The sequence below is a fragment of the Lissotriton vulgaris genome, chromosome 1_1, assembly GCF_964263255.1.
Source record: "Lissotriton vulgaris chromosome 1_1, aLisVul1.2, whole genome shotgun sequence".
Lineage (NCBI taxonomy): Eukaryota > Metazoa > Chordata > Amphibia > Caudata > Salamandridae > Lissotriton > Lissotriton vulgaris.
Window position 1 is genome coordinate 1,342,647,259 of NC_141685.1, and position 1,153,433 is coordinate 1,343,800,691.

The window sequence follows — 1,153,433 nt, forward strand, 5'->3', positions numbered from 1 at the left end:
GACGAATTTCATGTGTCCACGTTGCGTTTCGGGCCATTTCCTGTCGAGGACACTAAACCTACCCACACAAGTGAGGTAGCACTTTTATCAGGAGACTTAGAAAAACTCAGAATAGAGGAACAAGTGTTATTACCAATTGACTTTCTTTGTATTTCTGCCTTTCAAATGTAAGACAATTTGTAAAAAAAATAAGTAATTTAGAAAAATGACCTCTAATTCACATGCTTGTAAGGGTACCCACAATTTTGGAGATGTGCAAAACTCCACTGCTATTAAACTTCATATTTTATTCTCATTTCAGAAATATATTGGTTTCCTTGATACCTATTTTTCACTCTTTATATTTTACCAAATGAATTGCTATATACCAGGTACACAATGAAAAACCATTGCAAGACACAGCTCAGTTATTAGCTCTGGGTGGATATATGACGTTACCAGGCGTACTTTTAGCACGCATACCATTACCACGGATTTTTTACAACGCAGGTCATGTTACAACGGATACCCTTACAACGCAATACACTACAACGCACATACTATTACAACGCATACCATTACAACGTAAGTATAGGTAAGTATATATATTTTTAAAAAAAATATTTTGGTAATATTTAATTTAATTATTCATTATTACATTTTAAATAATTATTTTTAAAATATTTAATTTAATTATTCATTATTTAATCATTAAATAATTTTTTTAATGAAATTATTTTTAATTGTAATTTTTTTTTAAATATATTAAAAATACCCCTGTACCCCAAAACCCATACCCAGCCCTAAAACCTAAAAATACCCCTGTACCCCAAAACCCAAACCCAGCCCTAAAACCTAAAAATACCCCTGTACCCCAAAACCCATACCCAGCCCTAAAACCTAAAAATACCCCTGTACCCCAAAACCCATACCCAGCCCTAAAACCTAAAAATACCCCTGTACCCCAAAACCCAAACCCAGCCCTAAAACCTAAAAATACCCCTGTACCCCAAAACCCAAACCCAACCCTAAAACCTAAAAATACCCCTGTACCCCAAAACCCAAACCCAGCCCTAAAACCTAAAAATACCCCTGTACCCCAAAACCCAAACCCAACCCTAAAACCTAAAAATACCCCTGTACCCCAAAACCCAAACCCAACCCTAAAACCTAAAAATACCCCTGTACCCCAAAACCCAAACCCAGCCCAAAAACCTAAAAATACCCCTGTACCCCAAAACCCAAACCCAACCCTAAAACCTAAAAATACCCCTGTACCCCAAAACCCAAACCCAACCCTAAAACCTAAAAATACCCCTGTACCCCAAAACCAAACCCAGCCCTAAAACCTAAAAATACCCCTGTACCCCAAAACCCAAACCCAGCCCTAAAACCTAAAAATACCCCTGTACCCCAAAACCCAAACCCAACCCTAAAACCTAAAAATACCCCTGTACCCCAAAACCCAAGCCCAGCCCTAAAACCTAAAAATACCCCTGTACCCCAAAACCCAAACCCAACCCTAAACCCTAAAAATACCCCTGTACCCCAAAACCCAAACCCAATACCCCAATACTTACCTTTAAACTTACCTAAACTTACGATGTAATGGTATACGTTGTAATAGTACCTGCGTTGTAAAAAAATGCGTGGTAAAGGTATCTGTGGTAATGGATCCTGCGTGGTAATGGATCCGTGGTAACGGTACTGCGTGCTAAAAAATCTGTGGTAACAGTTACATACCGCTCTGGGTTCATCGTGTTCTTGGTGAACCTAAAAGTCCTATATATCCCCAGAACTGAAGTGTCCAGCGGATGCAACAGTATATTGCTTTAAAAAATCAAAAAATGTGCTCTTGCCTAAAAGCCTAGCGACACTGGCCTTATTAAAAAACTAAGAATAGAATATAAGAATGCCATGAAAAGGAGAAAGTGTGAGCTACAGCAACAGGCTTGGGATTCCCTCAACCAAGCCGCTGAGCTATCCAACAGTACCCTATTCTGGGCTACGGTTAACTTCCCTTTCCTTAAGGATGAAAACACTCTGGGGCTAACATCTAATGTTCCTAGTGATGGATGGGTAACACACTTTTCCAACATTTTTGATTCTAATAGTAGCGCAGATACCAACCTTAATAGTTGGACTGTTTTGCCGCTGGACATCTGAGTGGGTGAGGTAGAGCTTGGCATACGTACAAGTAAGGGGGGGAAAGCCCAGGGTCCTGACGGGGTGCCCATTGATGTTTATAAAGTGGCCCCTGAGATGTGGAGCCCCCTTTTGGCTATCGTTTTTAACGCAGCAGTCTGTTCCGAGGCCCCTGAAACTTGGGGGGAATCGATCATTATCCCGATATATAAAAAGGGCAGTAGGTCGGATGTGAAAAATTATGGCCCCATTTACCTACTAGACTCCTCAGTCAAGATTAAGAGCAGAGTCATGCTGGTCAGGCTAGAGCAGTGGTTCCCAAACTTTTTTGACCCGTGGCTCCCTTGACCTAATTGGCAGTTGGCCGTGGCTCCCCACCATTTTTTTACCGGCGCACCCAGGTGCCGCGGCGCACACTTTGGGAACCACCGGTTTAGGCAATAAGAATACAACAAAGTGTATGGGCCTATGGGAGGCCCCAGCTGATTATAGGAGATGAAAAGAGGCGCACTCCACTTATACTGTTTTTTTTTAGAAAATCTTGTCAAAACTAGTGTGACAAGGGTGCTACAAACTATGGTCGTGTGTTGGCTACACACTCAGTGAAAACAATAATGTTACAGGATACACCCTGCATATAGTGTGCACTGTTCCTGCTGAACAATATGTTCTCAGTCTTAACTTTATTATTATCTAAACAGGTTTTAACCACCATGAATCATGAATTCAAACATTTTTTTTATATAGTGATATTAGCAAGTAATCAATCACAAATAAATCTTTGTGTGCTCCATCATATTTACAACGCTAACATTGTCCATCTGTGGACTTGAATCATACTATCCAACAATTTTTTTTTTAATACAACTAAATACTTCTCATGTCAAATACATGATTTCAACCTAATATCAGTGCTCTTTCTGGCATGGGACTCTCATTTTAGAGCACCCTTTGGCAGTGTAGTTTCCTCCTGTCTCATATGCTTTTGCATTCCGACCATAGCTTTCGTAGGGGGGAACAAATGTGCTATTTATTCTAGCAATAAGAATGTTATTGAACATTATTGTTAGTAGTTATTCATGAGCTCATTGCTGCCAAAAGGTTTTGGCCATAAAGAACTCATCACAGAAACACTTTGACTAAACAGCTATAATGGAAGGTTTTCAGTTGTTTCCTGAAGGTGAACAGAAATGGCTGGGCGCTTAGTTGAAAAGTAAGGGAATGCCAGAGCCTGAGAACTGCTATAGAAAAAGCCCTGGCCTTCCTTCACACATTTGAGTCGAAAAGGTACAAAATATTGATTGGATGATCGTGTTTCCTACATTAGAATACCATGTGAATTATGCTCTGGAAAAGGAGGGGAACCTACTTATGGAACGCATATCTGAGCACCTTAACCAGTGATGGAAATGGAGAAAGAAATTACTCGGGGAACCCAAGTGGCTCACACAGGTGAGCCACGCTCCTCCTTGAGCGCGGCTGGGTGCTTCACGGGGTCGTTGGCCTCAGCGCAGCTCTTAATTGAGCCTTTGAAATGTAGAGGGAGAGGGCTGGGATCACGTTACCTGGACAAAGGAGGGGGAGGCCCACATCCTGAGTGGCGGCGAGGCGCCCCTGGCTTCTCATCACGGCGCACCAGGGCGCCGCGGCGCACACTTTGGGAACCACCGGGCTAGAGGAATGTGCCGAGCAAGAGGGTATTCTGGTCGACAGTCAATATGGATTTAGAAAGGGCAGGGGTACCCTAGATCAGTGCATAAACCTTGACCTACTGATCGCGAAATATACTGAAGCTAAACAAGGCTCTTTTTATCTCTGCTTTGCAGACCTAAATAGTGCCTTTGATATGGTCGATCACGCTCTCCTATGAACAACCTTGCTACAGCTAGGTGCGCCAGAGGGCATCATTTTCTTTTTAGCCAGGCTATATGGGAAATTACAAACGTGTGCACGTTATGGCTCCAAAGGGGAATGCACCCCGAAATTTAGAGTTAAGGGAGGGATAAGACAGGGCTGTGTTTTGACCCCACTTCTTTTTATCTTATTGATTAATGGAATTGATGCTATTTTAAAAAACGTAAACGCAGAGGCCCCTACGATCAAACACCTGTGCCGGTGTTACTTTACGCCGATGATGCTGTATTGCTCTCAAGAACCCCTTTGGGATTGCAACGCCTGATCGATAGATTTTCCACCTTTATTAAGGAAAAAAAACTGATCATTAATAAAGGGAAAACACACACCATGACCTGTGGGGCAAATAGCAAATTTTTAAATGTCTTTTTTATTGATAGTGACAAGGTGCAACATGTAGATACATTTTGTTACCTTGGTATAACCTTCTCCAAAGACAGAAAATGGTTTAATGAATTTAACAATATCCGTAATAAGATGGACAAAAACGCCCATGGTGTTTTTAGATTTGCAGCGAAGGTCGGGGATCGCCGCACCAGGGACATGCTTAATATTTATCAAGCAAGATGTGTCACTATTGCACTTTATGGGGCGGGTGTGTGGGGTCACAAATGTGACCATAATCTGCAGCAGGAGGAAAATCGTTTTTTTTTAAAACTGCTGCTCTACCTGCGTCCGCCTCAACTGAGCTAATTCATTGGGAATTGGATAATAACTACCTGATTGATCTATTATCCTTGAGGCCACTTATGATCTGGCGCTCCATTTTGCTACTAGAAGAAAAGTCCTTTAATAGATCTAGAATTGAGGACTGTCTCTCTCTGGATTAACACTTTAAAATTCCCTGGTTAAAATACATGGCTGTTTGTTTCTCTGAGATATTTAATTTAAACGTATTGATTGACCCTAGTGCAGCATCCCTGATTCCTAAAGCAGAACTGAAAAACAATTTTCGGATTTTTAGAGCGAGGAAGCGGGCACTAGCAAATGGATCTCTATCCACTGTCTTGTTTTATAGCACTTATAAGGTTGGGGAAGGTTTTCCAAATTACCTAGCCATGGTCACAAGGCCATCCCATAAGTTTGTATTGACCAGACTAAGGTTTGGTGTAGCACACCATTTGTTGGCGCTTCCGATTCTTAAGAAGCATCCAACAGGGCCTTGTTTATGTGACGGTATATCTAAGCAGAGCACCTTGCACTTTTTACTGTTTTGCAAACTGTACATGAATTTTCGTACTGCCTATTTGAAACCTATGTTTGTTAAATATGGTGTACGTACAGTTAATCAGGCTATGAGTTTAATTTTTAATCTGCAATTCGCCGATATCTGTTTTTATACTGCTACATTTTTAAATCAGTCTATTAATGCCAGGAAAAGCATGTGTTTTTAAGACTCATGTCTGTTATCTCTTTGGATGTCTTTTTATTTTGAAATTTATTGTATGTAATATTTACTGTGCTTTTTATCCTTGTGCTTTATGGTCATTTACATGTGCCGAATAAAGCTTCATGAATTGAATTGAATTGCATTGCTTTAAAAAATCTGTCATACTTACAAGACGTAGCAGTTGAAAACGTTGGCACAAAGGACCTTGAAGGATCTACAAAAATGACCCCTTGCTGAATTCAGAATTGTTTCTAGTTTACAGAAATGTAAAGCTTTCTGGGATCCATTATTGGTTTCACATCCATTTCTACCACTAACTGGAAGGAGGTAGAAAGCACAAAAAATTGGAAAAATAGGCTGTGTCCCAGTAAAATGCCAAAATTGTTTAGAAAATGTTGGTTTTCTGGCAAAAAATCTGCCTGTTCCTGAAAGTTGAGAAGATGGTGATTTCAGCACCACAAGCTCTTTATTGATGCCATTTGCAGGGAAAAAACTGATTCTTTGTTCTGCAGCAATTCCTTCCCATTTAACATATTTATATATATATATATTTATATTTATTTTAGCTGCATTTTGGCTAATTTCTACATAAAGAGGTGTTTCCTTAGACTTTGCAAATCCTGTGATAAAGTAGAGTGCTTTCATAGAATATTTAAAAAAAGGTTTCCAAATCTGTGCTGGGACTGGTTTTAAAAGGCATGATGCCTTAGCCATGGTCCTAATGTTGAAAAGAGTCATCCTTAACCAAAGAAGTATGTTCAATGTTCATGAAATAATGGTCAGAAGATATATGATATTTACTTCCACACCTTCAGCAAACTATGCAGGCAACTAATTTCATGTTTCAACAGTTTCTGTTCTATGGTTAAAAAAGTCCAGGTGACAAGCCCAACTGAAGCGTGCAACCACTGAGTACACATTAAAGTACATTGGCGCAGGTATAAAGATCCCTTTCTTCACAATGGCCACCAGATCTACATGGCTGCAGACAACTCTCATGACAGCTGTCAAAAGAAAGAAGTTCTAGCCACTGCACCCCAGGCTATGGCACCAAATTGAAAAGTTTTGACTTTCAGACCCTGCTGTTATAATCATACCCTTTGAGAAGAAAATCTCAGAGTTCTCAGTGTCGGATAACCTGGCTGACTCTTGGATTTTAGAAGTCTGTCGTCAATGGAAGTAGCATGGAGAAGGCAAACACTGGGCCACCAACTCCAGGCCACGGCACGCATCGTAGGTGCTTGAACCAAGAGAGATGGTGGACCTTACCCATATAAAATTGTGAATTGGTATCCTTGATAAAGTTGTAGGCTCTTTGGTGGTTGCTGGCACTGTGCACTTTACATATATCATTCTACAATTTATAGTTTCTTCTGGTAAGATTTAGCCACACTGTTGTTGACATGTAGGGCTTCAAGCTCATCGGTCCATCGCTCTGTGGCCCTGCTGCTCCAACCTTCCCTCTTTCCGGGTAGGTTGTCCCCCACTTCATGGAAGGTTGCCCTTCTGACATGGGTGCAAATTCAGGATGGTGAGTGTAAAACTTCAGGACAAAGGGTCAAAGTTCAGGACAAAAATACAGGACAAAAGGTACGTTTTACAGACTCATCATTGGAGGTCGCACAATAGTACATAAATAAATAGACAACCAATACTGGTACAAGTCAAAATAAGGTTATATTAGGTTGAATCAATTGTGCAGCTTTGAGCAAGTGTGCAGGTCTTTTTGTGGTATTTCATATTATCATAATCTATTTATATGGCTACTGCACTGGGTTATTCAGTCTGATATTTTGTTTACAGTTCATGGTCCTGAGCAGACATGTTTGGTGAGAGAAGTGGCCGGGAAGATCAGCTCGGATGGACTTTGTTACTGGCATCTCATGTCTGAGTGCCATTGTGAGATATAAGCAAAAAGAACAATTGATGGACAGAATGCAGAATAATGTTATACATTCACCCCAGCACAGGGATCTGGCCTAAATCCATTGTTTTTTTGCTCACCATGCCATTCCAGTTTGGACCCAGCCATATGCAAATCAGTCCTGACCCTGCGCTCAATGGGAATAGTCCAGCCCGAACGGCCAGGTCTTCCCTGGACTGGAAACAAGCATTCTAGGACCGGTTTCTGGCTTTCAGACCTCATCAGCCAGGATAGCTTGACTCCTGGGGCATGGAGAGCACGGGACTCACTTCTGAGCATTCCCGCCCCAACAGGGGTGACAAATGCTGTTGCATTTGCAATGCAATAGGTCTCGCATTAGGAAAGTTTGAGCTATTGGTATTGTAAATGACACATTTTTTATTTATGTTTTGTTTTTGAAAATAGCTAAATTAATAGCTTTGTCATTTACAATGCCAATAGTTATAACTTTCGCAAATGTGACACCTATAGCATTTGTAATGCAATATGTGTTGTATTTACGTGACTTACTTGTATTGATATTACAAATAACAATGGCTTTTAATTTTTTTAATAATTAATACTTAAATAAAAGTTATTGTAATTTATAATGGCAATAGCATAAACTTTTGTAAATAACTTTTGTGAAGATTATGTTCAGTGTATTTTATTGTGCCGAAAATCCAAGAACAGAAGTGAAATATTAACATGTTTTTGTTACATTTGTAATAAAGCTTGAAACATTGAGAGAACATATTTGAACCAGTTTTTGTTGAATGGTTGCACAGATTGATGCTGTGGTGCTGCTGAGTGATGTTGTGATGGCGAACGAGTGATGCTGTGGTGTTCAGTGATGCTGTGGTAGCGCATAGTGATGTTGTGGTGCCCCTGAGTGATGCTGTGGTGGTCCTGAGTGATGCTGTATTCTATGCTATGTTTTGTTTTGCTATCCTATGTTTTGTTTTGTTATGCTATGCTATGTTTTGCTATCCTATGTTTTGATTTGTTATGCTATGCTCTATTTTATTATGCTATGCTATGTTTTGTTATGCTATGCTTTGCTATGCTTTGTTATGCTATGCTATGTTTTGTTATGATATGCTATGTTTTGTTGTGTTTTATTATTGTATGCTTTGTTTTGCTATGCTATGTTTTGTTATGCTATGCTATGCTATGTTTTGTTGTGTTTGGTATGCTATGCTTTGTTTTGCTATGCTATGTTTTGTTTTGCTATGCTATGTTTTGTTGAGTTTTGTTAAGCTATGGTATGTTTTGTTGTGTTTTGCTATGTTTTGTTATGCTATGTGTTGTTGTGTTTTGTTATGCTATGTTGTGTTGTGTTTTGCTATGTTTTGTTATGCTATGTGCTGTTGTGTTTTGTTATGCTATGTTTTGTTGTTATGCTATGTTTTGTTATGCTATGCTATGTCTTGTTTTGCAATCCTATGCTTTGTTTTGTTATGATATGCTATGTTTATGGCCCTGCACCACCTGCAATCTTTTTAACAAGTACTCCGGGAGACCCCAGTAAAGAGCATTCGCATAATCCAGCAGGGACGTTATCAAAGAATGAATCACCAACCTTTGACAGGAAGCGGGGAGGAGATCAGAAACTTCCTGAGGAGGACAAAACATGTTCCAAACACACTCTCAATGTAAGATTTGAAGGTGAGATTATTAGCAAATTGTACTCCTACATTTCGCACTACCGTGGAATGAGTGGAGGAGAGAGGGACAAGTTGGGGCAAATCTCACCTCCCCACCATGGATGATGGGAACCAAAAAACAACACCTTCGTCTTGCTAGTGCTACATTGGAGATTGTTCTGAGACATACAATTAAACACTGCAGAAAGGCACAATTTGAATTTAATCTGGGCAGTTAAAACGTCACCATCCTAAATTAACATTCACTGCGTGTCATTGGCATAGGAAAAAATCTGCACCCCAAAAGACTCCACCAGAGCCTTCAGTGGAGCAAGATAGATATTAAACAATATGGGGCTTAATGCCAAGTCCTGGGGACTTCCATACTTCAGAAGCAAACAGTGACATCAACACCGACTGAGATCTAGCTGAAATTAAAGAATGTACCCACAGCAAAGCAATCCCACCTATCCCAATATCCTGCAAACGTTGCAGCAGGATAGGGTGGAAAACTGTATCAAATGCCACTGAAAGGTCCAGCAGCAACAAGGCCACCTTTCTTTTTTCCACTATCCACTGCAAGTTTAATAACATCAGAGACTGCAACTAAGGCAGATTCTGTGATGAAATCTGGGCGGAAACCCAATTGTGAATGATGCAGCAGCTTATTAGCCACCAGGCAGTTGGAGAGCCGGAAATTAACCAGTTTCTCAAGAATTGTTGAAAAAGTCGTCAGCAAGGAGATTGGCCTATAATTGACCAAGATGCATTTATCCACTGACAGCTTCTTCAACAATGGTATCAATTTAGCTCTCTTCCAGCACATTGAAACAATAGCCTGTCGTAGAGATTCATGTAATAATAAATTCAGATTACTAAAGACCCACAGACATTCACAAGTTGAGAAATGACTTCCTGTAACTACCTAAGCAGAGTGTACTTTCTGAAGGCCAGAGCAACTGTTCCAGCCTGAACAGCATACTGTGTAACATTTCATGTACTGAGAGCAGATGCTGTGAACTTTCATGTATTGAAAGCAGATGCCTGATTCCCAAAGGTAAACTAACCCTTATGATTAAGTATATGCTTGTTTGCTATTCACAAAGGTATTTAACGAGTAGTATCTTTATGAGTGCGGAGTCTCTGTACATTAAAAGATAGGACAGTCCTATCTTTTTATATGCAGAGACACAGTGGAGAGGCAACAGTCGTAAATGTTCTACTTCTAAAATACCTTAGTGAATGGCCAACAATCGTAAACGTACACAAAAGTGTAAGTTTACTTTTGTGAATCAGGCCCTAGAACTCCCATTTATTTGAATAGTGAGACAAACATCCAGTGTATTTCATTATCAATTGTTTCTATTTGCTTTATTCCTATTATTTTGGAGCATGTGAGCCATGTAATAATGTAATAAATGTGTGAAGCTTTTTATCTAAAGCCCTATAAAGGGCTGCAATGTTTCTTGTTAGGAGGAGACCTTTCACCACGCTACTAAGGCGAATCTATGCTAAATATTGACTAGAACCCTACTGAGTTTTGCTGTACTTTCTATAGAATCTAATGGCTATTGACTTAACTTTGATGGCCCAGTGTGTGCATTTCTGTTTTTTTAATTCTTTTAAGTAAATCTTAAAATGAAGATCCTTGTGTTTTGTTCTTTACCCGAAATGCTTTGGTAATGCCTTCAGTAATTTTGCCACCTTACTAATTAAGAGAGACGGGTCCAGTATAGAGCACCAAAGTCTGGTAGGGACTACAACACTCCCGGTCCACGAGAATTGCGCAAGAAGGACAATTATGTATGGGTTTGGGCACCAACATTAGCCTTCTAGATGTTCATCAGAACACTGAGGAAAAGCTGCAGTTGATCACCAGGGAGTTAACTGCCAAGGTGCTGCTGGTGCTAAAAGTATATATTTCAGTCTGCATGTCAAAATATTTTTACTGAAATGGATGAGGAAGATATCTGAGAACGCATACAAAATGTATCCTAATTTTCCTTTCTATAGCACTAATCCAGCTTTGATTCAATCAAAAAAGAATGCTAGCGCTCTAGTTATTCATTAGAACACTGGGGACGCTGCAGTAGTGCACTGGGGAATCAACTGACAGGCTGCTGCTGCTGTTGGAAGTGCATGTATTATTCAATGTGTCAGACTTTATTATCACTTGGCTGAGGTGGGTACTGTGAACTTACAGAAAATATGCTCTCACTTGAGCTTCTGATGTCCTTCCATAGCCTCTATGAGAAAATCACGAAAGTAAACAATTTTCTTCCAAGCATGGTTCATTAAATCCCAGCTGAGGATCTGCATTTTACACAGGGCAAAATCACCTTGGATTACAACACAATTCCTAAACGCAGTGTAGTACCACTAACAAATGATGTATATTGAGGCTAAAATCTGTTATCACCCTTTATATGTGCTCCTTTTTGTGACACTCAAAAACAGGCTTTCACTACAATGCACCTCAGTAGGGACCATGTTCCAGTGTCCCGTAACAGCTGCCATAGCATGTTATCAATGTTAAGGCCAGCCAATCAGGGGGATCTCAAAGGGATCCCCGTATGCCCCTTGGGGTAAGGGTGAGCTCACCTTGACCCCTTGTATATTTTTTTAACCATTTTCAGAACACAACAACCATTTCTCTGAGTCCTATACCAGCTATGCTTGACTAGTTTCCTTTAAAGAGCATATCTGGCCACCAGCTATCAATATTTCTATACGTTTTGATCCTTAATTTATCAAAAATTCCCGAACAGATTAACACCAAGGGGGTAATTATGATGACGGGCGGATTTAGTCCGCCCGCCATCATACCGGGACCTGGGACCGCCAGCCATAAGGACGGGGGTTCCGGTCAGGGCATTAGGATGCGCCTGCCACACAGGTGGGCGCATCCTGTATATGTACCATTGCGGCGGGCGGAGCAGAAATCTCTGCCCGCCGCAATGGTAAAAGTGCAAGTTGTGCTTTTCTAAGCACGACATGACAGGCACCGTGGGTGCCTACCATGTTGCACTTAGAAATGCGGGGGGTACCATAGGTACCCCCCATGTGCACCCCCCAAGCCACGGACTCCCAGGGGGCCCGCAAGGGGCACCAGCAGTGAGTCTCCGCATGCCTTTCCGTGGTGGCATTGCTGCCACAGAAAAGCATCAGCAAAAGCCCATTGTAATATGGCGGGCGATGTCTAACAGACACCGCCTCCATATTAATCATTTTCCGCCCCGGCCGCAAGGCGACCGTGGCGGAAAACAGGCGGACGGTGTTTCACACCGCCACGGTCCCCTCTGCCATCCTAATATGGCGCGGGGGGGAATTGGGCAATAGATGTCGGGCGGATTTCCTCCGCCAGGCTGGCGGTGATAATCCGCCCGACATCGTAATGGACCCCCAAATTACCAAAAGCATGCTTTCTAGGCAATGACCTAGATATATGACATATTTACAGTAATTAAGTTCAGACATTTTGGCTGTATACTGGCTTAAATTTCCTTTGGAAAATACATGAGGGGGGGGAGCATTTTGAGATGCCCCTTTTTCTTACCCACCACTTGGCGGATTACCCTGAAACTTTCTAGGAAGCAGGAAGAGCAACTTTTTTTTATTTAAAGTTTTTGAAGATTAGTCAAATGGCCCAAAGTTAATATCAAAACAAAACATGCTCTTTCTATGGAAAGTCTGACCTAAGTATCATATTCACTGGGAAAAACAAAGGTTAAAGTGACATTATAGTTAGGTGAAAATTACATTTAAAACGCAACATTTTATACAAAAAAACCACTCAAATTCAGTTATAGTTAATTAAGCTAAATATAACTTGTGTCCGCCATGCACTGCTTATGATTTCACTTATTACATCACTCATAACATGTTCAAGGACATCATTGATGGCATCACTGATGACATCTCAAATGACACCATTGATGAGATTGCTGATGACATCACGGATGACATCATCCAGTGAGTTTACAATACATTTCTGGCAGTGAAAGGTATTTACTGAGATGCATCTAAAGCCTATTATCTATAGCTTTTGTACTGCTAATGAGTGTAAGTGGTTGCAGCTTAGTTGTCCTCCTATGGAGCCTTGCACATGGGGATGGTGTGCATTGTCCATGAAGACTTGTGCACAGGACAAAGGCTGAGCGTAGTGGGAGCCTCACCATCTAACTCATTTTGAGAGTATATATGTAGCGGGCTCTCTATTATAAGTTGTGCCTAGGGCGACAGTTGTGTGTAGCAGAGTCTTGGCAATGTCCCCAATTAAAAAAATCCTTTGGCCCTGTGGGATGTTGTCAGCTTATGTGGCTCAGGCAAGGGGCACTAAACCCCCAACCCAGTTAAAAAAAGCCAGACCTGGCATTATTAGGGAGGCCCCCAATGATAGGGTCCCCAGGGGGCCTTCAAATGGCTCGAGGAGCGGGGCTGCACAATCCTCTCCCCAGAAAAATTGCCTCTGGGTGATGGGGTCCCTGGAGCCTTAAAATGGCTCAGAGAGAGAGCCATATGCCCCCTCCCCATAAAAATATCATCTGCCCTGAGGGCTGGGATCATTGGGGCTTAAATTGACTTGGGGAGGGCAGGCACAAGACTCCTTCCCCAAAATATACGATGAACGAATTGCCCGGACCCTGGTCCACTTCCGGATACTTTTATTTAAAAGGGTGTGAGTTTTCCTTTTCTTTAAAAAATCCTGCGGACCATGGATCAGCTGTCACATTTTAAAAATGTATGATTTTGTCCCCAGGGGGAGTCCTGGGACCCCTCCACCAAGCCTAGAGAGTTAGGGTATCCTTACCCTACCCCCTATATGTTTTTGACCGAGTCCAAATTGGTGGCCAGAACATCTTTGTAGAAGTTTGTGGCAGCCAACCAGATCTTATTTCGAGATCTGTTGGTCTATATATACATCAATTTTTACCCTTAGTTTGCAAACTTATCTTCCGAGAATACCAATTAAGGTTTCCCATACCATTTTAATGTATAACATTTTCTAACTTGAGGTATTTGTCCCTCTTATATAATGTTCATCTAAATCTCTGAAACGTTTTAGTGACTGACTTCTACTACTTCAGCTGCTAGCTGCAAATCTTGTGAATTTGCTTGCGTTGTTAGGATTGGCACATGGTTTGCAAAGATGAAAATATCTCAGGCGTTGGTATACCTCTAACTGTCTTCCCCTTTCTTCGACAGGAGATATGATATTTTGCCCACCCTTCATTGAGGTAAAACATTGCTGTTGTGTTGCCTTTTGATACTTGTACTGCCTTTTGGGGTATGTGAACTTGGAAAGCCGTTTGAGCTAGAAAAATTGTCTAGAGTTCTAAATAATCTATATGCCTGAATGCTCGCTGTGAGGGTTATTGAACCTTATCTTCAGTTTGCCCACATGTGCATCCCAAAAACTTGGAATGCTTCTATGGTTATGATGGCCTGTGGCACTGGTGGGCCGCCATTTCAGTTCTGTCAGTGCTATGCTTGCAACAAAAAACTGATTATCTTTCTTCTCCTGCGTTATTTTCTTGGTATAGTACTCCCTCTAGTACAATAGGGGGTCAATTTCTTTATTTTACTTTAATTAGTTAATTGCCTTCTCTAGAACATGTGATGATTAAAGAAAAAGTTACTTATCCTCGGTAACACTTTATCTGGTAGAGACTCTTGCTAGCCGCAGATTCTTTTCCTTAGATTCCTTCAACTTTCAGATAAATAGTGTCATGAAATAGTAAAGGTCACTGGGGAGACCGTTGCTGTATACAAACTATCAGCTCATCTGATAGAAACATCTAGCCGCAGATTCATTACTGTAGAATATGCCCAGGCGTCAGACTAGATTCAGAAATGTTTTGAGCAATCCTTCTTGCACACCACTAGGTGGCGTCGCTCGGCACCATGGGGCATCACTGGCGCCATCCGCACCAGAAGTGATGTGCGCAGTGCCATATATATGGCACCACTGCTGCATGCTGACCTCAGTTCTTAACTATTTTTTTTCCTCACTAGAAACACAGAGCCAAGCTGAGGAGGAATAACTAGTGTGCCTGTGAGGTTCAAAAGGATCTGTGAATGTGATAAAACAGTTCAAAGAAAAGGGAGGATGGGAGGGTCAGTAAGGAATCTTCAGCCAGATAGAATCTCTACCAGATAAAGCACTTTCGAAGGTAAGTAACTTGTTCATCTCATAAAATCTTCTAGCTGTAGATTCCTTACCTTAGCAAACATGTGTAATGATGTCCACGTAACTGCCTGACTGATGTCCAGGACTAAGGCTCCTGTAGATAACGCAGTGATCGCAGCTGTAGTTCTAGTAGAGTGAGCTCGTACGTCCTCAGGAGGCTGTTTCTTGGCAAGTGCATCGCAGATCTTGATAGAGGGTGATCCATTGAGAGATGGTTCTCTTCTGCATTGCCTTCCCTTTCTTTGGCCTTGCAAATCCAACAAAGAGTTGAACATCAGCCGAGAAAACTTTGGTACATCAATATAGAATGATAATGCTCTTTTGGGATCCAGGAGGTGGCATCTCTCCTCTTCTTTAGAAGAATGAGGAGGGGGGGGGAAAGGTATGCAAGGTGATGTTTTGCCTGACACAAAAAGGTGTGACCTCCTTTGGAAAAAAGGATGCTCTAGTTCAAAGAACCAGCCCGTATGAGAAGAATAAAGTTTAGGGAGGGCTAACTGAGAATGTCTGAAATTTGCTAACCCTCCAGCAGATGTTATTGTCACAAGGAGTTCCGTTTTCAGAGTTAGGAGACATAGAGGGCAGCTGTTCATCGTATCAAAAGGAGAACATATTAAGAAAGTGAGAACTAAATTCAAGTCCAATTGGGGCAAAATGAAGGAGGTGGGAGGAAATATATGCTGCAAACCTTTGAGGGATTTAGTAAAAACGGGTGATTAAAACAATGAAGGTTGGTTCAGCAACTGTAGAAAGGCAGAAATAGTAGACTGATATCCTTTAACTGTGCCCAAAGCAAAGCCTTTCTGGGTCAGAGAGGGAACAAATAGAAGGACTTCAGACAGGTGTGCAGACAGAGGATCAATTGATTTAGATTTAGATGTACACTAAATCACAAACTTGTCCCATTAGCAGGTATACGTGGTTTTGGAAGAAGAATGTCTGGCTGCCAGAATGAAATTGCATTCTTTGGGAAGGAGATCGAATACCCTCACCTGTCATTCCTCAATCTCCATTCATGAAGGTGGGGTGGAAAGGTTCGGGTGCAATATTCTGTCCTATTTCTGCAAGAGAAGATCCTGCCAAAGGGGCAGCCTGACATGAGGACAGATACTCATGCTTAGGAGTTCAGGGTACAATACTCTACATGCCCAGTCCTGAGCCACTAAGATGACTTGGGTCCAGTTGTCACTGATCTTCTTGAGAACTCTGGACAGGAATGGTATAGGCAGACAATCCTGAGCTCCACTTGAGATGAAATATGTTTCCAAGCAGGATCCACATTGAAAACTCCGGTGTGCATAAGTGCTGACATTGCACATTCTCTGATGTGGTGAACAGATCTAACCAAGGGTCTTCCCAATCGTGGAAGAGGCCTTGTACCACCTACAGATGAAGACGCCATTCGGAATCCGCTAATCATCAAAAGCTGAGTTTGCCTGCTCTAGTGTTTAGAGAGCCTGCCAGATGTTGAACCACCAGGAATATGTCCCGATGGTTCAGCCATGTCCAGAGACATAGAGATGTAGAGCCTTTTGACACACAGTCCACAACCTCACTCCACCCTGATTGTTGTAGTATCACATGGTGGTGGGGTTGTCTGTGAACACATTAAATAGTCTTCACTTGATGGAATGAAGAAAGGCTTTGTGGAGCTGAGTTTCCACCTGAGACAAGAGGCCTCTGATCTCCACCTCTCCCAGGTGGCTGCCCCAGCCCAGAAGTTATGCATCTGTCAGGACTATGAGCTCTGGGTGGGGAAGAGAGAGGGGTCTGCCACTGACCCAATTGTGGTCCTTGAGTCACCCACTGCAGTTCTTATTTACTTAGCTCCGATATCAGGTTGTGTCGGAGAAATTCTCCTGATGCTTTGCCCACTGGGTATTCAAGTCCCACTGTAGAGCCCTCATATACCAATGGGCATGTTGCAACAACAGGGTGCAGTAGGCAATGAGGCCCAGCAGCCTCAAAGTCAGTCTCACTTAAATGCAGGATAGAGGCTGAGACATCGGAATTGTAGCTTGAATATCCAGGACTCGCTGTTCCAGAGGGTAAGCCCAAACCTGCACTGTCCGGGACAGCTGCGTTGAAAGGAAGCATTTGAGAGGGGGTCAGGTGTGATTTCTGCATGTTGATAATGAATCCTCGCGAGAGCAGGTGGTCCACCTTAGTCTGCAGGTGGGGAGCAACTGCCTGTGTCAAGCCTGCCTTCAACAGCCAATCATAAAGGTAGGGGAAGAGTGTAAACACTGACCTCCACAGATGTACTGCAAATGCCATCATGACTTTGATGAACACCCGAGGGGCACTGGTAAGGCCAAAAGGAGTCACAGCAAACTGATAATGCTCATGGTCCATCATGAACCGCAGGCAGGGTCTGTGGGCAAGCAGGACAGGAATGTGGAAATAGGCATCCTGCAAGTCCAACGCTACAATCCACTCTCCAGGACTGAGGGCACAAATAACCTGAGCCAGGGTGAGCATCTTAAATGTTTCCTTTTTCAAAAGGTAATTAAGAGGGCATAGCTCTAAGGTGGGACTGGGGTCTCCATCCATTTTTGCCACCAGAAAGTAGTGGGAATAACAACCAGAACCTACTTCTAATGTTGGCACCCTCTCAATTGCTCCTTTGGCCAGAAGAGCCAGGAATTCCTGTCACAAGTGCGCAAGGTGGCCCTCTGTCAGCTGATCTGGTGACAGAGGGAGTGGTGGTGAGGTTTGTTGGAATGGGAGGGCCTAAGCCCGCTTGTCTACCGAGAGCACTTATTTGTCTGTAGTAATCTCTCTCCGTTGGTGCAGATAGAATTGAATTCTGCCATCAACCAGATGCCCATGCTAGACTGAGGGCAAACTAAAGATGCTTTGACTGTGCGGTTGCCAAGGGGGGCGGATTGGGTGGATCTCTCGCTTTGGGCCCCAAGAGGTCTGTGGGAACCACAGCTATGGCTATGAAAGAACTGGGCCTGCTGGCTGTGGTGGCTAGGGGGAAAAAGACATGGCTGGTAGCCCCTACCATAGCCATGGAAGAGCATATGGTGGAATGCGCCTGTTGTGGGGCTTCAATGACCTAACAGTGGCCCTGCCGTCCTTGAATCTCTCCAAAGCAGAATCCGCCTGGGCTCCAAAGAGAGGTGTTCCATTGAAGGGCATGTCCATAAGAAAGGCTTAGCCATCCCCCAAAAAGCCAGTATTCTCAACCACGATTTACAAAAAGGGGGTGGTGATGAACAGAGTGTCTGAGTTAAACAGACCACTCTTACCCAGTCCAAAGATCAGGGCTTGATCCATCACCGTTATTTATCTCACTGCCCCATCCCAGCTCAGAACCTGGCTATATGCAAATCAGTCTGTCCCTGGCCCAGTGCATCATGGGAACAGGGCAGACTAAACTACCAAGCCAATTCTTCACCAGAAAGGAAACAAGCTACCGGGGACCGGTTTCTGGCATTTCAGCCTTCTTCGGCCCGGCTTGCTTGAATCCTGATGGAGCAGTGAGAAAGGGACTCATGTCTGAGTATACCCTGCCACACCTATAGTGGCCAAAAACGATTTACAAAAAGGGGGTGGTGATGAACAGAGTGTCTGAGTTAAACAGACCACTCTTACCCAGTCCAAAGATCAGGGCTTGATCCATCACCGTTATTTATCTCACTGCCCCATCCCAGCTCAGAACCTGGCTATATGCAAATCAGTCTGTCCCTGGCCCAGTGCATCATGGGAACAGGGCAGACTAAACTACCAAGCCAATTCTTCACCAGAAAGGAAACAAGCTACCGGGGACCGGTTTCTGGCATTTCAGCCTTCTTCGGCCCGGCTTGCTTGAATCCTGATGGAGCAGTGAGAAAGGGACTCATGTCTGAGTATACCCTGCCACACCTATAGTGGCCAAAAACGATTTACAAAAAGGGGGTGGTGATGAACAGAGTGTCTGAGTTAAACAGACCACTCTTACCCAGTCCAAAGATCAGGGCTTGATCCATCACCGTTATTTATCTCACTGCCCCATCCCAGCTCAGAACCTGGCTATATGCAAATCAGTCTGTTCTTCACCAGAAAGGAAACAAGCTACCGGGGACCGGTTTCTGGCATTTCAGCCTTCTTCGGCCCGGCTTGCTTGAATCCTGATGGAGCAGTGAGAAAGGGACTCATGTCTGAGTATACCCTGCCACACCTATAGTGGCCAAAAACGATTTACAAAAAGGGGGTGGTGATGAACAGAGTGTCTGAGTTAAACAGACCACTCTTACCCAGTCCAAAGATCAGGGCTTGATCCATCACCGTTATTTATCTCACTGCCCCATCCCAGCTCAGAACCTGGCTATATGCAAATCAGTCTGTCCCTGGCCCAGTGCATCATGGGAACAGGGCAGACTAAACTACCAAGCCAATTCTTCACCAGAAAGGAAACAAGCTACCGGGGACCGGTTTCTGGCATTTCAGCCTTCTTCGGCCCGGCTTGCTTGAATCCTGATGGAGCAGTGAGAAAGGGACTCATGTCTGAGTATACCCTGCCACACCTATAGTGGCCAAAAACGATTTACAAAAAGGGGGTGGTGATGAACAGAGTGTCTGAGTTAAACAGACCACTCTTACCCAGTCCAAAGATCAGGGCTTGATCCATCACCGTTATTTATCTCACTGCCCCATCCCAGCTCAGAACCTGGCTATATGCAAATCAGTCTGTCCCTGGCCCAGTGCATCATGGGAACAGGGCAGACTAAACTACCAAGCCAATTCTTCACCAGAAAGGAAACAAGCTACCGGGGACCGGTTTCTGGCATTTCAGCCTTCTTCGGCCCGGCTTGCTTGAATCCTGATGGAGCAGTGAGAAAGGGACTCATGTCTGAGTATACCCTGCCACACCTATAGTGGCCAAAAACGATTTACAAAAAGGGGGTGGTGATGAACAGAGTGTCTGAGTTAAACAGACCACTCTTACCCAGTCCAAAGATCAGGGCTTGATCCATCACCGTTATTTATCTCACTGCCCCATCCCAGCTCAGAACCTGGCTATATGCAAATCAGTCTGTCCCTGGCCCAGTGCATCATGGGAACAGGGCAGACTAAACTACCAAGCCAATTCTTCACCAGAAAGGAAACAAGCTACCGGGGACCGGTTTCTGGCATTTCAGCCTTCTTCGGCCCGGCTTGCTTGAATCCTGATGGAGCAGTGAGAAAGGGACTCATGTCTGAGTATACCCTGCCACACCTATAGTGGCCAAAAACGATTTACAAAAAGGGGGTGGTGATGAACAGAGTGTCTGAGTTAAACAGACCACTCTTACCCAGTCCAAAGATCAGGGCTTGATCCATCACCGTTATTTATCTCACTGCCCCATCCCAGCTCAGAACCTGGCTATATGCAAATCAGTCTGTCCCTGGCCCAGTGCATCATGGGAACAGGGCAGACTAAACTACCAAGCCAATTCTTCACCAGAAAGGAAACAAGCTACCGGGGACCGGTTTCTGGCATTTCAGCCTTCTTCGGCCCGGCTTGCTTGAATCCTGATGGAGCAGTGAGAAAGGGACTCATGTCTGAGTATACCCTGCCACACCTATAGTGGCCAAAAACGATTTACAAAAAGGGGGTGGTGATGAACAGAGTGTCTGAGTTAAACAGACCACTCTTACCCAGTCCAAAGATCAGGGCTTGATCCATCACCGTTATTTATCTCACTGCCCCATCCCAGCTCAGAACCTGGCTATATGCAAATCAGTCTGTCCCTGGCCCAGTGCATCATGGGAACAGGGCAGACTAAACTACCAAGCCAATTCTTCACCAGAAAGGAAACAAGCTACCGGGGACCGGTTTCTGGCATTTCAGCCTTCTTCGGCCCGGCTTGCTTGAATCCTGATGGAGCAGTGAGAAAGGGACTCATGTCTGAGTATACCCTGCCACACCTATAGTGGCCAAAAACGATTTACAAAAAGGGGGTGGTGATGAACAGAGTGTCTGAGTTAAACAGACCACTCTTACCCAGTCCAAAGATCAGGGCTTGATCCATCACCGTTATTTATCTCACTGCCCCATCCCAGCTCAGAACCTGGCTATATGCAAATCAGTCTGTCCCTGGCCCAGTGCATCATGGGAACAGGGCAGACTAAACTACCAAGCCAATTCTTCACCAGAAAGGAAACAAGCTACCGGGGACCGGTTTCTGGCATTTCAGCCTTCTTCGGCCCGGCTTGCTTGAATCCTGATGGAGCAGTGAGAAAGGGACTCATGTCTGAGTATACCCTGCCACACCTATAGTGGCCAAAAACGATTTACAAAAAGGGGGTGGTGATGAACAGAGTGTCTGAGTTAAACAGACCACTCTTACCCAGTCCAAAGATCAGGGCTTGATCCATCACCGTTATTTATCTCACTGCCCCATCCCAGCTCAGAACCTGGCTATATGCAAATCAGTCTGTCCCTGGCCCAGTGCATCATGGGAACAGGGCAGACTAAACTACCAAGCCAATTCTTCACCAGAAAGGAAACAAGCTACCGGGGACCGGTTTCTGGCATTTCAGCCTTCTTCGGCCCGGCTTGCTTGAATCCTGATGGAGCAGTGAGAAAGGGACTCATGTCTGAGTATACCCTGCCACACCTATAGTGGCCAAAAACGATTTACAAAAAGGGGGTGGTGATGAACAGAGTGTCTGAGTTAAACAGACCACTCTTACCCAGTCCAAAGATCAGGGCTTGATCCATCACCGTTATTTATCTCACTGCCCCATCCCAGCTCAGAACCTGGCTATATGCAAATCAGTCTGTCCCTGGCCCAGTGCATCATGGGAACAGGGCAGACTAAACTACCAAGCCAATTCTTCACCAGAAAGGAAACAAGCTACCGGGGACCGGTTTCTGGCATTTCAGCCTTCTTCGGCCCGGCTTGCTTGAATCCTGATGGAGCAGTGAGAAAGGGACTCATGTCTGAGTATACCCTGCCACACCTATAGTGGCCAAAAACGATTTACAAAAAGGGGGTGGTGATGAACAGAGTGTCTGAGTTAAACAGACCACTCTTACCCAGTCCAAAGATCAGGGCTTGATCCATCACCGTTATTTATCTCACTGCCCCATCCCAGCTCAGAACCTGGCTATATGCAAATCAGTCTGTCCCTGGCCCAGTGCATCATGGGAACAGGGCAGACTAAACTACCAAGCCAATTCTTCACCAGAAAGGAAACAAGCTACCGGGGACCGGTTTCTGGCATTTCAGCCTTCTTCGGCCCGGCTTGCTTGAATCCTGATGGAGCAGTGAGAAAGGGACTCATGTCTGAGTATACCCTGCCACACCTATAGTGGCCAAAAACGATTTACAAAAAGGGGGTGGTGATGAACAGAGTGTCTGAGTTAAACAGACCACTCTTACCCAGTCCAAAGATCAGGGCTTGATCCATCACCGTTATTTATCTCACTGCCCCATCCCAGCTCAGAACCTGGCTATATGCAAATCAGTCTGTCCCTGGCCCAGTGCATCATGGGAACAGGGCAGACGGCTGTAATGCCAGAAACCGGTCCCCGGGAGCTTGTTTCCTTCCCAGTGTAAGAATTGGCTTTTGTAGTTTGGTTTGCCCTGTTCCCATCATGCACTGGGACAGGAACAGACTAATTTGCATACAGCCAGGTTCTGAAACTGGGATGGTGCAGTGAGCTAAAAAACGGTGTTGGATCTAGCCCTGATCTCTTGACTGGGTGAGAGCTTTCTGCTTAATTCAGAGACTCTGTCCCTCACCACCCCTTGTTGTAAATAGTATTCTCAACCAGGCATGACGTCTAAGCACCACCCAAAAAGCAATGGCTCTGCCCAGTGAGTTCATCATATCCATCCCACATCTGAGAGTGACATTTGCTGTGTCTTGCCCATTGGTAATAGCTTGGGAAAGTATGGCCCGGGCCTCATCCATGACCATAGGCAGCACTTGCACACCTGAATCACACACAGTATAGGAATAATTGGCCAATAAGCAGTGCAAGGCTGGCTGAAAAAAAAACCTCCTACAAAGGTATCAAACCATGTAGATTCCCTATCCGGTGGTGTGGTAGGAAATGTTTCAGGACTGATTCGGGACGCTATGGGCCTGGGTGACTAGGCTCTTGTGGTAGGATACTGAATGAGTATGGCCGGATCCCTGGAGCGGGACGATGGCGGTGTGAGCTAGTCCTGTCCAGGGCTTGGGCCAGGCCCCGAGCAGGACATCAGTGAGGGCTTTGTTGTAGAGAAATAAGTGTTCCCCCCAGTTGAGGCACCTCCGTGAAAACATTGGTTTTGACTTGGACCATGGCCAGCTGCAGGTCCAGGATCTCAGCTGCCCTATGGACTACCATCGCAAAATAAGCACCTTCCTCCATAGCCACTGTGGAAGGAGAGAGGAGCACAGTGTCTGGTGTCAGACCACTGGCATCAGCCAGGTCCTCATACCAGTAGTTATTGGCCATAGACTCTGTTAGGGGTCAGAGTAGGATTAGGGATCCTAAGATCCTCTCCATTCATGCTCCCCAGTGAGCCATGTGGTGAAAAAGGGCTTTGTCTTCAATTTGGGGCATGTGGGCCTGGTTGGCACTGGAAAAAACATAGTGTTATAACAGTCTGGCTCCATATCAGAGTCTGATTTTACGATAGATTTGGTGTAGTCTATGGGCGGCAGCAGCTCTGGGAACAGCACCACTAGAAAGGTCCCCGGAGGAGGTCATGAAGTCACGACCGGGGCTGATCTGGATCCACCAACAGATTCTATGGGCTTGACTGGCACTGAGGGCAAATCCTCCGACAGAGATCATGTCGAAGACCCTCTTGAACCCATGGCACCCAAGGCGCTCTGTTGTAAATGAAGCTAGTAGACAGATGTACAGCTTAATAAGTGTTTATTAAGCACCACAGAGAATAACTGGTGTTCCCATCATAAAGCAGGGAGCTAACTGAACAAGGCAGAACACATAAGAAGATGACATCAGGGAAAATGGAATGCGGGACTTAAAGAGGTACAGAGAAACACAAGTGCAGAGAATACAACATATCCTCTTCCCTTCATAAGGAGAAACAAAGAAAAAAAAAACAAAGGAGGGTAAGTCTAAATAAAACATACTAAGTACATGCTCTTCGTTACAGAGAGAGACCTTACTTACAAACAAAATCGCGTAAATAACCTGGGGGTCTTCTCACTCTCTGAGTTCTACTAGCACAAGACCCGTTGGTACTGCTGGCACTAGACTCATTGGTTCTCACCGGTTCTCGCTCGGCTTTTTTATACAGAGCCACGCGCCTCAGGTTCCAACTCTCACCGTTAAATAGAGTGACAAATCTTTTATGGACAGACTTGACCTTAAATGGTCCCCTGAACTTCGTCAATCCAGCACCCACTCGACCCGGTTTGACTTTCACCCAATCATTCACAGCAAATTTGCATGCTCCATCTGATTCAGAGACAGTGTCAGGCTCACCAGGACCAGCAGGAAGGTCGGCATTCAGATACTCTTTCATCCATGCAGCAACCAGCTTAGTGCCCGCTGAACGTCCCCTCATGACAGAAAACGGAACCAAACCGGTCACACTATTTTCAGTAGTCCTGTAGGCCCAAACCAGGTCATTGACCAAACTCCTCACATCCATCCTAGAGGAAATCGCCATTTGAATGGCACCCTTAACCATGCGGTTGGCCCTCTCAACTATGCCATTCCCCTGGGGGTTGTAAAGTGAGGTCCTCGAGTGTGCAATACCGCACCTTCCCAAGAAATTAGCCATCTCCAGGGAGGTGAGCTGCTTCCCATTATCAGTAATGATCCTTGTAGGAAAACCTTCCTCTCTGAAGATCTCACTCAGCACAGCAATAGTGCTGTTCGTAGTGATCTCCTTCATGAATTTGACTACTAACCACTTGGAAGAGACATCAACTACTACTAACCCAAACCTCATATCTTGACTCAACTGGTGGAAAGGGCCAATAAAATCAAGACATATGGTGTGCCATGGACACCCGGGATCTTCTATTGAGCCACAACCAGTATGGCTACCCACTTTAAGTCTCTTCTCGCTTTCCAAGCAATCGGAACATCTCTCCACCCACTGAGAAATTTCGGAGTCCATTCCGGGCCACCAAAATTTTTCTCTGACTCTCCTCTTGGTAAGGGACTGCCCTAGGTGACCCTCATGGGCTAACTTAAATAAAGTAAAACGCACATCATGTGGAGGAATGAATTTGTCATCCATTAAAATCATGAACCCCTCTTTATCCAAGATAGACAATTGTTCCAGAACTTTTAAATAAGGACGAAGTGCAGGAGATACGCAACTCTCTCTCCTTGGACCCTTCGCAATCATGTCTTTGACCTCACACAACACCACATCTTTAGCCATGGATGTATTCCACAAACTCCTACTAATTGCCCCAGCACACATATCTACAACTTCATCCACAGCAGCCACAGAACCCTCTGAGTTGAGAGACTCCACTCCTAACTTGTCCACCCTCTCCCAAGGTAGCGGAAGTCTAGAGAGTCCATCCGCCTGGCAATTCCTCCAACCGGGAATATACTCCACAGTGTACAAGTACTCTTGGATCCTAGCAGCGAGTCTAGCTAACCTTGCGGAACCCTTGCCAGCACCGCCAGGCGAAAGTATTTTAACTAAGGGTTTGTGATCTGTCAATAACGTGAACTTGAACCCCCACAGGTACATCCTATAATACTCGCAACCCCATGCTGCGGCTAGAGCTTCACGCTCGATTATAGAGTAATTCCTTTCGGCTGTAGTGAGTGTCCTCGAGGCAAACGCTACCGTCTTAAGACCAGATTCGTGTACTTGAGCCAGAACCGCCCCCACACCCACAGCACTTGCGTCCACTGTCAAAACTGACTTGCGGTTGGTGTCGAACGGTGCCAAAATGCCTGCCTCGCAAATTTCCACCTTGATTCTTTTAAAACACTCGTCTTGTTCCACGCCCCACACAAACGTGCATCCATTCCTCAACAGCACCTTGATCTTTTCGGTTTTCTCTGCAAAATCCCTTACAAACTTAGCGTAGTACTCAATGAGGCCGAGGAAAGACCTCAACTGATCCTTATCGCATGGGGGTGGTGCATTTCTAATGGAGTCCAATAAGTCTCTCTTGGGTTTTACCCCGTCGACAGACAAGGTATACCCAAGATATTCAACCTCCTCCACTGCAAATTTACACTTCTCTTTCTTAAGAGTCAATCCTGCCTGTTCCATCCTCTCCAAAACGGTCTTCAAAATCACATTGTGTTCTTCAACAGTTGCACCAAATATCAGAACGTCGTCCTGAAAATACACTACGTTGTTCACACCCTTCAGTACAGCACCCATCATCCTTTGAAATACCCCGGCTGCGGAGGCGAGTCCAAAAGGCATTCGCGTAAATTGGTATATCCCCTCAGTTGTTTTGAACGCTGTCAGTGCTTTTGAGTCTTGGTGTAGTTTTATTTGATGATAGGCGCTGCGAAGGTCCAACTTAGAAAAATACTTTCCACCTTTTAGTGATAGGACCAACTCATTGATGTTCGGTAAGGGGAAGTTGTCTACTACAATGTTTTGGTTCAGGGTGCGAAGGTCCACACAAAAACGACATTTTCCATCAGATTTGGTCGTAATAACTACGGGGGAAATCCAGGGTGACGTTTCGATCTGCTCTATCACACCCTGGTCTAGCATCTCTTTCAGCATCTTCTTCACCTCCTCTCGTGCAATGAATGGGACCTTTCTCACCCTGTGTTGCATAGGTATGGCATCATCCCGCAGAACAATTTTATGCACATAACCCCTCAACTCTCCTATATGCTCGTCAAACAGACCATTCATCCCTTCAACTATCGAATCTGTGGTTATGCTATCTACCACCATCACTTGTTGTGCTGCCCTGGGATTTATTATTATTCCTAGGTCATACTGTTGCCCCCATCCTAAAATTGCAGGACCAGATTTGGCTACATACACTTTACCTTCAGCCGAGCGATCCTTGAATGATATTACGCATACCATAAACCCAATCACATCTATACTTTCACCCTGATAACCACAGGCACTAATGTCACTAGCAGATAGCTGCACATCCTTCAAATTTGCTAAATACATATCCATGGGAATAATAGTCCATAAGGATCCAGGATCAACCATCAGCTGAACCTCAATTTTATCAATAAGGAACAGGGCTTTTGGTCTGAATCTTCTTCCAGGCTCACCTTCATTCACACCATCCCCACCTAGACACAATATTTTGTTGGCACCTTCTATACTAACGATGTCTCTTACTTCTTCCCTGTTTCCGACAACAGCTACTTTATCAACGTTTGCACCCCTACACATCTTTGCAAAATGTCCTTTCCTTCCACACTTCCTACACATTTTATCGATTGCAAAGCATCTCCTGAAGTCTGAACTGTGAAAAGTACTCCCACACCTACTGCACATTCTTCCTTGAAATTTATTCCTGTCATTGCCTGAGAACGCATTGTTAAATCTCCTCTGACTACTTCCTCCCTGGTCCACACTTTTCTTATTCACAACAGCAACCTCATCCTGATCTACACAAGAAACTCCATTCCCTTGAACATTTTCCTTTGTGTTATCTTTCCTTTCCATCTCTTTCATGCATGCGTTCGATTCCTCAACCACTTTTGCTATATCAATGGCCATTTGTAGGGTAGGATTTTTTGCCGCCCACAGTTTTTCCTGCATCTTTTTGTTCCGGCATTGTACTATCAGCTGGTCTCTTATCATTTCGTCTCTTATCTCTCCAAAATTACATTTAATTGACAGCTCACGTAACCTAGCCACAAATTGGTCTACTGATTCCTCATTCCTTTGGGGTTGGGTGTAAAATTTGTGCCTCGCCATGACAATATTTACTTCTTTCGCGTATTGTTTTTTCATCCGAGCTTTGGCTTCTGTATATACATTGGTTATTGCTCTACCATCTTGATTTACTGCTACAGGAAGATATTTAAAAGAGTGTTGTCCTTCTTTGCCTAATGCACTTAACAAAAGGGCTTTTTTTCTAATTGCACTGAAATCTTTCCCATCAAGTGCCTCAATATAGTTCTCAAAAATGTCTATCCATTCATCCCATTCGATGGGTGGATCTCCAGTAGTTTGTAGAAACAATGGAGGTGCAATGACATTCAGGTTTTCCATTTCAAAATTCTTTAAGGAGCGCTACTCCCTTTGACGCAGAGATGGTCAAACTCAATTTAAATGTCAACTCTTCCTCAATAAACGTGCAATATGTGCTTCCCACTCTTTCTCTACTTCCACAATATAGGGAATAGTGTTAGTAGTAACCTTTCAATGTATGCTGCTTTGAGTCTAATAGACAAACAAATTCGATTTGTAAATAACTCTCTCACCCTTTAATTCTACTGCAGACACTTGTTTCCGTTTTTTTTTTTTGATACTCTTTCCAGTCACTCGAAATTCGATTTGTAAATAACTCTCTCACCCTTTAATTCTGCTGCGGACACTTGTTTCCGTTTTTAGATGCTCTTTCTAGTCACTCGATATGCCACTGGAAGCGTCTGTTCCCACACGGTGCAATGTTTATTGCTTGCGATGTTTTACTTTACGGAAGCGGTGTCGGTTGCCTAGATACCAGAGAAGCTTTAAGATGGCCGCCACGTATGTTACGTTGCGCAGTCACGTCACTGCCAGTACGTCACCTCCGTCAATGACGTTTGTTTCCTTCTTGTCCGAGTGCTTCCTTCCTTACGCTGGCGTAGATGGCTCCGTTGAAAGAAAACAATGGCACTGGAATAGAACGGTGAGTCTGCTCGTGTGTCTCTTCGCTCGTGGAGTCTACTCGTGTGTCTTTCTGCTCGAGGAGGCTTTTTTAAAAAATGCAGTCTGTGAGTTGTCTCCGTTTGTACCGGTGATGCCGGTTCACACGAGAGGCCAAATGTTCACTGAATGTCACAAATACAACACAAATCGCTCCGTTTTCTCTGCAGAAGCTGCGCACTCGCTCACCTCAATTCCAAAATGTGCACAAAAAATTTCCCTTTGCTCCAAAGTTTGTGCAATACAATATGGAATACAATTTCTTTAGCAGGGTGCGTCTTTTTACAATCCCAACGCGAATAGATGTACTTCTTTACTATCTCGACATGAACAGAGTCACGATTAAATAAAAGGTGTAAATAGGCAAATATTCTCCCAAACTCACCAGTTGTTTAGGGAATCTTGTAGGCTTCTGTTCAAAGCGTAATATTCCTTTTCTTCAAGGTAGCAAGGATATTTCTATTACTGTACTTTGAAATAAGAGGTTCTTCTTCTTTTCTTCAGAATTTGCGTGGTTCTTTGAAATGGGTGAGATTATTCTTCCTTTTCCTCAAAATCTGCGTGGTTCTTTTCACCAGTGGAGTTCTCCTCCCTCTGTGGTTGTTCAGCTCCTCCTGCTCATCGTCGCCATGTGTTGTAAATGAAGCTAGTAGACAGATGTACAGCTTAATAAGTGTTTATTAAGCACCACAGAGAATAACTGGTTTTCCCATCATAAAGCAGGGAGCTAACTGAACAAGGCAGAACACATAAGAAGATGACATCAGGGAAAATGGAATGTGGGACTTAAAGAGGTACAGAGAAACACAAGTGCAGAGAATACAACACGCTCCAAAGTGGTTTGTCCACCCAAAAATTGCCTCATAAAGCTCACAGAGTTGGGTAGGGTCACTCCAGCTCCTGGAAATTTGGGGAAGAGAGGAGCTGACCCAGCTGTCGATGTCTACTGCACAGAAACCACCTGCTAGCAAGGTTGGGATTCGTGGCGTTGTTCCCTCGCATCGTCCGAAGAATGGTGCGACGCGAATAAGTTGAAGGATTCTTTGACTTCTTTAACTTCTTCTTGTGGGACTTACCAGAAGAAGTCCTGGCGCTGGACAAGGACAAATGCGTGCAACTCAGGGATTTGTCCCGAGATCTCCAACATGAACGGGACCTGGAACAGCACGGCCTCGCATGACGAGCGGCCAAAAGCACCATGGCTCACTCGCGGATGGCCTTAGGTTTCATTATCCTGCACTCTGCTCACGACACAGAGTTGTGGTCCTTCTCAGGACTCCACAGACATACCAAATGGGGGTTTGTCACCGACATCTGTCAATGACAGGTGCCACAGGTTTGAAGCTGGTGGTTTTTTTCTGAGACATCTTGAGAAAAGAGAAAAAAAGGCACACTAGTCATGAACAAAAAGGCAAAGTCAGTCAAAAAATAACTGAGGGGCACTTGATCCAGAGCTGTGCTGATGTTGCATAGAAGAAGAAACTGAGATCAGCGTGCTGGGGTGGAACCTATATAGGTACCGGGCGCATCACATCTGGAGCAGGCGACGCCAATAATGACACATGGAGCCAAACAACACGCAAGGTGGTCAAAACATTTTGGGATCCAGTCTGATGCCTGGGATTATTCTCAGGTAAGGAATCTGTGGCTAGATTTAGACCACGTAGATTGGATTCTGTAGCATCCTCATCAACTGACACTTCCTTCAAAATCAAGGGTTTTTCTTTATGTGACCCATCATGTTTGAGCAAAGTTTTCAAGTTTGATTGTATATGGTCAGACCTGGATACATTTAATTTCAATGGCTCTGGAAGTATATTAATGAGAGGCACGGTAGACTTAAGGTCTGATATCTTTCTGCAAGCAAATTCTTGTGCCTCCACATTATAAAAGGAAACCTCTTCGAGGTAAGAATACGATTGGGATTTTGCTCAGGTGCAATCATTTGTGGAATCTAACAAAGTTAAGGGCAATCCTGTGTAAAATCTAACATCCTTTCCACTTCTTTCATGTAGCCTTTAAACCAGCCAATACCAGATGGTTGTGATCTCAGTACGGCATAATCTGCTTTGGTTGGCTGTCAATGGAGGACCTGGAGCCTTGTCCCTTTTGAAACTATTGGCAGCTTTTGATACCATCTATCAAACTCCCTACTTCTAAGAAAATAAAAGTCATAGGTGTAGATGATTAAGCAATTAAGTGGATTAGTTATTTCCTTACTAATCATCAGACTATCTTTTTTCCTCTGTATAGATCGGAAGCTAGATCTATCAACTGGGTGTCTATCAAGGCTCAGTCCTTTCACTACTCTTATTTAATATCTGTATGGCAATCTCCTGCAAAGTATAGGAGCCTAGGGGCAGATGTATCAAACGTTGTTTTTGTCGCAAACGCGGCAAATCGCAAAATAGCAACATTTGCGACAAAAAAAACGGAAAATGCGATGTATCATTGAAATCGCATCGCAAACTTAAGGAATCACAAAATTTACGATTCCTTAAGTTTGCGTCAGTATTTAAGGAATCGCAAATTGCGATTCCTTAAATGCTATGTATGAAGCATTCAGGTTTTGCGAATTTACACTAAGAAATCGTAAATTACCACCAACTTGTTGTTGGTGTTAATTTGCGAATTCTTTTACAAATGCACTTTTTGACATTTGTAAAAGGTGCCATGTGGCGCTCATACATGCCCTTAGGGCATGTATGTGCGCCATATGTGCACACATGTAAATTTAAGGGGTGCAGCAGGGTGTCCTTAAGACAACCTTGCACCCTTGAAATTATTCTCAGTTTGCGAATTGCAAATTGCGAATCGCAAATTGAGAATAATTTTGCATTTCTAGATACATACCATTTTGCAATTCTCAAATAGCGATTCTCAAAAAATCGCTATTTCAGAATCGCAAATGGGTATCTTGATACATTTGCCCCCTAGTTACGTATGTACATTGATGGCATGCAGCAGATATTCAATTTATCCATCTCACTAACCCATTCTCCGCAGGCACTGCCCATGATCCTCTTTACCAATGTCTTAATGGGTATTCTATGCAGAATGGCCATAAATGTTTTAAATATCAACCTAGCCAGAACTGAGCTTTTCATTACCAGTAACTCCACAGGCAAAAGGAAGGGTGTTGGCAATGTGTGGTGCAGGACACACTCCTCATTTTGTTTTTTGCTATGGTACCTTACACTTGTAAGAGAAATGTAGGTTCTCACTTTAGAGTAAAGTTACTGAAATGTTTAAGAATAAAATTACATGTGTCGATTTACTCACATGTAAGTTTACGTTTGTGAATAGGCCCCAAAGTTTTGTCTCTTTTACTTGTAGCCTTGATCAGGATCTATTATTTAATTTGACTTTTACTAAAAAACTGGCCAAAAGACCACCTGAAATTTTACCGAAAATCTATCAGACTAAATGCGTGAACATTGCAATCTTTGGGGCGGATTTGGGGTTCTACGATTGTGCCCCAATCCAATATGTCGAAAACAAGTTTAGAAGATTTATTTTGGCAGTTCCTGCTAGCACCCCTGTGTTTAACTGCCACAGTGAGCTAGGAGTACCATACATTTCAGACCTAATTAAGTTACAACCAGCGCTGCTCTGGCATAGAATCTGGACCCCTACCGGCACAGGTCTAAACAAGGAAATGTTAACAGATGCAACAAAACTAGATCATGTCAGCAAGATTTTGTGGTTAAAATACGTAAAAAAATTCTTGCATGACATTGGGCATCCAGAATATTTTTCCCAGCCTGAAATATTAAATTCTGTACATCGGAAGGAATTTTAAAAAGTTTGTATGATCGTTCTGGAAGAAAATAGGCTGGGTTTAGAAATAAATAAACCCATGGTGGTCAAGCATCAATTGATCACCATAACAAATAACATCCAACCGTACCTATTATGCTGTCAGGGGGAGGTACGATAGGTACATGTTAACACACTTTAGATTTGGGACTTTCCACTGTCTGATTATTCATCCAGTTACGAATAATTGGTCAAGGGAATTATGCCCATGTCCTTGCGATAACATCTCTTTACAAACAACTATCCACATAATTTTATTCTGTAAACACTATGCAAATGAACAACGAAGATGGATTGTACCAAGGGCTTTAAGTGGGATGAAAAAACTGAGGGATCTCTCAAGGGGGCATAGACAATATAATTAAGGGCATGGCTTAAAAACACATAAGCTAAAAATCTGTGCTTAGCATAGTATGCCGTCCGACTTGTATTTTGTTGTTTCTGTCATTGCATCCAGATATATAATACAACAAGTACCATCATACTTACAACAAGTAAGGACTATTGACTTTGTCAATGGTTGTTAGTTGCATACGATAAATAAGCAGCAACAGTGTATATCATATTGAAAAAGCTTCTACATAAAGCCCTGGTGACACCACGAGAATGTTACTGCTCCTCAGTTCCGAAAAGAGAAGAGAAACCCAGAGAGAAAAGGACTCTCTTTAAAGGAGTTCCCTTCCCCTAGAACGCTCGAAAAAAACGGACCTCCTGTGCCACGGCACAAGACAGAGCCCAATAGAGACCAGTTTTGAGGCCTCCTTAAAAGAACTTACAGTGCTCAGACCCGGTGAGACCTGGCCCACTTAAAGCCCTGATTGTACCCCTACTAAAACAGGGAGGATGGAGACCATGCCGCCCTGCTTTTATGTACTTACAGATGTTGGAAAATTATTACTGCATTGGTACCATGGTGGTTTTCCTAAAAAGTATTTTGAGAGCAAGGAAACTCCTAAATGTTTAGACCTCTGAGAAAATATTATTAGTGTAGTTGCCAAACATTCTGTATTTTTATGTACCAGAGATAGTTATAGCTAAATGAACTGTTTTTTCATGCCTTTTGTATCTATTTATGTGTATCTATGCACATTTTGGAAGTAAGATGAAATGTTTTAAACTGTCTGATTTAATGATTTTATACGCCTGAAAACAAATTAAGCTCGTTTTGAATTTGAATTTGACTGTCAATGTTACTCCACAGTAATTTCCATAGATTGGTCTTTGATGACCCTGAAATTAGGGTCCAGCATATTTCACTGAATGTTCATACATCAAAAACTGGCTTATTCATACTTCGAAACAAATAAAGCTCTTTAAGATGTGTTCCAGTTATCTTCAAGATTTCCATATTTCTCATACATCCTTTATCACAATATGGTTGATGGTGATGATATGTGGAATAATTGTTGTTTGAAAACGAGATTTGTGACACAAATTGGAGGCCACTCAAGGGTAAAATAAGACACCGACATGAGTCTTTAATATTTCCCTTCCCTAGGTGTAATAATTAGAGTGTGACTGTGTATGCTTGGTATTTATATTTTGATTACATGTTATAGAGGTGTTGTCTGATGAAGTTGTATAATGAAAGAAGTATTTAGATACTGTCGAAGTTTGTTAAATCAACCATGGTATATTGTATGACTTGGTAAAAATAAAGACACCAATTAAATAAACAAATAAATAAGTAGTCTAATCTTGTTTATTTTAGTTGTAATGCATAATATGAGGTTGGTATCAATTGTATATGAAAGTAGAAGCCCCTATATAATATAGGCCAACCTTATTTAGGAATTGTCCACAAAACGATTCATGTTTGTCTTCCATTTTGCAGCACCCTTTGCGCTCTCTTGCCAACAACTGTTAGACATTCATACATTTAGCAGCGTCTCCTTTAGCGACAGAGCCTTTTCGGTGGCCAGAACAAGAGAATGACCTCTTCTCAAACTCTTCTCTCCATGTCTTTGGAAAGAAATGGAAATCTTTATTTCACACTTCATTAGCTAATATTTTTTTTTTATCTGTTTGCTGTTGTTATTGTTTTATCGTTCTACAGCGCCAAGATTCCTTGTTGTTCGTGCGTTGTATAAATTAACCATAACTTAACAGTGATATTTCTCCTATGTCTCCTCAGCCTCTTCCTCCAAAAAAGGAATTGCTTCCATAGAAGGGGTCTTCTGTCTTTCGAGGTCTTTCTAACCTGATGTCTGCTTTTGGCGGTGTGCTAGAGTCTTAGGCTTAAAAAAACAAGCAAATATAACAGTCCTCAGACTTATGGTCTCTCAGGAACATACGCAAGTGTTCTTCGTTATCTGTGATATTTGTGTTGGACTTTGAACAGAACATGAACAATGTGCTCATAATACAAAATGTCACTGAAGAGTCTCAGCAGCACCAACTTCCATGATAAACATCCACTGACTTTGTCAAAGACTATGTAAAAAACCTGAATCCTTGATGCTGCGCTGATGGTAGTCAACGGGCCGTAACCCCTTCCACATCTTCAAGCAGGGCACAAGTCGTAAAAAAAGAAGTGGGGGGAAGCTGTCACCGGAAGTGACGTCACAACAGGAAGTGACGTCACGGAAGGTGTTGAGCTTCTCGTCCCAGAGAGGCCAAAAAGTGAAGTCCAGCTGTTTGGCAGGGGGGACGGCGTCCCCCCGGTAAAATAAGTGGGGGGACGCCGTCCACCCACGTGGTACCCCGACTCGAGCCCTGTCTAAAGTCATCTTATACGATTTTCAGACACTTTCTCTTTCTTCCTTGGGAGCTCACTTGAGACACCTCGAAACCCATGGCAGAAAAATAACCTAAAATGGAGGTCACATGGAGATGCGTTTTTAGGTTATGATCCACATCATGATGAGTCACATTGGCTCTGCCTAGGCCAACGTCCAGGAGAAAAACTCTGTAAAAGTAAAACCACTAGATAATAATGCGCAGCATGTGATTCTAGAAGACATTTATGCTACAAAACATACGTTTTATGAATATTACTCTGCTTCTTTTCATTTACTTATGTATGAACTTTAAAGGCCTGATTAAAAAGAATACAAGAGTACTGAATTAAAGTGAAAGGGTAATAAAGTAACGGGGCTTCTGGATACTGAACAATGTTAAGGGTAATACGAGTTGTGTAAAGCTCAAAGGGGAAGAGTATGGAAGCTAACCATGCTAAGAATAATAATGTAACGCACAATACCCATATTTTATCAGGGCTTGTTAATGCATTAACTATAAACCCCCACATCTCAGTAAAGATTGGGATTTTGCTTGGCCCCCGGGAAATTACATTTCGATATTACTGATGTAATGAGCAGTGGAGGTCCAGGCTTGGTTATATTTGATGACACTCGCTCTCGGTTTCCCTGGTCTCATAATCACCTTCAGACACATGATAAACCAGTTGGTCACGGGATCCTGTTCTAGAAGCTTCAAATCTTTTCTGTAAAAGTAAGCCTCGCGATACCTCAGGGAGCTCCTTTTCTTCGCCATCCCTGGGGAGATCCGTGTCTGATTTTAATGTGACTGCAACCTTCTTAATAAATAAATTTTGCAGGCTCATCCAAAAAGCACAGTTCAGAGTTCCTCGTCGACACTATTATCCAGTAATCAACCCATTCATGATGATTATTGTGTCTGAGATCATGCCCACTTCATTCTTGTGAAGTAACCATGTTTCAACATATAGCGCTTTCACCTGTGGCCTTGTCTTCGTGACATAGGAGCAATTCCCCCAACAAATTGTATCTGTAATTAGCCTAATCTTTACGCAAAGTGCAGAAATGTTGATGAAGCCATTTGTTGATACCTCTTTAAAGAAAAGAAAAGGACAGCAGCACAAATTGTGTCCTTCCTCAAATGATATATATTTATAGGCGGAATAAATGATGAAGGGTAATAATAAACAGTAGATAGATAAGTGGAAAATGAAAAACCCAAATAAAAATGAACACTTGCAAGAGCCCAAATGGTGAAGTCAGTCCCTTTCGTAAATTGTGTTGCAGCCTCTGTTTTCCTAGGACAATTGAGGATCATAGGAATGCTCACGAGCGGCTGATTCTAGGGACTTCTGGCTTCAACCTTCTTGGAATGAGTGAGCTCAAACCCCTGGGGTAATGAGAAATTAGCATAGTATGCATAAAACGGGAGGGAGGGGGTATTCTTTTCAGTGATGGGATAGACCGCTTTAGTAAAGGACTGGGCCTTTTATTGACAGTAGCAAGTCTCTGAGTGGGACTCCAGACTTTTGACAGCTCAGATGTCTAGTTCTACAGAAGGCTTCGAGGGACCGTGAATCAAGGCAACAGCAAAGAGGCACATGTTGCCTTACCAACATACATCTTAAAATTACTCAGATATAGATAGCTAAAAACATAACTCAACCTTGTATGTACAACATAATATTGTAGCTAGCTGCCTGGCAAACAATGTTGTCTGTAAAAAATCTGCATAGAACAGGCTATGGACATCTGATCACCCAGCTCAGTGGCAAACTCTTCCATGTACATAAAACACCTCAACGATCTTTAATTGGAAAAAACTCATTTTAGTTTCACATTAACATAAACCATTTGTAAACTGGACATTTTAAGAAATCTCTGCTAGCCAGCTAAACGTAACCAAACAACCATTCAACTGAAATTCCACAACCGTTCCATAAGCGCATATGTCGATACAATGGCTTACTAAAGCTTTAGAAAGCAATATTAATGTACTGATAACATAACGGTTGAGGCTGAGTCAATCATGTCAGGCAGTTAAATCATTGCATTAATAGGCAGTTATGCTGAGTGGTTTTCCATTATACGTACAGCTTCGCTTATGTCCTGCCGGGTTTTCGGATTTAAGACATATTGGGAAACATCATACTTTCCATCAACTCACTCCTCGTAAGATGACGATTGTACCCCTGGATTTGCAAAGTCAGATCATCTATTGTCCTGTGCTAAGTGACAGATAGTAAAGATATACTGCGACGGCCAGAGGTAGTTTATTGAGTACCGTAGTCTTAACAGTATTTTACCTTCCGCTCGTTCCACCTGCAGTTTACGTTAGTTCCTGGAGGATATCAAGCCCCATGCCTGAAGATAGTATCCGCTTTCCAACTTGACCTTCTCTGGTTCAGACTTATCATTTATCCTCCAGACCACAGCCTGGATTCTGTTTACAAAGTATGCTGTCCTTATTTTTTACAACTAACATTACATTCTTTGTCAATCTACCCAACATCGAGTTTAAGTGATTTTTCTTGAAGGCCGAGCAAGTTATTCGACAGCACTCATGAATTAGATTGCCTAAACTGCAGTTAAAATGTTAATTGTTCAGAGCTTTATCCACTACCACGAAGAATAAACCTCCATGACCATCCTAGAATACATGATTACATGAGGGTCTTTAAAGGCTATATACACTGGGGCGCACAGAAGATCAATGTTTTTGGCCATGGAGCAAATATTCAAGGATGACAATGTTCTTGGACTGGAGATTTAGCATTGACTAGAATACCTTCGCATTCCACATACTATCAGAGATCGAAACATGTTGACCACACTGTAAAAAACCTCTCGGACATGTTCTGCATACTATTACAGTTCCAACACCAGCTCAATCAGGGTGTCTGTTGTGAAACTGGTATAGCATGCATCACTAAAGTGACACCCATGCTTGCTTTTTCTACAGAGATGTGTGGAGGAGGATGGATGAGAGATAGATAGGTAGATAGATAGATAGATAGATAGATAGATAGATAGATAGATAGATAGATAGATAGATAGATAGATAGATAGGTAGGTAGGTGGGTAGATAGGTAGATAGATAGATAGATAGATAGATAGATAGATAGATAGATAGATAGATAGATAGATAGATAGATAGATAGATAGATAGATAGATAGATAGATAGATAGATAGATAGATAGATAGATAGATAGATAGATAGATAGATAGATAGATAGATAGATAGATAGATAGATAGATACACAGACAGATGGACAGACGGACAGACGGACAGACAGATAAACAGACAGAGAGACAGACATGTAGACACAAAGCGGGTAAATAGATGAGTTGAACACAGGTATTAGTGCCCCTGTCTGAGATGAGAGTCGCCTTCTTTCTCTTCACTTAGAAATCTATCATTCGATTTGCACATATTCCTTTTGGCCAAGAAAGTTCCACCTAAGTGAGAAAAAAAGACAAGACTGCTGTAGCAGTACCAAATTACACAATGTTAAATGCTTTGTATATGCAATATTTCAGTGCCACAAATCTCTTTGGCTTTTCTTCCTAACAGCTTTATAGCTTTCAATCATTAGAGGAATCAGACAATTCCATTTGGTTATCACTTCGATTTAATATGATCGAAAAGGTTTGTGAGTTATCTGGCGCAACTCTCTACCTCTTAAGCCCTTCCTCACACCCCCTTCCACACACACCGCAGGACCCACACAAGGCAGCATGCTATTCATAACCCCCCTCCCCACCATGAGTCTGTGCACCCCAATGGAAGTCTTCCCGTTGCTTCCTGTTGTCACCTTATGTAGACGGCCATCGGGAAGGCAAGTGATGGCTTTGGCAGTTACTGTCCAAAACTGATGTAAAGTTATTTGTGAAACATCCAATGTTTTGTTCTTTGCTTGCACATTTTAAATTGCTATTTTGAGGAATTGAGCTGAAAGTATCATTCGCCTAAGAATTTTCCCCTCAACCTGAACTGTTTTCTCACCAACTGAGGATTCAAGTCAAGCTGATGCTACCCAGGGCGAAAAGTGGCAGTGATGAAGTGAGACGAAACTGATCCTCCCTGTTTATTTACAAAGTTCCAGGATGCTAAGAAAGGTTACTGTCTCCAGGCAATGAAGGTAAGATTTTAGCTAGCCCCACACCTACCCACTTGGACCCCTCCGTTCCCTCAGTTTCTCTTGTTCAAGGAAGGTTTTCTGCTTGTGCGTCAGGTAGATGGAAGTGCTTCATCAGTGGGGAAGAAAAGAGCTGGAGGGAGGGGAGCCAGCCTGTTCCGATCTAAAGGGTTAGTCCTGAGGATGGTTCCGCTGGAATCTTCCTAAGCTTAAAAAATTAAAAATACAAATATCCAGCAGGGGAAGTGATGGGCAAAGCAAGCGTCTTTTGATCAATATTAAAATACGATGAGATAGGGCTCGTCACCCTGGATTCTTGGCAACCCCCTAAAAAGGCACGGGCATTGCTCAAAGCCCCTGAATTGTAAACAAAATCTCTCCGCCGTGGCACCTCGGCTCCCTTTTTTTCAAAAAGAAATCTGTACAAAAAACACAAAGAAAGAATCCACTGGCCTCTCCAGAGCGAGTAGTTTATCTTGAGTCTGACATCGAGCCAGGAAAAGCATGTTTCAATGCATCTTCTTGGTGTCTATCCCTCCCCAAAACCGAAAAGTGGTTATATGCAATCATTTCAGCAAACATGCTTTTATGTCCACAAGAGGAGGGATCGCAAGGTGTAGTGGGGGGTCTACAGTTCATCTTCATCCAGCTTGGCGAGTCTGGCAGTGGGGGGGCACGCATCTTCTTGAAAAGATGCCCCCAGTCCCCGCAAAGAGTCCCCGGAGTCCCGGCTTCCAACACTGAGTTTCTGTTGGGAGAGACAAGATCACAGCAGCATTAGGAGGTGGAGAAAAATATCAGAACAAGATCCCAGGGAACAAGGGATACTCTGGAATCTAAATGCACACTACTTGCTCAAGATGTTTACAGCTAACTTCCATCTCACTTATTGCATGTTTGCATATGTATGTCTGCTTTGCTCTTGAAGAACATCTATGCTTTCTCTGAGATCGTACATTTTGTAACATAATATCTGTGGATCCAAGTCCAAAATTAAAAAATCTCACCCTGACAGCCACTGGATGGGGCTATCTCTGGAACTTACCTCAACAAATATCCAAGAATTATGTACGCACACCAAGTTCAAAACTAGGCTGTGTTTACATGCTTACCAGGGAAGAAAAAGAAATGCGATCTACTTCTCATTCTGGATTAAACGGGAACAATTCTTCCCATCAATAGTCTTAGTAAACTCAGTAAAAAAAATTCAACAGTTAAAAACAACCAACGTCTTCTGTTCCTTTGATGAACACCCCTTAGATCCGCATCCCTGCTTGTGTGTGTTTGCCTTTATAGGTGCTTAGGAGCACCAACACACGCTAAGAGATGCGGGTCTAAGGAGGGTTTGTCACCTGTGTCTTTCCAGCACTATGAGTTGAAAGTATCCGTTTTCTGAGTCAATTACACCCTCACTTTGAATGATTATTCTATGGAACTCACTTTTTCACTGTGAAGACTTATATGTTCTGTCAAATGACTTATATGTTCTGTCAAATGACTTATATGTTCTGTCAAATGACTTATATGTTCTGTCAAATGAATTTCAGTTGTTTAACCAAAAAGAACACATTATGTTGGCTATTTCTGACTGATGAAATAATGAATAAAGAATTTTGCGGAATCTACTGATCCCTACCAAGCTCATATTTGGAACTAATTACTGAGAGCCCTCCGCTTTAGAATTTATTATAACAGATGTTCCACCTCTTCAATAAGGTTGTATGACACAATCATATGTGCCTAAGCCTCGCTTTCCTTAACAACGCGGTTGTAACAACGAAAGAGTCTTTATCACGCATTCATTTACCACGCAAGTCTGTACAATGGCTTGCCTCTGGGAAAGCACTGGACTTTGGAACATTATATTTTAGGTCATTATTTTTGGGCCATTTCCATCTGTATTTATCCATATTTATTTTTTGCTAGTTTTATCTGTATTTATCCATATTTATTTTGGATTTTGTGGAAAAATAAAGCTGAAATTAGTATATTTCCACATTTATTTAACCGATAAATTTGCACTCATGCTTGAATGTCTGCGAGGTTTCAATGCTTTGAACACTCGCAGAACATAAATCAGTAAATTTATATGAAAATATGCAAATTTCAGTATCAATCATGTGCGTATCTACTGCTGTTAAAGCCTCTTTTCTAAAAATCCTTTCTTTTTTAACTCTCTTATCTATCAATCACACATCTATTGGCCTAGCAGTCATGGCAGAGAGTATTGAAAATTACTCAAAAGCAACCCATTTTCCATTTTTATCTGTATTTAAAAATAAATAAATACAAGAAAATGAATGTTTTCTGTCTGTATTTATCTGTAAAAATCAGTAAAAATGGAAAACAGGGAGCCTTAATTATAATTTACTATTGCAACTCCAGTCCACGCAACAGTAGGAAAAGCATTGGACTTTAAAGTCCGATGCTGCTTTACGTAAGGCATGTCATTGTAACGACATGCGTGGTAAAGGAATGAGTGGTTAAGACACATTTGTGGTTCAGACTACGTTGCAAAGGCAACGTGTGGTTCGGCCATCATTGTAATTGCTGTTTCCGCTTCAATAAGGATGGCCAGTCTCAATGTAGAGTGGAGAGACCCAAAGCTCCACCTCTGAAGTCTGTCAGGCTTTTTAACATCCTCAGTTTTGAATGATAGCCTCCTTGCAGAGGAGAGGGGCTGGCATGCAAATATGTGAAAGCTACTATGTTACTATACACACCAATTACAGGCAAGTAACTTTTTCTTCTCCATCATCAGGTCTTTCACAGATTCAGAAGATTTTGAAACTGAAAGGCCTGGGAATGAGGGACGATGAAGCAACATATTTAAGGGAACAAACTCCTCAGAACCTGTAGTCCCAATCATGTTTACGCTACCACCAGTGTCCATAAAATAATGATTCAGGCAGGAGTTCAGCGTTCTCTGCTTTTCAAATAAATTGCAGAGAAGGATTGGCATTCAGTGACACAGCATTTGCCATGTTTCTGAGTCAGAGAACTGTTATTGCTCCTAAAAAAAGTGTGCTAGCCTTCAGATAGCAATCTTCGTAGCAACATGTTATCTGGTGATACTAGGCATATTGCATGGTTGATCTTTAATCGGTAAACTTTTAGCAGAATTATTACATTTTGGTGCTATCTACATAATAATGAAACGTCTTGCTCACATATAACATATGCATAATTTTCTCTTTTGATCCCTGCTGTAGATGGCGTTTAAATTAACACGAGTACTAACACCATCTGACTGTAGTGGGTGCCAGAGGTTACATTTGAAACACATTTCAGATTCATTTCTCAGCACCTCCTAGACTTAAAAAAAAACTTGGACAGAGTATTATCAATCTTTCCAGGGATGCACTGGAGGTGGGGCACTGAATAAAGAGGGTTAAGAAGGTTGCCTCCTGTGACGAGAGATAGCTGAAAGGTAAGCACGTACAAAGGAAATAAGGAGACAACAGATGTGGAAATGCGTGCAGCTGTTTAGCCCCGTGCCAGAGATTAAGACAATCAGGCAGTGCAGGGTTGGGCTGACAGGTCATTGTGTGGACCATTTTTTTTGTGGTGTTTGTGGGCTTGTTTTATTGTCAGGGATTTATCGTTTATTTCCCTGATACTACCTCAAACATTCCCTTCATCAACCACAAATGTATACAGTCTCCCATACCCTGCAAAACACCTATACTCCAGGTCTCTTTACAAGTTGAAAACTATCCTGATTTGTTAATGTGGGCCACTTTTTTAGCTATGTGGTTTCGCTAATGGGGACAACTTCTGTTTTGGCGACCAGGCATAATTTCAGTCCCAGACCTTATGCGCCACATCCAAAATGTCTTTTTTCAAATGTCATATTATGGAAAATACAATTGGAGAGTCGACTATTGGTTTTGCAAATTACTGCATAGTATTCTGAGTCTGCCCTAAGGAACTATAATCTTCTGGACAACAGCATGATGCTTTCAAATAATTTATCACGGGGGGCGAGGCTACGAGCGTCAAGATGGCGGTCGCACCTTGAGAGTGCTCCGGACCCTACATCTTCCGCACGAACCTCCGCTGGACCCTGGGCCTTGGAGATGATGCATTGCTCCTGTCTCGAATAGTGACTAATGTGAGGTAATCCGGTGGCTGAGCTCCAAGCTGTGAGATGCTCGATCTATATTTGTGGAGCTGGGTGCAGTGCCATCCTCACACAAAATGGCGGCCACCGGTAAATGCTGTGGAAGGGATGGCGATCTGAGGCCTGCTGGGGGAGCATTAGATCCCTCACCAAAAGGTCCCTGAGAGACTAGTGGATCTGAAAAAGGTCGACCGCTCTGGCGCTGGGCAGACTGAGATCTGCAGAATCGCCTGGGGGGCAGCTTCCTGGCGAGGTGAGCTGTCCTGGTGTGAGCTGCCCCTGAGCACTGGGGATGCTCCCAGGATGTTGGGCTTGCTGGGGTACTGTGGCTGTGGCGGTGGTGGGGCTCTGGAGAGCCCGCACCGAGGACGAGTGAGCGGCTAGAAGGGCGGATGGAGCACAGCCACATTACGAGGCCATGCGTCCTGGAAAGAAGGAGCGGAGGTGAGAGACTCTGTCCCCCCTCCCACCATTGAAGATCATACTGCAGGAGACTGCCTGAGCTCTCGGGCCTGTAGGTGGCTCTATCAGCAGCAATGGTCCGGGTCAGAGAGTGGAGGTGTCCTGGTCCTGCTCGTCCCATTCCCTAGCCCACAAGAAGAGTGCCAGGTGAGGGGCTGGAGGGAAAGGCCGAAAACTGGAGAAGAACCACCAGGAATGGGATGGGGTCCCTTCCAATAGTCTTTATCTGAGAAGAGAACGGTGGGGTTGTGGCCCCCCACCTTGAGGTATACTGGATCCAGCAGAAGGGGTGAAGCTGAAAGAGGCCTGGACTCGCTTGCCATAGATCCTAGTCCTCTGAAAAATGACTGCAGTGCCTTGCAAAGGGAGAAGCAGGACCTGGTTCAGGGTGGCCCATTGATGCATGGAAGATGATAGAGAAAGAGAGTGACACCTCACCAGATCCCTCTATGGGGAGAAGAGAACAAGGTCAATAGTGGGTTGGGTCGGCATCTCAGCCCTGAGAGACATCATACTGCACGGAGAGCCGGAGTCGACACAGACTAGCACTTGAGGAGAAGAACTAGAGGGATGTGGGGGTGCGAGCCTGACTCGAACCTCTTGAAAGGCATCCCTAGCGGCTCAGGTCTTACAAGAGATCCCAGTGATGAAATACATCCACTGGGCGGGCACCCCATCGCAGGACTCCGAAGAAGGGGCCAGGTATACAAGTATGGGTAAAAACAAAGTAATAAAACCGCCCCCCTCCCAAACACAAATGGAACAATACACTACAGGGAATGCAGGTGTCAATGGGACAGCTCACGCCAAAGCGCCACTCATGGAAGGAGATTTCGCTACTTTTCTACAGGCAATACGCATCACCTAGGACTCAGTTGAAAACAGGATTTGGGAGGTCAGAGTGGATGTGGTGCTCATTGGACAAGACCTCCGTAATGCTACAGCCAGGATCTCGGCGGCTGAGTCCTGCTTGTCTACCCCGGAAGATGAAATGGTTACAGTGAAGTCCCAAGTATCACGACTTTTGTCCCACACAGCCGAACTCCACAGAAGGGTAGAAAACTCTGAAAATCGTTCCTGTAGGAACCACCTCAGCTTTGTGGGCATCCCAGAGGAAACAGAGCCTACTCACGCTGCTCTTTATATTGAGAACTGGATTAAGACCTAGATCCATTGCAGCGCCTATAACCATGGTTCGTGGTGGAGTGGGTGCAACAAACCCTGGTGCCCAAGCCTCCGCCCAGAGTCCCCAGAGAACAATAATCGCATGTTTCCTCAAATTTAAAGACAGAGACCCTATCCTACAGGATGCGTGCACTCTTCAACAACTCTCCTGCCAAGGAAAAAAGTTATTGGTATTCCCAGACAACACCAAATAAGTGCAGGCATAAAGGAGATCCTACATGGCTGTCAAGCAGAAACTACGGTCTCTCAACCTATCCTACCGGCTTTTGTTCCCTGCCCGTCTCAGGGTAATCTTCAACAATAAAAGCCATTTTTTCGACACCCCGATGGCGCCTGAACATGGACCACAGAGGAACAATCCTTAGCCCTTAACAAAGCACCAGCTGGGCCCCCAGTACGGGTCAAGGCCAGCAGAAGGAGAAATAAGGCACCAAAATCACAGTGGAGGCGTACAAGGTCTCGAAGAGGGTGCACTACCCGACAAAGTCTCTCGAGATCACCAGAACTGCTGATGTGGAGCAAGAGTTGTCACAAGATTCTGAACTGAGCGAGGTGGTGACTCAAGGAAACTTCCCGAATCCACAGCTGAGTATGCCTGAGGAACCTGACCTTTCCCGCAGTCCAATGACATGAAGGGAAGCCAGAGAATACTCGGCCGTGGCGTTATGGCGGCCTCAGAAAGCTTGACACCCTGAACTCCTGAGACTCAGTGAATCCTACAACTTGGAGGGGATTACCACTGTGTCCTACAACGATAATGGTTACACCAGTTTGACCAGTTTGTGTTAGGTTGACAGATGCTTCAGGGAAAGAAGTATGGGAAGGGGTGGGTTACTGGGGGCTTTGTTTGGGGAATTCTCTGTTTATTCTTGATTCTTATCCAGTTCTTTAATACAACAGACACCATGCTTAAGCTACTCATATATTGATTTACCAGTCCTTGCCCAGTTAGTATTAACTCCAATGTCATCCAATAGCTCTGGTCTGGAATCCTTGCGCATTCTTTCATGGAATGTTAATGAGCTCCTAGATAGAGTGAAGCGGACGGCGGTTCTGAAGTTTGTGCAGCTCTCTGCACACAGTGTTCTCATACTGCAAGAAACTCATCTACTAGGCAATCAGTGCCCTTTTTTAGCCAGACAGGGATACAACATGGTCCATCATGCAGGGTTTGTTCAGGGCTCCAGAGGGGTTGTCATTCTCCTTTGCCGTTCCATCCCCCAGACAGTCACTCGAGAAATCTCAGACCCCCGGGATGGTTTGTAGCCCTCACAGTAAAAATGGGGGGACAGACACTAAATCTTATTACGGTCTATGTGCCTCCGACACTCCTCAAGGTATCCTTCCATGACCTGACAGCCTTGCTATCCTCACTTCCTCAGAGACTGACAGTGGTTGGACCTAACCACTGATGCTACAGGTGTCCCTTCTTGGAGCCGTTGTTCGTGTGCCAGACGGCTATCGGACTGCTCCTCCCAACTTGGGCTCTGTGATATCCGGAGAAAGTGGAACCGCTGTCTTCACCAATACACTCATATCTCGGTAGCCCACCATACTCAATCATGTATTGACCTGATGTTCATGCCCATGACTGCCGCATGGTGGCAGGTGCCCACACTCTAGTTCGGGGAATCTACGATCACTCACCCCTACGCCTGTGCTTGGGGAACCCGAGCGGTGCACTTCGCCTGGTTTGGCGGATGAATGCCTGGTTTCTCCAGCACAAAGAGTGCAAAAAAACCCTAAGGGAGTAACTTAAGTTATACTTCCAACTTAATGAATGTACTGTCGGGTCACCAAGCACTCTTTGGGAAGCTAGCAAGGCTACTATCAGAGGCTTCGCCAAGGGTCACATCAAAGCGATGTACAGATCCCGGGAAGAACGCCTCTCTTACCTCGAAGTGCATGCGCTCTGACTCATACACGAGGAAGTTCGCCATATCTCCCTAGAATCCGCCGAGCAAATGTGGCAATCCTCCTTGGCCCGTGTGTATGGGTTGGGTGATAAAAATGGTAAACTCCTACACTCGTTAGTGTCCCGCCCCTTAGTGAATCAGATAATCCCCGAACTCATGGATGCGGAGGGGAACATTCTATAGCTCAGACATTTGCAGCATATTAGAAAAACCTTTACTCCACAACATTGACCCCCGAAAGCAAGGGGTAGTTCTGATTTTTTGTGAGCTGTCCCGCAACCGGAATTGTCGGGGGCGAGAGTCAGATGCTAGATCAGCGCATATCATAGCAGGAAGTAGGCCAGGCCATATAAATGATGGCAGTTAGCAAAACCCTGGGTCCAGATGGACGCCCGGCTGAATACTACTCTACTTTCAGGGAGATGCTGATACCACAACTGCAGGCCCTTTATAAAGAAGCGGGGGTTCGAGAAGGATTTTCGCGAGACAACGATCTGGCCACGGTCATGGTCATACCCAAGGCAAACCCACCTTCCACATCCTGCTTGAACTATCAGCCGATATCACTTATTAACACAGAAGTTAAAATTTATGCCATGAAGATCCTTGCTACTCACATCAAACACGTCCTGTCCACTATGATACATCCCGACCAATCTGGATTCATGTCCTGTTGTGGAACACTGCATTGCCTAAGGTGCCTACATGTGGTGCTGGAGCATCAGCACCTCCTTCCTCCATATCTGGCATTACTACTGATAGATTTTGAGAAGGCTTTTGATACTGTAGATTTGCAATATATGGATGAGGTACTTGTCCGGACAGTCTTTGGAACATATTTCCGGAGTAATGTCCTCAAACCTGTCGGCTCGTGTTTTTGTCAACTGAATTCTCTCTCAGGAGTTTTCGATCCATTGGGGGACGAGGCAAGGATGCTCTTTATCCCCTTTGCTCTTTGCTTTGGCAATAGAGCTGCTAGCGAGAATTATTAGATGTGATGCCCAAATCCAGGGATGGCACTGAAGCACGTCTCATGAAGAGCGTGTTGCCCTTTACGCGAACAATATTCTCCTGTACATGGCGGATCTAGATCGCACAGTATATGGATTCTGGAACTCTTTGGGGAGGCGTCAGGGCTGAGGCTTAATCCAATGAAGTCAGTTCTGATTCCCTTCCACGACTCCAGGGAGTGCATAGACTGCCAATCGAACATTCCTATTAGGCAGCTTAGCTTTCGGTACGTGGGGATCTGGGTGGCATTACACTTGGAATTACCTGGTCTATCAATCTGCCTCCACTAATTAAAAAGGCCAAAACAGATCTGCAGCAGTGGCAATCCCTTCCATTGAACCTGATGGGGAAAATGTCTACAAAATGATTATACTCCTGTGCTTCCTCTCTGTACTGCAAAACCTCCCGCACCAATGGTTTGGCCCCTTGACAAACTAGCAACGTCATTCCTTGAGGGCGATTCCAGAACGAGGGTGGCACTGACTCACTATCAGAAAGCTACATATGATGGGGTATAGGAATGTCCAAACTTCTACTCTATTGTATAGCAACTCTTCTCTTGGTAATCAATGACTGGTTCAATAGGGGGTGGTCGAACCCGGCATACCAACAAGAGCTGGAAGGTCTGGGTATCTCGAGGCTTCAAGATATGCTCTGCGGATCACCAATCCCACCAAATATCTCAGCCGTGACAAGATCAATCCTCCTGGCTTGGCGGTCTGTGCTGCGTTATACTCAATGAGATACCAAACACCCATTCCAGATGCCGCTGTGGCAGGGTAGGTGGACTAGGGATGTGGGGACATTGGAAGGGTACCAAAAATGGGACCTCATTGGCATGTCACAAATAGGAGATATCTGGTCGGGAGGGCATATCCGGACCTTTCAGGATCTATATTCTCTCAACGCCTATCAGTTTTATAAATACCTGCAGCTTCGATTTGCTATCGCTCTGCTCATCCCCACGGGCACCACACTACCAGAATTCAGCCCCTTGGAAGCTAAAATCCACATGGGACGCCTAAGGAAAGGAGGAGTATCCCCGATTTATCGGTCCTTAGTTAATGACTACCCTAATACTAAGACCAGCTAAGATACCGATGGGAGAGTTGGGTGGGCCCCCTGGAGGATAACGATGGGGGGAAGCCCTCATGGCTCCCCGAATGATTACCATATAAGCGAGGCTTAGGCTAATTCATTTTTATTATCTTCACTGTGCATCCCTCACACCAACCTGGCTATACTGGGCGGTACACCTTCCGACTCCAAGTTGTCTATGATGCACAGACTAGCCAGCACACTTTTATCATATGGGATGGTCCTGTGAGGTCATACAGAAATACTGGATAGAGGTGGCTAGAGAACTGGATGAGGTCCGGTGTTGGGAGGTTCCACTCTCTGCTCAAGTATTGCTCCTAGGAATAATGGAAGGAACGGGCAGATCGGTCTTTCCTAGGTACTGCTAGCATGGTCGCCAAAAGAGATATAGAGGCAAGATGGGAAAACCCTGTCCCCCCTTCAGTCTCTCACTGGCGCAAAGGCTGTGAATGGTGTGCGGCACAGGAACAACCGGTGTATGAATCCTGGGGATATCCAGTTAAATACAAGACATTTTGGTGCAAATGGCTGTGCCTGTTGGGCTCATGAACGGGAAAGAGGTAGGGGAATTTGGCCTCTCACGGGAGGTCTCTGATATGTTAACAATTAAGCTCACCGAAAAGTGGGTCACCTTGAATGTGATAGCATTCGTGCGTCACGCTTGGTGCTACAGCTTGGGAACTGTGGTGTCTTTGGTTTACAATGTTTGTAAAAACCCAATAAAATTGAGTATCAAATTTTTTTGTATGACAGATACAATTTAGAGAGGAGCCTTGGCACAGCTGTAGATATTCACTTCCCCTCAGGGTCAGACTGGAACACAAAATAGGCACAGGCACCAAAATAAAAGTAGCCCACATTAGCAAAGCATATAGTTAAAAAAAAGTGGTAAAATATGGGAAATAAACAGGAAAAACCGGACCAACTGGTCATAAAACCGGTCCAAAACTGTAAAAACATAAGAGGCCCACAAACACAGCTGTGAGATCAGCCCATCCTACACTGCCTGATTGCTTTATAGGCCAGTCCGACCCGGCTCCCCCTAATAAAATAACACACTCATAAGTAGTTATTATTCAAATAGTGTTGTGGAGAGTGTTCATTTTTCTGCCACAAACTAGATGGCTAGAGATGTCGTTTTTTAAATTTATTTTGAAGGAAAGGCTTATGTCCCTGAGGGAGCACCAAACCACGGCATTAGGCACTGCTTCCTTTGCAACATGAATCCCTGCCAGTTGCATTACTAGAATGACCTTAATGACTCTATTGTTCTGTGTGCAACAGCTGCTAAATAATTATCATCTTTTGTCATAACACCCTCTTCGTATCTATTTAGGATGGCTAACCAGTTTGCTGCATTAATCGTGATGTAGACCGATGCCATAATCCTAAATTCAAATGCATTCCTTTTCATGCGCTATTTGGCCAGACAAACAGAGGGGGATATGGTATAGATCAGAGCTAGTAAACTTTGTCATGGCGACCACCAATATCACTGGGCCCAATTCACAGAATGAACTTAAGACTCAATCCTGAACTTACTTCTATTTTGGTATTCACAGAATGCACTTACTACTTTTGGTATTCACAGAAGTTAGGATTTTGTCTTAAGTTTGTCTTAAGTCTGTCTTAAGTTTGTCTTAAGACAAACTTAAGACAAAATCCTAACTTCTGTGAATACCAAAAGTAGTACGTTCATTCTGTGAATGCCAAAAGTAGTAAGTGCATTCTGTGAATACCAAAATAGTAGTAAATTTAGGATTGAGTCTTCAGTTCATTCTGTGAATCGGGCCCATTGAGTCTGGTTTGACCTGTCAGTCAGAGAGCAGTGTGTTCAGGAGCCACTGCTGACACGGTGGCCTTAAGAATGCAAGTATCTAGTTCGCAAATCTGTTGCAGGTTTGGCACCAAAAAGGTTTTCTTTTCATATTCCTGCATTAGAAAATGAAGGGCGCTTTCTTGCCTTGCTTTTCCAAAGGCATCCAATACTCTTTAGCCACTTTTTGACGAGTTCCTGTTTTTTGAGAACTTCTCTTGAAGTAGAGGCAGTGTACTGTATTTTTCACCCATGATCTGGGAGGAGACACTTATTCGGCAACGCTATAATCTAAAGCCTTTGTCTTGGACATCCTCATGGTTTTCATCACCCAAGCCCGTAATCTCATCCTTACCGTGGTCTAGAAATGGTGCTGTCTGTTATTTTTATGTTGCTTATTTTAGGCTTTATTTCAAGAAATTCTGGAGACACTAGCAGCCTGGGTTGAGCAGAGTGGATAATCCAAGTCAAGGAACTGTAAGCAGTAAATGGCCTGCCATGAATCTTAAACCTATTCCTCACACTGCAGAGTCCTTCAAGACTCAATTCTTTCACCTACCATCTGCACCTCTGTATGGAACCTCTAAGCTCAAAGCTACAAGGCATGGACATATGCATGTATTCATATGCTAGTAATACTCAGCTGCACCTCACAAGTAAGCAACCGTCAAACAATACCAACCTTAAAGAATGGCCTCAAATAACGAATACACTGGACATAGTCATTCTACTAAAAACTGAACACAAAGAGAAAATAATGTGCATTTCTCTTCTCCAAAGATTCACACTGGTATAAAAAGTGTTTCAAACATGTTCCGCAGTAGACATTTAACTACAGAAAGAGCGCAGGATGGGGTTTGCACGGTGCATATCTTTGGTGCAAATTTACGTACAAGCAGCAGTCGTGTGGATGGACCTTTGTCTCAAATTGACGATTAACATCAACAGTTCAGTAACATATCAATGACAGTGAAGCCCAATTTGCCCCATCAGGATGACAGAGAGTAGTAGAGCTGCAAGCCATGAAGGTTTATTAGCAGTTTAGCAAAGTTACAAACTTAAATTAGTTAGTCATACGTCGATAATCACCTTATTACAGCATGGTTTAGTACAATCCAAAGCAAGTCAAAATAGTAAATACAACGGCAAGATATAAAAAAAATAGATGCAAATTGGGTAAGATTTAGTTCACCTGAAGGGACATAAACTGGGGTTTTAAGAGAAATCAGTGAAATTTAAGCAGCAGGTGTCAGTAAGTAAAGCCTTTAAAGGTAGAAACAAATGAAGGTTGAATCAGGAATAGGAAAAATTATTTGCTCAACAGTCTATCTCTGTGAGCTGGGCAAATAAGCATAAGGTCTCAAGAGAGAGAAAAGGGGCATCTGCTCTCAAAAGAGAAGATAGGGGCTTCTGAAACTAACTAATTTCACAATGCACAATTAAACATACAATTTCTACATTGAAAAACTTCTCTCTACAGTTCCCAAGAGGTAGGAACCAATCAAATTCTAGCATTTTGTGCAAATGCGTCCTCACTCTCTTTTCCAGACATCCCAAAAAGGAAGCTCATAGCGGCATGGCCTTCAGAAGATATCTCGCACTGGATAGTACATCACGATCGGTAAACAACATTTACAAGGCATCGTTTACAACACATGCCATTACAACGCAAGTCATTACACTGACGCATTATTACATCGCATGCCATTACAACGACTTGCTGTAGGGGGCAGAAGGTGTTGGACTTGTTGGATTTTCAATCCAACACCTTCCCTACTGTTGCACACACTGGAGTTAGAATAGTAAATTGTACAATTCCAAACTCCAGCACCCCCCCCCCCCCCCACAGCAAGTCATGGTGACGACTTGCGTTGTAATGGCCTGCGATGTAACAACACGTCGTTGTAACGACTTGCATTGTAATGGCATGCGTTGTAAACGCATGGATTGCAACGAGTGTCATTTTCATCATGATCAGAACGTCCTGAGCACCAGAGCATGAAACCAATTATTCAGTTACTGTGAAACTAAAAATACCATTTTCAAGCAAACTAAACAACTGACTATTCATTGTTCAAATTACAGCAGGTTTGTGATTGCCTCTTGAAACAAGAAAAGGGTGAGATAATACACAGCAGCTGAAATGCAATTTTAAACATTAGCATGAGGTGTCAGCCTGAGAACTGCAGTAAATATGGCCAACTCAACATGTATATTCTTTAACTATGCAACATCACAAAACCTTTCAAACACTCACCCCTCCCCCGTCACATATCTGGGTTTAATCCATTGTTATTTTGCTAGCCACGTCACCCCAGTTTGGACAAAGCCATATGCAAATTAGTCTGGATCCTGCTCACCATGGAACAGTCCAGCCCGAATTGCCAAGACAGGTCCTCCCTGGACAGAAACAAGCATCCTGGGACTGGTTTCGGGGTATAGACCGTCATCAGCCAGGCTAGCATGAATCCAGTAGCGCAACAATCATGAGACTCAGGTCTGGGCATGCCCTAAGCCACTTAGGATGCACATAGCAACATCACAAAATAAAATGATGAATGGAGTGTTGAAACTTTTCAAACACTTACTCGCAGTCACAGATCTGGGTTTAATATATTGTTATTTTGCTCACCACGTCACCCTAGTTTGGACCCACTCATATGCAAATTATTGCCCACCCCATGGAATTGGTGGTGGCCAAGCCACAATTAATTTTTAACTTGCCTGTATCATGATCATCTTGAATCACCTGAGAAAACACAGTGTGAAGGTTTTCAGGCACACAATTGAGAACTTGTGCCACCGAATCTCAAAGGGAAAGGGAATAGTAACAAATAGCTGGCATTTACAGAGTGGAGGGCCAAGCTGGTAGTAGAAAAAACATGTTTGACAAATATTTCCACTCGTTTAGATTCCCTATCGAGAGGGTGGTGGGAAATGTGTTCGGATTAGAGCAGCTAGTGGAAGCCTGCACCACTAGATTTACTGGTGAGGGGTGTTGCAAAAGAAAAGTTGGGTCGCCTGGAGCTGGACGATGGCTCCTAGTAATTTGTCGATTGACCAGTGGGCTGGACAAAGGTTTGGCCCAAGCCCCATTAATGTATCCGCTAGTACTTCACTGAAAGGAAAGAGGGGCTCCAGAGATGGCTGCCCAGTGTTGTCGACCTTGTGGTAATTCAAAAGCGGGAAGCAGCGCCTCGGGCTGATTCTGGTGCAATGTCTGTGAAGCCGTCTACTCAGTGTCAGAAAGAATAATTGGGATGACCTTGTCAGGTGGTGAAGTTGAAGTGCCCGGGCCAGCATGGGTCTTGGGGTTGACAGTGGGGTCAGAATAGGAGCCATAGGCAAGACAGACTCAGATGGTCGAGCTGGCTTTATAGGTGAACTCAAGTGAAAGGCATCTCTGCTCTTTGGGGCCCAAAGGCACACCAGAGGGAGTAGGTAGCGATCCAAATATCCAGATCATGCTCACGTGGAACTCCTTGATCTGAGGCAGCATGGCAGAAGGCCCCAGAAACTCGAGTTGTGCAGTATCCAGCTGCAGGATCGGCTTCGGAGTTGGCCTACTTTGGGTGCTAGTTCGAGAAAGGTTGGGCCAGCTCCGTGCCAGGTCAGGCATATATAAGTGATATGAGAGAGCAGAACTCCACTTCAATTTCCTGTGTTTCTTACGCTTAACTGAGGAATAGGGTGTTACGTATCAATGGGGAAACCCGAAAAACGTCCAGACCCGGGTTAATAGTACAGTACAATACCTGAGGAATAGGAGCGCGACCAAGACCGATCTCTGGAGCAGCTCCACTAGCTCAGAACCGAGATCAAAACTTGGATGTGGCGTGTGACTTGGAATGGTACCAGCGAGGAGTCTACTTATGCTTGAGAAGTCTTCTTATGCGTGGTGACGTAAAGTTTCACCTTGGGTTGACTAATTGCCTTTGAGTTCATCGACATGCAGTGGCTGCAGGCCTTGGAGACGTGACTCGACCCCAGACACCACAGGCAATGGGTATCTGTCACAGATATTTGTTTGCAAACGTTGATAATGAGCTTAAAACCTGTTATTTTAGGGGGTGAAATCCCTTGCACATTGAAGAAAATTTGCTGTTGCGGTCCGGTGTCTAGGGGCGTGGATAGTTTCGAAAGCAACTGACATCAGCATGTGGGAGTGGTCCATATAGGCCCTGCACGTCACTTCTGGAGCAGAAAGGCATCAGTGTAGAGCCACACAGGGAATTTGACCATAAGACCAGGCATTCACATATGAAAGGCTGAATTAACCACAATGAGGAGGGAGTTGAACCAATGTTACCATGCACTTGTTGACTTTAGCCTCTCGTGCGCTGAATCTGGTATTTTTCACAAACACTGACTTATCTCCACAAAAAAAATCAAAAAGTTATTATTGGAAGTTATGCCACAATATGTACTGAACACATTGGATCGTTCGCTGCTGTTTTGTTTTTGTAAAGCAAGACAAACTAATGTATGGACATGACATTTATTAATAAAACCGTACCGCTTTCAAGCACTGTTTAACGTCAATCAGATTTACTCTGCTGACAGATAGGAACGATAAAGGCAACCGTTAACGTGCCCCGCCTTTCAACTGTCACTGCATAATTGTTAAGATGGAGTCAAAGCTTTATTCACGCACAGGGAGGGAAACTGTTTGGCCGAGATGTGCAATAACTTCATCTCGCTTTGAAACGCCGAAGATTGCCATTTTTGTGCCAGCGGGCAGCTGATAAGGGCCATTAGCAGGGAGAACATTGGCTGCCTTCCTGAGATCCGTTAGTCATCCCTTAACAAATCCCATCTGGTTCTGACTGTGAATGCCAGTAACGTCAACTTTTTAGCGGTTGCTGGACCCAATGTACGGGAAGTACCGGCTATAGCCACTAGGTGGTGGCAAAGCATTAAACAATTACCTCCGTAGTCACAGCAACCCCCGCCCCCATTAGCCAATAGTCTCGCCCCAAAGAAAATGAATCCGTTTTTCTGAAATTTTCGCTTCATGTAACCTGAAAGCTATGATTCGTTTTTTACAGCCAGGGGATTGAACCGTTTTCTGTTAACTGTGACTTTTTTGTGATAACATTTCTAGATATTTCTTTTTTATTTTTTAAAAGTACGTATTGATTGCTCTTGGTTTACACAAAGCACGAACATTCATAAATTACGTCACTCACACAAAAGGTGATGGAGGAATGGTTGCAAATAGTCAAACAACTGGCAACCGATATGTGGGAGCATTCCAGCCAAACGTTTTTCGCCCACAGTGCCCTTCTAGACAAATGCCCGACTTCTGCCAATCAGTACTGACCCTGCTCCTCAAGGGAACAACAGTACACCCTGAACTGCCACATGAGCCCCCCTCCAGATGGGAAAACAAGTGGGTGGAAAAAAATGGATTGGCATGCTACTTCTACTTGCCAGTGGTTAGACTTTTTACAAGCATTCTTCTTATCGCCTTTTGTGTTGATCATGAACTAGAACCACAATAACGTATATAAGAAACAATTCACAAAATGTCACAGTACCTTGACAAAAGAGCAAGAATCACCACTGACAATTCTGTAATTTCTAACTCCCCTCCCTTTGTAAAACCATGAAAGTAGAGGTGACAAGACAACTTTTTGCGATTCTCAAATTGCGATATTTAGAGAATCGCAAAATGCAATGTATGTAGGATTTGCTAAAAATGTTGCGAATTCTACATATTCCTTATTTGCGAATAGCAAATTCAGATTCACAATTAAGGAATACCTTCCCATTCATTCCTATGGGCTAGGAGGCCCATAGGAATGAATGGGAAGACATTCTCAATTTGCGATTACCAATTAGAGAACCACAAATTGAGAATGCAATTTCAAGGTTGCAAGGGTGCCAAAAGGACACCCTGTTGCACCCCTGAAATATGCATGTGTGCACATTTTGCGCACATACATGCCCCAAGGGCATTTATGTGCGACATATGGCACGTTAAAAAAGTCAAAAAAGTGTATGTGCGATATATGGTACGTTAAAAAAGTCAAAAAAGTGCTTTTTTAAAGAAAATTGCAAACTAACACCAACTTGAAGTCTGTGGAAATTTGCAATTCCTTAAGGCCAAATAGCAAATTTCTGGTGATTCCAGAATTGCATTAAAGGAATCGCAATTTGCAATTCCTTAATTGTATTCGCAAAATAGAGAATTGCAAATTTTGCAATTCTTTATTTTGCGATGGCCTTTTGGGATTCTCAAACGGGCCGATTCTGAGAATTTGCCCGTTTGCAAGAGCAAAAAAGGCTTGATACATATGGCCCTAAATCACTTATTTCACGAACATCAGTCTGAATTCAGGCGAATAAGGAAAATTGAATGCGACAAAACTACTCAAATATTCCTCAACATCTGTGCTGCCTCTTACCCTTCTGACCAACAACTCTTAAAAAGCTGGAACATTTCTTGGGCACATCTAAACCAGCTGTGCTTCAGATCCATTCAATTCTCAACAAAAGCAGCCAATAATTACCTCATGCTTTGAGCATGTGTTCTTCTACATAACATTCTAATTTATGAATGATTGTAACTAAGATCAAAATTCAAGTAATGATCAAAACTCACCCTATCTTTTTACCCTTTACCTTGGAACTAATCCATTAACCTCACCAAAAGTAAGGATATTTTTGTCACTGAAATGTTGTTTGTTCACCAGGTCAACACAGCTGTGAAGGCTGGCAACCTGCAACTCTTGCTTTACTCCCAAAGAACTTCTACTACTCCATACTGACTATTGGTGAACAATGTTATGTTATGTTATTTTAATCTTATAAGGTGCACAGCTACCCAAGGGTTTCCCGGCGCAGCCTGACAGGAACAGAAGGAGAAAAAGAAAGTACTCTACATATTAAACAACCAGGATTTTAAACACTTACGAAAATTCTCATATATAGTTTCAGTTCTAAGTGACATAGGGAGGGAATGTTAATATGGAGTCAAAAGTATCATTATATATTATGGGGAAGAAAATTGCACATAAGAACATTGAGTTTTTAAGTCTTTGATATTTTTAAAATAGTTGTATAAAATAGTGCGTTGTTATTATTTTGAAATGTTTTACTATTTTGAGTGTTTTAAAATAATGAACAAGTTACTTCCCTTGAGTAACGCCTTATCTGGTACAGACTCTATCTAGCGGCAATACCGCTGCATGCTGGAAGGGGCTGTCGATCAGCTCCACATCGGCATTGTGAGCGTCATCCATGCCAGAAGTGATGTGCGCGGTGTCTATATAGGTATCACCCCAGCACGCTGAGGTCAGTTTATTTTCGCGAATTTCCACACCAGGATAGGAGAGCCACAAGTACCTGACAACTGAGATGAAATTCTAAGGCCATTAGAACGGTGACCCTAACACTGTAATCAGTTGGCTGAGCAGGGTGGATGGGAGGGTTGGTAAGGTATCTGTGGCTAGACTGAGTCTTTACCAGAGAAAGTGTAAAAGAAGGTAAGTAACTTGTTCATCTGATAGAGACTCTAGCTGCTGATTCCTTACCTTAGAATAGATACCCAAGCAATACCTTCTTGGAGGAGGGTCTGCCAACAGATTAGACCAAGAAGTTCTGCAGGACTGAAAAGGCAAAATGCTCATTATGACGGAACTCACTGTCCAGCCAGTTCTGTTTAATGAATGTATGTAGCGACGCTCACATTGCTGCCTGACATGTCCAGGACAAGAACTTTATGAGCTAATGCAGTGGTCACAGCCTTGGCTCTGGTGGAGTGAGCACGCAAACCCTCCGCGCATTGCTTTTTGTCTGATGCGTATCAGATCTTTATACTGACACGATCCATTGTGGGAAGGTCAGTTTCTGCAATGCCTTCCATTTCTTAGCTCCAACATACCCTATAAAGAAATGATCCTCCACCCGGAACTCTTTATCTCGATCAATGTGGAACAACAACTCCAGATGTTGGAGTCTCTCCTCTTCTTTAGAGGGATGAGGCATAGAAAAGAAGGTAGGCAAGGTGATGGTCTGACCCACAAGAAAGGGTGTCACAACCTTCAGTAGAAAGGAGGCATGAGCCCTGAGAACCAGCTTGTAATAGGTGATATAAGGAGGGTGCAGAGAGAGAGCTTGCTTTTCACTGACCCTCCTGGCTGGTGTAACTGCCACAAAGAAAGCAGTCTTGAGGGTTAACATAGTGGACATTTGAGCGGAGGATCGAACTGTGTGCACATGAGAAAAGTGAGGGCCAGATTTAAGTCCCATTGGGGCATGATAAATGATCTGGGAGGAAACAAATCCCGGAGAGATTTTGAGGAACATAGTCACAACAGGTGACTTGAACAAAGAAGGTTGGTCCGGCAACCACAATAAAGCCTCACTGGTTTATAAACAGCTCTTAACTTCAGTCAAACTTGGGAAAGGAGTGCAGAGCGGTGGTTGGTTATCTTGGATACACACCCTACACAAATTTGTCCCAGAGGCAGGCGTACACCATATTAATAGAGGGACACCTGGCTGCTAGAATAACATTGCAGACTTCAGAAGGAAGGTCTAAAACTGTCAACTGTCACCGCTCCATCTCCCCGCAAGAAGACAGATGGTGCACAGGTTTGTATGCAGAACACTCCCCAGTTACTGCGACAGAAGATCCTCCAGGAGAGTCATCCTGACCAGAGGACCAATGCTCATGCTCACTAGCTTGGGATACCAGAATCTCTATGCCCAATCCTGAGACACAATGTTTTGTGCTGATCATAAACTACAACAACATTAACCTATAAAAGAAACAAGTCACAAAATGTCACTTGTCCTGTCTGGATAGGAGTGGTATTGGAGGGAAGAGGTACAAGAAGCTGGAGCTCCACTTCAGACGAAAAGCATCTAAGAGTGGGAGCTGGCCTGAAAACTCCAACACCCAAACCTGCTGACATTGTGCATTCTCGATGATTGTGAACAGATCTCACCACAGCCCTCCCCACTCTTGAAAGATACCTTGAACCACTTACGGATTTCAACACCATTTGTAATCCGCTAGGCTTGACGGCTGAGTTAGTCCACCCTGGTGTTCAGAGGAAGCCACTGTTAAAAGCAAAACGACAATCATGAACATTATCTGCGCCATCTTGTCTGATGGAAGTTCCTACGTGCACATAAACTGCAGTCATTCTGACCACCGCATTCCGTTGGTCACCTTTGTTTCACCCTTCCCATACTAGCATCCCTCTGACCAACCTGGTATGTGAGCTGGGGGCTATAAACTATCGCCACGACAAACATCAACACCACTTGCTGCCACAAACTTGTTTTTCCTCTCATCTCTGTTTACAGGCAAACCCATGGACACCCTTACACAAACAGGTTCCAAATACCAAACAGACTCTTGCAAACATGGTTTATTGCACTGCACACAGCAAGACTTGTTTTTGCCAACAATGGGACCTGTTTTTATCAACAGAACGGACTCTTAGATCTGGCCGGTCTCACATGTTTTAGACCCTGAAGCAAGGTCCAGCTGCAAGATAAAATTGTCTGTTTGGCCTGGGTGGGAGGAGAATAACTGTTGGGCTTGTGCAACCATGTTGATGAAACAATGTTTGGCTTGTGTGACAACCTGTCTGGGGCGGGGATACCAAGCTTACATGACACTGATCATAAAGATTACTTTGTCCTGATACTGTATAAAAGTGACCTGCAGGAGAGCAGTTGTTAGAACACCTCAGCAGTTTACCACGGTGTCTGTTGACAGGTTCTCCTCATGAGAAATAAACTTGTTTCTTGTCTTCCAGTTCCCAGCGCCTGCCTCATTATTTTGTAAGAGAATTGAGTGAATTAAAGGTGACCCTGCGCCGGGCAGCTTTGGGGGTCTTAGGAGACTCGCTGCTTTTCACACCACTAGGGAAAAATGCCCTGACATTCCATCCATGTGCAGAGACAGTGGACTTCTTGACAAAGGGCCCACGATTCCCCCGCCCCCAAGTTTGATGCAGAACCACATGGTGGTAGTATTGTCTGTGAAAAACTGCAACAGCCTACCCCTTATCCAATGAAGAAAGACTTACAGTGCCAACTGGATCTCCTGCAGGTTGATGTGAAGCTCGGGCTCAGCCAGAGTCTTCTGATCTCCAACACTCCCAGGTGGCTGCCCCACCCCATGAGTGACACATATGTCACTACAGTGAACCTGGCTGGGGAAGGAAGAGGGCCTGCTGCTGACCCATTGAGGTCGATCAACCTCCACTGCAGGTCTTTCGCCGTTCCCTCTGAGATCTGAACCCTGTCAAAGAGATTCCCCATATGCTGTGCCCACTGGAACTTCAGGTCCCGCTGTAGAGCTTGCATATGCCAATGGACGTGTGTCACAAGAAGGATACAGGAGGCCATGAGGCCCGACAGCCTCAGAGTCAGGCTCAGCAAAATACAGGATAGTGGCTAAAACATGGATAACGTAGCCTGAATATCTCTGCTCAAGAGGTTATGTCCGAAACTGCATGAGTAGTGCGATCCGACGTGGCAGTTTTGTCAAATAAATAAAGAGAGTGGAATATTTACCACGTTCAACCAAGTGCCTCTTTGCATTTTCATTGACTTTGATCCATTTAAAAAAGCTTCAATACTTCTATTAAATATCCATCACTTAATGTATGTACATAGACAGTGTTCCTGATGAAGGCAGCAGTGCCGAAACAAGCGTAGTTTTCAACCCTGCCGCTTGCCATCATCATATCATCAATTTTCAGATATATCAATATTGACATCATTGTACAACTGTATTTGTTATGAGCTTCAAATGTGTATATATATGAACCTATCTTTATGTTTATGTTATCTATAAAAAAACTTATGAAGAAGGCTATAACCAACAACAAAAAAAAGTTACAAATGGATGATCAAATAATTTATGAATTTCTTCTTTTTACAAAAATATAGGACTAATAAAATGAAAATGTTTGTCTATATCTGTAGTGATTAATCTGCACGAGTTCTAAGAATTTAACCTATACTCACACCTTAAAAAAATGTATTCTCCCTTGCTTCTCTATTCAGAAACTTGCTATAGTTCTCTTTACATAAAAGCGAAACTGCACTGTGTCCAGAACAGCTCCAATGAAAGGGAGCGCCTCAGAGGGAGTCAGGTGTGATTTCAGCATGTTTTTGGTGAACCCTAGGCAATGCAGGAGGTCCACGAGATGACTGCCCAGGGCGAGCTCCCCTTCAGCAACTAAATCTTCGAGGTAGGGGAAGATTGGAACCCATGATCTCCGCATATGTACTACAACTACCACCATCACCTTGATGAACACCTGAGGGGCACTAATCAGGACCAAAGGGAGCAGAGCAAACTGAAAGTGCTCTTGGCCCACGGTGAACCACAGGTAAAGTCTGTGGGCAGGCAGGATGGGGATGCAGAAGTATGCATCCTGCAAGTCCAATGCTACCATCCAGCCTCCAGTATCAAGGACAGAAAGGACTTGAGCTAATGTGAGCTTTATGAACTTTGCCTTTTTCAGGAAGAAGTTAGAAGGTGTATGTCTAGATTGGGACGAAGGCCTCTATTCTTCCCGGGCACCAGGAAGTAATGAAAATATTAACCATGACCAACTTCTGATGCCAGCACCTTCTCAATGGCTCCATTAGCCAAGACAGCCAAATCTTTCTGACGGAGTAAGAAGAGATGGTCCTTCGTTTTCTGGTCATAAGTGGTTGGCATGGGTGGAGGGGTGTCAAGAAACGGGATGAGTAGCCCCTTTAGACTATCTGTAAAACCGATTTGTTGGATGTAATAGTTGGCCAGTGGTGCAGGTGATGGTGAATCCTGCCCCCCCACTGAATGCCCGCGGTGGTAAGAGGGCAAACTAAAGGGATTTGTAGGCTGCAGCTGCTAAGGGAGTGGTGGACTGACCTTACCTCTGGCTAATTGTTCCACGTGGTCAGTGGAAACCGTGTCATTGGCCATGAAAAGCCTGGGAAGCCTGTTGGCTTTGGTGACTGGAAGGGAATGAACGCAGATGAAAGCCACTTCCATAGCCACATAAGGGATGGAAGGTGGACTGGAGTTGACAAAGGGCCATGGATAGGCCCAAGGCCTGGTCGTAACTCTGCTATTCTTGAAGCGCTCTAGCGCTGTCCGCCTTCTCACCAAAAAGGTGAGAGCCATCAAAGGGCATGTCCATGAGTGAAGCTCGGACATTCCCCGCGAAGCCAGTGAATCTCAGCTAGGGTTGGTGCCTAAGGGCCATTGCAGGTGAAATCGATATGCCCAGGGAGTTGGTTGTAGCTTGTTCACATTTGTTGATGAACTTTGCTGCATCTCTGCCGCCTGCAATTGCCTGGGACAGTATGGCTTGGGCCTCCCCCAAGACCATGGGCAGCACTTGCAAAACCAAGTCCCAGATCATATGGGTGTATCGGCCCAAGAGGCACACAGTGTGCACAGACTGCAGTGCTAGGTTGGCGAAAGAGAACATCATCTTGCTAAAGGTATTGAGTCTCTAGGATTCTCGATCCAGTAGAGTGGTGGGGAACATGACAGGATTGACTCTGATTGACTCTGGAAGTGGAGGCTTGGACCACCAACCTCAAGTTCTCCAGGATGGGGTGCTGGGTGAAGAAACTGGTGTCCCCTGGAGTGGGGCGATGGCGGTGGACAATTGTCTTGTGCACAGGTCCGAGTAGGACTACAGAAGTGCTTCATTAAATGAGAGTAAGGGGGGGAACTCCCGGGTGAAGCACCTCTGTCAACATATTTTATTCTCTCTTCAAGCCTGTCGAATGTAAAAAAGGCACTGGCTCCGAGTCGGGGGGCATGGTCTCGGTCAACACCAGTCCAGCTCTGTGTCAGAGTAGAAAATGACAGTGGGGATGGTGCCCCTGTGGGGCATTGGTTACGCCCGGAGCATTGGCACTGGAGTGGGCATTGAGGAAGATGGTGGTCTCTTCGGCGTGGCCACTCCGGCACCAGACCAACTGTTGTAGAACTGGTGGAGAGGGTAACTCCCACTAGTGGGAATATTGTCGGGGCCCCCCAAACCCATGGGGCCCGAAGGCACCCCAGGGGCATTGTATCCACCCAATTAAGAGGTGCATGGCCTCCTAGAACTTATTTAGTTGGGAAGGGGTTGCTCCAGCTCTAGGAAAGTCAGAGAGGCATGAAGCAGAACCCGGTACAGGCTCCATAGACGAGCCAGCCCTGAAGTGCGGACCCTCCTGCACAACGTCTTCGACTTCATTTTGCAATGGGACTTACCTGATGACTTACATCGAAAGGACGACCTTCAGGTGTGGCTCCACGAGTGGTCCCAGGTCCTACCGCCCGACCAGGATCCTGAACGTTGCAGGATCGTCCAATGCCACGTGAGGAAGAGCTTGACGGAATGCTCCCTCAGTACCTTCGGGTGCATGGCGTGGCAGTCCTCACAAGTCTTGGAGCCGTGGTCCATCTCCAAGAATCACAGACAAACTAAGTGTGGTTCTGTCACAGATAACTGCTTGTAACAGGCACCACATTTTGAAACCTAAATATTTTTGGGGTAAGACCACCCTAGGGCTGACAGGTCTGACACTCCCTTTATGAAATAATTGACTTGAGACTGTGGCAAAAACAGAAAAATTGTCAATAAAAGACCTCTGTGTGTGGGAAGTTCTCAAGAGGCTAAATGCTTTCTAGCTGAGGGTACTGGTAAACATCTCACTTTACACATCATGAAGACAAAGTGACACCCTGCCACCCTTCAATGTTTTCCCCCTTTTACCGAATTGGTATTTACCGATTCGGTAATTGACATTCATTCCTACGGGCCTCCAGGCCCATAGGAATGAATAGCAATTACCGAATCAGTAAATACCGATTCGGTAAATACAGATTTTTACAGATTCGGTAACATTTACCGAAAATCTACCTACATATTATTTACCTATTCTTAAATACCGAATCGGTAAAATTCGGTATTTAAGAATAGGTAAATAGTATTTACCTACATCTGGCCCCATATGAACCACTGTTTGGCATGTAGACACTTGTCTTCGTATTCACCAAAGAATTACACCATATACCTTTAATGAGGATTAGTTAAGAACTTTGGTGATATATCTTTTCTTGAACACAAATGGATATTTGACTTCAAAAATGTACAAATAGCGTGAGCGTCAAATGCATGCAACTCACAAAAAATATTTACGATGTGCATTCATAACATAGAATGCAGGTGCAAATATGAGCAAACTGCCCGAGGGCAGAGAAAGGGTTGGAACTGCAAAATAATTTAGCTTTCAAAATCAGGAGCGTCTAAGGTACGTAATAAAAATACGTTTTATGTCACAATGGAATTTAACGGACAAATGGGTTTGCTGATTTTTGAGAGTTGAGCAAAACAATTGATACAATTTACATTGGCAGTCAGTATCCCCAGCCTGGAAATGAGCGGGGGCACTCAATACGAATGGTTCAGCTTTTTGAAGAATTCTTAACAGATAAGCAATTCCCTCACTGTTGTTGTGCACTCTGTAAACTCATACCTGATTAGTGGAAGGGTTTAAAATTCATGTTATGTAGATGCCTGGGAAAAGGTGGATAAAAAACAGCCGTGACAGGTTTATAGAAGACTCTCAAAGCACTGTATGTGATACAAGAGGTGTAGAATAAAAATTCTAACTATCTATGACGCACTGGCAAAGGCAAAGGGAATGGCCATGTTGTACGAGTTACTTACCTTCGGTAACGATGTATCTGGTAGAGACGATTCTAGCCGCAGATTCCTTCACGTAGAATTATCCCCAGGCATGAGACTGGATCCGAAAACTTTTGCCACAGCATCCCTGCGTGTCGGGGGCGGGGCGACATCATGCGACTACGCCCAGGCGTCGTCCGCGCATGTGACGTTAGCGAGGTCATGTAAGCCCCACCCCGGCGCGCCTACGTCAGTTTTCTTCTGAGAACTTCTTCGCACCACAACGCGGAGCCACCAAACAAAAAACTGTGGGAGCATGGGAACAGTGTGCGAAAGAGTATACAAAAAGCACCCCATAAAGAACAGTGCAACACCGCAGTGTCCAAGGGCAGACAGAGAGAGGAAGAACAGAGCAGAGCCCTGAGCACCCACCCCACCAATACATAGACAACAACCCCCCACGTCACCCCCGGAGACAGGGAACCTGAGTAAAGTCATGACACATGTAGCAGGCCTACAATCACACTCCGAAACAAAGAAGGGGAGACAGTCCCAACAGGTAGGAACAACTAACCTCCAGCCACCCCAGCCTAGAGGGCATCCACCCCCAAGAATCAAGGGTAAGGCACAACCAGAGGCCCACAACCCAGAGGAGGTAGAGGGGCGAGGCCCCTAGCAGCAAGAGGAAGGGAGGGAAGGGAGATATTGGATGTAAACCTCCCCGATCTGGAGCAGCCGAAACAGCGGGACATAGGAGCACCAGAACTTTACCTTCCCAGAACCAAAGAAGAGGAAAGAACAGCAACGACGGAGCCACCGTCAAGAGCAAAAGAAGGTACCCACAGAAGACATGGCCCCCCAAGGGAGGCGAGTACCAACGAACAGCCTAGGGGTCCTCGCAGAACAGGGAGGAAGCGCGGGACATGAAGGAATCTGCGGCTAGAATCGTCTCTATCAGATACATCATTACCAAAGGTAAGTAACTCGTACATCTGATAGACTACTAGCCGCAGATTCCTTCACATAGAATAGATACCCTAGCATGTAGGAGGAAGAAGGAAGAGTGGAGGTCCACACACTCACAACAGAGGAACCCAGGGCAAGGACGGAGAGGCCGAAGCATCCCACTCCACCCCTAGGGCAACAGAACTTCCACCCAACGCCAGGACAGGCAGAGGAACATGAAGAAGAAGCCCAGCGGGTCCAAGGAAACCTAGGAAAGAGGCAAACCCACCCAGAGGGAAGGCAACAGGCCAGCCAGAACGGTATCTATAACCAGAAGCCACCAGACGCATGAGACGCTGAAGCTTCCCATCTCTCAGCACAAGAGCAGGAAGGAGAGGAAATGGCCGGACCTACTACTACAAGGGTCGCGCATACAACCACAAGAGGCAAAGCAACATACGGAAACGCCAAGGAGAACAGGAACCCGAAGGCAACCAGCACTCCTGAGTAGAGCATAGCTATATAATACCGACCACTACCCCACATAGGGTACAGTAAATCCCAAAACACGGGAACCCTCTTTGGAAGAACTTCCGCAGCAGAGGAGAAAGCAAAGCGGCACAGGAAAAAACAGCCGCGCGGAAGGCTTGGCATCAGCCCAAAGAAAAACAGAAGGCTTAATCTCAGGGCCGGATCTGTGTACTATTCCAGCAAAAAACACACACAGGCAACCAGAGCCGTCCAGCAGCCAACAATGCCAAAATCCCAGTAAGAAGGACTCAATGGCAGCAAACACTAACTACAGCCAGGGCATCCAAAAAGCCCAAACCCAGCTCAACTCAGCAGTCACTGAGGAGGGGAAGCAGGAGGAGGAGGAGAATAAGGTGGAGGAGGAGGAGTAGGAGGTGGAGGAGGACGGAGCCCCGCCAGGAAGCTCTGGATGGCAGAATCAGCCGGGGCATGGAACAACAAGCTGCCATCAAACGGAAGATCAATGAGCCACTCCTAAATATTCTCAGGGAACATGCAGTCCCGAAACCAAGCATGGCGATGGAGGGCGACTGAGGAAGCCATGGCACGGCCCAACACCTCTGAGATGTTCAGGGCGGAGCGGAGAATAAGCGCCGCCAGCTCCCAGCCATCCGAAGCATGATGTGTAAGTCCACCTGAACAGTCTCCTGGGAGGCCGCAGATCCCAGAGACTCAGCTGAGTCCCTCAAACAAGAGAAGGCCCTCGCCAATAGACACAAGGTGTTAAGGGCCCTCAGGGCAGCACTGGTTGAGGCGAACATGTTGTGCCCCCAAGAGTCCAGCCAGCGGGCCTCCCGGGACGGCAGAGTCAACAGTGGCGGCAGGGAGGGAAAAGCGGTCCTCATGAGTGGACTGGCAGAGGAGCGGTGGAGGGAGAGGCATGCCGGGTCACGTGGCGCCAGACGGTGACGATGCAGAAGGTGTTGAGGCACCGGATCTCCCGAGGGCGGACACCTCCAAGCTCCTTCCAGGGAAGAGAGGAGCGAAACCTCAAAGGGGAGTAAGAGTCCTGGTGGAGAACCTCCAAGAGATGGTCCACAGGGAAATGAGCAATCGGGTCCCCCATATGCAGAATGCCCACAGCTGTGGACACCGCATGAGCGAAGGCCGCATCTGCCTCCGTAGGGCCCTGCGGAGAAGAAATCAGCTCCTCCATGGGTGACGGCTGTAGACTAAGGCGGCCGTCCCCGAAACCAAGTGGGGGGGGGCAAGGGCCAGACCTGAAAGCCAGAAGGCACCGAAGACTGGGGTACCTGCCGCTGCTCCGACGAGCACCTCGGCCTCAAAAAAGGCGGGGAGCCACCCTTCGACGCCAGTGAAAAAGACACCACACGGCAGCCAGTCTCCGGGGAAGAGGACACCAAAATGCAGCCAGCTTCCAGAGAAATGGGAGCGTCCGAAGACGGATCCGTGCATGACCTCTGTGTGGAGCCGTGGAATCCGCACGATGAGGTAGGGCGCCAGCCCCATCCGGAGCCGAAGGAGAGCCCAGACAGGGCTCCTCCAAATCACACCGCACCGGGGACCGGAGCCAAAGTGGCCTCCGGCGCCGACTCGACCTCCGCTGAGGCAGCCGCTTGCGTGGAGAGACAAGAGGGACCGGGGGAGTGAACCGAAGTTCTCCGCCAGCCTCGGCCCAGAATTTTGTGGAGGCGGTCCGGCGACCCATGTGGTGGTGCCAGAGACGACTCAACCTCCCACTCGCCCTCCGACAAGGCAGCCGCCTGCGGGAAGGAGCGAGCCCCCACCCCACCTTGGCCCAGAGCGGGACAAGAAGAGGTCACCAACCCTTGTGGCGCTGCCCGAAGCAGACACCGGCGCCTGGATGGCGTCAGCTCAACTTTGGACGAGGCCTTCGCCTGCCCAGAGGGCCGAGCGGGGTTCGGGGATGCGACCCGAGCCCCGGCGACCTCCCACGACACCACAGGGACTCCCACAGGAGTTTGCGGCAAGGCAGAGGCGCCGTGGCACGAAGGAGGGAACTCCAGAGGGGCCACACTCCAACAGCACCACATCCTCCAAGCCTGGATCTGAACCAGTCGGCGCCGGGGGCAGAGCCGTGGAGGGCCCAGCGGGAAGCAAGGGATCCACCGATGCCCCAGGAAGGGAAGGAGGAGGAGACAGCAGCGAGGTCTGCAAAGCCGCTGCGTATGTCTCCATCTGGACTCTCAATGCCACCTCACCGTGAAACGGTGGATAGGAGAACGGCACGCGGGGCCATATCGGGGCCACATCACCTGCGGAGAGTCCACGCCCCTGGAAGGCTGAACACCAGCCCCCGGGGACAAACTGCAACACTTACCCACCAGGGAGTGACGCTCTCGCCACATCAGAGAAGGGCGGGGACGATGACCACAGACGTATCTGAAGATGTCTGCTGAACCTGATCGAGGGGAGGAGGTCGACCTGGAGAGACGCGCTGATAGGAATTTCATGCTGCGCTCCTGCCGCGACTTCGGCTTCAACTGCTTACACGCCTCACAATCAGTGGTGCAGTGATCCCCCCCAAGCACCACATACAAATGAGATGAGGGTCTGTCGCCGACGTAAGACGCCCACACGACGTGCAAGTTTTAAAGCCCGAAGGCATTTGCATACTGTCCCACCAGAAGAAGACAATTGGTGAAATAAAAAGGGGACCCCAAACAGGCCCGCAGCAAGACCGGATCTGAGTTGCACGCGGAAAAGGAAAAAAACTGACGTAGGAGTGCCGGGGTGGGGCTTATGTGACCTCGCTGATGTCACGTGCACGGACGACGCCTGGGCGGGGATGCTGTGCCAAAAAGTTTCCAAATCCAGTTTCATGCTTGGGGATAATTCTACGTGAAGGAATCTGCGGCTAGTAGTCTCTATCAATCAGATAAGCTGATTCAATGGTGCTCAATAGTAAAAAACATATGAAATAAAAACAATTTAAAAAGAAGGCACGCAGCCGAATAAATGTGCTGGATACATACTTGCAATTAAAAAATTTAAAAATAAATAACAATTGCTTATAATATAAAGGAGGACTACGGGTGATTTTTAGCAGACAAGTTTACTTAGAACTCTTTATAGTTTTAATACACATCACAGGAAATATTACCCATATTGGTTCAAATAAACTGTACTATTTGGCTTTGAAATACAGTAACCTGAATATATAGTTCGAATATAAGTGGGTGAATAAATAAAATTAAAAAGATAACGAATAGGAAAAAAGGATAATTGAAAAAGTAAATTATTGGCCGACGAGCCCTGACACTGAGGTACACTTCATTTTTTGTGTGTATGATGTGGTGGGTGAAATCAAAAAGTAAATGCCAGTAAAACAGACTATTAATGAAAAGGGCTTTTTTATTGCATGATACTGGAGAAACAGGTAAAGCTATCTCTAGGCATCCTAAAAATAGGTCAGAGTTAGCGCTCATAAACTGAAAGCAGCATTTACCACAAATGTCTGCTTCTTGTCATTACTCATTCGTCTTTATTTGCGCTCCTGAACTTTGCATTTGTAGGCTCGCTGATAGGAATTATAGACTGTATCATCCATTTTCCCTTTATTTTGCATCACTTACGTTTATCATTCGGCTTGTCTTCACAGTCGTAAATATTGCAGCTGCTGCAGCTTTCTCCTATTAGTTTTCATGTTAAATTTCTCCCAAATGGGACTGACAGAAACTTGACTCTTTGTAAACAGAAGTGGTCAATCGTCCAGTCAATGGGAGGTAAGAAAAATGCTTCCCTCAATAAAAAATCAATAACTTTCCACCTTATAGAAGACATTGTCTTGAATCCTCACATAGATTTGTAGATACTTGCGCTGATGCCTCAAGTAAAAGATACAGTACCCAAAAAATCAGCGGGTAAAAATAGAGTACATTTGCATCAAGACACAGAGAATCCTACACTTGGGTTGGTGGATTAATTTGAGGCATGTGTACACATTTTCTAATGCAAGCTGAGGTAACAAGAATGAACCCTATCCTCTACTTACCCTTCGTGAAGAATCACACTGGGAAACCCCATTAGTGATCGTCCCGGACGTGGTACCCATTGATTCAGCGAAGTCCAGACTAATGTGTGAGGGCGATGGCGCACTGGTGCTTGGAATGATGACGTTTCTTGAGCCTCGAGCCTGCATCGAGTGGTTCTTGAGGAACGAAACACAAAGTCAACTCAGAATCCGTGAAGTAGTTAAAAACAATTAAAATGTAATGATTGCATTGCCAAATAATACCTCAAGGTAGGGGCACCTGCACAAAAATCTTGCATTCTGAATATTTTTAGACAAATAACTAAATGGCAACTGCAATTTTAGAATGCACAAAACACCAATAAGTCTGAATGTTGACAGAGAACAAATACAAGCTTTGAATGATGAAGAAGTGTGGCTCACTGGTTAGAGCAGGCAGACCCTGAAGCAGAGGTCAGACCCGGGACCAGGGTTCAATTCTCGACGCGGCAGGGTCTTGAGCTCAAATGTCCACGGACTCGATAATTCTCGCTTCGGTGCCTGACCTAATCATGGGTTCACACTCTGCAACTCTGGGCATTAAGCTTGCTTAATCTCCACAAGGCGACCCCCGCGGCGGGATGCCTGGCTTTCACCTTGGGGATGGCCGTTAGGGGCTATCTCACAAGGAAAAGCCAGGACGGGTTCCCAAGGCAAGCGCTGAGATGCCTCCGGGTGATTCGAGCGCTATATAAGAACATACAAAAAAAAAAAAAAAAAAAAATGATGGCTGGGCATAGTGGAAAGTTGGCATGGGGAAGAGACAACCTGAAATTTTAACATTGGCTAAAAATAATTGCAAGTTTAAAGTGCTGGCAGAAAACAAATGCACATTTAGAAAAATAAAAAAACAGGTACAAGATATAATATTTAGCAGAAAACAGCTACAAGTGCGGAATGCTAGCAGATAAAAATGATCTTTTACATTTTTAAAAAATTGTGAGTAGGCACTCTTGTTAGAGAGCAACTATAATATGAAAATGCTAACATAGAAAAAGTATAAACTTGGAAGGGTACCATTGAATAGTAATCAGTTGTAAGGTTAGAATGTTAACAGAAAGCAACTGGTAACTTTAGAATGTTTGTACAAAATAATTGAAAGTTTAAAGCGAACAATAGTAAGTTTAGGATTTTGGCTGATGATCAATGCAGCCTTAAAATGCTAGGGGAGGAGACTTGGTCAATGATGATAACATGCTTCGAATACAGGCAAATAAAATTGTAATAATTGAATGTCACATGCGAACAAAAATGATCCTAAAATCGCCTAAGGGGACAATTTCATCCTTAGAATGTTGTTCAAGAACACCTGGAATCTTAGAATGTTCATACAAGGCAAACACTAAGGGGCCTATTATCAAGAAATAGCGATATTTATCGCTAAACTTGGTTAGCGACTTTTTTTATCGCTGGCTATCGCTGGATATTTTAGCGGAGAAAACATGCTGTTAGCAACGCTTTTCTCCATTGTGCTAAAATATCCAGGGATAGCAGCGAAATGCGAGAATATCGCTGGAAATCCAGCGATATTCTCGCATTAACGCCAATGGGGGCTTAATCTGATAATCCACCTCCCATTGACTATACAGGTAAGTCAACTTTTTTAAGTTAAAAAAAAAATAGAACAAGGTGTCAATACATAGTACAAAAAGAGTATAAAATATAGGTACATTAGTAAGCAATGGTCATAATACAATTACAAACAATAATAACATCTAATCATGAGCATCAGAACTAAATAAAATGGAGACAATAATTGTAGAAATACGATTATGCAAAAGGAAGTACAAATAATTGGTAATGAAGGAGAAATGGAATGAGGGGGGCATTTAAGGGGGTTTGAAGACTTCTTGCTGTGAAGGTCGTGGGTGAAATGAGCGTTTAGCACATACATCAAGGTAAAGCGTAATAGGAAGCCATAAATCCATGCGTTTTGCTGCCATGTGAGCAGGAAAAACAAAAGCAGTGTCCAGTCTATGATTATGGCAAACATTATACCACCATGCTTTAAAGGAGATGTTAGAAGAGTTCTTCCAGGTGACTGTAATCTGCTGAAACGCAACAGCTAACAATAAATCAATGATCTGAGTGTTAAGTTCAATATCCTCCCAACAAGGAGAAATACTACCCAGGAAAACGTTAGTGTATGAAAAAGGAATGCAAGTGTGGAAAATTACATTAATTTGAGCCCAAACCTGCAGACTTTAGTTTATAGCGATAATCGTTCTTCGCACGATTAGTTTTATCGCTTCGCCTGCCTTGCTAATAGGCGATAGCTGTGTTAGGGACTGTTTTCAGTCGCTAACAGTTTGGGTACTCCCACTGTGCATGTCATTAGCGATAAATATCACTGACATGCAAAGCGGGCCTCAAACCTGTAGCTATCACCTAAAAGCTGTCGCTAAGTGCTGTTAGTGACAGCTTGCTAATAGGGAGATAAAAATATTGCCGCTTTAGCGGGAAAAAGTTCAGCTAAAGCGGCGATATTGCCCTTGCTAATATGTCCCCTTTTTACCTTGTTGGCAGGTGGTGCTATACCACTTGCTCGTGCCCCGCCATCCATCGCCTAATGCTGCCTAACACCGCCCACTGCCATCCGAGCTTTGGGTCACCGTTAGGTTTTGCGACACGCAAATTGCGATTTCTAACTACATGGAATGTGTGAGTTGCAAAACCTGATGTATAACAGTGTCTCCGACACTGTTTGTGTTTCCCAAATGGGTCACAAGGGACCTGCTTCATTGATATTCATGAGGCAGGTTGCAATTTGCGACCCATTGGTATTGGCTGGCACTCACAGGGATGGTAGCCTGCTGGAAGCAGTTTACAAAAATAAAAAGCCTGTTTCCGTTAAAAATGGGATACATTTCGGAAAAAAATTAAAAGTTTTCTTTAAATTTTTTAACAGTGGCCATTGGTCCATGGGCCCACTGCCTGCTCTGACGAAATGTTAGCACCTCATTCACAAAAGGGAGCGGGTCCCTTGGGGACCCCTTCCCATTTGCGTATGGCTTACCATAAATTTGAAATTGGTGGTAATCTGTAAGTGTTTTGCAGCTGCCTTCTGGGTCGCAAAACATTCATACATACCAGTTCGACACACTATTAGGAAGGGACGCCCTTTACATGCCCCTTCCCAATAGCAATAAAAATAACAAAGAAGATGAGTCCCTACCCCTCAATAACCGATTTGCATGTCTAAGCTCTTTTCAAGAGGATGATTTGTCTTGGTTGTCTAGTGTGGATTAGGTAGCAGGATCACCAGGTAACTTGAATGTTTTCTCCTGGAATGCACATGTTGTAAAACGGTTAGTAAAGGTAGCAGTTCTCAGGTGTGGGACAAGAATGATATTGTTTACAGGAGACATGGTGGGCTAGTGAAATTCTGAGCCATAAATAAATAAATAAATATAGGAACAATGCAATTAAAGTTGGCTCAAGATGTCTATCTGAGGCCTTTGATTTCTATGAAATGTGCCAAAGAGGCTAGGTTAATTAATACTAGCTATTACTGGGTGTAGGTGTGTCTGGTAAATTTGTATAAAGGTATACCTATGCCACTGATAAATTAATTGTGATGATTGCCTATGTGAACCCCGGCGCTGATAGTGTCCTTCCCTTGTTGTGGTTGTTGATAATCAGACGGAAATCCTTGAAGCATGTTAGATTCTGCAAACAATATTCCCGAATTGAGCCCAAAAGACAAAGGCACAGTTGCTTCTACAGTGTTTAGCTAAGGTTAGTATTATATGTGTAAGCAGCTGCTTCTGGGGGAATACCCCTGCGGCACACACCTTTGTAAGAGAAAATCATAAGTGTTCAATAGATTATATATTTATCCAAACTCGGGGGCTTATTTACAAGAGACCTGCACTGCTGGAGTGTCACATTTCTGACGCTCGGGTGGAGCAGTCCTCTTAATCGTATCTATGAGGCGGTGCAAAGCCACCCTGCATGGCTTTGCATGGCCTCATAGATATGGAGTAAGGCAGGCAACGCAAAGTGCTGCGTTTCCTTACTCTGCATCAAGGAGGTGTTGCAGGGGGTGTTCCCACGCAATACCCATGGAATTTGATGCTGCCCGCAGATTTACAAAATCACGTAAAGTGGGGGCAGGGTAAAACCTTACTGCTCCCTAGAACAGGTGTAACAAAGAATTTCTTTTTCATTTCACCACATTTTTTCCTCTTTCCATGTGTGCTGCATTCTCCAGCACACATACAATAAGGAAAATGCCTCTCTGGATTGTTTTTGCGCTGGAAGGTGTCCCTCCCTGGACAAAAACAATCCTGCCAACATTGCAGACACCCTTGCATCATGGTGCAAGGGGGCCTGTGTTGGTGCTAGACACCAAATTGTGCACCAGCTGAAAAGACAGGATTGCACTGTATCTCGTAAATACGGTGCATTCCTGCCCTTTCAAATTGGCATGGGGCATTGCAGCTAAAAAGCTTTCAGGCACGCAAATTTGTTCGTAAATGAGGCCCTTGGATCTCTGAGCTGTGCAACGGTTTTACAGAGTTGAAAATCTATAGGAGTGACCATTGGAAGCTAAAACCAGAACTTCACTTTAAGTTTCACCTAAGGCAAACTGTGATCCCCTTAGAAACTTTCTTCCCCAAACACCGAACAACACGGATAGATAAGTATGTCAAAATGTTAACCCAGTATCAAGCTACCCAGGTATCCAATATTAAAGTGAGAGATTACGAGGATATTTTGACGTAGTACAAACAGATTATATCTGAGGTGGTAAATTGTTTGTCACCTATGGTCAAAAAAGTCCACGAAGGGAGCCTCCATCTGTGAAAAGTCCACCTGGGTATGAGTTGCAATGCCAGATTTAAAAAAGAAGATACAAAAAATTAGACAGAAAAATTAGGCCTTAAAATCCCTGGAGGGAATGTAAATCATTTGTGAGGCGAAAAAGGAATATTGGATACAGTAAAGGTAAAGAAAAATCTATTTGATAGAGCAAATTGGGCTGAAATTATAGGAGTGTTAGTGGCAAAAGATATGAAACAATTCTGAAAGTTAGTACATGCGGGTTGTAAGAAAGCTTACCCCATGAAGAAGTGCTTTGGTTCATCCCAATAAGTTTTTGTAAAGCTATATGAAGGAAAATTCTCTGAAAAGGATAATATCTTCCACGAATTTTACGAGGGCAGCAGGCCGGGATTATTTACCTGTAGTTATTTTAAAAACAAATTGTGACTGGCGAGAAAACTATTTTTCAAGGGTGTTTGTTTTAGCAATTGAAGCTGGAAAGTAGATACAACTCATTCTTAAGAAAACAATCCATCTGACCCTAAGAATTATTGACTGATTAGTTTGTTAGATGTTAGATTGGGCCAAACTTTTTTCAAAAGCTATCCTCCTGTTTATAAATGGCTAGAGTAATGACCTAGCCCCTATTGAACAGAGTAGTTTTAAAGAGGGCCATTCTATGATTGACCACTGTTTCAGTCTGTGGGCAATGTGGAAGAAGACTATAGAAACCACAGGTAACCTTTTATTTTGATTTATAGATTTTGACTCTGCCTTTGATTTAGTCAATTGAAAACTTTTGTCAGCTAAATGAAGAAATAGGGAAATCCATAACTGTCTTCTGGCAATCATGGAAGATTTCCATCAGGATAATTGGACAGTGGCAGAACTGGACATGAAAAAGACTCTATCAAAGAGGATTCCTATTGTTTTCATTTCAAAATACTTTATTCGGTTTTACATATGTTAAAAACCATAAAAGCAACATTGCAACGTGAGCATAACATTTAAAAAAAGATATATAACATGATCATAACCCCAATTTTTATACAATTCATTTCACTTATGGAGGGTAAAAAATATATCAACAAAATACTAGTATAATGACAAAATAAAAAAAAAACTACCAGGACTCTCTCCCGTTTCTGGATTTTAGTGCTGATTTAAGAAATCCAACAACATATAAAGTACTTTCAGGTTTTGCCATTTGCTGATAACACAGGGCAGGGCGGACCTGATTAAAATACATTTTTTTCAGTAAGGGTTTCAGAAAGGACCTCCGGGAAGCATCATAGAAAGGACAAATATATAAAAAGTGCACCAAGTCTTGCGGAGCCCTATTGTCGCAGCCGCAGGGAGGTAACACCTGATCTCTATGTGATCCCCTAGGTACAGCTAATAATAAATGATAATAGTCCAGCCGAAACCTTGTTAATAAAAACCGCTCATGACTTGTTATGGGCCATGATAGATATGGCTCCATTAGAGGTGTGGTTTTAAGCATAGAAAATTTGCGTATGCTGGGTTTTACCAATTCCGCATCATCTCTGGCTAGTTTTTTCATTAATATAAAAGTTTTTTTTAACAAACTCTACATCAACGGTAACGATCTGGTCTGGGATTGAAAAAAGGTCCGGACGCCCCAGCACAGTAAAACAACTTTTTAGGTATTTAAGCCATGGTACATTGAGCATATGATCCTGAGACAACACTTCTCTTAGCAGCTGATGGTTAAGGGCCAGGGGGCATATGTAGGTAGGCGTTTACGAATTGCAAACAGCGTTTGCTATGTAGGTGGCACATAGCAAAATAAGGAATAGCAAAAACTGCAATTCCTGATTTTGCTCAAGCATTTAAGGAATCGCAATTTTACGATTCCTTAAATGCTATGTAGGGGTGCATTTTAAATAGCGATTTGGGCTTAAGGAATCGCAAAATACCACCTACTCCAAGTAGATGGCATTTTGCGATTTCCTGTCAAAATGCATTTTTTTTTATAATTCAAAGTGCCATGTGGCGCACAGACATGCCCTTAGGGCATGTATGTGTGCCACATGTACTTACAGGCACATTCCAGGGGTGCAACAGGTGTTCTTTGGACACCCTGGCACCCTTGGAATTGTGATTCTCAAATAGAAATTTTTTCATAGAAAATCGCAATTTGAGAATGTATCCCCATACATTCCTATGGGCCTCTTGGCCCATAGGAATGAATGGGACACTCATTCCTTAATTGCGATTCACAATTTGCTAATCGCAATTAAGGAATTTTAGAGATTCGGAAAAAAATTGCGAATTATTACCTATAGTCCATTTTGCAATTCTCAAATAGCGATTCCTTAAAAATCGCTATTTGAGAATTGCAAAATGTATTTTACCTACATATGCCCCCAGGTCTTTATTTAGCCAGCACTTAAGCCAGAACAGTAAAGGCCGTAGTGCTATAGTATCGCCAATAAAGGGTATTCCGGTTTTCTCGTGAACTATAAGGTTAGCTGTTCCCTTAGGTACCCCCAATAGCTGTTTCAAGAAGAAATTCTCAGACACCTCAATACATTCGGCTGGAGCATACCCCCATAGTTCAGTGCCATAACTACCCAGTGCAACACTTTTTGCCTTGTATATCTTCAATAGTACGGCTACTGGACGTTTGCCCATTTTAGACGCAAAATTGAATATTGCTTAATTTGCCCGTATTATCTCCCCTCTTTTCCTTTGTACCAGCGGGCCACATTTTAACTGTTCATCAAACAGGACTCCCAGGTAAGAAAATGATGTGATCATAGGCACCTTCTCTGCATTTACCACAAATGGGTACTGTTTCTTAGGTCGCCCCCCTATCTGCATAATGTATGATTTAGTATTATTTATGGCAAGATCGCGGTCAGCCATAACCCATGGAAGGCATTCAATAGGGACTGTAGGCCTCTGGCAGTTCTTGCCAGGAGGACCGCGTCGTCTATATATAGCAAGACGGGCAGGCCCCTGCGCCCGACATAGGGGAAATCAGCACCGGTCTTTACCAGGAACATGTCCAACTCGTTAATGTATAAGTTAAAAAGAAAGAGGGCCAAAATACAGCTCTGCCTCACTCCTCTCTCATCGGGAAAGTCCCTGGATACCCTAAGGTCTAGCGAGTATCTGACATTTGCCTTAGTGTCCTTGTGAAGGTCCCTTACGAAGTTGACCAGGGCGCCCATGAGATCCCATAATTTCCCCCGCTTTACACAATCAAACGCGGAGGAGAGATCCATGAACGCCATGTAGATGGTGCCCCGTCGAGCCATGGTATACTTCCCAAGGACCATGTATAAATTTAGTCATTGTGCTAGTGTAGAGTGGCCAAGGCGAAACCCGTATTGAATATCCGATGTAATCCTGTTTTCCTCAGCCCACGTTGACAGTCTGTTCAGGACCACACCTCCCACAACCTTGACCACCGAATCGATCAGGGAGATCGGTCGATAGCAGGTAGTGCTATTCCGATCTCCCTTCTTGAAGACTGGTACGATCGTGGAGGTACCCCATGACCTGGGGTAACCAAGGGATGCTGCTGCATTAACCTCATGCGCTAGCGGAATTCCGCTTGCACGCTGAGATTTTGTAAATCGCATGTTACGTGACGAGCTGGGCTCGTCATCAGCGTGCGAGGAGGCTACGCCATGACGAGCCCAGCTCGTCATCAGCGTGGAAGGGGTTAAGTAGTGATGTAAGAACCGGCGCCCATAATGCCAAATTTGATTTAAAGAGATCCGGGGGGCATGGCATCAGGGCCCGGTGCTTTACTACACGTCAGCCCCGCAATTCCTCTCTCAATTTCACCTGGGGTAAAGTGCGGTGGTATTACACCCTGCCCACCCTGGTACGAATCTAACCGTGGGGTGTTGGCCCTAAATATGGAGCTGAAATGCAGTACCCAATCATTTTCAGTAATTTTGGTGTCTAGTTCGGGTTCCCCACCTGTGTCTGACTATACCCCAGAGCTTCTCGCTGTTATTCAGGGTACTGGGAGGTCAAGGAGGATTCCTATTGAAAAAGGCCTGAGGCAAGGGTGCGTGTTGACACTAACTTAATTTGCATGTTTTGTGCCTCTTATGTGCAGACGACCTGGCAATTGCTGTTTTGATACAGGTGGGTCTTCAACAGATACTTGACATTTCTAGCAACTATTGTGTGGCAAGGGATTTAGCCATCAATATGAAAAAACTAACATTGTGATATTTGGGAGGAAGTCCAAGCTTTTCACTTGGTTATTTGGGGATAGAATAGTGGAAGAAGCTACCACATCAAAGTACCAAGGCAAGACATTTAATGAAAAATTAACGAGGAATTATCGCCTGGAAGTCATGAAAATTTGGCTAGATTGACAACAGGGAGCCTAGTAATGTTTAAAAAAAGAGTTTGGAGAGCCTTCCTTGAATCCGTCATAAACAGCTTACAGGGCAATGGTCTCCCCGCAATGTTTAGACACGGCAGAACTATTATACCTGAGCGCAAACTATTATTGGGGTAAGACCGAAGGAAAATGCCTAAAACAATTACTCGAGCTCCTGAAAGGTGTAATGGCACAGGCAGTAAGAATCTAGCCAGCAGTCTTGGAATTTTGTGGCACGGGAATTAAGTTTGCATATCAGGTATAAACATTTATGTGCTTATGGACAAAACATTTCTGCCCTGTGTGCTATGGAAATTTGCAATAGTGAGTTGCAATGGGGAAAAAATGCAGAAGCCCAATTGTTGCGAATACAGAAAGTTTGAAAATTGCAGATTTTAAAGTGGGGGAACCAATTCTCCTTTAAAAAAAAAGAACTTAACGAAATTTGTGTGCGGGAGTCCAGACTTGTAGACTTTAATTATAGGGTCACAAACATATCCACTTGTTATTTGTTTGAATTGTGACAGGCAAACCCAGCTTACCCCTACCAATTGGAGTTACCAAATCTAGAGAAGTGCATGCTTTTATTGAAATTCCGCACAGCTTTTAATCTTGTGTGCAAGTGCTAGTTCAGTATATGGTTTATTGGATGGGGTTGAACAATTCACATGTGGATTACGCAGTGAGAATTGTAATGACCATTTATGAATTGACTGTTTGCATGTTTATAGGTGAGAGGCTTCATTTTAAACCTGATCTTTGTGCAATTTGGCATACCGCTCTGAAGAGAAGCATATCGACTGCCGTATAGCTTGGAATGTTTTGATGTTCCAGGTGCCCTGTGAAGATTTTTAAAGGTAGTCCTTGGTTAATGGTATTACATGTTCTACATCAATGTTAATGTGGTTTGCTTGTATTTCTTATTGTAGGGTACATATGTAGTTTTATATACTATAGTCTAAATAAATTATTCCTTTTCTCTTTCTCTCACTTGTTGGCAGAAGACAGGAACAAGTTTAAAATGGTGAGGAAATAATGACAAGTATAGTGTTGCAAAAGAACAACTACTTATTTATTTTATTTTATTTACTGGCTTGTATAGCGCTGGTATCGACTCCCGTGGGAGCATCTCCGCGCTTTTGACATCTGCCACAGTGCAATCGGGAGAACGTAAGCTGTCTAAAAGCTGAAAAGGAAGGTCTTTAGCATCTTCCTGAAAGGAAGGTATTCTGTGCAAAGCCTTAAGGAATTAGGAAGGCTGTTCCAAAGAGACGGTCCAGCTATTGAGAGAGCTTTACTGCCCTGTCTTGCCTTCCTCGCCCTAGGCACTACTAAAAGGCCCTGTTCGCTCGAGCGAAGAGGGCGGACGGGCTGATAGGGGACAAATTTGGTGGCCAGGTATGTCGGACCCATACCATTGAGACTCTTGTGTATGGTACAGCATACCTTGAATTTAGCCCTCTGTCTGATGGGTAGCCAATGAAGCTTTTCCAGTAGGGGCTTAGAAGGGGAGCGAGGGGGTGCATTTAGGACTAGCCGGGCAGCCGTATTCTGGACTACCTGCAGTCTTGCCATGACTCCCTCATTGGCAGCTAGCAACAGGCCGTTACAATAGTCCAGGCGACTTATGACTAGTGCCTGTACCAATGTTCTTCTGCTGGCATCTGGCAGGAGGGGGAAGATTTTGCGTAGCATACCAATTATGTGGAGGCAGGATCCCACTACCTGGTTGGCGTGTTGCTTGAGGGAAAGTTCCTGGTCCAGCCGGACCCCCAGATTTTTTACAGATGGTTTCGGTTCTGGTACTGGGCCAAGATCTTGGGGCCACCAGTCCGGAGTCCAGAGTTGTCTTACCCCCCCAAACAACATGACTTCCGTCTTTCCAACATTGCATTGTAAAAAGTTGGAAGACATCCAGTGTGCTACCGCTTTCATTCCCAAGGAGAAGGAGTTCCTGATTTCAGGTGTTAAGGTTTTAAAGGGAAAGGCTTTAAAACAGGCTTAAAAAAGGCTTGGGACAGTGCACATCTTAGTCCCCGATTACAAGTTGAAAGGAGTGGTATTCCCTGGTGGGATACTGCTGTGCTCAATTATAAATGGGCTGGCTGGGGCTGTGTTTACAAATAAGGCACACTACCTTGGTCTGCTTCGAGACAAAGCTTTAAATGGATGCACCAGGTGTAGGCCTGGTCAGTGTATCCTATGACAGATAATGCACTGCCCAAAGGGTAACTTTGAACTTACACCTGCTATAGGGGCAGCACATAAGTGGAGGGTTGACTGACTGGTTGGAGCAGCCGGTCCATCTTTCACTGTGCAGGTGGCCCCCAGCCTGAGCTAGAATAAGTGACAAAGATGCCCCTGCAGACGGGGTCGCTGAGTGACTGTGCCCACGTACAGGGGGAATGGATGTGGTGTCCATGGGAATTCTCTTACTCCCCTTACAGGAGTCGCCCTGGTGTAATGAATAGATTGTGTGCCATCTCTTTGTGGCGCAAAGCCAGGTAAAACCTGAGGTCTCTTTGTATCTGCATCCATAATTTGGCACATATACATTGGCAGAGTGTTTCCCTCATAAGCTTGGGCTCAGGTCCCATGCAATAATAAGATTTCATGTTCCTAACAGGTATGAAGAGTCTCAAAGGTATCTGGTTTAGTCTAACCACATCAATCTATGTGTTAGAATTGTTATTTATATGGGTGCTTGTGTTTTGCCCTACTGTTCAGAATTTGTACATCTTTGTAGGGGCTGTATTTAGATTAGGCCTTCCTTTGACTGGCCCTGACAAAAGTATAACACAAAAAACACAGGGGGGTCTACCAGCTTAGTTATGTGGCTGCACTGTCAATCCGAGTTACCAGAATCTCGGGGTGGATGAGTCACATCAAGACAGCATATTTCAAAACAAGGTGAACACTATATGTATAGGAAAAACCAACACAGTACATATCATTCATACATGGTTGACAAATCCAGAACAATTAGAAAAGGGTTACCATCAAATTGACTTAATGATCAGTCCTATCATATGGTCAAACCCCAGTGCAAATCAGGCTAGTACCCGGATCATTGGAACATCAAGCGCTGCAACATTTGTTGCTGGTCAAGGATTTGGTCCACCCACACAGACGAACCAACAATGATGGCTGATCATTGATGGTCAAGTGAATAACAGTGCAACAGAAAAAATAGTGACTTTAAAATAAGATGGAGTGTCCTCCTATTTCTAACTTTATTCTACTGACGAACCACACCTCCTAATTAAAAACCTAGAACAGTGCAAGAAAGACAGTCAACAAATATCTGTCTAATAACGGGCCAACATGTTTCTGCCTCTCGGGTATTTAATCCCATGGCATTCGTCAGGGCCTCTGTTCTTTCAATAGTTGCACTTAGTAGTGATGAAACACCACCACCACCAAAGTGGAAAAGTAAAAAGTAAAAGGGTTGAATACGATACAACCTTTACCAACCGAAGACATTAACCCTCCATGTCAATTAAGAAATGCGAATTCCTTCATGGTAGGGAAATGGACCTCACCTCACCTGGACCTTGCTCAGGTTCTACGAGGCCCCGCACGATCCGTCGGTACCTCAAGCTCACATCTGAGTCTTGGTGGAGGCCTCCATGAAGGAATTCGCATTTCTTAATTGACATGGAGGGTCTTCTGTTTCATCACTACTAAGTTTTGAAATAGGCTGTCTTGATGTGACTCATCCACCCCGAGATTCTGGTAACTCGGATTGACAGTGCAGCCACATAACTAAGCTGGTAGACCCCCCTGTGTTTTTTGTGTTATACATATGTAGTAGCTGGGGATAATAATCAGGTTTGGGTCTTTAAATCATATATCCCTTGGACCCTCTCTGAACAGTTTGGTTGTTGATTGGCCCTGACAAAAGCCAATTACCCAGATGGGCATTTTTTTTATAATTCAGGACGTTAGGGATTAATAAATCACATAAATCCTCTTTTATTTTTAACCTTACAGCTGTTAACAACTATAAGAATAAAATTGCTTCTATACTATTCCCAGGTAATTTTAAACAATTTTGCCCAACTTGGTTTAAAAAATCACTTCTGTCCGTTCTAAAAAGACCTTCAAACACTATATTCACAGGCATCTTTTTGATCACAGAAAGGATCTCCAAAAAGTTCGTCTCGTTTGGAGCCCGTTGGGTGTTGTGCCCATCATCCTTTCGGGAGCACGACCCAATGTTGAAGCATGCCAACTAGATGGGTTTGGACCTATGTTTCCTCGATAAGGAGACTCTTTGATTTTCTAATGGAATTATTTTTCTTAGAGAATACTATACAAAATACCACACCTTTTGTTTAGGTCTATTTTTCTGGTACGACGTGTGACAGACCATAACATTCTCCCGTCTCCCTTGTTTTGAATATGTGCTCTCCATTGATTTCATCCTCACTGATTAAAATAGCAAGCTCTTCTATAGATAAAACTGTGGTGGAAGAGAAAAATACAAATCAATGAAAACTATGTGGAAAGATTCCTTAAGAAAGCCTGTACTATTTGGCGATCTGCTTTAGACTAAGACTTGAGACAATACTGTCTACTGAAGGTGTGAAGAGACCACCTAGTGGCAGCTTTGCAGGTCTCAAAAACGAATAGATACCTGAGTAAAGGCACCAGTGTAGCCACTTACCCTCTGATATAATGGGGTTTTGGTTTGCCAGATAACATTTTATTTGTTTTTGGCAACAAAGCAGAATTCAAGAAACAATCCATCTGGACAGGGATTTTTGGACGTGGCTACACCAGTACAAAATGTGCCATAATTAACTATCAACTTTTAGGATTACCTTAAGCCCTTAGCTTTTTCTAGATAGAATTTTAGAACTCATCTTAAGTCAAGTTTATGCAGTTACCTTTCTGCTGGAGAAGAGGGGTTCAGAAAGAACACTTGTGGGGTAATGCTTTGGTTTACATGAAAATCCGAGACTATTTAAAATAGGAATGTTGGATGAGTCCTAATGACCACCCTCTTGTTATAAAATATCAAACATGTTTCATGGGAATATATGGCTTGAATCTCGCTGACCCTGCAAGTGTTAGAAGGAAGCCTTATGAACTGGTTCAAATTGGTCACCCAGGAGATATGAAAGGACATTACTTATCTTCCACGGGGTAGAAGGCCTCTGTACTGAGGAAGAAACTTTTTTAATGCCCTACAGGAAGTATCTGACTTCTGGGGTCTTGAATAAAGAGGTTTCTGAACAACATTTCTAATGTTGTAATGGTCAATATGTGAACTTTAAGCAAAGAGAACTGTAAACCTGATCTAGCCAAAAGAAGAAGATATGGTAGTAAGGCTTAGTCTTGACAGGTAGTAGGATAAAAGCTATTCCGAGAACACCAGATGCAATTTCTCTTCCATTTGAAACAGCAGGAAGCTGTTGTGGAATAGATATTTAGCTTCTCTCAAAATGTCCCTATAATCTTCTGGGAAGTGCAAGCGTCCATATTGGATGAATTCAGCAGCCAGTCAGACAAACTCAAAGATGACACATTGGGATGCAGCATCCCTACCCCGAAATAGTGCAGAAGGTCCAGTTTGCACAGCAATCTCATGTATGGTCATCCTGACAGGCAAAGGAGGAGCGTAAATTACTACTGAAGGGACCCCTCTGGTACAAAAAGAATCCATCTGATTCTTGAGTGACAGGTTGATGATTACTGCTGGTATTAGAGTTCTCTGTTCTTGCAATCTAATTGGGGGACACGCCAGTCATAGAAGAGGTCTAGAAAAACAGAATTGCTTTAGACCCACTTGTGATTAACCTGTATTGCTCTGCTTCGGTTTTAGCTGCCAAGGATAAGGATCTCAATCTCATTCTTTCCTGCTTATTCTGGTAATGCATGACTGTTGTATTGTCTGTATTGACAAACAGGAAGCATGTCCTGAAAGGAGATAGGAAGATTTTCATGGCTAGAGGCACAGCCCTCAATTCCAGCAGACTGATGTAATCAGGGGCGTAGCTAGACCTTGTGGCGCCCGGGGCTATCCCTCAGATTGCCGCCCGGGGGGGGGGGGGGGGGGGGGGGGGGGATGGACGGGGAACACTTGAAAGAGGTCAGAGAGACACGTAGTATCGCCGCTGATAGTTACGTCGATCATGCAAGTTACATGCACATACATGACACGGTCCAAGGCTATACAGTTGAATACACTGGTGACCGGCAGTACAGAGCAGAAAATGATCTATATGGAGATTAAGAAAAACCACATGTGACTTCCATTAGAGAGGTGCGTGAATAAGTACCTGGTAATCCCCTCAGCACAATGCAAACATGCACATACATGACACTGTTAGGGGATCCATTATCTACAGCTGACATTAAATGACCAAATATCATGGTCCCCCCAATTAATTGGCTTAATTTTAGCTTCTGCATCTATTAGTTAATAGAAAGCTTTTCAATTGCAGGAAAGAAAACAACGAGTAAACTAAATATATCTATCTATCTATCTAACTATCGATCTATCTATAGGCAAAGTGTAATCTATTATTTGTCATCAATGGTCTGGATGGGAGGGGAAGGGGTTTACAAGACGCAAAGCCTCAAGTGTGTAATGAGGACTATTCCCTAACTCAAAATTGGTAGTACATAACACGTTGTCCATTTGCATACTTTATGTATGGCTTGTTTAGTAGTTATAAACATTTACATTTATTTATAATACAAATTTAAGAGGAGATAGTTGATTAAATCCGTACAGTGAGATGCAGGCACACTGAATAGGCCTTGTGAGCATCATTAGTGATAGTATACTATAAAGACATAGTAGCAAATAATCTCTGAGGAAGAATAGGGTTTTTCCAAATTAGATGGGTTGCTCTATGGCAATTACATAAAATCTGACATTTGTTCTGTGGTATAAAATGGGAGTGGGAAGGGAGGGCATACGTGTATTAGTATACATTCTCCCCAGTAGCATATTTAATTTAGCCACATTAATGTTCACTGTCATAGCATAGATCTATTTATTGTACAATAGAGAGGGCAATACAAGCATCAGAGTTGGCAGCAATCAGGCATCACGGGGACATTAATACGGAGATAGAGCAGTAAAAAACGGCATAAGGCAGGACAATAATAGAACATGGAATGGGTTACTACCAGGGCAATGCATAAGGGAAATCATACTACTTGGAACAGGGCAATAATACTGCATCAGAGGGGGCGTTAAGAGGGCATCAGGGGGCTTAACATGTCATCAGAAAGGACAATGGTAGGGCCTCAGAGGTATCAATAACAGAGCATCAGTGGCAGAAATACCACGGGGGGGGGAATGGACGGGGAACACTTGAAAGAGGTCAGAGAGACACGTAGTATCGCCGCTAATAGTTACGTCGATCATGCAAGTTACATGCACATACATGACACGGTCCAAGGCTATACAGTTGAATACACTGGTGACCGGCAGTACAGAGCAGAAAATGATCTATATGGAGATTAAGAAAAACCACATATGACTTCCATTAGAGAGGTGCGTGAATAAGTACCTGGTAATCCCCTCAGCACAATGCAAACATGCACATACATGACACTGTTAGGGGATCCATTATCTACAGCTGACATTAAATGACCAAATATCATGGTCCCCCCAATTAATTGGCTTAATTTTAGCTTCTGCATCTATTAGTTAATAGAAAGCTTTTCAATTGCAGGAAAGAAAACAACGAGTAAACTAAATATATCTATCTATCTATCTATCTATCTAACTATCGATCTATCTATAGGCAAAGTGTAATCTATTATTTGTCATCAATGGTCTGGATGGGAGGGGAAGGGGTTTACAAGACGCAAAGCCTCAAGTGTGTAATGAGGACTATTCCCTAACTCAAAATTGGTAGTACATAACACGTTGTCCATTTGCATACTTTATGTATGGCTTGTTTAGTAGTTATAAACATATACATTTATTTATAATACAAATTTAAGAGGAGATAGTTGATTAAATCCGTACAGTGAGATGCAGGCACACTGAATAGGCCTTGTGAGCATCAATTAGTGATAGTATACTATAAAGACATAGTAGCAAATAATCTCTGAGGAAGAATAGGGTTTTTCCAAATTAGATGGGTTGCTCTATGGCAATTACATAAAATCTGACATTTGTTCTGTGGTATAAAATGGGAGTGGGAAGGGAGGGCATACGTGTATTAGTATACATTCTCCCCAGTAGCATATTTAATTTAGCCACATTAATGTTCACTGTCATAGCATAGATCTATTTATTGTACAATAGAGAGGGCAATACAAGCATCAGAGTTGGCAGCAATCAGGCATCACAGGGGACATTAATACGGAGATAGAGCAGTAAAAAACGGCATAAGGCAGGACAATAATAGAACATGGAATGGGTTACTACCAGGGCAATGCATAAGGGAAATCATACTACTTGGAACAGGGCAATAATACTGCATCAGAGGGGGCGTTAAGAGGTCATCAGGGGGCTTAACATGTCATCAGAAAGGACAATGGTAGGGCCTCAGAGGTGTCAATAACAGAGCATCAGTGGCAGAAATACCAACTAATTACAAACGGCATCCTCCACCCCAGACTCTGCAGTACCACAATGCCCCCCTGAGTCAGGGCGTGATCCCCTAATGCCTACTTCCACCCCTCATAAGCAGCAAGAGCACAGTGCAAAGATGGACCCTCTCAAGCACAGTGCGCCGGGCCACAGAATGAGCCCCAGGGCAGAGTGAGACCAAACCCCCACCTGGCAAAGCAGACGCAGAACTGCACTGAGAGAAGTGTTTGGTGCAGTACAACACGGGAGAAGCACATAGTGCACCCCCAACCAGGTCCAGACCCTCTTACATTCCCCTTCCCCTGTTCTAACTGCCAAAAGTACGACTGACAGGGTATTGCTATGTCTCGGGAGTGTGAGCACCCTTCTCATCCCTCCTCCCTGCCGAAAAGACATGTGGGAGAGCAGACTCCTTTAGGCTGCACTGCTCCCCCACAGGACCCCAAACGTCATCCTTCAATGAATCCCCATGATTTTTTGGGCCATCTCTGAGCAGGTGGATTTGTTCCCAGAATTGTGGAAAACTGTATGGAAAAAGACCCGACCTTACTGGGTCTGTGCGATCATTCCTGATTCCAGGTGCTATACAACTTGCTTTCACTGATCTTCAAACAGGCAGCACTGCCTGAATGGCCTGTGGGTGACTCGCCGGCTGTCTAGCTGACAGTGACCCCCCCGCATGGCGCCACGGGAACCCTTGATGGAGATACATTGTAGTTAACAGCAGGAAGCCCACAAGAGCAGCAATTCAGCATAGGCAAAGACCTGAGTGCGCCGCCAGACAGCTGAGCTGCCACATACACACACAAACACTGTAGCGCTTAGTCACAGTGACTGACAGTAGTGGCAGTGTCCCGACATAAATTATAAAGGTGGTTGCAACGGGCCACCAGTGCCGCGCGGCCGCCACCCTTTAATAGTGCCGCCTGGGGCGGTCTGCCCCCCGCCCGCCCCGAGCTACGCCACTGGATGTAATACAACCACTTGAGGACCCCATTCTGATCAGCAAATAATCCATATACGTGCCCAAACATGTGAGCGAGGCCAGCCACGGCTGGCAGTGGGAGTACCTGCAGGGCGGTGATGTGGGGAGGGGGAGGGGCAGGGTGGGTGGTAGTAATGTATGGATTACGTAGCTTCCCAGGTAAGTAAACATTTAAATAAATACAACAAATTTCGTTGAGTGCACTGCATCCCCAAATGCGATGCAGTGCGCGCAACGAAATTCATTTTATTTATTTAAATGTTTACTTACCTGTAAAGATCCGTATTCCATACATTACTACCCCCCCAAACTGCCCCTCCCCCTCCCCATGTCACCGCCCTGCAGGTACTGCCACTACCGGCCGTGGCTGAGCGAGGCAACGGTCACTATGTCTTGGTTGGAATGTCTTGATGGAAGTTCATTTCACACAAAAGGTTCTCCAGATGACACCATCACACAAGTGAATGGCAGCATAGAGAGAAAAATTGTCTTCAAATCTGCCTCAGAAGTGGCACCACTGATCTTTTAGGCATTGTTGTGGTGGTCTCATATAGAGACAGGTGTGTGAAGTAGGAAGTTGCAGGATAGCATAAGGCTAAGAGAGATATAATTTACCTTGTTGTCAGATGTATTGTCTTCAGAAGATTGTGACATTTTAGAAAGACAGATAAAACCCTGTAGGAAATTTACCTTTTCTGCAGGGTTACCCCATATTTGTTGCCTTTTGCTGGACCCTGTATATTTTTACAGGTACAGAACTCTGTTAAGTTTACCCCTGCCAACCAGTGATAAAGTGTATGGGTTCCCCGTTTTAACATGGTGTAATGTGCATACCCCTGATTGGCATATTTAACTTACCTGTAATTCTCAGTATATGGTACAAAGGGTACCCAGGGCCTGTAAATTAAATATCTCTAGTGGGTTGCAGCACAAGCTGTGCCATCCACTACAGTGACATTGCAAATATGACTGAAAGCCTACCATTCGTAGCCTGCCTGTTGTAGTTGTAAGCTGCAAATTCAACCTGTCAAACTAATTATTTTAATATGTCAAAACCATCCTTTCAAATACTTATGTCATCAGTATGTAGGCCTTGTGGTATTTAAAAGCAGGACATGTATGCATTTAATGTTAACCAATTACGGGATCGTTTACTCCATTATTTAGGGTGTGCTCAAGAGTTATTGCATACCAGGCATTTATTTAGAAAGTTTTATATAGCGCAAACTTGATCCCGGAGGATATCAGAGCACTTTACAATTTGAGGCAAAGGTAAGATAGAGTGAGGGCGATTGGGTGTATGTTGAGTAAAAAGAGGGTGAGTGAGTGTGCAGTTTGAAGCAAAGCATCTGGTATTGTGTATAAATGTTGCATCGCCAGGCACTTACTTCAAAAGGCTCCTGGACTTGTGGAATACCAGAAGAGCACTGAACCTGCTGTCTTAGACCTGAGAAGAGCCTAGAAGACTGGACCTGCGCTCTCTCTTGTACCCAAGAAAAGAAGAGGATTCCAAGCGTCATATGGCTGACCTCCTAATAACGCTAAAGGGGCACAACAAGTTACAAGAGGCTTTTTCCTGCAGCTGCTCAGTTGACCAAGCGGAATTTCCAGCTATCTGGAAGACAGCAGTAGTGACTCCCTTACTTAAAAAAGCTGGTACGGACATAAACAACCCTGCCAACTACCGGCCCATTTCGCAGTTGCCATACCTTTCAAAGGTATTGGAAAAATTAGTGAACAAACAGTTATCAAACTATCTGGAAACTAATGACCTACTCGATGTCTCGCAGACAGGCTTCAGGTCGAACAACAGTACTGAGACAACTCTCTTGGCAGTACTGGATGACATCAGAAGTCAGGTTGATGAAGGTAAAACGGTGGCCCTGATATTGTTAGATTTATCAGCGGCTTTTGATACCTGATCTCATAACCTCCTGATGCAAATGTTAGCTGCAAAAGGACTGCAGGGAAAAGCCCTGACCTGGTTGAATTCTTTCTTATCAGACAGATCACAATCTGTCCGATTAGGCAGCTACACCTCTACACCCTGTAAGATTAAGTATGGTGTACCACAGGGGGCATCATTAAGTCCAACATTATTTAACGTTTATGTATCATCACTGGCAACTATCGGGAAAAAGTGGGGCGTTAACATCTGCTCATACGCCGACGATACACAACTAATGATTGCCTTAGATGGTGAAGAAGATCCCAAAAATAGACTGCTCAACTGCCTTTCTGAACTATCCCGATGGATGCATAATCACTGTCTGAAATTAAATGCCGATAAATCGGAGATTTTACTGTTCGGCGGTTCCCAACAACTTTGTGATGACACCTGGTGGCCCAACATTCTTGGTGCCCCCCCCCAAACCAACCCAGATGGCGAGGAATTTGGGAATCTACATTGACAATAAATTGTCAATGAAAAACCATGTGACAACTATCTGTGGTAAAGGCTTTGCACTACTGAAAATGCTACGAAGAGTGTTTCCATGGATTCCCCTGGAATGTAGAAAGATCCTAGTACAGTCACTACTAATTAGTAGACTTGACTACGGGAATTCCCTTTTGTTGGCATGGCAGATTACCTATTCTCAAAATTACAGCTTGTTCAGAATGCGGCAGCAAAAGCCGTATGTAACAAAAGAAAACATGACTCCGCTACAAGTTGTTTGAGGGCCTTACACTGGTTGCCAATGAGAGAAAGAGCCATATTTAAAATGCTGTGCATCACCCACAGAGTATTGCACAAAACAGGTCCAACCCTCCTAAAAAACAGAATTAATTTCTATGTTCCAAACAGAAATCTTCGCTCCCAACACACAGCAACAGCGATAACCACTAGAATAAAGAAGGTTAGGACGGGAGGCCGTGCCTTCTCACACCTGGCAGCAAACCTGTGGAACAATTTACCGACAGATTTGAGACTCACAGATGACTATCTTATCTTTAGGAAAAAACTTAAAACTACACTGTTCCCTAATACCCACTAAATCACAATATCACCATCATCAACTACCAGTTATGTGTACATTGTTAATTCTAGCGCCATGATATCCTTTTAGGATGAATGTTAGCGCTTTATAAATACTTTTTACCATTACCATTACCATTACCAGTGACAACTGGACATACACTGGCCTCTTCTGCTTGTCCTCTGCCTGATACTCTATGAGTCACTATTTTATTTATTTATTTGAGGTTTTATAGAGCACAAACGTGACCCGTTAGGGTATCAGAGCGCTTTACAGGGAGTACACGTTATGTACAGGTTAGGCACTGGCAAAACACAAATATGGGTATTAGGGAATTGACTACATTAGGACAAAAGCCAGAGTTACATGAGTTATATACAATAATCAGTGCAGTACCAATATCAGCAGAGCGACATGTCAGTGATAACATGAGAAAAACAGCAATTGTATAAGAGTAGAGATATGATAGCAAAAGGCAGAGAGAACCAGCAGAACATTTGAAGGAGTGACAATTGGTACATAGAAAAAGGCCAAGCAGTACTGGAGATTATGCACAGAAACAAAAGCCATGACAAAAGGTGGTATGTGTGACGAAGTTATTGGAGGAACTTGCTCATTAGGAAGGTTTTAGCTTCCTTTCTTAAGATTGACAGAGAAGGTATTCTTCTGCTGGAGGATGGTAGCAAGTTCCAGATTCTTGGTGCAGCTCCAGCGAATGCTCTGTGGCTGAAGCACACGGTCTCTGGTGGACCGGGAGTTCCCGAATCTCCCAGATACCACGATTTTCTGGGCGATATATGCCCGGGAGTTCATGTACAAGGCCTTGCATGTGATACGGGCCAGCTTGAGCTGTAATTTGGCTACAAAGGGAAGCCAGTTCAAGGCCTTCAGAGGTGGTCACATTTTTTAGAGCCAGATAAGAGTCTAGCTGCTGCGTTGAGGCAAGCTTTTAGAGGAGCCGTGGAATTCTTTGGTAGGCTAGCCAGGGTAGAGCAGCCATATTCAATTCTGGAGATAACCAACGCCTGAACTACGGTTTTTAGGTCAGCGGTTTCAAGGAAGGGTTTTTGTTTTCTCAAGTAGCTCAGGTGGAACCTGGCAGTTTTGGCCATCGAGTTGATGTGTTCACGCATATTCAGGTTGCTGTCCAAGGTTATACCGAGAGATTTGGCAGAATCCACTATGGTTGGTGTGCAGTTGAGAGCTGTGATCGAGTTAATCCATTCCAGGATGTCATTGGAGTTTTTAGGGGGGAGAGATGAGAAGGAACTCTGTTTTTTGGGCATTCAGTTTGAGCTGGTTGTTGGCGAGCCATTGAACAGTCAGTTTCAGGGCGTCATTCATATAGGTAATCTCCTCTAGAGAAGAGATTTTGATGTAAATCTGGGTATCATCGGCGTACATGTGGAAGGAGATGACCACGCTAATATTTCCACCCTCCTTGGGGGTGATGCTTATCAGGTCCTCGGACGACCATTATGTCTGAATCCACTGTCTTGGTATCTCCTATTTTAATGGTCTTATTTTCAGGCGTGCAAGAGGGACTAGATTGATTGCGGAGGACATCATGCCCAGCAGCGCCATGTATAGATACCCTGCAAATGTTCTGGAGAGTTTGATGGCCAGATTTGTTAGCAATTGTTGTCTGTCCTATGAGAGAATGGCTTTGCTTTGAATTGTATCCTGCTTGGAACCTAGAAACATTATATTATGCTTTGGAATAGTTGATGACTTCTGATGATTCAAAGTGATACCTAGTTTTAGAACAATGTGAGGCAACCTTTTCCAGCGTTGGACACTTGCAATGGTGGTGGGGGTTTTAGGAGCCAGTCGTTCAGGTAGCGGAAAAGCTGATGACCTTACTTTCTGAGAGTGGCTTCTACTGAGGCAAGAACAACTGCATAGGGAGGGGTGTCTTCGAGCCCCAAACCAATCGCACCGCTTAATTGCACCATTTTGGCAGTCATTACTCCTTTGTTTTCAACAATGTATTCCTTGTATTTCATCTTCTTTTTGACATTTTCGCTACATTTATGTTTTCATCCACGCATGGAATTTTTGCCATTTCCCAAATTTCTAATGTTCAAAATGTGTCAATCCGGACCTCTTTATATGAACAGGACTGCAGCAATAGTTGGTAAAAGGCAGTGTTTAATCAGAAAATACCCAATGCCTTTTGGGCTTGAAGCGCCCTTCGTCGGGGGTCACTATAAATAACAATAAAACAATAAGACATTTGGTGAAGATGTGGGGAGCTGACTTGAGGCCGAATGGGAGGACTCTGAACTGGTAATGGGTGGCGGCTTCAGTGAACCGAAGATATTTGCAGTGTTTGATATGTAATGAGATGTGGAAATATGCATCCTGTACGTCCAGAGTTGTTGTATTGTCTCCATGGTGTAGGAGGTGCAGGATGTCAGGGATACTGATCATGCGAAAGAATTGCTTCCACAAAAAATTGTTTAACTTCCTGAGGTCTACGATGAGTCTCCATTCCCCTGTTTTCTTTTTGATAAGAAAACAAACAGCAGTAAAAACCCATGCCTCTCTGGGAAAACTTAAATTTTTCGATTGCTCGCTTGGCAAGCATGATAAGTGAAGACGAGGGGGTGTGCTCCCCTTGGTGGATAGTTTGGAAGTCTCTCAAAAAACTCAAGTGTATGGCCGTAGGTGACAAGATCCAATACCCATCTGTCTGAAGTTATTTTGTCGCCATTTATGGAGGTAGTTGGTAATGTTCGCACACACTGGATGGTGAAGAAGTGGAGGTAGCTGGCACCTGATTGAACTGACTGTTTATGACCAGTGTCTTGACTCTGCGTTCAAGTTCAAGTTCTGCATTTATATAGCGCACTACTCACCCAGAGGGTCTCAAGGCGCTTGGGGGGGGGGGGTCGAATATCGAATATCCATGTTTTTAGTTGTTTTCCGAAGGAGAGGTTGTTTTGAGTGAGGCGGGTGGGGAGAGAATTCCAGGTTTTGGCCGCTAAGTAGGAGAAGGATCTTCCCCCCATGGTGGATTTATGGATGCGTGGATTTGCGGCGAGGGCTTGATTGGACGATCGAAGTTGGCGGGTGGGGGTGTAAAAGGACAGGCACGTGTTGAGGCCTTTGTGTCCTAGGTCGTAGAGTGCTTTGTGTGCGTGGGTGAGGAGACGGAACGTTATTCTCTTGTTGACGGGGAGCCAGTGGAGGTCTTTGAGGTGACCGGAAATGTGAGCTTGGCGGGGGACGTCTAGTATGAGTCTGGCTGAGGCGTTTTGGATGCGTTGGAGTTTTTTCTGTAGTTTGGCTGTGGTTCCGGTGTTAAGGGTGTTTCCGTAGTCCAGTCGGCTTGTGACCAGTGCGTGGGTGACCCTCTTTCTTGTTTCGATAGGGATCCAACAGAAGATTTTTTTGAGCATACGTAGGATGTTGAAGCATGATGATGAGACGGCGTTGACTTGTCTGGTCATCGAGAGGGAGGAGTCCAGGATGAAGCCCAGGTTACGTGCGTGGTCCGTAGGTGTGGGTGCATTTCCCAGGGCCGGTGGCCACCATGAGCCATCCCAAGCAGAGGGGATTGATCCTAAGATGAGCACTTCAGTTTTGTCCGAGTTCAGTTTTAGACGGCTGTTCTTCATCCACTTGTCTACTTCTTTCATCCCTTCATGTAGGTTGGTTTTGGCGGTGTTTGGGTCTTTGGTGAGGGAGAGGATCAGCTGGGTATCGTCTGCGTAGGAGATGATGTTGAGGTTGTGTTGGCGCGCGATGGAGGCGAGGGGACTCATGTATACGTTGAAGAGGGTTGGACTGAGTGATGAACCTTGTGGTACCCCACAGATGACTTCGGTGGCCTCTGATCTGAAAGGGGGTAGGCGGACTCTCTGCGTTCTTCCTTTGAGGAACGAGATGATCCAGTCTAATGCTTTTCCTTGTATTCTGACGTTGCTGAGGCGTTGTATAAGGGTGCTATGACAGACTGTGTCGAAAGCTGCGGAGAGGTCAAGTAGGATGAGGGCAGTTGTTTCTCCGTTGTCCAGTAGTGTTCGAATGTCATCTGTTGTTGCGATGAGGGCGGTCTCGGTGCTGTGTTTGGCTCGGAACCCGGACTGTGATGGGTCGAGGCATTTGTTGGATTCAAGGAAGGCGGCGAGTTGACTGTTGACGGCTTTCTCAATGACTTTGGCGGGGAATGGGAGGAGCGAGATGGGGCGGTAGTTCTTAAGTTCAGTGGGGTCTGCTGTGGGTTTCTTCAGGAGGGCGCTGAGTTCGGCATGTTTCCAGCTTTCCGGGAAGGTAGCGGAATTGAGGGAGCAGTTGATGACGTCTCGAAGATGGGGTGTGATAATGGAGTCTGCTTTGTTGAAAATGTGGTGGGGACATGGGTCGGTTGGTGAACCTGAGTGGATGGAGTTCATCAGTCGGATGGTGTCTTCAGTGGTGACTGGGTTCCAGGTGCAAAGGTTGTTGGGTGGGTGTTTTATTTCAGATGTGGGTGGGGTGGACTGGTCTTCGGACTGGTTTTCGAAGCTGTTGTGTATGTCCGCGATTTTGTTGTGAAAGAATGAGGCTAGGGAGTTGCAGAGGTCTTGGGAGGGAGTGATGTCGTTGGTGCCGGCGGTGGGGTTGGTGAATTCCTTGACGATGTTGAATAGTTCCTTGCTGTTGTGGGGGTTGTTGTCGAGTCGATCCTTGAATGCTGTTTTCTTGGTTGATCGGATCAGTTGGTGGTGTTTGCGGGTGGCGTTCTTGAAGGTGGCTAGGTTTTCAGTGGTTGGGTTTTTTCTCCAGGCTTTCTCGAGGGTGCGGCAGATCTTCTTGGATTTCTTAAGTTTATCGTTGAACCAGGGGGCTCTCTTGCTTTCTTGATTGATTTGATTTTTTTTCAAGGGTGCTAATTTGTCAGCGCTGTGGGTGATCCATTGTGTGAGGTTGGTAGCTGCGAGGTTTGGGTCTGATGATTTTGCAGGAGGGTTTTGGTGAAGTGATGTGAAGAGTTGGTCGGTGGTAATTTTGTTCCATTTTCTACGGGGGATTGGTTGTGGGTGGTTATGGGTTGTAGTCTTTTTGTAGTTAAAGTGAACGCAGCTGTGGTCTGTCCAGTGGAGAGCAGTGGTGTGATTGAAGGAGATGTACTTGCTGGAGGTGAAGATTGGGTCGAGCGTGTGCCAGGCACGGTGGGTGGGGGTGTCAACAAGTTGTTTGAGTCAAAGATTTGCGAGGTTGTCCAAAAGGGTGGTGGTGTTGCTGTTGTTGTTCTTTTCCAGGTGGAAGTTGAGGTCCCCAAGGAGGATGTAATCCTCGGAGGGGAGGGCGTGTGGGCTGATGAAGTCAGTGATGTCTTCGCTGAATTGTGTGCGGGGTCCTGGTGGTCTGTAGATGAGGGTGCCTCTGAGTGTGGTCTTGGGGTCGGTGTGGATCTTGAAGTGCAGGTGTTCGGCTGCTGCTAGGTGCTCATCGGAACTGGTCGTGATGCGGATGGTGTTCTTATGTACAATAGCGATGCCTCCTCCTGTTTGGTTGGTGCGGTCCTTACGGATAATCTTGTAGCCGTCAGGAATGGCTATTGCGATGTCGGGTGTTGATGAGGCGTTCATTCATGTTTCTGTGAGAAAGGCGACGTCCGGCGATGTAGTGTCGAGTAAGTTCCAGAGTTCAATGGCGTGACTGTGGACCGAGCGGGTGTTGAGCAGGATGCACTTCAGGTGATTCGTGTCGGAGCTTTGTTTGGGGATTGTGGATTTAGTATGGGTCTTGATGCAGTCAAACTTGAAGGAGTGGCAGGTGAAGGGTCCATGGGAGTGTCCTGGGGCGGCCTGGTAGCAGTCTAGAAGACGACCGGGGTTGAGTGCTGAGAGGGTAGTGGCATCGTATGTAATGCAGGTGGAGTGGATGTTGCGGGGGCCAGGGGGTCTGGCGCTGGGCGCGGTCCAGGCGCGGACGGGCTCAGACGGGCTTACCTTTGGCGCACCTCCGGTGCGCATGGGGCGCGTCCGCAGCGCGTGAAGGCTGCGCGAAAGCTGTTCAGACATAAGTGGATAGTGGGGGGCGTAGCGAGGGAGGGTCAGCTGGGAGGCGGGAGCGGGGTGGAGGGACGGCACAACAACAAAATGGCAGCAATGAAAACAAAACGAAGCAGGGTGAGGTTGGGGCGAGCAATGGAGCGCTATGACAAATATTAAGCTGCAAACAGCAGTGATCAAGCGCTACGATACCCAGCAGCAGTCGAGCAATGTTACACGCTATGAAATTACAAAACCCAGCAGTCGAGCGTTCTGAGCAAAATTAATTAAAGTACAAAGCACAAATAATTTCAAGGCACAGAGCCCAAGCAGCAGTGGAAGCACAGACAATTTTAAGGCACAAGGCAAGCAGCAGTGGAATAGCGCTCCAATACCAGGGAGGAGAGGGAGTGAGGGGAGCGACCGCTTCTGCACGGGTGTAATAACCGATTTTTTCCGGCCCTTTTAGAAGGAGGATGATGGAGAATGACTCCAGTCTATTACCCTTATAGTATAGGGTTTAGGTCTATAAGTAGGACCTATCCATGAGGCACAGTAGTGCATTTTCGTACCCTTTTCTTTAGATCAGGGCTTATAAACTTAAGCTAGGGGATAGATATATATGTGTTAGTGATGATCCATCCTTTTGCAAGAGTGTTAGTATATCTTCCATGGAGTTATGCGTATTTTGGGCCCTGTAGGCCTTAAACGGGACAGACTCCATCTTGCTCTCTGCCTGGTAGCTTGAGAGGCTTTCTAGGTCAAGTGTAATGTTGTAGTTTCAAGGTGTTGTTCGCTTGGAGAGAACCGGTTCAGGCTGGCCCTTATCGAAAGACTGTATTTTTCTCCACTCCGAAGACACAACTTCAGGCCGGCCGGCTGGGAACGTGTCCTTGGTACGGGGAGGTACAAGAATTTGGTGGGCGGCAGGTTGCTGGCCGTAACTTTCCATGAAGGGACAGGTTTTGATATTAGCGAAAGTGTTAGGCGATGAGTCAGTTAGTTCGTAGACGGCAGCTAGCCGTTAGCATCTATGCTATTACTTATTTCTGAGGCAGACAGTCGCCATTTTGAAGTCCGAGAAAGATTCTAAAACCGAGACTCTCTGAGAAAGGCTGAAGGAGAAATAGCGCGGAGCGCACAGAGACAGAGAGAGAGAGAGAGAGACGGTAGCTAACAGCGAGCAAGGTTCCAGTGACTTGGAGGGGAGCAGAGGAGATTGAGTCTAGCGGTGCAGACGTGTACCTGTGACGGCTGAGGTGTGATTTCGAGACGAGCCAAGACACAGAGACGAGAAGGGAACCTAGATGACTACCGAGCCCCGACTTCATATTAACCAGGTGACCTCCGCCCTTTCCCATATTAAGCGCGCATTCTAACCTCTTTTCCTTTTCTTTGCAGAATATACATTGCATAGTATTGTGTTTATGTTTATTGCAAATAAATACCCCAGTTCTTAGTGAACCGACATGTGCCTTGTATTCTTGTTCGATCGGGGTAACCTTGCCTTCTAGTCATACATTGTTTGCATGAACGGATGTGATTCCCGATCAGGTAAGGAATGAGTGAAAAATGAGGGAGGAGGGGAACGTTTGATGCCAAGAGCAGAAGGTACATATATATCAATTTGGAAAGTCGTATTGATTTCTATTATCGTAGTTTTGTCCCGAGTAGATAAATGAGAAATTTCCTCCCTAACTATTCATAGGAAAGTGATCGTCGTTAGTATACGGCGTTAATGAGAGCACCGGAGGGATACGGTGCGTAGGTTCGCCGGATTGTGAACCGTGTGTAAATGAGAGCACCGGGGGGATACGGTGCGTAGGTTCGCCAGATTGTGAACCGTGTGTAAATGAGATCACTGGGGCTGCAGACCCATGTGTGTAGACACGCCGGATTGTGTGTCGAGTGAGCACTGATAGAGCTCAGTGTGTAAGGGTATATAATCAGATCTGCCCCAGGGTAGATTAGTCTGGGCCTAAGTGGCCGCGAGACTAGTTGGTATGAATAGGATATTATAGAAAACCTATGCATGTTTATTGCTATTTCCCCATCCTTAGGTACAAGATGTACATACATATATATCCATACCTATTGTAAATACGTTCTAAGGTGGGAGGTGATTACGTTCCGGCTGGGTTAGAGGGGCCCCTAGGGGCTGATTCCATCTAAGCGGAAAATCTGGTCGTTACATCTGGCGTCACAAACTGTTTACGAAGCCTGTGTGCACTGTATTGTTTTCATCTTGTTGGTTTGCGCTCGGCTCGTACGTATTTTCTTTGTTGATAATTGTGTATATATTTTTTGTGTGTCAAAATGTTTTCGAAAAATCGGGATCTGTTTTCAAATTGCCTGTTCAAATTCCCAGCTGGGAATCTACGCCTTACGAGGCCTTGGCCCGTGAGTGGGCCGATTCTACTGGTTTGAGCGAGAATTGGTCTTCTTGTCTGGAGCAGGCGGAGCCTGCTGATGTGGTTTCTTGCTTGCAAAAAGCTCCAGTAGTGAAAGGTGATGAGCTTCCTGTTTTAGGACGCAGAGGTTGGATTGTGCTGCATGCATACAGAATTCTTCATGAGAGGTTTGTTCAGTTGCGAAAGCAATGTGTAGATATGGAAGGACAGGTTGTTGAATTGCAAAATGCGCATACGCTTTTGCGATGTCAAAATAAATTGCTTGCCGACAAACTTGAGACTTATCAAACTATAGCCGAAAGGGCTGCGGTTCGCATTGCGAGATATAAATACAAACACCGTCGTGGTCGTGTGTCTACACGGAAAGTGCGTCTGGTCGTGGCGAAAGCCGGACTGGATTGGAACCCTGACGAGTGGGATGGCAACATCTGGGATTCTAATGCCTCTGACTCCTCAGCTGAGGAGGGTGACAAACGCGAGTCTTCTCGCTCCGGACGTGACTGTAAATCTACTTCTTGTGACAAAGACGACATGTCTAGCGACCGTGGTCGCTCTTCCCGTCCTGATGACGTATCTCATCCTGATTGTTCTTCTAAATCTTAGGATAGGGCTTCTTCGGGGGCTCTTCCGGAGGTTTCTGCTCATCCTGTGTTTCATCACAAATTACAACAAGCTCCTGGTAATCCGGGTGGTGTTGCTCTGGATAGTATTGAAGATTTTACTCAACAGGAGGTTAGTGACATTTTACAACGCTTTCGTCAACGGCCCGGTGAGGCTTTGCTTACGTGGATGGTGCGCCTTTATAAACTTGGCGCTGCCGGTATCATGCTCGATGCTGTTGATTGTTTACGATTTTGCTCTTTGAGTTCCGATTCTACTATACAAGATCATTTTCGGAATTATAATGGTGCTGGCCAAATTAGTTTGCTTCAGCTTTCATCTGATGGCTGTAACCATAAATACCCTACTGAGTATGATTGGCCTGTCAATGACAAGCCGTGGTACACTTTGCGTGATGCGTCGCAACGTCTGAAGGAGGAAGTGATGAAGACCGCGATTTTTCTCAGTACTTCTGACAGGTTGTTGGACAGTCTTTTGACATCTTCTGTACGCAATCGCATTATCCGTTCTTCCCCTGTTGCTTACAAGCAGGTTATGATGACTTTATTGATAAATCAAACTGGCAATCCTCTGTCTACGGTGCTTGAATCTGTTCGTCAGCTTGGTGAGCTGGGTGAATGGTTTAAACCTGAGAGACAATCTCGACCTGAGGGTCGTACTGCTGGGGATTATAAGTTCTCTAGACGTGATATGTTTCTTGCACTTTTGGCTGATGGTGTGAAAAGGGAGGACATTGACGGCAAGCCTAATAATCGCTTGTGGGACATATTCCGTAAGCGTGGTTTGGATCGGAAGGAGGGTGCCCGTCGTGTGCGAAAGAATGATTGTGGCTGTGGTTCTGATGACAGTGGTGATGAGAGGCGCCGTGTGGATTCTGATCGCCGTAGTGACCGGCGCTATGATCGTGATGTGTCCCCTCGTCGTGACAATGTGAGAGAGAGAGAGGGGGAAAAAGAAAGGGGGAGAGATGATCGTGTTTCCAACCGATATAGAGATGAGAGAGATTATTCCCCTGAGCTGAGGAGAAGGGAGGATCGTCACAGGCTTGCTGATCGTAATTCACAGTACTATGAAAATGACAAAAATCCATTTCGTAATGGAGATGGATATGAACAGGACATTTTGATACCCAAGAAACATGAGAGTATTTATCCTGATTTGTCTTGGTTGACAGAACGCAGTAAAAATGACTAGGAAATAGGTCAAGCTCCAGTACGCAGGTGGGCTCACAGAGACAACAGACCCTATGTAGATATTGAGATTTTTTGAAAACATCGTAATATCCAAAGGGCCCGAGCATTAGTGGATACAGGAGCGGAGGCCACTTTAATTCATGGTAAATCAAAGAAATTTAAGGGACAATTCTTCACAATTACTGGTTTAGGTGGAAAAGAGACCCCCGCAGTACAAACTACACTTGAGATGAAAATTGGTAGGATTCCCCGTAAAGAATATTCTGTGTTAGTTGTACCACTTTTGGAGTATATAATTGGAATTGATATTTTGAAAGGAATGACTTTGCATTTGGATGATGGTTGTTATCAATTTGGAACCAAGCATTACATTTAGTCCAGACCCGTACGGGTTGGCCGTTTACGAATGCCTCCCATTAAAATTCCTCAAGCTACGAAAGTAGTTTCTCAGAAACAATATCGTATTCCAGGTGGTCATGAAGAAATTAGTGCCACAATTCAGGATTTGGTTGATGCAGGAGTTATAACTCCGGTCACTTCTGCTTGGAATAATCCCGTTTGGCCCGTGCGTAAGAGTGATAATTCTTGGCGCATGACTGTTGATTATCGAGAATTGAACAAACACACACCTCGTTTGACTGTTGCAGTGCCAGACATTGTTACTTTGATTCAGAGAATTCAGAAGCATCCAGGTACATGGTATGCGTCCATTGATATTGCTAATGCTTTCTTTTCGATTCCAATTGCCCCCGAGTGTCAGGAACAATTCAGTTTTACCTGGAATGGACGTCAGATGACGTTTAGGAGTCTTCCTCAAGGTTATGTACATAGTCCTACGATCTGTCACCGGCTGGTGGCGGAACATTTGTCTGAGGTGCCCGTACATCCACAAATACAGGTGTGTCATTATATTGATGACATTTTGATCCAAGGTGAGACGCAAGATCAGGTCCAGTCCCATTTAGATCAGATCCTTGATTGTTTACGAGCAAAAGGTTGGGAAATTAATCCTGATAAATTACAAGGCCCATCCCAAAATGTTAAATTTTTAGGCATCAACTGGCATGAAGCTCACAGAGAAGTGATCCCACAGGTAAAGCGGAAAATTTTAGATTTTGCGGTTCCAAGGAATAGAAAAGAGGCTCAGAGTTTCATTGGTTTGTTTGGTTTTTGGCGTCAGCATATTCCCCATTTGAGTCAGATTTTGGCTCCCTTATATCGAGTCACTCGTAAAAAGAATGCGTTTGAATGGGGTGAACCACAACAGAATGCATTTAATTTGGCGAAAGAAGCGATTCAGTACGCCTTGGATTTGTGGCCTGTGGGCGAGGGTGACGTAGATCTGAATGTGTCTGTGGAAGGTCCGTATGCCAATTGGAGTCTATGGCAAAAGCAGGGCAGACAAAAAGTGCCATTAGGTTTTTGGACTAAAAAGTTACCTGAGGCTGGTGAGCGTTATAGACCTTTTGAAAAACAGTTGCTTGCATGTTTACTGGGCTCTGGTGGATACCGAGCAATTGACCCTAGGTCATGCTGTGATTTTGAGACCTGAAATTCCTATCATGCAGTGGGTTTTGAGTTCGCCAAAATCCCATTGGATTGGACATGCTCAAGAGGCGAGTGTGATTAAATGGAAATGGTACATTCAGGACAGGGCACGTGTGGGTCCGAAAGGTGTGGCAGTGTTGCATGAGCGAGTGGCGCAGGCGCCATCGAATGAGACTGGAAGTGATTGTTCTGTGCCTGTAGTACAGGAATCTCCTGTCAAGTGGGGTAAATCATTTGATGATCTGTCCGCGGAGGATAGAAAACATGTGTGGTTTACGGATGGTTCAGCGAGGTTCATTGGTGAGAAACGGCATTGGAAAGCAGTGTCATATAATCCGATTACTCAGAAACTATTGAGTACAACTGGTGATGGAAAAAGTAGTCAATATGCTGAATTATATGCAGTTTACCAAGTTTTGAAACAGGAACTACCTGGCACATGTCATATTTTCACTGATTCCTGGTCCACTGCTAATGGACTGGCGGTTTGGTTACCAACTTGGCATTCTCATAATTGGGAATTGCATTCAAAAGAACTGTGGGGTAAAGAATTATGGCAAGAAATTTGGGAATTACTCCCACAGAGTACTGTTACAATCTTTCATGTGGATGCTCATACCCCGATTGACTCCCTTGACAAGTTCTTTCATAATATTGCAGATGAAAAGTCTAAAATTTCTGAGGCAGTGGTGGACATGCAGAATTCTGATTTGGCAGGATTGGCGAAATGGGCCCACCAAAAAGCAGGACATTTTGGAGAAAGAGCCACTAGCAGGTGGGCTTCCGATCGAGGAATTCATATTCCTTTAAATTTGATTAAAGACGTCATTCTGCATTGTCCCATTTGTCAGCATTCTAGAAAGAGAAAAGTGCCTCATATTGTTCGAGGCCATTTACATCGAGGACAGTTGCCCGCTCAAATTTGGCAAATTGATTATATTGGCCCGCTCCCTATGAGCAGAAATTGTCAGTATATTTGTACCGCTGTTGATACCTATAGTGGCCTTCTGGTCGCTTTCCCTTGTAAAAATGCTACCCAAATCAATACCATTTAAACATTGGAACTACTCATTTTATATTATGGTGTTCCATTTCAAATTCAATCTGATAATGCATCCCACTTCCATGGAAGATTGGTGCAGGAATTCTGTGTGGAAAATAACATTGAATGGGTGTTTCACATTCCATATTATCCACAGGCTTCGGGATTGATTGAGAGGATGAATGGTTTGTTAAAGGAACAATTACGAAGGTTAACGGATGAACATTACAAACACTGGAGGGACTTCTTACTCCAGGCATTATTGATTTTAAACAATCGTCCCTTGTTGCATGCTGAATCTCCTTTAATGCGTTTGTTTCCTCCAACTGTTGATGCCAAACCAAATACCCTTGTTAATACTGTCATGTACTGGGAAATTACCCCCGGAGCTTTGGCTCCATGTAGAGCAACCCCAGGTTCCGCAGGCTTGGACCTGCATGCTATGAATGACGTTGTCCTAAAAGGTAGAGACCGAATCATTGTTGAAACTGGCATTGGTGTCTGTATACCAGCCGGTAGCTTTGGACTGATTGCCCCTAGATCGGGCCTTGCCTTGAAAGGTATTCAAGTTCTTGGAGGAGTGATTGACAGCGATTATCAGGGAGAGATTAAGGTCCTCCTGCTTAATAGCAGTGAGGTTGATTTATCATTTAAAAAGTCTGACCGTGTTGCTCAGTTGCTGATTATATTTACAACAAGGGGTGGTGAGGGACAGAGTCTCTGAATTAAGCAGAAAGCTCTCACCCAGTCAAGAGATCAGGGCTAGATCCAACACCGTTTTTTAGCTCACTGCACCATCCCAGTTTCAGAACCTGGCTGTATGCAAATTAGTCTGTTCCTGTCCCAGTGCATGATGGGAACAGGGCAAACCAAACTACAAAAGCCAATTCTTACACTGGGAAGGAAACAAGCTCCCGGGGACCGGTTTCTGGCATTACAGCCGTCTTCGGCCCGGTTTGCTTGAATCCTGATGGTGCAATGAGCAAGGGTCTCACATCTGAGAATACCCTCCCACTCTTAGGGTGGACAAAAATATTTACAACAAGGGGTGGTGAGGGACAGAGTCTCTGAATTAAGCAGAAAGCTCTCACCCAGTCAAGAGATCAGGGCTAGATCCAACACCGTTTTTTAGCTCACTGCACCATCCCAGTTTCAGAACCTGGCTGTATGCAAATTAGTCTGTTCCTGTCCCAGTGCATGATGGGAACAGGGCAAACCAAACTACAAAAGCCAATTCTTACACTGGGAAGGAAACAAGCTCCCGGGGACCGGTTTCTGGCATTACAGCCGTCTTCGGCCCGGTTTGCTTGAATCCTGATTGCTGATTATGCCTGTCTTCTGTGGTGAGATTAAGAAAGGCACTGCCCCGACTTTGCTAACGACACGTGGCCAAAAGGGCTTCGGCTCCTCCGATAACCCTGGCGCTAAAATATGGGTGCAATCGCCTAAACATCCCCCTGAACAGGCTGAAGTTATTGCGACCGGTGATGACAACACCATTTTGGTGATGAAGCCAGGGAAAGATAGCTGGGAAGCTGTCCCAGCTGACAAATGTTACTTACGAGTATGATTAAGGCCTGTGTTTGTATTCTTTCAGATCATTCTCTGGACTGCTGCTGCAGGATGTGCCGGCGTTGGACTCCTTTTGGTCTGCTACGCCGGGAGAGGAGAGAACCCACCGACTTCGGTTGATTGGAGAACCCGAGTTCCTCGTTCCTTCGCTGCGTGGGATTCTTCGTCAAACTTCTGGATTACTCTTGCCAAAAGAGTTACTAACTCTCCACATTTTTGCCTCACTCCCATGAGGTCTGTGACTGATATTCTGGCGACCTGTTTGGTTGCTGTTCCTGCTGCCACTGAGACTTTGCGACATATTTTCAATATTTCCAGTGCCCGACCAAATATTATTCTGGGCGATTTTTCGGCTCACGAATTCTGCCCTTTGTGTACGGTCATGTCTGACTCTATTCCCCCAATTCATTCCCAAATCACTACCTATAATATTTCACAGGGTGATTTATGCTTCATCTTGACATGTGATCCCAAGGCCATCACAGAATGTCTTAAATTAAAATTGCAGGCTGCCACTTCTTTTTCAGCTCATCAACGATTATTGTGTTTACAAAGACTTCCAAGTTCGTGCATTTCCGTTAAGAACAATATGACATGTAAACGTATATTGGTTGCTCCTAGTTATTACCGTGCAATGTTACTGCCTGCTGGATGGCTGTTCTCCTGTGGGAATACCTCCTGGCCCTATATTCCCGCTAATATTTCTGGAGGTCCATGTGCTATCACTAGATTAAGCTTGTTAATCTTTTCATCGCACCCTGGTTCCCATTCCCGTGTAGTACGAGACTCTATGATGTTACATGAAGACTGTGATTCCTCCATACATCTTTATTCTAAATCTGAATACCTTAGTTTAGCTATTTCTATCATTGGTGTCCCAGCTTTAGCCGTTTATAACGCTAAAACAATTGGCAAGATGGCCTGCTGGATGGTTAAATCCATTAATCAGACTTCTACTGTATTATCTGACTTATTATTAGATGCCCAGGGTGAACGTCGAGCTATTTTGCAAAACCGCGCTGCGATTGATTATCTCTTGTTAAAACATGGACATGAATGTTCTGACTTTGAAGGTCTTTGCTGTTTCAACTTATCTGACCACTCTAAATCTATCCAGGCCCATATTGACAAACTCCCCGATTTGACTGCAGAAGTTAGACAACATATTGATCAGGGCTGGTTTGATTGGCTCTTTAATTGGTTACCTGACTTACATTCTTTACGACAGATTCTAGGGGGTATTATGATTTCTGTTTGTGTTTTAGTGGCTATTTGCTGCTTTATTCAGTGCATTCCTTCTCTACTCCAATATTGTAGATTTAGCGGGAGACATAGATCAGTTAATTTTGTTTCTTATTATTCTTCTACTGATGTTAGTTCTATGTAGAACATGGCTAATAGAATGGAGTCAAGGGTGAAGTGTAATAACCGATTTTTTCCGGCCCTTTTAGAAGGAGGATGATGGAGAATGACTCCAGTCTATTACCCTTATAGTATAGGGATTAGGACTATAAGTAGGACCTATCCATGAGGCACAGTAGTGCATTTTCGTACCCTTTTCTTTAGATCAGGGCTTATAAACTTAAGCTAGGGGATAGATATATATGTGTTAGTGATGATCCATCCTTTTGCAAGAGTGTTAGTATATCTTCCATGGAGTTATGCGTATTTTGGGCCTTGTAGGCCTTAAACGGGACAGACTCCATCTTGCTCTCTGCCTGGTAGCTTGAGAGGCTTTCTAGGTCAAGTGTAATGTTTTAGTTTCAAGGTGTTGTTCGCTTGGAGAGAACCGGTTCAGGCTGGCCCTTATCGAAAGACTGTATTTTTCTCCACTCCGAAGACACAACTTCAGGCCGGCCGGCTGGGAACGTGTCCTTGGTACGGGGAGGTACAAGAATTTGGTGGGCGGCAGGTTGCTGGCCGTAACTTTCCATGAAGGGACAGGTTTTGATATTAGCGAAAGTGTTAGGCGATGAGTCAGTTAGTTCGTAGACGGCAGCTAGCCGTTAGCATCTATGCTATTAATTATTTCTGAGGCGGACAGTCGCCATTTTGAAGTCCGAGAAAGATTCTAAAACCGAGACTCTCTGAGAAAGGCTGAAGGAGAAATAGCGCGGAGCGCACAGAGACAGAGAGAGAGAGAGAGAGACGGTAGCTAACAGCGAGCAAGGTTCCAGTGACTTGGAGGGGAGCAGAGGAGATTGAGTCTAGCAGTGCAGACGTGTACCTGTGACGGCTGAGGTGTGATTTCGAGACGAGCCAAGACACAGAGACGAGAAGGGAACCTAGATGACTACCGAGCCCCGACTTCATATTAACCAGGTGACCTCCGCCCTTTCCCATATTAAGCGCGCATTCTAACCTCTTTTCCTTTTCTTTGCAAAATATACATTGCATAGTATTGTGTTTATGTTTATTGCAAATAAATACCCCAGTTCTTAGTGAACCGACATGTGCCTTGTATTCTTGTTCGATCGGGGTAACCTTGCCTTCTAGTCATACATTGTTTGCGTGAACGGATGTGATTCCCGATCAGGTAAGGAATGAGTGAAAAATGAGGGAGGAGGGGAACGTTTGATGCCAAGAGCAGAAGGTACATATATATCAATTTGGAAAGTCGTATTGATTTCTATTATCGTAGTTTTATCCCGAGTAGATAAATAAGAAATTTCCTCCCTAACTATTCATAGGAAAGTGATCGTCGTTAGTATACGGCGTTAATGAGAGCACCGGAGGGATACGGTGCGTAGGTTCGCCGTATTGTGAACCGTGTGTAAATGAGAGCACCGGGGGGATACGGTGCGTAGGTTCGCCAGATTGTGAACCGTGTGTAAATGAGAGCACTGGGGCTGCAGACCCATGTGTGTAGACACGCCGGATTGTGTGTCGAGTGAGCACTGATAGAGCTCAGTGTGTAAGGGTATATAATCAGATCTGCCCCAGGTTAGATTAGTCTGGGCCTAAGTGGCCGCGAGACTAGTTGGTATGAATAGGATATTATAGAAAACCTATGCATGTTTATTGCTATTTCCCCATCCTTAGGTACAAGATGTACATACATATATATCCATACCTATTGTAAATACGTTCTAAGGTGGGAGGTGATTACGTTTCGGCTGGGTTAGAGGGGCCCCTAGGGGCTGATTCCATCTAAGCGGAAAATCCGGTCGTTACAACGGGTCAGGACGGTCACAGCTCACTGCGAGGACGGGATCAGCCTATACTATCAGTGGGAGGGAGGGTCAGCTGGGAGGCGGGAGCGGGGTGGAGGGACGGCACAACAACAAAATGGCAGCAATGAAAACAAAACGAAGCAGGGTGAGGTTGGGGCGAGCAATGGAGAACTATGACCAATATTAAGCTACAAACAGCAGTGATCAAGCGCTACGATACCCAGCAGCAGTCGAGCAATGTTACACGCTATGGAATTACAAAATCCAGCAGTCGAGCGTTCTGAGCAAAATTAATTAAAGCACAAAGCACAAATAATTTCAAGGCACAGAGCTCAAGCAGCAGTGGAAGCACAGACAATTTTAAGGCACAAGGCAAGCAGCAGTGGAATAGCGCAACGATACCAGGGAGGAGAGGGAGTGAGGGGAGCGACCGCTTCTGCACAGGTCAGGACGGTCAGGCTTCCGCAGATGGCCTTCCTTTGTGTATGCCAGTGTGGGCAGTTGATGGTAGGGTTGTTGTTGGTAAGCAGCTCTGTACTGTGAGTGGAAGGACTGATACTGTTGGGAGCGCTGGTATCCTCCTCTGTAGGTCAAAAAACCTCTTCCACTTGCCCTTTGAAGGGGCATCTTTTTTAATTGAAGAGTGCCAAGGGATCTGGCCGTGACTGTGTCTGTCTTGATGGCCACCAGAGCATCATCTATGTGCTTTCCAAATAGGGTTTCGCAATGGGAAATTTTACACTCTTTTACCTTGAGCTGGTGATAGAGGCAGTAGAGACAGTCATTATGTGGGTCATCCACATCTAGCCTTTTCTTTCCACATGTTTTGCAGGGCCTGAAAAGGCAGTTTTATATCGATATTTCAGACATTGTAGCAGTAGTATTAATAATTTCCAAAACTGAGCATAGCTCAGGGAGGCTCCGTTCACACAACCAGCAGTAGAAAAAAACTGAGGGACTCAGCCTCTCTTAGGAGTGTTCTACACAGTGCTATTGCCTGATTGGTTAAAGTTTGAAGTTTGGTCCTTTAAAAATTACATAGATAGGCTATTGAAGGGATTGTTCATTGGTAGTATAGCCTATGATAGTGATACATACTGCTTTATTATGCTACCATGGGACTCCCACTTTGACGACAAAGAATGATTCAAGCATGTGAATCTATGAACGATCCAATACTGGAGAACAATACAATTTCCTATATTGGGGTTCAGCGGTGGGTTCCAGGACTTGTGTTTTTCAGTACCATTCAGTGATTTAGGATAAAATAAAAAGTCCCTTTTGTAATTGGACATCAAAATTATTTTTTTATTTTTAAATTGATTTATGATTTTTAATTGATCCTTTTTTGATTTTTCAAAAGTTTCCTTGCTACCCTCCAACTTTGAACCTGTGATTTCTGAAAAAATGGACGTGGATTTGAGCAGTATTGATATTCTCAGCATTACAGATCTGAGGAGGATGTAGAAGGAGAGAGGGCTGAAGCTGGTAAACAAGTCAAAGAAGGGGGACAACAAGATTGCTTTTACAGCATACAAGGAAGTTTGCATGCTGCAGTCCAACACACAGGAGCATGAAAATGAAGGGGCAGAATAGATGGGTGAAGAGATTTCAGAAAGTGAATGATTACAATGGGCTGTATAGTTTGTTTATGAAGAAGCACATTATAAGTAATTGTTTTACAGAGTTGTGTCGGTACCTAGTAGATACCAAGCTCACTGTGCCCTGAGAACTTGGTAGAGAGGCTTACCTCTGGATCAGCATCAGTGTCCAAAAATGTACCTAGGAATGACCATAGGAAGAGTGGGTCACGCCCCTCTCAACAGAAAGAGGAAGTAGCCCAGATACGTTCTCCAAAGAGCCCCAAAAGGGAGGAAAAGGATTCACATACCCCTTCTGAGCAGAAGCTGGAAGGTTCTGATGAGCGCAAGCCGAGGGCACTCTTTCACCTGCATCAATGTTTAGGCTATCTTCAGCCAGGGCACAAACGTGGGGGTTTTGACTGTCCCAGGAAGCCCCCAACAGGTGGGCACCCCACAGGGGTGCTCAATGTGGGCTTAGGGTGATGTAATCCCCAGGGGGAGAGGGTAGAGCATGCCCTAGTGTTCTTTAGATGGGAAGTGGTCCTAGAATCTAAGCTGATAATCCATGAGGATAGGAGCCATCATGTCTAGGAGAATGGGGTACCTGTCATTGCCCTGTTGGATACCTGTGTCAGACAGAGTATGGTGGTAGCTAAGCTGGCTTCCTCAGAACACTAACTGTCAGGAGAGACATGTAGGGTAACTGAAGTTCCCCAATCTAAGGCCGTGGTATCCTTAGAATGGGAGGAGGTACAGGCTCAGAGGCGAGTCATTGTCAGCCCCCAGATGCCTATTGACTGCATCTTTGGCAGTGAACTTCCACTGGTGAGAAAAGAGGAGCGGTCGACCAGGGTTTGCAAAAAACACAGAATTCAGGTGGCACTGCTCCCTAACAGGGAGTACAGAGGTCAAGCTGAGAGGAAAGGGGTATGAGTTGGAGGTAATTCTCAGTGGAATAAGGTGTTTCTTAAGAATGGTAAATGTAAAATCATTTGTTGTGCCACTCGTTTGTGACCAGTATGCATGAACTATGTGTAAAGTCTTGATGCCAAAACACATATATATATTCATATGCAGTTAATAAAGATGAGTCTTTCACCATACTGATGGTTACATTTGACACCATCATACTTTTGCTTAAGATTTCTATGGATATGGTTTTCTGGAAAGATAATTTTGATCTGTTGTAGTGAGACCCACAATGATCATTCATGTCAAGACAGTTGCACTTATAGTCTTTTTCTTTTTATATAACTTTTTTTATTTTTTATATATAAGTAAACAACAGTCAGAAAACATTATCCCTGACTCAGTCTCACCAGCCCCCACTAGTCCCAACAGCCAGTAAATCATCTACAGAATACATATTGCCAGTGGTGGCTCGCAAAGGTAACACTGTGCGGCGGGGAGGTGAGCGGGGGCGGGGCTGGGTGGGGGGGTAGTGGAGTCCGACATACGACGGCAAAGGTGAACATAAATAAATAAATAAATATCTGCTGTCATATGTCGGACTCCACTACCCTCCCCACCCAGCCCCGCCTCGCCTCCCCTCCCCACCCCACAGCGTTACCTTTGTGAGCCGCCACTGCATGTAGCCAATGCCCCTTCCCAGTAACAAAACTACAGCCTAAGAGACACATCCCCGTGTCTCAGGGGAAGTATGTGTATGTGTCTCCCCTCCTGTCCCAATTTCTCAAGTGTACCTATATCCTCACAAAACCATTCTCAGTGTTGTCCGAGTCACTCTGCGTGATATCTTAGCAGCCACCGTCAGACTCCCAGCCCCCCACATTTTCTCAAATTTGTAGCGGCAGCCTCTGCTCCTATAAACCCCTTTCTCCATCTGCATGCCTCTGTCCATTCCTGTTGCCCAGTTCTACACATTAGGTGTGAACCCACTGCCCCATCTCTGGGCAATATCTCTTTTTGCCACCATGCACCCGATATTCACTAAGAACTTTTCAAATCTGGTTGCATCCGTAGGATCCCAGACCCTCAGTATCGCAAGCTGGACTGCAGTTCAACTCATCCCCAAATTGCTTCCCAGAGTGAGACTGCAACTTTCTCCCAAAAAGGGCGCACCCCTGGGCAACTCCACAGAGTGTTCAGGAAGGAGTCTTCCAGCCCACAGTTTCGAAGGCACTTTGGCCCTCCACCTCTCCATTTTATGCAGCAAGGTTCTCGTATAGTATTTCTGTGCAGGATTTTCAGCTGACTCAAACAATATAATGCCTTAATGGCCACCTTGAGGGGAAGTCCAGCACTCTAGTTCAATCTTCCTCATCCGGTTCCCCCAGGTCTTGCTCCCACCATTCCCACAGCCTCCCCAGCATCCCCTTGGGTTTCCTCATGAGCGTCATGTATGTCAATGTAATTTTCTTTCAATGGACACAACCTTCTCTTGGGTCTCAGGATATACGCCCCTGCAAAGCATGTCTCAACTGTCTATACTGGAGCCATCGCATCATGGACATCTGATATTCCTTCCACAAGTGTTCAAGTGAGACTGTCCCATTCACATCCCATACCTCTACCAGCATGGAAATACAAATGTCATCCCATTTCTGGAATCCCTGCAGTTTTCCTGTAAGCCACAGTCTGGTTCCTTCCCATAGCAGCGTCTTCAGCTTTTCCAACAGAACAAGATGTTTCTGTCTGCCTCGACACTGAGTGCCTAAACATCATGGAATTCTTCAGCCTCTAAATCTTCCTCAACATCGAATACCTTGACCTCTTCAAAGTATAATGATCTATCAACATTGACCCAACCATTGAAGGGAAACAGGTTGATGGCATACCTCTTCTTGACATTGAAGTCCTCCACGTCAAACATGAGAACCTCATGATGCCTACTCTTCTTGGATCTCCCCCTGTGGGGGTCCTCAGAGATATGGAATGGACAACTGGTAAAAGGATGCTTAATTCCTTGCTCCTCTGATCTACCACTCTGTCCAGACAGGGACTCTTGCTGCTTGCTCGGTTCCTTACTCCCATAAAGGCAGATCTTCTCCTTGTTCTTCAGAGTGCACTTGCGAAAAGTACTACAGTGTTTGAATCTATCTGGGGCATAGGTTTCAGGAAGGAAAAAAAATACACAGAGGATGAGGTCTGTTTTTGCCATTTTCCAGCCATATGCAGACATTTGTCATAAAGAGATGGCTTTTTTAACAAAATGAAAAATAATATCAGTGGGAAAATGATTTCCAAAGATTTCAACAGAGAAAAGCTCAAAAAGCCCAGAGCTATAAGAATCTGTCACGAGTAGCCATAAAAAAGAATTACAGGACACTGAAGGACTTGGAGTCTTTAAAAGCGGTAACACATTTCAGTTTAGCACAGCTGCAGCCTACATGACTGCATTGCCCTGATTCATCTCCTTTCGTTCTCTTTACAAAAGGTTTGAGCTAGATGTTTTTTAAATGTAACATGAAACTGACAAACTGCTTTATATCCTCCTGAAAAAGTTTATAACATAAATATTTCTGATCATTCCAAAATAATTAGAAGATTTAACACACAAATGTACATTTGGAAGAAGTTCTCCAGGTTTCCCGCACATGGGCGGCACTACTAATTGCTAATGATTATCAATGGCGATCCCCTAAAGGAAAACCAAAATTAAACAGACACGTGTCAAGGGTTCCTCCATTAGAAATCCCAATTTTAATCCACCTAATTTATTGCTAACATTTTTGAGCATGCTGGTACCACCAATAGACTGATTTGATCGTCCTAGTTCAGTTTGAGTGGCACAAGTGACAGGATAAGGCACTGTACTGTTGTGTGTTTATCTAGGTCCCTGATCGATACTGTGACCTTATGCCCCTATTCGGCTATAAATCCATTTATTCCCTATATTGGCATAACCGTTCAAGTGCGATATTCAGAAAGTCATCTCTGGCCTCACACGAACAGAGCCGTTCGATTCCCGGCGCGGCAGGTTTCTGGACCAGGGTCAGCGGACTCGATAATTCTCTCGCCTCGGTGCCCACTCTGATCAGCGATCACACTCGGCAACTCTGGGCATTAGCTTGCCTCATCTTCACTAACGGCCCCACCAGACCGCCGGGGATGCCTGGTCTCACCCTGGAGATACCCATTAAGGGACCATCTCTCAGGGAAGCCAGGAAGGGTTTCGCAGCGGTCGAAGCGCCTTGGGACCCTACTGGTAAGTAGTGCGCTATATAAATGCCTATACATTTACATACATACATACATTCCAGAATAGTTCTCTGCCACTTCCTTTGCAACCAATTAGTGCAATGACAGAGCAGAAGTAACTATCTGATATTCCTAGATTAACACTCCGAGTTCTTCAACAAGATAAAAACTCAGCAAACCTGGAAATCCCCGCTTGCTGTGTTTTGATTAGTAATGGAACTCTAATGAGCAACTGATAGCTATCACTTCCTAGTGACATCTTTAATTGACGTCTTATGTCCAGCAAACTTGCGTCAAACAAGGCACCTGTCAGGTATAAATATTACCAACGTTGCCTTAAGCAATTGCTGGTGTCCCATTGCTGTTGTATGCTGTATGCAGTACGCTGATGCTGCTGCTGCCCCGCTGCTGGTGGTGAAGCTACTGATACCATTATCGCTGCTAAAGCGCGAACGATGGTGTGGTGAGCTTAGGAGCTGAACAGCCTTCCCTCTGCGAAGAGCCCAGCAGATGCCAAGCTGCCCGCGGACGCTGTCCCCCCTCCTCCTCCTCGACGCGCTGAAGAGAGACGCTGCCTTTCTCCTGCAGAGAAATCCAGCTCCAGCGTTTCTGGTGTACCCTTGCGGGTGACTGGAATACCGAGACCCCCTGAAGGAGATACCAGACCTCCATCTTTCTATTCAGAGGTATGGTGTTGACTAAACCCTTAGTGAGAATTCTTGAAGCAAACCTTGGCAAAACCAACTTAACTTAAAGCTACTTACTTACTCCCCTTCCACGTGTTAGGCTTAGGTCAGGCACACTGGGGTAGGCGTAGTTAGAAGCACCAGTTGAGTATTTTAGCCTAATGTATATATGACTGTATATATGTTTTATTACTTTTAAACCATTGTATGGCTAAGAAACCATATCAATGCTTTTACAGTATTATCTTGCAATACTTATCTTACTGTACGTACTTTTTATAATAACAAGTCTTGCAATTGTGGCAATACATTTCTCTTGTACGAGAAGAAAGACTGTTCAATAAATGTTAACCCTTTATTGACAAACGCCCGTCTCTCTATTCTCTACATATTGTGAAAGTAATCTGCACTAATCTGACTGAGTGAAATACCTGTCTATTGTTTCACACGACCCTAGAGATTGACTCTTAATCTGAGGAGCAAAGTTGTCATGTTGCACGGTTGTTGGAAAGCTGAATCCCTTCTTGTCTGTGCCAGGGAAGCTGATCACTTCCTATGCAGAGAAGAAAGTTTCCAGTGACCTCTGAGCTAGTTGGTAAAAAACCCAATTAAGTTTAGCATAGTCAGTGGAGGCCTGGAAGATCCGCACTTCTACGTCGATACTACTGTTTATGTTATTCCAATGTGCAGGGCCTAGTGGGAAACTAGGAACTACACTACATGGCGCCCAACGTTTGGTAAGGCGATAAACTAACGCAAGGCGTTAGAGTAACTCAGTCGTGCATATTTCACACAGACCCCTTTCTCCCGTAAATACTCCAATAGACGTCTGGAGTGGGTGAAAGGTTAAAATCCGCCCGAACTCAGTAGGAAGAGATTCCTATGTAAAGCTCTGGTTTATTCAACGTTGAAGGATACAGTGTTCCAAAATATTGTGCACCTAATCTTTGTCTCCTTAGAGACCAACTCTGCAAAACCTGCATTTATAAAAAATGACAGACAGTGAAGATGAAAGGGAAGCAGTTAGACTGGCAACCCTACTAATAGAGGAAGACTTGAGTCTCCTACAGACAGACCCGGATGCAATTATCATCCCGGTCCACTTAAGAAAATCTATAACTTTAAAACTTATAGAGAACGGACTGACACCACAAGGTGGTACAGTAATTTTCGTGATAGAGGCTCACGAATATCGGCAGACAGAGGTATTCTATTCATGGATAAACTTTCCAGCGGCAAACGCTACAACAAAAGAGTTTCACTATTACAAAATAGAGGAACCTCCGGAAGAGTACGCTCCTTTCGAGGAGATTGAAATTCCACTTAAATTCCAAGAGCACCTGCTCTGGTTTAATGGCGCCCTAAAACATAATGATCACATAACCAGGTTCGGTCCACTAGGTAGACCAGGAGCAACGTGGCCGGTTCTAGCCGGCTACACACCACATCCTGACATTGCAAAAATGTCCAGAGAAGAGCTGTTAGTACAGCTAAAAACACTCATAAAAATACATAGGCAATTAGTCCAATATGTAATGCGGACTGCAACAGTCCAACCAGCTGTTAATGTACCACAGCTGACCCCTCATCAGGGGAACACTAATAAAATTACACCACAGAACATACAATCATGTCTTGGTAAAACACCCGTAAAACGGGAACAAATTCCTTTCTGGTTAGCACAGAAAATCACTCAAATAGAGGCAGTATTTCCTGATACTACCCCGATAGAGAAACACAGAATCTTGACAATCTGCCTTCCTATGGGAATCGCACCACACGTGGAGGACTGTGACACTTGGGGTACAGTCTTTGCTTCCATTTACACAAAAACACACGGTGTTCCGTCTATGGCGGTAATACCAGAAGTGCTAAAACAGATTCAGAATGAATACGGTCCAGAGCCCGCTTTAACTCTGGGTATGAAATTACTGAAATACTTCAAGCAGGTCTCGGCTATATTATTAGCCAACATAAAGGGAGAAGCAGCATCTGTGGCGATTCGCCAGAAGTTGAAGGAAACAGATATAAAAGATCAGCCAGTTGAGCTTGCAAAAATCATAGAAAAATGCTATGAAGAATTAGTTAGAGACAGCTTGGGTGGAAAACCGGTAAAGCCCCAACCGCTCGAAAACCCTGAAAAATTATTTATTAAAAATAATTTATACACTCCTAAAAAGAGCTGGGATGGAAATAAACAATCCACTCCCAAGGAAAAAGTTTTCCAGTCCAGAGGAAGGTCTCCTCGACGGAGGGAAAGAACTCCGACTCGAGAACACCAGTCTCCCCAGAGGGAGCCCTCTGAGAAAAGATATAACCTTAGAAATAGGGATAATCTGAAAAAACCTGATAGATATCAAAGTATTGATACACGTCCCTCTCGATCTTTTCCACAGAATTCGGAAAGAAGAGGACGGTCAGACCCAGGAGAGCACACCAAGTCCAAAGACAAGGAACCTGCTCAGAGTAAAAAATCTCAATTTTCAAAAAAGAAGGTAGAGAGTATTAGAGTAATCAACCATGCCGAGAATACTGAGGACACAGTTGAAAAACGGGGAGTGGGCATTGACAATGTTGGACAGTGCAGCAGAAATCAGTATAGCGCGCAAGATCTTGATGAGTCATCTGGAGACAGTGGACACGAATGAATACATTCAGGTTGAAACTGCCGACACCAGACTTAGCGAGCCCCATAAGATATACGAAATAACATTGCGTATAGAGGGTGATAAGACTAGGAAAATAAAGGGTCTATTTTGGGATAAACTCTCAAAAGGCTATGATATTCTGTTAGCTGAAAAAGATTGGCCCCCAGAGTTTGTCAGGGAGTGCCCTCGTGGCGAAGAAGTGATTATGCCTGCCTTCTCGAATCACATTCCGATTCACAAAAAATATACTTATGCAAGGAAATGGGCAGTAGCCCAGGCACCTGCATTATATAAAAATCATGTAGGATGGGATGAGGACTCACCTCCCCACAAAATCCAATTAAAAAGTGAACCAACTGCCCAACGGCAGTATCCCATTAAGCAAGAAGCTAAAAAACAAGTCAGGGAGATCTTAGATCAACTTGAATACCAGGGGGTGATTGAAACATGCACCTCTTAAATGAACAATCCTTTGTTTCCTGTCTCCAAGCCAGACAATTCATATCGTCTAGTTTTGGACTACAGACATCTTAATGCATGTTGCAAAACTTTTGCAGTACAAAACTCGCATAGTGCAGCCCTAATGAATAACATAGTTAGGAAAAAATATAAAACGACATTAGACATATCTAATGGTTTCTTTTGTCAAAACATTGCACCAGAAAGCAGATATTTGACCGCTTTCTCTGCATTTGGGTCGCAGAAAAAATTCTGTCGACTCCCACAGGGGTTCAAGAACAGCCCAGGACTATTCTCAGCTAGGGTAACAGAGTTACTACAAATATATGATGATGAGGCATTATCTTACGTAGATGATATCTATCTCACAGACGACGACTTGGATACTCACTTGAAAAGAGTGAACACCATTATACTTGGGTTCGCAGCAGAGGGTTACAAATTCAACTTTAAAAAGTCTCGAATTGCCCATCTGACAGTATTATTTTTAGGATACGAATTATCAAGTGAAGGGAAAAGCCTAGCGGACAACTTCTTAGAGAAGTGCGCTGTACTCCAAGCTCCAAAAACGCTGAAGAATTTACAATCCATTCTAGGTTTTCTGAATTTCGGAAGAACTTACATTCTAAATTACGCAGAGAGGGTTAAACCTCTCTACGAACTAATTAAACCTGATTTTAAACAAATCAATTGGACTCAAAAACACACAGAAATTTTGAGATCACTGCAAACAGACATGTTAGCAAAAACTAAATTAGATACACGTGACAACACAATCGATCTTGTAATCCGAGTCATCCCAGGAAGATGCGGATTCACGTACCTAACCTCTAATGAGGGAGAAAAGGTACCTATTTCAATTAAATCTCACTTGTACACACAAGCAGAAGAAACATTCAGTCACACAGAAAGAACTGTGAAATCAGTGCAAATCGAATTAGCAAATGAACGAGAACTAGCACACAGCAAACGGATTAATATCCTTACAGCGGAATCCGCCTTCGAAGCGCTATTCAGCCCAGTAAACCTGCCTACAGTGTCACTGGATCCGAAATGGACACAGTGTGTAGATTCTCTAGGAGCGGAAGACGTGAAATACTATTTCGCCCCGCAATTCGAAGAACTGAATGATTTAGAATATGAAGAAGAATATCCTCTGCCAATCGAACTTCTGCCTCTCCCACAATACGCCTGTATAATCTATACAGATAGATTTGTACAGCATTTCAAAGTAGAGAGAAAATCCTACGATGCAGCATGTGCGATAATTAAAGGTCGTTGGCTGTGCGGTAAATTCAGACCGAAAGTAACACAAACTGAATCTGTAAGAAACTGTTCGGTTCAGAGAACTGAAATCAGATGTTTAAAGATGGCGCTCGAAAATGCAGAATGTGAATTCCCGACACTTATCGTGTGCGATTCTCATTTTTGCGCCAACTCTTACAACAATAAATTGCAGAGCTGGGTTGAAAACGATTACAAAGATGACACAGGTGCCACAATAAAGCATAAATTGCTCTGGAAACAGGTAGCTCTTTTACACAAAGAACTACAAAAGACTCACGTGATTCACGCACAGAGTCTTCAACGTGATGGCGTTCACGTTGCAGGGAATTCATTGGCTAATACAGCCATAGCGGAAGCAACTAAACCGGCTTCCGTAGCCACAAAAAAGCGTGCAGAAAAATACATAGACGGGGAAACCATGCTGGCAGTAAAAATGACCGTAAAAGGCGACTGTGCAGCACTACCCGTGAACTATCCACTCAATTATGCATACGTAATCGATGCAAACTCCGTTCCTTTTGCTCGAATCCCTGGAGTGGGGGACAGAGTAATTCCAAACAGGAGCAGGAGGGGCTTCCTCTTACTGGAAGCACACATGGGGTTGGGTCTGAGACACCAAACAATTAAGGATTCTCTGAAAGAATTACAATCAGAGTACTGGTGGCCAGGAATGAGCATAGATATTCAATGTTTTGCTCAAAATTGTGAAAACTGCAACAGAGATCGCAGTAATGAACAGGCCAGTGTAGTTTCAGGATCCCTGCTAGACAGCATAAGGCGGTCTATCTGCGCAATCAAAGAAGAGAAGCGCGTCCCATTGTACACAGTTAAGGCTAAACACACTTAAAAATGTGGCCTCCAGCGCTCGGCTGACGCTAGAACGGTTATAAAAGATCTGCGAGTCCATATCGGCATATACGCAATTACCACGTTCCATTCTGATCAGGGTCCTGCTTTCAGCTCTCGAGCTTATAAGGAGGCCATGGCCAGCATGGGAATTGGGTTGCGGTATTCTTGTCCGTCGCACCCCGAAGGGAATAGTGTGGTAGAAAGAAAAAACCGGGACATAAAGCGATCTATAACAGCGAAGGTATTAGGTTCAGGCGCTGGGTGGGTCAAACATTTAATAAGTGTCCAGACTAGTCTTAATAACTTGCCAAGAAATTCTCTGAAAGGTTTCAGCCCATACGAACTATTGTTCGGAATTAGAGTGAACATTCAGGACCTCGATAGTCAGATGTCAGTGGTACAAGAAAAAACAACGCACTTTGATGTAAAGGATCGTTTGGCTGTTTTACAGGAACTGAATGAAACAAGAAAATCCTTAAGCAACATAAAGTTAAAGCAACAGCCATCTACCACTGACGAGGCACCACAAGCAACAGCCCCAGCAAGGCCTGTCTGGATTCCAAAGATTGGGGATCAAGTCAGAGAAAAGATCGCGGTGAAGAAGGAATTTGGGCCTTCTTACAGAAAAGCAGTACCTGTCTTGGCAGTCACCGGAACAAGATCAGTAGTACTACCGCTCCTTGCTGGTCAAAAGGAGAACAGAGTCGTGTCTATCGACCTGGTAAAACCAAAAGCATGTGGCCTATAATCAACAGTAGGCCCAGTGGACTCCCAAGAAACAACAGAATACCCAAACTTGCAACAATCCAAGAGGTTCAAACTGAAATACTAATCACATTCGATCAGCCTGCAGTGCACAGAGAAGGACTATGCAATAATGCCATGGAACTCGTGCCTCTTGAGACACAGATTGAAACAGTTCGTCAAGAAACACCAGTCTACAATAATGTGGCATCAGAAAATGCTACCGAAAGACAGATTGAAAGAAGAATCCCATCAATTGACAGAACTGCCTCTGGTTATTTCATCAACTTCGACAACTTCTCTGAAGATCAAAACGGCCCCGAAGTGATGCCAGAAACAAAAAAGACTTTTAAAGAAAAAAGCAACGGAACTCTTTCATCAACTAAAGGAAATCTACCTTATTTCACCTTGGTTAGAGTTCTGGTTCGGTCTACGTGTATTTTTCCTCCTGCTTTGGCTCATCATGGTACTTTGTTTGGGAAAATTCATTGAGGGAAAATATAGTACAATGGACACAGCAAGTCAGAACATCAACCTAGTCCTCAAACCACACAGATCAACCCATGTGAAGAAAAGAGAACTGTCAACAGTAAATGTCACAGCAATTCCAATACCTGGTGGGGTAGTATGGGAGAAAACTGACTATGAGATCTATGGTCCGGTCGAAATCCTGAAGTATCCTCATCAACTGAAGGTTTCCTTAAGTGACTTTGTAAAACCTAGTACATTCTCTGATGATTGGGACTTTAACAGTATTAATGACATGATGTCTGATTTAGTAATGTCAGCTAGATTCACATATCATGATTATTTACAAGGTTCATCTAGTTACGAGCAGACATTTTGCTACACACATTATGGTGATCACTATTTACATAAATCTGCACAGCCTAGAAATGTTTTTATGTATAATCAATGGGAACATTGTGCTACACCACCTAAAAGCAGTTCTAAAGCATTTTTTGAGAAATTCAAATACTTCTCAGGGTTTAACACTAGTGATGCAGAAACATTTTATTACAAACTGTTAGATAAAACAGGAATGAAAACAATGCTGACACATTCTAAATTGATATATGCAGAAGCATTTTATGAAAAAATGATGACATTTGGTTTTGATTATTGGAAAAATAACATTGAAACGAAAACCATTTGGGGTACAAAAGATTGGCAGGTACAGGGCCTTGAAGCACTATTTAGAACCTGCATGATACCAGAACAAATGATGTTTTTAAATGACACAATACACCAAACATCCTGTCTTGGCCTAGCTAAGATCAAAGACCTTAAAAAACCGTCTATACCAAAGCCAATACCTGAAAATGCAACTGCAGATATTGAGTTAGACGTATCACAAATTTTACATTTTAACAGAACACATCCTGATTGGGAAAAGTGGTTAATCTGGCCTACGGACACAAACAGCTGTCAAGATAGATTCCTGAATAAAACACAGGGGTTAAAAATGACCAGACTAGACCCTAGATACTCCCAGAGACAACATCCAGGGATAATAACAACATACAGTGTAGGGAAACTCTGCCTTGAATGGCTAACATCATCCACACTGGCTGAAATTAAGCAACACTTGTCTTTACTAAAAGATGGTGCTGATTTGCGCGATTTCATTCTTGGACCACGCAAACAGCGTCAAAAGCGTTTCATAGCGACCAGTATCTATGCTGCGTACAACAAGGCTTGGAAAGTCAAACAAATTGAAACAGCTGAAAAAATACGAGAAATTGATCGTATTAATTTGGAAAAACTCACTTTCTGTAGTAGACAATGGGTTAATGACTCTGTCTTCCAGAATATATTCGTTGGACAATATTGTATCCTCTGCCTTTGATGTGATAGACAGAGACTTGCTAATGTTACAACATGGCCAATCTCAATTACGTTCTATTATACAATTGGGCTGGACGCTGCAAAATCTTCGTTCAGGCTATGTGCCTTGGCGTTTAATCAACACAACGTCATTATTTTCCATTTTTAACCTAACTGATAAACAAATCAGTTTGGCACAGAAAGGAGCAGACTATACAATCCTGAGCATCGAAAAACTTGAGAGATTACCATTGACAATGTCACAGAGTCCTGTCATTGAATGGATAATACACGGAATTATCACTATTCCGATAACAACTTTCCGATTTAAAAAGTGCCTTGAGTACATACCTACTGGCCAGTATGAACAATTGGGTAAAGGATATGTAAAATCTGAATGGAAATTACCATACACACATTCTTGCTATAGTGACAGCGACAAAAATGTATTTCTTAGTGGTGACAACTGTAAACATTCACTGAGCGGTACACTTTTGTGTCAGGGTATTAATTTACACGGAGCATGTGATGGAAATTCAAACAACCTTTCATGCCACCAGCTTGTCGCACCTGCAACTCAGATAGAGCCCTTCTTTATGCAACTCGCAAACGGGAGTTACATTCTTAGAACGGATCACAGATGTTGTGGCCTTGTGCCAGGGAAAAGTTATCTAGTAAGCGTAACATCCATGGTCAAATGCTGTATGCAGGCATTGTTTCCGAGTGGGCCTGCAGACACAGTGACTCCCATCTGGCCTCGTCTGAATCTCTATTCTATACAAATTGATACTTTAAGCAAAATGAAGTCTGTGCTTTTACAGACAACAGTGCCCATAACGTCATCAAAAGAGACGTATGATCTTCTAGTTGCAAGGACAGCTACTGAAGTTCATGAACTTTTATCAACAAATTGCCCCGTGCATTTCGTAGAAATGCTTAGCCAACTCCTTAACATGTCTAGTGCCACAGGCATCCCAGGCATATTTAAGATGATTTTTACGGGACTGCTAACACCTTTTCAAGCAATTTTGGGAATCGTTCCTAATTTTGTACACTCTGTTTTTGGCGGCATACCCTTATTTTTGGGACTTGTAGCAGGGATTTTATTTTTGACCGTCCTGCTTCGTTATGGCAAGCCAAAGCTCAGACATAGCTCCCATGGGAATGGAAGAGACAATCCTAGCAATGCGCTACCGGGACAGGATAACTAACGTCCTTGGATTGGCCAGGCTGAGAGATCTAAATATGACCTGGTTCCTTTCATTCAGACCTATATGGCAGAACTGTATCCTACCGGTACTTCGATGTATGCTATGCGGAGATGAGTGCGTGTTGGACATCTGTCTTTCACTTCCATCAGCAGTACCAATGGACGTCGATACTTTGCTCAGTCCAATAACGGCTCACGCATTGTGTTGTCCCCAGCGGCTACCAATCCTGATGACGGCATTCGTTGAGACTCCTGTGCTACGACTAGGTGGTAACAGTGGAGCGAGTGACAAAAGCAACATCACCCAGGTACGACCTTCTGTGAGCATTGCTGATCCCGACTATGATGACAGCAATCATTCTCACACCTGCCAAGTTACAGCACTATCGAATTTGGTTGAACTGTCACCTGAATTTGTAGACCAATTCTTTGAGAGCCTGTCTGATACGATGTTCTCACCCGAACAGAAACAATAACTTTGGAGAAACATTCCGACACACAGCATTCCCATGAACTCTGAATTCGGCCTTCAGTTTTGATCAACAAAAACTGCTAAAAGCGTTGGAACTCTATTTCCCCGTTCAAGCAATTAATTCTTTTGAATTGAACATTTTTAATATTGACCTTTTTTTTGGCACGAACAATTCTTTGCTTAAGGTAAAAACTATTCTTAGAGAACAGAAGCTTCAAACTTCTATTTCTAAACACATCTAGAGACATAACAACCTTACATCAGCCTCTAGCACATGTTATTGCAATGCATTTATATGTGATGATTTCTCTCGCCCTTCTTCTGTTTCAGAGATATTTCATGTGTAATTCTTTTTGCATAATCGTTCATTGATTTCATATGCAATAATTTTTGAATGATTTCTATGCTTCAAAAACGTACAGTACCTAAATTTCACGTATTACAATATACGCCTATTTCGAATGCATTTATGTATTTTGGGGTGGGCAATGTTACACATGCATCCTATTGCTCTAGTTTTAGTAATTTGATGGACATGAACCCGTGGAGTGGGTGTTGCGTGTTTATCTAGGTCCCTGATCGATACTGTGACCTTATGCCCCTATTCGGCTATAAATCCATTTATTCCCTATATTGGCATAACCGTTCAAGTGCGATATTCAGAAAGTCATCTCTGGCCTCACACGAACAGAGCCACATTCCAGAATAGTTCTCTGCCACTTCCTTTGCAACCAATTAGTGCAATGACAGAGCAGAAGTCACTATCTGATATTCCTAGATTAACACTCCGAGTTCTTCAACAAGATAAAAACTCAGCAAACCTGGAAATCCCCGCTTGCTGTGTTTTGATTAGTAATGGAACTCTAATGAGCAACTGATAGCTATCACTTCCTAGTGACATCTTTAATTGACGTCTTATGTCCAGCAAACTTGCGTCAAACAAGGCACCTGTCAGGTATAAATATTACCAACGTTGCCTTAAGCAATTGCTGGTGTCCCATTGCTGTTGTATGCTGTATGCAGTACGCTGATGCTGCTGCTGCCCCGCTGCTGGTGGTGAAGCTACTGATACCATTATCGCTGCTAAAGCGCGAACGATGGTGTGGTGAGCTTAGGAGCTGAACAGCCGTCCCTCTGCGAAGAGCCCAGCAGATGCCAAGCTGCCCGCGGACGCTGTCCCCCCTCCTCCTCCTCGACGCGCTGAAGAGAGACGCTGCCTTTCTCCTGCAGAGAAATCCAGCTCCAGCGTTTCTGGTGTACCCTTGCGGGTGACTGGAATACCGAGACCCCCTGAAGGAGATACCAGACCTCCATCATTCTATTCAGAGGTATGGTGTTGACTAAATCCTTAGTGAGAATTCTTGAAGCAAACCTTGGCAAAACCAACTTAACTTAAAGCTACTTACTTACTCCCCTTCCACGTGTTAGGCTTAGGTCAGGCACACTGGGGTAGGCGTAGTTAGAAGCACCAGTTGAGTATTTTAGCCTAATGTATATATGACTGTATATATGTTTTATTACTTTTAAACCATTGTATGGCTAAGAAACCATATCAATGCTTTTACAGTATTATCTTGCAATACTTATCTTACTGTACGTACTTTTTATAATAACAAGTCTTGCAATTGTGGCAATACATTTCTCTTGTACGAGAAGAAAGACTGTTCAATAAATGTTAACCCTTTATTGACAAACGCCCATCTCTCTATTCTCTACATATTGTGAAAGTAATGTGCACTAATCTGACTGAGTGAAATACCTGTCTATTGTTTCACACGACCCTAGAGATTGACTCTTAATCTGAGGAGCAAAGTTGTCATGTTGCACGGTTGTTGGAAAGCTGAATCGCTTCTTGTCTGTGCCAGGGAAGCTGATCACTTCCTATGCAGAGAAAAAAGTTTCCAGTGACCTCTGAGCTAGTTGGTAAAAAACCCAATTAAGTTTAGCATAGTCAGTGGCGGCCTGGAAGATCCGCACTTCTACGTCGATACTACTGTTTATGTTATTCCAATGCGCAGGGCCTAGTGGGAAACTAGGAACTACACTACAGTACGTCATGTGGGCCAGTGTGCTGTGGTTCATTCAAATTACATGGTCTTCATAATGGTCTGGAAAAGGCAACCCAGTCCTTCATCACCAACAGATTAGATTATGGAAACATCCTGTACGCATGGATAACCTACCAGCTCACAAGAAGACTGCAGACCACCCAAAACACAGCAGCCACAATAGTTTTCAACCTCCCATGCTGAACTCACACCACACCTCAGAGAACTTCACTGGCTCTTGAAAGACAAGCGCATACACTTCAAACTCTTCACCCACACCTACAAGGCACTCCACAGCACATAGCCCTGCCTACCTGAACAGCTGCATTCACTTCCACCAACTTACCAGACACCTCTGCTCTGCCGGACTCTCTATAGCACACAACCTACTCAAATACACAAAGGCAGAGCAGAGGGCAGCGCCTTCTTGTACCAGGTCCCTTAATCCTGAAAGGACCTCCCAAAACAGACCAGAGCCTCCTCCTTACTAACTTTCGCAAGAAGCTGAAGACCCTTCATTGAGCCATTGGTGATTGTTTTGCGAAACAACAATTCAGTTATACCTTTTGGTTTTGGTGGCTCGAAGTTACAACTATTTGCAGGTGATAATATTTTATATTTGCCAGCATCTCAAGCAAATATTCGGAGGTTGCTGGATATGTTTAGCGAGTTTACTTCTAAAGTTGGGTATAAGGTCAATAGTAGCAGATTTCCTTTCCACCTCAAATTTTAACCAGTCAATGTAGTAGTTTTACAAAAACGGCAGTATAAGTCGCCAATACGTTGTTATGGAGAATTATATATCAGTGAGATATGGTTAATCTGTATTACACTTTCCATAGAACCTATTAAGAACAACAGCCCATAGCAGCCGGTCTAGAGTAGATATTGTTGGCTATTTTAGCTCGTTTTATATATTTTTATATATTTTGGATTGAGAGTTTTTAGGCTATTCTTTATGCCTTGGATGTCAGGCTCATTATGCACTAGACAATACAAAATGGCTGCCATATAAAAACGGATTATACACAGGATAGGGGGTTGAACTTGTTTTTCCTTATTAATGCAATGACTACGGCACAGTATGAATGGATGCCCTTTGAGTTATCTAAATTTATATCTATATTTATCCAGCACAGGTTGGGTTACCTGCTCCAGACAATAGATATGGGCATCATGGCAGGAGGCACTATAAGATGGACGCCAGTTTTTCTTCCGTTCGACGACAGCCTAATTAGTGAAGTTGGTGTGTCTTTTCATTGAACTGCGTCATAAATAGACACAGCATGTTATCGCGGGCTGTTGAAGCTTTTCGAACTGAGCAAGGGTGTTGTGATTCAGATGGTCAAAATACAGGCTGTAAATATATTATGTGGCATAGGGCTGTCTTTGTAAATATGCCACTATGGTGTGCTTTAAATCTTGCATGTTATTTACGAAAATTGATTGAGACATCTACTTCGCTGCCCTTTTATTAGGATATACGTATGAATATTGGCATTGGATACGTATGTAAACATCTATACATAATATATAGGTATTTGGTGACACTCATTTAGATTTTCATGTTCTGTTTTACAGAGCTTTGCCTCTATTTTAATGCAAGTAACCAGTCAATTGAAAGTATTGGATACATATTGGATTGTAGTCAAATGAGAGCAATCCACATATTTCTGACATTGTGGCCACATAAGTTGAGACTTACAAGTGACCCATAATATGTTACCATATAGATGGATCAAAATATGATCCTTATAGTCTTTTGTTTTACCCTGCAGGAACACCCAGACTCATATTTATAATCCAACCCTGGTTATCAAGAAACCTTATGGGTGGATACTTGATTTTATCAGTCTTGGTTTTATCGTTCCATATTTCCAAGTAAGTTACTTGGTAATATCTTGTTGATGATAGTAAGAATTTAAGGTGAAATCATATGGAGTCAATATAAAACATTTTTTTATAAGTCTTATATATTTTATAAAGATTCTAACCCACTTATCATTGATTTATTCGGTAGAATTTGTATAACTTCCCTGGATAGAACGTTGAGCCTTAGGCAAAAGAGGGATAAACTATATCTCTAACTTCTGTTTTGATCCTAAACGGGTAGGTCGTTAAGCACGGATATTATATGTTCATATTATTGGTGTCTGTCTTTAAGGGATAACCTTTAGGCAGCTCTTATACTTTTCCTGCCACATATGATAGACTCTTTACAAATTGGCAGCATTGGCCCCAGGGGTTCTTCTTCTGACTTTCCAAAAATTAAAAACGTGAGGGGTTTTTAAGCAGTTTTTTAATGTTTCATTAAAATGTGTACAAAATTAACATTTGGTTGTGTTGAAATGCAATATGTTGATATGTAATGTTTTAACAAGTAAAGCCTTTTATATACTAAATCATCCATTCCTATGTTTTGTAGTGATGATTTTTTAATGTTTTATGATTGTCCTGAAGAAGGTGATGAATATTTGATCTTTCACCGAAACGCAGTGTCAACAGTTTTCTACAGTTTCTGATACAGACAGTTCTGAAGGAGTTTTTTTAAAAATAGCTTTTAACATATATGTGACAATGATTATTGAGGTCTTTATTTGCTCTGTTGTATATGATTATGTGCAAAAGGAGTCCTGGAAGTGATTTTTATCATCTGCACTAGCACTTTAGACAATTAATTTTTCATATGTATTCTGTGTTTGTATATAACAATGATCATAAACAGTTGCTGGAAAATAGAACATTCATATTTGCATTTACATACTTACATATCTATGTGATTATTGGCTTTTTTCACTAAGATCATTTTATTTAATGTATTATTATATAATATATACTTTTTTTTTGAGAACCCAATTCTCCATAACAACGCAATGGCTTCTTATACTGCTGATTTGTAAAACTACTACCTTGACCGGATAAAATTTGAAGTGGAAAGGGAATCTGTTACTGTTGTTTACACACACCCCGTCCCCTTTATTTGAATTAAGGTAACTCCTGTGTGTGTTTGTGGATATCAGATCAATCACATGAAATCAGAGATACTCCTATTCAACGCTACAAGGGAGGATCTTCCCCTTCTAATCAGGGATCAGTCTTATTAAGCACATTCTACTAGATATCTAGGTGCCTGTGTAGCCTCTAATAACTCAAACATTTTCAAGTTAAACTATTGAGCAATGCTAATTAAGGTAAAAAAAATTATTAGAAATGCCATATTTTACCTCTGCCGATAATAGGACGAGTCTCAATAATTAAAATGACGACCCAACCCTTATTTTTATTTTTATTCAGTAATGTTTTGATTAAGTTAAACAAGTTACTTTAATGAGAGTGATTGTTTAATCAGGAAGTTTTTAATGGAAGAATCACCGTCCTCGAAATCAGCTTACGTGAAGATTAGGGTGCATTGGCATTCCCGGACTTCCATTTATATTATCGAGCTGTCCTCAAGATTTTGTTTCTCATCACTGGAATAACCCACTGTCTTCCAATGATTTTATTTAAGAGTAATGTTAAAAGGGTCAGAGCTTCAACATTTATTTTTTATAAAACATGGAAATGCCAAAAAAACAAATAATACTAAACATTAAAAGAAATTATATTGAGAAATAATTAAATTGGTTTAAAGTATAAAATTTTGGATCATCACCCTTTCTTCACATTGCAGGATTGTAAAGGTTTAGGGTTCCATATGTCGGGCCATTTAATGGAGTTATGGAAAGGGCAGGGATTTAATACATTAGCGGATTTTAGAACAAATAATAGCTGGAAGACTTGGAAGTAGTTAGCCCTGCAAGAGAATGAGAGCAGGCCCATATTGTGGGTTAGTAATGCACAAACTTCAAGTTTTTTGAGGCATTATGTTAACAACCCAAGGGTATTTCCCTTTCCAATTATTGAAATTACTTTAAAAAATCAATTGGCAGAATTATGTAATTAGTATAGGGTGCTGCATCCGAGTCTACAGGAGCAAATAATTCCAGAGATCCTCTGTAAAATATTTTCTGCAGCTGGGTGTGTTGTTTCCTCTAAACAATGAGCAAATATCTCCTCTTTTGGCCATGAAGTTTAGAGCAGAACATTTTAAAAGAATGGAGCTTTTTGCTAGATGTATTTAGTATTACACACCTCAATTTTTACATAAATGCTTTCATAAGGTCCCTAATCAATATTTTAGATGTAATTCATTGGCACAAGGAGATTGTATGCATATTTTTATGCTTGGACTGTTCTAGAAATATTTGGGGGCCAAATAACTGGTTTTATGAGCCAGCAGAGTTGGACAAGAGTTGCACTAGACCCATTAACCGTTTTATTTGGTCTTTCAGGCAATAATGGGTCACCAATGAAGTGTGAATACAAAACTTATAGTTTACCTTGTCTCAATTGCATGATCGTTCATTTTACAACTTTTGAAATTGGCAAGGTGCCCTTTGTTTAAGCAATGGCTAGGGTGTGGCAATTTGAATGTATATAAAAGGAATAATCAATTGAGAAGATTCGAACAGCAATGGCATCTTTTTCCTGAAGAATGAGAGGTTGAACGATTGCTGTATATAAGTAGTTTATATAAGTAGTTTATACAAGCACTAGCTTTTTACATTTTTTTAAAATATTTTATTTTCTCGGTCAGTCAAAGAGTACAGTGTTCACTTTATAGATATACATAATTCTAAATTTCTGTACATGACACGGTCACCATGTTAACATGTGCATGTTTGGTTACCTTCATTGTCCGTCAGTTTACATTATTATTATTATGTTTCTTATATAGCGCCTGAATCGACCCCCGAAGGGGTATCTCCGCGCTTGCCTTGGGAACCCGTCCTGGCTTTTCCCTGTGAGATAGCCCCAACAGGGCATCCCCAAGGTGAAAGCCAGGCATCCCGCCGCGGGGGGGCATTGTGGAGATTAAGCAAGCTTAATGCCCAGAGTTGCAGAGTGTGAACCCATGATTAGGTCAGGCACCGAAGTGAGAATTATCGAGTCCATGGACATTTGAGCTCAAGACCCTGCCGCGTCGGGAATTGAACCCTGGTCCCGGGTCTGACCTCTGCTTCAGGGTCTGCCTGCTCTAACCAGTGAGCCACACTTCTCCACATAGCCACATCATAAAACAAAAAGAGAAGATTGACTTAATGCATCATGAAATAGGTAAAAGGTAGAAACAGATTTTGACATTCAATACACAGAATCTACATAGTCTTCAGTCATCGGAAAATAATCGGGTGCAACAGCCTGTATTGTACGATAAATATGCACTCACTAATGTACACAATCAGTCCTCTGCTTGCGTGGAACTGAGGTATTGCATCAGCAGATACCAAAAATCTTGTGGGCGAGAGGCCTGTGGTAGTTCCTGCCTATATGTTTCCAACTGTGCTTTACAATACGTCATATCTATAATCCAATCTTTATATTTCGGTAGATGCTTGCTGCCCTATCTCATTGCTATTCGTCTCTTAGCCAGCAGCAGCGCCACCGTCAGGAATTTACATCTGCGTAACAGTTTGATCTTATAAATAACCAAAAGGCATAGCAAGGGTGCATTGGGGATAGGCTCAGACAGTATATGAGTGAGTGTGTTTGTTACTTCCAGACAGTAAGCATGGAGTTTTGGGCACAACCAGGCCATGTGTAAAAAGTCTGCATTGGGGCGCTACACCTGTGGCACCAGTCATCAGCTCTTAATCTGTATTTATGCAGCTGCACAAGCACTAGCTTTAGTTTGTAACTTTACACATTTTGTTATTATGAAGCAATACTTGAGACTACTTTTTTTTTTTCCCCGGGTCTGATGATTATGCCTGTACTGCTCCACGGACCTTTGGGTTTGGTTCTTCTCAGTAATCCAATAGGTGGTAAAACACCGGTATGAAGTCACCTAGCTAGTCCAAAAACTGTTGGTAACTTCTTCCGCCATTAAGATACCGATGCCTTGTAGCGAGAGACATGATCCTAGGGTTCAGGAGTTTATGCTCATGCAGACAAGTAAAGGTGGTCAGAGTTTTTTTCCACATTTGAGGGGTAAGGCAAATGAGGACAAAAGACAAAAAAAAAATACTTGCTACTACTAAGGCTCTCTAGGAGAAAGGTGATGGTTATTGTACTTTATGTTTTACATGGCTGCACTTTCATGATTGTTTTGCATTCTGGGAAATGTTGGCAGTGTACAATCAGGATTCATTTAATACGTTTCTCTATGTATAATATTGAGATTAGTTTGTCTTTGGTGTCTCGGGGCAAGTTGATAGTCAGTGCACTTTAATATTTTGTGTTTTGGCACTATATATGAATGCTCAATTCTCTGAGAACTGTTAGAGAGAACATTGTGATGCTCAGCCATACCCATGTTTACATTTGTATCAGTACTGTGCTTTAAGTCTATTTTTTTGATATTCAATTAATTGTACTTTTTTAAAATTATTCGCGAGTTGTGATCTTTGCTTTTTTCATATGTATAAGAGGTAATAGTGAAGTTAAAAATAATGTACATAAAGCTGAAGACCTGGTTTTTGAGTAAGCTCTCCAGAGATGACCTCACACACATGCTACAAAGCACAAGGGTACACTCACGGGCGATTAGCATGCTATAAAAACACTGATAACATAACTTATGATAACATAAATTACACCACTTTCCTATAAAGCTCCTGAAAGAACATGCATGGATTTGAAGGAAAGTGTGTTACCTCATTCCCGAGATGGCGGCTATCTTGCCTTTGGTGATTGGGCAGGTACAAAGAAGGGAGTGAAGAGTTGTACGATTTTAAGTTAGGCACCTTGTTGCGGTCCATGGATGCGGAAGAGTGGGGTCTCATACCAGAGCCAATGGACACTACAGCACGGCTGTCAGTGGCCCGTCCTAGGCTGTTTGATTTGCTCTCCCGGCGCTGATACTCAATTGGAGACTGCAGTGCTTGCAAGGGAAATATGCCAATTACTTCACTTAATAAACAGAACATGGACACCATTTTTGCTCGTAAATTCTCATCACTCATTACTTCTAATGTCCCGAGAATATCAGCCCTCTTACTAGACCGAACAAATTCTTAAAGAGAATTATGTTGAAATACATCAGCATTTAGATAACACAATAACTTGCCATTTATTTCTAGTCTAGAAAGTTCCATCCACCACAACTCCATTGCAAACCCATCAAGGTTGCCTCTGGAAGTTGATTTTTATGGGAATTGGTCCACAGTCTACCTCTAAAGTCACAGAGATAAATATTGCATACATATTCCCCACACGTCCTTCAGTTCACACAGCCATCTTCTTCAAACACTTACCATTGAGAAAGTTCCGCTGTGCATCCAGGATCTGGTTTATGTCAGAAATCCAGGCCTGCCGGATCTCAGGGGAGCTTGCTTGCAGCACGTAGCGGACAATGTTACGGTCTGAGCCCCGTGACGTCAGTGCAAATTTAGAGGGGTCACTGTCGACACACTCTTCCAACCCCAAGCTGCTCACCTACCGTATAAAAAAGAGAGATAAGTCACATATGTATAATATTAGCACCTCAAACTTGGGGGAAATCGTTTATGCACTTGTACTGAAAGGAATTAACTTCATTCATTAGTCTTCAACTTCTTGGAAAAAACATTGTGGCCCAACTCCAGGCTCTCCTCAAGAATCCTGGGCTCACTTACAGTGCCTAATTTGAGCTTGTGGGTGCAGGTGGGGCTCACTGGCACTCGTATTTGGGGACCAGAACTTATTTTTCATCCTCAGACTATGTCCCAGAATAAGAGAGAGAAAGGTAGAAAAGAGAGAAAGGGAGAGGAAGAGAAAGATGGAAAAATAGTGACAAAGAAAGAAAGCAGGCATTAATAAAGAAGGAATTGTTTCTTACCTGTAACTCCAGTTCTCTTGTAGGAGAATTTCCATTACAATCATAAGCACTGAATAGTACTGCCCACGTGTAGGGACCATGGAGAACTTTTTCACAATAAATCTTCTTAAGTGTAGATGTTCACCTTTCTTCAGGAAGGCCTGCCAAGTCAATTGAGAAAGAAAAAGATTGTGCAGTCTATAGGAATAGGCTACAATGGCCCAATTCTTCATCTTGTTCTTTAAAAAAGTGGCCAGGAGAAATGTATATGTGTATAAGTTGATGATGTTTTAAATAACAGCATAAATCACTTTCACAAAACCTTTTTTGATACAGTATAGAGATGAAGGAGAGCTGGTCAGTGGTGCCCATAGGCTGTCATTATATTAGTTAAAAATAGAGGCTGTGCCTTGAAGAACCCAGGGACGACCAGTATCCCATCATGCACAGCAGGTGACAGTTTCTTCAGTTAATTTTTACGCGATGTATGATAATATTTAGGTCCCATGGTTAACTTTGTCCACTCCATCAGAGTGGAGGGAGGGTTGCTTATGACTATAATGGAAATTTCCCTACATGAGAACTGGAGTTGCAGGTAAGAAACTATTCCTTCACTTGTAGGGGATTTCCATTAAAAGTCAATAGCACTGAATAGAGTAGAAACCCTATCCTGACTAAGAGCGGTGGAGAAGACAGAGGGAGAACCAAGGTAGCCATTTAAGGAAATAGAGTTCTGAGGGAGGCCTGTTCTACTAGAGTGCCTGCTCTAAGATCAGAGTCTAGGCAGTAATGCTCTGTAATTATAAGAAGACATCTCCACATGGCTGCTTTGCTAATATCTGATATGGAGATATTCTTCAATAAAGCAGCAGTAGATGCTTTACCACTAGTGGAATGTGCTTTTGGTTGAGCTGATACCAGCACAATAGGTACAGGAAACAATCCATTGGGAAATGGATTGCTTGGAAGTGGCTAATCCCGTACTGACCTGACCACAGTTGATAAACAATTGGTTCGATCTGCGGATGTAATGTGTCTTATCAAGATAAAACTTCAAGACTCTTCTCATATCTAGAGACAGAAGAGATATTTAACCTGGAGAGGAGAGATACTGAAAGAATGATGGCAATGATATGGCTTGATTAACATGGAAATTAGAAATAACTGTTAGGAAGAAAGTTCTCATAACCTCTTTCCAAGAGTGAAAAACTGTTTATGGTTCCAGAGAGCATAATGCTTGGATCTCGCTAACCCTGCGGGCTGATATAATCAGCACAAGGAAAGAGTTTTCCATGACAGAAGGAGTCCTGCATAAGCCGTAAAAGGACTACTTGAGTTCCTAGAATGGCGAAGGATGCCTAATGGTAGGGGAAGCCTTTTTCAACCCTTCCTGAAAAAAGAGGTTGTGAAGGACATTTTCTGTCAGCAGTAAGTGTGGCCAATTTAAACTTTATAGAAGAGAATTGCAAGCCTGAATATGCCAAATGTAGTAAGTACGGCAGAATTACATCTTCCTGGAAAGTTGTAGAGTCCACGTTCGCAGAGGAACCCCAAAATGCAAAATCGCTTCCATTGGAAGACAAATGAAGAACGTGTGGAAAGCTGCTTAGCCGCTTAGAGGATGTCCATGCAGTCTTGTGGCAAATTCAAGTGTCCATACTGCACTAGCTCAGGAGCCAAATTCAAGGAGGAGAGATTGGAGTGGAACATCTGGCCTCTGAACTTTGATAGGAGGTCTGATCTGCATGGCAGCTTGAGATGTGAACTCCCTAACCGATGAAGAATGTCCATCAACCACCACTGTGGCCTCGTCAAGAGCCAAGATGATCCTAATAGCTATTAGGATAATCTTGGCTCTTGAGTGGAACAGCTTGATGAGGACCAATGGGATCAGGAGAATCAGCGGAAAATGCATACAGAAATTTGTCGGACTAGTCGATTCATAGGGCATTCCCCAGTGTCCCTGGCTGGAAGTGAAGCTTCTGCATTTTTGTTTTCTGCAGTGTCAAACAAATCGATGGCTGGAGTGCCCCACAGTTGGAAGATGCTTTGTACGATATTGTCGTGTAAAATGCATTCGTGGTTTTCTTGCAAAACTATGCTGAGAGATTCTGCCTGAGCATTTTGGGCACCTGGAAGGTACATTGCTGTGATCGTCACGTCTCTGGCTATGGCCATTTCAAGATTGTTTGGGACTTGTGCGACAAGGGTCTGGACCTCGTTCCTCCCTGTTTGTTGATGTAGTACATGGTTGTTTTCTTCATCTGAAGAAGCAGGGAGTGGAATCTGAACGATGGGTGAAATGTCTTCCGCATCAAATGGAGTTGGACATTTGATGGCTTGGGAGGTATGGATCAGAGAGGGTCTGTTTTAGCCTTCTTTCTCCCATAGGCTGGTCATTTGTAAAATAGAGAAGGCATTTTTTTCAGTCAAGATAACTCACATTTCTGTCAGGAAAAAAACTGAAAAAGCCAGGGTGAGATCAAAAACATAGAGTAAAATAGTTGTCAACAGGATTCAGATGAAAATGTGTTGAAAAATAAAAGCCAAAATTGGCCAAGCTCAATGCTCCGAGGTCCTGTCAGCAGGAGCTTGAAAAAAGTTCTGAAGCGACTTCCACCTGCTGAGCATGATGGGATACTGGTGGTCCCTGGGTTCTAAAAGGCACAGCCTATATTTTTAACTCATTTATTGACAGCCTATGCAGCTACACTCTCCTGCTCTCCTTCATCTCTATACTATCAAAAAAGGGTTTGGGAAAAACGATTTATGCTCTTATATAAATAAAAAACCATGAATGTATACACATATACATTTCTTCAGGCCCCTTTTGTAAGTACAAGATGAAGAATTGAGCCATAGTAGCCTATTCCATTAGGCTGCATACTATTTTTCTTTCTTAAGTGACTCTGCAGAAAGATGAACACCTACACTTACGAAGATATATTGTGAAAAAGTGCTCTGGGGTCCCCGCACGTGAACCATCGGAGGAGGGGACTATTCAGTGCTTCTGACTATCAATGGAAATCCCAACGAGAGAAGAGTAAGATAAATGGGCGCGGAATGTATGGCGGTGGATAAATGAGGCATGAAGTGGAATCAAGAACAGACAGACTTGGTATTCAGCAACACCAATGTTTGGCAGTGGCGCCAGCGGATTGTTAAGAAGAACTTTGGGAACAGGGACGTATTACTTTACAACTTAGGCACTGCCTCATTGACTTCCCTGGTTTGCATCCTTCTACTCTGGGAAGTGACATCTTTTGAAGCCTCAGTGGTGCTGGATTAACCAAGGCTAGAGTTAGGAAACGTTCCATAGCCGGTTCTAGGAGACCTGACACTAGTCGCAGTAATTGTCTAGATGCTGACCTGTGTTGAAGTCTCTCAAACATTACTGATGTTGTAAGAGTTCAAGTCGAAATAGCAATATTGAGTTTTGCAGCTGCACCCACCAAGACCTCTTGGAATGTGGAGATATCATCCACTGGTGATATGTGTTGAGGTGGGGAGTCTGAAAGTGTTGGAGAGTATTGTCCAGTAGAAGTGGAAAATGTATCCGTAGTATGATGTCCAGACCATAACCGTTATGAATAGTGATGAAGATGGGAGCGACTGGAAGATAGGGATTAGTGCCTTGGGCTATGACAGTGTCGGCTTGAATGATGGCGTGATCTGGATCGAAATCTGAGCTTCGTTGCGGGAGTGACTAGTGCCGTTGTAGGAGGCACCGGAGATGTTGGAGGAGGTGGTAGCAGAGGAGGAGGTGGAGGAAGAGGAGATGCTAGTAGAGGTGGTAGCAGAGGAGGAGGTGGAGGAGGAGGAGATGGCGCTGGTGGAGGAGAACATGGTTTGGCCCTTGAAGGGGAGTATGTTCTGGAATACTCTAAATCTGGAGATTAATAAATACATCTCCTCTGTTTCCTTGCCTTCTGTAGCCTTGAAGACATTGAAAGAGTTATTGACGTTGACCGGTCTAGACACTTCAAAATTAGCCTGTGACAGTGATCATCAACGGCACCTCAACGTCGGCATGAGCCTTCGCAGAGATCTTAGACGTTGCCTTGGCAGATCTAGATCTTGAAGGTGATTGTTGTAATGGCCTTGTAGCTGATGATCTGATTTCCTAATACTCTTGGCTTCGTCTAAGAAGAATTTCCGCACTCTCCTAACATTGAGTGAATGGTGCGCCCTTCAGCAGGATTCGAGGTGTTAGGAAAGAAAGTAAGTGGAGAGATAGTTGGAGTGGTATGAAACTCTGAGACTACCTTTGGAAGAAAACTGGGCTCAGTCCTCAAAACTACATGTTAGCTCTGAACACAGAGCTCGAATTTCACTTAACCTACAGGCAGAAGGGATGGCTATTAAAAAAGCCACTTTCCAGGTGAGATGTTGCAAAAAGGCTTTATGTATTACGTGAAATGGAGGGCCCATCAATTTAGAAAAGACAATATTGAGTTCCCATGGAGGAAAGGGATTCCTGACTGGGGGAAAACACCTTTTATGCCCTTCAAGAAAGTCTTTTACAATTGAGAGTCTGAAACAAGATGCTTGGGAGGGAGATGTCCTGTAAGCTGTAATAGCTGCCAGGTGTACTCTAAAGGATGAGAATTGTAGCCCTGATTTACCCAAGTGAAGGAGATATGAGATGAGTACATCTTGAAATGAAATTGGGTTGTGACCATGCTGCCAAGTTCAGGGATGAGAGGTTGGGATGGAGTATTCGTCCTCCGAATTTGAACAGGAGATCCTATCAACATGGAAGCCTTTTGTGGGGTATCTTCGAAAGATGTAGAAGGTCTATGAACCACCATTGGCAAGGCCACTCTGGTACTATGAAAATCATTGTGGTGTGAAACCGGTATAGCTTGAGAACCACTGTTGGAATGAGAGGAATTAGTGTAAATGCGTACAGAAATTTCTCTAAACAATTTATCAAAAGGGCATTACCTTGCGAGCCTGGTTGGGAGTGTAGGCATGGCATTTTCTGTTGCTCACATCTGCGAACAGATCTATGTGAGGAAATCCCCACTCCTGAAAGATTTCTTGCAAGACATTGTCCTTGAGAACTCTGTTGTGATTGTCCGCGAAATTGCGACTGAGATCATCTCCCTGCCTGGTTTGAATTCCTGGCAGATGGATGGCTGTTATCATGAGCTTCCGGGCTAGTAGTCATTTCTAGATGATCTGGGTCTCTTGAGAGAGAGGACAAAAGTGAGTTTCTCCCTGCTTGTTGAAGTAATACATGGTTGTCGTGTTGTCGGTTTGGACAAGGATGTAGTTCATCTGAGAGCTGGAAGGAAGAATTTGAGAGTCAGGCGGACTGCTCTCAGTTCCAGCATGTTGACCTCTGTCTGATCACACACCCTGATTCTGAAGGGAACCCAAGTGAGCTCCTCATCACTGGAGTGTGGCATCTGTAATCAGTGTTTGAGTGGGTGGTTCCTGGTGAAATGGAACTCCCACCATGAGATTGTTCTGCTGAGGCCACAATGGGAGAGAGTGTCATGCAGCTTGTGAAATCTGAGTTTGTCCTCCCAGTGGTCGGAAAGCTGGTACCACTGATTCTCCAGACACTGCTGTAGAGGCCTCCTGTACAAACTCACGTTTGGTACAATGAAGATGCAAGAAGCCATGGACCCCAGAAGAGAAGCTATCTGTCTTGCAGAAGAATGATGAGCCTGCAGAAGAATGTGACAATTCAGAGTCAAGGATGAAAGTCTCTCCTTTGAAGGATACACTCTTGCAGACTGTGTCTCGTGCGTGGACCCTAAGTATTGTAGTTTTTGGACTGGATCAACTGTTGATTTGTGAAGGCTGATTTGAAGATCCAGGCGTGAGAGAGTCTGTACACACATGCGAAAATGTTTGAAATCAATAGGAGCTTTTTATCAGTCAGTCCTCAAGGTAAGGATACAGAAATATCTTCTGTCTCCTTAAGAATGCTGCAACCATGGCCATGCACTTTGAGGATGCTCTTGGGGCAAATTTGAACAATAGTAATAGAAAAATATTACCCCTTTGTCTGAAGGCTTAATGACAAGGGAATCGTCTCCTTTAAGATCTTGGAACGCCTTCCAATGCTTGGCTGGAATATTATAATCCCTTTGCTGTTTTTGTCGACTATTCAATGCCTTTAGATCTTGTATAATACCTTCATGGAAAATGTCAATAGCATCATAGGGGGTATGAGGAATGCATTTCAATTTCATTTTAAGCTCACTCCCTCCACTGTTCCTCCTCCATTGAACCAACATCCTCCTCTCACTTTGATTGAAGTTTCACACCAAGATCCATGGCATTGGATATTAAACTTTGATATAGACAGGAGAATCTCCCACCTACCAAGTCACTCAGTCGATATTTTGGCTTCTAACGGGTTGAATTCAGGAAGGGATATTGCATCCAGTCAGCAAACTTCCAGGCCATTTCTTAGCTCAAGGCATCTAAAGAGGAAGTATCAAGCTCTATTTCTTCCTGTAGGGCAGGAAATTATTTCAAGTGACCACACATCTTCTAATGTTGAGATTCCTATAAAGCTTCATGCCTTAAAACCTAATAGCATTGAGAATTGTAGTAACCAATACCCTAGCCATAATGGTATCTCTTGTGTGAGTTTGCCTTCCCACCCAAACCAGTGGATGTCCTTGTGGCAGCAAGTCTACACCACCGTGGTCACAAGGGGGAAAGATTTTGGAAAATCAGGATTGCCCCTATCTAGGGGTGGCTGAAGAATTCCGCTCAGGCGGCAGAGTTCTCAGAGTTTTGTCCACTTTGCGTTCCGTGCGCAGCACGGGGTTCAGCAAACCTGAATGAAGCGACACAGAGTTTTTTCTCTTGCTCGGCATGCCAACTGTAAGTTGGCAAGCACTCGCGAGAGAAAAATCACGCACTAGACCTCATTTCTGTGAGATTTCTCAATGTGGGTGGTGGAGTCAGGCTGCGACCGCTTGCATTGAGAAATCTGCCGCTCACGTTGAGGAAGCTGCGGCTCGAGTAGAATGTCCACTCGGGAAGCAGAAAGCAGCAGCACCCTCTGGAGTGATGCGGAGTGCCATTCGTGCTGATTTAGCAATACGGGACAAACTCCTAGCACTTAAAATCAATGCAAGCAGCGTGACTTAACATACTCCGCCACTGGCCGATCTCCATGGAGCACAGCAGAGTTTTTTAGTCATGTAGCGGCATTCTCACGGGAGTAAAACTCAGCGTACTCCGCACAGGCCTACCTCTATGCTCAACGAGCCAGTCATTCGCAATGACCCAGTAGTAAAGGCGTACAGCCACCATTTGCAACCCTCTCTCATACACTTATTGGGTGCATTTTTGAAGATGATTCAAGGTTATTTACCTGCCCATATGAAGCTGTGCATGAATGCTGACATTCGATTAAAGAACCGCTGAGGGATTTCATATGGGGAAAGGTGAAGAATGCACAATATTTTGGGTAGTAAGATTATTTTATATAATGCCACTCAGCCAAACATGGTCATCTGTGGTTTACCTCAGCACTGTACAACAATGTTTTTTATCACCCATTATGGTGCACTGCACATTTTTTAGCCCTGGGATTTTCGAGTTGTTTACATTTTTGCCACAGTAGAACAGTCACCATGGTTTCATTACACTGGACTAACACCATCAAAGGTACTTCACAGAAGGTTTTGTATTGCAGTTCTTGACCTCCTACTTGTGATTGCATATAGATCTATATGGGACATTGTTCACAAACCTACATTTTTTCCTTATTAAAACGATATGAATTGTATGTTAATAATAAGATTTAACAAAATTGCTTCAGACAGTCAGACACTCACATACGCTTTTAAAAGGAAAGCTTGCCCCATTACCGAGTCACAGAAAAATGTATGAGAATTCACAAATGAAGAAAACATTTAAAAGACTATAAAAGTCGCCAAATATATAGTTGCTTGTAAGATTGTTTTGTTTTTGTACATGTGTTCTACTCTACATTCACATACAAGACCCCTTGGCAAACTGGTTACCAGGGAAAAAATTAAGGTCTAGGAAATATAAATTCCAGATTTTTAGCAGCATGCTTTAAAAACCGCAGCATAGCCACAGAGAATGGTAGTCCAGCAGGAATGAATGGTGATTCATCCTTGAGTATTTGCTAGCAGTGAGAGGAACTTTCCAGTCTACAGATATGTATGTATGGCCTAAACTGATTTATAGGATCTAGGGGAAAGACTAACTGAGATGTGGCCCATGAAGTGGAGAGAAGTCAGGTACAACTGAGGAGGAGGGCTTATAGAATGCAGCACCTCATCACTGGCCATGACCTGTATATCTGTTGTGTCTATGTCAAATAAAAGGAAAAGCTTTAAAAAATAGGATCTAGCCTAAGAAAAGAGGCGCTGAAATGAAAGCATGAAGCAATTTTTAATGTCTGGGTAAACAGTCAACAATTACTCTTTGTTAGGCGGCCTGGCATTTACAACTGCATTATTTGGTTATTGTCAAAAGACTGGCCCTGGAAGTAGAATCTGGGACAGAAAACATTTCCTTCAACCATCAAATGTTGTCATGTTCAACAGGTAATCAATCAATGATCTTCAATATGCTTAACAAACAATCAATGGTCTTTAACAAACTGGAAGTTGAAAGGAAAGTCTTCTCTCCAACTAGCTTACCATAGAGCAAATATGCATAAGATAGCCACGCATTGATAACACATGCCAAATGCAGCTCAGAACTAGGCAAACCTTAGAATACAAAGGATATTTATTTTCTATATTTGCACTGCCAAAGAAGCACTACGAAGGGCATACCAAAAAGAAATAAGAAATTCTTTGCACACATCGCAAGTTATCTGAGAACCATTCTAGATAATTTCCAACATGCAGAGTTCCTGATATCTGCATGTTTTCATGTTATTTTACAGACATTACATGGCAGAGGCATTACGAGGCCATCATGTTACCTTGATGCTATTCTTGAAGATGTACCCAGGCAAGGAAAAGCCTTTCTTCTTATCAATTGGTTCACTGAAGATGATGATCTGCTCAAAAAGGAAGACACGTCGCTCCTTTGGCCGGGTCAAGAAGCTGCCATCCTGCTCTCCGACACTGAATGTATCCTGCTGGAGAAGCTTTCCCTGAGCTGTGATTTTACCCTGAAAGATCATGCAGAAGAAAATTGTGTAATAGTTCAATAAACATGTAGTTAGTGGGTTCATCATCTCGCCATGGGATCTGAGCAGCACCAATATCGTTCTGGCTTCTGACCCTCTGAACAATTTTATAAGCTTTATATTTTACAAACATCCCTTACCAAAAAGCAGTTGAAATTTCAGGGAAACACTGATAACAAGAAGGTGTATCTGAAGCTTTTAAACTTGGGGAATTGCATTTGTTTTAAGAGAACATTTATAAAGATACTTATCTCCAGGATTTGGATATTTGGTGTTCGCCATAATTTTCAGTACCATTGCCTACCTCAAATCCTTGCAGCCGCCCAAGATTCATCATATCATTGCAGCGCTTTGGTACGAAGCACATAACCTCGACAGCTTTCTGCAAAACATAGAAAAACCCAAGGCGCACTTGAAAATATTTGAACAGATTTTGATCCTTCATAGTACAGCATTTGTCCCAAATATTTTATGTTATTACTTGAAAATATACTGGGGCATATATGTTGTCCTTATATCACAATTAGAATTCTGCTTTCAGCCCAATTGTGCCAATATGAAAGTCATACTTAATAAACATTACTGGATTTCTAGAGCTCTTAAGTGGCTACTGAAATTTCAACATTTAAACCCAATGGAAGTCTAATGTCATTGATTGTTTCAGCATTCAGTTCTCATGAAAATTCCATATGCTTGCAGATAATGAGCTGTGTATGGTCATGAAAGCCATGGCTTAGTAAGAAGCCAGCATCCCAGCCAGTCTTCAACTCCAACAGTAATCATTGCTAATCCACATAAGGAATATGTTACTCTGTAAGCATCTGTTTCTGGTGCATAGTGCTGTAGATTCATATGCTCTGCGTAATCTTGCCATCTAGTGTTGGGCTCAGACAGCTGCAATGTATTTTTCTTCTTAGTAGCCTGTAGAGATACAAGGTATAGTGATTCCTCCCTTAGTTGGCAATGCACATGGGCACCTTCTCCTTTGTTAGGTTGTTCTACTCACAGCGGGTGAGCGTAGAGATATAGCAGTGGATAGGAAAGTTGGGAGGCCATGCAAGAAGCTATATACAAAGAATCTAAGTATGTAAGTAAAGAAGTGTACACCTGCAACAACCAGTGGCTTAAAGCGAGGCAGGTGGGCGAATGTGAATCGACAGCAATACACGATACGAAAAGATGCTTTTACACTGTAAAAATCAGATTCTGTTTGCAGAATATGCTGCTCTACTTAAACTGTAAAGCAGCAGTCCCCTGAACGATGGTACTGTGTCTTGCAACACTATTATTTCTTTAAAAAACTCTAAAAGGGGTTTTTAGCATGCCCATTACTTACCATTGGTGGTCTTAGCTGCTCCTCAAAGGTGAATTTACTTTTCCTTGGAAGAGCTTCCTGTTACTTCGGCAGCGGCTTTTGCCCGTCTGCAAGCAAATAAACAGATGCTTCTGGTGAGCATCTCACTTCCCCTGTGGGAGAATACGCTGCTCTAAATCTTTGGAGGTGGCATTTGAGAGTGTTTTCAGCGCTGAATGTGTCTTGGGTGTCAAGGCTCTCTTCGACAAGGAGGTTGATTTCGGCACCATTGTGAGGTTTGTTGCTGATGATGTCTTAGGTGTTGGCTTCAGTGTCAGTGTGGACTGTGGTACCGGTGTTGACTGCAGTGCTGGAGTTGTGGTGCCTGGCAGCTCCAAAGGAACCTGAGGCTTCTGTAGGATCTTTGTGGCCAGAGAAGGAAGCATTGTTGGCTCAAAAGACATTTCTCAGTGCCAACCATGGCCTTAAGGAAGCGGTGACCTGACAGGTTGTTGTTAAGAGTCTAGGGTCGACGCCCAACCCTGTACAGATAGTCAATGTGCAGCCGTGGGTTGCGTGTGGGTGACAAGAAGTCTATCAAGATTTTTAAGCCTCAGGGTCTTGCAGTTGTTCTCCCATGGACTTGGAGTGTGAGCTTGCCACTGGACTGGGACAGCTGGGCCACGGAGGCATCAGGTTCTTCTACTGTCTTGATGTCGCATTTTCCAAAGATGCTGAGGGTGTTGTCGCACTCCTGTCTCTGCATTCTCTGAAGGGCCTAACTCCAGTTGCATCGGTACTGAAGAGTCTTCTTTGATCGGAAGGTGAGGCATGAATGGCACGTGGTGTCATCATGCTCAGGGGAAGGGGCAGAGATTGCAGACTTGATAATGGTCAGTTCAGGGGATCTTTGAACGGCACTGGGGGCAGTATTGGAAGAGCGTCATCTCCATCACTGACCTAGCATTCTCATCAATGTGGTTCTGGAGACGATGGGCAGAGGGTACCGGGACCCCATTGTGAGGCACCATGAGAGCCTGGTTTTGGTGTTCATAGAGTAGAGACATAAAAAGAAACGGGATCGGAGATTCGTCACAGTGATTTCTTCCATAAGAACAGGAGTCAAGCGACAGAGAGCCTAGCAGTTGGCAGTGTTAGGTACTATCATGGAGTCCAATTGGTACACGACCGAACCAGTTCATGGAAAAAGAAACCTAGCAATGGAGCCAGTGTGCATGCACATTACCAACTAAGGAAAGAGTCACTATACCTTATGACTCGAAAGACTTCTTGGAAAAAAATATGTTGCCAATGTCTGAGCACAACACAAGATAGCAGGAGTATGCAGAGCAAGTTTATCCACAATCACACATGCTATGAACACATTTACTAATTTTGAAAATGATAAAATCAAACCAGACACAAATCATTTTCAAGGTTTGTTATATAAGTAACAGGCTTTTGTTGCTATGCAGTGCCTTCACATTTTGTCTTTGGAAATCTATGCACTGGGGCATTTATGGCAGAAGAGGAACATTTCAGTATCCTAGTCACTGCTCCATAGGTTTAGAATTTTTGGTGGTAAATGATTCAGAAATTCAAGACATCCATGGCCATGCCACACTGGTGCAAGAATAGGTGTTTATTTTCCAATAACTAAACCCCAATTTTCACAGCGTGGCAATCTTTGTCTCCGTTCCTACTCAGATCACAACACCACATCACATCCACAAAGCAAGGATGAACTCTGTGTTTACCTGCTCTGTGATCGATGATCTGAGAACAGAGAAATATCCCAAATATTTCTATTCTAGAACCATCTTCTTCTTTCTTTCCATGAAATATTAACCCAGACTTTGCTGTGGCAGTTTTCCACGAGCAAGGACATGGATTAGACATGGATTTGCTAACTTTAAGTCTACAATTTCAGGGCAAACTGGTTATCATTCCAGCAGGGAGTCAGTCTCTCAACATATGATCCATATGAGAACTTTTTTTTTAAAGTGAAAGTCACCTCAGAAAAACTAATTCTGAGTTGTTTCCCAGAACAACTTTTTAAGTCATATGTCCATCTGTGGAAATCACAGGAATTACTATTAGCATAAGCTGAAGCCATTTTGTTTGTGGCATCCATTTGCATTAGCCATGTGTTAGCCATGTGATTCTGCCGTCTTCACTGTTGCTTGCCTTTTTATGTCGCTTGAGTCATCAACTGTAGTTAACTTCTTCAGTTCTGAGCCAGAGCATTGCGCATGCTCAGAAAGGGCCGTAGCTGCTAGAATGCACCTGTATTAGAATGTAACTGTCAGGCTACTCCAACTGAAGTAAGCAGTACTATTTCCCCTCCCACGTTGTTACCAAGCAATTTCTGTCTGCCCATGTTAGTCAATAACTATTCCTGTATATGCCTGTACCTCCTCTTTGAGTCTCCATGCTTACTCAGCTGTAAATAGGGTATAAAAGGCCTTTGGTTTCTGTATTCCATGGACTACCTCATACAGTGCCCGAGGGTCCCACTCATGAGTGAGTAATAAACTTGTTATTTTATATGCCCGCTTCAGTGCCAATTTCTATATGTTGGTTTAAGGACCAGTGGACAGATAAGGATGAACCCCTGCACCAGTGAGCCCCTAAAAAGGTGAATTTTTCCACAAATTGGCACCTGAACAGGGACTCATCGGAGACGCGGCCATCAGAAGGAGCGGTCTTGAGGGAGGGCTGGAATCTACTGAGGAGGTACCCTTCACGAGGAGACCCTTTGTCTTTGCAGACCAATGTATTTTCCGGTTTTCCCAATCTGACCCTCCAGATGATGGCCGGTCCCGACTGAGATCTCCTTAGGCATACGTTTTTCCAGTGACCATTGGGTCAATCCAGAGCTTGGCAGGTGGAGGCTGGAGACTTCTGTCATTTAGTAAAATTCGTAAGTAGAGGTACGGAGTTCTCTTGAGTGTTCCGCCAGGCCATTTGGTAATTCGGTCTCTTCTTGTAAAGGCTTGGGGGTTTCACCCTATCTTGTTTTGGGTCGGTCTGCAGCCCCTGTAATAGGCATGCCTTATGATTTGGTAAAGGCACAAAGTGTTTGCGAACACTCTGCCATACCAACAAGTAATTCTGCGAATTTTGGAAAAGGTCTGGGGCTAGAGCCTGTCTTCTTTGGTAAGGTGAGGTCACTGAAGTGGCACTCTTGATTTTGGATTTGCTTGGCCAAGATTCTGGTTTTGGTTTGTTTATTGCAACAAACAAAGGTAGGTAATGAGGAGATTTTTGTCTCGATTTTTTACTCTTGAAATAAATACTATTTGATATAATATTATATTTTATTATAGTACTTTTGGCATGCCTGCTCCTAACACACTTCGTAGAATGTGTTGCCGTCTTGGAGGTACCAATATAGAGTTAGAAAGTAATCAGCCGGCTCCCCTAGAGGGGATACTTAATAGGTTTATGTAAATAACATATGGTATTTCTTCCATACATGTATAGTACAATATGGAACAAATGTACAAAAAAAGGATCCTGATCTATGATGGCCAGTAAATTAGTCATTTGATTTTAAGAAGATTCAGTATGTTGAGCAGTGTATGTTTCAGGGAAAGAGTTGACAAGATATGTTTGATAGTGTATTTACTATTGGTTTGGTTTGAGTACAGTCTGTGGGCTGCCGCTTGTTTTTGTCCTAGTCTTGATTTGTGTTTGAGTGTCTATGAGGTTTGTGGACTGACACTGGTGGTAATACTTGTGAAGTACTTGTTTGAGTGAGTAACGACTGTACTCTTTGTGTAAGGATGGCTTGGCTTTGCAAACTGTGTTGTGTGTTATGAGTGTGTGGTCCCTTCTTAAAAATGTTTGGAATTAGTTCAATTTGGTTTGTTGTTGTCATTGTGTTCTGCGGATGCCATTGGAACAATTACACTTCAAATTTCAAAGAATGAATTATATAAAATATGTTAAGTAACTGCATGATACTATGGCAAGTAAAAACTGTAACACAGTATAGATGTATGTACATTCAATTATTATATTGCCACAATGGTAAAAAGTTAGAATAAAAAATTAAAGCAGAATTGCCTAGCATTCCATATAAAAAGAGAAAATGTTATCTCACAACAAATAAAGTGCTTTGAGACCTTTGAGTATAGCCAGAGTTATAAAATGTTAAAACTAACTTCACATAGAAAAAAAAATGGCACTCAATAGGGAAAAGTAGGCCGCACAGAGAAAAATGAATTTGTGTGTTTTATACAACTAGGACTTAACAAAATTAAAAATAGATGCCCAACATTTTGTTAGTATTGCTTATCAGTTGTGCATAATGTTAAGGCACTACCCTTAGATACATTATATTAAATACTAAAAGGCATTCACATTATATGAGTAATTGGTTGCTGCTAAAATAAAAGTGTCCTTCTTTTACCACACTGCAAACAATAGATTTTGACTGGCTTGGAATGCCTGGCTTTTAACTGAGCCTCATTCCCAGCACCAGAAAGAGAGCTCTTAACAGCTGCTCAAGTTGTCTGTCCGAAGGACGCTGTCTGTCAGAGCAGAGGGAGGTAATGAGTGGTTTATCAGCTTTTTGGGGTTTCTCTGAGGACATTAGAATACGGCACATTGCAGTAATATTTGAAACAGATGGCATTATAAGGGGCCCTGTGTAATTAAATTTCAGACAGGATTTACAAGTCCTAGGCAAAAGGCCTTTTCTCCTGAAAAAGTGTAGAAGCCAATGCCTGCCTGTCATAAAACAAAGCAGAATAAATAACACAGGCTTTACCCAGGCACAAGCTATAAATAAAGGCTGTGGCAACTAAGTTAGTATAAAATGGCATAAAAGCACGTGCATTAAAGACTACTAATTTTGAAAATTAGAAATACAGCTTCATTATTGTGGATAAAAGAGAAAGGATAAAAGAAAGGACTTAATTTCTTGTAGCTTTCCTAAAAAGCACATCTGTAAACAATTACTGCTTTTTAAAAGGTGAAAGAAACTTTCTGTGTTTCAGTAACGCTTCTGTGCTTAGTTTCAAAAGAAATGTTGTAAGTGTTATAAATAAATGCATTTAAAGACAAAAGGAAAGGAATGAGGCTTGCTTTTCATAAGTAGAAAAAACAAAAGGGTTAGTGATCATTATTCAAGAAATGACTACATGAAAAACAATCATTAAGTCATTGCACTAAAATCATTTTTGCATTATCATGATCTTCATAATGTCTAATAACATCGCTGTGAAAATTCAATAATATTTAGCACTGTGGAAAATTACCATGGGGAAAGTGTGCATTAAGATTTCTATCTCCAAATGGTCAAATATGTTGTTGCACCAAAAAAAAGAGTGAATAATAGTTTATCTAACAACGCCAATATAACTGTCTCTTAGTGACAAACGTAAAATGTAGTAAGGCCTAATGGCTGCAGTGTCAAATACAAAGGCTTTTAAAAGTTAGGCAAAGAGTAGCTGTACAAACATGTGAATTACATTGCAAGCCTTTATGCAAGCCTTTGTGCACAAGAATTCTGGGCGCATTATGGCATTATGAAAACTAACATTTTGAGCCAGTTCTTTAGTTGCTAAAAAACACATTGCAAAGGAATAAAAAAAATAAGACAGCAAAGTTACATCCTACCTTTAAAATATCACCACCAGAGTCAGCCCCTCAGTCATGCTTCTCGAGAGTTACTTTGAACTGTGATGGCCACATGGGGATAGCCTTGCTCAGACAGGGGACAACAGGTTTAAGGGTCAGAGGCCAAGTTCTGTATTTAGAACTGACTAGCACTACTGAAAACACAATGTCCAAGCAGGGATTGTTGAGCATTTTTTTATCTGAAGTTAGCCAGTGTGATTTCCACTTTTAGGGGCCTACATTAGATTATGAAAGCATCACATCCTATGGGACTGTCCAACAATGGGGCAATATTGGGATAAAGTCACGAAACAAATGGAGAGGGCGTGTGGCAAGACCTAGAAGCCCTCCTCCCAGCTTTGTCTCCTTAATGTGTGGGAGGCCACTGATTTCTCGCAGACAGAGCAAACATGGGCCTCAATCGGATGGGCCATCGCAAAATGCAACATTGTGCAGAAATGTGGGGTGGGGACGGTCCCATGCTTACGAGACTGGGCTAAAGACATGGATAGGGCAATGATTGCAGAGAATAATGTGTCCAAACATAGAGGGTGCCCCAAGAAGTGGGACCATAAATGGGGAAGATGGAACAAATACAGAGGTGATATATGTGTATCCCCTTACATAGAATTACAACATGAAAGAGGCTTATTGCTGGATCAGCCAGTGAGTGATGCAGAGCCCACGCCCTGACCCCTGTAGTCACTGACCCAATTGTGTGAATCCACCTGCTTTGCGTGCTCTTGGTGTACTTCTGTCTCCTAGCTCTTGATGTTTATTTAACGGACGAGCCGTTATCACACTGGCACATTTCTGGGAAATGCATAGTGGTCATTGATTCATCTCTATACTGTACTATGTATCATTTATTTTATTTTTTTTAAATATGTTTATTGGTTTTTGATTTTTTTGATATTATCATCACTTCTTACTATACATTGTTTTCCTTCACATTACACCCTGCATACAGTACAATTTAGTTGCATAGAAGGGTTAACCTATTAGTACTGGAACCTGGGTAGTTAGCGTTACAGGGTTCCAGCAGAAACATACAGTATTGACAGATAATTCAAAACAGTCAATTCACAATAAATAAATAAATATACAAATCATATATTATTTAGGTGAGAGATGTTGTTTAATCACATCCAAACCAAGAAAGAGAAGCGTAGAGGTACTGATAGAATCACCCTCCACAGTAAGACTTTTTTAACCACAGAGATTCTATCAAAAAAGTGAAAAAAGTGATGATTTTTTTAAATTTTTACCGTTTTCTAAAGGGTGCTAGGCTCTCTCTTATGCATGGAAAGATGGGAGCACAATGTGCTTGTTAAAATACCCCTCACACACTAAAAAAACCGTTAGTGTCATGCTTCATCATAGGGGTCTTCCCGCCCCTATAACGGGACGGGGCGTGCTACGACCAGACGAAATACGCGGGAGCACTAAGATGTGACAGAGGCTATGTGTAGGTGCATGGGTATCAGTGAAAGTGTAGGGACCTGACACTAGTGAGTGTGCAAAAAGTGAAAAAAATGAAAAAAGTTAAAAATTCCCTGGCTTAGTAGAAAAAAACAAATTTATTAGCTTCTCTAGCTGGGAACATTAAGAAGGGGTTGTGTGGTAGAGCATTAGCTACTACCTGTCGACATGTTTCGTAAGCAGTCCCCTACTGCTTACTCATCAGGACCATATAGCGATCCCTACTGTTACTGCTCAGTTCTATCAAATAGTGCCTACTGTCCTACAAACAACCAACAAAAATAAGTTGGCTGTTTGGGCTTCGGGGCATGAGCTGGCCCAGGTGAAGCAGAAAAAATTGACCTGATTTGGTCTCTGAAAAAGAAAGGGGAGAGAAAAACCAACATGGATGCATAAATACGCATTGTTTCGAGTGATAAATACAAACAGACAATGTTTCCCTATTTCTGGGAACAGACCGCATTGTAAATTCTTAAAAGCGGTTCGATTTTCACATGTCAATTGACATGTAGTTGTCATATGTCTCTCGATATACATTTATTATCGCTAGAAACAATAGTGGTTTCAAATTGTAAGGCCCACTATTATCACATCACACACACACAACATTAATGACTCAATGCACGTACAACAGACAAACAAATGAGAGGGGAGGGGGACCTCTTTAGTAACATTTAGAGTAGTGGTCAGGGTATCAATAACATACTTATCTCAACAAATTTCAGCACCCCATGAGTTTGCAGGCGAGGGGTAATCTGCGCAGTTTACTGCAGAGGACAAAATCTCGTGTTAGAAGGTTGATAATGTGATTACAGTGCTAAACCCATGATTACCAGAGCTGTTGTAGTGGCAGCAAAGCAGTATATTGGGGCGGTGGGAGGACAAGGTGGGCACAGTACCTTACAATAAATAAAATCGAACCGCTTTTAAGAATTTACAATGCGGTCTGTTCCCAGAAATAGGGAAACATTGTCTGTTTGTATTTATCACTCGAAACAATGCGTATTTATGCATCCATGTTGGTTTTTCTCTCCCCTTTCTTTTTCAGAGACCAAATCAGGTCAATTTTTTCTGCTTCACCTGGGCCAGCTCATGCCCCGAAGCCCAAACAGCCAACTTATTTTTGTTGGTTGTTTGTAGGACAGTAGGCACTATTTGATAGAACTGAGCAGTAACAGTAGGGATCGCTATATGGTCCTGATGAGTAAGCAGTAGGGGACTGCTTACGAAACATGTCGACAGGTAGTAGCTAATGCTCTACCACACAACCCCTTCTTAATGTTCCCAGCTAGAGAAGCTAATAAATTTGTTTTTTTCTACTAAGCCAGGGAATTTTTAACTTTTTTCATTTTTTTCACTTTTTGCACACTCACTAGTGTCAGGTCCCTACACTTTCACTGATACCCATGCACCTACACATAGCCTCTGTCACATCTTAGTGCTCCCGCGTATTTCGTCTGGTCGTAGCACGCCCCGTCCCGTTATAGGGGCGGGAAGACCCCTATGATGAAGCATGACACTAACGGTTTTTTTAGTGTGTGAGGGGTATTTTAACAAGCACATTGTGCTCCCATCTTTCCATGCATAAGAGAGAGCCTAGCACCCTTTAGAAAACGGTAAAAATTTAAAAAAATCATCACTTTTTTCACTTTTTTGATAGAATCTCTGTGGTTAAAAAAGTTTAATCACATCCTCAACTATACATCGTTGGTGTAGAAACACTTCAACATATTGTTATATCCGAACTAGTTGTACCCAGAAGGGGAGGAGGTGGGTTGGGGAAGTGTTATGGTGAGGATTTAAGGTAAAGTGAAAGGTTTCAAAGAGTTATAGTGTTGTCACATCATACATAGTTGATATAGCACAGGTAAGTCAATAGATATACATGAGAACGTAGTTGGTGTCCTATCCCATATAACAGAACACAGTAACTTTAGATCAATTTGTTCATGGGTAGGAAGGAGAGCAGACAGTCGGCGTTTCGACCCCCGGAGTCACGTAGGTTATGTTGCACCTTACAATGGGGTCTTCATCAGGACGGGAAGGGTGTGGTGGGGGCGGGAGGGGGCACCAAAGAGCCAGCCACGAAGTGGGCTGGAATGCAGATTGATAATTGGGCCCACAGGCTCCTCACGTTGCTTGGAACGATAAACAATCTCTCGATGTTAAAAACGATAAATAATCAAGTCTTGTAGTATTATTTACGATAAATGGCCTGCAACGCGTGCTTCAATCGCGTGTGCAGCTGTCGAAAAAACCAGAATGAATCCAAGAGCCCTTGGCCCAGGAATATACAGTGGGTGCCCATTAAATTTGTCTCCTGGAGCATCACTACATTTGGGTGAATTCTCCTAATGTATTGCACCACCAGGCCCCTTTTAATTTTGTCCCTCAGACAATAGATGTTCCACGTTAACACCATGAGGCTTGGCCTTACAACTCGGCCATGGGGTATGGTCTTTCATTGTTTCAACTGTGTATGTCAAACTCAGAACACCATCCTACACCCTTAGGGGTCTTTGCCCCTTAGTAGGCCACGCAATCAACAAAGGGCAATAACAAAACACAACCATAACTTGTATTCCTCCCACCATATCACCTCATTCAAGAGAAGCATCAGTGTGCCGGAGAAGACGGAGAGGTATGTTGTCCACACCCACAAGGAATTACTCATCACCCAACAAAGTAGCTCCTAAGAACTTCCAAACCATGTAACAATGTTTACAAGTACATTTTCACAAATCTTCGCTAGGGGGCATGTGGAGCGCTAAACATTCAGCTGAAAAAACCCTTCTGCCGGTATTTAGGTGCATGATCCTGACTCATTTATGTCCAGTTTTAGCAGTTTTTCTGGTGGCGGTTGCAGGCCAGTCTCTGCGTCCTGCTCCATGGCAGGGATTTCAGCAGCCAAAGGGTAAATACTCTCAGATCCCGTGGACAGCCCGGTCTCTTCAGGATCCGAATAGGCCTCTAGTGAGGTGGTACCAACGTGGCCCCCGTCTCCGCCAGGTCCGGGTCATTTCCTATGCTAGCAATGCGTCTCTTGCCCTGGGTAGCTCCTCTCAGAGTGTATGGCGTTTCGGCAGCAGCACGGCTTAGGCTCTGGCTCGTTCTGCGCTTCCTCCGCACCGAGTCCCTTGGTCTGATCTCCAGTGGAGACGTTGGCTGTCATGCCAAATCAGGTATCTTTAGGGGTGTTGAATCAGCCTCTCCTCAACCCAGGCCCACGCTTCCTCTGGAGTTTGAAAGAACTGTGTCTTTCCTGAGTAGATAACATTCAGATTCACAGGAAAAAGGAGCATGTACTATATTTGGAAGGACTTGAGCTTCACTTTAACGGAGTCAAAAGGTCATCTTTGACATTGGACATCCTGGCTGTGGTCTGGGAACACCATTAATTTAGCATTTGTGTGTCATACTTGTTTTGGCGCACGTCTCGCTGGATCATATCTCTGTCCAGGAAGTTAAAGAACCTCGCTATTATCGGTCTGGGTGGCGTGCCAGGAGGCGGCCTTACACTTAATGCCCGGTGTGCCCTCTCTATGACAAAGCATGCCGGGAAAATGTTCGGGTGAAATAATGTCTTTGTGCCAGGTTGCCAAGAACAAGGGCACATTGGCTCCCTCCACCCCCTCCGGAAATCCCACAAAGCGGAGGTTATTTTTTCTGGGCTCTGTTTTCTTCATCTTCCACACACCACAATACATCCATGTTAGTGGTGCGAATTTCCGTCACCCCCTTCTGGAGTTCTCGTACCGTGTCTTCCAGCTCTGAGACTCACGTTTCTACCTCCGCTACTCTCTCCGATACCTTGCAGAGATCTTGTCACAAAAGTCCCACCTTGCAGCATACCTCTCCTATTTTGTTTTGAACGCCTCCCTTGAGGACTGTATCGCCGAAAGCAGCACTGCTGTGCCTGACAGGGGTTGGGTACCCTCTGTGGGCTCTGCCTGTGGACTTTTATGAAGCGGTCTAGCTTTCCCTGACGGGACGGCTTGGGTCTTTATCTTTTGCCACTATTGTGTATGGACCAGGCCAATGATTGTGAGTGACGTCCGTATCTCCCCTTATGTAACAGCAAGGAGACAGAGGAAGAGGACAGTGGGGGGCAGTCAGTCACCCGCTCTCCTCTCGATGGACGGACGTGACCTCCCCTCCCGACGGCTTTCAGTGATAATGAGACCAGTCTCCTCCTTCAGTCCAGGAGTGGGCCCCCCTCAAGATGGCCCAGGGTACCTTCTCAATGGCTAGCAGCAGCAGCCAGTGCAGTATAAGTTGCCAAGTCTCCTTCAATCCCCATAGGGTGCAACTCTGACCTCTGCATAGGTCCGGTCAGTGGTGTTCTTCTGTGGGTAAGGGGCCTGGGGGCCCCTCTCCCTGTCTCATCTCACCGGCAGCACAGTTGCACCGCTGTATCACTACTGACCCCTCCCCGTCTGGATCCTGGCTCGATGGGCATGCCCAGTCTCTGCCGTGTGGCCTCTTTCGTCTGCGCGGCAGGACTCTAGTCCATCGGCGCCCACCTCCCTTGTGTGGTGGATAGCAGAGGTGTGGGGGGCCCTGATCCATGTCTGGCTACAGCTGCCCCCTCGGATCATCGGCAACACAGACACCCGCTGGCCCCAAGCTCTGCGAGGCCAGACGATGTGCTCCTTCGCTTGGCCAGCAGCACAAACTCCTCTTGCTCCGCAGGGCCGCCTTCTAGACAGCAGGACAGTTGCTGTTCTTTCCCTTCCCGCCCTATCTCTCAGGTCAGCTGATGACCCACAAAGGCCTCTGTTTCTCAGATGTGGGCCACGCATTGCCAATATGCGCAACCGGTTCGTTGCTTTGCTTCAGCATAACCGGCCGGGCACTCTATATAGTGGCCGGCATGGGCCGCGCGATGTCTCTCACCAGTGGCCGCTGTAGCAGTTGTTGGTGAGGGAGTGCGGGGATAGAGGGGCGTCAGGCACAATACCGTGGACTCTGGGCTGCAGCGCTCTCTCTGTAGGCTAGTCTAACAACATGTAGTTCTGTCGGGTAGAAGGTATGGTACTTAATGGTGCTCATAATGCACTTGTAAAATCCAATAGTAACCTTTGTATAGCGCCTGTGGAGTAAAACAATTCTCTTTGAAGAAATGGAAACAGAAATTTAAATGCTTTGTGCTGTTTCTTTGTATCAGAATTCATTCATAGATAATCACAGTAAACAGAAGCTGTCAACATAAGATAATTACATGGATAAGGGGTGATCTTGTGACATAAGTGCTCAGTGCTTTACAAGTGTACAGTATATACAAGGAGGTTGAGGATTTTATGTCCAGGTGAGAGATAGGCCAGATAATGCTTTCACATCAAAGACTCTTTTCTTTCGTTGTGTGGAGTCTTGGTTAGTCTGGGCCTTGAGTAAGCGGTGACGTTTCAACCCTAAATGTGCCCCTATTGGTTGTCACGCCGGGTCTTCATCACGTCAATGTGTCGGGAAGGGACGGTGACAGCCCTAGGTGTGCCGGATGTGTCTCAGCCAAGGTCAGGGGACACTCGAGGAAATTTCAAATTCGGGTCCAAGCGATTATTGCTCTGCGTTTCGATGATATTCGGTCAGTGAGGTTGGGCAGACGGGCCGAAGTTCCGTCTGTCCGCTGCATACAGTCAGGAGTCTCTGTAGGCTGGCACATCTCCTGTACCTCAGCAGTCATGCAGGTGAGCCTCCAGCAGCAATCACTCCAGGCGGACTGCTATCTTGTCAGGCGCCAGCCAGAGAGACTCCGCACCAGGCATGTGTCATCCTGGCAGGCAGGATGGCCCGGGAACAGAAAGCTAATCGATCAGCAGCATGCAGCTATCTTCCAACACCCTTGGGAGGCTTCAGTTTCCATTTGGAATGTCAGGATATTGTTCAGATTAGCTGCTCTGGTAGGAGCTCTCAGTGAGTACGACGTACTCAACCATGTCGCAGGCCATGCCCCCTTGCATAGAATCTTGACTTATTGTCATTGTACAGTCTTGTGCTGGCCTTCTCCTGCCCAGCAGTGTGTCTCATTGCCCTCACACAACAATGTTTTGCACTTGCACAAGATTTCCATTCTGGTTGGATTGTTTTGAACTGCTAGTAGTTGATCAATTGTGGCGAAATAGGTTGAAGAGCCTATATGGAAATTTGTGGATCTCTAATGCCTCTTAAGTGAAGCTTATGCAGTCATTTACTAAAAAGTGTGCATGCAGTGTTTTTTTTAAAACAAGCTTTACATAGTTTGTATAACACACTGGATAGACATAAAATAGAACAATAATGAGAAGCAAGCGCTCACCTCCAGCTGAGTAATATCAACTCCTGCCTTGCTGTAATACTTCAAAAAGTCCTGTTTGGGGTAAAAAGAAATAATAGAATTCAGTACAAATATACATGTGGTTTCCTTAAAGACCTTAATAGTCATGTATTTCATAATAAGGAACAGCAGCCATCTACGTCCCAATGAGATTACATAATTGGAACCAATCAAGAAGTTGTTTGCTGTGTCTCTTTGCTACCAGCAAGTTGCATTACTACTATCTTTAAGTGAAGTTGCCTTACTACTATGGTTAAGTGTTAACCAGGTGGGAATCAATGTCACTCACTGGAAGGCATTGTCACTCACTGACTGACAGTGACATTCCAGGGTAGTGTCACTTACACGAAACACTTTTGCCACTGACTGAAAAGCAGTGCCACTTATTGACTGCTCATCTCAATCACTATGAGACAGTCTCACTCACTAGAAAGTAGTCTTCATGTGAGTTAGTTACTCTTCCTGTGAGTAAACCATCCTTCTAGTGAGTAGGTTTAACTCATACAAAATCTTTGACACTTAAAGGGAAGTAGTCCAAGTCAATGAAAGATAGCGTAATTCACTCAAAACAAGAATTAGCAATGTCAAAAGGTCTGTCTTATAAACAAAAGTGCCTTGATAGGTTTAGGCACTCAATAAGCAATTATAAATGGTACTATGCCACCCATTCTTCACTAAGGCATCTTTTCATCCATCCACTGACTCATTTTTACATTCACTAACTTATACATTCACTATAAAACATATACACAAAATCAACAATATATGGAAGATAAATTACAAGAAAAAAAGTAGAAAAGAAAAAACATTATAACACCTAAACATGTCGGGCATATGGTTTTGGTAACAAACAAAAGGAACGACAGTTGTGGGAGACCATCTTGCAATGACACTCTACATAGTGTATCATTGCTTTAAAGATCCACAGCGGCAGCCACATTTAGAACCAAAGTGTAGGCCACCTTGGTATGGTAAAGCAATGACACTCTATGACCAATGCCATTTCATGACGGTTGCCTGGTTTAGATGCAGTTGCCATATAGGAGGAGATGCAGTACAAACGATTAAATGAGGTTCAGGCCAGCAGGCCATTAGGACTGTCTGGGGAGCTGTAGTATGGTTCAAAACTAAGATAAAAAGGAGAAGGAAGGAAATGAAAGGGGGACTGCGAAGGAGACAATAGAAAATTAAAGGATTGTCCAAACAGCAGTGGCACTGAAGCTCCCTCATTTCAGGCAGAAGTGCATGTGTAATCATATAAATGCATTTACTCACAGTGCAAGAGAGCCATGGACTGAAGTTGGCTGACCCATTTCCCTACGCATTACACTGTCAATAGATGGAAGCAGAGAGCATATGACAGTCTTAAAGACCAGTGGAGCAAAAGGGTTGACCCAAAACCTTCCAGTGTATGTGTTTGTGTATATACGTTAAGTGTGTATGCATGCATGAATGCACATATGTATATCATTATTAATACATATTTTTATTACAAAATGCTATCAGACAAATTAACCTAATAAATGAAACAACGTGAAAGGACCTGTTACTGAATCCTTGAGTTTTTCCGACTCAGTGTCAAGCACTGACGCACAAAAATCCAGTGGATTTGTAAGAAAAACCCTCACCCCCAACCAGCTGGTAGCATGCTTCATCATCGGGTTCCCAGCTGAGCTGCCGTGTGCAACCCAGCTGACCTTCAACGCCTGAGTTACAGCGGAGCAGTTTTTTAAATTTTTTCAGTGTGGCATGTGCTCAAAAAGTGGTGAGGTTAAAAATGTCACTAGGATGCTCAACCGGGAATAATTTATTCACAGGATCCTAGGACATGTTAAAAACAAAGCGGGGATATAATGAAGATAAAAATGGGTCTTCAATATCTCCTAAATACTGGTCAACATGTTTCAGCCTCCCTGATAGTAATGAGGCTTTCTTCAGGACCAAGAAACATGAATGGTGATGTGACTACAAAAGTGGAGATAGCCATGTGAGTTGTAAACTATTTTCAGCACACACGCTGAGGTGTGCTGTGCATGTGGTGGTGTAGCCTTACTTATGGACCCACCGACTAGTTGAAATACCAGTTCTGAAAGGTTAAAAGATCAAACGGATCCAAGAAGAGGGGGTCTCCTGTAGTCAAACATTTGTCAAGGATGACCACCAGTCTTTTAAACCTATTACGGTCTTCACTGGATCCTGCCGATCACATTAGCCTGTCAGGCCTTCAGAAGGGATTCTAGCAAGAATTATTACAGTGTAAATCTTCTCTCACTAGAGTTTGTCAAAGGAAGTGCTCAACACTAAACCCTTGCCTACAGAGTTAATAATCTGTGAGATTTCAAGTAACCAGATAGATGTCTGCAGGCTTTAATACTGTGGAATAACAATATACTCCTTAAGGTCTACTGGCCTTAAAATATGAGTTTCATGATAAACAAGTCAGGGTTATTTGACTATGTCTTATATTTTCATAATGAACAGATCATACCTATACTTGAAATATCTTTTCCCAGTGGAGCAATCAGGCCTACATCCTTTGTTACTGGGTTGTCCCCATAACCAACTCCGACTTACTATATTGAGCATAAGCTTTCCCACAAAGCAATCATTAGGTAACCCATAGAATATTTGCAAATATGTTACAAATAACAGTTCTCAAATTAATATAGAATTCCCTCCAAAGAGAAACTAATAAGGATTTTCATAGTACAAATCTTCTATCACCGTGGTTTGTTTGAGTGGGCCACCAATGCCAAAACACTGGCCTGCTGCTGGTAGTCTTGGAAATTCTATGTAACCAAGTACCTGCCAATAGGCTTTAGTTTGATGTGATAACAATCCACCATTAACAATTAGTGTTCAGTACACGCTTTTCACAATATGTAAGTCAGGCCTACTTGACCAATCCACCATTAACAATTTGTGTTCAGTACACACTTTTCACAATACGTAAGTCAGGCCTACTTGACGTAAAGTCCTTAAGGTCCGACTTCATGTTATGTGGGCCTCGACTTAATCTTGACAAGAGGAGGTTGCCATCTTCCCTGTCTCACAAAATAGGAGTCACCATCTTTTCCGATTCATGCAGAATCACTTGCATGTCTGCCATTCAACACAGATGTAGTTTGAGTTTATCTTTCTAAGAACAGTGAAACCGTCAAGCCCTGCGATGCGACATTTGTCTGGGTCAAATGTCAACTTTCTACGATGTCAAGGTTAATTATGAACACACACAGATATATCACCAAAATAATGTAGTCTTAATTTGCATGCTTTACCTTATACGTTCATAAGGAAACGTCTATGATGCATACCTTGATGCACATAATCTATGTCAGACATTCTTAAACTTATGTTACAAGTTCCGACCTCTGATAAATGTTAGTACATAAGCACGGCCACTTGATCACTTGTTAGCAGATTATCACCCGAGATTCTGCCATAGATGGTCTCCCCTATTGCCACACAATTCACACTTCGCGGATGCTACATCTTGCCTGACGCTGATAATACTGCGTCCTTGAGGAAGACCGACTGAATGCTACTGCAGTGTGTGTTTGCGGGGGAAGTCATGCTGGCATAGATAAAGTTGCAGCGTATGAGCGCTGTAGGCGAGAGGGAAGGAGACCCGTCCCTCCCATTTTCAGGTATGGCACGGGGGCACCCTAGAGGCACCCTGAGGGGGGGAAAGCAGTAATAGCAGGACCCCAGGAAGGGTCCTAGCAATCCTGGAAAAATACCAGGATGTGGGGACCCACAGGGGTTTTCACTGCTTGCCTGACCTTAATATGGCCGCTAGGGGAGACTTTTCAACAAGAGGAGCTCAGAACATGGAGTCTGTCCCTTCCTCACTTCTCCTCTCACCATCTTTGGACCAGTGGCCAGCAGGAGAACGTTGCGGAAGGCTCTCCCCAGTAACACCAGGACCGATGTCTCTCCTGACCATACTTCCCTCCTCCCCCTCCTCCCTACCCCCTAACCCTCTTGAGTCTTGACTTTGGATCACCTCCTGTTCCTCTCTCTATTCTGGTGGAACCCGAAAAGCATACATGGCCGAACTTCTGACATTTGTTTTATTTCTTCCCTGCCGCTGCTTTTGCTCTTTAATTACTTTCCCGTTGAGACCTTGCTGTTTGGCTGATGCCCGGTGGAGCTACCTGATAGCTAAAAAGGAGATGGACTGTGGACTTCCCCCTCGGTCGTCACCTTCCCAGCTGGACTTTGGGCAGACCCTCCTTTGTCTCTCCATTCTATCTAACTCCTACCCCTTTACCCCACCCCTTTACCCTTCTAAACTCCATTTATTTCGTCTTCTACACTATTGAAATGTTTTTCTAGTAACTGATGTAAAGTGTAACTGAAGTAATTTCATAATTTCTGCGGAACCTTATGTAAAGCGCTCTGATACCTCCGGGTCTAGCCGCGCTATATAAAACTTTTTAAATAAATAAATAAACACTATCTTTGTGCTGCCACTAATAAAGATAGCCTTTGCTGTCAACAAGTTATGCAGTGCGTCTTCTCTCCCTAACAATCTCTAGACTGCAAGTTGCTCTGACTTCCATGCTACTGCAGTATAGCACATAGAAGTAGATGTTAGAGTGTTAGGTTCCATATTACATTTTAAATGACATTTTCACAATGATATTAATGTTAATTTATTCTAGTTATTTATTATGTGCCTTCTTGCACTTTTTATAACATTAGGTGTAGATGTTTTAGATGTACTGAGAAACAGATTGTTCCTGTAGTAATAAATACCAGTAGTGATAAATATTTGTTACTTGAAAGTGTTTATTCTAGTCTGTGTGATACTGCGAATAACGAAATAAGGTTTGTTTCTGTTTTCACTGTGTCACTGATCCCTTCATGGGATTGTTAATAACCAAAAAGCAATACCTCTAAGTGAATTGCGCTTTGGATAGTGTTTTGTGGGCTACCATAACCTGTCCTTTACATTCATCACGGTGCATGTATCAAGTTCACCACTGTCACCCGTGGGTGGGAAAGCACATCTTGTAGAGTTACATCAAAGTTGTAACTTATACAACAGTTGGTGCCCAATGTTAAACACGTATCTTACGCTTATGCCTTGACTAGTTTTTACTTATCACATACACCTGAACCATTATCACATCATTTCAGAAACATCTGTGGTAATCATGGTTACCTGCTACTAGAAATTAGGGAGCACCTATTTCTGCAGGTTCGGCAAGTTTGACTAATAAACAAGTTATACCCATTCTGCAGGTGTTCCAATTGTTTGATTCCAGATTAAAAATGTAATCCATTCATCATCATCATGTATAACTTTATTTCGATCACAGAAGGATCTTAAAAAGTACACATTACAAGACTAAAATAAAACACTTTAAGGATAAAACATATAAAAACCATTGTTAAAAGAGCACATGGCTACCATAGAAAGCAGTAAAAGATAAAAACAGAGATAAACAATTCATACAATACATTTAAAACGCTGGATCCATGGTGCATACCAGTATTTGGCCAAGCCAAATACTATTACCCTACGTTTGTACGTGAGCAAAATTCTTATCACCCCAAGGTAGTGGCCAGGGCCGACCAGTCTGCACAAAGGGATTATCCACTGGCGCCTCAGGGATTTGTATTGGGGACAAAAAAATAGCAGGTCTACAATAGATTCTGGACTTGTTTTACAAGATGGACATAGGTCATCAGTGGAGACATTACAATGCCACTTGTTACAGAACATTTAGGGATTTATAGCGAAATTGTATGAATAGCTTACGTTATAAGGGGGGGGGACAATTTCGTCAACAGTGGCCTCATAACTTGGGACAGATTTAAAACTAATAATAGGGGGATCATCTTGGAGGCAAGTAGATTCGGGTCTGTCTCAGGTTACAGATTGAACACAAATAAGACTCAAATAGTGATGAATAATAGCTCACTGAATGCAATACAAGGAGTCTGTAATACTGCTACTTATCTGGGGATTAAAGTTTCTGCCAAATTAGAAGAAGTAGTCACATTAAACTATGAATCATTGTTGAAGGAGACAGTTATCTCATTAAAAAAATGGCATAAGGTCCCTCTTAGTATAAGTGGGCGGATAAATTTAATTAAATGAAGATCCTCCCTAAATTCCTTTATTTAATCTGGTCTATTCCTTTACGTATCAATAATTCTTTTTTCAAACGTTTAGATGGTATATTTAGTAGTTTTATTTGGAGTTATAAGAAAGCACGTCGCTCAACGAAGTTATTGAAACTATCGTTCAGCAATGGTGGTCTTGACTTCACAGATTTCAAATTGTATTTCTGGTCAGCTTTTCTTGGACATATGGGTAGTTTAATAAATTCTAGTAGTCCTTTCTATTAAAATGTGTTTATGCTGGGAGAAGAATCTAAAATGTTTCTTTATCGAATTAACAATCCAAATGATTTCAAACGGGTTAAATTCAAGATTGCACGGGACATTGTATTTATCTGGCGGGCTGTACTTAAAAGATACAAAATGCCGATTTATCATCCTAAATTTCCCTTATGGGATAATCCAGATCTTCCAGGAATCTTTAATGATGGGGGTGGGACACAGTGGGCCACCTCGGGTATAAAAAGCTTAGGGGATATGTATGATCATAATGGGTTTTCAACATTTGATAGATTAAAGCTTTTATACAATCTCACAGAGAACATGAGATTAAAGTACTACCAAATTTGTGACTATTTTATACGCAGCATGTAGCTTACATCTTTATCAGATTCTGACATATGGGATGGTATTTACCTAGCAAAAGATAAATCACTGATTAGTGTTTGATATAAAGGCTTTAATTCTCTTAAAGAAGATGATTGTGGGAGATTATCTGTACAATGGAGTCAGAAAATGGGGACCACCATTACTGCTAATACTATCGCATCTGCATTTAGCAGTATCTGTATGTCGGTACACTCCTCTAATTTGAGACTGCAGCAGTATAGAACTATCTGCTCATTATATCATACCCCTGAAAGGATAGCGAAATGGTCACTAAATAGCTTAACTAGTGATCGGACTAGATGTCCAAAATGTGATTTATATGCAGCTGAATTGCAACTTATGTTTTTTCAATGCCCAGAATTAACAGAGTTCTGGCAGGGAGTCGCAAAAATTATGTCTCAAAAACTGGGAAGACCTATATTACTTACGGTATTAGATGTGTTTTTAAGAGAAAAGAATGGAGATCCTAACCAGAGAAATCTCATAACTATTTTACTGGCCTGTGCTAGGTTAGTTATAGCTCGGGTATGGATTTTACCGAGCCCACCAACGATGTTGGAATGGTGCATTCTTGTTAAAGAAATATACAATAAGGATATCGCATTTGCTAAAATTAAGGGGGCCCGATCATTGTGTAAAATGGAAAAAATTTGGGGAACATATATGTAAAAAATAAAAAAAAGAGAGAAAATAATTGTATTTTTCCTTCTCCTACGTTAAACTGTATAAAAATGTTTGCTTTCTTTGGATATAGCGTTGCCATGAAATTGCCATGATATTGCCATGAAATTGTTCTCTTGTTTATTTGTTCTTTTACTAAGACCTCATGTAATTAATAAAAAGATTTAAAAAAATAAAAATACAATCCTTGGTCAGTGTACCCACCAATTTTGCCATCTCCTTCTCCACTATTGTTTCCCAAAACATCACTTTTATCCTAGCGTTTGGAAGTAGAGACAGTCTTTCAGGATTGGACCAATAAACCTCTAGCCCAAGACTCCTAAGTAAAACTCTCAGGCGGCTAAACCATGGAATTGATGCTAGATGCGGCAATCACTGACACTCAATAAGGGGCTAGCTCGTCACCCGAGCATAAACGGTGCCAAAACATTAGTATTTTCTAATCCATTTTGAGGGTAATTGTCTTTGGGCGAGATCCAGGTACAGTGGGGTCAGTGGGGTTCTGGGAACTAGATTTAGTAGAGATCTGAGGAAGCCGTTTTCAATGATGGTATGACAATTTATCTACCCACAACCCCAAAGTTCAGCCCCATAGAGGGCCCCCCCAGAACCTAATCCATTCATTATGACAGCACTTATAGTTTTAGGGGTCAATTACAAGGAAGTGATTACTCAACATCTCAAATTTTGAGGTGTCCCCGATAGCAGATACGGAGATGGACAGTTACTTTTGTAATAGCAACACATCAGCCTTGCCACCTTTTGCTCCTGGGTTGACTTTGAGGCTACTGATTCTGCATCAGGGCAGTTTCAATAATATACTGAGGTAGCTCTGTCAGCACATTATAGGGCTTACCAAAAATTGAAAATACCTTTATTTATCAGGAACACCAAAATTGGTTTGGTGGTCAATTGGCGCATACACAGAGGCAAGTCCCTGTGGGCCCTCTGAGCAATGATGGGGCTATGTGGCCAGTTTCAACTGGTTATACTCCTGTTCCTCATCCTGACAACCTACCCCATGGTAGGTAGTGGCAGGGTATTAATTTACACAGTCACCTTATACAGGAGACTCATATAGTTTGTACAATGAACTTTGAGCTCCAGACCTGCTGTTGCAGTAGGGCCTGCCGCTTGCTCACAAATACAAGCCATTAATCCAGAGACTATTAATGCTATCACAGTAAAAAGAGCCTGCAAAATGTGATGAAATGGCTTTCCAGATTGCTCGTAAGACCAACCAGTTAGAAGCAGTGTATCCGTACACTACCCTCCAAGATAAACACAGGATATTGACTATGGGCCATATGTATCAAGCAAAATTGCATTCACAAACGCAGAAATTCAGCATTTGCGATAGCAATTTTGCCAAATGGTATGTATGAGGCAAATCTGCGTGCAAAATAAGGAATCGTAACATTTTCGATTCTAAATGCAATGTAAGAAGCACCAAAAAAGTGCAATTTGGACTTAAGGAATCGCAAATTACCACCAACTTCAATTTGGTGGTAATTAGCGATTTCTTTAAAAAATGCACTTTTTTGCATTTTTCAAAGTGCTATGTGAAGCGCATACATGCCCTTAGGGCATGTATGTGCGCCACATGTGCACCCATGCTTATTTCAAGAGTGCAACAGGGTGTCTTTTTTTTTTTTTATATATTTTTATTGAAAGAAGAAAAACAAGAGGAAATATACACATATCAGGTGTCATACAGTCAATATATTGCAACGGTGAGTAGGCGAATAAGCCAATATGGTAAAATCAATGCACAGGAGACTGGGACGTCAACATGAATATGTATATGAATAAGAAGCAACAATACGATCCACAACCCCGTTAAGCTGACGCCAGCTGAGTCCGTCCACCCCATGATTCAGGATAATTGAGACTAGAGCAGACACCCAGATTATGCGAAGATCAACTCAGGAAAGCAACTCACCTCTCGTGAAAAGGGGAAAAGAAAGAAAAGGCCATAGAACTAAAACAATGACAAAATAAAAAAACCCTTCCCCGTTTCCCCCACCCTGCACCCCTGCAATGGCTACGGCCTAGCCCCACTAGCAGCGTGCCTGTCGCCCCACAACTAAGACCTAAAAGAAGGTAAAGAATGGAGGAGGAGATGTCATACAGGCTCCCGGCCCCCCTCACTCCCCGCCAGAAGCAAACCACCCCGAAATACAGTCAAAACACTATGAAGCAGCAATTACTAAACAACTGGGGGGGTTCGTAAAAACCGCCCGACTCCCGCATCATTGTAGGCTACAAGTCCCGAATCAAATAAAGCCGTGTTATCCAACCCATACAATCAAACTCAACCCTGGCCACTCCGATTTTCGTACGAGCTCTCTCCACACGAACCGCCATCCCGACAGGAAAATAAAGACGTTCAAGAAAGTCAAAGTCAGTGTGGTACGATCGGATCCAAAGTGTTAGCACTCGTAGTCCACAAGTCGGACGGAGATACCAGTCTACCAACAGTAAGGCATTAGAACGTAGTCGAGCCAGTTCGGAGGAAAAGTATGATAAGGCAATCCGATAGTCACTGGGGAAATTATCTTGAAATATAAAATCAGCAGTGTCCATCTTGGGCGGTATCGGCATTAAGTATGATGAGTTATCGATAGTTACCGGCTCGCAAGCTGTTTTTCGGAAGCCGACAGAAAACACCAGATCTAGGTTCCACTCGGGGTCCTCTGTCTCAGGCATGCCCTGCTTCGTAGGTAACACAACGTGTTTCAAATCTATTGAAGGGTCATAGTCCGGTCTCAGATGCATATTTTCGGCAGTTACGACCATTTTATGGATGATGGCGGTGACCTGCGAGTGAAGTGCCCCAATGGCGGCCATTACGGTCTGCAACGACGGCGTACATTCCACCCGCTCCATATCCTCTCGCCAAGCGACAGATCAGATCTTTGACCCCGGAGGTCGACTACTCCGGGGTAACAGGCACAAGCGGGTCCGATGTTTACGGGGGCCACCCGTCTTTCTCTCGGTCTAGATACCGTCGCCACCAGCGAGCATCCACGCCCGTCGACCCCGGGGGCTCAGCAGCGCCTTCGGGCAACGGACTCCCAGCCACAGGAACCGGTGCATCCCACCGCTGTATCCTTAAAATCAACCTGGCCACGTACCACCATCCAAACCGGCCAGGATATTCTCCCCTCGGGAGACCGGACGCCGCCCAAGTCCCGCGGCCGATGTTGTTCAACTCCAACCCGGATGGGTGTTAGGATCTGGGTCTAGTCCTCTCTCAGTGACCATGTACTGACATCACATGACCTACTAGCAGTGGGATAAAGGTTGGTCCTACCTTTACCTCTTTGCTTGTTATTGCCATTGTGTGGGTTCCTGGTTTCCTGGTTGCTGTTTGCTGGCTGGTTACCTGCTGTCTTGGATTTCTCCTTATATTCCTCACGGGCTCGTGAGACGTATTTTTCCCCTGCCTTTGATTCCCCTGACTCATTCCCCTTCCCTGCTGTAGTTAGATAGTTTTTCCACGACCAGTTTTCTCTTCCCTTCCCTCCCTTGTATTTTTGTTCCAGTATTCGATATTGGGCTTGAGTGTTCAGGGGCTCCTGTTCACTTACTTTTTCTGGTGTTTGTTTATGCCCAAAGCGGAGGTTATTACGAGGAGGAGACGCGATGTTATCTACGGGCGTTATGCTTCATTTCTTCGCGTTCTCGATTAAACGCCTCTTTGCCTCGTTACACGCAGAAGTGACGTTTCAGGTCATTCTGCGATAGGGCTGTTTTTTGAATACTGGATCACTCGGTGTTTCTGTTGAATCACTACCCGTCCCCTTCCCAGTGCTGTTTTGTAGATATGAAGGAGGGCTTTTTTCTTGCACATGTCGACCATAGAAACATGTCCTTTTTCCCCTGAATACTTCACAATTTTACGAAGGACACATTATATGTAAACTTCCGATTATTTTTCAGTTCAAGAGTTACTATCTTGGATTGTTCTTTTACACCTGTTGCCCAGTGCCTTCACGAAGCAGAGCCTGCACTATCCACTGGTAAGAGAGACTGTGATTTTCATGGCAGGACATGGTTACTAATTTTGTTCTGGGGTGTTGAGATTGGTACATGTATTGTAAAGTGTGTGCCTTTATTTCGTTTTACATAGGTGCAGAAGCGTGGAGAAGGGAGCTGTGTCCTATCGTTATATCAAGGGTGGAGGACTTGGTGTCTCCTCAAATACCACCCTCTTTTCAGGTCCATTGGTACACTCATAGTTGTTATCTTGTGAGTGGCCAGTGGGCAGGGGAAGTGGATTGGTGCATACTACGTTCCTGCAGTGCATGGGCTGGGTGGAACCCAATAATGGGTTAGAAATCTAGGCCCCGGCTTCCACGCTGAATTAGGCCAAAAATGAAAACACAGCGTAACTTCATCATTCGAGAAGATGGAAATCTCGGGAGTACACCTTTAAGCTCAGCAACACTTCAGCTACAAGGGAGTCTGGTGCGAATTCAGGATAAATATCAGGATTTATAAGCTGCTGGCGGAGGTCGTCGGAGCTGAGAGCTTACGCGGCCATCTTGGTTGCTAGCGTAGCTCCTCCCCCAACAGGGTGTCATTTTGACACCCCTGCACCCTTGAAATTGCATTCTCAATTTGGGATTCGCTAATTGCAAATCGCAAATTAGGAAATGTCTTCCCTTTCATTCCTATGGGCCTCTAGGCCCATAGGAATGAATGGGGAGGTATTCCTTAATTGCGAATCGCAATTTGAGATTCGCAATTAAGGAATATGTAGAATTCTCAACATTTATTGCAAATCCTACATACATAGCATTTTGCGATTCTCAAATAGCGATTCGCAAAAAATCACTAATGGAGAATCGCAAAATGACTTTTTGATACACTTTGTGTCTTCCTCTTGGGATGGCGCCTCCAGGAGAGGAGTGTAACTCCTGGGAAAGAATCTTTGCATGCATTTGTACTAGTATGCATGGTATCCCCTCATTGGCAGTCCTCCCTGATGTACCGAGACAGGTGCTAAACGAGTATGGACCTGCACCAGCTCTGGATTTAGCAATGAATTACGGGGAAGCTCTCTACAGTCTCCTCTATCATCCTAAGCAACATAAATGGTGAGACTTCAGTTCTGGCTATACGTCTGAGACTGGATGCAGTTCTGGTTCAAGACGGGAACTACCAAAATAATCACAGAAGTTTATGTCTCTGTACGTAGAGATACCTTAGGTACTAAACCTGTTAAGGCACACAAAAAAAACCTAAATATTGTACTGAAGGTTCCATTAAGGAGAAATCTGCAACAGAAAGGAAGAAAAAACAAAAAGACAAAGATAAAAGACAGACTTAATCACCAACTTCTCGGGAATCCAGCAAGGGTGGTTATAACTTATGATTCCTTTGTCTTTTCAGTTCAGCTAATTTGATATTCCATCGGAACGTTGACGAGCATCATAATTCATGAACAGTACATTAGCAGTATATCATGGCAAAAAGTGATATGCTAAGGCTTGTAGAGGCATGAAGATATGTTGTCTATTGTTAAACAAGCACATATTTAACTTGCATAACATTCACGTTGTACACTGTAATGAGCTAGTTATCCTAAAGCATATGTGATATAACAGGTGTTTCCCAATGTATGGTAATAATTACAAAACAAACTGTTATACGCTAAAAAGGTTTAATTAAAATGTATTGAAAAAAAAAGGTGGTTATAACTTAAGATATCGCAAGAAAAAAAAAACAGTATAAGTATTCAGATAGCCGTTCTTCACGTTCTATTTAGGACACTGAAGGTGAAAGAAGGGACAGGTGGAGCCGATCCGAGTACTGCAGAGAAGAATATCACAGTAGGAAAAGTGAAAGAGGACACGAGGCTGAAGTCAGCATAGAGGGAAAAAAAGGATTGGACTCTAAAATCCCAATAAAAAAAGAAGAAAGTGGCAAGACTGTCTGAAAAACATGCTGATCCAGCTTCAAGTCTTCCTGCAAAACAGGACTTGGATGAGAGCGCTTTTAGGCAGTGCCTCAAAAGTCAAAATAGTACATCAGATGCTTCAGAGCTTTCTCAATGTGAATCCAACTAAACACTTTGTATAGATCAAGACTCCAGATCAGCATTTAAGTTCTCCCAATAGAGTTTATAACTTGAACATACAAATTGAAGGGGATATACCATGCATAATCAAAGCAGTCTTCTGGGCACAATCATCTGAAGATTATGACATCATTCTGGCGAAAGAAGACTGGCCTCCAACCTTCATTAGGGAAGAACCGCAGGGGGAGGAAGTCATAAGGGCAGCCTTCTCTCCCATAGTACCTGAAGATATCAGGGAAATCTATGCCAGCGAATGGGCTATGAGACAAGCGTTGGTCTTACACAGGAATCCAGCTGGGTGGGCCAAACACTCTAATCCACTAGTTGTTCCTCTATGTAGTGAACCACAACCACAAGCACAATTTCCCTTAAAGCCAGAAGCAAAAAAAGGTGCTAAAACAATACTAGATCAGCTGCGATATCAAGGTATGATAGTGATTTTGCCGCTTACCTATGAACACAACCCTTTTTCCCTTCTCTAAGCCAGACGGTTGCTATTGAACAGCCTTAAACTATAGAAATTTGAATTTACACACCCGAACATATGTAGTACAAAATGCGCACAGCACAGGCTAATTGATAAAACCTGAACAGATAAAATACAAAACGAACCTGAATATTTCCAATGAGTTTTTCTATCAAAATATAGTGCCTCAAAGTGAGTTTCTAACCACTTTCAGTTTCAATGGAGTGCAGTTTTCATTTTGACGTGTGCCTATGAGCTATTAGAATAATCCTAGTTCAGCCTGAATCATGGAGAACTTACGACCAGATCCAGAGGTTCTGTCATATCTTGATGACATCTGCTTAACTAATGATGATTTGAATCTACACCTGTCCAGGGCAGATAAATTGGTGACCATATTAACAGACCACGGTTACAAAATTAATTTCAAGAAATCGAAGATTGCTTACCTGACATTGACCATCTTGAGATATGAATTATACAATGAGGTACAGGGTGTAGCTACAGACATCCTCTGGAAGTCTTCTACCTTGCAACCTTCTGACACCCTGAAAAAGTTGCAATCCCTGTTGTTGTTTTTTTTAACTGCGGACGCACTTACTTGCCTCACCTCACTATGCAGATGCAAAATCCTCAAAATTCCTTCGGTAAGTCCAACATAAGTATTCCTCTCCACAACTTAACTTAGGTACACTGCATGTAGTTCCTCATTTTCCAGATCTTCAAACCACATTTCCCCCAATGCCCTATGATTGTGTCCCAGAAGACATCCATTTCAGGGAACCTTATACTTGAGATTTGAAACATAGTTACATACCCTCAAAAGTGCCTTTAAAAAAGTTAATTCTATTTGTGCCAAGGTATGGACACATATTGCAAACAGAAGTCAGGCCACAAACGTAGTGAACACTAGTTGTCATCCGTTTTCCACTACTTTGGGAAGAGTGTGTGTGTGTGTGTGTGTGTGTATACTTATTTTATTTATTTATTTGCGGGTTTATATCGCGCTAGGATCATCTCCCGGAGGAGTATCTCCGCGCCTTTGAGAACCTTTTCAGCTTGTAACAATAGGCAGGCAGATGGCAGTAATTACTTAGGAAATAAGAAGGTTTTTAACTGTTTCCTAAATAAGAGATACTCCTGACAGAGTCTCAAAGAAAGAGGAAAGCTGTTCCACAATCTTGGTCCGGCAATGGACAGAGCTCTTCCACCTTGTCTGGTCTTTCTGGCTCTTGGAACTTGTAAGAGACCTTGTTCACTGGATCGCAAGGATCAAGCGGGCCTATAGAGAGAGAATCTATTGTTTAGATACTCTGGGCCTTTGTTCTGGAGACTTCTATGTATAGTGCACCCTCTCTTGTATTTCACCCTTTGTTTGATAGGTAGCCAGTGTAGGGTGTTCAGAAGAGGCTTCGATGGTGTGCGGGGAGGCTGATTTAGGACAAGACGGGCCGCCGTATTCTGGACTACCTGCAATCTCGCGATAACTCCCTCGTTTACTGACAGGAGCATCCCGTTGCAGTAGTCCAATCGACTCAGTATAAGGGCCTGCACTAACGTTCTCCTAGTTGTATCAGGGAGCAAGGGGAAGACTTTCCTCAGCATAGCGATCACATGGAAACATGAGCCCACTACTTGATTGCTGTTTTGTTTTAAAGAGAGCTCCTGGTCCAGACGCACACCGAGATTTTTTACCACCTGCTTTGGCTCTGGGACTGGGCCAAGGTCTTGCGGCCACCAGTCTGGGGACCATAGGAGCTTTGCCTCACCGAACAGCATCACCTCCGTTTTTTCCACATTGCATTGCAGGAAGTTTGATGCCATCCAGTGAGCTACTGCCTTCATCCCCGAGGAGAAAGAGTTCCTGACCGTATCCGTAAGATGTTTAAACGGGAAGAGGAGTTGGGTGTCATCCGCGTATGACATAGGGATGAACCCATGGGATCTTATGATGTTTGCCAGGGGGGCCACATAGATATTAAACAGGGTCGGGCTTAAGCAAGACCCCTGTGGCACCCCCTTTGAGATCCCCAACTCCTCTGACCGGTAGGCACCCAAGGTGACAGTCTGGGTGCGGTCGGTCAGGAAACTCCTCAACCATGCCAGAGCTACACCTTCCAGACCGATGTTAACAAGCCTGGTGGTCATGATGTCATGAGACACGGTGTCGAACGCCGCAGACAGATCCAGCAGAACCAGGATGACGGAATAACCCCCATCCTGGTACATACGTAGATCGTCTGCGACTGACAGCAAGGTGGTCTCGGTGCTATGTCTCGGCCTGAAGCCCGACTGAGAGGGATCCAGTCCATGTGTCTCCTCAACAAATCTGGACAGATGTCCATTAACAAACTTCTCCATCATCTTGCCCATAAAGGGGAGGAGAGAGATGGGTCGCAGGTTGGCAAGATCCGTCCAAGGAATGGTGGTATTTTTCCTTAGCGGTCTTACCAATGCCCGTTTCCAATCTCTCGGGACTTCTCCCGTGCTTAATGACAGATTAATCAGTTTCTGTATGTCTGGACCAAGAATATCAGCCAGCATAGGCATGATCCGGGCGGGAACAGTATCCTGCGGACTACCGCTCTTAATTACTTTTATAAGGGAGATGACTTCTTCCAAAGAAATAGGGGGAAAGTTTTTTAAACGATTGGCCAGTGTGTTCTGCTGAATACTATTGTGAGGGAGGTTGTTAGGATCGGCCACTTCCGTTGATTTAGTGGCCAATATCTTGGCATAGATCGTGTCAATTTTATTCATAAAAAAGGATGAGATCCTATCGCATAATTCTTGAGAAGCAATCTCCGCCGTCTCGCATGCTACAGGCTTGGTAAAAGTTTGCAGGATTTGAAAGAGAACTTTAGAGTCCTTCCCAGCCTCTGCAAGTTGCATCGCAATATGGCTTTTCCGAGCCATCCTTATTGCCTTATGATAGGATCTAAGGGATGTTAGGTAGCATTGTTTATCCTCCGGCTTCCGAGAATGTCTCCACACCTTTTCAAGCTTCCTGGTCATTTGTTTCATGTGTCTCAGGTCTTCGGAATACCAGACTTCTTGTCTGGCTGCTTGGCGGGGTTTATACGTTTTAAGTGGTATAGTACTATCATACATACATACACACCAAAAGGTATCCGCTTTCCACATCCCAGAGAAGTGGAAAGCAGATGACAATTAGTTTTCACTACACTATATACATATACTTACATACATACACACACAAACACACAGATAATATGTTTATTAACACAAGGTTTCTACATGGGGCAAGGGGTAAGCCTATTTTTGCCACTGGCTACCTTCATTGTGAGTGATGGATTTCACCTTTCACAAGCATCACATCAACACAAAACCTAGCTGTCTTCAGTGCCAGGGTCTACTAAGGCAATGTATGCTTTTTAGGACATTTTTTTTTATTCTGGCTCTTTTTTCAATTTTTTTTTAAAATTTATTTATTGAGCAACATACAATCACAATATACAATAATACGAATTATCAAAAATAGAATAGACAAGCATATCAATAACAATAATTATTAAACAAGGAGAAAAAAAAAGAAAGAAAAAATATATTAAAGTAAAAAGAGAAAGAAAACAGAATTCCTTATACTGAATAGTAAATACTTTAAATAACAAAATTCCGATCAGGTCAGACCGAACCAGGAAAAGAAGAGGGCCTCATATTAGAATACCAATTAGAAATTGGGGCCCATATCCGAGCTCCAAGAAGTCTAATTTTTTTACCTCTAGTAGCATAAATTAAAGTCTCCTGTTTATAGGTGGCCAGAAATCGACTAAGCCACATCTGAAATGTAGGTGGCTCTGAATCCTTCCAGCGGGCAGCAAGAATAATACGAAGAATTGCAGTAGCTAAAAAAATGGAGCTTTGTTCTTCAATACTATGACCAAGAGAGTCATCATGACCCATCAGGTAGAGGGTTATTGAATCTCGTAAGTTCCGTCCAAATACCTGGGCCCAAAATTCCATGATCATAGCCTTTAATTGGTCCAATTTGGGGCATTCAGGGAACATATGAATTAAATTTGCTTGAAGTTGACCACACCTTGGGCATTTATCATCAGCCCGTAAACCCCAGGAGAACAATTTTGCTGGTGTAAAGTAAAGATTATATATAACTCTCTAGTATTGGGCTTTAAGATTGGAAGCAATAAATAATTTTGATGAGAGGGCCAAGGAAAAATCAATATCGATATTTGGATTACCCAGCCTTAGAGCCCAAGCTTGCTCAACCCGTTCCAAATCATCCTTAACATTTTCAATCAATATCCGATATAGGTTGCCTATACTAGTGGATCATTTCCCAATGATTGAAAAAAGATGTATATTATCCAGTTCTATTCTGGGAATGCAATTACTGATACTTGCAAGCACCTGAAAATATTTAAGAAAATCAGTAGCTGGGATATTATATTTCTGCTGAAACCACTCGAAGGAGGTTGGAGTTTTGGCCAATAAAATCTGCAACAGTGTTAATGCCTAGATTTTCCCACCTTCGGGAGATATTATCATTAAGGCTAGCCGGGAGGATCGAGCTATTCCATAGGGGGGAGTATTTTGTAAATTTCGGAATATTTAGTTGTTTAGATACAAATTTCCAAACCTTCCATGCATCAATAACTAATTTTATTTTTATTTTTTTATAATACGATGGTTCAACCTGCCTTAGAAGTAGTCCTTTACATTTAACCCCCATACTCAACTCATAAATGGAGGGGATATAGCGTACCCTGGAGGTTTTATTGGGCATTTTACTAGTTAACAGAGGACCCATATGTTGAATAAGTGATGCCCAAAGATATAAAGTAAGGTTAGGAACAGCTAACCCCCCCCTATCTAGAGGTAAAGTCAAAAATGGTAAAGCTCTTCTAATCTTTCCAAAACTCCAAATAAATTTAGATATGGAGTAGTCAAGTTTCTTAATAAAACTACCTTCAGCCAATAGTGGAATTGCTCGAAACACGTAGAGTATCCTTGGGAAGACATTAATTTTTACGTAATTAACCCTACCTATTATAGAGAGGTGTAAATTATCAACTCTCCTGAGATCATCTTTTATTTTATTAGTCAGAGGAGTGTAATTAAGATGATTGATTTCATTTACATCAGAAGACATACACACACCTAAATAAGTTGCCTGTCTTACTTTATAAGGGCTCTCAAATATAGTATTATTTGTACACAGGACCATTGTTTTATCTCTGTTAAGAGAGTATCCTGAGTAAGAGCCGAAAGTATGGGTAACATGTTCAATTTCCTGAATTGCCTCCGTTGGATTTGTAGTTAGAACAGCCACGTCATCAGCGTAGGCCAGAAGTTTCGTTGAAAACAGGCCCACGGTGACAGGTTGAATAACGGGTGATGAAAGTAACTTTCAAATTAAAGGGTTAATATAAAGGGCAAATAAAATCGGAGAGCAGGGACAACCCTGCCTAGTACCTCTCTGTATCTCAATAAACTCCGACTCAGAACCACAGATGGAAAGTTTTGCCTTTGGATCTATGTACAAAGCCTTTATGGCTTTAATTAGTCTAGGCCCAAAATTATTAAGTTGCAATATGTTCCACAAAAATTGCCAAGAGACACAGTCAAATGCCTTCTCGGCATCGAGAAGGATCATCGACATCTCACCCCCGTGGCTCCCATGATGTCAAAGAGGGTAATGGCTCTCCGGGTATGATCTATAGTGCCCTTTCCGGGAATAAAGCCATGCTGCCACGGGGAGACAAGATGCTCGACGACCCGACTCAACCGATTTGCTAAGACCTTGGCATATAGTTTTGAGTCGGAGTTTATAAGAGATATGTGCCTGTGTGAGGATGGAAGCTGGGGGGGGTTTGCCTTTTTTAGAAAAAATCGCAATATTAGTATATTTCCAAGACTCAGGCGGTGTTGCATGATATTGAACCCCTAAAAAGAGATCCAATAGATAAGGAAGTATTTGTTTACCCAATATCTTATATAAATCCAAGGGGATTTTATCCGGACCTGCGGCTTTACCGTTTGCGAGTTCGGCTAATGCAAGCTCCAGTACTGTAATTGTTATTTCTCTTTCAAGTTCTTCTTTGACTGACTCCTCAATCAGAGAATTGGGGTCCGTCTCTGACATCCAATCAATAATAAAAGTTTTTAAATCACTATCGGGGTATATATCCTCATTTTGGTATAGCTTTTGATAATACTTTCAGAAAGCCTCTGCAATATCATGTGATGAGGTGTATTGCTGGCCCTCATACTCAATCATCTTTATATTATTATAAGATTGTTTTTGGCGTGTGCGGAGGGCTAACTGCTTACCTACATTTTCTCCAGATTCATATAGGCTGCTTTTGTTTGCTTGATAGGTTTCTGCGGCTTTCCGAATTAGGGAGCTATTAATTTCAGTCTTCAAGACTAATATTTTATGAAGAGTGTCAGGGGCTAAATCTCCATGGTGAATCTGGGTGGCATGATAAGCCTCAAGATTAGATAATTCTCGTTTAAGCTCAAGGTTAATATTATCCTCTATCTTTTTATTCTTAGCAACAAAAGATATAGTTTCGCCCCTTAATGCTGCTTTGAAACAGTCCCAGACAATCAATCTGGGTGCACTATATTGATTGCAGTCAAAGAACCCCTGGGCCCAAGATGTTATATGAGTTATATATTCTAAATTAACAAGAAGCTTTCTATCGAAAGACCATTGTGGCTTAGGTCTAGTAAAACTGGGCAGGTCAAAAATAAGTGTAAGTGCATTATGATCAGAAATTGTTTTTGGGGATTTAATTATATCCAGTAAATCCACGTCCGCCAAGGATGTCATAATATAATCAATTCGGACATATTTGTTATGTGGATATGAAAAAAAGTAAATCCAGAATCATTATTTTTCCTCAGACCCCAAACATCCTGTAAGTTATGACTATCCATCAATTGGCGTAGAGCCCTATATACCTTAGGTTTACGTCCAGTATATTTTAGAGGTAGTCGATTATCTACCAGGGTCCCTAAAGAAATGTTAAAATCTCCGCATAGAATAAGAGGACCAGGCCAAGAGGCCAACTCTATATCTAGATCGCTAAACAATAAAGGATCATCTAAATTTGATCCGTATATTGTGCAAATAGTGGGCCTGATTCTAATTGAGCTATAGCCCATCTACCATGTTTGTCGGCCAGTTTACGTCTAGGAACACCAAGTGCAGGTTTTGCTAAGATAGCAACCCCCCTACTTTTAGATGTTTGAGAAGTAGCTATGATTAAATTATACCCCGGTATCTTTAACAGTTCTTTATCAGATTCTGTAATATGGGTCTCTTGTAAACAGAGAATATCAGCAGGATCTTGTCGCAGAAGTTGAAATAATTGTGCTCTTTTATTTCTATCATTAAGTCCTGCGATATTCCAACTGCAGAATTTTAATCTCCCCATATAAGATGGTAAATTCCGGACCGGGCTTTCCATACAAAATACAACATATTACCACAGATACCACAGCTACCAAACCAGCAGTTCATAATCTGGTTTCTCATCAGTCCAATCATGTGATCACGTTCACAAAAAAATGCTTGACATTGTCTTATTTGATTGTAGTTGCTTATTTTTATAAGTTTTACCCTCCCCCTACCCACCTCCCTCCTCCCCCCACACGCCAACCACTGAGGCATTTAGACTCTGGTAGAGTCTGTGGTGATGGTGAGATCTTCCCTGACCAGTACCACTAACAATAACCTTATATATTCAAGAACCAGTAAAGATGACAGAAATTCACTAATACTAAATCAAAAATAAAAAGAGGAATAAAGAGAGAGAAAAGAAATAGAAAGAAAAAAGAGATCGAAGGAGAATTTAGAGATAATTAGAAGGAATTAGAAGGGGGAATAAAGCAATACAACAAAGTCCGAAGTCCTGATGTAAAAAAGAAGAAAAAAGGGTTATATCTACATGTAGAACTATCAGATGCAATAATGCCATATTACCATAGTACTAACTATAAAATAGCTAGTCAAAAATTGATAACGGCGATGTTCACATAGGGAAAAAGGACAAACCGACCCTCCACTACTACCCTATAGCTATCCCTGAATAATCTGCGCATGTTTTACACAATCAGTTAAATACCCCAACAAAAAAAAATTGGCAAAAAATCAGGTCAGACTGTCTAAGAATTCCTTAGCTTTTATCTCTGAGGTGAAAAATTTCACCTGGCCATTGTAAATAACCTTCAACTTAGCAGGGTTATTAAGATAAACCTGAGCCTTTTTATCCATAAAGGGTTTGATCAACTGGCGAAGACGCCATCTTCTCTCCACTGTAGTGTGGCAAAAGTCGGGTCTGGTAAAGTAAGAAATAGAGTCTCTGGTGCGCCGAGCTTCAGGTTTCGCCTTATCGGCAATTGCCTGACGGAGAAGAAAGTTTCCGAAGTACACCAACACTGCACGAGGGAATTTTCCCTGCGATGAAGAGGCCTTCAGGGTAAATGGGACTCTGTGGACTCGTTGGACTTCCATTTCCCAATTCCACGAGGCAAGCTCCGGGAGTGTGTCTTTGAATAACTGGACAATGAAAGAGCGTATATCTTCGCCCTCGCTTTTTTCAGGGATTCCTAGGACGTGGAGATTGTTGCGTCGTAGGCGACTCTCCATCTCCTCCAGCTTCCATCTGACATCCTTTAGCTGCTCTTCATTGGTTTCCACTCGTTCCTGGATAACTGTGGTTTCTGCTTCATTGACCACTATGCGGTCTTCCATCTCAGTCCTTCTCATATTAGAGGCCGCTACATTTTTCGAAAGTTTTCGGACTACCCCCTGTACTTTATGCAGAGCTGCTTGTGCCCTACGACCATCCCTTGAAGTCTGCTCACGATGAGAGGCAATGGCCTGAAGAACTGGGTCCATTACAGTAGTTAATGTAGCAGTTTGCTGGTCTACAGAGACAGATAAATCAGTATGAGGAGCGGAGGCAGGCCCCTGAGGGTTAAGAGCTGGTGTTGGAGAGTAATCCCAGGTTAGTTCTGATGCACCATGGTGACTCCTTTTCTTCCTTAGCACGGTTCTCCTGGACTCACCCTGGGCTGGATCATTATCACTTTCTGTTGCACTAATATCAGAACCAGTCTTAATCTCTGATTCTAGATCTGATTCTTGTGACCACGTAAGATCTTCAGGGCCCTCAGATATTGAGTAAAAGTCAGAAGGGTCTTTATCAGTGTCTAACGAATCAGATGCAGCACAATCGCTGCGTGATATCCCCCTAGGGACAGACTGCACCGTACTATGTGCCACATTCTCTGGTAGGTTTAATACATTAGTCAAAGCTGCAACAGTAATGTCAGAGCTCACCCTCGCTTCAAGAGAGGGAACCATCAAAGATTGCGCAGCTTCAGTTTCATTAGGCGCTATCAGTGTATCTATCTTAAGTGATGATACTTTGGATACTTTGGATGATGTGCTAAGGTCTTGGACATCCGAGGTTTCTGGAGGTATAGGTACAGGCAGAGGCACAGTGTCCACAGTAGTGAGGACAGAAGAGGGCAAAACATTAACCGAAGACTGAGAATCAATACCTTCAAAGTCTGCTGCCGTCTCTGTCATAGCCTTCGGATGACTAATCCTGTTTACTTGTGAATTCCCTCTTGCCTGTAAACCTCCAAGCTCTCTGGTCGGCTCCCTCTCTTGGTCATGAGCACCGCCTTCTGACGGCCCTCCTACCTGCCCTCCCTCGGTCTCTCCCAGAGTCTCCAATGCAGAGGAGGGGCTCACCGCTAAGGGCTGGTCCGGCAACAGGTGAGTGAGGGCTGGAGCGGGAGAGGGAAGAGCAGCGGGCGTTCTCCGCAAAAGCTCAACAACCGAGGGACCAGGACCGGGTGTAGCCTGTGTTTGCCTGTGCTTGCTTTGCCTCGTCGGAGCTGGAGCAGGGGCGATGTCAGGGCTATGAATTTCGTCGGAGCTTGGCACATCTCCTCGTTTTTGTGCTAGCTCTCGATCACGAAGAGCCTGCTTTGCCGCTCGGGTTTTTGAGGCAGCAGCGGCCGCTGCAGCAGCGTTCTTAGGAGCCATCCCTTCACAGTTGCCTTGAGACACAGAGTCAGCGCTAGATGAAAAAGTAAAACTATCCGCTGCCACTGCCGGAGAGTTCATTTGCAGATTGTTAGAAAGGGAGTCAATTCCATTCCATACCTGGCAAGCAAAACTTCAGGAGCAAGGAGCAAGGCACAAGAGGAGTCCTGCAGACCTACGCCACGCCAGATAGTTTAATCTACAGTGACCGCCACCACCAGGCACGCCACCGTCGCCCCGGGACTCCAAATCCCGGCAGCCTTTGCGGCGGCGCACCGTTCCCTGACGCGCGCTAAAGGCGCCAGGAGGGGCTTTAAATTCAGCAAGCCCTCGGTGGAGCGGGGGGAGTCAATTCCATTCCATACCTGGCAAGCAAAACTTCAGGAGCAAGGAGCAAGGCACAAGAGGAGTCCTGCTGACCTACGCCACGCCAGATAGTTAAATCGACAGTGACCGCCACCACCAGGCACGCCACCGTCGCCCCGGGACTACAAATCCCGGCAGCCTTTGCGGCGGCGGCGTGTACCCTGACGCGCGCTAAAGGCGCCAGGAGGGGCTTTAAATTCAGCAAGCCCTCAGCGTCGCGGGACGCGAACGGGACGCCCGGGGCTAAGCCCGGGCAAAGGGCGGGCCCTCTGTGGCCCTCAGAGGCCTGAGGAGCCTGGCCTGGGCCATAAACCCTGGTCGAACTCCATCAGCTCCTTCCGCCATTTCCCTCAGGAACTGTAAGTCTCCTAAACACTCTATCATTTGACACAGGGTTGCTAGATGTCTTTTAGTGCTGAGCATTAACTATACGTTACATACCCCATAGTTAAAGCTTCTAGATTATTTGCATAGGCTTGCTATGAACTGTCGGGAAACTAGAAGCATGGCTGCAGCAGGAGCAAAAAAACTAACTGGGACTCTGGATGATTTCATCGTCCGCACCCATGCATTAATCGATGATGGAATAATTTTAATGGATAGGAGAGTATCCCAAGATCTAGCTATGGCCAAAAGATCCTCTTTGGGTCTCATTGCCCAGGCACAGACGCCTAATATCGACTCTCGCCCAAATACTCATGCCATAGTACATAGTACCGGGGTCACCGGGGATCTTGATGTTTCTAACTTACAACAGGACCTGGAGGCTTCTCCCAATCTTAACCTCTTGACAGACAGTGGAGTTCACCAAAACGAGCTAAACCCTTCTGCCATGGCAATTGCCATAAACGAAACGGGTCTGAAAGAAGGGGCAATCCCTAAACAAAAACAGAAGGTTAACAAACCAGCCACTCTCAAAGGGATGAAAGCTCAAACTGTTCCTAACCAACACAACGTCATTCCCGATCCTGTTATTGTGAATAACAATTTGGTAGTTTCTTCTAATGACACAGGGGGGTTGCATTCGATTAAGAATGGCCTACCTTTGAGTCTTCCAGACGATACAATTATTGACCACAGTCTGGAGGAAATCCTGGAGCTGAGCGGGGAAGTTGTTAATCTAGCTAAACAATCTCAGGAGGGGAGCGGATTAAGTACGGATAACACTAATATTCTCAATATGCTAAAAGTTTTGCTCGAACCCATAGAGGTTAGACTACGTTGCCTGGAAACCATCCTAAAGAACATACATAAGGACATAAGTGCTCCTAGTTTTACCTTGATTAATAAGACACCCAAGGTCGCTAATACAGCTAACACAGCCAATAAGTCATCTTTGGCTGGTAACAGTGTTCCTGTGACCAAAAACAACGTTCCTAAGAAACCTAGCAACACTCTAAACCAGGGTGGCACCAAAGCAAAGCCCCCCGAAACAGGACAAGTTCAGAACACAACCAAAACTAAACCAACCCCCCAAGCTACATCTAACGATCCCACCCCACTGACCTCAAATCTTGACGCAGCCCCAAGAGCCAAGGCAGTGGCTCGCAGAAACATCCGTCTCCCTCGTGACGCCTGCCCTTACGTAGTCATCCTCACCGGAGTTACTGAAATTTCTCCATCGGAAGTAGAATCCTACCAGGCCCTAAAAAATAAAGTATGTCACTGGTTGTCCAAAAACCACCCCCTTCCGCCTAACATACCAAGCAATATCTTAATGGTGGAGAGAACCCCGTGGGTGGGAGGTAACAGAAAAAATCTACAAGGGGACTGCGTCGTGGTCACCTTCGAGAACACCGAAGTTGTAGATTATATATGTAGTAGTGGAGCACCTAGATACCAAGCAAGTACTGTGACCGCTAGGTCTCTTTCCTACTTCTATCTACCAGGAAACCAAGTAGATAACAGATGGAGTTGGTTAAAGGGACCACAAGACTCAAAACCCAGACAAAGATTTAACCCCCCATGGGAAATGCAACCTTATGGCTGGGAGAAGGGGGGGGGGACGTGGAATGGAACCTGGTCAGGAGAAGAAGAGGTAGACCGCGCCAAGGAGGTTTCTTTGATGGGCCACAAAACACTCAACCTCATCATTATCACCAGTTTGCAAATGGGCAAGATAACTTTTACAACTTCCCAACTGCTAATCGCTTTGAATGTCTGTCAACCACGGACTGGGTCGACTGACAAACACAGGATCCTCCAAATGGACAGAGGCATCATATTTCCTCTACCCAACTGCTTAAGGAAACTAGTACTCTGGACTCGCAGAAGTAAAATTTATCTCCAATTTCTGATAAGGGTCCTGTAGCTGGCGAGAGTAGGGGAATGCTTACCTTGCCTAATCCCGACAAGCCAACCTGTAAAATCCTCACCTGGAACGTAGCGGGATTAACTGCTAAGGCTTCAGACCCCATATGGCAGGGGTTTGTCAAACAATACGACATCTTGGCTTTCCAAGAAACATGGGACACATCAACTAGTTTCTCATTGGATGGCTTTCATAGCTTTTTTACCCCAGCAGTTTCGGGCGCAAGAGGGAGAGCCAAGGGTGGCCTACTCACATTGTTTTCATTGAATTTGGTGGGGGTTTTTAAAAAACTAGACCCAGCGCCCACGAATACGTTAATAGTTGAGTGGACTATTTCGGACTCGCATATTTTATTGTTTATTAATTTCTATAATTCCAGGGAGGGTTCTTCCGTGAATGAGCACCTGACTTCCCTGCTAGATTTTCTGTCAGTCTACAGACCCGATTGCACTTCCGTCCCAGAGATGGTTATCCTGGGTGATTTTAATATCCACCCCTGTGAGGGGGATTGTTACAATGATAGATATGGGGGATCACCGGTCGAGGGCATTCCCCACTTTGAACACACGAAGGAGGGTGAGGGGCTCGAGACCTTTCTTGCCAACTTAAACTTATTTGAACTAGGCCATGGAAATAATGAGTCTAGAGCGCCCACATTTATTGGGAGAGACGCAAACACTGTCATTGACTACATCTTCGTATCAGCAGGGGTTTTAGCAAAGGCACAGGAGTACAGGGTCGTGACTGCCACCTTTAGCGACCACAACTCCGTCCTCTTAACGCTGGACCTAGACTGTTTCCCGAATGGCAGAGAGACAGGTGTGGCAGCTTCTAGAGATCTGTCAACTAAGGACCAGGGTAGGCGGATAAAGTGGGAGAAGATTGTCCCCGAACATTTTTTCCAAACATTAGCACAGGAAACTGAGGCAAACATGGCAGTTTGCTTAGATCCCACTTCCTTGGGCTCCGATGTTGTGGCCGCCTATGTGGATATATGCGCAAGGATCTCTAAGAACCTGGAGTCTAGGAATGGTGCGCAAGGTAGTAAGAACATTCACAAATGGTTCGATAAGGAATGCTCGCAAACGCATAGTGCCCTGTTGAAAGCACTAAAACAGAGACCCAGAGATAGGACATTAGTGGCAAACCTCAGAAAGGAATACAAATCTGCACTCATCAAGCGTAAGACTCAAATTAAGGAGGAAGCTTGGGACAGTTTATTAGCCACAGATGTATTGAGGGACAGCAAAAAATTTTGGGCCATTGTTAATCAGCCTTTTTTTACCGAGGATGGGAAAACCGATATGGACTGTGTGATTGAAGATGATAGATGGCTTCACCACTTCAAACAGATTTATGAAACCACGGCTCCAATTTCCCCAGTTAGTGCCCCTGCTCCAAACAACATGAACATGGAATTTAACATTATTGAGGTGGAAAGGGCGATTAAAAATACAAGCAAACGCAAGGCCCCTGGACCTGATGGGGTCCCTGACAATCTCTACATTCAGTATCCGCAATTTTGGTCAAAAATACTAACAAATGACTTTAATGCGATACCTTCGGCTGGTTTCCCTCCTTCCTGGTCCACCTCTATTATTGTTCCTATTTTTAAGAAGGGGAACAGGGGGGATCCTGCCTGCTACAGGCCAATCTCCTTGTTGGACTCTGCCGTTAAGATCTTGGGCAGAGTCATTCTACAAAGACTTGGGGATTGGCTAGAAGAGAGTGGGGTTCTCTCCGACCTGCAGTATGGTTTCAGAGCACACAGGGGGACCATGGACCAATGCTTAAACCTTCACCTTATTATTAGTAAATACACTGTGGTGAAGGAGGGGCTTTTATATTTAGGTTTCATGGATTTATCCTCCGCCTTTGATTTGGTTAATCGCTCTAAACTATGGTTTATTTTGCAGGACTTGGGTTTGGACACTACTTTGGTTAATTTCTTGCACGATCTCCACCAGAACTTGTTTGCTTCTGTCAGGGTTACAAGGGAAGGTAGGTGTACTGAGAAATTTAGATCAGGGAGAGGGGTCAGACAAGGTTGCATCCTGGCCCCTCTCCTATTTACACTCTACATTAATTCCCTGGGCAAATCCCTGAATCTAGCTACCCTGGACGTGCCGCGTATGGGAGGGTCACCCATACCGGTCCTCCTATACGCGGACGACGCCGTCCTCATAGCTCGTACAGGTACGGGCCTACAAAGACTGTTAGATAATTTCGGATCATTTATGGAAGCCTTGGATCTAAAGATCAACACAGCAAAATCCCATGTCATGGTTACTGGCTCACGCAAGAAAAACATGAAGCTTAAAACCTTTAGCTGCAACGAAACATCCATCTCGAGGGTACTTTTCTTCTGTTATTTAGGCGTCACCTTTGACGAAAGAGGAACTTGGGGTGCCCAGTTGAAACTGAAGGAAAATGGAGTTACTAGATCTACTACAGCTCTCATGCACTTTTCTAAAAGATTTGGTTCGAGACCTATGGAGGCCATGATTCGTATTTATAAATCCAAATGTGTAGCAATTGCATCTTACGGGGCAGATATTTGGGGTTATGTCTCATCCCCAGGCATCCAAATTATAGAAAATAACTTCATACGAGCTCTGTTGTCACTCCCAAAGTCATCTCCCACATATTCAATCCATAATGAAGTGGGCTTGGGCTACATCACTGATCTCCTAAAAATGTCCCCGCTGCTATGCTGGGTTAAAACTTGGACAAATGAGGAGATTACGTTGAATCACCGCATACTCAAAGACTGTATGGCCCTGGATAAAGCGGACAGCATACCCTGGCTGGCGTATGTTAGAGCGGCATGCGCGAGGCTAGGGCGTCCGGACATGTACTCTTTACCACAGGGCCTCAAGAAAGAGGATGTAGGGTGGGACAAGTTGCATTTCCGAAATGTGTTGGAGACAGAGAGGGAAGAGGTTGAGCTCAGTAAACCAATGGTGAGGACAATATATCAACTTTCTTCCTCCCTAGCTATGGAACCTTACCTAAAATATGTAACCAAACCATACCATTGTTTTCTCTTATTAAGGTTTAGGTTCAACCTCATACATCTCGTGCTTGGATCCTATACTAAGTGGGGGACCCCAGAAAATACCCCACCCTGTACCTGTGATAGCTTTTCTACACAGGACACGCTTCATTTAGTGATGCTTTGCGAACACTATTTGGTGGCCCGTAAAAAATTCTTGTTTCCAATCCTGAAAGACCTAAACTTTGTTCAGGTGAGGCCCGCCCTCCTACACCTGCAAATGCTTAATTCTGTGCAGGTCACATTTGGTGTAGCTAGCTTTCTGGTAGCAGCAGCTCGATTAAATAAAATAAGACTCTCCCAGACAAATAACCACCAAGGCTGATATTCTGTTAAATACGTTCCGGAGAAACGTGCCAAATATACTGGGAATTGGCGCCTTATGTGACTCTATGATTCAGAAAAGGGGGTGGTGATGGACAGAGTATCTGAATTAAACAGAATACTACTACCCAGTCAGCAGATCAGGGCTTAATCCATCACCGTTTTTTTAGCTCACTGCACCATCCCAGCTCAGAACCTGGCTACATGCAAATTAGTCTGTCCCTGGCCCCATGCATCATGGGGACAGGGCAGACCAAACTACCAAGCCAATTCTTTTACTGGAAAGGAAACAAGCTTCCGGGGACCGGTTTCTGGCATTACAGCCGTCTTCGGCCCAGCTTGCTTGAATCCTGATGGTGCAGTGAGCAAGGGACTCACATCTGAGTATACCCTTCCACGCTTGTGGTGGACAAAACGATTCAGAAAAGGGGGTGGTGATGGACAGAGTATCTGAATTAAACAGAATACTACTACCCAGTCAGCAGATCAGGGCTTAATCCATCACCGTTTTTTTAGCTCACTGCACCATCCCAGCTCAGAACCTGGCTACATGCAAATTAGTCTGTCCCTGGCCCCATGCATCATGGGGACAGGGCAGACCAAATTACCAAGCCAATTCTTTTACTGGAAAGGAAACAAGCTTCCGGGGACCGGTTTCTGGCATTACAGCCGTCTTCGGCCCAGCTTGCTTGAATCCTGATGGTGCAGTGAGCAAGGGACTCACATCTGAGTATACCCTTCCACGCTTGTGGTGGACAAAACGATTCAGAAAAGGGGGTGGTGATGGACAGAGTATCTGAATTAAACAGAATACTACTACCCAGTCAGCAGATCAGGGCTTAATCCATCACCGTTTTTTTTAGCTCACTGCACCATCCCAGCTCAGAACCTGGCTACATGCAAATTAGTCTGTCCCTGGCCCCATGCATCATGGGGACAGGGCAGACCAAACTACCAAGCCAATTCTTTTACTGGAAAGGAAACAAGCTTCCGGGGACCGGTTTCTGGCATTACAGCCGTCTTCGGCCCAGCTTGCTTGAATCCTGATGGTGCAGTGAGCAAGGGACTCACATCTGAGTATACCCTTCCACGCTTGTGGTGGACAAAACGATTCATGATGCACTGGGCCAGGGACAGACTGATTTGCATATAGCCAGGTTCTGAGCTGGGATGGGGCAGTGAGATAAATAACGGTGATGGATCAAGCCCTGATCTTTGGACTGGGTAAGAGTGGTCTGTTTAACTCAGACACTCTGTTCATCACCACCCCCCTTTTCTAAATCGTTTTTGGCCACTATAGGTGTGGCAGGGTATACTCAGACATGAGTCCCTTTCTCACTGCTCCATCAGGATTCAAGCAAGCCGGGCCGAAGAAGGCTGAAATGCCAGAAACCGGTCCCCGGTAGCTTGTCTCCTTTCTGGTGAAGAATTGGCTTGGTAGTTTAGTCTGCCCTGTTCCCATGATGCACTGGGCCAGGGACAGACTGATTTGCATATAGCCAGGTTCTGAGCTGGGATGGGGCAGTGAGATAAATAACGGTGATGGATCAAGCCCTGATCTTTGGACTGGGTAAGAGTGGTCTGTTTAACTCAGACACTCTGTTCATCACCACCCCCCTTTTCTAAATCGTTATGTGACTCTAGGCTGCTTAGTATCTATTCTCTGTATCTAATCGTTTTAAATAGTTTTTTAAATTTTTTTTAAAAATCCTTTCTATGAGCTCACATAGGAACTGCAATCAGGTGTAAATTTGTTTAATTGTAATCTTATTCTTGTATGTTGTAAGGATTTTTTAAATTATGAACTGTGTATTGCTTTTATGGTTTTAATTAACCGAAATAAAGATATTTGACTGACTGACTGATTGTTAGAAATGTTTTTAAAAATGATCTTGCCGATTTGGGTGTCTTTAACAAGTCTCAATACTGCAAGCCCAATGACCGAAGAAAAAAAGATTAAACGGGAGCATAGAGCAAAGATCTCCGGTGCATCCGCTGGGACCTCAGTATATCGTCTGATCCCCTCCCTCCGGTCGCATCTCTTTCTTGTTATTATTCTTTTCACCAAGTCGGGGTATCCCTATCATCATCCGCCAGCTCCATTCAGGTTCGGTAATTTCATTTCCCCCCCCCCCCCCCCCTTCGCAAAAACGAGAAGCATTTCTCTCTCAATACATTGAAGAACAAGAACTGGTCACAGAGCGTCTCGCAGCGGTCTAGAATGCCGCCGCCATCTTGCCTCCTCTTTTTTTAATTTATATGGATGAGGGCCACACAGTTTCCAAGTTTTGTGATAACAAAAACATGCAAAACAAAATAAGCATTGACAAAAACCAAAAGACTGGCAGCCAATAACAGATCCATTGGTTTTGCTAATGCTTGTTAAGTTTGGTTTTAGGTAAGGCCTTTTTGATTGAAATAAAATTATTGATATAACACACTTATAGGGCCATACAGTCAGCTGTCTTGATCCAAGGGTCTGTTAGTGTGTCATCCACATCTGTGTTCCGCCCACCACAGAATATACAGGCACAGGATCAGCCGACTTAAGTTATTGGCTTACCTCTCCTTGAATTACGGCATCCTGCTCTTGCACAACGTACACATGCACACAAAAAGTACTCTCCATCTACAGTTTTACAAAAAATATTGTCAAACATTAGGAAAGCTAAAAGTTGGCAGGCAACACCAGCTTTTTTGGCTTTGTTAATGCTTTTAATGTAGGCTTCAGAGGGTGACTTTCACTCCGCTATGAAGTTATCGGTTTAGGTGGGTATAGGTTGGCCCTTATTTGTGTAGAACTTGGAGTTCATTGTTATTTGCTTAGAAGCAGTAGAAATGAGAGTTTACAGCTTGAATGTATAAAGCAGAAGTATGTTCAGTTCTCTCTTTCATTGCAAAATCCTCAAAAAAACCTAAACCCACGGTAATGTTTTTCATCTGCTCAAAGCACCACTTCCCCCGTCAGCACGGGCCCCATTCTTCTCTTTGGCCTAGTGGAGCTTTAATTAAATAATGGGAGGACTGATGCAATTATGGGGTTTTAGAACACAGCTGGAGTCACGACAAAAAATAGCAAAACTTGATTAAACTACAGCCCTACAGAGTCAATAGTATTCAATGACATCAGAAACATATGGAAAACTGGGACTAGATGGAACACATTAAAAGAATGTTACCAAATATATTTTGTTTAGGCCAATTAGTAAAAAAATATAATTTTTATTGCTGTACCCAAATCATTATTTCCCAGCAGTAGGAAATACATTTTTTAGGTATCATCAAGAAAACTGTCAAAAAAGATGAGCGAGGCCATACTACTCATCGGCCTCAGTGACTTTCTTCCTTTTTTAGGTCTCACCTACGCAGCATGCATGCGCTGCATAAAAGGACCTTTAGCCGTCGCTCTGCTCTTTTTGGAAGCACACACTCGTGCTTGTGGTGGTATCCACCTTGCTGGAGCGAGCAGCGGCGCACATGCTAATTGGCTGTTGCTCGCTCCCGGAAGGCGGATGGTGCCACAAGCACGAGTGTGCTTGAAACCGCTGCTGTTTGTTTCGATCGCGCTAGCACCACACGCGAGACGCTGCAGCACGCGTGCGCGCACCACTCGTGGGACGCTTTTATTATGTCATCATGACATCACTACACCAGGGTGATACCATATATTATCAGGCCAAGGGGGAGCAGCGTAAGATATGGAGAATATCTTGACATGTTGCAAATACCGATTCCTTAGCATTATATAGGCACAATGCTGATTTTAAAACACTGGGTTCAATATCTCTGCAGCTGCGAAAACTAGTATGAACTTCAGGAAGATTGCAGTAACATCAAAGCTTCAATACAAATAAGTCCTTAAGTAACATGTTCACTGTTCTTGTCATTTTTTAGCAGCTGTGTGATAAGTACCAGATTACGAGATCATGGACAAATCTTTAAATATCCATTTTGCTCAGTCTGCACAAAATCAAACAGCTGAGGTCTGTTGTGGATTAACATGTAGTGCTGATAAAAATAAAAACAGCAGTTCCAGAAGGCTTAAGGATCTTTTCGTCCCACTCCCTCGGCATGCAGCTGATTTGGTACGCTTGATCATCTGATTAAATGCTTTGTCTTGTCTAACAAAAGCACTAATACTCCTGCTGCGCATCTGAGAGCGGCCGCTAAAGAGATTTGTGGCGGCAGCTGTCCCCATTTGTAGGCCGCAGAGGTGTCTTTTGTCACACATAACCTCTACCTTGTACAGCTGCTGGCTGTATGAATTGTTGTGACAGTATGGATGTGTTTGAATGGTTGTGGTATGGTTGTATTTATTGAAGTCAATCCAGGGGTTGTTGTTTTTCTACTGAATGGATTTGGTTATATAAAATTGTATGTAATAATTGTGATAATCTTGTATTTTGTATGAATTTTTGTAATCAGTTTTGTTACTTTGAATGAAGAAAAGTTATACATAAAGAGAAAAGAAAATTGAAATTTTATCAAATAAATGAAATAATGAAATAATAAAAATAATGAAAATTCAATGTCAAGTGTCGTTGTGAGTAAATGTATGAGATATTATGAGAATAATTTAGTTTTAATGTAAGGAATTGATAGGCTACGAGGGAGTATATTCAGTTGTTTGTAGTTCTTTCCCCCCTTCTCCCTAGCCTGAAAAGTATAAATTATAGAGGGGGTCCCCCCTTTTTTGCATTAACTCGTTTTTGCCTCCAGGTTCCAAAAGGACCTCGAGCTGAGCAAAGCCAGGCATCTGGCTCGGGGATAAACTGCCTGATGTTTGCCCACCACTAAATTATACTTTTCCCACGCTGACACACTTTCAAACTATAATGAAGAACGTTTTAACTGTTAAAGTTATTAAATAGCACTGAGTGGCACAGAGAGATGAGAAATCTTCCCTTACAGAAATGAGGAAAATTAAATTTTGGCCATGTTGTGTTCCCTAGCGCGTACCCCACCGACTCCATGTACCAGCTTAAAGTGCATGTAACTTCCCTCCTGTGCCAGCTATGAAGACGCAAATACATTTGCGTCCACCGTTAACTTGTCCTCTTTCAGATCCACCATGAATGGATTATGTAGTCCGTTCCTAAGTATGCTATGCCACCGTCTTTTTGTAGTACACTTTTCACATTTTCCTGCTCTAGCCAGAGTAGGCCCTGAATTCCTGCCATCTGAACCTCTTTTGTGGCTCCTGACTCTGCCCAGGCTACCTCTGTACTCGTGAACTCTGTCCTACATTCAGCGCGGCCCCTCGCGCTCAGCTCAAGCCTGCTTTCTGCCAAGACTGACTATAACCTTCGAGTTATCTGTTCCGTTCCCCGAGAATACATTCCTGCCTACTAGATCCTGTAAACATCCTCTCCAGCTGCAGAGCCGAAAGGGCCGACCTGTCTTAATGCAAGTAATTCATAGCCTCTGTTGCCATGCTTCCATGGAAGGCCCCGTGCCCCCACGCTTCACATATAGACATTCAGGCGCTCATACACGCATCCACAGTTAGCATAAGAACAGCCTCTACCCTAGAGACCTTTCCGCCCAGATAGTATAGTTCCTAAACATCAGATATGATAGAAGTACAAGTTGATCTGACATGCCAGACTTCTGTCTCTTTCCGTCCGTGTAAATGTCAAGACCCCTGCACCCCGTCAATCACACGTCATGCAGCTGCGCGCGCATCCAAGCTTCCGATTTCTGCTGACATTGCAACATTCTGTTAGCACCACCCCTTGGTGCCACCCACTTGCGTCACCTATCAGTGACGTTTCTAGCACACACCTCTAGTTCACGCCTAGTTTACGCCTCTTGATGATGTATTGGTACCACGTGTATACTGTTATCTTGTCTTCTCTCAGCTGTTACGCCTCTTACATTGAACCTTATGATGTAAATCAAGTATATAAGCTATGTATTGTCAATAAACGAGAGCGCGCTCATCTATCCCTTCTGACACCCCTGTGGTGGTCAGAACATGATATCCTGATTCCTTTATGAGGAATAAAACCCTTAGAAACTCTAACACCACGGACTCTGTTTTCTTTCCTTCTGATTGAGTTATCATTGATTAAGTACTTACCTGCATAGAAATTAAGAGAGTAAATTAATTATTTACGTCAGAAACTAGAGAAAATGCAGCAGGTAAGAGGATTATATGCGATAGCTGGGGTCTCCATATCATTCACCTGTTAGGAATGCAGTGTTGCTTTAAGGGTCATGAACTAGAAAGTTTCCCTTTTCTGTCATCTCTTTTTGTCCTACTTATATTTGCAGAAAATTGATATGACTTACTAAAAATAGGCCCTTGGACTGCAGAACACCGTATCTATCAGGAACTATTGCTTTGCATTGATTTCTGACAAGACTGCTTTTAAAATGTATTAAAGACCCCTCAGTTTAACACAGGCAGAAACTGTACATTACTCCTGGGTCTTGGCCTTTACCCTGTGGCAGATTTAACTCAAACAATGCCTGCCGACTGTGGACAGATCCTGTGGTCGGATACTAAAGAGAGTTCGGGGTGGTCTTGAGTGTGACGGTGGTGTGTATTAGACGTAAAAGTTTCAATTTGGTTTTATTTTACAGCTCATCTTTTAATAGTACGTTTCTGCTGATATAGAATACAGAAATAAATCACGAGGCGCCTGAAAGTATTTGCATATTGCGAAACTATTTGCAAAATGATTTGCGACTGCAACATCGGACATTTTTTATATACTAAGATTTGCAAAACATACGTTTGCGAAAATTGCACAGTGTTGTTTACCTGCAGAGAATCCTTAATTTGTGACATAAATTTGCAATTCTAATATTGTGATACCAATTACATAGTCGCCATTCACATGTACTAAACATTTGCAAATTCTGACTACTTGCACAAATAGCAAATAGCATGTGTAAATTTCCCATCAAGTGGAAGCAGATGGTAATCAGGTACAAAGCATACAAGCATTGGCATAGCTTATAGGTCTCGCCTTTGGGACAATATAAGTGCTTAGCCATGCAGCAGTTGATGTTGCACCAAGGATATTGGGCTGCATAATTAAATAATTATAAGATCCCAAAGGCGAGATCTATTGCCTATGCCAATGCTTGTTTCTTATTATTATTCTTTGGAGACATTAACTTGATTAGGTTTGACTGTATTTGGCTTTTCTGGCGCGATGACACACAACATACATAACCTAATAGTGCACAGTACTGGGAGTGGTTGTCACAGTTTTAAGCCTGAAATCCCTGTTATTATGTGGTCTAGCCTTTCTCCCCTCTAACGATGTGCTGTTCCTCACTAGGAAGACCTATAAATGATGACTAGCTGCACTGGTAATGTCTTCTGTTGGTGCCCCTTTGTAATAGTTAATTAGTGTTGCGCTTATGCCCCAGTGGGAACAATGGACATCCTAAGGAAGCCCTATCCTTTGTCTTATGAATTTGGCATTACTGGATTGTTGTGTGTGAGAGACACCATTTATAAGTATCAAAAATCCCATTTAGACTATATGGTCGGTCCTTTTTCCACACTAGTTGGACTCTGTTCCCAAGTGTTGTAAGGTCTGCTGTTACCCCTGTTACAACCTGTCTGCTTTCTGGTCTGCAACTCATTCTAGCGCTTCAAGCACCATACCTTGTTTTGCTACCACTTTTTCTATGTGATATATAATTTGGGCACTCAACATGGAGGGTTTTAAAACCACCGCCAATGCTGATGTGACGACATTCTGAATTTCACTGAGGAAGCAGATATAGCTATCCCTGCTCTTATTAAAATTATTCAAGCGTTTTCTAGGTTCTCTAGCTATTCTCCGACTTAACATGTTGCGCCTGACATTCTGCATAAAAAATACCGGCCTACACTTTCAATCAAAAATCCATTAAATATTTGGGCATCTGGTTCTGCAATTACAATCCCGATTCCATTACCTATAACTAACAACTATGCATAGGTAAAATTAAATACTTCAGGGTTGGGCAGGTTCGAAACATTATAATGATGGTTACTCAGTTAGTTAATTTTCTCTCTAGCATGCTTCCAATCCGCCTCTCATAATCATTCTGCTCCTTGATCAATAAGATTACTGCTGAATTATTTTGGTCTAACAAGAAAGCCAGAATCTATTTAAAAAAATGGTATGGATTTCCAAGAGGGTGCTGCAGATTACCAAATTGCTTCAATTATCAGATGGGCATCCTGGTGGCACAGGGTGTACGTTCATTCATTGACCAATCCCTTCCATGCCCTCAATGGATTCTGATTGAATGCACCCTCAGCTCGCCTTACCCTTTCCAAGTAATTTTATCCATGAACCAACTTCCTATCATTAACTTCAAAAGGATTCTGCTTGACACAACCATAGCACTACAATTATTGGCAAGAATCCTTCTTGTCCTATCTATCAGCCTAATATTCTTTCACTTTGGCATAGTAAAAGAACAAAAGTAATGTACTCTTAGTCAATTGGTCCTATTTGGGGTGCAAAGGGTATTTGCATGATTCAAGACCTTTATCAGAATTCTGAACCCTTATTGTTTGCCTCATTACGATCTAGATTTTCTCTATCCAACTTTGACTTCTATGATTTCTTAACACAAAGTAAAACTAACTGAATTTGCCCCCTTAAATGCATCTTCTTTAATGTTATTGCTTACACAATGGCTCTCTTTAGGTCACAAAGGATAACAAATCTATAAATGTTTAAAGTTTGACTCCAATAAAAACTGTTTAACTAGCCATAAAAAATGGTCTGCATATTTATAGAAAGCTGGGAGGAACCCACCATCAATAGATAAGTGGGTGAAGATCTGCCTTCGAGCTCTATCACAAATAACTGTCCCTTCCCTCACCCAATTCTTTGCATTGCACATCCTACATTGGACGCCAGAAAATTACTTAAGCTAAAATTGCATATTCCAACCTTTCTTGGTCCTGTGATGAAACCTCTAGCAACTCTGAACATGTGTTTTTCAAATGTAAATTTCTCAAGTCATTGTGGTACATAATTATGGATCAGCTTAACCACATTTTTACGACAAAGTTGATCTTGGGTTTCCCCATGAAAATTCTAGGTCCACATGCTGCTCCTACTAGTTTGGATTTATTGGACGTAGATTTCGCACTCTTAGGCCTAATATTTTTGGTTGCAATTGAAGTCATCCTGCTTGTTTGGAAATCCTCCCACTATCTCTCATATCATTCCTGGAGGGCTTGGGTGACATATCTAGGAAGCACTTATACCTTCAACTCAAAGACCCGAAACACCCCATGATCTCACAAAAAATCTTAGAACGTGTGTAGTCGATCTGTAAGGATAATTTTCACCCTCCAATCGAGACACCTCATTTCACCAGGAAAGGGCATACTCAAACACCTATATATGTTTATAAAAAACAATGTCTGCCCGGTTTAAGAGCACCCTAAAACAGACCCAGTGTTGGCTTAAACCAGCATTCTTTTATTCAGAGCATGTCATAAGCCTTAACCGTTTCAAAGTAAAGACTTCTTGTTCACAGGCATCAATGAGGTTTTGCAGATTTCAAAGGCATAGTCCGAGCATGCTTTTATTCATTTGAATCACCCTCGGTGGGCCTCACAGGTGAGTATTGTGTCCTGTGTATGCTGGGATGTGTAGTACAAGCTTCAGAGCTTTAGTGTTGATGGAAGGGCTTCTGATGGTGGCCCGCCTCGAAACAGAGTGACTGAACTGTTCAGCAGCTAGGATCTGTGGAGGTATTTTACTGAAACACGGCGTACTGAAGACTTTTCTGCCATGGTGGTAGTGAATCACTTACCTGCGCATCAGAACTGGGAAACGGAACTTTCCTTTTGACGGCATGAATTGCTCCCAGCTCTTGATGCATAAGGTGAGATTTCGCCAAGATCAGCATTGAAAACCAGTAAAACAGTAACGGAGCAGTTGTGATGCATTGTGGGTATTGAAGTCCCAGCACAGAGATGTGAACCAGCAAGCGAATTCCTTGGGGGTCTATGATTTCCAAAATGAATGGACATTAAAAAGACTTTTGCCACTGAGTTTGAAATAACACCTTTAATGAATTGATCTAAAGAAAATGTGCAACTGTCTCCCTTAATAATCTGGACATAATGGACTGAGTCCTTCTTCAATGTCTACAGAGTTCCGTTATTTAAACCTAACGAACCCACCTGTGTGCAGAAAGCGGCATTTGAAAAAGAGTCCTGCACTCGAAACGCGTCATGCCCTGAAAATCCTTTTTTTTTTTTTTTTTTTTAAAACCTTTATTTACAAATGCACAGTACACAGCGTCTGCCTACAACCCCGCAGGGCCGGCCGCTATGACAAAAAAACCCAGGCTGAGCGAGAAGTGCAATATGAGGCAGCACGTTGCTGGAGCAATCTCTAAAATCAACATTATCGGCAAGAGCGTAACATCAGACAAATAGGATAAGAAAGGTTTAATTTTATGTTTTTGTCGAAGTGAACACTAACAAACAAACACATGGTATCATAGTGGCATGGGTTGCTGGAGGTGGGGGGGGGGGAATGAATGTAGGAGAAACGACGATGGCGAGGGGGGGTGGCGCGCGCAAGAGAGGCATGTGGTGAGAATAGGAAAGGAACGTAAATCACGGAGAGGAGGGAAGAGGGACCTCGTAGTCAAGTGGGGGAGAACAGATATCTCCACGATAAGCATTCCAGGGAGCCCAAACTCTGGACCACTTCCCCGGACGCCCCCGGGCCTCATATACCGTCTTCTCTCGGAACATGGACCAGTCCATGTTCTCCTTCCAGGCACTTAACACTGGCGGTCTAGGGGAGCCCCAAAACTGCGCAATATCCCTCTTCGCGATCATATTGCCAAGGGTGACCCAAAGTGTCTGGGCAGCAGTGCAGTCAGACGGTTCCCATACATTCAAGAGACAACGACGCGCCTCTGGAATCAATGGGACCCCTGTGACACGGCTCATCACATCATGCACCCTGGACCAGTACGCTACAATCACCGGACATTCCCAGAGAACGTGGAGAAAGGTACCATCCATCCCACACCCACGCTTGCATCGACCATCCGAAACCAGACCCATTCGCACCAGACGCATTCCAGTAAGATACACGCGATGGAGGATTTTCAATTGGACAAAGCGAAGTCGTGCAGGAATAGCCACCTCCTTAGGGGAGGACACGGCAGACTGCCAGTCCTCGTCGTCCAATTCAAGTCCGTCGGCCGTCCAGGCAGCCCGGAGCTTCTCGAGCTGGTCAGTTCTATTATTAATGAGCTTCTTGTAGATTAAGGAGATGGTACTGTCTGGGACGTGGCCATCTAGAACCCGATCCTCCAAAGGGGAGGACTGCGGAATGTCCGTACCGGGGGGGAAGACAGAAGACAAGGCATGCCTCACCTGCATGTACCGGAAGTGCTCCCTATCATCGAGCCGGTATTCTAGCTTCAGCGATTCAAAGGACTTAACCGCGCCACGTGTCCACAGGTCCCCCACAGTGCTAATCCCAATCATGTCCCATTTCTCAAATCCTTTCGTCTTCCACAGGTTGCCCAGACGTTCCGAATCATACAGTGGCGTCATACGTGTCAGTCTACCGCCCCAGCCCGTGGCCACCGTAGCGTCTCGCCATGCCCGCACCGCACATTTCGTTGGGCCCGTAAGAAGTTGGAAGGGGGCCTTAGAGTACAGCGCCCTATTAAAGTTGCCACCGGGCAACAGCAATTTATCCAAAGCAAAGGCAGGAGCGGGCTCCGGAGCGTACGTCGCATGGTTGATGGCACTCAGGTGTGAGGCCCAGTAGTATCGTCTAATGTCCGGCAGCGCAATACCTCCGTCGTACCAGGAGAGCGTTAGCTTGGACAAGGCAATGTGGGCACGGCCGTCCCAGATAAGTTGCCGCTGTAAACTCTCGACTTCATGGAAGTAACGAGCCGGAACAGGGTCGAAGAAATTTTGCAGGGCGTAGAGGAATCGAGGGAGCGACATCATTTTAAAGAGCGCCGCCCGGCCCAATGGAGATAAAGGCAGATCGCGCCAACGCCGAACATCCTGCTTTAGTCTGCGGAGTGGGGCATACAAGTTATGCTCATAGCGGACCGAAGAAATCATGGATACATGGATCCCAAGATACTTAAAACCGTCTGTCGCTACCAGGATGGGAAATCTGCGGGGGAGAGGTGGCAGAGTACCAGCTATGGCGTAGACACAGGACTTGGTCCAGTTAATGACAAGTCCCGAGTTTTTACCGAAGGACGTGAGGACGTCGAAGAGAACATTGAGCGACTTCTGTGGGGAAGTGAGATAGAGAAGGATGTCGTCCGCGTACAAGGAGACACGATCCTCAAGGTCAGGGGACCATCGGATCCCTTTGATCGAGGGTTCCCACCGGAGCCACGCGGCCAGAGGTTCGAGTGCCAAAGCGAACAAAAGCGGAGAAAGAGGACAGCCTTGACGTGTGCCACGGCCCAAGGGGAAGGGGTCCGAGCACCGACCATTAACCGCAACCTGGGCTAGCGGCTGCTCGTAGAGAAGCTTGACCCAAGCGATAAAATTGGGGCCAAAGCCAAATTTAGCGAGGGCTGCCCATAGGTAGGGCCATTCAATAGTGTCAAATGCCATCGTGGCATCAAGGGAAGCGACTACTGCTGGCTCGGCGAGAATAGAAGCTCTCGCGAGGACACTATGGAGCCTACGCAAATTAAGAGCAGTGTTTCTGTGGGGGATGAAGCCGGATTGATCCGGGTGGATCAGGTCACAAATCACAGCAAGCATCCGATTGGCCAGCACCTTGGCGAGGATTTTGGGTTCCGCATTAAGGAGGGAAATGGGGCGGTACGAGGCACACCGGTCACGAGGTTTGCCATCCTTATAAATGACCACTATAGTAGCGAGGCGCTGCTCAAGGGGGAGGCATCCAGCCTCAACCGCCTCGAGGAACATGTGACGCAGGTGGGCGGCCATCTTGTCGGGGCAAAGCTTATAGAGTTCAATGGGGAGACCATTAGGACCCATTGCCTTACCCGAGCGAAGGGAACGGATTGCAAGGGCAATCTCATCGACAGTAAAGGGGGCCTCTAGAGCAAGGCAGTCCGCATCAGACACAGTAGGCAGAGCAATGTCCCGTAAGAGTAGCCTGGAGTCGGCCTCATCTCGGTCACTAACAGGCGTATAAACCGTACGGAAGTGGTCAACAAAGCACTCAACAATCTCACCCGGATCAGAGACAGTCACACCAGAATCACGAACAATGGAGGGAACAACACGACTCGCACGCTCAGTCTTATCCAACCACGCAAGAAGCTTGCTAGCTTTGTCACCCACATCATACAGTCGACCAAGTTGATTAGACCGCATCAATTTAGCAGCATCCGTGACACAGGCTTTATAGTCTGCTTGCTTCAATTCCAATTCATGCAACAGTGCAGGCGTGTCATTCCCACCCAGCCCGCTCTCAAGCGCAGTGATTTCAGTTTCAAGAGCCACAACAGCCTCCCTCTTGACCCTACGCTCGGTGACAATGAGTGACAGGGCGGACCCCCGAATAACCATCTTAAAGGCCTCCCAGAGAACAGTGGGGGAAGTGACAGAGCCCATATTCTCAGAAAAATAGCAATCTATTGCCTTAAGCAAGTCTGAGCGGAGCCGGGGGTTTCGAAAGTGCCAAGGAGGAATCGGGGGAACTCTGTTACCAGGAAGACCGCCCACAGAAATCGTAATTAGCAGGGGGGAGTGGTCCGAGATACCCCGGGGGAGATGTCGAATCTCACGGACAGTGGACAAGGTGGAGGCTAACATAAGAAAATAGTCAATGCGGGAGAGGCTGCCGTGCGCACCAGAGTGAAAAGTGTATTGGTGGAGTGCGGGATGTAGTGAGCGCCAGACATCAACCAAACCAAAAGTGTCAGCCATTTCACTGAACCACATCTGGGACTGTGGCAACACTCTAGGGGGTAGCCTGTCGCAGTCGCCGGACATGACAGAATTGAAGTCCCCGCCCAGGACCAGCAAGCCGTCTGGCAGCCCAAGGAGAGTCCTGCCTAAATCAGCATAAGTGGTAGCCTGCAGTCCCGGGGGGATATAGACAACAACAAACACGACCTGCTTACCCTCCCACCTCCCCGAAACAGCAGCATACCGCCCACGTTCATCAAGGATAACATCGTCGATAGCAAGAGCAAGGGAAGACCTCACCATAATACCCACACCCCGGGAACCCGAAGTGAAACCCGCATGTGCAACAAGTCGATATCCCCGGCGGTCTAAGGCCTTGCAAGCATTGCCAATCAAGTGGGTCTCCTGAAGAAACACAACATCAGGGGCGTGGCGCCTCAAGAATTGCAGTACAATGCCCCGCTTAATCCGGTCACCCAAACCATTTACGTTCCAAGAAAGAATCCGCATTTCACCCCCCCCCATTGCGACGAAAACATTCCACACCCACCCCCCAGCAGAGCCCACTATGAAAAGTCATTGCAAGATGTGAAGTACCATGGAACAAAGAACAAAACAGATTAAACAAAACAGAACCAAGTCCCCAAACACCAACCCCAAGACCCAAACCCGTTACAACACCCCCCTCCCTGCACCCCTGCTGACTAAGAAGCCACCCCCAACTGCAGTGTGCCTGTCGCCCCATACTTCTACACAAAGAACCCCCCGAGGAGGAAGGGAGAAATCACCCGTTACCGCACCGCCACGGGCAGAGTCAATAGGGAATAAGTCAATGTACACAGAACGTTTCATAGTCTCAATCGGAACCTCTGGGGCTTCTGTTACTCCTGGGCCGCTGCACCACCTTCCGCACCACCAGGGCCTCCGCTCCCAAAGTCATCTGCCGGCAACGAGTCCAGCCAGTCGGCTACACGTTCGGGTTGATCAAAGAAATAGGCACGCTCCCGATATTCGATCCGGAGCCTGGCCGGAAACAGCATGGCATATTTCAGTCCCCGGTCTCGTAGACGACGCTTCACTCCAAGGAAACCTGATCTTTGTCGCTGCACTTGAGGAGTGAAATCGGGATAGATGGAGACAGAGTTATTGTCATACTTCAGGGGACCATGTTTACGGGCGGCCTGGAGGATAGCATCCCTGTCCCGGTAGTGAAAAAGCCTGGCGATGATAGGCCTCGGTGGGTTCCCCGGCTTCACTCGACCTCCGGGAAAACGATAAGCGCGCTCCAAGGCAAAGAACTTACTAAGTCCCGCCGGAGCCAATTGGGCGACTATGAGTTCCTCGACCAGGAGATCGGTCGCTACAGCACCATCACCTTCCGGCACTCCGACAAGGCGTATGTTGTTCCGCCTGGCCCTGTTATCATAGTCCTCCATCCGCTTAAGCAGTAAGTCGTGCGATGCACGCAGATTGCCAATTTCGGACTGCGCCTCGGCCATGTCGGTCACCAGGCTCGACGTCTTGAGATCTAGTGCCTTCACCCGCTCATTTGTTTTGGCCAAGTCGGCCCGAATCAGAGTCACATCCACCGCCACCGTGTCTATTTTGGTCACCACGGCTTCAAATTGTTGACTCATGTCGGCCTTGAGTCCAGTAATGGCAGCCATTAGGTCTTGGAGCGATACTTCCGAAGTAGACGATGTGTCTGTTGGAAGTCCTTCAGCACCCATACATACGGTCCCGGGGGAGCCCCTCGGCTGGGTGTAGCGTTCGATCATGTTTGACTGGATCGATCCCCCCCGGGTTGCCGCCTTCCGGCGTTTTTCGGCCTCCACTTTCGTCGCCATCTCGCATTCAGTGTCGGTCAGATAGCCAGGGGAGGTGACGAGAAGGTAGAAAAGTCTCGGAACTCCGATGCGCCACTGAGACAGAGGTGTCGCAGCCTCCTTGCCAGTCCAACGGAGGATAGTGCAGGCTGAGAGGGCCGCAGGCAAGGCAGAGTAGGAGGAGACAGGAACAAAGAAAAGGAAACCGAAAGTGAAAGCAATACACCTCCGGCGGGCCAGATGCCAGGCGGCCGTTGTTGTTCAATTACAGGTCGGCCAAAGTGGGCAGCCGAGTCCCCGGTCGCGCCCGCGGGCAGGCCAGAAAGTTGCAAAGTCCAGAAAAATGGTCCCCAGGGTCCGATTGTGACCAGAGAAGGATCAGTAGCATCAGCGATGATGGCGCTGCAAAAGCCCGTCAAAATGACCAGGATAGATGAAGGATAGATAAAGAAGGACGGTGCGGGTCACGGGAGCTCTCTGCTCACGCGACCATCTTGGATGCCCGCGTAGCTCCTCCCTGAAAATCCTTTTAAATAAAGAATTAATTTCTTTGCAGTATCGCTGGTGTGGTCTGGCTTACGTGACTGAAAGTGCACGTGTTTGTTGCATATATAAATATATATATATATATATATATCACACCGAATCTCCTCCTTTGACAAAGAAGTAGAGGCCACACAGGGGAGACAGTGGAAGCTCTCTTTAATTAATCTGCGGCATTATGCATTTCGGCCTGGCGGCCTTCCTCAGATGCCTAGCAATGTTCAGGCGACCGCAACATTCACTGCTCAAATATCCTGCTGGCCCTTATTGGTCAGAGTTCGCCCTGCCCCCTTAAATTTAGTCATGTGCTCACCACTCGCCGCCGGTACTGACTACGAGTCCCAGAATCCCCTTCTCTGGAACGTGTTGCACGGGGACATTTCCATGTGGTTAGGCAAAGTTCAGGCAGTTTGTGATGTGCTGACAGTCCATTTCCCGTGACTTTAGATCAAAGAAAAGCTTCCTCTGGTCCCCAAACGTTCCTGCCATCCAGCGTTCAGTGTCCACAGGGTCGGAGAAGATATGACAGTTCGATCTCCCCTCCGTGAAGTCACAGACTTTGTTACAGCTGCCCTTGTGATGTCTGTGCTGTGTGGCGTGATCCGGGTCTCCCAATAACTTGGACAAAGAAGAAATCATGCAGGAGCATGTTTTTTCACCAGTATGACCCGGGCCAACCTTAAAGAACGGGACCTCTGTAGCGCGTTTCTGGCATCTGCGCGCAATATCACACCGAATCTCCTCCTATATATATATATATCCTTTCAACGATCTCTTAATGATATATAAAAGATACTCGGACACCTTCCTTCTGCAAACAGAACGTGATCAAGGCTTAACCGCCGAAACGCGTTGTTTGTTGCCGCAATAAATTGCTGTTTGCAGAAGGAAGGTGTCCGAGTATCTTTTATATATCATTAAGAGATTGTTGAAAGGATGTTTTTGGACTTCCGCTGAAACGCGTTGGGGGTTAGTTCCATGAACTGTGTTCCATGCTGGAATAAAATATATACCCACGAACCTTGTTGGAGGGTATAATTGGATGGTGAACATTGACTGGATTTCGAGTGCATTTTCACGCTTGTCAGCGTGTGGTGAAACGTTATACATACAGGGTGCCTTTGACCCTGGTGTGCACCGCAGTCCGAGGGTCCCGGTTTTTTTCAAAGGATGTGAACTGTGTGTGTATATATATATATATATATATATATATATATATATATATATATCAGTTTTATACAGCGCAATCTTGACTGATGACAATACTCGATAATATGTATTTGATCTTTATAGTCAAACTACCCAGGCATCACATGAAACAATGATCTAAGTTTCTATAGCATTACAGCCATCCCTTTGTCAAAGAAACATGAATTCTGTTCAGTGGTGGTAGGGTAGCCAATGAGAAATCCTTGTTGACAATAACACAGTCAACGAGACTACTGTAGAAGGCAACAACTCCAACAACATAGTAGGCTCTGCAGTTTGAAACTCTTGACCTGGTAGCCTGCCAATCTCGAACCCGGCAGATCACAGTGCTCAAATTTGGGTGGGCCAGAATCACTGATTTTTTATTTCCTAAGCATGGAGGACACAAAAGGAAATCCAAAGGAGAAAAGGCATCCACCACTGCGGCTTTTTCATCATCGACAGACAGGTGAGCATTGCTAAATGTGGTGGGTGGTCCTCCACCCCATGGTCTAAGGAAAGGCCTTCCACTGGACCGGCAGGATGCTAGGCCTCTCTACAGGATCATAAAGATCCTCTCTGATTTGTTTGGGCATAACACTCACCAGGCACTTCTAAGACTTTATGGTACAATGGTCCTATTTCATTGTGGCTTGGTCTCTCTCTATCAATCTCTTTATACTTAGTTTATTCATTGTCAGTTCACTACTCCCCTGGCTCTTTCTACCAAAAGGATAGGCAAACAATCTGAGGGCCCTTTCGCAAATAAATCTTTATATGCTAGGATTGTATACATAAAATTTAAAACTTCACTTTGGCCCTTTCTACAAAGAAATCTTCTAATGGTACAACAAGGTATGTTGGCGTGATCAGTGATATGTCATTGGTTGCCATAAATAATGAAACCTTTCTGTGCAATGTAGATATCTGGTTTGGAAGAAGACTCTTAAAACATATCAAAAATACCAATTGTGTACATGTGAACTAAAATACTAGAAATAGACATGAGATTGAGCTGTCAAGTCAATGTGATGGAGAGAAGCTGGGATGATTACCTTTAGCAGCAGCTGGTACTTCATAATTCGCTGCACTGGTTTGATGAGCAGGTCATTCAGTTGTAGCCGGTGGCCCAGTTGCTGCCTGAGTTCCTAGAAGATAGGAAGAGGTGTCAAAAACCAGAGGTGAGTAGAGACCTAGCATCAGAAATGGGGGGAAGTGGCAATTTGAGTTACTAATTTGAATAAAGCAGACGCAAGGAGATGGTGGAGAGAGTGCTGAAACTTTTCAGACACTAACCCTCAGTCACATATCTGGGTTGAATCCATCATCATTCTTTAGCTCACTTCGCCACTCGAGTTCAGACATAGCTATATGCAAATCAGTCTTGACCCTGTACCTCATGGGAACAGTCCAGCCTGAACTGCCAAGCCATCCATGTCTTCCCTGAACCGGAAACAAGCATTGTGGGACCCGTTTTGGGGTAACACCTCTCATCAGCCAGGCTAGCTTGAATCCAGTGGCAAAATGAGCAAGGGACCCACGTCTGGGCATATGCTGCCAGCTTGGGGCAACAAAGTATGCCCAGACATGTGTCCTGTGCTCTCCGTGTCACTGGAGTCAAGCTATCTTGGCTGAAGAGGGGTAAAAGCCCGAAACCGGTCCTAGGATGTTTGTTTCCAGTCCAGGGGGATGTATGATGATACAACGCGTACCAACACAACGCAGTATGTTACATCGCAGTTTTGACAACGCAAGTCGTTACATCGACTTGAGCTGGAGGGCGCTGGACGTAGGATTAGTGTGAATTACTATTCCAACTCCAGTCTACGTACAGTAGGGAAGGTGTTGGAATAGTAATTCACACTATCCCTTAGTCTAGACCGCCCTCCAGGGCAAGTCGATTTAATGACTTGCGTTGTTCAAATCATGATGTAACCATACCGCGTTGTAATGGTTTTGTGATAAAGGATGTTTCCCGTTCAGGGAGGACCTTGCCTGGCAGTTCGGGCTGGACTGTTCCCATTGGGCGCAGGGTCAAGACAGATTTGCACATGGCTGGGTCTAAACTGGAAAGGCATGGTGAGCAAACAAATTATGGATCTAGGCCCAGATCTCTGTACTGGGGTGAATGTATGACATTGTTCTGCATTTTGTCCATCAATTGTTCTTTTTTAATTTGACTAAAGGCATCACTTTGAAAAGACTTTGCTACAGAGGTAGGGGCTCATGTCATAAGTTGTTTCTCTTTTCAGAAGGATGGAACACTCATACAAAGCAAAGGGCTATCATCAGAAGGTCATGGCTCTCTTCATTTAGGCAAGTTTCTCCTCAGGGGTTTGGGCAATCTTTAGACTGGCCAAGCTATCTCCAGTGGAGCAAACCTCCCTTCAGAAGGGCAAGGCTGTTTTGTTCAAGGAGGGGCTCCCTTCAGAAGGGAAGAGTCGCTCTCTTCAAAAGTGTTTTTTTTTAATAAAAGGGCTCTGTCCTAAAAGCTGGGGCTTGATTAAAAAGGGTGGAGCTCTCACTGGATAGATGTCTCTCTCTCCATAAATTAAGTGCTCTTTTCAGAAGTGTGGGGTCCTCTCTAGAATGGTGGAAGACTCTTCAGAAGGAAGAGGCTGTCTTCAAAAACAAAGGACCCATTAACAATAGAACTCTTCAGAACGATGGGACTCTTAATAGGCCATGTTTCTCACAGGAAGGGTGATATGATTTGCTCCAGAACACTAGGACTACCTCCAAAAGGGTGGGGTGCTCTCCAGATGGACTGTCTATGGCTTCTGGAAAAGCAGACCTCTCTCAAGAAGAGCATGGACCTATATAACAGTACGGGGCTCCAACTGCAAGGGTGGGGTTCTCTTCATATGGGGATAGCTCCTTCAAGTAAGACAGGCGCTTCTGACAAAATCATGTCTCTCTCCAGAATGAGAAGAAATCTCTATGGAAGGACAGGACTGAATCAAGAACAGTAGGGTAATGCTCACTGAAAAGATCACTATTCAGCTCGCTGCTCTTCACATGCTTAAAGTCAAATTGGCATAGCAGAAGAGACAGTGTGTAATGTAAAATAAAAAGTACCCACTCCTGCTCTTGATCGAGAGGATTTGGTTCACATCCCATGTCCAATCCATCCTTAAATTGTAAATAGAGACTTCGAAGAAGCCCAGTCATGATCCATCTTTTTACTGAGGCAGTAATCTGTATCCAGGTTTCACATGTAAGGCCACCATTAACTCAGTTTTGTTCACGGATCCACCAGAATCTGTCAAATAGCACTGACTTTGAATTAGAGTCAACACCCTGGGTTAATGAAGCCTCTCTAAGCCTAAGAGACATGGCAGAGCCCACAGTCCCTAGTGAAAATCCAAGCAATTCACTGAGGTTGTTACACAACCACTGCATTTGCTTAGCATGGATGTTTATTATTAATAGCCAGGAGTGGCAACTATTATCAATGGCTTGAAATATAGTACCTTAAGAGCTGTTCATGCCCCAGGCCTCTGAAGCCAATGGGAGAAACTCAATGTGAATAGGGTTCAAGAAGGCTTGTTTACTTTCTACAACTTGGACTCCTTGTTCTCCACTAGCCCCTGAGCAGCAAATAAAAAGGCAGCTAAAAGGCTAAGGGAGGGTCAGCCATGTGATATCATCAGGAGTCAAAGGGTGAATGATGCCACTTCCGTTACACCAGGCATTTTGGTTAAGTAATATACATGCAAGAGACACCAGGGATGTGGAATTGCTATAGCTCGATGCCTAGGACCTGTTGTTTGGGGTCAAGGGCAACAAGTGTTCATGTGTATTTTGTCCTTGGGACAAGTAGGCCCAACCCCCTGCAGCAAAAACCCATTGGCTGCCAGTTGGCAGTCCCACATTATAGATCAGGAAAGGGCACTGTCTGCAGTTAAGGTAAGAATTTTGCCCATATGTTAATGCTGTTCAAACTTGTATTTATGGTTCATTAATTGAAAGCCTTTATTATCAGGGTGAGCGCTCTAAGTAAATGTTGTAAGCTCCGACTGTACTACTGACAGTTGTTTCAGTATAAAAATGTGTACACATGTTTTCAAAGTTTAGTAATACGAGGCTATGTGTAAAGCTCTCAAAATGCTCTGATTTGATGCAAATATTTGCTTAAGTTTGAAAGCAAGATTAAAGATTCTTTGATTTCAAAATAAAATGTTCATAAGAAATATGAAAGCAGGAAACATTTTGCTAAACTACTGTAAAATTTCAGGTACCATTTCTTTGCAGCATCATTTAGTAACATGTGTTGACGCACGCATTTCCCAAATATATTCATAATAGAAAATCAGTGTAACCAGTTTTAATAAGATTATGGGAAACAAAAAAACAAGCATTGGTAAAGCTAGTAGGCCTGAAATTGGTGGTCGGTTTTTTAGTTTTCTCAATGTGTGACTTGTTTTGGTGCGGTTTTGTAAAACCTTATTGGTGTGGGAGCTGCGGGCCCTCGCCATTACAAACATTATAACAAACATTGGTGAAAGCAAAAATTGTTTTTTGGTATCAAAAAGCACACACTGCCACAGTAGTTACTGGCACTAAACAAAACTACTTAGTCTGCTGATATGCTCCTTGTGAATGAGCAGAATGCTGTCACTCATAGTGAAGCAAGCCGATACAGCGAGAGACAGAATTTTAATATACACAAAAGGTCATGGTCAATGCCAGACCAAATTAGGGGCCCAATTATTAAAGAAAGTTTCAAATGTGCACCTATGGAATATGTCCTTGCATTAAGTGCAGCTATACAGCTTTCGTGAATTCCCAAGAACTTACAGAAGTGGGACAAGAAATAGTACTCCTACAAAATATTTGTGAACTGCATTTTAGCATGAACAAACATGCATGTGTTGATTTGCTCATGCGAAAATTTGAGTGTCTGCAAGTTCACATTTCCGCCAACCACTTTTTTCTCAATTCTGGAAGAAGGTTTACATCTTGGGTAAATTGCCAACATTTCTCAGTATGGGAAAAAATTAGAGAAGAGTTGTTGAAAACCCTTAAAACATGCAAGTTAGTAGGTTTGCACAGACTCAAAAGGACATTCTAACCCTGTAACTATTGTTTACCACTACCTTCAGCCCCAATATGTAGATCTGTGGAAATGTGGCAACATAAGGGGATTCCAAGTATTCAAACCATGCTATGGTATAAGCCCTGGCATAATCAGAGAGGCTATATCAGAGCACTTATATAATGAGATGGCTGCCATAATTTGTTGTTCCACTACATGGCACCAAAGGGGCAAGTGAATTTTGTCACAGGACAAGTAGATTTATGAAACAATCTGCCCCATGGACAAGTAGATATTTTATTAAATTCCACACCTCTGGACACAGAGGACTATCCTTTTTTGCTCTTCATTTTTAGCCGTTGGTCAGGCAAATACAGTCTGCACTGCTCTTCATCTTTATTACACCCTTCCTATGACAAATACTATGCCTGCTGAGCAGTTCAGCTCAAGAATAAAAACAAAACAAAGCAATCACACAACTCACCTCAAAATAGGTGTCGATGTATTCTGATACAATATGTTCAGACTTGGGTTTATTTTGACAGTAAACAACATACATGTGCAGGCGACGCTCCTGTAAAACATATGAGCCAACATGGTTAAACATTTTCTGGGCTTGCGAATCTAATGAAACACATATTGATACCTCAATGCAGTTACAGGCTTCTGTAGGAGACAACAGCATAGAAACACCTCACTAGCTATGCCACAATATTATACCATGAAAACAAGGTAAACTGCAAAGGGTCTTAACATTAAAGACTGTTGATCAGAATAATAGGACGTTAAATTAATTCTGAGCACCAATAAAGAAAATTGCAATTTATAGTGCAAAAAAGATTATTGAGAACGCTTGGATAACATGCTGATCGCCTTTGATAAAAAAAGTCTAGTCCTTTTAAAAATATAATTTTAACAAAATTAATGTATCAAACTTTTATGAACAATTGTGAAATTTTTGGAAGGATTTCCTTGACCTTAAAAAATGTGATCATTATTTAAATATTCATCCCTTCCAATAATCACTCATCTTTTTAATTATAAGGATGGGCACTTTGACATTTAATTCCGATCATCTTAAAATAATTCTAGTTACTTTAAACAATATTCCAATGACTTTAAAATTTGTGACCAGTATTTTTGCGACCAGTTTTGAATTTTGCAAACCGAACTACTTACTAATAGGTAAATTAGTAAAATTCGGAATCCCACTGGTTGGCATTCCAACTTAGCTACATCGCAAATAGCAACTCACTCTGAGTAAATACAATCACACAGATGGTCAGCAAACCACCATGTCTGTGAATGCATTTAAATAAAAATAAATTCTTTCAAGCAGCCCCATTTCCATTAAGGATGGAGCTGAAGGACAGGGGGAGGTTTTAAAAAAAATAGTAAGTTAAACAAATATTTCTTTGAGAGTTGGCAGTGGTCCCCTAGCATTGGAACACTGCCGAATTCCCCAGAAACATTTACATCAAGTCACAGAGTGAATATGGTCCAGATGGGACCCATTCCCTTTTGCGAACAAATTACCATCCTAACTTTATAGTCGGCAACTTTTCAAAGGGTTGCAACTGACATTCTAGTTGCAAACCATTGATTCATCTGGCACCAATTTTGTATTCAGAAGGAACATACAAAACCTGCCCCCTTCAAATACTGATTCGATATCCGGTCACAAACTCATTTTGGCAATCAGTAAAACTTTACTGATTCACAAAATACTTTGGTACATGGTCAAACACATTTTTGCAATCACAAACTCAGAATCGCAGAGCATGCAGCTAGGAAAAAGTTTTGAACAGTCCTCATTTCCTCATAAACACCCTCATCGTACCTTGTACAGCACTCCAATACTTAATATTGTTTAAAAATATCTTTAAACATATGCATACACGTTGAACAGCAATCCAGAACACTATTACCAAAAATAACAAACCTTTATGAAAGGTTCCTGATCACATTTAAAGTTAAATAGGCACTTTGTTTGCAAGAACTTTGTGCTCTGTACGCTTCAGAAAACAATGTATTTTCTTTTTGTAATACTCGTACAAAAGCGTTCATTGTGCAGTTGTAGCCACCACAATTAAATTGCTAATCAATTCAGAATATTACAACATTCAAAACTACAAGAAAATACAGCGATTAGAGAAGCAGATAAAAAGCGGTCGTATAAAAATAGATAGCAAAAATAAGCCTCATTAAATGTAATTTCTTTTCATACTGCACATAGCAGATAAAATTTGTACTGCATCAGAATTCAGCAATGTCTACGGATGCAACTACGATGCCTCTACTTAAAGCATCGCTGCAGCATCCATACAAACTAAATAAAGTTTGCAACACTGTAAACTGAAAAACGATGACTGGGGTGTAGATGTCAGGGGATTTACTGCGGCAGTTCCCATCCTAGGTAGACGAAACCTCAACCAGGGCCATATTTTCATGATATCCATTTAAAATAACTTTACATACAATGGGGCACATGCATCATCCTAAATACTGATCGCAAATGGCCCGATTCGCAGAATCTGCCCCTTTGCGACCGGTATTTAGGCAATTGGGATGCATCAACCCAAAACCCATTTGCAATATAGGTAATCACAAATTTTGCGATTAGCTAAATTGCAAATGCTTTAAGGGAATTGCAAATTACGATTCTCTATTTGGGATGCATCAAAGTAACTTCGCATTTTGGAAATGCTAGTTACCATCAACTGCAAGTTGTGGCACACGCATATGCCCCCCTTAGGGCATATGCGTGCGCCTCCACAAGAGCATACATGCCAAATTTGGGGGTGCATCAGGGTGGCCTTTAAGGCCCCCTATCTTCCTTCAAATTGCATTCGCAATTTGCGAGTTCCTATTTGGTACTCACAAATTGCGAATGACTTCCCATTCATTCCTATGGGCCTCTAGACCCACAGGAATGAATGGGAAGGCATTCCTAATTGCGAATCGCAATTTACGATTCACAATTAAGGAATGTGGAGGAATCGCAAATATTTTTGCAAAACCTACATGCATAGGCAACTGCGATTCCTTGATAGCGATTCCTTAATAATCGCTATTAAGGAATTGCAATTGCGTAGCCTGAGGCATATGCCCCAATTAATCTAAATAGACCTCATTTGCATTGTCCTTGGCTATCCTGAAAATCTGAAATTGATCTACCATCTCGTGGACCCCACGCTGTCCACCACTGGTTTATTGCATAATTGCAGCCCCCAATAATCAAGTTCCCGAACACCGGAAGCAGACACTCTTGCCGTGGTTGCGGATACACAAGCAGGACAGCTGTAAGTTGATAAGGTTTTATCACTTTTACTGTTACAGAAACCTCTGATAGCCTGCCTCGCCCTTATAATACCTGTGTGCGAACTCGCCCAGGGACATAAAACAGAGGCTTAGCCTGACATGAAGGCGCTCAGCTTAGGTCTAGCGCCGTTCACACACAACCTGTCAAATTTCAATAACATCTGATTATTAAAGATCGAGGTATAACATATCAGTGCAAAGGCTTACTCCTCTTCAAAGCTGAGATTTACAACATTTCCTCATGTACTTAAGGCCAAGGGATTCAAAAAGGGATGTTGAGGAGTATGCAGAGAGGTTGTACTCCTTTATTGTCAACAATACAATACATACACAAACACACTCGATACAATCACATATTAACACTCATGTAGAAAAAAAGCAATACATTACATATTAAAATCAATAAAAACATTAGCTAGTTCATCTACTAGTTACACAACTCATGTGATTATATTTGGTAGCAGACACTAAATCTACCACCCTCGTTTTAGTGCGTTGGAACTTCAATGCCAGGCAGATAGCAAATATTTCGAATTTCCCGGACATCACACAAGGGCTGCAATCAACTTCAGAATTCTTAAGAAGTTCTGATTCTGCTTCATGCCCAGCACATGGCACAAAGGTTTGACGCATTTCAAGCTGGGTTCCTAAGATTTGCAAAACATAAAAAATGTTCCTCGGTCTCATCAAACTAGTTGCAAACCAGACATGGCCTGGATTCAGGTTCGGAAGTCGTCGGAAAGTTCATAAAAGATACTAACGGGAGGATCCCCAGCAGAAACTTCATGTAAAGGATTCTTGCTAAAAAATGGATGGATGTAATTCTCCACATTTATAATCTCATTTCATATTTAAGAACCCACTGGACAGTCGACCCATAGAAGATGATGAGTACAGTTCCTCAAAAGTGTAATGCCAGTCTCTTGTCACAATACATTGAACGCTTAGAGTGGAAGGGAGGTCCTAGTCTAGGACTCGCCTAATCTCAAATCTGACAGGGTGTTCTTTATAGAACTCAGTCAGACAATCTTGGAAATTTGCACTCTTCCTATAAAATCCTGAAGACTCTCTCTGTATAAATTAAGTTTCTTTGTGAACCAAATTCTGAGGCAATATGAAATTGGCATTTTTGGCATATCCAGCTATATGTTTAAAAACAGGCCAAGTCCAAGAGGCAGCAGCGGAGTACTCTGAGGAAGCCTCGGTAGGAATCTTAAAAAAAGCATTTCCGGCTTTACCAAGGTTCTCCACATTAGTGTGCCCCCAAAGCTCCGACCCATAGAGAGCTGCACTAACTGACAAGGCTCTATATATCCCGAGGGCCGGTGGCACAGGATAAGTTGCTGCACTTGCTGCACCCTAACAAACTTGATTATTGAAGGTGCTCTCAGCCGCGGCCGGTGGTGGGAGTACCTGCCATGCGGTCATGTGGGGAGGGGGAGGGGCAGGGTGGGGGGTAGTAATCTATGGATTAAGGAGTTTAACAGATAGGTAAACATATAAATAAATAAAACAAATTTTGTTGCGTGCACTGCATCACCAAATAAGATGCAGTGCGCGCAATGAAATTCGTTGTATTTATTTATATGTTTACCTACCTGTTAAACTCTGAAATTCATACATTACTACCTCCCACCCTGCCCCTCCCCCTCCCCACGTCACCGCCAGGCAGGTACTCCCACCACCGGCCGCGGCTGGGTGCTCTATGTTTTAATAGTCGTATACCTTTTTGTGTTTGCTCTGGCCATGTATGAGAATCAGAAAGCCTAACTCCAAGGTAGTCAAATTCCTTCACTCTTTCCAGAGTACTTGCACCCAATGTTAGTTTACCCCTAAATTTGCTGTGCAGGTTGAATGCAATCAGTTTAGCCTGCTGTGCACTTATCTGCAGGCTTTGGATAGCACAAATCTGGAAAAAAACTGAAAAAGAGTCTGAAATGCTTTCTTTGTTTTGGAAACTAATAAGCTATTCTCTGTAAAAAGGCGGGCAGTTACCTTCTTGCCAGCCAATGTGGGAGAATCATTCTCATAGTTGGTTAAAAATTCCACACAGCCTCCTATATAAAGAAAAAAACGTAGCGCCAGAACACTTCCTTGGAAGAACCATTTGTTGATGTCAATTTATTTCGTAAGTTCGCAATTTAAATTTCCACCAAATCTGGAAAACACTAATTGTGTGCTACCGCTTAATAATGTCTACTAGGCCTGATGGAACTACTAGCTCAAAAAGAACATAACCCAATTTCTCACTTGGGAGCACATTGAAAGCCTTCCGGAAATCAACAAATGCAACATAGAGGTTCTCACCACTGATATCTTCTGGTTTCCATTTAATCAGGAGGAAGCAGAAGGCCTGGTCGATTTACTGGTTGTTGGTCTATACCAGGCCTGGAAGTTTCATAAGATATCATTTTCAGTCATCTCATCCAGGCCATAACCGTATTGAGAACCTGCCTGAAGGTTGTCGATCAGGCTAATGGGAAGATAGTTATTAGGTAGAGTACAACAATCTTTCTTGTGCATAGGAATTATCTTTGCACCCCCCCATCATATGCAGTATCGGTGCACTTGCTGTTACTACATTTGATAGAATTTATATATAGGGTACCCAAATAACAGGTTCAGAAGGAAAAACGTCTGCTAGAATTTTCTCTAGGTCAGAGGCCATGCCCTTTTTAGGCCTTGTCTAGAGTTGCTGCGCACATGCTCACAAGCGCAGCTCGCTCGGCAAGATTTATTGCTAATGAGTACTTTTAGAAAAGGGCTTTAAGCCCCGCCCCTCATTTGCATTGGCTGGTGTCACCGTTGATGCTAAACGGGGGCCTGCCATTGGAAATTAGCTATCTGTGTTTCCTCCCTTTGTCTTTTTGGCCACATAAAATGGTCTACTGTCCAAACCGCTTACTTTCTGTCCTTTCCACCATGGTTTAAATCCCAGGCTCCTTTTTTGGACACATTGTGTGGTCTTGGACAACTTTGTCTCTCAGAGCCAGGTCCTGTATCTGCTAAATTGTGAAGCGCTTTGAATACATCTGAGTAACAAGAAGCGCTACATGATCAATGTGACTTGTTTGCATGAACCGATATGGAGCATGCAAACGCGACTGGCACCAAACCAGTGGCTCGTTACGGGTGAGTGTGAACTGCACTCAGTGACACAGTCATTGAACATGCCTCCTGTGCTGGGCAGAGCTTAGCAGCTGTTACCAGCGTCTGGCTCGACAGAGCCAGGAGTGGTACCTACACACATCTGAAGACAGTAGCTTGTGGAATGAATGCTTTACTCGTGGTGAAAGCATCTGGTCACAGTCTGGGGCCACAGTTGTTTTGAAATTTCTCTATCCGCAGTCAACTCGTTGGGTATCAGGCGACGTGCTGTTCGACCACGAGAGACCTTGGTCTTCCTCATCCTGCCTTCGGAACCCGAGAATTCCCATGGTCCTGAGATGGCTCCAGGGTGGCCTGAGGAGGCAGGATTAGCCTGGGCAGGACACCCATTCCGCAGCCCTGCACACAGTGAAGATGAGCTTCGCTGAAGCGCGTGTGAATGGATAGCATCTGCTTAGAAGACAACGCCAAGACGGACATGTAGCACAGAAGGTGCCACGCGCAATGCAGCTTCACGCCTGTGTATTGATAGAAATGCTAAACAGAAGTTAAAGGAATGCCGCAGTGAAGCGACCCTAAAGCGGCAGGGGCATCTCTAAGCCAGAAGGTGACTGGCCCTAACCTGCAATAGCCAGATGGAGTTAAAGGTCAGTCTGACACCTCAGGGGTCCAGAAGGTGCAGCCGCGTGCCCAGTGATAAGTTTAATTATCTTCTCCCGCCCTTCGAGTCTGAGGGCTGCAGCTCTCCGAAGGCAGCACCCGAGGCATTATTGCACAGAAGAAGGGGGTCCACACTCTGCTTTAACACGCCACACACTATATCACAGTATGTACTGAATGATAACATCTGTCAGTGAGGCTTCTGTTTTGCGCAGCATCACACTTACAAATGAAAATGGCACACTGCTTAGTCAATAAAACAACGTGTCTTTATTATAGCATGACTAACAATAAAGTACTTCACATTAACGCATGTATTCAGAACTCCACGCCCGGCGTTATAAAAAATAGAAGTTGATATACACACACCAGTGGTTTGCTCTGCCTCGCCCTTGAAAGCATAGAAACCAAGCATTGGCAATAGGTCTCGCATTTACTTGAGTTTAAGCTGTTGGCATTGTAAATGACAATGCCTTTTATTTATGTTTTAAAAAACGAAAACAAAAATAAAAGGCATTGTCATTTGAAATGTCAATAGCTCAAACTCGCTTAAATGCGAGACCTATTGCATCGCAATTGCTTGTTTAGGTAAAAGTGCCTGCCTTTCACCACAACAGAACCAAGCCTCGCGTGACATGCCTGGCTCTAGCCCCGCTTGTGCCCCTCACACTGAAGAAAACAGCAAATTAATTAAATAACCAAGCGTGGCTGCCAATGTGAAAGTGGCAGCGTTGCAAATCACTTAAATAAACAAGCGTTGCCGCAAAAGTGAAAGCGGTCCGCGCTACAAATTAATTAAATAAACAAGCGCGGCTCCTAAAGTGATAGCAGATCATGCTGCAAATAAAAAAAATAAACGGAATAGGGCTGTTAGCCATGGTAAAGCAGACCATGTAGCATGACCAGTAAAAGGTCCAGTCCTTATGGGCTGTAACAAATGGAGATAAGGCAGTACCAAGGAGGGGATAACAAGCCTATTTACCAATCAGAAGCCAGCATTTAAGAAGGACAATGACACAAAGCCAAAGACAAATATGGGCGGAGAGTGGACAAGGCTTCCACAGCATATCCTACTACACCATGCCTCGCAGAGCGAGCAACGTATGCGCGCTGCAAGTAGGCTCAACCTAAAAACAGGACATTTTGACAAAATGTGCCGTGAAGTAAAGAAACAAAGTCATCCATGTATTTCCCAAGTGCAGGAGGATGCAGCAGGTGATACAAGCAAATTAATATCAAAGGAAGTCTTAGAAAATAGTACTCATGGTACAAGAGGATGGAAGGGATGGTACAGATGACGTTGTTAAACAACCGATGTGTTCTATTCAGGTGCATGATAAAATGGTACTTTTAAAGGCTGATTCCGACTCTTCTTTTACCATCATCACTAAGTCCTACTTTGATGCACAGCTTGGTGAAAAAGTGAATCATCTGCAGCAGCCTGAGATTCAAGCAGTAATTTTTGATGGTCGTCGCATCCAATTTCTATGACATTTTACCACAACTGCCAAGTTCAAAGGAAGAACCATCGATGTGAAGATTTATGTGGTGCAAAGGAGTGCCAATCTTCTAGGTTGGATTGATCAAACAATACTAAAAATCAAACTAAACCCTAGTGCTGACGATCCAGTCTTGGTGATCAAGGATATGGATATGAAGGAGCAAATCATAACCTTTCCAGAAGAGTTTTGTAATAGTTATGAAAATTGAAAGGGTTTCAACATGAAATTAAACTTAAAACTGGTGCTGAACCCGTGAGACAAAGAGTGAAGAATATCCCTTTTAGTGTGAGAAGGGAGTTACAAAATTTGCTGAATCAATTGCAGCACGAAAATGTCATTGAGGAAACAGAATCACCAGAGTGGATTTCACCTATAGTTCTGGCAAAGAATAGAAAGTGATTGAAGCCTCAGACCTTGTGTGGATTTGAAGGCACTTAGTGATAACATCTAAGTGGACAAACATCTTTTGTCGAAAATTAATGAACTTCTGGCATTGTTGCATGGAGCGTCTGTTTCCTCCATGCTAGACCACCAGAATTCATATCATCCAGTTCAACTGGCAAGGGGTTCAGATCTTTTAACTGCATTTGTCACACCATCTTCCAGTTCAAGAAGATGCCTTTTGGCCTGGCGTCTGCCTCTGTGATGTTCCAGAAAAAGTGGTTCCACATGATCAAGGACATGAAGGAACACGTAAGGTGTTTTCAGGATGATATTTTAGTATTTTCTAAAAGTGAAAAGGAACATTGAGAGATCCTGATAGAAATATGCAGGAGACTGTTCAACAAAGGTTTGGTGTTAAGTTTGGAAAAGTCTAAACTGTTTCAACCACAGATTAGCCATCTTTGACACACAATGTTCGCCAAAGGAGTTGTTCTAAAAGAAAGTCTGGTGAATGCCATTAAGAATGCTCCTGCACCTGGTAATAAGGACAGGCTCATGTAATTTCTAGGGTTATGTGAATATTATGCAAAATTTGTTCCTAATTTTGCATCAGTGGTAGAACCAATTAGGAAGTTGTTACCCAAAAAAAGCAAATTTGTGTGGGGGCCAGAACAACATCAAGCGTTTGATTTTGTGAAAACTTTAATCACTGATCTACTGCTTTACAGCTATTTTCTAATGGTAGTAAATGTGTTATCTCTGTAGCTGCTGCAGCATATGAGCTTGGGGTTGTATCAGGAGTGGGTGGTTGCCTATGCATCCCAGACCTTAATCTTAATCTGAACGTACATACTCCATCATTGAACAGGAACTGTTGTCTTGTGTAAGGGCAACTAAACTCCTTCAACGTTTATGTGGGGGAATACATTTGTGATCCAGATAGATCATAACCCCTCATTTCCATTTGGTCTCCAGCAGGTGGGAGAAATTAAAATGCTCCATAGCAATGTTGAGTTCTAAACTCCGAGTATAATTACCAAGCTGTATCTATACCAAGTCAGAAAAAAAATGCAGATTGTTTATCTAGATCACGATGTCACAAGAAAATAGAGAAGGAAGGGTTGAATGAAGACTGATGTGGGGACAAAATCATGTGATGTGTGTGGTAAAGGGAATAGAGAAGAATGAGGGACTGAGTATGAGGATGATAGCGAATTGAAACTAGTCAAAAAGTACTTAAGAGAAGGATGTCCAGTGAGTAAGCACTTGGAACGTTCTCTTCATTCTTTTGCACAAGTTGCTTCCAAATTGTCCGTTAAAGGGAAATTTGCGATTGGCAATTTCAAATGTGTACCTTCAAAAAGTCTCTGTGTTTTTTTGTTTGAGTTATGCCACAAGGGACACAGGGGAATGTCAGTGCTGAAAGGTCTATCACGTAGTGTGTATTAGTAGCCTGTGGGTTTGGCTAGTGTGGGCCCTTTAAAATCTTTACCAGGCAACTTACAGTTTGCTGTAGTATTGACAGATTACCATTCAAAATGGCCCGAGGTAATGTTTGCAGAAAAGGTAACATCGAGTGTGGTGCTGGAATTCTTAATGGAGGTTTTCAGGCGAGAAAGATTCCCCAAAAAGTGGATCACCGATAATGTTGTTCAGTTGGTATTTGCAGAAAAAAGTTCTTCTTATGCACCCACCACATAGAACACATACGCACCGCTTTATATGATCCCCAATGCTCTTTCTTGAGAAATATGAATAGGACCAAATGGTCTATGGCTAATATCATTGTGGTTGGAGATTTCAATGTTCACTTATGTGGGGACCCCTATGGCTGCTCATTCTTACCTGGTTTGCATATGAAACATTCTTACCAAGGTTCAGTGTTAAATGCAATTATAAATGAGTTTAACATAGTTCTACCCCGTGAAAAACTTGCATCCTCCAAAGCTGGTGTTATTAATCCTACGTTCACTGGGAAGGGATATGAGTCATACATCAATTTTATTATTGTTGCAGCACAACTTTTTCTTTTGTCTCAAAGGTCGAGATACCCTAGAGCCCCTTCAGTGACCACAATCCTGTGTGTGTATCTTTATGTTGTTCTCTGATGATACAAGTGCAATCTTTGGGTTAAAGTGGGGTCACCAAGAGTACTAACTGGGGAAGAAGACTTAGGCGGTCCCAGATCGTCCCTGACAGGTTTTATAAAACCCTTTATTTCTGCTGCATGAACAAATTTACCTCCTGTAAATCCAACAAATCTAATCCTTGTGATACCTTGAGGGTATTTGCAGTGATTTCTAACAAGGTATCTGAACTTTTGGAGGGGTCAGTGTTGCGGAACACAACATTGAAGCCTTAATTTTTTTTTTAAAGGTTGCTTCCTGGCATTAAGTAATCTTAAATTTGATTTGAGCGCTAAACAAAGGGAATCAGTTCTTGTTAAGGATAGACAGAAACAGTATAGATTGAAAATAATGCAGCGCAAGAAAGTTTTAAGGGATGCTGCATGGGGAAACATTCTTGAGGAAAGCATGTTGAAATGTAGCTCCAACATTTGGAGTAGGTATAAGTCCTTTTCTGGCACCGGCCATCACTGATTCGTTGGGGTCAGGTATTGCTGAAAATTGTTGGGTGTCCCATTTTCAGGAGGCCTATAATATATCCCCAATTAATCATGATTGCTGGGGGGGAACCTCCAATCTGCTTTTTTCGCTTGAGGAAGTTAAAAAGGGGATAGCCAGGTTGACTAAGACAAGGTCTCAGGACCTGATGGAATTCCATCTGATTTATATATCAATGATGCCGACGTCTGGGCCTCCATCTTTACTACAGTCATCAATGCAGCAGTCATTAAAGGGCCCCTGCAGTCTCTAGTATTGTACCCATATTTCAAAAGGGTGACAGGGACAGCCCCCTATATTACAGGCCTAGCTAACTGCTTGACTCAGTTGTGAAGGTGGTTGGGCAGGTCATCCTAGATAGGCTAGAGATATGGGTTGAGGAACACAATGCTTTATCTGAATTACAGTACTGTTTTTGTTCAGGCAGGTCAATTGTAGACCAGTGTCTCAATTTATATATGGTCCTCAGCAAATACTTCACCCTGGCTCCATCCATCTAGCATTTATGGATCTGACCTCGGCCTTTGACCGGGTAAACAGAGATAAGTTGTGGCACTTCATGGTATCCATGGGGGTGGATTGGGATATCATCTTTTTCTAAAGGGACTTACTTAGGAGTACTGTGTGTTATTCTAAAGATTTTAAATGCACACATTGTTTTAGTATCCAAAGAGGTGTGCAACAGGGCTGAATGTTGGCCCTTTTTTATTTAACCTGTACATCAACAAATTTGAGCAGGTTTTGATGGCTACTCATGTCGATTGTCCCCAGGCAGGGCTTTGTCTCTTACTGGTGCTCTTGTATGAAGACGATGCACTAATAACGGCCAAGACGGCAAGAGGTCTGCAATCCCTGTTGACTTCCTTTGTCACTTTCATGGATGACCTGGACCTGTTAGTTAATGTTAACAAGACTAGTGTATTACCAAATATCAGAGTATTTTCATATTTGGGCATGCTGTTTGACTCTTCCCTGAGTTGGAATCCTATAGTGACCAGTAAAAAGGAGGAATTGGCATGAGCCAATGCAGCGGTCTTTAACTTCGACTCGCGGTTAGGTAAAATACCTATTAGGGCCTTATTGGAGGTCTATAGGGCCAAATGTATCTCCAAAGTAGTTTATGGGAGCATGGTTAGGGGGTATGCTAAGCAGACCTTGTTGCAGACTGTAGAAAGTTATTTTTTAGACTTCTTTTATGTGTTCCCCGAAGTGCCCTCGCTTTTTCAGTACATGAAGAATTGGGAGTCGGCTGCATAACTGACATCACAGCCTTCCGTTCCATTTCCATTTGGATCGACATTTAGTCCAGGGTTGAGACAAAACTCATGAGCGGCTATTGTGCAAACGTAGTGGCGGGGCTGGGGAGGACGATGGACAAGGGGGAGGTGGGGGAGAGGGAGGGGAAAAGGATATTAAACATTTAGAAATAAAAAATAAAATTACTTAAATTCCACCTACCACCGACGCTCTTCTCCTTGTCCACTCCTCGCTGCAGCAGAGGCTCCCAGCTTCCCCTGCAGCCAATCCTGATGCTGCTTTCATGATAGAAAGCAGCATCAGGATTGGCCTAAGCGCTGGAGCTTTGAGCTTGCAGGGAGACTGGGAGCCTCTGCCTGCCCTCTCTCCTATCCTCAATGCAGCTGGGTTGGAGACAGCTCAGTGCGCATGTGGGTTTGGCCGGCCTCAGATGGCCGGCCAAACCCACATGCGCACTGATGGCAGTGTTGCCTACTACTCCCTCTCCTGACTGCCCACGATGGCTCCTTCCCCCGGAAGCAGCATGGAGAAGTTGAAAAATAAAACAATAATAAACTTGTTTTATTATCGTGATATTTTTCAACTTTTGAGGGTGGCAGGGGGGGCAACACTCCTCTGCTATTGAAGAGAAGCCATCACTGGCTGAATAAAGAGATTATATGAATAAGGCTCCCTTTTTTTCCGTTTTTACTGATTTTTGACTATAAATACAGACAGAAAACCATTCATTTCCCTGTCTGTATTTATTTTTAAAAGTGAATAAAAATGGAAATTCGATTATTTTTGTCTGATTCTAAATGCTGTCTGTCCTGACTGCTTGGCCAATAGCTTAGTGGATGGACAGGTAAAAGGTTAAGAAAAAGAAAGGAATTTAGGTATAGAGGCTGAAGCAGCAGTAGAAATGCTCAACCTTGACTCTAAAACGTTAATGTTTTCATAAACGTGCATTGATTTATCATCTGTGGGTGTTCATATCATTTAAACCTATCAGGCATTCAAGCATGAATGTATATTTATCGGTTACATAAATGTGGAAATATACTAGTTTCAACTTCATTTTTCCCAACACCCAAAATAAATATGGATAAGTACAGATATCACTATCTAAAAAAAAATATGGATTAATGCAGATGGAAATGACCCAAAAATAAATTCCATAAAACCGGAAGCCCTAATTACAAAGGATTGTTTGTCCTTAGTTCGCTCTCAGTATATTCTGCGGCTCAAGTATATCAAGGAAACTTTGTAGAGCCTCGGTAGGGCTGATCTATTTAACACGCCAGAGAGAATAGTGAAGGCTGACTATAAGTGGTTGAATGAACACTTTATGCAACAGAGGTCCAAGGCCAGGGGACAGGTTGCCCTAAAGGTACCTCGTGTTTGGAGCCATTTTTTGTTAAAATCAGTCTCTGCTACGGAGCCCTATCTCTCAGTCTACTGAGGATGTGTCCTTGCTTCCTGCTTACCAAGTTCAGGATGGGTTTACTGCACTATCTGCTGGCTATTTCCCGTGGTAGGACTGCAGTTTACATATTGGACACCCTACATTTTACTATGTTCAGTCATTTTTACGTGGTCCCCAGGAAGGTTTATTTACATTATTCCATTACTAAAGCAGGTGACTATAATCACGTTGGACCTGTGCTTATGTATCTCCAAATAGTATAGGGAGATACCACTTTTAAATGCAGTTAGTTCTTTTAAAGCTGCAGCAGTGAACCTGAGAAATAGTAGTGAGCACTAATTTACTAAGTTTAGGGGCGAGTGTACTGATGTTAATTGGGCCACTCCTCTATGTGCTGCTCTTGAATGATTCTTAACATTTTTATTGCGTATTAACAGCCAGATACATCATTGAAAAATCGGCTTGCAAAGGGCCAGATTCTGAGAATCTGGCCCTATGCGAGCGCAATTTTTGCATTTGGGATTCATCATCCCAAATGCAAAAATCGCAAATTGCGAAATCGCTAAATTGCGAGGAATTGCATTTAAGGAATCTCTATTTGAGATTCATGAAATGCAATTCATGAACCATTTTTGAATTGCGAAATCGCTATTTTTGGCCGCTATTTACCGCGAAGTATGACTTCGTGTAAATAGCGAAAATTTTGAAAAAAGCACTTTAGTGCATTTTTCTAAGTTGTATGTTACACACACACATGTCATTTGGACATGTGTGTGCGCAACATCAGTCTACATTTACATTTCAGGGGTGCTACAGGGTGTCCTTTGGACACCCCTGCACCCTTGAAATCGCAAACTCTAAATGCGAATCGCTAATAGTGATTCGCACATTGATATGTCTTCCCATTCATTCCTATGGGCCTTTAGGGTCATAGGAATGAATTGGGAGTTATTCCTTATTTGCGATTAGCAATTAGCTAATCGCAAATAAGGAAGCAGTAGGAATCGCAAAATAAATTGCGATTTGTACATGAATCCCGTTTTGCGAGTCTGTAATAGCGATTCCTTAATAATCGCTATAACTGACTCGCAAAACGGGACTTTGATGAATCTAGCTGTAGGACTTTTATCTTCTGTTTTTAATCTTACCCATGGTTACGTCTTTTATCGATGAGATTTTGTACACCGTTTTATAAATTGTTACTTGCACATTAATTGTTTTATGATGTCGCCTTTATGGTTTGTTCAAAAGCCGAATAAAGCTTATCTTGAATGACTGACTGATCCCCAATGCAACGGTTTAGTAGAACATTTTAACAGATATATAAAGGAATAGCTGTGACAGGAGAGCTGCCTTATGTCTTAGCAAACTGGGACAAGCTATGGGCATACAGGATCACACCACATTCTGTCACAGGGGTTTCTCCTTTGTTGTAATGAAGGGAAGGAACCCCATGTCATTAATTTATCCCTGGTGGTTTAAGTCCACATTTCATGTCAGGCAGATGTTAAGTGGGGAGGTTTTGGATGTGGTAAGGACCAGAGTTTCAGCTAACCAGAAGAAGTTGAAAAAGTGGTATGACAAAAAATATAAAGTAGCATCACCTAACATATCAGTATGAAACTGGGTCAAGATGTGGCTGGGAAATTGTGTACATAAAGGCAAAAGTAAAGTTTCTAAACCAATCAAAGTAATCAGAGTAAACAAAGGAAGTGTCATCACCCAAGATGGCACATGTTGGAGTTTCAGCAGGGTAGAATGTGCATGAGCCAACTGGCCAATTTCAACGTGTATGGAATGATGAGTACCAACAATAAAGATGATATGTACTGTCGTGATGTCATTGACAACAATCCTTTAAGTTCTATCCAAGGCAGTGGCACCACATTTGACCAGGCCGAAGCCACTTTGGTGGACAGACTGAAGTATGCACCAAGGTCCAGAAAACCATTGAGAATCGAGGAAGGTTTTATTTGATGACTAATTATTCTTTTGTTGTGTTTTTCTTTGCTAATGAAGGAAAATGTGTTACATCTGCAATGTAAATTAGCTGCATACATGCTATACGTATCTATCCTGTAATATGTGAATGCAAGTTTAGTTAATTAACTGAATTGGGACTGGAGTACTTCAGTGGTTTGTGTGTGTCCTTAAGTTTAGTTCTAGTCTTATTTCAACCCCTATTTTTTGTATTGATTTAATTTGGCAATGATAGCACAAACAGATATAGAATAGAACGAGCACAGCGATAACATATTGGGGTCATTCTAGGCACAAATTATGTTGTACAGTATTAGCTATAGATTGGGAATTAAGTGGTAAATTGCAGTATCAAGGAGAATATAGCAAACGAGGGTTTATACAATCTGTGTGTAATGTGTCCAGTTCAGAGAGCTCCACCTCCTATTCTGATACTGAGGTGGTGGGTGCAGTTGTTAGCAGTGGTATTATCCCCACTGGGGCGGTAGGGATGAGGGGTTTATGTAACACCAGTAAGCAAATATGCTTTCACTGACATCCATATGTCTCTAGGTATGGTTACGGTCCAGAGGAGGACCGCGTATAGTTCAAGTTGAGCATTGTAGAATGCAAGTGATTCCTGCCAGGCATAGCATTTATGGGCTTTGCCCCAACGGCCTGTAACCTGTCTCTTTGCTAAAAACTATGACAGAGCAGTACATGTTTTATGTATGGTGGAACTGCAACCTACCTAGCCCAGGATAGCGATTTTGGGGTCTATTGGAATAACACAACCAGCCTCCTCTGTTAGGGCCATGATGACTTCACCACAAAAGACCTGCATCGAGTGACATGAATATGCCAGATGCATTAAACCAGAATCCGACCGAATTCCTGAAGCTGGTACAGTTAAGAATGCACCTAGAGGCCAAATCTATGAAGTCTGGCTGTGTGGAGTATGCCCTTTGCATGAACGATTATAAGTCTGCTGCTAGGAGATTGCATGGCAGGCTGTCTAAAGCAGAAGCGCCACACCTCATCTGACACTGCCTCCCCCCAGGCCAGCCTCCCATCCAATCTGGGCCGAGCTATCAGTACCGGAGTACTTGTCGAAACTGGAGCGATATAGCCAATCGTTGCTTTGTTGAAGACTTTACAAAAGTCTGTCTAAGGTTTGAAACACCTGTGACTCCAGTGGGAAGGTCAGAAACCTGGAACTACAGCACTTTAGAGGAGGTAGTAAGGAATATGCTACTTACCAGTATGCATCTGTTCTTGGCATAGAGGGCTGCAGAGTGGTACATTATGAATAGATCGCCATCTGGTGTTGGGCTCGGATGATTGCACTTTGTTTTTCTCTTGGAGAGTCTTTTGTATCTTGGTGACTCCTCCCTTGGTTGGTAGTGCGCATGGGCATCGGCTCCATCCTTAGATTGTTTTGCCATAGTAGGGTTAGATGGAGTAGTATAGTAGAATACAGATAAGAGTGCCCATGTAAGTGTATCTAAATAAGATAATGTTGGAACAGACACAGGTTTCCGGGGAGGCTGGGAGGGCATGTACCACTCTGCAGCCCTCTATGCCAAGAACAGATGCATACTGGTAAGTAGCATATTCCGTTCGAGGCATATGGGCTGCAGATGGTACATTATGAATAGACTATACAGCAGTTCTCTCCCTAGCGGTGGTCGCCCGTTTCTGTTGCAACTGTCTGAAACAATGTTTTTAATACTGCTTGTCCCACTCTAGCTTGTTGTGTTGTGTGCACATCTACACAATAGTGTTTTGTGAAGGTGTGCGGTGTAACCCAGGTAGCCGCTTTGCATATGTCATCTAGTGGAATGTTTCCCAGAAATGCCATAGATGCTCCTAGTTTACGTGTAGAGTGAGCTCTAGGAGGAACAGTTAATGTTCTCTTTGCCTTTAAGTAGCATATTTGAATGCATTTTACAATCCATCTGGCAATGCCCGCTTTGGAGATGGGATTGCCTTTATGTGTGGGAGAAAACGCAACAAATAGCTGTTTTGTCTTTCTGAAAGTTTGTGTTCTTTCTATATAGTACAATATGGCCCTTCTAACATCCAGTGTGTGTAGGGCTCTTTCAGCTACTGTTTGTGGTTTTGGAAAGAAAACCGGTAATTCCACTGACTGATTGATGTGGAATGCTGAAATAACCTTCGGTAAGAATTTTGGGTTTGTTCTAAGAACCACTTTATTTTGGTGTAGCTGCATAAATGGTTCTAGAATCGTAAAAGCCTGCAGTTCACTTACTCTTCTAAGTGACGTGATAGCTATGAGGAAGGCTACCTTCCATGTGAGGAATTGTATTTCACACCTATGCATAGGTTCAAAGGGTGGCCCCATTAGTCTGGTAAGCACTATGTTGAGATTCCAGACTGGGGAAGGTGGTCTTCTTGGTGGAATGACTCTTTTGAGTCCTTCCATGAAAGCTTTAATTGCTGGTACTTTAAACAGTGACAGATGTTGCCTGTTTTGTAGGTACGCCGCTATGGCTGCGAGATGAACTCTGATAGAGGTATATGCTAGGTTACATTGCTGTAAGTGTAACAAATAGCAAATGATTTGTTTAGTGGATGCGTCCAGAGGGTTGATGTGCTTACTGTTACAGTGTATAGCAAACCTCTTCCATTTTGCTGCATAGCATGCTCTGGTGGTAGGACGTCTTGCTTGTTTAATGATTTCCATGCATTCTGGTGGTAAATCTAAATACCCAAACTCTATGACCTCAGGAGCCAGATCGCTAGGTTCAGTTGTTTGGGATCTGGGTGCATTATTTCTCCATGGTTCTGTGTAAGATGCATGGGTAATAACCTTAGCTTTTGATGTGGTACTTGTGAGAGTTGTAGCAGCGTGGTGAACCACGGCTGTCTTGCCCACGTGGGTGCCACTAGTATCATTGTCATTGAGTGTTGCTGCAGTTTCCGAACCAGTAATGGAATTAGTGGTAGAGGAGGGAACGCGTAAGCAAATTTGTTGGACCAATTTATCCACAGTGCATTGCCCTGGGACCTTTGGTGTGGGTACCAGGATGCGAATTCTTTGCATTTTGCGTTCTGATGATTGGCAAACAGATCTATCTCTGGTTGCCCCCATTTTTGGAAGAATGGCTGTAGTATTTGGTCGTGCAGCTCCCATTCGTGTACTTGTTCTGACTGTCTGCTTAGGATGTCTGCTATTTGATTTTGAACTCCTGGTAGGTGTTCCGCTAACAGGTAGATCTTTTGAGGAATGGCCCATCTCCATATGTCCTGTGCTAGTCTGGACAGTTGGAGAGAGTGTGTCCCCCCCTGTTTTTGAATATAATACATTGCAGTCATGTTGTCTGTTCTGATCAGGACTGCTTTGCCTGTTATTTGCATTCGGAAAGCTTTTAGTGCTAGAAATATTGCTAATAGTTCTAGGTAGTTGATGTGCAGTTTCTTTTGCTGCACACTCCACTTCCCCTGCACTGTGTATCTGTCCATATGCGCTCCCCATCCGGAGAGCGATGCGTCCGCTGTTATTATCACTTGTGGAATTGGCTCTAGGAACGACCGTCCCTTGGAAATGTTTTCTGTGTTCCACCACTTCAGAGAGCGATACGTCCGGTCGTTTACCAACACCAGATCTGTAATCTGACCTTGAGCCTGATTCCACTGTGTCGCTAGACACTCTTGTAGTGGGCGCATTTGTAGTCTGGCATGTGGTATTAGCAGTATGCAGGAGGACATCATGCCTAATAGTTGCATAAACACTCGTGCTGGTAGTGAGTGTTGTGGTTGAAATCTTTGTATTAACCCGACCATTGTCTGTACTCTGATTGGGTTGGGGTATGCTATTGCCTTTTCTGTGTCTACTGTAGCCCCCAGGGATTGCTGAATCTGGTTTGGTTGCAGGTGTGATTTTTTGTAGTTCACCGTGAACCCTAGTTGGTGCAGCAATTGAATTGTCTTCTGTGTGTTGTGAAGACATTCTTCCTTTGACTTGGCCTTTATTAGCCAATCGTCCAAGTATGGGAAGACATGTATTTGTTGTCTTCTTAGGTGTGCTGCCACCACAGCTAGGCATTTTGTGAAAACTCTCGGTGCTGTTGTGACACCGAACGGAAGGACTTTGAACTGATAGTGTTGTCCTTCTAACACAAACCTTAGGTATTTTCTGTGGGCTTTGTGAATTGGGATATGAAAGTAAGCGTCTTTTAGATCCAGTGTAGAAAGAAAGTCCCCTTTCTTCAGTAAAGGGAGTACTTGTTGGAGCGTGACCATGTGGAAGTGCTCCGAATTTATGTAAGCATTGAGAGGTCTGAGGTCTAATATTGGTCTTAGGGACCCGTCCTTTTTGGGGATTAGGAAGTATAGAGAGTATACTCCTATTCCTTGTTGATCTTTTGGGACCTTCTCTATTGCATGCTTTTGTAGAAGTGCTAGCACTTCTTCTCTTAACAATGTCAGATGATCTTGACTCATTGGACGCTGTTTGGGGGGGATGTTTGGTGGGGTAGCTGTGAGTTCTAGGCAATAACCATGTTGGATAATTTGTCTCACCCACTTGTCTGACGTGATGTTTTCCCAGACAGGTAGGAACTGTGATAGACGTCCCCCGACCGGTGTTAGGTGGTCTGGGGGGAGTTCTATGAAGTCACTGTTGTGGTGTTGAGGCGTTGCGGTTGTTATTATTTCCGCGGCCTCTACCCTTATTGTTGTTACCTCTGTAACTGCCTCTTGAATTACCTCTGTGTGATGTTGGTGTGAAAGATGTGGATTGCTGATTCGTTCCTGTGTTCTTTGAGCCCCCTCTATAGGTGGATCTACGAAAGGAACCTCTGTGTGTTGGCTGTTGCAATGCTCCCATTGACTTAGCCGTTTCCGTATCTTTCTTCATTTTTTCTAATGTCTCGTCTGTGCTTGAACCAAACAATGTCTTCTGATCAAATGGTTTGTTCAGTAGGGCTGTTTGTACTTCTTGTTTGAATCCTGAGATTCTAAGCCATGCGTGCCTTCTTAGCATGACACTAGTGTTAATCGACCTTGCTGCAGTGTCTGCTGCGTCTAATGCACACTTAATGGAGGTATTGGTTATTATTTTACCTTCCTGTATTAATTGGTCTGCCTTCTTCTGATGTTCTTTTGGGAGATGTGTGAGAAGTTTTTCTAACTCATCGTAATGTGCCCTGTCGTAACGTGCGAGTAGTGCTTGTGTATTGGCTATACGCCAGCTATTCGCTGCCTGTGATGCTACTCTTTTGCCTGATGCATCTATTAACTTCGACTCTTTATCTGGTGGAGGAGCCTCTCCTGTAGATAATGAGTTTGCTCTTTTACGAGCGTTTGAGACTACCAGCGAGTCTAAAGGTACATGCCCTCTAATAAATATTGGGTCCTTTGGAGCCGCTTTGTATTTTTTATCGATTCTTGGGTTTAACACCCTGGCTCTCACTGGGTTTTCGAATATTTCCTCTGTGTGAGTAAGAAGACCCTTCAACATAGGAAGAGTACCTGATGTTCTCTGTGCATTAGGTAGAGTCTCTAACAAGAAATCCTCTATTTGAGGTTCTGTATGCATATCTAGTTTGTGATATTTTGCTGCCCTATTAATGAGCTGCACAAAACCTGTGTTATCATCAGGTGGTGAAGGCTTTGAGGGATATAGCTCTGGGTCGTTGTCCTCATCTGACCCTACATCATAATTTTCCCATGGATCCTCCTCATCTGGGATAGTTTCGTCATCCCCTTGAGGTTCTCCCTCCCCTAAATCACTGTCTACATCTGACTGAGGTGTAGCTGGTCTTGGTGTGGAAGGTGTAGGAATATTTGGCCTATTGTGAGGAATAGGAGAAGAGGGTGTGGCTCTGGGACGAGGAGAAGCAGGAGGAGTTATATTCGTCCCCATTGTTCTCTTTTTTGAAGGAAGAGGTTTATCTTCTGATTGTTCACTCTTTCTCTTCTTCGTGACCACTTTCCCAGTTTGTGGATCAATAAACAAGATCTTTTGTTTGGGATCTGTCTGTTGCTCCTGAGTCGGTACCGAGGGTCCTGGTTCCGAGAGGTGCTTTTGTTTTCGATCGTCAGATCTTGTTGTTTTCGACACCGAATGTCTGCTCGATTCCGACTTTCTTGGTATCGAGTGTATTTTGGGCGATAAGTCATATTTATGTTTCGACATGGAATGTTTCGATACCGAGCTCTCCTTTGTGTGTAGCCTCGGTGCCGAAGTCGATGTCGCCCTTTTCTCGGATCCGACATGGTGGGAGTCCGAGTGTTTCGGTTTCAGTTTTGGTTTCGTTGCCGGGCCCGAGGGCGGGGCGTCGGAAACTTTTTTCAGCGGTTTGACCGGCCCCGAGGGCGGGGTCGTTACCGCACCTAGGTTTGTTGAATCATACCCGCAGGGATTTACCTGGACATTCGCCCTTGCCATACTACCAGACCTTTGCATACTTTCCCAGGAATAGGCGACCACCACATACTCTGTATTTTTGTTCAAGTTATGGTCTATCACTGAAGTCATAGGGCCCTGAGGGAGCAATAACTCCAGGTTTCTGATCTAACACTCCAGGTGTCCCAAGTGTGCCTTAAGAGACCTTTAGGACATTCATTTTCCCTCTACATCCCATGTCTAGGGGAAATTTCTAGGATATCTAGCTCAAGGAGAGCATCGGAGTGGTCAGAGAGTATCCATGCAAGGTGTTCCACTTCTATAACCCATGACCAACAGCAGGGGTCGTGAGCCCATGCTGTGCACAGATGAATAGTAAGTGCCCTCGCTGGTCATTGGATGGCAGTGCCTCCATACTTCCAGTAACCAATGTTCGACCATTATACATTTTAAAGATGAGATTGCAGAAGATCTACCCCCGTCGCGCATTTGTATGAGTGACTGCACAATACACAGTTAAAGTTTCTTACTCATAATAAGTTTGGTGCTCGGTGGCTAGAATTTTACTTAGCGCTCTCGGTTTTATGGAATTCATTTTTTTTACATTCCCATCTGTATTCCTCCATATTTATTTTTTGCTAATGTTATCTGTACTTATCCATATTTATTTGAGGTTTTGTGAAAAAATGAAATTGAAACTAGTAAATTACCACATTGATGTAACCGAAAAATATGCATTCATGCTTGAACGTCTGATAGTTTTCAAGCATATGAACACCCACAGATGAAAAACAATGCAATTATATAAAAACATGAATATTTTAGTGTCAAAGTTAGGCATTTCTACTGTTGCTTAAGCCTCTTTACTAAAATGTATTTTTTATTTTAACCGCTTACCTGTCTATCTGCAAAGCTATTGACCAAGAAGTCAGGACAGACAGCATTAAGAATCAAACAAAAAGAAGCCAATTTCTGTGTTTATCTACATTTAAAAATAAATACAGGCAGGGAAATAAATGGTTTTCTGTCTCTATTTACATGTAAAAATCAGTAAAACGGAAAACAGGGAACCTTATTTGACCTCATGAGGTGTGAAAAAATGCTGGATTGTCTACATTGGGGCCACAGCAGTTAGCAATTGTATTGTGTATGCCCCACGTGTGCCCCAGATTATCACAAATTGACCATGAACATCCGCCTGAACAACACCTGGTGTAAGCTGTACTCCCCTTTTAATAAAAAATTACAACCACAAGGGTATCAGAGGAATATGAAGAAGCTATGCAGTTACCAGCTCATATAGCCACAAACATGCGTTCAGTGTGCCCCATGAGATGATTTTTCTGCAACAGTTCTTTGCTGATATGATGTCTGTTTAAGTACAATGGAACCTGGTGAATGTTACAGGGACTGTTGAGCCACCTAACCTTTCATGTCAGGAGAGTGAGTGATTGGTTAGCCATAGATTAAATCAGCCAAGGCATTCTGTGAAGTGTGTGTGATTTCTACATGTGGTGTCCATTACCCCTTGTGTTTTTGTGACTCTGAACAAGGAACACTCATAGCCATTCAACTGTGCTAAATAGTGTTACCAGAACTCAGTTTAACAACTGCCCACCTATCATCCACCCACGCTAGCTACCCACTCTTGCCAAGGCATATATTTCAGCAGTTTATTGACCTAGTATCTAGTAAGGTGTTGAACACAGTAGAACCAACTTTACAGAGGGGTTATCCCTGTCTCCAGGCCTACCCATAAAGAAGGGTACAGTGGGAGAATATTATCTATTGGCCACTTCTTTAGGTAATGTATCAATCATGCCTCCCTTATTAAGCATGTTGAGGCCCCGCCAATTTAACAAGCCTATCTTATCTCTAATCAATGTTAAGCAGTCATAGCATTATAAGACAAATCGATGAAATATGTAGAAGCAACCTAGACTAATGTGGAAAGCATAAATGCTATCAAGCCACAAATAATATGAAAAGTTAGGGAGTATTGCTAAAAAGGTGGAGAAGTGTGGTTCAGTGGTTAGAGGCGGCAGACCCGGAAGCTGGGATCGACCGTGGACCAGGGTTCGATTCCCCGCCTCAGAGGGGTCTCGGGCTCAAAATTCCACGGCCTCGATAATTCTCGCTCCGGTGCCTACTCGACTCACGGGGTCTCACTCTGCAACTCTGGGCAATAGCTTGCTTAATCTCCACTACGGCCCCTCGCGGCGGGATGCCTGGCTTTCACCCTGTGGACACCCTGCCGGGGCCTCTCACAGTGGAATATCAGGACGGGTTCCCTAAGCAAGCGCCAGGATGCCCTTTGGGTGACAGGTTGCGCTATATAAGTACACCTACATTTACAAATCTTGAGACTGGGGAATGCTATCAATCTCTTTCCAGCCTCTGTGTACTCATCTCAGCCAGACCCCAGAAGGACTCCAATTCCTTTGTGGGGTTGGGAAAAAATGCACCTTCCTAGAATACGTGATTTTCAGGTAGATCGGGTAGAGGAGCCTGGCATACTGGACACCTTCTTTGAAGTGGAGATTTTTGACCAGGATACATTTCCTCTTCAACTCCTGTATTGCGAAAGGGAAGCCTAGGAAAAGTGTGATCTGGTATACACCATGTGACAGAAGGAACATCTCCTGTGCAAGTGTCAGAATGGAGGCTCCATCCATAATGTTCATAAAACTTTCAATTATATGGCACACAAGGGTTCCGTTCAGTATTAGTGATCTATGGAGCTTTTCTACCACCAACAGGTGCTCGAAGGCATTAGGGCTGAATAGCGCCAACAGCAGTCATTCAACATAGTCTTTTAATTTAGCTGTATTGGCTGACTCTGGGATACTCAGTATCGGGATATTGTTATGCTTGACCTTGCCTCCAAACCTCATTTGTTTAAAGCAATACTATTCAGGGCATTTTGCCATATTGAATAGAGTCTCCCCCTTTGTCTTGATGTTGTCCTCTATAGCTGAGATGGGTTGCTCCACCACACCCAGTCTGCCATCATCTTTCACCACTTTGTTCATGATGGAGTCCATTCTGCAAGTGAGAGTGTCAATCTTGAAGTATATGGAGAGGAGGCTTTCCTGCATTGAGTGCAATAGAGTTGTCATGCTGTAGTCCTGCATTTCAGGGTAGGTCTTGGAGTGTTTTGCATCATGGTCCAAGGTACACTGACTGCCCTCAAACAGCAGCTTTGGCCTCGAACTGGAGCTTGGGCGGCATGTTGTCTGTCTTTCTCAGACTGCCTGAGGGGTATTAATGTCAACAGAGAAAGTCAATGGATGGCCACCCAACACCTAAGCAATGGAGAGCACAAACTGCTGCTTCGGGGCGCCAGAGAGCCGGTGCGCAAGATGGCCACATTGTAGTAAGGCTTTTGCAGTCAAGGAAGATAATCCGACATAATCCTTACCCACTCTCCAATGCGGCACTACAGAGGGTGCTGGATGGCATCTGATCATGGCAGGGTCCCTCGCTGCTTCCTGGGCCCATTTTTGCAGCTCATGCAATGCTATTAGCTGAGTGAGGCCTGTAACCACTGCTAGCTGCCAGCTGCCAGGCAATGTAGGATTCTGCCTCCTGTCGCAATCCCACTGAGAAGACTCAGCATCACTTAAGTGCCTGCGGCTGCAGGTAGGGTTGAAGTGGATATTTGTTGGGGCCTGCTGGTGGAGTCGGAGGAGCGCTCTCTCCATCTGAGTGGACCTGTGGCAGTGGGAGAGAGCAGCGGCCTGGCATATGCAGTCCTGTTTTGCTCTGGGGATGCTCTGAGATCTGTGACTGCAATACCAATGGGAGGTCACTGGACTTACAACTGTTAGTGGTGCAAGGCACTCTTCCACTGCACTTTTCCCATGACCGCCGGTCAAACAAGCACTATTTGGGGGGTGGATAATGCTGCCTACCTCACCCCCAGGGCTGAAATCACAGCCAACACCTTTTGTGTTGTTTTAGGGGCCTTCTGGGAACTCCTTTGCTTCCTGGCCTGTTGCCTGTGTTCTCTGCCAGATATTACCCAGCCAGTGTAAGGGAGGGGTGATTCTGCCTTCCACCCATCCGGTCACCAGGCCTGCTCATGCCCCCCCCATGTTTTGGGCCTCTCTGGGGGCGAAGCGGGCCCATAAAACTCATGGACCGTTCACTCCCTGACGTACAGAGTCTACTGTTCCACCCTGGAACTTTCATTCACTTGCTTCTATATTTGCCCTTCAGACTGATCCTATATGATCTAGTGCATTGCATCCATGCCCCTTTCTTGAAACTGGTCTGCCTGTGCCTCCCACTTTGTTGGTGAGTGTGTAGGTCCAGTGTTTGCAGCTGGTAGCTTCATGCTCATATGCCTTGCTATGATTCTGGTGCTGTGTCCTGTTCAACACTGGTTTTCTGGCCCAATCCTCCCTGCTGCATCATGGGGAAGACAGATGGTCGAAAAATGAAACTTCAGCTTGAGGCACGTCACACTTGTCGTGGCTCAGCCTCTAGCCCTGGGCCTGTGGACTCGCCGGCTACTCCTGCCCCAGCGCTTGCCGGCACTGATGACACAAGGGACTTGCTGCTTGCCAGGCAGTCCAGCCTGTCCTTCATTGAGTCTAAAATGGACTCCCTGGGCGCTTGGATGGATGGCATTACTCGTACACTGGAAAAAGTGGATGGCAGGTTACGATAGGTGGAGCAGACCTTTCACAGGTGCAGGACACTGTTACCTCTCATGAAGATACCCACCTCAATAAGGAAAATGTGCTAAAAGTGATTGAGCCAAGACAGAGAACCTAGAGACTAGGTAGTGCCACAATAACTTACGTATTATAGTCGTGTCTGAGTCCACTAACAGCTGAAAATTGAAAAAGACTAGGTGGAAAGAATCCTCGTATCTCTCTTTGGTGCTAATTCCTTCTCCCGCCTCCTCATTGTGAAACATGCACACTGCATTTTGGCAGCCATACCCCTCCAGGGGCTCCAATGTGACCCATCATTGCCTGTCTTTTATATTTCAGGGACCGGCACATAAGAAACACTCCTTATCTTATGATGGCAACTCCATTTCGATATTTCCAGATTTCACCACTTCGGTCCAGGAGGCACGCCCCAAGTTTCTCCTGATTAAACAGCGTTTTCAACAGGCTGCCATACCTTATGCTATGCTGTACCCGGCTTAGCTGCTAATCACCGTTTAGGGGTGCCAGCATGTCTTCTCCACTCCTCAACAGGCCTCAGAATCCTTATGGATACTCTTGATATGCGGGTTGTGGTCGGATATTGTTCGGATCAAGTCTTCGATGGAGCTGGATTATGGTAATAACCCCTGTGTGCTCACTATATGATCTAACATGATGTGGACATCATGATCAAGGAGTGAAAGTGATATTTACTCTTCAGGGGATGCCTGTGTCTCCATATGTATACCAAAGACCATTGGCCATCCAGACCCTGAGGTCTTTAGCTATTACACGGGCTCCGGTATGTGGCAGTGTGGTGAGGGTGAAGGGGTGGTGTAAAGAGCGTTCTAACTGCACATCAAGGATCCCATTGAAGTCACCTACCAGTGCCATGGGGTGCTGTGGCCAGTTCCCCAACATGGGGGCCAGGGTAGAGTAGATCTGCAACTGACCAATGTTAGGGGTGCAGATACGTCCCAGCACTATTGGCCTGCCATTCTGCCTCCCTTCCCTTAGTTCATCTCTACCATTCCTTTTAAGGAGCTGTTTAGTGATTTTGAAGGGGATCTCGGGACATGTGCAGATCAGGGCCCCTTTAAGTTGGGAAGATAAGCCCCTGACCACCACCTGTCCTTGCCATTTGGTCTGTAGCCTCAATCCTCCTGTCTCAGTAGGGAATTACTCTTGTAGTATGGCCACATATCCACCCCTACTGTTCCGGAATCCAGGTACCTTATATCACATTAGATCATTGGCGCTGTGCAAGTAATTGCCAGATTCTGCCCAACTGTTTGTAACTTGAGTGTGAATGTCATCCGATACATAGGCCCCCATGTACTTGTGGGAAAGATGGAGCCATTACAATGGCTTCTCCTGCTTCTATGTGGAGGACATCAAGCCCAACATATTTGCCATCTTTCAAAATACTTTCTAGCATCATCATTGCTTGTGAGGGGACAGTCGTACTATTGCATTGTGTTCACTCCCTTTCTCGAGTGCTCTCTGTTGTTCCACACAGGCATGCACCTTCCAGCTCACCGTAAAAGAAGATACACTGATTCATCACCACTTTCAAATTGGATGGGAAGAGAAGTGTAGACCACAGGCCCATGTCTCTTAATTTCTATTTAACCTCCTGAAAATTGGTCCTAAGATGTTGGACCACCAGGGTAGAGTTTGGGAAGGTCATGAGTTTCCCATTTCTAAGGGTGAAATGCCCTTCCTTCATTTCTGGCATAAAGTAAAATGTTGGTCCTGTCACGAAAGTTGAGGATTTTAGCTACTTTGGATCTAGGGGATTCCCGGGTGGGGGAGGCTTACGGGAACCTTATGAGCCCTCTCGACTGTGAACCAGGTGGATAGTCCATGAAGGGCCACAGTGCCAGCCTGCCAAGTTTTAATGAATTTCATTGGGTTATCTCCTTCTGCCCTCTCTGCATCCCCATGATTCACAGATTGGTTTTCAGGACCCTGCTTTCCTCAATCTCAACCCTCCCTTTCAGAAAGCAGAACCTGCTGGCCAGTTGCTGCAGCTGTTTTTGCAGATCCGTGGTTTGGGGTTTTAATTTGTGAATTGTCAATCCCGTGAGGCAGACTCTGTCTGAGAGTATGTGCTGATTGTCTCGCAGCAGACCAAGGTCGAAGGCCACTGCGTCTACTTTTCCCTCCAATGTTGTCCTGGTCTCCACTCACGCTTCCAGAATCTTATCTAGTTTTGAATAAGCTTGCATTTCTGGGTCCACTGTCTGGGTTGGGGGGGGGGAGGATGGATGTGTCTCCTGTCCATTTGCCAGCATGGTTGCGCTGTTGTGGTCCTCTTCCACCACCCAGATCCCTGTAGTGGATATCTTGTTCGCTCTGAACCTGCCCTTCGGTGTAGGTTTCTCACATTGTGAGTAGGGCCTCCATCAATACCTTCCCTGTGCTTTAGCGGTCCCCCATTTAGCTCCTGTCACAAGTGGGGGAGTCAGAGGTGTCTCACTTTGCAGTCCTCAGTAGCTTGCCATCCTGTCTTACCCAGTGGACAGCCCAGGTCGGTCTTATTGACCTCCTGGCACTGAATCAGATTGGGGGCACATGTAGCTGGTACCGGCATTGTTCCTCGATATGACTTGAGGTGAGCATATCAAGTGTCCACTTTAAAATGCCTCCCTACACCAGTATCCACCTAGGTGATGAGCTATCTTCTGCCGAGGAGGGAGTGGGCCACTTCTCACATATCCTTCGACATCATCCTCTCAATAGTCTTGCTGAATTGTTCTCTTCTTTTTGGCATAACACTGCTGTCAATGGGGTCTCCATATGTCCATACATATAATGTGCAGAGAAGAAAGAAGTGGATTTAAGCCGTTTGTGCAGATCACCCAGTAGCTGGGGTAGTGAGTTGGAATAGGTGGCATGAAGTTCGAGTTCCACCTGGGCCCAACTTCACCGGTACAGGCAGCTTCTGGTTGCATGATGATCATGTGAGGATTTCATTCAGGGAGCATCGGACTGCTGTCTCCTCCAAAAGAGACTGTGCCAGTTTGCTCATGAGTTATGGAGTGGTGTCTTCTCTGAGTGCTATGTTATACCTGTGCAATGGAACTATGAAGAACTTGATTCTTTTAAGTGATTATATTGTTACAAGCGATGTCTAAAGTGGTTGCGTACTCAGTGGAGACCTGGAGTTTTCTGACAGGTGACAGGTGAAGTAGTTGTCTCATTCAAGTAGTGCAGTTTTCTCTTGTAACTGGCTGCCTGAGTTGTTGCCTTCTCTGAGTACTCAGGTGTTCACCTGCAAGCTAGCAAGGGAGGTCATGGTTATTCTAAGTTATGCATGACTTTCCTACACAGGCGGGATGGAGTGGTCGGACGTTTTGTCTCCTCAAGGGCAATATCAAATCTTTTAATCTGAGAGCTTGGGGAACTTTTATTTTTTTAAATCATGTGGTGTTGTCCACCAGATAGCTGCAGGAGATGTTACCTTATCTGCATAAGTTGGGTTTTGCATGTATGAAGGCAAAATGGTTGTCTTCAAGTGTAAGTGAAGTACCATTAAAGCCCATGTATTTAGTGGGTGCCTCTTTGAAGGAATAACCAGTCATTCCTCATCCTGTGCAACTATAAGCAAACACATGAGGGTAATCTGTTGCCACATAATTTACTTTCCTGCTGAAAAACAGAGAATTCAATCTCTTCATCAACAAACATTGGCCAAGCAGTAGCTCTGGTGCTGGCCACCAGCCTTATGATTTTATCAATGCTTGTTTTGTTTCACCCTGGGTTTGAGCAAAACTTTGTTGTTGGTTAAGCTGTCAGGCCCTCATCAGTCTGAAAAAAACAGTGGCTAAAAGCAAAACTATTTTTTAGTCTCAAAAATAACTAATTTCCATAGTTTTCCCTTGCACATAAAGAAACTACTTTGTGTGTGGATGTGCTGTTTGTGAAAGGACAGAGTGCCATAATTCACAGTGAAGCTAACCAAGAGCTGAAGTGGTCTTTCCGCTGTGGGCTGTGAGCAAAAATATGAGTGGCACAATAACAAACTACTGCATGAAGAAGGCTGGCCGAAAGCCCATATAGGTGTATTATAGTTTTATTGAAATCAAAATGTCTTGGTTAACGCTAGACATAAATATGAAACATAATTGAACTCTGCCTAGAAGAAGGCCACCTTATTAAATTAATCACTACGACATAATTTTGGGCCTCAAAATGATTTTTAAAAATGTGCAGAATTCTTAAAAAGGGTTGGAAATTCTTTTGAACATGCTTTGAATCGTATTAAAGCTGATGAGAATTATTATAAAGAAGATGACTCAAAATAATGTTATAACTGATCGAAATTACTGCTTAAAGTAATGTGAATTATTTTGGAAAAAACTGAAATTTTAGAAATGATCACTTGTACTTCTCGTGGTTGATTGTTCTAAAAATGTATTATGTCAAGTAAATTTCAAGGCCTTTTAGGAAAAGTCAGATTTGGTTCCATAAAATTTCGTGTGTGCTCGATACAGAAGGAAAGGTATTAGGCCTAAAAGCACATACGTGAAGCCAAATTCACCAAACATTTTCTGCACATAGGCAATTAGGCATGTACATCCCAAATCATAGAGCTATTTTTACACCGGAAACGGGATGTCTTCACATGTATAAGGACTTTACATGTGAAGATGATCTAAGGGCTCTCTAGAAGTGAATTTTAAAGGAAATACATTGGACCATAGGAAAAGTGCTGGGGTCACTTATTTGTTTGTATATATCTCATAGATGATATCACTCATAACATGTCAAATGATATCATTGATGACATCAATGATTATATTTAAACATCAACTTTGTTAAGATTACTAATAAGAACCACCTAAATCGATGGTTGGAAGATAGCAGGACACATTTTCTATGAGTTCTCAATTATGTACCTCATCCATGTCACACTGACATGTACAGTGAAGCAGCCCCAGCAGCAGACTGTCAGTCAATTTCCTAGTTATCAACTGCTTTGAACTAAATTTTGTTGGCATAGGAGCTATTGAATTTTAAGTGTGTCTTGATAAGCACACTGAAGTAAATAATCATTGAGATGTTAATGCAGGTATGAAACTAGTGTGTTAAAAATGTGAAGAGAGTTGTGTAGTTTTAGTAATACGAGGCATAATGTATTTTTAATTGGTTAAAAATAGTTAAAGAGGGAGGCATTTGCATAAGTACAGCATACCTTTTTCACATCTGTTTACTCACCCAAGTCATCCTAATTACTTAACAGCTCCCTAGTTTTAAAGTAGTAAAGATTTTGGTGGACAAACTTTGTGCACATTGGTGGTAGTCTGCCCACAGAAGATCACCTATAGAGAATTTGGCGCAGGCCCAGTGGCCCTCCCCTGCTTTGCATGGCCAGAGGCTGCATGGGTTGGCTACCTGCTGAGTTTTGGGTGCAAGCACTGGCCTTGAGGACAGGCCCAGTGGCCAACTCCGGCTGTGCATAGCTGAAGGTTGTGTGCAACTGGGGTTGGGTGCCAGTAGGAGAGTTCAACTTAGAGCATAGCCAACTCCCACTGTTTAAGGCCTTGCCCAGTTGGGTTGAGCACTTGCGGAGTGTTTGGAGCCGAACAAATTTGGAAAATGATAAAAAAATATAACTGAAAATACAAGAGTTAAAATGTTGTTATAATTAGGTTTTGAACTCAGGTGCTAGAGAACCAGCAACCAAAACAGTCACACTCCTGTGAGGCTCGTGCGATGGAATGAAATATCCAGCAACTTCCTCCACTTCACTTTACCCCACATTGTGGCTAAGGCTATACCTCTCTTCTCGCAGCTCTCGGGAACCAGAAAAATATAGGTATCAGTTGTTTGTGGTCCTGCATCCCGGAAAAAACTCCTAATATATCTAGATGCTATTTTGTTGGCAGACAAGTGGCTCTGGTGAGGGTGATCCACGAGCCCCGTCACGGAGCATGGGATGTGTACGACTATCATTGGGAAAGCTGTCACCTCGATACATAAAGAGCGGAGCGCCCATGGCTGACTGGCAGTGCCGGCAGCTGGAGGAGAGTCCGAAAGACAAATGATGAGGGAGCCATGGCAGGCATGGGCACCTTTACGTTAGACCGTATGCCAGAGAGAGGTGAGGCGGGCCGGTTGCTGCTGGCGGAGGATGGCGCTGGGAGTGCAGAGGAGTGTGGTGGTGGGACAAGTGTCGTACAGCAGATTGATGGGGTTCCCTAGCTTGTGCCACTATGCCTGGGGTCTGGTGTTGCACAAAGAGCATCATGGCCATGAATTGATGGACCGCATTGAGGCCCTGCGAGGATGTAGGGGATTGGGCTACATCACCATCCCATCTTGTGGTGTGGTACTGTGGCACCGAGTAAGTCTGCTCCGGCTGCTGCTGTATTCCCTGTGTGAGCACCCATGAAGGTTCGTGGATCCATTAAGGAGGACCACTATTCCACCTTCAGATAGGACGGGGGTCCCAACTCTGCAGGCTGACCTCGGCAGGCACAACTCCAACAAGAGCACGGTGGCTATTACTATCTGCAGCATCTTTTCAAGCCTCTGACTTGTGGGGAGCGTGGTCTGCTTGTGCCCATCTCTGGCGGTACAGACTAAGTGGGAAGGCAGGACCTGGAATATTGTTCTACATGCAATGCGCAACTTGACACCTGTGTAGTCACATGCGTGGCAAAATGCATCCATCCTCGGTGCTCTTTACTGTTTAAGTGCCTTGTGCTTGAGGAACAACCTTCTGCCCCCCAGACTCGGCCCCTGCCATGGTCTAGCTGGATAACGCTACATTACTTGTTTGTGGGATGTTGGGTGAAGTCAGCAGTTTTATTTTTTATTATTAGTTTTCTGCTAACAGTACAAAAGCATAACAATAGTGACCATGACATAGCACAAAAACATTGATACATAATGGCACAACTCCAATTGCAGTAGTACATTATAGCCAAATCCCTAAGCTTCACAGCTAGCAATGTTGTAAGTAACATAGCAATCACAATATGGCATGAACATGGGAGAGTGACAGATATTGAGGACAGCACCAAAATAAAGGACCCCGCCAGCAATGTCATGGACATGCCAGCAGTCACAAGGAAGTACAGAGGCAGACATATATGTCACAAAAAATACATACGTCATGGGCTGTGGACCGCAGAATGGAGTTGCAAATATACATATAGAGGCTGGCAAATATCTGGAGGGCATGAACAGAGAGGTTGAAGCTCAGCATACAATGATGATTTTGCATTGCACTAGACAAGATCGTTGAGCCAGTTCTTAAATTTGGGCGCCGGCCAACGACCCCAACAGCAAGTAATGCGTCCCTTGGCAAGCAGCAGGGCCAAGGCAACATATTTCCAAGAAGTCGAGGGCAGATCTTTAACAAACCCCAGTATGGCGATAAGAGGTGCCAGCATGACCTTGCCCTCTGTCAAGTCAGAGGGTGCATCTTGTGCCTCCATCCAATAAAAATGTACTGGTGGACATGTCCATGCCAACTGTGGAAAGTCAGCTTCGTCTAAGCCACACCACACACACTGGGTGCATGACTTAAGACCAAACCTATGTAACGTGACCGGAGTATAATACACTGTCTGTAGGAATTTGTAGTGAATAATTCTGATCCTTCTACTGGCAGTAATCAAACTGGTCTGGGAGCAGCAGTAACAACATTGCTCATCAGAGAGGGCTGCTCCCAATTCCTGCACCCAACACTCCCGAGCTGTGCTCCAAGAGCGCAAGGGCTTCGACTGAGCAGTGTGGTATAAAGGGAGACCAAGGGGCATATTATCAAGGACCAGTGTTAACATTATCGCTGTTTTATCAGCAGGAAACTGCTGAAAAAACGGCGATAATGGGCTTGATAATACGCCCTTGTTAATTCCCATAGAAGCCCATGTTAACATCAGAACATGGGCTTCTATGGGAATTAACAAGGGCGTATTATCAAGCCCATTATCGCCGCTTTATCGGCAGTTTCCTGCCGATACAACGGCGATATTTTTTTTTAACACTGGTCCTTGATAATATGCCCCCCAGTGTTTAGGCCTAGAAATCTGAATCATGGCATGCATGCTGTGTAACAAAGGTGGGGGGCTCATCAGGGAAAGTGGATGTAGCCACAGTAGAAATGCTTTTCAGCCTAATATAAATGAACACATCTAAGGGTAAGGCTGACGTTTCCCTTAAGTACGCAGCCTGTGTGAGGAATTTCCCATTGACATACAGATCCCTACAGTGAGTGAGACCCCCTAGGCACCTATCTAGCACATTTTATTTCCCAAAATGAGAATAGACTACTCGACCAATTCCTGCAAGGTATATACTCGTGAACTGCATGTTGCAAACACGGATATCTGCAGCCAAAGGTCAACTAAGTCAGCTATTCTACTCGAAAGGGTCTGTTTTAGGGCTTACATTATGCACAGGGGACTGCAGGGTACAGGGAAAAACTCTGCAGTACGGCGGCCCGGATATTAAAAGAAATGCCATCAATGCCCACTTGGGTCGAGTATCCAAATGTAAGCACACTGGCGGCCTGAGTACACGTACTCCTGCAGAAGGGAGACGGCTCTTGAAGTCAGAGTGGTGTCTACGTGTCTGTGTGTAGCTGTAAAAACACTGGCTTCCATCGGGGGAGAGACCCCGAGGCTATGCACAATACCCAGCACAATTGTGGTGGGAGGATCAGGCTTTTGCACATACAATTAATATTCAAGGAGCCCAATAACCGTAGATATCCCTAAAGTACATACTTCAGCCCTTATCAGATGTCAAAATACAGAGCTCAATTTTATTTTGCCACCTCACTTTGGGCCCAGCCATTTGCAAATCAGTCTTGACCCTGCTCCATTGGGAACAGTCCAGCCCGAACTGCTAGGCCAGGTCTTCCCTGGACCGGAAACAAGAATCCTGGGGACGGTTTTGGGGTATCACCCCTCATCAGCCATGCTAGCTTGACTCCAGTGGAATGAAGAGCACAGGACCCACATCTGGGCATACCTGTCCTACTTAGGGTGACAAATGGAAAAAGAACAATTGATGGACAGAATGCTGAACAAATCAAACACTCACCCCCAGTCACAGATCTTGGTTAAAACCATTGTTTTTTTGCTCGCCATCTCATTTCAGTTTGGACCCAGCCATTTGCAAATCAGTCCTGACCCTGCTCCATTGGAAGCCCGAACTGCCATGCCCGGTGCTCCCTGTACTGAACACAACCCAGGACAGGTTTTACCCTAGTTAGGGCTCATCAGCCAGGTACAGCCGTGACATAGTGGGCACGGGACCAAGCCTGCTCATACCTGTTCCACCTAGTGACACACTAAGGAATGCAAAAATGTGATGGATGGAATGCTTGAATTAATTTCAGCCACTGGTAATTACTCAGGTTCACTGGCTTTGACAATGACTGCTCTGTTTCGTCATTGCTTTTGCAAGACATAATTGCAGGGAGATGCCGGGTTCTAACCAAAATTAAAAAAATGCTTAAAATCTAAAATAGTTTTGGGTCTCAAAAAGCACATATTTCCAAAGCAGCCTCTAACATTTAGAGAACTATTTTGGGTGCAGATGCGCTTCATGTAAAAGAGCAGAATATATCACTCACAGTCATGTCAGCCAATGGCTGTTGTGAGCTGACCCAATATCCTATGCTGTATAATGTAGTGAGCTGGTACAAATAAGTGAAATGCAGAAGAATAGACTAATAGATTAAGAGGGCTGGATAAAAGCCCCTATAAGTAAATTTACATATCATTTTAGCAAAATCAAAATACCTTCGCTAATACTAAACCTAAAGAGCATGAAGTGGCACCCGAACCCTAGTCAGGGGTATAAAGTGCTACATAAATGAAACTACAATACAGTAAACTCTTGGCCAGTTGAATCTTGAATGTAGCCACCCAGCAGGGGGGGTATGACCAGTGTGTAACCACGATCATCCCTTCTGCACACACCTGCAGATACCAGGTTCGATCCTCAACCTTCCGATCGGATTAAATGACAACCACTGAATTGGGCACTAATAACCCCATTTATTAAGGCGCCAAGAGACTATTCAGTTTCATATGAGTGTGCACCATCTAAAAAGGACATTATTATTAAAATTCATCTCTCTGATAGACTGCTGCATCCTGCAGAGCCGTCGCCATGGAAACCAGAGATCAGTACTTTCTGCAAGTTTATGAACGATTTTGTTCATTTTTTTCTCTCATATATCGACAAATCTCCAGAGGAATCTCTCAATTGACAACTTCTTGGGGGCTTTTTCTTCGGTTTGTGCTTGTTTGCGTCCCAGTGGTACTAGTCAGTGGCATTCTTGCAAGAAGTGGAATTTAATAACATTAAGTCAAACAAAAGAGAGGGGGGCCTGGAGCCGTTGTGGTCCAATGCCCATGCTGTAAAAGTGTTACAGTCAACAACGGGGGTGCACTGTTCTGTCGGTAAATGTGTAGTGAAGTAATGTACACACCCGACTAGGAAAAGGAGAGAAGAAGGTAGAAATCCTATACCAGGAGGAAAGAGCTAGGGTCAGTGTAGGTCCCTCTCAGAGTGCCTCATAGGGAGGGAGGGGAAGACACTCTTTGTCTCTTGTTGCCCTCACACACCCCGAAGGATGTCATGCTTCATCATCGGGCGGTGCTCCTCGTTGGGACGGTGCTGCAATGCCCAACTGGTCCCCCGAAGGGTCGCTTTGGCGGAGATCTTTTAAAAGAGCAGAAGTAAGATGAGTGCGGGTATGTGGAGAGAGTCCTATTAAGTGAAGTTGCAAGTGCAACAGTGGGTAAAAATGGCTCGGGGTTACCGGAACGCAATGATTTTAAAAATGAAATATGGTTTCCCCTGTCATGTTAAAAAACCAAAAAGGTCGTGGGTTACACTATGGGTATATAATGTACCCTGAGTAATGTATGGTCAGGTCAACATGTTTCGCTCTGGCGTGGTCAGGAAGATCCAGTGCGCTTCGTCAGGACCAATGTGAAAACCTAACAGGACAAACGTCGAGTGGTTGCCAAAGTGTGTGAATGTGTGGGGGGAGAAAAATACTAGCCCCCTCTGTGATGGAGGTACATGGGGTGCTAGGCTCCTAATAGAGTTCCACAATGAATCAGATCATTTATATTTCTTCCAGAAGAACCTAGATTGGTAGAGAAGACAAGGAGAAAAGTAGGAAATGTAGGAAACATATAGAAGTACTTGAAACATGTGTTCGTCTGTCCCAGTAATGGTACAAATGACATCCGTTTATAGGGTTACAGTATGGAGGTAGGAGTTAAACACTTTCCAGTCGTACCAGAGTGTGCCAAGGTAAGTTGGCCGGTAACATCTGCCAAACAACGGATGGTGGCGTCAGTCCAGGATTCCCACTTTAACCTTGTACACCTTGCCACTACACAAAGCCCTCAGGTACCGCTCCTCATACACAACAGTCGTCTCTGTCAGAGCATCCAGTGTGAGCAACCCAGTGTCGAGTTTCTCCGTTATTAATGGGTGAACGGCAGAACACTGAGTACACCTCCCCTGGCTGCCAGACCTTCCTGGCAACACCGTGACAATCCCAGGAATGCCTCCCAAAAGTGGCTGAGTGAAATCTACAAGATTTCCCCCCAGTCACTTTTGGGCCCATGTTGCGTCAAAACCCTGCGCCTGCTTGAAGCAGGCGTAAGGATTGATGCAGCATTGTGGAGATAGGGCCCCCCAAAGCATTGCTGGAGCTGGGTCACGCTTGCGACGCAACTCCAGCAATGCGTCACTTTTACGGCACAGATACGTGACGCATCTGTGCATGTTTTTGCCCCATGGTGCGCCGCATTGTAAATGCGGGGCATCCAGGGTGGCGGAGCTGCGGTGCACAATAACTGGCACATCCCTGCTGATATGCAGGGATGCGCCAGTTATTGTAAATCTGCCCCGTGGTACTTATTTGGATGTTGTCTTTTGTAAAATAATTTAAGGCTATATTGCTTTATGACTACTTCAGAACAAGCAGTGGGCGAGCCAAGCAAGGCTCGAACCTAGTAAGAATATTGTAAGGAACCCTATGAAGATGTACATACAAAGAAGATTATACTGGTGGAGGGCATCCGTTTCTGAAGTGTAGGGGTAGTTCTCATTTATTATACATATTTAGAACTTTACCAATAATCAATGTTTTAGGTGACAATAATCACAGCAAATTTGTAAAAGTAGACTCCTCACGGAAGCAACCATGGGTATCACTGACTGATGCATTCAAAGCCCTGGGTTACTCATCATAGGCATACTCCTGTGCACTACAGTAACCAGTTGGCTCAGAGAACCCTCCAACTTATAGACTGTCATATTTATCTTCGAGTAGGTTATGAAAGAACAGTAGTGTACTGTGCTTTGTACTGCTGACTCAATCCGTGATAGCCATTATGTCGTATTCTTTGTATGTTAGTCCCTGATGGTGATTTTTCATTATATTACGCTTTGGACAAACATTTATATTAATCAGCATTATGCATACTTATATTGAGTGTGATATTCATGTTAAGTTGACCATAGGCCTCAATTTAAAAGGCTCATGTTAAGATGCAATGCTTCTCTGTCTGCTGTGATTTTTTTAAACCTTTTCTCGTTTAGGACCAAAGCTTCACCAGTCCAAGTTATTCGAAATGTATCAGATTGTTTATGTTTTTGTGTGACCGTTTATTGGTGCATGTTTCTTGGAGAGTTGAATAATGAACCCAACAGGTGAAAAAAGGAATGCTCTAACTGAATTGTATCATTCTACTACAAGATATCCCCTGACGGCCATGCAGCAGATACTCCATTGTGTGGTAACTAGGAAGAAGACCAAAACTGTGTTATCATTAAATGTTTGATTCTGATTGGTTCTCATCATGGGACTCACAGGAAGTGAAGTTTTGCATGATTTAAGCTACACATGGCTGAGTTACAGATTCAGATGCCCCTTCCACTCTTCTTAGAGGTGCCGCATTGCTGCAAATCAGTCTTGACCCTGAGCCTCATGGGAACAGTCCAGCCCAAACTGCCAAGCCATGTCTTCCCTGGACTCGTAAACAAGCTAACAGCCCTCATCAGTCAGGCTAGCTTGAATCCAGTGGCAAAGTAAGCAAGGCACCAAGGTCTGGTCATACCCTGCCAACTAAGGGGGACAAAGTCAACACAAGGAGATGATGGACGGAGTGCTGAAACCTTTCAGACACTCACCCCCAGTCACATATCTGGGTTTAATCCATCATTGTTCTTTAGCTCACATCAGCAAAAGAAACATTGATGGGCGGAATGCTGGACAATGCATACATTCACCCCCAAGTCACAAGGATCTGGGTTAAATCCATCATTAATTTATTTTATTTGAAAAGTTTTATATAGCGCTGGCTAGACCTGGAGGTATCAGAGCGCTTTACATGAGGAAGAGCATTGTTTCACAGTTACATCAGTTGCTGGAGCATAGTTACATGAGTTACAAAATCATAGCGTCGGCATAAGGATAAACAAAGCAGGCAGGGGGAGAGAAATACAGGGGGGAGGAAAGGAATAGGGGGTAGACAAAGAATGAAAGAGGAAAGAGGTGGGGGAGGGGGAGGGGGTAGGAGACACGGCGTGGAGACGAGGAAGTGACAGAGTCATACGTCCGGCTGGGTAGGTGATGGCTCTCAGCGGTAAAGGGATCATTCCCAGTCCTCCGTTATGTGTGATTCCATTGTCGCAGTGGACTATCTAAGCAGGGTCTCTGAGACTTCAGGGCATAAATGCTGGATCCCACCCCAACAAGGGAAGAGGGGTGCTTTGGCCACCGGCACACTCTGAAGAATGAAAGAGGGAAGAGGTGGGGGAGGGGGTAGGAAACCCAGTGGAAATACAGTGTCCAACGCCCAACTGGGTGAGAGACGGCTCTCAGCATTAAGGGGATTTTTCCCAGTTCTCCGCTATGTGTGACTCCCTTGTCGCTGTGGACTCTCACAGAGAGGTCTCCGAGACTCCAGGGCATAAATGCTGGATACAACCCCAACAAGGGGAGTAGGAGTGCTTTGGACAAGGGCACACTTATGGAGGCCAATTTAGAGACAGTCGGGCTGTAAGAGAAAGACCCTCACTGTAGAAAGGGAAATGCGAGTTGGGTCAATGGGGCAGCTGGCATGGCCCCTTTTAAATCATCCTTGTGATGAACACTACTGTGAAGTGCGGTAGCCTTCTGAACTGGGCACATGCTTCTCATACCAGGAGAGTGAGACAAGCTGGTGAAGAAAAGTGACAACATCCACTATTTTGCAGAGTCAAACTTCAGAGCAACCCAAATATTCAGAGGAGGAGGAGATTGTGCATAAATGTCTCATAGCCAACCTGAGACAAGTACTCAGCCTGTGGTAAATGAGCCAAGAGAAGCCAAGCAGTTCCGCCTAAGGGTCTAAGAAGAGAAGAGTGGCCAAGGAAGGGTGAAAGACTGAGACTGTCGTGTCAGAAGAATGCATCCCAGAAAGAGTTAGCGAGGAAACAGACAAGGGGAGAAAGTAACATTAATACTGAAAAGTCATTGTTCAGTAGATCAAAGAGAACACAGGTGCCTAGTCAAAGATTCTCAGCTTGTAAACGGACTTACTTTGCTGATAATTAGGCTGACTCAAGAGCACATGAAATTGAAAATCAACAGAAATTGTTTGAAAAGCCTCCATGATTAACAACTGCCACAGAGAAGATTGGGTCATTTTTTATTATTTTTGACTGTCTTCAAGCAATCAATCAATCAAGTGAATTTATATAGCGCGGCTAATCACTCGAAAAGATATATAGGCGCTTGAGGTTCATGATTGTTCAAGTGACTCAGGCGAACATCAAGGTTTTAAGAGATCTCCAAATTTCTACTAAAGAGGTGGAGTTCTGTAGCAGCAGAGTTAGGTCGTTCCAGGTTTTTGCCGTGACATAGGAGAAGGAGCGTCCTCCGCTCTTGATCCAGTGGATGTGTGGGTGTGGGCGAAGGAGAGGGAGGCGGAGCAAAGTGGACTGGTACGTGGTAGACATTTAGGCGATGGTTGATGTAGGCCTTGGTTGTGCAGGGCTTTGTAGGCATGGATCATCCACTTGAATTGGCTTCTCTTCTGTATGAGAGCCAATTGAATTTTTTGAGGTGGAGGGGGATGTGGATCTACCTTGGGAGGTCTAAGTTGAGTCTGGCAGCAAAGTTCTGTATGGTCTGGAGTCTCTGCAGAAGCTGTGTGGTGATCCCAGCATAGAGTGTGTTGCCATAGTCTAATCGGTTGGCTATTATGGCCTGAGTGACGGTATGTCTGGTGTTCAGAGGGAGACCTTTGAAGACTTTACGTAACAAGGAAAGTGTACGGAAGCAAGTAAAGGCAACTGGGTTGATCTGGGACTTCACAGTCAGTTTGCTTTCCAGGATTATGCTGACATTTCTGCCATGGGCAGTCGGTTTGGGTGATGGCCCTAGTTCCAAGGGTCATCAGGAGTCATTCCAAGAGGTGGTGGTGTTGCCTAATAGAACAGATTGTGCCTTTTGATTTTTGAACTTGAAATAAACAACGGTGTCTAATTCACCAAACAAATGTAGGGTGATATTAACCATAGTGGTTGTTGTCTTTGTCCTTTTTATGATTGTTTTGTTAGTAGGCTTAAATTTTCCTGTTGTATATTCTTCCATTGTAACTAAAACAAATTCTACTCACTTAGAAGAACAGGTTAGATTCAGATTGAAGATTTTTCTTTGAGAATTGAAAGAATTGAAGAGAAAGAACAGAAACAGGTCAGTGTTTAGGAGCCGAAGGGGGCATTGGAATGCTCAGGAGCAAGAGTCCTCACACACCCAAGGGTGTCAGTCAGTCAGCCAGTCAATCCACTTTATTCGATTACATAAAATCATAAAAGTACAAAAAGGGTGTCATGCTTCATCATAGGGCAATACTCCTCATCGGGCACCCACAAGAGGCTTTCTGCCGGAGTAGCCTAATAAAATGTTATTTAATGGATTCACTTGTTTAGGTTAAAATCAGAAGTGATGTCTGTTAACCAGAATTAATGGGGTGGGGTAGTTTGAGAAAAGCACTCTGTAAGCTCCAAAGTGGGGTATATGGGGATGGGGAACTTGCAGTCCCAGACATATGCAAGTACTGCTGGACAGCCCAATTGAGAAAAATCAATGATTGGGTGTTCACAGAAAGAAATGAACCTGAATACCAAGTAGATTGAGAGGCCATGGTTACTTGTGGCTATCTACCACTTTTGTTTAGGAGATGATGGGAGGGAGCTTTGCCATCCCACACTCAGACGGGGGTGAGAGCGAGGTGAGAGGTCACCAGATTCTTGGGATTGGAAGACTAGCTGACTGACAGGACTCCACTACGGGACAGTGACTTCCTATGGGAAGTTGGGAACCAGGAGGGATTTTCCAACTGGGGGTTGCTGGGCATTGACTATTTGGGGATGTATGGAGAAGGCAGGATCTAATAACCTGTGCAGAGCTGTGGACAGAATATGAGATGGCAGAATCACAGCAGTTTAGACATCTACAGTTGGGGCACACACTAAGCCGACATATACTGGAGGGAGAAGAATTGCCTGAGTCAGCACCATTAAAGGACCAACCACTACTGGATCATATGACAGACAAAGCGACTTCCCTGACATACAGGAAATTCATTAACAATATCCTGAACCCCTGAAGGTTTTGAGGGAAGGATGGGAAGGATGGGAGGGAGATATTGGACTTACTGGGGATGATGATTGGGTGGAGGCAGTCCAGATCTCCAGAGAGGTTGCTATTTGTGCCAGCTTCTGCTTAATACAACCAAGGATACTCCACAATCATACTACTCTAGATCACTCCTACATCATCTGGGGAGATTAGCACGGCTCTATAAGACAGAGGATGTTGCATGGGGGTTCCTTTTTCTATATATAATGTGGGACTGCCCAAACATCCAACAATACTAGAGGAAGGTGGTACAAGTTATGGCCCAGGTCCGAAGCCTCAATGTGCCACTGGAGGCTCGGTTGCATCTCCTGAACATACCGTGTGAAGAGGTATAGCCCAAATATCAGAAAATATGGCGTACCGAGTAGATCAAGAGGCCATGGGGAACCGTGGCTATCCACCGCTTATGTATAGAAGGGAGCAGTAGAGAGCGTTGCCAACCAACACTCAGAAGGTGGTGAGGGGCCGGGCGTGGCGAGAGGCCACCCGATTCTTGAGATAGGAAGGAAAGCTGATGGACAGGACTCCACTATGGGACAGTGACCTACTATGGGAACTTGGGAACCTGAAGGACTGTTCAAACTGGGGGTTGCAGGGCATTGGCTACTTAGGGCAGGATGTATGGGGAGGGCAGGCTCTGTTAACATTTTAAGAACAGATGAGATGGCAGAATCAGAGCAGGCTAGACATCCACAGTTGGGGCACACATTACGTTAACATATTCTGGAGGGAGGACAATTGCCAGAGTCAGCACCATTAGAGGACCAACCACTACTGGAACCTATGATGGACAAAGTGACCTACCTGACATACAGGATATTAGTGAGCAATTCCCCTGACCCTTTGAAGGCTTTGAGGGAAGCATGGGAGGGAGACATTGGACTTACTGAGGATTATGATTGGCTGGAGGAAGTCCAGAGCCCCAGAGAGTTTGCTATAAGTGCCCACTTCCACTTACTACAACTGAGGATACTCCACAGATTATACTACTCCAGATCTCTCCTACACCGCCTGGGGAGAGGCTGAACGACCCTAGGCGCCAGAGGAAGTGGCATGGGGGGTTAATTTTCCATATGGTGTGGGACTGCCCAAAAATCCAACAATACTGGAGGTGGGTGGTACAAGTTATTGCCAGGGTCACAAGCCTCAATGTGCCGCTGGAGGCTCGTGACATCTCCTGAACATAACCGGTAGAAAGGCATGGGCCAAATATCAGAAGACATGGCTAACGTTAGTCAACCTCCATGTGTGGTGGATTGGGAAACTGATTTGTACTGGTGCCAACGGGTGCCGAGCAGTTGGTATACCAGATTCAGGGCTGCCCAGGGAAATGGGAGAAAGTTTGGGACTAATGGGGCATCTACACAGGATAGTGAGTTGTCACCACAAAAGGGTGAGCGATACTCTGAGAGTTGGACTCAGAGCATATGTTGGACAATAGCATCTGCGATAATTAAACAAATGTATGTTGTAAATTTCCACCTGAAACAGATGTTGTGAAAGTACTGTGCCCTTTTCTCTGTGATGCCCCTTATACTAATAATCGATCAAGCATGTTGTTATACACTGAACAGCTGTTTAATAAAAAGTTTTTTTAAACGTGTCACAGGTGGTCAATAAACAACATGAAGATGTGAAGATGCACTCCTTCCCTTATTGTATAGCGTAAAGTCAACCTTATTTTTATTTAAATTGCGTGCAAACAGTGGCTGTGAACCGTCCCAATCACAGCGAAAAAATCTGAACACAGGGTGCAACATGTGTGCACCCAACTGTTGCACTGCAACAGTTGGGTGCACACATGTTGCACCCTGTGTTCAGACAGGTGGTTAATAGTCATTTATTAAATGTCTCATCTAGCACATGACTAAACATACTATGTCGGGTGTCTGGCCTAGTTTTTATGGCAGGCCAACATGCTTCATTGCTGCAGTAAGACTGTATGAGCAGCAACTTCATCAGTGCCTGAGGACCAGTGATAACATGATGCCTCCACTTCCATGTCCTCCTTGGCCTGCTCCAAATACGGGAAATACCAGTGGGAGCCAACCTACTTTTGTGTTAGTGAGTATTATATGCTTACGGATGAGTTGTGTTTTTTGCGTCGGCTCTATACAGGTTCTGGGAATACTCCGTGGTGTTTATTCTCGCCTACAACATCAAGTGTTGATTAATGTTGTGTTCTAAATATCTACGATAGACTCGAACTGCCCCTATGCTTCAGAAAAGAAGGACAACAACCGATATGATCTTCTTCGTATCCACAAATGAATGGAGTTTCAATGGAATATTATCATTTGGATGGGTATGCCTCGTTATTTCCTCTCTGTGCCCTATTTATAGCTAAAGTTGAGCCTAATAATCCAAATGCCTGGCTCCGATCTGGCCTTTGTCCATGGGATTGCCATGGTATAACACAACCAAGTAGCAGATAAGGCACTGCCACTTTAATGCCTTACATAATGCAATTTCAGAGCCCGAAGTGCAGCTTTTAACTGAAGAACAACAGGCAACCATGAAATGCATGGCACAAAGAACATTTACAAGGGCACTGTTCTGCTAAATAAAATTCTACTGCAATTGTTTAGACGCAGATCATGTATGTCACATTATTTCTACTATCTGTAGTCGATGTGCTTTACACAGGTATCCCATGGGAGGTTTGTAAAAGGAGATCAACCTTTCTTGGATCTCTCAAGCATCTTAGTTTTGCAAATCTATATAATTGTATTCATTTGGCTGCTGGACCTTGCCTGAAATAGTTTGAGTGCTCTATCTTCAACTGCACCTAAGTGTACACAAAGGAGAAAAGCTCAGATACCTTTTTAATCTATAGAGTTCTCTTTATCTCCTCATAAGTCCAAATATTCATTCTAATTTGTGATTCTGTTCCGTGTTATACTATGTCATATTCAATGTTGTCTAAAGATATTTCTTGTGCAGCATTAGATTACTGTGACATGCAATACGGTATAAGGCTTCATTGAACAAGACCATCACCTTAACTGCTCACAGGCATTTAATCGCAAAGCATAGTTATTTTGTGTTAATCTAGCGTGAGAAGGATGGAGGTGGTGGCTGAATATTCGGTGTCTGAATTACAGAACGTATTTCTGTAGTTCTTTAAAGCTTGGTTTACAACAAATTAAATATCAATAATAAAATAAAATAATACATTCTCGATGGATCAAACATTCAGGCACCTGCACTAGATTGTCAACAGATGTGGCCCGATTTGATTCAATTACACTTTAAAAAAGGATTGAAGCAAGATACAGTACTACTAAACTCAAATCACAACCTAAAACGTAAACATACTACATAGGTTGGAGGATAGATCCACTTACATGCTTTATGAAGAGTTGCGCCAGGATGTCAGGATCTTTTAGACACTTTTCCAGCTCTCCAAGAAAGTAACTGAAGAAAGAGATAAAGACAGTCCAAGGGGGACCAAAATGTGCAGACAAGAGAGGAAAGAAAGAGGAAGAATTTTGAAACAGGAGAAAATAAGAACAAGACTGTATAATTACAACAAGCATTTGTTTAGTTAACACACAAATGGTTCAAAATGTGCATTGAGATCAGTTGTGATCAAATATATTGAAAGTGACCCGTCCCTTGGGGCCCACATAAAAATACCTGTTGCAGATACCAAATGGATTTATGCACTAAACACACTTGAAACAAAGAAGCGGAATGGTGAAAATGATCAAAGTCTCATCTGAAAATGCACTTTCCTGACCAAATACAAATCACTTTGATGAAAGTTCTGGAACCATCATCTCATTGCACTTAAAAAAAATGACTTTGATCTTGACAGCCTCACATACCTGTTATCTCCATGATGGAACATGCACTGAGAGTCCTAATCATGAAAAAAACAGAAAAGAATGGGGGAAGGTCTCTGCCACCACCTGAATGTACTTTTTGACCTTTTGCTATTCATCAACCTTTCCATTAAGAAGCCTGGAAAGGTTTGCCTGGTGCATGCTTTCATACAGTCTTGGGAAACAAGATTACTTTTCTACCACATATGTTCTCTTATGAAAAATCACTTTTTTGTCTGTTTGAGGAAAATATATTTCCCCATCAAGACATGAAGAAAGACCTTCCTCTAGACCACCAGCAAATGTGGGACTGATTCATTTACCTTTCCAACCCTGAAAGGCGATTTACTCCTGCCCAGTGCTCGAATACATTTTCAATCACTTCCAAGGTGGATTAGGAATTTGGGAATTTCCACACACATACATGTTTGTGAGCGATTCTAAACTTCCAAGGCCATACGGGCCTTGGAAGTCCACTCTTCCCAGCCCGCATCCCATAAGGATTTGCACCTGTCAATTCTTGGCGGGCTTAAAATGGTAAGTTCAAATGTAAACATATGTTTATGATCAAATGTACTTTTGGCCCATTGTTCATATCTTATGACTCTTTATCAATGTATTCTGACAATGAATTGTTATATTCTAATTTATTTTACAAATTTGAGCCATTTATTATAATGTTCTAACACTTTATCTTGAAGTTCCAACACTTCAAAATTATGTTCTTACACTGAATCATTACACTAAATTCTAGTACCAGTAAGCTATGGTACTGTATCTTTATGCTATCACTCTTTTTGATTATGAGAGTGAGGTTTCATGCTATCAGCCTCGTTTCTTTATATTATTGATAGATATCATTAAATGATCACCTTTGAATGTCCTGGATCTGGAAATGTTTGCAACAGCTCTCCACAGACGGTAAAGGGAGCAGGCTCCATTTGACATCAGGAAGGGGGTTGTGATGACATCATTGGAGCCATACGGTTCCAGGACGGGCGCCCTGACTGACATTGACTCTGCTTTTGCTTAAGGTTGGGCGGTTAACTCCGCTCTGCCAGCGAAGTTTGCTGAGTTTCAGAACTCCACATTGCATACGGAGAGCAAAGTTTGCAAAAACTCTGCACTTGCAGCAGAGTTTACCGGTGCCACAGAATAGGACTTACCTCCAAAATTGTGGCTATCCACAGTGGCGCAGCCTGGCCGCCAGTCTCTCCTAGCCACCACTGCCTTCCTGCTGGCTGCTGCACACTCCGCTGAATAAGGAGAAACCTGAGCCTCCACTGCATAAGGAGCCAGCTTAGTGCAGCAGCTAACCATCAGCTCCAAGAACATTAAGAACTGCAGTGCGCATGTCGTATTGCGTGAAGGCATGCCTGTTCCAATGAAATCCCATTATAGGGCCAGGCATATCTTCAAGCAATATGACATGCGCTCTGCACTCCTTGTGTCATTGAAGTTGGAGATTAGCTGCTGCACTGAGCTCGCTCATGCATTGAATCCGAGCTGGAGCAGTGAAGGCTCAGGCTTCTCCCTATTCAGCAGAGTGTGCAGCAGCCAGCAGGAAGCAGCAACGGCTAGGAGAGATTGACGGCCGGACCGCACTCCGTGGATAACCACCAATACCCACCATGTGAAGGAGGTAAGGTCAGGAGGCCTTACTACGCGGGGGTTGCATGCACGGACGCACCAAGAGACCAAGCAAGAAGGTCTCAATTGGTGCAAGTTACTCCAGCAGGAATTTCAATGAGTTTTACAGTAATTCTGTGGAATTCCATGGAGTACAACTCTGCAAGCTCTGCCCAGGCTTACTTTTGCTGCAACGTTGAGGCATCATCGAGAAGACTGACATTTAAACAGGGGTGCAATACAAACACTAACTTGGAATCCTATTAAGAAGCACTGTAGTGTTTTCTGGGAGGTGGAGGAGGGAAGGTAAGTGAGCAATCTGCGGTTAGATAGAGTATCCACAAGATAGGTAAGTAACTTTTTCTTCTGATGAATACTTCTACCTGCATATTTCTAATCTTTGAATAGGCTCTAAAGTAATAATCCTCCTTTGGTGGCGGGACTGGAGAACTAGCTAGGAAATCACGATGGATAGACAGGGCTAAATGACAGTCTTTCCTCACTTCTGAATCCAAGCAATAGTGCTTAGCGAAAGTGTGGAGAAAGGACCAGCGTGGCTTCCTGAAGATGTTCACTACTGGAACCCCCTCTAGCCAGGCTTAGGGGGAGGTTTCGCTCTGGTAAAAGGAACCCTGATATCTTAAGGTGATTCTTTCTTGGCTAATGCATAACAGAGCTTAATGTATAAAATAATCCAATTGGATAATGTGTTTATGTACATCTTTCCCTTTCTTACAGCCAGAGTAACCAATGAACAGCTAGCCGTCTGAAGGAAATTCCCTTATGTAGGCGAAGTAGAAAGTGACTGCAGGCTTCGGGATGAGGCTTTGAATTCTCTTCTCATGGTGGGGTGAGGTGAAGGGAAAGGGGATAGAAAGGTGATAGACTGTCCGAGATGGAAAGTAGAAACCACTTTGGAAGGAAAGCAGCTTTAGTATGCAGCACCAACTTGTCTGGAAAGAAGCACATAAACTAAGTCAAACAGACTAAGCTGGCAACTCGCTAACCCTGTAAACTGAGACAATGGTAATGAGGAAACCAGTTTTGAAAGGCAGAAATCTCAACTGTATGTATGGGCTTAAATGGAGTCGCCATATGAAATGTCAGAACCGAAATATGGAGCCAACTTTGAGTATCAACTTGCATCATTATGACATTTTAGAATATCATCCTGCATCATTATATTTAATGCCAGAATGTTTACGTTGCCATTACATTGTGTATCTTTCTGATATTACACTCTTTCTTATGGTTCTTAATCATCACATTGTCGCTCGTATCATAACATATTAATACAGCTTCAATACTTTCTAGCCCTGAGTAATCACGCTTTACCTGGTAGGTTGTGTTACAACCAGTATGACTGCCAAGAAATTGCCAAGAAATCGCCTGGCTTACATCCTCTTTGAAGCATACCTTTCACATAACCGGGTATCACCCAGGTCAGTGTTTCCACAAGTGGGGTTTGCAAGCACTGGTGGGTTGCTAACTGACTTTTGGTGAGTTGTAAAAGTCCAAGCAATAAATAAAGAAGCCTTTAAATTCTGCAATTATCTTGTCACTTTTGCTGCGCTTCAAAGACAGAGGTCAAATGTCAGGCTACGCCTTCTGATAAATTGCTACCTATTTTTTTAACATGGGGATTGGTGTTTATAACTCCTTGTGCTTTGCAGTTAAAGAAAGAAAAATAAAGTGGATTATGTGGCCGTCTTGCTGGGGAACAGGGAGTGCGAAAGGAAAGGCTATTACATGTTATTTTTTTTTGTAACATACAACTAAATGGAAATAACTGTAAATGAACTACACACATTCAGCAGTTCGAACAGCAAAAATGAAGCAAATGTTTTTGTTATTCTGAAGCGTGATGGAAACCAAGATTTCAATAGGATCAAAACAAACACTTTACTTGGTGATGCACACATGATAAATATTCACTGAAACCCGATTTCCACACATTATCATGTGTGTAATACAATTTTATCAGTAAAGCAGTATGTCTGTGCAAATTTTGTAGCCATTTCCATGGAAAATGTGTACTCTAGTAACATTAAAAAAAATCGCCTGCCTCGTGTTCATTAAAGCTAGGAGGGTTCCTAAAGTTTCTTGTTCTAAAAATTGGGTCTTAATTCTAAAACATTTGAGAACTGCTGGCGTAGGTACATATTCGGTTCTACTATTGCCTGGGCATTTCGGTACTTAAGGGGCTTCACAGGAGAGGAAGGTAGCGAAGAGTCGGAGCAAGATTCGGAAACAGGACTGACTTTTTCTTGGCTGTGTTTCGCTCCCCACATCTATATTCAGTTCTTGGCACTGGCCGTCAGTCACTGCTATGGCATTCTGTTGCCGTCAGTTGCTAGGTTACCCTAAGGCTGCACTCAGAAAAGCAACGTTGATAACAACATCATGTTTTTTTATTTATTAATAATGGAGAAACAGAGATTCAGAGCACTGCCGCAGAACACAGTGATAAGAGGCTCTGATCATGTAAAGCTAGCACAAAAGAAACACATGCATCGCACTCGTACAACACACAGCGTAAAGTGATGAGCATTCTTGTAGTACACAGGTGAGACCATACAAGCCACAATGTGCATTCAAAATACTCGAAAAATAGCATACAAAATGCACCAGAAACTGCTTCATATAAAGAAGAATACGTTCAAGGGTGAACAAAAGCTAAAAAAAATAAGAAGGACGTATAAACACCTCATGGGGCATCTATAAAAAAAGAAATCAGTACATCAAGGTATGGCAGGCACTACAGGCTGCAATTTACCATAAAATACAAAATAGTATTGGGAAATCATATGCTGGGGAGGCAAAGGGCCTCCTAAGAAATTAGAATCTAGATGCTAACTTAAGTCCTAAAGGTGGCTGGAACACTAGTCCTCTCTGTGCCGTAAGTAACCTCACTGAGTTCCGCAAACAATTAAAGACCTTTTTGTTTGCATCCTCCTACTAACTGCCTGCCTTCCCTCCTTGGCCCATCAGTAGGCTCTGGTTATCCTAGCGCTTGGACGCCCCCGGGCAACAATTCGCGCTCTATAAATCTGCAAGTTTACAAGTTTAGTTTACAAGTAAGTCTATCAGTCTAAATGACATGGTGAAGAACCGGTTGGTGGATCATAAAGGGCAAGCACTTAGTAGAAATTGCTCCCTACAGGTGCAGCATGCAGGAGATGTCTTAAGCCAAATGGAGATAGCTAAAGTTATCCAGATGCAGAAATCAGGCAAAGCACGAGGCCCTAACAAAATCCCAGTCGCCATGTTTAAAAACAATCAGGACTTGTGGATCGGTCCATTAATAACATTATTTTATACTGTAATGACTCTAGGTCTGGTCCGCGAATCATGGAAGTCGTCTTCAATGATCGTGCCTATCCAAAAGAAAGAGGGTAGAGACGACTATTCCAATTATTGTCCGATTTAGCCTTTTAGACGGTGCCCAGAAAATCTTTGGGAAACTATTACTGTTGCGACTCCCGACCTGAATTGAGGAGAAACGACTTAATCTCATCTTCCAGACCGGTTCTGAAAAGGCCAAAATACAATAGACCAGGCCCTGAGGTTGTACATGATCTGTATTACGTGCGTGGCTCTGAATAACTCCCTGCTCTTCTAGGTCTTTATAGACCTAAAGACTGCATTCAATTTTGTAGGCTGCTTGGTCCTCTGAAGCATTCTGGAGAAAGGATGCTTCCCAAGCAACTATCCAAATATTTTAAGAGATCTGCACTGTGGCAATAATTCCAGAGTAAGATTTGGTGTAAAAGGTGAATGCACGGAGAAGAATGGAAAAGGCCTCTAACCCAGCATGTATCTGTTCTTGGCATGTAGAGCTGTAGATTCACATGCTTTGCATAGTCTGCCATCCAGTGGTGGGTCCGTATACTTGCATTTTGTTTTTCTTTAAAGAAGTCTTTTCCAGTCACGAGGGAGGTGACTCCTCCTTTTGGTGATAGTGCGCATGGCCATCGACTCCTTTGTTAGATTGTTTTCCCGCAGAGGGTGAGAATGGAGTTAGTAAGAGTAGAATAGAAATGTTCATGCGTATGTCTGTAAGTAAGATAGTACTGGAACAGGTACAGGTACCAGGCGAGGAGGGTGGGCGCATGTGAATCTACAGCTCTACATGCCAAGAACAGATGCATATGGGGTAAGTAGCATTTTCCATTCGAGGCATGTGAGCTGTAGATCACATGCTTTGCATAGACTATACAGCAGTTATCTCCCAAAGTGGTGATTAACCTGTAGCTGTTGCAGTTGTACGTAGAAAAAGTGTACGTAGAACAGCCTGGCCTATATTAGCTTGTTGTCTGGCTAACACATTCACAAAATAGTGTTTTGTAAATGTGTGTGCTGTCGAACATGTTGCAGCTCTACATGAAATGAAATGAAAAGGACATTTATTAAGCGCGTAGCTACTCGGGAGCATCCCAGGGCTGACAGTGGCAAGTAGTAGACACCACAACCAAACTAGGGAAAGAGCCAGGTTTTTAACAGTTTACAAAAGGCCAGATAGTTGGTTTCCTTACGCAAATGAAGTGGGAGAGTGTTCCAGTGCTTAGCGGCATTGTAGGAGAACAGACAACCCCCACTTCTAGCTCTCTTAATCCTGAGAACTGCGGCAAGAGGCAGGTCGTCCGATCAGAGTCATCTGTTAGTACGGTAGGGCCGAACAATAGAGCAATTGATGGAAGGCCCCTTTCAGGCTAGCGTCTTGTGAACAATACACATAGCCTTGAAATTAACTCTCTCCTTGATGGGGAGCCATATGTTAGATATGGGAATGTTTCCTAAGAAAGCCATAGAAGCTCCTAGTTTGCAAGTGGAATGCACTCTAGGGGGAATTGGTAAAGTCCTCTTTGCTTTTGCATAGCAAGTTGGCATGAATTTGACTATCCACCTGGCAATACCTGATTTTGAAATGGGATTGGGAAATGGTGAAGAGGATCAGCTGGTCCAGAGAAGAGCTAATGGCCTATAATGTTGATAACCATTGCGCGCTGCACCTAGTGGATTTGGCTAGTATGGGTTGCCACCCAGTTGCCTGCTGTGCGGACAGGGCTTGAATGTAGTAAATGATATGACAATTCCAACAAAACGGACCCATATGGAGATATGCCGTCCTAAGGCCATCCTCCCGGAACATTGTGAGTTGTTCCGGGCCGGCCTAGTTAACTGTAGATCCCTCCCTAGACACGCTGATGACATCTGGTTGGCCCTTATGGAGTCATCTCGGGACGCCATGTTCCTAACTGAAACTTGGCTTAACGCAGATACAGTGGCATCTATCACCTTAGCCATTCCGTCTGGATTTAAAATGTGGTTCTCAAATAGGAAGGGTAACAAAAGCTGGGGTGGGGTGGCTATCATCTTTAAAGAATCCTGGGAACTGACCTCTTCTAACCCCCTCGACATACAAGGAATTGAGGGGCTAAACTTCTGCTTCCAAGTCAATGCTATGGTATTTTTAGCAGGCCTGCTTATTTATAGGCCACCGGACTGCGCAACGAATATCACTTATGATCTCTGCAATTATATTGTCCAAAAATCGTGAGTTCATACATACTTCATGGCACTTGGGGATTTTAATTTTCACGTCAATGATCCCAACTGTCCTCAAGCAACTCAGCTAATTTCATCGTTAGTAGCTGCTAATCTACTGCAAATGATCTCAGGTCCTACACACAAGGTAGGCCACACTTTAGATTTAGTTTTTTCCAATATTCAGGAAACGACAATGGAAGCACCTCGACCCCTGGTCTGGTCTGGTCAGACCACTACCTGATCCCTTTTTCAGTCAGACAGGCCAAATAAATCCAGGCCAGAGGCAAGCGGCCTACTATGAAGAGAAAGTGGAACAACCTAACGGCTGAAACCTTGGGTCCCATTTTAGAAATAGACCCTCCTTCCCCTACCTCAGATCCTAATATAGATGCCCTGGCAATGAACCATTGGATTGCCTGGGCGGTGGATGACGTTGCACCAGTAAAAATGATGCTATCGCGCAGACAATCTCCATCAGCTCCGTGGTTTTAGGAGGCACTCAGAGAAGAAAAAAGGAGCTGCAAGAGATTAGAACGACAATGGAGATCAAAGTATAGCAACGCAGAAAAGGCATGCTATAAAAATGCCTTGAAAAACTTATATAAATCAATAAAAACTGCCAGAAAAAAATGTATTGCTTCCTGCATATATAAAGCGGAACATTCGGGCAAAGAAGTATTTAAGGTAGTTCAATCCTTCTTTAAGCCAAGAGCAATTGACACTGAAGTGAACTCGACACCAGCTATGTGCGAAGACATTTTTAATTTCTTCGATAATAAAATCTTAAAGGTGTATGACACCTTCTCTGCACTTGTAGCAACAGAGAGAGTTGGTTTTCTCTTACCAAGAGCAGACAGCAGAAGCCTTTGACAATTTTAAGGGCTGTCTACGTGATATCGCTCTCTGGATGAATGTGAATAAGTTAAAACTAAATGCAGGTAAAACGGAGGTGATCCTCTTTGGAAAAGGCCTGGTGCCTTCGCCAGATCTCTGGTGGCCCACCGAAATGGGCCCCCGGCTTCCCCCAGTTCTAGTGCCAAAAATCTGGGGGTGAGATGGGAAGATGACCTCTCTTTTTCAGCTCAAATTCAACAGGTATCGCTGGGTGCTTAGATAAACTAAGACATCTCCGAAAGTTCCTGGACCAACTACCAGAAGATTGCCGTAAACTAGTAGTCCATGCCACTGTAACATCCAGGCTGGACTACGCCAACGGCCTTTACATCGGTCTGCCTAAATATGCAACGATTGCAGATGGTGCAAAATGCGGCTGAGAGGCTGATTAAACGTATTTCTTTTAGACATAATGTCTCTCCGCACTTGCAGGATCTGCATTGGCTGCCAGTGGCAAGAAGAATTGAATTTAAGGCCCTGTCCCAGGCCTACGGCACGTTGCAGGGAAAGTGCCCAATTATCTGAAATTGAGATTCCCCCGATATAAGCAGGCTCGGTCCCTGCGCTCCAATACTCAGAATCTGCTCCTTGCTCCTTGTTCCACGCTTCTCGAAGGCTCAGCTTGGGGGTAGAGCGTTTTTGGCCAGAACAGCCAAAATGTGGAATGCCTTACCACTATCTCTTCAAAATGCTAATACAGAGCCCTGCTTTAGGAAACAGCTGAAAACGTGGCTTTTTAATCAATCATTTTTAGCCTCCCATGTTTTTTTAACCACTTGGTATGTCACCAGCTCACTAAGCGCCCGGACATCTCCTTGCAAGGTAGCTGATTGCGCTATATAAACTTCAGTATTATTGCCTTTGTGTGGTGGAGCAAAAAATACAAAGAGTTGTTTAGTTTTTCGAAAGGGATTTGTCCTTTCCATGTAATAGAGTAAAGTTTGTTTAATATCTAACGTGTGTAGAGCTCATTCTGCCACTGAATCTGGTTGAGGAAAGAGCACCGGCAACTCAACAGATTTATTGACGTGGAAGGCAGATACTACTTTGTCTAGAAATTTAGGGTTACTGCGAAGAACCACTTTGCTCTGGTGTATTTGTAAAAATGGTTCTTTTATGGTTAGAAGCTCACCCGCTCTCCTCAGTGATGTAATAGCAATGAGGAAAGCAACTCTCCAAGTGAGTAATCTCAGTTCACATTTATTAACCACTTGGATGCTACGGCACTTCAAGGATTTATGTGTAATTTCCATTGAAATGAATGGCCACTCCATGACTAGCTGACCTTGTCATTCGCATGGAAGTGGTTAATACATGGCTGTCATGTTGTCAGTGCGTATTAGGACAGCTTTTCCTACAAGGTGAGTCTGGAAGGCTTTGAGAGCTAGAAAGACTGCTAGCAACTCTAGATGATTTATGTGGAGTTGCTTTTGCTTATGGTTCCAGAATCCCTGAATTGAGTGAGTTTGGATATGAGCTCCCCAACCAATGAGCGATGCATCTGCTAGCACTCTCTGTGTAACGTGATCAATGAAAGGCCGCCCTTCGGAAAGGTTCTGTGGATTCTACCACTTCAGAGAGTGATGAGTGTGGCCGTCCACCAACACTAGATCTGCCAATAGACCCCAAGATTGATTCCACTGGTGTGCTAAACATTCCTGAATGGGAAGCATTTGAAGTCATGCATAGGGAAATATCATGATGCAAGGTGCCATCATTCCCAGTAGCTGCATGACCTCCCAAGCTGGTAATGAGTGGTCGGGTTGGTTGGGACAGGCTAGAGCTTATTGTGTATCTAGAGTGGCTCCTAAGTACGTTTGTGTATTGAAGGGTTGGAGATAGGATTTAAACAGATTCACTGTGAATCCCAGGTCGTGCAGTAGGTGTACTGTGAGAGTACTGGCTTTGATGAGCCAGTCGTCTGAGTATGGAAAGCAGTCAATATGTTGTCTTTGCAGCATATGCTGCGACTACTGCTAGGCATTTGGTGAATACTCTGGGAGCAGTAGTGACTCCGAATGGGAGTACTTTGAACTGATAATGTTGTCTCCCTACTACAAAACTGAGGAATTTCAGATGAGCGGGATGTATTGGAATATGGAAGTGTGTGCCCTTAAGTCTAGAGTAGACAGAAAGTCGCTTTGCTGAAGGAGTGGGAGCACTTGTTGGAGTGTTACCATGTGAAAATGGTCCGAATAAATATAGAGGTTTAGGTCTCTGAGGTCTAATATAGGCCTGAGAGATTTATCCTTTTTGGGTATGAGAAAGTATAGGGAGTATACCCCGAGCCCTTGATATTGTAATGGGACGGGCTCTAGAGCTCCTTTTTGCAGTGAAGAGTGTACTTCTTGTTTGAGAAGCCCATGTTTTTCTAGTGACATATTGTGTGTTCGCAGAGGAATGTTGGGGGAATTGTCAGTAAGCTCCATTCAATAACCAGACTGGATAATATCTAGGACCCATCTGTCTGAAGTTACTGTATTCCATACAGGAATGAATTGAGAGAGACGTCCCCCAACAGGTATGGGATGATCAGGGGGGAGAGGAAGCAAGTCACTGTTTGTTTGCTGCAGGGGAAGTACGGGGTGTGTTACCTTTGCCCCTTGCCTTTCAATTATTGCCTCGAAATCTTCCTCTAAAGTAACCTCTGGAAGAGGATGACTGATTGTTGCCCTTATAGGAAGATGAGGTATCTGTGGATATATTGTTTGATCCCCCCCTGTAAAAGGTGCGGCGAAAGGAACCCCTACCAGACGGGGACTGCAAAGCGCCCATGGATTTTGCAACCTCTGTGTCCTTTTTCATTTTTTCTAAGGAGGACCCACCACAGGACAAAAAAGGTGTTCTTTATCAAAGGGTAGGTTTAAAATGGAAGTCTGGACTTCAGGATTAAACCCTGAAATCCTTAGCCAGGAATGACGTCTTAGAAGAACACTAGTGTTGACAGCGCGAGCTGCTGTGTCAGCTGCGTCTAAAGTACACGAAATGGAAGTGTTGGAAATTAGTTTTCCTTCCTGAATTAACTCATGTGCCTTTTGTTTATGTTTGTCTGACAAGAATTGGAGCATTTGTTCCAATTCGTTATAGTGAGCCCTGTCATATCCTGCTAAGAGAGCCTGGGTGTTGGCAATACGTCAGTAATTGGCTGCCTGCGCTGCTACTCTTTTACCAGAGGCATCTATAAGCTTGAACTCCTTGTCAGGAGGAGGGGCATCTCCTGTTATTTGAGACTTTGCCTTTTTTGTGAGCGTTGGAAACAACTGGGGAGTCTAAGGGAACTAGGCCTTTAATGTAGACAGGGTCTGTAGGTGCAGGTTTTTATTTTTTATCTACCTGCGGTGTTAGTATCCTTGCACGTACAAGGTCCTTAAAAATATCATCCGTGTGCTTAAGCGAGCCCATAAGTATGGGTACTGTATGAGTTGCTCTTTGAGAAGAACTTAATGTCTCAAAAAGAAAATCCTCTTCAAGAGGCTCCTTGTGAAGCAGAACCCCTTGATTTTGAGCAGCCCTGTTAATTAATTCTATGTACCATACATTGTCGTCAAGAGAAAAAGGATGATTAGTGGCTAGGCTTTTCATGCGCAAAAAGTTTTCAAATATTCCCCTAAGTCAGGTACAAATTACTTATACAGTGTGCTCCAAGGACGGGGACAGCGACTCATATCCCCAGAATTAGACCAGTAAACCAGTCCAGTAGCAAAAACAATAAATTGTCCTGAGCACAACACCATGTGTATCACAAAAAGTCCAATCAATCTTCTTTATCCACGATTATTTTATTCTTGATGTCTGATAAAATCTTCTCCCAATCTCATATAGCCTTCTCCAGATCACATATAGCCAACACGTGTTTCGTCAGTTCTGATGCCTCTGCATCTTTGACTTCATCAGGGCTATAAACAAATTAACAACATATATCTGAGTCATGCTAAGAGTATTTACACAAGATCACCTCCACCACAACACCAGTGTGCTCAAAGGTGATCAAAAAGTTGATCTTAAGTGCTCAAATCATACATTGGCGTCAGATGGAGAGGGTTTTGTAGGGTATAGATCTGGGTCAGTATTAGGATCTGTATTGTAATCATCCCATGCATCGGGGCTATAGTCATGTGGTGCGTCCAGTGACTGTGGTTGTGGTGAATTTGTAGGAGTAATGAGTATATTAGGGTCAAGTGGGGAGGGGGGAGACGAGGAGGAGGAGAAGGATTAGTACCAACATTTTTCTTTTTAAGGGGAATGTGGTAGGCTTCCTCCATCTCTGGTTACCACTTAGCTGGCAATTTGTCATGAATATGACCAGCTTTAGGGTTAATGATAAGTTCTTTCTGTTTCATGTCTGTGTTGGAAGGCGGGACGTCGAAACGAGGCTCCTTCGATTGGAGAGGAACTGTTTAGTCTTTGGGTGCAAATGTTTTTGGTGCAGAAGGTTTCAGCGCCGAGGTTTTCGGATCCGAAGATTTAGGTTTCAGTATCACAGGGATGTCAACAACGATGTGTTTAGATTTCGGCGCCGAAGATTTTGATTCAGTGCCCGAATGGGGCCGACTCGGTCCCGAGCCGGAAGGCTTTGGTTGGGGTTTCAGTGCCGAGCCCGAAGGCAGGGCTTTGGAAAATGCTCTTGATGCCGACCTTGGCCTGAAGGCAAAGGAAGGACCGGAGCCTTTTTCTTGGGCATGAGTTGGGGGAGGGGGGTATCAGTACTCACGATATGCTGACCCTGCGCAATGTCTTCTTCCATGTTGGAATAGTCTTCGGGCAGGGAAATGTGTTCCTCCTCTTCTTCGGCTCCTAGTGTGTCGAAGATTTTGTGTTTGGAATCTTCTCCAAAAAGATTGGGAGCAGAGCTGCCTTGTTGGCACATCTCGTGACGTTGAGCCTGACGATCACGGAGCGTCTTCTTCGATCGAAAAGATCGGCACGCGTCGCAGTCTTGTTCATTGTGTTCCGGGGACAGACAAAATTTGCACTCTTCATGCAAGTCGGTGCACGGATACTTTCCACGACACCCGGAACAGAATTTAAATGGAGTCCGGTCCATCAACTGCGAGCTGACCTGACCCGGGTAGGTCCAACGACCGGCCACAAGTTTTCCAATCAAAGATTTCTTGAATGATGCGATGCTAGAAGAATGGGAATGCGGTCGAGAAACAATACCATAGACGGTAGTGGATTGCGCACCGAGGGGAACCCGAGAGTGATATCGAACTGGAGCGCAGTAATTCACGTACGAACCCGATGGCAGAAAAAATAATCTAACAATGGAGTCAATGCCCATGCACACTATCACCGAAAGTAGGAGTCACCTACCGTGTGACTGGAAAAGACTTCTTCGAAGAAAAACAAAGCGCAAACATCCGGACCCAACACTAGATGGCAGACTATGCAAAGCTTAGGCATGTGATCTAGCGCTCACATGCCTCTAACATGAGTTACTTCCAGTATAGGTATCTTTCATAGGTTAACATGCTTAAATCCTTCCCCGTCCTCAAAATGGGAGTCCCACGGTATCATAGTACATCAGTTTGTATCACTATCATAGGCTATAATGGTAATGAACAATCAGTTTAGTAGCCTATCTATGCCCTTTTTAAAAAAGGACCAAACTTGAACTATCAGTAAACAGGCTATAGAACCTACAAGAACCTACCCAGGAGAGGCCAAGTCCCTCAGATTTTCAAGCACAAGTGGGAATAATATAATCCTGAGCTATAATGGGAGCCTTTCAGGGGAGGAGGTTGAGTCGCATGTGAATCCATGAAAGATACCAATACTGGAGAACAGCAGTTAGAGGTAGGTAACTCATTTTCTTCTGCGCGTATTCACATTTTACATCAAATTTTACTCTGGAATTATTGCAACAGTGCAGATCCCTTAAAATATTTAGCTAGTTGCTTGGGAAGCCTCATTTCCCCCAGAATGCTCCAGAGGACCAAGACTCTACAGACTGATTTCGGGGCAGGAAAATGACTCTAAACACACTTCTTTTAGTTCCAAAAGTGATAATTCCCAACCAACAGTCATTACAATCAAAAGATTAAACTTACCAAAAAAATCACCATTACCGACCAACTGAAGACAGTTCGACAGGTCCGCGGTCATTGTTTTTCATCAGAAAATTGATCTTTTGATCTGTAAAACTCTTGCCTATATTGTCCAGGCACCTGCCTTCTTTGTCTGGAGGTATAGAGATGGGTGCAGATGGATTTTTAGAGCAGCGTTGAGATGTTTGTGAAATCACCCAAACTGGTTTGAGTGACCTGTGAGTCAAGCAGGAGAATCCTCTTGAGCCCCGTATTTTTACTCAAGACGTGGTAGAACAGCCAACACTGCAGCAGAATTTCTCATGATTTTTATACCTTCCTCCCAAATCAATGATGGGGATGGCACTGACTGGCTTCCTTGTCTGTTCTTTAAAGTCATGTAGAAAGCAGTCAGACTGCTTGACAGAGATTGGCAGGTGAAACCTTGTTGCAGCCCGGTCCATTAAATTATGAAAGCCGCTGATGTCCTCTGGACACGAGTCTACAGGCCACAGTCACATTTTCAGTGTCAATGAAATGTTTCACTGAAGTAGTTGAGGTAGCGGATGGGATGACTCTAGGCTGATGGCTTTTAAAGGTTTCAAGCCAGTTTTTGGAGCTATCAGTGTACAATGTATGTGTGTTAATTGTTAACAAGTCTGTTTACAAGGATTCGTCTGGACTTGTGTATGGAGGGGGCGTACAACTGAATTTGTTTGCTTAACTTGTTTAACAAGTTAGGACTTTCTGGTGGATTCTGAGGCACTGCCAGAAGTAGAATTTCCATGGTAGAAAGGGTTTGTGTACATATATGAACAATTGACTATTCTAAGTGTTTGGACTTTTTTAAAACTGTTGGATTCTGAATTAGTACCTCGTAGAGGTTTTGCAAACAGCCAGATACTCTCAGTGTACAAGGAGAATTACCCATTGAAGCTGTTGGGAAGATTGATAGGTCATTTGCATCTGGACTGGTTTCTAAAGGTTATATGACTGTCATAAAGGCACGTGTGATATTGACCCTTGAAGTGGGGGGGAACAGGTCCCGCTGAGGGAAACTTTCGAGCATTGCTGAAAGTGTTCCATGTAGGTCTACTGTTGAGAACTACTAACACGTGAGTGAACTGGAATGGTGGCTGAAGAAAAATGTCTAGGTAGGTGCTGTCAACTTACACTAAAATCTCCACATTTGAGTTATTGAGAAGGTGGATGAGTGAAGTGCCTTTTGACAGGTTACTGGAGGAGATTTTCAAGCAGAGCTATATATTGCTGACAAACACAGTGTAATGCATGGTGAAAGTGTTGAGAATATTGAAGAGTTGGGAGAACTCAAGACTGGTGCCTGTGGAAATGTTTCCAACAAGCTGAACGACTTTTCCATACATATGGAATTGTGTAATCAAAGCCGACAGGTGGAATAAAGAAGATTTTACAACATAACTAAAAGTTATCAATGCATATGTGAAGTTGTGCACTGGAGCTGTTTCCATGGCTGACGAAAAGAACTCAGAAAAGATTTAAGATGATGTAGGAAAAGGAAAAGAGTTGAGCAATGTGACATTTCAGGTATTTCTGTCTGATCTAAAGATGTCAGTGACTGTACCGGAGGCTCATCAAGAAAACTGTTGCAGAAGGGGTCTATTTGCTGTCCATGCTGCTTCAACCATTGATAGTCGATGCAAGGACCTAAACATGCAGTAAGAGTTGAGTGCATGCTCAGATACATGCACAGGTGTGTCTAAACTTCTTGGTGCATTCTATTTAGAATTTATTTCTGAAATGAAAGGTTTATGAAAAGTAATAAACCATGAAAGACTGAAAATACTTAATTCAGTGTACAGTTTAGAGATAACGTAAGGTTTGCTTTTCCCTCAGAATTCTGAAACGTTTTTAATTAAAAAATTTTAACAATGCTCAACAAACAAGCATTGGCAAACCAACAGTTTGCCACTTTCATAAAAGCCTGATGTATTGACTTTACCAGTGCGTGTTTCTGAAAAATGTCACGTCCAGAAACTGGACCTGGAACACAATAGCATTGGTACACAGTCTAAATATCGATTCCTAATTGTCGACCTACACAAATATCGAGTTGGAAATATTGAAGGTACAGAATTTCGATGTCAAGAATGTCGTTGGACAGAATATCGACCCTTAGGTAAGTAATATTGAAATTATTTATATCGATGTAAGTAATATCAAAGTTAGTAATATCGATAGCATATATATCGATGTAACTAATTTCGATGTTACTAATATCGATATTTGTATTATTTTTATGTATTTAATTATGTATGTGTAATATGTTTTTGTTAAGTTTTTTTTTTAATTATATGTGTATTATTTTTATATATTAATAATGTTATTTTTAAGTAAATTTTATGTTTTAGTACCGGAGCGGGTTGTGGGTTTATAGGGGAATAGGGTGGGAAGTAATTAAAATATACTTAATTAATTAATAATTTTTAGGAATTATAAATTAATTTTAATTATTTTTAGTTTTTATTTCTGTAGCGGGTTGTGGGTTTATAGGGGAATTGGGTGGGAAGTAATTTAATTGTAATTAATTAATGATTTATACAATTTTTGTTATGGATAATTATTATTTTTATAATTAATTATTAATTGGCAATTAATTATTTAAATTGATCATTTATTTTTTTAATTGGTGATTAATGTTTTTAATTGGGAAATATTTTTTGTAATTGGTAATTAATTATTTAATTGGTAAATAATTTTAATTGGCAATTAATATTTTTAATTGGTAATTATTTGTTATTAATTGGGAAATATTTGCAATTAATTGGTAATCAATGCTTTATAAAAAGTATTATTTGGTATAAAAAATAATTTTATTGTTTAATAATTTTTAATTGGGAATTAATTTTAAATAATATTGTTTTGTAATGAAAAATATTTTATTGTTTAATATTTATTATTTGGTGAGTAATATTTATTAATTCATATTTATTGGTATTTGTTGTTAGTTTATTGTCAATGAATTATTCAAATGTAATTGCTTTTAATAATTATTAATTGTTTGTAAATGATGTAGATTTATTTTAAAATTTAATTATACATTATTTTAAATATAAAAATTATTTATAAGTATGTTATATTTAAATTCTACGCTATCCAACGCTTTCCCTACTGTTGCACTCTCTGGAGTTCGAATAGTAATTTTTACCCCTACGCTATCCAACGCTTTCCCTACTGTTGCACCCTTTGGAGTTGGAATAGTAATGTTTACCCCTACACTATCCAACGCTTTCCCTACTGTTGCACCTTCTGGAGTTGGAATAGTAATTTTTACCCCTACGCTATCCAACGCTTTCCTTACTGTTACACACTCTGGAGTTGGAATAGTAATTTTTATCCCTACGCTATCCAATGTTTTCCCTACTGTTACACCCTCTGGAGTTGGAATAGTAATTTTTACCCCTAGGCTATCCAACGCTTTCCCTACTGTTGCACCCTCTGGAGTTGGAATAGTAATTTTTACCCCTACGCTATCCAACGCTTTCCCTACTGTTGCACCCTTTGGAGTTGGAATAGTAATTTTTACCCCTACACTATCCAACGCTTTCCCTACTGTTGCACCCTCTGGAGTTGGAATAGTAATTTTTACCCCTACGCTATACAACGCTTTCCTTACTGTTGCACACTCTGGAGTTGGAATAGTAATTTCTATCCCTACGCTATCCAATGTTTTCCCTACTGGTACACCCTCTGGAGTTGGAATAGTAATTTTTACCCCTAGGCTATCCAACGCTTTCCCTACTGTTGCACCCTCTGGAGTTGGAATAGTAATTTTTACCCCTACGCTATCCAACGCTTTCTCTACTGTTGCACCCTTTGGAGTTGGAATAGTAATTTTTATCCCTACACTATCCAACGCTTTCCCTACTGTTGCACCCTCTGGAGTTGGAATAGTAATTTTTACCCCTACGCTATACAACGCTTTCCTTACTGTTACACGCTCTGGAGTTGGAATAGTAATTTCTATCCCTACGCTATCCAATGTTTTCCCTACTGTTACACCCTCTGGAGTTGGAATAGTAATTTTTACCCCTACGCTATCCAACGCTTTCCCTACTGTTGCACCCTCTGGAGTTGGAATAGTAATTTTTAACCCTACGCTATCCAACGCTTTCCTTACTGTTACACTCTCAGGAGTTGGAATAGTAATTTTTATCCCTACGCTATTGAATGTTTTCCCTACTGTTACACCCTCTGGAGTTGGAATAGTAAATTTTACCCCTACGCTATCCAATGTTTTCCCTACTGTTTCACTCTCTGGAGTTCGAATAGTAATTTTTACCCCTACGCTATCCAACGCTTTCCCTACGGTTGCACTCTCTGTAGTGGGAATAGTCATTTTTACCCCTACGCTATCCAATGCTTTCCCTACTGTTGCACTCTCTGGAGTGGAAATAGTAATTTTTACCCTTACGCTATCCAACGTCTTCCCTACTGTTTCACTCTCTGGAGTGGGAATAGTAATTTCTACCCTTACGCTATTTAACGCTTTCCCTACTGTTTAATTTTCTGGAGTGGGAATAGTAATTTTACATTCTACGCTATCCAATGTTTTCATTACTGTAGTTTTTTTTGGACTTTAAATAGTAGTTTTATTTATTTATGTATTTAATATTTTTTGTATTATTTTAGATACTGTTGTATTTAGTGAAGTTTAAAAATATTGAAAGTATATTTAAGTTTTTTAAATTTATTAAATATATTTGTTTATTTTTATTTATGTTATTATTTTATGTGTGTAGATATTTTTGTAATTTATAGTATACTTAAAAAAATTTAAGTAATTAAAATAATAATAAAATGTATTATTAGGTAAGTATATATTATATGTTATGTTTATTTTTTATTAAAGTTATATTATTCAATATGTATTATTTATTAATTTTAAACATTATTAAATATGTTTAAATATGTTTCTTATATTTATAAGTATTATTTACTTTATTTTACTTTTTTTTAACAGAAAAAAACCGATATTTTTAATTACGATATTTTTAACATCGATATTTTGGTTTCGATATTTTTGTACTTACCATGTTGTAGATAGGCTGTCGATATACTTGCCTTCGATATTCCAGCGTCGATGTTCTGTAGGTCGATATTATGTCCATCGATATTCTGTCATAGATTCAACAGCATTTTGAGATTGTGAATGCAGGGCTAGAGGTCTGCTGTCCCTCGCAATTTTCCATTCCTGCATTCACTCAGTAGGATTAGCAAAAAAGAATATTAGCTCATTAATACTGGCAAGGCAGGATTTTGTAAATCCTGCTGAAGGTTTATTTTGCACTGTGGCGTATGACTACAACTGTTGCAGCGCAAAATGTAGATTGGGTCATAAAGCAATTAATGGCCAAAAATACGACTGCTTTGCGATCTAACTAATAGAAAACATGTATTAAGTGAAATGGGCTAAACTGAGGTGGGAAGCGGGTTGTAGGGAGAAACTGGGGAGACGGTGAAACAACCAGTGAAAGGTACGAATGAATGATCATTTGTTTTATGCGTGAAAAATAACCTGATTTTGTGACATATGACCAAAGTTTGGCATAGTATGGAAAAAACAGTGCTGTAAAAGTCATGTAAGACACAGACTGATCTGTGCAGGATACATGGTCCAGGGTAGAAGCGAGAAGATGTCATTACCGTTTGTCTGCAGTTCAGGAGCAAGTTCCGGATGCTGTTTTTTCACTCTGATTTCTTTAATGTATATGTAGAACATTCGGGAGCAAACACTTTAGAACTTTGGTGTGGTTTCGCCCAAATAATGTTTCCACATGTTAAACACAGTCATAATAAAGACATTTTGATTTCTGACAATCCAGATTTCTCTTGGCATAAAGTAGGTTCTGCAACCTTGCGAAATGTTGCTTACGTTTGAGAGGATAACCATGATTAACATTACAACATAAACTTATTTTAAAGCATTATAACCGAAGACTGCAATATCACAGCTTGCTTATCTTTTTCGGTGTGACGGAAAAAGTGTCTGCTTGCACAACTCTCAGAGCATTTGCATAGCTCTGGTGGTGTTGGAAAGCAAAGCAAATGTGGCAAACGAAGCAGTCCATTTCATTCATCCATTATCACAGCCGGACTGACATATCCAACTTACTCCTTGTGCCAGTCATAGATCTGATGTATGTTCCCAAATACAATCTTGTCTTTCCCCTTCATGTCGTCAGGGATGCCTTTGGTGTTCATCGTGGCCATGTAACCCTACGGAGAAAGGACACAGTGAAGTAACCTAGTCTGTTCACTGCCCTCTCTCATTTAACATTGCAACTCTACTTAATATATATTTTCACCCTCTGTTCTGAGCCTGATTTTGCTACTCTACATCAGTATCACCTTGGCATTTAATCAAATCTGTTAATGTGCTTGTTACTTTTTGTTTCCTATTTTCAGAAGTAAGTTGCAAGAATGCAAACCCTTTGCACAAATTAACTTATGTTATGTTTCACTTTCCCAACTGCTCTAGTCTCGTAGCAACTCTTTAAATGAGGCTATACAGTTCTGCAGAAAAATAAAATCTCTTCTACTGTGTTCATTCACCAAGCAATCTAATTCTTCCTTTGCCTAGATTCTCGCCATTCCTTTCACAGGACCTGCAGTGGAAACCAGGCACCATTTGGTCATCTGTCTGTCATTTATTCATCTAGTGATCCAACCCAAGACTGAACATGGTTTTCCTTGTGCAGACCTCAAAAGTGGATTTCAGAAGTAGACACAACACGATAGTTAATGCACTGACAGTTTCACATGCTATTCATAAATGTGGACCCCAGAACTAGACACAATCCTCAAGAGGTGATAACCAGAATTGGGCATCGTATCAAGAGAATGGGATCCCCAGAATTGAACACATTCCTACAGATGCAACCTTCAGAAATGGATATTGTGCCACATATGCGAAAGGAACATCGTTCTTCAGATGTGGTACCCAGAATTAGACAAAATGTTCCAAATGCCTCCTTTAGAAATGGACAGTCTTCCAAATGTGGTCTTTCAAAACCTTCCCACCAGTTTCCAGATGTGAACATAATATACAAGAAAGTGGAGTCCACTTCCCGACCCAAATCCCAGAGTTGAACAAAATCTTCCTAAGGCGTTCTACAGAACTGGATATAGTCCTCTACTTGTGCTTGCCATAATTGGACAAAATACTTCAGAAATATTCTCCAGAAATGGACACACTGCCCCAGAAGGCATTTGAGCATCAGTAAATCAATCTCCCTTTAGCACCAAGTAATAACTCTCTCTTTGAACATCACCTTTCTCCCTGCACTCCCTAAGGCACACAACTCCCTTTAGCCTTGTCAATGCCCTTCACAAGTGTAAATTACCAAGTGTTGTCAGAGCCAGTGAGTTCTCTTCCTAAAGAGACTTCATGCTGACTCTACACTTTCGCCCTTTAACTTGCTTCAATACTGAAGTCATCTTACTCCTAATCAATGGATCAAGAATTACTGATAACAAGAAAGGCTGCCTAACATCACAAACAAAAAATGAAGTAGACGTCTGTAGTGAATATCAATACATTTAGGAGACACAGGTGAATTTTTTGCACATTTATGAGCATACCCGTGCCCCATTAGACAAATACTAGCCCAGCCTATCAGCATACTAGAGCAGACATTAGTGCACAAGCAAACCTCACTCTTAATAAAAGCGTGATTGCTTGTGCCTGATTTCAGACTATTGTCATGGCCCTACACCAGAAAGCAAATCTAAATACAGAATGATGTTGTGCTCAGTTATGACCGAATGCCCTCTGGAGTCTTTCAGAATGCATTGTGAGACCCTCCTGCATGCTTCGATCGATCCTGCTGAAGTACCTCGACGATCTGTGCAAGGTCCTCCACGTACAGCTTTTCCGTTTCAATGAGTTCCATGAGGACATACCTGGGGAGAAAGAGAAAGAGAGAGAGAAAAACAAGCGACTGATAAGCGAAGCGGGGTAAGTCAAGCTTCAGACACCTGAAGGCAAATCCCATGTGCTAACACGAGGCGTTAATTTAAAGCAACATGTAGACATTTGACTTTAGGACACATCTAAGAGATTGAACTACTCCAGCTTTGTCTAAAATACTTCTGTATTATTGAGTAGAATCAAGAATCCTATGGAAGCAATTCTCCCATTTGTGCAGTAATATGCCTTTTTTTCTTTTTACCACACTCGGAAGAAGATGACCAGATCTGTAAAAGCTTTACTAATGATAGAGGAATCTATATTTGTGACACAGCCAGCAGTCACTGGCAGGCGTTAGGATTACAGATTTCCGAATTAGCTAGATGGCAGAGGAAGCATGCGCTAAATCAGTTGATTTGTCACATTACATCTGATCACAAGGATGACAATTCTTCACTGCCATGTCAAAGAATGTAGTCTCACCTCGGACCTTAAAGTACCAGCTACATAAAACACCAGCTACAAGCGTTTCTCCAAGATGTGTGCCTCTTCTTCAGTGGAACTTTGTTGCATATATGAAAAAAGTTCCTGAAGATGGATCAGAAAACTCAAGGCTTTTTATGAAGAAATAAATGGAGTTAGGTAGCAATAAACATCAGTTATGTGTTAATGGAGCCACAGGCCCCCTTTAGTGGTGATGGTGTATAATATATATTGTGAAGTTACGTTAGGAAGGACTCTGACTCAGGGTATTGGTTGCAAATCCCCATGAAATTTATAAACATATTTTCATTGGCCGTTCTGAATGATAATAATTTAAGTACTACGCACATGGTAGCTGGAACATGTTCTTTAGACAAAAAAAATCAATCGATAATGCAATAGCAACATTTTATCAAGACTATCTGGAAATATATTCACAAGTTTACATAGTATGCTAATTGTAAGCTTTTTCTCTGACTCTCAGCGTTTTTATCCCTTTCACGTAAATATAAAGCAATTTTTTTAAAATTTAGAGTAATTTCTTTTTGTTCGAGGGAAATGGGTGTAACTACTTCTGTTGGAGTGAGATTTGGTGGTCATGTTCACACACAGAGGTAGACAACCAAGAACTCTCCCTCGCGCTCATGGGATCCAGAACAATATGGAATACACTGACTTTTTGACACTGCATGTTTTAGAACAATTGGGCTTTCCACGATCACAGAAACAGGTAACCTAAAAATAAGGTTGTCTAGCTGTGTTCATTGAAGGCACAGGTGAGACTGAGCTACCTTGGGACACACAATTCTAAACACCTATTTTTTCTAATGCAGAGAAATCACTTACATACTCTTTTCTAAGGCACTCGTGCGTTCTTCCTCTGTGTCTGTTGGGGGTAAGGGATAACCAGGCAGATCCTCCACTAAAACGGGGTCTGAAGAGTCATCTGTAATGTGGGGTAAGTGGGGATCCTGGAAGAAAAAAGGCAGAAAATGTTTAAGGAGGGGGCATTGGCATAAGCCAGTGACATAATCATGCCTCCATATTATTGATACACACCTATATGTATTATTACATCAAATTAATATCAAACACTATTACTTAATCTTAATATCTTTATTCATGCTTGATTACTTAAAACATTTCAATGATTAGACAAAGATCATTAAAATTAGTGTACAACAATATGTGATGAATTAGTTCAAAACTCATAAAATTCTACAGCTTTATCGGTGATGACAAACTTGAAATATTGCAGGCCAGATAACTCACGTTCACAGACACAGTTTCATGTTGAAATGTTCATGCGTTTAGTTTCTTTTCCACCAACATCTGGAATTTCACCAAATGTGTGTTTAAAATAGGGTCATTTGAGTATGAAGAGCGAATAATAGCTTGCCAGCATGTTCGTTTACACCTTATATTTAACAGTTGCTTAAGCAGGTTTTGTCTTTCCGTTAAGAGCGTCAGAAAAATGCAAACTAAATGGATTAGAGAAACGTCTGCCTTTTTACATAGTTTGCACAGACTATAGTCCCTCTCAGTGGCCCACCTCGAGGCATGATCAAGAGCTGGCAGGTGACCTAGATACAAGATATCAAAAGACCAACACACTGAGGGCCCGATTCACAGAACTAACATAAGACAAGATCTTAAACTTACTTCCATTTTGGTATTCACAGAAGGCACTTACTCATTTTGGTATTCACAAAAGGCACTTACTCATTTTGGTATTCACAAAAGGCACTTACTCATTTTGGTATTCACAGAAGTTAGGAGTCCTAACAGGACTCCTAACTTCTGTGAATACCGAAATGAGTAAGTGCCTTCTGTGAATACCAAAATGGGTAAGTGCCTTCTGTGAATACCAAAATGGAAGTAAGTTTCGGATTTTGTCTTAAGTTAGTTCTGTGAATCGGGCCCAATAAGAGGTGGACTGGCCAAGCAACAAATCGGACTATTTTCAGTGATGCTGGTTTCATGGGAAGTCAGAAAAAGGGCAACCCAATAATCCCTTGTGAGCATGGGTATAAACTATAAGAAAGGATTAGGGGCTTGCAAAGGAATCACGTATAAAAAGTTTTCCAAAACATTTAAAATAAATTATCTTTCCCAAACATGACAGTAGGAAATAAATCCCACCTAAGTAGGATGATATTATCAAGAATTTGATCATAAAGAAAAGGCAAACACAACAAATAGAATCAATCCTTATATTGGATCTATTGGACCATGGTGTACAAATCAAACAATTCTACAAAAACATTAACCTTGTCAGGTCAATTTCAATGTCTGAATAAGAAAACCAAAGATTAATGTCCATAACGTCCACTCTAATCAAAATCTATATTTTTACACCACGAAGATCAAGTAACAGAATATGGTATTTTCAACTGATGACTTCATTGATGATATCTCAGTATGTCATCTAGTCATTATCCGAATGCCTACCGAAATGTGTTGTTTTTAGTTTCTTTAGCCCTCTAAAGTGTTTTCTGTCAATCGCATACTGCTAACATTTCAATTTGTTTCTCTCTCTCTTTTATCAATCAATCCTGTCTGCTTCTAGATGGCTGCCGTTGAAACATGGTCATGGCTTCATCACAATACGTCCATGTTTAAGCTGTTTCTAGCCCCTCTATTTTTTAAGTGAGTGACATATTGCTGAAAGCTTCCTCTTAGAAAAGCATGGTTTTATTTATTAAAGCCTCTTCTGGTCTCCATTTTGTTAAATGCTGTTGATTGCTTTGCAATCCAATATGGGCAGCAAGATTTACATTCTAGTCTTCGTGCCTATTTTTGGGCGTTTCATGTGTTTTTACCTCCCCTTTTTGAAGTGTGACATATTGCCGAAACAAATTACCCCTGGGTTAAGCATTGGTATATCTTATTTATTTATTTATTTATTTAAAACATTTATAAAGCGCGACTGTCACCTGGCAGGTATCCTGGCGCTGGTAGCTACTCTTGTGGTTTATTGACGGGGGTGGACTGGGACTGGCCGGTTTTACAGGGACAAGGGAAAGAGCCATGTTTTGATACGTTTCCTGAATGGGAGGAGATGAGGGATATGGCGAATGTCGACAGGTAGACTGTTCCATAGCTTGGCTGCAGCTACTCTGAACGATCTTCCTCCCATCCTGGCCTTCTTACATCTGGGCACTCTCGCGAGGCAGGCAGTTGTAGACCTGAGTGTTCTGGTGGGGGTATACCAAGAGAACAGACGTTGAAGAGGTCTGGGTCCTATTCCATGTAGTGCCTTGAAGACCAGGCAAAGGGCCTTGAAGGCAATGCGTTGCCTCAAGGGCAGCCAATGCAACTCGGCCAGTGCAGCAGTGGCCGAGGATCTCCTAGTCCATCCCAAAGCCAGTTTGGCTGCTGCCGACTGGACTCGTTGGAGTCTGTCCAGTAGAATCGCAGGAGATTCAAGCAGCAAGGCGTTGCAGTAGTCAAGGCGACTAAGAATAGTACACCTGACTACTAGTGCTCTGGCGGAGGATGGAAGAAGAGGCAAGACTTTGCGCAGTGAGCGCATAAGGCCGGCACAGGTTGCGACTGTTCTTGAGACCTGTGTTTCCATGCTTAATTGATGGTTGAGCATGACGCCCAGGTTGCGAACGGTGGTGACTGGTGGGGGGTTGTTAGGGTTTTCCGGGGGCCAGAACTCAGCGGGCAGCGGGCGGGGTATGCGACTTGCAGGGCAATACATCACCTCGGTCTTCGAGGAGTTGAACTGAAGTGAGTTCCGGTGCAGCCAGCATGCCGTGTCTCGTAGGCAGTCATGGAAGGCTTGCAAGGAAATGGAATCTTCGCCTTCCCACGAGAGAAGGAGCTGTGTGTCGTCCGCATAGTTTACTGTGGTCATGTTGTGTGACTTGATTAACGTGACCAGAGGTTTTAAGTAAACGTTAAAAAGGATCGGACTGATAGATGAGCCCTGGGGGACACCGTGAGGGACCGGGGAGAAGGCTGATTGGAAGGGGGGAGGGAAACAGCCTGTTTTCTGTCGCTTAGGTATGAGTGAAACCAGATCAAGGCCGTGCCGTCGATCCCAGCCGCTCTCAACCGCTGGAGCAGGACCCTATGATTGACAGTATCTATTGAAGCCTTTTCTGATATCTGTTCTATTAAACGATGTTGATTGTTAGTCTTCACAAAAACATTTTGGGGGGGCATAGTGTGTATAAATATCGAAGCACATACCTCTTATCTTTGCCAGAAATTACACCCGTGAGATGTTCCATGCTCTGATTCATTCTCTTTCGTTGAGTCTCCTTGATTTCTTGCTCGAATCACATGTTATGTTATGTTAACTGTTTTTATAAGGCGCATGGCTGCCCCAGCAATGGGGCTTCCCAGCGCTGGAGCTATCAGGCACAGACAGAGAAGAAAAAAGAACTATAGTTTGGAGAAAAGCCACGTCTTGATCATTTTCCTAAAGGCTTAATGATCCTGCGTGCCATGAGCAACAGGAGGGATGGAGTTCCAGAGGGCAGGTGCCAAAGCTTCGAACGAGCGAGCGACCCCCAGCTCTGGCCTTTCGCACTCTCGGGACAAAGGCCAGATGGAGTTCCGCAGGGCTCGGGTTTGAACATACATAGAGCACAATTTGTTTACAATTTACGGGACTATGTCATACAGGATCTTATGAGTAAGACATAACGTTTTGAAGTAGAACCTCTGTTCTATCGGCAACCAGTGGAGTCGGCAGGGAAGGTCTGAGGTATGGCGGTGCTTGGGTAGTGCAAAATGCATCCGGGCCGCCGCATTCTGGGCCTGTTGAAGTCTTTAGGTCACAGCTTTATTTACACTGAGTCGTAGCCCATTGGAATAATCCAGGTGAGACTGCACAGTGGATTGGGTGATCATCTGCCGGATTGGTGCATCAACAAATACCAGAATGGGTTTCAGGCCACGTAGGACAAAAACAAGTGCCAGCCACTGACTTAGCATGACCTTCAAATGAGAGGGTGCTGTCCACCAGAACTTCTAGATTCGTATCCATGGTTTTCTGTTGGGGAGGGGACCCCAGAGTCGACGGCCACCATTGGTTGCCCCATGAATGGGTGTCTCTGCCCACCAAGAGCACCACGGACTTGGTGAAATTCAATTTCAGGCAATTGTCCGCCATCCAATCAGAGATGGACAAAAGACTGTCTTGAAATTTCGCCTGGTCCTGCTTGAGGTTGTTGGAGAATGTGAACACCACTGGGTATCATCGGCATGTGATACCATGGAAATGTTCTGAGCTATTGCCAAAGGGCCAAAGGTCAAACATAGATATTGAATAAAGTGGGGCTAGGAGCAGATCCCTGTGGCACACCACATCTAAAAGGATAGACACCAGAAGTGAAAGGAGGGGCAGAGACCTGGAACGACTGATCAGTCAGAAAGGACGCAAACCATTCCAGGACTTTATCCTTGACCCCGATCTCTTCTAACCAATGTAACAGAATCTTGTGGGAGACCGTGTTGAAGGCCGCACTCAGGTCCAACAGGATCAGTGCTGAGGTTCTGCCTTCATCCAAAGCGGACCGTAACTGCTCTGTAACTGCAAGTAGTGCAGATTCCGTACTATGTCTAGGCCGGAAACCGTTTTGTGACCTATCTAAATCTGAATTTGCTTCCAAATATAGAGTTACAGTCGTATTGACATGGGACTCCATGATTGTAGCAAGGTATGGACTCAGGGATAGTGGGTCAAAATTCTCTGGGAGAGAAGCATCCAGCATTGGGTTTTTTATCAGAGGAATCTCTTTGGCATGTTTCCATGACTTAGAAATCACTGCGGCTGATAGGGAAATATTGATCAGCTCCCGCCCCTCCAACAGGAGGCAGCCACAGAATTGCCTGAATAGGTCTGGTTTAACAGGGTCATCAGGGGAGCCTGATTTTACCTTGGCCGACAGAACCTCCATGTCTTTTAGGGACATGGATGGAAGGTCCTGGGGGAATAGGGCGTGGTGTCCCAAAAGGAGTTCTCCCGGAGTTCGGGGACAGCCTTCCGTGGACAGAATGTATTATAAATACGTTCCACTTTACTGAAAAAAAATGTAGCCAATGTCTTGCATTGAAGTTTAGATGATATGGTGCTGTTAGAAGCAGACGGAGGTTTTACCTTTTCTTTCATGATACCAAACATGGTTTTAGTTGGATTGCTGCTTGTGGTGATCATATTAGCGTAGAACATTGCCCTTGTCTTCCAGACCAATTTACGGTATGCTTTGACTGTGTTCCTGTATATAGTTTTTACTGCAGGATCATATGATCTTCTCCAAGCCCGTTCTAAGATTCTACATTTTTTATTTTCTGCCGTCAAAGACTCGTCATACCATGCATGGGTTAAAGTGCGTTTGGCAGTGGACATTTTTCCTGGAATGCAACAGTCTAAAGCTTTATTAACCCATCCCCTGAAGGCAGCGTCAGCTGCTTCTAAATCTGAGGTCCATTCTGGGTGGTGCGAGCTTAGGATATCTAAGAAGGTGGTTGGGTCTAGCTTGTGCCACGGATGCTTCATTATGGGTGGACGGGAGGATTGCAAAGGCGGACCATCTAAGCACAACCATAGTGAGATGAGAGAATGATCCATCCAGGACATGGGAGGGGGGCTGACCTCCATCGCCTGTAGATTCGAAAATACTGGATCAAGAAGGTGGCCTGCTGCATGTGTCGGTCCTACCACTAGCTGCGTTAGCTGGCAGGCGGCCATATCACCCAGGAAGTTGTTAATCTCCTGGGACTCCTGGCATTCCAGGTGTAGATTAAAATCCCCAATGATACTAAAATTAGCTGCTGCTAGAATCAGTGTGGATGCAGTATTAGCTAAGGTCTCTTGAAACGCTTTTGAAGGACCTGGTGGGCGATAAATAAGCAACCTAGAAAATGTAAAATTGCAAGTCAATGTAATTTTGAAAAGAGCACTTTCACATGTTCTGCGGAGTAAGGTTGCAGGAATACATTGATTTTAATATGATAGCTAGCCTTCCCCTTCCCGACTGTTCTATTCTGGGGGCGCATTGTTTGCCCACTGGTAGGGCCAAAGCTGGGATGGCTACCTAATCAGTGGTGAGCCACGTTTCTGTGAAGAATAGAATATTGGTGTGATATCTTGCAAGAGGTCTAATATCGCTGCATGGTGTTTGACAAGGGACCTACAATTGTGGCTACATATGGTATAATTTACCTGGAGTCAGGGCGCAATTTATGTTGACCACAAGGGGCTTTGATTTGTAAATCACACAAGAATTCTCTTGAATAGACTTGCCTTAAAAAAAAGGACCAAGGGTCCTGGTATCTGGCGACCCCATTACATTAATTGAATTTGGAATCAACCATTTTTGCAACCACATTTCAAATTATTACCCAAATCAATATCTGGTGACTCTCCCAATTGTGATTAGACTCAGTTCTTGGTATAGGTGAGTTCCTATCTCAGATATTCGAATTGTATTAATTTTGCGACATTAACTGTCTTAATGTTAACTTTCTGTTCATTATTTCTTTATTTACAGATGCAATCTATTTCATTTACTTTGATGGCAAGTCTTACCTATTATACAAAGTGAGTATCAGTGTTTTTGATTCATCATGGGATATTATAGTTTTTCTCATGCCTTTGTAAATTGAATCTTGGATGGATTTTTTAAAGATTTGTCCCACTAATGCATATTCTCACTTTTCTTCTTTTTTTCTTTGCCACGTGTTTCTACACCACTTTTTAGCATGGGCAATTTAAGACATTCCCTGGGCAATCAAATGCATTTAATACATATCTTTATTTTTATTATTTTTTGTGCACCGGGGGTTATCTTTGTAGTTCCAATTTAAAATGGTGGTCATGGGGAATGTTCTCGTGAACTAGTGACATTGGGGACTGAAACGATAACAACAAGCCCATCTCTCCTCATGTTAATTTTCTGGATCCTCGCCATTCTGTTGTTTGAACATTCAGACATTGAAACTAACCTGACGAGGTTAATGTTCTTGTGAAATTGCTTGTTTTGGACCACTTAATCAGATAGATCTAAATATAAGGAATAGCTCTATTTTCTGTGCATGCCTTTTCTTTATAATTAACTTTTTCTTAATATCATCCTACTTAGTTGTGATTTACTACCTACTGTCACGGTTGCGGCAGATAATTTAATTAAATAATTTTGAAAAACGTTTTTACAAATGATTGCCTTGCTAGACAGTGGATCGCAATCTGCATTAATCAACTATTTATTACACACATAACAATCAATTTATGTTTGTGGCACAATTAACAGAAACAGGTAATGGAGTTGAATAGAGTTTGACAGTTGAATATATGTTATCTGGAAGCATGTCATCTATGCCGGACTTCAGACCCTCATAACAACACATTTGAAACCACACCAAAGATCAAAACCCTAACATGGATCTTATATACACATCTATTTATTAACCCTTTTTGCCACTAAGTCAATTATAGTAGGGTTTCTTCAAACTATGGACTATCCCTATTCTTACCCGATTTTTTAAAGACGCAAACTAACAATATTAAAAAAACCATGAGGTTTATCCAACATCTGGCAACCCTTATCCCAAAAATTCGTCCATTTGTGCAAATAGCTCATACCATGGCCATCACCTGCTGGTGTGAAGGGGGCTGTATTACCTTAGTTGGCTTATACCCGTCTGGCGGTTAATCACCCTGCAAGAAGCAACAGAGACACAGGGTAGAGGCCAGTTCCTCCATGATGTCAGTTAGTGGCTAATGCGTGGGAAATGTGGCTGTGGTTTCCGAATGCCTCTTAATCTATTTAGACTCTTGTTGGCCCACTGCCTTTGGTTGGAGGTCTGATACGTATCACTCCCATTTACTGCGCCCTGCATGCAGATAGGCCCAGGCCTCCCCTTAAGGTTGAGGGACGTGGCAACAGGTCAGTGAGTTTCCAACAATGGCAGTGGAATGGACCAGGATACTGGAGTGCGGGAAGCCTCCGTCAACGCACAGTTTAAAACGTACTCAATACAATATAGTACATATTACATACCTCTCACCCAACACACCTGCACACAATATACCCGTCTAGGAATCCTGGGGGAGCATGCTGCGGGAACACAGCAGCGGACTTATTTCATGTAGTGTGGAGCTGTCCTCATATTGTACATTACATGGATAAGGTACTGGGGCACCAGCATACCGCTACGGATTGGGCATTCCCTAAAGAAATGAAACAGTGCCTACTGGTGTTGGTGCCTGCCAGAAAGAACAGGAAGGTTAGTAGAAAATGTGCACTCCTTCGACTGACTCTGGACAAACAACATATAGCCATTAGATGGCTGAGCCGCGGCCCCCCTGACAGCGGAATGACTGTGGCGGAGGAGGCACATATGAAAATAGTCAGGCACAATGGTAGGCTGGCAGAAGACCTGCTGGCATGGGTGCCATGGTCCATGACTTTACTGGTAACATCGCTGCAGCCTCACCAACTGCAGCAGACAGAAGAGTGATGAGGAAAATTCGAGGGCACTGCATCCCCGAAATCTATTGGGGGAGCAGCAAGATAATTAAGAGGCTGGATACTGGCAACGAGAAAAGTTAACTTGTAATATTTCGTATCCTCCGAAATGTGAAATATGTAACAAGTAGAGGTCGGTACCTTACATAAACTTGTTGATTTTTTATTCTGTGTTTGGAATGGACTTCAAGGCATTTGGTATTGTGCACTGTGGGGGTAGTTGCTCTGAGGACCCACAAAGCAACACTGATAACACTGTGTTGGTCTATATCAATGGATATTGACATATGCTGTTCCACGCACAAGAACCGTGTACATTAGGAACCTGTCAACACCGTTCCACATACCAGAACAGTGTACATTAGGAACCTGTCAATACTGTTCCACATACCAGAACAGTGTACATTAGGAACCTGTCAATACCGTTCCACATACCAGAACAGTGTACATTAGGAACCTGTCAACACCATTCCACATACCAGAAAAGTGTACATTAGGAACCTGTCAATACCGTTCCACATACCAGAAAAGTGTACATTAGGAACCTGTCAATACCGTTCCACATACCAGAACAGTGTACATTAGGAACCTGTCGATGCTGTTCCACGCACAATAACCTTGTATATTAGGGCCCATTCAATATTGTTCCACGCACAAGAACTAGGCACATCAGGAACCTGTGCATACTGTTGCACACACAAGAACAGTATACATTAGAAACTTGTTGATACTATTCCACGCATAAGAATCATGTACGTTAGGAGGAACCTGTCAATACTGTCCAATGCACAAGGACCGTGTACATACGGAACCTGTCAATACTGTCCAATGCACAAGGACCGTGTACATACGGAACCTGTCAATACCATTCCACACACAAGAGCAGCCTACATTAGGAACCTGTCAATATTTCAATACTGTTCCTCACACAATAACCTTGTACATTAAGAACCTGTTAATACCGTTACATGCACAAGAACCGTACACAATAAGAACCTGTCAATACCGTTCCACGCACAAGAACAGTGTACATTACCTGTCAATATCGTTCACCCACAAGAACAGTGTACTTTAGGAACCTGTGAATACTGTTCCACACACAATAGCCACATACATTGGGAAGCAATACAAACAGTTCCCCAAGCAAAACCCGTATACATTGGGAAGCAATCAATACTGTTCCACACAAAAGGGCCTATACATTAGAAACCCAACCGACCTGTTCCACACTCCAGAACAGTATACATTAGCAAGTGAGCAACACTGTTGCACACTAAACTATACCCATGGGTCGCACTCCCACCCGTTAAGGAAACCCATAAATCAATACATCTCTATTTCTATCTTAGCTCTGTGTTCACTAGTAGGGATGCTGGGTTGCCATAGCCACGCCCCTCGGCTACTCACTGGGAGTTGCCACCTTTCCATGTAGTCCAGCATGGCGGGTTAGATGGTCCAACTGCTGCTCAACATGGCTGACGCTCCTCGCACTGAGCGCCCCTGCACAAGGCACCTTCTGTTCCAAGCCCCGGATACAGGGCAAGAGATGAGCCAATCAGAGGCTCTAGGCCCAGAGTCCAGCACCTTGCAGTCAGCAGGCCATGTTCCTGAGCTGAGAACTGTGATGGAAAGTTTACAAAGCCTGCTCTGTCTCATCGAGACGTGACTGGACTGCTGTTTAGTCGAAGAAACCAAGGGACCCATAAAAAGTTATTTTTCTATGGTTAGCTTGCATGCAGTTAGCAGTGTTGCAGAAACATAGCTCATGGGTAACCCCTTCACTCCAAGCAGTGATATAATGTGATAAAAAGACCTTATCCCAGCGGTGGATACAGAGAGGTGGACTTCATGGAGCTATACAGTGACGTAAAGACGCAAAGGTCTATTGAGACACTTTGGTTTACTTGTTGAAGTTGGATTATGCTATGTCTCGTGTTAAGGAAACACTGTGCGTGCGCAGCTGTCTGGTGAAACCAGTGCTTAATTTGTAAAAAAAAAAATAAAAAAAAGTGCCAGGTCCCTCTCTAGGAGGCTACTTCACCACCCAGTGCCTCTGCCATCGCTACCAATGACAGTGCCAAAACAACTACTAACCATCAGATTCCTAAACGGCTCACAGTTCAGACTAGTTCAGCCTCCAAAGCTATAGGAATGGCTTTGGTGGCAGGTATTAGTCATTTTAAATGTACATATAATTCATAAACATCAATAGTTGTGCTAATCTTTAAATGCGACAAACAGCACGACCATGTGGCAGCTGCCATAAGTGCCGGTGCTGACAATGAAGTGCCTGTACCAGTCACCGGAAACCACCTGCTCAAATTAATTCTCTGCTGAGGAGCGCATTTATTCCGTGCGCTAGCTTGAAGTAAAATTGTAGTCCTTCTATTTTTGTGAAATTTCCCGATTTTTGGCTCTATCATTCTCGTAACCCTACACTCAAGGGCAGAGAGACAGCATCAACTAATTGCAGATGTACATTGATTTTGAACAGCAGCACTTCGTCGGTATCTATGTTTTAAAAGCACGAGGAAAGTGAAGACACATAATGGCCGCACTAGAGCGACAGTGTCAGCTGGGTAGGTGCTGTCAGTGAAGGTTTGCACCAGCTACCTCAATTGAATGAATGTTTCCCTGATTGTGATCAGTTATTTTTATTGGCAAGGTCAGAGGTGAAAGTGGTTGAGCTAAGACTCTAGGAAGTACATGATGTAACTGACATTCATCTCTCTGCAGCCTTCTAACTGCTTGTTGATTTGAGTGTTTTCGTGTATATATTATTAAAGTGACTTGTAAATGTATTTGATGATAGAGAACGGGTAGTTCAGTGCGTCATGGGAAGGCCTAGGGCCCCTCTACTAAATGTAGCGATAGAGCGAGAGAAGGAAAAAGGGTAGAGGCCAGGGTAGAGGATGTAGCTTTACGGCTAGAGCTGTTGACCTCGAAGCTGGGGAACGAGGTTCACCTTGTGCCCAACAAAATATAAATAACGAAACTGGTGCTCATGTAAAGCGCTCTAATACCCGATGTCTCAGGTCTAGTTTGTGCTATATAAAACTATAACTAAAAAAGATACTGTGCATAACTTAGATATGTTTAATACTTTAATACATTTTTTCTCTTAATCGAAAATATAATGCCTTACATTAGTCAATAAGGCCTTGATTACGTGTGCTCCAATATTGTTGAGTTATTTATTGTACACGATAAACAGCGAAACTCTGCTACTATGGAGATAGTTATTTATCAGATGCAATAAGTAACACAAATTGCACATTTTCCCACGATAATGTGGAACAACATCATAATTTTGGTGATTACACATCAAAATCTGAAACATTCTGTTATGTTCAGGCACGTTTCTTCCATGGAAATATCAGCAGTTAATATGACACTTTAGGCTGTAGACTGGAACAGGCCATGAACTGACTCAGTTTCCTCTACAATGGGCCCAGGGCAAAAAGAAAATATTTTTCTTACCTACAACTGCAGTTATCCAGAATTGGGTTGTGGTTGCCAGAGGTATGTACCCTGTCCAAGCAGGAACCACAATCCGAGGCAGGATAAGCTAGATACACTCTAAAATATAACCTGAGCTCACCCTCTGGTAGCTTGGAGTAGAGCAGTCAGGTTTATCTAAAGAGGCATTGTGTAAAGCATTCGTGAAACACTCAACCCAGAAACACAATGAAAACTGTACAAACAAATCCACTCCAGGTTACAATAAATAGACAGTACATTTATGAGTAAATCAAGGCCAAAACAACAAAATTATAATTAGTAGCACCGGTGTTCTGATTTTTAAAGATTAAATGAAAATATAGTGATTAGAATCATACAGCGCCAACTGGGGACATCTGATCGCATTTGACCGGGGCAAATCCAAAATTCAGGCAGACCGTGATAGAGGACGGATCAGATACAGGGACCCCTTTCCCTAAACTCACCGGGTGTTGCCTTTCCCGGTCACGCAGCATAACTCCTTGGGCCATTGCTATCCCGCGTCCAGCTCCAGCATTTGTCGGCCCCTTGGTCTCCCACTGCCGCCGTTTGGCCTGTGTCAGCTGTACGGCCGCAGTACGGGAGGGGACCACCAGGACCAGCCACACCTGCGGCAGGAAGCCGCCGCCGCCCACCACTACGTGCCAGGAGGCGCTACAAATTGAAGCTCAGCCAGGTGGAGCGGGTGTTTCCTTTCCCTAAACTCACCGGGTGTTGCCTTTCCCGGTCACGCAGCATAACTCCTTGGGCCATTGCTATCCCGCGTCCAGCTCCAGCTCCAGCATTTGTCGGCCCCGTGGTCTCCCCCTGCCGCCGTTTGCCCTGTGTCAGCTGCACGGCCGCAGTATGGGAGGGGACCACCAGGACCAGCCACACCTGTGGCAGGAAGCCGCCGCCGCCCACCACTACGCGCCAGGAGGCGCTACAAATTGAAGCCTAGCCCGGTGGAGCGGGTGTTTCCTTTCCCTAAACTCACCGGGTGTTGCCTTTCCCGGTCACGCAGCATAACTCCTTGGGCCATTGCTATCCCGCGTCCAGCTCCAGCTCCATAATTTTTCGGCCCCGTGGTCTCCCCCTGCCGCCGTTTGCCCTGTGTCAGCTTCACGGCCGCAGTACGGGAGGGGACCATCAGGACCAGCCACACCTGCGGCAGGAAGCCGCCGCCGCCCACCACTACGCGCCTGGAGGCGCTACAAATTGAAGCTCAGCCCCGCGTCGCGGGAGCGCGCGGGAGCGCCCGGACCAAGCCCGGACAAAGGGCGGACAGTCTGAGACAGTCCGAGACTGACCGTGACTGGGCTGGGCCAGGATCCTTGGCTGTTGCTGCCGTGGGCCACCTGTGGTATCGCTCTAGTGAGATTTACTGTTGCCAATATGTTTTGTGGAATCTCTGTGCTTTCGTTTTACTCGTAACCGCTATTCCTTGTTTGCCCTAGGGTTACCGAGTGCAAGCGTGCTATCATCTCACTGTGTGAAACATGTCCAAGCAAAAGTCTTCTTCTGTATCTCATACCATGGACAATTACCTAGTGCAGGTTGTGAGTAAAATCAATAGCACGAGAAGGATATCACTGGGCTTGAGCTCTCCACCCATCACCCCTACACAGAGCTCTCTGCCAGAACCCACCCTGATAGAAGTCCCGATACAGGTGCATAGCAGTGATGCCCCATATATGGAGCTTCCCCCAGATGACATTTTTGACCAAAATATACCTACTGTTGTTGACCTAGATAATGATTCCGCAGATCAGTCAAACACGATAGAAGAGAATTCCCCCTCCCCTGTGTCTGTGCCTGTAACTAGAGCAGTCAGAGCATGCAGAAAAGGCCAGAGTAAACGTGGTGGGTTACGCTCTAGCAGGAAAAGGACAGCCTCCCCACCAAAAAATATGGCTACAAAAGAGGCAAATGGGGAGTGTGGTGGGAAGGAGATATTGGAGGATGATCAAATTAAAAAGCTAGTGAGTATGATTGATTCAAAGATCAAATGTATTATTAAACCATTGGTAGCTAAAAATCGACCAGCTGACAGCAGAGGTATATAGGCTAGGGGGACTCATAAACAAGACAGTGGAGGAGATGGGTTATATACCAAATCTAGTTTCAAACAGAGTTGAGCCAACTGTGAATGTTCTTGGGAATGGGCTAGGGGGTAGGGATAAAGTGGTATCAAATCCTCCCCCTATTCAGGACCCAGTAGTTAAAGATGCCCAGGAAACAGTCAATGAAGACCCCCCATCAAAATCCAATGCGACGGGTTTGGAGAAAGACCCGGTTCAACTCATTGTAGAGGCTTCCCCCCTTGTCCTGGTCCTGGCCAATGTACCTCCTCTAAAGCCGGGTCAAGTGGAATCTACATCTTCCTTGATCAGCAAAGCATTCCACTGGTTATCTAATAATATGATGATATCTCCATGGGGTAAACAGCAGCTAGCAGGGGAAATTAATATGGCAAGAAGGGTGGACTGGATAGGGAACAGTGTAAACAAATTTAGAGGAGATTGCGTAGTTCTGCATTTTTCAAGTCCAGAAGTACTCCCTAATGTCTTGAGAAACATATTTCCCCCACAACGCAGAAGCACTGACATCATCCCGCTAACTCTAGATTTTTTCTGTCGTAGAAGTAGTACAGTGAATCCAAATATATTAAGGACAAAGTGGAACTCGGTGTCAAATAAGTGGGGTAGGGGTGCCCAATTCAGCGAATGGGGAATCAGTCTTGAAAATAGATTTACGGCACTGTCAGACTTGAATGAATGTGATTGACTTGAGGGGGCAAACAGTGTAGTGTTTAATGAACCAGCTGAGCTAAATAGAACGTATATTCCCATAGACGAGGGGATTGGTCTTATAAATGTTACTTCCACGACCCAAGAGAAAAGGGTGGATGTCCCAACTTTTCTAGTGAATAGAATGGAGAACAAATACTCCGAGCAACAGTCCGTCACTTCCTTGTTGGAAACATGTTTTGGTCCTGGTCCAGAAGCACTTTCACCCGAACCATTGGGTCATCATCGTATTAATATTGATCCAGACCCAGGGCTGGAGGATGAAACCCAAGGCATATTAATAACTCAGGCCCCTCTATGCTTAGCAGCAGATGAAGCAGGGTTGTCTTTTCTCTCCTGGAATATTGCCAGAATTACAAACAAGTTGACATCACCAGAATGGTGTAACTTCATAGACCAATTTGATATCCTACTGTTTCAGGAAACATGGTCACTGACCCCAGTACATCATCTAGGGTTTCTTAATTTCCAAGTCCCAGCCACAAAAAATCCAAAGGGTCGCCCATCAGGGGGCCTGATAATCTGGACCCGCCAAACATTATGCTGTAGAATCCAGCAAAGGAGTTCCCCATCAAATGATATTTTGTCAGTCAACCTCACATGGGCTAACGGACAGGGGGTGGTTATTTTTAACATTTATGCTAGGGGAGTAGCGGGAGGTCAAATAGCAGAAGTAATCGCCGCTCTTGACCTCGAGGCACTCCCAACACAGTTGTCTTTTATTGTGGGGGGTGATGTCAACACCCCATTTGAACCGCTTGGCCAAGAGGACCAAATCCGAGCAGAAGAGGAGGATAGCAAGTGGGGTGTCCCCCAGCTCGAATTACCCGCAGTCAGAAGATGGACAGCGGTGGCCATCCAACTCAAGGCTTTATGTCTAGCCAGAGGACTCAGAGCAGCTAATGGACGTACCCCGTCAGATCGCCACGGGGACAAAACATTCGATAATGGTAGGTTCTCCAGCCAAATAGATTACTTCTTGGTGGACATTAGAGAATGGTACAGGCTGACTGATATGGCTGTAAAAAAAAGGATGGAGAGTGACCATAACCCCCTCTGTATGGTCTTCAAAGCTAACATGGGGTTAAGAGAACCAAATCATGGGGGTGGCAAAGTCACCTTAGACATTGTAGCCTCGAATAACCTGCGCCACCTAAAATGGGGTAGATTAATTGAGAACACAGAGAGGATGGAGGATCCTCTCCAGTGGTGGTCGAAGAAGTGGGCAAGATAAATTCACATAGCACATATCAAAACTTTCCTGAAATTATGCTTGAGGCTCATACAAACTTTTTTGCCAAGCTCCAGGAGTTTTTCAAGAAGCCCACAAAATTAGACAATGATCATAAAAAATTACCCAAAATGGGATGGTACGATAAGTCCTGTAGAGTTGCCCGTCAGAATCTCAGCACCAAACTTAGAAACAAGAACATCCTAGGTGTGAGAAAGGCGAGGGATATATATAGGAAGGCTCAAAAAGAGGCCAGGAAATGGTGGGATGAGGCTCACTGGCCTGATCTTAAATCCGCCTGTGCTGCAAAGAATCAACATCAATTTTGGGCCCTGGTTAAGTGGGATAGAGGGGGGATAGCACAACCCCGCAAAATAATGTTGCAAAAAACCAGTGGGTAGACTTCTTCAAACCACAATACGCTCGTGATCTAGCGGAAGGAGAGTGTATACTACCCCCTACAGTTTTCTATCAATGTCAGTTATTTACAACAAAAGATGTTAGCATAGCGCTAGACTGCGTGATAGAGGGCAGAGCCCCAGGAATAGATGGTATACCTGCTGATGTGTTTTTAAGTGATCGATTATCTTGGTGTCAGTATTTTAAGTGGCTAGCTAATTCTGTGGCCAGGGGTGCACCAATACCGAACTCATGGAAGGGTGCAGAAATAATTCCAGTTTTTAAAAAGGGAGGCAAATCACTACCTAGCAATTATAGACCTATCATTCTTATAGACTCTGCCCAAAAATTAGTAGGTCGACTAGTGCAAAACAAACTGCAAACCTGGATAGTAGAAAAATATATTTTATCCCCTTTTCAAGCTGGTTTCCGTCCCTTCACAAGTTCAGTTGATCAGGTCTTTTTTTTCATAGTTCTATACTGGAGGAACGTGATGCTAACTAATGGGACCCTCTACGCTGTTTTCGTTGATTTAAAATCAGCTTTTGATTTAGTTCCTCGTTCTAAACTTTGGAGGGTACTCGCCGAAGCTGGGTTGGCCCCGGAATTGCTGACGCTTCTTGTCCCCTTCCATGAGAACAATTATGCTAGAATCAGGTGGGGGCCTCAGGGTGAGGTGACGGACACTTTCCCTGTCGAACGTGGGGTCCGGCAGGGGTGTGTTCTGGCACCCACACTGTTTTCTATTTACATCCTTGGCATTGTAGACCATCTAAGCCGTTCTCCCACCGAGGCTCCTGTTTTAGCAGGGCACGCGTGCCAGTCCTCATGTTTGCGGACGACACGCTGATAGTTTCTCGAACTCCGAGTGGGCTTCAGAAGGCAGTTAACGCTTTCGGTGAGTTCTGTAAAACACGTGGACTTGAGATAAACACCTCCAAAACCAAGTTCATGTGTTTGAATCTGCGGAACACATTTAAGGGTTCAATTAACTTTAATGGTACTCCCTTTGAACAGGTTGAGGCCTTCACGTATCTAGGAATATCCCTTCAGTGTAATATGAGTTGGACAAATCACATTGACATGGCTGTTTTAAAATTCCACCAGCTGGCGGGTGTAGTGGCACTTAAACATAAAGCCTCATTGACCAAGCCAATCACCCCTGCTTTAGAAATTTATAATATGAAGGTGATTAGTGCCTCTTTGTACGACTCGGAACTTTGGGGATTCTCCAATTTGAAACAACTAAAACTGGTGGAAAACAGGTTTCTACGCCGTCTTGTTCGGGTTCCCCAAAGTACCCCTACCGTCCCACTGGCATAGGACCTTGGCAGGAGGAATATTGAGGATTTGGCACGGCTGCGACCCTTATTATACTGGAGACGCATTATGACTACCCCTGAACTAGCGCATTATGCCACTGCCCTGAAGGATATCACCATTCGATCCCGTGGTCAAAGGGAATCAGGGGTATGTTAATTAAGCTGGAACTAGACCACTTAAGGAACACTCCCAAAACTGCAAGCTTTCCATCAAAGACAACACTGAAAAAAATGTATTGGGAAATGGTATGGTCGACCGCTTATAGTAGTGGATCCAACACTAATTTAACAGGACGTTTTCTGGATATTAAACCCTTACCATCTTGTGAGCCCTATTGGGACATTATTGAAAGGCCATTTGATAGAAAATTGTATTTTCAATTCAGAACCGGGACCCTTCCTTTAAAGGCATTTACCCACAAATGGTCAGCTATCCAGGACGACAAATGCCTCCACTGTAAAGACTTGATAGAGAACATTGCTCATCTACTGTTTGTTTGTCCCCTTTATGTAAGCCCCCGAAGGAAGTGGATAAAACCTGTGTGTTTAAACTTAGGTACACGTAGGTACATATTGGCGTTAAGAATGCTGGAATCAGATTGTACACCCTGCGTGGCGATTGCCGTTGCAAAATTTTTAGGGTGGGCATGGACTATACGCACCGTTAGATACTGCCCAATGAATGAACCGACACCGCTTAATGTAGATCAACTTTTAAAAATTCATGTTTTATTGAACTATTTTTAATTATCATGTATAAATTGTCTTTTATTTGGAACATGACAGCATTATGGTTTAATGAGTTTTTTAAAAATAATGAATTTAACATTGTAGTATTTATTGTGTAGTGTTAGGATGTATAACTGCTTTTATGACACGCTGTTGAATAAAGCTTTGAAATTTGATTTGCTATATAAAACTATAACTAAAAAAGATACTGTGCATAACTTAGATATGTTTAATACTGTAATACATTTTTTCTCTTAATCGAAAATATAATGCCCTACATTAGTCAATAAGGCCTTGATTACGTGTGCTCCAATATTGTTGAGTTCTTTATTGTACACGATAAACAGCAAAACGCTGCTACTATGGAGATAGTTATTTATCAGATGCAATAAGTAACACAAATTGCACATTTTCCCACGATAATGTGGAACAACATCATGATTTTGGTGATTACACATCAAAATCTGAAAAATTCTGTTATTTTCAGGCACGTTTCTTCCATGGAAATATCAGCAGTTAATATGACACTTTAGGCTGTAGACTGGAACAGGCCATGAACTGACTCAGTTTCCTCTACAATGGGCCCAGGGCAAAAAGAAAATATTTTTCTTTCCTACAACTGCAGTTATCCAGAATTGGGTTGTGGTTGCCAGAGGTATGTACCCTGTCCAAGCAGGAACCACAATCCGAGGCAGGATAAGCTAGATACACTCTAAAATATAACCTGAGCTCACTCTCTGGTAGCTTGGCAGCCAGGTTTATCTAAAGAGGCATTGTGTAAAGCATTTGTGAAACACTCAACCCAGTAACACAATGAAAACTGTACAAACAAATCCACTCCAGGTTACAATAAACAGACAGTACATTTATGAGTAAATCAAGGCCAAAACAACAAAATTCTAATTAGTAGCACCGGTGTTCTGATTTTTAAAGATTAAATAAAAATATAGTGATTAGAATCATACAGCGCCAACTGGGGACATCTGATCGCATTTGACCGGGGCAAATCAAAAATTCAGGCAGACCGTGATAGAGGACGGATCAGATACAGGGACCAGAATTGGCCCAATGAGAAAAGTACCTTGGATGGAGGATGCGTCAACGAAGATGGCTCGATGCAAGGACCGGAGGAGGCGAAGCATTGTCGTAGTTCCCTTGGATGTAGGCGATGCATTGGTTCCAATCCACGCAGTCGGAGAAGCTTCATCGGTGTGTTTCCTTTCCCTAAACTCACCGGGTGTTGCCTTTCCCGGTCACGCAGCATAACTCCTTGGGCCATTGCTATCCCGCGTCCAGCTCCAGCTTTTGTCGGCCCCGTGGTCTCCCACTGCCGCCGTTTGCTCTGTGTCAGTATTTCTGGTAATCCTGATGAAACAGCGGCTCGATTTAATCGGTGTATGACCTGCGTGGACCACTCGATGAGTTTAAACTGCCTAAGGTTGAATGGAAGTAAGACCGAGGTGCTTCTCCTGGACTCTGATCCCTCCATTTGGTCTGAGTAACGTGGCCACAGACTATGGGAACGCTTCCGAACCCAGTGCAAAAAGCTATAAATCTAGGAGTCATCTTTGATGACAGCCTCACATTTTAGTATCAAACCAATAAGGTCGCCTCTCAAGTACACTTAACTTTAAAATTAATTCGGAAGGTGAAACCCTATATTCCGCCAGCTGCAGTAAAAACACTAGTAAGAACTTTGTCATTGGCCAGACTGGACTACGGTAATGCCCTCTACTTGGGTCTTCAGAAACAACACCTACTCAACCTTCAACGGGTCCAAAACTCCGCTGCTAGGATGTTGCTGAATATCCCTAAGTACCAGTCTGTGTCCCATGGCCTAAAACACCTACACTGGTTACCGGTGACGAAGAGAGCAGAGTTTAAAGCCTTATGCCTGGCTTTTAAGGCCCTTCAGGGGACAGGACCTGAATACCTTAAACAGCACTTGTTTTGGTTATCCAAACAGGACACTTCGTTCAGCCACGACCAAACCCCTTCAGGTGCCCAAATTCAAGAGAGTACATTGGGGAGGAAGTAGTTTTCTCCTCCACACTGTCCGATTGTGGAACACACTTCCTTTTTTTTTTTAAGTATTTTTATTAAAGATTTTTCCCCCATGTGTGGAACACACTTCCAATATCCATAAAGAACAGCACAACTCTTCTTTCCTTCAGAAAGGAGTTAAAAACCTGTTTTTTTTCAACCTAACTTATCTTCATTTCTTGCATTTCCTCTGCTGTAGCGCCTAGACGCCCTTGGGCATTCAAGCGCTATATAAATTTTAAATTCATTAATTCATTCATTCATTCAGTAAAGTGGATTTATCATTACTATTCCAAATATATAAAACATGACAAAGCTACTCCTTTATAATCAGGATTACAACTTAAAAGTGCATTAATGATTTCCCAATGTTAACCTATGACAGGAGTAGGCCTCACAGTAGTGAAAAATGAATTTGGGTGTTTGTCACTACAGCTCATGCAGAACGTAAAAGTACATGTCCTACCTTTTACTTCAACAGAGCCCTGCCCTATGCTACCTAGGGCTTATGTGTAATAAAAGGGGAGTTTAAGGCTTGGCAAAGGGTTTTAAATGCCCAGTCGAAGTGGCAGTAAACTGCACACAAAGACAGCAGTGGCAGGCTTGAGACTGGTTTGAAAGGCTACTTGTATTGGTGGCACAATCAGAGCTGCAGGCCCACTGGTAGTATTTAATTTATAGGCCCTGGGTATATGGTATAGTACTTTACAACAGATTTATAAGTACATTAAATATGCCAATTGTGTATACATCAATGTTACCATGTTTAGGGGAGCAGCACATGCACTTTAGCACTGGTCAGGAGTGGTAAAGTGCTCAGAGTTCTCAGAGTCCCATCCCAGGGCCAACAAAAATAATCAGTAAAAAGAGGAGGTAAACAGGCAAAATGTTTGAGGGAAGACACCCTAAGGATGACAGGGCTAACAGTCCCCGTACGAGCATATGATTTAGAGGGTATTTTTCAAAATGTCTTCTTTCTTACTTACTGGTTTATATTGGACGCACAAATGCAGCTAAATCCAATTGGTAAAAATGAATATCCTACTATTCTATGCTCTCATGTCTATTGATAAAAATGGCACCTCACTAGCGCAGGTAGGCCCAGGGCCCTCGACAGAAAACGGCCCAAAACGCAACATGAGTACATCACATTTTTCCACTCAAAACTGACCAGTTTTTTGCAAAGTGGGTTGCTTTGGATTTTGGGCCGCAGTTCACTTGGCACCTAGGGAAACCTAGCAAACCTGTACATTTTTTAAAAATAGACAACTAAGAGAATCCATAATGGAATGACTTGCATGTCTCTCACAGGGTTGTTTTACACAGAATATTCTGCAAACATCAAACTTTGACTAAAAAAACACATTTTCCTCACATTTCTGTGATGGAAAGTTCTGGAATCGGTGGGGAGCCACACACTTCCCAACTTCAAAGTTTGACATTTGCAGGACATTGTGGGTAAGAAAACGTAATGGGATCCACGCAAAGCATACCACCCTAGACTCTCCCAGATGTCTAGTTTTCAGAAATGTCTGAGTTTGGTTGGTGTCCCCAGGTGGCAGCTGACCTGAGCCTGTAAAGTGCATCCATTCAGCCATTCAGTAGGAATATATTGGGACTCAGCCCAAATCTGCTACCAATATGTACAAAAAAAAGGAGAGATTCAAAATTTCTCTTCTTGCCAAAAAGATGGGGATGCTTTAGTCCCCAGGGAGGCAGAAAGACTGTTGAGGACATATTGGAGGTGGAGGATAGGCCCGTTCTGTGGGCGGGTGGGCAGGCCATCCCCACATCTTGTAACTATAAAAATCTGTCTTTGCTGTCTAGTGGGCTTTCTGCTACTCCCAACGGGGCAAATTGGAGTTAAAAACCTCTTATCTGCCCCCTGGGAGTGGGAAGGGGGAAGAAAAAGTTATGGGTCATTTGAGGGGTGGGGTTAGGTGCAATGCCTAGATAGGCCACCTCTACCCATTTCTCCTTAAACAAATCTAATGTCTTGTAGGCTTTTGGCTCCCCTGGGGGCAGATTGGAGGCAACAATCCAATATGGAACGTGGTTCGAGTCTCAATATCGGCTCTACAAGAAAACAATCTGATGGGAGTTTACTGCTAAATTTTTTAACCCCTTTCTAATTTGTTCTTTAGAATATAAAATGGGATATTATCTCTTAGGTAGCATAGAGAGAAAATGACTACTAACAATTTCAAGTATGACTTAATCACAAAGATGACAACACTTGTTTTTGAAAAATTCTGATCACCTCCATGTTACAAACACCTAAATGACTGGGATATAAAAAGCAGCACACCACTAACAATTCACAATGAAGAGAATCTTCACGGTACACTTAACACAGCCTACAAATCTTTACAGTGCAATTAACGCATAAGAACATGAAAAGTCATCACATTCACTTCAGAAATTAATCCTTAGTACACAGTGTTACCAGCTTGTTTTTAATGTGACCCTTGGGGCGAGGGACAAATTATTCATGATCTGGTGCTACACAACACTGCACAGTTTACAACCAAACAGATTCAAACACCACTGGCAACACGTAAATGACCTCTGGCCTTGGCATATGAGCCAGGAGCATTGAAGTACAGGCCAATGACATTCTGCAGATCTGTCTCTCCTTTCTAATAATACGTCATATTACATTCAGTGATTAACAGGTGAACTTTAAACCTGGAAACACCTTGGGCTCGCGATAGATTGAATATTGTACAATCTCGCACTCTGTATCCGGAAGCAGAGACTAAGGGCTTTATTATGAGTTTGGCGGTCCGACCTCTGAAGGACCACGTCTGTGACCTCTAGGAGACTGCTGCGCCTGTGGCCTTATGAACCCCGTAATACAAGTTTCCAGAGGGGTCGGCAGTGTGGCTGCGGGGTCTTGCTACAGTGGGCAATGTATTTCCATATATATTGATGCCTGTGTGTATATTCTGACTACATATGTGTCAAATACACACATATGCATGATATATGTGAAAAATATTATATACCATTTGCCGGGGTTCAGCCCATATATGGGCATTCCTGGCATTGGGTATATAGTATGAAAAAGACTCACCTGTATATCGCCGAAGATGGGGTCGAATTCCTCAGGTGAAAAGGCTCCTGTTTAGGGGAGACCTAGAGAAAGGGATCCAATGTTTAATCTCCTCTGGAGAATGGGAAAGCAGTGAGTATGCACACCAAATCCTTCATTCCCGCTGACCTTTAGGAGACAGTCTGACTGCCGTGGTCAGCTCACCGGGAAGTCAACTTGCAATACAGACAGTGGTGTTGCGCCTCTATTCCACCCAATGGAAGCTGCCTTCCCCTGACCACAACCCAGGAAGTGTGCGCTGGGGGTGCCAGACATCCATTTTTAGTCTTCTCACAGCCAATCTGTCCAACTCTTAAATTAATATGGGGGGAAAAGGCTAGGGTAAACAGCATGAGCTAAGGATGACGGGTAAGAGTTAAACTAAAATTAGGCAGAGTAAGAGTTTGAGGTAATACATAGGATAACATTAAGGATAAAGGAGTAGAATTAAGGGTACGGGTAACAATATAGATTAAGTGAGTGGAAAAAAGGACAGGTGAGAGGTAATAGTTAAAGACAAGGCACTCGTGTTAATTAGTGTTCTGAACTAACAGAAGCTGAAATAATTTAATAAAAAATAACAAAACACACTGAGATTTGAGTCAGAAGTGAAGGTTTAGGATTACTATTGGCATGAGAGGGAATGGGGGCACAAGGAAAGATTAATGTTTAGGAGTGGGACTGATATTAGGGGTATGAAGTTAAATTCAGCACTGAGTTGTAAAAGTGGTTAACGGTAAGAGAATGTGCTAATGACACATGCTTCAGTTAGACTAAGGGGGGTGTATTAAGAGATTAGATTAGGGATGCATAGGATGAGAGGTAAGTATGCATGTATGCTTTGGGCTAGATGTGCAAGCTGAGGTATTATGTATTGATGAGTAATGAGGGGTTAGCAATTCTGATGAGGAATGATGGCTCAGGGTTAGTGTTGTGACAGAGAAAGGTGTGCTAAAATAGGTTATGTTTATGGAGGGGTTAAGTGTGATGTATGAGTATTAATTAAGTCAAGGGTGGCAGTTGTGGTTGGAGAATGCTACGGTAAGTATTCAGGATAGGAATGGTTAGGGCAAGTTCGGAGGTTATGGATGGTCAGTTTTTGGCTGTGGAAAGAGTAGTTAGGGTGTATGATGAAATGCAAGGGCTAATGGTAGGGATCATTAGTCATCAAATGCATGATTAAGGCCCTCGTTACAGGTTGGGCACAATGAGGTGGGGTATTTACCACACAAGGTAAATACCATCTCCCTTGGTGATGTATTTACTACATGTGGTAAATACCTCCTACTTTTCAACTAGAAAATGAGGCATAACACAGAGATTCCATCTTAACGCAACAAATTCCTTGTTTTGCCCTTTTTACAGCACTTTCCCCTCAATACATTTCTGCAGGTTTGACCTGCCGGAAAAATGCGAGGATGTGATAATTATCACACAACTCTTAACTTCAATCCAGTTCCAAATGTAGCCTTTAGTTTGCAATTAGGGCTGAATAAAAAGAGATAGAAGAGTGGAATGAGAAAATAGGGATAGGGTATTGGGTAATGGATTCAGATGAATGTTGTAGGGTAAAAGATCTTCTGACAGGCAAAGAGTTAGGGGGCATGATGACTGATAAAGAAGACTGAGTGAGTGTTTAACGTGCAGCGAGGAATGTTACTGACAGCGCTTCAGAAACATCAGGCTTTCAGAGGCACAGCCTGTAGGAAATTATACTAATTTCCATAGAGGCAGCCTTGCTAGGCCTGCACCTCATCTCCCATAACGGCTCCTATTAAAAGGCGTACGTGAGATGGAAATCTAAACACAAGTAATTTTTCACACCGTTTTTTGATCCCTGAGCTCATTTTGCTTTCCAGTTTGAATTATGTACGTTCTTTATTTGCTCTAACAAAATTCCCGCCAAGCCTTGATCCATAAGATTCATCCTCCAATTTGCAGGAAAAAGATGTGAAAATGTGCAGAAATAATTTCTAATTTCCTCCAAGGAAAGGAAATAAAATCTTAAAAATCAAGGTAATGTATTAATGTTTCTTAGATTAATGTCACAAATGGCAACATAAGCAGTGACAAAGCCAACAGGTCAGGTTTAATGAGTTAACGCATGCGGTATAAGTACATTAAAGCAGGAAAAGGAATGAGAAGCAGATTGTTTTGGAGGCTCCCTTGCCTTTGAAACAGTCCTGTTTTATTTCCTATGCCAAGTAAAGACTAGTTGGCAAGGGAACCTTCGTTCTAGTCATTCTTTCGTTTTTATGACATCAAAAGGAAGGACTATGATGAGAGCTCCGTTGTCACTCGCCCTTCTTGTTATATATTTAAAAAAGAAGCATGTATTAAAGGCAAGAGTGCTTTAAGCATAGCCCACCATTCGTCACTATGAAACTGAAAACAAAGAAACAGTCCTAGCGGCACATGTAAGAAGCCGCTGGGAGGAAAGGGCATTCAGCTTCAACAAGAGCGAAAATGAACACACAGGTAAAAGAGGGTAAGAGATATGATATGATGGGAGTTCAAAGCCCACACAGGGACATAAGGGAGGGACAGGAGGGAGGTGCACAAGGGTACCGGAGTGAGGGAAAAAGGAGCGCACATAGGAAGCAGGGGGGGGGGGATGGGCAGAAAGAGGAGCGCCCATGAGACGGTGGAGGTAAACAAGCATTGGAAATGCAATAGGTCTCGCAGCATTAGAGTTAGTGCTTTTAGAATTGTTTATGGGTTTTTTTTGTAAATCTTTAGCATTTTTGTTTCCTGTAGCCAATGCTAAAGAATTACAAATAAAAAAAGCCATAAACAATTCTAAAAGCTCTAACTCAAATGCTCCGAGACCTATTGCACTGTGTGAGGGTGAGGGGTTGAGGGTGAGTGAGGGTGAGGGTGGGTGAGGGTGGGTGAGGGTGAGTGAGGGTGAGTGAGGGGTTGAGGGTGAGTGAGGGGTTGAGGGTGAGTGAGAGTGAGGGTGAGTGAGGGTGAGTGAGAGTGAGGGTGAGTGAGGGTGAGTGAGGGTGAGGGTGAGTGTGAGTTAGGGTGAGGGGTTGAGGGTGGGTGAGGGTGAGGGTGAGGGGTTGAGGGTGAGTGAGGATGAGTGAGGGTGAGTGAGGGGTTGAGGGTGAGTGAGGGTGAGTGAGGGTGAGTGAGGGTGAGTGAGGGTGAGTGAGAGTGAGGGTGAGTGAGGGGTTGAGGGTGAGGGGTTGAGGGTGAGGGGTTGAGGGTGAGTGAGTGAGGGTGAGGGGTTGAGGGTGAGGGGTTGAGGGTGAGGGGTTGAGGGGTTGAGGGTGAGGGGTTGAGGGTGAGGGGTTGAGGGTGAGTGAGTGAGGGTGAGGGGTTGAGGGTGAGTGAGGGTGAGGGGTTGAGGGTGAGTGAGGGTGAGGGGTTGAGGGGGAGGGGTTGAGGGTGGGTGAGGGGTTGAGGGTGAGTGAGGGTGAGGGCGAGTGAGGGTGAGGGGTTGAGGGTGAGGGGTTGAGGGTGAGTGAGGGTGAGGGCGAGTGAGGGTGAGGGGGTGAGGGGTTGAGGGTGAGGGTGAGGGTGAGGGTGAGGGGTTGAGGGTGAGTGAGTGAGGGTGAGTGAGGGTGAGTGAGGGTGAGTGAGGGTGGGGCACGGGTAAGCAATGCGTATGCTTTCTTTAAATTAGAACACTGCGTTCAACGTTACTTACAAAGTTGCTATCATTTCTTATTACAACAAACACATCATGATGATTATTAACATTTCTTATTACAACCAACATATCATGATGATTAATGTACCCGGAACGTATCTGACAGGTACGTACGCGCACAGCAAAAACATTACTGAAATATGTTAATTAAAAACGTGGTGTAACTATTGCCTAAATCATTGGTACTTGTTGCGTCTGCCTAGGAAGGAGAAAAGAATGAGCCAACATGGGTGGCATAGTACTGGCCAGTGCTAGAAATGGCGAAATAGAAATAGAAGTGCAGGTAACAGCTTGTTTTTTGTAAAGTACAGGTACTCTACAATTAAAATTATTATGATTCTCATGAGAAGTGCAGCTACTCTTTCTCTGAAAATAAAAAAGTAACCGCACTCAGTACCAGACAGACAGTACCCTTTAAAGCAGTGGTACTGGCCACTTAATCTAGCTCAGTTGGTTATAATCCTGGGTGCAGCTGTGTTCACCATCTGAGCTGAACAGCAAGGTACACACGCGCCGCAGTTACAATGAAATAAACCGGCACAAACACGCTTCTCAGAAAATGTCCATTTTTTGCAACTGATTCGGGATTTCTAAAAAAGTAGGCTGAGGCAAGATAGACAAAACGTATGGAAGGAATTGTGTCTGGATTCGAGGAGTGTGTGGTGAAAATATGTTCTAGGTCCGTGCGAGTATTATTTAAATAGCTCCCATATTGGCTTGCACATATTGCTTTAAAGAATTAAAGGCCACCTCTTCTCCCCCGCCCCCCGGCCAGCATACAACTTTAAATACAACTTTAAATTCGGCATACACATTTAAATTAAGATTCCAACTTTAAATTCCTTTTCAATAGTTTGTGAGCATTGGTGATAGTAGTTAAACATGCTGAACGTACCTCCGTGGTGAGCAGAGCCCCGGATGTCCCTCTCTCTGCCTGCGTTACTCGACTGTGTGTTGTTGCCAGAAAGCATAACGAAAAAAACGAAAGAGAAAGCAGGGTAACCTGACCCAGGAGGGGGGAGGAGGGAGGAGAAATGCGTCTCGGCCGGAGCAGGGGGCGGAGCAGGGAGAGCGGGCTTTGGAATGTAATTCACACGGCCGGCCGGTCGTGAAACTGAAAGCATGGCCGGCCGGCCGTGAAAGCCTTTGATGCGGCAGGGGAAATGCGAGACGGCGGGAAGGGGAGGGGGCGGAGCGGGTAAACCAAGACGGACGTGCACGCGCTTTTAAGCTCAATGCGCATGCGCATTGAGCTTAAAAGTCACAGGCACTGCAAGGAATCGCCACGATTCCTTGCAGTGTGGATAAAGAGTGGATAAGTCCCAATACTCTCGCTTGCTCGATGCGCATGCGCATCGACAGGCGAGACCTAAAAATGGGGCAAGAGGAACAGTGCTAGACACACAGGAAAGAGCCAGCAGGAGCAGACAGAGATGACTATAGTTTTCAAGAAGTCCCTCGTGTGGTGCAAAGCAAACACCGCATATGAGGCGAACAGATGCATTCTAACAGCCGAAAAAGTCAGGTAAGAGTGAAATACGCCTCTGGACTAAGGCAAATTGTGATTAGCAAAGTCTCAGCCAATGACTAAATAAAAGAGGCTGGTCACAAAATACGTCTGTAGTTGAAGTGTGTAGGCCCACAGCACAATCTAAAGTTGCACTCTCAATCCAGACAAAAACAAGCATTTGCAATGCAATAGGTCTCGCAACTGCGAGTTTGGGAGCTATTGGTATTGTAAATGGTATTGTTAATGGCAATGCCTTTTTTTATGTGTTAGTTTTTAAAACATAAATAAAAGGCATTGTCATTTACAATGCCAATAGGTTAAACTCTTGCAAATGCGAGACCTATTGCATTGCAAATGCTTGTTAATTTAAACCTTACGTTTCCTTAGCTCGAGGCCCTTAAAACGAAGAGTGGTGCTCAACCCTTACGCCCCCAACCTATAAGACTCCTCTGCCTCACCATATTCTCAGACTCTCGCTAAAAGAACACAATCCGTTGTAACCTCTATACCAGTCACTGAGTCCCCTCAACCTCCCAAAAATATGTACTGCTCACCACACCCCAAATACGCTCCCTGGAGTACAAACTCCGTACTCTTCACATTTTCAGTACCCCAACATACAAAGGTGTGTGACCCTCAAAGTAACTCACGGGATCTGTAATGCCCACCACACCCTTCAGTACACGTAATGTACTCCCCCATAAGCTTACACAGAAACGTAAACTTGCGCAATCTGTTCTCCCCCCCGTGGCAGGCACCAACCACTGAAAGTCCCCCAAAACAAGGGCTCTATGTTTAGTCACTGACACTCCTAAGCTCTGTATTTCTTACACTTTTTCCACCGCCCGGAACCAACAAGCCTATAAATTCCAGCTCCCCCCCCCCATTTGTACCCTCTCAATACGATATCACCACTGTTGTATTTCCACATAAATGTCCCCGAAAGAGCTGCTGCCGATCTTCCGACCCAGTCGGTTTCTGTTCCCGACCCGAAGCTCCATGGCTCTATCGATCTGTTCGGCTCCCGGGGATCCTGGGGCGGCTCCCTGGCCTGTTGGATCTCCCCCGGTCCAGAGACTCCTTGTCACCGTGAATACAGTTTTAATTCTTCTGGCACCTTCCCGAATATGCGGTTTTTAGTCTCCGGTTCCGCCTTTTGAACCCAGCAACAGCTGATTGTCTTCTCCCGGATGGCCTGCCTCCTGTTCCGGAGTTTCAACTCTCGCCTCCTCCGGCTCCCCCCCCCCCCGGTCAGACCCCGGGCGTCACTGTCCCCATAGCTCACTCGGCCCCCGGTAGCGGTGGACTCTCAATGGCCCGATGTATGGCTTGCCTGGGCTCCGGGGCTCTTGCTCAGCCACCGCTTGCACTGAGGAGCCCTCAGACAGCCCCGGATTACGTCGGATGCCGGCTGCCTCTGCGCCCGGTTAGTTCTTTCTACCCGGACTACGGTCAGCCATACTCTGTGACGTCACTTCCTTTGACAACGGCAGACTAAATATTGGGGGAGTTGGGTTAAAAGGAAAAGCATTTCTTTGCACATTATATGCAGTAAGGAAAACATTCACAGATGGTGTGCTGCACCACGTATTTTAGGAACACCATAATGTTTAAAGGCATTGTTGGACAGGCCTCGGGGAAGGCCCGCTCCCTCCCCGCATGACGGGGACCGGACCTCTGCTCTCCCTGTATCCCCGACAACCATCCCGGCAACCCGCCGGGGCAACCCACGACCCATCCACAACGGAACTCCAGCCCCCGAACACCCCAGTATCGGCTGGCCCGGCCCCCGTCAGCACCACTGCCCCGGCCCAGCCGCCATCTTTGGACACTACATAACAAGGCCGCGTGGCCTCGGCTCGACCCCAACCCTGGGCCTGGCCAGGCCCCGACATCGAGGCACCACCATCCACCTAGGGGGTGAAGAGACCACTTGGCAGGTCAATGGGAGAAGGAGTGTCAATGGCACCCCTCCGCCAGGTGTCGATCGCCCCCGGCCTCCCCGGGCGCTGGCTCCACCCCCCTGCTGGGTGTCTGGACTCCCTCATCCCGGACTTCCCGACCTCCAAGTGCGAGGGTCCGGACATCAAAGGAGACCAGACCTATAACTGGGGCAGCTCCAGAGCAGAAAGGCAGTTGTATCTTGGAGTCGAGAGACACCGTGAGGAACCCATCCTTGGAGGCCTGCTGGCGCTGCCACGGCCCTTTCTTGTGAACCATCTCCGAAGCCTGCTGGCGCTGCCGCGGCCCTCTTCAACGTGAACCATCGTACTGGCCTGCTGGCGCTGCCGCGGCCTTTCTCGTCGTGCACCATCTTCGAAGCCTGCTGGCGCTGCCGCGGCCCTCCTCGTTGTAAACCATCGTCCTAGCCTGCTGGCGCTGCCGCGGCCCTCCTCGTTGTAAACCATCGTCCTAGCCTGCTGGCGCTGCCGCGGCCCTCCTCGTTGTGAACCATCGTCCTAGCCTGCTGGCGCTGCCGCAGCACTCCTCGCTGTGAACCATCGTCCTAGCCTGCTGGCGCTGCCACGGCCCATCTTTGCGGACCCCCAAGCTCGAGGATTGTGAGCTTCCCCCTTTGCCGCACCTGTACCGGACCGGTACTAAGACTGTTCTGCTACCCCTTTCCTTTCCCCTACAGAGACTAGAATTGGGAGGATCCTCGGGTCCTGACCCCACTGTATCGTTTATCACCTTGCCTCAAGATTCTTATATAAAGTGTGTTGAACTCATCCTTGTGTGGTGTCCATCTGTGGGGGGGAAGTTACTTGTCTGTACGATCGCCGGAGACGGCCCTCACCGGAGGCCTCTCCCCCTGTACTCGGCCGACCCTCCGGGTCCCCGTCTAACAGGCATCCTGCAACAAACATAACCAGCACCGCCTCTCCCCTACCTCCTCCACCGCTCAGGAACGCACAGGAATGATGGCACAAACGAAACAAAAAAAAAACGGGGCGGAAACAGGATACTGAATCCCGCTCCTCCAGGACTCCCTGACCTGCCTCATGGTTGCAAGGCAATATTTCTAAAAATATTGTCGTGCTATCGTAAGGCAGGTCATGGAGTATCCAGAGCAGACAAATCTGCTAAACAGGAGCTTTTTCCAATGGCAGGCCTCCGTTTCGAGAGGCCTGCCAATGGAAAAAAGGGGCGTGGCTTCATGCCATACTGAAATCCCCTCCTCACAATATCTCTTTGCCTGCAGCAGCGCATGCGCTGCAACGCAGGCTTCGACCTAACTAGAAAAGCTCATTGAAGTACTTGGGGTCTCTTTCCTGCTTCCGCAAATTTCTCCCCAGCTACAATGTTTCTTTATGTGAAAGTCTTTGTCTCCCTAAAACCAGGGCTTTAAATGGGCCGGTACTGTCCGGTACTGAGTACCGGCACTTTTTACATTTGAGAGGAAGAGTACCGGCACTTCTCAAGAGAAATGCTATACTTTTAATTGGAGAGTACCTGCACTTCTCGGAAACAAGCAGGTACTCTGGTACAGAGTATCTGCACTTCTAGTTTTCCATTTCAAGCACTGCCTAAAACTTCAACTCTATACACATACCTCAAGCAGTCTTGATGTGTCCTGGTGCCAGGACATATGCATCCTCACACATCTTTCCCAAGGCTCCCCTTTGTATGTTTGTCCTTTTACCAACACACATATACCTGTTGAATTCAGAAATTGGGGATCAAGGTCATTGAATGGCAGGAAGTCTCATACAGGACAGTTTCCCTGGGAAGAAGTGCTGTGCTGGGACCAGATGTAGTGCGGCGGGGCCACGTGCACACTAGGCCGCAGCAGCGCTTAAATTAATGGATGCGACCCCGAGCGGACTCCGGCTGTTTATTTATCCCCTCGGGTCGAGCCCGCCCGAGGTGTGTATGCGTGTGAAACTTGCTACATTGTGGGAGAGAGCCCGGTTGGCTCTCTACATCCCTCCTTTCTTTCGGTACCGGACCATCAAGTCCTCCCAGTTCATGGAGACGTATATACAAAGTTCTTCAGTCTCTGACTTGGCAGAGGGTTTGGCCGGAGACCATACTTCTGGCTCCGGGAGCTGGAACTGGCCGCTGCGCTGGACGGAACATCCACAGACAAATCAGGTGCTTCATCAGGATGGGCTGACCCAACACCCATCTGGATGCCTCCAGTGATGGACTCACCATTCCGGGTGAGGCAGGCGGGGAGAAACTCAGGAGTGTGTCGTGATAGTCGGACACTTCGTGCCCAAGCTCATTCTCGCCCGTCTTCTTGAAACTGGACACATTTCTCATGATGGAGTGCTATCCTTTCTGAGCAGTGACCATGGTCCCTTGAACGCCCACAACGGTCCACACCTCCGGCTCGTAGGGTGTCCGGAACTTCCAACCGGGGTGTCGGTCTTTGATCACTACCCGGTCTCCCACTCTTAGCTGGGGCTCTGGTGCCCGACGGGCTTCGTGGCCTTGCAGCTTGTCATCTCCCTCCTTGCCTGAACCGCTTCATTATCTCGCCCTGAGGGCACCCACGTCGGGTCTGATGGGATACTGTCTCGCGGGCCGCTTGAACAGCAGGTGAGCCTGCGCACATTCACATTAAGTGGTGCTGTGAGGCGTCTGTCGACAGGCACCTAGGAATTGTTCTAGAGCTGTCTCGGCGTCTTCCCCGTGGTCCACGGTAATGCGTAGCGCTCTGTTGAGCATCCGCATCAGAGGTTCCACCTCCCCATTGGCTAGAGGCCATAGCGGGGTGATCTTCCGGTGGCGAATAGTCTTGCCCTAAAGGTACTCCTGGAATTCCTGGCCCTGGAATGGAGGTCCATTGTCAGACTTTACTTCTTCGGGCAGCCCCATCATTGCAAAGGTCTTATCTAGAACTCTCTTCACCTGGGGGAATGCAGTTGATGCCACCACCTCCACAATGGGGAACTTTGAAAACAAGTCAACCATGAACAGCATGTGACGTCCATCTGGGAAGCTTCTGAAGTCCAGGCTGATGTTTGTCCATGGGGTCTCGCAGGTTCTCTGATCAATGGGGCTGGCGCCAGATCTCCCCCTGTGATTGTGCAGGCATGGCACTGTCTCACCATCTCTTCCACCATGGAGTCCATTGCGGGGAACCAGCCCTTGTTTTACAGCCTGGATTTCGTCTTCACCATCCCTTGGTGGCCGAAATGTGCCAGTGTGAGAATCCACTTCTGCAACCTTTCCGGAACCACAATCAAGTGTCCTCTCAGAACAACTCCTTGCTCACCCACGCTGAGTTAATGGCGCACTTGCCAGAGCTGTTGTTGTGCATTGCTGACCTCTGTCTGGAGAGGGCGGGTTCCACTCATGAAGTGAGCCCATCCATTGTTCTCCAGTGCAGCTTTCACCTGGGACAATGTCTCGCCTTCTTGGGAATCACAGCTGATCTCCTCGAGCGTCATGGCCGTGGGTCACCCCCCCTGCGACACCATTTTTCACCAAAGCTTCAGCGCTGCATGCATCCCTCAAACGATCTGGGGACGACGTTGACTGTGGGTGACGGGATAGGTAGTCAACCGGGTTGTGGACCCCGGGACGGTACATGACCTTGAAGTTGTATGACTGCAGCTGCACTGCCCACCGTTCAATTCTCAGGGGCGCCAGTCTGGATGAGTCTGAGAAGAGCGGGAGAAGAGGCTTGTGGTTGGTCACAATATGGAATTCTTGGCCGCACAGGTAGAGGTGAAAATGTTGTCACGCCCACTTAATGGCCAGTGCCTCCCTCTCAATTTGGGCATATCTGGTCTCCGTGTTGGTGAGGGCCTTGCTTGCATAGGCTACTGGTCTCCAGCCCTCAGGGCTGTGTTATTGAAGGAGGACCGCTACCAGACCCACTGGGCTGGTGTCAACGATCAGTTCCATGCACCTCCCTGGATGGAAGTAGGCCATCACCGTCTTGTTCAGCAGTCCTGCTTTGATGACATTGAATGCTTTGTTGGCGACCCTAGTCCACTCCCACTTGTGATAATTGTGTGTGAGAGCCCGGAGCGGCTCCGACATGGCAGCAAGGTTTGGGATGAAGCAGCCACAATAAGTGGCCATGCCAAGAAAGCTTCTTACTTATGTGGGGATGTTCGGCGTGCTGGCTGATCGGATGGCCGCGGCCTTCTTGGGACCACTAGGAGTTCCTCCCGGGTGAAGGTATACCCGAAGAAATCGACAGTTTCTTGGTAAAACAAGCACTTGGACTTGTGAAGGGTTAAACCGTAGTCTTCTAATGTCTTCAGGATGGCTTGGAGATGATTGTGATGATCCTCTAGTGTGTCCGAGAATACCAGTATGTCATCACTGAGGTTAGTCAAGCCCTACAGCCCGGACAGTGCTTCTCTGATGGCGTTTTGGAAGACTTCAGCTGCCGACGGCACACAAAAACTGAGCCTCTTGTACCTTCGGATGCCAACGTGCGTCAAGAAAGTGGTGATATACCTGCTCTCGGGCTCAAGTTCCAGCTGATGGAAGCTGGTGTTCAAACCCAGCTTAGAGAACCACTTGGCGCCGTTCAGGTCTGCCACTAAGTCGTCCATGGTTGGAGTAATGTGGCGTTCTCTTTTGACAGCCGTGTTTGATAGCCTCATGTCCACGCAGAGCCGTATGGGTCCGGGCTACTTGGGTTTGGGAGTCACGACCAGCGGGGACACCCATGGGGTTAGGCCTGAGACTTTCTCAATCACATCGAGATCTTCGAGTTTTCTCAGCTCTTCTTCCACCTGCGGGCGAAGATTGAACAGCACTCTCCGTTGCCTGAGGGCGACTGATCTCACAGAGGGGCCAATGTGGAGCTTGAATTTTTTGCCTTTGAGTTTCCCTAGTCCTCTGAATAGAGCTGTAAACTCCTTCAAGATATCTTCGGCATGTGAGTCATGGATCTGGTTGGCAAAGAAGACGAGTCCCAGGTCCTCCGCTGTATGGCAACTGAGCAGTGTCCCTTTTCTTACCTCTGTGAAGTGGAATCTGATTTCCGTGGTGTATTTCCCGCTGGCGACTTTGGCCTGGATGACTCCACGGAGTGGAAGTGGATCGGTCCCTTCATACGTATAGATCCGGGCCCTGGAGAGCGCAAGCGGGGGTCGAGGTGACAGGCGGTCATATTGCTCTGAGTCCATCACATTGACAGAGGCACCGGTGTCGATGAGGGCTTGCAAAACCGTGCCTTCCACTGAGATGGAGCACATGGGAGGTGGCCTTAGGCGACGGTCCGTCCTGCTGACATATGACACCACGAACACCTTATGTCATCGTCTTCAGATGCAAGACATCGTTCCTGCTGCTGACCCTCCATTGTCGACGGCGAATCGTCGAGAGAGATCTGGCGAACGCGTTGTGACAGGCCTCTTGGCTTCAATGAAGTTCGTCTGAACCGTCCACCGCGGCACACTTTGGCATAGTGATTGAGCTTACCGCAGCAGGAGCATGTCTTCCCCTTTACCCGACAGACGGCTGTCGCTGATCGGCGGGTGCCTGGGTGCATGTGAAGCAGCAACTGGTGTGTGTAGGGCGGCCTTCATTTCCTCAGCTCGGACATTGGACAGCTCATGGGAGCGGGCCAGGACAAGGATCTCGTCCAGTGAGATTCGAGGCTGACGGAGGATCAGCTTCTGCAGGAGTTTGGAGCGGCATCCCAAGATAATTTGGTCCCGTATCTCCTCCCAGTGGTCCGTGAATGTGCACATGCTGGCCAGCCGGCGCAGCTGTGCGTAAAAAATGTTGACAGACTCCCGAGTCCAACTGCGACGCCCTCCAGAACTTGAACTTCTCGAAGTCAGGGTTGAGTTGGGGGTCAAAGTGCCTGTTGAGCGCGGCGACCGCTGCCTCGTAGTTTTCGTCGTTGCCCGTGTTGGGGAGCGTTTCAAAGAGTCATAGATTTCCGAACCTCCGTAGTTCAGTTTCTCTTGTCCCTTTGAAGTAGTGATTGAACCATCCTACCCATACTTTCCATCTTGGTGCAGCTGTGGCAGGGTCTGAGGCTTCTCTGAAAGGAGGTAGAGTTGCAACAGCCGTGTGATTGTGCCCTGGGGGAGGTGCATTGGCACCCCTATCTGGATTGTCTCCCCCAGTTTGCTGGCTGGCAGTGCCAGCCATGGATGAATTGCTCATCGTGACCATGCGTCTGCACGCAGGTGCGAGGGTGTGGCTTAGGTGCTGGAGATCTGTGGTCGGGTGTGCGTGTTAGTGCGTACCCACGTGTCATGAACTGTTCTGTGGCCTTGATGGCGTGCAGGAGGTGTTTTGCTCCTTGGTGCTGACTGGCAGGAGGAGAAAGCGTGTGCACCAGGCCTCTGTCCATCTTGCACAGCTTTGCCACTTATCCCAGTGTGCCTTCTCCTCTTCCCTCTGTCCTTCAGATGCCAGGGGGGTTGTTTCTGCCCCTCTTATTTGTTTCTGCTCCTCTTACTCTTTTTTCCTTTATTTTTCCTTATTATTTCTTTATACTTTTGCAGGTGTTGAGCAGGCAGTCGGTGGGGCAGCACAGGCAGGGGCCTTGCAGTAGGTCAGGCCAGCGAGGGAGCCGGGACCTGGCAGACGGGCTCAGACGCTGGAAAGTGGCATCAGCGCAGCAGGAGGCAAAAGCACCAGGCCTTGGACAGGCACGTTCGGCGCAGGGAGGAGGATGGGGCGCCCCAGCCACAGTGAGGCACACAGCGGGACAGCTCTCGCGGGGCGGGCACTCACCCCAGGCAGACGCGGCCGCCGTGAGCGCCACCAGCTGAACGTGCTCCCGTTGGGCAGGGAGACGCCTGGGGGGGTGCAGGCATAGCGGCTCCTCAAGCGGGGCAGGCGATGCGGGACGGAGATGCTGCGAAGGTCCACAGAGACACCAGGGTGCGCCAGACGGCAGACAGGTCAGAGCAGTGCGGATGGGCTCAGCGAGCCTGCTGCAGGTTGCGGGGCAGGCGGTTGAGCATGTCTGGAGTGCGACCGGCCACGTCGCCAATGTAGCGCGGCGGGGCCACGTGCACACTAGGCCGCAGCAGCGCTTAAATTAATGGATGCGACACAGCACTTTTACTCTCTTGCCCGGAAGACCCCGAGCAGTCTCCTGCCGTTTATTTATCCCCTCAAGTCGAGCCCGCCTGAGGGGTGTATGTGTGTGAAACTTGCTACATTGTGGTTGGAGCCCGGGTGGCTCTCTACACCAGGGTCATACCACAGGCTCAGACAGGCCAGGACTGGTCGAACCGGGCACTGAGAGTTTTCCAGGTGGCTGGAAAGGTGGAGCTATTTTTACTGCTGGTGGGGGACAGTTTTGTTACAGTTGGCCAGGCCAGCTGTGTTTCCTGCCAGTAGTGTTTCAGCGCTTTTCCAAAATAATGCAAGGCAAATGGTTTTAATGCCTGCCAGTTAGACCACACATGCTTCAAAACAATATTTTTCCCATTTGTTAGGTTCCTGGATTCTGCCGCGTTGCCACGATAATCGAGGATTTAGACTTTTTAGAATTGGTGGGGGAGTGGGGTCGGCAGGGGGGGGTCTTCTATTGTTGGTCCAGAGAATGCATAGGTTTAAAGCACTTCAAAGGAGTGTATTCTTTATAACGTGGCCATTTTAAGTGCATTTCAGTTTAGCATATAAATTATTCCATTACATTGAGTTACAATGGCTAGAAGTGCTTGTAATCATGAATTTAGAAACATTAATCACATCACATTTGAAACAGTTTTCAAGATGGTTAGAAACATCAATTGTTTAATAATCAGCAGGTCATAGGATCCAGTCTCTGTCAAACAGACTCAGCAGCATTTTATCTTTTCACAACTGAAAACATGAGCGTTAATTCCATTTGCAAAGCACATATAACTCCGGAAAGGAGCACTCAGCACAGCGTGCCATACAAGCAACGCCGATGTTGTTGGTGGGCGGTGGTGGGGACAAGGATTTTCCAGCTTCAACAGTTTTGAAAAGTTTTCTTTGGACGAATGGAGACTTCCGAGGCTTTCACTCTGGAACACAGCTATGGAAAATAACCTCAGAGGCAGAAAAGGCCTGCGGCGGCGCATATCTCAGGGGTGACTTCATCAAACGTATCAGTCCTCTCCCAGCCCCCCCCCCCCTCCCCCACTCCAGATTAAGGGTGACTCGTGCTGCAGCACTTCTAGGTTATGTTGTTAGGTTGGAGTTTCAGGTTTCAGGAGTTGATCCTGCTGTTGGAAGAGCATGATGTGAACCAAGTGGAGACAATGATTTGAATCGGTGCCCGAAAATAGGGAAGCAGGATAAAGTTACATTTATGGTGACTGGACTCCATTACTCTAAGGGGTCGATAACGAGCGGGTCGGTTCATTCTGACCCATGCATAAATATCTCTTTACGCATGGGTCGAAATTACGAATTTGAAAGTATTTAACCTATCCGATAATGACCGGAGGAGTGTAATGCCTGAAGCTTCGCTAAGTTTCGGCAGGTCAAACCTGCAGAAATTTAACAGGAGAAATATGTACGGTATTTACCGCACCATGGGGATTTTGGTGCATTAAGGGAAATAAATCCGCATGTTATTTCCCATAAACTTGAAATAGGTGCTATTTATCGCACCCATTAAATATCGTACTCCGTGGTATCGTTGTTTACCACGTTAGCTAAATAGCACCTACACTCTTAATCATGGCCTCAGCCTGTAGACACTTTTTTCATTATCAACTTCTGGGTACCCTGTAACCTAATGGCAGGCGATGAAACTGCACATTTAGCTTGGATTTCAGCAAATGTTTGAGCATCAATTAGGCATGGGTCAAGTTAGGAACTCGAGAGGTCTCCAGGAAGCCCGCCAGACCTTAAGAAATGTGTGCATTAGGCCTGCGAGAGTTTTCTTAATGATCTTGTTGACTACAGAGGAGGACAATGCAGACCTATCCAGTTGTTAGCAATTGCTGTAAACTAAGTCCTATGTGTTCAACTGCAAAACCATCTCTGTCAAGAACACCACAAAAGGACATCATATCATCCATTAAATGTGAGTGGGTTGATCTTCTTTTCTAGTGTGTGGCGACAGAACATCACCCATTCACTCTTACATTGAGTTCTGTCACACAATTTACTAATGGCCATTAGGACCGCCACATTCTGCTCCTAGATGTGCAAAAGATAGCTCCGTATGAGTTATGCATTCTGTAGGAAACCTGCCATTTCTGCGTGGTCACCCCAGAATCTTTACTTTTACTCGATCATATATTTTTTCTGGCTTTCAAACTCTGTGCAGTTTACTCCTGCTAACTAGTAGTAAAGTGCCTATGCTTCACTTTAAAACAACACGTCACAAAAACGACAAGGACAACCCTACCCACAAGGAACCAGGGTGCGTACTTTATACCAAAAAAAGAATGGTTCCAGTGGAGCATTAAATGTAGTCACAATGAATGATACAGCCAAGCATAATAGCAATGAGACATAAAAGAGGGAGGTGGGGGATGTCTGGTAATGAAAGCAAAACTCTACACATAGATTTCTGTATGCAAAAATTAGTCAAATTGTATTTTTCAATTTTACAATATATACATAAGCATAATTACACTGTGCACATGTGTCCCAAGTGAATATGTGTAACCAAAAACATAAACAATCAAAAGGACATCAACAGGAATATTTACAAAGTTTCTACTGGGATATATACAAGGAAGGAAGGCAAATGACCAGATATGATTAAACTGGTTCATTTCCTATGGGCGTCAACGGCGTTTCGACCCGGGGGTGGATATGGGGTCTCTTCAGGACAAAGACGGTGCAGCCAGCGCATAACAAAAAAACAGGCATTGTTCCTTGAGGTCGCAATTGGCAAACTAGATGCTGCGGACCCCTTCTGGCGCTTAAGAATTCCCAAATCGATTTTGGAAAAGCACGAAGTCATTACTCTGGGGCCACTCAATAGTGACTCAGTGTAGCCGACTGGGGCACACTGTGAGTAGGCTAGGAATTATTTATTCACCCGGTTAATCACACCTTTTAATTCTCCGTCATTTGAGCACATAGATGTCCCACACACCGTCTTTGTCCTGAAGAGACCCCATATCCACTCCCGGGTCAAAACACCGTCGACGCCCATAGGAAATGAACCAGTTTTACCAGTGTCTATGATTGAAATAACCATTGTGTTAATATCCACTGTATCATATCTGGTCATTTGCCCAATGGAACACCTGTGATCCATTCGCAAGGTCCGAAGGATCTGAGTGCTTGGAGAAGGAAGCTTTAAATACCCTCTCTTGATCACAGGTGTAGCTCGTTGTGGATGGGCATGGTCTGTGTGAGTAGCGTGCTCCCAGTGCTACTCTCAGAGGGCGTGTCTCTCTCTAGCCAGCATATGTGGGAAAGACAGAAAAGAAATATGCATGCGCTCGCAGAGATAATTCGCCTAGCGACACCACGGTCCACAGGCAGGATGAGATCCTCCAGTCCTTTTAAGATTACTATGCAACGGTCTATAGTGCTCCATCAAACTCTCTGGAGGAACGCTCACTAAACTTCCTAGCCAGGATTGCCCTGCCCCACATTCTCACCAATGTCAGTCAAACCCTTGATGCCGCTATCACCACCGAAGATGTGACACAAGCAATTTGAGATCTTGCCAGAAACAAAGCACCTCGCTTGGCAGCATACCAAAAGAATATTATGGTACCTTCTTGAGGCTCTTGGCTGCAATGTTTGAGGCATCGCTGTCTGCAGGGAAACTTCCCCACTCACAGTGTGAGTCTCTTCTGGTCTGTCTATGAAAACAGGGCAAAGCCCCCTTGCGATTAACGTACTATCATCCAATAGCAATACTGGCTGTGGATTCCAAAATTCTTGGGAAAATCCAAGTTGACCGATATGCCCGTAACCTCCCGGAACTGGTCTGTGCTGATCTGGGGATGCACTACATCTCAAAATATCTGCCGCCTCTTTCATGTCCAAGACGGCATAGGGGGACATTTGGCGCATGTCCGCCTGCCTGATATTGGAACTGTAGAAGGCGTTTGACGCGTTGACATGGCCATGCCTCTTTCTTGTACTCACCCACCTGGGAGTGGGCCCCAGACTACTGGCTTACACCATACTGCTATACACTAAGTTGACCTCTAGGGCATGACTGGGTCGAGCCATCTCTGCCTCCTTCCCAGTGCACTGGGGAACTAGTCAGGGGTGTCCTCTGTCGCCCCTGTTGATCGCTTTCACGATGGAGCTCCTGGCAATCTTATTGCAGCTGGAGTGACGAGACTGGGGTATACCGCTAGCAGACAGGACCCACTCTGTGTCATTATACGCAGGCCAGATACTGATATATCTCCAGGACATTAGCTTAGATCACTACTCAATACATAATACCTTGACCGAGTTCACTGCGCAAGCTGGATTACGCGTGAACTGGGAGAAATATGCTATTCATCCCCTCAATCTGGCCCAACCTGCATGCCCAGTCTATCTAAGAGAACACCCCTTCATTGGCAGGGAGTGCCAATCCGGTATCTGGGAAAACAGCTGTACTGCCTTACCTGGTATCAGAGCCCAAATACAACTATGGCTGTCTCTTCCTTTACCTCCAATAGGCTAGATAGCCCTAGCTAAAATTATTCTGTTACCTCGGCTACTATATTACTTTGCTAATCTGCCAGTTGTCCCAATGCGTCCATTCTTCAAGGAATTGAACACTCTATTAGGCAACCTTATTTGGGGCAACTCAAGACACCAAGTTGCTCTTTGGAAACTGCAGTTACCGGTGGACCGCAGTCTTGGCGCTCCCTTGTTTGAAGCCTACTTTTTAGCTGGTTGTCACAATGTACCACTGGTCGGTATATGGGGGAGACTAGTGGAGAAGAGGGAGTCCTTCCCTCATCCAAAACTTGTGGCTTCTTACTCCCCAAATCCATGCCTTTCCCTGGGCAACGGCGGCAAGTGGCAGTCACCCGGATGTGCATATCTCACATATACTGCATAGTGAAGAACACTCCAGTGTATTCCCCAGCTTTTCCCCTCGCAGGACTCCCAATTTTTCCCCGGCACTTACCCGCACCAAGACATGGGGCCTTGAATAGCTCAGTCACTTCATACAATAGGTGACTTATTTACAGATGGACAGCTCCTCTCGTTTGATCAGATGATGTCAGACTACAATTTTCCCCCTGGCCAATTCCTACTCCACAGACGAATGGGACACGTTACAACGCAAACTTTTACAATGCATGCCTTTACAACGCAGATTTTACATCGCAACATCCATTACAACGCATGATTTTACAACACATGCCAACACAACACATTCTTAGAAACTACACTTACAACGCATTCCATTACAACGCATACCATTACAACGCATAATACTTTTAGGGCAACAGTAGTGTAAGTGTTGGATAGTGTAGGGGTAAAAATTACTATTCCCTCTCCAGTGAGTGCAACAGTACAGTAAGTGTTGGATAGTGTAGAGGTAAAAATTACTATTCCCACTCCAGTGAGTGCAACAGCAGGGTAAGTGTTGGATAGTGTAGGGGTAAAAAATACTTTCCCCACTCCAGTGAGTGCAACAGTAGGGTAAGTGTTGGATAGTGTAGGTATAAAAATGACTATTTCCCATTACTTACCTTATAATGCGTTGTAATGGCATGCATTGTAGTGGCAGGCACTGTAATGGCATGCGTTGTAGTGACGTGCGTTGTAATGGTTGCGTTGTAAAGGATGTTGCGTTGTAATGACTGCGTTGTAAAGGTAGTGCGTTGTAATGGTTGTTTCCCCCACAGACAGATAGCCAACATCTGCCGTACCCATTGGGGCATTATGGACATGGAACCTATCACTCACCCAGTAGTGCAGACTATCCGTACAATAGGAGGAGGCCAGCATCTCATTACCTGGCTTTACAAAGCCATTCGGGACCTATCGGTGTTTCCTCTAGACTCACTTCAACAGAAATGGAAGGATGACGGTGGGAGAGTGCTGCATGACAAGGAAATACATAAGCCCTTGAATTGCCCTGACAAGTTTCTTGGAACAATCATTTCAAGAACATACAATACTTTCTTCTCCAAAGGGCATATCTCACACCAGCTCAAATAAACTGCCATTTCCCCAACGTACAGGTGACCTGCCCACGCTTTTGGATACTAGACGCATACTTAATGCACATGTGTAGTAATCTGCTTCTTATGTAATGCATCTCCCTGGCCCTGGTTCTCTGCCTGATGCTCTAGCTATATAATGTCATTTGGAATGTTATGGATGTTTATACTTGAAGGTGGAGCTGTTGGAGAAGGTGGGCTGAGCAGCCAGGAGGCTGCTCATGGTGAAGCTTATATTAAGACCTACATTGGAATTTACCAAGATGTAACTTGAAGAATAAACTACAACTACCAGACCTCACTGATTTCTACAACATGCTATGGTCCCGGCCGGCCATTCAACACTATTGGCGAAGAGTACATTACACTACAGAGAAATTACTGGACTGTCTGATATACACACCTGAGAAGCATGCTTACTGGGCATCTTCAAACACCATAAACAACATAAAGTGTGAACTCGGTTTGCCTCCTTGGCACTCCTTCTTGTCAAATGCACACTCACCTTACAGTGTCGCTCTCCACTGACCCTGCCACTTGAGACCTGGTATGGAGCAGTAGGAAAATAGGCAACAGCGGAGAAAGACACCCTTCATTATGAACAAATGTGACACTTACAAAAGCTACCAATATCTCCACACTGGGCGACCCACCTAACAACAATTCTTACAGCACACCAAGAACGATGACCTCCCTCCACCAATGGCATGGCTCCCTTACTTCCAGTACCACTGGCATCTCCCACCTTCACTCTGCAGGCACAACACCACGCTGTGACTCCCCTACACTCTCCCCTTTATTTCTAGGTTTCCCTCACCGCACCCATCTCATGTCACTCTCCTCCAGCGTTATCTCCTTCCATATGCTGCCACCCAAAACTGTTGTCCCACCCCCTTTGTTTTATTCAGTTAAAGAGGTTTGAAAACATGTGACCCTCTCACTGTCAATTATGATAATTGACATACATACCATGTAATTGTACTGAGAGTGAAACTACTTTTGTAATGTTTATGGAGAAACCTAATAAAAAATGATTTTATAAAACAAAATGAGGAACTACCCATAACCAGGATGCCTGGAGCCCTAGAAAAATGTGGAACGATCAGGCTGTCAGGGCCCTGTAGGCCAAACAATTAATTGGTGATTGGTGTTAACTCTTTGGGTAGAGAGAAGACCTCTTACACCGTGGTGCCCAGCATAGCCTAATAAATAGAATCCTTCATGATGGCACCAATTAGGATTTGAGGTACCTCACTGAGAACCAAGAGCAAACAAGTCATAGTCAGCCCATTCTCCTTTTCCGGTGGATGCTGTGATAAGCCAACCACCTGGTGTGGAAAGAAGTGCATTCTCTGTTGCCATAGAAAGACATCCACCTAGGATAGGATTTTGGTGAAGACCCGGGACTGGCTCATCTTTTCTGGGCAATCTAGCAGCATGTTTGTACCTAGAATGAGAGGATAGCTCAACCTTTCAGTGTAGAGTGCTATGAGACCTCTGTTCTCGTGGAGGTGCTATACACAATGTGATGAGGAGAAACACCACTTTCCTGGACTCTGACAACAGAGAATGGTTTGAACAAGTTTTCTGTTACTGGGAGTAAAATAGACTTTTGACCAGGTACTTGCACCTTCCCTGGGGTTACTTATACTCTTTGGGCCCGATTCACAGAACAAACTTAAGACATAATCCTAAACTTACTACCATTTTGGTATTCACAGAAGGCAGTTACTCATTTTGGTATTCACAATAGGCACTTATTCATTTTGGTATTCACAGAAGGCATTTACTTATCAATGAGTAAGTGCCTTCTGTGAATACCAAAATGAGTAACTTACTCATTTTGATTACTTAATAATTTTGAATAACTTACTCATTTTGAGTAACATACTCATTTTGGTACTCACAGAATTTAAAAGAAGGACTGCTCTACCAGTTAATGCTCACCTGATGACTCGCCGGCAACTCTTCGGTCCACCACGGTCTATCCCTATGACCGATTGTGTGAAGAGAGTAAGCTGATCTCAGGGGGCCAAGAACGGGTGCCATCTTTGTTGCGGTTAGCGCACTAGTGTTTATGGGCATTTAGGCATTAAGCTACCGCCTTCGCGGACGCGCAGCGGAGCGGCAGGTACTGCCATTCAGCTTCGTTGTGATTGTGTGTTAAACACTGCCTTATTCGCTGCATTTTAAAAATTATATTTGATTGCCACTGCTTTTATTCGCCTCAACTGCCACTGTGTGATTTTAAAAGAAGGATTGCTCTACCAGTTAATGCTCACCTGACCACTCGCCGGCAACTCTCCGGTCCACCATGGTCTAAGCCTATGACCAATTGTGTGGAGAGAGTAAGGCGATCTCAGGGGCTGAGAACGGGCGCCATCTTTGTTGCGCACTAGTGTTCACGGGCATTTAGTCATAAAGCTACCGCTTTAGCGGACGCACGCAGCGGGCGTGCCAAAGGCGCGCTTAAGGCAAGCCCATCTGCGCCCATCTGCGCCCGTCTTCGCCTGTCCACTCCTGAACGCTGACAGCTGCCAGGACACTCTGCCTATTTTTTCACAGGTCTACACATGCCTTTAATAACATATGCCAAACAGACACTACTGGATCCAAGGGACAAGGTCCCCTCGAAGAGTTGTGCGTGAAAGGCAGTGGTAGAGTTTGAGGGGACGGCCAGTAACTGCCCGCAGTTGACTGGTATAGCACTATTGACCTTGCTAACTGCAATACCGCAGACTGGCGAGTACTGTTGGAACAGACCGCAGAGGAAGAAAAGCGGAGGAGGGGTGGGCAAAAAACTACCTTCCAAGGTTTATACCTTAATGCTAGGTCCATCGCTAAACATGCCGGGGAAGTCTGGGACGTCCTGGATAATTGAAAGCCAGGTATCTGTTTCTTTACAGATACCTGTCTGCACACTCAATCAGCTCCTTCCATAGCAATAGCCTTTCCTGCAGATATACAGTGGCGAGAATAGATAGAACAGACAGGCAAAATGGGAGGAGGGTTGGCTATAGCTACCCACCTAGTCCATCAGATAAAAATCCTAGATACTACCTAAACCTCTAGCATAGAATTGATATTTAAAATGGAACCTGCCCTAGGCATTAGGCTGATGGGAGCAGTAGTATACCACTCCCCCGGGAAAAGCAAAAAGAACTTCTGCGTGTCATTACTGGAGAACCTGGCTCCTTACACCATGCAAGCTGACAACTTTCTACTTCTAGGTGATTTCAATCACCATTTAGATATCAGCTTGAACCCAGACTCCCTAGGCTTATTAGCAGGCACGGAGTCCTTAGGCCTCTATCCCAGAATTCATAGCCCAACACATACAGCCGGACATACGCTTGATAAGATCTTTATGAACATGAAGTATCTCTTAGTAGATCCTCCATTAGCCTTAAGCTGGACGGACCATAGGTTTCTCTCTGTTTGTCCCGCCACCTTCAAGTCAGGTCCAGGGGCGGAAGAGCTCACGTTGATTATGGATGAAAGTGACTTTACCAGCGTTTAGGTCAGCATTTTCTCCCCCGTCTTTCATCAGCAGGACGGATCTCAAGCGCTTCACACGCTTGAGACCTCTATAACGGCGGCCCTTGATACTATAGCGCCAGCCAAGACAGTTATAGTGAGGGAATGAGCTGCCGCAGGACATTCATACTCAGAAAGCTTGAAGGTAGAAAAAGCTACCTGTAGAGTTGCTGAGCGGAAATGGAGGAAATCAAAGAGGGAGGATGATAAATTGTCTAATAGATCATTACCTAGAACTTATCTTGGTAATTGCAATAGAGCCAGGAGAGCGCATCTAGGGGACAGAATCGTGGAAGCCAGTAACTCAACCAAAAAGCTCTTCAAGATTCTTAAGGAGTTCACTAATCCCAGAGCTAATAACGCCACCCTACCACCCACACAAGGGCTTTGCGATAATCTTGCCATTTATTTCAAACAGAAAATTGATAAAATCTATGACTCGTTTTAGGTGGAAGAGGCTGTCCTGGTACCTGCTCCTCCCTTGGAAGATTCCTCCTCTCCCAGTTTAGAGACCTTTGTAGCCATTACCACAGAGCAAGTGCGTGCCTTACTGCTACACGCCAAAATCAGGCTCACCATCAGATGTGCCCGCCCTCCCACATCATCACAGACTTGCCACCGGCCTTATTAGCCTCAATCATGGAAGTCTGTAACTTATCTCTGGACACAGACGTGTTCTCGGCAAAATGGAAAAGGGCCTATATAAAGCCACTACGTTGGAAGGCACTAGCAGATCCTGCAGACCTACAAAACCATAGGCCAATTTCTCTTCTTCCATACTGTTCTAAAATAATGGAATCCCTTATTAATCGACAACTATCTGCCGACCTAGAACAATATCATCTGCTCGATCCGTCGCAGCTGGGTTTCCGTGCTGGACGCTGCACATAATCTACATTGACAGAGGTCACTGACTCAATAAGGATGCTACTGAATGAAGGAACCCAGGCTATACTAATTCTCCTGGATCTGTCAGCAGCCTTTGACACCATCTCTCACAGTGTCCTTTTGGTGAAGCTGCAGGGGGATTGGTGTCAGAGGCGCGGCCTTAAACTGGATACATAGCTGCCTCACAGAAAGAACACAATGTGTACAACTGGACACGTTTGTATCTCAACCTACGGTGGTGGACAAGGGGGTACCACAGGGCTCCATACTAAGTCCCACCCTGTTTAATATTTATATCTCCCCACTGGCCCCAATCATTAGATCGTGTGGATTCCATACGATCCCCTATGCAGACGACACCCAGGTGATATTCCACATAGGGAAAGACCTTGCCCTGACCAGAGAAAATTTTAAGAGCTGCAGGCTAAAAAATGCAACCGGGAAGAGCAAGAACTTCTTACAACTGAACTCTAGTAAGACAGAGATCTTACTATTCGGGAAAGCTGAGGAGTTATGGTCCGCGGAGTGGTGGCCGGAGGAACTGGGCGAAGCCCCCATTCCCCAAAAATGTGCTAAGGACCTGGGTGTGGTTATTGACGACAAACTCTCGATGGAGGAGCACGTAAAAATCACCTCGGGCAAGCGCTTCGGCATAATGCGCATGCTGAGAAAGATCTTTCCTTGGATCCCCTTTACACCAGGAAAGTTCTCATTCAAGGGCTTCTACTCAGATGACTAGACTATGGGTACTCTCTACTGATAGGAATCAGAGAAGATCTGATATCACGGCTGCAGGTTGTACAAAACACGGCAGCTCGCCTGGCCCTAAACAAGTCCGCACGAACCCCATCATCTCCTCTATTACGGCAAGTCCACTGGTTTTTGATTAGGAAAAGATACATTTTTAAACTCCTCTGTCTGATATTCAAAGCCCTGCAAGGATACAGACCGACATACTTAACTGAAAAGCTGCAATGGTACATTCCAGGGCGCCTACTCCGATCTAGCAGTAAAAGGTTGCTCCACACCTGCAGAATCAGAAAAACCAAGATGGGAGGGTGTACATTCTCCCATCTAGCCCCCGCCCACTGGAATAGCCTACCAGAGGAGCTGAAAGCATGTTCTAACCTGTCACTGTTCAAGAAGCTTCTCTAAACGTGGCTGTTTTGTTAGAGCACTGTCCATCCGGTAATCTGCTTCCCAGGCGCCGAGAAATCCCCTTGGGGGTGATTAGTTGCGCCTTATAAATATTAAATATATATTAAATATATAATCAAAGCGACTCCAGGTAGGGAGTAACCATATGACAACAAGCATTTATGCTATCATAGTAGAACAATATAGTCTGATATACCAGGCTATACCCCATCTGAACAGGAACTCAAGTCAGCCAAGACAGTTTCAGCCTTGCTGGGCCCCATCTGTGAAGTGCAGCTTAAATTCTGTGGCATGGTGAGCTATGGGCCCTACTTTGGGCATGCCTGTCACCCTTAGGGCATCACACTCAAAGAAACAAAGGAAATGAGTAAATGCTGGATTCAATTTCAGCTGCAGATAATTATGTGTAATGCTGCTTTCCAAGTCATCATTTTACCTCCCTGTAGTACTCCAGAAAGGGAACCACCATGCGTAATTCAAATAAGCCACGATCCTACATCAATAGGAACAATAGGGGTGCCAAAATAACTTTAAAGTAACACCCATTCAGAACATGAAAACATGTAACCCCAGACCAGTGTGAGCCTTGCTGAAGAGATGTGCAGCTTGAATCCTATGGCACCTTGAGCCATGCCTGGAGGTACCATTCAAACCTAGGGTGTCACATTGAGAGAAACAAGAAAGATTGTGGGGCATATTTATAAGGAAATGGCGGAGTACGGAGCATTCTCCAGCACACATAGAAGTAGCAAATCATCATTGTTAAATCCACATAAACAATCATTAATGGGGTTCGGCTCTTTCTATGTGGGTTGCAGAATGCACAACACAAATAAAAAGCAAAAACAAGGAGAGATAAAAGTATCTCTTCTTGTTGCGCCACTCTAACGCCTGCTATTGCATGGCATTCGTTTTTGGCGCTGCCTCAGATTTACAGATCCTTGTAAATCTGGTGCAGCGTCACAAAGCATTAGGCGGTGTGGTGGAACGCCAACAGCAACACCCATGGCAAGCCCATTTCACGCAAAGTGATATGTGTAAAGGAGCAGTATTTATAAGGTGCCGTTAAGCCACACAAAGTGGCTTAGTGCCACTTTGTAAATATGGAGACGGGCATGGCGTCACCAGAACGTCACCAAAAGTGATGTTCTGGTGGTGCTATACCCTTGTACATATGCCCTTAATGTTGTTTTCAGATAAACAAAAATCAGGGTCAATGGATGTTCAGATCCAGATGAGAGAGTAATAAAGGCCTGGAACACAGAAAGGAATCACCGCTTAGAAGTGAGTTAGAAATTAGAGGGTAATGAGAAAAAGTGGGACGATGAGAGCTAGAAAGGGGGCAATGAGTGTCATTTGGGGATGAAACAGAGGGAAATTGTGGCAACAGTGAAAAAAATACAGCCTCAGAGAGATGGTGAGTTGTAAATCGTGTTGCCAATTAATTGGAAACAAAGTGTAAGAGTTAAAGGAATCTAGCTAGAGAATGTGAAACAGAGTGGTAGTGAGAGTTATCAGGACTGAAAAGTCCATTCAAAATTGTGGGAGAGGTGGGAGGGCAATAAGAAGGCATGGTAGAACAAGATACATTTGGGGGCAGAGAGAAGATTCATAAAACAACTACAATTTCAATGCGAGGGAGAAATGCATAAATAGATAAAAAACGTGCAGCACAGTTCGCTCTTGTTCGATAAAATGTGTCGCTCATTAAAACATAAATAATCGAATAGATGAAAACCTACAACAAATTTCTTTTAGGCAACCAGGCACCCTGGCAAGAAAGCTTTTCACAGCAAAGGAAACTCAGCTGAAGCATTTTAAATGATCAAAATTTGCTGTTCCAGCACGGCTGTCTTTTTTCAAAACCAAAGCAAATGTTTTAGAATGCAGGCAAAGTGAGGCTGTGGAATGCGTGACACTCTTCCCAGGAATCCACAGCCCCCCAAGGGTTGCGACCTACAGATTGAAGACGTCTGCTCTAAGGGGAGGACTCCTGGCTGCCATGAATGGAATGAAAGCCTGACAGTGGATTAGAAATTAGAGGGTGGAAGTTAGAATTAGTTACTTGCCTTTGGTATCACTCTTTCATGTACATACTCGACCTAACCACAGATTACTCTTCTTGTGAATCTCCAGATTGGATCCGAAACTCTTGGACTAGCTCCTGCATGCCGATAACGGGCCCTCGGCTTCTGTTGTGACTCTGTCCTGCCTCTGAACATGATGACATGGAAATGCATAAAGGCTACATACACCCTGTCCACTGATGTCAGTTTAATCATGATACTATTCCGCATCAAAGAAAGAGCAGCATAGGTAACTGAACTGCTCTTTCATTGGCAGGATGCGATAACCATCTTGGAACCTTAGTAACACCCAATAGTCCACTCCATATAACAGGGATGAGGGTTGGCAGTGAGAAATCTGTGGTTAGGTAGAATGTCCACCAGAATTCTTTTTACCAAAGGTAAGTAACATGCTCTTCTGCTTGATAATTCTAACTGCAGATTGGGGTGGATCCCAAATTAGATCCTGCTAAGAGATGTTGTCACAAATGACCCTTCAAAGGCGGCTTCCCCTTTGAAGCTTTTTCTTTGGGTAAACACCATCTTGGGAGAGAAGGTGGCACCACTCACTGCAGCAACTGCCTTTGTTCTCGGGCCTGGGAGTCATTCACACATCTTCTCAGGTGGTCAGAAACTTGTCTATGTGTCAGTGCCTTGGTGAGGTTACTGGACTTGCTGAAATGTAAAGTGGGAACTTTCTAAAAGTTGCTTAACTTTAATAGTGACTTGAAATTTGCCTTGGGCATCAGATCGGATTTAATGTCACAATTAATTTGATTCCTTACTTGACTTTGTTAGGTGGTCCGATTCATAATGTAGGGCTGGGTTGCCAGCCGGCATCCTTGTGTTAGTCAATAGGGCTCCTAACTTTTCCACAGCAAAATAGCAATTCAAGAGTGTTGCTGCTAAGACATATAAATAATCATATGTAATATACAGCTCCCTGCCACAGGACTTTACGCGCCTTCCTTAAGGGAGACTTACATATATTACTTAAGGGAAGTGGTGGCTTTGCCATTAGGTGTAATGGCAAAGTCAAACTGGCAGGGTCACATACTGCCATGCCAGACGAAGTGGCTAGCTGGAATCCATTTTATCTCTGTCACATGCAGGGTGGCACAAACAGTGCTGCAGCCCTGGGTAAACACTCTGTCTTGCATGCCCTGGGAACCTGAGGTACCATATCCTAGGGACTTATATGTAAGCTATTACCTTCCAATTGGGCATATCCAATTCCACATAACTTGGTAAAGAGTTAGAACACTGGCACTGAGATCTGGTTGGCAGGCCTTAGTGCACTCTTAGATTCAAAACACCAGAAGCATCTGTCCAAAAATGTGGGGATGAATGTGCAAAAAGAGCCATTACCTTACATAGGCCATTTCAGCTTTCTTGCCAAGTGCCTGCATCCTTCAAAAAAAATGTGCATTGGGGAGGAGATCTCCTGAAAGTCCAGTGGAAAGAATCCAGCCACGTTGTCTAAGAATAACACTAGTGCCCAGAGTGCGGGACATCCATAGTATCTGGTCCAGAAAAGCATTCTGACCATCATGTAGGGTTGAGTGAAGGTGTTGAACATGTCTTCTGGTGAGAATGGCAATACCTTCCTTGCCATGTTGCCAAGGGTGTGCTTGTAGCTGCCCAGGAAATACACTGGACTCAGTGAGTGTAAATCCAAACTTGTAGAAGAAAAGACTTGCTTGCCCATAGCCTTGATTCTTTTTAACTCTGGCCAATGGAGAAGTAGAAAAAGAATGTGAGTTTACTTTGCTTGTGGAGGCTTACACTAGAAAGTGGTCTGCATGCGGTGCCAACAAATGTGGATCACCTGGTACTGGCCTGTGATGCCTCGCAACAGGGGAACTCACAGATAGAGCAAGACAATGGTTTTAACTCTGCAAGTAGGACAGTCATGGCATTGTTGAAAGGCAATGAGGACTGGATTAAGGGTTGATAGTCCAGGTTCTAAAACCTTAGCCTTAGTTTTTTGGTGGGGAGCAGCACTTCTAGGACTTCTGCAATCCTAGGGACCCCTATTGCAAAGCCTCCCTTCCATAAGAGAACATAAAGGTGATTCTAGGGCAGACACTAGAGAGATGAGATGTCAAAGCCACTGCCATTGTGCAAATCTAGATATAGGACATCATCTGGATAATTGGATAGGAAAATTTATCTGCTCCTTCATTGTAATCTTCATCATGAGGGCCAGGTTTGAGGTGTTGAATGGTGTCCAAATCTGACTCAAAATTTTCCTTCATTCCCTGGAAGTACAGTTGTTGAGACAGGGGCACTGGAGGAGAGCTACCATCATCCCCAGTACTAGCTTTGCTAACTGTGTGTTTCAACATTGCACTGGCTCTAGCTGACCCGAATTCCGCATGTGAAGCCGACAGTGGATCTAGAGCTGATGCTTTTGGAACCGTATCAAGCACAAATGGAGGACCAGAAAGTGGAGTCTGCCCCATACATGTTGAGGCTTGGGCTGGAACCAATGGTGGAGCAGACTCACTTCATCTGGGGTTAGTCGGCGGTGGGGAGGGCTCAATGGCAGAAATCTGACTGGAAGCCTCACTGGACCCCAGGGGCTGATAGGTGCACCAGAGGAACCTGGGAGCAACTTAAGCCTCCTTGAAGACCACAACCTGCTGCAAAGTCGACCATGGCCCAGTGAACATAGGGCACTTCAAAGGAGAACAGAGTCTGGTGCCCAAACTGTGGTTGTCCCCCTGGATCAAGAGGATTTGGAAGCAGAGGATCTTCGGTCAGACATCTTGTGATAGCTCTTTGACTTGTACTCGGACTTTTCTTCCAACCTTACGTTAAACATACCTAACAAGGGTGATCTCAATTGAGACCGGCCTTGATTTTTGTGTCTCATGATGCAGAGCTTAGTCTCTCTTTCTGTGATTGCCTTTGGATGCATCAAGGGACACGTTTCACCCAACTTGAAGCCATGCTTGGCCCCGAGGTACCACAAACAGACATCATGTGGGTCCATCACAGACATCTGCTTCTGACATACATAGCTTGAAACTTGCCATCCTGCATGTTGCCAAAAATTGTGTAGGAATTTGAGAGCACTGTGAAAAAACGAAATTGGAAGGTGCAAGGCTCCGGGTCCACGTCTTCAGGGCTGGAAGAAGAAGAACAGATATTCGCAAAGGGGTGGTGCCTTTATGTGGCTCTTTGTCTTAATTTTGGATCAGGACGGAGTCACAAAGAAAGCCGATGGTACCACCTGTTGGTGCAGAGGAGCAATTGCAAGAGTTTCTTAATGAAGTCTTGAGATTTGCAAGGTCAGGCATCTGAGGCTAGAAATATCTATTAGAAAGAGAGGAATTGAGGCTTTATAATAAGAGAATGCAGGATGAGACAAAAGATTACAATACAATTACAAAAATAAGAGGAATTCATGTGAGAGTTGGAGGAATCATTGAGTGACCGTTAAAAATCAGGGTCTGCAGTAAGATAGAAACATACATGCCAACCCTCCCGATTCAGGCGGGAGACTATTGAGTTCAAGACTAGTCTCCCACCTCCCAATTCCTCCATGCAAAAACCCAATATCTCAGTAAGCTTCTGACTGCAGGCACTGGTCTTGCGTAACTCGGATTATACACTGCCAGTTACCTGCTAATGCAGGCCAGTGCACTACATTTTTGTAACACTCTCTGACTGCCAGAGACTACCTGTCTGAATGGTCCTGACAGGTAAGGGAAAAAACATATATTAGCATTTCTCATATCCAATCCTGCAGCAACACACTTGCAAGTCCCATACATGCCAATCGACCCTATGCAGGCCACAATAGAAGTCAATAAGAGAAATAGATTCTCCCGATTATTTTTTAAAAATCTCCCACTTTCCTCTTCCAAAATGTTGGCACGTATGTAAAAATGAGGGAGTGATTGTGCAAATTAACTTTATGAAGTTGTCAGTCACTGTGGGGCAGGACTAACAATCCTCCATCTAGGGGTCAGTAAATAACCCCAGAACGTTAAGTGAAAACTAAAATTGAAACTCTACCCTATCGGGCACTACATTCATGTCCTTAACTGCCATTCAAAAAACCCTTTAAGCCAAGACCCTCATCAGGAGTTACCCACTGTTTGGTGCAATATGTATCATACCTATTAAGTATGGATGCCCCAGGGATGGCAATTTATTTGGCATGATAAATGGCATCTTTTAGCAGTTTTTCCAAGATAATGAAAAATTATTGCAGAGTTTGGGGTTTACCGCACTAACAGCCAGATTTATGAAGCTAGAATCTGGCCCTTTGCGAGCTCTTTTTTTGCATTTGGGATTCATCATCCCAAATGCAAAAATCGCAATTTGCGAAATCGCTAAATTGCGAGGAATTGAATTTAAGGAATCTCTATTTGCAATTCATGAAACAAATTTGAATTGCGAAATCGGTATTTTTGGCTGCTATTTACCGCGAAGTCTGACTTCGTGGTAAATAGCGAAAACGTAGAAAAATGCACTTTAGTGCATTTTTCTAAGTTGTATGTTACACACACACATGTCCTTTGGACATGTGTGTGCGCAACATCTGTCTACATTTACATTTCAGGGGTGCTACAGGGTGTCCTTTGGACACCCCTGCACCCTTGAAATCGCATCCTTATTTGCGATTAGCAAATTGCTAATCGCAAATAAGGTATGACTCCCCATTCATTCCTATGGACCTTAGGCCCATAGGAATGAATGGGGAGTTATTCCTTATTTGCGATTAGCAATTTGCTAATCGCAAATAAGGAAGCTGTAGAAATCGCAAATAAAATTGCGATTTCTACATGAATCCCGTTTTGCAAGTCCTTAATAGCGATTCCTTAATAATCGCTATTAAGGACTTCTCAAAACGGGACAATGATGAATCTGGGGGTAAAATGGCAATTGCTAAGAGCCGTATTTTTCTGTCCATCAAAAATGTTGTTCATTGGAACGTGCTTTGCTCCGTCGCTAAATACGACTGAATTATTTTGCCGGTATCAGACAGACTAAGAAAGAGAAAGGGCCCGATTTAAAGTTTGTCAGGGAGGGGACTCTGTGCATAGCCGACAAAGTACTTTCTCTGCCACACTGGAGTTCCACGCAGGTCTGATTTACAAACAGGCTGACCTTCAGTCTGTAGATAGTGGAGATTCCACCGCCTACAAACCCGCCTGGCAGCCCAACATAGTAAGCAGGGCTCGAATAGGGGGCACACGCAGGTACACGGCGTCCCCCCACTCTTTTCACATGGTGTACGCGGAATACCCTCGCCATTGTGGGAGTGAAGTACTTCGCCATGGGGACCATACTAATATCGTCTGCCAAACTCGAAATCAGGCGCAAATTACTTAAAAGGTTGCACACCTGCAGGGCGGTAGGTTGTACTGGAACGAATTATTTATAGCTTGTGAAATAATTACCACAAGTGAATAGGCCATACATACAAAGATATAGATATTCCGCTCAGATAGACACAGTAGCGCACGTTCATGTCTGCTTTAATTGAACTGTTCGGTTTCCTGCTCTGTGCTCCTACGCTGTAAATGGTGTGATTATATGTGAAAACCGTCGTCATCAGAATTCTGAACTCTCTCTTGGTACCGCTATTACAACGATACTAGCTCCTAATCTTTCTATGTCCCACACACGCCACACTCTCCATACTAATACAGCATGAATAACTACGTCATCAATATAAAACACACATTCGTGACCAGCATGCAAGAGTTTCACCATAAAGGCAAAGCCTCTTGCCTGTCCATCTGATTGAATCTTGTGATTTCTTTCACATTTGGGGTCCCCATACTGCGAGGAGGTGGGTTAATCATTTTACGATGACGCAGCCACCTCACAAAGGAGTAAAAGGGGAAGTTAGTGGGGAGGGGGAGCTGTGTACGCGTTAAACGTTTTCCATCCACCAAGGTGTTCAGCGGTGAAGAGACACCAGGTCTGTGAGAGTGTTTTGATCACCATGGCAACTGCATCTCTGCTGCCCACACAAGAACAGTGAGGCATCCCCAGAGAGCAATGCATTATGGATACAGGAACGCCAGCACTCCTGTCCTGAAAACCACCCACACTACTGTGATCTAGAAGGTAAAGTTAAAAGAGCACAGGAACAGCTCTAAGAGGTGAGAGGAGATAGCGTGATGGGGAATGTACCTCTCTTTGTTAGAAGAGGGAAACCAGGGGTATCACAGGGATCCGTTCTGGCACCCATCCTCCACAATGCCTTTATTGGAGACCTCATGGACCTGCTGGAAGGAAAACTCCTGAGCCCAAGTTCTATACTCCATTGCATTTTATAGCTCATAAACCAATAGGTATCACGTCACTATGTGAAGATACACCAAAGAACAGTTGAAGAGCATGGCATTTGCGTAAATGAAATTACCATCGGCATTAGAGTACTGTTTTCAGAGGGGTGGGACACAAATGAAGAGGTTTAAGGTGTAAAGACGACTATGCAGTGTACACAATACACAAGGTAGGAGGACAACGGAGTAAAACACAACGCACCAACCCCCCAACGAATCTTCTTCAACTGACAGCTATGATCAGCTGGCATTCTAGAATGGCAGCTGATTACATCATAATGCAGGTGGGTGTGCGAGGGGGGTACGGGTGCCTAGAGGAAACAACAAAGAACAATCATTTGCAATGCAATAGGTCTCGCATTAGGAAAGTTTGAGCTATTGGTCTGGTAAATGACACATTTATTATTTATGTGTTGGTTTTGAAAATAGCTAAATTAATAGCTTTGTCATTTACAATGCCAATAGTTTTAACGTTCGCAAATGTGACACCTATAGCATTTGTAATGCAATATGTGTTGTATTTACGTGACTTAGATGTATTGATATTACAAATAACAATGGCTTTTATTTTTTTAAAATAATTAATACTTAAATAAAAGCTATTGTAATTTATAATGGCAATACCTTAAACTATTGTAAATAACTTTTGTGAAGATTATGTTCAGTGTATTTTATTGTGACGAAAATCCAAGAACAGAAGTGAAATATTAACATCTTTTTGTGACATTTGTAATAAAGCTTGAAACATTGAGAGAACATATTTGAACCAGTTGTTGCTGAATGGTTGCACAGATTGATGCTGTGGTGGCGCGGAGTGATGTTGTGGTGGCGACGAGTGATGCTGTGGAGTTCAGTGATGCTTTGGTAGCGCATAGTAATGTTGTGGTGCCCCTGAGTGATGCTGTGGTGGTGCTGTGGTGATGCGATACATAGATAGAGTGAGGGCGATAGATAGAGTGAGGGCGATAGATAGAGTGAGGGCGATAGATAGATAGATAGATAGATAGATAGATAGATAGATAGATAGATAGATAGATAGATAGATAGATAGATAGATAGATAGATAGATAGATAGATAGATAGATAGATAGATAGATAGATGGATAGATAGATAGATAGATAGATAGATAGATAGATAGATAGATAGGGTGAGGGCGATAGATAGAGAGAGTGAGGGCGATAGAGTGAGGGTGATAGATAGATAGAGTGAGGGCTAAGGATAGATAGAGTGAGGGCGATAGATAGAGGGAGGGAGATAGAGTGAGGGCGATAGATAGAGTGAGGGCGATAGATAAAGTGAGGGTGATAGATAGAGTGAGGGCGATAGAGTGAGGGTGATAGATAAATAAAGTGAGGGCGATAGATAGAGAGAGAGAGTGAGGGCGATAGATAGACAGAGAGAGTGAGTGCGATAGATAGATAGAGTGACGGCGATAGATAAAGTGAGGGCGATAGAGTGAGGGCGATAGAAAGAGTGAGGGCGATAGATAGAGAGAGTGAGGGCGATAGACAGAGAGAGTGAGGGCGATAGAGAGAGTGAGGGCGATAGATAGAGTGAGGGCGATAGATAGAGAGAGTGAGGGCGATAGATAGAGAGAGAGAGTGAGGGCGATATATAGATAGAGTGAGGGCGATAGATAGATAGAGTGAGGGCGATAGATAGAGAGAGTGAGGGCGATAGATAGATAGATAGATAGAGTGAGGGCAATAGATAGAGTGAGGGCGATAGATAGAGTGAGGGGGATAGATAGATAGATTGAGGGCAATAGATAGATAGATAGAGTGAGGGCGATAGATAGAGTGAGGGCGATAGATAGATAGATAGAGTGAGGGTGATAGATAGAGGGAGGGCGTTAGATAGACAGAGGGAGGGCGATAGATAGATAGAGGGAGGGCGATAGATAGATAGATGGAGGGCGATAGATAGAGGGAGGGGGGCAATAGATAGATAGAGGGAGGGCGATAGAGGGAGGGCGATAGATTGATAGAGGGAAGGAGGGCAATAGATAGAGGGAGGGAGGGCGATAGATAGAGTGAGGGCGATAGATAGATAGAGTGAGGGAGATAGATAGATAGATAGAGTGAGGGCGATAGATAGATAGATAGAGTGAGGGCGATAGATAGATAGCGTGAGGGCGATAGATAGAGTGAGGGCTATAGATAGATAGATAGAGTGAGGGCAATAGATAGAGTGAGGGCGATAGAGTGAGGGCGATAGATAGATAGAGGGAGGGCGATAGATAGATAGAGGGAGGGCAATAGAGGGAGGGCGATAGATAGATAGAGGGAGGGAGGGAGGGCGATAGATAGAGGGAGGGCGATAGATAGATAGAGTGAGGGCGATAGATAAATAGAGTGAGGTGGAGATGGTGGTGAACATGGTGGTGGACATGGTGGTGGTGGATGTGAGGTGGCCTCGTTGTGGACGTGGTGGTGGTGGACATGGTGGTGGTGGACGTGGGTGTGGTGGTGGACGTGGACATGGTGGTGGACATGGTGGTGGTGGACATGGTGGTGGACATGGTGGTGAACATGGTGGTGGATCATGTGGTGGTGGAGGATGTGGTGGTGGAGGTGGTGGTGGAGGCGGTGGTGGAAGTGGTGGTGGTGGTGAACGTGGTGGTGGACGTGGTGGTGGTGGACATGGTGGTGGACATGGTGGTGGTGGCGGACTTGGTGGTGGACTTGATGGTGGACTTGGTGGTGGACTTGGTGGTGGTAGTGGACTTGGTGGAGGTGGTGGACATGGTGGTGGTGGTGGTCATGGTGGTGGTGGACCTGGTGGTGGTGGTAGACGTGGTGGTGGTGGACGTGGTGGTGGTGGGCGTGTTGGTGGTGGCTCTTGAGGTGGTGGCTGTGGACGTGGTGGCGGTGGACGTGGTGGATGTGGTGGTGTTGAACAGGGTGGTGATGGACGTGGTGGTGGTGGATGCGGTGGTGGTGGACATGGTGGGGGTGGTGGACGTGGTAGTGGTGGACGTGGTTGTGGTAGTGGATGTGGTGTTGGTGGACGTGGTAGTGGATGTGGTGTTGGTGGACTTGGACGTGGTAGTGGATGTGGTGTTGGTGGAGGTAGACGTGGTGTTGGGGGCCGTGGTAGTGGCCTCGTGGTGGACGTGGTGGAGGCCGTGGTGGTGGTGGCCATGGTGGTGGTGGTGGTGGACATGGTGGTGGTGGATGTGGTGGTGGACGTGGTGGTGGTGGACATGGTAGTGGTGGTGGACGTGGTGGTGGTGGACATGGTAGTGGTGGTGGATGTGGTGGTGGATGACGTGGTGGTGGTGGACATAGTGGTAGTGGACGTGGTGGTGGTGGAGGACGTGGTGGTGGAGGTGGTGGTGGTTGTGGAGGTGGTGGTGGGTGTGGTGGTGTTATAATCAGTTGTAAGTGAGAGTTTGTTTGTGGCAGTTAGTAAGTGAGTGTGAGTTAGTAATAGTGAGTATAAGAGAGTGAGTAAGATAGAGTGTTTTAGAGTGAGTGAGTCAGAGAGAGTAAGTGTGCAAGAGTGATTTAGAGGCATTGAGTTAGATCGACTGATTGAGATAGACTGTTTTAAATATAGTTTGTTAGTGACTGTGATTGAGTGAGTTAGTGACTGTGAGAGATTGTTAGTGAGTGTGAGCGAGTTAGTGTTTGAGAGTGGGAGAGATAGTAGTTAGTGATACAGAGTGCCAGCGTGAATTTTTTTATGCGAAGTTGTTTTTGTGAGTGGGTTAGTGATATTGTGAGAATGTGACTTTGTTTTTGATAGTTTGTTAGTGAGAATGAGTGACTGATTCAGTTAGTGAGAGAGAGTATTAGAGTTAGCTAGTGTGATAGAGTGTGAGAGTTAGTTATTGAGACAGTGTTTTAGAGACGTATTTTGTTATTGTTAGTGAGAGAGTTTGTTAGTGAGAGTTTATTAGTCAGAGTTAGTGAGTTAGTTAGTGAGAGAGAGTGGGTGAGTCAGTATGTGATAGAGAGTGGCAGAGTTATTTAGTGATAGTGAGTGGGAGAGTTATTTATTTATCCCAACTGAGCGTGAGAGCTAGTTAGTTATTGAGAGGGATCGGAATAGTTATTAGTTAGTTATTTATTGAGAATGGTTGATTTAGTTAGTTTGTGATAGAGATTGTTAGAGCCAGACCGAGTGGCGCCTGTTGTCTGTTTAGAGCAGAGAGGAAGGAGCTGGAGAAGCAGAATTCACGTGATGCCATGGGAGAAGGGAGGGGGTACTGAAGGAGGATAGCTCTGTCTGCCTTGTGCCCCAGTGGCGCCTGTTGTTGGTTTCCTGCGAACACTTGCTAATTGAGCGTTGTAGCTGTGGAAAGCAAAGACCGACACAGAGATGTGCCTTAAGAAAATGTAGAACAGTATTTTGTGGTAAAAAAAATATAATTACACTTGTCTTGACCTTACCTAAGCACTTAATCTAATAACAACTGGCACAGAGTGAAATTACATTATCTACAAAGAAACAAATGGTATTACAGCGGGAGAAAAAGCTGCCTTTCATGAAAAAGTACGTCATGCCACGGAATTCACTTTAGACGATGCAATAAAAATTGAAAAAAGCACACGCTCTATATATTTTAAAACAACAACTCGGTAATGTTTGTTTAAGTGGTTTTGTACTTAAAGGTATATGCTACTTACCAGTATGCATCTGCGTTAGCTTGGAGGAGAATGCTGCACCGGCTTCGCAGTCCCTGGATTCGTGTTCAGGCGATAGACAGAGGTTGCACACCTCGTGTAGGCCCTTGTGTAGGAACTTAGCACCACACGTTGGACATTTTTTGAATGGAGTCCTTTCCATGGACTCCGGGCTTGACTGCGTCAAGAAAGGCCTCCTGTTCTTCGACGTAGATCCAAGTTTTTCTCTTCGATTTTGAATCTTCAACGCTTCGGAATGGAAATGAAACGCGTTCGATAACAATACCGTCGAATTGGAAAGGGAATACGCGCCGATAAATCACTTTTTTCTGAAGTTGATCTGGAGCGTCTCGATCCTCATCCGAACCCGATGATGGCGATCTATTCATAATGTACCATCTGCAGCCCATATGCCTCGAACCAAATATTACCGGGTTGTTGTTTAAAAATATCTAGAGCGCGTGCATTTTCCAATTTATATTGCATTGTCTAAAGTGAATTCTGTGACATGACGTACTTTTTTATGAAAGGCAGCTTTGTCTCCAGCTAACACATGGTGAAACAAGCTCTCGGCATTGCTGTGGCGGGGGAGGCATTCCTTTGAAGTCTGATGGTGTAGGAGCCTTTCAAGTGATGCGAGGAACAAATGGTGGAATGGTGGTGTGCGAGCAGCTTGCTTTCAAGTCGGATGAGGGGGGGCGGGGGAGCAAATGGCGAGCCCACGCACAAAGCACATGTACTGTTGATAATCCACATTGAAAAGCCCTTGGTAAGCTTTCGTGAAGCAACTCTCTATATCTTTCGCAGAGCGATTGCTACGCAATACGCTAGGTGAGACCTAAAAACAACAAGAACGTAAATTCCAACTTAACACATCTCCTTCCTCACAAAAGAAGGGCAAGAACTATACATAGCAGAACCGGGTAGTAATAGTAGGAAGGGGAAGGGAGAGGGAAGCAAAGTGGCATACGTGGGGTGAGGGCACCAGAAGGGAGGAGAAGTGACGAGGGGTAATAGAGAGAGAAAGAGGAAATGCAACCAAGGTAAAATAGGGGATAAGGTTAATGTAGGAGGTTACTATACGCCCTTAAAAAGATGCAAAAAGCATATAACACAGTACAAAGAATTGTAACCAGAGATTAATATAGTGATAAGGGAAAAGTATACACATAGCAAATATTATGACCCATTAGTCACACGCAAGGTCCTTAAACCTACAAGGTTTAACAATCACTCGCCCACTCCTGCTTATTATTATTATTATTATTAAGGCTTTTATATCGCGCTCTATTACTAAGAAAATAGTATCCTGGCGCGTTGAAGGCAGAGCAGACTAGGTGAGCGTAAATGTCAAGGAGTACCAGGAGTGGGGAAATTTAGGCTATAATATTAAAAAGATGGGTTTTTAGACTCTTCTTAAAGGAACAGAGAGTCGGTGCAGTTTTTAAATGAAGGGGTAAAGTATTCCAAGATTTCGCTGCTCTCACTGAGATCGATTGACCGCCAAGTCTGCAATATTTAAATTTGGGGACAGCCATTTGGCACAAGTTGGCCGAGCGTAAAGGACGAATCGGGACATATAGGGAAAACCTATTTCTCAGGTAGACAGGCCCAGTGTGATGTATGGCTCGATACGCCAACACTAGGATTTTAAACAAAATCCTGTGGGCAACAGGAAGCCAGTGCAAAGCACGAAGAAGAGGTCGAGCACTGGAACGCCTTGGGACATTGAACAGAAGTCTGGCGGCGGCGTTCTGAATAACCTGAAGGCGGTGAATCAGATAAGCCGGTAGGCCAGAAAACAGTCCATTAGCGTAGTCTAACCGGGAGAGTATTAATGCCCGTATGACAGTCTCTTTAGCTTCTTTCGGTAATAGAGGGAAAAACCTGCGCACAGTTTTTAAAGTGAAAAAGCAGACTCCAGTAATTTTATTTATATGGTCTTCAAACTTAAGGTTCTTACCGAACCAAACCCCCAAATTCTTCACTGGGCCCGAAGCAGCTTTTGGAGGGGGTAGGTCGGTGGGCCAAAGACAGTCATTAAAATCCTCAGGGAAAGAACCATATAACAGGATCTCGGATTTGCTTTCATTACATTTTAACTGGGCATTAGCTAACCATTTGAAGACAGAAGATAGGCATAATTGGGCCGCCGACGTATCTAAATTATCTTTGGGCCAGGTAAACAGCAATTGCGTATCGTCGGCGTACGCCATAATTTTTGCCCCTAACTGTTCAGCCAGGTAGATCAAAGGGGTAAGATAAATATTGAAAAGCAAAGGGCTTAACATAGACCCCTGAGGAACACCAGTCGAAAGCAATTTAGGAGTGGAAGCAAAAGGGGGCAACCAAACTTGTTGCGTGCGATTATTTAAAAATGAGGTCAGCCAGTCAAATGCGGAGCCAGTAATACCAATATCGGCTAGTCTGGAGAGTAGAAGGGAGTGAGGCACCGCATCGAAGGCAGCAGAGAGGTCCAATAAAATTAGAGCCGCTCTGCCACCCCCGTCAAGGCACTCCCGAATAGCCTCCGATATTTCGACTAAAGCCGTCTCTGTACTATAGGCTGCTCTAAAGCCAGATTGAGCTGGGTGTAGGGCCTCCGTGGATTCCACAAATTTCTCTAGCTGACTAAAAACAATCTTTTCGCATACTTTTGCAAGCGCTGGCAGCAAAGATATTGGGCGAAAATTGGACGGGGTGGTCGGATCAAGTCCATTTTTTTTTAATAGTGGGAGCAATTTTGCTTGTTTCCAACAGTCAGGGACGGTAGCTGAGTGGAGCGAGAGGTTGATAATTTGGGTGACCTCATTTCCCACCGATTCCGCTACACCCGCAAGAACTCTGGCCGGACATGGGTCCGAGGGAGATCCGGATTTTAAGGCAGCAACAATGGCAGTGATATCCGAATCTAATTGAGGAGTAAAAGTGGCCAATTGGGCGGTGCGGCTTGGCATTAAGGGAAGCGAAATTGTTAAAGGAGAAGAAGGGCCATTACAAACATTTTGCAAGTCCACCTGAATTTTTGCAATTTTTTCTACGAAGAACTCGGATAATTCTTCGCACCATTCTTCTGATGCGGACAGCAGAGGTTTTGAAGCACAGGGGGATACAAAGCTATTGACAATCACAAATATTTCCTTGCTATTGTTGTTAGCTTTGCTGATGCGCCCTGCGTAGTAACTACTTTTAGCAGATCTGATGGCTGCATAGTACTTTTTCTGTGCAGTCCGCAAATCCTTTTTCGCCTCAGGCAGGTAGGCTAGTCTCCATTGCCTTTCCAGCTTTTTACATCCTGATTTGAGTTCTCGGAGAGCGGGACAGAACCAAGGTTTAGAAGGGGTAGAGCGAAGCCTACAAACCCGGCTGCTCTTAATTGTTGCGGCAGTCGCACGCTCCACCCATAAGTTAAATGCGCTGGCTGCAGCATCAATATCGGGAGGAAGCAAAGGACGAGAGGCAGCGAGACCAGCTGAAAGAATATTTAAATTGATCTTCGGTGTATGGGCAATTTGAGGCTGGATCGCAGTAGAAAGCAGCAGAGGCCAAGTGAATCTGATAAGTTCATGGTCAGACCAAGATACTGGCTCAGGATGAGCCATGTTGATGTCGAAATTTGTGCATACCAGATCCAAAATATGGCCGCCCGAATGGGTTGGGGCGACCACCCATTGTTTTAGTTGGGCCATAGAGAGAACTTCTGCAAGGCGAACCGCCTCTGGTAGGTCCGGGCTGTCAACATGGATATTAAAATCTCCCAGAAGGAGGTACCGGGAATGACGCAAAATCCTAGGAACTATAACTTCCTCCAGGACCTGTACAAAATTGCCGATATGGCCAGGAGGTCGGTAGACCAGCGTGCCACCAATGGATGAGTGGGCATTGAATATCAAAGAGAAGTGTAGCAACTCCGCCTCAGCCAGTTGTTCTTGGGGGTCAAAGGAGAAAATCCACTGTTCTCTGAAAACAACCGCGGTACCGCCACCTCTACCCAAAGGGCGGTCAGACCTAAAAATTTTAAATCCACGTGGGATAGCAAGTTCCACCGAAGGGGCACATGTGTCCTTAAGCCAAGTTTCCGTAATAAATAATAAATCCAACTGATTATCACTCAGCAGCTCAAAGATATCTGCTGCGTGTTTGACCAATGATCTCGCATTGATCAAACCGGCCTTCACCAGTGAGGTATCAGTGGGATAAATAGGCAGGAGGGTAAGGCTGGGCCGAAAACGGAAATTGCACACCTGACAGATCCGGGACGCACTGTTAGTCACGTCCCATGCAACATCGCACAAACAAGAGGCGCCTTTCAGCGACATTAGATGCCCTCGTGCATACCGTAATAGGTTGTTGGTGGACCGTCGAGGCGTGTTGGCAACATGGCTGGCCCTCGGCCCGTCCGAGGCACGGACGGGCACAGACGGGCCCTCCTTTGGCGCTCCTTCGGCGCGCAGACGGCGCGCCCGCAGCGCGTGACCGCTGCGCGTCCTAGAGTGCATTTTTATTTGTACCCACAGCCCCTCCCTCCGCTGGACCGCTAACTCGGGTCCAGCCGGGTCCGAGCCTGACCTAAGATGGCGCCCGTCTAGCCCTCCACATCAATCGGCACCTGGGAGCCGCGGTGGACCGGGGCACAGGGGGACCAAGTCTTAAGCACAGTAAGGTAAGAGTATTAAAAGGATTTTTAAAAAGGCACAAAAAGTTAATTATAAACAATTCCTAAAATCGAAGTGCAAATAATCTACAAGACTCGGTAATTCAGTGGGGGACCGGCGGAGAGCAGAGGAGAGCCCTCGCAATCTGCTCGCCTTCGCTAAGCGCTATTTCGAGGTGCTGCCACCGCCTCCAGCAAACGCCAAGCACCACCTACTCCAAATCTATTTGTACCCACAGCCCCTCCCTCCGCTGGACCGCTAACTCGGGTCCAGCCGGGTCCGAGCCTGACCTAAGATGGCGCCCGTCTAGCCCTCCACATCAATCGGCACCTGGGAGCCGCGGTGGACCGGGGCACAGGGGGACCAAGTCTTAAGCACAGTAAGGTAAGAGTATTAAAAGGATTTTTAAAAAGGCACAAAAAGTTAATTATAAACAATTCCTAAAATCGAAGTGCAAATAATCTACAAGACTCGGTAATTCAGTGGGGGACCGGCGGAGAGCAGAGGAGAGCCCTCGCAATCTGCTCGCCTTCGCTAAGCGCTATTTCGAGGTGCTGCCACCGCCTCCAGCAAACGCCAAGCACCACCTACTCCAAATCTATTTGTACCCACAGCCCCTCCCTCCGCTGGACCGCTAACTCGGGTCCAGCCGGGTCCGAGCCTGACCTAAGATGGCGCCCGTCTAGCCCTCCACATCAATCGGCACCTGGGAGCCGCGGTGGACCGGGGCACAGGGGGACCAAGTCTTATACTGCTCCCTTCTGGGATGTCACCACTGGGAGTATCCTCAAATCCCATAAACTGAGTCATGCTACTATTATCATGAACCTCACCAGAATCGTTTATACGGCGAGCCCCCTCAACCCTGGACCGAGGTGACGTTGCAACCACAAGGCCATTCATCAATGGGAGCATCCACCCCTCCTTTATCTTTATCTAAATCATCTTCATAGATCCACTCTGAACTCTCTTTACTGTTTATAGTATCTTCTCGCAAAAACTGGCTCTGCACCGGGGATGCACATAGCTCATCACTATTGCATGCGTTGTCAATCTTAATCTTACACACAGCGAGCAGAGACACATTCCAGACCTTACCATCGCTAAATAAAGCTGAATTACAAAGAAGCTTCTCCATGACAAGAGGCTGGGTATAATGACTCTGGCCTTCCTCAATGAAACCACTCTTCTTGACTCTTACCCAATCACCAACCATGATACCCGCAGGCTTGCTCTTTTATGTTTCAAGTCATGCCACTCATTGCAAACAGTTTGTGATTGTAACAAATTCTTTCCCACTGTTTTGGGAGACCACTCAACCCTCTTCGCTGTTTCCAGTCACCCAATATTGTCTTTGGACATGGGAGTTCGTCCTATCATCAATTCAATGGAACTGGAAGCTGTACTCTCATTGGGAGTTACCCTGTACGCCTACACCATATTATGCATTTCATTTCTCCAGACCAATCTGTTATTGTTTGCTAACTGCACAATGCCCTTAACTACATGGTTAAGCCGTTCCACGGCTCCATTCCCAGCAGGATGGAATACAGAAGTTGTCTTGTGTACAATACAGTTTATTTCCAGGTATTTTTTAAAGGTCTCTGTGGTGAACTGTGGTCCGTTGTGTTACCATCGAAAGACTCAAAACAAAAAAACACCCTGTCAGTTCTCCCCGTTAAAGAGAAAATGGTTACCAACCGCCATTCTTTTTTTTGTTTAAATCTTTATTTTCCAGTTTTCTTATACAATAAGGAACAAACAATATCAGTGTTGTACATTGTCAGGCGTTTCGTCACAAATCAGTAACACAGTGCAATATGTACATCCCAATATGAGGCATCACAGTTGGACCAAACGCCATTCTCATATCAGAACCCTTTCAAAAGATTACATAAAATAAACAAAATGTGAAGAAGGGGGAAAAACCCACACAGATCTTTTAATAACCATTCTGGATGTTACAAAAACTTCAGAGGTTTGCTGGATATTGGAAAAAAATCCTAAAAGCCTGATCACGTACTGGATATCAGCAAATTTCTGCAAACAAAAAGCCTTGCTTGTCGCTCACAGCTAACCGCCCGTTCAATGTGCCGCTACTCCTGTCTAGAGTGCAAAGCAAGGATAGAGGGATAGAGGCAAAGTAGACGGTCTCGTGGAGGAGGTGGGTCTTTAGGTCTGGTTGGTGGGGGGGAGAAACAGACACAAGGGCGACAGGGTAGGTGGGGGATTGAGATAATGCTGGCTTTTAAAAGTGGCCGGCCATACAGAATGCTGTTAGCAAACCAGAAAGAGTGGGATAGGGGAGCATGTGAAAGCGGGCACCTGGGTTAAAGTGAACACAGGTGACTGTGTTTTTATTGAAAGTTAGCGCCCATGCTAAAGTGAAAGCAGGCCTCCATGTTACAGTGGAAGCGGACGCCTGTGTTAAAGTGAAAGTGGGCACCTGTGTTGTTATTGAAAGTGGGTGTCCATGTTAAAGTGAAACTGGGCGCCTATGAGATTGAAAGCGGGTGCCTGGGTTATTGAAAGCGGGCGCCTGTGTTAAGGGTAAACTAGGTGCCCATGATGTTAATTTAAAAACACATAAGATAAGATAGAGCGAGGCCGTGCTGCTTAAAAAAAACACAAGCGGTTCCTGCCTGCAGTAAGCGAAACGCAATAAATAAAATAGTGCTCACAGACTAAATAACACATACTGTGTAACAACCGAAGTAAAAGGGCCAGTCGCCATGGGAGGTTACAGATGAAGACAAGGTGGTACTACGGAGGGACTAATAAGACTAATTACGAATCAGAAGCCAGCATTTACAAAGGACAATGACACAAGCCAATGTCAAATATGGGCGGAGAATGGGCGGGGCTTCAAGTGCATACTTCAATATAGCATGCTTTGAAGAGCAGTGCATGCGCTGCCCAGGCTCGACCTAAAAATAGGGCATGTATGTGATGCACCTTCTCACTGTAGGCTAACTGTAGGCGAAAAAAAATCTGTTGCCAAATATTGGGTAAAATTGTCAATGTGGATTGAAGATAACAAAGTACTATCCAACTTACAAGCCAGTTTCGAGAGAAAGATGAACATAGTAGATCAGGTATTTAGGGTCTGCATTATGAATTGGAATGCAGTGATACTTTCGACCAGATTCCCCACTGTAAATTATGGAGTGTACTGAATAAAATGGAGGTCTCAGAGAATATCCTTTCAATTTTAATAAGGCTTCATAAAAATAATTATGCCTAGGTGAGGTAGGGTAGTAAGATTGAATTAACAGATCAAATAGCGGTAAAAAAAGAAGTAAGGCAGGGATGCACCCTGTCCCCAATGTTTTTTTCCGTATATATTAACGATGTGATTACCCATTTAGATATCACGGCCAGTGATGCCCCAAAAATTGGACAACTCAAATTTCCGGCCCTGCTTTTTGTACATGATAAGCTTTTAATTTCCAAAACTCCAGTAGGCTTACAAGCCCTACTAATTCGTTTTATGGACTTCTGCAAGCAGCCTGGACGGGAACTAAAAATGACAAACAACAAATTTATGTCACTCAATCCTTGCAAATCTTACAAGAACAGTTTAAAGGCAGAGGACGAAAGGTTAGAGCGAGTAGCTAACTTCAAATATCTTGGTGTAAGATTGACAGATAATATGAAGTGGCCATCCCAGATTAATAACTGAGACCATCACACTAACTTTTTCACCATAATTGGAGTGATGGTTATCAAATCTTCGAATTACCCTTTTATTTGGTTCCATTGAGCTTGTAGCTTCTCTTGCAATGGACTCATCTTAGAGGTGCCAGACGGACTAGGTTTACTACAGAAGACATCATGCCCAGTAGCGACTTGCACAGATGCACTGAAAACAGATTTTGTTTCTGGAAATTTTTAAAGCCAACTTTGTTAACCATTGTTGTCTGTCCTGTGAGAGAAAGGCTTTGTTTAATTTTATATCCAGGTTTGCTCCTAGAAATATTATCCTCTGTTTTCGAATAGTTGAGAACTTTCAATGGTTCACAGTGAGACCCAGTTTGTGAAACAATGAGAGGCAAGCTTTTGTAGCTTTGGACACTTACAATGGTGTTGAGACTTTCCGCTGCTAGTCATCTAGGTGGGGGAATACCGGATGACCTTTTTTTCTCAGAGTAGCTTGTACCGGGGCAAGGTAGTTGGTGAATATGCTTGGAGCTGACTTGAGGCCAAATGGGAGGACCCTGAACTGGAATGGTGCGGGCTACGGTCAAGTGCAGATATTTGCGGTGCTTGGAATGTATGGGGATGTGGAAATACACATCCTGCAAGTCTAGAGATGTCACATAGACTCTGCAGTTTAGGAGATGCAGGATGTCGGAGAGAGTGATCATGCAAAAGGATTGTTTACGTAAGAATTTCTTTAGCTTCCTGAGGTCTAGGATGGGTCCCAACTCCCCCGTTTTCTTTCATATAAGGAAAAAAAAGGGGTAGAATCCTGTACCTTGCTGGGAAAATTGAGCTTTATCGATTGCTCCCTAGGCAAGCATCATGAGGTCTTCTTTTTCAATAAGTGAAAATGAGGGGGGGTGCACTCCCCTTGGAGAATTGTTTTGTTTTCTTTCAATAAACTCCAGGGTATGGCCATAGGTGACCAGGTCCAATAACTATCTGTCTGAAGTTATTTATCTCCATTGAGGGAGGTAGTTGGAAATGTTCGTACCCACGTGGTGGGAAGAAATGGATATAGCCGGCACCTGATTAAGGTCACTGTTTACGACCTGTGTCTTGACTGGGGGGCTGCTTTAGTAGAGGCCTTGTTTTGTGTATGCTTTGTGGGCGGTTGACGGTATGGTTGTTGCTGGTAAGCAGACCTGTATTGAGAGTGGAAGGGCTGGTATTGTTGGGAGCGCTGATATCCCCCTCTGTAAGTTGAAAACCCCCCATTCCACGCCCCCACCCCGAAAGGGCAACTTTTTTAACTGAAGGCTGCTGAGGATCTGCTTGTATCTATGTCTGTTTTGATCACCAACACAGCATCCTCTTTGTGTTTTCCAAACAGGGTTTAACCATTGTAGGCCGAATCCAGGGTCTTTGACTGCAATTCCGATCTCAAGGATGTAGCTTTGAGCCATCCCTGCCATCTTAAAACTGCTGCCACTGTTAGTTGACGAAGGCAGTGGAGGCGAAATCAATCAATCAATCAAGGCATTTGTATAGCGCGCTACTCACCCGGAGGGTCTCAAGGTGCTTTGGGAAGGGGGGTCCGCTACCGCTCGAACAGCCAGGTCTTGAGTTGCTTCCTGAAGGCGAGGTGGTCTTGGGTCAGGCGGAGGTGGGTGGGGAGGGAGTTCCACGTCTTGGCGGCCAGGTAGGAGAAGGATCTTCCTCCCGTTGTGACTCTTTGGATGCGGGGGACGGTGGCGAGGGCGTGGCTGGTCGATCGAAGCTGGCGGGTGGGAGTGTAGAAGTTGAGGCGGTCGTTGAGGTATCTTGGGCCTTGGTTGTGGAGAGCTTTGTTGGCAAAAATGAGTCCGGACATTTTGCTCACCTGGTCAGCAGCACAAATGAAACTTTTCTTAAAATGTTTTACCCCAAAATTGAGCTATGAGCTAGACCACGAACACTGTAATAAATTATCAACATATAAACTTTTCGTAGACTCACTGGAATATCAATACGTCCAGCCATATATTGGGTTTTCTTTGACGCATGGTGCAAGGAGGGCGATTACAATGTTACGATTGGGCATCCTACCCGTATTAACCTACTCAGTAAGATGGCTACCAGGAGGATCGCCACTATGTACACTTTGTGAAGGGGGTGACCAAAACATTGAGCACTTGTTATTTGTATGTCCTAGCTCTAAATTAACTATAGCACGTGCAAGATACCTTGATCCTATTTACCGCACCTGCAGAATCACAAGAGTGAGAGAACTTTTAGAGTTGTGTAAACAGCCACCGAATGAATTTGTTTGCTACAATTTTTATAAATTTTTAAAATCTTTTTTACCTTTATACTGATTAATGTTGAAATCCTCTTTTATTGATTGTGTAAATTGTAACATTTGTGGTCCTCTGTCGAGTACCAATACAAATAAAAACTTTTTGACTTTTTTGACTTTGGAGAGCTTTGTGTGCGTGGGTGAGGAGTCGGAACGTGATTCTCTTGTTGACGGGGAGCCAGTGCAGGTTTCGTAGGTGTGCGGAGATGTGGCTGTGTCGGGGGATGTCCAGGATGAGTCGTGCTGAGGCGTTCTGGATCCGTTGGAGTCTTTTCTGGAGTTTTGCAGTGGTTCCGGTGTAGAGGGAGTTGCCGTAGTCCAGTCGGCTGGTGACGAGGGCCTGGGTGACTGTCTTCCTGGTTTCGGTGGAGATCCACTGGAAAATCTTCCGTAGCATGCATAGGATGTTGAAGCATGACGAGGAGACGGCGTTGACTTGTCTGGTCATGGAGAGGGAGGCGTCCAGGATTAAGCCCAGGTTGTGTGCGTGGTCCGTTGGTTTGGGTGTGCTGCCCAGGGCAGGGGGCCACCAGAGGTCGTCCCAGGCGGAGGGCGACGATCCCAGGATGAGGACTTCCGTCTTATCTGAGTTCAGTTTCAGGCGGCTGTTCATCATCCGCTCGGCTATGTCTTTCATTCCTTCGTGTAGGTTGGCTCTGGCGGTGGCGGGGTCGTTGGTGAGGGAGAGGATCAGCTGGGTGTCGTCGGCATAGGAGATGATGTTGAGGTTGTGTTGGCGTGCGATGGCCGCAAGGGGGCTCATGTAGACGTTGAAGAGGGTGGGGCTGAGCGAGGAGCCTTGAGGAACGCCGCAGATGACTTTGTGGCTTCTGATCTGAACGGGGAGAGGCGGACTCTCTGTGTCCTTCCGGCGAGAAAGGAGATGATCCATTCTAGTGCCTTCTCTTGGATTCCGACATTGCTGAGGCGCTGCACTAGAGTGCAGTGGCAGACAGTGTCGAACTCCGCGGAGAGGTCCAGGAGGATGAGGGCCGCTGTTTCAACGTTGTCGAGCAGGGCTCGGATGTCGTCAGTGGCTGCGATGAGGGCGGTCTCGGTACTCTGGTTGGCCCGGAAGCCGGACTGCGAGAGGTCGAGGGATCCATTCGTCTCGAGGAAGGCGGCCAGCTCTCTGTTGACGGTCTTCTCGATGACTTTGGCAGGAAACGGGAGGAGCGAGATGGGGCGGTAGTTTTTTAGGTCGGTGGGGTCGGCTGATGGTTTCTTCAGGAGGGCATCTTACAATCTATGATTTCTGATGAGGTGCGCCTGCCTTCCTGCAAGATTTTCCTTGCTTCAGATCTTCTGTCCTCAGGCACTAGCTCAGTAAGGGTGCTAGTATCCGACCACATCTGCTGATCGTAGGACCCAGAATTGGCAAAGAATTGGCTGCACGAATGCTGATGGCAGAGATGGTGTAGAAGTTTTTGTCTATATAGTTTAAGCACCTGTCTTCTTTGTCTGGTGGCACAGAGACGGGGCGGAAGGATTTTTGGAGCAATGTTGAGCTGCTTGCGAAATCACAGAATCTGGTTTGGGATGTCCTGTGAGGCAAGGGAAGGGAATCCTCTGGAACCCTGCATTTTTCATCAATCCACGGCAGAACTGCAGCCACAGTAGCCAGGCTCCTTATGATCTTAATCCCCTCCTCTCAGACATAATCAATGATGGGGATAGCTTGAACTGACTTCCTCGCCTGCTCTTTAAAGTCATATAAGTTGCATTCGGACTGCTTGATGGAAATTGGCAGTTGAAACCTTGTTGCGACCTGGTCCATTAAACTATGAAAGCCTCCAATGTCCTCTGGGGAGAGTGTACTAGCTGTGGTGGTGGAGGTAACTGAGTGGGGATAACATAATCGTCCCAATCATCTTGCAGAGGCTGAAGTTCTGGAATCTCGCTCTTCCCTTTGCTCATCTGATTTATTCATTTATTTATTTATTTATATATAAAAGTTTTATATAGCGCGAACGAATAGTTTCTTACCTGTCGGTGTAGTTTTGCAGCTTTCTGGATTCACTATGCTGTGCATTTTTCCGCGGTCTTGTGGTTGGGTCTGGAATCGTAGTCTTTTCTTTGTTTCTTTTTTTTCTTTTTTTGTAGCCCAGGTGGGCGTCGACGTCCCACCCTTTGGTGTGTTTCCGGTGACATCAGCATGCTTCCTGCGGAAGCTCCCACTCTTGGGCGCCATCTTCGGATTCTTTTTTCTCGTGTTCGTTCTGTTACCGAAGTTATGGCAATGTTCAACTAAATTATTCACCGCTTTAACCTCTAAGGTTTGTTTTTCCAAGTATTGTCTTTGTTTAAACCCCCTTTTCTCTCCAGCCTCATCTTTCTGGCGGAGGTGGGTGGGGTCGCTAGTGAATGCAGAAAGATCTTCAAGCTGCAAAACTACACCGACAGGTAAGAAACTATTCGTTTTGCAGCATGAATCTTTCTGGATTCACTATGCTGTGCATAGACTTTGCAGCGGTTTCTTATGTTTGTGGTGGCTGGGTGGAAGATGAGCGTTGGTTATTGAATATGTGCTGAAGCACCTTGTGTCCGACTTGTGCTTCCTTGTTCATCTGTATATCCACACAGTAGTGCTTCGTGAAAGTGTGCACTGAAGCCCAAGTTGCCGCCAGGCAAATGTCCTGAATGGGTGTGTTAGCTAGGAAGGCTATTGTAGCCCCCTTTTTCCTGGTAGAGTGGGCACGTGTCCCTCCTTCCAGTTCCTGTCCTGCCTGGTTGTGGCAGAACTGTATTGTTTGTGCGATCCATCTCGCAATTGTTCCTTTAGTTACTGGTTTCCCCATGGAACTCTTTGCGAAGGACACAAAGAACTGTTTTGTCTTCCTGTGTTCCTTTGTTCTCTCAATGTAGTGCATGACAGCCCTTCTGGCGTCTACGGTGTGCAGAGCTCGTTCAGCGCTTGTGGCCGGTTTTTGGAAGAAACTAGGTATTTGTATGGTCTAGTTCATGTGGAAACTTGACACCACCTTTGGCATGAAGTGTGGGTCCATCCTCATTACCACCCTATCATTGTGAATCTGTATGTAGGGTTCCTGTAGCGTTAGTGCCTATAGCTCGCTTACTCTGCGCAGTGAGGTAATTGCTACTAGGAAAGCTGTTTTCTTGGTCAGCATCTCTAGGGATGCCCTATGGATTGGCCCGAAAGGGTGTTTCATGAGTTCCGTTAGGACTAGGTTAAGGTTCCATGCAGGCGACGGTACCGTTTTGGTGGTGCGATCCTCTTTGCCCCTTCCAGGAATCTCTTAATCACTTGTGATGTGAAGAAACTCCTACAAGTTTCTCCTCTTGTGTAAGCGACTATTGCTACCAAGAGAACTCTCAATGAGGATGAGCTTAGGTTCTTGTCGAGCAGGTGTGTGAGGTATCTTAGCCCTGTTGAGTCCTTTTGCATTTTGTTGTGAAGTTTTTCTCTCCTGCACCACAGTGTAAACCTCTTCCATTTTGATACATAGCACCTTCGTGTGCTGGGCCTTCGTGCCTCCCGAAGTACCCTTAGGGTGTTCTCTGGCAGTTTGAGATGCGCAAACTCTATGTCCTCAGGAGCCATGCTACTAAGCTCAGGCTCTCTGGCTCTGGGTACAGCAACTCTCAGTTTTGCATGGAGAGTAGGTCTTTCCTTCTCCTGAATCTGTGGGGTGCACTCTGTGTCATCTCCATGATCTGCGAGTACCATGTCTGCCTGGCCCACTGCGGTGTGATCAGTATCAGTGTCATGTTGCTCTCTCTGCACTTGCTGAGTACTCTGTGCATCAGTGGTATCGGGGGAAAAGCGTAAGCAAATGTACTCGACCAGTCTATCCATAGGGCATTCCCCAGGGACCCCTCCCCTGGCAGCCTGGATGCGAAGTTTTGGCATTTTGCACTCTGGCGTGTTGCAAATAGGTCCACCGACGGTGTTCCCCACCTGTCAAACAGCCTCCTTGTTTCCTGTGCATTGAGCTCCCACTCATGGGATGCCGATGTCTGTCTGCTGAGCCAATCTGCTTTTACGTTGTCCTTCCCTGGTAGGTGTATGGCTAGCAGGTCTATGTTGAGAGGGATGGCCCATGCCCATATTTCCTGTGCTAGCTTTGAAAGCGGGGCTGATTGTGTCCCCCTTGCTTGTTGATGTAGAACATCGCTGTTGTGTTGTCTGTCTGGATCAACACTCTCTGGTTGTACAGTTTTGTCTGGAATGCCTTTATAGCGAGGAAGATTGTCTTCAACTCCAGGTAATTGATGTGTTTGGCCGCATCCACTGGTGTTCACAGGCCCCTCACTCTGAGTTTCTTCATGTGAGCTCCCCATCCCTTCAGGGATGCATCTGTGGTGATGGTCACCATTGGAGTTGGCGGCGTTAGAGGTTTTCCCCTTGTTATGTTCCTCATGTTCCACCATGCCATTTTTCTCTGCACTGCGTGCGTTACAACCACTAGATCCTCCCAACGACATGTAGCTTGTGACCATTGTTCTTGTAGCCATTCCTGTAAGGGTCTCATGTAGAGCCGCACATTTGGCACTAGGTGTATGCATGATGCCATCATGCCCATAATTTTGCTCGCTGTTCTCACTGTCTGAGCTTGCCCCTTCTGGTAGAGCCGTGTCTCCTTCACCAGTGCTAGCGATCTCTTGTTGCTCGGGAACACCTTGCTTTGTAAGGTGTCGATCTGTGCTCCCAGGAACATCTTTATTTGTTCTGGCTCCATTGAGGATTTGCCCCAGTGGATGGAGAATCCCAGGTTCATCAGAATGTTTCTTACTTTTTGTGCGTGCTCCTTGCACGTCCTGTATGATCTTGCTTTCATTAGTCAGTCGTCAAGGTAAGGGTAGACGTGCATCCCCTCCCTTCGTAGGTGTGCCGCGACTGTTGCTAGGCACTTTGTGAAGACCCTTGGTGCTGATTTGAGTCCTAATGCCAGTGCTGTGAACTGGTAGTGGTCTTCTCCTATGGTGAATCTGAGTAGATGCTTGTGAGCTCTGTTTATTGGGATGTGCAGGTAGGCATCTTTGAGGTCTATGGTGACCATGAAGTCCCCGCCTTGTAATTGAGGAAGTACCTCTTGTAGGGAGGTCATTTTGAACTTTTGCGTTTTTATGAATTTGTTTAAGAATCTGAGGTCCAGGATTGGTCTGATTGTTTCGTCTACCTTTGGTACCAGGAAGTATGTTGAGTACACGCCCCTGTTCATTTCTCTGTAAGGCACTGGTTCTATGGCATGTTTTTGGAGGAGCTCCTTTGCTTCCGCTTGCAGCAGCTGTAGCTCTGTCTTTGCTAGCTGTCTTTTTCTTGGTTTTCTGGCTGTTGGTTTCCCTTCCAGCTCTATGCAGTACCCGAAATGTATGATGTTGAGAACCCATTTGTCTGAAGTTATTGACTCCCATTCCTGGAGGAAATGCTTTAGTCTTCCTCCCACTGGGCTTACATGTTCTCGGGTGTTCACTTCATGTGACCCCTGTATGTTGTTCTTGTGCTTCACCCCGGGGGATCTTGCTTGGGTGAGCACACGTTGTTTTGGCAAGTCACTTGGAGGGGGGTTGCTGGCCCCCTCTCCTGTTTTGACCACATCCGTTCCCTTTCCCGCGAAAGGACTGGCCTCCCTGCTAGTACTGCAAGGATTGTTTCTGTTGCCCTTGCTGTGCCTGGTTGTCTGCCTGGTGGGCTTGTTGGAACGCCTGGTGTGATGTTCCTGGCTGATTTCCACCTCTCCCATTAGGTCTCCGAGATGTGGTGCCTCTTTTAGTACCCCTGAACTGCAAAGCTCCCATGGACCTTGCCGTTTCGTTATCCTTTTTTAGTTGGCTGAGCTTCTCGTCTACTGGGGCCCGAACAAAGTTTCTCAGTTGATTGGGGTGTTAAGGATGCTGTGCTGCACTTCTGGCTTGAAGCCTGAAATTCTTAGCCAGGCTTGTCTCCTTTCTGTAATGCCCATCATCATGAGCCTGCTGGAGGTGTCAGCTCCGTCCAGGGCTGTTTTGATGCAAGAATTTGCCACGTTCTTCCCCTCTTCTACCAAGCTTTCAGCTTTCTCCTTGAACTCTTGAGGCAAGTTTTTTATTAGCTGGCCCAGTTCATCCAGGATCTGGTACTGGTGTCTGTTCAGGAGTGCATTGTAATTTGCCATGCGCCAGTGCGCTGCGGCATTCCGTTCAATTCTCCTCCCTTCTAAGTCATTCCTCTTGCTTTCTTTGTCTGTAGGTGGTCCTGAAGTAGTAGATACATTGGCCCTCTTTCTTGCTGTGGCTGCGATGATGGAGTCTGCAGAGACCGTGCCCTGGATGTAGTGTGGGTCTTTGGAGGAATGTTTATATTTCTTCTCCGTCCTAGTAGTGACGGATTTGCAGGTCGCAGGCTCCTTGAAAGCCTCTTTCCCCTGTGCCATGACACTTTCTAGCATGGGCAGGTACTGGCTCCTGGTCTGTGTGGGGAGCAGTGTCTCTAGAAGGAAGTCTGCCTTCTGCTTCTCTTCGTCGAGTTTCGCCCTGAAAACTGCAGCAGCATTCCTGATGACTGTGTTATAGACCCCAATGTCATCTGGCGGTGAGGGCCTCGAAGAATATGTGTCGATGCTTTGTTCTGGGCTCTCGGCATCGACGTCCTGCCATTCTATCTCCTGAGTTTCCGAGGATGCCGACCGTGTAGCCGTCGTCTTCGGCGGCGTTGTTGTCCTCTTCATCTAATGATAACCCCAGGTCTTGAAGGGACGGTGGCTGGCCCTTGCCCTGCATGCTGGTGTTGGCTACCCTCTGTCTCGCTCGGACTCGCAGAGTCTTCAGCATAAAGGCGGAGCAGGCGTTGCAATCCTCGTTCTCTTGGTCGACCGGTAGGCAAAGGTTGCAAACCGGGTGCTGGTCCTTCTGCGCGTACTTGTGGTGGCAGTTACGGCAGAATTTGAAGGGAGTGTTGTCCATATCCTGCATTCAGGGAGCCCCCTGAGCGCGCATCCCCCGATGGACGTCGAAGTTCTTGAAGTTCCTTCCTTCCTTCGTCGTCTTCTTCGATGGTGTAGTCTCCTCTAGTCTCTTCCAATCTTTTCGTGCAAAAATTGCTTCTTTTCCTTCTTCTTTCTCCAGAAATGTCTGGAGCCCTTTCGGGAACGATCCAGACCCAACCGCGGAAAAAAGAATCTGAAGATGGTGCCCAAGAGTGGGAGATTCCGCAGGAAGCATGCCGACGCCACCGGAAATACACCAAAGGGTGGGACGTCAACGCCCACCTGGGCTACAAAAAAAAAAAGAAACAAAGAAAATACTACGATTCCAGACCCAACCACAAGACCGCGGAATAATGCACAGCATAGTGAATCCAGAAAGATTCACGCTGCTTAACTTGATCCCGAAAGATATCAGAGCGCTTTACAATTTGAGGCAAAGTTAACAAATCAGAACATTAGTCCAACATGGGGAATCTAATGGGCATTGAATCAACTAATACAAAAATAACAGCTCTGTAACCTCAGTGTACGAGTTACGAGTAGGAATGGGCTATGCGATGGAGCATAGAGAGATAAGGGGAGTACATACAATAATCATACACAGGAATAATAACCTGTACCCAAAACAATAGTCAAAACAAGAGTCAAATGGGGAGTCCAACATGCATTGAATCAAATGTTGAACATCTAACAGATCATTTATACACCTGGGGGAACGAAGAATGTGCTAGACGATGGAGCATAAGGACTTAAGGGGAGCAAAATTCAATAAAAATGTACAGGAATAATAACCAAACCAAAAATAATGATCATATACAAGAACAGGGAAGAGATACAAATATGATGATGGGTATTTTCCTGGTGGTGCTGCTATGTTGGAAGCAGGTGTTAACCTGGGCATAATAGGTGGAGAAATGGCCGTTGAGTACCAGGAGAGGTAGGCTGAGGTGGAACCACTGGATGCTCCTGTGGAGGTTCAGGGAACCTTTTCCTGTAATCCTGCAGCATGGCCTGCAGATCTTGAACCACTGACATGTGCTCATGTATGCCACCCTGTTTGGGCTGCGGATCAGCACGTCTCTTAGTAGGAGGGTCATCATAATGCTGATAGTACTGTTCTTCCTCTTTTATATCATCTACATCCTTGTATTTGACTAGGGGTTTTGATGGCTGTGAGCTGCCTCAAAAGGTCCCTCATCATCAGACTCATCTAAGGTCTAAAAGGTGACTTGAGGGAAGAGGAGAAACTTTGCTGGGAGAGGTAAATTCAGGCCTCAGTGTTGAAATGTTATCGACATTGCCATCGAGGAGCTGGTCACCGGCCTGTGTCAGGTTGCAGTGAAGGTTTAGGTGTCCTTGGTACATATCCCATCAGCTGGGTTATCGTCGTCTGTGTCGTCATTGACAGTGCCTTCGTCGATGATAGGATTCTCGTCAATAGAATTGGTGCTTTGAAGAATGTTGTCATCTTCACCGTCAACAGTCTCATACACAAGATGGTGGTGACCATCATCGCCATAAATGATATTGCTGCGGATGGTGATGGTGCCTTCAACAGGGCTCTAAGAGGATTCTTGTGCCTCATCATCGATGGTTCAGAAGAAGATGAAGGCAAATGTTTCCCGCCCATAGTAGTGGTGTGCTGGGTTCAGAGGAGGCAGCCTCTGTGGAGATATGCTTCTTTTTCACAGGTTTTGTGGACTGGGGAGTTTTGAGGACCTTTCTGCTCTCCTTAGATGTTCCTTGGTCAGAGGATCTAGCCATCTTGTGAGATGTGGCAGAGGTATCACTATCTCCCTCAGAAGAGGTGGATTTCTAAATGTTGGCCTTCTGTAGCCACAGAAGGAGCCTCCCTTCCCTTACCTTCAAAGTTTTGGAGGAAAATGGGCAGCAAATTTTACACTGCTTTACCTTGTGCTGGGGGTAGTGGCAGTAAAGACAGCCCTTATGTGTGTCGTCCACTTGCAGGCTTTTCTTTCCGCGTGTTCTGCAGGATCTGAAGAGGCCTTTTTTCGATGTGTCAGACATGGTAGAAGTTACTGAGGATTAACTCCAGACGGACAACAACTGAGCAGTGCTCAGGGAGACTCCCTTCACTTGACATGTGGTAGATCTCAGAGCCTCAGTGTCTCTTGGGACTTATCTACAGGGTGCTGTCGCCTGATTGGTTATAGTTCAAGTTAGGTCATTTTTTAAACAGGACATAGATAGGCTATTAAAGTGACTGTTCATTGCCATTATTGCTTATGATAGTGATACGTACTGCTTTATTGTGGTACCGTGGAGCTCCTATTTCTACAACGGGGAATGATTCAAGCATATGAATCTATTAACGATCCAATACTGGAGAACTGAATATGTGGCAAGGTGAAACAATGCTGCATCTTTTTTTAGTGTCTTTGGAGAACCGTCTGCTGCAGTGAAAAACATTTTTTTTTGTTTATTTACTGTTGCATACATCACACACACCCACTGAATGATTTAGAACCATACTTCTGTCTGAAGATTTTAGCCAGAGGACTGCTCAGAGTCAGGATCAGACACTGAGACAGCATCTGAGGGAGAGGAAAATTAACAGAATCTGGAAGGGATTTTTTTGTTGGCGGAGTTCCATCTGAAAACTCGTCTTCCAGCAATTCTGAGTTGCTTCATTATGGCAGCCGTAATGTCTCTGTGCAGCAGACGACTGTAGCACGGTCGAACAACACAGAGAGCAGGCACATGCGGCGGAAAGCACAGACAGAGCAGCCCCCAAATTTGGGAAGCTCAATATTCCATGTTCACTGGAGAAAGCTGGATGTAAAGTATATACAACAATTTACTTGATAGCTGACTACGTCTATCTCTTTTTGGATGTTAACTTCTTAACCTCCATGAGGAAATTGTTCAGCAAACAAATTTGCATGCAGAACAATTTCTGAGGGACCATGGAGGTACTGTTGGGCCTCATTCTAGGGCATACCGGTGGATTCCCACTTCACATGAGGAGTTGAAGTCATTTTTCGGACTTACGCTCGAAATGGGGTTAGTTCACAAACCAAGCTTGCTGTCCTACTGGTCCTCTTGCATGGTTTGGGTTATGACCTATCTTTGTACGGTAAATGAGAAGAGAAGAGTTATTGCTATTGCAGCCTATGCTGCTTTTGTATGCCAGGTTTCTAAAGATTTATACTCCTGAAAAGAATATTACCATTGATGAGTTCTTAAGGTCCTTGATCCTGGGCAAAGTGTAGCTGCTGTTCAGGCAGTACATACAGAGCAACATAGCTTGTTATGGCATCAAGTTGTACATGCTGTGTGAAAGCTCTACTGGCTACGTATATAGCGTAAGAATGTATACAGGGTTGGACTCTGCTATAAAACCTGTAGGTTGCCTTTTCATGCCAGGAGTCACAGAAAAGATTGTATGGGAGCTTGTCCACCCACTCCTTCATAAAGGTTATATCCTTTATGTGAACAACTTCTATACAAGAGTAGAGCTGTTCAGTGAGCTGTACAAAGCTGGCACTATTGCATGCGGTACAGTTCAAAATCGGCGCTATGTATCCCCACAGGAACTTGTTTGTAAGAAGCTCCAAAAATCACAGAGCACTGCGTTGCATTCAAACGAACTACTCTCAGTCAACTTCTCTGATAGATGTAATGTGTACATGCTTACTATAATCCATGATGAGAGTACTTCTCCCATCCCAGTTTGGGGTCATTTGGCCGAAGTTTACAAGCCCAACTGTATACAATGGCAGAGTGGATAAGAATGAGCAGGTTCTTCAGTCATACAATGTGAGTCACAAAACTCACACTTGGTATAAGATGTTTACCAACCTGATGCAGCTGGCAAGATACAATACATGTGTTGTTTATCGTCAGACCTACACATGAAGACCCATATCTTTCCTTGACTTTCACTTGACTGTCATTGAAAGTCTTACTACTACAGAAGCAGCAGCCTCCATTTCATATGCTTTGGAGGATGTGGCAAGGCTCCAGGACTGACACTTTGCCGACTGCATCCCTACAACAACTAGAAAGACTGAACCATGTTGTCATTCCAGAGTCTGTTCTAAGCAAGGATAGAGGCAGGAGATTCGCTGTTACTTTCTCCAGTGCCTATCCCAGTCAGACCTATGTTTTTCTACTTGCTTTATGTTGTACCATACAAAAGTGAAGTACTGGGAAATTGACTAAGGTGGAGGTGCAGTAATATACCTTTCAAGGACTGTGCCTGGATAAATACCTTCCATGCGCCACTACTTCACTAAGCAACCAGCCATGCAAATTGTTTTACTCTACTTAAGCAAATCATGTACTTGCCTATTGCCTGCTTGACACTGTTATTCGCCACCATATACACATGCTGTCACTTCATCTTCACCAAAGGACTCAACCTCATCGGCGGTGAACTCACCCCAATACAGGCAGCAGTGACCTTTCCTATCTTGCTCCAAAGGACTCGAAAAACACGCCCCTACACATCTTTGCAGTCTCTGAAATTATTGCATTCCATTTGAAGCTGAAGACATGGCTCTTCAACTAGGATAGTCCATGGATCAACCCTTACTGTTCCTGCGTTGGCAGCAGAAGATCCTTCTGGGTGATAGCGTGCTTTACACAAAATCATAAAATTACGAGAACTCTTCACCGAACGCTACATGTGTGGGTAAAATATTTGTCCTGCTTTCAATGTTCTTCCTCGGTCAGAACATAGTAGATGGTCAGTTTGCCATATGACAAGTGCATTACACTGTACATAACGATATATGGGACATGCATTGTGTTCTCACTGACTACTGAGTGTATTAAACTAATGTTCATTGTAGTTTAGGATGTGCTCTGTAGGGAATTTTGGACAGTCTTTCCAAGCATGTTTACCTTAGTTTCCAAGGTAGATATGCTCACTGAATTTGAGGATGTGGGCCTTGAAATGCAGTCTCAGACACTCTCCAACTGCATCCACAAAGTGGTAAAAGATTGATTTAGCACAGTGAGTGCGCTAAAGGTGCATGAAAGTCACGTCTTTCTGTGCCTCATGTAGCTGTCACAGGAGCTGTTAGCAAAGGTTCACCAGTTATGCATTCAGTAATGCTCGGAATGTTGACGGAGGCAGATACTTGACAGATAGTAAAAACACAGAGCAAACTTTTTTTCACTTTTGATGGTTGTTGACACACCACTCGTCAACAAGTCTGGATATATGTGCGTAGATGTTTCCATGTGCGTGTTTGTATGCAAGCTGGTTGATGACTGGGTGAGAGTTGGTTTGATTGGGGATTCCGTCCTATGGCGTATGAATGTGATGGAACACAATAAGAAGAGCAATTTTCCCTCGATGGCCACAATGTATTGATACAGATATATACTTTTTTTAAACTTCATTTTAGCAGTCAGCTCAATATGGGTGACAAATACAAAACAGTCTTATTTGCTTTTTTTTTTACAAAAGTATAAAGTTGTATTCATTATTTCCATATTATTTCTTTTAGTAAGAGTCCTTTTTCATATTAGTTCAAGACAGAAAGGAATTCATTTTTTTTAAAGTTTTTTTTGTTTTCTGATTTATAACTACTTTCATGATAGATATATAACTCTCACAAATCCAAATGCATTGGTATTTCATTCACAAAAGAGAAAAAAAGAAAGAACATAACAATATATACATAATATAAAATACAGGTCTATATACAAAAGGACACAATGCACCAAAATAATTATCCCCCTGGTAACCAACAATCCATCATACACATCCTCACACAGTCATACCCTCACCAAACTCATACCAACACCATCTGAAACAAGCATTTACAATGCAATGGTTTCGCCTTTTGAAAAGTTTGAGCTATTGGCATTGTAAATGACAATTTTTATATCTGTTGGTTTTGAAAATAAATGGCATTGTCATTTACAATGCCAATAGCTCAATCTCTCGCAAATGTGAGACCTATAGCATTTGTGATGCAATAGGTCGCGTATTTACGAGAGTTTGAGCTAATGATATTGCAGATAACAATGAGTTTTATTTAAGTTTCAAAAACCAAAACATAAATAAAAAGTCTCACACCATGCTCTCCCACACACCATGCTCTCCCACACACCATGCTCTCCCACACACCATGCTCTCCCACACACCATGCTCTCCCACACACCATGCTCTCCCTAGAAGACTCACACTGCTTTGTGCTGGATAGTGCGAGTTGATAGCGTGTAGCTATAGGAACTGGTTACTTCTAGATAGGGAGCAGATGTAGCGATCTGATAGGTCTGCTTGCGCAGTTAATTGTTGGGTACAGAAAACTGTAAAGGAGGGGGGGTGGAGATGGTATGGCCAGAGTGTATAATCATGGCACTTAAAGTACTGGACAAACTGTGATTGAGTCAGTGTCGACGGGAAGCATGAATCGGGCAGAGCAATTATTTTTGAGCAGAGCGGGACAACACGCAACCCACCCCTGCAAATGACACCATGCACAATTAAGCTATTTTACGTTTCGGCTACAAAAAAAGAGGGCCCTGCCATCTACATGCAACAGCTGTTTTTTTATGTAATAGGAGCATGTAGAAAACACGTCGTTTATTTTGTTAGTCTCCTGAAAAAAATGCCTTGTATCCCAAAGACATGATCACCAGTGTCACAATTTTGAGAAAGGCATAACCTTATACAGCCATAACCAACAAACTTATAAAACATCATCAGCAACAAAACACCAACTATCCATACACTTCTTTTACTTACCATAATACAAAAAGAATAGGATCTTGTAAACCAGTGAGACGAGGTGTAAAACCTGATTTGTACTGGGAGGCCAAACTAGCTGCAGAAAACCCAACATACGGCTATACATCACGTAATACAGATATTCTAAATCTAACAGGCATATTTCGAAAAAAATACCATTTTAATGCAGATGACTACTACTTATATCTGGTGCATGTGGCGTTAACTTTTCAACTAGGAAGGAAATACGAAGTAGCACAGGCCTGTACAGTTTAATCGGATGCTTTTCAGTTTGGAGCACGCTCATTGTACAAATCTGGACCGTTAACCTTTCCCTATTTGGTCAAGCAAAATAAATTCAGTAGGTGATCTAGCCCTGGCCTGGTGTTCGGTTCTAGGTTGGGGCATAGGCCATGTCGGGTTCTATAGAAACAGACTGGAAAAGCCCCCCACCCCCCTTCCACAATCAATGACTGGGGGGTAGAAACTTAAGCAGTTAAGTGCTGGCTCAAACTTTTTCATCGCCAACTAATGATTTCCAAGTAGTTCCCTTTCAATACAGTTACGTAATGTTCTTCCAGACACCACGCTTAATTTGGAAAGTTAAGATGCAAGTTCTAGAGCGCACACATTTCCATGAATGGCCGAGCGCCACTGCGAAGAATCGACAAAACAGGGATGCAATTTAGCAACAGAAAAGCAGCAATATGTGGGGGAGGGGGGGCTACTGGAATATAAAAGGACTCTGTACCGATCAGTGAGCTGGAGGAAGTACTGGCAACGGTGGTGGAAAAAGGGGTTTATATTTCCCCCAACAAACCAAACTAAATTATAAGAGTGTTGTTGCGTCACTAATACATTGAATTCGACTCTATGCCGTTCGATTTTTCTGGAGCGCGGCTGGGGCCGAGAGCGCAAGCCATGCATGCAGAATCAGATGTTTGGCATCCACGCTTAGACTCCCCGCCTCCACGACAGAACAAGCATTTACAAGTACAGCAACCTTCAAATTTAATAGGTTGAACTGCACACAGGACAACTACTTACAGGTAGCCAGGGAGCTACCAATAGCTCACGAGCTACTCCTTTGGAGATGAGAGCCTGGTCTAGATCATTAAACTTACATTATCATCAACACCACAGAATTAGGGTCTATTTTAACACCGCCGCCCCACTCAAAAAAAAAGCTTAACTTAGTTACAAGCGGGACAATATCAATACAGAGAATTATAGGTACGTAGGGTATAACTGGTTATGTCACAAACATATATATGTACTGATCATGTGCCGTCTCTAGAGCATGCTTTATTCAACTAAACTAGGAAAGGTGTACACGCTATATCACGTGGTCAGTCTGTTTCAGTAAGTTCCTAAAAGCGCGCTGTACATGGTACAGGTTGCACATGAACTTAACTGGTGAACTGATACAAACAATACAGACCGGAAAAGCCCCCCACCCCCCTTCCACAATCAATGACTGGGGGGTAGAAACTTAAGCAGTTAAGTGCTGGCTCAAACTTTTTCATCGCCAACGAATGATTTCCAAGTAGTTCCCTTTCAATACAGTTACGTAATGTTCTTCCAGACACCACGCTTAATTTGGAAAGTTAAGATGCAAGTTCTAGAGCGCACACATTTCCATGAATGGCCGAGCGCCACTGCGAAGAATCGACAAAACAGGGATGCAATTTAGCAACAGAAAAGCAGCAATATGTGGGGGAGAGGGGGCTACTGGAATATAAAAGGACTCTGTACCGATCAGTGTGTTGGAGGAAGTACTGGCAACGGTGGTGGAAAAAGGGGTTTATATTTCCCCCAACAAACCAAAATAAATTATAAGAGTGTTGTTGCGTCACTAATACATTGAATTCGACTCTATGCCGTTCGGTTTTTCAGGAGCGCGGCTGGGGCCGAGAGCGCAAGCCATGCATGCAGAATCAGATGTTTGGCATCCACGCTTAGACTCCCCGCCTCCACGACAGAACAAGCATTTACAAGTACAGCCCCCCCCCCCCTCTCTTTGAAAGCACCCGCACTCACCGGCTGTCTTCTGGCGGGCGGGGCTAACCTCCTCACACGGGAGCCTTGCTCCCTGCAGCACTCCTCCACGCACACGTGGAGTAAAAACGCTGCTGAATGCAGATGAAGTCCCAAGTACAACAAGTTTGCAGAGAGGGGCCTGAAGGGCAGCGTCACCTTTCCTCGTGCTGTGACGCAGAGGGGGCAAGGCTCGGGACGCGGTGGGGAGATCGAGCTCTGAAATGCAGTACGCAAGGCTGATTTTGTAGGTAAATTGTGTTCGTAAGCGGTCCTGAAAGGCAATCTTCAACTTGTTCCGGTAGCTTCGGTGGAATCAAAATGGATTAATGAAATGACACCGGAGCCGCGTGTCTCCTTTCGAAAACAGCTGGCGAAAACAGTCACAATCCATTCCACACTGCTCCCAGCTCGAACAAAAAAAACGCCGTGCTCGTCGTGCGAGCAGTACATTCTTTCCACAGCACCACACGCCGTCACTGAGCAGTGACTTTTCAGCATGCCTGTGACGAAGCAGAGAACAGCGTCCCTCTAAAGCCCCTACGGGGGCACGGGGGGGCGGGAGAGGAAAGGACGGCGGGAGGGGGGCTGGAGAGGACACAGGGGACGGGAGGGGGCGGGAGAGGACACGAACGGCGGGAGGGAGGCGGGAAACGTGCCGGGGAAAAACACTCACGATGCCCAGGACAGCAGCAAGCACGGCCCGGCCGGAGGAGACTCGGGGGCGTTCCCGGCGTCGCGTGACGTCGGCAAAAGCCAAAGAATCTCGGGAACGCCCCCGTGTCTGGTCCGGCATTGACGGACAGGCCCCTCGTCCAATGGCTAGGCTCCATTTATGGAGCTAGCCAATGGGACGGGGGGGGGTGTTCCAGAGTGCTTACTGTACTCAATAGATTTCTCTGGAGGCGGAGCCTAACGGCTCAGTTCCCCCAGCGAAACCTAAAAAGGGAGCTGGACCCAATTAGCAGAGCACCCTGCCAATCGGTAAGTCTCAAAACACAGTGTGAGACTTCGCACTTGGTCACAGTGTGAGACTTCGCACTTGGTCGACGCGCGTTTCGGCGGCACAAGGCCACCTTCCTCAGGACCTCTTCCAGATAGACAAACGCATATGCCCAGGGGACAAGAAAACACACAATGAATTACTAATCCTGCCCACGGAAGATGATTACAGCAGTTGAGTCCTGTTGGATGTAGTATCTCAATTCAATTCAATTAAATGAAGTTCTGGCTCCCCCCAATCATTGTCTCGTTTATTTATACGGGGTCACTATAGGTACCATCACAGGACAGGGTGATAAATTCCATAAGTGCTTCTTATATAGGTTATTGTCACAAAGAAATCGATCTCCCCTTCCCCTCAGAATGTTGACGGAGGCAGATACTTGACAGATAGTAAAAACACAGAGCAAACTTTTTTTCACTTTTGATGGTTGTTGGCGCACCAACCGTCAACAAGTCTGGATATATGTGCGTAGATGTTTCCATGTGCGTTTTTGTATGCAAGCTGGTTGATGACTGGGTGAGAGTTGGTTTGATTGGGGATTCCGTCCTATTGCGTATGAATGTGATGGGCCTTTGAATGGCGGCGGTATGTTGATGTGAGTGCACTGATGTATTGATTAGGCCTGTGGCTGGTTATATGAAAGTCTTGTGTGTGGTGCATAAATTGCATGTGAATGGCTGATAAAGCAGTTAGTGCCTTGTTGTGGCTTTATCGCTCACCTTCAATAGTCTTGGTTTCAATATTCTGATACTGTGATTAGTATCTGTTCTTTAAAGATAGCACTTCTGAATGTGTCAAGACCAGCCTATATGAGTATTGGTGTTATTTTGAAACTTCAGTAACAACCATTCATTTTGTTTTTAAATTGAACACCCGCAGGTGTCCATGGTGGTATAACTTTCATTGATCCCACTCACTTTCCCACAAGGCCATGTAAAACTTGAAAGTTTGTGTAAATGGCTAAGATTACTATTTTATTTACAGTTCGCAATGGATATTTCTGAAATCTGTTGCGATCCACAAATTGAACTACCACCCAGCGTTTCCACATTTCTTCACATCAAAAGTGAACCCAATGTTTGTGGGTGCCCGTGTACGATTGGAAAGTGCTAAAAACACAACATGGAGACATCAAATGTTTCCACTGAAACCGTCCAGTTTTCTCAATGTGGATATTTGTGGATTTTGGGGCTTGTCAGTGCCACCGCCCAGGGAAACCTACCAAACCCGCCCTTTTCTGAAAACTAGACAACCAAGGGGTCCAGGGGTGCATGACTTGTGTGGCTTTCACCGGGTAATTTTACCCAGAAGCCCTTACAAACCTGAAACTATGGCTAAAAATACACATTTTCTCACATTTCTGTGAGGGACAGTTGTGAAATCTGTAAACCTTTCGTTGGTGCCATATCTAGGAAACAAAATAGAACATTTTTTTGGGAAAACTTGTTTCTTATTCTCGGAAGGAACTCAAAATGTTACCATATTTTGCATGCTTTCTAGGTCCCATGCAGGAGAATCTACAAATCCTGGGTACCATTAGAATCTCCATGATGTTGGGAAAAAAGGATGGAAATTTGGCATGGATATCTTATGTGGAATAAAGTTATGGAGGCATAGATGTGAAGTAACACAAATAGTAAAAAATGGGCTCAGCACTAGAGTAAAAAATCACTGGATATGGGGCCTGCAGAACAATAGCCACATGACCCCCAACCTTGATGGAATTCCTCTGGCTCAGCTTGCCATCCAGCATCGACTTCAAAATAAGTGGCACGTTTACAAAGTCATGACCAGCACCCCTACCTAACTGACTCTCCACCTTCAGTGATGTTGGCACACTTGTAGGAGGAAACCTATCAGGCTGGTACGAAGAAGTGCACGGAATTAAATAGCAAAGCAAATGGCATTCTCCATTTGTACACCCATGGTTTTGAAATGCAATCCCTGCATCCATTAGGACAGCTCCAGACCTTTTCCAATCTAGGAAAGAGCTGAAAACAAACCTCTTTAAAGAACACTACATCACCAGCAAGTGACAATCCACCTCCACTGTCAGAACAAACCTTGGCCTCTAATCTTTTGTTGAGTTGTTACATTTTTGTCTTTCATCCTGTACAGTGTTCAGCTGCATTTTGTCTAGATTCACACTATGAAACTACCACAAACATACAACTATACATTCAAGCTCTTACAAACATGATCTGCAACCATGAGCAGCTAAGCATCTGTGAGCCAATTCTGTGTACAAATTGATCTCATACCAAACAACAAAGTTCAGGGATTGCAAGGTGCATTATTGGGCCTATTTTTGCTCATTTCGAGATAATTTAGCAGTGAAAGGACATGCTTTCAAAACAGCTAAACGGGGCCCCAAAATCTAATGAGCAGGTGCTTTTATGCCCAAAACAGCTTGTTATACCTAATGCATTTTGCAGATTAGACACATTAGGTTAGAGCAGGGAGGAATACATAACTCTCCTTTAATATGACCTTAATTATCTGCATTCTAAGTAGCTTTACCACATTTCAAGCTGGTAATCACTGATAACTGAAAGAGTAACTTTTCACACTCTACGTGTGTAGCGTCGCAGAAGAATGGAAGAAGTTAAGAGTTCACTTTTGAGAACAGAGCAACCATGATAAAAGCACTGAGCTTCTTTCCTGGAAAAGAGTGCCAGTTGAGCTGCATTCTTTATTAGCTGCTTCCACTGGGGCAAAAGCTATTCCTGCAGTGAAACATTTCTGGGCAAGTTAGCCTGGTAGAACCAAACAAATTGACAACTTTGAAATTCAAGGCATCTGGGAATGGATAACTCTCGAATGGTCTGATTTCTAGAACCTGTCTTATAGCCCTGTAGCCCAAAAATCCATGCAACTCTATACAAAGTCTCAAAAGCGCCAACTTTGGTCTAGACTCTAGAGGGCCCTCTCCTGGATGTGGACTGCTCAGCATCCCCTATCTATTTTCTTTGCTTGCTGGCATCCAATTTTGAAACTCTGCTTATAAGATCAGCAAAAAAATTAGACAATAGATATTATATCACTTGGCATTATCTGTAGTACCATTGCACTGCACCTCAAAGAACCCTATAGGCTAGATCCGCAACTCTTTCAGTCCTACACTTCAAAATGCAATACCCCGGTGCCAAAACGTTTTGCAATATATCGAAAAATCACCTGCACTTTTTCTCAAAAATAAATTTCACTAGCTTATAGAAAATCTTGTCAAAAGCCGCTCGTAGCACTACCTGCATTCTGCACTTTGTGTTCTTTGCTGCCTTGACGCTGTCCCTTGAAGCGAGGGAGTAAGATCACTCTTGGACTACGTGGGAGGCTGCTGTAACAGGGGCCGGGACTGCGAGACCCAGGAAGCAGCGCAGGATCACCGGAGCGCACCTGGAGTCTCTTCCCGCCCCTGCTTCGCCCCGATTGGCTGCCTGCCTCGCCCTGCTTCGCCCTGATTGGCTGCCTGCCTCGCCCTGCCTCGACCTGATTGGCTGCCTATCTCGCTAACTGCTCGCGGCCCCCGCTTCGCGGGTGCCGCTCGTAGCATTACCTGCATTCTGCACTTTGTGTTCTTTGCTGCCTTGACGCTGTCCCTTGAAGCGAGGGAGTAAGATCACTCTTGGACTACGTGGGAGGCTGCTGTAACAGGGGCCGGGACTGCGAGACCCAGGAAGCAGTGCAGGATCACCGGAGCGCACCTGGAGTCTCTTCCCGCCCCTGCTTCGCCCTGATTGGCTGCCTGCCTCGCCCTGCTTCGCCCTGATTGGCTGCCTGCCTCGACCTGATTGGCTGCCTATCTCGCTAACTGCTCGCGGCCCCCGCTTCGCGGGAGCCGCTCGTAGCATTACCTGCATTCTGCACTTTGTGTTCTTTGCTGCCTTGACGCTGTCCCTTGAAGCGAGGGAGTAAGATCACTCTTGGACTACGTGGGAGGCTGCTGTAAAAGGGGCCGGGACTGCGAGACCCAGGAAGCAGCGCAGGATCACCGGAGCGCACCTGGAGTCTCTTCCCGCCCCTGCTTCGCCCTGATTGGCTGCCTGCCTCGCCCTGCTTCGCCCTGATTGGCTGCCTGCCTCGCCCTGCCTCGACCTGATTGGCTGCCTATCTCGCTAACTGCTCGCGGCCCCCGCTTCGCGGGAGCCGCTCGTAGCATTACCTGCATTCTGCACTTTGTGTTCTTTGCTGCCTTGACGCTGTCCCTTGAAGCGAGGGAGTAAGATCACTCTTGGACTACGTGGGAGGCTGCTGTAACAGGGGCCGGGACTGCGAGACCCAGGAAGCAGCGCAGGATCACCGGAGCGCACCTGGAGTCTCTTCCCGCCCCCTGCTCCGCCTATAATTACGCCCCCCTGACGCTTAGCGGGACGCGTGCGGGACGCCGGGCTAAGCCTGGGCAAAGGGCGGGCCGTCTGTGGCCGTCCGGGGACGACCGAGGACGGGACGGGCCACCCCACTAACACCTTATCTAGGAGTACAGGTCCATTTGACTATTTGGAATCTAAACCTCCTTATGATGGCATTAAAAAAACTTCGTTCGCGAACAATTTACATGAAGCGTATGGGTACTGACGCAGCTGTCAGAAAATCTGCTGATAAATCAATGAAACCAGGACAAATCTCCTGTACTCCGGCAATAACTAAATACTTCTCCACCCTCTCTGTGAAAAATCCATCACCTTTTCTTACATCTGAAGAAGAAAAAAAGCTAAATCTTTCAATTAATAAATCTGAACATCAGTTACTGTTACACTCTGAACCAAGCAACTGTAACCAAGGATCAACAAACACAGAGAATAACCCGGCAAAGATCTCCCTTTCGGAAGAGTATCATAAATCAATCCTAGAGATGTCTCAATTAACACCTATAAAACACCAGGATAACGAACTAGCCTTGGAGGTCTCCGCAAGTAATATTACGATGATGGAAGAACAAAAATCAGTAACTTCGCTAAGACCAAATCGGCCACTTACCAGTTCCCCAGAAAAATCACCCAAACTGTATATTAATCAAACCAATCTCACTGATCCCCACTTTTCTAATTTAACTCCGGTAGCTACTGTTTCACCCCTCTCAAAAGCACTTTTCTCCCTACAGGACATTTTGGAATCAGTCCTCACCCACCTTGGTCAAATTCTAACTAACTCCGATGACACCCTGGATGTCCAAATAGGTATTCTCAAGTTTTTGGTGGAAGAAAAAAAGAAAAAAGATCTTTCTAACGACACATCTGACAAACCTGTAACGGCCAACCTATTACAATCTGAAGACGGCTGCAAAAAAGGAACAAGGTTTCTAAAAACGCAAGACGCAAGTACACAAACATCAGATGTGATAATATCTGAAACTAAAATTAAGGAAATAAGAAAAAAGAAAAAAACTCCTATAACCTACTCTCTCAAAAAACTGTTCAGAGAAGAAAATGAAAACATCACCGAAAATAACATCAAACACTATCCCATTTTTTCCAACAAAGAAATCGATAAAAGTCCAGGTCCGATAGCTCTCGACAATAAAGTAGATTTAACGAAAGTTATCAATGCACAGGAATCAAAACAGATGGGAAAGACCACAAATAACAAAGACCTGGAGGAAAAAGTGGGAAAGAAAAAGAGAAGAAAACCTCTAGAAGAATTCAAAAGAAAAAAGGGAATAAACTTAAATTTCAAAAACATTTTTTCACAAACTCAGTGAACTCTTCGGCGACTCAAATAACACCACTGGTGAAACCTCTGAACCCAAAAGCAGAAGAATACTGTCCGACCTCAGTAATAAGACCAACAGGGCAAAAAACTAAGGATACAAAAGAACTACAAGAATACAAAACATGGCAGTGGGAAGGAAATCAAACAAAACATTTAACAATAGAAGAACTTTTTCCCACTGACAATATGCCGCTCAATCGTGGAAGAATAATTAATCTATTACAAGAAATACCATCCCTGAACTCTCTGACAAGTAAAGAAATTGACCTAGTACGCTTCCCGAAAAAAGAAAATGACAAATTAGTACAAGTGTCTTTCTTTTCCCCAGTTCTCCCTGGTATAATCATAAGAGAGAAGGAAATTCTACACAAGAATGGCTATGATGTCATCCCAATACCAGAAATCAAAACCAATTTACAAAATAAAGCAGTAATTAGACAATCGCATACTAATAATATCCTCAGTTCAGATTGGGGAGAATCTGCATTAAATAATATGAGAAAAGATATACTCAAAATACAAGTAATGCATGGCGAAAGGTCGGTTTGGTCCCGGGACACTAATCCAAATGATAAAGAGAACACCCTAAAATCTTGGGCGTGGTTATCAGAAGCCTTAAACAGTAAAAAAAATGGACAAACCACAACAACATCAGGTTTAGCAAAGGTTTGAAGCTTTCATCATGGAATCTGGCCGGGAAAACCACCAACAAAATGAAAGTTGCAACTAATGAACATCCGGATATTCTTGCCCTGCAGGAAACATGGTCAACAACTCCCTTCACGCAAAAAGGATATTATGTATATGATACCCCAGCACAAAAATCCAAAAGGGGTCATGCGAAAGGAGGTATGGCAATTCTGCTGAAAGAAGATTATTCTTGGTCACAAGAAATAATTGATACATATTCACATAACCTACAATGTATCAAAGTACAACTTAAATCACAACCATCGGATACCCACAAGAAAACATTACTCTTTAATATTTATGCTCCACCAAATAAAAAATATAACCCTTTATTTGACCATCTATTAGAGACCATAATTAACATCCTTGAAGATCAACATCAATAGATAGAGGAGTTCCCTCTATTCTCGATTACTTCATATGTGGGAATGAAGTAAAGGAACAAATTACTCAATTGTCCATTAAATTCAATGAGGAAAGTGATCATGCACTCCTACGTTTAACGACACTCTGGACGGCACAAACTACTTTCCAGAATGAGCCAATATTCTATAAACCCATAATGGAAGTAAACACAGTCCAGCGACGGATTTATTGGGGTGCGGAAAATTTGGACTATTTGAATGTACTAATAACACAAACTCAACTGTTAACTGCCATCTACTCGGATGACCCCATAAAGAACTATGAAATTATAATGAATGAACTTAAACACGCCATACAAAGTAAATTAAAACAGGACAGACCAACACAAAGAAAACGTGTCAGCAAGAACAAAAATTGCAATCAGCCAACTATAAAAAAACTCAACAGGTTGATTCGAGCCCAGTACTTGACTTACTCGTCAGTAAATAAAGTTGAAATAAACAGACTAAAGAATCAAATTCGAAGACAAAGGGCTAAACAGGAAAAATTGAAGCAGGATCGTAATTGGATTGACATCCAACTAGCAGCCAAGCAATGCAATCAACGAAAATATTGGTCTTTGATAGCGAAGATGACAGGAACTAAAAAGAAGTTAGAAGCAATCCCGGTCTCAGAGGAAGACTGGGGTATATTCTTAAGTGATCTATACAAACCCAATCTGAACATAATGGTGAGAAAGGATATTGAACAAGATATGGTAACCAAAGACATAAAACTCACCAAGACCTCGGCAGTGTCAATTGCCATGAACATCAAAAAGGCAAGAAGTACAGGTGCATCCTGATCAGATTCCTATCAAGGTTTATCAAACTGACCAAAAAGCATGGGGCCAGATGCTCGCGCCATTATTTAATTACATATTTGACTCTGGGAACATTCCAAACTCTTGGAAAGGAAGCATAATAATTCCAATATATAAAAAAGGAAAAAGGAGTACAGCTGGAAACTATAGACAAATAGCTCTAATGGATGCTGGTGGTAAGATCTTTGCTGCAGAAATACTGGACCGGCTGAAATCTTGGGCATTTTCGCTGGGACTAATTCCCATGTTTCAGGCTGGGTTCCGATCGAACCATTCAGTTACGGACAATATAGCTATTTTTCAAACTTTACTAGATAAATACGTAACTGGAAAATCTCAACCAATATATGCAGCGTTTATAGATTACTCTACTGCCTTTGATAGGGTGGATAGACCGACCCTATGGACAAAATTGAGAAAGATGGGTATCCCTGAACCGCTATTACAACTAATTGTGAACCTGCATAGTAATACCTGGTGCCGAGTTCAAATGGGGAGTGATAGGGGCCTGTCAAAGATAATACTAAAGCCTAAAGCAAGGGTGTCTTTTGGCCCCGATTCTATTCTCTCTATATCTGAGTGACCTACCATCGCACCTACAACAAGGGCTATGCACTCCACCGAAAATTGCCGCTCAGCGCATACATGCTTTGCTGTATGCGGACGATATAGTCATGTTCGATCTAACACCTTTTGGACTTCAAAGTCTTCTAGATATCTTATACAACTACTCTAAAGATCATTTTTTAATTCCAAATACAAGTAAAACTAAAGTAGTTGCATTTTCAAAAAAGAAAAAAGATGTGAAGTACCAATGGAAACTGGGAGGAGAGATGTTGGAACAGACAAAGGAATATACCTATCTAGGTAGAATTTTCTCACATAACATGAGTAACAGCAAACAAATTAACCATTTAAAAAGGAAAAGTGATCTACATGCTGGGGCCATGTCACGCCTGTATACGACCACTGGAAGCAGGCATTTTTCAGCACTAATAAAAATCTATAGAGCTAAGATCCCCCCGGTTCTATCATATGCCTCTGAATATATTCCCCTAAAACAATGGAGTTATATGGACTTAAATGAAGGCAAAATACTAAAAAAGTTATTGAAAGCTTCCAATTCAACACCTGTACAGGCACTAAGACTGGAATGTTCGATCACAAGCGCATATGCGACATCAGTAGCAAGCCTCATTAGGTGGGCCCATAACCTTCTCCATTCCAAAGAGGGCACCCTACGACATTTGTTAAAAATTGAGACTTTTAGTAAGGACTCTACTAATTCTATATTTTCTAAAAACATGGGAGAGGCTTTCCGTTTAGCAAAAATTAGTGCAGAAATGTTGATATCATGGACACCTGTACAACTTAAACTATTTCTAAAAAACTTTGCTCCCAAATTGAGTTACGAGCTTGATCATTCCCACTGTACTAAACTATCTATGTATAAGATTTATGCTGACTCCCAAGAATATAAGCAAAAACAGCTGTATTTGGAATATACTCTTACCCATGGCGCAAGGCGCACGATTATGATGTTACGTTTGGGTATACTCCCCGTATTAGCTTTTACCTCTTCCTGGAGACAGAACAGTACCTCGCAATGTAACCTATGTCAGGGGGGTAAACAGAATTTAGAACATCTGTTCTTTATATGTCCAAATATAAATGTTGTTACTGCTAGGTTATTATGCTTAGAGCCCATATATCGGTCTTGCAGGATTGTCAATGCAAAGGATTTTATATCTGTATGCGTTAAGCCACCAAACGAATATGTCTGTTATAGAATTTTTAAATTTTTGAAAACTTCATTGAAAATGTATTAATTTGTATGTAAAAACAAATGTATTTTTCTTTTAAATAATTTTGTGGTCCTCGAAAGAGTACCGAAACAAAATAAAAATTTTTGACTTTTGACTTTGTCAAAAGCTGATTGTGCTATGTTTAAAAAAATGTATAATCTTAAATCTGAAAAACCCCTTGGGTTATTTTATACCTCAAAAACAAGGAGTCATATTTAAAATCGCCATGCTCCAGATGTCAATAATGTAAATTATCAGAGTGACTTGATTTAGATATCAAAAAGACTACCCAGATCCTAAAAATCCCAGCACACAAGCAGGGTCGGTAGAATGTAAAATCGGACCCATTTTAAATAAATGTACTAGTGCCTGTCTGCCCAAGAAAGAAAACTGTCAAAGGTTTAATTCCCTCCTCTATTCCATGTGGGTTAATTGGAGTAGCTGTAAGTGACTTATCAGACGTGTTTGTTCTAACTGAGTAGCCTTGTTATGGTTCTTGTGTCTGCTTATGCCCCAGCGTTCTAAAGGTTTCTGGTTTCTCCCTCACTCTCTTCTTAGCGTTCCTCTCTACTCTGGTCTGGCTACATCAGTGGGTGTGCAGGCAAAACCACAGCACCCGTGTGCTCAGAGTGCAGGCATAAGTTGTGGACAGCAAGGAGAAAAGATATGTGGCTGATATATCCCATACCCACCCTTCCTGCTCTACCCTTGTTTCCGCCAGCGCCGCCCCTAAACAGAAACAGAAGCTACTGCACCCCTGCTATCCAGAAGCCACTCACCCCTACACAAATGTCAAGTGCTTCTTGCACTGTTTCTCTAAAGATCCCCAAACTCTTTCCTGTGTGTACGCTCTCTGTAAAAACGCTCAAGTATATGTTAGTGGGTGCCTCTTACTGCATAAAGGCAGAGCCCAGCACCATGACCCCTTGTCCTGTATTGTTGAGTTACTAAAATCCTAAAGTATTTATGTTGAAGAAGATCAGAGCTTTACACATGCTTCACCAGCATCTCCCGGAGACCCAGAAATTGATTCTGAAAGTCCCTGGAAATCTTGCACTTTGCATGGTCGGGTGTCCTCGCAGCAGTAATGGCAACCAAGGCCAGAGGAGAGTGCTCCGGCTGCAGCTGTCGATAAGCAGTGATTGACTGATGGTCCCGAGTAATCTCTTGTGCTATAAAAGGCAGGGCAATGGACAGCAAGGCCAACATGCTGGTAATCACTCAGGGAGGGAATGAAAGTCCAGACACCAGAACCAGGAGCACAGGAGACAAGGAGGAAGCAGATTTATGCAATCACTATGAATCATGCCACTGGGCTCTCTCCAGTCCACCCCTACTCTCTTTCACTGTCAGAGTGTGTCAGAGTTTGCTTTCCCTGTTTTGAAATAAACAATCACATTGCTCGCAATCCGACAGGTTAAACGACACTCTCTCCTCAGGAGTTAAAAAAACAGCTAACACTTCATAAAAGGGGAAAAAAAAGCAGATTTCTCAGAAGAAATTGAAGTGTATGAATCTCCTGGAAACTGGGATCCAGAAATGCATGACACAAAAGTAACTAACTCAATCTCAGCAGGTTACTGCCTGCAGCAACCAAAGAAAATCCTAACAAGTGTTCTTTGCTCACCTTACTCTGGTGCTCCGAGGGTCCTCCTTGCAGCAGGTCGCTAAGGATGGTGAGGTCAGGAAGGCGCTCTCCGCCGTCACCAGAGATAGCATGACCTTTCCATTCCTACAGAGAAAGAGAAGAAGGTGTTAGGAAATAGGAACAGGGCTCCTCTAGCGGCCTCAGTGCGGATGTTAACAAAGATCTTCAGAGGAGGCGTTTCTGGGTAGTGGTACTCTGGGCCTAGGTAATGACTTCTAGAAAGGCAGTGGTCACTTCTTCTGTGTCACTCTTGTCTACACAGAGCAGGTGATGGCATGGCAAAGAAATGGGGGATGGAGGGATCTTCTCCAAGATGTCTTCTTTAGCTCTTAGGGCCACATGTATGAAGCTATTTTGTGTTTGCAAATAGGCCGATTCACAGAACCGGGCCATTTGCAAATGCAAAAAAGGTTTTTCCAATGCACCAACCTCAATTTTATGAATCGGTAACCTGTTACCGAATCTAACAATAGGTTTGCGAGTCGCTATTATGAAAGACCGTGTTTAGGGTGTCCCTTTCTAATACCGAATCACAGTGGTGTGTATGAATGTTTCGAGACCAAAGACAGGTCGCAAAATATTCACAGATTACCATCAGATTAAATATGATGGTAAGCCATTCGCAAATGTGAATGGTGGCGAAAACATACATGTCCTGACTCAATTCTCTTTTCCCTTGTGTTGGCAGGAAACAGCACCTACTATTTAGGACGTAGACACACCAGCTGAGACCATCACTCTCACTCAACTAGCCATGCTCTTAAAAGGGGCGTACTTATTTGAGGGGCATGTGCCGCGCTCACAGTACACTTTTAGGGCACTTTCCTGCCTCACCAAATATATTCTAGATAAACAGTTTATCAATCAATTGTTAATGGATCTTACCTTACCCGAGATAAATGAAAAGCTTTTATTAGTGGTGCAGTTCCCGTACATACTATATACTTTTGCAATTATGAGGTAAAGAGTTTCATTCTAAATCCAATCCTTAAAGTCTGGCTCATGGAGGCAGCTGTAGTTACCAGACATTTAGATATACAAAAAGTGAGACTTTCGAGTGAGATGAAGCCGAGTCAAATCCACCTCCTGTTGACAAGCATCCAGGTTCGGGAGTGAGCGAGGACATTTCTTTTATGTTTTTGAGCGTGGAGCGCTCTGGGGCAGCAAGTGTTTTATTAATAGAAAGAAAGGCCTTTTCAGCCAGTGGGAAATGTAATGGTGAAATTATGAATGCCTCAGTCACCCATCTTCCAATGTAAAAGGGTTTTATTGAGCAGACAAGGAATAACCACACAAACACAACAACCAGAACACATCTGAACTTTTCTTTTCTTATTGCATCGTCCTTGTTTGAAATAGCCAGCATTTTTATAACATTAATTTCGGGAAGAATTCATTTTGTCAAGCCCTGCTCTGAACGATAATCATTCAGATTTATATTTAACTGCGTTATGGCCTCATCTTTATGGGGCACGACGAGAGACTACTAACAGCTGAGATAAACAATTGAGAAAGCACTCTGAGGCTATTGCAGGTAGAACTTTAAACCCTCCTGCAAATAAAAAAAAAAAAATTGGCAGCCAATATGTGGTGGGAACCACAAGTCCTACATAACACCAGCTAAGAGAGCATGGATCACTGACACAATATTGTGGTAAACAATATCGTTGACAAAAATATTGTGTGAAAAGTATTGTTTACCACAGTATTGTGCTCTTATACTTATAAAGGTAAAAATAAAAATATATATGAAAAAATATCGTTGACACTAATATCTACCAAAAATAGACAGCAATATCGAGTTTTTAATATAAATATAGGTTAAAGTAGTACATTGCAAATATTTTAATATATACATGTAATATAACTGCATATTAAATATAGTCCACTAATATTTATTATTATGTGTAAATATATACTAATATAAACATACTAATATATGTTTGTATTTATATAAATACATTTATAGTGTAAAATAATTAATAAAAATACGTATAGTATGTTATATTAATATTCATATTTTAAATGTATTACTATGTGTATACATACTACAATAAATAAAACATGTATGTTAATTAATATTATTTTTTTAAGTATGGTACATTTATTAATATGAAAATGTATACATATTTGTAGTGATAAATGTAAAGCTTACATAAATTAATATGATGTACATTATGTTACACTATATATAAAAACATAGAATTAAATCAAATAAGTATTCCACAATGTACCTTGTTAAAATTCAATTAAATATTTAATCAACCATTAGAATAAATTGTTGATTAATTATTACTTAATTAATTCCCATCTTACAGCACTACACATCTAGCAACCCTCAACTAAAATCTAAGTAAAATAAACAAATATTCCATAAATTATATAATAAAAATCAATTTAATGATTAACATTTAATTGTTAATTAATTATTACTTAATTAAATTCTCACCCTATGCCCCTACACACCTAACACAAAATAAACAATTAATGGGCAGAATGCTGGACATTGCAAACATTCACCATCAGTCACACTGATCTGTGTTAAATCTATTATTCTTTTGCTCACCACACCACCCCAGTTTGTACCCAGCCATATGCAAATCAGTCTTGACCCTGTTCCTTGAGGGAACGGTTCAGCCTGAACTGCCAAGCCAGGTCCTCCCTGGACAGGAAACAAGCATCCTGGGACCGGTTTCAGAGAATCACCCTTCATCAGCCAGGCTAGCTTGAATCCAGTGGTGTAGCGAGTACGGGACCCACGTCTGTGCAAACCAGCTCAAAAATAACATATAATGGAAATAAATCAGTAGTACATAAATTACATAATATATATCAATCATATAATAAAATTAAATACAATGAATAATTCTTAATTATTTATTACCTAATTAACTTTGTACCCCATCTCCCTACAAGCCTACCAACCTGCTACAATACTATTAATTACTATTAAAAATGAATACATAATTCTAAATCACTTAAAATTACTAACTATATTTTAAAAACAAATCATAACATTAATATAAACAATAAGGACACATAAAATTAACTTCTTGGGTGCGGGTGGCAGGTCAAGCTGATGAAATAAATAAAGGGTCGTCCGGTGTGCTGCACCAGAGGAAGTCGTAATTTCAGTTAAGCTCAGGTTGCTTAGAAAGAGCTTCCTGGGCAGCCTGAGGTTTTTTTGTAAACTTTGTGTAATGATGATCAGCGCTCAGTGTTCGCTGATGTCATTACAGTAAAGTGAAAGTAAATCCAAGCGAAGGCCTCCTTTTACTTTCACTGAATCAGTACTGGGGGGAGAGGAGGCATATCGCAGCTCCCGAGTACTGATTGGGGTAGGAGAGGTATCGGTGGAAAGGGGAGAATTGCCCCTTTCCAATGCAAGTCTTCCCAGTCGATCCCAGATTGGGGATCGCCACAGGAGAGCAATCCACATGCAGGGATCCACCCACTAGTCACCAGGGGTAGAGGAGTAGCCCCTTAGGCAAGGGTTTGTGCTTCCACCACTATATTTAAGTACAGCTGTCTTTCTGCCCCCTCCTGGCGTTACGTACCCTCGATCTGCCCCCTGGGGGAAAGGCAGAAAACCCACTAGACACCAGGGAAAGGATTTTTTTAAATATAAGGGTGGTGGCTGACCACCATGGGCATGGCCATGCCCCTACCCCTTCTAAATGGGACACCAGTCTTTCTGTCCCCCACGGGGCAGAAAACTGACTAGAAGCCAGGGAAAGCATTTATTTTTTAAAATATAGGGGTGGGGTGTGCCCATTATGGGCATGGCCATGCCACCACCCCATTTAAGTAGGCATCAGTCTTTCTCCTCCCCTAGGGGTGTGGATAGGAGTAATTACTCCCACTCTGCCCCCCGGAAGGCAGAAAACCCACTAGATGCCAGTGATCAGATTCTTTTTTTATAATATCAGAGAGGGGCATCCAACCATGGGCATGACCATGTCACCACCCCATTTAAATGGAGCATCAGTGTTTCTGCCCTCCCTGGGGGGTAATTACCCCCAATCTGCCCCCAAGTGACAGAAAGCTCACTAGACACTAAGCAAAGGACTTTTTTTTAAATACAAAGGCGGGGGCTGCCCAACATAGGCATGGCCATTCCCCCACCCCATTTACATACAGCATCATTCTTTCTGTCCCACAAAGGGGGGGGGGGGGGGATGGGGGTAATTTCCCCCTATCAGCAACCCCCCCGGCAGACATTTCCCTAGACACGAGGGAATGCTTTAAAAAAATGTAGAGGTGGGGGCTACCAACCATGGGCATTGCCTTGCCCCCAACTAAATGGGTCCTCGGTCTTTCTGCCCTGGGGAGAATTGGGGAATTACACCGGATCCCTCCCCTAGGGTGTCAGAAACTCGCCAGATACCAGGGACTTGTTTTTAAAAGAAGGATAGGGTTGGGGCTGTCCATCACGGGCATGGCCGTCCCCCCAAATCAAAAAGAAAGCAGGAAACCTTTTTGCCCCCCTGGGGATGGATGGGGGCAATTACCCCACTAGACACTAGGTACTGGACTAATGTTATATTTATTTGGGGGGGAGGCCCCCATTGGCATGGGCTGGTGCTTCACCCCACCCAGGGCCCAATAGACTTCCTGCCCCTACTTAGGGGTGGATAAGGTTTTTAACCTACCAGACCCAGACAGTTCCTGAAAATCAGACATCCGGAAGAGTTCAGGGTAGTGTTTTTTGCTTGGATTCCACACCATTTTCTAACCCGCAATGCCCTGCAAACCTCAAGCTTTGACTAAAAACACACATTTTCCTCATGTTTCTGTGAGGGCATTTCGGGAATATGCATGGAACCATAAATGTCCAACCACACAGCATTCCATCAAGTTACTCGATAAAAGTGGTATCTCACTAATGTAGGTGGGCCCCAAGAGACCTTGACACAAAAGGCCCTAGAGCGCTACTTGGAGAGATCAGCAATAGAGCTAGCTGTAGGATTTGAGGTCATGCTTGGCTGCCACCCATTAAAAACCACAGACACTTTTGAAAATAGACAACTAGGAGATTACAGGGTGGCATGACTTGCATGGATAGCTCAAGGTTTTCTTTTCCACTATGCCCTGCAAACCTCAATCTTTGCCTGAAATCACTAATTTTCCTTGAATTTCTGTAAAAAAACTTCTGTAATCCGCAGGCATCCACAAAATTCTTCCCACCAAGTGTAACCCCAAATGTGCAGAAAAAAACACTATGCCACTTGTGAGGCTGGGCCTAATGCCCATAACAGTAACAGATCAAATCAAGGTCAATGGGAGCTCTTGTGAATGGACTCGTGAGTGGTTCCGACTTATTTCTTTTGGAAAACCTTGAGGATCTACACTGATGAGCCCTTGATAAATTCAGAATTGTGCCTACTATCCAGAAATCTATAGCTTTCCTGGATCACCCATTGGTTTCAAACTGGTTTCCACCCCAAACTGGAAGTAGGATTTGAGCACAAAAATAGAAAAAAGGATCTACCTATTTAAAAAATGCAAGACTGAGGTAAACATTTTATTTTTATTTGGCTCTACTAGTTTCAGAAATCTGGGAAGAAGGTGACTTTAGAACAGAAATCTGTTTGTTGATGCCTTTTTTAAAGAAAAAAAGAGACACTTTTATCCAGGGCAATTTTTTGCTATTTTTCCCTCAAAACTCAAAATCTAACCATATTTAATTTATTTTCTCTGTCCACTCCGGAGGAATCCACAAACTCTGTATACCTTTACAATTCCCAGGATGTTGGAAAAAGAAGGGCACCATTTTGGCAAAGATACTTTATGTGGAAATAAGTTATGGAGCCCTATGCTGTGCACCGACTACCTTAAATAGCCGAAAAAGGGCTCAACATTGGGGCCTATGGGGTGGGAGAAGGAAAGGCAGAGCAGTTAAGGGGTTAACACAACTGAAACACATTACAATATTTGTACTAACTGTATTTTTAACCACTATATTAGAATTTTTTTTATTAAAAACATCGATTTTATTTATAACCATATTATTTACCTCAAAAAACAATATTCTTGTCAACGATATTTCTGCATCATGATATTTTTGTGTCACAATATTTAATTTTCATTTCCAATATTTCTGTATCCTGATATATATTTTTTTAAAACAGATTTTTATTGAGTGCATATCAGGTATATATTCTGTAACGCTCTGTCACCCAGAGTCGATCACCATCATCATTGATCTGAGTTTACATGCAATCGTTTTCATTTGTGACATTATATAAAGAGGAAAATGAAGAGATGCAAATCAAGGATACAACAAACTGCCCCCCCCCCCTTCCCCCCACAACTCCCTCCCCCCCTGCGCGCTGCTGCCTGCTCTGCCAGATAAAACACTTTCAGTACATAGTATATCACATGCACTGACAGTTGCGATGTATTGCCCAGGTAGTCCGGCTAAATCCGAGGCTGGTCTGCGGTGTCCTCGGGAGGCGGGTCTAGTTCCAGCCCGCGATAGTCCGCCCACCGTTTTCAAACCCTATAATGTTAGAGCGGGCACCCCCTGGCCACAAAGAAAGGCTGCTCCATCCCCATGCAGAAGTCCATGCCCCGCTTCCAGGCCGCTAGAGAGGGAGCCTGGGACGCCTTCCATGATCGAGCAATGTCTCGTTTAGCCAAGGTTAATCCCAATAGGAGCAAATGACGCTTGTACCTGTTGCCTCCCACCCCAGCCATAACATGCAGCAAAGTCAGTTTAGGGTCTCTCTGAAGTACCCACGCGAGGACCTCATCCAGGCACCGAAGCACTCCTGTCCAGAATCTCTGCAACGCCCTGCACTCCCACACTGTATGGAGAAGCGTTCCAACCTCCGTCCCGCACCTAAGGCAGTCTGGGGATGCAATTAGACCTGCCCTCCACAAGCGCTGCCTAGTATAATATGTGCGGTGTAAGTACCTAAATTGTATGAGTCGCAGGCGCGTGGATATTGCCGCTCCCCTAGGGCTCTCCAGTGTCTCCACCCAATCCTCCTCATCCATGTCCCCAACGTCTTGTTCCCATGTTGTTCTGAGGTGCTGCAGGTCAGTGGTGCAGTGTCTGACCACGGTCTGGTATATTCGGGACAATTTCTTGTCCGGTAACTCCCCCATAAAGACTTTGGCCTCTATCGGGCAAAATTCAGGCAGGTTCTCCAACCCCGCTACATACGGTGTCAGAGCATGTCGAAATTGAAGGTATTTATAGAACTGGGTCCTCGGCATCTTGTATTCTACACACAGATCATCAAAGGACTTGAGCACGCCCCTGGACATGACATCACCCAAGGTAGAGATGCCAATCGCATCCCAGCCCCGAAAGCCCATCAAGGAGGCCAACTGGGGAAGGCGGCCATTATGCCAAAGCGGGGTCTCCCGGGTTAGCACATTCCACCAACCCATTCTACGTAGCGTCTGCCTCCAGACCTGGAAAACCACCTGTGTAACCAATGGCAGAGCCTTCCTGAGCGGTGCTGAGTATAATAGTGTATGGACGGATACTGTGCCCATCAAGGCCCTCTCAACTGCGTAGGCGGGGGTCGCCTCTGTCAGCATACCACCAGTCGTTGAGGACCAACAAGTGGGACGCCTGGTAATAGGAGAGGACGTCCGAGGTGGCCAAGCCCCCGGTATAGGTTGACCGGAAGCAGGTCCGCAGGGCAACTCACGCCGCACCACCCTCCCACAGAAATCGGCTGAGCGCCGAGTTAAGGCGCCTGAACCAAGTCAACGCAACCTGAGTCGGGTGATTCTGTAGTTGGTAAATCAAACATGGAAGTGCCACCATCTTAAAGATGGCCGACCGACCATGGATGGAGAGTGGCATTCTGGACCAAACTTTAATGTCTTCTCGTGTACGCTCCCACACCGGGGTAATGTTACGTTCCATAGCAACGATGGCGTCCTCCGACAGGAACACTCCCAAGTATCTCATGCCATCTGTGGCTATTTGGAGCTCCCCCGCCCAGTCCCCACCCAATCTGCTGCGGGCCGCCCAGAATCCATAATGTTGATTTTCGAGGATTTAAGTATAACCCAGAAGTTTCGCCGAAAATTTGCAGAATTCGCAGGAGCCTAGGCCCTGAGCGCTCCAGATTGGTAAGAAAAAAGAGGACATCATCGGCGTACACCGCTATTCTATCCGTCACGCCACCCGCCCACTGGAACCCCCAGAGCTGAGCGTCCATCCTCACCCACGCCGCGAGAGGCTCCATAGCCAGGGCGAAGAGATAGGGGGAGAGGGGGCAGCCCTGTCTCGTCCCACGCTCCAGCCGAAAGGAGCGTGAAATCGCTCCCCCCCCCACCCACACCGTCGCCGTTAGATCCGTATAGAGGAGCCGCACATATGCCAGGAAACGAGGGCCCAGATTGAGACGCCCCAAGAGAGAGAAAAGATACGTCCAGCTTAGGGAATCGAATGCCCTATCCATGTCGGCTAAGAACAGCGCTGCCTGTTCAACCAACCTTCTCCAGGCCGACACCACGACCTGCGCCCGTCGTATATTATGGCGTGTAGCCCGCTGTGGCATAAAACCAGCCTGGTCTGAATGTACCAGGTCGATAATGTACGGCTTGAGTCTATTAGCGAGGGCCTTGGCTAGTATCTTGGCCCCTGTGTTGAGCAGAGATATCGGGCGATAGGACGCATGAGCCTCTGGTGGTCGCCCAGGCTTAAAAAAAACCACCACCTCTGCATGGCGCAAGTCCGGCAGCAGCGAGCCGGTCTCCTGTGCCTCCTCTATGGCCGGACGAAAGTGTGGGCTCAGCTGAGTCATGAAGTGTTTAAAGAACTCGCTAGGGAACCCATTCGGCCCCGGAGCCTTGCCCGGGTTCAGTTCACCCAGCGCTGTGGCGAGCTCCTCGTCCGACAGGGGGCGATCTAAGACTTCGCGCGCCTCTTCAGTGACGGCCCTAGGTGGAAGGTCATCGATAAAGCGTTGTACGACCTCCGCTTCCAAACATTCCCGTGGCGCGTAGAGGGCCTCATAATATGCAGCGAAGCTGTCGGCCAACGCCGCCGGCTCCAATAGGGGCTCGCCATCGAGTCCCACTATCTGGGGCGGGGGCTGGGCGTGCATGACACCTTGGCACAGTCGATGCAGCATCTTACTGGACTTATCGCCCCATTGATATATACGACTACGCGTGGCTAGCCATGTCTGCTTGGCCTCATCTAGAAGCACCGCTGAGTATTGCTGCTGAGCTAGAACCAACTGTCTCCAGGCCACCCCACCGTCCTCCCCTCTGCCCCTGTGCTCCAGCGCCTCTAAGTCCGACTTGCGCCGCACTAGGTCCCTACGCTCCTCTTTGCGCGCAGCCGCACACCATGAGATGTCCACACCGCGCAGTGTGGGCTTCATCGCCTCCCAGAGCATCGCCGCGGTGTCCACTGTGCCCACGTTCACCGACAGGAAGTGAGCAATTTCACATGTCATATGGGCCCGGTAAGGTCCCTGCGTCATTTGCCACGGTGACAAATGCCATCTGAATGGCTGCCGGGCTCATCCAGTGTCTAGTATCACGTACACCGGCGAATGGTCAGACAGCGCCCTTGGCAGGATTTCGGCAGACAGTACCCTATTTTACCATGCCCCTTGGAACAAAAATGTAGTCCAGCCTGGAGAAGGAGTCCGGTACTGCCGAGAAATAAGTGTACTCCCTGCGCATGCCATGTTTGTGTCTCCACGTGTCCACCCAATCCAAACCCGTGGCCAGGGCACGCAACCGGGACGTGTGGCTGCCCCCACCCGCCGCCCCACGATCACCATCTGCACTGCGCCATCTTTCAATTGCAGCATCCATCACGTCATTCCAATCCCCTCCCACGACGGACATGGCGTCTGGCATGTCAACCCATAGGGAAAGCAGTTTCTCGACTAGGGGCCATTGTAGCGGAGGCGGGGCGTATACACCACCAATAAGGACTGGGTCACCCCTGATCTCTCCATGCACAAATACAAATCTACCTTGTGGGTCTGTCCACGTACGTTTATGTGTAAATGGGACCCTTCGGTGGACAAGGACCGCCACCGGCCTTGATGCTCTCGTGAACCCCGAGTGGTATGTGTGTATGAACCCATTCCTCTGTAGGCACAGTGCCTTGGTATCGAGCAGATGCATTTCCTGCAGGAGGAGTATGTCCGTCCCCCTCCTCTTAGCCCAGGTAAACACAGCCCCCGCTTCACTTTATCCAACATGCCCCGTACATTCCAGCACATGATCCGTGTCCCACCCGGGCCTAACCGCACTCCCTCACCAGCCATAACCTTTGAAGTTGTGCAATGTGTCGCAGCCTCACGCTACGTCGGCAACCCTGGCTACCTTGAGGACAGTGAGCAAGCAGTAGTTTCAGCGCAAACCCTCTTCCCTTCCCACGTAACCAAACCCCAACTTCACCCCGCCCACCCCCCACCCCGCACCTCCCAAACGTGGAAGCACCTGTCGTGGTCGGAGCATGATCCCGGCCCCAACTGGGAGCCAAATACCATCCCCTCCAACTGAACCCCTCGCAGCAGCCCATATGGAACTAGGCCGTTGCCCCCTCCCAACCAACCGCTGTGGGACACCAGCCTCGACAGCATTGTGACTGGTCCCTACACATAAAGCATTCAAGCAAGTTATTAGTCAGGTCTCACAAAAGTCAAGGCACATCCTCCTGGGCGTCCTGGGCTCCCCCGTCTCGACGCGTGGCTGATACAGATTTCGAGCTGCGGTTTAAGCGCGAATGGCCTCTGCGCTTACGCTGACTCTCCTGGCCTCCCCGGACGAATTACTTGCAGACTTTCCTCCCTTTGCCATGTTGGGTCAAATTTTCACAGTTTCATCCGTCCATTGAAAGACCTCCTCTGGGGTGTCAAAGAAGAAAGTGCGAGATTGAAAGATCACCCGCAGCCTTGCAGGATAAAGTAGGGCGTATTGTAGACGGGCCTTGGCCGCTGCGAAAGATTGGCGTTGTTGTTGCACTTGTTTGGTATAGTCTGGAAAGATCAGGATATTGGCATTGTCATAAGTCAGCTTGCCCTTCTGCCTCGCCTGCTTTATGATCGTGTCTCTGTCTGCATAGTTCAGGAGTTTAGCGATCATAGGGCGCGGGCGCGTGCCAGGCGGCGTTTTTTTTTTCAGCGCCCGATGGGCCCTCTCGATCACAAAGCAGCGAGAGAGAACTTCAGGCGGAATCCAGCTCTCCAGCCATTGTGTAAGGAAGCTCTCAGCGTTCCCTTTCTCACAGTCCTCCGGGAAGCGAATAAACCTTAGGTTACTACGCCTTGCCCGTCCTTCCGCCTCCTCCGCCCTTTGAGCTAGACCCTTCTGCGTCCTCTCAAGGACCATGACTCTCCTCTTCAGGGAGGAGACATCGTCTTCCACCTCCGTTATGCGTGTCTCTGTGCCCGCTATACGCTCCACAGCGTTCCGCAGGTCTTGCCGGAGGAGCATGACGTCCGAGCCCACCGCCCCAATCTTGGCGTCCAGGACGTCCCGGGACTGTGTGATCGCCGCCATGAGCGCTGCATTGTCCGGTACCTGCGCCGGGGTGCCCTTCCCGCCGGCCGCCACTGTGAATTTGTCGATGGGCCCCTGCTTACTCTGGCTGCCGCTCCCTCTCGTCATGTTGCTCTCGGCGCGCGGCTCAGTCACACCACGAGGTCCCAAGTCCAAATATGGCCGCCAACCGTCCGACTCCCACCGCGAGGATGGTAGGGGGGGAGGAGGCAGCAGGTCCTCCAAAAGTGTTCCCCGCTTCGGCGAGGGGGCCCCGACCGCGCCAACCAGCTAGCACACCCCGGCGTCACCGGTCTCGAGATAAATCCAAGCTCAGCGCCGCCAACTGCGTCACACCGAGGCCCGACACGACCCCCGAGTAGTCGTCCTCGGCCACCACGGCTCCACTCATGGCAACACTGACCTGGGGCAGCAGTAGAGTCTTTTATCTATGCAGGCGCGCCCTTCGGTGATCAGGCACCGCCGCTCCACGGCAGCTCGACAGTTCCCCCGCTCCGTGTGTATCCGGCGACTCCCAGTCGGGGCCCCCGCTGGGCTCGGCTCGTCAAGCAACGTCTGCCGCTGGTCCGCAGGAAATGTTGTCCGTGAAAGCCCCGGATCCCGGAAGATGCGGCGGGTCTGGGCCGCCGCCGTCTACGGTGCAGCTGCTCCACGCCGTCGGGCCACTCCAAAATCGAGGCCCCGGCTGTGTAGGCCGCCCCGGGGCTCTTCAAGCTCAGGCGACGCCCTGGCTGCTAGAAGCAATCCCACGCCACCACTCGCGGGCAGGGGACGGCCACTGGGTTCAGGCACCGATCCGGATTATCTGGACCTGTTTACAAGGACCAGGGCAGGATATTCTTACAGGATTTCAACAAGGCTGGTCGGAGCTCGCGCTCTCCATGACCGTCATGCTCGCTGGCTAAACCACGCCCCCTATCCTGATGAGAAAGTGGGTAAATACACTTTTTTGAGTACATTACGATACAAATCGTTTCCAACTGCAGGTGTATACCGTCTTGGTGGAGGAACGCCTGCCTGCCAGAATAACATGGCAGACTTTGGGAGGAAGGTCGCAAGGGGCGCCCGGAGCACGACCAGTGCCAGGACCCCTACCCTTTTTTTCAGGCATACCTACAGGCATAGTGAACTCATTGATCTTAATCGTGGTGAGTGCCCTCAACCTATGCTAGTGCTGGATCAACTGAACTACAGCCCTAGGCAATGCAATTCATGAGGTCTGACGGCCTTGAATCTCTCCACTAAACCCAAACACAACACCAGTGGTAGGGAGAGTGTTATGCCTCTCACCAACTTGGACAATAATGCCCCCCAAGACATTAGAGGCTCTCAGTCTCATGAATTAAATCTAGGAATTTCCAATAAGGACGCCAATGTTATTAGCTGCATCCTACTAAACACAACGTCTATGATCAAACACAAGTACGACCTAGAATGTTTGATCCAAGTTGTAAACCCGGATTTGGTGTTTCTTACGGAAAAGTGAGCTAACAGTACTTCTGAGCCGGACTGGAACGCTGCTGTTCTGGTAGGCTACTTGGTAGCTCATGTAGATAGAGTAGGGGCAAAAGGGGGAGGGATAACGCTGATTCACCGGTCCCACTACACAGTGAGAATTGTGCAAAAACCTACGTGGGAAGCGGAGGTGATGTCGTTCAGATGTCATTCAGAGTCAAAAATAACAAAATGAAATAAATAAATAAATAAATAATTAGATAACCTGGCTGGCTATGGGCTGAGTCAGATTATATCTGAGCCAACGCATCAAGCAGGCCACATGCTGGATGTACCTTGGTCAGATAACTCTGCAGTCTATTTCAATGTGGGGATCTCAGCAACTAGCAGCTGTCGCAGGAATACACCTTCCTTGGTCAAATCATGTCCGGCGAGGAACCCCCCGGCTATAGCGGACTTCAATGCATCAGCCGGTAACTTTGAAAATTGACTAAGTCAGGCAGTAAATGGGCTGGCGCCAGAAGTGACTAAGCACCCTAGGAGAAGGCAAGCTATGTTACTCTGGTACTCTGCTGAGCTCCGACTAATGAAAGTCAAATGTAGACATAAGGAACGTATTTGGAGATCTGACTATAGCATGGAACTTAGAAAAGATGACAACACAGCCTTAAAGGAGCATAAGATTGCTATAAAACAAGCGAAAACTGTATATTTTACTTCTAAAATTCAGGAGGCCACTAACTCCTCTAAGGATTTATTTCAAACTGAAACTGCTCTGTCAAAGTGCCCGCAGGACACTATATTTGCACCTGACCAAAACTCTGTGGACAAAATGGCTGTTTTCTTTCAAAACAAGTTCAGACACTCTACAATGAACTCCTGAACACAACAGAGACCCCTGGGGAGAACTGCATAGAGGTTCGGGAAGATACTGCACCTCAGTGTAGTCTATCACAGTTCTCAGTGTTAGGGGAAAAACAAGTTGTAGACCTGTTTTTACAAACCAAGTCCGGGTCACCCCTTGAACCTTCCCTCCTTACATCTTACATCTGGCTCCGGAGGAGGTCATCCCTGAGCCCCTTACTAAATCAGATTACAAGTTCAGGGGTCTTTCCATTGCTTTGGAAAAAGGCCTGCATCAGACCTATCATAAAAAAACACGCTTGATCCCTTGGAGGCCAAAAACTTTTGCCCAATATCCTGTCTTCCACTACCCTCTAAGATCCTGGGGAAAGCCATGAACTCGGAACTGACGGAGTATTTGGATCATAATAACATTCAGATCTTGGCACTCTACTGAGTCAGCTTTGATTATGCAGACAGAAAAGATCCGCAACGTGATGGATGGAGGGGGAAGGGCCACCCTTATACTGCTTGACCTAACCACAGCATTCAGCACAGTAAATCATGCGGTATTGTTTTGGAGGCTGGAGGCTGCTGGCATTAGGGATAAGGCTCTTACCGTACATCATTCCTGGCATCCAGGGAACAACTAATTCACTGGGATGGACTTCATCTGCTTCAATAAGGTCCCATGAGGAGTCCCCTAGGGGTCAGCCTTGTCCCCAACTATGTTTAATCTGTATGTCGCTCCATTAGCTAGAGAAATAAAAGACCATGGTCTTATGCTTGTGTCGTATGCAGATGACACCCAGTTAGCGGTCTCAGTTACGCAAAGCGTGGATATGGCGGCTGAACGGTTCCGCAATTGCCTTACGGCACTGATGGCATGGATGAACACTAACTTTTTGAAGCTTAATAGGGAAAAAAACCGAGGTTGTAGAGTTCGGTCACAAACCTTCAGTTTGGAGCAGACTATGGGGGCCCCCCGTAGCCAGTACATGCCCTGTCCCTGTATCCAAGGCCAGGAATCTAGGCTTCCTGATTGATAAAGATCTAACGCTTGCTCCACAAATAAATTAAGTGTCTTCGGCCAGCTTCTTTACACTGAAAGTCTTGCGTAAAATTCTTCCTTTCTTTCCTTTTTCACTAATGAAAATGGTAGTCGGAGCATTCGTTCTGTTGAGAGTAGATTATTGCAGCGCTCTATACCTGGGAGCTGGCGCTAGGCAGTTTTCCATACTTCACTCACGCCAAAATGTAGCCGCTCTGGTATTGCTTGATCATCCCAAACATCATACTACGTCCGTTAGCATAAAGCAGCTCCACTGGCTTTCAGTTTGACAGTGAGGGGATTTTAAGGCCCTCTGCCTAGTGCATAAAGCCCTTTATGGAGAAGGTGCCGCGGATGTACAACGACTATTTCCCCAGCTTGTGCCATTACGCTGCTTAGGGTCCACTAACACTGGACTGGTACATATCCCCAAGATAAAAAGAGTCAGGTGGGGAGGAAAGGGTTTCTCATTCCAAGTGGCTAAACTCTGGAACTCCCTCCACGTACAGATATGACTACAGTCTAGCAGGACTCTTTTTAGAAAAATTATAAAAACATGGTCTTTATCAAGCTTTAGATCTGGTAGCTTTTCCTGGATTGCACACATCTCAGCGCCAAGGCGCCTCGGCAATAGTACACTTTATAAATATTCAGTCAGTCAGGTCAAAAGCTTTCAACTGCCACCGCTCAATCATCACTTAAGAAGGCAGAGTGTCATCGGAACTGGTGTTGGGGGGAGGTCGAAGTGGTATGAGCAGCGCCAATCCTGATCCATTATCTGATCCACGCTAGCCCACTAGAGCTAGGGCCGGAGTCGCGGAACCAGATGGCGCCCCCCATATCCCATGGGGCCCAAAGGTCGGACTACTCAAATATGATACACAGGGTCTCATAAAACTCTTTAAGTTGGGTAGGGGTTGCTCTGGCCCCTGGGTATTTGGGGAGGCACGTAGCCAACCCAGGCACAGGCTCCAAAGAACCAGGCCTCCGATGTCAATACTCCTTCATCGCGTCAGCCGATGGACGAGGAGAAGTCAAAGAGTGCTTTGACTTCTGACTCTTCATCTTGTACATCTTACCTGAATGTCCTGACAATCGCTAAAGGGACGAAGAGGACTTCAGACTCCCTGAATGACCTTCCTCTTGACTGGGACTTCGACTTTCAGGAAGTCGAGTGCTGGGCCACTAGCATCTTCAGAGACTGCTCCCCCAAAGCCTTCAACACCATGGCCCGGTAATCAGAGCACAACTTTGGCCCCACAGACAGACAAAGTGAGAATTCGTCCCCAACACCACCTGGTGACAGGCTCCACAGGGCTTAAAACCTGTCCTACATGATGACATCCTCGACACATCAGGAGGAAACCTCAAAAAAACGTTGACAAAAAGTCGCAATATTCCTGTCAAAAAATGAAAGAGGGCTAGCTCTTCTCTGGATCAGTGCTGGATGGCACTAAAAAAAAGAACTGATCTGGGTGGCACTATATAGATACCACAATGTCACTACAGCATGGATGACGCCGATGATGGATGCAGATCGATGTTACCTACCGGTGCACCGGGATACTGCTCAAAAAACCTTCCCGATCCAGTCTTACACCTGGGAAATTCAAAGATAAGGAATCTGCGGTTAGAAGCCTTTTTCAGATTATATGCCCCAGCAAACCCATTATGGGGTCTTCCAGGGTCAACAGACACACTTGGACAGCAGGCTCTGACACATGCTTGAAAATCGACGACACTGGGAGACTTGTTTAAAGAGGGTGACTTGCTGCCATTTGTTGAATTGACTTTCTGTTACCACCTTCACAAAGGTAAAGTTCTTGCACACTGTAACATGGGGCATATTCTGCACGCATACTTGTCTATCATTGATGTTGAGACTGTATCATGCTCTCTCTCCTCCAAACCCTCCTCACGGTAGCCCATGGGCGCAGACATATCACCTGCTTCAATAAGGCCCCACAAACCCATAAAGTGATAGCAAACTGGTATAGCTTAACCAGTGACAGTGAAAGCTTTCCTTACTTTCCCCACAAATGGAACAAGAACATCATGGCAAGAGACCATGCAACCCTCCAACTGCAAAAACAAGTCGTAGGCAACACTGCAAGATTTACTGTTTGAAAATGTACCACCAGCCTGCTGAGCTATCTTTCCTAACCCTGATAGGTTGACTCAAAGGTTTGCCTGTTCCTTGTGTGCAACTTGTTACTAGGTAGCACATCAGTAACAATTTGTTGCTAGTTTATCATTGTTAGTTGCCAGGCAGTTCCTCAATGTCAGTTCCCTTTAAGCAAATGATTACCAATTCAATTCGCTACATAACATTTCGACTGGGATTTGGATAAATCTAGCTTGTATGCTGAAAGTGTTCAATGCCCTAATCTGGCAATAAATTATTTTTACCCAGATCATACAAACTGAACATATTTAGGTCTTAGTTGATTTGCTGTTTGCAAAATGTTATGCTGCTCTCTGTCTATGTATAACCAGGAGATGGTGTCACTGCTCTCTCCTACTTTGCCATATTTTTCTATGCCTCTTCTGAGAGAATTTGTATTCTCAAATCCCTGATCAATCCTCCAGTAAAAAGAAGGAAAAAAACGGTCACAGATTTCTAGCTATCGCCCAGTCACTAACTTCCCAGGCCCTCTGAAGATTTTAGAGAGAATAGCAGTTATTCATTGCTAAAGAAAACATGAAGGAGGTTTTATAATAGATGGTTGGTCAGCATTTGATCCTGCAGGGGAGACTAGGGAGCCTTTATTTAGGTGCAAAGTGCCACTAAGGAGAAACATAACCAAGCAAGGTTTGGGAGACAACTATCTTCAGTTTGTTAAATGTATACCATTTAAAAATTGGAATTAGGAGAGGAGGTTATGAGAGAACCAGGGTAGAATTAGAGTGGTTCACCGAATTTCTAATTATAAACCTTTGGCATTATGTTTTTTTATCTGACTAGATGGGGTAACCGATGCATCTGTCAACGCTTTTTAATGGACCACAATATTTAAAGTGTATCTTCAGACTCTCCATTACTTAGCTGCATTGTCAGGATGCATAATTTTACATCTATGCTGATAACCACAAATTCTATGAAAATATGCTATTGATTTTCAGCAAATATTGTTTGATTTTGCAACATTTTGGGGTTGTTAAAGTTTCCTATTTTCAAACTGATTCAGTAATAAAGACGGTAAGACTGAAGGCCTCATTTAGAATTTGGTGGAGAAGGAGCACTGCTATACATTAGCTGTGTGGAGAAAATCACGGTTTGCCCGCTCAATTTAGAGTTGTGGAAGTGCTGTTTCACACTGGAAAAGCCTCTGTTTGCTCCACCATTGTAAACTTTTCACCTGGTGGCCTGTCCACCATAGGGCCGCCAAGTCAAAGAGACGGTCGCCCCACCCAATTGAGGGTAGAGCAACAGTGACTGTTTTTTCCTGTCTGTATCTGCCATGCCTTGCAGATCAGCCCCTATTGTAATTGTATTTATAAAGCGCTTACTACCCTGACGATGTGTTGATGCGCTTTTCGGTGAGTACCACGCTACTCCAGAACCCAAAAAGGATTAGCGGTGGTCTAGTTTTCCGCAAAAATGTGTTAATTTAACTGTAGCGGCTCCTCTGCTATGGCGGAGGAGTATCGCCCCCCCAAAAAAACACAGCAGGAAAGGAAAATAAAATGATAATACACACGTTTTTTTTTCCTTTCCTGAGGAATCTTAGGGTGGAGCTTGATGGGTGACAGGCACTGAGGGGAGTGGTAGGTGCACTCCCCTCACTTTGCATGAAGGTTTGGCCGGCCAAACAGCCATGCGCAGTGAAAGCTCTCTCCAACCCAGCAACGCAGCTGGGTTGGCGAGAGCAGGTACAGACTCCTAGTCTGTCTTGAAGCACAAATCGAGGGCTCTCAGGCCAATCCTGAAGCTGCTGTCATGCATGAGAGCAGCTTCTAAATTGCAGGGAATTCTGGGAGCTTGTGCCGCCTGGAAAAGAGAAATGCAAAAACAACAATTGATGGACAGAATGCAGAACAATGTCATACATTCACCCCAGTATAGAGATCTGGGCCTAAATCCATCGGTTTTTTGCACTCCACACCACCCCAGTTCAGACATGGCCAAATGCAAATCAGCCTTGACCCTGTGCCTGTCTGAACTGGGGTGGCGTGGAGTGCAAAAAAACGATGGATTTAGGCCCAGATCTCTGTACTGGGGTGAATATGTTACATTGTTCTGCATTCTGTCCCTCAACTGTTGTGTTGCTGAAAAGAGAAGCAGAAAAGCACAATGCGGCCATCTGCAATGACGTTTTTTTTCCTCCATTTTTCCTACCAGCAACCCTATGCCCCCTCACGCCCACCTAGCCACTCGTCCAGCACACCGCTAATTTGAGATGTGGGCTGGAGAGTCTGTTGATTGGATTGAATACGATAGCGGAGGGATAGAAGCGGGAAGAGTCTTGAAGTTGTTATTTGGGAGGTCATAGTAAGTCCGCTTTTAAAACGTTCTATTAAGAAGTCACTTAGCTTTTGCAGTGACACGCCTGCCAGCGATTTAATATATATATATTGAGAGACACGCTAAAAGAGCATAACTTTAATAAGAAAACCGGTAAAGGGTATATCTGGAAACCTTGCAGTAGACCCAAAAGACTCGAACATAGAAGGGATGCTGCTAAGAACCTTGTGATAGGTAATAAGAACGTCAGAGACAGATCCATATATAGTGTCTTGAAAAAGATGGTGGAAAATTAACATAACCATCTAAACGAGTCGACGCAACCAACTTTACAATCTTATGAAGCACGCTAGAAGGCCCATAGGAATGAATGGGAAGACATTCTCAATTTGCGATTCTCAATTAGAGAATCGCAAATTGAGAATGCAATTTCAGGGTTGAAAGGGTGTCAATAGGACACTCTTTTGCACCCCTGAAATTAACATGTGTGCACATGTGGCCCACATACATGCCCTAAGGGCATCTATGTGACCCACATGGCACTTTGAAAAATGCCAAAAAGTGCATTTTTCAAAGAAATTGCAAATTACCACCAACCTGAAGTTGGGGGTATTTTGCGATTCCTTAAGCCAAAATTCGCACAACTTGGGTGCTTCCTACATTGCATTTAAGGAATCGCAATTTGCGATTCCTTAACTCCTTGGACGCTCATGACGAGCTCAGCTCGTCATGATGTACACCTCTATACACTCATGACGAGCTGAGCTCGTCATGAACAATGGGGAATCTCAAGTTCCAGCACAGGAGGAAAATAACACTAGCATCGATGGTGTTAAATGCAATTGCAAAATAAGGAATCGCAAATTTTGCGCTTACTTATTTTGCATGTGGGTTTTTGTGTGCTACATAGCACACTGCCCTAATTGCGATCGCAAATGTTGAAATACTACGAATTTCAGCATTTGTGAGCGCAATTAGGCTTCCTACATATGGCCCTAAATCACCTATGCTGTGACTGTTTTCATCTAGTGGCAGTCAAGTTAATTAGTAGCGTGCTTCATGCTGCACACGGTATTTCCTGTACTGCAGCACTTACTGTTCATGTAGAATTTACTGTGGCATTTAGTGTTAAAAATGTAACTTTATTTCGATATTACATGACCATTTATATAATGTTTTGATGGATTACTTTAGTCGAAATAAACCTAATGATGCGAATGATGTCTGTTATCCCAGATTGTCCCATGTCTGGTATGAGTCTCTCATCTAGTCCTGAAATCTTCTTGGCATTCTGACACTTGTCGTTTTGCAGTCATATTGATAAAAGCAAATCCGCAATCAGAAAGCAAAGAATGAAACCAGGGTTGGAAAATATAATCATGCAGCTTTGACTCCTGCAGCTGTTACTCTCTTTTTAGCCAATGTGTCTTTGTATGGTGTCAGATTACAGCCCAAACCTATAATGAAAACAGCAAAAAAAAGAATGCACAGAGGTGTTCTTCGAAAAGCTGGGAGTGGTTAAAGGGGCCAAATGTGGCATGACAGAGACTTCTGTGCAGACATTTTGTAATGTTGCATGGCAAATGCCTTCCCAACCGCAATTTGGAAAGGATGTGTTTAGGGTGTCACTTCCAAATTGCGCTTCAGTAAACTATATATCAATGATTTCCAATCGCATTTTTAGTCACAAACCACTGATAGATTACTGACTCCTCAAAGAAGGTGGTAACCAATTTCCAGAGGGGAAGTGGGTCCCTGTGGGACCCATTCTTCTCTCTCAAAGTATAAAAAGTTTTTTACAGTAAACAGTGGTCCTATGTACCAGGGCCCTGTCTTAAACAATGTTTTTTTTAAATGCACATTTTTAATTAAATGTAGACCCGTTTGCTTTAAGGAAAACGAGCTGTATTTAAAAAAATATATACTTTTTTTATTGCAATAACAGACATGTGGGTCTGCTGCCCTCATGAGGCCACCATCTTTGTGATTGCATCCAATAGGAGTGAGTTGCAAATTGTGACCAACTTTATGAATATTGACGAGGCAGTTTGAATTATGACCATCTGTGAATGGTTATTTTGCAAAGTAGCCTAACAGTACATAGGTCGGTCCACAAAATCAGAATTTAGTCACAAAACGTTGGTACTACAACTACTTTTTGCAAATCGATTCTTTCTACATTTGAGCCCTGTCCGGTACAAAATGCGCTTTTTATACATAGCTTGCCATGGACTAGATGACACAGAGAGAACTTTCTGCCGAAAACATGTTTTCGACTACAGAGATAGATTGTTTGTTTGATACCGTGTTTTAAACTACACAAAGACTGTCCTGAAATAGTTTTCCCTGGACCACTCCAAAAATATTCCACTTATGTCATATCAGCGATCGACGAAAAGTAATTTTCTGCTGATGGTCAAATCAGAATAAACCACCTTTCGAGTGAAAGTGTCAAGTCAATAGTCAATAGTCAAGTCAATAAATTTATATAGCGCACTACATACCCAGAGGGTCTCAAGGCGCTTGAAGAAGGGTGGGGAATTATTTGTCAAATATCCACGTTTTAAGTTGCTTTCTGAATGCTAGGTGGTTCTGAGTAAGGCGAAGGTGAGTGGGAAGTGAGTTCCAGGTTTTAGCTGCCAGGTAGGAGAAGGATCTACCTCCCATGGTGGTTTTGTTGATGCGAGGTACAGTGGCAAGGGCTTGGTTGGAGGATCGTAGCTGGCGGGAGGGGGTGTAGAAGGACAGTCGTGTGTTGAGGCATTCGGGTCCGATTTCGTAGAGTGCTTTGTGTGCGTGGGTTAGGAGCCGGAAGGTAATCCTCTTATTGACGGGGAGCCAGTGGAGGTTTTTCAGGTGACCGGAGATGTGTTCTTTACGCGGGATGTCTAATACAAGCCTGGCTGAAGCGTTCTGGATGCGTTGGAGTTTATTCTGGAGTTTTACGGTGGTACCGGCGTAAAGGGTGTTTCCGTAGTCCAGTCGGCTCGTGACCAGAGCGTGGGTGACCGTTTTTCTAGTTTCGGTGGGGATCCAGCGAAATGTTTTTTTGCGCACAGAAGCAACTTGCTTTTGATTGATCTGAACTACTCAGAGAGAACATTTCAATGTTTTCAATTGACAGCATGCCCTACACAACTCAGGCAAGTCTACTTTGATAGATATTTTGTGACATGCAGAAAGAACTTTACATAGACAGCATGTATTAGACTTCACAGACACATTGTTCTACTGGGAGCAGGTCTGAGTACAGAGAGAGAATTTCCTTAAATATTACGCCCAAGAGAATAGACAAATACATCTTTCAAATCACAGAACATCCTGTACAACATTGAGAGAAACTTTGGCTCTTAGCATCTCTCGAAAGAAAGAGCTTTTTATTGATCGCTTGTCCTGGACTACAACTGAGAGAACTTTGCAGGGAGAGCGACTCTGCAATACACACAGAGCACGCTCTATTGATATTGTGTTTGGAAGTACATAGAAGTAACTTTTTCGTGATGTTATGTTAAGCAGGCCTGGAAGCTTGTCATCAAATAATAATGAGCTATCTTATGAGTCACCCAACCTTTGCCAGGTTCTAACTTGGAGCCAGCACAGAAACCTTACAGGTTCCTGGAGGGATCTTGTGTATTTTCTGGAACTCTTTGTGACAACATAGTTTTCCAACTAATTAATTGAAGATAAAAGAGAGCGAGGCGCAGCTTCCCAGCTCCCTCCAGGCTCTGAGTCACCGCAGTGTGGGACGGCACTCCATGGGCTGCAATCTGTGAGTACTCGCTGTTCGGAAATATCAAAGCCATCTTGTTCAGCTGTACATGCAATCTGTCAAATGTGTGTTTTTTCTAGAGGGAGGGGTTGAGAACCTCTCTCTCCCTCTCTCTATCCCCCCACCCCAGAAGTTCAGTACTGCTGCTAAGAGGGAAACATTAATTCACAATTAAAGAGGTGTCTACAAAAGTGAGGGCACTGAGGCTAACATGAGGCATTAAAGGCTCATTATGTCTTTTTCTGAAGATACTGAACCAGCTAAAATGTACTTATTGGAAGAAGCCAACAGTGATCATCTTAGCAAAGGGGTGGCCTTGAAAGATGTTACACATCATCTCAACAATGTGGTAAGCATGGAAAAAGTTGCTTATGTTCTTGTCAAGGGTGGCATGTCAGTCCTGCAAGAAATCACGTCTCTCAACAAAAGAGATCAGCCATGAGAGGAACCGACACAAGTTGTTTTAGGTCTTTTGAGGAAGGAGGCAACATGTGTGTTCCTATACAGTGAAAGCCGGAGGTGTTCCCACAAAGGAAGACTTACTTTGAATAAAAGCTTACGTCTTTGAATGAGGGTAGTTTAAGATGAAGTCACAGGTCATCGCTACAAGAGTGGGGTAGCCTTGGAATAAACAACCATAAAACCTCGACAAAATAATTTTTCTATGAAAGGAGCTACTACAGACCTTTCCTGAAAGGAAGCGAAGCTAGCCTTGGAGGAGATCGCCAGCAGTCCGCTCAAGTGGTAGTCTTGCAATGAACAAATATATTCCTTCTCAACTGGGAGGGTTAGGTTAGTTGCAGAAGAGTTAACCACAGGTGTTCTCAATATAGAGTGGAAGTTGTTAAGAAAAATATGCTAAGGAATGAAGGTTGAACAAAAAATGCTGATCTTCCCAATAATATGGTAGACTGATAGAGGTCAAAGTATGCACTGCCAATTGAGCAGGTCGTCTTGGAAAAGGTTAACAGTGCTCTGGTGCATGGGAATGTAGCCTTAGAAAAATGGTGACCACTGGTGAGCGAAGGTCTTCTCTCAACGGGAGGCAACTTTGGAAAACCCTATAGCAGGCCTGCCTATTAGCATAAGAGAATTGGAAAACATCAACAAAGATCGCTTAAGCCTAAAAGGATAGGATCAAAAGAGTTCAGAACAGGTTTTCTCAAAACATGCTACCTCAAAATGGGGAGATTGTTTTGGAAGAAAAGGGGAATACAATTGGAAGCAGTCAGGGTGTTATGAGCAAGAGGAGGTAGCAGGGGAAGAAATTAGTTTAGATCTGCTCAAAAAGGGAAGGTAACCACATAAATAATGCTAACACTGTTTCTTACATTGCTACCTCCTGCCTTTTCAGAACAAAGTTGTATGACCTGAGTTAGCTTCTTAGTTTAGAAGTTTTCTCGGCAGGGGAGCATACTGCTGGGCTGTAGGAGAAGGCTACAAAATAAATTAACTTCAAGTTTTTTAAATCAGAAAATATACACTTATACGAAGCTAATAAGTCTTCTCAACAAGTGGAGGAAACTTAAATAAAGTCATCATATGTCTTCTGTGCAAGATGATGTAGTCTGAAAGAGAAACAGGTGTTTTTTCATAACAAAGAGAGACATGAAAGTGTCTAATGCAGAGCTTCTTCTAACACCGTGCATGGGTGCCAGTCAAATGAAAATCCAGACAGTAAAAAAAGACATAAGAGAAGGAAAAGATAAAATTCAGCTTCAGACATTCTGCCAATGAACTGTCAGCAATGTCCACAAAATAAACAATTAATGTGACTAGACACAGAAAATGAGTTAAGCAGTGGTATTGAGATTTAATGCATATCTTAGAATGAGGCCAAACTGGATGAAGGCTATGATTGGCACCACGGGGAAGACAGCACACATGGAAGATGCCCTGTGATCAGAAAGTTGCTGCAAAGCAGTACAGACCATGATCGTAGAATTGGGGTCTGGTTCTCTGCAGCACTGAGATGTAGAAATCATCAAAGGGTAGAAAGAACGCTCTGTACAACATGACGTTTTTAATTCCAAAACGGAGGACAGTTCCTTAACGTGTCCTTCAGGCGCCCAATGGGCTCAAAGGGCTTCAGCCCCCCCCCCCCCCCCTCTCGTATGTGGCAGCCCAGGCTTAGACAGCTTCCGGGGCACACACACAGCGGCACCCGAGTACTTCACAGGTCTTTAAAAGACCATTTAACTTGTTAATGAGGTTTTGTTGTCCTTTCACCCCTTCTTAGAGCCCCTGCATCTTTACTCTGCCGATTGCTGGAAGAATTACCCCAAATGTTTTTTATCTTCCCCCTCCCTTCCCAGAAATTTCACTCTCGTTGCGCCTCTGGGCCTCTGGTGTCATACACCTTTTAAATAAAAGCACACAGTAAAAAAGTGATGTTGCAGAACTCACATCTTTCTTAAGTTAACTCACATTTTTGGTTTGAGTGCTACCTATCCAACGAAGGGGTCAATGTGGTTTTAATAGCCAACAATGTAAACACGAGATGTGCTAACATAGTATCATACCTAAACGTCTTATGCTGTTTTCGCTTTTTCTATTTTTTAAGTCTGCACAATTTTCTGTCTAGTTTACCACGACATTCCCCCATATGATTTTTAATTTTCATGTGAGGCAGTGAAAGTAACATTTCATCATGGACCACAATAAAATATTGGACAATGTGCATAATTCAAAGAGAGACACTTGCTTTAGTGGAGTGGAGAGGTGTGATGCAGTGGCCAGGGCAGCTGACTTCGGAGTACAAGGTTCACGGTTCGATCTCCGGCGGCAGCTCAGCTCAGCACCATTTGACTCTGGGCAATAGCTCACTTAATTTCCACAACAGCCCCCAGCGCCTTGAGACCCATAAGGGTGAGTAGTTTGCGCTTTACAAATACGGATTTACATTTACATTATTCCAGCCTAAGGCCTATGAAAGGAAAACGGGTTGGGGAAACCTTTGTATTGCAACTTTGAAACACTATGGGCTGGATTCACAAAGGGCCTCCTCACATGTGGCGGAGGAACCCCCAGTTGTGGCCGGAATCTCCGCAATGGGAATTCTCATTGCGGAGATTCCGCCTGAGTGCAGAGACCCCGTCACTAGTTCAGCGGAGCCTCGCCACAAGTACGGAGGCCCTTTGTGAATCAGGCCCTCTACTGGTAAATTACCAAAAGCACGTGACCAAGATGCTCTGCAGTCCATTTGTGATTTTAATTACCTTTGAGTCTCATAGAATATGGCTGATTCTAATTGTTTAGAAAACATCAATGCTTTAACTCAAGAGCAATCACAAATAAAACCTATAACTGAACACTCTAGATGTGAATGCTCCCAGCTTACTTAGGTCAGTTATTCAGAAACTACAGTAGATGATGCAGTATGTGGGTACATAGGTATATCAGCAGAGTGGAAATTAAGCTTATTTTATCCGAACACAGTGGATGCTATTTCCAGGTCGAATGAGGATGCAAATAAATATGCAATACAAAATCTGTATGCCCAGACTGTTAAAAAAATGTTGCTTACTCTCACGATGAGGGAAGGAGAAAGAAAAAGAAAATGTAGCATTTAAGTAGGGGAGAGGAGTTGGCCTAACAACTAGGGTGGCCGACCCCAAATCTGGGGAACCGGGTTCGTCTCGACAATGACGCTGAACATCCTGTGATTCTGGGCAAATCACTTAATCTCCCCGTGTCCAACAAAAGTGAATGTGTCCTCATGTATCGCAACTGGTATGTAAAGCACTCTGATACCTGATATCTTCGGGTCAACTTTGCGCTATCTAAAACTCTGTAAAAAAAAAGTCCTATGTACCTGAGGAAACATCATATATTCCGCTGCTATTATTTCCCAGCTCGGTCAACAGCTTTATATCAGCCGGCATTCAGGGCCGGACTGGGAACAAAAACCGGCCCTGGCAAAGTTCTCGGCCGCCGCCCCCCACCCCCTCCCACCCGGGGGGGTGGGATGCTGCCAAGCTCTTTTCCAGGGCCGGTTTTCAGCCGATTTTGTTACAGGGAAAAACGGCCCTGTAACAAAAACGGCCCCCAGGGGCCCCAAACCGGCCCCCCACCCGATCGCCGCACCGGGGGATTGCCCGGTGCCCGCTTTGGCCAGTCCGGCCCTGCCGGTATTCAGTCACCACTTCTTCACAAATGAAAAAAAGAAAAACAGTCCAAATATGGGAAGGTCGCTATAGATAAAAATTATCAAGATGTAATAAGTTATCACGTGCAATTGGACTAGCTGAGTTCCCTTGCACCAAGGAAAAAAGCAAGAAGAAGAGATAAGATTGATTGCAGTTCAATTTCATCCCAAATTCAGTGTCTAGCTTTGAAAACTAATTTAGATACAACTATCCTCCTGCACAAAGCTGCTTAATGTTCTGTTTGCCCATAATATTTGAGAACATTTAGAAGTCAACTGGGATGGCAAATCCAATTTCTTGGTATAGCCTGGTGCATAGCATGAGCAAGCAACAAGAAACATGCACTGTGATGATGCTATCTAATCAGATAATCCAAAGATAAATACCCTACCAGAATCGGGGCAGTGCTGTTCTGAAAAATATACAAGGAAATGTGACCCTAAATAGATGAGATTATCAGCAAATTAAATGACATAATCAATTAACTAAGCTTTCTTGGGGGAAATATAAGTAACACACGATTAAAGTTTATGTAGGAAAGTAGGATCTGCTTCTTCCCACTTTTTGCTTCATGAGATACTGTTTTTGACTAGTCTGACTGGAATCCTGCTAATCAGGACCCCAGTCTATCTGCTTTTTCCTTAAACTGTTATGCCACGTACTTAGGTACACTCCAGATTGGATACTGGGGTACCCTTGTCAGTCCCTAGTATATGGTAGCCATGTACCCAGGGTTAGGTACCCCAGAGGCCTCCCATGGGCTGAAGCATGTATTATGCCACCCACGAGAGGCCATGCAAAATAGAACTTCAGGCCTGCCATTGCAGCCTTTGTAAGTTGGTGCATGCGCCACTTACTTTAGATATAGGTTTACTATATCCAAAGGTCACTGCACTTAAAACCTATAAGTCACCCCTCTAGCAGGCCTTTTTAATCCCAAGGGCAGAGTGCTTGGTTCTAAGTGAGAGGGTGCCACTGCATGAGCAGATTACCCCTGCAGCCTACGGAGTCCATTCTCCCGGGTTGCCAGTGTATCAGCCATTTACAACATATAAAGTGACGTTATGCGACTGCGTAATGACCAGCTCTAAAACGGCTGAACGTAACCCTATCGCGTTTAGTACCAAACATTGTGGAATCATACCCACACACCACTCATCAGAAACAAGATTTGTAATGTCTCTGGTTTTCCCTGTACCAGCCTTCTAGTCCCGGGCAGCCCAATATGGTTGCTGCCGACCAGAGACATATTTTTGCCCTCCTGCTGCTGAGCCAAGCTCGAGCAGGGGAAGGCAGAACAATAGGCACCCTGTTATAGGGAGGTGTGACCACCTCCCAGACAGGATTTAGTGTATTAGGCCTGGGTGGGTGCGATTGCTAGCGACTGAAAGTCTGCATGAGGGGCACATTTGGTGTCCCTGTGCACAGTCCAGTTCAAACCAGTTCTGGGAGACATTGGCTCCTGCTCTGGCACTAAACTAGACAAAGGACATGGGAGTAACCTCCCCACTGTCCTGACCCCCCCCTAGGAGAGTTCCCTGAATCTTTACAACCCTCTCCCTTGGGTACAAAAGGGCTTACCTGGCTGTGGACTCTAGATTCGATGTGGACAAAATTCTGAACCAGAAACCACTGAACTTCTCTGGACTTCGCTTGGGCCCGACTTCGTCTGCCTCTCAGTCTGAAGCATTGTCTGTGCCCATGCAACATACAGGCTCCATGCAGGACCTGTGGAGCATCAAGGACAACTGAAGATATCTCCCTTGGAGTGAAGGAGTCGCTCCCCTGCAACCACAGATCCATATCTCGATTGACCTGTCTGCTGCTCCTGAGCTCCTACAGACTCCAAAGGATCCAACAACACAGGAAGTGGGTTTCCAAGCCCCTTGAGGTCCGAGCTGCCCTCTCACCAACTTTGAGGTCAGAATCCCTTGTGGGGGCTGCAATACCCGTACCCCTGTGCTCCCCGTACTTTTGCAAGTGCATATGATTGTTGGTGTTCCCCAAAAAAGTACACTGGGCTCCGAGTAGCCCAGACCTCTGGCACCATTTCTGCGAAAGAGCTCTGGCCTCCTCGCACCGAGTGCACCGTAGGCTGATGCTTTGTGAAGCTGCTTGAGGTCCCCTTGCGACTCCTGTGCCTTTGGCCTGTGGGTCCTCTTGAGGGTCAACACTGCTCTTCTTGGGCTCCCCTGGTTGCTCCAGGCCAGCCCTGACTCCCCTGTGTTTGGAGAGTCTCCTGAACCTTGCTGATCCGAACAGCGTGATTTATCGGACCGGCTGGACTGGTATACTTGTGCTTGGAGGCAGTACCTGATACATATAACAGTTTTTGTGTAAAGGATAAAGTTCATGAAATTGATGAGCGACAAACAATATATTTATTGAGCGCGTTTTTAAGAATTATCACGTAGCAGTGTGATAATTAAGGCACATTTCTGGATGGGAAGACACTTGATTGCCTCTCATGAATCCAAACCACACTATAGCCAACAGCGCAAAGATTTAACGATTTTAATAGTTAAATCGAGTTAATAGAATTGGATTGTTCAGATTAATGAACGAACATAGTAAAGCACTTGACAATAAAATAATAACTATCTGATACATAAACATAACCCTGATGACTTTCAGCAAAGGACGAAACGCATAGGTTGGCAAGAATGATTTGAGATTGAACAGATGATGCTGTTGAACTGAATTTTTGAAAAAAAAATGAATATTTTACCACATGGAAAACTTGGCCTGCCAACCCTTTCTTTCGGATTACATGTCAAAATTTGGACTGATATAGTATTGTAATACAGAGGACACTCGTTTACTATTAGCAGTACAGGTTTTAAATATTAGTGGCCTGGAGCGGTGGACCACAGAGAGTTGAGCGTCAACACCAAATTACTGTACAATTTTGAAAATTGTGTCTGGTGCGCACTGGTTCTATGCCCTCATCGCTAGTCTTGCATTGTGTTACTGGTCCGAACCATAAGCTTTCTTGACCTTCCTCGTGGGTTGGCGCTGCCAAGGCTTGTTGGTTGGACACCGACCCCTCAGCACTCGACATCCTTCGTGGGACAGCTTGTATCCGGCTCCTGGTCATCCTCGACGTCTCCTGGTCCCTGTGGTTGAAGAGTCAAGAACCCCCTCTTCGCACCTGAAGCTCCCAACGTCAGCGGGCATTCGTCTACCAAGCCCCTAGTCACTCCTGAGTGACCCAGACTCTGTCACCTCTACTTTCAGGTACTCTTCATTTAGAATCCACCTTTGGATTCCAACTGACACTTTTCTTCTTCCCAGCAGTGGCTCTTCTTCGAAGTACTCCATAGAGACCGACTGCGGTTTCCAACGCCACTTCGGACCTATGCACCCGGCTTCCCTGGGATAGGTAACTCTAGTACTATGATATCCACGGGTGGGGTGGTTCTCCAGCCTCTAAACTTCCACTGGGTTTCTTCGAAGTCCACTTAGAAGGGTCCTTAAACTTTAAAACCTCAACTACGACTCTCCCATAGAATTATACAGCGCACGCAGTCGTGTTCCTACACTGCACCCATACCCCGTGGGGTCCCTATTTACTCACTTTGGATGGTTCCTTGGGTCCCATCGATTCTGCAACCTCTAAACACTGCCTTGACTCCAGTTGTGGTTCTTAAACGACTATTTTAGTATATGGTTTGGTCTCCCCCTGGAGCCCACTGTGTAGTAGAGCTACCTACGATTGTTTCTGTGCTATAGTATTGTGCAATTTGTGTTTATCTGTGTGTAGCAGATACTGTAAAGTATTTAAAGTGTGTTATAAAAATAAATACATATTTTATAACTACTGTGTGGTTCTCTTTCATTTAACCCATACAATAAGATTACATTCTGGTAAAACAAGCTGCTTAACATTCCTTCAAGACTAAGCCTGAAGGCGGCTCTCCACAGCTACCACTTAGATAGCTTTCTAAGGTTATTCTTGACCTCTTAAATCACCATAAGGGTTGCTTGGACTGGTACAAAGTGCCAACTGTAATTAGTGGACAGCATATACCAGGCCAACTTCTCACAGTTTATTAAATAATTAAAGTTTGTTATGGAAGGCAAAATATGGTTAGTTCCAAAATCCAGAAAAGTGCATAATAAATCATATCCGAGACCAGTTGCTGATTTTAAATGCGGGATGTAGCAAAGTTGGCTGTATTAATCTAAGGCCAGGCAAAGATATGCAGGCAGGCCCTCGGTGGTGCCCGTCGTGTCAGACTGGTCTTCCTGCGATCCTCTGCAGACGGGATAGGGCTGTCTCCAGCTCCCCTACTCTCAAAGAGGTGAGGGGGGAGCAGAACACGAACTGCCTCTTGATCAATGCCAGATCTCTAGTAAAGCACAGTATAGAGTGTGCAGAGATGATTCAGGATAGAAACATAATCATCGATTTTATCACCGAGACCTGGACTGATGCAGCATCCGGGCCTGACTTAGTAAAAGCTACCCCTTCAAGCTATTTGAGCTTCGTTTTGGATAGGCCTGGCACAAGGGGAGGTGGTCTGGCCATCATCCATCATGCCTCCATCCAAGGGTCCTTTCAGCCGGTGACTTCCGAGACATGCGAGGCTCTGGGGTTCAAGCTCATGCTGTCTAATCACCAATCCCTTAAGGGCTGTCTCCTCTACAGACCTCCCGGGATGAAGTCCCAGTTCCTTGAAAAGGTGGGCAGTATCCTAGAGGAAGCCTTGTGCGTCAATTCTTTCACAGCCCAGGGAGATTTTAATTTCTATTTAGAGGGCAGCTCTGACCCGGACACGCTCGCTTTAGCGGAGGTGATGCACGGGGTGGGGCTTACGCAGGTGGTCAAGGGGGCAACACACCTAGCTGGACACACGCTAGATGGTGTCTTCACGAACAATCCTGACCTGAAGTTTGTTAAAACAGAACCCATGGCCTGGACTGACCAGGCGGCGGTGCTGTTTAACATCCTCAGCCCCCCCGGTGCAGAAGGCAACGTATGATGGGAAAACAATAAGGATGTGTAGTTCCTGGAAAAACCTTGACGGTAACGCTCTTGAGGATCTGCTGGTGTCCTCTAGGACAGCTTTGCCAGCTGATGTGAACAGAGCGGCTGCCAAGTATACGGACTGGATCGATCAGGCCTGTCGTACTTTAGCCCCGCCGAAAATATGCCGCCCCACTCGGTCGGTTCCGTCAGCTCTGTGGTTTTCTGATGAGCTTAGAGAAGCCAAAGCAGCTTGCAAGAAGCTTGAGCGGAACTGGCGATCTAATTACAAAGATAGGGACAAAGTTAGTCTGAAAGCTAGCCAAAAGGCTTACAAAGACATTATAAGGAAGGCTAAGAGCGCATATTTTACCGATCGCATTGAGAGGGCCAAGAACTCTCCGATGAACTCTTTGATTCTGTGTCCAGCCTGGCCATTCCTAAGCCAGTGATCGTTCCACCAAGCCTTGAACTCTGTGAGTCCCTAGCCAAGTTCTTTTTTGGCAAGGTGCAAACTATTTTAACCACACTCGAGCCTCAGGTGGCTCAGAGCTTACTGGATGGTTCACACAGGACTCCTGTTACCAACCTACAGGAGGTAAAATTCTCTGCATTTGAGCCAGTGCGCTCTGAGGACATCTTAAGATTGCTGCACGCAACGAAATCGGGATCTCCCGATGATCCGTGTCCGGCGGCAGTGTCAAAACTGGCAGCTTTCCCAATAGCTGACACCATAGCCAATCTTTTCAACCAGATGTTTGTGATGGGCAATTTTCCCACATGCTGGAAACGGGCTTCTATTGTTCCACTGCTCAAGAAGCCCTCATTGGATATCGCTGATCCTAACAGTTACAGGCCCATCGCTAGACTGCAGCTTCCAGACAAACTTATTGAGATAGCCATGAATTTCCAGCTCTGTGCATTTCTGCGTACCTCGCAGGGTCTGGATTCAGCCCAACATGGGTTCAGGGAAGGACACAGTACAGAGACCGCCCTGATTAAATCTACGGAGGAGGTCAGGAAGGCTTTGGATGCAGGGGGCCAGGCGGTGCCGGTCCTTCTCGACCTGTCCGCGGCCTTCGATACGGTCCACCACAGTGTTCTGGTGGACCGGTTAGAGGACTGCAGGATTCAGGGGAGGGCACTGAGTATCCTGAAAGCTTTCCTTATGAACATTGTCCAGGTGGTGGCGATGGGGGATTTGGAGTCTAGACCTTTTGAACTGCCAGGGGGGGTCCCTCAGGGATCCTCCCTAAGCCCTACCTTATTCAACATCTATGTATCCTCTCTTGCCCCGGTGATCCGATCCTACGGGTTTGAGTTAACATCTTATGCAGACGACACGCAGATTGTTGTATCGCTGCTCCCGGGGAAAGAACTAGGTGTGGCGGTTAGGTTTCAGGACTGTATGACAGCAGTCAGCACTTGGATGGCAAAAAGTTGCCTAAAACTGAACTCCTCCAAAACTGAGGTGATACTATTTGGCTCTAACACTAATCTCTGGAGCCCTAAGTGGTGGCCGGAAGACATGGGGTCCCCTCCTTCCCCTGCTACGAAGGTAAAGAACCTAGGAGTTCTTATTGACGATCAACTTTCCTTTAAACCACAAGTTAAGGCGCTCACCTCTTCCATCGATTGGACTTTGAAAATCATTAGGAAGATCCTCCCCTTCTTACCGGTAGGGAGCAGAAAGACGGTGGTGTCAGCATTTGTGCTCTCCCGCCTTGATTACTGCAACAGTCTACTCCTTGAGGCCCAACAAGGGCTGCTTAATAAGCTACAGGTCTTGCAAAACGCGGCTGCCCGTCTCATCGTCGGACTGCCTAAGTTTTCATCGGTTTCCCGGGAGCTGGAAAAGCTGCACTGGCTCCCGGTACGGAAACGGATTATGTTCAAATCTTTGTGCATAGTCTACAAGGCGCTTCATGGACTGGGCCCAGCGTTTCTCCAACAGCACTTCCAATGGTACATGCCAGGCAGACAATTAAGGTCGGCCTGTATGGGGCTGATTAGGACAGCCCGCATCAGGAAGGCGCGTTGGGGGGGCAGAAGCTTCATCAGAGGGGCGGCGAATGCTTGGAACACCTTGCCTCTGGCCCTAAAGCAAAGTGCGAACCTGCTGGTATTCCGGAAAAATCTGAAAACATGGCTTTTTACGCTCTAGTCGGGAGGCTTGAAATTCAGGGAGGTACCATTTCAGCACCAGGTTGGTAACAGCGCGCTTTACAAATGATATAAATAAATAAATATTCTAAATCCTAAACTGGAGACAGACTAGCATGGTTTTGCTTTCCAAGAGTTTAGGCAAGCAACTCTGGCTTATGGGCCTCACACAGCCAGCATGAGGTGAGCAAAATGTTACATAGGCTTAGCAAATCACAAAACAGAATATTATGCAAAAATGTATAGGCCCACTGAGGTAAATCAGGAAGAACGGAAGCTAGGTTATGAACATATTACATTCAATAATGCTTTCAGTGCACATTTTGATGGAGTCAGGGCCTAGTTTGGCAAACCTAAGGCAATCATAGTTCAGTTAAGTATAGCAAACTCATTATGCCCATAAATCAATTATGTCATTAAACAATCAATAACTATTATTCGTGCGCCTGCTTTAACAATTGTGTTTGCAAGATTTTCTGTCAGAAAAACATGCATTAATTCAGAGATATTTTGAGTTTGTGTATGCGCTCAAAGTGCCAAAAAGAAGAGCAGTACCCATTCTGCTCTGACATAGCGAAGTCAACGGCATCATGATATGGCTTCTGGGATTCAAAGGACATTTTATAGATGGCCAACATGCTACAATTGAAACAACCCTTAACCAGCTATTGCAGATGTATTTTCATCTCTATCTAGGTTCGAGAGATGCACGGCAATGAGCAAGCCAGCAACAATTCAAACATAAGAACCTAAGAACCTTGCAAACTCCTGAGGCGGAAGCCGGGAGACCACTTGATTTTAAAACTGTATTTTTTGTGTCACCAATTGCTAAATATCTGTATTTTAAATCGCACTCACCCGTCTGGCACCACCGGAGCGGGCTCTAGAAACGCCTAAACAGCGATCTCTTCGCTGCACCAAACAAACAAAAAGCAAACAATTTTGCCGCCATTGACGGCGAGGAATCGAGGCCACGCCTACCCTTAGGCCACGCCCACCCGCCCACCGCAGTATAAAACGCTGCCGACAGCGCTACTAATTCAGAACCTTGCAAACTCCTGAGGCGGAAGCCGGGAGACCACTTGATTTTAAAACTGTATTTTTTGTGTCACCAATTGCTAAATATCTGTATTTTAAATCGCACTCACCCGTCTGGCACCACCGGAGCGGGCTCTAGAAACGCCTAAACAGCGATCTCTTCGCTGCACCAAACAAACAAAAAGCAAACAATTTTGCCGCCATTGACGGCGAGGAATCGAGGCCACGCCTACCCTTAGGCCACGCCTACCCGCCCCTTTTCCACCCTTAAAAAGATGTGCAATTACCGGACGCGCAGCGGACGGGCGCAGCGGGCGCGCCAAAGGCAAGCCCGTCTGGGCCCGTCCGGGCCCAGCCGGCCCTAGGCCCAGCCACTCTGCCCTTTGTAGACAGGAACGACCGGACCTACACCCGTGAGGACTTATTAGCCTTAAACACCAAAAAACATCCCTCCTGCTCGCGCATCCTGAAGGGTGATACGCAATTCTCCGGATGTAACATCTGCGACCCCGCCGAACAAAACCCGGCACCCAAGGGCTTGCTCCTAGGCCTACTTAACTGCAGGTCGCTCGTGAAACACTCGCACAAAGTGAACCTCTTAATCACAAACTATGCCCTAGATATTTTGTTTCTTACAGAAACCTGGCTCACCCCTAGCAGTGGCCCCGACACCGTCCTAGCACTCCCCCCCGGGTACTTCATGTGCTCACTGAATAGACCTGAGGGCAGGGGAGGTGGACTAGCCATAATCCTTAAGGACGGCTTCACCTGTAGAATATCTGACGGCAACATCAAGGGATACGAAAGCTGCCACTATACAATACAAATCTCCCCAGTTACCTCGCTGTCAGGAAGACTGGTATGCCGCCCGCCAGGCAATCTAGCAGACTTTCCGAACAAAATCACGGATCAGACCTCCATTAAATGTACGTCTACCACCAACTACCTACTATTGGGAGACTTTAATGTACACTTCTTGGACCCGGCTGACAAACAGGCCAGTGAACTACTTCAAGACTTCACCTCAATGGGCCTTGACCTTAAAAACCCACAGGCCACTCATGAAAGAGGGCAACTGCTTGATCCCATTTTCTCCAATATCCCCGACCTGAAAACCCTCGACCATATCCCCCTTCCTTGGACGGACCACTTCTTGGTCCCCCTCGTATGGGACATCATCACTCCGCCCCCTCAACCTCCCAAAATCAGAACGTATACCAGACGATGGCAGAAACTGGAACCAGACGTATGGGCAGCCAAACTCAGGGAAAACGCCCCCAACCCCTCTCAAAACACCATAGCAGGGGACAAAGAATTTAACACCTGGATCACCCAATCGCTCGACGCCATTCTGCCTAAAACTCACTCTCTGAAACACACCAAGAGAGTGAACCCCTCACCCTGGTATACCCCGGAACTCAACCTCCTGCGCAAGGCTTGTAAAAAGAATGAACGCCTCTGGAGGAAGGAAAAAACAGAGGGAAAAAAAGAAACGTTCCGTACCTCTGTAAAATCCTACAAAAAAGAGCTCCGCTTTTACGAGAACAGAATTAAAAACGCTGCTTGCTCGGCTCACGAAACCTACTCCGTTCTTAAAGAACTCCTCCACGCCCCCGATCCCCCACTCAAATCTCTCGACCCCAAAGAAGCTGAAACCAAATGTAACAACTTAGCCACCTTCTTTGACGAGAAGATTCAAAAAATTCTCCTTGCTATACCCCCCCCCGAACTGGCCCACACGGATCAGGATCTCACCATCACCACCACTAATCCTCCCCTGCCGTCGGCCAGCCTTCAACCCTCCCTGGATGTCTTTGGCCCTGTAACAACGGAAGAGGTAGGGGCAACCTTGGCCTCAATTAAAAGTGGTTCCCCCCTCGACCCTGCACCCCTCCGCTTCCTGAAAAAGGTGTCGAGCACCATCATCCCCCCCCTCACGGCTATAATCAACTCCTCCCTTTCGGAGGGCATAGTCCCCCCTAGCTGGAAAGCGGCAGCAGTTAAAGGCCTTTTAAAAAAAACCTCCCTAGACCCACAGGACCTCTCCAACTATAGGCCCATCTCCCTTCTCCCAGGAAACAGCAAGATCGTGGAGAAGCTGGTGAACAAGCAATTATCACTCTACCTAGAGAGTAACAACCTATTAGGGATCTCCCAGACAGGGTTTCGTCCAGGTCAGGGCACGGACATCGCCCTCCTGGCAGCAGTGGAGAAGGCCAGAAGCATTTTGGACACGGGAGGATCAGTGGCAGTGATCCTCCTGGACCTCAGTGCGGCCTTCGACACTGTAGACCACCTCACCCTAATCCACTGACTGGGAGAAATTGGACTGAAAGGCATGGCCTTGAAGTGGCTAAAATCCTTCTTATCAGGATGTTCCTTTCAGGTACGGGAAAATGACAACCACTCACCCTTCATCCCCCTCCGATGTGGAGTACCGCAGGGCTCTTTCTTGAGCCCTACGTTATTCAACGTATACATGGCCCCACTGGAGAAGAGGGTCCGCTCGTTCGGCGTGTCAGTTATTAACTACGCCGACGACACCCAGTTGGTCGTAACCCTTTCACACCCCCACCAAGCCCCCTCTGATCTTCACAGCTGCCTCTCCGAAGTCCACCGATGGATGAATCTCTCATCGCTGAAGTTGAACAGGTCCAAGACTGAGATACTCTTGATGGGCCACAAGGGGCCCTCCCTGCAACTTCACCTTTGGCCTAGCTGCCTAGGTGACCCTCCCGCACCCAAGGACGAGGTCAAGAGCCTAGGTGTGTGGATCGAGAAGGACATGAGCTTTAAAACTCAGGCAAAAAGGACGGCAGGGACATGCTTTGGTCTACTCAGAGCCTGCAGGAAGATCTTCCCCTTGCTCCCCGAAACCGCAAGGAGGCTCCTCATTCAGGGTCTAATTCTGGCAAGATTGGACTACTGTAACGCCATCTACCTGGGAGCTCCCGAAGCCACCCTTAACACTCTGCAGAAAGTCCAAAATGCCGCCGCCCGCCTACTCACGGGCACACCGGCAAGATCCTCTGCCAGGCCGGCGCTTAAGTCTCTCCACTGGCTCCCAGTCAGAGAGAGGTCTTCAAGGCCCTCTGCTTGGCCCATAAAACCCTCAATAACAACGGCCCCCCCTTCTCAAAGAACTCCTAATCCCCTACAAGGCGGAGAGATATCTCCGTTCTAGTGGAGAAAATCTGATCTCGGTTCCCAGAGTCAAAAAGGCCAAGACCGGTGGCCGTCGTTTCTCGGTCCACACGGCCAAACATTGGAACCACCTACCACGGAGACTTAGGATAGAACTGAACCACCTCCAGTTCAGGAAAACTTTAAAGACTCTCCTTTTCCCGTAAACATAATCCCGTCAGACTGCAGAAACCCCTGGAGAAGCAGGTTAGCGCTGGGATGCTCTCTGAGTTACTACGCGCTTTATAAAACCATTAAATAAATAAATGAATAATAAATAAGTGAAGGTAGTCTTGAATTACAAGACATGAAAACTTACATAAAATATTTAGAATATTGCATGATAAAGTTTGAGGCAGGTTCTGAGTGTAGATACTATAGAAAATAATCATCTGGGAGAGTGGTAATAACATGAAACCATTCAATGGAAACAAACAATTTTTAATTCAAGAGTGTAGAATTATAAAGATACTAGCAGCCCGTCCTGACCTTGTCCAGGAGCAATGAGGCTTCCCCGACCCCCGCCTGCCCCGACATTGGCCAGCAGTCCGGGCCCCCGTCCGCCCCGTCCCCCGGCTGCCCGACCCCGGCCTGCCCTGACATTGTCCTCCGGAGGCTTACCTCACACAATTATGCCAGAGGTCCAGCGTTGCAGTGGTGGCCAGAAGCAGCGCCTGAGGCACTGGGGAGCTTTCTGGGTAAGTGGGGCACTGGAGCTCTGTTTGCAGGGAGGCGAGGATGAGCAGAGGTTGCAGGGATAAGAGTAGGAGTTCACAGAGTATGGAGCAGCCGGCGGGAGTCGGGAGTTTGAGCACAATTATGCCAGAGGGTTCCCCGCGTGCCCCGACCCCCGCCTGCCCCAACATTGTCCCCCGGAGCCTTACCTCAGCCGCCGCTCCTCAGTTCAGTGCTCCTCGCCGCTCCGCCGGTCCGCTGCTGCTCACCGCCTGTGTGCCGCTCGTCAGTGCTCCTCCCCCGCGCCATGTCCGCTGCTCAGCCGCCGCTCCTCAGTTCAGTGCCCCTCGTGGCTCTGCCGGTCTGCTGCTGCTCACCGCCTGTGTGCCGCTCGTCAGTCCTCCTCCCCCGTGCCATGTCCGCCGCTCCTCCTCGCGTTCCTGGACGCCGCTCCTCCTCGCGCTCCTGATCGACGTCAGCACGCAGGTCGCGGCCGGCGCTACTTCGAGGGGACCACTTTTTTTTAAATGTAAATTTTTTAGATATAATGTATTTTTTAAATTTATATAGCCTATGTCCATCTGCACACCCTGAGGATTCCAAGGATGTATCGGGTGTGTGGATTGGCTCTGTGGATCCCGAGTTTACCTGCCTCAAAGCCTCAAAGTTCTTCCTTTATAATAGTAGTATAGATATGACTTTCCAGTTGCAGCAGATGGTTCTGATTGGACTGGAGACATGTAAAACCATGCTTGAATTCTCCTTGAAAAGGATTAATGGAACGTGAATTGATAAGTGCAATAAGTACACAGATTGCCTTTAAGAAGAAACTAAAAAAGAACACCATAACATTACATTACTATATATGAAGGATTCCCTCTTGAACGATATAGTGCAGTATTTACTAATCCCTAATACACCTCTGAAGATATTACACATGCCAGTTTTGTTAGCTCAGCAATCAGCAAAGATCTGAAGGAATCTGAAGAAGTACTTTCCAAAAGTACACAGTCAAGGAGTAGTTTGAGCTGAAGACTATACAGAGGTAAAATGTTTGTATATCACCTCAGAGGTAAAACTTTTGTCAATCACCTCCAGAAGTGAAAATGCCTACCCCACACAAACTCAGAAGAAACCAGGGACACTGAAGGGAAACAGTAGCTTTAATAGGGCAAAATGTTAGACCTGAGCAAGTTATACAGTCTAGATGTATGTGTTTTTATAATTGAAAGGGTCTTATCATGTGCCTTGAATTAGACTCATTCAACCAGCAACTGTAAGTCAGTTTTCCTTTTACTATATTGAGTAGAATCAACTTAACTCTTGATAAGAAAAGTACATGGGATGTATTTTGTCAATCGTACAGAAGAGAAACAACCCAGTGTAGTTTATCCATATGATAAAATATCTATGGTAGCTAATATCTGAACTAAAGCATAGCTGGCTATTATTCCTTCTTAATATTGAGCATAACTTTTAATATTCCTTTATTATCCCAGAGAAATAAAAGGTGTGTCAACATTGGTGAATGCAATGTCAATGTACGCCATAATCTATGCACGCATAGCAATGTCAATACCAGTAAAAACTATGTTGATGTCTGCTATGTTAAATGTACAGATAATTACAAGAATGTCGGTAAATATGATATTAGTGGCTGCCATGTTATATGCACACGTAATGACAAACTTGTATCATTGCTGTCGAATTCACCAGATGACCTCCCTATCAACAGCGAGTCAGAGATCGGTGGTCAGACGGGCCCTGCGACCCAAATCTAAGCCTACCAATTGATAGGTCACAGGTTTGGTTACACTTAGCCCAAAGGCAAATGCGTAAACAGGGAATACCCTGACCGATCCCTCTGAAAAGCAGGTACACCACAAACAGGTCTGAGGAGATTGGCCCAACAAAACACTTTTGACCAAAGGCGAGTTCACAAAATATCACAAAGTGAGATGCCACATGTAGTTAGAAAAACTAAGCCAATCAGAACACAGCATGCACACCACATGCAGTGATCACTCGCTCACCATAACGGACATCTGGACACATTCAAACTGGCCCACACTAGCTCTTCACGAAGTAGAGAGCCACCGGTGTACCCCTTATCAGATGGTTACATTTATGGTTCATGACTAGGCCCTGATTTACATGCTTTACAAGAATGTGTAATCATATAAAACTTTATAAATAAATAAATACATAAATAAATAAATATTAAATCTCATCGTACCTCAAGAACTGCATATATTTCCTGCCAAAACTTCTGTACATTGAGACTGTCTTTAGACACAACTCTGTTGATGCTCTTACGGCTGCTATGTTTAATTAAAAAAACTTGTTCCTGTTTTACCAAATGCCTAATGCCTCATGCCTTTTCGTTTTTCATGGTAAATTCCTATCTGAGCGACAGGTGAATGAAATAAGCTGCAGGTTCTCTAAGGTTGGGGACTGTTTGAAACTTAATATGCAGAAAATTAGACATCGGGACAAAAAAAGCCTCTTTTTCCCACAAATACAAACAAGATTCAATGAGTGCTTTGCTGTGATAAGTTCATTAGTTACACTTTGATAAGGTCATTGGTTACATTATCAGCTATATGTGTCAAGAATAATATCAACCATTTAACTAATCAGTTTATTCCTTCTAAATATCAGACTAGATACAACTTTACAAGCACCCATGCTATAGGTTATGATCCAAAAAGGCAATGAAAGGAATGCTTTAATAAATCTCCTCACTAGTATCGCTCAGGGCCATATTCCAGTTCATCATTTCCCACCCACTATGATGATCTAGACAAGGTGTCTCCAACCAGTCGCTCATGAGCTACCTGTAGCTCGCAGTAACCTTCAGAATAGCTCCCAGCCTTGAGTTAATTTTTAACTAAGACATGAAATAAATAAGTGTTGTGTTTTCTTTTTAGAGTTAAGGAAAGTCTATGTTTATTTTACATTATTATCAGGCTGCAGATAGCACAGCCTCATAATTGAGCAGTGCTGGAGTCAGATTCATGACCCATTGGGTCACAGAGCTTCAGAACCGAAGCACTGAGGTATTTAACTCTTAAATAAAAGTTGTTCTCAAGTCAATATTGAAGCATGAGAACTAAATAATATTTCTGAGTTTTTAAATGAGAGAAAATTGAAATGAAGAGTTGACTTACGGAATAAGTTAACTCTTTATTTTAACTTTCTCCCTTTTCAAAGTGTCACATTTACAAACAGCAGGCATCTTTCTCACAGTGGCTGGTAGATACAGTGCCATATGTATAGCTGAAAAATATAGTAATTTGGGAGAAATTTTGAATGAAGAAAAATGTTTGTATGAAACATAGGGGCACATGCATCAAGGTAACCATTTGCGATTACCAAATAGCAAATTTTAAGGATTCGCTATTTGGTAATCACAAATGCCTATGCATGAAGCACTCAAAAATAATTTTGAGAATCTTTAACATTCCTTAATAGCAAATCCCAAATTGTGAATCACAATTAGGGATTGCATTCCCATTCATTCCTATGGGCTTACAGACCCATAGGAATGAATGGGAATGCATTCTCAATTTGCGATTAGCAAATTGGTAATTACAAATTGCAAATGCACATCCAAGGGTGCCTGGGGGCCTAAGGTCCCTCAGAAGCACCCCCCCCCCCAAAAGTATGTTTGCACATGTGGAGCACACACATGCCCTATGAGCTACATACCGCATTGAAAAATGTTTTCATGCATGCACAAATTACCATCAACTTGAAGTTGATGGTAATTAGCGTTTCCTAAATGCACACTTGCATTTAGGAAATGCTACATGCATCTCAAATTAGGGAAACGCAAATTGCGATTCCCTAAATGCATTTGCAATGTAGGTAATCGCAAAAAATTGAGATTACCTATATTGCGAAAGCTAAATGGTACATGCATCGGTAAGGCATTTTTCCAGTCGCAAATGGGCCGACTCCGTGAATCGGCCCGTTTGCGACTGGTAAAATGCTTGATGCATGTGCCCCATAGTCTTAATGTTTTTCTCTACTTTCAATTCAGCCAATTGAGTCCTAATGCTTTATGATGCTTGCTTCTTCACTTTAACCCCTTCACTGCGGCGGCTATTCCGCCGCAGTGCTAAGGGGGTGGGTCGGCCGCGCGGCGGGTGCATGCTGGTGACGGAACCGCTCCGTCACCAGCCGCGGTTGCGCTGTGCTCATGACGGAGCGGTTCCGTCATGGCCCCGCCCGCTCTATAGAACGTTCATCGCAGGCGCGGAATCCGCGCCGCGCAGGCGTTCCGAGCGGGCCGTGACGGAACCACTCCGTCATCAGAAAAGCGCGACCGCGGCTGATGACGGAGTGGTTCTGTCACCAGCAAGGGAGGGGTTAAATTCCTCACAATGAAACTAATTACTATTTACCTATTATAAATATGGCACCATGTCTGCAGGCCCCTGCAAGTAATATGCCTGTTGTTTGTAAAGACACTTTGGCATGGGAGAAAATTAAAATGATGAGTTTTATTGAATGCATATAAACATAAAGTTAACTCTTCAGTTGAATTTTCTCCTTTTTCAAAGTTTCTCATTTACACACAGAAGGCATCTTGCTCCCAGTGGCTGGTAGGCATGGTGCCATATTTATAACTGCCATGATGTATTTTCATGATGGTTTTTAACCTTCGAAATAAATAAACAAACTGAAACTGAAACTATAACTGCCAGCCATTTTGTTTAAATGGGAGAAATTTAAAGTGCAGAAAAATGTTCCTTCAAGTGCAGAGAAACGGTCCTTATAATGAACAGTTTTGCAGAACATTGCAAAACATTCTTCTGCACTTTCAATTTCTCTCAATTAAAACAAAATGGTTGTATGTTTGTGCTGTACATGTAAAGGTGCCAAATATGGCCAAAAGTATGTAATGTGCTACAATTACATACAACAGAAGCTCTCAGTCACCTATACACATATATCCCATTCATTCACACACATGTTCATGCATCCCCACCCTCATGCAGTCACTGACGTACATAACAACCTTATCATAGTACCTCTAGTCACAGTATTTTGTTCAAACCACAGACACCCCCATGTCCAGCTTTAAAACTAATGTCCGTAGAGCATTCATTTTAAAGCTGGGCGAGGGGCGCGGGGACACCACGCAAGTTACTTAGCCTTCAGTAGCTCACAACGAGTTTTACAGATCAGAAGTAGCTCTCATTACAGAAAAGGTTGGAGACCCCTGCTCTAGAAATAGCCATGTGCAAAATGTCTAAATTAGAAGAGTCTTCACTTGATAGCCATCATTTGAACACTGCAATCAAACATGTTATATGTACAAGCCAATACAGCTGCAAAGCAAAATGTAAGCAAGGTAAACAGTTTGAGAACACTGCAGGGGTTACTTAGAATGTGGCAGAGGTGTGTCATCCCCCCAAATTTGCCAGAAAATCAGATTTCATTCATGCATTTGATGACTTATTAATAGAACAACTAAATTCAAACTCAAATTGAAACTGATGAAAGCAATAGTGTAATAGATGATATGCAAAGTGTTTAAAGTTCTAAGCAGTCAGAAAGGTATTAGTGCCAACTACTAGCGACTTGTTTTATTCAATGTACCAAGAAGAAGAAAAACTAACTGAACCATTTAGGGCCCAATTCTCAAAGCTTGTGCGTGCTCAAGTTCCATTAAGAAGAGTTTGCAAATATACACACATAGATTTACTCATACATAAAATTAAATTAGTATGACAGTGTTCTATGCAAACTGCTGCAAACAGATAACTCCAGCCATCTTGGGGAATCATTATACATTACACTCGTTTATATAACTGCCCTCATACTAGAGTACTTTTTCAGGCTCCTAAGGTTGCTCTTCTTTCAGCTTGCTATTTGAAATGCATTTGTATCATTTAATTATTTAAGTCACATGGGGCATCATGTACAAAAAGTACATTTCCGATTCCTAAATAGAGAATAATATCAATACGCTATTATCACATAGCAAAATGTTATGGACTATAAGTCCAGTGATTTAAATAGTGAATTATTAGGATTCATTATTTAAGAATACCGGGCCTCATGTGCGCAGACTGCATTAGGTTAAGGGGGGGTTGCAATCTGTGCATTAACTTTTACTGAATGAAATTGAATTTTGCGAACCGACCTCACAAAATCTGTAATTTCACAAAATACTGAAATGTGTTGGGTAGCAATTTGATCTACATCATTAATGTGCATGAGGTAGATCACAAATTGCGACCTAATATGATCAGCTACAATTACAGAAATTGTGCCTTGCTGGGGTCAGCAGACTTCCATGTCTGTGATTGCTTTTACACAAAGCAATCTTTTTTTAAATGCAGCCTGTTATCCCCTCCAAAATAACTGGATGTGGTAAAAAAATTGAAAAATGGTTTACAATTTTTTTTTATTAGTCAGTAGTGGACGACTGCTACTCCTGACAAGGTTTTTGTAAACATTCACAAAGGGGAGAGGATGCCTTGGTGACCCCTTCTCTTTTGCGAATGGGTTATCACTGCATTTGAGTTGGTGGTAAAATATCAAACTGTAAGTAATCTGTATTTGGAAGGGATGACCTTATAACTCCTCTTCAAAATAGCAATTCCTAATGGTTTCCTAAACTCATTTAACGATTGGGAAAAGCTTTTCCAAATAGCTAAATACTTTACAGTGCATTTAAAAAAATGTTTACCATTCATAAACCCTCTGATTTACTAAATCAAAGGATTTGTGAAGGGTAAAAACCCTTTGTACATGATACTAATTACACAGTTCTATCTGTCATGTAGGCACTCTTAAATTGTTCCATTAGAAACCATTCATGTTTTATATATTTGTATGTTTTATTTTGACCTTACTGCTAATGGATCACTGATAGAATATCGAAAACAAAACTATTGTGTAGACAGAATATTTTCTCAAAAATATCGAGGACCAAAATATAGAGAAGGTAAGTGCAAATAGGTACAAATAGATTTGCTATTCTTAACTCCACATCAGCGTACCTTGAAGATATTTATATTGTCAAGGTACATATATGTGTAGTTATACATATAAAACTTTGCTTACCTATAGAAACTTACCTTCAAAATATTTTTGCCCTCGATATTCTTGACACACTATTTTGATCCACAATATTTTTGTTTCTGGTATTCTATTTAATCACCTTGGTAACAGTGGCATAACAACTGCGCCATTGTCAGGTCTTCCATCACCCACAAATTGGGTATATTATAGTGGGTAGATTGGGGCAGAGTGGAGTGGGGTAGATTGGAGTATATCATAGTCGGTAGATTGGAGTGGAGTGGGTTAGATTGGGTCGGGTAGGTTAGATTGTGGTGGAATGGATTGGAGTGAAGTGGGTAGATTGGAGTGGAACGGGTAGACTGAAGTAGGGTAGATTGTGTTCGATTTCAGTGGAGTGGGTAAATTGAGGTAGATTGGATTAGAGTGGTGTAGATTTTAGTGCCTTGGGGTTGGTTTGGGCTACAGTGGAGCAGGGTAGACTGAGCGGAGCGGGGCTGAGTGGAATGGAATGGACTGGGATGCATGGGTGGAGAGTGGAGTATGATAGATTGGGTTGGAGTGGGGTAGATTGAATTTGAGTGTGTTAGATTGGTGTAGATTTGGTTAAATGGAGTAGAGTGTATTGAAGGTAGATTGGAGTGGAGTAGACTGGAGAGGTTTGGAGAGGGTTGGGGTAGATTGGAGTGGAGTGGGGTAGATTTGGGAAACCTGGAGTGGGGTGGGGTAGACTGGAGTGGAGTGGGGTAGATTGGAGTGGAGTAGAATGGAGTAGAGAGGGGTAGATTGGAATGGAGCAGGATAGATTGGCGTAGATTGTAGTGGCGTGGGATGGAGGGATTGAGATAGATTAGAGTAAAGTGAGATAGGCGGGAGAAGACTGGAGTGGGGTGGGGTAGAGTGGAGTGGGGTAGATTGGGGAAAATTGGAGTGGGGTGCGGTAGATTAGAGTGCAGTGGGGTCGAATGGAGTGGAGACGGGCAGATTGGAGTGGTGTGGGATAAGTGGTGTGGAGGGACATAGAATGGCATGGCTTGATGTAGAGTGACTTAGAGACGAGGGGCGTAGATTGGAATGGCACGTCATAGAGTAGAGTGATGTCGTAAAATCGAGAGGTGTATCGTAGAGTGGTGGGGCATAGTGTGGAGTCGAGTTTTGTACTGTTGAGTGGTGTAGTGTGGAGTATGCATAGTGTGGTAGCGTACCGCCATTACAGACAATACATTTTCAATTGAAATTACCATTAGAGAATAATATCAATACGCTATTATCACATAGCAAAATGTTATGGACTATAAGTCCAGTGATTTAAATAGTGAATTATTAGGATTCATTATTTAAGAATACCGGGCCCAGATGATTGTTCAGTGGAATCCTGCAATAGGATTGTGGACTTCTTTGCCGAAAAAGTAGCGAAAATATACTCGGCCTCCCCTAGCCATCCTACCGCAGGGTCGAAGTTTGTGGAAACCCCGAGGCAATGGGGGGATAGACACATTCTGACCAACTTCGTCACCCCATCCCCAGGGATTCTTTTGAAGATCTGTAGGTCTGTTAAATCAGGCTCTCCTCGGGACCCCACCACGCCTAAATGGCTATACGACAGCTTGCCAGTGCTGGAAACATACATCAGACATCTTTTGGACGTCTCCTTCAGGACCAAGACTGTGCCCAGAGACTGGAAACAGGCGGTGGTGCTACCTCTTCAAAAGAAGCCTAACATAAGCTTCGAAAAATTGGAGAACCTCTGGCCAATCTCCCTCTTACCCTACCTGGCTAAAGTGGCGGAGAAAACGGTAAACACACAACTGATGGATTTCGTGGAAGAGGCTGCCCTCCTGCACGAGACCCAGTTTGGTTTCCATCCCCGTCACTCGACTGAATCAGCGCTTCTGATGGCAGTGGAGACCTTACGTCAGGGGGTGGATGAGGCCAGACTATGGCTCTCATCCTACTGGATCTAAGTGCAGCATTCGACACTGTAGCTCACACCACCTTGCTACAGTGTCTGAATGGGGGTGGGATATCAGGAGCTGCACTTGAATGGATTCAGTCCTTCCTGACAGGGAGAGGCTTTCAGGTTCGCCTGGGAGACTGTTACTCTAGGGAGATTGGCTTGGGCCAGGGCGTGCCTCAGGGCTCGTCCCTGCGCCCAACCCTATTTAATCTCTATGTCTCCCCGGTGGCGCCCATCGCTGAAAGCCATGGTCTGCACATAGTGTCCTATGCCGATGATACGCAGTTGGTCATCTCCCTTTCGCACGCGCCCGGTCTTGTGGTGGACAGATTCAGGGCCTGTATACAGGAACTGGCTACCTGGATGTCCACCAACTGTCTTAAGCTAAACGGCAGCAAGACTGAGGTGTTCGTGGTGGGGGGGAGCCCGTCTGTTTGGTCATCGGCATGGTGGCCATCATGTCTAGGGGAGGTCCCTATACCCTGTCAAGAAGCCAGGAACCTTGGAGTGTGGCTTGACGCGGACCTGTCTTTTGGACCTCAGATAGGCCGTGTGGTGGGGGTTTGCTTCAGCATCCTAAAAAGCCTGCGGAAGGTATTAGATCTTCTCCCCACGTCAGCCCGCAGGACGCTGGTGCATGCCCTCGTCACATCGCGCCTGGACTATGGCAATCTGCTTTATCTGGGAGCCACCAGCAAGGCGATTAAATGCCTCCAGGTGCTGCAGAATGCAGCGGCTCGCCTGATTCTGACATTTCCCAAGAGATCAGCATCCAAGGCAGCCCTTCAGGGCCTTCATTGGCTCCCAGTAAGGAGCAGGGTCGAGTTTAAGGCCCTTTGCACATGCCACTGCATCTTGGGTGGTAAGGCACCTGCTCCGCTTCAGGGTTTGATCACCTGGTACGCGCCAGCGCGCGCTCTGCGATCCTCCTGTGTAGGGCTACTAAAGGCCCCAGGATAAAAAAGGCACGCATGGGAGGTAGGTCCTTTAGATACCTGGCCGCGAAAAGCTGGAATGCCTTGACACTGGACCTTCGCCTGGAACCATCTGAACTTGGCTTCAGGAAGAAGTTAAAAACCCACCTCTACACGCATTAAGCCGAGCTGACCCTGCGGCACGACTCTGCTATTTCCACTCGCCACAGCGCGGGGACACGCCATCCGTGCGTAACCAGGCGCTTTATAAATTTCCCTTAATAATAATAATAATTACATTTGCACAGCCATACAGTTTTACAGCACACAAATGATAATGTGTGGAAATGTCATCACCTAGTGTATTGATTTTGATAGTAATCAAATATTTGCTTCCACCACATGTCACAATTTCTAAAAATGTGCTTAGTTTGTACTTTCGTTATTCTGATATATTCTGAAATCAGCACAGTTCATTATTGTTGTGTGCTAGAAGAAGATGCTCCATGGGAGGGACAAACTCAAGCTGGGCGGCATAAAACAAATAAAGCCAGAAAGCAGCGTGAGTTACAACCCATAAAGCGAATGGTAAGCACTGAGTGGAATGCATTCCCAAGAAAGCATACAGAATGCCATCAAGTAGTCATAAGCAAAGCAGACAGAGGCTTCTACCTAAATAGGGGGGTTTGGAGTGTTACAGCAAATATCAGTAGTTACCACAAAAAATGCATGGTAAAGACTCATGTTGTTATACAACGTGTTGTAAAGGTCAACTTATTGAATTACATGCATGATAAAGGCATGAGTGGTACCAACTGATATTCTCCAGTGTTTATCAGTAGCGCTGGTGAACCTATCATTTAACCAGTCTGGGAAGAGGTACAAACGTGTCATTAGCTTAAAAGACATATTCATATGAAGTACTGATTTGTTGCAAGTGTTTAGGTCTCTCTATAAAGTCTGTTGCGTGATGGCACATGCTATATGTGCTAATACTGTCCTAACTCACTCAGATGTGTGACATGCTTCATCATTGGGCTGCTTACAAAAACACCCCAGCGTAGCCAAACATGGGGTGGAGCAATAGGGTGGAGGAAGACAATACAACACAAAAAGACACAAGATAATTATACAGTGACTAGGAACGACGGTAGTGAAAGTGCAGTGTAAAGTGATTTAAAACTAGCTCGGAAGTGTCGCTGTGTCTAAAACGTTATTCCTGGATCTTCTGGCCAGGGTTAAAAAATGTGAAGGATAGTTATGATTGGGAGATCCTATCCTTTACTGAAGGGGTGCTAGGAGCACATAGGTCTTCCCCCACCCTATTGCTCCACCCCTTGCGTGGCTACGCTGGGGTGTTTTTGTAAGCAGCCCACTGATGAAGCATGTGAGGGCAGTATTAGCCCATATGGCACGTGCCATCACACAACATATTTTATTACTCCCTACTCCTTCTGGTGTATTAAGTGTTTACAGGGTGATGGGGGTAGGTGAGTATATACCCTCACTCCTTCTTTTGTGAGTAATACTCTCCATAATGTCGCCATGATTAATCCGGAATGGCTTTCCCTGCATTATGTCCTAACTCATGATGTGAACCTTTTGTTTGGCTCACTGCAGTTGTTAGTACTTTATGCCGTTTAGCTACGATCCTTGTTGTGCACTTCAATGGTTTTATTACTTGCTCAAAGGATGTCTTTTCTTTAGTCACTGCTACTTTAATCACAGGATTTGGTACCCAGAGTCTCAGTTGGTGATACTTGCATGTTTCTTGTTCTGTAACTCAAATACCGTCTTACTATTCTTAAAAAATCTCAGGTGTCCGTTTGTCCATTAATATATAAATCTACCAATATTCTGCAGTCACCATCATGCCATCTTTTATAGCTTGCTTCTTCGTGTGCAGTGTGAAACTTGGAGTATCATGTGTAAGTGTCTATGATTATAAAAATGTTGTCAACCCCTTAGTTTGTGCTATGGTGTTCCATTGACTAGTGCTTTGCTAGTAATTTGTCTAAAGTATATTCTTTAAGGTCTAGTCGACTTGGAGAGCCAGAAGACATCCCACAGCATTTTATCTGCCAGTAGTTTGTCCATATGCACTCAGTGGCAGGTGGAAGTTCTTAAGGGCAAGTTAAAAAGGATTCATTATATTAAGGACCAATATTAATTCTTTATATCTGGGAATCCCAATCACTCTTGCCTCCTGGCCTTTATTAATGCTCTTTATGAACTTCTCACTGTCTTCCCTTGCCACACAAAGGCCATAATATTTTTTGTAGTGTTCTAAATGACTCTCTATCTATCCTGATTGAAACCGCTTGAAAGAGGTATAGGAATCTTGGCAAAAAACATAATAAAGTTGGTTATGATTACCATTTTCATTCTGACTACTCTTCCTAGCCAGTATACATAACAATCTAGTCATGTGTGGAGATACTGTCTTGTATTTTAAATCAGGAGTCCTATACTAGCCTGAAAGACCACATGGTTCTGTGTGGTTATATGAGCCATCAAGTTTTTCACTGGGTATTCCTTAACTTTAAATGGTATGTTTTTATTAAGGTTATCAAACTCCACACTACCCATTTATAGCACTAATAGTTCTGATTTGCCTAAATTAATCTTGGATCCAAAGGCCCTCCTAAACTGTTCTAGCATGTTTAGTAGCAAAGATATCAATCCTGTTGGATCCGTTAGTTAAAGATGGACAGTGTGAGAAAGTGGATTATTAGTTGGAGTTAATGGTAATTCTCTTCAAGTAATAATAAATTCCTTCCTAGGTCCAAGTAGGTCTCAATATTTTAAACCTGAGCTCAACTCTTGGTAGCTGAAGCACAGATCAGGCAGGCTTAAGTTAGGAAAAAGGTGTAAAGCATTTATCAGTACCAAAACAGGTAAAAAGTAGAACACACCACACAATAAAAACCCCACTCCAATTTAAAAAAATAGAGAAAGTTGTAATAAGCAACTAGACACCAAAATGACAAAAATCTGATGCATGGAAGAGGGAGATATCAATGTTCAAAGTTGTAGATCTTTCTAGCGCCAAAGAGCACGCAGCACAAAATGCATGCATCTGGCCAAGCTCAACTGGCTCAAAGTCAAAAGTTAAGGTTAAATGCGATGAAGCTTGGGTCAGATACAGGGACCAAATTCATACAAGTGGTAAGTTTACCCTTCTGACTCAGTCTGCAGGAAAGTCCTCATTGACAAGGTCTGCAGATGGTTGGGGTGCAGGCTGGATTCAAAGAAGGGCTCGTTGACTTCAGCTGGCTGAAGTAAAGGACCTCGGTGGGAGTCTCTGTTCCAGCGGGAAGTTTGAGGCTCTTGATGTCGAAAGCGGGAAAACTTCAAGCTGGCATAGTGTGAAGTCAGGACACAGAAAAGGCGTCTTAGTTGCCAGGGGGCGCTCAGCATTGGTCCTGGTGAAATCCTCTATAGTCAGACTTAAAAACATTTTTGGAAGTCAAGAACATTTTATTAAGGCAGCCCAGCAAGTTGAGTCCGAACCGCAGTTTGACATCTATGGCTGTGGTGCTGCGTCAGCCCGGTGGTACCCACTAGTTCTTTTGAAGAAAAGTTCTGAAAATGTTTTTAACTGTCCAGTCTAGCAATTTTGAAGGGGAAAGGAGTACGCTCCAACACCAACCAAGGGTCCAGGACCTGTTGAGCACCCCTTGGAGGTTAGACGTCAATTTCCCAAAAGCCGCCACCAGGTTCCAGGGAAAATCCAGCTGAACCTGTCAGCTTCACTCAACAGAGGTCTGAGCTTCTTGCAGCTTACTCACTCTTGTGTCATGTATATAAGCAGGGAGGAGGTCTGGCCCTTGGGGGTTCTCTCCACAGTTTAAAAGCAGGTGTCTTCAGTCTTCCACAGATACATAAGTGTTCTGAAGAGGGTTTTGGTGGAGTCCGTTTTACAACCAGTGCCAGCTTATGAGTAAAGGAATTTCTTGCCCACTCCCTAAACAATGGGGTAAATGTTCCCATGGGTGCCTCTACCCACTTTTGCAGTATTTCCTATGTGTTTTACTGTTGACTATTCCACAGTGTCCATCTCTACATAAAACTATTATGAACTTTCTTCCCTTGTGCAAAGCTCTGGGCACACCCTTAAGGTGTGTCTAGGAAAATGAGAGAACTGACCCTGCGAACCAGTTCTGAAACAGGTTATCATTATTTTGTACAACGTGCCAGGACATATAAAACGTAAGTACACATGTCCTTACTTTTCAAATACCATGCACCCTGCCCTGTGGGCATGTAGGGCCTACCTTAGATGATCTGTTAGCTAGTACTTTCATGTATAATATCTATATTTAGCTATGCTATAGGGCGACAGGATATGTAAAGCAGTGTGTCCTTTTCTGGCTTAGGTAGTACTATCACATAATGATTTGAGGGTGCGTTAGGGCTCAGCTCAACTGGTGATAGATCCTACTTTCCTGGGTCCTCTTTCTAAATGGATTTCTTCATCAATCTTCAAATCCAACACTCGACAAAAAGTATTTTCCTGCAGAACATTAAGTCTGATCCTGCCACCTCGTCTGATATATTTTGCACCCTGATATTGTCTCCGATAATGCAGTTTTAGTAGACTTTCATAGTGTGGGGGTACTTCAAATTGTGTCTCCATTTTGTAATTTCCCTTTCGTGTCTGAGTCTAGCATAAGTAGTAAGACCATTTTCTATCTCAATACTAGTACCCTTGGGCCACATCTTGTCTAAGTATGTTCACTGTGTATGGTAGTCCTCTGTGAACTTCTTTCACCTAATGTTTCATATCTGCCTTCTATTCTTTACACAAGCCCTGAAAAAGTAAGTGGAGGACGTCCTTGGTCATTTGGCTGTCATCTTTTTTTTCTCCCCAAACATTGCTGCTGTTTCTTGTTGAAGCTCCATGTCTTGTTCAGTAATTTTGCAGGAATCTTCCTGTAGCGCACATCTATATACATCACCCGTTTGTTGCTTGTTTTACAACTCATCCAGAATGTTATCCTCCACAGCAGTGGTGTCCTATCAACTAACTCTTCTATATTATCAGCCACAGGCCAAACTGCAGGAACTCACCTTGCAAGTATGTACTTGTTAGAGTCTACATCTCCCTCTGCTGGCACCATTTAACTCCCATTGGGTGCTTGGGCATTACCAAGGGCCCCCAGACCTTCTTAAAGTGTGGCGGGTTAGGCCTTCACCGCTGGTTTATTTGACCAAGGGCCTCCCCCTGCAGGTCTTACATCCCTTCTACTGGAAAAGCAATTTCTTTCACCAAGTTAGTCAGCATTACTGTCTCCTCGATATTAATATATCCTGGTGATAGTTAGAGTATTGATGATTTTTCCAATTTACTGTTTCCTTTTGTTTTATATTTTGCCTCTTACACCTTCTGTACCTTTATTTCTCCCCTTTGGGTGGGGGAATGGGAAGACCATTCACCTTGTCTCTCACCATGTAGGTTGTCTTCTTATCCGTCCGCTTATAGTCCATTGGTTAGATCCCAGAACCAGGGGACTCAAGTATCTCTCAATTTACCTTTGGACTGCTTGGGGCCACGCTCCTCATCACCACAAGGCCCCTGCTCTATCTCACTGATGAAACCACTTCACAGCCAGCTCACAACCTGATTCACTGATCCGTGCCTTCTCTCCAGCATTTCCAGGTTGTGTCTGCAGATGAGTTACATCTGCTTTGGTCTCCACTCACGTTCTGCAGGCTACTTCACTGTTTTGTGCCACTTTGTATCTTCATTTAGAGATTAATCTCAAGGCTGGTGCTGTAGCTTCAGCAAGACCCAACCCCAATCTTGATGGTCCAGACACTCTGAAATGAAGCATTTTAAAGGGAATAGGGACATCTATACAAAGTACAAGACATGAGAATATTCTCTGATACACCTGAATGAACTATGCAAGAAGAAAGGCAACAGTAATATTTTGGAAATCTTAGAAATGTGTAGTCTTAGAAAGCCAAATTTTCGGACCTTGGAGAGAAAAGACGAAAGACCACACAAACAGAAACCAGCAGTTCTAAAATAAGAAGGTATAAGAAATGGGCTCTGTCCTATGGTTATTTAACAAGTATTGAAACATCGCTGCTGCATTATTTTATTTCCATGCTCTTCTTGACCATGTGAGTGGAGATTGAGAGGACAACTTCACATTATTGAGAAGGTAGGTGACCGTTGCAGGTGGCCGTTGCTTGAAGGGCCTATACAGAAACTAGGACATTTCGTGGCAGGTAAGGTGCCATTGGAAGTCCAACAGGGTTGTCACAGCAAATTTCCTCCTGTCGTATTAGTGACTGGACTGCGGTATTTACAGTCTTTCAATGCACATGCCTTCCAGAAAATCTCTCAACTCTCCAACACATCAACTTCTTACGGCCATTCCTGTGGTGTCCTACTGTAGTACTTTCTGTGTACTGGCTGTGTCCATGCTATACGAGTACCCAGTCTTTTAAATAATGAAATACCCCTATGTGTGACAGAAAGTGGTGGTCACCAGAAGAGAAGAACAAGAGCACCTTTTAATCTTACCGTTCCTTTGGGATCCTGCCAGGCTGCCAAGGTCTCGTCAGGTTTGCGGAGCACACCCAAATCAAAGCTCCGCCTGCCACCATCATCAGCACTCCGCCGCCGGCCCTCCGCCCCACGTTTTGGTCGACCTTCCAGCTTCTTGACCTGTCGCTCCACCTTGCTGCCACTACTCAGCTTCCGCACAGGGTTGGTGAACCACTTCTTGAGGGTGCTGACGGAGCGCCGTGAGCCCGGGGAGCTGGGAGCCGAGCTGGTGGAAGGCTGCGGCTGGATGGAAGCCACAGACGTGGAGATGCTGCCATCGCTTCCAGCAATCGAGTAGGACTCTGTGGACAAAGAATATGGCAGGATTACTTATCAGTGTACCAAAGAATCCAAAATCCAATTCCACTCCGATGCCAGTGCCACTGAATATGAAAGAACTTCCATTATCAGTTCAGAAGCTCTGTTGATGCATATTTGAATCAGAGAGCAGCATTGGGTTCATACTATTAAATTGTCTCTGCTTAAGAAACATAGTTACCCTGAGATATCTTAAGTAAAACATAATACTGGGAATAAAAACTTTGAATAACGTATACAAGACAGCCTGTCAAAAATCAATGAACCACATATGAGCTGCAAGAAAATAATGCAAGAGAGTGAGAGGCAGTGGTGTGAAAGTAAGTAAGGGAGAGTAAGTGTGAGAAAAACAATGTTAAACTCACAAACATTCAACAGCTGTGGCATTCACCAGATAATGTGCCCATGTAGAGTACATGATTGAGGCAAGTCCTGGCGAATGTGCATGTTGGAATACCATTGGAAGTTATGGTCAATTTTGTAATTTGAAAGGTGAATTTCAGGAAACTTGAAGTTTGGAAACATGTTTTCCACCTATACAATTATTTGCGGCAAGTTTAATATACATTAATTATATACTTGCATAATCTGAAGGAGACAGCTTTCAGAGAGGGTGCCCGCCTCCCCGTGCCAGCCCGACTCTCCCTCATCACCATTTTTTTTTTTTTTGCAGGAACTGGCCGCCCAATGTACCCTTGTAGGATGCCCAATAAAGACGAGTTCTCCTACCAGGTGCATCTATGTCTGAATAATGTATTTGCTTAGAATAAACAAAAAAAAACACTAACAGGTGCACAAACAGAATGGTAAACAATGCAAGCTGGAAAAAACTCGCCTTTATGTCACAAGTGCGAACATATGAACGTGACGCATTCAAGTAAGAACTATTTATTACTAGTGCAAATTGCATAGAGGTTGTTAAAGATAATGACAAGGTAGACAGGGCGTTGCAGGTTGTTCTGTGAAAAGGAGCCGTTAGGAATTGGTTGGGAATAGCGCCGTGAATCAAGAAGCAGGAAAGGAGCGTGAAAATAATGGGTTACATGAGCAATGTGAAACCCAGGGTTAAAGCATTAGTGTAGAAAAAAAGGCTGAAGACAGGACAGTGAAAGCAAGGGCTGAGAAGAGTAATAAGAGAACAAGGGCTGAGGAGAGGCTCTGAGAGTTGCAGTGCAGCTCATAGGGGCAGGAAGGCTTGGTGGAACTGCTATGTTCAGCAGCATCGGTTCTGCTCAACTTTGACCTATGAGGCTGTCAGAGTGGAGCGTGTATGTGAGCCACTGGCAGCTAGAGTAGATCTGTCTACTCAAATGGCACACACATCTCTTTTGCCACTCTTGCCTCGCAGAATGATACCACCCCAATCTGCACTTTAATTTGTGCTAGCAACTCACATTTCCTGCTGCCAGTAAGAATGCAGGAAGTGCAGTTGCTTAAGAACATGCACGATGCACCAGTGCCTTATTGACTCAGCAGCGTAGGTGTGCAGTACATTATATTCCAATTCACCCTAGTGCCTCTTCAGTCACTCAGCCGGTAGTGCTCGAAATGGCCGTCAGCCTTGATCTGTTCAGCAAGACGAGTTGCACTCTAGTTTAGCAGCTCAACCTGAAGCTGTTTCTTGTGGCAGTCTGGAACAGGTCCCACAGCTGCCCCAGAACCCGCAGTCCCCTGCACCTTGCAGTCCTCAGCAGTACCTCATTCACTCTTTTGTGACCATCACGTACCCTCCTCAGTGGCGTCCTTGCTGCCTGTGATCATAGCAGCCACCTGGGGTGTGGTTGAGACCTCAGCTCTCTCTACATGTTATGTTATGTTATGTTATGTTAATAACACTTCTATAGCGCACGGCTGCCCCAGCCAAGGGGCGTCCCGGCGCTTCAGGAAGAGTACCCAAACACAACACAGTAAAGCAGGATGCTGATCTGTGCACAGCCACTGTTGCTCTAGTTAAGGCTTCAAAGCCTAGGCCTGTGTGACGCTTACCCAGGTATAGCTATGCACAAAACCATATTTCCCACTTTTCCATTGCAAGCTGCTGATCTGTGCACAGCCACTGTTGCTCTAGTTAAGGCTTCAAAGCCTAGGCCTGTGTGACGCTTACCCAGGTATAGCTATGCACAAAACCATATTTCCCACTTTCCCATTGCAAGCACAAGTTGGGCCACTAGGTGTTGAGTGCAAGTAGCAGCAAATCAGGGTGTCAGAGAGGTGATTTACCGGTACAACACACCTGTTTGCGCTTGAATCACCTCTTTGCGCCTAACCAGTGGTGCTGCTTGTGAGGCTGGGAAAAGAAGAGCATGAACACTCAAGATTAGAGGCAGAAGGAGAGAAACAGGGAAGAGAACAAGGGTCTGTGTGGATGGGTGGACGGGGTCTAGTTATGGAATGCCACACTGAAGGAAGCTATTTGCCGAGACATGCCCTCGTCCGCTGTGAAGCAGACGAGGGCAGGTCTAGGCAAATAGCCGGGGTAACCCTTGACGAATGTGTGACTAAAGGGAGCCCCACCCTCACTCCTGAGATATATGATACCCACCAGTTGTGGGTGACGCAACAGAATGAAAAATGATGGGCAAGTATTAACACTGCCCGTACAATAGTGCATGACATTACTCTGCAAGTCATATCTGTGATTCAATTTACCAGGGAGGTACTTATTGAATACTCTTATGAAAGCCCCGGACCTTGTTAGGCCTTAGAATAGGGCTGAAACATGTTGGCCAAAAAACATAGGGTCATAGGACCATAAAAGTCCACATTAGCCCTTACTTTATTTTAGCTTTTCCCACCCTCTCCGCTAATAAAGGTATACCTAGGAGAAGGTAAGGGATTTTTAAATCTCTAGTTAAGCCCCCTGGTCACCCCCTATCTTTCAGTGCTCCTTGAAATACGGTCGAGCCCACCCATACCTTTAAGCCAGGGTGAACCTGATGATGAAGCATGACACTACTAGAGTGTGTGTGAGGGTTATACACAAAAAATTAGTTTTTTCCTTCCCCGCACTAGTCATGCGGAACTAACATACCCACTCGGTGTGACAATATCCCCCCCCCCCCCTCCCAGTCAGTGTCTTGTGTACCATACACTACAATCCCTACAACCCTAGGCATGATACTGTATTGTTGTATTGAATTTCCAAGGGGGGGTGTATCCCCCATCCTCTTCATTGCTTGGAGAGGCCTCTCAGCCCTTCGGGTCCCACAGGTTGCTCCTGTGTGAATATTGTTTGTTTACAATAAGAATAATCACGCACATTGCATTCTAAATAAAAAACCTTAGCTGCATTAAATGCAGGCTTCCTAGCACAACTGTTATCAGCGCAACATGGCGTTTAACAGCACTTGTTTTTCCTCACTGACAGTGACAGATATGGTGAAGGAGCTACAGATGAGAAAAGATAAACGAAGAGGAAAGTAGGAGGGACAATATATGAACTGAAGAAAGAGAGAAATAATGCGGAGAAGAGGAAGGCGAGGAGGGGGACTGCGAGAACAGGGGGGGAAGGAAACGAAGTCAGGGGTCGAGGTGGATGTGGAAGCATTACGGGCCAGTCTATTTTCTTGTCAAATGCAGACGAAGGCCTCGACATATTTCTCTACGTGCCCCTTTCGGCAGTTTAACAGCCTGAGAGCGCCCTTTCCTGTCTTTCAACCAGCGTCAACCAATGTTCACGCTCATCGCGACAAGCGAGGCCAGACCAACACTGCCTTTGCAGCCCGAAAGGGGGTGGAAGGGATGAGAGTGGATGCCCAGGCGGCCGTCCCGCTGCTGGTTGCTCGCGCTGTGTCGGTCGCGTGGGCATTCGAGGCGCGTTCCGCAGCCTGCACGCGCTCGCCACCTCTCCTTCACCCCGCGCCTCCTGTGCCACAGAGGCAGCGCAGCGTTCCATCTTCTGATTTTGAGTTCCTGTGAAATGTTGCATCACCGGCGGGGACGGTCTGCTCCGGCTGGGGAGAGAGCCCCCCAGAAAGAGGCGGCGGGGGCACACCAGGGCAGAAGAATTCAATCAGCGCCCTGCGTGGGAGCCGCAGAGCCGAACGCATCTCCACAACATGACGTGCACAGGTGCACATACTTGTAAACACACGTGTGATGATAAAATAATCCCGCGAGGAGTCCTAATTAGAGGATCATACATTATGAGCGAAACATTCTTATGGGAGAGCGACCGAGTGAAATAAAACATTTGGAACTTCCATAAGATTTTTACCACTAAAATGTGTACATAATCAACTCGCGAGCATGTGTACGTGCAAGGAATGATTTATGCTTGTTTTTCAAAGAAATTGAATGCTCTTCGTAATCAAAAAAGAATTCCTCATCAAGTAATATTCCAACCATAGCTACAGACATTATCACGGTCTGCCAAAAACGGGAAGGCAGCAGGCAAGCAGGCAGATTAGCTAGCAAGCTATATAGATTACTAGCTCGACCGAACGATCGACATATAGATAGACAGATAGGCAGGCATGCAGGGAGACAGACAGACCATTAGGCCAAAGGCAGACTTGTTTGTATATATTACCAGAACTCTTAAAAGGAACTATTGATCAATGCTACGTTTTACCACAGTTAAGTATTTTCTATATCACATGATGTCATTTGGTTTAGCTTACACAAAAGATAACATTTTTCAAATCAACAAAATAGGTTTTGAAAGCTGTAAGTTGAATAATGTAGTATCTAGTTTGAATGTCTTGCGTACTGTGTAAATAAGAGAAGATTGTTCATATATATTAATTGGAAGGTCTAATTTGAGTGAAGGATTATTTTTTTAATTGAAGCTGCTTTAAGGCACATCCTTCTGCAAGAGTCGGCGTTTTGACTTGTGGACGTTGGTTTTACACAAGATTTAGGTTATGTTTACCACTGGAGGGAAAAACCAGATTGAACAATTCACAAACTTTATGGTGACGTTTCATTTTTATTATTCAAAATAATTGTCACGCTTAATAACGAATTGGCTTTTAGAAAGAATCAGACAAGAAAACTCGGTTTAGACTGGTTTCCCGTTGGTTGGAATTCCTAATTAACGGGGATTATATTTTTACAGTAATAGAGTTATAATGTCATATCTGTGAATTATTCTGTGTTGTTCACAGAAATTACATCAATCCTGTGTGTTACAGGTTTTAGTCAACGGGAAGGCTACACACAAGTAGCTGTGGAGAATTGCAGCCGATGTGAGACCAGAGGCAAACCTATGGGGGAAGAGGAAATGAGTAGCTGCACGTGCAGGGCTGAGGCCAGTCCAATGGGCTGGTCCGCACAGAGGCCATGAGGCAGAGGCTCAGTCAGATGGAAAGGGGGCAGTGGACGGCTCTGTCCTTGTGGCAACAGCAAATCCTGTGGAAGTAGGGACAGCAAGCAAGCACGTGTACATGTCTTGAGCCAATCCACTGGAGTTGGGTAGGGACCAGCAGTGCTGTCCCCTAAAGACAGGTGCCCACAAGTGAATGAGGAATGTTGGCGATGCATCCTGTGGTAAGCGCACTGAACATACCGGTCACCAAGGAGCTCAGAGAAAAGGAATAGGACAGGGTGAAAGATCTGAATTAAGATATCATTATGAGGTAGAAGGGGCCTCATTGCAATTACCTCCAAAAACGAGGCAGCATCCCCAACACTGACAGAAAAAGACAATTAATATACTGAGACTGAGAGCGGAAATGGGAGAGTGTCCACACACATTTTAATCAGTGTTGAGAATGGGGGTTACAACACTTCCACCAATAGGGGGATCAGAGGGGAGAAGGAGCTCAAATGCAACAGAAGAAGGAGGGAGAGGGTAGCATTGCACTAACAGACATAGGATGAGGACAGAGCAAGCTGATGCAAAGAGCAAGCCCACAACATGAGTACTACAGGCACTCAGCTACAAGAAGGAGGTAGTGCAAAATGCTGATTTATTGACTGCCCCTATTTTATCACTAGAACTATGGTCCAAATGAGGCAGGAACTTCTAAAATTAGCTGATGCAGTAATGAGGTTACCTGGAGCTGCAAGGTCAAGGAATGGTCAAGTCACAAACAGCTAATCTAAGCTGAAAATGGATGAAGTAATGTCAAAGCACTGTAGGCCTTGGTTTACTAAACAAAGACATGGTAATGTCAGTGACAAGTTTGAGAAATCCTGAGAAACAGAGAGTAAGCTAGCCCTCAGTCAAGATGTAAGCAGGTGGCCCTGGCACGGTTGACTAGCATTTTTTTCAAGGAAGAAAAAGGTAATATGCAGACAACTTGCCTCCAGTTAATTGGAATACCGTGGGAGGTCCTACGGAACATTCTCAAACCGAACATCATTTTCCCTTCAACCCAGTACCGTGGCTGGATCAGAAGTATAATCAAGGGAAATGCCAGGCCACAGTCATCTCCGGCACAAATCTCACAATTAGATCACGTTCACCCAAGGCAACAAAGGCACAACACATAAACACACCGACCGACAGCTCAATTGGCCGCTCACCGGGGATGTGAAATGGATTACCACCACCAAGGAGATATTCTTTTTATTGAAAAAAATATACATTACAAACGATTGCACTCTTATTTGAATTATCATTGACCTACGTATAACCCGCTAATTGAGGCATTCATATCACCAACACTGGTCTTCTCTAAATATCTGTCAGGAAGCAAGCTCCTGCATGTGTCTCATAAGTGAACAGTTAGTACACTAGAAAACTTAACCTAGAAAGTAGCATTTTATTTTGTAATAGAGGCTATCTTGGTTTACACTGCTAATTCATCAATGATCAAGACGACATACTACCTTAAAGTTTCAGATTCACAACTTAGAGGTGGGGATGGTTTTCAAGGAAACAGTGACTGGCATCACGTGTATATTGAACTATGCACTAGTAACAGTGTTTGGAACAGTACATACTATGTTAACACCATCCTATCGGTGGACAACTTGTGTAAACTTTACAGAGCTATGATACCCTTGTATCATGTGCACGCGGTATAAAAATCTCAAAATAAATAAATAAAGATGGCACACATAATGTAGAGGTACAACAGAAATTAGTTAAGGCTTATTTGAGAACCACATGGCCAAAGTGAAGCTACTTTTGTGGCATACTGGAACTTATATTTAGTGCATTTAATGTGTGACATCAGTGCATTTGTGAGGTCTTGTCTCTCTCGGTCCTTGCAAGGCAGACTGGAGCTAATGTGATTTTATTTTTTATATTAATGATGTCTTATAGAGCACGCTATCCCCCAAAGGGCCCACGGTTAAACAGAATGAATGTGCACAGTGCAAGAGAATGATTTAAAATGGTGACAAAACAAGAACGTCTTTATTTCCTTCATAAAGAGCAAATAGAAGGATATGTTTCTACGTTCAGAAGGTAGAATATTCCAAATTGAGGGACTCAGAACCGAAACAGCACAGCCTCACATGCAGGCCTTGTGAAACATTACAATAACATGCAAGATAATCTAAAAGGAGGGGCAGAGAGATCTCAACGCATGATATCCGCGTAAACAATTCTCAATAAATCTAGGGACTGTGTGGAAAATGGAGGGGTGGATAAAGCATAGTGCCTTAAGGATGGCACAGGCCTTGAGGAGAAGCCAGCACAACGCTTTCAGAGTGGGAGTGGTACCTGTACACACAGGTGCAGTTAACACTAAACAAGCAGCAGCTTGGTTTTGGACAGACTGAATTTAATCAACCAAAGACAACTTGATGCCTAATAAGGTGCCATTACAATAATGACGTCTAGTGGCAATGATCATCAATGAAGCGTAACACCTGCTATTTTTGGAGAGAAGGTGGGGAAAAAGCAGGTTTTCTGGGGGTACAGGTAGCAGAAACTGCCAGACTTCACTCTCCATCTGAAGTAATGCACCGAATTTAACCACACTGCTTTTAACTGTATTACATGGTTTGGAGCACAGGCACGAAAGAAGTGTGCCAGAGGGGTGTGCTGCCCCTGGTAATCAAAATCTCTGTTTGTCTCTAGCTTGAGCCACTGGATACCCATCTACTCTCTGACTGCCAGGAGACAACGTCAGTGGTGCTGGAACTAGGACTGCTAGGGGTGCTGTAGTACCCCCAGTTAGCACTGCATGAGGTCAGATTAAAATTGAACCTTTGAAAAACACAGAAGATGTTGTAAGATAAAATGCTAGACTACCACGTGTCAAGCACGGTCTGTTTTTTACAATAGGCATCTGTGCTTGCCTTTCTTTCCCTGACTCAGAAGTGGGTGCATTTCACAAATTAACTGGAGACACACTTGGTTTACAAACTGAACATGATGCGTTTCAAAATATGCTACTAGAATCGGAAATAGCAACGAGGCACACTGGCTTCTTATCCTGAAATGTGGCAGGAGCAAACGTTTTATTGGCTCAAAATAAACAATTACATACTTATTTTACATAGTTAAGTCCTTATTTTATGTATCATTTCTCCACTTTAAATATGTTCTATTTTCATTTACAATTTAAAATGAACACACTAGTAAACCCAAAAAAATCACTGTATTTTGTGATATAACACACAAGTCCAGTGTTCAAGACATATAACGCAATTTATCTTTCACATGTTCACTTCACACTTATAAACACGATGTCTGCGCATATCACCAATCGCAGGGGTTTATGAGTTTTACATAGAAGTGCATACATCATTGGTCCAAAAGTAAAATCACATGATGGAATGCAATACATCTGCCCCCTTACCATCATCAAAATGCTAGAGGTTGATGTGCAAACCAAAATGTGCAAACTGATGCATTAACTGTGTCCAAGCCTACATTGTAACGTAAAACCAAGTAGAAACATTTTACAACTATCACGCTTTACCTCTAAATTTCCACTGAGCTCTAAATGAGCATCATGGTATGTCCCTAGACATTGTGATACTGGATTTTTCACATTGTTTGAGATTGATATACCATATTGTTTTTTTAAATACAGTATTCATTCGGCAGGATCATTACCCAATTGAAGTACTATAATATTTAGAGTTTCATTCTAATGTGGTAATAGGGCATGGCCAATTACCAACACTACAAGTTTCAGTATTTCCAATTGCAATATTACCACATCGCTGCGCGTTTGGCAGGCCGCGATGGGTAATAAGACAGTCTTTCTGCATGTTTTCCCCTTTCAAGCAACAAAACAGAGAATACTGTGATTTTTCCCTGCAGAGATTTTTACCTGGCAAAAGGTGTGCAGGAGATGTATAAACACCACGGTAGTTGTAAACCCAATTCAGGCACAAACTTCTGGTTGCACCTGAATCTGGATTACAAGGACACTCAGAGTGAGTCTCAACGCGTAAGTCAACGGCTGTTTAAGAGCTATTTCTTGCTCTTTTAATTCTATGTTACAATGACAGGAGTCCTTTGTCTCAAGTAGGGTGTTATAAAAATAGATTTTATCAAACCTTGTACACAGTTAGGTGCTACAAAACTTCAAATCATGTTTACATTATACTCTTTAATAAATAGTAAATTCATACTCCCAAAATAGGCTTCCTGAGCCCCACCCTTGTCAACACCTACATGGCCCTGCTTGCAACCATCATCAGAAACCACAGACTCAACCTTGTCTCCTACGCCAACGACACCCAAATGAACCTCTCCCTCTCCAACAAACCCACAGCCACCAAGTACAACTTCCACAGCACAATGATGGCAGAAGCCACTTGGATGAAGGACGGCTGCCTCAAGCTCAACTCAGACAAGAGCAAAGCCTCACGCCTGGAATGACTCCTGGTGGCCTGCAGCCCTCGGAAGTCCCCCACGAACCACGCACAAAACTTCAGCATCATCCTGGGTCTTCGCTCTCAATGAACCACCACACGCTCCACCTGCTCCAAAAGATCTTTAACTGGATCACCACGAGACAAGGAAAACAGTCCCCCCCCCCCCCCCACTCTTCAGCAGCAGAAGACTACGACAATGCAGTCTTCGCAGGCACCACGAATAAACTCCAGAAGAGGCTGCAAAACATCCAAAATGCCTCCACTAGACTCATTCCGAACATCCCTCACCACAGCCACATCACCGAACACCTGAGAGACCGCCATCAGGTCCTGGCCACCATGCAACAGATCCACAGGATCACCGCTGGAGGAAGATCCTTCCTCTACCTTGCTGCAAGGACCTGGAACTCCCTTCCTCTGCAACTCAGACAATCACCATCTCTGCCTCAATTCGGTTGGACCTCAAGACCTGGATCTTTGACTAAACAGCAGACGACCCCCCACACACACAGCACCTTGAGACCGTTATGGGTGAGTAGTCGCGCTCTGCAAACCCCTGATTGATTGACCACAAGTTAACATCTTAATTAAAATACATAAATGATAGATGACACAAAGTTACACTAACAATGTTATTTATATTTATCACAACCAGCTGCTGAGATGGAAAGTCTCTATGTTATGATAAGTGGCAGGCTGCCTCTGGCTTGACTTTCACATGAAGACGCCTGCATCTGTCTATACCCTCACATTTGCAGTTGCCAACAGCCACGGCCCGTGGAGGGAGTTTCGGTGGGGCGGAGAGGCGGGCGGGGGAGGGGTAGGGTGGGCGGTGCTAAAAACTGGAGTATGGATAATTGAAGGTAAGTAAACAATTTAATTAATAAAACGAATTTCGTAGCACACCCAAATTCGTTTTATTAATTAAATTGTTTACTTACCTTCAATTATCCATACTTCAGTTTTTAGCACCCCCCACCTTGCCCCTCCCCCACCCCGCCTCTCCGCCCCACCGAAACTCCCTCCACGGGCCGTGGCTGGTTGCCAAATCTTTTTATTGCGCTGTGAGAACAAATGGCCAATTGTGCTCCTTAGCTTGGACTTTATGTTGCAAGGCACTGCCCAGTGACAGACTTGGCCACATTTAGTAGTATAAGGGATCTGACTTGCCAATTGTTTCATACTGATAAACCCTTCTTTCAGATTTATGGGTATTCAGTTAACAAAGAAGTGCTTCTTGTAAATAATGTTCTTCATTTGCTGACAATGGAATCAACAAGACACCAACAAAGATTTGTAAAGCAATTGACAACATGGTGTCTTGTCAACATTGACATTCCTTGTTTATGAGCGAGATGTGGTTAAAACTACAAATCTGCGCTGGCAGGAACGGGCCTCTGTCAAAATATTTTGTATGTTTGGGCTTCCCCAACACTTCCAGAAGTACAAGTCCATATAACTTTATTGAGGTACTAGCAGCCCGTCCCGACGTTGTCCGGGTATGAATTGCTGCCGGCCAGTAGTATATTGTTTTGTAGGATTTCGTTTTGATAGCATTTCTTATCTGTGACAGGCCTGTGAAACGCTCCGATTCACAGTGCACTGCTGATGCACTTAAGAGTGCGCGTTCAGTAGTGTGTGAACTCAAGTTTCACTACTTTATTTTTCCTTGTTATATTATATAGCGCGAACTCGACAACATGGCATGAGCACAATTTACATTACAGAAAAACACATTCATTTGTGGTCGCAACGGGGAGACAAAGCGATTTGCCTGGAATCACAGGATGTTGAGCTGATGGCGAGATTCAAACGTAGCTCCCCAGCTCTAAAGTTCGCAATTCTAGAACTTGTGGCGGGAGGTGTGTCTAAAAGTGTATGTCGGTGCTGGCCATCAATAAGAGAGACCTGTGCATTTTTCAAATGGGTGGTAAAAAAATATGAGTATGTTGCTGGAGATGTGGGCCGCCGTGCCACCAATGTACTCACCGGGGGAATGTAAACACCCATTATTCCGCAACTTTCTTTCCGCATACCATCACTCCGCATACTTTCATTACGAAAGTACCATGACTCCGCAATGCCATTATAACGCATGGCATTACATTTTATATGTTTTTACCACGCATACATTTACAACGAAATTCGTTATAAATGCATGAATGGTAAAAGCATGTTTTTTTAAATTTTTGGATAAGGTAAGTATGGGTATAGGGGTATATGTTTTGGGGTACTGAGGTATATGTTTTGGGGTGTTTGGGTATTTTAAGGGTTCAGATATATTTTTTGGTTATGGGGTACAGGGGTAGTTTTAGGGTTTAGAGATAGGTATGGGTTATGGGGTACAGGGGTATTTTTAGGGTTCAGGGCTAGGTTTGGGTTTTGGGGTATAGGGATATCTTTAGGGTTCAGGGGTAGGTTTGGGTTTTGGGGTATAGGGGTATTTTAAGGGTTCAGGGCTAGGTTTGGGTTTTGGGGTACAGGGGTATTTTTAGGGTTAAGGGCTAGGTTTGGGTTTTGGGGTACAGGGGTACTTTTAGGGTTCAGGGGTAGGTTTGGGTTTTGGGGTACAGGGGTATTTTAAGGGTTCAGGGCTAGGTTTGGGTTTTGGGGTACAGGGGTATTTTAGGGTTCAGGGTTTGGTTTGGGTTTTGGGGTACAGTGGTATTTTTAGGGTTAAGGGCTAGGTTTGGGTTTTGGGGTACAGGGGTATTTTTAGGGTTCAGGGGTAGGTTTGGGTTTTGAGGTACAGGGGTATTTATAGGGTTCAGGGCTAGGTTTGGGTTTTGGGGTACAGGGGTATTTTTAGGGTTTAGGGATAGGTTTGAGTTTTGGGGTACAGGGTATATTTATAGTGTTAAGATGACTTAGTGTTTAAGGGTGTTAGGGTATTTTAGGAAGTACGGGTGGGTTATGATTATGGGGTGCAGGGGTATTTAAAGGGAGCAGGGTGGGATCAGCACACGATATGGGACATGGCATGAAGGGCGGAACGTACCACACGCCCCCAGCATTTGTCACGCCCCCAGCACACGCCCACAGTACAACGCAGACACGCCCTCAAGGGACTACTTTGCTGGCACGGTTCTTTTACCTTTTAAATGTATATGGTGGGCGTCTGCATAGGCTATGTCCTTCTGCTGCAACTGCCCTTTCCAACGCTGTATTGGGTGTTGTGATTGGTGCTGTGGTTCCTGAGATTACCCGCCTCAAAGGTTTGGGCTCTCTCTTTATTATATTAGTATGGATATTATGATATTACAGAGTAACGCTTTATGGCGTTATGTCTACCGAGCATACAGCATTTGTGATGGGCAAAATAGGATGTCATCTAATTTTTCTCTGCAAAAACACATTTTTTGCGATGGATGTTACTTCTTCTGGGTCTTATGATGGCCAATCTTTATGCAATTCGTCAATTTTGCAAAATGAGACCATTTAGGAAATGGCAGAAACGAGATACAAAATATTTCTCTTGATTCTATCAATATTTGTTGGATCACAGAGGGGATTTTTCACAACTCATATCACTTTATCTAGTCCGGTGCAGTTAGCGTCCAGAACGCCTACTCTGAAAATTGTCCTAGCACCATTGGACAACTCTGTAAGGAAGGGCCATCAGTACTGTGGTAGCTCAAGCTAAACAGAGTATCATCCAGATATGTATACAGGCAATTGAATATGGCCTAACACACTGATTGGGAAAATATAACCACAGGGGCAGAGCCGTAGTTACCCCACAAGTCGACCTGTTGGCAGGAGAAGTAAATGAGCCCAAAGGAAAACCTGCAGACGAGCCTTCTCCGGCACTGCCCCGAAGATCTGGAACTCTCTTCCACTGGAAGTACGCAAAATCTCCTCCACGGCTGCTTTCAAACTGGAAGCCAAAAGATTCCTATTGAACAAGTTCTTACCTTAAATGGGTTACGATCATTGACTAGAAGTCTCTGCTCCTACAACCGTTAGACCTTCATTTAATGTCACTCTTCTTTACCTCATCGTTTGCCCCCATCTTAGCCCGATATGTATTAGTTGTATTTTTCTCCTTTGACCCCTTTGTACGTAATTATTCAAGTTTATTATGCTTTTTCTGATGTCAATATTGCATTTATTACCTTCCTTCCATCCTTTGGCAAAGCGCTCTGATATCCTTCGGGATCTTGTTCGCGCTATATAAAACTTTATAAATAAATAAATAAAGGAACTCTTTGAAATCTGCAGACAAAGTATGAAATTGACCAGTTTAACTAACACTGTACCTGATATACCTACCTTAGTAAATTCATTTATTAGAAGCTTATGACTGGCAGTGTCAAATGTCGTTAAGGGATCTAGCAAGATTAGCGCATTGACACTAAGGACCTCCGGCCCCAGGTGGAGGGCGTCCAGGACGTCAACAGTAACATCTGCTGTACTGAGGCCAGGAAGAAAAATCTCCTGGGCATCATCTAATTTGTTTGCTGACACTACTTACTTTGTATTCCTATTTGGTAATTGTGGGCATAGCGCACTTTTCTAGATGTTTGATGATTACAAACTATAACATCCTTCGATGCTGCTTTTCCTCATCAGCCATTGTACAGAATTCTCCTGCCTATGGAGCCTGTTTCGAGAATTCGAAAACCTGAAAAATAGATAACTGATTGTCTGCAGAAGGCCGGTTAACTCACTAGGCCCTATTTAATGACACCTGTGCATCCCGTATGTGCGAATACCTTATTCTTGCCGAGTAGTGTTGACTACATCAAACGCGTTGTATATTAAACACTTATTTGGCACCATTTAAAAACGTGGAGCATTTTACCGGCGTAACTGATGAAGTGGGGTTTAAAGTATGATAAATGTAATTTCCCAAATTACCCAATTATTTCAGGCTGCAGGACATATATAGCCCTTCACACCAAGGGTAATCAAAGCAGCAAAAATAGGTAATTAACCAAATTCATACATTTAATTAGACCATTCATATTTCGGAAGAGGACTGCAGCTCACAAATCCCAGACCAGGTCTGCTTAAAAATGGACTCTGTCCCTTGTAAGAAGACTATTTTTTTCTGTTTCAAAGCCCGACGCTTTAAAAAGACTACACCCCTCTTGAGCAAGTGTATTTCTCTAATTTAGCTGCCTGGCATTAATTGCCTACCCTGCTTGAAAGGGATGAGAGTTTTGACAGGCAACATAAACGGGGCACATATTAATTAAATAATTTTCCCAAGAACGCACATTGAGGTCAAGGGGAAGCCGGAATAATGCCACTGGTCTCACAGTTCCGTACTAAATAGTTTGGACACTTGAGCACATGTCGACCGCATGGTAAGTTATTAATTGTGGCTTTCACGTAAGAGTGTTTAAATTAACACACCAACAACTTAATGCACATGCTTTCAAAGAAGTGTTCCGGCCGCGCTGGTAAAGTCAATACAGACCAGTTGAGAGCAATAGTTAGTTCGCAGTCTTGTCGTTGGTCAGTGGACAAATTATTGTAGATGGTGAAAAGGGACGTGGGGGAAGGGTTCGTGCTCATTTTGGCCACGCAAGTAGCAAGCAGCTTCCCGTTAAGAGGAACATGTGTATTTGCACTGGCGAAAATTCTGGCTGACCAGTTTCAAGTCATTTCTAATCCTTACTATGGCTGGCATTGTGGGTTTTCGGACATCTACTGAGTCGGTATGAAGACACTTTCAGTTGATTTCTGTAGTATCATAGAAAGCAGATCTTAATATTGTAGATACTGTTAAAAGAATTCTCTATAGACATTTTATATTTTGATAAAGCAATTTGATCCGGGAGAAGGGTAATTAACGAATAGATCAAAGTGTGTTAAAATATTGCAATTTTAACAATCTTTGGTAATGCCCTTTCTGTTAGAGGCTCTATTTAACTGCAGATTCCTCACCTTGTGAATTACCCCAGTCGCTAGATTAGATGTGGAGAATTGATAGCTATTCTCTTGCACATGAGTAGCTGGCATCATGCAGCTCTGTGTCGGATTCGTCACACCTTGGATGTTACTTAGGGCCAGTATATATGCGCCATCTTCATCCTCTTACATCAGTTTCCTTCTGATCTATGTCCGCGCAAGCAGACATGGAGCCCACAGAAATCAGACTATGTCAGTCTGCAGATCTCAAGACTGGGATTGTGTTAATGGACTGTATGAGCCCGTTCCACTAAATGGGGAAGAGGATGGGTTGGTGAGGAATCCGTAATTAGAGACAATCTACCAGAAAAGGCATTAACAAAAGTAAGTAACTTGTTCTTCTGATAGAAACTTCTAACTACAAATTTCTCACCTTGCAAGTAAATACCAAGACAGCACACCCCCAGGTGATGGGACTGTGGAATGGACTAGGTCAGGAAATCTTGAAGGACAGATCAGGCAAATGCCCGTCCCACCAGACCTGGCCATCCAGGCAGTTGTGCTTTGTAAATGTGAAGGGACGCTCACATGGGAGCCTGGCAGATGGCCAAGACTGGTACAGTGTACACCAGCACAGTGATGGCAGCCTTGGTTCTAGTAGAATTAGCTCACAGGCCTTCTGGTGGCTGCTGTTCAACAAGCCCATAGCAAATCTTAATTCACAATACAATTCATTGGGATATGGTTTTCTTTTGCATCGCTTTCCCCTGTTTTGCACCAGAGACGACCACAAACTGTTGATTGTTTCAACAACGATCACTGGTTGGATCAATGTAAAAACTGTGGGCCCTCTTAGAGCCAAGATGGTGGAGCCGTTCCTCTTCCTTAGAGGGGTGAGGTTGAGTGTGGAAAGCTGACAAGATAATGGTTACCCGATGTGGAAGGGTGTAAGTACCTTTGGCAGGTGCCACTTTCATCAAGAGGACCAATGTTTTGGGAAGAACAATATGTATGGTTGTTGTACATACAATACCTGGATAGCGGTGGCCCCTCCATTAAGGTGGAGGAGCGACGCCCCCCCCCGCCACCACAGTCGAATAAAACTTATTTAAACCCTGTTTTATTATCCTTTTGTTTTAATCTGCCCCCAGGACTCTTGACAAGTCTTGGGGGCGGGTCCAGGATGATGACACTGCTGGTGGAGGAGTGGCAGTGCACTCCTTCACTGCGCATGAGGGTTTGACCGGCCGTCTTAGGCCCGCCAAACCCTCATGCGCAGTGAAGCTCTCTCCAGCCCCAGCTACATTGCTGGGACTGGAGAGAGCGGGTAAAGGCTCAAAGTCTGCCTGGGAGTGCAAGTTGCCAGCGCTCAGGACAATCCTGATGCTGCTTTTATTCAGCATCAGGATTGGCCGCAGTCTGAGTCTGAGTCTGGGAGCCTGTGCCATGAAGAAAGAAGAGTGCGACGGCCGCAGTGTTCAAGGTATTTTTTAAAAAAAATTATTCGTTTATTTTTTGGGCCACAATTTTTATGGTTAAAAGGCGTGAAACACAGCTGTGCATGGATTCTAAGGGAGTGCACAATATATAAGGGTAATCAAATTAAGATCCCACGGTGGGAACGTGTGGGTCAGTCATTTCAAGAAAGACATCACAACAAGTGATTTGAAAAGTGATAGCAGATCTTTCAAAAAGGCTGAAAAATAATCTGTACCTGTTTCCACTACAAAGCCTTGCTGGGCTAAAGACAGGCAAAACACAAGATGTCAGACAACTGGGCATTCAAGGGTAGCATGTTTTGGGAGGAACACCAGGCAGCAAACTTCTCTCAGTGTTTACTGTTTTGGTGAATGGACGCCTGGGTGGCAAAAGGACACCAACATCTTTGGGAAGGAGATAAAAAGGCATCAATTGTTGCCTTTCAATCTCCACGCATAGATGTGAATGTTGTGCAAGCTCAGATGCAGGACCTGGCCTGCTTCTTCAACAGGAGATCTTTCTGAAGGGGAAGCCGGATCGAAAGACAAATGCTCATGACCAGAAGTTCTGGATACCACACTCTCCTCACCCAGTCTAGATCCACTAGGACATCTTAGTTCCTGTCTCTCTTGATCAGGGGTCTCCAACCTTTTGTGTAATATGGGCTATTTGAGTTCAATAAATATAATTTGCTATTATTTTTACTACTGTAACAATAAGCATATCAGACAAGATTACATTAGCAACCACACCATACAAGATTACCAGCAATGATCACCTCAGTGCAACAGATAGGGTATATTAGTAATGTCAAAAAAGGCTTTCGCAGGATTATCAATTTGGAATGCCTCCACATGGGTAATACAGAACAGGTTTAGCTGTAATGCCCCTGGTGATAATAGTAGGAGTTATAAGTCTCTCCGATGCTGCATGATTTATAGCTCAAATATTGACGTTGAATATATTTGACAAAGTCTATCATTTTTATGAAAACATAAGCTTACGACTTCTGAAAATACACATTTTTTCATCTCAAATACACTCTTGACAATTTTGGTATACATGTATTAATTCAACCAAGTAAAATCTTCTAATTTAGTAGGCTGGGCCATACACATGAGAGCTATTTACAGGTAGTTGGAGAGCTACCAGTAGATCACAACATACTTATTGGTAAAGCCTGCTCTAGATCTTTTTTAGCGCTCTGGGCATGAGAGGTAGGGACAGAAAGGAATACAGGAGACCCAAGCACCAGTTGAAATGGAAGGAGTCTCCGATGGAGAACTGCCTTGGGAACTGAAACGCACAAAAACGTTGTCACTGCATGTTCTCTGCGGTGGTGAATAGATTGATCCAAACTTCTTCCAATTGCTGGTACATGTACTGTACCATCTCTAGCATGTAGCCACTTTCAGAGAAGTAGAGCCTTCAAGCTCAGGTCCCACAACCTGTTTATTGCAATACCACATGGCGGTTGTGTTGTCTGTGAGAACCTGGATCCGTTCCCCCTTCATTGTTGGGAGGAACACCTTTGGGGTTCAGCCAATCACTCAGAACTCCAGCAGGTTGAGATGACACTGGAGACCAGAATCCTCTTATCTCTACTTCTCCCAGGTGGTCTACTCAAGCAAGCAACAATGCATCCATCATAAACTTTAGCTCTGGATGGGGCAAGAAGAGGGGTATGCTGCTGATCTAATTGCAGTCAAGCAGCCATCACTGCAGGTCTTTCTCACTCTCTTCGGCCACCTGGATTGACTCTGATAGTTCCCCTTGGTGCGTGCTGAGCCCTCAGATCCCACTGCAGATCCTGCATGTGCCATCTGGAGTAGTCCATGAACAGGATGCTGGAGGCCAAGAATCCCAGAAGTCTCAGAGTTGCTCTCACTAAGATCCAGGTCTTGGGCTGTAACATCAGGATCATAGCCCAAATGTCCTGGACTCGTTGAGGGAGAGGAAAGGCTAGGCTGGGCTGGGGCTGGGCTGGTTGCAGCCCTTGCAATGTTTAAACCCTATAGTTTTTGGTGTGGACATTTGTCTTGTACACCGGTAAAACGTTGAGGGAAAGAAAACTGTCAGACAGACAGGGTTCAAAGGAGCTTCAGATCCACATTAGAAGTAATGGAAAGGAAGGAACTGATATCAGTGTGTGGAAGTGGCCCGGATACAGTTGCCCCAATGTCACATTCAGGGTGGGACGGATCCAATGCAGAGCCGCTCAATGTCACCTTCCTATGCATAAGGTAATTGCTATCAAATTTCTCCAGATCCAGGATGGCACCTGGGGGAATTCACAAGGTGAGGAATCTGCCTTGCTAACTATTCACAACGTGAGGAATATGCAGTTAGAAGTCTCTGGGCCCAATTTAGAGTTTAGCCGAGTGGGTACTCCACCCCAAAGGTGCTGAGGTACCCTCTCTGCCAATCTTTGGCTCCACCCATCAGATTTACAGAGAGGCAGGCCTTCAGTTTGTAGACAGCAGAGATGACCCTGTCTCCACCACCTACGTACCCCACCAATGGCCCAAGACAGTAAGGGCTATCCGAGGTTTGACCATGTCTGCTCCCCCAATTTAGAATGGACGGACTCATTGCCAGTTTTTACTTATATAAACCACCTCCCAGGACATGGCAGTATGTAAAACTAAAAACGTTTCAATACTACTTTGCAGACCAAATAATGGCAGCAAAATCAAAACCCAAGGAAATTTTCCACTTGGTTAAAAAATGCATCACCGTTAATACCGCTCCCCCAGTTCCTAAAACTCTAGATCAATGCAATGAACTTGCAGACTTTTTTCATAATAAAGTCACCCAGATTTACTCCGCATTCCCGGCAACTACCAATAATTTAACAACATCCAATTCGATCTTCCCAAGCAACCTCCTCCCCCCAGGACAGCCTTCGCTGGACCACTTTTCCCCATTAAATCTGGAAACACTGCAACAACTAGCATGTCAAGTCAAATCCGGCTCTCCCCTTGACCCTGCCCCACCAGAAATTCTGCTCCAGGCAAGCCGTACCATCCTCCCAGTAGTACTAGAGCTTCTCAATTCATCTATATCCTCCTGCTCAGTACCCACTGGCTGGAAGAGAGCGATGGTACGGGCTCTGCTGAAAAAACCTACCCTAAACCCAGAAGATCACTCCAGCTACCGCCCAATCTCATTACTTCCTTGGGTAAGCAAGGTGCTGGAGAAGCACATAAATACGCAGCTGATACAATTCCTGGAAAGCCATGCGCTCCTTGACCCATCCCAGACAGGTTTCAGGCCTAAACATGGTACCGAGACTGCGTTGTTGGCAGTTGTCGAGGAATCCCGAAGGATACTGGATCAGGGAGGATCAGTGGCAGTGATCCTCCTTGATCTAAGTGCGGCCTTCGACACTGTCAACCATGCCACTCTGCTGAACCGTCTGCACAACATCGGGGTCAGAGGCAATGCCTTAAAATGGCTTGAATCGTTCCTGTTCAACAGATCCTTCCAGATCTTCGACGGGGACACAATATCAGCCAGTAAACCCCTGAATTGTGGAGTACCACAGGGCTCTTCATTGAGCCCGGTGCTTTTCAATGTCTATATGAAACCATTAGCTGGGCTCGTAGAACCATCAGGTATAAAAATTGTATCATATGCGGACGATACCCAGCTAGTGGTTTCATTGACCCAGGAAGGCGCCGGTCATACCTCAGGTAGCCTGATGAAATGCCTAGAGGACATAAAAAAGTGGATGACAGGCTCCTCCTTAAAACTGAACGGGGACAAGACCGAGCTGATGCTCCTAGGCCCCGCAACACCCACATTAACCCATGCTATGTGGCCTGAATGTCTAGGCACCCCTCCCACTCCTAAGGAGAGCGTTAAAAGCCTGGGAGTATGGCTGGATAAAAACCTTTCTTTTTCCACTCAAGCCACCAAACTATCCGCCATCTGCTTTGGACTACTGAGAATATTAAGGAAGGTTCTCCCTCTCCTTCCCATGGAAGCCAGAAAAGTGGCAGTTCAGGGCCTCATTCAGTCCCGGTTGGACTCAAACAACGCCCTGTATGTAGGGGCCCCCGAGATGTCCATGAGAAAACTACAGGTGGTCCAGAACAGTGCCGCCCGCGTCCTGCTACAGATCCCAAGGACACAGTCTGCTAAACCCGCACTAAGCAGCCTACACTGGCTCCCAGTGAAACAGAGAGTGGCTTTCAAGGCACTATGCATTGCGCACCGAGCCTACTGGAAGTCAGGCCCAGCGCTCACTAACAATCTGATCACTCAATACCACCCCAACAGAACCCTCCGGTCCTCGGAGGCCTTTCTGGCCGTAGTCCCAAGAGTAAGGAGAGCCAGAACTGGAGGAAGGTCATTCTCCGTAAATGCCGCAAAGATGTGGAACACACTCCCGCTGCAAATCAGGTCCAATTCCAACCTACTGTCATTTCGAAAACAATTGAAGACTTATCTATTTGCTAGGCCCATCTAATCCCATTCTCCGCTGCCCCCCCTAGCTCTGCTCTCTGCATTCTAGCGCTTGGACGCCCGTCGGGCAGCAACCGCGCTTTATAAATTACAATACAATACAATACAATACAACCTCCACACCATGGGAGATAACTCTGATGGCAAGCGGGTCATTTTTTAGATTTTACATTTTCAAAAACCAAATCCTGCTTTAGGATTTTGTATTTGAAAATGAAAAAAGAAAATTAAAGTGTTCAGTGAGGTGCTGTTTTAGGCAAATAAAAGGACCTCTGCAGGTCACCCGCAGGGCTCTAGAGAGCATGCACTCCTTCGAGTGCACTAAAGGGAGTTTGTGCTTGTGTTCGACTTTATTGCCTATGCACGAGACAATTGTGTGTGCACTGAGAGCTCCACCACACAGAAGGCAACAGACAGCTGAGCTCTGCGGCCTGGAAGAGTACATCACAATATACTTTCCTTTTCTGAAAGTGACTACTGCCAGCGTACAAGACGATGGAAGACTACCAGCTGTGGCAGCATCAAGTTATAATGAAAGGACAATCCTTTTTACCTGTTGCCTGTGAGGAAGAGCAGTCAACTGTCTACTCTCACATTTTAAAGCAGTCTTTCAATGCCTTGGAACCAGGTCTTTCACTTCATCCATGTGTGCCATGGATGGCATACATGTGTGTAGGTTATACATGTGCAATACAATATTCATGAGCGAGTGAGGTGCAGATGATGTAATCAACTCAGGAATCTGCTAAGATTTCCTGAACTAGAGAGGCACACACAATGGAGGTTGAAGAGAGCCCAAATGGCAAATTGAATTGCACTGCTTCTCCAAAAGCAGTCCCAGGGCGATTTATAGTGGAACAGACTTTAGGGTGTGGGGGTTTAGGAGTGTTCTTTTGAAGTGCACGGACGAGCCTCCGCCTTTTCCTGTTAAAAAATTCCCCAGAAGTGGGACCCCGGACATTTTGAGTGTTAGTAAAGTGGGAAAGCCTTGCCCTCTTTTGTGTCTCTGCTTTGAGTCTCCACAAACAGGATACTCCAAACTCTACCCCACTTTCTTGCTGGCACTGTGAAACAAGGCTATTGCTGGTGCACACTGGGAAAAATACAACAAAGTCAGAAGCTGCCTGAAAACAGTCCTAGGGTTGGACTGATGCAATACATAAAACTCATTCTGCAAACATGATATAAGTATCCAGCATAAACTACTGGCAAGTGTTGTAAAATTTCTATACCAAATTCCAGGCCCCAGAATAGTGGCGACTGAGAAGCTCTTTTGAGCTTTAGTGTTGGGGTCGTTAACTGCCAACTCCTCTTCACCAGATGTGAGAATGGGAAGGAGCACAGCCTTCACCTCTGCTAAACACTTACAGCTCTGTCTCCTCAGTCGAACAGTGTGGCTGCACTTTAGAAACGAGGCTAGAGGCATTATCCATGCTAGTCGGGACACGGCTAAGCCAATGGGACTATTCCTGGTGAAGCCGCACACTTCCAGGGGCTGTACCACCACTGCCCTCAACAGATGGAAGTGGACCAATCAGCTAAATGATCAACATTCAAGGTACAGTGCTACAATGTGCTATTTGGGGAGGTGGAAACTGTGAACTTTGGGGACTATTTTTAAGCACAACCTGAAACGTAGTCCTAATAAACTTTAAAAGGGGGGTAGGGTGGTAGGCAAGATTCCAGAGGAGCCTCGGGTGAACCACAAACATCCATCTGCCACAGAGGGAGAACTGGACTGTGTTTGTAATACAATCACCGTACCAATGGGTAAAAGCCTACACTAGTACAGGATGGCTACCCCTACACAGTGATAACACAAAAACTGAATACCTTTTCTGTCCTATGGATTTTGTAAGTTAAGTATAATGTTGTGTGCTGGAAGAGAGGCAACTTTCCATATATGTAAAGCACTGGCTAGCCACTGATTTATCTTCTACTATTATATGTTTCTCTAAGTTCTGACCATCTACCCCGCATCACTGCCCTCAGTAAGCCTTGGAGTGCTTGGTTTCACTATTCCGAGGGCCAAGTGATAATAGGGTGTGCTCAGTGCTCACTCTTGGGCTCAACAGTAAGTTAAAGATTTAGGACACCAGTGTTAAAAGGCTATGACTGTCACAATCCGATCCCATATGATTCCTGAAAATGTTCCCCATGACCCATTTTCAATTTTTTTTGTCTCTCCCTGCCCCAGTGCATTAAATTGTTTCTCCGTTTCCGTGACAAAGTGTATAGCTCACTACCTGGTAATTATGTGTCTAGGGTTTGTGCCTCAGTCCAACCAGCACATGACAAGTGGCTTGGGTTTGCTTTTTTAGGAATTACAGAAAGCAATTTCCAGTTTTCCCACCAGTTGTGAAAATCAGTGTTTATAAATTTCAGGACCTCAGTATTAACAAGGCTGGTTTTTCCAAATATCCAAAATATATTCACAGATGGCATTTTTATTGTAACAGGACTATCTGTCACATGAATGTATGTAGATAGTTGTTTTCACTAGCTTATGTTTAGGGCGAGCATTCAGGATCTCTAGTATATACTTATATGTGTATGTACTTTGTGGGCTTTGGAGATCAGCCCTAGGACGTGTCTGCTTCCGCTTAAAGACTTTTTTTCTGTTGATAGAAAACTACCAGTAGAGGTCAGTAAAATATCAGAATTGCTTTCTGCTGAGGGACTTTATTTTTAATTTTTCTTGCAATTGCCTCTATTTAACTTTTTTGATAGAAAATGACAAGCAGAGGTCAGTAAAATACCAGAATCACTTTAGCATTCTCTAGATTCCAGTCCATAGAAATTGTCTTTCACGAGCACCAGTAGACAGTAATTTGTTTTTCAAATCTTTTTTTCATTGATATGACCAATGAAGGCCCTGATTTTATATTAAAAACGGAGCTTTGGACTATACCATTTCCAGTTGAAGGGCAATATTTCTCTCCATGTGTTCCCATACCTGTCGTGTCACGCAGTTTAGTGCTTACTTTCCCTCCATGTTAAAGAACAGTAGATGCTTCAGCACCCAGGCTAATGTGCTGCATAGCTAAATATCATCATCATTTAAGCTTTATATCGACTATTCAAGTCATAAAAGCGACAAAAAACATATGTAATAAAACACAGATAAAAATGTAAGAAAGAAACAAGTCACACAGGGCAATAGACATGCAAAAACTTGTATCACAAGATTGTTATTTGGCGGCACGTTACCTACATGGCTAAAACATGTTAGACCAGTATGGAAAAAAAAATTACATTGGATGCTCAATCCAACAACCCGCAACAATTAAAATTGAACACAAGCCCATGTATCAGCCGGCAAATGGATACCATACCTGTTCGGCAACAGACAATTGAGAATTATACATCATAAAATCTTTCATACATTTAAAAATAGGATTTGTTGGTTAAAAACTAGCCTAAAATATAAAAAACAATTAAAACAATAATAAAAGCATCTACAAGCACCTTAGGGACCTCCCCTAGCAATCGAGTTATGTAATTCATCTATAATAAAGTGCTCGAGCAACATTTAGTGCAAGTGAGGGTAACCTGAGTTTAGTCACTAGGATCCAAAAAGCAAATCAGACTGGGGCTCAACTTGGCCTTTGCTGAGGTGCTCATGTAAGTGCCTTCCTTCCAATACCCCACATGTGGCTTAAAAACGTAGCCATAGCGCAGGCAAAGAGGGGCCTGGTGTCCGACTTCAGTATGGGAAGTGCATCCCAGTGGTTCTGTGTGCCAAATTGTCAGCAAACCGGTTTGAGCCACTTGTCCCTGAGTTGCGCGTAAGCAGGGCATGCAATCAGCACATGGGCTACGGACTCCACCGGGGTATTACAACCAGGGCAATTGCTTGGACCCTTGAAATGTTTCCAAAGGCACCAGATTGTGAATATGTGGTGCCTTCGTGTCAAACTGTCAATGTCGCTCTCGTGTTAATCCAAGTACGGATTAACACAGAGAGCGACGTTGACATTTTGACACTTTGACACGAGTACGGATTAACACAGAGAGCGACGTTGACACTTTGACACGAAGGCACCACATATTCACGATCTGGTGCCTTTGGAAACATTTTATACCTGGGGTTCAGGACCCAACACAGATAAAATGTTGCGTGCTACAGAACCCTTGTGAGACGGAAGTATAATCACAAATTATAGGTTCTTCATTCAAAAGACAGAGTCTTGAAAAAGTCGCGGGATATGGCCCACAGAGGGACGAAACACGTGTCGGCTACTACTGTCTGAAGACATACAGGAATAAAACAAAAGAATCTATCTGTGTTTTGAAGAAGCGTTTGCCTACCCTGAATTTAATATATAATGTACTGTCCTGGGGGATCTGGATTATGTCTAGGTAGGGTTCCAATGATCTGACCTGTTTGTGGAGCAGGAATTCTTCAGTGAGTTTCCCTGATTAGGCTTTATAGACTTGCATTGCTCCACCCATTTCCAATAATGTTGCTTCAGGACCTCTTTTTGAAGCAGGGCAGCGAAATACATATAAGGTCTCAAAGTCGATGTCAGACAGAACAAGTCTTATCTAGTAGCCGACTATGCATCACTCATTATAAATGTTTACATCGGACTTACTACACCCCAGTCAAAATGCGTAGATTTAAATTGTGCAATAGTGACAAATGCGATCAGTCCCGTATGACGGCGGCAGATTTCCTGCATCTTGCTGGGATTGTAGCGTTGTGCATGCCTACTGGCGGCAAGTGCACACAGCATTGGAGCAGATGACTTCACTGCAATTCTGGTTTTGAACCTTTGCTGGCCTTATTGGGATACACGGCAGAATTTGACTGTGGCACATCGTAAATTTGTATAATTTGGCCTCCTATTGGCTGAAAGAAGAATAGCATATAGGTGGGGTTGGGGCAGGGCACCCACATTTAAGAAATGGATCAGCGACATGTTATTTCGGCAGGAACAACCATTCCTATTTGCAGAACTTCTCCCCCCCACATCGCGCCCTCAAGATATTTGGGGCCCCTTAAAGGCATTTTTACTCGCACATTCAGTTGATACCACAAGCACTAGACGTGTCTCCGGCTCTGGAGCGTGGTGACAGACCTCTGACCGCCCTGACACATTGCCTACATATTATAAGCAGAGATTGTAGATTCGGCTTGCACAGATATGTTCTCCGGTTACAGTAGTGGGTCTGTCATATATGAACATTGCTTATAACTGCTGTACTGGTTCTATGTTCTTACAAAACATAAATAAAGTTTTTAAAAAAAAGGTCCCAAAGGTGAGACCGATTGCATTGCAAATGCTTGTTTCATAATATCACCTGTATGCAGCTGTCAGGGAATACCATTTACCAGCAAGTAGTTAGGATCTGCTGCTGGTGAAAACCAGGTAACATATGCTACAGGCCGCCAGCAAGAGAGTATTATTCATTGCTGGCACCAAGCACATAAAATGAGCTGTCAGCAGCAAGCAGGTACTATAAAGTATAATGACTGGAGGGTAGGCGGTAGTCAGGTTAAGGCAGACACTAGACAATATTAGCTGCAGGCAACAGTCAGATGATTTTAGATGAAACCAGCAACCAGGTATTATGAGAGGACGATAAAAGGCACTAGCAGTAAACTATCTAGAAAATATAATTGTATTATTTTCTAATTGCCACAAAATACCTTACAATGTTTGATAAAAATATCACAGAAGGGAAAGTCCTGTGTATTTTTATTTGGTTTCCTTGGAAACTGTAACTTAACTGCTGTGTGTCAGCAAGCTCCTCTCTGCAGGTCGTCTTGTACAAGACTTCACAACTCGACCTTAAACATATTCTTACCTTTAGTGATGGCATTGAGCGGGAATGTGAACACCTCAACCCCCATGGCCACGAATGCACCGGTCAGGGGCCCAGGCCCAATTTGGTGTCTGTGTTTACATGTTTACACATATTTAGTGACACGATTAAGGTAGAACTGTTGTAGTAAGAAAGTTTTATACTATAATTTGTTTGATGGATTGCTCCTCTCTTTTTCATCCAAAATGTTCTTACCAGCACTTAACATACAATCAAAGTACAATGGAAAAAATAGAAAGCCTAAATGTAGACTATTTCCATGGACCTACAAATCCAAAATCAGCCCAAACTTTGACTAGGACCAGGGTCACTAGAATTATGCGACAATGGAGTGCGAAATTATATGGTAGTTTTGTCAAAATTATGAAACATGGAAAGATATATCATGCAAAATTATGTGGCACATTCTGTGTCAGTACTTACTTGCTATTCTGACATTTTAACACAATGATAAAGAAGGGGCCTCACGGCTATCAAAGGTGTAAAGGTTTAAAACTATACACAATTGTTGGATCTCAGTCACAATGCTATTCTCCAGCAAATAATACTTTTGTCTTGTACAGATACAACTTTTAATCATCTCTACCCTTTCCAACTAAAAGAGTAAAATACTTTCCATAAAACATAAATGGCTACATCTTCAAAGAAAGCAAACTTTCATGTTTACAAATCCTGTAACAAAAATGGAGACCTCATTTATTCTGTACATGCTAAATATGTTTTGAAACCAGCTTCAATTTCTGGTCTACTCTGCGATGTGCTTACGCTATGGGCCTGTAGGTGTATCTGTTTCCATTAATAAACAGCCAGCAGAGAGAGAGATAGAGAGAGAATTTGTGTGTGTGTGCATATGTACGTATATATATGTGTATATATATATATATATATATATTTTTTTTTTTACCAAAGTTTACCCAAGGGCCGGCACACCCAGGTAAGTAACGCTTCTGAAATTTAACGGCAATCCAAAGGATACTTCCCCACAGTTCATTCGGTCCGACGCGTTTCAAGCAGTTAGCCCTTCCTCATGGACCTAGAAAGACATGACAGCAGCTATGTTGGTTACTAATGCAGTCCCTCTTTTATTTTCAAATGCACGTTCCAATGAACAACAATGATGCATGCTGGGATTAGTAGTGTCAGATACCCCCCAGTGGGTCGCACACTGCCATGAATCCATTCGACACAGTTCTTAGTGGGTACAGAATCGATCCTTCGCCTGCCGCTTTTACAAACAATCAACAGAGCACCTGCCTGTTCCGCACGCCGTGGAGACGGCGGCAGACCCGCTTCAATCCGCAGTGATGCCTTGCCAGTGGCCGGGTCAGCCACTTAGTTATTTTTCACCAAAGTTTACCCAAGGGCCGGCACACCCAGGTAAGTAACGCTTCTGAAATTTAACGGCAATCCAAAGGATACTTCCCCACAGTTCATTCGGTCCGACGCGTTTCAAGCAGTTAGCCCTTCCTCATCGACCTAGAAAGACATGACAGCAGCTGTGTTGGTTACTAATGCAGTCCCTCTTTTATTTTCAAATGCACGTTCCAATGAACAACAATGATGCATGCTGGGATTAGTAGTGTCAGATACCCCCTAGTGGGTCGCACACTGCCATGAATCCATTCGACACAGTTCTTAGTGGGTACAGAATCGATCCTTCGCCTGCCGCTTTTACAAACAATCAACAGAGCACCTTCCTGTTCCGCACGCCGTGGAGACGGCGGCAGACCCGCTTCAATCCGCAGTGATGCCTTGCCAGTGGCCGGGTCAGCCACTTAGTTATTTTTCACCAAAGTTTACCCAAGGGCCGGCACACCCAGGTAAGTAACGCTTCTGAAATTTAACGGCAATCCAAAGGATACTTCCCCACAGTTCATTCGGTCCGACGCGTTTCAAGCAGTTAGCCCTTCCTCATGGACCTAGAAAGACATGACAGCAGCTGTGTTGGTTACTAATGCAGTCCCTCTTTTATTTTCAAATGCACGTTCCAATGAACAACAATGATGCATGCTGGGATTAGTAGTGTCAGATACCCCCCAGTGGGTCGCACACTGCCATGAATCCATTCGACACAGTTCTTAGTGGGTACAGAATCGATCCTTCGCCTGCCACTTTTACAAACAATCAACAGAGCACCTTCCTGTTCGGCACGCCGTGGAGACGGCAGCAGACCCGCTTCAATCCGCAGTGATGCCTTGCCAGTGGCCGGGTCAGCCACTTAGTTATTTTTCACCAAAGTTTACCCAAGGGCCGGCACACCCAGGTAAGTAACGCTTCTGAAATTTAACGGCAATCCAAAGGATACTTCCCCACAGTTGCCGTTAAATTTCAGAAGCGTTACTTACCTGGGTGTGCCGGCCCTTGGGTAAACTTTGGTGAAAAATAACTAAGTGGCTGACCCGGCCACTGGCAAGGCATCACTGCGGATTGAAGCGGGTCTGCCGCCGTCTCCACGGCGTGCGGAACAGGAAGGTGCTCTGTTGATTGTTTTTAAAAGCGGCAGGCGAAGGATCGATTCTGTACCCACTAAGAACTGTGTCGAATGGATTCATGGCAGTGTGCGACCCACTGGGGGGTAGCTGACACTACTAATCCCAGCATGCATCATTGTTGTTCATTGGAACGTGCATTTGAAAATAAAAGAGGGACTGCATTAGTAACCAACACAGCGGCTGTCATGTCTTTCTAGGTCCATGAGGAAGGGCTAACTGCTTGAAACTCTTCGGACCGAATGAACTGTGAGGAAGTATCCTTTGGATTGCCGTTAAATTTCAGAAGCGTTACTTACCTGGGTGTGCCGGCCCTTGGGTAAACTTTGGTGAAAAATAACTAAGTGGCTGACCCGGCCACTGGCAAGGCATCACTGCGGATTGAAGCGGGTCTGCCGCCGTCTCCACGGCGTGCGGAACAGGAAGGTGCTCTATTGATTGTTTGTAAAAGCAGCAGGCGAAGGATCGATTCTGTACCCACTAAGAACTGTGTCGAATGGATTCATGGCAGTGTGCGACCCACTGGGGGGTATCTGACACTACTAATCCCAGCATGCATCATTGTTGTTCATTGGAACGTGCATTTGAAAATAAAAGAGGGACTGCATTAGTAACCAACACAGCTGCTGTCATGTCTTTCTAGGTCCATGAGGAAGGGCTAACTGCTTGAAACGCGTCGGACCGAATGAACTGTGGGGAAGTATCCTTTGGATTGCCGTTAAATTTCAGAAGCGTTACTTACCTGGATGTGCCGGCCCTTGGGTAAACTTTGGTGAAAAATAACTAAGTGGCTGACCCGGCCACTGGCAAGGCATCACTGCGGATTGAAGCGGGTCTGCCGCCGTCTCCACGGCATGCGGAACAGGAAGGTGCTCTGTTGATTGTTTGTAAAAGCAGCAGGCGAAGGATCGATTCTGTACCCACTAAGAACTGTGTCGAATGGATTCATGGCAGTGTGCGACCCACTGGGGGGTATCTGACACTACTAATCCCAGCATGCATCATTGTTGTTCATTGGAACGTGCATTTGAAAATAAAAGAGGGACTGCATTAGTAACCAACACAGCTGCTGTCATGTCTTTCTAGGTCCATGAGGAAGGGCTAACTCCTTGAAACGCGTCGGACCGAATGAACTGTGGGGAAGTATCCTTTGGATTGCCGTTAAATTTCAGAAGCGTTACTTACCTGGGTGTGCCGGCCCTTGGGTAAACTTTGGTGAAAAATAACTAAGTGGCTGACCCGGCCACTGGCAAGTCATCACTGCGGATTGAAGCGGGTCTGCCGCCGTCTCCACGGCGTGCGGAACAGGAAGGTGCTCTGTTGATTGTTTGTAAAAGCGGCAGGCGAAGGATCGATTCTGTACCCACTAAGAACTGTGTCGAATGGATTCATGGCAGTGTGCGACCCACTGGGGGTTATCTGACACTGCTAATCCCAGCATGCATCATTGTTGTTCATTGGAACGTGCATTTGAAAATAAAAGAGGGACTGCATTAGTAACCAACACAGCTGCTGTCATGTCTTTCTAGGTCCATGAGGAAGGGCTAACTGCTTGAAACGCGTCGGACCGAATGAACTGTGGGGAAGTATCCTTTGGATTGCCGTTAAATTTCAGAAGCGTTACTTACCTGGGTGTGCCGGCCCTTGGGTAAACTTTGGTGAAAAATAACTAAGTGGCTTACCCGGCCACTGGCAAGGCATCACTGCGGATTGAAGTGGGACTGCCGCCATCTACACGGCGTGCGGAACAGGAAGGTGCTCTTTTGATTGTTTGTAAAAGCGGCAGGCGAAGGATCGATTCTGTACCCACTAAGAACTGTGTCGAATGGATTCATGGCAGTGCGCGACCCACTGGGGGGTATCTGACACTACTAATCCCAGCATGCATCATTGTTGTTCATTGGAACGTGCATTTGAAAATAAAAGAGGGACTGCATTAGTAACCAACACAGCTGCTGTCATGTCTTTCTAGGTCCATGAGGAAGGGCTAACTGCTTGAAACGCGTCGGACCGAATGAACTGTGGGGAAGTATCCTTTGGATTGCCGTTAAATTTCAGAAGCGTTACTTACCTGGGTGTGCCGGCCCTTGGGTAAACTTTGGTGAAAAAAAAAAAAATATATATATATATATATATATATATATATATAGACAGACAGACAGACAGACAGACAGACAGACAGATAGAAAATTCAAAGTCCAATACAGCGCACACTCAGGCCAAAAAAACGGAAGACAGTTCAACAAACAGGATTTACTTCTGACATAAACCTCAGTTGCCGGAGGTTTATGCCAGAAATAAATCAGTTCAACAAACAGGATTTACTTCTTGCATAAACCTGCGTTGCCGGCGGTTTATGCCAGAAATAAATCCTCCTTTTTGTTGAACTGTCTCCGGTTTTCTTGGCCTGAGTATATTGGACTTTGAATTGGATTTACAGCCAGTTGCTCCACCACCAAATGCGACACCTTTCACGGGCACGAGCTCCCTGAAAAGAGTCTTTTTGTTGTTGGTATATATATATACATTCAGCAAGACTTCCTTTGCGGGAGTGAATCCTGACAGGAAGCAAGTCGCGCTATTAAAGTACTGACCACACCGTAGGTTCAAAGTGAGAAGTGCTTTATTCTTCCATCATGGCAGCATGACGCGTTTCAACCGAGTAAACCTGGTCTAGATCACATGACATGCCAAAAAAAACAGCGAGTTTAAATGCGCTCTGTTTGAAATTACTCCTCCCACAATCCACAATAACATGGAAGAAATACATATACATACATTCTATCAAAAACAACAAGTTGCCTGTGATGGAAGGAGCCCACAAACAGGTAGGAATCAATTATTTGAAGCAGCAGGGAGGAAAAAATGCAGAGCGGCAACAAAGTTCGTCCTGCCTGGCGCGTTTCATGCACAGAGCACTTTATCAAAGGCAACGGACTCCGGAGGCAGGAGCACGACAATTTTGGGCACCACTGTTTAAATACTGTAGTCCTCCCTGGTGGGCTTGGCCAATATATATATATATTAATTACAGAGTGGCAGAGTAGCTATAGCCACTCCGTAGTTATAGTTAGGGTCACACAGAAATATGAATTCCTCAGATTTTCTTCCCTTACTAACTTTGCAGCCGTTTGGTGAATCTTTGTTTTTTCTTTTAAATTATTTTTATTTTAAAAGAATGGAGCAGTCTAACTGACACAGATTTAGATCAAACAATAATACAGATGAAGTCGTTAATTAAAAAAAATTAAAACAAACTAAAGAAAACCAAAAGAAAAAGAAAGAAGAGGGAAGAGCAAGCATAAAATAATCATCACTTTTATAGCTTTATATTGCACGTATGTTATAAATTGCATAGCACCCTTCCATTGGCAAACAATACTCAATAAAATGAAACCAACAATGAATCAAGTCAAATTAAACAACAAAAACAGCCAGTAAATGATCAAGTAAAGAGTGGAATCCTAGCTGGCTTATAATTTTGGCATCTTTTGCCCTTCTAAGCCACAGGACTGCTACCTCTATCTAATTTATATGGCAAAATAATGCCCACCAATGATGTACTGTGGGGGCCATCGACATTGCCCAATCTGTCGCAATACATAATCAAGCGGTTATGAAAGCAATAGAAGTAATCGTAGACATATACCTATTTTCTATCAGTTTATGATCTAACATAATGTCCCTAATATTAAATTGCAGATCACATTGTAAACGCTGAGGGAGAGAGCGGGCATGGCTTTCCAGAGTTGTGAAAAATGTAGACAACTGGGAAACATATGAGCAATGTCTGCAGCAGGGAGCCCTCATCGAGGGCAACTTTTCCTATTCACATTACAATGTTCCCCATACCATTTGAATATTTCCTCTGGAGTGTAGTATAACACACATAAAGTTCTAAATTGTTGTAATTTCAAGATAACCGAGGTCACAGAGGAATAGACAGCGTCTTAAGCATCCTTTAGATCAGACTCCTGTACCTCCACACCTATTTAAAGCTCCCATTGCTCACTGATTGGCTCACTGACCATCTCCATACAACCATCTCCCTGTACTACTCTGTCTGTGTTAAGGACCTCTGGGAGCGGGATATGAGCATTTGCGAGTCTGTCTATCAAGGAACATTTATTTAAAAGACCTTCCAAGCAAGTGTTCAATGTGTCCACAATGTCTTTAGCGATGCCCACAAGCAAAGGCTCAATCCTGGCAACAAAGAGGGCCTCCAGCTTTTCTCCCAGTAAGTCCGAAGGTGTAGTGAGTATACCTGGTGCGTTATTGTGTTTCCCCCGTTTCCGCTTCTGTAAGGGTAGATAATTAGACTGGGTACTCGGTGGTACATGCGGTATTAGGGTATTGTCCTGTGTTGGACCAATGTCCGAAGTGGCAGAGGGGGTAGGATTTTAAATGATGACCACTGGGTCCAAAGGGATGGGGGGGACGTCAACAGCAACAGATAAGGGTGTCTCCTGAAAATTGGATACATTGGAAAGGGAGGTGGATATCAATCCCAATTCGTGTTCTGCGTTTGCGATCTCTTTAGTTAGTGCCCCCACAGCGGATGACAGGTACGACATAATGGTGTTAGAATGTCTTGGCACCTTAGCTTTACTCCCCCCCTCATTAGTATTAGTATTTTTCTTTCGCTTACCCATGCGTAGATGTAAAGGGTCCGGCCCTGCCCTGCCTCCTCCTGCCCCGGACGGCCACAGACGGCCCGCCCTCTGCCGGGCTCAGCCCGGCAATGCCCGCGCGGTCTCGCGACACAGTAGTGCAGGCTCAGATTTATGCGCCGGCTGGCGCGGAAACTCCGTGTGCGGCGTCCGGCCGCTAAGGGTCTTGGGGGATGTAGTTTTCCTCGCTCTGCGTCCGCGGCCTCAGGTGACACAGGCTGCGGCGGCGGGCCGCCTAAAACAGAGCCGCCTAAAACTCAACTCAGACAAAACTGAGGTGCTCATCCTAGGATCTTCCCCCTCAGCTTGGGACGACTCTTGGTGGCCTTCCGCTCTGGGCACAGGACCCACACCCACAGACCATGCACGTAACCTTGGCTTCATTCTAGACTCCTCTCTCTCGATGTCCAGACAAGTCAACGCCGTCTCTTCCTCCTGCTTCAACGTCCTTCGCATCCTCAAAAAAATCTTCCGCTGGATCCCCCTCGAGACAAGAAAGACTGACACCCATGCACTGGTCACGAGTCGACTGGATTATGGTAACACACTTTACGCCGGAATCACAACAAAATTACAGAAAAAACTACAGCGCATCCAAAACGCGTCAGCGAGACTCATATTAGATATCCTGCGCCAAGATCACATCACCGGACATCTAAAAGACCTCCACTGGCTTCCCGTCAACAAAAGAATTACTTTCCGCCTTCTCACCCACGCACACAAGGCCCTCTACAATCTAGGACCCGAATGCCTCAACACTCGGCTGTCCTTCTACAAACCCACCCGCCAACTAAGATCGTCCAATCAAGCCCTCGCCGCAGTCCCGCGCATCCGGAAATCCACCATGGGTGGCAGATCCTTCTCCTTCCTGGCTGCCAAGACCTGGAACTCACTCCCCACCCACCTCCGCCTTACTCAGAACCACATCTCCTTCAGAAAAGAACTGAAAACCTGGCTATTCGACAAATAATGAACACCTTCCCCAAGCGCCTTGAGACCCTCTGGGTGAGTAGTGCGCTATACAAATGCCCGAACTTGAACTCGAACTTGGGAAACTGATGGCAGGCACCCTTTTCGACTCCTCCTCAGCGGTTCCCGATGGCGGCAAGCAAAACAGAGGGTAGGTAGTGGCCCCCGCTCCTTGGTTATAAAGGGCTCCCGCTCCCCTGAAGTGCAGGTTCAGATTTATGCGCCGGCGTGCGCGGAAACTCCATGTGCGGCGTCCGGCCGCTAAGGGTCTTGGGGGGTGTAGTTTTCCCCGCTCTGCGTCCGCGGCCTCAGGTGACACAGGCTGCGACGGCGGGGGAAACTGATGGCAGGCACCCTTGCGACTCCTCCTCAGCGGTTCCCGATGGCGGCAAGCAAAACAGCGGGTAGGTAGTGGCCCCCGCCCCATTATTCAGGGCTCCTGATACTGTTAACAGATGATGTAATCTTGACACCACGGTAAGTTGCAACTGACACCACACTCGGCTGCTTTGTGACCATTGGAAAATTAACAATTATTTGATTTTTTTTAAATATTAAGACGATACCCAGAGAAAGGCCCGATAATTAGCTTGATAGCATGGAGAGGGTTAGATTAATATACGGCCATATCACCCGAATAGGCACTTATTTTAACATCGATACCATGCACTGAGACTGGTCCTACCCATGCATTCTTAAGTAAGGTTCCAAATAAATGGCAAATATAAGTGGGGACAGTGGGCACCCCTGTTGGGTACCACAAGTAGTCCTAAATAGAGAAGAGATATATCCTGCTAACACAAGGCGGACCTTTGGGCTCCAATGTATATGGTGGGGGAAAAAAGATTGTGGCAGGCTGAAATCACTGAGGACGTGCTCGCGCTACCCTCTCCTGTGCAAGCATCATTGGTTCTTGCCAACTAGAGACATTCGGCGAAGGCTTGTGGTGCTGCTACAATGTATCAACAATGGTCTTCGACGGTGCTGGACTGATAACTTGTAACATTTTTGAAAATATATAGCTGTGCACGCATTTTAATGGCCAGGAGATGCCAGCGGCTGCCATCTAGCAGATCACTCACTGATTACTGAGCTGCTGAGCTGCGTGCGGTGGAGGTGGTTATACAGGAAAATTAAAATTTACTTTGCTTATCGACTCCGCTCGATTTTGATGATGCTGCTTGGTTTTCGTTCGTCTGTCACTCCCTGGTCTCTGTCAGACAAACTGCAAATATTCGGGCGCTGTGGGCAGTGTGTATGTCTCCCTAAAAGCGGATTCCGAGCCATGGAGAACATAGCACTATAGCCCCTTCTGCTTGACGTCGGCGGTGAGTAACTCGTATATGTGATGCGTCAACTCTGGTATGCCACAGAAGTTGTAGCGATGTTTCAACAAAGATTGGATTGGACATTTCTGACTAACTTCCCTGCTTCTGTGATTGGGACTAGCGTCTTAACTGCATCTGTATCTGAGGCCTCTCCTGCTAGCAACGATCTGTATCTCACTTGCCCAGTGGCAATTCAGGTAATGGACGCTGTCAGGGAGAGTGAGCCCTCAGGTCTTTCCTCACTTTTCCCCTCTTTACCCGAGCCCTCAAACTTGCTTTCTAGTGTGACAACAGCAGACTGCTTTTGAAGGTTGCAAGTCTGCCATGGATATTGCTGCTGGTGGGGGGGGTTATCTCTCTTGATGTTCTCCGCTCAGACTTGGCCTTTTTATCAGATATATTGGAGCTCAGATTGTGTGGTATTGCTGCAAAGGGGGCAACCACTCACTGTTTGAGCTATGTTGATGTTGCTGAAGCTGCAAAGAGGAGTGATGACATAACTGCTGGAAGTAAAAATATGGACGAGGTCGGTGGGACAGGGCAGTCTGGAGGCACAGGTTGGGGGTCCCCCCTACCTTCTCTGCACTCAACCATGTCCGGGAATGCAGATACAGCTAATATTAATGTCAAGGGAACTACAATACAATACTGGGCAATCAAACTTAATGGGAAAAAAGTGGGGGCATCTTCTGGGTGTCTGAAGTCAAAGGTGTCCCGTGATAATCCAAAGTTTGACTTAGGTATGGCTGATGGCGGGCTCAGCACATTAAAATCACATGCACAGAACACACCAAATAGTGATGCCGGAGTGCAGGGAAGGCGATGACGCTTGTCAGTTTGTGGTTCAACTGTTCCAAAAGGCCTCTGTCCTGGCAGACTGGGACTGTCAGATTCAGCGTGAGCATCAGCTCCCTGTGACATCTGGGGCCACGCCCGCTATCTCTGGGGTTGGACCGCGCCCCATCCTGATCTGTGTTGGGATTTTTCTGCTTTTCCAGGCTATCTCAAAGACCTCCCATCTACTCCTTCAACAGAGGACTCTATCTTGTTTTTCATCTGCTCTGACTTTTGTAAATTAACTATGGAAGCTCAAGCAAATGATCGATCCACTTAAAGCAACCAGTGTCCAGGCATTTCAGCAGAAATCAATGTATTGTGAAGTCCTAAGAGATGGGAAAACAAGGATCTGTTTTTCTGATAAAGAAGCTGAGGACATTCTCCAGCAGTGGCAGAAATAACAAGCATTTTCAATGTATGTAGGTGTTGTTTAGATATGTTTATTTATTTTTTGTTAGTTGTGTATTTGTGTGTGGTGTGGATTGTATTTGTATAGTTTAACTATGTGGTAGGTTGCTTATTGGTAAAGGATTATAGTATTAATAGAAAGTGGAAGTTAAAGAAAGTATGAGTTACTAAAGTAAAGTGAGAGTGCACATAAGGAATGTGTAGCTATATCTATCAAGTTTGTGTAGTTGATAGGATGTGAGAAAACTTGGAAGTGAGTGCCCCATGGAAAAGAAAATGGTTATTAAATGTGTGTGTGTGTTGAGCATCTTAGAGAGAGACAGCGTTTTAAATAGGTAATAGAGGGAGGCTGTAGTTTGTACTTAAGATAGGAAGAGAGCATGCAGTTTGTGTAAAAAGAATATAAGTTGGTTGAAAGTGCTGTTCTGCACCGTGGAATGGAATATTAGGCTTTTGATAGAGAGAAATAGCTCGCGTTTTAGAGAGAGAGTGAGGCAGAGCGAGAGAGAACAATGTCTGTGTATGTGATAGCAAAAGAGAGAAATGACTTGGGAGTGCAGTTTACAACGGGAGCGTGTGTGTATGTGTATGTAAGAAACAGAGAAACAAAGAGATAAGTGTGTGTGAGAGATAGAGTGAAGAGAGAAAAGGAAATGTGCATCTACGATGAATGTGCGAGGGTTCATGAGAGAGAAAGAGCCAGTGACAGATGTTTTACTTTCTACTGTAACGATAGACTGCACCTTAGTGATTGAAAGTGGTGGAGTAAACAAAATAACTTTTGTTTTTTAAAAGCACGTAAACAGCACATTGCAGGAATAGGTCATGGCAACCAATATTGTTATTTTCTTCATATTATTTTTATTTGCTCTGGCATTTTATTAAGATTCTAAAACGTGCAAAATAGGGACACATTGCTGTCTGCCTCGTGTTCTTGTTTCGTTTGAGAAAACATTTGAGAGAGAAATTTTATTAAAACTGTGGTTATGTACCCAAAATTGCAAAATGTATTCCTAATTTCCTAAACCAATGTGCATCCGATAGCATACTAAAGTGAGAAATGCGCTGAACAAATTGTGCATAATTTTCTGTGAAATAAAGCGTTTGAAAACACAGCTATAAACATAAAAATGTTTTCCCTTGCAGGCTATTTAATAATTACTGCACAATCTACACGAAAACAGTGGTAAAAAACCATATTTATTTTCTTTATGCCTCTAAAACAAATAAAATGATAACTCATGTGTATGTTTAGTGGCCCAATACTTTCTTTTTACTGTAACAGATATCTAAGTAGTTAACTTAATAAAATACAAACATAGGAACATATTATAAAAGCGTTTTGCAAACAGTGATGCTTTAAAATCACCCAATAAAGGTACAGTAAGGGAACAAAAGTAGAGGCTGCATAAAATATAAACTGGACCTAAACAGTGTCACTATTTACCAAATATGAAGATGTTACCAATGCAATTTAATGAAAGCGAATACGTTTAGAATTAGCGCGTGCAAGGTGTGTGAAATAAAATGTAAATAAACGGTTTGTACTATAAAAAATGGACTGTATACTATATCTTCGTAAACATTGGAAATAATGTATGGTTGATTTTCCATGTGTAATACTCCTTGGCTAAATATGACAAGCACAAGTTAGGGGTATATTCACAAGAACGTGTGATAACTACCGTAAGAGTAGTTTAATGCAACTTCAACATTGCAGTCTATTGTGGGAAAACAACCCTGTGTTAACGTGGAATTCACAACAAAGCGGTAGCATGCAACAGACAAAAGATAACGTGGCAAATGTCCGAGTGAAAATCAACGCCACACCGCAAAAATGCGATACGCGAATGCAACAAAACATGCAATGAGGCCTACTGCGGGACAAAAATTAGTGAAAACCAGCCACAGGCTTGCTAATCCCACGCGTCTGGCGGGACAATGTACCATAAAAACCCTGTGAAAAATACACCAGAAACAATCCAAAGCATGAATGGATGCACCCTGACACAGCGCAGAGGTCTACTCAAACCCCACAACCCCCACAGACCACCAGCAAGGAACAACAGGGTCAGGGAAGGCCAAGGAGAAGAGGGAGAGGAAGACGGGGTGCAGACCGCAGGAAAACAAGACCAGCATCACAGAGGTGACAGAACACTACCAGCAACTGACCCACAAGCAGACAACCTGGAATGCAGTTCAGGAGGCCAATAGGTGACAGCATGACGTGACAACCTAAACCAGGCACCAACCCGCTGCCAACAGGAAGGCAGCAACGGCGACAGGAGGTGGCAGTCCAGCGCAACCGGAGGAGCTGGAGGAAACCCAGGCCACAGTCATCAGTGCAGAGACGGTGCAAGAATTAGGGAGTACAGACACAGCTCGAGAGGACCAGACACAACACTAACAGGAAGTGCAACGAACGGAGCCTGGTGGGACAGAGGGAGATGGGCACAATGGCACACATGCACAACGAGGCGTAGCACACTGCACACCCACAAATACCCAGGATCATGTCCCAGGTCCCCTTGGCACACTGCAGCACACACACATAGCACGAACAGCACACACACATTGACGACAACTTGGAACTAAGCGCATAGCCGACACTGCAGAACAGAGGACACAACTGGTTCCGCATATGCACAGAAACATGCCCACTACAGCTGACAGAGCCGGTAACAGTGAAATGGTAATGTACGCGTACGACCTCACATTCGTCATGTAGTACAAATGTACACATACCCGCAGACGAATCCAGCACCCCCCGAACAGTCACAATATACACTGCCATACAGTCTGCATGCAAACTAGCACAATGCGCCAACATATATGCCAACACAAAGGCAACACGCACCTCCCCTTCACATCGCAGAGGGGCACACAACACCTGCAGCAGAGCACATAATACAACGCATCAGTGATGCCGGAAAGGACCACCACACCGTCAACACCAACACCCTACAAAAGCCCATGGATATCCCACGCAGTCCCCCACCAGGACCCGGACAGCCAAGCTACTCAGAGGAGAACACCGAGCCTGCAACAGACCACACAGCAGGAAGCACCCGCAGGCATAGCTGGCTCAAGACACTTCACCCACCCACACATGGCACCCCAATGGCATGTGTCAGCACACCAAAAGGAGGTGGCCCAACAGGTGTGGGTGGGAGCTGAACCCATGGAATGCGAACCCGGACACAAACGTAGGGGTCTATCACCCTACAGGGCCCACCCACACCCCACTAAGGAGACCCACGCTGCCATAGAGACACATGCAGATGCATATGCACAGAACCAAGCCCAGTGGCGTGCAATTAGCAGTCACATACCCATGTTGGCTGTGCGTACGGCGCCCTGGCCGCTCCCCTCACAAATGGAGTGGGTGACGACAAAGCTACATGTCCAAGCCCCAACCCGCTGCCTTCCGTGACATGTCTGAATCAGTGGTATACCGTACAATGTAAAATCGTAGGGCCCAGGGACCACATGCATACTACAAGACCATAGGGACACACGCAGAGATCATGTATATCTGGCTATGGGCACATGCGCCCTGCCCCTTTATTGGCAGGGCCACATGTACAGTGACGCCTGTGCTGAATGTGTGTGGGGTGAGTGTAAGCCAACCAGCACGGAATGTCTGGTGTTGGCAACCACTTGGACATTGGACACCAGTGCAATGCAAACAGAAAACATATGCAATACAGAGTCAACTGATGAGCAACATGGGGTGAGCAGGATAAAATCCAGAGGACAGCCAACTTGCAAACAGAAGTGTCCGTCAGTCGCAGTGCACCGGGCTGTGGGCACTGGAGATGAGCGCGCTCATGTGCAGAAAAAGTCTCGGATTGTGTCCCTTCGATATATTCCTGATGCAGATGCAGTGGTGTGTGTCAGACCTGCATCATCTTCACCATCAACGTCTCAGGACTCCCACACTGTTTGAGGTGACATACCTGCGCAACCGCTCCACAGCACAAAACACAATCAGCTACGGACAATGACCTGCGGTGCACAGAGTCACTGGCACCTGGAGTGCTGAGCAGGGTAACATGCCGATGATGGCATCCATGACAGGCCTGAGCAACCACGAAGTCTGTCAGGACCATGGCTGCAACTCTGGCAGATGGTGTTTGGAGGTGGTCCTTGCGTTGGTGGCGTGTGTCTCCTGCAGTGATGCATCATCCGGGCCAGTCTGGAATCACTTTGGTGTGTGAGCCCAGGTGGGACACATTTGGACCCTGAGTCATGGAGGTGATGAGCCCAAGGCCCACGCCTCAGGGACCAGCCTATGTCTCGGGAGAAGAGGTCCCGGACTTGACTAACAACGAGTTGGTGGCCCCCGGGTGCATTGCGACCGGCACAGGCACCCAGCCACAGGACAGTGACTTGCGGTGCAATCAGATGGGCCATGCGACCTGAGCGTGTAACAATCATTGTCCGAGGTGTATGTTTCGTAGTGGTTCGGGGGACAGTGGGAGGTGTCCTCCAGGTTAAGATGCCGAAAGGTTTAATTTTATCAGTAAGCAGCAAATGGAGGAGTGGAATGAGACAGCCCGTTGCCACCAATTCCGTATCAGCTACATGGGGTAAAAACTGCCCCCTAGTCCATAGGCTCAGACGCCACCACTGTTCGACCAGAGAGTGTCCATGAATATCGGGGAACAGACTTAGTGGCACTGGGGCTGAGTGGGGATGCAGACTGCGATGATGCCGGTACTCTGATATGGACTCCGCCATTGCTAAATCATGACTCTGTGACCTACTGGACCGCAGTGTAAGCCGAAGACAGCGGTCAGCAGTGGCCCACAGCCACGTGTCTTTGGCTTGCAATGCACAGAGCTAGTGACACCAGTGCAGTTGTCGGTAGTGTACGAACACCTCCGTATCTATGATCCTTTTCTCACTGTCAAATTGCAAGGCGACATCCTCTTAGGCCTCTCCTTGCGTGCAATGATGTGTAATCTGCCTTTGCATACTCGATGTTCAGTTCCAAATTTGTGGCCTACTCAAGCACAGCCTAGGCCGGGAGCAGTGTAGGCTGGAGGCAGTGGACAGCACGAGTGTCGCCGGCATAGGTTGGTGGCCCCACCGGCCTACGTAGTTCAGGTTCAGTGGCATCACGTGTTCGGCCACCTCCGTGACTGTGACCTGGCTTTCGTCCGGATTGAGCTGTATCTTCCTCTTACTCCTCTCTGTGCGTCCACTGGTGTGGACTCAGCCATTCGTGATTCAAGACTAGGTGCTGGATGTGAGACCTACTGGTCCGCAGGGTTGTCTCGGTCCCACATCCACGGCTCGCCGGATGGCGTTGGACAGGGTTTGTGGCAGCACTGCTCGCCGGATGGCGTTGGACAGGGTTTGTGGCAGCACGACTCACTGGATGGCGTTGGACAGGGTTTGTGGTAGGATGTGTCGCAAGATGCGCATATGGAACTATGCCTCACTGATCGAAAGGAGTCTGGTGCTGTGGCCGCTGTCCCGGATTTGGGGCCACTGCCATTCAGGAGCCAGGACACAGTCTCTCATATGGGACTCACTGGGCCACAGAGGTCACCGGTAGAATATGTAAACGAGAAAGGAGTAATGTTGGCCAGCGTCAGGGGAACAGTGTTGGTCTGAAAGGCTGGCTGGCTCGCAGGCCTCGGGCTTGGAGTTTACACTGGCATGTGGTGAACCCTCCATGACACACGCCGGTGACGGATGCTGATTAGTGTGGCCTGACTGCGTAGGGTCAGCCCTGATGGGTCTGTGGTCTAGCGGGCCGGGGTATGGCAGGCACACAGGATTCCAGGCAAATCCACTAACGAGGACGTCAGCCTTGTGGTGTGGTGGGAGGCGCCGCCCTGGCAGAGACGTTGGGCTTTCCGGAAGAAGACAACGCCCAGGGCTATGTACTTTTGATTCACAGCCCTATGCTGGCCTCGCGTACGCCGGCCCAACCCACTCTGCTCTCGCTTACGGGTAGGGCGTAACAGGCAACATTTCCGCAAGGGCCCCCACTGGCTGGGGTGACATGGTTGCATCCACTGTCCACTACACTCCATTCACCAGAGGTGTATGTCGCTGTTGGTATGGGTGTGTTCTGCATACTGCGGTTTGTTCAGCGCTTCGCCGCCACTCTTGGCATTGTGTACTTTACCAATCATGGTTCTACTGCATCCTTCACATATGCCCGGTTGCCTCCTCTCCCAACATTTGTCTATTGTGTGGCTGAGGTGCCATGCCGTAGATTGGTCATGTTCATGGCTTGCCCAGGTTACCATTGTGAGTTGTTCTATCGTGTCTAGTGGGTGGGCATGTTGCTGTGCCTCTTGGTTGTGGACTTGAGACGTGTGCATTGCCAGAGATGTGGATTGCATGGTTGTGGAGTTGAGGAGAGTGGGGTGTTAACTGGGAAGTTGCCAAGGGGCTGTGCATTTCCCTTGGTGCCATCCTGGGACGACTGGTTGCTGTTGGGCTGTCGGAGGGTAAAGGGATCATCCACACTGGCTGTGTATTTGGAGACGACATTGGTGAAGGTCCCATGGTGTTCGGATGTTGCCTGCACATTATTGTTTGACGTGTACTTCCTGTTGCGCTGATTGTGGGTTGTATCACCAGTGGGAACAGGTGGGACATGTGTGCAGCGGATTGCCCCCTACATGTGCGTGCATTCGGCTATGGTCCTCGCTTGGTCTCCAGCCGTTCCTGCACATTGTGTTGTCCGTACAGGGACTGGGGTGCCAGGATGATGGTGATGTCCAGGACAGGCGTGGGGGTCTTGGATGTGGCTGGTTGTGAGACTCCGTCGACTCTGGCGGGTCTTGTTTGGGGTGTGACAGTGCCAGTGGCCAAAAGGTGGTGCACAGCCAGCTTGGTGTGGGGTGGGGTGAGGTGGGATGTTGGTTGTCCACTGTGTTGGTACTGTAGGCCTGTAAGGCGATGATGACCAGGATGCGTAGGATGGTTGTCCTTTTCAGCTTGTAGTGGACAGTGAAATTGTCAGATGCTGGACCTGTGAGGCAGGTGCGTTTCCTGGTGGGCCACTGTCTTTGTCTGCTTTGTCTCTGTGGTGGTCCGGGGGGGTGCCGGGTCGGTGTTGTGGCCCTCTTAGGTGTCCGTGCTGCATGATGAGTGGCTTCATGGCATCTGTTGCCCTCCCTATTGTGGTGCAGGCTGCCGTCAGACTTTACACCAGGTCAGAGCAGGTGTAAAATTCCTGCTGCTAACGCGCCTTATCGCGTGTTTTGTGTTCTTATCGCCGATCTGTCTGGTCGTTGTGAAGGTTGAGGTTTGGTGTTGTTGCGGCTTTTGTCACGGGAACGCCTACTCTGCATCTCATTAGCGATAGTTGCAGGTGTCCTCTGTGGCAGGCCCGGCCCGTGCAGGGCATTATACCGGGGCGGTGACGTCAGGCGGGGGAGGGGGAGGGTGGGGGGTTTGAAAATGCGGGATATGGACCATTACAGGTAAGTAACGAAGAAAAAAAAAAACGAATTTCGTTGCTTACGCTGCATCACATTTGACGATGCAGCGCGGGTAACGAAATTCGTTTTTTTCTTTTCGATACTTACCTGTAATGGTCCATATCCTGCATTTTCAAACCCCCCACCCTGCCCCTCCCCCGCCTGACGTCACCGCCCAGGTATAACGCCCTGCACTGGCCGGGCCTGCTCTGTGGTGATGTTTTTTGCAGCTGCTATAGCGGGAAAAGTAGTGCTGTGGGCTGTTAGCACCTGCTTGTGAATGGTGGGGTAAATTTATCACGACTTTGGCTGCGATAAAGTGCTGTTAATTCGGCGAAAGCTCCTTGTGAATAAGCCCCCCAGTGTTTTAAAAGTACTAGTTTAATTCAAAATATTTAACATATGGCTAAGAAATTTTAGAAAGAGAGACAGTGTTTCATTCCTTGCCCTTATCTTTCTAGGGCTGTCTCCTTTATGGTATTTAACAAGGTTGTCTCTTTCCTGGAGCACCCATGAAACTGCTTTGAAGTGGTATTAACAGCTTGCAAGAAACAAAAGGCTGGCTGTTTGTCATTTGCAGTTTGGAAAGCTTTGTGTTTAATTTAGTAAAAATTTGTGCCTATTCAACACACAAAATTACATAAAGCATTTATACTGGAGCCAAGACAATACCCTAAATAAAATGTGTTTAAATGTAATGAGACTTACACACAAAATTAGTTAACTGCACCATCCTAATGTACCATTTTTGTTTATTCTTTGCAATTGCGCAAAGCAAACATGCGGGTGTTGTTTGGGGTGTGTCAGTGGCCAACAGGTGGCGCAGAGCCAGCAGCTTGGTTTGGGGAGGGGTCCTTTGTGTCCTATTATACTTTAAAGCTGGTAACTATAGTATATAGAAGCCTAACAGAAGCATACTGGTATTGAGTAATGTTTAAGTTAATTTATGTTTGCAGCGCAAAGCCAGGGCAAGGATTGTCCCATTTAATTTGAAGCCTATGTGTGCAAATTTTTAAGCAGAGGTAAAGGAACATTTAAAAAAAAAGTAATGTGGCCACTTTTGCCTAATGTTTTTTTTTTCTTTGCAATTTACATTTTTTTTTAAAGGTGCAAGACAGAGACATATTGTCTAAAGAAAATAAAAATTCAATTTTAATTGCTTGTGAAAATGCGTTTGGTGAAGTCTTTTGTGTATGTGGTTGTTGTACTTCATAGTATTCCTGCCAAAATACAGTGGTGGCTGGTATTTACTGGCTGTAGATAGTCGGGTGGCAAGGGCTGGGGTATGGAGCTAAAATTAAAACAAAAATACACTTACCTGTCTGCTGCCGCCTCCTCCTTCTCTCAGTCCTCTTCGCCCGCAGGGCAGGAAACAGGAAGCACCCGGCTCCCAGCCTCCCTACAGCCTCCCTACAGCCAATCACAACGCTGCAGTGCAGCGTTGTGATTGGTGTGAGCACTGTGGATTGGCCCTCAGCCAGAGAATGGGAGGCTAGGCATGTTCTCCATTAAAACTTTAATGCAGCCTGCATGGAGAACATACAAAGTACGCATAGAGGGACGGCCAAAGCGCTATGCACACTAGCAGTGGGCAAACCACTCGTCCTCTGCCCTGCTCTGTGAGTAGAGCAGCCCTCTCCCTCCCCAGCTGAGCAAGGATATAAAAATAAAATGATCGTAATAATGAGTTACTATCATTTTATTTTTACCTTTTTGACCCTCTCAGTGGGGTGATGCTCCCCTGCATTAGCGGAGGAGCCGCCACTACCAAAATAAAACAAGGGAAAAAACAGACCTTGGTCTTTTAATGCACACCAATTTTGGCAAGATAAGAGCAAGATTTACAGCCCTGTTTACAACAGAGCTCTGTAAAGCACGAGCACTCGTCTTGAGTGCTCCAACTTGCAGAAAGAAGCAATGCCTAAAAACTGTCTGAGTAACAACATGTGTAACAAGGCCAGTCCATGAAAATGGGCAGAGCATAAAGCACATATTCAGAATACAACATGTATCGAAGAGACAGGCACGCACGGCCTAGGCAAGACTTAAAAGTGGGAGAGGGCGTGATCAATGGTAGATGTGAGTGTATTTGGCTCTATTTGAGAATGTCTGGTAGACAACTTACAGGTAGATTCATCAAGCTAAATTGCGCTGGCAAAGAGCCAGATTCTGAGAATCTGGCCCTTTGCGAGTGCAATTTTTGCATTTGGGATTCATCATCCTAAATGCAAAAATCGCTATTTGCGAAATCGCAAATTTGCGAGGAATTGGATTTAAGGAATCTCTATTAGAGATTCCTTAAATGCAATTCATTAACCAATTTGAAATTGCGAATTCACAATATTTGGTCGCTATTTACCACAAAGTCTGACTTCGTGGTAAATTGCGAAAAAATAGAAAAAAGCACTTTAGTGCATTTTTCTCTGTTGCATGTTACACACACACATGTCCTTTGGACATGTGTGTGCGCAACACCTGTGTAAATTTCCATTTCAGGGGTGCTACAGGGTGTCCTTTGGACACCCCTGGCACCCTTGAAATCGCTATCTTATTTGCGATTAGCTCATTGCTAATCGCAAATAGGGAATACCCCCCATTCATTCCTATGGGCCTTTAGGCCCATAGGAATCCATTCATTCCTATGGGCCTTTAGGCCTATAGGAATGAATGGGGAGTTATTCCGTATTTGCGATTAGCAATTTGCTAATCGCAAATAAGGAATGTGTAGGAATCGCAATTTATTTTGCGATTCCTACATGAATCCCGTTTTGCGAGTCTGTAATAGCGATTCCTTATGAATCGCTATTAAAGACTCGCAAAACGGGTCTTTGATGAATCTATCTGTTAGACTTTTTATTAGTCGGGACCCTGCTTTGTCTGCCTTCTCCCCAACTATCTTTCTTCTCTCCCCTTGGATATGTTTTTCTATTTTCAGCTGTGTTAGAATAAATCTTGAAAGGCCCCATTAGCCCTCATATTTTCGTTTTTCTGTTTGTGGTACTATTGGTTTATTTTTCACAAATATCCTTGATGGTGATTGGTGTGGGTAGTGTGAAGTGCGGGCAGTCCTATCTGTTGACAGCCAAGGTGAGGGGATGATATTTTTCCCTTTGTTTGGGGCGGGTGTGAGGTGGGATTTAGGGAGAGATCTAAGGTTAGGTTTTGGGTGGGGTCATGGGGTATTTTTTCTGGATGTTTACTGGGCTAGTGTAAGATATAAAAAAGGGAAAGAATTGGAGCAGCCATTAGACTTTCTCAGTCTTTTTGAAACATTACAAATATCAAATAGTACTCATGTTTCGAATTTAGAGATGGCGAAGCGAAGGGGAGCTGAAGATATCAGATGAAACCCCAAACCGGGGGTATAATGTGGGCACACATTGTTGAAACTAATCCCCATGCCACAGCTTTAAGTAATGTGTTGGAATGAGGCTGACCTGATCCATCCTGTGAAGCGATTGCTGTTTAAGAAGAAGATCTCAGCCTATAAACACCATGTTCTATGCCTAACAGAAACTCATATAGCTTATAAAGATAGAGCGCTACTACAGCAATTAGACTATAACATTATTGTATGCACAACACATCAGATTTCAATCCATATGGTTACAATACTAAGCTCTTGCACATTGGATTATAAAACTATTTAGACCCCATCTGATTCGCAGGGCAGGTGGGCATTTGCTCCCGTCATGGTTAACTTCAGAGTCTATAGTCTCTTTACTGTATATGGACCTACTAGACATGACCCGGAGATGTTATACTTTTTACGGCTTGAATAATCATGAAGAACTGGAGAGTATGGTTAACATAGGCTGGTAATCAAGAAGTTAGTAAGAGTACACAGGCTTGTTCATCTATGGAGAACTCTATATCAGACCATTCCTGGCTATACATATTACTCCACTCTCCATGGCCACTATTCTAGGATTGACATGATCTTTCTAGCTCAGGGCCTGATTAATGCATTTAAGGTGGAGCTTTGTCCGAAGATCACTACTGATCGCAACCCCCTAATATTAGTAAGTCACAGTGGCCACCCTCAGCTCGAGCTTCGAAGATAGACCTTTCCTAGGTCCTTAGTGCTGGATCCTGAATACATTAAAAGAATGAAAACTGAGCTTACTACATTTATAGCTCTAAATGTAGGCTCTTCTGCCTCTCATGTTCTCTGAGATACTCTAAAAGCGTATGTGCAGGGGTTACGGAGCAATTTATCATGCAGTATAAGGATCGGAAGGCGCAAACACAGTCCGCATATTTAGATCAATGGAGGTGGTAGCCGCAGCATTCAAGGCCGTTTTGGAAAATAGTCCAGATGAATCCAAGATAAATGTTGAGCTGATTAAATACCGGGGTAGTCTAGATTGTGTACAAAGTGAGAAAGGAGCTGCTGCCTATTTTAATGGCAGGGTCGTTCTATTTGAGTACGGAAAAAAAGTTGGGAAGATTCTGGCATATAAAAATGCTGAGAACACATCAGAATATGGTCAAAAACATTCAGGATAGTCAAAGTAATAAATATTATAACCCTCAGGAAAATTCTTGGTCAGTTTAGGCTTTTTTCTAATCAAGTTTTTTTATCAAGAATTATTATGCTGAAACTCATGATCCACGTGCAAAGGTAATGGAAGAATATAATCTTGCAGCCTACATATCAATGCTTAGCTCTATTAAGGCTGAAGATTGGGAGGGATCAATTATTACTGAGGAGATTGCAAGAGCTATTGGATCCCCTTTCTGGTGATGATTCGCTGCCTATAAAGTTTTATAAAATCTTTATAAATACGTTAGCACTTGTGTTCCTCTCAGTATTACTCAATATGCTGAAAGAGAAGGTCATATACCTGATTCTTGGAATCATGCTAATATCATGGTATTCCGTAAAAACTGTGAATCTGCAGCAGAGTGAGGATAGAATCACTCCATATCTCTGATCACTACTTACGCTAAAATCTATGTGTAATCCTCAGCCTCTTAGCCGGTCATCTGCATCCAAGAGCTGGTATGCCCGCAGCAGCATGCTTTATTCCTGGTAAATAAATTACTAGCCATATTAATGCTGCTATAGTATTATTTGAGGCTTCTAATACGTTTGGGACGTGGATTAGCATGGCTTCTACTCAATGCCACGAAGGTGTTCAATAGGGTTTCATGGTCATGTATGTGGTTTATTCTGCAGGCTAAGGTAACTAAGAGCTGGTTTTTAAGACGGGTATAGAATGTAAACCGTTTGACAAATCTTCCCAAAACATTGCAGACCTATTGCACCATTTACATTGGTGAAGCATTGGAAGTTTGGCAGCACTTGGTCAAGAGGGTGCGAAGAAAAAAGAGGGTCCCAAAACACACTTGCACGCCGATACATTTTACAAAGACTTTAGTATTTCACGTAGTGAAAAAACAGTGAATCAGATTTCCATGAAATTTGTCAGGATTAAAGATGATGTGCAGGTGATTCTTTTTGTGACTATAAAAGTGTAATTATTTTTAGAGTCATTAGCATTTTAAACTTAGTGATATCGTTTAGCACTGTAGTAGTTTTGAGGTAGTACCGTGGGACATAGCGATGACAGGTCATTATCTGATTGGATAATCATTGTCTTCACAACAATTGCAGACAACCATCTTGTTTTAAGGCCACTTTGCTGGTGTTCTAGATTAGGGTCTTAAATATATGAAAGTATTAGGTTTGATATGTTTACCCTACCTATTACCACGTAATTTAAGTATTAATAGGTAAGGATATATAATTTTCAGTCTCTACATATATATATATATATATATATATTTATTTTTTTTAATTACGGAGTACCACGGTACTACCTAGGTAGTACCGAAGTACTATAAAAAATGTAAAAGAAAATATGCATACAAATTGAAAACACACAGTAATACACAGTATTTTACAAATGTCGTGTACTACAGTGTATTTACAATTTTGTACATATTTAATTATGTCAAATAAAGTCTACGCATTACCGTGTTAATACCTCAAATTTGCTGTGTAGCTTTAAACATTTTTTGCAACTCTACCATGCACTGTGTTCTGAAAAATCATATCAATTGAGATGTCATAAAAGTTGTATGAACGGTATGATTTTACATGGTATAAGCGATGTCATATGCAAGGGTATGAGCAGTGCATTGATCAGGCGTGAGTTATAGTTTATGTAGTATGGTGAGTGAGGTGAGAACAATGTTTAGGAAGCTGTGCAACTCATAGTAATTTCAAGGTGGTGTGTTAAATTAAAATGTAAGTTATAAGTAACACTGTACATAAATAACGAGACATTGGAAGACCCCTGAGGGACCTCAAATCTAAATACTGAAAAAATAATTGGAAAAAAGGTGGGATGTGAAGGGAGGATCCTCCTTAGGAACCCCAGCCGGGGAATGGGGTCAGTGGAGAGAGCTAAGGCTTGGGAAGAATTGGTAGATAGTATGAAGGACCCAGAACCTGAATCAGGGTTATTCTCTCTAACGGCACCTTCTCCTTGGAGGAGCCCGGGGCGGCGAGACTACGGAGAGGGGAAGCCTCACGCTATCCCTGAGGTATCTAAAAATAACTAATATCCCGTACTAATAAGATAGGGGGAGACGACTAATGGGGGAATCACTATTACTATACATAAAATTAGAAATATGGTAATCCTTAATTCATGGCAATGATCCGCAACGGGGTGGGAGGAAGGCGGGAGAAATCGAAGAGTTAAAGAGTTTGATTAATGGTTATGACTGCGAAATATGCACATGAGCTCTCCAAGGCTCCATTACGAAATGAGACAGAACAAATATTGGATAATTGTACAGTAATGTGAGTTATATGAACACTGTAAAGCCTAATAAAATATGCTTTAAAAAAATACATATCCCTGTACGTAGGTGGGTGACTTATAGTAATGTGAAGGTGCTAGGTAAATTGTAAATTAAAGTTATAACTATAACTTTAGAATTTCTAATGTTTGTGTAACTTAAGTATGGTTTGTTTGGAAAGAATATATAACGTTTTCCTAACTATAACTTACCTGTAACCTTTATTTTTTTTCATGGATATATATATATATAAGAATAATGTATGTCTCTTTAGGAGATGCTGTAACATTCAAAACATTTGGGCCTTAAAAGAAGATTAAAATGATTAAGACTTTTCTACAATTGGGGGGCCCTCTTGAAATGCAGATAATTTGGGACGAGTGGGTGTGTTGCGCATTAATTTGCATGGCTGATGGTACAAATATTTTCATGCCAAATAAGCAATCAACTATTGCCAAAATGTTTGCCAAAGATTTGCACCGCATGTACCTTACATATTTGGCACCTTTTGAACTAAAAAACATTGTTGTTGAAGTATGCCGCTGAAGCACCCCCTCCTCATGTGTACTTCTTCCTCATCCACAGGGAAGGCAATACTGAATGTGTGAGACCAAGTACCGAGACGTTTGAGGACATTTGGTAGTAAGGGCTAGCTACATAAGATAGAAGGGCAGAAGTGCAGGCCACTGAAGGTGACCATGCAGAATGGAGGTGGGAGGGTAGATCCTTGTAGCTGCAGAGAGACTGTGAAGGTGCAATCGAGCTATCGCTTGCAGGAAGGAAAGCGGGGCATATATGATGGGGAGGAGAGCAGAGAAGTAGGGAGTGGGAATAGGGCATGCCACTTGAGCTCCGGGCTATGAAAGGAGTGGCTGCTGCATGTAGCCCAACATAAAGTTGTCCTGGCGATCTACTGCAGTCAGGCCAGCCAGAGCCAGGACTCTGTGAGGAGCAAGATGCCTCCCCAACATGCAATTGTGACATAAGTAGTCAATCCTAAATATAGTTCTGAGAAAATACAATCTCACTGAGAGTAGATTTTCTATAATTAATTCCTTTAGGGCAATCATTTTGCTACCATATGTAGAACACTATATGTATGTCAGACAATTTTCTGACAACAATATTCTGGTATGTTCTCCCGCATATCACATACTGTCTGACATGAATGATTCTACTGTTATCTTCCCGTAACCTGTTATGTGACTTTCTCTGCCCCCACATGCTCTTGCCATGTGCCTGACTTTACTCCAGTCCCATTGTTCCTTTGGAGGTGGCATACGCCTACTTGGTCAGCCCTCTTCCACGATGAGTCGAGATATCTCCATAACCAGGCAGCATTGGTGTGAGAGTACAGGATGATGGAATATATATTAGATACTCCGCACAGACCCACCCATTTCCCCAACACCACTGTCTCCTTTCTCTCTCCCCCTGCGTATTGCTCCTTTCCAATCCTTCCCACTCCTAAGCCCCTTCTCTCACCTTTCAGTCTATATTATCTTCCTATCCACTAACTTTCCACTTCCTCGTCTCTTGTTCGGTCTTCCTCTCGATAACATCTTCTAGATATGTTTCCTGCCCATCTCACACACGCTGCCTTTAAACCTCTACTTATCTACAGTCACCTTTTCTTTCCCTTAACTCAACGCTTCTTATTTTAAATTGCCTCCTTCCTTCTAATATGCTCTGTAAAGGACATACATAACTCTGTATATTTTGTGGCTATTTGGAATGCTGGAGGGTGCGCGGCCCAAGCACAGTCAAACCATTACACAGGCAACCGCAGAGTAAACATGCTTCCCGCATCAGGAGCACCTTCCTTTTGAACAATCATTTACTGCTGAGCAGGAAAGAAACAAAGGCTCATATTGTTTTATAGCTTGGTCTTGGTCAACAGATGCTCTGTTTTTCTGTCATTCTCAAGGTTGCAGGGAAGAGAGGGCGACGGCTCATTCAAACATGTGATAACGGAGGCATGTTAGCTAATCAGACAAGGACAATTCCACTGAGCCCCTCTCAATGCAGCCACGATAACGAAGACTTGTGAATGGGACATAAAGCAGGGAGTCACGTCTCATGGAGGATCAGCAAGGTTGCATTTGAGTGCAGGTAACCAGGAGCGGTGATCTCCACTTGGCTGCTCAACACAAGCATGAAAGGAAGGCTCGTGCTGGCAGTCTAGACAATCTGTTTGCACGAGCAGGGTTAGAGTGGGGTTTAAAGGGACTAGTGCCCAGTTTCCAAACAATTAGTGTTGTTACTTGGATTCTGCCATAGTTCCCAGATTTTATGATAATGGTGCATAATCGAATAAAGATGTATTACTACATACTTCCCAGATGCTTACGATCAGGTATCTTAATTACGTATGCTTTTATGTATTGAGGTGTTTGATTGGCCATCTTTGGTTTAGGGGGGCAGTCTCAGGTATTAAACACATATTAATAAACACTTTGGCTTTGTCCTTCAGTTGGCAGGGGTTGGCTGAGAGCAAATACAGCTCTTCAGAACAGGCATAAGACAGGTGTTTTCACAGTACCCTGAACTGAGGCTGCTCGATTCTGATTATAGATGTCATGAACATTCAACTTGTAGATACAGAAGATCGGAAAAGTAACAAGTGAGGCCTCGAAAAAGCTCAGTAGCCCTATTTTGGACCCATTGCAAAGCATGGATCAGCTGTAACACTGTATTTAATTGGACATAATAAACCTTACCAGCAAATTTGGAAATGTAATAGTATTAATGAATCACAAATAGATGGTTGGAACTTGTGTGAAACGTTGTCTTCTGAGAATTGTAAGTGTTGTTTTTTTACCTAAATTGATTTGGATTCTAATTGTACCCATGGTGCACACTTAACACCCACTAGCACTAGGTAGGAGATCACTGCCAGATAGGAAGAGTGACAGGCACCGAGGAAGAAAGAAAGTGGTGAGGTTGCTTACAATACACATTCACTAAACATTATTGACTAGTTCAAGGCTCTGACACTTATTTTATATCTATATTTTCTTTGAGCTTAAAATATCCCACTGAACAGCAAGCTTCTCACACTGCCCTCCTTTGCACATCCAGTCATCCAAACATCTCAAGAGGGGACATTTCAAATCTTGGCCTCTCTCTTGAAATTTCCAAGACAATGGTAACATAAGCCGATTATTGGGTACAGCACATCCCTGAACACTGTGAAGTGAAGTGAAAGCATTCATTTATTCCATGCAGGCTGTGCAGCAAGTCCTCGGTGCAAAGGAACTTTTAGCCTCCAGACCCTAGTGTGACTTGAACCAACCGTGAAGGTCAGAGGTTCTCACAATGTACATTAATGGTAAGTCACCAAAACTGAAAAATATATTTTTATTTGTAAAATGTACTTTGCTGGAACATTACGTGGAATGCTGATGGAAGAAACACAAAATGTTCTTCACAATGTTATGCTAATATGTATTTGATACAGTGGAACGACTCGGCCCGAAAGGACATCTCGGTGCTGTGATAGACGAATAGGTGAAGAGGCAGATGATTAGAACAACCAGGTTTTGAGACTTTTTTAAACCCAGAGAAACTGGGGCATATACGGATGAACAGGGGAAGTCTATTCCAGTGGTAAGAAGCAAGATAGGAGAAAGCCCAGCCACCAACTTTTGATGTTCAAATGCGCCAAGGACTTGGAAGAAGTAGATTTTTTTTATCATAAATTTCTGCTAGGGTGGTAGAGAGGGAGCCTGTCCTGCAGGTTGTTTGGGCCATACACTGATTTGTAGGTCAGGCAAAGCAGTTTGAACAGTACTCTCATTCTAATAGGGAGCCAATGAAGGGCTATGAGCATGGGGGCTGATGGTGCCCAGGAGGCAATTAGTTAACCAGGCAGGCAGCAGTATTTTGAACCACCTGAGATAAAAGGGATTCATTTGAAGCAAGAATTATACCTGGGAGATTGTCTTCCAGGAGCTCAAAGGAAGCCACTGAAAGATTCTCCTGAGAAGGCGCATAATATGCCAAAGCACGTGCAGCAGGTTGAGGTGAAATGGTCTCTCATAGATAGCAGGCCCGGACTGGCCATTGCGGGCACCGGGCAATCCCCCGGTGGGCCGCACGGTTGGGGGCCGGTTTTGGCCCCCTGGGGCCCTGTAACAAAAACGCCCGAAAACCGGCCCTGGCACAGTGCTCTGTGCCGGGGGGGGGGGGGGGGGGGCGGCCGAGCACTTTGCCAGGGCCGGCCCTGATAGATAGTTTATCATCTAAGAGTATGCCCAGTTTCCTTGCTGTTCTGCTGGTTAAAGGGGCTGAGCCAAGCTTTGCCGGCCAGCAGTTGTCCTTCAAGTGGCGCTGGGCTTTGCCAAACCAGAGAATCTCTTTTTCTGCTCCCATTCAATTGAAGACAGTTCTGGACATCCAGGTGGCACTTTTTCTCATGCAGATATCCAAACAAAATGACTAGTTGGGTGTCATCTGCATAAGAAAGTATTTCGAACCTGCAGGACTTGACCAACTGGGCAAGGGAGGCTACATAGATGTTGAAAAGCGTGGGGCTCAAGGAGGAGCCATGGGGGGCCCACTTGTCCAAGGGAATGGTTTTGGCATGGTAGTGCCCATAGAGACTGTTTGGACTCATTAAGGAAGTCTTAACACCAGTTGAGAGCAGTGCCCTGGATACCAACGCCAGTGTTGTAGCCCGAGAGACACTCTAGGGAGCACAGACTTTGCTTTTAGTCCTTGACTTTACAGCTCTTTTGTTTCCCTACCAACTGGTGTTTGCTATTCATAGCTGCAGCTTCTAATTGAAATTGAGAATAGCTTTTGTTGCAAGACCAGAAGATACCTCACAGTGGGCCATTCTTGTGTAAGAAAATTTGAAATACCAGTGCCCTGTCACCACCATACAATATAGCTTTCTCTCTACTTTACATTTTCTAATAATCATTATCAGCTACATGCAATGAAAGGTGCTCTAGTTTATGCTGTGGTAGCATTAAAAAGGGAAAGTTTGCATGACACATCACCCATGTTATTAAATAGTGACATTTTCCGGCAAGTGGAAGGAATATTAAGGTGGGAACAGTCAATAGCACATGCATTTTTAAGCTTATAGATTTTATAGACTTATGTATTTACTTTGCTATTACAGACAACGATGAGCGCAAACAAACCCAATTGTTGCATGTGGCATGTTTCAAGCATGTCAGAAAATGTTCTCCATGTTTATCGTGCCATAACTCGAGATTATTTCCGTGTCATGATCTGTGTTCTGTGTTTCTCAATTTTGCAGCATGGGCACTTATCCAACACTATGTTCAGAGCAGACACTTGTGATTCTGTGGATATACTGTTTGGAGACAGAGTCACCCTGTCAGACTGCTCAGACATCAATCCGATTACTCTGAATATCTAGTGACTATCAAAGGCGAGCAGCAAGGCGGTACACGTTAGTCTGCATCTTAGGCAAGAAAACGATAACTCCATTTTCTTTGTCTAAAATGATGGCTGATGTGATCAGATGATACTGTCCACTGGGCTATCCTTCAGCCAGAATAAGAGAAGAATCCTCACACTATTTAACAGCTCATATCCTGAACACTTTAAGAAAAAAAAAAGAATTGGCAAAGCAAATAAGTATTTCCTTTCGGATGTATTGACTTTGCCAACACCTTTTGGCAATGCTGTAAAGCATCTGCAAACACATTTCTTGCCAATTCTCTGCAGCATGATCAAAATAAATAAAATGAAAATAAAGGTGTGAAGATGGGAGGAGGGAAAAGGGAGCAAGGAATGGAGCAACATGGAGGGTGGGGAAGAAGCACAAGAGGGAGAGAAAAGAACGGGGGCAGGGAAGAAGCATATGAGGGACAGTGCAACACAGTGCAGGGGTGGGGAGAAGCACACAGGTGAGAAAGAGGAACACACAGCATGGGAAAGAGAAGCGCGTGAGGGAGGCAGCTGCAAAATACATGCAACTCTCATGGCGAGCTTAACTAAAAAATAATGGAGTTTCCAAAAAAGTGAAAGGTCACATGTCAGCCAATGAAAAGGATGGTAAATAGCCTATACTCTATGAGCGGGCCAAGTACAAGCTGGAATAATGCAGACAAGGAAAGCTATCAAATAAGAATCAAGGAAACTTTGACCTAATCATAACTACACCTTGGCTACCACCACTGTGTAATATGGATTTATTTATTTTACTAAGATCAAGCTAACACCAGTCTTAAACATGTAACACTTTTGAGTCTATTTATAATGATCACATAATGCTCCCTGATTATATGCACATACATGCAAGAGAATAAGAGAAAGATAGATGTTTGCTTCAAAAATAAAATGTGCATAGAAAATACAACTGTGATAAAAAAAATGCTAAAGTGTTGTGATTCTTTAAATACCATGGCAACATTTAGTAAAATGTGTTTAATGCATGTCAGTATTTAAAAAACATAATGATGATGAAGAAACGACGTAAAACCATTAAGAGCAACATGAAAATGTTTAGGGGCCTGATTTTAAAATTACAAATGAGCTCCCACAAGTAGATGTCCTTGCATTTGTGCAGATATACGACTTTCAGGAATTCACAAGAGTTTACAAGAAAAAGAACTAGAATCTATACTTCTAGCAAACCGTTGCAAATTAAATTTTTGCCTGATCAAATATAAACCCTTATAGTTGTTCTTGGAGAAGTTTACAGAGTGACCGCAAATTCACTTTACCCAAGCCACCTTTTTTCCCATCCTGGGAAAAGATTCACTCCCCTCGTTATCAAGAGTAAATTTTAAACTTTTTCCCACAAAGATTGGAGAGGATCTGGAGAATATCCATAAACGTGTTAGTTTATGGGTTTACACAGACATACATGACATTCTTACTGTGGAACTACAGAGTCCTACCCACTTCCAGCTCGCAATGTAGATTTGCAGCATACTGTCAAATCAGAGCCTTACTAGAATCCAAATCCTCATGTAATATGAGCCTTAACATAATCAGAGAGACTATTATCAGAGTTCTGGTATAATGAAACCACTGCCATGATTTCTCCCTGCCTTATGGCACCAAAAGGACATGTGGATTTTTTTCTCAAGACAAGCAGATTTCTGAAGCATCCCATTCCTTAGACAAATAGATATTTTATTAAATTCCACACCTCTCACAACTTAATCAACCAGGGCATGGTAGAGACAAGTCTGCATGATGGTAAAGTGTAAGAGTATTTGAACAGGTTATAAACAGGCATGTTTTGTCAGAGCAATTCTATCAATACTTCAGTGAGCAACTCTTTCTGCAGCAAGTTAAAAAAAGGGATTTTTTATCCATAATATTAACCTCACATCTAATTATTACATCTGTCAGTAGACATATATTAATTTCAGAAATTTCCTCCAAACAATCATTCTTTAATTATAGTCACCATTGGTGATTTAATCTCCAACAGACAAGTATAAATACAAACACAAAACGCATACCACAATTTAGACAATGATAAAATTCATGAGAAAGATTGTTTTCGTATAATAAAGACTAAACTAAAACCACCATATAGGAGAAGAACCTACAAAGACCAAAGCCAAATAGATGCATATAGATCATAACATGATTCACGTCATTGAAGATATTTTGATAACTCACATACTTAATATTGTTTTGTTGGGAATAGATTAATCTACTACTGTTCTATTCACATGATCAAAAACATCCCAATCCCTGCCCTAACTTATGCAGATGATGCAGTGCGACCTGCCAAGAACCACAAAATCTCGGAATCTGTTAATAGAAGACTACATAGATGTTATGGCCTCCCTGAAGCTGGCTGTGAACTCCATCAAGACCTTCATAATGGCCCGCGGGCCTAAGAATGTCAAAATACGAACGCTGATGATAGATAGCAAACCAAGAACAAGAGTTAATGGATTCATCTATCTTGGGTTTACCTTCGGTTTGCAGGGTTCTTGGTTGGCATGTATATCTAGGGCTAGAATCCGATTTCTAAATTCTATTTGGTTCATTTCTAGCCTGGCTTCTTTTGTTGGTAAAAAAAAACATTGTCACTTTTCTAGAAAATTATAAGAGGAAATGCCTTCTGGTTTTAACCTATGTCTTGGGCATTTGGGGCAACTAAAAGGCCTTTAGCCTCCAAATGGAGGAAAACAGGGTATGCTGCCTATGTAACCCAAGCTTCATCTTCAACAAAGAGAACGGATTGGAGTATGTTGAGGATTACATTAACTTGGTCCCATTGCTACTGTGATGCTCTATTTGGAGCAATCGTAAAACAATATCTTTTTTTTTTAAACAACATTTTTATTGTTATCTTAGTACAGGCATAGCTTCACTTTCGAATCTTGCCCATTTGAGAACCTCTCCTCGCCACTTAGGAAATCTAGGGTCCCGAGGGAATTTCCAGGTCATGATCCGGCGTTTCGAAATGACCAAAGCCAAGTCACCAAATCTGGATGTAACTTTATGCTTGGCCGGGCACGCAAACCATCCTAGTAAGCAGGGGCCCTGGGACCTAGGTATGCTACACTGTGTGGCATTGCTAACATAAGAACATTCCAGCTCCCGCCTTCTCGCACCGAGGGCATGCTGCCCCAGCTACCTGGTAGAACCTGTTCACTTTTCCGAGGGTGAGATAAGCTCTATAAACCAAGTAGAAATGTATCCGCTTAAAATGGGCATTCCTGGATACTTTGGAAACTTGGATCAGAATTCCTGCCCAATCCCATTCTGGTTTCAAGGTTCCCAGATTACTCTGTAGAAATATGTGACTACTTTGTGTGTCACATACAAAAAAAATTTAAGAGGACCCTTACTCATCCAATTTGGGACTAGGGGAAGTAAACTACAATAAAAAAGTGTCCCAATTTGAAACAATCATCAAATGCCAACCACATAAATAACCAATTATAAACATTCATACAAAGGGAAACCTCTAAAGCCTAGTACCTTTCGTGCCTCAAGTTTATTAAAAACACCTAAAATAACAGGACTGTCCACTATAGTAACAAGCATTGGAAATGCAATAGGGCTCGCATTAGGAAAGTTTGAGCTATTGGTCTTATAAATGATTTTTTTTATTTATGTGTTTTTTTTAAATAGCTAAATTAATAGCTTTGTCATTTACAATGCCAATAGTTATAACTTTCGCAAATGTGACACCTATAGCATTTTTAATGCAACATGTTTTGTATTTACGTGACTTAGATGTATTGATATTACAAATAACAATGGCTTTTAATTTTTTTAAATAATTAATACTTAAATAATGTATTTAATTTGTAATGGCAATAGCTTAAACTTTTGTAAATAACTTTGGTGAAGATTATGTTCAGTGTTTTTTATTGTGACAAAAATCCAAGAACAGAAGTGAAACATTAACATCTTTTTGTGATTTGTAATAAAGCGTGAAAGCTTGAAAACAGCTTGAAACATTGAAAGAACATATTTGAACCAGTGATGCTGTGGTTGCGCTGAGTGATGCTGTGGTTGCGCTGAGTGATGCTGTGGTGGTGCTGAGTGATGCTGTGGTTGCGCTGAGTGATGCTGTGGTTGCGCTGAGTGATGCTGTGGTTGCGCTGAGTGATGCTGTGGTTGCGCTGAGTGATGTGTGCATCGGTGGAGCTTAGTGGGTGCATTGGTGGAGCTGTTTGGTGGGTGCATTGGTGGAGCTTAGTTGGAGCATCGGTGGAGCTGTGTGGTGGGTGCATCGGTGGAGCTGTGTGGTGGGTGCCTTGGCGGAGCTGTGTGGTGGGTGCATCGGCGGAGCTGTGTGGTGGGTGCACCTGTGGAGCTGTGTGGTGGGTGCCTCGGTGGAGCTGTGTGGTGGGTGCCTCTATGGAGCTGGGTGGTGGGTGCCTCGGTGGAGCTGTGTGGTGGGTGCCTCGGTGGAGCTGTGTAGGTGGAGCTGTGTGGTGGGTGCATCGGTGGAGCTGGGTGGTGGGTGCATCAGTGGAGCTGTGTGGTGGGTGCATTGGTGGAGCTGTGTGGGGGGTGCATTGGTGGAGCTGTGTGGTGGGTGCATCGGTGGAGCTTAGTTGATGCATCAGTGGAGCTGTGTGGTGGGTGCATCGGTGGAGCTGTGTGGTGGGTGCCTCGGCAGAGCTGTGTGGTGGGTGCCTCGGCAGAGCTGTGTGGTGGGTGCCTCGGCGGAGCTGTGTGGTGGGTGCCTCGGCGGAGCTGTGTGGTGGGTGCCTCGGCGGAGCTGTGTGGTGGGTGCCTCGGCAGAGCTGTGTGGTGGGTGCCTCGGCGGAGCTGTGTGGTGGGTGCCTCGGCGGAGCTGTGTGGTGGGTGCTTCTGTGGAGCTGTGTGGTGGGTGCTTCTGTGGAGCTGTGTGGTGGGTGCATCTGTGGAGCTGTGTGGTGGGTGCATCTGTGGAGCTGTGTGGTGGGTGCATCTGTGGAGCTGTGTGGTGGGTGCATCTGTGGAGCTGTGTGGTGGGTGCCTCGGTGGAGCTGTGTGGTGGGTGCATCGGTGGAGCTGTGTGGTGGCTGCATCGGTGGAGCTGTGTGGTGGCTGCATCGGTGGAGCTGTGTGGTGGGTGCATCGGTGGAGCTGTGTGGTGGGTGCATCGGTGGAGCTGTGTGGTGGGTGCATCGGTGGAGCTGTGTGGTGGGTGCATCGGTGGAGCTGTGTGGTGGGTGCCTCGGTGGAGCTGTGTAGGTGGAGCTGTGTGGCGGGTGCATCGGTGGAGCTGGGTGGTGGGTGCATCAGTGGAGCTGTGTGGTGGGTGCCTCGGCGGAGCTGTGTGGTGGGTGCATCGGTGGAGATGTGTGGTGGGTGCTTCTGTGGAGCTGTGTGGTGGGTGCATCTGTGGAGCTGTGTGGTGGGTGCATCTGTGGAGCTGTGTGGTGGGTGCATCTGTGGAGCTGTGTGGTGGGTGCATCTGTGGAGCTGTGTGGTGGGTGCCTCGTGGAGCTGTGTGGTGGGTGCCTCGGTGGAGCTGTGTGGTGGGTGCATCGGTGGAGCTGTGTGGTGGGTGCATCGGTGGAGCTGTGTGGTGGCTGCATCGGTGGAGCTGTGTGGTGGGTGCATCGGTGGAGCTGTGTGGTGGGTGCATCGGTGGAGCTGTGTGGTGGGTGCATCGGTGGAGCTGTGTGGTGGGTGCATCGGTGGAGCTGTGTGGTGGGTGCCTCGGTGGAGCTGTGTAGGTGGAGCTGTGTGGCGGGTGCATCGGTGGAGCTGGGTGGTGGGTGCATCAGTGGAGCTGTGTGGTGGGTGCATCGGTGGAGCTTAGTGGGTGCATTGGTGGAGCTGTGTGGTGGGTGCATTGGTGGAGCTGTGTGGTGGGTGCATCGGTGGAGCTTAGTTGGTGCATCGGTGGAGCTGTGTGGTGGGTGCATCGGTGGAACTGTGTGGTGGGTGCCTCGGCGGAGCTGTGTGGTGGGTGCCTCGGCGGATCTGTGTGGTGGGTGCCTCGGCGGAGCTGTGTGGTGGGTGCATCGGTGGAGCTGTGTGGTGGGTGCATCGGTGGAGCTGTGTGGTGGGTGCTTCTGTGGAGCTGTGTGGTGGGTGCATCTGTGGAGCTGTGTGGTGGGTGCATCTGTGGAGCTGTGTGGTGGGTGCATCTGTGGAGCTGTGTGGTGGGTGCATCTGTGGAGCTGTGTGGTGGGTGCCTCGGTGGAGCTGTGTGGTGGGTGCATCGGTGGAGCTGTGTGGTGGGTGCATCGGTGGAGCTGTGTGGTGGGTGCATCGGTGGAGCTGTGTGGTGGGTGCCTCGGTGGAGCTGTGTGGTGGGTGCATCGGTGGAGCTGTGTAGGTGGAGCTGTGTGGTGGGTGCATCGGTGGAGCTGTGTGGTGGGTGCATCGGTGGAGCTGGGTGGTGGGTGCATCGGTGGAGCTGTGTCGGTGGAGCTGTGTGGTGGCTGCATCAGTGGAGCTGTGTGGTGAGTGCATTGGTGGAGCTGTGTGGTGGCTGCCTCGGTGGAGCTGTGTGGTGGGTGCCTTGGTGGAGCTGTGTGGTGGGTGCATCGGTGGAGCTGTGTAGGTGGAGCTGTGTGGTGGGTGCATCGGTGGAGCTGTGTGGTGGGTGCATCGGTGGAGCTGGGTGGTGGGTGCATCGGTGGAGCTGTGTCGGTGGAGCTGTGTGGTGGCTGCATCAGTGGAGCTGTGTGGTGAGTGCATTGGTGGAGCTGTGTGGTGGCTGCCTCGGTGGAGCTGTGTGGTGGGTGCATCGGTGGAGCTGTGTGGTGGGTGCATCGGTGGAGCTGTGTAGGTGGAGCTGTGTGGTGGGTGCATCAGTGGAGCTTTGTCGGTGGAGCTGTGTGGTGGGTGCATCGGTGGAGCTGGGTGGTGGGTGCATCGGTGGAGCTGTGTGGTGGCTGCATCGGTGGAGCTGAGTGGTGGGTGCATCAGTGGAACTGTGTGGAGGGTGCATCAGTGGAGCTGTGTGGTGGGTGCCTCGGTGGTGGGTGCCTCGGTGGAGCTGTGTGGTGGGTGCATCGGTGGAGCTGTGTGATGGGTGCATCGTGGAGCTGTGTAGGTGGAGCTGTGCGGTGGGTGCATCAGTGGAGCTGTGTGGTGGGTGCATCGGTGGAGCTGTGTGGTGGCTGCATTCGTGGAGCTGTGTGGTGGGTGCATCATGGGTTGCCTTCATTACACCAATTTTAACACTTTTACAACATTGCATGTTTAAAGCATGCCTTACGTGTAATCCGGAGTACGTAAATATGTATGTGAAGTGCATGTCCCACTATACACTGTCACACACATGGCTACTACGCCTTGTATATAATGCTGCAACATTATTCCCGTATTTAAATGTCATTTGTGTATATAACTTTAGTCACGTTTGTAAAAACACTCACCAAGAGTGGTTACTACACACAAACTCGCACACAAATATAGGCAGCTGTGGGTTACTTTAGGTATAACATGCAGCATGTCTTTACAAAAGCGATATTTCATGAAAGTGCACATTATATATATATATAGGAGCCGGATAATTTCAGCTAGCCCATGGTGATCTCAAAAACTGCGAGTAGGAGATCACATGATGTTTTTGAAATTATGCTAAAGGTAGGATGGAGTTTTACATCCATGTATGAATGCGGGATATTAGTAAGAAACCAGGGATAGATGATTCCCTCTAATATGTGCTATTTGTGAATTTTATGTAAATTTCATAAACCGAAACAAGGGAACAGCATATAAATGTATTAAATGTTTAGTCCTTTGGTTATAGTTGATAAAATGAATGAGCACTGTATTCATATGAAAATAGGGAGCCTCGACCTTAAGTACCTCTATGTGTTTGTAATTAGCAAAAAGAGAATTAAATGTATTATTTGTATATAGAAATTGTAAACATAACAGACTGTCCTGTTAATGTATGGGTTTGTAATCATGTGTTTTCTTTAATATTTAGAAACAGTCCTGAAGAAGGTGTTTTATCTTCAAGTTAACCGAAACGCTGCGTCGACACTTGTTTTTAGCCAATTTTTACAATTTGTTTTTATGATATTGTTATTATTGTAATGTAATACATCGTGTTTGTACATACTTGACACATTGAACAAATAATATAATGCATTAATGTAATAAATGTGTATGAACTTCCCTTTATTACTATAGTGGACAGTCATGTTATTTTAGGTGTTTTTAATAAACTTGAAGCACGAAAGGTACTAGGCTTTAGAGGTTTTCCTTTGTATGAATGTTTATAATTGGTTATTTATGTGGTTGGCATTTGATGATTGTTTCAAATTGGGACACTTTTTGTGTGCCATTGGTGTGTTGTTCTGCAAAATCACCACCATAGTACTCATGTGCCCAGGACCGACTATCTTTAGTGTCTCACTTGCCCTACTACTCACTCACAGAGGAACAAGTGACTAGACATCCCAGAACACAACCCTCCCGACTCTCCCAGGAATTGCGGTGACCGGACACACCCTTTCGCTCTCACACTCGTACATGTCCGCAATAAGGTCTGACAGAAACACAAGAAAAGTTTAAAATATGTATTTTAACTATTATGCTCTAGTATGCAGTATACATGCCACAATAAGTTACAAGATGCCTAACACAAATATGGTCAGAATAGTAAGTAATCCATAAATCAAAAAAGGAGCAGTCATTATATACAACAGGGCAACTAACCCCCCTCCCCTTCTACAGAAGCAAAGTGATTATATATCAAAAGATCTCTGGATGTTTGCAGCAGACACCATACCTTAGCATGCACAGATGAAGGTTCTAATTCTCAGGTGTAGTCACAACCTCAGCTGTGTGTTTGCCTGTCTGTGCATACTCATATGACAAATACTACGTGTTCACAAACAACAGCTGCATGTGTGTATTTTGTCTATGTGCTTAAACCTGACCAAAACAGAATAACAAGAGGCACTATTGTTGACCTTGTGTACAGTGTTCAGACTAAATCCCAGGAAAATGAAGAACACAAAAATAACATTATGTTCTGTGTGAAAGTACAGAGTGGCACAAAGCATAATACCTGTGTTGCATTCAGATGATTGGAATGTTCATACTGTAAAATTTGATGTTTTCTGAAGTACAATATTATACTGTCTTTGACTCTGGACATTTATATTTAAATTCTGCTAACTATGCTGATTTATTCTGTTATCAACATTATGGACATATTTTTTTGCATAGGACTACTGGACAGTGTCCCCAATATAATTATACTTAATAGGAGCATTGCCCAATTCCACCTCAGGGTAGCTCAAAAACACAAAAAATGAAGTACACATATTTCGCCATTTATAATGCATCAATCCCAAAATTATACTATTTCAAATTGGTTCCTACTCCCTTGAAAAAATATATGCTTCCTCAAACTAAGCTAATTTATACAGCTTCCTTTATTGAATAATTAGCCTTAAAAGGCTTTGATTATGGAAAGACAGTTTCAACTTAAATTCAGTTTAAGGCACTAAGTCCAGGCAAGTCCAAGGTACAGAATCTTTAGTTCGTGCGTGTCTCATACCTTCACAAATAACTTTTCTAAATGATACAGTTCAACAAACTACTTGTACGAGGCTGGAGAATTGAATACTTCAACTATACCATCCCTTGCCCCTTTCAATGACTGACATTCTTATACAAATTATACAGAAGATCAATTAAATGGCATGATACAAAATGGTACGTTAAATTCTTCACCTGTGGCTGCAGGAGTGTGGTTGATCTGGCCAGTGGACACTAAAAATTGTCATGCTCGATTCTTAAACTCCACATCTGGGTTCAAATCAAATAGACCTGATCCCCGATATATACACAATCCACGCAACATAACACTGTAACTACTTATTCTGTGGGTAAATTATGCTAACATTGCTTCGAACATTCTACATTGTCTGCAGTGAAACAACATTTTTCCCTCCTAAGATATGAATCTTTCTGATTTCCATTTGGGTCCAAAATCCCCACGTTCTAAATGATTTGTTTATGCTGCTTTTAATTAAATTTGGAAATTATCGCAAATGGAAGCTGCCGTCCATTTACGCCAAATTGATCAAGATAATTTGGATAAAGTCCTTGCTGTCGTAGATAATAGTATGAAAACTTTGTCATCTCGTATTTATAGTTTGGATAATACCATATCCTCTGTCATTGTTATTGTGCAAAGCGACATGTCTACATTATATCATGGCCAGACTCAACTTAGATCCATAATGCAATTCAATTGGACTCTCCAAACACTGAAGAACGGGTACATTCCTTGGCATTACCTTAATTCCACCGCTTTGTTCTTATCATTTAATTTGACAGGTAGACAGCAGTCAATGGCAATGAAAAAAGCTAGTTATACTATGTTACACATAGAGAAACTTGAACAGCTTCCCTTAACAAAACAAAACTCTGTCTAGAGTCTGCTTCATACACAGGATTATCTCACTACCTATCCCTACCTTTCAGTTCACTGGTTGCATGAACCACATCCCGTTGAGTAAATACAAACCTCTTGGGAGCAGTTACATACATGAATTGTGGCCCCTGCCATTTACATATCGTTGTCAACAGACTGAGAGAGAAGTTTTTTTTACAGTGGAAGAATGTGACTCCACTGCCCGACATTCTCTTGTTTGTGAACACATAAAAGTCCATGGCGCCTGTAATGTGTCTGCCCATAATTTAAGTTATTTAAAAGTAACTCCTGTTGCCGCTATTATTCCAACTCTCAGATTGCTTTAGAATGGAATCTTGTCCTTAATAATCAGGACTGTTGTGGTTCGCAGGTAGGAATTCTGTATGTGGTGTCCGTTTCCCATTTGGTAAATTGCTGCAAAAACGTCCTGCTTCCTCCTCCGCACTGGAGTGTTGACAGTTCAATCTGGCCTTCCATTCCAACTTTGAAAAGAGATTTCAATATGTTGAGCAGACTCAAAGCATTATTGTTTCAACAAGAAGTGGCTCTTACTTCAGCTCGGGAAACCTTCAAATTGGCGGTGGCGAGAGCATCCAATGAAATACAGTCGTTGTTAAACACGAATCTCCCTCTACAATTCAGTAAACTGATTCATCAAATGTTTAATGCATCTGATACTGCGGGCCTGGTCCACTTTTTTAAACTTGTGGGCTCCGGCGTCGTGACCTCAATTCTAATGATATTTGGAGAAATACCAACTTTTATATATTCTATTTTTTACAGTGGTTTCTCGCTGCTGCTTGTCTTGATTTTGGGTGTTGTGGTACTGTTCCTGCTTTTTCGCCATGGTTGCTTCCTTTGTGGCCCTTCCAGGGCAGGTATTGCTCCAGCTGTTCCGTGATAGCATGCTACGACCCTATGAAGTAGTGGCTCTGGATGCCGAGTTCTGTTTAACCTTCCACAACACTTATTTCACCTGCGTGCAACCTGTGTTTCATTGTATCTGGTGCCCCTTTCAATGGGCCCTAGACGTCTGCCTGGCTACACGATTTCAAGCTGCACCCGATTTTGAACTGTTGATGAGTCCCTTAGGGACCCATTACCAGGAATGTTCCTTGGGCATGCAACAGCTTCAGAACCCGATGTTATGGCCAGTGGCCAGAAATGGCTCCTGTGCAATGGCACAGCGCCTTCTGGATCTCAGGGTCATCTAAATCAACACAGGTTGCCCCATGATGGTCTTATCAACATCTGGCACTAAGGAACACTTTTGTTCCTTTGCCTTGCTCAATTGGATTGTTGATATTTGTCTCTCGGAAGGAGCAGATTTAATAATGGAGTTGTTGGCCTCTAAGCTGGCATCACACGTTTTTGGACCCAGTGGCACTTTTTGAACTATTACAATGACATTTTTTTTCCTATTACTTTCTGATTTACACAAATACTCGCGATCACAAACAATCACTGATCTATTAACTGTACTGCCGATCTACCTTTTTGAGACTGCTTATTGCCTGAGTTCTGTCTTCACTGTTGGTGCTACTATCCTAATCAAGGGGAGGGTGTCACATGTGCCGTGCAGACCCATTGCTATTTTCCCTATATTAGCATAAGTATGCTGCAGTCTTTGGTTTGTAACGATGGATTTAGGCCCAGATCTCTGTACTGGGGTGAATGTATGACATTGTTTCCAGTCCAGGGAAGACTGGGCTGGGTTCAAACTGGAATGGCATGGTGAGCAAAAAACAATGGATTTAGGCCCAGATCTCTGTACCGGGGTGAATGTATGACATTGTTCTGCATTCTGTCCATCAACTGTTGTTTTTGCATTTGTCACCCCGAGTGGGACGGGTATGCTCAGACGTGAGTCCCGTGCTCTCCATGCCACTGGAATCAAGCTATCCAGGCTGATGAGGGCTGAAAGCCCGGAACCGGTCCTTGGATGCTTGTTTCCAGTCCAGGGAGGACCTGGCTTGGCAGTTCGACTGGACTGTTCCCATGGGGCACAGGGTCAAGACTGATTTGCATATGGCCATGTCTGAACTGGGGTGGTGTGGAGTGCAAAAAAACAATGGATTTAGGCCCAGATCTCTGTACTGGAGTGAATGTATGACATTGTTCTGCATTCTATCCATCAACTGTTGTTTTTGCTGCGGAATCGCGAAAGGCATTTTGTTTCCAAAAATGCAACTGGTCATTGTAAGATTGTACACAGTAAAATGAATCACACACCACAAGGGTGAGCGACTCAGGATCAGAATGCTCAAAAGCCAACAGCAACGCTTTCAGCCTAGCCAACTGTGCTGTATAGTTACCTAGAGAGTATGAATCAAAGTGGAGTGGTAAACTCCATTGATCATAGTGCCTAAGACTCTGGCGCAAGCTGTAGAATAAGTCTGCTTAGAACCAATGACCAGTTGTGCCAAACCATGCGTGTAAATAATACACTTAAAATGATCAAGAGGAAGAAGCGTAGAAGGCAGAGGATGATCATGTTCATATTGAACAAAACTCCTGTGTTTGTAGAGAATGATCAAAAACAAAGGAAACATCAACAGATGTCAAATACGTAGCCCAGTGAATCCAACGGGGTGCAGAGCTTTTGAACTGGGAACGCCTGCTTTAGTTACTACCTCCAGGGCAGGCAGAGGTGAAACAACAAAGATGTGTTTACCTTGAGTGAGAGGCCATGCCCTCTGCACTGCATTCAGAATTTTTTCAGTAGATGAATATCGCATCTCAGCAGGAGTGTAAAGATGTGATTTGTAAGCAATGGGAACAGTGTCACCCTCATTTAACTTGGCATAAGTAAACCAATTGCACCCGGTACTATAAAGATGATCAAATTAGTGGTGTCAAGTCTGGTTTGTAAGAACTGCATAGCAAGTAGATCAGACTGTAAGTCGAGTAAGACTGCAGTATCTTCCAGTAGTGAAGAAATTTGGGTATATTCAAGCATAAAGAGGTTTAATTTGCTGAGCATACTCAGGAATGTAAGTCCTGCCAAAATTAAAAAAGTCAAGAAGAGACAGAAATGTTTTGAGGGTTAAAAGTGGTTGCAATTGTGGACACTTCTCAAAAAAGGGGGAGCCAAATCTCTACCCTCATGGGTTAATTCATAACCATGAAAAAGGACAGCAAGAAATGCAATGTAAGACTTTGTACAATTTAACTTAAAACCAAGTTTGGTGAATCGCATAATAATGCGATCCACTCTTGCCAAATGAAGATTAAATTCATCATCAGTAAGGTATATGTTGTCGACATAGGACAAAGTGTCAGGATCAATATCATGTCATAGGGACTCAATATGTGCTGCAAAAACACTGAGGCTGTTCTTATATCCCACTGTAAACAAGTGTATCATCTCTGAAAACTGAGGGTGGTAAATGTGGACCAATCACGGCTATCCGGGGCCATGTTGTGACAAAAAACCCATTAGAAATGTCTATTGAAGTTTTAAAACGTTTACCGACAATATTGTTAATCAGGGCCTTACTGTGGGTGTTCTGCACTGCAAAAGTGCGCATATGACTATTCAAATGTCTATAATCCAAGACTATGCAATAAGAACGGTCAGGTTTTAAATTTGGAAAATGAGGATTATTCATAGTTGAGACACAGGGCTCAAGAACAACCTGATATTCCAAATGACTAAGAATGTCTTTAACAAGCGCCTTTACGTTACGATTAATAGGATACTGATGCTGCTGCTGAGGGATGGAACTAATTGGAACAACATGTTGCGTAGAGTTCACATCTCAACCAACCTGGTTGTGGCAGAGGGCCGGAGCCAATGCAAGGGTCCACTAGGAAACATAAGGATGCTGCAACTTCTCTGGAACGAGATGTGAAAAAGAAGGGAGGATTATATATTCCCCACGGGGACAAGCAAGAACAAAGGAGGGAGGCCAATCGACCACCCCAATAAAATGTCATATGTAGAAGTCAAATTGTCCCAAAAAATAGCATTTAAGGTACGTTTAATATCACCTTCAATCTGAATGTATAAATGATAAAGTCTATCAGGAAGTGCAACACAGGTATACGCGGTCTCAACTGTAATAAAGGTTTCAGTTGCTCTTGCCTCCAGAAAGCGGGCGAGTGTCTGCAGCCCTGCCAAGTATCACGCATCAGGCGTAAGACTAACGCATTTCAGTATGGTGATCTGCATCACCGCACTGAAATGCTTAGTCAAGCATAATATCACCTCCCGAACTGTCAAGCAGGAGCACTAGTAATCATAAGCAAAGCAGGAGAAGTGGCAGTGCACTGTGCGCGCTGTTCCCGGCAGCTGGGTCAAAGTCTGCAGCTCTAGTTACAATGTAACAACAATAGTAGGATTCACGCCCCATGACACACCCTGCTGCGCTGTAGAATATTCGATACATTTCTGACCAACTGTTACTATCGAGAAAGAACAGACATGTTTGAGGCCGGTACCAGTTTTGTGGCACACACTTTAATAGGCGCCACAGGACGTGACTTCCGGTGGTTGGAGTTGAATAAAGTTTTGGCAAGCTTATGGCAGCGGTTCTCGCACTGTGTTGTGCTGCAATAATTGACGTAAAGATGAGCCAATGGCTGAGTGATCCCCCACACCCCACCACCGATGGCCGCGATGCGGGACTGGCTCAGCCCAGAGCACGCCAGTGTCTCTGACTCTTCACAAAGCTGCTGAGATCATAAACGATGCAGGCCGGTGTTTGTTGTCAGAGTCATTGCGGCCACAAAGTACGAATTGTGCTTGCAGCTCACCGTAAAGTACAGTAAGTGCCTGAATTGTCACTCTGTTGGAGCTAAAAAAAATCCCCTTTAAATGAATAGTGCTGGCGCGCGCTAACCATGTTGGTGCTGCTGTTTTCACAAATTATTTTCAGCACTGACAGTGGCATTAGTTAAGCAGTCTGCTCGTGTGCTCTGGTGCCCTGTTGCTGGCTGCAGGTCTGAGCAGGTAACTGCACCCCGACCGGGGAGGACACCGCTCAGCTGCTCTTTAATCAATTTTATTAGGGTTGAGCACTACTACTACTAAAGTCTGTTGACTAAGAAGATCCGTGTTGGGGCCCTCACACCCTGTAGGCTCAGGCCGGGTCCCACATGGAACATAGAGAGCAGCCTGGAATCCAGAAATCCAGTGATTCTTCCTTTTACAAATGATTGTTTAATGTCAGTTTCTTGCCCCTTAAGCTCCTGAGTTTTTAGGTTTCGCCTGTCCAAAGCTGCGCAAGCAGCGTTTCACGCAGGCAAAATCTTTTGTTTTGCAGTATGTGGGCTTTGTCCCGCCTCAGTCTTCCATTGGCTAGCTCCATAAATGGAGGCTAGCCATTGGAAGACCGAGGCGCCCGTCATTCTGTGAGGCGACTCGTGGGCGTTCCTGAGATTTTTTCTCATCCAGCCCCTTTGTGACGACATTCCGGCGGTGGGCGGATGTTATTATTTATTTTTTTCTCGTCCTGTTTTGGTCAGTTTCAAAGTGTCCTTTGCAGGAGTGGGTTGCGAGATTGAAGTTGCCAGGAAGCGGTGGACTGCGCAATTTCTTTCTTTGCAGGTAAGTGGCATTTTAAAATATTTTTTTTATCCAGTTTTCGCCCCCCCTCCCGCTGTCCGTGTGCCCGTTCCCGCCCCCCTCCCGCTGTCCGTGTGCCGGTTCCCGCCCCCTCCCCCCGTCCGTGTGCCCGTGCTTCTTGTTTTCCGTTGGTGTGGAAATCTTTTTTTGCAATGTGGCCAGGCGAAATGTTTCTGCTCCGTTCCAAATTACAGAAGCGACAAAAAGGTGCATTTTTAAAGGTGTTTACATCAGTGCAAAGTTTCAATGACACGGCCTAACTTAGCAACTATCGTCTAAGCCACATTTCCTTCGTAGGCTACATACATATCAGGAGGCAGTGGGTTCTATGCGTTTGGGTATTCAAGATGAAGACGCTAAACCGGGCCTCGTTCCGGAACAAGGGGTCAGCCAGCGGGACTGGGAGGACCGCGGAGCAGTGGGGCCAGGGATGCGCCTAGAGGCGGGGGAAGGAGGTATTACATGACTGAGGTGTGCCCTTCATTCCGGGCGTGTCATTCCTGGTGTGGGGTTAGTGGGAGGCCCCCTGCGTCCTGACTTCCGGTGCGGCATCGCTCAGGCCCACCTTTGGCTCCGCCCAGCGATCGCCCTTAATCTCTGCCTCATGTCCGGAGCAGGGCGCGGACCCCTCCAGAGAGCGGGCCGGGGACAGCTTCTTGGCTCGTGTCCTCTTTAGGCCGATTTGAACATTTTCTTGCAGGGGTGACGTAGAAGGCAGAGCAACAGCTGCAGGAGTAAACTGGACTCGGTGCAGTAAAAGGAATGTCACGATTATTGCTGTTTTGCATTTTTATGTCTTTACATTTCTCATATCTGTCACGCGCCTGTTCTGGAAATGTCTACATCAATGTTTCCTGGGTGATGTCAAACATTTTTTGCGCTGTTCCTTGGTCTAACTTCCTCTCACGGTCCCCCTACTCCTCGGCCTAAACAATAAAAAACAATTTTGAAAATGTTTGAGTGTATTAATGGCGGTTCGGCGTTTCTAAAAACAGGGGCAAGAACATGCCAATGCTTTAAGTGGGCCGGGTCCCTCCTGGTCTCGGACCTGAAAGTATTTAAAAACGCACTTTGAGACAGGTCTATGTCGGGGACTGTATTCATGTCCTTAACTAAAACACTGAGATGATTTCGTGGGTGCCAAACAGTTGCACCCAATCTATGAAATATATCATCACACAAAGAAAGGAGAAACCAATAATGTGATTCGTTCTAATTGTTGTGAATCCCATGCGCCTGAACTTAAAAATGTCTCCGAGTGATATCTGAAAGCCCACCAGTGGCACGGTTTGTTCTGTGTGCTGTTTAATGACGTGCTGCGGAAACTACGTTTTATAAAGAGACATTCCTTTAGGGTTAATGGTCAAATAAGAAAGAGATTGGCTGCCGATTGTGCATGCACATGCCACAAGCAGTCTTTAATCTCGCTAATGGCCCAGCTAAGCAGCTTCTTTTAGCAGTTCTATAGAGCGCAAACTCGACCGGAAGGTATAGGAACGCTTTACATTAGCACCAGTTACATTGCACAAGAACACAAGCTTATATTAACACAGCTTTCAGGAGTCCTTTCCGAAGAAGACGCCCCACCTACACGTTAACCTGTGCGAGGAGTGTTCTTGATATTTTATGCAGGCTTCTGGTGGCTAGTGGTCTCGGGATGTCAGACAAAGTCACTGTCCCTTTAACGGGGTGAAGTAGTAGATATGTACATTTTGAGGTTCTGCCGGCGCCTGCACCTCAAATAAGGTTCACATGTAATCAGGCGCATGCACCACACACCTACGCAGATGCGCTGAAAGATTTGAGCACCGTTAAGTACAGGCCTGCAAAATGGCATCAGATGACATGCAGCTATACAACTTGTGCCGCACAAACTCGTGCAACTAGGAGAACTGCCAGTTGAAGAATCGTGGCGGTAACCGGGAGGTACTATGGCTTTTACAAGAAGGAAAGGGAGTCAACTGGACCCAAAGAGACCCAGACGGATGCAGGAAGACTTTATTCTATGTAACAATGAACCAAAAGAGAACATAAGAGTCAAACATGACACAGCACCTTTCTGAACATAGGACAAGTGCAGTACAGAGAGTGCTTGTAGCAAAAGTTTAAAGAAATACTAGCTCTCCCACAAGGATTGCAATAAACTTTGCTTCTGTGAAAAAAAATAGTGATGTCTAAAATAAAGAGTTAGAGACCTGCAATATCACTCATGGGAGTGAAATAGTTATAGCCTCTTCTGCAGCTACCAAACTGTAGGATTATTGAAATGGAGTAGAAATTAGAAAATGCACCCCTCCCCCGTCCATCTGCAAGATAGGACGGAGTGTTTTAAATCGGAGCCTGAGAAAACCTGTCTGCCTCGAGGCCTCTAGTCACATATCTCGCAGTGTGTGGGGGGGCTCTGTGTGGGTGTGTGGGGGGGGGGCTCGCAGTGTGTGGGGGGGCTCTGTGTGGGTGTGTGGGGGAGCTCTGTGTGGGTGTGTGTTGGGGCTCTGTGTGGGTGTGTTGGGGGGGCTCTGTGGGTGTGTGTGGGGGGCTCTGTGTGGGGGGCCTCTCTGTGTGTGTGTTGCATTTGCGAGAGATTAAGCTATTGGCATTGTAAATGACAATGCCATTTATTTATCTGTTTTCAAAACCAACACATAAATACAAATGTTGTCATTTACAATGCCAATAGCTCTAACTTTTGCAAAGGCGAAACCGTTGCATTGTAAATGCTTGTTATTTTTTCCGAGTCTGGGATTGCGCTGGGCTGCTCGCTGCCTGGGTCGGACTTGCCAACTGTTGGATCTCCCTTCTAAGGCTGCTGGAGGTGCGCCTTGCATTGGTGTTCCGGCAGCAGCTGAAAATGTTGTGGAAACCTTTTCCCTCTGTATATCTAGAGGCCCTGCTGGTTGCCTTCTGTTGGGGACTCCGTACAGGTGTGGCCGATGTGAGCAGAGAGGTGAGGGAACAATGGGTTCAGAATCTGCTGTGCTATCCGCGGCAGAGAGTTGGGAGGGGAGCGAGTCTCTTATTTGTTCGGTGCTTAGTTTAGGCTTCATTGCAGTTGTTTGCCGAAGCAGCAAGTGGTGCTGTAGTGTACTATTTGGGTATGTTTACATGGCACCCCCAGATTACAGTTCTGGATCCTCTGCTATGTCGTGAACTGTTTAACTCTTCTATTGCCCTTTAATTGAAAAACACATGCACCTGTAATAATAACATATTCCTGGTAATTACAATGTTCGTGATGTTAAACATGTCATTGCCAGAGCTTTGCTTGCCCATATACATAGCTGCACTGCTCAACTGCATACGCCAAAATACTTTGAACTACCCAATTGTTAAGACATTTTGGAAGCTGTTTTCCGTCTGACTGCATTCCATTAGATCCTTCAGACCTTTCAGGGGTCTCATGGGGCTTGTATTCAGTGGCACAAAATTAGTGGCAGCAATTAAACTTTCTCACACCCCTCTGCTTCCTTCAAAACACCTGAACCTGGGGCCTGGATCCAGCAACACACTGCCTCCAGCCATCCGCCCCTATATAAGGGCACTAGTTTAGTGCCCTTCCATTTCTGGTGCTTTGCAGCAGTTTGAAGATTTGTTTAGAGTTTATCGTTGCATAAATTAGTGTAATTTCTGGTATTTATATGTTTCCCCATCTTCATTGCTTGATTTTGCTTGCAAGAAAGTGTCACTCAGTGGTTGAATGTCACGCATAACCACACTGAAATTATGAAAATATCACACATAAGCAATCTGAAACCTTGGCAGCTATGTGTCTGGCGCACTATGGTGACTTCCACTGCGCTATTGAGGAGGGTCACAACCAATCTCCTGTCCAGGAGAAGGGTTCTCAGCATGTGGGGAATATTTAGCTGTTAAAGCAGGAACCTTTTTCTTTTGGAAGGGAGCTCTATACAGAAGCGGTTCCTCTCTCTTGACATTAGCATCAAAAGAGCGATGCGTGTCCCGTTTAGCTTCCACTGACTCGCCTTGCCTGCAATCCTGTTGCCCACCACGGTTGCACTATTGAGCAGACTAATCCTGAAAGGAACAAGGAGAACGAGGATCAGGAACCTGAAAATGCTTCGGACTTTTAATATAAGCACGATCATGGTAATAATATCGTCGCTCAGAAGAGTCTGGTGGTGGTTAGCCACCACAAGACCTGGGCTTCTGTTGTCTAGATTTATCCCAAGATTTCTTAGGAAAAACAGGACGCCCTTCCTTTCCAGGCAGAGGTTTGCCCAGAGATTGCGCAGATGGTTTGTAGCCCAAATTATTACTTCCCAAAGATATATAAACATCAGAAATAATTGCAGACAAATCACGCATTCTGTCGGCTACGGCCACAGCAGTAAGTCGCTAGCGTATAATCAAGGATGCTGCTTCACCTTTAACATTAGAAAGAATAATTTCTGAGACTACGGGAAAATTACACACTAGCTTCATTCCCAGATCTCGGGCAGTACCTCCCCAATGTTCATTCTGTACATGTTTGAGAAGGTTTGGAAGAACGCACATCGAGGGTGTGCCATAACAAAGTATATACACAGTAACAAACACCATCCCCCAGGTGTTGCAGTCGGCCAAGGAGGGGACCAGACCAGTAGGCAAGCACTAAGGGGGTCATTAGGATCGCGGACGGACTTGAGTCCGTCCGCGACCCCAGAGCATGAGGGAACGTCCGCATGGGCTGCGGCGTTCCCTCTGTGCAGATTAGGATGTGACCGCCAGGGTGGCGGTCACATCCTCTATTTTTAACATTGCTGCGGGTGGAGCTTCAAGCTGCACCCGCAGCAATGTTAAAAATGCATGCACAGCATTTGCGTGCACAAAGCGGCAGGCACCGCGCGGTGCCTGCTGCATTGTGCACGCAAATGCAGGGGGGTACCATAGGTACCCCCCATGTGCACCCCCCACCCCCCACTACACCTAGGGGGCCCGCAATGGGCCCCTGCAGTGCAGTTACACATGCTTTTCCACGGCGGAAAAGCCGCCGCGGAAAAGCATGTTTCCATGCACATCCTAATCTGGCTGAAGGTGTCTAAGAGACACCTTCACCATTTTAGTGCTTTTCCGCCGCGGTTGTAAGCCAGCCGCGGCGGAAAAGCTGCGGACCTAAACCATGACCCACCAGCCATCCTAATGTGGCGGTGGGTCCTGGTGGGTCCGCAGAGGATTTTCCGCATCCTCCGGGCCGGCGGTGGCTTCCGCCGGCCCGGAGGATGCGGAAAATCCTCCATCCTAATGACCCCCATAGTAAGGATCCTATGCTTCTCCACAGGACCCAAAAGAGGAAAAACAGCATCAAGCTGATCAATTTTTTCAGCGGTCCAAAATGGAAAGTCTTCACGATTAAGGGGTTGGGTGCCCATTAGAGAGTCTATAATAATGGGGCTAATTACAAGGCCTGCACCTTGTGCTTTCTGCACCTGAGGTGCAGCCCCTGGTGGAGCCGCCAAAGAGGCATGAGCAACAAACTGAATAAGACGTCTAATAGATGGACTACCTGAGCATACAACAGACGTACCTCCATCACATTTGCAGTGGCATGTGTGGATACAGAGTAAAACCTGTTAAGACAGGCTGTGTGGCCCCATCAATACTTGAGGGGCCCATGCGAACAGAAGCAAGAGGATGGGGAAGGGTCCAGTTAAACCAAATCTGGTGGTCCCAGGCCGTAAGAGGAAGCTCAATGATCACATAGGAGCGATAAGCCGCAGGAACATTAGCTACTGTATGAGAATGAAAAGTATTATCATTCGCATCAACAGTGGGGAATGTGACCCGGAAGTAAAAACCTCAAAGCAGTATGCAGGGTCCGCCTCGACCACAAAGACAATTGGACACCCCGTATTGGGGTCGCCATTCAGTAACAAGTGTTGAGTAAACACTGCATGGCACTGAGCCGGAATCACAAACGGTTGAGCCATACGGAAAAGTAAAGGATTCAAACAGCAGCACAAAAATGGGTTCTAACCTTTTAAAATTCGAGCTTGAAAACCCACAGCCGGAGTAAAAACCTACAAACTGAGCAGGTAACGCCCTGCACCACAGACGTCTCTGAACAACGGTGTGAGGGTATTGTGGCCGAGCACAAGCACTACTCAATAAGTACCAAACTAAACGTTGGCGGTGCCATGTGGCAGGGATTCTGCAAAATCACAGAACTATGTTCGGGACCTTGTAACCTTAGTAGGTAGGAACTAAGTTATCCTACCACCATAGTACCCATGTGCCCGGGACCGACTAGCTATCACTTGCGTTCCTACTCACTCACAGAGGAACAAGTGACAAGACACCACAGAACACAACACTCTCTGCCCTCCCAGGAATTGCAGTGATAGGCACACCCTTTATCTCTCACATTTGTACTTTTCCACGATAAGGTCTGACAGAAACACGAGAAAAGTATAAAATATTTATTTTAACTATCATGCTCTAGTATGCAGTATATGTGCCACAATAAGTAAGAAGATGACTAATACAAATACTGTCAGCATAGTATGTAATCCATAAATCATTAAAGGAGCTGTCATTATATACGACAGGGTAACTAACCCCCCTCCCCTTCTACAGAAGCGAAGTGATTATATATCAAAAGATCGCTGGGTGTTTACAGTAGACCCCGTACCTTAGCATGCACAGATGATTGTTCTACATCACAGGTGTAGTCGCGATCTTGTCTGTGTGTTTGCCAGTCTGTGCATACCTATATGATAAAGAGTACGTGTTCCCAAACAATAGCTGCATTTGTGTGTTTTGTCCATGTGCTAACGCCTGATCAAAACAGAATAACAAGGGGAATTATTGTTTGACCTTGTCTACAGTGTTCAGGTAAATCCCAGGAAAAAGAAGAACACAGAAATAACAGTAAGTTCTGTGTGAAAGTACAGAGTGGTCAAAGCAAAACATGTGAGTATAGTAATGGGTACCAAGCAAAGCAAAGCCTGCAGCATACTTATGCTAACGTAGGGAAAAAGGCAATGGGCCTGCATGGGACATGTGACAGGTGGCGTATATATACCATGACAGCTCTGGTGCGTGGGTGGCTCGGCCACTCCTCCTTCAGTGCTCCCTAATCGCTGCTGTCTCAGCTCTATGAAGTAGGAAGGGCCCCCAAGGAGGTCGTGCATGTCCTCAAAAGAGAGCAGCTCCCCCGCACAATACAAGTCTCCCACCTGGGTGATACCATGCGTGGCCCACTCCGCTAGCCCCCGCCACTCGCCCCCATGAGATAGCACTTCTAGCTGCCTCAGTGGAATATCACGGGGGTACTGGAGTTGTGTCTGTGGTTTTTGGAGACAACACAAACAGCAGTGCCTCATAACCTTGAGTTCCTCTGGGCTGCCCCCAATCACCCACGTGGGGCTCAGGAGAAGATGAAAGAGCGTCCATGCTGGGGGGACCAGGAAGCCCTCTCCTCCCTCGATCTGTGCATCTGTGCTAATAGTAGGCCTTCAAATCCAGCGGCTATTGTATGCTTTCTTGGTGAAGATTGGATTTACCTAAGAATGGATAATAAATGAAGATAAAACAAAGATACTGTGACTTTTTGGATTTAATACTTGGACTCTGATATTGATGAATTTCTAGCTCAGGATATCTTTTCATTCTTTCAAGTTTACATTTGTGACCTGTCTCTTTGTCACATTGTTTGGTTCTGGGTGGGTGACCAGGACCTTATCCTTACAGCTAACCAGATTATGAATTACATTACTAATATTTCTTCCCAGCGCAACTAACTCTCATTCACCTGTTGTTTTGTTCTCTTAAAATCCATGTCTGCTAGGCTGCGATCCACGTCTGTAACTTGGTCATTGTCACACTTCTAAGCTGTCCCCTGCCCCCCCCCCCCCTCATTTTCATTCCGGGCACTAGGGCTCATGACCCCCAGGCTATGCCACAGGTGAAAGTGAGAGTGGTTCGCCGGTCTCACACACCAGTTTCATGTTATGGCTGTTTAGAAACACTGTTCTGTACGGAGAACAAGCTGCCATGGGCTTTAAGGTTTGAGAGCTTCTGGGAAATGTACAGGAAACGGGGCTTGCATCCAAATATGGCTGTTTATGCGAACACCGTTACGGTATACATCCAAACGATCTTCTCTCTAAACAAAATATAATACCTTTAACCTTTAAGCAATGCATCCTTTCAAATAAACTTAGTCATGGATGACATTTAGGTGTCACCAGGAGTCGCAGCTGTGACCCCTGTTTTGACCCTTGTGACCCCTGGCACTGCCTTTGCGGCCACTGACCTCAGAGGTGGCAAATGAGTGCCTGGAACACAGGATAGCTCGTTTTAATGGGCGTTGCTTGGGGCTCCATTTTCCTGGTCTTCCATAATATAATAATAATATTCACTATTAGTGTAATAAAACTTGAAGTATAATTAGCTGGAATATGATGGCCCTATTTGACAGCTAAGGTAAGTAAAACATGCTTTTAAATGTATATTATGCGCATGCTTGCACGTGAGCGAGTTTAGCCTGAAAGGGTGTTGAATGTGTGTGTATGTTTAAGAATGTGTGTGTATGTTTAAGCATGTGTACCAAATTACAAGTGGAGTGTGATGGCACTTCTGCTACCCCTGGCGTTTTAGTGAATTGACGACAACAAACTTAGGGCCAGATGCAGGTGGGTAAATAACGGTCGGTAACGCCGAAACGCGTTAAATTTCTGCATTACCGACCAGTATTTGGCTGAGTGCAATTCAGGTGACTTTACACCTACATGCAAAATAAGGAATCGCAAAATAGTGATTCCTTATTTTGCTCTTGCATTTAAGGAATCGGAAATACCGATTCCTTAAATGCAATGTATGTAGCACTATAAACAGTGCACTTCAGACTTAAGGAATCGCTATTTACCACCAACTTCAAGTTGGTGGTAAGTAGCGATTTCCTTTCAAAAAGCACTTTTTTGCTTTTTGAAATGTGCCATGTGGCACGCATCCATGCCCTTAGGGCATGTATGTTCGCCACATGTGCACACATGCACCATTCAGGGGTGCAATAGGGTGTCCTTTGGACACCCTGGCACCCTTGAAATAGCTCCCGCTTCGCTAATAGTGAATCTCTTCCCATTAATTCCTATGGGCCTCCTACCCATAGGAATGAATCGCTAGGTATTCCTTAATAATAAATTTGAATTACCGATTCGCTATTAAGGAATGTTAAGGAATCGCTAATATTTTAGCGATTCCTACCTACATTCCATTTAGCGAGTCCTTAATAGCGATTCGGTAAAAATCGTTATTAAGGACTAGCTAAATGGAAGTTACCTACATCTGGCCCCTAGTGCTGTGTTATGGCTCCCACTATGGAACCCTAGTGCTCATGGCCTCACTTATTCTGTGCTGCACAAGGCATACAGAATCTCAAATTCAGATTTGTCTGCCAGGGATTGCTTACTTCAAACACGTAAGCTGCTGCACTCAGAGCTACATGGAGATTTGAGTTGTGAAAGAGCAAGCTACGGTGCTCGGAGCCAGTGAGTGAGCTGACTAAAGTTGTCTCACGACAGCATAGTACCCGCGCGTGTCACGCCTCTCTCTAATCAGTTCTTGGGTGAAAACTCTGCACTCAGCTCTCAACTGCTATCAGTGTGCTCTGGACATCAGTCACCTGTGTAGCTATCTCCCTCTTTATGCAGCGGCTCTTCCACTAAGGCGGAGGAGCGTCGCTCCACTGCTCTCCGAGCAGCTGAAAGAGGATAAATAATATGATAATAACGCAGTGTTATCATTTTATTTTTCCTACTGCAGTGCTGGGGCAGAGCTGGGCTTCATGACGCAAAAACACTGGGGGAGGAGTGATGAGTGCACTTTGTAAGTGTACATGCCGATTTGGTCAGCGCTCCTGGGCCGGCCAAAGCGGCATGACCACTTTGCATGCTCTCCTTCCAGGCTGGGCGGAGAACATGCCCAGCCTCCCATTCCCTGGTTGAGCGCCGAAAAAACCTCCCATTGCCTGGCTGAGCGCCGAACCACAGTGCTCAGACCAATTACAACACTGCATTACAGCGTTGTGATTGGCTGTGGGGAGTGTGGGAGCCAGGGTCCTTCTAGCTGCCAGAGTCGAGGAAGATGAAGAGGACCTGGTAGAGGTGCAGCCGGCACAATTCCAGGTTGGTGTCTTATTTTAATTTTTTTATATTTTGTATTTCCCCCCCTTCCCTCCCTACCACTCCTGTCCACCAGCAGCCGCTACTTCCCTGACAATGGCAGGTCTGGCTGCGCTGACCTTCAATCAAGCAGGAGCAGCAAACACCCACTATGGAACATATAGCTTGTGGTAACTGAGTCCTCAGAGCACCGCATGGAAGGTTGCCATGGCACACATATGTGACAGAAACATCATGTGGAGCCAGGGAAAGTGGTTCGTGATAATGCAGCCTACCGGCACAAATTAACAATCAACCTGTTGCAATGCAGTCGCTCATGTTACTACACAACCGCCGTCAAGGATGTGTTAACATGGACAAAATGATTGAATAAACTGCGTGCACTTATAGAATACACTGTCACCTCTTGCCTTAACAAGTGACACACTGTACTGCACGAACCCTACAATGTTCGCCATCTTATGTAAACTTTATGGCCAGTATTAATTGTTTTTTATCCCAGCTCAGTAGGATATGCTATTATGAGAATTTGGGTCAAATGTCTTTTATTGATACGTTTAATAATAAAAACACGAAAGTATTTAGTAAGTGTAAAAACTCAAAACACATGTTCACGGATGTCGAAACCAAAACCCTCCCAGGGCGGTCTGCAGCAATCAACAAAATGAAACAAGCTGCCACTGAGGAATGAAAACAAAAGAAATGAGAGTGATGGGGAGGCCCACGAATGGTAAGTGATGGGTGGACTCTAAGCACTTTTATATTTGTTTTTAAGGAACAGTAGTCTTGCACGCAAAGGCACGTGCACTGTCTTGGGCAATACCTAAAAACTGGTGCTCAAAACAGACAGAGAAATGCTTAAACATGTATCTCTAAACTTGCGGTAATGTCATCCAAACCATGGTATAACTGCAAAATATCTGACATTCTGTAAATGACTTCATTAGTGGGCTGTGCTCATTTCACCAAAATGGCCATGCAGCTCAGTACATAAAAAGCAAATCTGTTCCACCAGAGCCCTGAAAGTGCTTCACCTGATGCCTTAAAAACGGTCTTCTATTTCTTTACAGAGGTAAGCTTTAGTTTGGGTACTATTGGAGTTTGCTCTCTCACTACATTGCCATTTGCCCTACTGAGCCCTGCATGTAGTGTAGGGGAAGTGTTTTAGGGTTTAGGGTAGTGATGTAGTGTATGTGTAGTGTAGGGTAGTGTTTTAGGGTTTTGGGCAGTGTAGGCGGCGTGGAGGGTAGTGTTAGTGTGTAGGTAAAAAAATTTAAAAAAGAATCTTTATGCGTAGTAAAATCCTGCGAAGTAATGTACTGCTAAGTAATGCCAATTTAATGCTTTTAATTGATTTTGCAAAGTAATGGTATGCGTAATAAAATACTGCTATGTAAAGGCATTTGCGAAGTAAAAACTTCGTAGAAAAGGCATGCTAAGTAATAGCATGCTAAGTAACGTCAAGCATTCGTGGCGCAGGCATTCGCTACTGTTTGATTGCTTGCTCCTGGTTAATAAAAAGATTTAAACCTAAAGAGGTAAGCTTTTTCATGTTGCTAGACACCACTAAGGGCCTTATAACGATGTCCCCTCACATCAATGGATAACTCTTCCCCAGGCTTAACAATACCCGGGACATTGACACCTGCAGGAAGAAAGGTGCTGACAAATATAACTGGGATCACTAGTGGGAATCTGAGAATTTCCTCAGAAATTGGAAATTACCAGTGGAACTGGTAATTTGGGTCCCTATTTTTCCTAGTATTTCACCATTAGGTTCCTTCTGCTTTCAGCAGGCACAGTTCCTGAGTAACCCTTAAGGGGTAGTAAAGAGTGTGTTGAGTTCAGGGAAGAGTAACATTAGGGGCGGCAAAGTGTTTTAGGGTTCAGGTTTGAGTAGCTGTAAGGTTTAGTAAGGGTTTTTTAGGGTTCAGGGATAGGTAGTTAAAATGGATGGGAAAGGTTTTGAGGGTTCAAGGTAGGTTAGTGTAAAGGGGTAAGAAGAAGTTTTAGGCTTCATGGAAGGGTAAAATTATAGTAAGGGTTTTTTAGGGTTTAGGAATGAGTAGCTGTAAGGGGTACTAAGGGGTTTCTTTTGGTTCCAGAATAGGTGACATTATTAGCTGGTAAGTGTTGTATAAGGTTCCAAGATAGCTAACATTAAGGGGTAGCATAGATTTTTAGGGTTCTAGGAGGGTTACCATGAAACAATAGTAAATATTTTGCAGGGAAGGGCAGCATTACGGGGTAGTAAGAGGCTTTTAAAGTTCAGAAAAGGGTAAGGGGTTTTAGGGTTCAGGGATAGACAGTGTTGAGAAGTAATAAGGAGATTTGAGGGTTCAGAGATAGGTAGCATTAAAGAATAGTAGGGGGATTTTGGGGTTCAGGAAAGGGCAGCGTTATGGTGTAGCAATAGGTTTTTACAGTTCAGGAATGGGTAGAGTAGTAAGGAATTGTGAGCCTTCAGGGAAGAGTAGTGTTCAGCAGTAGTAAGGGTATTTTAGGGTTCACAGATAGGTAACATAAAAAGGATAGTAAGGGGCTTTTTGGGTTTAGCAAAGGGTAGCATTATGCTGTAGGAAGAGATTTTTAGAGTTCATGGATGGATATCATTAAGGAGTAGTAAGAAGTTTTTAGAGCTTTTTAGGGTTTGTGGCAGGGTAACGTTAAGGGGAAATAACACGTTTATAGAATGTTAGGGAACGGTAGGGTTAAGCATCAGTAAGAGGTACTTAGGGGGCAGGGAAGGGTAGCATTAAAGGATAAGAATATGTTTTAGGTATCATGGCAAAGTAGTGTTGAAGGGTAGAAACAGTGTTTTCGTGTTCAGGGATGGGCAGCATTACAGGTTAAGAAAGATTTTTAGTGTTCAGGGAAGTGTCGCGTTAAATAATTTTTTATAGTTCAGGGAAGGCTAGCATTAAGAGTTAGAAAGAAGTATGTACAGTTCTGGGAAGTGTAGTGTTAAGGGGTAGTATGTGGTTTTAGGGTTCAGGGAAGAATAATCTAAAAGTACTGTACATTAAATAAATTAATTAAATATTTTAAAAATTCAATGTGAAGTATGTTAATATTATTCTGATGTAATGTTTACAAAATAAATACTGAATTAAAATGTATAATTACATTAATTTTTCTTTTTGGAACTTAATATATAAAGGTAAAAAATTCTTCCAAACTAGTCTGTGAAGTAAGGCCCCACAGATGTAAACAACTGTGATTTAAAGGTACTTCCAATGTAGTTACCTTGATTTAAGAACTCCCAAGGAAAATGACGATGACTAAACGACTGAAAGGACTGAAGGCAGGAATGCAGGGAGCAATTAGCAAAGGGGAGCCAAGGAGCTTAAAATAAGACTCAACATGTACATCTCTCAAACACATAAACCTTTAAACTAAGAATTAAAAAGAAAAATAACATTCTCTCAAGGACTGCCATGTTAAAGTATCTATAAAGTATCTATAAAGTTAATGATGGGAAGGGAGGGCGCATGTTTTTGCAATACAGCAACACATTCCTCCTGACTGATATCTTCCAATCTGTGCTGCTGCCATAGAACAACACATGTGTATGATCTAAAGAGTTTTATATGAAGCTCTTGTTGTAACACAATAGCTTGACTTGATAAAGAGTCATGGCTAACAAATCTTGATTAATAAATGGCCACAGCTGCTTGGAAGTTGAGCACTCTTTCTGGTGAAGCACACAGAATTAGGATGTGTGTGCTATTCACAAGGTTGAGATGTGTGAGAAAATATAGCAATTTGAGATATCATATGAGAAAATATTGTAACGTTTCATAAATATGATGCAATGTTTTTAAGAACAATGAGCCACATGTACAAATTGTTTTTGTGGCTACAAATGGTCCGATTTGCATTTTGCGACCCCAAAAAATGCTTTTTGCAATGTACTAAGCTCATTTCAGAAGATTTTTTTCTGACTTCTAAAATGGGTTTAGAAATGAATAAGGAATCGCAATTTGGAAGGAGTGTGTTGTAGTTATCCCTTCTAAACAGCAATGTCAATCCATATGTATCAGTGGTTTTGGACCCTAAATAGCAGTTGTGTACCATTAAAATATTACTGACTCTCAAGTTGGGGTGGTAGCCAATTCACACAAGACCAGTTACTCTTTTCCTTTACGGAAAATGGACTACGTTTATGAAAAAAGTTCATTTAATTGAAAGGGAATAACAGACATGGTTGTGCGATGACCAGAGTGGTCACCATCCCAGAAATGGCCTCTAAATGGAGTAAGTTATTATTTGCGACCAATCTCATGAATATTAATGGGGTATATCGGATTGGAAAACCCTCTGAATTTGAATTAAGCTATTTGTATATAGGTCGTTTCTGAGAATAATTTTCCAGTCGCAAAATCATTGGTCACAAATTGCAACCATTATTTTGCCACCAGCTAATAGTACATCTGGCCCAGTACCGATACATGACAGTAGACTCGTGCTCATGCACAATCTCACACACATTTAGCTTGAATTGTGTTTGCCACATGGCAAAACACCACATCATTGCCTATCACATCACTAGCGCAGATCAAATGAGGCTATCTACACCTAATTTAAGTTACCTATAGAATTTTTTTAGGAGAGTCCTAAAAACCTCCCCTTGATAGCAGTTAAAGTTGATTGCACACATTTGTTTTCCCACATTGTTTTCCACTCTCACCTCTCCACTGAGGTGCTCTGTTTTTCACCCGGGGACTCCAGCATTCCACTTTACAGATGTCTTCTGCGTTTCCTCCATAGGTGGAGAACCACCTTTCAACATTTCTTCAATTTTAAAATACATTGGGGTCTATTCACAAACTGCATTTTGTGTACATTTAGTAGTAGTACAATATTAATGTTTACGTACTACAAAATGCTATTCACAAACCTATGAGTGTGAATCCCCATCTCAACCTCTCTCATCTTCTCTATGAAGAGATCTTTACACATGCAAGTTTACTACTTTATAGTAACTGTGTGAGGGACGAGGGAGAGGCTGGAAATAAGCATACTTACTACTTAATGGGAAGGGTTAAGGGGGGTAAGAAGGAGTTTGGGAGGCTTAGCAAAAGGTTTTGGGCGAAACATGCACCCACCAACAAAAAAGTAACCCAATTGCTATTCACAAACTGTACCTCTAAAGTTACTACAGCCAGAAAAAGGACCCAAACAGGAATAAATTACTCAGAGCTTGAGTAAGTCCAGCACCTCAAATGGACAACTACGGATACTGCAATGCCTTCCCACAGAAAATAACGGAGGTAGGGGAATAAACTAAAGCCCCATAGAATATAATGTTAACTTAAATTATGGAGAAAAAAAATATATATATAAATAAAAATTAGTTAAAGTTAAAAAACATAAAACATATTAATTATTTAATCATAAACTATTTTAGAAACCTTTTTCAATTTCTAAACCAATGTAATATAATTTGTATATAAAATATAGTTAAATTACTTTTAATTCATTCTATACATCACTTTTAATAATTACCTATGCATAATAAAAAATATGTTTTTTTCTTTAGGTGGGAATTTAATTTTTAAGTTAGACCAAAAAAATAATTTTGGTTTAATTTAGCACATTTAAATTAATTGAAAAATCATCATCTTCATCATCATACAATCTTTATTCGGTTGACCACAACAACCATAAAAGAGCACAATAAATATTACATGATAAACATGCTTATATAATGCCTGTACAGTAAATACAGAATTAAAAGTCTGGGTTACAATAAAACAGGGTAAAAAGAGACACCAAGTCCAACAGTACAAAAATCTGTCAGGTCTCCAACGCCTGGGCATCAAGGTGCCTCGTAAAAAACTAACCACAGCAGATAAAGCATGTTCATTAGAGAGCATCTGCAAATGCACAAGGGCAGGACATACCTGTAAAAAATTCAGGGCTTTCAACAGTGGGACTAAGAACTGCATTAAGGGCCTACTATAAAATTACAAAACGTGACAAAAGGCAGAGCGTCCTGCAGAGACCTGTTGTTGCAGCCGCAGGGCAAACTACATCCAGATTGAACCCAACTACTGCGTGAGGCCAAGAGATAGTGTAATAAATTAAATCAAAACACAGCCAATAAAACTTATCTCACCTTTTGGGATGCCTGGACTAAGTAATGCTCCATGCCCTGAACAGTCTTTAAAAGAATGGGTTCCCTCACCGAGGATTTCATCAGTTCGGCCTATTCTCTGATTACCATGGCCCCCTCAAGAACAACACTTTTACTATTTTTAATTCTCTAGATGACAGTAAGTGGCGGTTCGAATATATGTGCGCTCTCCCTAAGGAGGCGAAAGCTGCCTTCATGTACGTTAACCAGGGGATTCTCTGTGGGAATCAAGGGGCAAAAAATCAGAGAAAATCAATCTGTTAAGCTTTAGGTCCTCCCTGGTCCAGATCCTTATGCAGTATAGCAGAGGACTGAGAACAACTACATATTCTAGATAACTCATACTAAGTTCTGCATGAACTGAGAAAGCCGGGGTACATTGTGGGACCTGAACAAGTCACCTTAGAAATTGAGTTTCTGTTTACTAGATTACGTCAGTCTTCGAATACCTCCAAATCTCTATGCTGCATCGAATCTGAGACACACATTTTGGCTTGATAGGACACGTGGAGACCAGGATCCCCACCTTTGTGCAAGACTAGCCACTGCCCCAGTAGTAGTAGTTAAAGAGTCAATTCAAAATTAAGTTGATACTGCTGTAGTCCTTTATTTTGTTCTACATTTAAAACAAATATATACAATTAACTTGCATTAATATTTAACATAAAATGATATTTATATATTTTTTAGTTAAATTTACTATAGAGGAATTCTAAATCATTAAATGTGTTTATGAAACCATACCTGTGTTAGAAAGAGGTGTGTTTAGAATATCCGTTCCAAATACTAATTCCTTATGAAATGTATTATTGTTTTACCATCAAAACCCGTTCGCCAAACATGAAAAACCTTAATATTTGACAAACACCTTAAAGAAGATGACAACTCATTCACAAACAGGAAGGGTCTCAATGGGACTCCTTCCTCAAGAGTGAATGTTGACAAAAACATTTTTTAACAGTAGGCAGTAGTCCCACGGGCAATTGTCCCATGGACCACTGCCTAGTCTTACAGAACAAGTTACTTACCTTCAGTAACGCCTTTTCTGGTAGAGACTCTATCTAACCACGGATTCCTCCACATTTCAAGTCAAGTCAAGGAACGCTTTATTTGACTGTTATTTTTAAACAATCATAAAGGCATTAAAATTAACCATTTTTCAAATAAAATCCATGAATTAAAAAACAAAACAATTACAATACACAGTACAGTTTGGTCATTTTATAATACTTACACATTTCATTAATTAAAAACTCATACAAATAAAAAGAAGTGGTTCGTTTATGTTTAGAATTCACAGTTGATAAAACTTTTTCTTAATCAAAGCACTCTCTTTAAAAACATGGCTAACCTCCATGCTACATGTTCATTCTCCAGGAACTGGCGTTTTATCAAAGCAGGGCGACATTGCTTCAGCCCCTGAGATTTTTAAAGTGGAATTAAACCACACTTTCATTAAATCTGAATAAAATTTGCAAAAAAGAACTAGATGTATAGCGAACTGAGGGGATTGGTTGTCACAAGGACACAGTGGTAACTGTCGTGACCAGTCGTTCATTTTAAGCAAGGTCACTAGTCTCGGACAGTATTGAACCTAAACCTAGTCAATAATATTCTATCATAGGTACCTGGAACAAATTACAAATACGGCTCCATTCTTAGTGTAGTTAATAATAATTGGTGTTGACTAACACTAGGCTTTAAAAGTTCTCCTGACAATCTAACAGTTTCCAACAAGCATAAACCCTCCTTTTTAAGGACTTTTCTAGGGATTGCCTGCAGGGTCGAGGGATCAGTAAAGAATTTTGGGTGACCTAAATCAATCATAAAGTCACGCACAAACCTGACACAGGGAATCTTCAAGGCCCCGTCTAGTTTAAGACAGTCCTGCACACTCGCCCTATTTAGATGTGTCTGTTCCTTTGACCAGATACTGTGCCACAACAGTATAAGTTCAATTTTAATGAGGTCAGAGATAAAAGGGAGACCCAGCTTCTCGTGGCAAACATGAGAGGAGGTACTTGGTGGAGCTGATAGAATAAATCTTAAAAATTAGTTTTCAAATTGTTGCAACAAAATAGTGTTAGCTAGGCCCACACCCCTGCTCCATACATAACAGATGTAATACATTTTGCTTTGTATATTTGTAGGAGCTCCCCTGGGGGTTTCCTTCCTAATTTCTTTGAGAAAGTTGCGAGGGCTGTTGGTGACCGAATGAACAACAATTTTTTCATAGTTATGGTTTGAGTCCATGAGTCATTGTGATTAAATTGTACTCCATCATTGTGATTAAATTGTACTCCATGGCATGAGAAATTCTTAGTTGAGGCTATCTACAAATATATCTTTTGGTCTCATGGTCCCTTGACTGCATCTCATTACAAACGCCTTAGATATATTGGTACTAAGACCAGGATCCTACATAAAAACTGAGAAACAGCCAAGGACCCCTTGGAGACCAATTTGGGTTCTTGCCATTAAAACTGCGTTGTCCGCATAAAGAAGAACCGGAATTGCTCGACCAGCAACTTGAGGGAAATCTTTTGTACTTCTGACTAATGCATTGCCCAGTACGTTGATATACAAGTTAAAAAGGAATGGGGCCAGCATGGAGCCCTGCCTGACCCCCTCCTAGTGGCAAAGGCAGCCGTGCGCTCACCCCTACACCAAAATGCACACTGGCTGATGCACCATTATAAAGATTTCTAAAAAAACAATAATATGTGGGTCAACCCTCGAGGCCTCGAGGGCCTCCCATAGTCTATCGTGTCTAATTGAATCAAAAGCTGCGGTTAGGTCCACGAAGACCAGGTACAATCTACCCTTTTTTTAGGTCTCGCCTAGACGAAAGCAAAGCGAAGCTTTGCTGTCTAGGGAGACAACTAATGTTGTCACTTTCCGGGGAATGTGGACTGCAGACTGTGACGAGCTTGTCCTCCTGGAGATTGTAGCTCGTGAGCGCGCACGTCGCGTCGCCCTGCCTGATATTCCCATTCACACAAAGGCTCCCGCACGCATGCGCACATACACACACTGCATACACACACACACGCACCCCCCCTTTAACAGACACACGCGCAGACAGACACACGCACGCACAGACACACTACAACAGACACACGCGCACACCCCACCCCCACTCACCCCTCCTCCTCCGCAACACACTCACCTGTTCTGGCGGTGCTCGGCGTGCCTCTCGGGCGGCGGTTGCGCTTTGCGGGGCACTCTCACCACATGAGAGCCCCGCCTTCTTCATGCGCCCAGCCGCTCTTCACCCGGTCCCCCATCTCGGGACCGGGACTCGATCAGGAGCCCTCGGGGCTCCTCGGACAGTGGCTTCTCTCTCGCGCCGTGATGGGGGCGGGACTTCCGGTTGGGGCCGCGCTGCGATTGGCCGGCTGCCCAACCGCTTCCGGGTCGTCGCAGGCAGCGCGGCGGCCCGGCGGGAAGCGTGAACTTGAAGAAACTCCGCTGGAACACACATTCCAACATGTAGCAAGCAGCAGCTACAACAACGCAAAGTGTTTTTTTTTTCTTTTTTGTTAATTTACAATGCCATTAGCTCAACTCTCGTTATTTACCGAATCACATGCTCATGCTGCTGCCTGGTTTGTCTACATGCACACAGGCAGAATCACTCGGTACAAAATGGCTCCTGTTCACTCGTCAGTACGGTCTTGCGCCGCCCCACCTTCCCCCTGCCAAATACATTCATTCCAAATACTGCTTATTTTTGTATCAGACTGACTTCTCACATCTGGGATAGCAGGGGCACCTTCCACAGTGATTAGTGCTTCACAAAAAATAATTCTCGGCTAGCGCTCAGAAGCCTTGTTTTAATTGGTGCAGTTGGTTAAGAGATCCTGAGCTGAAAACAGGGTTCCATGCATGCTGGCGAAGTAAAAGGTCAGGTCATCAAAGGTCACCATAAATGTCGGGCTACCCGCTGGGAAGTGAGGGCAGAGAGTTTGGAGACTCAGTGCTGACAGTACTGGAGTTAGCTTTGACACAGGTAGGAACTGTTGAACGGTACCCGTGGGAGCGACTGAGGGCTGAGAGCTGTCACCCGGGAGTGGGTCGGAGTAGTGTGTCCGGGCACGGAGAGTCCCCGTACAGGACGGAGCTTTAATACAGACAGGAGCTGTCGAACGGCATCTCCTTGTGGATGTCTGAGGGGGGTAGTAGCTGTCCCATGGGGAGTGCTCACACAGATGAGAGCTGTTCATTATTGTCCCTGCTGTTAGTGACTGCAGGTTAACCGTCTGTGTGTGTGGTTCATCCAGCGCAAATAGGACAGGGGTAGATACAGGTTAGCCTTTGTGTGAGATTAACCCCTCAGCAACTAGCACAGTGGACCGGTGTCCCGCCTACGAGCGCACAATTTGCTTTTCAGACTGATTAGCTGGTGCACTGATAACAGGTTACAACACTCAAAAGCTTCTCATTAGAGGCCCCCTAGTGTGAACGCGATGTCTTCCAGCCTCCAGTGGCACCCCTATTGTTTTTGAGCGAAACCCTCCGATCGCTTCTCGATGTTAGCACTACCCCTGGCATGAGCTCGCTCACTAAAAGGCCTTGTGGTGGCCCAGTGTTGAACTAAATATTCAGTACGTTTTGGTATTGGCGGTACCCCTTCTATGCGTGGCTCACGGTGCTGTGGAATACGAGTGGTGCAGCGCTACCCATAGCGTGCTCTCAGTCAACCATTGGCTTCCCGTGAGTTGCAGCAGCCTGGTGTGGAGCTCAGCAGCCGGTACTTCCTGGACATCAGTCAGTGGTACACGGGTGCTGCCAGAGAGAGCCTCAGTGCGCCCCTTGCCATCCGCCTCAGTGCCTCTACGTCCAACAAGCCACTGAATCCCCAGCTATTCCAGCATTAGACTGACTCTCAGCTCTAAGGCTAGCCTCTCTTTTTTCTAGATGGACGATTCAGTGCTAGAACGTCCCAGGACCTACATACAAATAAAATAAAAACGAAACGAAAAATGAAATAATTACTAAAAAACAATACTGCACTGCACCTGACTGAGTATGGAGGGAACACCTCATTGTCCTAAAATGACCCAAAACAATCCTTTGTATTCCGTTTCTAGCATCGAAGGAGATTACCCAGAGGAAGGTCCCCCTCTTTCTTTAACAACCCAATACTTCCCATGTCTTGGTCTCACTATCTTTACCTTCCTCGTTTCTTCCTTTTTTGCTGTTGTTCTGGGTCAAAGTCTGATGGTGAAGCCCTGGCCCCCCCTAAAAAGCATTTGCAATGCAATAGGTCTCGCATTTACGCGAGTTTTAGCTATTGCCATTGTATATGACAATGTATTTTTATTTATGTTATAAAGATCAAAACCATTTACAATGCCAATAGCTCCAACTCTTTTACATTTCGATCTCCGATACCAACAACTTCAAACTTTGCTAATGCGAGACCTATTGCATTGCAAATGCTTGTTCCCTTGTGTATTTCCCAATTAGCATGGCCAAATTTAGGCACTGCTCCATTGTGCCCAACCCCTCATGGAAACCATATTGTAAATCTGATAAAATCTGAATTTCATCTGCCCAGGCTTGCAGACGCTCCAGAATCACACGCCCGCCGCTTTAACCATTGAGTCAAGCGAGGAGATTGGTCTGTAACTACCTGGGTTATAGCGATCCCCTTTTTTAAAAATGGAGACAATTATTGACTCCCGCCAGATCTTAGGAAGTCGAATTTGGCAGCTGGCATTAATGACCTGCGTTATAATCACCCCCCATAGAGTCGTATTAAATTTAAACAGGTCCACAGGAACGCCATCTGGACCAGGGCCTTTGCCGACCTGGCTTAGTGCTAATGCTCCATTTACTTCCTCTAAGGTAAATTTCAGATCAACATTAACATGATTACTCACTGTGCTGGCACTGGTTATACGAGAGGAATTATCTAGGCTACTGTATACCTGTGAAAAGTGCCTGATACAGTCCTCTTCCGAGATAGCAATTTCTATCAATGGGCCATCTCTAGAAGTTAAAAATGGTGCCCTCACTGCCCTCCAGAATGCTGCACTATCTTTCAACATTGCTGCTGAGTGAAGGGATTCCCATGCTTCTTCTCTCTATTGACGCTCTTTCTTTCCTTGATAGCCTGCCTGTATTCAAATCTTGCCATCCTAACGTTATTCACAATTCTGGGCTGCCTGTGTAATTCAAGCTTCAAGTTGGAGTACGCTTGTGTGCACCTTGTATTGAACCAGCCCATATCTTTAGATTTGTTACGGTGCTGGGCTGACAATAGTTTCATGAGCTCATTGGATATTTCAATATAAGATGCTACAATCCTGTCATGAGAAGCCAGTTTACTTAGGCAAGTATCAATGGCAGATTTACAGTTAGTCACTAAACGTTTTGTCGTTGCTAAAGGGTCCACCATCGACCATTTTATGGTGTAGCTGTTAGTCATATCAAGTTAAATTTCACCTATACCCTGTGTGGTATTCTAACTTCTTTTCGGATTGTTTAGTGTCAAGGTGACCATTAAACATAAGGGGTAGTGGTCGCTCAGGGAATTATCACCAATCTCAAAAGAGAGTAATCTAGATGCATAATTGCATGAGTCTAGAATATAATCTATTGTAGAGGCCAAACCTCTTCCATTAAAAGTGTACGGCATTGGTACTGGGTTTGAAACAAGCTCATTCACAAATCCCAGTTCGGTACAAACAAAAAATTTGTTAAACAACTCCCGACTGTCGTATGACAAAATGGGTGTTACTAAGGCCTTCTTCATACATACAGCCACATATTCTATTAGCCTCAAAGGGACACAGTGCACAGTTTAAATCTCCCATCATAATTATCATAACATCTATTGAGCTTGTATTACAAATCAAGCTCAAATCACCACCCAGGTTTTTCAGCACCTAAGTTAAGTTCTTCTGGAGCAGTGTTGTTATTAAAATTGACTAAAACTACACATTGGTTAGCCCTCACCATGTGAATTAAACCCAGACTGGTACAGAAACTTTGATAGCCCCACGTTGGATCCATCCTGCACCGGGTGTGACATCGGGGATACTATATCTACGCCACCCCAATGCACTGACTCCAGCTTCTTTCAGATCTCTGTCCATGCCTTCGGACATGGAGGTCTTGGAAAACAGAATATGACAGTGTGTACACCTCTATATTGGGTCTTACTAGTGAATGCATGAGTTGATTCCACAGAACAGGGACAAGAAGTGTGAGGCAGTGAGAAATCTGTGGTTACGTAGAGTCTCTTCAAGAAAAGACGTTACTAATGGTAAGTAATTTGTTCTTCTGATAGAGACTTCTAATCACAAATTCCTCCCATTGTAAATAGATACCAAAGCAGTAGCTCCCCAGGTGGTAGGTCTGTGGAATGGGTCAGACCACGGAATGCTGCAGGACAGATCGGGCGAAGTGCCCGTTCCGCCAGATCTGGCTGTCAAGGTAGTAGTATTTCATTAACGAGTGGAGGGGTGCCCACATGGCAAACTGGCAGCTGTCCAAGAATGCACACCTCATGCCAGCACAGTGGTAGCAACCTTTGCTCTGGTGGAAAGAGCAGGCAAACCTTCTGGGGGCTTCTGTCTGGCTAGCCCCTTGTAAGTCTTAATTCATAAATCAATCCATTGGGAGATGGTTTTCTTTAGCACTGCTATGTCCTTTTTTGCTTCAGAGAAACAGACAAAAAGCTGGTCGCCCATCAATGATCTATGTAGAAACTAAGGGTCCTTTTATGGTTGAGACAAGAGAGATGATCCTCCTCTTTTGAGGGGTGCAGCAGAGCACAGAAAGCCAGCAAGGTGATGGATTGCCCTATGTGAAAGGTCGTCACTAACTTTGGCAGGAATGCCACTTTTGTCCAAAGGACCAGTTTCTTCGGGAAGAAGGATGTAGCAGGGTTGCTGTATAGATAAGGCCTGGAGTTTGCTTACTCACTGGGCAGATGTTATGGCAATGAGAAATACTGTTTTGATGAACAGTAGACATAGAGAACAACTATGCATTGGTTCAAAGGATGAGCACATCAGGTAGATGAGTACCAAATTAAGGTCCCACAGCGCCATCATGGAAGGTGTTAGTGGAAACATATGGATAAGGTCCTAAAAAAATGCATCAGGTGACTTAAAGAGAGATGGTTGATCTGGCTACTTTAAGAAGGCTGAATGGGCTGAAAGTTAACCTTTAACTGTAGCCACAGCCAGGTCTTACTGGGCCAGGCAAATTAAAACAGTAGAATGTCATCTAACTTTGTTTAAGGGCTGAATGGCCGACAGGAACACCAGACAACGTCTCCCAGTGTTGTGCATATTCAGTTTTGTGGGAAGGAGGCCTAGCTGCAAAGATGACACCAAAAACTTTGGGAGAGCTGCCCTGGGAACCACAAGGTGTACATGTTTTAACGCAGAGTATTTTCTGCGCTCGTGAACACATTGAGCCAGGTTTCTCCCAACTGCCAGAAGATGCCCTGCACCACCTCTGAGTGCAACTGCCATTCATGATGCGCTTGGCAGTAAAGGATGATTTTGTCAGCCCTGCTATTTAAAGATCCTAGCAGGGGTTGTGCAATCAGAGTGATGTCCTGAATGTTCAGCCATCTCCAACAACATAGCACCTCTTGACACAAGGAAATACGACCCAACAAGCCCTGCTGGTTGCAGTACCACATGGCAGTTGTGTTGTCTGTTAGGACCTTTACCCCTTTCCCCTTGATGGTCAGAAGGAACGCCTTCAATGTCAAGTGAACCACTCACAACTCCAACAAGCTGATGTGGAGGTGAGCCTCCTCCAACAACCAGAGACCTCTGATCTACACTTCTCCTAGATGTGCTCACCAAACCAACAACAATGCATCCGTCACGACTATCACCTGTGGGTGTGGTAGGAAGAAGGGTCTACTGCTGTTCCAATTGCAGTCAAACAACCATCCCTGCAGAACCTTTGCAGTCTCTTACAACACCTGGATGGAATCTAACAGGTTTCCTTAGTGCTGATCCCACAGAGACTTCAGATCCCATTGCAGAGCGTGCATGTGATCCCTGGCATGGTCCACAAGCAGGATGCAGGGGGCCCAGAAACATCATAGCTGTATTAACTGAGACCAAGTTCACGGGTTGAAACATCAGGATCATAGCCCAAATGTCTTGGTCCCATTGAGGTGGAGGGAAAGGCTCGAAAGCGCACCGTTTCCTGGAAGGCTCACTTGAAAGGGAGCCGTTTCCGAAGGAGCCAGGTGTGACTTCAGCATGTTGAAGTACAAACCCAACAATGTCAACACCTCAGCAGTCATATGGAGGTGGTTTACCACTGTTTGAGGTGAGCCCACCTTCAGCAGCCAGTCTTCATGGTATGAGAAGACTGGTAGTCCCACCCTCCGTAGTTGGGCTGCGATCACCACCATCACCTATGTGTACACCCGAGGTGCACTGGTATGGTGAAAAGGAAGCACCGCTAATTGAACTGCAGATAATGTCTGTGGGAAAGCAGGACAAGGATGAGGAAGAATATGTGCTACAAATCCAGTGCTACCATCCAGTCTCTTTGATCCAGGGTAGACAGATTTAGGGCCACAGTGAGCATTTTGAATGTGTCCTTCTGGAGAAAGAAGTTCAGACAGCAAGGGTCTAGGATGGGGAGAATGTATCTGTCCTTTTTCAGCACCATAAAGTAACAGGAGTAACAACCAGTACAGATCTCTGGAGCGGAAACCTCTCATATTGCTCCCTTGGCCAAGATAGCCTCAACTTCACGACGGAGTATGGACAAGTGGTCCTTTGGGAGGTGTTGTGGAGTGGGTGGCATACCTGAGGGATATGACGGGAAGGGTAGACAGTAGCCATGTTCCATAATCTGGAGCACCCTTTGGTTGGATGTGATGCTTCTCCACCTAGGACGGTAGAAGGTGATATGTCCTCCCACCGTGCAATTTTGAGCTGCAGAGGGCGTTTTAAAGCAGTTTGGTTGCAGCTGCAGGTGGGGGGGGTGCTGAGGTTTTGGGTAGCACGTTTCCTCTGGAGGTCTGGACCCTGTCGACCTGAACTCCAGCCTCTACCCCAGAAGGAATGAGAAGCCTGTTGCTGCTGAGGCATGGTTTGGTCAGGCCTCTGCTGATATCCCCTGCCGAAGCATTTAAAGGGTAGAAATTGCTGGAGTAATTGCTGAAAAGGCAGAGGCAGAGACAAAAAGAGGAGTGATGCCTGAAAACGAGATTCCAGAGACAGACATCATGGGTGTCTAACGCCGACATCTGACAGTTGCAGTCCAGCATGGTTCAAAACCTGTCATTTTTAGTGTGGGCATGTCTCTTGAACACTGGGTATATTAGAGGGAAATTAGCTGTCAAGGTGACAGGATTCAAAAAACTCTGGATCCACATCAGAAGGCGTGGAAAGAAAGGAACTGATGTCAGAGAGCAATGGTGGAGCAGATATAGAGGGCCTGTTGTAACATTCAGTGCAGGAGGCATCCAGTATGGAGCTGCATGATGCCACCTACTGTCGTGCAGAGGAATTGCTATCAAAGTTTCTGGGTTCAGTGGGGCACCTGGGGGACCTTTACATGGTGAGGAATCTGAGGTTAGAAGTCTCTATCAGAGAAAAGTTTGTAAATCTTTTCATTTTTTTAAAAAATACATCCTATTTTCCTTCAAGGAAAATGGGCTACATTTAAAAATATAATTTTTTTTAAATTGTTTTATTTAAAAACCACAGACATGCTGGCCTGTTGACTCCTGCACGCCACCATTGCTGTGATCACAGCGAATCATAGAGGGGTGCAATTTACAACCCAAGTCATTAATATTCATAAGATAGGTCAAACTGCGGCCAACTATAATTATGTATTTTGTAAACCAACCTATTAGTACGTAGGTTGGTTTTCAAAATACCAATGCATTCTCTAAAAGTTGTGCGAGAATTCCTACCACTTTCACCAATTCATATTTAGTACATGAGCCCTTAAGTGAGTTCTCTTACAGCAGAGTAATTTCGGTCTGATTTCTTTAAACTCAGATGGTGTGTAGCCACATCATTCTGTAACCTGTAGTTATCCATTTAATTGTTCCAAGATCCTCAAACAAGACAAAAGTGAAAGTAATTTTGATGGATTTCCAGGATCTTGTGTTTCATCTGCAGATTGCTGTCCTTCCTCCTGTGATATATATGTCTGAGTAACTTGTATGATCCTCTGTCAGAGACTCATGACTTTCACCTTGGTCAATATGTAGCTGACAAACACCCACATTGGGAATTCAAATGCTGTTGAGTAATTATATGTACTAGTGGTCATACATAATTTAAAACGACCAGCAATGAAAGCAAAGATCCTTTGGAAATGGCAGATATGGTCTACTCAGTAATTGAAGAGGATGTGCCATTTCTGCTGGCTACAGTCAGAAAGCAACGATTTATACTACACTAGGACAGAGATCTAGGTCCAAGTTTCCAAGAGCTACAGCACGGTAGGTTAAAGTGGATGAGCATTGTCAGTCGCCATTCATTGAGTATCAAATGCTCCTCCATTCTGATGTCAATTAAGGGAAAATTAGTAACTCTGCACAGTCTCACCCTTGGCTGATGGTGCTGTAGAAAATTGCTGACATTCAAATATTCTTGAAGCGTGCAAGCGAACTCGCTATCCATGATTTTGCTCGGAAAATACAAATTACATTTGTGTAGAAGTTTTCCAGCGCTAGGCTTCTGCAATAGATGGGCTAGAATAACATATTTCAGTGCTCTGTAAACGGTTTTCTGTTAAGGGACATATTGCTCATTAAGACGATTTTAAATAACCATGGCAATGAAATGGTCTTTAATAGTGAATGTTGGTCACTTCCAGACTATGAGATCGGAAGTTGTTTTAGCTAATTTAATTTCAATGGCATTTTTCTAAATGTATTTATTTTAAGCATACTTAGATTTTTTTAAGTCAGGCTATTTTGAGAACATTTCAATATTATTCAGAAATATGTAATATTACATTCATTTTATTTCCAACTATTTCCAAGATTTTACCTAATGCTGATACAAAAGCCACTTTAAAATTTATTTTCAGATGTTTTAACAAGCTGTGTCCAATGTTTTTTCTAAAAATATTGTTATGTTTAATATTAAGTTAAATACATTAAAGTATGATTCTGACTTCATTTTTGCTTAATGTTCATTTTATTTTTAAGATTATTTTCCAATTTACTGCTAGTGTAAATGACAAAAAATATGTTAAGGCTAGTTTAACAGTATTTCTTGAAACTGTGAAGAGTATTAATACAGTTTCAAATAATATGTTATAGTTATACTCAGAAGTATAATTTTAATTTTATAAATGTAAAGAATTATATGGTTAAGTTCAGTAAAATTTATTGTAAATATACTTTAGTAAATGTACTAAGTACGTTAATTAGATCTGTATATAAATCTATTGTTAATAAAGTATTTACATATTTTTATATTTTTGCAAAATATTAGCAAATATTTGCTATTAAAATCTTAAAATTAGTATACTATTAAAATGTATTTTTGAAAATGCTGACAAAAAGGGGCCGATTACAATGTCGGTCAGAGGCTTTACGATGTCGGCGGTCGGAGTTTGAACCAGTCGGTCATTCCAACGTGGTTCCGATAGGCTCTCTGAGTCTTCTTACCAGTCGGAACCGCACCGTAATCCCTTATGTACAGCATTTCCACCATCGGTATTACAATGTCAGTTTCCCACAGCATCTCCTAGCCGGCCTTTCTGGCACGGAAAGGCTGTAAGAAAGGGACTTTGGGGGCCCCTAGCAGGGCCCCTTTCCTCTGCGGCCTAGTGTTGGTGGCTGAAGGGGTACCTAGGGTGACCCCTGTAAATCCATCCACTGTGTGGCAGGCACCATGGAGTGCCTGCCACAGGGTGCAGGGTTTTACACACACATACACATTTCTTTATGGGAGCCTGTATTGCGGCCGGTTTACAGCTGTAACACTGGCTCCCATGGGAAAATGTGAGTATACGACCAAACAGTGTTCGGTTTCATTGTAATCAGGCTGTCAGAACCGCGACCGGAGGTCGGTCGGTCCCGAGACGGTGTCGGTTGGAGGCAACTCTGACCAACATCGTAATAAGCCCCAAATTGTTTAATGCCAAAATACTCATAAGAGCTGTGCCAATCACCTACAAAGAACCCACTTTGGGCCCTCACTGCCAATCACACACCTACACAGAGTTTAAAAAAAAGAGTTTGAAGCTCATGTTAATAATAATATTGACCACCTACATTTTTAGCACTGGATGTTAACACCCAGCTCAATCCGTTACTAGCCATCCACAAATTTGCTTCAGCCCCTCATCAGGGACATGAAGTGGTATGTTAATCCCACCCTAGTACAAGACAAAACTATTGTCCTCATTTTATCGACCATGACAGGATGGCACCCGACGAATCCTGTCTGCGACTTGAAGACTGCACACTGTGTTCCTTAGCATACACTATAATGAGAAATAGGTAGCCACAAGTTCAGGACTGAGTTACATAGTCATGGTGCTGAGAGTGCTCAGTCAGCACACTGGCAAGTGACCAGGACATTTTAGGCCAGTCTTTGTAAAATCCATGGGGGCTGCTGTAGCTACACATCCACACAGGCACACAATTTGCAAAATACTTTCAATAGTGCAGACACAGAGAATGTGCTCAGTGGTTTTTGGTATACTATGCTTAAAACAGATTATTTTCCACTGTTTGTGCTCTGGCTATAAGTCTGCTTGCGTCCCCTTGACCTTCCTCCCAACAGGTGCTCCCTGTAAACATGCCAATAGTCTCAATTCAGGTGGGAGACTCACAATTTTTTAATAAACAAATAGCTCTATTTAGGATGTCTCCTGCATGAAATTGTCTTTGTTTCAATTTAAGTCAATGAATAAAATACATTCCCCCGATGTTAACATATGTTCCTGCAAAGTACTTGTATTTTTTTCTAAAACATTTTGCTGCTCAGGTCAAATACTCTTACCCTGGGAGCAGTGCAGCACCTCTTCCCCCTCTTATTCTTGCACACATTTGTTAGAACAAATTTGTGAAGTTGTATATTTTTAGGTATAACAGAACTCTTGCAGCCATGTGTTGTTCTCAACAATCTGGCATTTTCAATCTCGCTTTTATAATAGGAATCAACTAAATGAACCAGCATACAAATGGAAACAAGCTTTGGCAAACCCAACAGGTCTGGCTTTAATATAGTAAAAGATGCACATTAAAGCTAGACCTTTTGTATTTGGCAATGATTGTTGTCCAAAGAGTGAACACAGTAGGACTGCAGTACCACAGGCTGTTAATAGGTATCCTGAAAGGGAGTAGCCCAAGCCGGCAGCAGCACACACAGTTATCAGCTGTCCAGAGAGCGAGGAAATCTTAGTTTGAAATCATGCAAGAAATGCTTGAAGACATTTTTAAAAAGTTATGAAAGAGCATTAATTTTAAACTAGTATGCAATATTATGTATTTGTCATAAGGTACCTAAATAGCCTCTAACAGGAAGAGAAAAGGCATGGTAAGGTGAGACAATGGGGGGTTTATTTGGTGTCAGCCGACACCATCAACGACCGAAGCTTGATCGTGGTATCTTATGCAATAAATGCTGGGAATTTCTCCACTGGCCGGTGGAGAATTATGGGAGTGGGGGGTAAGTGCCGCAGAAGCGATCACTTAAGAGTGAAGTTACGAACGTCTGTCTCCATCACGATCCAGCAGTTGATGCCACGATCAAGCTTCGGTTGTTGATGGTGTCGGCTGACACCAAATAAACCCCCACGCCCCCCTGCCCATACAATGATGGATGCAGGGTACCGTCAAATCATCAGGTTGTCCACCTCCCCTTGTTAGTCCTGATGAAGACCCGATACGGTTGTGATAAAGCAAGCACCACCCAATAGGTTAGAAACGTCGATGTTGTATTACCAATCAGTCCATACTAAATTTCAACAATAAAAGGAGAAAAACTGTGTTTTTGTTGGAACAATTGACTTTGAATTTTGGACTGATCCATTGTTTTTATGTATTATTGTGTCACCACATAGTCAAATCATCACCTGTCACTATTATTCACCTGAGCACGTATCTGTTATTTATATACGTACGCCAATTATGTTTTGGACAACCCGTTTTTACCTATGACAAATCAATGTCTGTTTTTCAAAAATAAGAAAAATTCTTGCAAAATCAAAAATATTGGTGTGTTTGTTCCCTTCTTTCCTTTTCCTCCCGCCATATTAATTTGTTTTCATTTGAAGAAGTATCTCTAAAATAATACTGTGCAATACATTGATAGTACCACACACAATGGAGTTTCAATAAGAAATTGACGAATCTCCCGACAGAACCATTGTTTGTGTACAATACTTGGAACCCAGGTTCTGAGGGTCAATGGGCCACCCCATTATATTTAATGGTCAAAATACTTTGGAGGCAAGCAGAGTGTTTTCCTGACTGATTTTCTGGTTTATATGGACAAGGAAATTTGGGTTGGAGCAGAACTACAAGCATGAAAGCCATTTCAAAGAAACAGAATTTCTACTGAAAACACCAGTTAGAGTTTTCTCAATATATAGTTACAGTTAGAAGTTGCTCGATGTCATTAGGAAAAATCATATTGCATGAAAGTTGAGTTTTATGTTTGACACTGGAAAGAATCAAGGGGTAGGGGTAGGGCTTGACTTAAATACTGATATATGTATTAAAACTGCTTGCAGAAATCGGTTTTGAATGCATACACGAGACAAATAATTGAATTGTCAGAAATTGTGATAATTGATTATATTTTAAAGATGTAAAATATTCTTTTATGCACTGCAATTAGAGCACTCACTAGGAGGAGGAATGATTCAGCAAACAGCCAGTAGCATGGGGTGAGAATGTATTTTCCTCTGGACTTCTCTGACTCGTGATTGACATACCCTCAGAATGACTGACGGAGGCTGACCTAAAGTTTACTCTCTGCATAGTGGAAAGCAATCGGCCTTGTCAAACATAAAAACACAGGGATAGGCAAATTACTTTCATCTGATATTGAGCAACTGGATAACTTTGCACTCCCTGTTTCACGAGGGCACCGGAAAGGGTTTCGTATAATCAGAATGCAGAATCAGTTGACTTAGGACCGTCTGTGTGAAAGTCCTAGAGGAACTTCCAAAGCATTTAGATGGACTTCCAAAGCTTTTCACCATACAAAGCAGAATTAAATGGAGAATATCATTACATGCCAGATGTTATAATTACATTCATTATCTCAGTGAAACTTTCTAGAACAATGTTGAACAGCTCCATGGGCGATGATAATTGCAAAGGGGAATTCTGTATAGAAATTATACAGAGTTCAACAGAACATGCTCATAAGTGGAGCTAATCTGCAGGGGACAGAATGACTGATTATTACGTGTATGAACTTCACGTTCATTGAGACTTTATCATTTATTGTAAAACAGTATAATTAAATTGGGCTATGAAAAAATTATCTTACATGCCTGATTTTCTGAGATAATATATGATCATATGCATGTAAAATTCTGTCTGTATATCTAATGGGTAATTAACCAAACACAACATTCACCCTCAGATGACGGTCTCCTGGAGCAATAAATACTGATGAGGATTACTACTTAAAGCTGGTGAGGAAGGTTGGAAAAATGAATTCTTAGAGATGCATTTTTACAATGCAACACAGTATAAGGCTCTTTCATACAGAGAACTTGAAGCAAAATCACACTTCTGACCGGAGTGATATCGACACAGGAAATGAAAAGTAAATAGGATTTGTGGATGGCTTCAACAAGATGGGCTGTTTAGTTTTAAAGGACACCTTTTAGCTTTCTAGAGTGAGCTCAACAAAACTGGTAGACACACTTTCCTAAAAGCTCCAGGGAAATCAACAATCACAGGAGGAATTGTGCATAAAGACACATTTCTGAAATCCACACTCGCTGTAGCTTATCTCATGTGTCATCACAATCAACTAACTGATGAACTGGTTGGAGGAGAAGAATGGAATCTTAGCTTTTATCTATTTTTGGCAATATCCAGCACCCAATGTTCTACTGTCGTTCACTGCCATTGGAGGGTGGGGGGATCAAAATGTCCCCAGTGCTTAAATGTGGTGGCTTAAACGGGGCGGCTTAAACATGGTGGCTTAAACGTGGTGGCAGATTGGATGAGTCATGGCTTACAAAAACACTTTTTGTAAGCCAGTTGATGTTGTTCTTCGCATTGCAACAGCTATTGTCTCTTCCAGTGAGAATTAAGGGTTCACTGACCTTTACTATTTCCTTTGAATTGCACTTTAATAATTTCATTCAATTTTTCTAGGCCAAGATTTCAAAGTCTCCACTTCAGTCTTCAGGTGCCGGCATTCCTCATCAGCCTGTGTACAGAAAAGAGATGTTCCTGATAATGACATTTCCACGAGCTTTTGTTGGGCCTGAGAATAGAGGTGTGAGTCATAGCCAGGTGCACCATCTCACTGAAAGACCATGACATATGCTCAGAGCCACCACATCAGCAAATTCTTTGCCAGTGCTTCCTGTTTGAGCAGATGGTATCATGCCTACTTTTAGAATGCCTTTAACATCATCTTGGTTCTTCCCGGAAGTAAATCAATGGAGCGGTCTTCCATTCTACAACGCCCAGATTAATCTTCTGGTGGACCTAGCAACAAACAGTTAAGTGGCAATTGTCTGGCAGATTTGCTTTCTTACCGTGTTGATCCTTTTTCTCTCCTTTACTTGGATGCTGAAAATAGTACTACACAGCTTGTTGGTTGCCAGGATGGCCATGGACTTGGGAAGAGGCGTTTCTTTCTTAGACAGTTTCCATAAGAAATAAAGGATCTACATCTGTTAATCTGTACTTTTTCTCTATATGCCTTTTCACTGGTTTTATGGAGGGTTCAGTCTAGGAACCATAGGTCTTGCTTGCGAATTAATTAAAAGTCATTACAATTATTAATAGCAATTTATTGTGGAGGATAATCTGCTTTTATATTGAGCCTCCCAGCTCTATGTTTGTCATCTGAATAGTGACCACATTATCCATCTGACACAAAGAAAGAAAATCCAAGATTCTTGAGGTGCAGGCATCATATCCGAAGTTGATGAAAGATCTGTCTTGCCTTGAATCTGGCAAAAGTGGGACCTCTGGGGTTGTGGATTTTCAGAATCCCTCCAACCGCTTGTCCTTTGAGAGGTGAACATGGTGATTCTTCTTCTTGCTGAGAGTTTTTGAGATATTCTGCTTTCATGTCTCCTGTTCTGCAGGAGGAGGCAGAGGAGGAGGAGTAGTAGCTTGGACCAATGCTGGAGGATCAGATAAAACGGTAGCAGCACTGGAACTGCTGAGGTGGATCAACCCTGTATATAACCCTTTGAGGCTGAGAGTCATCCTTCAGATTAGGGATAGATGTCAGGTCCTCAACCAAAGGCTTGTGACTGGTGATTATTTCTCGGGGTGCTGCAGCACCCCCGGCACCTTTACTTCCAATGCCAATGTGCAAAAGTGATGTAACTGCTGAAATGTTAACCCCTTCTATGCTCATGACGGAGCGGCTCCGTCATGAGCCTCGGTTGAGCTGTGCTCATGACGGAGCGGTTCCGTCATGGCCCGCTCGGCGCGCCTGCGCGGTGCGAATTCCGCGCCTGCGCTGGACGTTCCATTGAGCGGGCGGGGCCATGACGGAACCGCTCCGTCATGAGCACAGCTCAACCGCGGCTCGTGACAGAGCGGCTCCGTCACGAGCATGCGAGCGCCGCTCGGCCCCCCCGCCCCCTTAGCGCTGCAGCGGAATTCCCGCCGCAGCGAAGGGGTTAAAAACATTGGCATCATCAAGCAGCGTGCACAGCAAAATACTTTTGTGAGAAGGAAGACAAAATAAGGCTTAACTTTCATTGAACACGTTTTAAGAAAATAAGAAGATTGATCCTGTAAATGAGGTCCCTACTTAATTTATTTTATGCTGATATTTGTTAGTGAATTTCTTTTACACCATTTTCACTCTCCTATTCAGTTTAACGTTAATAGGAATATTTTAAGCACTCGATAAAACTGTCTTTTACTGACTCAAAGCTCTCAGAACCCAGCACAGCTGATAAAGAGCAGCCAACATTTTTTTCCCATAACACTTTGTTTATTAACCAAGCCCGCAAAAAAATGTTTATTATATTGTTAAATAAACAGTGCATTTTCAAACGGGGGTAGGCGGTGGAATCGTTTCACACAGGCCTTTAAAAAGCACAGTTTTGACGAATTCAGTAAATGAAATTCTGAACTATGCTTTATAGAATAAGGAAGGTGAAGAGTGACCTAGCAAGAAATATATGACAATCACACTGGTCAAAGGCTGCTCAAGGTCCAAGAAGGTTAGAGTTGGATCAGTAACATTTCAGAGGCGTCTCATACAGAACTAACTGCAATTTGGTTTCTAAACAAGTAAACAATATGTATTCATGCTCCCTTAAGAAAACATATGTAGGTGTGCAATTCAGAAGCATGCTCAAAATCAGGACATTCTTCTGTGCTATTTAACCTTATTTCTACCTGAAAACAATTCACAACAAAAATGCCTGTCTTTATAAACCTGGTTACCAAGGCTTAGGATTTTGTTTCAAGTGAAGATTTAATAAATACGCCATTCACATTAGAATCCACCGCAAAATGACCATCAATTTTTTCTGTGGTTATACATTTTTCCCATCAGAATATATTTGGTGTGGGGGTGTCATAGTATGGCAGATAATGAAGAAAGGTGGTTAAACCTGAGATGGAACACATCGGACATATTATTTTGGGGTATATTTCAAATGGTTCTCCTCTGTTGTGTATGCCATCTGTATAGCTCCTATCAAGCATCCCCCACACACTGTGATGGGTACTTATGCATTCCACCCATAAACATGTGTCCAATCTTTTTCAGAAAAAAAGCTTTTTCATAAATAAATGCTATACTAAAATCTCAACACAGCAACTAAATGTTACCATTTCAAGTGAGGATGAATATGAGTTGCTGCTTCAGAGAAATAATGGGTGATGTTGTCCCACGTGGGCTGTGAGGCTTCAGAAACACCATACTTGGCCCCAAAAGCTGGGCCCATCTACTGTGACGGAAAGAGCTAACCATTGTGGAATTTGGAAATGGTGAGGAAATGCAAACAAAAGTCAATAAAATACGCACTAAAAATAGAAAAAGCCAGTTCCCTGCCAGGCTCCAGCCTCTCGAGTCACATTAATGAGCTGCTGGTGGAAGGGTTGTGTTTGAGGAGCATGCAGAGGAGCATGTGGGGCTGCAACAATACTGCACTGGGAGCAGAAAACTAAAAATATAAATCCTGCCTTCAAAAAAATGATCTGGAGATTTTCTGTGTGCTAGGAGGTGAGAGAGGCTAAATTTCAGTCTCCCACACTAAGTGGCAGATTTTAAACTAAGATATGACGCAGTCCTGATGTCTCCCTGCACTGGCACACTGACTACTGCCCCGCACCAATGCTAGCACTGAAGGTACACTTGCTCCACGGTGCAAGGGTGCCTGTGTTAAAGGCAGGATTGTTATTGTGCAGGAAGGCACACCTTCCAGCACAAAAACAATCCTTACAGGCATTTTCCTGACTGTGTGTGCTTCTACATGTGCTGCAGAATGCAGCACAAGTGTAAAGAGGAAACAACAAAGGGAAGTTAAGATATTTCTCCTTGTTATGCCTCTGTTGGGAAGGTGTGCCATGTTGATGCAATCCCAGGTTTACTAGCCATAGTAAATCTTAGACTGCGTAAAAATCCATGGGTGGATGAAAGGGGACGCCCATGCTCCACCCATGCAACGCATTCCCAATGCAGAGTAATGCAAGGTAGTGATTACGCTACTTTGTGTTACTCTAGATTAACTAAGCCACACAGAGCCAAATAAGGTGGATTTGCGTGGCTTAGAAAATCTCACTTAAGCCTTGGCGTTGCCTTGCATCCCCTTGTGTGGAACAAGGACAATGCAAGGGTTCAGGCAATATGGCCCCCGATGTAGATTACGTCCATGTCCAATCCTCTGAGCTCGACAGCAAGCTGGGATACGATTCAGTCTATAACAGCAGATCATATCCATAAGGAGGAGAGAATGGGTGGATTTTCATCATGGTTTTGTTGGCCAGGAATTCTTAACAAGACATAAAAAGTAATGATCAAGCCCTTAGAAATACTTACTGGGTCCAGTTTACAGGGCACTGAAAAAGTCCTGCTTTGCCAGGAATTCTTGCACTGGAAATACAACCTTGCCTACTGGAGGGATCCCGAATCTTCTGCTTCCTTCACCTTCTTCCTTTGGCTCTTTTTATGTGGAATGAGGATTAAAGTCTGTTGTCAGTCGTCAGTTTTACCAAACGTATTCTGAGTGTAACTTCACTTCAATCCAGAAATGACCAGGCTGTGACAGACCTCTGGGGCTTGTCATATCAGTGGTGTAATGAAACTTGAGGGGGTCCCCCGGCAAAGTAAATGCAGTGGGCCCCAACACTACGCACCCAGCCTGAAGATCTCAGGCCAGGGGCTTGTCATTGCCGGAGGGGGCCCATGGGGTTCGCCCCCCACACTGCAGGGGCTGCAGAGCTTTTGCTACACCGCTGGGTAAGATGTTGGCAGCATTGCTTACATATTACTGATGGTAGCTGATTGAGTCATTACAAGTTTTCATATTTCAACATGTCAACAACCAACACTGCCTGGATTCAAGGTTTTTACCAACAATGGACAACTAGAATGCATACATCTCATGGTGCGTTTATTATTTGAGCTGTGGGATACCATACTTCACTCAAAATACAGGTTACACTTTTCACTTTGGCAAAAATCACCTTCAAAATTGTCAAATAATTACAATAAATTCACACCAACCTAGCCAAGTCACAATAGCCCTGGAACTGTCACTCAAGATTATGTCAACAAGCTCTAGACTCTAGACGAGACTAATCTAGACGAGATGCATAATCTTCAAACTTCAGAGTACCCAGAATACCAGTGCCAGACAAGTTCTTACTTTGAACGGCCATGGCCATATCGCCTTCGCCCTCAAATCACTACACTGGCTACTTGTCACAAGAAGGATGTCCTTTAAAGAGCTCTGAACCACTCACAGAGCAATCAACAACACTGCACTGATGTTTGTCCAATCCAAATTCAAACTCTATCCTTGATGGAGAAGCATTAGATTGAGATTGACACCTATTAATCATTCCTCCTGTCAGCAGAAAGAGTATAGGTGGAAGATCCTTCCTAGAACCTGGAAACTAAAGGATATAGGAAAGTATCAAATGTCCCAGTAAATTAGGCAAAAGTGACACAGGGTGGACCATAAAAAGATTAGACATCTCCTGCTTTGGTTCCACAAATATGGTGTTTCAGTTGTGGCCTAGACAACCATTAACAAAGGCAATCACATCAATAATAATATCAACTTATAATTGGAAAGCACCACATGTGCTGATGTGTCTACCTCTTACACTCTCTGCAAGACCCACCCTTTGGGTTCATAAAGCCCCAAGCAACACCTCGAGCCGGCTTCTTACTATCATGGACAGATGTAGAATCTTTCATTCATACACCCGTAGGGCACACAGCTAGAAGGTGATAATCGCATTGCTCATGTGTCCTTGTCAGGGCTTCAGAGAGCTATACAAATAATACATGCAGTAGCTGCATACTCAACAATCAAGAACATGCATTAGGACTAATATGGATTATGAAAAGAACGACATAAAAATCGGTCAAATGTAATACTTGGAAAAGCTTCCGTGTTGACTGATGTGGCGTCAGGCTTACTACTCTTACACAAATATACATATATGAAATACTGTGCTATCACACTCTACTCTACTTGAAGAACCCACAACTATTTTGAGAAAAATTGTAGATTCTGGCCCTGTTGGCCCTCAGTTAACCCCTTCGCTGCGGCGGCTATTCCGCCGCAGCGCTAAGGGGGTGGGGCGGCCGCGCGGCGGTTCCGTGCTTGTGACGGAACCGCTCCGTCACGGCTCGCGGGTGAACTGTGCTTGTGACGGAATGGTTCCGTCACAAGCATGCAAGGGGTTAAGGCAGTCAAAATCAATTAATGAAACAATATTACAAATTGCAGGAATTAATCCTATGGAAAAAAATGGAGAACAAATATATATATATACATACACAGCCAAATGCTTATACATTCATTTGTAATACCCTAAATACTTTTTTCTCAAAAGACACACAGTTTCTCTTAGATGAATTATTTATTTACATTCAATCAAATAGAAACAATAAGAGCTGGGGAAGACTGTTCAGAGCAGTAAGAAAGTGCAGACGTAAGTGCTCATGTGAAGAGGGAAAGGAAAGATTCTACCCCCTTTGTTTGGGGCCTGCACTTTTTTTGTTCCCCCCCCCCTCTCTTTTTTGTTTGTCTGCACAGAGGCAGTGATACTGTGCCAGATGTGTTTAACAACATATGACAAACTGTTTGGGGCAGGCCCGTTGTTCCATTCTGCTAAATGAATTGCACCTTAGTTGAATTTAAATCATTTGGATTTTCTTCGTGAATCTTTCCTTTCCCTCTTCACATGAGCACTTTCTTACTGCACTTGACAGTATTGCCCAGCTCTTATTGTTTCTATTTGATTGAATGTAAATAAATAATTTTGCTATTAATTCATCTAAGAGAAACTGTGAGTCTTTTGAGAAAAAAGTATTTTGGGTATTACAAATGAATGTATAAGCATTTGGCTGTATATATATATATATATATATATATATATATATATATATATATATATATATATATATATATATATATATATATATATATATATATATATATATATATATATATATATATATATATATATATATATATATATATATATATATATATATATATTTGTTCTCCATTTTTGTTAATATTGTTTCATTAATTGATTTTGACTGAGTTAGGTCTAGGACCGCTTTCTTATATAGCACTTGATACCCAGGTCCTCTGACTTACCACTGGGATTGACCCCATTATTTCAATGGTTCCTCAGTTAAGGCAGCCATAATTAAGCTTATTTGAAAAGTAAAACAATTTCACTTTTAATCGTTTTTTGGGCTTCTCTAAATGTAAGAACACAATTGTATATCTTTTTTTATAAAAGATGCAGGTGTTCTTTTAATCACCAGAGAGTGCAATATTTTGTGTTTAATCAAATCAAAGCAGTCGTTTGAAGAACCTAGAACTAAAATTAAAACTAATCTGACTAAAATACGCTATGAAGCTCAGTAGGGAGGAATAATATTTTGAATATGTAGCCAGCCTCTACAATTGATAGTGTTATATGTTAAAACCCATACAGTTATTCGACAGTGAACACTGGATGTCTGGGGAACCTTAAGATACACCCCATAAAATGATAACTCAACACATTGTGCTTTTAGGTCCGAACTTTGTTCAGATTCCTATTTAATTGATCTAATTTCAGAAAATAATATCTTTTTATTAGTATGAAACAGAATTGTGCTTTGATGATTGCTTTACAAATCCTTTTTTTAACAATCCAGATCAGCAGTAAAACAGTAGTTTTGGAAAAAGAACCAGCCATCTTGGATTGGTGTTTATGTTCAAGCAATTGTGAAAGACGAATAGTGAGAAATAAAAAAAAAAATCAAAATAGAACTAAAAATAAACAGCTCTGACTGAGAGCAGAAACCACCTCCACTTTTATAACCTCGAGCTTAAATGCTTCAAAAAGCATGTCCATTTCGACATCCTTGTTTTTAAAACTAATATTTACCGGAATTGTTTAGTGTGGCATTCATTTCGATGCTGCCTTTGCAAAACGCTGAAGTAACCTGGCACAACTGCGTTGTAAACTTCACTAAGAATTGGTGCCAGCTGGTGAGTCAGGCGGACATATATGGATCATCTGAGAAACACAGATGAGTAGTTCAAAATGGGGTGGACAGCTTGCCTAGCCCCACCCCACTTGTCATTGCACAACTTTCTCGTTGAAAAGCTCAGTAATGAAGAGTATACAGAAAAGAACAGGTGAACATCTTGGAGAGCTTTGCAGAAGTTAAATTTGGGCATAAGGGAAGATACACTCTGTAACAAAGTACAGTTGTATTACACGATTTCTAGCATTTAATTACAACGTTAAGAGACAATGCCACTGTTGGCAAAAAAATATAGATTGCTTTACCCGTGCGCATTCTGTTTCTAGGTAGAATTGATCAGTCACTGTTTTCAGACTCATTTTTGATGGAATGATTGTTCTATTGATTAGTTGAAGTGTTGCTTGACGATAGTTCTCCCAACCAAATAAGTGCAAATCAATTTTAGGAGTCAGTAAAAAGAGAGGATCCAGGGTTAGCCGAGTGTTGAAATCAATGGAAGATGCAAGAAAATGGAAAATGAGTAACCAGGAACAATGTAGAAAAAAATGACACTGTACAAATTTTCAGGTAATGATCCCTTTACACCATGCAGGCTGCATCGAACGAGACAGTCCCTTTGGAATTAGCCCCTTGTATCGACAACTATAAGTGACTTTTTATTGGATAAGCTGCTGCCTGTTGATAACAGTAGTACATTTTTAAAAGCAACCATGCCTCCAATATCAAGAATTGCTTAACATTTCTGAAAGTCCTCTTACAGTAGATGTGAGGTGAAGGGGCTTGATGGTTGTACAGAAATAGTGAGAGCTGCTCTTCCAGGAATTCAAAGAGATGAAAAGGTAAGAGCAGATCAGCTGAAGCAGGATACATATGAGGCATGAATCGGCCTAGCACTAAAGATCCCAGTATGCTGGCTAAAGTGGAACAGCCACACTATGCATGTGCAGGGTGGAAACTCAGGCATAGGAGATTGAACATGTGAGCTATCTGACTGGACTGGGAGACTTAGGAATAGGGAGTGCAAAATGAAATGTGAGTTCAGGACTATGAGTTCATGATGTAAAAAGAGAAGTTCAGAATAGTAATTATAGGCCACTTAAGAGAGCAGGAGAACGAGGTCATGTTAAGAGCATGGACGGGGAGGCTAATATGTACCGAGTTGTTTAGTAAGAGGTTTTGTTAAGTGCCACATGTCGTGTTTTGGTTACATCCGAGTGCTGTAAAAGTGACATTAGGCATAGGAGGACGGGGAAGACCTCAGTCATTGATGGCATGCCTACTCCGAAAATATTCATCATGATCCCCAAGTTGAAAAAGGTTCAGTTAAAGGCAGGCCAGAACAACTCCGTGTAGACGACTTCCTGACTTGTAAGTGGATGGGCTCTGCCTTCAAGCTTGGATTCAATGGTTCCACAGTCAAGAACTCTCCACTCTCAGCTTGACCAGACTGTATGCTCTTAGTACCATAATTTGTGCAGAGGTAGAGTGCAGGGCCTTGTTAGTTGTTTCATGGTGAGTGAAGTAGGTATGTGGGTACCTTGGCCCTTGGCCCCGAAAGGCCTCGCGCATTGTGGAGAGCTAAAATAATCCAAGTACCTAAAGGAAGTCAGTGTAGCACTTTCAGGTCTAGCTTAATGTGGTCTTGCCTCTACAGATCCACACAGCGACTGGCAGCCTTTAATTTGAATCCTCTGTATTGCAGCAATTACCTTTTATGAGAGTCGAGTGTCCACAGTGTAAAAGTTTAACCGACCCTTTGCCAGCTTTATCAACTACACCTGGGGGTTTTGACAGAAAAATGGGGTGATGCGCCACAGGCTCAATGGCTGATATAACTTACCACTGCATTGGCTTGCTGTATGCAGCACTGAAAACGACTCCCAGGTTGGATGTATGTCAGAACCACACAGGCATTTTTCCGCACGTCTTTACAGTGTGGTCCAAACCCCAAATGTGTTTTTTTACAACCCGTTCCATTACCCCGCAAGTCGTTACAACAACTTGCCTCAGGCAAAGCGCTGGAGTTGGAACAGTATAATTTACTATTTCAACTCTAGTGTGTGCAACAGTAGGGAAACTGTTGGACTTAAAGTCCAACATCAATACAACCATGCTTCCCTTAAGGCAAGTAGTTGTAACGACTTGCAAGGTAAACTAATGCATTGCAAAGATGCGTTTGTGGTTCGAACCACGTTGTAAAGACACAGCTTGGTCCAAGCAGCGGAGTAAAGACTGTTTACCCCCAGGTTCCTTATTTTCAGTGCTGTAGGCAGTAGTACACCTAGACTGGGGTGGCCATTGGAAAGAAGGAACCTTGCTGTCTGTACCAGCACCAGCACGAGGATCTCAGTCTTGGTTTCTTTCAAACACAGTAAGCTCTTCATCTTCTGACATGAGTGCTCCAGGTGGGTTATGTTGGCCTGATGTGTACACTTGTTTTGCCGAAGGAATGGATTTGAGTATTGTAGGAAAGTAGGATCTGCTTTTATGGTTACCCCCACTTTTTGCCTGGTGCTATGCTGTTTCTTATTAGTCTGACTGGGATCCTGCTAATCAGGACACCAGTCTCAGTGCTTTCTCCCCTAAATTGGCTATGGTAAGTAGTTAGGTAAATCCCAGATTGGATACTGGTGTACCCTTATCAGTCCCTTGTATATGGTACTGAGGTACCCCGGGACACCAGGGTCCCCCATGGGCTGAAGCATGTATTATACCACCCATGGAAGACCACTGAAACTGTAACTACAGGCCTGCCATTGCAGCCTGTGTAAGCTGGTGCTAGCACCACTTATGACAGATATATCTAAGGTCACTGCACCTAAAACCTATAAGTCACCTTTAAAGTAGGGCTTTCAATCCTGAAGACAGGGTGCTTGGTTCTAAGTGTGAGGATGCCCCTGCATGAGCAGGACACCCCTACTACCTTCGGAGTCCATTCTGCCAGGTTGTAAGTGCATCAGCCATTACGATACATAGAGTGGCCATGCGTCATTACGCGATGACCATTTCTAAACTGGCTGTAACGAACCCTGTCATATTTGGTTTCAAACATGTTGGAATCATACCCGCACACCGTAAATGGTGTGGGGTGTGATTCCACGCACCATAAAGCTCCTCCAAGAGGCCTTCAGTGCTCCCAGTAACAGTCTTCTAGACCCGGACAGCACAACATGGCTGCTGCCGACCAGAGACAAGATTCTGACCTCCTGCTGCTGAGCCAAGCTCGAGCAGGAGAAAGCAGAACAATTGGTATCCTGTAACAGGGAGGTGGGACCAACTCCCAGACAGGATTTAGTGTATTGGTGCCAGGTGGGAGTGCTTCTCAGCTCCACTCAGTCTTCTTGAGAAGCACATTTGGTGTCCTCCTTGCATAGTCCAGTTCAAACCAGCTCAGGGAGTCGGCTTCCGCTCTGGCACGAAACTGGACAAAGAACTTGGGAGTATCCTCCCCACTGTCCGACCCCTCCCCTGGGAGGGGGCCCTGAATTGTCCCACCCCTCACCTTAAGGTACCTAAGGGCTTACCTGTAGGTGGGTCCCTAGAATCGTTGTGGGACAAGATTCATATCAAGACACCACTTCTTTTTCGACCATCTTGGCACTCTGGACTTCACTGGAGTTCGCTCTGGGCATCAAAGCTGCAACTGGGAAGACTCCTGCTGCTCCTGATCTCGTTGCCCTGCTTGTCTGATGCAACATCTGTGCCTGTGCTCCATAGAGGAACCTTCCAAGGCATATGGACATCGAAGACACCTCAAGGAATCTCCCTTGACGTGAAGGAGTCACTTCCCTGCATCTGCAGGCACCGCAACAAAGCTGACCGGTCTGCTGATCCTGGGCTCTCACTGACTCCGAAAGGCTCAGCAACACATGTGGTGGTTCTTCACATCCCTCAAGGCCTGCCCTGTTCTTTCACCAAGTTTGTATGCCTCATTGGAGACGCAGGAACCGAACCCCTGTGCACTGCGTCGAATTGCTGTTGCAAAGGCTTGTTGGTTTCCTTTCACCAAGATCTTCGAGCTCCAAGAAGCTCCAACTTCAAGCATCTCATGTGACCAAGATCTTCATCCTCACCATATGACTTGCATCGTGAGCCTACATCTCTGGTGAGCTTCTCGTGCTCCTCTTGTGACTCCAGTGCTTCTGGCCTGTGGGTCCTCTTGAGGGTCTTCTTTGAATTCAGCAGGCTCACCTGATTGCTTGGGCCTGCTCTGATTCCCCTGCTTGTGGTGAGTCACCTGGACCTTGCTGGTCCCAACACTGCACCTTTTCGGCTTTCAACGTTAGCTGCAGTTGCCAAGGCTTGTTGGTGCTCCCGACGGACACTCACCCCTCAACTCCCAACATCCAATGTGGGACAGCTCATTAATGGCTCCTGGTCTTCTACAGCATCGCCTGGTCCGAACAGCTGCAGCTCCAATGGCAATTTCAGCCCTTTTACAATACCCGACATCTGTGGGCATTCGTCTTCCGTGCCTTCTGGTCACTCCTGAGTGGCATATACTCTGTCCCCTCTGCTTGCAGGTACTTCTCATCTCGAATCCACCTTTGGGTTTCACCGGACACTTTCACCTTTTCCAGGTGTTGCATCTTCCTGAAGACTTCCATTGAGTTCAATGTCGTTTTACAACGCCACTTCACACCTATGCATCTGGCTTCCCTGGTGTAGGTGTCCTGGTTCCTAGGGTATCCACGAGTGGGGTGGCTCTCCAACCTTCTGTCTTCCAAGGGGTTTCTTCATGGTCAACTGGGAAGGGTCCTTCTTCTTTAAAATTGCAACTGCGACTTACCCATTGACTTGTATTGAGACTGCTGCTTTGTTCCCACTCTGCAGACGGCCTCTGTGGGCTTCCTGGTTACTTACCTCGGGCGGTTTCTTGGGTCCCCGACATTTCTACATCTTCTGGGTATAGTCTTGACTTGAGTTGTGGTTCGCATACCACTATTTTACTATATGGTTTGGTCTCCCCCTGGTGACCACTGTGTATTCGTGCTACTTACCTGTTTTTATTGCTAAGTATTGTGTGCATTGTGTATATCTCTAGGTAGGAGATATCTTTATGTGTTAGTGAGTGTCTTATAATAAATACATATTTTTATAAATACACTTTGTGGTTATTTTTAACTTAATCTATACCACTAAGATTATGCTCTGGTAAAACAAGCTGCTTTATTTACACTCCTTCTGAACTAAGCCTGGAGGCTGCTCTCCACAGCTAACACTTATAGAGCTTTCTAAGGTTGTCTAAGACTGCTACAATCACCATAAGGGTTGTCTGGATTAGTGTAGGGTGCCCACTTACATAAGTGTGCACCATATACTGAGCCAGCTTCTCACAAGTATCGTTGGTGAACACCTGAAGGCTCACCCAGGGCATTGGCCGCAGAAATGTGCTAAAGTGCCAGCAGCATAGTTATGAATCTTAATGCGGCAGCCCTGTCGGACGATGATGCCAAAGATTCTATCTGGACATGTTGAATACAAATGGAAACTAAGGATTTGATCAATTCCAGGGCAGGTCATAGAATTCCAATCTACTTCATAAGTCTTTTCATCAAGATGCCGTTGTCATTTGCATTGGTGTAGCCAGACCATTGGATGCCCGGTGTGGCCCAAGCATTTGCCGCCTGTGGCGGTGACATGTAAGAGCGGAGGCGTGCTGACGGATCCTTGCGACATACGGGGGATGCTGCCGCGATTCCTGCACATGGCTACCACCCCGCAACAAGAGTAGAGGAGTGCTGTATGGAGAAAAGCTTCTTTCCATAATAGGAAGGGGCTGCAAAAGATCTTGGTAGGCGGGGAGGTAGGGAATTTACACAAGCTTTTCAGCTGTTAGAAGCTAGTCTGCACTCACAAGAGCTCTCAGCTGAATCACACTGGAATGTCAAGTTCTAGGCCATCCATGCTCACTTAGTGTGGGAGGAGACACCAGACCTTCTCTTGCTATGCTCCGAGGATCATTCATAATTCCATCTTTACCCAAATCCACAAGCTCTCTCAATCTTGTTTTTTAGAAGATCCTATACCCTGACGTTCAAGCAACATTTCATTCAAATGCAAAGATCTGGATGTTGGATTTGAGCTAGCAATCCCACTTGTCATGCCTGCCAGGCCGCTCTGCCTGTATCCCTTCTGTCATCCCTCTTATCTATATTATTATTATTATTATTAAATTAGTTTTGTAATGCGCGCAGCTACCCAAAAAGGGTTTCCCGGCGCCTATCCCTCTTATCTATACAGGGACATCTTAAGGATTTTGAGGGCCCTGGGCCAAGCATATTTTGGGGGCCCTGAGCCGAGCGTGTTTTAGGGGCCCCTGTTCGGTATAGTTTTAAATGTATGATCCAATTTCAGCTCTTTCACGCCCCCTTTGGTCAGGTCACTGACAGTGCACATGCACACTTATCCAACTTTTCAGGGATAGTGATGTGTGTTTTCAATATTGTAACTCAGCAGCAGCTCACTAATATTACTGCAAATAATCTCTGTGACACCCTCCCATTTACACCCTCCCATGTTCATATGTGAGGTTCTGTTTTGACCTAAAAGAAACTTTTTTAATGGATTTTGCATGAAACATAAACACGATATTTCTCTGCAAAATGTCTGTAATAGACTCTCATACACCAGCCTCATTAAATATAATTAAAGGAAAACGGCATCTTAAACAACAATCTGTTCAAGAATTATTTAAACAGAGCTGGCTCCACCAGGGGACCCCTTCAAAGGCTGGGGCCCTGAGCCAGAGCCCACTTTGCCCATGCCTTAAAACGTCTCTGTATATCAATACCCCCCAGCCCCACCTTTGTACGGGCACTGTAGTTTTTTAACCTTATCACAAATTTCCATATAGACATACCTACAAATAGGGCAGTTTTAGTGAGATCTCAAAATGATTGCAAAATGCACTCGTGACTAGTGAGACTCGAGGTCTCTGGGTTGGGTGTAAATCCTCTCATAACAGACTTGAGACCACCAACTCATTTCACTCAAGCCAAGAACTGCAAAGAGTAGCAAATGCTCTTAATAACCAACGAAATGAGTCAGATCCAAAAGTGTCTCTTGCAGAGATATCAAATTCCATCTTCTTTCTCTAATTTGTGGTTGATGCTGCTTGATGCCTATCAGTTACATAAGCAAATAGTGATGGCGCAGCAAGCATAATGACTTTCTGATCAACTTTTAGCTGGGTCAATTCAATTATTATTCCAAAACGTTGAGCCGAGATTCATCCTCAAAATAAGTGTTTACATTTAGTTTGCTTATATAAAGCACACTGCGTAAATTAATTGCTTCTTGGTGCAGAGTATACTTGATGCAAGTTTGCTAAAGAAATTGATAATCTGAATACTATAGAATGATTAAAAAAAGCATAATCAGGGTGTTCGTCATAACAAAGAAGATAAGCACTGATTACTCTTGTGCTAAGACAATAGCACTGTAATTCTCATATAGACCCCAGACAGCCATCAATCAACATTAATTAAAAGAACACTATGTATACGTCAGTCGCGTGTGTGTGAGTATTTATCTCATTTCTCATATATATCTTTTCTCATATTTGTCATTTTTTGGTAATCATATCCAACTGGTACAATCAGAAACTTTACTGTGGACGAGGAGAAATAAAGCATTTCTCCTCTTATCGCCAACTTAAGACTGGGGTTGTCCTGGTCTTAAGTTTGGCGTTAGCTCCTTTTTACGCTGCCCTTGTGAATAGTGGGCAGCGTAAATATCAATGGGTGTTGCGGTGGAACACCCACCACAACACCCACGGCATGCCCCTTTCACGTTAAACACAGCTTGAAAGGGGGCCTATTCACAAGGCAGCGTTAAGCCACGTTAAGTGGCTTAACGCTGCCTTGTGAATAAGGCGAGGCCCCTATCGCCATCACAACATCACTGAAAGTGAAGTTGTGGTGGCGATAGGGGCTTGTGAATATGCCCCTCATTTTCTTGAAGTTCATCTTGGAGGTTTCATTGTTCAGACTACGATAAAAAAAGATTGCTCGTAACCCTGAAGTCATAACCCCATTATAATTCCTCAGTGCAAAGTATAAAAAACTGAAAGACACTTGGGATAATGGCAACCTGCCTGATCTTAAATCAATACGATTTAGTACAATCAGCAATATGAAAGGTAATAACTGTCTCAGTTGCAAACACCAAAACAATAGTCACTACTCAATTTCAGCATGCTGCCAATTCAGCAGTTTGCTAAATTTGATTACAAGGTCCATTTACAGAAAGTGCATGAATATTAGATTGTATAAGATTGTCCCTGCCCCATTCATAAACTAATGTCATAGTCGTGTTAACCCTTTATTAGCACAAGAGTTTTTTAATCAATTTCTATAGCAAGAAACTAAATGGTAATTGTTTACAGAACAACAGTTAGCCTGAAAGTCCGGCTTGAATCGAAGAGTGCTCTTGGATCAAAGAGCAGTTTAATGAAAACTCCATAAATATTCCTGGTTTTCCAATATATTGTTCCCCTTTTTTCTCATCTGCACTCTGCACCAGGAGTGATGTTATGTAACAACAACAATTAGGGCATTTTTGTACTTAATTAAGAGAAACACAGCTCAAAAGAAGTTAGCAAACACGCCTTTTTGGACTTCTCAGGCCTAAAAGTGCTAAAAACATAGAAAAGCATTTGAAGTGTTGTCACTGCATAAAGTCAAAACTACATTGTTGCCCCCAAAATGTCTTTCCTCAAACACCCTCCTCTACTTCATTTAGTTACATTCATAAATCATACAGAGGCAACACGAAAGGCCTGACCAATAAAGCCAACATATTGATTACTGCTGGGTTGCTTTCTTGTCACTCTCTCATTTACCTGCTTCTTATTGAATGGCTTTTCTTCCGCTTGGTATGTTTTCCCTCCACTCGAGCAAAGCTTCACTGTCCTTAGATAAATATAAATGGAAGTGTCCAAAAATAAATATCATAAAACCGAGAGTCCTCCTTTTAACAAACTCTGGGGTAGAAGTTTGGCACTGCAGTAATTCTTGCTAGAATGCGTCAGGATGTCTGGCAGGCTTATTTGACTGCCAAGATCTTGAGATCAAAATAATTCATTAAAAGCACATACATTTATACATACATATAAATGTATAAACCTATACATAGCTTTGGCCAGCCCTCTTCTGCCATTGGTCTATATGTCATCATTTACACTCTGCTTTGATCCGTGAAAGGACACAGCATGGGGCACCACAGCCACTGTCTCTCTTGCCCCGCTAGTGACGCCATTTCTTTGTTCGCATGTGCGCATCTGCCTGCTAATCAGTGCACTTCAATACCAGGACTGGTGGGCAAGTGCCTTAGTTTTCATTTTCTCCTTTTATATGTCCCTTTTCATTTATTCACCTCTATTTATTTGAATTCTATAGTTCTCCAGGCTGTTCTAATGGAATGCTTGCTTGACGTCAGTGTGCAACATCACAGATGAACAGCTATATGGGATGCCATAAACCAGGTGGCCATCAAGGAACAGCACTCTCTATAGCTTTTGGGGGGAGGGGGGGTCGGGCGGTGGGGGGGGGGGAGTTTTATCTAGTGTGAACTTGACCTGAAAGTATCAGAGCATTTTACATGAGCAACAACAGTTGGACACATTCATTTTGTTAAGCACAGGGAGATTTAAGTGATTTGCCCAGAATCACAGGATGTTGAGCGCCCCTGCCGGGTCTCGAACCCAGTTCCTTAGCTTCGTGGTCCACCACTCTAGCTGTTAGGCCACATCCTCTAGTGTATCATTGTTTTATCATCTATGTGTAGTAGCCGTCCTGGACCTTTAAAACAATGATACAATGTCTACAATACCATTGCAAGACAGCCACCCAGTGCTATGTTAATTTTATCTGTTATTTCAAGTATTTGCCTACCATGTTGAAGCAGCATCATGTTTTCTGTTTCCTAATTTTATTCTTTTAATGTATATCACATTTGCTGTTGAGTTTGTGTGGGTTTTAATTTTAGTTGTGGAACTGGATGAAAGCAAAATGAGTTAGTAGGTGGGTAAATGGATGCATGAGGTCAAGGATGACTGACAGGGGGCGTCTATGATGACATATTGAGTGCCTAAACTCATCAATAACTAAAGAGGCACTTTCACTTTGGTCAATCTTGTCCCTTGTTTCTGCTATCAACTCACTGTTGCTTCCCCTCCCCACCACTCCTCACTCTTCCCTCACCCCTGGCTGTCCTTATAATAATTTATTTATTTTGGGAGGGCCCAGCAGCTGCCATTCGCAGTCAGGCCACTCTGATTTTTTTTTTTTAAAAGTGGTTTTGGATAAGTAAAAAAATAATTTCTTTTGGGTTACAGCTCCAAGTGACATCTGCCAGAAATAAATACAATGTCCTAAATTATTCAGCATTTGTTGGTCAAGGGGAGGCTTGGGTCCTTACGCAAACTAGATAGGACTACTTCTATATGTATACAAAGTCAGTATCTAGTTGCTTTGTTTATCAAGGGTTTAACAATAAAGAAATCAATGTCCTTACTTCATTAGCCCGCGGGAATATTTCACTTTTCTTTGTCTTTTTCAGAAAAATGTTTTATGCATTTCAAGCATGTTATCATGAAGGGCAAAACATAGTTTCTCAACACATTTAAAAACAAAATACAGTACATATAAAAAACGGCCATTTAAACATGAGTGACATGTACAAACTTGATAACGTAATGTTTTACAAGATATGTAAGACCGGTCCTTTATTGACGTATGAAACACTAGGCGGAATGTTTTACTTTCTATTGGCTAGATGTAGGTAAATCTAATTTACCGACTCATAAATACCGAATTTTACTGATTCGGTATTTATGAATCGGTAAATTCGAAGGAGGCAGATGTAGGTAATTTAAAAATCTAATTTAACGAATCTGTAACATTCGGTATTTACCGATTCGGTAAATACCGAATCGGTATTGCCCATTGATTCCTATAGGCCTTGAAGCCCATAGGAATCAATGGGCAATACCGAATCCTGCAAGGGTGCAGGGGGTGTCACTTTGACACCCTCTAGCACCCCAAGTACAGGCTAGTGTGAATTGTGGCACACATACATGCCCTAAGGGAATGTCTGTGTGTCACATTGCACAGGTGTGCATGCACAGATGTGCATGCACACCTGAATTCGGTATTTTACCACACAATAGGATTGTGTGGTAAAATACCGACTCTTAAGGGCCTGTGGCACTCTTAGGAGTGTCACCTACATATGGATTTACCGATTCGGTAAATATACCGATTCGGTATTTTACAGAATCTGTATATTTACCGAATCGGTAATATTACCGATTCTTAAAATAACATGCCCCTACATCTGAAAACCCTAATACCGGTCGGAAACGGCCGAAATCGTCCGTTTCCGACCGGTATTAGGGCTCCTACATCTGGCCCTAAGTGTCTATTTTTTCTTGCCAGTGTATGTGGCTCTGGGAATATGAGCTTAAAGTGTTGTCGGTTGGAGAATGGTAATAATACAAAATCTCTCCCAAGACACACTGCGGGTACCTTTTCCCAGGACCATACGTCATCAGCGTAAGGCACCCAAAAGGAATGACGCGGCCACCAGCAGTGTCATGATGCATGGGCAGGCATGCATTAGCATTACTGTCTTTTATTCCAGGTGTTGTACAGCACAAATAAAAGGTACTTATTTTCGCAGATGCTGCAAAGAATCAGTAAAAAGTACTGCAAAGGCAATAGAAATAAAGATGAGATTTACAGACTTTGTCAGTGCTTGTGTTTTTTTTAGCCATTTACTATCCCTTTTTGGAATTAGTTTGTGTCCTCCTATTATCTCAATGTTTGACGTTTTCCCCAATTCGAATCCAGTGACACAGAACATTCTCTTCATTTCTGTACCAATAAACACTGATGTTTCTGGTTTTCAGCTTTCAACATACTTCCGCTCCATGCCCACAGACGCCTTCAAGCCTGGAATCATGTTGTTCTCTCTGTTCTTTTCACATTAATTACTAATAAAAAAACAATTCAATCTGCTCGCATAAGATTATATCTACATCTATGATTGTTGCAAGGTATTCCACACAATTTTGGGGAAGGAGAGGTAATTTACACAAATCAAGATATTCCACTATCCCTTCTCCTGTTTCTCTTGTTCTAAGGCAGAGGTCTTCAAACGTTTTGATGCTGGGACCCCCTTGTCAAACATTTTTAGGCATAAGGACCCCCCTCCTGACAAAAATTTCTAGAACCTGGTACTCCTCATCATCGACAACTATCGACAACCATAAACGCCCCCAATTCCCACAGCAAATCATTTTTACGGTTTGGAAATAATATGAAACAGTGTCTAGGAAACCAAAGGTCAGTGAGCGTGGGGGTGTAGTCAAAGGTATAGCTAAAAACAAAGGAGCTCCATTAATGTCCCTTCAATACCTCTTATGGGGTACTAAGGGCTGTGTAAATGCAGTTAAGATTAAAAGAACTTCCCAGCCCAATTGTTAACTCTTTGCACTTCCACTCAAAAAAACAAATCTTTGTCATCACAAAGCTTGGAGTGATTTGATCAATTAAAGCCAGAACCGCTCCCAAGCATCCTTAGTCTTAGTCCGCACAGACAACATGACAGCCATGTACTACATAAACAAACAAGGATGGACACACTCTCTGCAACTCTCTCAGTTAGCGCAGCAGATATGGAGATGGGCTATACCTCTCAACATCTTCCTCTTAGCCCAACATGTTCCAGGAGTACAAAACACCACAGCCGATCTGTTAAGCCGTCAGACACAACAGATCCACAAGTGGGAACTTAATCCACAAGTTCTTCACCAGTTATTTCAGATGTGGGGACAACCTTAGATAGACCTCTACGCCACCCACGAAAACACCAAATGCCCACGCTTCACCGCCAGGTATCCACACCCGCTGTCCAAAGGCAATGTGATATGGATGAACTGGTCTGGCAAATTTGCGTATGCTTTTCCACCTCTTCCACTGCTTCCATTAGAGGCGCGCAAACTTCAGCAACATTCCCTCACTCTCATTCTAGTTGCTCCAACTTGGGCCAGACAACCGTGGTACACCACACTGCTGCAACTTTCTGGGGTACCACATACCTGTCTCCGTGCTTGCTAACCCAGAACTATGGAGAGACCACACACCCGGACCCAGCTTAGCTCAACCTAGCGATCTGGCTCCTGAGGTCTTAGAGTTCGGTTATCTTAACCTTCCTCCTGACTGTATGAACGTTATTAAAGAAGCTAGACGTCCCACCACTAGATCATGTTATGCAGCCAAGTGGAAACGGTTTGTGATATACTGCCATAACAACGACATCAATCCTCTAGATGTGTCCATTCAACACATCATCGAATACTTACTACACCTCCAAAGATGTAACTTAGCGTACACATCTATTACACTGCATCTTGCTGCCATTGCAGCATACCTACAAAATAGACATCTATCACTTTTTTGAGTACCTGCCATAAAAGCTTTAATGGAGGGCCTCAAGAGAATAATTCCTCCCAGAGCACCACCTTCACCAGTGTGGAATCTAAACATTGTTCTCATATGGTTAATGGGACCTCCCTTTGAACCTTTACATAAATGCAAACTACAATTCTTGACTTGGAAAGTTGCTTTCCTAGTAGCTATTACTTCTCTTAGAAGAGTTAGTGAGCTACAAGCATTGACCATTCAAGAACCTTTTCTGCAAATGCATCATAATAAGGTTGTTCTCCATACCAATCCTAAATTCTTTGCAAAAGTCTTTTCGCCCTTCCATCTCAATCAATCTGTAGAGCTGCCCGTATTCTTCTCGCAGCCACAAATAGTCGCAGAAAGAGCTCTTCATACCTTAGATGTCAAAAAAACATTGCTTTACTACATTGAAAGAACACAACCCTTTGGTAAAACTAAACAGCTTTTTGTGTCCTTCTCACCACCACACAAAGGCAACCCCATATCAAAATCTGGGCTAACTAGGTGGATTGTCAAATGTATACAGATTTGCTACCACCAAGCTAAACGTACGTTATCTGTTCCTTCTAAAGCCCATTCTACTAGAAAGATAGGGGCTTCAATGGCATTTTTAGGGAACATTTCCTTAGATGACATCTGCAAAGCAGCTACTTGGTCTACACCACACACATTCACAAAACACTATTGTGTAGATGTGCAAACTAAACAACAAGCTACTGTGGGCCAGGCTGTACTTAAAACATTGTTCCAAACTACTGCAACAATTATGGGTGGTCGCCGTTAAGAGTGCTTACTGCTATGCAATCTATGCACAGTATGTAATCTGCAGCTCATATGCCTCAAACGGAAAATGCTACTTACCAGTATGCATCTGTTCTTGGCATGTAGAGCTGCAGAGTTACACACATCCACCCGCCTCCCCGGCTACATTTATCTGTTCAGTATCATCTTAATTAGCTACAGCTTATATCAGCATCCTTCCTGTTTCTTACAAAACTCCATCATTTCCCTGCTGGCAAAAAACAATCTAGGGAGGGAGCCGATGCCCATGCACACTATTGTCCCCGGGGGGGTGTTGTAGTGTATTTCCTATATTCCCAATAGTCTCTGCGCATTGGAATAACATAAACGATAGTTTAGACGTAGGACTGAAGTCGACTAGGTCTCTATTGAATATGTTAGACTTAATGGTGAATGCCAGCTAGCTCAGAGGTCACTAGAAACTTTCTCGAATACACAAGAAGGGATTAGTTTCTGACAACCATATAACATGACAACTTTATTCCCCAAGAATAAGGAATATATCTCCAGAGTCGCGGAAACAATAGATGGCTATTTCACTCAGTCAATCGTGCATGCTTCGTTTCACCAGAAGTGCAGAGAAATAGAGAGACAGCGTTTTCAATAAAAAGGTTATTTATTGAGCAGTCTTCTTTCTCATGCAAGAGAAGTGAATTGCTACAATCGTAATACTTGCTATGAAGTAAAGTGCGTACAGTAAAAAGAGTATTATGAAATAATACTGTAAAAGCATTTATATGGTTTCTAAGCCATAAGATACATAAAATAGATAAAATACATACAATGATAAATAATGACTAAAAGTACTCAACTGGTGCATCTAAAATACGCCTACCCCAGTGTACCTAACCTAAGTCTAGTACAAGGGAAGAAGTAAGTGAGGTGTAGCTTGAGTTAAATAGTTTCTGCCAAGAATCTATCCAAGAATTCTCTAAGGGTCTAATCAGCTCCGTACCTTGGTTATAGAATGAAGGAGGTCTTGTATCTCTCTCTCAGGACTCTTTCTCCCAGTAACCCGAAAGGGTAGCAGGGAAACACTGGAGCTGGATTTCTCGGCAGGAGAAAAGACAGCGTCAGCGGGAGGGTCGGCTTCCTTCGGCACTCGCATACAGCAGGGCGTCGGGCAAGTAGTTAGTCGATCTGCTCCAAAACCACTGTGTGTTTGCTAGGGCAGATGTGGGCATATTTATACCTGGAAGGTGCCGAGTTTGACGTATCAATACTGAAGCAGGGGGAATTCCCGTACTGCTGAAGGCTGGTTGTCTTAAGAACTCGTTGTACTCTAGGAGCTTAGTGGAATTAGCCATGCCGTATTTGGACTGCATTGGCTGTGCCTAAATATGGTTATGATTCTTATGCCTAAATAAGAATATGATAAGTTATACCCATATAAGGGCATGAATCGGGAAAATTACACTAGAGCCCTAGATACGTTACAACAGTGTCACCTGTCTTGAGTCTTCCGGGGACTTTTCAGGACGGGGAGCGGCTACAAACATCCGGGCCGGGGACTGGGTAGCGATCTGTCTATCTATGCATAGTGTGTAACTCTGCAGCTCTACATGCCAAGAACAGATGCATACTGGTAAGTAGCATTTTCTGCAAGATTTTCTGCACTTTCGGATAAAGTGGACATTTCATTGAAAACTGATTTACCAGGGTATCTTTGAAAGACAGAAATACTTCAAACAAATTCAAACCCTTTTTGCATGGATATGATTTTTCATATTTTTTCCAGCTATTTTATTTATAAATATTTGGCCACCGGACCTTGACTCATGTCATATGTTTGCCCATACATTTGACCTCAAATTCTAACCTAATCCACCCCTTGTTCCTAACCGAGCCTTACCCTATACCTAACCTTCACACTGACTCTAATTTTTATGGGTAACATTGTTTTTCCGTGATCATAATTGAAACCTTTTAATCTAAGCTCACTCCTCTTAAAAACCTTCACTTTGAACCTAACTTTTACCCCAAGTCTAAGCCAGGCACTAAGCATAAAATTGCCACTTTCTTTTCAATTACCCTATTATCCTAATTGTGTTAAAAGTATAAAGGATTGTAGTTCTTAATGGAATTGTGTTTGAATTAACTGTTCAACTAATTAACAAATGCCCTCTTAGAATTTGAGCATGAAGATTATGTGGTAGCGGATTTTGACAAATGCAAACTTCTGCAAGCTATACAGTCGGCTCATTGTGTACCTATCATTACTTCATGACTGTTAACATTTCTTTTTTTTTATAAAAGACTGAAAAAATGGAGATTGCCATGAATCAGCTGCACTATCCTCCCTTTCTCACCTTCCCTGTTCCCTCCCCTCTACACTCTATTTATTTTGCCCTCCATGTTATTTAAATGTTTCCCATTGAGCCCTAGCTATTTGGCCAAAGCCCGGTGGAGCTACCTGATAGCTATAGAGGAGATGGGTTTTGGGACTTCCCCCTCGACCGTCACCTACCCAGCCGGTCTTTGGGCAGGCTTTCCTTCATCTTTCTGCCGTATATCCCTCCCATCCTGTTTTTCTGCGAACCTCTTCCCTCGACATTTGAGAACGAACTACTTTGTCTGATGCCCGATGGAGCTACCTGGTTTAGCTATAGGGGAGATGGACCGTGGATTCCCTCCTTGGTCCTTGTGTCTCCCAGAGCACCACCTTCACCAGTGTGGAATCTAAACATTGTTCTCATATGGTTAATGGGACCTCCCTTTGAACCTTTACATAAATGCAAACTACAATTCTTGACTTGGAAAGTTGCTTTCCTAGTAGCTATTACTTCTCTTAGAAGAGTTAGTGAGCTACAAGCATTGACCATTCAAGAACCTTTTCTGCAAATGCATCATAATAAGGTTGTTCTCCATACCAATCCTAAATTCTTTGCAAAAGTCTTTTCGCCCTTCCATCTCAATCAATCTGTAGAGCTGCCCGTATTCTTCTCGCAGCCACAAATAGTCGCAGAAAGAGCTCTTCATACCTTAGATGTCAAAAAAACATTGCTTTACTACATTGAAAGAACACAACCCTTTGGTAAAACTAAACAGCTTTTTGTGTCCTTCTCACCACCACACAAAGGCAACCCCATATCAAAATCTGGGCTAACTAGGTGGATTGTCAAATGTATACAGATTTGCTACCACCAAGCTAAACGTACGTTATCTGTTCCTTCTAAAGCCCATTCTACTAGAAAGATAGGGGCTTCAATGGCATTTTTAGGGAACATTTCCTTAGATGACATCTGCAAAGCAGCTACTTGGTCTACACCACACACATTCACAAAACACTATTGTGTAGATGTGCAAACTAAACAACAAGCTACTGTGGGCCAGGCTGTACTTAAAACATTGTTCCAAACTACTGCAACAATTATGGGTGGTCGCCGTTAAGAGTGCTTACTGCTATGCAATCTATGCACAGTATGTAATCTGCAGCTCATATGCCTCAAACGGAAAATGCTACTTACCAGTATGCATCTGTTCTTGGCATGTAGAGCTGCAGAGTTACACACATCCACCCGCCTCCCCGGCTACATTTATCTGTTCAGTATCATCTTAATTAGCTACAGCTTATATCAGCATCCTTCCTGTTTCTTACAAAACTCCATCATTTCCCTGCTGGCAAAAAACAATCTAGGGAGGGAGCCGATGCCCATGCACACTATTGTCCCCGGGGGGGGTGTTGTAGTGTAGTTCCTATATTCCCAATAGTCTCTGCGCATTGGAATAACATAAACGATAGTTTAGACGTAGGACTGAAGTCGACTAGGTCTCTATTGAATATGTTAGACTTAATGGTGAATGCCAGCTAGCTCAGAGGTCACTAGAAACTTTCTCGAATACACAAGAAGGGATTAGTTTCTGACAACCATATAACATGACAACTTTATTCCCCAAGAATAAGGAATATATCTCCAGAGTCGCGGAAACAATAGATGGCTATTTCACTCAGTCAATCGTGCATGCTTCGTTTCACCAGAAGTGCAGAGAAATAGAGAGACAGCGTTTTCAATAAAAAGGTTATTTATTGAGCAGTCTTCTTTCTCATGCAAGAGAAGTGAATTGCTACAATCGTAATACTTGCTATGAAGTAAAGTGCGTACAGTAAAAAGAGTATTATGAAATAATACTGTAAAAGCATTTATATGGTTTCTAAGCCATAAGATACATAAAATAGATAAAATACATACAATGATAAATAATGACTAAAAGTACTCAACTGGTGCATCTAAAATACGCCTACCCCAGTGTACCTAACCTAAGTCTAGTACAAGGGAAGAAGTAAGTGAGGTGTAGCTTGAGTTAAATAGTTTCTGCCAAGAATCTATCCAAGAATTCTCTAAGGGTCTAATCAGCTCCGTACCTTGGTTATAGAATGAAGGAGGTCTTGTATCTCTCTCTCAGGACTCTTTCTCCCAGTAACCCGAAAGGGTAGCAGGGAAACACTGGAGCTGGATTTCTCGGCAGGAGAAAAGACAGCGTCAGCGGGAGGGTCGGCTTCCTTCGGCACTCGCATACAGCAGGGCGTCGGGCAAGTAGTTAGTCGATCTGCTCCAAAACCACTGTGTGTTTGCTAGGGCAGATGTGGGCATATTTATACCTGGAAGGTGCCGAGTTTGACGTATCAATACTGAAGCAGGGGGAATTCCCGTACTGCTGAAGGCTGGTTGTCTTAAGAACTCGTTGTACTCTAGGAGCTTAGTGGAATTAGCCATGCCGTATTTGGACTGCATTGGCTGTGCCTAAATATGGTTATGATTCTTATGCCTAAATAAGAATATGATAAGTTATACCCATATAAGGGCATGAATCGGGAAAATTACACTAGAGCCCTAGATACGTTACAACAGTGTCACCTGTCTTGAGTCTTCCGGGGACTTTTCAGGACGGGGAGCGGCTACAAACATCCGGGCCGGGGACTGGGTAGCGATCTGTCTATCTATGCATAGTGTGTAACTCTGCAGCTCTACATGCCAAGAACAGATGCATACTGGTAAGTAGCATTTTCTGCAAGATTTTCTGCACTTTCGGATAAAGTGGACATTTCATTGAAAACTGATTTACCAGGGTATCTTTGAAAGACAGAAATACTTCAAACAAATTCAAACCCTTTTTGCATGGATATGATTTTTCATATTTTTTCCAGCTATTTTATTTATAAATATTTGGCCACCGGACCTTGACTCATGTCATATGTTTGCCCATACATTTGACCTCAAATTCTAACCTAATCCACCCCTTGTTCCTAACCGAGCCTTACCCTATACCTAACCTTCACACTGACTCTAATTTTTATGGGTAACATTGTTTTTCCGTGATCATAATTGAAACCTTTTAATCTAAGCTCACTCCTCTTAAAAACCTTCACTTTGAACCTAACTTTTACCCCAAGTCTAAGCCAGGCACTAAGCATAAAATTGCCACTTTCTTTTCAATTACCCTATTATCCTAATTGTGTTAAAAGTATAAAGGATTGTAGTTCTTAATGGAATTGTGTTTGAATTAACTGTTCAACTAATTAACAAATGCCCTCTTAGAATTTGAGCATGAAGATTATGTGGTAGCGGATTTTGACAAATGCAAACTTCTGCAAGCTATACAGTCGGCTCATTGTGTACCTATCATTACTTCATGACTGTTAACATTTCTTTTTTTTTATAAAAGACTGAAAAAATGGAGATTGCCATGAATCAGCTGCACTATCCTCCCTTTCTCACCTTCCCTGTTCCCTCCCCTCTACACTCTATTTATTTTGCCCTCCATGTTATTTAAATGTTTCCCATTGAGCCCTAGCTATTTGGCCAAAGCCCGGTGGAGCTACCTGATAGCTATAGAGGAGATGGGTTTTGGGACTTCCCCCTCGACCGTCACCTACCCAGCCGGTCTTTGGGCAGGCTTTCCTTCATCTTTCTGCCGTATATCCCTCCCATCCTGTTTTTCTGCGAACCTCTTCCCTCGACATTTGAGAACGAACTACTTTGTCTGATGCCCGATGGAGCTACCTGGTTTAGCTATAGGGGAGATGGACCGTGGATTCCCTCCTTGGTCGTCACCTACCCAGTCGGTCTTTAGACAGACTTCCTCTCGTCTCTACGGTTGTCTCTTCCCTTAACCTCACTTTCTCACCTCCCTTACCCCTCCCCCCCCACTTCTTTTCTCTCTCCTTTCTCTCCTCTCGTAATGTGCTGCTGATTGTTTGATGTAATGTGCAATTGTTGATCTTTTTCTGTTATACTGTTAAACCACATTGTTGTACTTCTTTTTGTCCCTCCTGTCTTCTCCTCCCGCATCCTCCCTCTATTTATGTCTCTCTTTCTCCCCTCTCTAAATGTATTGAGAATGAACTTTTTTGTCTGATGCCCGATGGAGCTACCTGGTTTAGCTATAGGGGAGATGGGCCGTGGATTCCCTCCTTGGTCATCACCTACCCAGTCGGTCTTTAGACAGACTTCTTTTCGTCTCTCCGTATTGTCTCTTCCCTTATCCTCCCTTTCTCCCCTGCCCTGCCCCCTCCACTACTTTTTTCTCTCCTTTCTCTTCTCTCCTAATTGTATTGCCTATTTTTGGGGGATTTATTGTGTAATTGTTGAACTTTTTCTGTTACATCGCTGATTTTCTGTTATACTGTTGATTCTCATGTAAAGCGCTCTGATACATCCGGGTCTAGCCAGCGCTATATAAAATTCTTTAAATAAATAAATGATAGGCACACGCATTTCTTTCAGGCAAGCAGCTGAAACGATCTAAATTAGCCGTCCCAGGACTGGTGCGTTCTTCCAAAAGGAAAGCATACGTTTTGGATTACAGGGACAAGTGTAGCTGGGGAATGCGCAACCCCTTCCCAGGACTCCACGGCCCCCCTTGGGGTTGCACCCCACAGTATGAAGACTTCGGGTCTAGAGTGAATAAATGCGAGCACAACTGTCATCCTAACCCAGACATGGATTCTACAGACAGGCAGAGGCACAGAATGGTATAGCATGAAAATCATGAAAATGCCCACTTTCTAAAAGGCAAAAAGAACAATTGATAGACAGATTGCAGAACAATGTCAAACATTCACCCCAGTACAGAGATCTGGGCCTAAATCCATCATTTTTCTGCTCACCATGATTTGCATAAAGATTAGTCTGAACTGAGGTGGTGAAGTGAGATAACAATGATGGATTAAACCCAGATCTGTGACTAGGGTTGAGTGCCTGAAAAGGTTCACCGCTCCCTCCATCATCTCCTTGTGGTTGCTTTGTTCACCCTACATTGGCAGGGTGTGCCCAGACGTGGGTCAATTGCTCACTTTGCCACTTGTTTCAAGCTAGCCTGGCTGATGAAGGGTGTTACGCAGAAACTGGTCCTAGGATGCTTGTTTCCGGTCAGGGAAGATCTGGCTTGGCAGTTCGGGCTGGACTGTTCCCATGAGGCGCAGGGTCAAGACTGATTTGCATAAAGCTGGGTCTGAACTGAGATGGGGAAGTGAGCTAAAGAACGATGATGGTTTCAATTCAGATCTGTGACTGGGGTGCCTGAAAGTTTTCTGGTCTATGGCACTCTATTCTATGCCACTCTATCTACTCCCCACTGTGCACTGCTCTACTCAATGCCACTCCACGTCTCACCACACAATCAGGGCTGGGCTGGACTGGCTGTTGTGGGCACCAGGCAATACCCCGGTGCGCCGCGAGGGTAGGGGCCGGTTTTGGGCCCCTGGGGGCCATTTTTGTTACAGGGCCATTTATGCAGCATAGCTGCAAAATCGGCCCTGTAACAAAATCGGCCGAAACCGGCCCCGGCAAAGAGCTTGGTCGCACCCCCAGCCTCCCCCCGGGGGCTGGCCGAGCACTTTGCCGGGGCCGGTTTTGGTTCCCAGTCCGGCCCTGCACACAATGCCAATCTACACCACTCCTCAGTATGCAACGCTGTTCTAGGCCACTCCACTCTATGCCACTTCACACAACTACACTCTATGCCACTCCACTCTATTTTACTTTATGCCACTCAACTCTATTCCACTCTACTGTATACCACTCCATTCTATGCCACTCCACTCTACACAACTCCACTCTAGGCTACTCCAATCCATGCTACTCCACTCCATGACACTCTACGTCACTCCACTCTATGCCACTCTACTCCACTCTCCACCACACCACTATCCGGAGCGCAAAGACACTAGATTTTAGCCATGCTGAACAGCAGCTCTGCTGCTTTATAACATGGCTAAAATACATCGGTAAAACCTGTACCTCTAGCATAGGGGAGACCTACTGATTTTGCCAATGTTTGTTTTCTAGTGTCATTGGGAAAAAGTCTCTAAACGCTTCCTGTTCCCATTCCTGTATCTTCGAACTAAATGTCCCTTGGTAATCTGTAATCTCAATCGAATAACCATGAGAAAGCCCTCACTAGACATTTTTTGTTGAGAGCCTGTCCAAGTTTTACAGAAGTGTTTATAGCCCTGTTAATCCCAAACCCATTATGTTGTCCTCTGACCTTTGAAATGAGGACCGGTTCCCATGCTTGTCTACTTATTCATTTTTTCAAACAAATATCAACCTCCATTATCTCACAGCCCTGGTTGGCATGGCCATTGATACCCCTATATCAGTCACCTAACATGCATTACATTTACGTGCTGAGATGACTTAAGAGTTCACCTACGTTCTCAAGTATTCTTTTATTTCGTTCGTCACTTCAGACTTGTGTACAGGGTCTCTAATCACATTTTCTGTACTCTAACCTCCACATATTAAATCTCAATGTGGGAATGGTCTGAGGCAATGGAGATTTAAAATATATGACTTGAGGAGGCTTCATAACATACCCTAGGATGTGAAAATGTAATTAATATGAGTACGTTTGACGGACACCTGCACTGCCTTAGATCTGGATGAAGTACTTGTCTGGTCACTTCCAATCCTTGGACATATTCCCTGAACCGTGGTTATCCAGTGCTGCTCAGTCCATTTGTCGGTTCCATGTCAAGTTGAAGTCCTCAATTACTATCACCTCTTCCTCACATGCACCCACTAAGTGCCTTGGCAACTCTCTTAGGAAGGATTCATGTTTCACGTTTGAGATGTATACATTTTTGGAGCTGAAGGCCTGTGCTATGGGATCAGGTGCATCTAAATAAACCACCACTCAGAGCCCTAGTCATCCTGACATTGTCAACACCGGTATTCTGTAAGCAAAGATTTGCTACCATGGCTGTCTTGGTGAGATTGAGGTCCAATCACACAATGGAAACATGTGTTTCATTCAAAATTGTTCTTTCTGTATGTGAAGCATTTCCTCCAATAATACTATATTGGGATTGTGCATTCTGAGGTTACTCCACATTTTCTGTCTCTTGTTTGGGAGTTCAGTTGGAAGTCATTATATTTTTCCAGAATTACATGTGGTCTACATCAGGGATCAAAACAGCGTCACCCCACTTTACTTGCTCTCACAATTTAATTCTTGAACTCTGGCTCCTTGCGTAGAGTGTGACCCTGAATATTTCGGTCAGATATGCCTTTGTTTCATCCAATTCTATGCCTTCATTTAGATTCCAAAATGGATATCTCACTCCTCGGTATGTTTTCCAAGACCTTCCGTCTGTTTAAGATGTTATATATCTAGATTTTCAAATGTGCTCTCATCATCTGCATGAGACGCTCTGATTCTGTTCTCGTGTTCAACTGCTCATCACATAATTCATTCAGCTAGTTAGAAGAGAGCAGGATGGACTTGATGAATGCAAACTCTCTACATAAATCTTCTCAAAATGAGGGCTGGTCGTCCATGAGGGTCTTCTCAAAGCCCATTTTGAGTTAAGCTAGGCAGGATTTTGCGTCTCCAGTAGGAAGATTTCTGATGATTTTGCTGCCATTTCTTCTGGATCTTTGCCACACTGTCAGGCACTGGGCTGCTATGAGTATTCTTTTCTATTTCCCATCTTGGCCTTCTTGGGAGGTTGTGAAATTAAGCGATCCTTTCGTGAATGACTTCCCTGATCAACCATCACTTAAAACATTCTTAGCTATGTCTCCTTGGAAATGTCTTGCTGTTATTAAAGCTGCTCCTGTCCGGTTCCTCCATTGAAGAAATCTGACTCACTCACATTCTGGGTGAGGGAAGATGCAATAAAAAATCAAATTCCTTTCTCTCTCTCTTGTTCTGGATCAAAGTCTGGTGACTAAAAATAAGTCCCGGTTCCCAAAAAAGAGTGCTGGTGTGCCCCACCAGCAACTCCTAGGTCATAAAACTGTCAAATAAATACAAAGAGAAAAAAAACATATTGTCCAGTACCGAGCTCCCTTTACAAATCACATTTTTTCATTGTGTTTTTCAAAACCACCTTCATTACAAAATTATCTTTTCAATCAGCTTCTTGACTTCTGAACTGCATTCTCACACCACATCGTTTGCTTTTAAGCTCTTTTTTTTCAAATATTCATCTGTGCTTCTAAGCTCCTTTATTCAAGCCATCTTTTCAGCTTTTAAAGTTTTAAACCACCTTCTTCAAAACGCAAATCACTTTTTAACTCCGTTTGTTTTTTGTAAACAACTCGACCTTCTTTGAATCACATTTGAAGCTTCACCACAAGCCTCTATTTTTTAATCCACATTCTTCATTACTATGCTCTCTTATGGGCTCACCTTTTGCTCTATCTTTTTAAACTATTCTTTTCATTGTCCATGTTCTTCTGCAAACCACTTTCTTTGCTAAACTAATTTCTTAACACCTCCGCCACCATTTACACAATTTGCCACTTTCTCCACTGTTAATCAGCTTCCATATCTACACCATTAAACTCTTTTTCATTGTCATCTTACTAAATTCTTTTTTCAAAGCTCCCTCACTGAAAGCTGCTTTTCAAAACTATCCACGCTAATAGCCTATCTTTAAACCAGCTTCATTGCTAACTCATTCGTCAAACCATCTTCTTCAACTTCTTTTTCAAACCATCATCTTCTTTAACCCCTTCCGTGCTCCCCAGTGCTGCCGACGGCCGACGCAGCACCACCCACCCTTTAGAACGCCCGCACCGCGGCGGAAAAACCGCTGCAGTTGAGGCGTTAACTCAGTTTCAAACCACTTTGTCCGCAAACCATTCTGTCTCCTCATCTGGCAATGTTCTTCTCTTTTCATCTGTATTCTTGCTCTTCTTCAGTTAATTCAAAAAGCATCTGTGCGCCTTCTCCTTCGCTTCCCTCTGCCCCCTGTTCGTCGTATATCAGTGCTTCTATTTGATGGATCCCAATTTCTTTACACTTCGAATTTAAATGTGTAGACTCTGACTCCAAGTTCATCAAAATATGATGGGCTTTTCCCAAATCCAGGATATACCATTACCACAAGACAGCCGAGGCCCGTGGAGGGAGTCCGGTGGGGCAGGGAGGCGGTGCGGGAGAAGGGCAGGGTGGGGGGTGGTAAACAACAGAATATGGATAATTGCAGGTAAGTAAACAATTTAATAAATAAAACGAATTTCGTAGCGCGCGCTGCATCGCATTTTGCGAATTGCCATTTAGCACACACAATTCTGCATGTTTTGCCTTTTTTACTGAACCTTTTTGCTCCGATAATTTTTGGGAGGATTGAGCTGCTAAATTGATAAAGGGAAAACATGCAGACATGTGATAGCATAAATGTCCAAACTCATGTTTGCACAGGGATCAGAATTTAGTTCTGAACTTGTAATCATGGCCTCCGGGTTTTATGTCAATTCCGCTCACATTCTCATTCCATCCCACTTATCTTCTCTTCTCTCTTGCAATTGTAATGTTAGGTGGTGTTAGGCAGTCATTGTTTTCAGCAGCAGTCACAGATTCCAAGGCTTCTTGGCAGGCTTAGGCTCTAAGAGGCATACAGACGTAATTTATTTATGTGTTTCCCGCAAGAGGGCCTTGAGGAAATGCCATCTATCTTTCCAGTCTGTAGAGACAAGGTATTTCCTATGGCAGTACTCCGTAGGGAAGAGGGCATGATTCTGTGATCCAGGTGACTGTGAGCTCAGACACAGCTTATCCCGGTATTTGGATCTCGTGGTCCTCAACCAATGCCATGTGGACTCCTGGTTTGTTGCTTACTGTTGAGAGACACCTTGCATAACCTCCCAAGAATTCCTGGATGCCTTCTATGGAATCTGTGTTGATGATTGATAGAGCCTTGGTTGGTTTTTTTTGTTACTCAATTTCTTGTCTGGGAACATTTGCTGACTGACCTATTGCTATAATTACCAACTTCATCTCAGCTCTGACCTGCCTAATTTATCAAGTATCTCTATTATTTATTAATATCATCTGGTTTCCTTGTCCCAAACTATTTTTGCGTAACATTCATCTTAAAAGGAAGCTACTTTGTGCCAGTCTTCCTATTCCCTTAACCGCCTGTCCCTGTGTCTCCCTTTGCTTTCTGACTCCAGGTCTTTCTGTCTTGAGCACCCTGTCGTTCATATTCCCTGTCCCAAAGTTACTCTGCCTATAGGATTCCCCGTACTTAGAATCCCTTCATAAGACCTTGTCCACGGTATCCCTTTAGTACATCTCAGATGTTTTTCATATCTTTCCACCCCAGCCTTCATTCAGTCTTGCTGTGTCTTTATGATAAGTTTTTAGTTTTCTGCGGCATCTTAGTAATGGTTAATTGGAGCTTTACAGGGGGAGTCTGCAATAGTAGAACCACCATTCCGCAACTGAGGCACCTTTGAGGTCTAGTCAAGCACCTCAATAAGGGCCAATGTGTGGTGAGGGGGGTGCAAGAGAACTCCCTGTGGCTGAGTACTGATATCGCCAGCCTTGTGTGGGCAACTTTTAATTACTCCATTTTTAATGTGTTTTTAGTCTCCTGCACTGTTGCGTGTTGCATGGTGCAGGAGTGCTGTCTTCTGTTCTGTTATAAGTGATTTTACTCTTTTTTGAGTGTCATTGTGTTTGTGTAAACGGGCTTTCTGCTAATCTATTTTCACATAATTACCCCTTCCTGCTCACGGGGGTCGGGCTTCCTGGTTCTACTCCCGACCATCAGGGTGCCGCCTCGCTCACTTGGTGACGCCGGGGCATGCTTTTGACGCACATCGGCGCCATTTGGAAGGGTCGCCGGTCTAGTCTTGCAACCACTCGGCCCTTTCTTCTACTTAATGGGAGCCACCTTACGGACGCACAGCGGACTCCCTTGGGGTCAGTACTGATATCCACGAAAGTTGAGCAAGGGTACTTCCAGAATAATTTTAGGTCTAGAGGGGGAGTAAAGACAAAAAAACTAGAATATAGAACCTCTGTACTGACCTATTTGTTTTACAAGCTTAGAATAAATCTAATTCACTTCAATAAGGATGCAACATGGATAAAGATATTCACATAGACATATAGTACTTTAGTTTTCATTTATTTTCCTTTTCATAACTTAGGATCAAGAGAACATTTTTATCACATTTTGTATATTTTTTAAGACAAAAACAGATAAATATTACAGTGCAGGAAATTCATTATTAACAAAACTGAAGAAATTTTTTTTGACCCCACAAGAAGAGAACTGTAAAGTGCTATTTAGAGATCCATCATTCATTCTTCATCATTCATTCCTAATCTGACATACTCTCATTTATAACAAAGTGCTATAAAAAACAAACAAAGAACAACAGTACATCTGAGATCCCAATTGGTTCTTTACGACTAGATGTCCACTTCTTTTCCTTTTTATTATATCCAGTTCATGAGTCACTTAATCATAGGCTTCTTCCTCCTTTTTATCTTTTTATATAGGGGTCTCAGGTGTATATGGCCTCAGTACCGATATCGCCAGCCTTGCATCTTTTAATTACTCAATTTTTATTGTTTTTTTTTGTCTCCTGCACTGCTGCGTGTTGCAGGGTGTGGAGTGCTGTCTTCTGTTCTGTTGCACCCATAGTGATACAGCAAGCCTCTGCCATAACTTACTGGCTTTTAAAAAAAAATTCCTTCTAGGTTACGTTCCAAAAGATGGAAAATAGCATCAATCTTCCCCCTCATAAAAAAGCCGAGCCTGGATGCTGATAATCCTAGTAACTACATGCCAATCTTCTGGCTTCCTTTTCCGGCCCAGATGGTAGAGAAGGCAATGGACACCGAGCTTTCCCTATTCATCCAGGAACATAAGCAGCTGGATTCCTCTCAATTTGGCTTTAAGGGCCAACAGAGTAAAGAATCAGCCTTGATTACAGCCTCCGAGAATGTAAGAACTATGTTAGACAAGGGAGGGAATGCTGCCTTAATTTTGTTAGATCTTTCAGCAGCGTTTGGCACCGTTAATCATGACCACCTCATCAACCGCCTGTTTGATTTAGGTGTCAGGGGCACTGCCCTTAAGCTCCTTAGATCCTTTATCTCTGACAGAGTTCAGTTCGTGGAATCTAACGGCCCCAGGTCAACATAATTTACTCTTCCCTGTGGTACACAACAGGGATCGGCACTGAGCCCAACTCTTTTTAATCTGTACCTCACTCCTTTGACTTCATTGATTAAAAGTTTTGGCTTCTCAGTTGTCTCATATGCTGATAACACCCAGATCGTAGTGTTGGTCACTGAAGATCCTGATAAAACTGCAGAATGCTTTCACAACTGTATGCTACAGATCGGGAGGTGGATGTCCAACAATTGTCTGAAATTAAATTTAGACAAAATCGAGGTGCTACTTTTTGGCAATCACCCTTCATTTTGGTCTCCCAAATGGTAGTCTCAGGAAATGAGAGTTCTCCCAATTCCCATTTCCAACGTCAAAATTGTGGGAGTCTAATTCAATGAAAAGCTTTCCTTTGTGGGACATGCTAATGCTATCACATCTTCGTGTTTCTTTATGTTTAAATCACTTAGTAAAATGTTTCTCTTCATTCCTTTGGACCTTCGCATAGCAGTGATCACTGCACTAGTTCTTTCTAAACTAGACTTCTGTAATAGGCAAGAAAGCTCTGCATAAGCTTCTGATGGTCCAAACTTCAGCGGCCATATTGCTTTTAGGGATACCAAAACATCAGTCGGTCTCCAAATCACTCCCCATACTTCACTGGCTCCCGGTGAGGAAGCAGGTAATGTTCAAGCCTCTGTGTATAGCTTTTAAGGCCCTCCATTTTGATGGCCCAGAAGCCATCAGACAGCTCTTTCGTCGATACACCCCTCCCAGGATTTTAACCCCTTCCAGGCTCATGACGAGCTGGGCTCGTCATGGTGTAGCCTCCTCGCACACTGATGACAAGCCCAGCTCGTCATGTAACATGGGTTTTTAAATATCTCAGCATAGCTCCAGAATTCCACTAGCGCGGATGTGGTTAAGATCGTCCTCCCAGGCCAATCTGGTTGTACCAAAAATCAAGAGAGCAACTTGGGGAGGCAAGATTTTTGCAGTGGCCACCGCCAAACTTCAGAACTCGATGCCTCTTAAACTAAAAACCACAGAACTATATTTTGCAAAGCACTTAAAACTTGACAGTTTAATTAGTACAACAACTACCTTATTCCCCACATGTCATCTTGACTTAACTCACTACCTCTCCTACCAACTGGGAGCTCAGCGCCTAGACACCTATGGGTAGTAGTGTGCTTTAGAAATCTCAATTTCATTTCATTTCAAGCACATTTGGTCTCACTGACTGCAAAGCCCATTATTTACTTGTCTCTTTATGTAGTGTATGTTATTTCTTGTTGTATTGCAAAGTTTGAAAATCATGTTTCTTGCACTACTTCCAATGGTTCTCCGGAGCCGTTAGGATTTTCACAGCATGATGCTGAGTTTGTCCAAACTGGAGACAACCTTTTGGAAAACCAGGTCCTTTAGGGCCTAATTTAGCTCTTGCCGGACAGGTCTTTGGGACATGTTGGCAGTGATTTTTAGTGAAGCAGTACCTGATGGTATTCACAAACATTTTCCTAGGGGGCAAAAATGATAGTCTGTGCTGTGGCCGAGAGCTTTATTGATGCCAGCAGGGTGGGGGTCAAGGGACAGGTGGATGTATGGTGGAGTCAAATATGAACATGGTGTGGGCTGTGAGTCATGGAATTATTTTGAAGGTTTCATTCCATGTTGCCCTCTAAATTATGCCTCTAGTCTCTATAAGAGACACAGATTTAACAATATGCTATGCTATTTCTGAGTTGCCTCCTTCTACAACACCCTGGGGAAAGCCTTCTATGCTTGCTATCACTACATTTAGCGAATCAAGTGTACAAAGGAAGTAAGTTGGTCATTGAGCTGGAATGAAATAGAATCTTAGACCTTGCAACCTCGTTATTTATTTGGTCTCTCATCTGGTGAAATTATGAATGCTTAGAAACAGGCTCCATTATGGTAGTAAGTGCTATAAAAACTCTTTGACAAAGAACCCCCTCCACCCCCTTTGGTTGATGCTTGCACTGTACGTAGTGCTGCTAAAAGGAGCATAAGGGGTAGTTTGTCTAATTGTCATTTGTAATGTTGGTGCACATACTTCCCTTATTGCTTTTGATTATATCAATGTGTAGTTTTAGATACTTGTGAAAAGTCCTCTAAATGTGTCCTTGCACTGTTTTCAGCAAACCCGATTAAAATCTGCTATAAAGTTTTTTTGAGATGTGAATTACAAATACTACAGTAAATATGCCTCATTGATGAAGAGTACTGTTTTTGGCACTTGTGTATTGACACTTAGGACTGACGCAAAAGCTGACAAGTGTGCGCCAGATAGTTGAGAAAATGTTATTTAAATTACAGTACACTGCTTCCTTTAAGACTTGAATAGAAACAAGATAGTTGAAAAGATGTGTACCAACAAGGAAGGACTTCTGCATGAATTGACATTTCACAATTGGTATGCATCAGTGATACTGGAACAATTTTCGAAGTGGGAGATGATGCCATTAATGTAACATCACTGAAATGATAGAAATTGTGAAAAATTCATATGTCACACAAAAACCCACATGTAGCAAATGTATTCAGCAAGAGTGTGGTATGGATGTAGTATATAGTTTGAGGTATATTTTAGAGTATATTGTGGCAAATATATTGATTAAGCATGGTATGGCTGCACACTGCTATACAGACAAAAAATTTCAATTGAAATGACCACTCAATTTGCACAAGCATACAGCTTTACAGATAAAACTATACAGCGCACAAACAATAATGTATGGAAATCATCACCTTGTGTATTGGTTTGTTTTGATCATATATATATTTATATATATATATCTATATCTATATATATATATTTTTTTTTTTTACAGAGTTTTATATAGCGCGAACTTGACCAGAATCGGGTATCAGAGCGCTTTACATAGCACCAGTTGCATTACATGAGGACACCTTCATTTTGTTGCTAGGCACAGGGAGATTAAGTGATTTGCCCAGAGTCACAGGATGTTCAGCGTCATTGCCGAGACTCAAACCTGGTCCCCCAGCTCCCTAGGTCGACCGCCCTACACTTCAAAATTACAAAATTATTTCCTTTATTTGTGCTTTCCAAATTCTGATATATTCTGAAATATTTGTACAGTTCACTTTAAAGACACTTACGTTTATTGTGAGCTAGGAAAAAATGACATCCTACACCCGTTCTTTTCATCCACCCAGAGAGATTATCACATAAAGTCTCTGACTTTGCAGTCAGAGAAAAAAAAGCAAACACCATGTTCCCTTTAAAAAGCATAAAAAGCAATTTGTTGGAAGAAAAAGCTTGACATTTGACCTCTGTCTTTGAACCACAGTAACTGTGCAAAATAAAAACAAAATATAAAGGCCTCTTTATTTCTCCTTCGACTTCCGAACCCCAAAATGACTATTTTGGGGGTGCTTCAGTACCCGCCTCTCCCTTTGACATGAGTGTGAAATTGCGGAAAAGGATTGTGTCAGTTGTGATATTGGTAAAGAGCACTGACAAAAATAGACAAGCTTGTGGGTAGAACATTGTACCTCACAGGCATGCATTGGCAAACTGGTAGTGAAAGAGACAAGTAGAATCGGTCAAACAGAAACATAGGAGGCAGAAACCATTTTCAAAGAAAAACAGCACTTTTACTGCTTCCAGACCTAGCATACAAAGGAGAGAACTTAAAACACATGCACTCCTATAGAGTATCTCACATAAAAGAACAAGCATTTACAATGCAATGGTCTCGGCATTATTAAAGGTAGAGCTATTGGCATTGCTCATGACATTTTTTTTCTAAACATAAATAAATGGTATTGTCATTTACAATGGCAATAGGTGAGCATTAGAGAGTAGTAGAGAGTATTCGCGGACACAGAGCCACACACACACACACACACAGACAGAGCCGCGCACACACACACAGACAGAGCCGCGCACACACACACAGACAGAGCCACGCACACAAACACAGACAGAGCCACGCACACACACACAGACAGAGCCGCGCACACACACACCGACAGAGCCACGCACACACACACAGACAGAGCCACGCACATACACACAGACAGAGCCACGCACACACACACAAACAGAGCCGCGCACACACACACAGACAGAGCTGCGCACACACACACAGACAGAGCCACACACACACAGACAGAGCCACACACACACACAGACAGAGCCGTCTGTGTGTGTGTGCGTGGCTCTGTCTGTGTGTGTGTGTGTGTGGCTCTGTGTCCGGGAATACTCGCTACTACTGTCTAATGCTCACCTATTGCAATTGTAAATGACAATCCCATTTATTTATGTTTTTAAAAAGAAATTGAAATAAAATGTCATGAGCAATGCCAATAGCTCTACCTTTAATAATGCGGAGACCATTGCATTATAAATGCTTGTTAAACTTTTTGTGTGAACTGTTTTAAATTACGAGAATGCATGAATTCCCTGCAAAATCAAAATTTCCCTATTAACTCACAATATATTCTCCTAATGCAACAGAAACATTCCGTAACAATAATTGTGTAATGGAGGAATTAAAAAAACACAAATATTATTGTAAATGAATTAGAAATAAAAATAAAAAGTTCATTAGAACCCAGTAATTTTGAGGGTCATATGTCCTTTTGATACTAGGAGAACGCAATGTACTTTTCATATTTGTAATAAACTGGTCCTTGTTTTGTTATGTCACAGTAATGTGTGCTTCCCCTGGGTGTGTTCCGTAAGTGTGTACTGTGTGCGTTCGTTTTGTGTGTGTTTTATGCATGAATGACTTTGTGCGTTTCTGCGTTTGTGTGCTTCTTTGTATACGTAAGTGTAAATTGTGTGTTATTGATTGTGCTTCCCTGTATCTCTGTGGGTTCCTAACTGTACCTGTGTGTGTTTTTGCCCTTCCTTTTATCAGTGTGTATATATATATATATATATATATATATATATATATATATATATATATATATATATATATATATATATATATATATATATATATATATATATATATATATATATATATATATCGTCACACGCTCCCAAACAGTGGTGTCAGGAAAGAAACGGCCAGCACTCCGATGTCGTGATCTTGTTGATTATTTTATTTCCAAACCCCCCGGCACCCCCGACAGACGCGTTTCGCTCAAGGCTTCGTCAGTGTCGTCAGTGAACAAACAAATTTGCCATTTTAAACAGTCCGCCCTTTCAGGTTCGTAAACATAGAAGATGGTACAAAATCAATTTTGTGGCGGCCATCTTGTAGTGTGTTTATACAAGGTTTCTACTGCTGTTAATAAATGGCGACTAGTAAAGTGCTCAGTGCAAAAATATAAAACAAAGTTTGACATTTGACCAAAAAATTATCTTGACTAGCACATATTACCAATTTTTACATTTGTGATACCGAGCGATGCTATTTACAAATTTACAGGCGTATAAGATGTTATGCAGGGGTGTATCCCCGATTATATACAAGCCGTTCCTGTGTGCAATTCCATCCATACAGGTGGTAACTTATTCAACCCAATGCCCACTATATACAAATCTATACTATATATGTACATGTATTAGGGCAAACTTCAAGCATGGCTAGTTGGTTGTAATTAAGCCCTGTATGGGCTTATGATTTTCCACACCTGGTAAACATAATTTCCTGGTATCACTGTTGTTATTATATGACTAATCAACACGGCGTAAAGGGAGTGAATGCGTATTTACAAGGCTGTACTCAGTTTCTATTTACATTGGGCCAAGGAGTCATGTCTTGATATTTTGACAGATTGGATGGATTAACAGATCAGGAATTTGTCATAGGTGTACCCACATTTCGGCATCATTGTTAAGACCCCATGGTGTCATCGTTTTGAGGTCCAGGATATACCTTGATTCCAATATACGGAGGGCTTTTTCTCTATTCCCCCCTCGTTCTGATTTAGGAACCTGGTCTATACAATAGTAAATGAGTAAATCTCTGTTGCTATGATGTTGTTCTGCAAAATGACGGGCTATCGGATAAGTTTTATCATTGTTCACGATAGCCCTCATATGTTCCAAGATTCTCATTTTTGCTGGTTTTATGGTACTTCCTATGTATCGTTTGTTACAGGGACAGACCAAACAGTAGACTGTATACTCTGAATTGCAATTCAGATGCTTCATAATCTTTCTGTTGGATCTGTCCTCACCTGATCTGCAAGGATACTCCTTGACCTTCTTACTGAATGTACAGGCCTTGCAACGTAGACAGGGAAAAAAGCCAACTATTTTGTTGGAAGTCTGATGAGCTTTCTCAGGGGAGTAATGGCTGTGGACAAGATGGTCCGACAGAGACTGGCATCTCCTATATGTCACCATAGGTCTATCAGGTAGTGACTTTTTCAAGATGTTGTCAGTATGTAATATGTGCCAGTTTCTCTTAAACGACTGGACCAGTTCACCAGATTTGCTGTTAAAAGTTGTTATCATTCTGACCTGATCATTGTCTTTCCTTGACTCCTTAACCAACAGAAGATCCCTCCTGTCAATAGTTTCTGCTTTGGCATTAGCTTGGTCTAGGATGTTCCGGGAGTATCCCCTCGCTTGGAACCTCTCACTAGCTTCTTCCTGAGCTTTTCTAAAATCCTCAGTTTCTGAGCAGTTCCTTTTGAGTCTAAGGTATTCACCGTAAGGTACATTTCTTACCAGACTCCTAGGGTGGTGGCTGGCCGCATGCAATACGGCATTGCCAGCCGTTGGCTTTCTGTAAAGCCTGGTGTGGAAATGGTCATTTTCCACAAAAACCTCTAGGTCAAGGTAACAAACACTTTGATCACTTATGGTGCTGGTAAATTTTAGATTCAGGTCGTTATTGTTTAGAGTTGAGACGTACTCCTCAGCCGAGGCTCTGTCTCCCCTCCAGACAATAAACAGATCGTCAATGTATCTGGTCCACATCAATATATTTTCACTCCATTTTTCATTACTACCTCCCCATGCCTCGTGCTTCTCCCACCAGCCCACGAAGAGATTCGCGTAGCTGGGGGAGAAGCACGAGCCCATTGAGGTCCCTCTGATCTGCTTATACAGTTGGCCTGCAAACAGGAAGTAGTTGTTAAACAAACAAAATCTCATCATGCATAGAATCATCTCACTATGTGCTCTATATTTTGGTTGTTTTTTCTCCAAAAACCACTTTGTGGCACACAGTCCTTGTTCGTGATCTATGCATGTATATAGATTAACGACATCCATAGTTATTAATAGCATGTTTCTATCCCAGGAGACACTGTCCATGATGCGAAGAAAGTCCTGTGTATCTCTTACATAAGAGGGCAGGTCCTTAACGATAGGTGCTAAGAAAATGTCTATGAAGCGTGATGTAAAAAAAAAAAAAATATATATATATATATATATATATATATATATATATATATATATATATATATAATTTATGTGTGTGCACTTCTCTGTAAATTGTGCACGGGTAGGCTTAACTGTATCACTATGTACGTGCGCGTGCTTCTGTGTACCATTGTGTGTGTCTGTGTATATATGCCGCCTGTACCTAACCCGTGTGTCCATTTACTCCTCTTTATCAGTTTGCCACTGTGCTGGTCTGTGTGTTTATGATTCTCTGCATCAGTGTGTGTCTGTGTGTGGGTGTGCGTGCTATCCTATATAAGTGTATAATTGTGTCCGTGTCTCTGCTTCCGTGTATGTGTATGACCCTTGTGAGCGAGAGTACACTTCCCAGCGCCCACCGTTGCTTGTCTCGCGACGCTCTCGAGCCGCAGACACCAGCTACGTGCACGCATCCTGGCTTCTGGGAGCTAGCTGTCACAGGACGAAAGCTCACTTCCACCCCATGCCAACACATGACATGTCACGCTAATGTGTTTTATTTCACGGATTACTGACCATTGGCCCCACACACAGTCATACGACCTCACAGGAAATGTGTAATTCTACAGCGCTCCCCACCTCACAGAGAACACCACAAATGCAGAACTGTGAGGTCAGCAAACATTTCAGAGACCTTAAAACGGAAGCAGTCTCTTCCCCGGTCCATCCATTCTGATAAAATAAGAGTTCACTTATTTAACCGAGCACCGGCAGGACAAAACTATTCTTCAAATCCCTTGTACATATATTCCTGTGTGCCGTGTCTCGGCAGTGTGTACTTTCAGCTCTTCGTTGGGCAGAGGGGAGGGACAGCGCCACACAGACGGTGTATTTGTAATAATTTTCAGTCAAAAAAGACATTACTTTAACGCCCGGTGCCCACTACGACCAGTCCAGCTCTGGTTGAAGGTAGCGCTTTAAGTTGTAGTAGTTCAGGAAGTTCTTCTGGCATAGAAGTTCACAAGTTTTCATCAGGTATAATAAGCAGAGGACAATGTTTTATTGTGTTACTCTCACAGGTGACTCGTGATAATCTCTACCCGCAGCTCTGTACAGCGCTTCAATGCATTTTACTTGGTCGGCGCTATATAAATCTACCGACATATAAATGTACACATCCAAACACGGCCCAGAAATCACCCAGTGCGCTCTGTCACTGAAGCGCATGATGTTTCTGTGTGCGGCAGGCTCCGAAGAGGGGAGGGGGAGGGAGGAAGGATGGGGGAGGCACCAGAGGGAAAGAGAAGAGGTGGGAAGAGACGGGGCAGGAGGAGGACACCAGGGGAGGGATCGTGAAAGAGCCCCGTCCTTTTCAGACTGGGGGGCGTGTTTTTTGCTGAGTGACGGAGGACGTCACGTGAGAAAGAACGCAAAAAACACGCACCCGAATCCGAAAAAGACGGGGCTTAAAGAGAGTGACGCCCCTCTCCTCCAATGGCTGGCCAGCATTTACGTGGCCAGCCAATGGAGAAGAGGGGCGGGTTCAAGCCCCTCTAAGCAACATTAAATCTCGGAGCTCCGCCCACACTGCTACGCAGTGCGACGCAGTCCTAAACCTAAAAATGAGAATCTCAGTCTTATCATTTAGTTTGAGAAGGTTATGGCACGTCCTGGTAGAAAATGAGGTCATACAATTGTTGAAGTTGGACCGTGTAGAGGCAAGATCTTTGGTGATGAAACAATGATCTGGGTGCCATTGGAATAGGAAGTGATACAGAAACCATGAGATCTTACCAACTCTGTCCGAGAGGCCATATAGAGGTTTAGAAAAAGCTGGGCTTCGAGAGGAGTCCTGTGGCACCATGTACTGTGAGGACAATCCTGAAGCCAGAAAAGGAGTGGGGTAACTACTTGGCTTCTGTTACTAAGAAAGGAGCAGACCCACTTTAAGGCCAACTTTTCTATGCCCAATTCCGTAAGCCTGGTGTGCAGAAGGTGGTGAGAGACCACACCCAAGGTGCGGTGACGTCCAGCAGGATGAAGGCTAATACTGATGTGATAGACAGGCATGCCAACTATCCCCAGTCCCTTGCTGGAAATAGTTTGTTGCAGTTCCCACATAATGGTAACTGAGGGGCTCAGCCCTACAATACCGATATTTACCATCACTAACTGGCACAAAGGACAATGTATAGACCTTGGCTTACAGTGCATGCTAATAACAGCGTAGAGTTGTAATCCGGGTCAGTCATATGAGTCTAGAGGAAACTGATCTCATTGCCATCTTACCCATCATCTGGTCTGAAAAGAAGACTTCAAATTGGTTTATGTTTAGTTTATGTTTCGTTTATAGACACTGTTAACAGATTTGTCTACTCTGGAAAGAATTGTGTTTACCACCCTGTGGGAACCATCTAAATTCTCCCTTTACCCACTCAGTCCCCATGTTTGAGCTCCTTTCAGACAATTAGATTGCAAACGTAAATTTCGATTTGTGTGCTGGTACACCAGCTAAACTGGTAAGATATCTATCTTTTTTTTTTATTCACTAAAACCATTTAACTGATTCACCCCTAAATAGGTAACTGTACTTTGCAATCACAACTATTGTCTCCTTTCTTGATTTGTGGCATTTCTAATATTTATATGTAGGGGATAGCAGCATGTTTTATGGGAACTCGACTAGGATTCACAATTTTAACATACCCCTTTCCCCCTTGGCCAATCAGCAAAAAAACATTACAGGGCCAAACTTGTTTGCAAGTTTATGTTTTGTTGTACATTTACAAACAACAGAAGAGTGTCAAGCGCAACAAAAATGTATTTGTGTATCCTGTGTATCCTGGCGGTGTAACGCACCAGGGAGGCATTCGGCTTCTCCTGGTGGGCCCGATGATGAAGCATGTCACCACCCAGGGTGGTGAGTGAGGGCTTCCTAGAAAATCCTTAATGATGTCCAATGCGAACCTATTTAGGTTGATTAATTCTCTGTTCCTGTGCTTACACACATACATTTTTGTTTCGTTTGACACTCTTCTGTTGTTTGAGTACAATTTACCTGGGGGACTGAGAGTGTCCCGGTGTTTCCCTCTCTCTCAAATTGTTGTTACTTATTGTACATTTATGCAGATTTTAGATAGATAGATAGATAGACAGACAGACAGACAGACAGACAGACAGACAGACAGACAGACAGACAGACAGACAGACAGACAGACAGACAGACAGACAGACAGACAGACAGACAGACAGACAGACAGACAGACAGACAGACAGATAGATAGATAGATAGATAGATAGATAGATAGATAGATAGATAGATAGATAGAGTGAGTGAGGGAGATGGATGGATGGATGGATGGATATCGCTGCAAAAGAAAGAAAGTAATGTTGTGGGGGGGGGGGGTATTAGCTTCAGATGCAGGTATTGGTCACGTGCCGTCAAAATAACATTCCCAGTTTCCAGTGACGAGAGAGTCTTACAAAACTGGTCTGAACTTGGTTTACATTTATTCCAAGTAAACGTGCAATGTCCCACCCATATCTAGGTGAAACACTAAATGCCAGTAGTAGGGGCTAGTGTCAGGGCAGAGTGGCTGGCTGGGCTGGGGACGGATGACGACATAAATACAAAAAAACACACACACAAAAAGACTTGCGTCCTGCATCGCCGCTCTTCTGCTTCTGTCTGGCTCTACTGCAACACAGGCTTCCAAACTCCCCTACGGCCAATCCTGACTGCCCTGGATTTTCACTCCCAGAGAGACTGGGAGCCTGTGCCTGCTGTCTCCAAACCGGTAACGCAGCTCATGTTGAAGACATCTGAGTGAGCTTTCAGTTTAGTCGTCCTAAAAAGCCCAGCCAAACTAACATGCAAACTGACAATGGTGTCAATCACTCCCCCTTCGTGACTGTGATCTCATTGCCCAGCCCTCAAGACCCAGCCCTTAGAACTTAAAAAGTAAAACGATTATAAAACTGTTTTATTATCGCTTTATTTTTCAAGTTTTCAGGCTGCTGGCATGGGGAGGGGGGACGCTCCTCCGCCATTGCAGAGGAGCCGCTGCTGCTATACGTAGTGCATTCCATACGGCGGGTCTATTCAGGTGGGAGACTGAACTTTTTAAGCTGAAAATGGCTTTATTTTAGGTGTCTCACGCCTAAAATCACGTCCTCTTCAATGAAGCCAAAGATTAAAATCAAATCTCCCTCTTACCAAGTTCAAAATATTGCCTTGTATACCATTAACATGCTTTAAATGGGGCCTTTGTAAACAACGCAAGTTACCTTACCATCAGGGGCCCATACATTCGCTAAATGATGTTTAAACTAAGAAACGCATCTTCCTATCCCCGTCAATCGTCAATTCTCAATGGGCATTAATCCCCACCTGCCTTTGCATGATTCTATTCAACCCGGTGCCTAGAGGTGATTGGGACTGCGTAGAGCACTATATAGGTTGTCACTCACTTATATTACCCTTGGTGTCTGAGAGGCAAAAACAGTTTTCCATCCTTCTCTGTTAAAGGCACTCTATAGGGAATCACCCATGTTTACGGATTGGCATCTTATGGCAAAGGTGTGTCCTAAGATGCTTGTTTCCAGTCCAGGCAGGACCTGGCCTGGCAGTTCGGGCTGGACCGTTCCCATTGAGCGCAGGGTTAAGACTGATTTGCATATGGCTGGGTCCAAACTGGAATGGCATGGTGAGCAAAAAAACGATGGATTTAGGCTCAGATCTCTGTACTGGGGTGAATGTATGACATTGTTATGCATTCTGTCCATTAATCGTTCTTTTTGCAAAAGTGCGTACCTTGTCTAATTCCTGTAGAAGGAAAAACAGCCAACCTGAAGCTCCCCAATGACTAAATGACTACAAACCACCGAAATCTGGAACTTGTAGCTCAATCAGTTGCACAAGTAGGAACCAAACTACGTGTCCCATAATGCATCAGTCAAGTAAACAAAAGAAATGGACGGGATGTTAAATATAGCGTCATTCAAATCTGTGGAAAAGTATTAACACTCCTTAAGTATTCCAGAACCTTGGAAAGTATTCCAGAGCCTTCATTTAGGCTCCACGTTCCACCATAGTGCTTTAAGGCGACTGCAAGGAGCATAAGATAGTATAGAAATAACCAACTTAACATAACTTCCGGGACAGGAGAAGTTAAACTTACATGGAAGTCGAATCATAAGGCTTCTGGCAGCAAGAGAGCAATGTCCCCGCGGCTTAGCAGTACAAGGGCAAATCCGTCCCCTCCCCAGGCTCCTACACAAAAGCTAACATCAATATTTTGGTCTGGGCTTTACTTCTTGTAGGATTAACTTGCTGAGGCGCAGCCAAGCTGTCAAAAAGAATCCTGCAAATGGATCGACAGAGGGAAAGAAGTGAAGTGTGCGTGCATGTGTGTGACAGAGAGAAAGGGAACAGAGGGATATATATATATATATAGAGAGAGAGAGAGAAAGAGGCAGATAAGCAGATAGGTATGAAATGGCAGAAAGAGAATTAAGTTCCAGGTTTTCCCCAGATCCTAGAGCAGGAGTGCCCAGGATAGGACCAGGAGGGCTGGAAGCATGCTAAATGCTCAGTATGTCGACTCAAAGCTACTTGCATGTAATACATCCACATAGAATAGTCAGCAGTTACCATGAGTATGAACTTCCTGGTCCTCCGGTGGACACCTCTGTCATAGGCAGTAGGGAGTACCGAGGTAGTATCAGAGGTGTAAGCAAGTGTGTTTCAGGCTTATTTTGAGATAGAAAGATTGGTGTCCAAAGCCTACTTGACTATCCAGGGCAGTGTATTTGTGTAGAAAAGACCCAGCTCCTGGAAAGTAGTGTGAAGGTTGTATAAGATACACAACACAACACAAGTATCGCCCTAACAAAAAAAAGCAGTGTCAAGTCACAAGTTTCACTTTAAAAAACAATAGTTCATTCGCACACACTGTTTATTAAAAGAAAGATCGGGCCCAAAAAGAACAGCTCTATGTAGGACAGGGGAAACCCATTAAACCAAAGGGTACCTGGGTAATATAGACTCAAATAAGAAATTGGTACCTTGGTTATACGGTATGTATTATAATTTGAAATTATAAGGAATAAAATTAAAGTACTCCCTATATTAGTGTTTATATCACTGTGACCACACTAAGTATATTTATCTCTTTTATATAGCCTCCTATCTCATCGTGACCCACAGACACGTAAGCGGTTGTTACCAAATGATTTTTATTTTTTATTTTTATCAAGTAAGAAAATTTATATATCTCTCATTTCTGATTTCAAAAACACGTTTGTATATACAAATAGTTTTTACATATATACAACAAAATAGAAGCCCTTCGTTTCGAGTTAGGATGTCTCACCAAAACCTTAAACAGACATTCCTATTGAGATCACGCAGAGTCATGTGAGGAAAACAATTAGGTGGAAATCATTTAACCCAATGTCTTAAAGATCCCTCAACACACTATTCAAATTAATCAGAATTATTTATATGTATCTGCTGTCTCTATATGGTGGCCTGTAATTTATCATCTGACACAAAAGAAATAGAGATTAATGGATTAGTACACCAACAAAGGAGTTTTTCTAATTGTAACACAAGGAATGCAATTTACTGTATTACTTGTCCGTGCAAACATACATACATTGGGCAAACCACCCAGATGGTCAAGAAACGCATTCTGCAACACAAGTCACGTATCAAATGCAAAACTACAGGGGCTCCTTTAGTACAGCATTTTGAAACACACCAACATTCAGAGGAGGATATAATCTGGTCAGTATTATGTGTACTAGATAAGACCAAACCAGAAGAACTTGAATCTAAACTAAACAGATTAGAAGCAAGACTAATTGAAAAATATAAAACAGCAACCACAGGGTTGAATGAAAAAGATGAAATCTGGTCTTTATTGTAAAGCTGTGTGAAATTGGAATGTAACAAACTGTAAATTTGTTCCTTGATATGACATGTAAACAGATACGGTGGAAATATAGTAATTGAAAACATTGTTTAGATTGTGAGGAGCGACTGACCACTTAATTAAATATATATACACTATTACTTTAGACTATATTATGAAATAAGCCTCATAATACAACATGATCTATAAGTAAAGCATAGAACTTATAACCCGTTTTTTTCATAAATATGGGGCATTCTAATGAGAGTAGCCATCAGTAATGCCTATCTTAACAGAGAACCGAAATAGTCCCTCGTTTGTGTTAATGTGGGTAAACAAGAAGCAGTATAAGTGTGGTCACAGTGATATAAACACTAATATAGGGAGTACTTTAATTTTATTCCTTATAATTTCAAATTATAATACATACCGTATAACCAAAAAGAACAGCGGCAAGTGTCTAACCCTTATTGCTGAAAAGATATTCAACCTCACAGATTTCAAGTCGTCTGGCCTAATGTGTAACTCATGACACTGAGTTATGACACCTGTGAACACCCCCATTCCTCTCCACAAAGTTAAACCAAAATAAAGTCCTCAATTACGCCACAGGTCACACTGCCTTCCTTTAGCAAAGCACAGACAAGTACAACATTTGCTAAACACATGCCCTGGCAGGAGCCTCCGCCTGCATCACACATTGGGCTAAATCCGAGAAGGCCTTGTTCTCCGGCGGCTGCTGGGGCCCTGTCCGTCCTGTTTGTGAAATGTCCCATCTCCTATCACCTCCTTCCTGCTCTCTGCTCAGCTGACTGCTGATGCATCCCAGGCACGCGGCGCCGGCTGATGGGAAGAGCATGTGTGGTGCTCGGCTCCCCTCTGACCTGGGGAGCTGAGCCTGTCCATAGAGACGCAGACACAAAGAAGGAAATACCATCTGCCCTGGCTGGGGGCGCCACACACGCTCTGGCTGGGTGACCGCCTCAAGCCACGCTATCTCTCAACTATTACCAGCAGCATGGCAGCGATGCTCTCAACTTCTCTATTTATTTTTGACCAAATATGACAATATTTTAACTTCCTGGATGTTTAAAAACCGAGGATAAAAATAGATTCAAGTGCATAGCATATTTAACAAGGTAGTATTATTTTATACTTAGCCTCAGTCGTACTCCTATCTTCACCCAGCAGTCACGCCTGACAGGTTTCAGAGATTTCCAACATACAGCACTTCAACAAAGCCAGGATGGCAGAATCAGTATCCTGACAAGACATTCTCCCATGTTGCCAAAGGTCAGTTAATGGAGCAGTACCTTAAATTGTGTGACGCTGGTTTCTTGAAATCAAAAAAAAAAATTGTGTGACGCTGGTATTTATGCTTTACAGGACACGAGGAGCTTTTTGTAAAAAAAATAAACTTTTTCTATTATGTGCAAATATTAACACTCGCTTCCCGCGCCAAGTGTTTGTTGCAACAAAGCAACACATCGGGTGAAGAAGTGAAGTAGGTGGGTGAGCGGGGGAGGGGGGATTGGATAGGGCAGATCCCCTACCCCAGGCGCCACAGGCCCGTGAGTTGAGAGCCGTGCATGGTACACGTCATCAAGTATACTGTTTCCGGTTCTGGGCTTTTCTCTTATTAATCATCTAATTACTACAATGGAAGGAAACCAATACCGCAACAGTCAGAATGAAGTCCATTTGCAAATCCAGAAGTGGTGGTCAGCCGGTGCATGGTGTTAGGTGACCATACAGCTGCTTTCACATGTGGCACGTCATCGATGGGTGGCACCAGGGCTGGCTGGAGATCACACCGCTGTTAGTGGCAATGACCCACACCCTCCCAGCCATTTAGGAGGAGTGGTCCGCGAAAAATTTCCAGGTTTCCACTGGTGCCGCCCCAGCCTCGCTAGTCTTTCAGTGCTAAAACCACCTCCCAGTTTGCTAATTTATTTAGGTGTGTTTATCAAGCACCAGTTGGCATCTCTTTGTGCTAGGATAGGGGCGAATAAGTCCCTGGTTACCTCCCCCCCCCCCCACACACACACTGACTTCCCCTGCCAGAGGCTCCAGCCCGCATACTTCACCCAGGTCAGGCCACAGTAGACGTTCAGCCTGTCTGCTTCCATCCCGGATGGACAAATGATAAAAGGAAGTGGGCAGTCCCTCGCCCCCACCCTCCTGGCACAGATGCCGGCTCCCCGCCCCCTCATCATGCAGCCTTCTTCCAGCGCCACCGGCCTGCTAGGAGGAAGATTTACACAGGTAGCACTTTATTCCATGCCACCAGGGACAGAAGAGCAGAGGCTGAGCTCGAGACTGCACAGACTCACATTAGTGCATCGCAATTTTGTACCAATTAGTCTTTAGAAATGTTTGCAATCGGGCCACTAAGCTTTTTTTGTCCGCAAACCATTGCAAGTCAGCACCTTAGTACTACTGGGTGTCTTTGATGATCACCCACATACCAGCTACCAGATTTATTTGGACTGTAAAATAGAGGTCTTGGATTGCAGCTCTACATCCTTGGTAAGGGAGAGTCATTTGGTAACATGCAAAGAACATAGCATGATCCCCATAGCAGCCAATGGCCTGACACAAGGCTAGATCAAATGGTTATTGTGCCTACTGTACAGAGGTTGCACACGAGCAGAGGGACCAGAAAGCAGGGCTCCCTGTTACCCTGTCTTCTTTGGCAGACACTTTCCTCTTTTCTCCTCTCCCGCCCTGAAGCTTCGGAAGTTGAAAGCGAACCCATGAAATATCTCTCAAGTGAGGGAATAGCTATTATTGCCCGAGCAGCTATAAACAGAAACTCTGCAGAAAGAAACCCTGTCACTGTGGCTCATAAATCCCACGGCAGCCAGTCCTGGCAAGCAGCGTGCTCGGGTCATCTTAGCCCCTTTAAAGCCTCAGCTAAGACTCACACTCTCAGAGCTGGTAAGAGCTCAGCAGGACCATGAGCGTGCAGAAAGGCTCACTAGCTCACTCTCTCAGGATCTGGCCTGGCCACTCAGGCATTCATCATACTGAGGTCGATAAAAAGGCCTTCTGTTGAATACAGTGTTGGTAACACCAGATGGCTTCGTATTTTCAGGGAAACCATACATACTCCAGCTCAGTTGTTTTTATTTCACTCACAGTTGTAATAGAAAATGTAAGTGGATCTGATCATTTAATGTGTACTAGAATTCCAACTCCCATAATGCATTGGGTTGTTAAGTGAAATACATGCTATGCATACAAAAAAGCAAAATATGATTGTAATTTTTTCCTGCTCCCTCTTGTCTCTTTCTCCCTGCTCCTGACCATTTCTATTTTATAATTTCCCTTATCCCCTACTGCATTTCACCTTCACTTCCTGTCTCCCTCTTTGAATGCAAGGAACCTGAACACCTATTCTTCCTTGACTGCATGCACAGAGACATAGTGTGGTCCAAGGTCAGATGCTGGTAACTAATAGAGTTTATTTTATTTTCCACTTTGTATTCTGGAACTACATTGCTGCCTTTTGCCATCAGTAATGCATGACTCCCAGTATTAGAAGACACTTAAACATGGTCTGGATGCTGACATCTAAGAAAACTTGAGAATGATGCAACCGAGTACTGACTGACCACCTTCTAGAATCTTCTCCAGGTCAAATATGGCGCCAACTCTACTACATCTCCCAGAAACCCCTTTGAGGGGAATGGCGCGACTCTTCCCTTGGCTGAGTACTTAGATGGACCCCCACTGAGGCAACACAGGCAAAATGTTGCATAAATAAATTACTCCTTTTAGAAATCACTGCTAGTAAGCAACTCAAATTATCCAGATTCTATGGGGAGAAAGATCCCTTGGGTGATTACCAAATATGACTTGCCCCCATTTGACTTGTTATTTCAATTTAATAACATGAGTTGCAAACAACTAATCCACAACAAAATAAAGGAAGCTTCCTATTTTCAATGATTTAATACTGCCCTCTTCATATAAACCTTCCTATAGTTCAAGACGCTAACAAACGAAAGAGACAATATCTGGACTCTAGTCTTGATGCAAACACAAATAATTCTGAGCTGAGTTTTAGACTTCTCAATGTTCCAATGCTCCAAATTGAGGTTAGCTGGATACATTTAAAAAGGAACAAACAATGGGGCGTCTATGTAACAAGACAAAAGAACCCTTGCAACACATTATCTAAACTGCTAACAATTAGAAAAAAGTACTTCAATTATTCACAGCTGCAAATATAAGAACAGTTGCAGACTCCATTTCATACCACTTTCAATGACAGCCCAATGGTTGTAATGCTTGTTTAATTACATTCCGTAGTAGTTACATATAATTAAGGCTCTCTGTTTTTCGTTTTTACGGATTTTTACAGATGAATACAGAGAGAAAACAATGTGTTTTCTGTCTGAATTTATTTTTAAAAGTGGATAAATACGGAAAATTGTGCTTCTTTTAAGTGACTTTCCGTGCCGTCTTTCATGAATTATAGCAGCTGAGCAGATGGACAGCATGGGAAATTAAAAAACAGGATGAAAGTTCTTTAAATAATGGCATATGTCAACATACATTTAAGATATAATGCTGGTATTTGCCAGTGGATGTATTGTTGTATAATATTTGGTAGCTTAAATAGCTAAAACATGATAGCCAGTTCCCATCTGGCAAAATTGAGCTGTGCTCCCCAGCTTCTCCCAGGAGCTCTTTTTTAGGCTTTGCCTGTGATAGCACATGCAATCGTGCATGTGCTTGCTTGCAATACATATTGTTTTCTACAAGTTGCTTGGAGCCAACCCATTGCTTACCATTTGTTGGCTTCATTGTTACTCTTACTTGCTGACTCATAATTGGCCAGTGCCTGCTGGCTTCACTTCATTTTCTTTCATGTGAGGCAAGGAACAAGTACTAATTGCTTTATCTTGATTAGTGTCATTCTGCTGTGATTGAGGCACTATTTGGCTTTTCTTCCCATTTTGTTGCTTCTTCTTTTTAGAGTCGAGCCTGCAAAAGCATGTGCTTGCACATGCGCCTCGTTTGCGAGACATTTTTGTTAACAAAAAGGACTTGGAGACCCTGCAAACAGAAGAAGTATGACTGGCAAAAAAGTGTCCAACAGGAAAAACAATATTGCAAAGATTTATTCTCTATACTTAACTTTCTTTTATTTAGCCCAGCCTTAGTTTCTCACTTTGCACTCATGTTTTCTTTTGACTTTGCATGTGGGCACTTTTCTGAAAAGATGAGGATTATTTTATTGCGAAGTGACATTGTTTCTTTCTTATGTGTAATTTCTGAAATAATGTTTTAGCACATAATCCTGCAGTACACTCCAATCTACCTCACTCCGATCCCCCGCCAAGCCACACCACACCAATCTGGACCACTCAATCCAGTCCATCCCAGACCAATCCACCCCACTCCACTCCAAGACACTCACCCCAATCCAATCCAATCCACTAAATTTCACTCATCCCAAACCACCCTACTCTAATCTCCCCCACTCCAATTCACGTCACTCCAATCCAAAACAATTTGATTCACTCCAAACCAAAAGAATCTGCCCAACTCAAATCTGCCCCATTCCAATCCAAGACAATCTGCTGCACTTCAATCAAAACAATCTGCCTCAATCCAAACCAAAACAATCTTTCCCACTCCAATCCAAAACAATCTGTCCAACTCCAATCTGCCCCATTCCAATCCAAAAGTCTTCTACACTCCAATCCAAAACAAACTGCCCCACTCCAATCAAAAAACAATCTGGCCTACCCAAATCCAAAACAATCTGCCCCACTCCAATCTGCCCCGCTCTAATCCACCCCACTCCAGTCTGCTCCACTGTAATCCAAAACAACTGCCCATTACAATCAGCGCCTCCAATCTGCCCCTCTCCAACAAACTGCCCCACACTAATCCAAAACAATCAGCCACACTCTAGTCTGAAACAACCTGCCCCACTCCAATCCAAAACAGGCTGCCCACTCCAATCTAAAACAATCTTCCCCACTTCAATCCGCCCAACTCCAATCTGCCCCGCTCAAATTCAAGACAGTCTTTTCCACTCCAATCTGCCCCACTCAAATCCAAACCAATCTGCCCCACTCGAATCCAAAACAATCTGCCCCCCTCCAATTCAAAACAATCTTCCCCACTCTAATCTGCCCAACTCCAATCCGATGCACTTTAAACCATACAACTCCAATTCAAAATATCTCGCCCACAGCAATCTGCCCCACTCCACTCTACCCCACTCCAATCCACTTCAGTCTGAACCACTCTAATACAGCCCACTCCATTCTTTCCCACTCCAATCCAAAACAATCACTCCCACTTCAAACCATCCCACTCCAGTGTTCCCCATTCCAATCCAAAACAATCTGCCCCACTACAATCCGCCCACTACAATCTGCCCGCTCCAATTTGGCCAACGGCAATCCAATCCACCTCACCCTAATGCACCCACTGCATTCCAATTCACTTCACTCCAATCTATCACAATCCACCCCACTCCAATTCAACCTGCCCTACTCTTATCCTAAACAACCTGCCCCACACAAATCTGCCCCACTCCACCACAAAACAATCTGCCCAATCGGTTAAAAAAAAGTCTGCTCCACTTAAATCCAAAACAATCTGCCCCACTGCAATCCAAACCAATCCACTCCAATCCAAAACAATCTGCCCCACTCCAATCTGCAGCACTCCAATCAACAACACTCCAATCCAATCCACCTCACCTCACCCCATCCAATGCACCTCACCGTAATCCGATCCACCCCACTACACTCCAATCCACCCCACTCCTATCCCAACCACCCCACTCCCACTCCAATCCACCCCACAACTAACCAAACCACCTCAATCTAATCCACCCCTCTCAATCCAATCTACTCCACTACAATCAACCCCACCCCATGCCAATCCAATTACCCCCACTCTAGCCCACCCCACTCCATTCCCCCCCTCTCCAGTCCACCCCTCCCCACCGGATGTACATTGTTACAACGCATGCTTTTACAACGCATGCCTTTACAACGCAACTTTAACAACGCAAGTGGTTATAACGACTTGGGTTGGGGGGCACTGGATAGTGAATAGTTTAATTTACTATTCCAACTCCAGCCCCCGTGGAGTAGGGAAGGTGTTGGATAGTAAATTACAACTATTCCCTATCCTAGAGCGCCCCCTCCCAGCGCAAGTCGTTGTAATGGCTTGCGTTGTAATGGTTGCGTCGTAAAAGTACTGCATTGTAAAAGTTGTGTTGTAAACGCTGTTCCCCTCCCCACCACAATCTCAATCCACCCCACTTAAGTCTAATCCACCCCATCCAGTCCACCCCACTCCAATCAACCCCACTCCACTGCAGTCAAATCCAATCCACTCAACTCTACTCTAATACAACGCACTCTACCCCAATCCCATCCGCCCCACCTCAGTTCAGTCACCCCACTCCAGCTTAATTCACCCCACTCCAATCCCAACTATCCCACTCCAATCCAACCCACTTAAATCCACCCATCTTTTTCAGTTCAATCAACTCCTCCACTGCACTCCACTCTAATTCACTGCACTCCAAACCACCCTACTCTAATGCACCCCATCCCAAACCAATCTAATCCACCCCACTACAATCCACCCCAATCCAGTGCTTAATTTGTAAAATATTAAGTGCCAGGGCTCTGATCAGGAGGCCACTGCAGCTTGCACCACCCATCGCCCTTGTCATTGCTGCCAAAACAACCACTAATCATCTCTCTCGCATGTAAATGCTACAGTTCAGTTTATTCCAGGTCCCCAAAGCTAAAGGAATGGCTAGGGAGGCAAGTATTAGCAATTTTTTATTAATGTATATTGTTTTCCTTAACAACTGTTATACTGCTCATCTCTAAATTACATGAGCAGCGCCACCCTGTAGCAGACTGCCTTAAGTGTAGTGTTGACAATTAGGTGCCGGTGCCGAGCACCAGAAACCAATTAAGTGCCGGTGCTCAGCACCGAAAAACACCAGCTCAAATTAAGCACTGCCCCAATCCAAATCACCTCACACCATTTCAATCCTCCCCACCCCAATCCAACCCTCCCTCCTCCAGTCCACCCACTACAATCCACCCCACTCGACTCAATCCAACCCATTCTACCCCAATCCAATCCACCAAGATTTACTCTAATCTAATCCACACCACTTCCTCAATCAACTCCAACCCATTTCATCCTATTCTACACTCACCTCAACGTCACTCCACTCGACACCACTCCACTCTATGCCACTCTACTCTATGATACTGCACTCTACCACAGTCTCTGCCACTGACCCACTGAACTCTACGACACTGAACTCTACTTCCCTTTACTCAACTCTACAATACTCTACTCCCCCTCCTCCACTCTACAACACCCTACTCCAACAAATCCAGTCTACAACACTCTACTACCCCCTCTCCCAGGGCTGGACTGGCCGTAGCGGACACCTGGCGTTTCCCCGGTGGGCCGCCAGGGTAGGGGATGTTTTTGGGCACCTAGGGCGCCATTTTTGTTACCGGGGGTCAGCAATATCGGGCCCCTGTAACAAAATCGGCAGAAACCGACCCTCGCAAACAGATCAGCTGCACCCTCCCTCCCTTCAGGGGGGCCTGACGAGCAGTTTGCCAGGACCAGTTTCGGTTCCCAGTCCAGCCCTGCCCTCTCCACTCTAGGACAATCCATGCCACTAACTTTTAGCCATGCTGAACAGCAGCCGCACTGGTGGACCACATAGCAAAAACACCTTGCCAAAGCTGATAGCTCTTGTACAGGAGTGACATATTGGCTTTGCCAATGCTTGTTTTCTTTCTTCTCATTGTGTTGCTTTTATTGTTTGTGTTGCTTTTCCTTTCCACCCCAACCCTCCAGTTGTCTGTTTTGCTTATTGCCTCACACCCCGCTCTACCATGTTCTGTATATCCCCCACCACACCTGCCATAGGAAAAAAAGAGCTATGATGCACCAGCCCCGGCTGTTGCCCATGTTGCCACGCACTCTCCCTCCAGTTGTCCATGTTGCCACTCTCAGCGTTATCCGTTTTGCCCATCTCCCACCCGCCCTAAGAAAAAAAATTGTGTTATGCAGCGACCAGTGCTGGCCACATCATAGCATCTTTTTTTTTCAAGCTTTTAGCCTTCCTGCACACCAGCCACACTGCTCTACAAATTGGCTAAAATACATTTGCAAAGCTATGAGCTATCGGATAGGTAAGACCTATTGGCTTCAACAATGCTTGTTAATGATTGTGCTGACAGTCACAGCTACTCATGAGCGAAGCATTCTGTCAAAACACAAAATCTGAGAAATCCACCTTCGGAGGAATTTCACTTTTATTCTACTGTTTCACTGTTTTGAGGAAGATTTGTGAACGTTGATCAGTATATGTGCACTACCACCTTCCCATAAGTTAGGTGTATTTGTACTGAAGTTTAGGAAATAATTTTTATACTGAGCTCCACGCTGTGAAGGTGTTCCGGGAAGAAGTGAGAGTGAGGGCGGTATTTATTGTCCAGATCTATCCAGACTTACGGAAGATTTTCTGAATGTTGGCCACATGCTCGGTCACACAACTGACACCAGGGAGAGATCTTCTTTCACTCTTTATTCTGCTGTATTTAGAGAGCTGTTGCAATGTTGAAGACCTGGCTGTTTACCAACCCTTAGCCGCTCAGTTCACTCACAACTGGCAACCGTTCACAGAGACGGGACACCCCCGTTGGGGGTAGCTGTGCGCTATACAAGCTTCAAATAAATACATACAAATTTTAAAATTTTTTGCTTTGGAACCACTTCCAAGCGCTAGTCTGCCATGCACACGGTGAGTGCGGCCCAGTCTCTGCAGAGGGATGGCGTCACCTGTTCAAGAAGTTCCACAGGATCCATAGCTGTAGTTGCACTGTTTCTAGAACACCCCATCCAGCTCATTTCGCCCTTTTCCAGTGGCTTACCACCCTTTGCTTTTCCATCTGCCTCATGCCATTACCAGAGGTGTAGCTTCGGGGGATGTTTAGGGTAGGACACTACCCCAATGAATGTTTATTTTTGCTTGGTAGTGGAGTCTGGGGTCCCTGTGTCAGGTCTTGGTTTTTCTCCTTGTCCTGATTTTACTAAGAGGTTTTAACTTGTTAATTTTGCGGATCAGGATCTTAAATATTTATAGTGACCAGTTTACCAAAAAAAATAGCAAATCTGCTTATAAAGACGTACTCCTTGAATGCATACAAATGTAGTACTTTTTGGATTTCACAAACATTAGCAGTAGTAGGCTTCCAGGCATACTACTGTCAATAAAACATCTAAAAAGTGATTTGGCTAATTTTTGCAAAAGTCTAACTGGCAATCGCTCAGGGTGACATCCCAAACCATTGTTTTTCACCCACTGTGCCACACTAGACAGAGAGCCTGATTTAGGGTTTGGCAGACGAAGGGAAATCAGACCGTGTGACAGAAGACTTTATATCTGCCACCGTGCCTTTATTCTGCCTGCCAAATTTACTGATGTATGCCCGCCCCGCGGACATCTCTATACATTGGCAGGATCTGCAGGCATGATGGTTCCTGTCAATGTAGGAACAGTTTGACAGCTAGCTCTGTTAAACAAGACAACCGCCCGTCAAACTTTTCCAAAGTTTTATATTTTTCAAAAATAAATTCCAAAGCGAGAGTTCGTTTTTTTAAATAAAAAATTAATGCCCCCCCCCACACATAGTTTTTTTTCATCCATGGTGTGGGATTATGTTTATGTTCTCTCTGTCCCTTACTGTCCATAAAAAAACAAAAGCGACCCAACCATCCACCCTAAATGCCTACTATGGCCCCATCTCTTTTGGACCATCATAGGACATTTACACCAATGGAGTACATATTATTCAGCCAGAGTAAAACTTGCAATACACCTGACTGAAAGGTGAGTGAACAGACATTGAGTTTGGCAGACAGGGTACTCTCTCGACACTGCAATGGAGTACCTGTCCACCAAGCTCTAAATTAGCTCCATCCGTCCACCCAATGCAAATCAGTACTAACTATTTCACCCTGATTTTTAGTTGGAAATTTGAGATTCAATCCCCTGAATTTCACTGACTATGCTCCCTCCCTCAATCCTAACTCTCCCTGGGGCTCCATTAGGGTGACCAGGCGCAAAGAATTTGCTGAGTCAGTCCCAGTTTCTGATGATCTGTCCCAGTAGATTTCACTAAATTCAGCATTTTCCCCACTGTATAGAGATGTGCAACTTAACAAGCTTTAATATGATCTAGTGCAGGATTAGAAACCAGCCTTTTCAGAAATCAGTTTAATTGGCACTTATGATATTAAGTGTAAACGCTGTAATTCATTTATTCCCCTTAGTGCCTCTGTTTTCTGCCTTCTTGAGTGATGTATTTCAAGTCGTTCTGTGCCTCTCTGTCCATGTGAAAATCTAGTCTTACTTCTATTTTTGTGAAATGTCCCGGTATTTGGGTTGAAAAATTCGGCCACCTTATGCTCACTGATTTTGGGAAACAACCTTTACAATGCAGTCATTACATCGCACTACCTTTACATCACATGTCATTACAACGCAGCCATTACATTGCATGTCACTGCAACGCATGTCACTACAACGCAGGCATTACATCGCAAGTCATTACAATACATACCAGTACAATGCATAGTACCCTTACACTATCCAACACTCACCCTACTGTTGCACTCTCTTGAGTTGGAAGAGTAATTTCTACCCCTACACTATCCAACACTTACCTTAAATGCAATGTAATGGTATGCATTGTAATGGTATGCGTTGTAAAGGTATAATGTGATGTAATGGAATAAGTTGTAAAGGTAGTTTCTGAAAATGCCATGTAATGGCACGCAAAGTAAAAGAATACGTTGTAAAGGATGTTGCGATGTAAAAACTGTGTTGTAAAGGCATGCATTATAAATGTATGCGTTGTAATGTCATACATTCCTGATTTTGGTTCACCCTTTTCTCTGCCATCCTCATGTCCCTTCCGCATCACTCTCCGTTTCTCACTTTTCACTTCATGAACCCTTGCTCTCTCACTCGCATGTCCTCTGCCCCTCCCAACCCTTCTCCCCCTGTCTTCTCTTTCTGTCTCTTCCCCCCAGGCTCTCAGATACACACACTCTCGATCACATGCTCACACTAGCAGTCATGTTCTCAAAAGCCTCTCTTGGCGCTTTTGTGCAGTTTGCACTGTCTCCCTCCCTGAACGCCCCCCCCCCCCCCCCCCCTTTGCCTTTCACGGACTCTCTCACTCTCTTTCCTGCCTTCCTCTCTCTTTCTCTGACTCTCCGTGCTCTGGTGTGTTTCTTTGTCTGCCTCCTCCCTGTCTGACTTTCTCACTCTCTCTCTACGTTTCTGCTTCTCTCCTCCATTGCCCTCACCCCCTCTCCTTTCCGTCCTTCCTCTCATTCCCTCCCTTCATCCTTCTGCGTGCTCTGTCTCGTTATCTCCCCTTTTTGTTTCTCTCTCTCTCCCTTTCCACATTGTTTTGCCTCTTGCTACCGCTCTATCGCTCTCCCTCTCTCGTTCTTTCTGCCCCTTCCGCCTCGTTCTCCTTCAAACACTGTCTCCACCCCCTTCACTAATTTTTAGCTGTTTTCCTTCCCTCAAATATTCAGGATTGTGCAAGCTCCGGTATTAGCAGCTCTGCGCCTGCGCAGTAAACCCTCTCCGTGCAGGATCCAGGGAGTCCCAAGAATGGAAAATATGTCAACACGAGAAAGGCTGGGAAGACAAAGAGAGGGGGGGGGGGGACAGGCCTGGGTGACACAGATAACATGCCTGCTATATGCAGACGGTCTTTTAACTCTTTCCACCAGTGAGACTCCCTAACCTCCTCTCCCACGCGAGAGCCGGCCTGCTAGTGCTTGGAAGCGTGCCCCGCAGCCCAGTGTGAGCGAGGAAATGCCCCTCTCCAGGGGAGCCAAAGAAAGCCACGACTACCCCCTCCCCTATCCAGGCTCAAATCCTCCTGTTGTACTAGTGATAGCTTCGACCAACTGGAAAGCATGGGTCCTGCAGGAAGTCGGTAAGAGGCAAAATCATGGTCTTCCAAAAAGAACAAAATGCACTCAAAAGAAATGTATAGTTCGTCTTTGTCTCAGTAAAAGTGAGACGACTCGCAGCACCACAGGAACAAAAACAACGCATAAAAAGTCCTTTAGAGTAAAGCTTCAAGTACTAGCAGGTCCCCCGCCAGGCCTAGCACAACACCGTCTTAGGTCAGGAGAAGGCCGGACTCCAGAAACTAGAGCAAGGCCTAGAAATCCAGTACATCACCCACTGAGATGGCAGCGGGAGATGCGCACCAAGCTGGGTTGTTATAGATCTGCGCACAGGCGCGACAACCCAGCTGCCGGCCTGGCTTCTGCCTGGAATACAGAGCTGACTGTCCTTCGCCAGGTGCAGGCTCCATAACAAAAAGATGGAGATAGGGCAGGGACGACGTAAACTGATGCGGAGGGCACAACCACCACCCCTGGCTTGCACCTGGACTTGCTACCTCTGGTCTCTGGAAGGCAGTGGAAGGAAGAGCAAGACAAGTGTAGTTTCTACTGCGTGCCCTCTCTAACCCCCCACCTCTCAGCAGCCAATAGAAAGCTGCAGAGGGCTAAGGGCAGGACAAGAGTACAATGATGTGATGTAATAGGTGGTCAGTTGGTGCTTGAACTCTCTTCTACTACCTCTGGCATTTTAATGAATCAATGTGTTTGGTGGAAACCCAGAGAACTAGAACACAACAGATAAAGAGATATGGTGCACTAGAAATTGTAGGAGCCAGCTGAAAAAAAATAAACATTGGACGCCTGGTCAATATCTTTTATTTTGACCTCTGGGCCCTCGCTAACACTAGGCGGCGCGCTTCATCATAAGTCCCATTCCTCGCCACTCCAAGGACCAGCTGTAAGGTTGGGATGGGCTTCCACCTAGTGTGGGGCTCTTGTGGGATGAAAGAGGGAAAATCTGGGATTGAACACAATCCCATTCAGTCATTCATTGCTCTCTTGAATTGGCGGCAGACATTCCTGGTTCTTCTGTGGAAAGCCCTGAAATCAAACATTTCTAAGACTGACCTAGCCCCAGTTTAATCTTTGTATTGTATTGTATTGTATTGTATTTATTATTTGTAACACGCAACTGTCACCCTACGGGTATCCTGGCGCCCAAACAGGAGGAAGTCAGATGGTACAACAATACACTAGCTGTCATGACATATAGGCTCTTTCTGAAACCCAGTAGTGTGTCAATTTGCCTGATGTTCTGGGGAAGCTCGTTCCACAGCCTAGATGCAGAAGTGCAGAAAGCTCTGCCTCCCATCCTTGATCTCCTGATCCTGGTAGTTCCTGCCAAACCCTGGCTAAAGGAGCGCAGGGACCTGGAGGGCTTATACCAGGAGAGCCTTTCCTGTAGAGGGATAGGTCCCGTGTTGTGCAGGGCTCTGTACACGATACATAGGGACTTAAAAGCGACTCTACTCCCAATTGGCAGCCAATGTAGGTCTCTTAGTGCCAACGTAGTGGAGGAACTGCTGTCTCACCCTGTGACAACAATAAAAGCCAGAAGGGCAAGTTAGGACCATTTCAATATGTTTGTGTCTTCATGTTTCATGCCTGCCAAGTCTGCCAAGTCAGTGGCATTCCTTCAGGACACGGGGTCTCTGGATGATCTATTGTGATCCCGTTCTTGAATGGTGTCAGATTGTGTGCAAAGGTGTGTACAGTGTCTACATTCTAGTGATGCTGATCTTATCTTACCCTTGGGACCACCCTTATTCAACAACCTGAAGAGAGATTCATTTCAATCAGTAGTGCTCTCTTATTTGTCAACACATCTTAGCTTCATGTGTGTGAGCACACTTGTCACACCACTCATTGTTTATTTGTACTGAGAGAAATGCACCAATTAAACGCTCTTCCTTAATTTTTAACCATCAAATCTCCACGTTGGCCTACATTATGAGTGGCCCAGAAAATGACCAGTATTTTCCACACACTCTGAGTTATTGAAGGGAGACATCCTTTACCACGCAGCCAAAACCATGCAGTACCTTTACAACATGGGCACTACAATCACTGTGATGTTACCACGCGTTCCTTTAGCAAGCAAGTTGTTACGACGACTTGGTTTAGGGATCGCTGTGCTGTTCTGATGTTGGATATTAAGTCCAATACCTTCCCTATGATACAAAAACTGGACTTTGAATAGTAAATTATAGTATTTCGAAGCCCAGCGCTTCCCTAAAGCAAGTCGTTGTAACAACGTGCGTGCTAAAGAAACACGTGGTAATGACACAGTCGTTGTTTAGACTGCGTTGTTAAGGCATTCATGGTTATGTCATGCAACTGTTACTGATACCAGGGTAAAACCGGGTTCAATTCCCTTATAATTCCCATTTTACTTGCCAAATGTTCACACTAAACAAAGCTAAAATCTCAGTGTGAAAATAAACAGTCCACAGAAACCCACTGGATATCATAATTCCTATGGGCCTGTTATTATTGTTACTGGCTCCATCGGAATTTTAATGCCTCTACTAATGTCTTTGTTGTGACATCAACATAAGAGTGTGAAACACCCTTCCATGCAAACAAGGATGAACTCAGTACATTCTTGTAGACCCTTTCTCTAACTATCCTCTGAGTGGGTTATTATGAGGGCCGACCACCAGGCTGCCATCAGGTAAAAGAGCTGCAGTGGAAAGGGACAGCTAAAGGTCTTATATGTGTCTGTCAACAACTCATTGTGTGAGACAAGTATATTTGTAACATAATGCTTGGAGGAGCACACACTTCAGTCTTACCTTCCTCAGATGTGGCAGGAGGGGCCAGAATGCACCCGCGTTGCTCACCTCAGCCGTTTGGTCAAGGCCAGGAGCACTGCGCACCTTAACTACATATGCTAGGAATTGTGGCAGCGATTGCTGACGTCACCTGTCAGGACACGGCCCTTCCTCCAAACCTATTTTACCCAATAGCAGACTAGTGGTCGCCTCTCATTGTAATCCACCTAAAGGTATTTAGGATAAGGATCTACAAGAATATACTGCGGCCATCTATATGGTGTGCAGTGGTATTTCACATTTTTATGCTGACTTCACAAGAATCTGTTATTTTTAAAGGTAAAGACAAGATGAACCAAAAACAAGCACATTTTTCAAGACACCAATAGTGAGTGGTGTGACAATGTGGTCACATGCATGAAACAGAAATGTGTTGAATAATAAGTTGAATTACCACAATAAGTACGGCAGCTATAGCTAGAATATGCAATTGGTATTCCTGCCACGAGATAAACAACCAAAAGGTCCCACTTGGGCAGTCACGGAATCCCCGTGTAAGTGCTAAAGGGAGAGAAGATCATCCTTATGGAAGAGGAAGCCTCACACACAAAATAGTATCATGCTTCACCATCGTCAACCTCTCCCCGCCCTGGAAGGACAATGCCTCCAGGAAGACTCAACCTCCTATTGTTAATGGCACAGGAGGGAGTTAGATAAAAGATATTGGACAATAGAGAGATCCAGATCAGTGAGTTAAAAATACCTTAATGTAACCCGGCTACTTGTCATTATTAGTAGGTACATTAGGTAAGGTTAAAAACTGGTGAGACGGTAGTATGAGAGCAACGACTCACACCACGGTAAAAAAAACTTAGGCTGACATGTTTCTGCCTATCCTAGAAGCCGATACAGGTCTGGAGCATCCCTAAGAGCCAAGGAGCCCTAACTTCCTCTTGGGGGTCTATTTGCCTGAATATTTATTTAAGAGGGAAAAATGTGAAAAGTAAGAAAATACTAATGTGCTCAGGTGAGTCCTACCTGCAGCGAGCAATGAGAGCAGCCCTAGATTATAGGGGATACCAGCTTCTTTTTCAGAGAGGAGGACGGTGTCCTTTGTCGTCACACATTCATCAAAAGGCAAACTGAGCCGGTAAACCTGCTCGGCACCCGCTCTCCGCCAATGGTAGGGCTGTTCTCATTGTGCGCTTCAGGTAGGACTCACCTGAGCACATTAGTATTTTCTTACTTTACACATTTTGAACTGAATTCCCCTGAATCATCTGTGATGGACACAAAGAGATGGGGGCATATCGCTAAATACGTCACATCCTGTCATCGAGTTAGACATGAACTGTACTGTCAAGAGTGTCTGTCTTCCAAACTGCACTTAAGTGTATGTATGTGCATACCTTTATGTTTACAGGTAACTTGCCATCTAGAAACGGTAGTGACACTGGTAACACTTGTCATGTTTATTTGGATTAAGTTGGTAGTCACGGACAGAAAACATGCGATGAGTGCGAGGGAAAAGTCAAAAATACGTGAACGTAAGTCAAGTACCTTAACACATGTAGTGGGACCCAGGAACAGGGCACAATAAGAAAATATACATAAACACAAGGAAAGAGAGTATCTAAGAGAGGAAGTGACAGGCACAAACGCCAAATGACTGCATGCTACCCAAGACAGAATACTCAAGGCCTGGGCTGCCCTTGTACTCTAATATACCAGTGTAGTCTGATTAGTTTATTTGATGGGATTCAAGAACACAACTACCAGAATGCATTAGATTGGTATGTTACATAAGAGACCTAAAAAGGTGCATCGTTTCCTTGGTGTGGATGAGTCGTCTGATAATCTTATATTCTGGGACTGATTGCTAATCATAAATTAATTCTTCTAGCTCATAAGGATTTATTAGATTGCAACCATGTGATTTAACCAGTCCGACTATTGAGTTTTTTCATAGTAAGTTACAATACATTTTTTGCTGGTTTTGATAGGTGGTTGTTTGTGCTTGCTGTCAGTCACTGCACTACAATAAGGGAGGCAGTGCCGGCAAGGCTTTGGCAGAACATCTGCAGACCCATTATCTCCTAGTGAATACATGCATTCGCAGATTTTTTGTACACTTTTAAACACTTGCTTTTCATCCTTAAGTAAAAATGAAGTTCCTTTAATCTGTAAAGAACTTAGAAAGATGTTCAGCTATTGCTGCCTTATTTTTGTGGGAGTGCATGATACTGAATGAGAATTAATTGTGTTTGCTAGCATCCTTTACATATATCTTATGAATTATGGAACAAAAGAAAGATTATATTTCAGAATGCTCACACCTGAAGGCAACACAGGTGAAGGACAACCGTGGAGCAAGCAGCCGGTGACACTAAGGAAAGGCCACAATAGCATACATACCCAGCAAAATGAAAAAAAAGGGCACAAAGGCACATAAAACAGACAGAAAAACAAAACAAGCTCAAATCTAAACAAGCAATGGCAAAGAAATTGGTCTTGCCTATGCAAGAGATATTGGCTTTGGCAATGTGCTTTAGCCATGTTGTACATCAGCGTGGCTGCTGTTCAGCATGGCTAAACGTTAGTAACGTGGAGTGGAGTAGATTCGAGTAAGGTAGATTGGGGTAGATTAGAATGGGTGAATTGGGGTAGAGAGAAATGGGCTAGAGTGGTGTTAGATTGGGGTAGAGTGGAGTAGGGTAGAGTGAGGTAGATTGGAGTGGAATAGATTTAGCATATTGGGGTCGAGTGAGTAGATTGGAGAGATGTAGATTGGGGTTGATTGTAGTGGAATGGAGTAGAGTAGATTGGAGTTAAGTAGGGTAGATTGGGGTAGAGTGGTGTAGATGGTGGTGGAGTGGGATAAAGTGGGGTGGATTGGAGTGGGGTGGTTTAGGGTAGATCGGAGTGGAGTGGGGTAGATTGGGGTAGATTGCAGTGGAAGGGGTTGGTTGTAGTGGAGTGAAGTGAGGTAAATTGGGGTAGATTATAGTAGAGTGGGGTAGATTTGGGTAGATTAGATTGTGCTAGATTATAATGGAGTTGGGTAGATTGGAGTGTGGTATACTGGAGGAGGGTAGACTGCTGCAGGGTAGATTGGAGTAGATTGGATTGGAGAGGAGTGGATTGTGGTAGATTGTAGTGGATTGTGGTAGATTGTAGTGGAGTGTGGTAGATTGGTGTAGATTGGAGTGTAGTGGAGCAAATTCGAGTGGAGTGGATTGGGGTGGGGTAGATTGGAGTAGATTGTGTTAAATTAGAGTTGAGTGGGGTAGATTGAAGTAAAGTGAGGTAGAGTGGAGTGTAATGAGGTAGATTGGAATGGAGTGAGCTAGATTGGAGTGGGGTAAATTGGAGTGAGGAAGATAGGAATGGGGTGGGGTAGACTGGAGTGGAGTGGAATGGGGTAGATAGGCATAGCGCCAAACTTTAAAACAAAGTCACAAACTCCTTTAATAGTCTCTGCCATTTGTTTGCTGCTATTAAATGAAGGACTGAATTCCAAAACAAATAAAGGCAACAACAAACAAACCTGCAGGATGTAAGTTAAAAGCAGCCAAAAGTTGTTTCATGAAAGTGGGTATGATGGTCAGAAAAATAAAAAAAGAAAAGTATCCTGGATCACAGCGTGAGCAGCAGAATGACACTAATCAAATTAAATCATTTAGTATTTGTCCCACGCTCCAGATAAATAAAAGGAAGTGACGTGAGGCATACAGTGGCCAGTTAAAAGACAGCTAAAAGGAATGACAATCCAGCCAACAAATGGTAAGCCCTTTAGGCGAGACCTAAGCAGCAACATCACATGTATGTTTTTAGGCATGACCAAATAAGATTATATTGCTTTTGGAGGGTAAAGCCTTCTTTCCTAGATTCCAAAAATTCTTTCCCACATGCAGAAACAAAAAGGCCCATTAATTACACTGGAAACACTTCTTGTTAGGTAGAATGGTCCACCAAACAACAAGAGCATGCTGTGAGTGTTTTATAATTCTCTGGGCTGATCCAAGATTGACAAAGTCTCAAAGCAGTGGCTCATCTGGGGTGACTGAAATAAGCCAGTGCCTGAATTGTGCTAACTCAAAGCCAGATTTCTGTGTAGTGGAAACAAAAGGTTTTACAGGCAGCTTGCACTGTCGAACTAGATCTAAACAATATTAATGTGCAATATTCATGTATGAGGTTAAGAAATGTGACGTTTGATAATTGGGTGCAGATTGAAGTTCGAAAGTAGTCCTTCATGCATTCTAATAGCAGCGAGTGAGGTGCATACTCGTCTGAGGTGCTGCAAAAGCCCACAACACCATAAAAACACGCGATGGCTAATAGGCTGGCTCTAAAATGTTATTGTGCTGCTTTGCACTATGTCTTCTTCTGACAACACTTTCGCCACCCACTTGACTTTGGTGTTGTGATGCCATTGACAGACAAGGAGAAGAGTTGGGTGGTAAAGAGAAGAGTTAGGGTGACACATAACACAAGGCACATGCAAGGCTGGGGGTGACGCACACACAAGGCAGATACCTAAAGGAAAGAGACAAGCATAACACAAAAGAAATGGAGATATAAGAAGAAAGAGACTATTACAACGCTTAATTTGATCCAGTGGTTGCAGGTGGGAACCACTGGTTCTCATTTTTGGGCCCGATAATTATCTAGGCTCATCAGACTTTGACTTAGAGCAAGAGAGAGAAAACACTTAAAGGGAGAAATACAGAGGAAGTGAAATAGAGAGGAATAGGAACCTGAACGTGTGAGAAAACGGGGGAGGGAGTGTCTGTTGGTGGATGAAAGAGGCATGAAATGAAATGCAGACCATGCAGCCTCATTATTCTGCACCACAATATTCGAAAGAATAGACCGGGGGCTTCTGGAGCCAAGCTGCACCCATCTGAAGAGGCCCAATTGGGCCAAAACGGGTCTTGGTTTGCTTGATTTTCAGTTCAGGGAGAACCTGGCTTGGCAGCTGGCAGTTCGGACTGGACTTTTTGTATCGCAGCAGGACCAAGGCTCATTTGCATATGTCTGGGCCTAAATTTAGGTGGCATGGTGGGCTTAAAAAAGATGGAATGGGTTGCAATCCCAATGGTTTACCAGTGGCTGAAATTAATTCAAGCATTCTTTTCTCACCCTGTAATTTTAGCCAGCAGCTTCTTAGCAAAACTTTGGGCCCGGCACTTATCTATACTACTATTATAAAGCGAGAACTGTGAACCTTTGAGGCGGGTAAACTCGGGAACCACGGCGCCAATTCAAACACCCAATACATCATTGGAATTGTCAGGGTCTGCAGAGTGTCATAGGCTATATACCACAAAAAAATATACGTTCCTTAAAAAATATACGTTCCAAAAAAAAGTAGTCCCTTAGAAGTAGCACCGGCCAAGTGCGCTAATGGCGTGCGTGCTGACATCATCAGGAGCACTTGGAGGAGCGGCAGACAGGAGCGCGGGGAGGAGCGGTGAACTTTGGCGGACTGGAGCAGGCTGAGGTAGGTCAAGCAAGGGGAGGAGCGGTTAACTTAGAAGCGCGGGGAGTAGCGGTAAACTTTGGCGGACTGCCTGTGCAATGCCTAATTGCCCCCGGAGGGTCAAGCAAGGGGAGGAGCGGTAAACTTTGGCGGACTGGAGCGGGCCGTTTGGAGCGCGGGGAGGAGTGGTAAAGTTTGGCGGACTGCCTGCGCGATGCCTGATTGCCCCCAGAGGGTCAAGCAAGAGGAGGAGCGGTAAACTTTGGCGGACTGGAGCGGGCCGTTTGGAGCGCAGGGAGGAGCGGTAAAGTTTGGCGGACTGCCTGCGCGAAGCCTGATTGGCCCCAGAGGGTCAAGCAAGGGGAGGAGCGGTAAACTTTGGCGGACTGGAGCGGGCCGTTTGGAGCGCGGGAGGAGCGGTAAAGTTTGGCGGACTGCCTGCGCGAAGCCTGATTGCCCCCGGACAACGTCGGGCGGGCTGCTTGTTCTTTTATAAATTAGGCACTGGTGAAACATATGGTGGCACAAAGCAAAACATGCAGACACAGAGGAAAGAGATTGGCAACGAGACACAGTAAACGAAGACGTGGCTAGAGTGAGAACAGCACACTGACACAAACAAGGACAAGCAGAGGTGTGTGGAAGATAGACTAGTAAGAGAGAGAGGAACCAACAAAATGCATGGGAAATTACAGGCACTTAGAGGAACAGAAAGAGAGGAGGGGTGGTGAGAAGCAGAGAAAGAAAGGGATGGGAGGAGAAGCAGAGAATGTGAAATTATAAGAGCGAAAAAGGGAGAAAGAGAGAAAAGACAAAGAAAAGAAAGAGTTCAAGACGGGAAAGCGAGACTGAACATGCGGCAGGCTGAGAAAAGGAAGGCACTGAGAATAGCAAAAGAAAAAGAGAGCAGGAGAAAAAGAATATTTGACAGGGGAAAGAGAAGGAGAAAGACATGGAGTAAAAGGGAGAGAGGGAAGGAGAGGCAAGGGAAAGGTAGAGGAGAGAGAAGAGATACAGGGAGAGAAAGAAAGTGAGAGACAAAGAAACAGGAATATGAAAGTACCAGAAACTAGTATGCCGGATTCTCTCACAAGATCACAATACTGAACGGAATGAAAGATGAACAGAAAGCCTGCATCCTCATACCAGAACCAGTAAGAGGTAGATGGCAGAAAAGCTCTGTTGAAGTTAGAGACCTAAAGACTATAGACAAACAATTACGCAATAAATACGAACCTGCAACGCTTTCTCCCACTTGCAAACCAGTAAAGGTTGCCAATAAAGGATTACTGAATTGACTTAAATGAGAAAGAGGGATTTTATTAAAGAAGCAATGGTGCAGGTGTAAACCTCTTATGTAAATAATGGCAAAGTGCGCGCTACTCAGAACCACGAAGTTAATTATGTTCACTTTACTGAGCAAATACCTCAGCCTGAACTGAGCCCCCTGTCAAAACATACAGAAACCAAATGACACATGAAGATCCACAGCAAAAGCCCACCGAACAGCAATTATTGACTAGAATAATGAAGGTACAACTTTCTTGAAATCTGCACAAATTGCAACGAAATACATATCGTAGGCAGCATGATTCGTACCATTGGGCATATGTATGAAAATCCGTTTTTGCTATTCTCAAATAGGGATTTTTTGAGAATCGCTGTTTGAGAATTGCAAAACGGGATGTATTTAAAAATTAGCATTTTTTTTTGCGATTTCTAAGTATTCCTTAATTGTGATTAGCAAATTGCGAAATCGCAATTAAGGAATACCTTCCCATTCTCAATTTGTGATTCGCAATTTGAGAATCAAAAATTGAGAATAATTTCAAGGGTGCAAGGGTGTCATAAGGACACCCTGATGCACCCTTGAAATGAACATGTGTGCGCATATGGCGCACATACATGCCCTAAGGGCATGTATGTGCACCACATGGCACCTTGAAAAATACTAAAAAGTGCATTTTTGAAAGAAATCGCAAATTACCACCAACTTGAAGTTGGTAGTAATTTGCGATTTCTTAAGGAGAAATCGCACAACTTGGGTGCTTGTTGCACAGCATTTAAGGAATCACATTTTGCGATTCCTTAAAAGCTTACGCAAAATGAAGGAATTGCAAATTTTGCGATTCCTTAATATTGCGATGCGATTTTGCTCATACGTCGCGATTTGCAAATTTTTATTCGTAAACGCAACTTTTTTGCGATTCGCAGCGTTTGCGACTAAACATTTGTTTCATACATATGTCCCCAGGTCAGGTATGATGCGTTCTGTATATCTGCATCTATTGGCTGCAATTGACTTATCAGAAGTTAACAGCAACTGACGTAAATCGCTTTAAAATAAATCAATAAATTATAATTCGCTCTTGAAAACAAACCAATTTGTGCCAAGTACATTAACTTCTACAGAAACCATCACGATATACGCCAACGTTTTCAAAAACAAGCACATTGGAGCAATATGACAAATTATTTCTGAATGTCGTATGAATTTCCGAAAATAGACCCATCACAAATTCATGTATGCAGACTAAATTGCCATGAAATGCATCCATTGAAACTTTAAGGCAGTTAGTTTAACTGGGTAATAAATCTATCAAACACTTCTAAAGGCAACGTGCAGTGACCACAGAAAACCGACCAAATGGCCCCAGGTGCTTCATGAACAATCCGATATTGATTCCCTTACTTTTTTTGGAAATCAGTATGAATTCCCCTAATTGACTCCTCAGTTATTCCTGAATGAATCATGAAGCCATAATAAAGCCATTAAATCTTCCCGAAGGCAGGATGACTAATTCCATTAAACCGCATGCGCGCTAGCGGAATTCCGCTCCTGCGCTGAGATTTTTTAAATCGCATGTTACGTGACGAGCTGGGCTCGTCATCAGCGTGCGAGGAGGCTACGCCATGACGAGCCCAGCTCGTCATCAGCGTGGAAGGGGTTAAGTATTCCTCAAGGGACAGCTAATAATGGCAGCAAATATTTATTGAAAGCACCATATATACCCCAGCAAAAAATATCAAATATTCTTGAAGGGACTGCAAACATCTCAAAATAAGTGTAATCAAATATCATATATTCCTAGTGGCAGTGGTTTTACTCGCGTGACTGGGAGATGGTTACGTCTTGCTAGCTAGGAGCAATGGAGGACATGAGCGTCCAACTATTCCCCATAGACAACAAACAATACAATACAAAAATAACTGCCCGGGTGGATGCAAGATGGCGGCGGTTGCCTTAGGTGATAGTTTTACATTCAGAGAGGTGCAGAACCTCTCTCTGCAGGCCCAGGAGGGCTGGAAGACCTGGGCACTGGGACAGAGGTTCCCTTGTCTGTGTGTGGTCCCCCATACAAGGGGCGCATCTAATTAGTACATCAGTGACTGCAGGCCAGAGCTGAATGGTTTAATTGTTTGGCACCAATGAGCCGTCATGCATGGTTCGTGGGCGGGTGCCAGAGGTGGTTTCCATGGTGCAGGGGGTGCAAGGGCAGCAGTGATGGAGTAACATGCCTGCGAGTCCAGAGCCATTGTATTGCTCAGGAGAAGATACAAACATATTATTTAAAGCATCATTAAAATACAAACATATTATTTAAAGTATCATTAAAGTTTCAAACTAAACTCATAAAAGACGTAATAGGTGGGCGGGACCTGCCTCGACACCCGAAATGAGAGCAGTCATCTGAGAAAACATATTAACCCATTCCAGGTATCAACAACGGATTCATTCATGACATCACAGGAGGCCGCCATTGCTATCCGCAGCCTTGCCTACCAAGACCTGGGAGGAATCTGGCTTAGTGGCTGCACATGAGAGCAAACTTCATGTCATCTTTCGCTTCATCTACATAAGGCTAAGGGAGTGTCCAGACCACCTTCACCAGAAGTCCTGAGCTGCACCATGTCTGGTGTGAGGATCTCTCCGAGTCTTCTTGTCTTTAATGTGCTCAGTGACATCAACTACCAGCAAGAACAGGAGACCTCAAATATTTGTATGACAAGGACAAAACGCGTGTAGGTGAACTATTAGCATATGACATGGAGTATCGATCCATCTCTAAAAAAACAATGCAATAACTGTCGCTCGTCCACTATTTCACAGCTTTTTAACATAAAAGCACAACCACGATTTCCAGAACACTGAGTAGAAACCAGTACTGTGTTATGTTCTCACACCTAACAAGGGACATCCCAAAAGCCCGTGAGGTGTACTTTGAGGAAAGCTATGGGCGCAAGGTCACACAGTGAGACATCTCATACAAAAAAATATATATGCTGGACTGCAAACACCAACAAGCATTGGAAATGCAATAGGTCTCGCATTAGAAAAGTTGGAGTTATTGGTATTGTAAATGACATATGTTATTTATTTGTTGGTTTTTAAAATTGCTAAATTGATGGCTTTGTCATTTACAATGCCAATAGTTATAACTTTTGCGAATGTGACACCTATAGCATTTGGAATGCAACATATTTTGTATTTACGTGACTTAGATGGCAGCTCTTGTCGTTAGGCCACATCTCTAGAGAGCAGGAGAGTGCAGCAGGGGAGAGAAGCACAGCAATGCAATAGGTCTTGCATTAGGAAAGTTTGAGCTATTGGTATTGTAAAGGACACATTTTTTATTTATGTGCTTGTTTTGAAAATAGCGAATTAATAGCTTTGTTATTTACAATGCCAATAGTTTTATCTTTTGCAAATGTGACACCTATTGTAACACAATATGTGTTGTGAGGGTGAGTGAGGGTGAGGGTGAGGGGTTGAGGGTGAGGTGTTGAGGGTGAGTGAGGGTGAGGTGTTGAGGGTGAGTGAGGGTGAGGTGTTGAGGGTGAGTGAGGCTGAGTGAGGGTGAGGGGTTGAGGGGGAGGGGTCGAGGGGGAGGGGTTGAGGGTGAGGGGTTGAGGGTGAGGGAGGGTGAGGGGTTGAGGGTGAGGGAGGGTGAGGGGTTGAGGGTGAGTGAGGGTGAGGTGTTGAGGGTGAGTGAGGGTGAGGGTGGGTGAGGGGTTGAGAGTGAGTGAGGGTGAGTGAGGGTGAGGTGTTGAGGGTGAGTGAGGGTGAGGGTGAGGGTGAGGCTGAGGGGTTGAGGGTGAGTGAGGGTGAGTGAGAGTGAGGGTGAGTGAGGGGTTGAGGGTGAGGGAGGGTGAGGGAGGGTGAGGGGTTGAGGGTGAGTGAGGGTGAGGTGTTGAGGGTGAGTGAGGGTGAGGGTGGGTGAGGGGTTGAGAGTGAGTGAGGGTGAGTGAGGGTGAGGTGTTGAGGGTGAGAGAGGGTGAGGGTGAGTGAGGGTGAGGGGTTGAGGGTGAGTGAGGGTGAGGTGTTGAGGGTGAGAGAGGGTGAGTGAGGGTGAGTGAGGGTGAGTGAGGGTGAGTGATGGTGAGGGTGAGGGGTTGAGGGTGAGTGAGGGTGAGGGGTTGTGAGTGAGGATGAGTGAGGGTGAGGGATTGTGGGTGAGGGGTTGAGGGTGAGTGAGGGTGAGGGTGAGTGAGGGTGAGGTGTTGAGGGTGAGTGAGGGTGAGGGGTTGAGGGTGAGGGTGAGTGAGGATGAGGGTGAGTGAGGATGAGGGGTTGAGGGTGGGTGAGGGTGAGTGAGGGTGGGTGAGGGTGAGGGAGGGTGAGGGTGAGGGTGAGTGAGAGTGAGGGTGAGTGAGGGTGAGTGAGGGTGAGTGAGGGTGAGGGTGAATGTGAGTGAGGGTGAGTGAGGGTGAGGGTGAGTGAGGGTGAGTGAGGGTGAGGGTGAATGTGAGTGAGGGTGAGTGAGGGTGAGTGAGGATGAGGGGTTGAGGGTGAGTGAGGGTGAGGGGTTGAGGGTGAGTGAGGGTGAGGGGTTGAGGGTGAGTGAGGGTGAGTGAGAGTGAGTGAGGATGAGGGGTTGAGGGTGGGTGAGGGTGAGTGAGGTTGAGGGTGAGTGAGGGTGAGGGTGAGTGAGGGTGAGGGTGAGTGAGGGTGAGGGTGAGGGTGAGTGAGGGTGAGTGAGGGTGAGTGAGGGTGAGTGAGGGTGAGTGAGGGTGAGTGAGAGTGAGGGTGAGGATGAGGGGTTGAGGGTGAGTGAGGGTGAGTGAGGGTGAGGATGAGGGGTTGAGGGTGAGTGAGGGTGAGGGGTTGAGGGTGAGTGAGGGTGAGGGGTTGAGGGTGAGTGAGGGTGAGGGTGAGTTAGGGTGAGGGGTTGAGGGTGGGTGAGGGTGAGTGAGGGTGAGGGAGGTGTTGAGGGTGAGTGAGGGTGAGTTAGAGTGAGGGTGAGTTAGGGGTTGAGGGTGAGGTGTTGAGGGTGAGTGAGGGTGAGGCATTGAGGGTGAGTGAGGGTGAGGTGTTGAGGGTGAGTGAGGGTGAGGGTGAGTGAGGGTGAGTGAGGGTGAGTGAGGGTGAGTGAGGGCGAGTGAGGGCGAGTGAGGGCGAGTGAGGGTGAGTGAGGGTGAGTGAGGGTGAGTGATGGTGTGGGTGAGGGGTTGAGGGTGAGTGAGGGTGAGGGGGTTGAGGGTGAGTGAGGGTGAGGGGTTGAGGGTGAGTGAGGGTGAGGGTGAGGGTGACTGAGGGTGAGGGATTGAGGGTGAGGGATTGAGGGTGAGGGGTTGAGGGTGAGTGAGGGTGAGGGTGAGTGAGGATGAGGGGTTGAGGCTGGGTGAGGGTGAGTGAGGTTGAGGGTGAGGGGTTGAGGGTGAGTGAGGGTGAGGGGTTGAGGGTGAGTGAGGGTGAGGGTGAGTGAGGGTGAGTGAGGGCGTGTGAGGGCGAGTGAGGGTGAGTGATGGTGTGGGTGAGGGGTTGAGGGTGAGTGAGGGTGAGGGGTTGAGGGTGAGTGAGGGTGAGTGAGGGTGAGGTATTGAGGGTGAGGGGTTGGGTGAGGGTGAGGGTGAGTGAGGGTGAGGTATTGAGGGTGAGGGGTTGAGGTTGAGTGAGGGTGAGGGTGAGTGAGGGTGAGGGTGAGGGGTTGAGGGTGAGTGAGGGTGAGGGTGAGTGAGGATGAGGGGTTGAGGGTGGGTGAGGGTGAGTGAGGTTGTGGGTGAGTGAGGGTGAGTGAGGGTGAGGGTGAGTGAGGGTGAGGGTGAGTGAGGGTGGGTGAGGGTGAGTGAGGGTGAGGGGTTGAGGGTGAGTGAGGGTGAGTGAGGGTGAGTGAGGGTGAGGGGTTGAGGGTGAGTGAGGGTGAGGGTGAGTTAGGGTGAGGGGTTGAGGGTGGGTGAGGGTGAGTGAGGGTGAGGGGTTGAGGGTGAGTGAGGATGAGTGAGAGTGAGGGTGAGTGAGGGGTTGAGGGTGAGTGAGGGTGAGGGTGAGGGGTTGAGGGTGAGTGAGGGTGAGGGGTTGAGGGTGAGTGAGGGTGAGGGTGAGTGAGGGTGAGGGTGAGTGAGGGTGAGTGGTTGAGGGTGAGTGAGGGTGAGTGAGGGTGAGTGAGGGTGAGGGTGAGTGAGGGTGAGTGAGGGTGAGGGTGAGTGCGGGTGAGTGAGGGTGAGGGTGAGTGAGGGTGAGGTGTTGAGGGTGAGTGAGGGTGAGTGAGGGTGAGGGGTTGAGGGTGAGTGAGGGTGAGTGGTTGAGGGTGAGTGAGGGTGAGTGAGGGTATGTATGTATGTATGTTGAGTTTGAGGGTGAGTGAGGGTGAGGTGTTGAGGGTGAGGGGTTGAGGGTGAGTGAGGGTGAGGGGTTGAGGGTGAGTGAGGGTGAGTGAGGGTGAGTGAGGGTGAGGGGTTGAGGGTGAGGGGTTGAGGGTGAGTGAGGGTGAGTGAGGGTGAGTGAGGGTGAGTGAATGTGAGGGTGAGGGGTTGAGGGTGACTGAGGGTGAGTGAGGGTGAGTGAGGGTGAGGGTGGGGTGTTGAGGGTGAGTGAGGGTGGGTGAGGGTGAGTGAGGGTGAGGGGTTGAGGGTGAGTGAGGGTGAGGGTGAGGGTGAGGGGTTGAGGGTGAGGGGCTGAGGGTGAGTGAGGGTGAGGGGTTGAGGGTGAGTGAGGGTGAGGGGTTGAGGGTGAGTGAGGGTGAGAGGTTGAGGGTGAGTGAGGGGTTGAGGGTGATAGAGGATGAGTGAGAGTGAGGGTGAGTGAGGGGTTGAGGGTGAGTGAGGGTGAGGGGTTGAGGGTGATTGAGGGTGAGGTGTTGAGGGTGAGGGTGGGTGAGCGTGAGGGTGAGCGTGAGGGTGAGTGAGGTGTTGAGGGTGAGGGGTTGAGGGTGAGTGAGGGTGAGGGGTTGAGGGTGAGTGAGGGTGAGGGGTTGAGGGTGAGGGGTTGAGGGTGAGTGAGGGTGAGGGGTTGAGGGTGAGTGAGGGTGAGGGTGGGTGAGCGTGAGGGAGGGGTTGAGGGTGAGGTGTTGAGGGTGAGTGAGGGTGTGGGTGAGGGGTTGAGGGTGAGTGAGGGTGAGGGGTTGAGGGTGAGTGAGGGTGTGACCATATCCATTCCAGACACTGATAATTAATTGGCGACAAAAGTTATTATTTGACGTGGCATATCTTAATTGCTAGGTTTTTTAATTACTAGTTGATGTTTAATTTTTGTAATCATTTTTTTAAGTATGCACCTCTTAAAAAATAAATAAAAATATTGCTTGTTATGTATTTCCATTTGTAGACCTAGAATAGTTATGGTGCATTGTATGTAGCTTTAAAAAATAAAAATGTAGACTGCTCAATGTATTTCCGTGAATAGATGCAGGTTGCCTCTTTCTGTCAAATAATATCCCTTGTTCAACTTACTATAGTGGCGCGGCATACTATGAAGCAGAGGAGGACTGACTGTCAGAGCCTTGCTCTTTCCTCTCTTGCCAACAGGGCTACTCCAGAATAAGACCACGAAAACCATAATTTGTGAAACATGGCAATTTGACTCGCAGCCCGGTCAGTGGGGGGGCTCCGCTTTCTGATCCGTAGAGGCTGATGCGCAGTCACTTTCTTGAAGAGGAAATGGGGAATAAAAACTTTACTTTTGCAGTGATGTCGATGAACCTGGCTTGATGTCACACTGCTGCATTGTGCTGATTTTTTAAGTAAAAACATGCATAGTGAGGAGCACTAATACGGGTTTGAGATGGTGGAAGAGCTGCTTATCTCTTATGGAGATAGCTTATCTGGGGGGAGGAAGGGCTCCTAATGGGAAGTGTAGACGGGGAGAAATTGAGAAAAAAAGCTGAGCAGGGAGGGTGTTATTGCGGCTATCTGTTTGCCCGAGGGGAGGAGAAATGCCGGCCTGAGGCAGAGCACACGCTGAGAAGCTTGTGGGAGGGGGGCTGGGCTGCCTTTGATCTGGTAATGCGAGGCAGGCAGGCAGGCGGCTGGTGGCATTGTGCACGCGCTTTTTAGGGCTTGCGCTTGCGCAATGACCTAAAAAGCACATGCACTTGAAGAAATCGCCACTGGAATCGCCAGTGGTGGATCAACACTGGATAAGCCGTAATAGAGCTTCGCCAGCGATGCGCAGAAGCGCATCAGCAGGCGAGCCCTAAAAATGCACTTAAGAAAACACCAAGTTGGCCTTCATTATAAGTTGCCCGGCAAACCCGGAGTAGTAACCATGGAGGAGATACCACTCAAGGCAATTACGAGTGGTCTGGTGTTTCTGTATCCTAGTATTACTGGGCCAGGAAACACTGACCAGGTTTCCACCTGGATCAGATCCGCCCCCAGTAAAACCGCAGGTGAAGTGGAACAGGGGTAAAGGCATGCAGCCAGACCGGCCCCTGACTACCCACTCCAGCACTACAGATATTATTGCCTCAGCGAGGCCACAGCATTCTCTCGCCCCAGAAGACTTTCCCCACCCTCTTCCCTCCTGTACAGCACCCTTGCCCGCCTTGGTCCCCATTTGTTTTTTTTCCATCTTCAAAGAGCAAGTGGCAAATGTCAGCGGAATAGTCCCTTCAATCGGGAAAAACATGGAAATTGTCACTAATTAATTTTTAATTTGATCACTTATTTTTCATTCTGGGAAATAAAACCTTCAATGGCCGGATGTAGGTGTATGTATACCTGCTTGAATTGGAGAATCCAAGCCCTGGGTGCTCCTGCATTTAATTGCATCAAATCGCAATGAGGGCCTTCGTGAGCTTTCAATGATTACATGGGACAACGTTGAAAGCCCTGAAGGCCACAGCTTAATTTGTGCCACTGGCTGCAGTTGGTTAGCACCAGCACTCATTTTAGGGACTAGAACTTATTTTTCATGATAGGTTTTCCATCTACAGTAAGAGAGGAAAATCCAGAAGGAGGGCTAGAAACATAGTAAACAGTGACAAAAGGAGAATATATGAAAAAGAGGATGCAAGGGAGCGATATAGAAACATGAAGAGAAGGGTGTTGGAAGAAAGAGGCAAGTGTTGGGATCAAGACTGGCCAGCCTTGGCATTAAGCAGTCCTAACATTTGGCAGCAGTCACTAATGGGTGCTTAAGAAACCATGTGGTCCTCTACACTTATATAAACTCCCTCAGGGTGCCTGCCCTCTCGATGCAAAATGATAGCCTAGAAGTCACATGAATCAAAGAACATTCCAAGACTGGACGAGCTATGTACTGCTACATGCACATACAACTGGCACGGGACAATCGGACATCTCTCAGTCTCAACCCTACCCGGTAACTTCATCCCTATTACAACTAAGGAGCATAGGTGGGCGGTCACCTGTGCTGGCTTACCCAGTAAACTATACCTCAGCGATCCCTTCTGGGGGGCTTTCGGCGAAGCACACTCCACCAAACAGCAGCGGGAGGAAGCTATGCAGTTGTTTATCACCGGAAGTACTTCAGTCTGCTGCATGCAGTCACAACTTTCTAATGTCACAGAAGGACTCATATTAGCACAAAAAGAGTATCAGCTAGTAGTTGACAAAGCTAAAAGACAACTGAAAGAAAAATTAGGATATCCCTGTTCTGCGTGATGAAGGAGAAAAATATGAAAGGCCTTTGGCTCACGGCTGCTCAATCCACACAAACTACAAAACTTGAATCTATTTAGCTAGTTACAAAAATCCAGTGAGTAGACCATTTTGTGAGATATTTTGTGGATTGTATGCCTATGTCTTTCAAGAACTGATTAGTAGACCTGACAGCTTAGATATTATAAACACGCTGTCGCTCTAAAGAATGATGATATGATTAAATCCACATGATCATACAGAGCACCAGGACCCAGTTGGGTTAACATTGGATCCGTGCTTTTGGGCAAGGCATCGATTATTGCTGTTCTTTTCTGTATTGAAAGCGGGTTCAGTACCATATTCTTGGTGTGGTAGTCAGTCAGTGGCCGTACACAAAATGGGATCAAAGGAGTGTCCGGGCAATTTGCGTTTATTGAAGTTATTAAACTGCGAAGATAAATTGTTCGCCAAACTAAGTTTACAGCACATAGCAGAATGCATACATTTCAACGGCATAATACCAACAGAGCACGGGGATTCATATCAAATGTATCCACCACTGACAAAAATATGGTCATCAATTAGCAAGGAAAGCCTTTCATCAGAGGAGAAATATCTACATTGCTCCTTCTACTTTACGGATTGTGTCATTAGGCAATGCTTGCAGAGTAAGCTTGATAAACTGGGGAGGAGTCCTGACTTAGTTAAGTAAGTAGACACTTTGCATCTGGATATTGGGTGAGTAGAGCTGGTAAGAGCACTGACAACATAAACACATCAAATGGTCGAAAGCAAGAGGGACTGCTTCCACCTACTCTGTCCAACCTCTAACTAGCAGGTCTCTCAAGTTTTTTTTAACTCTTCTGGATGCTAAGCTGCAAATATGGATGGGCAGGTGCTATTATTACTAATGTACACTGGTGGCCTAGTACTGTTCCAGGCCACCTCTGGGTCTTCAAAGACTGAAAAATGGTTTACTGCCTGCAAGGAAAATAATTATTTTATGATTATTCTCCCTGTGGAGAATGTTTAATTGCAGGTGATTGTTATGGAAAAAAATGGAACAAACAAAATGCTTTAATTACCTAGGGTTGTTCTGGACATCCACATCGGATTGGACATCTCATTTAGGCCCCATGAAAACAGGCACCCAAAAAACAACGGTAGGTTTACAGCTATGGCAAGCAGGGAGAAGGGTTTACGGTGATTACAGAATTTAAGGATTCTGATGTAAAAGCAGTGTCAGCTAAAATTATATGCTGCACTGTCTTTTTTAGGTTGCCAGACTAGAATACATTGAAAATGAGGCATATAAAGGGTTTTTTCACAGAATTAGGCAGACCAGCAAACTAGCAACATGGCGAGGAAGATGGCTTGGCAACACTGACACTGTATCAACTCTGCTGGTGTTTAAACAGTTTCCAGCGTATTGTAGAGTGAAGATCATAGACATATCAAGGAGTGCCAAGGTAGTGTTGCAAGTTTTTTAAAATACCCACAAGAAACAACTTTGCAAGTTCCTTCAGTCAATCGCTGGTTCATAGGGATTTTGTGTGGATCTAAGAACAAAATGCTTAGTTAACTAAGCTTCATTGCAGATTGTGGTACACAGGATAATACTAAGGGGGAGATTTACAAGCCCCTTGCGCTGCTTTTACGCCCCCATTGCGTCACTTTTGTGACGCAGCGGTGGTGCAAAAGATGCGCCACGGTGCAGGGTATTTACAATGTGACGCATCTCCCAGATGCGTCACGTTTTAAAGCCCTGCGCCAGAAGAGGCGTACCATCGCAGGGGGAGGCGTTCCAGCGCAGGAACGCCTCCCAAAAGTGGCTGAGTGAAATCTACAAGATTTCACTCAGTCACTTTTGGGCCCATGCTGCGTCAAAACCCTGCGCCTGCTTGAAGCAAGCGTAAGGATTGACGCAGCATCGTGGACGGCCCCTTCGCGCTTGCAACGTAACTCCTGCAATGCGCCGCTTTTATGGCACAGATGCGTGAGGCATCTGTGCCGTTTTTGCCTCATGGTGCGCCGCATTGTAAATGCGGCGCATCCATGGTGGCAAAGCCACGGCGCACAAATACTGGCGCATCCCTGCCGATATACAGGGATGCGCCAGTAATTGTAAATCTGCCCCTACGTTGTTTAAATGCAAAATTAGGGAGATATGAGTCCCTAGTTCTCCAACAATACTTGTGGCCTTTACAGCAGCAAATGTGCTACTTTTATCTAAAATGTCAGATGCATTACATTTAATTGTTTTTAGCCCTTGGCTTATAATGAAAAAGGTCAAGCAAGCCATAGTCGTTTATTCAATAGTAATGAGGACTCATTAATCCATATTCCGTGGGCTCGAGGACATTAGTAAATGATACCTACAAACTTTTAGAAAAGGGTATGGTATTGGTGAAATGGCCGACGCAATAAATCTGCTTGTCAATGGTGGACAATTCAAATTTGCAGTGCTTTGGTACGATATTTGAAAATACCAATTAACTTTCTCTCTTACTTTCTGATTGTGAGGATCTAACGATCTTGAACAACCGTGATAAGAAGCCATTTTGGATTAAATGAATGTTATTGCAAGATGAATCAATTAGAATTGTATATTTTGTTTGCTTTAAACGTAATTGTTTTGATCTGGTGATTTGGTGTTAATGTTAATTATAGGATATCCTGAACCAGGCAATATTATATTACCTATCTGTCTATCTGATGTGCTAGTTGATGTGCTTATACATTTTTGAAGAGGAAATTCGGCAACAATGAGAACTGTAATTTCATTAAATTGTGGAGTTCTGCGTTTTTGTGCATTAACAGATTGACAATATTTTTCTAAAAAAGAGAAATTTGCAGCACAATGCCTCCCAAGAGTGAGATGAGATAGATTTCACAACTAGTATGTCAATTATTAATTGTATGAGAAAGCCCACCCTATTTAAGCAACACCATTTACTGAGGAATTAATAAAAAGTTTTATTTAGGATAGAAAAGTTATACATCTTTTTAAGATTGTTTTAAAAAGTAAATTTTTATTAACATTTTACATATAAAAGTATTTAGGATTAACCAACATATTTCCGGAAAAACAATGAACACTTTGGATTTAAAAAAAATAATTTCACTAATAATAGGATGTCAAAATCCTATTTTTTGCTGATTTGCCCAGTGAGTAAATATTGTGTAGCTTTGCTAACTTATCGACGTAACCTCTCTTTTGGGAAGTTGGTGGCAACAACATTTAATCATTCCAATATCTTGTGTTACTAGGTTAGTGAAGGATTAGTGCCGTGGTTGATGGCTCGTAGCCCAGGGATATATTGTGGCAGAGAAAGTGGGAGGTACCATAGGCAAGCCTACGCACCTTCCACATAGGGGTATGTGTCCTGAATTGACATATCCCTGGGGGCATTTTTTTATGAGGATCTTGATCCTGGTGGCCAAAATGTAATCAGGCAAATTCAACTTCTGGGACTTTATGCCACTAATTCCTGTTATTCTCTTCTTTGGGAGTACGTGGTACAGTGTAGACTATTTTAATTTTAAAAACCTTGAGCTAGTATTCTTATTAAGTCTGTCTCCATATTTCGTTTTTCACAAGAACTTTGATGGTATTTTAAAATACTTTTTAAACGGATTTTGGTGATTTTGAAGTTTGCATCATTTTTTTCTTCCCTATGACTATCTTACCACACTTTGCAATTGTTACTATCAGATTATTTTCCATTTACAATGGATTATAAGCGTGTTTGCATTGCTCACTTTTAATTTCTTGTGTTCTTTATTGTAAAGGTCTCTAACACCCAAAGGCCATGTTCATGCTGTATAATATAAATACAGCTTTGGGGGCATTGTGGCATGAGTTGCCCCAACGGGTGCCCAACCACTCTTCTCACATGCCTCTCATTAAAGAATATTTGGTACAACAAATAAAGTAGATTGGTGTGCTCTTCCTCACTGCAGGGGCATCTGCTGCTCTTTGGAGAATAGAGGACATACTGTGGCCATATTTTTTAGCAATGTACCCAGCCAAGAATCCTCACATGCCCTCTCGCCACTGAAAACCGAGGACACATTTGCCATCTCCCCTCTGGCACAACTCATGGACAGGAAAAGGGTACACTTATGTTTGCCTTTTGCCAGCGTGCCCCTTGTATTAAAGTCTTTGGGAGCTCTTCACTGCGGCCCTACATACACGTAAATACAAACATGGCAGCCTAGATATAATCGATCCAAGGGAACTTGAGGCATTTCTCGTTGAAATGTCCCTGCTCTTGTTCGAATTAATACATAGTATAAACAATATCATCTGTAATATTTTGTGATTTATGCATTTATTTTGAGTTACGAACGGTGCTCAATATCTCCCACAGAGACCTTATTGAGACTTTTATATGTTTTTGCTCATCATGAAACTTTAATTTTGCTTCTATGAAAGCTTTGAAATTGTGGCATTCTTTTTTAGGTCGAGCCTAGAGCCAGCCTGCCAGACCACATGCGCTACTCTGCGAGGCTTTTTGTAGAGGAGTATGTGAATAGAAGCTCCGTTCACTCTCCACACATATTTGTCATTGGCTTGTTTCATTGTCTGTCCTAAATGCTGGCTTCTGATTCGTCAATAGGCTTGTTAGTCCCTCCTTAGTATCGCCCCTCTTCTTTTGTCACCTCCCATGGCACCTGGACCCTTTACTTCGGTTGTTACACGGTACCTGTTATTTAGACTGTGACCACTATTTTTTTGAATGAGGTTCTCCTAAAGCAGGCACAACATGCTTTCGTGCCTTCTTAACTCCCCCCCCCCGTTGTTTTGCTTTCTCACCACCCCTTCCCACCCGTTGTCCGAGTCTTCTCCCCCTGCTCACCCTCCCATTGTCCATGCCGTATCCCCCCTCCTGCCCGCCCTTCCGTTGCCATGCCTTCTCGCCTCGCACGTCCTCCCGTTGTCCGTGCCTTCTCCCCTTCTCCTCTCACCCGACCGTTTTCGTGCTGCCTACCATTTGCAATGCAATAGGTCTTGTGTAAATGCGAGACCTCTTGCATTGCAAATGCTTGTATTTATTTATATATGCTTTAAGATGATTTTTTTTGGGGAGATAAATAGTTTGTCTACTTCAATCGCCTCTTTATTTAACTTCTACCGTATTTTGAAGATTTCTAATCATCCCTTTTTGGTAATTTTAAAAAGTAAATGTTTAGATTGACGTTCTCAGTGAAGTGGTAATGTTGAAGTAACGATTTTTATTTATTTTTTCCTGGTTCTGTATTGCGCTCGGTCATGCTGGGTGCGGCGGCTGAACAGCGCATGCCTGTTTGAGGAGAGGCGTTGTTATACTAGAAATAGGATTGCCCACATTGAGGCGCTCCAAAGGAAATGTAGTCACGTCGTTACTAAACTGCAAGTAGCGCGGGTGCTGCAATTATTATTCTGCAAATGTGAACGTTTTTTGTCCTAATATATACACTAGTGAACCGATTTCGATTTTCCTGGTGAAGTATTTCTAAAGCCTTAAATTGAAAATAATTCCACACTGTGGGTGTTAAAAGTAATGTGTATTTCAACAGGAAGTCTGCTGGTCTCAAAATGTCTCTGTAATTGGGAAAGAGGGATAGTCAAGGTAAAGGCGTTACCAAGGGACCCACACTTCTTTAATCTTCCCAGAAACATGCGTTGAACATTGTATGCGATTGTTGAGAAGAGAAAACTACCGTAGAAAACCCAAAAATGTTTAGAACGGAAAATGAATTTTGTGCACAACTACCTAACTGCTACCAAATCTGTTTAAATCCACACGCTGCATTACATTGTACTGCTGTAATTGGAAAAAACCTGCTGTGTCACGAAGCAACGGCACCATGTGTGATTTTTTTTAAACAGATTTAAATTTTCCATATCCATGGGTGAGTAGATTATCCAGTTCTGTATTTGCTGTGGGACTTGCCCGACTTTCTGTTGGATAGACAGAACTACAAATCCCAAAATGTAAAAATTAACAAGCATTTGCAATGCAATAGGTCTCGCATTTACACGCATTTAAGCTATTGGCATTTCAAATGACAATGCCTTTAATTTATGCTTTAAAATTTTTTTAAAAAAGGCATTGTCATTTACAATGCCAATAGCTCAAACCCTCTTCAACATCTACATGAGCCCCCTCGCAGACATCGCACGCCAGCACAACCTCAACATCATCTCCTACGCCGACGACACCCAGCTGATCCTCTCCCTTACCAACGACCCCGCCACCGCCAGAGCCAACCTTCACGAAGGGATGAAAGAGGTAGCCGAATGGATGAAGAACAGCCGCCTGAAACTGAACTCAGATAAGACGGAAGTCCTCATCCTGGGTTCCTCACCCGCCGCTTGGGACGACTCCTGGTGGCCCCCCGCCCTAGGCAGCGCACCCAAACCAACAGACCACGCACGCAACCTGGGCTTCATCCTGGACTCCTCCCTCTCCATGACCAGACAAGTCAACGCCGTCTCCTCGTCGTGCTTCAACATCCTGCGCATGCTACGTAAGATCTTCCGGTGGATCCCCACCGAGACCAGGAAGACGGTCACCCAGGCCCTCGTCACCAGCCGTCTGGACTACGGCAACACCCTCTACGCCGGAACCACCGCCAAACTCCAGAAGAGACTCCAGCGGATCCAGAACGCCTCAGCACGACTCATCCTGGACATCCCCCGCCGCAGCCACATCTCCGGACACCTGAGAGACCTGCACTGGCTCCCGGTCAACAAGAGAATCACCTTCCGTCTCCTCACCCACGCACACAAAGCCCTACACAGCCAAGGCCCAGGATACCTCAACAGCCGCCTCAACTTCTACGCTCCCAAACGCCAGCTTCGATCGAACAGCCACGCCCTCGCCGCCGTCCCCCGCATCCGTAGAGCCACCACAGGGGGACGGTCCTTCTCCTACCTCGCCGCCAAGACATGGAACTCCCTCCCCACCCACCTCCGCCTGACCCAGGACCACCTCGCCTTCAGAAAGCAACTCAAGACCTGGTTGTTCGAGCAGTAGCAGATCCCCCTCCCCCAGCGCCTTGAGACCCACTGGGTAAGTAGTGCGCTATATAAATGCGATGATTGATTGATTGATTGATTGATTGAAACTCGCGTAAATGCGAGTCCTATTGCATTGCAAATGCTTGTTCCTATATGCACTGTCAATGTAATGCAGCACTTACAAGGTATGGTTACTGTAATTTCAGCTTCAGCATTGAATGTCTTCTTGTTCTTTCTCTAATTCAAAAATTTCATAGAGAAAGTGGTTTCTGTCAGCGCCTACCACCTCACGATTAATTTCTTTATCTATTTTGTAAACAGTGCTTCCTTTGGTTACCACCAGAGTGTTTTCATTGAGCCTACAAACTGTAGTGGAAATTGCAAGATCCACGTAACCAGGCCCTGGCCGGAAGACTGCTTCTAGTTGTGTACATGATCATTCTTCCAATGCACGAGTTACAATGTCAGCTGGGAAGCGCCTCATGAAGGAGTGCTGAGTAACGCGCTTTTGTAACCAGTCGTCATAAGATCCCTACACGCAGTCCATCCCAGACTTAGGGTGACAAACTCAACTTTACCATGGACTTCCGATCACTATTGCAAATGATCTATGCGCATTTCCCCCAAAGGTTTTTCCTGTGGGACTCCTGCAACCCACTGCTGTTTACTGAAGAACCTAATACAACTTTGATCGGAGAACTGCTAATTTCCGCACATTTTTAACACTTTCCTAGGAACAATCAACATTGCTCTAGCAACATTCCAGTTTTTCTCATAGCACCTCTCTGGTACCCCACAGTTGTAATGTTTCTATTACTTACCAGTAATTGCATTACTCCGTGTCCTACTCTCGCTCATCTCCATTGCGCAACGAGGCACAGGGGCCTGATTGCGTAATGGAGATGAGCGAGAGGGATGAGGAGGTAAGGAGGATTTGAAACTGGAGCCTACAGTGATCGAAAAGTAAAGCTATACCTAGAGAGTGGTATATAAATAAAAAAAAGTTTTAATACAAATAAAAGATTGTTATATATAATGCTTGAGTGATTAGTGTTTTGAAGCTCTCATGACACTCATCTCTGCAACCCCAGCCAATCCTACTTAATCCATCAATCTGAAAAAGATGAAAGATTTAGAGTGTCCTTTAGGAATGTATACCAGACACCGAAAGAAAACACGAATAGCGCTACAGCAGGCACTCAACCCCATGAAAATACACACTACTGTACAAGCTCTGAAGTATTTAGAGATGTTCATGTTTCTTGATAAAGTTACACTGTTCACAAATAGCCTGCATGCTTTGTTTATATGTTTGGTGTTTTTGTACTCTAGTGAATGCTACATGAATGCCACTTTTTAGTCGGAAAAACTGGAAAAGTCAATAGGTCAGGCTTATAATAACCAGCCACAGAGCTGTTCACTCTTACAATACTTGTTTCCGGACTTTCATTATTAGTTTACTGTCCCAAGATAGTTGACATGTTTTCTTCAACGTGCCGGCCATCTTGGACTGGTTTTGTGGAAGAAACAAGAACTGGTGCACATGACTGTGCATGTGTGTCTGTGTGGGATGAGAAGGTTGAGAGGGAGTTATGATATGGAAACACAGTCGAGTAGCTCCCTGTGCTGACCCCGTCAGACTAAAGAGACTAATAGCATTTTACAGGTGGTTACTTGCAGTGGCGGCCCATGGAGGGAGTTCTGTGGGGCAGTGAGGCGGGACGGGGAAAGTGCAAGGTGGGAGGTAGTAAACACAGGAATATGGATGAACGGAGGTAAGTAAACAATTAAATAAATAAAACAAATTTCGTTGTGCACGCTGCTTCGTATTTTGCGATGCATCGCGCACAACGAAATTCATTTTATTTATTTAATTGTTTACTTACCTCCGTTCACCATTTTCAGGTGTTTACTACTCCCCACCCCGCCTCAATGAACTCCCTGCACGGGCCGCTACTGGTTACTTGTCACTTAGATCTCAAATCTCAGCAAAGCTTAGCATTTTGACTGCAGGTCACCCAATAGTCAAACCACTTCCTCAATTAGATCTCTAAAGTACATCCATGAATTACAGGTGTATCACAGTCCCTTACCGATTTCTTTTCTTTGTCTGAGTGTGCCATTTATTTTACATCACAAACGGCATCTATAAATCTCAATATATTTCTTTTAAGATTAGCTATAAAAGTTTGCATCTCATTCGTCTCTCTCTAAATTGTTTATATCCTTGTCAAACAATTTCATATATCATGGTTGAGACCATAAGCAGTTCATTTTTCTTTGTGTAGTTGATTTTTGGCTAAGCCCCCCTTTCTTCTAAATATACTGCCTTTGTATGCATGCCAGAATGATGAGAACAAACACAGCTTCAATACAGAAAGGGAAGGCTGCTTTTAAGCCATAGTATTTTACAGACTTTCATCCTCAGAACGATTTACAAACTACTCCTAAACTAGACAGACAGACAGACAGACAGACAGACAGACAGACAGATAGATAGATAGATAGATAGATAGATAGATAGATAGACAGACAGACAGACAGACAGACAGACAGACAGACAGACAGACAGACAGACAGACAGACAGACAGATAGATAGATAGATAGATAGATAGATAGATAGATAGATAGATAGATAGATAGATAGATAGATAGATAGATAGATAGATAGATAGATAGATAGATAGATAGATAGATAGATAGATAGATAGATAGATAGATAGATATAGATATGTTCAGTCAACATGTCATGTACATCTTGATTGAACAACTGTAAGTATCTTGCTGAATAATGTAGTAATGGATTTAATGAACACATCCATTAGTCACAACTGTTCAACTCTAAATAATGGACTAGGCTGATCTGTATAGCTCAAATACTGTACTGCAATTGGACTTTTTGAACTATTTCAAGTAAGCAGATCAGTATGTAAACAAACCTTCTTTGGCATAGCACTGCGACAATCAAAATGTTGAGGATGTAGGGAAAATTGAAGCAAGCTAAAAACCCACCTACTGGCCATGCAATAAAAATAAACAATTATACAACAGAAATGTCAAGCCGATGGGAAACTTTGTTTCAGATAAACTGTAATTGCTTGCTTTGTGCTACTATAGACGTCATTACAACATTTTAGACAACATTTTAAGGCATACTACAACAACTTTCATTTTTTAAGTCTTGCCTCCACATTGCCAAAGCTTTCTGGTTACGAAAAGACCTATTGACAGCCTACAGTGGGCTTAGAATCTGACCATTTTTTGCCATTGATTGCCTTTATTGTCATTCTAATTTGCTTCTTTTTTAATAATTAACTTGGTGTGGGCTTTCCTTCCTCTTCTTGTATTTGTCCATCTCCTGGCGCTGAGCCTCGTTACTAGTGTCCTTCCACTGCTTGTTTTCAGGCATTACTGTTTTTTCTCTTTGGTGAAGCACTCTATGAGAGCGCATGTGTAATCCAGCAGTCTCCTTAATGTACTTCTCTTTCCCCCTCCTCCATGCCTTGTGTGGCTCTCTGTCGCCCCTGTTGTTCCCCTCCCCATTCGCCCTCATGCCTTGTGTGGCTCTCTGTCGCTCCTGTTGTTCCCCTCCCCATCCGCCCCCATGCCTTGTGTGGCTCTCTGTCGCTCCTGTTGTTCCCCTCCCCATCCGCCCCCATGCCTTGTGTGGCTCTCTGTCGCCCCCGTTGTTCCCCTCCCCCATCCGCCCCCATTGTGTTGTGATCACTCTTGTGTGCTTCACTCTGCGTTGCTTTCTCACTCTTGTGCTTCTCACTCTCTTGCTGCTTCCACCTCCCACCCACCCGCTCTCCACTGTTGCCCTCTCCCGTGGGAAACGTTACAACGATTGCAATTACAACTCGATTGTTATAACCAAGGCTCGAGCCGGGGTACCACGCGGGTGGACGGCATCCCCCCACTTATTTTAAGGGGTTTTACCGGGTGGACGCCGTCCCCCCTGTGCAAAAGCTGGACTTCCGATTATGGCGTTACTCGCCTGCACGGCCGGCATCTCGCATCTGGAGCGAGAAGGGAGGAGCCGCCCACTCACCTCCCCTCCTCCCCCAATCACAAGCGACGGGGTTTCTATTATTGTTAATTACACACGCCCCAACACCTTGCACAACTTGGGGGAGTGGGGGGGGGGCGCATTGGGGGCTCCCTGAGCTGCTACTACTACCTTCCAGATTTCTTTATCATCACTCGGCGGGGGTGAGAGGGGAGGGTGAGAGGCAGATTCTTGAAGTGGCAGAATAAAGAGCCCCCCCTTTACAAATGAGAGGGCGCTTCCATCGCTAATTATCATTTCATCCCTCCCCATCATATAATGGACTCGCGGAAGACCCGAGGAATCCTTGCCCCCTCTTCAGGGCTGACATTCACACCTGCGTCGCAAGGGCGTCCAATGGATGGCTAAAGTGCGCTCCCACCCCCATACACACACGCTCACATACACACATCTTCTCTGTCCCTCCACACCCCTGAAAATCCAGAACAGGTGCCAATAATCACATTCCCATGACCAATTAACCTGGAAGTTGAAGAATAAAAATATTGAAAAACTGCCCCGCCCGCATCCCTATCGCTAATCCCCCCCTGCTCCCGGCCCTTGCACCTTTTGTGACGTCACTTCCTGTTGTGACATCACTTCCGGTGACAGCGTCCCCCCACTTCTTTTTTTAGGACTTGTGCCCTGGTTATAACAACCGCGTTGTTACAACACAGTACATTACAATGCAAGTCATTACATCGACTTGCTGTAATGGGCACGCTAACCTAAGGAATAACATAATTTACTATTCCAACACCATTCTTACTGTTCCGCACACTGGAGATGGAATACTAAATTATACTATTCCTAAATCCAGTGCGCCTCCTACAGCAAGTCGATGTAAACACTTGAGTTGTAATGTACTGCGAGGTAACGACCACGTTGTAATCATATGCGTAGTAAACGCATGCGATGTAAGGTGCTATATTCTCTCCCGCCCTTCTACTCCCTGTCGCTACACTTTCCCACACTCCATACTGGTTTTTTTTTTAATTATTTTGCGGGCGCTGGGAAGACGAGGCAGCAAATTGCTGCTGCTCACCAGTCTTAAAAGTGCATTTATGCTACTTCCTTTTTATTTTAGATTTACCAATCCATTTTGCATCGCTAAATAAAAAGAAAAGAAAAAGTACATGCCTACAAAATGACACTGCCAAATCGATGTTTTTTTTCTTCTTTTTCAGCTTTTCACCATGCTGCCCAGCATTTTTTCAATGCTGTACATCACGGCTAAAAGTTATTGGCAAAGCCAATAGGTTCCAAATCCGAGAAGTGTTGGCTTTGCCAATGCTTTTTATGAATCTTAATACCAATCTCTTTCCTAAAAAAAAAACTGAAGAGTTTTAGAAAAAGAAAAACTGTAACACCAAGTTGTTAGTCTGTGCCATCAGAGCGCCCAGATAGATACTGGTGCAGCAGTGGGCGAGAAATGCCTGGCTCCAGCACTGCTGCATGAGCCGTGCCAAGGAGTACTTGATGCTCAAATCATAACAGGAAGCTGGCTGAGAAGCAAGTGGAGGAGCAGAGTGATGAAATATAAGGCAGATCAAAAAAGCAGCCCTGTTTCCTGACTGTCATGTACAAGAAGACCTAGCAAAGAAACTAAACTTAACAATGAATAGGAATGGACTGAAGAAAAAACGAAATCAAAACAGGTCCCCTGGTTAAAAAAAAAAAGTTTAGAGAATTATTTTAAAAGCCACACATAGGACAGGGCGGGGGCATTACAGAACTGGCAGTGTGGTGCTGCTGCCCCCGCGGTTCAGCCAGCATCATGTAGTGCAGGCATGAAATAAAAGATTCATCAGCAGCTATGAAAGTTTAATGTCCGGTTAGGACATCCCGGAGGCGGCCCGGATCGATATTTGTTGACGATGAAGTTATGGGTCTTAAAAGCAAGCGGTCTGAGGCTAGCGCTCCCCTGCCTCCCCCGACACACATACTTTTCCTTATCATAAGCAGCCAGATTAAAAAATGTCTGGGAAGAAGATGGTTCTTTAAATAATTAAGGCAACTACCAAAAATAGATTAAAGTGCATTCCTGAGAGTCAGTCAGCTCCCTGGCGCATTCATTCAGATGTAACATAGCAGTTTGTTAATTCCCGAGTAACCATCCTCTCTCTCCTGCGAGCATGGCGGGAACGGGGCAGAGACAAGGAAGTGGAAGCCGCTGTGAGAAGCCGCATCCTGTGAGGGATCCATTTTCAACTAAGGCCTAGGCGCCTGGAGATCCGCACATGATGTGGGTTGACCGCTGGGCTACCCTACATCAAAATGGGAGCACTAGGAGCCATAACCTACTCCTCTAACCCAAAGAGTAAGTGGGTGTAGGGGAACAGCGTTTACAACGCAACTTTTACCACGCAGTACCTTTACCACGCAACTTTTACAACGCAAGTCGTTACAATGACTTGCGCTGGGGGGCGCTGTAGGATAGGGAATAGTTTAATTTACTATCCAAAACCTTCCCTACTATTCACGGGGACTGGAGTTGGAATAGTAAATTAAACTATTCACTACCCAACGCACGTCGTTGTAACGACTTGAGTTGTAAAACCTGCATGGTAAAGGCATGCATTGTAAAAGCATGCGTAGTAACGACATACATCCGTGTCGGGCAACAGCGTTTACAATGCAACTTGATTCCCCGCTTGCGGTGTCCTGGTTCCCTCCTCTGGGAACCACTACCATCAATCATTCTGGCAAGCCAGTCACTCCTAGTTAATAAAACCTAGAAATATCAATTTCAGCCTCTAGAAGGCCAAGGGTGTCTACTGCCATGCTTGGGCCACATGTATAGGTGTAGGTATGCACATTTGTGTCTGTGTGGCTTCTTGTAGATAGATTCTAACATATGACCAATTTTTGCTGTCAAAGATCACCCTATGTGCCTGCTATTAGTGTCACATATTTTCTCGCTTTGGTTGATCAACTACCCCACAGCCATTGTTACTATTCCTTCCCTGTGAGGGTACAGCAGGCAGAAAGAGGAGCTTGGGATATACTGGCAAACAGTACAAGGAGCTTCGGCCATATTAGCAGACACTGTCAGCATCTTCGGGAAGACATATTGGCAGACAGTGTGAGTAGCTTGACACTTAATGACAGAGAATAGCTTAGGACATATTAGCAGATTAAGGACCTTGGGACATACACACAATGTGAGGAGCTTGGGCAGGCGGGCACTCATCGGGGAGCATGGGACATAATGGCAGGCAGTGTGAGGATCGAGGGACACACTCACAGGCAGCGCGAGGCACTCAGGCATGCAGGCAGACAGTGTGAGGAGCTTGGAACACACTGGCAAAGGGCGCAAAGAGCATCAGACACATCAGCACACACCGTGAGCGTCTTTGGACATACTGGCAGTCAGTGAGAGTAGCTTCAGACGGGTTGGTAGATTGAGGCCCGTTGACGAACGCTCAATCAAGCTCCTGGGCCGACAGTGCAGGGAGCTTGGCACATTTGGCAGTCAGTATACGGAGCTCAGGCCCATGGACAGTCGGTGAGAGGATCTTGAGACACAAGTGGCACGAGAAGCCTGGGCACATGGGCAGACAGAGTGAGGATCTCGCATCATAATGAGAGACTCTTGGAAATTTAATAGAAATAGTTTACAGTCCTATTGAAGTTCAATAATGTGTTGATCAGTGCTCCAAAAGGAAGGCACCAGTGTCGAGGTCAATGTAGAATTATCATGACTGGCACCTCAATGACTCTAAATCAGGAATAGTGATTCTGCAACACTTTTTGCACCTTTGAGGCAGCGGGACCTGGTTTGCTCAGACAAAACCACAGGCTGCAAGGCCAACTGGCTCTGGCTTTCCAAGTTTAATATTCCTTAGGTGGGGGTCTTTGCATTCAATCTAGACGGCAAAGGAACTATAGATAAACCCGCCAATTTCTACTGCCATTCAAACTGGAGTCTTGTGCGATATGAATGTTTACTATCTTAAAGGTTTCTGCTAGTGGAGCTGTGCCGAGGTTGCTGAAGAGTATTTCTGGATTGAACCACTGAATATCAACTTCCAAAACATCAAGGTACAGGAATATCGAGAACAGAATAAGTGAGGGAGAAAATATCGAAAAGTAAGTGAATACAGGGAAGCATAGATTTACTAATCTTAACTCCACATCCACGTACCTTGGAGATGTGTGTACCTCATAGGTACATACATGAGGAGTTAGGAGGAGAACATCTAGACTTACTTACCTGTTGAGATTTGTTCACTATTTTGCCCTCTATCTTGTGTCCCATCAATATTATAGGGTCGTTACATAGGGTGCACTCTGTCTTTCAGTAGTTGCTCTCTGATAGCGGCTCTGGGATTCGACCCCTTTGGCTGAAACAAACTGGTTGAGTTTCATGCATTACACTTAGTGTCTTGTGTTTTGCTAATCATCGTATAATCGAACTGAACACAACTATATGTCTGCTCATCTGAAAGCTAAGAGCCGGATGGAAAGTCACGTTTTTCAGATACACAGTAAAACTTTCTAGAATCAGTTCTAACTTTCCAAGCCCATGTATAAAGTTTTACAGCCGTCAAACACTTGGAAGGTGGGTCAGAGCACTGACCCAAAAGTATCAACCAAGACTTACACTTAAATGTGTGTGTCTCAGTACTAGTCATGCAAGCTGTTTACTCTCAGTCTCATATCATGATAGTAGCAACAATTGCTCAATTCCATCTTGAATTAGCTTATCAGCTAACGAGGCATTGTTCTGCACTAACTGATGGTGAGTGCCAAGGGTATGGAAAAGGGTGAGGGTTTAGGTTACGGAATAATTCACATTAATTGGTGGACAGAACATACAATGGTATAGGTGGACACTGTATTGTACTCTGTTTTCAGCTGAAACTGATTTGACACTGAATTTAACTTGATGGAAACGATTTGTGTGTATTTTGTGAATGTTGTTGTACCTCAGGCAGCAAAGATATTTTGGAAGGAATAAAGTTCTTCCTTGGTGTCGTCTGTATGTCAGTTAGTGACCAGAATTGCAATGCTTTCCTTTAAGTGTTGATAAGCATAGGAGGCTATTTTTTTGCTGTCCACAATGTAGCAAATTGATTGGAAGCATCAAATCACTACGTCAATATGTCTTCCCTAGCGGGCATAAGATGGAATCACACTCCGTTTATATGCTATTCGCAAAGCCATCTTGCTCTATTGGTTTTGTCATTGGAATCAAACAAAAGAAATGTGTCCTTGTCAATCCCAAATTTTATTGATTGCTTTATCTATCCATACACAAAGTTGCTCATTCAACTTGCGCACAAGCAACATTGTGACATCTAATTTACTTCCACTGTAGACGACTGGAACTTCTCCTCATTCATCCTTAAGAGTAACAGCAATATATTAGCCAGCCAACATTTGTTTCATCCCCATATTCAAGCCTCAAGTTGTCAGTAAATGGTTAGTCAAGCAGATGTGCTTAGTAGACGGGATTGGAGGAAAACAGTAGCTGGGCCTACAGGTAAGTACGTTGGTTTCAGTGTTTTGGTGATATTTGGGTGTGAAGCAGTGGTTTGGACACAATTGTGGAGTTTAAAATAAACGTGTGGGGAATCATCAGATTGGGACAGAAAATGTCATCTGGAAGCATAGGCAGTAACCTGTATGTTCGAAGAGTTGGGGAGATACTAAGTAAAAAAGTTAAGGATAGGGTCAAATTCAGGGTTAATGGCAGGTAAAGCCCAGGATTATAATTATTGCAAAAGATAGGACTACGGCTGTGGTCAAGGTTATGTCTTAGTTAAGGTTACGGTATTGGTTAAGTTAGTTTCAAAGTTAAGCTTTTGGTACAGTCATGTTAGTGTTAAGTTGAGGGTAAACATCAGAGTTAGCGTGAGATATATAACAGGATAAGGATTATGATGAAGACCTAAGGCCTGATTTTTTAGTGGTGGGATTTGAGCTAGGATCGAAGATTAGGATAAGGATTGAGGTCAGGGGTAAGGTTCTGTTTGAAGATATTTCTAGAAAATAGTTTTTTTAAACTGCTTTTTTGCACACAAATGTCATACATTTACCCCAGTACAGAGATCTGGGAACAGTCCAGCCCAAACTGCCAAGCCATGTCCTCCCTGGACCGGAACCAAGCATCCTAGGACCGGTTTCTGGCTATCAGGCATCATCAGCCAGGATAGCTTGACTCCAGTGGTGTGGAGAGCATGGAACTCACGTCTGAGCATACCCGTACCACTCGGGGTGACAAATGCAAAAACAACAGTTGATGGACAGAATGCAGATGCAGATAGCCAGAAACCGGTCCTAGGATGCTTGATTCCGGTCCAGAGAAGACATGGCTTGGCAGTTCGGGCTGGACTGTTCCCATGAGGCACAGGGTCAAGGCTGATTTGCATGTCTGAACTGGGGTGGTGTGGAGTGCAAAAAAACGATGGATTTAGGCCCAGATCGCTGTACTGGGGTAAATGTATGACATTGTTCTGCATTCTGTCCATCAACTGTTGTTTCAGCATTTTGTGCACCATCAGTGACCTGCACAAAGAGGGCACGCAAGAGCTGAAACTAAATTCGAAGCTGGTCTGAACAGGGGACTCTAAAATACGTTTCGCCCGGGGACCCCAAAATCCTTAAAATGGCCCTGCCCATCCCTGTTGATTCCCCCAAAGAGCTGCTAAATCCTGGAGGCCAGTAGGCCTCTGTCTGCTGGAGGAGCATCCTGTCAGGTGGCGGTGGCCTGCAAACCTCCGCCTCGTTGCTGAGCGGTCTGAGCATCAATCCAAGGGGCAGACGGTATCAGGCGTCCCAGGCTTCTCTTATTCCCGGGCATGCCCTGGAATGGAGACGGAAGGACCCGTGAGCCTTCACCGAGGGGCGGCACGCACGGGCAATCCTTCTTCATAAAAGAGTGGCATCTTCTAGGGACGCTGCCAGCCGGGTGGCAGGCCCGAGCGGGAGATGGATGGAGTCATCAGATCCCGGGTTCTGCTATTACCCTTTCTGCTAATCCTATTTTCCCTCCTTCCATACATTTTATGAGATAACCAGTGATCTACAATTTCACTGCCGATTAAGATCGCCGCGTCCATTGCATTTCCTAGCTCCCCTTCATCGGGACTGGCGACCTCCCTCCTGCGGCCGGCAGGGCAGAGGCGCACTGGCTTCAAAACACTATCCACCTCACCCCGTCTCCGGAGACGCACTGAATGCTACAAGTGCCCCGCGAAATACCCATCGAATCGGGCGGGCTTTGGCTCTTAATGAAAGCTTTGCAATGTGGAAACATGCGAAACGGCATTGCGTTTTTACTTCCACATTATGCCCCTTCCTGAGCTGTTTAGCCAAAGTTAAACCTCCTGTGCTCCCTGTCTCGCGCCCTCGAACTCCCATCTTAACATTTCGACTAGACGGAGTCGTAGGGGGTCACTTTCATTCCTGGGCGTGGGCGCCATTCTGGGACTCGGGACTTGAAAGTCAACTTCTATCAGAACAATCTGCTAGCCAGGCTCTCCAGAGATAGGGTGACCAGGCGTCCCGGAGTTTCACCAGCTGTCCCGGCAGATTTCAGGAAATTAAGCTCATGTCCCAGTTTTTGCAGAGGGTCGGGTGAAAATGGTAGGAGGTATCTTTTTATGTTTTGCAAAGCAGGCATAGTTAGCAGCTGTTATAAGAAAGCAATGTAATTAAAAGGCATGCTACTGGCTTTAAAATCGGCATTTTAGCTTATGTTTTTACCTCCTTTTCGGTAGTTCTCTGCTAAGGAGCAGTGCCATTTTGTGCACTGGGTTGAAATAAAATTGTAGTCCTTCTTCTATTTTTGGGAAATGTCCCGGTTTTTGGCTTTAAAATTCTGGCCACCCTATCCAGAGGCAGGTCAACAGTATGGCTGCTCAGGTTTTGGGGTACCTATCTTTGGTGATCCCAGGGTTTTAACCGGGATGAAAAAACTGGGGGGTCTCTCAAAGGGGTATGACCGATGTAATTAGGGCGTGGCTTACAACACCTAAGCTAAAACTCTATGCTTAGCATAGTGTGCTGCCGGACTGGTAATTTGCTTCTTCTGTCATTGCATCCAGATATATAGTACAAGAAGTAACATTACACCTCTAACAGTCCAGGTCTATTGGCTTTGCCAATGGTTGTTGGTTGCATAAGATAAATAAGCAACAGCTAGGACTTCGTTGTATAGAATATTGAAAATGCTTCTGTCCTGAAATGATGAGACTGTGAAAGAGCTATGACGAGTCTCTTTGAAGTTACAATAGAGGCAGTGAAGGAAGGGTGGTACTGCTGCATTGTTAAGATTTTTTTCATCCTGAGGGTGAGGGCAAAAATGGAGAACCTGTGGGGACCCGTCTCAGCACCTGATTTTTTGGATTGCTGGTGCTGAGCGGCAGGACCCGGCTCACGTAAAGCCCTGGTGATCCCTAATTGTAAACCCCGTAGTCTGCCTCTACACATCCAGAAACTACATTTCTGACTCATTTGGAAAGTAAGGTCTTCAGTTTCATTCTGAACCACTCAATGAGATTGTTTCTGCCCAAGGCCTTGTAAACAAAGACATTATTTACCCCATGTGCTTCTCCTGTAAGGCTAGGCCATGAATTCAATGGGAAACATATTTAAAGCAGTAAAGGCTAGCTTTGATAGTATCCAGTCTGATTGCCTTTAGATTAGAGATGTCTTCCACTAATAATCGCAGCCTCTTCTGTGAGACTATCTGTACGAATTTGCCATAAATCACTCTTCTTTAAAAAGACTAAAACACTCCTTAAATAATGTTTTTGGCGTGTTGTACGTCCTTCTGATTCGTTTTTGGCAAAACTCCATACAATTAAAGCTTCGAAGTGTTTTATCTCCAGGAGAGATTTCCAAGCCTACTACCAGTGTGAAACAGAAAGGGGAGCACTCAGTGTTGTGTAAAATACCCCTCACACACCAACAGGCCCCTTGGTGTCATGCTTCATCATCGGGGTCTTCGCACCCCGCTAGAGGGATGCGGCACGCTGCGACCTACGACTACGCGGGAGCGTTGACAAATTTAGACTATGTGTGGTGTGTGTTGAGTGTGAGTGAAAAGAGGATTAAGTGTGAGTGGGAGATGTGGTGAGAAAATTAAAAAGTACCTGGCTAGTGGGTAAAATGAAAAAAACTTTATTTCGTACCCCTGGCTGGTGCTATTAAAAAGGTGTGCAAAGAAAACAAGGTTTTTTGTCTTAATTAGGGACAGAACCTCTGGTGTGCGTCGACATGTTTCGGTACATGTGTACCTTCTTCAGGACGGGGCACAACTTCCCAACCCTACTCACGTTTTTCTAAAAAAAGGCGATTATTTTGCTAAAAAGTGAAAATCACTCATTTAAAGTTGGCTACAATGTGCCTACAGCGGTTCTCTGGATCATGTAATTACATGTCCTAGAAAAAAAGAAAAAAACATTAGGTTTGGTTACCATATGGTATTGGCTCAGACAGGTGCAGTCACCTGGAGCCCCAAACAGTTAAACAACCTGTAAAGGAAAAGACATACTAAACACACAACACATAAGACACAGTTAGGTTTTTTGTACTTATTGTTTTTTTGGACATACTCGTGGTCTTTGATGTCTACTGCACCATGAGCAAGTCCTGAGCATCAAGGTAGGTAGGTGGATCCACAATCTATAAGGATAGAGAGGTGGACTCAGTGCTGTTGTTTTTATTTACTTCTTACCTCCTCCATACACCTAGAAGGGCTGGATTCTGTTGAAAAGAATACTCACGAAATCCGCCTATATTGGCCTCCTTCTACCACCCTGTGCAGCTCCGCCGTATGAAATGCGGACGAGTTCGGTGGTATATAGAGGGAGTCTGGGTGTGTTCCTATTGGTTAATTGTCGGAAATACCAGGGACCATGTATGAAGAATACTTGTTTTAGCCTCTGTACATGTGATCTGATCACATGAGACATGTGACCCTTTGTTATTTGTTCATTGCCGGAATGCCCATATATGGTCTTTCCGCTCAATAGCCACTCACGGACTGATGTTAAGTCTAGCGTTAAATGGGCACGGCTGTTGCACGACCGTCTGTCATGCGTGCATGCGCATGAGTAGTTTCCCACTTGTGTCTTTGCGCATGCGTGATAGTGGGATGAAGGTAGCGCATGTGCAAAGATGTCTTTTTTGTAGCGCTGCTCCTTGTTGGTACCATTTACTCCTTTGACAAACGGTATATGAGGGTTTGTGGACAGATTCCAACCGTAAGATCAAAAATGGTAATCAAGTGATTTGGCTCCACGGTATATCATCGTTTAGTCCAGTAATGTGGGTTCCCAGACGGAACACCCAACGTTGTTCCTTCTGGAACAGGCCTGTTTCTGAAGGCAGTCGTTCAATGACAGTCCAGCGGAGATCGTTGATGCAGTGCTGTTGTGACAGAAAATGCGATGCCATCTTTGTTGTTGTCTTTTTACAGCGTATGTTTGATTTATGTTCACCTATCCTTATTTTGACGGGTCGGGTGGTCATGCCTACATATTCCAGTCCGCATGGGCAGTTTATTAAGTAAACCACATTTTTCGTATTACAGTTTGAGAAAAGGCGCTGTTCCCATGTCATGCCATTCCTGAAGGTGAGATTCTTGCTTTTCTGAGTTTGGTGGCAGCAGCTGCAATCACCACACGGGAAGTGGCCCTGTATACTGGTCACATTTTGTCTCGCAGCCTGGTTTTCCCGCGGTCTAGTGTGGACCACGATGTCTTTTATGTTTTTGCCCCTTCGATGTGCATGCATCGGTTTCTCAAAATTAAGGTCTCCACAATTCAGTATCCCCCAGTGTTTATCGATAACCTTTGATACCTGGTTTGATATGGTGGAGTAGGTTGTCACACAGATAGGTCTTCTGTTTATTTCCTTTTCTTTGGGATTTTCCTCTATGAGTGCCTCCCTATGATTGTTTTTTGCGCGTTTCATCGCTTTTTCGATGGTCCTTGTGGGGTACTGCCTTTCCATAAGTTTCGTCTTAAGGTCTTTTGCCTGTCGGTTGAATTCGCTCAATTCCGTGCAGTTCCTCCGTAGTCTCAGAAACTGTCCGTACGGCAGGTTTTCCCTCAGGTGCCTTGGGTGAAAGCTGTCGTAGCATAATAGACAATTCCTGGAGGTGGGCTTAAAGTGGGTGTTGCTTTTTAGCCTTCCATCCTCGCTGTAAATGTTCAAATCCAAGAAGACCATCGATGTGTTTGAAACGGTGCTGGTGAATTTTAGATATTCGTTCTGGTTATTTAGCCAGGTCACAAAACTCTCGGCACTGTTGACATCACCGTTCCAAATGATGAAAATGTCATCAATATACCGTTTCCAGATGCCAATCTGGGAACGGTAAGGATTACTTTCATGTAGGATCTTCTGTTCCTCTAGATGGTGGACGTATAGTCCCGCCAGGCTCGGAGCAAAAGTGCTTCCCATGCTTGTCCCATGGGTTTGCAGGTATAGTGTCTCCTTGTACTGAAAAAAGTTATCTCTCAGAGCCATGCTGATACATTCTAGGACCAGGTTTCTTGGTGTTTGATACTTCCACGGTCGGCTGAAGAGTACCTCTTCAATTATCTCCAGTGTCTCCTCGTGGGGCAAGCTTGTATATAAACTTTCCACGTCGAGGCTTACTAGGAGCTGCATGGTTGGGTCAAAGGTTTGGTCTTCCAAGAGTTGTAGGACTGACTTGGTGTCCTTTAAGTATGTATTTGTAGCTTGTACCATCGGTCTGAGGAAAGCATCAGAGAATTTTGATAAAGGTTCCAGGATAGACCCGATACCGGACACAATTGGTCTTCCTGGTGGGTTGTCAATGTTCTTATGTATCTTGGGGATACAATAGAAGTATGGTATCTTAGGGGTGGGTTGTTGTAGGAAATCAGCTTCCTTCTTGCTGATCCAGTCATGGGCTAGTCCTTCCTCTACCATGCCCCCGATTCGTGTCCGAAGTCTTTCTGTTGGGTCATTCTCCAATTCTTTATAGTTCCGTTGGTCAGACAGAAGGCGTAGACATTCCTTGTCATATGCTTCAAGGGTTTGTAACACTATTGCTCCCCCTTTGTCTGCTGGTTTTATGACGAGCTCGCAGTTGGCTGTCAATTCTCGAAGGGCTCTCTGCTCCTCTCCACTTGTGTTGTAGAAGACATTTCTTCCTTGGGTGTTCAGTTTGTTGACCTCTGTGACCACCGCTTTCTCAAAGGTTAGGATCTCCACTGGGATACCCGTATCTGGGGGGGTGAAGGTTGATTTTAGTCTCAGACCTGTATCTGTCTTTTCTTCAGGTGGAGGTTTATCCTTAAAAAAGGCCTGCAGTTTTAGTTTCCTGAAGAAGTCCTGTAACTCCACATTGAGTTTAAAAACATCCGGTTTCTGGGTGGGAACATATCCCAGTCCTTTATTTAGGATGTTTTTCTGCGTCATTGTTAAAGTGATGGGTGTCAGGTTCACCACTAAGTCCCTTTCTTGCTGGTGGACGGTTGGTTTGGAAGTGACCCCGTCATGCTCCGAGTTGTTCGGGCGTTGGGCTGTTCCTGATCTTCCCACACTACGTTGTTCCCTTTCCGGTTCTTCCCGCGTGTGTTCTGGCGCGCCCCTAAAAAAGGCTGCTGTTGACCTCCATAGTGTTGTTGTTGTCCATAGAAACCATCACTGTATTCCTGGTTCCACATTGGTCCGAACTGGAAAGGGGTGAATTGCGGTGGACCCATAAATGGTTGGAAATGGTTTGGTGGTTGGAAACCTCGCCATCCTCTTTGTCTTGGGAATTGTTGGCGCCTTTGTCTCCATCCACCCCTCCGTTGTCTGTTTCCTTTGTTTCCACTCGAGTTGGAACCCGATGAGCCAGTATCTGAAGTATCGCTGTCCGCGTCACTGTAGCTGTTTTTTGAGACATAGTCCACTTTAGTGTACGGATATGCACTCTCTGGAGTGAACTTAGCCACATCTTTTGTCAATTTGTTGGTTTTGCTTTGTTTCAGATTAAACTCGAAATCCGTCATCTGTTGATTTAGTTCATCGAGTCTGGTTTTCAGTTCCTCCGGTGAGATATAGGTTTTCAACTGGACCTCAATTTTATTTATTTCAATTTTGAGTTCTTGTGTAATCCTGGCAGCTGTTTTGATTATGAGAACTAACCAATCTCTTGAACAGTGCCAGGAGATTAGTGACCACTCTTTCTTAAAAATCATATCCTGCTGGAAAATTAGTGGTTCGTTTTTCACAATCAGGAGCTGCACAGGGTGGTAGAAGGAGGCCAATATAGGCGGATTTCGTGAGTATTCTTTTCAACAGAATCCAGCCCTTCTAGGTGTATGGAGGAGGTAAGAAGTAAATAAAAACAACAGCACTGAGTCCACCTCTCTATCCTTATAGATTGTGGATCCACCTACCTACCTTGATGCTCAGGACTTGCTCATGGTGCAGTAGACATCAAAGACCACGAGTATGTCCAAAAAAACAATAAGTACAAAAAACCTAACTGTGTCTTATGTGTTGTGTGTTTAGTATGTCTTTTCCTTTACAGGTTGTTTAACTGTTTGGGGCTCCAGGTGACTGCACCTGTCTGAGCCAATACCATATGGTAACCAAACCTAATGGTTTTTTCTTTTTTTCTAGGACATGTAATTACATGATCCAGAGAACCGCTGTAGGCACAATGTAGCCAACTTTAAATGAGTGATTTTCACTTTTTAGCAAAATAATCGCCTTTTTTTAGAAAAACGTGAGTAGGGTTGGGAAGTTGTGCCCCGTCCTGAAGAAGGTACACATGTACCGAAACATGTCGACGCACACCAGAGGTTCTGTCCCTAATTAAGACAAAAAACCTCGTTTTCTTTGCACACCTTTTTAATAGCACCAGCCAGGGGTACGAAATAAAGTTTTTTTCATTTTACCCACTAGCCAGGTACTTTTTAATTTTCTCACCACATCTCCCACTCACACTTAATCCTCTTTTCACTCACACTCAACACACACCACACATAGTCTAAATTTGTCAACGCTCCCGCGTAGTCGTAGGTCGCAGCGTGCCGCATCCCTCTAGCGGGGTGCGAAGACCCCGATGATGAAGCATGACACCAAGGGGCCTGTTGGTGTGTGAGGGGTATTTTACACAACACTGAGTGCTCCCCTTTCTGTTTCACACTGGTAGTAGGATTCTTCTTGTTTATTTATCAGTGCCCGTGGAGTAGGAATCCTACGTTGTACTCTACCTCCCTTCTTTGTTAAAAAGAGATTTCCAAGCCCCCTGGCCCACCCTTCCTCCACTGCCCCAAGACAACCTAGTTTGAATAATCCACAGTTGCACTATTGGGACAAAAGCAACATGTGTCCACCAAGTTCCCCACGGAATCACTTTATCTAACACTTGGGCAGCGTTGTAGTAGAAGTATGGGAAACTCTGGTATACCGCTGCCATAAATTTGGTGAAAGTCTGCTAAAAACGTGACAAATTCCTTGAAATTTGTGTTTTTTTTAATTAAAATTTAACTTTGGAAAAGTTCAGTTAAAATAGATCGTGTGGGAGAAAAAAAAACAGGTACCAAGATTTTCCAGATGTTTCCACAAACGATTTTACAAATGGGAGAACCACGAAAGAGATGTAACTGCAAAAATCTTTAAAAAAAATTTAATTTCACAAAAATGTTAAATGTTACCTACTTTTATTGGCATGGACTTTTTTTTTTGCTTACCCCCCCTTACTTGTACCAGTGGCTGTAAGTAAATCACCATTGCTTGTCAGACAACCCCCTTCATGGTTATCAGACCTGCTAACTTAAAAACTAATTTCGCCTGTGAGGAGGGGTGGAGCCTTGGAGGAGCGGGGCCTCATGTTGAGAATTACCTCCCTACGAGCTCTTCTGCCCTCTTCCCACTCGAGTTCCCTCACCCCCAAAGAAATAAACAACAAGCATTTGCAATGAAATAGCTCTCACGTGTACGAGAGTTAGAGCTATTGGCATTGTAAATGTTTAGGTTTCGCTGGGGGACGGAGCTGTAAGCTACGCCTCCAGAGAAATCTCTTGATTTCAGTAGTGACTCTGGAATACGCCCCCCTGTCCCATTGGCTAGCTCCATAAATGGAGGCTAGCCATTGGAACAGAGAGGCGTCCGTCATGGCTGGACCAGATTCGGGGGCGTTCCCGAGAATCTTTGGCTTTTGGCTACGTCATGATACGTCAGCCAAAAGCCGGGAACGCCCCCGAATCTGGTCCGGCCGGGCCGTGCTTGCTGCTGTCCTGCCTTACTCTGTGTCCCTCCTCCCGCCGTCCCCCTCCCCCCTCCCCCCTCCCCCCTCCTCGCTGTCCTGTGCACGTTTCCCGCCGGCCGTCCGTGTCCCCTTCCCCTCCCACAGAAGCAAAACAACCCTTGTGTCCCATTGTCTTTGCAGCATTCCCTCCCCTCCCACAGCAGATCCCCGCCTCCCGAGCCGCAGCTGATCCCCGCTCTCCCCGCATCCCTCTCCCCTCCCACAGCAGAGTCCCGCCTCCCTCTCCCCTCCCACAGCAGATCCCCGCCTCCCTCTCCCCTCCCACAGCAGATCCCCGCCTCCCGAGCCGCAGCCGGTCCCAATGCCGTTGTAACACGGCCTCCGCTCTCCCCCTCCCCTCCCACAGCAGATCCCCGCCTCCCCCTCCCCTCCCACAGCAGATCCCCGCCTCCCGAGCCGGCCGAAAGTGCCAGAATGCAACCGGAACCTTAGAAGGCCAAAAACACAGCACACATGTAGCAACAGGCAACAATAGAAAATGAGGGCACAATTCAAGCCTAGTTTTGTCATTGCGCCGAAGATGGCGCCGGGGCCCGTCGACTTCTCGTTGCTCCAAGAAGTCCAGGTGAGTGCTCTGCCTTTTGATTACCCTTTCCCGCCCCCTCTCCCCGTGTGTCCGTTCCCGCCCCCCCTCTCCCGCTGTTGGTGTGCCCTTTCCCGCCCCCTCTTCCGCTGTCCGTTCCCGCCCCCCCCCCTCTCGGTGTGCCCGCTCCCGCCCCCCCTCCCGCGGTCTGTGTCTCCGGCCCCTTGTAAATGCTTGTTTTTTTTTTTACCACCGATGTTTGTTCATTGTCCGTCTTGTTTCCTGCCCGCCCCCCTCCCACTGTACGTGAGCCTGCCCGCCCCCCTCCCGCTCTCAGGAATCTCAGGTCAACCAAGTTGACTCAATGGACAAAAGGATCTAAGAGGTGGACAAAATGCGGCAAATTAACTACAAAGAAGCCATTAAATACAGAAAATCTAATAACCCATTTGATAAGGTGTGTTGAGTTCCTTTCGAGACTCTGAGATTCGGCGCTGTAGGCAGGAAGTGTAAGCACGGCTACGGGATCCTTTTGCCGTTTGTGTTAATACGTTTGAACAACGGACAAAGCTCAGAGGTATTTCATCTGTCAGACTTTGGGATTAAATTACGACCGCTGCTACTCCGTTTCTCCTCACCTTTTCCCTTTCGCTGCCCGCCGTATTATATTCTCTGCAGCCTTCTACGCTCGCTGCTCCTTCGCAGTCCCCCCCGCCGCCGCAGCCTTTGGATATTTGGCAGCGGCCGCAGCCTTTGGATATTTGGCAGCGGCCGCAGTGTGGGTAGGACTACATGTCCCAGCATACCTAGCAACAGACAGTGGAATCACGAATTACAGATCAGCTGCTGCGGCAATTGTTCATCATCACCAGAACTCCCGCTTTCCCGGAGAGGGCATTTGCCGAGGGTGTGCCATTATCTGCTGTTGTGGGGTCAAGTAGAGCGCAAAGCACGGGACTCCAGTGTCCAGGAGTCCGTGCGAAGTATCATCTGCGCTGAGGCCCCCCCGGACACGCCCACCAGCCCCATAAAACGCCTACCGGTTCCCGCAGCAGGACGAGCAAAGGGCGGGCCATCCCCTAAGCATTGTTATAGATGACGTCAATGTCGTTTCCAGCACTTTAGAATGCCCTGAAACAATCAGCGATTTAGCAAAATTAGTCTCCTTACTTAGGGACGAAATTGTGGCCATGAAATCAGCAGCATCTGTCTGACTTGGCTGAGGCTCCAGTGATTCAGTTTGAAGTGCGTTTAATCATTTGCTAAACCTGTAGCAGGTGACCCCCCCCTTCCCTGTCCTTCCATCTCCGTTTCACATCTTGCCGCCACCCCCAACAAACAGCTTGGTACCAGTGTGAAGAAAGCTGAGCTTTGGGTGATTCGTGTGAACTCGAAGAGGTGCAGGGGTGTTTGTGTTTAGAGGCTAGACACCACCGTGATCCCATCAGTTAGGAGCTAACCTGTGAATATTGCGAGGGTGACATAGGTCTTTCTGTATGGCCGGCTCTGAATAGCAGGCTAGGAAACCCCAGGTATTCCCATAACTGTGACTGCTCAAGCAAAACAGACAACCATGACCCACAGGAAACAAGAGCAAGCAGCAGGAGCTCTCTCTCTCACACAAACAGCGCTCACTTGGGGTTGGACGGTATCTGCCGAGTGACTCCATCTTATGTGACATCATCAGCCAAACCTATCTTTTCAGCCAGATAGCTCAGGGAGCTAAGTGCTCACGGTTCACACCCTTTGTGACGTCCAGGTAGCAGGTTTGGCTCACGGCAGGGCTGACTCAGCGTGTTATCCTTCAGAGGTAGATAAGTGGGTAATATAGTACCTGTGATACACGAAACTGCAACATGGTGGATGGAATCCAGCACTATAAAAATAAGTAATTGGTATTTGTCCATATTATTGGCATACTCTGCCTTTGTGCTCCTAAACAGATCTCATCCACCATCTCTCTCGAGACATAAAAAGGGAAATTTACAACAACACCTTCAGAAGTAAACACTTCCAGTCCAGCCGGGGGAGGAGGGGACTCCCGACCGAAGTTTGTTCGGAGCATGAACCGCGACCCTCGCGCCGCCGGCCAGGTGAGCTGCCCCGGGCACCCATGGGCGTTCAGTTCGCAAAAGGCACAAGGGGGGGGGGGGTCCTGGGGAGCCGACGGGTTGACCTTTTTAGCTCCCAGGTCGTCCTTGCTGCGGCCCACGGGGGCCTTTACCTCAGTCCCTCCTCGCCCTGGTCGTAGCCGATGAACCCAGCGTCAGTCCGCAGTCACCCGGGACCCGCTCCGGGGAAGGATCCGAGCTGCAGCCGGGCCGTGGGGGGCGGCTGGGACGAGGGCGCTGCGCTGCACGTGTGTCTTCTCTGCAGTCCATAGATGCTAGCAGTAGCTTCAGTCCGCGGGGGGCCCTGGCTGTACTCCGCAGGGTGTTCCTGATGTCCTGACTACTCCACAATGTCCCGACATCACCCCTCAGGGTGTTACGACTGCTCACAGCAGGATGTCCCGACTTGCAATCTGTAATGTGACTGACTGCATAGCACTGAGTGGCTGCCTGGGGATTCATGTCTACTTTCTGTCTTTTGGGGGGTCCTGACTGCACTTTTCATGGGGTGCTGATTGCTGTCTGCTGGGGGCTCGCATTAACTGTACTCTACGGGGGAGGGGTCGACTGCTCTAGACGAGTCGTCCTGACTACATTATGGGAATCTCGACTGCGCCCCAAGGGGGCTGACTGAACTCCGGGAGGGGGGCTACTAGCACTGCACCGCACACAGAGAGGCTTGCCACACTCCCAGGACTGACTGCAGCTCTCAGGGGGCCCTGACCTCAGTCCATGTGAGGGGGGCGGCGGTTGCCACAATCTACAGTGGTGTAGCCGCAGTCCAGAGTAGGCAGCCCTGCATTGGTGAAGCCAGTGTGTGTCCGGGAGAGTAGGATGGAGGCAGGGGCGTAGCTTAGTCAAAGGTGTAGGGGGGTGCGAGTCTGAGATTTCTCAATTAGCAACATCCTGGATCCAACTGAAAAGAGTAGCTACCGGCTGAGGTCACTGAACGGCAATAATGGACAAGCTCAGGAGCATTACTCAGTAGCTTTAAGATATTTAGTAAAGCAAGGACATTCTTGGTAGCAATAATATAATCTTAAACCACAACTCAATTAGCATAGAACTCAAAATGTCTATGTGTTTGCAAACTGCAGTAAAATATAAATCATTTGTTTTAGTATGTGCTTATATGGGCACAATAGAACACTTATAATAGAACACCTATAGTTGGAAACAAACGGCTTTTACCAGAAAAATTATTTTATTGATTCTTTTCCACATGTCTGCAACTATCAAAACCTTTGTACTCTGTTTATAAGCATTCAACTAGTCTGTTATCATTCTATATTAGCTTGTGTCCATTGGAACTATTCAGTGGATCAGTTTCTCTTTACCATGATAAACCTTTAGGCCAGATAAACCCCAATTTACAAAAGAGCAGAGGAACAAAATCATAAAAGGTGGACTTTTACGAAAAAGAAAGCAAAATAAAGTTGGACCTTAAACTGAAACGTGTTTATCCTTTAAAATGATCCACTGTGAAGCAAATGATTTAAGCGCTCATCTATCATTGCGGATGTAAGGTAATTCTTTACCAGTTTGCACACTTGTTAATTGCAAAAGTATATAGAACGCACTTTAGCTCTGCCTCAGAGTAGTAATTCTCGCTTGGTTATTTTTGTGTGAACCACGTGTTAGCCTTCATTGACAGAGGCGTTGCTTGATTCGTAAGATTAGGGGGAGTGGGTGAGCTTCAGATTCCCCCATAATCACGCTGGCATATAATGTTAAAATATACTACATGATGGCAGGACTCAAAGAGGGGCATTAGGGGCAGTGGAAGGAGGGATGGATGCGGATCTGTAGGGGGACTAAGTAAGGGGAAATACTATTTTGTAAAATAACCAAATCATTTTAGGGCTTTCAAAACTGAGATGAGAATTTGTGTTTTTGTCTGTGTATGCATGCAAAAATCCCAAGTGAAATCTGACAGACACCTCACCATAACCAACTGAAAGCACCTGTACCCAACTGCTAGGGCGTGCTAGGGAGTGCAGAGTGACTGCAGATTGCTAGGGAGGGCTAGGGAGTGCAGAGTTCTGGGGAGTGCAGAGTGACTAAGGAGTGCTAGGGAGTGCAGAGTGACTAGGGAGTGCAGAGTGACTAGGGACTGCTAGGGAGTGCAGAGTGCGAGGGAGTGCAGAGTGCGAGGGAGTGCAGAGTGCGAGGGAGTGCAGAGTGCGAGGGAGTGCAGAGTGACTAGGGAGTGCAGAGTGACTAGGGAGTGCTAGGGAGTGCAGAGTGACTAGGGAGGGCTAGGGAGTGCTAGGGAGTGCAGAGTGACTAGGGAGTGCCAGGGAGTGCAGAGTGACTAGGGAGGGCTAGGGAGTGCTAGGGAGTGCAGAGTGACTAGGGAGGGCTAGGGAGTTCTAGGAACTGCAGAGTGACTAGGGAGGGCTAGGGAGTGCTAGGGACTGCAGAGTGACTAGGGAGTGCTATGGAGTGCTAGGGACTGCAGAGTGACTGCAGAGATTATGCTAATGGCATTGTAAATGACAATGCCATTTATTTATCTGTTTTCAAAACCAACACATAAATACAAATTTTGTCATTTACAATGCCAATAGCTCTAACTTTTCCAAAGGCGAAACCATTGCATTGTAAATGCTTGTTAACTATGTGTTTTGGTTTGCAGTGCAGTGTCCTTGGGGCCTTATAAGTGTTTAGCGATGCACATTCCCGTGTACGTAAATAAATACATACAAACAAAAGATACTCAGGGTCTGACCTTGTATAATGTAATGGGGGGAGAGAGCAGCAAGAGAGAGGGGAGGAGGGAGAGGGAGAGCATAATATAACCAGGGAGAGACAGAGCCAGGAGGAAGAGAGTGCGGGAGACACACTACACATGTCTGGAGCTGCAGTAAGACATCTCTACAAGTGACACCCAATACTAGGTCAGGCTGAACCCTCACGGGTAGGTGGGGGATCAGAGAGAGAGAGAAAGAGAGAGGCAGCAGAAAACCAAGGAGAGACATAGCGAGGAGGAAGAGAGTGCAGGAGACACACTGCACGTCTGGAGCTGCAGTAAGACATCTCTGGTAGTGACACACAAGCTGATCCATGTGAGTGGAGGGGAGGGTGACAGAGGGAGACAAGAGGAAGGGGGAGACTGAAATAAAGATATGAGAGACAGCACAACTGTGAAAGTGCCCCCACAATAAGCGCCCTGGTCCCTGCAGGGTTAGGCGAGACAGCAGAACAGAGAGAGGGCTGGGGAAGAGAAAGCAGGGAGAGGATAGGAGACAGCAAGGGCATGCAATGTGCTGTAGTGAGAGATCTGTCAGTGACACATAGTCCTACAGCAAGCGGATCCCTGGTGTTTGGGGGGAGGAGTGGCGATTACCGCTAGATTGAGGGGGCAGCTGGGGAGGGTATGAGAGAGACAGGAGCAGTAGGAGCCCAGGTAGACAGTCGGTGCAAGTCTGAAGTTGGAGTAAGACGTCCCTAGCGGTGCCTACCGTCCCACAGCCCGCGGATGCAGAAAGAGGGGGGAGAAAAGACAGCTGGCAGCACCAGCAGAGAGAGTGAGAGGACCACGCAGGAGGGACAGGGAGAAGCTTGACTGGTGGGAAGAGAAAGTAAGGAAGAAAGGCAGACTAATAACAAGCATTGGAAATGCAATAGGTCTCGCAATAGAAAAGTTTGAGTGTTTGGTGTGGTAAATTTAAATATTATTTACATTTTTTTATGTTGTGCAAATTATAAAAGTTTTTTGTTGTTATTATAAATGCCAATAGTTATAAAATTATCAAATGCTACATCTATAGCATTAGGAAAGGTACATGTTTAGTTTTCCCCTGTCTCACATGTATTGATCTAACAAATCACAATGTTTCAAAAATTAATAGCTTTGTTATTTACAATGCCAATAGTTTTATCTTTCGCAAATGTGACACCTATTGTAACACAATATGTGCTGTAGCACTGAGTGGTATTTGGAGTGTATGTTGCATTGAGCGTAGTGTAATTATGTGGCGTGTAATTATGTGGCACTGAGTGGGATTTGGAGTGTATGTTGCATTCAGTGCTGTGTAATTATGTGGCACTAAGTGGGATTTGGAGTATGTTGCATTGAGTTTAGTGTAATTATGTGGTGTGTAATTATGTGGCACTGAGTGGGATTTGGAGTGTATGTTGTAGTCAGTAGAGTGTAATTTTGTGGCGTGTAATGTGGCACTGAGTGGCATTTGGAGTGTATGTTGCATTGAGCGCAGTGTAATTATGTGGTGTGTAATTCTATGGCACTGAGTGGTATTTGTAGTGTATGTTGCATTGAGCGTAGTGTAATTATGTGGCGTGTAATTATGTGGCACTCAGTGGGATTTGGAGTGTATGTTGCATTGAGTGAAGTGTAATTATGTGGCATGCAATTATATGGCACTGAGTGGTATTTGGAGTGTATGTTGCATTGAGTGCAGTGTAATTATGTGGCTTCTAATTATGTGGCACTGAGTGGGATTTGGAGTTTATGTTGCATTGAGTGCTGTGTAATTATGTGGGGTGTAATTATGTGGCACTGAGTGGTATTTGGAGTGTATGTTGCATTGAGTAGAGTGTAATTATGTTGCGTGTAATTATGTGGCACTGAGTGGTATTATGAGGAGTGTATGTTGTATTCAGTAGAGGTTAATGTGGCTTGTAATTATGTGGCACTGAGTGGTATTGTGTGGAGTGTGTTGCATTCGGTCGAGTGTAATTATGTGGTGTGTAATTATGTAGCATCTAATTATGTGGCACTGAGTGGTATTGGGTTTTGCTATGCTATGCTTTGTTATGCTATGCTATGTTTTGTTATGCTATGCAATGTTTTGTTGTGTTTTATTATGCTATGCTTTGTTTTGCTATGCTTTGTTTTGTTATGCTATGTTTTGTTATGCTATGCTATGCTAGGTTTTGTTATGCTAAGCTTTGTTTTGTTATGCTATGCTATGTTGTGTTTCGTTAAGCTATGCTATGTTTTGTTTTGCTATGTTTTGTTATGCTATGTGTTGTGTTTTGTTATGCTATGTGTTATGTTATGTAATGTTATGCTATGCTATGGTTTGTTTTGCTATCCTATGCTTTGTTGTTAATGCTCTGCTATGTTTAGTTTTGCTATCCTATGCTTTGTTTTGTTATGCTATGCTATGTTTTGTTATGCTATGTTTTGTTGTGTTTTGCTATGCTATGCTTTGTTATGCTATGTTTTGTTATGCTATGCAATGTTTTGTTGTGTTTTGCTATGCTTTGTTTTGCTATGCTATGTTTTGTTATGCTATGTTTTGTTATGCTATGCTATGTTTTGTTATGCTATGCTAAGCTTTGTTTTGTTATGCTATGCTATGTTGTGTTTTGTAATGCTATGCTATGTTTTGTTGTGTTTTGTTATGCTAAGTTATGTTATGTTTTGATATGCGTTGTTATGCTATGTTTTGTTATGTATGCTGTGTTTTGTTATACCATGCTTTGGGGTTTGCCATGTTTTGTATGCAATGTTATGTTATGTTTAATCATATGATATGTTTTGTTGTGTTTTGTTATGCAATGTTTTGTTTAGCTATGCTTTGTTATGTTTTGTTATGCTATGTTTTGTTGTGTTTTGTTATGCTATGCTATGTTTTGTTTTGCTATGCTTTGTTATGTTTTGTTATGCTATGTTTTGTTGTGTTTTTTTATGCTATGCTTTGTTGTGTTTTGCTACGCTATTTCTTGTTTTGTTATGCTACGTTTTGTTTTGCTATCCTATGCTTTGTTTTGTTATGCTATGCCATGTTTTGCTATGCTAGGTTTTGTTATGCTATGCTGGTGAGGGTGTGTGAGGGTGAGTGAGGGTGTGTGAGGGTTAGGGGGTGTGAGGGTGAGGGTGTGTGAGGGTGAGAGGGTCATGAGGGTGAGTGAGGGTGGACAGGGCTGTGAGGGTGTGGGTGTGAAGGAGAGGGGTGTGAAGGTGAGGGGTGTGAAGGTGAGGGTGAGGGGTTGTGAGGGCGAGGGGTGTGAGGGTGAGTGGGTGTGTGAGGGGGGGTGAAGGTGTGTGAGGGGGTGAGGGTGTGTGAGGGTGAGGGGGGTAAGGGGGTGTGAGGGTGACTGAGGGTGGGGGGTGAGGGTAAGGGTGTGTGAGGGTGAGGGGGGTGAGGGTGAGGGTGAGAGGGTTGTGAGGGGGTGAGGGTGTGAGGGTGAGTGAGGGTGTGTGAGGATGAAGGGGTGAGGGTGTGAGGGTGGGTGAGGGTGAGTGAGGGTGTGTGAGGGTGAGGGGGTGTGAGAGTGAGGGGGTGTGAGGGTGAGGGGTGTGAGGGTGAGGGGTGTGAGGGTGAGGGGTGTGAGGGTATGCGGGTATATGATGGTGAGGAGGTGTGAGGGTGAGTGAGGGTGAGGGGGTGTGAGAGTGAGGGGGTGTGAGGGTGAGGGGTGTGAGGGTGAGGGGTGTGAGGGTGAGGGGTGTGAGGGTGTGTGGGTGTGTGAGGGTGAGGGGGTGTGAGGGTGAGGGGGTGTGAGGGTGAGGGTGTGTGAGGGGGTGTGAGGGTGAGTGAGGGTGTGTGACGGTGTGAGGGTTAGGCGGTGTGAGGGTGACTGAGGGTGTGTGAGGGTGAGGGTGTGTGAGGGTGAGGGTATGTGAGGGTGAGCGTGGGTGAGGGTGAGCGGGGGTGAGAGTGAGGGTGTTTGAGGGTGAGGGTGTGTGAGGGTGAGGGTGTGTGAGGGTGAGGGTGTGTGAGGGTAGGGTGTGAGGGTGAGGGTGTGTGAGGGTGAGGAGGTGTGAGGGTGAGGGTGGGTGAGGGTGAAAGGGTTGTGAGGGGGGTGAGGGTGTGAGGGTGAGTGAGGGTGTGTGAGGATGAGGGGGTGAGGGTGAGTGAGGGTGTGAGGGTGAGGGGTGTGAGGGTGGGTGAGGGTGAGTGAAGGTGTGTGACAGTGAGAGGATGTGAGGGTAGCTGGTGGTGAGGAAGTGTGAGTGTGAGGGTGACTGAGGGTGTGTGAGGGTGAGGGGTGAGGGTAAGGGTGTGTGAGGGTGAGTGGGTGTGTGAGGGTGGGTGAGGGGTGTGAGGGTGAGTGAGGGTGAGTGAGGGGTGTGAGAGTGATGGGGTGTGAGGGGGTGAGGGTGAGCGGGGTGAGGGTGAGGAGGTGTGAGGGTGAGGATGTGAGGGTGACAGGGTGTGTGAGGGTGAGGGGGTGAGGGGTGTGAGGGTGAGAGGGTTGTGAGGGGGGTGAGGGTGTGAGGGTGAGTGAGGGTGTGTGAGGATGAGGGGGTGAGGGGGGTGAAATGGCCTTGGTACTGTGTGAAGCAACATCTAGGTCCCTTTGGCTGTATGCCTGTATGAAAAAATATTACACCTCAAATGGCAGGTCTCAGCGGTTGCAATGGACTGTGCTTACGACACAATTCAACAAGCACTGGCAAAGTCAGAAGCTAAACGGCTGAGAGAGGGGCCACATCCTGCACAACAGGGCACTGAGCTGTGAAGAGGTGCAGAATGAACTGTTGCGCAGGGAAAAGGATCTTCATATAACCTCACCCTATCACAACACCCAGTCGGAAAATAATGTCACTCATGCAGCCTTCCTTACATTGCCATGACTATCGTACCAGCGGATAAAAAAGGCAACAGCAAATGGCTGAACCAAAAACACACTCTCTCTGTACTGTGTGGTAAAATGGCATCTCTGATGAATAACTACAGCTGTCTGTCCGCAAGACCTACAAACATTAAATTGCAGAAGTCTGCAACACTGATTAAGAATTCTATTTTCAGACTGCCATGTGATGCTAAAAAGAAAGAAACTGAACGTTGTTATCAGGTAATTCGTCCCAGTCATCGATTTCAAACACATTAAATGCCTGTTTTGAATAGGTTCGTTTTGGAAAGCGCACACTCACTAGATTTCCCAGTGACGCATGAAAACGTCCTACACATGTGTTCCAAGCACCTCCCAAACTCCAGTTTTATGTTAACAGCTGCATTCGTCCAGGGCAACACATATCCGTGACGTCCACCACAAGGCCAAGTCACCCAACCGGAGGGCGAATTGGGCTGGGTGTCATGCTCTCTGTAATGCAACTCACATGACACCAAACCAAAATAAAACAGCAACAAGAAAACAAACAGAAAAAAAATGGAAGGCAAATGGAAATCCCTACAAAACAAACAGATGATGACAAGAAATAAACTAATGGAAAGAATGACTAGGAAACCAAATTCCTATGTGTCAATAGCCACTGCTAGTAAAAAAAAAAAGGAGACACGGCCTGGTGGCCGTGAAACTGAAAGCACGGCCGTCCGGCCGTGAAAAAGCCTTTGATGCAGCAGGGGGCAATTAGGGGAGGAGAATGGCTGGGCTGAGGCAGAGCACAAAGCCTTTGATGCAGCAGGGGGCGGAGTGGGAAGAGCTGCTGGCGGCCCCAAGCTGACGATTTGATGCTGTGCACGCGCATTTTAACTCATTGCGCTTGCGCATTGAGCTAAAAGCGCACATGCACTGCATCAAATCGCCAGTCTGGTTAAACTCTGGATAAGCCCCTTAATCTCTCGCCAGCTCGAATGCGCAAGCGCATCGGCAGGCAAGACCTATAAATTGGTTTATGGCAGGAGAGGCGGAGTCGGGGACAGGATGGGCGCGGGAGAAGAGACAGAGATAGGGTAGATAGATAGAGTGCTCAATAGATAGAGAGGGAGAGATGACAAGGTCACAGACTATGACAGAGCCCAACTACAGAAGATACAGACATCGGCACAAGGAGAGGCATCTGCGGAGAGAGTAGGTAAGAGAAACAGGCCGGAGGGCTGGCAAGGACAAGGCAGGGAGAGGGGGTGCTAAAGCACAACCAGATCATGGGAGTGAAACACAGGTGGCAGAAGCGAGCAACTGCAAGATCCCCTTCCAGAGCAGGAGCGGATTCCCAAAGAGACGGCTTGGGACCAGCCTGGGAGGAACCGTGGGAACCGGAACCCCAGGTGGTTGCTCGCTGCTCATGGGGTTATGTTGGTTTGTGGGGTCCGAGAGCCTTTAGGGCCCTTAGCTGTTCATGTTCGTTTTGGTCTTTGAAATTTGGACATGTCTGGATCTGCAGTAAGACATCTCTGGCAGTGACACCCAAGCTGATCCCTGGGACTGGAGGGTAGGAGGGTATAGCGGGAGACGAGAGGAAGGGAGAGACTGAAATAAAGATAATAATTTTGGTTTGGTAAACGGCTGTGTGTGTGTTTGTAGGTCTTGCCTAGAGACGCAGCGCATGCACTGCTCGCTTGCGAGATCTATTGTCATTGGTTTTCGCTTGGAAGTGGGGTTGGTGACCGCCATGTCTCCCTTAGGCACGCCCACCCAAACTGCACTCATCATCACTTGTTTCCTTTGGCAGATGACAGGTCACAGGGCCGTAGCCCCGCCTTTTAAAGCGGCCCGTTTCCTTCCCGCCAATCGTCCGAAGCTGTGCGCACTGGGCTGGTGGGGTGTGAGAGAGGAGGCAATTGTATGCTAGGGGCACGTCTGCTATATCGGCCGTGGGCATGCGAGGCAGAGTCAGGACTCTGGGAAACCTTAGTGACAGGCTTTAACACCGAGCGAATGCAAGTGACAGACAGGACCGGTCACAAGCACATCCATTTGTCCTCCTCCAACTTGAATTTAAACTGCCATTAAAAGTCAACCTTACCATAAGCTTCCGAGGCCAGCTCCTTGGACATCAATGGACTTAACGTCAGGGGTAGCAGGTAATGCGCGACGCACCATTTCACCCTGATGACGTATCAGAAATAACCCCTCAACTATTCAACAGTCTCAAGGTTGCTGCTAAAGTGCCACGTGAAGGTGAGGTAGTGTCCTTTGATTTATCAACATTGATTATTTTGAGCAGGTGCAGCACAGAGCCTGGGATGACGAGAGCATGCATTTATAACCTTTTCTAAGAGGCTGCTACCTGGGATACTCCAGATAACAATGAACTACAATTTAACGGCTACGTCTGAAAACACAGAATGCCAAAAGAATTGGCATAAACAGAGGGTTTCCCAACTGACAGCAGCAGGACTTTCAGGATGCTGACTTGGAATAGCAAATAAACAAGAATTCTGTCAGAACTTGCACATTAACTAATTCATCCTCCTGTACATAACTGCCAAGTTTCAGGTTGTTATGTCTGACAAGACTATAGTTTAAGCGCGGTTATGTGTGACATTCCGTGTTTTATGTGTGCCACTATGTGTAAAACGTATTTTTGATTAGAACCATGGAGTAAAATCCATGTGAAGATAAAAATTATTATATTTGATAAATAATAGTATACGTTTATTACAGAATGGTCCATAAGCTGAAAGAGAAAATATGGTGAATGTTTGTTATGAGAGTAGTTTTAGAAAGTTTGAGATTTGTGCTTGAAATACAAAAAGGTTGTAAATAATTTAGAATGAATACATTTTGTTTCAAAATGTTGAAATGTGTCTGCAGTCTTGCATGGAGGGTAGTGGTGTGCATTTTACAAACCTAAACAAGGCATCTTTAGGGTTGATTACAACTTTATAGTTGTAGAGCTGTCTTATCTAACGAGTACTTCATTTAACATGGTACATTTTACAGGCCACCCTCAAAGATCAGATGTCAAACCTCTGACTAGAGAGTATATGGAACGACTTTTTAAAAAGGATAAATGAATACAATGATAATTCCTAGTTACCTTTCCATGCTGGAAATGTGACTTTTTTTGGGGCTGTTAAGAATTTTGTCACGGAACTGTTCACCTACGTCAAGTTTCCTTCCTCACACAGACATTTCACAAAACAGCACTCATCCACAAAAGCCTCCGGACAGTACGCAGGAGATAATACTGGCCAGTCGAGCACAATAGTCAGCCCAGGAGATGAGAAGGAGGGGCATACTGGACGGCAATGTTTGCAATGCACCAACTTTTGCATGGATGAATGCTCTCAACAGCTCAAAGCAGTGTGTCCTTCCCAAGTCTGTCCAAGACACGTTTTTCAGAGGTGAAGAGGGCAATGGCAGTATGAGTGCCAGTACAGAGGCTCAGATTTTTTTTAGGTCGAGCCTAGCCGCAGCGCGCATACAATGCTCGCTCTGTGAGGCATGCTGTAATAGAGTGTGCAGTGGAAGCTCCGCCCATGTTTTTAATTGGCTGGTGTCATTGTCCTTCCTAAAAGCTGAATTCTGATTCATTATGAGGCTTGTTAGTACCTCCTGGGTATCGCCTTGTCTCCATTTGTTGCCTCCCATAACGACTGGACTTTTACTTGGCTTGTTACACGGTCTCCGTGGTTTAGTGGGTGAGCACTATTTTCTTTAATGGTCTTTCCTTATTCCAGCGCAGTCCACTTTCACTTTAGTGACAGCGCTGCTTTATTTAATGAATTTGCAGCACAGTCTGCATTAGTTCAGTGTAGCACAGGCAAAAAAGCTTTGGCAATGCAACAGGTCTCTCATTCTCGCAAGTTTGAGCTACTGGCATTGTAAATGATAATGCCTTTTATTTATGTTTAGGTTTTTCAAACATAAATAAAACACATAGTCATTTACAATGCCAATAGCTTAAACTCCCGTACATGCAAGACCTATTGCATTGCAAATGCTTGTTTTTGTTGGGTCTCTTTAAGGGGTGATGGGGAAGAGGGAAGACGCGTAGGGGTTCCACAAGGGAATTGCGGAAGAGAATGTAATGGGTGGAGAGCCGCCGGCATGGCACGGGATATGAAGTCTCTGAAAATAACAAGCAGTGACGTGCGGGAGGGGCGACACAGGGAAATTTCTTAATAGAGAGTTTTACTGTTTCGTTTTCAAGAAGTGGTGAGCGCTCATGCAGCTTTTTTGTGCATTTCAATGAGAGAGCGATATATCAAGCACGGCTTCACTGAAGCAGGCGCCGTGTTGATACTGGAGCTGTGCTGCACTTGTTTCTCAAAATTAATATTAAAAAAAACAGTTTGGCAAAGCAGGCAAAATAAAAGAAAGGCGTGTGGCCATCATAAGGATCAAGTGGCTGCACACTATAACAAGCATTTACAATGCAATGGTCTCGGCATTATTAAAGGTAGAGCTATTGGCATTGTTCATGACATTTTTTTTTTAATCAAATAAATGGCATTGTCATTTACAATGCCAATAGCTCTACCTGGGGGGCGTGGCTTGGACGACAATGAAGACGGTCGTCTAGGTCCGTCAGCTCCGATGCCGTGAGGCAACAAAGCGGATTTTTTACCAGCCAAACTTGACGGTTCTGACACAGAAGGCGATCTCTGGAGGAAGTTGGAAAACAGACCCCCCTCTCGCCCGCAGCCCGAGTGCGCGTGGCACGTGAGGCTTCCCGCACGTGCAGGGGGCTCTTGGGGTGTTCAACGCCCCCCAAGAGATCTCCATGGTCCAAGAAGCTGCTCATCACCGAGCTCGCGCAGCAGGGGCCACCGACGTCATCAGCCATGCACACGTTACAGTGTTCTATTGGGCCGACTGAAAAATATACTTTTAGTCTGCAATTGGAATGATCGTCTTTCTGTACTTGAATTGATAAATAGTGCTTGAGCGCACTGTCCTACCACAGAAAGAACGGCGGATGCATTGCCTAAAAACATCACCTTGAAATAACTTTTCAAAAAATGGTACCAATGGGCTTTGTACCGCAATCTGTAGCAGCTCCATTTTAGCTGTGTTTGCACCCGGCCTCCTTTCAAAGATCACTGTTAGTAGCCTGTAAATGATCAAACCCACAGAAATATGACTGTTCTAAGCCTACTGGTTTCGTCCAATATGTTTAAAATGCACAGTTTGCTGTGACATTCCCTCATACCATCTGTATTGATATCTTCGGGCTCATTGCTTGAAGTATTAGACCTGCCACCCATCATCCTTAAAGTGTTAGTACCACCCCCCTCCCCCAGGTTCAAGCCTAGTTGCGCCTCTATGTTCCCACGCACATTGGACCTGCCATTTCTGAGTCTCTTTATGATTTCCCCGACTCCGGGCTAAAGAATTCACGACGCTCTGCAGAAGAGCGTGGATGCTGCTTGAATAGCTAACCCCGGCCCCAGTATCAAATTGTCTAATTTCCTGACATCTGGTAAAGGGGACATACATATAAATGCATGGCGCGGTGAGTGAATGAAGGGTTAAATTATAAGATAAGATAGCAAAATAAAAGGCCCGGCGCTGCGGTAACCAGTTCACTGATGGGGGGGTGCCTAGTGAGCGAGGCCCTTGCTCCAGCTGCGAGAGGCGCGTGCCTTGGCTATAGCGATAGAAACATATAACGCACCTCGTGGGGAGAGGAGCACCGCTCGGCTCTGGGGCTGGCTCGCCTCTGGAGGCAGAACGCGGCTTTTGTTAAGATTTGCAAGCTGTGCCTGCGGCTACTTGCCCCAGAGGGGCCGGGCGGATGGAGCATGACGAGGCAAAACAGCTCTGCCCCACTGTAGATCAGAACCCGTCGATACAACCCGTGGCCGCTCAATTTTATGTGAAAGCAATTTTATACAGTCAAACCAAGTGAGTAAAAACAACGGTAACGTGTATGAAATAACTACAGAAATACAATGTATTTTTATGGCAATAACAAAGCGTTGTAATACAACTACATATAAAACCAGCAACAGGAAGGAGGGGGCCGCTCAGCGAAGCTTCTGTCAGCGCCGCGCGCCTCTCTGCAGACTCCCCCTGCATTCCAGAGAGGCGCGCGACGCGATCCGGTCTGCCCTGCAATGCCGTGGAGACAAGACCTGGCCGCGCGCACAACGTTATCCTATGGGAAAACGCTGCGCGCGGCCAGGTCTTGTCTCACTTCGGCGTCTCAGACTGCTGATGTGCCGACAATAGTTCTCTGGTGAGAACGCGCTTTTCAAGCGCGTTATAGCCGAGACCTAAAAAATGATAATAAAATAAAAAAGGATTTTGGTGAGCTGCGCTATAAGAAAGGCGAGCGAATGCCATTGTTCGAGCTCGAACGCGCATGCCAGTCTGCTTACAAAACTTTGGCGAGCCGCATCTAAGAAAACTAAGAACGTGCGGCCACCATTGTTAAAGGCGAAGTGCAGCACAAAGCACTGCTTTGTGCTGATAAAGTATTTATAAAGATAGTCCTCACAAACTGTAAATAACAGATCCTGAGTAACAACACATGTGCGAGGGACAGTCCTTATTGCAGAATACAACAGGAGAAAAGGTGGTACCAAAGAGGGACTAGTAAAGCTATTAACCAAAGAAACAAAAGCATTTGGAAAAGACAGTCGAAGGAGCCAATTAAAAACGTGGGCGGAGCTTAACGCCCATATGATGAATACACCATGCCTCAAAGAGACAGCACAAGCGCTGCCCAGGGGAGACCTAAAAAAAGAATAAAAGCTTGCTGAGGCTGCTGATGTAATGTCATGAGGTGTTTTCATGCTCCTTATTGGGCATCAGCTGCTTAGAGCCTCCAGACACAGCTGGAAACCCATTCGGAGCAGTGATTGCCATACGTTTTTCCTCACTATGTGTGATTTCGGCTCCTCACTGAGCGACCATATGAAGGGAACTGATGCGCTGTGACAACGTGTGAGTTGGCAGGTCCTGGCTTTAGATGCCACCTAGGGGTCATAATGAGTAGCATTTGCTACCCCTGGCTTACCCTTAGACACCCCTAGCACTGCACTAGCTTCCCCTGATCCCTGCTGTCAAGAAGTCAGTTACAAGAGCATAAGGAAATAGGCGTGTATGAGACCTGTTTACTTACTGTGGTATCTGCCACTTACTATGAACCCTCATCAGCAAATAGGATGGTGTTGTGTGGCTAAGAGTGGGACAAAGGGTGAAGCATGTGACGTCGTCAGAGGTTAAAAGTGTTCATGATGCTGCTTCTGCTACCCCAGGCATTTTGGTGAATTGACATCTACGCGAAGGGCAACACTGCTTCCTATTTCCTCGTATGTTGGATAAAAACTGGCCGCAATATTCAGAATCAAGTGATAGCTTTCCCACTTCATTGTCTAGGTTTCCTTATGTTTCAGCAACAAAGCTCTTAATTAGGATAAACAGTTTTTTAGGGATCGCTATTGTCGACTAGAACAAAAACACATCTCTGTGAAAATTACAATGAGGTAACTACTAAAACACAATTAAAAGTAAAATAGTTGAAAGGCCACACCATACCACGGACATGATTTTTTAATCTACAATTATTTTCAATTATTTACTTCTAAACTTTCTAAGCTGAAAGTGGTTTGGCATTTTCTCCACCTGCTATGGGTTATTTGTAATACTTTATTTAGAAACCTATCTTTGCATCAGCAAATGGCAAAGGCTTTCGTGAATCCGAGAGAATTTCCAATTCTGTCTAACACATTTCTTGGGCAACTGTGAGGAACTGGTTGTGAGAAAAGTGGAGTTCCCTGCACAAGGAAGTTAACGAGGTAGATTTCATTTTTGCAGTGAGATAGTTCAGCAAGGTGATGTACTTGAGGTGGACATGTATGTGTAATTTGTAAGATTCTGGTTTGAATCCTAGAAGGGCAGACTCGAACCTTTCATTACCAGCAGCGGCCGGCACAGGTAAGTGGAGTGGGGCGGGAAGCCGACAGATGGTGGAATAGGTGTTTTTTATTTATTTAATTATATCTAATCCGTCGTCTGTCAACTTCCCCCGCCTCCCACAACTTCCCCCGCCTCCCACCCCGCACAAAAACGCATTTACCTGTGCCGGCCGCTGCTGTTCATTATTGTGAGGGCGAAATAACAAGTATACTATCAAGTAGAGAGAACATTAACATATTTATAGTGCTACAATTGATAAGATTCAGGTAGTAAGCACTACGGAAAAATATATACTTGTTGGTGTCGGCAAAAGAGTGTAGCTAATCTTGGACAACACTTAGACAAGCGTTGTTCAAGGAAGTGTCCAATCCACACCAATCTGTTTGTAAATTCCCTTCTTGTGTATATCCTGTGTGTATTCCATATTTATGTTGTGGATATCCTGTATTTCTAGTGGATATCCTGTGGATATCCTGAATGGACAGCCATGGTCTAGGCTGCCCAACACAAGGATAAAGAGCTGCACAGTCCTAACCCTGCTTCATGGAGAGAATGCTGAGAGGGGGTGGCGGGTGATGGCTGAGGGAAAGGTCTGCGCTTAGAAGGGAACTAAAACGATCCCTGGAAAATATTGAATATCAGCCCCATATTGCACTGCGAGGTGTTGTATATGCATCAGAAGTAAGGTGACTAGGGGTCTCGGATTTGCCAGGACAGGCCTCGGTTTTCACCAGCCGTCCTGGCAGATTTCAGCAAATTTAGCCCAAGTTCTGGATTTAAGAGGGAGACTACTTTTTTGAGTTCCAAGGCAGGACTAGGTAACAGCACTTATCAGAAAGCAGTTTAATGAACCAGCACTATACCGGGTTTAAAAATTGCATTTAATTTATCCACTCAGAGCCTCGTTCTCTGTTTCTAAATTGATGAGCTGTGTAATTTAAGTCCTTCCGTGCCCCTCAGTTGATGTAAAAGTGTAGTCCTTCCTGTATTTTTCCGAAATGTCCCCCTTTTTTAGTTGAGTTTTATATAGCGCGAACTCGACCCGAAAGTATCAGAGCGTTTTACATTCGCACAAGTTGTGTTACTGACGGACACATTTATTTTGTTAGGCAAGGGGAGATTACCAGATTTGCCCAGAACCACAGGACGTTTGAGCATCCCTGCCGAGAGTCGAGCCGGATCCCCAGCTTCAAGGTGGACTGCTCTAGCCGTTAGGCCACATCTAAATTTGCTCACCCTCATCAGAAGTGCGCATGAGAAAAAAGAAAGCGGGCGGCATCAGGTGTTTGGGACAGCAAGAAACAGCATAATGTGTAGCCGCTTTTTACATTTCACATATGAACGGTTGGCGGTGCAGGGTCTGGCACTGCTTTGACCACACTCAGGTAATCTATGGGCCAAGGTTACGCTCCTACAAGAAGTAGGTCTGAGAGCCAGGGGAGAAAAACCATCAGGCACGTGACGACAGACACGGGGATGGCCCTCAGCGCCTTTCCTAACTTCTCTTCTAAAAGTATAAACGTGATTGTAGGTTTGTTATGTATGTTTCCTCTGCTCTCTCCATGCCTCCCCTTCCTGAAAGGTGAAACACAAACAGTGCCACGTCATACTCTGAGTCCCAGGACCTGGTGCAGGTACCGGTGTGAGCACAGAGCAGCGACAGAGCTGGGGCAACTCTCCCCCAGAACACGGTACAGGGTCAGAGCCAGAATACGGCATGTTCTCGTGCAAATCAAACACGATCAAATGGCAAAAACTTTAAATGTGAGGCGATTGTTAAGCTTGAGGCCCATGCCAAATGGCCCTCGAGACCTGAAGTCTGGGTTTGTGAGTTTCTGGGAGCCTTAGATATCTCAGGGTACAAATAGTTGTTGTTTGGCCTGGTGCCCATTGGCCTCCACACCAGTGGCTGGAGCCAGTGCCCTCGGTGATGGGTCAGTCACCAAGAGATCAAGACTAAGAGAGCCTGGCATGGGAGGGGGAGCTGGGCAGATGGATGATGAAGATTGGAGCGAGGAGGTTGAGGCCCCCAGAGAGCATTAATTGCCTCCCAATTTAGATGAATACAACTGAAGGTGCTCCACCGCGTCTACTTCACTAGAGCCCGGTTACATTGCATGGGCCTGACCTTCAAGGGGAACTGCTTGAGGTGCGATGACCCACGAGGGACATACCCCACACGTTCTGGCATTGCCCTGTACTGCCCCACTTCTAGAGCGGGGTTCGAGGATGGCTGGAGACGGTGCTGGGATATAGCATATTCCAGGACCCCAGATTTATCCTTCTCCACATCACGGATGATCTGGGGGACCAGGATACCAACGGGTGCTTCTCTGGTTAGGTTTGATTGTCGCTAAGCGAGACATTGCTAGGGCCGGAAATATGCAACAGCTCCAACTGTGGAAACATGGGCCAAAGGCATGGATTACTGTATGGGACTGGAAAGCCTGATATACCTTTCGAAAGGATGTCCCCAGAAACACTTCAAAATTTGGAAGGGTTGGGCGGGACTCAGGGGCATACAGCTGGGACCCTGCACAGACAGGCCCTGGTCCAATGTGGGAGGCATGCACCAATGTGGCATGAACATACCCAATACACCAACAGAAAGAAACGCTCAGGCCCTGGTATAATACTGATGTTGTTCTGCCATGTTTCTTGATATTGTTATCAAAATGCTCTTTTGTAGTGCTGTATGTTATGCCTATGTTGCACGTGCGCGCCACAATTCACCTTGTTGTAAAATCAATAAAATATCTTTTTTTTTTTAAGTCTAAAAGAGCCTCCCAGATAGGGCCAGTGCAGTTCTTCTCAGAGACCTGGAGGTTTTGAGAGTAGATGGGGCAGATGGTGTCCACAGACAGATAGTACACTTATAGCCGCACTTTCTTTGGGGTGGGGGAAGGCTTCCTAGGGGTCTCTCACATGGAGGACCCAAAGGCTCACCTTGGGTAGATGGCTTGCTCTAGTTGCTGCTCTCCAATCACAGGCACTTTGCAGATATGCTCTGGGCAGCAGGCAGCTCTCGAATGGGAGTGAACTTGATTCCAAGCTATCATGGTAGCAGAAAGACTGCTTCCCTGGAACACGAAAGCAGGCAGGGCACCTGGGTTCTCTTCTACAAGACAAGTGTTGAAGCACTCTTCCTGGACAGGCTGTTCCTTGTGTCCTTGTCAGGACACCTGAGAAACAGCGTGTTCCCGCGATGGAATTCACATGAACTCTCTTCCCAGAACATGGCCCCTTGCAGCTCCAAGAGAGGATTCAAATACTGAGCGTAAGCCGATACGACCTACCAGGGGCAGCTCCTCCATTTGAGAGGAAAAGCGTCGCCCAAGAAAATCCCCAGCCCAGAGCTGAAAAATTAAATGGTAATAAAGTCATTTTATCACCATTTTATTTTTCAGAAACCAGCCCGTCCCAAACTGAGAAGCAGGATGGGGCGGGGTCAGTGCGGCCGAGTGGCAGCAGGGAGCTGTGAGCTATAAAATGCGCATGTCTCTTGTCTTAGACAGCTGGGTTAGAGAAAGCAAAGGCCTCCAGTGCTCTTGAGAGCTCGAAGTGAGGCCGCTCCCTCCAATCCTGCCGCTGCTCTCATGCTGGCTCGAGCAGCACCGGGATTGGTTAGGGGAGTTGGCTGTGTCCAGCGTTGGAGCCTGCCTTCAGAGAAGACCAAAGGAGAACGTCGCACAGGAAGGTAAGTGTATTTTATTTTTTTATTTTTTTGTGTCCTCTTGCCCTACCACCCTCTGTACATGCCAGCCGCCACTACAACCTACATCACAGCGTGTGCTTTTACATACACAATGCACCCCTGGCACCACAACCCACCCACCCTGTCTAACGGTATCCAGCCGCCTGCACCAACCAAAGGTGTAGCTTACATGCAAACTTCAAATTGTTATCAAATTTCTAGAGGAAAATTAAATGGTGCGTCCTGGTGTATTGTAAGTTTCAAGTGTCATGGTCACAAGTCATGCTGCTCAGCACTGGCACAGAGGCTAAAAGACTGCCTGAAGAAAACAACTTGTACTATTCCAAACCCAACACTACATTCCAGATGGGTGCACAACAAGGAATTCAAGCCAACAATTACCTGAGAAGCTTGTATTGTGAGGAAATGATGGCGGCAGGGGTGTAGCTTTCATTGGTGCAGAAGGAGCAGGGGCACCTGGGCCCAGAGGCCCGATGGGCCCACTGAGCCCTGTATATTGCTGTATTTCACAATTCAAACAGCAGCCAGAAGGCCCGGTTCCTTCCTTGCACTAAGGCCCGTGACACACTAACTACGCCACTGGATGGCAGCTGTACTAAAGTCATAGCATTATGGGATGCCCAAGTTGCATGGCGACAGGGGCAGGTCAGCAATTGACCTTGCAAACCAAAGCCTCAGTGTGCGGCATGACAGGTGCAAACTCTTGACATGTTCCCCCCAGTCTTCTCACGCTGCTCCCTTAATCACCCGACTCCCTCGGCATTCTGGGAGTTTCAGGGAGAGAGAGAGTGTGCGACCCTTAGCTACAATGTAGCATTCACTTTTGTTTTACAGCTGGCTGTCAATCGCAGGCCTGTGGTGTAAGATTTCAACAATGTATAACCCTCATAATATAAATGGAAATATAATGGCCACATGAAGCAATCCCAGAGAAAAGACTCCTGAGAGAGAAAGGACGCAATATGTGTTGGGGGACACGGGTGGGGGTAGGGGTGCACCTGTCTTGTACAGCTAGCCTCTGAGCACCATGCTCGCCTTGTTTGTAGGTAATGCATCCTGCACTGCTTAATTTGTAAAAACAATTGTGTCAGGACCCTCGTCAGGAGGACACTACAGCTTGCACCACACCATCCGCCAGGACTGCCAATGGCAGTGCAAGCAAAACTAACCATCACATTCTTACAAGTGTGACAATTCATACGATTCCAGGCCCCCCAAAGCTATACGAATTGCTTGAGAGTCAGGATTAGTCAATGTAAATGTAAACTGAATTAGTAAACAAATGTTGTTTTGCTCATACCCAAATTGGGCATACAGCGCCACCATGTGGCAGACTGCCATAAGCGTCGGTGCTGACAATTAAGTTCTGGTGCTGAGCAAAGGACACCACTGGCTCAAATTAAGTACAGACTTCCTGTTGGTGTATGCATTGTTTTCTCTCAAAACTCTGGGCATATCAATGAAACTAAGTGCTTAAGTAAACTCTTCCAACATGTCGACAGTAACCGCCTCTACTCTTTGCAACTTCAGCATGCCTGCCACTCACTTCACATCCTGTGGTGTGGAGGGAGTGCCGAGAACAACTAGAGATGACACTACCTGTTGGCCCCAGTGTCAGGTACACTGGATAATGGGACTCCAGCTATCGTTTATTTTTAATTGTCATAGCTATGTACAGCGAGATAAGCCCTCAGAGGGTTTCTGTGATGATGGACCATTAATTACCTCATGTTCAATCTGGGACATTCATTTTGGGAAAATTAATTCCACGCCTTAGGTCTTCAATTGATTTTGTATTAGCATTAGATTAATAACAATGCTTTGTTCTCATGTTAATATTTTGTTTGTGCTTTTATTTGTTAATTTTACCTGTTTTTCAAGGAGACCCTCTTTAACCTCCTTTTTCCTACACCGTTTCATATTTAACCTTATCCTTACGTTTTTTTACCTACCTTTTTTACTTACAAAGTCTCTACCCCATGTTTTTGTCCCTATAAATGTTCAGATTTTTTTACCGGTTCCCTGTTCCAAAAGATATTTTACTGATTGTTTTCAAGACAACATCACCACAACCCAGCCAGTCGTATGACCAGTGCTTAGTTTATAAAATAACAAGTGCCAGGGCCCTGACCAGGAGGCCACTCCAGCTTGCACCACCCATCGCCCCGGTCATCTCTGCAAAAAACAACTACTAACCATCTCTCCCGCTGCAAGTGCGGCACTTCAGATTATTCCGGGTGCCCAAAGCTAACAGAATGGCTGGGGAGGCAGGTATTAGAAAATTAAGAACCACTGTTCTGCTCATCTTTAAATTAGATGAGCAGTGCCACCATGTGGCAGACTGTCATAAGTGTGGTATTGACAATTGAGTGCTCGTGCTGAGCACTGGAAACCCCCGGCTCAAATTAAGCACTGCTCTTCACCCAGTTTTGCCCCAACTGGAGGGGATTTAGCTCCCCCCAATTCTACCATCCAGTAAGCCCTCTTCAAGTCCACATGGGTGTTTGTGGTATGATTCTTCAAAGTAAAATGACTTCAGGGGCCCTGCACCTACAGGGTGTGTGGAAGCTGGACAGGCTTCTAGCTCCCACCCTCAATGAGATTTGTTTAAAGTGATAGGCCTTCAGCGGCCAAGGAAAGGGAGGGTCTTCATGGCCTCTCTTAGTGGACAAACTAGGACAGGTGGTTCTGGCAGGCAGGAGGCGTGTCAAGTCCAAATCCAGCTAGCTCAACAAGCACACTCTGGGAAGCTGGCAGTGGCTGCTCCAAGGATGGGGCTCCTATCCACAAAGGTGGCTCTTTTGTGAGCCAGCACCCCCCTAATCCGACGGATCAGTCAAGCAGGATCTCAGCCGCTTATTAGCGCATCCTTATTTGCAGGCAGAGGGCTCACGCCGCATTTGTAAAGTGAGAACTTGTAAAATGTGTTAGACGCGTCTACGTGCCTTGACTGTCGGCGCTGTTGCCAGCAATTTAGGATATTGAATGTTTCACGTGGAGCGACAGCAGCCTGAGCTTAAAAACACACAGAAGTGCCGGGGTTAAGGAAGGACAGAGGGAAGAAGGAAAAGAAGACAGGTATTAGGAAGGTTTAGGGAAGGAACGAACGAGAAGCATTACTGGGAGGAGGAGGAAGGGAGGTAAGTGAGAAGGGACGGGAACAGAGTGATCAAGAAAGGAGAAAAGTGGGGGGAGGAAGGCACAAAGGGAAAGGGTGGAAATAGGAGGAGGATAAAGGGAAAATTGAGAGAGGGCAAGATGTAAAAGAAAGAGGGAAAGGGGTAGGTGGGCGGGGTTAGAAGAGGAAGGAAGTGTAAAGAGAAGGGATCAAGGAAGGAAAGGATGGATCATGTATGACTGCGTGGAATACAAGGCCTTCTATCCCTCAATGTCACTGTATCTGTGCAGGGAATAAAGAGCATCCCCAGGTATTTGTATCCATCTATCCCACTTTATCACTGCGTGGAACAAAGGGCATCCCAGAGTACTTTTATCCTTCCGCCTCACTGCATCATTGCGTGGAAAATACAGGGCATACTCGGGTACTTCACTGTATCACCACGTGCAAGAATAGGCATCCCCCTGAGAACTTTCATCCCTCCGCCTCAGAGTATCACTGCCTGGAATATCGGGCTTCACTGTATGACCGCACAGCATAGCATACAGGGCACCCCTGAGTACCTTTATTCCATCCACTTCACTGCATCGTTGAATGAAATAAAGCGCCACTAGGCCTTCGAACCATCCTTGGCTCTATGCATTACTGCGTGGAATGATGGGCCTCCCTATGCATGTCCGTCGGCCTGTCCCACTGTATTCACTGCAGGCTACAAAGGGCGTTCTTTGATATGTGTATCCATCTGTCTCACTGTACAACTGCAAGGAATAAAGGACACCCCACGCATTAATAACCCCCGCACTCTGCCCCACTCCCACTTGTACAATACATTCTCTCATATAGTATTCCTTCTCATGCCAAGAAAACCAATGTACACGCTCATCTTGTGGTGGTCATTTATTGGCCGCAGTTTATTAGGAATACAAGGAAACATATATATACTTTGCATCTTTTGCCTGTTAAGTCCTGGCAAACTTCCTTGTTATTGTTTCTTGGCCCTTCTGGGTCGTTTCCTTTGTTAGGTTGGATTTTTGCGCTCCCTTTGCGCAGGAGGGAGTAGTTTCTGTCCCGGAGTTAGGCCACCTCGCTACCATGTCCGATTCTTGTTGTGCCCTGCCTTCCGGCAGGGGGCTGGGCTGCGAGTGCCGTCCCCGTTTGCTACTCCCCCCAATCTTTGGTAGGCCAACTTCCCAGCCGTGAGGCATCCCAGAGTGAGTGGTCCTACGCACTTGTCCTTAGGCCCAACTCACCCAGCCGTGAGGCATCTGAAGGTGAGTGGCCCTATTCTGGCACACCGCCCTCCGGTGTGCCTCCCTACCAACCGTTATCAGCGTAGTTCTTCGCCGCTCATTCCTCAGCCCTGCGACATTGCTGTTCCTTAGGTGTGGGTGGGTGGGTCAACAATTTTGGCTCCAACGCCGGTGCTGCTCCCCCGCTCCGATAAGATAGGAGCTTGCCTTGGGGGAGCAGTGCTTATATGGCCCCCCCTCCTTTGTCTTCCAGGCCATGTCGGCCTCTGCCTATTGGGGGGCTCACCTCTCGCCTTGGTCCCCATTGGCCGGCCTTCTCCCGTGGCCGCTGTGGGAGGGGGGCGGACCTCTCCTTTGTCCTGCTTCTTTTTGGCGCCCAAAAACTGGCCTCTACCGGTTGTGTCTGGGGGCACAGCGCTGGTTATGGCGCCGGCTCTCGAGCCCCCTTTGGGGGCAGCCTCTGCGATAACCCCCGCACTCTGCCCCACTCCCACTTGTACAATACATTCTCTCATATAGTATTCCTTCTCATGCCAAGAAAACCAATGTACACGCTCATCTTGTGGTGGTCATTTATTGGCCGCAGTTTATTAGGAATACAAGGAAACATATATATACTTTGCATCTTTTGCCTGTTAAGTCCTGGCAAACTTCCTTGTTATTGTTTCTTGGCCCTTCTGGGTCGTTTCCTTTGTTAGGTTGGATTTTTGCGCTCCCTTTGCGCAGGAGGGAGTAGTTTCTGTCCCGGAGTTAGGCCACCTCGCTACCATGTCCGATTCTTGTTGTGCCCTGCCTTCCGGCAGGGGGCTGGGCTGCGAGTGCCGTCCCCGTTTGCTACTCCCCCCAATCTTTGGTAGGCCAACTTCCCAGCCGTGAGGCATCCCAGAGTGAGTGGTCCTACGCACTTGTCCTTAGGCCCAACTCACCCAGCCGTGAGGCATCTGAAGGTGAGTGGCCCTATTCTGGCACACCGCCCTCCGGTGTGCCTCCCTACCAACCGTTATCAGCGTAGTTCTTCGCCACGCCGTCTGGGAGGCTTCCGTCTCCCCGCGGCTCCCCCCAACTACGTCCTGATCTTCCCTCTTTGTGTCCTACCAGGCCCTTGCTCCCTTCCGGTTGGACCGGCTTGAGCATCTATTCTCTGCGGTTGTCTCCTCCCGTTTCGTTCCCTCAGCGCCCTTCCCTGGCTGTTTTTAAAACTTGCTCCTCTGATCCTCGTCGTCTTACCAGGGGGCAGCCTGGCAGTAAGTACCCGAGTTCCAGTGCTTTGCCTGCATATGTCATGTTAGCCCCCCCTTCACTATTGTCATTAGGTGGGCCGTATAGCTTTTGGATTGGTGGGGGCGAGCGTCCCGCTGCCACTGTTGCTGTAAGAACTCGACTGTGTGGGCGCTGGGGGGCTTCTCCGATGCCCTTCGAGACTAAGCTTGCCATTAAACTGCTCACTGGGGGCAAGGCATTTGCACCTGAAGGTTTCTGAGCAGGATCCTGTACGCATCCTGGCGCACCTAATTCCATCCTCCTGTCTCTAGTAAAGTCCGCCCCAATATTTCGGACCATTGTCCTTGATGGGCCGAGATCCCTTTGAGGCCAAGGCCTCTCACCTCCACTACATGTAGATCAAGTTTAGCCTTCTTTACCATGCGGTGCTTGGTACACTTCCATCGCTTCCTTCTATTGTGATAACGTTAGAAACCGGTTTGAGGATTGCCTCCCCAAGAGAGCGATACCCCTCTGGAATTCCAATATCACCCAGTACCGGGGGGCGTGCTGCCTGGTGGTGTAAACCACCCCACCAGCGTCCTGGTGGTGGGGTCCCCCTCCTGATAAAGCGGGGGCAACTTAATCTGGGGAAAAGAATAAGGACGTGGATTGCACTTTGACGTCTCGTGCACTCCCCCTTATATATGGGTGTCTCAACAGATTATAGGCCTGGTTTGAGACTGCCGGCGTCCGGGACCCTCTGCTGAAATGAGAAGCCGGCATAGGTGTTCGGGTAACCTTGACATTGGCCTGTAGCAATAGTACGTGTCGCTGAAACAATTACGTGCCCCCGTGATACCTAATTGTAATACATCCGTGGGCAGATGAGTCGTCTCCGTGAAGAGGTTATCGACTGCAACCCCTATTTCTTACACAACAAGCCTCTAGCGCTGAGGTAAGTTGTACTTCTTCCTGCGTAAGGCATTATTCTGAAGTTGTACATTCCTGTATTACCTATCTCCCTAGTAAAGTGCCTGGGGGCTTCTATTGAAGTCACTCCCCATCACTATTCTCATTCCTAGCATCCCAGCGGTATTGGCGTGCCTTACATGTACCGTAGTCTACCTTAAACCTCGGGCGCGGGCGATTATTTGCCTGGACTCCCCCCAAAGCAGGCGCGACTCTGAGGCTCGGCCCCTGGGCCCCCGTACCCCCCGGCTGCAGTCTCGCCTACGGACCGCCCCTCTCCTGCCTTTCTTATCATGGTGGAGTGCCTATGCTCCCAGGGGCAAAGTGGGGTGGGGGGGGGCGGTGTCCGCTCCTTTCTGCCCGCCGCTGCCCTGGATGGTCCAATTGTCCCCGCTGTCTGCATCTACCTCAGGACCTGAGCTGGGTGTCAATGCATCAATTAGCCTGTGGCGTGTGAGCGCATCTCTGTCAGAGCCTGCTATACTGGCCTGAAATCCGATCAGGCATCCCTGCATTATCACCGCCCAGGTAGTATTCTCCGTGAGCCACTGAATCGGGTGGGGCCGCCTAACCCGTTTCTCCCATAAACCTGTGCGCACTCATGAACTTATTTGCGACTCTGAGACTTATCTGGAACTGTGCGCGGGGGGAATCTTGGTTGGACCTGCCAAGTCCCGACAGGGGATTGTGCCCGTTGCACACCAAATTCCAATTGTTGTTTAGGCATGTCTTTAATCCCTTTGCAGTTTTAAAACCAACTCACACCAGTATGTGTTGCGGGGCTTCATTAAGACAGTGTTGCTCATGCGAGCCATTAAAGGTAAATATATATCAAACTAAGACTTTCCAGATCAATACCTCACCCTCCATAACTTGAAGGCTGTTTAGTTATTCTTTCACAAATGTCACAGCGTTACAAAAAGAAATCAAAAGTATGCATCCTCGCTTGTGAAAACGTAAGCTGTGTCAGGAGGACAACTTGTTATTCTGCGCAATTACACAATTGTTGGTTCGAATCCTCAAAACCCGGCCTGCCCACCGGCAGTGTAAACATAGCCAGTACAACTGAAGTTGATCCCCTAGTCTTGGGGGCCAGCGGTTGCCGAGGTGCATTTCCACCATGCCACACGCACCTTTTGGGACGGTGGGGGCGCTAACTAAGATGGCGATGCCTCAAGGCCTAAGATGGCGGTGCTTCAAGGCCCCGCCCGCATGGCACTGCTTATTCAGCCTCGTGTACAGCGTTCGTTTCTAGCCTCAGTTCAGTCTCCCTGCCTTTATGTAACGTGTTCCGTTTCCCCGTTGCCTTATTATATAGCGCAAAAATGCCCTGCGGGTATTGGGGCGCCTTGCCCGAGCCCCGTGCTTCCATTGCCCGTTCCGGCCGGGGGGGATTAATGGCCTTGTACGCGGGCAGAAACCAGGTACAACAGGCCTGGATATGGTGTAGCTTACCCCGGCGGGGGCCCCCGGCTATAATCGGTCGGCAGCAACCATTCTCGAGGGTCCCACTTTGAAGCAGCTGCATGACTTGGCATGAACTGTGCCTGTGTTGCTCACCGTGTCCTCGCGGTAGAAGTTGTAGCTACATGCCTACTGGGTCAGCTACCATGGTGGCCCTGAGAAGGTGAAAAGGCTCGCAAAATGTTCCTAGCTCTTATCGTTTCGGCCATCCACTTATCTTATCTGCAATAGTAAACGTGTATGCAGATTTTACACTCAAGCTGCTTTAAACAGGTTGCATTTTAGTTATTTCACTAACTCTGGGTCGTCTTTCGGCGTTACCACAGCTTCTAACCTAAGGTAGCTTGCGCATGAGGACAGACAAAGCGACAGCTCTCAAGCCACTAGGGGGCAGTAGCAGGTATGGTGGAAGGAGCAAGTGCAGCGCAGTCTGAGATTTCCCATTTCGATGGGATGCAATGGCCGGGTCTAGAGGGTGCAAGCAGCGGAGCTGGGAGGCTGCTGTTAGGTGGAGTTCGGGAGCCAGTTTACCTCTGCACGGCAATAATCAATGTCACGGGGGTCTAATGACAGGGGCAGGGCGACAGGCACTGAATCCCAAATACGAAATATTTATGAAGGTTCTTTATTTCCCATAGAAAGAAATCCACAACAGCAGGAACACCCAGGTCGGACTAGGGGCGGCAGGACATTGGTACAACCGACAGCTCTCAGAACTCCTGAGTATTACATAGAATAAAATGACCTCAGCACAAATACATTCTGCATGTGTCATCACGAATATATGCAAAAGAATATATTCGAATAGCTGCCACTCTGCAAGTGGCAGAGGAGGCCCGCCTTCGAGGGGTATTACTCGAGATTTTCAGCCGATTGATTTGTGGGGGTGGAAATATCAGATAGCCTGAGCAGGGTCAGACACATTCCACCTCGGCAGGAAAGCCACAGACCGCCGGGGATCCAGGGAACAGGCCCGCTAGGGCCCGGCTGCAACTATAGACACTGTAAATGCATGTTTCGATAAAATAGCCATAACATTCATCATATCGAGTCTGCACTGTGACGGTTCTTTGATGGACAACATGAAAATAGAGAAAAACAGAGCATTCATCCCTCACCGGAGACTCAGGTGTGGAAAGGCAAGGATCAAACTCTTGGGGAAAACCCCCAAGTATGCAAAGGCATAAGTATACAGGCCATATCCTGGTGATCTGAGCCAGTCAAATGTGTGAAAGTTGAAGCCATAAGAGGCAAATACATGTGAGAAAGCAGAATCATACTGGCCAATCCCCTTTCACCGGATCTCCACCGTTATGCAAATGCAGACACTGTGGTATGTTTCAGGTTCCGTGAGTCTGAATTAAAAATTGGTATATTTTTAATCCTGTAAGGTCTACCTAGTCCAATATGGCCTCGCATATCAGAATGAGCACTGGCACCTTAAGGATTTGTGGAGTCTGGGGCAAGATACTTGTGTAGCGCCGGGCCGGAATTAACCATTTATTAGCCTATGCAGGCTCCCTGCAGCCATGCCCCAGACAGTGCGCAAAGACACTCGGGCAGCCGCAGCCGCGCCAACTCTGTTCTGCTATCTCGGGGGCATTTTGTCTCTATTTCTATCCCTGCTCCCTCTCGAGCTGGTAACGGGTAACAGAGCGCGTTAGGCAAGCCCCAGTTGCTTTACCGAAATTTGAGGTCGACCGCCGATTACTGCTCCTAGTTCGAGTGTGTGCCCTGGACGCGCTGCCTATCTCGGCCTCCGGGCCTAGCCCACTAAGCTTCACTTTACCCGCACGAGTTTACTACAGGCCAGCCAACAAGGGACTTTACAAACGGGGAACCACCAGCTTCCTAGCAGACAGGATTTGGGGCCATGATCGTTTCGCTAACCTGTGGAACTTTTACCTTTGTCCTGTTATTGACCCTCGTACCCTGGTGGTGCGCAGCTCTCCGCAGCGGGCTCTCTCTCCGCTGAGCTCTAATGTTTGCCCTGCGGTCCCCTTGTAAACCGGTCCCTCCGGATGCTGGGCGTCGGGCTATTTGTCCTCCCTATCCCCTTGTCTCCCGCCTTGCCGGGCCGCAACATATTCGCGCTGCCCTGTTCCTTACCTCCTGTGATGGCTGCGGGGGCACTGCCGCCCGCCCCGGCCTTTGTGTCTCGGGGGCACCACCGCCCGCCCCGACCGCTGCCTGGTCCCGCACTGGCTGCTGTTCCTTCATCATTGGACAGCTGCCCCGGACGTTTCATCGTGGGCAACGCCGTTCTGGCTGAAGGTGCATTCGGGTCGCCGTTCTGGTCCCCTGCTCCGCCCCGGTCGCTTCCGGACGTCTGGTTGTTGGTCCCAGCCTCCTGGACCCTGGCTCCCGCGAGGCGCTGCCTCTTCTGATGCTGTCCTGCTACTCCTGGATGAACCCCACCCGGGGTCCACGGTGCTGCAGTAGAGGCTCCCGTTTGCCGGTGGGCTCACCTCTCGCCTTGGTCCCCATTGGCCGGCCTTCTCCCGTGGCCGCTGTGGGAGGGGGGCGGACCTCTCCTTTGTCCTGCTTCTTTTTGGCGCCCAAAAACTGGCCTCTACCGGTTGTGTCTGGGGGCACAGCGCTGGTTATGGCGCCGGCTCTCGAGCCCCCTTTGGGGGCAGCCTCTGCGAGATCCACGGGAGCTAAACTCGTCCAAATTCCCCTTTTCAAAAAGGCCAACTGGGGAGGTAGAAGTTTCGTTCACTGTGCAGCTAAAGCCTGGAATGAACTCCCATTCCAACTTAGAAATATTCCAGACTTCATATCCTTTCACAAGGGTCTTAAGACATGGCTTTTCTCTTACTGTTAGACCTACGTTTGCTAGGTGATCAATACTCAGCGCCAGGACACCCTAGGGTAAGCGCATGCTCTACAAGTAGTAATAACATGACATAACATAACTCTTTCCTTCTCTCGCTCTATCACTACATTTAGTAAAGAGGGGCCCTAGGCCTTCCCATGACTCACTGAACTACCCGTTCTCTATCACCAAACACATTTACAAGTCACTTTAATCAACAAGCAGTTAGAAGGCTGCAGAGTGATGAATGTCAGTTTCATCATGGACTTCCTAGAGTCTTAGCTCAACCACTTTCACCTCTGACCTTGCCAATAAAAAAACTGACCACAATCAGGGAGACATTCATTCAATTGAGGTAGCTGGTGCAAACCTTCACTGACAGCTCCACCTACCCAGCTGACACTGTCGCTCTACTGCGGTCCATGTGTCTTCACTTTCCTCGTGCTTTTAAAACATAGATACCGACGAAGTGCTGCTGTTCAAAATCAATGTACATCTGCAATTAGTGGATGCTGTCTCTCTGTCCTTGAGTGTAGGGTGACCAGAATGATGGAGCCAAAAATCGGGAGATTTCACAAAAATAGAAGAAGGACTACAATTTTACTTCAAGCTAGCGCACGGAATAAAAGTGCTCCTCAGCAGACAGTAAGAACATAAATGACATGTAATTTTTAAATCCAGTAGCTTGCCTGTTAATCAAATTGCTTTCTTGAAACAATTGCTAACTATCCCTGCTTTGTAAAATATGAAAAAGAACCTCCCGCCGACGTTTTCAGTCGATCCTCTCGAAACACCAGGACATGAGTTAAATTTCCTGAAATCTGCCAGGACAGCTGTTGGAAAACTGAGACCGTCCTGGCAAATCCGGGACGCCTGGTCGCCCTATCCTTGAGGCCACAATCAAGAGCACAGACGCAAGAAGTGCCTCTCACCCTCACCTAGAGAGTCTGATGACTGGTACAGGCACTTAATTGTCAACACCGGCACTTAAGGCAGCTGTCATATGGTCATGCTGTTTGTCTACTTAGATATGAGCACAACTATTGATGTTTATGAATTCTATGTACATTTAAAACGACTAATACCTGGCACCAAAGCCATTCCTATAGCTTTGGAGGCTGAACTAGTCTGAACTGTGAGCCGTTTAGGAATCTGATGGTTAGTAGTTGTTTTGGTACTGTCATTGGTAGCGGTGGAAGGGGCACTGGGTGGTGAAAGCTGCAGTAGCCTCCTAGCGAGGGACCTGGCACTTATTTTGTTTATCAAATGAAGCACTGGTTTCACCAGACAGCTGCGCGCACAGAGTGTTTGCATAACACGAGACATAGTATAATCAGGGCTCGAGTCGGGTTTCCACGCGGGTGGACGGTTTCCCCCCACTTTTTTACCGGGTTTTTACTGGGTGGACGCTGTCCCCCCTGCCCAAAAGCTGGACTTCACTCTTTGGCCTCTCTGGGGCGAGATCGGAGCTCATTCAGAACGCTGCTCACGCCCTGGCTTCTCTGATGCAATCTCATCTAATGGGTGAGCGAGGGGAGGCAATGAGTCTGATGGTGCAAGCCACCTTTCGTGACGTCACTTCCTGTCGCGATGTCACTTCCGGTGACAGCACCCCCCACTTCTTTTTTTAGGACTTGTGCCCTGAGTATAATCCACCTCCAACAAGTAAACCAATGTGTCTCATTAGACCTTTGCGTCTTTACGTCACTGTATAGCTCCATGAAGTCCACCTCTCTGTATCCACCGCTGGGATAAGGTCTTTTTATCAGTCCATCACATTATATCACTGCTTGGAGTGAAGGGGTTACCCATAAGCTATGTTTCTGCAACACTGCAAACTGCATGCAGTTTTATAACGATACACCTTGCACCCTACACTTCACTCCTTAGGCTGTAGCCGGGAGTTACACAGCTGACCTTGCACCCTACACTTCACTCCTTAGGCTGTAGCCGGGAGTTACACAGCTCTGCCCATTTTAATACACTGGCCGAATTCGATTTTTAAAATTTGTATTTTAAATTGTATTTCACCTCTGCTGACACCCACGAGCATTTTCGCCGTATTTTCATTCATTTCCGACCCTTTCTAGCCCATTAGGCTGCTGAGGGAGTTGGGGGCTTGGAGGTGGCTGGCAAACTAGAGCGGCCATCTTGGGTTGGGTTGGAGGCTGGTTGGTGCTCTAGACGCGGGGGAGCAAGTTAGTGACACGCGCTGTAGCGCATAAATTGAGGCTCCTAGAAGGCTCTGGTTAGACCTTGCACCCTACACTTCACTCCTTAGGCTGTAGCCGGGAGTTACACAGCTCTGCCCATTTTAATACACTGGCCGAATTTGATTGTTAAAATTTGTATTTTAAATTGTATTTCACCTCTGTTGACACCCAGGAGCATTTTCGCCGTATTTTCATTCATTTCCGACCCTTTTTAGCCCATTAGGCTGCTGAGGGAGTTGGGGGCTTGGAGGTGGGTGGCAAACTAGAGCGGCCATCTTGGGTTGGGTTGGAGGCTGGTTGGTGCTCTAGACTCGGGGGAGCAAGTTAGTGACACGCGCTGTAGCGCATAAATTGAGACGTCCTTCCCTCCGCGCAGCGGACGCGTTAGCGGTCGTGCCAAAGGAGCACCTACGGAAAGCCCGTCTGTGCCCGTCCGTGCCAGGACGGGCCCAGGGGCCTGGAGGATGGATGCGACTCCTGGTTTGGGAGCAGGTAGAATCACGTTTTGCAGAGACCAGCTATTGAGGTTCCGAGATGACCCCGCAGTTCCCTGTCCCCATGTGTTACTCCCCTTGGAGGTAATGATTCCCTGTCCTCTCTGTAAAGGTTTGCTGGGCCCGCAGGAACTGGGTACTTCGTCACTCCCTAAGCCCAAAAAATACTCTTTACTTCTCATTAATTGCTGTTCACTCCCAAAACATGCACATGAAATCCGCATGTTACTGGAGGAGCGTGAGCCAGATGTCCTGTTCCTCACGGAAACGTGGTTAACTGAGGCCTCTGACCCGGACTTAGTCTGTGCCCTCCCCCCGGGTTTTGTAATCTGTAGGAATGACCGGCAGATTGGGCGAGGAGGTGGGGTGGCAATTATATATCGAAACTCTTTTAGGTGCCGTATCTCTGAGAGCCCGCTCGCTGACTGCGAGAGCCTATCGTTTGTATTAACCTTTTCCTCCACATGTTCCCTTTCAGGGATTGTGGTGTACAGGCCTCCTGGATCACACACGAGTTTCTGCGACAATCTCCATGATAAAATCACCCATATACATCAGTAGCGCCCACAATTTCACAATCTTGGGAGATTTTAACATACATTTAGACGATCCATCTGCCCCTTCTTCGCAAGCTTTATTGGAAGGACTGGGGATGCTGCAACTCAAACAAATTGTAGCGGTACCTACCCATTTGGCAGGGCATCTAATTGATCATTTCTTTACTAATCTGGATGCGATTATTTGGGATGAGTCACTCTTTGTCCCTTGGTCAGACCATGCGCTGCTATCTTTCACTTGGACCCCGGCCGATGTCAGCCGTCCGACCACAACCTCTAAGAGATTGGGGCGTATTTGGTCGAGACTCCCTTTAGAGGAATGGCTATCCATATTAAATAAATCTCCCCCTCCCTTCTGTGCCGATCCTATTGCAGCGAATGAGGCGCTCAACAGGTGGCTAGAGACTTCTATCGATCCCATCCTGCCTGTAAATGAGATTAATCATCGCACCGGCGGGAGTAAACTGCCTTGGTACTCCACTGATCTGAAGGATCTTAAACGGAGCTGCAAGAGGGCGGAAAGAAAGTGGAGAAAGAAATTCTCCCTCGAGAATAAAAATGAGTATAGGATGGTTCTCAGGGATTATAAGAAGCACCTTAAAATGGCACAATCATCCTATTACCAAGGAAAAATTGCTGATGCCGCCAATTCACCCAGGGAACATTTTTAAATCTTTAAATCTCTAGTTACTCCACCATGTCCATCTATTGAGGTAGATGATCCCCAGAAACGGTGCACCGAATTGGCCCACTTCTTCGCCAAGAAGGTTGCCAACATATACTCAGCTTTTTCACCCCCACGTGTCACCGAGTCCACGATCCCTCCCTCTGGACCGACCTCCCTCACGAAACTCGAGTCCTTTCCGCCACTAGATCTACCTACGGCTGAAGGGCTCCTCAGGAACCTTAAATCTGGCTCCCCCTCTGACATTGCCCCGCCTTCAGTTTTAAAACAGGCCTCTGACATGGTTGTTCCTGTTATCAAGGATGTTATTAACTCCTCTCTGGCGGCAGGTGTAGTTCCCCCTCGGTGGAAGCAGGCCAGTGTCAAAGCTCTGCTAAAAAAACCTAGCCTTGACCCAGAAGAATGGTCCAATTATAGACCTATCTCTCTCCTGCCAGGGGTTAGCAAAATTGCAGAGAAATATGTCAACCGCATACTATCAACATTTATTGAGGATGAGGGCGCCCTGCATGTCACCCAAACGGGTTTTAGAACGAGGCATGGAACTGAGACTGCTCTGGTCGCAGTAGTGGAGGAGGCAAGGAAAATTGTGGATGGAGGAGGCTGCGCTGCGGTGGTCCTTTTGGACCTCATCTCAGCCTTCGATACTGTAAACCACACACTCCTTCTCCAGCGGTTGCGGGAGGTTGGCATTGTGGGGACCGCCCTTAATTGGTTTCGGTCCTTCCTTGCTAACAGATCCTTTGCAGTTTTCGAGGAGGAAGTAGCATCCGAACAATTCCCACTGCATTACCGCGTTCCCCAGGGATCCTCATTGAGCCCGACCCTATTTAATATCTATATGAGGCCCCTGGCTAATGAGGTCCTTCCCTGGGGAATCCAACTGGTCACCTACGCCGACGATACGCAGTTGGTGGTTTCCCTGGCTAGGGCAGATGCTGTGGATTCCGGGGTAAATAACCTTTCCCTGTGTCTCACCAAGGTCCTCGATTGGATGGACGCCTCTTTTCTGAAACTTAACAGTTCAAAAACAGAGATTATGATGCTGGGATATAAGGCCCCCATCAATCTTGAAGCTTGGTGGTCCATATGTTTGGGTCCGCCCTCTCCCCCGAAGGAGCAAATCAAAAGTCTGGGGGTGTGGCTTGATCCCACCTTTAGTTTTCAAGTTCAAGCCCGTAAGGTCGCCGCTACCTGTTACGGCCTTCTGAAGATCCTACGGAAGGTCCTGACCCTTCTTCCGTTCGAGGCAAGACGGATCCTGGTTCACTCCTTGATCCTCTCGCGGCTTGACTATGCGAACGCGGTCTACTTGGGGGCACCATTAGGGACCATTAAGATACTCCAGTCAGTCCAGAACTGCGCAGCCCGAATGCTTATGGATGTCCCTAGACACAGCTCGGCGAAGACGGCCATCCGGGCTCTACACTGGTTACCTGTTCAGGAAAGGATCCAGTTTAAGGCCTTGTGTATGGCCCACAAATCAATAATCAACAAGGGCCCTGCCATTCTGTGCCCTCTCCTGAGGCACCATCAAGGGCCCAGAGCTCTTAGATCCAACCACCGCAATTTGCTCTCTGTCCCGAAGATCAAGCGTTCTGGTACAGGGGGCCGACGTTTTGCAGTACAGGCAGCAAAAAGTTGGAATCAGCTGCCCGATTACCTGCGGCTTGAGCCTAATCATTTACAGCTTAGAAAGCGGCTGAAGATCTTCCTGTTCTGCTGAGTGATTTGTCTGAGATGGGTCGTCTAAAGCGCTGGGATGCCCCCGGGTAGCCAGCGCTATACAACTCTGTACTCATTCTCATTCTTTCATTCAATATCAACTATTCTCAAAGCTAACCATAGAAAAATAACTTTTTATGGGTCCCTTGGTTTCTTCGACTAAACAGCAGTCCAGCCACGTCTCGATGAGACAGAGCAGGCTTTGTAAACTTTCCGTCACAGTTCTCAGCTCAGGAACATGGCCTGCTAACTGCAAGGTGCCGGACTCTGGGCCTAGAGCCTCTGATTGGCTCATCTCTTGCCCTGTATCCGGGGATTGGAACAGAGGGTGCCTTGTGCAGGGGCGCTCACTGCGAGGGGCGTGGCCATGGAAACCCAGCATCCCTACTAGTGAACACAGAGCTAAGATAGAAATAGAGATGTATTGATTTATGGGTTTCCTTAACGGGTGGGAGTGTGACCCAATGGGTATAGTTTAGTGTGCCACAGTGTTGCACTCACTTTGTAATGTATACGGTTGTGGAGTGTGGAAGAGGTCGGTTGGCTTCCTAATGTATAGGCCCTTAAGTGTGGAACAGTATTGATTGCTTCCCAATGTATACGGGTTTTGCTTGGGGAACTGTTTGTATTGCTTCCCAATGTATGTGGCTATTGTGTGTGGAACAGTATTCACAGGTTCCTAAAGTACACTGTTCTTGTGCGTGTAACGGTATTGACAGGTTTTGACACACTGTTCTTGTGCGTGCAACGGTATTGACAGGTTCTTATTGTATTCGGTTCTTGTGCATGTATCGGTATTGAAAGGTTCCTGATGTACACTGTTCTTGTACGTGGAACAATATTGACAGGTTCCTAATGTACACTGTTCTTGTGCGTGGAACAGTATTGACAGGTTCCTAATGTACACTGTTCTTGTGCGTGGAACGGTATTGACAGGTTCCTAGTATACACGGTTCTTGTGCATGGAACAGCATTGACAGGTTCCTACTGTGCACAGTTCTTGTGCATGGAACAGCATTGGTTCCTAATGTACAAGGCTCTTGTGCGTGGGACAGTATTGATAGGTTCCTACTGTACAGTGTTCTTGTGCGTGGAACAGCATTGGTTCCTAATGTACAAGGGTCTTGTGCGTGGAACATTATTGCCAGGTTCCTAATGTACACGGTTCTTGTGCGTGGAACAGCATTGGCAGGTTCCTAATGTACACGGTTCTTGTGCATGGAATAGCAGCAACAGGTTTCTACTGTACACGGTTCTTGTGCATGGAACAGCATTGACAGGTTCCTAGTGTACACGGTTCTTGTGCATGGAACAGCACTGACAGGTTCCTAGTGTACACGGTTCTTGTGCATGGAACAGCATTGACAGGTTCCTAGTGTACACGGTTCTTGTGCGTGGAACAGCATTGGTTCCTAATGTACAAGGCTCTTGTGCGTGGAACAGTATTGACAGGTTCCTAATGTACCCACCTCTTCTGAATGGAATGGCATTGACAGATTCCTAATGTACAAGGCTCTTGTGCGTGGAACAGTATTGACAGGTTCCTAATGTACCAGGCTCTTGTGCGTGGAACAGTATTGACAGGTTCCTAATATACAAGGTTCTTGTGCGTGGAACAGTATTGACAGGTTCCTAATGTACAAGGCTCTTGTGCGTGGAACAGTATTGAGAGGTTCCTAATATACATGGTTCTTGTGCGTGGAACAGTATTGACAGGTTCCTACTGTACAGTGTTCTTGTGCGTGGAACAGCATTGGTTCCTAATGTACAAGGTTCTTGTGCGTGGAACAGTATTGCCAGGTTCCTAATGTACACGGTTCTTGTGCATGGAACAGCATTGGCAGATTCCTAATGTACACGGTTCTTGTGCATGGAATAGCATTGACAGGTTTCTACTGTACATGGTTCTTGTGCATGGAACAGCATTGACAGGTTCCTAGTGTACATGGTTCTTGTGCATGGAACAGCATTGACAGGTTCCTAGTGTGCACGGTTCTTGTGCATGGAACAGCATTGACAGGTTCCTAGTGTACACGGTTCTTGTGCGTGGAACAGCATTGGTTCCTAATGTACAAGGCTCTTGTGCGTGGAACAGTATGACAGGTTCCTAATGTACCAGCCTCTTGTGAATGGAATGGCATTGACAGGTTCCTAATGTACAAGGCTCTTGTGCGTGGAACAGTATTGACAGGTTCCTAGTGTACACGGTTCTTGTGCATGGAACAGCATTGACAGGTTCCTAGTGTACACGGTTCTAGTGCATGGAACAGCATTGACAGGTTCCTAGTGTACACGGTTCTTGTGCGTGGAACAGCATTGGTTCCTAATGTACAAGGCTCTTGTGCGTGGAACAGTATTGACAGGTTCCTAATGTACCCGCCTCTTGTGAATGGAATGGCATTGACAGGTTCCTAATGTACAAGGCTCTTGTGTGTGGAACAGTATTGACAGGTTCCTAGTGTACAAGGCTCTTGTGCGTGGAACAGTATTGACAGGTTCCTAATATACAAGGTTCCTGTGCGTGGAACAGTATTGACAGGTTCCTAATGTACAAGGCTCTTGTGAGTGGAACAGTATTGACAGATTCCTAATGTACAAGGCTCTTGTGCGTGGAACAGTATTGACAGGTTCCTACTGTACAGTGTTCTTGTGCGTGGAACAGCATTGGTTCCTAATGTACAAGGTTCTTGTGCATGGACCAGTATTGCCAGGTTCCTAATGTACACAGTTCTTGTGCGTGGAACAGCATTGGCAGGTTCGTAATGTGCACAGCTCTTGTGCATGGAATAGCATTGACTGGTTTCTACTGTACACGGTTCTTGTGCATGGAACAGCATTGACAGGTTCCTAGTGTACACGGTTCTTGTGCATGGAACAGCATTGACAGGTTCCTAGTGTACACGGTTCTTGTGCATGGAACAGCATTGACAGGTTCCTAGTGTACACGGTTCTTGTGTGTGGAACAGCATTGGTTCCTAATGTAGCCGCCTCTTGTGAATGGAATGGCATTGACAGGTTCCTAATGTACAAGGCTCTTGTGCGTGGAACAGTATTGACAGGTTCCTAATGTACAAAGCTCTTGTGCGTGGAACAGTATTGACAGGTTCCTAATGTACAAGGTTCTTGTGAGTGGAACAGCATTGACAGGTTCCTAATGTACAAGGCTCTTGTGCGTGGAACATTATTGACAGGTTCCTAATATACAAGGTTCTTGTGCGTGGAACAGTATTGACAGATTCCTAATGTACAAGGCTCTTGTGCGTGGAACAGTATTGACAGGTTCCTAATATACAAGGTTCTTGTGCGTGGAACAGTATTGACATGTTCCTAATATACAAGGCTCTTGTGAGTGGAACAGTATTGACAGATTCCTAATATACAAGGCTCTTGTGAGTGGAACAGTATTGACAGGTTCCTAATATACAAGGTTCTTGTGCGTGAAACAGTATTGACATGTTCCTAATGTACAAGGCTCTTGTGCGTGGAACAGTATTGACAGGTTCCTAATATACAAGGTTCTTGTGCGTGGAACAGTATTGACATGTTCCTAATATACAAGGTTCTTGTGCGTGGAACAGTATTGACATGTTCCTAATATACAAGGCTCTTGTGAGTGGAACAGTATTGACAGGTTCCTAATATACAAGGTTCTTGTGCGTGGAACAGTATTGACATGTTCCTAATGTACAAGGCTCTTGTGCGTGGAACAGTATTGACAGGTTCCTAATATACAAGGTTCTTGTGCGTGGAACAGTATTGACAGGTTCCTAATATACAAGGTTCTTGTGCGTGGAACAGTATTGACATGTTCCTAATATACAAGGCTCTTGTGAGTGGAACAGTATTGACAGATTCCTAATATACAAGGCTCTTGTGAGTGGAACAGTATTGACAGGTTCCTAATATACAAGGTTCTTGTGCGTGAAACAGTATTGACATGTTCCTAATGTACAAGGCTCTTGTGCGTGGAACAGTATTGACAGGTTCCTAATATACAAGGTTCTTGTGCGTGGAACAGTATTGACATGTTCCTAATATACAAGGTTCTTGTGCGTGGAACAGTATTGACATGTTCCTAATATACAAGGCTCTTGTGAGTGGAACAGTATTGACAGGTTCCTAATATACAAGGTTCTTGTGCGTGGAACAGTATTGACATGTTCCTAATGTACAAGGCTCTTGTGCGTGGAACAGTATTGACAGGTTCCTAATATACAAGGTTCTTGTGCGTGGAACAGTATTGACAGGTTCCTAATATACAAGGTTCTTGTGCGTGGAACAGTATTGACATGTTCCTAATATACAAGGTTCTTGTGTATGGAACGGTATTGACAGGTTCCTAATGCACACTGTTTTCCTGATCCCTCTATAGTCCACATCCCCCACTGTACCTGGATCTTTGTGCCTGACCAACACGTCAAAGCTCTGAGGCACAAGCATCTTGTCCAGGCCTTGCCCCTGAGGAATGAGGTAATGCTTTGGGTGACAGGTTGCGCTATATAAGTACACCTACATTTACATTTACATTTACATTCATGGCTTTGAAGTCTCCTGTCCTAGATTAGCACACTTCCTGATATCAGGCTGACTGGGTTATGGCACAAAGACTCTGCTGCCCTCCTCCTGTGCTTGTCAAGTGAAGTATGCTACTCTCTCTGCCAACTTCCATATTCATCTGTCAGTAGTAAGTGCGTTAATAACAATACAGGCAGCACCTCTCAGATCTCCTGTAAGGGCCTAGGATGTATTCCATCTGCTCCCATTGCCTCAATAACCTACATCTATTTTATATTCTGCTGCTCCTCTGTGGACACTTAGTATTGAGCCCACTGTTCATAGCCAAAGTACTGGATATACAAAAGTGTGCTTTTCTCAATGTCTTGTTTTACCCTCACAGTTCCCCCACTGCCTTTCCCCCTCTGAGCGGTATGTTAAAATAGGCATTGACAAAGCAAACAGGTCTGGCTTCCGTATAGAGAACATATTTATTTGTAGGCTCATTTTTACACACAAACCAGATGGAGATACAGCACTGATCCAGGTTCCATCACAACTCTAATAGGTGCAGGGGTGGCAGTCTAAATGCGAGTTTTCTTCGCTCACAGACCGCAGCAGCATATTGACATATTGTAGAGGGCTGCAAGACAAATATAGGGAAGAGCTTCACGCATAGTTTGGAACCTCGTTCACCTTCTAGACATGAGCTAAGCAAATCAGAGAGAAAATCAGACGAAGAGTATGTCACAGACTTTAGGCCTCATTTTCTAGATATCACAGACCTGTTTTTTTGTATGTCCTAGAGTGATAGTGTCACTGTCACCAGACCATTATGTAAGCATCACAAGGAGAGGGGCTTTGACTCCTCCCACATATTGGAAGTGAGGAGTACATGTTTTGATGGGGAGACGTTGTATGCTTCGTCAAAAAGTACTTTCCTTTCATGCAACTGTGATCATTTTGTTTATTTATCCAGCTAGCCGAGCTTGACGTTTTAGAGGCACACAGAGATTGCAATGCTATTAAAGTGTCTTAGATAGCTAGATAATGTATGCTGCTTTTTCCATGGCAGCAGCACACATGGGAGGAGGGCAGTCATTAACCTACGTGGATTTTTAGGTCTGGCTTTACAGTGCAACTGTCACCTGACCTTTTAACCTACACCAATACTATTTTTGATTTCTTTGCTTCCACACAAATACACATCCATTCCCATGCTATTTACCTGTAATGCTTGACATTACCATATAACATTCCTTTAAGGACAGACCTATTTGCATTGCAAATACTTGTTTTCTGTATGTCGTAGACTGGAGACGTGGTCATGTATATGTCTCAGACCTGGTTTTCTGTTACTCAAGATTTCACAGACAAAATGGCGAATCATTACACGGACAAAGCAGACATGTTGGACTCATACTTAAAACAGAAACAAAGCCCCAACACTAATGTGTTTTAAAAAACAACAATTCAAGAATACTCTAACCCAGCCTCTTAGGTCCTTCCAACACATTTCACACAATGAATTTATGGATCAGGTCAAAGCAAGCAGGCCTGCCGGCACCCCTTTTGACCCGTTTCCACAGCAAACCTTCAAGACAATTCTTCTAACAACCTCTGCCGCCACTCCAGTAAGAAGAATCATCAACGATTCCTTAACTACCAGAATATTTCCAGAAGAACTCGAAAAGTAATACATACACCCTTTACTGAAGTAAACAAAACTTGGACCCGCTGAACCCTGACAATTACAGACCCATTGCAAATAGACCTTTCCTGGGAAAACTGATAGAAAGAGCAGCGTTCGCCCGGATGTCACAATTCATTGAAGACAATGCCATACTTTCAGACTTCCAAACAGGATTCCGTCAGGAAAGAGGCAAAGAATCTGCCCTCCTTGTCATCTGTGATGACCTGAAGAACACAGTTGACCACAACGGGGTTGCTGCGATACTTATTCTGGACTTCTCGGCTGCCGGTGACATGGTTGGCCATTACACTCTGATTAAAAAGACTCTACAAAGTCGGAATAGAGAGGACTGCTCACAACTGGATCACTTCCTACCTTTGAAACAGAACTAATGCCATCCATGCCCCACCTTTCTCGTCCAAACCATACTCCACAAAAGCTGGTATCCCTCAAGTCTATCATCTCGCCCATGCTTTTCAACATTTATATGAAGTCATTACTGGTAGTGATCAATCAATTTCACCTCCGTGCTATAACTATGCAGATGGCACACAAATACTTATTCAACTGGAATGCCCCAAAGACATTGGAAACTCGCCAATTTTTCGTTGTCTCAGAGCCGTGGATCAATGGATGACTTGGAGCCATCTCAAATTGAATGCTTCCAAAACAGAAATACTCACGTGTGGCGATTGGAAACATTATGACCCAATTGGCACCTGGCCTGATGAACTGGGATAACCGCCTAAAGTATCGAAGGAAGTAAGAAACCTCAGAATGACCATGGACTCCACGCTATCGATGAAAGCCCAAGTGGACAAACTAGCAAGATCAAGCTTTCTTTTTCTATAAAAACTCTGAGACAAATCTTCCCCCATTTGGGATTTTCACACAAGGTCCAAGCTACCATCTCACTTGTTCTGTCCAAACTCGATTATGCCAATAGCCTCCAACGGATTCAGAACTCAGCTGCCAGACTGCTCTTACATATCAAACCGCTAGACCACATCTCCCCTTCCTTGAAAGCCCTGCATTTGTTACCGGTTGCCAGAAGATCCACGTTCAAGCTGCTTTTTTATCACCCACAAAGCGATACATGGAATGGGACAACTCTTCATCAGGAATAAAGTCACAAAACACATTCAACAAAAGAACCTCCGCTCTAGAGTGGCACCTCACCAGAAAATACCAAAATACAAGAAAAAAAATCGGTGGCACATACTTTTCTGTTCAAGCACCCAAACTATGGAACTCTTTACCGCCAACAAAAGATCCATGGACAACCTCCTTATCTTCAGAAAACTACCCAAGAATAGGCTCTTCCCCACATAAGCTCCATATGCAAACAGAAATGTACCACATATCCTGCTGTATCTAAGCATTTATTTGTACTATAGTTACCTATCTATATATGTGTATTGCTTTGTATAAACATGTAGACTAATCATGTTTAAAGAATTTTTATTTTTAAGTATAACACCTGAAAACCAGAGTTTATCCAATGCATCTTAGATCTACATACACTTACTTCCTTTATGCATCTATATACCTTCGATGTACTTGGATCTATATATTTATTACTTTTCTCCCAAAAAAGCATATTCAATGCACTGCGCTATTTCTCACCCAATACCTCAATCAATATCTTTAATCTATGTATACTTACTTCCTTTATGTATCTATATACTTTCCATGTACTTATGGATCTATATATTTATTACTTTCGTCTAATTCAGCATATCCAATGCACTGCCCTATTTCTCACCCTAAACCTCTCTCAATATATCTTTGACCTCAACTCTCTGACTCATCTCAAACCTCTTTCTACTAATCTTTCCAATGCAATACCCTATTTCTCACCCTATACCTCTATCAATATATCCTCTACATCCACTCTCTCATTCATCCCAAGCCCCATAACACTACTATGACCCCTGAAAAAGCCCTTTCTGGACCCTCCCCTACTCTACCCCTCCTTGCACTATCTGACACCTCTTTTACTGTTCTGATCTCCCAAAACAAGCCTTTCTAAACTCTTCCCTCTGATTCTTCTCCTCCACATCCCATTTTACTCATCCCAAGCCTCCTCCTACTGCTTTGACCTCCAAAATAAAACAAAAAAAGTCTAAATCCTTCACTCTTCTACCCCTCCGCTATCATTTTCAATCAAAATAACAGACTAACATGTCCACTTCTCAAATTTCACATTTCACTATACTAACTAACGACTGTCTTTTATGGGTTCCAGAGTAGCGTGCTACTTGCCAAAAAAAGCGCTTCACCACCTCATCAGGGGTAGCAAGCACTATATAAATGCAAATCTTTTTTCCATCTTCTATCACTCCGCTACCCATCTCCATCCAAATAACTGACTAACATATCTACCACTGAAATTACTTTCATATTTCACTATATTAATTCACTACAAATCCTTTCATAGGTTCCGGAGTGGCATGCTACTCGACAAATAAGCATTTCAACACCCCATATGGGGTAACAAGCGCTATATAAATGCAAACCTTTTCCCCTCTTCTATCCCTCCACTATTCTTCTCAATCCAAATAACTGACTAATATCCACCACTCACATTACTTTCATATTTCACTATACTAATTCACTACTAATCCTTTATTGGTTCCGAAGTAGTGTGTTACTCACTGGAAAAAAAGCACTTCAACACCCTAAAGCACTATATAAATTCAAACATTTTGCCTCTTCTATTCCGCCGCTATCCTTCTGAATCCAAATAACTGACTAACCTATCCACCACTCAAATTACTTTCGTATTTCACTATACTAATCCTACACTAATCCTTTATGGGTACAGGAGTAATGTGCTACCCGCCGAAAAAGCGCTTCAACACCTTGTATGGGGTAGTAAACGCTAAATAACTGCAATTACAATACAATACAATATGTCACAGACTCCAGCCTTAGGTGTATGTGTGTTACAGGCTGCCTGCCTGATTTTCTGTATATCACAGACTCCAGACCTGTTTTTCTATAAATGACAGACTCCAAGCCTGGTTTTATGTGTGTCACAGAGAGGGTTTAATGGATGTTGCAGACTCCAGGTCGTTTTTTTATTCCACAGACTCCAAGCCTGTGTGTCCCAGACCTGGTTTTCTGTATGTCTCAGTCTTTCAGGTCAGTTTTCTCTTTGATTCACTTTCTCTACTTGACTTAGACTGAACTTGGAACATTAGTGAATGAATTGTCAATAACCTGTTCGCATAAAGAATATTTGTTTCTTTTTCATAAAGTGATGAACAAACCCCACCATTTTACAAGATCATTAATAATGATTATACAATCCTGCAAAACCACTAAAGAAATCATTCCTTGTATATAATGTTATAAACATGATTGCCACCCTGGGTAATATTGCCAGAAATGCTTTGCTGCTACTTTGACTGCTTAGATTGCATGGGAAGTGGGGGTCCTGCCTCTGCGGTAATGTGGCGCGTGTGCATTGGTCTACTCTATTTGGCCGGTATCTAGCTGTGCCCCCTCACTCTCCTATCAGAACATGGCTCACTCTTGACTGAAACTGTCTGTGTTATATTATGCTGTGTTATAGTACATGTTCTTCCGTTATGCTTAGTTTTACCATGTGTTATACTACGCTGTTATTTTACCTGGTATAGGCTCTTATTTATTCATGCATTTACTAGCAATTTTACACAGTGCACACCACACCCACAGGGGGGTCGAGGCTGTCTAGAGAGAAAACTGGCATTGCCAGAAGGGCTGGTCTGACAGGTCAGTGTATGGGATAGTTTTGTTTTGGATGTTGGTGGGCCTGTTTTACGGTCTGGTGAGCCGGATTTTACCATTGATTCCCTTTATTTTACCACAAACGTAGCCTGTAGCAAGAATAAAAGTTTGCATTCTCCCATTCCTTGCAAAATACCTAAATAGCGTGCATGTACAAGTTTAAAAGTAACGCGATTTGAAAATATGGGTCAAACCTTTATTTTGGTGCCGGGGCCTATTTTCTGTCCTAGTGCAACCCTTCAAAGGGATTTTGAATATTTTACAAATGGAACACTAGTGGATCTTTAGCAACAAGATTACTTTATATGTGTGTATAAGAATCACAGGGCTTATACAAGGAACTGTGCAACATAGATTCTACATACAGGGTTACAAAAGAGTTGAACTAACAGTCCATCGTCTATGTGAACGTGTAAGGAGGACTTCATGCAGTAGACATAAATATCCACATAAATAAGGATGTCACAGATGTGAAATGAAAGTGGTTACACCTGTAAGAGTAGCTGGAACTGGAGACATTGTAGAGCTTAGTGCACCCTGCAGTGGGCTTCACAGCACATTGGTCAGAGAACCGAATGGATGCCATTACAGTTGGGCCATATGTGACCATCACTCTGTGCACTCCGCAGAAAGGCCAATGGCTGGATGAGCATGTAGTCTGAACGCCTTTATGACCCAGTGATGTGCACTGTAAGGACAATGCACCACCATCATGCTCAACTTCAGAGCTCTCCATAGTGCCTCATCCTGAACGCCCGCCCACAACCTGAACTCACACGATTCCTAGACATGACTGAATTTACAGCGCGCACTGTGAAAGACACAACTACAGAAACACACATCTGCAAGAAGCAAACACTTCGTGCATACAAGATGAAGTAAAATATGCAAGATAACGTAAAATGTGAACAGTTGCTTTTAAAATGAAGGGTAAGAATATAGGGCCCAGTAGGGACTCATTTCATAGTCAGTTTTTTTATTATTGCTGCACCTGAGACCTGCCAGTACCCACCCCACTTAAATACTTGATTTACTCGAGGTAAAGGTAAAACTTGGATGTAGCTGGAAAGGCGTTTACTACTGTAGACTTAACAGTATTCCATTTGCGCGGTTACCTCTGAGTATAAGTGTGATAAGTTACAAAGTTCTTTGCACTAACGTGGTATTTTTTGCATAAATGACCAAAATTTGCAAAGAGGAAAGTTGAGTATATGTATGAAATGAGAAACGGTGCAAGAAAACCCGGACTTTTGCAAGCATATTGTATGGTAGTGTAATTGGTCATGAGCAACTCATGAGGAAAAACTAAGCAAGGGATGTACACAAGAGTATGAAATACAGGTATATTGCTGGCACTGTTATTTTACTCAGAAAGATCTAAGGATGGTACTGCAAAAGTTCAAACTACTCACAAGTTACTGATGCAACAGACTACTTTTTGCTGAATACCAACCGATCAGGGGGTCGCACCGGGGGAGGGGTGGCGGCGGTAATACGCAAGGATCTTAAGATTATTGCCTCCGCGGCCATGACCCTACCGGAAGTGGACACCCTGGTCCTCAGCCTCGGGACCGAGGAAGGTGCAGTCACTCTTGTGGTACTTTATCGTCCCCCCCATTCCATGCCGTCCTTCCCCTCATCCTTTATCGACCAGCTGACCAACATCGCTACCTCCTCCCCCCGTATCGTCATCATTGGCGACTTTAATTACTTGTTCCAGCACGAGGACGCTGGCCCGCATGCTTCCGAACTGTTCGAGGGTCTCTCGAGCCTGAATTTTATCCAACTAGTCAGGTCTGCGACCCATAAGGGTGGCCACATCCTCGATCATATTTGGACCCATGGGGTCAAGTCCTCTCGCCCACTAATAACACCTTGTGTGTGGTCGGATCACTCTTTGATCGACACCACATTCTCGGCGGTTGGCCAGATCAGGGTCCCCCCACGGGAGGGTGGCACTGCCCGCAAGTGGAAGGCTGTCGACTCCCCCAAATTGCTGGCTCATCTGTCCCAAACCTGTCCCCTGCTACCCAACGACATTGGTACCAATGAGCTCTATGGGCTCGTGGCAGACTGGCTCACAACAGCCAGTGACATTTTTGATCCTCCAACTAAGTTCCCTCAATCTCGGCACAGCAATTCCCATAAATGGTTTACCCCCCATCTTAAAACCCTCCACTTGGAACTTCGTCAACTTGAGCGTAAGTGGAGGAGAGACTACTGCCCTCTAAGTAGAGATGCCTATGTGGCCGCCCGCAATAGGTATAAACTTGCCATCCTCGCAGCAAAAAAAACTTACGCTTCAGGAAAAATCTTATCTGCCCCTTGCCAGTCCAAAGAAATTTTCAAAGTCCTCAATGAATTTACCTCCGACCCTAGGACGCTCCCAACTCAGGCCCCCACACAGGAAGCATGCAATACTCTCAGCACTTTTTTTATCGAGAAAATTGTATTGATTAAGGACACCATTCCTGCCACGTCTCCTGGCGCTGGATCTGTTCCCCCCCCTTACAACACCTCTTCACTCACACAACTCCCTCTTCTAGACCCTACCTCTCTGGCCACCCTCGCTACCCGCATCAAGTCGGGATCCCCAGATGACTGCTGCCCCCCCTCTATACTCCGGGACATCTGCCACTCTTTACCCGACTGCATTCTCCCCCTGCTAAACTCTTCTCTTTCTTCCGGCACGGTGCCTGGCTCCTTCAAGGAGGCCGTGTTGGTGCCCCTTTTGAAGAAGCCGGGGGCTGACCCCGCCGTCCCGGCGAACTACCGTCCTATCTCTCTTCTACCTTTCTTTTCTAAAATCCTGGAAGCCCACGTCACCACCTGTCTCTCACAGTTTATCGAGAGCTCCAACTTTCTCGAGGCTAACCAGGCAGGCTTCAGACCCGGCCACTCTACGGAGACAGTGATATTGGCCGTGCTGGATGCCCTGAGAGACGGTGTTGACAAGGGTGCCCCCCAGGCCTTGGTATTATTAGATCTGTCAGCCGCTTTCGACACGGTGGATCATAACATCCTTCTCCACCGTGTCGAGCAGGCTGGCATCCAGGGCCTGGCGTTGGCCTGGGTCAAATCCTTCCTGACCGGCAGGTCTCAGACCCTCAGCCTGGGCACCTTCAGGGCTCCTAGGGAGCACTCGCTTTGCGGGGTCCCCCAGGGTTCTTCTTTATCCCCTCTTCTTTTCAATCTTTATCTTCGCCCCCTTCTTTTTTCTTTGAGGCAGTGGGACGTCACCGTGTTTAACTACGCGGACGACCTGCAACTCATCTTTTCTCTTAATTCCCCCTCTGCGATTCCCAATTTTCAGGCAGCCATGTCCCACATTCTCCAGTGGATGGGCCACAACCAGCTAAAATTGAACCCCGGTAAGACGGAGCTCCTCCTTCCCGGTAGGAGCGCCACCTTCTGGGGGCCACAATTCTGGCCGGCGGAACTTGGCCCCTCTCCCACTCCCGTGGCCTAGGTGAAGAGCCTGGGGGTCACAATTGACTCCGCTCTATCCCTTGGGCCGCAGGTGGGGACGGTGGTCTCGTCCTGTATCTACCAGCTGCGCAGGATCAGGAAAGTGGCATACCTCCTTACACCTGATGCCCTCCTGCAGGTCATCATGGCCCTCGTCCTCTCCCGCTTAGATTTCTCTAACGCGATCTATCACGGTCTGCCCAAAACATCGGTGGCCAGACTGCAAGCGGTTCAAAATCAGGCGGCGAGACTGGCCTTAGGGATCCCGAAGTGGCAATCCGCCAGGCCCCTCCTTGCCAAACTCCACTGGCTCCCTGTCATCTCAAGGGCAGCCTTCAAGACCGGCTGCCTCATTTTCAAGTCATTAGCTGGGCCTTGTCCCGCCTTCGTGAAATCTCTTATCAGACCTTACTGCCCATCCCGGAACCTGAGATCCTCTCATCTTCACTTCTTGACTGTCCCCTCCTATAAGCTCTGAAGATCTGGAGGCCGGAGATTTGCATACCTGGCCCCCAAGCTCTGGAACTCTTTTCCCCTTTCTCTTAAAACCTCTAACTCTTTGACCCTCTTCCACAAGTCCTTAAAAACCTGGCTTTTCCCCCAATCTGGTTAGTCCCTCTGTCCCCTCCACTTCCAACCAGCGCCAGGAAACCCACGGTGTCAGTGCGCTCTACAAGCACCCCTTACAATACAATTACAATACAACAGTCTCAAAGTACTCACGATAAAACGTTACGCAAGGCATGCACTTGCAAACAAAACACCTGTGGGTTACCAGCACCCTTTAAGAAGCATAAGAGCCAGCAATATATGAGTGTGTAGGCCAGTGCTTCATTTGTGAAAGAGGGCATCAGGGCCTGAAACTCTGCTCAGAAGTCGTTTGAACCGCTTAACCGCAGCAGCAATTCCACTGCGGTGCAGTGGTTTAATCAAGTGGGCGGGGCCGCGTCGGCCAACGGACGTGTGCAGCACTACAGAGGTAGTGCGTGCGACGGCCATTGGCCGACAGAAGCACACTATGGGTTAACGCCCCCTCATACCTCTTTAATCCACTACCAGACACTCCGTCCCCTTTATCTCACTCCTTGAGGTTTCTGCATTTTCCTTTTGTGACGGTTTTGCCGGCTTTCGCCGTCTTTCTGATCAGTGTAATAGGTACATACATGATGTGGAAAAATAACTGTGGGTTCCCCAAGAATAAGTGCAACCACCAGCTCAACTTAGGCACTAGTGTAGGCAGAGGAACTGCAAACTACGTAGACCAACAGTCAGAAACGTCATAAGCCTGCGCTAAGGTGCTAAAGAAACTTGCATGCACCCCTACCTCCGAGGCAGATTGGTTGACATTTTAGGTGTCGTAAGGCATTCCACCTGCACCTAAGCAATGAGGGGATGTTGGGTGACTCTCCAGGAGTGGTGGGGTGGTTCCAGTGCTTTAAATGGACTGAGTTTCTTACACTTTTTTTATTTTGAGAGGGAGAGTACCTGCACTTCTCAAGAGTGCCATGATACGTTTAATTGGAGAGTACCGGCACTTCTCAGAAGCAAGCAGATACTTTGGTACAGGGTAACAGCACTTCTGTTTTTCCATTTCAAGCACTGGGTGGTTCAAAGGGCCAGGTTACATGTTCAACCAGTCAGCCAAGTGGCACAACATTCTGTTTTCCGTGTTTTTAGTGACACTATGGCAACAGGACATTGTAACCCATATAACAGCTAACAGAAACATGGTGCCCTAAATATCATACAAAAGTACCCCCGACTGTGGTTAATAATAGAAAACCTGCACCCAATGTGACAAGTTTTTTTTTAAAGGATATTTATGACAGGATACTTGGATGAGGCAATATTTTTTTTGCTAATGATATTCTGACACCGAACCCTTAGAGAGCGTATCCAGGCCTCTGGACAGTACATTCAAGCACGCCCCGCGCTCTCCAGTTTGCAGGCCACTTTGTGTGGAGTTTGCAATCTGGAAATGTGAAGAGCGCACGTTTTACTGGAGGCGCAGCGCGCCAGGTAAGTTGGCAGACTTTGTCTCAAGCTTTGTGCAGTGAACTCTTGCAGTCCTGGCCCACCTCAGCCTCAAGATCTCCCTTGAGCCAGACCCTCGTGACTGCGCGCGCCTGGTGTGCTCTGGTGCAGGGGGCACCTCATTAAAGCCTAACACTGTGAGGGAGAAAGGAGGCCGCACCGTGTGTGTTTGTTTATGAAGCTTTAACATGTATGCTCCTTCAGCTTATCCGCTGCGGTTATATTTAGACATAAGGTGAAGAGACTGCAGCTGAAAAGGCTGCATTCAGGCATGTTTACCCTTTTATTATGTAAATCACTCGGGGTAAGAACGAGAGTGTGAAAGGGAAGAACAAAGGCAGGGGAATGATGAAAGGAAGAGTGTGTGGAGGAGCAGAAAGGAAGAAAGAAAAGAAAAGATGGGAAAGAAGGTTGGAAAGGGCCATGGGATTTGGATCGTGGAAGAAGAGAAGAAAGAGAAGGAATATTGGACGGAAGGCGTTTACTTGTGAATAGAAACCGAATGAAATGAAGGGAGGGAAGGCGGGATGATAAATGCAAGGAGGAGAGTGAGGGAGGGAGGCCGCCCAGGCACCGCAATAAAAGTGGCCCTATTACAGAATCACATACCTAAGGAATGTGTGGAATTTGTCTCGCAAAGGCCCTAGGAGATACTTTTTTTTTCTCTTCTTTAACATTAGGATCTCGAAACTCCTCCCACTTACGTGGGCGGAGGCCTCGCCCTAAAAAAAGTACAACTTGTTTGCAAAATGGAGCAGTTTTGAACTTGTAAATCCACGATGTGTAAGGGCTGTAAAAGGGATGGAAGATTGCATGGATGTAACTTGCTGCAGGCAATGTTTGTTTTAATATCAGGGACATCAACAGTAAAAACCGGTCCAGCAGATCATTAAACAGGGCCTCAAAGAGCCCAAAATCCTGCCCACACGACACACACCTTTCGGACCAGGACACGGTCTCGGTTGTCACAAGAGTCAGTGATAAAGCAAACTAGAGGGCCTGAGCTCCTTAGAGTCGGCCAATGAAGCTATTTATGGCACAAGAGAAATGAAATGAAATGAAAAATTCCATTTATATAGCGCATAACCACCCGGAGGCCTCGCAGCGCTTTAGACTGATTATTGTATCGGGCTACTGGGTGAATTAGTACGCTTTTGAAAACAGGTAGGTTTTTAAATCTCTCCTAAATGACATTCGGTTGTTATTTTGTCTAAGGGTTAGAGGCAGGGAGTTCCAGAGTTTCGCCGCTGTATGAGTGAAAGAGCGGCCGCCCCAGCGGGCTTTCTTGATTTTTGACATGGTAGCCAGATGCAATGAGGCCGAACGAAGAGCTCTGGATGGTGAGTAAGGTAACACTAGGGGGTACAGAACTGCCGGGCCAGTTCGATGGAAAGATTTGTGCAAAATGCACATGGCCTTAAACTGTGTTCTGGCAGCCACTGGGAGCCAATGAAGTTCTTTTAAGGCATTCCTAGCTGATTGCCAACGGGGGATGTTAAACAATAGACGGGCGGCACAGTTTTGGGTGACTTGGAGTCTTTTAGTCACTGCTGCCGGGGCTCCTAGATATAGAACGTTTCCATAGTCCAGGCGAGAGAGTATCAGGGCCTGGACCATGACCCTTCTCGCCTGAAATGGAAGTAGGGGGAGCACTTTGCGGAGCATTTTCATTAGCCCCACACAAATGGAGGCCGTTTTGGTAGCTTGGACTGAGAAATCCAGCGCTCTATCAAGCCAGATTCCTAGGCTCTTTATTTGGTCCTTAGGAGGAGGGGGGACACCGAGGCATGTAGGCCAGCTAGAGGCTAAGGAGGTTGGGGAGGGGTTACCTAGTAACATGATCTCAGTCTTCTCCCCGTTGAGTTTGAGGTGGGAGAGTTGCATCCACTTAGCAACAGCCTCTAGACAAGGGCCCAAGGTGTTAGACGAACCCTCATTGTGGTCCAGAGAGACCACAAGTTGAGAGAGCAGGGAAAGAAACGGAATGGAAACAAACCTGGGAAGGGGACAATACCCGAAAATGGAAGAACACAAAATATGAAGTGATAAAGTCTGAACAGGAAGGCAGAATGGAGAGAAGATCAGAGGGAAAGAGGGCAGAGGGTTGAAGAAGGTTTGCGCTTTATTTGCACTTTATTTTCTCCGCATCCCTGTCCGGATCCGGGAGAGAGGACGGTCCCAACAGAGGAGCAGGGAGTTTGTTCATAACTTGCCACAACAACATGCTGCCCCGGGGCTTGACTCTCTGCTTGGCAGCAGTAGAACTGCCTGGGAGCCGCGCCAAGCCCTGAGTGCCACCAGAGCTGGCAGGGGCACCCTCTGAGTCCGGGAGAAGGCTGAGAGCAGCCGGTGCTGTCACCCTAAGGATCTGAGCTCTGCCCTGAGAGCCCGTTTGCTGCACAGGACAGGCGAAGAGAGCACGGGGCACTGAGACGTCATCACCACTGGCGATAGTCACCCAGCAGACAGTCCAGCTCTAACACCCAGCTGAGAGGCCAGGCAAACCTCCCATTCCATTGTTAACTCCCAGCTGAGAGGCCCTGCGCCCCCTCCAATCCCAGCTCTAACATCCAGCTGAGAGGCCCAGCACTAGCTCCCATTCCATCTCTAACTCCCAGCTGAGAGGCCTGCATCCCCTTCAGTTCCAACACAAACTCCAAACTGAGGGGCTCTACACGGCCTCCCATTCCAACTCCAACTCCCATATGAAATGCCCTGCAACCACACCCCACCCCATTCCAGATCTAACCTCCAGCTGAGAGACCATGCAGTGTCTCCCATTCCAGTTCTGCACCACCTCCCATTCCAAGTCTAACTTATGGGTGAGCGGCCCTGCCTCACTTCTCATTCAGAGCACTGACCCCAGAAGAGAGGCCTTGCGCAGTTTCCCTTCCTGTTCAAACTCCAGTGTAGATGCCCCGTGTCCAGGGTCGAGCACTTGGGCAATGGTCCAGTAGCCACCATCTGCCACATCTGAAAATAACAGGTCTCACTGCTTCCCATATCAACAGCCCTTAAACATACCCTCCCCCAGTGGAGTAATGCAAAATGGTGGGGCCCCACAAAATGTGATGACGGCCCTGGGCCCCAGAGTGTCTCATATCTCACATATATACGTGCCTGCCCTCCCCACGAGGTGCGGGCATTACGGTGAGGCTGGCTATCAAGGAAACAACCATCTCAAGTGCCCCCCCCCCCTCCTCCCCCACTTATCCTCACCTTAACATTCCAGCATGAGGCATAAATTTAGTTGTAAGAAGGGTTTGTAGTTATATAGCGCTTTCCCACCACTTGCGAGGTATCAATGAACTAGCCTGGCAGGTAACCCAGGCAACAACTCCCGGTCGCCATGGGCCTGTTCGTCTCTGGTAAGCACACAAACAACTCTCTCCCTCTCCACTGGCAACCAATGTTGTGTCACCAAATGGCTGCGATATCAGCTTACAGGCTGGTAATTCAATTATTGCATTAGCAGAGGCAGGCGATCCCTGGCACCGCTCCTCCGAAGAGGAAACACATGGGAGAAGAGCTCGGCGCGCGCTGTGTCTGTCGGGAAGGCTCGGTGCTGGCCTGCCAGCTTCACACCAGCATACATTTTCAAAGAAATCCGAAAACAGTTCTGTTGGGGCGCTTTGCCGCGACAGCGTGGTTCATTTTTTAGCGACCGTCGTTTTTAGCCGATGAAGAGATATAGCCTTGAGTCAAAAGCTGTAGACTTTAAACTTAGGAAATCTGGATCGAATCCCAGCATCTCCTCGACATCCTGTGATTCTCGGCAAGATGTTTCATATTCTCGAGTCATTAAAAAAATAATAACAACATTCGTCAAGCAATCGATAGCAAGCAATTAAAATAACAAAATGCACCCACTTTATCTTACACAAACCGGTGCAATGGAGCAATGACTTTGGGTAAAGTGCAGACTGTGAGTGGATCCGCGTCTAGGCGCTGGGAGAATTTTGAGGGGAGGTCTGGTGCTTACACTCCCCACTAGGGCTATTGTCTCACTCATGTCCACTCATTACTCTTGCCTAACAGTGAAGTTCAAACTCCATGCCCATTCAGTCTTTGGTATCTCTATAGTCGCTGCCAACCGAGAAACCAGTTATATCTCGGCTGTGATGGAGGTTTTATGAGCAATTATACGGTATAGATATAGGTAAAGTCTCTGAAATAGATTTCATGGCTCTAAATCTTGAAACCCCTGCCCAACTCTCCGTGAAATGTGAAACAAATCGAGAGCTGGGTGTGCCAACTGCAAGGCTGCATTCTGGACTCTGACAGTGTTCTCCTAAACTGGGCCGAGTGCCATGGCAGGCCACCCCCGAGCAGGAAAAGGGTAGTGTTATTATTCCCTGTCCAGGTGCGTCCCGGCCTCCGGCCTGTTCTGGTCTTTAAAACTCCATTCGTGAGCATTTCTGTGAGGCTCATATTTCAAAAACAAAACCAAGAGATGTGTGGAGGAAGGGGACATGAACAACGCCGGCCTGGCGAGCAGAGAGCTGCAGCAGTGGCAGCCCCATGCCAGGCTAGCCGAGAGAGAGAGAGAGCTACAGGAGCCATGGTGAGTCTCGCAGAGAGAGTGCTTCATCAGCAGTCTCATGTCAGGCCAGCAGAGAGACAGCTTCAACTAGCGCCATGAAGGGGAGTGCAGGTGGTTCAAGTCCCATTGATAGAAGGGGTGTGCAGTTTTGTGTGCTACCCGACCACCCCAGCAGCTATTGCAGGTGGCACCAATGGTCCATGTTCAAAAGAAAGATGGAGCTGTCTGGGTTTGTGCTGTTTGGTGTCTGTGATAGCAATTACTGGAGACAATGCCACCGGTGCAAGGCCCTTAGAGAGGCACGTCTGTCCAGCTTTGTGGTTGTACATATCCCCTCCACCAGACATGGTGCTGGTATCATAGATACCGACCTGGCCGCCTAGTAGTCCTGCAGGTGGCGGCAGCACTAATGATGCAAGTTCCGCAGACAGGTATGGATCTTCGATTTTTATGGTGCTCAACATCCATGTCAACAGGTGTGGGAGCAAGGTCAATTGTACAGGTTCCGCAGGTAAGAGTTCTAGTTTTGTCCTTATGCACATACACTGCAGAAGCTCACTGAGACAATGCCAGGGGCTACGGTCCCAGAGGCAGGAGGTCAATCTGATTCTGTGACATCATATTAAACATCCATGCCAGGGGCTTTGGGAGTCAATATCGAGGTTGAGGGTCAAGGACAAACGATCTGTCTGGTTCTGTTATGTCCCACGCCAACCCCAGAAGCACCAAAAAGAAAGGTCAATGCTATTGTTCCCATAGGAAGACAGGCCTAGTCAGCGTTGTGGTGCTACCTGCCCAAGACCAGGACTTTGGAAAGAAGTGCTCAGGGCCGGACTGGGAACACAAACCAGCCCTGGCAGTCCTGCGGGATTGGCCCCAGGAGTGGAGGTAAGGGGGAGGGTTGGGTGCTAGTGAGAAGAAGCACTGCTGCCGCTTTTGTTAGAGGGAGCCGATATTGCAGCACTGCTGCAAAATTGGCCCCCAGTAACAAAACCGGCCCCCACCACTCCACCCTTACAAGACAAGGGGTAAATGCCCGGTGCACCCTACAGCCAATCCGGCCCTGGAAGTGCTAATGGTGTGAATACAGTATGCAAGCAGGGATCACTGGATTTATCATGATACTAGGCGAGCATGTTAAAGAGCAGGCATCCACAATGGGTTCAGCTCCTATATACAGACGAGTTCTCTGATTTTGTGTATGTACTCATCCATGCCAGGTATTATGGGAGGCATGCTCAAATGTGCAGGTCCAATAAACAGCTGGGCCACTACGGCTTTGTATCGCTATTCGTCCAAACCAGAGGTAATGAGTGGCATCCCCAATAGTGCAAGTCCTATAAACAGATGGGCCACTACGGTTTTGAGTCATTACTTGTTTCAATTGTACAAGTTCAATAAACAGATTAGCTTGTCCACACCAGGGGTTATGGAAGGCAATTTCAGTGGTGCAAGTCCAATAAACAGATGGGCCTGACCATGCTAGGGGTTATGGAAGGCAACGCCATTGGAGCACAGATAGCAGGGCCTCTCTGGGTTTGCTGAACGACTTAATTTCAGTGTCAAACCCATTCCTGAAATCCCACCACCCCAGTCAATAAATGTAGGCCTGATGGATTATGTAACCTCCAACTTAGACAAACCAGTCAAGCCAAACTCTGAACATGATAGATCAAATGTTCCAGTGATAAGAACCCAACAAGAATTTAATTCTGCAGACACTCAATTTCTAAACAGATGCAACCAGCTTGCCAAGACATGACAACAGAAAGATGCCCACAGTGGCCAAATTAAGCAGGGTTGGGCTCTACTTGACCTCACACATCAAGGACTGGAGGTAAATAAACACACACAACTCAACACCACTCCTCACCAATAGTTTTTTACTTCGATAGACCAGGCTGGAAGCCAACTCACCCTTCCGAGGATAGAAAGAGACATGTGAGGCACTTGGGAGCGTGCCATGCAGTTCCCTAAAGGAAACTGTTATTGTGGTCCTGCCAGAGACCACGAAGAACAATAGCTCACGCAGAGATTTGTTGAAACAAGCACTAACCAAGCCACATTATATAAGGAATTAAGGAGAACAGACGCTGGGGCGTTGGTGGTTCCCGTGCCAAGTACTATATGCCATGTTGTGTTGGATATCAAGGGCTCTGCCTTCTGCCCACAGGGAGGGCACGGGGGAGGCTACCTACATGCCGGGCCGCTGTGGAGAGCCGCAGTTGTGGACACACACCCTCGCCTCACAAAGTTATAGAAGAGGCAGAGAGGCAAGAGTCGGTGGTTGGTTGTTTTTTTTTTTTTTTTGCACATTGTCCGCAGTAGAACAAGACCAGTGGACGCCAGGGACCAACAAGAAACAACAGCTCACCTGGAGAGGATCTACCGGAAGGGATCAGGGCGCGAGCTGCCATGCTGTGCATGTCAACACTGAAGCCCGTCATGGAACAGTGGCACTGCCAGGGCATTCGGGCGCCCACTTCCAATGCCACCTGCCTTATTTTAGGGTGAACTTCTAAATGGTCGCAGGTTTCTCGGAGGCCGTGTCCCAGCGCAGGGGTAATCACTGGGGCAGGTTCATGGGTGCGACCGAGCCCACACCCCGGGGCAAAGTTACCAAAAAGCCAGAGACAGAGAGGGGCTGGCCCCGCACATAGATGGAACAACAGCGGACTCTTACCTCGGACCCGCGAGTAGCAGCAGCCGCACTTGGCCAGGACCTTGCGGAAAAGATGCTGGCAGGAGCAGCCGGGCGGCGGGTGTCCGCCCCTCATGGTGCCCCCGCGATGCCCGGCATGGCACCAGCGGCGACGCCGGGGGGGCCAGCCGGGGGGCGCAGGCGAGGTGTGGGGGGTCCTTAAGGGGGGGGGCGGTGGTCTCGGGGTTGCAGGGGTAGGGGGGCGGGCGGTCCACGCCGCACAGAGATGGCGAGTCCGCCGCAACAGCCCTCTCTCCGGCAGAATAACGGGGCTGAGAGCGGGGAGGGAGGGAGGGCGGAGCCGCCGAGCGCTTCCAGGACTCGGCTTCCCTCCTCCTCTCCCTCCCGCAGGCTCAGGGGCCTGGGAGAGGGGGCGTCGGAGCAGGCAGGGGCGTGGTGGGGGGCACTCGCGTCTGATTCCCCCATCCAGCGCTCACTCTCTCCCCTGCCCCTACCGAAGCCACTGCTCCAGCCTCAAACCCCCTGGGTGTGGTGGCGGGGGATAGCTGGGGCGTGGTGGGCGCCCACCCCTAAACACTTCGGGGGTCTGCCACCCCATATCAGATCCCGCGGATGAGGAAAGAGGAGCGTGGGGGCACTCATTTTTACCCCCCCCCCTAAAAAAAAACACAAGACCCCTGCATATGAAGTCCCCTACCGGGGAGGGGGTCGAGGGAGTTGCGGATCTGCTTTCGGGATCTTCTTTATAAGGGTCCACCGTCATCTATTCCAAAACGTCCCCCCTGGTTCGATCTGTGCCGTTCCCCCTTACTTCGAACGTTCGGATTAATTCCACAAAGTGTGCCCCCACCAAAGAGCCCGTGGGTCCCACCCTCCGAAGCAGAGATTTCACCCCAAACACGCAGAAGCTGGACAGATATGCAAAGATTTGCAGGCGGGCACACACTTCTTTAGTCTCAAGGATCCCAATATGTGATCATCCGGCTGCAGCGCCGTCACTTCGACGGACCCCGAGAGGCATCGCCGCTCGCTTCAACCCTCCCAAACTTGCATTTTTGCTTCCCTGGAATTTGAACTCAAAGAAAAAGAAAGTGGGGTTTGTGTTTCTTCGTTCAGTGTGGAGAAAGCCTAGCCGGGCCGCCCCCTCAACCCAGTGCCCGCCATCTGCTGACGGCGCGTTGGGTCTGGGGTTGCGGTTTCACTTTTTTCCAGACACAAGTCCCCTTCCCTCGCTCTCCCCTCCTCCACCATCTCAAGACATATGTGTCTAAACAGCCCCCCTCTCTCTCATCCTTGCTCAGCGGTGACTCGAGCACACCATAACACGAACCAGACAGGGAACCTTAACGAGAGGTGTCATTATTGCCTGGTCTGATGGATGCCAGGCTGAGACGGCCCAGCTGAGCCTGGAACCAGTGTCTGCCAGGGTCCATACAGATTCCACAGGCACATGAACCCGCTGAGCATTCTCACCAGTTTTATTGGCAGGGAGACAATAACATCTCAGGCTGCAATCTTACTTAATCGACGGGCTACCGACGTCTTCGCTGGACCAGCCCAGTAAGGAAAACTCGGAAAACTTTCCCGCCAAAATCATTAATTTCAGTTTAAGGTCACATTTGAATGACATAATCCAGCACTAGAGGCCACATTTGAAGTATAATTTCTAATCCTGGTGGCCACTTCTAGAGCACGCCGCCCTGGAGGACTTTATGTCTTGTTCCTGGTGCCTAGGCTGGAGTACTGTTTGCAGCACTGGGGGTCACATCTGGAGTACTGGCTATAGTTTTAGAGACAGCATCTGGAGCATCCTGTCTAGCTCTGAAGCCTACGCTGGGAGTACCATGTTCTGGTGTATGATGTCCGTCTGCCATGGCTTCGACTTCATATGTCTCCAGTTCAGGAGGCCACATCTATAGCATTGTGCCTAATTCTAGAGGGTTAAAATTCTGGAGGACTCCTCGGGGGGGTTTGTGTCTAATCCAGAAAGCTTGAGGCTTCTTCTCATGGTGGGTACTGTCAGGCTGGAGAGATAGTCTGGAGAAAGGTCACCCACGAGTTCCCTGGTGGTAATCACAGGTTCTGAGATGGGTAGCATCACCAGAGGACAGGAGGGAGAGGGGAGCATGGTGGAAGGAGTCGGATCACTAAAGAATGAACAGAATTCAAACTCCTCATCCATGCTTTCAAGGCCCTACACAACACTGGCCCGTCCTACCTCAACTATGGCATCTGCTTTCACAAACTTTCCAGACCTCTCCACTCATCCACACTCCTACTTGCACACATCCCACACATATGGACAACCAGATCCTGGGGTCCAGCCTTTTCGTAAATCACGCCTAAAGAGTGGCATGACCTGTTGCTACATATAAGAGCCTCCTGCTTACATCTTGAACTCTGCAAGAAGTGAAGACCTGGCTTTTTGAGTAGTCCCACTAGGCCCTAGGTTTGGCTAGGCTCACACCAGCTCAGTGCCAGGATACACTCCGAGTGAAAGTGCACTCTACACACCTAGATAGCATAACATAACAAAGACCAGACAGTAAAGAGGAGGAGAGGATGTAGCCTTACGGTTAGAGAGTTCGACCGAAAAGCTAGGGAAGTGGGTTCGAGTCTCAGCAACGACGCTCAACATCCTGTGATTCTGGGCAAATCACATGATCTTCCCGTGCCTAACAAAAAATGAATGTGGCAATCTGTAACAAAACTGGTGCTCATGTAAAGCGTTCTGATACCCGATGTCTCGGGTATAGTTCCCACTATATAAATCTCTTTTTAAAAAAAGTGAAGGGGCTGTGTCTTTCATAGGAAGAGACTTGTAGAACTGCGTGCACAACATGACTTGGCAAACAGTTATAGAGCACTCTTTACACCATTGCGTTGCTTTGAGAGGTGGGAAGTCATCTTCTGCACTACCCGCATGGCCATATGGAGAAATAATCTAGCAAACCACTTCTAAATAACAAATGTCACCAACCTCTGTTATAGCTAAAAATCTGCTGATTTCCAACTCACCCACCTTTAAAGGCAACGCTAGCATAACAATATACAGAAATGGCAATATCATGATTCAAGCCAATTACATCATCCTGCGTTCATTTGAATACATTTTCCCTATGCTACACAGCTCCACCTCTCAGCCTGCCAACAATCTAAGCACAACCCAACTCCCTCTCTCCAGGGCATACTGCAAGAAATAACACACAAAACTCACCGAAGCTCACATTCAATCCACACCTCCAACCTACACTCCACCCTAACGATCTGTGCCCCTTTGCCTACTACCCCTATTCCTCATGATCCAATCTCAACTCCCCTCCCCCTCGCAACTGACCGCTCTATCAACCACCTCACATCAGCCAGAGCTGTACCCAACACCATCACCAGTTCAGCTCTACAATCCCATGAACAATCATCCCCCAGGTTCCCTTCCTGATCTCACCTCACCTCACCCCCACACCACACAAAAAACTAACCTAGAGTTACCTGCCCCCGGAAACCCCAAATGACCTTTAACCACCCAAGAAAACACAAGGGTACACTCTAAACACCCCCCCTCTAATACACACATAGAAAGAAACCTGTGGCAATACAATGCACATTACCATTGATCCACAACCCCCTAGCCCTGAGCAACATGCACAGGCTAACTCACCCCTTAACACTTCCACTCTCTCTACATTGAGCCTGATGTCTACAATAGAACCAGCCAAATGTCTAACTCGCATGGAAAGACAACTAAAGTCACTCTCTACATGGAACCATATGCCCACAAATACCATAACTGAAAGTGTAACCTGTCTTCAAAGACATCTTGACATTGTCATAGATGGCATCAACAGAAATTCTTGCCAAAACCAAAACATACTCTGATCTCTCCCAACACTCCCAACTCACCTCTCCCAACATCCTCAGTAAACCCCCACGGCTGTCCAATTCCCAGTCAAACAACTGGAGCACTACCCCACTCAACAACCAATCTCATAGGCTGAAAGAATGAGCCCCGAGATGTCCATGAAAGAGGTGATGGATCTAGCAAAAACAAATGACCTTATGATAACCCTGAACCCCCCGCCTCTAACATCCAGGTGATCACCGCAACTGGGAAAAACATTAACCCGTCTAGGGCTACCATACCACCATCACCAAGCACCAAAATACTGTTGGCACCCCCTCCCAGAAACGCACTACCAGCAGCAAGGTGGACTGCATGCACTTAAATTGTAGCTGATCAATGAAACACGCAACAGAGCTGGCACGTGCCATCCTGCGCCACAACATTGACATTGTGTCATAACAGAAACTGGGCTTAAAGAATCATCCTATCCAATCCTTGACCTTCTAGTCCAGCCAGGTTTCTCCATCATCAAGAAGGACAGGAAGGCCAACCACTGTGGTGGCATAGCCATCATACATTAGAACACCATCACTCTAGCTGCAACAAACGCCTTTTCCTATACATCATTCGAATACCTCAGTACCACCCTAAAGCTAAAAGATAACAACTTGATGAAATGTCATCTCATCTACCACCCACCGGGAAACACACCCACCTTTGGTGAACAACTCTCTGATCTGCTAACGCACTTCTCCTTCTCCAACAACATAATCCTCGGTGAATTTAATCTCCACTGGAACAACAAGAAGCACACACTAACACAGCCATTGAACGAACTCCTATTCAGCAAATATCTCACCCAACACCCAAGGGACAAACCCGCAATAGAGGCTCAAACTTAGATGCTTTATAGCCCAAAACGAAGTAATAAATATAAAAGGCATTCTCCCAATCAACTGGTCATACCAAAGCCTCATTCTGTTTTACATCAAACAAGCAGCAGCACCTACCAACCGATCTCGAAAAACCCACAGATGGTGTTAAAACCTCAATCTGATACCCTTAACTTACTAGGAAGCAAATTATGTCATCCCTACTCCTGCCTACTACCAACAGCCTTAATACAGATGAGCTCAAAACCCACTAAAATTGATGATGAAAACTGACCTGGGCGAACTATCCCCCCCCAGAAACTAAAAAGGGTCTGATATACCCCCTCAAGATCCTGATTCAATAAAGACCTCAACTCTGAAAGAAGGCAAGTGCAGCTGAAAGACTTTGGAAAGCCAACCCATCCACAACTACCAAAGAACGCCAATTTAACCTCATGCGCGCTACCATTATTCTGCTCGTATGCTGAGATTTTGGGAATCGCACTTTACATGACGAACTGGGCTCGTCATCAGCGTGCGAGGAGGCTACGCCATGACGAGCCCAGCTCGTCATGAGCGTGGAAGGGGTTAAAAGAGAAGGCAAGAATTACAAAAAACACATCCTAAAAGGGAAAGCCACCTTCTTACGTAATGCCCTAGACAAAGCAACAACAAAAAATGCCCAAAGAGCTTTTAACATCATCAGACAACAAACCTCCAAACCTACCAAAGAACGCTCCCGTCTCGAAACTACACTGTAACAACTTGGCCAAATTCTTCAATGACAGAATCACAGAGATCAAGCTCTCCCTGGACTCACTCTAGCAAGTCTTCCCTCTCAACATAGGTAAACTCAACCCTAGATCACCACTCGATCCCCAAAACAAAGGCTCCTCACCCAGTAACTACTGTATCAACCAATGCCCAAAACCCGCCAGCTCACAACAGGTGGAAGGCTTTCAACCCACTCACAGAGGAGGACATCTCCATGGTGATTGCCAAATCCAAGCCCTCCTCCCACTACGCAGACCCACTCCCTGCATCCCTGGCAAAACACCTCAACCCCGCCTTAACCCCTCTATGAGCGAAGATTATAAAGAGCTTCCTGACCAATGGGCTGAAGGCCGACTACCTCAAACAGGGCCAAATCACCCCCTTTTTAAAAAAAACAGACACAGGCCCAAAAGATCCCAATAATTTCAGACCCATCACCAACCTTCTCTTCCTGGCAAAAATTCTCCAGAAATGTGTTCTCTCCCAACTCAACCAACACCTGGACTCAAATAACCTACACGATTCACATCAGTTGGGTTTCAGGAAGGGATGGAGCACTGAAACTGCTATACTGAACGTAACAGATGGCATTCACAAATCCATAGACACTAATAGAGGGATAGGTGTGGTGCAGCAGCCAGAGAGGCTGACTCTGGAGCACGGAGGTCTCAGTTTGATCCCCAGCTGCAGCTCAGCTCAGCATTGTGTAACTCTCGGCAATACCTCAATTAATCTCCCCAATGGACCCAGTGCCTTGAAACCTTAAGGGGTGATATGCTCTCCCTTCACAAGTATGGATTTATTTATTGTTTTATTAACATATGCTGCCTGGTCATCCTCCTATACATATCTGCAGCCTTCAATGTGGTAGACCATAAGTTACTTTTGAACGCCCTGCAACAACAAATCTGAGCAGATGGCACGGTTCTGCAATGGTTCACCTCATTTCTGCATAACCGATCCCAACTAATAAAAATCAACAACTCGATATCTGTATTTTACCCATCACCCGAGGTGTCCCACAAGACTCGGTCCTCTCTCCGACATTTTTCAACATTCACATGGAGTCCCACTCCACAATTTAGACATGCAAATATTCCCTATCACCTCTATGCCGGTGACACCCAGCTCTACCTAGAAATATCCTCTCTGAACGACATACGCCGGCTTAACACCACACTCAAAAAAGTACAAACTGGCTCTCACACAACTACCTCAAACTCAACCAAGAAAAAAACTGAAATTCTTGTCTTCTCCAACCATGGCCACTCACCAGAGGTCCTAGGATGGATAAATAAACTGGATACCCTTAACTGCAAGCATACCCTAGTGGACTTCACCAAATCCTTGGGGATCTCTCTAGACTCAAGAATAAATATAAGCGCACACATAAGGTCCACTCTAAAAGGCGCTTTCTATAGCTTAAAACTCAACAAAATCAAGCCCTTTCTGCCTCCAAATGACATAAAAATAAACCACAATGCAAGCACTGGTTCTATCCAGATTAGTCTATGGAAATGTCACACTCACAGGAGCAGCTAAAGCACACATATATTCCATGTACCCTAAATGCAGCAGCAAGAATGGTGACTGGAGCAAAGAAACATGATCACATATCTCCTGCACTGCAAAATCTTAAGTGGCTACCTATTGAAGCACGCTGCAGCTTAAAAACTCCCTGTCTCACCTACAACACCAGGCACACTGGTAAACCAGAATACCTCGCAGCCAAACTCATAAAAGCAGGCCATACGAAAAACCTAAGAAGTTCCAGCACACTTCTTCTCATACTCTCCAAAAGATATAAACAAAAAACCCTCACTGGCTCTTTCTCAGGCAACGCCTCCAAAATCTGCAACTCTCTCCCAGTATCTCTCAGCACTAACCCCTCTTTCGTGAGCTTCAAGAGACAACTACAACAATTCCCCCCAAACAGGCACCTCTATCCCTCCAGAAATAACTAAGATATTGCAACATGGAAACTCAACTTAGGTTTATGTTCCTCTCCTGCAAGGTCTACACAATGACTTAATGCTCAGCTTCACAATCACAATGCACTATTACTGGATGATAATGACTAAGCCTTCGAGCTGTTTTTTCCCTGCTCCGTGATTGTCTGATAATTGTGTAGACTCTTGAAACTGTATTTTTAATGTATTGTGATTGACTGATAAATGTTGTGACATTGCTGTAAGGCACTCTGCTACCCCTCTAGGGGTTTGCCAGTGCTATATAAAACTCCTAAAATAACAAATAAATAGGAAAAAAAGAAACAAAAACAAGTCCCATATAGAGTGACAAATATGTAAATGGGATTTAAAATACCAAAGCCAGACATGGGATTAACAGTACCGAGCGAGTAAGGGTCAAACATAATTTGAGCCGGTGTTTTCCGGTGCTCTGAACTGGCCCTTAATTGTCATCACCAGCGCTTGTGACAGTCTGCCACAAGGTGGCACTTTCTGGCTATTTTAGAGATGACCACAGCAAAAGTTAATTATTTATTCAATATACATTAAAAATTACTATTAGTTGCCGCCCAAGCCATTCTTATAGTTTAAGGAGCCTTGACTAGTCCACATTGTCACACGTGTAGGAGTGCGATGGTTTGTAGTTGTGTTGGTACTATCATAGGCAGCGCTGGCAGGAGCAGTGGGTGGTGAAGCTGCTTATTTATCTTTTGAAAATTAAGCACTGGTCAGGATAGAGCTGGAGCCCTCCTAAGAAGTTGGCACAATATGGTCCAAGGGTAGCTGGTGTCCTGGGCCTTCGTATCTTGTGTTGCTGTGGAGGGATCTCTCCTGCCTGAATACAGGTTTCGATACTGACTGCTCTTGGTGTTCCGATGCCACCACCTCCATTTCAGAGAGTGCCAGAGCCAAAGGCTGCACGAGGGCGATTGTTGACCAATCAGCAAGAAGGAATCAAACAGGCGAGGTGCGTCCATTGGGGCGTGGGGGCGTAGCCACCCCCCCACGCCCGCAGCTCCATCAGCATCAGTCAGTATGACGTCGGACCGCCCACCCCCTTCAGAGACTGAAGGAGATGGGCGGTCTGGCATCATGTTGACTGACATGATTGTCAGACGTCACCAGGGGCAGGCAGCAGCACAACACAAGTGCGCATGAGTGGGGTTGGAGGGCGAACTTTTAGCCCATGGCCACTCATGCGCACTTGTGTTTTCAACTCTTCGCACATACCCATTAGGAGCCCCTCGGACTCCTAATGGGCGTACGGCGGGCGAAGGGTAGCCTGTGCCACAAGCCAATCCTGGCAGCTCCAGGATTGGCTGAGAGGAGCTGCCAGTCCCCACTCCAGTGCCGTTGGCGGCGCGGATCGGCGGTAAGGTAAGTTTTCAGCGCTATATTTAATTCCTTGCTGTCTTCTACCCCCCTCCCCCCGAGCCGCGACACCCCTTCCCCTCATGAGCCAAGCCGCGACACCCCACCCCCCTCCCCCCGCGAGCCGTGACTGGACATGTGCAGATTATGTCAGTGAAAGCACACAACTCTTACTGCTGCATCCCCCGCAAAGAAAACAGAGATTGATATTGGATTGAAAAGGAAAGATAAACGGTTTATTTGCAGGTAAATAATGATTCAAATAATTGATCAAACTTGAGTAGCACATTTTTATTAGAGCCATGTACCGAGATCTTGGGCGACACTAGTTTTCAGATGACACGAGTGCACTGCAAAATATACTTCCTGCTGTTTTCTATTACCTCCACTTTTTATATCGTATTGAGTGCGCGCGTTAAATGTTTTTGCAGTGCGGAATTTGTACCCCTAAACAGAATATCGGTATCTTTGAAGGTGGTGGAAATGGTATGTGCACAGTACAGAGAGAGGCCGTTTTTTGGATACTTAAAAATCGGTGGTTAGCAGGCAGCTCAGTTGGTCGGTGCTCTTCCAGCGATTTCCCGTTGGGCTGAAAGTGTACTGTCCAAATGTGGGGTGTTGATGAGTTACATTACATTGAGGCTGGGTTTACAGATGGACAGGCGCTTAATTTTTGCAGCAAAGAATCCTGCTTTAGAGAAGCCATGAGGAGAGCAGACGTCTGCCCTGCCCTAATGCTTTCTATTAATATCCCCTCAAAGGCCCCAAAAAACAATCATTTGCAATGCAATGGTTTTGCCTTTGTTAAAGTTAGAGCTATTGGCATTGCTCTTGACATTATTTTGATTTATGTTTTTTTTAACATAAATAAATGGCATTGTCATTTACAATGCCACTAGCTTTATCTCTCGCAAATTACACACACAAACACCCACACAGAGCCCCCCACACCCACACAGAGCCCCCCCACACACACACAAAGCCCCCCCACACACACCCACACAGAGCCCCCACACACACAGAGCCCCACACACACTGCGAGCCCCACACACTGCGAGCCCCCAGCAGGCTACAGAGGCACGAAAACAGGCCTCATGTGGTAGGTTCCAACAGTGCTGTGTGGCACCAGGCTTGCTACAACAGACACGCTGCTGCTCAGAAAGCACCATTCCCCCCCCCCCCCCCCCAACGCGCAGCCTCGGGTGGTAGGTTCCAGCAGTTCACGTTTGATTATTCCTTTTTCCTCTCACACCTAAATCATCACTGAGGGGTGGTTGTGTTTATATATTAAGAGTAGCTCAAGCATTTTGAACAATAAACGTTGGCCTTATATAAATGTAATGCAGAAGGAGTTCACAGGCAACAACATACTCCATGTCAGCTAGTTGCAAGTGTTTAGTCAACAGGACTTTACATGTTGGAACTGGAAGATGGAGGCTCGTGCACATTATAATAGAAAAATACCTAAAGTCTTGGCATGCAAATTATTGTTGTCTTAAAAGCTGAGACTGATTGAATTGATTACACAAAACCTGCGGAAAATGTAAAGCTATGAGACGTTTCTGAACTTAAGGGTCCGACGACGATCCCTCTGTATGGGTGTGTACGTAGATTCCAGAGCGTATTTACATTAGATTCTGTATGTGGTGTATTCTAATACTTAGATCAGTGAAAAGGGTAACTAATAGTTACTGATGCATTCTTAAGTTAGGCTTCACTTGATACGAACTACTGTGGCTGCCATTATAAAGGAACACAAGTTCAGTCAGCTCGGTCACTCCTTTTTATGGTCAACTAATTTATTTTTACACGAATACAGTATTTTTTGCCCAACTACTTTATTAAATTTTTACCGACATGTATGATCGCTTTGTACATAATTCCCCCAAGTACAACTGACCGTAAAACCTCCACTTGTAGCTACTATGTTTTTAAAAACAAAAAGCAGCTTTAACTTCGCCACATGTGCTGTATTACGTATTTACAGATTGTACAGTGCTCAACGATTCTCCAAGGTCGGTGTGAGGAAGGGATTCAAAGGGAGGTTGTTGGAGGTCCCCGGAGACGCTAAGGGGCATTAACACTGCCACAGCCACCGTGCGGTGTCAACAAGTAAATCACCATGCTCACTTGATGAGCAGAAAATTTCACCTCCCGCTGTAAAGCTTCGATCAAGGCACGCCTGGCGGTTGCCATAGTAATCATGTGACACAGTGTGATTTATTGTCACATAAATTATTGTAAGGGTGCTTAAGATACCTTCGGCACTCCCAGATCGGAGAGCAAACTCTATGATAAATGTCCCCCTATTTGAGAGATATACCCAACCAATTGAAACATCCGCGAACAGCTCTTTAAATGTAAATTCAAAGAGGGCGTCTTCTTTAGAATATGAAAGAGACATACACGGCAGGGTCGCCTCTCGAGGCGACCTCCGACCTCCCGCGCCGCCTGTTTTAAAGGTAGCAGTTTTCTCTGTGCGACTGCCTACTGAATATTTAAGCAGGAGGAAGGGCAGTATTGTTATTGTTATTGTTATTTTTGATTTGTAGCGCGCTCAATCACCTACAGGCCTCTAAGCGCTCGGGAATCGATGGTAGACAACAACTTTGACAGTACAGAGGGCGTCCACTAGCCTACGTGGCTCACAGGGCTCTCCTGAACAACAGCGTTTTCAGCCCCTTTCTGAAACGTAGGAGGTTTCCTTCCTTTCGTAGTGGCTCAGGTAGTGTGTTCCATAAATGCGGAACCAGCACCGAAAAGGCTCTACCACCCTTGGTGGCAAGTTTGTACCGAGGGCAGACTAATAGCTGAGAGTCTGAGGACCTAAGAGCTCTCTTTGGGCTATACATTGCCAGGCGATCTTTGATGTACGCAGGTGCCATGCCATAGATGGCTTTATGGGCGATGCACAGATTTTTAAATTCCACTCGCTCCTTAATAGGGAGCCAGTGGAGGCTTTGTAGCAGGGGGGAAGCTTTAGTGTGTCTTGGCTGTCTGAAGATAAGACGAGCGGCATCATTCATCACCACCTGTAGCCTATTTATCAAGGTTTTTGGTAGGCCAAGGTAGAGGGCATTTCCATAATCTATGCGTGAAATCACAGTAGCTGCGACGATGGAACGTAGCATAGATTGGGAAATGATAGGCACTAATTTCCGTAGCTGTCGGATGATATTAGTACAGCTGCCCACCACTGAAGAGATTTGGCTGACCATAGAGAGGTCACAATCCAGTTTGATCCCCAGGCTCTTCACGTTCAAACTGGGTTTTGGGGCTGGACCTAACTCTGCGGGCCAGTAGAGGTCAAACCATGGTGAGGTGGTAGATGAAATAACCAAGACCTCAGTCTTATCTGGATTGATTTTTAGGAGGTTTCCTGTCATCCACTGGACCGTGTGTCTCAAGATATTCTGAGTGTGGAGTTGGGCGGTGTTTGTATTGTCAACACTCAGCAGCAGCTGCGTGTCGTCTGCGTAGTTATATACTGTGCAGCCCATACTCGCCAGGGAGGCAATCAGAGGCTGCAGATATAAGTTAAACAGCAGTGGGGATAGGGCCGAGCCCTGAGGTACCCCACATTCTATTTCTCCCACTGCGGAGATTTCTTCTCCGAGTTGTATTCTTTGTGTCCTTCCTGACAGAAAGGACTGCAACCACTCGAAAGCCCGGCCTTTGATGCCAAAGTCACTCAGCCTTTCCAGTAGCAACGCATGACTGACGGTATCGAACGCTGCTGAAAGGTCTAATAAAATCAGGGCGCTCGGTTTTTTACCGTCAGCCAAGCCTCTCAATTCATCCAGCACCGAGAGCATCACCAACTCGGTGCTGTGGTGTGCTCGGAACCCTGCTTGTCGTTCGTGAAGCAGGGAGTGGGACTCCAAGTACATGGACAAAGATTTTAATACATGTTGCTCCAGTACTTTAGAGAGGAATGGTAGCTGAGAGATCGGCCTATAGTTTTTTAGTATTGCGGGGTCTACGCCAGGTTTTTTCAACAGCGGTCTTACCCGCGCTTCCTTAAGTGCTGCTGGTAGTTGTCCTAATTCCAGAGATCTATTTAGGAGATGGATGACTTGCTCCTCCAATAGTGGACGAGCTGCCTGAAAAACTTTAGGTGGACAAGGGTCCGCTGGAGATCCAGATTTGATTCTGGCCATCAACTGCTGCAGGCTCAAGATGTCAATCTCTGGAAACAGTGTGATAGCACAGTCAGTTTGATTTTGGGGGATTATAGGTGTAGCCATTCCATTAAGCGGCCCATTTTTTATGTCCTGGATGATGGTTCTTACTTTCTCCAAGAAATAATCCTGAAAGCAATTGCAGTTTATGGGAGACTGAACGCTGTCTGGTTTTTTGGTCAACTCCGACAGGATCTTAAAAGTCTCTTTCTGCACGTTGACTGCCTTACTTAGACGGGATTCGTAGTACTCGGCTTTGGCAAGGATGATGTGTTTTTTGTATGCGTTCAAGGAGGCACGGTAGAGGTTCCTGGCTGAGTCCAGTTTAGTTTTCCTCCAGCTTCTTTCTAGGGCTCTAAGTTTCTTTTTATGGTCCCTCAGTACTGGCGTGAACCAAGGGGCATCCTTACCCGGGCCTTTTAGCGCCTTCATTTTTATTGGCGCTATCTGATCAATAGCTAGTGTCAGGGAGCGTGTTAAATCCGCGTATTGCTGATCTAGACTATGATCTAAGTTCGGGGGGCAATCTCTGGGCAGGAATACCTCGGTCAGGGTCCTCAAATCGACCTCTGCCCATTTGCGGGTTTTCCTAGCCTCCAATGTTGGTTTGATTATTTGGCCCTTAATACGTAGCTCACAGGAAATTAGGTAGTGATCAGACCAGATACATGGGGCAACTTCTTTCAGCGTTAGTGAGGGGTCTGTAGTCCATACCAGGTCAAGGGTGTGACCTTTGGTGTGCGTGGGGACATTCACGATCTGTTTAAAGTTTAGCGCTGACATCAAAGTATGAGGTAATAAATCCCTCGAGAGACTTCCGGAGTGATGCATCGATTTCCGAAACAAGCTTGCGTGCTGGCAAATTCACAGAAGAGGCAGCGTCACTGCGCGCGGCCTGTTCGGCGTATTGCGGATGCGTTCGTACACATCTTCTGATTAGAAGGATGGATTGGATCTAATTGCCGACCCTAATCTTTTTACAAGATAACGCAGCAGAAAAAGAATTGCTTTAAAATACCATTTGCTCCAGGGTAATTTATAAATAAACATTATCTGGGACAGTAGTGCAGCATTGACGTTCATTTGAAAGGCAAGTAAGTTCCTGCTCATAGAAAGGATACTGTGGAGAAATGAAGTATTTCCAGCCCAAACACATACAGAAGATCCAGCAATAAAACCCAGGCTGGGCCCCTTCCCTTCCAATATTCCAAGCACCGTGGTTGCCCACGCAGAGGAAAACATTAAATATGATGAAACACCCAATGCATGCGATAGAGAAAATACAGGAGGACGCTGTTCCGGGTGGTGACTTCTATTTCCTCTCCTGCCTGCATTAGCGGTCCCACGTGGACCCTTGAGTCATCATTCCGCCATTTAAGAGCTCCCGGGTGAGGTAGCGTGCTTCCAAAGCATAGCTTTTGGGGGCTGTTGCGCTCACAGCGTTTTACCTCCGAGCCAGATCTGCGACGCTTCTTTAGGGCCAGGCGCCGACAATGTTGAGCAGGCGAAACACATTGAATGAACAAGGCATGCTTTGCTCTCCATCTCCTGGGCCGCCGTCCTGGCGGGGGCTCCTTGCGATGGCGGCAATCTCTTGGGCACTTCTCCGGTCTCCCTCTTCAGCATGGGAGACCGGCAACGTCCTCCGCTTCTCCCGGGGCTCCCTCCAGGACACGGGAGCCCCGCGTGGGCCGCCATACTTCTTCTCCTGGGCTGCCGTCTTCCTTCTTCCCCCGGGCTGCGGGGGGGGCGGGCACTTCCGGCCGGCCACGCTAGGATTGGCCGGCCAGCTAGTCACTTCCGGGTCGCCGCGGGCAGCGCGGCGGCCCGTCTCTAGATCAGGCAGGCGGGCGGCGAAGTTTCCCGAGGAGTGGGCTCCCTCTCGGATCGCTCTGAGCGGAGATGGGCGGGGGCTCTCGACCAGCAGTGACGTCCACGCAGCTCAACCAATCAACGCTAACAGGAACAGGAAGGCAGGTGCCGGCAATGCAGGACCAGATTCAGGGGCGTTCCCGGCTTTTGGCTGACGTAGCGTGACGTAGCCAAAAGCCAAAAAATCTCGGGAACGCCCCCGAATCTGGTCCGGCATTGACGAACAGGCCCGTCTTCCAATGACTAGCCTCCATTTATGGAGCTAGCCAATGAAAGACGGGGGCGTATTCCAAGCCACATATACTATACTCATTAGGTTTTTCCTAGCACATGCGTACTTCGTACGCATTGGCTAGGCAAAACCTAAAGAACGAGAGCAAAGCGCGGGCGACGCCTCGGCGTGGGCGCCCCGTAATGTGACCAGGGTCAAGTACAATGATTAATTGGGCTAATACCAGTGTGGCAACAATATTAACACTGGCCAGTGCCGAAGCAAAGGTTTCCAAGGGGGCCCTAATGCAAGCAAGGACAATGACGCACCTGCACTGGCTACTAGAAGACAAGTTAAGGTAAAGAGCTACAATTATGTGCAGAAAATCGCCCAATTTTAGTCAACCAGAGATGCTGGGATTAGAAGGATTTGGCCTTCCAAAGTCAGCATGTAAGGAAACGATAGACACTGTCTGCCGTTGCTACTGTTTTGGTGTGAAATACCAAAACTGAGTCAAATGTGTATTTATTTTTTGAGTCAGAAAGATTAAGTACAGCTATAATTTTAAAAACGAGTTTCAAAATGTTATACCATGGAAATATCTTTTGATCTAAACTTCCGTTAGGAGAAGTTACTTGAAAGAGGAACGTATTTGTTCAATAAAAGTATCCAGGAATGAGTATGTAATAAACATATCATGAGCGAATAATTGGAGAACGATAAATAATAATTGGTGTTGTAATAAAATAAAAGAATGAAAGACAAAGAAGAAAAGGGATATTGAGCCTGTGTGAGTCCAGGGTGAGTGATGTCTGTGTGAGTGCAGGTTGAGCAGTGTGCCTGTGTGAGTCCAGGGTGAGTGATGTCTGTGTGAGTGCAGGTTGAGCTGTGTGCCTGTGCGAGTCCAGGGTGAGTGATGTCTGTGTGAGTGCAGGTTGAGCTGTGTGCCTGTGCGAGTCCAGGGTGAGTGGTGTCTGTGTGAGTGCAGGTTGAGCAGTGTGCCTGTGCGAGTCCAGGGTGAGTGATGCCTGTGTGAGTCCAGGGTGAGTGATGTCTGTGTGAGTGCAGGTTGAGCAGTGTGCCTGTGTGAGTCCAGAGTGAGTGATGTCTGTGTGAGTGCAGGTTGAGCAGTGTGCCTGTGCGAGTCCAGGGTGAGTGATGTCTGTGTGAGTGCAGTTTGAGCAGTGTGCCTGTGTGAGTCCAGGGTGAGTGATGTCTGTGTGAGTGCAGGTTGAGCAGTGTGCCTGTGCGAGTCCAGGGTGAGTGATGCCTGTGTGAGTCCAGGGTGAGTGATGTCTGTGTGAGTGCAGGTTGAGCAGTGTGCCTGTGTGAGTCCAGGGTGAGTGATGTCTGTGTGAGTGCAGGTTGAGCAGTGTGCCTGTGCGAGTCCAGGGTGAGTGATGTCTGTGTGAGTGCAGGTTGAGCAGTGTGCCTGTGCGAGTCCAGGGTGAGTGATGTCTGTGTGAGTGCAGGTTGAGCAGTGTGCCTGTGCGAGTCCAGGGTGAGTGATGTCTGTGTGAGTGCAGGTTGAGCAGTGTGCCTGTGCAAGTCCAGGGTGAGTGATGTCTGTGTGAGTGCAGGTTGAGCAGTGTGCCTGTGCGAGTCCAGGGTGAGTGATGTCTGTGTGAGCGCAGGTTGAGTAGTGTGCCTGTGCAAGTCCAGGGTGAGTGATGCCTGTGTGAGTCCAGGGTGAGTGATGTCTGTGTGAGTGCAGGTTGAGCAGTGTGCCTGTGTGAGTCCAGAGTGAGTGATGTCTGTGTGAGTGCAGGTTGAGCAGTGTGCCTGTGCGAGTCCAGGGTGAGTGATGTCTGTGTGAGTGCAGGTTGAGCAGTGTGCCTGTGTGAGTCCAGGGTGAGTGATGTCTGTGTGAGTGCAGGTTGAGCAGTGTGCCTGTGCGAGTCCAGGGTGAGTGATGTCTGTGTGAGTGCAGGTTGAGCAGTGGGACTGTGCGAGTCCAGGGTGAGTGATGTCTTTGTGAGTGCAGGTTAAGCAGTGTGCCTGTGCGAGTCCAGGGTGAGTGATGTCTGTGTGAGTGCAGGTTGAGTAGTATGCCTGTGTGAGTCCAGGGTGAGTGATGTCGATGGGTGAATGCTGGCTTAGTGATGTGTCAGGGAAGGGTGAGCAATGGATCTATAAGTGCAAGATGAGCAGTGTGCCTGTGTGAGCCCAGGGTGAGTGTTGTCTGTGTGAGTGCAGGTTGAGCAGTGTGCCTGTGTGAGTCCAGGGTGAGTGATGTGGATGGGTGAATGCTGGCTTAGTGATGTGTCAGGGAAGGGTGAGTAATGGGTCTATGAGTGCAGGGTGACTGTGCCTATGTCAATGTAGGGAGAGTGATGTATCTGTGCAAGTGCAAAGAGACTTGTCTGGCTACTCCCAGATATGTGCTCGCCAAGCCTCCTATTTTCTTTCTCAAATTTGCTTGAGAATGCAACATTTGCCCACTCTGTTTTCAAAATTTTCTCGGGGAGACCCTCGGAACCCCCCATAAGTGGTTGGGCTTGTTCGCTCGCCACAGTGCAGTATTTACGCCTCAACATTTTCAAATGTCACCAGCCGCCCAGGGGCCCAGGGGCGGCTCTAGGCTCATGGCGGCCCTAGGCAGGGAGCGTAGGTAGGGGGCCCCGGAAAAGGGGTTCCGGGTGGGGCGGAACATGGAGGCCAGTGAAGAGGGGGAGGGGGGGAGGGGTGTTTGGAAGTGGAACAGAGGCCGCCAAATCCCTGCCAGGGGCCGCCACGCAAATATGCATCTATCCCCAGAAGATTATTATATGAAGGATATATATTGACGTGGTGGCCCCTGGGGTTTGGTGGCCCCTGTGCAGGTGCACAGCTTGCACATGCCTAAGGCCGCCCCTGGGCCGCCCCTGGAATCAAAGCTGGTGAGGTATTAAAACGTCAAAAAGAAACACATTTAAACAGAGAAAAATCACAGCGCCGTTGCTGATCGCCCACACCCCGGAGTCAGATTTTGCCAAGAATAGGCGCGCCAATTCTAAAAACATCTGCAAAGGAATTTTCCCGTCTTCTTTTTTTTTTTACTTTTATTCGGGACCGCAGTAGAAAGTATGTGGGTTTCTGCCAGAAATCCTACCAAAAAGAGAACTGTTAAAGCTATATATACAAAGTTCCAGGAGGGAGGGGGATTCGGTTTAGTTACAGAGAGAAACCAAAGAGAGGCAGAAACGTCCGGCAGGAAAACATGCTGTCGCAGAACTCCCCTAAAACACAAAGGGAAAATAACTCTAGAGCAGAAAGCTGACGTGATGATGATCTTTGTATCGGAGACCTCTGGGATTTTCTTTCACGGCTCGATTCGAACTACAAGCCCCAGGCCGCAAAGCGAAAACAAGAATAGTTTAGTTTCTCACATCTGACACGTGACTAAACAGGTAAGAAAGAGTGCGGAGTGGGTGAATCCACCCGCTCTGGAGATATGCTTATAGTCAGAGAGGGCCCTCTCAGAAGCTCATTTTTCAGAGGATGAGAAAATGCAAACCATAGAGTCGGGTATTAATGTACACCTATAATCGGCGCCTAAAATTATGCAGTTTATAAAGTATGTTGTAAAAGCACGCCATTTTTTAAGATCAATATGGGACAACCTGAGATCGCTGGAAATGTATTACAATAAAAGCTACCTGTCAAGATGAAACAGAATACAAGCTGTTGTAATATAAACACCGGGCATCAAGATGCAGAAACCAAGCGAGTGGAAGAGTTACTAAGAACTAGCATTAGGTAGCTTAAAATCTTTGCAGAAAGCAATCTACAATGCTCTGGGGGAAAGGGGAGCTTCCAATTGGTCCTGACCTGTTCCTTTGTCTTATAGCAACCTGCAACCAATGCTTTGTTCATGGACTGAAATGCAAATCAACATCCGACAAGAAAGAGCGACAGAAAGGACAAATATAAGTAAAAGTTACTTTAAAAGTGAAAAAAAGCATAGACAAGTAAAATATTGAATTAAACAAAGGATATCACGGGAAAAAAACATATGTAAATAAATAAGAGGAAAGAAAACACCGAGACAATTAAAGAAGTAATACTCGCAAAAAATGCACAAAATGAAGGTAAACAATTAATTTAAAAAAGACTGACAGTGAAAAAAATGACATAGAGTGAACGAACTATAGAAATAATGAATGAAAAAGGAACATAGAAAACATCCCGAGGAAGAACACGATTTGAAGAAGGAGGAAACGGAGGAAAGAGAAGGAAGATATAAAATCAAATATAAAGTAGAATTAAAAAAAAAAAGGATGAAAACCAGAAATGTATAATAAAGTATTAACGAACCTCAATTAGATAAACACGAAAGCATAACGTGGTAGAAAAACAGAAAATGAAGAAAGGAGAGAGACAAGGAAAGAAAGAAGTGTCAAGAAAGAAATACAACTGAAAAGAAGCACGAAGAAAGAAATGCAGGGTAAGAGAAAAGAAAGAAACCGAATGAGCTTTCTTTTTGTCGTGGACAGATGAGTCCTATCCGTGGTGCTGTCCGGGTGCGCCCTCCAGTGGCAGGAAAGGGCGTGACAGAGAAAAGCGCAAGCAACTCTGCTTTCGGTCTGAAAGACAATGGCCGCGGATGGTAGTTTTGAAAAGTGAGGATATCTGGTCAGAAGGGATTACGTTAACAATGCCTATTACAAGAAACAGGGTTACCTCTGTTTTTTTTCAGATTAAACGTCTATTTATGAACATAAAAATGGTATGCTTTCGGGCAGTGTCTAATTTTTTAACATAAATAAAATAAATGTTTGCACAAATGTTTCTCACCCACTCACACAGCTAGCACGATCCACTTCCATAGTCGTGATATCTGACATGGGCTTCGTTTTTTTTAGCACTGTGCATTCAGTGTACGATCATTGAATGCCACTAGCTAGCAGCTGGATGTTGTCAGTAGGCCAGTGGACTGGATGATGTTGCATGTGCCACAAATAGAACAAGCATTTGCAATGCAATAGATCTCGCATTAGGAAAGTTTGAGCTATTGATATTGTAAATGACAAATATTTTATTTATGTGTTTGTTTTGAAAATTGCGAAATTAATAGCATTGTCATTTACAATGCCAATAGTTTTAACTTTCGCAAATGTGACACCGATAGCAGGGTCGGATTGGGATCACAATTCGGCCCGGGCACTGACGAAAAAAGTGGCTCACATTCAAGAAGCGTGGCCCATATTTAAGGGGCGTGGCCCACATTCAAGGGGCGTGCCCTTTCATGAAACACCATTTGCACAGACAAGGAATGAAAGTGGGAGGATACTGTTCTTGCACACGACACAGGGTCAAGGTGACAATGGCCTACATGCTGAGCAACTAAAAAAAATAGCAAGGCCCCTTTTTGTCACAAAATTATTCCAACACTCCAACACAGGAGCACCTGAAAAGCAGCAAAGCCCCTGCTATTACTAACCTACTCAGCCCTCCCCAGACCTTCAGCTCAAGAGCACATGAACAGAGGTAAGGCCCCTGCAATTAGTAAATTAATCAACCCTCCAGGCCTTGGGAAAATGTCCTGGCAGGGGTGCACAAAACACAGCTTTCTGGGTCATCCAAGGTAGCCAGGTAGCCAGAGGGGAGGCTGAGGTGAAGCTGGTGCATGGGAAGTGCCTTCCCAGTGTGTTCTGGCAGTTTGAGTATTTACCATTTACTGTAGTATTACCCTTGTACCTGTGTATTGTACCCTTTTGTAACTTGCACAAGTCACTTTTCTCTTGTAACACACTGTTTGCTACCTCTCACTTTTTGTTTGCTTTAGATGCTTGCACAAGTGCCACCATTGCCTATGTAACGTTTGTTCTTGTGCTGGAGTGTCTGCCATTAATTGCAGTATTATACCTCTTCTTGTATTTTGTACGCTTTTGTAACCTGCACACATATCACTTTTTCCTCCTGTAATGTATCGTTTGCTCCTCTTGTATTTTGGTTGCTCACTATTGTCACGTTTGATTCATGTAACTTAACGTTTGCTTTTGTAATTTGTCCACTTATAATTTTCTCCTCATGTATTATTGCTGTTCCTAGTGTGAAGCGCTCTGACACCTTCGGGTAAAGTCAGCACTATATAAAATCGCATAAATAAATAAATAAAACAAAAAAATTCCAAACATCACCTGGCCCCCACAGCAAGACCCATTCTTCCTCGCCCACTATGCCCTGAATGTGAAGGGCTGTGGGTGAGGTGTTAAGACTAACACTGTTTCTGGGCTGCATGGGCGCCAGGGGGCCGAGGTGCAAATGGCTCAAAGGCCTAAGAAACACCTGACCCCCAGGGAGGCCGATTATTGCAAACAATCACCCCTCCCCAGCCCAGCCTCAGCTTGATTGCTTGGCAGGGCAGGGGTGAAGGAGAGGCCACAGCTGACAATCGCTGTCCGGCCGCACAGCGAGGCTGCTTTCATTTTCTCTGTCTGTCTCCGTGCACTCTGTGGGCCGTTTTTTTTCCTCCCCTTTCCTAGTCCACTCTCTGTGGACTGGGACAGGGGAGAAAAAAAACGGCCCACAGAGGGCACTGAGGCACCGGCCCTTCGGCCCATTCCCGAATGCCCGCCTTGCCAATCCGCCCCTGACCGATAGCATTTGTAATTTAACCCGTTGCATGCTCATGACGGAGCCGCTCCGTCATGAGCCGCGGTTGCGCTGTGCTCATGACGGAGCGGTTCCGTCAAGGCCCTGCCGCCGCGCCTGCGTGGCGCTGATTTCGCGCCTGCGCGGCATGTTCTATTGAGCGGGCGGGGCCATGACGGAACCGCACCGTCATGAGCACAGCGCAACCGTGGCTCGTGACGGAGCAGCTCCGTCACGAGCATGCGAGCGCCGCTCGGGACCCCCCAGCGCTGCGGCGGAATTGCCGCCGCAGCGAAGGGGTTAATATGTGTTGAACTGATGCTAGGCAGCGGCCATGGGGTAGATTGACTGCTAATAATACCACAGCTGGAAACTGACACCTAGGCACAAGGCAGAGGCCACGGCACGGATTATTGACTGGTAATATTAGCATAGGAGTCACCAGGCCCATGCCATGAGGGCGGTTCGCTGGCAAAATGAGAGTCCAATGCATTTGATAACTAACTGCCGATAACATGGACTCTTGTTTTAATGGTGGCCTTGTGTCAAAAGCAGCGGCCACCACGTGGACAATTGTCTGTTATCAAAGCTGTCAACTGGCTCCGTATCACGAGACTGGTTTCAGCCCGTCGTGGATTATCAGCCAATAGCAAAGGGCATGGTGGGACTTGTAGGTCCAAATTTACAACGGACAATGTAAATGACTAGTCTAATCAACATGCACAGTTCTCTTCTGGAAAAAAAAAACACAACCATCGAGGCAGACAGAAAGACACCTAAAAAGTGGTATGCTCCGTGAAACACGTAAAAGCTGCACTGCCATTTAGTGTTATCTTTACTTAAGCCATTTAGGGGAATTTAACAACGTTTAAAGTGTAAGGAGTTGACTAGACCGGCAGTGATCAGACCCTTCGGCCTTGCGGTGAGAGTGTGGGGGTGGGGGTGTGTGTGTGTGGGGGGGTGTATATATATATGTGTGTGTGTGTGAGGTGCAGCCTCGCCGCCTGCTGCCAGGCGGTGGTGGAGCCCAGGCAGTGCTTAATTTGTAAAAAAAAAAGAGGTGCCGGTGCTCAAATATTTTCATGGGAGGCAACCACCCCCTTTCCTGGCTCCACCCACATCCTCCATTGGCTCGACCCACTTTCACCTTTGGCTCCAGAGATATGTACCTCGTAATGTGACCTAGATAAGGACTGATGGAGCAAAAGAGGCTAATAATGCTAATAAGTCAAGAACAAGGGATGCTTTGTGCAGCGCACATCCTGAAATCAAATATTTGCCTATTATCACAACATTTGGTCAAGCATCAAAGCCAGGATTGACTCCAAATTCTCTAGTTTCACACTCAGCAATTCACCAATTCTAGTTAGATGTGCATTTATTTCTGTCATCACAGGTTAACACTTTATCCTTAATCCATGGGGGGCATATAATGAGCGCAGGGGTGTCAAGAGGAATCAGCATTTTATTTATTTTTTGCAGTTTTATATGGTGTGAACCCTCTTGTGGATAGACAGAGGAGCACTTCACAACATTAGACACGGACTACATTACACTTTTTCCCAGTGAAGTCAGGCTCTCACGTGCAACAAACCACACACCTCACCATCCCAACCTGGGCACTGCAACTTTTAAAACTGTCCAGAGATACACACATTTGCATATAATCATTCAAAATGGGACTCATTTGCATAATGAATGGCTGTCCACTATGCCTGGAGGGTCCAGCCATGAGCAGCCCTGCTTTAGACCCTGTGAAGCAGGCACGCCCAGGAATGCTTAGTGACGTGCACCTGACCTGTGCCTTAACCTTGTGCATGGAGAGGGCAGGAGCAGAGCCCCACAGTAGTCGAGGAGGGGGGGTATGTTCCTGCACTCGGGTAGGAGTCTAGGCTGGGCACGAAGTGTAGTCTCAGTGACAGTCCCTCTGTGCACAGTGCTCTCTCTCTGAATCTCTGACCCATCCCTGACCAGCTGCATTGGAGGGAGACCCCGAAGAAGGCCCATGTGACTGTATGGTAGGGGATAGAACAGAACAGGCCCTACTGGCATACTAAATGAGGGAGACCCTTAGGGGTATCGATTACGAGGTCGATAAGGAATACACACTGAGCAAGAGGAAAACCTCCCAAGGATATGTGAATGAGATATCTGAGGAAAGGCCCGGATGAATAATGAAGGGCTCTGGTGGAGGGCAGGTGGTGTGATAAGAGGGGCGCTGCAGATGAGGAGAGGAGAGTCCTGGGGAAGTCTCAAATAGAGGTGCAGTAAGAGAGAGAGAGAGCGCGCCCTTGTAGGAAAGACACTATTCCTTTCACTGATGCCCTGCAAGTGCTCTGTCCCTTCCCGCCCCCTACACTCACACCCACAATATATCGCTCATGGACAAAGTCAGACACTGGGGGAACTAATCTCTCCATCAAAAGCCCCCACCCAGACGTCTGTTACTATTGTGCCACATGGTGTGTAGCCAGGGACCTTGGTACTGGGGTCCGTGGTGTGTGGTGCCCCAAGGCCTCTGCCTCAGTTCAGGTGACCGGAGTCACCACGTGCAAGAAAAAAAAAGCGGCATTGGGTTTTTATTACTTACTGTGATCGGTTACTGCTGGTGTCAGTGGCAGCCTTAATTAATAGGCCTGCTACGCAGCTGCTTCAAATCACCCGCCTCAACGCTGTGCTAACGTGCTACTCGTCCATTGCTGCAGTGTGTGTGTGTGCGGGGGCGTGGTCCACCATACATGGAAGGAAAATGCTTACGCACGGCACACGCTGCCTTCCTAAGCATTCTACCAAATGAAGCCCAATTAGTGGCCCGCCCACCGGCAAACACTGAAACAGAAAGCACATTGATACAGATTTATTATCGGGCTCGCTGCACTCTCTCAGCAGCCCTGCACTATCAGCAACACTTCTTCACGGAAGGACAATGAGACTGTAATAACGTGTGAACAACACTGCATTACCCGGCAATGTCTTGGCACAGGTAGGATGCTTCGCCTTGGTGCTGCTGCGGCCGGAACCCTCCGACGGCCCCTGCACGCCCTCCCGCTCCCTCCACCGCCAGGCCTCGCAGCCACAGCCCGGCCTTCACATGGAAGAAAGGGGCTGGCTGCGGCGGCGGGAGTGGTTTGAGCTCGCTCGCCCAGATTCAGCGAGAAAGGCTTGCGAGGGAGATACTGACTTGGTGTGGCCTTAGGAAACGATAGTGTAGAGTAAGTGCAGCTCTGTTGTACTCTCGGTTGACCAGCCTCCCTGTGTCCCCTCCACCATGCTTGTAACTATCCACAGCAGGGTGGGTTGGATGCCGCCTGCCCCGAGTGTCGTGCTCAGAGCGGATCTCCCGGTGCATGGGGCGAGGGTGTGTGTCTGTGTGTGCAGGGGAGGTAGGGGGCGGCAGCGTGTGTATGCGTGCGTGTCTGTGTGTGTGAGTGTCTGTGTGTGTGCAGGGGGGGTGGCAGCATGTGTATGTGTGTGTGCAGGGCGGTGGGAGCTGGCTGTGTTTCCCATTGCTTGCACGTCTAGGCTCGAGCTAACAAAACTGATGAAAGCGAAACTGACACCGCACACATGGCAAGCAGCCAGCAGCGCGCTCCCGCGGTCAAAACTGACTAGGAAAAAGCGCGCGTCTGACTCATGTCTACATTCCCAGAAACGGCTAACAATAAATGTCGAGCAGACAGCAATCAATGCTTCGCATTGAATGCAGGTCGAGCTCGACCTAAAAAAACATGAGAACAGAGTGTACATAGAAGCACACGTCTCCTGGGGCTTCCTGGTGTCTGCACACTGCTACTAAACGTCGCTGCGCAATACGCTACTGCTGTCCTGTGCTGACACTTGTGAGCTGCACTCCTCACCTGCATACCTGCATTCAAAGCATTTGTACTTCTCACCTGGACAATTGAATGACCCTCAGATGCATTCCAGTACACTGCAGAGTATGGTCTCGCCTATGTAGGGTATTGGCTTTGTCAATTTGTATAGCCATGATGTACAGCAGAGCGGCTTCTGTGCTAGATGGCTGAAAGTTTTTTTTTTTTAAAGCGCTACGACATGTCATAGCAATATTTCTTTTTATGGCGGATGGGTGGGGCCAAGCACTTGGGCCATGCTCCAGGGGAAGGTCAAACAGAAAAAGAGTAAGTGAAAGCAGCCAGCATTAACAAATCAGAAGCAAGCAAATAAGAGTGACAGTGAATCCAACCAATGGGTGCCGAACCTTTCAAAATGTCTTACAGCAGCAGAGCATGCACTGTCTCAGGCGAGACCTAAAAAGGCAGACAGGTTCTGGAGTTGCCTCAACACTTTGGAGCAAAGGATATTGCATTTACCATCTGTGAGGAGTCTGCGATGACATGTGTAGTGCTGGCTGTTTAGTATGTGACTTATACCCCTAAAGCGAGAGTCGCGGGAAAGCCAAGGCAAACCTACTGTCCCCAAAAACAATACAACAAACACAAAAGAAGTAGGTTGCCTGTACCCATAAACTGAGCAAAGAGATTGTGGTAAGATCTGGAAAATTGAATTTTGTTCTGGAAGTTTTATGCAAGAACTCCCTCCTTTCGCCAAGTCTTTGCAGAGGTTGAGTCCGCCCTGGTAGCACCATCTTACAAGGGTGGGGAGAGGATGCCTCTGATGAAGCATGACACAATATTGCGTGTGAGGCATCCTCTTCCATTAAGGATGGCCTCTTCTTAGACCATACGTGAACTACAGTATTCAATTTTCCAGATCTTATTACGATCTCTTTGCTCAGTTTATAGGTACAGGCAACCTACTTCTTTTGTGTTTGTTGATTAGTAAGTGAAGTTGTCCCCTATAGCCAGGGCCACTGGAATTATGCAGCAGGGAGAGTAAAATTATGCAACAGGGCTGAGTAGAGAAGAAAAGGCACATTGTGAGGCAGAATGTGGTCCATTTAGCAATAGTGTTACTTCAATAGGTTGTCATTTTTACACTTGTCAACACTGTCTGAGCAGTTGTTGCACCTCATTAGTACCAGTTTAACACCAACATATAGAAATAAGCAACAGAAAAGTGGCCAGTCAACCTTTGCAAAGGGCCTTCCACTGGACAGCGACAAGCATCACTCCGTTTTAGTAACTTATGAACCATTTGAGCTAAGAGCAATTTTTTTGTTAAAATCTGCAGATTATGCACCTGCAGATGGATTATGTGTGTAAAGCAGCACATCTACAACTATGCGAAGAACACAGCTGCCTCACAATCGCATAATTCCAGTGGCCCTGCCCATAGCTCTCAGTACTACACCAAGGTTTCAGGCTCCAGCAGTGTCTCAAGACTCCCGTTCCACCAGATGTGCCCTGCCTCACTCTCTGTACAGTGTTGCAATTTAATCTCATGCCTCTTGTAGTGTCCACTGTACTAACCCCTCATCAGCGCGTAGTCCCACTCATCCAAGCTATACCCGACTGATGAGCTGTACTAAAGGCAAAACCCGGTCTTGGTAGCCTTGCGTTCTTGTTCAGGAAGGACCTGGCCTGGCAGTAAGGGCTGAACTGTTCCTATTGGAGCAGAGTCAAGGTACCTCGAGTCGAACAAGGTACCTCAAGTCGAACAAGGTACAGCGAGTCTTACAAGCGGCCCAGCAGACAGTCCAAGTCAACCTGCAGTCACAGGAGTCTCTCTGATCGGCAACAAGGTTTTCATTTTATTTTTCTGTCTCAGCTTCTCTATAGCATGACACAGTCTGGATGGAAGTTAGTGATCCTTGCATGAACCTCCGGCAATTGAAAGAGTTTGCCAGATTTTACTAAATATTGCAGAAATTAACTGAAACTTAACCAGAAATCAACTTTGTGCCTTGATTTATTTTGTACCCTTGCCCAGCTGCAGGCTGGGTTGGATGCGTTGTATCATTCAGGCCACCACATGGATCATCTATGTATGTGTGAGTAACTGTATAGCGTGGATCATTTAATAGCAACAAGAATGCTATGGTGGCCAGTCATAGCGTTTTGAGACATGTGCTTTGAAGAGGTGGGTCTTCAGGTGCTTTCTAAGTTGCAGAATGGTTGGCCATTTCTAATGTTGACGTGGATATTGTTCTCAATTGTGGGGCATAGATGGACAACATCTGCCTTCAACCTTCATTCATGTTTTTTTGTTTCTAGGTTATGCCCATAGATCGCTGTTCTTTTTGCTGATTCTGGTTACTTTGGTAGGTGTGTACACGGTGAGGCTGGTATTGAATATGATTCTGCCTCAGAGTGGAAGTCTATGCAGTTTCTTCAGGGTTGTGGCGATGGAGTCAACCTTCTTCAGGTCAATGCAGCATGCCGCGTGCCACCAGCGGGGCCCGGATCAGAGCAGTGTGAGCAAAGGGTACAGTAGAGCACTGAATCTGTAAGCCACATTCCGCACTTTGGAAGCAGTATGAAGATATGCAGCACAGGCACGGTAGAAGGGTTGAACTGGGACAGGATGTAGGTTCAAGAACGAAAATAAAAGTGGCATCCATTAGCATATCAGACATCTAAAAAAGTGGCCCACGTTTGCAAATCAGCACAATTTTGAACTTGTAAAGAGATGGGGGCAGATTTATGTCGGACTTGCGCCACGTTTAAGCCGCCGTTGCATCACGCAACGGCGGTGTAAACGTGGCTCATCCCTGCGACCCATTTACAACGTGACGCATCTAGGCAGATGCGTCACGTTGTAAAGCCCTGCGCCACATGTGGGCCTTCCGGCGCAGGGTGGGCGTTCCGGGGCAGGTGCGCCTTGTAAAGGTGCCTGCTTGAAATCTACAAGATTTCACGCAGGCACTTTTAGGCCAATGCTGCGTCAAAACCCTGCGCCTGCTTGAAGCAGGCGTAAGGCTTGACGCAGCATTGGATAGATATGGCCCCCCCAGAGCATTGCGGGAGCTGCTTCGCGCTTGCAATGCAACTCCAGCAATGCGCCGCCTTTACGGCACAGATGCGTCACGCATCTGTGCCGTTTTTGCCCCATGGTGCGCCGCATTGTAAATGCGGCGCACCATGGGTGGCGGAGCTGTGGCGCACAATAACTGGCGCATCCCTTGGGATGCGCCAGTTATTGTAAATCTGCCCCATGATGTATACATGCCTTCCAAGGTGTGGCAGGCTGCATGCATTTGTGCTGTGCTGCAGACGTTTGTGTTAATATCAGGAAAATCAACAGCAAAAATGTTGTATCAGGTCCACAATACAGCCCAAAAACAGCTCATACACTCATCTTTCAGACCAGCCCTTCTGGCACTGCCACATCACCCCGCAGGCCTCCCTAGCTGGATATCTGGGTGGTAAAACGCCTCAGCCGGCGCAGAAAGGTCGAATAAATGAACAGGATGTCCTCACGTGGCAGGGGTGGCCGTGGGCGTACGTCCGGCCGCGCACCTGCATGCCCCTGCCGCCCCCAGGTTTCTGGAAAGTCCTGTGCACGCCGCCTCACTCCTTCCTGGCGGCCCAAGCCGCGGGAGCCATTAAATGGCCGGATGTTTGCGTGCCCAGATCAAAACTCATTAAGAGATGTTATTGCTGAGCCCGCAAGATAACAACCCGGAGTAAAGCTGCAGACAGAGGCCTGATTACTAATGTATACCGAGCCTGCAGCCCCCCAGGGACCCGCGGGGGATGACCTCAGGATGGTGTGGGAGCTGAGCAGGGAAAGACTCCTCTCGCCCGAGTGCGGGCAAGGAAATGCAGTCACTGCAGGATGCAGCGGGCTGGAGACAGACCCACCGCTGGATGGCTCTAGCAGCGACCCCTGCAGGTAGAGGGCAGAGGCAACGGAACATGTCTCAGGATGGACAAAGGGGGCGACCACATCTGCCAAATACAGCCCTATCTGTAAAGTAACTGCCACACTATATGAACAAGCATTGGCAAAGCCAAACAGGTCTATCCTATGCAAGAGCAATTGACGTTGCAAATATGTTTTAGCCATGTTGTACCCCGGCTTGGAAACTGTTCAGTATGGCTAAAAGTTAGTGGCATAAAGGAGAATGGTATGGGGTGAATATAATAAAGTAGAGTGTTGTGGAGTAGAGTGGGGTGTTACAGAATGGCGTAGAGAGTTGTGGAATGGCATGGAGTAGTGTAGAGTAGAGTTGAGTGAAGTGGCATAGAGTATAGTGTCGCAGAGTAGAGTGGTGATAAGTGTAGTAGCGTAGAGTGCATTGACATAGAGTGGTGCAGAGTCGACTGCAGTGGCATAGAATCAAATGGTATATATCAGAGTGCCGTAGATTTCAGTCGCAAGAGAATGCATTGGTTTGTACTAGAGTGGTGAAGAGTGCATTGGCGGAGAGTGCAGGGAAGTAGATTGGTGCAGAGTAGAGTGGCGTAGAGAGCAGTGGCATAGAGTATAGTGTTGCAGAGTAGAACACAGTGGCATAGAGTGCAGTGACAGAGTACAATGGTGTAAACTGCTGCGGTGTAGAATGTTGCATAGTAGAGTATAGTGGCATAGAGTCCAGTGGTGCCGAGTAGATTAGTGTAGAGTGCATTGTCATATAGGGCATTGTTTTTGAGTTAAGTGGTGTAGAGTGCATTGGCATAGAATGCAGTGTTTAGAGTAGATTGAAGTGACGTAGAGTGGATGGCATAGAGTGAACTCGTGTAGAGTGGAGTGATACAGAGTAGAGTGCATTAGGATAGAGTACAGCGGCATAGAGTGCAGGGTTGCAGAATAGAGTGGCATAGAGTGGAGTAGCATAGAGTACAGTAGCGAAGAGTGCAGTTGTGCATAGTAGAGAAGAGTGGGGTAGAGTGTATTAGCGTAGATTAATGCAAAGTAGAGAGGCATAGAGTGACATGCAGTAGAGTAAAATGGTGTAGAGCAGGGTGCAGTGATGCAGTTTGGAAGGATGCATGGTAGAATTCTGTGGCATGGAGTGGTGCAGAGTAGAGTGCAGTGGGGTAAAGTGGAGTATGCATGGTGTGGTAGTGCACTGCCATTAGAGACAACATATCTTCAGTTCTAATGACCATTACATTTGCATAGACATACAGTTTTACTGATAAAAGTATGTAGCGCACATACTATAGTGTGTAGAAATGTCCACACCTAGTGTATTTATTTGCACAGAGTGGCGTAGAGTAGAGATGTGCAGAGTAGACTGCAGTGGCATTAAGTCCAGTGGCATAAAGTAGAGTAGCATAGATTTCAGTGGAAGAGACGGCAGTGTAGCAGTGTAGACTGTCGTAGAGTCAGTGATGTATAGTGGAGTGGCATAGAGTGCATTGGTGTAGAGTCCAGTGGATTAGAGTGGTGTGAGTAGAGTGGTGTAGAAAGCAGGGATGTAAAGTAAAGTGGTGAAGAGTAGAACAGAATGGCGTAGAGTGTAGTGACGTAGAGTACAATGGTGTAGAGTGCAGCGGCGTAGAGTGTTGGAGAGTAGAGAATAGTGGCGTAGAGTGCAGTGGTGCAGAATAAATTGATGTAGAGAGCAGTGGCATTGAGTGCATTGTTTTAAGTAAAATGTTGTACAGTGCTTAGGTGTAGAGTGCAGTGGAGATGAGTGATGTTGAGCAGAGTGGTGTAGAGAGCAGAGAAGTAGAATACAGTAGTGTAGGGTAGAATAGAGTGGTGTAGAGTGCAGTGGCGTAGAGTACAATGGTGTAGAGTGCAGCGGCATAGAGAGTTACAGAGTAGAGTATAGTGGCATAGAGTGTAGGGGTGCAGAGTAGATGGGTGTAGAGTGCAGGGACATAGAGTGCATTGTTTTTTAGTAAAGTGGTGTAGAATGCATTGGCATAGAGTGCAGCGGGTAGAGTGCAGTGGCGTAGAGTGATACAGAATGGAGTAGAGTGGTGTAGAGTAGAGTGGTGCAGCGTAGATTGCTGTGGCGTAGAGTGGAGTGGTTCAGAATAGATTGTTTCAAAGTCATGTGAAGTGGAGTATAGTGAAGTGGTGCAGGGTAGAGTGCAGTGGAATAGAGTGCAGTGTACATTAGAGTGGTATGGATTGGATGGCATAGAGTGCATTGGCGTAGAGTGTAGTGGCATAGAGTGCAGAGCTGCAGAGTAGAGTGGTATAGAGTGGAGTGGCATAGAGTAGTGGCGAAGACTGCAGTGTTGCATAGTAGAGTAGAGTTGGGTAGAGTGCATTGGCATAGATTTATGCATAAGATAGAGGCATAGAGTGACGTGGCATGGAATGAATGGTGCAGAGTAGAGTGCAGTGATGCAGTATGGAGTGGCATAGAGTGGAGTGGCATAGTGTAGTGTGGTGCAGTGGGTGTAGAGTGCAGTGACATAGAGTGCATTGTTTTTTTAGTAAAGTGGTGTAGAATGCATTGGCATAGAGTGCAGCGGGTAGAGTGCAGTGGCGTAGTGATACAGAATGGAGTAGAGTGGTGTAGAGTAGAGTGGTGCAGCGTAGATTGCTGTGGCGTAGAGTGGAGTGGTTCAGAATAGATTGTTTCAAAGTCATGTGAAGTGGAGTATAGTGAAGTGGTGCAGGGTAGAGTGCAGTGGAATAGAGTGCAGTGTACATTAGAGTGGTATGGATTGGATGGCATAGAGTGCATTGGCGTAGAGTGTAGTGGCATAGAGTACAGAGCTGCAGAGTAGAGTGGTATAGAGTGGAGTGGCAAAGAGTGCAGAGCTGCAGAGTAGAGTGGCATAGAGTGGAGTGGCATAGAGTAGTGGCGAAGACTGCAGTGTTGCATAGTAGAGTAGAGTTGGGTAGAGTGCATTGGCATAGATTTATGCATAAGATAGAGGCATAGAGTGACGTGGCATGGAATGAATGGTGCAGAGTAGAGTGCAGTGATGCAGTATGGAGTGGCATAGAGTGGAGTGGCATAGTGTGGTGTGGTGCAGTGGGTGTAGAGTGCAGTGACAGAGTGCATTGTTTTTTTAGTAAAGTGGTGTAGAATGCATTGGCATAGAGTGCAGCGGGTAGAGTGCAGTGGCGTAGAGTGATACAGAATAGAGTAGAGTGGTGTAGAGTAGAGTGGTGCAGCGTAGATTGCTGTGGCGTAGAGTGGAGTGGTTCAGAATAGATTGTTTCAAAGTCATGTGAAGTGGAGTATAGTGAAGTGGTGCAGGGTAGAGTGCAGTGGAATAGAGTGCAGTGAACATTAGAGTGGTATGGATTGGATGGCATAGAGTGCATTGGCGTAGAGTGTAGTGGCATAGAGTGCAGAGCTGCAGAGTAGAGTGGTATAGAGTGGAGTGGCATAGAGTCGTGGCGAAGACTGCAGTGTTGCATAGTAGAGTAGAGTTGAGTAGAGTGCATTGGCATAGATTTATGCATAAGATAGAGGCATAGAGTGACGTGGCATGGAATGAATGGTGCAGAGTAGAGTGCAGTGATGCAGTATGGAGTGGCATAGAGTGGAGTGGCATAGTGTGGTGTGGTGCAGTGGGTGTAGAGTGCAGTGACAGAGTGCATTGTTTTTTTAGTAAAGTGGTGTAGAATGCATTGGCATAGAGTGCAGCGGGTAGAGTGCAGTGGCGTAGAGTGATACAGAATAGAGTAGAGTGGTGTAGAGTAGAGTGGTGCAGCGTAGATTGCTGTGGCGTAGAGTGGAGTGGTTCAGAATAGATTGTTTCAAAGTCATGTGAAGTGGAGTATAGTGAAGTGGTGCAGGGTAGAGTGCAGTGGAATAGAGTGCAGTGTGCATTAGAGTGGTATGGATTGGATGGCATAGAGTGCATTGGCGTAGAGTGTAGTGGCATAGAGTGCAGAGCTGCAGAGTAGAGTGGTATAGAGTGGAGTGGCATAGAGTAGTGGCGAAGACTGCAGTGTTGCATAGTAGAGTAGAGTTGGGTAGAGTGCATTGGCATAGATTTATGCATAAGATAGAGGCATAGAGTGACGTGGCATAGAATGAATGGTGCAGAGTAGAGTGCAGTGATGCAGTATGGAGTGGCATAGAGTGGAGTGGCATAGTGTGGTGTGGTGCAGTGGGTGTAGAGTGCAGTGACATAGAGCGCATTGTTTTTTTAGTAAAGTGGTGTAGAATGCATTGGCATAGAGTGCAGTGGCGTAGAGTGATACAGAATGGAGTAGAGTGGTGTAGAGTAGAGTGGTGCAGCGTAGATTGCTGTGGCGTAGAGTGGAGTGGTTCAGAATAGATTGTTTCAAAGTCATGTGAAGTGGAGTATAGTGAAGTGGTGCAGGGTAGAGTGCAGTGGAATAGAGTGCAATGTACATTAGAGTGGTATGGATGGGATGGCATAGAGTGCATTGGCGTAGAGTGTAGTGGCATAGAGTGCAGAGCTGCAGAGTAGAGTGGTATAGAGTGGAGTGGCATAGAGTAGTGGCGAAGACTGCAGTGTTGCATAGTAGAGTAGAGTTGGGTAGAGTGCATTGGTATAGATTTATGCATAAGATAGAGGCATAGAGTGACGTGGCATGGAATGAATGGTGCAGAGTAGAGTGCAGTGATGCAGTATGGAGTGGCATAGAGTGGAATGGCATAGTGTGGTGTGGTGCAGTGGGTGTAGAGTGCAGTGACAGAGTGCATTGTTTTTTTAGTAAAGTGGAGTAGAATGCATTGGCATAGAGTGCAGCGGGTAGAGTGCAGTGGCGTAGAGTGATACAGAATGGAGTTGAGTGGTGTAGAGTAGAGTGGTGCAGCGTAGATTGCTGTGGCGTAGAGTGGAGTGGTTCAGAATAGATTGTTTCAAAGTCATGTGAAGTGGAGTATAGTGAAGTGGTGCAGGGTAGAGTGCAGTGTACATTAGAGTGGTATGGATTGGATGGCATAGAGTGCATTGGCGTAGAGTGTAGTGGCATAGAGTGCAGAGCTGCAGAGTAGAGTGGTATATAGTGGAGTGGCATAGAGTAGTGGCGAAGACTGCAGTGTTGCATAGTAGAGTAGAGTTGGGTAGAGTGCATTGGCATAGATTTATGCATAAGATAGAGGCATAGAGTGACGTGGCATAGAATGAATGGTGCAGAGTAGAGTGCAGTGATGCTGTATGGAGTGGCATAGAGTGGAGTGGCATAGTGTGGTGTGGTGCAGTGGGTGTAGAGTGCAGTGACATAGAGTGCATTGTTTTATTACTAAAGTGGTGTAGAATGCATTGGCATAGAGTGCAGCGGGTAGAGTGCAGTGGCGTAGAGTGATACAGAATGGAGTAGAGTGGTGTAGAGTAGAGTGGTGCAGCGTAGATTGCTGTGGCGTAGAGTGGAGTGGTTCAGAATAGATTGTTTCAAAGTCATGTGAAGTGGAGTATAGTGAAGTGGTGCAGGGTAGAGTGCAGTGGAATAGAGTGCAGTGAACATTAGAGTGGTATGGATTGGATGGCATAGAGTGCATTGGCGTAGAGTGTAGTGGCATAGAGTGCAGAGCTGCAGAGTAGAGTGGTATAGAGTGGAGTGGCATAGAGTCGTGGCGAAGACTGCAGTGTTGCATAGTAGAGTAGAGTTGAGTAGAGTGCATTGGCATAGATTTATGCATAAGATAGGGGCATAGAGTGACGTGGCATGGAATGAATGGTGCAGAGTAGAGTGCAGTGATGCAGTATGGAGTGGCATAGAGTGGAGTGGCATAGTGTGGTGTGGTGCAGTGGGTGTAGAGTGCAGTGACAGAGTGCATTGTTTTTTTAGTAAAGTGGTGTAGAATGCATTGGCATAGAGTGCAGCGGGTAGAGTGCAGTGGCGTAGAGTGATACAGAATAGAGTAGAGTGGTGTAGAGTAGAGTGGTGCAGCGTAGATTGCTGTGGCGTAGAGTGGAGTGGTTCAGAATAGATTGTTTCAAAGTCATGTGAAGTGGAGTATAGTGAAGTGGTGCAGGGTAGAGTGCAGTGGAATAGAGTGCAGTGTACATTAGAGTGGTATGGATTGGATGGCATAGAGTGCATTGGCGTAGAGTGTAGTGGCATAGAGTGCAGAGCTGCAGAGTAGAGTGGTATAGAGTGGAGTGGCATAGAGTAGTGGCGAAGACTGCAGTGTTGCATAGTAGAGTAGAGTTGGGTAGAGTGCATTGGCATAGATTTATGCATAAGATAGAGGCATAGAGTGACGTGGCATAGAATGAATGGTGCAGAGTAGAGTGCAGTGATGCAGTATGGAGTGGCATAGAGTGGAGTGGCATAGTGTGGTGTGGTGCAGTGGGTGTAGAGTGCAGTGACATAGAGCGCATTGTTTTTTTAGTAAAGTGGTGTAGAATGCATTGGCATAGAGTGCAGTGGCGTAGAGTGATACAGAATGGAGTTGAGTGGTGTAGAGTAGAGTGGTGCAGCGTAGATTGCTGTGGCGTAGAGTGGAGTGGTTCAGAATAGATTGTTTCAAAGTCATGTGAAGTGGAGTATAGTGAAGTGGTGCAGGGTAGAGTGCAGTGTACATTAGAGTGGTATGGATTGGATGGCATAGAGTGCATTGGCGTAGAGTGTAGTGGCATAGAGTGCAGAGCTGCAGAGTAGAGTGGTATATAGTGGAGTGGCATAGAGTAGTGGCGAAGACTGCAGTGTTGCATAGTAGAGTAGAGTTGGGTAGAGTGCATTGGCATAGATTTATGCATAAGATAGAGGCATAGAGTGACGTGGCATAGAATGAATGGTGCAGAGTAGAGTGCAGTGATGCTGTATGGAGTGGCATAGAGTGGAGTGGCTTAGTGTGGTGTGGTGCAGTGGGTGTAGAGTGCAGTGACATAGAGTGCATTGTTTTTTTACTAAAGTGGTGTAGAATGCATTGGCATAGAGTGCAGCGGGTAGAGTGCAGTGGCGTAGAGTGATACAGAATGGAGTAGAGTGGTGTAGAGTAGAGTGGTGCAGCGTAGATCGCTGTGGCGTAGAGTGGAGTGGTTCAGAATAGATTGTTTCAAAGTCATGTGAAGTGGAGTATAGTGAAGTGGTGCAGGGTAGAGTGCAGTGGAATAGAGTGCAGTGTACATTAGAGTGGTATGGATTGGATGGCATAGAGTGCATTGGCGTACAGTGTAGTGGCATAGAGTGCAGAGCTGCAGAGTAGAGTGGTATAGAGTGGAGTGGCATAGAGTAGTGGCGAAGACTGCAGTGTTGCATAGTAGAGTAGAGTTGGGTAGAGTGCATTGGCATAGATTTATGCATAAGATAGAGGCATAGAGTGACGTGGCATGGAATGAATGGTGCAGAGTAGAGTGCAGTGATGCAGTATGGAGTGGCATAGAGTGGAGTGGCATAGTGTGGTGTGGTGCAGTGGGTGTAGAGTGCAGTGACAGAGTGCATTGGTTTTTTAGTAAAGTGGTGTAGAATGCATTGGCATAGAGTGCAGCGGGTAGAGTGCAGTGGCGTAGAGTGATACAGAATAGAGTAGAGTGGTGTAGAGTAGAGTGGTGCAGCGTAGATTGCTGTGGCGTAGAGTGGAGTGGTTCCGAATAGAGTGTTTCAAAGTCATGTGAAGTGGAGTATAGTGAAGTGGTGCAGGGTAGAGTGCAGTGGAATAGAGTGCAGTGTACATTAGAGTGGTATGGATTGGATGGCATAGAGTGCATTGGCATAGAGTGTAGTGGCATAGAGTGCAGAGCTGCAGAGTAGAGTGGTATAGAGTGGAGTGGCATAGAGTAGTGGCGAAGACTGCAGTGGTGCATAGTAGAGTAGACTTGGGTAGAGTGCATTGGCATAGATTTATGCATAAGATAGAGGCATAGAGTGACGTGGCATAGAATGAATGGTGCAGAGTAGAGTGCAGTGATGCAGTATGGAGTGGCATAGAGTGGAGTGGCATAGTGTGGTGTGGTGCAGTGGGTGTAGAGTGCAGTGACATAGAGTGCATTGTTTTTTTAGTAAAGTGGTGTAGAATGCATTGGCATAGAGTGCAGGGGGTAGAGTGCAGTGGCGTAGGGTGATACAGAATGGAGTAGAGGGATATATGATGTTACCACGCGCGCGTTACAACGACCTACCATTACAACGCGGTTGTAACAACGCAAGTTGTTACAACGACTTGCGTTGGGGGGGGCGCAAATTTAAAACATGTAATTTACTATTCCAACACCAGTCCCCGTGGATAGTAGGGAAGGTGTTGGGATAGTAAATTAAATGATTTACTATCCTCGAGCGCCCCCTAGCGCAATTCGTTGTAGCAACTTTCGTTGTTACAACCACGTGGTAATGGTAGGTCGTGGTAACGCGCTCGTTGTAAACGTTGCATACCGGAGTAGAGTGGTGTAGAGTAGAGTGGTGCAGCGTAGATTGCTGTGGCGTAGAGTGGAGTGGTTCAGAATAGATTGTTTCAAAGTCATGTGAAGTGGAGTATAGTGAAGTGGTGCAGGGTAGAGTGCAGTGGAATAGAGTGCAGTGTACATTAGAGTGGTATGGATTGGATGGCATAGAGTGCATTGGCGTAGAGTGTAGTGGCATAGAGTGCAGAGCTGCAGAGTAGAGTGGTATAGAGTGGAGTGGCATAGAGTAGTGGCGAAGACTGCAGTGTTGCATAGTAGAGTAGAGTTGAGTAGAGTGCATTGGCATAGATTTATGCATAAGATAGAGGCATAGAGTGACATGGCATAGAATGAATGATGCAGAGTAGAGTGCAGTGATGCAGTATGGAGTGGCATAGAGTGGAGTGGCATAGTGTGGTGTGGTGCAGTGGGTGTAGAGTGCAGTGACATAGAGTGCATTTTTTTTTAGTAAAGTGGTGTAGAATGCATTGGCATAGAGTGCAGCGGGTAGAGTGCAGTGGCGTAGAGTGATACAGAATGGAGTTGAGTGGTGTAGAGTAGAGTGGTGCAGCGTAGATTGCTGTGGCGTAGAGTGGAGTGGTTCAGAATAGATTGTTTCAAAGTCATGTGAAGTGGAGTATAGTGAAGTGGTGCAGGGTAGAGAGCAGTGTACATTAGAGTGGTATGGATTGGATGGCATAGAGTGCATTGGCGTAGAGTGTAGTGGCATAGAGTGCAGAGCTGCAGAGTAGAGTGGTATAGAGTGGAGTGGCATAGAGTAGTGGCGAAGACTGATACTTTCAGGGTGGAAAAGGGGGTCAGACAAGGATGTGTACTGGCCCCCTTTTTATTCACCCTGTATACTAACGGCTTAGAGACCGCCATGCTTCAAGGCAGTAAAGACCTTCCTCTAATTGCTCGTCGGCAGATACCAGCGCTTTTATATGCCGACGATGCTGTCATTTTAGCAAGAACACCGATTGAACTCCAGCTGGCATTAGACAGATACTGTGCCTTTATGGCAAGTTTAAATCTGAAATTAAATGCAAAGAAAACATATACTATGCACGCGGGGAAAAAAAAAGTAAAAAATCGGAGATTGTTTGTACAAGGTGAACCATTGGACAGGACTACAACCTACCCCTATCTAGGGATTGTTATAGATGAAAAATTTAAATGGAACCCAGCTATTAATGCAAGGAAACTTTCTTTCTTGCGAGAGACAGTTTCGTTAAAAATGTTTTCACAAAGACTGGGGCAGCGACCACCAAAAGAATTGTTAAAAATATATAATGCGAAATGTGTAAGCACGGCCACATATGGGGCGGGGATATGGGGCTTTGCGAATGTGGACTCAATACAAAAAGCTGAGAATTCCTTTTTGAGATACCTGCTTGCGGTACCTAAAAGCTGTTCCACGTATGCCTGTCACACAGAGCTGGGTATTGATTACATAGCAGATATTATAAAATTACAACCAGTAATGTTGTGGCGACGAATATGGGTCACCGAACAATGTCAACTAACTAGAGCGATCATTCAAGATATTTTGACACTTGATCGGTGTAGGAAAATCAAATGGTTATGTTATGTCAAAGCGCTACTAACAGATTTGGGCTATAGGAAGTTTTTTGACCATCCGTCAACGATAAATGAAATCTCCAAGAAGGACCTAAAAAAAGAGTGTCCTGTACACTTGCGCCAGCTACGATTACTATCTGAGATTCATATACCATCTGTTCAACACTCTTTATTAGCGCAGACTGTGTTTTCAGTTGAACCCTATTTGATGTTTAGTTTAACGCAATATGAAAAAATGCTGCTTACCCGTTTTAGATTTGACATATTTCATCTACTGGTCGCATTCCCAATTCAAAATGTTTGGTCATCTACACTTTCCATGTGTCCGTGTGACTTGGTGTCCCCACAAACAACTATACATATAATGCTATTTTGTAAATTTTTTATTGAACCGCGCAAACGCTGGATACTGCCCATTTTGAAAATCTGGGGGCTCCGACAGTGTCGTCCTGCATACCTGGCACTTCAGTATCTTGAAAATGAAAATTATGCCAACGCGATTGTATGTTTTCTTAAATTTTGTATCCGTCATTGTGCGAACCTTTGATTATGTACTATATATAAGCCCTGCTTAAACGAAAGATTGCTAGATAAATGGAAAACTGTACGTTATGGTATGACTGAAAAATATATAAACTGAGACGTCTTCTTTTAACCGCTTTTTAACAACTGTATTTTTAACTGGTTTTAATCCTTGTAAACTTTGTAATTTGCTTATTGTGAACTTTTATGGTGTTTTTTTAAACTACCGAATAAAGTTATTATTGAATTGAATTGAATTGAATTGAATTGACTGCAGTGTTGCATAGTAGAGTAGAGTTGGGTAGAGTGCATTGGCATAGATTTATGCATAAGATAGAGGCATAGAGTGACGTGGCATAGAATGAATGGTGCAGAGTAGAGTGCAGTGATGCAGTATGGAGTGGCATAGAGTGGAGTGGCATAGTGTGGTGTGGTGCAGTGGGTGTAGAGTGCAGTGACATAGAGTGCATTTTTTTTAGTAAAGTGGTGTAGAATGCATTGGCATAGAGTGCAGCGGGTAGAGTGCAGTGGCGTAGAGTGATACAGAATAGAGTAGAGTGGTGTAGAGTAGAGTGGTGCAGCGTAGATTGCTGTGGCGTAGAGTGGAGTGGTTCAGAATAGATTGTTTCAAAGTCATGTGAAGTGGAGTATAATGAAGTGGTGCAGGGTAGAGTGTAGTGGAATAGAGTGCGGTGTACATTAGACTAGTATGGATTGGATGGCATAGAGTGCATTGGCGTAGAGTGTAGTGGCATAGAGTGCAGGGCTGCAGAGTAGAGTGGTATAGAGTGGAGTGGCATAGAGTAGTAGCGAAGACTGCAGTGGTGCATAGTAGAGTAGAGTTGGGTAGAGTGCATTGGCATAGATTTATGCATAAGATAGAGGCATAGAGTGACAAGGCATAGAATGAATGATGCAGAGTAGAGTGCAGTGATGCAGTATGTAGTGGCATAGAGTGGAGTGTCATAGTGTGGTGTGGTGCAAAGTAGAGTGCAGTGGGTTAAAGTGGAGTAATCATTGTGTAGTAGCACACTGCCATTATAGACAACACATCTTGAAATGACTGTTATAAGCACAGACATACAGTGTTGCTGATTAAAGTAAACCATGTACAAACTATAATGTGTGGAAATTTCATCATGAATTGTATTAATTTGGTTTGATGGTATTAAAATATTTGTTTCCACCACACTTCAGGATTACCCCCAGTAGCCAGCAAGATTGTCACATAAACCTACTCACTTTAAAGTCAGAAAAAGAAAAGTAAACACCAAGCTCCCTCCGGAAGACAGACCTTGAAATCTGACCTATCTTTGAATGCACAGCAAATGTGACAAGGTAAGAACAAGATTTAAAGGCCTGTTTACAGAAAGGGAGCACCTGAAAGGATACTGTAAATAAGGTTTGGGCAAGGGAAAGGGACAAACTCAAGCTGGACAGCCTAATAAAACAAATAAAGTCAGCAAATAGAAAGCAAGAAAATGTGAGTTACAAACCAAAAAGACAATGGTAAGCAATAGACAGAATGCACTTCCAGGGAAGCTTTCCATATGTCCCCATATGTCCCCAAGATGTTGTTAGCAAACCAGACAGCTGTGCTGTCTGATAGGCGGCAACCTTGAAACATGTTACTTTGCATTACGAGAGGACACAACGAACGGCTGACCATCAGACAGTCTATAGAGGAGACAACTATTACAGCATGTAATCTGGGAGAGGGCACAGTAGTGATATGACAGCACCATTATATCTAATATTGAAGAGCTCCTCATCCCTTGGAGAAGGCAGTCACTGAAAAGCCCCACAGAACTAAAGCATCCTGTCCCTTTGGGAAGACAACTACTTAGGCTGCTACTGTGAAAACATTCCTACTGATAAGTAGGAGGAGGCAATTTATAAAGCCCTCTGTTTTAGGAGTGCATCCTCTCATAAAAAGTTGAAAAACACAATACAGCTCAAGTAATTTAAGAGGTTGCTCACTCACTTGGATGAGACACTGTTGGAACCAGCACTTTCTGGTTGGCTGAAGGTATGACTCCAGCCAGACAGAGCCTACAGCTCCCGTCAAGGGTGGGTGATTATACTTGCTATATAATCTGTGCTCCCCCTTGAGTAGCTTGGCATTGAGCAGTCAGGCTTTCCTTAGAGGTATGTGTAAAGCAAAGGCACAGCAGTCACACACAATAAATACACTGAGCGTCACAAAAGAGCCTTCACACAGGATTTATGTAAATAACATTTAGGTTCAGCACACATATTCAATTATTATAACATGAACATCATATAATTTTGGGTATAAAACACATATGGAGAAATTACTAGCAGTATTAAGCCCACTCGTATTGTTATGACATCAATAGTGTGCACACTGTGGAAATTCCTAATCTAAACCTCCCCCCCCCCACCCCCCACAGAGAGAGAGAGCACCTTTATGAGGTGTGACACAGTGTCCACCCCTGGCCCAGCCTAGCAATCCTTATTACACAATCCTTCAAAGATGGAAGATAACCAACCCCTCCTCTTGGATACTAGGCCACACAGGGGCAAAGTCACCCTAAGTCTGGGTTCTTGGGAAGCAGGTGTGGATATGTAGTAAGTTTTAATTAGGAGGTAGATGTAAACAAGGGGAGTTTAGCAGCCACTCGAGAAATTCACTCACAGGTCTCAAAACACAATGGAGTCATGCAGTCTCTTGACCCACGTGCGAACTGTCTCAGGAGTGTTCCTTCAACCCAGTCAAAGGAGAGGGCAGTTGGTCTGCCGTGTTGAGGGTCAAAAGGGAACAACTGATGAATGGGGAGTAACACAAGGGGAGCGTATTGGTATGGGTCACACCCAGTGGTAGAAGTGGGCGGGGACAGAAGGGCACGGCGTGCCCCTACTTATTTAAATTAACGCAGTCCGTTCCCCTACTTCTGTATTTAAAAATTGCATCCCAGGACGGCAGGAATGGTCCGAATTAAAAAAATATTGCGTGATCGTCCAGCCCTGTGTGTCTGCAGTTGCCTCATCCCCCTTCCCCTCCTTGTCTTGGGGCATTGGCCTGCATTCAACACTGTGGGAGCAATCAATCATCATGCAAAAAACGACAACCTTTAGTGGCTCTGCTGCTAGAGTGTGAGGTGTGATTTACACCTCATTTAGTGACTGCCTCAGATTGGGAAGGCGATCAGTCGGGCTTTGTGTGACGGGCCTGTGCTTCCGGGGCACCTATGGGCCGTTTTTTTGAGCCTCTGTAAACTGTCTGCACCAGGCCAGTGTAGTGAGGTGCCAGCATCCCGGGCTCTCTCCCGACCCTCTGTAAATTGAGGCTGGGATCTCGATGTTGCTCTGGCCTTCAGGGCATTCTGGCCTTGGCCCCCTGCCTCGTGGGGCCTGCCTGGCCAGAAGCAGTGTCAGCCCCTGCCGGGCCATCACCTTCAGGTTATGGGTGAAATGGGGAGGGTGTGAATAGGCAGAGGCCTACATAGGGGAGGCTGAAAGGCGAGGCAATTTTATGGCGATTGTCCATTCTCACCTCAGGCTACGGTGGGCTGGAAGGGGGTCACGTCAGCCCCAGTGTCTTTTAGGCCTTGTTGCTGGGTGCAGGGCTTAAATGACTGGATATGACATTAAGATTAATCCTGAATCGCTGCACAAAACGTGTGCCTAGAAAAGTACACAAAGCACTGAGTGGAACAGCGTCAGTGCTGTAAACTGCCGTTTACAACAATAGTTAAATGAACACTGCAGTACAGGCAGATGTCAGCGAGACATAAAGCAAGTGCACAAGTGGTAAACCCAGATGGGCCCCTGATTATAGGAGTAACTGACTAAAGCAGAATTAAACTATTATATCATGAATGAGTGTCAACTGCAAATCATGAGCTCCTGTAAAACCAGCTTCTTAGATCTAATTATAAGAGGCTCCTTTGCTGTCAGACAGAAAGGATGTTATGCAGCTACAGAAAGGGGTTCCTGAACCAGTGTGTTTTAGAAGATATTTGATGCACACAAAAGAGGGGTGTTCCTTACTTTATGAGAGTTGCCTGCAAAAGGTCTGTGTAATTTGCACTTCGTGAAAAATGGGCGACAGTTTTTTTTTAGTTTATTGTTATTCTTTTAGAATTGCGGGTCTCAGGAACGTGCAGGCATCTCTGCTTCATGAACAAGCACAAGCACTTTTAACATGTGCTGCCTGCTTTGGGGCCACTGCAATTATGCAGCAATGGAAGAGAAATGATGTTGCAGTGTTGGCTAAATTATGCAGCAAAGAAAGGCTGCAGCGTAATGTGAGGTATATTTTCTGATACTTGATTATTTTGACTTTTTTACACATCCTACAGTCTCTGCAAAGCTTTTGCCTCAATAATACCAGTTTAACATACAAGTCCAGCAGTGAGAAAGGTGACCAGTCAACCTTTGTAAAGGGCTTTCTACTTCACAGCAACACAAGTCACGTGTTTTGATCCATTTGAGCTACATACAATTTTTTTTGTTAAAACCATCAGATTATGCTGCCGATGATGTATTAAGTGGAAAATATGGCAGAGCCATAATTATGTGGAAAAGATTACCAAACATACTAAAAATTGGTATGTTTTGCTCTTTTTAGCCTCACTTCTGACTCCTCCCACTGATCCAATTCTCTGGTTATTCCCGGCTCCTGATGCTCCACCCACAGTTCCCCTACTTTTTTCTCCCCACTTCGACCACTGGTCACACCAGACACTTCATGTCTCAAACTCAAAGAGTCATAAGAATAATTATAGGCTACAATATGCACTATAATAAACATAAAGTCCAGCCGGACTTCGCAATTTATTTGATAATGAAATAAGTCTAGCTTTGTGGATACAGGACTGTGTCCCACTGCCTTACTGTTGTTTGGTTAAATTTGACTTATTTCATTATCAAATAAATTGCGAAGTCCGGCTGGACTTTATGTTTATTATAGTGCATATTGTAGCCTATAATTATTCTTATGGTTATTCTCTCTTGTCAAAGACCGTTGTTTACTTTGATTGATACCCCAGGTCCTTGCTTACCTAGTGGGTTCCCTTGTTTCTTGGTAATATCAAACTCAAAGAGTTGCACATTCTGTACCTCCCTGGAAATAAGGTACAATGACCGGTGCACGTTGAAATGGGTTACTCTAGGCATATCCGATCACAATGAAGAGTTGCAAATGCGACAGACGACGATGAGGGGAAATTAAATAAATAAATAATTATACCTCGTCGTCGTCTGTCGAAATCCCCCCACCCGGCCTCACCACTATTACCTGCACAGGCCACGGCTGGTTCTCAGTACCAGGGGTGCAAGTGCCCCTGCCAAAGTCTGCAACAGTAGACTGGATACGGATTTAAGTAATCAGTGTGTCAGTGCATACGCACCAGTCTGTGATGGCGGGCAGCACACACAATCACGGGCACCAAAGGTGCATGTGCGCACATGCACCGGCCTGCCCTGGCAGGCAGGTCATGAAATTAATCACAATAGATGCCAGTGCGCACATACCGGTTGGGGATGGCCGACCGGCCCATGTTTCAGAACATCAAGTCAGCGCCACTTCCCAACATGGCTAGGAAGGGCACGCGCACTTTCACACTGTATTTGCAGTGCAAAAGTACCCAGAGCCCGGAGGCCACACAAGAGAATCAGCAAAACCCAGGTGGAAAAAGAAAAAGGTTTGAGAAATGCTACTTGGTGGGTATCAGGTCCAACAGACACACACTACGGCATGTAGTGTGGAAGGATAATATCCTATAGGGGAGACAATCACTAGATCCTTATTGTGGCAGATGTTCCATTCACTTAGATGACACAGTCACTGACTCCTTACTGTAGAACAGAAGTCTTCAAATCTTTTGGTCACAGCCCCCCAAAGCAAAATATTTTGAAGTAAGGTGCCCCCTCAAAATGTAATGGCAAGGAATGGGAGAGTGAGAGGGGCAGGGTAGAGCACAGGGGCGAAGCATATCGGATAATTTTAGATGACTGTTTCTGTAGATTATGATCCACAATAAATGTGAGCCATATTACAGAGCAAATTTATCAAACAAAAACAGAAATTGACCAAACAACTCTGAACCTCTAAATTGTGAGATCCTCACACACCTGGGCCCCAATGCAACTGCACTTGCTGCAGTAATGATAGCGTTGGCCTCGTTCACCCCTTCCCCACCATGTTTGATCATCGCTCGAATCTTAAAATAGACTCTTGCTCTCTTTTGTTTTATTTTATATACTGAAATCTTGACCCAAGGGCATTGGAATGCTTTACATGAGCACCAGTTACATTACACAAGGTCAGAATAATTTTTCTAGACACAGGGAGATTAAGTGATTTGCCCAGAATCACAGGATATTGAGCCACCCCTACCACTTGTGGACCCGCCCACCCTTTCGCTGCAAAGGGGCCCTTGGCCCTTATGTTAGGAAGCAATATGAGGCAGTACAGTGTTGTGTGGACCTTTTTTCATGCACAGCAAAGGTGTTATGGGTCTTAATACTAGCAAATGGGCCCCCACTCAGCTTTTTTGTAGTAGGAAAGACATAAGTGGGGTGCAGTGGCCAATAACACCCCTGGCCCCCTGTTCCACAGCACCTTCTGCACTAATGGTAGTGATGGTCCTTACAAAAAACAGACTCTTATATATTGCTCACCCGTCCCCATGGGTAAATGTAAATGTGTGCAACTGGTTAATCACCAAATATATAGGTTGTCTAGAAGTCAATTTATGTTTTAACTGGTGGAGTCACTTGGATGGCCAAGGTGACAAAGGTTTATTCTTCTTGAGAGGTAATGTGAGAGTGTTACCATCTGACTTCTGGAGTGAGTCCTTTAAACAGGCACTTCCAAAAATGTTTCTTGGTAAAGGCTGATTGCTTATCACCAGGCCCACAGAAGTTATGTGGCATTGGGGGACAAAATTATGTGACAAGGTTGACTAAATTATGCTGCAAAAAAGGCAAATGATGTGGCATAATGCAGCATATTTTGTGATAGTATTACTTTATTATTTTGTCAATTTTTTTACTCATGGTAACACTGTCAGGGCAAAGGTTGGCAAAGGTTTCACCTCTGTAGTAAGATGATGTAAACTTTTGCACAGGGGAATCTGCGACACAGGAACATGTCACAACGATTTTAGTAACATTTGATCTGTTTGGCCCACAAACAATTTTTTGTTAAAATCTGCAGATAATGCAGCAGATCATAGATTATGTGGCAAATGCTGCAAATCCACAATTGTGTGGAAAATGCCACAGCCACAGAATCACATAATTCCAGTGGCCCTGCGTAACATTAACATATATAGATGTAAACGATGACTTATATATCCACAGTGCTTTCTGCCAAAGGCAGGGACCTCTTAGCACTGTAAATGCACAGGCCATAATTGCCCACTGAGCCAACTAGGATTCCATTTTGTGACTCTCTGGTCACACACAGACATCTGCAGTGATCACACTTGCCACGTGAGGTTTCACAACGTAAAACAATAGATTTCCTATTGATTACTTTTACTTATTTTTTTTCATTTAACACGTGCAAGTTATTTTATATGCTGTTACCTGTTAAGTGAAAAACATAAAACAGTTATAGAATATTTCACTCTTTTAGCCACATCTTTGGCACCACTACCCCACTTTTGCTTGTAAATAAATACAGCCTGGTACCAGCCCAAATAAAGAAAGTCGTGTTCTAGACCATCTTCATTTACAAGTAGTTTTAGAGTCATTTGTGCCCCATTGGGAACCCAGCCACGGGCCCCGGGGTGGAGCGCATCCCACAGTTTGAAGATCTCTGCTGTAGACGATCACGTCCTTGCTTACAGGAGGGGATTAGGATTAATTGGGTGATGTATACTGTACATTCCCTCATCCGTCATAACCCCCAGGATATTGCTGCATAGATTTGAACATTTTACAGCACAAAAAAGGAAATTTTGCTGCACACTTTTGTGCTTTTTGCAGCATTTTGGCACACTTAACTTTCATGATATTGAGTAGCTACGCAATCTTTTATCTTGGGATTCATGATGGACTGGGTAGGCGCTGCAGCTGGTGTTCATTTTTTATTTAAAAAAGGGATGGTGTACTGAGCAAATGTAATGCATAGTGGTTACAATTTATAAATAATGAGCTGGGAGATGCCATACAACCTTATGCACACATGTATTACATGCTAAAACATATTGCATATTTTATAGCAGCCTATCTTATACAGTGTGTACTACAACTTTAAAATGATGACTTACGTACTTGCAGTACTTTTTGTCACAGGCTTGGACCTCTTATCAATACAAATACACAGACCATTATCCCGTGCTGCCCCTACCAGGATTCTTGGCCCTCTGATTAGCCACACAGACATCAGTGATTGCATTAACCAATTGAGATCTCATAAGTAGAATAGTGCATTTTCCACTTATTCCATAGAATAACTACCTCGAACCAAGTCTTCTTCGCAGGTCCAAGCCACTTACCGCCCATCTCACTCGAGTCCTGTGTCAACTTCCCTGAATGAAATGTTAACACCTGATACACAGATGCCGACCAAAGTAATTTTAATTTAAGTGCTTTCTTGGAATGTAGCCGGGATTGGGGATAAAACCACAAAACGTGCAAGGAATAGCTTTTTGGACTCTTTCCACATTTTCTTGATTCAAGAATCCTGGGTGGTATCCCCACTTTACAGACTAGGTTATATTTCTTTTCCTAATAATGCCCTACCTTCTTCAAAAGGTAGACCTTTGAGAAGACTGATCATCTGGATTAAAATATCCCTTCATTGTTGGTGCTAAAGTGTGGGCATCACGTCCCCTGATATTCTGGGCCTCAACCTTAGTCCCTGCAAAGGGAGTTCCATCAATGTCATGAACACTTACATTCGCACGATCGCAAATAACTGGAAATGTTTTTCCCTTGCTACAGTGGAAAACGTTCTCCTTGCGGCCCAACGAAGAGTTTACGTTCTTATTGGGTGACTTCAACACCAGGTACTAGCCCATAGACTTAGTAACACCAATCACTGAAATTGAAGATGAAGCTCTGGGCATTCCAACTTTGGAAGCAGTTCCTTTAGATCAGGGGTCTCCAAACCGGTCCTGGAGGGCCGGATCCATGCCAGATTTTTTGGATATCCCCATTGAGATACATGTAGTTATTTTAAAAATCTGGCATGGATCCGGCCCTCCAGGACCGGTTTGGGGACCCCTGCTTTAGAGGTTGGTCCACTGTTGCCCTCCAGTTAGCCTCCCTGACACTATCCTTTGACCATAGAGTTTGCAACGGAAGACATAAGTCTGATAAATCTCGTGCTTTTACTTTTAAGAGGGATAACAAGCAATCCCACATCGATTATTGCAATATTGACACTAGGCCTTGGAAGAATGTTTGTGACTTTAGGGTCATGACTAGAGAGACAGTGATAACAACGCGTTGGAACTGATGCTACCAGGTGATCAATTTTCTGATCTTTCATGGCCTAGTGTAGCAAATAATTCTAATCTTTTGGCTAGAATTCATACTCTTTCCCTGCCCACGTTTGCTAAAGCCGACTTCCTCTTTTGCCCTAACAAATCACTCCTAGTTAATCATTCTTCTTTTTTCCAATCACTTAAACATTTCTTTTTAAGACCTTCTAAATCTAGCCTGTACAAACCACCCCAAGTTGTCCCCTTGGTCTGACCACGACTGCAGCACTGCCAAGACGCACCTTTTAAGGATGATTACAGACCATGATATCATTGCTGTCTGTGTCACCTGCCAGTCAAAGCTACAAGAAGATGTGCAGAGTCAAACAAAATAAATAGGACACATTTGTGTGGCAGGACCTACTTGATGCTGCCCAGGGCAAGCAAGAGGCGCTATTGTGGCGGATTATAGCCAACAGCCACGCTGGTACTACTACCTACATCGATCATTACATTCCACCAGCAGCCTGGACAGAGCATTTCTCAATTCTATATGCCAACCCTTCTAACGACCACTCCACTTCTGTTTCTCTGCAGGTCGACTCTTTGCCATGTAACACGTTGTCCTTCTCTCTGCTGGATACAGAACAGGCAATCAACAACTTACAACGAGGTAAGGCTTTCGGACCTGCCGCAATCGCAGGCGACCTATTTAACAGCAGATATCTCTTTGCGCCCTGGTCTATACGATCCAGGAATCTTCTAACAGATCCCTTGTGCCCACCTTAATCCCTAGGTCATATTTGTCCAGCGCATTTTTAATGGAAGATGTACAATGTTAGGTATCTTGCTGTACCCGAATACTATACTCCTGAACATCATTGACCCCAAAGGCCAATCTTCTGCAGATAGCTTGATTCTCTTTTATTCATCTGTGTACATTCTCTACCCTCTGGCTAATGCTATACGACCTATTTAGACCTCAATTTTGCTGTCTCCCATTACTTTAATGGGTGCCTGGCACACTTTCAAGAGCTGTCCAAGTTCTTAGAGTTAACGTCATAATTGTGGGAGCACATAGTGGATCCGGAACCCATGTTTCTGTCCTCCTATATTTAATTTTCGTTTATAACCCATCCAGCCACTATGTACTGGTCTCTGGGTGCGTATCCCCTAACAATGTTGCCAGTAGCTATATACTGCCTTGAAATGCTTTGCACAAACTGGGGTGTTAATTGTATAGTTGTCCTTAATTCTCATGTGCCATTTTTAGATTATGTCTTATTAACCGTGCAACTACTGTTCTATGTTGACGTGCTGCTATGCACTTCATTACAATGCCTTTTGCCTTTTTTACTCCTCTAATCTGTGCCTTCTAATCACGGTGATATTTATTGACTCATGATTGCCATAAAACTTGTGTTTCTGCATTTTATCCTGTATTTTTATGGCCGAAATAAGGTTGTACTACTACTACTACCTGGCTTCCCTGTGTTCCTCACAGCAACGTTTATTGCCTAAATAGTTATATATATATATAAACCATCAAAAATACAGCAGAGTGTGTGACAGGCGCGTGCTCTTCAATAACACCTTAGAAACTACTGAGGAAGGCCTGGCTTCCTTCTTCTTTCCCCTCCCATTGAGATCCTATCCATAGAGGCGAGAAGTGGGGTAGGAAGTGTCTCTGCCACCTCTTAACATACTGGCACCAGGCAGGCAGTAACAAGAGGCACTGCTCTGTTGTTTTTACATCATACAGAAGCACTCAGAAGGCGCTGAGTATGCAGACTGGAGCCAGCCAGCATTTGGCGAAAATAAAACGGGGAAGCAAATGTTAATAGAGCCAGTTTTGTGTGCTTTTGCGGCGCCCAACCCTGAAATTCCGGGCATTGCACTTCTCGGTCAATTTGGCAGTAATTTTGTAATTCGCAAACTCGCAAAAAGCTGGGAGGCCTCTTGGTATCCAGCCATTGAGACTCAACTGTAGAAGACACACCGCCACACAGAGAAGACATCCACTAGAAACGGCACTGCAGAGGAACTTCTTAGCACTTAAAGGGGACGACAACTGCCCTTCGCGACAGTTGGAGAGTTCTCCAACACAGAGAAACTTCAGCAAAGGAGAGTGCCGTCCTCAACCAGAGAAGACATCCACTACAAAGTATATTGTAGAGGAAATTCTTGTCACTTAGCACGGAACAACAAAAGTATCCTTATCACTTAGCTATAGAAAAGCAACTTAAACAACTTAAACACACTTAGAGACGACAACCACTACAGCCATTGACTGTAGGACAGCACCAGTCAGGGCCAGCTTTAAAACTGGTGGCGCCCTGTGCGACAATGTTTGTTGGCGCCCCCCCAATAACGGGTTCCCTCACTACTGCCCTTTAACAGTGCCCCTCAGGTCTCCAGAACCACTGTTTCTCGGATTCATTTAGTTGTATAGCACCACACATACCAGTGTATGGTGTCAGAGCACTTTACATCACACACATTGCACAGAGACAATCATAGGTGTGTAAATCAGTGTATAGGAAATTTTACAGCAGACAATACTACAAGGTGTAGTGTAGGACTAACATGTTGATACTGGTAAGCAATATAGTTTAAGAGTCCTTACTCTGGAAAAGCAAAAATTCTGAATTTAAAATGTAACACCATTGTTAGGGCTTCTCATTAATAGCAAGAATTGTTTTCTAACTAAATGAACCCTTTTGGAAAGATTAGAATAATGAATGACTGGGCAAAAAAAAAATATTGCCCTAACATAATACTTGCAGTTTCTAAGCAGCTGTTTGATGACAGTTGATAGCTCAACACTCTCTATTAGGATTTCAAATTACAAACCACAAGTAACAAAAGGAGCTCTCTCACAGAAGCAGTAACCCACTAACCTATGTACATTACATACATGTTGTTATCTGCATGGTATGCATTCTCAGCAGCAGGCATTTTAACCCACTGCACTACCTTTGGATGAGTCAAAACTTCCACTAGACAAACCACCAGTCTCTTTCCAGGAATATGATTAATCACCAGAGTTATCTTGACATTTTAATTGAAGCCTGAAAATTGCTGGAGGCCAGAAACACGGCAGCAGGTGCTTTTAAAATGTTAATATACTAGCAAAATGACACCCCCACCCCAAGTCAGCGCCCGGTGTGGTGGCACCGATCGCACCGCCCTACAGCCGGCCCTGGCATCAGTATATTTAAAGATGATAACCACCACACAGCACTCTACTGTAGGCAAGTATGGCCAGGGCTTTAAGTGGGAAATAAAAACTGGGGGTGCTCTAAAAAGGGCGGGGCAAACCTCAAAGGGGTGTGGCCATCTAAGTAGGGGCTGGTCTAAATCCCCCCACCCTCGTCGTGTGTCGCAGCCCGGGCTGGAACAGTTTCCCTGGCGCACACACAGCCGCCCCCGAGCACTTCACAGTTCTTTAAAAGACCCTGTGCATGTTAATGATTCTTTGTCGTCGTTTCACCACTTCTTACATCAATTGCACAGGCCAGCAACAGGATATGCATTTAGAGGTCGGAAGGGGCAAAGACTGCTAATGGAAAAAAAAGAGCAGTGTAAAACCAAATGAGCTTCTGTGCCAGAAATCAAAGACTACAAATTCAATCCCTAAAAATAATTATGCACCACTGAGCGCCAATACATATTTGTTGCAAAGTACCCACACCCATGAAAGGGACTGCCAGTAAATGGGTAGAGCCTCACACAATCAAGGGGTCAGCCTGTAGTTCAAGAATCAATCCGAGGTCTGCTCTCTCCCGCTTTGACGCACCATCAAAAGATGGTGGTTGCGGGAGGGACAGAGAGACTACGTCAGGTAGGAGGGTCGAGAGGGAATTCCAAGTTTTGTCATTTTCTGGGGCCATGAAACCTGCAAGTGAAAGAATGAGAACGGAGAAAATGAAATAATCACTCTCCCAAGTCATAATTAGCCCCCAAAAATGTAATCGCTTAAAATAAAAATACACAAACGATCACTAACAGTTGTTGCAAAGTCCCTGATTAGATACACGTTGCTGCTGCAATAAGGTTACATCCTCACCCACTATGGTATTTAGGCTAGGGTTCAGGATTCATACACAGGTCACAGATCATTTTTCTCCCACTCGGCAGCAACTTTAAAAGATGTTGCTGTGCCAAAGAAAATAATGCGAGTCTTTGCTAGCTTTAGGTGCAAATAATGAAGTATAATTCCTCCTAATAGTTGTTAATCAATTTAAGTAGTAACTTAAAGCATACTTGTTCCTAAGTGGTTAACCTTGAAATGCTCATGCCTGCCGATCCGCAAGCACCTTGATACCTTATGTATGTGTGTAACAATAGTCGTGGAAAAAAAGAAAAAGAAAACGGACCACCTCTGCATGGCCCGAAAATAGAGCCCGATAGAGACCCGTTTTGAGGGCCCCTAAAAATAACTGCTGGTGCTCAGACCCGGACAGACCCGGCCCACTTAAAGCACTGAGTATGGCACCACTTATAGGAAGCAACCAGTACATTCATACTATCGAGACAGTGGCTCAGAAGGGAGTCCCCACCAAATTGTATCTCCATGAGGATAGCACCAGTGCTTAATCTGAGCTGGTGGTTGCTGCTGGGGGCCACCAGCATTTATTTTTTCTGAATCAAGGGAAAACACACAGATCAGGAAGACAGAGGATGAGACAGACCACAAAACCATCACAAAAGAAGAAAGACGGAACCTGCAAGAGTGAGCTAAGGGAGAGTCTGGTAGTGGATTAAAGAGGCATGAGGTGGATTTAAGACTACTAGCCTTGGTATTAAACATGCCAATGTTTAATTGCTCTGGCTATGGGCTTCTGTGCAGCGCTCCAGGCACTACACTCTTTCTTTTTCAAACTAAGCAATGGAAAGCACATTGACTCCCATTCCAGGCCTCAGATTTTGAAAGATGCCACAAAATTCAGAGGAAATAGGCAGTGCAGCATTTCTTATCTGGAGGACAACATTGTACCATGATGGTACCTTGCCTTGTAAACACATACCGAGCAGGCAAGAGCATTGCTCATGCCTTTGCCTGGCGGAGTGGAGGCCATACCGTCTGTCAGGACTCCAAAAGTGACACTAGAGACAAAAGAACCTCCTCTTTTCAGAACACCCTTTTTTAAAATTAATAAGTAGTCTAGTTATATCGTCTACAACTACAAACATACCCTCCTTACGAGCACATCCAAGTGAAATACATTTTTTGTAACATTTGTATGTACAGACTGTTTTGGGCTTTTGGAAAAATCCAAAACTAAGAAAGAATCCAATGTTACCAGTACCCACCTGGGCGACACTGATTGGAAGGGACAAACCTTCGACTAGCCTGGCCACAAACTAAATTGATGCTTGTATGCAGACTCTAGTCACCTTCTCCTCAACCCTGGGAAGGCCTACTCAAGCAACAACACAGACGCCTTGCCGCATCCCAGCCTCCGCCATCCATGCAGCCTTTAAAACAAGAAATCTGATGTTACATTTTTGAACGCCTCACCTCCAGAACCAGAGAATGAAGTGAAAGCCTGCAGCTTTAACTAATATTCCAAAACAAAACCTTAAGTTCTCCCCAGGGGACAATCAAGAAGTCATGGATATGTATTAACGGTAGTCAGGGATAGCAGGTGGCATCACCTTTGCTGCACATGGTGTAAAGAATCACAGAAGTAGAACTGGAACAGAAAGTAAACACAGATCTAAGAGCCCTTTTCAATTTCTGTTCTTTACTCAACCCATCAGCAGCAAATAGGAGGCTCTTGAGTGACAGGACAAGAGATGAACACTGCTTTCTCTCTTCCACCACACCTAACACACATACAGCTTCACAGCAACTCTCTTCCAACCGCTTCTCATCCATTTGACAATTTAGAACCTAATTACATGACCCACATGCTGCACCACCACCCCTGACTCATACACCTTCCGCTCTAAACACATGCAAACAATATAAGGAATGTGCCACTCCTCACAACTTCGATTCTCCATGTCTACTTCACAACAAGGTTACACCACAAATAACAACACTGCGCAGCAACTCACTATCAAACACCATCACCACCACCTACACACGAAGATCCATCAAAATGCCTTCTTAGCCTTCTTGATGAGGAACACGATATAGAACATCTAAGCTATTGCTATCCTCCTACAGCTAATACCAGCACTAAGGACACACTTGCTACATGCCCACAAAATACTGATCACTCTTCTCCAGAACAAAGTCACACTATCGCCAAAGCACAGTCTCTAAACTGTCTACTAATAAATGCTCAATCGCTCTCTAAAAACAAACATCACATCTACGACCTTCTCACTGATGCAAAACCAGACATGCTATTCATAATTGAATCATGGTTGGGAGATGATATGGCTCCAGTCCTGCATGAAGCCGTTCCTCTGGACTATCAAACGATAACCCCAAATCATATTGGCAGAAACGGAGGTGGCCTAGCTGTTGTGCTCAGGCAAACATTACATATCACTAAAGTGGACAACGTCTCAATAAAAGATTGTGAGGCTCTTTTCACCAGGTGCAATCCTACACCTTCTTCCTCCTGTACTTCCTGCTCCTTTACAGACCTCCACCTAGCAAGGCGACATTCCTAGACACACTTTTAGACACAGTTTCAAACCTGAATGACAAATACCGTAGCACTCCTGCCACCATCCATAAACAGTTATTTTAAAATTTTACTGTAGTCATTTAGTAGAAGAAAATATTCAAGAATACCAAGAATACGAAGTCAAATGTTTTTCACTGAAGTTTGTATATTCACAGCCAGTCCGAAAAGTACAGCCGACACGTGTTTCGTCACTCCAGTGACTTTTTCAAGGCTGTGATATATATATTTATCTGGAAACCCTCAAACCACTTCCTGAATTCTCCCAACGGCAGTCAGGCGAGGAAAGAGACACAGACCTCCGAGGTTTTCAAGTGGGCAGTATTTTATTAAGTGACCCAACACAACGCGTTTCAAGCCCGTAAGCCCTTGATCACGTGTCACACATTGAATACACCATCATCTAAATTTAAAGTGCAAAGGTGCCCCTCCCACTGTTTGCATCATAGATCACATGTGTAAAGACATAGAAAAAATCCTGTTTGTATTGTTTCCATCTATATTAACAACAACACTGTTTATATAGGCATATTTCTATTGGCACATGACAGAAGAAATATAACATAGTCCTATTGACATATGTACATGACTGTGGATTATACATTGTCAGTGTGCCACTGAACTTATTTAAAATAATAAATACAGTTCATATCAATTAAAACTACTTCTTGTGAAAGGCTAAATCCCTTTCTGGTAGCCATATTTTCCAACAGTAATCATGGGGGAATAAATAACCGGTTAAATCCGTTTTATTAAGTACCCCTATGTTGTATAATTTGTTATAAGATGTTAATGTAATTAAAAAACAGTTCATTTGGTTTTCACACACTACATGGTCTATAGTAATGGAGGGGTTTTAGAAAAATACTAAAAGTGCATCCCATAAAAAATCGTAAAGTGCAAGTGCAAATGGTGTAAATTTCTCAAATTAATCAAATGTATATGCTAGGTCCGATTTACTGTATACCACAAGAACTAAAATTAATTCCTAGATAATGCAGGTTAAACAGTATCTTAAAATCCCAAGAACATTTGAATGTATAAAAGAATTATTCAACTTTTGTTGTTATATTTTGAGAAATTGTTTGTGAGGGAAAATACGTATACAAAATTTATATACAATATTATTTACAAGGACAAATTCATGTATTTACAAAACTGGAATGTTGAACCAACGTGTCAAGCCCATGCCTTGCTCAGCTAGTTCTACAGAAAGCTACGCATGTCTTCCGTTGTGTTCAATGCTGGATACAACCTTTCCTTTGAGTGCGCTCCTTTTGTCACTTTTCATGAGACGTGATTCATTGTTTGATTTATATCGGCCGAAGAAGCTTGCATCACGGAGAAGAGCGCCACAAGAAGCAGCGAAAACTGGGCCCTTTCTGTTGATAATATTATATATATATATATATATATATATATATATATATCAAATCCAACCTGTTGCCGGCGGCAGCTGTCAGCCAGCACACACAAGTTCACAGACTACTGCAATAATCTCCGCAAACCAGGCTTCGGTTACAAAAGATATTTATTACCAAATGGCAAAGGTGGCGCCAGTCATCAGACGCGTTTCGGACTTACGTCCTTGCTCACTGATGAGCGAGTGAAATGGAGGTCCACAATATATACAAGGTTAGTACACAATTGTAATTCGCGCCTAAACCAGAAAACAAAACATAGTTGGTGGACTCAAAAATAAAGTCATATACCAAGCCCTAAATGGTGGGCGCCATTTTGTAATGGTAACTGGTTGGAATATAAATGCGTGCTTAGACCATAATATGCATTTGTGTATAGCATTGTTGTGGTTACATCGAGCAAAATAAATCATGTCATAAAAATTACTGAAAAAATGTTAACATATGTACATGCCAGAGGAGAGCATTGTGGCACATTTCACAGGTATGCGTGGACAATACTATATACAGTGTTTGCTCAAATACATATTATTTCAGCAATTTCTCAAATGCCACACAGTATGTCAATTGCAATTGAACAATACATTGTTGTTTTTATGTATCTCCTCATACTCGGACTGTACAATAGGTAAAAAAAAAAATTTTTTTTTCATGTCATGTTTAAATCAAATTTGCTCGATGCCTTATATGAATACCACTGCATGTTGTTAGAGTTTAAGACGAGAAGGCAATGTCCGTACAAATACGTGTGATAAACTCAAAAGCCAAATGTGTGAACATTTATTCCTACGCCTATGAATTTCTTTGGCAATGAATGTCTAAAAACTAATTCAGACAAAAAGATATAAGTTGAGATATGATTACATATATAAACCGTACCCCTTGGTACTCGCTATGTAAAGGTGTTTACACCAATACCCCAAACTAGAATATCTTACATTGAAAGATCCCACACATGTGGCCAATGGTACAAAAAATAGCCAACCATTGTGTTCCCTAATTGATTGACTGTAATGAGTATGTCATCACTAAATCAATTTTACTCGTCTTCTTTTATGCAGGGATGGTCATTGCATTAGATGTTGGACACTCCAAAAAAGTGAAGGCTTAAAAACGACACTACTCATATAAATATCATGAGAGCCGTGTTAATGTGCGTTTGAACTAATAAAGTGCTCAAGTGTAAATATATGAAACAAATATTATAAGACAAAAAAGATCTAGATGCCCCTAGTTACTATTAATGTACATTTACTCAGAATTTCATATTAGATACAAATTGTACTGGACATTTCTAACACATGTGACCTTTAGGGGAAATTCTAGTACCTGTAGACAAATTCAATGCAAAATATGGACACAAATCGAAACTCTAATGCAGCCATGCATATACACACTCCCCATTGTAGCTCAAAATCTGTGTCTAATATACTTCAGTTAATAGACATATAAGTGACTTAGATATGTAATGGCCTACAAGAAATTGCGCAGATCTTCCCCTGTATTCAGACCCCCAGGGTGTTTGCTGTTGAGTAAAACTATATATTTTGACTCCAGTTGGCGTAGGCGTTTTTCATTATCACCTCCTCTCTTGTTGGGGATTATCGCATCTATCACGAAATATTTTAAGTGATTTAAATTCTGTTTGTGGACCAGTTGAAAATGCCTAGCCACCGGATAGGTGGGATCAGCATTAACTATGGCCCGCAAATGCTGTAAGATGCGTAGATATACCGCCCCTTTGGTGCTTCCCACATATATTAGGTTACAGCTGCATTGTAATATATATACTGCTAATTCAGTACGACAGGTGTAGTGAGACTTGAGCATGATGGGTTGTATGTCAAATGGTGTTGGAAAAGATTTCATATTCACACCAAATTTACATGCCCTGCAGCTTATGCAGCGAAAGAAACCTTTACGTGGGGAAAGCCAGTTATCAGATGGTGTTTCCGGGCTATTCTTAACTAGATTGTTACGCATAGAATAAGCCCTCTTGAAGGTGACAGTGGGGGATTCTGGCAAAATGTCTCTAAGGACATTATCGGTCATGACTATAGGCCATTCACGCTTGATGAGTTTGGTGATTGCTTTGGCTTGACGGCTATACCCCGTTATTAAACGTATGGTATTGCTGTCTTGTGTTTCGGAATGGGTCACATTGATTTTCGGTCTAAGGGGGTCTAACAGTACCTGCCTGTCCATTCTATTGGCTTTCATCATGCTGGATAGCAGTTTTTTATCATCATAACCCCTCATTAATAGACGCTGTCTACATTCCTCCTGATGGTGATCTCTTGCTTCTGTGGTACTGCAGGATCGATGAATTCTTAAAAATTCACCATATGGGATGGCAGCTATAGTGTGTCCTGGATGGAAACTATGTGCGTGGAGGATGGTGTTCCCTGAGGTGGTTTTCCTGAACAACTCAGTGGTGATTTTACCCTCAATAATTTTAACACGCACATCTAGGAATGTGGCCACATCCCTACTTATATCAGCTGAAAACTTTAGGTTCAAATGATTGTTATTAATGTCCTTAACAAATGTTTCAGCTTCCATCATGTTGCCCCGCCAAATGATGAAAATGTCATCTATATATCGCCAATAATTGACGATATTCGAATCCCACCATGGTTTGTGGGTTACTTTGAGGACATGTTCCTCCCACCACCCCACGTGGAGCCCCGCGTAGGTGGGGGAAAAAATGTATAAAAGAATTATTCAACTTTTGTTGTTATATTTTGAGAAATTGTTTGTGAGGGAAAATACGTATACAAAATGTATATACAATATTATTTACAAGGACAAATTCATGTATTTACAAAACTGGAATGTTGAACCAACGTGTCAAGCCCATGCCTTGCTCAGCTAGTTCTACAGAAAGCTACGCATGTCTTCCGTTGTGTTCAATGCTGGATACAACCTTTCCTTTGAGTGCGCTCCTTTTGTCACTTTTCATGAGACGTGATTCATTGTTTGATTTATATCGGCCGAAGAAGCTTGCATCACGGAGAAGAGCGCCACAAGAAGCAGCGAAAACTGGGCCCTTTCTGTTGATAATATTATATATATATATATATATATATATATATATATATATATATATATATATATATATATATACATATATATATATATATATATATATATATATATATATATACATATATATATATATATACAATATATATATATATATATATATACGTCTTGTGAGTTGTAATGGGATATTTGCAAAGGTAATGCGGCAACAGACTAGAGCATCGCATTTCAGGTATTTTACTTTGAGAGACTTTTACAAACCTGAGCATTTTGCATGGAATGGTATTTCACCGCAATGATGCATTATGGGAATAAGATGCTGGCAATTCTTCTATGACTAAGGCTATGCAGCTGAAACGCGTCAGAGACTATTTTGCATGTTGCCGCCCATTAGCATAATAAATGTTCTTTACAACGCTACCGGTGCCTCGGCTCTGTTCTTCAGTGTGTTGGTGCTAAGTTGCGGGATACTTCGTTCCCGTATTCTGCCCTGCAGAGTCATGGGTTCCCTAAACGGAGCAACTTGTTTGGGAATATATATATATATATATATATATATATATATATATATATATATATATATATATATATATATATATATATATATATATATATATATATATATATATATATATATATATATATATATATACATATATATATATATATATATATATATATATATTTACAAACATGTCAGAAGATGCATAAGAAACTTATTTAGACTTGATTACACTTAACAGTAGTGTATTAAATAATGTGCTTCATGTGAATAGTAAAGTCCGGCAAGGAAGAAAATGACGTGGCATTTCAGTTAGTATACCAGTATAGGAAGCTGGTTTGCCATTGTGCACATCATGCAAAAAGTGATACAATTGGTGAGAGAATAGGTTTACTTGCAACCTTTTCTTTGTGCATGTGCTATAACAATCCAGAGAGTGTTTACAACCAACAAGTGGGAGATCAAAAGATAAAAACCCTCAAACCCATGCGTAAATATTCATGAGTGCACGACTTAACACAAAAGTGGAGAGCCAAGAAGCTCTGTGTTTGAAAAGGTGTAGACCGATGGACACGAAAGACGAAATATCATGTATAACAGACCTAAGGCAGCGGTATTTAGGCCACTGATCCTAGAAGGCGATCCAGTTAAGTAGTCGAAATAAGGAAGTGGCTGCTAAGGTAAAAGTATGTGTTTTAGGTAGCGAATATTCAGAACAGACCAAAGTAGAAAAGACGAGCGAAAGCTTATAAAGTGAACAACGGCAAACCAGCTTCCTATACTGGAATGCTAACTGAAATGCCAAGTTTTTCCTTCCTTTCCAGATTTTACTATTCACATGAAGCTCATTATTTAAGATACTACTGTTAGTTCAATGAAAAACATTTGACTTTGTGTTCTTTAATATTTTCTTCTACTACATGACTACAGAAAAAATCAGAAATAACTGTTTATGGATTGTTGGCAAGAGTGCTATGGTATTTGTCATTTATGATTAACACAGATGCCCAGGCTAAAGTGTTTAATTGCATTTGGGTAGTATGATGCATATGTACCAAACAGCACCCTTAATATGAGTTTGTTGGACAATATTCACATAGCTGCAATCAACTAAAGAGGTGTGATCGAATCCCCATCACTACCCACCTCGATTTTTAGTTTCAAACCTGATAACACTGCACTTCAACCTATGCATTTTGGGTGACCTCAACATTTGGTTTGACAAACACAATATGCCCGATCCAAAAACAATAATTGCTGGCCTAGATGCACTGAACCTGCATCAGATTGTCCACAAAGCCACACACAACAGTGGACACATCCCAGAAGTCGATTTTGCTAATACTGAACTAGTTACCTTTCAAAATATAACTCCGGTCACAGGGTCAGACCACCATTTGCTTTCTCTCCAACATAAAACAACACTAAGCGACACACCTAAAAACCACCTTATGTGCATCCATTTATCGACCATGGAACAAACTCAATTTGGAACACTTAGAAACACAACTAACATCCAGTACAGATCTGGAAATAATAATTTCTGTTAAAAAACGATATGAGTGGCTACAGGAGGCTTTTGAGAACCACTCAAAACCACACAACAGAACAAATGAAAACAAGCAACTTGGAGAAATACAGAGATAAAAGACATAAAACAACAAATTATAAAGCTGCAATGTGCCCGGCTCAAAACAAACACCAATCAAGACAATCTTCGCCTACAGAACATTAACAGATTAAACAAGTCAGCTATCGAAAAAGCAAAGAAAAGGTTATATTCATACAGATTTCAAAATGCTAAATGTGCAAATAAACAATTCTATAAAATACTCAATGTATTTCGGAAACCGAATTGGCTAGAAGGAGCTCATCCTGTTACTCAAATCATTACACGGACAAAGCAGACACGTTGGACTCCACCAGCACCAACCCTTTTCCAAAGCAACAATCTAACCCAGCCTCTCCATTCCGTCCAACACATTTCACACAGTTAATTTATGGACCTGATCAAAGCAAGCAGGCCTGCCGCTAGCCCTTTTGACCCGTGTCCACCGCAAACTTTCAAGACAACTCTTCTGACAACCTCTGCTACCACTCGAGTAAGAAGAGTCATCAATGATTTCTTAACTACTATAATATTTCCAGAAGAACTCATAAACTCATACATGAGCCCATTACTGAAGAAAACAAACATCTCAAATTGAATGCTTCCGAAACGGAAATACTCATGTGGCAATTGGAAACATTATGACCCGCTCACCAACTGGATCACCGCCTAAAGTACCGAAGGAAGTAAGAAACCTGGGAATTACCATGGAATACAAGCTATCGATGAGTGCCCAAATGGACAAACTAGCAAAATCAAGCGTTGTTACTATAAAACCTCTGAGATGAATCTTCCCCCATTTGGGATTTCCACACAAGGTCCAAGCTACCTTCTCCCTTGTTCTGTCCAAACTCGATTACGCCAATAGACTCTACCACAGATCATCTTTAACAACCATAAAAAGACTACAACGGATTCAGAACTCGGCTGCCAGACTACTCTTACATATTATACCACGAGACCACATCTCCCCTGCATTGAATGATCTGTATTGGTTAGCGGTTGCCAAAATAATCACGTTCAAGCTACTTTGTATCACCCACAAAGCGATACCTGGAACAGGACCGTTATTCATCAGGAATAAAATCACCAAACACATTCAACAAAGGAACCTCCACTCTAGAGTGGTACCTCGCCTCAAAATCCCAAGATACAAGAAAAAAAAACATGGATGGCACATACGATCCACGGACAACCACCGTATCTTCAGAAAACTACTCAAGAATTGGCTCTTCCCCACGTAAGCACCATACGCAAATAGAAATATAAAGCATAACCCTCTGTATATAAGCATTTATTTGTGCTATAGATATGTACCTATATATGTGTATTGCTTTGTGTAAACATGTAGAATAATTATGTTTTCAAACAAATTAATACAATACATTTTTAAGTAACACTTGAAAGCTGGCATTTATTTAATGCATCTTTAATCTACATATACTTACCTCCTTTATGCATCTATATACCTTCCATGTACTTGGATCTATATATTTATTAATTGTCTGCTAATTTCAGCATATCCAATACACTTCCCTATTTCTCGCCCTATACCTCTCAATATATCCTCTACCTCAAATCTCTGATGCATCTCAAACCTCTTTCTACTACTCTTTCAAATACACTACCCTATTTCTCACCCCATACCTCTATACATATCTTTAATCTACATATACTTCCTTCCTTTATGCATTTATATACTTTCCATGTACTTATGGAGCTATATATTTATTACTTTTCTTCTAATTTAGCATATCCAATGCACTACCATATTTCTCACCCTATACATCTCTCAATATATTTTCTACCTCAGCTCTCTGACTCATCTCAAACCTTGTTCTACTACTCTTTCTCATGCACTATCCTATTTCACACCCTATACTTCTATCAATATATCCTCCACCTACACGCTCTCATTCATCCCAAACCCTGTACCACTACTATGATCCCTAAAATAACCCTTTCTAAACTCTTCTCTACTCTACTCCTCCTTGAATCATTTCATACCTCTTTTTACTATACCGACCCCCCCCAAATAAGCCTTTCTAAACCCTTCCATCTGACTCTTCCCCTCCACATCCTTTTTGCTCATCCCAAGCCTCCTACTGCTATGATCCATAAAACAGAAAAAACAAAAAAAATATCCTTCCCTCTTATATCCCTCCATTATCCTTTTCAATACAAATAACAGACTAACATATCCACTCATATATCACTATACTAATCCTATATAAGTTACAGAGTAGTGAGGTACTCCCCGAAAAAGCACTTCAAAGCCTCATCAGGGGTAGCAAGCGCTATATAAATGCAAACATTTTCCCTCTTCTATACCTCCACTAGCTTTCCCAATCCAAATAACTGACTAAGATATCCACCACTCAAATTACTTTCATGTTTCACTACACTAATTCACCACTAATCCTTTATGGAATCCGGAGTAGTGTGCTACTTGCCAAAAAAACGCTTTAAAACCCCATCAGGTGTAGCGAGCACTATAGAAATGCAAACCTTTTTTCCCCCTTCTGTCCCTCTGCTATCCTTCTCACATACAAATAACTGACTAATATCCAGCAGTCAAATTACTTTCATATTTCACTGTACTAATTCAACACCAGTCCACTCGCCAAAAAGCGCTTCAACACCCCATCAGGGGTAACAAGTGCTATATAAATGAAAACCTTTTTCCCTCTTCTATCACTCCACTATCCTTCTGAATCCAAATAACTGACTAACATATCCACCACTCAAATTACTTTCATATATCACTATATTAATTCAACTCTAATCCTATATGGGGTCTGGAGTAGCGTGCTACTCGCCGAAAAAGCGATTTGAGGCCTCATCTAAGGTAGTAAGCGCTACATAAATGCAATTAAAATACAATACAATCATCAAAGGCTAAACAGTAAAATATATCACTCCTGCTACTGCTGGCATATTAGTGAATCCACAACAGGGTAAAAAGTAAATGCAGAAAAGGGTAACTTTAGGAGTAAAACTGAGAACTGTTCAGACCCCAGGAACCAGATTTATGAAAACTTTGCAACGGTGCAGTGGCACAAAAAGTGGCACAAACCGGCGCAAATGACTTGATAAACTATTTACTATCCATCTCTGGAAAGTAGCCTTTTATTAATTCAAAGTAAGAGTGTGCGCTAATTTGTGTTACTTTGCATCCACGGGGCAACTAATGGGTGGTCTATAGGTATTCGTATGCAACCATCCATGGTTTTTGCCACAACGCACTACACACTGAAAATGACAGGCAGGGCTTTGCACCACAAAGTTACAGTTCCTTGAGATAGGCGTAACGTTTGAGAAAAGTTTTCTTTTCTCAAAACTTTTCAAACTTTATATATTTGCTGTAATGTACGACACATATACAAAGTGGTAAACATTTTAAACCATGCCTAAGTATAGTATTTTGTCCTGTAAGTGTACCCTTCCAGCATAAAAACCCCTCCTGGACATTATACACACACCCTTCCAAGGTGCAACTATCGGTGCTGTGCAGCGTTGGTTGAATTCTAAGTAAATCTGTACCCATACGTCTACATCAGGGGTCTCCACCCTTTTTTGTATTACGAGCTACTTATGTTTAATGGATATCATCACAAACTACTGTTATTTCTGTTTTTCTGTTGTAATAGTCAGCATATCAAATAAGATTACATTAGTAGCCTCCATATACAGTATCACCAGCAGTAAACTACCTCAGTGCTACAGACAGGGTTGCCATCAGACATGTAAAAAAGGTTTTATCAATTTCTATTGCCTCTACATGGCTAATACATAACAGCCATAGCTGTAATACCCCTGGCACCAAAGTCATAATATGAGTAATAGGTCTCCCTGTTGCTGCCTGATTTATCCCTCAGATATCGACTTTAAATATATTTTACAAAGTGAAGCATTGTTCCCCAAAAATCAGCTTACGGGCTCTAAAAATACAAACATTTTTACCTCAAATACTGGCTTGTTGAATTTGGTACACATATATAATTTCAACGAAACAAAAGCATCCTATTTAGCAAGTTGGGCTGCACACAAGAAAGCTGCTTACAAGTAGAGCTGGAGAGCTACCAGTAGCTCACGCGCTACTCAGTAGAGAAGTATGGTCTAGGTCATTCACACATCCAATGCTTTCTCCAGTGCTTACTTTGTAAACAATTAAGTGCCAGGGCTCTCGTCAAGAGGGACTGCAGCCCCCACCACCCATTGCTCCTGCATGCTGCAAATGACAGTAACAACACAACTACTAACCATCACACTCCTATTCCAGGTCCCCAAAGCTATAAGAATGGCTTGGGCGGTGGGTAATTATTTTTTCATGCATATTGAATTAATAATTGACTGTTGTTGTGGTCTTCTCCAAATCAGCAAGACAGTGCCACCTCCTGGCAGACGGTTACAAGCGCAAGTGTTGAAAATTAAGTGCGGGTGCTGAGCACCGCAAACCACCAGCTCAAATTAAGTACTGGTCTTCTTCAAAACATTCAAAATGCTACCACCTAGCCAATCATCAATGCTACTCTAAGATTATTTCATTGCTTTAAGAACAACCCAAATTTAAATATAGAGCCAATGTCCCAAATATTTTAATCGGAATGGTTTTAAATACTGGCAGAACAAGACCTGGCACATAAGCCCTATGTGGGTTAGATTTTTTTGCTTATCGTGCTCTGTGGCTGAAGATCCCAAGACCTGGCTTGTCTTCAAAGGTGCCACCTCTTCTTGTTCCAATCGGACCAATAGCCTACATTTTAGGCAAAATCTCAAAAACAACTTTACCCAACAATCCGGAAGTGAGTAATGATTTTTACTACATAATCCAAGCACGTGCACCCATCAAGTTCTTTGCTGTTCCTTCAAAAGTATGATGAGTGACATTGCCAACGGGTGGTTAATTCACAGTATAAAGATAATTAAATAAATTACTGCTAAGTAGAATTTATACCAGTCCAAGAAGTCTTGGAGTAGCTTTTAGTGGCAAGTGAAAAAACAGTCACATCGGCTTGAGGTGAATGACAGGTTAGATCAGAAATACTGTGATGCTTTATGAAGACAAAAATTAGGCCACACATATTTTTGATATGCAACCTCTTCCCACCAAGATCTGTGCTACTCAGCCTTGGCCCCCAGGCTCTCTGCGGTACATAACTGATGCCCCTGAACTTCTGATGCCCAGACTCTGCCCCCAGGCCCTAAGGTACCCAGCTCTTCTGTCTTAAGACTTGAGCACCCAGCCTCTGCCCTAGGCCCTGTGGTGTCCATCACCTGCCCCCAGGCCTGGTGGTTTGAAGCCTTCATACCTGAGTTCTGTAAGGCCCGGCCCTTTACTCCTGTACCCTATGGTACCCAGTGCCAGCCGCGTGCAGTGGTATCCATACTTTATCCATTGCTCTTGAGATGCTCAGACTCTGCCCTAGGCCTTGAAATTAACTACTTGTCACTCCAAGGCCGGCTAGTGCCCAGTTTCTCTCCTCAGGTCCAGTAGTACACAGCTGCAGCACCTACTTGTCTTCGTATTTCTTTATTTATTTTTTGTAATTGGATATCAAAGTGAGCATTATAATACACGTATTGGACACTATGATACAGGATTAACATCTCAATCAATCTATAGTCACGTCAAAATTCCTATCGCTACATAGCTACCGCAATAAGACCCTTCTATAAACAAGGCCCAAGGCAATACTGCTATAAACAGTAACAAACAGAAAGAACGCACAAAGAGTATTAAGTGTTCAGCAGCTCACAGGGGGATTATATCCCATGATCCTTCACTATTCATTCTTTAGTGAGACGTCAGGTGATCTGTCGGTCCATCCTCATTCATATCACAGTGGGACACTTGATTCAGATCCTGTGGCGAGGAAGCAAATCTCAGTTGTTTACCGGACACTTAGATACATCTCGGGGAAGGTCTGATTAGGAGAAGCTCTGGTCATTGTATGAAGCGCCCTGGGAAGCCCTGTTTTCTATGGTCTCAGTGGCAGCACCCACTTAGCAGTGCCCAAAAGCTGCCCCATTCCTGCACTGCCCATCCTCTCCCACATGCCTTTCAATACCCAGCCTCTGCAAAAGACGGGTGAGCCAAAGTGGGGGACTAACCAAGTTAGGCAGTCGGCAAGTGACATCATGGTGTGTAACATCATAGCACATGACATCACAGTGCATGACATCCCACCTAGCATCACAGGAAGTGGCATCACAACCCATTACCACAAAGAAAGTGACAATACAAGAAGTGACATCAGATCTTAAGACTTAACACATATGTTTAGCAGGTCTATTATGAGGAAATTTGAAACCATTACAATATTTAAACAAGCATTGGCATAGCCAATAGGTCTCGCTTTTGGGACTTTATAAGTATTTAGTTACGCAGCACAATATCCTTGGTGCAATAACATCAACTGTTGCATGGCTAACCACTTATAAGGTCCCTAAGGCGAGATATATTGGCTATGCAATGCTTGTTTTATAGCTCTGTGGGACAGTCTGCTGGCTGGTCCTTACTATGCTAGATTTCCACCCAGTGTAGACAAGGGTCTGTGCCCTCCGTCCAGTAAGCGATGGTGGCGGAATGACACTCTGGGGGGTGGTAAGGAAAGGGGCCGCAGGCCTCGGGTGGGTCCAGTCCGGGGCAAAGTTTGCTAGTGTATTGCCGTGCTGGACTGGTGGTAAGGAAATGGGCTCCAGGCCTGCTGGTGATACGTGGTGTCCTATGCAGTGCAGTGTTTTAGTCTAGTGTCGGGGTTGTTGAGGCTTTGCCAAGTTGGGGAGGTGCAAGACGACTGTGTGCAACGAATTGTGCAATGCACGGTGCGGGGTGAGGGAAGACCGATCATGAGACTGATCTAAGGAGTGTGGGGCGGGGGAGGCGAGAGGGGCAGAGGAACGGCTACAACTATTCACAAAGGACTGACTGACAGCGTGAAATCGTTGTGTAGCCGGAGGGGAGCTGTGTAGGCTCCTGGCCTCAGCATCATTTCTGTGGGCCACCCTCTGCGCAGTACGTTCCTGGAGGCAGGCATGCAGCGCTGCGTGCCAGTCCTCACCCCAGGCCGCAAGTGAGATCCTGCTCCCAGATACACTCGTGTGAAAAGGAAGGTATTTGTTTTACGGAAGGACTCCCTGCCTGGGCAGGTTCCCAGGGCTGTACAGGTGTCCACAGGACCTGCTGGGGCACATGCAGCGTAAAAGGTTTTGGGAGGCCTGTGATGCTACTGCCGGTGGAGGAAAGGGGTCTTCTAGACCTCCAGTATGGGGACCTTCGTGCACACATCAGCTCCCGGACACACACTCCTCACATGCACCATATATAGGGAGACCTACAGGGGGCGAAGTGGGAGCCGCTGACCAGTATCGGGGTTTTATGCCGGGCACAGCACAAGCTGTCTTGTCAGCCAGGGAGTGCAGCCTTTAACGCAGATGGACAGGCCCAGAAGGCATCCGTACCGGCTAGGGTGGTCTAGTCAGTGGCTGTAGACTGCCAAGCGTGGGAGGCCCTCCAAACCCATTTTCACTTGCACTTGTGGGGACTCAGGGGGACCCTTTGTTGACTAAACGGAGAAGCTCTAGCAGAACCAAGTAGTACCAGCTGCACCTGCTTATATAATGGGTGTTTCTTGTGATCCTCCTATGTGAGGCCATGACGCGCTCGCAAAGTTACCTTGTGTCTCCGTGCAAATCGCTTCTGAAGTCGCTGTCTGGAAACAGAAGGAGGAAAAAGCTACAGGGGAAGCAACCAACAAAAGTGAGTTGCACTGCGCCGTGCAGAGTGTGACGCCCAGATCTGCTCCTTAAAGATACATTAAAGTGGCAGAGTTTAAAATGGAGCACGTAAAATCTTAAACAATTAACAACAGACGCTGCTGAAGTGTGAAACATGAGGTGTAGATGGAAGGCACACGGAGATTAAGGGGACTGTGTCCGGAGGCAGTGGCATTCAACTATGAGTGGCAAGGAGACGTCAGAAAGAACAACCTTTGAAATTTGACCCGAAACAGATCACACGCGGCTGCGAAAGTTAAAGCGACGCGCAGGGAGCAAGCAGCGGCGGAGCGCTTACTGGATGCCTGTAGGAGCTGAGGGCAGTGGAGCGCTGCCGGAAGTCCATGTACAGCATTTACCTAGCAAGAGCGAGCAGCGGCAGGCGAGATAATTGCAAACAGATGGCTCCGCTGCTCGTTCCCTCAAGGTAAACGCTGTACATGCAGGAGTACTCATTGGAAACAGTGCAGTACATGCACGCGTTTCCAAGAAAGAACGGAGTGATTCCAAGAGGCACTTCAAAGCTGCGCTTGCGCGCTGCTTAGGCGAGACCTAAAAATTAGATATTGTGTCATGGTTGTGCCAGAAAAGTGAAACAACCCTGACACAAAACCTGGGTCTCAACTTATACATTTTTTTTTAATTCTACCACAAAGAAATTGGCAACAAGGAAAAATGTGGCAGTAAATATGTCCTGCTTAATTGGTTACAAATGTTGCATTTTATGATATCTTATGGTTTTAAGGCACCTGCTGCAGAGACCTTTATGTGCCCAGTAAATCTCAGGGGGAATAATAATGGTATAATACCTCTGGAGGTTAACATATTTGCTGGAGAGATCTGTATTTTGTCTAGTGCAAGTTTTGAATCATCGTAGCATAGAGGGTTAATATGTCTGCTGCAAAACACATCATGTAATACACAGATGACAGGGGTTCTGCTAATTACGGCAACTATTGGAGGGGCTGCTGCTGCTACTTCTGAGGCAGCGCCTTTCTTTCACCGGACCAAACGCCACATCTCGCGGCCCCTGCTTCGCGGGAGCCGCTCGCGCCCTGAATGGAGAGGGAGTGCGGACATTGCCACATTGCCACGGGGAGACCTGAGGAGCCTGCCACATTTCCACGGGGAGACCTGAGGAGCCGGATTCCTGACACCATCCCTACAGTCTGAAGCGGGACTGCGAGGACCAGCGTGCGGTGCGGCGCCAATCGGCCGCAGCTGGTCCTCTTCCCGCCCCGTCTTCACCATTATATAAATCACGCTTATCATAACGCGCAGCGGGACGCTCGCGGGACGAGACCCGGACGAAGCCAGGACAAAGGGCGGGCCGTTTGAGGCCGTTCGAGAACGGTAGAGACCTGGACCAGACCACCCCCCTTGTTCTTTGACTTTATTCCAAAGTTCTGTATTTTCTCTCCAAACCCTCGAACTATGACCATGAGAGAGACAAGGAGTAAGAGCACGCTAGCCGCCGGGCCGGCAAAAGGTACTCTGGACACTTATTTTGCTAAAGCGGGGTCTCTTCTGATAGATGAAATCACGATTCTTGAAAGGCGTATATCTCAAGAAATAGAATGGGTAAAGAGATCCTCCATGGGTCCATAGCGCATGCAAAGACCCCAGAAAAGAGATTGGAATGTATAGTGTCAGATAATGGGGGAAATGGGGCTAGTGGTACGCCAGTCTTGCCTGACTTAACCAATTCCTCCTTTTACAATAATTACATTGATACTAGCGCCCCCGAAGAGTTAAGCCTATTAACCCTACCCCAGCCCGCTCCCCCCCTACCCACTGTTAATGTCACTATGGCTAACACGGACGATACCACCGATAGAGACAGCCGCCCAACACAGGGGGAAAGGGAAGGAGCCATACCAAAAAGGAAAAGAGGGGCACAAAATCCTGGGGGCGCAAGGCTAAGGTTGCAAAGCACAACCCCACGGCGGAGGGTAATAAACAAGGATCAAGCAAAAAGGGACGCACCCCACTGAACAAAACCACGGCACTACATTCTGTGAATCCACCTCCACAGACATCAGATCAGATATCTTCCGGTCCCAGTGTAACCAAAGGTGACGAAGAAATTACTCTTTCTAACATCGGCGCCCTTCTGAGGACATTGCTAAACCCTCTAGAAGCACGCCTATTAAAGATCGAAGCCAGACTAGCGACCATAGAAAAAGCAACGGTGCAACTAGCTGACACTTCTAAAAAAGATAACAACGCTGCTAGAGGTGGGGTGGAGCCCAGGAACAAGAAGGCTACATCAGCGCCACCAGCAAAGGAAGCTAGTTTAGCCCCCAAGGCATCACAAATCCAACAGCCTACACCCAACACTGCAACCCCTCAGTTGACTGATTGTGTTGCAACTTCCAGTATCCCTGACAAGACAGCTGCAGCCACACAGGGAGCACATGGCATTACCAAAAAACATAGGCCAGTGAACTTGCCGCCGGAGGCGAGTCCAAACACAGTTATCCTAGCTGGTGTTCCAGAGCTAAAATCATTCTCTAAAGAACCTGTTGCTGCTCTGAAAAACAAGGTGGTTAATTGGCTCTCCGTAAACAGGCCTCTTCCCCGTGAAATTTCGAGTGAGGTTCTTATGGTGAGGAGAGTCCCATGGTTAGGCAACACAAGGAAATCAATCAACGGAGATTGTGTCCTAATTAATTTTAGGGATCCCTTGAGCGTTTCACATATATGTAGATGGTCATATCCCGATCAGGGGGCATCCACCCAGTCTTTACCTCTATCCTTTTTCTACCCACCACTGACCCACGCGCGTGAGGAGGAGGGATGGGAAAAAATTCATAGGAGGGAGGGAAGCTGGGGTGACAGAGAGAGAGGAGTCTCCCTTCGTCCTAGACCTCAGAAGCCTGTTTACTTTCCAACCTTCAATAGGTATAGGACCCTGGACATGGTGGACTGACAGAGCTGGACCAAGAGGGGGGAGGCCGGTGGTCGACATAGGGGTTCTAAGGAAAGAAAAGCTACTCCCCCCATGCAATGCACTGTCAATTTGCGGGGGACGGTCCACTGCGAGAAGCAAAATACCATCAGGAAGGCGCACATAACCACTGCCGGGTCCCCACCCAGTCCGAGGGAACCCATAGTCGAACAAGGGGAAAGATCTCATACTAACATGCCATTGATGATTCCACTCAACACGGGCACTCCTCCTCCGCTGATCCCGAATCTCAGACCTCCCCTCCCAAAGATACTATCCTGGAACGTGGCTGGCCTGGGGAATACATTGAACTGCCCGGATTGGAGTTCATTCATCGAGGGTAAAGATATATGCCTGTTCCAAGAAACCTGGGTGAGAGAGAATGTCTCTCGTACAGGTTTTGCAACATTTTCTATTCCTGCAAAGTGGGGGGGCAGGGGGCGTCCCTCGGGAGGTCTTGCAACCTTGGTGCCCGCTGACCTGGGTTGTATGGCCACCGCACTCCCCTTAGCTACAAAGGACATTCTTGGTGTTTCGTTGGAGTGGCCGAACTCGCGTAGACTCGTGGTGGTAAATGTTTACTCTAGGCCGGTAAGCATTACACAAGAGTCGCGCACCATCGAGGAACTCTCGGCCGCTCTCAGCGATATCCCCCAGGGCACTCCCTTCCTGGTAGGAGGGGATCTGAATTGCCACTTTGAGCCCCTCTCCGGTTTACTGGATGGACTTTCCCAGGAGGAGGACGCAGTGTGGTCTGTACCCCCCACGGCAGCCCCCTCGCCCAGAGCTTGGACTCTTCTGGCTGTCCAAATTACTGCCACAACCTTGAAACATGGTGTGTGGGCCTGCAACGGACGTATAAATTCTGACATCCCTCCTAAATGCACCTACATAGAGTGGGCAGGGAGTCGAGACTGGTCCCACTTTCCTCGTGGTCACACATTATCGACTTCCGGGTGACACCTAGGGAGGACAGCGACCACAACGCACTTGAACTGGAATATGCCCTTCCTGGCCTAGACGATAGTGGGGCGGTGGCAGATGCCCCCGCCCATGGGCTAGTGCTGACGAATAATAGACGGAGAGTGAGGTGGAAGAAGCTAGCCTCAAACCCAGAAAAGGTTTCAGGGCTTTATGCCCGGGTCATCCCCACACTTGAAAAGGTTTGTGCAATAATGGAGCATCCCAGCACCCAGGGCACATAAAAACAGCTGTGGTCAGTGCATGAGGACCTCATCAAGTCTGTGGCTGAAGTTCTCTTCTCGACAGGAAAGAGTGGTGGTGGTCGTTATAACCGCCCCACTTGGTATAACGTTGCATGCCGTAAGGCTAAATTAGACCTGTTGACTTCAATCAAGGAAGGCAGAGACAGATCTGTGTTACAGGCCATGAGAAGGGTCCACAAGCGCCTGATTACCCACGCCAAGAGCGAATGGGAACAGGAGAAATGGGAAAACCTTACTATTTCATTAGCTTGCAGGGATTCTCGCAAATTCTGGCGTATTGTCAACACGGGGTCTGAGGAGCTAGCCTCGGCTATTAAACCTAATATCTCAGCCAAGGCCTGACAAGATCACTTTCAGTCCCTATACAGGGTTGACGACGGGGCCCCCATCAAATCCCCATCCACCATTTGCGTATTTCCCGAAGGGGACCCCTTCATAGAGAAGGAGGTACGAGCAGTCATTGCAGGGTTGACATCAGGCAAGGCGCCTGGTTTGGATGGACTACCGGGTGACTTATTCAAACAGGAGCCTGATGTATGGGCACCTTACTTGGTAACGATATTCAACGCTGTTCTGAGGGGTATGGAGGTCCCCTGTACTTGGCTGGGCGCAGAGATTGTTCCCATTTATAAGAAGGGATGTATGACGTCACAACGCATACTTTTACCACGCATACCTTTACAACGCGGTTTTTACAACGCATACCATTACAACGCATAGCGCTTTGGGGTGCTGGATAGTGAATAGTTTAATTTACTATTCCAACTCCAATCCCCGTGGACACTAGGGAAGGTGTTGGATAGTAAATTAAACTTATTCCCTATCCTAGAGCGCCCCCCAGCGCAATGCTTTGTAATGGTTTGCGTTGTAATGACTGCGTTGTAATGGTAGTGCGTGGTAAAAGATTCGTTGTAAAGGTTGTATATCATAAGAAGGGATCGCCTCTGCTCCCAGCCAACTACAGGCCCATCAGCCTCATCAATTTACCTCAGAAAATATTTGGTAGGCTGATACTTGATCGCCTACAAAATTGGATAGAGGAATCCGCCATCTTGAGTCCCTACCAGACTGGGTTCAGAAGGGGGGTCTCAACTATGGACCAGATCTTCCGTCTGAATCTTCTGTTCTGGAAGACTGTGGCAATCGAAGGTGGCAGCTTGTACACGGTATTCGTGGACTTGCGAGCAGCCTTCGACTTAGTGCCAAGAGACAGATTATGGACCGTTTTGGCGGAGCTGGGGATCCCGGCCGACATTCTGTCAATTCTGATAAGATTACATATGGGGAACTTCCCTCGGGTCAGGTGTGGTAGAAGCGGGGCACTCTCTGGAAGATTCCCCGTTGACAGAGGGGTGAGACAGGGTTGCGTGCTTGCACCGACCCTGTTCTGCCTCTTTGTCAACGGGGTAATCGATTACCTGAATAGGTTGGGCGACATTGACGCTCCCAAGCTCAACGGCAGCAGGGTGCCCGCCATTATGTTTGCGGACTACACCCTGTTGCTGTCCAAGTCCCCAATGGGTATACAACGGGTCTTGGAAGGGGTTTTCGTCTTTTTGTGTGGAGCGTGGGCTCGAGATCAATGCCCTGAAAACTAAATATATGATTCTCAACCCTCCTTCCTCAACTCGCCCCAATCCTACCATAGGCCCACTGAGATTAGAGAGGGTCCTCACTTTCGAATACCTGGGGGTAACCATTAACCAGAATATGACCTGGGACTCGCATCGGGCCAAGGCCAATATGAAATTGGTCCAGTTAACGGGTGGCATTTGCAGGATAGCAAGTAGGTCGACCTACAAGCCTTTTGGTCCCCTCCTCCAAATCTATAAAATGCAGGCAAGAGGGGCAGTTACTTATGGTGGGGAATTGTGGGGTCATACACTTGCCCAGAATTTGCTGATCACTGAGAACAACTTCATTAGGCAGCTGGCAGCCTTACCACCAAGCACCCCCCTTCTCCCGCTGAGACTAGACCGGGGTCTCAGACCGATTACAGAAGAGCTGGGACTAAAACCAATAACCTTTTGGCGCAGAATCTGGAGTACGCCAGAACTAATGAATTACAGGACTGAGCTCGAAGAGATCCTACGCCTACCCAATGCAACACACATCCCATGGCTGAGATATATTAAACAAACATGCGAGACCTTAGGAAGACCAGAATTATGGCTAGATCCGGGAAACGCATGCTGTAGGATCCCACGTAAACTTCTTTTGAGGGATTTTTACGAGCAAAAGTTACTTGCCTCAACAGGAAGTACACGGGACGGGTCCTTAACAAATTTGTTCATTAAATCTAAAGACTCATACCATTTAGAGCTTGTCCTTGACGGCATCAGTCCCGTTCTGACTAGAAAACTCTTCATGCAGTGGCGATATGGCACCCTCCCTCTAAGGGCATTTACTAGTCGTTGGGCTCAGCCCTTGCCTTCAGCACAGTGCCCGGTATGCTCACACCATCAGGAAAACGACCTGCATATCATATTCTTCTGTAATGCTTACCAAAGATCTAGGAAGCACTGGCTTGTTCCACTCCTTAAAAACCTAGGTTTTAGGCGCTACCTCCCAGCTTACAGAAAACTAAAGACGGAACTATCACCCCCGATTGTGTTGCAGTGGCAACATTTTTAACAGCGATGTGGCATACCCGTAACCGCTGCATTAAGTCAGATATAGATGTGCGATAAATGAAATGTATTGATGACTCTCAAATGTAATGTACTGTAACTGATTTTAACAGGTCAATTGTATTGCTTTTTAAACTCTGTTTTTACTTGGTACTATTTTAACTCCTTTTTAAATTGTCTGTATTTCTTTTATGATCTAAATAGATCGAAATAAAGATTGAAATGAATGAATGAATGAATGTATTTTATGTAGATAGGTAAGTGGGGTACTACTTTTAACACAGAGATCCCTTTGTTACTTGCACTTAAATTGCAATCCTTCTAATATAGCACAGTGAGCTATGAAGTGCATGTGACTCCTACACCTTTAACCCTCACTGCCTTATATTACACATCCTGTACATTGATTTACGCACATATGATTTATTGTCAATGTATAATGTGTACGAGTGATGTAAAGCACTCTGACACCCTGCATTGGGATGAGTAGCTTTATAAAACAAATAAAACAAAATAGTGGTATTTAAATTGTTATTTGCGTAAATACAGGGGCAGACCAACACATCTGACATTCTTATAGAGAATGCATATCTCTTATGTCCAGGAAAGTCAAAAGCATGCCTCTCCTAATTACTTGTGAAATAATATCCTGTGTGCCTTTGTTCCCCTCACCCATTGCATTTGCATCTAGGTGTGAGGATCCAGAATGCTCACAACCAGGATACTCCTACAAAAGGAGGCCTGATGGACTTTTAAATTCGCCGTTGTTTTGGGCCCGCTGGAATTAAAAAAAACAGAGCCCCCTTGCCACCTGCATGTTGCTGCTCAGAAGGAAAGTAGACAATGTGCAGGCTGAATGTGTCCCTGTGTATGATCTTACACCGAGACAAGTTCAGCATATTTATGTGGGGCCCAACTTCTAGTTAAGATAGACGGTGTCCACTCTGTGAAAAGAGTGGGCAGAAACCATCTACCCTCATGTACCCTTGAATTGTGCCCTGGGCGAGCCAACAAATTAACAGGGAGTGTCGAGCCAGAGATGAGCCTCTGGCTTGGCTCTTAGAATCAGTGAATGAGCTGATTCCTGAAAACGTTAGCTAAGTAAATCATGCAACAAACATCATGAAAAATGTGTTAGTCTCTTCAAAAAGTCTCTTCAAAAAGTGTATTTCTTTAACATGCATAATTCGTCACAGTATAGCACTGCACTGAGAAGTACTTATTAAAATGGGTTCTTTTTAAACATGAACCATTAGTGAACTAAGAGGTTATTTTGTAAATAAAATAATCGCCCATGATCACACAATTTAAGCAGGGAAGCCGCAATTTTTCAAGGTTTTCTGGTTTTACTTTGTACAAATCAGCCACTAAATGTGTATCTATTTGTCTTTCCTTTTTCATGTTAGCACTTTGCTTTTCCTCTTTGTGCATTTTTCTGCGGTTTTTATATAGCACAAACTCACCCTGAAGGTGTTGGAGAGCTTTTTGTAAGCACCAATTACATTACAAAAGGTTACATTCATTTTTTAAAGGCACTGGGAGATTGAGTGATTTCCCCAGAATCACAGAATGTTGCGCTGATGACAAAGTCTCAAAACTGATTCCCCATGTTCCAAAGTCCGCAGTTCTGGTCATAGAGAAACATACTGAGTAGAGGGAGGATGGCGAGCTGAGTCAGAGCCAGGCTTCAGGCTCGAGTCTGGTTTGAGCTTTCAGTGGCTCACCCACCTCTACCATACTCCCATGCTTTGTGGTACCCGGCCTCTGTTTCCAGGTCCTATAGTACATGACGTTTACACCTGTGTTTTGTGGTACCCAGCTTCTGCCCTCAAGCCTTGTGGCACCCAGCCTCCACCCCCGGCCCTCTGGTTCTAGGGCTCCTCTACAGCTGACCCGGTTGGCAGCTTGACCTCCTCTGATGCAGAAACGTATTCGCACATAGACCGTGACCTGGATCTGAAAGTGTTTTTTTTTACTCTATCATCACATACACATTCTTTATCCTGGGAAAAAGGGAGTCCTGAACTGCCTCTGAAAGCTGCAGCTGCCTGGTCCTGCCTTTGCCGGGCCCTCAGTCTGCCAGGAGGTGGGTGGCAGGGTTTCAAACCTGTCGGTTCAGCCACGGGTGTTTTGTTTGGGTGAAGCACCTGTAATAACAACCGCGCCCTAGCCAACAACACCCAGCCCAGCCTGCTTCTGCACTGGATCAGCAAAGTAGCCCAGGCATCGTGCCACGAAGGAAGGAAGTGGGTACCTCTGTGTCCCATATGCCCACCTCTCTGAGGGCACTCAGCTAGAGTGGCCCTTGATGGAGTGTTTCCAGAAGGTTCAGAGTTGTCATGGGCATAATATTCCAGTCTTGGGCTTTCGATGAACTTCTGAATGATTGTACAACTGAATATCAACCCCCAGAATATCGTGGTACAAGAATATAACAAGGACAGAATTTCAAGGGACATAATATCGAAAGGTAAGTGCTCATAGGAAGTCCAGATTTACAATTCCTAACTCCACCTCTACATTCCTTGAAGATATTGGTGCTGTAGAGGTAAATACGTGCAGAATTAGGTATAGAAAATACAGCTTATTTTTATCAGCCAATATATATATATATATATATATATATATATATATATATATATATATATATATATATATATATATATATATATATATATATATATATATATATATATATATATATATATATATATATATATATATCAGAACCAGCGCCTCCTTCACGATAGGAAAAAGTACGGCACACTCCGGGGTAAAGGTAAAGGCTTTATTGAAATTCAATGCGCGTAGTGCTGGCAGTCCCTCGAAACGCTTTGGCAGACGCGTTTCAAGCCTTCCAATGGCTCTCATCAGTGCCTTGTTCCAGGGGCTCCGCGCTCTCTGTTGATGGCAAACCAGGTGCAGGTGAATGGAAACCGCTCACTTTATGACGATATTGTGCTCCTCCTCCAGTGGGTGTTGTACTGGCCACTCGCGCTTTCCCCCTGCCAGGCAGATGCATGCTGGTCATTGCAATCCAAATGGAGTGTCTGTACAGTGACAGGGCAGTCTCAACACCAAGTGGTGTTCCATCATTCTGGAAATGGGCCGCAGTCCAGCTCGAGTGCCCAGCAGGATGACCAAAAGTCTTTACCCGTACTCCTTGCTCAGGCGAACGTCCTCGCCTCCTCTCTCCCCTTGGCAGTCAACGCCGCTAGGGGGGGCTCCGTGTAGTTTGCAGAACGTGCAAGAAATCCAAAAGGGTTGCTGGTCTTCATACGGCGCACCAGACCGAGAGGGTGTACCGTTAGTCAGCGACCTGCATGCCGACTTAACATCAGAACCAGCGCCTCCTCCACGATAGGAAAAAGTACGGCACACTCCGGGGTAAAGGTAAAGGCTTTATTGAAATTCAATGTGCGTAGTGCTGGCAGTCCCTCGAAACGCTTTGGCAGACGCGTTTCAAGCCTTCCAATGGCTCTCATCAGTGCCTTGTTCCAGGGGCTCCGCGCTCTCTGTTGATGGCAAACCAGGTGCAGGTGAATGGAAACCGCTCCCTTTATGACGATGTTGTGCTCCTCCTCCAGTGGGTGTTGTACTGGCCACTCGCGCTTTCCCCCTGCCAGGCAGATGCATGCTGGTCATTGCAATCCAAATGGAGTGTCTGTACAGTGACAGGGCAGTCTCTACACCAAGTGGTGTTCCATCATTCTGGAAATGGGCCGCAGTCCAGCTCGAGTGCCCAGCAGGATGACCAAAAGTCTTTACCCGTACTCCTTGCTCAGGCGAACGTCCTCGCCTCCTCTCTCCCCTTGGCAGTCAACGCCGCTAGGGGGGGCTCCGTGTAGTTTGCAGAACGTGCAAGGAATCCAAAAGGGTTGCTGGTCTTCACACGGCGCACCAGACCGAGAGGGTGTACCGTTAGTCAGCGACCTGCATGCCGACTTAACATCAGAACCAGCGCCTCCTCCACGATAGGAAAAAGTACGGCACACTCAGGGGTAAAGGTAAAGGCTTTATTGAAATTCAATCCGCGTAGTGCTGGCAGTCCCTCGAAACGCTTTGGCAGACGCGTTTCAAGCCTTCCAATGGCTCTCATCAGTGCCTTGTTCCAGGGGCTCCGCGCTCTCTGTTGATGGCAAACCAGGTGCAGGTGAATGGAAACCGCTCCCTTTATGACGATGTTGTGCTCCTCCTCCAGTGGGTGTTGTACTGGCCACTCGCGCTTTCCCCCTGCCAGGCAGATGCATGCTGGTCATTGCAGTCCAAATGGAGTGTCTGTACAGTGACAGGGCAGTCTCTACACCAAGTGGTGTTCCATCATTCTGGAAATAGGCCGCAGTCCAGCTCGAGTGCCCAGCAGGATGACCAAAAGTCTTTACCCGTACTCTTTGCTCAGGCGAACGCTACTTTCTGCATTCAACCTGGGCTCGTGTCTGCTTTTCGTTGCATGCTGGAGACAACACGCTGCATCTGATTCCCCCAAGCGGCTCCTGGGATATATATATATATATATATATATATATATATATATATATATATATATATATATAAGATTTTTGTTTCGTTATTGTGTCCCGTTCTGAGGTCAATATTCAGGGTACACAACCTTCAAAGTGCATTCTGGGAGTTGTAACCTTGGTTCTTTCCAATTGCACCCTTCTACAAGCCCATCAAGGTTCCTAAAAGGACTCCAAACTGCTGGTTTGGTGTTCCATGTTAAAAGGAGACATCTTGTACGCATCACGTGTGAAAAACTGCCCCCCCCCCCTCATTTTCCTGTACTTTGACTTTTTGAGCTGGACCGATGTAATCATGCACCCATTACCGGTTTTAAGCCAACAACACTACACATGCCGGGACTCGTTGTGTTGCTGTTTTCCATTATAAGGCTGTGAAGTCCCAGGCAAAAACGAAAAAATAAATATATGCTTCACCCTACGACCTGCAGCCTGTTGGCAGCTCTGCCCTCCCTGCATTAATCATCCGAGCTTCCTCTACTAATTAACAATTATAGAAGCATTTATTGTGTTTCTTAGCTACGCCTGTTGTGCCAGATATGCCTGTTCTGTTTACACCATGCATTGAAGCAGAGGAGAGCATGGACATAGAAAAAGGTCTAACACGTACAATAGTAAAAAAAAATGACATTGCTCACAGCTAGCATAAACTCAATTAACATGCTTGTGCTGAGCAGCGGATTCTGTCTGGCTGATAGTAATACTTGATACATCAAGCCATTTATTATACATTACACACAGATCCAATGCAGCACAGATATGCCGGATTGGCCTCCTACCTAAGAGACACTAGTGATTTTCTTGATAAAATCAAGGACTTTGTTTGGGACCCTGGGTTTCTTTTACTTACTTTAGATGTATCATCCCTTTATACCTGTATAGATCATAAGGATGGCATAAGAGCCTTGGATTATTTTCTCACCAAGAATAGACCCACTTCCCCTGAACACAGCAATATGCTGCTAGATATGGTGACATTTTGTTTACATCATAATATGTTCACCTTCAATCAAACTTTCTACCAACAAATGAGGGGGTGGCAATGGGGGCCAGCTTCTCCCCCAGATATGCCTGTATTTTTATGGGCTGGTGGGAGGAGCTGGTCCTAAAGGGCACTCTTGGTGAATGGTATTACAAACATGTCAAAATGTATTATAGGTACATCGATGACCTTATCTTTGTCTGGAATGGCACTAGGGAAGAGGCCCAGGAGTGGGTTAACCTCTTGAATACCAACAATATCAATTTGGATTTCACCTGCACCATGAGCCATACTAACATTCATTTTCTAGACATAGAATTATACATCTCTGACAATATGTTGGAAACCAAGCTCTACAGAAAGGAGACAGCTGGTAATTCTATTTTACATTACACCAGTTTCCATCCTAAACACCTCATTCGCAGCATCCCCTACGGGGAAATGCTGCGAATAAAAAGGATTTGCAGCAATTCAACCGATTTGGTGATGGCACAAAATGAATGTAAGGAAAGATTCCTCGCCAGAGGATACCCTATCCACATCATTCAAACGGCCATTAACAAAACTGCGGAACTGGACAGAACCCTTCTCCTTGTTCCCAAAACCAAAATCCCACCCATATCTCAATCCATCAAATCACCAGACTCCAGTACGGTCAGACTCATCGTGCCCTATAGTACCCAAAAAGGTGCGATAAGTAAAATCATCAATCAAAATTGGGCCCTCATTCGTGCTGATCCTGTAATAGGCCAAACTATGCCAGCCAAGCCCAGTATTACTTACAAGAGAGCTATTTCTCTACATAATAGCTTGGTATCCAACTGCCCTGAAATTACTCCTTCCAAAGATTGGCTGAAAACCTCACGGGGGTTCATAAAATGTCATTCATGCAAAGCATGTACTTATGATATCAACAAAACCAGTTACCGTACAGCATTCAGTAGCAAAGACATCAAAATTTCTAAATCCATCCCCTGCAAAACTGAGTACGCCATTTATATCTTGGAATGTACGTGTCCCTTACGGTACGTGGGAAGTACCAAACTACCAGCTAGTGTAAGGATATTGCAGCATATTAGGGCAATCACTAACTCTGATCCCACCTACCCAGTGGCGAGACATTTTCGGGAGGTCCACAATAATAACTTAATGGATCTCAAATACTATGTCATCGACACGATTCCAAAAACGAAACAGGGTGGTGATCGTGAACAAAAAATGCGTAAGTTGGAGACAAGGTACATCTTGAACTTCAACAGCAAAAGCCCTGGAGGTTTAAATAACACTGAAGACTTACATACTTGTTTATGATCATAATTACTTTACTGAGCCTTTCCGTGAGTGGCAATTTCCTTCCCTCTCCCCTCACTTTTGATAACTTGCCCCTTGTGTCCTTTTCCTCCTTGTTTTTCTTGTGACCAATTATTCACAGACCTAACTTCCTAGTCAGATCATCCTGTCAGGCGGCATGAAATAACTTCAAAAACTTAACTTTATTGGGCTTTTGCCCCCTGTGGCTGCCATTCCCTTCTCCTAATTCAAAACCCTTATACACGGGTTGTTTTTAACATTTGCACTTATTCACACTTTGCACCTAATGGCACTTTAACCAATATTTTCCCTCAACTACCATCTGTTTTTGACTATAGGTTACCACATACCCATGAGGGTTTTTCGCAACACAGTATACTCAGATATACCACAATTAAGCATTTATGCAAAAATTATGTTATGACTTACAGGCTTTTAACCATCGGGTAAAAATACTTGTGTAAATATATGAAATGATTTTTTATGTTGAATTTATTTTTGTATGAAAACAATTTTTAAGAACATATACTCATATATTTCTATATGCACATATTTACCTTTCTTAAACTCAACGTTGTGCAATTGTTTATGTATTTATACTGTCATTTATGCATTTAAGCTATGAGTTTCTTTTCTTGTAAAATACGATGGTTAATAACCCTGGTCACTACACACATTTTTCACTGAGATACTTTCAAATTTCATTCAGATGGCTAATGCGTTGCTTTTAAATTGCTTCATTTTTGCAAAGCAAGGCTTTTATCAAAGGAAGGAAAAAAAGTTGTATTTCACCTTTTTTTATGTCTATCACTACCACAGTCACGTGCATAGGGTGCTAGCTGTCTTAATGGTCCATTCAATGCTTGAACGTTGTCATGTGATCAAGCCACTCCGGTGGTGAAACGCGTTATGGCTGACTAACGAGAAATAAACGCTACTTTCTGCACTCAACCTGGGCTCGTGTCTGCTTTTCGTTGCATGCTGGAGACAACACGCTGCATCTGATTCCCCCAAGCGGCTCCTGGGATATATATATATATATATATATATATATATATATATATATATATAAATATATATATATATATATATATATATATATATATATAAGATTTTTGTTTCGTTATTGTGTCCCGTTCTGAGGTCAATATTCAGGGTACACAACCTTCCAAGTGCATTCTGGGAGTTGTAACCTTGGTTTTTTCCAATTGCACCCTTCTACACGCCCATCAAGGTTCCTAAAAGGACTCCAAACTGCTGGTTTGGTGTTCCATGTTAAAAGGAGACATCTTGTACGCATCACGTGTGAAAAACTGCCCCCCCCTCATTTTCCTGTACTTTGACTTTTCGAGCTGGACTGATGTAATCATGCACCCATTACCGGTTTTAAGCCAACAACATTACACATGCCGGGACTCGTTGTTTTGCTGTTTTCCATTATAAGGCTGTGAAGTCCCAGGCAAAAACGAAAAAAGAAATATATGCTTCACCCTACGACCTGCAGCCTGTTGGCAGCTCTGCCCTCCCTGCATTAATCATCCGAGCTTCCTCTACTAATTAACAATTATAGAAGAATGTATTGTGTTTCTTAGCTACGCCTGTTGTGCCAGATATGCCTGTTCTGTTTACACCATGCAGAGGAGAGCATGGACATAGAAAAAGGTCTAACACGTACAATAGTAAAAAAAATATGACATTGCTCACAGCTAGCATAAACTTAATTAACATGCTTGTGCTGAGCTGCGGATTCTGTCTGGCTGATAGTAATACTTGATACATCAAGCCATTTATTATACATTACACACAGATCCAATGCAGCACAGATATGCCGTATGGTTGGTTATGAGTGAGCTCACAGTAGCACTGCCACCAAGACACAAATGAACAAAAACGCCCACCACAAACTGAATAGGCTGATAGTGCCCCTTAATATGTGTTACTACTCAACTCTACTGATCTACTGCTTGAAACCACCTCAAATGATGAAAGGCGGATTCAGACCTGCCAGTCTGCTGCTCAGTAACGTTTGCAGGTTATGCAGAGGGCTGTTATGAGGTCATTTAACCCACTGAGCTAGCTTACTAGCTTTTGGAAGCGTAGATGAAGAGCAGGCGTTTTTTCCTGCCATATGAAAATGTGAAGAGAGAGTGACTGCCCAGATATGAGTGATTTTCCAAGATATTCACTGAAAGATCACACCTGTATTGGTGCTGTAAGAGGCAAAGAGATGTGGCTAGTGTCTAGGTCACCTTGGAGGTGCTGGCACAAGCATCCCAAAACGAGTGCATGTTCACAAACCTGGATAAGCAATTATGGTGTCATTTGAAGACAGGCTGGTAGGACTGGGTGAAGGACAGAGAGACTGCTCCTGTGTGCCACGACGTGGGGGTAAAGCTGAAACTGCCTGAACACTTGACGTGGCCTGTGCCTGCCAACTTACTCCTGTGGTACATGATACTCAACCACCCCTCTCCCAGGGTTGGTGTGGTTATTATTGGTATTTAGCATTTGGATAGGGATGTACCATGTTACAACGCATACCGTTACAACTACCTACCATTACAACGCGACCATTACAACGCATACCATTACAACGCATAGCGCTTTGAGGTGCTGGATAGTGGTAAGTATAATTTACTATTCTAACTCCAGTCCCCGTGGACCCTAGGGTAGGTGTTGGATAGTAAATTATACTTATTCCCTATCCTAGAGCGCCCCCAGCGCAATGCGTTGTAATGGTATGCGTTGTAAAAGTCGCGTTGTAATGGTAGTGCGGAGTAACGAATGCGTTGTAACAGGTGTATACCTTGGATAGTGCTGAATCTGTCATTAGTGTGGCTCGGCTGTATGTTTCTGTAGTCCGGGGTATGACTTTCCAGATATTTCTATTGCTACGCAGTTTGATTAGGTTTTGCACATTACAAGCTCCTTCAATGGATTACCAATCAATCAATCAATCAGGGGTTTATAAGCACGCTACTCACCTGTGAGGGTCTCAAGGTCAGCCGAAAAGCCAGGTCTTGAGGCCCTTCCTGAAGGTGTGCACAGTGGTGGAGCGTCTGATGTTGACAGAGAGTTTGATCCAGGCTTTGGCTGTGTCGTGGGAGAAGGCTCTTCCCCAGGCTCTGGTTCTGCGGATGCGTGGAGTTGTTGCTAAGGCAAGGTTGGTGGAGTGGAGGTTTCTTTTGGGTGCATAGAAAGAGGTTCTTTTGTTGAGGTATTTGGGTCCGATGTTGTGGAGGGATTTGTAGATGTGGGTGAGTAGCTTGAAGGTTACCCTCTTCTCGACGGGGAGCCAGTGGAGGTCTCGCAGGTGTTGGGTCATGTGCTCATGTCGAGGGGTGCAGAGGACAAGTCTGGCAGCAGTGTTTTGGATGGTCTGGAGCTTCTGTAGCAGGTATTTGTTGATTCCCGCGTAGAGGGTGTTTCTGTAGTCCAATCTGCTGGAGATGAGTGCGTGGATGACGGTCTTTCTGGCTTTGGGTGGGATCCACTTGAAGGTCTTGCGGAGGGAGTTGAAGCAGGTGAAGGCGACTGCGTTGACCTGGCGAGCCATGGTGAGGGAGGAGTCTAGAATAATGCAGAGGTTCCGTGCGTGATTCGTCGAGGTGGGTGTATTTCCGAGGGCGGAGGGCCACCAGGAGCTGTCCCACACGGAGGGGGAATGTCCAAGGATGAGGACTTCTGTCTTCTCCGAGTTCAGTTTTAGGCAGCTGTCACTCATCCAGGCTGTGACGTCTTTCATTCCTTCTTGGAAGCTAGTCCGGTGTCTTCGGGGTTCTTCGTGAGGGAGAGGATGAGCTGGGTAGGGCAGGAATGTTCCATTATTAACCTGCTGGGAGGGCAATCCTGCCAGAGGGCAACACTGCGCCTCGCTGTGCCCCAGGGGTCTCCACGCTTGAATGGTGGACCTGTGTATCTCGTTATCTCACTGATTTGGTTGCCCACTGCTGTGGTTCAATCCTGGCACCATGTCCTGCCATGACTCGGTCACAAGGTTAAAGCAGGTGTCAGGAGAGTTACATTCCAGGGTGGGATGGAGCTGGTGAACGGGTCTGAGCAGTTATTACTTTGCTTCCAGGTTTGACGACCTGTCCTCCTTATCCTGCTAAACTCTCTTAAATGAACCATTCTATCTAAGAGCATCGCATCCGCTTGTGCTTTTTTCGAGCCTCTCCTTCATGGGGCAAGGGCAGTGAGGGTCACACTCAAGGCTGTCTGGAGGGGCGGCCATCGGGCTCTCAGTTCCTTACACTGGTGACTACCACCAGGAAGGAGGTAAAACCTGTATTTCTCGGCTGAAAATTCACTCAGGAAATAGCCCAAATATGTTCCCGTGACCCTGTGATACTTTTTTCGCAAAAAACAAAAGAAATGACATTTTACAGAAGGTAGGCCTAGGTATTAGGGAAAGAAACCTATGGTGGGAGGAATTAAGAGGACAGTCAGGTAAGCAGGAGGGCAAGTAGGCAATAGTTCAGAGTTTGTGGGGCTGCTCTGTTTTTGGGGCAAGTCCAGCTTCTGGATACATCCTGATACATAAACTGGAGACACATGGTGGGTCATTTTTCAGAGCAGGGCCCCCTGGACGGAGAGCAGCCTGCCGCAGTTGACTTCAGATGCCATCAACTTCTGCGTTCTGTGTTTTCCAGTCTACGGGCTGATGCTCACCGACCATCCCAGCGCCGCGAGGGTCGGCCCAAGCAAGAAGCACAGCTGGTTCCTGTCCCTGAGGTACAGCGACCAACAACCCTAAAACAGAGGTGCGGTGGTGCACACTGCTACCACTGAGGCATGCCAATGTACAACCGTCCAACTGTTGAAGAATGTCGTAACACAGTCCTCCTATTGAGATGTGGCAATATTGAACGTTACCACTGAAGCCATGTGATAGGCACTCCAGTGATACTCAGAAGTATTGTTGAGTCATAGCAATACACACTCCTGAAATTTATGCCACTGAGGCATGTGGGTAACGAAGCCCTACCATTTATACATGACGATATACAATTGTATCATTGCTGCATGGCATTGCAGAGTCCTACCACTGAACCATGAAAGAATTCTACCATTGAGTGATGGCGACACACCGTCCTACCAGGGAGACATTAATAAACACAGCTAGGCCTCTGAGGCATGGAAATTTACAGGCTGACAACTGAGGCATGGAACAATACAACTTTGCCACTGAGTCATGGCAACACACAATTGTGCCATAAAGGCAAGGATATATCCATAATTCTGCCACTGAGGCATGACAAAACACAATTCTACTACCGTAACATGGTGATACACAGTCCCACCGTCAATGCGTGGTGATACAATATTCGACCATTGATGCATGGTGATACACAGTCCTGTCACTGAGGCATGGGGAAGCACAGGTCGACCACTGAGGCATGGTGGTACACAATTGTCCTATTGAGGGTGGTGACACACAGTCCTACCGTTGATGCATATTGGTACAATATTCTCCCATTGAGTCATGGTGGCACTTACATCAGTGAGATAATGAGATGCACAGGTCATTCATTGAACCCTGGACACCACTGAGGCACGGGGAGGCGTAGTCAGTCATACACCCCAGGCATGCTGGGACAGCCTGACAACTGAAGCAAGACAGAAAGAACCCCCATGCACACCCCTTCACTGAAACCAGTATAGAGTAGGATCAGATGTCGAAATGCCTTATTAGTAACGGAGAGCGGGGGTCACTACATTTAGCAATGGGGCACGACATGTCGTCAAGTTCGGCATTGACTAAGGAGCTGTTATAGATGTTAGCAGTGGTGAGTAGCCACTCATTGGCTTTGTCATGGCATACAGTCATTTGGTTCAGATGTGGTCAATGGGCCATCGTAACGATCACCTGTGGCCACCATCAGGTCATTGGGTGGTGCAGCAAAGCTGCGGGCGGCCACTGGACTCCGCCTTGACCAAGGGCGTTCAGCAGCAGTGGCCGGCGGTTGTGTGTGTCTGGCAAGCAGCGATGACATTTCCTAATAGCCGGCTTTTCAACAATCTAATTTGACTGTAGACGGTTTCTCATTAGCACAATTGCCCAGACGGTTACATGGACTTTAAAGAATGAAGCCTATAAAAACGTAATCCGATTTTCCAAGTGGTGGGCTGGGAGGATATTAGGATCTTCCAGTCACTCAGTGCGTTGTTGAACATGGGAGTGGAAGCTCGCCTATGACGCCCTCTCTCTGGGTCAGTCATGTCCAGGGCTTTAAGTGGGCCTGGAACTCACGGTGCTCAGCACCGGCCGTTCTAAAAGCAGGTGCTGGGACGGGTCTCTATCGGGCTCTTCATTTTTGTCCTCACCCTCGGGGTGAAAAAAACATCTTAACTCTGCAGCAGTACCACTTCTCAAAGCCTTTGATGTAACTTCAAAGAGACTCGTTTTAGTTCTTTCACAGTCTCATCTTGTCAGAACTGAAGCATTTTCAATATTATATACAACAAAGCCATAGTTGGTGCTTATTTATTTTATGCAAGTAACAACCTTTGGCAAAGCCAATAGTCCTGGCTTGTTGTAGGTGTATTGTTACTTGTTGTATTATATATCTGGATGCAATGACAGAAGCAGAAAAATACCAGTCGTGCAGCAAACAAGGCTCAGGGCATATTATAGCTTACCTTTCAAGCCACGCCCCAATTCCATGTCCGCACCCCTTTGGGAGACCCCTTAGTTTTTTCATCCCACTTAAAGCCCTACTCATGTCCCTTGTGATGAGCATGGATTCTTGCCTCATCCTTGAACCGCAAAGCTCATGTACCTTTAGACTACCTGAATAATGGAAGGCATCATCTTTTCCACAAAAACGTTCTATGTGGATTCTATGGGAAGAGATTCTGTGGACCGACAAATATAGCCTCAAGAAATAGAAGGGATGCAGACTTTTCAGTTTTTGGAAATCATAGGAAAAAGTACATTTCAAGCATGTTTTTGTATCAGTGGGAGGTTTAGTCATCTCAGCAAAAAATATCCGCACATTTGCCAAGGGATGTCAGCAACTACACTGTAAACAATCTCTCTCTCTCGAACATGAGCACACACGCACATCAACATTTTCGTTTCTTTCTTGCCTGCTCACGAAGGCGCCCCTCAAAATACACATTCCTCTTTCTTGCACATGCACACACACATACACAGAAACGCATTCACAGAAGAACATTTCCTTTTTTCGTGTACACCCACATATATCAGCATGCGCACACACACATCCCCCTCTCGCACATACACACAAACGTCACCCTCTCTCTATTTCTCTCTCTCTCTCTCTCTCCTCTCCTCTCCTCTCCATCCCTCTCTCTCTCTCTCTCTCTCTCTCTCTCCTCTCCTCTCCACCCCTCTGCCTCTTTCCACTAAACCTCTATTCAATTCAATTATCTTTATTCAGATACAAAGCATATCCATAAAAGAGGCAAGCACATGCAATAAATAAATACATGCATAATCATAAAATTGTTATAAGCAAGCACATGATTCTTCAATACACTACAAACAATAAAGTGCAGTTAGACAAAGTTCATTGAGATGCGGGCTCTAACCGCAATTTTCAGAATTGTTCCCACATGGGTTGTTAGCTCATCCTCGCTCAGTACAAGGAGAGTTTTGTAGGCACCTCTAAAATCAACATAAGATCTTTTTTTTTAAAAAGGGAGCAGTGATAATTTAGTATATTGTTCATAGAACTTGCAAAAAAAAAAAATGTAATAGGGTTTGTCCCGAATGCCCATTACATGGACAAGGAATGAACTCAAGATTTGCTTGAAAGCCCAGAGGGAAGCATAGTAGATACTCGACAGTCCCAGCTCTTAGGCAGACCAGGAGACCATGCTCCCATCAACCCATTGGTTTAGTCAGATAGCTGGTTAAATGTTGATTATTCTCAATATTCACATACTCAACTATGCTAGATTTGCTGGACTGTGTTGCCTGTCTTTCCTTGTTATGGCACCCATACAGGGCTCCTGCAACTTATTTTTCTTTACAGTATCTAGATCATTCAGGTTATCAAAAACATTTCCTTAACTAATCCTGCATAAACTGGATCTTAACTCCGCTAACCATGGGATTTCTATGCCTTTCTTGCATTTAAGACAGTCAATTATATAATATCTCTGGGGAGGGACGCTGCCTTGTTTTTCCACATGCTTAACCAAAATAGAGGAAGGGCACGCTGTAATAAAATCTTCGATATAGTATAGCTTAAGTTAACTATAGTACACAAATTGAGAAGAAGAGATTGGGGGGGCCAGAAGCTTGTGACAAAACCTATTCTCCTCAAGCTGAATATTATGACATTTGGTAATGCCCCAAACCTTGGCACCATATGTAGCTGTCAGTGTGCACTGGCTTTTAAAGATTTTTAAAATAGGTAGAATTCCCCTCCCCCCGCACCTCCCTCCTGGGTTGGGGCAGGCTAAGTACTGTGTTTAAGGACCTAGAAAACTTGTTCTTGCAGTAAGCAGTATGGTCTGTCCACAGACCATTAGCAGCAAAAACTAAACCCAGGTAAGAAAAAGTGCTGGTATAAACGATGTTTAAAAATGTGTACACAAATCTAAAGAGGCCATAAAATCAACAAAGCCTTGCACTAAAAGATGCAGGGCTTTAAGGGTGTTGCCCATTAGGACCCCATCATCAGCATATAATAGGGATGGAAGTATAAACCTGTTGATTCTTTGGACAACATTAGTGAGCGTAACTATAAACGTGTGTAAAAATATTAATATATAAGATAAAAAGCACTATTCAACTAAGGGATTGACTACTTTGAAAGGTGGCTAAGCGATGCAGCATCCGGGGAGTGGACTGGTTTGAAGCAATGAGAGACTCTCGTTTTAGATGAAGAGGTGTTCTAGGTAAAATTCCACATTTCACCTGCAACACTTTATTCTGCCTGCTAAAAACCTGAACCCTTTTAAATTCTTTAAGCAGTACATTAGTAAAGTGTCATCAATGTAAGCCTGGATATGACATAAGAATGTACCACTCTAGGTAAAGCACTGCAGCTTCTGGATTAGCAAAGTACCACCAGTGCCAGCCTAGAAGAAGCTGAAGAATTTTATGAAGTGTTTTACTTCTTATTCGAGTAAGTGAGATTCTGCCCCAGAAATGGCCTTCTGTGTGTCTAAATATATGTGGTATTTCAGGAGTGCAAGCCTAGCCTGAAAGCTCCTTAGTAGCATACATGGGTTGATAAAGTGGGTAAAGTTTCAGTGTCACGCACAAGAAAACGGAGAGGGCTTGGGAATGTATTATAAGTACGGCCTGTGTGCCCAGTTTTTTGCACCACCAGAGAACTTTGGTATTACAGAAAGGGTCACAGATGAGTACGTGGCTCCTTCTTTATAACAGACTAGCAGCCCGACCCAACGTTGTCCGGGTATGAATTGCTGCCGGCCAGTAGTATATTCTATCGTAGGATTTCGTTTTGATAGCATTTCTTATCTGTGACAGGCCTGTGTAACGCTCCGATTCACAGTGCACTGCTGATGCACTTAAGAGTGCGCGTTCAGTAGTGTGTGAACTCGAGTTTCCCTACTTTATTTTCTCCTTGCAATATTATATAGCGCGAACTCGACAACATGGCATGAGCACAATTTACATTACAGAAGAACACATTCAATTGTGCTGGGCACAGGGAGACAAAGCGATTTGCCTGGAATCACAGGATGTTGAGCTGATGCCGAGATTCGAACGTAGCTCCCCAGCTCTAAAGTTCGCAATTCTAGAACTTGTGGCGGGAGGTGTGTCTAAAAGTGTATGTCGGTGCTGGCCATCATCGAGAGAGACCTGTGCATTTTTCAAATCGGTGGTGAAAAAATATGAGTATGTTGCTGGAGATGTGGGCCGCCGTGCCACCAATGTACTTACCGGGGGAGGGTGAACACCCATTATTCCGCAACTTTCTTTCCGCATACCATCACTCCGCATACTTTCATTACGAAAATACCATGACTCCACAATGCCATTATAACGCATGGCATTACATTTTATATGCTTTTACCATGCATACATTTACAACGAAATTTGTTGTAAATGCATGAATGGTAAAAACATGTTTTTTTTTAATGTTTGGATAAGGTAAGTATGGGTATAGGGGTATATGTTTTGGGGTACTGAGGTATATGTTTTGGGATGTTTGGGTATTTTAAGGGTTCAGATATAATTTTGGGTTATGGGGTACAGGGTTAGTTTTAGGGTTTAGGGATATGTATGGGTTTTGGGGTACAGGGGTATTTCTAGGGTTCAGGGCTAGGTTTGGGTTCTGGGGTATAGGGGTATTTTTAGGGTTTAGGAGTAGGTTTGGGTTTTGTGGTACAGAGGTATTTTAAGGGTTGAGGGCTAGGTTTGGGTTTTGGGGTACAGGGGTATTTTTAGGGTTCAGGGCTAGGTTTGGGTTTTGGGGTACAGGGGTATTTTAGGGTTATGGGGTAGGTTTGGGTTTTGGGGTACAGGGTTATTTTTATGGTTCAGGGCTAGGTTTGGGTTTTGGGGTACAGGGGTATTTTAAGGGTTCAGGGCTAGGTTTGGGTTTTGGGGAACAGGGGTATTTTAGGGTTCAGGGGTAGGTTTGGGTTTTGGGGTACAGGGGTATTTTAGGGTTCAGGGGTAGGTTCGGGTTTTGGGGTACAGGGGTATTTTTAGGGTTCAGGGCTAGGTTTGGGTTTTGGGTACAGGGGTATTTTTAGGGTTCAGGGCTAGGTTTGGGTTTTGAGGTACAGGGGTATTTATAGGGTTCAGGGCTAGGTTTGGGTTTTGGGGAACAGGGGTATTTTTAGGGTTTAGGGATAGGTTTGGGTTTTGGGGTACAGGGTATATTTATAGGGTTAAGATGGGTTAGTGTTTAAGGGTGTTGGGGTATTTTAAGGAGTAAGGGTGGGTTATGATTATGGGGTGCAGGGGTATTTAAAGGGAGCAGGGTGGACACCCGAAGCTGGAGTGTACAGAAGCTGGGAAGAAAAAAACAATGAAATATTGGGCAAAACGCTCGTTTTTTTTTCCGTAACCCCGCACACGCCCACGCCCCCAGCACACGCTCACAGCACACAATATGAAACATGGCATGAAGGGCGGAAAGTACCACAAGCCCCCAGCGTTAGTCACGCCCCAAGCACACGCCCACAGCACAACGCAGACACGCCCACAAGGGACTACTTTGCTTGCACGGTTCTTTTACCTTTTAAAGGTATATGGTGAGCATCTGCATAGCCTATGTCCTTCTGCTGCAACTGCCCTTTCCAACGCTGTATTGGGTGTTGTGATTGGTGCTGTGGTTCCTGAGATTACCCGCCTCAAAGGTTTGGGCTCTCTCTTTATTATATTAGTATAGATTGCCCCAGTGATAAATGTGCACTGATGCTAGCTGAGATGGGATGGCCTCATTTGCACAGTGGTATTTTCAGTGCTTAGTTTGAGCCGGTGGTTTCTGGTGTTCGGCACAGGCACTTAATTGTCAACACTGGTGCTTGTAACAGCCTGCCATAAGGTGGCACTGTCTCGCTAATTTAGAGATGACCACAACAACAGTGAATTATTAATTAAATAAACATTATAAATGACTATTATTGCCGTTGAAGCCCTTCTTAGAGCTTTGGGGCCTGGTATCGTCCGAATTATCACACTTGTAGGAGTGCGATGGTTAGTAGTTATATTGTTACTATCACTGGCAGCATGACCGATGCAATGTGTGCTGCAAACTGCAGTGGCCACCTGATGAGAGCCCTGGCACTTATTTGTTTTACAAATTAAGCACTGGATTCTCCCACTGCACCTGCACTATGTTACAGACATGGGTGCAGAGTAACCCTGGGCGTAGTTCGCGTAGTTGCGCTACGCGTAGCTACACGAAGTGTACTTCGCACTAAGCGAGATACGTGTAGAGCTACGCGAACTGCGTAGAGGGCTGTTCGGGATGATTGCACAGTGCCGGATGCTTGTCCGCACTGCAGCCACGGCCCGTGGAGGGATGTTCAGTCGGGCAGAAAGGCGGGGCAGGGGAGAGGCAGGGTGGGGGCTGCTAAAAACCGGAATATGGATAATTGGAGGTAAGTAAACAATTTAATTAATAAAACGAATTTCGTAGCGCACGCTGCATCGCATAATTAGACAATGTTGTACCTTATAGGTCAATGGTAAGTGTAGTGGGGCAGGACCAAGGAGCCATTCTACTGTTAAAGGCGAAAAAGAGCATTTAAGTCAGATGGGGAAGGGGTACTAGTAAGGAGTTGTTACTTGTTAGGATTCTGGAATGTGTAGAGTTAAGGGGTAGTAAGGGCTTGGTACGGTTCAGGGATTGGTAGTGTCAAGTGGTGATCAGGGGGTTTTAGGGTGTGGGAATGTTATCGTTAAGAGGTAGTAACAGGTTTTAGGGTTCAGGAAAGAGTAGCATTAAGTGATCGATCGTTTAGGGTTTTGAACGTTCAGAGATGGGTAGAGGTAAAGGTATTATGGGATTTTCAGGGTTCAGCGAAGCAGCGTTAAGGGGTAGCAAGGGCTTCAAGGTTCAGGGATGGGAAGGGTTGCAATAAGATGAAGTAAGAGGTTTTTAGGTTCAGAGAATAGACGCGTTAAGGTGTAGTATATGCTATTTTGGGTTCAAGAATAGGCCGTGCAAAAGTGTGGTACGGGGTTTTTAGGGTTCGGGGAAGGGGAGCATTAAGAGATGATAAGGTTTTTTTCTTACGGTTCATAGAAAGGCAACAACCAAGGTAAGTAAGAGGGCTTTAGGTTGAGGGGAGGATTCAAGGAAGGATAGCAATACACTTAAGCAAGGGTTTTTGGAGTTTAGGAAAGTGTAGCTTTAAAGGATAGTAAGGAGTTTTAGGGTTCAGGAATGGGCAGCAATACGGGATAGTAAGAGTTTTTTTTTACAGGTCAGAGAAGGATAACAATAAGGTAAAGTGAGGTATTTTCAGGTTCAGGGTTAGGGGACAGTAAGGGGTTGTAGGGTTCAGCGAAGGGTTGCAATAAGAGACAGTAAGTGGTTTTCAGGGTTCAGGGAATGTTGCATTAAGGAATAGTAAGGTGCATTTAGGGTTCGAGTAAGGGTAGCATTAAGGAGTATTAAGGTGTATTTTGGGTTCAGGATGGGTAGTATTCAGAGGTATTAGGGCTTTTAGGGTTTCGGGAGTGGTAGCATGAAGAGGTAGTTTAAGATTTAAGGGTTCGAGATAGGAAGCATTAAGAGATACTAAAGGGATGTTAGGGTGCAGTTAAATACATCTAAAAATTGCATGTAATAAAACCGAAATTTAAAATTTAACATTTTTGGAATTGTCATATATAATCATGTAAGACACAACATTATTGCCTCGATAATTTCATCTCGACTTCAATGTAGCTGACATTTTAAAAGTCAACTTTATTACACACAACCCAGTGTAAAGCTACTGCCGTGCTCTTTTCCGGGGCCAGTTCTAGGCCGATTTTGTTACAGGGGCGATTTTGCAGCTATGCTGCTAAAACAGCCCTGTAACAAATACAGCCTCAGGGGCCCAAAACCGACCCGCACCCGTGCGGCGCACCAGGGTATTGCCCGGTGCCCGCTACGGCCAGTCTGGCCCTGGTTCAAACCTTCACAACACTTCTCAATACTCTACAAGAGGCCACAGAACTAGACACATTATTCTAGGTGATACCTTAACACCATCAATGCTGATGGTATTCCCCTCCTGTGCTGGCCCTGATGTATTCCCATTGTTCATGACGAGCTGAGCTCGTCATGAGCATCGAAGGTGTTAAGAATAGGACGCAATACTCCAGAAGAGGCTACCAGACCCAGACAAAATACTCTGGATGCAACTTACAGAATTGGAAAAAGAACCATTTACCGTACACTATGTGAGGCCTTGAATGTTGGATAATTGTAGCTAGAACTATATCACTTGAGATAGGAACCCCAGAAACGGACATAATAGGACAATGTCGAACATAAGGACACTATACTGGCACTACAAAACTTCAAAGGAAGGGATTTGCTTGGCTTTATGACTCCAATATACGCCCACCAGCCCGAATCTGGCATCTTCCTCTGTCGGTCAGAACTTTTAATCATCAGAAGTCTAACCGTGATGTTTTTAATGAAATTCAAATTGAGGTGTGAGCAGAGCCACTGGAATTATGTGGTAGGAGAGAGCCAGGTTATGAGGCACAGATGAGTAAATTATGCAGCAAGAAAAGCCAAATTATGCGGCATAAAGTGACACATATTGTGATGGTATTATGTCATTATTTTGTCATTTTTAAATTTAGCACTGTCTCTGCATTTGCTGCACCTCATTAGTATCAATTTAACACCCAAATATAACAATAAGCAACAGAAAGGTCACCAGTCAACCTTCGCACAGGGCCTTCTAGTGCGTAGCAACATGTATTACCGCTTTTTTAATAACTTTTGAACCGTTTTAGCTAGAAGCAATTTTTTATCAATTTGCAGATTAAACAGTGGATGATGGATTAGGTAGAAAATGCGGCAAATCTATAAATATGTGAATAATGTCACGGCTGAACAATCGCAAATTTCCAATTGCCTTGGGTTTGAGATAATTAATGAGAGAAGATGTTCGCACATCTCTTCAATCGTATTTTCTACCTGCAGAGATGCATTTAGGGATTAATAGATTATCGAAAGGAAATAATATTGCTCACTTACACGGGTATTCAGAACGATAATGTTCACATAGTTGCACGGTGCTTTCCCTCTACGCCCATAGACTGTTTACTGCGCATTGCTCAACCACTCCTTGTACAAAAAAGTCTCAAATCCATCTTGAGCCAGGACAAAATGTCTTACTTTCTCGGAAAATAATCAGCCTCGTGCCAAGTGTTTCAGGACCGTGCAGGGATGGGGTGAGATCATACCACAGGCTCGTGGATATTTCTTTTTAAAGCTCTGGATGAACATGCAACCAGTTAAAGAATCAGAATGACTGCAGGATTCTCGTAAACTTTTGTGTGGCCTGAGCCAAAAACCATTGTAGGGATCCTCGGGCTTGTAATCCAAGAAGCACCTCGCAATCAGTAAACTATTCTCGCCGGGGAAGGAGAAAGCAAAGTATTTGGCGCCACCTAGTGGTAGGACCGCACCATGAACTAATAAGTGAGGCTGTCTTTTTTTAAATTATTTAACTAATGTGAAAGAATAAGTATTTGTATAGTCGTTTGAATTATGCAGCCAGATTCATCAAAGACCCGTTTTGCGAGTCTTTAATAGCGATTCATAAGGAATCGCTATTACAGACTCGCAAAACGGGATTCATGTAGGAATCGAAAATTAAATGCGATTCCTACACATTCCTTATTTACGATTAGCAAATTGCTAATCGCAAATAAGGAATAACTCCCCATTCATTCCTATGGGCCAAAAGGCCCATAGGAATGAATGGGGAGTATTCCTTATTTGCGATTAGCAATTTGCTAATCGCAAATAAGATAGCGATTTGAAGGGTGCCAGGGGTGTCCAAAGGACACCCTGTAGCACCCCTTAAATGCACATTTAAACAGGTGTTGCGCACACACATGTCCAAAGGACATGTGTGTGTGTAACATGCAAAAGAAAAAAATGCAATAAAGTGCTTTTTACTCTTTTTTCGCAATTTACCACGAAGTCAGACTTCGCGGTAAATTGCGACCAAATATTGCGATTTCGCAATTTCTAATTGGTTGATGAATTGCATTTCTTAAATCCAATTCCTCGCAAATATGCGATTTCGCTAATAGCGATTTTTGCATTTGGGATGATGAATCCCAAATGCAAAAATTGCACTCGCAAAGGGCCAGATTCTCAGAATCTGGCCCTTTGGGAGCGCAATTTCGCTTGATGAATCGGGCTGTAAGTCACTAGAAAACAGTTGAAGAGTGAGCTACACTGCTCAGCTCATTAATGGAAGAAGTTAATTACGCATTACAGCCGCTGTTTGACGTTTTTATTTTCCAACAGATTTCCAACAACTCCCATAAACTTGACAAATCTTGTTGTGGGCTGCGAATTATTGATCACCTCTCGGTATCATTTGTTTGACGTCAACAAGGGCAGTTGCCTGTTTGAGCCTGTTTCAAGACTGACCAGGACCAGGGCCAGAAATGCTGCCCAATATACATAGCTCCATTATGCATCTATATACTTTCAATCTACTTATGGATCTATATATTTATCATTTTCTTCTAATTTAGCATTTTCAATGCACTTTCCTATTTCTCAGCCTATACTTCACTCAATATATCTTCTACATCCACTTTCTCATTTAACCCCAAACCCCATACCACTACTATGATCCCCAAAATAACCCTTTCGAGACTCTCTCCTACTCTACGCCTCCTTGCATCATCTTACATCTCTTATTCTATACCGATCGCCCAAAACAAACCTTTGTAAACTCTTCCCTCTTTTCTACCCCTCCCCAACCCTTCTCAATCCAAATAACTGACTAACATATCCACCACTAAAATTACTTTCATGTTTCACCATACTAATTCAACACTAATCCTGATGGGTTCCAGAGTAGCGTCCTACTTGCACTTCAAAACCCCATCAGGGGTAGCAAGTGCTATATAAATACACACCTCTTTCCCTTCACTATCCCGCCACCTACCCTTCTCTACCCAAATTACTGAATAACATATCCACTACTCAAATTACTTCATATTTTACTATACTAATTTTCAACACTAATCCTTTATGAGTTCCGGAGTGCCGTGCTACTCGCCAGAAAAGCGCTTCAACATCCATCAGGGGTACCGAGTGCTATATGAAAGCAAACATTTCTTCCCCTTTTATCCCTCCGCTATCCTTCTCACTCAAAATAACTGACTAATATCCACCACTGAAATTACTTTTATATTTCACCATATTAATTCACCACTAATCCTTATGGGCTTCCTGAATGGCATGTTTCAACACCGCATCAGGGGTAATAAGCGCTATATAAATAAAAACCTTTTTTTCCTCCTCTATCCTTCTGCTATCATTCCAAATCCAAATAACTGACTAACCGATCCACCACTTAAAATGCACTTGTATGTTTCACTATACTAATTCAACACTAATCCTCTATGGGTCCCGGAGTAGCGTGCTACCAGCCGAAAAAGCGCTTTGACGCCTCGTCAGGGGTAGTAAGCGCTATATAAATGCAATTACAATGCAATACAATACAATACAATGTACGTAGCCCAGCTAATCCAGTTGGGCGTGTGGCGTGTCTCTCACGCTAGCAGGAGAGAGGGAGACACACACGCCTAAAACGTGCTGAGCTGATTTCTGCTTGAAGTTACACAAGCTGCAGCTTTTTACACAATTCTTTGTAGGTATTAAATCAAAACAGCTCGCTTCTAAATAGGTTTTTCTGTGACAGCGAGAATTTGAATTCATAACTGTGCAAGCGTGAATTATTTTACTAAAGTACAGTCGACATCGGTGTTTGAGATTTTAAGGATTTCTTTCGAACAGACGTAAATAAAATAGGGCTCTTTGTTACAATCTATTACTCTAATGAAGATTGTATGTACCAGATTCCATATCCGCAGCCTGCATCTGCCCAAATCTACAGCACTATTTCCTTCCACATAGGATGTTTCATTAACAAATCTGTTTTTTTTTTTTTTTTTTAATTTATAACACATTTTAATATGGCTAAGTGGTGAGAAAATGTTCGATCGGGCAATATTACGGCCTTATTTCGACCTTGGACGTAGAAAGTAAGTAAGTGGTCCCTTTAACAGACTGCAAATGTTAGATTGGCCAGATTCAGAAACCCTGTGAATTTCCCAAGGGGTGGTCTCTCTCCAGTAGGTCAGAGACTGTAAAATGCGCTTTTAACTACCATCCACATAATTTCTGATGCATGGCTACTTTTGTTTTTTGCTAAAATATGAAGGCAAAACTTAGACAGCGGGGCTTTGACGTTAATGACGAGTGTTGGTGACGAAAGCTACCTTTCGATGCCAAGGTACTTAAATTCCATTTGTGACTAGAGGCCAAGAGCGCAGGGTCTAAAAAGGCTTGGGGACCGGGGAAAAGCGCCCTTTATGAAGGCCCTGATTAACTGAAATTGGTTGTAATTCCTACTCGAGGACAGTGGGCCACCAGAAGGTGAAGGGCGTGTGCGCGTCCAAATTCTAGCGATGCTGCGTTGTCATCTATGTGAATTGACCAATCAGGTTAAAGCAGATAAAAAAAGTTGTCTTTTCTACTTATGCGAGTTCTGAAAGTTGGCTCTTTGTTGTAGCTATCAGTCACAATTTTCAATGTATTCTATTTCTATTACACTTGTAGGAATGTTTGATCAACAACACACGCCCTAAAATAAAAAGCGAATAACCAAATATGTAAAAGAAGCAGTGCTTTGAATGGTCCGGTACTGAGTACTGGCACTTTTTTGTTTTGAGAGGGAGAGTAACGGCACTTCTCAAGAGAAATGCTATACTTTTAATTGGAGAGTACTGGCACTTCTTAGAAACAAGCAGGTGCTCAGGTGCAGAGTACCTGCACTTCTATTTTTCCATTTCAAGCATTGGAAAGAAGTATCCAAAACACATTCTCCCAGCTTTTGAATCGGGCATTTTAAGAATTAATACCCCACAGCAAAAACATTTGGATCACCAGCTAAGTGATACCCTTGGCTACCTTGAAGGAAATCTTATCCTTCAAACCTATCACTGGAGCTGCACAAATGATCAGATTACCAAAATTTCATTTACCACAGGGATCATTCCAAAGAGGTCAAATGTTTGCCTTACGAGACACCAGGCCTGGGTAAAAATTACGCTTTGAAACATTGGTCCATAGCAAACAAATGCGATTTGGCTAAATTATTGGAGACGGCTTTCTGCATCCAAATGCAGAAACTCATTGAGAAAATCAATACCTTTTCAGATGCATAGGGTAGTACCATCTTTCCAGAGAGAACAAGCCTATTCCATCCTTTACAAGTGATGAATTAAGTGCGCAATTAGTTGCTAATGGAGAAGACACCCTGATCCCACTACACCTCGCTGCATCTTTCGATAAAGTGCACCACCAAAACTACCTACGAGGACTGGAGAATGTGGGCATCCAAGGAGAATGCTTGAACGTGCTCACCTCTTTACTGTTGAACCTGAGCCACAACATCTCACGACCAGCTTTTAACTCTAAACACTGCCACGTGCACCAGGGATCATTTCTCGCCTTTTTTTAAACATATGCCCCAGCCTTTGCTTGACCTGATTAAGTCATTCCTCCTGTCCTGTTACCATTACGCCACTGACTCTCAAATCTTCTTCAAATTCATGAATCTCAAAGGCACCAGGACATCCAGGATGGCACCTTGCTTGGTCATGGTGAATGACTAGATGACTCCTCACCACCATAAGCTGAACCCAGACAAAAACCAAGAGTAACCACAGACGGCCTAAGAGCTTGTGGCCTAGCATGCAAATTTAAGAGAGCACCCCTACAAACAGACTTGCAACAAAAAGCTGAGCCATCCATGATGCACAAACTGACAGTGTAGGGACACCCCCAACAAATATGCTCAGAACGCTAATACAGATTTCGTCCTGTCTAGGCATTCCCAAAGAGCTTAAGCCACCTATGTTCTCTTGTGTGGACACACAAATGCTTTAAACCTAAGAGCCAAGAAATCTCTCCTAAATAAATAACAAAGGGTGAGATAACCCTACACCTCAACCCTTGGGGCCACACCACGTCTGCCCATGTGACCAAGCATTGGCTCTCAGTGTCTCGTTAGGTCACATTCTAAGCACTATGCATAACACATTCAGCACTTTATGGCAGAGGACAGATATGCCCAAGAAAAAAATTCAAGCACCACCACTGTGGACCAAATCTCCTATTCTGCACACATCTAGGCCTGAACATTTGATCTTTCAAAAAACCTCACTGGGAAGTCGAGCTAGCTCCATCTAAGCCAGCAAATTGTGGAACGGCCTCTTTACCCACGTAAAGAAACAGGAAACGTACCACAATATTCAAAGGGCGTAAAAACTTGCTCTTTAAATTTTCAGACTCAAAGTGATACCCGTGCAACCTCCACGAAACCACCCATTACCCACGAAACTTGAATATATCACAACAGAAAAAAAATAATGCATCTTCCAGACAAGGACCCAAGAACAGGTATACTAAAGCTACATCAAGGTTGGTCTATCTCTGTCACATTCAATTTAAAAATTAGGAACTAGAGCTAATAGAGATTGATCAGGGACATTCCACACAAGCAAGGAAGGTATGTCTGGCATTAATGGGTTTCTTAAAATGAAATGTGTCAATAATTTCACAGAAAACAACACTGTCCTGGTCCAGGAGAAAGTGGAGGTGATCATATATCATATCATATAGTTAAATATTATATCATATCATTTCATATTATATCAGATCATTTCATATCATATCATATGATATCACATCATTTCATATGATATCATATCATGTATAATTTCATATTATATCAAATCATATCAGATCCTGCTCTATAACATTATATAATGCCTGGGAAGGATGCAGTTGCTGTGAACTCCTTATCACCCTAGAGAAAGACCATGCTCAACTCCTCAGATGGCTAAAGGAATGTGCAGGAGTGACCTTAACTGGTATCCTGCAAATTGTATTGTCCGTATGCCTAGCACTGTCTCCAGCCATATCAAAGAAGGTGAAATATTAAGGGATTATCTTTAACAAAGATTTCCCTTTGCTCTCCAGATTCATGGGGTGATAATAGATCTCCTTTCCAGCTGGCCATGCTTCAGAGAGTCTTTCTACTTTTTCAAACCAGCATTGTGTGGGAATTCTTATGATTTCACGTCTTGTTTACTACATCATTGTATACACCCGACTACCCCAGGGATATGGAAATAAGACTGCAAAGGTTTCATAAACAGGTGACTGAATCCTTGAAGTCAAAAGTATTTGAAACCTACTTAGAGAAATTCAACTGGCTCTTTGTGGAGCCAAGAATTAAATTCGAACTTCCAAGCACCCACCCAACCTATTTACAGTAGCTGGCACCTCCCTAAACACACGCAAGAGACCCTCGATTAATCACCTCTAATCTAAGCCATTTAAATGGTTGTGATGAAACAGCACAAAATAAAAATATTTTATAGATTAATGCCTGAAGCAAAATGGCGAGTTTAGGCAAAGGGCTGTTCTACCATGATGATTGAAACAACTTAAAGCGAGACATGTACGTGTAAACAAGAGGAACAATCCAAGAGCAAAAACAAAATGGTTGGGACAGAAAGGTAACAATTTTTGAATTTTATTTTGACATTCTGTAACTATTGTGGCAATAGCTGAAAAATCTTATTCAGTAACCGCGATTCAAGACAATAGTTTGCTACTTCTTTTGAAAGAGGCACTATCTACTGAACAACCTTCTGCCTTCAGAAATATCTGGTAAATGAAATGGGACAAGAAGCTGCCATATGTAACATGTATGTTTTGACATGGTAATGTAGGATATATTATATTTTGTCTAATGAAAACAGTTTGCACCCTTTTCCTCAGCACCCAAGGCCCATTGATGATGTCATTTTTTATTGCATCACTGGCATCACATGTGAGGTAACCCTCAGTACCTTGGAAAGGGTTTATGGCTGTCCAGCTCACCTTAACTAGGGAACTTTGGAGGATCTTGATTTTAGGATCATATCTATAATGTCCTTTCAACTAAAGTATTTAGGTGAATTTACATGATTTATGTTATTGACATTATTTTAGGAAGTGAGTAAATAATCATCACTTCTTTAGCAAATATTTTCAGCGAATTTTGTGGTTTTGTTTTGATATTCTTTGCCCCGACCATGTTACCCTTGCCCCTAATGGCATCTTCACTTTTTTTTAGGATGGGGGTCCTTTAATAAAGGCTTCAACAAATGTTTCTATAATGCAGCATCCCATCAGATTGGTCGGATTCATAAACCCATTATTGTGTTTGTAATCCCAAATGGAAAATGGGCAAAAGCTCCTTCTAACAATCAAATTTGCTTTTTTTTTATTTGGTTCCATGCATGGTCAATTAATTCAGGTTTACAGATCATCTGTAGACCAAAAGTTCGGATTTATCAAATCTTTTGAACCTCCAAAGCTCATCCAACATTGCTGCAATATTAATTTCTCAAAAACTACTGAACTGATTTACACCAACCAAGCATTGGCACTTCCTTGATTAAAGTTTTGCTTTCATCTCTAGATTGGTGTAATGCCGAAAAGCTGTATTTTCTGTAGGGAAAAGCAGAGAATCCTATGGGAGTTAAACTGGGAAAAGTCAACTTTTTTCAGGCCGCTTTTCCCCCTTCTTCCTTTATGGATCTCCATGAAACTTGATATGCTAAACCCAAATCAGATGAATTTTTTTGCAGATTTATTGAACAGTACCAATATTATTAAGAGAACAGAAAATTGTTTTTCAATGGAAACTCTGGCCTAATCAAAACTGGGCACACACACACCCACATATATATAGAGAAATAGAGATACAGAGAGAGGATAAGCAGCTGTATGCTATTTATTACCATTGTTGAGCTTGGGGATGGCCATGACTCACGAGGTGAAAAAACATTAAGACAAAAAATTTGCAGTGTAACTATGCCTAGTAAACACTATTCACAGTGAGCACTGTGGAAATAGTGGCTAAAGGCCGGGTACAGTGGGGTTATATTGCTTTACCATGGAGACCTTTGAACAGCCAGGCACTGTGATCAGCCCTTGATGCACACAACTGACGGCCATAAGCAACAGGGATCTTCAGCCAGTGATGGCTGTGGGACTTAGCCTGCTGCCAACTCCCACTGTGCACAATTGCTGTAGACAGTTGAAGGAGTATATCATCAAAACTCACTCAATTTTTTTTGTTTTGGTGCTCTTCTGCTCCTAACACTTCAACACGTTTTAAAAAAAAAACAGAAATTCTGTTAATTAACTACAGTTAACGTGAGGGTATGATTACGAAATAAAAGAGAAACCCCCAAATTGTTCAGTTATGGTTAACAACATAAACCACTGTTTGCACCACATACATCAGGGGTACTCATAGTACGGCCCGCGGGCCGTCAGCGGCCCGGCAAGCCTTCCCTGGCGGCCCGCGGGCCTTGCAGACAATTTACCCATGGTTAAAATTAAAAAAATAAGTGTGTCTGCAAACAGTGCGTGCCGAGACTCTGCTGCTCTGTGGCTCTGTGGGGGCCCGGCATTCCAGTGATAGTCCGATCGGAGCTGCAGGGGCGCCAAGAGGTGGAATAAGAAAAAAGCCTCATTAACATAGGAATGGTCTTTTAACGACCTGTGAAGTGCTCGGGTGCGGCTCTGATGAAACCTGATTGACAGTTACAGCTGGGCACTGCAGGGCTTAAACCTAAAGCCCTTGGGCTGCCTAAGGCTGAAGCCGGAGTGCGTCACAAATGGGGTGGGGGTCTAGGTGTGTGAGACCCCCGTGGCCAGGGCTGGGACTTTGCTTAATTCTGCCGATCTCTGAAGTGCTCCGTCGAAATACTTTCAGCTTTATAAGTGAAATCGAGTTAAAAGTGAAATCGAAAATCATACTGCCATTGTGCGGCGTTGTGACAAGAGTCTTTTGAGTTAATCATATACCCTTAAGGGAGCATCCCTAATGCACTCTATCATCAGTGCGCGCGCTCTGCATTGTTGTAAAATTGTTGCAAAATTGTTGTAAAATTGCATAAACAAGGCCTCCGTTTAATCCTGACTGTGGGTGTCCCTGCTGATCCAGATCTCGTGTGACATTCCCGGGGAACAGGGGGTTAAAACAGAGGCCGTTTGTAGCAGAGAGCCTCTCCAGCTCTTGCCTGAGCGCCGCGCTACTCCGAGGCCCGGCTGACGACATCGAGTGATGTGCACTTTTCACAAGTGCATCTCTACGGTGTCCCCGTTCCCCAGCAAGAGCATCCCCACATGACCTGCCAGGTAATCTTGTACATGGCATCCGCGTGCAGCCAGGGAGGGAGGGAAAGGAGGGAGGGAGTTAAAGGGAGGCAGACAGAGGGAGAGGGAGGGAGGAAAAGGGAGACAGAAAGAGGAAGGCAGAGAAAGAGAGAAAGGGAGAGGGAGACGTACAGAGGGAGGGAGAAAGACGGAGACAGACTGATGGAGGGAGGAGGAAGTGGGAGGGCGACAGAGGGAGGAGGGTGACACGAGTGAGGAGGGAGACACGAGTGAGGAGGGAGACAGAGAGGGAAAGAGAGAGAGGGAGACAGAGAGGGAGAGGTAAGGAGAGAGAGACAGACTGAGTGAGAGAGGGAGACAGAGAGAGAGGGAAACAAAGAGAGAGAGAGGGGGACAGAGAGATAGAGGGACAGAGGCAGTCGGAGTGAGTGAGACAGGTAATCAGGGAGACAAAGAGAGAGGGAGTTAGAGGGTGTGAGACAGTCTGAGGGAGAGTGAGACAGGTAGGGAGACAGACAGAGGGAGGGAGACCGACAGAGGGAGACAAACAGAGGGAGGGAGACAGATAGATGGAAACAGACAGAGGTCGACTGACAGACAGCCAGAATGAGGAGGGAAGCAGAGGGAGGAGAGGGACAGAGGAAGGGAGACAAAGAGAGGGAGACAGACAGAGGGAGACAAAGAGAACGAGAGGGAAGGAGACCGAGAAAGGGAGAGGGAGGGAGACAAAGAGGGGAGAGGGTTGTAGGGAGGGAGACAGAGAAAGGGAGAGGGAGGGTGACAGAGAAAGGGAGAGGACGACAGAGAAAGGGAGACGGAGGGTGACGGAGAAAGGGAGAGAAAGATGGAAAAAGGGAGACGGAGGGTGACAGAGAAAGGGAGAGGAAGACAGAGAAAGGGAGACAGAGGGTGACAGAGAAAGGGAGAGGAAGACAGAGAAAGGGAGACAGAGGATGACAGAGAAAGGGAGAGGAAGACAGAGAAAGGGAGACAGAGGGAGACAGAGAAAGGAAGAGGAAGACAGAGGAAGGGAGACAGAGGGTGACAGAGAAAGGGAGAGGAAGACAGAGAAAGGGAGACAGAGGGTGACAGAGAAAGGGAGAGGAAGACAGAGAAAGGGAGAGGAAGACAGAGAAAGGGAGACAGAGAGGGAGAGGTTAGGAGAGACAGACAGAGAGAGAGAGAGGGAGACAGAGAGAGAGAGAGAGGGAGTGAGACAGTCAGAGTGAGTGAGACAGAGGGAATCAGGAAGAGAGAGACAGATTGAGACAGTCTGAGGGAGAGGGAGAGAGAAAGGGAGCGAGGGGGAGAGAGGGGGAGGGAGTGTGAGAGAGAGAGAGAGAGGGAGAGAGAGGGAAAGAGAGGGGGAGAGAGGGAGAGAGAGGGAGAGAGAGGGAGAGAGAGGGAAAGAGAGGGGGAGAGAGGGAGAGAGAGGGAGAGAGAGGGAGAGAGGGAGCGGGAGAGAGGGAGAGAGGGAGGGGGAGAGAGAGGGAGAGAGAGAGGGAGAGATAGGGAGAGAGGGAGGGAGGGGGAGGGAGAGGGAGAGGGAGAAAGAGAGAGGTATGTGTGTATGCGGGGTCTGGTGGCTCAGTGGATGAAGCCGTCCGCTGCAGGGACCTGTGTTCAACCTCATGGTCACAGTTTTTTTTGTTGCTCTAGCCCCGCCCCCTCCCTCAATGATCCCGCCCCCACTGGTGCGGCCCTCGGACACAACCCATACTGTAAATTTGGCCCCCGAGAGAAAGTTTGTGAGTACCCATGACATACATCAAAAATCATAACTTATCAATCAATTCAGCTACTTATGACATCACGTATTAATACCACTAAAAGCACTGCTTAATTTGAGGCAGTGGTTGTAGGTTGAGCCCACCAGCACTCTTTTTGGGGACCTGTACTTATCCCGTGCAAGAGTGGAAAAAAATACAAAAAGATGGAAAGAAAGAGCAACAGAAAGACTGAAAACAGTGACAGTGAGAGAAAGCAGCAGGAATGAAAAGGAACCTGCAAGAGCGCGCTTAAGTGGCAGGGAGTGCCAGGTGGTGCATTAAAGAGGCATACGCTGGAATCACGATCACGCAATTTTTGTTATCTGCTAACCCCAAATTCGCCCCCCCCCCCGGTTCTTGAATAGTGCTGCCTGTGGGCACCATCACTTATTGTTTTACAAATTAAGCACTGAAAATGTCATCAATGTTATTTGCGATGCCATCTGTCACATCATATGTGACGTCATGAGCATATAGACTAAGATTTCAACAGAATTTTAGGATGCAACGAGTGGAAACTATTTAAAAAAGATAACATTTGGAAAGTAGAATACTTCTGTTAAGTAATACATGATTTGTTAATATAAAAAACGTAACCCGCCATTAATAATGTATTGCGTCTCGCATTGTTTGTGCAGTGGAGAGTTTGTGAATTTTCAAATTTAGTAATGTAGCTCACAGTGTGGAATCCTCCAGTCCATGTTTTTATTTTTTTCAAATTGATGAAGTTAAGTGCATTGGCTTTCTGGACTGTACAACTTAGGCTTTTTCTCAGTCTTTTGACTTCATGCATTTTATGCACAGTTGTTCTCCCGAATATATGTTTATTAGAAGTTATGTGCAATATTTAGTTTTTTTTGTACATTGGAGGAGTGATTGTTTACTTTGGGCTCAGTTTCATATGCTTCGAATAGTTAACCACTTTTTATGTTATTATACCCGCATTATGTCTGGACAGAATCCAAACATGCATTTGTTATGGCTTCGGGAGCACTGCACGTGTGTTTGCTAGTTCTGTGCACATAGAAATTATAGACCAATCAACATCTCATTTTGAATTCCTTTTCCTCAAAAAAGGCAGGATACATTTTCTGCATTTTGCATTTAGGAAACACACCCAAGCTCCCACTGTATTTTTTGTGTAGATTAAATTCACAAAGTTTCAAGTTATTCCACTCTTGTGTGTGGCCTGAGGAAAATATATATATTTTGTGCAATGATTTGAATATTTATAACACATTTTTGAAGGTGTGGCATACGGATTTAACTTCAACAAGGCACTTTACCATTGCTTGGCAAACTTTAGATTGGAGTTTGATTGGATTCGGAGAGTTTTTCTATTGCTGTCTTGAGTTTAGGTTTGCGTGTGCGGCTACTAACCCTCCAACGCCCTACACACAATTCCAAGTGACAAAATAAGGTGCATCTTACCATCTTTAGAAGAGCGGAATAGACTTTCCCCCAAAAGACAGCTCCGAAAGTCAGAGAGTCGTCGCATCCGACCAGCAGGAGGGCTCACCGCCTCAGACGGTGCGGAGCCATGCGAGCGCCGCCTGGTCAGGTAGGCTGGGGGGGCAGGGGTAGCGACTTCCTCCTCCTGCTCCTCCTCTTGGTCGTGGCTCCTCTCTTCTTCTCCGGGGACCTCCTCAGTGCTACTGTGCTCTGGCAACTCCACCTCTTCCTCTGCCCCTTCTGTGCAAGGGTCTGATAGCTGCAGGAGGAGTAAGACAAGTCTGAGTAAATATAAGTTTTATGTCAGAGTAGGTTGTGCTCAGACAGAGGATGCATGCAGAGGATGAAAGGTAAGGAGAGGAACATTTGAAAGAGAGAAAAAAAAGGAGAGGCGATAAACCAAAGTTTTAATTAAAGGACAGTTTTTAGGTTTTGCCTGGCGAAAGCTGAGCTCTGCACAGCTTTTTCGCGCAGTCGAAAACCTAATGAGTATAGTATGGGGTTTGGAATCCGCCCCCGTCTTCCATTGGCTAGCTCCATAAATGGAGGCTAGCCATTGGAAGACACGTTTGTCCGTCAATGCAGGACCAGATTCGGGGGCGTTCCCGAGAATTTTTGGCTTTTGGCTACGTCACGCTACGTCAGCCGAAAGCCAATTCTCGGAAACGCCCCTGAATCTGGTCCGGCATTGCCGGCACCCGCCTGCCTGCTCGCGTGGGCGTGGTCGCCTTTCCCGCCCCCTCTCCCGCTCCTCTTCCATGCCGACTACGGCCGCCGGAAGAAGTCCAGGTGAGTGCTTTGTTTTTTTGTTGCCTTATGTCCGTGTGTGTCTGTTCCCGCCCCCCCCTCCGCTGTCAGTGTGTGGCCGTTCCCGCCCCCCCTCCCGCTCTCCGTGCCTTTCCGCCCCCCCCTCCGTTGCATTGTAAATACTTGTTTTCACTCACTCTTGGTCCAAGAGTGATAATGAAAAAGAAACCTCCGTCCCCAAAATGGCATCACCGGCACAAATTTAGCACTCAGGGCAAAGACAATACACCCTATGCTGCACCAACCATCGGACAGCTTGTTTACTTACGCCACTAAAGTAGCATCTCGATCCGTTTATTTATTTTTACTTTATTTCAGGGCGCAGAGCCCACTTTAGGGCACATCGCTCCGTTTATTTATTTTTACTTTATTTCAGAGCGTACCGCCCGCTTTAGGTACACCGCGCTACGTTTATTTATTTATTTTTTACTTTAATTCGAAGCACGGTGCCGGCTTCAGTGACACCGCACTCAATGCGACACCTATAGCACTGTAAATGCTTGTTTTCAATACATTGACACATGGCGGCCGTACATCTTATTGTGTGCAGCTCGCCAACTCGCTTCTGTTTTTTTCACATTGAATCATGGTGACTGGCAGCCATGCGTCTTATTGTGCGCAGCTCTCCAACTCGTTGTTACATCAAGGCGGCTGCACGTCTTGAGAGGAGAAGGAATGTTCAGATCCAGTCCCTGCTGTGAATCCTTACTCTGGACCAACTGCTGCCGCTCACAGTGCCACATCGCTGTGTTTTCCCCCACTTTCCGCCCACAATCAGGCACACACGAAACACACAAACACCCCTCGCTCTGACTAGTCCTTTGGTATCTCTAGCACTGCCCTCGCAACATCTGGTCCCGGGAATCATGGACAGAGTAGGGGGGTTTAGAACTCCCTGTAGTTTCAACACCTTGCCGACCCCCCTCCACCACATCACCCTTTTGGAACAAAAACAAAGGATGTTATTGAGGGGTTAAAGGTAAAACTACGATTCAGCACTGCAATGTCATTTGCGGGTCAAAGGGCATGTAAGGTCACCTGTTATGACTTGAACTTGGTCAGTCAAAATAAATGCTAATCACTGGGTCTGTGCTTTCAAGGGATGTTTAACACAGCTCCCGGAAGGCTAGGTCCTGCATATTTTTTTCCGGATAACCGCTGCCTATGTAAATAGTTTTCATTTAGATTATTTCTATTTAATTACGTAAATATATCTAATGTGGACAACCTGAGCATCCTGCAGGAGTCTGGCTGCCTTGCACCTAGGTCGACCCTCACAGGTTTACTTCCAATAAACTACATACTGAATACGCGCTGCTGAAGGCTCAATGTCATTGCATCCAACAACACTCCAATCATTCACACCACTGTAGGCACACTGATATACTGGGAGGAAGAGTGTCAGAACCGTACCGAAAACGTCATTCCAAACAGCACTACAAGGCCATAGGAAATTGTGGATGTGCACTACACAGATGGAGCTTACTCCAGCACTTTAAACCAGTGTCTACTCACAGATACCGAGTACATGTATTTTTTAAATTTTAAGTGAAAAGTCCCTGTACTTCTCTTTGCAGGGGTGCACATACAGGTACTTAAGGATAGTGACTAGCAAGTACCTGCACTTTTGTATTCCAAGCACCTCATAATTCTTAACGATCGTCCACATACCAGGAAAAACATAATTGTATTCAGTTTCCAGTTGAGATCTGAAAAGTGCTGGTGAGAGATGTCTGTCACAGTGATCAGATGTGCCACCTTTTTCCCTTTTCAACCCCTCCCCAACCCTTCTCAATCCAAACAAGCATTTGCAATTCAATAGGTCTCACATTTAGGCGACTTTCAGCTATTGACATTGCAAATAACAATGCCTTTTATTTTTGTTTTCGTTTTTAAAACATAAATAAAAGGCATTGTCATTTACAATGCCAATAGCTTAAACTCGCGTAAATGCGAGACCTATTGCATTGCAAATGCTTGTTTTTTTAGGTCACTGTCTGTTAGTCAGAGTGCATTTCACCCAATCATAGTCTTACAATACACACTGCTCTGGGTAATGTGAGCCACAGGGAAACCAATTGTGAGGCGAGGGACCGCGTGTGATCTTCGGCAGCCCGTCACTCACTCTTCCCTTTCACCACACTCTCCTTCTCTCACTGCCTCTCTCTTCTACTCATACTCTCATCCCGTCACTCACTCTTCCCTTTCACCACACTCTTCTTCTCTCACTGCCTCTCTCTCTTCTGCTCATACTCTCATCCCGTCACTCACTCTTCCCTTTCACCACACTCTCCTTCTCTCACTGCCTCTCTCTTCTGCTCATACTCTCATCCCATCACTCACTCTTCCCTTTCACCACACTCTCCTTCTCTCACTGCCTCTCTCTCTTCTGCTCATACTCTCATCCCGTCACTCACTCTTCCCTTTCACCACACTCTCCTTCTCTCACTGACTCTCTCTCTTCTGCTCATACTCTCATCCCGTCACTCACTCTTCCCTTTCACCACACTCTCCTTCTCTCACTGCCTCTCTTTCTTCTGCTCATACTCTCATCCCATCACTCACTCTTCCCTTTCACCACACTCTCCTTCTCTCACTGCCTCTCTCTCTTCTGCTCATACTCTCATCCCGTCACTCACTCTTCCCTTTCACCACACTCTCCTTCTCTCACTGCCTCTCTTTCTTCTGCTCATACTCTCATCCCGTCACTCACTCTCCCTTCAACACACTGTTAACTCTCTCCAATGCACCACTCTCTCTCACCCTAATTTGCTTTTCCTTCTTGGCTCTATCTCTATTCATTATCCCTCCCAGACTCCTCCTGATTCTATAGAGCACTTTTCAAAATTTTTTGTAACCATCGTCCATTTGCGTGAGATTACGCTATTGGCATTGGAAATGACAATGCCATTAATTTATCTGTTTTTAAAACCAACACATAAATAAAACATTTGTCATTGACAATGCCAATAGCTCTAACTTTGTCAAAGGCAAAACCATTGCATTGTAAAAGCTTTTTTTTTATTTCAACTGGCCGCTAATACATCAGTCCACCATAAAAAACTGAATTGACTGCATGGAATGGTTTGCTTTAAGTGCCCAAGACTAATCCCAATAAATAACAAACAGTAACCAATAACACTGAACTAACCCTCAAACTCGAGTCCCGGACCAGCGTGCTGCCTGGTGTAAAGCGCTTCGATTTCCACATCAGGGGTAGTAAGCACTATATAAATGCCATTACAATACAATACAATTTAACAAAGGGGTTTGGGAGATCAGCTGAAGAGAATTGTCACAAGTTTCTTGGCCTATGTTAGACTGTGTGCACTGACATCTACACACCACCATTTAGATCCCCAATCCTTATTATTCATGTTAACTTACCTCTTGTCTTGAAAACATAAGGCCTCAATGGGTGACGATGAAGCCTCTGGGTCCCAGAGGGCCACAGGTGGAGAAGTGTGGCTCAATGGTTAGAGCGGCAGATCCTGATACAGAGGTCTAGCCCGGGACTAGGGTTCAATTCCCGCCTCGGCGGGTCTTGGGCTCAATTTCCTCGGACCTGATAACTCTCACCTCGGTGCCTGTTCTAATCATTGGTCCCACTCTGCAACTCTGGGCAATTGCTTGCTAAATCTCCACAACAGCCCCAACAACGCTATGATGCCTGGCTTCACCTTGGGGGTGCCCAGGAGTGGGCACCTCACAGGGAAAAGCTAGGAAGGGTTCCACAGTGGTGTGTGTACAAGCACCGAGATACCCTCATGGGTCGATTTGTGCGCTATACAAGTACTGCTACATTTACATTTACATGTTTAAGAGAAGCTAGGAGGTATATTACAGCGCCCTTATGCATATGTCTATGGACTTGGAGATAAACCTCGTCATTTCTGAATGTGTCTCTAAATAACAATTACTTGGGCCTTTTCTATACTCTCAGTCTATTGCAATGTGCTAAGTTGTCAGCAATTGCATAGCACACCATATCTTTGCATTGTAGAGCTGTCAGAGCCTGGAACATTTTCTATATAGTTTGGGAAATTCAGATTGACCGAGATCATGCCACACATATATGTGGTTTGAACAAAAGACAGATGAATTAGCTTTCTAAAAGACAGTTCTTCTGAAAGCCTACTAAAATTGGGGTATGTCATTCTCAATGTTCCAAAGAGTACTATATACTCACTTCTCGGGTGAGTGCATATAGTGGGGTATGATTCTGATTTCCCAATTATGTTAAAATAAGAGTCCTCTCTTAATGAAAAAATCAATCGACATAAAAACAAAACACTCACCAAAGACTTAAATCAGCAAAATAAATCCATTACATAGAGTAAAGCAATTACATAGAGTGAAATAAAAAATACTTTGGGGCCAATTATGATGGCGGACGGACTTGCGTCCGTCCGCCACCACTGAGTGTGAGGGACCGTCCGCATGGGCAGCGGCGGTCCCTCCATGACAATTAGGATGTGACCGCCACCCTGGCGGTCCCATCCTGTATTTTTTACATTGCGGCGGGTGCTGCTTGAAGCGGCACCCGCTGCAATGTAAAAAATGACAACAGTGCATTTGCATGCACAAAGCGGCAGGCACCTCGCGGTGCCTGCCGCTTCGTGCACGCAAATGAAGGGGAGTACCATAGGTACCCCCCATGTGCACCCCCCACCCCCCCTTCACCTAGGGGGCCCGCAACGGGCCCCCGCAGTGAAGAACCGTATGCTTTTCCACGGCGGAAAAGCCGCCGTGGAAAAGCATAGTATTTCAGACATCCTAATATGCCTGGCGGTGTCTGATAGACACCGCCAGACATGTTGGTGCTTTTCCGCCGTGGTCGGAAGGCGACTGCGGCGGAAAAGCTGCGGACATAAAAGCAGACCCACCAGCCATCCTAATTTGGCGGTGGGTCTGTGGAGGCTCCGCAGCGGAGTTCCCACATCCTCCGGGCCGGCGGTGGCTTCCGCCGGCCCGGAGGATGCGGGAACTCCGCAATCATAATTAGCCCCTTTATGCCAAGAAATACAGTCTTCTAAGTAATTTCACTTTTACAGCCATGTTTGAAAGTTTTATATGGAAACAAATTTCTATTTACCAGTGTATATTTTATATGTGTATTGTTTGTGGCAAGATTTTATGTTCTAAAGAACACACAGCGTTTGTTTTTAATAAGACATGTACATGTATAATTGAATAAAGATTATATTATAATTTTTAGATATCTAGTTTACTGTTTCTGTTATACCCTCCGCACATTGTCATATGTATAAATCCATGGTTGCCTAGAAATTGTTTATCACATTTTATAAACGAAACAAGGACATGTTTGTTCTTTCCTTCAGAAGGCCAATATTTGATCATTGGAGGCTGAAACACGTTGATTTTCTTTCCATAACATAGAAGTAATTTAAGGTAAGGACAAATCAGTTAACTGCCCTCCTGCTTCTTCAGAACAGAGTATTAAACTCTTTTTTTGTCTATGTGGCAGTCGAAATTCACTGTAGGGATAAGCAGGGGAAAACATCTGTTGTACTATATGGAATGTAAAGCAAGGAATTGTGGTTTCTTGCAGAATGGGGATAGACCTTCTAATTTACTCATCAGATCTATTTATTTTCACAAAAACCTATCATGATTTAAATCATTCTTAGTAGAGAACTATAATATGATTCTATATTTTCCAATGGAAGCTCATTATTCTCTGTAAGGACTGCAACGTTTTGGAACAAATCCACGTTGCATTGAAGTATCAACATAACCTGTCTGTTTCTCATCTCCAAAATGTGACTTCTTGGTCTGCCTACTAACTGTAAATACTCCTGAATTATTTGTGCCTCCAATTCACAATCCTGCTCATAAGTAAAAGTTCTACTGAAAATGTGTCTATAAAAAAGTAACACCCACATTACCCTATCGTCTCACCACACTATGACCCCCAGCTAAGGAATGACCCTCTCACAGAAGTCACTGAAAATCTAATAGGACCTAAACCCTGAATGTGGTGAGCACAGTTCTCTCAGAACTAACCGTTCTGTAGTATCTTTTAAACAATTTGCATTTGTGTAATCCAAACGTAATGAACTTACATAAATGAAAATATTCAGTTTCGTTATTTCTTAATAAGATCATTATTATTCAATAAATTATATTAAACATAACACACAATAAATTGTATGCACTAAATAACAGTGAAGCTGCATTTGGCTTGTATGTTGTATCACAATGCGAATCTGAAAATCACATGTGGATATTGCAATCTTTACTGAGACAACTTGTTTCATGCCATTACCGTGAAGCCTGTTGCTTCTCGGGACTCTGTGGTCCCTTCCTCAGGGGCATGTCTGTATGTAGAGAACAGCTCAAATCCCTATTCAAGAACGCAGTATCCTGGGGAATATTCAGGAAATAGTGACGTGCTAGCGTCTTCGTATTCTGATTCCCGAAACAACTTTAGCGTGGAAAGTGGTGATGGTTACTGAATCCTGCAATCCGATATCTCGGAAAACGATGACGCACTAGACACAATCGTCGTTTTCCGACATACTCCATATTAGCAGTCTCACACAAGACACCCACTCCTGCACTTGCACTGTTCACCCTCACCTCCTTCTTGTCCACATGCAAGGATTCCAAGCAATCCCTCAAAGGCACCACAGCAAACTGCATAGAGGTCCACTATCCAATGCATTCCCACCCATCCCACAAGAGCATCCTGGCAAACTGCATAAGTGTCCTATATTCAATGTATTTCCAGCCATTCCTCAAGCGCACCCTTGCAAACTGCATAGAGGTCCCCTATCCAATGCATTTCCAACCATCCCCTGGCAAACTGCATACGTGTCCTATATTCAATGTATTTCCACCCATCCCACAAGCGCACCCTTGCAAACTGCATAGAGGTCCCCTATCCAATGCATTTCCAACCATCCCCTGGCAAACTGCATAAGTGTCCTATATTCAATGTATTTCCAGCCATCCCTCAAGTGCACCCTTGCAAACTGCGTAAGTGTGCTCGTCTAGTCCAACCATTTACAGCTTTCCAACGCACTTTGAAAGTGGCTTGCTTAGATGCTGAGCCATGTTCACCGCAACCCAATGAGTGTGATTCTCTGGCCCTGAATTACGACTCTACGACTCTATGCATCTATGCCTCACCATGAATGTCCTCACTTTTGGTTGAATGTGAACGTGCCTGTTCTGGCTGCGCTGAGACAGGTATGCTATACCTCAGTGATAAATGTTTAGTGAGGCACAATTGTCTCTGCTGCCTTTTCTGTTCTGTGAGTGAGGACATCTTGTTGCAGGTAGGGCTGGCATGCCTGGAAGGGGGATTAAAAGGGAAGGGACATCCGTAAAATACAGTTTTTCTGGAGCTTCTAACACTGATTTAATTGTTGACACCGATATCCCTTTCATAACTTTCAAGGCCAATTCACGATCTTGGCCAGCAGTACCTCTGGAAACTATGGACTGAGATTCTGTCCAAACTTTGCTCTGTCAGTTCTGGTTCCCATCTTGATCCCTATCCTTCTACATCTTTAAGGATCACGGCCCCTGTGGTGGCACCTGCTCTTACCTCAGTTTGTAATGCTTCATTACCTATCGGTCAGGTTCCAGCCTTTTGTTAATCAGCTTCTGTTACCTTCTTAAAAAACCCTCTATGGATCCTTTAGCACTGGACAATTACCGTAATCTTTGCCTTCTACCAGAAATGCTCCAAATCATGGAACGCATGTTAACAACCAGTTCTCATGTGATATTGAAGAGAATGCTTGGCTTTACACTTGTCAATCTGGTTTCTGCCCGAAACTTCAGCACTGAGACCGTAGTGTATGGCCGCATGCAATCACATCCGGATAATCTTGGAAACCGGGGAATCTGAGGCTCTTATTCTCCTTGATCTGTTGGCAGCCATCAAGATGGTGTTGCATAAAATCCTTTTAGACAGACGTAGTGCTGTTGGTCTACTAGAGAAGGTGCTCGGCTGGTTTAAATCTTTTCTGAGCTCAAGGGGACAGTCAGTCATCCTGTTCCCATAACAGTCTCCCTATCAACAGCATAGTTCCCCAAGGCTCATCTTTGAGCCACCTCTTTCCAACTTGTATGTAATGCCTTTGACTCATTTCATCGTCTCTTTTGTGTGATCCGACTGGTGGCCCCAATGTCTTGGGATTTGCCCCAAGCCAAGAGCCAGTGTTACCAACCTGGGTGTTATCTTTAATGCCAAGTTATTATTTGAGATTCATATCAGTAAGCCCATGGCCACCTGATTTGGCATGATGTAGCTTCTTAGGAAAAACATGTGTAGTGCATCTATGAAAACTTGGTTTCAAGTGCTCATTACAAGTAGATTTGACTACTTTAATGCACAGTTAGTTGGCCTTTCAGTTCATCTCATGGACAGACTCCAACTTATTCTGAATGTGACGGCCATACTTAAATTAGGCATTCTTAAATATTCTGTCATCTCTTCCCAAATATCCTAGCAACGCTGCACCTTTAAAGGGATGTGCTACTGTCACAAAGCGTTCCATGGGTTGTGGCCTCCCAACTGGATGTATGTCGTTACAACCCATACTTTTACAACGCATACCTTTACAACGCATTTTTTACACTGCAACATCCATTACAACGCATTCCATTACAACGCAAGCCATTACAACGAATTCTTTTAAACTACCTTTACAACACATTCCACTACAACGCATACTACATTTACAACGCATACCTTTACAACGCATACCATTACAACGCATAACATTACATTGCATGTAAGGTAAGTGTTGGATAGTGTAGGGGTAAAAATTACTATTCTAACTCCAGGGGGTGCAGCAGTAGGATAAGTGTTGGATAGTGTAGGGGTAAAAATTACTATTCTAACTCCAGGGGGTGCAACAGTAGGGTAAGTATTGGACAGTGTAGGGGTTAACATTACTATTCTAACTCCAGGGGGTGCAACAGTAGGGTAAGTGTTGGATAGTGTAGGTATGGGTTGTAATGGTTTGCGTTGTAATGACTGCGTTGTAATGACATGCGCTGTAGTGGTATGCGTTGTAGTGACATGCGTTGTAATGGTATGCGTTGTAATGGATGTTGCGTTGTAAAAGTTTTGTTGTAAAGGTAGTGCGTTGTAAAAGTTGCGTTGTAAGTGTTGTTTCCCCTCCCAACTATAACATCTCTTTTTATCTGTTTTCATCCCACTAGACAGTTGCGCTCTAGCTCTACTATTCTAATCTCTGGACCCAGATTTCACAAAATGTGCACTGGGGATAGAATCTTCTCTGTCATCACAGCTCCGGCCTTGAATAACCAGCATTTAGCTATTGTGTAGAAAATAATCAAATGTTGGCAAACCATTGAAAAACATGTATTCTTACTCTAGGCCTTTATCTCCTCTGCCTTTTACAAGCGCCAAGACACCCTCTGGTATTTTTACCCTCTATAAAAGTGAGACTCTATCTTTATTTGACTGCGCTTTTTAGCTTTAAACGTGTCTTGTTTATGAAGCACAGTGAGGTAGAAATGAGCGATGGAGTCGTGTGCATGATCTAGTAGCAAGAATTGTGCTGATCATGTGCTGGTGCTGTCAGACCGCACATTGATCGTTTTTGTAGCAGCACGGTGATGGGCTAAGGGTTGGACTGAATACAAATTATGATGGGATACATTCAAATCTCCATATAGTCCCTCCTTTGAAATTCGCAGCGGGTGGATAGCTGGACATGCAAGGCCTCGTGCTCCCGATGCACAGAATACTACACTAAAACCTCACTGAAGAGGACCAGTGAGGCTGAAATCAATCTAGGATACGGCCTAGCTCTTCAGCTGAAGACTAAGAAAGAGAAATATTATAACATTGAAATAAAATGCATACTGTGATGCAGGGGTCATCTTGCTTCAGATATAGTAGTGTAACCTACGTTTTCTGGTATCCACAAGGGGATAGCTCTGGGCACAGCTGCAAGAGGGTATGTGTATAATGTGTCATTGCCCTCGTGGAACCGTTTGAGGTTTATTTATGTTGGTGAAGAATGAGCATAGCCTCTTGCTGGGACCGCATTGTTCAATTTTTTTGCACTGGTGTCAGATTTGTAAGCATACAGCTAGTTTTTCCTAATAGAAGCATAGTGGACAACATTGTACATTTGCAGTGTGATATATGCTACAATGCATATACTCTCTCACTTTAGGGACGCAGTGATATCGTTAATTTTAAGTAATTTCTGTATATTGTGTTGAATATTTCACCAGAAGCCACTTCATAGCGCTAAGTGCACCAGATCTATAGTAGCATTACAACAATGCAATTTAATACATGAAACATGTATCTCCCCCTGTATTTCTCTCCCCCTGCCTGCTTTGATTTTTTTTAAAAAAAATGTTTTATTAATTCCCACAGCATAAGCACATACACATTCAATTTGGTATGTCAAATAATCACATAATGCATCATTACAATATCTAGGGGGAGAAAAGCAAGAATTACAATATTTCGACATTTCGCTCTCCACCACACTGCATGTCAAGTTCCACTGCCTGCCTGCTTTGTTTATCCTTATGCCTACACTATGATTTTATAACTCATGTAACTATGCTCCAGCAACTGATGTAACTGTAACTATGTTCTGAAACAATGTTCTTCCTCATGTAAAGTGCTCTGATACCTATGGGTCTAGCCAGCGCTATATAAAACTTTTCAAATAAAATAAAATGTAACCGGGGACTAGGCGTAGCATTGCCTCCCCCTTGTGCTTAGGCACCTTTACTTTGTTGGAATATCTAGAATATCTTAGTAACAATCTTCACAATGCTATTTGGGATGTCCCCTATGAAGTGGATAAGGGGATGGGAGGGGGGTGGGGTTTGGGTTGTTGACGTATTTGCTTTCATTTCTTCTCCGCAGACTCATGCTCAAATTGTACAATTTAATTGTGGGTCCACAATATAAATTAGATTCAAGGTTGGATTATGGTAGGTAGAAATAACCATGCTGGTAACATTACACTGATGTCCTGAAATGTATGTGAGCTCAATGATGCATGCATACAAAGATTGCATTATTTATTATTTACAGCTCCACTAAGTAGATGTCACCTTTGTTCAGAAGGCACATCTGCCCCTTCACACACCCCTGGCTTTGCCGCAAGTTGGGGTTCAAACTGATACTTTGCAAGGTATAGTACATTTGCAAGAGGGGGTCTCTATTTTAATACACAAGCGGTTGCCACTTAAAACAGTTGAGGTATATACTGACCAGGTGGGCAGATCCTTGTTGGTGAAAGGGTGGCTCCTGGGGAGCACCATACTTCTGGGTAATATTTATGCCCCAAATGTTGATGGCCCGGATTTCTTTGTAGAACTCCACTCCCGCATCAACAGAATGGGGCCAGAATAGATATGCATGAGAGGCGACTTAAATACTTTATTAAATCCATGACTGGATAGTCAGCCACAACAGCAGATACGAAGCCCAGGGCCAGACGTACATTAACTAGTTTGATGGAAGCATACCAATTGACACCTGGCACCATCTGCATCTAGATAAACCAACATACACACACTACTCTGCCCCTCACAATACTCGGACCCAGCTGGACTATTGGCTACTTGCCCCAAGCGTGACTATGTGGCTATGTGAGACAAGCCACCTTCCACACACTTTGTCAGATCATGCCCCGGTTTTGATTAGGTTGCGTGTCCCTGGGACGGGAGGGAGGGTGGGACAGTGGAAATTCCCGGAGATGGCCCTCCGAGACCCGGTATTCAAGGCCGAATTAAGATTAGCCATAGAAGAGTACTTCGAGTTTAAAGCGGATATGGTGAAAACTAAGGCCACGCAATGGGCAGCATTCAAAGCATACATACGGTGGGTGTGCATTTCAAAAGGTGGAGGGACACTCAAAGACTTACGACATACTCTATCAAGGATTGAAGCCCAACTGACGGCAATGGATGCAGACCTGGTGGCGTCACAGACTGCATTCGGTTTAAGGCGACAGGCAGGACTCCAAGCCGATTTACACGAAGCGGCCGAACGTGAATCCCACTTTCTGGGGAAATACGCGGTAGCCAGGAGATACGGGAAAGGAAGCGTCAAAGGTGTACGCTAGCTAGGCTTATAAAATCCTGCAGGGGTCAAACTTATATTACAAGTTTACTCAGTGTCGATGGTGAGCCTATATCATACTGCTCAGGCATTGAGTACAAGGTATTATCATATTACAAAGACCTGTCACAGCTAAGGTCTCCCAAGACACATCGGCCAGTAATAGCTATCTGGATAAAGTGGCACTAGTTTGGCTGGAGAATGCCCATAGGGACTTCTTGGCAGAACCATTCACAGTAGACGACGTGGTCCAAGCAATAGCCATGGATGCCTCGAAGGCGCCACGTCTTGATGGATTCTCTGGCTGCTTTTACAAGGCATTCAATAAAACGCTGGCCCCTCATCCAATTGATATTTACCAGAAAGCCATAGACTTCAGTGAACTCCCACCAACACTGCGTGAAGTGGTTATCACAATTCTCCCTATGGCAGTCAAGGATCCACGACAGTGCTGCTCATATAGGCCCCTCACATTATTGAATTTTGATTACAAAATGTTGGCCAAAATGTTAGCCATCAGGCTGTCCTTGATTGTCGACCAAATGATATCTCCAGTCCAGGCTGGCTTCATCCCGCATAGATCCACTGCACTGAATCTCCGTACACTGTTCGCTACTCTTTATTGGAGTGCACCCTCACTTCCGGCGGTAGCAGTCCTCTTAGACTCCGAAAAAGCCTTTGATTCGTTAGAATGGCCCTTCCTTTGGGCCACATTGATTAGGCTGGGGATGCCGCTGAGGTTTATATCAGTGGTTTAACAGCTATACACGCGCCCATCGGCACATATGCGGTTGAATGGTTCATTAACAGCCTCTTTTACACTCTTGAGGGGGACCCCGCAGGGATGTCCACTCTCCCTGCTATTATTTGTAATGGTGATAGACCCTCTCGTACGTCATCTCCAAGACAATCATTTTCACAGGGGTATACAGTTGAAGACAGGCCCTCTACTACTCACACTATATGCCGAAGATATCATTCTATATGGGAGGCACCTAGATGAGAACCTAGGGCCTATTCTTTGTGAGATTACCCTCTATATGGCCCTTTCAGGATTACACAGCAAATCCGAGGTCCTCTTTCTGACCAAGGCCCCTTGTGACCGGAACACAGAGTTTCCATTAAAATGGTGTTAAGGCTCTGTTAAATACTTAGGTATTCATATACACAAGGATCCGGCTCAAATACTCCAACTCAATTATTGTCCAGCAATGGAGAAATTGAGCAACAAGATTGAACGCTGGTGGAAATTAACCCTAGCCATGGCAGGAAGAATCGCCTTGATTAAAATGGTAGTTTTACCGCGGTTCTTATAACTGTTTCAGAACATACCAATACTAATATGGCTAGTATGGGGTGGCAGACAACCCAGGGTAAGCTGAGATACCCTGACATGGCCATATGAGCGGGGCTGGTTTGGAATTCTGAATTTTTGTGTTTATTACTTGGTCGTGCAGTGCAGCAGTCCGACGCACTGGTTTCATTTTGGCTCTCAGTCCCTTATTTGCGAACAGAGGCCAATCTTTCTCACCCCACCCCCGTCAGCATTTCTGCCGGTTGGTCTAACACGTGACCCACAGGACCTTCAAACATTGTTCACGACTAGCTGGGCCTGGAACAACTTATCCGGGTGACCAGGGTACAACTCCTCTATTCTCCAACAATCCCCTTAGCAACCTCTGGATGCCCATCACTCAGGAGGCAATGGTGTAGTCTACCTAGTCTAACTTCAAACTGGCTACGTTCGGGGATGTATTCCCCAGCAGACACGTATTTTCCTGTGTTGCGGATTCCCAACTTCCAGAGGCCACATTCATGGATGCAGGCTACAGGGGGCATTGCGATCACGGATTCCCAGCTACCCCTTAGCACCGCCTGACTTCCCCCCATTGAAGCTAATTATCAAGGACAGTGGTGGAGAACACCTAATGTCTAGAATGTACAGGGCCACTGTCACAATGCTTCCAGCTCGAGATGAAGGGATACGATAGGCATGGGAACGAGACTTGGGTCAACCACTCACAGATATTCAGTGGCGCTCTTGTTGTGAACAAACATGCAAAGTCTCCTTTAACCATAAACAGAAAATATTACATTTTAAGTTTTTAAGGCAGGCTTATTTCAATCCCACCAAGGTACACCGAATGTACCCCGCATGCCCATACACATACCCTAGATGCGGTACTGCGATGGCAGATTGCACACATTGCATGGACGAGTGATAAGGTGGTCCAATATTGGTCCCGAGTTTTCGCTGACTTATCCCTGACTTGAATATTTATCCCACGCCTCTACTGGCATTGCTAGGACATGTGCAAGATCTTTCCAAATATTCTAGGCGCTTTGTGCACTAGAGTTGTTGTTGGCCAAGAGAGAGCTCACATACACTGGGGGAGTAACACCGACATTGTAGGGCTGGATGTTTAGCATGTCATACTGCAACACTAATAGCGATCTATATGCCAATTGCAACCCCCAGCGTCCAGACCACTTGATATATGGCCACCTTTACGATCATACTTGTTGGCACAGACATCTGTGAGCTCCCAGACGGGACAAGACCCCCCAAAAGGATTATAACAGGAGGAAGAGTATAGACATTCCTACCATAAATCACAATAGTGTCTATGTTAGGATGGCAAGCTTTTTCTTAACTGCACCAGGACAAACTATGTTGTATTAGACGTCAGTTACTATGCATCCACATGGACCACAAATGTATTTTGTGTTTCGAGCATTACAGTCGCGCATTGTATCTCCTTTTATATTTTGTGGAAAACCTGTAAATAAAGCTTTAAAAAAAGTGATAACTTGCACATTTTCACACTCTCACAAAAAGTAATACCTTCACTTTGCAGTTTGTCCCCTCCATAAAGGGCCATAAACTGCACATTTCACACCTTTACAAAATATCTCTGATGACACTGTCTGTTTAACTTGCAATTTTCAAAGGGAGTGTTCCTCTACTTGCCATCCTTAATTAAAACAACAAGCACTGGATATGCCATTAGGCCTGACTTATAAATAAAAGTGTATTTCATGTCATTAATGGATTTAGGCACTCAATAAGTCATCATACACTCACTCCGTCACTCACTTTTGTACTCATGAATCCATTTATCCATTTGCTGACTCATTCTGGCATTCACCATCTGAAACAACCATAATAAAACACACTCACTCATCAACAAATGCAAGATAATTTAACAGAACAAAAGTATAGAAAAGAAAACATGATGCCGTCTAAACATACAAGGCATAAGGTTACATTAACAAAACGAAATATAGTAGTGTGTGTCCATCTGGGAGAGGTAGTGTATATAGTCTATTGCTACTTTAAAGTTCCAGCTTGGCTGACACATTTAGAACCAATGTGCTGGCCCTCATGAAATGGGTAAACAATAATTCTCTATGGGCAACAGCATTACATACTGGTTGTCTGGTTTAAAGGAAGTAGCCACATGCGATGCAGCACACTATGAGTTGCAACCAAGTGACCCCCCTAGAAATGCCTGGACAGCTGTGGTGTACTCTCAAGAAAAATGTAAATAAAGAGCAAAGAAATGAAAGGGGATCTATAAAAGGAAACATTCATTTTCAGGTGGCTGTGCACATATGATTAAAAACTGCAGCCATTTACAGTGCAAAAGAGCCTATGACTGATGCATTACCGCAGGTAGTATGCTGCAATGTATGGCGGCAGAATGTAAATGGCACTCAGATAGACCAGAGGCAGAAGATCTCTGACCCAAGCCCCTTTATGTATCTATATAACTATATATATGCGTGAGTGTACATATATGTTATAATATGCTTTTGTATTACAAGATGCTGGCAGTCAACTAAGCCTGTCAGGCCCTCCAAAGAGATACAAGCAAGAATTATTACAGTGGAAATATTCGACCCTTAGGATTTGGCAGAGGGGGTGACCAAAGACACATTTCTTCATTACAAAGGTAATCTGTGAAATATAAAGTATCAAAATACATATCTGTAGGCTTTAAAAGATGGTAATAACAATCCACCCTTAATTGCCTAATGAATTTAACATATGTTTATCACTATGAATATTTTGGGTTTACTGCCTTTATCATAGCATTTCATAATAAACAATCAGGCCTATGACTTTTATAATTGGTTTGTCACCAACTCGTTCCTACTGTGCTTGTCAAAAGCTTTTCCACAAGGCATCCACCAGGTAAAAGTAATAACATTTTAAAAATGTATAAAATTACAGTTGTCAAAACAAAATAAAATCCCTTGTAATAAAGCCTAATGTGTATTATCATAGTGCAAAACCTCGATTGCCAATGTTTGATCGGGTAGGTCTCCAAAACTCTTGTCTACAATAATCTGCGAGATTTGGTATAACAAAATACAAGGACTGGGCAAAATTTAAGTTACACCTATCATATATCGCATAATTTGGGGAATTTTACTTTAAACTTATCAAACAGAATTCCTGACATTATGTCATTATGCAAAATTATGCCACATCATGTAATTACGCTACAGTTTGTGTCAAAATTATAGCATAGGAACATTGCGAACAACCAGAATGCTATCGGCTGTTTTTGTGTCTTTGGTACAATTGTTTCTCCACAAAATGTGTCCTAGTGTCTGAAATTGACAGGAGTGTGCATTTTACGGTAAAATATCATACTAATTGACGAAATGGAATTTTGCATAATTTTCTTAAAATTACGGACATACGGGAAAGCAAATTAGGGACATTTCATACACCCCTACAAAATACCTGCCTATAGGCTTTAGCATAGTGCAGTAACAATCCACCCTTAAAATCCTACTGCGTTTAACTCAAGCTTTTCACAATAAGTTAGTTAGGCCAACTTGCTTATCATAACATTTCCTTATAAACAGATCACTCGTAAGGAATCTGGTGTAACTTTTTCCAGCTAACCAATATGGCCAAAAGTCTTTAGCATTGGCTTGACACTATAACCAGCTCAGGCTTACTTGAAGAAAAAATAAACTGGCAACCATCACAGATACAGTCGTAAAATTAAAAATATGTACAGAATTATAGTTGGCAACAGAATATACAACCCCTCTCAACAGGGCTTAACAAAAACCATATGAGTGAAAATATTCTAATCACAGGTTTTGTCATAGTAGGTAACCAAAAATGAAACATTTCCATGGTAATCTGTGATATTACATGTAACTAAATACATGCATACAGCAGGTAATATAGGGTGATAACAATCCACTATTAGAAGCCTATTGGTTCTGAACAAATGCTGTTCATAATAAATAAGCAAGGCCTACGACATCGTCATAAAGGCCCTGTGGCATTTGGCATAATGTTTCCCTGCACATCATTCAGGCTTGTAAGCTTTCTTTAGTTTGTCTCCATGACGCCTCATCAGGGTGATTAAGCGCAATATAAATGTAACTTCGATTTAACTTTCAATAACCCTTTCAGGCCACTTCAAAGAGCTTAAACTTACCCACAAGGCACCCATCACAAATACAGTCATAAAATTACAAATGTAAACAAAATTGCACATGGCATTGCAAAATTCTCTTTCGTTTAAGAGGGGTTACAGGGATTTTCATAGTGCAAATCTTCTATACCCACAGTTTGTCAGAGGGGGCAACCAACACAAAAACCCTTGCCTACTAAGGTAATCTGTGAGATTCTGTGTAACAAAATATGAATATGTAGGCTTAAATACAGAGTAATAACAATATATCCTTAAATGTCTACTAAATATAACATATGTTTTCACAATAAATACATCAGGCCCTACTTCCTATTTCGTAATATTTCATTATAAACAGATTAGACAAATAGTCATAATCATTGCCTTGCCACCATAACTAATGCAATCCTGTTGTATTTAGTTTAAGCATTGCCACAAATCTAAAAGTGCAATTGAAGCACTTTTTCCGTGGTGGCAAACAATTTCAGCCCAATCCAACCTTCTACTCAGTGAAACCAACTTGTTGGTGAAGCTTAGGCCCTTCTCTTAGTGGTACTCTGAAAGCTCTTTTTTGTTTATCACATAAGGCCCAGACTCAGCTGTGTTGTCATTTCAGACCTAAACATGTATATGGATTACTGTAGACCTGGTCATACCATTCTGCTCTCAAACATATAACTGTTCTCTGAGGTCAAAAGTTAATGATGGAAAGGGAAGGGGGTCTGTGTTGCTGTCAGAGAAAAACAAACACTAAATTATCTACTTCTCTAAGGCACTTTGACAGTGCCATGCAGTCCCCTGGCAGTTCACGTTCTATCCCATTGTAAGCTTAATACTTTATGCATGTTAGTGAGCCTTCCCTGGGCACATATATTTCTGACTTAATAAGCATACAAAATAATAACAGCTGCGTGGAGGGGAATCTCTTTTTCTGTGGAAGCACACAACTTCTGCTTAATCAGACCATGTACTCCTGTCCACCATTTGGGCGGAGCCAGTGCTAAATTTGAGCCAGTGGTTTCCTGTGCTCAGCACCGACATTTAATTTAATTGGTTTCTGATGCTTGGCACAGCATTTAATTGTCATCACCACACTTATGACACTCTGCCAGATGGTGGTGCTGCTCACCTAATATAGAGATGAGCAGAACGGTTGTTGATGAATACAATATACATAAAAAAAATACTAATACTTGCCTCCCCAGCCATTCCTTTTGCTTTGGGGACTTGGAATAATTTGAACTGTCCCACTTGCAGGTGAGAGAGATGCATAATAATTGTTTTGGTACCGTCATTGTCAACGATGTCCGAGCATTGGGTGGAGAAAGCTGCAGTGGCCTCCTGGTCTGGTCCCTGGCACTTAATATTTTAAAAATTAAGTACTGGGCGGAACAAAAGCCCCTCTCTCTGTAGTACTCATGAAAGGCCCTTTTAAGTTGGTTACAGCTGCCCTTTCAAGTCAGACCGAAAAATGGATTTGATTATTACCAATGGTGAGGATATTTGGTCAGTTGTATCAAGAGTCTCAGGTCTGGGAGTTAATTGAGATAACTGTGGACAGCCTTGCACTAACCACTGCAGTAATCCCACCGACTGCTCTCCAAGCAGACTGTATATATACCCTGGTTGAAATTCAACTCCACCAAGGGCAATGAAAAATGCAGTCAAACTATGTAAATATGCCCATCTTATCTGATAGATTCTTGCTGAAAGGAATTATCAACCTCAACAATACACCTACAAAGACATTCCTGGTATCTAAGGAAGCTAGGAAACTGAATCTGCCACACCAGATGTTCCACTTCCATAACTCCCCATCAAACCAAATGGCTTACAAAACCACACTGGAAAAGGAATATAGGATAATCAATTATTAAGAGTTTCAGGAAGGCCCGGAAACGCATTCCGTGGACTGAGATCTTCAAAAGAACTTTACACTCGCATCCGTATCTCTACTCTGCTAAGGAAGTACTATTGCAAGTACTTTGGACTGGGAGGATATAACCTGCTGGACACAAAAACCCAATTGTTTGATGGCATCAGACATCTTATGCAGCATACGATTGCGACAAACATTCTATTGAAAACATTGCCCATATTTTCTTAGAGAGTGAATGGTACTCTAAAATCAGAAAAATATTTCTTGAGGAAATCCTGAAGCCATTAGGAAATGATGACCATCTCAGTATGCTCTTATTCCTACTGGGAGACTATTTTTCCGAGATCAATCTGAAAATGACAGGTTTCTTTATGGTAGTGTGCAAAATCAGAAGTTTAAACTTTGTCATCAAAACCTCCACCGCGAATAAACCAGGAGCAGATCATAAAAGTCGACCGTTCATACCAAGGAAGACTGATCCAACAATTGACATATAAAAAGACAACAATAACTGCCATGAATCAAGTACAAGACTTCCACATAAAACAGGCTTGATGAACCAACCCTCTTCCCTCTCTCAACCTCTTTCCTCCTTACCCTTTTAGTGCACATGCACCAGCAGTAGATGGACCTCATAGAGAAAGATAGCAAAGAAAATGACAAAAATGGCACCTAAAGCACAAATAAAAAAAACCTTTGTATTTTCTAATCCCTTACAGGTACACCATATGACCACCTACCTTTGACCCCTATTCCATTTTGCCTTTCTGCTAATGTTTTAAAATGTGCATTTAACTTTTTGCATGCGAAGGTCAAAATTACTGAATATTTAATAAAAACTAAGTAAAAGGTTAAGGTTAGTAAGAAAGAAAACTCTCCAAAAAACGGTAAAATCATGGACACATACTTTAAAAATCATGCAAAATGACAAATATCCTTCACTTGAAGTAGGCAGTGGTGTAACCCTAAGGGTATCCAGACATTGTTGTTTATGTGCTATAAGCTACATCTTAGTGTGGAAAACCATTGCATCCTAGTTTGCTTCCCATATGTGAATGCAGGATACAGCCTAGGATTTGAATGCTCCTTTTGAGGCAAAATCAGGCTGAGTTTGCATATGGTTCTCCATTCTTTTATAGTTAAGCACTAAAAATGCAATATAATGCCGCCTTGTAGTGCATTTGCTGCAGCGTTCACGCGCAGCGATCGCGCCCCATGCGCGCCGAAGGTGCGCCAAAGGTAAGCCCGTCTATGCCCGTCCGCGCCTGGACCGCGCCCAGCGCCAGACCCCCTGGTCCCCGTCCCACCCACCCCACCCGCATTACATACGCCGCCTCCACCCTCCTAGCCCTTAACCCCGGCCGACTCCCCAACTGCGCCCAAGCCGCCCCTGGACACACCCATTGACCCTTCACATGCAACTCCTGCAAGTTTGACGGCACCAAGACCAACTCCTCATCCACTAACACCAAACAGAGACCTGACACCAACCACCTAAAATGCATCCTGCTCAACACCCGCTCGGTCCACAGACACGCCATCGACCTTTGGAATCTACTAGACACCATTTCTCCGGACGTCGCCTTCCTAACAGAAACATGGATGAACGCCTCATCAGCTCCAGACATCACCATAGCCATCCCGGAAGGCTACAAGATCATCCGAAAAGACCGCAACAAGCAAACAGGAGGAGGCATCGCTATCGTTCACAAGAATTCCATCCGCATCTCAACCAGCTCAGACGTCAACCTCGCTAGCGCCGAACACCTTCACTTCCAGATCCACACCGACCCCAAGACCACACTCAGAGGCACCCTCCTCTACAGGCCACCAGGACCCCGTGCACAATTCAGTGAAGACATCACTGACTTTATCACCCCACACGCCCTCCCCTCCGAGGACTACATTCTATTGGGAGCCCTCAATTTTCACCTGGAAAAAAGCAACGACAGCAACACCACCGCCCTTCTGGACAATCTCGCCAACCTCTGACTCAAACAACTTGTTAATACCCCCACTCACTACGCAGGTCACACACTCGACCCTATCTTCACCTCCAGCAAACATATCTCCTTCAGTCACACCACAGCTCTCCATTGGACGCACCACAGCTGCGTTCACTTTATCTACAATAAGACCGCAACCCACAACCATCCCCAACCTACTCTGCGAAGAAACTGGAACAAAATCACCATCGACCAGATCTCCTCATCGCTTCTTCAAAACCCCCCTGCCCACTCTTCGAACCCCAACCAAGCAGCCATTAGCCTCACCCAATGGCTAACCAACCGCGCCGACAACCTAGCACCCCTGAAAAAACGTCAAATCAAACTAGGCAACAAAAAGGCCCCCTGGTTCAACGATGATCTTAAGAAATCCAAGAAACTCTGTCGCTCCCTTGAGAAGGCCTGGAAAAAAGACCCAAACACCAGCACCAGGGACGCCTTCAAAAAAGCCACCCGCATACACCACCAACTGATCCGGACTGCCAAGAAAGCCGCATTCAAAGACCGACTAGACAACAACGCCCACAACAGCAAGGAATTATTCAACATCGTCAAAGAGTTTACCAACCCCACTGCCAACTCCAACGACATCACTCCCTCTCAAACCCTTTGCGACTCCCTAGCTTCGTTCTTCCACGACAAAATCGCAGACATCCACAACAGCTTCGACAATCAACCCGGAGACCAACCCACCCAACCTTCTGCCGTACCTTCACCCCCCTTGAACATCCTTAACGAATGGAACCCAATCTCCACTGAGGACACCATCCGCCTGATGAACTCCATCCACTCAGGATCCCCCACAGACCCATGCCCTCACCACATCTTCAACAAAGCAGATTCCATCATAGCACCACACCTCCGAGACGTCATCAACTGCTCCCTCAACTTCGCCACCTTCCCGGATAGCTGGAAACACGCCGAACTCAGTGCTCTTCTGAAAAAACCCACAGCTGACCCCACCGAACTCAAAAACTACTGCCCCATCTCGCTCCTTCCATTCCCGGCCAAAGTTATCGAGAAAGCTGTCAACAACCAACTCGCCGCCTTCCTCAAAACCAACAAATCCCTCGACTCCTCACAGTCCGGCTTCCGAGCCAAACACAGCACTGAGACCGCACTCATCGCAGCAACAGACGACATTCAAACTCTACTGGACAATGGAGACACAGTCGCCCTCATCCTCCTCGACCTCTCCGCAGGCTTCGACACAGTCTGTCATAGCACCCTGATACAACGCCTCAGAAACATCGGAATCCAGGGAAAAGTACTGGAATGGATCACCTCGTTCCTTGCCGGAAGAACCTAGAGAGTCTGCCTCCCACCATTCAAGTCAGAGGCCACTGAAGTCATTTGCGGCGTGCCACAAGGATCCTCACTCAGTCCCACCCTCTTCAACGTATACATGAGCCCCCTCGCGGCCATCGCACGCCAACACAACCTCAACATCAACTCCTACGCTGATGACACTCAACTTGTCCTCTCACTCACCAAAGACCCTAACACCGCCAAAACCAACCTACATGAAGGAATGAAAGAAGTAGCCGAGTGGATGAAGCACAGCCGTCTGAAACTGAATTCCGACAAAACAGAAGTCCTTATCTTAGGTACCTCCCCCTCTGCCTGGGACGACTCTTGGTGGCCAGAGTCCCTTGGAAAAGCACCCATCCCGACAGATCACACACGGAACCTGGGCGTCATTCTGGACTCCTCACTCTCGATGACCAGACAAGTCAACGCCATTTCATCATCTTGCTTCAACATTCTTCGCATGCTCAAAAAAACATTTCGCTGGATCCCCAACGAAACTAGAAAAACGGTCACCCACGCACTGGTTACAAGCCGCCTGGACTACGGAAACACCCTATACGCCGGTACCACCGCAAAACTTCAGAAAAAACTCCAACACATCAGCCAGACTCATACTAGACATCCCGCGTAACAACCACATTTCTGGTCACCTGAAAAACCTCCACTGGCTCCCCGTCAATAAGAGGATAACATTCCGTCTCCTAACCCACGCACACAAAGCACTTTACGAACTTGGACCCGAATGCCTCAACACACGACTTTCCTTCTACACCCCCTCCCGCCAGCTACGCTCCTCCAACCAAGCCCTTGCTGCTGTACCTCGCATCAACAAAACCACCATGGGAGGAAGATCCTTCTCCTACCTGGCAGCTAAAACCTGGAACTCACTTCCCATTCACCTTCGCCTCACTCAGAACCACCTAGCATTCAGAAAGCAACTTAAAACCTGGATATTCGACAAGTAATCCCCCACCCTTCTCCAAGCGCCTTGAGACCCTCTGGGTTTGTAGCGCTCTATATAAATGAATTGAATTGAATTGAATTGAATTGCCTATGCAAGACCAATAGGATTTGCCAATGTGTTTAACGAAGTTGAAAACCAGTGTGGCAGCTGTTCACCATGACTAAAGGTTAGTGAGTATAGGAGAGTGGCGTGGAGCGGCGTAGAATTGAATGGCGAAGAGTGGAGTAGAGTGGCATAGAGTGGAGTTGCATAGAGTGTTATGTACTGGAGTTGAATAGAATGAGTCACATAGAGTGGTGTACAGTTGAGTGGCATAGGGTTGAGTAGACTGGTGCAGAGTGGATTGGGGTATGTTGTTGCACAGTATAGGGGCATAACGTGCGGAGGCATAGAATTCAGTGGTGAACAATGCAGCATTGAAGAATGCAATGGCGTAGATTAGAGTGTTGCCTAGTAGAATGCAGTGGCATAGCGTGCAATGTTGCAGAGTAGAGTACAGTGGCATAAAGTGCAATGGTGCAGAGTAAGGTGGCATAGAATGCAGTGGTGTAGAGTGTGGTGTCCCTCGCCCCACAGATACATGGGAGACAGGTAAGGATCTGTAATGCTTTATTCTTATTCTATTTCTTGTCCTGTGCCCACGCACGTCAGTTCACTCGTTCCTGTCCCTCTGCAATGCCCCTTCCCATACCCTTGACCGGACGTGGTGCCCGGTTGCCTCGGTGTCCCCACAGTCCACTGCAGGGTCCTAGTGCCCTGCTCCAGGTCACTACATCTCCCCCTTTTGTCACAAAGAAATGACAGGAAAAGTGAAACACAGAGATGTGTAGATAGAGATAGATGCAAGTCTGCCAGGGCACAGGTCGGTGTGCTTCCCATCATTACATTTCTTCTATTAGTCTTTTTGGCTGTCTGCATGCTCTATTAGGGCCGGCCTCCGTCTGTTGCTCTTCTGCTGGTGCCTCACCATTGTCTCTTTCCTTCCTGTTGTGCTCCTGCTCTTCTTGTTCTGCTGTTCCCTTGTCTTGGTCTTCCCCCTGTTTTCTTTCAGTTCTGTGAAGTGTGCGCTGTTCCGTGTTATCCTCTGATGTTCTAACTCTGCCGTGATCATTGGGCCCTTCACATTTGTGACCGTTAGCGGGTCTTTGGAGAACATACTATCTGATTTTCTTTGTTGTTGTTGACGCACTACCACTGTGTCTCCTTCCTTTAGGTTTGACGGGCTGGCGTGTCATTTGACGTCTGCGTATCTTTTCATCTTTTCATCTTTTCTTTCGTCTCTCTGTCTTTTGCTGCAATGCTGCTGTGATCTGGCGCCATAGTTACTTCTACTGATGGTAGCCTCGTCCTACTTGTTCTTCCCAGTACTAGCTCTGTTGGGCACCTTCCTGTGGAGTTGTGGGTTGTGTTTCTGTAGTCACGGAGTACCTGGCACAGAGCTTGGCTGAGTGATATCTGCACTAGCTTCACCCTTTGAACTGCCTTTTTGATGTTCCCCATGAACCTCTCCACCATTCCATTCGCTTGAGGCCACAGCGGAGTTATTTTACTGTGGTTTATTCCTAGATAGGCCACGAATCTGCGGAATTCTTCTCCTGAGAATGGAGGACCATTGTCTGTCTTTAGTGTTACTGGTTAGCCCCATGCTGCAAATGTGTAATCTAAGATCGGTAGGGTTGCTGTTGCTGAAGTCGATGGGACGTGTCGCACTATTAGAAATCGATGACCACAAGCAGGTAGTTGCCTGTGTCCAGTGGCCCAAAGAAATCAGCTGCTAGTGTCGTCCACACCACCCTTGGAAGTTCTGACATTTGTAATGGTTCATGCCTAGCTGGTGGTCCTGTCACTTGACAAAGGTGGCATGTTGTGATAGTGTCTTCTACCATGCGATCTAGGCCAGGGAACCATACCTTATCTCTTAGCAGTTTCTTCGTTGCTACTACGCCTCGGTGCGACTCATGAGCCAGATCTACCAATTGCCTCCTGAGTGAACTTGGTATCACTATTCTTGTCCCTCTCATCATTATTCCTGTATCTGTCTCTGACAGTTCTTCATGTATCTTCTTTAGAGCTAGCACTTCTTCCTTGCATACTCCTGCTCCCCAGGTGCAATTATTGTTGATGTGCCTCCATCTCTGCCTTCTCGTTATCTCCATGGCCTTTTGCAGCATGGCATCTTCCTTGGCCTCTCTTGGTAGCTCCGCTAGCGTAATTGGTGCCTGGGTGTTTTGCTTTAGTACGAAATTGAGGTATTCTTCTGCCATCTATGTTGTCTTGTGTGCCTGCGGTAGTGGGTGTCTTGACATGTAGTCTGCCGGGTTGTGTTCTTTCCCTGGCTTGTGTACAATCGTGAAGTCATAGTCCATCAGCCTTATGCCCCAGCGTTCAATCCTGGGTGGAATTTTGGCTGACGGGCTGCTATAGATCGTCACTAGCGCCTGGTGGTCAGTTATGACGGCGAATGATTTCCCGTATATAAACATGTGACAGTGTTCACACGCCCATACCACTGCTAGGCTCTCTTTTTCTGTTTGCGAGTATGCCTTTACAATGTCCGTTAAGCTTTTGCTTGCATACGTGACAATTTTTCTTTGTGAATCTCTCTCTGGCAGATGCTGCGCTAATATTGCTCCTAGCCCTACTGGGCTGGCATCGACAGTCAGTTCAGTGCAAAGTAGAGGATCAAAATAGGCCTGATGTTCCACCGTCACCACTGCTTGTCTTATTTCTTCGAATGCCTTGTTGCATTCCTGAGACCAGAGGAACTTCTGTCCTTGTTTGGTCAGTTCTCTTACTGGTGTGCTCACTGTGGCGAAGTCCTGTATGTATCGCGCACAGTAGCTGGTGAGGCCTAGAAATTATCTTACTTCTGCAACATCCGTCAGGGAATTTGCGTTCTTCAGTGTTTCGACTTTGCTGGGGTCTGGCCTCATCCCTTGTTTGGAGAAAATATGTCCGAAGAACACGAAGAACACGAGTTCCTCTCTCCCCAGCTCGCATTTCTCTCCATTTAATGTTAGGCCCGCTTGCTCTAGCTGTGTGCACACTTGACGCAGAGCTGTGTCATGTTCTTTGGTGAGGTCCCCCGACCCGAGAAAGACCAGATCGGGAGGCCGCTCCTTCTTCTTCCTCGCGGCCAAAGCATGGAACGCCCTTCCGCTCCACCTCAGACAGACAACATCGCTCCCCATCTTCGCAAGAAACCTCAAAACCTGGCTCCTCGACAGACCACCTCCTTGATGGAATGGAACCTGCACCCCCCCCCCCCACCCCTAGCGCCTTGAGACCCTTACGGGTGAGTAGTTGCGCTTTAACAAACTCCTGATTGATTGATTGATTTGTCTGTTTTTCCAAATACCAAAATGTCATCACTATAGTTTAGGCTGTTCTGTACCGGCCTTAACACTTGCCGTATTGCAGGGCACAAGTCCTAAAAAAAAAGTGGGGGGACGCTGTCACCCGAAGTGACGTCACAGCAGGAAGTGACGTCACGAAAGGTGGCATGCACAATCGGGCTCATTGCCTCCTCTCGCTCACGCTGTGCAGGCCATTAGAGCTGGCACGCAAGACCCCAAGGGTTCTACGCTGATTTCAATAGAAGGCAGCATGCCCTCGTGTCACAGCAGAGGATGCAGCTACAGCGCGGGCACCCGAGTGTTTACACTCGAACCCAGACTTCAAAAAAGACTGAGGCCCAGGTGCCTCGCAGTACACCTCGGGTGATCATTGCGCATGGACGGGTAGCTGAATTATCTGAGCAACCTGAACATGGCATCGGACAAAACAGTGGTGTAACGAGAGCAGCGTGCTCTGAGCTCGAATCTCGTCCCAGAGAGGCCAATGAGTGAAGCCCAGCTGTTTCGCAGGGGGGACAGCGTCTACCCGGTAAAATAAGTGGGGGGACGCCGTCCACCCGCGTGGTACCCCGACTCGAGCCCTGCCGTATTGTCCCCTGAAATATTTCCGCTGCCGACGAGATTCTGAAGCTCAGTCTCTTGTATCTGAACAGACCCAGGTGTGTGGAGAATGTCGTGATGTACCTGGACTGGTGATCCAGTTCTAGTTGATGGTACCCTTTGCATAAGTCCAGCTTCGAGAATCGGCAAGCCCCAGTGAGACAACTGATCATGTCGTTTAGGTGAGGCCCCGGGTGACGTTCCCTTGCTATTGCGGTATTTGGGATCCTCATGTCCACCCAGATGCAGATCTTTGAGGTGTTCTTCTTTGGAACTGCTCAATCGGAGACACCCAAGGCGTTGGCCCTTCAGCAGGTTCAATTATGTCTTGTGCCAGTAAGCTGTTTATTTCCTCTTAAAATTAGGTGGATTGGAACTCGTCTATGATGCTGGGCCACTGGCTTGATTGCTTCATTTATATGTAATGTTATCTGTTTTCCTTTCAGCTTACCAAGACCTTTCAGTATAGCTCGGTATTCTTGTAGGATGTTCCCCGTTTCCGACATGTGGTATGTCATTGCTAGTAGCCCCATCAGCTGTGCTGTCACATTGCTTAGCAGGCATGGTGCTGGGATGTCACCCTTGAGCACATGTATTTCTTCTTGGTAGGACCTGCCTTTGTACGTTAAAGTCTCTGTGAATTTTCCCATGTTTTCTACCAGGCTTTTGGAGCCCCACGTGAATACATCCACGGTTGACGGGGATAGCTTTGGTTTCACTCTCATTTTCTTATATTCTGAAATGCACATGATGTTGCATGTTGCTCCACTGTCAAGCACGAACATAGCTTGGTGACTCCATACACCGATGTCCATAGTGGTGGTTTTCTTTATTTGTTGCTTCTCCATGAGATGGACGTGTTCCGTCCCTTTGGCTTCTCGGGCGCGTCTGACATTAGATAAAGTCTCGCTCCAGGTCACTACAGAGTGGAGTGCTGCAAAGTGCAATGGCGTAGAGTGGCGTAATGCAGAGTGCAGTGGCATAGAGTGCATTAGCATAGAATGCACTAGTCACAGTGGAGTGCTGTAGAGTTCAAAGGCATAGAGTGCAGTGATGCAGAGTAGAGTGGCATAGGGTGCAGTGGTGTAGAGTCACATAGAGTATATTGGCAAAGAGTGCAGTGGTGAAGCAGAGTTAAGTGGTATAGAGTAGATTGGACTGGTGTAGAGTGCATTGACTAAAGTGTTGCAGGGTATAGTGATGTAGAGTGCAGTGGTGTAGAGTGCCGTGGCATAGAATTCAACAATGTAGCATAATAGAATGCAGGGGCTTAGATTAGAGTGGTGCATAGTAGAATGCAGTGGCATAGCGTGCAGAGGTGCAGAGTATAAAGTCAGTGATGTAGAGTGGCTTAGAGTACATTGGCATAGAATGCAGTACTGCACAGTAGAGTGGTGTAGAGTGCCGTGTTGCAGAGTAGAGTGCTGTAGAGCACATAAGTGTGGAGTAGCACAGAATGCATAGGGGTAGAGTGAAGTGACAGAGATAGAAGTGGAATAGAGTACAGTGGTGCAGAGTAGAGTGCAGTGACGTAGAGTGCAGTGATTTAGAGTAGTGGCATAAAGTGGAGTGACGCAGAGTGGATTAGAAAGGTGTAGAGTGCAGTGGCATAGAGTAGATTGTTTCAGAATAGAGTGGAGTGGTGCAGGGTAGAGTGCAATGGCATAGAGTAAAGTGACATAGAGTGTAATGACGTAGAGTATAGTGGTGTAGAGGTCAGTGGCATAGAGTGCAGTGGTGCAGAGTAGACTAGAGTGCTGGACAATGGATTGGCATAGAGTGCACAGGCGTAGAGTTGAGTGGTATAGAGTACAGTGCATTGGCATAGAGTGCATTGGTACAGACCAATCGACTACAACGCATCCAAAACGCCTCGGCACGACTGATCCTCGTTGTACCATGCCAAGGCCACATCACCCTCCACCTGAAAAACCTGCACTGGCTCCCCGCCAACAAGAGGATATCCTTCAAGCTCCTCACCCACGCACACATGGTACTCCACAAGATTGGCCCAGCCTACCTCAACAGACGGCTCTCCTTCTACGTCCCCAACCGCCAGCTACGCTACGCCGACCTCTAACTTGCCACCGTCCCGCGCATCTGAAGAACAACCACCGGTGGGAGATCCTTCTCCCACCTCACCGCCAAGACATGAAACACCCTCCCACTGAGCCTACCACAGACCCAAGACCTGCTGACCTTCAGGAGGATACTCAAGACCTGGCTGTTTGATTAGTAGCGGCCCCCTTCCCCCAGCACCTTGAGACCCTCGCGGGTATGTAGTGCGCTTTACAAATGATTGATTGGTTGATTTGCCGAGGGCTGGCTCGCTCTTCATAAAGGGTGGAGTACTAACGAAGTAACACACTGCAGATAAGCACAGTCTACTCATTAAGTTGAGCCTGGGAAGTGCATGTGCTGCTCTGCGAGGCATGCTGTATTCGAGTATGGACTTGAAACTCTGGCCACTCTCTGCCCATATTTTTAATTGGCTTCTGTCATTGTCCTGTTAAACGCTGGCTTTTGATTCATTAATGGGCTTAGTAGTCCCTGCTTAATACCTACTTGTCTTCATATGTAACTTCCAATGAGGACTGGCCATTTTACTTCTATTGTTACACAGTATGTCTTGTTTAGTCTGAAAGCTCTATTTTCTTTAATGAGTTTCTCCTACTGCAGGCACGACATGCTTTTCTGCAACATTCCGCTTTCACTTTCCAAGTAGCTCGAGACTATGGCGGCCGCTTCTTTGAAGTGAAATAGGTCTGACATTTACAAGCGTTTGAGCTATTGGCATTGTAAATGACAATGCCTTTTATTTATGTGCGAATTATCAAAACAGATAAATCGAAGCCATTGTTATTTACAATGCCAATAGCTTAAACTCTTGCAAATGCGAGACTTATTGCATTGCAAATGCTTTTTTTAGGATTGCAGCGATGTAACACTCGATGAGTGGGTCCAGATGGGGACGTGTCTTTGGTCACGTGTCTGGGATCAGGAAATAAAAGCCAAATGTGACTGGATTGCTGATTTTCGAGCAAGGCTTGGTTTCTGACGGCTTGTTTTTAGTTTGGTTTCATAGCTGCACCGTGGCCCACTGAGGGCCTGATGTATCAAAGCGCTTTACCCATTCTGTGTCTATGGGGCAATGCGCTGATATATGAGGGTGTAAATAACATAGAGCAAAAGTGAATATGTTCTCTTCTTTCAGGTACCAGGTAGCACTTCAACCTTTAGCTGGTAGGGCGCAGGACAGCCAGTAATGAAGTCTGTGTGCCCATCATGCATAGGAGCTAAGCCTAAAGCGCACAGAGGTGGGCATCTGAGATTGCGTCTGTTATATGTAGAGAGTATGCGGCCAGGCAGGTCATGCGATTCTGCTTCTTTGGCTCTGGGGTCAGACTGGTTTGAGTTAGGTTGCGTCTATCGCATAAGTGCATACCACATACTGGAAAGCTGCAACATAAAGTATGCACCGCTGCATATTTTCCCACACTGCAGGTTTACAGTGATTGTACCATTGTATATTGTGGGGGGCTTCCAGACGTGGATGAGTGCATCGTACTGAAGAACTAAGACTACATCCTGCTGATCAAACCCAATGAGGCAGAAACGCACCAGTGTCTCCTGCTATCTGTAAAGAGAGGATATAGTGTAGCAGCTTTTGCGTCACTGTTCGGTCAGACTGATTTGTGTATGGTTCATTGTTAAAATGGCATGTATGAGCCATCATAAAATGCTTCATTGTAGGGTTGCGATTGCATTTGAAAATAATATGCTATTAAATAATGTGGCAGAAAAATATTGTCGTAAAAAAATGGGTATCACTATATTGAGAAGGTATGTATCCCCAGGTAGGCATAGACCTACTATTCCTAACACCACGTGTTCTTACCTCAACATCAAGTATGTAGATGTGAAGTTAAGAATACTACATCTATACTTACCTGTATAGTTACCTGCCTTCATGATAACGAGGCAGCGAGCTTAATTTGAGCCTCGCAGGTAGGGCCCACCAGCGCTCATTTTTGGGGACTGCCACTTATTTTTCCTCATCCGACTTTGACCCAGCAAAAGGGAGACAAAAATGTAAAATGGGGAAAGGAGGACGAAGAGAAACACGCTAAAAACAGTGACCTAGGAAGAAAGCATGGCAGTAAAAGGGCCTGCAGAGGGAGATAAAAGGGCAGAAGTGCCTGGTGGTGGTTGAAGGAGGCATAAGATGAAATCAAGACCGTGCAGCCTTGGCATCCAGCAGACTGACATTTAATAGCGTTTGAGATGGGCTTCTAACCAACTCGTGGGGCCCAAGCACTTATTATTTTACAAATTAAGCACTGCTGGTATTCAATATTTTGCCTGCTATACTTTTGTACCATATTTTTTTCTAAATGCTATTCTGATACATAACCAGTTGCAAAGGAATACAGGCAAAACTTCATCTTTCATTTCATTCTGGAATCCGGCCTAACTATGCCGGCAGGACTGGTCCTTTTGTGATGGGGCGAATTGATTTGCAGATGAGTGCTTCTCTCTAGTAAAGCAACGGTGGAGCACTAAAGAGGTGACAACGGAAATGCACATAGAAATGCAAGCTAAATCGGATATTTCTGGAAAAAAGACCCATCCACCAGCAACAAGGACGCCTTCAAAAGCGCCACCCGTACTCACCACCAACTGATCCGAAAAGCCAAGAAAACAGCATTCAAGGATCGACTTGACAACAACGCCCACAACAGCAAGGAACTTTTCAACATCGTCAAGGAATTTTCCAACCCCTCGGCCAACTCCAACGACATCACCCCCTCTCAAACCCTCTGCGACTCCCTAGCCTCTTTTTTCCACAACAAGATTGCTGACATCCACAACAGCTTTGACAACTAACCCGGAAGCCAACCCACCCTACCATCTGCTGACCATCTTCCCCCCGTAAACACCCTTAACGCCTGGAACCCAATCTCCACTGAGGACACCATCCGCCTGATGAATTCCATCCACTCTGGATCCCCCACAGACCCATGCCCTCACCACATCTTCAACAAAGTAGACTCCGTCATAGCTCCGCACCTCCGAGACGTCATCAACTGCTCCTTCAACTCCGCCACCTTCCCAGAAGACTGGAAACACGCTGAACTCACCGCCCTTCTGAAAAAACCAACAGCAGACCCCACCGAACTCAAAAACTACCGCCCCATCTCGCTTCTTCCATTTCCGGCCAAAGTCATCGAGAAAGCCGTCAACAACCAGCTCGCCGCCTTCCTCGAAGCCAACAAATCACTCGACCCCTCACAATCTGGCTTCCGAGCAAAACACAGCACTGAGACCGCCCTCATCGCAGCAACAGACGACATTCGAACTCTACTGGACAATGGAGACACAGTCGCCCTCATCCTCCTCGACCTCTCTGCAGCATTCGACACAGTCTGCCACAGCACCCTTTTACAACGCCTCAGAAACATCGGAATCCAAGAAAAAGCACTGGAATGGATCACCTCGTTCCTAACCGGAAGAACCCAGAGAGTCCGCCTCCCACCATTCAAGTCCGAGGCCTCTGAAATCATCTGCGGCGTACCTCAAGGATCCTCACTCAGTCCCACCCTCTTCAACGTATACATGAGCCCCCTCGCGGCCATCGCCTGCCAACACAACCTCAACATCATCTCTTACGCGGACGACACTCAACTGATCCTTTCTCTCACCAAGGACCCCAGCACCGCCAAAACTAACCTACACGAAGGAATGAAAGAAGTCGCCGAATGGATGAAACAAAGCCGTCTGAAACTGAACTCAGACAAAACAGAAGTCCTCATCTTAGGTACATCCCCCTCTGCATGGGACGACTCCTGGTGGCCGGAAGCCCTCGGAAAAGCACCCATCCCGACAGACCACGCACGGAACCTTGGCGTCATCCTGGATTCTTCACTCTCAATGAACAGACAAGTTAACGCCGTATCCTCTTCCTGCTTTAACATTCTTCGCATGCTCAGAAAAACATTTCGCTGGATCCCCTCCGAAACAAGGAAAACAGTCACCCACGCTCTAGTCACGAGCCGACTGGACTACGGAAACACCCTCTACGCAGGTACCACCGCTAAACTCCAGAAGAAACTACAACGAATCCAAAACTCCTCAGCCAGGCTCATATTAGACATCCCACGCAACGAACACATCTCTGGTCACCTTAAAGACCTCCACTGGCTACCCGTCAATAAGAGGATCACTTTCCGACTGCTTACCCACGCACACAAATCACTCTACGACATCGGACCAGACTGCCTCAACTCTCGACTGTCCTTCTACACCCCCTCCCGCCAACTTCGCTCTTCCAGCCAAGCCTTCGCCACTGTACCTCGCATCAACAAGACCACCATGGGAGGCAGATCCTTTTCATACCTGGCTGCCAAAACATGGAACTCACTCCCCGCCTACCTTCGCCTCACCCAGAATCACCTAGCCTTCAGAAAGCAGCTTAAAACGTGGATATTTGACAAATAATCCTCCTCCCCTTCCTAAGCGCCTTGAAACCCTCTGGGTATGTAGTGCGCTATACAAATTTTATGACTTGACTTGACTTGACTTGAAGATCAGGGAGATACAGTTCTTAATTTGAGCCGGTGGTTTCCGGTGCTCGGCACCGGCACTTAATTGTCAATATTGGCGCTTGTGACAGTCTGCCACAAGGAAGCGTTGTCTGCCTAATTTAGAGATGACCACAAAAACAGTTAATTATTAATTCAATATACATTAAAAATAACTGTTACTTGCCACCCAAGTCATTCTTATAGCTCCGGGGACCTGAAATAGTCCGAATTGTCACACCAGTGAGAGTGCAATTGTTTGCAGTTGCATTGTTACTGTCATTAGCAGTATGTCAGGAGCAATGTGTGGTGCAAGCTGCAGTGGCCTCCTGACCAGAGCCCTGACACTTATGTTTGTTTACAAATTAAGCACTGGAGAGATAGGCCTGGATATGGTGGTTTATGCCTTGTTTTAAAAGAGTGTGGCCCTGGAGCTTAAACTGTCTTGTTTTTGGAGTGGGCTAACTGATTGGCAGACGGCTGTAAAGAAATGCATAAGTACTAGAGATGTGACACATAGCTGACTGGAAGCCTGGTTTCACGGCAAAAAGGAGGCATCTGATCATCCTATTAAAGTTACATCCATGTTCGCCCACATGCGGCCTAAAGCAGATGAGACAGACAGAGGTGGGTTTCTGTGATCACTGATGAAATCCAACGAGACAAAACGCGTTTGGGGTTGCTGCTGATCTGGGAAACAAGGAAGTGATCTGGAAAATGCTCCTTGCTTGGGTGCTGTCTAACTGACTGCATGTGAGCTAGTCAATCTTCAAACGTATTCCGCAGCACTATTGAAATCACATATTTCAAAATTGCAATGGAGCATAGGCAACGATTTACACGCCCTGTCACATCGTGCATGCAGTTGCTGGGCTAGACACTTAATGTATATATTACTTAAGAATCTCAGTAAGGCAAAGTGTGGGTGTTGTTTCTGTTCTCTGAATTGAGCCAATAGTTCTGGCTGTACTGTGCCACCGTATGTGAATAAATTCACTCACACATGCTGCTTACATATTTGCATGCACAAATGCTGTTTATCACATTAAAGTCTACCCTATTGAATTTAAGGTAAGATGCATCTGCCCTTCCTTCTGTTCTGGGATGAGAGGGCGCTGATTGACAGTTTTAGAGGTTCAGCTTGGTTTGGTGAGTTTCAGACAGCTCGGAATCTGGTTGTTTCTTCTTTGAAAGGCACGGTAGAGCTGTAAATGAGGGACATGATGGAAAGTTTCATACGCCTATACGCATCATGCACACTGGCACCTAGCCCTCAGGAGGAGGGCAGCCAGACATGCATGGTCCTGTTTTCAGTGTACTTATATGCTACAGCGGACAGCTCACCCATGAAGCCACTGAATTGTTCCTGTCATGTGACATGGCCTGACAGCGTGTCCTGGACTGCTCTTTTTATTTCTCGGCTGCTGTGAGAATGTGCCCTCTTTCCTGCATGGTATGCCCCCACTTTTTGCTGAATTGCTGATGTGCTTTGACTGAGTGTGCCCTGGGCTCCTGACAATCAGGTACCCAAAACTGCATTGAAGCCTAAAACCCAATTGGCATCTCTGGCCACATGTCAGCCCCTGGTAAATGGTACCCTAGGTACCCAGGGCACTGTGACCACAGAAGGCGCTAAGGGCTGCAGCACTTATTGTGCCACCCTTAGAGGCCCTGTGCCCTGACACACACACACACACTGCCTTGGCAGGCTGCGTGTCTTGGTGCCAAACTAAGCAAAGAGTCGACATGGCACACTTCCCTGTGTGCCATGCCCATAAAACACTGCCCTGGCATACATCAGTCACCCCTCTAACTGGGTGCCCTATGCCAGTGGTGAGGGTACAGGTGCATGAGCCCTGTACCTCTACAGTACCCAGGTCCATTCCTGGGCACTGTAAGTGCAGTGCTGCCATTAAGAGTATATGGTGCTGGGAGGTTGTCATTACGAACTCCCCAGCACCATAATGGCTACACTGAAGACTGAGAAGTTTGGTATCAAACTTCTCAGCACATTAAACCCACACTGATGCCAGTGTGGGATTTAATGTAAAATGCACGACAGAGGGCATCTTAGAGATGCCCCCTGAAACTCAACCAACTCCCATTGACCTGACTGAGTGGCTGCCGAGGCTGCCACACCCAGACATGTTTCTGGACCCCTGATCGAGAGCTTGCCGCTCTCGGGGGCCTGAAACAATGCACACAGGGTTCACGAAGGAGCAGCTTCAAAGGCATACCGCCTTTTTAAACCTCTCCTGACCACTTGCTTTACTCAGCAACTGGTCCCCACTGGTTCTTCGCCACCTTTGGACGGGAGACCCAGCGGGAAAAACAAAGTGAGGAAGAGAGGTGTGCCCACCTCTGCCAACCCCACCTCTAGGTTGGGGGAGGCGAGGTGAAGCACAACCTTGAGACCCTGCCATCTTGAGGATTGGGGGACCCAGCCAACCAGGAACAGGCTCCTGCCCCCTTCCACTGGAGAGTGGCAGAATAGGGGGTGTACCCACCCCAGGGAAGGGACCCATTGGTCCCTGCCCTTACCTGCCTGTAAAACGCCCCTAAATGTAGTAATTAGGGGCACCCTGAACCTTCCTTCCTCAGATCCCGTTTCCGAAACTACAAGAACAAGAAGAAAGAAGACCTGCTGTGCAGCTGCTAACAAGAGGATGACACCAACTGACTTGGCGCCAGCCCTACTGGCCTGTCGACCCTCGAACCTGCTCTTGCTAATCCCCGGCGTCTCCTGTGGTCAGCAACCTCAAAAATCCCGGAGGGCCTGACTGCCTTGCTCAACCAAAGACTGGGACTCCCACGAGCAGTGGTTCTGCTCAAACATCTACACCTCCTGGTGCCAGCCAGGAACCACGAATTCAGCACACTCTGCACCCACCAAGCCCGGCCTGTGCCAGAGTGAACAAAGACCACAAGGATGTCCCCCCGGTGACTGTGACCATGAATCCAGCACCCAAGGACTCCCCTCGACGCTCCTGATGACACCTGCAGCCTCAACACCAGGGACTCCTCCAACCACGACCAGCAGAGGGTAAGATTTCCTGACGCCTAAAGACACCCCTGCACCTAGCGCCCCCTGTGCCCAACCCTTGGGTGTCTACCCAACCTACAGCTCCCAACTTACCCCATGCAGTGGTGTTCGTACCTGAAGAATCACCGTCTGGAGCTTGCAGCCTTTGTTCGTCACGCAGCTTTCCCATTGAAATCCATTAGGCTTCCAACAGCCCAAAAGCACCCTGCACCCAGCCACCCCAATGTCGCTGGGAGTGCACCTATCACTCTGTTCGACTTCCTCCCTTGCCCTGAGCAAGTGACCAGAAGCTCCGCTCCCACAGCTGTGTGGTCTGCCTGCTAGCAGCCACCAACCGAAGGCCCCCTACCCTCCGTAGGCTAACATTGGGCCAACTCTCTCTGCACCCGGCTGCCGCTGAGGGTGTAACTACAGTTCCAACCTGAACCTGGGAGACCCCTAAGTATTACTTCAGAACCTTAACTCTGCCAGTCGAGTACTTACCTGAATATTGATAATTTACATTTTCTCCATAGGGTAACATTGACTGGTTTTCACTTGGAAATTCTTCCAAGTGTCGAGTTTTGAAACTTTGAAATATTCACTAAAAATCATCCAATCAACGAAAGCAAAATTACTCACCTGGTACCAGGAGAGAGCCCAGCGCTGGATCTTAGTACCCAGCACTGATCAGAAAAAGCGATAATAACTGTGGTTTTCGGTTAACCTGATTTTTACCCAGAGGATAATATTTCCTGGTTTTCACCCGAAATTCTTCTAAGTGTTGATTTTTGCAACCTACGAATATTCCTAAAAATCACCTGTTTAACAAAAACGATTTCTTTCATCTGTTTTCAGGAGATGCACCAGGGTTGAATCCAGGATCCAGCCCTGAGTATGAAAAACGTTCATAAAGTAAATAATATTGCAGTTTGCTTAAAATTCCCATTGAGCTCAATGTTATAATTGTGTTAAGTTTGTGTTGCATATTGCAACAACTGTATCTATTGCATCCAAAAGTCTATTGCTCATTGAAAGTATTCAACTGTGGCATCTCATTCTGAGAACGTATTTTCATACCAACCTGTGGTTCTAAAATAAAGTAACAAGTATATTTTTTATACAAAACAATTGGCCTAGATTTCAGTTCTTGAGTGTGTGAGACCATTTGCTGACTGAGTGTGTACATCAAATGCTTTACACTGTCCTCTGATACTGCCTTACTGCTCGATCAAGCTACCACTTTAGAGAGTAAGGTTCCATCTAACTTTAACCTCTGCCAAACCTCTGGGGACTGCTGGACTCGGTGCACACTGTACAGGCCACCTTCACTGCCTAGGCGCTATACCCGAACCGCGAATGGCATCATCACAGCTTCATTCCTGAGCCCGCACATCAAGGATCACACCCCACTCCTGAGTCTGTGGCGCGCCTGCATCGTCATCCCCCCTCTGCACAAGGCACAACACCACACCCCACTCCAGTTCTTGGAATACAAATGGTTTTAAATCACTTCTTGAGGACTCGAATGTAATGAGTTTTTTAAAATCTTTTGATATTCTAATACTACAAGAAACTTGGAATATGTGCAGTGAACCTATTATTGACTATTTTGAATATTTGAACGTGGCAGATCGTGAGGTCTCTATAGGTCGTCCTAGTGGAGGCCTCTCTATATATGTTTCTTTGAATCTTGATGTTAAACACTTTGAGATAGATCTTCAGGTAAAATGGTTACTGTGTGTGAAATTAATTGCCAAACAATCAATTATTTTTCTAAATGTTTATTTGAATTCGAAAAAAAAGATCAGGTCTACGCAACTCTTACAGTTATGGGAAACGGTGAAAGTGTTATACTATGACCATTTAGACTCAATGATCATCATTACCGGGGATTTTAATGTGCATCTCTTTTCATTAAAAAAAAACGGAATATACCTACAAACCTTTTATTAGAATGGGTTAACTGTGAGTTTATAAAATATAACTTAAATATTTTGAAAGATGCTGATAATACTCCAACATTTAGTAAAAGTGATAGCCCTTCTATAATTGATTATTGCATAATTTCAGAAAAACTTGTGAAGTTAGTCCAAAGCTATCATGTAGTACCAAGGATTGAGAGCGATCATAATCTACAAGTTATTTCTCTTGTTTTTCCTTTTTATTATTTGCCAGAATCGAGAATAATTAAAACAGTGCCTACCGCTTTCAACCTTAAAAGAATTATATGGAATGATAACATTGGAAAAGACATCTTAGAAGTGCTGGCCGGTCTTATTGTAGATGTGCAAGAAGCGAATTCTGAAGGTAAACCTATGGTAGAACGTTGGCCTTGTTTATGTACTGCACTTTTGGCTAATTTTTCTAATTTGAAAGTCTCCGGTGGTATGACTTTAAATTCTAGGAACCCAGGATGGTTTTCCCATCGCTTACTATACCTCAAAAGAAGTCTTAATAAAACAATAAGATCAATGTATAGGAAAGCGAATGGAACAACATATTTTGTGATAGCACAACAAATTAGAAAATTGAAAAAAAGGATATAGGAACGAAATTTGGAAGGCCAAACAAGCATAATACGAAACTACTTGGTCCAAATGACATTATGCTTGTAAATCGAAAGACTTGTGGCTATTTTGGAGTATAATTAACAATTTAGAAAAAGGAAACCATAGAAGTAATAGTGCCAATATTGATGAATTATCTTGGGTAAACTTTTAAAATATTTTTTAAATTGTTCCTCTAGGCACTCATTGCGATGATGGTAAAATTATTTTTACTTGCGATAACTAACAAGAGATAATAGAAATAGCCGGGCAAGATCCAGTAAGTGCCCCGGATATTGAGCCATGGACTGCTGACAAAGTTAAATAAGTCATAAATAAAATTCGATCAAATGGAGCGCCCGGTCCGAACGGAATGCAGAATGCCATTTTTAAAGCCAAATTTAAAAGATTGGCCAGAGGTACTAACGCTCCTGTTTAACGATGTACTTAGAACCGGTAAAGTTCCAGAATCATGGCAGTATTATACAACCAATTTATAAAAGTGGTCCCCAAGACAACCCATCAAATTATAGATTAATAGCACTAACAGATGTTGATGCGAAAATATTTGCAAGCTGTCTTTTAGAGGAATTGGAATCATGGGCCTTAAGAGTAGATTTGATACCAGACTTACAAACTGGTTTTAGAAAGGGTGAATCAACTTATACAAATTTGGTTTTAATAACATTGTTAGGCGAAAGAGCCAAATATAGGAAACAAAAATTCTATATATGCTTTATTGATTTAAAAGCCGCCTTTGATTCTGTACCCCGAGACATATTATGGTCAAAGTTAGCGGATTGGGGTATATCTGATACATTTTTAAAAATGATCAAATTATTATACTCCGATACTTGGGTCCAGATCAAAGTAGGCGACAGTAGATACACAACTCGTCGCCTTGAAACTAATATCAGCTTGAAACAAGGATGTGTTTTGGCTCCTTGCCTTTTTAACGTTTTTATGTCCGACCTCCCAGCCCATTTTAAAGATGTTAATGCTCACTCCACCTCTGTGATGGGTAAAGAGATTAAATATTTACTATACGCGGATGATACCATTCTACTAAGCCAAACTATTATAGGTCTTAAAAGATTAATAGATTCTTTTAACCTACATGTTACAACAAATGGTCTAAAAATAAATACAAAAAAACGAAAATAATGACCAAGGGAAGAGGTAAACTAGGAGTAAAAGAATGGAATATCAATGGTCTGGTTATTGATTGGGTAAAATCTTATAAATATCTGGGAATTACATTCGATGATAATTTGTCCTTTAGGAAACATTTCAATAACCTTGAAGCTAAAGTCACATCTCTTGCATTTGCTTTTAGAAAACTGAGAGATAAATTATTATGCCCAAACTATGATCACTTGATGAAATCTAAGAAAGCGAAATTAATTCCATCTTTGGACTATGGTTCTATTATTTTTGGGGGCAAAGATGTCAAATTACTTGATGATATTGAATTAAGGACATATAAATAGTTTTTTAGGATTCCCAGACATATTAGCCGTGTGAATGTAAGACTTGAATTTGGACTGAAGAAACAGTTTTTAGTTAGACAGTCTACATTTTTAAAGTTCTTATTGTCAATATCCAGATCCGATGAAGGTTCGCTAGCAAACCTGTGTTGGCTTGGGATCCAAAGAGGGGTACATGTGGAAAGTTGGCAAATCTATTTAAATGAGTGTTTACGTAACTTTGAATGCCCAAACTTAGTGGATGAAATGAGGAGTAAAATGGTTTATAAAAAATCAATTAATCAATCAGCAGCCCTGCTGGCTACCATAATTGATAAAGATAAACTAAGGGAAAAAAAGACATCTATGGGCAATAGCTAACTATTTTATCAAACTGTATCCGCAACCTTATTTGCTATTTCATTTAAAACCTTTGATTAAGAATACATTTATGTTACTAAGGTTTGGGAGATACCCAACTAAAGATGGAACTCCAAAATGGGAGAAAATATGGCCATCTAATGTTTGTAGATTATGTGGGAAAAGTGAAGAAACCATACAGCACATAGTAACCTTGTGTCCAAAATTGCTTGAAGAACGGAAGATGATTTTAAAGCCTGTTTTTAAGGAAATGGGTGTAAGAACTTGTAGAACCGCAACTATTGTATGTCTAAGAGGTGTTAATACTCGTTTTATTAATCAATTTGTTAGTTTTATTCTTATAGCCGAAACAAAATTATGTAAGGTAGATATCTCAATTGATGAAATCTCTGCTATGAAGGCTAACTAAAAATTGATAAAAATATAATGATGATTTTAACCACATGCGTGCGAGCGGAATTCCGCGCGCACGCTCAGATTTTCTAAATCCCATTATTCATGACGAGCTGGGCTCGGCATCAGCGTGCGAGGAGGCTACGCCATGACGAGCCCAGCTCGTCATGAGCCCCGAAGGGGTTAAACGCTTTTAGGGATTGTGTGGGCTATTTTAAACTATGTTTAATTTTAACTACTATAAATGTACTGACCAGCACATTAATGTTACTCCATTATAGTGGGTTACATCTCATTTATATCTGGAAAGCTCTCTTTTTCGGATAATATTAGCTGCTAGCATACGTCACTTTAATCTTTGCTGCTACTTGATTAATTGTAACCTACATATTACATTATTTTATTTGTAATTCTGTTTTATTATTTTAAATAGTTTACCCGACGATTTTAAGCTGATAGGTTAAAGCACCTAAATAATTTTTTAGTATATTGTCTGTTACGTATAAGTTGATGTGTAACTTTTGCTGCTCGCACAAGGCACTTTAACTGTTATTCCATGTACTGTTCTGACCTAAATGTAAATTCATAATGATGGACGGCTCATCATGTATAATTTTTCCTAATTCGAAAGTTTATTAATAACCCAATGCTGCTAGCACAAAGCAATTTAATTCTGGTTGGTGGATAGTATATTATGTATTATTACCAATTTAAAACGGCTTATCAGTAATCTCTGCTGTTTATTTTAAGGCTTTTTAATTTTTGATTCAGACAGCACAATGTATTCTATTTTTTTTGCTGTTAAATTGCTTATTAGTATATGGACTTATTGCAGTTGAACAAATTATGTAAAAGTTTACCTGTGGATCTCATCTTGGACTTAAAAACGCGCTGTTTTCGTATATTTTTAATTAGATCTCAAATTGAATATGTTTTCTGCTGTTTGTAATGATTTTAATTAATCGACAAATAAACTTACTTACTTACACACCCCTCTCCTGAGCCTGTGACTCCCACTGCACAAGGTGCTGTAGAACACCCCACTCCTGAGCCCGTGACCCCCACTGCACAAGGCGCTGCACCACACCCCACTCCTGAGTCCGTGACCTCCACTGCACAAGGCGCTGCACTACACCCAGGGTCGGACTGGCCATAGCGGGCACTGGGCGTTTCCAGGCCGCTAGGGTGGGGGGCTGGTTTTGGGCCCCTGAGGGGCCATTTTTGTTACCGGTGGTCGACAATATCGGCCCCGGGAACAAAATTGGCCGAAACTGGCCCTCGCAAACTGCTCGGCTGCACTCCCCCTCACCCCAGGGGGGGGGCAACTGAGCAGTTTGCCAGGGCTGGTTTCTGTTCCCAGTCCGGCCCTGACCACACCCCACTCCTGAGCCTGTGACCCCCCCACTGCACAATGCGCTGCACCACACCCCACTCCTGAGCCCGTGACCCCTACTACACAAAGCGCTGCACCACACCCTACTCCTGAGCTCGTGACCCCCACTCCACAAGGCGCTGCACCACACCACACTCCTGAGCCTGTGACCCCAACTGCACAATGCTCTGCACCACACCCCACTCCTGAGCTCGTGACCCCCACTGCACAAGGCGCTGCACCACGCCACACTCCTGAGCCCGTGACCCCCACTGCACAATGCGCTGCACCACACCCCACTCCTGAGCCCGTGGTGCACTCGCGCAACACACAGATAACTGTCAAAATCATTGCGCTTTCACCGCTATTGAAAAGCAGATTTATTTGCATATGGTCTTGTATTGTATTAGTCATTTGTTCATTTAGTCGCGTTTATGAATGAATTCATCACTTAACATTTTAGGACCGAAGTTACACTTTCTTTCCACTACTTCTTACGAGCCTCACACATACCATTCGAAGACCCCTTTGGCCATAGAGCATTCCTAATGGACCATCATTTAAAAGCAGCATATAAAGGCTGCAAAGAGTGCACATACATTTTTATGCTGCATTTACCGTGTATGTAGTAGTCAGATTATGTACTGGTAATTAATGGTAATTATCCAATAATGGTAAACTACTGACACTTACCAGATACGGCCCCTACACCATTTACTCCCCTCTACTATGCACTGCTCATGATCACATACAAGTCTGTACTCGTGACAGACATCCTAAACAGGGCTCGAGTCTGGGTACCAAGCGAGTGGACGGCATCCCCCCACTTATTTTACCGGGTGGACGCCGTCCCCCTTGCCAAACAGCTGGACTTCACTCTTTGACCTCTCTGGGATGAGGAGCTCGGAGCTCACAGCACGCTGCTCACGCGCTGACTCCTCAAATGCAATCGCATCTAATGGGTGCGATGGGGAGGCAATGAGCCTGATGGTGTAAGCCACCTTTCGTGACATCACTTCCTGTCGTGATATCAATTCCGGTGACAGCGTCCCCCACTTATTTTTTTAGGACTTGTGCCCTGATCCTAATGACATCACATATGACATGACAGATGTATCATCAAGCACCTGGGTGTGAGGGCACCGAATGTCTTCTGAATGCAGCCTTTACATTAACCGTACCTGAAAACATTACGATGTTTGCTGATCACCAACCCTCTTCTAAGAGCAGGTGAGCACGCAGAGTGAAAACCCGAACTTGACTAATTCAATGTAGTAGTGAAATGAGATAAATGCAATGACGGGGAGGTGAAAGCATCCTTAACTTCCAGACCATTTGGGTACCTGAAGTGGGTGAGATGAGGAAGTCTGTAATAGCATGAGGTGTCGCGTGACTGCATTAAAACCACGCACAGAACAACGACGTGAGAGACAGAGGCCTTAGGTACCTGACTGTCTTTGAAGAGCTCATTAGTGAGTCCGTAGTGGAAAGGAGGCTAGCGAGCTGCAGCGATATGCAAGCAGGTCTCTTAAGACTCAGGGTACGTCAGTGCCCAGAGCTTGCCCGGGAGTGTGCACATCCTTGCACCCAGTAGCCCCAAGTGACATATTCTCCAGTACAGTGCCCACAGATGGCACAGCAGTACATGGGCATTATGTAATATCACAAAGGAACTTAAATTGTGTGCTGACCAGCCGTTCAAGGTTTCATGGCTATTCCTAAAATTAAGAAGCATGAGGACTGATAAATGTTTTTAAAACTGGTAAACAATTAGTGAACAGGGTAAAGGTAAATTTGGAAAAACGCTCAGGAAAAAAACTCTGCTCTGTTTGCATGCCAAATACAGGGTCATTTGAACCATCTCCTTTATTTTCTCTAGCATAATCCTAAACTCCCTGCAGGAGTTAACAGCCAGTTCACAGCATTTATAAATGTTAACATGTGTTGGCATGTTGCAGCCAGATTCATTTGACTGCTTGTTTTCTAAGAGATGCTGTCGGCAAGGGCACATGTTTTCTTCTGCCTTCACAGCTAGCTCGCTTTTATTTACTATTCTGCTTGAGGCTACAAAGGCAAATATCAAGGAAACCAGATCGGTACATACACAAAGTGTTATAAAAATGAGGCAACCAAAATCAGAAACTATCACAACCTTTACATCACACCGTGTATTGACATGCTAGCAGTAGAAGCAGCATTCCTGACTAAGATGCTGGCCAGCGGTACATAGGTTCTGCATCAAATATGTGCAAAAACAAAGTCCTTCATTCTTGTTGTCACTTTTCTGTTTGTTTACTGATGCTTCTGTTAGCTTCACACTCATGTACTGTATGGTTGGTGCCACACAACAAACATTGGCAAAAGCAATAGGTCTGGCGTTGGGAAGCTTGGGCAATGGTGATTTCTTTTTAGGTCGAGCAAGACCTCTATACTTTAGTATATACTTTTTTTTAAACATTTTATTTGAATTTGGGTAACAGAAATACATTCTCATATCATTTCTTGCTCACATACGTTCCTGTGTAGCATTTTGAGTTAACATTCCCTGTCTGCTCAGGTGGGGTTCCATTCATACAGCCTATATCGTGATATGCTTCAACTACCCATGCTGTTTCAGTTGTGCTTCCCCTCATTCAGTGTGGTGGTCTAACATTCCTCCCCAACTTTCCCCCTATCCCTCCCCCCACCCCTCGCTGCTGTCTACAAATCTGTCCCTTTGGCTCCCGCCTTATGTGTGGTCTGGGTCTCTCTCCGTACGTCCCTACTCAGGCAAATCCCATGCAACCCCTCAGGGCTGTAGGTGCTGAGGGGCTGTGTTCAGTTTGTTACTAATAACACCACTGGGTTTGGGCTCCCAACAGTAAGGCCAAGCCACTGACCAATATCTACCAAAACAAATGCCAATACTGCTAATTGATTTAAACTCTCATTCTGGTGAACATATTGAAAATAAAACAACATGTGCCATGGACTTATATTTCTGTCTTGAATAAATATTTTTCTTTTTAATTATTTTTCTTGATAAGATTTATACATTCTTACCACATTTCAATTTTTAGAAAACCAACTGAAGACAAAAAATGAAATAAAGAAATTTTACGTCAAAACATATTTACATATTCACATTCCTAATTTTCCATTCAATCACTCATTCAACCTTTTCAGACGCTCTTCCATTCATTCATCACATTCACAACTATCCCCTACCAAATTACAATTTATACATAGACCTTATTTTAGCAGAAAGACGAAAAGATTTTTAGACTGATATGGTCCCTCATTGCAGTAAAGGTTGCTCTAGCCCCAATTTCTTAGCTCGAAGGGCCCAAACCCAACTCAAAAATGTTGCCATGCCAATTACGATAAGGTCGGTAGTATCTGACCTAAGAATCCTTAAAGCTTCCTTTGCGGTCCTTATGGCCAAAACCTTACAAACAGATTTGAGCCATTTTGTCCTTGGAAGATGGTAAGCTGGGCAGACAAATAAAATGTGAGCTATGGTCTCAACATGGTCATAGCAGAAGATACATTTATCACGTGCTGATGGGAGCCATCTACTTGTAAACGCTCTTACTGGTAGGGAACCTACTTTAAACTGGTGATAAAGTTTCCGATCTAGTGGCCTACAAATGAGGTCCCAGTAGCCTTCCAATTTAACCTCATCTTTTACTTCTAGGAATTCCCTAGACAATGTCAGTCTTGTAATGGATGAAAACTTCTTACTTTTAACCATATGCCATAAAGCTGCCTTGTAGATCTTCTTAGGGGGAATACCGTGGCGTCTGGGTCCTCCCACAGGATGCTCATCCCCATGTCGGACAACATAATTTTAATATTTTTCAGCCATGGTATCTCGTGGAGGTGACCCAGCCTCCTTACTTCGAGTAAAGGCTTGCCGTATAGGGAAAGCTCCGGGGTGGTCCAAAGTCACCTCCAGAATGCCAATGGTCTGAAACGTGCTGCATCCTCGATGTTATAGCAACCCAGATCTAAGAAAAGGGGTAACAGTGGGGAGGATTGCGGGAGGCCAACCACTGATCTAACAAACTTGTTTTGTGCTAATACAAGGGGGGTTACATTATCATAGCCCCACAATTCAGCACCATATAATATTGTGGGGCTAATTTTTTAGTTATGTATTTGCAAAACAGAGGCAATAGGTTTAGTTTGGGAAAGCCTATGCTCTTTAACCAGAGCACCTGCTAATTGCGCATGTTTTAGGGCCATCATGTCAAATTGGGGTTTCCAGCTTAGCTTTCTACTTAGTGTGATACCCAAATAGGTGAATACGTCAGTCTGGTCCAAGAGCACATTATTTATGTATACTCTCCCTATGGTGGCTTTTGATTTATGAAGCACCATAAACTTTGTATTCTCAACGTTAACCCTCAGCTCATGATCACGGCAAAACACCTCGAACCGCGACAGAGCGGCCTGCAACCCCTGTCTTGTCTTGGATATTATCAGGGTGTCGTCCGCGAACATGAGCAAGGGTATTTTCATACCTGCTAATGTTGGAGTGTCAGTAGGGTGGTCATTAAAGTATTGAACCTCCCTATTTATAAATAGGAGAAAACAGAGTGGGGGCTAGTACACACCCCTGACGTACCCCCTTGGATACCGGAAACCTCTCTGTAACTTCCCCCGGCTTCCCCCAGCAGACCTGTGCATAAGTTGAGTCGTGTTGTTTTACTACAATGGCCACCAATTCCGAGGTCATCCCCATTTCCACCATTTTCACACGGGGAACAAGGTCAAATGCAGATTTTAAATCCACAAAAGCGGCATAGATTGTGCCCCCTCCTATGATATCCACCCACCAGTATATTAGCACAAACCTGAAGACCTGGTCGACGGTACTTGTGTGTGGCCGAAACCCCGCCTGTAATGATGTTAGAATATCTGTTTCTACTATCCAGGCCTGGATTCTGCCAAGTACTAGTCTTGCTACGATCTTCTGAGCAGAATCTATCAGGCTAATTGGCCTGTAGTTTTCTGGTTGTGAGCGGTCACCCTTCTTGTATATCTGTAGGATTTCAGCACCTAACCAATTGTCAGGAATCAGGGCACCGCTGGCTATGGCTACTTGAGCCTGACCAGACTATGGCTTAATCAGAAACGTCCTGAAACATCTCCAGAGATAGATCTCTGGACTTCTCAAACACTGGGTAGACAGCCGCGTCAGGATGCCATGATTCTGACTGTACTTTGCTAGGACCCACACAGCATCGTGGGCAAGAAATGCATTTGCTTCAGAGCCAAGATCCTTGGTTGCTAGCTTTTCTTCTTACGTGGAGATATACTGGATACGCTTGCTGCAAATGGAAATGTAGACAGCCAAGAGAAAGAGGAACTGCCTGCTTCAGACTGCACCCCCAGAGGAGAGCCTCATTTGAGGAGCCATCAGTCCACCTTCCTGGTGGCTATGGAGCTAAGCAAGGGAATTGGGTCCTAACCCAACTGGAGGAGCTGCATCTTTCTTGAGGGAAGAGGCCAAATGATATTGTGACCATTGCACAGGAGGAAAAACAATGCAGGAGATGTAACCTTGCACATGTAGTCAGTTCCTGACTGGGGACACTTCTTTTACACAAGAAAAGAAAAGCAGTCCACACACATCCTCAGAGTGTGCAAATGGAACAAATGAGCTTGTTTCAACCAATCATACAAGTATGGATGGACCATAATTCCTTCTGCATGCACCATTTCAACAATTGCTGCCAAGGTCCTGGGTGCACATTCTGGGCACAGTCTTTAGACCTCCGGGTTGCCACATTGCGTTAGAAATCTAGTGGATCCAGTGACGTCATAAAGTTCTGACCAATGGTTTCCCAGCCTACTATGTCGTCGGGTTGCATCAACATAGGGTGATGCACAGACATTTGCAAGAAGCCATCCTAGTTCCTAGCCCAGGGACTACTCTCAGCAAAACAATGAGTGCACACAAACACTAACCGGCACCACAGCTTAAAGAGCCTTTTCAGCAGCTCTTAGTGTGTATCGGCCGAGGCCTGAGTATTGTCACCCTAACTCCACCGAGAAATCCGTGCCTTACAATGATGTCACCGCTGCCTAGCCCAGCAGTACAGAAGTAGCAGAATGCCATACCATCAACCCCTCTGCGCTATCGTTAAAAAGCAGAAGAACTATGGTAGACTTAGATCAGTCGACCATCTGAGTAGCCCTGAAAATGTTGCCTTCCCTCTGAATCCTCTCAATCTGTCTGGGGACAGCCAAAAAACATGAAATTCCATTGCACTGTCTGGATTTTATAGAAGAAAGGCAGTAATGTCATGTCCAATGAAGGTTGGCCAAGTGGAGTGAAAAGATAATGAAACAAGCATTTGCAATGCCAATATGCCTGGCTTATTAATGAAAGTATTTTGGTGTCATTAATGGATTTAGGACCTCAATATGTCATCATACATGCACTTTGCCCCTCACTTTGTGCCCATGTATGCAATTATCCACCCACTGACTGATGTTTGCTTTCACCGTCTGCACAACCACAGTAAAACCCACACAAACTCAACAACTTATACAATATATGTAAAAACAATACAAGTGGAAAAAGAAAACATACTGCCTCCTAAACGTAATCCAGGAATGTCTTGCAGTTGTATTGTACATAGACTTTCTTTGTTTCAAAGTTCCAACATGGCCATTCCATTTAGAACCAATGTATAGGCCATCTTAGAAAAGTAAAACAATGATACACTTTGTATAACAGCATGTCATAATGGTAGCCTGGTTTAGAGGAAGTGGCTAAATGGGATACAGTGCATTGCAGATTATCAGTATGAAATGAAATGAAAAAAATATTTGATAGAGCGCACTGCGGCCAAGCGGCTTCCTGGCGCTGGGGACCTGATCAGAGCTCACAGAGGGAAACCAGGAGAACTAAGAAGGGAATGCCTGAGAAAAAAGGAAAGTTTTAAGGGCCTTACGGAAGTGAGTGTAAATGGGGATGGAGCGAATAGAGAGTGGGAGGCTGTTCCAGAACTGGGGGGCCAGAACAGAAAACCGAGTGCCTCCCGTTCTGGATTTGCGAAAACGGGGGATGTGCAAGAGAGAGAAGGAGGAAGATCGAAGAGTGCGGCTAGGGGCGTGAGAGAAGATGAGAGAAGTGATGAAAGAGGGGGCAGAACGAGAATGAGCTCGAAAGGCTAAGCAAGCCAGTTTGAAGAAAGATCTGAATCGAATAGGAAGCCAGTGAAGAGATTTGAGAACGGGAGTGATATGGGAGGATTTGGGGAGGGACAAAATGAGGCGGGCGGCCTGATTTTGAATGGCCTGGAGACGGCGGGTTTCGTAGGCAGGTATGCCCACGTACAGGCCATTCCCACAGTCAAGGCGGGAGATGACTAAAGCCATGACTATGGTTTTGAGTGCGTCGGTATCAAATATCTTTATTCGGCACTTCAAAAGATACCATAAAAGTACATTAAAAACATTTAAAAACCACGTTAAAAAGATTTTAAAAAACCCATTACATTCAGATCTGAGATTTCCTGTTATCTAGTCTCTATTTACAAAGTATTACAATCACTTGTCTCTCTCGTGTTCCTTAGTCTCATTGCCACCCTGATAAAACTCGTTGTACAAGCCAGTGTGCAAGGATCTGTGGCCTTCTGCAAAAACAATAGGGCTGTCTTGGCATGTTTCAATTTGGCTCGTTTCAAGATTCCCACAAGGAACTTACGCCTGGGCAATGAGTAAAATGAGTATACCAGTACAAAGTGAAGGGTATCCTGCGGAGACCTATTGTCGCAGCCGCAGGTACCCTTCTGCTCTACCGATAAATTAAAACCAGGGGGAACAGACAATAAATGGTGCAACATGTTCAACCTAAAACGGGTCATGTAAAATCTGTCTTGTGCAGTATGGATCACTGATAAATAGGGTTCCATTCCACTTTCAGTTTTCAGTAATCTGACGCGACCGTGGGTTTACGCTCTTCTGTGGCCGCCCTGCACATAAGTGTCCATTCACCAAAAAGTCTCTGGACCGGTATGTTATTCTGGGCGATAAGGGCTTCAGGCGCGGTGTAAAAATTCTTGCAGCCAATTGCTTCTAGAGTGTCTTTAACATACTTTAACTAGGGGATGGAACTCCCTTTATCGCGGTTCAGATAGTCTTTAATAATTTGCTTGCTCAAACCAGCCTCGGGATTAGACCAGATTTTGACCCAGGCCAGGAGCGGCCTGGCCTTGATTCGATCTGTAATATAGGGTTCTCCCAGTTCCTCATGTATGATGTAAGATGAGGTACTTTTCGGTACTTTCAGGATCCTTCTAAAAAACGTATTTTCTTCTGCCTGGACTTGGTATGTGTTTACGAAACCCCAGACTTCCGAGCCATAGGCTGCTTTGGCACAGCATATTGATCTGTACAGGTTCATCACTTGCTCCGGGGACCATCTACCCAGTCTCCTCCCATAGCCCATTATAGCCCTTGACGAGGCCACCAATTTTGCGGCGTGTTTGTCCACCAGGGATTTGAACTTTAAAAGCCCATCAAATAGTACGCCTAGGTTGGAAAAGGACTGGACCAGGCCCATTTTATGGGAGCCTATCTTGTAAGCTAGTTTCTTGTTTGGTCTTTCCCCCGCTAACATGACATATGACTTGTCTAGGTTTTCTGACAGATCCAGTGTGGCCATAAAGCTTACGAATCCGTCAATCAACCTCTGCAGCCCCAGCGGTGTTCGGGCTAACAACACTGCGTCGTCCGCGTAGAGCAGGACGGGGATTGGGCGAGAACCTATTTGGGGGGAATCCACTCCAAGTTTACATAGTTCCCTGTCCAAGTTGTTAATGTACAGTGAGAACAAAAATGGAGCTAAAATGCAGCCCTGCCTTACTCCGCTCGTACATGGAAATGGTGAGGTCTTACTTCCATCTTGGTTATAGTGGACAGACGCAGATGTATTCCAATGTAGGGCCTTTAACACCTTGGCTGCTAGAGGTTTTCCCCCCCAGTGCTGGATTCACAGAGTTCCCTTTATTCATGACGAGCTCAGCTCGTCATAAGCACAGCTCAACCATCCCTCATGACAAGCTGAGCTCGTCATGAGCAGCGAAGGGGTTAAAGTATCAACTAGATCTTGTTCCACCCGTAGGCCTATCATCAGGGACCATAGTTTCTCCCTATTCACATGGTCAAACGCCGCGGAGAGGTCCATGAACCCTAAATAGACCGCCCCCTTGTTCGCTATGGTGTACTTAGCAATCAGGAGGTAGAAGTTCAGGCACTAGTCCGTTGTTCACCTTCCCTCCCTGAACCCATATTGGATGTCTGTTATTTGCTGGTTACTATCAGCCCAATCTGACAGGCGTTTTAGAATGACACGACCCAAAACCTTCGCCGTGACATCGATCAGGGATATCGGACGATAGCATTGGGGGTCATCCCGATTCCCTTTTTTAAAGATTGGAACAATGGTTGCCGAGGACCAAGAGCGCGGCAGTCCCGCCTCTACTGCCGCGTTCAGGACCCTCGTAAGAATAGGAGCCCACAGTTCCACTTTGCTACGGTAGAGGTCGGGGAGTATGCCATCTGGGCCAGGCGCTTTGTTTTTAGTGAGCCCCAGGATTGCCCCTTCTACTTCAGCCAGGGTGATCTCTAGCCGTGCAATTGATTTTGGCCTCTGTCCTTCATCATAGTTTGTTTCGCCTGTATGATTTTACAGGTTCTGAAAATGGACCTGCCACTGCTCTGGTAGGATGGTGTTCAGGATTTGTGGTGCGTTTGAGTCCTGGAAACACAGTTTATTTATAATTTTCCAAAACTCAGACAGGTCTCGTCTTTCTGCCGCCTCCCTTAAATCCTCCCAGGCTCGTCTTTGAAGACTGACTTTTTGAATTTTTTGCGTCTTTTTATACGTCAATCTGCATTGGGCTATTTGAGTGTTATCTCTGGGGCGCTGTTTTAGGCTAAATTTCAGATCTTTATGTGCCTTTGAGCATTCTTTATCAAACCATCTAGGTATTGTAGTTGGTGCCCTAGTTCTGGTGGTCTTCAGGAGTCCGTCGATGAGATGAGCCATCTCTTCGAATGCCGTCACTACCGCCACTCCCTCATTATTTAGGTCAAGGCATACATTTATTGCATCTGACCCTGTGGTTATTAGACTTTTATAAAACTTTTCCCCATCTATTTTGGACCATCTGAGCCTCCTCCCTTGGTCTACTATCCTTTCTATCCTATCTACTCCAGATGGTGTCTTCTTAACTTTTAAGCATTTTATCTCCACCACTAAAGGGTTATGGTCACGAAATATACTGTTTTCGATTGCCGCCCTACTAACCCACGATTTAAATGTAGTGGAAACCATTATAAAGTCTACATAAGAGTGACATCCTCTACCCTTAAAGGTTGGACTTGGTTCCCCTTCGCTGCCAATCTTGACCATATCCATTGTATTGACCAGATTATGCCTTTTCATCACCTTATCTATTTCCCCCCCATCTGGAGAGTGTACAAAGTGTGGCCCCTTTCTCCACTGTGCACCAGTCCCAGTCCTTATTTAGTGGTCTCAAGTTCCCACAAAGGTGGCAATTAAAGTCCCCCACAAGAACGACACGCGGGGCAACTGCTACCTCTGCCACCAATAGCTGGGCATTTAGGCGGGAGTCTAGTTCTTTTATTACACATCCCCTGCCATTTGCACCAACAGCGTTATACCAGTTTACCAGTATGATGTTTATCCCTTTGGAGCGAAGGCCTATCGCCTGCATATTATGCGAATTCCAATTGTAGTTGGACCAAACCCCGTCTATACGGAGATCTACTTATATTAGTAGCCCCCCCACCGCTCTCCCTGAGGAAGACCTTAGGGCAGGGACTGGAAAACACTTAAACCCCTCCATGGTGAAGTGATTAGCATCAATCATCCAGGCCTCCTGTAGACATATGACTTGAAACCTGGTGATATATTGTCTCCATTCCTGGACCTCATATTTGGAAGCAAATCCTGCTATATTCCAGGATACGATTTTAAGTCTGTCCTGCCCATCTAACATGTTTGTCCCCACCCCGGGTGGATAGGCTATCCTGTCTCCCTCAATTGTCGTTATACCATTTGGGACAGTTACATTATCTGAGTTTGCCCCTTCCATTCCCTCTGAGCTGGGTGTGTCCCACATATCTTTCCTCGGTGCCACATAATCTACAAACTGGGTCCCCCCCTGCTGCTCTAAATCACCCTCCTCACTGCTTCCCTCTCTCGTGCTTTCTCTGGGGGTAGTGAGTAGAATGTTTCCTTTCGATATGGGCTCTTTTATGGGATTTCCATTTACAGGTTGAGGTGGAAAATTCTCAGCTTGTCGTAGTCAATCCACCTCTTCCAGTACGCTGAACCTGTTCCAGTGGGCTTGAAGTGGGTTTATGAAATCGTGTGGGAAAATGCCCTCCCCAGGTGCTCGCCACTGTTGCATTCTATTTGGTGTGCCATGATGGCCCCTCCCATGAGAAGTCCTATTTGGGTAGACTGGTCTCTGGGGTGGGGTAGGATAAAAAAAAGACAGATGAAGTGGATGTATTTGGGTGTGTGAACGGCCCGAAGGGGCATTGCAAATATGATCCACCGCAGAGGTATCACTAAAATTTACTACTATAATATCGCCTGCCACCGTTTTTGGGCCCTTCCCAAACCACTCCCCTCTTCTAACAGCAAGTATTTCCCCTGATATGTGCGGGGGTAATGGTGTATTTGCGTTTAGCCATTGTATGCACTAATTTTTTAAATCAAGGGAATTTTCTCTTCTTCCTTCACCTAGGGGCGGGACTCCTGTGAGTACTACCACGAAGGGCAGGGCTTCCGGGGGAAGGTTAATGGTCGGCAGTTGAGCGGGACCGGCTTTGAATGGTGCATTTCTGATATTGGGCAAACTACTTTTAGTCTCATTTTTTCCCTCTTTGGGTTTGGGGCCCGTTTTGTCTTTGTTGGAATTAGAGTTTCCACCTCCCAGATGAGTCTGTCCATTGATGGTGATTGTCGGCCGAGGGGGGGTGGGAACTCTGGTAGACTTAGTGATAGATACGGGTGTCCCTGCATTCATATTTGATGTTAGGGGGTTTGATATTGGTGCTACCTTATCCCTCTGTGGATTTTTTTTTGGTATCCCGCCCTGCTCAGACAGAGCTGGGTTGCCTATAGGGTTAACAGACTTTACCGTCGCTGCTCCCCTATTATTTAGGATAGAGACTAATTTGTCTATTTTGGAGACCAGTGGATTGATGTGGGTAACGATGGTCTGTTCCAGACATGCCTGCAGGTCAGCCACCATATTAGTGACCCAACAAGGTATCCCTGGTGTCAATTGCGGCATATTATTTGTTGGAGTCACAAGATTATGGTTGGTTATGTTTTTTTTCCCCATTTTCTTTTTTAGTAAACTTTCTTCTTTCCTTCTGGGGCATGAATTACTTATTGTGGGGATTTCCAAACCCGGGGGAGGAATCAGATCTGTGGGGGTATCTTCAACCACTATGGGGGTCTCTGCGGGGGCCTGTGGGCAAGGAAGCTCGACATAGGATGATGTTAAATAAGAGCTTGAGTTGGGGGCATCTGTTACAATGTCTGAGCAATCTCCTCCTAGATCTTGAATACATAAAGTGGGTGTGAGAGATAGCCTTCTCTCAGTATTTTCGATCACCGTAGCTACAACACCTATAGTTTTTTGTAGCATCTTATCTATAGCTGTTAGGGTAGGTAGAGGCTGTGGCATGGCTGCTTGCAGCCTAGTGTTTGGGCGTGGTATGGAAATTTTTGGCCTTTTACCCAAGTTACTCATTCTTTACAGAGGTTTACCAATTCAGTGATGGGCATGGGAAAAGTTCTCACAAGGCCAGTATTCACTACTTTAAATTTCGCACTAGGTCGCTATTTCCAAAGCATGTGGGGGCAAGGGGTTTAGTATCAAGGTTCACAGTATCTTTAGTTAGTAGCATGGGCTGCGTCAGCATCCACCGTAAATGTTAGGGGGGTGGCCCAGCCCAGCCTCCTCCGGCCTCTGAGGGCCACAGAGGGCCCGCCCTTTCCCCAGGCTTCTCCCGGCACGCTACCGCGATGCGGGTACTGACGCGATGATTTATGCGCCTCCTGGCGCGCTTCCCCCCGTGTGCGGTTTCCGGACTCTAAGGCTGCTGGGAGTAGTAGTCCATCACACACTCTCCCCCTCACAGCGGCCGCTCTGATATGCGAGAATGCGGCGGCGGGGAGTGAGCGTCAGGGCAAGGACCGGCAAAGGGCAAGAGTTCAGCCTCGGCAGAAAGTGCCCCCGAGATGCAGGTAGGGTCACAGGGTTCACCACGCAGATCACCACACAGTCCCAACAGGGCACCCACACCACCGCTGCTGACGCGATGATTTATGCGCCTCCTGGCGCGCTTCCCCCGTGTGCGGTTTCCGGACTCTAAGGCTGCTGGGAGTAGTAGTCCATCACACACTCTCCCCCTCACAGCGCCCGCTCTGATATGCGAGAATGCAGCGGTGGGGAGCGAGCGTCAGGGCAAGGACAGGCAAAGGGCAAGAGTTCAGCCTCGGCAGAAAGTGCCCCCGAGATGCAGGTAGGGTCACAGGGTTCACCACGCAGATCACCACGCAGTCCCAACAGGGCACCCACACCACCGCTGCTGACGCAATGATTTATGCGCCTCCTGGCGCGCTTCCCCGTGTGCGGTTTCCAGCCGCTAAGGCTGCTAGGAGTGGTAGTTCACCACACACTCTCCCCCTCACAGCGGCCGCTCTTATATGCGAGAATGCGGCGGCGGGGAGTGAGCGTCAGGGCAAGGACCGGCAAAGGGCAAGAGTTCAGCCTCGGCAGAAAGTGCCCCCGAGATGCAGGTAGGGTCACAGGGTTCACCACGCAGATCACCACACAGTCCCAACAGGGCACCCACACCACCGCTGCTGACGCAATGATTTATGCGCCTCCTGGCGCGCTTCCCCGTGTGCGGTTTGCCGGGCCCCGGGGAAAGCAGAGTCGCAGACTAGTCTTTCCCCGGGGTCTTTCGCGCAGGGGATAGTCCAGGCAGGGGAAAGGGAGGAGCTAGGGGGTGGGTACTTAAGCGCGGGGGAGGAAGGGATCTTCCTCTTTTCCGCGCCTGGCACCATCGGGAGGGAGCTCGAAAAAGAGTTGTAGTTAGTGCGTAGTTGAGGCCTAGTGCTACTTTTAGGAATTGTTCTCGGAGCTGTTCTTCGACAGCTGGGTTTGGTGCTTCTTTCTCTTGCTGTGTTGCTGATTTGGCTGGGATGTCTGGGGTGTCGGCGGAACAGGTCCGTGAGGCCTTGTTGCTGCTCGCTAGGGCCGGCCGCGATGACTTGATTAGGCCCGGGGTCATGGATCAGGCCTGGGTGGGGGCCACCAGAGGCACGAGGGCTGCCTCGGCTGGGGTGCAGGCGGCGGTTTTTGCCTGCCTGGAGGACGATCAGGTTCAGGAGGGTGGCTCGGGGGCCAGGAGGGGGGGGGGGTGTCCCGAAGGATACTGCACGGGGTGGGAAGCGCCGGTCGACTTCCACTCGCCCCTTCCCCCAATTGGAGTTTTTGCCTGGGGCCTCTGGGGCGGCCTTGCGGGCCGTGCCCGAGGAGCTTCCGCTCCAGGGTCCTCTGTTGGCGCCGGACGGTGCTGAGCAGGGGGGGGAGCTAGGCGACGCACGGACTGGGCCCGCGCAGGGCCCGGTCGGGTCGGAGGGTGACGGCGGGGCCCCCGGGGCCTTGGTTCGTGTGGACGGGGCTTCCATTAGTGGGGATGGGCCTGGGCTGGACCTGCGGGTGTCTGGGGGCGGCCCGATTGACTTGTCCCGGGGCTCTAGGGCGGGCACCCCGGCTGTGGTTCGGCCGTTGGTGCCTGGGTTTGCGGTGGGCAGGAGTGCTTCCCCCTCTCTGGTTCCCATTGGCGGTCCGGGCTGGGTTCATGGTTTCCACCAGGTGGGTTTCTTCCCCCGGGGGGGCGAATTTTTTGGCCACGGCCAGCCGCTCCCCCCGCCGATCTGGGGTTCTGTCTCCTGGGAGGAGAGGGCCAGGGGAGAGCGTATTTTGGAGCAGATACAGGAGGTCAGGTGGGCTGAGGAGACCAGGGCCCGGGTTGGTTCGGTGTGGGGCCCCGACATTGAGGGACCCCCCACCCCCACCTCGGAGGAGGAGAGGGAGGCGGAGAGGCAGGAGGTGGAGATTCGGCAGGCGAGGTTGAAGAGGTCAGGCCTGGCCGCCCACCCTCCTGGGGGCGCGGCCGGGGTAGGGACGGCCAGCACGGCTTTGAGGCCCGATGGTGCCGGGGCCCTGCCAGGTTTGAGCGACCTGGGGGGCGGGAGGGGATCCAAGTCGGCATGTGTCGGCAGAGCTAAGGGGGGCCTAGCGGGGCGCAACACGGCCCCGAGACGCAGGTCGGAAGCACGAGGGCAGTCCGCGGCGGCTGTCCCTCCCCCGCGGGACCGGGCAACGGTTTCTGGTGGCGCCACCGTCCAGCGTGGCCGCGAGTGTGGTGCTAAGGGAGTGAAGCGTGCAGTGAAGTGTGTCTCGTCTGAAGTTGTGGATCAGGAACCGGTGCTTGAACTGGATTACGGTGCTGAGAGCGAGGAGTTGGAAGAAGGGGAGGTGCGGGATGACCTGGAAGGCGTAGGCCGCGCAGCGGGGGGTGACGACCTTGGTGTCTTGCAGGTCGACCCCGGATCTCGGAAGAGGACTGGACCAGTGAAGGCCCGTGGGAAGGAGTCCGGAGAACGGCCCCGGGAGCGGACGGAGGCACTAACAGGTGAGAGTGCCTGGTGGGCGGCTTGGGATGACGCACCCCGGGGTGGGGAGGGGAGGAAGCGGCCCTGCCGTTCGGTGGGAGTGGGGGATGGGTCTGTGAGGGAGGGGGGGGCGCCTTCGGGCGGTCCACCTGAGGATGGTAAGAAGGTGGATGGTAAGTCGGTAACTTTGGGGGTGCAGACTGAAAAGTGTGATGGGAAAGATGAGAAGGGGGTGAAGGTCCCGAAGAAAATGCCGTACATGGGGCTGGCAATGCCGTTGGGGTCTCATTTGTCCGAAAAAATGAGGGAAAGGATCTGGAAACATGAGTTTGTGGATGTTTTTAAGTTGTTGCACCGGGAGGTGCAGGCGAAGGAGGGTTCCAAGGAGGAGGAGTGGGAGTTGACGAGGCGGCCTAGAGTGCCTATCACCATGGAGAACTGGACTTCGGCTTTTCTGATCTATGCTAGTGTGTATTGTGTGAAGTACCTTGACCGGGCGATTGCATTGTTCAAATACATGGACATTATCCGCAAGGCTCAGATGCAGTTTGGGGGTTTTGCTTGGCTGAGCTATGACGAGGAGTTTCGGGCCCGGGTCAGCGCCGATCCTGAGAAGAGCTGGGGTGAGGTGGATCAGGAACTTTGGATGCAGTGGATGGCGTTGTCGCACTCGACGGCCTCTACTCATACGGCCAGCGGTCTACCGGTGTTGTATCGGTCTTTTCCGACGCGTCCCGCCCAGGGCGGGCGGGGGGCGGAACTGTGCCCAGCACCATTGTGTCCGGACAGCCGCCCAAGCCGGGGGGGGGGGGCCGCCACAGGAGTGTGTTGGAGCTACAGTCGGGGTTTCTGCTCCAGGTACCCGTGCAAGTTTAAACATGAATGTTCTAAGTGCGGAGGGAAGCACCCCATCACTCAGTGCCTCTCGCTCGCAACCCCCTCTGAACAGTGGCGGAATGCCCGGGGGCGGGGACAGCCTGGCCCGAAGGGCACCTACTCCGGTTAAGGTGGAGGCGATGGCCCCGTGGCTCGCGTGCTACCCTGACCGCGAGGCCGCGGCGCGGCTCTTTTGGGGTTTCACCGAAGGCTTTCGGGTGGGTTATCAGGGCCCCAGGGAGCGGCGGTGGGCCGAGAATTTGAGGTCGGCGAGGGACCTGCCGGATGTGGTGGCTGCGAAGTTGCTGAAGGAGGTGTCGGAGGGGAGAGTTGCGGGGCCTTTCCTGGACTGGCCGCTGCCTGATCTGATTGTCTCGCCACTGGGGGTTGTGCCGAAGAAGGAGGTGGGGGAGTTCAGGATGATTCATCACTTGTCTTGGCCGGAGGGTAGGTCGGTGAATGACTTCATTGCCGAGGAGGACTCGAGGGTGCTGTATGCATCAGTGGACGATGCGGTCCGGATGGTGCGTTCTTGTGGTCCCGGGGCGGAGCTGGCGAAGTGCGACATCAAGTCGGCTTTCCGGCTCTTGCCGATTCACCCGGCGGATTTCGGGCTCTTGGGCATGCAGTTCGGGGGTGCCATCTATGTCGACAAGGTCCTTCCCATGGGTTGTGCCATCTCCTGTGCCTTGTTCGAATTGTTTAGCTCCTTTTTGCAGTGGGTCATGGTGAGGGTGAGCGGGTGTCGGGAGGTCACTCACTACCTGGACGATTTCCTCTTCCTGGGCAGGGCGGGGTCGGGGGATTGTGGCAGGGCTCTGTCGCGTTTCCCAGGCCTTGGCGGTGCAGTTCGGGGTGCCTCTTGCGCCGGAGAAGACAGCTGGTCCCAGCTGTTGCCTCACGTTCCTGGGGATCGAGTTGGACTCGGTTGCATGGTTGGCGCGTCTGCCTGCGGCTAAGGTGAAGGAGATTTTGGAATGTCTAGAGTGGGCTGTGGGGAGAGGAGGATCCCTTTGCGGGCGGTTCAGAGGCTGCTGGGTTTCCTTAATTTTGCTTGCCGGGTTGTGCGGGCGGGGCGCGCGTTCTGTCGGCGGCTCGGCATGGCCATGTCGGGGGCGGTGCTTCCGCATCACCGGGTGAGGATCTCGCTGGGGGTGCGGTCGGATCTACGGACTTGGATCGCTTTTTTGCAGGAGTTTCATGGTGTGCCCTTGGAGTTTGATGAGGAGAGGGCGGTGTGGCAATGCCAGATCTTTTCTGACGCGGCTGGGTCAGCGGGGTTTGGAGTCTTTTGGGATGGGCGGTGGTGCGCGGAGAGCTGGCCGGCCTCCTGGATGAAGCAGGGCAGGAGTATCGCTTTTCTCGAGTTCTTCCCTTTGCTGGTGGCCCTGGTGGTGTGGGGGGATGACTTTCGGGACAGGATGGTGCTCTTCCACGTAGACAACATGACGGTTGTGGACCTTGTGAATAACCAGAGGGCGAGGGACCTGCGAGTGTTGAGGCTGTTGCGAAGGTTCATGCTGGCGTGTCTGCAATTGAATGTGGTGTTTCGGGCCAAGCATGTCCCTGGGGCGAATAATGACATTGCGGATGCTTTGTCTCGTTCGCAGTGGCAGCGTTTCCGACATCTGGCGCCGGGAGCGGACGCCTGCAAGACCGAGCTGCCGGCCGGCATCTGGGCATTGGGGGAGTGAGGATGATTGGTCTGGTGGAGGGTTCGTTGGCACCGTCCACAAGGAGGACATATCGTTTGGCATGGTCTGAATTTAGTTCTTTCATGGGTTGGACGGTGGATGGTGGGGTGAGTGGGGAGTCGGAGGTGCTGGATGGTGTGCGGGGATATGTGCTCTCTTGCATGGACAGGGGCCTGACTGCTGCTACGATTTCTGGAAAGTTGGCTGGCATTTCTTTTTACTGTGTTTTGTTTCTGGGTTTCGACCCCACCAAAGATGTGGTACTGGCTCGCATGTTGCGGGGGTGGGGCCGGGAGAGGAGTGTTGGGGGGGGGCGCCCGCGGGAGGCGGTGACGTTTGACCTGTTGGTGCGTCTGGTGGGGGTGTTGCCTGCGTGTTGCTATGACAGAGCTGAGGTGGGCTTGTTTCGCTTGTGCATGGTGTGGATGTTTTTTGGGGCGTTCCGTGTGTCTGAGTTGCTGGGCACGAGGCGGGGGCCTGGGCGCTTGTACGAGGATGTGCGGGTGGATGCGGGACGTTTGGGGATCTGGCTGGGCCGCTCGAAGACTGATCAGTTGGGCCGTGGTACGTGGGTGTGGTTGAACGAGGCTGGTGGGGCGGTTTGCCCGGTGCGAGAGTGGCGCTCCTTTTGCGGGGCTGGGGGCCCGCGGGGAGGTGAAATTTTCCGGCGTACTTCGGGTGCGAGGTTGTCGGCGGGCCAGCTGTTGGCGGTGTTGAGGATGGCTCTGGGTCGACTGGGGATGGATGGTGCGGGGTTTGGTACTCATTCTTTCCGTATTGGGGCTGCCACTGCAGCGGCTCGTTTGGGTTGGTCCTGGGACCGGATCCGGAGTATTGGTCGTTGGAAGTCTCGCTGCTGCGAGCGGTATGTGCGAAAGTAGGTGGGGTCCCAGGCAGGTTGTTGGTTTGTGATTTCTGTTTTGCCCGTTTCTAACATCTTTTTTCTTCGTAGGTTGCGTGGCAGGCCCGGGTGGTAAGACGGTGACGTGGATCGTTGGGCACTCCTTTGTGCACTGGGCATCCAAGTACGCCGACCAGCAGGTTTACGGACGTAACCTGGGACTGAGAGGACAATTGCACGAGGTGAAATGGTGGGGAAAGAGCGGAATGCGATGGGGGGCACTACTGCCCTGGCTCGCGAAGATGGTCCCACAAAGGGGGTGCCCGGATCTGTTGATCATCCATCTGGGCGAGAACGACCTGGTGCAATTGTCTGGACTGGCTCTGTTGCAATTGATGCAGAGGGACTTGGATGTGCTTAAATCGAGGATGGCGGGGGCCTGCATTGCCTGGACGGAGCTGGTCCCCCGTAAAGTTTGGAGAGGGGCCATGAAACATGGGGCCATTGAGAAGGCCCGGAGAAAGTTGAATCGGGCAATGCGCCTTTACTGTGTTGACAGGGGGGTGAAAGTCATCTCACATCCTGGAATCCGCCTGGAGGAGCCTTTAGCCTTTAGGGAGGACGGTGTGCATCTGTCTCGTCTGGGGAATGCTTGGTATATGATGGAACTGAGGGATGTGGTGAGCAAGTTGTGGAATGAGTCGATCTGGTGTCGGAGGGAGTGACTTGGCCCTGACGGACGGACGGCCCCTTGGCGGGGGGGGTGGGGCAGTGTACCGCCCTACAGGGGGTCCACTGGGTGGCAGGTTCCGAAGGGATAGGGGGTCAAGAGCGGGCATACCCATCCCTTGGGGGGGAGACTTGGTCAGGACGGATCGAAGTTGGTTTGAAGTTGGCAATGGCTGGGGGCTGGAAGGGTGATTGACGGCAAGTGGCGGGTGTTTGGAGCCGCTAGGGCTCAGTACTGACATGAATGATTGAAAACGAATGAGGGGGAATGTATGAGTGGGGTGTTTCTGTTATTGTTACTGTTTTATTGTTATGCGCAGTTCTGGTCTAATAAATGGCCTTTTACGCCTATAACTGCGTGGTCTGTTTATTGCGCGATGCCGGGCCCCGGGGAAAGCAGAGTCGCAGACTAGTCTTTCCCCGGGGTCTTTCGCGCAGGGGATAGTCCAGGCAGGGGAAAGGGAGGAGCTAGGGGGTGGGTACTTAAGCGCGGGGGAGGAAGGGATCTTCCTCTTTTCCGCGCCTGGCACCATCGGGAGGGAGCTCGAAAAAGACCACCCACCCACCCGGCAGTTAGAGGTGGTTGTGGGTTGGCTTTGTTGCGTTGCCAGTTTAGGCCAGAGCTGCGGTAGGCAGGTTCCGAAGGGATAGGGGGTCAAGAGCGGGCATACCCATCCCTTGGGGGGGAGACTTGGTCAGGACGGATCGAAGTTGGTTTGAAGTTGGCAATGGCTGGGGGCTGGAAGGGTGATTGACGGCAAGTGGCGGGTGTTTGGAGCCGCTAGGGCTCAGTACTGACATGAATGATTGAAAACGAATGAGGGGGGATGTATGAGTGGGGTGTTTCTGTTATTGTTACTGTTTTATTGTTATGCGCAGTTCTGGTCTAATAAATGGCCTTTTACGCCTATAACTGCGTGGTCTGTTTATTGCGCGATCCAGCCGCTAAGGCTGCTAGGAGTGGTAGTCCACCACACGCTCTCCCCCTCACAGCGGCCGCTCTGATATGCGAGAATGCGGCGGCGGAGAGTGAGCGTCAAGGCAAGGACCGGCAAAGGGCAAGAGTTCAGCCTCGGCAGAAAGTGCCCCGAGATGCAGGTAGGGTCACAGGGTTCACCACGCAGTCCCAACAGGGCCCCCACACCACCGCTGCTGACGCGATGATTTATGCGCATTGCAGATTAAATGCGTGGTAAGCAAACCGGAAGTTACCACTGCCTGGGGAACTTTAGTATCGTTTTAAGAAAAATTAAAACAAGAGAAGGAGCATCGCGCTACAAGGGAACCTATAAAAAGAGATAATTGAAAACAAATTGACTGGCCAATCAGCCCTGAAACAGTAGCGCACTCATTTTCAAGTGTATGTGCCCATGTGATCGAAATGCTTTAATTCGAGGGCACGAAAGCAAATGACTGATGTGCACTGAGCCATTACCCTATGCATTATGCTGTCATGGATGGAAGCAGAGTGTAATGACACTCAGACAAACAAATGTCAGAAAAAACATTTATATATGGATATATGTATTTTTTTAATGTTATTATTACAAGAACCTCGCAGACAGTTATGTCTGTCAGGCTTTCTGAAGAAATTCTAGCAACAATTATTACAGTCCAAAGCTCATACCCCTACGGTTTGTCAAAGGGGCTACTACTACTAAAATCCTTCATCACAAGTGCAATCTGTGAGATTTCAGGTAACAAAATACTTAACTTACGGCTTTAACACTGTAAAAAAAACAACACACCCTTAAAGGGTTACTGGCTTTAAAATACATGTCCCATAGTAAATAAATGAGATCCACCACCTTTGTTGTAACATTTAATAATAAACAGAACAGACCTATGACATCTGAAATACCTTTAATTTCCAAGTGACCCAATGAGCCCTCTGGCTGTTATTAGTGGTTTTTCATGATAACCAACCTACTGGCCTACTGTTTTCATCATAAGCTTTTCTACGAGGTAGCCATCAGGCATACAGTCCTCAAATGACAACGGTATACAAAATTACAGTTGGCTAAGCAAAATGCCATCTCTCCTAAAAGGGCTGAACATAGATTCTCACAGAGAAATCTTCTATGTCCATGGTTTGACACATGGGGTAACCAACACCAAAACCCTTGCTCGCTACAGTTATTGGTGAGAGGCCAAGTAACACATTTCTTTGCACGGTTTCATACAGAGTAATAACATCTCTTAAATGCACTGTTAACATATGTTTTTCACAATAAATATGTCATGCTTACTACCTGTGTCTTAATATTTCATAATAAATAGATGAGACCTTTAGCCATAATCATTAATTTGCCACCATTACCATCTCAGACCTCGTTTATTAAGTATAAACGTTTCCACAAGCCAAAATGTGCAATACAAGCACTCCTTTCAGTGGAAGCACACAATTTCCGTCCAATGAAATAATGTGCTAAAAAAGTGAACATGTGGTTAGAACCTAATCCCTTCTCTCATTAGCAGTGTGAAAACTTTTTTTTGTTGATCACGTATGGTCTGGTTATAGCTATGCTGTCAAGCCAGGTCTAAAAAGGACTTTTGTGTTCAAAGCTAGGGTGACATATTCATTTTTGACTAAAACGGACAGGGGGAAATGAGACACTGAGGTACATTTCTGGGAAAATGGTCCAGTGAATCAGAAAGGCCACAAGTATTGCTTCTTTGAAAATGTATTATCAACTTGCATTTTGAGCTGGATTGCTTGTTAAGAAGTGAATTTAGGTCGACTTACACCCCATTTTCTTCTTGTAAAGGTGGGACAAATCACTAAATAGGCACATGTTGAATAAATGCAAACAAATATGCAATGTTGCTTGTATTCTCTTACTTCAAGTGCACAGTGGTATCTCCCTAAGGCTGTAGGTGACCCTGATGCAGATGTCGGTGTGCTCTCTTTCCGTAGCTATAACACTGCACTCTTCTGAAGCTGATGGGGCAGAAATGCATCTATGGTTATTTTTGTTGTATGTCGTGAGGAAGTGATTTAGCTGTTCTGGCTGGATTGTTTATTAAAGAGGAGGGTTACACTAAATTGCATAGGATTGTGCTTTTTCTCAGAAAGTGACATACTGTAAGCTTGCAATTGAATATATACAAGGTTGCATATCTTCCCTCACTTGGGTAAATAGAGATGTAGTCATTGTTTGGCACAGTACCCAGTTTGGGATGTATTTGTGCTCGTTATTCCAAGAAAGTTAAGCTACACCTCACTGAAGATGCCGAACAATACACACATGTTTGGGGTTGTACCTTTTTTTTAAAGAAAATATATGGTTCACAGTGCAGGCAACATTATGGCACATGCATCAACATTGTCAATTGCAAATACCTAATTGCGAATTCCTGAGAATCGCAATTAGGTAATCGCAATTTACAATGCATGAAAGTAAAAGAATTTCGATTGCGATTCCTAGGTGGTCACAAATCGCTCTACCTAATTAATATTAATGAGGTAGATCGCACTTTGCGACCCCCTAGGATTCACAAAAATCACAGGGATGGTGACCTGCTGAGGTCAGCACACCACCTTGTCCGTGATTGTTTTTAAATAAAGCAATCTTTTTTGAAAAGCAGCCCGTTTTCCTTTAAAGGAAAACAAGATGCTTTACAAATAGTAAAATTAAAAGTTTTCTTTTCATTGTTTAAGAGCAGCAACTCAAAAGACACCAAAACACCAAAACCTGGTTTCTAAGGCGCCTTTTTCCAATTCAAAACAAACTTTATTAAACATGTGCAAAATACTGTCATTTACTACATTCCATACACTCCTCTTTTTTCTTATTTATGAGGTAGTCGCAACACGTTTACCCGCCTTTCTTTAAAATCATAATTTTTGCAATAGACAGTCTTCCAGGAGTCGAACACTAGGGTCCCTTCAACTTAACTAATGAAAAAATGTGAAAAGATAAAATGACCCCTCGTGCGCATCACCAATGGGGTAACTGGTTTTACTCACCAGTTGTGCCCACTTTTATCATCATCGGTGGCCATTTTGTCTAAAAAAAAGAAAGTGTCCAAAGGAAAGAAAAGTTTAGAATCAGGTGCAGTGAAGTGAGGCAGGTCACATCACACGATGTAACCAGATGTGATTAAAATTGAATAAAACTCTCCCAAAGCAATCTCCTTATTATTTACTGAGTGTTTTTTATCAAATTAAAATGGACAGGTTGCCGTTATATGCATACCACTTCCAATGCCAACATGTTTCTTTGCCGCAGAAATTTAGGCAAATTCTTCAGGGCCAAAGCACCCGTATTGGACACACCGCTATGGAAGACTGTCAAATGCAAAAAACACACAACATACTGCCTCACTCTCCCTTCCACCAATTAAAAAATGAGCTTTATTTTCGACCTGTTTTCATGATCATATTCACCCTCAGATAGCCAATGTCTTTCGTACCGGCTTTCACTGTTGAGGTAAACCAGAAAACTCCATAAATGAGTCCTCCTTATGGATTGACCATGCAAGTATTGTGTCAATCTGAAGCAAAACTAAAAGGGATTCAAAAGCGTTTAGCACAATGCAAAAAAGTGAAACACAGCTCTTTAAAATGCCCGACATGAAACAGCCCAATATAAAAAGCATTTTTCCATTGCCATTACAATCCAGCATGATTGCATATTGTTGCCCCCTTACATAGTAGTGTTAGTTCATAACAAGAATGTCTCATCTGACATATAAATGACGTTAACCAAAAACAGGTCCCTTAGATGTCTTAACCGTTTCGGGCACCACCCGCTCATCCGACCGCAAAAAAACTCCCTCTTCCTCCTTACCGCCCGGGGCCTCACAGAGCGCGTAGTCAGCTCCCGTAGGTTCCCGTTGTGGACGCGCCGCATATGAACGTCTTCTCTAATCACGTGTGCACGTGTAGTCACGTGAGGGTGATTTCGTCACTCTCACTCAGCGTGTCAAAGGAAGCGCCATTTTAAATTGGGGAGAAAGGAGACACAATCGAGTGGCATTTCAATGGAAACACTCCGTTCGCACGCGTTATCATAACACTCATTAGGTCCCATGAAATTAAATTTAAGGTCTTCATATTTATTCAATAAAGTTACAAGTTTTTTGTTTTTTTAAATATAGTAAATTTCTGCCCCGTCCTCGCATAGCGTTTTTAATCTTGTTTTTACGAAATAGTTTTTCTTATGTGTGACTGAAACCCTTTAGATCACACACTTTAAAAAAAAACTTTCATGGTTTCAGAGGAATTATAACGCGATCAGATGCACTTCCCAGTGCATCTAGACTTTGTCATCAAAACAAAAGTCTATGTGCTTATTTCATAATGGTGTCTGCAAGCTATCCCTACAAGCGACTACTTGACCCTCAACTGTACTCCTCTGCGAAGCTGACCCGCATCGTAGCGAACATAGCTTATAACCCTGTTACTGGGTGGAACGTTCAATATGTCTCATCACAAGACTTTTTACGAAATCCATAGAGGGGGTATTGATTTTATGCTTCTACCACTGATACCAAACATTGATTCCCAAAATGTCTTTCAACATATCAGGGGCCCCCAGTAATAAAAGAACACTCCCAGGACCTGATGATGGTACAGTTATGGTATATCTCACTTTCTTCAAAGGCTTCTCACTACCAACAGCACTAGACGATCTTGGACCTTAACCAACCTTGTTCCACTCAATAAGTTCGTTACGCCCATGTTGGTCACTTTTTTCTTGAAATATCAGGCGTGCTTCCTTAGAAGCTAAAATTCTGTCAACATTCTGTGGGTTCCCCATTACCTTTTCAAGGACTACCCAGGTAAAACTGTGTTTTTGCAGATGTCAATGTTGCACCAATTTCATGCTTAATTTTCCTGTCCTTATAGTGCTCAAATGCTCCTGTATTCTGATTAAAATTTTTTGAGAAGTGAACCCTATATATTGGAGGTCACATTCACACGTCAACCTATACACCACATTTGTGGTATTACAGTTGCTGAAGTGTGTGAGAAACCATACCTCCCAGAGCTAAGAAAAACACTCAAAGTTTTTTTCGTCAAAAGGCACACCGAGCATGACCCACAAGGGAAATGACCATGTGGAATTGTAAATTCATTGTGCTTTTGTACCGAAGAGAAACGGGTGTGAACTAGTTTGTCCTTCAAATTACATGACCTTTTGAAGGCAAATCTTGGCGGTGAATATTGAAGTCTTATTAGATAGAATTGGCCAATGCTTCCGTATGGATTTTCTGATTCTATTTGCTAATGGATCGAATTTCATCACCACTGGGACACATTCGTCTTTCATTTTCTCATTTTTCTCTAACAATGCACTGCGCGGAGTGTTTAAAGCCCTTTTCTTAGCTTGTTTTATTATTTTCAGGGGATAGTTTCTCTGTTTCAGCTTCTTACTGGGTTCTTTAGATTGTTTCAAGTATGTGTTAACCGAGGAACAGTTCCTGCGATAACGCAGGAATTGTCCCACCGGAAGATTGTCCCTCAATGCTCTCGGTGGTATGAATTGTATGACAAGAGCGAATACCAAAGTGAATATTAGGACCCGCTGGGTCAGAATTATAACCAGTTGGAAGGTCAAAAAAGTTACCAAGTGCAATGTGAGCCCTGAAGAAGTCTAGGGTTGCACGCCCAATGACGAAACATGTGTTGGCTGGCCTGTGAAGCAACACAACATTAAACCTACACTTGAAGAAAGAATACTTTGTCTTCATTTACAACAATCACTTTTTGTGTTATAACTCTTCTTATGCGTGTGCACAGGATTTGATGTTATTTGCAAAGATAGACTTGTGTCCATAAATGAGGGCTTAGGGGTTTTCCCTCACCTGTTGCACCGCATTGATATCCCTCCTTTTACTACTTGCACAACACTGGGCAAGCGCCATATCATACCCTGTGATAACTAATACACCCCTTTTGTCTCCTGTTTTCCAACTGTATTCGCAGTCAAATAACATTTATGCTTACTGTTAACATTCTGTATTTAGAAGGGACGTCCTTTACACGCCCCTTCCAAATACCAAATCGCAAAACCCAATTTGCGATTCTATAACAGGTTACTGAATCACAATTTGGGCTTGATGCATGTGAATTCCTGCATGTGAATGCCTACGAATCGGCCGTTAACAAATACAAAAATACCTCATGCATGTGCCCCATTGTTCCTTATGGAATGGGATCAGACTGATTTGTATTTTGTTGCCCGCTCTCGAAGAGTACTAACGTGGCATCTTGCAAAGAGGCAATCGTACTCCAGCAGATGTTCATGTATCCACTCAATTCAGGTGTGCAGGGATGCATCCCTAGCTTGGTGTGGTACCCAGATATGATAATCCCTGTGCTGGAATCATGCAGGAGTTTTAGGTGTCCTTGACTAAGGAAGCTCAATTACACAAAAATGCCCTAGGGCTGCATTCTGTCTTTGCAAAGAAGCCCTAGGCTTACCATAGACTTACATTTTGGGCTCAACTCCTTGTTATGAAGTGGGTTTAGAATGATTTACCTGAGCTGTTCACTCTCACAAAGGTATGATGATATGAAATGAAGGACATATTGCGATGAATTTCGTTTATATTCACTTACTTCAAGTGTTAGAAATTTGCTCTTTCTGCTGGGTCACTAAGTTTTTTGGGCCTTTTTACTGAACCATATTTTTGCTGGCAATAGAACTCTTTGCACTTTACCCCTGCTAACCAGAGGTGAAATGCGTGTGCTCCTCCTTTCAACATGGTAAAAATGGTATACTCTTGATTGGCATCTTTATCTTACCCATAAGTCCCTAGTATATGGTACCTAAAGTGTACCCAGGGCCTGTGAGTTAAATATCACCAGTGAGCTCCAGCACACATTGTGCCACCTAATGCAATGATGGGATAAACATGGCTGCAGGTTTGTCATGTGTAGCACAGTGGTGCAGGTTTAAACTGCAAATTCAAGTTCTCAAAATAACCCCTTTTGACAGGCCTAAACCCCTCCTTTTACATATTTATAAGTCACCCTAAAGTAAGCCTTAGTGCCCATTGAGGCTAGATGCATGATACTTAAGCACTACAAAGCTAATGTAAATGTAGCTGGGTTAGTTGTTCTATAAAAAAAGCATTGGGTTATGTTATTAAGTTCAATACATGTCATTTCAGCCAAGGAAACAGCTAGATAAATATTTTAAGCACTTGTTTTAATAGTTATACAAAATCCAATTTAATTGTGAAGTCAAAATTTGCTTATCTATTACATCAAAGGTGCGTTAGAAAAATTACATTTTGCCTGCCTAAAGTCTCTAAGAGGCCTTTCTGTAAGAATTCAACTGTCACCTGGCAGCTTCATGGCTCCCCGTGGTGAGGTGTGAGCTTCTACCAGGACAGAGACAATGGGCTTTGGGCATGGGAAGTAGTTGTCCTCCTCTTGACAGGATGGCATTGAGGCTGTGCCAAGACCTTTGGTGCACTTAAAAGGGACATCCCCTGTCACAGGCCGATGTAGCTCATTCCAGGGCCTGCCTTTCATTTTGTCCTTATAGTCAGACAGGCACCAACCTCAATGGGAAGGAGAGCTGCCCCAGAATTGGCATAGAGGGACCACAGAGGTGAGGGGCTGTGTGCTTCCACTTTGACATTAGAGTGCCAAGTCCTGTTGATTGCCACATCCTGCTTGACAGGTGTGCTGTGGTTTACATATAACATTTGGGGTGCACTTCAACAGAGGAAAACAGAATGATAAAACATTTTGGTCTATATTTATCAATTTTATTTATTTATTTTATTTATTTTTATTTTTGTATTTTATAGAGCGCAGTTAGGAGTATTGTTTTTGTGCAGAATGCAGCACATTTAGAAAGAGGAAACAACGTGGAGAAATAAAGATATTTCTCCATGTTGTGCCTAGCGGGGAGGCGTACAATTCTGACGACTCCTAGGTCTACCAGTTTTGGTAAATCTTTGAATGTGTCAAAATGCATAGATGGAAGCAAGAGAAAACCTACGCTCCATCCCGGCTTCAGCGGAACGGGGTAAGTGCAGCACGACGCTTCTAAGAGGAGCTGACATCCCAGTTCTGATGTATAGATTCCGCTGCAGTTGATGAAGCGCAATCCTCAAACTAGTTAGGTTGTGCCATCAAGTGCACGGGTACCATTCTTGCACCATCATACAGTGGTAGGTAGGTTACACCATACCACTTGTGTAGATAGTTATTACCATAAGGTCCTGATGAATCGCCACTAGATCACTTTGACTAAATAAGGCGTGAAACATGTTGACCCCCTGGGAGTAGAGCGCCTCTAGACTCTTTGTAGCTTGATAGTCGCCTCCCCAGATTTTTCTTTTAATCAGACTGGGATCCTACTAGAATAAAATCCTTTCCCAGGATTCCCTCACCTGATTTATCTTTTTCACATACATCTATACATACTAGGCCCCTTACCCCCACAGAGCTTTGATGGCCCGAACAAAAGATCTCCGATAAAGAGCCCCTTTACGGGAGCCTGTCGGTATTTCAGCGCCGACCCGACGAGGCGAATGCCCATATGATGAAGCTTGACGCCTAGCTTGCTGGGTGTGTGAGGGCCCTAGTTCCAAAAGGAGGGATTCCCCTCCTCCTTGATCACCACCAACCTCATTATCTCCACGTAGGAAGCAAATTAATTTTGGGTGACCCATTGAGGAACTTCGTACTTCCTTTGCTTGTTTATAACTCGGGCTTGTACGCTGGGCCTCACAAAAAAGCCCACAGTCCCTTACTTTTGAACAAACACCTACGCTCCACCCATGGAATATTTCTCTGATGCGGAGTAATGCAAGGCAGTGTTACTCTAGATTTATCAAGCCATGGAGAGCCATACAAGGTGGACAAGAATAGCTTGATTAATCTCATTTAGGTTTTGTTCTACCCTTGCGTCCCCTTGAATAGCGTAAGGGTGAAACATAACCTTGATAAATATGGGCCTCTGAATGTATCCACTGTCTGGTTGCTGAACGCTTCGCTTTAATTTTACCCAACTGTCTCTGAGTGTATTGAGGATACCGGACTGCGTAAACTGGATTTCAGTGTTTGATGTGGGTGGAAACCAGGATTACCATAGTACAATCCCCACACACACCCCCAACCCTCAGAGCACATTTAGTGCGGCTGCAGACTTCTGACATCTTGAAAATGCCCAAAGTTGGTAGGGATATCCACAAAAATCTTGAAGCTATTAGTTAGGGCATCCCCTTGAGTCATTCACACCCACCAGATCTTGCCAGGCATGAATTTGGCACCTACAGAAACTCACTTCAGAACTCTCTGGACCTGCGGAATATCAGAATAAGACTGAACCTGCTATCTGAGAACTGAGAAGAGTTTAAAAGACTGGGCCTCCACTCCCTTTTGTACCCGGTACAAAGAAATTTACTCCAAGGGCCTTAAAGCTGGCCTCCTTTTAAAGCTACAGGGACACAATAAGCTACAAGAGGCCTTTTCCTACAAAAGGCCAGCTGACCAGTGACAACTGGACCAGGAAAGGGCACTCTGTTAGCCTCTGCCTGTCATCCTGTGAGTCTCTCAGTACCTCAATTGAAGTCCTTGGGGCTTTCAGAAGTGTACTCCTGTTGTGGATTGGGACATAAAGCACTGGAGTCTGACGTTTCAGTCTTTGACCAGAACAAACCTAGTTAATGTTTCCAACACACGCTCCCTCACGATCAGAGTCAAATTGCGCCTAGGATCTGTTGTACCGCAATCAGTGAATATCATTTGCATTTTGTGCTTCTTGATGCTATTTCAAATTAAAACTTTTAAAATTCATATTTCCGGTACCCCTTTTTGATTAGGTTGAGGACCGTAAGGCTGCGCTTGCGCAGTCTTCGGTGAGAGATGTAATGTTTTCTAGTATGGGGGCTTGAACCCGCCTCTCTTTTCCATTGGCTGGCTTCCTAAACGGAGGCCAGATATTGGAGTAGAGGGGTGTCACTACGTTCAAGCCCCGTCTCTTTCGGATTCGGGGTGTTTTTTTGCGTTCTTTCGACCTGTGACGTCATCCGTCACTAAGAACGCAAAAAACACGCCCCTGATTCCGAAATTTTCTGACCTTTGCGGCCGCCATTTTGCTGCTCGGTAAAACCAGGAGAGCAGCGTCTACCGAGGACATGAGGTAACTATCCCTTGTTATTATGTGAAGCTCTAGAGGGTTTTTTAGGCTTAATTTGCACCGTGGGTGGGGTGGTTTCTTTATTATGAGACTCCGATGGGGACCGACTTTTGCCCTAGATGTCCCTGTTCTTAGGAGGTATCTATTTAATCTGTTTGCCCCCATGAATGTCTCAACAGGAACCCCATTAGCTTGCTGCTCCTTGCTTTTGGTGTCCCGTTCCACCTTCACTTTAGGCCCCCAGTCCCTCCTTCTCCTTACCCGGGCTCATTGGCGAATGCCATAAGCAGCATTCAGCGTTCTCCAAGTGGGCAGACTTCCTGTTTTGACACCCGCCAGTGCCCTCCTTACAGTGACCTGACTGTACCCGCCAGACTGTGTCTTAACCCCCTTTTCAGAAACAAATCACAATGAGACTCCAGGGGCCGCCGGTACTTGCACACGGCTCCCGCTGCCCCGGAAGCCAACCCTAGCAGCGGTGCGCTTGCCACACATGATCCGCTCTGCTGCTTCGGTACAGCGGCTCCTCTGTGGCATCTCCTCCGCTCCGGGCGCCACCATGCGTCTTCCAGTCTCCATAAATAGCATGATGAAGATTTTTATCCGAGAAAGGTAAAACAAAAGAAGCCGCTGTATCCTGTCCCTAACACCGCTGCTCAATTCCTCCCAAATTTGTTACATCCATGTGCCGTACATTGCAGGTATTATGCTGAGTAGAGCGAGAGCCCGCAACTGCCTCTAGCTAGCGGCCGCCATTTTCTCCCTCTATTACTTAACCTCCCAGTTTTGGTTTTTGTGTGTGCGAACACAGTTTAGTGCAATTATTAAAATTGCAGTATGTACCGCTTCTCAAGTAACATTTTGACAACACGTATCGAATACAAAGAACAGAATGTCAAAACGCCACAACTTGCATCCACCAAGCGTTAAACTCTAGACTGTGAACTTTTTGGTCTTCAGACCTGTCAAGCCTTGGTGTGAAAGAAAGAGCTCCCTTTCGTAGGTGTGTGGACATGTTCAATTGAATATGTGTAAGACCCTTAGTCGTGAAGGGAATGCATGTTTTCTATCCTTATTGTTAATATACATTTTGCTGGCAAATATTCAGGATGTCCTTTGTCTTTATTTCAATTGTCCGTAAGACCACTCCATTACCACAGTGTCCCAGAGTTTGCTGTTCCATATTCCCAGCGATGAGCAGGCATTGGAGAGACCTGAGACAAAGAGAAATACTCCTGACAGAAAAGTGCCCATACATCGAGGTACACTGCTAAGTGGCACTCGACCCTTGCAATGCAGCGCTGAGGGGGGGCTTTGAAGAGTGTTACGCCTGCAATACTGCGATACTGCTCCCTCCACCAGTAGTGCCCCGTAAGGAAAAGCAAACCAAGGGGACACAACGACATATTATGTGTTGCGGGAAAGAGTGACTCTGCTGCGGATGGGGGGGCCCGGACACTCAGGGCAAAGAAGAGAAGCAACACATTATCCGCTGGGAAAGCGGGTGGAAGCGAAACTGAAACCTCACTGGGGAACTCAAAACAAAATGGCGTTGGGCAGACGGGAGCGATAAATACATAGGAACTGTGTTAAACACTGCAACGCCACAAATCAGCCCACACGAGTGCCCCCCAACCCCTCTCACACGAACTGCGCAGCACAGACCAGACCTGAGACATCAAGTGTACCGCACAAGTAAGCACTCGAAATAAACATTTTAATTTCTAATTGGCTGTGATTCCACTTTAGATGTTTATGTGACTCTGAGAGTCATGCAACTTCTTACAGCCCCCGATGTGCACCGGAGCACCTGACGGTGAGTGCAAAACACCTCTTCTTGGCAATTGAGCAGCCCCCTGGCTGTGCTTGCTCCCCTGCCCCCTGGTTCCCTGCCCCCTGGCTGTGCTTGCTCCCCTGCCCCTCGCTGTGCTTGCTTCCCTGCCCCCTCACTGTGCTTGATTCCCTGCCCCCTGGCTGTGCTTGCTCCCCTGCCCCTGGCTGTGCTTGCTCCCCTGCCCCCTGGCTGTGCTTGCTTCCCTGCCCCCTGGCTGTGCTTGCTCCCCTGCCCCCTGACTGTGCTTGCTCCCCTGCACCCTCGCTGTGCTTGCTTCCCTGCCCCCTCGCTGTGCTTGCTTTCCTGCCCCCTCGCTGTGCTTGCTTCCCTGCCCCCTCGCTGTGCTTGCTCTCCTGTGTGAGTATGTGGCTCTGGGTGTGTGTGTGGCTCTGGGTGTTTGTGTGTGTGTGTGTGGCTCTGGGTGTGTGTGTGTGTGTGGCTCTGGGTATGTGTGTGTGGCTCTGGGTGTGTGTGTGTGTGTGTGTGGCTCTGTGTGTGTGTGTGTGGCTCTGGGTGTGTGTGCGGCTCTGGGTGTGTGTGTGTGTGGCTCTGGGTGTGTGTGTGCATGGCTCTGCGTGTGTGTGTGTGTGGCTCTGTGTGTGTGTGGCTCTGTGTGTGTGGGGGGGCTCTGTGTGTGTGTGTGGCTTTGTGTGTGTGTGTGGGGGGGCTATGTGTGTGTGTGGGGGGGCTCTGTGTGTGTGTGTGGCTGTGTGTGTGGCTTTGTGTGTGTGTGGGGCTCTGTGTGTGGGGGGGCTCTGTGTGTGTGTGTTTGTGGGGCTCTGTGTGTGTGGGGGGGCTCTGTGTGTGTGGGGGGGGGGCTCTGTGTGTGTGTGTGTAACGATGTTCCTGTGCCAGCTGTGTATGACAACTTAACATACACCTCTTAATTGAAGCCCATTGAATTAGAAGCGCATGTAGGGTTGTTTCTGTCCTCTAAACAGGCAACAGGGTCTCACAGTTTGAACGGCAAAGCGCCCTCCATCTCTTTTTAGATTGAGCCTATCAGACAGTATCTTGCCAAGACTGTACAGCAGTGCTTAATTTGAGCTGGTATTTGAAGATGCAGCCCACTGGTCCGCATTTTTGGGGAACAACACTTATTTTTCCTTATCAGACTTTGACCCAGAGCAAGAGAGTGAAAAACACACAAAGAAGAAAGAAGAAAAGGACGGACAAAATGTGACAAAGTGTGACAGCTTGGTATTCAGAACCCTAACCTGGGATTAGACTGGCAGCAGGCTTCTGAGCAAAACTTTGGACACTGGCACTTACTCTTTTACAAATTGTTCACGGCTGTACAGCATTGCCAAGGTGCATTCAAAAGGCCTATAGGTCCCAAAGGCAAGGCCAGTTGGTTTTGCCAGTACTTGTATTAGTGATGCCACATTGGTTTTGATGGAGAACTCACTTGAAAAACGTCCTTTTTGTAAGTCTGTGTTTGTAGCAAAAATTTCCCATAAACCCCAAAACGATTTTTGCAGGAAACATTCACCTGAAAGTATAGTTTCGGAAAGGTGACAAACTTTGCAACTTCAAAAAAATGTGTACTTTAATTTGAGAAATGTATTGAGTTGACAAAAGGCAGCTTTGCAAATTTCACCTAGCTGAGCTATAAACTCAGACATGCCTAATTTACATATGGTTAGTCCCCTCTCATAAAAGTGACAGAATGCCAAAGAAGATGCCTAGATCCCCTCATTTCAGATACATTGATGAAAGCATAAATAGGTGGTTGGGTAACATAAGCTACATCTTACTGATGAAACTCCAAGAGGCTGAAAGGCGTCCAGGGTTACTTCTTTTAAGTGAAGGAAAGCAAAGAACTCATACATCAGGCTAGACTGCTACTTTTGAGCTGGAATCAGGCTCAGTTGCAGTTTGCTGGCCCTCTATATGAGGTGGAGAGTGGACCACCAAGGAAGTGATCTATTGAAAAGTTGCCATTAAAAATGTTCCGCCCATTACATAGCGATCAGGGCAGCCCCACTACCCAAGTGAATCTAGGTAAAAAGGTTTAGACACACCTCTTCAAAGAACAATAACCTCATTGCCAGTGCCCTAGAAAGTCTCCCTCTGCACTACTGTGCAAAGTTCAATGTTATTACCACAGCTCGGGGAGAAGGGCCAAACTCTTGATTATCTCTGCTTCACATTGGGGGCCTACGTAATGATATCTTCCCCTTGTGTTGGTTAAATACACGTTTATAACTAAAACAAATAAAATAAGTTTGTGGCATAAACCATATATGCAGATGGGCAGAGTGTAGTATTGTAATTATAATCACTGTTGAAGGAGGAGTAGCATGGCCCACTCGTGGATGCATCTCTTGTGAGTCCTGGCCACTCACTGTCACACTTCAGAAACTCATTGATGGAACCATATGTAGGTGAATATTCATATGTGGAGCCCCTAAGCTTGCTATGCTCAGCTACATCTCACTATTGGAGCTCCAGTCACATGAATACATCTGAGATTGTTTGTCGACTGTGAAGAAAAGATGTGGTCAGCAAGTTAACCCTGGACTGCTTATTTTGGAGTGTATCAGACAGATTTGAAATAAAGAGGTGTTTTATTTACATAACTGCACCTTCACTGAAGGCACACGTTCACCTATCCTCAAGTTAGATCTGTACCAAGAAAGTCAAGATCATTAAAAATTTACCAGAAGTTACAGGCATTCAGGTGGCACTTTCCTTGTGTGGTTTGGTAGGCATGTTGCTGAACACCATTTTAGCGCACACTTGCGTGCTCCTGCCACGCAGACCAAACTGTTGCTTCTGTGCTCATAGTGACATGGAGGAGTATTCCATAAGTCATACAGACCTTCAGATGGGGAGGGCGACAACAGAGTCCGATGCTGGATGAAGCTAGAGATTCTGTTGCATTCTTTATGATTCCAGTGCTTAATTTATAAAAGAATAAGTGCTGGACAACAACGGGAAGCCTTTTAGAGCTATATTACTGAACACACGCTCGCTGCAAAAGTATGTCGCTCAAATCTATGACCTTCCGGATCTCCTGTTTCTTACAGAAACATGGTTATCCAAGTCCTCTAATCCCATCATTGCCACCGCCATTCCTGATGGGTACAAAATTCGAAGGAAAGATCGGTTGAGTGGGAAAGGGGGTGGCGTTGCCATTATTTTTAAATAAGAGTTAGACTGCAGCTCTTTCTCATTCGATCCGATTGAGGGTGCAGAATGTTTAGACTTCCGTTTTCCTTGTCTTCTGGACAATGCTTAGCCAGGATTTTGATGTACAGGCCTCCAGGGGCGCTGGGTAATTTTATTTCATAACTTAATGAAGTCATTACTCTTCTTGCCCTCAAATATAATCCGTTCCCCCTCTTGGGAGATTTTAATTTACATATGGACAAGCCACTTGAGCACTGCGCAATCTCCCGGACAGAAACTACGTCGGCCTGTAATCTGACCCCTTTTATCCTCACTCACACACATAACTTAGGCCACATCCTTGACCAGATATTCTGTAACATGAAATTGATGGCCGACCCTCCGTCCCCCATCACCTGGTCCGACCACTTACCTATTAATTTTAAGATTCCTAGTTTGGGCATAGGCCCCTTGCCCAAAGCAACAAGAACGGAACACAAATTCAGAGCCTTCCATAAAATATCTCTTCCCATGCTGGTGGAGGCTCTAGACTGTCCGACCCAGCACAATCTGGCAATCTTGAATCCGATGCCCCGGCACTTGAATCCTGGCTCAGGTCCAATATAGATGCTGCTGCCCCTTTCACCTCACTTTCCTCAAGGAGGATTAGCCCCCACTCCATGGTTCAATGAATCCCTAACAATGAGCAAAAGAACATGTAGAGGTCTGGAAAGGAAATGGCGCAAATATTACTCACCGAAAGACAGAAAGAACTATGGGCCCGATTCACAGAATGAACTTAAGACTCAATCCTAAACTTACTACTATTTTGGTATTCACAGAATGAACTTACTCATTTCGGTATTCACAGAAGTTAGTAGTTCTAACTTTAGGACTCCTAAATGCCTTCTGTGAATACCGAAAGTCTTAAAATTACGATTTTTCTCAATTTAGTAGTAGTAAAGTTAAGACTCCTAACTTTAGGACTCCTAAATGACTTCTGTGAATACCGAAAGTCTTAAAATTAGGATTTTTCTCAATTTAGTAGTAGTAAAGTTAGGACTCCTAACTTTAGGACTCCTAAACTGAGAAAAATCCTAATTTTAAGACTTTCGGTATTCACAGAAGGCATTTAGGAGTCCTAAAGTTAGGACTACTAACTTCTGTGAATACCAAAATGAGTAAGTTCATTCTGTGAATGCCAAAAGTAGTAAGTGCATTCTGTGAATACCAAAATAGTAGTAAGTTTAGGATTGAGTCTTAAATTCATTCTGTGAATCGGGCCCCGAAAGGCTGCCTTAAAATCCTATTATCTTCAGCTGAAGAGGCCAAAAAGAACTATCTGCAGGTTAAGATTATGCATGCCCACAAAAAGGGAATGGAAAATTTCAACATTGTAAAATCTTTCACCTCCCCTTCGGCGGTTAACAAAGAATCCCCTCACTCAGCTGAGTAGACCAAGCAGGTGGCACTATCCCTCCACAATAAGATTGCTATAATCCAGCAATCTTTTTCTAAAAATACAGAAGAGAACCAAGTCATAGAGCAACCTTTGATCAGAAAGTTTGGTGCCTTGCTGCCTCGTGCTTTAGTAGAGCTCCCTGAAATGCAGCTGGCCAACTCGCTCACTTACCTCAAATGTCTCAAGTCCGGCTTCAATAGATGCTTGTCCAGCTAAACTATTAGCATCTCTAGCTCCCAAAATCAATTTCATAGTCAATAAGGTACTTAACCTTTCTCTTTCCACCGGCAAAGTACTGCATATCAGGAAGCTGGCAAAAATTCTACCACTTCTAAAAAAGCGACAGCCGATCAGAATGAGCTGGCCAACTAGAAGCAGAGGCTAATGGTGCTAAGATCATATCCTACGTGGATGATACTCAACTGATTTTCACCTGTGAAAAGGGAACAGACTTTGATGGTGAAAACATCAGACCGTGTCTCACAAAGGTGTTTAATTGCCTCAAGGTAAATCAGTTGAAATGCAATCCGGATAAATCCAAGATTGTTTTTTTAAACCAACCTGCAGTGATTAATTGGAATTTATGGTGGCCGGAGGAGCTGTCTACACCACTTGCAGCTCAAACAACGGCTAAAAATGTAGGCATCTCTATGAATAATGCCCTCTCCATGAACAACAGTACAGAGGCAACGCTGCTGGCAGTGTCGGACAGTGTTAGACTATGCACTGACCAAGGAGGGGCAGTTGCTCTGATACTGTTGGACCTGTCGGCAGCGTTCGACACGGTCTCTCATGATAGCCTGATGGAAATCCTCTACGAAAAAAGGAATCTATTCCAATGCACTGAGCTGGCTATGTTCATTCCTAAGCAATCGAACACAATCAGTGCATCTCGGTCAGTTTCAATCCAAACCCAGCCCCATCGGCTGTGGTGTCCTGCAGGGGGCCTCACTAAGTCCCACCCTATTCAATGTCTATATTTCATCATTGGCCAAAATTGGTAGGAAGTGGGGCATTGGCATCTGCTCCTACGCGGATGACACACAACTGATGGTGGCCCTGGACGAAAAACCAGAAATTGTTAAATCAAAGCTGCACAACTGTCTCTCTGAGATGGCCCAATGGATGCACACGCACTGCTTAAAGCTGAATGCAGGAAAATCTGAACTCCTATTGTTTGGTGGCGCCAAACTAGTGTGGGACGCTACTTGGTGGCCACCCACTCTAGGCAATGCACCAACCCCAAAAAAACACGCCAAAAACCTGGGCAACATTATGGATGACGCCCTGACCATGAAGGAACATGTGCGGTCCCTCTGTGGCAAAGGTTTTGCTAGTCTGAAACTTCTGGACAGACTTTTTCCCTGGATACCATTGGACTGCAGACGATCTGTGATGCAAGCCTTGCTAGTTAGCCTGTTGGACTATGGGAATGCACTATTTGTAGGCATGAATGAGCACCTATTTCTGCGACTACAGGTGCTGCATAGTGCGGCTGCAGAACTTGTCTGCAATAAGGGGAAGTTTGATTCTGCCTCAATGTGTTTGAAGAAACTGCATTGGCTGCCGATGCGCCTAAGAGCAGTATTCAAACTACTTAGTCACACTCACAAAGCTCTTCACAAAACAGGCCCTAGAATACTTCAGGAGAAGATTGAATTCTATGTTCCCACAAGGAGTTTGCGGTTGCTCCAATTAGCTTTCGCCAGAACAAGGCGTATTAAGAAAGTAAGGACAGGAGGACGATCATTCTCCTATTTAGCAGCCAAGAGGTGGAATGAGCTCCCCCAAGACCTACGACTCACCTCTAACTACATTTAGTTCCGAAAAAAAATTCAAACACACCTATTCCCTACATTTTAAGTTACAGCCTTGCAGACTGTCCAAGAAATTTGGTTCTTAGCGCCTTGATATCCCTTGGGATGAGTGTCGCGCTCTACAAATAACACAAAATAAAATAAATGAGGGTCCAGGTTCAAACTCTGGTGGGCTCCTGCTTTGGCATAATTTGTATGTTACAAAAATTCCTTCCACTCTTGACATCCGATACTAGGAAAACAGTGGTTCAAGCCTTAGTGATGTCAAGACTGGACTATGCTAATATCCTGTACCTGGGCCTATCCTGCTACCTTATCCAGTGCCTGCAAGTGGTGCAAACCTCTGCGGCCAGGGTGATTCTTAGACCTAAACCCAGGTCTCATGACCCTTCTTCTTAAGACCCTTCATTGGCTGAGACTGAAGGAAAGAATAAGATTCAAATCCCTAGTGATTTTCTTCAAGGCCCTACATGGATGGACAAGGAGCAAGTTATCTCCGTAAATGTATAAACTGTCACATTCCAGTGCGGACCTTAAGATCTTCTTCCTCTGACTTCGTATGCACCTCCAAATTACTCTTGGCCCGTATGGGGGGGGGGGGGCAGGTCTTTTGGGTTCCTGGACGCCCAGGCATGGAATAAACTATCGGCCGCACTGAGAGCCATCACAGATCTATCTATTTTCAAGAAACATCTCAAAACTTGGCTTTTTTTAAATTAGTCTCGCTTCAAGATTCCTGTCACTTGCTCTGTCAGCACCAGGACACTCTTACTGAGTAGCTGTGCGCTATAATAAATCCCTCTCATTCATTCATTCATTCTAGTGCCTAAGGTTTGTTTGAAACCAGTGGCCAGTACTATCAAAGGTCAGGGTACCGAATACAAAGGATGCTAAGTCTTGATTTTACCTTGTGCCTCTTTAATTCACCACCAAACACTCCCTGCCTCTTATCTCACTCTTGCAGGTTTTTTTCATCCTTCATTTCCCCTTTTGTCACTGTTTTTCTGTCTTTCAATTTCTCAGTCCTTCCAGCTTTTGTGTTTTTCTATCTCTTGCTCTTAAATATAAGTTCCAGTCCCCCTTAACGAGTCCCCGTGGGCCTCACCTGCAACCACTGCCTCAAATTAACCACTGCTTGTCTCTTCTTCCTTCCCGACGTCAGAGGGATCTTTGGTGTCTTGCTATTCTTCTCTACAATATTCATCTTCTACAATCAAGAGCTACAAGATTTACACAGCTTTATTTGTACCCATGGTGTTTTTTCCTACTGCTCTGGGCCCTCATATGGAGACACTTGTTAGCTATGAGAATTGATAAGGAGCGAGCTGAGGCATTGTTATTGGGAGGGAACTAAGCTTTCCACATGCAATCAGTAAGGTGTAAACAATCAAAGAGAAACCAATGGATGACTCAGAGGACCGCACCACTCATAAAGTTTCAATCAATTTGACCCCATGCTCTTCTATTTCGGTACCTGCTGTTGTAAGGTACCACTGCCCAGCAGAAATCAAATCAAATTGGAATGGTGCATCCAGATATACGATAGTCCACAAATTCTTGTTAATCTTTCAAGATATGTTTATCCTTCTTTTGTTTCATTAAAGCATTTTTCTATACATAAGAACATCCAGCAAACGAGTTTCATTCAAACTGATTTGGAACTTCGTTAGGGCTGTGACTAATATACAAAAAGGCAAAAATAAGAAATCATATGTAGACATAATCGATTGACAAACAATAAAACATTAAGTAAAGACTAAATCAAGTCACACAACCGTAGACATGAGTGCAATGAGGTATGACATAAATAGTTGTGTATTGAGACATCAAAAACAAGACAATGGATTAATGCAAAGCCAAACATGAAACAGAATGAATTGTATTCATGGTTGCAACAGATAATAACCTACGAGACTCGATGTAAACGAGGTACCCCACTGGAGATATTAGGGGAACTGGCTCACCATTTATGTACAGCAAGGTGATTCAACAGCCCATGTCGTCGTCCAGACCATAGCACATCCAGATGTAACTATCTCTCTCCTCACCCTCATCAGGAAGTTGAGCATTGCCTCACTGATGATACCTACTGTAACAAAAATGCTTTTGGGAGTTGCTTTTTTGAAGCAGGTAAGACATTTTGCAAGATTTTCTCTCTAAGACAGAGCAGAGCACGAATGAAGTGACAATTTACAAAGATGCCTGCTGTAGAAGCTCATGCTGGATTGCTGCTCTTGGAGGACGGCCAGACTGGTTTATATTAAGGCCATGTGAAACTACAACGATGCCTTTTGCCAACCACATGAAGTTTTCCCCTAAACTTTGCCAACTTCAATAATTTATCAAATTGGAGGGAGATACACGATACAAACTTTTGATTTTACTTAAGAGAAAAATATTATTTTGTTTTTGCTTTCGTCTTTTTGCAAAGACCACAGTGCTTCTTTTGGAGTGTGGGTAGATGTATTTAAATATGATGGTCTTCTTTCATAAACAGGCTGAGTTTCAAAGGTGCAACATACAACAAAGTTGTTCTTGGTTTTTTGCTAATATAATTTTAAAGCTCTAAAGGTTGTTTTTATGTTATTTTTGACCAAATAGTATGTATAATAATTAGTTTTTCCACAAAATTAGGTTTGATCATTTAGAATCTTGGCAGTGAGTTTTTAAAATATTTTTTTATGAAAGTACATTTCATAAGGTAAAGAACACTGCGCATACAGCCAATTCAATACAAACAGGCAATACATTTTGGTTTCACCATACACACAACAACATTCCCCAACATGACATTTCACACATCTAAAACAACGCACAGGGGACAAAATTCCTACTGTACATCTCACACAGACCAGATTTCCCATACAGACTGCCATTAAACAGTTCCCTTTAACACATATCTCTAGATCAAGCAAAACACCCAAAACATCCTGCACTAAAACTTCACACTAACCTGATACAGCACAGATATGTCATAGGGTTGACTGTCAGTATGGGGGGACATTGCGGACAACTTACCTGGAGGGACGCTCCTGCCACGGGGATCACCGCTGGGTTCCTGACGCTGGATGTTTCCCTCGCCGCCGTTGCTCACCACCTAGCACGGCCGCCGTGGGGGGAAACTACAGCTCCCAGCGAGCTCTGCTCTTAGCACCGCCCACTTCCTGGTCAGTCGCGCCCGGAGGCGCTTAAACGGAGTGAGCTCCCACTGAGGAGCGGGGGACATTGCGGACAACTTACCTGGAGGGACGCTCCTGCCACGGGGATCACCGCTGGGTTCCTGACGCTGGATGTTTCCCTCGCCGCCGTTGCTCACCACCTAGCACGGCCGCCGTGGGGGAAACTACAGCTCCCAGCGAGCTCTGCTCTTAGCACCGCCCACTTCCTGGTCAGTCGCGCCCGGAGGCGCTTAAACGGAGTGAGCTCCCTCCGCGTCGCGGACGCGCGCGGGCGCCGGGCAAAGCCCGGGCAAAGGGCGGGCCCTCTGTGGCCCTCAGAGGCACTAGGAGGACGGGACGGGCCACCACTCCTGGCTCCAGCTTTGGACAAGGTACAGTCAAGCTCCTTTTCTTCCATCCCTATTGCCTTGAACTGCTTATAGCTGTCATCAGGATAACTGTATACAGTCACTCTTCTTCAATGTCCATCTGGGAAGAGCTGAATGCCCTCTGTGGCACACACTATATCCCGGATGCTCTATCCCCCCCCATAGTGTCTCGAGACACTGCCCAAACTACCTGCTCCCCCCAGGCTTCCCCCGTTACAACCCTCCCTCCATCTAATAAATGCAGCCCCTCAGTACCCGGACCCAGTACAGCCTCATCACCTGTGGACAAGGCTGAGTCTCGATCCCCACTTCAATCGTCTCTTCTGGCCCAAATCGAGCGACTGCTTGATACTGCGCTCTCTCCACTGGTTGCTAAAATAAATGATTTGGGAGATAGACTGTGCAGGATTGAAAAAACGGTATCACAGTCATACCCACCGACTAGAAACACTGTTACTCCCATACGCTCTTCCCCCACTAATACCCACAAAAGGCCTACGGACAATGCTCCCAGGATTTTACAAACATGTGACTCCCCTGTTACACCACCGACTCAAAGTGATCACAATATCACCCGTATTCACGAGCATGTCCCACAAAGAGCTCCTGTGATCGCACTAGATAGAAGACATTGCATCGATTTACCCCCCGTAGCAGCCCCATATGTCACCATTCTCTCTGGGGTCCCTGCTCTCAGACCAGGAAAACGTGAACTGCATCGGGACCTTCTGAACAAAGCCATTTTTTGGCTCCAAAACAATAGACCATTACCTTCCCCGCTAGACGGTGGGATACAGAGCGTCAGAAGGGTGGGGTGGCTTGGTCATCTGCCCAAAAATGTTCCGGGGGACTTGATTCTGGTTAGGTTTAAGGACAGGAACACTGCCCCCTACTTGCGATCTATCCAGCCAAAACTTGGTGATGGCTCCATTCGTATTTGGGACCTCCATGACTTTTACCCTGGTCCTCGAGCACCGAATCACAATAACAGCGGGTGAAAAAGGGGGATTCTGTGTATTGGGGTTTTTATTTATAACTGCTTACTGCTAAACTATTTTTAGTTGGGTCTTATCTCTTTTTTCTTTTAACCAGGCAATGTTATGTTGAGTTATTTTTTACTTGTATGTATTTTATTGTGTTGCTGTTATGGCCAAACGCCGAATAAAGCTTATTTGAACTGAACTGACTGTCAGTATGTTCACAACCCCCTTCTCCAACACAATGAGTGACACACCACCTGCAACAGAACACCCAAATATTGAATGCTAATACATCTGCAAAAACAGCAGTTGATGGACAGAATGCAGAACTATGTCATACATTCAACCCAGTACAGAGATCTGGGCCTAAATCCATCGTTTTAGTGCTTACCATGCCATTCCAGTTTAAACCCAGCCATATGCAAATCAGCCTCGACCCTGTGCCCCATGGGAACAGTCCAGCCCAAACTGCCAAGCCAGGTCCTCCGTTGACTGGAAACAAGCATCCTAGGACCAGTTTCGGGCTTTCAGCCCTCATCAGCCAGGATAGCTCGATTCCAGTGGCAAGGAGAGCACAGGACTCACATCTGAGCATACCCGTCCCACTGGGGTGACAATTGCAAAAACAACAATTGATGGACAGAATGCAGAACACTGTCCTACATTAAAATCCTCACATTCAGAAGGGCCATCAAATAGTCATAACAGAAAACAGAAAACTAATAGCACTCACTGCCACCGAATGTTTGACCCACACACACACACACACACAAACACGCACACACACACACAAACGAATACACGCACATCACACTTCCTCATACCAAATACACGGACATCACAAAGTTTAAGAGACACTCACCGGAATCAGGAACAAATCCGCATGCACCACAAAGAGCGAATGAGACTCTGGTCAATGTCGAAATCCTTAGAGCCAAGTGTGGCTGGTGCGTGGACTCCCATTAACGCTGCAAGGCCAAACTAAAGGCTGAATGTAGACTTTATAAAGTCCTTTGACTAATGATCATTTTGCTGGATTTTCTGTGCAACAGAGCATCAAAGAAGCGACAATTTACAAAGATACCAAGTGGCTTAGACTCCTTCACTTCAAGTTCCCAGTGATGTGTAACCCTAGGACAGTTGGCCATTCAGACGTGCGAGGGTTTCCATCTACTTTTGGTGCCTGGGAACTTACACTACACATCAGGGTAGCGGTGCAGCCCAATATAAATGCATCTGGCCTGTGATAGACAGTATTGCATTTGCTCAGTTTTCTCTTGTAAAGGCAGAGTGAAGCACTAGAAAAGTGACATAACTGCAAAGAACGTACAAGCATTATATATATATATATATATATATATAGTCTAAATCATCCAGCTTAATCAGGGGACAATGTATATATATATATATATATATATATATATATATATATATATATATATATATATATATATATATATATATATATATATATTAGACTCTAATGATGAAGGTTGCTGTACAGTATGTCACTTCCACACTCGCTTGGATCTTCCCAAAGCTGAGTTGTACACCTCCCCCTCCCCACTGCCCCCAGCTGTGTATTCATCAAGCAGTTAAGCTGTCTACTAACAAGTTTGCTTGTTTTTTTATTAATGTGCGGCCTCTTACTAAGAATAAAATTACATTCTCTGACTTTATTCGGTCCTAAAACCCTGGCTGTGTCTTTGTTAACTGAACCAGGACTGCAGGAACAAGCTGGGTGCGGGTCTGGCTGTAGTTTTTCGCAGTCAATTTAAGGTCATTATTTCGCCTTTCATGGGTGTGAGGCTATTTCTTTTTAATTTGGAAATTCGCTACACTTTTACTTTCTCTGGCATACATATTTATCACCCACCTTGACCAAAAGCTGATTTTCTTTCTCCTATTAGCAAACTGGTTAATCTTGATGTTTTTTTGTATCTTTTTAATATCGTATTGCAGAATTGTTTTCACTTGATATTTTGTATTGCACTGGTTTTTACTAACTATGCAATTAAAATTAGTAACTGGTAGAACCTTTCCTTCAAATATCAGATTACACTCTTTTAGGAGACTTTAACTTTCACTCTGCCCTCCTGTTCTGGTACTTTGTCGCTAATCGGCAGTATGGCCAGTTTTGGTTTTCTGCAAGTGGTAAATTCACCTACTCATTGGGCTGGCCATACTCATAACCCTCGACTTCAGGTTCTCAAAGTGCTTCCAATGATTTAGTCTGATCATAGTTCTATTGGGTTTTTCTTAGTTTGCCTTTGTATAAGAACTCTCTCAATGCTCCTCCTCTGCGGGTTAAGATTCGGGATTGGAAAAAAGTTGAGGTGATTATAGTCAATCAAGCTTTGTTGTCTACTTCTTGTCCTTCTCATCATAACTTTAATGTAGCCGTAGCAAATTAACAGGATTGGCTCACGAAGTCCTCTGAAATGGCTGCTCCACTTAAAACTGTGATTAAAAAACAGTTCGGCCTCATGGTTGTCGGAGAATCTTAGAATGTTAAGAGAGTTATGTCGTGGGCAAGAAAGCAAGTGGCCTTCTACATATGATCCAAAGAAGAAAGCCATCTTTGGGTCCTCAATACTTGATCACAAACACATAATTTTTGAGTAAAAATCTCAAGTTTGTATCTCTAAGACAAAAAATGCCCAAAATCCTTCCATGGAAGTTTTTTAAATAGTTAATAAGCTCTCAGGTTCAAAAAGTCCAATTAATTCAGGCTCATCACAGTCATTTTATGATGATCTGGCAGTATTTTTTTTAACTAAGCTCTGTAGCATTTTCCAGAATTTTCCAGTGCTCAGAAACCTGTGCAGTTGGAGATCTTTTCTACGGCGGTCGTTAATACTACCATCTTGTCCACCTCTTCATCACTTTTATTCCTCAGGCCAAACAGACAATTTTGTACTTCTCTGAGACAATAAATAATACAATTTTATATACTTTATCTCTGCTTTCTATTTCCCAAGTGAAGGCACTCATACAGAGTATCAAGCCTAGTTCCGCTCTGGCTTCATGCGCATGGTAAATTTTGCATATGATCTCTGATGGAGTGGATACTCAGCTAATGCTGAAACTGAATTTGGAGATTGAATCTGTTTGCTTTCCGAAGGCTTGTAAGGAAACAATAATTATTCCTTTGATCAAAAAGCATATTTCGACACTTAAGATTTGAAAAACTACTGCTCCACGTCCTTTTTGTCATTTTCATCTAAAGTTCTGGAAAAACACATGAATAAAGGATTGATGGCAACAATTGATAATCATGATCTGCTGCACCCTCCTCAAACAGGTTTTAGATGCAGGCATAGTACATAGTCCGCACTGGTGACTCTAGTTGACAATATGAGATCAACAGTAGATGCGTGTGAGTCAACGGTGCTCATTATTTTAGGACTGTCTGCAGCTTTTTTTTCCAAAACATATTTTATTTGTATTTATAGCCAAATTTAGCCCTTAGAGCTGAACGTATTGATGCAATAATTAGAAAATACCGGTATGGCACAATTTTCCTTCCGGTGGAAACTAACAGTAAAAAAACGTAAAAACTAAAGTGTGCTATGCCCACAACATGCCTCCCTATGGGTTGCTATTCATATCTGTTTGTCCTCTGGTATATGTAAGGTGACTTGGTGTTAGGTATCCGTATCTATACTGGGGCGTGCCGTTTGTGCCTAGTGGTAGGGATGGCAGCAGTATGCCTTGGTAGTCTGCCCAGCACTGCCATATCTTAATGTGCTTATGAGGGTACCCCTGGGCCACAAATATTCCAGGCTTATGCAGAAGTCTATCTCTTGTTTCCAGATGCCAATTAATGGATGGGAGGGTGGCTTCCAGAGTCAGACTATGTCTCTCTTGTCTGCAGATTTTGATACTGTGTCCCCATCACTCTTGATATCTCATCTTTCCCTGTTTGGGGTCAAAGGCAAAGCTCCTTAACCTTCTTAGCTCTTTTTTATCTGGAAGGACCAGTTGGTCAGATGTGGACCGTTCACCTTTCAACCTTTTTTTAGGTCGAGCCTAGAGCTGCTCTAGGAGAGGGCCTCTTGGAATCACTCCAGGCTTTCACTAAACTTGTGCGTGTGGCTTTTTCCCACACATTCTATTGGCCTTTGCATGTGGCTTTCAAAAATGAAAGCACGCAATTGGCCAAAGGCGGGTGCATGTCCCACCTTTTCTGTAAATGTTCACTCCCAAGGCCTCCAGCTGTCGGGAGCGAGCAGCGGCGCGCAGGGTGCCATCTGTTGTGGATCATGTTACTTTCGCTAGGATATGTCGCATTTACTTTCACTGCAGCACTTGTCTTTTCGGTGTTATCGCATGTGTATATCTTTCATTCAATGTTACTGTTTCTAGGTGTGCTCATGTTTTGGTGTCTGACATAAACTGGCAGACGAATGCGACTACTTCTTTTAGTTGTAACAGTATTGGTTAACTCTACTCCGGGTCATACTGACCAACCGTGAGCTGTTTTGCAGGGAGCACATCGACTACTTTCGCCTCCACAAACTACTTTTTCTCCTCCCTCCGCGCACCCCCGAATCCTATTCTCAGGAGATTTTTCCATAGCAAGAACAGGATTGGTGTAGAAAGCCAGAGCATGGCCCTTGAAGTAGAACCATTATTGTTGTTTTTATTTACACATATAGTACTTTGAGAAAATAAGGAGGGCATCTTTGATGTGCTCCTGCTCAGCCTCTGACACAACAGTAGCGCTGTCATGAACGCTACGCGGCGGACGGATGCGTCACTTGTTAGGCTCGCTGGAGGAGAACGTACCTTTCAGAAGAACTCTTACAAATATCACAATAGTGTAACAGCAGGTATCGGGTGCCGCTCTCCCTACCACAGCACCCGGTTTCATGCTGTTTTTTTTTAATTTATGGACTTGGGCGCCGCTCACCCTACAACGGCGCCCGTTTGCATGTTTTTTTTTTTAATGTATGCACTTGGGCTTTCGCGGCTGCACCAGTTTAAATTGTATTTCCTTCTACTCTGTAACTCCAGTGCACCCTCCCCATTGCTCCGGTCTCCGGTCCCAAAAGGGAGAGCTATTGGCTATGCCAATGCTTGTTTACCTTGTGTGATGCCACAGGCTTCGTTCCTTAGTCCATCCTTGTTTAATTTTTTTTTTTTTTTTTTTTTTTTTTTTTTGAAAACCTTTATTTTCCGAAAACATAATACACAGCGTCAGCCTACAACCACTGCGGGCCGGCCGCTATGACAATATACAGTTATCCCGAGGTACCTTGCGTTGCAGCAAATATGAACAAGAACACAACGAAGGATTTGCAAGGAGCCCAAGGAAAAGGATAACGAGGGTTTCATTTTATAATTTTGATGGATCATCCTAAAGTCAGACAGGGTAGCTGAGGGGGCGAACAACATGAAGGATGGTCAACAGTGATTCATCTCCATTAAAATACTGGCGTAAACATTTACAATAAGGATATATAATCACAGAGGTAGATGCCGTCCCAAATAGCGCCCGCCCATTCAGTGTATAAGCCAGGAATTACATCTAATTTACCTACGATATGACAGGATATAGAAGGGAGCATCATATAGCAGAAAGAAAGGATCCAGTGACGTATAAAAAGGCAGTCATTACATGTCCAGATTCGCGATCGGATATGCGCCCTCAATCGATAGTGGAAAAAGGGAAGGAAGAGCAAATTCTGTAAACATTCAATGACTATGCATGAGAATCGGTATCTATATCATAGAATCAATTAACCAAATGGTAAGGACGTAGACGCAAAACACAGAGAAAATAGACGTTCCCTAAAGAACCAAACCCAACCTCCCGTCTGACCCAAGAGACATAGGAAGAAAAAGAGAAATAAGAAGAAAGATAAAAAGAAGGCCATAGAAACGAAAAGAGAAAAGAATAAAGCCCCACCCCCCCACCCTGCACGTCGAAGAGGCTATGGCCCACCCCCCCCTACTAACGTGCCTGTCGCCCCAAGAGTACCCACATAAGGGAAAGACGGGGGGAAGCCAACCCCCCGGAGAAGAAAGCCCGGGGGAGGGCCAGAAACACTGTAACTCGGGCTCCCAGCCCACACCCTACCCCCAACCCAGACACCACAACCCACAAAAGATCAGTCCAGCTGTAGCCCGAAGCGAGCAATTATAACAAGCGTACAGCCACCCAGTACATTAAGAACATTCCAGTCCAGAGCGCAGCCAGCTAAGTAAGAAAGCATAGTAGGGACCCCCCCTTCTCCACTTGCCCCAGGACCGCACGCACACCAAACCCCCCATCACCTGAACAGGAATCAGCAGCTGTGCCCATCAATCACAGCCCTATGTAGGGCAAGACAAAATAACAATCAAAAGTCCCAAAGTAGTTTGAGAGTCCCGATGTCCGTCAGCCATGGATGCAAGACCAGAGCAAGGATCCATCACCCCTGGCCCGAGCGTTGCAAGCCTCCCAAAAATGGCGACTGCAGGAAACAGTCCGATGGCAGAACAAAGGGACAAGATGGCCGTCTCCAACATAGAGAAAGCATGGAAGGAAGATACGAGTGTCCCCAGTCCACAAAGAGTCGATTGGCAAAAGAGGCTGGCTTCCCAGCCCTAACAGGAGAAAGTACCACCGACTGGGGAAAGGAGGAGGCTTCAGAGGCAAGAGCTGTAAAGAAGCAGGGCAGCCAGGGAGTCTGCGATCCAAACAGGAGCGATGATGGTGGAGGCTGAACCTCGGAGTGCGGAGTGGAGAGCGACATTGTAGCAACATCGGTGTGCGAGCCAATAGCGCTGTTGTCAGAAATCGCCGGCGACAATGCAGGTGCCTGCTGCAACTTAGTATCCGGGCCAAAGACAATTGTAGACAGCAAAAAATCAGAGCGCCACCGGTGTCTCGGTGCTAGAATCGCCCCGTCCATTGTGCGGCACAAGTCCTTAATAGTTTGCCGACACGTAGATCTGAGATCCATGATAGCTGCAAGGATCTCCATACAGGTGGGGGCCCGCTGTAATCCCGCACAAGACGGCTGTTGGGTCCGCCTCTCCGGTTTACAGGATTGAGTTAGAGCAGGCGCGACAGAATGTCCAGGGGACAGAGAAGCAGCCATCTCTCCTTCCTCAGAGACCGCCATCTTTACATCGGCAATCCGGTGACAATGGGAGGGATGGGCGATCAGAAATCGGGACACATCAGGCAGGGGCGCCGGCAGGGGGGCGGCCAGCAGGGCAGAGGAACAATCCGTAAACGACCCCTCGTCGCTAGTCCAGAGGCAGACTCCGACGCAGGCGGTCCCGCCCGCCTGAGCCGAGTCAGCCCTCCAGTTACACCGCAATACAGTACGAGGGGGGGTGGGGGCACCGTCTCACCAGTGCCCACCGCATCCAAGTCCGGGGAGCCAAGGGTTCAGAAAATGACCTCACCGCCTCTCCCCGCCGGCGGTAACTCTGCTGCACGCAGCGGCGCTGCCAGTAGTCGTCTGCCCGGCACATCAGCATCCCTCGGCGGCCATCAGAGCTGGGTCAGGGGGGTGCACCGGCAAAAGGCTCACACGCCCGTATCTCCGTCCACAAGGCTGATAGGAGCCTCGGAGGAACGCGGTTGTAACCAGCACGTGCATGTGGTCGTGGCGCCGCAGCAATAACTCAGGATCCGTGGCAGGATAACGGTGCGGGAGTAGGAGGCTCGCGGAGCTGGGAGCCTACACGTCCGTCCTGTCGGCCATCTTGGCTCCTCCCCTCCTTGTTTAATTAGTGCTTCCCATCCTCATCCAAGCTTATTCACTCCTTTGGTTTTACAATATTATCTGATGCTGATGATACTCAGAACATTGTAATGGTAACTGATTATGTCATTTAGCTGTCCAGAACTTTAAGGACTGCATGCTGGTTATCAGTAATTGGATGAAGGATTTCTTTTTGTAATTAAATGCTGAGAAATTTTTGGGGGGTGTCACCCTTCTATTTGGTCCTACAATTGGAGGTGGCTGTCTGCCTTGGGCCTCCACCGTCCCAGTTAAGTTGGCAAAAAATCTGGGGATATTGTTTGATTAAAATCTGACGCTTGATACCCTAGTGACCTGGACTGTTTCATCTTGTTTCAATATCATTCGATCTTTGAAGAAAATGTTTCCCTTCATTCTGAAGATGGCTAAGAAAACAGTCACCGTAGCACTAATCTCTTCAAGGCTTGACAGTTGTAACTCATTATACCTTAATATCAATCAGGGTTCACTAACCAAATTGCAAATAGTACAAAACACCGAAGCTCAACTTATTCTTAACATTTCCTCCTATCAATCGGTTTACGAGGGGCTCTAAAAATGGCATTGTTTCCCAGTGAGGAAGAGCATTTCTTCTAAGGCCCTGACTATTGCGCACTAAGCATTACACAACCAGGGCCTACATTTTAGGAGGTCTGAGTTTCACTGGTACCTTCCTGCTAGGACCATGTGCTCGGCACATATCAGACAGTTGACAGTGCCAAGATTTTGTAGGGCATGATGGGAAGGTAGGTCTTTTGTCTATGCCACAGTCACACTTTGGAAATCACTTACTCATTATACCTCAAAACTTGATAACCATCTCCCCCACTCACAAGGACTGAAGACTCAAGACTTGATAACCATCTGTTATTTAGGAAACATTTGAAAAAGTGTGTCTTCTCTTGGTAGTCTGATTTTAAACTATGCTGGCAATTTTGCCTTCTGGTCTTTTAGCTTGATTTTTGGGGTTTTAGCACTTTGACGCCCCAGGGTCTTTGTTCACTCTATGAATCCTTTTCCATTTCATTCATTCATCCATCCATCTATTTATTCATTTAAAATTCTCATTTCACATAAGTAGCAATACAGTTTTAAGTTGGAGTGGAGATTCATTTATCGATGTCATGGCGCTCAGGGACTTGAAATCTAACTTGCTTCTGGGTCATGCAGCCTGGTGAGGTAGAAATACTTCTAATGTTGCTTCTGTTAAATGAAGAGCAGATGTGGCCTAAAAGGTAGGGCTTCACTGCCACTGCTGGAGTGGGTCAGACTGATTTGCATAAGGATTGAAGAACCGGGTTTTAGAACCCAGCGGCGCCAGGGGAAACGCCTGATGTCTTCGGGTTCACCTGTCTTAGAATACAGAGACACGGGATACTTCTCGGTGACGTCAAAGACCAAGTTTATTGGCTGCAACCAGGAACAGAGGTCTACGAAGCACAACACGGGTGGTTCGCTAGAGACTGCACAAATTCATAGAGCAAAGCATCGTCTTTTATGCTAAAAATCACATTCCTGGCTAGCATCAGTTACATACAAATGGACCAATCAGATGATGACATTTCAAACATATCGCATGACGACAAACCCACTTTCCGTTGTCCAGCCCACCAGAAATGACAAGGCAAAATCCAACATTCCTGCTCGGACAGGCCGGACGAACCCATAATAAAAGACCTCAACCCATATCAGAAATTAAGCCATAAAGGAAGGAACAGAAACAGATGAGAAGCAAGATAGAAGAGTGTGTGCATGTACCATAAATTCAGCAATGTCCTACTCTTTGATCTCTATCTGACCAGCTGCCTAACAAGGAACTGGCTCAACGAGGTCAGCCTCGGGCAAGGGAGTCAGCTCGTTCAGGTCACACAAAAGTCAGCTAAAGGTGTACGTGTCCCAAGGACTCGTTCGGCCGTAGTCATCGACCTATTATTATTATTATTATTAAAGGGGTTTGTAAAGCGCCTGGTGACGCCTCCCGGCGTGTCCCCGCGCTGTGGAGAGAGAGTCAAGGGAGGAAGGAGGGGAGGGGAAGCTAAAGGGCGAAATGATGAGTTTTCAGCAGTTTTCTGAAAGAGGACTCATTCTTAGCTAGTCTAATGTTGACGGGAAGGGTGTTCCATTTGTTGGCCGCCAAAGAGCGGAAGAACCGACCTCCCATTCTAGCTTTTTTTGTGAGCGTGGTTTTGAGCAAACCCATTCCCTTGGACCGGAGGGATCTGTTGGGCTCGTAGGGCATGGCTAAATCGGCCAGATAGGATGGAGCTTTCTGATGGATAATCCTATGGCACCAGGAAGTGCCTTGAATAGTATTCTCTTACTGATTGGCAACCAGTGGAGGGTAGCCACGGAGGGTCTAGAGGGTGCTCTTCGGGGAAGTCTTAACACTAATCGCACAGCTGAGTTTTGTAAGACCTGCAGTCTTCTGATGTTTTTTTCGGAAGTGCCCAGCAGCAGCACATTGCCATAGTCTATTCGGGAGGTTATAAGTGCCTGAGTCAGGTACGCCTGGAGTCTAGAGGGAGAAGATCCAGTGCACGATTGAGGGTTCTCATGACTCCAAAGCACTTTCCTACAGTTTTCTTGACATGGCTGTCGTAAGAGAGTTTGTTGTCGATTCAGACGCCTAAGTTCTTAGCTTCCTGACTGGGGGTGGGTAGAGGTCCCAGACAGGCAGGCCACCAGTCTTTGGTCCAGTGTGTGTTCTTGCCTCCTATTATGAGTACCTCAGTTTTTGTACCATTTAGTTTGAGGCAGTGCTTCGTCATCCGTTCTGCGAGATTGCTCATGCATGCATGCTATGTGAGGGCAACCACAAAATGGCTGCCGTACACAAAATGGAACCCGAAGGTTCAAACTAAATCCATGAATACACAGTGTTTCCATTGATCGATTATGACGAAAACACTTGTACATGCCGCACTCATCATTTGAGGTCCGCTGATACCAAAATCGTCTAGATACAACGACCTTTATTGAACAGGTTCAGAATCATGGAACCTCAGGATGCTCTTGTGTTATAAAAGAAGAGCAATAATTGAATGACGGGGTGCAAAGATGCATTAAACGTTTCCAAAGTTGCGTATAATGCAACAGCTTCAGCTTCCTACCCCAGTGCTTTCAATGAGCAGGTACAGTCCGGTACTGAGTGCCTGCAGTTCTCAGCATAATTTCAATACATTTAATGAGAGCGTACCAGCACTTCTCAGATGTAAAAATGGTTCTCTAAATAGTGAGTACCTGCACTTCAATATTTAATTCAAAGCACTTAACTACACAAACCCTAAAATAGCTACGGTAACCAATTGTAGCCATCCCTCCGCTCACTTTGTCAGGGTGCTTAGTTACACATGTTGACTGAGCACATGACACAAAAGAAACGATTAGGGAGTTTTTGTTGTATGCGTGAAAGAAGTCACTTAGCAAACTGAGATGTTTTACTACCTTTAGTTTAGAACATCGTCAGGCTGCGACCTTTTGCATCGCTTGAGACGGTGAAACCAAAGGGATTGCTTGTTCAGTTTTAAGCATTGTTTATTTATTCGTAAAACATTTCGCTTTATTACTAATTTAGTTTACATCTTTTCACGCTTTTTGCAAATTAAGAAGACTCCAGCATGGGAGTTTGGAACAGTAACACGATAGCTAGACGTCTGGGTAGAGTTGCCCCTCCCCCACTAACAAGGACTGCAGAATAAAAGCACCCACCTCCTCTGAGTCGATTCTTTCTGAAGCCTCTACCAGCGTCAAACATGCGGCACGAGGGAGAGCTCGGTTCAATAAAGGCCTCCACTTTACTGCACTAGGCTGTGTTTATTGCGAGAGTGTTTAAGTGAGTGGAGTCGTAGAGCGCCCGAGCCACCTGCTTTTGACTGTTTTACTGCACCAGTGAAAGAGTCAAAAGTTAAGTGCCTAGAGTTTTAAAACTTGAATGTGCTCTGTAGAACTGTCTGCAACATAACACGATACAAAATAGTTCAGCATAACATAAAATACAGAAAGTTGGAGATAGTAAATTCTGAAGGGCCAAACTTTGCCCAGGAACACATGTAAAGCTTCACAACTTCTCACCTAAGGTAAAATCTGCTGTCACTTGGCATCCAAATCCTGGCAGCTAGAGTCCCATCCAAATGGACAGGGCCTCCATCTCCAAGGATCTGGTCACATCACTGCCAGTGAGACATCCCCCGCCCCCCCCCCCCCCCCCCCCCCCCCCCACCGCCAACACACAGCTTGCCTCAGCCAGGGTTCCCACCTGAGAGGGTATTCTGCTGGCACCACCCGGATTTTAATGTTCCAGCCGGTACAACAATGAGCAAAATCAAATAAACCCGGTATTTTTATCCTTTATCTGTAGACACGTTAAATAGCAAATATAAATGAAAAATAAACTTTAAATGTGTTGTAGAGCTGTGTTAAATTGGTAAAGTAAACAAAGACAGAAAAGTCATGTTACAAATGAATACATAGGATTTTGCTTACCGTCTTATTTAATATCCTTTATTGTACTAAGTGGGGAGAGTAAGGGAATAGGCGCACAATCCACAGTATACAAATGTTGATGTCTTAAAGTATCAGTGCAGTGCTTTACAGAGAAGGAATGTCATCCCAACAACCCCAAGAAGGAATGTCATCCCAACAACCCCAAATAAATATGAATCAATGAGAGGGATCTCTGACCACACGCAACATGTATAAGCATAAATGAAAATGAAAAGTGGCAACCGTAGCCTTAGCCCTCAACGGCAGTGCGGACACATTGTAAACGCTGCCTCTTGGCAGCCATATACAGTTGTGCCCCACCGCTGGAAGCCCAGCCACTCATGGCAGCACTTATGGTGGCGGAAAAAGTGTGGGTGCGTGGGTCTTGGGTGCTGGCAGGCAGCTGGCGGATTGAACGTGCAGATTGAACGTTTTTACGAAGTCAAGCATGGCTCCTTTTTTAAAATCCCTTTTATCTCACGTTGTTTAACAAAATTGAGAGAAACTAGTCTTTGCAACTTTGCTTACCTCTTAAAAACAGTCTTATTCAATTATAAAACAAATGCTCAATTAACGAACGGATATTTGGAATATGAACTAATTTGTATGTATAGCACATGCATGATAGTAAGTGCTAATACAGGGAGAAGTGTTCCAGTTTTTTTTAATTTATTTACTTATTTCGATGTCAGCTCACACAAAAAAGCTTTTCGAAGAGAGATGGTGTATATTGATATAATATCACGACAAAGCAGGACATTTGCAGTTTTTACATGGGAAGGAGCTGCCAGGATTTATGGTCCATACTTGCAAACCACTTCTCTAAGAATTAGGATTGACACAGTTGCTGTGACCGAGATCAGCCTCCCACCTTTCACCACCTTCAGGAGTTCAGTATTTCGGCACTTGGTACAAAGCCTGCAAGCAGGGCTAATGTCACACTTTTGAAGACAGATTCATCCTTTGTTGAAATACCACAAAAAAATCAGCAGGCAATAGGTGACTAAGACACACTATCGCTTTAAGTATATGATCCTTCTGGCCATAGTATGTTGTCATGACAATATGTACCGCCTACCTGCAATCTGAATGCTATATGTTTCCATCATGCTGTTTCTTACATTATCCATTGTGTAAATCACTCTTTTATCCCAGCCAAGGATTTAGATCGCTCTAAACAACAAGCCCTGGCAAAACCCATAGGTCCTGCTTATGACACGGCATTAGCTGAACTTTTGGTTTTTCCCAAACTTGTTGGGGATGCGGAACAGCATCTGCAAAAGGAAAAGAATGCTTGTTGCCAATGCTGACCAGCATTGATCAAACAAAAAGGTAATTCCCCTGGGTGAGTATGCATGAGCAGCATACAACAGCATACAAGAGCATGTATATGTCAAGACACTGTAGCCATATTGGCTTATAATTTACTATTCCAAGATGACAGAATTCCCATCTTGTAGAGGTAAGTTAGAAATATAAGAAAGTGTGTAAAAGCATACTACAGAAGTAAAGAAGCACCCGGTAGCAAATAGCAGGTGCTGGGCTCTCCAAAAAAATAATAGAAAATATGGGACAGGGAGGAGTGAGGGAGCAAGGGAGCAGAAACGAAACACAACCAAGTGGCAAGGAATAACAAATATGCTGCAAAACAAATACAAGACAGTAAGCAGGGAGGAACGGAAGCAATGGAGGAGTTGGGAATAGGAATGAAAACACAAGTGGAAAAAAAGCCTACTTGGGGTGGAGGGATAGGGAAGCGATAGACAGGCTGGGGACAAAGCAACACCTACAGCATGGGGAAGAGGGTCAGGCATGTGAGTGAGGAAGCAACTCATGGGAGGTAAAGCAAGAAAAAGTGCACTTCCATGGAGTGCTGAAATCAAAGGAAAAAGTAGCTCCCCGTATATAAGCAGCAGGAGGATGCAAGTCATTCAGTCAATAGGTTTCCTCAACAAGAGGAGGGAAAGAAATCAAATAAAAAGGATGCCAATGGTTCACTGATAGAATATCAATGCTAAAAATATTGATGTAAAAAATATAGAAAAAAAATATAGAATGCAAAAATATCGGCTCCCTATACTTAAACAGGTAAGTACAAAAGTATTGATTCAAAAATATCGAAGTTAAAAATATAGATGTAACAAATATCGATATAAAAATATTAGGGTAAGAATTACTATTCCCACTCCAGTTAGTGCAACAATAGGTAAAGTATTGGATAGCATGGAGGTAAACATTACTATTCCCACTCCAGTGAGTGCAACAGTAGGGAAAATGCTGGATAGCAGAGGAGTACAAATTACTATTCCCACTCCAGTGAGTGCAACAGTAGATAAAGTGTTAGATAAGAGAGAAACAAAAATTACTAATAACATTTAAACAATTGAAACATTTTAAACAATATTTTAAAAGTATCCAATTATATACATTAAGCATTGGAATTAAATATTTTAATTGCATATAACAACAAGCCTTTACAATGCAATAGGTCTTGCAGCATTAAAGTTTGAGTTATTGGCATTGTGTATGACAATGGGTTGCATAACATTTTTTAGCAAACTTTGAATTGGTGAGCAGTGAGAGTGTGTGCAAGAGTATGCTGTTGCTCACAGCTGTTATTACTCACACAGCTCTGATGATGCAGCTCACGCACGGGGCTGACGCGGTTATTATTCACACAGCTCTGATGATGCACCTCAGGCACGGGCTCACAGCTGTTATAATGCACACAGCTCTGATGATGCACCTGAGCAGGGGCTGACGCAGTTATTATTCACACAGCTCTGATGATGCACCTCAGCACTGGGCTGACACAGTTATTATTCACACAGCTCTGATGATGCACCTCTGCATGGGGCTGCCGGCAGTTATTATTCACACAGCTCTGATGATGCACCTCAGGCACGGGGCTCACAGCTGTTATTATTCACACAGCTCGTATGATGCACCTCAGGCACGGGGCTGACACAGTTATAATTCACACAGCTCTGATGATGCACCTCAGCACGGGGCTCACAGCTGTTATTATTCACACAGTTCTGATGATGCACCTCATGCAAGGGGCTGACGCAGTTAATATTCACACAGCTCTGATGATGCACCTCAGGCACGGGCTCACAGCTGTTATTATTCACACAGCTCTGATGATGCACCTCACTCACGGGGCTGACGCAGTTATTATTCACACAGCTCTGATGATGCACCTCAGGCACGGGCTCACAGCTGTTATTATTCACACAGCTCTGATGATGCACCTCAGCACGGGTCTGACGCAGTTATTATTCACACAGCTCTGAAGATGCACCTCAGCACGGGGCTGCCGGCAGTTATTATTCACACAGCCCTGATGATGCACCTCAGGCACAGGGCTCACAGCTGTTATTATTCACACAGCTCTTATGATGCACATCAGGCACAGGGCTGACGCAGTTATTATTCACACAGCTCTGACGATGCACCTCAGCAAAGGGCTCACAGCTGTTATTATTCACACAGCTCTGATGATGCACCTTAGCACGGGGCTGACACAGTTATTATTCACACAGCTCTGATGATGCACCTCAGGCACGGGCTCACAGCTGCTATTATTCACACAGCTTTAATGATGCACCTCAGCACGGGGCTGACGCAGTTATTATTCACACAGCTCTGATGATGCACCTCAGCACGGGGCTGACGCAGTTATTATTCACACAGCTCTGATGATGCACCTCAGCACGGGGCTGCCGGCAGTTATTATTCACACAGCCCTGATGATGCACCTCAGGCACGGGGCTCACAGCTGTTATTATTCACACAGCTCTTATGATGCACCTCAGGCACAGGGCTGACGCAGTTATTATTCACACAGCTCTGATGATGCACCTCAGCACGGGGCTCACAGCTGTTATTATTCACACAGCTCTGATGATGCACCTCAGGCACGGGGCTGACACAGTTATTATTCACACAGCTCTGATGATGCACCTCAGGCACGGTGCTCACAGCTGTTATTATTCACACAGCTCTGATGATGCACCTCACATACGGGCTCACAGCTGTTATTATTCACACAGCTCTGATGATGCACCTTACGCACGGGGCTGACGCAGTTATTATTCACTCAGCTCTGATGGTGCACCTCAGGCACGGGCTCACAGCTGTTATTATTCACACAGCTTTAATGATGCACCTCAGCACGGGGCTGACGCAGTTATTATTCACACAGCTCTGATGATGCACCTCAGCACTGGGCTGACGCAGTTATTATTCACACAGCTCTGATGATGCACCTCAGCACGGGGCTCACAGCTGTTATTATTCACACAGCTCTGATGATGCACCTCAGGCACGGGGCTGACACAGTTATTATTCACACAGCTCTGATGATGCACCTCAGGCACGCTGCTCTCAGCTGTTATTATTCACACAGCTCTGATGATGCACCTCACGTACGGACTCACAGCTGTTATTATTCACACAGCTCTGATGATGCACCTTACGCACGGGGCTGACGCAGTTATTATTCACACAGCTCTGATGATGCACCTCGGGCACGGGCTCACAGCTGTTATTATTCACACAGCTCTGATGATGCACCTCACGCACGGGGCTGACGCAGTTATTATTCACACAGCTCTGATGATGCACCTCAGGCACGGGCTCACAGCTGTTATTATTCACACAGCTCTGATGATGCACCTCAGGCACGGGCTCACAGCTGTTATTATTCACAAAGCTCTGATGATGCACCTCATGCACGGGGCTGACGCAGTTATTATTCACACAGCTCCGATGATGCACCTCACGCACGGGGCTGACGCAATTATTATTCACACAGCTCTGATGATGCACCTCAGGCACGGGGCTGACGCAGTTATTATTCACACAGCTCTGATCTTCACACATACAAATCAGATACAGCAATAGTCACAGTAATACAAAACAGACATAGCCTGGGAAGCAGCTGCATCCGTTTTCCTGTCAAACGGAACACAGGCACCGGGAGTACAAGCTTCACTCACACACAGACACAAGTGCAACCTACAGAGCTCCAGCGCACTCTTGCACCCCAAAACGGCTACAGCAAGGGCAAGAGAAATGCAATCTGCCCTCAAGCAAATGCAACAAACAGTGACTACGCGGCAACAGTGCCCGGCTTCCTCTCTCACACACAGAAGGGGCAGAGCATGTGCAGCAGTGGCGCAAGCCCATGATAAATGATGATGAGGAATTGGTTATATCAAGTACTTAACCCCATGAGGAACCCAGTTCAACAATTGATCGTGAAACTTTGTCCCTAACACACCAACAATGGAAAGAATCTAACAAGAACCCTAACACAAGGCAGATTCCTTATATTTCGACTCATGGAATGTTGCAGGCTTTCAAACGTTAAAAGGTGATTGAAATTTACACCTGACCCTATCACGTCACATTTTTTGCACTCAGAAAATAGGGTGCCTGGACCACCAGCCAATTACTGGCTTTTATTTAGCTCACATCTTGCGGGGTAAGCTCGGGGGTAAAATGCCAGAACATGCAGGCGGTTAACAATATATAGACTGCAACAAAGATAGACCTTCATGTTAAAGAAATATCAACTAATAATGCAATTTATATTGGCGGACAAGAAACCTGATAGCCCACCTCGGTACACAAGAGTTACCAAGAATAGCGCAGTAGTTCTAAATTGCACTTTCGTAATCCTCTCAGTGTTTAAATATATAAAAGATCACAACATACTGAAATGTTTTGAAAGAGATCACTTCATTCAGGCAGCAAACCTGGAGGCTTGATTGAGGAAGACAGCCAAAGCATTGTTAATCGGTTACTTTACTGGTACACACAAAGTCTGAAAAGACCAAAATGGAGTGCAAAGCCTTATAGCAAAATAAAAACCTGGAAAGAGGAACAGAAGGCGGTCTAAATGGCAAGACGTGCTGCAATTATACATTTTTTAAAAAAATGACAGAGTGGGGAAACCACAGAGTCAATGGCCAATAAAAAAAGCATTTGCAATGCAATATATCTTGCATTTCTTGGAGTTGGAGCTATTGGCATTGTAAATGGCAATGCCTTTTATTTATGTGTTTAAAAAAACCTGCAATAATAGAAGGCATTGTCATTTACAATACCAATAGGTCAAAGTTTCTAAAATGCGAGACCTATTGCATTGCAAATTCTTGTTTAAATTGTGTTTACCGTCCTGTTTCCAAACCGCAAATGCACACGACCCCCCCCCCAACATACCTCCACCCCCCCATCATGCCAGCTACGACTGGTTGTTTCCGATTCTAAGTATTACTTGCAAGGTGGAGTTGGTGCACCTCTAGGATACTGAGTACGGAACACCCAAGTGGGGGTGTAATGAACACGCTTGATTTAAATAGACAATGCAATCTTTTTTACTGTGGGGCATGAGGAGGGCGATGGTGCACGTTTTTGAGGCAGTCACATTGGGTGGCTTGGATTTGTTTCTGACATCGTACTTCAGGAAGGATAGGTACATCCGTACATTTTAACCACTAACACAGCTATATTCATCTTTCCTTACATTGGCCTTTTGGGAGTGTCACTAATGTTTAACTGATTCGTCTTCATGACGAAAAAAAAAGCCTGCGAGAAGCTGCAGGCGGATTGGTTAGGTTCAAGAGGCAACAGAGTTTTCCTCGGATCTCGGTTGGGGTCTGCAGCCTCAGAGCGAGGTAGAAGTGCTGCTGGGCAATGCATCGTCGTTGGTAAGCAGGCAGCGCCGGTAAGTAGCCATCGTGGTGCCCACGAGCTCCATGCACAGGGCACTGCTGTGCGGGGGTCTGTGGTTCTGCAACAAATCTCCGTGTATCAACTGTTTCCCTTCTCCCCCAAGCACTCTCCCAGCTGACCACTTGAAGTGCAAGCAAAGAGAGGGAGTAGCGATACTTAAAACTGAAGCACACTGCTCTCCAATATAGACACGAACTGTAAACAAACAAAAATTCATAAACAGAATACCGCCATACAGTGGAAAACGCAAGAATATTAAATGCACACAAAATGCTCACAGCGTTTGCAGACAAAAAACGCATTGACACAGAAACAGAAGTATACAAATAAAGAGAAAACAGTCACAAAAGGTATGCACATAAATACATATGTGCACAAATATACACAGAATCGGTAACACTAACAGAAAGGAACATACACAGAAGAGACAAAAAAAATTAGGAAGAAGAAACATACATGTAAACAAATAGAACATACATGATAATGCACACAAACAGGTTAAGGGTAGAAACATACATAGAGACACATACAATCATGCAAACACATGGACAGCATACAGAGAATAGGACGGTATCCACGTAATCTCTCTTAGGCACTAAAATAAACACGCATATCTCGCCCGACACACATACAAGCCAGTTCTGTCGTTGGAGCACTGTAAGCAGGCCCCTCCATAATTACACAATGGAAAATCATCCACTGCGGAGTACAGCACAACCTCATAAGAGCGCCATGTGCCAGGAGCATTGTGTTGTGATGGCCGGGGCTGACTTGTCCCTGTGACAACCAAGAGATATAGAGGAAAAGACTTATTCCCTGCACAAGCACCATCTTTTATAATGACGGCACCCGCGCTTAGACTTTGAACATCTTAAGCTAAAGTGCGGGTGTCACGATTGCTGTAAAAGTAGCGATTTTTTTATTTCTTTACTTTTAAAGCTATTGCGACACCCGCGCTTTAGCTTAAGATGTTCAAAGTCTAAGCACTGGTGCCCTCGTTGTTAAAGGAAAATTAATAAATAAAAATTAAAAATACACGGCTTTTGTTTCTTGAAATATCACCTGCTATGTCAAACCAGTAAGGACTCCGCGAGGAGGCGTGGGGGCGGGGCTCGGATCTGGAGGCCGGCCCGATCGCGAGAGCTGTGAGGTCTAGAGCGGTGATAGGCCCAAGAGTAGGATTTGGGCAGAGCTCGGTTTGGAAGAGTACTTCCAGCCTGCCGCTGTGATAGGCCCTTGGCTTGTTGGCGTCGGCCCAGTGAGGCGGGGCCTCCTCTCTGATGGGAAGGTCCTGCAGGCCCTGGTATAGTTAGGCGCGGTGCCCAGAGCTCACACCGAGGCGCACCTTTATCGAAACACGCACCGCCACCAAATCGCGAGGAGAGGAGGCAGATTCCGTTAATACCCAGAGGCACCCAGTCCGACCTAGAGGTGAGGGCTTCCCGTGGCCGCTAGTGTCATTACCACGCTGCCTTGAGTTACAGGCCCGAGCCCGACGCCTTCCAGTATCCAGCACTACGCTGCCTGGGAGAGGCGGCATGTGTGTGCTCGTGTGTCTGTGTGTGTGCGTGTGTGTGTGCGTGCGCGTGTATGTGTGCGGGTGGGGTGTGTGTCTCTGTATGTATGCGTGCATGGGCGCTCTAGTGTGTGTGTCTCTGTGTTTGCGCATGCGTGTGTGTTGGAGCTTCCCAGGAGACAGGAGACAGGAGACGGCCACAGTGAGCGCGTTCGCGGGCACATGGCCCGCTCCGATCACCATGCGTGTGGCCAGGTCATGTCTCCTGGAAAGCTGCGTCGGTAACAATAGGTCTCTGGCGAGATCGCGCTTTCGCGCGGTTAATGCCACGAGACCTAAAAAGGTACAAATATTATCTAAAGTAAAATAATAAATACATTTATAAACAACATTTATTTAAAGGAAGCAAATATGTACAAACAAAAAAATATATAAAACATAAATGTATTTATTTTATTTTCTACCCTAAAACACCACACCAATATAAAAAACAACATTTTTATTTAAATGTATTTCCATAATTAACATAAGCAATAATTAACTAAAAAAATAATAATAAAGAAATAAACATTCATTGAATACACATTCTATAATACTATAATATGCACAACGCACATCTAAAATGAATTACACAATGGGGACTAATGACAGACATGGGCTTTGAAAGTGCTCTAATCCTGCTCCTCAAAAGGTTACATACCAACACATCTGCTTCCATAAGATTTGGTTCACAGAGGAAAAGACGAGGCCTATTGCCTCAACAGAAGGAGTTCGGCAGGGGTGTATTTTAGCCCCTCTTCTTTTTAATGTATTGAACGGCCTGGAAGCCATTTTATTAGGCAAGAAAATTGATTTTCCACGTATCAAAGGACAGCCAGTTCCACTACTTTCGTATGCTGACGATACTGTACTCATGGCTTTGACGCTAACAGCCTCCATACCGCCCTGGACCCTTTACAAACTTCATACCAAAAGGAATGATGGCCGGAGCGTTTGAGCAAATCAAACACTCACCCCCAGTCAACTGATCTGGGTTTAATCCATCATCTTTCTTTATCTCACTCCACCACCCCAGTTCAGACATGGCCATATGCAAATCAGTCTGACCCTGTTCCACATGGGAACAGTCCAGTCCGAACTGCCAAGACCTGTCTTCCCTGGACCGGAAACAAGCATCCTGGGACTGGTTTCTGGCTAATCAGCCGTCATCAGCCAGGCTAGCTTGAATCCAGTGGCAAAGTGAGCAAGGAACCCACGTCCGGGCATACCCTGCCACAATAGGGCGAACAAAGCAATACCAAAGGGGATGATGGACGGAGCGTTTGAGCAAATCAAACACTCATCCCCAGTCAACTGATCTGGGTTTAATCCATCATCATTCTTTAGCTAACTCCACCACCCCAGTTCAGACATGGCCATATGCAAATCAGTCTGACCCTGTGCCTCATGGGAACAGTCCAGCCCAAACTGCCAAGCCATGTCTTCCCTGGACCAGAAACAAGCATCATAGGACCGGGTTCTGGCCAATCAGCCGTCATCAGCCAGGCTAGCTTGAATCCAGTAGCAAATTGAGCAAGGGACCCACGTCTGGGCATACCCTGCCAACTTAGAGCGAACATAGCAATACCAAAGGGGATGATGGATGGAGTGTTTAAGCAAATCAACCACTCACCCCAGTCAACTGATCTGGGTTTAATCGATCATCATTCTTTAGCTCACTCCACACCCAAGTTCAGATATGGCCATATGCAAATCAGTCTGACCCTGTGCCTCATGGGAACAATGCAGCCTGAATTGCCAAGCCATGTCTTCCCTGGACCAGAAACAAGTATCCTGGGACCAGTTTCTGGCTAATCAGCCGTCATCAGCCAGGCTAGCTTGAATCCAGTGGCAAGGTGAGCAAGGGACCCACGTCTGGGCATACCCTGCCAACTTAGGGCGAACAAAGCAATACCAAAGGGGATGATGGACGGAGCGTTAGAGCAAATCAAACACTCACCCCCAAACTTCATGGCGGCATTAGACTTGAGGGTTAGTCTCAAAGTCTTACATACCGGTATGCGACCCAAAAAAGACTGAAACTAGAAGCTTTAACCTAAGGAGTAGGCCCATTGAAAGGGTTGAACAGCTTACATATCTGGGTAACATGTTTAGTAAGGATATGAAATGGGATTCGTTGATCACGGCTAGAGCACAGCAAACAAGCAGAGTAGTAGAGGTTTTTTTTTTAGGTTTGCTTACAAGTTAGGCCACAAGTCAGTGCCAGAGCTTGTTACCTTATACAAGGCAAAATGCATGTCGGTAGCATTGTATGGCGCGGGGTGTGGGGTTACCAAAGAAGCCTCCTGTTACAAGTGGTGGAGAACAAGTTTATAAAACGCCTGCTGATGATTCCTAGCAGTGCTGCCACCTCATTTTCTCACCGAGAAGTGGGGATGGAATATAAAGAAGATCACATCAGGGCTGCCCCCTTGCTTTTGTGGGCCAAAATCTTGGCCTCAGAAGAGTTACAGTTTTCCAGGGAGATCATCAAAGACTGTATTAACTTGGACAAGTCTATGAGGATTCCTTGGATTCGGTTTGTGAGGGATAGGTTACTCCAGATTGGGCTGGGTGAGTACTTTGACACCCTGTCAAGCATCCCCATTAATGCGAAGGACAAACTTAAAGAGGAGTACAGTGTCTGGGCAAAAATGCGCTATTCACAACTGAAGGTACCCGGCCCTAGCAGCCTTTTTATGCATAAACAGCAATATTACCTTTCCTCCACCACAAACAGCCAGATGCGTTTTCTTTTAACAAGATTCCGTCTCAGCACGTTGCACTTTTTGGTAGGGTTTCCTAAACAATCTGGGTGGACCGGCATCCTTATTCCTTGCCCATGCAACAATAGTACTATCCAGAGCACTTTGCAACATCCGCCCATGTACATATTTAGAGGGCTTCAGATATTTGCAATCATTGACTAATCCTGTTATTTTCACTGCAGTATTAAATTTGATCAAATCAGCAATGGGCATTAGGAAACAATATGAAGTACAGTAACTAAGGGGGAATTAGTAAATTAATTGGATTTCTTTTAAGTTGAATCAGAACTAAACTCGATGGCCATTACTTCATCTATGTACAATCATGTTTTTAGCTTGCACAGGAACTTTTATCTTCTTTATAATATTTTTAAAGGACACAAGAATGTATTTTAAACTTGAATTGGGTATTTTAAATTTGATTTGTTTGTTTGTTGAAACTTTTATGGCTGTGTGCCGAATAAAGTTAATTTGATTGATTGAATTACACAATTACCATAATTAATTCCTAATTCATTAATTTAAATTAATTAACAACTAATTATGAATTCATAAATCAAAAATAAATTCCTTCCCACCATTTACACCTACAAACAACGCAACACACATAAAATGAATTACACAATTACCATCATTAATTACAAATTTAATTTATTAAAATTAATCAACTGATTATTAATTCATCAATTAAAAATAAATTACTGTCCACCCTTCCCACCATTTTCACCAATAAACACCACAACCACACCTAAAATTAATTACACAATTAACATAATTAATTGCCAATTACTTTATTAAAATTAATTAACAACTAATTGGTAAATATGCAATAATAAATTAATTTACACATTTAATAATATAACATCTCAATTCAACAAATATTAATAAATAAAAAATTGTTCAATACATTTATTAAAATGAAATTACGTCCCACCCTATACCCCCACAACCTTCTAAGGAACTAAAAACACAAAATTCAAATAAAAAAATAAAATAATAACTGCTAAAAATAATAAATACATTTTATATAATTAAATTACTTCCCGCCCTATTCCCCTATAATCCCACAACTCCCTACGGAACTAAAAATGCAAATTTCAAATATTTTTTTATATAACTACTAACATTTTAACACATAGAATAAAAATACAAACAATTCTTATACAAAAAATACATACATCACACACATATAAAATATATACTAAAATACATAACATTAATACAAAATTGATATTTTTAACATCTATATTTTTGACAACGATATTAAATACTTTGATATTTTTTAATTCGATATTACTTACCTATAATCGATATTGTTGACCACGAAAATGTGTCTGTCGATATTCTTGACCCACAATATTTTTGCCATGATATTTGTGCAATTTCATATTTTTGACTCAATATTTTGTCTCTGCACCGATGCAAATAACACTGGCAAGAAAGCCAACCAATATTAAGCAATGGGTTGATCCAAAGCCCATTGTAAGTATCGATATTGTATACAATAGGTCTTTCAATTACAAATAGCTATTAATGGGACCAAAATATAATAAAATTAATATTGTTTATATTATTAAAAAAACACACTTTAGTTATTTTGGCTGCTGCCTGGAAGCGACAGTTCCACCGGTCTGGAAACAATTGGAAAGAAAGCTACTTAAGTATCAAATTTGTTCAGCTCAGCTAGTCTACACATGGTTAAATTAAATAGCAATAAAGTGAAAAGAGATAGACACAAAAGCTTGTGGAATCCATGGGAATCTTCAGCGATTGACCCTTTGTCGCATTCAGTAACAAAAATAAATAGATGGAAATTGATTGGGACTCACACAAGTACTTCTGGTCTACACTTCTCAATTCCCATGTGGCACGTTACAAATGCTCCAGATCTGGTGGTGGTAATTCCTCCCCCAGGAAGTATTGGTAACTCCAAGGATGCACACATTCCGGGAATTACAGGAGGAACCCTGATGTTCCTATGCGAAATGAGGGTTTAAAATGAGATTGCGGCAGATCGCATGCTTCCAGTGGGTCAGGTAACTCCCATCACTGGCCTCACAGGAATTATCAGGCCACTCACAATAAGGATCTAATTCTGCATACTGCAGGAAGCCCCCCGCCAAGTACCTGAATGCTACTTGTCCGTGTTGTCAGGCATAGTACATCCGCCAATGCTTGTTTTTGTACCTGCTCCCCACTGCCGCCACATTCGGAGGCCATTCCTTCTGCAGGCATCAGGAGAGAAGCCCTTGACACAGAGTCGGATGGAATTTTGGAAATGTCCTTGAATAGTCAAACCACTGCCTGGTACATGTCGCTGCTCACACTGCAGGCTTTGCCTTGCCTTTTTATCTACTTCACAGCTGCGGGAACTGGGTGAGGGGGAGGTTCTCACGAGGCGCCCGAAGCATTTTGTCTTGGATAGGGGTGTTTGGGTTTTGCAAAACTAACATGGCTGCTCACCGACCGGAAACAAAACACAATGTCCCGCCAAAGCGGCAAGGAAGCGATCTTAGGCTCCTCCATCTCAGGGAGCAGTGGCTCATTCAGCCCTGGTATCTGTTTTTGAGATTCGGTTACTTGTACTTTTGTTTTCTTTGTTTAAATTCACATCTGCAAGTCTCAGAATGCAAAAGAAAAACCGTAACACGTGACAATAGACAACTTGAGATATCTGAAAAGCACAGAAAGGCGAAATATGGGACTTAACTAGAAAAGGCTTGTATCAATGCCTAGACCAACTTCTGAGCAGCCCCGCTCCCCACACAACTAACATAAAACAAGCTACTGCCTCCGGGCTTTTGCTTAATTCAAAACCTTACAACTGTCAGAAAACTTTACAATATTATGTTCATTCTTGTAGTTGCTGTTTTTCCTTTAGAACCCTTTCTTTTGCTTTTTAGGTAGATGTTTTTTCTTTTTTGGTGGGTGGTTGATGTGGCACATGAAAAGGCACCCTCCGTCGCATTGTACAAATGAGACCGAATTTAATACGATTTATAATCTTGTGAGACACTCTTTACTGGCGAATTCAGAGTAGGTAGGAACAAAACATGCAAAACAGAAACCTCCGATGAAGGTCCTTAAAGTGAGGCTTGGGTCTACTCAGGGTAGTGTTGCCACTTTCTAAACCAACATTGGTATAGCCAATTTGTTTTACGTTTGCACCTAAATGCTGGCAGAAGCAATACTAAAATCCCTACGCAGGGTAAAAAAATTAAAGGCAAGGATTGTTTTGTGGATACAATGTACGGATGAGATGAAGGCGTAAAATTTGTGATGACAGAGTGTACTTTTCAGTTGTAAAATAGTTCCAATGTAGGCAGAAGGATACACCCAACCAGCCAATCGAAAGGAGCTGATACTAAAATACTCATGTGGGCTGATCCAAGATGTGAAAGATAACGTCTAAAGTCAGTGGCTAAGGGTTCCTGAGCAAAAGAAGACAATGACTGAAGGAGGCTGAAACAAATCCCCTTATAGAAAGCATTCAATGCAGTATGTTCGACACGAGCGGTGCAAGCACTACTGCCTGTCAGACCTAATAGCTGCTTGTTTGTTAACCCTGCACAACACTGTTAGTGAAGAACAGTGCAGCCCAATTAATGGAATTAGAGAACCTTATTGTGTGGGTTTTATTGCAAATATATACTTGAAGAATAAAAAAAGAAAACATTGCTTATGTGTGGCACTCATATGCTTGGGATAAAAATAAAATATTGCATCAGATGGCCATCTTGGAAGAATATTCTACATAGTGCAGCATGTACAATACCATTCCAAGACAGCTACCACATGTAGAATCAGTGATTGCTATCTTGGAATAGTTCTGTATGAGTGGCCTCGTAGCCGTGGTTGAGGAGCTGCTGCAAACTCATAAAAAGAACTTAGCAGTCCAGTAACACTTGTTAGTGTGCTGCTGACTACTGTTTAACCCCTTCCATGTGGCCGCGATTCCCCTGGTGTGCTGTAAACAACACGAACAGGGGCGGGCCGTGACGAACCCCAGCCGTCATCAGCACACGAGCACCGTAGTGCATGACGGCTGGGGTTCGTCATCAGCATGGAAGGGGTTAAAAAAAAATAAGCACTGGCAGAGCTAAGCGGACAGGTACCAGCCTTTTGGCTTTGTCGCCAGTTGTTTTATGTTGTCATGGTTTTTGTAGAACTTGATTGTTGGGGATGTTTCTGGGCTCTAAAAGAAAGTACTGGTTAAAAGCAAAAATTATTGGACTGGAGTGTGGCCCGAGTGTTCACCAGTGGCTGAGATTAATTCAAGCATTCCATTCACTGCATGTTGTTTTTTGCAGTTGATGCCCTAAGTGTGTTGAGTATGCCCAGATGTATGTCCTTTGCTGACTGTGCTGTAGGACTCAGGCTACACCCTACTGACAAGCCCCAAACAGGTCTGAGGTTGCTTGTGGTCGCTTCTGGAGAGGGCCTCACCTGGCAGTTCGGAAAGGACTGTGCCCAGGAAGAGCAAGGCTGGTACTGATCTGCATAAGTCGGACTTTTATCTAGAGTGACATCCACAACCTTATTGTTGTTGTTATTCTTAGCGGGCTCTATAAAAAACATTGACTAAAAGCAAAAAGAAAATGCTGTTTCACAAATTACTGGCACCTAAGGACAATAACTACTTTGCGTGTGAATGTACTCCTTGAGGAAGGGCTGAATTCGGTTACTCACAGTGAAGTTAGCCAAATCGGCTTAAATTGGCTGAACCATTGGCCCATGCTGTATACTATTGTGAGTGGCAAAAAATGTAACTGGTACAATAACATGGCTGTGGATGGAGAGGACTGGCTAAAAACCTCCTATAAGTAAGTAGGTTATAAATATCATGTTAGTACAATGAAAAGATCTTGGCTAACACCAGACCTAAATCAGAGCTGGCATTCAGATGTGGGAGAGGCGAAACCGGATGCTCGCAAAGCAAAATGAGTGTGCAGGGGAGTCAGTGGGTTCTGAGAAAAGTAAAGGAGTCCCCGCCAGCACAGGCAGTAATGCACACTCATTTTAAGGCAGATGTGAGTGTGATAAAGAAAAATGTGATATCGCTAATTGGATAATAAAGCCAATGGCTGAAGTGAGCTTACCCTTTAGCCAATGGCTGAAGAGGCCGGATCTATTGCCTCATGCTGACTGATGTCCAGGAGTGCAGTATTTCCTGCAACGCAGTGCAGCAAGACAACTTTCCGTGCTTTGCTGCATGAAATGGAGTGGAAAGGGAGATTGGGGGTATGGACAGCCGGGGGAGAAAGCCAAGCTAGAGACCTAGGCTTGGCTCTAGAAGCCAAAGCATGAGCAGAGCTGTTAAAAGATGTAAATCAGGCAACACATGAAAAAAAAATCCATGAAAAGGCTGTTCAAAATAAAAAAGAACATATTTATCATCATCTCTCAGTGTATCATTTGTACATATGGCTATATCAATGAATTGAGTGACATTTATTGAAAGTAATATATCTTTTTTTAATCAAACATTGAAGAATACCCCATGTCCTGATGACGTTGAGATGAACTATCCAAAACATGTTCGTTTGTCATGATCTCTAAACCAGATTAACTTATAATAATCATTGAAAGTCAATCAATCAATCAATCATAGCATTTGTAAAGTGCACTACTTACCCGTGATGGTCTCAAGGCGCTGGGGGGTGCTGCTACTGCTCAAAGAGCCAGGTCTTGAAGCATCTTCTGAAGGACAGCAGGTCTTGGGTCTGCCGTAGGTGGATGAGGAGGGTGTTCCAGGTCTTGGCGGCGAGGTGGGAGAACGATCTGCTACCGGATGTCGCTCTTCGGATGCGGGGGACTGTGGCCAGGGTGAGGTCGGCGAAGCGGAGCTGGCGGGTGGGTGTGTAGAAGTTAAGTCGGCTGTTGAGGTACGCTGGTCTGGTGTTGTGGAGTGCCTTGTGTGAGGAGCTTGAAGGTTATCCTCTTGTTGACAGGGAGCCAGTGCAGGTCTTTAAGGTGGTGTGAGATGTGGCTGCAGCGAGGGATGTTGAGGATCAGGCGTTCCTCATCCATTTGGCGACGGCCTTCATTCCTTCGTGGAGGTTGGTTTTGGCAGTGTAGGGGTCCTTGGTGAGGGAGAGGATCAGCTGGATCAGTAAGTCTTTGTAGCACATGGATCCTGAACTGAATTACTTCAATGTGCTATGAAACTAGCTGGTTAAGTAAAATGATGCACAGTGAAGTGAAGGAAAGGATGGGCTTTGGCTCACACAGTTTGGTCAAGTGAGAAAGCTGGGATTTGAGCCTAGATTTCCTCGTTGCACATTGTACAGTTCAGACACTGTAGGATTACATACTTCTCTCTACTGTTTAACTTCGAAGATCAGTGGTTTGTGTTCAGTTACTCCATAAATTAGTTAGTACATACAGTTCAAGAACTACACTCATCACACCTTAAATCAAACTGACACTATGCAGCATATATACTGCAGGTAATAAGATTTAAAGTGTGTTTTTCTGTTCGGAATATCACCACCAGTGCTTAATTTGAGCGAGTAGTTGCTGGTGAGGCCCAACAGACACTTATTTTTAGGGACTGGCGCTTAGTTTTCCTCATCTGACATTTTCTGAAAGCAAGAGAGGGAAAAACACACAAAGGGGAAATGAGGAAAAGAAAGAAGAAAAAACATAACAAAGGGAGAAAGGAGGGGCCTGCAGGAGTGACAGGAGTGATATAAAGGGTCAGGGGGTGTCTGATAGTGAAGTAACCTACACTGCTTTCTCACCTAGCATGACAAACAGAACGATTTTAGTAGAGGTTTACCCCTCCCTGACTTCAGTTAAATAAATAACAAAATAAAGAGGCCATACAGCCCTCACAGAATTTGCTCCTCAGATTACAGCGCTTCAAGGAGACTCTAGCAATGTGCAGCATGACCTCAGACAGCCTGCCACTGTTTAATCTTTAGTTTCCGTCCGCTTCAGAATCTGGAGGGGGGGGGGGGGTTGTCCCCTGTATCCCCCACTACAAAATCTAGGGGGGATACATCCCTACCTCCTATCCAGGACCGGTCTATCGACCGTCTGACCACTCAAAAATAGCTCCTCTAAATTAAGTTTTAATAGCAAATGGTACAATTGCATGCAGGTCTGAAGGAATATACTCAGTCACAATTCCTGCTATTGCAACTTTAATTTGCTAAGTGCCATATTCCAAAAGAATCAGACTAAAAAAAGTATTTTATTCAGAAAAATAGGAGATGTATGGGCACAGACTTTCATGTGCAGGAACACATTCTGTAGAAATGTAGCAGTTGGCCAAATCCCTGTAATAGTCATATCCAGTAGGAAACCCACTCAACACTTCAGAGATTCCCATCAAACAATGGGATCTGAAATCTCACTTGAACAGGCACACAACAAATTTCAGGAAAATAGATCAGATTCTTACAGGCCTTCACAGTGTGCTTTTCATCATATCAACTATTTTATGCCAATTACACTTTTAAAATCTTCTTTTTTTTTTACAGGCCTGGACTTGCCAACCCATCGAATAGTAAAATCCAGCAAAGTTTTTAGGCTGCACACAATTATTACTATTTGATAAATATCCAGTTGCAAGAAATTAGATTGTGGATAAATCTATGGCTAGGTCCGCTGTCACTACTGGAAGTAAGGGAGCTTGTAAATATATATGTGTTATGCTGGGGTGCAGATTAAACTTGGGACCATTGTTAGGTAAGGCCTCTTTTTGCATGATCACCCCCAGAGGTTTTGACTGGTGCTGCTGGATTTTTTACTCTCAGAGTGCACTGAGGCCTGCTAACCAGACCTTAGTGCCAGTGTTTTAACCCATTACAAAATATAGGTTGAATTGACTACCCCAACTGGCATAAGCTGACTTACTTTGAAGTCTCTATTATATCGCACCAAGGGTACCCAGGGCATGTAAGACAGAGTATCCCCCAGGGATGCAGAACTGATTGTGCTACCTTGAGTGTGACAAAGTACAAAATGGCTCCCAGCCTGCCACTATAGCCTAGAAGAGCAGTTTTAAAACTTACTAATTCGACTTGGCCATTTAAACTAATGGCAAAATCCCCACTTTCCGTAACTCAGGAATAATAGTAGTCTGCTACAGAGGGAGGGGTTACCTCCCCTTGCTGAAAGCCACACATTGTTTTGGCCCAAAAGGTGAGATTAAAAGGTGAAGATGCCTTTTGTGGACAAATGGCGATCACACTCACGTAGGGCAGCCCATTTGTTCAGGTAGACAGGCTGGCAGTGGGAACAGAGAAAGAAAACCAGTGGCCAAGCCAGTTTTCCGGTGGGTGTGTAGCCAACAGGAAGTCACACCTCTAGGGTGGGCTACCAAGCTTCTAACATCCAAGGAAAGATTCACATATCTTGGGAATGGGCAGAATAGTGCATTCTGGGATTGCTAGATGCCACACATAGCCAAAAGTCATCACATGGCGGGAGTGATCCTGGTAGCCCTTGGCTAGTGACCACATGATCCCACAAGGCACCTTCTGAGCATAAATATGACACACCTGGCACTCTGAACCTCAGATCATGACTTAACTGGGAAACAACAGAAAAAGGACTGTCCTGCTGACCCCAGGCCTGCAAAGAGAGCTGTACTAACTGCTGAAGTCACCTGCTGCATCTTGGGTTAGGAAAGAGAGGACTATGTCTGTGACTCCTTGCTCATAGAGAAGTCACTCCTGAGCCCCAAACCAAGGAAGTGACTCCAAGGGTCAATCAGCTGACCCCTGGAACCAGCACAAGGGCCATCAAAGCTGAAGTAGCCCACTCTGGCATGTCAGTAGCCACACTCTTCAAACCGTTGCTGACTGCCGCTGGGCAATCCAAGAGTGATCCTTAACAGCCAAAAGTAGCACCCAAGTCTGCTGGACCTTCGAGTGTCACCTGAGTTCAGATTGGTCACCAAAAGACACTAGCCTTTACAAAGGATACCGCTGGACCCACTGGGTACAGAAATTGGTAGCCTTCTACTGGCTCAAAGAGAACTTTGAGGGACACTCATCCCTGTGGCCAAAGTCGCCCACCTTACATGTAAACTGAGGAATAACCGCAAGGACACCCCTGTCAACTGCACAGCATCCAGAACATCTTTCACTATACTACATCCACAGCATCAGGACGACTTCATTGAAGGCTATTGCGGTCTTGATCTAAAGTGTTGAACTGAACTTGAGACTACTTTGGTGACCAGGTAACTATCCAAATACTTCTTATTGTCCTACCCCTGACCTTCTCCCTACCGGGATTGGTCACCTCAATCGGGGAAAGAGTAGCCGAACACAACTCTTTCAAAGTTTTCAAACGTTTCTAAACGTAACGGTTACCAGTGCTTGTTTGTGCTTTGGACTAAAAAGCTAAGATTTATGTTTTATTCAAAAATCTATATCTCCGGATCGCTTCGGAGGATTTTGCACACCTTGGTGTCTAATAATTCATTTAAATATAATCCATGTTTGTAAATTGTGTCGGATTTCTTTTGTGCTGTGTGACTTTCTTATTTCGTTGTTTGTTGCTTCTAAATGATTTACAATATTTGCTTTGTTTAAGCCTTGCTGCTCATAGCCAGTGCTACCCAGGATTGAACTAAAGTTTTACAAATGAGCCTCACTGAAACCAAGAAGGTTTTGCATGTGTATCACACTGTAATGTTGCACAACCATAGAATATAGTACACTACAATCCTTGCATTATCTGATGCTATTTTGAGAAATTCTGAATTAGTGTGTAGAATGCTGTATTATCAACTTTTGGAAGTCATAAGGTTCAGGTCGTTGTATCTTGCATAATGAATTATGAAGATAATAGATTCTGCTTTAAACTGGAGGCTTTTTTGAGGTATTTGATGAAATGATGAAAAAAGGTGTTTTTATAAGGTGGGGTTTTTCTTTGTATGTCTTTTATGTTTCTTTTTTAATTAATTAATATTTGTATGGCTAAACTGGCATAAATCAAAATATATGTTTTAGATAAATTACAAGCAATGCATTTCAACGTAAATTACTTGTTTAGCTGTTAATTATTCTAATTACTGGACTAGCTATTGCATTTCATTGCATCGAGAAACCCAGTCTTAGCTTTATATTTTTGTCTTGGCAGCGCAACTGTTTGCAAGAGATATTGGTATCAATTCTTTAAAATATTCATAGAGCTGCTTTGACTCCTCCCTTAGGAATATTACTTACTCAAATCACAATATTAGATATTTGGTGTATTGTTCTCCATCCTATGGAGATCTTGCTTTGCCTTACACGAAGGACTAATATACCTCAGAAAAATGTTCTCAATCATCACTCAACAATAATCAATTCTTTATATCTTACATGTATTTTATAGAAAAATCAATCATTTTTTACTCCAATAATGTTTTAATCTGGACTCAAATGTGAGCCAATAACACCACCACCTTTGCTACCACCATTAAATACCATCACACCAGCAACACCATAATATAAGGCAATAGCAACATGGAGAATGGCCCCTAGAAACAGCGGGTAGTATTAGGGTGATGGTCTGATTCCTATCTACATAGGGCAGGTGTCTTCAAACTGGGGTCAGGCCCCGCCTGGGGGGGGCCTCAAGTGATGCACTGTGTCACACCTGGGGTTCCCTGCTTGGCACATGCAGGCGAAATTTTTCCTTGTCTGCGATCACCAACATCAAGTTGGCGAGTGCGAGCGTGGAAATTAAACTTCCCGGCAAGATTTCTCAACGCATGGGGGTCAGGTTTCTCAATGCGAGTGGTCGCGTAAGCTTGCGACCGCTCGCATTGAGAAACTGCCCGTTCGCGTTGAAAAAGCTACAGCTCGAGTAAAAATCTACTTGAGCGGCAGAAAAGGTAAGCTTGCGCTGTGTATGGTGCTGTTCGCAATGATTGCACAGTGCGGACAAGCATCCGGCACTGTGCAAAAACTGTGAACTGCATTTTTCCACCGTACTCCGCCGCTCGCGGAGCTCCACGTAGTGCGACGGAGATTTTTGTACTTCGCGTAGGTTCGCGTGGTGCAACTTTGCGTACTCCGCCGAGGGTTACTTTTTTCAGACTGTTGAATCTGCTCTGTTTCTATTTCTCATAAGTTTTGGGGTTTGACTTCCAATGGAAGGTGAGGCAAAAGGTTGTTCAACTTGTTTTGCTTTGCAGAAGGCAAAGATGACACTTACCTCAACGTTTCCAAAACTGCTGTCTGTTTAAAAAGTCTTAAAATATAATGAGCGCTTCACTGTTGCTTCTTTGCAAGAACGATTGGCTAGAGGCTGGTAGGGATGATGCCAATGACCGGTGCTGAAGAGCATCAAGTAGGGGTGTGTGGCGTTAGGCCCCCACAGAGACCCTTGCCCCTCCCCTGCTTCCGTGATCCTTTGGCCTGAGGCAGCGGAGGCACAAATTCCTTGTCCTCGTCTCACAAGTCGAATGACGGGAGCGAGGAATCCGAAGAAACGATTGACGTGCCTGTCACTTCCAGTCTGAATGCTGCAGTGACACCTGGCTATTAAGAACAGTCCACGACCTGTGCTCCCACTTTAGAGTGGAGAAGTGTGGCTCAATGGTTAGAGCGGCAGACCCTGATGTAGAGGTCTAGCCCAGGACCAGGGTTCAATTCCCGCCTCGGCGGGTCTTGGGCTCAATTTCCTCGGACCTGATCATTCTTGCCTCGGTGCCTATTCTAATCATGGGTAATCTGCAACTCTGGGCAATAGCTTGCTTAATCTCCACAACGGCCCCAACAATGCTAGGATGCCTGGCTTCACCTTGGGGGTGCCCAGGAGTTGACACCTCTCAGGGAAAAGCCAGAAAGGGTTCCACAGCGGTATGTGTACAAGCGCTGACATACCCTCATGGGTCGATTCGTGTGCTATACAAGTACTACTACATTTACATTTACGGTGACATCAGGACCGGACACATCGAGTCAGAACACAACTACGTAGAAATCCCGCCCACTCAGCCCCTTATTCTCGAGTTTCACAAGATACAGCTGGGATAGTGGCATGCAACAGTCAATGATTTCAAGGTAGGGTGACCAAATCGTTAGAACCAAAACCAGGAAATGTTTCAAAAATAGAAGGACTGCAATTTTACATCAACGGAGCGGCGCAGAGTGGCAGCTCTTATCGACATAGGAACACAGAAGAGGTACTAAGAAAATAATTCAAATGTAATTTCTAAAACTAGCACCATACCTGTTAATTAAATGTCTTTGGGTGTCCTGAAGCTTTGCTGGTTAGCAGCTGTTATAAAGAGAGTTGGGACTGCCACTGAGGGATGCCTCTAGTTCCCACCCCTAACCCACATGCAACTCTCACATGCAATTGATTATGCATCGCCCCAGGAGTTACATCAACATTGAGCTTCCTAAACTGAGTAAAATGAAATCTTAACATGTGGAGAAAGAAAACCCCCAAAAGAAGTGATGCAATGAGTCTGCATTAAAAACTATTCTCGTCAGTTTCTCTGGGTGATTTATGGCTTTCCAAAATGGTCTCGAGCAGCCTCCCGAGCCCAGTCAACCTAAGGCCCAGTTAATCAGCCCACATCTGGACTTTTTTGCGGAGTAGTAATTTGAAACCTCGAGCTGGGCCGTTTGCATCGGAGGAGCTGCCTGTCTCCCAGATTGCTGCATGGGAACATTCCATGGTGGTTCAAAAAGGGAACATTCAGGCAGACACGGAGGAAAGAGTCTGGAAGAGCTGAAAAGCACAAGGGGTGGGGGGAGAGACGGTGCGGTGGACGAGTGGGAAAGGGGGGAGGAGAGGGGTGGGGAGGACCGCGCAGCAACTTAGAAGGGAGAGACTTGAGGATGAGGAGGGAAGCAGGGAAGAAATGGAAGAAGGGCAAGAGAGGGAACTCGGGAGACACACAGAGGGAACTCAATGGGACGAGAAAGACTGGCGGGACTGAGGGGAAAAAAACAGAAAGACCCTTTCTGGAGAGGCAGAGAAACTGGAAAACCGAGGAGAGAGGTGAAGTGATTAGAAGAGAAGGCGGGGCTTAGAAGGGAAAATGAGAGAAGGCGAAGGGAGAGCAGAGATAAGAAGGAGAGGGCGGTAGATGAGAGGGGGACGGAGAAAGCCGAGCTAGGGGAGGTTGAGGAGGCAGGAAAAGAAGAGATGAGGGAGGGGCAGACCCGCAGCTGAGGAGAAGTGATGGAAGGAGCTGAACAGAACAGAGAGGGGGGCAGTGTGAAGAGAGAGAGGGGAGATAAAGGGGAAACAGATGGGGGCGCGGAACAGGGGAGAGCAAAGGGAAACGATACAGAGGAAAACTGAGGAGAGAGACAGTGGGAGGCTGAGGCGAAGAGAGACAGGCAGGACAGAGGGGGCCGAGGAGGCTTCTCTCAGGCAGGTGAAGGAAAAGGACAGAGAAAGGGGGCAGAGAGGGGCCGAGGAGAAGAGAGCCCGAGAAGCAGATGCAAGATAGGGTGTTCAAAGGAGAAGAAAGGGTGGGGGTCTCTTAATATGCCTGGCCTGTAGCTAGATGAGGAGCTAGGTCCAGGGGCGGCTCTAGGCTCATGGTGGCCCTGGGCAGGGAGCGTAGGTAGTGCCCCCCACCCCCTCCCGGAGCTCAGGAAGGTGTTTGGAAGTGGAACTGAGCCGGAGGCCGCCAAATCCCTGCCAGGGGCCGCCATGCAAATATGTATCCATCCTCAGAGGATTATTATATTAAGGATATATATTGGCGTGGTGGCCCCTGGGGTTTGGTGGCCCTGTGCAGGTGCACAGCTTGCACATGCCTAAGGCCGCCCCTGCTAGGTCGCCCTAAATAAGCCTCTGGGCTAACTCCCGTGGACCCATCGGACCAAATCTGAGTCTCTCAGGACAAATTACACCCTACCCCCCCTCCCTCGGGCTCCCTCTGGCATGGCTGGGCCAGAGTCGGCGCCACAATGCGCAGGAGGCGCTAGGGGGAAATACAGTACAATCAGCAGTTCAGCGCCAAGTACACAAAGGCTGTCCAGGCAGAGCATTTAACTCAAAAGAAAAAACTCTTTACCGAGGAAAACGGCCACACGGTAAAAACGACGATACAAAGGGCAATATCTGGTCATTTCCACAAATCGTTCAAATAGTGTATCATTCACAGGAAGTTTGTGGCAGGTGGCCAACAAATGGGACCAATGTAATAGAATACACAAACGCGGTAGCATCTTATTTCACCGGTATCACCGGCATTGTGCCCCTGGTCCTGAAAATGTTCTTGGCAGCAAAGCTTGTTTTTCTTCACGGGGTTGTGCAGCTGCCGCTCCCGCCGGGTGAACTGAGGGGACCGGAGTGCAGCACGCGCACGCCAGGATGACCAATAACTCCAGCTCAGCGGAGGCTTATTAGACAATGACTAGTGCTTGTCCATGAACAGTGACCTCTAGGCGCTGGAGCAGGGCAAGCAGCACGCCTACAAAACGGACCAACTTCCAAGAGGGCTATCTCGGCAGTAACTGGATCTCCCTACAGGACCACTAGAATTATGCGGCAAGAGAGATAACCAAATTATGTATCAGGGTTGACTATATTATCCGGTAGGATAAAGTAAATGATGCGACCTACTGCTACACATTTTGTGACCGTGTTACTTCACAATGTTGTCATTTTCACACATGTTAACACTGTCTGGGCAAAGGTTTCACATCATTAGCTCCAGTTAAACTTCCAAACACCGTGTAAGCAACGAAAAAACAGGCAATCTTTGCATTGGGCTTTCCACTGTGCGGCAATACTTGTAGCGAAATTTTGGTAAGTTTTGACCGGTTTAAGCTAGAAACATTGTTTGTATAACATGTGTACATTGTGCATTATATACGGAAAACAGCACGGCCGCAGAATCGCATGCTTTCAGTGGCCCTGCCTTACTGCCAGGATGTTGTGGCTACTCAGTCTCAGGTTCTCCACAAGCAGGCAGCTCATTGGCGGGGAGCAAGTGGGCAGACATTTCTTCGGCAGGAGGTACTCTCTGGAGGGGACTTTCACAGACTGGAAGCAGGGCAGACCCAGCAGTGAAGGAAAACCCAGTGAACTGCCCAAGTCTTTGTGCCGCCCTCAGACAACATGGGTGAGAAAGCAAAAGACAAACAAATGATGGACCGAATGCAGAACAGATCAAACATTCACCTCCAATCAAGCAATCTGGGTTAAATCCATCCTTCTTTTGCTCACCATGCCACCCCAGTTTAGACCCCACCATTTGCAAATCAGTTCCCAGGGTCAAGACTGATATGTATATGGCTGGGTTTAAACTGGAATGGTATGGTGGGTAAAAAAAAGAATGGTTTTAGGCCGAGATCTCTACTGGTGGCCAATGTTTGACATTGTTCAGCATTACTTCCATCAATTATTGTTTTGTATTTGTTACCCTGAGTGGGACGGGTATGCCCAGACGTGGGTCCCCTGCTCACTATGTAAATTGATACCTGTATAGAGCACTACTCACCCGCAAGGGACTCAAGGCGCTTGTACAAATACCACTGTGGAACCCATCCTGGCTTTCCCTGTGAGGCGTCCACTCCTGGGCACCCCCAAGGTGGAGGCCAGGCATCCTTAGCGTTGTGGGGGCCGTTGTGGAGATTAAGCAAGCTATTGCCCAGAGTTGCAGAGTGGGACTCCATGATTGGAATAGGCACGGAGGCGAGAATTATCAGGTCTGTGGAATTTTTGAGCCCAAGACACGCCGAGGCAGGGAATTGACCCCTGGTCCCGGGCTAGACCTCTGCATCAGGGTCTGCCACTCTAATCATTGAGCCACACTTCTCCACATGACATAGTGGTAAAGCTAGCCTGGCTGATATGAGGTGATACCTGAAACTTGTACTAGGATGCTTGTCTCCGGTCCAGGGCAGTTCGGGCTGGACTGTTCCTATTGGGAGCAGGGTCAAGACTGATTTACATATCTCTGGGTCTAAATTGGAATGGCATGGTGGGCAAAAAAAACAATTTATTTAGGCCTAGATCTCTGTATTGGGGGTGAATGTTTGATATTGTTCAACATTCCGTCCATCAATTGTTCTTTTTGCAGTAGTCAACATGTGAGAAGGGGACAATGTCACAGGGCACGGTGCATGATGGGAGAATGGAAACCAAGGGCTCTCTTTCCAGCACACCAGTGCTGCACAACGGCTGTGTCAGACTGCTGCGCAGCTGTCAGGTAGCTGTTGACACAGCAGAGTGTGGAAAATGAAAGGCTTGTGTGATGTACAGCTCGGATGCCCTGTGAAAGAGGACTCTGCCAAGATAGGCCCAATCACACCAAGGAAGCTCTACCGTGCATTTAGTGGTTTACGGCAAAATGACTGTGCCCCCTTTAATATGAGATGAGAGGCCCCTGAGTCTCCCCTATCTCAGAGATATCCAATGGCCTTGTCCTAAATAGGACTAAATTGCGGGTTAGGGAGCCTTGCGCTGCAGGGCTTGCTCTACGCCCCTGCGTACATTCCATGTTTTCAAGACAGCCTGATAACACCCATTCTTTCTCCTAGCAAAGGAAACTTGGTCTTTCCCGAAAGTACTTTGGATAGTACTTTAAATGTATGGCAGAGAAATAAAGGCCCCATCGCCACAATTTGAGCTCGTGCAATCCAAAAATGCCAGGTAATAAAAAGTAACCATTATTAACTAAAATTACAAGCAGCCGTGCCAGTACTAATACTTTCCAAGAAAGCATGGGGCAAGTTATACCACGGTGCTTCAGAGGTTAAAGGAATCTTCCAATGCTGCGCATCTGCTTGCAGCTCAGAGCCTGCTCTTTACTGGTAACCAAGCACCCAAACCCCGCTTCAGCTGTTCTGCCTGGCACTGGGAAAGAGTGAGATGCATATGTCGAGGCACAATGCAATAAAAACAATCTGCCGAAGGTCACACAGAGTGCCAGCTCCTTCATTAGGAATCCAGGACAAAAATTCGAAATATACAAAGAAGGAACGAGGAGGGTATGAGCTATTACGGCTAACATGAAACTACCTGAGATCTGTGTAGAAATAACACATTTAAAATGTTCTGCCCACGGCTGCCCCAGAGACCACCTTTTCAGCTGTAAATGCTGGGCTACAAGATTGAGAAAACACAGAACTGACAATGGCTCAATGACCTATTTACGGCTGCCGTGAGATACCTGGAGTTCTGCAGTGCACCCCCTCAAACGCAGGAGTGCCGCGTTCGAGGCATGTTTGCCCACGGACAGAGAGTGTGCGGGAATCTGAGGGACCCCGTGATCCACAGGTATAGACGGAACCGTGCCAGGCCCTCGTTCACATTCCTGGCAATCCCCCTGTCCCCTTGGCACCCAGCGCCTACTGGGTTGTAGGCTCATCGCCAGCCTCGCGTGGAAGTACTGCTGACAGAGAGAAACCAACCCCAATGTGTTCTCTTGTTCAGAGAGTGGGCAGGGTGGCACAGCCAGCCTTCTGCTGATGCCAGGCGGCGCCAGTGCAGCTCCCAAAGCAGGCGCGCACCCTCCCACACACAATTAGGCGTGAGACGGGGAGGCCAGCACTGTGAAACAAGGTCCACCGGCTACTCCCACTGGGAGTGCATATGGGGTGAGCCCGGGGGCATCCTCGGGGACGGGTGGTGAGGTAAGGGACTGCCCTGCTGGGTGGGGATCTCAGAGGACCGAGAGACTCTGTTTTGAGGCGTGTTGCTTGTGTGATTCCAAAGGCGGCATCTGCCAGCCGTACGGCCATGCAGGCACACTGGTGGGTTTCTCAGGTGCCACCTGTCTCCGTGGACCTGGCACCTGCAGTGATGGTTCGAGGAGCCCAGATACCCTGTGCAGGGCCTTGCTGCGGTCACTGGGCCTGGCGCGGCAGTGCAGACCTCCAGGGGCCGCTGTCCACAGCAGGGAGGTGTGGAAGAGGTCAGTGTAACACATCCACGCGTGTCTAGAGTCACCCCGCTCAGCGCCTGCTGCTCTGGTGAACAGGAGCCCACCTGAGGGGCATGGTGACTACCCCAGGGCATGGCCTGGTTGCGGTTTCCTAGCTCATGTAGCTGCCCTCCAGAGGGGTGAACGAACAAGGTGGTCATATATCGCAGCGAATCCAGCTACACACGCTAGAGTTGGTCACGGTAGCAATGCCAGCCTTAGGGTGGGTATTCAACCCGGAGCTTTATTATCAACTCCATTATCCACTAAGCACTATTTATTATCAATACCAGTATTACTACGGGCGACCCCTCCGCAGCTCTATTGTCAATGCCACCTTTGCTGTGAGCATGGGCATGTGATCAATATTACGAGCGCCAGCCTCAGTGTGGGCATCGGCTCTAAAGATCTATTATGAATGCCAGACTGAGTGTGTGCGTCTCACCGAGAACTATTCAATAACTGACCGATTCAGCGCCCTTATCTATTGCATATAAATCCTCGAATTGGGCGTCTAGGCGCGACAATGTAGAACTTCTTTTGAGCCTCTACTTCCTAGCATTGTGACCCATGCCACCTTCACTGCACCCACACAATGGTGCCCAGCTGTAAATAGCATTCTTAGTCTGAACATCTCCCCGGGCATCCTTCTCACTTCCAGTCTTACTGTGGGCAAGTCCCAGACAGTGCCAGCCTCACGGTGGGCATCCACACTGTGAGCATGGCCAGTGCGCCAATAACAAGGCCAGCCTACCTTTGGGCATTCCTGTGAAACTAATATTAATGCCAGCCTCGGTGTAAGCATCAATATCAATGTCACAATCGGCATTATTGTTAAATACAGTACCAATGCCAGTGCCAAGCTTACAAGATACTAGTACAAGCCTTAGGGAAAGGATCCAATTAGCATTATTACTAGTGCCTGCCTTGGAGGGCCATCCACTGTACACTACTATCAAGTACGAACTTCTGGTGAACACGATTATTAATGCCAGCCTTACCATGGGCATCCTCTGGGCATTATAACCAATGCCAGCCTTAGTATGGTTATTCTCTGAGCACTACCCCAACAGCAGTCTTCATGTAAAAAACAGTTGAGCATCGCGATCCATGCCAGCATTAAGCGTGAGCGCAGTTCCTTGGCAGAATATATAACGCCAGCATCAGCGTGGGCACCATCTGAGCCTCCCTCGATGTCGGCATGTCCCTGGACGCTGTTAGCAGTGCCAGCATTAGTAAGGGCATCACTCTGCAAACGATCATTAATGTCAGCCCCGGTTTTGGCACAATTTCTAATGATGCCCTTAGCTAGTGTGGGCATCCCCTGGAGGCCTATTTCCAAAACTCCTAATGTGTAGCCATTCACCGACCTGACCTCCCTGTCACCCCTTCACTACACGCTGTGCCACTCGGCACACCTACCGCAGAAGCTGTCAGTCCTGCCCTGCAAACATGTGCCACTCACCCACTGGTGACTCGGGAGCCCGAAGGAGCTGAGAATATCTGCCATCGCGCCCAGCATCTGGTCGGTTCGCCCCGAGCTCTTCTGAGGTGCCTTCATGGTGCCAACGCCTCCAGGGTCCCCCAGCTGCCCAGCGTCGACGTCAGCGACACAGCCCCCGTCAATGGTGCCACTCGTAGGCACCCATGGCGCCCTCGACCAGTTCAGAAAAGAAGGTATGGCTTTACACACAGCCTCGGATGGGAACAACCGGTCCTCCCGGCCGTGCGCCTCCAATTCCAGGGAACACACAAATGACTCCGGGGCAGGAAGGGGCCGGGCGCGGGGCAGACCCAGGCGTGCCCACGAGAAATAAATTGACAGCAGCGGTGGGCCGGGCCCGCGTGCAACGCCTTTCAAACTTTCCACATCATAATACGCCCAGCTGAGCCTTTCCAAACTCCACAGCTCACGCCCCGGCCGAGGCCGCCAGCCTGACGCGAGCCATATGTTCTGAGGAACTACCGTAACTCGGCGCCGCGAGCCGCCGGCGCAGGCGGGCCTCGCGGGCAGGGGAGGGCGCGCGAGGTGTGAGGCGGCAAAGGAGCCAGAGAGAGCACCTCACGCCCAGAGCGTCAGGCGGCAAAGGAGCCAGAGAGAGCACCTCACGCCCAGAGCGTCAGTCGGGAAAAGAGCCAGAGAGAGCACCTCACGCGTCAGACGGGGATGGCGCCCGAGAGCTCAACATGCATGACTGCACGTGGGAATATTGTCAGAGAGCGCAACACGTCAGGCCAAGACGTGGGAACGTGTCAGAAAACGCCAAAATATGACACAGCATCAGGGTCGTACTGGGACAAAAAATAGGCCCAGGGTACACAAATATAAGTTACCAGATTAGCAAAGCAGATAGCTAAAAAAATGGTAATATCACTAACACCAACAGCACAAACTGGCCCAACTGTCCGTAAAACCGGCTCAAAACTGCAAAAAAAAGACCTGTCCGCTTCCACTCATATGTTAGACAAGTCTATCAGGCACTGCCTAATTGCCCTATTGGCCAGTCCGACCCTGTGTAGCATGCATCATAGCATACGGAGACATTGCCAGAGAGAACAGCATGCTTTGGCACATTAAGCTGGAAGAGGGCATCCGGCAGAGAATGCAGCATGGCTCGAGGGGCAAATTGCATCGGTTCATGAGGAGGAAATTGGCAAATAACTTTTCATACATCAGTCTATAAGGTGCAAGAAAGTAAGTGCAACATGCATCAGAGCACGAGGAAAGAGATGAGGACGGTGCTGGAGATCACACTATGAATCAGAGCTCGAGGAGATCTTTATTTGTCCTACTGTTGTAGAGCAATCACAATCTGCCTATAAACATTGAAGATATCTATGATCTCAGGCAATAGAAAGAACATCTTTATTTGTTTTTTTACAACCATAAAATGTAACACTTTAAAATTTACTACGAAGTATATTAAAAAACAATTTCACAATAAAATATATATCATTAAATCTTAATAAATAGAAAAGGAAAAAAATATTCCACTCATCTAGTAACCGTATTCATGATAAAGTGCATCATGGTGTCTGGATAAATACGAGATTTTACAATTCATTAGTAACGGTATTTCCTGATTCAATGTCCGCTTTTTTTAAAAGTGAGTCAATCATGTTTAAAAGCTTTACCCCTCTACAGATTAAGATGTTTGATGACCCCCCTGCCAAACAGGTAATGGTCTGCCTGCAAGTACGTATGGTAAGTTCTGTTAAGATGGTTTTTAAGATCGTTTTTCTTGCTTCACCAACTGCTGGACAGACACACATCATGTGACAAAGGGACTCCTTGTGATATCCGCATAATCTGCAAGTTGCATTATCGTATTTCCCTTTCCAACTTGGTTGCAAATCCTTTGTTTCGTATCCCCCAAACCGATACAGCATAAACTTCTTTTTCAGGAATAAATTAAAATGAGCTTTTAAATTTACATACGAATTTATCACTGTCCAGGAATGTCGCCTTTTTACCATTGTGTTTTTGTCTTCTAAAAAAGATAATTGTTTTGTGGAACCGTTGCACACTTTGTTGAACGCCACTCTCTCCATCTTGCTATCCCATGCCTCTTGAATGCCCAGTTCTTCGAGAGCTATTCTTAGGTATTCACCCCATGAACACAGGATTTTTTCATCAAACTGGGCCTTTATTACTGACTAGCATAGATTATTCAAGGTGCCCTGTTCCGAAGAGCGAAATTTCCAACATAATTTCACAAAGACAGATTGCCTCTGGAATTTCTGATTTTGGAGTCCAAATTCCAGGCGAATCTGTGCTGGTGACGCTGCTCTTGGGAGATGAAAGACAGCTTTATACACTTTTGTTTGTAAATCGTTTAAAATTCCAGATTCCCTACCATGCCATATTTCAAGTCAGTAAGTCAATGCAGGGAGTAATTGCGCTGCCATTGTTTTTAAAAGATGACTGTAAGATGGACAACTCAATTTTAATTGGTGCTGTTTATAGGCAAAAATTAAAGTTTGGGCTTTTGCTCTTATTGCACTTTTTTGATCTTTGAAGGACATGCAGCGCCCTAAATTAATACCCAGATACTTATAGCTGCCAACTTCCTCTATTTCTTTACAATTGTCGAACCACTTGAATTTTGTTTTAGGTCTTGGGCCGACTAAATGCACCACCTTAGTTTTTTTCCTATTTAGCTCCAGCCCCTGTTGGTCTAGGTAGATAATCAGATGGCCGATAACTCTTTGCAAACCAATAGGGGTTTGGCTTAAGACCACTATATCATCTGCATATTGCAGATACTGTATGTGATCTCTGCCAATTTCGGAGGATGGCTATTAACTTTTGACAAGTGGTTATCTAGGTCTGCAAGGAACAAATTAAAAAGGCTCGGAGCCAGGACACACCCCTGTTTCAACTCATTTGTTATATTTATCTTGGCTGATGCCCAGCTTCAGCCGGGCCCAGGTTTCACTATGGAGGGATATTATAGAGTTTATCAGTTGTTGCGGTATCCCCCATCCTTTCAATTTTGACCATAGTCGTTCTCGTGAAACCCTGTCAAAAGCCGATTTTAAATCAATAGAACATACAAATAAACCCGATTTCCTTAAAATTGCTTTCTCTGTAAGGAGTGCAATCGCTGACAGGTTTGTGCTTGTGCCCATTCCTTGCCTAAAACCAGTTGGATATTTGGGAATTAAACCTTTCCCCTCCATCCAGTCATGTAGATGTAATAATAAGCAGGAGGCATAGAGTTTTGCATCAACATCCGTTAAAGCAATGAGCCTATAATTACTAGGCTCATTGCGATTACCGTTTTTATATATAGGATGAAAAATGCTCCCTTTCCACGAATTAATGATCTTATTTTGTATATACAAGTAATTAAAAAGTGGAGTGAAAAGATTTGCCCAAAATTCTATATCGTGTTTGAAGATTGCATTCGGAAGTCCATTAGGCCCTGCTGCTCCTTCTGTTTTCAATTTTTTAATTATTTCTTTTAGCCGGTTATTGTCAATTAAAATGTTTGAGTCGTTATAAATTGAATCCTGTAAACTATTTTCATATAGAACCTTATTGAGCTGAACTAAAGTTTCTTCATGTTGTGATATTTTCCCTGAAAAGGGGTCAAGGCCAATTTTTGTATTTTTATCCTCCTGCGGAGTGTCTGGCCCAGGTTCTGATTTCTTCAACACCTCATGAATGATATTATTATATACATTGTGTATATGTAATTCCCAACTTTTCTCACTTATTCCCGCTTTTTGTGACATTCTTGTTCCCTTAGTTAGCTTATTTATTATGCCCCAGAAGTCACAACTGTTAGGTAATTTACTGGCCCAGAGTAATTTTTCACAGATCTTTTCCTTACGTTTCTTTTTTGCCTGTCTACATTTCTCTTTAAAGTTTTTCTTAATTTCTTTAATATTGTTGTTTATAACGGATTTTCCAGATTTTACTGCCATAAATACTTTTCTCGAATCTCTTGTAATTTCCCTCTTCAGGTTTCGCAGCTTGATATCGAACCATGGTTCATATATTTCATTTTGTTGGCCTCGACGTCCCGGTATGACGGGAAATTTATTTAGAAGAAACTTTCCTAATTGTTCCCAAGAATCTTCTGGTGACTTTGTACACTGCTCCCCACCATTGGTTATAAATTGTTGAGCAGCATCCATTATTTGTGTAACATTCGTACCACGCTATTTTCATTTCTTCAGATTGTATGTTACCGGGATTGCTGTTAGAGCAGATGTATTCTCTTTTGCAAACAGCCTTGCATTGATGGTCAATATTTGCGGCAAATGGTCACTTTCCGGGCGGGATTGTATGAAAAATGCGTCCACTGAGGTGAAAAGTTCTTTACTGACCATAGTATAGTCAATAATTGATTGGGTCTTCCCACTTAAAAAAGTGATCCTTGCCGGTTGATCTTCCTTTCTTGTCCCATTAAGAATATGTAATCCTAAAGTGTCCAAATCGCTTTTAAATTCATTAGCCTCTGTTTCCTTTTGACGCAAACTCTTATTTGACTTGTTCCATATTAAGTTGGAATTAAAATCACCTGCGATTATCAACTCACAATTTTGATAACTTTTCTGTAAGACCTTGATTAAGTTGATCAGGCATACAAACTTTTCTTTTTTCAGCTTTTTAATTGGGTGAACATATATGTTTAACAGCAACAGCTGCCAGGGCATTTTATTTACAGAGTTCTTGCCTTCCATTTTCACAACCTGTATCCAGCTTTCACCCGTATCGAGTTCTTCCATTTGCCAATCTAATTTTTCTGTTACAAAGGTGGACTACCCACCTCTTGGATGCCCATATTTATAAATTTGTTCTGCCAGAACATGGATTTCTACATATCCAGTGATAGGATTAGGATTCAAGTTCCAAGTTTCCTGTAAAAGGATGATGTCAAAACTTTGTAAAAACAACTGAGTATCCAGATCATGGCCCGTTTCATTAAACCCGTGGATATTCCATGAGCAGATTTTTATTTTGTATTCCTTTGGGGTATCCGGGTGTGTCACGGAGGGATTTAACCTATGTGATTTGTCAAATTCATCAGGATTGTTTTTGGCTTAAGAAATAGGGCACCCATGACCAATCATAAACTCCTTCTGACGGTTGGTTTAAACAAACTCCGTTCTGATTTGTTGTCTCGAATATGTTATTTACCTGCTCGGTGTTTTTAGGAGTAGTACTTCGAGCCCCCCTTAGACAAGTTTTTGGGCAAATCTCCTTACCAGGTAACATCACAATCACTGTATCAGATAAAAGTGGGAACGGGTATTTTAAAGATTTTGGATATGATAGATAAATACCCCATGCATCAAAGTTTTCCCTTTCAGAGAAAATCAGAGCTGTTACTTCCTTTGAGGACCAAGTTGTCAGAGTAATTTCTTTTTCTGATCCTTTTTCCTTTTGCAAGAATTCCACCGACAGGAGATCTGCTGTTGTCATATTACACAGTTTTGGTATCTCCTTAAATAATCTCATTAGGTTTCCCCTATTTAAAGAGTCCAAACTTCCCTTTGTTTGATATTCTGGCTCGAAGATCAATTTATTTGTTGATACTCCTGGTTTACTTTGTTGAATACCCGTTTGGATGGAACTATTCTGTTCTATCTGAGTATTGCCGACTCTGTTTCTAATTTGTACAATGTTATCCGTAGTCTCCCTTTCCTGTTTTAATATATTTTCTTGTCCATCACTCATTATTGTACTTACAGTTTTGTCGATTTTTTTACCTACTTCCATGTTTGTAAGGTCTTGTGGGATAGATTTGTTTTTACAAAACTCGCAGACTAGTCCCTTTTTATCCATGTAAATTTTCAAGTCATTCCAATCTGTATTTTCCATATATTCACTCAAAAGGCCGGTGCGTTTTTCCGAATTGTTTTTTAAACAGCTATCTGATTTTTGTTTTTTTTTATCTGCTTGTACTTTATCTTGAGTGTTAACCATGTTTTGGTCCTTGAAAACTTCCACGCCCTTTTTTGCCGTAGTTGTTAAAGTATGTATGGTTCTATTTTTACAATCTTGTCTATTAGGGACGGTTTTAACATCAGGGCGTAAATTCAAATTCGTTATATCCCCATTAACAATTATTTGTTTGTATCCTTCTTTTGGCGGACCCTTAATTTTTTCTTGTTTTTGTTCAGTGATGTTGTCTCTCACAGAAGATTTAAAATTTACTGGGAAGTCCTGCTTATTAGCAATAGTAAGTTTTTTTTAGAAAATGCCAACCCACTTTGTTTGGTTTGCTCTGAATTATAAGCAACAGATCAATATTAATTTTGATATGTTAGGTATATTTATTTTTACCTTTTCTTTAGATTCTTTTTCTTGAAAAAAACATTGGTTTATGTCAGAAAGACAACACAACACATAGTCGGCAGAACGGAGATAAAAACTAGAAATATTCATAATTATTGACTCACAGAACTATTGTTTATTATCTCTGGTTGATTGTGACTTTGTTCACTACTGTTCTTATCATTGTAAATCACAGATGGTTAATAAGGCGAAGAGTTGATATTTGCCTTTGGAACAGTTAAAAATAGAAATGCATAAGCCATGTTGTGTACAGTGAATGTATATATTTATGTAATAATGTCTTTTGGTAAATGTTTTGTATAAGTTGATTTACATATGTGTTATATGTGTTGTGTTGTCTTTCTGACATAAACCAATAATTTTTTCAAGAAAAAGAATCTAAAGAAAAGGTAATAATAAATATACCTAAAATATCAAAATTAATATTGATCTATTGCTTATAATTCAGAGCAAACCAAACAAAGTGGGTTGGCATTTTCTAAAAAAACGTATATAATAAGGTCCAGCCATTCCCACACCTCAAGGACCTAACTCCTTTACTTTAAATATTAGCAATAGTAAGGCACTCTTTATCACTTTTTATTGGTTTAGCATCTTCATGTAAGTGTATATTACTTGATTGTGTATATGAAGATATATTACTTTGGAGGGATTTATTCAAACTTGCAATTGGATCTTGCGAAAGAGACATTGCTCCTTCCATGACCCCGGAGGGGTTTTTGTTACAAAGATGATTGCTTTTTTGACTATACAATTGTGAGAATATTGGATAGTTTTGCTTTGGTTCTTGACTAATTTGCTTACTCACATTTCGCCGGGTCTTACGAGCTCTTTTTCGTTGTCTTTTTGTTAATCCACAATTTGATATGTTAGGTGTAGAGATTGATTCCTGGACAATTTGCATTTCCCCTGGATGAGTAGATTCCTTGATTTTTTCTTTTTTACAACTTCCATCATATTCGGGGCGTTGAGACTTTACTTCTACAATTATTATGTCATTCTTCATGTCTTTTCTATCAATCATATCTGAGTGTTTTTATCAGCTTTTTTTTCCGTTGGCTTGACGACATGTAGAATTTCTGTTAGTATTTCGGCTCGGGGGCTCGGCTCCCGCGGCTCGGCCCACGGCTCCTAGCTCCCGCGGCTCGGCTCCTAGCTCCTGTGGCTCGGCTCGCGGCCCCTAGCTCATGCGACTCGGCTCGCGACTCCTAGCTCCTGTGGCTCGGCTCGCGGCTCCTAGCTCTTGTGGCTCGGCTCGCAGCTCCTAGCTCCTGCGGCTCGGCTCGTGGCTCCTAGCTCCTGCGGCGCAGCTCGGCTCCTGGCTCCTGGCTCCCGTGGCTCCCTGAGGTTCCGCTGCTGCCGCTTCTCGTGCTTGCTCTCCTCTGGTCACTCGCGAAACCTGGTCAGGCAATAGGTTTGACGTGTAACATGTTCTTCTGAGCACTTGGTAGGGCTGCTGTTGTGCTTGGCAGTAGAGTTTAGTGGAAGCCATACTGTTGGGCCTCCCATGGGTCGACCTTATGGACTTTATTCGCTGTCATTGAGTAATCTTTCTAGCCATCTTAGGCTATTTCTGCTTGGGCCCAGCCCTGGAACCAGAACATATTGTGCTGCTTTATAAAATCCCTAATCATGGTGTTCAGATGGCAATGTCCCAGGAGACAATTGACAGCTGCTTTAGAGTTGGTACTACCTTTTTTGCTCCCTCCCTTCGTGGAGTCGTATAAATCTTCCCTACCAGGGGACGGGGCTATGAGTTGGATGAAAAGAAGCAGGCAGCATTTTATACATTTGACTTCTCACTGCACTATCCAAGACCAATCAAACCCAAACCAAGCCCAGACTGTCTTGGCTGGATGGCCATCAAAGGGGCTGCTGGTAGATCTGGGAGCTTGGACTTCCCATGTTCTCATTTATTTTCCCTTTTTTTTGTTATGAATAATTTTCTGACTTTTTATATAACATTCCCATCAAGCTTACCACACCCTTCAGTACGATGTTCTATAGTTTTGTCCTTTTCTTTTATACATTCAGGGCTGGATCTTCACAAGAATGTTGTTGCTTAAAGATGTACCCGGAGGAGACCTGCTGGGAGTCATATCTACTCCAATGATGCGTACATGGCCTGTGTTGTCCATGATAAGTTAACAGATGATATTACACCTAATTTCTCCCATGGTTACTTGTCACGTCCCTTGAAGATATTAATCGGTTCTGACGTTTTCTATCATACAAAGTTACTGATCTTGGAGTTGGGACTGCATAACAATTATTAAGTAGGTGTGATCTAGTCAAATGGCTGCACCAGAGAGTGTCATGGAAAAAATCAACAAATTCAAAAGTTAGGTTATCTGCAGATGTCATTGTAATTCCTGGATCTGGTCTCTTTGTGCAGTTCTTGATTTGCATAGTTTTCATCATCTCAAGGCTACAAGAGGGTGCCAGCATGTTTAGAGGCGCTTTCATACTGGTCCCGTGAGCCTGCATCAGAACTGCTGGTTCTTCATCAGAAGCTGGTTCTTTGTGGGGCATCAGCAGTGGTCACTTGTGGTGCTATATGACTTAATGGCATCCTTTTCTTTTTGTCTTTTAGTGTTTTCCCTCTTTCCTGCCCTGTTGTAGTCACAGTTTTCCATAAGGTTTGAGTTTGAGTGGTTCTATCATGCGAATCTTATTCTTTCTGAAGGAATATTAAATACACAGATGTGTTTTTTGCCAGAATGTCCTTCTTAGGTTGTTGGGCTCTGCTTGAAATTACTTCAGTTATGTCTGTATTAGTATCCAATTCTGGTTCCCCAAAGAGCCTTCTTAAGGATCAGGGAGCACCTCCTCGTTCTAACTCTTGTTTTGAATTTCCCCTTTCGTCTTTATCCGACAGTGAACGATTTCTGGACTTGCGCAGAAGGTTCCACTGATTAATGGAGGTTTCACTTCACTTGAGCATGAGGTGGGAATGGTGCACTGTGCTGGCAACCACAATGTGCACCATAGCATTTTACTTTTATGGTTACAGGAAGCACAACCAGTGCTTTAAATGGGCCGGTACCCACCAGTACTGAGTACCGGCACTTCATCCCACTCCCCCAAGAGTACCAGAACGTTTCTGTTACCAAGGAAAGCACCGATACTCACTGCATCAGGTCTGCATTTCAGGTCACAAATAGTCATCATGTGAGCATGCATCACATTTCTACACTGTGTCAAGTTCACACCAGTAGTGACGTGAGCCACAGCAGAGCAATGTGTGACCCGCCAGGTACCTGTACAGATGGAAGGAAGGGAAGCTCTTTAAAAAGCACAATTTGCTCTGGCATTCCCTTTCTTCTTTGCCAGCGCAGCAGGTTGGAAAACAAAGAGCCATAGAATTCACCTGCAAGATGCAGCTTTGCCACCAGCGCCAATCAGATTGAGGACTCAGTGAGGAAGCTTCTGCACCTTCGACATATGTAACTGTCATGCATGCCACACTGAAAGGTAAAGGGTGTAGCATAATGGCCAGAGCTGCCGACTTTGGAGCTCGGTACCAGGACCGAGACTGTGCATCGACTCGGCATCCTGTAATTCTGGACAAATCACATAATCTCCCCATGCAATGTAATGTGTGCAGTGAAGCTGGTGCTCATGTAAACTGCTCCAATAACTTTGGGTCGAGTTCGCATTAGTTAACTGCAAAAAAAGTACCACACAGCACCCACCCTGATACCTCTATTTACTTTTTATGGATGCTGCACCAAAGTGTATTTTTAAAGCGCAGTTGAATACCAAATCATTAAGCAACAGCTCAGCCAAGGCTGATGACGTACTCACTAGGTCTTTGTAGCTACAGCTGCCAGAGTTGATAAACACGTTATAGAAGCATTTGACCAGTGTGCGTTCCTGGGCTTTGAAGCACATTCTAGACATACACAGTGTGTGCAATGCAAGCAGTCTTCTGGCCTAAGTTTGTTAAGCAGCTCACTTGTGAACTGGAGCAATGGTTACATCTCGTTAGAATGATGTGGGTGGTGTTGCTGCACTGTGTTGAGTTATTCAGAGAGGGTACAAGGGGAAGACCGGCAGAGGCACCAGAGGGTGCAGAAGAGGTACTGGGGTAAAGGTGCAGTACACTGAGGGTACAGAGACAGATATGTCAGAGGGTAAAGATGCAGTATGCAGAGGGCACAGAAGCAGAGACGTCAGAGGAGAGAAATGCAGTGCACTGAGGGTCCTGAAGCAGAGATGTCACAAAGTAGAGATGCAGTGCACTGAGGGTGCAGAAGCAGAGATGTCAGAGGACAAATATGCAGTGCACTGAGCGTGCAGAGATACCAGGTGGCAGAAATCCAATGCCCTGAGGGTGAGGAGACGGCGATGTTACACAGTAGAAATGCAGTGCACTGAGGGTGCAGAAGCAGAGATGTCAGAGGGCAGAGATGCAGTGCAGCGAGGGTTCAGAGAAGAGATGTCTGAGGGTACCAAAGGGTACATGAGAACACATACACAGCGGCACCAGATAGTGAAGGGAGAACAGATCCAAGACCACTGGAGGGTACAGAGTCAGGGGCTGGAGATGGTCCACGTACAAAGAAAGTACTGAGAAAGGGGCACCCGTAGGCAGATGGGTAGGTTTACCAGGGGCATAGAGGCAGGGAAGAAGAGCTTTCAGAAGAGTATCAGGATACATAGACCTGTGATGAGATCAGGGGTACTCTATCTCCTCAATCCTTACTCTTTCACTCTTCAGCAGGTCCATCTCCTTTTACGCTCCTCCCTTTCCCTTAGTTTTTATCCATCACATGCTCTCAGGTGCTTTCAGCCTTTCACTCTGTTGTCCCTCGCCAGAGGGAATTCTCCATTTTCAGGTTCTCTGTCACACCTGTCAGATATTTTGCACCCCATGCAGGCACCTTGAAACCCTGTCTTGTACCATCCACTCCAATCACAGACGCCACCCACTCTTTTAACAATCCTTTCATTCCCTAATCCCTTCAGGGACTCTTCTCCAAGTATAATGCCTCCTCTCATTTACACTACTCAACCACCTGGTTTTAAACACTTGTGTTCCAGCCATCCTACATAAGTAGCCTTATTTATGGCCTGGGCATGAGAAACTTCCAAATGTAAACACCCCAAAATTTACCTCAGTAACTTGGCTACAGAATTAATGGTTCAAAAGTGGTGTTAAACCTAAATTGTAGGAGGCAATGTTTCCCCAAGGTAAAGGCACATCTACAAACATCAAAAAATACAATTGATCCAGTAAAGACCCGATCAATAATTAAGTTCTAGATCAGCTGAATAACTTTAAAAGATTTATTTCAGAAATTCAAACAAGATGATGGAGTCAGCCATAAAGGCTACCAGTAAACAGAGCATTACAGGATATTGCTAAGTCAGAATTATTCTGATTCCCAAATGAGCAGCAAAATCAATAGAGAAACGCATATTATCCATAGTAGAATTGGAAAGCCTTTTGGTAAACCCCTAAAACCAGGGGCTTATATAGGAAATCTTATCATAAAACAGAATAGAAATTGCACATTCATCATGGTGTGCACAAAACTCTCATCTTATTAGCAAATCAGAGCACAGTTTTATGAAACGTCATATTGCCTTAGTGCTCAAACATTATCCCACTACAATGAATATTGATTTTGGACACTCTAGCTAATGTCATGCAGAGATGACATGACAAACTAGTTACATGAACAACAGCAACCTATTACGAGGAATAGGGTACCGCGAACAAGCAGAAGGTCCTTCAGAAAGATACAGTATTGCTATCATGCTGCAAAGTTATTTCATCGAGAACAGCAGGAACAATGTCAATGGAAATAAACAAATATGACTCTGTTGGACTCTATGCTGCTGAAAGAACAGGTTTTAAAAAAGATGGCAACTGGGCCTAAATTGCGGCCTAGTTAACAAGAGCTAGGAAAATCCATTTGTACATGTCTGAGGAAATGTGTTTAAAATGCATAGCACTATATCAGTGCATGCATGTATATGTGAGAGTAAATCCACATTCTGCACATTGTTAATAATGAACAAAAATATAAACACACTAAAACCTTAAAGGTACACTTTTTTCCTCTAGAATTGGTTTGCAGATAATCATTGCCTACGTTTCTTCTATAAGCTGCCCATGGTAATTGAAACTGTAAATAATATCAACAATCATATGTGATTATTGTGCCATTTGTGAGGAGGCAATCTTCATATATGCAACATTTGAAAGAGAATGTTAATAGTATTCTTAATGCATGCAAGGGCACCAACAATACATTACAGAGTGGAGTAATTTGCCATCATTCGCACAAAAAAACTTCTTGAGCCCTTTAAATGTTTGGTATTAGCCCAGCCCCTAGTCCAGCATCCAGCCCCACGCCCACAAGGCCACAGCTCAATTTGGTACATGCACTTTTCCCCATTTAAAAGCACTGAACACGACACAACATGCACAGGGATGGGAACTGTGACAGAAAGCGTTACATGTATGAGTGTGTGAGATGGGAGTGGTGCCAGACATCTGAGCATGAAGTGAGAAAGACGTGATGGAGCGCGAGATGCATGCGAGCAGGATGTAGGAGCAATGCAAGCATGTCTGTGAGTTGTCAGAGGGTACAACATGCACCAGCGCATGAAGAAATCATTGTGTCAGAAAGCAAACCACGTGTAAGAGTGTGAGGCAGGAATGACGTCAGAACCTTCAGCATGCAATGGTGCACAAGGCGGGGATGGAATCTTGCACTCAGGTATTTAATCCTTCTGTGCAATCTATATGTTTTTTTGAATATTGAAGAAAAGTAAGTACAGTGATTTTTACAAATGTTGTGACTGTCCGAAGAGTTACTTACTGTCCTGCACATGGACACATGTATTTACATATATTTACAAACACAATTTACACATCACTTGGAAAAACACAAAAAAACAGAATTTGTACATTTAAATAATATATACAAAACAAACATTTGAGAAAATTTGAGATTGACAGTACCCTGTCCATATACTTTTTGTCAGGCCACTAAAACCGAATATTTTTACTTTTTCTTGTGGCCTGATAGCGCAAGAGGCTGTTAGTGTAATCAATGTTTTATATATTTATCAAAACATGAAAAGAGCCTTATGCGCCAAAAAACATTCGGACTTAAGACGAATGAAGGTCAAGAGCCTGTAAGCTTTCCAAGTGATGTGTAAATTGTGTTTGTAAATATATGTAAATACATGTGTCCATGTGCAGGACAGTAAGTAACTCTTCGGACAGTCACAACATTTGTAAAAATCACTGTACTTACTTTTCTTCAATATTCAAAAAAACATATAGATTGCACAGAAGGATTAAATACCTGAGTGCAAGATTCTGCCCTAAATAAAAATTGAGCAGAACCATCAAACGAGTGACCGGGTCTTCCTTCTTCTTATAATTACAATTGTCCTACCCGGCCACACCCTTTGGACATAACCCCCCTTGATAACAAGGCGGGGATGGTGGCAGTGCACAGCCTGTACCAGACATGCCAGAAACCGGTCCTCGGAGGCTTGTTTCCGGTCCAGGGAAGACATGGCTTGGCAGTTCGGGCTGGACTGTTCCCATGAGGCACAGGGTCAGACTGATTTGCGTATAGCCATGTCTGAACTGGGGTGGCAGAGTGGGCTAAAGAACGGTGATGGATTTAAACCCAGATCTTTTGACTGGGTGTGAGTGTTTGATTGATTCAGATGCTCCGTCCATCACCACCCCCTTTTGTACCGCTTTTGGCCGCCATAAGTGTGGCAGGGTATGCTCAAACGTGAGTCCCTTGCTCACTTTGCCACTGGATTCAAGCAAGCCGGGCTGAAGACGGCTGGAATGCCAGAAACCGGTCCTCAGAGGCTTGTTTCCGGTCCAGGGAAGACATGGCTTGGCAGTTCGGGCTGGACTGTTCCCATGAGGCACAGGGTCAGACTGATTTGCGTATAGCCATGTCTGAACTGGGGTGGCAGAGTGGGCTAAAGAACGGTGATGGATTAAACCCAGATCTTTTGACTGGGTATGAGTGTTTGATTGATTCAGATGCTCCGTCCATCACCACCCCCTTTTGTACCGCTTTTGGCCGCCATAAGAGTGGCAGGGTATGCTCAGATGTGAGTCCCTTGCTCACTTTGCCACTGGATTCAAGCAAGCCGGGCTGAAGAAGGCTGGAATGCCAGAAACCGGTCCTCAGAGGCTTGTTTCCGGTCCAGGGAAGACATGGCTTGGCAGTTCGGGCTGGACTGTTCCCATGAGGCACAGGGTCAGACTGATTTGCGTATTGCCATGTCTGAACTGGGGTGGCAGAGTGGACTAAAGAACGGTGATGGATTAAACCCAGATCTTTTGACTGGGTGTGAGTGTTTGATTGATTCAGATGCCCAGTCCATCACCACCCCCTTTTGTACCAGACAGTGTGGCAGGGCATTTGGCATGGACCACAACATGCACCCCAGCATGGCTGAGCATGACGTCAGGAAACACAACATGCAACGAGGCATTAATAACTGATCTCTGCAGCCAGTTAGTGCTTGTGTCCTTGCATTAGAGCGCACAGGATAAACATAACCAGAAACGACATTAAACATCAAATCGATAGGCCCAAGACAGTGACAGTAGCACGGTGAAGGAGGACTGAGTGTCCCAAGATGGTGAATGAGTGGTGGTAGGTCCAAGCTAGGAGGGACCTGTAAGTCCTGTATGGTGAAGTAGGGCTTGGAAGATCAGAGGCATTGACTGGAAACAGTGAAAAGATCTCAAAGAAAAGAGGATAGTTTGGTAGACTCTGAAAGAATTACAGACTCACAACGGTAGGAGGAATGCAGGCTCAAGATATTTTGGGATTTTGCCACAGTTGTATGTAATTGTGAGCCTGATAGGGTCGTGTTGTAAGGAGAGGCAGTAGTGATGTCTCCAAGCTAAGACATGTCACATTAAAGAAGCCTTTTACAAACCAGAGCACTATCTGAGTGGGCCACACTGTTACACCCAAGATCCGCATTGTCCCAGGACTCCACATAGTTCTTCCATCTGAGAGCTGATCAGGTGCAGTAAATCAGCATCCGCAAAAATGCACTTGAACATTAATGTACATGTTTATGCAAGTACATATGTGTGGGAACTTGTAGAGTATGGATCTATTTAGAGAGCACGGGAGTCCAGGCCATGGTTGTGGGCCTATAAATATTAAACAGGATCCTTCTCAACAGGCGGAGTAAATATGAGAAATGAATCCTGTTATTTATAGATGTAGTGTTCTCACAGGAGGAGGGTCTTCAGATCTATGCAGAATTGCAAGAGGGCTGGGGGAGTTCTGATGTTGACGGGGATGTAGTTCTAGATCTTGGAGAGCAGATGCTTCCGTTTTCTCCTTTCTGCATTTTCTGTTTTGTATTCTGGCGATGCCTTGCCTTCTGGTATGGCCCTGTCTACCTTGGGTGGCTAATTGTTGGGGAAGGTAAGCACAGGTGGCTTTTCTAGTGGTCTTCTATGTGATGCACTTGGTGTTGGAGATAATGCAGGCTTGGAGATGGAACTAGAGTAGTAATGTGGTGTTCTGTTGGACCTTCTTCAGGCTTTTGATGAGACGTGCTGCAATTTTTAGTTGTCCTATTAGAACGTCAGGATGCCCGATACGCCACGGGGCCGCCGCCCATCAGATGTTTGTCAATTTAACATATTGGTCTCCACACAAGTCAATGGGACACTCAAGATAACACTGTGCATTGGCATTCACGCTTCACTTGACCATACCCTTCCAAACAAAACAGCTGAATATACATAGATCAAGGTGATTTTCTCAAATAATTAGCTAAACATGCACATAGAATGATCCATGAGGAAGTCTTCTGTCACAATTACAGCAACAGACAAAACACGTGGTGGCAAGTGGAAAGTTCAAGGACAAGGGCGAAATTGTAGATTTGAAACCTAATAAAGAACTGTTGACACCACAACCTCAACGCTAGAATTCCTTGGGTGCTTGGAAAACTTTCTTAATGTCGGTTTCAGGAGGGAAAGGTTTAAATATTTTCAGGTCCTTGTAATTCAAAACAGATTGCAATATTTGTGCAATATTTATGCCGGGTTTTAGTGGCATATTTGAATGCCCTTGTCAACAGATGTTTCGCGACTACAGCCACCTTCTGAAGATCTGTGATGTGATACTTGGGGTGATCTGAGGGGAATCATTCACCAGTGACCTACTATGGGCAATCCGGAGAGGGCTGGTAGACCAATTCCTGATCCTTGATAAGGCACACTGCATTCAAGGCACCCTGGACATTCTTACTAGAGCCCACTTCTTTCAGGACAATGAAGCCATCTCAAGGACCGCTCAGGGGAAAGTGGGAAATATTTCCTGAGGTCACAGGGTGCAAATCTTCGAGAACATCTCTCCATTGGCACTTAAAAAGAGGCAAGACTTTAAGCCTATCACTGAGAAGCTGCCCGACCAGAGTAAGCAGAGAATGGTGAGGTCCCCTGGCAGAGACTAAACATACTCTGGGTCTGCCCGAGGGGTCACCCTACTGGAACCCCTTGCCTCCTCCACCTGAGCACCCTGTATGGCAAAGCGTTTGTGGCCGCCGTGGAGACTACAACTCGAAAGCTAGAGCCCTTCACAAAGTTAATGAGGACATTATATCACACCTGCACAGCCTTAAATAGAAATCCTCGCAGCCTGCCACACTAATGCTTGACCAGCAGGGTGCGCCAACTACATCTGGGCATTTGACAGGATTGGAGTATACAGGTTATTTAAACTTTATCGCTCACCAGCTGGGCCCATGGACCTGGGACCGGCCTTTCTTGCTTTTGCTGATCCTTAACCCTTTGATATTTTTTTCCATAGGCATCTGCCCTTGCACAGCTGTCCTGGTCTCCTCACCCACTACTGGGCTCTCTCCGTCAAGGGTGACGCCTCTGTAGGGACTGATGGGTTCCCCCACCCGCCCATTGAGGGAGATGGCCACCATGTTGGCCCTATTGACCTCTTCAGTTTATACACGTTTAGACCTGCCTTCTCAGGCGCCTAGTTGTGCAACTCATTGGAACTGGGAATCGTACGTTGAAGCACAGGCTCCACACTCCTATTGCTATTGCGTATTTGGGCCAGTGCTGCTGTCCCACTGAAATGCTCACTCCTATTATGACATGGGGTCCCTGACAAATGTGATGCTCCTGTCCTTAAATGTCCGAAGGCTCAACTCCCCCAGTAAGCGTCGGCAAGTATGGTGCAGTGCAGTGCCGCTTATTGGAGGTACCTGGTGGGCTAGTTGGCCCCCAGGGACCCTCAGGATTGAAGAGGAATTAATTCCCCAACATAAAATGCGCCACAGGGTGTGTTTGAACACATGCTACCTCAGGCCCCGCCCCCTCCCTTCACTACTGTGCAAAAGCATCCTGTGGTGCGTTTTAAGTTGGGGGTTAAGTCCCCTTGAATCCTGAGGGTCCCTGGGGTCCAACTAGCCCACCAGGTACCTCCAGTAAGCGCCACAGAGCTGCCTTGCAGAGAGGTGTAAAAAGGGGCGTGGCTTGGACTACCTCTCTGCAACGCAGCCCTGTGGCACTTACTGGAGGTACCTGGTGGGCTAGTTGGCCCCCAGGGACCCCCAATTTTGAAGGGGAATTAATTCCCCAAGTATAAACGCGCCCCAGGGCACGTTTGAAGAGTGTTGCTGGGAGGGGGTAGGGCCTCCAGCACGATCGCTTCTTTTTACTTTTTTAGGCCCTGGGGACCCCATCCCCCAGGGCTTGACCAGGGCCATTAAAAAATATATATATATGAACAGGAAGGGGGGCGCGTTGGCCAGCCGCGGCCCGTGGAGGGAGTTATGGTGGGGCAGGAAGGTGGGGCGGGAGAGGGGCAGCCTGGGGTGTGCTAAAAACCGGAATATAGAAAATTGGAGGTAAGTAAACAATTTATTAACTAAAACGAATTTCGTAGCGCGCCCTGCATCACAAAATGCGATGCAGTGCGCGCTACGAAATCTGAATCGTGGATGGTGTGGGCCCCCCTCCTGTGGCCAATTTCGGCTCCGGGGACCCCATCCCCAGGGGCATGGCCACATATATATATTTTTTTTTTTATGGAGGATGACTGCTTGGTCCCCCCTCCTTAGGCCTTCATTGGTCCTGGGGACCCCATCCCCCAGGGCCGGCCTTTATTTTTTTATTTTTTTTTATTTTTTGGGAAGGGGGCCATGTGGCCCCCCTCCCAGGACACTTCTAGCCCCGGGGACTCCATTTATATTACATTTACATTTACATTACATGTGGAGTGGTGTGGCTCACTGGTGAGAGTAAAGTACCTGTGTGAGGGGGGCTCAAGCCCCCCACATGCCCCGGGGACACCACCACCCTGGGGCACTTTACTTTTTTTTTAAATCAAGCACTGGGGGGTGACCGTCCCCAGGGCTGTGGGGGGGATATGCCCCCATACATTCAAATAAACAAGCCCCGGGGGTGGCGGTCCCTTGCCCTGCGGGAGCCCCCATGGGCCACCGCAATTACAAAATATCATGCCCCCGGGACTTGGCCCACCCTTGGGGCTAAATAATAACGAAGCGCGGGAGCCCGCGCTTAGTTTTTTTTATTTTCGTAACAGGATCCGCAGATCCTCCGCGACTTTTACCGATTTTCTACAGAGTCACAAGATGGCTGCCAACATTGCCTGGTTTGGAGTGTTGACAGCCAATTAGAATAAAGCTTGTGATTGGGAGGGTCCGCGGATCCACTGCGCCTCTAAATATCGAAACTTTTATTTTTTGATTTTCTCAGCAACTACTGAACAGATTTACACCATTTAACAAGAAGAGTTCTTTCTGAACCAAACACTAACTTTTTGCCAAGTTTGGTGTAATTCCGTTCAGCAGTTCGAGCTGTAGCTGTGTCTAAAATTTCCTATGGGAAATTGATTTTCCGACCTCTTTTTTTTTATTTCTCAGGAACTACCAAATGGATTTACACCATTTAACAAAAAGAGTTCTTTCTAAAACAAGGGCTACCTTTTTGCCAAATTTGGTGTAATTCCGTTCAGCAGTTCGGGCTATAGCCGTGTCTAAAGTTTCCTATGGAAAATAACATGGAAAAAAGATGTTTTGGGACCCCCCTTTTTTCTCGGCCCCTGCTTGGCAAATCACCACCAATCTTTCAGGATAGGAGCTGACCGGAACGGGCCACAAGTTTTGAAGTTTTCAAGACGATTCATTAACCGGCGCCAAAGTTATTGGGAAAACAATAAACGCGTTTCCTATGGAAACTAGGTCCTATCTATAACTATCTACGGGTGACCGCCAGTAGATAGTATATAAATATATATATATATACATTCGCTCCACAACACACCAAAATTATTGATGAGAAACGGGACACCCAGAGCTGCAGTGTACAAAAGGTTTATTCGGCAGATGAAAAAAGTTCCACGACGCGTTTCGCCATTACGGCTTGGTCACGTAATGGCGAAACGCGTCGTGGAACTTTTTTCATCTGCCGAATAAACCTTTTGTACACTGCAGCTCTGGGTGTCCCGTTTCTCATCAATAATTTTGGTGTGTTGTGGAGCGAATTGAACAGCCAGCTGGTGGCTGCAACGGGACCGTCCACGCCAGCTCTTCTCCTAACCAGCGGTGGTGGGGAGAAAGAAAAAAATATATATACTATAGTGTCAATAAGCTTTATTCGGTTGAAACAAAGCAACCATAAAAGCACAGTGCAAGATTAAAATACATTCATATCTATACATTAAAAAGGAATACCATTCCAAAGAGTAAATATGTACATACATACAATAAGTTTACAAAAATATAACAGACAATTTTTAAATTATACGAAAAAAGTGCAAAGTGCGTTAAGAAGGAGATTCATTCATATGGAAAGGGGGATACAACCCTCACTCAATCGGCATTTAACCGGTCTAGACGAAACATCATTCCCCCACTTAGAGCCGCCTCCTCTGCAGTTCTAAGCAGCCCCAGGCATCAGAGATTTATTATCAGACCTTTCAGGGTCGAATTTCCAGATCAATGCGAAAAGTGATTCCAAGTGGGTAGCTTGTAGTTGCTGAGTGTATTGTTGCCCCTAAAGTAATTTCCTGTCTTAAATCTTACATGGGGCATATATGCGGCTCTGGGGTAAAAATCTCTCAATTCCCTTACAACTATTGGGCCGTCCCCCCTTTGTGGCTGCCAGCCCAGAAGAAAATGGACAACCCGAGGATCCCTAAAGTTTACAAGAATCAGATCTCCCGCTATATCTTTGGTTAGAGGACCCAGCCATTTCACCCTTCTGACATTCAGTATTTTCCCATGTAAGTTTGGTGGAAGGGGCCTATTCATTGTTAACCAAGATGATACCTTGTTTGCCAGCTCGGTTTGACCCTCGATATTTCCATTGCTTAATTCAGGCACGCCTGATAGGATGCAAACAAATGGAGCTGCCTCCGGCGGTAGGTTAATTTGATTACTTTTTCTATGCCTGTAACCATTTTTTGAGAGAGTCCCCACTAAGGGCATTAAATGTTTAGATGACCCTACTCCGTTATCAGAATTCAAAGGTATTACCTTTTTTGAACTACTTCTGTTAGGTGTGGTCTGCCGGGTATTAGATGGTAATGACTTTTCGGATTTGTTAGGTGCAGAAGGCTGGGTTGGGGGAGTACTGCTTTGTGTCATATCGGCAGTGGCTGTGAGTTCAGCTTTGTTAGCTCTAACCAGACTTTCTAAGAGGATAGCGTTCTCCTTCGTAGTTTCTTCTATATAGGTAACTTTTTCCCCGATAACCATGATTTTTTTAACCAAAGGGGATATTAAAGTTTTAATGATGTGTTCAATCAGGGTCAAAGGATCAATTGGTGTTGAAGGTAGGGGAGAATAAGAGGTAGAGCATGCCCTAAATGATTGCGGGGAAATAGTACAGACCGAAGGGAGACTAGCATCCCGCTTTCTTTTGGTGGTGGGTGTCTGAGGGTTTGTAATTGAGGAGTGGTTTCCCTGGTGGGTTACTTGGGAGTTAGGTAGTTTGTTAGGACTAGGACTTAAATTTAGTGGGGTACCAGTTGATTCGTTACCCTCTTGAAACAGGATGTAGTTAGTTTTACAAAGCGCATTAAGTTCATCCAATAGTGATAGCGGTTGGCAGTAGTTGGTTGTTGCTAAAGGGGATTGACGGCAGAAATTTAAGTTATCCAAACTCCCGTTTCCAATCCCCCCACGGGAGTTAGTATTATTTATGACCCCTGTGCCATCCATAATGCTGAAAGGTTTCGTATATAGCAGCAATATGGTAACAACGACAAACACCAGTACTGGACCAGTGTACAATGTCATAAGCCCAATTCTGTTTAGGCGGAAAGGGTATCAAGGCAGTCACTATTATGAGTCAATATAATTTACCTCCTGTATCCAGTGGATGGTAGGACAATATAACAAAACGGTACCACCTCCTTCGTAGTAGCCCAGAGGGGTGGCCCGTCCCGTCCTCCTTGTGCCTCTGAGGGCCACAGAGGGCCCGCCCTTTGCCCGGGCTTCGCCCGGCGGTGCCCGCGCGCGCGTCCCGCGACGCGGGGGCTCTGGCTGGAGTTATGAGCACCTCCGGGGGCGGGACAGGGCGTGCGCGACTTAAGGTCGCGTGGGGCGGTGGGAAGTGTAGTCCTGGTGATTGTCAACCCCTCGCAAACAGCGCAGGAAGGCTGCGGCGCTTCAAGGACCCTCCGGGACTCCTGGGTCAGTTCTGTGTGTCCCCCACTCCCCCGGGGCTCTGGCTGGAGTTATGAGCACCTCCGGGGGCGGGACAGGGCGTGCGCGACTTCCGGTCGCGTGGGGCGGTGGGAAGTGTAGTCCTGGTGATTGTCAACCCCTCGCAAACAGCGCAGGAAGGCTGCGGCGCTTCAAGGACCCTCCGGGACTCCTGGGTCAGTTCTGTGTGTCCCCCGCTCCCCCGGGGCTCTGGCTGGAGTTATGAGCACCTCCGGGGGCGGGACAGGGCGTGCGCGACTTCCGGTCGCGTGGGGCGGTGGGAAGTGTAGTCCTGGTGATTGTCAACCCCTCGCAAACAGCGCAGGAAGGCTGCGGCGCTTCAAGGACCCTCCGGGACTCCTGGGTCAGTTCTGTGTGTCCCCCGCTCCCCCGGGGCTCTGGCTGGAGTTATGAGCACCTCCGGGGGCGGGACAGGGCGTGCGCGACTTCCGGTCGCGTGGGGCGGTGGGAAGTGTAGTCCTGGTGATTGTCAACCCCTCGCAAACAGCGCAGGAAGGCTGCGGCGCTTCAAGGACCCTCCGGGACTCCTGGGTCAGTTCTGTGTGTATATATATATATCCATATGCAGAAGCCCAGAAATTGAGACGCCACACACAATCGTGTTGATTCCTTTTTAATGGCAGGTTACAGGGAAACCGGTCAAGTGAGTTTGACCGCTCTATGGAAATTAACATGGGGAAAACACGTTTTGGGACCCCCCTTTTATCTCGGACCCCGCTTGACGAATCCCCCACAAACTTTCAGGGAAGGACCGAAGCTCAACGAGGCAAATTTGAGGAAATTTTCAGGCAGATTCGTCAACCAGCGCCAAAGTTATTCCAAATAGAATTTTGAGATTTTGCATTGAAAAAAATCCTAACTATAACTACCTACTGGCGACCGCCGCTGCTGAAATAAATTGAAGGTTTTTCCTGTGACCTGCGTGGGCTGAATTCCTTTTGTAAAGAAGGTTTTGGATAGATGTTTAGGTGCGAGGCCACGCGCGCCATGAAGTCCCCTTCCTTAAGCTGTTCGGCGTAAGTAGTGGCAAAACTCTTTTGGACACTCTCAAAGTGCTTGGGATATACGCCGAACCGCCACCACTTACCTCCAGGCACATGCTGGGAAACCTGTGACTGCACAGACAGCTTGAACACTGAAGGCGCATGCTGTATAAATGAAATGCACTGACATTGAAATTAAAACACTACAGTGCGCAAAGGTGCCTTGTGGGACTTGGAGGCTGGATGATGGGCACAGGATCACTCACAGTTCATCCGTTAATAACATCAAGGAAGGAGAAGTGAAGCTGCAGGCACGGCCCACTGGGGGAGCACTTGCATACATGTACCTGCAGCAGCTGAGCACGGAGCACCGAGGTGAGGAGCAACGAGTTCAGAGTCCTTCCCCACCCTTCATAATGCCTGCACCAATCGAAGTGGGGCATTTGGATTGAAAACGGACAGCAGGAAAAGGAGTAGGTGAAAGGCATTTGATAAAGGCATGGAAGCCGAAACCGGTCATGCCGACCCTGCGCTGCTGAAATAAATTGAAGGTTTTTCCTGTGACCTGCGTGGGCTGAATTCCTTTTGTAAAGAAGGTTTTGGATAGATGTTTAGGTGCGAGGCCACGCGCGCCATGAAGTCCCCTTCCTTAAGCTGTTCGGCGTAAGTAGTGGCAAAACTCTTTTGGACACTCTCAAAGTGCTTGGGATATACGCCGAACCGCCACCACTTACCTCCAGGCACATGCTGGGAAACCTGTGACTGCACAGACAGCTTGAACACTGAAGGCGCATGCTGTATAAATGAAATGCACGGACATTGAAATTAAAACACTACAGTGCGCAAAGGTGCCTTGTGGGACTTGGAGGCTGGATGATGGGCACAGGATCACTCACAGTTCATCCGTTAATAACATCAAGGAAGGAGAAGTGAAGCTGCAGGCACAGCCCACTGGGGGAGCACTTGCATACATGTACCTGCAGCAGCTGAGCACGGAGCACCGAGGTGAGGAGCAACGAGTTCAGAGTCCTTCCCCACCCTTCATAATGCCTGCACCAATCGAAGTGGGGCATTTGGATTGAAAACGGACAGCAGGAAAAGGAGTAGGTGAAAGGCATTTGATAAAGGCATGGAAGCCGAAACCGGTCATGCCGACCCTGCGCTGCTGAAATAAATTGAAGGTTTTTCCTGTGACCTGCGTGGGCTGAATTCCTTTTGTAAAGAAGGTTTTGGATAGATGTTTAGGTGCGAGGCCACGCGCGCCATGAAGTCCCCTTCCTTAAGCTGTTCGGCGTAAGTAGTGGCAAAACTCTTTTGGACACTCTCAAAGTGCTTGGGATATACGCCGAACCGCCACCACTTACCTCCAGGCACATGCTGGGAAACCTGTGACTGCACAGACAGCTTGAACACTGAAGGCGCATGCTGTATAAATGAAATGCACGGACATTGAAATTAAAACACTACAGTGCGCAAAGGTGCCTTGTGGGACTTGGAGGCTGGATGATGGGCACAGGATCACTCACAGTTCATCCGTTAATAACATCAAGGAAGGAGAAGTGAAGCTGCAGGCACGGCCCACTGGGGGAGCATTTGCATACATGTACCTGCAGCAGCTGAGCACGGAGCACCGAGGTGAGGAGCAACGAGTTCAGAGTCCTTCCCCACCCTTCATAATGCCTGCACCAATCGAAGTGGGGCATTTGGATTGAAAACGGACAGCAGGAAAAGGAGTAGGTGAAAGGCATTTGATAAAGGCATGGAAGCCGAAACCGGTCATGCCGACCCTGCGCTGCTGAAATAAATTGAAGGTTTTTCCTGTGACCTGCGTGGGCTGAATTCCTTTTGTAAAGAAGGTTTTGGATAGATGTTTAGGTGCGAGGCCACGTGCGCCATGAAGTCCCCTTCCTTAAGCTGTTCGGCGTAAGTAGTGGCAAAACTCTTTTGGACACTCTCAAAGTGCTTGGGATATACGCCGAACCGCCACCACTTACCTCCAGGCACATGCTGGGAAACCTGTGACTGCACAGACAGCTTGAACACTGAAGGCGCATGCTGTATAAATGAAATGCACGGACATTGAAATTAAAACACTACAGTGCGCAAAGGTGCCTTGTGGGACTTGGAGGCTGGATGATGGGCACAGGATCACTCACAGTTCATCCGTTAATAACATCAAGGAAGGAGAAGTGAAGCTGCAGGCACGGCCCACTGGGGGAGCACTTGCATACATGTACCTGCAGCAGCTGAGCACGGAGCACCGAGGTGAGGAGCAACGAGTTCAGAGTCCTTCCCCACCCTTCATAATGCCTGCACCAATCGAAGTGGGGCATTTGGATTGAAAACGGACAGCAGGAAAAGGAGTAGGTGAAAGGCATTTGATAAAGGCATGGAAGCCGAAACCGGTCATGCCGACCCTGCGCTGCTGAAATAAATTGAAGGTTTTTCCTGTGACCTGCGTGGGCTGAATTCCTTTTGTAAAGAAGGTTTTGGATAGATGTTTAGGTGCGAGGCCACGCGCGCCATGAAGTCCCCTTCCTTAAGCTGTTCGGCGTAAGTAGTGGCAAAACTCTTTTGGACACTCTCAAAGTGCTTGGGATATACGCCGAACCGCCACCACTTACCTCCAGGCACATGCTGGGAAACCTGTGACTGCACAGACAGCTTGAACACTGAAGGCGCATGCTGTATAAATGAAATGCACGGACATTGAAATTAAAACACTACAGTGCGCAAAGGTGCCTTGTGGGACTTGGAGGCTGGATGATGGGCACAGGATCACTCACAGTTCATCCGTTAATAACATCAAGGAAGGAGAAGTGAAGCTGCAGGCACGGCCCACTGGGGGAGCACTTGCATACATGTACCTGCAGCAGCTGAGCACGGAGCACCGAGGTGAGGAGCAACGAGTTCAGAGTCCTTCCCCACCCTTCATAATGCCTGCACCAATCGAAGTGGGGCATTTGGATTGAAAACGGACAGCAGGAAAAGGAGTAGGTGAAAGGCATTTGATAAAGGCATGGAAGCCGAAACCGGTCATGCCGACCATGCGCTGCTGAAATAAATTGAAGGTTTTTCCTGTGACCTGCGTGGGCTGAATTCCTTTTGTAAAGAAGGTTTTGGATAGATGTTTAGGTGCGAGGCCACGCGCGCCGTGAAGTCCCCTTCCTTAAGCTGTTCGGCGTAAGTAGTGGCAAAACTCTTTTGGACACTCTCAAAGTGCTTGGGATATACGCCGAACCGCCACCACTTACCTCCAGGCACATGCTGGGAAACCTGTGACTGCACAGACAGCTTGAACACTGAAGGCGCATGCTGTATAAATGAAATGCACGGACATTGAAATTAAAACACTACAGTGCGCAAAGGTGCCTTGTGGGACTTGGAGGCTGGATGATGGGCACAGGATCACTCACAGTTCATCCGTTAATAACATCAAGGAAGGAGAAGTGAAGCTGCAGGCACGGCCCACTGGGGGAGCACTTGCATACATGTACCTGCAGCAGCTGAGCACGGAGCACCGAGGTGAGGAGCAACGAGTTCAGAGTCCTTCCCCACCCTTCATAATGCCTGCACCAATCGAAGTGGGGCATTTGGATTGAAAACGGACAGCAGGAAAAGGAGTAGGTGAAAGGCATTTGATAAAGGCATGGAAGCCGAAACCGGTCATGCCGACCCTGCGCTGCTGAAATAAATTGAAGGTTTTTCCTGTGACCTGCGTGGGCTGAATTCCTTTTGTAAAGAAGGTTTTGGATAGATGTTTAGGTGCGAGGCCACGCGCGCCATGAAGTCCCCTTCCTTAAGCTGTTCGGCGTAAGTAGTGGCAAAACTCTTTTGGACACTCTCAAAGTGCTTGGGATATACGCCGAACCGCCACCACTTACCTCCAGGCACATGCTGGGAAACCTGTGACTGCACAGACAGCTTGAACACTGAAGGCGCATGCTGTATAAATGAAATGCACGGACATTGAAATTAAAACACTACAGTGCGCAAAGGTGCCTTGTGGGACTTGGAGGCTGGATGATGGGCACAGGATCACTCACAGTTCATCCGTTAATAACATCAAGGAAGGAGAAGTGAAGCTGCAGGCACGGCCCACTGGGGGAGCACTTGCATACATGTACCTGCAGCAGCTGAGCACGGAGCACCGAGGTGAGGAGCAACGAGTTCAGAGTCCTTCCCCACCCTTCATAATGCCTGCACCAATCGAAGTGGGGCATTTGGATTGAAAACGGACAGCAGGAAAAGGAGTAGGTGAAAGGCATTTGATAAAGGCATGGAAGCTGAAACCGGTCATGCCGACCCTGCGCTGCTGAAATAAATTGAAGGTTTTTCCTGTGACCTGCGTGGGCTGAATTCCTTTTGTAAAGAAGGTTTTGGATAGATGTTTAGGTGCGAGGCCACGCGCGCCATGAAGTCCCCTTCCTTAAGCTGTTCGGCGTAAGTAGTGGCAAAACTCTTTTGGACACTCTCAAAGTGCTTGGGATATACGCCGAACCGCCACCACTTACCTCCAGGCACATGCTGGGAAACCTGTGACTGCACAGACAGCTTGAACACTGAAGGCGCATGCTGTATAAATGAAATGCACGGACATTGAAATTAAAACACTACAGTGCGCAAAGGTGCCTTGTGGGACTTGGAGGCTGGATGATGGGCACAGGATCACTCACAGTTCATCCGTTAATAACATCAAGGAAGGAGAAGTGAAGCTGCAGGCACGGCCCACTGGGGGAGCACTTGCATACATGTACCTGCAGCAGCTGAGCATGGAGCACCGAGGTGAGGAGCAACGAGTTCAGAGTCCTTCCCCACCCTTCATAATGCCTGCACCAATCGAAGTGGGGCATTTGGATTGAAAACGGACAGCAGGAAAAGGAGTAGGTGAAAGGCATTTGATAAAGGCATGGAAGCCGAAACCGGTCATGCCGACCCTGCGCTGCTGAAATAAATTGAAGGTTTTTCCTGTGACCTGCGTGGGCTGAATTCCTTTTGTAAAGAAGGTTTTGGATAGATATATATATAATTATATATATATATATATATATCTACGAGCAAATGTCCCAAACGAAACGGGAGGAGCAGCTGGTTAGCTGGTGCTGGCTGCGAGGTTAGGGACACACTCCCAGATTATGCTTTAGCAAAGAACCTTCAATTACGAAGACGCCGCACACCACTTCAAAGATTTTTCTTAGTTTATTTCCTGTAGGTTCCCCACCTACGCGTTTGTTTTAATCCTGTAGTAGGTTGTTTATTAGAGGAGACACTTGGGTCCCTGCAAGTATCAACTGCCACACCGGGTGATTCCGGTTTCCCTGTAACCTGCCATTAAAAAGGAATCAACACGATTGTGTGTGGCGTCTCAATTTCTGGGCTTCTGCATATGGATATCTATATATATATATATATATATATATATATATATATATACATATATATATATATACACATATACATATATATTTATACATATATGTATATATGTATATATATATATATATATATATATATGTATATATTTACACATATACACACACATATATATATATATATCGCCTTTCCACCTCCTCGATTTGCCGGGACACTTCTGCGCTGGTGCATCTCAGGTCTGAGGTCACCCTGCGTATAATCGTCTATCACCGCATACCAAAGCACGCAATGCACTCCTGTCAATGAATTTCACAAATCCAAGAAGCTTGAAAGGTTTATTCACGCATCAAGCCAACAACAACCCACCGCATTTCGGCGGAAACCGCCTTGGTCACGGGTAACTTCATTATTGGCATACGGACATTTAAACAAAGTTTAGTCATGACGTGCAAAGTAAACAATGTGACATCAAACATAGAATGTGAACTATTGCAACATTCATGTCGGCCATCTTATAATGGGGAAAACGAGCATAACGTTAAACAATGTTACATCAGTAATCTGAATGAGTTTCATTCCGGTATTGTGTAAATTATAAAGACCCTGAAATTTATATTGGACTTCATTATGGTATAGAGTCTCATAATTCTTTACTAATATTTAATTATTTTAACATGGTCTGCTAGACAACAGCATATTGTGTGATAGCGTATTACTCCATGGTAAAGTCATGCTCGCAAATCAATTCCTATATAAATGAACAGCTTTCTCTAATCTACAGGTTTTCCAGATATAACCAAAACCGGAATAACAAAGGCATTAACCCGTTCGGGCTGGCAGGCAGCTTCAAGTGAGTACTATCAATTAAGTGTTGATTTATCATACACCTTTTACCACCTTCACAAACCATTGAAACCTTTGTAAAATAATATCGGGACGTCCATCCACTATTATAATACACTTTGATTACAACCAGCAATCAATTAAGAAATTACATCATTCTTATTTTCAGCAAACAGTACAAGACCCAAGTGGGTTATTCATTATGTCAATCATTCTGACATCAATAAAGTTCCAATAGAGTTCCATATTATAGCCCTAGTGGGCATATCTCAACTTCTCAGATAGTGTTGTAATCTGCTATAAGAATCGATATTCATGGTTGTTGCCTGCCTCCTGATTGGAACACCACCTACAGGGGAAAACAGATTAATTATGTGGCTCAGACAGAGTGTTGCAAACTTTCTCTAAACAAAAAGGGAAAGTGAACTAAAATAAGCAGAAACAGTGCACTCGGAGGCTAAGAGAGACAATACATTCATGAAATTATCTCACAACAGGAGAGTCTAAGTTCAAGTTCTAATACATCGGATCCAGATTTATTCTCCCAGGAACCAGGACAGTTCCTCTTCGGAATTTAGGCCACCAGGAATTTTAGTATCCAATTCTAAAATGTACTTGGATTCTAGCTGGCGCAGTCTCCGGATTCTATCTCCACCCCTACTTGAGGGAGACACTCGATCAACCACAAAGAAACGCAATAAGTTTTGATTACTGTTATGCGCTTCTGCAAAATGATGTGCTATTGGCGACAGCCTATCTTTATTATGGATTGCCCTCATGTGTTCAAGGATGCGTTTTTTTCGCAGCAAACATCGTACTGCCCACATACTTTTTAGCACATGTGCATACTAAAACATAAACACAGTGGTCGGAAAGACATGTCACTGAAAAAAACATAGGTTTCAGGCATGTTATAGTTAGAAATTAGCATTTAAAAAACCTTAGAAATTCACCGAAAAAAACCATAGGTTTCAGGGGCATTATAGTTACTTGGACATTTCACTCGAACAAAACCATAGAAATTCCCCCGTTATAGTTAGTTCAGCTAACTATAATTTGCGCGCCCGCAATGCACTGCTGACGACGTCACATATTACATCACTCATGACATGGTCAGTGACATCACTCATGACATCATCCAGTGAAGGTGTGTTTTTCTGAAAATTAAATATGTTTTATATATGTATATCTTAAGGTCGATGGAAGAATAAATGGGCATATCAGTGTCTAAATGGATGATTTTGTTTTTGTAAAATTGATTTCATAACTGAGTGATTAAGTGTATCTTAGTGAGTACATGGGTTAGTGAGTAATGTTTAAATATATAAATATCTGTATCAGTCTCTCACTTTGTGTATAAATGGCTGCATGGGTTGGTGAGTAGCTACATGTGTGTCTATATGGGTTATTAGTTGTTTTTTGAGTATCAGTATGAGTGTCTGAGTGTCTGTATGGTTTGGTTTGGGGTATTACTTAGTGCATAGATGCATGAATGAGTGACTCACTGTTTGTATGTGTTGAAGACAGCATGTGTGCAGGACTGGGTGGATGAGTGTGTGTATGAGTGTGTTAGTGAGTAAATGACTGTCTCAACAGTGTCTTTATGAGTAACTACATATGTTTTAAAGTAGTATGTGTGAGTAATAGTGTATATAAGGGAGTATATGTGAGAGTGAGAGATTAGAAGAATTCCTGTATAAATAAGTATGTGTTTCTATAAGTGATTGTTTAAGAGAGTAAGTATGTATAAGTTTCTGTAGAAGTAAGTGTGGTAGTTTGTGTATAACTGTATATGCAAGTAAATGGATGTTTGATACTTTGCATGTGTGACTATGTGTGTGAGTAACTGTTAGAATTGGGGGTCTCTGGTTGGCACAGGTAGGTACTTGTGACAAGCAGGGACCCACTCCTCTAGTCAGGGCAAGGGAATTACTCTCTCAAAATAACCCCTGCTCACCCTCTGGCGGCGTGGCGCAAGCAGTCAAGGCTTAGTTCACAGGCATTGTAAGTTGAGCAGTTGTGACCACATACAGTAACCCAGTGACAACACTACAAATGGACACCACACAGGTTTTATATCAAAAATAAGTATACTTTATAAAGAGTTATCACAAGACCAATAAAGAACAAAAAGAAACCACTGTACTATTAAGTTTCAAGAGTTCAGGTTAAAAAGGCTTAATTCAAGGTTCTGTGCGAGTCGGTAGCCTTGTTCGGCTACAGCATTGCTGAAAAGAACACAGAGTCTAACAAATACAGCGGACAGCATCAGTCCAGGCCCACTCAAATGTCGACAGACTCAGTCAAAGTAACTTTTCCTTGTGGCAGCTGGCACGGATGTGAGAGCCGGTTCCGGGGTTCGTCGTGGTGTAGAAAAAGAAAGCATTGCAGGTCACGGTGTCCTTCCAGTCGCGGTGCAGGCTACGGCTCGTTGATGGCGTTGAGACGGAGTCGGTGAGCTCAGAGCTTGCGTTGTTCGAGGCGGACGTTGCTCGTTGCGATGCTTCCAGCTTTACAGTGCGGCGACAGAGCCGGAGTTCGGGAGCTGGCGTCGGTCAATCGGGATAGCGGTGCAAGTCGGGTGGTGCGTCGCGAAGCGTGCGAGGCGGTGCGCAACTCCGGTGCAGTCACATGACACGAATTCAGCAGCAGTGACGACGTCGGTCAGACCAGTTTAATTCGGTGTAGCGAGACGTTGCATGTCGCGGTGTCCTTCCAGTCGCGGTGCAGGCTACAGCTCATTGACGGCGTCGAGACGGAGTCGGTGAGCGCAGAGCTTGCATTGTTCGAAGCCGACGTTGCTTGGTGCCTTGCCTACAGGACACCGGGCTGGTCGTGAGAGTCGGACACAGCTCCCTGCCTCTGTAGCCACTTGTTTCCAGCAGCAATTCACGAAGGCTGGTGAAGTCCACTGGTCCTGGGACTTAGGTCAGGGGGCAAGCTCTCTTCCAAGCCCTTGGAGATCTTTGCTCAAGTTGAAAGAAAAGTCCAAAAAGTTCTTTCTCCTCTCTTTTGCAGTCAGACAACCACTGCAGGCCAATCCCCCAAGCAGCACTTCAGCTTGGGAATAGTCTCTTGTCAGTTTCTTAAGGTTCCTTCTCCTCAGCAGAGGTGTTGTCTTGTAAGTCCGGAAGTGATCTGAATTCATGGGATCAGGGTTCCAATACTTATACCCCAAAATCCTTTGTTCTCTGAGGGGAGAGGGGCCTGTGCCCAGTTCAAGCCAGTTCTGAAGCACTCTGTTTACCAGACTTCTCCTTCCCTTTCACAGCACAGGGCAGGCACATCAGCCGCCCCACAGGAGATAGAGCCAGCATTGTGGAAGGCAAGTACAGTCTTCCTTCTCTTCTTTCAGTGTACGGGGCAGAGACGTTAGACGCACCACAGGGGGTGGAGCCAGCACTGTGGGGGGCAGGCACAGTCCTATTCAGGTCCCAGGTGCAACTCCTTCCTCCCATCAAGATGCAGATCTCTCTATTCACCCCTGGGCTGACTCATTCTGTCTCCTGGAATCCCCCAGCCCTGTCACTCAAACTCCAGACAAGGAATACACAACATAGCACAGGCAGGCTTAAATGGTTAGGCAAGAAAATACCTACATTAAAAAAGTGGTATTTGCAAACACAGAATATTAAAATAAACTTCACTAAAAGATGTATTTTATTATTCTGAGTACAGGCATACTACACTCGACTTTCTACCATGTAAGCTGAGTCTGTTAGGATTATAAACATGTAATAATCTAGCAGCCCATTCTGGCCAATGGAGAACAGGTAGCCTTGCAATAGTGAAAAACGAAAATGACTGTAATTCACTATTAGGAGATGCCACACACATCATGACTTGTCCTACCTTATACTTACAATGCGCCCTGCCCGTGGACCTACCATAGGGGTGACTAATATGAAGAGAAGGGAAGGTTTAGGGACTGGCAAGTGGGTGCACTTGCCCAGTCAGCATGACAGTACCAGACTGCACACAGGCTCTGCAATGGCAGACCTTAGACACATTTTACAAGGCCGCTTCTGTGGGTGGCACAACCAGTGCTGCAAAACCCACTAGCAGCATTTGGATTTACATGCCCTGGGCACACAGGGTGCACTGTACTTGGGTCTGACAAGTAAACCAAATATCCAATCATGGAACCACTAATCAATACATACATTAATTTACAGTAGGGAGAGCATATGTACTTTATCACTGATCAGCAGTGGTAAAGTGCCCAGAGTCATAAAATAGCCAACAACAGGTCAGAAAAAATATAGGAGGAAGGCAAAAAGTTCAGGGATGACCCTGCAGAAAGGGCCAAGTCCAACAGTAACTCTATAGATGAGTGGTGGTGTGTAACAAGATGTATAGGTGTATGAGTACATATGATGAGTGAGTACATGTATGAGTGACTGTATAGGTCTGTTGCTGAATGGCTGGATGTGTGTGTAGATCTTGGAATTACTGAATAGGTGTGTTGTAACTGGTATTGGTATGTCCATTGTTTTGAAAATGTTAGTTTGTATTTTTGAGTGTGTGTATCAAAGATTATATTAGGATGAGAGGAGGTCTGCCACTCTATCAAAACGATGATGTCATCAGTGATGTCATTTTAGATGTCATCAGTGATGTCATGAGTGATGTCACTGACCATGTCATGAGTGATGTAATATGTGACATCATCAGCAGTGCATTGCGGGCGCGCGGGTTATAGTTAGCTGAACTAACTATACCAGTGGAATTTCTATGGTTTTGTACGAGTGAAATTTCCAACTAACTATAACGCCCCTGAAACCTATGGTTTTTCAGTGAATTTCTAAGGTTTTTTAAATGCTAATTTCTAACAATAACGTGCCTGAAACCTATATTTTTTTCAGTGAATTTCTAAGGTTTTTTAAATACTAATTTCTAACTAAAACATGTCTGAAACCTATGTTTTTTTCAGTGAATTTCAAAGGTTTTTTAAATGCTAGTTTCTAACTATGCCTACAGACATGTGATGAAAGACTAGTTGGCCCCCAAGGACCCTCAGTATTCAAGGCAAATTAATTCCCCAACTTACAACTCGCCAGGGGGCGCGTTTGCACAGTGGTGAAGGAAGAGGGTGGGGCCTTAGGTGACATGTGTGCAAACACACTCTGTGGCGCGTTTTAAGTTGGGGAATTAATTCCTCTTCAATCCTAAGGGTCCCTGGGGGCCAACTACCCCACCAGGTACCTCCATTATGCGCCAGGGAGCTGTGTTGCAGAGAGGTGTTCAGGGCACGCCCCTTTTTACACCACTCTGCAACACAGCTCTGTGGCGCTTACTGGAGGTACCTGGTTGGCTAGTTGGCCCCCAGGGACCATCAGGATTGAAGAGGAATTAATTCCTCAACTTAAAACGCGCCACAGGGTGTGTTTGCACACATGTCACCTCAGGCCCCGCCCCCTCCCTTCACCACTGTGCGAACGCGCCCTGTGGCATGTTTTAAGTTGGGAGATTAAGTCCCCTTGAATTCTGAGGGTCCCTGGGGTCCAACTAGCCCACCAGGTACCTCCAGTAAGCGCCACAGAGCTGCATTGCAGGGAGGTGTAAAAAGGGGCGTGGCCTCAGACTACCTCTGTGCAATTCAGCCCTGTGGCGCTAACTGAAGGTACCTGGTGGGCTACTTAGCCCCCAGGGACCCTCAGGATTGTAGGAGAATTAATTCCTCAGTTTAAAATGCGCCACAGGGAGTGTTTGCATAGTGTTGGTAGGAAGGGCGGCACCTCCGACGCAATGCCGGCTTTTTAAAATGTTTTGATGGGGGGCTGTGTGGCCCCCCTTCCTTTCCTGTTTTTGGGCCATAGGGGACCCCTTCCCCCAGGGCCTGACCCTTAATTTTGTTTTTGTTTTATCAGTGAGGGGCCCGCGTGAGCCCCCCCTCAAGGCCATTTTCGGCCCGGTGGCCCCACCCCCCGGGGCATGGCCACTTTATTTATTTTCTTTTTTATATTTACCAAGGAGTGGGGCTGCGTGGCCCCCCTCCAGAGGCTTCTTTTAGCCCTGGGATCGCATCCCCCGGGGCTTTGCCTCGTTTTGTATTTTTTTGTGGTGGAGGGTGGCCGCGTGGCCCGCCTCCAGGACCACTTCTGGCCCCAGGGACCCCATTCCCTGGGGCAGCCCTATCTGTTGGGGACTGTAGGAGGGACCCCAATCCCCACAAGGTCCAGCCGGCTCCACGCCTCCTGCGGGAGCCGGCATTGCTTTTCCACACGGGGAGCTGCTAAGATGCAGCTCCCCGTGTGGAAAAGCAATCTGCTTTGGTTTTTGGAAGAGAGGGCAGGTTTCCCTGCTCTCTCTTCCAAAAACCAAACCAGAGTTTGCTATGACTGCCATAGCAAACAGCAGTGTCCCGGGGTGGGCACCCTGGGACACTGCAGGAGCCGGCCCTGGGGGGGTGGTGGTTCCCGGAGGCCATCACAGTCTTCAGGAGGAGGGCCATGTGGCGCCCCTCCCACCATTAGCAAATCCCCGGGAAGGTGGTGGTCCCAGGGGCTTGAATTTTGAATAATTAGAGCACCTGGGAGGAGGCGGTCCCCGGGTTGTTTGGGGGGGCTTGAGCCCCTCCAAACAGGTATCATTACAAAAATAGGAGCCTCTGGGGTGGCGGTCCCTGGGGCAGAGGGGGGCCGTGTGCTCCTGCAAATTTATTGATGAAAGCCCCGGGGTGGCGGTCCACGGGTCTTGGAGCCCCCCCATATATATATATATATATATGGAGCAATCTAATTACTTGGAGCCTAATCAAGCGGGTTTCCGACCCGCTCACTCCACAGAATCAGTTATCCTCGCGGTCATGGATGCACTTAGAGACAATGCAGACAAGGGGGTCTCCCAGGCGCTGGTTCTCCTTGACCTGTCGGCGGCATTCGACACGGTTGATCAGAACATCTTAATGAACCGTGTCGAACAGGCAGGTATTCAAGGCACTGCCTACAACTGGGTTAAATCCTTCCTTACAGGCAGAACCCAAGCAGTTCACCTTGGCGCATTAACTGCCCCTAAAGTACCCATATCGTGTGGGGTCTCACAGGGCTCTGCCCTATCCCCACTATTGTTTAACCTGTACCTCAAGCCTCTGCTCCATTCACTAAAGGACAGGAAGGTTACTGTCTTTAACTGTGCCGACGACTTACAGATGATTTTTCACTCGGATTCCCCGGATGCGGCCACTGAATTTAAATCCACTCTGCTTTTTTATCCAACACTGGATGAATCTTAACCATCTAAAACTCAACCCTGCAAAGACCGAATTGGTACTGCCAGGGAAAAGTGTTACCAGCTGGGGCCCACATTTCTGGCCTGAGGACTTCGGTCCTCTTCCTACCCCCTCGCCCTCTGTGAAGAGCTTAGGGGTTACTATAAACGCCGACCTCTCTCTCAGAGGTCAGGTGGGTTCTGTGGTATCCAGCTCTCTTTTCCAATTGAGGAAAGTCAGAAAGATTTCCCACCTACTGATCCACCCAGCCCTCGTGCAGGGAGTACTAGCACTACTCTTGTCCCGCCTTGATTTCTCAAATGCTCTTTACACAGGCCTGCCACTATATCTGTTAAATCGGCTCCAAATAGTACAGAATCAGGCGGCAAGGCTTATTTATAAACAACCAAGATGGCAATCAGCCTGGCCCTGTTTGCAAAAACTCCATTGGTTGCCAATGGAGCAACGGGCCACCTTCAAAGTTAGTTGCCTTGTTTTCAAGTCACTGCACTGCAAAAGCCCTAAATTTATCAATGACATGATCATAAAGCATGTTCCTAACCGCAACCTTCGCTCCTCCCACTTACATCTTCTGTCCACTACAACTATCAGACTCAAGAGACAGGGAGGCAGCAGATTCTCCTACCTAGCGCCTAAAGTCTGGAATTCGCTTCCCTTGTCAATCAGGAGCTGCAACAATCTGCTACGATTCAGAAAGGCCTTGAAGACCTGGCTGTTTAAACTAGCTTACTAACTACCAGCACGCTACTCTATCACTCAGCATCAGCGCCATGAAACCCTCGTGACCGTGCGCTTTATAAGCTCCTGCTAACATAACATAACATAACATAACATATAAACAAACAAAGCCCCGTGGGGTGGCGGTTCCGGGGGCTGCGGGAGGCGTGTGCCCCTCTGCAAATATTTCTGCAAAGCCCCGGGGGGTGGCGGTCCCCGGGGCAGTGTGGGGGGGATTGGACCCCACACACATTTTTTTTTTTTTTTGTCCTCATTTGCCTTACCCCCTGCTTAGGAAATGCCAACCACCTTGCGTGTCCCCGACCAAGAGAGGGAACCAAAAAAATGATACCCATCTCTGGAACTGGACTCCGAGATATTTTACTGGTGGCAGAGAAGTCCCAAGAAGAAGGGGAATTTAGATTCTTACGCTGACTCCATCTAGGTATGTCTCAACCTGAAGGACCAAAAAACCGTATCGAGGCCAGACCCGGTCCAAGGCGTGTTGGTGGCATAATCATAGGACCCGGGGGAAAAAAAAAAAAAAAAACGCCGGAACACTATCTCCACTGTATCAACAGATCCCAAAAGGCCAGATTACGGTTATTGCAAGCTCTAGCCATGTCCACCTTTGATGTTTCATATAAAGACGTGAGCCAGTCCGAATATATTGGAGCAGATTTTTCCACCCACCGTATGCAAATCTGCCTCCTAGCCAACAGAATAGCATAAAACAGAAAAGATCTTGCTTTGCCAGAAATACTGTCCTCCATTCCAAAGATGATTAGTGGCAATGAAATTACTAATGATGTGTTCATAATGGAATTTAAGGTAGACAGCACTTCCTCCCAGAACTGACCGATGTTGGGGCATTCCAAGAACATGTGAATATCTGAAGCTTCTGGTAAATTACATTTATTACACTTCTTGTCTGGGAGAAATTTGGAAAGTCTCAGCGGTGTTATATAAGCCCGGTGTGCTGTGAACAGATGGTTGCGCCTCAGCCATGATGGCTTCACCACTTTATAGAGGAGCGCAAAAGATCTTAACCATTTCTCCTCACATTGTAAGCCCATTGTCTCTCCCCACAATTCATCTGGAAGGGTGAAATCCCCATCGGTTTCCTCCAGAAGCTGCCAATACCAGAAGGCCACCTCCTTACCACCCCTAGGTCTTTCTAGTAGCAGCTGCTCCAGGGAGCTTGATTTCCCAAATAATACATCTTTGCACCGCTGGGCTCTCCCCCAGCTTTCCAGCTGGATGAATTTAAATCTAGAGAATGCTGGACCTATACGCTCATGTAATACATCCCAAGGAAGTATCGATCCGTCCACCAATAACTCTCCCCATCTAGCAATTCCAGCTTCCTCTAGTGGGGAAGATAAGCTGTCCCTAAGACACTCCGGTAAACCCGGGGAGTCCCATATGGGAGCGAAATTAGAGTAGTAGGACAGCCCCAATCTTCTTCTAATGGCTAGCCAGCCCCTAGCCCATGACTGTATGATTTTCAGTCTTATTTTCTTAAAATATTTCTGGCTCCCAAATTTAAATAGAAATCCGTCAGCTGGTAGATTTGCTCCGGTTAACATGGCTTTATACATTGTCACCTCCAGAAGACTCGATGGTGTTTTTAGTAACATCCTGGAGTAGGACAACTGAAAGGCCCAAGCGTAATATACTAAATCCGGTAGGGGGGGCCCCCCTTCTCCCTTCTCCTCCTCAACTTCTTCCACGCAATTCTAGTCGACTTATAATTCCAAATAAAGGAGTTAAGCTCTCGCTGACATCTGTCCAACATCTTCACATCAAACCCCAAAGGAATGGCACAAATATAAATATAAACTTGGGAAGGATAGACATTTTTATTAAGTTGACCCTACCCATTATAGAAAGTGGCAAGTGAGTCCAAGATTTCAAAAGGCCCTTACATTCCCTGGAGACTTGATCTAAGTTAGTTTGGGCAATGGTTCCGATGTCTTGAGTGATTCGGATCCCGAGATAGCGCATAGAGGTGGTGATGTTTATACCTAACCGTGGGTCCGGAATATTCCAGACCATAACCTCGGTCTTACTTGAGTTGATATTATAGCCCGAGATCTTGCCGAACTCTACAGCCTTCTGAATCACGGCAGGGAAGGACAGGGAAGGACAACACCGGATCCGAGGTAAAGATTAAGATATCATCGGCATATAATGCCGTCCGCCTCTCCCACTCCTTAAACTTGAACGATGGTATATTTTCGTCTGCGCGCAAAGCCTGGGCAAATGGCTCAATGTATAAATTAAAAAGGAGGGGAGAAAGCGGACAACCTTGCCTCGTACCTCTAGTGATCTTAAAGGGTTCTGTCAATATCTCATTAATCAGCAGCCTAGCCGAAGGGGCTCGATAGAGCAAGGCAATAGTTCTGCGAAAGCCCTCCCCAAAGTTAAACCTTTTTAACACATCATTTAGGTAGGGCCAATTGACCCTATCAAAGGCCTTAGCTGCGTCAAGGGTTAAGGTGGCCAGTGGAAGGGAAAAAGCAGAGGCAATATCTATAGCCCCTACCAAATCATGTGTAAGATCTGAAAGATGGCGCCCCTTAATAAAGCCTTTCTGGTCATGATGAATAATGGTGCCTATTACCTTACCCATTCTTGCTGAAAGTATTGCGGCAAAGATCTTATAGTCGCTATTCAGCAAAGATATTGGTCTATAGGACCCACACTCTGATACGTCCTTCCCTGGTTTGGGTATAAGGACAATTGTGGCCTCACCCCAAGATTTTGGAGGTGGCTTTCCTTCCCTAAGGATACCATTAAAAAGGGTTGTCATTACTTGGACGATATTCTCCCCCAAGACTTTATAGATCTCCCCAGGGAGACCGTCTGGGCCAGATGCTTTCCCTTTTTTTACCTGTCTTATTGCTTCCTTTACCTCTACCTCTGTTATTGCAATCTCTAAACTATTGCTCTGTGTTGTTGATAAGGTTGGGAGCAATATACCATTCAGCCACGTGTTTTGTGCCATCTGATCATCAGGTAATTCTTCCCTATAGATAGTCTCAAAGAATTCATAAAAGGCTTTACCTATCTCATGACTAGCTGTCCTTGGTACCGCCTCCCCTTCCACCTTGATTTCTCTGATATATTTCTGAGCTTGGTCCGAATTAGTTTTCCACGCCAGTACTCTACCCGCGGCCTCTCCAAACTCAAAATGGGAAATCTTACTTGCATTCCATCTTTTATTAACCCTCTCTTGTAGTATATTTTCTAGTTGGTGCTTTAACTCAGCCAATTTTAACTGCTCCTCAGGAGAACCTAGAGACTGACCTAGATTGAACTCAATACCCTTCATTTCCTGTTCCAAACTATCTATCATATCTTTGTATTTTTTACTCCGATATGAGGACCTACTTGTGATGCAGCCCCTCAAAAAGGCCTTAAAGGCCTCCCAAACCACGTCTGGAAAAGAGGACTCCATATTAATTTCAAAAAAAGCAGTTGTCTCTGCGGCCAGAAAATTCACTTCACCTTCTTCAAGTAGGAGTGTCCGGTCAAAAGACCAAGAAGGATGTTGCCTCCTACTGTCGGATCTAATTGAAAAAACAAGAGCTGAATGGTCTGACAGGTGAGATGGGAGATAATCAATCGCTATTAAAGCGTCTTTCAAATTATAAGTAAACAGAGCGTAGTCGATTCTAGATGAGTGCTTGAAACGACTATTCCGATAGGAAACCCCCAATTTACTGCCTGCTCTTTCCCGCCAAGGGTCCGCCAGGCCTAGCTGAACCATAATAGCTAATAGAGTTCGCCTAGACTTTGGTGAACTACAGGCCCGCGAATTTGCTGATTTATCTAATTTAGGATTCAGCACAGTATTAAAATCGCCCATCCAAATCACCGGATCCTGAAAAAGTAGCAGGTGATTTCTGACGGCGTCCAAATGTGATGGATCATCCGAATTTGGGCCATAATAGCCCACCAAGGTGTACCGTTGACCCACCAACTGAACTCTCAATATCAGCCATCTCCCTGTGTGGTCCTCTATGCACTCCAAGATTTGGGCTTTCGCAGCTCTTTTAAAAATAAATATAACCCCCCTAATATTAGCATTGTGGTCAGTAGAGCTGAATTTATCGACCCATTTCTGTTTTTTGAGTATCTCTACTGCCTCTGATTTAAGACGGTGTGACTCTTGAATTGCAATGATTTGCGCCGGGGAGTCCCTCAGATACTGCATTATACGCTCCCGCCTACTTCTCCCTCGCAAGCCATTGACATTCCAGGACAAATAGTGGAGAGCTGTCATGGTACCACCGCTACCCCCCTCGTATCAACCTTTCCCAACGGCTCTTGCGGGAACCTTAATATTTGCCATTTTTGATGTTGGACAGATGTCAGAAATAACCATTCCGCAAAATAGTAGGCAGACTTATGAGGATTTTTTGCTTTATTCCCCCTCCCCCCCTGCACCCACCCTCCCCAGGAAAACCCTCCCCTACTTACTCTGACCTGGTGGATAGCCAGATTTACACCCACAACGGCTCTCCAACCTCACCTCCACCCTATTAGTATAGTCTGTAGACAGACTCAGAACCAATATGGCTGTTGAGAGGAAACTTAATTTGTGATATCAGAGGACTCTTACAAGGTGAAGGGAATGCAGCGAGTGGGTCATTCTTGTTATTATTATTGTTTCCACTCCTATTCACCTACGCCTTTGATTATACAAAGATTCATACATACATATATATATATATGTATGCACATTCGTATACACACAAACCTTATTAGATTTTAATTTAACTTGTGTTTCCCCTACACTCACTCTTGTCATGGGATAGGTTAGGAGAAAAAATAGAGAAGGAATTTAATTTTTATATCTTTACTAATAGCAGGTGTAGTTATTTATTTATTTTTTGTATGCATTTATTTATTTATTATAACTCAATCCTACTCACCCCCCCTTTGTTGTTTCCCTTCCCCCTTTTTTTTTTTTTTTGAATTCTTTTTATTTTTATTTTTTTATTTTTTATTCATTTCCCTTCCTACCATGATTTTTACCCATTGTGATTCATGGCTATATAGTCTTTAACAGAACTAGTATAGACCAGACATAATTTGTAATGTCGGTTAACCTATATCAGACCCAAGTAACCCACTATCCTTTATTCTGAGCCTGAGCCTGAGCCTGGGCATGGTCTCTAATAGATTCTAGTAGCTCATCTGCTTCCGAGGGTGAACGGATATTATGCATTTTATTGTTGTACATAATACGCAAAAATGCTGGGAACCTCATCTGGACAGTGGCGCCTACAGCTCAAAATTTTTCCATGCGCTGCCCCAACTCCCATTGCCTGTCAAGCGTGGTCTTAGATAGGTCTGATCGCACCTCAAAAGAGAAGTCCGGGCCCTGTAGTGATCTAGCTTTCAATGCGAGGTTCAAGATCTTATCTTTAAGTGAGAACGTTAGGAAGTTAATCAAAACCTTTCTAGGTTTATCTCTCCCTGGCTTTAGGCGGAATGGATCACGGTGAATTCGCTGGATGTCATTGTCAAGCATGTCAGCTGACTCCTCCAAGTTAAGAGAATCTTTTAGGATCTTGATCACAAAGCTTTTAAGATTTGTGCCCTCTTTTCCTTCCGGGATCTTTAAGAGTCGCAGGTTATTTCTCCGGGAATAATTCTCCAAACTCTCAACTCGTTCTCGCATACTTTCACCATCCTTCTACAGAGCTTGAATTTTGGATCTAGCTATCTCGAGATTAGATGACAATAGTCCCACAGAACCTTCCAAAACCTCTGTCCTTGCGCATAAGCCGTCCACTTTTTGGTCCAGCATGTCACAGGATGCTCTAATTTCGTTCTGATTCACCTTAGAAACTGCGAAGTCAGCACGGATTTCCTCCCTCATTGCGGCTATTGACTTTACTAGGGCATCCAGTGTATTCCCAACCCCTGGGTCTTCCAAATCGCCCTCACCTCCACCTCCGTCTGGTGCTGCTACATTGTTAGAAGCAACCCCCTTATGGGGCCCTTGGTATCCTTCATGGGCTTGCTGGTTACTTACAGCTGTGACCTCTGTTTCATTTATAGGCGCGGGGGGCTCCGCTAACCCAATTGCTGTACTGGGAACAGGGATGGCTATTGGGAGTGGTAGTACTACAGGCGCTGTTGTTTCCTTCGACCCACCATCAAACTTGGGTATAGGTGTAGGTGTTGATGCGATTACTAATGTTGAAACTGTCTGTGCCTCTGAACTCCCTGTCCCGGCAGTCGCCATCTCTGATGTAATGTCCAGTACTTGGGGTAGTACTTTAAAAAACGTGCGTAGCGAAGGGGTGATGCCGCTGAGTCTCTTTAGGGGTTGACTTTTTCCCTTTTTCTGCTTAATGTCTTTAACCAACTCGCTAGTGGCACTTGTGGAACACCCCTGAGGTTGTCTTTTTTTTTTTGATCCCCTGCGCCCTTTCTCTGAACTCTTGTTCCCACTCCTAGTATTCCTTAGAGCTACGGGCTTATTTCCCCCTTCAGAGTCAGTTTCCCTGCTGGAATCTCTGACTGCCTTACAGTCCGTTACACTCAAGTCTGCCGTGCCTGCCTTGTCCTTTAAACACGCTGATATACCCCCGCTCACCTTCGAGCCTGTTTCCGGATTTACTGTTGCGACGAAGCTCTCAACTTGGCCCCCCCTCCTCCTCCGTTCCGCCACCACGGCTCCTCGGAGCACCCGGGCAGCCGCCGTGCGGCCACGCCGAAGCTCCACGGCTGCTTGTCTCCACCGAGGCAGGAACGCGAGCAGAAGAGGGCGGGTCGCAGCAGGCAAGCACATCGATCAAGACCGGGGGTCAGTGTACGCTTCGCTGCCGCCCGATTTCTTCTTCTTCTTCGTTTCTTGCGTTTATCCCCCCTGCCTTACGAAGCGTGTCCTCTACATCGCTGTCTGTCTAGAAACGCCGTTCCGCGGCATGGTCTCGCTTGGACAGAGTAGGGTGAGATTCTGAAGAGCCGACTCTGGGTGTGCGAACCGCGCTAGCCTGCGGCCGCCATGTTTTCCTACCCAAGAAATTACACTGACACATTTTTTTTACAGGCCTCCAGGACTTGGCCCACCTGGGGGCTAATTAATAACAAAGTGCGGAAGCCCGTGCTTTGATTTTTTTATTTTCTCGGCTGGATCCGCAGATCCTCTGCGTATCTCGCCGTTTAAAAAAAAAAGGCTTTTTATGGTCCTGGGTGTCCTTGTGGGACCCCCTAAGCAGGCCTAGGGGGTCAGGGTGTTTCTACCCTGCCCCCTTTTCTTGTTTTATGTGTTTGTTTCCCTTCTTTCTTGTGCCTCGGTTCTACCGAGGCACAAGATGTTTGCCAACACTTCCTAGTTTGAAGTGTTGACAGCCAATTTGAATGCAGCTCGTGATCTGGAGGGTGCGCAGATCCTCCGTGCCTCTATAGATCGATATTTTTTTAATTTTGATTTTCTTAGCAATTACTGAACAGATTTACACCATTTAAGAAAAAGAGTTCTTTCTGAACCAAGGGCTACCTTTTGCCAAATTTGGTGTAATCCGTTCAGCAGTTCGGGCTGTAGCCGTGTCTAAAATTTCCTATGGAAATTAACTTGGAGAAAACACGTTTTGGGACCCCCCTTTTTTCTCGGCCCCCGCTTGCCGAATCACGCCGCAACATTCAAGATAGGAGCAGACCGGAGCGGGCCATACATTTTGAAAATTTTGTGGCGCCAAAGTTATTGGGAATAGAATATTACGACTTTCCTATGGAAATTAGGTCCTAACTATAACTACCTACTGGCGACTGCCAGTAGATGATATATATATATATATATATATATATATATATATATATATATATATATATATATATATATATATATTGTGCTCAAATTCTTCGTGCTGTAAAGAATTACCCACACTCACGGGGTTGCCAATTCCAAGGTTGCTTTATTTCAACAGACAAGACAGACGCCCTCGCGTTTCGGCACACAGCCTTTCTCGATGTCATATTTATATATATATGTATATATATATATATATATATATTATATATATATTATATGTATATATATATATATATATATATATATATATATATATATAGCGACTATGCACGAATAAAACTCTAAAGCACCTACTGGAATTTTTGGGTGAAACAGAATCCTGGGGACATATCTTCATAAGTGTTTGTAGTTTGGGAATGGACACTGGTTAGATGCTGTAGAACTTGAGGAATAATATTGTTTTATGGTTACTTTCTTTGCAGAAAATACACCCATGTTGTAAAACTTTAACTATGATTTTTGTATTTATACAGAATTGCCCTGGTCATTCTTGGTGGTATATACATTTAGGGCCAGATGTAGGAACCCTAATACCGGTCGGTAACGGACAAAATTACTGAATTTCGGCCGTTACCGACCGGTATTAGGCATTTGGGATGTAGATGGTTACATTTCAGATTTGGTAATTTACCGAATCAGTGTTTAAGAATTCGGTAAATTAACGAATTCTTAAATATCGATTCGGTAAATTACCGAATCTGAAATGTAGGAAGCACTCAAGTGAGTGCTTTTCACCTGTAAGAATTCATTATTTACCACCAACTACAAGTTGGTGGTAAATAAAGGAAACTGTTAAAAAAGCAATTTTGTGCTTTTTTAACAGTGCCATGTGGCAGACATACATGCCCTTAGGGCATGTATGTGTGCCACATGTGCACCCATGCACTATTCAGGGGTGCAACAGGGTGTCAATGTGACACCCTGCCACCCTTGTAGGTCTTCCCCCTTACCGATTCGGTATTTACCGAATCGGTATTCCCCATTCATTCCTATGGGCCCATAGGAATGAATGGGGAATACCTTTACAGAATTTTACAGATTCTGTAAAAATTACCGAATTAATACCTACATACCATTTACCCATTCTAAAATACTGAATCAGTAAAATTTGGTAGTTTAGAATCGGTAAATGGTATTTACCTACATCTGGCCCTTGGAAACTTATGTGGAACAATTGAAATGTCAGTGAGACATTGGACATTTAGAGAGTGCAGTTCTAATTCCATAAGATGTATAGCTCTGCATTCCGAGCACATTCTTTGCAGCTGGACACTGAGGGACTTGCACCAAATATGATCAGGAAAGCTAAGGGTGTTTGGCATCAGATTAACCACTGCCTTTTTTGAATTGTTCAGTATATCCCTTTTGTTTCACCGCTGAGCTATCCTTCAGTGTTACGCAGCTCTCAGTAATGACTGAAACATTACAGTTACCACTCAGGTGACTCAGGCTTCTGTAAAGCCCAAGAGAGCAGGTTGCACTGCTGGAGTAGTGTGGCTCACTGGTTAGAGGCGGCAGACCCGAGAGCAGAGGACGGCCCGGGACCAGGGTTCGATTCCTGGCGCGGCAGGTTTCTGGACCAGGGTCAGCGGACTCGATAATTCTCTCGCCTCGGTGCCCACTCTGATCAGCGATCACGCTCGGCAACTCTGGGCATTAGCTTGCCTCATCTTCACTAACGGCCCCACCAGACCGCCGGGGATGCCTGGTCTCACCCTGGAGATACCCATTAAGGGACCATCTCTCAGGGAAGCCAGGAAGGGTTTCGCAGCGGTCGAAGCGCCTTGGGACCCTACGGGTAAGTAGTGCGCTATATAAATGCCTATACATTTACATTTACATTCACATTTACTGCTCCCAGAATGGCCTAAGACAATAGACCCATTCCTCAGGCTACATGCACCTCAGTAACTAATGAGACGTCAAAGTTATGTCTTTCGGTGCAGTGTTTAATGTTCAAAATAAATCAGTGCAGGAGCGCAAAGATTTTCTGAGGTGCCTATCAGTGGCGAAGGCGAATTTCGGTTTGATGTATATAAGACTCCCTTGTTTTCATTCCACGTCATGTCTCCTACTTCCATCACCCTACACTTCCTGTCTCTAGTCTTTAGCTTATGTACTTTCTCCCTTTGTCAGGGTCTTGGGTGGAAATGTGATACTGATGGAGGTTCACCTTGAGAATGTGTGCGGCTGAGCTGTGGCTGCTGACACTGTCCAGGAGCACTACTACGCCCCTGGTAGTTTAGTCAAGAGGAAAGTGTAACTTTGAGTTTGGGGCCTAAACTGGACCCTTTGTAGGGCGTGGTTACAGTTCACTCTGGTTAACGCGCTTTTTGGGCTGTTTGAGACCGTTGGTAAGGTTCCAGCTACCTGAGGTCAAACCCATCGTTTTGGTTCCCCTTGCTAAATAGGAACTCTTACCTCTCAGTGACAGGTGTGGTAGTACCCAATGCTGTGTGGCACCGCACCGGTGATAAATGATAACCCTGGTAACCTGTAGACGTTGAAGGGCCTGGACTCTGCCGAAATGGTCTGACCGCTGCTACTGTGGAGGAAGCTTGGCCTGTCACAACCCAATTCCCTCTCAAACCAGCTCCAGAATTTGGAACCAGATAACATTGGTTACCTACCTGTGCACTTGATTAAAATAAAATGTATGCTTGTTGGCAAATTATCCTACCAGTGGCCCAGTTACGTTATCTGACACAAACTGGAAGAGATCCGGCCTCAGTATGCGTTATACCAAATAATTCATTCCCGGCGAGCCCACGGGTGCCGGAAGGTCTTCTGTTTACAGTTGTCTGAGCCCTGCAACAGCCCCACGCACTCCAACCACTTCCCAAAGCTTTGAAATGCTCCCGTGCTATTGCGCGAATGTTAGGCATATAATAAGGCAGCAATTAGTTCGGGAAAAAATGCCGTGCTGTGTGGATGCTGACGGTTTCTGGAGACACTTCGCCGTGTTGCACTTTGCTCCTGCTATAGATCTGAAGTTACGGTAAATAATGAAGGGGTTGGGGCTACCCACCCTCCCTTCAAAGGTCCCTCCCCCTGGTTCATATCACTGGAATCTGTTTCCTGCTCGCAGAGAGAGACACAACACACTCGATGTTGTTGCCAGCCAAAGTAAGAGAGCTGTCAGCAGGAGAGGGGAAAGAAATTCCAGCAAAATGAACCAAACGAAAACAACCCTCCCCGGTGCCCCCGCCCCTCTCCCTCCTCTTCTTCCTCCCTTCCCCTTTCCAATCAGCCTCACTCAATCCTATCTCAAAACGTTTCACATGGCTCGCGCCAAACGTTTTTTTTGCACCCCTCAGCAGTGCTCAGAACTTTGGGCACAAGGAATGGCCAAAACGCATTTAAGTTACTACCGTATTTTTTATAGCGTGAGCCGTGACATTCACGCACAGTGCACACGCACATGTGATGCTTACGTTGCATGCTTCCCTGTTCTTGCCGCCTTTTCAATCGTAAATGATAGATATCAGGACCCCACTCAATGAGAGCCATGTGATCGACCTCGGAAGGATGGCAAGTGGGGTTAGGCATGACTTTGGGTTTGCTGCTTTCACACACAGCTCTGCAGCACGCCCTTCAACCCAATGGGCTACCTCAATCGTGCATTGTAGGTAATTAATACAGTGAAACATCAAGCATACGACTCTTGTGATTATAATGGAGAGCCATGAATACATTTTGTAAACTGGCACTAGCGGGCTTGTAGCACACATTTACATCGAATGGAATTAAACAGCAAATAAGGACTTCCTGTTCGCACATGTATGGTTAGAAATGAGCTGGACATAGACAGAGGGATTAGAGACACTTCGCACACACTGGGAGACAATGTACGTGAACCAGCAGCGCCGCACCGTGGGCACGGGAAAACCGGATACCGCACCTTGGGCGCGTGGGTACTGCATTGGGGTGCTGTATTTGGAAGTTCCTTGAATAAAACACTCCCGACAATTATCTATTTTGCAGATACCATAACAGGTAAACCCAGCGACCAAATTGTCCCTTAACTGCTTTACTAGTAAAAACTCTATAATCGCCCAGCACCACTTCCTCCAGTTCCCAGGTCACTTGCAGTGCAATAATCGTAACATTTTTCTTCTCTATAACAGACAAGAGATTCAAGGTTGCTTTTCAGACCAGCAATATTCCGTGACATCAAATGAACTACAACATCATCAGGAGTGGCTGACGCGCTTGGCAAGATGGCGGCTCATAGCTGAGCTCCGTCGCCTCACCAAGCGCATGAAGGTGATTTTAGCTGCTTGAATACCTCGTCCTGCTTCCACCAGGCAGAATATGCCTTCTGTTATATGGTGGTACACGTTTGTTGTAACGGGTGAGTTTGCATCTCACTCCTTGGTTAAGTTTACAGCAACTTCATTTTCCTGATGCGAGCCAGCGTCGGATTGGTAACGCGGGCACTCGGGCAATGCCTCCAGCAGTTCGGGCTGGACTTTTCCCATGAGGCACAGGGTCAGACTGATTTGCATATGGCCATGTCTGAACTGGGGTGGTGGAGTGAGCTAAAGAATGGTGATGGATTAAACCCAGATCAGTTGACTGGGGGCGAGTGTTTGATTTGCTTAAACACTCAGTCCATCATCTCCTTTGGTATCGCTTTGTTCGCCCTAAATTGACAGGGTATGCTCAGACGTGAGTCCCTTGCTCACTCTGCCACTGGATTCAAGATAGCCTGGCTGATGAGGGTTATGACCCCGAAACCGGTCCCAGGATGCTTGTTTCCGGACCAGGGAAGACATGGCTTGGCAGTTCCGGCTGGACTGTTCGCATGAGGCACAGGGTCAGACTGATTTACATATGGCCATGTCTGAACTGGGGTGGTGGAGTGAGCTAAAGCAGTGGTTCCCAAACTGTGCGCCGCCGCGCCCTGGTGCGCCGTTATGAGTAGCCAGGGGCGCCGCGCACGAGGTGGGAAAGTTAGCATTTAGACGTGTGTAGGCAGTAAAACATTATGCGTCCTTTGACGCCCTAGCAGGGCCTGAATGCAGGATGAAGCTTATTCCAGTCGCAACATACAGGGGAGACACTGCTCGCTCATTATTTAGTTTATTTTGAGAAGTTCTGTTTGAAAGGGGACAAGTTATTAATGTGCGGTGGCCCCCGCAGTCTCGTTGGAAAACAGAACAGCATCTGAGTTAATGAACACGTAATAGGCCCCTCGCAGAGCAAGATGATTTCAAATAATGGTACAACTTGTGAATGTAAAATGCAGCCATGTATAAATATATCCTGGCTGTTGTTCCCGCACTTTGTGTGAACTTGAAGAAATACTGCGCCTGATTTTATAAGTCAGAAATTCAAGTGGGCAAACACACATTACAGTCCGGTGAACGTAACTAGGCAGTCTCTGCAAAAGGGTGTGTGCAGTCTGCAAGGCACAAGTTTTTAGCCTGTCCTTCAATAAAGATAAGGTTGACAAATGGATTCATTAAGTGGCAAAACAAGTTTGTAACACCTGAACACAATTTAAGGGACATTGTTATCACTCCCAGTCTACTTCCTGAAAAACGTTTCTGAATAAAACAGTAATGCAAGTTTTAGAATCAATTCGCACCTGGCTCAAAATATGAAAAGACAATTTGCGCCAAAAGCAATATTTCTCAGAAACATCTCCGAAGTATGATAGCAGCTTTGAAGCAGGAGTGGGCTGTTTGGCGTGGGGGCAGCAGACCTGTATAATAAAAGGCACCAGGACAGGGACGAGCAATGGGCACACGTGTGGTCAATTCAAAGTCATTCATGTCCTGTGCCTCACACTGACCTGGGATGCAACTGGGTCTACTACCACCTCCACCTTGTGCAACTGACTCTACCTTATCCATACCAGCATGGTACAAAACTGCCTCTTGCCCGTCCATTCTTCCTGCCATGAGATTGGCTCTACCCCAGCCCCACTGAGCTGGCTGGATCTTGCGCAGCTCTGTCTTCTGCCATTCATCTCGTTCTGCCCCAACCTTACTGTCCTGCCCTGCCTCAGCCCGTGTGACCTGGAGTGTGCCTACTTATACCTCTACCAATGCTCACTGACCTACCCCCACTGACAGTATATATTACTTGCTGTTCACCAGCCCTCCCAGTCTGCCACCCAACTGACTGCTCCATCCCTACTGTACTAACTTTGCTCGGCGACTGACTTTGCCCGTGCACAGTGACATTGCATGCGACTGTCACTGCATCACCCGGCGTACTGCCATCTTTCCGGTAAGTAACTTGACCTGACCGGTTTTGGCCTGCCAGGGAACCTTTAATGATCACAAATGCTCCAAAACATGACTTCCTCTGCTTGTCATCAATTAGAAAATAAAGAGGCGTCCCAATTAATTTCAGTAAGACAACTGGAAATACTCCCGAGGTCGGGCATACATTCCCCCCCACCGGTAAAAAATATGGTGGGGAGCCACAGCCAACTGACAATTTAGTCAAGGGAGCCACAGGTCAAAAAAGTTTGGGAACCACTGAGCTAAAGAATGATGATGGATTAAACCCAGATCAGTTGACTGGGGGTGAGTGTTTGATTTGCTTAAACGCTCCTTCCATCATCTCCTTTGGTATTGTTAGGAATCGGGTCTAGTCCCCTTTCAGTGACCATGGACTGTTATCACATGACCTACCAGCTCGGGGATATAGGTCAGTCATACCTTTCTTTCATTGCTTGTAATTGCTATTGTGTGGGTTCCTGGTTGCTGGTTCCTGGTTCCTGTGTTTCCTGGATTTGCTCTCATATTCCTCACGGGCTCGTGAGGACTGTTGGATCCCCTTCGGAGTTCTAGTCATTGGCTCCTGAATTCCTTTCGATTCCCCTGTTTCCCTGATGTAGTCAGTTAGTTTCCCTTTCCCTGTTCCCCTTCCGGTGTTTTCCAGTTCCCGTTTTTAGTTGGCTTGGGGGTTTCTAGGGGCTCCTGTTTCCCTTCCGTTTGTAAAGCCTTCTAATATTTCCTCGGAGCAGAGTGGTGCGGGGGAAACGCGGTATCGATCGAAGCTACTGGTTTCGTTTTTCGCGTTTCCTTATCGCACCGCTCCATGTCGTTATGCGCGGAAATGACGTTTTAGGTCATTCCGCGACTTGGTTTTGATTCCGAGTGCTGGAATAGCCGGCTTTTCTACCGCGACACTTTCTGTCCCTTTCAAGTGCGGTTTTAATGCGTGTACGAAAACGGGTAGGGTTTTTTTGTCCATGCCGATATTGAGGGATGTTTTTCCCCTAAAGTCCAAATGATACGAGGGACACCTTAATGGTATTAGTTATTTCCTGAATCCAAGAGACGTTATCTTGGATCGGAATTGTCTGCTATCCGAAGTCTCCACGAAGCCAAGCCTGCATCCTCAACTGATAAGCGAAACGTGATTGTTTTGGCAGGACATGGTCACTGGTGTTGGGGTATCTGGGAAAGGTACATTAATTGTGAAGTCTATTCCTTTTGTTTGTTCAGGTGCAGAAGCGTGGAGGAGGGAGCAGTGAACTCTTCGTTCTACAAGGGTGGAAGGCTTGGTGTCTCCTCATATTCCACCCTCTTTCTTGGTCCATCGGTACACTCATAGTTGATATCTTGTGAGTGGCTTTTGGGCAGGGGAAGTGGATTGGAACATACTTCGTTCCTGCAGTGTGTGGGCTGAGTGGACGGAATTCAACAGGTATCACTCGCTTCTACAGAGGCACAAAATGGCTGCAAACAGTTCCTGATTTCGAATGTTTACAACCGCTTGACAGCCAATTAGGATTGAGCGCATGATCGGGACGGTGCGCTTATGCTACGAGGCCAATCCTCGCACAATCCTCAGATCCTCCGCGTCCATAGATATATAAATTACTTTAACCGTAATTTTCAAAGAAACTACTGAACAGATTGACACGAGGGGCAGATTTATGTCGGACTTGCGCCACGTTTACGCCGCCGTTGCGGCACGCAACGGCGCGGAAACGTGGCGCATCCCTGCGACCTATTTGCAACGTGACGCATCTAGGCAGATGCGTCACGTTGTAAAGCCCTGCGCCACATGAAACCTGCGTCAGGTTTCATGTGGGCGTTCTGTTGCAGGGTGGGCATTCCCCCATTGGAAAGCCCCGTAAAACTGACGCAGTGAAATCTACAAGATTTCACTGACTCAGTTTTACGACGCTGCTGGGTCAAATCCTTACGCCTGCTTGAAGCAGGCGTAAGGTGTGACGCACCACGTTATGTATGGGTGGCCTCTGTACATTGCAGGAGTTGCGTCACACTTGTGACTCTACTCCAGCAATGCGCCGCCCATACACCACAAGATGCGTCACGCATCTGCCCTTCCTTGCACCATGGTGCGCCGCATTGTAAATGCGGCGCATCTGTGGTGCCGCAAGGAGGGAATTGCGTGGCGCATCAGTTCTGGCGTATCCCTGCTGATTTGCAGAGATGCGCCAGAACTCATAAATCTGCCCCCAGATATGCAAAAGGCACAAGTCGGAACTGAGGACTACCTCCCTGCCAAATTTGGTGTAATTCCGTTCAGCCGTTCGAGCTGTAGCCGTGGCTGAAGGTCCTATGGGAAATTGCATGGGGGAAACATGTTTTGTGAGCCCCCTTTTTTCTCGGCCCCCGCTTCACCAATCACCCTCAAACTTTCAGAGAAGGAGCAGAACTGAGCTGGCCAAAAGTTTGGAAAATTTCAAGAAGATTCATCAATCGACGTCAAAGTTATTGGCAATAGAATATTGCAGTTTTCCTATGCATAATAGGTCCTAACTACAAGTACTAAAATCTCTCAATAAACAGAATGGCTCCTCTTACAGCCACCCTAGATCTAAAAGCATAATCTTGATGTATATCTCAAAAATACATGCTTCTTTTTTTTTCGGCGGCGGAATGCGCGGATCCTACGCGCATCCCGTGACTTAAAAAAAAAAAGAAAAATACTATCTTACTTTTTTGGCCCTACAGGTCCTTATGTGACCCCCTGAGCAGGCCTAGGGGGTCAGGGTGTGTCTACCCTGCCCCCTTTTCACATTTTGCACACATATTTCACTGACTTCCTCAGGCTCGCTTCTACAGAGGCACAAAATGGCTGCCAACAGTTCCTGATTTCAAATGTTTACAACCTCTTCACAGCCAATTAGAATTGAGCGCGTGATCGGGACGGTGCGCTTATCCTACATGGCCAATCCTGCACAATCCGCGGATCGTAATTTTCAAAGAAACTACTGAACAGATTGACACCAGATATGCCAAAGGCACAAGTCGGAACTGAGGACTACCTCTCTGCAAATTTGGTGTAATTCCGTACTGCCGTTCGACCTGTAGCCTTGGCTAAAGGTCCTATGGGAAATTGCATGGGGAAAACACGTTTTGGGACCCCCATTTTTTCTGAGCACCCGCTTCACCAATCACCCCCAATCTTTCAGTGAAGGAGCGGAAATGAGCTGGCCAAAAGTTTGGAAAATTTCAAAAAGATTCATCAATCGACTCCAAAGTTATTGGCAATAGAATCTTGCAGTTTTCCTATGGATAATAGGTCCTAACTATAACTACAGTAGGTTATATATAACACCCCCACATATATATATATATATATATATATATATATATATATATATATATATATATATATATATATATATATATATATACTTACACTCTCCGCGGCTCGTTTTCAGGGGAAACCACCCGTAGTCTGGTGGCGCGTTGTTGCTGGCAGAGCCCCGCCAGATAGTTTCTTCACAAAAGATTCAAAATTTCAACGCACTCTCAGGGGCCGATTCACAAAATGAACTTACTACTTTTGGCATTCACAGAATGCACTTACTACTTTTGGTATTCACAGAATGAACTTACTCATTTCGGTATTCACAGAAGTTAGGATTACTAACTTTAGGACTCCTAAATGCCTTCTGTGAATACCGAAAGTCTTAAAATTAGGATTTTTCTCAATTTAGTAGTAGTAAAGTTAGGACTACTAACTTTAGGACGCCTAAATGCCTTCTGTGAATGCCGAAAGTCTTAAAATTACGATTTTTCTCAATTTAGTAGTAGTAAAGTTAGGACTACTAACTTTAGGATGCCTAAATGCCTTCTGTGAATACCGAAAGTCTTAAAATTAGGATTTTTCTCAATTTAGTAGTAGTAAAGTTAGGAGTCCTAACTTTACTACTACTAAATTGAGAAAAATCCTAATTTTAAGACTTTCGGTATTCACAGAAGGCATTTAGGAGTCCTAAAGTTAGAAAAAAAACTGTCCTGAACCAATGAAAAGTGTTATTTTCAGGTCACATGACCAGGGCTTTCATCAGATGCTTACGTTGCGTGATCGTATTCGCTCGAGTACTTCCGGGTGCAATTAAGCCGTGCGTATCTCGAGAACGCGGCTACGCGATACGTCATGATGTTTTCGTTCGCGCCAATAGCGCTAACGGGACGCTCACCGGTACGAGACCCGGGACGCTCCGGAAAAATTCACTTTCCAGTGCGCACACCGGGGCGCGCTCCGGGAGTGCACCAGGGCAAAAAAAAAAAAAATAGTATTATATAAATATACAATATAGGATTCATTATAAAAAATATTACATTTCATAGGTTTGAGGCCCTATATATAGTCAGGAATTAGCATTTAAAAAACCTATGAAATTCACTGAAAAAAACATAGGTTTCACACCAGTTATAGTTAGGAATTAGCATTTAAAAAACCTCTTAAATTCACTGAAAAAACCATAGGTTTCACACCAGTTATAGTTAGCTGGAAATGTTACTGACATAAAACCATAGAAATTCCAACGTTATAGTTAGTTGGACTCACTATAACAAGCGCGCCTGCAATGCACTGCTGATGACGTCACATATTACATCACTCATGACATCGTCAGTGACATCACTCATGACATCACTTATGACACCATCCTTGTGACAGAGGGACAGACCTCCTTTTAGTGTAATGTAACCCTTGAAATAGATATTCAAAAATAGAAACTAACATTTTCAAAAAAATGGAGATACCCATACAAGTTACAACAACCAATTCAGTTATTCCACCATCTATATACACATCCACTCATTTACAAACAGTTCTATATAGTCACTCATACATATACTCACTCATCATATGTAGTGATGCATCTATACATCCTGTTATACACTGACAGCCATCCAAAAGTTACTCACACACATACTCACACATGCAAATAAATTATTGAACACCCATTTATTTGCATATAAAACTATACACACACTACCTCTTTACTTCTAAGGAAACTTACACATACTTACTCTCTTAAACAATCACTTATATAAACATATACTTATTTAAACAGGAACTCCTACAATCTCTTACTCTCACATATACTCACTTATATACATCAAAACTCACATACACTAGATTAAAATATATGTCGTTACTAAAAAACACAATAGTGAGACAGTCATTCACTCACTAACACACACATATACACAGTCATCCACCCATACAGACCTGCACATATGCTGTCTTCAAAACACATACAAACAGTGAGTCAATCACCAACCCATGCAGCTACTTATACACAAAGTGAAACACTGATACATATGTTTCAATATTTAAAAGTTACTCGCTAATATATGTATTAAATAACATACACTTAATAAGGCAGTTAACCAATCATTTTTTTTAAAAACATCCATTTACACAATTATTTAACCATTTATTCTTCCATCAACCTTTACAAATACAAATATTAAACATATTAATTTTAAAGAAAGACACACATTCACTGGCTGGTGTCATCAGTGATGTCATGAGTGATGTCACTGACGATGTCATGAGTGATGTAATATGTGACGTCATCAGCAGTGCATTGCAGGAGCGCTTGTTATAGTGAGTCCAACTAACTATAACGTTGGAATTTCTATGGTTTTATGTCAGTAAAATTTCCAGCTAACTATAACTGGTGTGAAACCTATGTTTTTTTCAGTGAATATATATATATATATATATATATATATATATATATATATATATATATATATATATACACATATATTACTTTCTCCACGTTGCTCGATCCAGATTTGGAGGTGGCGCACTCGCCAGCAGAGCAAACTGGTGAAACAATTACCACACAAGTCTCAAATGATGTGCGCTCTCAGGAAAAAACGGTCTCAAACTCCGATAAGTAGCAAAGTGTTTATTTCACACAATGCATTTCAACTGCTTTCCTTGGTCACATGTAAGATGCCTCCAGGTGGAGGGTGCATACCAACTGACCCCATGATTCTGCACAAACGTGTAAATGTAGGCAGAGAACCAACATATACCGCCCATACCACCATTGCTACACGTGTATGAGGGTCTTTTACCAAGGGTCATCCCAGTTAGAACTGTACCCAGGTTATACAGGACAAGTGATCCTCCCTCCCCCCTCTTGATTAGAAACACATGTAAGATGCACCACAAGTGATTGGTTTAAATGCGTCCAACGTGGTGGAAATAAATGATGGCTGAGTAAAAGGTCAAATGACATAAACATAGCGGCCATGTTGGAATGTTGTAAAAACAGGTAAGAGCTGATTGCATCACATCAAATGCATTCTTGGGAACTCTTTCTTTGCATAGGCTATGGAAATAGGACAATTCCTGTTTCTCATGAATATACAGTACTAGTGAATGTACGGACCTTTGTAATGCTAGATCATAATGGGATCATAATGGGACAATTCACATTAAAGAAACTCAATCTAGTTACAAGTCTGAATCACGACTTGCAGTGCCCAATGGGTGCAAAAGCATTGTTAGTGTTGCATCTTACACATGACCAAGACTGCGGAAAAGCGCACATCATTTAAGATTTGGGTGGGAATGAATATATATATATATATACTAGCAGCCCGTCCCGACGTTGTCCGGGAGCAAAAGGCTGCTTCAGGGCCCCCGCCCGCCCCGCAGAAGAGTTGTCTGTGCAAGTCCTGGGCCTGTTCAACTGATTTGGCCCACTTGTGTTATTTTTTTAATTCGTATGTATTGTTTTCCGCGTTTTATGTTGTCCGCAAGATGTGAGGAAAGTGTTGTGTCACCTCTTTCTGTGTGTTCATTTTTGTATCCCTTCAAAGAAGTTTCCCTTTCGTTTTGTCAATTGTGTGGTGAAGTCCTGGCAGTGCTCGAGTGATTATGGGCAGTTGTGTTATTTTCGTTATACGTATGTCTTATTGTAAGCGTTTTATCTTGTCCGCAAGATGTGAGGAAAGTCTCGTGAATGCGCAGTCGATTGAGTTTCTCCGTTAAGAAATGTCGGCTTTTTTTGTTCGTGTTTATCCCCCTGTGACGTCGTTGGTCAATGGCCAATGATTAAAGACTTTTTTTTTTGGTAAGCCGAAGTCGTGTGTGTGTTTTCTTTAGTGCGTTGTGATTGGTGTAGTATGCGATTAATCCTGCCCCCTGTGTGGCGTCATTTGACACTCCTCCGCGATGGAAGGCCCGCCCGGTTTTTAATGCGAAGGCGTCAATGTTGTCTGGGTAACTGCAACGAATGTGTGTATATTTCTTATAGCGCGCACCTCTGCTGTTTTTGTATATTGGTGTTACCGCGCTGTATGTGTGAATTTAAATTCATTGAAAGCGCATTTCCGTTGTATGTGTTGGGATTTGCAAATGTTTGTTAGAAATTCATTGAAAGCGCATTTCCGCTCTATGTCTGCATATTGCGCGTTCTAAATTCAGTGAAAGTGCATTTCCGCTCAATGTGTGCATATGTACGTGTGTTGTGAAGCCGCTTGGCCTATGTTTGTTATTTGCACTTGGCACGGCCCTGTAAACGCCCACATTTGTGGTTTGAGACGCCCACGACCACGCCCCCAAGGGACTACTTTACCACTTTTGGCGTTTTTGCTTTTTTAATGTATATGGTGTACATATCTATAGCCTATGTCCTTCTGCCACATCTCCCCTTTCAAATGGTGTATTGGGTGTAGTGATTGGTGCATTACTTTTGTAGTTTACCTGGCTCAAAGGTTTATGTTCTCTCTTTATAATAGTAGTATAGATTACCTACTGTATAGTTAGGATTTTTTTCAATGTAAAATCTCAAAATTCTATTTGGAATAACTTTGGCGCCGGTTGACGAATCTGCTTGAAAATTTCCTCAAAATGGCCTCGCGGCGCTCCGCTCCTTCCCTGAAAATGTGGGGGGATTCGTGAAGCGGGGGCCGAGATAAATGGGGGGTCCCAAAACGTGTTTTCCCCATATTAATTTCCATAGGGCGGTCAACCTCACTTTTAGCCCGAACGGCTGAATGGATTTCCACCAAACTTGGCAAAATTGTAGGGACTGGTAGCCCGATGTGCCTTTGCTATGTCTCAAGATATGTGCTCCAGTGGATTTTGAGTAATTTAGGTTGAAAAAAATATATATATCTATGGCAGCGCCCCGGTACGCGCTGCCACATGATATTGTTTTGTTGCAATATATGCAAACAAATTTAAATTTTGAAAACTTGGTTTGGACATTAGGGACCATCTCCCTAGCCTCTGCACCCGATGGAGTGGGTTGGTTCGAGGTGCTTGAAGTAGAAGGATGGGGAGGGTTCTTGGTCAGTTCCCTGACTTCTGCTCTTGAATAATTGTTTGGGTGCTTCCTTTGCATATGACTTATCATAGTGTGGTTCCCAAACGAATATTTCTTGTTTGGGTTCCCTCTTGACAGTTCTTGGTCACAGATGAGGCAAGTCACCTTTGCTGCATTTACTTTTTTGGCACCCCTTGGCATTTTGAAAAACTCCCAAATAAAATGTTCCTTGGGTCTGTATGGGGGATTGTCCTCAGGCAGATATTGTCTCTCCTCCTGCTCCTCTTCGTCCTCCTCTTCTTCATGACCACCAATGTGGTCTTGTGGTGGTCCTTGTGGTGGTGGTGGAGGTGGTGGTGGTGCAGATGCACCTGCAGCTGCTACTAGTGAAGCCATTTCTCACAGAATGCAGGTATTCTTCACTCAAACAACAAAGTGAAAATGAGGAAACAAGCATTGGAAAAGCAATAGGTCTCGCATTAGAAAAGTAGGAGCTATTGGTCTTGTAAATTTTTTTGTGTTGATTTTTGAAATAGCTAAATTGATAGCTTTGTTATTCACAACGCCAATAGTTTTAACTTTTGTGAATGTGACACCTATACCATTTGGAATGCAACATGTTTTGTATTTACGTGACTTTGATGGCAGCTCTTGTTGTTATTCCACATCTCTAGAGAGCAGGAGAGTGCAGCAGGGGAGAGAAGCACAGCCCTGCAAGCTGAGCGTCCTCCCATCGCACACCCATCTGTGGCTTGAGTGGTGTGAGGGTGAGGGGTGTGAGGGTGAGGGGTGTGAGCGTGAGGGGTGTGAGGGTGAGGGGTGTGAGGGTGAGGGGGTGTGAGGGTGAGGGGTGTGAGTGTGTGTAATGGTGAGGGTGAGTGAGGGGGTGTGAGGCTGAGTGTGTGTGATGGTGTGAGGGTGAGGGTGTGTGAGGGTGAGTTAAGGAGTGTGAGGGTGTGTGAGTGGGTGAGTCTGAGAGTTAGGGGGTGTGAGGGTGACTGAGGGTGAATGAGGGTGAGGGGATGAGGGTAAGGGTGTGTGAGGGTAAGGGGTGTTGATGGTGAGAGGTTGCAAGGCTGAGGGTGGGTGAGTGTGTGTGAGGGTTTGTGAGGATGAGAGTGTGAGGTGTAGTGAGTGTGAGATTGTTGTGAGGGGTGTGAGGGTGTGAGGGGAGCTAGGGTGTGTGTGGGTGAGGGGGTGTGAGGGTGAGGGGTGTGAGTGTGTGTGAGGGTGAGTGAGGGTGTGTGAGGCTGAGGGTGTGTGACAGTGTGTGAGGGTGAGTGAGGGCGTGTTAGGCTGAGGGGGTGTGACGGTGTGTGAGGATGAAGGTGTGTGAGGGTGAGTGAGTGTGAGTGAGGGTGAGTGAGGGGGTGTGAGGGTGTGGGTGTGTGACGGTGTGTGAGGGTGAGGGTGTGTGAGTGTGAGTGAAGGAGTCGGAGGGTGTGTGAGTGGGTGAGGGTGAGAGTTAGGGTGTGTGAGGGTGAGGGTGTGAGGGTGACTGAGGGTGTGTGAGGGTATGAGGATAAGGGTGTGTGAGGGTGAGGGGTGTTGATGGTGAGGGGGTGCAAGGGTGAGGGGGGTGAGTGTGTGTGAGGGTGTGTGAGGGTGAGGGTGTGAGGTGTAGTGAGTGTGAGAGGGTTGTGAGGGGTGTGAGGGTGTGAGGGGATCGAGGGTGTGTGAGGGTGAGGGGGTGTGAGGGTGAGGGGGTGTGAGTGTGTGTGAGGGTGAGTGAGGGGGTTTGAGGCTGAATGCGTGTGATGGTGTGTGAGGGTGAGTGAGGGGGTGTGAGGTTGTGGGTGTGTGAGGGTGATGTTGTGTGAGGGTGATTGAGGGTGTGTGAAGGTGTGTGAGAGTTAGGGGGTGCAAGGGTGAGGGTTTGAGGGTGTGTATGTTTATAAGTAATTTAAATGTGTTTTTTTAATATGTGTTGTATTAAATAAAATGTGATAGAGCTTCCCTTTTGAATTGCCCTGCCTTATGTGTATGTTTTTATGTAATTAAACTGTGTGTGTGTGTTTGTTAATATGTGTAGTGTTATGTGTGTGTTTTGTGTCTGTGGACTCCTGTATTAAATGTATTAATTTTAAAATGGCCGACGCAATGCGTCACCTTGACGCTACCTACGTCTGCGTTCTAGTTTTTTTTGTGTTGTCACTGTTTACTTTTGATTGACGTTTATTTGTAGCCAATCGGAGCGCTACATTTTTGACGTAGCGTTCCGATTTGCTTACGTCGACGGTGGAATTCCCCAGAAGATCGAGAATCGTGGTGCGCGGAAGGCGTGTGCTTGTTCGTGTGCTGTTGCTGCGTCGTTTGACAGGTAAGATTTAATTTCTAAGTTATTTTTTATCTAATTTAATGCAGTATCTATAGTATGTATAAATTAATTAATGTTTATGAGTGTATTTATATAAATAGTGACATTTTTTGTTAGCGATTGTACTATTTGTTATTTATTTATTTAAAGAAAATTTAAATCATTTTTTAACGTTGATATGTAATGTATATGTTAGCGACAACTCTAATTTCATGTTTTTTTAGCTGTTGTTTGTTATTTGACGTACATGAACTGTTTTTTGAACTTCTAAGGGCTATTGTGTTTCGAGTATATTTATGTATGCGGTTTATTTTCTTTATTTTTTTGAATACTTAAATGCATTGTTTAGATTTCTTTTGTTACTTTGAGTGGAATACTTTGTTGTAGTTTTGGAAGAATTGCAATTAGGCTGTGAAGTCTCGTGCTTTTGTGATTACGCACTTTGTTTGTGTTTTTGATTTTTTCTGGCATTGTTTAATGGTTTATTTTCCCTTACTTTAGTAAGTGCTTTATGTTGTGAATTTGGTTCCTTTAGCTCGCTTTGTCCACTTTTAAATTGTTGTATTATTTGCTGTGTATTCAGATGTTTGCCTATTTTGTGTGCATTTATGATCTTTGTGAAAGAAATGTTTTATTTTACAATCCCTTTCTTCATTTTTGTGTATTAATTGCTGCACTGTCCTTGCGTTGCATTAAGTTTTAATTTTTGAATAGCTACAAGTGTGTAATCCGATTTTTACGTATTAAAATAAATGTTGCCTAACGCTATTTATGTGTGGAGTTGGAGGGTGGAGTTGTAATTGGAGGGTAGAGTTGTAGGGTGGTATTGTAGTTATAGGGTGTAGTTGGAGGGTGGACTTGGACGGTGTGAGTGTGAGGGTGAGTGGATGTGAGTGTCTGGGGGTTTGAGGTTGTGTGATGGTGCGTGAGAGTGATTGAGGGTGACTGTTTTAGTATGAGTGAGGGTGTGAGTGTTGTGAGTGTGTGTGAGGATTAAGGGGTAAGGGTAAGGGGGTGTGAGAGTGTGTGATGATAGGTGTTGGTGAGTGAGGCTGAGAGTTTGAGGGTGAGTGTTGTGAGGGTGTGAAGGTAAATGTTGCCTAACGCTATTTATGTGTGGAGTTGGAGGGTGGGGTTGTAGTTGGAGGGTAGAGTTGTAGGGTGGTATTGTAGTTATTGGGTGTAGTTGGAGGGTGGATTTGGACAGTGTGAGTGTGAGGGTGAGTGGATGTGAGTGTCTGGGGGTTTGAGGTTGTGTGATAGTGCGTGAGAGTGATTGAGGGTGACTGTTTTAGTATGAGTGAGGGTGTGAGTGTTGTGAGTGTGTGTGAGGATTAAGGGGTGAGGGTAAGGGGGTGTGAGAGTGTGTGATGATAGGTGTTGGTGAGTGAGGCTGAGAGTTTGAGGGTGAGTGTTGTGAGGGTGTGAAGGTGAGTGCGGGTGTGCGAGGCTGAGGGTGAGGGTGGGTGAGGGTGTGAGTGGTTGTGATGATGCCTATAAGTGATCATTTTTTCTCCGTGAATATTGTACACTTCAAATGTATTAATGTTGTGAAGCGTTGTTTCAGAAGCTAATCAAGACCTATGTAATGTTGATTGATGCTGTTGTTAACGCTGAATCAAAAAACAAACACATACGTAACTTTTTTTATATTATGCATGTAAAAAGTTATCATTTTTTTGTAAGGTACACATCAATTCGCACTGCAAAAGCTTGGCTTGCATTAACATAGATGCGCAGTAATTTTGTCTGTGTTTGCTCATTAGAGACAATGTTTACCTCCTTTTAAATGTTCGACTACAGATGCGTAATAATTGTGGCAAAGTATAAGTATGAAGCCACCTTTAAAAATGGTATTTTTTTTGTTGTGTAGTTTGAGTGGAATACTTTATTGTATTTATGGAAGAATTGCAATTAGGATGTGAGGTCTCGTGCTCTTGTGATTACGCACTTTCTTTGTTTTGTGGATTCTTCCCGCCATTGTTTAATGGTTTATTTATTTTCCCTTACTTTAGTAACTGCTTTATGTTGTGAATTTGTGTCCTTTAGATGTCTTTGTCCCCTTTTAAATTGGTCTATTACTCGCTGTGTATTCAGATGTTTCCCTATTTTGTTTGGATTTATTGTTTTTCTTAAAATTTTTTATATTTTACAATCCTTTTCTGCATTTTTATGTATTAATTGGTGCACTGTCCTCGCGATGCATTAAGTTTTCATTTTTGAATACCTACAAGTGTGTAATCCGATGTTTAGTTATTGAATTAAATGTTGCCTAATGCTATTTAGGTTTTGAGTTGGAGGGTGGATTAGTAGTTGGAGGGTGGATTAGTAGTTGGAGGGTGGAGTAGTAGTTGGAGGGTGGAGTTGTAGAGTGGTGTTGTAGGGTGGAGTTGGAGGGTGGACTTGGACGGTGTGAGTGTGAGGGTGAGTGGATGTGAGGGTCAGGGGGTGTGAGGGTGTGTGATGCTAGGTGTGGGTGAGTGAGGGTGAGAGTTTGAGGGTGAGTGAGGGTGAGTGTTGTGAGGGTGTGAGTGTGTGAAGGTGAGTGAGGGTGTGCGAGTTTTAAGGTTGAGTGTGTGACTGTGGGTGAGGGTGAGGGTGTGTGAGGGGGTGTGAGGGGGTGATGTTGAGTGATGGTGTGTGAGGGTGAGTGGGTGAGGGGGTGAGGGTGAGTGAGGGTGTGTGAGGGTGAGGGTGTTGAGGGTGAGGGAGTGTTGGTGAGTGATGGTGTGAGAGGGTGTGAGGGAGGTTGAGGATGAGTGAGGGTGTTGAGGTTGTGGGTGAGGGTGTGTTGGTGAGTGATGGTATGTGAGGGAGGGTGAGGATGAGTGAGGATGTGTGAGGCTGAGGGTGAGGGTGGGTGAGGGTGTGAGTGGGTGTGAGTGAGAGTTGTTGTGATGATGCCTATAAGTGTTCCTTTTTTCTCCGTGAATATTGTATACTTCAAATGTATTAATGTTGTGAAAGCGTTGTTTCAGAAGCTAAGAGACCTATGTAATATTGATTGATGCTGTTGTTAGCGCTGAATCAAAAAACAAAGACATCAGTAACTTTTTTTATATTATCCATGTAAAAAGTTTTCATTTTTTTTGTAAGGTACACATCAAGCCGCACTGCAAAAGCTTTGCTTGCATTAACATAGATGCGCAGTCATTTTTTAGGGTGGAGTTGTAGGGTGGTGTTGTAGGGTGGATTTGGAGGGTGGACTTGGACGGTGTGAGTGTGAGGGTGAGTGGATGTGAGGGTCAGGGGGTGTGAGGGTGTGTGATGGTGTGTGAGGGTGAGTGAGGGTGACGGTGTGAGTATGAGTGAGGGTGTGAGGGTTGTGAGGGTGGACTTGGACGGTATGAGGGTGAGTGGATGTGAGGTTCAGGGGGTGTGAGGGTGTGTGATGGTGTGTGAGGGTGAGTGAGGGTGACGGTGTGAGTATAAGTGTGGGTGTGAGGGGGTGTGAAGATGAGGGGGTGAGGGTAATGGGATGTGAGAGTGTATGATGATAGGTGTGGGTGAGTGAAGGTGAGAGTTTGAGGGTGAGTGAGGGTGCGAGTTTGAAGGTTGAGTGTGTGACTGTGGGTGAGGGTGAGGGTGTGTGAGGGTGAGGCGGTGTGAGGGTGAGGGGGTGAGGGGGTGATGTTGAGTGATGGTGTGTGATGGTGAGTGGGTGAGGGTGATTGAGGGTGTGTGAGGGTGAGGGTGTTGAGGTTGTGGGTGAGGGTGTGTTGGTGAGTGATGGTGTGTGAGGGAGAGTGAGGATGAGTGAGGGTGTGTGAGGCTGAGGGTGAGGGTAGGTGAGGGTGTGAGTGGGTGTGAGTGTGAGTTGTTGTGATGATGCCTATAAGTGTTCCTGTTTTCTCCATGAATATTGTACACTTCAAATGTATTAATGTTGTGAAGCGTTGTTTGAGAAGCTAATAGAGACCAATGTAATGTTGATTGATGCTGTTGTTAGCGCTGAATCCAAAAACAAACACATCAGTAACTTTTTTTATATTATCCATGTAAAAAGTTTTCATTTTTTTTGTAAGGTACACATCAATTCGCACTCCAAAGCTTCGCTTGCATTAACATAGATGCGCAGTCATATTGGAGGGTGGAGTTGTAGGGTGGAGTTGGAGGGTGGAGTTGGACGGTGTGAGTGTGAGTGGATGTGAGGGTCAGGGGGTGTGAGGGTGTGTGATGGTGTGTGAGTGAGGGTGATGGTGCGAGTATGAGTGAGGGTGTGAGGGTTGTAAGGGTGGAGTTGGACGGTGTGAGTGTGAGGGTGAGTGGATGTGAGGGTCAGGGGGTGTGAGGGTGTGTGATGGTGTGTGAGGGTGAGTGAGGGTGACGGTGTGAGTATGAGTGTGGGTGTGAGGGTGAGGGGGTGTGTGAAGATGAGGGGGTGAGGGTAATGGGATGTGAGAGTGTGTGATGATAGGTGTGGGTGAGTGAAGGTGAGAGTTTGAGGGTGAGTGAGGGTGAGTGTTGTGAGGGTGTGAAGGTGAGTGAGGGTGTGCGAGTTTGAAGGTTGAGTGTGTGACTGTGGGTGAGGGTGAGGGTGTGTTGGGTGAGGGTGTGTGAGGGTGAGGGGGTGAGGGGGTGATGTTGAGTGATGGTGTGTGATGGTGAGTGGGTGAGGGTGATTGAGGGTGTGTGAGGGTGAGGGTGTGTTGGTGAGTGATGGTATGTGAGGGAGGGTGAGGATGAGTGAGGGTGTGTGAGGCTGAGGGTGAGGGTGGGTGAGGGTGTGAGTGGGTGTGAGTGTGAGTTGTTGTGATGATGCCTATAAGTGTTCATGTTTTCTCCGTGAATATTGTACACTTCAAATGTATTAATGTTGTGAAGCGTTGTTTGAGAAGCTAATAGAGACCTATGTAATGTTGATTGATGCTAATGTTAGCGCTGAATCCAAAAACAAACACATCAGTAACTTTTTTTATATTATCCATGTAAAAAGTTTTCATTTTTTTTGTAAGGTACACATCAACTCGCACTGCAAAAGCTTTGCTTGCATTAACATAGATGCGCAGTCATATTAGAGGGTGGAGTTGTAGGGTGGAGTTGGAGGGTGGAGTTGGACGGTGTGAGTGTGAGTGGATGTGAGGGTCAGGGGGTGTGAGGGTGTGTGATGGTGTGTAAGGGTGAGTGAGGGTGACGGTGCGAGTATGAGTGAGGGTGTGAGGGTTGTGAGGGTGGAGTTGGACGGTGTGAGTGTGAGGATGAGTGGATGTGAGGGTCAGGGGGTGTGAGGGTGTGTGATGGTGTGTGAGGGTGAGGGTGAGTGAGGGTGACGGTGTGAGTAAGAGTGAGGGTGTGAGGGTTGTGAGGGTGAGGGTGTGTGAGGGTGAAGGGGTGAGGGTGTGTGAACATGAGGGGGTGAGGCTAATGGGGGGTGGACTTGGACAATGTAAGTGTGAGTGGATGTGAGGGTCAGGGGATGTGTGGGTGTGTGATGGTGTGTGAGGGTGAGTGAGGGTGACGGAGTGAGTATGAGTGAGGGTGTGAGGGTTGTGAGGGTGAAGGGGTGAGGGTGTGTGAGGGTGAATGGGTGAGGGTGTGTGAACATGAGGTGGTGAGGCTAATGGGGTGTGAGAGTGTGTGACAGGTGTGGGTGAGTGAGGGTGAGAGTTTGAGGATGAGTGAGGGTGAGTGTTGTGAGGGTGTGAAGGTGAGTGAGGGTGTGCGAGTTTGAAGGTTGAGTGTGTGACTGTGGGTGAGGGTGGGTGAGGGTGTGTGAGGGGGTGTGAGGGTGAGGGGGTGATGTTGAGTGATGGTGTGTGATGTTGTGAGGGTGATTGATGGTGTGTGAGGGTGTTGAGGTTGTGGGTGATGGTGTGTTGGTGAGTGATGGTGTGTGAGGGTGTGAGTGTGATTGAGGGTGTGAGGGTGTGTGAGGTTTTGAGAGTGTGTGAAGGCGTCTGGGGAGGGGGAGGAGAAATGCGAGCCTGGCTGTGTGCGTGGAGAGAGAGGGGAGGTTCTTGCGGCTGGGGGCTGGGGAATTGAGTTGTGCATGCTCGCTTGGAGTCGTGGAGTTTTGCAAGTTGCAGCCCGTTCCTTTCTGCTGCTACTCCGTTTGTATCGAGTGCCGAGGCTGCATACTTAAGACCAGGGCTTCAAACTGAGCCTGCAAAGGGAAGCCGCATTGAAAGCCCCCTCAGCCCCCCACCCCATCAAGGCACACGAAACAGATAGAGGGCTGCCATTGTATTTTGATTTTGTTGGGCTCACCAGCATTGGAACGCTGCCGTTCACTACCACACATCTAGGGTAGTGTATTTTTTGTTTTCGGTACAAGGCTAATTAATGTGTGTTAGTTAATATAAATTCTTTTAAGAACATGATGCTTCCAACATCTTTTAGTCTTCAATGCGAAGATGTCAAATGCGGGTTTAAGACGAGGCACGGCCGTGAAACTGCAGGGAGAGAGAGGGGAGGTGCTGGCGTCTGGGGAGGGGGAGGAGAATTGCGAGCCTGGCTGTGTCCGGGGAGAGAGAGGGGAGGTGCTGGCGTTTGGGGGCTGGGGAACAGATGTCGAAGGCTGGTGAATTTAGTTTAAAAAATAGTCTGTTTCAGTGGGAAAAAAAGGAGTTGTGCAGGTTTAAGGGTTTAAGCCGAGACAAGGTTTAAGGGTTTAAGACGAGACACGGCCGTGAAACTGCAAGGAGAGGGGAGGTGCTGCGGCTGGGGAGGGGGAGGAGAAATGCAAGCCTGGCTGTGTGCAGGGAGAGAGAGGGGAGGTGCTGGAGAGGGGAGGTGCTGGCGTCTGGGGAGGGGGAGGAGAATTGCAAGCCTGGCTGTTTCCGGGGAGAGAGAGGGGAGGTGCTGGCGGCTGGGGGCTGGGGAACAGATGTCGAAGGCTGCCGAATTTTCTTTAAAAAATAGTCTGTTTCAGTGGGCAAAAAATGAGTTGTGCAGGTTTAAGGGTTTAAGACGAGACACGGCCGTGAAACTGCAGGGAGAGAGAGGGGAGGAGCTGGTGGCTGGGGAGGGGAGGAGAAATGCCAGCCTGGCTGTGGAGAAATGGAGCCTGGCTGTGTGCTGGGAGAGAGAGGGGAGGTGCTGGCGGCTGGGGAGGGGGAGGAGAAATGCGAGCCTGGCTGTGTGCGGGGAGAGAGAGGGGAGGTGCTGGCGGCTGGGGTTGGGGATAGCCGTGGGAGGGAGCCTTGTTGCTTTCATGTGCACGAGCTTTTAATGTCAATGCGCTTGCGCATTGAGCTTCAATTTGACGGGCACTGCAAGGAATCGCCATGGAATCGCAAGTTGGTTAAAGTCTGTTTAAGCCCCCATAGTCTCGCAAGCTCAATGCGCATGCGCATTGACAGGCGAGACCTAAAAAGGTGGGGTCTTTCATCATTTGGAAAAAAAAACTGTTGTGAACCAATCAAAAGTGTTATTTTCAGGTCACATGACCCGACGCGCTTACGCTACGCGCCCCGGGGCCCGTCCCGGTGGCGCGCCCAGGGGCGCGTCGCGTAAGCGCGTCGAATGCTTCTGGGTGCGTTTACGCCGTGCGTATCATGCGGACTCGGCTACGCGATACGTCACAATCATGTTTTCGTTCGCGACATTGGCGCTAACGGGACGCTTCCCGGTTCGCGCACCGGGGCGCTTCAAACGAGTACGCTCTCCGGGGCGCGCACCGGGAGCGCTCCGAGGAAAAAATAAATAAATAAATAAATAAATTTTAAAAAAATGGGAAAAATTGTAGGGACTGGTAGCCCGATGTGCCTTTGCTATACTCAAGTGGTTTTTACGAAAATTAACTTTGAAAAAAATATATATTGTGCTACATTGGGCTATATATATGTTAGAGCCCAAATGTAGCCCAAATGTAGCCCAATGTAGCCCAATGTAGCCCAATGTAGCCCAAAGATGGCCACCAGAGACAAAAAAAACAAATGTAGCCCAAATATCAGCCATATGTAGCCCAACTATAGTCCAATGATAGAATGTACCAGAGTGTTCTAAAGAACAACTAGAGCGTTAACAGTCTTACTTATAAAGTGAGACTTATAGTTATAGTTAGGAATTAGCATTGAAGGCGCGCAAGTTATAGTGAGTCCAACTAACTATAACGTGGAATTTCAATGGTTTTATGTCAGTAAAATTTCCAGGTAACTATAACTGGTGTGAAACCTATGGATTATATATATATATATATATATATATATATATATATATATATATATATATGTATATATATATATATATGTATATATATATATATATATATATTTGTATATATATATATATATATATATATATATATATATATATATATATATATATATATATATATATATATATATATATATATATATATATATATAAATTGTTCACAAGTTACCCAAAGCGGGGCGGTCATTTAGGGAGCAGAGAGCCTATGAGGAAGGGCGGATGCCCGAAACGCGTCAGGCTCTGCGGACGCCGGCCGTGCCTGGTTTTCCCTCTACCTGGAAAGTGCTGATTAGGGAGTGCACCCCGCTTTGGGTAACTTGTGAACAATTTATATTGCGGCCGATCTGGCCGGGGGCGCACCGCCGCAGAATCGAGCGGTTCCACTGCTGAGAGTTGATTCGGCAGTTTGGATCTTTTGGCACAAGATTTGAACGAGGGCTTAAATCAAGAAACACCCGTGATTAGTGACTATTTTGCCAGATGGCTGCCACTGAACCCACTTGGGTTTTATTATGAAGGACTACCGGTCCCGGACTGCACCTTGATTTTGCAGACTCACCTGATCTGTATTGCTGAATGAAGATGGGAGAAATACTGATGTTCTTGTTGATGGCGGTCATTTGGGGAGCAGAGAGCCTATGAGGAAGGGCGGATGCCCGAAACGCGTCAGGCTCTGCGGACGCCGGCTGTGCCTGGTTTTCCCTCTACCTGGAAAGTGCTGATTAGGGAGTGCGCCGTGCTTTGGGTAACTTGTGAACAATTTATATTGTGGCCGATCCGGCCATGGGTGCACCGCCGGAGAATCGAGCGGTGCCACTGCTGAGAGTTGATTCGGAGGTTTGGATCTTTTGGCACAAGATTTGAATGAGGGCTTACATCAAGACACACCCGTGATTATTGACTATTTTGACAGATGGCTGCCACCGAGCCTACTTGGGTTTTATTATGAAGGACTACCGGTCCCAGACTGCACCTTGATTTTGCAGACTCACCTGATCTGTATTGCTGAATAAGGATGGGAGAAATAAAGGTGTTCTAGTTGATGGCGGTCATTTGGGGAGCAGAGAGCCTATGAGGAAGGGTGGATGCCCGAAACGCGTCAGGCTCTGCTGACGCCGGCTGTGCCTGGTTTTCCATCTACCTGGAAAGTGCTGATTAGGGAGTGCGCCCCGCTCAGGGTAACTGGTGAACAATTTATATTGCGGCCGATCTGGCGGGGGTGCACCGCCGCAGAATCGAGCGGTTCCACTGCTGATAGTTGATTCGGCGGTTTGGATCTTTTGGCACAAGATTTGAACGAGGGCTTACATCAAGACACACCCGTGATCATTGACTATTTTGCCAGATGGCTGCCAGCGAGCCCACTTGGGTTTTATTATGAAGGACTACCGGTCCCAGACTGCACCTTGATTTTGCAGACTCACCTGATCTGTATTGCTGAATAAAGATGGGAGAAATACTGGTGTTCTTGTTGATGGGGGTCATTTGGGGAGCAGAGAGCCTATGAGGAAGAGCGGATGCCCGAAACGCGTCAGGCTCTGCGGACGCCGGCTGTGCCTGGTTTTCCCTCTACCTGGAAAGTGCTGATTAGGGAGTGCGCCCCCCTTTGGGTAACTTGTGAACAATTTATATTGCGGCCGATCCGGCCGGGGGCGCACCGCCGCAGAATTGAGCGGTTCCACTGCTAAGAGTTGATTCGGAGGTTTGGATCTTTTAGCACAAGATTTGAACGAGGGCTTACATCAAGACACACCCGTGATTATTGACTATTTTGCCAGATGGCTGCCACCGAGCCCACTTGGGTTTTATTATGAAGGACTACCGGTCCCAGACTGCACCTTGATTTTGCAGACTCACCTGATCTGTATTCTGAATAAAGATGGGAGAAATACTGGTGTTCTTGTTGATGGCGGTCACTTGGGGAGCAGAGAGCCTATGAGGAAGGGTGGATGCCCGAAACGCGTCAGGCTCTGCTGACGCCGGCTGTGCCTGGTTTTCCATCTACCTGGAAAGTGCTGATTAGGGAGTGCGCCCCGCTTAGGGTAACTGGTGAACAATTTATATTGCGGCCGATCTGGCCGGGGGCTCACCGCCGCAGAATTGAGCGGTTCCACTGCTGAGAGTTGATTCGGAGGTTTGGATCTTTTAGCACAAGATTTGAACGAGGGCTTACATCAAGACACACCCGTGATTATTGACTATTTTGCCAGATGGCTGCCACCGAGCCCACTTGGGTTTTATTATGAAGGACTACCGGTCCCAGACTGCACCTTGATTTTGCAGACTCACCTGATCTGTATTCTGAATAAAGATGGGAGAAATACTGGTGTTCTTGTTGATGGCGGTCATTTGGGGAGCAGAGAGCCTATGAGGAAGGGCGGATTCCCGAAACGCGTCAGGCTCTGTGGATGCCGGATGTGCCTGGTTTTCCCTCTACCTGGAAAGTGCTGATTATAAGGAGTGCGCCCCGCTTTGGGTAACTTGTGAACAATTTATATATATATATATATATATATATATATATATATATATATATATATATATATATATATATATATATATATATATATATATATATATATATATATATATATATATATATATATATATATACAAATATATATATTTCTCCCATCTTTATTCAGCAATACAGATCAGGTGAGTCTGTAAAATCTAGGTACAGTCTGGGACCGGTAGTCCTTCATAATAAAACCCAAATGGGCTCGGTGGCAGCCATCTGGCAAAATAGTCAATAATCACGGGTGTGTCTTGATGTAAGCCCTCGTTCAAATCTTGTGCCAAAAGATCCAAACCGCCGAATCAACTCTCAGCAGTGGAACCGCTCAATTCTGCGGCGGTGCGCCCCCGGCCGGATTGGCCGCAATATAAATTGTTCACAAGTTACCTAAAGCGGGGCGTACTCCCTAATCAGCACTTTCCAGGTAGAGGGAAAACCAGGCACAGCCGACGTCCGCAGAGCCTGACGCGTTTCGGGCATCCGCCCTTCCTCATAGGCTCTCTGCTCCCCAAATGACCGCCATCAACAAGAACACCAGTATTTCTCCCATCTTTATTCAGCAATACAGATCAGGTGAGTCTGCAAAATCAAGGTGCAGTCTGGGACCGGTAGTCCTTCATGATAAAACCCAAGTGGGCTCGGTGGCAGTCATCTGGCAAAATAGTCAATAATCACAGGTGTGTCTTGATTTAAGCCCTTGTTCAAATCTTGTGCCAAAAGATCCAAACCGCCGAATCAACTCTCAGCAGTGGAACCGCTCGATTCTGCGGCGGTGCGCCCCCGGCCGGCTCGGTCGCAATATAAATTGTTCACAAGTTACCCAAAGCGGGGCGTACTCCCTAATCAGCACTTTCCAGGTAGAGGGAAAACCAGGCACAGCCGGCGTCCGCAGAGCCTGGCGCGTTTCGGGCGTCCGCCCTTCCTCATAGGCTCTCTGCTCCCCAAATGACCGCCATCAACAAAAACACCAATATTTCTCCCATCTTTATTCAGCAATACAGATCAGGTGAGTCTGCAAAATCAAGGGGCAGTCTGGGACCGGTAGTCCTTCATAATAAAACCCAAGTGGGCTCGGTGCCAGCCATCTGGCAAAATAGTCAATAATCACAGGTGTGTCTTGATGTAAGCCCTCGTTCAAATCTTGTGCCAAAAGATCCAAACCGCCGAATCAATTCTCAGTAGTGGAACTGCTCGATTCGGCGGCGGTGCGCCCCCGGCCGGATCGTCCGCAATATAAATTGTTCACAAGTTACCCATGCTTAAGAGCAAACTGGTTTGGATGTTACGTGGCCTGCTCCGGTCACGAGGAAGCCCCCCCCCGCTGAAACCGCGGGTCTAGTTGCTCGAAGAGGACAACAACTGCGAAAGAACAGTGCTGCCTATCCAGAAGGCACAAGTAAGACAATGAAGAACGGCTTTTCAGGGATGCTGCAAGCCCAAAGGTGAACATTCAAGGTACAGAAATCGCTGTTGCCACCTTGGCGAAACTGATGTAACTACTAAGACCACAATGCAAAGCGAAGACATACCCCAATGGGCGGGTTCATTACTACTGAAGAGCATCAGAATGTAAGGCAGCCGTTTCCACCTACCATTAGCCAGCCATTGTGTAAGGGACACAGAAGTCCAGAAACGCGTCGGCAAAGGCTATACAATGAATATTGCATCGACCTGTACGCTGTTTGGAAATTGTCGCCGACTGAATAAAGAGGTATAAGCAAGACACTGTGTGGGCTCCTCAAGCTTAAGAGCAAACTGGTTTGGATATATATATATATATATAACTTGAAGATGAAGGATCACAAGAAAACAACAGTAAGCCAGGGCAAAAATCTGGATCCCAAAGGATACAATGAGTCACAAAGAAATAAAATATCCAAGAAAGAAGTGATTCAAACAGATAGATTCACCAAAGAACAAAAAAATATTTCCACTACAACGTTTCAGCTTTCGCCTTCCTCAGGTAGTTTCAAGATGGTAAGCTCAGTGTCTGCACACATGACACAACTGAATTTTCAAAAAGCATCATGAGTGAAGATTCCATTTGGAATGTGGAATCAATGCAGTCCTGAGAGTTCTTGAGATATGCAGTGGTCAGGTTGTATTGTCAGTAATGTGCAGTCCATCTGGATGCAATGATTTAAAACGGTACATCCAGAAGTTTTCCCTGGAGTCCAGTAGTTCTTCCTTTGAGACATGTTCCACGGGGAAAATCTTCAAATCTGATAGTGAATGATCCACAAGGTTAAAATTATTGGCTACAGGCTGGTCAATTTTCTTATTAATTATTGCTGATTTGTGGTTCCTGAATCGTGTGCGTAGGTCATTCACTGTTTGGCCTACATATTGTTTTTTACAGCTTAAGTACCTGAGAAAGCCAGAGCCCCTCAGATCTGCTGCTTGAAACCTAAGAAAGCAAGACAGGCCATGGAAGTTTGATTTGCATTTCCTAAGGCCTGCACTCTTAAGACTGCACCTTCTGAAACTACATACTGTGGATTACCTTGCTGTAAAAGGACCAAAGAGTGGACTCCCTGCAAGCTACAGGTTACCAGAGCTCACCTGGAATATCACCACCAAGGATCCTCAATCCGGAGAAATGCCAATGGATTTGTAAGGGTTTTGTCCAAATGGATTGTGGGAACTGAAGTCCTTAACTTTCAACGACCATCTTTGGAGATTCCAGACCCTTGGAGTGAGTTTGAGACACGTTGGGACCCTTTGGGGAACTTCAGGAAGAAGTTCCAGGAGTTTGGAGAACTTTGAGACAACCTTTGAAAAAGCCCCATAAGTGGACCGACTTAACCTGGCCAGCCAAGCCACCTGACTTCCACCGTGAGCTGGCTTGCCGTCCAGGTTCGTCCCGCTGAAAAGCTCCATAGGTCCTACTTTCTGAGTTTGACCGGGATTAGGCAAAATACAAGGCCGGCGAACCCTCACCGAATCCGGCCTGGCGAAGAACATAAAGGGAACACACGAGAAAAAGGCTCCAGAAAAGTTTCTAAGTTCGAAGGCAAAAACTGTGCCGAGCAGGGCTTCATCGCGGCCGGCCTGAAACTTTGACTTTGACCCAGTCTATTGCGACCAGATGTCCTTATGTGGTGCTATAGGTTTCGATGTGCTAGAAATTGCTAAATCTTTGAAAATTCATATCTCCGATTCCCTACATTGGATATTTGTCATTGTGGTGTCATTTTAAAGATACACATATTTCCTATTTTTATAAATTGGTGTTGGATTTTTATTGTGCATTGTGTCTTCCATTATTTAATGAATTGGTGTTTTTAAATGCTTTGCATACCTGTCCTTGAAGTAAAGCCTGTCTGCTCGCAGCCAAGCTACCAAGGGTTGAGCATGGGAATAATTTTCTAAGAAAACATCTGAGCCTATACTGTTAGTGGCCTTATTGCCAGTGGCAGATATACTTGTGCCCCTACTAATAATCCACTTTCCAACACTCACCATATACCGTTCTCAATATATCACCTACCACATCTCAAACCTCTTTCTACTGCTCTTTCCAATGCACTACCCTATTTCTCACCCTATACCTCTATCAACATATCCTCTACCTCCACTCTCTCATTCATCTCAAACCCCATACCACTACTATGATCCCCAAAATAAACCTTTCTAGACTCTTCCCTATTCCACTCCGTCTTACATCATCTCATACCTTTTTTTACAATTCCTATCCCCCAAAACAAGCCCTTCTAAACCTTTCCCTCTGACTCTCCCCCTCCACCTCCACCTCCCTTTTACTCATCCCAAGCCTCCTCCTACTGCAATGAGCTCCAAACCAAAAAACCAAAAAAATCTAAATCTTCCCTCTTCTAATCTTTTGCTTTACTTTTCAATCCAAATAACAGACTAACATGTCCACCACTCAAATTACTTTCATATTTCACTATACTAATTCTCCACTAATCCTTTATGGGTTCCGGAGTAGCCTGCTACTCTACGAAACAGTGCTTTGATGCCTCGTCAGGGGTAGTAAGCGGCATATAAAAGCAATTACAATACAATACAATACATGGCACAGGGTGACACACCTAGGTTACAGGGATGTTGCACCCACGACATGTAGCTGACTTTGGAGTTGGGGAACCGGGTTGAAGCCTCGGCGTCAGCTCAGCTTCCTGTGATTCTGGACAAATAACTTTATCTCCCCCTGTGCCTACCAAATAATGAAATAATTAATGTGACCTTGTGTAACATAACTGGTGCTCATGTAAAGCGCTCCAATACCTTTGGGTCGAGTTCTCTCTATGTATATAAAAAAAAAAAAAAATGCCGCACCTAAGGCATTATTGGGTACCGCACATTTGGAACGTGAGTAACGAACCTAGGGCTGGCGCGTGCCGCACCCAGGACATAAGGTCTGGCGTTCCGCGCTTAAGGCAGGGTGCCGCACTTAGGACATTGGTTACACTCATGGGAAACAGCGTGCTGTTTCTGGGGCCCGGGCTGCTGAGCCCATGGCGGAGAGTTAATTAGACAAAAGGGTGCCACTTCTAGTTAATCTTCTGCCTCCAGGGAATGAGTGTGGGTCTTGGGGCTGCAAGTGTAGCATCTGGGGCAGGAGCGCTGCCCTACGGCCTAGAGTGCCACACCCAGGGCATGCCCCACACCTGTGGCACGAGGCAGGGAAACCTGGAGAACGTGGTGTGGCTTCTAGAGCAAGGGGTGATTCATTGACTCAGGCAGTGGGGCTGCGTTGGGGGCATTGGGTGCCATGCCCAAGTCAATGTGTGCCACATCTAGCACGTAGGATGCCCCGCCTGGGGCTTTGGGAGCCACGGCTGCTCAAAGCAATGATGCATCAGGGGCATGGCATGAAATGCCTTCTTAGGACACACAGTGCCGGTGTAGAGCATGGGGTGCCAGCTGCATTCAATGCACGCATGCCGTTCTTGGAAAAATGGGTGCCTCACCAAAGATATGCGGTGTTGGATCTGAGAGAAGGTGTTGCCAATTTAAGGCATGAGGTGTCGTGTCAGGGGTCTGCATTGCAGCTCCTTGTTTAATAAATTGGATGCTGCACATAGGGTGTTGCATCCAGGCCAGAGGGCATGTAGTGTGGCTCCTACTTGGTATAAGATGTGTGGTCTCTATGGCCTTCGTTGCCAATTCTATGGTGCATAGTGCATTACTTTGGTTATAGTATGCTACTCCTGTTGCATGGCATGCCGCATCTAGAGCGTGGGGTGCAGCCCATGGGACAAGGATTGTACTCATGGTCAGTGGTCGAAATGGGGAAAAAATAGGGGAACTGTGGGGGAGAATCAAAGGGTGGGAATAACCTGAGAATTGGGTCAGTGGTTGGAGTCAGATGTGTGGCCAGAAAGAGAAAATCATTCCAACCTTTACCATTTATTTGGCATTTCACTGGCCAGTACAGCTTATTAGGCTATTTAATATAAGCAATGGATACCCATGTTAATTTATGGTTTAATATGAGTTATTGACAATAAAATACATTCACAAAGTGGGATTAGTTTCCAATCACAGAATGTCCAAAGGACACTTAAAAGTGGAATCACAAGCGCATTTTTTTTCTTCTTCTGTATTTTGTATGTGAGGGTTGCAGGGCAGTGGGGGGACTGTCTTCTGGTCATCGCGAGAATACGGAATGGCAGTTAGAATGTTGAGAATAGGTACATTGAACGCCAGGGGTCTTAATGCCATAAATAAAAGACAACGAGTAGCTAGGGAATTGCAGTGGCTCAGCTGCGACATTATTTCTCTTCAAGAGACGCACATAGCATGGTCTAAGCGAAAACGTTTGAGTGAGCTTGGGTATAATGTGTTAGTATGTACTAAGCAAAGCTCTACGACCCGCGGGGTGGCTATATTAGTGAGAAAGCAAGTTATGGGCTCTGGACGGGCTTTAGAGGATAACGGCGGTAGGTGGGCAATTACAGAATGCATCATAGGAACCTTTAAGTGCACGGTATGCTCCATATATGGATCTAACTTTGATGAGACTACGGTTCTAGAACATCTTAATGCTGAGCTATCAACATTGCCTACCTCAGTAATAGTTTGCGGAGACTTAAATATCAATCTCCAACCTGGTTCATTAGGTAACGATAAATATATGTATGTTGGTAGGAAACCTAAAGTATATAGAGCACTACAAGCACTCGTTACCTCATATGGGTTGGCTGATGCTTGGTCTCATCTCAGAAGTGGCAATCCGGGATATACTTTTTACTCGGCACCACACCAAAAATTGGTGCGCCTCGATTATTTCTTAGTGCCACAAAGCTTACTTCACAATGCGCAAATGCAAGTGTATCCCCGAACCACGTCTGATCATGGTCCTGTTGTCTTGTCTATTCAGATATTCTGTCCTCCTAGCAACCCTCGTGAATTTACCTTCGACCCCAAGCTGCTGTTGGACGTAAAATTTCAAGAGTATATGAGAGAGTGGGTTGTTGAGTTCTTCAATCATAATAGAGGGAGTACCGAGAGGGGGATAGTCTGGGATACGTTCAAAGCGGCTTTCAGGGGGGAGGTGCTCAGCTTCGGGTTGTACGCACAAAAACAATTACGCCATAAGCTGCAGGAGCTATATAATGATTTAGGAAAGGCTGAAGAGCGGCTGGTTCAAGATATATGCTGTAGCAGAGATATTCAAGATTCAGTAGCAGAGGTGGCCCGAAGTAAGGCAAAGGTAAATTACCACTGGAGTAAGGAGGCGGCAAAAATCTATGAGACTAAGCGCCAGCTGTTATATGAGTATGGGGAGGCAAGTGGCAGTTGTCTGGCCCAGAGAATGAGAACTAGGGAAGTTGCACAGCGAATTAAAAGTATTAAAAATGAAACTGGACAGATTGTAGAAACCGAGATGGGAATTCTGGAAGTTTTTAGACAATTCTATGTTCGTTTATATACTAGTGAAGAGTATGATAGTAGTAAAGCTCTATCTCTGCTCGGACAAATATGTGAGCAAAACCTAGATCAGGCAATCGCAGATAAATTGGAGGCTCCAATAGCGATGTCTGAACTTGAAGCAGCAATTAATGCACTTCCAGTAGGTAAGGCAGCGGGCCCTGACAAGCTTCCGTTGGAGATATACAAATCTTTTTTTCAAGTTTTGAAACATGACATGTTAGCCACATTTAGGATGGCTCAGATTGGGAACCATCCTAAAACGTGGGAGGAGGCCAGTATAGTGGTCTTACTGCAATGGGCTGCTCCTCGGAGCAAACGAGGAGCAGCTCAGTAAACTGCAAGTAATCCAAAATACAGCAGCAAGGATTGTCCTGAACGCTCCAGCAAGGACCCCTTCTAATCCCCTGCTGCTGAGACTCCACTGGCTCCCAGTGAGGAAGCGAGTCCAATTCAAAACTTTATGCACCATACACAAGAGCATGATAGGAGAGGGCCCTAAATACATGGCCATGATCTTTCAGTCCTACATCCCTGGGCGACCTCTGCGCTCCAGTCATCAGCAGCTCTTGCAGACACCAAGAGTAAAAAAGGCCAGACAAGGTGGCCGTGCGTTAGCTTATGCCGGACCAGCACTCTGGAATTCTTTGCCGGCAGAACTCAGATCAATCCCCAGTCATCTGAGTTTCCGAAAGACTCTAAAAACGTATTTGTATCCTGACAAATAACTGCCTTCCAGCTTCTGCACCCTATATCAGATACACACTCGGATTTAGCACACTCTCGTGGTACAGCAATAGCGCGGAGATACCCCTTCGGGGGTCTAGTCTGGCGCTTTATAAGAATATAAAATAAATAAATAAAAAATAAGGGGAAACCGGCGGAGCAACCAGCTTCATACCGGCCTATTTCGTTACTTAGGGCCCGATGTAGGTGCCCTAATACCGGTCGGAAACGGCCGAATTCGGCCGTTTCCGACCGGTATTACATTTTCCAGATGTAGGGCATGCATTTACAGAATCGGTATTTTACCGATTCTGTATTTACTGATTCGGTAAAATTACCGAATCGGTAAATACAGACTCGGTAAAATACCGATTCTGTAAATGCAGATGTAGCTGGCACAAGTCAGAGTGCCACAGGGCTTTAAGAATCAGTATTTTACCACCCAATCCTATTGGGTGGTAAAATACCAAATACAGGTGTGCATGCACATGTGTGCATGCACACCAGTGCCATGTGACACACAGACATGCCCTTAGGGCATGTCAGTGTGCCACATGGCACACATGCCTGAATTCAGGGTGCTAGAGGGTGTCAAAGTGACACCCCCTGCACCCTTGCAAAAATCGGTATTTACCGAATCGGTAAATACCGATTCGGTAATGACCATTGATTCCTATGGGCTGCAATGCCCATAGGAATCAATGGGCTTTACCGATTCGGTATTTACAGAATCGGTAAATACCGAATCTTAACGATTCGGTATTTACCGAATCTGAAATACCTACATTTCCCCCCTTCTAATTTACCACTTCTTAAATACCGAATCGGTATGATTCGGTATTTTTGAGAAGTGGTAATTTAGAATTACCTACATTGGGCCCTTAATACTGATGGGAAAATGTATTCGAAAATACTGACCACAAAGCTCTCAGAGGTGATATCCCCACTGGTTTCTATATATCAGCATGGGTTCACCTCCAAGCGGGGCACAACTGACTATGTTAATAGAGTGATCACTTTAATAGATTATGCAAACGGCCTGGGAATCCCATTGAGCCTTATACTGTTGGATGCAGAGAAGGCCTTCTACCAAGTGTTGTGGGCCTTCTTATGGGATTTGATGAAGCTTCAAGGGTTCGGGCCAAAATTTATAAAAATCTATCCAGGCGCTGTATCAACAACCCAAGGCACGGATCTATGTAATGGGGCTACAATCAGCAGTGGTGCCAATACAGAGAGGGACCAGGCAAGGGTGCCCATGCTCCCCGCTGTTATTCGCCCTCTACATAGATCCATTTTTAAAAATGATGGAGAAGAGCCCTTGGATATCCCCAGTTAGGATACAACATCAACAATATCAGGTATTAGCTTACGCCGATGATGTTGCCGTGCTCTCTACAAGGCCGTCTTTGGCTATGCCTGAGATTGAACATCTAGCAACGATATATGGCTCGGTATCTGGGTATAAACTAAACACTGCTAAGACTCAGATACTATGTGTCAATATAAAGTCTTTTTTTGATACTCGGGCCCTAACTAAGGTCACATACTTAGGAGTGTTGATTAGTGCCTCGGCCTCGACCACAGTAGAATCTAATTGGCAGAAACTGCTCAGCGGGATCTGTAAACAATTGGATCAATTCGAATGCCTACATTTAATGCTGGTAGGCAGAAGCAATACTTTAAAAATGATGGTATTACCCAAGATTTTATATTTTTATCGCTGTGTACCACTAGAGATTCCTCTTGCATACATTACACAGCTTCAAGCGATCTCTATGAAATTCATATGGGCTCAAGGAAAAGAATGGCTTGCTAAAAATTATATGGTACTCCCTAGGGCAGTTGGCGGCTGGTCGGTTCACAACTTTCTTTTATATTACTATGCGTGTATGCTCCAGCGGATGAATATTTTACTCATTGGGGTAGGACCTGTGGAGCTAGCACTGCAACCTTTAATATATGGTCTGCTCTTGGGGACGGAAGCCAGGAACCGCCTTTTTCTTAATATAGATTGGAATTTCTACAAACGATCCAGATTTAAGATGGTAATCGCAGCTTATAAAGTTTGGAAGGCAATAAAAAAGTAATACAAAATTGAAAAGGCTTCTAGCTATACCCCATTGACTTCCCCGATTTTACATCCCAGTATTTGTTGGGATTGTATCGTGGTTAGTAGCCGAACAAGAGGGCTAATTACTGTGGAAGATTTGTATACCGGGGACGGCTTAAAGTCATTCACTCAGTTGAAGGAACAATATCAATTACCAACTACACATTTCCATAAATATTTGCAAATGCGTGAGTATTTCACAGATATGAATATAAGCATGATACCTAATCCTCTTATTGAGGCTAATAAAAAAGGTGCCCGAATTGGAGTATTGTACAATTTAATGCTAGAGGCCATGCCCAATGACATAGAAGTACAAGTGAGTAAATGGGAGAACAGGTTAGGATGTTCTGGAATACCGTTCGAGAGATCTATTGAGCTTGCTGGACGAATACTCATGTCCGCTAATCTTAAAACACAACACTATAAGACCTTGTTTTATATGTACCGTACTCCTGACAAAATCTCGAAGTGGGGAGGAGACCCAGATGGAAAATGTTTCAGATGCAGCACCCATCAGGCGGGTGTAAAACATATTTTTGGTACTTGTGTAAAATTAGTAGAATTGTTTTGGCAAGTAAATAAGTTTCTATCTGAGATCTTGGGTACACCCTTTCAGCTCTCAACCATGCAGATTCTGCTTGGTATAGATACGGGGCGTGTAAAAGCCGACCTTAGCAACAACGTTGGTTCTCTGATATTTGTGGCCACAGCGGTTCTAAGGCTATGCATAGCCTCATGTTGGCTGCAAAGTGAACCTCCTTCATTTGACGTATGGCGAACTCGGTTTTTATTCACTTATAATTTGGAATATAATCTGTACGTTATGAAGGGAAGGTGAAAAATGGCATAGGGGCAGCAAATATGGGGCCTGGTTAGAGCTTATATGGAATCAGAAGACTGAGTAATCCTGATCTTCCATGCACCATTCTGGTACATTCATTTATAATTAACTGTCAATAGGATAGCTACGAAATATTGTTTCATCAGACTCATTTTTATAATATATGTAACATTGGATGTAATTGGATTGTGCAGGCTCTAAGCTTTGTTATATTGTAGCTATATATTTTGATTTTTTTTAATTTTTATTATTTTTTTTGTTCTTTTTGTGAAAAATAAGCTCAGTACACTGTTCTTGCACCACACATCTGATTAATGACAAATTGTCCTATTTTGCAAATGTTTTCCACATAATTATGGCTTTTGCCATGTTTGCCACATAATACAAAATCTGCTGGAAAATCTGACGATTTTAACAAAACATTGTAGCTCAAACAGGTCGAAAGTTACTCAAAAATGTGACTTGTGTTCAGGGCTTGACTGAGAACCCAAAGCAGCCTGGCAGTTTTGTCAGGCCATCCCCCGGGGTGTGAGCAAGTGTGCATTCCTGCTTTTATTACTGGGGGCCGATATTGCAGCACTGCTGTAAAACGGATGTATGACGTTACAACGCATGCTTTTACCACGCATGCCTTTACAAAGCGGTTTTTACAACGCATGCCTTTACAACGCATAGTGCTTTGGGGTGCTGGATAGTGAATAGTTTAATTTACTATTCCAACTCCAGTCCCCGTGGATAGTAGGGAAGGTGTTGAATAGTAAATTAAACCTATTCCCTATCCTAGAGTGCCCCACCCAGCGCAATGCGTTGTAATGGTTTGCGTTGTAAAAGTTGCATCGTAAAAGCACTGCGTGGTAAAAGTTGCGTTGTTAAGGATGTTTACCCTGCAAAACCGGTCCCCAGTAACAAAACCATCCCCTACCACTGAAAAAACGCCCCCACCCTTCCAGCCTCCCAGAGAAACACCCGATGCCTGCTACCGCCAGTCCGGCCCTGCTTGTGTTGCTGCGGAGTGGAGGACCCTTTGCAAAGGTTGACGGGTCACCTTTCTCAAAGATGCATTTGTATGTGACACTGGTACTAATAAGGCAACATCTTTGCAAAGAAAGTTAGTATGTGTAGAAATGTAAAAATAATAAATTATCAGAAAATGTACTATAATATCTCGCAGCCTTTTTTGGCTGCATACTTTAGTCAACACTACGACAACAATTTGTGCTCCATTGCTGCATATTTCCAGTGCCCCCAAAGCAGGCAGCACCTGTTAAAAGTGCTTATGCATGAAGCTGCGAGACCATGAAATTTAAGAACATAGTTTGGTGTGCATTCAAATCTTACATTGCTGATCCCTTGTGAGTTGCACTACTACTCCTGAAACAAGGCCATTGGAGGTACCAACGGGTGAGGGGGACTTGCCTCAAGGGTCTTGTGACCTCAGTGATAGAATCACTGTCGCACTAGGGTGTGCTGTTTCGTAGGCCTGCCTACACAACTGGAGGTGAACTTCAGTATGGATTGTGGTTGACAGGCATTCAAGGTTAACCCACATTTGCCACCGCTAGGGTCCACTTGCTGGTGCTAAAACACCAGGGCTTCTAAGGTCTAGGGAGGCCTTCTAAGGTATAGTATGGGAGTGTGCTCCCTCAGGGGAGTGGTCTGGTGGATTGGTCATGAAGGTTGAACCTGGTTACCCAGTTCCAGATTCTGCAGCTCTGGCCATAGTACCACATCCTCTACCCCACCGAACACCATACTGCCCCACTGACAGAAACGTGCACTGCCTTCAGCTACAACCCAATTGTGTCCCGCTATTAACACCTGGATGTGACTCAATCCAAATTATGCACTAGACAAGAGTAATATGCTGCTTGAAAAAAAAGTTATAGCATCCTGGAAAAAGCAAACACTTATAGGGAATGCAAGATTAAGTAAAGCACGTGAAATCTAAGCATGAAAAACATGGTTACCTTAATGGTTTTACACTCATTATTCAGAAATCAAGGAGTGTTTTTGCCTGAAAAGTTAAGGACATGACTATAGGGCCTGAAAGGGACCTGTTTCAATGTCCATTGCCTATATCCATACAAAATGAAACATTATTTTTTATAAAGACCATATCCCTAAACACAGAGGCGTGGCACACATTTTATCAACTAAAATAAGGAAACAGCTGATAACGATTGCATTAAATGTTTTCCCCTCCAGGCATCAACCAGGTATTGAAAACGAAAGTAGCACTTCACTGGCAAACTCTGTAAAGTGGTGCTAATGTCTTTGGGTGTGAATAAAACCAATCTGCCCATTTTGTGATCACTCTGTCTTGCTTTATTTAGTTATCATTCGTATTTTGAACCTTTTTTCTCTCTGCCCAAGGCTGCACTTTGGAATAGAAAAGTGTCAGAAAAAGAAGGCATTTCCAGCAAAAGTGTTTCTTTCTGTTTTTAGGATCCATTTCACAGGGGAACAAATTAAGGAAAGGAAAGAGAGTGTAAGAGCTGTTTCTTGTAGTCATGGTTTTAATTCAGCAAGTGAGAAGGAGCGAGGCATAGACAGAAACAGAGGGCAGAAATAAGATTAAGAGGAAGAAACAGAGGGGGGCAGCTTACAGCTGCAAAGCAGAAGTAGACACTGTCCTTGTCCTCTCTTGGCTAGAAGGAAAAGCCAGAGTTCTTTTCCTTCTCTGCCCATCACGCTCATCTCCGAAAGGCCACGAATGGCCGAGCCTTATCTATAGGTCTTGGCTAGGTCTGCCATCCTGGGAAGCATTTTTAAAATAAAAAAAGTAGAGGAACGGATTTTATTCAATTAAAAAAGCAGGGGCATGGCATGCCCTGCCGTTTCCGCCCACTTTGACCGCTTCCCATGGTAAAGTGGCATCAACTGCTGACACTGACAACTTTTGCTCCACCCTCAAAGAACCTGCAAGGGTTCTAGCTCTGCACAAGTTCTAATATGGATTTCCTCTAGGCACTTGGTGAATTTACGACCTCCAGTTCCCCCCGTATGCCCTTAAGTAGGACTTATATTTTTAATGTCCTAGCAGCAAAACTTCAAAATAGTCACTTGCTGAGAAAAAGTTAGCAGCCCCATGGGCTAACACCGAGTTTACCGGCTGACCCCTCAGACTGGCTAACTTTTGAATGGGACTACTAAAATGGGTACTTCATTGTATCAAATTAGTTGTGGCATTAAACTCACCTTAAAGCCTAAGCTGAATGAATTGTCAATTTCAAGGAAAGGCAATTTTTAGAAAGTTGCCCCTCTGTTGTCCAATTTGTTTAATCGCCTTGCACAGTTATTGGCCAAAAGACAGCCTCTGCCTTCCTGTGGAGAAGTGGGAATGACTGCCAGGAACAATAAAATCCTACTACAGAGAGAGGTGCTAAATCCCTCTTGCAGGAAGCCACTTAGGGTGTTGGCCCAAAAGGCAACCTTCAGTGGTGAAGCCACCTTTGGTGGACAAATCCCACTCCTGAAGGGTTGCCCCTTTGTTCAGGTAGACAGGCTGGCGGTGAAAACGGAGAGGGGGGCAGTGCTCACATCTGTTTTCAGTGGAGGCGTAGCCCACAGGTAGCCACACATAGGGTGGCCTACCAAGCTCCTAACATCCAAAGAAGGGTCCAGACATCTTGGGAGTGGACAGAATAGCGCACTCTGGGATTGCTAGATGCTACACATAGCTGCAAGTCAGAGGGCAGGGGGGATCCTGGGAACCCATTGGCGGCTAATGCCCACATCATCCCCCTAGGGCACTTTCTGGGCATAAATACGGCACCCATGGCACCCTGAACTACAGAGCATGACAGAACTGTAGAAAGGACGGCAGAGGTACTGCCCTGCTGACCCAGGGACCTGGCAAGAGAGCCTGCATCATCTGCTGAACTGCACCTGACACACCATGGGATAGTAAAGAGAGGAATGTGCCTATGGTTACTAGTGAAATGGAAAAGTCCAAGCCCCACACCAAAGAAGTGACTCCAAGGGTCAGTCGGTTGACCCCCTGGAACTAAAACCAGGGCAATGAAAGCTGAAGAAGTCTATTCCAGCAAGTCAGTAGCCAGTTTCTGCTGCCAATCACTGCTGACTGCCGCTGGGCGACCCAAAAAAACGATCCTCAATGGCCAAATGTTTCACCCATGTCTGCTCAACCTGGGAGGGCCATCAAAGTCAAGATTGGTCACCAAAGACAGACACCAGATTCACCAAAGGAAATAACTGCACTTGCTGTGTATGAAGATTGGTAGCCCAGTCACAGCTAGCCGCCTACTGGCTCAAAGAGGACTTCGAGGGACACCGACCCCTGTGACCAAAGTCACTCCACCTTACCCGTGGACTAAAGAATAACCGTAAGGACACCCCCTTCAACCGCACAGCACCCAGAACATCTTTCAGCATCCTCAGCATCCTGCATCCCCAGCATCCGGACCACTCCATTGAAGTCTATGGCGGTCTTGATATAAAGTGTTAAACAAGACTTGAGACTGCTTTGGTGACCAGATATCTGTCCAAATACTCCTTAGTGGCCCCCTGACCTTCTCCCTGTTGGATTCTGCTGCCCCACTCGGGCCAGAGTAGCCGAACAAAACTCTTTCAAACTTTTCAAATGTTTCTAAATGTTATAGTTACCAATGCTTGTTTGTGTTTGAACTAAAAAGCAGAGTTGTATGTTTTTTCTTTAAAATCTATATGTCTGTAACCCTCCATTGGGATTTTACTCACATTCATGTCTAAAAATTCATAAAGATATAATCAGTTTCAGTTTCAAAATCTTTATTTCGGTCAGGATGACCTTAAAAGTACAGCTCCTAAAAACATATGTTAAAATACACAGAGAGATACAAAAAATCATTTTGGAGCATTATAAAAAGCACAAGACATGTAAATTTAAGAAATTAGCTACCTTAAAACATTGGAAAAAATTAACTTCTTACATGATCTTGCTAGGCGGTAAATACATAATAATTTCGGAAAGTGCATAGTACAATGAATAAATAAATAATTTTGCTAAAAACGATAAACGTAATCACGGCAAGCATACATACTATATTTAAGAAATAACATTATTTCCCTATAACAGACCCTACATCTCCTTGGATAATTTCAATAAAACCCTTCTAGTGTTCCACATAGAGAAAAGAAATCCGGCGACTGAAAAAACAATCCGAATGCTGAGGTCAGACATCAATATCCGAAACACCTCAAGGCAGTGCCTACTGCCAATATTCCTACAAATCTGGACCAACCAACGTTTCCTAGCTCTACGGTAACCAGGGCAACTAAAGAAAACATGTAACACTGACTCTTCTGGGAGGTCACATGCAGGGCAATGTACCAGTTGCTGATTGCTCCACTTCCTGTAAAACAGCGGAGCGGCAGAACCCTGTACCTGAATTGTAAGAAAAGCTTTCTTGCCTCCATTGGTTTAATAAAATCCAGAACTACCTCAAAGCAAAAATTATCTTTTATTTCTAAAAAAGCTAGAGATAGTTTACCTATTTTGGGACAAGAATGAAGTTGGGCCATTCTAAACTCCTCATAATGGACCTTCAATTGTTTCCTTGACATTTCAAGGCAGACACGAGCAGGTTCGGTCCAACAGTCGCCCAAGCCCATGTTAGTTAATAAAAGTTTAATATGGGCAAACCAAGGAAGTTTAGCAGCACCCTGTAGCGACAAAACTTCAAATAATTCCTCCCTATATGATAAAAGTTCAGGAGTGGTCCACAGACGGCGCCAGAACATTAAAGGTTTAAGACTTGACATATCTGCAATCGCCACCAATCCCATATCTAATCGCAGCGGAATTAATGGGGTGCCCAGTGGTAGTCTAAACAACTGTCTGAGGGATTGATTTTCCACCTTTGATAGGGTCTCAAGTTTGGAATGGCCCCATAACTCGGCGCCATATAATGCGCCACCTCGCGCTTGGGCCTTATAGATTTCTAATGCAGGTCTGACGGCTCTCTTGCTAGACCTGCTAAAAACCTTCATGATGCCACCTGTAGATTGCGCTAATTTTAGTGTCGACTTACTAATGTGAGCCCCCCAGTCCATGTTTTCAGTAATGGTAATGCCTAAATAAATAAACAATGTAACTCTTTCCAAGGATTTACCGTTTAGTGTAGGGTTTGGGCGTGTGCTTTTTGGACTATTAAACGCCATAAATTTGGTTTTCTGTAGGTTTATTTCCAGACCTCTTTCCTTACAGAAAAACTCAAATTTATCTAAAACCCTTTGCATCCCCATGGGCGATTTAGATACCAGAAGAGTGTCATCGGCCAACATCATTGCTGAAATTCTGCGGGAGGCTAACTTGGGGGCATCAAGGTCTTTTACTGTTTGCAGGGAATTAATCAACCCGTTAATGTAAAGGCTAAATAACATAGGTGCAAGCACGCAACCCTGATGTACGCCACGTTTAATAGCTATGGGAGCGGTGAGTTTTCCAATCCTACCATGTCTTATTTGAGCATAATTATCTTGATGGAGACGCTTGAGAAGTTGGACTAAGTACACCGGGACCCCTATCTCACCAAAAATTGACCATAGTTTTTCCCGCTGCACCAGATCAAATGCCAACCTCAGCTCTAAAAAAAATGGTGTAAACTGCCCCCCTCTAAGCAGATGGTCTTAGTAGTTGGTCCAGGGTCAACAGCTTTTCCCTGAACCCTGCTTGAAGGGAGGACAGTACCTCTTTTTCTTCCATCCAGGATTGTAGCCTGGCAAGCAAGACATGTGCAAAGAGTTTTTGAGTTATATCTATTAAACTAATAGGTCTGTAATTAGTTGGTAAGAGTGGGGAACCTTTTTTGAAAATCAGAATGATCTCCGCTCCCAGCCAGCTAGAGGGGACCTTCATGCCCTGCAGTATGGCATTAAAAAGAACCCAGAAGTACGGGGTCCAAATGGCTGGTTCACTCCTATAAAGGTCCCCCGGGATCGTGTCCAAGCCTGGAGCTTTACCCTGTGCTATTTTTACCAATGTGCCCTCTATTTCCCTTAGACTTATGCATGTACTTGAGCCACTGTCAAAGAGGGGGGTTAATTCCCCAGAGCTTACAGAACAGTCCACTACCAAGTGACAATTAACAGTTGAATCTCCCTCAGACTTCTTTTCCTCAGCATAAAGGGATTCAAAATGCTCCCGCCAAACCTCTTCATCCAGGTTCGGTTCAACCGCCGTTTTCGGGGTAGAAGAGCCTGAATTTACAATGCCCCAAAGCATCCTCATGTCTCTATCCTCAAGAGCAATTTTCAGAGTATCCCAGTTTTCCCTTTCCCACCCTTGTTTGGCTTCTTGAACTACCACTTTATAAGCTTTTCTTGCAGTTTTTACTAGTGGGCGATTGTTAGCTTTAATCGATGCTACAAGTGCCCTTTTAGCCTTGCGGCAAGGGCTATTATTCCAAGGGTGAGGTCGCGACCTGGCCGGTCTGATGATCTTATTAGGGTAGAAGAAATTCAATGAGACTTCTCTTAACTTAGAATAGTTCGTCTCAACCACCTCCAGATCTAGATCATCTCTACTTTGCTTGTGTAGAACAGACATCTCTTCAAGCACAGGAATAAGAGCATTATATAAACTACTCATCCTATCCTGCGATTGAAGGAAATCGGTCCACCGTACTCTCCTCCTGCAGTTTGAGACAGTCAACCTCGGGTCAATGGGATTAGCTGGCAGCACATTCTCATAATGTAATGCTTTTACTTCTAATGTTAGGGCATGGTGGTCACTATCTATAATTTTAAAATCAATCATCCTATCCCAGTAGTTACAATTGATTAAAATATAATCTAATAAAAGCCCACGATCCTTACTAAAGAACGTGTAACCATTTGATGTATCGGAGACTGTCCTCCCGTTACAAGCTCTTAGGGAATGTTTTAAGACCAGGCAATTCATCTGGATCACCATGGGAGACCATTTTTAACTTTTGGACATCTAGTCTCTGGAATTTCCAGAAATTGGTCCTTGTTGTGTATATTTTCAAAATACAAACCCTCAAGTGGCTCAAACTAGCAGTTGAAGTCCCCGCCAACAATAACCATTTGGTTTACAGCCATAGAACATAAGAATGTGGATAGGTCATCCACTGTAGTAGACTCTTTCCCCGAAGAGTAGGCCTTGAATATACATTTATTAAAACAACAGGAGACTTAGAGGGGAACTGCAATTGGACACATAGAATATCTAAAGAGCCTGTGTCAAATTCAAATTCAAATTCAAAATAAGCTTTATTTCGATATAGATTTTTCATATCATAAAAGCATACATTTATTAAAATTCATACAAATCACAATACACATACAGATGTAAGTCACAAGGAGCCAGTGCCATTTCAATTAATGTAAAAATAGGGGAAATATTGGACTCATTCATACATAAAAATACAATGGAATTAAAAACTTGTTCGGATCTCCGAACCCCGTGCAATAAAACAATTTATAAAATATGTACAATCAGTTTATTTATTTACATCGAATTTCTGAATTTTACCAATAATTTCAAAAATTTTATTAGAGTATAAATCACTTGCGGGGTTTCCATCCTTTGTAGTCTAAAAAACGCATCTCTACAAGATCGGAGACCCCACTCCTTAAGAATTGGTTTAAGCAAAAATTCTCTGGGAACATGATGAAATTTACAGAATAAAGTGCAGTGCAAGTTTGATTGGGGGGCTACATCATCACAGGGACATGGCAACATATGTCTCGACCAATCGTTACTAGATGGTAATGTGATTAATCGGAAAAAGGAACCCATTCTGAATCTAGATAGGAGCATTCTAGCATAACAATTAATATCACTGATAAGATATAATTGGGGGCCCCGTTCAGTTGTAATGTATTGGTAGGCTAGAACAGACTTATTTCTTTTCTCCATGTCCCATCTTTTGTTCTCTAGATGGTCCATAACCATTTTGCGTAGCCCTTTCCTTGAGATTGTTTCCATGCTTGGCGGATTTAAAAAAAACTCCGGATGACCAATGTCATTCATCATTTTTTCTACCACAGACAGCCATTTAATTCGCTTTACACCGTCTAGTTGTAAACAGTCAGATATGGTGTTGCGGTTAAAGGCTGTCTCAGGGGTTAACCAGAGCTTGTGCCATAACAGAATGGGTTCAGTTGTTATAATATCCGAGATATATGGCAAACCAAGTTCTATGTGTATGAAATAGTTAGGAGTTGATTTTGGGACTCCTAGGAGGTACCGGAGGAAACGGTTCTCAGTTTGTTGTATGCAGGTTGGAGAGTCGATCCCCCATACCCCTGAGCCATAAGTGGCCGTGTTCACACATTTAGCCTTATAGATGACAATCAGCTCCATGACAGGTCTACCCCCAATTTTAATTGCGAAATTCTGCAGTGCTCCAATCGCTTTGGAAAAGGCTAGTCTTCTGGCTAAGATAGCATTTTTCCAGGCAGATTTCCTATGAAAACAAATCCCAAGGTAAGGAAATTGGTCTGTTATCTCTATTTTTCTGCCTTCTATAAAAATGGGGCAGGGTATTTTCTTCACTCCCTGGCGGCAGTGGGAATATTAAAATCAGGTAGGTTATGTCAATGAGGGCTTTGGTTAAATGGTTCAAGATTATTAAATCTAGTTCTCCTTCCCATCTCCTGATGATCGCCATAGAGTTGGGGCCTATTTGGTGAATAAAAATAACCTAGGGGAATAATAGAATGCTGCCCTTGTTCCTCCTGTACTCTGTAGCTAAAACTCTTTGGGTTATCTGCAGATTTCTAAAATTAATTACAATGCATTCTCCTTGTATACTCTTATGACGTCCACCTATCCAACCCACCCTTCTTGTTAGGATCTCTTCGGAATTCTCACACCCAGAATTGCTATTGTTCACTAACCAGTGTACACATTTATTCTTCAATTCTTGGTGGGATTCAGTTAGTCCCTTTCTTAGAACCGGTACACCCGCGAGGGTCACTACATAAGGAGTTGAGGCAGGGGGTACATTTACAATTGGTGGGACGTAAGTCTGATTGTTACGTTCCAAAACTGATCGGGTTACTTGGACTTCCATTCTGGGACTTTTCTGTGCAGCCTTTTTGTTTATTGACAGAGGTCAACTATTGTTAACTACAGTCATTTGCTCAGGGGGAGGTCTGGTTCCAGTCTGCTCCCTAACCAGGTAAGTACTATCTGCATTACAAGAAGAGGCTTTTTCTTTAGAAATCGGACAGGGATTACCAAATGATTATCCGTAGGAGCCTGCTGGCGTAGCCTGATATCTGAGCTAATGCTGTCCTTAATAGACTCTCTGGATTGTATCCATTGGTTCAAATTTGCAGACAGCCCATCTAACCTTTCTGTTAAAAATCTAAGCTCCTCCCTGATGATAGCTCTCATTTGAATATGAAGGTTAGACACTAGAGATGAAACCCCCCCAGCTGATCGTTTGTTTGCCCTGTGGAGTCCCCTATAGTGTTACCATCATTATAACCTTTATCGGGGGTTGTATATTGCTGTTTTTTCCATCTAGCTGGCGTTTTTTCTTTAGGCTTTGGTGTTTCTACCTGGTTGGTTTATGGTCACAACCTTGTGTGCCTCTGTGGGCACCACCTCTATGGATACTATTGGATCATTAGAGAGCTCTAAAGCTGGGACCCCTGAATCTGAGGTAGGACTGGGGACCAACGTTGCTGTTTCTAGAATTCTGGTTCATGCTAGAACCCCCACAAGTGGATGCCAGTGGCCATTCCCCTCATGGCTAAATCAGGTAGGTCCTCGTCCCGCGCTGCAGGATTGCCGGGCAGGTTTTGTGGGCCCCTGGCGCTCTGCAAGCCCGTCACTAGCAGCGCGCCTCGCGATGCCCACTGGGAGTTGGAGTCCTGGGCCTCGCGGGTAGTCTGGCGGTTCTGCTCCCCCTCAGAGCGACTGGTGATGGCGGCAAAAATAGAGGCGAGCGTGATGGTGTGCTTCTTGTTCACGCTAGAACCCCCACAAGTGGATGCCGGTGGCCATTCCCCTCACGGCTAAATCAGGTTGGTCCTCGTCCCGCGCTGCGGGAGTGCCGGGCCAGTTTTGTGGGCCCCTGGTGCTCTGCAAGCGCGTCACTAGCACCACTCCTCGCGAGGCCCCCTGGGAGTTGGAGTCCTGAGACTCGCGGGTAGTCTGGCGGTTCTGCTCCCCCTCAGAGCGACTGGCAATGGCAGGAAAAATAGAGGCGAGCGTGATGGTGTGCTTCTGGTTCACGCTAGAACCCCCACAAGTGGATGCCGGTGGCCGTTCCCCTCACGGCTAAATCAGGTAGGTCCTCCTCAATTATTTCTGCAGAAGCTGTACTCATTCGTCAGTTTTCTATTCTGTTTGTTAGCACGGGATATAATAAATTTTTCTAAATTGGTGTTGGTTTTCTTTTGTGTTGTGTGATTTTCTTATTTTGTTGCTTTATGCTACTTCCTTTGTTTAAGCCTTGAGGCTTGAAGCTACAGCTACCTAGGGTTGAGCTAATAGTTTAACAAACAAGCCTGACTGGGCCCAAGACAGTTTTGTGAGTGTATTACAGGGTAAGGTTGCGCAACCTTCCATATAATATATCATAATTCTCACATTGGTGGCTAATGGTGGGATTCAGAACTTGTCTTTACCTATACCACCAACTAATAAGTTGGCAACTATCGAAAATCCACTAAGCTGGCACTGAGAAAAAGTTTAAAAATATTTTGACAAGTTCAGTATATCCAAGGCTCCGTCTCCCAGAAGTTTATTGACTGCATGACTTGCAGTAAAAAGTCACAAAGTCGACAAAAAGGTACAAAAGGTTTAGTAAAAGTTTTTGCTGAGTCTCCAAAAGATGGAAAACATGGACATCAGCTTGACCATACTGCCCACAATGAAGATCAATGAATTGAGGGTGATGTGCAGGAACAAGAATATAAGTCTGGGGATCACTGCCAAGAAAGAGGCCCTCAGAGACTGAGAGGAAGCCAGTGGTGCTGAAGCCCAACTTGCAGAGGAGATCATTAATAACGGTGGGGAAGAGGATGATGGCAGAGATCTCTTTGATGAGAAAGTCAAGGGAGACAACAAGAGGGTGGCCCCCTCCAATTCTTTCAAGGCATACCTCCAAATCTGGAAGTAATGAGAGATCCACTTCGGTGAGGGACCCAAGGACCTAGAGGCCCAGCTCAGGCTCTTAGAGATTCAAACGAGGAAACTGGCCCTAGAAGAAAGAAAACTGCCCCTGGAGGAGAGATGGGTTAAACTGGGACTGAAGTCCCAAGGACATGGTGGCAGCAACAATGACACAGAGGTAAATGCAGGGGGTGCATATGACCGTAGGTTTCTCAGTGTATTTTGAGGGGGTGATTTAGACAAATGGCTGTAGTGGGGCTGCACCTTGCATACATACAGTGTTAAGTTAGCATGAGCTTATTAGAAGTTTATTTTTTTTTGTAGAGAGTTGTTCAGGTTATGTACACTTATACTTTTTGAGTAAACTAGACGTTGCTTACGGATAAATCAATATTCTACCAGGTAGCTTCTGTTAAGTATTTTTATTTATTTTTCATCTTTCTGTTGTTTTTTTCTTTTTACTCTTATTTCATTTCTCTTAATTATACATATATCAACACCTCTTTGTTTTTTTTGTACAAATACTTTTTACATATAATACATTACAATTGTTACACATTAAATAATCCTTAAAATATTCAACACAACACAGAAAATATTCCTTTCAACGCGTTTCGGCCGTAGCCTTCCTCAGGAATTCTGCATTTTTCTTTTTTTAATCAATAGTAGCTTAACTTTCAAGACTTAGGTGTCAACCGTCTGAACAAATGATATGTCGCACGAGCGTAATTGAAAGCCGGATTCTAGTTCCCTGGTTTTTAGCGCGGCTGCCCAAGGTATTTTCTGCCGGAGTTCGGGGCTGATTCCCTTCCGATTATTAACTTTTAGACGTCCTATCGGTTACGCTTCTGCATGCGAGACTCAACTCCGAGTGTTTTTCTTCTCGTCAAGCTTTTAGTGGCGGAGTCGATTTATGTAGGCTGGATACACTTGTTTAATGCCTCTCGTCTTCTAATATTTCGCTTATGCGTTCCTGATCGGGTAGTGCGATATGCTATTCGTCTGGATGTAACGGACCTTATTAGAAGTTTAAACACCATTTTATCTTTTGCTGTCTTTTGCACATGGCACACACATTATCTATTGTTAAGAGTTAGGCTGAGTGTTTTGTTTCACATAAGAATAACTTCTTTTTCTACATTGTTAGACTTGCTCCGTAAGCTTAGTCTGAACAGTGAGTGCCGAGGCCTTCAAGGTTATCTAAACACTGTAGCTGTTGTTCAAACTGATCAGCGCACGTTCTAGCCATAACATATATGCAGCTGTGGTCAACTCAGATACTGGTGCCTTTAACAATGCACTGTGTAGGCATAATTGAACACACTTGGGGCCCGATGTAGGTCGGTCGGTAACGGCCGAAAATCGGTATTTTCGGCCGTTACCGATCGGTATACATGATTTGACATGTAGGTGCACTATTTTACCGAATCGGTAACTTTACCGAATCGGTAAAATTCGGTAATTTAAAATCGGTAAATCAATTTTACCTACATCGGGGCCATAGAGAACATTTGTATGCTGAGAGCTTGTGCAGAACTCTCTGTGATTGACTCCTGCTAATCCTTGAGGTATGGGGTAGCCTATGCAAGCCTATGAGACCTTCTTTAGTTATAAAATAACCTATTAGCAAGGGAGGGTAAAATATAGGTATTTATTTAACCTGTTTCCATTTAGCATTATAACATGCTTTCTCCCTTTGTATTTTATGGAACTGTAACTATGCTGACAATCTTATTTCTTATCATATGTCTGCTTGTATTAGCTAAGATGCTTCACCTGAGATCACGGCGTTAAAATAAATATTTTAAACTTGCATGTGTCTCCCTTTACTCCCTGTTCTGGACTGGTATGAGAGTATAACGAAAGAGTGCTCATGCTTCCCACCTCACCTGTGGTAACCCAAGTTGCATGTTCTGGGTTGTCTAATCATTGGTAACTTTGCTATGGGACGAAGAGCTGATGAGACACTGATGCTAGTCTGGTAGGGGATTTTGGGTACTAAGTTTTTGGCACACCCTAATTCACTGAGGTCCTGAGTCTCTATGCACAGTTCTGTGTCTGAGCAGAATCCCTGCAACATGGCGCCCTAACAGTGGTGGTCTTATTACTTGACGCTTGAATATTGCTTAAATCAATCCTTAACGCCTTCACTATTGTTTCCGGTTAACAGTGGTGACAAATAAACCTACCGATAGTTACATAGGTCTTTTCAAGCTTGAATCTTTCAAAACGGTTTCCTTTTCAATTACTACCCAGTTGTGCTACATTGTTTTGCATTATACCTGTCCTGTCTGTGTTGTTATGGGTGACGCTGACATACCGCAGCATAGTCGCATTGCGGTCCGCAATCATTTGCAGGCTTATAACATCACCTTGGAGGGCATGGCTGTTATTTTGGTGGTGAGTGCTGAGATAGCTTACCCGTTTGAGATTTTCTACTCATGGGTGACATTTTCTACAGTGGATGCAGCTACTCAGGTGTTCCACACTTATACTCACACAACGGTGCCCGTGGAATATGTTCCTTATAGGACACAGGAAATTCCGATCTCTGCATGGCAGCACCGTGTTTTGTTTAATGGCGCCCTTCCCCACAGTTTAACAGCGATTAGATTAGGTCCTTTGTTCATTCCAGGCGCTTCTTGGCCTGTTTTGGCTGGATTTACCCCGCATCCTCATGCGGGGCGTTCCCCGTTGCTGAATTGAGGCTCCTATATACCTCCGCAATAGGAGTTATTAGGGCCTTGGTTCAATATGTTACCCGCAATTTCCAAGGCTGGACCCCTGGTGTTGCGGCGCTTCTAGCTGGACCGAGCGGGATGGAGATTAGTCCTGTTATGGTTAATGCGGTTATGGGCAAGCGTCCCCAGGATAAGGATGATATGCCTTTCTGACTTGCCGAGAAATTTGACCAGCTGGAGGCAGCTTTTCCCAATTCGACTGCTGTAGAAAAACACAGGATTCTTACTAAGGACTTGGTACGGGAAGCCGGTGACTGCAAGTCATGGGGTCATGGGGTAGAATCTTTGCCGCAGTGTACACGAGGTGCTTCGGCACTCTGTCAATGGCTGTCCTTCTGACGGTCATTATGCGTGTTCAAGATATATCCTTATAGGACACAGGAAATTCCGATCTCTGCATGGCAGCACCGTGTTTGGTTTAATGGCGCCCTTCCCCACAGTTTAACGGAGATTAGATTAGGTCCTTTGTTCATTCCAGGCGCTTCTTGGCCTGTTTTGGCTGGATTTACCCTGCATCCTCATGCGGGGCGGTCCCCGTTGCTGAATTGAGGCTCCTATATACCTCCGCAATAGGAGTTATTAGGGCCTTGGTTCAATATGTTACCCGCAATTTCCAAGGCTGGACCCCTGGTGTTGCGGCGCTTCTAGCTGGACCGAGCGGGATGGAGATTCGTCCTGTTATGGTTAATGCGGTTATGGGCAAGCATCCCCAGGATAAGGATGATATGCCTTTCTGACTTGCCGAGAAATTTGACCAGCTGGAGGCAGCTTTTCCCAATTCGAGTCCTGTAGAAAAACACAGGATTCTTACTAAGGACTTGGTACGGGAAGCCAGTGACTGCAAGTCATGGGGTTGAATCTTTACCGCAGTGTACACGAGGTGCTTTGGCACTCTGCCAATGGCTGTCCTTCTGACGGTCATTATGCGTGTTCAAGATGAGCACGGACCTGAGGCTGCTGTTGAATTGGGATTGGGACTCGTTGGCTCATTTGACGTAGTTTCCGATCTCGTCCTTTCTAATATAAAGGGAGATGCAGTAAACTTCCAAGTGTCTAATGCTTTGCGCGATGTTCCTGATGCGATAAACCCCAACAGTTACCAAGAATTATTACGGCGGCTTATAAGACCATAGGCAGTAATAGTTTAGGTGTCAAGCTCTTTTCTGCTAAAGATAAAAAACAAACTCAGGGGTCGAAGTCTGAGAAAGACGATCAACCCAAGGCTCCAAAGCAAAATTGGAACAAAAACAAGAAACAGGGAAAACAACAACAGAAACAGGAGTCCCGTCCCGCGTCACCAGTACCTGCGTCTACTGAGCGCTCTTATGACTTGCGCGACCGCACTACGATTAAGTCACTTGATCGTTTTCAGGTTCCTGATCAACATTCTCCTCGTTCTTTGCAGGACACATCAGCCTCATCGACCGGTGGTGGAGGCGGCGGCAGAGGACGGAGTGGCCAGCAGAGTCGCGACCAACCCCGCCTGAAAGATGGGAAAGGCAAGCAGGACGATTCTTCTCAGAAAAACACCCAGTTTCAGAAAAAGAAAGTTGCCGCTTTAACAGTGAGATATGCCACAGATAGTGAGAACGCAGCTTCGGAATCAGACATGGGCGCCGACGCTGTTGGACAGCGCGTCAGAGATTCCCATTGTTCGAGAGACCCTGCGTCCACTACTGAAGGTGACAGCGACTGACAAATTTGTTGTTGTTGAGACAGCTGATACTAGAGTAGCTCCCCCTGATAGGCTTTTTGAAATTGACTTTTTATTTGAAGGTGACATACAACGTACCATAAAAGGGGTATTTTGGGAAAATCTTACAACTATGTATGACATTTTGTTAGCGGAGGCTGACTGGCCCCCACCTTTTGTTCTCGCAGCTCCAAGAGGGGAGGAGGTAATCCTCCCTATTTTCGCACACACCGTGTCAAAGGAGCATGCGCTGAATTTTGCAGAAGAGTGGGCTAAGGTCCTTGCGCCTTCTTTGTTCCATACTCACTGTGGTTGGGATAAATTCTCCCCCCAACATGAGATTCCCTTGCAGTCTATGCCACAGCCTCAACCTCAATATCCCATGCGGCGTGAAGCGAAAGCTTCGGTCGCAGAAATCCTTGAACAATTGGAATATCAAGGTGTGATTGAAACTTGTGTGTGTCCGATGAATAACCCTCTTTTTACTGTAACCAAGCCTGATGGTTCTTACCATTTGGTATTGGATTACCGGCATCTAAACTCGAATTGCCGTACCTGTGCAGTACAGAATACCCACGGCTCTGCCTTGGTGGATGGTCTTGTGCGTAAAAGGTTTAAAACCACACTTGACATATCCAATAGTTTTTTTGCCCACAACCTTTCTGGTTTAAGTAGTCAATGGACGTCTTTTACCAGCGTTGGCATACAGCAAAATTTAAGCGTTTGGCAATGGGCTATAAGAATAGTCCAGGTGTGTTTGCTGAACATATAGTTTCTCTTCTAGAGAGAATTGACCCAGATGTGTGTTCGTATGTGGATGACATTTATCTCACAGACGATGAGATATGGGCGCATCTGTGCTGCGCTGACCACATAATTTGTAATTTTGCGGACTTTGGGTACAAATTTAACTTCGCACATTGCAGAGTACACAGTGTTGTTCCTGGTCTATGAGCTCAACAATGAAAGTCGAGGATTGGCTCCTCACTTCTTGGAAAAATGCGCTCAACTGCTCGCTCCTACAACACAAAAAAAAAAAATCCTTGCTGGGATTTTTGAATTTCGAGCGTACGTACATTCCCGAATATGCCCATATGCCCAGTGTATAAAGCCATTATATGCTTTGATACATCCAACTTTTACCAAATCGTGCTGGCTTCCTGAACATTCGGCCATTTTGAAATCTTTGCAGGCTGATCTTCTAGAATCTAAATTCTTACTGACTCGTGATAACTACACCAACCTGGTGATAAGAATTGTCCATGGGGCGATGGGTTTCACATACCTTACTTATAACGAAGGTGACACAGTACCTATCGCTTACAAGTCACACTTGTACACTTCGGCTGAAAAAGCGGTTTTCAAATGTGGAAAAAGTTTTGACAGCAGTGCAAATGGCGTTTCTGAAAGAACGTGAACTGTCGAGGGAAAAGGCATGTTGGTTGTCACACCGTATCCTGCCTTGGAGGCAGCATCGAAAGCCGGTGTACCTAATTCTAAAGCTTTGCACCCACCGTGGATACGATGGGCAACATCATTGACGTCTCCGGATGTCACGTTAATTTTTGACGCCTCCTTATAGACGCATGAGTTTTTGCAGTATGAATTTGTTCATCTTGCTCCGTTGACTATGTGCCCTTTGGAGGATTTCCATTGTATTATTTACACTGATGGTTCAGTGCAAGTCGCGCATGGGTCTAAACACGCATACGTCTCAGCTTGCGCAATTGTGGTTGGTACCATGGTGAATGGAAAATTCAAGTCCGATGCCGTACACACTCAGACATTAGGGGACTGTACCGCCCAGTTAGCAGAACTCCGTGCTCTGATGCTTGCGTTGGAGTACGCAGATTCTGGTGTGATTACTCCTATTGTGAGTGACTCTTACTACTGTGTCCAGTCTTACAATGACAATCTGTTCTTTTGGACTCAGAACGACTATCGTGACTCCAAAGGTAGCACAATAAAACAAAAAATGATCTGGGTTTGAGTGGCTGAACTTAAAGAGCAACTGCCACTCGTGTATGTAATTCTTACTCTTGGTCATCAGCGTGTGGGAGTTCACGCTGTTGGCAATAGTCTGGTTAATGAGGCAGCAAAGACAGCAGTTTCGACATATTTGGTTGCAGCAGTTACACGTTCCAAAAGTAAGATTGATGATGACATCTTGGCAACAATTGCCGCTACTGAGAAGGGAAGTAAATATCCTACTGGATTTCCTTCAAAGTATTCTTATCATTTATGTCCTGATAAAGTTCCTTATGTGAAAATAATAGACGTTGGTGACAGATTGATTCCCAACGCGGACCGCAGGTCGGCGCTGATTACAGCTGCCCGTGAGGGTGTTGCGTCCGCTCATGCGGGGGTTTCGGCTACTGTATCCCAGCTGCAAAAGTGTTTTTGGTGGCGGGGACTGTATAAACAGACGCATGATTATGTCCTTCAATGTGACATTTGTCAGCAGATCAAACCCTCGACTGCTACATGCCCGCCCCAGACACAGTTGTACATTTCTAATAAACCACTTGGTTGTGTTTATTTGGATCACTGCGGTCCTTTTCTTCAGATACTGTGTATAAGTACATCTTAGTTGCAGTTGATTCTTGCACGCGCTTTGTAGGGGTGTGGCCTCACCGAAGTGCTGATTCACAAACTATCATAAGGGATTTGCGTGTCTTTGTGGGAATTTTTGCGTGTGGCACCTTCCATTCGGATCAGGGTCCAGCGTTCGCCTCTAAGGCGTACAAGGATGCCATGAGTTCATTGGGGTCCAGGTCAAATTTTCGTCTCCATACCGGCCTGAGGGTAATAGTGATGTGGAGCGGATGAACCGTGACTTAAAGCAATCCTTGACAGCTAGAGTTATAGGTACCGGCCGGAACTGGCTAGCCCATCTCAATGGCATACAGTGTGCACTTAATAATCTCCCTAGAAGGTCTCTGGGTGGGCGGACCCCAAACGAGATGCTCTTTGGTATCAAAATATTTGTCCCGGACCTTGAAGGTCTAGACCAGGCGGCGGCAGCTGCCCCCTTTGATGTAGATGAACATTGTAATGTTTTACAAACTCTAAAGAGACAACAGACAGTCTTGCAAATGAACACAAGCCCTTCACATCTGATGCTGCGTTGCAAATTCCGGTAGTTGACTGGCTACCCCGAGTCGGAGAACTGGTCCGAGAGAAAGTCGCGAACAAGAAAGAGTTTGGCCCCTCATATCAAGCTCCAGTTCCTGTACTTGGTGTGCAGGGCACAAGAACAGTCGTTTTACCTCCACTTCCAGGTCGTAAGGAAAAAAGGTACATCTCCAGTTACAATGTCGAATTACACAGAGTGGCCGATTCTTCTTAGTATGACACCTGCGATTTCCTGTCCATCGATACTGAGAAATTCTATTTTGGCTCTGGCTCCTAACAACAGGCCTGACATTGCCATCAAGATGCCTGGTGTTTCAAGTCCTTTATTGAATACCCCACCTGATACTCATCTTGATGATACTAAGTATACTTACCCCACAGACTTATCGATGCTCGATTTACAAACCTGTTTGGCAACTGAGTCCAGATTTTCACTTGACACTAACTCTACCACATCAAAGTCCCCTTCAAAAATGTCTGTTTTTGCAGCATGGTTTAAACGACATTTACCCCCCTGGACTTACATCTGGTTGGTGCTTTAAAATTTTTTTTTGTTTATGTCAATTGGCTTTGTGGTGTATTTTTTCCGTCTTGTGAATGGACACTACCTTGAAGAGAGAACTTCTATTTGACTAATTAATGGAACATTGGCACCCCATTCCTCATCACACAGATTGAAGAGGGACCTGACTTTTGTATATATTACTGCTTGGCCCATCTTAGATGGGATTGTATAAGATGCTGATAAATTTCAGATTCACGGTCTCACAGAGGTTATACATGTCCCAAACGTACTAAGAGTTTCTATGGGAGATGTGATTAAACAAAATATACACTCTGATAAGTGGGACATTCAAGCCCTAGATGCTTTAGTTTCAGATTTGAAATATTATGCTGCTTTTGATAATGAGGATTTAGATTTAGATTCAGCTAATTATGGTGATGTGTTCTGTTATCAACACTATGGTAATCACTACCTGCATAAGGCAAACACAAGGAGAAGTATAGTTATTTATACGGAATAGGAACATTGCCCCGCTCATATTGAAGGCAGCTCAGGTTCCCCTCTAAAGAGATTCACTTATTTTACTGATTTTAATCCAATCCTAATGCATTTTATTTTAAGATGTCGGAGAAGTCCTCTTCCAAGGTTAGGCTTACCCACACAAAATTGTTACATTCTAAGTCCTTTCTTGACCAATTGGCTATTGGGGGCTATGAACTGTGGAAAGATACTATTGATTTTAAAATCTGTTTGGGGTTCTAAAAGTTGGCAAGTGCAAGGCACAGAGGCTTTGCATCGTGCATGTCTCATCCCAAACCACATGTTGTTTTTGAATTCGACTATTTCACAAACCACCTGCTTTGGATTGGCTACTACTAAAAAATGAAATGCTCCTTCTTTTCCAGAGTTGGAAGAGTACCCGGGATGGGATAATAATACCTGTATTTTGATCTGGGATTTACAGACCCTGTTGCTGAATTCTACTTTTAACATATCCAGTTTGGATCCTAAGGGTTGGTTGTTGTGAAGTGCAGATTCTTGGCAACATCGTTTTCTGGGTTTAGCCCCGGCTAAACACAGGTTAGGGTGGATCCCCTTTTTGAGAGTGACCATTCTGTAACTACCTATTCCGTAGGCAAGCGGTGTCAGAATTGGCTCAAACACTCCACTTTAGCGTCAGTTAAGCTTCATTTGTTTAAATTGACTGACAATGTTGATCTGAATGACTTTGTCAGGGGCCCTGCTTCCGGCAGATACAAAAGGTGGATATATGCTATTTACAACAAAGTTTGGAAACTGTCCCACATTGAAGCTGCTTCCCGCTTAAGAGCTATAGATCAAGTGAATTTAGAAAAAGTGCTCGCAGTTGTAGATAACCGCATTAACACCCTTTCTTCCCGCATTTACACATTAGATAATATTGTTTCCTCTGTTGCGAATATTGTTCAAGAAGATGTCTCTGTTTTGTACCGGGGCCAAAATCAATTGCGTTCCATTATGCAGTTTGCATGGACTTTACAAGCGTTAAAGGCAGGGAAGGTGCCTTGGGACTACATGAACATGTCCTCGTTGTTTGCCCCTTTGAATTTGACTAACAAACAACAATTTATATCCATGAAAGATGCAACTTTTTCTATGTTACATAATGAAAAGTTAGAACCTTTACCGTTTTCAGTGGCCGAAACAAATTCTGCTGTGTGGCTGGTCCATGGGTTAATATCATTGCCTTTTCCTTTGTTCAAATTTGAAGCTTGTATGAAGTACTATGCAATTGGCAGGTATGAACGTCTTGGCACCGCTTATCTCCATGAAACTTGGTCACTACCATTTACCTACAGGTGCCTGAGGGAGGAAACAGAGGTTTATGTGAATAGTGAAGATTGCACAACAACACCTGATCACTCGTTAGTGTGTAGGAATATCCAATTGCATGGCTCGTATAATCAAAATGCACCAAATTTGGCCTGTGTCTTAAAAGGGACACCGAAGCCTGCTATCACACCCACATTCACATTACTAGCGAACAGTAGTTATTTACTTTTAAATAATGAAGATTGTTGTGGGATGCTGGCTGGAATTCCTTACATACTTACGGTCTTCCAACGTGTAGTTTGTTGTAAAAACGTGCTGTTTCCTCCTCCACTGGAGGTTTCCATCTGGCCGTCGATTCCAACCTTGAAAGCAGAGTTCAACAACATGAGTCGAATAAGAGCTCTTTTGTCCCAGAAAGAAGTCGCCCTTACATCTGCCCGTGAAACATTTGTCCTTCATGTGACAAACACCCGCACATAAGTGCATGCGTTATTAAATACGGATCTTCCCCTGCATTTCGGGGAGTTAATTCACACTATCTTTAATGCCTCCTCGACCACAGGGCTGGCTCACTTTTTTAAAGTTGTTAGTAGTGGCCTTGTGACTTCTTTCCAAACTATATTCGGTGTGTTCCCAGCATTTTTTCATTCGATTTTTTCCAACCTCTTTTGTGGATTTCCCTTGATGCTCGCTCTTGTTGCCAGAGTGCTTCGACTAATTTGTTTATTTAAGAATAAATGCACATCCTGTGCCACGAGACAATTTGCCCCGGCTGTTGCTGCTCCGCAAACGAATGTTTGATTACTATGGAGCGCTGCCTCTGGCTGCATTGAGTGCAGCTTATGGATTATTGTTTCGATTTTCCTTTTTCACATGCGTCCAGCCTGTCTTTCATTGCCTGAGCTGCGATTTTGAATGGGCTCTGGATTTGTGTCTCTGCAGTACGGTGTCTCCCAACGCAGATTATGATTAACTGATGAGCCCCTTAGTTGCTCACGAATTGCTTTGTTCTGGCGGCGGGATTATGTCCTTTGCAGCGATGCATGGAGTCCTGGGACATTGGAATATTTTTGCAGCAGTGCATGAATTCTTGGCACGCAGTTATATTGAAGTAAACCCGAGTTGTCCTCTGATGGTACTAGAGGTTCCGGTTATTGAGGAACATGTATGTTCATTCCCGTTACTCAATTGGATGGCTGAAATGTTTTCAGATGAGAACATTGACTTCCTGTTGGAGGCTGTTGCAACGTACTGTGCAAATACACTGTTGGAGTGAGGTGCATTTCCTTCTCTCTCTCTTTCAGGACTGATGTCATATGTTGAACATCTGATTTTTTAAAATTATTATTTTGCTGGCCTCTTGGCTTTACTGTGCCCACAAGTGTTAACTAAATTGGAGTATTTTCAAAATTCGGAGTTTGCTCCCGTTTTTCCATTATAGCAAATTTGAACTTGATTCTTTCTCTCGAACTTGAACTCTGTGTTCCTGCTTTGCCCCCGCTACTTGTCTGTGCTCCGATCAAGGGAGGGTGTAGTGGGGCTGAGCCTTGCATACAATACAGTGTTAATATAGCATGAGCTTATTAGAAGTTTGAATGCCATTTTACCTTTTGCTGTCTTTTGCACACAGCACACACGTTAACTATTGTTTAGAGTTAGGCTAAGTGTTTTGTTTCACATGAGAATAATTTGTTTTTCTACATTGCTAGACTTGCTTTGTAAGCTTAGTCTGAACAGTGAGTGCCGGGCCTTCAAGGTTATCTAAACACTGTAGCTGTTGTTCAAACTGATAAGCGCACGTTCTAGCAATAACATATATGCAGCTGTGGCCAACTCAGATACTGGCACCTTTAACAATGCACTGTATAGGCATAATTGAACACACTTGGAAAACATTCGTATGCTGAGAGCTTTTGCAGAACTCGATGTGATTCACTCCTGCTAATCTCTGAGGTATGGGGTCCCCTATGCAAGCCTAAGAGACCTTCTTTAGTTATAAAATAACCTATTAGCAAGGGAGGGTGAAATATAGGTATATATTTAACCTGTTTCCATTTAGCATTATAACATGCTTTCTCCCTTTGTATGTTATGGAATCATAACTATGCTGACAATCTTATTTCTTATCATATGTCTGCTTGTATTAGCTAAGATGCTGCACCTGAGATCACAGCATTAAAATAAATATTTTAAACTTGCACGTGTCTCCCTTTACTCCCTGTTCTGGACTGGTATGAGAGTATAACGAAAGAGCGCTCATGTTTCCCACCTTACCTGAGGTAACCTAAGTCGCATGTTATGGGTTGTCTAATCATTGGTAACTTTGCTATAGGACAAAGAGCTGATGAGACACCGATGCTAGTCTGGTAGGGGATTTTGGGTACTAAGGTGAGTTTTTGGCATACCCTAATTTACTGAGGTCCTTTGTTTCTGTGCACAGTTCTGTGTCTGAGTAGAATCCCTGCAACATGGCTAGCCTCTTATGAGAGGGCTCTTAGGATGAGAAGTGTGGGTGCCTACAATTGTGAACCCCTGTTGTAGAAACTGTTTCCAACAGTGGGGAGGGATAGGTCGCTGACACTAGAAAATGATGTGGAAGAATAATATTCACATATGAAGGAGGCACTCATTGAGCTCTTTGGTCTAACACCTGAAGAATATAAGTAGAAGTGCATTAATACTCACAAGGGGTCAGCTCAGGCATGGGTAGACTTTGTAGATGCTTCTGTGGAGTCACTAGAAGGCGGGATCTAAGATAACCAGGTAGATAACTCTGAGGGGCTCTATAATCTAGTGATAAAAGAACACTTCCTAACAAATTGTACCTCAGAGAAGTTATGCCAGCACCTGGTAGATTCTAGGCTAACTAGCTCTAGAGAGCTGGGGAAGATAGCCGACAAATAAGTATGCCCTATGATACCCAAGACATCCCAAGGTGATGATCATAAGAAAGGAGAACAGGCTCCCCTTCAGGGGAACGATGAGGCCAAACATAAAATGTGAAATACTCCCAAAGGGTCTCTGAATGATGCCATAGGGTGGGGTGGGGGTCGGGGGCAGATCCACATTCCATTAAAAGGGGAAGGGGTGCCTGGGAAAGAATTCTGACCCTACAAAGGGGGGTGCTATGACTGTAAACTACCATAGCACAAAAAAGGAGATATTGTGTGAACCTAGATGTCACGTCCTGGTTACCCTCCCAAAGGCATTGCAAGTGTAGGAATGGGGTAAAAGTTGTGCCTGACGATTGCAAGGGATACACTAAAGCAACTTTAGTTTTCATGGTTGGGGAGGAAGTTGAACCCTCGGCCCACTGGCCAGTCAGTATGGTAAAATTCAGGCAGTGGCCAAGAATCAATGGGATTGAAGTCTTGAACCTAAGGGATGCAGGTGTCGGCATCACCACACTCAGGGTCAATCTGGTTTCCCTAGGGCAGATCATACTTAATGAGGTGCACCAGAAAGTTAACTCTCACAATGCTATAAAGTCTCATCCTATAGCTATGGTAGACTTAGAGTGGTGCGGGGTTACTGGCCCTAAGAAAAAAACGAGGTCCCTGACATTCCAGTGGAGTGTCTGCTGGACAACGACCTTCAAACGTCTGACTGGGCAGAGGTGGAGAGAAGGATTCATGCAACAATGCTGGATCTCCCTGAGTAGTTATGTGTCTCCACTAGAGTACAGAAGGCTTAAGGGAAAGTCAAGAGACCGTGGAGCCTAGAAAAATGGCCCAAGGCCCTAGTTCCAAGAGGAAGGGAGAGATGTTTGGCAAGGCCACTTCCCAAAGTCCACCGGCTCCGAGGGAGTTTAACCCTCAGGGGAAGCTCTAATGTCAGAACAGGAGGCTGCTTGATTGAGAGATTTGCCTGCCCTGGCAGAACTCCACAGAGAAGGTGGACCCTAAAGAGAGCACTTGAGCCAGGGGTAGAAGACTTGCCCCCCTCTTGAGGGTCTGAGACAGCTGGCTGTCAAACAGGAGGAAGGAGTTGTCACTGAAATCCATATGGTGTAGTGGGAGAAGGGAATCCTGTACAGTGAGGCAAGGGACTCCAAACAAGGGGTGACCAGGGGAGTAGTGGTCTCTAGCAGTGCAGAGAATTCCTCCTTAACCTAGACCTTTGCTCCTCAATGACTGAGTACATGCAGAAAGCAAACAGAAACTTAGAGGGCAGCCAGGATTTTGTCAAGCATGGGTATGACCTAATATTTTCCATGGTTGAGTACCCACCTAGAAAACCGGTGTGAATCTTAGAGTCTGTGGTCCCCAGGCCCTCCAAGACAAGTGGACTGGGCCTTACTTATCATGGTGAAAAAGCCACATATCTGGTAGACCCAGGGACTGTCAGACATCCCCCACAGGGGAATATATGGTATTAGGCTCAAGATCCGTCATGACAGAGCAGATATCACAATGCTCATGGTGACAGATGGGGGAGAAGAGGAAAGTGAACCTCTTCCTGACCTGCTGTCTGCCAATGTCAAAGATGGTTCAGTAGAGGGAGCAATTCTCTCTTTCACTTTAACAGAACAACAGTAAATGGACTGGTATAATTTGCACGGTCAGCTTGCTAGTCTTTTTTCATTGATCCCAGGCCTGACAACATGGTGTACCCATGATGTGGACACAGGTCACAGCTTGCCTGTCATATGTAAAAATTACAGATTGTCAGGCAAAGTCAAAGCTAAAATTACAGCTGAAGTTGCAAAAATGCTACAGTCAATGGGCTGGGTCAATAGTTCTGATGCCCACGCCCCACTCCAATGGGGCATTAAATGCAGTCACCAAGACTGATGCCCACCAGGGGCCTAAATGCAATCACCAAGACTGATTCCGACCCCATTCCAAGACCTGATGGGTTCTTTGACAAGTTGGGGGCTTGGCAACTTTGACCTTACTTCAGGTTATTGGCAGATAACCCTCAAACCAGCAGGCATTGAGAGGGCTGCTTTTTCAACCCCCCTGAGCCACTTTCACTTCAAAGTGATACCAGTTGGGCTGAAAAATGTACCTGCTACCTTCCACATGTTGGTGAATAGAGTGCTCTCAGGTTTGGAAGACTTTAGTGCAATATTATCTGGATGATATTGCTGCATTTAGTTCCACCTGGGAGCATCACCTGGTCCACCTCAGGGAAGTGTGTCAAGCCCTACAACAGGCAGGGCTGACTATCAAGGACAGCAAATGCCAGATAGGGCACGGTTCTGTTGCATACCTGGGCCACCAAGTGGGTGGAGACCATGTCTAGCCTCTCCAGTCCAAAATACAGACAATTCTGTTCTGGGAAGCTCCTAGGACACACATTCAAGTCAGAGCCTTTCTTGTCCTGACTGGGTATTACAGAAGATTTGATCAAAGGTATGGTACTATAGTGGCACCCTTGACATAGCTAACCTCCAAGAAATAGTCCAGAGAATTCATCTGGACTGACCAATTTTAAAAGGTCTTTGAAACTGAAAATGTCAAAAGGTCTTTGATACCAAAAAGGAAGCTTTATACTTAGTACCAGTCCTAAAGGCATCTGATTTTAGCTAAGAGTTTGTTGTCCAAACTGATGCTTCAGAACATGGCTTTTGGGCAATACTGTCACAGCTGAATGGCCAGAGTTAGTATCAACCGATTGCCTTTATCAGCATGCGACTCCTCCGCAGAGAGCAGTGATGGGGTGCCATCGAGAGGGAAGCTGTTGCTGTGGTTTGTTCCCTGAAGAAGCTGAGGCCCTACCTATTTGCAACTCGCTTTAGAGTTCAGACTGACCACAAACCTCTCAAGTGGTTGTTGCCGATGAGAGGAGAGAACCCCAAACTGTTGAAGTGGTCCGTTTCCTACAGGGTATGGATTTTACAGTAGAATACAAACCTGGGACTGACCATGCCAATGCGCATGGCCTTTCCAGGTTCTTCTCCTTAGAAGATGAGAACTACCAGGACAAAGATCGATTGCCCATCACCTTTTGTCTGGAGTGGGCTATGTAAGAAAATATATCACACAAAAGAGGGGGGGACCTGGGAGCTATTAAAGGTCCAGTGTCCATGCTCCTAATGCATACGTGTATACCAATGAAAGGACACAGTTCCTAAAGTGGGGTGCAAAAAGTCACCCAAACTTAAGGGTGCAAAAAAAGTCACCCATACATTTAGAAAGAAAAAGGTACAAAGGAAAGAAAGGAAAATCTTAGGTAAGGATACCCACTGGTGAGGGGAAAGAAACCTTTGTCCTCTGTTGCCCTCACACACCCCAAGGGGTGTCATGCTTCATCATCGGGCAGTTGCTCCTCGTAGGGCCGGCGCTGCAATTCCCTACGGGCCCCCGAAGGGACACTTTGTCGGAGATCTTTCATAGGACTGCCGGATGGTGCATGGGGGTGTGCGGGGAGTGGGTTCAATGAGGGTAAAGAAGAGAAGGAAGTGCGTGCAAAAATGATTCATGAGATAAAAAGGGTCAACATGCAGCGACATTGTAACTGTTGTACCCTAGGCAGTCCGAAAACCGCAGAAATAAAATTGCCCCAAAGGCACACTATGCCCGGGTGACAAAAAGGTCATAGGTCGACATGTTTCGCGCTTGTCTCGCCCATATAAGGTCGTTTGCGCTTCTTCAGGACCAAAGTAATTCAAATAAGTGAAGTGCACGTGAATAATGTCAGTAGAATAAAATACCCTCTGTCTCAATCAGGGTGGAACAGCAATATGTTTACCCTCAATGTGGCAACGGCTGTATGTTGGAGACCACTCGTGATTGAATACCTAGAAAAGAAAAAACAAGATGAACCACAAAATTCGACACCAGTACAACTTGATGCCACAAAATATGCCACAACTATGTGCATATTGGTTAAGTAACAAAGGAAAGAAGTAACCAAGCACACAAGACCTGTCCATCATATTAATAAGGTCCCATCTATTATTGGCGTGCTACTCTGTAGTTGACAGCCACATGCTGCCTGCTTGGGTTCCCACCATGGTTAAGGCTGGAAACGCACAAGGTTAGTAAAGCCCGGAGTTTGCTTACCTAGCCATGCTGAGACAATTCATAAAGATGCAAGCGTAATGTACGCCTGCCGGTGGCCGGAGAGTTAATGCATGGACTGCCACCGCCGTGTATCACCCTTCAAAGTGTGTGTCGGTAAATGATCTGCCGGAATTAGTTCAAGTAAGATAGAAGGGAGCTGGGCGGCGTCCTTTTCCGGCTCCCGGTTCCCCGCCTACCCATCGGATGTCTGAGCCACAGCGCATGCGCTGCAACAGTGGTGAAGTGCGCACGTGCAGAAGTCGGGAAAACTACTCCCCTTGCCATGCGCGTTTACCATTCCAGATAGCTTAGCGCTGTTAGTAAATAATTATCTATAGCTATCTCCTACACCCCTCTCCCATCATTTGAAGAGTTGGTAAAAAGGGGGGGGGGCGTGATTACACACTGTAATAATAGTGGGTTGGGGCGGTCTCGTGTGAGGGGTGCCAAATTTAAATACAAGGTGCTAACGTTCAGCACTAGTAATTTATGCATATGCAACTGTTCAGAGTTAAGGACTCCCTGTATCGATGTGACTGGTACTCGTGTGCCTGGGAGAAAAATAAGGGAAGTTGTAGAATAGTAAGGTCCCTCGGCTGAGCCGCCGTACAACATATATCACACAAAAGAGGGGGGGACCTAGGAGCTATTAAAGGTCCAGTGTCCATGCTCCTAATGCATACGTGTATACCAATGAAAGGACACAGTTCCTAAAGTGGGGTGCAAAAAGTCACCCAAACTTAAGGGTGCAAAAAAAGTCACCCATACATTTAACAAGAAAAAGGTACAAAGGAAAGAAAGGAAAATCTTAGGTAAGGATACCCACTGGTGAGGGGAAAGAAACCTTTGTCCTCTGTTGCCCTCACACACCCCAAGGGGTGTCATGCTTCATCATCGGGCAGTTGCTCCTCGTAGGGCCGGCGCTGCAATTCCCTACGGGCCCCCGAAGGGACTGACCATGCCAATGCGCATGGCCTTTCCAGGTTCTTCCCCTTAGAAGATGAGAACTACCAGGACAAAGATCAATTGCCCATCACCTTTTGTCTGGAGTGGGCTATGTAAGAAAATGCCTCTTTTTGCACGATCACCAATGAAAGTTTTGGATGAATACTGCTGCTGTTTTGACTCAGAGAGTGCGTTCTGACGTGCCTCTTTACTGAGGCCTGCTAACCAGATCTCAGTGCCTGTGTTCTTCTAACCCCTTACAAAATGTATTTTGAATTGTCTATCCCTACTTGGCATAATCTGACTTACTCATATGTCCCTAGGATATGGTGCCAAAGGTACCCAGAGAATGTAAGGCAGAGTGCCACCCCAGGGCTGCAGCACTGGTTGTGTCACCCTGTGTATGACAAAGTACAACAAGCATTGGCATAGCCAATGGGTCTTGCCTTTGGGACCTTAGAAGTGTTTGGTTATCCAGCACAATATCCTTGGTGCAACAACATCAACTGTTGCATGGTTAAATACTTATAAGGTCCCAAAGGCGAGACCTATTGGCTATGCCAATGCTTGTTCCTTATTGGACATTTCCCAAGTGCTAGAGGAGAAAAAGAAAGGGGAAAGGAGGAGGAAGAGAAAGACAGAAAACTGTTCGAAAGGAAAAAAGCAGAAACCTGCACGAGTGAGATAAAGGGTAGGGGGTGTCTGGTGGAAATTAAAAAGGCACATGGTGAATTACAGACTACCCCGGCCTTAGTATTCGATAGCCCTCCACAGACTTCTGAGCAGATCTTTGGGCACTGACACTCATTCTTTTACAAATTAAGCACTGTGCAGGCAATAAGACACATCAAAAACGTTACATAACTACTAATCTGAACCTTCCTTTTATATTATATGTTTTAGTCAGATGTAGATGTTTGTCTTCGCCGACCAAAATGGTTTTTACGGGAGCAGGGTTGGATTGAGCTTTAGCTAGCCATTTCGTATTCTTAATGTCGACATCGTATTTGGGGAGATTAAAGGTAATGCTCCACTGATCCCACACCTGGAGCGGTATTTAAAGAAGAGTTTAAAGAAGAGAATAATAACTTTTACCAATACAAATTATCTGCCTGTGGAATAAGATCTTTTCTGGTTACTTTTTCAGAGCACTTTGAAAGTGCTCAGTCCACACTTCCCAAAGAACGGTGAACCAACAACATTTTACAGTGACCTAGCGCAACATCATCAAGCTATGAAGTCCCTTAGGAAGCGAAATATCCCAACACCAAAGGACATGCTAAGCACTAGCTGAACCAAAAAGAGGCTTTAAAAAATAAAATAACACATATTTCTTAATCAATATATTTACCAATGGTTTATACAGAATTCAGTTGCAGCAGATGTGTTTTGGAAAGTGACCTACACATTAGTAATGGAAAAACATAAGGACAACTCAACTGATTACATGTAAATACCAACAAAACCCAATTGACAGCTTTATGTTCCAAAATGTAACTGGAATGAATATGTTCGTCATATTGGTTAAGTTACAGGCTAGCAACCAATATTTTAAAGCATATATCTATTCAACTAGAACATCAGCCAGGAAGAGAATTTGGCATGTGGAGCACCTAATGGAATAATTACATTCATATTTAAACAGTATAGTCCAAATATATGTTTTCATATGTTATTAATGTCTACCGCCACAACCTGCCCATTACATACAATTTTTTCTAACCCTGGTGAGGTTAAAAATAAAAAACTATGAGATGAAAAAAATACTGTACCTCATCCCTTCAGATATGGTGGACCTTTTACGCTAACAAACTAACCCAGGCGTGGAAGCATTCTGACCTACACATCTAACAACGTTTAGAGAGCCCGAGCAAGTACCCTGAAATTATAAAGTAGTGTTGGGAAGCATCACCACAATATAAACAGCAGTGCCGACCCACACACATCAATAACAAACACCAAGCTCTCACTCATGGACATAAAAGCATCATCCATAGTGATGGCTAGAGCTTGGCGTCTTAAATCACCATTGCCATTCAAAACACTTTGCCACCTTGGCAATGCTACTTTGGAAGAACTAGATTAATTCGGTGCAAAAGTCTAACCATGTGCCAAAGAAAGCGAGTACGCAGCGTATAAATCTAAAAAAACTGTCCGGGGGCGTGGCCAAGATGGCGGACTGACCAGATGTCCGATCGGAGGCTCCCCGGCCCTGAACCCCGTTAGCCCCCACATATCAGCAGAAACTTCCCCCCTACCTATGAGTGTCGCCCTGCTGCTGTACGGTGAGACCCCCGCTCCGGTTTTGACTTGCACCGGCCATCCTGGGGCTGTTGAGACCGCCACTACACTGGAGTGATTGCGGCTTGCCCGAGGCCCTGCTGCCCGAGGGATAGAGGCCGGGTGCGCTCGTCTGGTAGTAGTGCCCTGGGGGGAGCTTGTAGTTGACGAGGCCCAAACACTGCCACAGCCGGCGAATGCAGGGGCTCTGAGGATAATCCTGCTCCAGAGCCTGAGGGGACCTGGCGGGACATACCGGGATAGAGACGGAGGAAGCCTCAAGAGGTGGGCGGTAGGCAGCGAAAATTGAGGCCCAGGTCTTGGGCCTTTCCGGAGCTGACGGGACACCCACGCAAGCACCTGAATTAGAAGCTCCCCCTCGCCTGCAACCATCGCCCTGCCATTGCCTGAGGGGGCTGCCACGGCGGCGCTATCCTGCACCAGACGCCCTGAGACCGCGGGAACGGCCGTTGCACCGGAGTGCCTGCCGCGAAAATTGAGGCCCTGGTCTGGGCCTGTCCAGAGCTGTCAGGGCGCCCACACAGGTGCCTGATATAGCGGTTGACCCGCCTCGAAGCCTCCTACAGCACATACAGAGCACAAGACGAGGAAGCGCCGAACCCCGAGGTGAGCTGCCAGTGGGAAGCGCGCAAACTGAGACCGGGACTGGCCTTGGGGAGGTGTGGAAATTGAGGTCCAGGCTTCGGGCCTACCGCGAAGAGAAGGGAGTCAGAGCTCTGCAACGCATCTGTCGGTTCTAGGGGTTACGTCGAGCCCCCCGACCGGCCTGATACCTGCACACCGGAGGTGAGGAGGAGGGGCAACCATCACAGGGTGCGCACCTTCGTTTGACGGGACCCGACCTGGGGAAGGGACTTTGCCGCCGCCTTTTACCTACCGCAGGCATTCCCCGCCATCACATTCCACAACTTCTGTCCGGGGAGCAGCTACACCAGGACGCTCATACCAGGGCCAGCAGGCCAGTAAGCCAAGTTGTTGGGTGGGGCAGGAGCGTGGCTCCGGCGGCTCCCCTCGCAACGCAGAGCCTGAGGGCTGTCACTGTGCACACTGGAGGTCTCATCTGGGGCGACTCCTCGCTTCTGCCTCGAGTGATCGCTCCCCTGCCTGCGCTCCCTCTGCAAGTGGTATCGTTATTTCTATGCTGCTCTGCCTCTAAGATTTGCATATTAAGAGCGTGTGAATTCAGTATTTAGTTTTTCATTACCTGCTTATTTCTCTCGCTGCACTGTGTCCGAGTTTGGCGATTTAAAAGCGCATGCAGTTAGTTTTCATATCGTGCTTATCTCTAAGTTGCATTGTGACTAGTTTGCCATATTTAAAGCGTCTGCATTCCGTTTTCATTTCTTGACCATTTTAACCCGACCTGCGCATTGTTTGTAAGAGCCCCCGGCGCCCTGCCCTCCCCTCCATTTTGTGCTTGTTGTTGTTGTGCTCCGTCCCTTGAGCCCGCCACGCCTCCCAGCTGAGCCGCCCTCCCACTAGCATTAAAACGCGTCCTCTGTCCTCACGGCGCTGTGATTTACTCCTCGCTTCTGCCTCGAGTGATCGCTCCCCTGCCTGCGCTCCCTCTGCAAGTGGTATCGTTATTTCTATGCTGCTCTGCCTCTAAGATTTGCATATTAAGAGCGTGTGAATTCAGTATTTAGTTTTTCATTACCTGCTTATTTCTCTCGCTGCACTGTGTCCGAGTTTGGCGATTTAAAAGCGCATGCAGTTAGTTTTCATATCGTGCTTATCTCTAAGTTGCATTGTGACTAGTTTGCCATATTTAAAGCGTCTGCATTCCGTTTTCATTTCTTGACCATTTTAACCCGACCTGCGCATTGTTTGTAAGAGCCCCCGGCGCCCTGCCCTCCCCTCCATTTTGTGCTTGTTGTTGTTGTGCTCCGTCCCTTGAGCCCGCCACGCCTCCCAGCTGAGCCGCCCTCCCACTAGCATTAAAACGCGTCCTCTGTCCTCACGGCGCTGTGATTCACTCCTCGCTTCTGCCTCGAGTGATCGCTCCCCTGCCTGCGCTCCCTCTGCAAGTGGTATCGTTATTTCTATGCTGCTCTGCCTCTAAGATTTGCATATTAAGAGCGTGTGAATTCAGTATTTAGTTTTTCATTACCTGCTTATTTCTCTCGCTGCACTGTGTCCGAGTTTGGCGATTTAAAAGCGCATGCAGTTAGTTTTCATATCGTGCTTATCTCTAAGTTGCATTGTGACTAGTTTGCCATATTTAAAGCGTCTGCATTCCGTTTTCATTTCTTGACCATTTTAACCCGACCTGCGCATTGTTTGTAAGAGCCCCCGGCGCCCTGCCCTCCCCTCCATTTTGTGCTTGTTGTTGTTGTGCTCCGTCCCTTGAGCCCGCCACGCCTCCCAGCTGAGCCGCCCTCGCCCCTCCCCCTCCACTATCCATATATGACAGTAGTTCCCGCGCGCAGCGTCCACGCGCAGCGACCGCGCCCAACCCGCGCCGAAGGTGCGCCAAAGGTAAGCCCGTCTACGCCCGTCCGCGCCTGGACCGCGCCCAGCGCCAGACCCCCTGCCCCTCGCGCTGCCCAGCCCCACCGCATTACCTACGATGCCGCCACCCTCCTAGCCCTTAACCCCGGTCGCGCCCCCAACTGCGTCCAAGCCGCTCCTGGACGCACCCATGGACCGTTCTCCTGCATCTCCTGCAAATTCATCGGCACCGACAACATCCCCGCTACGACCACAACACAGACTCCCGACCCCAACCACCTAGAATGCATCCTTCTCAACACCCGCTCGGTCCACAGGCACGCCATTGACCTTTGGAACCTACTAGACACCATCTCTCCTGACGTCGCCTTCCTAACGGAAACATGGATGAATGCTTCCTCCGCCCCTGACATCGCCATTGCCATCCCCGATGACTATAAGATCACACGCAAGGACCGCACCGACCATACAGGAGGAGGAATCGCTATCGTCCATAAGAAATCTATCCGCATCTCAACCAGCTCTGACGCCAACCTCACCAACTCCGAACACCTTCACTTCCAGATCCACATCGACCCCAAGACCACACTCAGAGGCACCCTCCTCTACAGACCACCAGGACCCCGCGCAAAATTCAGTGAAGACATCACGGACTTCATCACCCCACACGCGCTCCCCTCCAAAGACTACATCCTTCTGGGAGACCTCAACTTCCACCTTGAAAAGATCAACGACTGCAACACCGCCACCCTCTTGGACAACCTAGCCAACCTCGGACTTAAACAACTGGTCACTTCCCCCACCCACATCGCAGGTCACACACTCGACCCCATCTTCACCTCCAGCAACCATGTCTCCTTCAGCCACACTACGGATCTCCTCTGGACTGACCACAGCTGCGTTCACTTCACCTACAACAAGCCAAAACCCACCATCCACCTCCAACCAACTCTACAAAGAAACTGGAACAAAATCACCTCGGAGCAGATCTCCACATCGCTCCTTCAAACCTCCCCAGCCCTCTCTTCTAACGCCAACGAAGCCGCCTCCAACCTCACCCTTTGGTTATCCAACACCGCCGACACCTTAGCACCACTGAAGAAACGTCAAAGCAAACCTGGCAGCAAAAAGGCCTCATGGTTCAACGATGATCTTAAGAAGTCCAAGAAACTGTGCCGCTCCCTTGAAAAGGCCTGGAAAAAAGACCCATCCACCAGCAACAAAGACGCCTTCAAAAGCGCCATCCGTACTCACCACCAACTGATCCGTAAAGCCAAGAAAACAGCATTCAAGGATCGACTTGACAACAACGCCCACAACAGTAAGGAACTTTTCAACATCGTCAAGGAATTTTCCAACCCCTCGGCCAACTCCAACGACATCACCCCCTCTCAAACCCTCTGCGATTCCCTAGCCTCTTTTTTCCACAACAAGATTGCTGACATCCACAACAGCTTTGACAACCAACCCGGAAGCCAACCCACCCTACCATCAGCTGTCCATCTTCCCCCCATTAACACCCTTAACGCCTGGAACCCTATCTCCACTGAGGACACCATCCGCCTGATGAATTCCATCCACTCTGGATCCCCCACAGACCCTTGCCCTCACCACATCTTCAACAAAGCAGACTCCGTCATAGCTCCGCACCTCCGAGACGTCATCAACTGCTCCTTCAACTCCGCTACCTTCCCAGAACATTGGAAACACGCTGAACTCACCGCCCTTCTGAAAAAACCAACAGCAGACCCCACCGAACTCAAAAACTACCGCCCCATCTCGCTTCTTCCATTCCCGGCCAAAGTCATCGAGAAAGCTGTCAACAACCAGCTCGCCGCCTTCCTCGAAGCCAACAATTCACTCGACCCCTCACAATCTGGCTTCCGAGCCAAACACAGCACTGAGACCGCTCTCATCGCAGCAACAGACGACATTCGAACTCTACTGGACAATGGAGACACAGTCGCCCTCATCCTCCTCGACCTTTCTGCAGCCTTCGACACAGTCTGCCACAGCACCCTTTTACAACGCCTCAGAAACATCGGAATCCAAGGAAAGGCACTGGAATGGATCACCTCGTTCCTCACCGGAAGAACCCAGAGAGTCCGCCTCCCACCATTCAAGTCCAAGGCCTCTGAAATCATCTGCGGCGTACCACAAGGATCCTCACTCAGTCCCACCCTCTTCAACGTATACATGAGCCCCCTCGCGGCCATCGCCCGCCAACACAACCTCAACATCATCTCTTACGCAGATGACACTCAACTGATCCTATCTCTCACCAAGGACCCCAGCACCGCCAAAACTAACCTTCACGAAGGAATGAAAGAAGTCGCCGAATGGATGAAACAAAGCCGACTGAAACTGAACTCAGACAAAACAGAAGTCCTCATCTTAGGTAAATCCCCCTCTGCATGGGACAACTCCTGGTGGCCAGAAGCCCTCGGAAATGCACCCATCCCGACAGACCACGCACGGAACCTTGGCGTCATCCTGGATTCTTCACTCTCAATGAACAGACAAGTCAGCGCCGTATCGTCTTCCTGCTTTAACATTCTTCGCATGCTCAGAAAAACATTTCGCTGGATCCCCACCGAAACAAGGAAAACAGTCACCCATGCTCTGGTCACGAGCCGACTGGACTACGGAAACACCCTCTACGCAGGTACCACCGCTAAACTCCAGAATAAACTACAACGAATCCAAAACGCCTCAGCCAGGCTCATATTAGACATCCCACGCAACGAACACATCTCTGGTCACCTTAAAGATCTCCACTGGCTACCCGTCAATAAGAGGATCACTTTCCGACTGCTCACCCACGCACACAAATCACTCTACGACATCGGACCAGACTGCCTCAACTCTCGACTGTCCTTCTACACCCCCTCCCGCCAACTCCGCTCTTCCAGCCAAGCCTTCGCCACTGTACCTCGCATCAACAAGACCACCATGGGAGGCAGATCCTTCTCTTACCTGGCTGCCAAAACTTGGAACTCACTCCCCGCTTACCTTCGCCTCACCCAGAATCACCTAACGTTCAGAAAGCAGCTTAAAACGTGGATATTTGACAAATAATCATCCCCCCCTTCCTAAGCGCCTTGAAACCCTCTGGGTATGTAGTGCGCTATATAAATGTTATGACTTGACTTGACTTGACCCCCCGTCAGACTTACCGGACCCCTACTTAATGACTGCGCCTGTCGCAACGCAGGGGACCCGGGCAGGGAGCCCAAAAAACCCTGAACCTTGAACTTCAGCTTAGGCACCAGGGCAACTGCCCATTTACCTTGGGGGCACAGTGGGCCCGGATTGGCACTGACTGACTCTCGGCTCTCCCAAACGGGCTGGAACACTAGAGGGCCCCCGGTGGCTCGAGCATAACAAATCTTCAGACCCCGGCACGGACCCACAGGCCTAACGTGCTCTGCCCTCGACAACGCCTGTGACATGGCTACCGCGGGACGCAAAGGTTCCCACAACATTGTGGACATGCTCCACAAAAACGCTCCAAAAGGAGAGAAGGCCCAAGTGACGCCGCCCCCAAAGACACCTGTCAGCCTCCAAAGCCAGGATGACGAGTCTGCCCCCATCAAAAAAGCGTTCCTAGCCTCCCTTTTTAATACCCTGAGGGATGACTTTCAAGCCCTGAAGCAGGAACTGGCAGGAGAGCAACGGGAGCTCCGCCGGGATGTAGACGGCCTGGGGGAGCGCGTGGCGGCGGTGGAAGAAGCGGACCAGACCCGCAGCACGGAGGTAGAACGGCTACAGCAGGAGATCATCCGTCTTCAGGAACAGGAGGTGGACCTACAAGCGCACTCTGAAGACCTTGAGAACCGCTCTCGGAGGAACAACATACGGGTCCAGGGAGTCCCGTTAAAATCCGAGGGGAACAGCGTAGTCAACTACCTACAGGAGCTGTTCTGAGAGATCCTTAGGGAGTCCGGTGAGTTTGACTTCGTATTGACCGCGCACATAGAGTCGGTCTGGCACGACGAGCACCGGCCCCCCTCCGGACATACTGGCCTTCCTCCCCAATTTTGCACTGAAGGAACGCATTTTGAGAGAGGCTCGATCGAAACATCCAATCCATTTATGGGGGGACACTGTGCCCCTCTTCCAGGATCTCTCCGACATTACCCTACAGAAACGTACGGCCTTCAGAGCTGCCACAAACTTTCTAAATGACAACGGAGTGCCATATTCCTGGGGCCACCCATTCCGCCTCATTTTCAAATGGAATTGGTCTCTGTATCAACTCAGATCTCTCCGAGATACTTGTGCGTTGTTGGGCATTGAAATGCCGGAGGAAGCTGGATCTAGAGAAGCCTCCCCTAGTAGATCACAGGATGGGCCCACGAGACGCTCCGGAGATGGGTGGCAGACTGTGCGACGGCGGCGGTCCTCCAGGTCTCTCCCGAGGCCTGATCCCGCCGCGGCTGCTCAGGAACGTGAAGCGGCAATACGAGAGGTGGTTGACAACACAGCGACCAAATTGTAAGGTGTTATTAACAGGGGATGTACCTCTATACTATAGCTCTGTATAGGGGGAAGGGCTTGGGAGCCGCTGAGTCAGCTGCCGGCACGGTACCCTCCACATTGACACTCTACAGACCTGAACGCTGTTCCGGTAGGCCCGAGTCTATGAGTAGCAGTTTTTTGCGGGGTTGTTCTGGAGGGACTGGTGGGAAGGAGTGGGTGTGGGGGGGAAGTGGTTGATGTTGGGGTAAGAAATTCGGGAAAGGTGGGGATGGGGAAGGGTGGGAGAGAGAGTGGGTTGTCCAGTGCTCCGTCCTATTCACAATAGTCTGGGCCTCATACCAACGTCCCGCATCCCTCGGGTTGTGAGGATTAGCAGGTCTGTTCCCAACGGTCATCATGCCACCTACGACCCTTAATATCTTAACCTTGAATGTGCGAGGCTAAACAACCCTGTCAAACGACGTGCCATTTTGTCCCTACTGGAAAACTCCCAAGCAGTCATCTGTTTGCTACAAGAAACCCATCTGGTGGCTCGCGATTGTCATAGACTCCGCTCCCGAAAGTTCCCAACTCAACTCTTCTCTTCGGGCTATAACAACATAGCAGGGGTGGCGATCTTAGTGGCACGGACATTCAGAGGGGAGGTTCTACATAAATGTGCAGAACAGAAGGGGAGATTGTTAGTGTACCGCTTTGCCTTAGGTGGTCGAGTGTTTACAATCGGGTCCATCTACAGTCCTAACGACGACCAGGAACGCTTTCTGCACTCAGCCCTCACTGACGTCACTGACATGCTGGACAGACACATCATTCTGGGGGGGGACCTCAACATGGTGTTTGACACGGCACTAGATAGGTCAGCACAACGTACTCCCCAAACTGGTGCGTTCTCCACCAGCTGCACAGACCGATTAACAGAGCTTGACCTCCACGACCTCTGGTGCCGAACACACCCACACGACAGAGAATACTCTTACTATTCTAACTCACACAAAACCTATGCCAGACCGGATCACCTCTTGGCTACTAGCCCAGTTTGCGCTCTATCCACCTCAACGGAGATAGGGGTGCTTTCACTCTCAGACCACGCGCCAGTCACCACCACCCTCACCTTACCACCTGCCTCAATTTCCCCCAGGGTCTGGAGACTGCGGGACACTCTTTTGCATGGAAAAGGTGTTGTAAAACGCATTCAGGAGGTTATTCACGACTATCAGTTACACAACGCTAATGATGACACGACACAGGTGACACAATGGGCGGCCTTAAAGGCGGTGATTCGAGGAGAATTTATAGCCCTCTCCTCAGCAGAGAATAAAGACAGACAAAACAAATGGGACGAGCTTACACAGAAGGTGCGGGAGTTGGAACGCATACATCAACGAACAGGGGCTCCTAGAATATGGAAACAACTTAAACTGGCCAGACACCTCCTGTCGCAAAAACAACAAGTGATGGACTGAATGTGGATCAATGTCACACACTCCCCCAGTCAAAAGATCTGGGCCCAAATCCATCGTTTTTTTGCACTCCACACCACCCTGGGTTAGACAATGGCGATATGCAAATCAGCTCTGACCCTGTTGCCCCATGGGAACAGTCCAGTCCGAACTACAAAAGCCATGTCCTTCCCAGAACGGAATCAAGCATCCGAGGACCGGACCGGTTTCGAGGTAACACCTCTCATCAGCCCGGCTAGCTTGACTCCAGTGGTGTGGAGTGCCTGGGACCCACGTCTGGGCATCCCCAGCGCACTTAGGGCGGCAATTGCAAAAACAACAAGTGATGGACTGAATGTGGATCAATGTCACACACATGGGGCAACAGGGTCAGAGCTGATTTGCATATCGCCATTGTCTAACCCAGGGTGGTGTGGAGTGCAAAAAAACGATGGATTTGGGCCCAGATCTTTTGACTGGGGGAGTGTGTGACATTGATCCACATTCAGTCCATCACTTGTTGTTTTTGCAATTGCCGCCCTAAGTGCGCTGGGGATGCCCAGACGTGGGTCCCAGAGCCTTCACACCACTGGAGTCAAGCTAGCCGGGCTGATGAGAGGTGTTACCTCGAAACCGGTCCGGTCCTCGGATGCTTGATTCCGGTCTGGGAAAGATATGGCTGTTGTAGTTCGGACTGGACTGTTCCCATGGGGCACAGGGTCAGAGCTGATTTGCATAAAGCCATTATCTGACCCAGGGTGGTGTGGAGTGCAAAAAACGATGGATTTAGGCCCAGATCCTTGTACTGGGGTGAATGTAAGACATTGATCTACATTCTGTCCATCAAATTGTTTTTTGTAATTTTCTCCCTGAGTGTACTGGGGTAGCTCAGACGTGGGTCCCAGAGCCTCCACACCACTGGAGTCAAGCTAGCCGGGCTGATGAGAGGTGTTACCTCGAAACCGGTCCGGTCCTCGGATGCTTGATTCCGGTCTGGGAAAGATATGGCTGTTATAGTTCGGACTGGACTGCTCCCATGGGGCACAGGGTCAGAGCTGATTTGCATAAAGCCATTATCTGACCCAGGGTGGTGTGGAGTGCAAAAAACGATGGATTTAGGCCCAGATCCTTGTACTGGGGTGAATGTAAGACATTGATCTACATTCTGTCCATCAAATTGTTTTTTGTAATTTTCTCCCTGAGTGTACTGGGGTAGCTCAGACGTGGGTCCCAGAGCCTCCACACCTCTGGAGTGAAGCTAGCCGGGTTGATGAGAGGTGTTACCTCGAAACCGGTCCGGTCCTCGGATGCTTGATTCCGGTCTGGGAAAGATATGGCTGTTGTAGTTCGGACTGGACTGTTCCCATGGGGCACAGGGTCAGAGCTGATTTGCATAAAGCCATTATCTGACCCAGGGTGGTGTGGAGTGCAAAAAACGATGGATTTAGGCCCAGATCCTTGTACTGGGGTGAATGTAAGACATTGATCTACATTCTGTCCATCAAATTGTTTTTTGTAATTTTCTCCCTGAGTGTACTGGGGTAGCTCAGACGTGGGTCCCAGAGCCTCCACACCACTGGAGTCAAGCTAGCCGGGCTGATGAGAGGTGTTACGTCGAAACCGGTCCGGTCCTCGGATGCTTGATTCCGGTCTGGGAAAGATATGGCTGTTGTAGTTTGGACTGGACTGTTCCCATGGGGCACAGGGTCAGAGCTGATTTGCATAAAGCCATTATCTGACCCAGGGTGGTGTGGAGTGCAAAAAACGATGGATTTAGGCCCAGATCCTTGTACTGGGGTGAATGTAAGACATTGATCTACATTCTGTCCATCAAATTGTTTTTTGTAATTTTTTCCCTGAGTGTACTGGGGTAGCTCAGACGTGGGTCCCAGAGCCTCCACACCACTGGAGTCAAGCTAGCCGTGCTGATGAGAGGTGTTACCTCGAAACCGGTCCGGTCCTCGGATGCTTGATTCCGGTCTGGGAAAGATATGGCTGTTGTAGTTCGGACTGGACTGTTCCCATGGGGCACAGGGTCAGAGCTGATTTGCATAAAGCCATTATCTGACCCAGGGTGGTGTGGAGTGCAAAAAACGATGGATTTAGGCCCAGATCCTTGTACTGGGGTGAATGTAAGACATTGATCTACATTCTGTCCATCAAATTGTTTTTTGTAATTTTCTCCCTGAGTGTACTGGGGTAGCTCAGACGTGGGTCCCAGAGCCTCCACACCACTGGAGTCAAGCTAGCCGGGCTGATGAGAGGTGTTACCTCGAAACCGGTCCGGTCCTCGGATGCTTGATTCCGGTCTGGGAAAGATATGGCTGTTGTAGTTCGGACTGGACTGTTCCCATGGGGCACAGGGTCAGAGCTGATTTGCATAAAGCCATTATCTGACCCAGGGTGGTGTGGAGTGCAAAAAACGATGGATTTAGGCCCAGATCCTTGTACTGGGGTGAATGTAAGACATGGATCTACATTCTGTCCATCAAATTGTTTTTTGTAATTTTCTCCCTGAGTGTACTGGGGTAGCTCAGACGTGGGTCCCAGAGCCTCCACACCACTGGAGTCAAGCTAGCCGGGCTGATGAGAGGTGTTACCTCGAAACCGGTCCGGGCCTCGGATGCTTGATTCCGGTCTGGGAAAGATATGGCTGTTGTAGTTCGGACTGGACTGTTCCCATGGGGCACAGGGTCAGAGCTGATTTGCATAAAGCCATTATCTGACCCAGGGTGGTGTGGAGTGCAAAAACCGATGGATTTAGGCCCAGATCCTTGTACTGGGGTGAATGTAAGACATTGATCTACATTCTGTCCATCAAATTGTTTTTTGTAATTTTCTCCCTGAGTGTACTGGGGTAGCTCAGACGTGGGTCCCAGAGCCTCCACACCACTGGAGTCAAGCTAGCCGGGCTGATGAGAGGTGTTACCTCGAAACCGGTCCGGTCCTCGAATGCTTGATTCCGGTCTGGGAAAGATATGGCTGTTGTAGTTCGGACTGGACTGTTCCCATGGGGCACAGGGTCAGAGCTGATTTGCATAAAGCCATTATCTGACCCAGGGTGGTGTGGAGTGCAAAAAACGATGGATTTAGGCCCAGATCCTTGTACTGGGGTGAATGTAAGACATTGATCTACATTCTGTCCATCAAATTGTTTTTTGTAATTTTCAGACACCTCCTGTCAGCACTAGAGATGGATTGGGCAGAATACGCAGCCTTACGGCTGCGACATGCCTACTACACGGGTGGGGATAGATGTGGCCGGTTATTGGCAAACAGGCTCCAAATCATGCGCCAACAACAGTTAGTGAAAGAACTCTCCTGCCCAGAGGGGCTTACGGTCACGGAAGACGCGGATATCGCGGTAATATTTCAGAAATTCTATGCGACTCTTTATACTAGTGATCCTCTAGACACCCAGGCAGCGGCTGCATATCTGGACTCAGTCACACTACCCTCCCTAGCGCCCTCCCAGGCGGAACACCTTGACAGGGATATCCGCATTGAGGAGGTGATCTCTGCCATATCCAAACTCAAACCGGGGAAGGCCCCGGGGCCGGATGGCTTCACGGCCCTTTTTTACAAGTCATTCTGCACAACACTAGCCCCGATCCTCACCCATCTTTGTAATACTTTCTCGGAACCTGGTGCCATTCCCCATGACCTTCTGCGTTCATCCCTCTCAGTCATCCCAAAACCTGGGAAAGACAGAACCAAGTGTGGATGATATAGGCCCATCTCTCTACTAAACATAGACCTCAAATTATACACGAGCATCCTGGCGGCATGATTGGGCCCCCACCTACCAGGACTTATAGACCCGGATCAGGCGGGATTCATTCCGGACCGCCAAACAGTAGATCATACCAAGAGGGTTACACACCTAGTAGAAAAGACCTCCCGAATTCCCGAGGAGTATATGATGCTAGCGGTGGACGCAGAGAAGGCGTTGGACCGAGTCCACTGGCCATACCTAGAGATGGTCCTGAAGAAAATTGGCATCAGAGAGAAATTCTGCACTCTCATTTTTAACTGTTATAAATCCCCTACAGCAGTGGTCCGAGTAAACAGCTATAGCTCACAGAGCTTTGATATCGAGAGAGGCACGAGGCAGAAATCCTCTGGAGCCATTTGCTCAGAGGATACGCCAAAACGAAACAGAGACAGGGATACAGTTTGGTGGCTATACACACACCATTAGCCTCTATGCAGACAACGTCTTACTTACACTTCGCAGCCCACAGACAGCCCTGCCGGTATGCATGGCGGAAATAGATGCTTTTGCGGCGGTAGCCGGATTTAAAATGAATACTGACAAATCAATGGCCCTCGACCTATCTCTGAGACCCCCTACCAAGAAATACCTGCAGACCCTCTTTCCCATCCAGTGGGCGACGGACACGGTGCCTTATCTGGGGATTCTTACAAAAGGGGGTGGTGATGGATGGAGCATCTAAATCAATCAAACACTCACACCCAGTCAAAAGATCTGGGTTTAATCCATCACCGTTCTTTAGCCCACTCTGCCACCCCAGTTCAGACATGGCTATATGCAAATCAGTCTGACCCTGTGCCTCATGGGAACAGTCCAGCCCGAACTGCCAAGCCATGTCTTCCCTGGACCGGAAACAAGCTTCAGAGGACCGGTTTCTGGCATTCCAGCCGTCTTCAGCCCGGCTTGCTTGAATCCAGTGGCAAAGGGAGCAAGGGACTCACGTCTGAGCATACCCTGCCACACTTATGGTGGCCAAAAGCGGTACAAAAAGGGGTGGTGATGGACGGAGCATCTGAATCAATCAAACACTCACACCCAGTCAAAAGATCTGGGTTTAATCCATCACCGTTCTTTAGCCCAGCCTGCCATCCCAGTTCAGACATGGCTATATGCAAATCAGTCTGACCCTGTGCCTCATGGGAACAGTCCAGCCCGAACTGCCAAGCCATGTCTTCCCTGGACCGGAAACAAGCTTCGAGGACCGGTTTCTGGCATTCCAGCCGTCTTCAGCCCGGCTTGCTTGAATCCAGTGGCAAAGGGAGCAAGGGACTCACGTCTGAGCATACCCTGCCACACTTATGGCAGCCAAAAGCGGTATCAAAGGGGGTGGTGATGGACGGAGCATCTGAATCAATCAAACACTCACACCCAGTCAAAAGATCTGGGTTTAATCCATCACCGTTCTTTAGCCCACTCTGCCACACCAGTTCAGACATGGCTATATGCAAATCAGTCTGACCCCCTGCCTCATGGGAACAGTCCAGCCCGAACTGCCAAGCCATGTCTTCCCTGGACCGGAAACAAGCTTCCGAGGGCCGGTTTCTGGCATTCCAGCCGTCTTCAGCCCGGCTTGCTTGAATCCAGTGGCAAAGGGAGCAAGGGAATCACGTCTGAGCATACTCTGCCACACTTATGGCAGCCACAAGCGGTACAAAAGGGGGTGGTGATGGATGGAGCATCTGAATCAATCAAACACTCACACCCAGTCAAAAGATCTGGGTTTAATCCATCACCGTTCTTTAGCCCACTCTGCCACCCCAGTTCATACATGGCTATATGCAAATCAGTCTGACCCTGTGCCTCATTGGAACAGTCCAGCCCGAACTGCCAAGCCATGTCTTCCCTGGACCGGAAACAAGCTTCCGAGGACCGGTTTCTGGCATTCCAGCCGTCTTCAGCCCGGCTTGCTTGAATCCAGTGTCAAAGGGAGCAAGGGACTCATGTCTGAGCATACCCTGCCACACTTATGGCGGCAAAAAGCGGTACAAAAGGGGGTGGTGATGGACGGAGCATCTGAATCAATCAAACACTCACACCCAGTCAAAAGATCTGGGTTTAATCCATCATCGGATCCAGCTGACCCCCACACTCCCAACAATGACAGCAGTCAACTATAATATGCTTCAAGAGAAAATTTGCGAAGAACTGGGCCGTTGGAGAAACCTCACCCTCTCTTGGTTGGGCAGGATAGCAGCGGTCAAAATGACCATCTTACCCCAAATCCTGTACCTCTTCCGAGCACTACCGCTCCAGCCGCCCACGGGATGGATTCAGCAAACACAGACTGACCTCGCCTGCTTCATCTGGCATGGTCGGAAGCCAAGAATGAAAAGGGCACTGACCACTTTGGCTCCAGAAGCAGGGGGATTGGGAATACCGGATCTGCACAAGTACTTCCAGACAGCGCAGCTACGATATCTGGTTGGCATTATGTAACACCTCATGTCTTTCCATCTTGCTGTGGGTTAGGATGATCCTGGACTACTATGCTCACTCTGTTAAGAATTCTCATAACCCTTCCCACGTTTATGATTGATGGTGGCTATGTAACATTTGCATTGAATAACTTGTTTTCCAGGTGCAGATTTCAAATAAAAAGATTTAAACCTAAAAAAACAGTCCATGGAAAAATCATTATAAAGCAAATACTCTAGGAAATCTATATCTTTAATGTTTGAGGGCTGCATGCTCATGGATTATATACTAGATAATCACATGGTGGCAGTATATATTAACCATCAATCAGAAACGCGTCATGCTTTCGCATCACTCATTAACTATGCAACCAACTGAATGGTTCAACTTAATTTATAAAGTTTTATATAGCACGAACAAGATCCCGAAGGATATCAGAGCGCTTTACAAAAGGATGGAGGCAGGTAATAAATGTAATATCTGCATTATATAAGAATAACAAAACAGAACAAATGCATGACAAAAAAACTTAAGCGGCTGCCAGAGCAAAGAAAAGGGAAGTAGTTGTTGGAAAGCACCCAGAAGTAAGGGGGGAAGCATACAGGGGGAATTAGAAAGGGCTGTCACTCCCACTGTCTGTTCTGGCAAGGAGTGCTGAGTTAGGAAGAACAAGAGCTCTCAGAATGGTCGGATATTGAGCTTGTCTGCTGCCAGAATAAGGGACATAATAAAATGATAAAGATTGGGTTCTGTGTGGGCAGAAGTTGGTTTTTCAGTTTAAAGCTTTTGGAGGCGAGTGGGTACAATTCTGGAGATTTCAGGTGGCTGGGGTAAAGATTCGGGGAATAGGGCAGGTTTTATTGTGGGAGGAAAGGATGCTAACCTGTGAGAGGGCTCACTGTAGTGGGTGCTTCTAGGCAGATAACACCGTGGTGAAAATGGGGTGTATAAAGGGACGAACAGGAGTAGGGGGAAGAGATCTATGCTAGATTTATAGAGGAGTATCCACCAATTGGTAGTGGGTGAGCGACGGGTAGGTTATAGAGAGAAGGGACTCTTGTGGGAAGGCTATCCACATGCAGAGGGGTAACCGGTTTGTGTTGGGGCCTCGCAGAATGGTAGTTGGTAGCTGAAGTAGGGGTGAGACTGGTGGATCGAAGCTTGTTAGTACAGAGGTACACATGAATGTACCCGATAGGGAGGGCCACAAAGTCATGCTAGGCAATAGCAGGAGTGCACAGAGTAGAGGAAGTACAAGAAGGATAGTTGAGAAGCTGTTATCTGGCTCCAAGAAGTCCTCCAGCCCCAACAAGGGCACCGTGACCAGGCAGTCGGCGGGCTCCGGTGGCTGCTGTGAACATAGGGAGCTCGTCGTGTTGGAGTTCACCTGGTCCAGTGTGGAGACGGGGGGGGGGTTTAAACTTGTAGAAGTCCTGCCAGTCCTCGTGAAACTGGGCCAGCGGAGCGGCCATGGCTGCGGTGCCAGGCTCCCTGCCTGCAACCCTGCAGCCGCAGTGCCTAGGCCACCTTTAACACTACTGTCAATGCCGAGCAGAGAGCAAAACAACCCGCACCAAGCCCTGCCCACAAAGAGACAGCGATGGGCTAAAAGGAATGTTTCACAGACTTTAAAACCTGGCGCAGTAAAACACGCACAGAATCCGAATTTATGAGTGCATCAGGATTTGTCATTGTATGGACTATCAATAGCTTTTGTAGCGCAGTGAGAGTAATTTCTTTTATCACTGTTTGTAGGGAAGTGGTTCTGTGTAAAATGGTAGGTTTATCACCCAACACATCACCCAACTCAATAGCACTCTGTAAATCTTAACAAGCGCTAAAAGACAAGCGCAGTACTCATTGTAAACAGTGCAAAATATGCACGAGTTTCCAAGAAAGTACAAAGCGATGCCAAGAGGTCCCTCCTAAGCAGCGCTTGCGCACTGCGTAGGCGAGACCTAAAAATGGCTCCCAGCCTCCCAATGCAGCTTGGAAGAGCAGTTTTCAACTACTAATTTGACTTTGCCATTTCAACACTTCCCTTAACAATATAGGAGGCCTAAGGCAGGGAGCTGTATATTCTTAAGTAGGACACATACTTTTAATATGCAAACCTAACAGCAAAACTTCCAAATAGTTGTTCTTGCTGTGGAAAAGTTAGTAGACCCATTGGCTAACACAGAGTTACCGGCTGACCTCTTTGTCAGGCTAACCTTTGAATCGGACACCTAAAGTGGATACTTCAAGGTATCAAATTAATTGTGGCATTAAACCCAAATTGATGTCCAAGTCGAATTAATGCCACTTTTAAGGAAAGGCAATTTGTCCAGAGACTTCACACAGTTGCTGCCCACAAGACAGCATTCTGCCCTCCTGGGGAGTCGTGTGACCAACTCCCAGGAACAATAGAAGCCTCCGTCAGGGAGAAGTATTACTTCCCCCTTGCAGAAAGCCACTCAGGGTGTTGGTCCAAAAGGTGCGCTTCAAAGGAGAAGTCATCTTTGCTAGGAAAATGGCCATCACACTCCTGAAGGGTTGCCCCTTTGTTCAGGTAATGTATAAGAAAGGGTTTACCCACTGTAAGTCACTGGGACCTGGGTAATGATAGTACTGAGAAGAGGGGTCCCAGCAATAGGAAACAGAATAATCAAAATAGATCGCAATAATAGTAAAAACAAATTGTAAACAAATTGTAAAAGTCATTTGAGGTACATTGTTGTTTATTCACAATGTAGGTATATATTTATTACCACAAAAGTTTCATATATATATATATATATTCCAAAATGTTCAAAGTGCCCCTGGGAGGAAGGGAAGTGGTAAAGTGAAGGGTAGTGTGGGTATAGGATAGTGACATAAAAAACGGCCAAGCGGCCTCACTGTACTATGTATTTTCAGTCAAACATAGACATAAAGACCATCAGTGCAAAAATTCATTAGGTACATATCATGCTCCACATAATACATTCAATGTCACGTTCATGGGGTAGAGCTGAAAAAACACACAAAGCTGTCGACGTTTCGACCCCCTGAAAATCGCAGGCGCTAATTATTTCCTTGCAATGGGGTCTTCATCAGGACGGGGACGGCGCAGAAGACCTATTTGGTGAGTAACGAATATATAATTTAATATATTGCATGAATCAAAGTAATTAAACTATTAAGCACACAAGTATGTTAGACAAGACATACTGAAGGGTTGCTTGTCTCAGGTAGGGATGGAAGAGAGAGACGCTTTTACAGAGAGGAAACTTCAGATCCTGTAAAGAAGAAGGATTATGAATAAGGACCCAATTGGAGTGACTAGGTCAAAAAGCGGAGGAAGAGGGGCGGGGTTATTAAAAAGAGACTCACAAAAGTTGGCAATGGTAGATCGGCCATCAGATCTGAAAAAAAGCAAGGCAACAAGACATTGCTCCTGTGCATGCTCCGTATCTAAAAAGAGTCACTTAACACGAGATTTTAAAAGAAGGGGAACTGGAGGAGGCTTACTGTGGTAGAAATGGCAAGAGCGTTCTGAGTCCGCCCATAGGTCGGGCACATCTCGGTGATACCGCTGCAAAGTTGATCGTCATGAATTTGTACAACGTCTGCAAAATAGAGGACCTAGGTCATAATTTTGAAGAAAAAATGGCAGAGACAACCGAAAGCAGGCAGACCTGAGAACGTGTACATACCAGGAGAAGGTAGAGTTAATCCGTCTATGTACGAAGCGCGGTCAGCAATGGAGACCGGCTTCTTCCTGATTACTGTATAACCATGGTAACAGGAACACGTGACCTCTGACGACGTGCTTCGATAATGGAAAAGTAAAAAAGACTGGTAGAACGGGCAGTGGGGCTCCGCGGAATGGCTTAAATTACAGCATGCCTATTTAAAAACTTAAGTTGTGCACTGTATAACGTCCAAATTGATGGCAAAATAGGATTATTATCCACATATACATAGTTAACAAATGTGTCCAATGTCAATAAAATACCATAGCGAGTACTGTCAAAGGCCATGGAAAAGACCTGAACTGGCGCAAAGAAATATGTATAACTTGTATAAACATTAATAGTGCCACAATTCACAATACACATGTCACATGAAGGTAAGCCCACATTGAAAGATATAAGCGAATCAACAGATAATAGTTGGTAAGGTAGAAATCAAAGCCAAGATAGGTCTTGAATAGAATCGAGGACCATGGTAAGAACCTATTGTGGCATAGAGAGATATTCAACATTTCGCAGCGTACCTGTCACATGACGGTAAGGCCACATCGACATAGAAAAAACACAGATAGTTAATAAATGGAAGTTGATAAGATAGAAATCAGAGCCAGAATAGGTCAGAAATAAGTGGTATAAACAGTGGTGCCCCACTTAGTTAAGCGTGGCTAGTTGTGTAAAGGAGCTGTCATTTTCATTCAGGCCATTTTGGATCGTATCAAAATAAAACATCCATTTTGATTCACGGGTGTTAAGAATGTTAGTGATGCTGCCACCTCGGGCCCCAACATTGCTTTTTCCAGAATCACCCATTTGAAGCTGTCCGGAGGGTGTTGAGCAGATTTAAAATGCTCCACCAGCGGTGCACCTTGTACTTCACATCGTATTCGGCTGATGTGCTGCAGGATTCTGACTTTCGCCTTTTGTTGGGTCTGGCCAATGTAAATCTGGTTACAAGGACACACTATGGCATAGATGATATTGGTCGTGTTGCAGTTGGTATCCGATTTAAGCTGCACTTTACGTTGGTTATGATGGAATTCTTTGGTTTGCACCGTGGTGCCACAAGCCTTGCATTGTCCGCATCTATAATGACCCACAATGGGTGGGAGGTTCCACATTGTTGTTACGGTTTGTTCCTCCTTAGGTTGCAGAAAAGATCTCACAACATGGTCTCTAACGCTATTAGCTTTTCTGAAAGCATGTAGAGGTGTATTTTCTTGTCCAACATCGTCCGCGACCAGTTTCTAGTGTTTATTGATAACCCGTTTTATTTTGTTGCTTTTGGTTGAGAATGTTGTAACGCACACAAGTCTCTGTTCTTGCTGGCCTGTTTTTTCTTTTGGAGTCAATAAATGCTCGCGCGGGTTAAACCATGCACGCTTTCTCGCCCTTTTGACAATTCTTTTTGGATAGCCACGCTGCTGGAGGCGGTTAGAGAGGTCGGAAGACTCTTCCATATAGTCTACCTTGTTTGAGCAGTTCCTACGGAAACGTAGGAACTGCCCAAAAGGCAGGTTAACTCGGAAGGCTCTAGGATGGTAGCTATTATATTGTAGGAGTGAGTTCCTCTCGGTCGGCTTCCGGTATAGAGTGGTTTGAAGAGTCCCAGCATTCTCATAGATAGTAATATCCAAAAAGTCAACTTTCCTATTATCTGAGTGAATCGGGAACTTCAGACGGGGTGATTGTTGATTCAGCCACAAATAGAAAGATGTAAGTTCAGTTTGGTCGCCGTTCCAGATGAGTAGTATGTCATCAATATATCTCATCCAGAGACCGATAGGTAGGCAGGCTGGCAGTGGGAACAGAGGGGGTGACCTGTGTCCAAACTGTTTTTTCCATGGGCATTTAGCCCACAGATAGCCACACCTCTAGGGATTGTCTACAAAGCTCCTAACATCCAAGGAAGTGTTCAGGCATTATGGAAGTGGGCAGAATTGTGCACTCTGGGATTGCTAGATGTTAAACATAGCTGAAAGTCATCACAGGGCAGGAGGGATCCTGTTAGCCCATTGGCAAGTGACCACCTCATCCCCCCTGGACCCTTTCTGGGAATAAATATGGCACCCTGAACCTCAGATCATCACCGAAATGGAGACAGAAACAAAGAAGTACTGACCTGCTGACCGTGGACCTGGCAAGAGAGGCTGCACAATCTGTTGGAGTGTACCTGCTGCACCTTGGGCTCCTGGCCCATGAAAAAGTCACTCCTGAGCCCCAGACCAACGAAGTAACTCAGCCATAGCTGGCCTCCTACTGCCTCAAAGAGAATTTTGAGGGAAATTGTCTCCTCTAGCAAAGTCGACCCATCTTACCCATGGACTGAGAATAACTGTAAAGACACCCCAGTGAACTGCCCAGCACCAGAGCATCTTTCAGCATCCTACATTCCTAGCATTAAGAGGACTACTCCGTTGAAATCTATGGCGATCTTGATGTAAAGTATTAAACTAGACTTGAGAATCCTTTGGTGACCAGGTATCTGTCCAAATACTCCTTACTGCCTCCCCCTAACCCCTGACCTTTTCCCTGGCAGATTTGGTCACCCCACTTGAGCCAGAGTAGTTGAATACAACTCTTTCAAACTTTTCAAAGGTTTCTAAACTTTATGGTTAGCAAAGCCTGTTTGCCCTTTGTACTAAAATGCACAAATTTACATTTTGCTCAAAAATCTATTTCTCTCAAACCCTTGTGTGGATTATGCTCCCCTTGGTGTCTAAAAAGTTATGAGAATATAATCTATTATAAATTGGTGGTGGGTTTCTTTTGTGTTGTGTGGCTTTCTTATTTCATTGTTTGGTGCTTCTAAATGCTTTACACTAGTTCCTTTGTTTAAGCCTTGCTGCTTGAAGCCACAGCTACCCAGGTTTGAGCTAAAGGTTTCACAAATGAGCCTGACTGGACCCAAGACAGTTTTATGAGTGTATTGCAGGATAAGGTCGCAAAACCATCCTATATAATCTTACAACTTTCACAATCAATAACTTTTGCCTATGGGTTCTAATGGTGGTGCTGAAGGGAAAGAGTTAGGGCAAGGTTTAACAAAGGATTCTTGCAATCCCAAACACTCTGATTCATTAAAAAAATGGTGTGCCACTGAAAAATCCCTTTGACAAATACTTACCCCATTTTACGAATGAGAACAGATTTTCTAAATGTCAAAATTGAGTTAGAAATCATTATTGAATAGTAATTTGGAATGATATTGTTAGTGGCATTCCTTTTACATTGCGATGTAGTAACCTATCAGAGCTCGAAAAATCAACTCGCTTGATCGCTATGGCGAACCAGATATAGGGGCTCATTAGGATCGCGGACGGACTTAAGTCCGTCTGCGACCCCAGAGTAGGAGGGAACATCCGCATGGGCAGCGGCGTTCCCTCCGTACAGATTAGGATGTGACCGGTAGGGTGGCGGTCTCATCCTCTATCTTTAACATTGCGGCGGGTGCAGCTTCAAGCTGCACCCGCCGCAATGTTAAAAATGCATACATTGCATTTGTATGCAGAAAGCGGCAGGCACCGCAAAGTGCCTGCCGATTTCTGCATACAAATGCAGGGGGGTTCCATGGGTACCCACCATGTGCACCCCCCACACCCCCTTCACCCAGGGGGCCCGCAACAGGCCCCCGAAGTCAAATTCCGTATGCTTTTCCACAGCGGAAAAGCCGCCGTGGAAAAGCATCTCTTTTACTCTATCCTAATATGGCTGGCGGTGTCTGATAGGCACCGCCAGCCATGTTACAGCTTTTCCGCCGCGGTTGTAAGTCAACCGCGGCGGAAAATCGGCGGACTGAAACCAGGACCCACCAGCCATCCTAATGTGGCAGTGGGTCTTTGGTGGGTCCGCAGAGGATTTTCCGCATCCTCCGGGCCGCAGGTGGCTTCCGCCGGCCCGGAGGATGCGGAAAATCCTCCATCCTAATCAGTCCCTTATTCAGGATGAGCTATTTTTAGGGCCTAATCGCCCTTTCTGATGGGTTGGAAGACAAACTGACTTTTGACCTCTGTCTCTGAAAACAGAGTAAATGTGACAAGATAACTCCCCATGTATGAAACATATGCAACTGTAAATCCCGTCTGAAAATCTTGATCAGTTACAGATTCCCAAGTTAGGGTGGTAAAATATTCCGCTAAACAGAAAGCTTTGTTTATTAAAAGCAGCCCTATTTCCTTTAAAGAGCTCAGGATGCTTTTGCAAACAATAAAAGTGTTCCTTTTTGGAATGCAGTCACAGGATTAAAGGCCTGCTGCCACATGCAGGCTACCCTCCCTGTGATTTTAGCTAATCCCATGGGGTCATAAATTGTGAACGCCCTAATTCTTTATTTTTTTAACGAGTCTATTAGGACATAGGTCAGATTGCAAAATAAAATAGTGATCGCAGAAAAAATTCGGTTTGCAATTAGCCACCACATTTTGCAACCACTTTCATACTACATCTGGCACGCGTTCCTTAACGTCCCGTGGTTCATAGGCAGCGTATTTCCCCAAAACTAGCTGCCACTGCAGACCAATGTTTTTTTAATCCTGCTCTTTAACCTGCAGCAATAACTGGTGCGATCTAGGGCGCACTGCAGCTAGAAGGTGCCTGTGCGCTCACTGGTGGTCTTCCTTGGCTCTCATTGTTACCTCCTTGCGTGCATTAGCGCGCTCACTGGTGGTCTTCCATGGCTCTCATTGTTATCTCCTTGTGCGCACTTGCGCGTTCACTAGTGTTCTTCTGCAGCTCTCATTATTATCCTCTTGCGTGCACTAGGGTGGTCCCTGGTGTTCTTCCACCGCTCTCATTACTATCCTATTGCATGCACTAGGGTGGTCACAGGTGTTCTTCTGCAGCTCTCATTACTATCCTATTGCATGCACTAGGGTGGTCACTGGTGTTCTTCTGCAGCTCTCATTATTATACTCTTGCCTGCACCAGTGCGCTCACTGGTGGTCTTTCGCGGCTCTCATTGTTATCTCCTTGCGCACACTAGCGCGGTCACTGGTGTTCTTCTGCGACTCTCATTATTATTAGGGCTCCCGTATTTATGGTATTTATTTTTACATTTCCGTCTGTATTTATCCATATTTATTTTTTGCTCTTTTTTTTTGCATTTATCCATTTTTATTTTGTGTTTTCTGTTTAAATGAAGATGCAATGGATATTTATTTTTCCACATTTATTTAACTGATAAATGTATACTTGCATTTAAATGTCCAAAACGTTTCAGCAGTATACAGTGCAATAGCATTATCTAAAACACTTGCATTGTAAAATAGCGTAAAAACTGTAGCTCTGCACTTAATTAGGAAATCTATTGTATTTTTAGGTCTCGCCTGTCGATGCGCATGCGCATTGAGCTTGCGAGACTATGGGGGCTTAAACAGTCTTTAACCAACTTGCAAGGAATCGTGGCGATTCCTTGCAGTGCCCGTGAAATTCAAGCTCAATGCGCATGCGCATTGAGCTTAAAAGCGCGTGCACATGCCCCCAGCCGCCTGCCACATCAAAGGTAGCCCAGCCCCCCTCCCACAAGCTTATCAGCGTGCTCATTCCCTAATTATTCACGGCCAGCCGGCCGTGACATGCCCCCAGCCGCCTGCCACATCAAAGGTAGCCCAGCCCCCCTCCCACAAGCTTATCAGCGTGCTCATTCCCTAATTATTCACGGCCGGCCGGCCGTGTCTCCTTCATTGTTCACTTTCCTTTCTACACTAACCTGTAACATGTTGATGTATGAGCTTGTAGCACTGCTCAACATCATTTCTTGTCTTTATTTTTTAGAAATCCGGTAATCTGACTCCTTTTTATTGCGACCGGAGAGTCACAGTTTTTACCTTCATTAATCATTCCCTGCTCCGTGAAAAGTAGAAGTCTGTTTCACGTGCGCTTTAAGGTAAACGAGGTTTCATCTTTTGTACGCCTATGATAGTGAAGCCTGTAACACTGCCCAACACTACCTCTCACCTTTTTCCTAGTTCCTAGATTACAGGCAATTTAACTCTTCTCTATCCAGTACGGAGAGCTTTGAACTTCCAACCCATTTCTGCTCCGCTAAATAGAAACAGCTGTTCAATACGCACCTGCAGGTAAAACAATTTATCGCTTTGCTAGTTCATGCCAGCGAGGATACGTGTATTATTTCGATAGTTAGGAAGGTAGTCCTCATGCTCTTTCATAGAAATGTGGACAGACTCAGGCTATTAAAACAAGCTAGTTAGCACTCGTGCAATATGTGTATAAAAATATAAAAGTTTTTTTAACAGCATACGCACAACAGGCAGAGTTTCAACCCGGCTGAAGTACATTTTCCGACCCTCTACATCGGATATGCGCACGACGATGACAATTGGCTTTTTCAGCTATTTCTGATTCAGGTATATGACAACTGAACGTGCTTTAAATTAGCTTGCATATATGCCATATATTATAGGGTAACTAATCATACAATATACACTGTAGGATTCTTTCAGAACTTGAAGACGCTTTTATATTTCATTAACCTACCGCGTGATACATTGACGCAGATTTTATCAGCATAAGGAACTACAACGTGGACTAGCTATACCTCAGGTATTTATATTGAAATAGTGGATTTTTACATCACAGTCTTTGCAAAGGGAAAGCTTACCTATCCCGTTTTTGAACGGAATCTAAAATGTTGAATATCGAATTATTTTTTACATATAATTTCAAGAAATAGCACGTATATTTCTGCATATGATAATTTAATCAATTAGCTTTTGATTTATAACAACCTTTGAATTTACAGATAAAGTAGGCTTGTTTTCAGATCTTGACCAGATTCACATCAATTAATCTTTTTTCCGGCATTTGAAAATATTATATATGGTAAGCATTGACATTTTACATCTTTGGTTAGTTAAATAACAACTTTAATAACCACAGCATCTCCTATACATAGGTAAATAAAAACTTCGTCTCTTGCCCTTTAGCTTTCTCAGGGTTGATATTTAAAGTACAACCAAATAGGTAAGAACATATTTCTTGATTAACTGAACAAATATGTAAGCAAACTGGTATTTCTGCCTTAGCAGCACTCCTCCCACACCTTTGAAGTGAAGCTTAGCTTCACTTCAAAGGCCCCTGCTGCTTCACACTATTCACGGCCGTAAGGCCGTGTCTCTCCCCCATCGCCGTTCTCCCTGCTCTGCCCCCTGCTGCGGCCGTGTCGCATTTCTCCTCCACCCTCCCCACAGAAATGCCCCTATCTCAGTTGCTGTCTACTTTCTTCAGCGCCTATTTGCTTCAGCGGTTATTTTATGCACTGTCAATTTATTTTGACTATGACTATTGGTGAGCAGTAGTCTGCCTACTTCCTTCAGTTTTTTAAGGTGTCTGTCATTTCCTCTTTAAATAATAAAGTCGTAGGCATTTAAAAAAAAAAACAGTTCAGAAATTGCATAAAGTCGCTCCATGGCAAGATGGCTTCTTTCCTGTGCGTGAACTGCCTGACCCCGTCTGTATATACAGTTGAAAGGAGAATAAAGGGGGCTGGGAGATGGATGTCTTGTCTTCAGTTACATGGAGCGGGAGGGAGGGCAGTTCCCCCCGCATTGCTGCGGTGGCAAATTATAGGCCTTCACAAAAGAGGCAAATGAAAGGAAACCCTCACCCCCCTCACAACCCTCTCACCCTTACTCAGCCTCTCACCCTCACACACCCTCACCCACCCTCACACCCTCACTCATCCTCACCCCCTCATCCTCACACACCCTCACTCACCCTCACACCCTCACCCCCCCCTCACAACCCTCTCACTCAGCCTCACACCCTCACATACCCTCACCCTTACACACACTCAACCCCCCTCACCCTCGCACCCTCTCACCATCACCCCCTCACCCTCACCCTCACACACCCTTACCCTCATCCCCTCACCCTCACACACCCTCATTCACCCTTACACCCCCTAACCCACACCCTCACTCACCCTCACACACCCTCACCCACCCTCACACACCCTCACCTCCCTCACTCACCCTCACCCCCTCACCCTCACTCACCCTACCCTCACACCCCACACCCTCACACCACTCAGTGCTACAACACATATTGTTTTAAAATAGGTGTCACATTTGCGAAAGATAAAACTATTGGCATTGTAAATAACAAAGCTATTAATTTCGCGATTTCAAAATAAGCACATAAATAAAAAATGTGTCCTTTACAATACCAATAGCTCAAACTTTCCTAATGCGAGACCTATTGCATTGCTGTGCTTCTCTCCCCTGCTGCACTCTCCTTCTCTCTAGAGATGTGGCCTAACGACCAGAGCTGCCATCTAAGTCACTTAAATACAAAACATGTTGCATTCCAAATGCTATAGGTGTCACATTCACGAAAGTTATAACTATTGGCGTTGTAAATGACAAAGCTATCAATTTAGCTATTTTAAAAACCAACAAATAAATAAAATATTTGTCATTTACAAGACCAATAGCTCCAACTTTTCTAATGCGAGACCTATTGCATTTCCAATGCTTGTTTCATCTCCCCTGCATCTCAATCTGTGCACCTACCAACCAGACACTCATGATTGACAATAGATAAAAATCATCCAAAGAAGGACGTGGTAACACCATTTAACATCAAAATGGTGAGTTACGCCGATGACACCCAACTTGTCGTATCCCTGTCCCAGCTGACTGACCATCCTGAAAACCTGACTAACTGCCTCATAAACATCCACAATTGGATGAACGAATCATCATTGAAATTGAATGGGACTAAGACGGAGGTAATGTTACTTGGTAAGCAATGGACAACCATCCCTCCCACTATATGGCCCGATGTGTTCGGTGAAATTCCCCCCCCAAATCTGAAATCAAGACACTCGGGGTGTGGCTAGAACCACAACTTACGATGAAGACCCAGGCAACCAAAACCTCGGGCACATGTTTTGGGCTCATGCGTACGACTCGTAAAATCCTGCCCCTTCTCCCTCCTATGTCCAGAAAGCTCCTTATCCAGGGCCTAGTGCTGTCCCGTTTAGACTACAGCAATCTGGTCTATTTGGGAGCACCCGAGGCTACCATCACGAAACTCCAGCGGACACAGAATGCGGCAGCACGCATGATCACCAACACCCCCTCCAGAACATCCGCCAAGCCAGCCCTTAAAACCCTGCATTGGCTCCCTGTTCGCCAAAGGGTGCACTTCAAAGCTATGTGTACCACTCACAAGCTTTATAACGGTTCTGGCCCAGCGATCCTTAGCAAAATGATCACTCCCTATATAGCCACCAGATCGCTACGATCTCAAAATGAGAATCTAGTCCTCATTCCTAGATTCAAAAAAGTCCGCACAGGAGGCCGTCAATTCTCCGTTCAGGCGGCCAAAGGCTGGAACGCACTCCCTCGCGCCCTCAGACTGGAATCCAACTTCCTTGCGTTCCGCAAAAAACTCAAGACCCATTTGTTTCCCAAATAACACCCTTCGGCCACCTCCCCTCTCAATAGGTTCAAGTTACATAGCGCGGGGATACCTCTGGGTCACCAGGCGCTGTAGAAATCGCTAAATAAATAAAATAATAATAAATAATATTAAATACAGACAGGAAAATAAATAGTTTTCTGTCTGTATTTATCTGTAAAAATCGGTAAAAACTGAAAACTGGGAGCCCTAATTATCATCTCCTCGCACGCACTAGCACTGATCAGAGCAGGCTGAGTAGGGAAGCACAGCATCGTGGTCTGGGCAGTGACACACTGCTGCCCTGGACTGCATGCACACTTTCCCCTCTCCTGCCTGCCCTGCATGGCTCTTCCTTAGGCCCAAACGATGGGAAGCCCTCCCCGTCAAGGCAAAGAGTTTGAATTGTAGTGCAGCCCAGCAAAAGGGGGTCATGCACAGAAAAGCCTGTGGGGGGCGGGGGCTGTGGCTCAAATTTCAGGGCTTGGAACCAGCTAAACATAGCTCAGATTCTCTCCACCTCTCTTTTAAGGCGTGTTCTTTAGCAACCTTCGGAGTTGGGACTTGGGAAGCAGAAGTTATGACAACCGCATCATGGATCCCTACTTGGTTGTGCTCCCAGTGGCTGGACGCATTTATCTCTCCGATGTTCCTTGAGGCTCAGTGGCGGCCCCTGGGGGCACAGTACAGCAGTCTGGGGTGCAGGCGCTACTGCTCCTTCCTGGCCACCAGATCCTGGTGTCACAGATGATTGGCGTAGACATCCACTGGGTAGTTCAGTCTCTTCCTGCAGCATCCATCGACAAGGGCGGATTCTGGACTTCTCTTTGTGAAATGTAGAACTTTATTGTTTGATTAATAAAAATCATTACAATGGTAAACATGTATCAAAGCTTTAAAAAACGTATATCGATATTACTAAGGTATTTACACATAGTGCAAGAGACACGCATTTTGTCTCGGAGCTGTGTCTTAGCTTGAAAACGTTTATTTCGTTTTTTTGTTTTTTCTCTAAGAATCCTCCTGAGGGTGTCCGTTTAGTCCATTTGTATCATCACAGTGGGTTAAAAAGTAAGATTCATCCATAACTAATTTAAAAGACCTGGTCATCTATCTTTGTTAGTGAAATGTTAACTTCATCTGATCAGTGCAACCTTATAACAGGTAATTAAAAACAGTTGGGGACCATGTTTGGCCCTTTTGATTTAACATCTGCTAAGGTCACAAGGCAAGACTCTAGTCGTTGAGAATGAGTGGTTCATACCGCTGATTGCGCGGGTCCATTAATGTGGTGAAGTCCCTACATATGATGGTTTAGATGTTCTTCCGGCGCAATAGATGATCCGTGTGAAAAAAAGGCCATTGTCAGCTGATATTTAGTGTAGCAGAGGGCTTAGACCGCCCTTTTACAATTGACTATTATTTACTTGCTGGCTCTCTCTGATTATAAATATTCCTACTGCTCTTGTCATAAACTTAGTGAACTGGATATTGAGCAGTGAATTGTCCGGATTCATTTAAGCAATGATAGCTTGTCGGCACGTGCGAATGCCAAGTTTATTCCATTCACTCTTTAACAAGATTTTTCGGTCCTCAGGTAGTGTGAGGCAGAGACATGCCACATGCCACATGCTCAATTATTTCCTTGCTACTCCCGCACCCCCTGCACATTATATTAGTGTTTACGCGTTGCCAGCTCGGCAGGTGGTAAAGGAACGGCCATTCGCCGATTCTGAGGGCCATGAATCTTTTTTTCCATAGCACAGAATAAGTACATGACAGATATGGGGCCATAATCCCTGGCTGAAACCGTCATACAATTGTCCAGGCATGCTTACGTAGGTCCAATTGGGCTCTGTCTGAATGGAAGGACCAAAGGCGGACATTCCTTTTAATGTGGATTTTGAGTGCCTGCTGCGGTGGATTCGAGCTCCAGATTTCTTCTGAGTCCAGGAGTTTTAGGGAGTTTTGTAGATAACGCCAATATGATCTACCAAGTTGTCCGGCTGAGATTTCCTGCCACAAAAGAGCCTCAGGCTTCCTTCTCTGGAGGTACGCAACTTGTTACACAGCCTGATGAAGGCTCCGCCCCTACTGCTTGATGGTCTTGAAGGCCAAACTTGTGACGTATTTGAGCAGGAGATGAAGATTTCGGAAGGCTCAACACTTGTTTGAATATTCTTGTTGTAATTTTATTCACAAGGGTGTTGTCCTTCTCTTTGTTGCGGAAAGGATGGGCTCCTTCCTGGACGCAGGCACAGAGGCACTCCCATCAGGACTTTGGATGTCAGGTGCCTATGCCAGCCTGGCAGGACAGCTGGCAACCCTGTATCTCAGATATCTATCTTCTCCCCCGCTGCTGAGTGGAGTCTAGACACCGGTCAATAAGGAATCCCGGGAGCACTGGCATGGCTTTCTGCCCAGTATTCATCCTTTACTGCCAGTGGTGGATTAGAATTCCAGACCCCCTCTCAGATTTGGGTTAAGTCTATTTTTTGTGGTGCTAGCGAGTTACACTCAGGTCTTCTCAGTCATATTCTCTGCTATGCATCACTGGCGGGAATTGGCAGTGCAGTTGGGTGTGCCCTAACAGGCGGTGGAAAACAAGGACACAAAGGGGAGAAAGACAATGCATCCATCTACCACGCATACACAAAGAAGACGGCCTGAAAAAAAGCAGTGCCTGCAATGTTCACTTACAGGGTAATCCACCCTTCAGCTTCCTGGCCTAGTCCATTTCAAAGAGTGGATTGTCGAATGCTCCGAAGCTTCGCTCAATCTAAAAAATGTCCCAGGGACCCTCACCTCCATCCTTCATCTTGTGATTCACCTACACTGAGGAGTTCCAAAGTCAAATTTACTGAAGCAAAGCATACACACATTTCATGCACACTCAACCCCTTCCTATACATGTCCCACGTGGTTGCACGAAGCTCCTTTTGCAGGGGAAAGACTTCCTACTAGGAGAGACCAGTAGGCTTAACTCCTGTGAAGACAGCAGGTAAAAAAATTCTTTCTTTCCTACTATAATCCTTTGCTGCCACCACTGATGGTACACCTGAGCCTGGTGAGAGGGTAGTAAACATTTTAAAAGGAGAGGTGCAATGTGGGCTGCCATGGATCTCATTTAGGGGTAGACAGGAGTCACAGCTGCGACCCCTCGCTTACCCCTTGCAATCCCCGACACTGCCTTAGTGACCCCTGGCCTCAGAGATGGCAAAATCAGTGCCAAGACCACAGGGGCGGCTCCACATTCCTTATTTCCACTGGTTTTTCATTAAACTAATTGTGAATAATATTCTATTATTCACTATTAGTGTAATAAAAGTGAAGCACACTTAGCTGGAACAGGACCTTTGGTGGCAGCTGTAGTAAGCAAAATGGTTTTAAATGTATGTTGTGTGCATGTTTGCGGTTGAGAGTATGTGTGAGAGAGCATTTGTTTGTGTGAGCAAGTGTGTCGGTAAGTGTAAGTCCATGCAAGTAAGTAAAAGTGAGTGAGAGTCAGGGACAGGTAGTAAGTGAGATTGAGACCCAGATTTGCTGTTCTTTGATGCAAGGCAACACTGCACCAAGTTGATGGTATGCCTTGTGTCAAAGAGCGAGAGAGAGAAAACATGCATCATATCTTTTAAGATATGATACGCTTTTTCTATCCCGGTGCACCAATGCACTATTGGCTGCCATGCTATTATGCGCATACCTTTGTGCCACAGTTCAAGGGTGTGTGCTTTCTCTGAGCATACGTTTTTTATTCAAAGGGGTCCCTTACAATACAAAAACTATCATTTAATGCTTTTCCAACTTTGAATGTGGGCTGTGCAATATAGCAAAGTTGGACAAACAAGGAAAACCATTTTTCCTTGTTACACCTGCCTACGATTATGGTGCAAATTCCAGTCTATCAGTGTTTGTAGATAGCGATTTGCACCAAAACCCATGGGTGGTTGCATAGGAAAACATCTGCACCAATCAACGGATGTCCCCTTGATGCAAAATAATGTAAAGCGGAGCATAATGCAGCTTTGCGATACTTTGGGATACTTTCCAAGCAAATCCTTGTTTGCATTGTATAGTAAATCCCACCCTAACACTTTGCACATGGTTTGCTTCACAAAAGTGATGCAAACCCAGTGCAAAGCGTTGGGAAACCTGGGCCTGAGTGTCAGTAAGTATAAATGAATGACAATGGGTGAGATTAATAGTAAATCAAGTGAGTGAGGGAGAGTGAATAAGAAGGGAGTGTGAGAGTCTGTATGAGAGTGTGAATGAAAATGAATGAGTGAGACCGAGTGAGAGAGTGACTGTGAGTGAATGTGAGTGTGTGCGAGAATCTGATATGATGCTTGCAAGCTTGTAGTTGGCCCTGGGATACTGAAGGTAATTGTTGTCTGATAGAGATGCAGAGGGCAAAATACTTGCAGCAATGTTTAAAATGACAGTCACCTGTGACAAAATACTGGCACGGGCACACTGGGGGTAATTCTTGTCTTAATGGTCAACAGTGGTAAAATGCTTATACTGGTATGCTAGAGGTATTTCATGGCATAAAGGGCAAAACTACTGCCATACTGAGGAATTTCTTGGCATATGGACATCAGTGGCAGATTGCTGGTACTAGCACAATGGAGGTCATTCTTGGCATATATTTGGACAGCCTGACATATGGAAGGGTGGCAACCATGAAAACATGCTGACCCTGACATACTCAGGTAATTGTTGACATATAGGTCACCTACGGTATAAGGATGGCATACATTCCAAAATTCTGGCACTGGCATACTTTATGTCATTTTTTTACATAAGGGTATACCAATGGAATATGGGGGCACTGGTGACAAAATGATGACCCTAGCACATAGGAGGTAATTGATGACATATCGGACACCCACACCACATTTTTCAAAATATGGCATCAACTCCAGGGGAACATCATGTTTCATTGCCTTGACCCACTCTGCAAGGAATTCAATATTTAATGAGTGCCCTGTCAGCTCCTGTGGCATTTTAGCAAATTTATGTTAAAATTGTATTTTAAAATGCAAAATTTTGGAGGCGTGGCTAAGGCGGCTGTCATGGCGGACGCAGCTTAGTAGAGCTCCGTCCCGCCGCTTAACTTCTTTGCCAATTATCCTGCCTTCCCCCCCCTGCCTGTGCCCATCCCGTGGCAGTGAGGGGCGGTGGAAGGTGTCCGACCGGTGTGGCGTGAGTCTTGGCCACGTCGGAGTTATAGATCGGGCGCGGTCGGCCCCGGAGGCGGAGCGGCCTATACCGGTGGTTGAAGCCGGGACCTAAATTTTGACGACGCCCGAAGAGTGGGCGGACAGGCGGCAGACGGCGAGGGGAGACAGCGCAGCGGCCCGGCTCCATCCGAGACACTGGAACCAGCGAGGGGCCGCAGGTGAAGTGCGTCGTCGGGCCTGGCGCTGCACCTGAGGGACCGGACGGCTGCCGAGGGGCTGCGGCCGACGCGGCGCTGACCGACTGACTGCTGGTGGCGGCGAAAATCCTGGGAGAGGCCTGGGCCCGGAGACGCGACCCCGGTGGTGAGTGTGCGCTGGGGGCGTGCGGCGGCAGGTGTGAGAAGCGGAGGGGAGAAAGTGGTGGATCCGGAGGTCAGGTCGGACCCCGGCTGACCAGGTCCCTGAGGCGCGAGTGCGCCATCCTTGAACCGGGGTGCATTGGTTGGCGCCCAATTAGCCACTGCAGTGGCCTACGACTCGGCGGTTGTGTCGAGCCGCGGCGTGTCCCCCCCCTGGGGAGCCTCCTCGCAACAGTGCAGAGTTCCAGGGCATTGGGTGCGCGGGGTGGTCCGCCACCCACGACATTGGCCGTTACTGACTGCGTGGGGCTGCCCGGGGTGGCGCGGGGCCTGGTGATTGTACTACCGTGCCCCGATCGCAGGCTGGTGGAGCTGCGTGGAGGCTTGGGGTGAGCCGTGGAGGTCTCCAGGGCCCGCATAACACAGCGGGGGATTGCTGCTTGGCCCGGCGTGCCGTGCTGTGGATTACCTGGCCGTTTATGCCCGGAACCTCACCGAGGGACTAACGAGTGGGCCTGCCGGCGGGCGGCTGACGGAGGGCCCTTCAGGCCGTGATGGAGAAATCTAGTGGGTGGCGAGTGGAACTTTTCTACCAGGCGGACCCCACTGGCTGTAGACCATGACCAGAGGTGGAGGAGGCAGCGGATCCTCGAAACAAGGCACCCTCGACAAATTTACGGGTGCGGGTGGAGCGGCCGGAGCCTCCGGGGGCCCTCCGCCCCAGGGGCCAGATAATGCTGCACTACTGGCAGCAATCACCCAATCTAGAGACACCCTGGATGCCAAGATAGGGGCAGTTGGAGCTGATGTCACGCTGTTGCGCCAGGATTTACGAAACGTGGTGGCACGTATTACCGAGGCTGAAACGAGGATCACCGGAGTGGAAGACGACGTGGCAATACTGAAGAAGAAAGTCGCCGCCATGGAAGGGATCCAGAATGGCCTGGCGCTCCGGGCGGAGGATGCCGTTTATGCCCGGAACCTCACCGAGGGACTAACGAGTGGGCCTGCCGGCGGGCGGCTGACGGAGGGCCCTTCAGGCCGTGATGGAGAAATCTAGTGGGTGGCGAGTGGAACTTTTCTACCAGGCGGACCCCACTGGCTGTAGACCATGACCAGAGGTGGAGGAGGCAGCGGATCCTCGAAACAAGGCACCCTCGACAAATTTACGGGTGCGGGTGGAGCGGCCGGAGCCTCCGGGGGCCCTCCGCCCCAGGGGCCAGATAATGCTGCACTACTGGCAGCAATCACCCAATCTAGAGACACCCTGGATGCCAAGATAGGGGCAGTTGGAGCTGATGTCACGCTGTTGCGCCAGGATTTACGAAACGTGGTGGCACGTATTACCGAGGCTGAAACGAGGATCACCGGAGTGGAAGACGACGTGGCAATACTGAAGAAGAAAGTCGCCGCCATGGAAGGGATCCAGAATGGCCTGGCGCTCCGGGCGGAGGATGCCGAAGGACGGGCCCCGCGCAACAACCTGCGGTTCGTTGGCTTTCCGGAGGATTGTGAAAAGGGGAATATGGAGGCCTTTCTTACTCAGTGGCTGGAGGGGTGGTTGCCGCCGGAGTCCCTTTCTCGCTGCTTTTTTATAGAGCACACAGGGCGCTTGCTCCGGAGCCGCCGGTTGGAGAGCGCCCAAGGCCTGTAATAGCCAAACTGCTTAACTATCATGATAGGGACACTATCCTAAAGCAAGCTCGGTTGAAGGAACCCCTTATGTGTGACAATCATCGGATTATGATATTCCCGGACTACACCAAGCTAGTACAGCGACAACGGCAATCCTTCACAGAGGCCAAGGCTCACCTGAGGGGACTCAAAATCCAGTACGCCCTCCTTTACCCAGCCCGCCTGCGAGTAATTTTTCAATCCCGGACCATGTTCTTCAATTCTCCGGAAGAAGTCTTTACATGGACTGACGAGACGGTCCGGATTCGGCCACACAGTCCACCAGCTCGAGACTCTGATTCATCCTCCTCGACGGCGCCGCGGCAGATCCACTGACGCTCTCGTAGTAGGAGTAACTGGCGGTCCCGCTCCACTAAGAGGTCCCCCACCAAGAAGAGCGCTGCGGAGGAGACGGCTCCTCCGGTCTCTCAGGAGGCAGATTCTTGAAAAGAGAAGGGACATGCGTTACCTAATTGTGTTTGGTTGTGGAGCGGACTCTGCAGGTGACTGAGAATGGCCCAGCTTGAGGTTTCGGACGATGGCCGAGGCACCACTAACCTGTGATACGGACTTGACTAGCAGTTATGGGATGCGGGGTGGGGGAGGGTGGGGGGGGATGGCAAAGCAGACTATTGCCCCAGGGTAGCGGAAGTCCAGTCGTCCGTAGACTTTAATTGCCCCCTAGTGGGGCTAGTTGGGGGTTGAGGGTGTGGTTGTTGGGGATCCATTGGAGTGGGTGGCCGCTGACCTCCCATTGGGGGTTAGGGCACTCCTGCACCACGACAGATACTTTAATGTTGTTGAGGTATAGGAGAGGCCAGTTTTCCGGGAGTTGGGTTGGGGCTGGATTCAGGGTAAGGGGTGGGGGGATGCGCAATGTTTGGGTCCACAGGGGTAGCTCGTTCACACACGATGGTCCACCAGGTTCGATTCATGTCCTCTGGACAGATACACTCACCTACACCCAGGCGATTGCAGATCTTCCCAGTTGATGGCGGCTAGAGGTTCTGATTCGGAGCTCCCCAGGGCTGCGCTGCGAATTGTGAGAAGACACTGGCGAAGGCGCTCGCCAACCGCCTCCTCCCAATTGATTACCTCTCTGGTCCACCCGGAACAGGCTGGCTTTATGCCACACAGGGCCACCAGACACAACATTAGGCGGGCCCAGGTGGCCTTGGAAATGATGTGAGCCACTGGCTCCCAGGCGGCGCTTTTGTTGGCCGATATTGATAGAGCCTTCGATTCACTGAGCTGGGCTTACCTACAAGCGCTTTTACCTCGTCTAAATCTCGGCCCTCAGTTTCTCTCGTATATACGGCTGCTGTATACTGATTTGACGGCGTCTGTGCGAGTGGCAGGTGCGATTTCAGACATCTTCCCCATTGGGCGGGGTACCCGGCAGGGATGCCCACTCTCGACGTACTTATTCGCTCTTGCGATGGAACCTCTCGCGGCATGGGTGCGTATAAACGCGCAGATGAAGGGGTTTGAATGGGAAGCTGGGCCGTCAGACAGAATCGCGCTCTACGCAGACGACGTGCTGTTTTTTCCTACAGATCTCAATAGATCGGGCCCAAGAGTTCTTGACATCATGAGGGTGTTTGGAGAGGTTTCGGGGCTTAACCTCAATGTAAAGAAATCCATCTTGTGGACCCTGGGCAGCGGTGTGGCTCTTGGTAATTGGGTGTCCGCCCTACAGGAGGTGACAGGAGGCATTAAATATCTTGAGGTGTTCATAACGGACATCCTCGTGGGAGCGTAATATTGTTCTGGTCTGGGACAGGGTCCGATCAGATATGAAAACATGGTCCCGTATGCCCTTGAAATTGTATGGCCGGTCGGCCATCTTTAAGATGGTGGCTCTCCCTTGTCTGCTCTACCAACTGCAGAACCACGCCTATCCTATCTCGCCACAATGGTCCCGCCAATTTAACTCGGTGCTGGGCCGCTTTCTCTGGGCAGGAGGTGCTATTCGTGTGGCCCTTCGCACCTGTTTCCTTTCTGCGTACTGCTGTGGCCTGGTGTCATTGGACATCCTCTCCTACTATCAAGCGTCCCATCTATTGATACTCAACGAATGGTGGTATGGGGACCGGGGGGATCCGGCGTATGCTCTGGAGCGATATTTAATGGACCCAGATACTTTGCACACGCTGCTGTACTCGGCGGGGAAGAGGAAGAGGCTCCCGGTGGTTACGCAGGTTGTCTTCCAGATTTGGCGTTGAGCTCTTAGTTGTATGGGATGGTGGAATAGGCTGACTGAGGAGACCCCGCTGTGGCAGAATGGCCGCCTGCCGGCCTTGTCAACTTTGCATGGGTTTCGCGGCTGGGATGCGATAGGGATCTCAGCGCTGGGGCATGTCATGAGGGGCACAACCCTTAAATCCTTTCAGGAGCTGAGGGATGAGTACGATATGCCGCGTACCCAGTTCTTCAAATACCTCCAGTTCCGACACGCTATCTCCCCTGCCTTGGAGGGATTGGACTCCCTGCCGGAATTTAGTCTGCTAGAAGCCAAATTATTTATGGGAGAATTGACAGAAAAGAAAATATCCCGCATCTATCAATCACTAGTTATTCATTGTTCCTCCTCCCTGGACAGCTTGCGGTCCACTTGGGAGAGAGATGTCGGAGAAATTGACGAGGAGGGGTGGAGGGAGGCCCTTGCGGCCCCAAGGGAGGCAGCCATAGCTGTTCAACTGCGCTTTATCCAATTTAAATACCTGCACAGGGCTTACTACACGAGAGAGAGGCTGTGGCGAGCCGGACTGATTGCCTCCCCCGATTGTCTGAGGTGTGGCAGAGAAGTGGGCACGTTCCTTCATGCCCTGTGGTCCTGTGGGGCACTGGAGAAGTTTTGGGGGCGTGTATGGGATTGTTTGGATGAGGTACTGGGTTGGCAGCTCCCGCGTACATCACAGCTGGGCCTCCTGCATGTCCTGGAGCAGGTGGGTGGCAACATATATAAAAGACACTTGTGACTCCTGGGTCTTACAGTGACCAAGAGGGATGTGGCCCGCGCCTGGAAGGACCCTAGGGCTCTCCCGATTGAAGTATGGAAACGGGGCTTGGACTATTGTATGGGACTGGAACGTCCAGTGTTTGAGGCCCATGGCTGCCCTAGAAAGCACTATAAAATTTGGAAAAGGTGGGCGGAATACAGGGGGCTGTGGCTGGAACCGCCGCCGCGACAGGATGTAACTGGAGACCAATTGTCCTGAGAACCTGGGTGAGGGTGAGAGTGTACTACCACTATTGTATAGTCTGATTAGCTTAGATCTAGGTACCCATCGTGAACAGGGCGAGGGTGGGACCTGGTGGGAGTGGCTTTACGGGGTTGGGGGGTACGGGTAGTTCAATGTTAATGTCTGATCCTGCTTACTGTACTGATTGCTATACTTTGCTTCTTGATTATATGCTCACAGCCCCTCCGGTGTTCGGAGTACTGTGGATGTCTTGCAATCGTATCTGAAATGTCAATAAAATTTGGTTCGGAAAAAAAAAAAAAATTCTGGGATGAGGGCAGATGAAACCCCCTAAAAGAGGTCTGGTTTACTCGCTTCACTCACTCATTACAATTGAAGGTAATCCTACAACTTTCAAACATCAAGTCAGCACCGTAATATAGCTGGAATGTAAAATCGGCATTTGTCTGTCTTATGCTTTTATATCAATTATGCTGTTATTATGGAACTTAGCAATATCAGTTGTATTGTTAGTGTCATGTGGCATGCCTTACCGGAAAAAGTCAGGGCCAAAGGTCAAATGATGTCACTTCCGGTGATGTCATTAAAGTCAAACTGAATGTGATGTCACTTCCGCTATCCCGGGCATTTTGGTGAGTCCAGACCCATGGTGTACCCCTCCCCAACTTCCAGCAATTTGCTTGGTACTCACACCAGGTCATCAGTGAACATGCACGATTGTTGCATTCATTGAGGCAAAAAGTCAAAACCCACATGGAATTGCCACAAGTGGATCAGAGGACAGAGTTTCACACTTTCAGAGCCATGCATGTGACCATTTTTTTCTCGGCAGTCCACCAGTGCCAGAATCTTACACTGCTCATCATTGATGGATTTTTCAATATCTGATTCTCACTCTATATCTCACTGCCAGCAACCCACACGATCCCTTGTGCCAGTTTCCGTCACTGTTCTCTGTATCATAATCTCACACAAGTACCACCTGCCCACCAGTTCCCGCTTCCCATACTGCCCACCACTGCCATCTTTCTAAACGGTATGCCAGTGAAAGCGTCTTGCAATTTTCACCCTTGCCAGCATCCCACAGTGCCAGCCAGTTCTAGAGTCTGACACTGTCCATCACTGAAAATCTCTCTTGCTTCTCAGCATTGCCCACAGTGGTAAGTTCTCATTGTGCCCAAAAATTGTTGCTTTTAATTGTGTACAATGTAATGTAACAAATGCTGTATTATACTTAGTAACATCCTCTTCCTAATGTTATCAAACAATTACACCGGTGAAGATTCTAATGGGATGCATTCTTGATGATTATAGTTTTGGAATATCCTTTTTCTGTCTAAGGTGTTGGCTGGTTCTGGGAACTGGAGACAGATGTACCCTCAGACAGTGGTTAATTTGTAAAAAAAAAAAAAAAGTGCTGGGGCTCTCATCAGGAGGCAGCTCGCATCAGTCCATTTCTCCTGTTAGCGCCGCCTAAAACAGAACCAACTACTAACCATGAAAGGGGGGAGAGGATATGGCATAATGGCCAGAGCTCTGACTACGGAACTGGGGAATCAGGTTCGAGTTTTGCCGTCGGCTCAACATCCTGTGATTGTGAGCAAATCATGTAATCTCCCAGTGCCTACCATAAATGAATGTGTCACTAACTGGTACTCATTAAAATCGCAAGTGTTGATGATTAAGTGCCGGTGCTGAGCACCAGAATCCAATGGTTCAAATTAGTCACTACCCTCAGAAGTGGATCGTGAGGGACACTTCCCTACCCCCTTAAGCAATCACTGCTCACCAGTTAATAGACCAGACATGGGTAGGGAAAAATATAGCAGTCAAACCTACAGAGCTAAAAATAGAACAAGCATTTACAATGCAATGGTTTTGCCTTTGTTAAAGTTAGAGCAATTAGCATTGCTCTTGACATTATTTTTATTTATGTTTTTTTTAACATAAATAAATGGCATTGTCATTTACAATGCCACTAGCTTTATCTCTCGCAAATGACACACACAAACACACACAGAGCCACCCCACACACACCCCCACACAGAGCCCCCCACACACAGCCACACAGAGCCCCCCACACACACAGCCACACAGAGCCCCCCACACACACAGCCACACAGAGCCCCCCACACACACAGCCACACAAAGCTTCCTACACACACAGCCACACAGAGCCCTCCACACACACCCACACAGCACAAGCAGGCAACAGGGGCACACGGAGGCACAAGCAGGCAACAGGGGCACACAGAGGCACAAGCAGACAACAGGGGCACACAGAGGCACAAGCAGGCAACAGGGGCACACAGAGGCACAAGCAGGCAACAGGGGCACACGCAACAGGGGCACGAAAACGGAGGCACAAGCAGGCAACAGGGGCACGAAAACGGAGGCACAAGCAGGCAACAGGGGCACACGGAGGCACAAGCAGGCAACAGGGGCACACGGAGGCACAAGCAGGCAACAGGGGCACACGGAGGCACAAGCAGGCAACAGGGGCACACGGAAGCACAAGCAGGCAACAGGGGCACGAAAACAGGCACAAGCAGGCAACAGGGGCACGAAAACAGGCACAAGCAGGCAACAGGGGCACGAAAACAGGCACAAGCAGGCAACAGGGGCACGAAAACTGAGGCACAAGCAGGCAACAGGGGCACAAGGAGGCACCAGCAGGCAACAGGGGCACACGGAGGCACAAGCAGGCAACAGGGGCACACGGAGGCACAAGCAGGCAACAGGGGCACACGGAGGCACAAGCAGGCAACAGGGGCACACAGAGGCACAAGCAGGCAACATGGGCACACGGAGGCACAAGCAGGCAACAGGGTCATGAAAACAAGCACAAGCAGGCAAAAGGGTCACAAGCATGAATTGTAATTTAGACAGGGCTGAAGTGGAGAACGGTCAGTAGGGAAGTAGTGCGGTTGGTGCAGTGGTACCAGGCCGAAAGGTGAGAGGGGCTGTCTGCACCCCAGTTTGGACAGTTTCCACTACCTAACAGGGATTGGTGGGAGGGGGGGCGTACATCTTGCTTGGTTTAGGGCTGTTACTTCGGGGACGCAGTGCACGCTCCTGCCTGCTGCCGCCGGGACACGACAACAGGCAGGGAGAGGACAGGCTGGGAGAGGGCAGGGAGGAGACAGGCTGGGAGAGGGCAGGCTGGGAGAGGGAGGGGACAAGCTGGGAGAGGGCAGGCTGGGAGAGGGCAGGGAGGGGACAGGCTGGGAGAGGGCAGGTTGGGAGAGGGCAGGCTGGAAGTGGACAGGCTGGGAGAGGACAGGCTGGGAAAGGGCAGGCTGGAAGTGGACAGGCTGGGAAAGGACAGGCTTGGAAAGGGCAGGGAGAGAACAGGCTGGGAGTGGGCAGGCCGGGAGAGGACAGGCTGCGAGAGGATAGGCTGCGAGAGGACAGACTGCGAGAGGACAGGCTGCGAGAGGACAGGCTGTGAGAGGACAGGCTGGGAGAGGGCAGGTTGGGAGAGGGCAGGCTGGAAGTGGACAGGCTGGGAGAGGACAGGCTGGGAAAGGGCAGGCTGGAAGTGGACAGGCTGGGAAAGGACAGGCTGGGAAAGGGCAGGGAGGGGACAGGCTAGGAGAGAACAGGCTGGGAGTGGGCAGGCCGCGAGAGGACAGGCTGCGAGAGGACAGGCTGCGAGAGGGCAGGCTGCGAGAGGGCAGGCTGCGAGAGGGCAGGCTGCGAGAGGGCAGGCTGGGAGAGGGCAGGCTGGGAGAGGGCAGGCTGGGAGAGGGCAGGCTGGGAGAGGGCAGGCTGGGAGAGGGCAGGCTGGGAGAGGGCAGCAAACAGCTGGCCTGGGAAAACAGCACAGGGATCCTTGAAACCAACGCCAGTACTTCATAACTGTAACCAGTCCCTATAAGACCAGGGAAGCAGTGCTTGGATCCCTGAAACCAGAGGCAATTCTCTGTGTCTGAAGCCTGTCCGGTAGCTCTAAAAAATATATCCTTCCATTTTTTCCATTATTGGATCCCACATTTACTCCTGTATGGATTGTTTGGAACTGTAGTCGCATACCGCCTATAACCCACGTACTGTAGATCACCTGCTTGTAATCCTTCCTAGGTTGTATCTGTAATGTGCTCATACAACTGTTTGGGGACTGTTTTCTTGTAAAGTGCTCTGATACCTCCAGGCCATGTCCACACTATATAAAATCAATGCCAACATTCGCAATGGCCGTATGAAAGTTCTCATTCTACTGTGGTTGTTGCCTGCCTCAAAAAGTAACTTATAAAAAGGTAAGTTACATCTTTCATTTTTCCAAATTTAAAACTACAAAAAGCGTGTATATAAACTGTCTTTTAAAAATGAAATGTTTATTTCATGCTCACTCCCCCCGCCCCTTTAAAAACGCTCACCTCACGACTGTGTTTACATTAAACAAATAAATACTCCCACTTCAACCCCTCATTAGGAGCCACGGGGTGCATGGTGTCTGAGTGGCCGGTCAGTGGTGAGGCAGGGAATTTCTGCTGTACAAACGGTCACCGCAGCCACTTACACCGCAGGTATCTTGTTGAGCAGGTGAATCGTAGTGGTAACAATTGCACTTTTGCCTGCCTCCGCTAACGTTTGTAAATTGAGCGAGTGACATCAATAGACCCTCCGAAAGACATCGCGCTACACGAGTGTTGCCAGCTGCCGGCGTACCTTCCCCAATGACCCTGTGCAGATGAAAGCCCCATCACCTAACTCACATCTACACTTACCTTCGCTCAGCTGCAGAGCAAACAGTCCGCTTCAAAAAGTAACGCTCGGGTGACCTGTGCTGCTGGCAAGTACTTCCGGCGGGTTAGACGGGACAGTCCTGTGCATAAAAGATTCCAACACCTCCCTGGGTTAGTGCACGTACTCTCTTGTGACGTTACTTAGAGTCTCCCTGCCGGGATCGCGATCCTACACACACAAAACACCCTATTTAGTGACGTAACGTCTCTCCTGCCTCCTCGCGCTCACCCTGCCGCTTCCCAAACGGCAGAGCAGCAAGTTGCCAGTTAACATTCTCAGGAGGGGGGGGGGGGGGATCCATCGGCTGCACCCGTGAGTACGAAATAGATTGTACATTTGTATACTTATGAACACAGGCCATCCCTGGGCTACCCAGTCTCCTCTCACCCGTCATAGCCGAATGAAGGACTTCTTTGCTATACATTGCCCAAACTATCTAGCTACCTACAATGACAATTGCCTAAGCCAGGAAACTCAAAATCAACTGCTTTTGAATAGTACATGGAGCGATATTGGCAGGCTCTGGGACACCTCAGGCCTCTCTCCGCAAAGGACCTTATTCGCCCCTCTCTACCCGGACGCAGTCCAGAGCAGCAGCGAGGGAAATCCAAAAAGTGTTTGACAGGAGGAGAAGGAAGTTTGCCGGCGTGGCCCCCCGCTCACCTTAGAGAAGCCTCCCAGGGTAGTGACCCGGGTCTAGAGAGCATGCAGGTCCAGCTCCCTGCCCGCCACAGCCGGCAGCTTTCAAAACCGGGACCTGTGCACAAAGAGATTGTTAGAGAGATCCGACAGATGAGGCCGGCGATACCGGACCCCTGGCAAAGCGACCCCTCCACCACCCCCGTGTCTTATAGGTTTATGGCTAAATGGGTCTTCTCACCCTCTGCTGTGGTGGAACTGCCTCAGCTCGTCCAGGAAAGCTTGCCCTTTCCTCCGCTGGTACTCTTGAGGTTTCCCAGTCGAGTTTGCCATCCTTTTTGGTTTGGGGGATTTTAAAAACAATATCTATTTTTCCCCCTTTATATTAATGTTTTTAATCCTCTCTCGCCGTGTTAGGGAACCCGAGTCCCCATCGTCGTCTTCGGGACAGAAGGGTCCGGAGAGTGGTCTCTTTTCAAAGAAAAGATGGGATTTAAAGAGGGGGGTGATAGCAGGGCCGTCGGCGGGCTGAACTGGGGGGGGGGGGGTCTGGGATCTTCAGCAGGGCCAACGGAAACACGGACCCGGCTGCCCCGCGCCCCACTCCATGCCTCTGACCAGCTTCGGCAACGTCGGCGGGCTGAACTGGGGGGGGTCTGGGATCGTCAGCAGGGCCAACGGAAACACGGACCCGGCTGCCCCACGCCCCACTCCATGCTTCTCACCAGCTTCGGCAACGTCGGCGGGCTGAACTGGGGGGGTCTGGGATCTTCAGCAGGGCCAACGGAAACACGGACCCGGCTGCCCCGCGCCCCACTTCCGGGCCTGCGGTGGGGACAGAGAGCGGGCGGCCGGTGCTCTGCGTGGCTGGGCGGGGGAAGGGGCGGGAACGGGGACGGGAGCAAGCAGCGACAGGCTGGGCAGCCCAGACAGAGCGGCAGGTTGGAGAGGCACTTCTCCGGTCTCCCCGCGGGCGCCGCCATAGTGCTTGCCGTCTTCCTCTCCTTCTTCCCCGGGCTGCGGGGGGCGGGCACTTCCGGCCGGCCGCGCTAGGATTGGCCGGCCGGCCAGTCACGGGGCAATGCAATCGGGGAGGAGGAGACTGGAGGCCGGCGACGGAGGAGAAGAGACGCAGTAGTGCCGGCAATGCCGGACCAGACACGGGGGCGTTCCCGGCGTCCCGTGACGTCGGCAAAAGCCAAAGAATGTCGGGAACGCCCCCGTGTCTGGTCCGGCATTGACGGACAGGCCCCTCGTCCAATGGCAAGGCTCCGTTTACGGAGCCAGCCAATCAACGACGAGGGCCGAACCAAGCCACACTACAGTTATCATCAGGTTTTCGCCTGCGCCGAAAAGATGCGCAGAGCGCATCTTTGGCGAGGCAAAACCTAAAAAGGAGAAGAAAATATGTAAGCTGTCCTCATGGTACAATGTGAGTGCATGCTGTGGATAACACGCCCACTGCCACACTTCCCAAGTAAACTGCCTGATCTAGAAAGTTCTACAGTTGATAACCTGATTCCCTAGCAGCAAATTCAGAGAAATGCCTGTGGAGAGTAATAACAAGGGGATACAAGTCCAAAGATTGGAGCCAGTCAGAGGATACTCTTCAAGAATAGAGCAGCTGTGAATACATTAAAGTAAGTGGGGGTAGGAGAGGGGTACAAAGAGGCGAAGAACTGGAACCATGGGAACCCTCTATCTGGAGGAAGGATGATGAGGCTGGAATTGAAAGACGGTCAATACAAAGTCTAAACACCTAAACAATCAAGGAAAGAAAGTAGGGCAGAGCACCTCCCATTCTGGGGACACTGCCCTTTCGTTCCTTGCCTTTTATATGCCTTTCGCTAATTTGTAATTGATGTGAGGGAGGCTAGCTAGGTGGGAGAGACTGGGCAGGGTCCCACCAAAATGGCATACACTAGAAAGGAGGAGCTTGCTTGCCAGCGGCTTGTAGCTCCCTGCGCGTGCTCTGTGTCTCCTTGAGCCCTTTGCTGTGCGGGCTGCGATCTCCTACAATGGTCACTGCCTCCATGGTTCTCTTAAATTCTGCTTCAGTCTCCATTGGCCACCTCCTTCTCTGAGACAATGCTGTGATGGTGAGTGGGTATGTGGGGTTTAGTCTTAGGACGAGTGCAATGACACTCAGTCCGGGCAGATGTACTGCCGCCAAATACAGTGACCACATTTGTGGAAACCTTTTGGTCCAATCAGTAGCCATATTGTATTCAATAGTGCCACTCAGACTGAAGAACCGGGTTTTAGAACCCAGCGGCGCCAGGGGAACTTGTAAAGACTGACGTTGCTAGCTGGTATTGGGATCTCCTCGCGGCTAAAGACAAGCAATGCCTGTGCCATCTTCCATCTGGAGGGAGGATATACCGGAGACAGAGGTGGCCCGGATGTACAAGTATCTCTAAGTACTCTATACTTGGTAGTAAAGTCTGCAAGACTCAAAAGGAATCACTTTTTTATTGAACTCCAAGCAAACTGGCAAAAGTAGAAGGCATGGTCCCCCTCCTGCTCAAAATGTGGATCACAGCAAGTAAATGACATCCACATGTTCAAGGACTGCCCAGCACCGTCATCGTGTCGGAATGCTGCGAGTAAGTCTCTCAGTGAAGTAAGTGGCCATCAAGTCAAGGTAAGCCTTCAGTTTGGTCTTTTTGGTGTAGACCACGCAACAGTAAACGATGCACAAGATGCGACGTTGAGGCTTGTCTTTTATCTGGTTTTACTTGCAAGGTGGGAGATTTGTAGGAATGGATGTCTCCGGATTCCCCGTCCATCGACAAGCTATGGTAACATGTTATCTGTACCGCTCAAATAGATATTGCGTGTGATCCGCGTAGTAATGGGAGGGTCTGGAACCTTTTTGTCAAAGGGCAATAAAATCTAACCTGTCCAATGATTACCTTGGAATATGTCTCTGCTAAGCAGGGGTGCCAGTAAGCCTAAGAAAGCTACCTCAGTGAGGCAGTTTCTTCAACAGACGAGTTTGGCAGATGGGTACTCAGTCACAAACATGGTGGATATCCTGTCTGGCTTATTACAAGTGCCATAGAATATAATGCTCTTGTAATAAGGCAGAAATTATATCCGCCACGTTTGTGATGGAGTAATCCGTCCATCACACACTAAATCAGGACTCTAGTTTTTTCTTCCCTGAAACATTGCTCACACACATGTAAAGGAGTTCCTGCGAAGCAGATATTTCAATTCAACTATGTATGTTACCTTCAATGTTTTCGGATGTGGTTTGTAAGCGTTCAACCTTACTGTGAGCCCCAAAAGCCCATTCCCAGACCTGTGGGGAGGACTCAAGCTCAAGGTCATGTTAAGGCAGCCAGGGGCACCCACAGCAGCGACGGCCCGTGGAGGGAGTTACGGTGGGGCAGGAGGGCGGGGAGGGGGAGGGGCAGGGCGGAGGTGGCTAAAAACCGGCAAATGGATAATTGCAGGTAAGTAAACAATTTAATTAATAAAACGAATTTCGTAGTGCGCCTTGCATCGCAAAATGCAATGCAGTGCGAGCTACGAAATTCGTTTTATTAATTAAATTGTTTACTTACCTGCAATTATCCATATGCCGGTTTTTAGCAACCTCCACCCTGCCCCTCCCCCTCCCCCTCCCCGCCCTCCTGCCCCACCGTAACTCCCTCCACGGGCCGTCGCTGACCCACAGTGAGCTTAAGGGAGAGAGGGAACTTGTCAGAGTTCCTTGTATGGAAGTTCCCCCACACCCCCATAACCCTGTAGTGATGATGTAGAGCTGGGTCCTTGGTTCCTCTGCACAGCTTCTTCAACCAACAGGCCAGTGGACTGTGATGTTTTCTTCCAGACAGTTTCTTCTCCTGCAGGAGTACACGTTTCCTACCCCCCTCTCCACAGCAGTTGGCTTCTTCCTTCAAGGCACAGCAAGCAGCACTTCTACCAGAGTACAGGACTCCAAGTTCCACACCCATCTCCTAGCCACCGGGCAACTGGGATGTCGACTCCATAATGTAGATGCTTCTCTTGGATGCAGTCCAGAAATCCCATGGATTCAGAAGGCAGTCCTTCCTTGTTCCAGGCAGTGCTCCAGATTTCTTTGCAAGGCCTTATTTCAGGTGTGTTCAAAACTGGAAAAGGTGACTGATAATCAAATGTACTGCCCCAGGCGCACAGAAGTTCCATCCCCAGCACTGTGGAGATTGGACTGGTTGGTGAGAATCCTTGGTAACAAGAGCAGAGCAACTGACCAGTATTTTTTCTTGGCTTAACCAAGCAGTTCCCTGTTCTGTTCAAATATTGGGGGGTTTCTTCCAATCAGATTTCCCACGCGTCAATGGGATTTCCCAAAAACCCTATGAAGCTGGTTTGGGCCAGTTCATGCGTTTTTTTTGTATTAGATCCAGGGTGGCCTTTTGTCACTCAAGTGTACCTGGAAAAGGGGGTGGGGTTGAGAGTGATGTAATAAGGAACAAAATGCACAGCAACGTAAAATAAGCCATTAGCAGTTAGCTGCTTGCCTCCTGACCACAATGTGCCACGGAGTAGGGATATTCCAGTGGTCACTCTCAACCGAGACAAAAAACAGGTCATTCCTCCACCACCCACCAGAGCTGGACCTGGTCAGAGGAGACTCAACACATCTAACAGCAAACACTCTCCACCGAAGGCAACAGGCCTGTCCCTTCTAGTAACATAAATGCTACCATCGCTACCAGTCTCTCTTGCCCCCTGGAGAGGAAAGCTATCACTCTAAAAAGGAGGGCTGAGCACTTTAGATGGCCCTTTGGACCTCAAAGCCACTTTCTGGGGTCTTGCTCCATTACATGGTAAGCCCTCAATGAACCTGCATTACTCTTGTATGATATGAAAACAAAAACGTGTAGAAACATACAGTGGCCTTCATTGCAGTGTAGCACAGAGCAGGGGCACACATTCCCCACAGCCACACAGGGTACATGTCCGTCCCAAGTGCTATATAAAATACAGACTTTAAAGTGTTTAAAGGAATGAGTCACTCTCTAGGCCTTGGAAGTGTAATGCTTTTGTTTCTGCCAAAGACAGTGAATAAAAGCCACTGGAGAGAATGATCACCTCTCCGAGGTCTTAAAACAGTAGCAAAAAGGGAAAGTGTGTGCAGTTGCAATTGTAGATATTTAAGAGCTCCAGAGGCAGTCCAGCTGGGGCCTTCTGAGAGCTAAAGCCATTGCTTCTAGATGGGTTCACAAGCACTAGCAAAGCCAATAGGTCTCACCTATGCAAGAGCTATTGGCTTTGTCAATGTGTTTTAGCCATGTTGTACACCAGCATGGCCGCTTTTCAGAAGGCTAACATTTAGTGGCATAGAGGAAAGTAGCATGGAGTGGAGTGGAGTGGCATAATGTGGAGTGGCACAGAGTGGAGTAAAGTCGTAGAATGGAGTGTTGTAGAGTGGCATGAAGTGACATAGAGTGAATGGAGAGATGTGGAGTGGCATAGAGTGGAGAGGAGTGTCATGGAGTGTCGTAGTAAAGTGCTGTAGAGTGGAGCATTGTAGAGTTGAGTGTCATGGAGTGCTATTGAGTGAAATAGAGTAGAGTGTGACCAGGTAGAGTGGAGTTTGTGGAGTAGAGTCGTGTAAGGTGGTGTATTGTAGAGTGGAGTGGAGTGGTGTAGAGTGGAAGGGTATAAAGTGGGGAGGCGTAGAGTGTCATAGAGTAGAGTGTTGTAGAGTTCAGTTGCGCATAGTGTAGCATGCATGCTGAGGCAGTCAGTCGGGCCGGCATGACTCACGGGTGGTGGGTCGCGCTGGGCGAGGGGGTTTAATTTTAATGTAAAAAAAAAGTTAACTTACTTTCGCCGGCCCAATCTGGTCCTGCGTTGTCTCTGCTTCTCTGCTCCTCAGAGGAAACAGGCTGCATCCCTCCCCTCCCCTAAGCCAATCAGAACGCTGCAATTTGTTTGGGACGCTGACCACACAGGCGTCTATGGGGAGGCCATTTTCTTCATGTAGGCTGCATGCAGCCTACATGAAGAAAAGGCAGAGTGCGCATGACTGGTTTGGTCGGCCCTGGAGCCGACCAAACAGCGCCCTGAAAGTGGGCAAGTCACTCCTAACCTGCCCTAGAGCAGGACCACCCACCCGCCCACCCCCAACCAAACCCTTCTCCTTTCGCACAGTGTGAGAAGCAGAAACATAAAATGGTATTTATTTATAATACCATTTTATGTTTTTGCTTCTCTCACTGCGAGAAAGCAGTGGGGCGACGCTCCTCCGTCCACATGGAGGAGCCGCCCCTGGTGGCAGTGCACTGTCATTTACAGACAACACATTTTCAATTCAAATGGCAATTACATATGCAGTGAGCATACAGCTTTACGGGAACCTATCCAGCGCACAAACAATAATGTGTGGAAATTGAATCACCTAGTGTATTTATTGGTTTCAATTGTATTAATATATTTGTTTCCAGAATACATCAGAATTACAAATAAACAAATAATGTACTTCATTGGTATTTTTCTAATCCTGATATATTTTTAGATTTTTGTACAGTTAATTTGCAGACATTTACATTTTGTTGTGTGCTAGAAAAAAAGCTTTTCCTTTCACACCCCAAGATTGTCAGATAAAACCTCTCATTTTGAATTCAGAGAAAACAATAAACACCAAGCACCATCAGATAACATAGCCTGACATTTGAACTCTGTTGTTCAATGCACAGCAAATGTGACAAGACAAGAACAAAGTTTAAAGGCCTGTTTACAGAAAATGAGCACTTGTGAAAGAATAAACGAAACAGGCTATGCTCCACGGAAGGGACAAAGACAGCCTAATACAAATAACAGCCAGCAAACAGAAGGCAAGCAAATGTGAGTTACAAACCAAAAAGCCAATGATAAGCAATGGGCAGATGCATTATTCTGCCAGCTTTCAGAATGTCCCCAAGAAGTCTTTAGCAACTAGATTTTAGCCTAAAAAGCACCATGTGAAGCTACATGCTATTATCCGTGGAGGCAGGACGCAAGGTGACGCTACTGCTCTGCTGTACGAGGACACCTTCCTGTCCTCCCTTCACCTTGGACTAAAGGGAATGGGCCTCACTCTCTAAAAATAGTAGGATTCCCCATTCATGTTTACCCTCCACTTGTACATCGACCACGAGGCACCCACCTCGCAGGGCCGGACAGGCCTTTTATCAGGGCCGGACTGGGAAGCAAAACTGGCCCTGGCAAAGAGCTTGGTCGACCCGCTTGGGAACGGCCAAGCTGTTTGCCAGGGCCGGTTTCGGCCGATTTTGTTACAGGAGCCGATTTTGCAGATATGCTGCAAAAACAGCCCTGTAACAAAAACGGCCCCCATGGGCCCAAAATCGGCCCGCACCCTAGCGGCCCACCGGGGAAATGCCCGGTGCCCTCTACGGCCATTCCGGCCCTGCCTTTTATTTTACCAGGCTTTCCTCAGAGGACAGGAGTCCTTGGAGGCTAAGTTTGAAAGCCCACGGCCACTCCTGTTGTCTCTATCCCTTTCCCTATTCTCCAAGGTTAATTGCAACAGGAACAGGTAGGCTTCAAGGGAAAGAGAGAGAGGGAAAGAAAAGGAAGACATAGAGAGTGATCAGTGAGGGAGAAGAGAGAGAGAGAGAGGAGAGAGGGAGAGAATGAATGGATGGATGGAAAGAAAGAGATTGTGTGAGGAGACAAAGGGAGCTGGCTGGTTTGAACATTTGTGCCAGGGCAGCCTTTGGGTACGTAGTCTGGCCCTGCTAACTTGCATCTAAAACAATGCTTCAAATGGCATTCTAATTTATGCAAATTGTGAAGGTTAATGGACATAGACCTCTGTCTTGATAGTATAGGTTGCAGTAAAGACAGAGGTGTCCTTGTTCAATGCAGGAGATGGACAACACAAAGAGCTCTATTACAGATAGGGCGCACTTTTCCTGTTTGTGTCACAGCATACCTTCAAGCAGGTGTGCTAGGTGCAAACAGGAAAAGTGCCCCCTAACATGTAGAATCAGGGCCGGACTGGGACAGAAACCGGCCCTGGCAAACTGCTCAGCTGGCCCCTCCTGGGGTGAGGGGGAGTGCAGCCGAGCAGTTTGCGACATCCGGTTACGGCCGATTTTGCTACAAGGGGGGCGATATTGCCAACCCCGGTAACAAAAACGCCCACCCAGGGCCAAAAATCAGGCCCCACCCTAGCAGCCTAAAGGGGAAACACCAGGTGCCCGCTATGGCCAGTCTGGCCCTGTGTAGAATGCGCTGCCCTAGGGGCACTCACAAACTCCTACTGCCTTCAGAGTAGCACATTCAAGAGAAATTTGGAGCAGCTGTGTATAAGCTGCTCCATATTTTTCTGTGCAGGACGCAACCCTCCTTCACTTTAAATAGGGATTTGAGATCCCCATGTCTGGGGGCGTCAATGGGACCCCCTTTTATCCCTACCGAGGGCTGCCTTTAAGAGGAGCACTGAAAGTGGCTACATTTTTATGGTGCACTTTCAGTGCGCCTCCTAAATGGATGTTTGCCTCTGCCCCTATGTCTGTAATACTGCTCAGGCACAGAGGCAAAGAGATTCCCTCATTTGCATGGGACCATGCTGGTGAGAGAATGCTCTCTTGGGGTAGCACTGGCGCTACATCTGCGCAAAATGGGCAGCACAAGCATTTGTGGTCTTTTCTGTAATACCGAGATGCTCTGGAGGTGCACAATGTGAGCGCACACGCCTGTTGCGCCCCCGAAATACTTCCATAATAGAGCCCCGGGAGGAGGTTTTGAACATTCAATGCTGAGCTCAAATAAGGGAATGAGGAAAGGCAGTTGAGTAACCAGAGATTCCTTCTATTGGTCTGTCCAATATGAGTAACTCGTTGTGGCCTCTTTCCCCATTCTAGAACCTGTAGTCCTGATTTTTAACCCCTCCCATGCTCATGACAAGCCCAGCTCGTCATGAGCCACAGTGGAGCTGTGCTCATGACGAGCTGGGCTCATCATAACTGCCGCGGCACACCCACGTGCGGCTAATTCCCTGCCTGTGCGGGAGAATTAATGAGTGGGCGGGGTTGTGACGAGCCCAGCTCATCATGAGCACAGCTCTACTGTGACTCATGACGAGCTGGGCTCGTCACGAACACTGCGGTGCCGCGGCCCCCTCCTCCCCCCCACGCCGTGGGGGAATTACCCCTGCGACGAAGGTGTTAAGCAGGAAAGTGTAAACAATAACTACCAAAATGTTATGAGAAGACTAATGAGCAAAGCACTTACACCTCACCAGAGAGGGCTTGAGATCTCAGCCTGGCGCAATATGATAGTAACCCTCATTTTATCAACCTAAGAAGGAGCAGTGAATGAAAAGGTGAGTTGGCCTTTCTGCTATTCAAACCATCCCTGAAAGTGACCTACCGCCACTCAGCTCACTGAGATATCTTATCTTGTGCAAAATACAAATACTTTGTATTTTACAATGTTTGTAGGGAGGAGGCTAGGGGGTGGAACGGACTGAGAGGCACTTGGTCCAGAAAATGCACTTCCCCCTCCCCAGCGCTGCAGTGGAGTACCCACTGTGCTATGTGTCCTAGTGCAAAGAAGGTAAATTGGGCACCTGGCCGCAATTTAAACAGTGAAATGCAGCAATTGTCAGGGCCCATCAGGTCTCTCGGCCTCAGTGTCACTGCACCTGCTGCACCAATGAAAGCTTCGCTCCTGAAGCAGCGGCGCCTCTTCCGCTAAGGCAGAGGAGCGTCGTTTCACAGGCAAAATAAAATGATAACAGCATGTTATTATCATATTATTTTTCACTGCTAGCTATGTAGGTTTGGGGTGGGGCAGGGCTGGATTGCCAGCAGGGCAGGTGGAGGAGTGACGGCTATGCCAGGCCAAAACTTCATGCACACTTAGCATATCTCCACCTAGCTGTATTGCATAGCCTGGGTGGGAACATGAACAGCCTCTCACTCCCTGTCTGACGGTGCTCAGACCAATCACGACGCTATGGTCAAGCTGGTGACAGTAGCATTGTGATTGGCAGGGGGAGTCTGGGTGCCTGTGTGCTTCCAGTTTCCTGCATCGACTGAAGACGACGGAGGCTGGCAGGTAAGTGAAATTTTCCTTTTAATGTTTTCTTTTTTATAACCCCACCACACCACTACTGCCCTGAAGTGCTGTCTGCTCAAAGGAGAGTAAATTGTATTGGATGAATAGTAGGTCACGCATGGTACTTAGCGTTAGTTGATAGTCACACATGCAGATTGGGGTATTCATGTTTATTCAGTGCAGGGGCATGTAATTTAATAGGTATCTCACACAAGTTTATGCAATTAGTATCATTCATAGACTGAGGTTGGCTGTGTATACAGTACTTTTAATCCCAGTTTTTGGAACACAATCATGGGTTAAATTTCTGGACAACTACCACATCACCCACGGGTGCCAAGAACTAGCTATCAGTCACATAAGGATTATTCACGTTATTCCAATTTAGGGATATGAGATGTAAACCTGTTTCTCTTGCAAGGTTGAGCAGTTACTGTTGTTTATATATGGAAGTTGATTATGGGAGCAACAGGTTAACCTACAACTAATAAGAATGACATTGGTGTTATTAGTCAACACTGTAGTGACTGAGGTCATGCCGGCTTCTTGCACGTTTTTGTTACAAAATCTGGCTGTATTGCTTTGTGATTATGACACTGGTGGGTTTTCATCAAGAGGTATGCTGGGACGACATACTATGAAAAGTATAATGTATTTATTTATTTATAAAGTTTTATATAGCGCAAACTTGATCCAGAAGGATATCAGAGCATAGTAAGTGTTAGATTTGGGGTCTCTAGTTGGCACAGGTATGTACTTGTGACAAATAGGGACCCTTGCCTCTAGTCAGGGTAAGGGGGTACACCCCCAAAATAACCCCTGTGCTCACCCCCTTGGTAGCCTGGCAGGAGCAGACAGGCTTATCTTTGAGGCAGTGTGCAAAGCATTTGTGAACCCATACAGTAATCAAGTAACAACACAAAAGATGGATACCACGCCAGTTGTATATTAAAAATAAGTATTTTTTATATAGATTTAACACAAGACCATAAACGACAAAAATCCACAACACTGTACTTAAAATGGTAGGATTAGCTTAGTTCTCTTTAGATTTTAAAATGCGACACTTTGAGTCAATGTACCTTAAGATGCGTAACGCTTCTTCAACGAAAGTGTTGCAGGGATGGTGATGCGGTAGTTCCTTACACGCAAAGACGGTGATGCGTTGAAGATCCGGTGCAAAGAAACAAAGAAGGCATCTTCCACTTGATGCGGCACGCTCCTCTGATGTTGCACGATGTCTTGACTCGATGTGACAGCTGCAGCGGCGACACCCTTGTTCAGTGATGCGACAACAGCGGCTTTGGTGGCGACACTCTTCTCCGACGATGCAAGACGCTTCTGCTCGATGCAGCAGCGGCGACACCCTTGGTCAGCGATATGAAGACAGCGGCTGCGACGGCGGCACGCGTCTCCGTGGATGCGAGGCGCTTCTTGTGATGCGGTGCAATGCGACAGCTACAGCGGCGACATCCTTGCTCAGTGATGCAACGGCAGCGACTGCGACGGCGACATGCTTCTTTGACGTTACCAGTCATTTCTTGTGATGTGGTGCAATGCGACAGTTACAGCGGGGGCACCCTTGTTCAGTGATGCAACGCAACGGCTGCTACGGCAACACACTTCTTCGGCATGAGTCGCCACTCCAGCTCCTTGCGACACACAGTCCCTCAGAAGGCCCAAAACAGGTGGAGGCACTTCCAAAAAACTCTTGGGGAGCTGGTGGTTGAAGTCTGTTGTCCCTGAGACTGCAGCAGGCAAGCTCTTCTCTCAAGCCCTTGGATATCATTTACAAGTTGAAGAAAGCACACAAAGTTCCTTTCTCCTTTCTTTGGCAGTCAGGCAACCACTGCAGGCCAATCCCCCAAGCAGCACTTCAGCTTAGGGATAGTCTCTCCTCAGTCTCTCTGGCTCCACTCCTCAGCAAAGGTTTCTTCCTGTTGTCCAAAAGTGATCTAATTCTCTGGGGTTTGGGTCCCCTCTTTTATACACAGTTTATCTTTGTTCTCTGAAGGCAGAGAGTCCTTTGCCTTGTCCAAACCAGTTCTGGTCAGTCCTGAATCACTCTGTCTACATGACTCTTTCTTTCCTTTCACAGTGCAGGGCAGAGACATCAGACGCACCACAGGGGGTGGAGTCAGCATTGTGGAGGGAAGGTACAGCCCTATTCAGGTCCCAGGTGCAACTCCTCCCTCCCATCTAGATGCAGATCTCTCTATTCATCACTGGGCTGACTAACCCTGTCTCCTGGAATCCCACAGCCCCTGTCATTCAAACTCCAGACAAAGAATATACAACCTAGCAGAGGCAGGCTTGGATAGTTAGACAAGAAAATACCTACTTTCTAAAATTGGTATTTTCAAACTCAGAATGTTAAAACCAACTTCACTAAAAGATGTATTTTATCATTCTGAGTTCAGACATACTAAACTCGAATTTCTTGCTTGTTCCCTGAGTCAGTTAGGATTATAAAATGTAATAATCTAACTCATTCTGGCCTATAGGGAATAGGTAGCCTCGCAATAGTGAAAAACGAAAATGGCTGTAATTCACTGTTAGAACATGCCACACACATCAGGGCTTGTCGTACCTTATACTTACAATTCACCATGCCCTTGGCCCTACCATAGGGGTGTCTGATATTAAGAAAAGGGAAGGTTTAGGGACTGGCAAGTGGGTGCACTTGCCCAGTCAGCATGGCAGTAGCAGACTGCATGCAGGCTCTGCAATGGAAGACCTGAGACGCACTTCAACAGGCTGCTTCTGTGGGTGGCACAACCAGTGCTGCAAGCCCACCAGCAGCATTTGGATTACCAGCCCTGGACACTCTCAGGGCACTGTACTAAGGTCTGACAAGTAAACTAAACCAGCCAATCATGGAGTCACTAATACATACATCAATTTACAATAGGGAGAGCAAATGCACTTTAGCACTGATCAGCAGTGGTAAAGTGCCCCGAGTCATAAAACCAACAAAAACAGGTCAGACAAAGTAGAGGAGGAAGGCAAAAAGTTCAGGGATGACCCTGCAAAAAGGGCCATGTCCAACAGTAAGTTACGGTTTGTAGCCAGCATGCACTGGCCATGCTGATATACAGTATGCATTTATGATCCAAAAATTCAGATTTAGGTAAAGATGATTAATTTTTATTTAAATAGTAGTATTTTTTGTTTCATCGAGTATAACATGGATGGCTTTTTTTAATGCTAATCGGTTTCAGGGATTGGTTAGTTGTCTGTAATACATTTCGGTAGGAAAAAAAACCAAGACCTCACCATCCTGCTGAATACTAAATGGTTCTCATTGCCATGTATGTTTGCCAAAGAGGAGTTCGATAATTTGGCTACTTTGACCAAGAAGGATAAACCTTTGATAGTTTATTTTTGCTTTGTGTTGTGATCAGGGCCACTGGAATGAAGCAATTCTGCAGCCGCAGCATTTTCCGCATGTTTCAAAAGTTACTAAAAACAGGGCAACATGTGTTCTTGTGCAGTGGTAGGACATTAACAAAGATGACTTGTCCTCTTTCAGTTGCTTATTGCTGTAGTTGGTTGTTAAACTAACAGAAATGGGATGAAATCTTTGTCCAGACAGTGTTATCATGTGTAAAAATGATAAAAGAATGAAATAATACTGCCACAAAATGTGCCACATTACACTGCATCACTTTCCTTTTCTTGCTACATACTTTACTCAAAGCATCTGTATAATTTGGCCCTCCGATGCTGCATAGTTCCAGGGGCCTCAGGCATAGTAGGGAGCTAGTTTGGACCCACAGTTGTGGACTAACTTTGAATCCTCTGTAGTCCAGCGGTATGTGGCAGATCTCTTCAGTTATTCCATGCCTGTTTGGTTGGTAATAACAGGTTTATTGCTGTGGACTAATACAGTACTGGGTGATTGGTGTGATTTGTGGTGTTTCTGCTTTCTGTGAACGTAAGAGCGGTAGCGGCCGGTGGTGGGAGTGCTGCGGGCGGGAGGGGAGCAGGGTGGGGGGTAGTAAACTATGGAATACGGCCCAACTGAGGTAAATAAACAAATAAATAAATAAAACGAATTTCGTTGTGTGCGCTGCATTGCGTTTGGCAATGCAGAGCACGCAATGGAATTTGTTTTATTTATTTATTTGTTTACATACCTGTGTTCGGCTGCATGCCGTAGTTTACTACCCCCCCACCTGCTCCTCCCCGACCACGCCTCACCACCCCGCAGCACTCCCACTACCGGCCGCCACTGCGTAAGAGAGTCAAGCAGTGTAAGGACGTTATCATGCAGTCTGATCTACAATCGGCTGCCGGGGTACTGAATGTTATGATTTTCATATTAGTGACAGCCATATAGATTATATCTGACAATATTTCTGTATAGTACCCACTTTAGACACTGGTCAGCCCTGCATAACTTACCTGGACATAGAAAGGTGTGTGCTGGTTGGGCTGTGTTAGAAACGGGACCCTGGCCGGCCAAGACTCGCGTCGAGGTCAGTCAGGGATCACCATTTCTAAAGTCAGGGCAAGGGAGTCACACACCAAGGCAACCCCCACTCGCCCTCTAGGTAACGTGGCGCGAGCAGTCTAGGCTAAACTTGGAGGCGGTATGAGTTAAGTATTTGCGCACGCACCCCAGCAACAACACCCAAGGCCCACCACAAAGAAAAGACTCCACACAAGGATATATAAAAAAATAGCCTTTGTATTATAATAAACAAAATACATTAGATAACACATGCAAACTGTACAATGTGCCAGAGGCACGGGCAGAATTTACAAGGGGAATTATGTACAGGACAGGGCCACATGGACCACTGTCAGGGGTAGGCACTTGTCAGAAAATAATACTGGTAGATATACACTTATGTCGTAAACATAGAATGAGTAGCACCAAAATTATAAATGCAACACACATCCAGTAATCACTGGAACAGAGTAAAGACCTCCTACGCAACCCTAAAACACTGTAGGTAATTACGCAGGTAACTAGGACCTTATCAGCAGGACCTAAAAAAGGAATACCAACACCTAAGCAATTCACTCTTAGCAAAGGGAAGGAAACCTAAACATAAAATGAAACATTAGCAATCCTCTATGCAGGACATTTATCAACAAGCATTTGCAATGCAATAGGTCTCGCATTAGGAATGTTTGAGCTATTGGTATTGTAAATGACAAATTTTGTATTTATGTGTTGGTTTTGAAAATAGCTAAATTAATAGCTTTGTCATTTACAATGCCAATAGTTTTAACTTTCGCAAATGTGACACCTATAGCATTTGTAGTGCAATGTGTGTTGTATTTACGTGACTTAGATGTATTGATGTTACAAATAACAATGGCTTTTAATTTTTTAAATAATTAATACTTAACTAAAAGGTATTGTAATGTATAATGCCAATAGCTTAAACTTTTGTAAATAACTTTTGGGAAGATTATGTTCAATGTATTTTATTGTGACGAAAATCCAAGAACAGAAGCGAAAACATTTAACATCTTTTTATGACATTTGTAATAAAGCTTGAAACATTGACAGAACATATTTGAACCAGTTGTTGTTGAATGGTTGCACAGATTGATGCTGTGGTGGCGATGAGTGATGTTGTTTTGGCGACAAGTGATGCTGTGGCGTTCAGTGATGCTGTTGTAGCGCATAGTGATGCTGTGATGCCCCTGAGTGATGCTGTGGTGGTGCTGAGTGATGCTATGGTGATGCAATAGATAGAGTGAGTGCGATAGATAGATAGAGGGAGGGAGGGCGATAGAGGGAGGGAGGGCGATAGAGGGAGGGAGGGTGATAGAGGGAGGGCGATAGAGGGAGGGAGGGTGATAGAGGGAGGGAGGGTGATAGAGGGAGGGCGATAGAGTGAGGGAGGGACGATAGAGGGAGGGAGGGCGATAGAGGGAGGGAGGGCGATAGAGTGAGGGAGGGCGATAGAGTGAGGGAGGGCGATAGAGTGAGGGAGGGCGATAGAGTGAGGGAGGGCGATAGAGTGAGGGAGGGCAATAGAGTGAGGGAGGGCGGTAGAGTCAGTGAGGGTGGTAGAGTGAGTGAGGGCGGTAGAGTGAGTGAGGGTGGTCGAGTGAGGGTGGTAGAGTGAGGGCGGTTGAGTGGTAGGGTGAGGGCGGTAGAGTGAGGGCAGTAGAGTGGTAGGGTGAGGGTGGTAAAGTGAGGGCAGTAGAGTGAGGGCGGCAGAGTGGTAGAGCGAGGGCGGTAGAGTGGTAGACTGAGGGCGGTAGAGTGAAGGCGTGAGGGCGGTAGAGTGGTAGAGTAAGGGCAGTAGAGTGGTATAGTGAGTGCGGTAGAGTGAGGGCGGAAGTGTGGTAAAGTGAGGGCGGTAGAGTGAGGGCGGTAGAGTGGTAGAGTGAGGGCGGTAGAGTGAGGGCGGTAGAGTGGTAGAGGAAGGGCGGTAGAGTGGTAGAGTGAGGGAGGTAGAGTGAGGGTGTGAGAGCGGTAGAGTGAGGGCGGTAGAGTGAGGTCGGTAGAGTGAGGTCGGTAGAGTAGTAGAGTGAGGGCGGTAGAGTGAGGGCGGTAGAGTGGTAGAGTGAGGGTGGTATAGTGAGGGCGGTAGAGTGGTAGGGTGAGGGCTGTAGAGTGGTAGAGTGAGAGCGGTAGAGTGGTAGAGGAAGGGTGGTAGAGTGGTAGAGTGAGGGCGGTAGAGTAAAGGCGGTAGAGTCCGGTCAAGGAAAACTAATAAAGGAAGCTAAGCATGCATGCAGAGAGGCGAGTGAGAGACTAGCACTGCCTGCTCCGTAAGCATTAGAAAGAAAAGTGTGTGGCAGAAGTACAGGCTACCTGACTCTTCACACGCACCCATTCAGATGTTGGCCTCTCAGCGGAGTCTGCCAACTAGACAAAAACGTGGAGGTGGGGCGGTTAACTAATGAGGCAGTAAAAAAAAAAAACAGTGCTCTCTGAATTAGTGAGACCGTGGCAGAAGTGCATGCTACCTGACTCTGAACTATCCCCCAAAGTGGGTCATCACACTGCCCTCCAAAGTCCGGCCAAGGAAAACTAACAAAGGGAGCTAAACATGCATGCAGAGAGGCGAGTGAGAGACTAGCGCTGCCTGCTCCGTCAGCATTAGAAACAAAAGTGCGTGGCAGAAGTACAGGCTACCTGACTCTTCGCACGCACCCATTCAGTTGTTGGCCTCTCAGCTGAGTCTCCCAACCAGACAAAATTGGAGGTGGGGCGATTAACTAATGAGGAAGTAAAAAAAAAAGCATTAAAAACGCAATAGGTCTCGTCTTTGATTAATTTAAAGCGATTTGCTTTGCTATACAATACCATTAGCAAAGCAAATGGCTTTAACTTAACCCTTTCGATGCTGATGACGAGCTCAGCTCGTCATCAGCCACGGGTGTCGTGTGCTGATGACGAGCTGAGCTCGTCATGTAAAGCGGGATAATGAAAAATGCAGCATACCGCAAAAATCGCCGCAGCAGCGATGCGGTTAATCAAAGGCGAGACCTATTGCAATTTCAATACTTTTTTAGCTGTCTCCCACAAGTGCTTACCACCCCACTCGTGTTGCTTTCTCTCATCCTATTCGCTTTTTCTTCTTGCGCGCTATTATCTCCTTTTTTTTGTTTTGGTTTTGGTCTAAAAAATAATTTTCTTCTGCCATCCTAGATCAGTACACCATGGTACCCATGTCATTCTGCTGGTGCACACTGCCCTAGAGATGTAGGTTTCCTGGGCAATCTGATCACACTCTTTTCGCACCATCATAGGATTTCACAAATATTGCATAGGTGACACTTGAATCCTGTTCACCGACACGCCACAGGCAGTCAGGTTTTTGAACATTTTAACATTTGTGCCCCATCTCGATGATGATAAAACTTCGCCACGTTTTAAGATGATGGTGATCTGGGCGCCTATGTGCACCGGGCTCCTTCCTAGATGGTATACTTCAGTACTGGTTTCCTTATGCAGCCTCCCCTATCTGCAACATTCAAAATAAACCCGGAAGTGAACAGCTGGGACCACCCAGGCGGAACGGAGATTATGAAGGAAGGTAGATGCAGAACCTGGGAAATTACAGAGCCAGCATCATTACAGACCATGGCGGGGACATCTAAAGAGCACCAGCTGTGACCCTGCCCTGCTGTGTACCTAGTGAGGGCTGCCTGTGCCTGTTCTTTGCTGTCTCAAGGGGACCACGCCTGCTGTGCCGCTCCTCCTGTAATGTCCATAGGTCAGCAGTAGTTGTCTCTAGTATCGAGCAGGGGTGTAGCTGCCAATGTTGCAACAGGTGCAGTGGTCCCAGTGCTCTCTTCAGGTCTTGTGGTGTCCGTAGTTTAATAAGTGTGTTTCTTGGGTCTGACCGGGTTCCTAGGTGCGCGCGCTTCCTTGCCCTGGCACAGCCATTTTTTTCTATAAGCCAGCCTGCCGGTCTGTCTGGTCTAAAAATTTCTCTAGACGTTCATACTGCACGTGCTGTAGGTGTGAAACTCTCCCTTGTTAGCCGTACGTCAGTGACCCTAGAGGACATACAGAGCGCTGTGCGAAAAATATAGCGTGTTATCCCATTTGGCACGATTTCCAACCGTTCAACTCAAGGACAAATAACCCCAAGTGGGGGGCAACATTAACATCACATGCCCAAAAATCTTAATGCTTTAAAAAACACAATCATTTAAACACAGTGCGGTAGTTCAGCGCTTGTACTTTTAACATTCACAAATCAAGGTACTGTAAGGTAAATAACACACCCCGCACGCTTCAAGTTAAAGTAACTAAACAACAGGGTGTTTTAATAAAAACATGTGAAAACGCAAACAGACAATAAGCAAATTAACAGCAGACACCCACATAAAGAAATAAAATGCAACTCATTGAGATCTTTATGCTAAAACGAAGCACTGAACGTTGTTGGTAAGATGCATAACGTGGATCACGTCTATTCTACTAAAATTATTGTTTAAGAATGGCTAGCTAGAAATAGCACTATGTACATCTCTACCTACTACATTGGAACTTTCTGATTTGTTGAATTAATAACAGGCTAAAGTTGTGAATTCAAGGTGAAAGTGTGTTTCAGAATTTATACGCTAAAGACAAATGGCTGAACGTCCAAATATATTTAAAGCAGATTTTAGAGTGAAATCGTGTTGGAAGCCCAATTACTAAATTTTCGTGCTGAGGTGCTGCAGAGGTGATTGGCATGGGAGAGGCATTCGAAATTAGCAAACGCCATTTTAACATTACTGCTGACATCACTGCCTGATGCACCCAAGGTGAAGTGATCACTGCTGGTAATCTTTCATACGGTGGGCACATGTGATCTTGTCGGATGTGGTCACTATTAGAACACCAATATTAGTAGTGCACAATGATTTTAATTAAACATAAGTGGCTCTTAGAACACAATGGGCTGGTGGTCCCAGTGTATACCCTCAAATAGGTCCTGAAAGCGTAAGCACAGCAGCTGATTGCACGACACAAATGCGATAGCACGATGTAGTGGAGTATACACTCATTCGGAAAAAACACGTTTTAGAGAAACATTTGCATGTTATGGATTTTAAGGTATAGCACTCAAGTTAAAGGCAGTAATGAGGACAAACGTAAACATTCGGAATTTGGGCGCATGCGATACTTAAATAAGAACCATTTTTAAAACTATACAGATTCGAACTCGTAAACAATAGGTCAATGTGCGGCGCGGGAGCGTATGTGCAATACTATCGGACAAATGACAGTTAATCAATGGCACTTTTACACAGGAACACGACATACCCGAGAAGAATTGCACTATCTCTTCTTTATCACACCCGAACGGGAGACCGCGAAGACGAGCAAAACCATCGTTCGCCGTGTCTGGGCTGTTAGGGCCTATGTGTTTTAAAACCCAATCCATGTTATTCGACCTAAACACTGAAACAATGAGGGGGAAACGGGTTATGAGAACATGGTTGTCGAGGAATACAGGATTATGAACTTTGATGTGACACTCCAAATCAACCTTCAACGTATCGGTGGCCCATTATTTCACGGTCCTTTTTCAGTGCCATTTTCACGTCTTCTTCGTCTTCCAGTTCAACAAAAGCATCTCCACTAGGCCTCCCCTCGCGGGTGTAAATAAAATGAATACCTACAGCTCCATTCAATATTTTGCACTCTTGGGAGAGAAAGTAAATGAATTGTTCAATTGAACACTCAGCCAGTCAACTTCCAAAGCGTCTCAGACTAAGATGAGAAGCGACGTCTCCCTCAATGGTGAAGCCGCTCACAAACCTAAAGCATAGTTAAACAAGCCGTGGGCGTGCACACTCCCGAACTTCCGGTTTCGGGAACACTCCCGAACTTCCGGTTTCGGGATGTGAACGCTCACGGCTGTCGTGGGGCGGGACTTATGTCTTTCGGAGAAGCCCGCGCCCACGGAGTGGATGGCCCAGGGGACTAGTGGCAGCAGAAGGAGTGGCGGCTGAGGCCACTGATGCGGTAAGTGTGGCTTGGGGGCTTGGCAAGTGTGTGTGTGTGTGTGTGTGCGTGTGTGCGTGTGTGCGTGTGTGTGTGCCTGCATGTGTGTGTGCCTGCGTGTGTGTGCGCGCGACTGAGAGAGAGGCATGGCTGACTGACTGAGATGTGCACGGCTCTGGGGGGCGGGGCATGCGCGTCAATGCTGTGAAATCGCCGCGCGTGCCCCTGTCTACGTCCCTTGAGAGCCGACTTAATAACAATAGGTCTCGAGCGAGACCTAAAAAGGGGATAACCATAAAAATACCTAATCAGGTCACTTTTAGAAAAGGTAAGCGGAATCAACAATCCTCTATGCAGGTCACATTTAGCAAAAGGGGATAAACATGAAATACCTAATCAGGTCACTTTTAGAAAAGGTAAGCGGACATAAACAATTGCACATGAGGCATTAAACACAGAGGTGCAGATTAGAACACATGCGCAAGAATCATATCAACAATAAATTAAAATGCGCAGGGTGCACACAGCACAACACTCACAAATGTCCCTCAGGCCAACTGGCCTCGAAAGGGGCGGAATGCCCTGAGTCTCAGTGTCAGGGGGGGTCTGCGCAGGCAGCACAGACACAAAGCCTAAACGTGGCAACTGTCCACTAAGTGCTGGACAGTTGTAAATATGACTGAGCAACGTTGGAGCCAGGAGGGCTCAAGAACAAAGTGGGCAAGGAGCCTCTCAGGGGCTCACAAAGCAAAATGTGCAATTTAGAGCTCCAGCGCTCTTAACACAGGCGATGAGCCTCTCTCTGGGCTCACAGGACAATGGGGAGCTCGGAGCCTCGTGGGCTCGAAAACGCAGATGTTCCCCTGAAGCCTCTCGGGCTCTAAAGATTCAAAATGCCACCAGAGCCTCGCAGGCTCTTTACACTTATGCCCACGATCGTTGGAGTCCCTCACGGGGGACTCAGGAATCAATCAATGCCCCTCGAGCCTCTCAGGCTCACAACACGCAACTTGCCCCTGGAGCCTCGGGGCTCCCAATCTTCACGAGCGCGAGGTCGCGCTACGGGGGAGGGGCGGACAACGGCAATGTGCCCCGACGCCCCTCTCCCTTTCCAGGCACTCACCGGGTGTCTGCTGGCTGGAGGCGTCTCCTCGGCGGCCGGCGCGGGGCTCTCCTTCACTCGGGGAGCCTCGAGGACAGAGCCGGCTGCTCCTCTCGCCTCCCGCCTGGCCTTGTCTCGCTCTCCCTCTGCCTGACTTCCGCCGGGGCCGCCAATGGCAGCGCGGCCCTGGGGGTCAGGAGGCGGGACTTCCGGGTCGCTGCAGGCAGCGCGGCAGCCCGGCAACAGCTTTCACTCCTCCTCGGCTGCGGCGGTGATTATGGGGAAACGCCGGGTGGGCTTCGGCTTCAATCGATAAAATCTCCACGGGGCAATGCCGGGTGGCACCGGCCTTCAATGGAAAGATAAAGCGAGGTGGGCACTCGCTCGCCCAAAAATCGGCAAGATCGGTCCCAATGCCGGGAGGGCACCGGCAATGCAAAATAAAGCGCTCCCAAGCGCTTAGGGTCGAGGCACAGCGCTCCCAAGCGCTCAGGGGCTCAAGAGGAAGCGCGCTCAGCGCTAAAAAGACAAGCAAAGCGCTATTGAGCGCTGGGGCATCAGGAAAGCGCTCCTAGCGCTACAAATCCAATAAAAGCGCTTCCAGGCACAACAACAGCTCCAGCAGGGTCTGGAGGCAGGCAGAGGGGCAAGGCAGGGCCAGAGCCAGCACACTGGGTCTCCAGGCAGGGAGACAGCCAAGTGGCGGTCCTCTTGGCCCCTGCAGCAGCAGCAGCCCCCTCTGGCAAGATCCTGGAAGGAAACCAAAGACAGGACAAATTGTATGGGGACACAGCCCCTTCTTATACAAAAAAACCCCTTTGTCTCAGGGTGCAGGGTGGGGGGAAAACCAGTCGCAGCTGGTTCTGAAGTACTCTGTTTACCTCAACCACCCTCTCTATTCACTGGCAGGGCTAGGGCCATCAGTCGCACTACAGGGGGTGGAGCCAGCATTGTGTGGGGAAAGTCCAGGCCCATCAGGGACCAGGGGCACTCCTCCCAAGCCATCAAGCATGCTAATCTGACACTCACCACCGGGCAGACCCATCCAGCCTTCCTGGAGCCAGGCTCACCAGCCAGCTCCAGCCAATCACACTGCAGACATATTTTACAGTAATATGCCAAGTCCCAGAAATGGCATTTCTACACATGACACACACATGCCACATACACCATTGCAAAGCATTCATTCCCACGAACACGCACATACCAAATTCGAGCATGCACTCCCCACACATCAGGAATTACTAGGGACACAGACATTCCCCATGCATCCCTATGGGAGAGCAGGCCAGCCTCACTACATGCACGCACTTTACTCTGGGACACAGAGAAAAAGTGTGCACAGACCAGAAAATCATCCACGCATATCACAGATCTAAAGCAAAAAGATTAGGGGTGAACCTGCCTTAAGGGCCAAGTCCAACAGGCTCTTTTATAGCTGGAACTGTAGACTGTATTGGAAGGGATGGTGATTATTTTGAGTTCTATCCCAGGGTTATGGAGTGATGTAGTTTTCTTGGAAATAGCAAAGTTTTCATCTCTGTTCTGACGTGTAAAGTTTTGTGAATGCTTCTTTAAATATTGGCTGTAGTAAGTTCCAGAGCTTTGTGGCTTGCACGGAGAACTAGTACCTGCTATGAAAGCCTTCGGTAAAGAGGAGGAAAAGAGAAAACTGCCTGTCTGGAAGATAATTATGTATACTTCAATTATGGGTCAGATTGGAAAATAAATAGCAATATTAGGAAATAAAGTGACTTTAGGAACAAGCCTGTGATGAAATCTGACAGCAGGCTAATCAACTACAGGCGGTAAATGTAGCCAAGCATTTTGATTCTGTAATGAGTTAAGATGCCCTCTGTTTTCTGGTGCATCTTTCACGGGGTTCCCCTGTGCGAGGGCTTCCTTGTGCTGGTATAAAGTTGAAAGTGGCCCCGCTGCTTAGCACAGTGCTGTGGCTGGGCTCATTCCTTGGTGGGCGAATGTGGGGAGTCTGTACATTTGCTCTGGGGTCACTTCTTTTGGGACCTGCTTGTCATTGGTACTCTCTGGTCAATTTGCACGTGCAGTTGCTTTCAGTTCATAGTGGGTACACTCCTGTAAAAAAAGTGCGAATAGTTTTTGGAAATCTGTCCGCAGAGCCGCTCTGGCCATTCTGCCACTCTGACAATTTCCAGCTAGACCACAGGCCAGGGGGCTGCTTCCAGAGCTGGAGGCCCTGTTGTGACCCAGCCATGCCCCGTGCCCCGTCTACCCCCGGTCTCCAGACTTTAGACGCTGGTTTGAAGAGTTTTGGCCAGGGTTGATTGTGGTCTCCAGGCCCGACCTGGCTGTGCGTGCGATTCCTTTAAGTGAGGCCCAGGCCGGATCTCCCCAAACAGGATTTCAAAGGGTGTTTGAAAAGCAGTCTGTTATCGAAGGCTGATTTGGCTTCTGCGCTGATTTCCGGTCACAGGAGACTGTCCCTGGAGAGAGATAAAAGGGCAGACCTCAGGCGCTGGGCTCTGCTGAGGGTGAAGGGGATGTGTGCACACCTCACAAATCAGGGCTGGGCGCCAGCCAGTGCTTAATTTGTAAAATCAAAGTGCCAGGGCCCTCACCAGGAGGCCACCGCAGCATGCACCACAAATTGCCACTGCCAGCATTGCCAATGACAGTACTTATACAAATACTAGCCGTCACACTGCTACAAGTGGTACAATTCAGTCAGTTTAAAGCCCCCAAAGCGATAAGAATGGCTTGGGTGGTCGGTATTAGTTGTTTTTAAAGTATATTAAACTAATAATCAACTGTTGTTATGCACATCTTTAAATGACACAAACAACACCACCATGTGGCAGCCGTCATAAGTGCCGGTGTTGGCAATTAAGTGCCAGTGCCGAGCACTGGAAACCACCGTCTCAAATTAAGCACTGCTGACAGCAGTTAGTAAGTGTGCACTCGTGGTGTAATGATTTGAGTGAGTGCCCACAGACCACTGAGAGGAAGAAGGAGGCAACAAAGAAGTAACAGAGGATGCCTAAAAAGAGGGTGAAAAAAGAAATAGAGGAAGAAAGAAGGGGGGACTGACATAAAAGGAGAAAAAGGGCGAGAGGAGTAGATGGAAAGAGGGTGAAACGGCAAAAAAGTGGTGAAAGAGAAAAACATACATTGGCAAACCCAGTTGGTCTCGTCTTTTCAGCCTATTGTCTTTGAAAATGTTTTGCCGATGCTGTGCAGCATCATGCAAATGAAATGATTTTTGCTGGTGCTGTACAAGATCAGTAAAAAATAGCAAAAGAACACAATGGCATCCTGAAATAATAGAGGTACTTCACACGCATAGTAAGGAAATAATCCTTTTAGTATTCAGACAGATAGAAACATGTCCGTATGATGAGCCTGGGTCTCAACTGTCCTTTCTGGAATCCTGAACACACATTGCCATCAGATAATTCCACCACCTGCCTTCCAACACGTAATACTTTCAATGGACCGGAGAACCGAGACTCTCCTGATTTGACAAATCTGCCATTCCTAACACGTACCCAATCATTGACATTTACTTGTGTAGAAACATCTTGACAATAATCTTTTGTTTTGTCATTGTCAACAAATAAATCTCTCATCCAGGTTTGACTCATATTAGAAATACTCTTCCTTCCTCTCATTTTTTCAAAAGGAGATAAATCCCCCATGCTCCTAGGAGTGTTCCTATAACACCACACAATTTCACTTATCGTTTGTTTGCAATCCTTTCCATTTTGCATAGCTAATTGTAACCCTTCTTTAAATACTCTTAGCCATCTTTCCACAATTTCATTACTCTGTGGATAATAGACAGAAGCATGTTTATGAATTATGCCATGGCTTTTCATAAAATCTTTCATCTTAATAGTTATAAATTGCACCCCGTTGTCAGTTGTGATAGACTCAGGAACACTTTCTCTTTCAAAGATCTCATTTAAAAATGTTATCACCACATTAGAGGTAACATTAGAAACAATTTTCACTTCAGGCCACTCCGACATTTGATCAATCAATATAATGGCAAACACTGCATTCTTATTATAACACAAAGGCCCAGCAATATCCAATGAAACACTTTGCCAAGCACGACTAGGTCTAGATACTGGAAAATGTTCATATGGAATGGGTTTTTGAGACTTATCACTTAAACAACATTCCATGCAATCTCTGACCTTACGTTCAATGGATTTATCCATAGCTGGTCACCAGCATTCACTCCTAATCCTACTTTTCATGCTTGTCATACCTGGATGACCTTCATGAGCCATGTCTAAAATATTTTGTTGTAACTCACAGGGTACAACTAACTGTATCAACACTTCATCTTTTAAAAACAACTCATGAGCAATCTGAAAGAAAGGAAGAAGATTTTCAGATAAATCAGCTTTTCGGGGCCATGACGAGTTTACATATGCAATAACTTCTCTAAGTGTAGTATCCTTTTCACATGCCGATTTCCATTCTTTCCTTTGTATACAACCCTTTGACACTTCACAAATAGAAATAACATTTTCCAAGTCATTGTCTTCCTTTAGCAAGCTGCATTTCGGTTCACCCTCCTGAGGCGGAAGCCGGGAGGTCCTCCCTCACTCCTCTTGAAATCTTTTTAAAACCCGCTACTTTGTGTATCGCTTGATCTGAAAAGCGTTTTTATCATTTTTATGGTGTATTGACATTGCGCTTGACTAATAAGCATTTTACTCGCCAGATACTTGTAGCACCAGCTCACTGCTGCCTGGGCCCACTCTCAGCTGAGCATTGACGCTGAGGGTGTGATCCCGGGGAACCGAAGCCTCCACAGCGGCCATCTTGGGGGTAAGGAAGCGCTCTGGTGTGCTCTAGTTGTATATAAAAGGGCTCTTCGCCCTCGGCGCCTTAGCAAGCTGCATTTCTGTTCACCCTCCTGAGGCGGAAGCCGGGAGGTCCTCCATCACTCCTCTTGAAATCTTTTTGAAACCCGCTAATTTGTGTATCGCTTGATATGAAAAGCAATTTTTATCATTTTTATGGTGTATTGACATTGCGCTTGACTAATAAGCGTTTTACTCGCCAGATACTTGTAGCGCCAGCTCACTGCTGCCTGGGCCCACTCTCAGCTGAGCATTGACGCTGAGGGCGTGGTCCCGGGGAACCGAAGCCTCCACAGCGGCCATCTTGGGGGTAAGGAAGCGCTCTGGTGCGCTCTAGTTGTATATAAAAAGGACGGTCTCCCTCCGCGTAGCGGACGCGCTTGCGGACACACCTGACTCACGCCGGAGTCATGCCAGAGTCCTGCCCGTCTGCGCCTGTCCGCGCCTGGACGGGCCCAGCGACCAGTCCCCCTGTCCTTCCCACGCCTGGCTCAACTACATACCCACGCCCCTACCTTCTGCAATTAAAGCACGTCCAACCCCTCCCAACTCCCGGTGCAAACATTCGCTAGACCCCTCGCACAATCAACATCGCTGCCGACACTGCCCCTATCAACTAATCAAACCGCCAGAGGTCAGGCAGAAACAAGCCCACAAGCTCAATATGGCTCTTTTGAACTGCCGCTCCCTGCCAAAACATGTTTCTGAGATTTCATTTCTACTGCAGGACCCGGCACTGGACATATTGTTTCTTACTGAAACATGGTTAGGGCCCAGTTCTGGCCCAGATATTGTCCATGCCTTGCCCCCGGGCTACTTAATTCAACATCTTGATCGAACAGGGAATATAGGTGGTGGGATTGCTATCCTCTATAAGGACCATCTAGTCTGTCGTCTCTTAGGCAGACCATTACTTGACTGTGAAAACGCCCATTTCTCGATCACTCTCCACCCTCAGCCTCCTTTACGGGGCTTTTAATTTACCGCCCCCCAGGATCCCTCGGACAATTTCACAGGACATTAATAGAAACGGTCGTAAACCTCGCCAGCTCAGCCTCCAACTTTACTATATTGGGAGATCTGAATCTCCACTTCGATGATCCACATGACACGTTAGCTGTGGATCTGGCTCAAGATCTAGAGACTTGCGAAATGCTTCTAACAACCCAAAAGCCAACTCACATAAAGGGGCACCTGCTGGACCCCATTTTTTCTAATATCACCGATCTTATCACTTTGCACCCAAACCCCATCCCTTGGTCAGACCACTTCATCATACTTTTCACATGGAATATCCCTCCCCCAGTCCCTGTCAAACCTTTTAGCACTAAACAGACAAGACATTGGTCCAAGCTTAAGATAAACGTATGGTCAGAAGCATTAAGAACCACTCTTCCGTCCGCCAACCCGGACGTCAACATAGCGAACTCAGAGTTCAACCAGTTGATAGAGAACTCACTGGATGCTACCCTACCCAAAAAATCTGTAATCCAAAAAAGGGGATCTATCAACCACCCTTGGTTCAGTCCAGAGCTCCGAAAACTCAAACAGAGCTGCAAAAAAGAGGAAAGACTATTGAGTAAAGATTTCAATTCTGAGACAAAAATTAAATATAGAGCCTCCATCAAAGCCTATAAAGCTGTGCTAACGGCTACTAAAATAGCCTTTTACGCCGAGAAAATCATTGCAGCCCCCAACTCAGCGAAAGAGATCTTTACAATTGTCAAAAGTCTGCTGAAACCCCCGGATCCCCCCTTGGCCCTGCAAGCATCTGGGCCTCGCTGTGAAGAACTGGCACTCTTCTTCCACACCAAAATTCAAAACATTCTTCTAGCCCTCCCACCCGTCTTTTTCCCCGAGCCTCCCTTGCCATCTAAACACCCCTCTCTAGGCTCCACTCCAGAACGTTCTTCTTTCGTTCCGCTCACCAAGGATTTGCTATCCCCCCTCTTCAACTCAATCAAAAGTGGCTCCCCTCTTGACCCTGTCCCTATTAACACCCTGAAGCTAGTCATGCCTATCTTGGAGTCTCCAGTTATCAACCTGATCAACACCTCGATTGAAACAGGCACTCCCTTTGGACTGGAAGATGGCCATGGTCAAACCGCTGTTAAAAAAATCCAATCTTGACCCCGGAGACCTATCCAATTACCGTCCCATCTCCCTTCTCCCGGGCATTAGTAAACTGGCAGAAAAATGTATAAACCAGCAACTGTCCTCATTCCTGGAAGCCTCCAATCTACTCCATCCCTCTCAAACAGGCTTCCGCCCAGGTCAAGGGACCGAGACGGCACTCCTTAAGGTGGTGGAAGAGTCTACGAGGATCCTGGACACAGGTGGCAATGTGGCCGTCATCCTCCTAGACCTTAGCGCCGCATTTGATACGGTAAGCCACCGTATCCTTTTTGCCCGCCTTAACGAAATCGGAGTCACGGGAAGGGCTCTTTCTTGGCTCGAATCCTTCCTTTGCGATAGGTATTTCAAAGTATTTGAAGGAGACTGCCACTCCTCGCAAGTCCCCCTGCAGTGTGGGGTCCCACAGGGCTCCTCCCTTAGCCCCACACTTTTTAATGTGTACATGTCCCCCCTGGCTAAGATAGTGGCCCCTTATGGAATCGAACTGATCAGCTACGCTGATGATACTCAACTCGTGGTCTCTCTTAATCAGGCTGATTTGTCTCACCCGAGTCTGAGCAACTGTCTCGAAGGGATATCAAAGTGGATGGGCTTATCCCAGCTGAAACTTAATAACCAAAACACCGAATTGATGTTACTGGGCAGGAAGGCATCATTCAACTCCCCCACGCTATGGCGCCCCTCTATGGGTGCTAGCCCGACCCCAAAAAACGTGATCAAGAGCCTTGGCTTCTGGCTTGATGACGATCTTACATTTAAAGTACAAGCCAGAAAAACCGTGGCCACCTGCTTTGGCTTACTTAAATCCATACGAAAAATCCTCCCTCAACTTCCTGATAGAGCCAAAAAATCCTGGTCCAAGCCATGATCCTGTCTAGGCTGGATTATGGTAATGCGCTCTATCTGGGAGCCCCGATTTCTGTAATCCAGAAACTACAGGTGGTGCAGAACTCCGCCGCTAGATTGCTGACAAGCACTAACCACCGCTCCTCAGCTAAGCCAGCGCTGAGATCACTCCACTGGTTACCCATAAAAGAACAGGTACACTTCAAAGCCCTCTGCATTGCCCATAAAAACCTTCAGGGCAAAGGCCCCCCCATCCTGGCCAACTTGATTAAAACACATAAAGCCTCCAGAAACCTTCGTTCGAATGACCAGAACCTGGCACAAGTCAGCAGAATCAATAAGGCTCGTACAGGGGGTCGTCTCTTCTCCTACAACACCTCAAGGTTGTGGAACTCTCTGCCCCCCCTTCTTCGACAGGAGCCCAACTATCTTTCTTTCCGTAAGAAAATAAAAACTTGGCTCTTTCCTACAAACTAACTTCCACTTCTGACCTTTCCGTCTGTAGCTGCAAGCGCTGGGATGCCTCCGGGTAGCCATGCGCTATAAAATAATTATTTCATTTCATTCATTTCATTTCATTCATTCCTCCACCATATTGTCATCAGGTACTGGTAATCTCGATAGACAATCTGCCAAGATATTTCTTACCCCTGGAATGTATTCTACTTTGAAATGAAAGTCTTGTAACTTATATTGCCACCTTGCAATTCTTAACGTTGCCTTGCTGCATCCTTTTGTAGTGAATAAATCAACTAAGGGTTGATGATCTGACCTAACTTTGAAAACAGTACCATAAACATATTTTCGATAATATTCAATTCCCCACCAACATGCAAGAGTTTTTTTTCTCCAAAGTAGAGTATTTACATTCTACACCCCTTAATGGTCTAGATGCAAATCCAATGGTGACCAACTGACCTTTCTGATTCTGCATCAAAACCGCACCAATGCCGACATTACTTGTATCGGTTATAATAATTGAATTATATGTTGTGTCAAAAGTTGCCAATGCAGGGGCAGATGCAATACTCTTCTTTAACTCCTTAAATTCCTTTATACAATTATCATCCCACAAAAATGATATGTTTTTTTTTCATTAAGTATCTCATGTTCATAGTCTTGTCTGAAAATAATGGAATAAACTTTGCGCAATATTCAGAAAGTCCTAAAAAGGATCTGAGTTGATCTTTATTCTCAGGATCAGGAGATAATTCAATTGCCCTAATCAAATTTTGCTTAGGAGAAATGCCCTGTTTGCTTATTGAATGACCTAAATAATCCACAGAAGATACACCAAATTTACATTTTTCTTTTGTAAGTGTAAGCCCATTGTCTTGCAGAATGCATAAGACCTTGTGTAGAATGTCAGTATGTTCAGATTGATTGGATGCAAAAATCAAAATATCGTCCTGAAAATATAGGACATTTTCAACGTTCTTTAACAAATTGTGCATTACTCTTTGGAAAACTGAAGATGCAGAAATTAAACCAAAGGGCATTCTTTTGTATCTGAAGGCACCTTCTGAAGTAATGAATGAAGTGAGATGTTTACTATCCTTGTGTAATGCAATCTGGTGGTACGCATTAGATAAATCAAGGGTAGAAAATATGGATGCCCCATTCAATTTCGTGAACATCTCACCAATATTTAGCAATGGATGTCTGTCATACATACACTGTTGTTCAAGTCTCTTAGGTCAACACATAATCTTACCTTACCATTAGGTTTATGTGCGACAACTACCGGAGATAACCACTCTGAAGATTCTATTTCTTCAATAACATCCAGATCACACAGTTTTTGGAGTTCACTTTTAACAGTTTTTCTTAAATGCAATGGGACATTTCTAACCTTATGAACTTTGGGTACTGCATCTTGTTTAAGAATGATCTTATGTATACCTTTTTTTAAAAAGCCTAATTTTGAAGTAGAGAAAACACTAGGAAATCTCTTTTCCCATTCTGATGCTGGATCAGATTCAACATTTAAAATCAAATCTGAATATCCAAGTACCTGATCAGGGTGATTGGGATCTAAAGTTATCATCAAATCTCTTTGTTGAGGCCAACCTAAAAGGCAAGAACCATATTTTGCTACATATACTTTAGATGAAATAGTTTTACCTTTGAAGCTTATGGTGGTAGTGACAAATCCTAAAACATTGATGGGTTTTCTACCATACCCAACTAACCTTATGTCTGCAGGAGATAAACACAAATTTGGAAATTCTTGTATCCATTCTTCACCAATGAGTGTGGGTCTTGCACCTGAATCAGCCATAATTCTTACATCTTTTCCACCAATAACAATTGTGCAATAAGGAGCATCTTTGACATTACTATTAACTTCATAGACCGCTAAAAGAAACTCCTCCTCATCAATATCACTTTTAACTTCTTTTACAGTTTCATCATTTTGACCTTTACGATCAAAACTTTTATTCTTGAATTTGTTCTTGTTCCTGCACATTCTTGTATAATGTCCTTTTAATTCACAATACCTACATACTTGGCCCAAAGCTGGACATTTTCTGTCATTTGCCAAATGACCAGGAGTGCCACATTTAAAACAGACATATTCTTTTTTTTCTTGAGACTGTTGACCTTTATATTTCACCTTGTTGGAAGCATTTTCTTCGGAGTTAGCTTTTTTAACAGCATTGACTTCAGATATCTTTTGTTCAGCAAGTTCTTTTAAACCGATTTTCATATCCTCAAAGCGATGAGCGATGTCTAAAGCTTTATTTAAAGTTAGATCTTCCGCAGCTAACAGTTTTTCTCGGAGCTTGACATCAGCAACCTTATGCACCATTTGGTCTCGTAACATTTGAATATGAAATGTTGAATAGTTGCATTTTGACACTAGAATCCTTAAATCATTCACAAAGGAATCTATAGATTCATTAACCAATTGTCCTCTACTAAGAAATTTGTGACGAGATACCACTTCATTGACTTTTTTTATGTAACGCTTGTCCATTTGTCTAATAGCTTCTTCATATACGTCAATGTCATCTTCAGATGATGATACTTGATTATTACTAGGAGGTAAATGGTTTAGAATGTGTCTTCCTTCTGCGCCAAGACAATGTTTTAAGATCGCTAATTTACGTTTGTTCGTATAATCATCACCACCAATTGCTTCAATATAGGCTTGAAAGCCTTCTTTCCATCGTTTCCACTCCAAAATAGGTTCCCCAGGTGAAGCCAGGAAAGGTGCAGGAGTAGTAAAATTTTCCATTAAAAATTTAAATAATGTCAGTAAAAAAAATTGAAATATCAAGTAAAAACTCTGCGTTTCATAAATTATCAATTGACAATTGGGAGATGAACAACTTTCATAACAGTATATTTTATACGTATACTTGAATATTTTTTAATTTGAAGATGCGCAAATCTCTCTTTAAAATTGTGGTCAATTAGTAGTCAACATCAGTTTTTATGATGGAAGATATGTTAATTTATTTCCATCTTACTAAACTTGACATGATAATATATTACCATCTAGATGATGCAATCACTAATATCAATGTACATTTCACCACAGAGAACTTGTCAAAGTACGTTTCACCACCGTGAACTTGACATTTTATATTACATCCAAAATGTCTGATGCATTGCGTGTCCTTTTTACAATCCATGCGTGATCTAAAATGGCCGGCACGTTGTTTCCTCTGTCCCAAAGTATGGCCATTCCATGTGTAAACGCTCTTACGTCATGCGTTACAGCTGGCGCATGCGCACTATGAGAACAGTCCGTTTTCAGGAGAATCCTTCAAAAACAGTTAAAACACTCACTGAGTGCTTCTCATGAACGCGATTTTCAATGGATGTTACCGGGTACCGCCATCCACATACCGGAATATAACCTGACATCCAGTTAGCCTCCTTCACTCGACAGCAACATGATCTGCACTAAGCAGGACTCCAGGCTCCACGGTTCTTCTTTCCGATCGTCGTCAGTGAAATAATAGAGGTACTTCACACGCGTAGTAAGGAAATAATCCTTTTATTATTCAGACAGATAGAAATACGTCCGTATGATGAGCTTGGGTCTTAACTGTCCTTTCTGGAATCGTGAACACCACGGTGTTCTTGATTCCAGAAATGACAGCATAACATCAAACATCCATGCGTGCTTGCTTGTGTCTGTGATGTGACTCTATGGAGGCCCAGGATGATGATATGTGTACGTACATACACCACCAATGCTTCTAAGTGGGTACTGTATGACGCAGATGCCCTTTTTATTATTTTCTTTTATTTTTCATTTCAAGATGGCGGAATCCACTAGAGCGCTAAGTTAAACTGCCATTGGCAAAGCCAGAAGGTCTCACCTATGTGACCTATTGGTTTTGCCAATGGTGGTTAGCCACAGTGTGCAGCATAGCTAATGTAAAACAAAAAAAAACTTTTATGCATCCACCGTGTCATTTTGTAGGTGCACACACCATGAATGCATGCACCTACAAAAAGACACAACAACTCATTTTTTTTAAAGAAACCGATCTGAGTATGTAAAACATGCAATAGCTTTTTAAACATTTTTTTTTTTAAGTGGGCAAAGCGGAAGAGAAGCAATTGTTATTGGAAGAAATAGGGGTTGAAGCGACAAGGGGGTCAGAAGCAACATGTGGGAGTGCAGCAGTCATGGAAGCAAAATAGGGGGAGCGTGGGACACAGAAGCAACAAAAAGGGGAGGGTGGGAGACGCGGACCCAACACAGAGGAAGGCAGGAGACACTGAAGCAACACAGTGAACAGCAATTGAGCAGATGCAACACAGTGAAGCACATAACTGTTTATCTACAATTGCTTCCCTATTGAATTACATAAAACAAAAATACATTTACTGAAGTACAGCAACACTTGAAAGTCTGTGTTTATTAAATACAATTTAACTCTACATATATTACCTTCCTTATACATATATATCTTCCATGTATTTATGTGTACTTACATATTTCTTACTTTACTTCTAATTAAGCATCTCCAATGTACTACCATGTAGCTCACCCTACACCTCTCTCAATATAACCTCGACCTCCACTCGCTGATTCATTCCCAAAACCCATACCACTACTATGATCCCCAAAATAACCCTTTATAAACTCTTCCCTCCTCTACCCCTCCTTGCATCATCTCATACCCCTTTTACTATTAAGATCTCCTAAACAAGCCTTTCTGATCCCTTCCCTCTGACTCTTCCCCCTCTCCACCTCCCCTTTACTCATCCCAACCCTCCTCCTACTGTTATGAGCTAAAAAAAAAAAACACTTTCTAGACCCTTCCCCCTTCTATCCCTCCACTATCCTTTTCAGTACAACTAACAGACTAACATGTCCATCACTCAAATTAATTTAATATTCGCCCTATCCGGAATTTGAGA

General features: G+C 45.1%; 1 protein-coding gene across 2 annotated transcripts; it reads right to left on the bottom strand.

Annotated features, from left to right (window-relative positions):
* Positions 1-37,264: 37,264 nt before the first annotated feature.
* ARHGEF25 (Rho guanine nucleotide exchange factor 25) lies at positions 37,265-959,987 on the bottom strand. Of its 2 annotated transcripts, XM_086966567.1 has the most exons (17): positions 959,687-959,987; positions 829,075-829,354; positions 440,577-440,902; positions 384,851-384,955; positions 283,952-284,076; positions 282,549-282,615; positions 280,826-280,929; positions 260,093-260,162; positions 213,286-213,375; positions 208,819-208,911; positions 160,233-160,283; positions 145,838-145,915; positions 145,324-145,515; positions 135,841-136,021; positions 135,241-135,467; positions 71,339-71,494; positions 39,094-40,366 (listed from the first exon to the last, which is right to left on the bottom strand). In XM_086966567.1, exons 1-17 carry the CDS (start codon positions 959,780-959,782, stop codon positions 40,247-40,249), a joined length of 2,361 nt encoding a protein of 786 aa, XP_086822693.1. In that variant the 5' UTR covers positions 959,783-959,987; the 3' UTR covers positions 39,094-40,246. The 2 variants fall into 2 exon arrangements, with proteins under 2 accessions (XP_086822694.1, XP_086822693.1); XM_086966568.1 differs by lacking the exons at positions 829,075-829,354; positions 959,687-959,987 and adding an exon at positions 718,099-718,382 and having other exon boundaries at positions 37,265-40,366.
* Between the last annotated feature and the right edge of the window lie 193,446 nt (positions 959,988-1,153,433).

Excerpts from the sequence above, each read along its gene's own strand:
- ARHGEF25 (XM_086966567.1), bottom strand. The coding sequence starts at position 959,782 with ATGAAGGCACCTCAGAAGAGCTCGGGGCGAACCGACCAGATGCTGGGC. Across the intron at positions 384,956-440,576 it reads GGCAGGATCCCAAAGGAACG|GAATGGAAAGGTCATGCTAT; the intron begins GTAAGATTAAAA and ends CTTTCTCTGTAG. Across the intron at positions 145,916-160,232 it reads TTGATATTACTCAGCTGGAG|AAAGCTGTCGAGGTTATGTG; the intron begins GTGAGCGCTTGC and ends TATGTTTTGCAG.